The sequence below is a fragment of the Acromyrmex echinatior genome, chromosome 3 (genome assembly GCF_024713525.1).
Source record: "Acromyrmex echinatior isolate Ae372 chromosome 3, ASM2471352v2, whole genome shotgun sequence".
Classification (NCBI taxonomy): domain Eukaryota; kingdom Metazoa; phylum Arthropoda; class Insecta; order Hymenoptera; family Formicidae; genus Acromyrmex; species Acromyrmex echinatior.
The window spans coordinates 16,237,624-17,132,623 of NC_141854.1; the positions used below are offsets into that span (position 1 = coordinate 16,237,624).

An 895,000-nucleotide genomic window follows, 5' to 3' on the forward strand; every position below is an offset into this window, starting at 1 on the left:
TGCTGCGTATTGTTGTTGAGGCGCGCTTGGAGCTCCATATTGTTGCTGAGGTGCATTTGGTGCTCCATATTGTTGCTGAGGTACATTTGGTGCTCCATATTGTTGCTGAGGTGCATTTGGTGTTCCATATTGTTGCTGAGGCGCGCTTGGTGCTCCATATTGTAGCTGAGGTGCGGTTGGTGCTCCATATTGTTGCTGAGGCGCGCTTGGTGCTCCATATTGTTGCTGAGGCGCGCTTGGTGCTCCATATTGTTGCTGAGGTGCGGTTGGTGCTCCATATTGTTGTTGAGGCGCGTTTGATGCTTCATTTTGTTGAAGTTGTCTTTGAGGAAGATCAAAAACGGCTCCCGCTGGTTTCCAACCTGACGCGGGGTAAGGAGCGGCCTCTTCCCGTTGCTGAGCGAAGTAATACTGTCTCTGTTGCTGACGGTACCTCGGTGGTTCAGCGAGGACCGCGGTAGCCAAGAGGACGATGCTGACGAAAATCTATTTTTGAAGATTAATTAATTAAATATTATAATTAAGTTAATTTGAGTATTATTCGTCAAAAGATCGATTGAGGAATCTTATCACGCTATCAGAAACTGTTCTAAGTGTTGGATAAAAAATTAAATAATAAATTTATAACTACCTTCATCGTTGTACGATGACTATTAGCCGGTTATGTTGACGAGCTGACTGAATTCACCGTCCGCCGCCGGTGGATTATATACACGACGTCTCGTATGCGTTCTGCATGTCTAAGGAGAATTATACCCTATAGCCAGGGTAGCGACGTGTTCACCGATCGGCGGGTGACATTGGCCTCCTAAAAGAAGCTGATGAATCCCCGATCATTGTTGGCTCATCATCCGGCCGCTCGCGCGCGTTCACCTTCGCCTTTGTCGGCGAGCGGATGCCTTTTCAACAAAAGCGGCACTCTTTAATACTCGGTGTACGACCGACTTTTTCGTCCCCCTCAACTTCAAACTCCACCTTTCGCCCATTTTCGCACGTTGTGTTTGTTCCGGGCGCGCGAAGCGAAAGAAATTGCGCTTCTGTCCTATCGACGATTAAATTTAAAATGGATTGAACGCGTGTTTGCATTCGCTACACCAGAGATTCATCACTTTTGCCGCGAAACGGTGAATGCGCAAACTCGTTCTCGTTCAAAGTATATTTTTAATGTTTACTGAACTCTTTTTCTTCTCTTCTTTAGATTATAGTAAATCATTACGAAATTAAATTATGTAAATATGCCATTTAAGAGAAGCGTAAGTTACATTTTTAAAACGAAACAAAGTTAAACTTTCATTAAAAGTAATCTCATCGAAATCAATTAAAGAATAAGATTTTTTTTTATTATTTATGTCAAGTTATTAGAGTATCTCGAGACATTTTTATTTAAATACGCTCATTAGAATTTATAAAATGAGCGTAAGTCGCCACGGAATTTACATTCATTGCCAAAATGTTTTGTATAGAATTTCTGTTTTTTAAATTTTAAGAAAAGTCTGATAAAAGTCTTCGACTTATCTAATCCATCATCAATGTTCTCATCCGCCCGTGACCGATGATCGAGTGCTTAACACATTTCACGGAGCAAGGCCATGTTATGCGACGATTACGTCGTCGTAATTTTAACTCCGGCTCATCATGCACGGCATGCGTGCCGTACGTGTCGACCATTCTACGCACGGATTTCGCCGACGAGTCGCAGCGACGCGACGCGTGACGATGATTCGTGCTAATCAATTCACTGGCGTACCCAATCTGACCAGCATCCGAGAAATAAGGAACATGGATTGTTCCTATGCGTTCACGCTCGGGACGATTGAAACGATCAGGGTCGCACGGTCGTCCGATCGATCGATCGCGACAATAGTTTGGAATTTATAATGATCGGTACTTCTCGTCTCACCTCGACGCGTACGTGCATAAAACGAGCTTTCATATGATCGGTGTCACATCGTTTATACGAAAGGAGACTTCTAATCGAAACTATGTCGATTTTTGGACGAATCAAATTTAATAAACTAGTGTCTGGTAACACATTCTGAAGATTCGGTGTGATCCAAGATGACAATTAGCTTTATAATTTTACGAACACTCAGAGAAAAATATAGTAGCACTCAAAATTTAAATTAACAGTTAAAGCTTTAGATCCATGGCACAAAAAAAATTAAAATGGTAAAATGTAAGTAATAAGGAAATTAACATGTTGGATTGGTTATTACTTACATTATGATCTCTTCTGTGATTGACCAATTCGCTTACGTTTTACTGCTTCAGTTTTTTTGTGTGCCATGGCCCTTATTCCATACTTGTGTAATCACATTTACGTCTGTAGAAATTCCTTGTTCAATATTGTTAAATATTATATATACTAACAACTATGACCTAATTTATAGTTCTAATACTGATTCACTCCGAAGTGAACTAGATTTAGGAAATGTTTATATAGATTGATTTTACTTGTAAGAACGAAATGAAAGTAAAATATCTGAATATTCTTACATATATATTTACTTTTCTTATTTCTGTTAGTTGGTGGCATATTATATGTTGGTAACACTCGCAACATTTTGATCTACTCCGCTGAGAAAAGAGAATTGAAGTGCATCGAAACTAACATTTTATTAACATCCAAGAAATTTCACTTTATGGAATAAATAGGAATGAATAGGAATTGGACGGTTGGATAAACTAGACCTATAGAGATGATAATTGTACAAGTTTTATGTATTATTATAAAATTTAAAAGTTGAATAAACATAGTTGAATAAAAACTATTATTTTATAAGTATTGCATAAAATTTATTCAACTACACATGTATTATAATTTAAAGCTTGTATAGATGTCATCTGGTTTCGTTACTACTATCTTTTTGTTGGAGAGAGATTATAATCTCCAAGTAAAAATATTACAAATTGGTTCTTAAAACGGTAAATTTTTTAGGGACACTTTAAGAGAGATTATCCTCTTGGAAAGAATTTTTTTTATTAATCTCGCTCAATTTTATGCTTTGTGAATCAATTCTCCAATTACGTTATGAGATAATATAAGATAATATAATATCAAATATCACAAAGATAAATCCATGACATTTAATTTGTAGAGTAGCCTCCTAGGAATTTTTAAAGTGCGTGACGTGATTTCGAGCTGATTCAATAAAGATTATTGCTTTTAAATCCTTCCGTACAAATAGGCCTTTTAGAACATACATTCCTCCAAAAATAGTATCTGTACCCCTCGCAGAATTCCATGTAGAAGACGATGGAGCTTGATTCGTGGTCACGGAAATCGCGAAACGCGAACAACTCTCTCTGGTGCGACGTGAAATAACGCGGCCTGTAGCAGGGTTGACGGGGACCATGAGGGGAGTTGAGGGTACACGAGGGGGGCCGATCACGGTGGTAGTCGCGCCGGGCCGAGAGCGGCAAAGGAGAGGGACGGCACGACGGCGGCGGCGGAGGGGTGGGCCCGGGCAAAGCAAATTATTCACACTCAAACGACTCCATTTCAATATCGGGCCGAAGCCCAGGGACAAAAGAAGGGCGAGATGCCTGTCTCCCTCCTGCTTTCGCTTTGCGCCGCACTGCTGCTGCTGCTGCTGCTGCTGCTGGCTGCTCGCCGCTGTTCTGGTACCTCTGTCTGCAGCCTGCAGGCTTAACTCTCTTTTCCTCTCTCGCTCTGCATTTTCTCCCTCTATCGTGACCCTTTTCTCTCTCGATCTCTTTTTCCCTCTTTTTGGCTCTTTCTCTTCCTCTGTTCTTCTCTTTCTCTCTCTCTCTTTCTCTCTCTCTTGTTGCTCTTGCTGTATCCTATGTTCTTTTCTATTCTTGCTCTATCATCTAACCCTGATGGCACGACAGTGGAAAACACTGGGAAATATCGCGGAATCGCGATCTTCTGACTTTTCGCGCCGAGAACTTTCGCAAGCTTTGATTCTGTCTCTCGATGATTATCGTGTATACCTATATACTATTAACAATACATTTTTAGAAATATATATGACAACACTCTATCAAATGCGTTATCTCAACATACGTATCTTTCATAAAGCTTTTCAGGGTATAAAACGTGCTTTGTGGAATTCTCATGCGTTTATTAGAAAAAGCGATCTCATTTCTCTTACATTATTCGAAATGCAATCAACGCGGACTGCAGTATGTGTGTTGTGTACAGAACATTATTCGATCACATATACATATACATATGTACGTGCTTCATTAAAATTCAGTCGTTCGTATACGACTATCTTGCTTTGAAGCTTGGTTTAAAGCGTCGTCGTCCGTTGTATTGTACGGAAATTTTATATTTAACGTATTACTACTATCACTATAAATGTATTAAATATATATAATATATTAAATATTATATATACATATATATATATATATATATAATATATATTATAAATATATCACAGAAATAAAATTTTCTTTCAATTAATATTGATAATAAATGCAATTGACACGTTTTATGATCGTCCAATAATAAGAGAGCGCATATTTTAATCAGATGAACTCGTAAACCGCCGAGCAATTTGCCGAAGAGATTCCCAGAACACGCAAATTCGTGCTTCTTAAAATGTGTCGAAATAGCAGTTGAAAAGTCGACTTTGGTTACACAGGTGTATGAAAATAGAAAGACATGAGAGAGTGAAAGAAAAAAGGGAGAGAAGAAGAAAGAAGATGCCGCGCGCAGGTTTGAGTTCCGTAATTGAATATATTTAAGCGCGGGAGGGACGTTTGTGCGGATTCTCGGCTTACAAGAACCCCATGCCGAGGTAACGTCTGCGAGTAAACTGGATTAATCGTCTATGAAGGGAGACCGTAACCCCGCCACATTCGTTTGCAATCAGATCCCTCCGGGGAACGCGAAACAACACCGTTCGTTGTAGCGCGCGGTCTTGTTTCCACTGCAATTTTACATCGATCATCGGCAAACAGATAGGGAGAGACCATCGCAGGCGTGCTGAAATGCTCCACATTTAAAATGAATCAACTACGTTTTGGTGAGAACAACGCGATGGAAAAAATATGTAGCGAGCGTAAAATACGTTCATCTTTTCTGAAATTTTTTACAATATTATTTATGATTGATAAATTGTATATATATATATGTTAGAGTTTTTTTAGATCTATCTGAAAATTAAATAAACTAATTTAAAATATTATATTTAGTTATTAATTAGTTACTGATAGTTAATATTTATTTATAAATGTATCTTTATAATAATCTAGTAATCGAAGAATATTAGGAGCGAGATTAATAAATGTAACTGAATTTGTTAATTATTACATGAATATTTCTTAGAGTTTAATAGAATTTATGACGCGAATAGAGGGATGCATTAATATAAAAGCCAGAATATTATTCTACAAAATTGTTGAAACTAATTGTGTCCATCTTTTTGAGTCCATCTTTTCAAAGTTCTGCGCTCTTTCCTATAGAATCCTATAGAATCCTAAAGCCAGATCTAAAAACATAACGAGATTTCTCACGCTATAAAAGTGTTGTAATCCGCTATAAAAATGTTGTAATCAGACACGATGTCTGTTACGTTCGCATCGACTTACAATGACATAGATTCTTTTTTGATCCACGATATGTCTCCGAGGAAATAAATGAGCCAATCTGCACGCAATCTGCGTGTCCTATCTGGACGATTACGTGTTCGAAGGACTCGTGAGCGAATCTAAACGAATATCTTCCTTCTTCGATGACGAATTTATCGATGATCTACCTAACATAAGTCTACTTGATGCACAATGTGCGTCTACTAATCTTAATTTATTGATTATTATATTTTTTCATTTATTCAATTTTCAACTTTATTTTTTATACAAGATAAATAAAAAAGGAAAGTTGGAATAACTAACTTTAATAATTCAAATAAGTATTTATTAATTATATTAGGTGTTGGAATTAATTCGTAGCGTTTTACAAGTGATGGGAAGTACTTTCATTAATGTATTTTTTAATGCTCATGTGAAATAAATAACATTCTTTCATTTAAAAACGCTACGAATTAATTCCAACACCTAATAATATTTTTTAAAATAAATTCTTTTCAGTGCTTTAAGATACTTATTAGTATCATTATATTGAACCAACAAATTTAATTTCTTTGTTCTTATTATTTCAACTTTAATTTTGATTGCGTTTCAAGTCTGATAATATTCGGCACGCAGTTTAGATAACTGAAGATATTTAAAAATTTGCATTATAAACATTATTAAGAACACCAAGATAACTTTAATCTAATCCTTCTCTACTTTTATCTTTATTTGCATAGCAATAGTTAACTTACTATTATGTACTAGTAATTAATTAAGAATAATAATCAAATACCTAAATAGGATATAAAGAGATCTCAATATAATTTGCTTCTTAAGGATTTATAATCATTAATAAATAGCTGTAAAAATAGTAAAATTTGTATATAAATATCACGGAAAGTTGTTTCAATTACGCATTATAATAGACTTTAAACGATTTCGTTTATGCACTTTGAAGCTATAAATTTCTCATTATCGATCCATCAAGATTGTCAGAGCTAAACCGCGGCGGTTTTACTTGCCGCGGGATTTTATTTCGTCAGCAGCACCCTTGGGACATGCCACGGGGGTGCGTGACGGTGTGCAAACTGTTTGGCTACCAGTTGCGCGCTCCCAGAAGGCTCGTTTTGCAAGTCGTAAACGAATTAAGGCCTTCGCCTGCCACCACCGCGCCGGTTTCAACCATTGGGGAGAAGTTTCAAAAGCGCTTTTGATTTACATTCCGGTCACTTGTGCGCGACTTGTAGCATCGACGCGAGATCGTTCGCGGCCACACCGGTTAACAATAAGACGGCTTCGATTCTGAGCCTTCGCGTCAGCTGGATTAAGTGCAATTTCGTTTGTTCCCATAAATTTTCAGGAAGCGCGAAATGACGATTCGTACGGTTGATATTTATCACATTATTATAGAAATTTTAGATTCAAGATTTTTGTAACTATATCATAAAGGGAAACTAAAATTACTTCTAGATAATTTTTATAACATTAATTTGTTATATTATATTTTATTTATTATCAATAAATTATCATAAAACAACACAAGGGATATGCAGTTGCATTGTAACTTTCTTCATATAACATTATTTATAAATTTTCATTGGCCACAAATTATATATTGCAGTAAATATAATTTTGTAACATTTCCAAATCTTATATAAAATGTATACCAGCCGATTAAATATTATATTTTTCCTTAAAATTTATCTTAAGTAAAAGTACAATATAAGTGCGAGATTCAACTAGTAACGTGGCTTATTTAAAACGCAAGTCTGAGCATCCGTTGCTTACAATAGATAGATACTTGCACAACTGATACTGCCAGATAACGAAGAGACATCTCCGACATCGTCGAATTAACGCGAAATGCGTGAAAGTCAGTCAATGTTTGCCGGTTTAACCAACTGTGCAGAGGCGTCACGGAGTTTGCTCGAAGTATTAGCACGCCTCGAAGTTCAACCCTTCGCTCATTTAATCGCTCTCTATCATGGTACTTGCCGTCCTTACATCGCCGATAAAAGAAGAACGACATCATCTTCCACGTGTCGCACTAAAGCCTGGATGAAAACCTCTTTACGTAGAATAGATATTTTTACAAAAGAGTGAACTTTCTTTTTCTTTACATCTATTTGTTTTTAACGGCTGGTTTAAGTATAATCCTTCAGTTCTGCATTATAAGTTTACAGCAAGTCTACTTAAAAAATTATTCTATTATAATACAATAATCATTGTCTTAAAATTTATCTTTAATATATTTATCTTTAATTCATATTAATGGGAAAATGGGGTTTATTAAAATTTACGTAAAAAATACCGAATTTTTTATGACAACCGACTATTCAATTTCTTCAATGACTGAAGATAAAAATTGATATAAGAACATAATTTCTAGTAACAAAATGAATATAATAATGAATATAATAATGATTCGTATTAAAATGTTACGTGTAATAAATACATTTCATTCGGCACTTTTGACGAATAAATATTCCCTTATTTATGACTACCGGGAGTGCATTACTTTTCTTTTGGTTAGCAAATATCTCACGTCACATCCCGCGTTCGAATAGTTGCAAACCGGGGGCACGAATCGGGGGTAACTGGCTTAGCCACGATGTTCCGCGATTCGAGAAAAGCTTCGTGGAAATCGGGAAGAGAGGAAACTCCGTGCGTAAACGGAGCTTAACCGCATCGCGCAGCGGAGGGAAGTGGAGCAAGAGGAAGAAAGGAGGAAGACGGGGTGCAAGATCGGTTGAATAGGAGGAGGACGAGGAGGAAGAGGAGGAGGAGGGTGTGGAAGTCTCGAAGAGGCGAAACTTGCAAAAGTACATCGCGGCTCAAGAGGCCGGAAATAATCGCGCGAGTTCCGTGCGCCGCGAGATCCGTGTTATCGTCGAGCGATTTCACGGCGTTTAGTGGCTGGCGATTCGTTGTTCCGCGTCGAATTAAGAAAAAGCAAATTAACGTGCCACCCGACCGCCCGTTATAACAACCCCAGAAAATATATATGACAAGATGAGATGCACTTTCGCAGTATTTGATGTAGTTGCCTTATCATGAAATCTTTTGCCGTGATAATTTACATTTTTTTATTTTTCGCATACAATGCGCGTGAGAGGCTTATGATTTATTTCGTGCGTTTTTCCGAAATAAACATTTCATAAAATTGGGTTAAATTTATTTTTTAAGCTCGAAACTTAATTTTTTTTTTATTATTTCAACATTTTTGTTAAATGTGAACTCAAAAAGTGAAAAGTTTGTTTAAATTCTTTGACAAAAACAAGAAAAAGTTAAATAAAGCGAAAGTCATTATTTTAACAAAATATTTAACAGAACTAACTTGTAAACTGATATTTAATTAAATTATGCACGAGAAAATTTAACAAAAAGAATAAATAAAATGGAAGAAAGAAAAGTAAAATGGAGAAAACTACCGGAAAACGCAAAGAAGATTTGGCAGATTCGGCATTCCGTCGAATATGCGTCTAAGCGAAACTGAGAAAACATCATAAAGGAGAGACCCCGAAGAAAGGGAGAGATACGGTGGTAACTGCTGGAAACGGGAAGGGAATGTTACAAATGAATCGCGTAATAATCCCCATAGCTGCTCCACCGTTTTTCCACCGTGTTCTCTTCATCTGCCTCCCTCTCTATAGGAGCTGCTTATGTATTCCGGTGTACGGCTGGTTGCACCGCCGCTAATGGAGTTTCCAATATTTTCCTTTCTGCATCGCCCGCGCTTCTCTTTGCTTGGTTTCACGCGCTTTCTCTGTAGATCCCGCAGCGTCTGCCCGCAGCTCGCTTGATCGATTCTCGAACTTCTTCCCGTGTGTCCGCCTCCGCGTTTGTCCATAGCGTCTCTCCGATCTGTGATATTCACATTGCTGTTGTGTGTTTAATCCTTTAATGCGTTTTTCGCGAATCAAAGTGAAGCCTATATACCTCGTATAGTTTTATCATCGTTCGTCTTATAGATTATAATCTTTTTGAGAGCTTTATGTTATAAGTATTATATCGGTAAACATTAACATTTAGATTATTGAGTAAAATTACAAATATTTAATTTATTTAAATATTTAATTACTTTATACAAATTATATTATGTATATGTAATAAAGTGAAACTTGAATTATTCATTGAAGGCTTAATTAAAAAGTTGGGAATGAGGGTCATTAAGTTGATAGAATAATTTTCTATTCGTGTATAATTTTTTATCACTTCTATATAGCTCTGGTTTGAACATTACAAACCGAGTTTTCGAGTACAATGATAATTAGTAAGTTGTTATTAATTAATAAATAATAAATGAAATTTCTAAAATTTTCTTTCCGCTCTGCTTTGAAAGCCGTTATCACATTATTATATCGATGCTGTATCGGTCAACGGGTCGGGCGAATGTGGGTGTATTAAATCAGTGCACATGCAAATGAGTATGCGTCGGACACGCGTGCAACCCCTTCGCGTTTACGTATCACTGGCTGCCGGTGTCTATATCTCGCACACGCGTGCTGGCAGCCTCGTGTATACACGCTCGGTACTACCAGCACGGTCCATATTCCACAGCTTAGCCTTTAATCCAACCCGGGGTCGACACCTCGTTTCTTTCCGGCCATTTAACACGGCTGGAAAGCGCTTGTTCTGCCCGGAACTCGTTCGCCGTTGTTCCTCGCGCGGAAACGCGTCATCGACGAGCCGGTGAATGTGTTAACCCTTTGAATACAACTTTACACGACCGTTGTCACGGTCCTACATCGAATTATTCGACGCGGTTAATCGCGGCGGCATCGGCCAAATGAATTGAATGATGGAAGTTCATCTGCGACGCTCGCTCTATTAACTTTGGAATATCACAAATAATTTTCATCGTTACTCTATTGAGGTCCATTACAAAATCTAGGGCGCGTCTTCATCTCCACGGTGATCATAAAATTTTGTTTGACAATTACAATATGAATATAATATATGTATACATTTACATTATTCAGAATATTTTTCAGTTATATATGTCAAAATTATATTTTGATATTATGAGTTTCATGTATTTTGCGTTCTTACGTTTCTGCGAATAATGTAATGTTCGTTGTTACACAACATTTAGCGGTTCGATCGAAAGGCAGCACAAATCCCTAATCCGCGAAATACATTTCCGACAAGTACGCGTTTCGAAAGTTCGATGCATATTCGGCTTTAAGGGACGGAGAATCCAATAAATTTGTTCGTAGGATTAGGCACTAGGTCGATGCGGATTATACCCCTTATTCCTATCCGCTCTCGAGCGATAGGATAGCAATTTCGCAACGAGAGGGTCCTCTCTTACCCTTCTCTATGCACTTATATTACTGTGTCCCGAAACAACCTTTCCAAAAATTTTTTTCGCGATCATTTTTGAATTTGTTGTACCAATATGAATGAGATTGTGATTTTTATCGAATTTCTCGATTATTAAATTCTGTTTTCGCTCAACTTAACAAGCTAACTGTAATTAAAATGAAATAAAATAATTAGCACTCTTTGACCGCTATTTCTGAAGTAATATTATAATTTTGCAATGATTTTAAAATTAATTTTCATAAAATTATTAATTATTCATATTTTCATAAATTATTAATTATTAATACTTTCATGAATTATTAATTTTGTATTCGCAATTTAAAAATGTATTATTTGAATTATAAATATATTAACAAAGTGTATTATTAACTGGATAAAAAGCATGTTGAGAAATTCGCTGTTTATTTATCACAGTTATGTACAATTACAATTTGTTCAGTTTATGCGCCGTCATCATTTTTAACGAGTACGCGTCCTCGACTTGCTATCTCGTGTTCCTCCCTATGTCTTCTTAGGTCCCATCATTCCCGCCCCCCTCGCGCCATTTTTACGACATCTGGATGGCCGTTGCTAACGCATCATGGCCGGCCATTGTCACCGACTGGCTTTTCTAGTCGGGTTAAAAACGATAATCGTCATCCCGAGGGGTGCGAAGTGTCACATCGAAACGGGTGATGCCGGATCTGTTCACTTCTGCCTTCGCGTGCACCGCGCACCTATGGCGTCACAGACATAGCAAGGGGAAATACGACATTATATCGTGGGGTGAGTGGAAACGCTAATAAAAATGCACGAAAAAAAGGACGGCCGCGGTCGGCATTACGCATTATTAGCCGGGCCCCTAATAATAATGGCCGTCAGACTTTCCGCACCGACGTTGACTCTTATTCGCTTGAACGAGCATCACGCGCACGTAACATCTGTATCATCGCTGCCATTCTGACGCCATTCGACGCGGAGTACATCTGGTCTCTTCCATCCAAGGCTTCCTCCCTCCACGTGTCCCTCTATTCTCGTGCCTTCAATCTTAACCGGTCGTTTACCAGCTTAACGTTTAGTCAAACCAGGTTCGGTATTGTTATCTTCTATGCATAGCTAACTTGAAAGATTATATGACAAAGATTTTAATTGTGTTAAGAATTTATTTGTTACATATAATATAAAAAAAAAAGCCAATAAAGAAAGCATTTAAAAAAAGAGAAATTTCATTATAATTAACAAAAATTTTATTTTAATCACGCAATTTATTCATATAGAGCAACTTTTATTTAAAAAATTGTCTTCAATTGCAATAAATAAAATAAAACACTAAAATAAAATTTTCTGTATTACTATATAAAATAAATTTTATGTTACAAATAGAATTTTCTATTAATATTATATCCTGATTAATATTATATCTTATTAACAAGAATTCATTTATTCTTTTTATAAATTTCATTTATTCTTTTTAAATTTTTGCAAAATATACATACTAATAAAAAGAAAAGAACGAACAAATTTTCGTTTAATATTGAAAATATTTAGAAAAAGAAATTTCTTTTGAAACATTATTCTTTATTCGACATAAAAGAATCCTTTTAAACAGTGAGTAGCTTTAAAATTGAATTAGCACAAGGTGTTTACGCGTGCATTGATCGTATATTGCCCGGTCTCTCGTCACACAAGCCGTAAAACGTTTCTCTTCTCTCTCGGAGCAACGAAACGTGCTGCGTTAATCACGCCTCGACGAAGCTCGCATCTGAAATGTTGGCCATTTTGCGCTTGCCACTTCGCGTTCGCCACTGTGTTCGCCACTAAAGAGGAGAAGAACGTGCCTCTCTTTCGATTTCGATCGGCACAATCGGTTGCGTGGCACGCACGAGTGAATTACGCGCACCGTTTACCTACGCGTTCTCCATCGCGTAAGTGTAGCATTGTTTCCCTCGATCGTAGTCGAGAGTCGTGGCCCTACGATGCATGAATCTGATCCCGCAATAGTTCCCCACGTGGTCATAAGAGAGGTAGTAGTTTCCAGGTCAAGAGTCTCCTCTTGCAGAGTGTTTTTCTTTCTCTTTTTTATTTTTTACTTCTTTCGAGTGACTCTCGTGAAGTTAGGAGGACACGTGGATAACAGAAACTTTCGAGAGAAGGAGAGAGGAAAAAGAGAGAATCACTTTCTCTCTCGACGTCTTTCTTCCTCTCGGTTTGTTCCGAAATTGTTCCTCCCTCCCTCTCCCTCCCCTCTTCTCTCTCTCTTTCTCTCTCTCGTATCCTTTGTTTTTTCGCTCTTGTTATTCTTACTGGCTGCATTTGACGATCTTTTCCCCCTCGGCAAGCGACGATTGAAAGTAAACTATCGATACGCCCGCTACAATGCCACGAGATCGCAATAGTGCGCGGCATTGTCGCGGCTACGTACGTTCATACAACAATATCCGCGTAGTTTTTAAAACGTTTAGCTAAGTGCACACCGCCCCATTATCGACATTAATAAACGTCCCTTCTCTTGCCCGATCTTGTCGATCGCCACTCGACTCTGCGAGTCGTGCACGCGCGACTCCTCGAACTCTGCTCGACGATGCGATGCATTCTAGCGATTGCAAATCAGTCTCGGTTTATAAAACTGGCGAATGTTTCAAACAATGTAAAACATCTGCTATCCTTTGATTCGAGAAAAATAATAAGATAAAGCAAAAAATATAAAGTAGGTCTCTTTCTCTTTTTTTCTTTTAAACGAAATAAATAATTTGTTTAAACTCTTAGATTTCATTTAAAAAATAATTATAATATTTTCAAATATATTTTTAAGTACTACTTACGTATTTTATATTCTAATTGTATAAGTATAGAAATTTAATTGTAATAGGTAATAGATACGAAATTAGCTGCATCTTTTAATTCGCCTTTTTACAATACACTATGACTCTGATTCATTTATTATCAAAGCTACTTTGTACGTACATATTTTTGCTCATAGCAAGCTGCACAGACAAATACACAGGCGTGTCAATTGTGAAAACTTTATTAACAATCTCGCGCGAAAGAAATATCGAATGCATTGGCGACAACGTTGGTAGATTAAACCTCGAATAGTTCCGCCATCACGCTTGAACGCACGGCAGTCCCGGTTGGTGGATAATTCGTTGAAGGAAGATACGAATGATCTGGTTGGGGCCAGAAACGGGAAAGGGGGAACACCGGGTGAGGAAAGGAGGAGGAGACGAGAAGCTGCCTGGATTGCATGGATTCCCCTCCACGAGTAAAATGGTCCCGCGTTTAGCTCCTGCCTTCCGAACGTTCTTTAGTAAGGAGATGAGCTTTAGGAGGGTTCCTCTCTCTCTCTCTCTCTCTCTCTTCTTTCTCTTTCTCTTCCATGTTTCTCTCTTTCTCTGTCTTATTGTTTCCGCTCGTTTATCGCAGCAGGTCACGAAAACATATTTGAAGCTATGACACTTTTAGAATCTCTAAGATTTAGAGATTCTGTTCATTAAAAGGTACAAAGATGATATGTTGCCGCAACTAAAGAACTCGGGATAATTTATATATGAATGCATGAAGGGATTGAAAGGGAAATCGCTGAGTGAATTATTCCCTACAAATAATTCACACATGTCAATATATTCCTTATAAATTCATACGATTTAATTGATTTATTTCAGATGGGAAAGTCGATACGTATATGAAGTATAAATAAATATCTTTTCATTGATATTATGTAAATAGAATATTATTCGATTAGTATAATCTCTATTTAAATCATACTTACTAATTTTTTAAATTATCGTTTATTCGATACGTTATTAAAATTCAATGATTAAAAAACATTCTGAATAACTTGACGTTATTTCAAGGAAATTTATTAACGATTCAATTGCGATGTATATATTATCGGGAACACACACACACACACACACACACACACACACACACACACACACGCGCACACACGCACGCACGCACGCACGCACGCACGCACACATATATATAACAATGAAAAGAATAAAATATAGGCTAATAAAAATCAAATGCAAATGTTAATGCGCAGATATATTCAAAAGCATATAAGATAGAAATGCAATAATAAGAATAAAAAAAGAGACAGGAATAGGGCAATTTAAACAATTTAAAATAGGAAAGCGTGAAAGAGGATGAGAGAGAGAAAGAGAGAGAGAGAGAGAGAGAGAGAGAGAGAGAGAGAGAGAAAGAGAGAGAATGAGGTAGGAACAATATTTGTAAATAAAATCCTCTTAGTATTTTTGTATGCTGATATATGAATGCTAAAGAGAATAAATTCTATTTCATTCTCATATTGGAATCTTTAAACGACTTGGATATATCAAAAATGGTGTATTATAGATAATTTTGGTTCGTGTTGGTGCTGATTTACTCCTCTATTTACGCTCTTACGATAGATTTTCTCCCGTAAACGTTCAAGCTCCGCGTCGGCATTAAACTCGCGTGTATACCGCATAGAAAGCGATGAGCAACGTGAGAGGAGCGCGACTTGGCCCCGTGATAGTAAAGACGCAAGATCCAGCAACCGCGAAGGCCCGAAGTTGCTCTTCGAATTTCGCAAGGATGGAAAGAGAGGGGTGGAGGGGGGGGGGGGAATGGGGTGGGGAAGGGAGAGAGGGTTAAGGCGGTTTTAATTATCGCTTAAGACACCCTCGTAGCGTTAACCCCGTACCGTACAGATACTGACGGAGGGCCGCCCCCTAAGGATATCGTTTGCAGTGCACGGTTACGAAGGAGTAACTCAGGGCTGGGGGATGAAGACGAGGGGGATTTCGGGAGTAACGGGGAAAGGGGGAGCGAGGACTGGGAACTTGTACGCTAACGTCGCATTCGATTCTCCTCGGTACATCGGGGGTGGAAGTTCGAAGCAACCACCAACCCTACCGAGCCGCGAGAACTTTGCCGCTACTAGCGTGGCCGTCTGCCAGATACTTCCTCGAGCGAGTCACATGGAGGAGGAAAGGGTGGCTCGAGAGAGGCAGGGTTGTATCCCCGGGTTTTGCCGCTTATACGACGATTATTACGGACGTTTTCGTTACCTTCGAGTTTCGTGAGCGCTTCTAATTTGATGTTATATATGGAAAACGTAATACACTATCCCATGTCGACAATGTTATCTTAACAGCTATTTGCAACTTCTTGGCGTTATTTATTGTGCATATCGAGAGTAATTCAGAGAAACGTATCGAAGCACTAGTTTTTGATACTGTAAACTAAATATTAATTTCACCGACATTTTCACTGAAGCTTTTTTGCTTTAAAATTTATTATTTTTATATCACGAATATATTGCGACAATTAGAAAATATTTTTATAAAGAAATAGAAAGAGATACGTAAATCAAAACCATTCTCTTTTATCGAAAAATATTTTCATCCGTTGAATGATGAGGTAATGTTTTTTGCAATAAGTTATTTGCAAGCTCTTAAAATGCTTATATTAGCATTATTAAATTGACGATCAATCTAATTTGAGATTAATATTTCCGCTTCAGTTTGCGATTGCGTTTTAAATCCTACAAACCGAATCGGTGCAGAATTTATAAAATTGAGAAAAGTATTTGCAAAACATTTGCAAAACATTTACTAATATTTTTAAACATCAAGATCTACTTTGGTAAAAAAATGTAATTATTTCTCTTAATTGATTTTTCAAGTGATATTTTTAATCTAACAAGATTATTTTTTAAAAAGATTTAAATTAAATCCTAAGAAATGATATAAAACAGTGTGTCCACAAATAGTGTGATAATAGGTCAATGAATAGAAAGCAAATTCTTTATCATTTCATATATAACATATATATGGAATATATAAATAAAATATGATATAAATAAATAGAACACGTTAAAGTCAATTAAAACGAGAAAAACAAATCATTTTACGATTCCTTATCACCAACTGTATATGTATAAAAAAAATATATGAAACAGAATTGATTACGTAGAATATAACAGTCAATAACAGCATCAGTGTGTCACGTGTCACATCGGGCCAGACTCTGACTCGAGTTTCTCCAGGCGAAGAGGAGGTAGTCGTGGAATGACAGTGGCGTATCTCGTGGGGGTGGCCGGCAACTGGCGTCGGGACGCCCGTCGTCTTATCGGGCACCCCCTTGCCTGTAGCTTCCTCCAACCCTCGTCATCCTCTCTTCGTTCTACCTCCCCCCCTCCCCCCCGTGTGTCTCCTCACCGTCCTTCCCCCTCACCTCGTCGTCGTAGCGAGCCCGGTGACGCCTCGACGCGCTCACCCAGAAACCGACGATAAGGTTCACTCGGCGACGCCTGCCTATATCGCCCGCTCGTTCACATACGCACACCGATACGTACACGCAAGCACACATACACGCGCAGATACACGCGCGAGCGCATCTCGCGCGTAGGAATTGATATAAGAAACTCGAGGAAGGGGAGGAGGGTAAGCGCCACGAAACCACAAATCGTGCGACGCGTTATCACGCATGCTGATATCGATAATATATCGGCCCTCTCCTTATCGGGAAGGATTTCTGGAAGGCATTAGCTTGCCGAGTAATATCGCGAACAGATTTGGAGATGATAATACTTATCGATATTTCGACAAAAATTATCTAAGTACTATCTACTAATTTGTGACTTTTAATCAACTTTCGATTAATTCGAAAGAAAATTTTTTGATGATTGCGAAAAGTTGCTTTGAATCTTTTTTGAGATGGATTTTTTTTCTTTGGACGAATCTTCGGATGTTAGCGATTGATATAATATTTAATATTCAATATTAAATCCTAGTAGACAAACTTTGAAGTTCCAAAGATAAGGCTTGCTTTTAGTGTTTAACTGTACAATAAATCTCTTTAATTCTACCCTCGAATGTTAATCCGTGAAAGAGGAGCCCTTAGCACGAAAATTATCGTATATAACTATATAACACGATAAAAGAAGACTCGAGATTGCCCGTAATAGCCGCTCGCGCGAAAGACGTTGATAATAGTGCACGATGCGTTTTATTATTACAGTAACCGAGCTCGAGGGTGGCGCGCACTCGGACGAGACGAATAGCGGTGGTGACAACAGCAACGCTGGCAGCGTGTCAGGCGGCGCCGATGACGATCAGGCGCGTCTTCGCCTAAAGAGGAAACTGCAAAGGAATCGCACGAGCTTCAGCAACGAGCAGATCGACGCGCTCGAGAAGGAGTTCGAGAGAACGCATTACCCGGACGTATTCGCCAGGGAAAGACTTGCCGGCAAGATCGGCCTACCGGAAGCGCGAATACAGGTGACTATTCAGCGCAGCGTTCCTTAACTATAAGAATGTTTAGATCCGTTTTCACAATATGTGGTTATCCAAAGATTAGCAACTAAATTAAAAGGAAATAATATTTTATATTGATAATGAAATTGTAATAAGAAACATAAAAAAATTATACAAAGTGAGAAAACAGTAATTATTTGTGATAAATATAAATAATTTGATAAAAATAATAATTTGAGAAAAATGAAAACTAATTTAGTTGAGAAAAAAATCTTATTGATATAAAAAGTATGTCATCACTATAATAAGAAAACATACAATAGGAACGTTTGTAATACACATAATTATAATAAACACAATGAGAATGGAGAGTATGAGAAAAATAGTCATGTAATAATCTATAAATATATCTATTAAATATAAAAAAAATAATTATTATAGAAATATTATTAATATAAAAGTCAATCATAGGATGTCATTAATGAAGAAATATAGTAACATTAATCGTTTGTAGCAAGTACGTACGATGAGACTAGAGTACGAAAAAAGTGGTAACGTAAAATAGTTTGATTAATAAAAAATATTATTTTTGCATGTATAGGATATCATTACGGCATAATGACTAAAAAATAAAAGAAAATTATTTATTTAAATTTTAAATCGAAAGAATACATTTATGCTAATCTACTGCATGAAGTCTATGTATAATTATATCAATATTATAATTTTGCTATTTCAGTATTATTTAATACAATAGTTACGTATAACAACTAATGAAATGATATTCAACGTTAATATCCAACGTTAGTGCTCCGATATTTGCTGCCATGATTATATTTTGACTAATTCTAGTATTTTACTTTAGTTCATATATTTTTATAAACCTAATTGCGGGGATGCTGGCAAATTTGATTAATGTCGATAAGATAGACAAATTAAAAATGTTAATAATAGCAAAATTTTCAACTCATTTTCTTGCCTTATCATTCTATCTAACCCAAATGCATAAATCTGTTCTGATTTAAATTTAACATATTCTAGCGCCATCTCTTGCAAGATCGAGCACCTATTAGGTGTACAACTTTGCTTCCGCCGTTATAGATGGCTTTAACGGTAAGTGATGGTCGAAATAAATAAATCATAGACGTCATACAATAAACTTGGGCATCTGTCAACATAAGAAAGAAATATAAATAGAAACATTAGTCGATTTGTGTCTGCATCATAAAGTTATTCTCGATTGAAAATGTCAGTTTACGAGCCAAATTGTCGTCATTTGCGGGAGGTTTTAATTTTCTGCTTCAATATGAAGAAATCTGCGGCTGAGACTCATCGAATGCTCTCAAATACTTATGGTGAGGCCACTATTAGTAAAAGAACGTGCCAGGAATGGTTTCAACGCTTCAAGAACGGTGATTTTAACGTCGAAGACCGACATAGTGGAAAAAAGATTTTCGAAGATGCAGAATTGGAGGCATTACTTAATCAAAATTCGTATCGAACTCAAGAAGAATTGGCACGATTATTGGGAGTGAGTCAATCAACCATTTCAAAACGCCTCAAAGCCATAGGAATGATTCAGAAGCAAGGAAATTGGGTACGAGTTGAAGCCGAGAGATGTTGAACGACGTTTGTTTGCTTGTGAACAGCTGCTTGAAAGGCAAAGACGGAAGGGATTTCTGCATCGCATTGTGACTGGGGGCGAAAAATGGGTTCATTACGATAACCACAAGCGCAGAAAATCATGGGAAGTTCCCGGCCATGCTTCCACGTCATCGGCCAAACCGAATATTTATGGTTCCAAGGTCATGCTATGTATTTGGTGGGACCAGTTCGGCGTAGTGTATTATGAGCTGTTAAAACCTACTGAAACAATCACAGACGATCAGTATCGAATGCAATTGATGCGTTTGAGCCAAGCATTGAAAGACAAACGACCGCAATACAACGAGAGACACGATAAAGTGATTTTGTATGCTCGACCCCATGTTGTGAAAGTGGTCAAGACATACTTGGAAACGTTGAAATGGGAAGCCCTACCCGTCGTATTCTCCAGACCTTATTCCCTCTATCACTTGTTTGAATTAATGGCACACGGTCTGGCTAACCAGCACTTCCAGTCTTATGAAAAAGTAAAAAAGTGGATCGATTCGTGGGTCGCCTCAAAAGATGACCTGTTTTTTCAATCCGGGATTCATACGCTGCCTGAAAGATGGGAGAAAGTAGTGGCCAGCGATGGAATACTTTGAATCATAATGTATAACCTGTTACAATAAAGCCTCGAATTTCGGAAAAAAGGCGGAAGCAAAGTTGTACACCTAATACTACTAGATACAATTACTGCTCTGCACTTATATTTCACGTGCACATGTGCATAAAAGCATTTTAATCTAAATTCTTTTTTTATAGGCTTTTAATCTTAGTTTTATTAATATAATGTTCTTCTTTCATGTATTCCGCATAGTGGCATTGTTTCGTTTCACACATATGACTTACAATTACAGAATTTTTTACTAATCACACATTGTTGTGAATTGACATCCATACTTAGTACAGTGCAAATATAAATAACATTAAATGTACATTTTATATATTTATTCTTAGCATAAAATTGTCAGTTCCCACTATTTCTTAACTTCTACTTGTCTACTTTTATTGTATATGTATAAGATTTTTACGATTCTGTAAAGACAATTTGGAAATAAGCAAAATGTAAATGTCGGTAATTCGCTTCAGTCCAGCATCCCCTTGACTCTTCATCAGCAATGTGAAATTTTCAATCTGGATTCCAAAATAGGACGTTGAGATTTAGATTTTTTTATTGTTTCAGATTATATAAAAATCTGAAAACATTCTTGTATATTTGTGAATCAATAACAACAAATTTTTACCTTAATAAAAGCTGGATTGTATTTTACTTATTTTGTTTACTTTCTTTATATGCATTAAAATTAGCATCAAAAGATGTGAAATACAAAAAAATCAAATTTTTTATTCGCACAAAATCTTACGCGATCTACTTTCTTAAAATTCACAATAAAAAATCAAATGTGCCTTAAAAGGATAGCATATTGCTGGTGAGTTACATCGAGAAGGTTATATTATTATTGCCAAAATTATATTTTATAATACTTTCTTTGAGTGTAGATCGAAACTATCGAATAAATGACGAGAATAGTCTGATAATTTATAAGAAAATTAATAATTATTATAAAATATATCAAGGCTATAAAAAAAAAACAAAGATCGTACCCGTTTAATAATTTTCAAATTAAAGACCATTTATTATAGCTAAGTATGAATTTTATTATTAAAAGATTTTAACCTATTTATGTCAAGGTTTCAATTATTCTAAACGTCAAATTAATCATCGTTTTTAAAGGTATAGTGAATTTTTTTAGATATTTCACCAGCAATTTATAGGTATTTCGTTATTCGTTTTAATTCGATATAAAAATCCACTATGTATTTTTAATTCTTAAAACTGCTAATTACAACTTATGACTATATAAGAGAACAAGTGGTTGACAGTTTCTGAAGAAAAACAGTATTTTTTGTAACTGTAATCATATTATTTTAATTTATTTATTTCTAACTAATATCGATTTCTTATCATTCTTATTGAAACCAGCGTTGACGTTTGATTCTACATCGTCCCACGTATATACAGGTCATTTTATCACGACTACCAAGATCGAAGATCACGAAGCTCGGTGATGTTCTTAATTAACATAGAGTCGACACATTATATGATTGAAAGATCTTCGCAGGGAGTAACGTGTTTTCGCGACGAACCGTTTTATCCACGACTGTTAGCCGATACGAAAGTTATCCGTAGCCTAGCGATTGACCTGTATCTTCGTCTGTCTTCTCGTTCACTAACTCAGGTCTGGTTTTCGAATCGGCGGGCCAAGTGGCGGCGCGAGGAGAAATTGCGCACGCAACGGAGGGATAATCCACCACCGCCACCGCAGCAGCAGCAGCAACAGCAACAACAGCAACAACAACACACTGCCGGCGTGAGTCTAGTGGGTGCTGGCCATCCGACGCCGCCGCCACCCTCGGGGATACTCGGGGGCCAGCCGCCTCCACAAGCACCACCCTCACCACCTAGAATACATCATGGGTTTGCGCCCACCGCTGTGTACCCCGGAATACCCAGCATGCCTGATTCGTACAGGTGAGAACGCAAAAGTTTGATGTTCATCTTTTGAAAGTTTTTCCTAAACTATTCGAGATGGATACTGATTCAGTACTTGGTTCTGCCATCAATTGTCTGGTTATTTTTATGATTCAATCTATTTTATTTAAATGAATTATACATAATATTTAGTAATTTAAACTCTGTATGATCGGTTTTGACGTAATAAAAGAAAACTCTCACACTTACAATTAGAAAAATAATAATTAAAATATTGAAAAAACGTAACACATGAACTATCATAAAGTACAAAGGAAGTAAGAAATATAAATACATTGCATGAACTAAGAAAACAATAATGTTAACTGTATAGTGGTTAAATATGGTAAAATAAAATAAAAAATAATAATGTAGAATAGACTTATTAACGAAATGTGCGAGAGTTATTCCAAAATTACAACGAGCAACAATTTTTTATGAATTAAGATTTATAAACAATACAACATAACACCTATTACCGCAACTGTTTATGAAAAATGAACAGCGCACTACGTGATACTAAAATGGTCCCATCATCAAGACATATTCGATTCGAGCAAAATGTGTTGCTCTCTTTTGCACTTCGTAAAGAATTATTTTTGACAGAGGAAGAAACGACTAGGAATCATGTGAATGCAACAATTATCATTTCCTTTGACAGCCCGATGACGTCGATGCCGAGTTTCACGATGTCGGGCGCCAGCCAACAGAATCAGCACACGACGAGTAGCATGTCCTCGCTATCCACCGGGGGTGGCATGAGCCCGATGGGTATGACCGTGGGTATGACCGTCGGACCGAGTCCTGGCGCGTGCCTCCAACAACGGGATAATGGCTATTCGTGTGGAGTCGCGAGACCACCGAGCTACGAGCCCCTTCACCTTGGTTACGGTGCCAGGCCAACCTGCAGCCCTACGCAGCCCTATCACGCGGCGAGCCTCAATCAGTACAATCAAAACGCCAGCTCGACCGGTGAGTGTCTACCGCACTCACTGCATTCGCTGCTTGCACTCTAGCCGATGGACTACTACTACGGCTACCATGGATAACACGCTATCGAGCCCGCCGGTAATGGATTATACACGCTTCTGTCACTCCTTCATCACCCCAAATGTCTCATCCCCGATCGAACGGTTTCGATCGTTCCAATCTTCCTTTTTTACTCCTTACCTGAACATCCAGTACAAGTGTGATCTAGCTTCGTGTCCATACACCTGCATCGTATACATCAGCCGCCTGAGCGCTTGTTGTTTCTATTCGGTAATTAACTGATTGTAGATGTTAATATCAATGTGCAATATATATTAAGTTGTGCGTATCTTGTAAACATTTCGTTCAATCTGCTATTACCATACTATTTCTTTTAGGCTCTCGTCTTTTGTGTTATTATTTATGTACTTTTTAGAGATATTGAAATAGTGAAATAATTACGAGAAAGAAACTTTACATACACATGGTACTTAACGAAAAAAATTTCAAATCAAGATTTTGATAAAAATGCTTTTATTTTTCGTATTATTATCTATTTATCTCTTAACACGTTAAATGCTTAATATTTTCTTTTATCTCCAGCGATGTTAGAGTAACATTTTTGTAACAGAGATAATCACACTTTAATAACATGTATTATATATAATATAATTGAATTATACTAAATTATTGCGTATTTTATTATTTTAGACAATTCGATTTTTAAATTATAAAAATTACAAAATTATAAATGTTTATTACAATTTTTACTTTTTTTTTTTTTTTTTTTTTTTTTTTTAATAGCACCGATCATTGATGACCGGCATGGCATTTAATATGATAATGAAATAATGAAATGATGAAACAATATTCTAATAGATACGAAAAGAGGACAATCGTACATATACAAAAAAATAAATCGAAATTTGTATAAAAATGTTTGTAATTATCATTCACTTTTTGTTACATCTATAGTAACACACCATATATATATATATATATATATATATATATATATATATATGTATATATATATATGTGTATATATATATATACACATATATATATATATATATATATATATATATACACACACTATTAAAAATTAAATCAACTACGAAGTTAATTTTTTTAAACTTGCATGTAATTCTTACATGAAATTTTATATAAAATTAAAGAATACTATGAATAGAATACTATGAATTCTCTTGCAGGTCTAATATCACCTGGCGTGAGTGTGCCGATCGCGGTACCAGGTCAACCGGCACCCGATATGGCGGCGCAATATTGGTCACCGAGGCTGCAGTGACCGTGGTGGTCGTCGATGTCGACCTCATCTCCGTAGACTTGAGCTTCTTCATCTTTCTAGCTTACCGTGTCGCGCACGAGAAAATGACACACGGTCACGCGATCGTGAAGCGTCAAGTCTCCGGAAATCCACATGTTATGGTCGATCATGCGTGCGACTGTTCCGTAGTATAATATAAATTAAATCGAAGTGGGCTATCACACCCGTACGTCTCGTTCAAGCCAAAGTTCCATGTGGAAACGAGTTTGATCTGTCCGTATTCGCGTCCGCTCTATTCTCGTTTTTTATCTTATTTTATTTTATTTTTTATCAGACGAGTGCATTATTTCGGAAAATTTCGAGAAAACGTCATTGCGAATTCGCTGGCGCTTACTAATGAAGATCATCCGAAGCACAAAGATCTCAGTTTATTCTGTCACTTCCGGTGAGGACGAGGAACTAGATTCATAACTGAATGGCTCTGGCGCTCTCCGTTTGTGTAAATTAACAACAAATCTACAGTGTAGTACTCGTGTAATTACAATATAAGCCCAGCAAACGAGAAATTATTGAAAAATATTGAAAATTATTTATTAAAATGATGTCGAATCAAGTTTTTGAATTTTTTAAATCTATTTTCTATCCAAGATATAAGAAGATAATCTGGTTGAATGATATGGTAATTACGTATTGGTAATTTACTTTTAATATTTTATTCAATGTTCATCGCAATGAATGTGCAATTAATTCGTTTGAATTTAATTAATAATATAATTCGGTTGAAAAATTGTCTAATATGGGAGATTCACCAACTGCTAGTCACTGATCTCGGCAAATGATATCGTTGAAAAACACGCATAGAGGTGATATACATAAGTCATTGCCTCCCAAACAAAAACCCCGGTGTGATATACAGTGTAACATTGCGGATCAACGGCGACAAGATAATTTCTAGACATAATCCTGGCCACGATGGCAGGTTATATCCGGGAGTCGCCCTGTTGCTGTGAATCCGTAATGTTTTATACCTGTATATAATACTAGAGCTCATTCAGGAAGAAACGATTCATATATCTGTGATCACCTTGGTGCATACTTTCCAATGATAAATCACTTTCTGAAATCGTGAGTCTAGCATTTCATTTCTGAATCCATGTGAATCCACTAGAGTTCACATTATATTTATCTTATTATATTTATCTAGACGCATAGAAAACGGATTCAGTGTATTCAGTCTCTACAAAATTCAATACCTTTTTCGCGGATAATACGAATTCGAAAACTTGATTCATACGGATTTATACAATCCAATCCGTTCTCGTTTGCTGGGAGATGCGGCATTGAGTTTACAGGCGGATTAATTGACCTCTGTGTATAATCGTGTTTTATCGCCGTCAAATCGAATTTCCGTGTCCCATGCTGAATAAAATCGATATCTTCGCTATTGCGATACATTTGCTATTGCGACACTTATCGATCATGTCCTTCATTGTTATCATAGACGAATGACTAATGCTGCTTTCCTACACTTTCACTAACGGTGTTTGGTATCGTAATGTGCGAAGAGACACTCTCCTCTTTATTTCGATGTTATACCAGAATGTAAGTCATAGAAACACACAATCGTTGTTAGACGTATTAATACGCCAATCTGTGACAATCCGTGATTTTCATATGACATAATACATGAATGATCGGCAAGGTGGAAAAATCTCTCAAAGCATCATCTGCATATGTACACCTTTGTAAGCTCGCTTTTAATTCATACAATTATATCTCCGAGCCGAGATATCTTTGAAATAGAACTGATGAACAAGGTGAGACGCGGTAGAATAAAAAAAAAAGAAAGAAAAAGAATACGAATCGTCGGCAATGTGCAACTCGTGTAAAAATAATTAGCGCGAAGATTTAAGAGGAAAAGAATCGCTCTCGAGGATTTCCGCGGAGAGTTTTTATTCGCAACGTTTCGTAGGTGTAACTCCTATAAACAGGAAGAGAAGAAATAAAATAGTTTCTAAGTCGATATTGTGTTATTATTTATACTCGTGAAACAAGAATGCCAAGAGATAATAAACATGATTTTCTTGTGTGTCATCGTGTAAGGAGAATTATTCGTTTATATATACATTATGTATATATAACATATATATATGTACACATATATATATATGTATAATTATTTATATATAATAATTATATGTATAATTGTTTTATAATTACATATATAATTATTTTATATATATATATAATTGACTCTAATTCTCTAATAAATTGATAAAACCAATTCGTAATTTATATTCGGTGCAAGGTTCGAGAAAAAAAAAGGAAGAAGAACCGGACGTGCCAATTGTGATTTCTCTTAGGTCTCTCTTAAAGAGATGCTGGAACATCTGGAGTGACGGCCAACTTGATCAATGTTGATAAAACAGATTTTTAATTCCAAATAAAACATTACGTACATTAAGAAAATATTACCTATTAAATAAAACATTATGTACATTAAATAAACCATTAAGTAAAACATTACGTACATTTCTTGCTTGATATATATTCTATATAGCATGAATGCTAGGTTAGGTTATGTACACTCAGCTTCTACTTTTCCAATCATTTCTCTTGTACGTTTCAAAATCATAATTTAAAGATCTCATTATATTCTTATACATTATTCAACTGTAGGAAAGTATTTTTTGTTTAGATATATAATTATTGAATTTATTTATACAAATATATTAAAGCTCTAGAATACTCTAGATATACCGAAATAGCGCAAAGGTCCTCCATTTTCGACTTACTAACCTCATATACCAATAATACTTATTCAGCAGATTCAGCTACTAGATCCAAAATGACGATCGAAATAGTCAATAGGAAAGTTGTATTTCGATTCAGATAAAAGAATTGTGCTATTTTGATAATGAATAGATAACATATGTAATATACTAAAAAATTGTATTTATTACTATTTTTTACTTCATTTTTGTTAGTTTTTCGTACAAGTTTGTACTTTCCTACAACTATTTGCGTTTTTTTCTTTTACTAGCACGCAGCGCGCATTACGCGCGTGTCTTTCATGTCTTTCATTTATTTTATTTATTAATTATTATTTCGAATACGATTTTTTCAATAACGAATTTTAGAACACAGTTATTATAATAATAGCTTCTTTAATAACTAGAGAAAAAAATTTCAGTATTTTTAAATTTTATAAAAATAAACATGATAGATTTTAGAATTTAATTTGATTAATTCGAAAGAACAGAACAGAACAAAACAAATTATTTTATAATCAAAATAATAATGATAGTAATAAGACATCTGAAGAACATAAAAAGGTGTATTATATCAATAAACTGCAAAGATTTTAAATATTAAATTAACTGCTTCTTTGTTAATATTTTAATAATAATAATATTTAGTAAGTTAGTTCCTTTTTAGTCGACTTAACTCCGGCTATCGTTATTTCTTTTATCTCATTGTCTTACATACAGTCGAAATGTGCTACGTGTATAATGTTCGTAAACATTGGTTTTCAATAGATTTCCTCGTCACCCTAGAGGTACTATTGTTGACGCGTTTTTTTTTTAAGTGGTATCCCCAGTAGGCCTAGTCCACTAATAAATGAAAACACATTTAGTCCGATTTTTTAATTTTTTTAATTTTTATAATTTTTATAATTTTTATAATTTTTATAATTTTTATAATTTTTATAATTTTTATAATTTTTATAATTTTTATAAATTTTGTAATTTTTTATGGATTTTTTCTATAAAATTATTCTTTTTATTGTATTGTTCTTTTTATATTGTTATTCGAGAATTTTCTTTTATTTTAGGGAAAAAGCATTTCTTTTTTTTATTCTACATATATATAAGAAAAACGAAGATTAGAAAAGTACGAATATGCGTTCCGTCGGGGTAATTCCAGCATCCCTTTAAGTACAATTATACGTTCTCTAAATAAATAGTGTGTGCATTTAATCGAGAGTGCTCTCAATACTTGTTTTCTAATTGGAGAATTTATTTGCGGAATTCCGACATGTGGTAATCGCTCTTCTGTTATAAATATTAAATCTTGATTATACAAAGATAATCGAGTCAGCCACACGCGCGCGTCTAATATCGATTTGTTAGGCAAACGAAAGTAACATTCATGTGCAGTTTCCTATTAGAAATCAAGCGCAACTCCTTCCCGAAACATGTTCATCTCTCTCTCTGTCTCGATCCAATAACTCATATTTGTACTTATCCCTCACCCCGCATCGTCGTTCGATCAATCGCATCATTCGTAGAAAATAATGGTAAGCGAGTTGCACGCAAAAGAAGAGATCATTATTTTATCTTGAAAATGTAACAATTGTATATTTCTTTCAACTTAATAATTAATTTACACTCGATGACATGTTGTATTCTCTAAATCCTCACTAGAAATCTATTGCGATCTGCGCTTAACCCTGGATTTCTTCTGAAACAACATTTAAGGATAAGTTTGAATAAACGCTAAACGACAAAATTGATTACAATTAATGAGTTAATTTCTCTGTATCTGTTTACAGAATCATCTTTAGTCAGAAGACTGTCAAGTAGCAGAAGTAATTCAAGGGTTAAGCCAGCGAATAATATTAATATTACAAATTGCAACAGTATACATATATAATATTATTATACAATTTTATGTGTAACATGTATTGTTATATCATTTACATAATTATTATACAACAATATCATGTTTCGGATTATAATTATATAAGTTATAATTATTATAACTTATATATGTTATATAATATCGAATTGTAATAATTATAATATTACACATATTATAATATACATTATATACATTATACATACACATAGTATAATATACATTATATACATTATACACACACATAAATACATATTATATATATTACATTTATATTATATAATATAACTTTATTACAATTATTGCAATTTGATAAGAATAGAAAATGAAAGAATATAAGTTATAACTATTATATCTTATATACATATATTATATAATATCGAATTGCAATAATTATAATATTACATATACTATAATATATGTATATTATATGATTATATAACATTATATACATAGTACATACATATTATATATATATATTACATTTAAATTATATAATATGTATATAACATTATTATAATTATTGCAATTTGATAAGAATAAATGAAATGCTTCTAGCATTCGAAAAATATACATATATGTACAATATATACGACGTATATGCAATATATACGTATTCGATTCGACTTAAATTCGATTCTCATATGCAGAGGCATAGATGATGTCGAGTGTAAATATCGAGAAGAGTTCATGCTGCTCTTTTATTATGTTAGATATAAAAGTATTTAAAAGAAGCTCATATATACATATATATATATATACACCTATGCATATTATATATCTCAAAACACGTAACACAGAAGCAATATCCGTATCAGTCACTAAATTTTATTTTGATTAAGGCGGCTCCAGACGACATGGCTAATATATGCTAACTTCACATACATTCATTAAAAATTGACTTACATTTACATGGATAATTATGCACGTATGCGCGCGCGCGTGTATGTGTGTCTGTGTAATATTTGCTAATGTGACATATATTAACCATACCATCTAGAACCACCTTTATACATAATAGAATGTCATAAGTTTTTACTTATGAAAAAAGCTTATCTGCACTTATGCATATTTTATTCTAGAAACACGTAACAGAAGTCATTATCATTCCGTATTAGTCCAATCACTAAATTTTATTTTGATTAAGGCAATTCCAGACGACATGGCCAATATATGCTAACTTCACACACATTTGTTAAATATTGGTTTACATTCATGCAGATAATTATGCATGTGTGTATGTGTATGTAATATTTACTAATGTAGAGTACACTGGTGTATATTGATCATATCGTCTAGAACCGCCTTTATACGCATAATAGAATGTCATAAGATTTTACATTCTATTATGAAAGAAGTTTATATATATCTATTTTCTCAAAACGCGTAATAGAAGGCATATCATTCCGTATCAATTCGATCACTAAATTTTATTTTGATTAAGGCGACTCCAGATGATCATACGGTCAATATACGCTAACTCCACACACATTTGTTAAATATTGGCTTACATTCGTGTGTGTGTGTGTGTGTGTGTGTGTGTATGTGCGCGCGCGTGTGTGTGTAATATTTATTAATGCGGAGTACACTGGCGTATATTGATCATATCGTTTTTAGAACCGTCTTTATTCGTACAAAATGTCATAAATTTTTACTTATGATAATTCATTATTGCAATCTTTCGCACGTTCTAAATGATTAAAATAAAAAAAAGAATACGAAAATGATAGATAAAAGCATGATGTAACAATACAATATGCCATTGTGCATAATGGTGGCTAAATATAATTTGAACTTATTTCTGAATGGTGACAAATTTCTAATAACTATTTTATATTGGCTCCAACAGAATTTGGAATCAATTTTTAATTGATCTACTAGATATGAAATTATCACACTTGGTATTCTTACATCACGGATGAAAAAATTTCAGATTAAATGTAAATACTGAAATTGATTGCACAATTTTGATTTGTGATAAAAAAGTTACATAATATTATATAACATGATCTGCTCTGAAATTAAAGCGTAAGAATAGAACTTGAATATAAGAATTGATCAAACGATCGTTTACAGATAATAATTATACTATTTCTCACTCGATGAGTAAATTTTGTATAATCTGTACTTGTACAAATGCTTAAATATATAAATTATTTTTATGTTAAAATTTTAAATTTTATAAAAAAAAAGAAATGCACACTAGATTTACTTAAAATCACTCGAATCAATTTTTCTAATTGAGCAAGTCCTCGATATCTCGCATAATATCGTCAGCTGATGTATCCAATCGCAGGTACTCCTCATCGATTTGCGTACACTGTTGATCATACGGTTGGTCTGCTAATAACGAGGTTTCAACATCCTCAGTACATGTAACAACCGATGATCTGTCGTCTGATTGTTCCGGTTGCACTTGAATTTTCTCTTCGTTCGTGCTGCTATCACACAGTCTAATCTCTACGTCGACTTTCCTATTAACCAACTCATCGACATAATTTTCTAGCCTCTCGCAGTAGGACGTCTCGTTGCTGTGATTCTTCTGCTTTTCTTCGGAGCAAGAAGTTTGATCGCCCTGACTATCCGTCGCCAAACATTTATTTATAGTTACGTCTTCGCATGGTTGTATTTCGGTTTGTACTTGCATTTCGCAAGTTGGTTGTATTTGTGTTTCCATTTTCAAAGATCTTCGCAATTTTATCGGTTGCACTTTGACAACAGGTTCGCTACTCTTAGCGAATTCAGAACTAATCTTACACTTCTTCGCAGAATTGGCGCTCTCTTTGTCGCATTGCTCGTCGATCGAACGCCTTTTCATGCTCTTTGCTTCGATTAGTGACGAAGGCTCCGACACAGACGGTGTGTCCGTCAGTGTTTTAGCAGCTCTTTCCCTCTTTCGTTGTCGAATCTCCTCCAAGGACAATATCTTGAAGTTCAACTCTTTTGTCACTTCTTCTTTCTTCGTCTTCGATGTTCTGATCCATCGCTTAGTCCCGATTGTTTTGCTCATTTGTGTCTGATGAAGACCATAGTTGCTAGTCTCATAGGAGTAATAAGCCGCACTCTCTGCCTGGATCTCTTCAAGTCTCATCTGTTCGTAGGTCTTGCAGTAGGGCACCTTGGGCTGCGATTTTACCGGCGATGGTGTACTTTCGTTATCGGATTCTGAAAGAAACAAAAAATGATGAATCAAAATACAATTAAAATAAATATAATTAAAAAATTCTAAATATTCGATGTCACTGGATGACGGTTATTATTACGTAATTAGCTTCCTCTCTCTCTCTCTCTCTCTCTCTCTCTCTCTCTCTCTCTCTCTCTCTCTCTCTCTCTCTGTCTCAACATTTCTCCCTTTCTTTCACGCGCTCTTTCTCTCTTTCTGCAGATCCAAGTACGTAAACATCTTATACAGTGCCAGATTACGTGTCGATCTTGATAATCTGTCTATCATTCAGACATTGTCCAGAGAAATAATGTATTTTGTTTTGCAATACCTTGTGAAATGGAAATGAGAATAGTCGAGTTGGAATTTACATGTCTCGATTTGCTTTGCAGTCACAACATCGTAACTGTTTTCAATTACTCCTTGAATTTCGTATATCCCGCGTTTCACGCGCGTACGCTCCGAGAAAGCTCCGGGCAACACGCAGCTCAAACACAGCTTTCATAATCAACGTCTCTTTCCAAACGTCCTTGAGGTCATGTATCATTTTCAATGCCGATTTTCATTGAATGTTGTTTCGATTTTATGTCTTTCTTTCAACCTCGGTTTCAGACTTCGAACTTCTCGTTTCGTGTATCTTTACTTACTTACATCCACAATATTTATTTATCCAGCTGACTCGCCGTCACATCAAGTTTTTATTCCCACGCAATAACATTTTTTTTCTTGACGCATTTGTATCCGATAATAGAAACGCTTACAGTACTTTTCTTCGTGACATCAATCGACAATCCATTTTATGTATTAATAGTCACTTATAGTCAATCCATGTTTCTCATCTTCGTCTTGCAAAATCACGATAATCGCCTTCATGCAAATAAGAAAAAAGACAAAATATAGATCCTTATATATATTACGCAACACACATATTCATATTTAAACTTTTATATATGTTCAGCTGAACGAGAGATTGTTGTCTCGTGACTATTATTTTTTCTATCTTTTGTCTTCGCTTCCTCCCCCTTCACACACACATTTCTTTCGAAAATACCATTTTTCCTTTTTCCTATTAGTTTGATTGCTCTTGATAAACCTCTTTTATGCTGCTGCTGCTGCGTGCTGCCTCGAAGTTGTACGAAACGGCGGATGTTTTTTAAACGTTGACGCACTCGGACTTGATACGCACTTCGAGCACAATTATACGAATATAATACTTACTTGTACAACGATTTACATAACAAGTCCGTATTCTCGATCGTCGTCTTGATCTAGAAAAATGCGCGAGATCAGCAAAAGTTTTGGTAGTAAGGTAAACGTCCCTGTGACCTAACATGTAACTATTAGTTTAAATTTTTAGGAGTGAAATTTCTCTCCAAGAGAAGTAATAGAAATTGCGCCAGTCTGGCAAAAGTGAATTTCACTTCATTTCTTCAAGGAGTATAAACTTCCTAAAAAATCAACTTTAATTATTAATATCTCGCTTCAGGAGGCAGAGCGACGTTTTTCCCTGCCATATTCGTTTATTTTGGGCAAAAACATGTCAAGTAAGACTAATTTCGTTAATATTGGATATAGAAGAGATAAACTTATAAAACATTTACCTTCTTCGTCTGCTTTCGGAGAGTGAAATTATTTATTCATTCTTCGCAGAAATTGAAAATTAATCGCTTGAAATTTCTCGCTTGGAGTGATTTTTCACTTTCGAAAAGTGAAAATGTTACTCCCAAAAATTTAGAGCACATCCGGGTATTTACATAAAATTTTATATTTGTTTATATTATTATTAATCTCAAATGTTTTTTTAAATATAATATAATATTATAATTTAATTATAATCTTCTTAAATACAATTAAATTATAATAATATAATAAAAAAACATTTGAGAATAAATTCTATCTAATCATACGAACATAGCTACATATTCGATCATTGAGACATTTATCTTATATCACGATTATAAAAATTGTACAACCTTGCTTGGCAGTCGGGAGTAAAAACGAGTAAACGCGCGTCTCTTAAAAGTAATCAGTGGATAAACGGAACGGCGGTTGGAAGACAATAAGAAGAAGTAAGAAGTAAGAAGAAATAAGAAGACCCATCGAGAAAGAGAGTAGCCGGTAACGCTGATGAAACGATTTTTGGTTTTTCACCACTGCGGTACCGGTAACACCTCTCGCTCTCCGGGTCGACTGTCCTGCTGGTTTCGAGGTATCAAGTTTATTGAAATCCAGATATCATCTCAATGAAAAGTATTGATTTTTTCCATTCGCTTACATCAATTCGTTATAGTTAAATTGCGCATCGCTTACTCTTTAGCATATAATCAATCTTTCTCCTCCTCCACGTTCGGCCGTTCACGATCGGCCGAGAAAAAAGGCTTTTTCGTTTCTTCCTTTTTTTTTTCTTTTCTTTTTAAATCAATCTCTCTCTCTCTCTCTCTCTCTCTCTCTCTTCTTTATCACTCACATTCGAGACAAGAGAAACAGAACGAACGCGCGTTTCCGCGCCATCGTTTCAAGTCGACGTAACGACGATCGTGGACGTTCCCAGCGCCGCAGTTATCACTATTATCATTATCATCCCAATTCTATCGCCGCAGGAAGTGTCCCCAGTTCTTCTTGCCGGTGCCCCGAATCATCCTCGGCAAACTCCCGAGAGTCTCGCCCGCGCTGCGAACGTTTGTTTCTCGTCCACGAGACAGATCGACGATTTCCCGAATGGATCAGATCGGGGCGCCGGGAGGTGAGGTTCGCGAGATCGAGGAAACGCCGTCCTCGAAGTCATTACGTCGACTGTACACGATTTTATAGTTCGTCGCGTAGTTGATCGCGACGCGACCGAGGCCGCGCACGGGAGCAAAACGCGTTGGAGAGGGGAAACAAGGTAAAAATAAAATAGAATGAAATAGAAGGGAGAACTGAAAGGAGAATCTAACGAGAAGAGTAACGAGAACGTAAAGAAGCGGGGCTTCGGTCGCGCGCACGGCCGAGGGAAAAAAAGAAAAAGAGATCAGTTCGCGACTCGATTGGCGCGCGCAGGAGCCAACTTAGAGAGATAATCCCGATGTCGCGAAATGATGCCACAAGGAAAGTCAAAAAGGGACACGAGTAAGGGTGCTGCGCACAATCAAAGGAATAGGGAACAGAGAATAAGAATTTCAATCTATCAGAAATTATACAAGGTTCCTGATAGATTGACATTCTTATTTCTGTTTCCCGTTCCCTATTCTCTTGATCGTGCACAACCCTTAAAAAGGACTTGAGGTAATCGAGAAACAATCGTTCGAATTTATATCGGTGAGACTTCAAGCTAGAGAAACATTAACGATAAGGAGAGGAAGGAGGAAGGTAGAAGAAGGACAGAAGGGGAAAACAAAGAATTGGAAGAAATTAAGGGCGGTCGAAAGACCGCTCTCTCACTCATTCGCTCTTATGCACTCGCGATTGCGCTCCGACGCATTTGGCATTCCGGTGATTCCATCGTGACGAATCGCCCCGATTTATCGCAATCTATCTGTAACTGTTTGTAAAAGAACCGTCGTGCGAACTCGCGACGAATCATCCCCAAGATCGCAATAAATCCCCTTGCGAATATTGAATGCGAAAGCGTCGGCAGCGCAAGACAGTATCGCGAGATAAGGATTACGCACACACACTTGTAATCACGACGATCGCTTTTCAGCACTCACTACAATTCGTCGTAGATGAAAATCAAATTAACAAATCGCTAGAAACAATGATCTTACAGAAACGTAGATCGGGGGGGGGGGGAGGGCGGAATGGTCGCGTGTAACGCGACCACCTCCCTTTTTCGCGTGTAACATATTTATATATATATAATATGTAATATATATATGATAATATTCTCTGATCTATCTTTGTGTGTGTGCGTGTGCGTGTGCGTGTGTGTGTGTGTGTGGTATGTGTATGCGTGAGTGTGTATGTGTGTGTGTGTGTGTGTGTGTGTGTGTGTGTGTGTGTATGTGTATGTTGTCTTTCAACTCGGACGCACAGACGTGCCTTCCTGAGCGTGTGCGAGACGAGTGAAGCGGGGAATCCGCAAGCCGCGCGGTAACGCAGAAGAAACAACATCTCGTGCTCACATAATAATGAGACGCGCGTCCGGTCCAAATTACATTCGGTCATCGGCGTAAATCACCGACTTGATTGCAATCACATCGCAAGTCGCGACGTCTCGTACGTCCGCCGAGAATACGACGAGACAGGGACGTCTCACATCCGAGCAGGACAACAAAGCGTCGTACTGTACTCCGGAACTGTACGATCGCACGTAATAAATTTACAGTGCCGCGAGACCCCGCGACGATCGGCGCGGAGCACGCTAGTAATCGTCTCTAAATTCTTTGGGGTGAAATCTCGCTCCAGAAGCGTGAAAATTTTGCAACTCTTGAAAAAGGCATGAAATCGCTCGAAAAAAAAAAAGAGTTAAAATTCTGTCACTCTTGAAAAAGATCTTTCATTCTTTTCGAGTGAGATTTTACTTCGAAGAATTTAGAGAACAGGATCGCCGATGTCTCGATCCCGCTGATTAGCTTGCCGATACGGTTATTTAATAGCTGCGGATAGACGTTAAATGTAATCGACAGATCCGCCGCGCGCGGATCACGATTTCGTCCCTCGAGAAACGCTATTTCGCGAAGTCCCTCGCTGAAGAGCAGCGGAAGGGATCGCCGCTGTGATCGTTCATATTAATTATTTTTATTTTTATTTTTTTTTTCGCACTATCGTCTCCTCACACTTTTCGCACACACGCTGTCTATCGGACACATTCTCTCCCATCTCTCGTTCAATCCTTTTTTCGTCGTACCTGTATTTCCTTTCATATGCATTCATATTGCTCGTCGCTCTTTTTTTTTTTTCTGTCTTTCATACTCGCGGCGCAGCCATGTGTTATGTGTGCCTTATCGATTCTCTCTTACGCACGCACGCACAATTCGTAAATCCTCGCGATTAGACTCGCACGCGTAAGGCTAATATTACATTTATCCGTTTTTTTTTATCGTACAAGTGTAATGTCAACCTAGTAGATCTTTGTGATCGAGTTCGATCGTCCGCTCTTTCTTGGAAAACTTGCGCGTCCTTCTCATCGATTGTAAAAAGGCGTAAACGTGCAAATCTATCTGGGACAATCGCCCGGCATTTCATATGCTCTGCCCGCGCAAGAATAAGAGACGCGAACACTGTGAGAACACTAATACTTATTTTGCGAACACAAAAATACGGATTGGCGACTCCATACGGTTGAAGGCACAAAATCCTTGTCGCCCAAAACACGCGCGATTTTGCGCGGAGAAAACCGATAAGCCGATCGCACAAGTATTCCACAAAGAAAGCCAGGCCCGATCCAATATCGATACAATGATCTCGATCATAAATATTTTATCCCTGTGTAGCAGTTAAATATATAATATATATAATATATATGTGTAAAACATTATATGCTGCATAAGAAAAATTATTAGTTTCCTATCTGCATATCGCATATTTCGCGCAAAGATATACGCGGTACGTGTGATGTGTATACGTTCAATTTGAGGTCTCTCTCTCTTCTTCTTTTCGATCTCACTCACTTTCTTTCTCTCTTTCTTCCTTTCCCTCCTTCTCATTTTCTCCTTTTCTTTCTCGCATCCTCTGTCACATACTCACTCAACCGATTTCCTATTACACGCACAACTCAATTATCTCAAAAATTTCCCCATAAAATCTCCTAATTTTTTCCCCTCTTTTTCTGCCACGTGTTTTATAACGATAAGACGTTGGCCTCTTATATCATTTAGCCTGTCGTGTCATCATACGCACCGTTGACTTGAAAAGAAAAAAAAAAATATTCGCTATCGGAAATCCGGGAAAACCGGCCCCGCTAAATAATTTACGTTATTTCTCCTCAACGTCTTCTCGCGTCCTTCCCTCCTCCTTTCGTTTGGCCGTGACGCGATTTATTACTATTGTAAAAGATCGACACATCGTATCTTATCCCGCACTATACTTTCCTCGATTATAAAATTTTTCATCGGTGCAAGATCAATAATACGATAAGTAACATGATGAATAAGAGCATTTTTCTTTTTTAATCTTCTGTTGGCCTAACAGACCCGCAATATCAAATGCGCGATATATCAGAACAATTGAGGCGCTGAGAACACACGAAAGAAATGCATTCTTAGTAAAAATAAAAGCTAAAGTTTTATATTGAGACTCTTCGTTATATAATATCATCGGCGTAGCACTAAACTAGAAACTTTTTTTTTTCAAGCTGTCACGTATTCAATTTTTGTTCTCAGCGTCCCAATTAAGAGTTAATATCCTATTATCATACGGAAACTCGTAAAACGTGAATCAGTATATGTATATTCCTGAATTATGTATTCTTATTTGAAAACGATCTCGCGTTTAATTATCACGTAGAAAGCAAGCTTTTAAGCCAAATTATTGAACGTTTTTTTTTTTTCCTTTAGAGCGTCAAAAGATCACGCTCGACTTACAGTATTAAACCTATCTTTATTATTTTCTTCAATTCTCTTTTAATTTTCCCAGAGTGAATGCACAAGGGGAATTATCGTGGATTACGAAAATTTGCATAATTATTGCCCGGCGCGGGCATAGAGACTCTGTGTGAAGCGCGATATCACGTTATCCCATTTTCGCCGTCCCAAAATTCTCTAATTCACGTGATAAGCCAAAACATATGAAGGCATTATTACTCGTACACGCGTAAAACACAAGGCTAAGGACGCAGTTGGAATCTGTTTAAACCTCAAACACGGATTCGCGCGCGAATATAACTAGTTCATTAAATCTTTCTCTCTTTTTCTTCCCCCTACACATCTTTTTGCTAGTCAATCATTCATTCATTTTCTCTCAATCTCTCTCTCCCTTTCTCTCTTACTCTTTCTCACTCTCATTTTCTTTCTTGCGCTGCCTTCATCTTTTTTCTTCTACAATCTCATACATAATAATGCGACAACAAAGAAAGCATATATGCGTTGATTGGTTCAGATATAAATATTTCAATTATCTTTTACTATTCGCCATTGCACTTATCTCAGTCCAAGACGTGATCGATGAACAATGCATATAAGTTTTTCTTCCTTTTCTTCCTTTTCTGGATGAAACGAATATATCGGTTAGTATGATTTATACTACATACAGTATTCTACATTCGTCTCATCGGCCACGTCAAGGATATGGATGCAAGTCCCGCATCTAGGAGTGATATTTAAAATAAACTTACTAAATGCTGACAAAACGCTTTCTTGTCAAAAACACAAACTTAAAATGAGCAGGGTTCACTCGTCGTGTTATTAATACTCGATTAACATTTAAATTCCAACTTTTCGCAACTAAGAGCAATATCTATGTGAATGCAAAAAGTTTGTGTGTGCGTGTGCGGTAAAGTGGAGACCCATAGCTATCTTCTTTTTCGTTTAATACGGCTCTTGTTTTTGCGATCTTATAATATAGAACATCGTACTGACGGAGAACCTTGAACCTGGTTTTACTTAACTTAGACTTCTGCTAATTCGAGTCCGATCGCACCGCAGCCGAAGAAAGATAGCCATAGGCGATTAGAGGGCTAATTTAGGCAAAGATTAGATATAGCGGCCCCTGCAAAAATTGATATTCACTAAATTTTTTGTGGTAACACGAGTGCAAGGTATATCGATAAAATCGACTAATATGTGCTTCAAGAATCATATTAAGTGAGATTATCGATAAATTCTGAAAAGTCAATACGATTCACAAATAATACATGTTATCCCTCTTTCCCGTGACAACACACGAATATCAAATGGATATAAATAAATGTGTGTAAATCGCACGGTAAATTACCGTCGCAATAAGAGCAACCAATGTAACAAAATCATGGTGTCCAGCGAAATCTGACTAGTCAATTCAAAGATAATTCTAGAACATTCCAGATAAAAATCCTGGTTTTTCTAGAATTTATCCATCAATTCATTTTCATTATTTAATTAATCATCGATATATTATATGTTTTATAAATGCAATATTATAAGCTTTGTATTCAAATTAAGATCTACAGAGTGTCCCAGAATAACCGCCGAATAAATATTTTGTGTGTAAATAATATCAAACAATTTAGAAAATAATTTAGGCTTTAATAAATGTTCGTTTGATATTAAATCAAAAACAAATTTAGTTTATAAGAGACTGCGACTCGTTGATACATGAATTTATCTTCGTGATTCCATGTAAATTAAAATTTATTTTTAATTTGTTATTACGAAATATAAAAACAAATATAATTAATTTACAATTATCAGGAAATTTATAGAATCCGAACTTTTACATAAATTATCACACAAGAGAAGATTAACATTAACAAAGGAATAAGTTTAGACATCTTATTAATGCATATGTAAGCATATCGTACCAGTTCTATTTTTAAATTGTGACTACGATTCAATCAAATTAACTAATATAGTCAATTATTGTATATTAATGAGAATCTCTAATTGAGAGTTGAAACGTTTGTCGGTATTGTAATAAATGATTTGCTCACACGTCAACTGTAGCAGCTCTTATAGCTAAATTTATTTCTATTTAATTTAATATTAAACAAACATTCCGTTAATATAAACAATTGTTCAATTTTAAACATTAAATCTAAATTTTTTATTATTAACTTATTGCACCTTTAAGGACTTATATTCAAACACGACTTTTCTTTTTATTATTTCTTTCTTTTTTCATGATTTGATTTTTTATAGAATAAAAAAATAATAAATTCCAGGCCAGCCTGAAATTTTAGGGATTTTCCAGAAAACATTAAATTTCAATATAATTTCAAGATATTCAAAAACCGCTGGACACCATGTAAAATCTAAAATAAAATCATGTTGACCTTACACTTTATGATATTGACATATGCGTGAATATTTTTTGCATTAGTTGCTCATTAGATCTATGGTATTACAAAACAAAAGTTAAAGAATGCAGGTCAATTAAGTATCGGGAATGCACTAGTACAATAAATTAAATATTATGCTAAGATCGACACAAAGACACTTTTGTTACATACTTTCGCTTCATGCAGAACGATACTTTCGTAGTAACGTCTTTTTTTTTAGTGCGTCAAAATCTTAGCTATATGCGTGACAATGATAGACCAAACGAAACGATCTAATAAGTAAGAAATTTGGAGTGCATACATTTTTTAGGCAATTTAGAAAATACGCAAAGATCATTGGGTTCATCTTTTTTTTTTTACTTAATTTTACTTACTGAATTAATCGTAATTAAAATTGTCCTAATATTCGGGAAATTTTTTTTTCATATCTTAAACAGGAGAAAGCAACAGTTTTTTCACTTTGTTGAACCATATCTGCTAGTTTCTCTTTTTATATGAAAACAAAATTGTTTCTTTGGATTGGTATTGATTAAACTATCCTGTATAGTGAAAATAAAAATTATGACTTTAATAATAATTTATTTTAATAAACAAATGATTTTTGTATAAAAATAAATAGAAATTCGCAAATATGATTTAACGAAGTGATGAAATTAACTGTTGCTTTTTATTATTCAAGGTATGAAAAAAAAATTTCCCAAATACTAGAACAACTTTAACTACAATTTTTTAATTCAGTAAGTATTATTTTTAATTTAGTATTATATTCAGTATTATATCAGTATATAAATTAAGTAAGAAAAAAGATGAACCCAACGATCCCTGCGTTCTTCCCAAAAAAACTTAAAATGCATGAATTCCTTTGAAGATTTTAATTGTTTAGGAATTCTTCGAAAGTATTTTTCTGTTACTAATTAATGGACGAGAAAAATTATACATACGTCGTTGCAAAACTATAACAGTTCTCGTCGATTTTAAAATCTCCTGTACGACGTTATACCAAGGAACGGAAAGGGAAATCGGGAGGTCTGAGGCTGCGAGGTTTGCTGCGTATGAATCGATGTATACGGCGATTGCTGGAGAAGAGGGGAGCTCTGTTGATTTTGCAATGACGACAGAGACTGTCCGGAGGAGTGAGAGTGTAAATTTTGTTGATGATGTGGATATGATAGCGTATGATGACAGGGAGAGGATTGCGAGTTCGCCGGCGGGACATTTAGATTATTTGCGACGCTGATGTTACCGGGGATGTTGAGACTGTTAGGATTGTTTGGAATTGTCAGGCTCTTCGGGATATTGAGCGCGTTCGGGAGATTCATATTTGTTTGCAAGCTAGGCGGTAGAGAGAGAGTAGCTGACGTAAGATAATGTACGTTGAAAGATGGACGGGGGGGCTAGTAAAGCCTCATACCTTCTTCGAATTTGACGATGAGAGGATCGACGGCAGGACTGCCAATAAAACTACCAGCCTCGCTGTTTCCTCTTCCTTGGTCCGATTCAGTAGTACTGCTGCCGTCATACTTTGGATCATCTTTATGAAATAAAAAAAAAGGGTAAACAATATACTTTACATATATACTATATACGTGATAATCATTTCCTTATTATCGTATTATTTTATTTTACTTTATATTTTTCATTAATGCTAAATAACGTCTTTAATTCTCATTACACGGTGGATACAAATTTTTTGCAGACAAAGCACTGTAAAAAGATTCTGTTAGTAAGTGAGAGCAGATGAAATGTCAAAGGGTTTTGCTAAGATTAGTTCAATTGTTTTATTTATGAAACTTCAAAGTTGAACGCAAAATGAATGAAAAATTGATTATTTTTGTCTACATTATAGAATTTTTAAGAAAACTATTAGCTTGATTACATCGCCGAAGCGCGCATTTAGAAATATAAATAATCCCAAAAATCATTAGTTACAATATCTTCGATTTTATCATTTCTGTCACATATTTTATGAAACTATCTGCAAATATCACTTAGCAATGCATCTAATTTTTTTTCTTTATAGTAAGTAGTTCCATTAATTGGTATAGGTACTTGATGAAAGCGCTCTGCAAGTTCATTCTGATACATGTTCTTTATCAAAGTAACCAAGATGATGATGAAGAGATTGTATTTTTAGGTTCATACAAACACCTATTCTCTCAAATGCTCTCAATATATTAGCTATGAAAACTCGATAATTTGCTGATCGATTCTAAAAAGTTTTGATTACTACTTTCATGGCATTGTAAAAAATTATTCAGAAATTTTCAAATCTGAAGTTTTGTCACATTGTCTGAATTTTTAGCTATAATTATATCAATTTATAGCTACATTTCTCTGAATTTCTAGCTGCAATATAATTATCTGAATATTTCTAATCTCAATGTCTGAATATTCAGACATTGTCTGAACATTTTGATACCAAAATTAGAAATATTCAAACAACTAGTTAGACATTCAGACAATGTCTGAATATATTCAGACATTGAGATCAGAAATATTCAGACAATTACAGCTATAAATTCAGAGAAATGTGGCTAGAAATTGATAATACAACTATGGCTAAAAATTCAGACAATATTCTGTCCGGAAATTCAGATAATGTGATTATAAGATTCGAAAATTCAGATAATATGACTATAAAAAAACTTCAGCTTTTGTCTGAATTTTAAGCAATTTTTTTACGATGATCCCAAGATGGTATTCGAGAGAATAAGTATTCGTATAAACCTAAAAATACACTTTCTATTACACTATCATCTTGATTATTTTGAAAAGTAACTTATATCAGAATCGGACAAACATGCCGAGCGCTTTCATCAAATAGTCATGTCAATGGCAACTCATTATCAAGGAAAAAAAAATTGGATTGCTAAACAATATTTGTTGATGATCTCATAAAATATGTAACTAATTGTAAGATGATGAAGCCAAATATATAGCAACAGATAATTTTTAAAATTCTTTATAATTATTATATTGTCAAATGCGAGCTTCGACGATATAGTCAAGCTAATAATTTTCTTAAAAAATTCGATAATGTGAAAAAATAAATCATATATTTTTCATTCATTTGTATTCAATGAAGATTCAAATCGAAAAATCAAACTAATTTCGGTAAATCTTTGATATTCCATCTCTCTTCACCTAGTACTAACAGAATTTTCTTATAATGCTTTGTCCGCAACAATTTTTTCAGAATTGTTCCATAGTGTTATTAGTATTAAGTAAAATTATAAATAAAATCATAATGTTTTACATTATACAATTACATTCGACATTCTTTTGGATTTTAAAATAAAATACAAATAATTATGATTACAAAACGATTCATAAATTTTTATATTAAACAAAGTTTTTAAAATCAAGATTAAAATTGAATATATAAATTTTATTATCAATTGTTACCAATCTATTATAATATTAATCGAGTTTTAATAAGAGAAATCTACCTTGACGATTCAGCCACTCTTGATTCGGAGATTTTGTTGCTACTTCCGTAGTCTTCACTGGATTGATGGGGTCACCAGAAATAGTACGAGGACTTGTATGCATAAATGGACAATGTGGTTTCCTACATCCTCCAGGTTGTGTTTCCCAATAACAAGGAATCGACTTGCGATTTTTCTACAATAAAAATAATTCAAATTTAATTCTTCTTCTAAATATTAAAATTATTTCGTAATCTTAACTTAAGAGTGCTATCCATAACGCTGTAAATGCTCCGTTCATCAATCAAATAAAAGAATTTTATGAGTGACCAATCAAAGAATGCTTCAAAGCATTTACAACGTGAAGTAGATTGAGCCGTAAATAGCATTATGGCATATATTATTTTGTTTTAATTTTTACATAATCAGGAACTGTTTGTCTATTCATTTATCTATTCATAATATCTATTTACATCAAAAATAGTATTTTGCTGCTGTTGTGTGTGTATTTTGATTATATCATTGTGAAAAAAATAAATAAATAAAAGAAAGATAAATGATGAAAAAAGAAATTTATTTATTTTTTTCACAATGATATAATCAAAATACACACAACAGCAGCAAAATACTATTTTTGATGTATGAATTTAAAACATATAATCTAAATGAGAACATACAGGTCGACATGCAAATCGATAAGTACAGATGGTTTTGCAATACAATAAAGTCGTTACATTATATAAATTAATACATTTTATAAGAATTATCATAAACCAGCTAAGAATTGTTTGTTCGGAAAATGTACAGATAAGTACGAACTGATAAGCGCAAATGTTCTTACGATATAATAACTTCGTCACACGAACACTCACTTTTACTGATTTATATCTATCCGTTAAATTTATCCCTAGGGGTCAAGAAATTTTTTTCTATGAATATTTCTATAAATATTTTTATAAATATATGCTAGTAAATTATTTTAGGAGCTACAAAGAACAATATTAAAGATATTAATTGCATTCGGAAAGCCATTCAGTGAGCACTTAATGATCCCTTTTGGTTTTGTACTTTTACAACACGTACTCTAGCAAAGAACTAAAGGTGAGAACCAATCATATTAAATAATCGTTGAGTGCTCTCTGAGTGATTATGTTTTCTGGACGCAATTATTATGTAAATATTCATATAAAAAAGAAAATAATATTAATACATTCAAAATAATTACGCAGACTATAAAGACAAGGTTATATTTGGCTGGAAGCCAGTTTGCCGATCTCTGAACTAATTCTAAACAATAATTCTTAGGTCCAATTTCACAACTCATGGTTAACTCTTAACTGAAGTTCAATTTATTCATTATCTTTTTTCAATTGGAAAGAATTGAAAAGAGATAAGAAATAATTTGAGACTTAACCGTGATTTGTGAAACTTGCGACTTAACCTGAGTTAACTTGAGTTCTGGGACTTAAAGAGTTCCAGATGTGAGCTATTAACTAACAATTGGTAGAATCCTGATCTATATCAATTTTATCTTGATTTAAAAGAAATTGTATTGTCAATATTTTAGTCCAATTTATTGAGCAATTCCTATATATAGTTTAAATATATATAGTTTAGGCATACACATTATGATATATCTCACACAAACTTCATATAATTACTAAATATTTTTAGTTAGTTTAGATATTATTTAGTTAGGTTAAATATTTTAAGAATTGAAGACTACGTAAGTCGAAACATATTTTGTTATGATTGTAATTTGTTATGATTTGACAATAAATCATCATTTTCACTTATGATCCATTAATGCCTGTCTTTTCCATAGGTCTATTATTTTTATTTAAAAGAAGTTAATTAGAAAATTAATGATAATTCATATAAGGTGACAATATTAATCCATTTTGAAAATTCATATTTCAATAATCAGTTTATATTATCGTATCAAAAATTGTCAGCAAATCATGAAAGCAATTTTTCTTAACAAAATAATATATGTTTTTACATACAAATGATTGACAGACTGCTGTCAAACATTCTAAAATCTTAATGCAACAAAGATATTTACCTTTAATTCCATATGTCTGAAATTACAGTGTTCATTAAGGCAATTTCCCTGCTGCCAGTATGTACACATAGTTTCACAACCCAGAGCTGATGGTTCATGTCTATACGGGCAAAAGTCACCCTGTGAAAACAAAAATAATAAAATGTAAATAATTCAATAACTCGTTCAAATGATTTGTAAGAACAACACGCAATTTGCAGTGCCAAATCAATAGTCGATACTGCAAGCGTGATTACATCAAATATTAACAATAAATATTTTAGAAATTTATTCTATGACTTATAAAGATATCATAGAATATTTTTAATTACTCAATATTACTAAAATAAATATAAATCATATATGAATCAAAGCCAAAAAATCTTAAAACTATAAAATAATAAAATAATAACACAATCATGCAATTCGAAAGATATTAAATATTTGCTTTCACATTGTAACATGTTCAAGTATTTAGATGATGAATGAAGTTATAACAAAAAAAATGTATCATATATAAATAATTAAATGGACGAGGAAGCCCATTTGTAACTTTGGCAGGAATCCTAATAAACGGATTGACTTGGAACTTTTATGAGAAATTCTTGTCAACATGGCATCAAGATGGCCGACCTAACCTCAGCGAGAGACGCCGAATTTTCGAGCAATATGGAACAACGTCGCATATTCTCGAATGTTCTTGAAACAATGTCAGATGGTATCGTTAGACGCTACCGGCACAAAAGAAAACCCTCGCTTACCTTTTTACAAGTGGAGTAGTAAAAGAAATAGCAATCCAGATTCTTATGGTTGTGCTCCATTTGTAAGAACTTGTAGAACGACGAGTGATCGTGCTCCTTACTGAAAACAGAAATGAGAAATTTTTCTAAACTCTCTGTCGATCGAGGGCGAGTCGGGTAGGCAGACGATCTTTTTGCGAAATTTCGATTACGAATGAGAGGAGAGGAGCGGTTTACCATTTTGTCCGGAACATGATTGTGTGATACGTGATAAAACCAGCGCGCTCGTGAGATAATCAAGACGGAATTCCGACGCGAGACAGTCAGTGCTACGACCAAACTGACGAAGCCCGTTCAAATCGACATTCTAACGCGAGAGCAACAACAAACCCGTCCCCCCTTTCTACCCGCTCCGTTTTTTCTACACGTTTACCGTGCCATCGTCATGTATACTTACACACTTGGCCGCAATGACCTCCTTGATCACCTCTTCTGTTTTCCCTGTTTTTTCAATCGCCTTTACCGCGCACACGAAATCTGCTCGAATACGCGTTGCTCGATCCTTTCCTTGTCCTCAACAGTCCTCGTCGATATCGCTATCGGCTATCTTGTCGATATGCAGCGGTACCCCGTCAACACGTCTATCCCGTAGCGTTACTTCGCAGGGACTGCAGCGATCCCACTCATCGCAACGCCAATGACGCTGCAACGCCGAGGCACACTGTGGAGGGGGCTGCAGTTTATGCGATGGAGGCATTGCAGCCAATAGCTGCATTCAACAGAAAAAACAGATTGGTTTATAGATTTAGATCTGGTGGAGGAACTACGAGCAAGACCAATCATATTCAAGAATTTCATATACTTGTAAAGTTGCTTTTTCTGCTGAACGCAACCAGCGTTGCCGAACGCCGTTATGGCGGCTTGTTAGAAGATACAATTGATGCACTTTGAACTTTATTCCAACGCGCGCGCTGCATTTCCGAAAATATCATTTATTTCTCTCCGAATGACAATTTTTAAATTAAATATTTTTATAATTGAATAGTCATATATAACATACTCTTAATATATATGCACATTGATGAAATATAAATTTTAAAAATAGAATAAATCATATACATGGATTTTCTGAGAGGCTTGCAAAGGACGCGTTAGGATTTCCTTTGTCGTCACCTGGTAACAAGCCTCTCAAAAGAGAGACGCGCCCTTAAACTTTTTGTTGCTATGTCTCAAACGAGCGTCTCTGTACATGATGAATCAATGAAAACTTTTCACACTGTTTCTTTTTATAAACTAATTGATTTGTGAGAAATATATATACATATATAGAATTTAAGGAAATTGTACGAATAAAAAATAATATATTATGTGTACATTTAATATTAATGATTAAATATAAATGGTAAATTAATAAAAGAGGTTGTAAGGCAAATACAATTTGTTAAGAATTACTTGAAAGAATTACATTTTATTCCAAATTGCATTTAAAAAAAATTAGAGACGATTTATTATCTGAATTAAAAAATATTTCAATAAAAAAAATATTATTATATTTTTTAAATTTGTACTCTAATATATGGAAAAGTATTATAAAATAATGATAAAAATCTCAATTTTTTTATATAAGTACTTTATAAATTCAAGAATATTTATAAATAAATAAACAAAATATTTATTTGTTACGAACTAATTGGTGAATTTCAATGAAATTTTGCACAAGTCATTTTTAATATTTACACTGAGAAACAAATGCTATTGATTTCAATTAAAATCTATATTACGGGCTATCACTAACAGAAATAAATGTCAATAAAAATATACATGAATTAATCGCTTATGTTAGTGACAACCCGTAATAGACTTTAATTGAATTATCAGAATTTTTTTCTCAGTGTAATAAAGTACTTACTTATACAAAAAAATTTAGATTTTTGTTTATACCAAAATAATAATTGCAAATAAAATAATCTATAAAAATATGTTGCTCAATAAAAACAGAATGTTATGAACACAATTAAAATATAAATGTATGTATTTTATGCTTTTACAATCCCATATAGCACAGAATTTGCAGTAATATCGTTGCAATAACGCTACAATATTGCTGCAACATGCAATATTATTGCTGCAATGTTGCAGCATTGTTGCTGTAGAGGTCCTTAAGAAATATAATAAAACAGATATATATACAACTTTCTGATATTCATTTTACATATGTAGGAATTTATTTTCTGAAACCAATCTCTCCAAATTTGAAAATTGTTCCTCGAGATACAGTGCTCACCGATTTTGAAAAAATCGTGTAGAGAGAAGGTCGTTTAGAGAGAAGGTCGTTCGATTTTCTTTCAAAAAATGAAATCATCTGCATCTGACTATTTCGCATATCTGTTTTCAAAGGAAAATCCGCCCTTTGTTCAGCATAGAATAGCTCCTTACTTACAACTATTCAGCAAAAAAGTAGGACATATTGAAGACATCAAAAAATAGGTCAAAAGAGCTAATGAAATATTTCGACTCTTTTGACCTTTTCAGCTCTTTTGATCTTTTTTTGCCATATATCGCCAAATGACGATAAAAGAGTCTTCAACTTGTCTTATTCTTTTGGCCTGCCAAACAGGTGCAAGCAATCTAAGAAAGCCATCCCCTGCTGAGCGAACTTTCTATTGAAAAAGAATATGCGAAACAGGCAGGTGCCGAGCTTTCACAACTATTAGGAAAAACCTAAAAAGACCGGACAACCTTGAACGCGTTTCTCTCTAAACGACGTGACGTTTTAAAAATTTATAGGCACAAAAAGCTCGATCTTATTAAAAATCTTATCAAAATTTATTAAAAATATATTTTAAATAAAGAAAAAATTAAAAAGTTATTTAATATTTATTATTTTAAATAACCTCTTCTGATCCCTATTTCTTATTTAATATTTTAAGTAAGGTGTATCAGTTTTTATCAATTTTAAATAATTTTTTGGAATCTATTTTATATTTTTTATTTCAAATAAATTATGTCAGTTATGGACACAGAGTTCAATCGCAAAATCGAGAACTCAAAAACGGACAATTTTTGCGGTCACTCTTGCTGGGAGTAAACACATAAAATTACTGACTTTTTTAAATTGAATATTTTTTAGGCGCGTCCAAAAATAAAAAAAAAACCCGTACTTTATTGTATTCGTTAAGCTGTAACCTCAGCAACTTTTAGAATTTTTTTTCATCAAGATTCATCCCATAGAAAAAAAATGTTTGTAACATGCTTTATAATTTTGTTGGTTCAGATAAAATAAAACAAGCTCACCAATTTAAAAAGAATTTCAAGTGGCGGAGCATAATTTCATATTGACAATGTAATAAATAATTAATTTTTTTCATAAAAAAATTATGTGTAAACACAAATGTATAATAAATAAACATTGCAAATTTCAGAAAAATAAACAAAGTTAACTTTCGTACAAAAACATTTTTTAAAGATAGGTTTCGCTTGAATGAATTGAAAAAAATCGATTTTTTTTTGTATTTTTTGTATTTTCTTAGTTTTATATTTCAAGAATATTCTAATATGCGATATTCAAAACTGATAAAGTTGCAAGATCTTAAAGCAGTCACGTATAGACAGGTAGAAAATATTTTCCTCTCTCTTTTGACTTACCAAATAATCATAAATCATAGTCATAAATCAGGAAAGCGACTCCTTGCCGAGCAGGTAAGACTTTCCATTGAAAGTGGATTTGCGAAGTATTGTGTATATTGACAGATGCCGTTTCATTTTTGTAACAATTAGAAATATTTAAGAAAACCGGATCTTGAACGCGTTTTTTTCTAAACGATGCGACGTTTTCAAAATCAGTGAGCATCATATCTCGAGAAATAATTATTCAATCGAGTTCAAATTTAGAGAAGTTGCTTTCGTTAAACAAATTTCTGTTGGGAGTGAACTTATAAAATTATTGACTTTTTCAAATTAAACATTTTTTAGGCGCATCCAAAAATTAAAAAAAAATATAAAAGACTCATTGTATTTATTAAATTTTAACTTTGGCAATTTTTAAAATTTTTTTTATCGAGATTCATCTCGTAGAAAAATGTTTTTTATAACATTTTTTGATTTTTTGTTTTAAATAAAATAAGATAAGATATCATAGACACTAATTTCATAAAATTTTCCGAAAATAAAATAATTAATCTTTTAATAAAAAGAATCATAAGTATAATAAACACAAACGTAATAATAAATAACCCTTGCAAATTTTTAAAAAATTGACGAAGAATTAAAAAAAAATATTTAATATTACTCAATTTTGGGTCCAATGCAGGTGAAACCCTTCTTAATGCACGTTTATAAAAAATGGGTAGTTTACAATATATTATATATTTTACACAAGTATAAATTGTAAAATATCTCGTAAACTATTTTTCGATATCTCTACCTTAATAATTTTATATACAAAATCATTAAAGAAATCACTATGAAAAAAGGTTTTACAATTCTATTTTAAAAAATTACCTTGACTTTCGTATTATTATAAAAGAAATTGAATTTTTTTATGGTCTATATTTTATCATATTTGTGCGTTGTATATTTTATATTTTTCAAGATATTTAATTCGATATGAAAGTTACAATTAGACACACTGTGTGTGTGTGTGTGGTGTGTGTGTGTGTGTGTGTTTCGGGGATATCATGCAAACAGGAGTATAGAAAAAATTGAATTTTCGTTATCTTTGTATAACTTTATTGAGAAAGTGATATTCATCTCCTTTACATTAAAAAGATGAAACTACATTTTGGCCATCGCTTCTTTTAATTCCACGAAAAAGCTAAAATATAATTATTAAAATTTCACTTATATTCGTACAATTTGTCGTTGAAATACACAGTGTCTCCTTTAGGACATATATATATATATATATATATATATATATATGTGTATATATATATATATATAGACGTATATATGTATATATATCATAAATATATACGTATATATATATATATATATATATACTCACTTTAAAGAATGAAAGCTTACTCTTAAAGATTGAAAATTAAGCTACTATTCATCAGTACTGGCTTAGTTTTCACTTTTTAGAGTAAAATTCCACTTCAAAGAATTTAGAGGGTGTGTGTGTGTGTGTGTGTGTGTGTGTGTGTGTGTGTGTGTGTGTGTATTACCAAATTTTTGTATTACCAAGGTTTTGTATAACTCATTTGCCCACATATCATATTAATAAATCCTGATTACATAATAACATTTTTTTTAATATTGCTGCTGAAATATATTTTGTTAAAATAATATATTTCAAAATACGCCACATTCACTATGTTTGAAACAAAGCTATAATTATAATTCATACGTGTTACATTGAACAAATTGTTGTATCCTCAATGTTATTTATCTTATGTAAATTATCTAATAATGTTTCACAACAAAAGCTGCGGAAAGATAGGAAACGTAGCAAGCGTACGTCAATTCATCTATACTCTCCATTTAAATGAATGTAGAACAATTGCACAACCCACTCTTGGGATCCTTAGCACTTTGATATTGAAATGACGATCTTCAAATATATGTACTATATTTCTGTTAATATATAAAATAGGTTCATTTCGTAAATTATGGCTGCATCGTTACTTCGGACAATGTATTACACGACCGTTAATATACGATATGAATTTACGAAATGGGACCATCACTCATGCACTAAATGGCATGATTGTTCTCCCTTCTTTTATCTAATATATATATATATATATATATATATATATGTACATACATATATACATACATATATATATATATATATATATTTCATTTATATATGCAACATATTTTAGAATCTTACTAACTAGAGTAACTAGTACAAAGTTGTGTAAGTGTCGTGGAATTAAACACTCGAAAAGTTTTGCCTGTTGATAATGTTAAGATCAAAAACGTATTATCAAATCAAAATAATACATATGGCTGAAATAAAGGTAACACAACAACGTTTAAAATCGGATAACAATACAAGAATCTTATAGTAATCCACTATCTAAACATAACCATAAACCATAAAAATGTAAATATTGGAAAAGACCTAAATAATTATAAACTATAAACGCATTCTAAAGTATAATATTATCGATTTTATTATATAATTAATTCATCACATTCAACTTCCTGAAGTTTGTGTTATATATGTTATGTAATATAAATAAGTACTTAAATATATAATATATATAAAAAGGAAGAATTCAGGTTTTCCGCCATTTAAAGTAATTTCATTTGATATATAGTTACATAGCACTTGTGGTTAGTTAAACAATAAGATTATATAAAGTCTCTTCGTTATTTTCGACATACATATTTGGTATACATTATTAAAGCCTTTTTATGCAACTCTTATGTAAAAAAATGGAAGAAGAAAATAAATAATCTTTCATTTATAATGGAAATATAATGTAAAAATTATAATAAGTAGATATTAAAAAAATACATAATATATAAAATACTCCTGTTATAAGGTGTATTTAAAGTATAGTTATTAAAAACTTCAAAGAGATTAAAAACTTATAAGATATAACTTCAGTTTAATATTATAATATTATAATAAAAAAAGGATATTTGATATATATTATTACCAAAACATATTTATACATACAATATTACTAAACATATTTGTATTAATATAAAAAAGTAGTTCTTTAAGAAAGGAACTATGAGCAAACTTTAGGAAGTTGATTTAAATCAGACTTAAATGAAAAAAAAGAGACATCAATACAATTAAATCGCAAGGAGAATATGTTTCTGCAATATAAAATGTTATCAGATCATATATAAATGTGTTATACATATAAGCAAACTCTTCATTGTAGATATGATATGTGCATTATAAAAAGCTTATCCGTATATTTGAAAGTAACAAAAACTTCAACTTTTATCTTTCACTCTTTTCTAAAAGCCTACATATTAATATATGTAGACACAATTGCTACCTTCAGTCATTGCGTTCACTAGTCAAATATTACATAACTACATTGTATTGCACCGTTTCAAGCAATTACATCATCACATAGATATACAATCATGACATTTGTATTTGTTTATCAGAAAATATTTGCCGAGAGAACGCGCCGTTCAAAGCCGCATCTAAATGGAAATCTATCTAAATGACGTATCTATAATACATGAAATATGTATATTAAGAGCAAAAATTTACATTATGAAACAAATTTCAATCGCATCATGTATTCGTATGCGCTAAAAAAATACTTTCCATTTATGTAGGATCGACCAGCAATCCGTTATAGAAACTAAATCTATCAAAATCAAACTCTAAGAAAGCTATTATTGGGACCAATTGTAAATTAAAACAAATCTTGTATTAAAAGGATCATCATTCGCAATCCATCGTATTATAATTCTCTCTTTTAAAAATTCATCAAGTCAATTCCACTGTTTCTAACGTTTATATAAATTATCTGAAGGATTCTAGTGCGACTACTGTAGACCAACATATCCGAATTTTATACAGTCTTATTGATACGTCCCACCTTCATCATATCATTATTATTTATAATTTTCATCATTTGATGAATTATTAAATCAGTCAATACAAAATTATGTACATGATATAATGCGATACCACCAGGTCACAATTTTTATTTGAAGTCTATCCGTAGGCTCAATTAGTATATATTATTAAGTTATAATCGTCTGTTTTAAATCATTATGTTTCACAGTATGATTTTACTTATTATATAGAAAGCAAAATATGAAAATATTACCAATTATAGAATTAATCAATATACCTAAACTGTGATATACTGACTAGTGCACTTGCTTATTCTGTACATGTACATACATATCCTTCTAAAAAAATCGTGATACAAATACATTTTATGAGCATAATGCACAAACATGCAAATACTGTTCGAGTAGATTTTAATTCCCATCTTAAAACAGAGAAATATATATATAGCACGCTTCTTTATTAACGCAGATATTAATACAAATATCAATATGCAGATATCAATATTCTAAACAAATCGTTTTTATTTATTTATTTATTTACATCTTTATTATATATTTTATTTCATTTTCAGAAGGATATGTATATCATATAAGCATGTATATATAGATAAATAACAAAATATTTGTTAATTATTTATATATACATATGTTATAACAAAATAATGCACATAATACAAAAAAATATGATACACAACTTTTAGCAACACTACTCATAAACAATACACAGGCGATTTATTAAAAAATCGTATGACCAATTACTAATTTTCGTGAAACATATTGCGATTTATCGCCTTATATTCGATCATGATAAGAAAGTTGATATTTTTCATTTAAGTTTGCGCATCTATATGATTCTTATCACTGTTTTACATTTTAAGCAAAAGACCTAAACGGCAGTTACTAGCATGTAATTACGGCAGATAATATTTTACGAGAATAATATATCTTAAATAATAGTTATAGACCTGATAGTTTTTTCAGAAAAATTAATTATTCTAATTCTCATTAATTCATATATGTAAAGTTGAAAATTATATCGTGAGCGATAACTATTTTATTTAAATAAACTGAAAGTCTTTTTGCTTTACATAAAGATATCCTAGACTTCAGTCAAAAAAATGTTTCTCTTTTTATAGAAAATATAACTAATTAAGACTTAGTAGAACTGCAACATTTGGAACAATCAAAACAACTGGTATGCTATCTCTTAATAGACCATGAAGCTCTATTACTACCTTCAGGATCATCTTCCAGTCTTTGATTTCGCAGCTCTGAAATAGTTTCATGTAAGAGTTTTTTTTCTTTCAGAAGACTCGCAATGTCATCTTCTGCGGCGCTCAAACGAGATCTTATTATATCTGATTCCTCTTTAACGCGCATTAATCTCGCATTTTCTTCCGACAATCTTTCTAGAGCTCCCATACGACGTCTCAATTCTTCGTTATCTAATTTCAATTGCTTACTGGATTGTCTTAAAGCTTTTAATTCCCTCTCGCATTCTGCATTCTTAAGCATTTTGTCACTCGATAATGCCATATTTGAATGGGTCTCCTCTATTACAGTTACTAAAAAGAAAAAAAATTGCTGTTTGATCTACTAAAAGTTATATTGAATATTCCAAAAACATACAAACATAACACTATATAATTTCTTTCAAGAGATAATAATTAAAAAGAAATAAATATACTAATATAAATATAGATGTGTCATACTAACGTTAAATATATGCAATATAAAATATAAAAAATATATTTTTATAATAAAAAAATAGATATAGCTTGGGTGTATAAGACAAATATTATAAATCATTAACTAGGATATATGTATTTATGACAAAGAATTTTTTACCAACTTGAGATTCAATATCTATCTAATTCTTCATAATATAGTCTGTCTAATAAGAGCGTGACCATGTAAACTTCTATTTAAATTTTGAAACTGTTGCATTAAAAATTTTTGGACAATGGAAGGATTTTCTTTCTCTATGAAGCATTATATAAAGTTATTGTCTGACTTTTGCTAAAAATGACATATTTAACAATAAATAATGCATATTTTAAAAGATTCAAAGTTATGTTCCTTTGCACACACCCGAAAGAACTGAAAGTTGCGGGAATGACTGCAAAATATATAAAAAAGTCTAAGGCGTTTGTAAACAAGTTGATAAAGTGATATGAAACAATACCGTCGATGATCTACTAAACCATGGTAAGACATGAAAGATATCAAAGAAAGAGATAAACAGATCATACAGTTATTATGTATGTGTAAAATATCAGAGCCGTTTTTATTAAATGATAATGAAAAAAAGAAAATAATGTCGAAACATTAGACTGGCTACCACAATCATCAGATGTAAATTTAATTGACGATATATAAGTATTATGCTGCAGCGTAGATAGAAAGTATATACGATGGAACAATTATCTCGACAGCTTTATTTAATGTAACGATCTTCATCTAAAGTATGCTGTAAAATTAATTAAAACATTCAAAGATGTCAGACAATAATTGGCAATGATTAGACTTATTAATAAAAATGTTAATACTGATTGTATGTAGTACATATATCATTTTTCTATTTTTTAGTAATAAATAATTTAAAAATTATATCGGTCAGCTCTTATTAGGTATAAATAAAAAAATTATTAAAAATAACTAATCTCAAATATATAAAAAAATATTTTGCTATAATCAATTTTAGATATACCCTATATAAATTTAACAATACATAAAGTATAAAATAATACATAATAAAAAGTAAAATGATTACTGCTTGTAACTCAACAAATTTTTCTTTGTATACAAAATAAACTATAATTCATGCTTAAATGTTATATTTTATCTATATATTAATTATGTCTAGTTGAAATAATATATGTTAAGCTGTGCAATAGTAATAAGCAGCGAGATCTAAAACTATTTGTCTACAAGTGTTATATCAATGCTCACATTCGAAAGGCCGCCTGGGTGCAGAGAACAATTACGCAATATATAATATTAATTACTTCCAAACAGAAATCTGCCACTTGCGCAATGTAAAAATCTACATATAATATCAACTTACAGGTACATGTATTTACAGGCGCACAGGAACGACGTAACTAAGATTAATATCGCATAAAAATTGGAAAAGAAAAATCAACTCAATGTTAATTGCAAGTGGCAGAAACAAATGGACTCGTTCAACGATGGCATTACTTACCAACGGGTTCAATGTGAAACACGCCGCTCATGTCCCGTGCTATCCTGAGTTTGGAAATATTCAAATCTATCGGGATCGGGCCTGGAGAAGTTATGTTATTTGGCGGACGATCTTCATTTAAACGTAACGATATATTTTCTAAGTATATCTGAAATAATAATATATGCATTCGATAATTTTAAGTTTATATTTCTAGAGGATATCCAAGAAATATACTTAATAATCTTTCGAGAATTACTTACCTGCATAGGAATTGGTTTAGGTATGATCTCGTCCTCTGCCAAATCCGCTAAACCCGTTACCGAGCTCATCGACAATGACATTCCTACATTAGCGACTCTCATCTCTAATTTATCCTCGAATAAACTCATAACACTCTCTTTGTCATGCACATTGATATCGGATGTACGAGATGTGTCTTGTTCAGTCAATCTAGTACGATCTTGAGGTGCTGGCCTATTGCTGTCGCTCGTGTCTTTCTGACTAGCATCCGATAATCTACGAGAATCCTCTGGATTTTTCAAACTATGATCCAAACGTAGCTTAATACGTGATCTGCAGTCAGAATCGGACGGTAATTCTATCCAGCCTCGAGATCGCGAACTGAATTTGGTCTATCAAACAGAATCCATGAACATATTAAATATAGATAGATCTATGAATATTGTGTTTACAGCTAATAAAATATCTATTTCCATATTGATTACGTTCAATTTACTGTTCAAATTGAAATATTATATTACGAAATTAGATGAAATGATTTATACACTAAATGAGTTAATGATACCTTTTTGTTAGTTACAAATTATAAATTTACATCTTTAATAATGTATTTTCAAATCTATTAATTACAGCATGTAAAAATCTACTGTTAAATATGTTAACAAATTTCAAATGCTAAAACATTTTAGATTAAAATTTAATATATATAAAAATTGCAAGAACGCTCTCATTCAGATGCAAAAGCGTATCAATGCGCTAAAGCGTTTTTAATGTATGTAAGCAATATTAATAAACCTCATTAAAAATAATATACAAAAAAAATGTATAAAACTGAAATAATGTATATTTACAACGCCTAGCATAATCAAGCTTCACATATTGCTTATTGTAATTATCATAATGCAAGCTTATTACAATACCATGCCATACATTTTATTAATCTAATTAATAAAAAACTTTAAAATTAAATTTGTATCAACTGTGTATGGAAATCATGAGTAATTAAAAGCGTAACTTATTTAGAATTGTAAGCATTCCAATTTAGTAATAAAAAATAATATACTCTTTAATTAATTCTAAAATTATTCTGTCGAACAAGAAAGATAAAAGCAGAAACATATAATGCAATTATTACATTTCAATAAAGCAATGTTGCAGAAGAATATAATTATCACTGTATGTAATGTGATATAAATATGATATGATATAAATTGCCATTTTTTAATATACTTCTATTTGTGGTTGGCTTTTTTTGAATAAAAATTTGCATCTGCTAATAACTGTACGATAATTATGTAATTACAATATTATAATTTGATTTATTAAAACATTATTGAAGTTTTGTTCTACGAAATCCATCAACAGTGTGATAACAGCAATGTGATGTAGCTCAATACCAACACATGCATTTTTTTTACAGTGTCTAATAATAAATGTATGAATGGTTTTGCCAATACCTTTCTCTTGACCTGCCACAAGTGCCACATAAAAACATTCACAAGAGAAGGAGAGACGCGGGAGAGGCATGCAAAAAAAGTTAAAAGACAGAAATCGTATAAATATACATTTATAATATCAACTTGATTATATAATATAAAAACAATGAGCAAATTACTGCGAGACTACTCAAGTATTAGTAGCTTATGCACAAGTAACCCGCTATTTCAAATATATACTCTAATTGGAAAGGATTACTATGACTTATAATCACAAAAAGTTCAATGCAGTTTTTTTAAAATTATGGTAAAATATTGTGTGAAGAAAAGTGATTTTTTTATGATTGAAACTCAAATATCAATAAAGTTATTACAAAATACAAATTTACCGTATAAATATAATTTAATTATATTTGAGATACTTTAAATTAGCACACAAATGATGCTGAATAAATAAGCTATATATATTATGTAAAAGTAACAAAATTTTCATAAAAGAAGAGAATAAATTTTTATTGCAGCAGTACAATTAATAAGGAATTTTGTTCGTTTAAAAAGAGCATAATTATATAATAATATAGCATAACGTATATATGTATATATTTATTTTATTTTACATCTATTAAAATGTAATTTAACTCACCTGAAATTCATCCCAAGGAATAGATGAACACTCATCATTGTCAATATTAGAAACTTGAACTTTAATAACAGAAGAATAATCACGAGATTGTTGTATAAATTCAACTTTTGACAGCTTGAATGTTGCCATGGAAACCTGCGAATAAAAAAATTCTATTTCTACTGTCTTCGATGATAATGAAAGCTTGTTTACAATTGTCTATGATACTTGCTAGATCCTTCCTTTTGCATACGCTGTCCATAGATTTTTCACTTTGAGTGTCCGGCGTTTCTTCCACAACTTCAGTCGCTTCTTCTACGGTCGTTATCCTAATCGAGTTATCAATGCCGAATACCGCGTCAATTTTCCCTTGATCCTGTAGGCTTACCAAAACGTAATTCTCACTGTCTGAACTAACATCGCTTCTCATAGACACTGTATCGCTGCTACCATCTTCCGGGGAGGCCTTCAAAGCTGAATCGATCGATGTCATTAGACTGCTGAGTCCTTTTTTCATAGATGAAAGATTAACATTGAAATTATTCGGAATAAAGGGCGTGTTTGAATCCGACTTGCTATGCTTATGTGTGGTTTCTGTTGTATGTTTCTTTTCGTCGCTTGTATTGCTAACACTACTGTATTGCGGTCCACAACTCTCGGGAATGCACCACATTGCATTCGTTGAACTCTCCTGATCGCTTTTCTTCGTGCCATTTTGTTTAAAAGTGACAACTGGTTGTGTCGGAGCAGAATGCGAATAATCCATTGATATCATTGATGATGCCTCACTCTGAGGTGTCTCTACGTCATTGCTCGTGTTCATTCTCTTAGCGCTAAAATCTACTCGCGCGCTCACCGTGCTAGTATGCCAAACTGTGGACGGGCCGACGAAATCGTCCGCTATGCTGGACGAATCAGGCACAACGGATTCTAAATCACCGCCGGAATTCTCCTTACCAGGTGTATGCGACGGCATCACAAATGTCACTTCCACCTGCGGTATCAATGCGCCTATGATCAATGATCCACCATTCTCCACTTTCAAAATCTTATTTGAGTCCACAGCCAAGTATGTAGCCATCTCGGAGATTATCTCCGACAATCTAAGTAAGAACAAATACTGATAATGATTTATCTGTACGCTAACTAGATTGCTTATATATGCCAGCCCGTGAATATCGGCGGGCGACAGCTTCTCTGTGGCTGATGTGTCTGTAGCGAAGTAACACCAGAGTGTTAGAGGAAATGCATCTAGAAACGGTACGGGCCGATTTTGGCCAACGGCCCGTGCTCCGAAAAAATCTCCCCATACAGGTTCCAAGTTGCAGCACCATACATCTTTCGCCTCTGTCCATAAAAGTTCTCTGTTCAACTGACGAAGCAACTCATTTACGGAATTGCTACTGAAATTGGGTGGTATTTGCCTAATATTATCAGTGCCTGAAATACAAAACAAAAAGAAGATAGAGAAAAAGAAAACTAATGAAAAAGAACTAATGTCCATTTCTACTAACGTAGATTAATTTTAATCTTGGTTCAACTTACTCTTCGTCTTTTTCTAGTTCTAAAGATTAGAAAAAGACGAAGAATAAGTTGAACCGAGATTAAAGTTAATCTACATTGATGAAAATGAGCATAAATGTGTTGTTAATATTGACAATATCGTAAATACATACCTGCACAATGGGCTAGAAATTTATCCGTTACTACATGAAAATCTCCTGATTTACTGGGAAATTCTGCACCAAAGAACATTTGTCCCATTTGAAACGCATTGAGACACTGTGCCAAATCCGCTCTTGAAGATCTTTCTGTTGATCGAACATTTGTTATAGACGCTCTAGAGGTTTGAATATGCAAAGACTTGGGTCTGTCTTTTTGATTTGGATAATCCTGCTGACTTTCAAAAACTATCTAAAAATACAAATTTTAATATTACTAAAATGTGAATGGAATGATATATAAGTAATAAAAATATATGCTAATATGTTCTAACTTACTCTTGGAAGTATAGCCTCTATTTTTACATCAAAATACATTAAGCGCGAAGAACTCAGCTTGTCCTTTCCCATAAGAGAATGATAAAGATTTAATGCAAAAGAATTAAACCAAAGGCATGAGCAGACATCGAAATTTACTTGAATGGGATTAAGCTGTACATAAAATTTAGGTGGTGGCACTAAAAAATTATACGTTGTTTAATAATGAAGTTATTGAATAGAATAAAAATTTATATAAAATATCTGCTTACAGGGAAAAGTAATATCCCCTGGATAATAGTAATAAGTAAACTCAGCATGAAGTATTGTTACGTCTTCTGGAAGACTAAATCTATCACGATCACCTAAATAAAAATTTAATTTAAATAGATATAGGAGTAATGGAAGTTGACTAAAATACGAAAGGAAAATTTTAATTTAGCTACTATTTAAATTCGGTCTCACATGCAATGATAATTTTATACGTCATTTTGTTAAAAAATTAAACAGTATTTAGTGATACCATTTGTAAATAACATATAATATCTTATATAATCTCTAAGAAACTTTTTTGTAGTATGTAATATCAATATCTTTTAGGTACACGTCATTGCACATTGAATATTAAATTAAAGTTTAATTTCAATTTTTTAACATATATATAAACTAAACATAATATATAAAAAAAAGAGAAGTAAAATAAATCTATTTATTAAAATAAATTAAATTTAGCTAAAAACTTTATGTGCAATGTTACATTCAAACGAACAACTACTAATTTGTTGTACCTGGTGTATGTTTTTTCCTGGTTTGAGCTGTATAATTACCAAATAAAATAATTATTGTCAAACTTGATGCGACTATTTCAATAAACAGCCTGATAAACAAATAACTCTAAGTATTAAACATATAATACCTGAAACAAATTCTTTTGGCATTGGATTACGCGAAGTTGTTGTCACTTTGTACAAAGTAAAATCATCGATCCTGATAATAATGCACGTTGTCATCAATTTGGCAAGTTGCTCCAAAACGTAATTTTTCACAGGATTACCACTAGGATGTTGAGACTTCTTTTGCTCAGATGGCGTAACATTTGAATTTTGTGGTTGATTACTTTTTTCTAAATGTTCTTTGGAACCTTTTATAGCGCTTCCTATTTTAAATAAAATCGAATTAATACGCAAAGTCATACCAATTATGTATTATTCAAACATTTGTCTGTTCAGATATATATGCACCTGTTATGTTTCCTTGACTTCTTGTTAAAGGAGAATGTTGTGTTCTCCCAGAATCTATAAGATCCATAAACTGACTTCGAAACGAACTCAACGATTGTTGCAACCATTGATTATGAGGTGTAGCATTTTCTCTGTATTTGGCCCAATGTTTTCTATCCGCCATCGCCAAATGATATGGATAATAATCAATTTGAAATCTAACTATTGAAATTTGTAATGCACCACCATCTTTTAGATCAGGATGTAATGATCTGCCTCCTATTTTAATAACATAGTGTTAAGAGTAAAAACTATGTATATAATGCAGAAAATTCTAAATTGTATTAAAGTATGTTAAATAAATAAATATATAAATAAAATAGTAAATATTATCTTAATAAATGTGAAAACAAATACAAGTGTCTTTTCATCTTACCACCAGCATCATCACATAAGTGAAGATCAATGCGTTGTGAAAGAAAATGATATGATGTCTCTACAACATCATATCTCGTAAATATTTTTGAAATCGCTGTATTGTATTGACTCTTTGTTCTGCTTTGTTGAGATATCTGTGCCTGATATTCTGGTAAAACCTTATTATAAGATAGACAAATTAATAATAAATTATTAGAGTTTTACACAAAATTAATTAAAATAAAAATTAAATAAAGTCACAAATTGAATAAATGCAAACCTCTAACTTTCTTGCAGCTTTTGTTTTTCGTTCAAGAATAGTAGCTTTCTCGATAAGACCACCCAAAGAATCAAGAAAGTGAAGCGCAGCCTTCAGTTGTGAATCTGTCAATACCCATAGAAGATCATCTAGGATAATTACTAATCTACAGCCCATAACGAAACAATCTGTAATAAAATAGATGATTTAGCAATAGTGAATATGATGTATTCACTATCAAGATATTTACATCAATTTTCACAGACCTGATATCCTTTTCTTTATTGTAATTCGACATCTTGCTTGGTTTGTAAGTAAACGAAGTGGTGTCAAATTGTGATCCTTAGTACTTTGAGCTTCTATTCTAACAGTCTGCCATTCTAACTCTTTAAAGATAAGTAACTGCCCTCGATCAGGATCCTTTACTCTAGTAGTTCGGAGATCACAACGCTGCCATGTTGCTGACTTGGATTCTACCATAATCCGGTTCATCTAAATAATACAAAATGGTTATACTTAATAAATGTTATAATAAATGATCATCTATTTAAAATCTTCAGTTTACTATCCTCTATGTTGTACACCGTAGGTATAATAATATACCTGGACTGAGGCAATAAATGCAGGGCTTTTAAATGTAACCAGTACAGTATTGACAGCTACTGTTATTCCATCAATTACTTTATGTATAAAAGAATACTTTGCAGGACCAGCATATGATGATATACCCTGCGGGGAAGACATGCTTCTTAGATCCTCACATGTTTCTACATCTATATGTACCTCATCCAAACTCTGCAAATATAATATTTTAATTACATAGTTTACAGTTTAGTATAGTTATATCATATATTTATAATCAATAACTATCATTTACCAAAAAGATAGGAACACTTTTTAGTTTGGTCCATTGTATGCGAAATGAAACTTTATTGCACCAAGCATTAGTTAATCTTAACCACGATGGCAGCTCTAATAGATCCGTGAGGACTGTTTCATCAAGTTCTAAATTTGACAGTTCTCCTTCACCTTTGAATGTACTCAAATTTATCTTATCAGCAGATAAATTCTTGGTAAACCTATAATACACAATATAAAAGCTCAACATGCAAAATATATCACTTGGCAATAGTTATAAAAATTATAAGTTAAATAAATAATGATATACATTATATGTATGTACATACAAATTATAGAAAATTATTTAATTTGTATACTCATAATAGATAAATATAATTAGGTATAATTAGTATAGGTATGAATTTTTATGCACAAGGTTATACAACTATTGCTAATTTAAATGTGCAAAACTTTTACTGAAAAAAAAGTAGAAAAAATCAGTAACATATGACGATAAATATGTCAATTACAATAGGAAAGAATATTTTTGAAGCTTCTCTACGAATGTTACAATTATGCAAACACATAGGAAAGAAAGATGCGTCAGCTGTATCACAATGATAAGATGTATGTCTCAACAATAAGGAAGTATAAGGAGTGTGTTACGTGACGTGTGACTTGAACGGGATGATTTTTTTTTTGGCGTGTCACTTGCAACCGTGTTGTAGGTTAATCGATCGTGTTTGCACGGACAGTACCTCGACAGATGTTTCAGTAGCTGATTTTTGATAATCGAGACCATCTTTCGGTCGTGTCGGCGAGTCTAAATTCTTATGGTAGTTAACAAGAGCTAATACGTCTTAGCATGGTTAGTTTGACACTACACATATTTATGACGATCTACAGTGATGAGTGATCTGGTATCACACACACACACATACACATCACAAATAATATATGTGTATATATTGTATATATTATATATGTATAGCTCCGCGAATGAAATGGTCACATCTTTATCTCATGCAACAAAAACTTCCTTCGCAGTTGCCACAAGCCTAGGGACCTAGATACAGTCAACGCGATGCTGTAAACGCTTTAAAACGTTTTTTAATTGGTCAGTTTGTAAAATTCTTTCTTCTAATTGGTCCATCAAATGCTTTAAAGCATTTGTAGCGAGACTTTAACAGGCCTAGTTTTCATCGAGGGTTTAAACCGGATCAGAATGTAAGAACCAACCAACTACAATCGAGCATTCCCCTGTCGTTCGATTGTAAGAGGCTTCTCACAATAAAAGGAACAGGGAACAGAGAACAGAGAATAAGAATTTCAACCTATCAGAAATCATGTATTGTGGAATACACAGTTTCTGATAGGTTGAAATTCTTATTCTCTGTTTTCTGTTCCTTTTATTATGCGGAGTCCCTAACAGGGGAATACTCGACTGCAGTTGATCTTACATTCTGATTAAATCCTCGGTGGAAACTAGGCACTGATCGAAACAGTTGGTACTGATCGTGAACTTGTCTATACTGACGTGCAATAATACAAAAAAAGAGAGCTATCGATAATACATCGAACTAACCTAATGGTTTCTGCACATAGAACGCAGCTTATGATACGATGGAAATTAGCGATAGCCAATCAGTTTATCGCTTTTCCATAAAAGCGAAAGAATAAATAACTGCGTTCAGCAGAGAAAGCAGCTTCGCAACTGTTGTAAAATTCTTTAATATTGGCTACTGGCGCCACACAGCAATCGTTCTGTGCACATATGTGCAGGTGCAGGAATCAAAAATTAATAGAAGTCTTTTCTGTGGCTGAACCAGTGTATACTTTTGGAACTTAAAGTGAAATAGGTATATGTTTGATATTTATTGAAAGCGAAAAAGAGACTTCTAGTGCAGTCTAATGCAAGAACAGAAAACAGATTATGCGTGTAATTGTAACTTAACCTAACATAGGGGCACGTTGAATCACGTTGAATTTATTTGTATCATATTTGTGTTGCAAATTGTATTTTATCAACGTTTTGATTAATTAATGAATTTTTACTAATTACGTTTGGCGTAACAATTTTGGTACGTTGTCAATTGTAATTGATTTTATAATAAAAACTAACAAATATATAAATATAAACTATGTAAATATAGAAAACATAGAAATATATACATTGCTTTTATCGAATTTAGAATCATTTTTATGCAAAATATTAAAATTGATTAAATTATATTTAACGTAGTAACGTATTATATTAATATATAATATTTAATATTTATTATTTAAAATTATTATTATTTAATATATAATATTTAAAATTTTATAAAATTTATAAAATTTATTAAAATCAAGTTATTTTTATACATATTTGATATTTTTAATATCTTGATATGTATTATAATGTTAAAAAAGATTAAGTTCTAAAAAGATATTTTTTAATATGTTGTATATTTTATATATATTATATTAAGTGATACATTTGTTACAGACATAATGGCTAAAGCACATACCACTAATAAAGCCCCGCGAAAGCAGGGCTTTAAGCGTTCAGGACACAGTATGAATCCTGAACGTCCTACAGAAGGGTTGAAAGGAGTTGCTAAAGTACGAACGAAAGCAACTATTAAAAGATTACAGATGTATCGTAATCAAAGACCGAAACGCAATCGTGCTGGGAAGATCATTAGTCCTGCGCCGTTTCAAGGCTGGAACACTTCTGGAACTACGTCGCGTGTGGAGCCATCCCAAAGATGGTTTGGTAATTCGCGAGTCATCTCACAGAATGCTTTGCAAAAATTCCAGAATGAATTAGGAACTGCCATGAAAGATCCTTATAAAGTTGTCATGAAACCTACTCAATTGCCTATAACTTTGCTTCAGCAAAAGGCGGCAAACGCAAGAGTACATTTGCTAGATACAGAAAGTTTTGAAAATGTTTTTGGTCCAAAGAAAATTAGAAAAAGACCGAATTTGGCAGCAACGTCGTACAATGAATTGAAGAAATTGGCTGAGGACAAGGAAGATACTTATAACAAGGAAAAAGACTCCAAAGACTATGACCTTGTCCGTGAGGATACTGGCGTAAAGGATGCACAAAGAGATTGGATCATGTCAGCAGGACAAAGCAAAAGGATATGGAACGAGTTGTACAAAGTCATTGACTCCTCCGATGTTATTTTGCAGATATTGGATGCGAGGGATCCGATGGGAACTAGGTCTCCACCTGTCGAAAAATATTTGAAAACCGAGAAACCTTACAAACATTTAATATTTATCTTAAATAAAGTAGATCTGGTGCCAACGTGGGTCACGCAAAGATGGGTTGCCATTCTGAGCAAGGAATATCCAACGGTTGCTTTTCACGCCTCCTTAACACATCCTTTTGGCAAAGGTTCTCTGATAAATTTACTAAGGCAATTTGCAAAATTACATATTGATAAAAAACAGATCAGTGTTGGTTTCATAGGGTATCCTAATACAGGAAAGAGTTCCATCATAAACACCTTGCGTTCCAAAAAGGTCTGTAAAGTGGCGCCTATAGCTGGAGAAACAAAAGTGTGGCAGTATATAACTCTTATGCGCCGTATCTATTTGATAGACTGTCCCGGTGTGGTTTATCCATCAATGGAAACCGACACCGAGAAGGTATTGAAAGGAGTAGTGAGAGTAGAACTCGTTCAAAATCCAGAAGATTACATTGTCTCTGTCCTAGAAAGAGTGAAACCTGAGTATATTCGCAAAACATACAAAATAAATGTATGGATAGATCATGTTGATTTCTTGGAAAAATTGGCGCGTCGAAGTGGCAAGCTTCTAAAGAAAGGAGAACCTGACATTGCAATTGCTGCACGTATGGTACTGAATGACTGGCAACGTGGTAAACTGCCTTTTTATGTTGCACCTATGGGCTACGAGGAACCTTTATCAAATCAAACAGATAATACTGACGAAGCTGTTATTACACAAGATAATGTGTTAAAAATCACCGATAATAAAGCACAAGAAACTGATAATCTACTTTCAAAAGAGATAATAAAGAATCAGCTGACAGTGACACAAGATTTTAGAAAAATACGCGTTGGATTGCCTTATTTTGGTGACGATGTTAAGATTCTAGAGCAAGATAAATCTTTCAGTGAAAGTATCGTAGAGGATGATAGCAGTGTGGAAAGTGAATCGGAATTGGAGAACTCGGAATCAGAAGATGCGAACACAAAAAATGACTCTTGTAACATAAAAGATAAATCTGATTTACAAGTAACAAAAAATTTAGATGATCGAAACAGTGTGAACGATTCTTCGAAAAATGATGATAACGTTCTCAATGATAACGCAGATAAAAAAGATTATGATATGAATCAAAGCAATGAGTGTTCAGATTCAGAATTTTTGCCTTTCACACAAGATAATTTGAAACAGAGTGTATTCGATGTCATAGACAATGAATATGATTCCAGCGATACTGAAATGTTTCCTTCTAAAACAGTTTCAAGTAATGATATGCAAAGTGTCTCATCAATGTCTCATAAAAAAACGAAAGAAAGATTAACAAGCAAACAGCGAAGAGCTATAGAACGTGCTAGTAAAAGAAAAAAGATCGGAAGCAATTTCTATGAAATCACAAATGTGAAGAACAGGAATAAAAATAGGAGAGTACCCAAGGTCAAGAGAAAATAAATCTATTTTAAAATAAATTACATTTCACTCAAATATTTGTAAAATAAAGAAAACTTAATAAAGTGTTATAAAATATATATTTTATATATATATTCGTTAATTTTACTAAATTATAGATATATACACATCCATTTTCTTCTATAACTTACTTCGTCTTTTTATCGCTTAAAGATTTGCAAAGGATGAAACAAAATAATAACGTAGTTACATATGTAGTACTATCATTTGCGTTGCATTATCGTGCAATAAATGTATTTATATGTGACTTAATATTTCAGAATATTTTCTATTTTTTTCCTATTATACATTGTCTATATCCAATCGTGTTTAATAAAATATAACAAGACCTTTCGCAATCGTTGAATGAACAATTGGTTCCCTTGATAGGTCATCATGACATCTTTCATATTCTCGTGCTTCAATTCGGTCTCCTGCACGTCTAATGTGAGTATCTTAAGCATGAAGAACAAATGCATAGACTCGAGCCTGGCATCGGTGAACAGCTTAGCATCGAATTTCTCTCTGCTAAACGGCTCGATATCACAACCCATTCGGTTCAGCACAGCCAAAAATGTCTCGTAGTAAAGATCTATCAGTTCTTCGATATGATCATCGCACGAAACCTCTGTGCTAGAGAATAGGAAAAAGACCATCTCGCGCATTGGACTGAAAAATAGATAATTCTGAAAATCCACGAATTTAATATCGTCTACGTGACCATTCTCATCACGGTGAAACATGATGTTGTTCACCCAAAAATCTGCGTGGATAATAGTGGACCACGGTTCATCGGGCGTTACTGTCCAGAAACCATGTGTGAACGAGTCGCGAATGGCAGCTTCGCATCGATCGACGTAAACAAATAATACTGAGTCTTCTGCTATCCTTTTCAGCATATCTTCTTGGAAGTGCTCAAACTCCTCAGTATTAAATTTTAAGCATTTACTGCGTTCCTTTAATATCTCGAAATACTCCGGTCGCTTGTACTTTGTAGCCATCCCTAGCGCATGAAATCTTGCCATCGCCCGTATCGCGACTCTCGAGTGTTCAAGATCGCATCCTGCAATTCAAACAAAAAAGTTATGCATTTTTCATAATAGATATCAATTGACTAAATGTATTTATATTTTTCTTCTAATTAATCTAGTTTTATCTTAAAATATATGTAAGACTCGCATAATCAGTGAAAACGCAATGTGATACAGTTGTATCGATTTTATATGAAATATTTTTCACGATTTTATAAAAATCATTATGACATAATGCTACTCGATGTATTTCCTGAGTATATCAAGAGAAATCGCATAAAAAACTTGAAAAAAATGGGGTCAAGGGAATTGACACTATAAATTATGCTTTTGTTACTAATAACATAAATCGTGCTGAAGGAAAAAAAGGCATTATTGTATTACGACAAATGACAAATCTCTTGTAATTGATTTATTATGCTGTATTGAGTATTGTGTCTTTAAATAAACGGAGTTTAATTTTAATATTAACAATTTATACAATTTATGAAATTATATTAACTGTTTTTGTTATTATATTTATTTTTTTTATATATTACAAAATGTTCCGTGAGGAAACCTGTAAACTTCTATAATGTATTCTAGAAGTCATTTTAAATAAAAAAATTCACTAGGTTCAATTATCGAAATATAGATAACTTTATGAATATTATTATAGGAGAGAAAAATATAATTTGTGAATATAACAAGCAGCAGTCTATTTGTAAACAAAAATGAAAAATTTCAAAATAATATTAAGAGAAAATAATATTCATCTAATAAAATAATAAGTTTATAAAATTTAATAAAAGTTATAAATATCTGGCATTTTTCATCTGTTATAATATTAAAATTATCTAAAATTATCTCCATAACTGAAGCATATTGAGCTATAGCTAGAGTTGTTATCTGTCTTCCCTGAACAACGCCTCTTGTTTTATTAAAATGTTCAGGAATGTCTAGAAAGATTTTTTGAAAGCGTCCGAAATAATTATAAGCATTCAAAAATTTTCTATGAACAGGGTGTCCAATAAGTTTTGACAAAACGCTCGTAAATAAAGCGAACTAAATTGAGTCGAAAAATCCTCTATCATTTTGCAATTTTCGCAATAGTTAACAAGATAATAATTACTAGAAATTGCCAAATACTAATCTTCAATAATGTTTTTCTCAAATACTATCAATTTTACAGAAAAACTGCAACAGAAAAATTATTAATTTTCTTCTTATTGGCAACTTCTTTTTATCAACAGAAAGAGAAAATACAAATTAAAAAATTCTGAAAAAATTTTCAGAACTTTATAAGAAGAAAATAAACAATTTTTGTCTTTCGTTGTTTTTCTGTAAAGTTAATAATATTTGAGTAAAAAATTATTGAAGATCAATTTTTAGTAATTAATATCTTGTTTACTATTGCGAAAATTACAAAATGTAGTACAGAACTTTTCGACTCAGTTTATTCTGTTCTATCTACACACGAGCGCTTTGTCAAAACTTATCGGACACCCTGTATTTTGCTTTGACCTCTCCCGCGCTACTTTATATTAATCTCGATCTACAATGACGTGATCTTAAATCTAATATCAAAATGTGATTTTTTAAAATTAATTTATTACGTGCAATTGCAAAATAAAAACTAATAAATTATTACTAATGTGAATTTTTTATATTTTATATTTATATATTTATTTATTTTAAAAATACTAATAAGAACACTAATAAGAACACTAAGTAGAAATATTTGAAACCTGTAATAAAATTTTATTTGAAATAAAAACAGATTTATTTTTCAATTTAAATTGCTTTTTGCTCTAAGTATGAATGAATAATTAGATGTAATATAATTATTTAGTGACTATTCTGATCAATTTCACTAATCCAAACAAAATTTTGTATGTATCCGAAGTTGTAAGGGAAATGATCGGGATTTTTGCCCGGCAAGTTTTAATGTTAAAAATTTTGATATGGCAATTCTATCTATAATAAACTTTTTTCTTTAAATTTCTAGAATACATTTTAGAAATTTCTCACAAAATTCTCATCATTTTTATAAAAACTATGTTAATCGTATTATAAATAAGAATTTAAATAAACATGTTAAATTATAAACTTTTCATTAGGAATTCGAGGAGCTTACAAATAATTTATTTACTAAATTGAACATTTTTCTCTAGTTTCTAAATTATAGAAATTTTTAATTCAAAGGAGGATGCCCACAGTATAGAGGAGTTTCTGCCCTAGGGATGGAACCTCTGGAACCGATAAATTCATTTAGAGTATAATAAAATCTATCGCGCAATATCAAATTCCACTTCAGAAACTTGCTGGGCAAAAATCCCGATCATTTCCCTTACAACTTCGGATGCATACAAAAATTTGTTTGGATTAGTAAAATTGATCAGAATAGTCACTAAATAATTATATTACATCTAATTATTCATTTACACTTAGAGCAAAAAGCAATTTAAATTGAAAAATAAATCTAGAATGTTTTTATTTTAAATAAAATTTTATTACAGGTTTCAAATGTTTCAGAGGTTTCATCTCTAGGGCAAAACCCCCCGTATACCGTTCGCATCCTGTTTTAAATATTCATAAAAATATTAAAATAAGCTCAAAGTTTCACTAATATATTTCAAATAAATAAGGTATTTAACGTTACCTTTAGCTCTATCGCCGTTGTAATAACCACGTGTCCTTAAGTTTTCCATTAGAATAACAGCATTATCATCGAAATCGACATTTGGAGTCAGCGACAATCGAGACTGATAATATTTAGGCAATATGTTAAATACTTCATTCTCCTTCAAGCCCATTTCTTTTTCCAATTCTTGATAATAAGGTATGATGTTTTCATACATGAAGATTTCCTTTTTGAATGTGAACGGCGGATCAAAGATTTGTCGTTGGAATTCCGTCGGCGGCGGCATCTTCGCAATGAGATAAAGATCTTCCTCTTCCGACTCATCATTGCGCTTAATTACGGCATGAACACTTAAAATGGTACTACCATAATTCTCGCCAGGCTGCAGCAAATTCTTAGTCGTATAATGGACTACTGTCAACTGATCGCCAAATGTACGACTCAATATCGGTTGCAATTCGCGCAGTTCAATCGTCTTCAATTCTTGCTGATCGTTGCTCATGATTATTGCACAGACAAATAATATCAGGAAAAACCCGTATCTACATTAATTATTATCACGTTTCGTGTCGGGCAGACTGTACGAGTCGAGATAATACATGTGAATGAAGCGCGCGCGTATCTCTGCATGTCCCACATCGGGCAATCATTTTATTTGTAATAGCTACAACCATTGCCACTGCCACCGCCGCCTTCGTCTCAACTGGTGGAGGTATGATCCGCCTCCTCCCTAGTCTCATACTAATATTTCTACATCGTTACGTCACTATTACTCAACTATGTTGCCTATGCATGTACTTTGTACATGCCGGATGAGATTAATTTCCGCATGCACATTATTGCATCACATGTGCAAAGTTTTGTCAAACGCTGTTTTTCCGTTCTTGGAACGATAGAGATTTCCCCTGCCAATGATTGTCAGCTTCGTTTCTCTCACTTTCAATTTCATAATCAGTTTGTCTCTGTTGCTCTTTGAGGGATCTACGACTATTATGTGATTCACAATCTCCGCTTTATTTGTTACTATTTCTACAATAATCGCAATGTTGCGCAATAAGCATCTTCTGCGAATATAATACTCATGTATTATATTTATTTTGTTGTCACTTATTGCAGTTAAAAAGCTATGTTATTGCCTTGTCATTTTTTTTATGTTGGGAAGGAAGATTAGATTAAATAATCTCGGATCATAATCACTAAAAATGCTCCTGTAATACGGCAGTAAAAAGGATATTTTTATTTCTGAAATAACAGAATAATGATATAAAAATATATTTTTCTAGCATTCACATATGGCAGTTGTGTGTTTAAGATAGTATATATAATTAAAATTTGTATATGTAAATACACGATTAAAATAGAGAACATAAAATACAAATATAATTCATCATTGCATTATATAATCTTTAATCATTCTAGCTTTATAGCCTTACGTCCATACATAAAAACTTTCGTTTTTTGTTTTTCTCCGTGTAAATTCATTGTAACTTTTACGAATTGCCGATGATAATAAAATCTTTATATTGGCCGATTTTCTTGCTCGATTAATTTGCTATGAATGTCCCATAAATTCTACAAAAAAAGATTATAAATTTAATTATATAGGATTGTGATAATCATTATAACAAATTTGCATAAAAAATAAAAATAGATGAATAGAGTCAATATCTTATTTTTAATCTATTTAATATATTCTTTTTATTAAAAGATATTTTTTATAGGAAGGAAAATGGATATGTATAACTCGTATAATACAGAAAATTTTGATTGAGCATAAAAGTCATGAAAGTAACTACCGTTTCAATTGTTTTGCATTGTACGGCGGGGGATTGCATTTCCATCTTCCTCAATCAATTTGCGATGTACATCACTGAGCGCCTAAATAGTATATAAATTGAATACGAGACGCAATTTCAACATTGTGAATGTAATCAATGTGTCTACTTCACAAAAAGAATGCTAAGTCATGATATCATGATAGATCAGATTACCTTAAAATATTTAACAGTTTTCACACGTAACTCTAGAGTTGCGTCTTCATCACAAATTATAAGCGTACGAGGATGTTGTTGAAACGCAGATACCGTCCACATATGGTTAATGCCTTCTTCTATAGCTTTGTAAAGGGCAAAAGCTTTATGAGATCCGGTGATAAGAATCATCACTTCCTTTGCGTCCATTACAGTACCGACGCCTACAGTTAGTGCTTGTTTTGGTACTTTGTTAATATCATTTCCGAAAAATCTTGCGTTGGCTTCCAAAGTATCTTGCGCAAGAGTTTTCACTCGTGTGCGAGAAGCTAACGACGAACCTGGTTCATTGAAGGCTATATGTCCGTCTGGTCCAATACCTATAAATAATTTTAAAAATTATTTTCAAATTCTTATTACATCTAAAAATCTCTTAGATTTAATGAAACTGTTGTTGTACCTCCGATGAACAATTCTATTCCGCCAGCCTCTTTTATCATTTTTTCAAAATTATCACACTCTTTTTCGAGATCCGTTGCATTTCCATCAAGTATATGCACATTTTTTGGGTCGATATCTATATGTTTGAAGAAATTATTGTACATATAAAAGTGATAAGATTCTGGATGATCTCTCGGTAAATCAACATATTCGTCCATATTGAATGTCTTAACATACTTGAAGGAAATTTTGCCTTGTTGATAATATTCTATAAGCTTTTTATACATCCCCAAAGGTGTCCCTCCTTGATGGAAAGGAAATAAAAAGAAAAGATTATTAAAATAATAATATTAATATAGCATATTAATAATATATAATTAATAATTAAATATTTAAAAATGTTATTGTTAATTTAATTATTAAACATTGGTTTATCTTTTTATTTTATTAGTATTATATACCTGTAGGGAGACCGAGAACAAAATACTTGTTCTCATTAGGATTAAAATCATTGATTCTTTTTAAAACATACTTCGCCGACCATTCTGCGACATAGTCCACGTTATCGCAAATTACGAGACGCATAATAAATATATTAATTGCACACAATTAAACAATTGCACACTGTAACATAAATATAGATATATAATTAGTATCATTTATACCAAATCTAATTATGGATGATTCTACATTACAAATCAGATAGCGAATAAATGAGTGTTTTTCTCTATCAGAATTTTTTGTTCTTATACGTAATATAAAATATATATTTATAAGTTTTACTGTTATAATCATAATGTTTTTCGAAATATGGAATTTTTTGAAACAAATTCCAAGGTCATACATTTAAAACCAATTTTCCAACCATTTAAAATACATGACTCATCCGAACGTTTTAAAGTGAATTTAGCACGTTTTAAAATACATTTTAAAGCGTGAATAGACAAATTTCTAAATAATATATATTTTATGATCAATAAATATGTATTTAAATTTTTCAGTTTTTAACTCATTCTGCAAATTATAAAAAATGTTATGTATACATATAATTCCTTAATTATTTTTAAAATAAGACTAACAATAAATAAAAAGTAACATCTTTGAAAACATTAAAAAAAATTTAATATTATTTATGATTACTCGTGTACTATAACGTTAGAATAAAATATACCGCGAAACTTCTTAAATAGTATATTTAAAATAGCTTTTAAAAATAATATACCCGTAAAAAAATTATCCTTTATACTTATTATCCTAATATTTTATAAATCTTTTTAAGTTTCATGTTTTATATGTTCTTTTATTATGGAAAGAAACATTAATATTCTCAAGAGGAACTTGCAAAAAAGTTACATTATTTGTCCTTATCAGATAAAATAGACATCACTTTATCTCTAATAAACATCAGCCATAAAAATCGACATAATAGAAAAGGCAACATCAAGCTCTGAAATATTCTCTTGACATTTTAAAAAGAACTTTATGAAACTACAAAAAATAAATTGCTGTTTTATCATATACAAGGTGTTTCATTTTAAATAATGTATTAGGTGTTGGAATTAATTCGTAGCGTTTTTAAATGAAAGAATGTTATTTATTTCACATGAGCATTAAAAAATACATTAATGAAAGTACTTCCCATCACTTGTAAAACGCTACGAATTAATTCCAACACCTAATATTAAGATCCCTCGAAAACTATGGTAAATACGAAAGAATGTTTCAGACAAAAGTGAAACGGTTTCGAGAGCGTATTTTGATCACGTTTTTTTTTAGATGGGAGAGAGAGAAAAAGAGGAGGTCCCAAAAAGATATATTACTTCCACTTTTTTAAATGAAATAATATGATATTTTTAATAATTAATAATATAATTCTTCTAATTATTCTATATATAAAAATATTACAATACGAGTATTAAAAAATTAACAGATTAAAATTACATACAGATTAAATTAATAATACAGATTAAAATTAACAAAAATGAGAAAAATTACAAGATACTTAATATTTCATGTCAATATGTATCAACATTAAAATATAACATATCTCGTAAGCTATTAGATCCCTACCTTAATACTTTTAAATGCAAAATAATTAAATCATATTATGTAAAAAAATTATATAATTTCAGTTAACAAACAAAATTAATCTTGAAATCTCTGAAGTGCTTCCACCTGGACAAAGATTATTGTCATATGAGTCTCTTTCGTACCGAGTAATTTTGATTATACATTAAGACATCCTGTATATAATATTCATGAGCTACTCTCTTCTACTGAGTATTGTCTTCTACTGTCACTCTGATTTTATAAGAATTTGTAAGATATAAGTATATACAAAAAATGGGAATACACACAGAAATGCGTACATATATAGTATTTATATCACCCCATAGATTTTCGACAATTTACATTATCAAGAGAAATTCTTAAAGAAATGTTTTCAAATAAAGATAGAATGGAAATTTAAAGATAAAATTTAAGAAATAACTTTCCTAAGAAACAATTGATAAATTCCATGAAAAATTCCTGATAAAAGAAGAATTCTTTCAATATTCCGTTTTCCAGATTTTTTCAAGTAATAAATGAATGATCTGTCGATTTGTATTAATAAAGTTAGGGAGTCTAACAAATTAGTCATATAAGAGAAACATTCGTATATAATTAAAAACAATGCGAATTATTTAATTTATCTAAATACAAGAAACATAATACATTATATGATATAATTACAAAATTAAAAACAAACTTTTATCTACCAGACATATTTGTGCATTTCATGTCTCAAAGATAAACTTGTGACACATTAATCTTTTATCTTATATACATAATAACTACAAAATAATTTTGTATGTACTCTTTAGATTCGTGTAAAACATTTTTAAGAACATTTTAGATATATTAATATATATTTAAGTAACTTCCCTATAATTTTCGACAAATATAGATTATCAACTTAAGTTATAAATACTTTCATATAATTTAATCAAGATTACAAAAGAATATGTCGGTAGTACTAGAGTATCTAAAATTCATATTAATAGATACACAAACACATTTATCTCGCTCATAGAATTTACTTATCACTTTTCGACTTATCTCACGGATTATCAAACCTTCTTTTCTTTTCTTTTGAAATTAATAGCCAGCGGCTGTTGACCTCCATAAATTAATCGCATGCAGAGGACAGGGAACCAACCATTATGCTATCTAATTAATTTATATTTTCCCGTTTCTGTTACAAGGAGCTGTAACTCCTAATAAAAAATGCCCTCCAAGGAGGAAAGTGCCGCACAGAGAAGCGATCTGGAAGAGCACGAACCTGCTGAATGAATCGTCGTGTCGGCCGCACCACTGTTAGTAACTGATTATTGAATCAGCTGATTTGGCATACGTTAACTTTAATCTTGCGTAGCCCGATCTCGGCGATTTCTCCTCGAGGCTCGAGTGTGGCGATCCGCCTGTTCCTTTTCGGGTCAGCTCATCGCCATACAGGTCCTTATCGTAGCTCTTATAGATAAGAGCGCAATCTGAAATTTTCAAGACTCTCTGTCACTATTTTTATTTGTTTTCTTATCACTCACGAATGCGAGAATCAATCTCTGTACTGTTGCTACGCATTCTTGAAATACACAATAGGTCTGCTCCTTATTCCTGAAGTGATGCACGCGGTGTAATAAGTTGAAACAAATATACGTTTGTTTCGCTTCAACTTATTACACGGTGTCAGTTCAGAGAGTGCAGAAATAAACAACTAATTAAACACGGACGAATAAACGTATAACGTTTTTCAACATTGGCAGAACTGATGCACACTCAGTGCACCTAATCTGATTTGAATGTAAAAGTGAGATAGTCTCTTGATAAGAAATTAAATGTATATTTTATCAAATTACACAATAAAATGTATTCAGGATTTCATGGTTTAACTCATTTCGATATTTTTGTTATATATACATCTTTACATCGATTTGTGTACAACGGTTTTAAAGTGCACTGAGTGCGCACCAGTTCTGCCAATAAAAAACGCTATTAGGTTAGATTTCTATTCTGGCGGGAAGATAACACATGAAATTACATTGCAGCTGATGCGTCTTTCAATCGAATTTCCAAGATGCCCGATGTCATAATTAACGATATCATCGTTACCTTCCCCTTTAAACCGTATCCTGTGCAAGAAGAGTATATGAAAAAGGTGATAGAATGCCTGCAAAATGGTCAGCATGGTGTCTTGGAGTCGCCGACAGGTATATATTTGTGTACATGCGATTACCTATATAAGAAAGAGAATACTTCGGAGAAATAAATGACATTTAAAAGAAATTTTTGATAATTTAAGATATTTTTTTAAAAAGTCACGTAATTTGTTTGAAACATTTGTTCCCGATTTGTAAAAATCGTTTGACGCAAAATAATAAAAAATAATAAAAAAGTAAACTAGATTATGTTTTATTTTTTATTACTATTTTTATGACAATAATTAATATCTTACAAGAAATTTGTGATTTGTACTTTAATAAAAAACAAATATAATTTTGAAATTATTAAATTTCAAACATTTTTTCAATTTAGAAAAATCGTTCGATACAAAACAATTGAAAAAAATTGAACTTTTAGATTAATAGATTTAGTCTATTTTTTATTTTTCTTTTTTTTTTTGTTAAATGAATTATTAAAACTATTTTAGTAATTTATAGTAATATAGTATAATATTAATAATATAGTAATATAGTATAATATTTTAGTAATTATGTAATGAAATGTTATAAATGTTATAAATATTTCACAGGTACTGGAAAGACTTTGAATCTTTTGTGTTCCTCCTTAAGTTGGCTGTTGACAAAGAAAGCTCAGTTACAAGCACAAGTGATAGCAGGTGCAATAGAAAAGAAAGACTTTGGTGGAAATTTCTTTAAATATTTAACTAGTGGACTTGAGAAAGCAGCAGGAGTACCAGATAATGTTCAAAGTTTTGGCTGGGCTATACCCAAAATTATTTATGCGTCTCGAACACATTCTCAATTATCTCAGGCTATGTATGAATTGAAGAAAACATCATACAAACATGTAGCTACTGCTGTATTGGGATCTCGAGATCAGCTATGCATTCATCCAGAAGTTTCTAAAGAAACAAGTTCTTTTAACAAAATACACATGTGTCACGCCAAAGTAAAGTCAAGAACTTGTTTTTATTTTAACAATGTTGAAGCCAGGTGAGTGTAATATTTAGACACAATTTTATAATCAATGCAGAGAAATCAAGTAGCGAATATATAATATGAATTTTAATGTGTGTTTCTTTAGAAAAGATGATCCTGTATTTAAACAGGAAGTGCTAGATATAGAAGATTTAGTTAAAGTTGGACAAAAGCACAAATGTTGTCCATACTTTTTGGCAAAGGAATTGAAGCAGAATGCAGATATCGTTTTCATGCCTTACAATTATCTATTAGATCCTAAAACACGAAGATCGCAGGGTATAGACTTACAAAATACTGTAGTTTTATTGGACGAAGCTCATAATGTTGAAAAAGTTTGTGAAGAAGCAGCATCATTACAGGTATAAAAATATAAACGTTTTTTTTTTAGTTCTTTATATATTCTAATTAAATATTGTAATATGTCTGTACAGATAAGCAGTACAGATATTGCAATGTGTATTGATGAAGTAACTGCAGTAATGCAAGATATGGCTAAAGATTCAGAGCAGCAGAATGACTTTTTGTCAGAGAATAATGTTCAAAAAGATTTTACAGCAGAAGATCTGTGTATTTTAAAAGCAATGTTTTTAGAACTGGAAAAAGCCATTGACTCTATTGAATTAAAAAACCGTAGTGATGGAGACACTTTCCCTGGCGGATATATTTTTGAATTACTTGAAAAAATTGAAGTAACTATTTTTACTTTTAAATGATTTTATTAGAAATTTACATACATACCATTGTTGCTGTAACGTATTTTTTTTTTGCAATAGTTAACACATGGTAAGGAACAAATTGTGGTAGACAAACTAGACAAACTTATTTTATATCTGACAACTACCAGTACTTCACCATTTGCAAGAAAAGGGAATGCATTGCAAAAATTTAGTGATTTATTGAAAACTGCTTTTAACAGCGGTGCGTCCATTACACGTCATAAAGAAAAAGTAAAACGTTGCTACAAAGTTCACATACAAATGGAAGAGCAAAAAAAGAATTACAGGAACGATGTCTGGGAGAGTAAAAAAACAACTAAAACGGATGGAAAACTTATTAGTTACTGGTGTTTCAGCCCTGGTTTTGGGTAAAACTAACTTAATAAAAAAAATGCATAATATATTTTACACATATAGAGATATATCTATATATCTTAATTATTAAAAATACGTTATCTTAAGTATAATGAACATATTTTACAGGATGGAGCAGATGGTAGAACAAGGGATACGTTCAGTAGTGCTCACAAGTGGCACATTATCTCCGTTAAAACCATTCATATCGGAACTCGGTATACCAATCGCGGTCCAACTGGAAAATCCGCATATAGTAACGAAGGAACAAGTATGTGTTGGTGTTCTTAGTCAGGGACCAGATAACCATCCACTTAATTCATCTTATAATACAAGGTAAATACTTATATTAAATATGATGATGAAATAAACAGTGATTTCAATTATATCTTTATTATTATGTTTTCACAGAAATGATCCGAAGTATATTGCGTCTCTTGGAAGAACAGTGTATAATTTTAGTTGTATCGTCCCCCACGGGTTATTAATATTCTTTCCATCGTATCCAATCATGAAAAAATGCAGGGACGAGTGGCAGAATATGGGTTTATGGACGCAGATTGCTGAACGTAAGGTAAAAAAATATTTAATGTACTTGTAAAATATTATGATATTATATCTATATTGAATTAATTATTGGATAATAGCCCATTTATGTAGAACCAAACTCTAAAGATGGATTTGTTAATGTGATGAATGAGTACTATCAAAAAATTAAAGATCCGTCTTGCAAGGGTGCTGTTTTTATGGCAGTTTGTAGAGGAAAAGTCAGCGAAGGTCTGGATTTTGCTAATGCAAACGGTAGAGCTGTATTAATCATTGGTCTTCCATTTCCACCTTTAAAAGATCCGCGAATTATGTTAAAACAAAGATATTTGGAGGAAATAAGAACGACAAAAAAAGAAGTATAAATTATACGTTAACTTTGTTAAAAATAATAACTCGATAAAATAAGATCTATGACTGATAAAACAAATTTAATTAGGGTCTAACCGGGCAAGAATGGTATCAACTTGAAGCATCCCGGGCTGTTAATCAAGCTATCGGCAGAATAATAAGACACAAAAGCGATTATGGTGCTGTTATACTATGTGATTGTAGATTTGAAAATCCAAACTTTAAGAAACAATTATCTGCTTGGCTTAGACCATACATAAAAAAGTTTACGAATTTTGGAATGATCACGAAAGAGCTACGAGAATTTTTTAGGAATGCGGAGAATACAGTAAGTTTGCTTCACATATTCGCATATATAAATACATATTTACAATTAATTTGGAATTATATATAATGGTCAAAATGCACAATTCCCAATTTGTTCGGCCAATATAATTAATAGAAAAGAATTATTCAAATTTCCCGATCACTATATATATTTTCTAACGGTTGCGTTCAGCAGATTCAACTTTTGCGGAGCACTATTGGATGATCTAAAAGAATACATCAATAGTAGCGAATGCTCACGGATTCGTTCCACACAGTCTGCTGAACACGACCAATGCTAAATGGTTATTTTGATAAATTATCTTGTTCCCAGCTTAATTTAAAAAACCTAACCTTTTAAAATATTCTAGCTGCTATCAGCTGTGACTTGACGAGCAATGTTGATTGTTTTTTATAATGAGTTGTATTTTATTAAAACAATAAGGCATTCTATCCTTTCTGACTTTGTACTGAGTACTTATATTAATGTACTGCTATTGTGAATCGGATTTAATTAATACAATTTGAATATCATATGAAAAATGACATCGACCACAACTGAAGAAATGAAAAGAAAATTTAATAATAAACTTTGTGAACTAATTTCAAACAAAGCTTGCAATAGTGGCTATCTGTCTAATGAGAAGTACGTGCAGTTAAAAAATGAAATTAAAGAACTTAAAAGAAAGGATAGTAGAAAAACTCCAAATGATTATCATAAATTAAGGCGCTTTGATTTAATAAAGATTGGAGACAATGAGAAACTTATATATCCAGTATCTGATAATTTAGTTATAAAATATTACATTACTAATGAAAATCTTTTTGATATTCATGATATACATCTTTCTATTGAACATGGAGGAAGAAATAGAATGGCAAAAGAGATCAAGAGAAAATTTAAAAACATAACTAAAGAAACAATTATGCTTTACTTAAATTTATGTGAAATTTGTCAGAAAAAATTTAAAGTTCCTAAAAAAGATTTGGTTGTAAAGCCAATGATTTTCAGTGAAATGATTAGTCGCTGCCAAGTTGATTTAATTGATATGCAGAGTCAAGAAAATCGGGGATTTAAATTTATTCTTGTGTATCAAGATCATCTGATTAAATTGTACAACTGCGATCATTGAGGACGAAAACTGCAGGGGAAATTGCATATATATTATTGGATATTTTTACAATTTTTGGAGCTCCTTCTGTCTTGTAAAGTGATAATGGAAGAGAATTTTCTAATCTACTTATTCAAGAAGTTTGTTCCATGTGGTCTGAATTAAAAATTATCCATGGAAAACCGCGTTCAAAGTCAAAGTCAAGGATCTGTTGAATATGCCAATCAAGATGTCGAGAACATCCTTAACACTTGGCTTCAAACACATAAAACAACACATTGGAGTAATAGCTTGCGTTTTATACAATTTATGAAAAATAGAGCCTATAGCCAGTATAAAACGTAGTCCGTATGAAGCTATGTTTGACCAACCAGTGAAGATAGGACTTAAAAGTTACAATTTGCCTAGAGAAATCCTACAGTCTATAAGATCTGAAGAAGATTTAAAAGAAATATTACGTTTAAATAAAAAAAATAATAAAATTCTACACCAGAAATGAATTCTCTAATGAATACATAAAGAATCATTCATTAATTTCGACGTGATTCCAGCTATAAAAATTTTCTTACGAACATACGTGAGGAAATTTTTATTTGAAGGACAAGAATCGAGGTGTAATTGTAAAAGAAAATGCTCTAATAAGCTCTTTAAACATTGGCAGAAATAAGTAGAAGAAATTAAATAAATAAAAAATATTTAAATGCGTAACATATAATAAGTAAGAAATTGAGATTGTAGAAAACAGCTATCTTATTCTTTTATATTTTCAATCTATTAACCATATTTCCCACTTGTACATAAATCATAATGACCAGTGATTTTGATTAATTTGTACATTTTTACTTTCATTATTCAAATTTTACAAAGCAAACACTATTATCCATATTGGTCGGCCATTACGTATACATCGCGAATTAATCAAATTACCCATAACGTGTGCGTGTGTGTGTGTGTGTAAAACTAAATACAATTATTATAATTATTAACAATATATTTAAACTTATCAATAATTTCAGTTACCGCAACCTAATATCACTCATGCACAATATGGGAACATTGATATATCATTACCTGCAGTAAGTGCTACCTTTGAAACGACGGTATCTCATTCTCTCAGACAAAAAGCACAAAACAATTCTGCGACAGAAGAATTAACTAAGAATAGTTTTGACATAAATATGTATCTAGATGAAAGTGCAAAGGACAAACAGTCATTGAAATCATCTGCAATTAATTTTAGTGCTTGTAAATTAAAAGATAATCAGAGTACATGCGAATTAGCAAAACATCGATCCGAAGAACCAGTTGCCAAAAGAAGAAAAATTAATATTATATCACCTGGAATTGATTCATATTTTTCTGTTCCTTCGACATCTTCGTTAAAAGTTTCCGAAATTAATTCAGGGCAAAATTTCACCCAAAACGATAAAGACATGAAAGATGATAAAAAGGCACTGGGAAAACAATACTTGAAGGATGTAAGTAAATAATTCTATTATTTATGTCAAAAAATTATGCATTTTAAACAGAAATAATATCCTCGTAGGTGAAACGGGCATTATCTGCGAGCGATTATAAAATATTTGCAAGTATGATACAAAGTTATACGCAAAGTGGCGATTTTGATGAGTTATTGAAAACATTATCAAATTTATTTCCACCGACTGGGCTGCTACAGCATTTGTTTATAGGTAAGTTTTTTGTCAATAAACAATAAAGATACGAGATAATAAGAAAAACAATCTATAGAATTAAGAGTGAAAACTTTTAAAAAATTTTTCTACTTTTAGGATTTCAAAGTTTTTTAAAGAAACAACATATTGCAACCTTTGAAAATTATATAAAAAATGTTAAGTTGCCTTAATATCTAACTTAGAAGGATAATAAATATTAAATGCATATATGTATAGTTTTATATACTTTAAATTTATATATTAATTTTTTAGTACTTAAATAATAAATTTTTAAATAATTTTTTCAATGCTTTAATATATAGCAATAAATGTTTTTTTATGTTTATAAAATTGATTAGACTACTCGTGCTAAATATAAAATGATGCAGGCATCATTTTAGTGAAATCAAAAAAAAGTGTGAAAAATATAATAGAACTAAATAATTTTTTTTTTTACTTTTATAAGTGTAAAATTGACCTTAGTAATTAAAAACATCAGTATTGTAATCATGAATATACTTATATGCATATTTCACATACGTTTATACTATTCATGATAACTTATTTTGTAATCAAATACACTAATTTATTATTTTAAAAAATCATTGTTAAGAAACAAAGAAAAGAAAGACAACGTATGCTATTAATTTAATTAGTTAAAATATAATACATTAATATGTCCTGTAAATAAATCATAAAGAAAAGAAAACGTAACTCTATTACTGTTCAGTGTTAAATGATCATGATCGCAATGACAGTAAAAAATACAGATATTTTTCTATCTTGTTAATCATGTAATATGCAGTTTGTGAATATTGTCCATTATAGAATAGACGTAATTATGAAAAATTATATACATATACTCGCATCTCGATATAGCGTGTCTCACTATAGCGCTCGGAAAAAAATTCTGTTGTTAAAAGAGATGCATAATGAACGCAAAAGTAAATGCAATTCTATCGAGAAATTCAATTGCCTAATTTCTTCACCTCCAGATAACTTTATCCAAGAGATATCTCCCAAATTACAATAGAGATATCTCCTGAATAAGCAACTTATCTGGAAGTGAAGAAATTGAGCATTAATGCTACATATAAAATAATCTTAGTATAATATGCATTTCGGAAACAAACATAACGAGATCCGAGTGTATTAACATTATTTATATTAACATTATTCATCCTTTTTACAATTCCATAGTATTTGTTCCATGTATCTCTTTATTATTGTCAACGTCGCTTTTCGCAAGCACGTTTGCAACAATATCTTGATAATATTCCCAGAATACGCTGCGATTATGCGAAACAAGTATTACAAATCGGGCAGCAATGGCCGTTAATTCTTCTTGCAATGAAGAGAGGCCTGGTGGTACTTGTTGGGGCGCAGTGGATTGCGATTGAATAATTTTCTGTAGGAACTGTCTAATTCGTAGACCTAAAATGATATATTTTAGTTGACAATGTTAACTATCAATTTTATTTTTATACTTACTGACGAGATATCTGATCTTATGTTTTGGATCTATAAGATCGGCTATTTGACCTTCTAATAGCGTTTCTAATTCTGGTGACAACTCGGCAGCATTGATTTCTTGTAATGTTGTTTTTACATCTGTTTTTACTTGTAGTATAATATTTGGTATTGCAGCTTCTAGATCTCTATAGCAGAAATAATTGTATTAATTTTGAATATAATATAAATTAATCATGAGTCAAAGATTCATTTTGTCCGAAAACAGAATTCTTTCTATTATTAGATTTATTCTTATCGGTCTAAATTTGACTTATAATTGTTTAAAAAATATATTTTATTGCAACTTGTTTTTTAGTTACGATTTACGTACTTGTTTGAATGTACAGAATCCAAGAGTGCATTCAAGTGTTCCTTGATATTCTTTTTAAAGCTCAAAACTCCATGAATTGGAGCACCAATTGTATTATTAACCAATAATATCACAGAACCGACGATGCTCAATCTACAAGTTATGTCACGCAATTCCAGAAGTCTTCCTTGATCCAACATCAATGTCTAAATGAAAATCATCTTATTTATAATAAATTTATCGATATATAATGTAAAATCTTATATTTCAATATTTTCCATACCTCTGCGTCCGGATTGAAATCCCATTCTAGGAGGTCGAGATACGCCTCTGTCAATAAAGAATGAGTAATTTGTCTTACATTATTAGTACCAGTACTCGATGAACCCGTGATTTTTTCTGCATCGAAATGTCTTAGTAACCATTTTTCTGTATATTGCAAGCCATTTGAATTAATCTTTAAAAAATCGGCAAACTTTGCTTTCTCGTACTCAATACTCGAAGCAATGATATTCGGTCTCATCATTGTAATGGTAAAATTTGCTAAATCCAATCTCATTAACTGCAATAATTCCATGACACCCTTGAACGTCTCAACAATGTCCACCTGCTGTGATAGCTCTCTGATTTTCTCATCTCTCACTGGCGCACATATTTTACTCATAATGGAGATTATGTATTGTCCATAATGATGAAAATCTAATACGCCTTTCTCCGCTTGCTGCTTGATCAAGTCCAAATCAAGTACTTCTCTAATATTTTCCTTAATCTTTGCATTGTGTAGTGGTACCAGTTCATCCAGTGACTAAAATAGAGAATGTATTATATATCGTTTAATGCTTCCTTTTATCATCGTAGAACAAAAAGAGAATTATTACTTCTTTAATTTCTTTCATTAAAACCAGCGCGTGCGAATAATCTGGCGGATCTTCGGCCAACTGCTCTGCTAATAGATTCCAAAAAGCTTTGTGCATTATTTCTTTTACTCGCCTATGAAAACTACCGTCTTCTGGCTCCAATTTTTGCAGCTGAAAGTTTACATCTACCGCGATTTCGTGCGCTAAGGCCATATTTTTCATACCATTGGCAGCTTTAACAATTTCGTCAAAAGACACGAATTTTGGTGGTGATGCTCCGGTTAATCCACCCATCATAAAATTTGGCGTTGGTTGTCTGCATTGATACAAGAGATGTATATACAAAAGACAAACTAATACATAATCTTCATATAAAATCTTCATATTAACTAATCATAATGATAAAGTGTTTTTGTTACATATTTGCTGTGGATTCTGATTACATACCTATGGACTTCACTTTGCGCATTTGTATGTATATTAGTATCACAGTTCGTTGATGTACCAGCATTATTTGTATTATGTTTCTGTTCATCTTCATTCTCCATTTTTGTATTTCTATAAGATCATAATAATATGTGATAAGTTTTATATAAATATTATTTATACAGTGAAAACAAGAGTAAAAAGACAATTCAAATTTGCAATAACAATGATCAAAAAAGAGGAATATGATTTTATATTATTATATTATTTTATATTATTGAAAAAAATTTTTTATCTCGTGATAATATAATATATTTGTTAACCATTACATTTAGTTAAATGCCTATAATGACGATATTACTTATATAAAAATTATTTGTGATTAGCAACAACAAAATCAATAGTAATAGTGACATTTTTTAAATATATTTTTTATAAGACAAAAAATCAAGACTAATAAGATAAATTAATTCAAGTTTGACATATATAATAATTAAAAAGATATTACATAAGATGTTTTCCAACAAGAAACAGATCCAGATGAATTATTTCAACCTTGTTTAATATTGGAATCACAAGGCTGAGATAATTCATTATGTGTCTCAATTGTATATCTGTTTTTTTAGTTGAACTAGTATTTATACTTGCTTGTACTTAAAATGAAATAGATCTATATATTTGAAGTTTAGCAAAAGTCAGAAAGTTTTAGTCCAATCCACTACAATAATAAGAAACAAGCTTTGTATTCTGTTAGAAAATGCCTATAGTTTATAGACTGTTATGTTTAGTTGAATGCCACAGAGGGCAATATTAGATTACACAATTTTTTCAACAGCAAACTGCTACACTGATTCATTATCAGACAAAAATAAACTGACCGATATAACATAGCAGGGATAAAATTTAACAGTGTTGTGGGTCTCAACTTGCGACTGAATAAAAGACAGCAAAGAGTCACACCCCATATTACTCCAGCACCAACCAAAACTTTATTCCTGGCAAAACATTATCAAATCATATATGTTCTTCCTAATTATTTCTCATAAATCGAAACATCAATTATAATAATATAAGAAGGAATCAGTCATATTTTTAATGATAACTGAAATATCACATTGGAGCAAAATCTCTTAATACAAAAGCTTGAAATTTCTAAGATTCCTCTTTTATTGGAAGGACAAAGGGGAGTAATAAGCATCATGTTACGATGTAAACAAAACGAGCGACATACCTATCTGGCATAATGCTGAGTGTCGATATAAATATATAAATAATTTAAAAGATTGGCCGTAGCATGATCCGCACACGGGTCTGACCGCTGATCCAACTTTAAGCGCGTTTCAAGATGAGAAATAGGTCAGCCTGTAACTATAAAAAGAATGTCCGTGATACGAGGAAATTCATGAACTGCATTTCCTCGCAGTTTTGTCTTTACAGAAGGAATTTCACGTAGGTTAATCGCGCGCGATGCGGTCGACAGACACCACAGGAGAAGTCCGTCCCTTTTCCTGCACAATCCTCAGGCTCGCCAGTACATTGGATTTGTCTGCGAACACGCGTGCCCGCTGGCCAGCATCCCGCGATGATCCGCGAACGAATTTGGAAACAGCTGTGAGACCGCGCACCTACAACATCTCGTACTTGTCAGATTTTACCGGAAGTGTCGCACTGTTTTGCGCAGAGCGCGTTTAAACGTGCACTTCGAAACCTATTCTTTCGAGCCGTACCTTTTTCCATAAAGGAAAAAATATATTGAAAAAAGTTGAAAAAATGCAAGAGTTGCAAAAAAACGTAAGTTTGTTCGTTTTAAATGCGTTACATCATTTTCAATCTTAAAATAAAATTGTGTGTTGGAGAGAAAAACGAAAGCAAAGTCGAAGTGTATAAAGTGCAATGAAAACAAAGAGAAAAGAATCATATCAAAATGATTTAACTGCACTTTTTGCATTTTTTACGATTAAAAAAATATTCTGGATTTTTAGGATATAAAGAGAGAAAAGATAAATATAAAAAATATATAACTAAATATATAAATAAATATATAAATCATATAACTATTAAATTTAAAGTCACATAACAGATTTTCTAACACATGTTTTTGGATTCATCTTTTTTAGGATAATTTAGATCAAATTCCAAACTAATTAGCTATCTGAGCAGTCTGTTGCATGCTCATATATCTCCATTGTTTTATTTTTATTTTTTAATAGATTCCATTAATTTCATCCTGCCTAAGCTACTAATCTCAGTCTCCTCTAAATTATTTTATGTTTAATGCAACTATCGAAAATTACATTTGACTAAATATTATAATTTAATAAAGTGTTTTATCAAATTGTAATGAAATAGATATATTATTCTGTTAAAAAAAAAACTGTGATGTGTCATTAAAAGATTAAAAAATTTTTGTTGAAGTCATTATGTACAGATTTTATTATATATATAATTATATTCTATTATATATAATTTATATATATATATATATATATATATATATTATATATATATATTATACATAATTATATTCTTGAGTATATACACTTTATACAATATGAAAAAATGTCAATATTAAATATAAGGTTTATTTCTTTTTCTATTTCAAAAGATAAAACTCTATGTAACGACATACCTTTTGTGAACTTCACGAAACGCTCAGCTCAACTCCGGAACAACGGATAAAAGCGGATACAGTTTGTGTGCAGTTTAAATGGAGTTGAAATGGCTTTGTCGCACAAGTTACCCTAATTGGCGACGTGACTCACTGCCGTCTACCTTGAATTCGTCAAGGTAAAATCAGGTATATTTTAATCTTTTTATGAAGGTAAACATTGTGGAAACAGTATAGAAACATAGGAGTATAATATATTCATTTGTAGTAATTTCCAATTTTATTTACATATAAATCCCAACACACGTTCCTTCTTTAAAATCTAATGGTATTCATGTATAATATTCAAAAATCATTGTAGTAAAACGCAGTATCTTAACAAATAGTAGAATAATATTCGATTTTTGTCTTTTTCAAATACAACATAATGGTTTATGTATATAAAAAGGCACCATTAATAGCTTTATACCTACACCCTTGTACAATAATATAGCATTATAAAATGATAATTCTACAATGAAACATTATCGAGTAAAAGCAATATACATTATTGCAAAAAGAAATATTTTTGGTGAGAATCTAACATGTTAGATCAATAAAAAGTATTACATATCGTAATTATGTATTTTAGTACGTATTTGTTATGTGTTCGATAATCAAGTACGTATGGTATAAAAAAGAAGAGATGATTACATCCTTTCTACAGATTGGCTGATTTTCCCAAGGCGTTAATATGCATTCCACACTTGCGCAAGCCATCTGTTAATCTATGAGCGAGATCGACGTCCACTCGAGCAAAGTTTCGCACAGCTCGTTCAACGATGAATGTCGAGGCATTACGCAAACTTGCGACCATATTCTGCACTAGTCTCTCTTTGGCTGGTTCGTCGAGAACTTTCTTCCAGAAAACAGTAGCCTGACCAAAGTCATCCTCATCCACGGGATCATAACGGTCTACATCTCCGCTCACATAGAATGGCGGCGAGCGAACAGCTGGACATTCCTTTGGTCCGGAAAAACTATTAGGATAATAATTCGGTGCGCCGCCATGATTATGTATCGGCATGTTACCATCCCGTTGATAGTGCATCGTGGAAATCGCCTACAAAATCAATATATTGCATTAATCAAGAAACTTACATAATATTAATAAATATTGTACCGAATATTATAAAATCATGAATAATATAATATTAATATAAAATCTTAATATAAAATATATTTAAAAAATAGTTTGCGTACAATATAATATATTAGTATATTATATACATACACGTACGCGCACTCAATTATGTATATATGTAAAATTTAATTTAATAATATAATTAAATATTAATATATACAAATAACTGTTTCAAAATTGAATATAACTTATGTTAATAACTTAAATCATGTCGTTATTAGTTGCTTAAATAATATCTGATTTTTACTGTAAAATGATTCTTAAGTATATAATTAAATATATATTTATTGTAAGCAAGATGATATTTTAATCTCTTTATATTAACGTCAATGTTGTGTTTTCATGTGAAATTTATGAAATATAAATTAAAAGTTATAAATTGTTCGATTTTTTACTGCTTGTGAGTAAAAATTATTTAAAACTATATTATTTATTTATATATTATTTATTTATATATTATATTATTATTATTTTTTTTTTTAAGAAATAAAGATTCTATCACATCTGACTAGAGTATAAGATAAAAAACTACGAACTACAGTCGTAATTATACAATTTGAAGATGTTACAAAATATTACCTTGTAAGGACAGTTCACCGGCAGCTGAAGATGATTCGGACCCAAGCGGTGCCTATGAGTATCGCCATAGGCGAAGAGTCGACCTTGCAACATCTTATCAGGGCTTGGCTCGATACCGGGTATCATATGTGCTGGATCAAAGGCCATTTGTTCCACGTCAGCGAAATAGTTTTCGGGATTGCGATCCAGCACCAATTTGCCTACCGGTATCAAGGGATAATCCTTGTGCGGCCATATCTATAAAAAAAATTCGTACAGTTTCAAAGAATGTCTGCTACGTTAGAATATCAAATAAATTAAACATATCACATAATAATTACTTTTGTCAAGTCAAATGGATTCCACTTTAAGATCTTTGCTTGTTCAGCGGTCATTACTTGGATATATAATGTGTAGGTCGGATACTGGCCCTTAGAGATTGCATTGTAAAGATCTCTGATCGAATAATCGGGATCGGAAGCGCTGAGCTCGGCGGCTTTTTGTGCAAGGATATTCTTGATTCCTTGATTAGTCTGAAATCATTAAATATTTATAATTGGATATCTATAACATGAATAGATTAAATGTTACTTTTCCAGTTTCAAAATAGACAGACCTTATAGTGGAATTTGCAATAGACCATTTCATTCTTGCTGTTCACCAGTTTGAACGTATGTGAACCATAGCCATTCATATGACGATATCCATCGGGAATGCCACGATCGCCAAAGAGGAACATAACTTGATGTGTCGTCTCGGGTCTGAGAGAGATGAAGTCCCAAAACATGTCAGCATCCTAAAAAAAAAAGATTTTATTAATAATATAGACTCTGCAATACAATATGTAATTTAATTAGAAAGATAATTAATTATCTTTTGTAATGTAAGAAATATTTCACACAAATACATTTAACTATTAGAAACTACTACATTGCTGCATTGTTAAACTGCATTTTGTAAATAATTACAAATTCAATCGAACCTTCAAGTGAGTTGCTGGATTTCTCTTCTGCGTATGTATGAAACTCGGGAAGAAGAGGGGATCCTTAATAAAGAAGATCGGTGTATTGTTGCCCACAAGATCCCAAATACCTTCCTCAGTATAGAATTTTACGGCGAATCCACGTGGATCTCTAAATATAACAAATATAATAAACATAATAATTAATAAAAGAAGACCAATAGTAATTAGGTAAACAAGCAAGAATTTTTATTTCATTTTTATTGCGTATATTTTATCACTCGAATTAGATACATTAGCTAAGCAAAACACACAATTCAGAAAAGTGGCATGCAATCCTTGTGAATCATATTCCCGATTGCAACACATTGAACGATGGAAAGCTACTTTACCACAAAAAGGATTTGAATGCGATTTGCGTTGTAGATATGCACATAACTAAGTGAGGCAATATAAAGACGACTCGTGCATATACGTTCTATACAAGAAAAGTATTACATTGTAAACATTTACAAATAGTAAATATTAAATATATTTGTATTTATTTCAATTATTTCATTAAAATAATTAATAATATAATCATTATTATATGGTTAATGAAAAATAAACGTTGTTTATATTAATATAAAATGTAATATTTTACATGTGTTTTCCAGTTTATGTAAAAAAATCTAATTGACTCGATGAATATGCAAAAAAGCAAGTGAGAGGTGCAGTCACCACCTTCAAATATTTATTAAACCATCTGCATCAAAGTTAAATGATATTCTATCATAGCATTGACATTTTCTCTATTTATCACCTGACAGTGTCGGCAGAACCGCTTTCACCACCGACGGTAGAACACCTTATAGCAATGGGCGTCCTCTTTCCAATGCTGGAAAATACTTTTGCTTTAGAATACTTGGTGATATCATGGGTAACTTCAAAGTAGCCAAACGCACCTAAAAATAAAAAAAAATTATGAAATTAATAACCAATTATGATGAAAATAGTAGATATATCTACATAATTATATGCCATAAATTTTGTTATTAAGAAAAATTTATTATTAGAAGTTATTAAGAAAAAAGGATTTATTTCGTAGCTAAAATAAAATGCAATATGGAATATATTCATTGTATTCAATTAATTAATTACAATATAAAAATAATTATTAAAATATTTAATAGTTATTAAAAAAATGCTCACCTTTCGATTGCACAAATTTGTTTAAACTATCAAGCTTCAAATTATCACAGATTGCCGCATACGTGATTTATAAATATCGGTTAAAGATTGATTTGATGAAACAGTATCAATATTCGTTGAGTGAATAAAAATTTGAAGTTCAATCGTTTAAAGAAATTTATAAAGTCAAAATATATGGACATTTATAGTTATTTTTATGCTGTAATTATATTGTAATAATTATTTATATATTGTAATTGGTCAATTACAATGAAACAATTATATATATTGTTTTTGATTTTAATTATAAAATAAATCCATTTCTCTATATATTTTTACAAATAACAAAATTTATCTTTAATTTATATAAAAAGTACATATTGAATACAGTGATAAGATATACGCCACATTAAGTATTGACATACCGGCTCCCTTCGCATGTACAACTCGCTCAGGAATTCTTTCTCTAGCAAAGTGTGACATTTCGTCCAGATAAACGAAGTCTTGTATCAACATGGGTCCACGAGGACCAACCGTGAGACTGGCCTTTTTCTCGGCGATGGGCGCTCCATTAGCAGTTAATAATACGGATGCTTCTCCCTGTAAAAAATAAATTCAGAAGAATTTATAAACGATTGATTATAATCACTTGTTAAAATAAATTTGTTTATATAACGCAGTTAACATAAATACTGGCTTTACTTAACTGTCAGCAAATATATTATGCAAAATTATATAAAAGATTATATAAAAGATTTGTGCTCCGGCCATAAGTCTTATTGTCATACGGTTCAATGTTTGAAATATTTGTAAATTGAGTCCTTTTCATCGCCTTCTTTAGTTCAGGAAACAAAAAGAAGTCTTTATATAGCAGTAAGATCAGGAGAGTAGGGAGAGTGATTCAAAACCGTCATGTAACGCTGACTCAAGAATTGCCATTTTGAATCAAAATTGTGTGACAATATGTCTTAAGGCGATATCCAAACATGATTTTTCACATAGTTATTTCCGCAAGCTATACGAACATTGTCAGAAGTGTATTATCTCTAAGAGGAAATAATTATCTCTAAAGGACAATAAAAGTCATTTGTACATTGAATAAGTGATATTTATTTTCTCATAACATTTACTGAACTTTATTGCCAAGTATGTTGATTTTTAATTATTATATTAGGTGTTGGAATTAATTCGTAGCGTTTTACAAGTGATGGGAAGTACTTTCATTAATGTATTTTTTAATGCTCATATGAAATAAATAACATTCTTTCATTAAAAAACGCTACGAATTAATTCCAACACCTAATACATAGTCAGTTTATATAATTAAACAACTTAATTCTTTTAAAATAATTGGCTCATATTTTAGAAAGATAATAAATAAGAATAAACAGGCTGATATACAAGTTGGCAAGCGCAAATATCCGTGATGCATTACATAACAATGTTACAGATAACGAATTTTTTTCATTCAAAATATAAATAAAAGATAGTGAACATATATATGTATAAGTCAATCGACTTATATATGTTATATCGACGTATATATGTTCACTATCTTTTATTTATATTTTGAATAAAACAAATACGCATGTTTACTATATTTTATACTTGTATTCCGCTTGTCAGTTCGTCTATTAGCTGTATATCTTTTTAACAATAGCTGTATTACACAATCGGAAATCTTTCTGTGCGTCTGATTAGGCTTTTTCTTTTTTTTTCCAAATACAAGGGAAAAAGCGCGACGGACCGCACAGCCTTTGTACTCACTACTCATTTTGCTAATGACTAATTTAAGAACGAGCGCAAAAGTTTTTTATAAGTATGATAAACATCCTGATAAAATCCTAAAACGATAAAAATAATCTTGTCCATCGTAGGTGTGCAATAGCACTTTCGAAATCTTATCTATCATCTAAGAGCCGGTGACCCATTACAGCAATTATCATCCTTGACTGAAGTACCAGCAGTGATATAATCGCTGCTCTTTGTTATTCGTAACGTTTATCATTTCCTTTATTTTTTCTTTAATTGCAAAAGTCTCGTTGAGCAAGCAATTGCTGCAAACTGTTTATCGAAAGTCAGTAGATAACTATGTATTAGATCATATATTAGAACATATTAAGTACAAGGAGCATCGTTAAGTTCTGCATCGTAAACAAACGTTGTTACATAATATTTCGTCATATCTTTCTAATGTACACATAAATCTCTCTATATGATAAATATTTTTAACAGCTATCAAAATCATACTGTTATAAAATATATTATTCCTTTTATATCATTTTATAACGTTACATTTAAAAAATTTTTCTTTTTATATGTATTCGAACATTTTTCACAAATGCTGAAAATTTTTCCTAAAATTCTTTACATATATACGGTTTAATAAGATTCTTATTGATTAATTATAATCAGATTTGTTAATTCTATTTATAATAACTAATATAGTACACATTAACATACTAATAAGAATGCTAACCATGTTTTCTTTACACTCTGCACTTGCGTGTTAGACAAATATAAAAGACAAATATTAATCTGTATATATCGTATCAACAACGCACATATTTTTCATTACACAGTATTCGATAATTAATTATCAGCACTATTATCAAATTTAATAAGATACGTAAGTTTGATACTTAACAAAAATAAATATATTTTTACACAATAATATGAAGGAGTTTTTCATTGAAAAGAAATGACTATAAATACGAAGAAAGTAAAAGATAAAGTGTGTAAGAATGAAACTATTAATTTAGAAACATAAAGAGACGAAACAATGTAAAATTATTAGGCAATCAACTAAATAGAAAGGATAAATAGAATTTAAGTTGAATGAATAATTACAATTCTAACATACTAACTGTTTTATGAACATATCTACATCTTTTTTATAACGTAACTCAATGCATATTATTTCTAATCATCGTCGTCAACTTGATATACTCGGCGCATTCGTTGCTACTCTTTTAAAATGTAAATTATACGCAGATAAGTTTATTTTTTTTAATGTCTGTTGAATGCTACGAGGTGTGGCGTGTTAATACTGTGTGTTGCGAGATAAATCGATTTGAAAATTTAATTTATCATTTTATTTATTTAATCTTGTAGATATGATTATAAAAAAGCCTCTCCTCTGGACAATATTTAACTTATCTGCGCTTTATCACGCCACAGTGATATAACTGTATAATTATTTTCTCAACCGTATCTATTAAAACATATATACTTTACTTCAAAAAACGAATCATCTAAATAAAAAAACCGAAACTAATGCGACATGCACTTTTTAATTATAATTTACGTAATAATAACCATAATTTCTATGATTTTAATGTCCAGAGATAAAGATCGCGAATCGCGAAAAGAATGTTAGCGCAGAGAACTTTCGAATGCGCTGTACAGGGATAAATTACAATTGCATGCAATACAAATGCATCATGAACACTTTACAATTTATAATTTTATAATTTTTGCTTTTTTCTTAGATTCTTGAACAATTTTTTAATTGTCAAATGAATATTTCTCGGCTATTCCTTGCTCAAGAAGAAATGTAAACTACAAAACATACTTCGTTTCCAGATACAAGTTAAATTAATTTCAAGAATTCTTGCAAAAACACGAGCCTATTGAGACAAGTTTTGCATGAGAAATGCATTTCGTAAAAAACTACAAAATTTATATTATTGAAAATTATGCTATTTAAATTAAAATTGGATATAGTATTTAAATCATAATATCAAGAAATTCTGTAATAAAAAACGACTTTTGGAGTGCTTGTGACATTGAATTTTGTCATTTTTAATTTTTATATAATATAGGCAATATTTTAATATCATGGGTATTATATAATCCATAATATACAAATATAGCTGTACTCAATATTCAACATCCAAATTTCTTCATGTAAATAAACTATATCGATTTCTATATTTATAATTTTCTTATCATAGCACTTTACCCTCAAAATGATAAATATGACAGAGAAGAACATTAGCGTTTTACTCGACGTTTTTAGGATAGTAATAATATTTAAAGCAAAATTAAACAAAACAAAACAAGTTTTCTAAAATAATACAAAAAATTGATCGCAGAGATCAAAAACTACGTTCATGATATCAATTAGGAATACACTGGATATCCGGCAATCCTTCCCGAATAACCGATGCGTCCCTAATATCAATATTATTCCTTGATAAGAATTACCTACATCAAATTTATCGCTTAACCTTGTTGCGAATGAAAGACTGTGAGTTCATGCTACAAGTAGAATCTTCAAAGTATAGTTTTCAAAGTATTAACATAGCAAATATATTCCTGCACAATGTGCGCAAATCGTGTAATATCATTAATTTATACGATCGTGCAATTTATACCAACTTGATCAGAAGTTCGAAGTATACAATTTTATATTATTTTATCAAGATGTCAAATCATTATATCCGCAATATAATTATAAAACATTAATTACTTTTATTTACGCTTATTGATTTAGCTTAGTTGATTATTGCGTTGTCTTCGTTACAGTGTTTCTTTATTGGTAGAAATAAAAATAGCATTTCCGTAATGCATTGAATTTATCTTAACATCGTTATAATATTATAAAAAAGAATCATATAATGTTATTAAAAAAAAATTAAAATGTCTTTAAATTCTTTTTTACGAAAGATTTTCCATTTTTTAAAATCATAAATTATAGCTTGCGTAACAAATAAATGTTTTTCTTACAATATTTTTTAACAGCTGCAAATGCCTCAAAAATTGTCCGTCTGTTTTTCATTGGTGAACTCTTCGAATTGATGCAAACGATGCAATAAGTTGAAATAAAAAATATAAGTTGAAGTAACAAATATATATTTATTTTATTTCAACTTATTGCACCAGTTCAAAGAGTTCATCGATGAAAAACAGACGTTGTGTTGTAAATTTTTACGGTAAGCACCTTATATCATAAAAATATTGTAATAATAATGTTAGATTATGAACGAATGTTAGATTATGAACGTTCAGATCTTAATGTAATTATTAGAAAGTTATTAAAATGAATAAATAATATTTATAAAAGTTACTAACAATAAATGCATATTGGCAGTTGCGCGTCTTGATAGAACTTTGAACGCTTAGTTCGATATATCATTATTACCATGCACATTTACTTTTTAGTACAACAATAGTTAATCATTGTTCAGTATGTATATGTACATAAAATTATCAACGTAATAAACCTGTGAAAAACATATACTTGAATACTTTGTACTTTTGATATATAAAAGCAAAACCTAGCAATATATATAGTGATTTTTATGATTAAATACAAAATAATAGTTTTTAATGATTTTTAAGATATAATTCTTTCTCTTAGACTATTTGGCCGAATCAATTTCTTGCTAAAATATAAAAAAAACTTTAAAGAAGATTGATAGAAGGTAATCATTTAAACATTTCGAGGTTTTCCTTGTAAGTGAATGTATTTTTTCACTTACAATTTCTTCAGATCCATATTAATTATGGAATCTACGATATGTTTCTACATAATTTTTGTCTCTAAAAAGTAGAAAACACTTAATGAAAAATATCTTTCTTTCCGTAGTTATTATGTTCATGCTAACATTCATAAACTGACTCGTATGTCTCAAATAAAATTAATGAGTCTCAAATACTCGACCTTAACCATAAAAACGATCATTAAAACGAAGAAAGGAACACGATATAATGATTTACTTTCAACACAATCCTAATGATCACCTTTTATTAATTGTAAATATTTTGATATGATCGATAACGTAAATATCATAAATTTAGTAACGATTATTTATCATACGAATTAACATCTGTTATAATTAGATATCGAACTTTGAAATTTAAAATTCTTCAAAGAATTCGTGTACAAAGAACAGCATTGATCTCGACGAGAATTAAAATGTGAAATTATAAAATAACAAGGGTATTACTGTACAGTATATTGTACAGTAAAATTACTATATCAGATAATAGTATCAAATTTTTGAACCTTGCTCTCCTTTTTTTTCCCCCATATGCAATAGTGTAGGCAAGATACGAGTGTGTTATGTACATACGTATTTTATCTAGCAAAACATTTTTTGCTTATATAAGAAATATGAGTCAAAATGATAAAAATGAAGTTAACAATTTTATTTTCAATTTCATGAACTGTAATTACTTACAAATAAATGTATAGAATGAAAATATAGAATGCATTGAATTCTGAAAACACTCGTTTCTTCCTTAGTGAATATTTAAACGGCTGTGCAACGGCTGCAAAATGTAGAAAATTCTGCTAAATCAAGAATTTCAATGAAATACATTTTGTAATATTTTGTTTTTGATTTATTTCTTTTGCATTATAGAAAAAATAAAATAAGGAAGGAATAGTATAAATTTCAATCAATAAAAAAAATACAAGTAAATGTAGTATTTTCCAAATATGTTTATTTTATGTCATCAGATCTATTTTCTAGTAACGTTATGCGCATATTGAACGGCACAATTGTAGACATTTGGCGTGATTAATTCGTTACAACTGCGCAACAGTATATCCTTTTTTATATTAATCTTTCGCGAACAAACATCATTGCATCTATTGAAAAATAGCTAAATCATTCTCGCTTCGGTAATCAACGACTACCTCATGCATGCATACAAAACGACATTAAAAAAGTTAAAGTCTGAAATAGTGGAGCTAATTCTAATCTTTGAAGCAATAACTGTGATTAATCTTGCGTGACAAATCAAAGTTTGAGGTTTCATGTGTCGTATTCAGACCTGTTGATTGGTTGTAGGATAGAGAAATTCTCGGATATTTCTTTCTAGAGCCAATCAACACGCTGAAGTTGATTTGTACGACACAAATGTCTGCCGACGTGGTACGTCCTGCAACATACACGCAAATGAAATAATGAGATCTTAGAATCTTACCTTGAGTTTCTTTTTATAATCGTTCAGCTGTTCCGAAGCAGGATCTCTCACTGGATAGGCCATTTTGCCAGTCGATTTCTTGCTGCTGCTGTAAAATAGTTTAATCGAAGATATATAAAACGTGGAATTGAATACGGTGTGATTTACAAGTATAGATAAGTCTCCCAGTATTTTGTGGCGACTGGACAGCGGAGACGATGGCAAGCTTTTATCATGTCTGAGCTGGACACGAGGAACCGGGGGGACGAGAACGCTGAATAGGTGGGATCGCCGGCGCGTGCGATTAGCAGCAACTTCACATCGATGGAAGAAAAGCGGTATTATTCGAAAAAGAGCCGACTCAAATCCGAATACGCTCTTGACATACTTTAGCTTGATCTCTGTATAATCATATTAAATAGAATATTTCTTCTTTAATCATATTAAATAGAATAATCAGTCTAATTTTAAATATAACATTTTCATTTAAAGGCGATTTTGGTCAACTATTTATAATCGACTAATTTAAGGATTAAATTAACTTTTTTAGGATTAAATTAACTGGGTTATTTCATCTTTCAGTAAACTTCAGCTTACTGTCTTATTCTCTTATAATCTTATTCTTTTATTCTTTTATTTATCCAATAGATAAATTATCACGTAATTTATCTGAAGATGGAATAACCGGCTCTACATAATATATCTTTTAATTTATAAATAATATATCTTTATTATTTTATTAACATGGAAAGAATTATTGCTTTGTTGTTTAATAGACAGAAAAAAAGACTAAATCAGAAACAACGAATTATGTAATTAAAAAATTTGTTGTAAGCAATTTCAAAGGTTGAATTAATCGGTTTATTAATCGGATTTTATGGTGAAAACAGATCGAGAAATAGATTTTTCCCAAAGGAAAAACGATCTAAAATGATAAATCTTGTTAATCTCATTCATGCCATCATTGTTGACGTTTTATTTATTCTTTATATATATAAAATCTGCATCCTGCCGAATCTATTTTATATATTAAATTTTTATTACATTAATATGATAATTTATTTTTTTTTGAAAAAGAAGTATCTTTTTTTTTTGTTTAAAGACGAATGGACATTATACTTGCATACTTGAAGAAGGCAAGTATACAAAAAATAAATATTATGTTTTATTAAATTCAAATTATTTTGCTCTTTATCTGTTTTTATTATAAATTTTTTCTAAATAATAAAGTAATTTATTTATTGCAACATTATATCGCAGACGAATATTTTGTATGTTGCATATTATTGTGTAACACTTGTGTATATTTTTGACGATAATTTTACAGTACGATATTCTTTGAAATGTGTATATGCTATATAATTAAATTTTATGGTGAATAATTGCACTTATTGTTAGTAATGACAATTAAAAAGCTATAAAATAAAGCAAAGAAATATTGAAAATTAAGCAAACAGAGAAATTATATAAGCATTCTAATTACAGGTTAAATAATACGCGAATAATTTATACTTATAATATGTATGATGTATCTTAAAATATACATTATTACACAAATTATACCATGTACTTATCACTATTTGTTCAGAATATTACTAAAAATTACCCGCAAGTAATTTTAAGCAAATCCAAGCGAACAGCTTGACAGTTACTAGATTGCATTTTGTTTAAAAATAGAAATTTCATGTCACTTGTAAAGCTAATCGCTCTGTGATCAAAAATAGTTCAAGGAAACGTAACAAATCGATCAACGAATGCATGGAAAAGTATACACACATGCATATAAATAAATTCCAATCTCCTAAAATAATTAAAAACATTTTAATCACATAAAATTAAGCATATAATTAAAAAAAAAGAAATAAGCATGATGTAATAACACTTCTTATAAATCTTATTACATCATAGAAATAAGTTAATATATCAATTATAGCACAACTAATTATATAAACTTTTTTTTTCAATTTAAAAAAGTCAGGACAGTGTTTTCATGCATTAACTCTAGTGAAGCTACGGAGGGAGTTAGCAAGTGATTTAGTTCCGTAACTTTGTTTATTAATGCCGTTACAACGCCACCTGAGCCAGGTACAATTCCGAGCTCGACATTAAAAGCCGGCTCGCGCGATAATGCGCAGCCCTCTTATCGCACGTGTCTAAAAATTGCCGTCTAAATCGCACCGCTTCATTGGTGGGAATTTACAAAATTTTATCAGTCCAGATATCAATTGGCTCGGCCAAGAGCTAAAAGGAAAAAAGGAGCAAATATTCCTTTTCGAGGCATAATTCTCGTTGTAAATAATACAAATAACATGATCAGATCACCGTTCCACTTCTTTGGTAGCGTACTAAAGATGGAGAATAAATTTGAGAATAGAGGATATAGGTCTTATGTATTTATAAAATAATTCTACTCGCCCGCGAAAGAAATTAAATAACGGATCTATATAACGACGCTATATAAACATCTTATTATTATTTACATCATTGGCGAGTTTCTCCTAATAATTGTGTAAACTACGTTTCGCTGAGCACGATCTAACGATGCTTGATCAAGGGGACAGAAGAGAGAAATATATATTATATAATTTTTTATATATATATATATATATATATATATATATATCATTATTATTACTATTATTATTATTTTATCGTTATACTCGACACGATGTACGCGAATAAAATCGATTTTAGGTCTGGAAAATAATATATTTTCCGACAAAAAATTAATATTACATTACGCCTAAGAATCTGCCTGAGTTTGCACGCACCTTACTGCATACTCTGCGTACTGCATGTTAACGGCGACTGAGAAATATTCTCGCGACAGGTACATAACGCGAAGTACTTCGAACAAATGTTTTATTGTAGCAATGTGGCAACGGCAGCTTCGAAACTTATCCCGTCCCGCGTTATAATATCGTCGCATTATCACAATGGTTAGTTGAAATAACGATACCTCACCGCCATTCATAATGTAATATTCTAAAATGAACACTCGTCATGAGAAACTTTCCGGCACATGTCACTTAACAATTTGATCCTATGTACGCAGGCTTAAGTTAAGGAATGCGCGGCTTATCGAGAAGCGAGAGATGATTTAGCATCGAAGTTAAAATAGATCTGTTCTTTATAACTGAACTAGTACACTTGTTTTACTTAAAATGAAATAGATATTTAAATTTGGCGAAAGCAAAAAAGTTTTAGTGAAGTCCAGTGTAACGACAAAGAACAGACCTAATGATTCCAGTTGCATCGACAAAATTCATAAAACTCCTCGAAAATTTTGCCCGCATACATGCAAGAAATGTCATACACGATGAATTTGCCTCTGCTATGAAAGAATATCATGATAACTGATCCATGATGATTCAAAAAAACTCATGATTCGATATAATATCATCTTCATTCTGCTAATATGAAAAATCGTGATAATTACTTTTGGGAGTTATTAATGTACTCTGCTACGATCGTTATATTAATATATCTAAGGTAGCACACATTAGATTGCAGCGACGAGGATCGTTCGCTCGAATATCAATGATTCACAATGCATAATTCGATGATCCATTGACGACACATGTAATGCCGCGTTGCAAGCTGAATCCTATAGCAAATCACGTTTATCCATCCCGTCCATAGGCTAGCCGTTGACTGGCATCGGTAAGGGACATTGCACTTGCCACACAATAAGATGACTCTGTTCACCGTGCTCTTCATTGCTGACTGCAGTATTTGATCGATCTATGCTTTCCTCCGTCTCCTCTCCATCACCTGGAAGATAATTAAAATGTAAATGTTATTAGTAATAAATAGGTATACTTAAATAAAAGAAAACAGGTATAAGTCGCGTTTTCTACAAGATAATGCATGATAGATGGGAAAGCCCAACCCCCAGAGAATAAAATTAATGATAATATATTATCGCTTTTGAGAATATTAAATCCTTTTTTCGTATATTTGTTCTTGAACTTTGATGTTTGCACATGTAAATATGCAAAGCAATCTGTAGAAATTTGAGATACCCCAGAGTCATATGTATTTAATATGCACAAAGATTATAGAAATAATGTTGTTAGTCGAACTTTGTTCTACCGTGTAAGAGTGCGAAATTGTTCTGTTAGTGAAGGATGCACCGATTAATAGTGATATTTGTCAGGACAGAGAAATGCTCATTTAAATCGAGATATAGAAATTGGCACACTTCTTGCTTCTCTCTGGGGGCATACCTGACCATCTGCCACACAATTAGGTGTGTTGCCACATCACTCTCGTCTTCAGCTTCATCTGCTAAAATTGCAATAGCTTGTTAAACTCAAATTTATATCATAAATCTTTAATAAAATTTTCATATAACACAAAATAATAAAAGTTTATTTCATCTTTCATAATAGTTCGTACTTATTCAGAGTTTATTTAGGATTTATAATTTTTAGGATTTATAAAGACAACATACCTTGCAGTCAAAAATACCTTGCAGTTTACAAAAATTTACTTACCCACTCTGAAATCGATGTAACCCTCACCACCACTGAGAACAAGCATCGCAGGTTGCGTTCCGTCCGTCACCGCGCTCTGACCACCATGACCTAGAAATAATTTGATTTAAAATTATTATATACTTGCGCACCGATTACCGCGCTGACTCCCACTTCTCCTTACATTTTAGTCTTTATATTGTTAAAGTTATTAATCATTTAAGAAAAAGTTTCAAATTAAAAAATTAAAAATTAATAACCAACATGTGTGAATAATAGCGATCATTGCGAAACTCACCAGGTACAGCGACGAACATCTTTACAGCATCTCTGTGTCCATGAAAACTGAGCTGCGCATGAGCCATGCTGCAATAAGGTACGAAACTTCCTGGTGTGACGCCTCGTTCTGACGCGAAGATCCTAACGCCGACTCCTGGTGCATCACTTTTGTTGTTACCTGTCTGCACTCTAGCTACCGCCATTGAACCACCCGCACCTGAAGCACCCGAATATTACAGAGTTAGCGAGTGTCATTAAGAGAATGTCATGCTATTTCTCCACTTACTTTCCGATAATGGTACTGAGATGATCACTCCGTTACCAGTACCAATCCACAGTCTATTTGAGGAAATAAGTAGAGCGGTGATGCGTACGAAGGAGAATCCAAGTTTTCCTGTACCGAGCATTTTACTGACGTAAGGCTCTATATCAACATCTTGGAGATGTTGATAGGTGTGAGCGTGATAGAGTCTTAACGTCGAATCGAGCCTGATGCTGACCCACACACCATCACCTAGCCACGCTAACTGCCGCACTTGAGATTCTCTTCGAGGATGTGCGTCCACTGTGCACTGTAAAATAGGAATTTTAATTTTATCAATTTATTAAACTTAATCTTTATTTTTGTAATACTAAGATATTACGTCTTTTTAAGTATTATTTCAATTCTATACCTCGAGCGTCATCGAAACAGGATCAATCACGTGAATCTTGTTTCTATAGCCACACCATACTGTTTTTCCGCTGACTGCAGTCATACATCTAATAGAGTGTTGAGGGCTACCAAGTGTAATAACATGGTATTGAGACAAATCCCATTGTCCATCTATGCCTCTGCGGAATATCGTTACAGTTCCATCTGCTAAAGCGACTAAAACTCGGCCTTGCACATGTCTAATGAGAAGAAAGATTTCATTAATCTTTTATCAATAAAATCTTCTAATTAGGACCACAGCACCAAATCCTCGCTATGGTCCTTACAATCCAAAAAAAGCTACATACACAATAGCTAATGCTGCATCCCTGAGCTTCACAGAGTGTAAGCACATCGACCATTTAGCGACGGCTGAATGAACGAAAACTGCACCGTTTTGAGCTCCGAGCCACATAGTCGGTTGTATGGACGACATCTTTTCGATGGGTGTCTCTTCCACAACTTCCTCCTTCGCCTCCTCGTTCATGATATCTTTATCGTTCGATCTCAAAGATGCTTCAGCGTTGCATCGTATAAAGTTTACCTTTCCTAAGTTTGCAGTTTCACTATCTATACTTTCTAGACTTTGCGGTTCGTTCGTGGAGTTCTGATCTGTTTCAGCAGATTTTTCGGTATTCTCGTTTACCTGATCCTCTGATTGATTATCAGATTCACTTTTATTTTTATCGACGGCAGTTTCAGTATCCTGATGATTCTTCTGGCCGTTTTGCTCGGTATTCTCATTTCCGTTTGTAACATCCTCGCAGGCACCGTTGTTGTTCTCGCTATCGTTTATCGTGCCGTTCGAATTGCGAATCGAGTTCTCATTAGAGAATTGTGCGTAATCGCTTTCTTTGGCACCAGGTACGCTCGCAATGCAGAGCAAGTGTCCTTGACAAACGTTGAACACCTCCAGAACATCTGCTGGATTATTTGCATCTATTACCGTGACTTTGGACATTTTCTGCGTCGAGGTGCAGATCCAGACGAGCGAGCTGAGCTGTTGCTCCCATCGTTCTGCTTCTAACCGTCGGTTTTCGTTCTCTTGAAGCTCCTTGTCCAAATGCTCGACAGCATCTTCAGCCTCCGTCTTTACGTTGCTTGTTTCCTGGGCCTCGGCCGCATAGAATACACTTCCGCCAACCATGCATCCGCCATCACGCGTCTTACCGCTGCTCAAATTTACACCGGCACCGCACCAAATCTAATAAAAACGATGGTGACATTCACTCATCCTCATTTCTTTTCCTCAAGAAACAGGAGAATGTAACATGTACCTTCATGCCTGGCTCGGTTTCTTGCAAGGGTCGACAATACACCGGAACTGGAACAGGAGGTTGTCTGACGGGAGCGCTTGGCTTTCCCGGTAAACTCCATCCGTAAGCTTGCAAACGGCCATCCTCCTTTTTAACGTGCGCTCGTACTTGACGATACTGTTCTCTTCGCTCGCTTGCGCGTCTTGCTACGAGCTTTTCGGACGATCTGCAAAGACGACATGAGTGATATGTTAATCATTGTATGCTCACGAGTTTCAAGCAAGAAGGGAAAGATCGTTGCAACTTTTTTGAGTTTAACAAAAGGTAAACTGTGATTGTTGACTGTCCGTTTGACCATCCATTTCACCATACACATCCTTTGACCATTTTGATTCCATCTCCATTGATTCTCACAGTCGACAATAATTTCATTCTTATAAATTTATTGTTATAGAGGATATATTAGATACGGATATATTTATATAGGCTCTCTATTATACTTCTTAGAATCTGATGTTGAAGCGGAAAGTTAGAAGTAGAGCGGAACAGATTTACCTGCTGACCAATAAGCACCCCACCCGAAGCCAGAAAAACCAGGTATCTCTTGACAACGCCACGAGGGAGAGGCAAGGACGAAACCCGAACAACAACAAAAAGACCAAAAGCGCAGTAACAAGAGTGAAATAAAGGCCAAGTTTATAACGTAATCAAAACTTTATTTATTTATTTCAATCAATAATGATTGCATATTATTATTTTCTCCAGAAATTGTACAAATTCGTATTTACAAAATTATGTATATCTTTTTGTTCAAACATATTACTGTGAAAAATTGATCCATCTATCTAATGGTTTAATTAGTGCAATTCTTGCACTTTTATGAGCAATGTATACATCATCGTAATATACAAACCATGCTAAAACTTCCTAATAAAACTTGATTAACGAGTAGTTTGATAAAAGAATTAAAAAATAGGTTTCAAATAATAATTAAAACAAAAAAAAAAAGAAGAATAATCTTGTTGCCATAAAACTATACATTACTTATCATTTTGACAATATATACTCAGATCCAATAAAAGTTTCATCTTTAGATACACTTTTCGAAAGCCAAAAAAGATTACAGAATAAAGCGAAAACTTGTTAATACATATACAACAATGCTCCCAAACTCGATAGGAAACAGGCTAAAATTATTCAGAAAAGACTCACGTCTTTTAGTGCAATTGAGACTAATATCGTGACAAAAGATTATGGATCCCAACTGACCAAAGAAGATTCTAATCTGCAAAGATGATGAATTCAGAAAGTCATACTAAATTTCTTTTCTGTAATTCAGCCCCACGTGGATAAGATAATATTATATTACCTCATTCCTGTTCATCATTATGATTTTGATAATAAAGATTACACTTGCGCGTTGCAAGCCTGTATACAACATTACCTATGTATTCGCGAGAAATATTCTCCTTGGAACAAAATGAACTCAGGCTTGTTAAATGATGATCAGATAGAAAGAAAGTATAAAATGACAAAGAAAATGAAAATAAGATCTAACTAATAAATTAAAATTAGGCGGGATTCGATGTGTCAAGTCGATGTAACATATCTACGTGCATGTAGTAAAATTTGATTGATTTCTCACATGGTGTCTCCTTGGTCGAGAAAGTCTTGACGACTTTTCAACGTACGTCTACGCATGGCGTCCAGGGGTGGTGCAGGGACGACTTGATTCGCCGGTGCACTGTATCGCACGTGCGGTAATGTGTGTGTGGAACGCACTAACGTCCCTCGATCAGCCGGGCCTGTGAAAAGATTGCTAAAACTAAAACAAAAACGAACGGATTAATCCTCTTCCAATTTATTTCTTCCTTGTTTTCGTTTGATGGATATGTGTTGGTACATACAACTTCCACACTGAACCTTTCCCACCCGAGATGCTGGAAGGATCGGTCTTACTGGCTCTAATCATTTCTGTCCACCTGACAGCCTCTTGGAGTTCCATAAACCGTTCCTTATATTGATTTCGTTCCATGAGCACTCTTGCCATCTCTACGCGTGTAAATCGCTTCCTTTGAGACAGAGGTACATCCTCTTCGTCATCGCTCTTCGTCGCTTTAGCTGCCGCTTCTGCTTCTTCCTTAACCTTTTTCAATTCTTCTTCTAAAGCGGCAATTCGTTGCCGCAATCGCTCACGCGCCTGCTGTAAACCTCGAACCTCTTCTCGTAATATTTCTTGCTCACTAGAATATTAGAGAGAATATTAGATATTATTATTTTTAATAATATCTAAAAGTTATATCGGTGCTGTAATAAAAAAGAATTTAATAAAGATCTACCTTGTTAATTCATCCACTTTGACAATTAGATCATCCTTGACAACGTTAAGTGCATTTCTATAAGAAAATATCTAATGTTAGACTATAGTACACAATAAAGATATTACTTTTTCAGAATTGAGAAAAAATTGTAATTACAGTTATTTTTAGAAAATAACTTTCCCAATCTTGTACTTTATTAATAAAATAAAAAACTTACTTTGTTGCTAGCAATTCATTGTTCTCCATAATAAGATTTTCTACTTCTTTCCCCATGCCTGTAAAAAAATGGATAAAAATATAACAAGATAGTTAAATAACTTTTCTTCTAAAAAGCAAAATACATTATACTTGAATATCGTTTGTAAAGATTTATATTAAGATTAATAAATTTGATATTTAATCTCTATTTTTTTATTACATAGCATACATGCACAGCAGTTAATTAAAAGAAATAAGAAGTAATGTATATCTATTATAATTAGAAGTTCTAATTTTTATTCATAAATAATGTTAGAATGAAAAGAATGATTGTATCGTTAATAAATCTGATGTTAATTATTTTAGAAATATATATACATATTGTGTATATCATATGAAAAGATATTATTAATAGCATATATCTTACCGAAGAAGTTGTCATTGACTGCAGTTGATGATAAGTTAGTGTCATGCATCGCATGTTGGAAATACGACGCGAGCCAGCATAGGATGGCAAACAATGAAATACAATACAAAGATAATATAAGTTAAAAAAAATTGTTAATTCAAAAGATAGATGAAAATATGAACGAATGAACATATGTACATATCGAAAAAATTGTGAATATATATCAAACATACCTGACGAAGCATATTCTCCAGGATGTACTAAACTTCCTAAAAATGTAAATATACTAATTTAGTTTTCCAAAAAAAAATCAAATTTTAACATTATATTCCTGTAGATACATTACCGGTAATATCTGCGCCCTCGTCCATTTCGCCTAGCGCATCAGCATCTTGAAAACTTAGTTCTTGATACAACGTATTACCGCTTCGTTGTTCTCTTTCAGTCCTGCTTCTACCACTTGGCGTAGTTGCTAACTTCTCTATACTTGCGGTCGGCGTCGTTGGCGTTATTAAAGTTGGTGGAACTTCCGTTTCTGGACTTTCGTCTGTAAAAATATATTCGTAACTGAAAATCTTACATTTCAAATAAAAATTTACAAAATTTATTATTAAATATGCAACATACGTCTAGATATAGCTGTAGTCTTATTCTCTTGTACTGGTTGATCAGTTAATTGGCTTTTGTCGGATGTTTCGATAGCAGCCTCACTGCTACTATCCAACATTTCGGTTCTCAAGTTAACGACATTTGATACAATATCCTCTTGAACATCTTCGGCATTTATACTAGCTTCCAAACTCTGAAAGCCATAACTAAGCGGCCCGGAACTACGTGACATATGAGCAAGTCCAAGGGAAGGTAACCGCGATGGTGCACGGCTGGTAGATACACTCTCTAATCTTTCTGTGCTACCAACCAACATTTTGGTCCTCTCCATATAATCGACATGGGTCTTGAATAATTCCGTATATCTATCGTGTAGTCGGGAATATTCGCGTTTCAATTCGGCTTCCTTCTCCTCGAGCCGACCAACTAAAAAAAAAATATAAATGTTTATTAATGGTAAGCGTAATCTATATATATGAAACAATTCGTATTTTTGGATACGGACTAGACATTATGAAACATGCTTCACATGTTCGTGTAATAACCATATGATATATTTAGCACAAGCAAGTAATCAGTATAATGATTTAAATAACAAACATTTGAACAATCTAAAAAAAATACATGATTACACATATCTATTACAAAGTGATATTTATCAGACGATAAATTTTTATAACAGCATCTTAAATAAAATCATATACGAAATATAAGAATGACTGAAAAAATAATTAATGAACAAAATAATAAAAAATGCATAGTAAACCTGCATCCTATATTCTTCGCTCACTACAAGAGAGTGATATACAAGAATGAATATAAATAACATAAAACGCAAAAAAACAAAATCTTCTACTCTACTGTAAAGGGAAGAACTGTGAACAGGTAGACTGGAAACGTCATTTGTACCGTGATCATGAGAATTCTTAGTCTTCAGTTCCAGCATTCTTACGATAGATTCCAAGCTATCAATTTTCGACAGAAGTTCCTTTCTCTCATCCTCGGAAACATCTTCCAGTTCGAGAAGTTTCTGATATAAACATATTCACATTATATTATAATATAAATTTATTATTCATATATCAAAAATTTTTAAGGTAACTTATTTGAAAAAAAGTAATTACCTGATCTGATGCTTTTCTCAATTGCTTCTCTCTTTCGTACTGTGTGACAAGCTGTTCATTATCTTCTCTTAATAATTCTAGTTCAACTTCACGTTCTTGATTCTCAGTATATGATATATCCAGACATTCTAACACATTGACTAGCAGAGGCATCAAGTCTTTCACTACATCTTCATCATATCTCGCTATCATCTTTTCAAACTCTTGATAGATGCTGCCTGCCAAAGACTGCACTTTCTCTGACATGACAACATGGCTATCCTCATGCGTGCCATAGACCGTTTCTTGATCCATTTTGACCAGTGTTTTATATATCTATCTATCTATCTATATACCTGTAGCAATAATACAAAAAAACATAGTATTGTACAACAATTTGCAATAGATTTAAACAGAGCAAATTCATTATTGTTAGCTCAGTTCCATGTATATTAAGATTCAGTAATAACATACTTTGTTTCCACAGAATTCTATTACCAACATGTTAGCAGCATCTAATTGTTTCAAGTACTTTATGAATATATTTAAAATATGATAATAGTTTAAATAGTCAATTTGTTGAAATTTTTACAAAGTATCTGCCATAAATTTTATTAAATAAACAAAATACTAGGAAAAATTTAACAAAATTTATTAATAAAATATGATAGCAAATTGAATACAGAAGCAACATCGACCATTTCATAGAAACAAAATTTCATTCTCTAGCCATGAAATATATATCATGAGATGATATATATTTCATGGCTAGAGAATGAAATTTTGTTTGAATGAGGTTTCTGCTGACAGTTTACTGTTAACAGTTATTATGTCGGTAAATTTACTAGAATATGAGTTGAATATGATTGCAATTGATGCCAATATTCTGTTGAAATCTGGGCAAAGCAGAGTCATGTAATTTGTAATTATTTAATGAAACATATCATTTAAATAATTACGGGATGACAAATTCTGCTCGGTTTCTACAATCAATCTGTCATTACCCTCTTTTGTTAGATTTCTGCTGACATTTTATTGACAAAATTTGTAGTGTAATTGTACTTTGCAAAATCTTTTTGACAGATTTATTATAGTTATCTAGAAGTATATCAGCAATTTGTCTGCAGATTCAGATAGAATATTATAACAAATTGACAACTATATTAAGCTTATGTCTTATCAATCTGCTACAATCTGACAACAAATTTCCAATGGAAAGTAAACAGAATTATGTCATTCTATAATTGCATTTAAATACAATATAATAATTTAAATGATTACAAAACAACAGAATTCTATTTGGTTTCTGCTGACAATTTGCTGACAGACGTTGGAAAAATACGAATTTTGATACAGATATAGTTGATGCCAATCTACTGCAATATTCTGTCCAAGTCTGTTAGCAAATTGCTGGTGCTAACATTTTGCTTTCTAAGGAAATATCATTTTTATATCTCAAGACATCTCATAGCATCTGGCCAAACAACACGATATAAAAGAATGATTAATTGCACTACTCAACTCTTTGGACTCGAGTTACGTTGCACTTTTCACAGCCAGTTAAACGGATCCTGGGCCACGGGACGTCGTCGAAGGCATTAAAGGGTGCAAAGGGGTGCGCGTCTCCGAACGTGGACCATTAAGCGCGTTGGTCGGCGCGTCGTCGTCCATTCGTCGGACCTGCGAAAGGCCGGAAAAACAGCTCGGTAGCGGTCCACCGCGATTGACGTTCCTCGGTGGGCCAAACGTCAGGCGCATAACTCCGCTTATAACCTCCTGCGTGCGACTCCGTTCGGGATGTCGCGCGAGAGCAGCCTCGTGTCGTTTCGCTGCGCGAGGATCAGCGGACGGCGACTCGACGAACGATCGGCGCGGTGTCTCATCGCATTATCTGCGCATCGCCATCCTCTTTTCTCTTTCCTGTCGCAGCGTTTCTCCACGTCTCTCGTCGTGAACCAGTCGTAGACTCACCTTGTCCACCTCGTGCACCACTCACGAGTCGCACGCGCGCACGTATGGAGTCCGATTGCCGACGGTCGCGCGTGACGTTTCACAACCACCGCCACGGAGATTACGCTTTTTTTTTCTTCCTTCTATTCTTCTCTTTAAGTCCTTCGCGAACACTCGGCGTGACAGTCGCACGACACGACGAACGGCCGACTTACTGTCTCTGTCTCTCTCTCTCTCTTTCTGCGTAATAAATCAACACAGAATTCGAAGCACAACTGTCAAACGACGACGACAGGACACTAGGACAGAATCAGTTGGAACCAGTCTTTATATCCCACAAATTCTTCTAGTTGTTTCTTGCCATCCAGCGATTTGCTGTCCCCTTCGACCCCGATTGCAACGTGTTCGGAAATAGATGCCCGACATCCCCGTCCGCGACGATCAGCGACGACGTTGCTTTCGCCTATTCTCGGTTCACTTCCGTTAGGTGGCCGTGGCGTCATTCGACGGCAACCATCGCACTCGGACAGATGGTTGATAGCGCGTTTTATCATTGACTGACACGAATGGATACGAATCTACGTGGCGCAACTGGGCACAACCACGATCGGTCGACCGATCACGCCGTCGCACTGATAATGAGATCGCCAGCGATTAAGAATCTTTTTTTTGCTACAATGATATATACGAATTAAAAAAAACAGGAATGATTTTTTATTGATCCAATACTACTTGAAAGCATTCTAGACAAGAGAGTTCGATGAGCTCATATCAATTTATTGATCATCATATCATATACAATAATAATTTAAAGATCTTCTTCCTCTATAACAGAAAATATGAAAAGATAAAGATGTTTTCATATTATGAGAATATCATATCATGTGATACAAGTTTAAAGAAAAAACCAAGTATTACATGTAAACAAATTATATTACTGTGAATCTATACTGTATTACATGTTCGATACAATGTCATCGCATTATACTATTATATAATAGTATAATATATTATTATAGCAGTATACAGTATACTAGTATAGTATAATATTAAGATGCATCCAGCTTATTAAACCAAACCTCGAATCAAATCTAGAGACGAGCAGCTTCGAGCCAATTCTTGGGTATCACATGTATACTTGAAGCCATAATGCTAGAAATTGATCTGAAATTTCAGATAAAAAAAATTATCAATTGCAATAATCACATGACTAAATTGTTCTAATGGAATTTAAATAATTTAATTCTCTAAAGTAATAATTTATTTCTTTAAAGTAAATTCTTTCTCTCTATCTGAGATTTCTAATTGATGAGATATTCTAATTTTTAGCATTGTGAACATAAAGCCACGTGAAACACAGAATGTTTGAATGACCAAGAAAGATAGAAAAATATTTGTATTATTAAGTGAAAGCATCCACAATTGACATCATTGTTACACTGCTGATTTCAGGTAGAGTAGCTTTTGAGTAGGGTGAGAAGAGTTTACTCCACGCCTGCCCTAGCACAGAAGTCTACATAAGTGTTTATTTTTTCTTCTTCTCGAGATTCCCTTGTTTGGACTTCCGATCCAACATAAAGCGTCACAACTCCATAATAAATTTGGATCAAGATCCTGTGATAGTCTCTTCGAGGATTAGATGTTTCTCGATTAACTCAATCTTATTTCCTTCAGTGCGATGCTTCCAAAGTCAAAATTTCTCGCATAAACGAGGATACAAGTGCTTACTAAGAGTAAATTTTGGGTAAAGAAACATCACGTTTCCATACATCCCACAAAACATGATCTGACTGTCTTAATCTTCACAAGACTTGCTTGAAAAATAGGCGCCAACAATTGAAAAAAAAAAAAAATTAAAATTACAGTATGGATCACAGAAATGTTTGTTGACGCTCATAACTTTAACTCGCAGCTCGTCTTTAAGTTCGGTTCAATAATCCGGATGCATTTTTAGTATACACTATTATATAATAATATAATATCAATATATTCAACCTAACTTAAACCTACATATATACATGAGCAACTCAACTTCCGTCCAGAATTATGGTAATAACGACGAAATTGTATTGTTCAATTTAGATTTCTTTTTTCAAGTACTTTCCCTTCACATGACGGTACTTTTCATTTTGACAAAAATGCTATGCCTACAAGATAGATATCTTTAAGCTGATCCTTGAAACTATCGTTCGATAAAGATCACCGACTTCCTCTTGGCCATTCCTGACTTCTGCATATCACATACATTTAAGTGTTTAGTAAAAATATATTAAGCTTGCAAACATTGTAAAATTTTTGAAAACTTAATCCCTTTTTCAGTCAAACTTTTATGATAGCATAGCTCGAGCCAACACATTCCATATTGCCGCTATTATTGTATAATCATGTCTCGTTTCCATTCTATATCAGAGGGAATTTCCTTATTGTTATGAGAGAGACGGTAATTCGGCACTACATTTCTTAGAGAAATAAAAAATTCCAGACAAAAATTGAACCATCCATGCAATTAATTCAGTCTAATATAGTGCTGATTTCTAATTCTGGACAGTAACTTGAAGTGTATCACCTTTATCAATCAAAGTAAAAAAAGGAAGGCAATACATTAAGACACTTCAAATCAATGTCTAGAATTATAAATCTTGAATTGCATTCTAAAGTGTAACAGCAACACTGTAATTACAGTTAGTAAACAAAATATTAATTAAAATAACGTCCACGATTGCCACTATTATTCCAGTTTCCACCTCGACCGCGTGGATTGCCCATGGTATATCCCCTGTTGTAACTTCCTCTGTTGTAACCACCGCTGCGATTATCATTAAAGCCGCCACTATTCCCACCGTAAGACTCGTTATTCGAGATTGGACCGCGGTAACCTCCACCTCCCCGCATCATTTTTGGAGGTGTGTTAAAGTTACCGCGAAAGCCGGTTACATGTCCCCTGGGAGGTCGCGCTGATTGAAAACCACCACCGGTTATCGGCTCCAACTCGTGACGACAAGCATTCATGCTGCATAATGCCTTAATCACGCTCAATATCTGAAAAAAAAAAATTTATAGTGTTATCGAAGCTACATTCCAAAATGTCTTCTCCAAAGAAAATTTTACTTGATAATATAATATATAATATATTATGTTTTTGAAACGTAGTCCAAGATATTGTTTACCAAATATAAAAAAAAATTGATAAAAAGAGAGAGAGAAAGAGAACTATTTTTTCTAAGTATAATAAAAAAGATATTAAGTTAATGCACAAAAGATGTCATATTTGTAAAATAAAATTCTATATAAAAATAGCAGTAAAATTAAAGCAAAATTGTCATTAATGGTTTCAATATATTTTATTGTAACTAAAAATATTTTTTGCTTATTCAAAAATTTTTCAAATCTTTTAAGAACTCTGGATCTTATTGAAGACTTCTAGTCTATAAAATATTTCTATTTTAATATATTTCTTGCAAGAATGTTTATTTTTTCATTTCTGACATTATAATCTTAGTACTAGCCAGAAGTTTCAATACAAAATTTAATAGAAAAATGACAAATCTTTTACGATAATGTGTCTTGATGTAAATACATCTTAAAATTTCAAGTTTGATTTATACCTTTTCTTCAGTCGGACTCAACTCTAGAATTGTTTCTGGATCCTTGGATGCCCTAACTACAAGACTTTCTAAAGCTGGTCTCAGAGCAACGATAGCTGCTGCATGTTGCGGATCCATATCCAAGTTGATCCAGTTGTCCAGTTTAATCACGCCATCCACGTATTCTACTTTACGTGACCCAAACAGTAATAGATGTATAGGCGACACCATAGTCATTTGCTTGCAAGATACAGCTCTCGTGCGAATCTAATGAAACAAGAGAAGAATTATCGTGAGAGAGAGAGAGAGAAATGTTCATATTATCCATACAGCACACATATCCAAAATTAAAACATAAAATATCTTATATCTCATTCTGAATATTGTGCTGTCTAAATACCTTTTCACCAAACACGAAGAACGGGAATGGAAAGTTTTGTTCGAAGTTACTGCAATTCACCGATGTCTTATGAATCAGCGCAGCCTTCGATTCTGTGGTGAGAACTTTCCGCTTCTCCTTATGATAGCACACATTGGGGTACAGACCCATGCACAACAGTGCAGTAATGGTGTCGAGACGCGGATCCGCACCTGCTTGATAATTTAGTGGCATGGGGCACAGAGTCTCCTCGGGAAAACCAGCGCTTTGCAATAGCGCTTGTAGTTGATTCTATACATATGGAATAATAAGTCATTATCACGAGTATATAAGGATTTATGCTAGCCACATCGCAATTCTACCGACCTTAGCTTCCCAGGTAATTCGTAAAGTTGGTAGACTCAGGCTCTTTGAATCACAGAACGTTTGTTCTGCCCATTCACCACCTGTTCTCGCTTCTTCCCATGCTTGAAAAGCATGAAACATTGCGACATGGTCACTGAATCTAGCACCGGCAAACCACTTTTGTTGAGCAGTCAATCTTTTCACATCCGGACCCATGTTGTATACCTCGGGGAAAGTGGTACTATTTGCGGCCATCGTCGAGAGCGCGTCGCCCACACGAAACATACATCCTAGGATCATCATTTTTCCCAACCGCGGTTCTATAGGTAAACGCGCCAAAATCTTGCCAAGAGGCGTTAATTCATCGTTTTTATCCAAGCATTTCATTTCTGCGTGCATAGAAATACAAAGTCTTAGAAATTAATTAATTACAGGAAAAGAAAATGATAAAAGATATGTACCTCTTAATACAACTTCCGCTTCAATCACAGCATCAATAGGAGGCGGCTCAATTGCCTTTGATAAGAATTGACCGATATTGCCTAATCTTAATAGCTTGATACTCAACGCCAATTCGTGCAGAGGCGTCCTGAACATTTCTGGCGTCATGTGTTCATCCATCTTATTGAATCGGGCTTTTGAGCATAGATGGAAACAGAAGCCAGGCCTAACGCGACCTGCTCTACCTTTGCGTTGTTCGAGATTCGTTTTACTGGCCCAAACAGTTGCGTAATTAGTCATATTATTGTGCGAAGTAAATAACTTCATTTTGGCCTTACAAGAATCTATAACGTAGACGACATCGTTGATCGTGATTGAAGTTTCTGCAATATTTGTGGATAAAATAATCTTCGTTACAAATGACGGGACAGGATCAAAAACTTTACGCTGATCTTCTCTCGGTAATTGCGAATGTAGTGGGATAATGAGATAAGACGATCCGCCAAAAAGAGAATGTTGCTGAAGGTGTTTCATCAATGCGAATATCAAATTCCATCCAGGAAGGAAAATCAGCACAGCACCTGGAATATCCTGTCTTTTAATATACATAAGAAGCGCCTCTATTAACTCAAAGCTTATCTCTTTCTCTGTCAGCTGTCCCATAGCGTTCTTTGTTTCGATAGAATAATTATTGCCGATGACTTTATTCAGATTTTCTTCTGGTTCTGCGTCTGGTATTGGCAAATCGTCTGCTTCCTTAGATTTACGTTTTCCGGAACTTGTAGGTGGAAAAAAATTCGTCAGCTGTATACAGTCCTCCAAGAAATATTGCTGAACGGGATACGCTCTGCCAGGAATCTCCACCACAGGACATTTGTTGAAATACTCGCTGAACAATGTTGTATCAATTGTAGCAGACATGAGAATGATTCTGAGATCAGGATAGAGATGTATCATATCTCTGAGCACCACCATAATAAAATCTGAATTGACATCTCGCTCATGAATTTCATCAACTATAACGTGCGATACGCCTCTAAGGCCACCCTCCAGCTTTCTCAAGAGTACACCAATAGTGCAAAACATTATACTGGCATAGGGTCTCGGTAAGTACGACTCAAACCTCACGGAATATCCAATCGACTGTCCCAAAGCCTCGCATCTCTCGGCGGCGACTCGGTCAGCCACAGAAACGGCGGAGATTCTTCTGGGTTGAGTGACAACTATACTGCAATATGCACCTTGGCCGGATGCGATATAATCGTCCAGAATGAACTGGCAAACCTGTGTAGTCTTACCACATCCCGTATTTCCACGTATGATAATGATTGGATTTTCATTAATTGCATTCATGATCTCGCTTTTTTTGTTGAAAACGGGGAGACTTGATCTTTCTTTGATGCTTGCCTGCAAATTAGAGTCCTGCTGCAGCTTTTCTCGCTGTTCGTTCATTAAATCTTCTGACAACTGATCCAGAGATGTTGTTGCCAATGGTCCCTCATCTATATTACATCCAGTCCACGGATTCCAATTTGGCTGAGGTGGTGACCAGCTTACGACACCGGCAGGTTGCGGTACGGAAGATATGAAGTCGTCCAAAACTTGATTCGTTAGCAAAGATACGCCAGCAGTTAATGTATCTTTGTCGTCTTTTGGTGCAGTTTTATTATTATCTTCTGTTGTAATTGACTATATTTTGAACATTTCATTTTTTATTATAAATCTAATTAGATATTTTGATACATCTACAGATATATATATATATATATATATATATATATATATATAAAATAAGGATAATTAAAATTATTAATACCTGTTTAATATCAATTGGTCTTATATCTAAACTTATTAAAACGTCATGAATCTGACTCTCCAGTTCCGGTGAAATTTTGACGGGATAAGGTCTCATCTGTTCAGTATCCTTATTCTTTTTTAATGTACCACTAAATGCTTCAATTACACCTAGATGATATAGTTGGCGAACAATAGATAAAGCACAGCTTTTTGAAGCTGTTTGTTTGTTTGATCCAGTTTCGCGGCCAGTTATAGCTGAAATATTAAAATATTAAGAGAATTATCACATTCTTACGTAATACAGTTAAATGTATTTAAATAAATATAATAAAAATTAACATACTTCGTCCAAGTTGTTTAATATAAAGTGACATTTCTGCCATAAAACTCCTGTGAAAAATAATGTCTGTTATAGATAATATAAAATGTATTATACATTATTAATATAATTAATAATTAAGGGAACAATGTGAAAGAAACATACATAATTAACACAATTTGAATATACAAAAATATTTTAAATAACTGAATAAGATATTTACTGTATATTGAAAAAATTATTAATATAAAAAATAAATTTAAACTAAAAAATAATTTTTGTATATTAATTTTACTTATTGAAAAATAAGTAAATATAATATCAATATAAGTAATAATTACTTTACTGTTATATTGTTATAATTTCTTATAAAATTTGTCAAAATAATGGCATACAAAATAATTACATTTCTTGTGATAAACATCTATATCAAAGGTAAACTTTTTGTTTCACTTATTCCCTCAATTAATTACAATGAATAATGACTCACCATTTGAAGATGTCACAGATGACCACATTGGAGTACATTGAAGAAAGTTTCTTTATGTTGCACCAAAACCATTATTAAATCATTTTAATAAAAGTTTTGGTTTAACGCATTTATCATTTGTGCAGAAGAGAGTCATCGTCGACTCTTTTGCACCAGCTTTAGATATAAGTGAGCAATATACTCCAAAATGGCCTTGTTAAATCTCAAATGGTACAACAATCAGCAAGCAATTGTTCATAATAATAAAACATATAAATTGAACTATGCACTGCATTGCAATGCCATTCCAATGTTCTAGAAAAAGTCCATTTGCAAGACTCCATACCTCGTATGATCCGGACCGACCGGAGTATATTTGTAATCTGCATTAATTTTGTTAGTTTGCATAAACTGATGTAGCTTGGACTTGGCATTTTCTATCGTCCAGTTCCCGTGTATCCCAGAGTTTACGTCAACATCCTCAGCATCTTCCACTTTCTTTTGATCAGCCAGCCTATACATGTATGTATGATTACTCTGGCCACGTTCATTGTACGGTCTATATGCTTGACCAATGTCATTTGGTCCCATGCCTCCTTGAAACACTGATTTTATTGGTGTTGAAACTTCGATTTTAATAGCATCTGGTGTCATCGTCGGTATTCCAGCATCTTTCGGTACATCGTTTGGATTCACGCGATTCGTACGTACTAAATAGTTGACATAATCTCTCGCAGCATTTCCTTGCGCGTCCTTCTTGTTAGTCGAATTTCCTGCGCCAACATAGTCGAAGCCAGGTATTCGTAATTCGCAGAGGAAACGTTGTCTGTGCTTCGGTCCTGCGAAACATAAATAATCCATACAATCCATTTCGATTAATTTGAACGGAATAAAATCGACAGATATATTTACCTGTTGGTCTAACATCAAATTGCGGTTCTTTGCCGTTCTTCGCACACCATTGGTGGAAGAAGGATTTTATATCGCCCATTTTTCGAACCTTTCGTTACTATTCTTAGATGTTAACGTTCTTTTGTTGTATATGAAGAAATAGTAAATGTTAATAAAGTAACCGTCTCGTATTTTTCGCTTATATTTCTAAAAGAGCGATGATAAAACTAGACACGAAACCAGCAAAATGTCGAGAAAGTTAATTTAACCTAACTTAACGTAAGAGGCGATTCACTTACGTTGCAAATACTTCGTTGACCAATCAGCAGAAAGGATTATATGAATTGACCAATCAAAGTATACCAAAGCATTTAGAACGTGAAATATATCTAGGAAATGATACGAAATATATTGTAAAATACAAATTGGAATGTGCCCTATACCCATGATAGAAGAAATAATATTGGCCTAGTTTCCACTGAGGATTTAATCCGGATTAGAATGTAAGAACCAACCAATTCCAGTTGAGTATTCCCCTGTTACAGTCGAATGACAGGGGAATGCTCGACTGTAGTTGATTGGTTCTTATATTCTGATCCGGATTAAATTCTCGGCGGAAACTAGGTCAATGTCGTAAGAAACTAATATTCGTAGTCAGGCCTTAAAGCCATTCTTCATTGATCGTATCGTAGCGTCGAAAGTATCATGCGACTTTAAAATTGAAGCATCAGATTGGCTGAAGCAACAAGCTTGTGACGTCTACGATATGACCAATGGCCTTTATATTTAAGATTTCCTTAAATTTATCTTCAGATACTGTACGAATTATTTCATTGGCTGCTGAGCATCTAAAGATAAATTTAAGGAAATTGACGACTATCATTCGTCAATTTTGACGTGATCATTTTTGTCGCTGTAACAGGCGGTTTGAGCAACTCAAATCTAAAAATTTACTCTTATGCCTGTATTCATAGTCTTGTACTTAAGGCTTTCTTAAATTTATCTTTAGATGCTTAGCAGCCAATAGTAGCGAATAGTAGTAGGTACATTTCGCTTGTCTGCTTCTGTCTTTTCGCGAGTTCTGATTGGCTTTCGCTTTTCCGCTTTCCGTCAAGGTATGAATCCGGCCTAAGGCTCCTCGCGCTTCTTGATTTACCTTTACTTAGTCACAGTACTTACCGCGCAGCAGGCTATTTGTCTAATTTCACACGCAAATATCTCTTAAACAAGAGCCCATACACTCAAATCCTTTTACACTTTTTATATTGTACTTTCAACCCCGCCTTTCGAATGAATTCCAATCAATCCAACCAGTCCCCATGAATAATCCTAGAGTGCGCCACAGACATCTTTCAATTCAATTTGTCAACGTCATATAAAAACATGATAAATCTAATCTAATCTAATCTCTAATCTTATATATTTTAAATAGTTAATGTTTATGGAAATATAAATTTTACTGTTTTAATCAAATATCATACTTGAATGCAACAGTTTTAATTAATTTTTACGTATTTTTATTGTACTTTTTTTCATTTGATTGTACATTTTGAAAAAATACATATTAATTTAACAATTCAAAATTTTTTGTTTAAAAATTATTAAATACTTATTCACTATAATTAATTTTAATTAACTGTTCATTCTAATGTTACTGCAGCAAGTAATAACACAAGTTTTGTTAAGAGACGAAATTTTTTTATAGTTTAATAAAATATATTTTTAAAATAATCCTCTTAAAAATATAATTATTTAATACATTTCGAAATAGTTATATTAGAAATTAAATTTACGTACATCATAAAAGTATTTACGTTAGAAATGTGCAAAGATCTTATCAAGTCTTTTCCGTATGTCACAAAAATATTATTCGCACTTACGAGTATTTAAAAATTTATGAAAAAATGTTTGTACAACACTAACTTATTAATAAAACGTAGATATGTGCGACAATAGTAAAACCTATAATCTACTTAATACTTAACTACAGCTGCGAATAAAAATTGCATCGAACTACACTTCTGTTCGGTGAAAGGAAAGCTATTATAAGTAATGTTTTTTTTTTCCTTTTAACGAGTACGTTATTAATTTCTAATCTTGATTGTACTTTCAACTATGTTGGAAGCAATTTAATAGATTTTTGCATTCCAATATCACCAAGCAGTAATATATATCAATTCCTATTTGTACCGTATTTTACATATGATAAAATTTGAGATTCGAATCTTTCGCACGATTGGAAAAAAGAATTTCGTAAAATTTGTCAAGTCATTCTCGCAAGCGATAAAGTTTACTATGTCATTAATCTACAAAGTAAACAGACTCTCGAGATGCCTACAAAGCAAAATTATATTATTTAATAGCCTATAATGAGCAATAACAAGTAATGATTAATATACATTCAATTTATTGTCATAATCATACAACAATAGATAGACTTTTTAACTTACTTATTTAATTTTTTACTTAACGAGTAAAACTCACCAACGAAGAATTGATTATAAAATTTTATAGCAGTGACAGTTTGATGCTGATCGAGTGAATATTCTATTTTTTTACAAGTACTATCTGTCAATGCTAACATGACCTTGGTAAGAAAAATGACCGCATTTTAGGAATAAATCATACATTAAAAAATTGTTCACAAATTGTATTAATTTTCATGACTTGTTTATGTGAACAAATTGATATAAATATTACAAAGTGAGGAAGATTAAAGAGCCTATTCTGTAACTCCTAATGGCTTTAACAATCGTTAAATTGTCGTTGCGCAGCTTTTTTACTGTATACAAAATCTGCGCAATGACACTATAACGATATTGTTGCAGTCATTAAGAATTACAGAATAGAGCCCCCTAAGTCAATACATTTTTTATTATTTAATTGTATATAATTATTAAAGGACTCTGAAAATTGAAAATTAAAATATTCCAAGTTAAAGGCTTTGAAAATAACAGTTCAATAAATGTGCACAAATTTTTAACTAGTTTTATGTATTATATATAATTCATATTAAGTTAACATTACAAACTTCCGAACGTATTCATCCTCAACGAAATCACAATTTTATTATTGTATGGTTATGATAATAAACTGAATGTATATTAATTATTACTTATCGCTCATTATAGACCATTAAACAATGCAGTTTTGCTTTATTATGTCATAATATAAAAAAAATATATTATTTCGATCTCGTTTAAAAGATGAAAGGCAAGTTACTCGGGGCCGTCGCTAGTTTCGGGGTGTTAATGACTCTGGGGCTGTGTGGTGTTTTGCGTGCAGAGAGAGGAGTGAAAGATGGTGTTGTTGTGGCAGAAAGATGTTTCCTCAATGGTTTCATAGGCGTTCGTACTGGTGTCTTGTTGATATTGAGTCTATTAGCACTCCTTAGTATCTGTTCTGGCAACATTGAGCTGTGTAATTCCTCTCTGTCCGTCATATGGCCCTGAAACTGATTATATGTCGTATCTGTGACACTATTAACAGGTGACTGCGATTCCTTTCTTTTCTGTCCGCCTTTGGAAGATCTGCCTGATTTTTGACCAATCTTTGGAAGTCTTCCGCTCCTTCTGATCTTGGATACAGTGATAGTAGGCTTATTCTTGTCGCCGTTTTTATTTCTGCGTTTTAACGACGAATTGGGAGATGGGCTGAACAGTTTGCGTTTCGATAACCCTAGTACTGGCCCTCTGTGAACGCTCAACATACCTGGCGTTCGCTTAGAACTATTTAAAGGCGATTTCTTGATTGATTTATCTTTTGCTTCTTTTCTTGCTTTCTTTTTCGACTCCCTCTCGAGAGTGACACTTTCCCAACTCTCTGCTAAAACATTTTCCAACGATGTGCCATAAATAGTAAACATCTGATTATGATTAGTTTCGTAATCCTTAATCAATTTCCTCAGTTCTGCTTCTATTTTGGGTAACTTCCTTTGTATAGCATTGCGTTCTTTTTCTTCCATCAACAATTGGCCCCCGCGATTGTGATAGCGATCGGGATTGTTTGCTCGCTGAAGCAAATCCTTAACTTTCGTTATCAAATTTTCGCGTTGTTCTAGAAGCTCAAATATCGTTCGATTATCGTTATAAAATTTGCGCAGTCTCTCCACTTCTAACTCGTGCAATGACAACAAATCCTCTGTGAATGTGTTAGAAAAAAATGGTGCAAATGTGTTTCTTTCTGCTTCACAATATTTGCACAAGTCCCATAAATTCAGTAGTTCATATCTAATCTGTGTGACATACTTGAGGATGTTCTCTTTTCTTTTTTCCTTACATCGCTTTATTTCTGCTGCAAGACCAGTTACAGTATTAGTGTTGTATCCAGGATGTCTTTCAAGAAATGATTGACAAACATCATCAGGTTCGTCGAGATATTTCCATAATGCCAATAAATCTTCCTTCATTTTTTCGACGCAGCACTTTGTATCTTCTATCTGCATACTCAATTCATCCTTGTACTCTTTCAGTTTTGTCATATTGTTCGTATTCAGCACAAACTCTTCAGGATTGTTGCAGATTAACTCTATAAATGGCGAAGATGGAGATATTTCCAAATCATTCATCATTTTGATTATGGAACGACGTATATCTGTAAAAACATTCTCCAAATGTGTCTTTTCAATCTCTTGCTTTTGTAGATAAAGTTTAAAACTCTCAAGATCTTGTTCTGTAGGTACAACATCCTCGACTATGTTTAACGCTTTGCAGCCGAGCTTCTTACAAATTTCTTGTTCCTTCGACAATAATTCCTTGAGGATTACAATACGTTCTTTCTTTATGCACTCTAAATTTTGTAAATCTGTTTGAAGAATTTGTTCGACTTTGCACAAAGGGACATGATCATACGTTTTAGGTATCACCTCCATTTGCAATTCTGCATACAATGACGTTGTTTGTTTAAAGAGATCCTGTATGTTAGCAAACAACAGCTGCTGCTTTGACTGTGCCTCAGCAACCATGTCGTTTAACAATTCCTTTACGTGACTATGCGCTTGGTCATAGTATGTCGATCGCATATCCCTGGTACATCCAATGCCTTCCCAGGTTTTCTGCAGCACGTCGAATGCCTGTTCGAGTTCCTTGACTATTTTTTGCACAACAGGCTTCCACTCCGGTTGATCGGCCATAATTCCTACCTCTTTATTTTCTTCGAGAAAGAATAATATCCAAGTTAAGAGTACGGCTCAATACGGTTGTTATAAATTGTGCATCGTCGCATACATACCTCAATCTCTAGAAAATGTCAACCTATTGCACGAAAGAAATTCACACGCGTCACTTTTCTCAGGAAACGACGCCACAGTAAACGCATGCCGTTAGCTTTTTGAATTTAAACGGTCTGTATGCGTGTTTTGTTGAGTTTGCTCGATGGCGTTGCTATCGCAGCACCGAAGCGTTCCGAAATTCATAAAAAGTTGTACATACGTTGAAAAGAACAGGGAGTCGATTATGCTGAATTCACACTGCGTATGATATTCAGTAGAATTTGGCTGCGTTCAGTAGAAAAGCAACTTTACAATTGGCTGTTCTTTTTAGCCGAACTTCTTGCACGATTTATCTTGTTTCTTTTTGTCTCCAATGTGAAGAGAAAAGGAAAAATGAACTATGCAAGAACTTTAGTTAAAAAGAACAGATTTCTTGTTAGATCTGTTTTTTTTATTCCTGAGGTCTGTTTTTTTTTATTGTTGCACTTTCTGAACTGGTATACATAGTGCAATAAGTTAAAGTGAACCAAATATACGTTTCTTTCACTTCAACTTATTGCATCGAGTCGGAATGCAGCAATAAAATATTGTACAAATTCTTCACTCTCAGAAATGGCGCTTGCGGTGCAACAAATTGAAGTAAAACAATTTATTTATTATTTATAGTGGAAAGCAGAAAAACGGAAGCCAATCAGAATTCGCAGTAATAGTAGGCGGTACATTTCGCTTGTCTGCTTCTATCTTTTCCGCTTTCAGTTTTTCCGTCAAAGTGTGAACCCGGTCGCCGTCCCATGCGGAAATTTAGCGGAACAGAGCAGCGCGACCAATCACAACTCTGCAGTCATTAAGGCTCAAACACAATAGGCACAGGTAATAAGCACAGGTAACAGTGAATAACGAGCTGTCCAATCAGAGATCTGGTGTGTAAGTTCGATATTATATCCCAGAGCTCTGATTGGCTCGTCATTCTCTGTTGCCTGTGCCTATTGTGTTTAAGCCTTTACTCTGCTTTTTTTTCTGCGTTTGTGATTGGTCTCACTGTTTCATTTCGTTGTAAATTTTCGCTGATGGAATGAGACGGCGGCCTAATTTGTGAAAGTATGTATGCATGAAAGAGGTGAGGGAAGAAATTTTGCCATATTGTTATCGAAACGTGCATTTAAACATATGATAAACATGCGTAAACATGTGTAGCTGCTGTGACGAAATAGCGATAGCGCGACGGAGAGCGGAGCGTATCAGTGCGCGTGAGGCTGAACGCAATTGTAAACGCTTCCTCGGCGTTCACAGAATTGCAGTGATTGCATAGAACTCACGCCACGCGCTCGCGTCGCCGCTATCGATTACGCTCGTCGGCTCGTGCACGCGTATGTACACGCGGCGCGCTGCCATGTTCAATTGCAAGCGAGCGATCGACGAACGTACCCGACGTCTGTACCACGTGATCGTGGTTTACAAACGGTCGTTGTGGCAAACTGCCCGAGAACGTGCGGTACCCCTTCTCTCCGCGTACGCACGCGGTATTCCGTACGCGTTTCAACGCATATGTGGAATTGAAGTTCGGTAAAGAGTGGTGAAAAGGGAACGCCGCGCGACGCAGACGCTTCTGCGGGACGCTTGTGTAAGACCTGGAATCACCTGAAATCGTCAGCCGTAGATCCTATGAGATCCTACTGCTCTCTATCGTATCTAGTACATCCGCTAATCATCAGATCTTTAAACTACGGCGCCGCTAATCGGTGTGTACGTGTGGTGTGCGCGTGTATGACTGTGTGAGTTGATATGAGTGCGCGATTACCGTTTTTCGTGAAGATGTCACGTTTACCTTGCCCTTATCGTTGAGCAAATAACACTGGATCAAGGAGAATCATTCACCTGTTGTTGGATGCCTTAATTAGGTTTACCTTTTAATCATTATGCTTAGGTATTTCAAGAGCGTAAGCTGGAATGTAAATGAGCATGTTTATTGTAAAAATTGTAAAATGATTTCGCTCTGGTAACACGAATCTTCAATTCTGATTAATGTCTATTTTTATGATCTACCAACAAAGATTAAAGTTAATCTATCAGTCTAGATTAACTATAATCTCAGTCTAATTTACTCTTAAATAGTGAAATTATTTTATTGAACATAGAAATATATTATGTTTTTTAATTAGATATTTTAAGCTTGTGTATGTCATAACATAAATGAGTAAGGACAAAGCAGTAGAATATACTAATTGATTCATAAACTCAATTTTAATTGTAAAGTGATTAACAATAAAAACAGAGTTGTCACAAATGATTAAGTTATTTGAAAATATAGAGATATATTTTATATTGTTAAAAAAAGTAACGACAATATATTTTTTTGTAAATATTGTAAAACGATTAATTTCTTAATACTCAACTTTGATTACAAGAATTACAGTTAAACAGCACCTTTGCAACATGATATATATACATAATATATATATATTTGATATTATTTAATTCAATATAATTTGTTGTTTTATATTGTTACAATATCTTTTATTTAGGTATTCCAAGCTTATATAAGCAATTAGTACATGAATAAGAATATATCAGTAGAGTATTGTAAAATAATAAAGATTGTAAAACAGTCGATTCTGCATTGATTTATGAATTTTTTAATTCTTGCAAGATTTGCAGTTAAATGGTATTATTGTAAATGATGGGATTTTTTTCATTAAAGATAAATTTTTTAAGAAAATATTAAGAAAATGTTTTGTCTACTAATTACATTTTTTGTATTGTATTCAGGTGCTATTGCATTCCACTGTAATTGTATATTTATGAGGAACATGGATGATAATATGATAATTTTATGGGATGTTATCTATATAGTTCAAGAATGAGAATATGAAGAGTAGTCAGAAGGAAGAATCCATTGATAAAAAGAAATATGTGTTCTTCTCAGATCCAGATGTTATTGCCAAACGCGCCGAGACCTCTGCTGTTGTGAGTGATTTTTACTTGTTATCTTTTTGCTTGTAAACATATAAAATTCCATATGGCGTTTTCATTGTAGACAGCACAGATTACCCGAGAACTCGAGGCGCAACAGAAGACTTCCGAAAAGCAATCAGCTGATTTGCAATTGCCCGCAATTGGCATAAAGAGCTTAAAAAATTTGATATCCTATTATCCTGTACAGCCATATCCTTTTACATTTATTAGCGCAGTAAAACAAAAACTCGCTTTAGAAGAGCATTCTGATATCGGCGGTAAAGTACGTGAGTCAAGTTCTCAAGCAAAAAACAGCTTAACTTCTTCGATATTGAAAGCAACTAGTACACAAAATTTGACTACACAAAATCAAATTATACAAAAAATGGACTTTATTAAACCACTGAAAGTACCCGATCTAAAAATTTCTCCAAAAGCGCTGGATTTCTCTAGCAGAGAGAATTCCGTTTCAAAGGAGCTGTCTTCAGCAAAGTCTGAAATAGCTACAAAAGAATTTGCACACGATAGATCTGACAAAGGACTAAGAACTGGTGAAAGAGTACAGAGAAAATTAGATTTCTCCTCGGATGGATCGTCATTTATTAATTGCGAAAGCATAGAACCATTGAAAGCACCAAATGTCTCCATAGCGTCTAATTTAAGTAAGAAAAAGGACCATGTTAGAGACAATTCCAGAGAGAAAGAAAACAGATCCAAGAGGATGAAAAAGGATGACTCTTCCTGTGCAAAGAAGGACGAATCCATGCAAGACCAAATAAAACGTAGTCGAAGTCCAAGACACATCTCTAGAAAAGATGCCAGTGATATAAGCAATTTAAAATTACCAAAAAATGATAGATCATTCCATGTTACAAAAGTTAATGACGTTTTGTCGATAAAATCAAAAGATAAAAGTTTTGTATCGTCTAGTGTTAAAAAGGATAATGATAAAAGACAGAGGACCTTTAATACACAGTCTATAGAATTAACAAAAGACAATCTTCCGGAATCTAAGATTCGAATATCTAGTAATGAATCACCGATTATTCCACCTTGGAAGGCGCTAGATAAAGTTACATTGAGAGATAATATAGGCGTTTTATCTAGCACTGAAAATAAATCTAAAGACATAAGTCACTATTTTTTAAAGCAAAAGTCTGAAATAGAAGACCTGAAACATAAATCTGATTCAGATAATAGATTATTAAAACAAGACAAATTAAATACTATCTATAAGGAGCAAACGAAAAGAATGTCTGATAAAAATAAAATGTTAACTAATAAAGGCGAAGATAAACTACACAGTGTCAATTCAGAGGAATCAGAAGATATTGAATTTATGTCTGAAACAAATAGTTCCAGAAGTCGAATAAGTGCATATCCTACAAGTTCTACACAGTCATCAAAAAGTAAAGATATCGAAGCAACTATGGAAAGTAAACAGAACATTAATTCTGCTAGATCAACTAAAACTTCAGAGAATTTTAAATATACAGAACATTCCGTGACACAATCTGCAAGCACAAGCGTTAAAAAAGACGAGGAATCGTGTTCCCAAAGCATTATTACAACTAAAAAAACAACCACTAACGATGATTCAAATGATATGGATGACACTACACTGCCAGAGGCATTGTTTGATTCTAGAAGAATCTCTCTCAGAGCTGGTTATTCTCAACCAGAATTTCATAATTTAATGACGCCAGAAAAAATGAATCTTATACTCAGATCTAAACGAAGGAGATATTTGACGCAGAGCAGTGATTCAGAAGTAGATACAAGATGCCCAAAATACAAACCAGTAATAAAATCTGAGGAGGAACAAGATGAAGTACAATTGGTAAGTATAAATACATTGTCGTTTGTTCATTCACAATAGTACAGTTTTAGTAAAATAAAAGTTTAGTAAAATAAAACATTGGAATTTCAGCTACACCCAACAGCTTTGCATATGCAATTTCAGGCAGAATTACATCTTTACGATTCTTACAATGAGTCCCTCCGACAAGTAATGGATGTTGAAAAGTGTTTGTACAATACTAACTGTGAGATGCAAGAACAAAAGAATTCACAGAAAGCCGATGAAAAAGATGAAGAAAAAGTCGTACAAATTGTAGAAGATTGTGCAGCTGCAATAATTAATAACGATGCTGTTGAAAAAAGTAAGAAATCCATTGTTAGTGGAATTATGTATAAATATATTATATTAAACACATTCGGAATTTTTCTTATAGCAAAATGGAATCCAGCTGATTATGTAAAAAAAGACATCGCCGAACTTCGAAAATCAAGCGATGAAACGCATTTCAATAGAGAACATTATATCTCAAATCAAGGCAATGTTGATGAATCGGGTTATGGATTTAATTATGGAAAGTTTAATAAAACAGTGGGGGTCAAAGTAGTGGAGGTACAAACGCAAACGGTGAACGATATAGCGACCCAAACGGATATATCCGCGGACGAACGAAATGCGCAAAATAGATTGACAGAAATCCGTGACAGAGAAAACGTGTACGAATCATTTTTGAGAGGAAACAAAGTTCCCCAACTGTCCTTGGATTCGGCTGAACAATTCGAAGATTTAGATCAAATAGAACAGGCATCGGTGCCCAGCAGAATAAGGACCATGTCGGAGATTAGTTTGCATGAAACTACCTCGTCTATTAAAACAGAAACTGGAACTGAAATTAGTATCTCAACTCGAGGTGTAACGTGTTCGTTTAATCAATATATAGGTTCAGAGGTAATTCATTATAAATATATGCACGTATTTGTAATTGTGGATATTAATTGAATATTTTTTTATACTTCCTTTTACAGATAGCACGACTCTTAAGAGACGAGAATCAACGAAGCTATCAAATCGAAGAGTTATTCAAATTTCGTGAAAAAACATTAAATGACAAAACTAAAAAATTGGTGGAATTGGAAGAGCAAAAACGTGTAATGAAAGATACTGGACAAGACGCCCGTTCCTTGAGAAAAAAACAAAGAGCTTTGCTTCTAAAATTACAACAAGAAAAAGATGAAATTCAAAGGTAAGTGACATTTATGTGACTGTATATTATATTTTTTATTTATTGTGTTAAATTTTTCTGTTTATTGACAGATTAAAATTATTATACGAAATTACAAGCCAAGAACGGAAACGTATGTTGCAAAAACAGAGGGATATGTTCAATTTGCAAATGTCAACGAAGAATATCTTAACAAAATTAAAGAGGACCGCAGACAGTCAGTCGCCGAGAAGATTATCAGGTCCTATGAAGGGTTACGATATACGCAGTAATAGCTCTATGAGTTCTTTGATTGATTCGGATAAATCTCAGCATCAGATGGACACACGTCTTCATGCATCTGAGAGCGACACATCTAAATTTGATTGGTTGAAGTCCAACGTATTTATAAATTTAGGCGAAGAAAGCAATACATCCGCAGTAAAACCCGATGATTTAATAGCTGAGAGTAAGGAGCAAGATAAAAGCCCCATACAATTACAAAAGAAAAGCGATTTATTGAAATATGAGTTGAGGTCTCGAAAATACGAAGAAAAAATGCCCAGAGCAGATGTTTTGCTGCAGAAGCAAAATCAGAGGTTGGACATGGAGTCGAAAATGAAACAAGGCCATCCTATGATGATAAATATTCGACTCTTGGAAAATCAAGATCAGATCAGATTATCGCAATCATCGAGACCAGAAGTAGATGCATCAGTACCTGAAAATGTAAAATCCGAATCTGATACGTTAGTAGAAGAATTGTCTAAGAGATCATCGTTAGCGGAAGTGGTGTCTAAACATTCAAAACTATCGCAATTATCAGAGCCTTCCATACAAACCATGACAGTCGCAAAGGAGAAAGAATTAACTTCTAATGCTGTAACCACCAACAGTGAATCTATAGAAGAAGAGATCAACACAATAGCCCAAGATACAGTTTCAAAAACGACGCAGTCACAAATCTCCGAAATATCACAGACAAGTACGAGTAAGAATTCTAAGAAGATTGACAAATCTGTCATGAGCGATAGAGACATATCTAAAAAGTCGCAATATAATACCGAGTTAAAAACAAGTTCCAAACGTAAAAATTCTAAGTATCAGAAAACGAAATCATCTTCTAGTATATCAACGGAAAATATATTAGGGTCCAAATCAAGCTCTCATATATTTGAGGAATTTGTCAATCATCATGATAAAGGAACGAAAGTGAAGAATGAATTGCTGCTTCAGTTAGTTAACAACAAAGAAAGTTCAATCTTGGGCGAATTAGATGTTAATGAAAGCCAAACTTCGCTTCAGGCATTCGTTAAGAAACATTCACATTCGAAAGCTATCAAAGATAAAAGTTCGAAATTATCGAGCGAAATAACAAATGAGAATAAAGAAAACGGATCCACTCAAACTTCGAACAAAAAACTTGAAAATGATGACAGTCTTCCCAGGATCGAGCAAGATACTCAAAATGAATCAATATCTCATATTAGTACTTTTGCCGTTTCCCATCATAGTTCCGAGGAAAGTGAGAAAAATCTCTCGAAATCCATAGTTGTTAGGTCGCAAGACAGAGAATTTGAACGGTAAGTACACGTGTATATATTCATTTATCACATTTTTTCTTTTCTACTTTAATATTGTTCGAAAACTGTTATTTGACGCGATACACGTGTGTTCCGTTAATAAAATGTTGAATCACTAAAGTCGTGCGCTGGAAAGTCTAATAATAAACTGTGCACATCTCCACGCCACATCGAGTAAAGCATTGTAAAAATAGATTCTCTGCAAAGGCAATCCGCATAACAGGCATGCACTTGCATATTCTTGAAACTGTACATTTTCTTCTGTTTTCTTTAGAATTTTGAACGCACGCGAAACTGCACTTGCTTCACGTAAGAACTGCGTCAAAGAGTGGATGGCGTGGCATGCAAAATTACGAGCAGAAGAAGAGCGTGTTACTCGTATGGAGCAGGCAGCATTTAATCTCGTTGCAACAGCATCTAATTTGAGTCAGCAAGGAGGGGGTAATATAAATACACTTATATAAAAGAAAGAATTAACTTGCATTATAACGTATAATAGTTTTCTTTAATAAATTTTATATTAAATTGTAACTATGTTAAAACAAACGAGTTTTAAGTTTCTTTGCGGATATTATAATAATTATGACAAATCGTTACTTTATTAAATATTAATTAAATGTAGCTTTTTGCATAATTTTAAACTCTGATCACGATCAGAGAGACGTCTGTGTTCTTTCATAGATACTACCCTATCGTCTGATACGAGCGATGTCGAAGGAAGGATAGGAGTTCTTACTGAGAAATTAGCGGAACGACGTCTCGAAATGACACGTCTAAAAAGAGAAGCAAAGAAGCAAGCGAAGAAACAGCTACGTGCTTTGGAAGCAAACCTGTTAAATCAAATCAAAGTAAGTGTGTGTGTGTATATATATATATATTAGGTGTTGGAATTAATTCGTAGCGTTTTACAAGTGATGGGAAGTACTTTCATTAATGTATTTTTTAATGCTCATGTGAAATAAATAACATTCTTTCATTAAAAAACGCTACGAATTAATTCCAACACCTAATATATATATATAATATATATATATATATATATACATAAATAATTATTTGATTATTATTATGAACTTGAAACTTCTGTTATGACAGAAATATGACACGACCATCCATGAGATGCGCAAAAAGTTGGAATCGAAGAAAGATATCAAAGAAATTGACAAGTTAGCTATAGAGCCAAAGTCATTAGCTGACTTTAAAGTACCTGAAATACCGCTTAAAAGAATACAGGACATCTACAAAAGTAGCGATTTATTAAGATCCAGATCGGAATCTGATCTCCTGTTAACGAGAAATCGGCAGGACTTATCGAAAATCGTAACGATAACATATGATGATAAACACGAAAGGAATAGTTTTCAGAAACCTGCAAAATTCGCGGATATTAAGAACGCTTTAGAATTAAAAGATACTATAGATTCTCACGATAGCGTTCGAACTATTTTGGACGATTATACGTCGACAGAAGTATACGAAAAAATTCAAACAGTACCTTCAACATCATCAACTTCGAATGATGCACGTTCTGAAAAATATGCTCCTTCTAAAAGACAAGTCGGAGAATCCACTTTTGCTGACATGAAACAAACTAGTATATTGCACGATACGGAAGATGTTGAAACGAATGCCATTACGGTGCAAAGAACATCGGATGCAAGATTTGAAGATCACAGTACTATTAACACTGAATCGGCAGATGATAGATTAATTACTGATATCAATCAATCTCAACCAAAGACTTCCACAATATTATCCGACTTCCGAGATTCCGAGATTCCGGAAATAACAAATATTGAATATTCTAAATCTATTCCAAGCAAATCCGAGCGTTCTACAGAAAATGTTGCGCGTATTAGTGATTCTAGTATACTTACTTATTCGAGAAAGTTAGATTTTCTGCAGTTAAATAATAAAAATTTAAGCGAAGATATAAGTTCTATCGAAAAGGATATAAAGGCGCTTTCAGAAATAATGTCGCGTTTAAGTAACGAATCGAATGAGAAGTCCAAAACAAATAACGACGAAAAGAATACATCGCAAGATATATCAGAGATAATATCTAAATCAGTTTTTAGTGAAGCAATTGATACTGAAAATGAGGAACAGCAAGCAGTGTCATCCGAGAAGAAAATCGATATGGAATCTCGGTCCATATCGTTAAATAATAGAAAATCAATATCTTCCAATGATTTGAGTCATGATAAATACATATCGGACAGGATAAATAATGAGATATCAGCAATGATCCCGGAAGAAGCATCTACCATTTCCGATTCATCTCATGAAATCGATTACGAAGCCAAAAGCCGAGAGATTATGAATGAAATAGAGAAATCTGTACTGTCACAACACATTAAAATTGCAAGTGGCGACAATTCAATATTAGAAGAAAGCAGAAACAAAGAATTGCTGAATGATTTGGCCTCTGAACTCGATATAAAATCGATTTCTGAAATCCTTTTCAAAGTATCAGAAAGTAGAAAAAGTCTTGATTTTGTGAAGAATACAGCAACTCAAATTATCGATGATTCGAAGAAAAATATAAATAAACAAAATGAATTAAATGAAGCAATAATTGAAAAAGGCTTTGTAAAATCTCAAGCGGAAGAAATACATTCTCTGAAACTTTCCGAACATTTTAACACTGCATCAGTGCAATCTCCCATCATCGCTGGTCACCGTTCAAAGGAAAGTATATCGCAAGGTTCCTGGAGCGCACCTAGTTTAATTTCAAGTCAGAGCTCGCACGTTCTTGCCGATAAGGATTTGAAATCGTCAAGGAATATTCCCGAGGCAGAAGTCAAAATTGATGTCGCGGATGATGTGAGAATATTAGAGAACCTTAGTAAAAATATTCAAATAGAAGTGCTCGACAGTATCACAAATTCAATAGCACTTACATCTAACGTTGATCAAAATCGATCGTGTACAGTCAGTGCGGAAAATATTTCTAAGGATAAAATCGACTGGACGACGTCCGATTCGTTCGAAGTGCTGCAAGATGATATTAGTACTGGAGTACGTGAAGAATTCGAGAATTCAAAATCAGGCTTGGGCGATACTTTGAATAATTCTTCGGAAAAGACTGTATCACGTGTCGATGATATAACAAATCAAGAAGCAGAAAGCATTTTAATAAGCGACGTGTCAGGTTTTCTTCCAAAGGGAGAATCTACAAATGTCGCAGTACAGGACGTTACGTTTAACGACGCATTAGCACAAACTTATGTTGCAAGAAGTAACGATGAACTTGACGATATACTGGACATAATCGCTAGAGAAAATGATAAAGAAAAAAGCATTTCTAAAGAAGAATTCGATAACGTAATCTCTGATTCCATGGCTGAATTACTAGATAGAGTTAAGGATATTGTGGAAAATGACAGGAATGCGGATAGTCGTTTTAAAGGATTCTTATATGATATTGATATGAATGTAGATAATCAAACTGAGGCAGTTTCAGATATTTCATTGTTAAATAATAAAATGCAAAGAGAAACAAATGTAGGAGATGTAAGCGAAAATGTAATCTCAGAGAATATCTGTAAAGATAACAAAGATAGTAATCGTGAAGAAATAATAGATACTTCATTACGGAAAATCGACGAAAATGATGATAAATCTGCCGTAAATGTAAACTTATGTGTAGAAATCAATAATGAAGAAAGTCTACGCGAAGCGGTATCGAAAGTACAAGAAATTATAATCACAGAGTTGGATTCAGGTAGCGCCGAGGATAACGCATTAGCTGAACTTGAAATTGATGCCAAAGTTGAATTGGCAGAAGAAGAGGAATCCACCACATATGAGGACAAGAATGAACGTGCTGTGGAAGAAAACAAAGACGTGCCTGTAGAGATAAAAGAATGTTTAGAATCAATCTCAGAACAAGATAGCTCGGATGGCGAGCAGTTGGACAATTTAGTGGAAGTTGTTGTGAGTGGATTGGATGTTATGGAAAAAATGGTTACATGCGATTCTCATAAATTGGTAATAGACGATGCTGTGCCTACGACTGGACAAACTAAAGAAGAGATTACGGATGATACAGTCGAGAAGAATAACGAGGCCGTGATATCAGACGCACCAGTAATTGAAAGTATCAACAAAACATTCGATATATTGAAAGATCCAGAGTACGAAGACATCTCCGAAGAGAGTCTCGAAGTGTCTGAAATTCTAGACAAAGATAATCTTTCAAAGATAGGCATCACAAAAAAGTCTGCTAATTTGCCGGAGAGATATCAAACTATCCATAAATCAGAGGACGTATTGAGAATACTAGACGAAATCTCACAGAAATCATCGTTCGATTCTGTAAGCAATTCGCAAAACAACGAGAAGAATGTCCAGAGCGCGCCAAGTGCCATGGAAGAGATTAACGAGGTCCTGGGCGCAGAGATTTCTGCGGGGGATGATAGTTCATTTCCCGAGATGAATAAAACAACGGGGAAGCTCGAGGAAGAATCTTCCAAGATGGACGCAACGAAGGGTCGATTCTTGGAAAGAGCAAAATTGCAGGACGGGCAATCTGTAGAAGCTAGTGACCCGGACGGCTTATCTGAGAAGAGAAAAATGATTCCTTTGAAATTGGACGAGGATGACAAGTCTTCTCAGATTATATATGAGCTACGCGAGAGAGTCTCGCAACTGCAGGAACAAAATGGCTCGTCCGAATCCAGCGAAGCCGGCGATACTCCAAGGGGAGTATCCGAGATCGAGATGGACTCGCCGAGAGATTTCAATGATTCGCGGTTGGATATTGATATTCTGGATGATGATCTACTCAGCGGCACTAAAGCGACGAACCAAAACATCGATATGGAGACTAATTTCCATTCTGTGTCCATCGTTACCACGTCCGAGAAGGATATCGAAGCTATGATCTACGAATTAAAAGGTATTCTTACTAATCTTTCAATAATTGAAGTAATACTAGAACATTTTATATATATATATATATATATATATATATATATATATATACAAAAATAGAAATATAGTAGACAATATACAGAGTCATTAGAATCAATTATAAATTCTGCCATATATAAATTCGAACTCTACATCTAATGTATGAATCAGAGTATCGATTCATCCTATGCTATAGTAGCTCATCCGTCCGATTGTATATATTTTTCAAACATAAAACGCTATGTGTGTTATTATAAAAATTATATAAATATTGTAACCGCTATCGAATGGATGTCTGGTCTAACAGAATAATTTAATCATGAACGTTGCAAAATAATAATTTTTGTGAAAGATGTTATTCGATTGAATTGTAAGAATCGAATAACATATTTCAAAGCAAGCCAACCTGTATATGTTGAGAGATAGTGAATCTTTTTTTCTCTTTTTACAAATTACTGTTATCATTCTCGATCGAAATCATGCGATGCAATTTCTATGTGGGCTGACCATCTCAGAGACACTCGATACATATTTACACATCTCGATCTATACATATTATATACTACAGAAACACCTTTTGTTTTTTATAATGGCTGTGTGCTCTCCTGTGCAAAAGCGTTGCCTGGTATAGCCATGTGTTGTTTATTTTCAGACAAATAGCAAAGTCGAGATTATATTTGTCTAAAGGTAATACACGAAACTACGAATGATGAACATTGACTTGTTATCTCTGTACAAATCAGTGTCGCATGAAATGCTTGATCCTTTCATTATTGATCCGTATGCGCACAAGAAAGGCCTGTAAATATTATGCATCACACATAATTATATTCATCAATTATTATCTATTCTTCTCTTCCCTCCGAATTTACCAGAAAAGGTTTACTATCATGTACAGATGTTATATGGAATGTTCAACCTTGTCACAGCTTTGTATTATTATATATATATATATTATATACATATATATATATATATATATATATATATATACATACACATATACATATATATGCATTAGAAACATTAATTTGATATACCTTCCTTTTGTCCGTTCCTTTCCTTTGAGCACTTTCAATTTAAGTATATGAATTGTGAACCCCCGATGTAATGTGAAAGCTCGTGTTGCTTTTCCCGATAAACTTGTCTCTTTGTCTGCCTATCGTATTTATCTATGTATATTTCTTGCTTACTTCGTACAGCTTCATTGGAACAACCTGGTCAGGAGCTCGCCGAACTGGAAGCTAAGCTGCTTCGAATTGAACAATTGCAAATCGAGTTGGAGGTACGTATCCCGTGTATAATCCAATTGTTGCAAATATAGACATTCGACCCGAATGTATATGTAACTATTTTTAAGATCAAGAAATTGGAAGCAGAGGAAGTATCTTACTACGTTCGAGAGATACCGAACAAGCCACCTCCTCCTTATACTCCACCTGGTCGATTATCGGCTTCGCTCGGTTCACCTTCGCTAGTCACTGCCGTAATCCCATCAAACGTCGAAGAGCTAACATCATTCACTGAGAAAGCCACAGCTCTGATATACAACGCTAAACTGGCCGGTGAAGATATCGCGAGTTTGGAAGCGCCTCCTGAGATCTACGAGTTGATCGAAGACAAGAGTGAGAAAAGGGACAGGCGTATCTACAACACTTTCCTTTTCGATCTCTGTAAAGAGACCATTGTGGAAGTCTATCGAGCGGAATATGAGAAGCCCGGCCCGAGTTGGACAAAGCCGAATGTGAAAACGAAGCCTACGATGAAGATTCCAAAGAACGTCGAGGAACTCGTCGAGTACGTTAACAAAGAAGTCGCTACACTGTTCGGTTTCAAGACAAAATTGCAGCGGGAAAACATGGTGATGCGATGGAGCAGGAAACGCAGAGACAGGGTCGACGAGTTGCTGGCGAGAGAGGCTCAGGCTGAGGAGGACGAATGGACAAAGTTTCATCACGATGAGTTGGCGGTAAAGAACGGACTTACGGTAGCTATACTGGATACTCTCATGATAGAAACTGCAAACGTGATGAAAATAGCATATGGTAAAAAGAGGAGAATGATGGTATAGCGATTGTTAACCTTTATAACTAAATAGAGGCACTATCTTGCAATTCATTGTTAATTAAAACGAACAAAAGTGAAAAATATCCTCTCAGTCAATGTTTCCTCAGGACTGCATTTCGGATATCACATTATTTGCACTTTTGTCTATTAGTACCTTAAGTGTAACATAGGCTGGTTCCTATTTATTTGTTAACTATGCAATTTGTTACTCTTCTTTCTTTTATATTAAATTAATTAAGCGGATGCGTGTGAATGTTCAAATATAAGTAGACAAGCTACAATAAAATATATGAATGACAAGAAAGAATGAAAGAGAGAGGGGGGGGGGGGAAGATATGTAATTAATACTAGCCATTCACAATTTGATAATCAAATACCCTAGGTCAGTTTTAAAATTTATTTCTTGTTAATGACGAGTTTAACGAGTTTCTAGCGTTTAACAATAATTATACATATGTACGGGCTATCATAGAAGAAACATGTGGTACTATACGTTTTTACGAAAATGACAAATATTAATCATCGAATATTACAAAGCGTTTTGTTCAATTTAACTTGCACATAATTATTAGATTAATAGCAGAAATATGATCTCTTGTTATACAACTTTTATATTTTGCTTCTTCTATATATAGTGCGTGTTATCAAAATATTTATGCTGTAGTTTATCGAAATTGTATAATATATTATCCTAATAATTATATACGCGACATTTATGCATAATTGAACGAAACGTTTTCTGGATTGCCGTATGTAAATCATATTTTAGTGAAATAGTAGCACATAAGTAGCAAGTTTCAATAAGTCACGTTGGACAGCAGTCACATGCTCAATTACTTGTAATGAAATTAACAAAATTCAAACGGAAAGACTGACATTTCGGGGCCATTTTGATCGAAATTACGAACCGTTAAATGAAGTACATAGTTCGAGATTGTAGCAAACGTCGACTATACAGGGTGCATAAACATTTTATTGGAAAAATTTTTCTTCATTTTATATGTAAATATATATATATATATATATATATATTTATATAAAATGCTTCAAATGTCTCTAAACCATGTCTTATATGCTTCTCCTGCATATTGATTTTTAAATTTTACGAAAAATTAATTCTTGTTCTTTTAATAAAACTTCGCGTATATAGGCCCTGTAATCATGTAGAATTATAAACAGTCAAGGTTGAGTCCTATATACAGTCATTACATTTACTCTTTTTATCGACGAAACTACCTGTAATTTGTTAATGGACTGATAATTGATCAATATGCGTTTTAGTTCAATCGCGTCGCCTTTCTGTTTCACTCGTATAGTTATTTTATGTTCGTGGTTGTGATGTAAATGTTAAGACTTACGGGAATGCGACGGTGGCACATTAAATACTGTGGGCAAATATAACTCTTATCATCTTCAGCATTATGGTATTGAATGTGCTCCGTCTTGAAATTCTTGTACGCTGTAGAAATATAAATACTGCAGCGCTCAAGTGCGACGTCCAGCGTTGTTCCTTTATACGCGGGTAACATCGCTTTTTGTAATTTTAATTAGAACGTAATTTTTACTGAAACTCTCTTGTGCGGGCCGCCCTGATGAGCCTTTCTCCATTTGCAGGGTATTCTTATGTAGAGTTGTTCACAAGTCTCTTTATATTAACGATTCTCGGCCGCGTCAGTAGTTGTTACAGAGATTGTTTACGTATGTAGTGTTGAATATGTACTTAATTAAGGTATATTTTATAATAAACTTTTTCTGAAAAGAGAAAAACACTTTCTATTTTCTTGCACATGTACAAGATAAAAAGATAAATTAATAATACCTATAAATCAAATAATTCTCTACTATAATATATTTAAAATATCGAAATTTCAATGCAGAATTAAGTAAAATATTTGGAAATAATGATTACAATGAATGAAAAGAATGACAATAAAAGAATTATTTAATATATGAAACATAGAATCTAATTATGGAAGATTGGTTTTTAAAAAATAAATTACACATAGTTGTTCATATTATATTATTTTGATAATTCATCCATTCATAAGCGTACAAGATTTTACATAATTATAAAGTATATTCCTGTATCATAATCCGATTAATGTGACAAATTTTTTCATATTATTTTGTAGGGTATTTGCAAATCCTTCTAAAATTAATAAATTTAATAATACTACGTACATTTTCTGCTATTTTTAAAAATCAGGAATCGATTACAAGTAAAAATTATGAAAATTCTTGACATAATGTAGACAAGTCCTTAATCTTTAATTTGCAGCTGCAAATAGTTGACAAAGTCAATAAAGAAACTCTACGAAAAAAATAAAATTAATTAAATGCAATAGATCCATGTATATTTTTATAAAATAATAAAGTTGTAGTCACAAAATCGAATAAAATCAAATAATTCTTTGATAAAGTAGGATGATAAAGTAGGATTATATGTATTATAACAAAATATCTAATATATATTAAATATAGATACTAAAATAATAAAAAAAATAAGCATTATATATATATATATATATACACATGCATATGTATATGTATATATATTTGTATATGTATTATATATCTATATGTATATAATATTAAATCGTTCAACGATTTGTCATTTCAATAGAATACGTGAAAATGACTAGATTCGATTCTTTAATGCTTCAGTACTGAAAAAAGTTAAAAGTTTAATACACGTATATACATGCATCGATAGCATATCGGATTATTGCACGCATATTAAGTTCAAGTTCTGTAAAGTACGAACTTTAGCTAAAAAGTTAGCTTTGCACGCTGAGCAACTCTTGGTCGTACCTTTTTTGGTTTTTTTTTCCGCAGGAAGAAAAAATCTCATTTAGAGCAAAAAGTCTCGCTAAACACTCTGCTGATTATCGGTCAATCTACAAAGCGCGAGTTTCTATATTCCTTTATGGCAGCCTATAATGAGTAAAATTAGCATATACAGACAGTATTCTACCGAAATCGTACAGTTTATAATCATTCGTCGTTGCTATCCTATTACATGCTATATATGCACGAGACTGTCGTAATCGATCAGCACCAGTGAAGAAAACATTGATCACTCGTTATCAATAAGTCTTAGAACTGGTATATAGTATCGAAATTCTTAATACGTTTCAAAGTACTAAAGTTCATCAATTTGTATGTATCGGTAACATGTATTTTGCGATCTACTGTCTCCGAGAATGATCCGCGTCTTTCGATCCCTCCCCAGTATCGTTCGTGTCTCTCGGATGATCCTTGGAATTTCTGTCTTTGAAATCGCGAGAATGATAATAATGATTGCTGTCTCTTCGCGATGCTTGACCTCTGTATTTGCGATTGCTGCCGTCGCGACCGTAATTGCGATATTCGCGTGATCGATAAGATGGTGATTCGAAACTAGCCGCTTCCGCTGATTTCACGCTACCATTCTGAAGTTGCGGTAAAACGGTCGAGTCTGTATCTGCATGATGATCTTGCTTCTCGTGCCGATTCGTGCTGTATCTGTAATAATTCAGTTTTTATATATCCTATCCTTCAATGTCTCGTAATAACTCCTTAGACTTTTATTGAGACTTTGAGATAATAAATTTTAAAAAGTTATAGAATCAAATTCTGTACCTCGGTGATCTACGATGCCAATAGCTCGGTATTGGTAACGGTGGAAATTTACGAGAGTTTTGTTCCTGTGTCGTACTCGTGGGCGAACCACGATTGTAATGGCTATTATTACCGTCACGGGAGCGCCCACCTCTGCTTGTACTAGCATTGTTTGCTGAAGAAGCTGCACGTAACGAAGCTATTTCCTTTTTTTGATCCATATTTTCCTTGTGTAACCGTTTCACCATCGCGTATGATTCCTCTAAAAGTACAACTAAGCTCGCTTGTACGGGATCCCCGACTTGAATTCCAACATCTGTTACTTCGATTTTGTTCTTCTGATCTTCTGTTACATCCAATCTTCTACAGAATAAAGGAAAGAAACGTTAGCTTACTATTACGGCGTCTATGTAATATATTTTCGTATAAAACTAACTTTTTTTGCTGCTCTATAATATTCGACAAGTACTGGTTATGTGTTTTTGCCTCTTGCAATGATACCTTAATGTCTTGTAAGTCTTTCTCCAAAAGTTCCACTTGCAGAGGTGTTACATTGACACATATTGGGCTACCCTGTAAATTCAAATAAAAATTGAAATCTTTATATCGATACTCAAAATACATTTTTTGAGTGAAAAGTGACAAAGACATAAATATTATAAATGCTCATAATAATATTATATCATAAGTACTTTTGATTTCGCAAACCCATTTCCATTATCTTCGGGTGAAGAAGGACTGCTAGCCGCACCATAGGGTGTTCTTTTGGAAAATACTAATTGAAATTGCAGATCTGCAGAGATTTATAAAATGGATTAGGACCAAGATACTCAAGGAAAGTTAATATTTTTATTACCTCGGTTTCTTTGACGTAAACATTCTATTTCTTGGTGTAAAGCAACCAAAGTTGTCTGATGTTGTTCCTGTAAAAATTTCATGTTCTGTTCCAGTTGCATGACTCTATCTACATTTAGACCTTGATGCCTAACATGTGCGAATCCATCATTTCTCTCAGTTAAAGAAACCAGGTCAGGTGGTGCTTTCTTTCCCTATAAGAACAATTGTACAATTCAAATTTGGAACCTTTTTCTCTTTTATTTAAATAAATGGTCAAACAAAAATATATTCTCATCTATGAATTTTACAATATGTACAAGAATTTATGCTCCACAGTACCAACTGATAATTAAAATACAACTAAAGACATGAACATATTTTGATTAAATTAAAGAGCAATATTTAACACATTGTACTATAACATTTAATGAAAATATAAGATGACTCACTTGAGGGAAGGGCACTGTTGGTAGTTTCATTAGCACTTTAGATGTCATACCGAAGTTGTCAATATTAATTAGAAATTAATTGTCAACACCCTAATTGCTTCGCCCTTGTCTATTTTTATACTTATTTCTTCCAACGATCCAAGAAATATCACGCGTTCAAACTACACATCAACACGATCTTGCGGCTTAAACTTGCTAGCGCAAATGAAGCTTCTTTACGTATTCTAACGTAAGCAATCTGGAGGAAAATACATAATTTCACAATTATATTACTCGCAACAAATATAAAAATCTAAATATTGCTAAAACCCATGAAAAATCCAGTTAACACTTGCGATCACACTGAGAGACATTTGTGCTGTTTCTCGAAAACATAAATCTAAGGAGCCATTTCATCATTTGTTTTGCATTTGTGTAAGTAAGTGGAGGAAGGAGATGAAGAAACGGTAATAGCTATTAATCGAGCGTTACTGTGTAACTATCTATTTTTAGATCGAACACGTCGCAAAATCGACAAAAATGTACTTTCTTTTTAACGTGATTGTCAAAAAGGAGACATGGATAATCATAGGATTTAAAAACACTTCCCTCGGAGCCTACAACTTATACAACGCCATGCCCAGTGGGAGTCTATGCTTAAATGATACCGAGAAACAATTCGATTGCGAGACAATTAGTAAGAATATCGACACACCGCGTAAAGACTATCGTTAAATGCGTATTCGAGAAAATTAATCTCATGTCGATCGGGCCACCTTACCGAGTATACTCGAGTGTCTCGAGCTTGCGGGAAGCATTCGCAGGACGAGAAGCGGATAAATTACGGAGTACAGCGAAATCTGAGGGTTGAACCGGTTGAATGAGAACGTCCTGCGCGCGCAGCGTTGCGTCACCATGTCGTCACCGATTGGCCAGAAACGTTCAAACGTGACATGATCCGAAGCGCGAGACTCGAATGGTCCTCGACGCGATTTCATTGCAACGATCGTTTTCCTCGTAAACACGACAGATGCGACCAGGGAAGAACTCAAGAACTTGGTTGGCCGATGTGCAATTTTACCTTCGCATTTTCGCGCCGTCGTGAAGAATCACGAATCAATTTCACGTCCGCCATTCGAATCCCGCGCGCTTTTCACAATCGACGAGTAGTCGGCTTATCGCAGGGATGCTCAGCCGCTTTCTCGCATCGCGTTGCTTCTTCGCTTCGTTCCACGAAGGCCGTTTCTCGTCGCGATGAGACTCGCCTAAATTTAAGTCAGGACGAGTAATTATCCGCGAGACGTTCGCATCAGCGATGCATCAGTAAAACGGATGGAAAGTCCACTTTTTGAGAGCGTTCCACTTGACGCTCGTAACCGCTCGCAACGCTCATGAAATAATTTCATCCTTGTTGTTTATCGATTGTTAAACAAGGACAAATAATACTCAAGAGCGTTGCAAGCGCTAAATGGAACCTTCGTCGAGGTTCGCGTGGAAGTCGAGGGTTGAGCACCGCGATTACACCCTGTTCATCACGGGGTGTAACCCGCGCCGCCGAATCGCACGAGTATTGATCTGCGGCGCGTGGCCGCGCCCACGTCTTTCCCGATCATATCTCACGTAACCAGCACGCTTTTCAACGCGTGAACGACAAAAATCTACAAACCTCGACGTTTAATTGCTTCTCGTCTTCGTCGTCCTGCGAAAAATTTTAATTTTTTTCCAGAGCGCTTCGATTCAACTCATTCAACTTGGCTACGTTTAGAAGTTTCATCCGAGAGCGACCATCAGGTAGCATTTTGTTCTTGTTCAACAGTGAATAACAAGGAGATAAAATGATACCTGCACTCGGATAAAGTCGGTTTCTGAACATAGTATTTAATTGGGTTCGCTACAAGTTTTCGGTTTAAAACTCATTCGAAATTCGAATCGCCATTTTTTTTCCCCTCGAGAGATTATTGAGAAAAAAGTTTTGATCGAGCATCTGAATTATTGTAAAGCCGGTATATGAAGCGTTGATATCAAAATGCAAGCTTCAGATTGACCGTCGCAACAAACTTGCGATCGGCTTGCAACTAATGTAGAACCGGTTTATTGAAAAACGCTTCATATATCGATGTCGAAGTGCGATCGATATACATATCAATACATATATATAGCGATTCAGTAATTCTCTTCGTCGGTTCGGATTTCCGTTTGCGTTTCATCGCGAGGGATATCGATCGAGTATCGTTGGAACTGACCTTGAACCCACTCTGAGAATCCAACAAAGGAGAGACATCGATTGATTCGTGTCGCGCCAATTTCAGCCTGTACGAACCGGACGAGGAACTCGCATTCCCAGGTCCTCCGCGTTCCCATGCAAGGAGTTGTACCACGGCGTCCTGTTTTTTAAAATCGTATTTCCCTCCTTTTATACCCATCGTTTATGGCACGTCCGAGGGGACGCGAATAAACGCGGACCCCTCGGAGTATCGGACATAACCAAGGGACAGGATGTCACTCCTCTTGAATCCCGTGGAACCCGTTCACCTGAATGACAACGAGACGGAGGATTCGTACTTTTCTGGAAATGAGAACGATGATTATAACTTTAAGGTAGATTATGCAGAATCTCGGAATAATATTTAACGCTCGTTTTGCATTTATATCCCCCCCTCCCCCACTAAGTAAAATAGCGTAAACTATTCCAGTAAACATTTCAGTATCAACAGTAACAAGACATCAATGTTATAATTGTTATTTGTTATATAGTGAATTCTCTCAGTCACTTGCATTATACACTAAATTAGTGCATATTAAAAACTATACATGAAATTAGCAAAGTTAAATATAGAAGCATATAAATATTTTTTATAAATAATATCCTATAATAATAACAGTGTCACATTGTTTAATATATCAGTATTATTTCATGGTCAAAGTTGATTATACATTATACCACTGCATTTTATTTTATATAAAGCAGCTGTTTAATGTACACTAATCCAGTGTAGTGCGAATGATAGTAAATTTATCACTCACAATTAATATAACACCAATTTCTAGTATATAACATCACATTATAATTTTACATTGAACAAAGTAACTGTTATGTATATCATATATTATATTATATTTATATTGTTGAGCATGAAATTATAATATTAATATTATATTAGTTGATGTTTACTGGGACATTTTAAAAGTTGGGTGTTTATATTAATATCAATAGGTGAGAATTATATAAACATTATATAAACATTACAGGATGTTCAATCTATATATTTTTTAGAGTATACACTAACTGTTTGTTTATAAATTCAAAATCATGACAGATTGATATCATCTCCATTAAACTCAATTTCTGATATAATCTACAAAAGTGATCTAACAATAAATTGCTAACAAAAATCAAATAGAAAATCTGTCTCATTTCATAATAATATACATATATTATAAATTATTATAGAATGATTATGATAGCTGATTCTGTTCAGGTTTTGCAGTTAATCCGCTATTATTTGTCTATTGATATTTTACCAAGAAAATTTGTAATAATTTCAACAGATTTGACTGAGAGCTATTTCATAAATTGTAATTTTATCACTGATAAATGATATAAAAAAATTTGTTCTTCTCTGTTAAAGTATGTGCCTACAAATCATTTCAAGTACATAATAAAAGACGTACGCAGACAGAGATGTCGGGAGCAAGAGGAAAGCGTGTGGACATCGTTTGTCAGACAACAAGAGTTGAATGGTTACAACAAAAATGGCATCCATCCATCTGTTCAGAGCATCAAACAACTGTTGGACGAAGGTATGAGGGAGGCGGATAAAGAACTTATGAAATTAGAGACAAATATTTTGCCTGATGAAGAAAGGAAAGAATATGATAAAACTGGAAACAATCAGAAAAGAAAGCCGAAGGTAAGCGAATTTTCTGTGAAAATAATACCATGAGAAGACTGATTGATTAAATTGCTAAAGCTCACATAATAATAGGTAAATAATATCAGGGACTCGACTTCGAAGAAAGCGCCCATTATGAAAGACACAGGGACAGGTAGCACTAATTTGTTACTTACAATTCCTGAAGAAAATAATGCTTCAGCTTATGAGAGGAAGTATCAGTCTGAGGATTTCAAGTCGTACACTAGAAAGTCTCGCTCTGGTCATGTAATACCACGAAAAAAGCAATCTTCGAGGCAACTGCATCATGCGATTAACGGCACCGAATACAATTCCAGCCCTGAAAGTAGCGCATGCCACAACGACATTGCAGATGGAATCATTTATGTACGACCAGATCCGTTTACTATGCACAAAATCTTGATGATGCAAAGGAAAGTCTGTGAGTTATTGGATGAAATAGCATTCAGACTGGGAAATATTTCGGCGCCGGATGGGATTAAGGATCTACAGAGGCGGCAGCAGTGCGTCGCCGAATTTATTGTTCGATTCTCGAGAAACTATCTATACGATCTTAATAGATACGTCAAGGATGTCCAAAGGCATATGTGCGTTATTTCACCACGCGCGATAATAAGGCCGAATCACAGAAATTTGGGACTTCACATGCATGCCATTGAGCATAAACTTCTTGCTGCTCATCAATTATTGCTGCACGCATTGGTTGCCTATTGTAAACACATTCCCAGTTCTATTCCCAAAGGACATCCTGGAAAGCTTAAAGAGATACTACAAGTGGTTCTCGATCTGAAAACTATGTGTGATAGACTCCACTTAAATTATTTCGATTCGGGGGACACTGATGTTTTGTCGTTGGTAATGTTATTTATTAATATAAATTTTTTGATAACTGATGATTGATTGGAAAATATTGCATCTTTTACATTTTATAAAAACACAAAAGACATATTCAAATTTGCATAGAAGTTTTCTCTTTAATTGCAGGGGAAGGAAATTGAAAGCAAATGCAATGTCGTTTTGTCAAAATTCAAGCTATATGCGGATAATGATTTTTTAGATACTAATAAAACCTCATCAATAGCGTCCATCACTCCACATTCAATGAATAAAAAACGACTCAATCGTAAACAATTATCTAATCGATTCAGTATGTACAGCGCGGATACCAAAATTTCCAAAAATATTTCTAAACCCAAAACAAGTATGTAAAATTATTTTATATATTAATAAGTTAAATGTATATTTGCGTATGTTATTTTAATTTGTAAACTATATGCATTATCTTTTAGATTATCATCAAAAAAATAAAAAATATAATACAATAAAAGAATCTGTTAAAAGAATCTCTAACGAGCCAATATTGGATCAGCCATATCCTAGTCCTATAACATCTATTAAAGATGCAAATCAAATAGACAAAGTTAGAAAACATAGAATATTTGCAAAAGAAGAGGATGTAAAAACTATGATGGATATATTACCCATAGATTCAGATGTAAACAATTTACACGCACAACAAATACAAGACAGATTTATTGTAACATTAATGTTCAAATATGTTGTTTCAAGATATTTATTATTGTCTATTTTGCAGGGCAGTAATTTTGAAACGCAGGAAAGACATAATAATGCGATGCTCACAAGAAGAATATTTAAAGCGCCAAGAAAATATTCTAGCAGGTCGCAAAATCAAAACCAATTAGAAACGATAGAAAATATTGTCAAGAATACGTCCACAAATAACGATGATGAATCCATGAAAAGAGAGCCGATGATTACAAAGGAACATTTATCTAACTTGGTGCCAGTTATAGCAGACTTCATGTCTTTTGTTTCTAATAAGGTGAATTGCAGCAATGTTACATAAATTATTTCTTCTAAGAAAAAACAATAAAATTATTTAATTATCTTGGTAATTACAATGTATCGTAAACATTAAAAATTTATACGTAGCAAAATGAATCAGAAACAAGACCAGCTTATTCTAAAACTATGACGAAGACACTAATGAAATTTTTACAAAAATATCAATTGCCTAAAAACATGAACGCAAAAATCAATGCGAACACAAGCTGTGACGTATGTTATTCAGACAGCAGTGAATGTGAATATGTTAAAACAAACAGGTATGAATAGACACGTATTTTATAAATACACTTTTCCTTATTTTTTCACGTTTGATAGATTAAGAAATTAGGTTCTAGTTAATATTTTGTTTTTAAAGAACTTTAACTGAAAGGCGAAAAAATGGCGAAAATATGCAATTGATTTGTATGTCATCGATAGAAGATGCATCAAAAGTACCTCGCTATTGCGATGCATCATGCCAAGCGGATTATGAGAGCTTAATGGAATTGCCGGATTTTGAAGCAAAGGTAAATTGTAAACAAACAATGAAAAATAATTAAAATATATCTTGAGAATCAAATGTAAAATTGTGATGATTAATATTATATTATAGATAAAGGAAGGAAAATTTAGGATAGATTCGCTGAATAATATCGAGCTTGTTGTTTCCGAGGAAACTGAGATGAATTTTTTGAAATATAGATGCGAATATCAACGATTAATGCAATCGATTCCAATGTACTCTAGCAATACACAAAATAAACCATGGGACATTGTCGCTTGGTAAATATAACACTTACTTTGAAAACTTTATTCTCTAATTGTGTTTACAACAAATGATATTATTGCAGGATATCTGATAAGCTCGTAGATGAATTGATAATAGAAATAGCAAAAGAGCTGCAAATAGATGACGTCATACAGAAGCTTTTCGAGTTAGAATTCCAAGAATTCTAACGTTAATTGAATTCTAACGTTGCTTCTTTGTCAAAGAAATGCATAAAAGCGGAGAAATGCATAAAAAGAAATCATATAAAAAAACTTTACTTTAAATTTGAGAAATTTTATATTATAAATTGCTAATTTTGGAAAAATATAGTATTATAATTTTTTTAAATCTCCCGTTTTTTTTCATTGAATGATAGGAGCAGATATTTTTTTGAGAGATGCATTTAAATATGAATACATATTTAAATACTATATCACTATAGTAATACAAAAAATATATCTGTTCGATTTGCCATCACCAAATTAGTAGAAAATATTTGTGGTAGACATCAATTGTGTCTGCATTAAACATATTTTACCAGTAGAATTTATCAACATAATCTAACAGAAGATTGACAGTAAAAACTAACAAATCAGATAAAAATCTGTTATTTCATGTTTGAGAATGGAATATATCCTACTGTCATTTTACTGACAAAATTTGTAGTTACACTCGCAAAATCTTTTTAACAGATTCAGTTTTTATATAAGATTATTTTTTTAATTTTTAATCCATAATTATATAATAAATCGAAATAAAATAATTACGAAATCCTTAAGTTTTTCTATGAAAAGAAACAATCTTAATGTTATTAAACAATCTATTGGTAAAGTAAAGCTAATTAAGTTTGCACATTTTATATACATATGTAACAAGTGCGTAATGTTTCCGTCAGCTGATCCATTACAAAAAGAAACGCTGGCTCGGCCGGCCATCATCGCGCATGTCTCGCATATATAGAACATACCAAAGAGAAGAGGATCTTCTTTAATACATATATATACGTACGATTTTTGAAGAGCGGTATACATAATTTTTAGTGTCATGCTATATCAAAATACAGTTATAAATTTTGTATACATCGTACATACGTTCAATTAATTCTGATAAGTCACAATGAACCGACAAGTTGTTTTGAAACTATACAAGGACATTCTGAGGTATGGCGAAACTTTAAGGTTTACGAATAAGAAGTATTTTCGATACAGAATCCAGACTGCTTTCAGAACTAATAAAGATCTGTCTGACGAGACAGCGATAAACTTCCAATTGCAGGTAATCACGCTATTGAAGCGCGAATACTGTTTATAACCTCAATGTTTCTAACCTATAAATCACTGTTGCAATATTTCTTTTAAGTATATTACGTTGAATAATCCTGGAGTTAAAAGCAATATATTTAATCTAGAGAAAAAGTTTCAACATGTATGGAATTGTATTCAACATATAAAAACAAAATCGATTTGTTACATTCATGTATATATATATATAATTCTCGCTTTTAAAATGAATGTTTGCTTCGTTTTTATTTATATATTAAAGATATATTTTTACACAATATATATATTATTTTTTTAAATACACATAAAATGTCTAATTTTTTCCAATTTAAATTTTAAATTTTTGCGATATTATGTAGTTAAAGCTTTCTGTTGATTCAGAATTAATTTATTTCTTTATTTCTTCTTTCACAGAAAGGTATGAAATTCTTGGAAGCTAAGAAAGTGGTTTAAATCATCATTAGGTTTACTACAATGAGAGACATTTTATGAAAATAATAGAAGATGTTGATCAAGTCTGTATTGACTTGTCTAAAAGTTCCCAATAGCATTTTTTTCCTGGTCAGCCGCAACGAATTCCTCTTGTTAGGCATTGTGTTCAATTCCGAAAGCATACAAGTCCGCAACAAATCGTTTAAACGTTATCTCGATTACTCGAACGTTCCTAAGCTGGATGAGATCGATCTGGAGGAGCAATTCATCCGAGGTAGTGGTCCAGGTGGCCAAGCGACGAACAAGACGAACAATGCAGTCCTGTTAAAGCACAAGCCCACGGGACTTGTCGTCAAGTGTCACGAGACAAGGAGTCAGTGGGATAACAAGAAACGCGCGCGTGAAATCTTAGTGACAAAGCTTGACAACTTGCTGAACAAGGAACGCTCCATTGAAGCTCAGATACATGCTCTTGAGAAAAAAGAGCAGGCGCGAAAAGAATATAAGAGGAAAAAACTAAACGAAATGAAGAAAGCGTTTCGCGAACGTGAAGGCTTGACGTGACACGAGGTTGATCTATGTACATTTCTTTTAGAATGTAAATTGATTTAGGGATAAATAAAATTATATGAAGAGATAACTTTTAAAGCACTAAAGAGAGCCAACTTATAAATGTTAACTATAATTAATTGAATCTAACAGGTAAATAAATTTATGAGTTATCTAAACTTTGTTTTCAGAAATACAAAAGCTCCGTTTTATTTTTAAACTTTAAATAGTCAATTATGCTATATATATAATCTTTATTATTAACTGATTAGATTAATCATCTAAACTATAATTAAGATAAAGAACACTAAACTTGAAATTAAATCAGTCTATTGAACTTGTTGATCAGTTAGTTATAGACTTGTACAATTTAATTTGTACTCTCTCTCTCTCCCCCCCTCCCTCCCTCTCTCTTTCTCTCTCTAAGGGAGATATGGAAAAAAGTGTAATGAAATGATTTTTAATGGAAAATTTGTATATCTTTAATAATAATTTCTCTTTCTGAACTCATGAGCGGCTTACAGCAATTCTGCTTGAAATAATGTATATTTGGATATACTGGAGAATTGAAAATATAGAATATTATCTTTAATAATATACACAATATAACGGAACATATGTGTGCGTGTCTGTATGTATATGTACGTGTGTGTGTGTGTGTGTGTGTGTGTGTGTGTGTGTGTGTGTGTGTGTGTACGTGTGGTGTGTGTACATCTGTGATTACAATGTTATAAAGCTGTATGCAGTCTTGCGCACTCTAAAATATAACATACTCTAAATAAAAATAATTCTTAATCATGATCTGAATGAAACGACTATCATCAAAATGGTTCACAATTTTCGTTTGTATGAAACGACGAGAAAGAAAAAAGAAATAGAAAATAAGGAACGACATGGTACTAGTAAAAAAGATGTAATTGTTCTGTCTCTGAGAACACAATGACCGCATCTAAAGTATGTACACAGTAGGATATACCGCGGGTGGGGAGTGTTAAAATTAACCACCTGAAAGAACGTCACTAAGTAGAATGATATCACTAAAGAGAGAATATATATATATATACATATATATATATGTGTGTGTGTGTGTGTGTATGTGTGTATACATATATATATATATAATACTATGATGCATGTTAAATACTATTCTACGTACACAAATAATATTTTTATACACAATGTACACATTGGTAGAACGAGATATCGGATCGTGAGATCGATAAATGACCACCGTTGAAATCTAAGCCGAAGTACAGCCTCTTTCTTCTTCGTCTTTTTCGTTCTCCAGGTCTTCAGCTATTCTTCAACCACCGTCCAAAATGCCCGCGACCGGACTTAACACGCTTCTTCGGTGGCTTGGGATTCGATCGCGAGCCGACAGAACTTCTCAACCGTCTATTACTCGCCACCGTCACCGTCGACAGTATACCGTGATCTATGTCTATTTGATCGTCGATCTTCATCATTCGTACGACTGGTTGAAACTCGATGCTAGAACGACGCTGCTCAAGATCGCTGGACGATATTATCGACGGACTGATGCGCTCCGACAAGGCGCATTGATCTATCGACGGATTGGACGATTCTTGGATGTTATCTGACGATGAAATGGCTTCACTTTTACGCTTTACACTGCCGCGCACCCCAGAGCTTGGTGGCTGTTTCTTATTACACGACGTAATACTCAAGTAGGCATCCTTTTTACAATTTTCGTCCTCGTATATCATCCCGACGCGATCGGATGACAAATTGGCATTGTTGCGGGTGACAGTCGTTCTCGATTGACGTTTTTTGGGGTAAATCCGCTTTCGCGAGCCTATCCGACCGCGCCTCGTCGTGGCGAATACAATACCGTGACGACGTTTCAACAATTCCCCCGTGTCGGACGAGTTCTCCTCACAATTGCCGCCGCGGAGCTGTCGCTTCGACGACAACTCAGAATTAGAATTGTGGTGTTTCTTAGGAACTATACCGGTCTCCTCTTTTCTACACTGTAACTGCAGATTGTCCTGATTCTCGATCTCCGTGTCTCGTAATTCGCAGCTATCGGCACTAGTAACGGTGACATGCTCGCGCTGTCGTTGCTTTTTAATATGCGACGATTTTGCGATCAAGTTCTCGGTGATCGTATTGACATCCTTTCTGCTTAACAAATTCTTCTGATTCTCGTGATTCTCATCGTTACCTGAATCGTTTTCCAAGACCTTAATTTCCGATAAATCTTTTCTACATGGATAATCTTTGTTCGATAGATGAGTTTTATTCGTCCCATCGTCACAGGCGTTTTCCGAGACGGATTTCTTATAGTTGTCCGTACTCGCTGATAGGCCCATATTGTCACCGCTGGCAGCCTCTATGTTTTTGTCCTTTTTCGCGAGCGTCTCGTGATACGATTTTTTAGACGTAGTACAGGTTTCCAACGAAGCGTCGTCATCGTTTTTCTGACTGACACCTAATCGTTCTGCAACCATCGGTAACGCGTTGTTCGTCGACGTTGTTACCGCGTGAGAATCTATCCTCTCTGTGCTCAACGTGTGACGTCTAGAAAAATCAGAATAGAACTTCTTCTCCGCCAATGATTCCTGGTCGCAATCCGTCAATATTTTGTTGTTTGGTTGTATTTTCTTCTTCATCTTATTACCGACCGGCCAACCAGTCCGATTTTTTCTTCGTTTCCGTCGTTTCAACGGAATGTCCGCGTTTACCTCACCACATTCTGAACTAGCACACGATGAATTATTTTCCAGACAGTTGGTAATGTCTTGACAGTTGTCGAGCAATTCCAGTAGATTCGGTGGTGCACCTTTTGGTAAGTTCGTTTGACAAAAACCATCGGCTTGCGCCAAGTCGACATCGGGCTCAAATGAGTCGTCCAACTCGGTCATACCTTTCGCGCACAACATCTCGTCGATCGTCTTCGCTATCTCTTTTATCTCCTCGTCCACATCCAATTTGAGATCTGGTTTTTGTTCGAACTTGGGTGTGTTTATGCGCGATCTGACGGGTGACGATTCTTCTATCGTAGGCAGAGTCGATTGTTGTTCCTTTTTACGGATTATGGTAGACATAATCGCCAACGTGGATGCATGACAACGCGGACTCTTTCTTGGCGAGCGTCCCATACATCCTATACCGCGACCTCGGCCTCTCCTCCTACTGTTCTCGATTCTGCTCTGTGCTTTCATTAACGTTTCGTGAAAGTTTTCAATCTCGTACGGCAGAAGAAATGGCTTCATCTCCTCGCATTCGCTGAAACAATGCCAAAATTCGGCGCCTGTGTCCTGACGCTGATACGTTTGATACCACGGCTCAGACATAGGTATAGATTCAAAAGAGAACTGCATCTTCTCGATCTCTGCCGATGGCTTGGACGGATAAATTTTCTGGACAACGCCGTCGGCCTGCAACTTGCAATCTTCCGGTTCATGTGTCAATCTCTTCGCCGTCCCGTGTTCCCTACCACCATCCATGGCAGTGTCTTTAACACCAGTCAATGGAGCCTGGTACCTTAACCTGCTGCCAGGTGTCTCGAATTTGTAGTAGTCGGTATTGTCTTTGATGAACGCTTCGGCCTGTGTGCGTCTTCTTTTCCTTGCTCTGCCTAGGTGCATGGAATCCTGCGAGTCTTCTTCGATAATCTCTTGCTTAATGGAACTGGAATTTAACGATGAATTCAGCGATATAGATGAATTGATAGTGTCGTTAGGCTCGCTTTCCGTATCTCTTGGCAGCACGCTACTCTGCTCGCTGTCACTGGTTCGCTCGCTGGAATCGTCTCGCTTTGGCTCACCGAACATGAAGGATTCCGCCTCATCACTCAACAAAGATAATTCTGATTTCCTCACACGCTTAAATCGCACTACTACCGGCTTTTCATTGGATGGCGCCTCCTTCTTCTCTTCGCTCTCCCCGTCCTTCAATGTCGCATGTTGCGAATTACTGCCTGGCACCGCGCTCGATCGCAGCTTGTTACCCAACACTTCCACTTTGTAATAGGCACGATTATCCTCTATCAAACGTTCTTCCACCGATAGTCGAGCTCGACATCGACCTCTGATATTTCTGCCACCCCTCCGATTCATGCGCGGATGCTTAGACTTCATGTGACGAGTATTCTCTCCTTGCGACGTTTTCAGGTCCCTTTGTTCGCTCTTGTCGTTATGCCCATTGCAAACAATCTCATTGGCATCATTCAACGAAAACTTTCTCGCATCAGTTGTCATCTTTTCTGCTTGCAACGCACAATTGTCTCTCTGAAACGGATCGTCTTTGCTTCCAACAATGTAATTATTATCAACTACATCGACTTCTTTTATCGTACACTCCACAACACTTACGTTTTCATCACCATTATATTCGTTTTTATTATTAAGATAATCTGGATCCTCCGATATGTGACGCGAATTTACAATACCATTTTGCGCATTTCTATGTACGACCGATTGTAATTTTGGTGGATCCAGATTACTATGTTTATTATTGATATTATCTTCCTTACTGTTATAAAACTCGGTATTGTTCGAGAACGGTCTGATTTTGTAGTCTTCCTGCTTGGGTTCCTTAAGGATATTCTCCGTGTACTTTTCATCCGGGTCATCTTCCTCGATCCAGATAGTACCTTTTGAGCGCTTTTTGATGGTAAAACCTTCTAATTTGTCATACAATTTCTCGCTCTTGTCGACCTCATGCCATGGACTGCCCTTAGATCTGAGAAGATGTCCGCTCTCGTGTTTCGAGATACGAGCACGCAGATTATGCGATGAACTTAATTTTAAATTAAGATTTCTACGCGCACCATTCACCATTTTTATCCCGTCGACAGTAAAGTTATTTAAAGTTTTGGTGTTTTTGTTAACTTTTTCCTCAGGCAATACATTATGAAGATTACCATCTCCATTGGGAAATAAGTCACAGTCTTTCCTATAAAGTAACAGACAAAAATAAATTGTTATCCGAAATACAAACAATAACTGTTTATACATGATACATATTATATTGCAAATATGAATGATTCTTTTTACATACAACAAATATTAAACTCCAATAAAAAATTAAATTAAAAAGTGAATTATGTAAGATTTTATTTTTTATTTATGAATACTTACACGATATCCTTTGTTCTGTTTAATTTTAAGAACGCTTCCACATTGGCGCCCGCGTTGATTAATGTATCCAACGACAAAAAATTGTCATCGTTCCCCTCAAAATTCAAATGTTGCTCGCTTTGCACATGCTTCGACAAATCCTCATAATGAATACGACAAAGTTCGCAATAACCAGCTACCAGCTGTTCCGTTCTGCGGGCACGTGCAGCGGTGGCACGAGGTCTCCGAGTCATTTCTTTACCCTGTCCATGCGAACAAAATTTAATCATTATTTTCTTAATATAGAAATTCGATTAAATGACTTTATTGTTTATCGATGTGCTATGCTTCATATAATAGGTATAATGTACCTCTGCCTTATTTATAGATTCAATATTCCTCTTATTCTCCTTGACCTCTTTGTTTATCAATTTGCTTTCTCGTTTTTCTTGCTTTTTTGTGTCGAAAGGACACGAACCAGGATCACCGTCGAAGTTTAATGTGGGCCACGACGATAATTCCAGAAACACAGGTCTGGTAGCTCTATAAATAGAAATGTAATATGTGAATTTTATAAATACAAAGACAGATATATATAGAATTAAAATGCCGTATAGTAATGATAATTACTTGTAAACAGAGTCGAATTTGACGTATGGTCTTTTCAAATGTTTGACTCTCGTCAAGTTATGCTGATTAATTTGCTTCACGTGAGAAGTATTCTTGATAGATTCATAGATCTTGTCAAGCCAAGCCTGAAGCTTATCCGTTGTCCAAATAGGAATTCCCCAACTGTGGGCGTTGTTTAGTGGATCCACGGAACACTGTTGTGGCTGCGTCAGAGCACGTTCCAACATTGCATCCACCCGCGATTTCTATCAAGTTAGAAATATAAAACAATTTTGAAATTATTGTATCATTGGAGTACTGATTTGCAATTTATTTCCATACGAGAAACACTACGTAATATTTATAAAAGATCAAGCAATATCAAGAAAATCATCAATATAGTATAGTACTGAGTTGCAACATAGCATCGGAACCATCTTGATACCTAGAAAGAGTTGGAGGAAGAATATATTACCATTCTCCTTTTCTCTCTTTCTCTCTTTCTTTCTGAAAATTCGATAGGATAATATATATAGAAAAAGAATTCTGTGTTGTGTCCATATATTTATCTTTCTTTTTCTACTTCCATCAAAATAAAAGATCAAAGAGATTTCGCCACATGCTTCATCCAGTACTAATATGTTGATGAAGAAAATGTACAGTAATAAAATGACAGATAGTATCGATTTTTTTTTATTACAATATTAACAGCAGTTTTTATACGATACGATTGAATGTTTAACATAACTTATCTCCTGTAATGTTTGATACTTACAGATCTTTGGGTAGTTTGACCCCGCAGAGTAGAGTTGGACGAGGGGCATTCAGAACTTAGTAACGGTGTTGGGGGTGTGGGAGTTGGGATTTCGATGCTTCTCAGTGAGCGGAGTCCTCCGCTGCCACCACTGATGCAAGCCCATCTAGGTCTCTCAAAGTTTGTATGACCTGCCTTGTCTATTCTATCGCTGGCTATAAGATTCACACTGCGTACTAGAAACAATTCGATCGCCTAAAAATAAACGATGTCAAGTTGAAAGAAGAAATCAGGTAAGATATAAGAAAGAAATGTAGAGTTATAGCAGAAGCGGACAGGTAAGTACGTACAAGCATAAGATACAGATTCAAATGATCAAACTAACATACACAACAGATCACATTGTTTCCAAGCAAAACTCGGAGGGAGAGAGAAGGAGGGGACTTCTACCTAGGCTTCTTAAGCTTCTCCAATACAGACAAAGGAGACCTTGGCGATCTGTCGGATCGAGTCCGCGCGATCGAGTTGTCGCTCCAGGCGTCTCGCAAGCGAGCGTGCATACGAGTGATAGTGACAGAGACAGTCCGACAACTTTCGAGGAAGTTTATCGTTTGCGCAACGAGTAAAACGTCGCTGCGCGAGCACAATGTACACATACATACGTGTGCAAGTGTGATGCGCGATGCCTGGGGGACACACGGTCACATCGTGTTACGCTGACGTCAAGTGATTTCGCGGCTTTCCTCGGGCGAGCAACACGGCGGCAGTGACGGTGACGGTGATGGTGACGGTGGCAGTGACGGCGACGACGGGGGCCGATCGTTACAGAGAATACAGAGAGGAACGCGATTCGGCTGGGAAGGCGCGCGGCGCGTGCCGCCACGACTGGTCTTCATGTAGCTGATGCCGCCACTCGCCGCTCGCTGCCGGTCGCATAGCGTTGTTCTAATAATATTACACGGAGCGTCGGCCGCCGCCAGCTGTCCCTCGTCCAAGGCACCGGGAGGTAGACGCGAGGAGACACGTGGAGCGGTCCCCGGCGTGAGTGGCGACGTTCGCGACGGCGGCGACGGCGCATTCGACACGGCGGACTCGAGCGAGGACGCGTTCGCGTCCTCGAAAGTCACGAGCGCTCGTCGCCTGTCAAACGCCAGCGACGCGCGACCAACCGCTATGCTATGCTCCGCTTCGATTCGATTCGACGGCGACTCAACGGCCGAGAATGCACGATCTATGCCAAGCACATTGGGAGTATTCGGAGTACTGGGATACGTTGTGTTGATGAAGCGCGACAAAGGGGTGTTCCGACAAAACGGACGGACGGACGGGAGGACGGCCGAATAGAAACAACTACGAGACGCGACGCCACTTTTAATTCGCACGACGCACTCGCTGCGACCGATGCTTGTTGGCTCGTGGCGGACAACTGTCACGCACAAAATGGCTATTCGCCGTTAGCAGCTTGGCATGGGGGCCTGGAGACGGCGCGCAAGTCCACTCCTCTCGCGCCCGACGTCGACGGCGAGGACACGCGCGCGACTCCCGTCCGTTCGCGTCGTCGCTCCGTCGCTCGTCGGGCGCGTCGCGTCGCGTCGCGTCGCGTCGCACCGCGCGACGCCGCCATTCTCCCCTCGCCACAAGACTTGACTTTTCGAAATTTTCGCGCGTACAGTAGATAACGCAGAAAACGATTCCCCCCGCGGTCCTTCAGATGGCGCGAGGCGCGCCGGTTTCTCCGCGATTTGTTTGTCAACAGACAATGAACAACAATGAATCTCTGCAACGATTCGTAACGTCGATCATACGTTTGACAGCTGTTCTATTAATATGCCGTTGCGAGGCGACTTTGTACTTGTGTTCTCCGCGTCGCGAAGAATTAGCTCGTTCTGTTCATTCCCCGTTGGACGTTAAGGCAATAAAAACGATCTGGAGCTTACAAAATGCCGTTTTATTATTTGTATATTTTTGATAGATATATCAAGCGAGATATATATTACTGAAGAAAATGTCGCGGTATGTTTAGATACACATGAAATTTATTTACATCTCTAGAGTATGTTATATCATTTTTCTTTAATAATTAATTTCAATTTCTCAAATTCTTTTTTCTAATCCCACGGAGTAATTATACAACTTTTTCTCTAGAGAGGAAACGTGAACATTTTTATGTGTGAATATATCTGGTTTTTTTATGGCTGAAGTAATATTAAGTATACACTTGTGAAATTTAAAGATTTTTCATTTGCTGTTTAATTCATGGCTAGACTTAATCTGATGATAATATAAAAATTGTGTTTTTCTATCTATTAATGTTTTTTTTATTTATGTGTTGTGTATATACATAAGGATGCATGTTTTTTATTTCTGCATTAAAATTTTCTTTCTCGCTTTCATTAAATATTAAATATATACCTATCTCATTTCAGCCTAGTTTTTTCATTATCTAGTTAACTTGTAGTTTAGACTATATTTACTTGATATAAAAATTATGATTTTCTGGCTACGATTAATCACTAATGATTTTGAATAATTTTAAAAATTACGGGACTACAAAACTATTATAATTTAGTGATTAATCATAGCTAGAAAATTATTATTTTTATATCATCACCAAGTGAATATAGTCTAAATCACAAGTTAACTAGATAATATAATAAAAACCCAGGCTGAAATGAAATAGGTATATATTTAATATTTGACGAAAGCAAGAAAGAAAATTCTAATGCAGAAATAAAAAACATGCATCCTTATGTATACACACAATACATCAATATTTTCACTTTTCATGTTTTCTAGGAAAAAAGTTATAGGATTAACTCCACAAGGAAAATTCTCGACTCTACAGATACTACGTTACAAAATCATCGGCCCGCATGGAGAAACGTATATTATCTACTCTTCATACGCGTGCAAACGTCCGGTACGATGCGCGAATTTTTTACCTCTTGCATTCGCTTCCCGTCTCTTTTTTTCTTCCTACTTCGTCTCCCCCCCTTCTTCTTTTTGAAGTCGTGAGCTTCGCGTATCACTCTGAAGATGGCGCGGGACGGCGAAGTTCGCCGCGGGAATTGTTTGTCAACAGAAAAATCGTTCGGTCGGGAACCACGTCCGTCGAAGTAATATACATACGTATGCGGCTAACGTCGCGTCGTCGCTAAAGCGACGCGAACGTTGCCGAGAGCGGCTTGAATTTAGGGCGTAGCCCCCGCGCGCACGGCGTGGCACAGCGCGGCAACGATGTGTGTTATCGCCTCGCGTGAAAAGACACAGCCGGCGCGGACACGGACGCATGGAAACCCGCTTCCTCGCACGCAATGCTCGGTCACGTCCGCGAGGGTCAGCCCCGCGCCGCGCGAGCTTGGCTCATCCGTCTCTTTTTCTCCGGACGCGCGCTTCAAGTAAAACGAGTATCGCCTTCGGAGAATAAGAAAGAAAAAAAAGGAGGATGGTGCGGTAAACGCGGTTGAAGGAGACAACTTCACGGCACTGGTTTGCGCGACTCATATGGATCACATGAGCGCGAGTAGGCCAACGTTTATGGAAAACGATTCTGGTACAGTCTGTGTGAAATTAGAAAATTCATATGAATGTGATCATGTTGATAAATAGCTGCATTCAGCTGAAAAAGCAGCTTTGTAACTATCGTAAAATTCCTTAACATGATTAGTCTTGCCCTTAATTCCTTATTGGATCTATATGTATAAACCAATCATATTAAAGAATTTTACAACGGTTGCAGAGCTGTTTTTTTTTTGTTAAATGCAGCTTATAGTACGTTAAAAATATATGAACTGGAGCAGTCAAGATTGCGAGGAATTAATCGAACATTAGCAAACCGAGGATAAGTTATAGCACAACTTTTTGGCATAACGAACGAACATATTTTTTTCTATCGGAGGTTACTGTTACGTATTGTTATGACCTAGTTACAAAATAGAAGTAAAAATAAACGCGATTAGCTGTCAAGCGAAAATAAAAATTGTCTCTTGATAATTCCCTTTATAATACTGTGCATATTCTTCTGTAATAAGAGATATGTATATATAAAGTACTGCTAACAATTTCATACTATATATATATAATAGAATATACAGGGTGTCTCACAACTACCGAATTTCCTCTTAAGAACATATTCTTGAGGTAATTTTGAGACGAAAATCCTAATACAAAAATGTCGAGGTTACAATAGTTTTTGAATTATAATTAATTAAAGATAGTGTGTAATTCGAAAACTATTATAGCCTCAATATTTTCGTATTAGGATTTTCGTCTTAAAATGTTCAAAAGAATCCAAAAATAATAATAGAGGTTCTAAAAGTAAAATGATTTTTTACTTATAAGCATTTAAAGTTAGTTTATAATTCAAAAAATTATTATAGTCTCGACATTTTCGTATTAGAATTTTCGTTTCAAAATTATCTCAGGAATATGTCCTTAAGAAAAAATTCGGTAGTTGTGAGACACCCTGTTTTATATATATATAAATATAAAATAGGACATACATACTATATATAACAGAAGAACAAAACGATTTCCTTTTTACCAAAAATATGTTGTCTCGTGAATGCATCATATCAATAATTTTCTGTCATAAGTAGGGCAAAAGGTAAATTTAAATTGTCAGTAAGTTAACTCGGAAAAATCACGCGAGATTCGCGAGTCATTAGAGTGACCTGGTAAGGTCCGTGCGCGAAACTTTTCGGGATCGAGTTTGCCGTTCCGAGTTGTTTCCGAAATCAGTTCGATAATCGCGCGCGTACTCCGTAATATCGCGTGGCAACGAGGTTGGTTTGAATGGCCGGAGAGCGCATCGGTCGCGAAGAGACGGACATTCGAATTTTTTCTCGTTTCGCGCGCGCGCGTGCACGTGCACGTGTACATGTATATGTGTGCGTCGCGCTCTCTGTAGGGGAGCGAGCGCAGATTCGAGCGGGCGTTACGTCGAAGCGGCCGTAGGCATAGTGATCGAAAATGGCGGGAAGAGAAGAACGGGAGGGAGGGACGGGGGGGATGAGCGAGAGAGGGAAAGAAAGAGGGGAGAAGACAGAAAGAGAGGCAGGTGGAGAAAGTGAGAGAGGGGCTCGCACACTCGCCCGAAATACACCAAAACGCTCCGACAAATCGATAAGCGGCTAGAAACGAAGCGGGAAACGTGGGTTACGGGCTACCAGAGCTACTCTAACGCAGCATCGAACAAACGGGAGATGAAAATGTAAACTCACACCACCCAACTCCCTGATCTGTGCCTCTAGCTTGGTCGCAATAGCATGGTTCTTTATGTCCAAATAGAACGACTTCTGCTCCAAAGGTTGCAGGCCCCTTCGTATACGAATATCTACAAAAAAAAAGTTTTAAAAATCTTACTAAGTTTTTCATTGCGATCAATGCCAATGATTGTTTTGTCACACCTGTAGACGCGTTGAGGCGTGACAAAGTTTTTTTTCTTTTTTTTTTTTTCAATTTATTATCGATCCCAAATGAATCAACTGAGCGTGTAGAGCATTAGAAATATTTTCCACGGATTTTTTTTTTCCCGAGAAATACATTACAAGAAGCGTCCACTTATAATATTTTAGTTGCTGTCTTACATTCGTACCAACCGCTGTACAAATCACATGATACAGACGAATTGGTGCAGCCTCTAATCAAGCGATAATAACAGTCTTGTTACTCACATCCAGAGAACGTACTATAAGACGGGATATATAAAATGAATCATCATTACTATTTGCACTGTACAGCGAAGGAAACGCTGGTGATCGCTCAGAGTACTGGCTTCAGCATCGGCAAAGATTCCATTAATTTGCATGTAGCGTCCAAGCTATGACAAATTTGGAAGGCATCTCGGTCTTCTGTAAAACAACTCGAGTTCCTCAGTGACAACACGTAACAATATGTACGTAACAACCCGTCTCTTTAGTCTCTTCGCCGATAAAGATACTCCGAGTACTCTCAGTGATCCCTCGGCGTGTATTTGTGTATGTACATGTACGTGTGTGTCTGGGTAGAGAGACAGGCACGTAACGTGTGTCAAACACAGTCGTGCAAACGTCTCTACATAATGTCCATTAACGGCTAAACAGCCGGCACGGCGGTTATTATGCAATACGGAATTACTCGTTCCAGGACTTACCTGACTTTCGTTGCAGATCGAACTTGTTTTCTCTCGACGGTTGTCTGAGTTGCTGTTGTTGCTGTTGTTGCTGCTGCTGCTGCTGCTGCTGCTGCTGATATTGGTGCTTGGATGGCGATACCATTCCTAAGCGATGATGATGCAGCACCGCACGACGTACTGCAACGACGTTATCCCTGACTCACTTATGTCCCTCGTCCTCGTCGTCGTCGGCGCACTTCCCATCCTCATCGACACGCCGAGTAACGTCGCAGAGGCGCGGTCGCATGCTCCGTCCTCGCTCGTCTATATCTCACTCTCTCTCCCTCCCACCTTTTCTCTTTCTTTCTTTCTTTCTTTCTTTCTCTCTCTCTCTCTCTCTCTCCCGTTCTTATTTGCTAGAATGCGCGCGTCACAGTTGTACACCTAGGCCGAAAACACTATATCGCGATTACCAATCTACGTGTCGTCGACCGACGTGATCAGACTGCATCCTCAATCAAAGCGAGATCACAGAAATCCAAATCGCTCGCCCACTCGTTTCACACTTCCAAGCCTTCCCGAGACTCGATCAATCTCGACAGTCTCGGCACTGTAAACTGAAACCATGTACGCTGAAGTTAGCAGCAAGAACGGGCGGCGACGAACAGTGGGCACGCGAGTACAAAATGGTGCAGGATGGCCAACTTCAGCTCGTTCGCTCACAAATGTCACGATTGCTATGACTTGGAAGATAATGAGTTATTCGACAAAAGTAAATTTTCTCGTGATTTTAAATGAGATCAAGATGTTAATTATTTGTCCGCGAGATGTTTTTTTTTTATTTACGTAGAGAGGTGAGAAAAATGAATCGAATTGATATTGTTGTTACATGCTCAAGATTTTAGGAAGTAATAATCGATTGGTATAACTGCGGTGATGATAAAAACGTTATTTTTGCTTCGCAAAATTATTGAACGAAATGTATGACGATTAATTCATTATACGGCGAGATTTCTCGTGAAAGAGCTATTGTAATTGCTATAATGAAGTTTATACAAAACGTATCGAATTGATTTAGTTACATTAGCGCGACGGATTTTCAAACTTGTGCACGCTGCCGTGCAAATGTTGCTGTATTCAATTCGTTAGATGATGGCGCTGGTAGCGACGGGCGCGAATTTTTGAAATCAATTTCGCTCAGAATCATTTTCTAAATTCATCCTCATCGAAACTTATAAATTTAACGATGCGCTTGAATTAATATTTTTGATATTGCGTTAAATTAATTTTGATGTCGCATTTGAATATTTTCAATATTGCGTTTGTTTGTTGGACCAATACAAATTCTATGCTTAAAAACACAGTTTTCTAGACATTCCGTAATAAAAAACAAGCTTAAAAAAGTACAATTCTTTAATTTCTTTTCGAATTCAAAAAATATATAAATGCAAATGAGATTTTCACAACACTTACAAAATATTTAACAAACATCTTTGTTCAATAAATAAGAATTGTTTTTCGCTATACTTTTAGTAGACTAATTCTACAATGTGCTCTTTGTTTCCTATTTCTTGCTGTTTATCTCTTGCCTTTTTGGTCAATAAGACAAGGGACAAACAGCAAGAAAACAAAAAGCACATTATAAAATTAGCCTTATAGATAAATAAATCAAATTATTGTTACAATTACACTAATTAAAAAAAATTTTTCTTTTTTAATTACTTTAATTTACACAATGCATTTCTTATAGATTTTTAAATGCAGAAAACGATACTGCAAATAAAATTTCAATAGCACGTCAGGTTTTCAAAATAATTGAGATTTAATATGTAAAACAGATTTTGTGATATTTATTTCTTTTTCAAATAGTTGACGTCATCTTGAAATTCTGATGATGAACGAATTCTTTACAAAAAATTTTAAATATCAAAAAAGCCATTTTTAGAATATTAAATTTCAATTATCTTGAAAGCCTGACGTGCTGGAATTTTCTCGCTTGTGATATCATGTTTTCACGAGCTGTATTCTTGAAAAATATCGCATACAAAAATATAAAAGTCATACTACGTATATATTACGTATGTCAGATAGATTTCCCTATTATTTTTGTAGGCAATATTTTTCAAATACAAGGCTCGCATTCAAAAATTTTATATGTCTATCCGATTTAAATTATTTTGTTTGCTATAAACTAGTGTATAAGCATCATCGACATAAAAAAAAACATACAAATTTTAAATTACTATTTGATAAGTAACAATAGATATAGACATTATATATAATATGATATATCCACAACCAGCCCATTCTTATCAAAATTTAAAGCTTTTCAACATTAATATATAAAATATATAAAAAATATAGTTCTTTCTTATATATTATTAATGCATAAACAAAGAATTTATTATTCTGCACGATCAAATGATTTAGATTCATTTAATTGCGTAGAAACATTTGTAGTTTGTTGGAGTTTTTCGAACGACGGGGCAGACTGTAGTGTCCCTTTTGCCGTTTTTTTTTGCTTGTATTTATAAATCAATTTTATTATAAATAAAATTGCTAATGGTACCGGTGTCATCATTGCGGCAGATACAGGAACCACTAAACAGAAAATATTTTGTTAGATGATTAAGATAACTTGTGTATGCATATATTCATGTACATATTTACCAGTAGTTAGGTCGTCAGCGGGTGGCTTCAATGTAAATCGTAATAAAAAGATCGCTACGCCTGTATTCTGAATACCAGTTTCAATGGCAATCGCCCGTATATCAGCTTGAGATTGCTTGCAAATATACGCTATTATAAAACCAAATGTAAAGCCTAACCAGGGTAAACCCATTCCTGCGATTATGATCTGTGATAAAAAAAAATCAAATTAAAAAAATTTGTATATTAGTGAATTTGTAAAAAAAAATATAGACTTACCTTCCATGTAAACAGTTTAAATATATATAGATTAGTCATGATGGCAAATATAATGATAAATATAATTAAAATCACAGAGAAAGGTTTCATTACTCGAACCAATATCTTCGACACTCTTGGAAACTTTTTTTGAATGATAAATCCTATGGCCAGTGGAATTATAAGACCAATCACGAAAGTTCCGATATGCTGATAGGGAACTGCGATTTTTCCCTGTGCGAAGATATATCTACCCAATGTGAAGACCCAAAATGGCATCATTCCTTTAAAGAACAGTAAAATTTTATATATAAGAATACAAGAATTACTTTTATGTTACATATTACTTACCAAATGCACCAATGGTACATATAGTGGTCATTGTGATTGAAAGATTCAGATTGCCATCAAGTAACAGTGTCCACATATTAGAAGCGCCACCACTCGGACTTATCCCTGTGAAGAACATGCCTATTTGCAGTTCAGGATGATCAGGAAATAAAAGATATCCAATGAAAAAACTTAACTGGAAATAATGTAAAATCAAGATCATAAAAAATCTGACTGACAAAAGGGCAAATAAAAGTACATTAAGCACAGGTCTGTTTTTTTATGGCTGAATCAGTGTACACTTTTGAAACTTAAAATGAGATAAGTAGATGTTTAAATTTGATGAAAGCAAGGAAGACAATTCTAGTGCAGTTTAGTGCAGGAATAAAAACAGACCTATAATACCTGTATACATCAACTGAAACATCTTGTATGTTTATGATTTACCAATGGCATGATCAGAAACTGGCAGAAGAAACCTATGGCTGGACCTATTGGCCTTCTTAATGTATTGCGACATACATTCCAATCTATAGCACAGCCAAAATTAATATACAAAATGGATACAAGTATTGCTACACTGGCAGTAAATACAGAGTCTATTGTGCGTTCCTCTCGTATTACGGTAATAACAGCTACTTCTTGATCCTCCTTAATCTAAAAGAAAAGAAATTTTGATTATTCTAAAGAGAAAGAGAGAGAGAGAGAGAGAGAGAGAGAGAGAGAGAGAGAGAGAGAGAGAGAGAGAGAGAGAGAGAGAGAGAGAGAGAGAGAGAGAGAGAGAACAATAAAATGAAATATTTATTTAACACTTACCCCCATTTCCGTTATAGTAAACGTTAATGTCGTCCTACCAAGGAATACGCCAGTGATATTAAAAATACCACTAAAAGAAGTTTTGTTTGATTTTGTAAATTGAGAACTTAATTTTGCGATATGTTGGTCGGTGTTAAAATACCACATATGTGGATTGGATATATTATTATTATTATTATTATTATGTACACTGAATGGGACTGATATTACTTGATTCATATGTACAGTTATGTCATGTGCAATATCAACGGTCCACGCTGCTGCTCCTCCTAACAACAGCAGTCCTATCACATATACACCTGCCATTCTCTAAAAACAATAAAAAATATATTGTATTAATTAATACACTCATCTTGATCTGCTTCTTTAAAAGAGAGTTTCACTAACATTCAACAACACTTTCTGTTATACGATAATTATCTCCTGAGCATTAACATTCAATGCTAAATAACTGAGAATAATATCAAACTGAGATAAGAATATAAATAAACAATAAAAACTGTAAGAACGGAAGATTAATTAAGTAAACATGATTAGATAAGAATGTAAAATCATTTTGTCATGAGATAATGTCACTTTTTCTACATCCTCTTTCCGAATGTTCTCGTAAAGAAAGAAATCAAATCATTATCTCCGACTAATAAGTGACTTTTGAAACGTTGCAAAAAAATTAATTAAACACGCATGCACATACACGCGCATGTCATTGCGCGTGCACCGACGAATTCATGCGCCTTCGTTCCTCGCGTTCGCCGTCGCGCAAGAAACATACATTCGCGATCATAATCGATAATGCGTAACTTTCTTCGTTCGCAAAATATTACAGCTCAATTGCATAATCGGTAAACGCGAATGCGACATTGCGACAGGCGCGTGGTGGGAGACGACACGTTCCCGATAGATATGAATGTTGCATCCCGTGAAGTCTGCGACTTCGACAGGCTAAATATACATCGACTCGGACCGCCGCCGTCGACTTTCTTAATCCTTCCGTTATGATTGGTTGTCGTCGAATGCGCAATTATTACGCGACATAAACACTATGATGACGCACCGGCTATTTCCGCCGAATTGCAACTCGCAACAACGGCTGTACGTTGCATCAATCGGTTCATTCGCGGACTTCACGACGAAATTTTCACGTCCATTAATTGAACTTACATTAACCTCTATAGTTACAGTCCGGTTCACATTCGCAACGTTCGGAAGCATTATTTGTATTCTTTTTTAACAAGGATGAAGTGATTCAAGAATGTGAATGCAGCTTATATAGGGTGATTCAAAATTCGCGACTCAAAATATACTAAGATAGTTCAAAAATTAAAGAAAATGTTTATAAATTTTTATTTTAGCCGGAAATTTTTAGATCGTAACTACGGATTGTTACCCCCAGCAAACGAGAATGAATTGAAATGAATTGAAATGAATTCAGATTTTCAGAAATATTGATTCACGAATGTTAAAATGAATGCTTTTCAATCCTGAATGCATTTTTATTCATTTATAGGATTTACATGGAGCATATCTCTATGCCTTTCAATCTAAAAATAATGTTAGCTTTTTCTATGCACAACACATATAATTGTGAATACTGTTCAATTCAAAATTTTGAATAGAAAATGCAATTTTCAATTCAATTGCATCCACTTAAATCTAATTGAATCCAATTGGATCCAATTAAATCCAAAAAAAGTATTCGCTATTTAAAATACGCATTCGGATAGAAAAAAATTTCAAGCCATTTTAATCCATTCTCGTTTGCTGGATAATGAGAGGTCAATGCAGATAAACGGCGCAAATTATTACGAAATAATTTAATATTTTGTAGTTGGAATGATGTCTCCTTTATCTGAAAATGAATTTACTTGAAAATAAAGAAGACATCATTCCAACTACAGAGTATTAAATTATTTAATAATAATTTGTGCCGTTTATCTGCGCTAACTTTCATTAGCCTACTTTTATAAATTATCACATTATTATTTATTTCTGAAGATGAGGACACTGGATTCTTAGATGATTATCTGTCCATGAGTCATTATATAGTAGTATTAGTGAGTGTTGATGAACACGAATTTCTGCGCGCTCGCTACTTACATAAGTAAAATCGAAGTGCACAAAGTACTGGTATTAATGACATTGGAACGACGATAGTATTAGGTGTTGGAATTAATTCGTAGCGTTTTTAATGAAAGAATGTTATTTATTTCACATGAGCATTAAAAAATACATTAATGAAAGTACTTCCCATCACTTGTAAAACGCTACGAATTAATTCCAACACCTAATAGTTTTTGAAAATAATAATAAATTAGTTTTCAGGTATTTTCGCTATTAATTCTCGATTCCTTAATTACACGTGTATAACTTATTGTTGCACATGCGCACATGTACTTTCACGTAAATTAAAAAAAAAACTTGATCTTAATTTATTTCCAAGAAGTAAGCAACTCCTGCGATTCCTTCATTAGATCTCTCAGTCACTTTTTAATGATGAGAATTATGAAAACAGTTCCTCCATTTTTTTTAACTCAATTTTTCAGTAAAAAACGTTTCAGCAATTTATTCTATAAGTACGACTCAAATATAGTCCATTCGAATTTCCATCATTACATTGGTCAATTATTCTTCACTTATTAAAGGACTCAATGTCCTTCTCATTTTTTTCTTTTAACTTTCACATCGCAACTTGTCGATCACGGTGAAACTCGAAGCTCGTTCGCGAAAAAACGCGATCAAACGTGACCCTGATGAAAATAAAAATTGGAGCGTAAATGGGATGTAATTGAAGAGTAACAGAAACGTAAACGAAACTCTAAACCTAAAAGGCGAAAATTGAAACAATGAAATGTAAAAGAAGCATTTACGCTTCTGTTACTCTCCCATTACATTCGACTTACTCTCTGATTTTTATTTTCATCGGGGGAACAAATGACTACAAATAACCGCCGCTACGTCGAGACGGATTGTTCATTCGTGTTCGTTCGCACTTATGTGTTTGGTTTATACCCGGTTTTATTCGACTACTGATGTCTGCAAGAATGCGATGGAAGCGCTCCCGTGACCGAATTTACGGCGGACACTTACTTCTCAAGAATTCACGATACACCATTTGTAGCACGTCACCACTTTGACGACACGTATCGAATGGTAGTGAAAATCCTGGACGACTTGCTACGTGCTCTTTATCTCATTTATGACTATTACTTTCTATCGTTTCCCGATTGCGTGCTTGAGACGATATTTCAGACTTCAGAGTGGGGACCACCGACGATATATATAATACCTACATTACAAAGTATTGTGTCGGTATTACGCGAATAATTAGGGTCTGAATATAAGAATTGTCGTAACGTTTACTCTTAGACTTAAGTTGTAGATGTATTAAATAACGTACAACGTATGACGTACAACTTGTTGCTGTGTTTTCAAGAGACTGCAATAAAGCCTATTCTACAATGTGCTTTTTGTTTCCTGTTTCTTGCTTTTTATGCTATTCTATTTTTTATGTTGATTCTACAATGAGTTGGTAGTCGGAAGCTTAGTCTTAATCGCTGAAGTTGGCCAATCAGCCTTAGTTATACAAGTTGGCTATTGGTCAACTTCACCGATAAGACTTAGAATTACCGACTTATTGCAGAATCAGCGTTACATCTTGTTTTTTTGCTTCATATCCGATTTTATGTTTTATGTCGTCCGAGATAAAAATTATGTACTTCGAAAGAAACAAGAAATATAATTATCTATAAAACGATTGTAAAGGAGAAAAAAGTAAAAGATAAAAAGCAAGAAACGGAAAACAAAAAGTGCATTATAGAATAGGCTTCAGTCTCATGTTAACCCCAGATCTATAATAGGTGTTTTGAGCCTTAAGTTGTAAAAAATTGATCAATTACGATCGAATTCGAGGAGAATAATCGATTATGATTCGTCCATTTCTTATGGCTTAAAACTCTATGGGTGTTTTCCATTTGATGACGTAATTGACACAAGTCGACATAAATGTCATTCTATCCTTGTTGATATTCAGAAAGTGACGAAGATAGAACGACACTTGTGTCGACTTGTATCATCAAATGGAAAACACTCATAGTAGATAGTTCTGGATAAAGGTACATTCATACAAACTTGCATAGTCGCATAAAGAAAATTATCCAATCGCATTTCTCCTATAAAGACGCAACGTAAAATGTGATTGGATAATTTTCTTTATGCAGCTATGCAAGTTTGTGTGGATATACCCTAAGGCTTGTGCGTTGCTTACAACTTAAGTTCAAGTCTACAACTTAAGTTCAAATATATCCCTATAAGCGCAAAATATTCCTAGAATGTTATATGATTATTATTAAAAAATTAAAATAAGTTATTATAATATTTCGAAGATACCATATAATATTTTTTAATATTATGAGAGTATATTCTATAGAGGTCTTCTATATGTTCACTTATATAATATCTTAATATCCCTGAAATATTATTAAAATATTTATAAATATTAATTATTTTTAATTTAGTGCAATTTGAATCCAGTAACGAAAAGTAGTTATCAGTTTATGCTGCATCTTATGCTAAAAAAACATTTTCGCATGATTTTAAATATACAGTTCTACAATTGCGCGCCAAAATTATTTTCAATCTTTAAACATATACTTATACTACAGTTGTAACAGTTTTACAAATTAAAGTAAATTTTGTTATAATACTTTTTAATGTTTATACAGTATATTAATATTATCTCTTTCTTCATTCTTTTTCTTTAATATTCTTATAATAAAAGTTAAGACAATGAAGTAACGATTTTGGATTGGTTATCTGATTCTCAAAATTAAAACTGACACTTGATATTCATCAGATATTTATTAATTTGATTGAACAATATTAATTTGACCGTGATCCTCCTTTTTGTCTCTGAAACCGCCGGTTTGAGTGGCTTGTGAAATTGTACCTTGAAGGTACGTTTGGATAGAGAAGGAAGAAGCGAAATGGAACAATAATGGAAAGGAAACAGGAGTTAATCAATCATAAGGAGTCCAATTATGAAAAAGAGGGACAGGATTATTCTAATTGGATAGCTCCGCATTTTCTTTACGTTACTGTCCATTCTGCTTTTTTTTACATAGCTCTTATTTTAAGACTCTCTTATTTCATATGATACTGTACCCCATCATAGAGGGCTAAAAATCCTTACAGGAAACTTTTAAGAAGAAGAAGAAAAGACTGTCTTGAAGTAATGTTTAAGATGCTAATACTGTTTTGTGATTGGCTTATGATATCTTAAGTTGAATATTGTATTTAAGACAGTTTTAAATATAAAAAGAACCGACTATGAATATCAGCCCAAATATTCTATTCTATATGTCGATGATTCTATGATATATTTACTCGATCACATTTTGAGCAATATATTTTAAAATACACTTTGTGATTAATTTAATTTTTGTGGGTTTTAAATATCTATAATATATAAGAAGACTATAATAAATACCTTTAAAATATTTTCGAATTTATAACATATATAAAAAAGATATCGTATACTATTTTTCGAATTTCTCAATATTCTGGAAAGTATTCCAATTTGTACAATTTGAGAAATTTTTCAAAAAGTTATAAAATCATAAAGAATTTGTGAAAAATTTTGAAATTTATATAGAAATCCTTATATAAAGAATGAGTTCATCGTGTCTGTCACGTGGTCGATGACGTACGTTTATACATGCGCATAAAGCACTGCTCCGTTTTGTCGTTCTGATTGAGGAAGTAGGAACTAATCTTCTAGTGGCTCCAGTGCTCCAGTATTGCGCGTGGTCAGTCAATTAGCGAGTCTGACGATCTCGCGTGGCTTTTGCCGACGTCATTTTACTGTGATGCTCATCGAGTTGCGATGTCCCTCTTCGTACAGTTCGGCACCGTACTATTTGGCGTGTTCTCCTTAATTCTGGTTATGCCGCCGACCAATGGTTTCTCTTACGAAAATTTGCCCGCGGTCGCGATGGACTACAAGGTGCATGTTGACGCCGGCAAGGAGGACTGCTACTTCCAATATGTAAATCCGGGTGCAACATTTTACGTCAGCTTTCAGGTATCATCGGTTTGGATGTCTTTCAATGGCGAGCTGTGGTGAGCCGTTTTGGATGATGAGAAATTGGATATGAGTATTGAAATGCGACTCGCTTGGTTGACCATATGGTTGCGTGGAGTTGGAGACAACTTTTACTCGAGATATCTTCCTCTATATAATTCGGAGAGGAGCATACAACTTATGAGCATTTTGCTCTAATAGCTCATGCACATTCGCAAATTTCATGATTGTCCATCACGCTGAGAAAAACGTGATTTTGTTTTATTTTCCAGGAGATGTATATCTGTAAGAAGAGTACAAATTTCAAATTTTCGTGACTATTCGGGGATCATTTTATTTTTACATTTTCTTATGTATTTTTCTTCATAGAAACCAATAATAATTATTGCAATAATGACTCAAGAAAAAATTGGTACTTGAAATAAAAATAAAATCTTTATTCACAATTGTTATGAAACTGTCAGTATAAAAACTAATTTAAAATTATTGATCTAACTATAAATATATATATATAATATATATCTATAATATAATATATTTTATGTGTGTATATGTGTGTACAATTTTTAAATGATTGAAGCGTAACTGACAGCTATTTCGTAACAATGTCAATAAGAATTTTATTAACTTTATTTCAATATACCAATCTTTCCTTGAGTATAGCATCATAATGATAATTTTTGATTTCCATAAAAAAAAAATACATAAGAAAATGTAGAACTAAAATGATTCCTGAATAGTCATCAAAAAGTTGTACCTTTCTTTTGTATTGTAATTCTGTAAGACCTTGAAATTGATAATCTTTGTCTGATTGTATGCAAATAATTATTTTATGTCTGACATACACAATTTTTTAAGAATTTTTTATTAAAAATTGCATTTAAAGAACTTTAGTAACAGAGTAAATAGATTATAAGAGAAAGCATGTTGCATAGACACAATGTTGGAATAATAGAAAATAATTAGCATATATATGGCTATATCAATATTATATTAATTCAAGCAGTTTGTTTTAATTGTAGGTCTTGCGTGGTGGAGATGGCAAAGCTGGTTTCGCAGTAAGAAATCCAGAAGGAGTCATAGTTTATCCTTATCAATGGCGCCCTAACGCTGATTATCAGGATCAATCGTTAAATGGTGGTTATTATAGTGTATGCATTGATAACCAGTTTTCAAGATTTGCTGCAAAATTAATCAATCTGTACATCACAGTGATTAGGTAAAACAACTAATTTAACAAAAATATATGTTGTGTCAGAAAAATGAAGACATAGTAAAGGATATCTATTATTTTCACACACAATCTGTTAGTCACAATCACAGTCTGAGATAGAGTGATGAATAAATAGAAATCTTAACTGTTGTTGTAGGTATGATAAGTGGCAGAAATATACACAGGAATTAGAAGAACTGAATCTTTCTGTCGAGAACTTTACGGTACATTACAAATTAATTTATATATTAGTATATATGTATAATGTAATACATATACATATTACTAATAAATATATGTATATATTTATATATATGTATATAAATATATGTATATATGTTATATATATTATGTATATTATATAATGTACAATTAAAAATATATAATACATTATATGTTATATTATTGTATTATCATTATCTATTGTATTATTATTATCATTATCTTTCTCTCTTTCAGAGTACAATCGTGAATGTGGAGAAAAACATTAATGAGATGCTTCATACTCAACATTGGAGTAGAAGCAGAGAAGCAAGAGATTTGAATCTACTGTTGGACAATAATTCTTATGTGCAAACATGGTCGATCGCGCAAGTAACTGTCATTACGTTGACAACTATGATCCAAGTATATTTCGTCAGAAAATTGTTCGACGTGAAACCGTCTGGACATTCCAAGACACGCATTTAATACTGATGTATCGCAGTCAATTGTTTGCTTGATAAGAATACCATTCAATACATGTTGTGATAAATCTATCAATTGATCAATATCGTAATCAGTTTAGATAATGGCATAATTATAACGTATAAGCGACTTGATTAATAAATTTTTAATTAACGATTTTGAATATTCATTATTGATTGATATATTTATATGTTATTTTTATGCCATTGAAAATTCATGTGCAATGATTTTTTTAGAGACTATCTGAACGTCAAAAATATGATGAGACAAGAAATTCAAAAATTTTCTGAACATATATTTTTTTATGAGTAAATATATTTGATTTTATAAATATCTTTGGACGAACATTAGTCTCAAATAAATGGAAACAAACTTCTAATTCGCAAAAATGTAATGAAAAATTCACGTCGATATTTTGTGTCGATGTCGATTTACTTTCTATCGAAGTTAATATATTATTTATATCAATATATGTCAAATACATTGTTTTTTATAATATTTAGAAAATTCTACATAATTGCAGAATATTTCTTTCATTATTATTTAATATAATAAAAATCTTATGATATATTCATAAGTTAAGAACACCTTTTGTACAAGGTGATTCATTTTATTCTTAACAGACAAATATCTTGTACAAATGTAATTTTATCAGAAAGACATTTTGAATAAAAATTATATGATATAGAGGGTGAGAATGAATTTTTATCGAGAATGTTTTTCGATAAAATGATATATCTGAAATATTTGCCTTAAGATTAGAATGAACACTCTGTATATTATATAAGACTGTATTATGCATTTGTAAAAACTGCATTTTCAACATTCATCACAAATTTTTATTCACTTTTATTTTCAACTTTTTCAATTTCAAACATTCTCATACTTCAAGTCGAAGATATATTTAAGAATAAAGAAATATATGAAATAACGTTTATATTGTATTTGTATAAAAATAATAAATAACTCATACTTTTGTTACAACATTCTATTTTTCCTTTCTCCACGCCTTTATATACAATATACATGTAAAATATAAAATATATCATTATCTCTCGTGTCAGCTTTTTGTAACTCCAGTCTACTACAATAAGACCCGGTTGCACCAACGTTACTTTAATTTTAAGCGAGGCTTTGTTCCTGTCTCTTTTCGGTTTTAAAACAAGATAGAGAGAATTTAAAGTTTCGCTTAAAATCGAAGTAACATTGGTGCAACTGGGCCTAAAAGATTTCAAAAAATTGTTTTTCACTTTGACGATTGATGTTACATTGGCACATAAGTCAAGGTATTTCTCCGGCTACAATCGTGCTAGAAAATTAATCACGTAATTTACGAACATGCCTCTCCGCGCGTACTCTCTGAAGAGAGAAATTTTTGAGGTGAACGTACACACACGCATAAATGTCTTATCTGTGTGCACGAACACTAGTCCGCACTGAAGACAATTGAAATGTGACATCAGCATGTCCCTGTCTCGCCGTTCGGCGTGCGAGAAAAAGAATTTGCAAATTTTGAATTGCAAATTTAAACTACTCTGATTTAAAAACGATACCGCTAAGCCTCTCCATTTTTTTTATAAGGTTCCTATATTACATATTTATTTTTCAAAAAAATCTGTAGAAACTCAATTTCTCGGAGAAATACCTTAATTGAAATATTCAATACTGAAATATCGTAGAAATCGTGTATATAACAAATAATTTATTAATGATCACAATATCTGAGTGATTCGAGCTCAGATCACATTTTAATTTCGTCAATGAATCACCTAATACCCTTGTCTCGCTCTTCTTTGCTGTATTACACTGTTGCTAAGTGCTAAAAGACGATGTCGTTGCTTCAAATTTCGTGCGCGCACGTGTTCCGATGCAACCTCCTTCGTGTGATTTGCCGGAAACCATCCTTGCTCGCCGTCTAATAATTTTTCACCGTGATACCAGCCATCTGCCATTTTCCTCAATACGTTTATTACGTCCCCTAGAGAACAATATTTGAAAATTCGCTAGAATCATGATTTTTTTCATTATAACATATTTTTATGGAAATATATAATTATTGAATTATTGAGCATTATAAGAGGAAACGTTTTTTGAAGAATCAAATTTTATGAAAAAACTAATAGAGTGTACTTCTAAGTTTTCAATTATTTTTCAATTACTTTATATATATAAGAGATATTTTATAAATATTAAATTTTATATTTAATTTGGAAATTTATGAAACTCTTTAAAGAAGATAATAAATTCTCATTAAGAAAATATTGTTTTTTTTTCTTAAAGTCAAAACAATTCTATTGATAATATCTATTTAATAATATATACGGAACATTCATAAAAAAGGTTATGACATAAATATATTACCTGATTGTAATGACAACTCATCAGGTTGATTTGGCAAATATGGATATTTGGCCATAACTTGCGGGCAGTCCCAAGATTCATATAACGTTTCCCCAACTAAACCACGTTTGGGTGGTGAGACAGCCTCCAGCCATCGTTCTCGTTCTGTGTTATTTTCACACGTTAAGATGTATTCTACGTGACGACCGCAATGATTCTCCAGAAAAGTCAGTATCATAGCGTTTCGTCCGGCGAATGGCGATTCTTCGGAAGCCGACTCTAGAGCCAGAAGATTCCGTTTGCACGCGTCTATGACGGTGTAGCATTCGTCATGAGCACTGCAAAGTATTTTATTTTAAACTTCGTTATTAATAAAAGAATTTATTCGAAAAAGGAAACCTATAGAAAAGATATTGTAAAGCTTTTTATAATATAAGTTGCTTTTCTAAAAATCCATTTATTCGAGTTTTTTCTGTATAAAAATAAGGTATCTGAAAGACAACTTTTAAAACAATATTCAAAGATTTCATAAAAATCTAAACGTAAGATATTTCAAAGACATACGAATGTCTTTTTGATAATTCCATAAGACATCTCCATAATTTTAAGATGGTCTTGCTGTTTTTAATAATATCTTGTTGATATATACTGAACTGTATTATCCCTTAAAAGATATAAATCTTCTAACAATAATAATAAAAAATAAGTTAAATAAAATCAATTTTCCAAAGTAAAAAGCAAAGATTTACGACTCTCTCTCTTTCTCATAAAAATTATAATGAAACCAGTTTTGTAGAAGAAAGTTTGGTAGAAATCAGAATTACAATGCAACGAGACAAACAAACGCAATTATGTTAAATAATATCTTACTTAGATTTCAATTTCGTGACTAGAAGATAATCAGTGAGTAACAAAAGGTAGAGTGGTGTCTTGGTAAATTTCTTTCCGAATGTAAGCTTATATTCAGTGTCCGTTTTCGTCGACAATTGCACGACCGATCCACTTCGAACTAACTGCTTGCCTCTCAGCATGATTGGTTTAATTTTCGAGGTATACTCCAGTTTCCTGTGTTAAAAACATGTAACTTTTATTTCATAATACATAACATGTAAAAGAATGAATATATAATATTAAGTAATAATATAGCATACAATACCTTGCCAAAGCTTCCATTTCGGCTTCCTGTGCAGCAGCTCGCGCACCTTCGTTGCATTCAGCAACGACGTTACTTAAAGTCGATAAGACCTTTTCCCAAGATATTCTGTCCGAATTTCCCATTGATAATTTGGAAAGAATAGCGTCAGCTAATAAGGGTAGTCTACGCAAAATTATTGACGTGTAAATAATATCTTTAATTCTACATAACTCGATTAATAATAATTACGTGAAATGTAAAATTAACATATTTACATTAACATACAATACTAAATAACTTTAATATGTCAAGACAGTAATTGTGTATCCAGACAACATGTCCAAAATTGAAACACAAGGCGTCTTAAAGAGGATTATTTGATATTCATATCATATTATACCCACCTTGTAACGCGCTGCATTGGTAACATTAAGAAGGAATGTAGAGATAGATTTTGGCATGCTGGTTGCATTTCTATGCGTTTAACAGTCTCCAAGAACTTTACACCTCTCCGAGCTCTGCAATAGAATAAATATAATAACTATTACTATGACGAACAAAAATATATTTTATCTAAATCTGCTACAAAATACAAATATAAAATGCGATTTTATGACATCGCTAATTATCTTACTTGAGTTCTTTCAGGGTTGTGTCTATGCTGACTTGATTCGAGCAATACGCTACGTATGTGGCCTGACACTTTTCGGCGTGTTTCAACAAGACTTCCGATAAACCCGGCAACATCGGATCTTCTCTCCACACAGCTTCTAATTCAGCTAGGAACGTTTGCGATGCCGACAATACGCTTGGCACCCCACCAAACAATTTCTTTCTTTCGATCGGCGTTAGAATCTCATTTATTAGTATATGATTATTGAGGAACTCATTCTCTAGGACTCGAAGAGAATTTAAGTACGACGCTTCGGAAGTTAAGATCTCAAACTTCGCTTCTTGAATTTTCTTCTCTTCCGATGTTAACTTCTCTAATATTGAAATTCTTTTGCTAATTTTTTTGATATCTTCTTATTCTTTATACTTTACTACATATGAAAAATATTTTTCTAATTAAATGTACATTATATTGTTTAACTTACGTAAGAGGTCACTATGTATCACTTGTGGAGTATGACACCATAGCATTCTTTGTCCTGCTCTGGTAAGATCCGCTGTGGCTGGTTCCGTCTTCCTCATCATATCTTCTACCTGTAAATGAAAAATTATATAGCAACGTCGTGTAAAGTAGCACCGTGTTGTTCAAATTTTATAAATCGTAAAATATTATACAAAAAATAATTTGTCATCAATCAAAAAATAATTTGTCAAAATCATATAGTTTTAAAATTAAAAATTCTTTTAGTAAACCATACAATAAAAAAAAATATAAGAAAAAAGAATTAAAACTTTTATTTTTTAAATAACTGTAAAGAAAATAAGAATTCTTGTTAATTCTTCTTAATTGAAGACAGTAAAAATCCGGGCAAGAAAGAATAGGTGCTAAAAAATCTAATCGTTTATAAAAATCTAATCATTTATAAGAATTTAAAATTAATAAAAAAAAATCTCTTTACATGTTATACATATAATTAAGAATACATTAACATGTTTTATTTACAAAAATCATCAGTAAAAACATCATTGAAGAAATTTCTTTGGAAGAATGCCTCATATATGAATTTTAACTAATGTAAGAAACATTACCTCTTCGTAGCCTTCGGAATCCGATTCGAAAGCAACACGAGCCACCGCGGCTGCATAAAACTGGTAGAGAGGTTCCTGATCGGCGAGCACACTGTAATGATCTAAAATAATAATATTTTGTCAATGCAGCTGATTTCCGTAATTTATGAAAGAACAATCAAAAAATGAACGCGCATAAATCTTTCGCATAAATCTTTCTGTGTACGTTAATTAATTATAGTAGGAAGTACCATTAAAGTCCCGTGAAAGTGTACAAATGTGCGCTTTTTCGACGCGTCGGTGCAGCGAATGGAATTCTTATGCATATGAGAATATCAAAAACTGTAGAGCAAAAACTTGTTATTTGGCTGATGAAAATCACTGAATTTAGCCTATGCTTGGTAAAATCAGGTCACTTTCATAAACGCGTCAATAAAACTCGTTTTCTTTTGCGACCATTTGTAATGTCTAATTTATTATTTAAATAAATTTACATCGAATTATCTACAGAGCATTCTGCGTTCTTGAAATCTTATTGTTAGGCAACTATCTGTAATAATACTTCTGCTTTTAAGATATTAATATCCATACAATAATTTAATTTACATTTATTTATCAATTTAGAATAGCACATCCATTCGTATAGAACTCAGTATTATCGTGCACATCTTATTGTAAATTAGAAGAGAAAAAAAAGACAATTTGGAAATTCTATTGAGACTCACCGACATCGGTGCTTGTCGGAGTCCTTGAAGAATCGTCACTGCCGCTTCCCATATATTGGCTATTGGTATAAATCGCCTCCTTGACGATGCCATTGTTATTATCGTGAATGCCATCATTTCTGTTGTTCTCATCGAGATAGAAAGTCGGCGGGCCAACGATGCTCTTTCGGCTGAAATGCTTCAACCGGAAATTGAAATACTTTCCAACGTCGACGTGAGGTTCATTGACGGATTGTTCCTTGTCATCAAAGCCAGACTCGTCGACGGATGTCCGCCGCCTGATCCTGCCGAGACTGCCTTTGGTGATGCTCCAGGTTCTACGTAGCATCTTTATTCGCCTGCCCAAGGACTGAGTTAGACTGGCCTCCCTTGGTGGTGGTGGAGTCGGTCTTGTAGGACATTCCAAATAAGCATCGATCACGCGATCACTGCGGGATTGTCGCGTAATGTCCGTTTCCGTCTCTGAATCGCTGCTGAGGTCATCCGGTTGGCAGGAATACAGACTCTCGTATGTACTATCATCGGAAATGTTGTCTGATAAAGAAAAAGTCCGATCAGGAAAACTGAAAGTTATCGAGCTATCATGAGAATGTTATATCCCATTTTTCGCTCCTTTTTTAACTTTAAATGAGAAAGTGTTTTTGTATAATTGTTTGTAGAAAGGATTTTTAAAATATAGATTAATATTATATCCTAATTTTTATACTATATATATATAAGAGTTTGCAATGAAACTAAAATAGTTTTTAGATAATACCAGTGAAATCCAGGTTGTAAAAAGAAATGTAATTATAATATGTATAATTTTTAATTGATTTATAATCATAATCATGTAAAATGGATGTATAAAGCTTTAATTTTAATTTATTTAAATAAATATAATAAATACAAACAAAAATATCGTAGATTACCAGTGATCTACATAGCATAGTACAGAATAAATCATTTAAAATTATCGCAACACGAAACGTGTTAAATATCTTCAGGCTGTTGCAAGGATATATATTTGAAAAATAATATTAGATCAGGTAGAAATACAGTGCTGTTCATTGAAACGTTTTCTGACAATCAATACTTAAATTTATGTTTGTCTTATGCTCGTTTCTACTAAGTAATTTAATTTTAATTTTAGTTCAATTAACTCTTCATCTTTCTCTAGTTCTGTCCATTTCTACTGATATAATTTAATTTTAATCTTAATTCAATTACTAACTCATCTTTTTCCAGTTCTAAAAATTAGAAAAATATGAAAATCAAGGTAAAGATTAAACTTAATTTATATTGGTAAAGGTATTAATAATATACCACGAAGAAAGAAGACCCAGCAAACAAGAATGAATTAAAATGGATTGAAATTTTTTTCTAATCGAATGCGTATTTTAAATAGCGAATACTTTTTTTTGAATTTAATTGGATTTAATTAGATTCAATTGGATGCAATTGGATTGAAAAATTGCATTTCCTATTCAAAATTTTGAATTGAACAGTATTCACAATGTACAGAAAAAGCTAATATTATTTTTAGATTGAAAGGCATAGGGATATGCTTTATACAATTCCTATAAATAAATAAAAATGCATTCAGGATTGAAAAGCATTCATTTTAACATTCGTGAATCGATATTTCTGAAAATATAAATCCATTTCAATTCAATCTATTCTAGTTTGCTGGGGACTTAAACGTAACGTCAGACATCAATAAAAAATCCGCGATCGACTTTATTTTTCATCTCTTTGAGACGTTTTTAGCGTTTTTTAAGGTACCACGCATAGGTACCTTCGTGCACATAACATGACGTCTCCTGGGTATCCACATCATCGTCGAGACTGATGACGCGCAGTTGCACCAGGCCCTGAGTTCTCCGTGGCAGATCGTCGCCCCGGCCCGCCGATTTCCATTCCTCAGCGGTCTTTTGCGCCTCGCCGCCGATGAGAAGTACCGATCCGCCGCCTAGGCTGACGGCCACTTGAAATCATCCGGTTTCAAGATCAGACTCGCCAGACCAAAACCGAAGAAACCAGAGGCACGCACGCTCTCACCCACGCGCGTTGGATTATGAACATGACCAACGAGGGAACGCGAGAGGATATACTGGGAGACAACGCGATAAGGACAAACAGGCACGAGGTGAGTCAAATATGGCGAAATATGCGATCAGATTCCTCACCACAATGGAATTTCATGTCCATCGACGATGACGAACTTTCGTTTTACCGAGTTAGCTGGCAATCGATAGCTTTATGTAATACGCACGTCATCGAAAAATATATATCGAAATATTTGTTCAAACGTCCTCGAAGATTTCACGGATAAATCAAGATTCATTGCGAATCGCGAATGATGACGAGCATGAATTCGAACGAGCTTTTCTGAGAGGAAAAGAGAGTGTAGTTTACTATGATCTTCTTTGCAATCTCTCAGAAGAAAGTAGAAACTCTGATTACTTTTCCGCGCTGCTTCCCTAAGAGTAACTTACGAGCATCGTCTAGCTGTGACAATTTATGTTAAAACGAGATAGAAATTTTGATGAATTAATCCATCTAATCAAATCTACATTCAAATTGTTAACAGATACTGAGAATATTTCTTGAAAATGAACGAACCAGAAGATTCTGATCATATCAGAATTTTGTACAGTAAAAAACATTTCGTATTTGTGTTGAAAAAGATCTACTCTTAAAGTTTTAACATTCGAGTGTTAATTTAACTTAATATGATTATGTTATTTAAATTTGTATTAAATGATATTCAACGTTTTTTAATGCTAAAATAATACAATTTATAAATAAATTAGCAAATAACATAAAAATAATATGTTTTAAAACGTAAATTCCAAGATGAATGAATAAAATATGTGTTAATTTAATCATAAATGTTAATTTTGCTGAACAAATATACTTTCACGATTTGCTTACAAATTGTATCAGTAGTATCAGTATTGTATCAGTATTAATTGTCATCAGTATTTTTTTAAAATAATATTTGTGTAACCTTCTAACATATTTATCTGGCGTTAAATTAACACATAAATTTAAGTGGATTGTTTGGGAACAACGAAACATGAAATATCTTAAATTCCAAATAAATTTTCCGGTGTGATTATTTCAACTAGAATATAATAGAATATAATAGAAATCAGAAAATAGAACCAGAAAATTTTAATTTGTCCATTTTCAACCAAAATTCCAATCAGACTCTTTTTCTAGAGTAGAGATTCAGATACAGAAGATAATATAAGAATGAAATCCCATGAAATGTACACTTCATCGCATTGGCGAATATAACAAAATCATTTAGAATTGGAGTAAAGACGCAATTAATCAAATGTGAGAAAAGTTCTAAATTGAACATAGAACGCAATTAGAAAACATGTTTATTATGCCGGCGATTTCTCATCGATGGCGCGATCGACGAATCAAGGACGTTTGTGAAGGAAGTTCCGCGACAACTGCTCAAGGAACACAACAAGAGAAAGTAAAAATAACTTCATTTTAACATCATGAAAGTAAAAATGATAATTTTTATTATAAAATTTGATTGTTTATTGACGTTAAAAATTAAGATAAAGTCATTTAAATTTTTGTTTGACTTTTGTGTATTCCTTGAATGGTCCATCATTGTAGTTGTCGCTTCTCCTGCTGGAGATTCCATCATTTCGCCAGAAATCGATTGTCACTATTAAAATCGTTACTGTTTTGTAGTGCATTCTCTAAAAGAAACATCATCAAATCTGTTTCATCAGCCGGAGAGCTAGAAATTTGTCTAAAAAGCCGGAGTCCACAGCTTTTGGAGGTAAGAATCGTGATTATTCTCCAATTTGAAGATCTCCGTTCGAAATTTGACGAAATCCAGCGTGTTCGAGGACGCGGACGTGCGCGAGCAAGCAGCGTAAACGAGCGGGCCTCTCTCGTTCCTTTACCTTGCGTGTTGGGTCGTCGGATCTTCAGCGTCTCTCTCATTTCCACATCTCGTCTCGGAGCGCAACTCGACGAGACTCGAGTGAGACGCGAGTTCCGGCGAACGCGAGACGCGTCTGCGATCGATCACGCTTCGCACACGCTTTTTGTGCGACGCAGGAAAAGAGATTTTTTTCTTCGAGGAAACTTCGGTCTTCCTTGTGCGACGACTTGATTCAGGCGATTTTCGCGTTGCGAGAGAACCACAAAAGAAGCGACCGTACAGCTCGCGGCTCGGCCGTGACTGACAATGAGAGCGCGCAATTGGCGCTTTCACCTCGCGCGCTGGTTTCTTAAGGAGCTCTCACACGATCTCTTTAAAGCGACTCTCACACAATGAGCTTATTCGAAGGCTAATAGTGCAGTTCGGGGAGACGAGATTAGCGCTACATTTGTCATTCTATCTTCGTTGTTTATTAGACGTAAAACAAGGATGACACAAATAGCGCTTAAAGCGTTCAATTTAGGCTCGTTTCTATCAACGTAGATTGATTTTAATTTTACTTTAACTAACTCTTCATCTTTTTTCAATTTTGAGAATTAGAAAAAAATGAAGATTAAATTGAACTGAGATTAAAGTTAATCTACATTTGGTAGAAATGGACATAAGACTTACGTTAAAATTTTGATTGATGATTTTTTTTCTTATTTTTAGAATTAAAAAAAGATGAAAAGTTGAATTGAATTAAGATTAAAATTAAATTACATTGGTAGAAATGGGCATTAGATCTACGTTAACATTTTTAATGGTATTTTAGGGACGTCTAAGACGTGAAGTTAGTTGGATGATGAAAAAGGTAAATTATTTTTTTACAATAAACGCATATTATTTAGATTATTAATATTTTTCCCCTATGGATACAAATATTATCGGTAGATACTGCAGCTTAATATACTATTTTATGAGTAATAGAAATAGAAATTTGAAGCTGAAAGTGACATACGAATACAATATTTTTTAAACAATCTACAAATATTTCTTTTATGTTTTTGCGTCAAGTATATTTTGCAAAGTAGATTTATTATCTTTGTAGTTTAATCATTATTTTTGTATCGAATTTCTTATAAATAAAAAAACAAAATTTATTAAACCTTTGTTTTTAAAGGAATATGACACTTTTCCGAGAGCTTCAATTTTGTGCAAGAATTAAGATATATTAATTTTATGCAACGAAGAAAAACTGGTTTTTTTATCTCATTTCACCACAATCAAAGCAGCGTTTAAAAGCTGTTTGCTCTTCTCCTGCGTTCTTTTCATGGAGCGTATCTTCTCTCTTTTTAGATAAATATTTAAAATCTTTATGTCCTATTAATCATTGGATATAAAAGTCAAAGGATCTATACTCCATAGACAATAGCAAAGCAATCTGTAATATTGACAATTTCATTCTTAATATAATAATAATCTGAATAAAAGAATAATACTGTAAATAAACACTAATTTTATCAGTATGTGTGATACTAACAGAGTATCTGTGTTTAATCGTGTGAAGATCCCTTTAAAAACTAGTATCTACTCTTGGCGAAATAAGTTTACACTGTCAAGCACTAGATTTCGTGAGAAACCTCATCAAGCATTGCCGTGAAGAATAAAATGAAATCTTATTTTTCATAGAAATCTTAATTTATGAAAGTCCACTGGGTGTTCGTAAAATTCTTATCTTCCTATGGGTGCTTTACAGTGTGCACGGTGTAAAATATATCATTAGACAATTATTAAATGATTCCTTTTTTTTTTCTAAAGTACAGTTAATGTACGATGATAGACAACGCAGTATCAAGATGAGAGATTTTTATTATCGTGCGCATCAAGCGTGCAGAGAGTAACGAGCTTACAATCAAGCCGATCGTTAATACACATTCGAGGCAATGACCGTGCAAAATAAAATCGTTTTTTCATAAAACAGGACACTTGAAACCGTTTTCAATTTCTTCAATCAGCGGAAGCCGCGCAGTCGGAGCAATTCATTAAACATATTATTAATTGACATTCGTTTTCATCATATTTTATCCATCTCAAATTAATAGTCTGTTTCTTGTATAGCTTCAGTTACGTGCTTGTATCATTCAAACGGTTTAACTCGTCCTCCAATTCTTGCGTGTAAAATTACCGTTTTCTCGCTCTGCACGTCTGGCGTTAGTTCTTTTACGAATAAAACGCATTTCGCATTATAGTAGACAGCTTACGACATCCTCATCTATTGAACTAACGGCGGCCCATATGGTGATCGTATGTGCGAGGAAGAGAAAAAAAGGTAATTACGTACGCATGTGCACGTTACGTGATCACGTCTGTCGTAGCACAAATACGTGTGACGAACAAGCAACTTTTACCTGAACATTATAATACGCGATTATACGATCATCCTTACTGATATCACGGTATAATGTATTGTGCGAGCCGTACCATCGTCTTCGGCGCGGCGTTTTTATTCGCTAAATCCGCTCGTCATTCTGTACCGAGCTAGATTCCATTAAGTCGATTTTATTTGATAAGTTATATAATACGTTGCGCCATTAGAATGCCTTTTCATCAGATGACTGACCGCGTTAACATAAAAATGATGTTCGTAAATTAATTAGCGTAATTAACGTGAGGTATGAATTAAAAAAAGGTTTGAGCGGTGAAAATTTATGTATTGCTATTTCTTGCATTTTAACACGTAGTAATTATCCTGAAATATTCTATGGGCTATGAAATCTATTTGTATGAATTATATATACATTTTTGTTTTCGATAATAACAGCATAATAAGATAATTTGTAGATATTGCAACGACATTAGTTTGAAAAAATTGTTATTAACAATTATTTTTTAAATATTTTTTTTCAATAGCTGATAAAAATTATTCTTTGAGATTTTCTGAAAATTATTCTACTCACTTGGATAAAAATGATTAAATGAAGAGTATGAGAAATAAGAAAATTAAAAGAAATCGTGATAAGCACTAATACTGTAGAATTGAATTATTAAACTCCAAAGTTTACAGCACAAGTTTACAGCCAAAGTAGTTTCTCTTCTAAATTCTTTCAATTATGTCAAATGGAATAAATCAAATTCTCTTAATATTTTATTTTAAATGGAAGTATCTTAATTAATGATAATTAAAACAAATACAGATAAATATAATACAATATTGCAGAGTTAATACTTGCTAGTCTCTTTTATTTTTTTATTTCCTACCGTTTAAATTTACAAATGTAATTATTTTTTTATATATAGAAAACAAATATAAAAAATAGAAATTTGAAAAAGTATTTTAAAAAGCTAATGAAGTAATTCATTGGCTAAGGCACTGATACAATTAAAAAAAATGATTTTATTGCTATGGATTATTTATTGTATCTTTTTTATCGTCCAAGAAATAATCACATTTAATTGCCATGGTTAATTTTGTTGGCTAAAATTTCCCTCTTTCGCAGCTCGATGTGAAAATTATTATCGTCAGTGAATTATTCTCGATGCGAACGCGTTTGGTTGCGATGGTTCGCGTTCTTCGCGTAACTGCGTATGCATACCAATCATGCAGCGATGTGCAGCGGAACTCGGAATTAATGGAGAGTAGGTGCTTTGTCGTGGTACTTCGACCTTGCACGGTCTTGTCTTTTAATTATACTAAAGGTAATACTGGCGGCATCACCTTTACGCGTCGATTCAATTACACCGCCCACCGTCCTTCGACGTTCGTGATCGCGGCAAACACGATTACGGATTACCACGCCTTGCTCACTCGTTTGTTGTCTCGTTGCACAAAGTCGCAGAACTATGTCCAGCCGTGACACTGTTAAGATACGCACAATACTAATTCTTACTGTATATAGTATATAATTCTCGTCGCAAAACTTGTTTGGAGTGAAGTCGTTTCCGGCATATTAATTTCCGAACGGTGCCAATCCTGGCTTGGGAATCCCGAAGACGTGGCGAACGCTCGCTGATCAACGTCTTGCGATATTAGAAATTCGGTATCGTCATTAGGACTTTCTCAGGTATAATTACGGACTTGCATTAAACCCGCCGGAACACACGCGTTTCCAGAAAGTAAAAGTCTCACGTTCGATCTATAACATCAATTTGTGAATGCGCCTTTCGTGTATAATCGATAATAGAATCTTGAAACAAGATACTTTTATTATATTATTTAACAAGTGAGAATATCTCCTATCGATGATTTCCATGTTAGGTTATAATTATCCTGCGAAAGTAGTAAACTGTAAAATATCGGAAGAAATTTCGGATTAAAGCTCGTTTTATAGAATCAATTTGTTGGTATACCTTTTATACACATGCGATAACAGGATTTCAAGTTTTAATCATAGTATTAAATTTGTCAATGGACTTCTCACTCATCTCTAATAATAAAATAGTTTCTTGGTAGCAGCAATATATTTCTTGTCTATTTTTGTTATCTCGACAAGACAATAATAGTTTTGTCTTTTACTCAGTATTATGCGAATACGAATGTTTACAAATGCAGTATTTTAATTGTACTTTTTTTTGCCAAGAAGTTACTGTGTGAATGACGAAAAGCTTCAGCAAGACGTCACGTGTGCGACGTATCGTTCCGAAAGATTACATCATCGATGTCGAAAGTACGAATTGTTGAAATACAGTTCGAGGAAAGCTTTCCATTGGAAAGTCACTGGGTGATTCCGTGATGCGTTTGTGTAATGCATTTATAAATATTGAGAGAGAGAGAGAGAGATATATATATATATGATAGCTATATGTATAACATTCTATCTTAGTAGTACATTTTTATCGTCTATCATTAGATTACTGGTAGACTAGAGTATGGTAAGTGTTTATACAATTATAAATAGATAAGTAGTCTCATCAAAATCACTTATACATAAATCAATTAAAATCTCGACGTAAATAGAACATGATGTCGTTGGGTGCATGACCAAAAGTTAATGCACTGCTTATGTAATAAGATAAAGTGAAATTATTCTTTTTATTTTCCCGCGAATGTCACTCAACATCCTTGCAACAGACCTGAACTTATTATGTATGTGCGCTGTATAATTTTAAATAAGCACATAGTGCACTGTAGCGTTCTTCTCCGAAAGAGCTTCTCACGCAAAAATCTTACGTCTATGCGAGTCACGCACTTACGTATATCCACGCAGTGCAATTTGCAGAACGCCAGCAGTTGTTGCGGAATGTCTTCAAGGAGAGACACCCGTGTATTCTTAGCGACATTACGTGCATCATGCATTACTTACGGCACGCGCCGTTTACTCAACAATATAAGTAAAATGTCCTTCTCCAGTACTCACCATCAAGCGTAGTATCGTGGGTCATCCGTGTGATGCTTCTGCGAGATCTCCTGGATCGTTGTTTCCTAACATTCCGCGACCACCGTTGAGCAAGCTTCTTTTTGCCCGATGTGATTTGTCCTTCAGTTCCTTTTCCGCTGAAATATTAGGTTTACATATATTCGTTGCAATCATATCGAATCTAATTATAACGGCATTCAATAGTTTTTAGTCTTATTGGGTGCGTTCCACTTGACGCTCGCAACGCTCATGGAATCATTTCATTCTTATGATTTATCAAACGTTAAACAAAAACATATGATGCTTACTTAGCGTTGTGAGTACCAAATGGAAACGCATTCGTTGTATCTTTGTCAGAGTTATGATTATCTAAAATTCGATAACGTCGCATTAATCATGCTAAAAAGCTTGTTCATTCTCAGATGGAATGCGGTGATAACGATATTTAATATGATGTCGTTTCACACTGTGTTATCATATATAGTGCTATCGTGATGATGTTCTCCATATTGTGTTTTCGAAACACTTGCGACGAACGATTCGCCACGTGTGTATTAACCTCGTGGGTCCAATAATGATTAATCGCCTTTGACCGAGGTGAAGGCAATTAGCCATGTTGTTTTCAATTCCGCACTGTTATCGCTGTAACGAAGTCGCGGAAAAAATGTGTGTACCTTCGAAGCCTTATCGCGCGTGCCGAGCGAATTCTTTTCGCGATGGTACCTGCTTAGCATGTGCACTTTAGACAGGGAAATTAAACAGGGAAAGCCAGGTTTTTTAAAGACATATTAATCCGCGACTGAGTCCACATGCCATTGGATCCATATTCAAATTTTACTTAATAGAAAATTTATTACTCACATCAATATCATTACTTTATTATTTTAAGAAAGGAGCCTACGTAAGTTCTTAAGCGAAAATAATTCTTTATAATATCAACTTATTTAATAACAAAAATTAAATGTGTGTTTTGATTATAGGTTTCTATAGGTTATTAGTTTGATTAAAAATAGATAAATGAAAGTCTAATGGATCCACGACGTTAAAATTAAATGTTTTTCACGGCACTTAAGTTAAGAGTTAAAGTCTCATTTGCGTATTTTTGGTATAAATTTCGCGATGTCTTTGACATGGCTTTCGCAATCAAATATCGTGGTGTCTCATCTTTTATTGTTCACGAAAGATGAATTATTATATATATTGTTCGCGTTTTTGTTTCCCACTTTTGCAAATCCTGAAGTTTTCCCACTGAAGTTTTCTCTAATTCCCACGCTTACTTACCGCGGATCATTGCTCTGACAAGGGCAGTGTGAGGCGCACGTGGCTTCTTCCAGGTCCTCCCACTCGGATTCCTTGCCGTTCACCGAGATCAATCCTAAGACAGAGCCGGGTGTGGAGCCGGCATAAAGGCTATTGACACGTTCCTCGCCAGGCAGGCCGACGTCGTCATATACATCCAACTCGTCTCGTTCCTCCTCATTCAGATGACTTTCGCAGTCCACGCTGGAATATTCATTGTTTGTCGTTGAGAAATACTGATCATCGTTCGCTGTTGAATCAAAACGCGACGTTTCCGCCGCGTTCTGATTCTTGGACGTTGCTCGCAATTCCACGGATGGTTCTTCGCACGATGTTTCGTCGTTGATTTCCGGTATCAGATAATCGTTCTCGTCGATGGTTTTCAAACTATTTTGCTGGAAGCTAAGCGGTATCACATCGTCATAAATCCCCTCGCAGTCCTTATTAGTATCAATATCGAACGTTTCGACTTCGAGATAAGTGGTTGGTGGTCCCACGTCGTCGTAGTCGGATTCCTGATAAGAAATTCATCATCATGCATTCTTTTTGTAATTTGAAGAAATAAGCGACGGATGGGTGCATCGAATATATCGACACGTATCGACACCTTCGCGAATTTTTGATGCAAAAAAGGCGCGTACGATTCTGAAAGCGAAATTTGAGAAGTGAATCAAATTACACATCGTTCGTGATACCCTATTTCCGCCATTAATTTGTAAGCGTGCGATGAGAATCGATTATTCGACATTCCTTTTCACCTTCGCTGACAGTTACCAATTTAATGCACTACGTGATTTAGCAATCGGGCGAAAGCTAAGCTCGCGCGTTGATGTTTGCGAACGTTGTTTCTCTCAAAAATGCGTAATATTACCTAATAATTATAATTAAGTTAAAATCTTTTTTTTTTTCAATAAATTACTTGAATTATAATAAGTTAGTAGTCAAGTTCGTGTGAATACACAAATATAACAAAGTTTTAAAAAAGATCAAGAAAAGAGCAATCAAAATTTAAAAAATTAGATGTTAATTTATTATATCATTCTGAGCTTTTACTTGAATTAATTTTTAAATTTAAGATATTAAACTTAAGATATTTTCTTGACTCTAAGATTTTTTTGATATCAATTTTTCACGCAAATGTAATGTCTTTTAACCAAATAAATAAAATTCTTCCTTGAAAAAACTGAACTTCCATAGCTGTTGTGCGGAAAATTTATCACTTCAAAATGTTCACATATCGTTGCTGACAGGGTTACGTTATTCATAGAAATTATTTTCTATCCTGTTGATGTTTGCAATAACGAAATGCATACAATAATTCATACCATTTGAGTGACGAAGTTCGACGGTCCGACGTCATCGTATCCTTCGCTATCGGTGTTCTCATCGTTTTCCTTTGGAGCGTGGCATGTAGCGACCGTGACGGGTTTGTCATTTGGAAAAGTCGTTTTTGTCCCGTGATTGCTCCACAGAAAGCTGCAATTGGCCTGTGGCAATGCCGCAGGGGAAGATTCGCAGACTGGCTCGTACGTTTCTTCCGGCAAATCGGCCTGATTCCTAGCGATTTTCACCACCTGGCTGGACTCCAAAACTTTCGCCGCCTGTGAGTCCCTCGAGAAATCGCTCTGTATCTCCGCATACTTCGTTCGATCACTCTTATCTGTAAAGGGTTCTGTCATCAGAATCTTATTTTATGAAAGAATTTTTTCTTAGTTTATCTTAAAAATATGATAGTTCTGGGACAACATTGTATTTCCAAGAATTTTATGTAAATTTCTTTCATTAATAAAACTACAATAAAATATAAAATAAGTTTGATTAATTTTATTGAAATGCATAGTAAAAATCTTTAAAATATTGTATTGTACCACAACTACTACATTTTCAGGGTGACTTTTAAAAGATAAGTCTCTCCGCATAGATATCGTTGAACGTATGCAATCAGAAAAGTTATTTTGCATGAACAAACACAGATAGCATCTGCTCTCGTATTTTATAAAGGCGTTTCAGAACACTATGTGTAACTTTAGAAGTTGGAGGTACAAGAGTAATAAAGAAGGTTTGTATAGATATTTATATTAGCGTTTAACCTTGTTTCTGAGTTACAGACAATTTTGTAATTCAATAATTCGAAATTATACTAGCTGAATTTATATTATAAACTAAATAATATAACTGACACTGAACTTTCATTCAGCTAATACTTATTATCAATATTCCACATCTCACCGACCGTTTGTAAATATTTTCATAATGTTCATGAATCTGTTTGTAACGAGATATAAAATTATTGAGATATAAAATTGTCTGATGTAGCTTGGATACAAAGTCAAATAAGATTAATACTTATTCAAACATTTTTTATCATTCAATTGGAATTTCATTTTGGAAGGTAGGTCTACATGTTTTGAAATATGTTTGTTCTACATGTTTGTTTTTTTTAATCATACTATTTACGAACTTTATCACAGTAGCTTTCTCGTAGAAATGTTAAATATAATCATATACGTACATAAATAATTTCTTAATAAAACATGTAATTAATACTTATATTAAATATTTTTGAAACATAATTTGATAACTAATTGATAATATCTGCATTTAAACGCAGTATTAAAATCTTTGAATAAAAATGAAACACACACACAATGTAATTAATCATAAAATAATATTAATAATATTCTTTTATAATATTCTTTACTTTTTTTAGTATTGTTATAACAACTATTAATTTTATTGGAGATAGAATTATTATACATTTGCTCAATGCTTTCGATTATCCGATTCGACGGCAATACATGCATGTATAGATTCAAGCACAATTGCGCAAATCAAGCCGCACTTGAGCAAGGCGATATTTACATAAATTCTTTCACGATAATCGAACTCGACAAAGAAATCTGACGATGTGTCAAGAGAACGTACCCGCGATGCTATCAACGGCTGATTGACTTTGCCCAGTTTGCTTAGAAATTATATCGCCCGCAGGAGACATTCTTGCAGCGGCCTTGAGCTGCTCGATGTTTCCATTCTTGCACTGCTCGTTCTTTCTAACAAGTAGAGGTAACGTAGCGCATATCTGCTGATGAGTAATTACGATCTGCTCCAGATCCAATCCAAGAGAGTTCTGAACTAGACTGGGATTCGTAGCAGATGCCACGTGAACGAAGTTCGTAGGCGACGAGATAATCACGCTTCTCAACTCGTCTCTCGACAGACTTCTAGTCTTGTATGAGTCCGAAATGTTCGAGAAAGGTGCCGTTTGCAACGATCTCAAGGAACTCAGTGAACTGCTCAGAGCATGTTTCTTTTTTAGCTTTTTTTTCTTCTTCGGCTGTTTCACTAGGTGCCTCGGTACATAGTGCAGCACGTTTCTAGTGAAGCGTCTCTTCTTTTTCTTCTTGTGCCATGACGATACGTCATCATTCTCGTCACTCGTGATCGATTCCGCGTCTTGCTTCGAGTATTTCACGAAAGAGTTCTCATACGTGGTTTCTTTGGTTGCTAGATCGTTTATGAATTGTGATTTTGTGATTGTTTTCGAAGGTATTGGAGAATTTTTTTCAATCTTGTAAATATGTGCAATAGATTCGGAAACTGTCTTCTCTAGGACTTCGAAATCGTGCATGGATGCCTTGTAGTCTGTTATACTAATTTTTTCGTAGTCGCTGGATGTATTAGAGCTTCTTCTTTCGACTGAGCATTTTTCTTTCTCACATTGATTTTCAGTAAGATTGGAATCATCGCGAGAATTCGTCTCCGTTTGTGTATGTATTGAATCGCCATTGTCGCTATGAAAATCCTTAATGTGAGATTCTTCTTTCGTAGATGATCTTGTAGAAAATGGACTTTCTACAGTATTTTCTACGCCTGTCGTATTTATTGATGTCTGAATTTCCTTTTCGAGAGTATTCTCAATATTGCATTCGGTTCCGGAATCTAGTATTCTGGTGGCACGAGTCGTTGACTGGTTCTCCGTTTTCGTAGAAGAGAAGGCCAGGCACTTGGAGTAACTTTTCCATTGATGACTAGCTCCGGATTTCACCTAATGACGAAACGGGAATAATTAAATGGATGACTAATTACATCGGTGCAAGCATCTCAAAAGAGAAAGTTACCAAAAAATTAGGAAAAATTTTATTTTATGGTAATAATTAAAAAATATGAATATTCTTATGTTACTGAGCCGTTCCTAATACATGTTTTTAAAATATAATAATGCAATACTTTTCTAAAACAAAATTTATTATTTCTACAACTATAATAATTATTATTAAATTATTAAATGATAATCACAAAATTCCATAAAAAGAATGTTATAATGAACATAGATATAATTTTTCTCGTAATAAAATATTTCATTTTATTGCGATAAAAGTGCGACATTCATCATGTCTAAAGTGAAAGTTTCGTGGTTTTTTTACGAATAACAATACGTCAATCATAAACTATAATTTTTCCTGTCGATCGTATTTCGTATTCTCATCAAACCAGTGCGGTGTAATGTCGGTGTGTGTTACAAAGAAATCACAATTCTTTCGTAATAAAAAGAAATCTTATCGTTCGATAAAAATAGTTGGATGTATGTCAACTTGGAAAAGTTTAATTTTAGTCACAGATTAATTTTTCGGATGGAACTGCGTTTCTTTACCTAACGGTGTCATAAAAATGTGTATAGTGAAGGATTGAAGTGCTCCATCTTCATGATTCTTATCTGAAGTGGTAAGCTAGCGTCGTAAAAGCTAACAAGCCACTCCTTCGACTATTAGCATCCTTTTGCTCGTGTATCCGCATGTGCGTATTTCGTGCGTATTTTTACGTATGTACTATATAAGAGAAAACACATAGTTTCTTTTCTCGCAGGAAGCTAAGTAAACTCATGTTTTTAAATACATATCTAGATTATGCGCGAAAGAATAATCGTGTCTCTTTAAATCTTCAAAAAGTTTTTAAAAAATCCATCTTTCATTCGAATCCTGTTAAATTGTATACATTAACAACATTAGCGTTAAAAATTGATTTTTTTCACTTTTCTGATATCGTTAAACCTCTAACAATAAGACATTTATGAAATCATTTTGGACTAAAAAACTCTTTTATCTCAATTTTTTTCTCATTTGCAATAAAACATATATTTGTATTAAAAAATTTAAACCTATTTATATAGTGTAGCATTAAAGAATTAAATTATTTATTCTGAAGATTGAGATTAATCTATCTTATAAAGTTTGTAAGAAAAGCGTTTCTAGAATTTATAGATTTTTAATTCTTTTTTTGTTGTGAATAAAAATTTGTATTTCAAGGTCTTTCAATGAGAACATTGGAACAACAACAACTCTGTTTAAAACAAACTAAAATTGTGTTACACTCATGCGCGATTACATATATTGTCAAGGACTTTCCATAAATGACATAACAATTGACTGACTCTTCATTTATCGTGCGCTCTTTCCTTAAAAACTTACAACATAATTTCAAATATTTACACATCAATATTGACATACCTTATAAGATGGTCGTTTGATTGAAGTTTTTCCATTGACGATTTTTTTTTCTTTCTTATCCGACTTATCTACAACATTATCGCTCTCCACGGGAAGCAACTGCAAGGGCAATCTCGTTCGTTTCAAAGCTAAGCTATCGAGAGTGGCGTAAACGACCTTGTTAGAAATTAGAGTAGCCTTGCCGTTTCCGTGCAAGAAACTCCGATTGGCAGTGGGTGAAGGGCTCATCTCGTCCCTTTTTTAAGGATTCAATTGAGATTCACTCTTAGAAACATCACTTCACACATTGTTGTTCAAATGTTTTTATTTATATATTATTAATTTTTTCTTCAATCTGAAATTTTGAAAAAAAGATTCTCAATTGTAGCAAGATATTTTTATATATATTTTATCTTTCATATTACTTACAGATAGAAAATTTAAATAAAAATAAAGTTTCATTTTATTTCACTATTTTTTCTATAATGTCTATATTTTTAGGGAAATTTTTATATTATTTAAAGATTCACATTGATATATCGTACCATGTTCTATAACTTTTTTTATTAAAAAAAAATATTAATCTTATTTTCCATATATATTTTTTAGTATTTAAATTCAAAAACTGTAAACATTTTTTTACATTATTTTCTGCAACATTTTTCCCTAATTTTTATACTATTGATCTCAATTAAATCTAATTCAAAATGTGCTTTACAGTTTATACTATTCTGTTCGCAACAGATATTGATGAATTCGCATTTCTCGCAATGTTATGTGTCCCTGGAGCACAATCATATAATTCAAAAGTACAGAAAGAAGAATCACCGCTGCAAATCGTAATCTGGCACGAAAAAAATATAAATAACCGCACGTTCAAATGTTTTCCACGAAAATGCTGATAACACCACATTCATATGTGTTCCCTTATCACGAGTATCGCGCGTGCGTATTATTGTTGATCACGATGTTGCCATTGGCAGCCACAGTAGCTATTTATTACGTAATAAATATAACATCTATTTCTATTATTATGTAGTTCAATTTTTTAGACTTCTTTAAATTTTGTGGCATATCGCTCAATTGCTACAACAATGATATAACTGAAAAAAACTGCTATTTTTCAGTTTTATGCAAGAAAAAAGAACGGAAATATAAAGAAAAAAAAGAAGAAATATAATTTAAAAGATCATATTTGCATTCTTCTATAATTAATTATTACACTACTTGAATTGCATTTTAAAATTAATATTGTTAAATTCAAAATATTCAAATTTATTCTGGAAAACTTTGTTTTTTTCGTTCCGCTGCTATTATGACGAATTAACGATACTTGTTGAATATCTACAAGAAGTATAATTAAGATGAGATTAAGATAATTATTTTGTTTTTATAAAATCTGGGATTGCGAGTTAGGCGGATAAGCAACTGGCGAAGAATAAACTGCTTATCGCAGTTTTTATTAATTCACAGGAAACAAAGCATTTCGTCTTTATCTTTTTTTTAATAATCTAATCATATATTATAATCCGTTATTAGAGGAATTGTTGTTCGATTGGAATTAAATCTTTTATTGGAGTAAAAATCGCCCATTTTTTACTGATTTATCAAATAAATTCAAACTAAATGTATAAATATATCTAGATTAATTCTATTCCTCTTTCATTAAATTTAATTTCTCTGAGGGACAACTAAACTGATTGTTTTTAATCGATTGTGCGACAGACTTTGTATTACTTTAGCTCATTTCAGTTGTTGAGTAGATTATTCTTCTAATTTATTCAGTTATGAAACTAATTTTTGCTTTTATTTCTAAGTATTAAGTAGGTTAATTGAAGCCGTTCAGTAACTATGATGATGCAATAAAATTCCAATAAACAAACGAGTCCAAACGATAGTTATCATTTTTTTTAAATTTGACGATAATTATTAAATAGTTTAATTTTAATTATTAAATAGTCTAATTATTAAATAGTTCCCCAATATAATAACAGAGATAGATTGCGTGCATCAATAGATATACAAAACATATTAATAAAGATAGAATGAATAAATAGAATAAACAAATATTTAATGTTTTTGATATCGAAATGAAATTTATATTCACGTTCGATCAAATATCAATTAAATTAAAATTTTATCAATTTAAATAAAATATTAGTTATTACATTTTTTTTCAATTAATAAAACATTCCAAGTAATCACATGTTTTGCAAAAAACAGCTGTGCGACGGCGAGTTATTGCCATGCCGTTACTTCTTAACTCGTCAGTCACGTCACGTCGCGCAAAACTCGTCACTTTGCGAAAAGGATGATAATCGCGACGATCGCGGTGCTCGTTCCGCTTAATTTCCCGAAGCTTCGCGTACCGTTCACTGCCTTCTCATTGCGACCTTCTCTAAGAAGTGCGGATCCGTTATGACTGTTATGAGCAAGGAATTTATATCTCACACTTGTACGTACTCCACTAAGCGCGCCGCACGTGCACTCGTCGGACGACGAGCGCTACGCGACGCGACGCGACGAAACGAAACGTACGATCACGCGGCGCGATGCGCACTGATCTGACTGATCGCGCGACGGTCCGGCCAACGTTGACGATCGATCGTCAATGATCGAGAGATCGCGCGCGTGTGCGCGGCAGTGCGCGGCGACAATCACGCGGCCGTACTCGCGCCGGATTTTCGGAGCACTCCGCGTACGCAGACCGCGTACCAGGCTCGAGGATTGTCGGTACCGCTCGGCGTTTCTCGGCAAAGTTCGCGTATCAGTACCGTAGTACATAGATCAGTGATCCATGAATCGCATGGATTCAATGGATTCTCGCGTGCTTCTTTTGAGCGCTCGTATAAATTTGTATAATTTTTTTATCCGTCTTTAAGAAAAGAAATGATAGATTAATTACAAAAAATAATTTAATGATGTTGTTGCTCAAAACATTTAAGTCTTTTCTCATTAAAAAAAGAAAAAAGTGTAATAATTAAAAATATCATATTGAGATATCATAAAATTATTAGAATTTTGCAGTAGTTGCTTAATTAAATAGATTATATTATTAATATAATCTATATTATTAATTTATGTAACATTATAAAATGTGCATAAATATATTATATTTGTTATTAATCTTATAAATAAGGTTTTCATAAATAAATAATATAATAATAATATAATAAGATAATTTTACCTTTTCTTTATAACAATGTTAATACAAAATAAACTAAAATAATGAACTAATTATATTCATGTTCAAAATGTTGTAAAAGCAAATATTATTATTGTTCCAGAACTTTAATGACTTTTTCTTGATCATACGTATACGACGAACGCATTTTCTGTAAAATACTTACGCGTCAAATATTTATGAAAGTTGCAGTTATTTGTTATTGGTTTTGCATAAGATTCTTTACGTATAATATACGATATTGTTCGTTAAATTTACACATTAATATATGTGCGTTTAATAGAAAAAAAATCATTTGTTGCACTTTACTCGATAAGATAAATTGAATTTTATTCGGTGGATATTTTAATCAAATATAATAATATAATCAATATAAACTTTAATCAAGTATAATAATATAAGTAATATAATCTGGTCGCCATTTCTGTCGGTATCGAATGATAACTGCTAATATTAAAAAAATTTTTTCAGACGTTCTGTTGTTAAAATATTTATAAAGTTTCATATTCCGCTTTTACTTGACTTATAAATGCAATTTGTTAAAATACGTTTATTTAAATAAATACAGTAACTAATCATTAAATACTTAATATAATCCAATATATAATATCTAATTTACTTTTGAATATTTAGACAAAATTATATTTCTAGAAATGCAACACCCTTTTTTATAATATTATCTTTCTTTATTTTTTTATATTAAGTTTATTTTGGATGATCTGTAATTTATATTAGATTTTATTATAGCATAAAATTCTATTTAAAAATTTTTTTTTGTGTGCATATATTTTATGTTAATTTTATATACATATTTTTAAATTTTTAAATTCTTCTTTTTTTACTTATAGCTTATTAAAATATAAATAGAATTCTATCCTAAAAAAAATTTTAACACAAGTTATTGGTAGTTTAAAGCAAGTATCATCTTGATTCTAAAATTTATTTTAAGTTCATGATATGAAGAACAATATTTGAGTGAAAGTAACTCGCAGATTTCAAGATAAACTCAAGAAGAAAGAAACATTTTAAATTATTTATAATTATACTTTTACTTTAACCGCGGAATTATTGTACAAAAGCGTAAACGTTCATGTCAAAAATTTCTCTTTCAAATATATAGTTCCTCTAATAAAATTTTACTTTCTATTAAATGTTTGCAATGTGTCAGTTTTACAACTCAATGCATCACTGCAGTGACTGATATGCGATTGATGAGAAATAAGAAAACTGCATATAGCGTGTCCAATATCATTCAGCAATGTTTCCGCATTCTTTCTTCAGGGATTTCTCCGTTTCGTTCTCGTTTTATGCTCACCCGTTTTCGTAATCAAACTTTCTGCTGACTCCTACATATGTAATGAGACGATTCTTTTGTGCGTTATGCATACGTCGCATTTTCGCAACATTTTACAACAAAACTTTAAAATTAATTATTCATTTAAATTAATTATAATTACTCATATATCACAGAATTTGCAGCAATATCGCTGCAAAATCTCTGCAATATTGCTGCAACATGCAATGTTAAACTTGTGCTGTAAAGGAATTAATTAAATAGATCTTGCAATGTGAGTTGTAATACATTAAAAGACAACTTTAGATACATAGCATTTAATCATTAATGCTATATATATATATATATATATATAGAGCATATATTAGGTGCGCAACTAAGTTCTCGCTGATATTTTGATGTAAATGCTATGAAAATAACAGCGAGAACTTAGTTGCGCACCAAATATATCTCGATGGATAATAAAATATTATACCCGCTTTATTGTTACTTCTCCGAAATATTGTTTGCATGATAATATTAATTTTATTTTATATTAATAAATTACGACACAAACGACGTATAATTTTGAGATATAATAATTATTGAAAAACAATTACAAGTAAAAATACTTCAATTATAATATTTTGGATGTCGTTTATTTGCAAGCATACGTAAATTGCGTAATGTTTTTACGCTTGTTTTTAAGAAGTTATTTAAAGTATTGTAGTGTAAATTTTATTACAATATTACTTTTTGCGTCGCATAAAATTTACGATATTACAAACCTATAAATAGAACTTTTGTTATAAACATATAGATTTAAAGGCGTTTATATGTATATCTGTGAGTGTAAGGTGGCAAATTGTGCGTCAGAGGTAGACAAGAATTCCGACATTCCTGTGCAGGTGAGTCTGCAGTGCTGATGTGGCGCATTGACCTCGTTCGTTCTTCTCTGAACAACGCGTGTAAGGACCAGCGAAATTATGATTTCAGAGAAGACTCCTCTTGCAAAGTGGAGCATGATAAAATATGATACGTTCGATCGAGTTATCTGTTACCAAGTGGAAAACAAGAACAAAAACAGTGAATAATATTGCGTGCCACTTTTATAAAGTTCATCAGTGTTACATTACATGAATATCTCTTTGGCTAGAGTTTATTTTTCAAATAAATCTTGAAATACACGTTGTATACATGTACACAAGTATATATTATTTAGAGATTTAGATGAACACTTGAGATGTGCATGCCTATCTTTTTTTATTATCCTATATTATTTAATGTTAAGATATATATATATATATATATATATATATATATATATATCTTTGGTCTTGAATTTATGGTACACACAATCATTAACTCGCTCGCGTAGATTCGTAGATTACCTATAGTTAGTCCGTTCACATTGTTGTCACGCTATGACTAATTTGGCAACGCATCGAGGAACGAATTAATTGCACGACTATCTCCAATTAGACGATCAAATTACGATATATGAGACGAGTACTGTTGATGTAATGTTGGCAATGAGATATATGTGCAATCATTTTAATTGCAATTTTTGTGGATATAAATATATCCTCACATTTCTTATCAATTATTTACATTATTAATTTTTGTATTTAATGCTTATTTATCTTATCAAATCAAATTTTTTGCAATATTTATCTGTATTACACATAATTTTTAAATTCTGAAATAATTCAAATTGTCAGATTTTTTGTCTCGATTATAATCTACTTACAGACTTTGAGACGCGATTAAATCTGTGCATACATACACTGCAAATATATGTGTGATTGATTATCCGTGCAAAAACAAAATATTATGCTGCATACAAAAATAAATTTATACATTTTAATATAATATAATATAATATAACGTTATTTTCATATGAAAATTTAATTATGTGCATGTATTACTTTTTATACACTTTGCAGCGTACATCATGAATTTGTAATAATCATGATATTGCATAATCAATACAAGATCGAAATCCGCTCCCCACCTCGCTAGAGTAATAAATTCACCAGCACGGGCAATCGGGAAGTGTAGAATCGTGATTGCTAGCTACAGTCAGTAGACAGTTAGCTTGCACACGAAGCGGATTCACATCCCGATGTCGGTCGATCAGGTATTGTTTTATTTTCATACAAAAAGTATAGAGTAATTAAAAGGAATTAGTATCGGCGAGCATTCACTTTGTAAAATTAAATTCCACAAAATTAAATAATTAAAAAAGTAGAAATTATTCGAGAAATGTTTAGCGACATAAGGCATAATGAGATTATTAAAATCTATAAATAAAATTATCTAATTGTGTGAGAAAAACAATCAAAAAAAGGAATAGATTAAAGTCAGAAATTATTCTCAATTCCTGATTTTGAAGATTAAGATTCAAAAATTCACAAAATGAGAATTTTCGTGTCGTTTAATTCCTTTTAATTTATGCATTTCTTCATACAGATTGTTTTAATTAACACGTAGAATGTCTATGTTCAATATTGTTTGTTTTTAAAATATTTGTATGTTCGGGAAATTGCGAAAAGATTTATAAATGAATGTCGTCTACGACAATTGCCTATAACGGGGTTTTCTACGGTTGATCTTATAACCGATTTATACATTGCATTACACATTTAAAAACACAAAGTATCCCAGAATTCATCTATCAAATCATATCTCTATTTATTTATTTTTTTTAAGTTTCTATTTATCTCTATTTATTACTTTTTTTGAGTCAGAATAAAAAATTACACAAAATTTATTTCTCAATTAAAATAGATCGAGCAAAGCTCGATTGAAAAATTTATTTTTTGATTTAAACACTGAAAAATTCAACTATTATATTAAGTCATAAATGTAATTAAAAATAAAAGGCATAAATTTTCTTGGGAAATTTTTTTTCCTAGAAATGTATCTTATTCTTCATTCAGTGAATTATAATATAATTTGAAAATTATTAGGTGTTGGAATTAATTCGTAGCGTTTTACAAGTGATGGGAAGTACTTTCATTAATGTATTTTTTAATGCTCATGTGAAATAAATAACATTCTTTCATTAAAAAACGCTACGAATTAATTCCAACACCTAATAGTTATAGAGAGATATGTAAAAAGTTGACAATTTGTTCAAGTAAATAAATAAATTCGTCCTACTTTTTTATTGAATTTTTATTAAAAGAAATTAATTTAAATTGCTATTATCTGTTATAATAAGTTATCTCGAAAAAAGAAACAAGTTTATGTTGTTCGACCCTGGTTTACATATCGTGATAAATTTTGTGAGATGGGGATTAGCGTTTTTTACTTGTGCAAGCATTCGATTGACGGTCACAAAATATTTATAATACCTACAGTCGTGCAAACAACTATAAAAATGTCTCTCGAGCAGGTATCACAGATATTTTTCATTTTTCATTATGATAATGTATAAAAAGTGCATTATTAATGCTGCATACATAAAAAGTGCAGTTTTTTTATTTTGTATATAAAAAATGCATTCTTCGTATTTTTCCAAAGTTTAAAATTATAAATTATATCAACAAGATGTTGACGAATTAATCAAAACGGAAATAAACCGCGTAATTTGACTTGGTGACACAGCATAATTTCATTGATTACAAGCTGTGACTGTGCACATTATCGTGTGCATTTCTCCGAAGAGAAATTTAGGCCAGACAGTAGATTATCATTTAATCTGGGTGCATTCAGCTGAAGAAAGTTTGGAAGTTCCGAACTTTCAATAATTTTGAATTTGTTCATTGTGATCTTAAAAATTATATGATTAAATATTACGAATTATTTATATAATTGCTGATATTAACAATTTTAAGTTTATGATTTTTAGCTTGTAAATTTAAATTTATAGTTAATAACAAAAGTCACTTTTAAAGAGCTCAATGCAGGGGGGAGGTCATTTTCGTAGCCTTTTCTGAGCATAATCCATATTTATAAGATAATATACATAATAAGGAGCTATACAATGACAAACAACAGTGTATTTAATGGATATTCTTTTTCAATATTCTCTTATGTAATATTACAGTTATCATATGTTAAATAATAAAATATTATAATAATATATTACTACTAATACGTACTAATATTATCAATAATATTCAAATATTATATTATTTTAAAATAAGAAAATTGTACTTTTCTTATAGCAATTTGAAGAAGCTGCAGAAGCTGTAAAGGCGCTTACAAAGCATCCTACTGACGAGGAGCTTTTGGAGCTTTATTCTTTATTTAAACAAGCTACAGTTGGCGACAATAATACATGTAAATTCCTACATTAATGTCATGAAATTATATTCACATATAATGATTAATGATAACATTAAATTTCGCATGTTCATATACATTGACATACACACACACACACACACACACACACACACACACACACACACACACACACACACACACATATATATATAATATATACAGGATAAAGAAAATTATCGACCTCACATCTAATCTTTGACTAATGTTAGCGATACAGATTAGATGTGTGAATATATCGTGCGAATTGCTGGACGCACTGAGAAAAAGGCACATTTTTAATATCTTGTAATAATTTTCACAATTTGAACGTGCCTGTTTTTGCGCTCAAATTAGCACTTCGCACGATGTTAAGTCAACAGTTAGATGTGTAATCGATAATTTTCTCAGATTAAAAAACTGGTTCAAATACTCTGATTCATCCTGTATATATTAATTGTAATTATTGAATTAATTGTATATTTACATTAATTTTATTGTAATATTTTTTTATATTTATTTTATATTTGCTAAATTATATTTATTTTCTTTCTCGTTAAATCACAGAAAACTAATTATTTATATACTTATTCTGTTTACAATATGCTATATATATAAATAATTTAAATGATAAAATATATAATATTATAGTAATATAATATTATAGTTGTAAAAAATAAATAATTACTTATATTATATTAATAATATATATTGTATAATATTTTAGCCAAACCCGGTATGCTGGATTTGAAAGGGAAAGCCAAATGGGAAGCCTGGAATAAGAAGAAGGGCACTTCGCAAGAAGTAGCGAAGCAGGCCTACATCAATTATGCCAACCAACTGATTGAAAAATATAAATAATTTTATCTACCATCGTTGGTAATTGCGTTCCTGTTGTAGTCATGAATCAAAAGAAATGTATTTTTATATAATTCCTCAAATATTAACATTTTATTACTTATTGTAAATTAAACGTTTAGAAAATTTTCATTATGATTTTGTTGCGTGCATGTTTGAACTTTTCCTGATACTACGATATGATCATTTATAATCAAATAAAAATCCAGATAAAATATGTTGTATCGCATATATGTACATGACACGCAATTCTTATCAATAAGTTACCACGCGATATAACGTCCTCCAATCATATCGTAATGCAGGGCTCCCTTTATTCACTTCGGGGCCTTTGCTTTTCAATTAATGCTATAATCTAACTAGATTTTCCTCTGTGATTTCATTTGGCTGTCTTTTCCAAATGTCTTATAAGGAAGATGCTTATCACTCTGGACTCTTCAATTTTGCATTCTAATTCTTTGATAAAAAAACAATAGCGATAACAAAGGACGCAGACAACAAACGAGCAAAAATAAAAGCGGTATAATCTGCCTTGAGTGATCCGAAGCTCTTCCAGCAGTAGTATCTTAATTCCTTTTATCGGTATAATCAGACGTTATTACAGAAATTTCGCAGAATAATCGTCGAATATCGCTATTTGCTCGCTGACTATAGCAATGTTTAAATCTAGATTAACAGATAATTTTGTGCAACAAGAAAATGGACGCACGCAGACATTCGCCTTCTCAATCTTATGTTTTATTTCCACATATCTTTTTAATATCGGGGTTTTAATATTAAATCATCATCTTTCAAATTTATTTATTTATTAATAGAAACGTATAAAATATAAATTACAGGAATAACAGTTTAAAATAGTAAAAAATGCATTGAAAAATGATAAAAGCAAAGTATCATGACATTCTCGTTGAATAATCTCATAAATCTTTACTTTTTTGTTTATTATATTGTTTGAAATCTATCATTTGGATTCTACAGGGTGTTCGCGCATTAAACCGTCAAATATAAAATATAAATTTAGAATCTTGAAACAACTTCATACAAAATCAAGAGATATTTAAACTCATATATTATGTTTGACGATTTAATCTGAAAACACACATACTCTGTATAAGTGAAACGAGTAATTTTGTGAGAAATAGACTACAATATAATAAATATAAAATGTTTTTACTTTACTTAAATTATTACATATCTCTAAACGTATAAAAATTAAACATCTATAATATGTGATATATCAAAAATTAAACATCTATAATATGTGATATATATATAAACATTTATATATCATATAATTATTGTATTGTATTGTATATTGCATATATATATACACACATATACATCTAAATATTTTTTCCAATTTTTTAAATACTAAATTCATAGAATTTACATGCAATATATTTTTTTCTCATCGTTATTGATTTCACATAGAGATGTAATATGTGTGACTCTATTCCCAATAATAAGTATAGAAATTTGCATTTGGAAAACATTTTTTAAATGTTTATTTAATATATTTACATTAAATAAATATTTTAAAAACATTTTTCAAATATTTTTTTAATATGTGTGCTGGTTGAGTTATTTTACATTAATAATACTTGGAAGATTTTAATTCCTTGTGGAAATTAAACAAAGTTTTGTTAGAAACGTAGATCATAGTAAAATATGATGATATGTAGTAACTATATCATAGCAAAAAGTATATAATTAGTAATTAAAATAATTAAAATTTTTGTCATATTTTATACATCTCAATGTGACATTCTCAAATATAAAATGAAGACAAATATACAAAACTTTTTATTTGACATTTGCATCAGACCATAGTGAATACTTTCCAAATATTATAAATGGAATACTCGTTCTTTCTATAATAATTATTCTCTCTATAATAATTATTTTAAAAATTTATCAAATTATTATCTGATGAGTCATATTAATAAATTAAACTAATCCAGGACATTATTATAGTGTTTCATTTTATTATGTAATATGGGAAAAGTCAACACCTTTGTCATTACTGGTTGAGCATTTCTTTTGTCGAATATGACTGTGCCACATACCATATAAGAAATATACGCCCAAGCCTGCAATAGCATATTAAAACAATCAAATGTATATTAACATATTTGTAAACATTTATATTCATCTCGTAATACACTTACCAATTGCTATCCATATGGAGAATAATATCCATGTGTCTTTATCCAACGTCATCATAAGATAAATATTAATGAGAATACTAAATCCTGGCAAAAACGGCACAAACGGCACCTGACAAAAAAATTTAAAACCTTATTTAATAAATTATTGTTTCCATGTCATTTAATCATTAATTCGCAATGTTATTATTCGTTTTTTCTATTAACTTTTTTCCCTGCAATATTTTTCACAAAGAAAAATTGAAAATATCAATAATAAAAAATAAAATAAAAATTAAATAATAATTCATTGAGAAATAAAGATCTGAGATGAGATACTTACAAGAAACATTATCTAATTAATATACTCTAATTTTGTTGAAATTTTTATGCCAAAAATAACTTCAAAATGAAAAGTAATAATGTCAATTTTATTGACAATCATCAATGCTAAAAAAATATGGTTAAAAAACAACATGAAATATTAATAGCACTTATCAGATTGCAACCCATATGGCTTCTTGAATACAATCTGTCGCTTTAACAATTGCTGATAAAAGTGGCATCATTCTTTTCATTTTGAGGATATTTTCATAGCAAAGTTTCATAAAAATTGGTGAATATCAATATAATATATAATTGTATAGTATCCCTTCAATATTAACATTAATATGGTTAAGGAGATGCTGACAAGATGACCGAATAGAATCATTATTTTATCGACTTATACATTTACAATAATATTAGTTTACAATAATATTCTTACGATTTATGATACATTGATATGTCAATATAGTAACATTACATGCTACTATATATATCAATACTATATATATCACATGTACAAATTTTGCACACTGATGATTTCAGAATCTCCATAATATTTATATGTAATATTCAATAATAATAGAAATAAATAAAATCTAATGTTCTTATATTAATGTCGCAAATTAAGAATTAACAAGATCATACTAACAAAGAAATTGTAACAATAAAAAACATACATACCGAAAACGCGAGTTTCTTGTCGGAGACTGGTTGAAAATAAATAAAACTGAGAGTGATCACGAGTCCAATGACGAAAATTGCGAGTAACACTATGAAAGCGATTTTTCCTGCGGCGATCTCTGTCGTATACATCGATAATAATATGGCAGTACAGATACAAAGAAGAACTGCAAAAAATTTAATAATTCACATGAAATCTCAAGTGGGTCAACATTCATTGGTAAAACAATAATAAGACTTACTATAGCAGCATACTAGGACAGTAACAATCTGCGCTGTGAGTTTCGTAGAATGATTTAATTTGTTTGCACTTATCAATTGTTTTACGATAAATACAAAAGTCCTTGGATTATGGTCGCCTTTCTTCTCGTATGCTTCGCTTTCTGCATATCTACAAAAAAATATATTTGTTATCGACAAAAAGGATTTTGTCATCGATATTAATCTGTTCAATTTATTTTTAATCTCATTATCAATCCAATTAAATTTATTTACATATTTTCAACTTCAATTCTTAAAAAAAATCAATTAATTTATAATCCTACATAAACAAAATTAAGTTATAAATTTAAATTTACCGTAGAATAAGTACGCAAGATGCAACAATTGAATATGTAAGGAGCGTACAGATACTCATCATTTTAACTAGTGGATCAAGTTCAAATATCGTTGCTAGAATGCCTGTAATATGTCATTATATGATTATATAATTAATTATGCAATAAAATAATTGTTTCAGACAATTATTATTACGAACCTGTAAGTAGCCCAGCGGAAAGCGTGCCCATAATAGGAGTTTGGAATCGGGAATTTATGTTGCCCATCCATTTGAAGACCAGTCCATCTGAAGCCATGGCATAAATCACTCGCGGCAGCGGAAACATCGAACCTAACAGACTAAAATAATTAGTCAATAAACGAAAATATTTATTTATCCTTATTTTAATAAGAGATCCTTTAATAAGATGGTTTATAATACAAAACGAAATATACGAAAAGATGTTTGTAAATGAAAAAAATTTTAAAAGAATTACATCTACAGATCTATCTGAAAGATCTGTATGTGAAAATCATTTACTACTTTATTTTATTAAAAAATATATTTTTTTTAATTGATACAACTGTAAACGATATTACCTAGCGCATAGTCCGCTAATCGCTCCGATCGTCACGAACCACTTGGCCCATTCCCATCCTATAACGTCAAATATATGCGGGAATGGTGCCTCGGGATTTTGTTCATAGTACGGTAGTACGGTAGTCAGCACTACGGAAACACCGAAGTATGCAAGAAAGACGATCGTTAGTGACGCGACGATTGCAATAGGAATGGATCGTTGTGGATTCTTAGCTTCTTCTCCCGTGGTGGCCACGCAATCGAAACCGATGAATCCATAAAAACATGCAGCCGCACCTGTTATAATGCCTGATATACCATAAGGCATAAATCCCCCTTCTCCGTTCTCGCAGTCTGTTTCGGTGCAACTGGGTTCCGTTTTCCAGTTATTAATGTCAGCTATAAATCGTTGTAAATTTTATGTGTTGTATTTTATATATATATATATATATATATATATATATATATATACAACTATATTGGAACAAAAATTCGTATATAAAATCGTTTTTTTTTAATGTTACTAAGTTTTTTATTACACTGAGTTATTGGATTAAATAAAAGAAGCACTTTGGTTTTGACTAATCATAACTTCGTTATCGTTAAAATCATTGTTCCGTAATTTAGAAAATATATTCTTAAAGCTTTGCTCTATTGAATAGTATAATTGTCAAATTAAAAAAAATATATTTTTAATGTCACACTGGCTCTACATCTTTGAGATCATGTAGCAAAACCCCACTTTGTATATAAAATTTGCACTACACTATATATAGCTACGGAAACACGTTACACTGTTTGAGTGTTGCACTGATGGGTTTACAAATAATTAGCAAGTGACTATTAATTCGATGTAAGAAGACACGGAATAGAGTCGAATTGGAAGAGTATTTACCTTTCAAGGAACCAGCAATTATGACAAAAAGTACAACAGACAGATTCACCAAAGTGAATATATTATTCACCATCGAAGATTCCTTGGCTCCGAAAGCAAGAGCGACTGAAAATGAAATTATATACTTTCGATTGTTTTTATTACTATCAAGCAATTATGTAATAACAAATTAACAAATCAATATTACAGAATTTGAGTGTTTTATGTTGTGTACGAGAAAAGATACATTTGAGTGTTTTATACAATTCTATCATAATCATTTCATTTACTAAAAATGAGATTAGATTGATTGAAAAAAAAAAAAGGTTTTATCACCTGAGAAAATCAGAGTAACGCCAAGCGCAAAAAAATCCGGATATGATGATAAACTATCAACATTGATAGGCATCACCGATTCAAAGAAATTTTTCATGCTGTCATTGAAGAGTACATCGACGTACGTGCTGAGAGCACGTACCACACTAGCCGAGCCAATCACATACTCTAAAATCAAGGTCCAACCCATAAGAAATGCTACAAACTCGCCTATTGTCACGTAGCTATAAATATACGCGGATCCTGCGCGAGGTACTCGTGCGCCGAATTCGGCGTAACAGAGACCTAAAAAGACATTATAAAAATTTAGAAATGTTACTGTGAAAACATGCGCCTTCGCATGATATATAAAAATATATATTAAAATAAAATCATCGAAAAATAAATAGCTTTTGAGATATTTTTCTGTAATTTTCTTTAATTCTAGTATATTTATGTATTAAAATATAAAATATCAAATATTTCATAAACTAGAGAATTTATTAGTAAGCACAAAAAATTTATCGTATCTGTCATATAAAATCGAAGAGAAAATTAACAAAATACTTTTAAAGAAATTTTTTATAATAAATACAATCTGTTTGTAGTTTTTATCAATTATTATTATTATAATATAACGCGAATCGATAAGTTTTACTTTATTAGAATTTATTTTAATTAAAATAACGAAAAGGTATAAAAATAACGAAGATATCACTTAAATAAATAATATATTTATTAATGTTTACATGCAGCACCTATTAATCATCCTTAGCTCGGTTATCATTATAAATCATTATTTATCAAGTACACAAAACAGCTAATTGCAAACATTATCTTAAGCAAACATTATCCGTATCACTTCGTATCTTCTTTTCCAGGAATCTTTAAACCCGGTAACGAAATTCTCAAATGAAACAAATATATCACATTTCGAAGCAGCATCAGCGATTTTGTTATCATAATCTAGTACAGTTTGCGTATTTATATCGCTGGGATTGAGATCTGTTCGAATTGATTGAAGATATAGACTAGAAGATACAGACTGGAAGATACAGACCACACGTCTATTATTTGACTCAATATTTAATTTCTAATTTCTTATGTTTTTTTATCAAGTCTAAATTTCATAAAGCCTATTCTATTTGCTTTTTGTTTCCTGTCTCTTGCCTTTTACTATTTTTTGACATCTTTTCTTTTTGCTTCTTATCCGGTTTTTTATTTTAAAAAACGTCGCCCGATATAAAAGTTAACCAACTTTGGAAAAAACAAGAAATATGTAGCAAGAAATACAATTGTCGATAAAATGATTGCAAAGGAGAAGAAAGCAAAATGTAAAAAGCAAAGTACATTGTAAAATAGGCTTAAGAATTAAAATTTTTTTAGAGATGTATCCAAAATTATGTTTCAATCGAATATTTCATAATACGAGAAAGAAATCGATAATGTTTGCCGAATGGTCCTTTTATTATGTATCAATGTGATATTTGTAAATGCGTACCTGCGAACATTGATGCTACCGCAGCGATAGCGAATGAAATGACCACAGCAGGTCCAGCATGTTTCTTTGCGACAGATCCTGCCAAAATGTATGCACCTACTCCCAAAGTAGAGCCAATTCCTAAAGCTGTGAGATCAAGAGTTGACAAAACTCTCGCCAAAGTACTTTCTTCAGTGTTGTCTATCACTTTTCTGCGACTAAATGTCTTGTATAAGTCACGTAATTTCCACTTCATTTTATATAACTAGAAAAAATATATACACAATTAATAATTTAAATAGACCAAAAATATTTGAAATTAATAGAGAATTAATTGGGAATATTAAAATTTAGCAAAAATTCAGGATTAAAAAAAAATATCAAGTTAAAATTATTCAGTATCGACACAATGATGTTTATCGACTACCTTTTTAATAAAACATAAATTAATTCCGTGAATAAGAATTATTTTCTCATAATTTATTTATATCGTTTCAGATACGCCTTCTCGTTTAGCAATTCAATCAATGTTTCTATAAATATGACTCATAAAATTGATGTCTACTCGTGGCCGGCACAATTTGCAAAATAATACATGACTTACCACGATGAGTTTTGTCAAAGCAAAATCCATTTTTGCGAGGAAATACAAGAAAGTTAAAAAACAAATTCTACGAACTGTCCATTGGACAGTCAGCGCGCGACTAAGAAGACATAATTAAAATGCCTTTATATAAATCACGCGACAATGTGCAATGTGCCGCTTCTTCTTCGACGCTTCTTCTCATTTAATTGGCCGAATTGTCTCGCCGATTCGTAGAAGGGCATTTCTACAAGTAATCTTCTATCTATATTTATTACGGTTAACCATCAACTCTTCAATGCGAATACGAACGTCGCCATCTCATCTTTCAGTTGTCTTAAACATTTCCAAGAAGGAATTAAAGTTTTTTAATCTCGATCCGATTCATTCGTATATTTAATTTTTGGTCAATATTAGATTTCATCACATTGATCGTATTTCATATTATCGTATTTTTGAAACCTATTAGATTAATAAAAAAAAAAACCAATCGCATGTTACGCATGTAATCATGATGAAAGAAGACAAGTAATAATTAAAAAACTAATCGCATTGCTTGAACCTTCATAATTTTTTAATTTAAAATGAGGTAGACATATATTTTGGCGTTGAAAAGAGAGAAAACAAAGATGCTGAGTGCAAAAAATGTATAAGCAACGCGATCAAATCTAATGATACATTAATAATATATGACAATAATGTGCGATTGAATTTTTTAAAATAGTCCGATAGGTTCCAAAAATACGATCGAATGAAGAGCTCAATCAATACCGATCAAAAATTAAATATACAAATGAATTGAATCGAGATTAAGAAATTTTTTTTTAATTTCCTTCCAACAGAACCTAATCGAGAAGTATACATCTATTTATTAATCCTATCATTACAGTGGAATTAGCTATCACTTTGTTGCGATACGGAATGAGTACTAATCGCGAATGTACTAATTAAAAAAAACACAAATAAATTGAAGGAAAAAAAACAAATAAACATTATTATTACATTGAAAAAAAATGATGTTATATCGACAATATTATTTTAATTTAAAAAATAATATTATTTCATATCTTTAATTAATTTATAAAAATCATATTAATTCAATAACTGTACTAATAACATAAATAAAATTTTATTAAAAAACATGACACGTATTTGTGTTAATGCCATTGGTATAACATTATTTTTCAATATAAATATTCGTGATAAATAAGCGATTCTTATTTGCCAGTAAACATATTATTTTGTTTATCTGCGATATACATATATCAGTTGTATATACATATAGTAGTTCCGTACGTAGCGGTAGCTTCGAGAAGACCATTAGTGGTCGTCGGTATGTTAATTGTCTGACATAGAAAGCACTATCTATCGTATCTACTGTGTACGCAATAAACGAGCTTCCATTTTCCCCACCTCTTCGTAATGTATTATTGTTATATAATCTTTAAATTACCATAGTTATTCGTGCTAAGTACATATGAAAACAGTCATACTTGTTGTAAAATCGTGCAAGATAGATTTTGTGCTGAACTAAATACATTATTTTTTGTTTTTAAAATATCACGCTCGGATGCATTGCATCATCGTATATTTGCACTCAAGGTGCATATCTTTCAGGTCAATTTCACAAATTTTTTAATTTTGTACGTCACATTGATTTATATATGATAAATAAATCTATTTCTGAGTTTTGAATTTAGAATCGGGAAGACTTTACTATTATTTTAAAATATATTATTTATACAGCAAAACACAGTCTACAATTAAAGAATATTTTATTAAGAAAATAATTAATGTAACATATGAATATATACTTTTATCTAAGTTCCTTGTGTAAGTATTTATGTAGAACGATTTAATTATTTCCTAGCTGAATTTAGAATTGAATTAATATTTAGATATAAATGCTTTACAAATGTTATAAAGTTAATATCAAATGAATTAAATACATACAAAATTAATCTATAAAATGATTTAAATTAATTTAACTTAATATTTTTATTTATGTAAATCGTGTTGCGAATAGCAATTTATGCAGGCGATTTGTACTGTTTCCAAATTCATATACATTTAAACGACATAATTAAATAATAAATTATTAATACGCAAGGATTATATATAAAACAATGCTATTGTTTGTTTGAATCGTGAATGCAAAAAATAGCAACGGATTTTATTGCGAACACAATATTTGGTACACCCAAAATTTGTCATCATAAATAATTAACGTTTTTTAAGAATTAACACAATCGTGTTTTTTTTTATATGCAACACAGTTTTTTAGTAGATAACACTTACAGTTAATATCGACGTATATCTTGGTCGGACACTACAAAAATTTTATCAGATGTGCGCACGACCGTTTCGGCGCAGTTACTGTACAATCGTACCTGAACGATACTGTCAGTTATATTGCATACGATCTTGAAATTGTTTTTACGAATGTAACTATTCTCTTTACTCTCCTTATCGCTGAACAAGATACCGATTATCCCCTACACATGTGTGATGATACGATCGTAAAGAAGATATGTCGATATCCCCGAGCATTCCCCTCGAGATATTTCTGCAAGCTTGGAGAAAATGGTTTGATGACAAATGCAATAAATACATTTAAACTTTTCTATTTTTGCAAATATTCATTTCCATAAAATTGCTATGCATATAGCAATTTTATATAATATAAAATTGCTTTTTCATTTAAAATTTAATTGCTAGTTGTAAATATATAATAGTTTTAATGTAAAATGGACGGATTATATATAATATGTATATATAATAAATAAAAATATTCAAAAAATATATAAATCATACACACATACACACAAACATACATATATATAAATATTAGGTGTTGGAATTAATTCGTAGCGTTTTTAATGAAAGAATGTTATTTATTTCACATGAGCATTAAAAAATACATTAATGAAAGTACTTCCCATCACTTGTAAAACGCTACGAATTAATTCCAACACCTAATATAATATTTCAACAGAATTGTTTCAGATGGACGGATGTACATTGTATAATACAGTTTTATATACATCACGCAAATTAAAATTTGCAATAAAAATTTCTGGAATAATTAATTGAATGATGATATGTCAAGTAAATATCTTCATGTAATATACATATCTTGTATGTATATATCTTCATATATATGTTAGTAATCATAAAATTAGTAGTGCATAAAATTACTAATACAAAAATGAAATTCCGAGACATCTTATATCTCGGTATATTTATAAAATATTTAAAATCAATTTAAAACATAATACATTCATACGTCTGTAAAATTGTAAAACTATCTTGCGTGTACAATCTTAATATTGTCTTGCATTAATTATTACATTTAAAAAAGGCGTCTGTACGTATTCAGTCTGCAATAATGAGATGCTCAATGGATTTATTAGCTGACTAAAACGTTAGCTAATCATTTCTGCAGAACTTCTGTCATTGAAATCTTGATGCACCCAACAAGGAAATTAAGATTGTTATGGCAAATATTCCATTATGTACTTTCCTTTCGTTTTCACCAGACTGAAATAAAAAATAAAATACTTACATCATACTGTTTTCAAATTACCAATTAAAAACTTTACACTTACAATAACATAGTAGTTACACCTATCGCCTCCACAACAAGAAGAACACTTCCAATCCTGATACCAGATATGAGTGCAATCAGGCATATTATTGCGCTGTAGTCTTTCACATTCTTTTTTAAAGGCACATCTTTTAGAGACGTAAAATTGTTTCTTGGCTCCCTGAGACCAATATGGTGTACCTATAATCATCAGACTTTATCAGAGGTCTGTTCTTTCTATAATATATAAACTTCTTGCATCGTTCATTTTTCTTCTTTTTCTCTTCGTTGAAAGGGAAAAAAAAGAAAAGATAAACTGTGCAAAAATTTTAGCTAAAAAGAACAGACCCAAGAATAATAGGTTTGTTCTTTTTAGTTGAACTATTTGCACAGTTCATCTCTTTTCTCTTTTAACTCCCATGTAGAAAGAGAGAAAGAATGAAGTGCAAGTTCAGCTAAAAAGAATCGACCTCTTATACATGCATTGCCTTATCACTGATGTACCTAATCAAATAAATACAATTTTTTTAACTAGGTTATCTTTTTTTCAATTAAAATACATATACTTTCGTAATTGAAAAAAATGCTCAGGCTCTCTCCCACCCAAGAGATATTGATATCAAATTATTTAATTAAATGTGTCCTTATCGTCTTTAATAAAGACCGATTAAATGATAGCAGTTGATTTATAAATTGAAAAACTGATAATACATTTAAGGCGTACACAGCCGTACATAACCTCAAAAACATGGGAGGACGCAAGGTGAAGAAATGCGTTCACTTACTGCCCCATTTAATCTCCGTAAGGCAAGTATCTTGTCCCGGTTCGCAGGTCTTGATGGTGTTCAGGCATTTTTCTTGATTACCTTCTTGATCCGTGCAAACGTAACACTCCAGGGCGTGGCCTACGAACACAAAAATATCGTTCGAAGAAACGAAGAGAGGGCCTTTTTGGGATCTCGATCACTTACCGAGTGACACGCAGGTGATAATGATTAGAGCGAAATGCCACTTTGTAAAATTCGGCATCTCGGGAGAGATAGCGCGGGCACGATTTATCGCAGGACAACAATCGAGACACGAGCTACTTTAAACCACTTCAAACGCAGCTGATGAATCGATGTGCCAGTGACGGATCGTAGAAGGATCATGAAAGGAAGTCTCATGAGATTTCAAGAGGTCTTAAAATTTGAAACGTCGCGCTGATTCTATGACAGCTTATCGATTATTAAAAAGTAACTAAATGTAATCAATAGTATTAATAATTTTCGGTCCGACCGGATTTGCCCCAACTTGAGTTGGAAAATGCTTTGCTATTAGTTGACATTACACGCTCTACCAATAAGAGAGCATGAAACATCAATCCAGGTTGGTGTAAACTCTGCAAACTCGGTCGGGCTGAGAAAGTCATAAGTTTCATTGATATTTCTGTAAATCAACAATTGTAACGTTATGTTAAATTGGAACCGGGCAAATTATTTTGTGCCTTCTCGGGGCGATTGATTGTATTAATCCGTTACTGTAAAAAAGGCGTCGATCATACAACTGGTGGCGCCATCACATTCAATAAACCCTTGATTTCGCAAAGTGCAATTGCATGATGTATTTGCAATCCAGCAAGAAAGCAGTGCAATACAATGATCATTTCATCTTTGTTTAACATTGGCAAACATTGATATAATGATTACTGATCTACGGGAGATTATGGAAACTATGGTCATCTCCTTTTTGAAAAATATTTATAGAAAACTATTATTTTTAATATTTCTGAAATGTTTAATCACAATTTTGTTATTCCAAAAATATTTTTTATTTTATTTAATTTAAGAAACTCCTACATATAAAAAATATACATTTTATTATATTCTTCTTCTTCTGTGTTAATATAATTTTAACTTTATAAATTTATAAGTGGCTCGCAAAATACAAATATAAAATACAAAGAGCATTCAGCCACGCGCAAGATATTGTTTTGAATATCATATATTTAAAAGTCTTACACACATTTTTAATAATACAAATTTATAAATTTGTTATTGTTATTTTAATCTTATGATTATGCATGAATTATTGATATATTATTTATTTTATTTCCTAAATCTTATGACTACGAATGATTTATATATATTATTTATACGACATACTGAAGATGGTTTAATATATGATGGCCGAAACGTTTATAAATTTATATTGTTAACGTAAGAATTTTAAATATATGACATTCATGCAAAAAACATCCTGAGCTGCGTGGCTGAATGCTCCTTGAAACGTAATTTTAAACAAAATGTTTTATATATTTAAATAACACCTTTTCAATATAATAATTTAAATAATAATTTAATATTTTATCTTTTTATATTTGATCTTAAAAAAATTTCGTTTGCGGGTCAATGTCCCTCTTGATAAATTTCTGAATCTACCAATCCTAAGCAAAATAACAAGTCATAATAATGTCAAAATGAATTAGAAGTAATTGAATAATGACTTAATAATCATTTTGGAATCATTTTGACATCATTTTGATATCATAATGATTTGTTCTGCTTAGGATATGATAATAATTTATATTGTGTTACACTGTGTCATCTATGTCTCTCTCTTACTGGATGACACCCACTTTATCCGATTAATTCGATGAATAAAATGATACGTGCACACATCATGCGTTTTATGAAACGCAGCCGAAGTTTATATAAACATTTAAAACGAGGACAGAGATGTTTTTTGTTGGATGCAACGATGACACTCTCATTAAATTGTCGAGCGATATTTCTTTTGATTAATTTGTATACATAAAAAATTATCAGAAAAAAATGTTATTACATCTATAAGCGTTCTTTAAGAAGTTCTTATCGTAAAAAAATACAGACAGTTTTTATTTCTTTAATTTTAAATAAATTTCTTTAATTTTAAATAAATTTTTTTTTTAATAAAATTTTAATTTGGTTTAATAGAAAAACGATCGAGATTAAATGTTAAAAAATAAAAGAATAGCATCCAATAAAGCGTTTACTCAAGGGAAATCATTCTCAAATTGATTACAGACTCGAACTCGATTATTTTACGATTGGAAGTAGTAGCAATATATAATTACATATTCTCTGCATATTTTCAAGATGCAATAGTTTAAATTGAGTTTAAATAATTTACAAAAAGCTAAATGAATAATTGTTTGCATATACGAAGCTACGAATGTTAACATGTGAAGTTAAAATTTAACTGTCCATGAAATATGTCCTAAAGCAACATATTTCGCAAAAATTTGGCACAATAATTTTTAATAACAAATAAATGTATGATAATTACTTACAACAATAATAATACATCTCGAATCATTAGCAGTAATAATGTCAGAAATATATTTAGGAAATGTACGCCTTTGATATGTTCGCAAATATTTACATTTATTAAAGCATTTATGTATACTATTAGGTGTTGGAATTAATTCGTAGCGTTTTACAAGTGATGGGAAGTACTTTCATTAATGTATTTTTTAATGCTCATGTGAAATAAATAACATTCTTTCATTAAAAACGCTACGAATTAATTCCAACACCTAATATAATTATGCACATAACAATATTAGTCTTGTAAAAAAGAAACAATGAAAAACATTCCAGAAATGTTTGTAATGTCAAAATAGCTGAATATCTCTTTGAATATAATAATCATTGTACTTACATTTCTTCGTATTAAATTTGGTGAAATACACAAAGTATTCTGTGTCACGTTCTTTTAAACAATATGAAAATAGAATAAAATATTATAAAATCTTCAACAATTTCTTCATTGGTTCATAAAATTTTAATAATTCTTTCCAGTCAATAAAATCTTAGTGATTATTTATCCAAACGCAAGTTGAATTATTGTATAATATTAATTTAATTTAATTAATAATATAAATGAATATTAATATAAATAATAATAGTGAGTTTGTATAAATTTTTTAATGTAAAATTGTAATAATTAAACAGAGAAACATAAAAATTTTATAAAAATACGTTTTATGAAAAGAGTATCTATTTTTCAGTATTTATTAATTAAAAGTTAATAATATATAAAAAGTTTAAAACAAATTTCATAAGAGTCTTTATTATTTATTATGCTCCTCAAAGTTAATCAATATCGTTGACACTCTTAAATGTTTTGAAATTTCTTTAAAATAGAAAATAAATTATTGAATCAGAAAAATACGCAGAGCCGTCAACCTTTTATTTATTATTTTGCTAAAAATAATTTTGACAATATGCAAAACCACCAATTTTTATTTACTATTTTGCTAAAAATAATTGTATTTTCTCAAATTTTTATTACATTATGAGTTACTTTAATAAAACTTATAAGCAAAATTACATACGAAAATCCTTAATTTATTATATGAAAATGCATATTAAGCACCTTGTAGAATTTACAGAAAATTTGATTAAGACGCTAATACATAAACCCATAATCTGATTAATATTATTACGCATGAATAACAGAAATGATGAATAATTGACAAGGAGATTGCAGATATATATTATCGATCAGACGTAGGTATATTACGTCATATGCGAATGTCTCTCGAGTCCACAATCGAGCTCGATCGATTTTCTTGTCGTAATCCGCGGGAATTCGTAGAGTGCGAATGGAGACTCAACGTACGTAGGAGGATGACACTGGATCATTTCGCGTCATAAATCCATCCCGAAAATCCTTTCATCCTGTGGGATCACATATAACCATCGTATGACAGCCGCCATTTTCATGAAAATCCCGCAAAAAAATTTGCAAATATTCCTGAATCGCTAAATCATACGCGAGTTCGTGGAAATTAATGGACCAAGTGGTAACTTCATGATATGACAGTCAAGTTGGAAAAATGTAATTACGATGCTTTACTGAAATAGAGAATTAATATAGTTGATAATATAATAAAAAATTAAATAAAAATTAAAAATATAGAAATTACATAGAAATTAAAAATATGGAAAAAATATTTTTTTATTGTTATTAATTCAGAATATATGATCCTGAAATATTTTTTCCTAATTTTTAAATAATATAATAATTTGGAATAATTTTATGTTTTACAATCTTATTTTTTACAATTTTATTCTATTCATGTTAACTAATTATCGTATTATATGTATATATTAGGGTTGGAATTAATTCGTAGCGTTTTACAAGTGATGGGAAGTACTTTCATTAATGTATTTTTTAATGCTCATGTGAAATAAATAACATTCTTTCATTAAAAAACGCTACGAATTAATTCCAACACCTAATAAATACATATATTAACATAAGCTAATTTCAAATGTTACAATGTTTTATATAATCTAATTGAAAATTTTTTCAAGTCTTCTAAAATTGATAACAAAAAAACTTTAGTGAGTCTGAAGGATATTATATTCATTTAATGTTTCAAAAATATATATTTTTTTACGGGTTGCTAAAGTATTAAATAATACAAATTTTTGTTAATAATAGAATTAATTTCTCGTCCGACAACTTTTCACGAAATTTCGAACACAATTTAAATAACATAATGCCCAATTTTGAAACTTATCAGATTATACATTGGCGATTGAGGATTGTAAAGTAAAAATTAAAATTGAACGGATTAAAATTAAAATTATCTAATAAGTCAAATTTTAATTTTTAATTGGCAATTTTTAATTTTCAATGCGTAGTCTGATATGGGCTTTACGCTGACGTATTAACTAATTGATTTTTAATTGTCACGATATATGTGATTGTGAGATAATTTACTGAATGGTAATCTCGAGACGTAAAACACGTAAAAAGCTCGTTTCGGAAGAACGGCGCCGAAATGTCTTCTTCCAATTTTGATGGGTTTCGAACATGTTGTTTTCGAAACAAAAATATAAGGAACGTATTTTTTTATATGTGCCTGTTCGTACTTCTAAAGAAACGCCCCTCTTAAAAAAATCGATTACACATTATTTCGAAGCGAATTATAAAAGATAGAAAAAAATATTTGAAATACAAGTTAAATAATTTTAAGGGTACGTAACATTTATAATTAAAAAAAAAAATTTTTTTTTATTTTTTATAAATAAAAACCTTTTTATTTAAACAAATTAAAAAAAATTATTATAAAGTACTCTTAAAACCATTCAACTTTTATTTAAAATTTTTTTTTCATCTCTCATAGTTTCAACGATATTTGCATTGAAATAGATTAACTTTTTTTCAATAAGAATTGTTTCACCCTTTTTAAAGGTGCAAACGGGCACATATAAAGAAATACGTGTTCTGTATCATTGTCTGCAAAACATACTCAAAATTTATTAAAATCGGAGAGGGAGACACTTTGATGCCTCTCTTTATGAGATAAATGAACTTCTATGATTCCTGCACATAGACGCGACAAGATGCGATGAAATAGCCAAATGTTTTCGCCAGGGAGCCAATTGTGTATCTTGAAATAAGATGAAAATTACAAAAATGAGTAAAATTTATCAAAATACTTCATAATTTCGTTGATCAATCGGTCCTAATGAATTTGCTCATTTTTGTAATTTTGACTTCATTTCAGGATATTTAATCGACCTCCAGTACTCTGCCCGAGTGTAGGAGTCATTACGTTTGATATTTCCGCAGTCCTACGGGACGTCCCGCGGATATTCAGAGACACAAAGTGCACATATTTTCCACACAAATGGTATATATGTGCCTGCGCGCGCGCATTCGTAGAACTCTCTGTGCATGACCACGTTATTAAAAATAGCCCAGGGGTATTATTGACCCGCGCGTCATAACTTGGATTACAGACTTTCCAGTTGACCGGCTTAGGATCAAGCTACAGCTTGTCCCTCCAACCCGAAGCGCATCATATGGAAGACACAGTGAGGCGACGTGATGATTCTGTCTCGTGCTGCGCTTACGATCACCATCTAAATCGGCTTAATTTGCAGATTTCTACGTTTTCCGTGAAGATGAAATCGTGAATCGATGGCTGGTAAAACTCTGATTCGGAATGAAACTCAGCAGAAGTCCGCACAAATCAGTCAGGAGTCACATTATTGTCGGATATGACCGCACGTTTCTTTATAAACATTCGTCAAATACAAAGATGTTCATCTGATATGAGAACTATTTGATTTAACAATTTTTTTTATCGAGTAAATATTTATTTACTGTAATTTGGCATTATTAAAATAAATAGATATTTAAAATTTAATACATTTTTTAATACATTTTTCTCTCAGTACTGGAAAAGAAGGGAAGGACCATCTTTCTAATATGATTTCCTTTGATTTCATCATCTTGAGATCTATTCGCTTTTTCAAATGAGATATTTAATTTTTTTATAAAATATGATTTATAATACATAAAGTGCGAGCGCAACGTGCTAGATTTATTATTTAAAATAACGATTGTTCGTGGGGATTTTGTATCATGTATATTGACAGATTGGCAGTGAGATTTATATGTTCATTTATATTTGTAATTTATAGCTGAATGCATATAAATTAAGGGATCAGAGAATTTCGAAGCGAGCTACCGAATCGAATTAATTATAACGTTAAAGCAAACATTCTAAATGCATAAACTATTAAATGAATAAACAACCGAGCGGTGCTCATAAATGAGAAATATTCTACGATTAAAAAGTAGAACAATATAGATGAGGAATCAATAATAGTGACATATGAAAAATTAGATAAAGTCTCAAGGGAAAGGTCGTCCCTTCGAGGCCGCGATTACGAGGGACCATAAGTAGCCGAGAATATAGCTAACGCGTCAGATGATAGTCGAGGGATACGTCTGACATTGAACAGTCGCAACTACTGTATTTGTGACAGACACAGATGGGTCATACAGGATCATGCATTTTCGTAGGCGAGTCGAAAAGATCGGAGATGTCGGGCACCGAATCCGCCCTACTATATAGAGTCGCCCTACTTGAAAGGTTGATCTCTGTCTTCTCCAGGAGTAGGTCGCTTTCTATGGTCTGACACTTTTCTGTGGTCCAGTGACTGAATGTCTTTGATGAACAGATAGGAGTAATAAGAGAGAAAGAGAGAGAGAGAGAGGGAGAGGGAGAGAAAAAGTTTATAATTAATTTATTATTGTTCGAAGGCAAGTCTTCCAAGGAATATAAATAAGTGAACAAGGCATTCAATAGAAAAAGCGCAAGTAACAAAATAAAAGAAAAATTAACAAACGCATGTACATAAAAAATGTAAGTAAAAAAAATATAACTGAAAAAGTTACACAATAAAATAAGTGAAAAAAGATAAAGAAAATGATAATGTAAGGACAGAGAGAGAGAGAGAACTAGGAGAGCAAGACACACACACATACACACAAACGCACGCGCGCAAAAATCAGGATATAGATGGATGAAGGCAGAGGTCGAGCTTCCACCACCATCACCACTACCACCAACTACCACCAGCACTCTCCCTTCCATCTCGTTGCTGCTGCGAGTCTGCAGGGCGCATCTCGCGCAAGAAAGAAAAGTAACAAGGAAAAAGCATGACTTGGACATCTATAGGCCAGAAAAAAAGGAAGGAAGGAAGGAAGGAAGGAATCGAGTAAGAGAAAACGGGAAAACATTATACAACTTTTCCCTTTCCAGTTTTTCCACCATCCTGTCACCTTCCTCGCCGATCTCATCGCCGTTGCGTGCGGCTCGCGGGTGACGGGTCTCGTGGCCGCCACCGGCTACCGTTGGTCGCATGTCGATATTCGAGTGCGCAGCGCAGGCTGAGCAGTGGCTGTACCGAGCCACTGCGCCGAGAGTCTAAAATTATCGGGTAACCCGCGCGCGCGCGCGCGCGCGGGGCCGAAGGGGGAAGAGAGAAAAGAACAGACTAACAGAGGCGCGGTAGTCACGGCGTTGCACCGCGGAACGGACAAGGACGGTCTGTAAACGTAAACGCCGTTGGCGGAGGGTTGGCGGGAGGAGGCGGCGTCGCGCGGAATAGAGGGAGACGGTACATCGCGCAGAACCAGGTGCCTGGACGACGGAGGCTCGCGACGACGAGGAAGACGCGAGGTAGTCGTGATAGTCGAGGGAGCGAGACGAGAAATCAGAGCAAGCGAAAGTGAGAAGAAGAAAGTTGCCAAGGAGCGAGAGAAAGATACGGAATAGTGTGAGCGAAAGGGAAAGGTGGGCGTCAGACAAGGAAAGCTCGAGATCTACCGACAGAGGGAGTGAGCGGAAGAGAGACGAAGTAGGCAAGTGTGTAGGAGTAGTATGTATTTGTTATTACGAGCGTAGTGGGAGGAGAGAGGACAGTGGGGAAACGAAGAAGGTGCGCACTTCGCGAGAGAAAGAAAGAGAGAGAGAGAGAGAGACATATATATTAGACGGAGTCAAGCGACCGGTGCTGAAAGAGAAAAGATAATACAGTGCTATTGTAGAGCAACGGAGATAATACGAGCTAAAGGGAGGAATAGACTCCTGCGTGAAGTCAAAGCGGGACGAACGGGAGAGAGAAGGAACGCGAAAGCATAACGCCCGGTGGAGTCGTGAGTGGGAGAGAGCCGACGAAGTCGGGATAATCGTCGTACGTCGGTCGGACCGACGTGTCGTCGAGAGAGAAGGTGCGAGTTCCAGGAACGATAGAAGAGTACGTTATCTAACACCTAGACTCGATCGGACATCGCGGGCTCGAAAGAACCACGCGCGCCGACGTCGTTTCTTTCTTTCTCTCTCTCTCTCTCTCTCTCTCCAATTCTCCCCACCCTCTCTCTCTCTCGCGCTCCCTCCTCATCGTCCGTCAAGCGTCGCGCGCGCGAGACACACCGTCGTCGGTCGTCGGAGCCGTGTGACAGCTCCCGCGTGCGGTCTCCACTCTTCGTACCGAGTTCGATCGTCGTCGGAATAGCGGAACGAACCGCGCGCGCGTAACCGAGAGAGGTCCGAGAGTAGAACGCGGGCATCGTTAATCTGACTGAGGTTCCGGAATCCGGGGAGGCCGGCGTCATCCTCGGTGACGAGCCGCCCGCGAGCCGTCGGCGAGTCGATTCGTCCGTCGATCGGCCGGTAGTAAGATCAGCGACAGTAAGACAGTAACAACAGCAGCAACAGCCAGTCAGTAGCAGCGGCGGAACCATGGCGGATGACCAGGAGAACAACACGTGCGAGGACTCCCTCGGGACCGGCGACACCAATACTGCTTTTGCCAAGAAATTGCGTGGCCGGAAGGGCGCCCTCAAGAAGAAGAATGTCTACATGGTCAAGAATCACAGCTTTATGCCCCGATTCTTCAAGCAGCCCACCTTCTGCAGCCATTGCAAGGACTTCATATGGTAAGTGCAAACACCTTTGAGACTGGAATCCATAGACGTTGCTCGAGATTCGATTTAAAGATTTCGGTCTTAAACTTAATGCTTGAGATGTCATGAATCAATCAGAGAGCCGTATTAGTATCTTAAGACATTGCTTGAGATGATCTTGAGATTAAGAACGGGCTATGGATACCAGTCCTTTGTGTCGCGATTCTTTGTGATTTTATTATCTTCAACTTGTATGATGTCTGTTGTTTATTATTGACAGCCTCGATTGGATGCTCCGATTAGATACATTGTATCTTTTTCTCTCTTTTTTATATCTATGATACAATGAAAAACGATGACTTATTCGGCAGAATTAATCAAGGAAGTTACATTATATCATTTTTAAGATAAAACCTTTGTTGAGTATAATGGAATACAAACAAAAAATTGTTTTGAAAGATAATGACGCTTTCGTCTCCCAAAGATGTGACTTCAGACAAGACAATGTATGGATACAATTCGCAAGCAGCTCCTTTCCGAATTCCTTGAAACGCTGCGCAAAACATTTCGCGCGTTGCTATTCGTATTTTCGGCTTTGTGATCGTTACTATCATTAGACTCTTATTATTTGAATACGTTCCCGAGAATAACGACGATGAACTGTGTGCGCACTGGCACGCTTTGGCTCTTCATAAATGTATCTATGCGTCGGATGCGTTCCAGTAACGATCGAGTTTGCATCCCCGGGAGAAGAGTAGGTGAACGCCTCGGGGAGAAACTCATCACGGGACGGCTTGCATCGACAGGTCTGCTCCGACCAGGAATGTTCATGAGATTTTATCCCCGGTCGATTTGGACAAAGACGATCGACATCGCTTATTTTGGAAGCGTTCCATTTGGCGCTTATAAAGTTTATGAGCGTCATTTGTCCTCGTTTAAAATTTGATAAATAACCCATAAGATAAATCAACTAATTAGTAGACAATGACCCAATTATTGGACGAAATGACAACAATTTTAAAACTAAGCTTTTAATGATAAGTACGACTCTGAATAAATTTATTGTTTATAAACATTTAATGCGAATTTATTTGAAGTCGTACGTATCATTAAAAGCTCGATATTTACAATTTTTGTCATTTTGTTCAATAATTAAGTAAAGTCCACTGACTGGCACATTTATCTCACAAGACAGATCATTTCAAAAATATTACAGCAACATATTGCAACGTTCCAGCAATATTATAGTAACATTGAGAGTATTGTAGCAGTATTGTTGCAAACTTCTGTATGGAAACAAAGACGAAATAATTCTAAGAAAGTTGTGAGAACCAATGGAACGCAGCCATAATTTCAATCTTATCCCCGATGGCACTTAAATTTATGAGTTTAAACCACCCGAAATTATACATTCTTCTTCCTTGTTCTTCGGAAGATAAAGTTTAGTTTTTTAGTCAAAAAAGTCTATGAATATTTTTCTTTACAACAATCGATGTCTCTTTTTCTCTCTTGCTTTTATACATTAAAAAAAATTTAGATAACCCTTTTTTGTACGGCTACTTTTTTGTATGGCAACTATAATTGACATGATCGTTGCTTTATTTGGATATTTGACGTCAACCATTGGGAACGATCGGTTATGTGTTTGATTATCAACGGCACAAATTTTTGCCTCATTTATTTATTTATTTTTTTTCCATATTTTGTCATAGGTTTTTGCGCAGCGAGTTTGTATTTACAATCTCATGCGTAACGAGAGACTGATAATCTCTGTGGTGGTACATGGAATGATGCGCTATTCTAAAATTAGTATTCAATTAACATTGATGCATAGCAACGGATTCATGAATACCACTTGAAAATATCTCGTTTTCTCTAATACCTCTATTCCATATATATTGTATCTGATATTCTCTCGATTGTCGAGATGAAAGTCACGTGTAGAAATTTTCACGATGAAATTTTTTGCGTGATTGTTCATAACATAACGGAGAAAAAACATGGGAGAGTGTTCTCTCTCTCCCCTCCCTTTTTCCTCCTCTCTCCCTCTTCTCTCTCTCTCTCTCTTTCTCTCTCTTATCTCTCTTCCTATCTCCACTAGATCGTTAATCGGCTTTTGTACATGCTATCTACTACTAGCCATCTCTGGACCTTCGATAGCATATTGATAATAGAGTTTGGGGTTAATTATAAGTAGAGATACTCGATTCCCTTAGGGCGATGTAGTCTTTTTCAGTTAACTTTGCTCATTTTCAATCATCTACGCGATTAACGAAATGTTTTTTGATCCCTTGATAAATTACAAGTACCATCTGTTGATTTAAAAACGCAGAAAATACCTTCTTACCTGCAAAATTTATAAACTGCACAATTCCTTTCTTATACAGGAAGAATATCAATTTTTGATTGACTAATTTGTCGTGCGAAAATCAATTTGCGGGAATCGTTCAGTGTATTCAGAACATTATTAATTTCTTTTTGCAAGTACCCATCAATTCTTCTCATGTGATGATACGATGAAATATATCCGTCCATCTTCTTCTCCCAGTCGAGACAGACAGATACATAAATTCAGTTAATAATGCTTTCGAACCGACCGGTTTGATTAAACGATCCGGCCTTGACGCACTCACGCTGTTCTTCCTCTGTCCGAATTAGAAACCTCTCCGTTGCGATGTGAGAAGTGACGGCGCCGTTTGTTATAAATGTTGTATGCATACGTGCGTGCGTGCGGGCGTGCGTGCATACGCACGTGCCGACCTCCCATCGCTCTTTCGCGGTTGGACCCTCGGCTCGACCTCCGATTTAATGATAAAAAAACCCTCGGGTCCGTTCTGGTGACATGTTATAATTGGCTTGTTTACAACATGCAATTATTGTTCTATATCTTTACGTCTAGAAATTGAAAATTTTATGTTAAATGTAATTACACGAATTTTTTCTATATAAAAATCAGAATTATTTAAAGCAATCTGAACTTGTTGTGAAATTATAGTAATGTAATTGTAAATTGAGGCTATTACTCTGATAATATATTTATAGCGTATATCGAATTGCTGGATCTATTCATAAATTTATATGCAAATCTCTCTCGTTTTAAATTATAAAGACTTTTATATTAAATTATAAAATTTCTATGTAGACTATTTCTTGTATTAAATTATGAAGATTTCTATAGAAACTATCTCTCGTATTAAACTATAAAAATTTTTACATTAAATTATAAGACTTCTAAGTAGCTGTATCTTAAATATTAATATTAAATTATATATAAATAGAGTCTTATTTATAAATAATTTATTTATAGCACCTAATTTCTGAGATTTTGTATATTGTTTTGTATATTAATATGAATAAAATTTCAAATAACTACCATATATGATTCTAATATTTTGTATAAAGTACTTAATTTCTTATTGTCATTTAGATTTCTCTATCTTTTATTCAAAAGATAGATGTATATATTCGACAAAAAATATAGTAATTTAAATGACATTAAAAAAATAAGTACTTTACTTTAAAATATCAGAATTACCCATATAAACAGCCGTTAGAAATTTCGTTCACGTTGTTACAATCGATTCCCATTTAAATTGGAAGTTCTGTAAAGGGATGGAAGGACGAACGTAACGTCTATGCATAAATCCCTTCTATTTCGAATTCACAGAATAGTATTGGTTGTTTCCATTCGAAGATATTGATGGAATACGTTGACATCTATGACGTCGGAATAGATAGGAGAGGCTCATTTGGATACTTCATATCATATTCGTAACGATAACGACCAATGCCATTCTCTGATTTGTGACTAGGAAGATTACAACTTTTTTCAAGAATTTTTTGTTGAAATAATTTTATATATCCGCACATATGCTCAGATAAGTTTACTAAATTTTCAAATTATATATTATTCGTTAATGTATTCCTTATTTAATAAAGTTCTTTTATTTATCCAAGAAATATTTGTAATTATGCTGTTTATCGCATAAATTAACATCAAATGCATTTTGGCAAAAGGTAAATAAATTATACCGTTAAATAAAAAAGTTATTATTTAGATATAAAAAAATAATCCCTTCTTATTTTTGAGACGCTAAATATGATTTCGTTTGCCAAATAGTTCTATTACATTTTAATTTTAAGAAATTTAGAGCTCAAGTTGCAAAAAATCTATTTTAATATATCTTGTATTGTAATTATTTATACGTATATGATCTGTTAAAAACATTTGTTTTGATTATGATTGAAAAATATTTGTAATATTAATATAAAATATAATAATAATATAAAAAGTCTGCGTCAAAATTGTAACTTACACAGAGTATTAAAGATCTCTATCAAATATTTTTTAATTATATTATTTAAACTCTAGAATTTTTTAAGTTGCTGAATACTAGCCGATAATTATTAACATAATTAAAAATCTAATTAAATAAGAGAAATTCTATGTTCGGTCAAAGCGGATCTGAGTACTTAAATATTTCTGTGTGAATTTATATATATATATATCTGATTCTGCAAACTGCACTGTTGAAATCTTTTTCAGTCTTGAAACGCATTCATAAACAGAATCAGAGTGGTATAAATATCACTTATTAAATTGAGGAAGCAATTTCTTTATAAGAATATTAATAAGAATTAAAAAGAATCTATACTTGCAAATAATTTTAATAATTTTAATAATTAAAAAATATTTAATAGATACTTTATGGTTCGTGTGAATCACAATTTTGACAGAATAGACTCTATATTAATCATAAATATCTTTTTAACTGATCACAACAAATTCCTTTTAAGCGCTGAAAATCTTTAATATACTTAATTTTGATTCATAATAATAAAACTTCTAATACATTATGCATTATAGTTATAATATAGCTAAAATAAAATTATTTTTTTGCAATTTTAACTGTATTTTTCAAAATTGTAACAAGATAGAGAAATTGGCAACTATATTTTGTGTTCAGAAACTATAAAAAATCTTATATATAAGTATACCTTCGTGTACTTATAAATACATTTTTTTATTGAAGAATATTATTACCTGTAATTAGCCGAAACTATTGATTACATGCTTATTGAATTTCCGAATAGAGGTGACTTTTTAGGTTCTATTTGTGTTATTTGTACATTTTGCGCAGTATCTTTGCTTTGTTTCTTTTCATTGGCCAAATATATTTATCTCATTTTAAGTGCAAAAAGAAATATTAGGTAATAGGAATAGACTTCTGTTCTTATTGCAAAATGAAAGGAATTCGCTTAATATTTAAAATAAGACAACTATATCGCGATCGAGAAACGATACGCTTGTCGATCGCATACGAAGATAATCGAAAAATTCACGACAACGCGTAACATCGTGTTCGGCATGATTTGCAATTGTTGATATTCACGTATGTATCCGTGATCAACGACCTTGTCGATCGATGACGTGCATTTGTCGTATATTCTGCGATTGCAAAGCACTGTGATGAAGAAATATATTTTGCAACGACGTATCCCAGGTTGTCGCCCTCGTTGTATGCTTGTATCCCTGCGTCTTTTTTGACTGGTCTGCACTTTCGCACACGTACCGAGTATCAGTAGGCTAGACACGTGCTATTGACGTTGTAATATGTATTTTGTAAGTTGACAAAAGTATTTGCATATCAATTTTTCATAAAATTTTTACACAAAAAAAGGAGAGAATGTCGTGTTGCAAAATACTCCTGTATAAGACAAATTTTGCATTATGTTAGTAGAATTATAAGAAATAAAAAATGTTTTGTAGGAAATATTTTTCTTTTTTGTATAAAATTATGCCGCAAGGGAATATATAGTTACAATGTTTTCTACTGTGTGTTAATATTGAAGATTAAATTAAGGATTCGTTGTTGGAATCCGCAACCCTATTTTTCTCTTTCATCTTAATTTATACGTAAATGTCTGCCCCTCTTCTCTCTTCTCCCTTTGGAATACAATATTTATCTTTCTCTTTTTCCAATATTCCATATTTCAACTTTTATAAAAATTTAAAAAAATTATTATAGTTGGTGTTATTTCACATTGATTTATAGTTCTGGTGATAATTATTTAGGTATAATAGAAAATCCATAACTGACAATTAATATTATTAGGTGTTGGAATTAATTCGTAGCGTTTTTTAATGAAAGAATGTTATTTATTTCACATGAGCATTAAAAAATACATTAATGAAAGTACTTCCCATCACTTGTAAAACGCTACGAATTAATTCCAACACCTAATAATATTGCAGTATTTTGTATATAAAACAAATTCGATTACTTACTTCGAAAATCTACAACGATTATTATATATTTAACATCTTTCAAGCAATTATTTGTACTAAATCGGAGTGAATCATATCAATAATAATAATTATGAAATGATTCACTTCATAGAATTAATTCTTCCCACGTAATTTTGCGATACCGCAAACTTTATTATTACTTTCGTTATAATGTGCTTCATTAAAGTTATTCCTGTATTAACAAGATATAGAAAGAAGATATAAAAATGTAAAAATCTTAATAAATGTAAAGATAACCTCAAGTCCCAAGATAATGTTAAGTCCTATTTAAAAAAAAAATTTTTTTTTAAATATTTTATTTTAATTTCTAAAATATAAAATTTTATATATCAAAAAATAATTGTAAAAACAGGACTTAACGACAACTTATTAGCCATAATATTTGTAAGATTATCTTTACATTTATTAAGATTTTTACATTTTTACATCTTCTTTCTATATCTTTTACTGATACGGGAATAATTTTAATGAAGCATATTATAACGAAAATAATAACGAAGCAGTATCGCATACATGGAGTAAAACTACGTGGGAAGAATTAATTCTTCGTCGATGTTGCGCAATATTTTGCTAACGAAGCTACGGATATTGGCAAGTAGTAGCTGTTTGGAAATGATTCATGGGCGAGAGACGAAATGTTATGTAAATGTTATGTAAAAGATAAAGGAGATGACAAATTAATAGAATTGGTCTGCAGATTTATGTCAATGACCTTCGATATAGCATTTTTAGCCGATTAAATTGTACTTCTCGGTGTTCACGAATCTTATTATCTCAATGCCAAATCAGCGTGAGAGAAGCCATTGTCGTGCTAAGAGTGAAAAAAATATTGTATTCTATCAGAAAGAAATAGGTACATATTAAATATATATATATATATATATACTAAATATATATATTAAATATATATATATATATATATATATATACTTATATATTAATATATTAAAGATAATTCGTTTTTTGTCAGCAATACAAAAGAACTGAATGTGTGTATGTATATATATATATATGTATATATATATATATATATATATATATATATATATATATATATATATATATACTCAGTTCTTTTGTATTGCTGACAAAAAACGAATTATATCTTTAATATATTAGATTATATTTGGCTATTTAAAAATTAAAAGTTTTTGTATGAATGTTAAATTATAATCAAAATTGAAATGTGATTATCGATTAAATACTCTCTAAATCTGAATCAGTGGATAATCACTGATATCAGTGCCAAGTATGCTACTGGTAATCAGAGAATGAAATGTAAGATCTCTAATCTAGCTGATCTTTATTATGTGATCTAACTAACTTTGTTTTACTGCATAAATTCAATGAATATAGTATTGGAAAATTGAAATTAACATGCAAATATTTTAGTTATATAATGCTCAAACATTTTTCCTTTTTTTAGTTAAACTTTACTGATTATCAGTGCCAAGTATGCACTTGAATAATTATTGACTATCCACTGATTTAAATTTAGAGAATAATAAATTTAAAAACGTATAATTTTTATCGACCATATTTGTTAAAATTAAAATAATAATGTTCTAATTTTAGGTATCTTTCTTATACTTTATTTTAATTTATTTTAGCATTTATTTTAATTAATTGTAAGAATATAATATCCTATATTTTTAAATTTGTGAGCATAATTTCGATTTTCTTGACCTACTTAACCATTTAAGCAAAAGACTGATATCTATAGCTCGATTTCTTGCTTCCAAATTATAAAACAACATTATAGTTCGTTGTATTTGCGCGTATTGATCTAATCACACACAACTTCGTTCTATATATATATATACACATGACGACATGCCATACATATGACGGTAAATAAGATTTATTTAACAGGTTTTTTGGTTTTATACGTGCGTCAACGTGTCACGAGTCGCTTTTCAACCCATACATCGTTATCGAGTCTTGCGGTTTTCTCTAGTCACTTTATCGAAGAGGATATCCGCACCTAACGTGATCATTTGATCCATTAACTTGTTCATATCTTGACTACCACATGGAACAAAAGCTGTGTCTATTGACACTATTACAGTTATCTCACGTAATTAATTTCGTTGTACTGCTGTTACTTAACTGACATTCTTAACGACACACTAAGAAATGATGTAAAATTGACGTATTAAAACTGCTCAATAGGTTGGGGCAATAATAATCCTTAAAAGTGACTTTTATTTAATTTAATTTTACAATTAAAAATTTTTTTATATTATTAACTCGGTATAGTTTTGTTTATAAAATTTTATTTATTATTTTTAGATATAAAATTATTATGAAGAGAAGAATAAATTTAATCAATAGTTATTTTTTAGTTAATAATTATCACAAAATTATCACAATATGATAGTTACTAATTTAATTATTGGAAAGTCATTGTGTACTGACCCATTTATATGTATAAGCGGTTTTAGTCATTCCACTTGATCCTACACTTAAGACACTTACGACTTGTAACAAATCTAGGTTAATACCACAGCTTCCCACCAAAGTGAGCTTCCAAATCATTGGCTTAATGTTACATCGATAATTTAACACATAATTACAAGTTTATGTTAATTATTCACTGAATTTATTTAGAACTTTTTTTATCCTTCCTCGAAAGCTATTTTTAATAAAAGTTAATATATATATATATATAATCTTTTAATTTGTCTCGTTAACTTTTTTCAAAAATTCGATTTTTTTCTATTTATGCACCTTTTTATCTTTTACGGAGTCATCCCAGGGAGAATCTCTTTTTGTCACATGATATAGCTTTTTAATACTTCTTTATTCTCTTTTTTGTTATTCGCAATTATTATTAAACGTAATCTTAAAATGAGTCCCAGATTTTGGCGTGCATTTCATAAAAATATATCGAGCTCATCATACGAATATGTATATGCGCACACATATGTATAGAGCGTCTATACATGTAGGCCTATAAATCATCGCACAAAACATCTGACCCTTCTGTCCACTTGCTACTGACAGACTGTCTCACGTTTCGCATACACGTACGCGAACACAAATATACAACATAGGAGTTTTCTATATGTACAACCGACGAGTTTGCAACGAACTCATAGTTGTTGACCTATACTCACATTTCCTTTTCTGTAATAGAAAATGGTAATAAAAAAAATGGGTACCCAACGCTTTTCGATGAAAAATAAAATTCAAAAGAGGAAATTCAAAAATGTAGTTTTACGTCAAAAAATATAATTTTGTGTGAGAGCAAAGCTGGAAAGTTTTTAAAATAAAATTGTGCGTTAAATTTACATTTTAATTAAATTCGTTTAAATTGAAATAATAGGAACACTAATTTATGAAGTTTTTTTAAATTCTGTAATATACGGGGTTTGAATATTACATTGTAAACTTTGATGTATCTTCGGTAATGAGTTTTCTTACGAGGCGGACGACTTCTCTTGTTAAAGGCAAAGATGCTGTTACTATTTCCATCCCGATGTCGAAACTTAGGAAAAGTCATTTCTATCGACAACTTTATGACAGTAGCTCTAGACAGTAGCTCTTGATCACACTTTACATTATCCTCATTAAAATTGGAATAACTCGGACCAATTTCAGACTTGGCAATTATTTACAAGTACACAGCTTTTAATTTTAAAACACATATAAAATTTAAAACACATGTAAAATTTAAAACATATGCAAAATTTAAAAAAATGAGTTTTTAATTCTCTCGCATTTGTGTAATTTACATCACTAATATTAATTAGAAATTTGTACGTAGAACTCATGTCATTTTAACTATCGAGTATAATTTTGCATTAATACGTTAAAGCGATAAAGAAAATAAAGAACAATTTCCGCGTTTTGCTGTTGATTTATCGGTTTTTTTTCTTCGATGTATCGGACATGAAGATGTATGAGACATGAAAGAACCAGGTCGCTATATTGACGTGAACGTAAAATTTTTCTTTCCGAATTTTATATTTTATCGAAAATTAAATTGTATCTGAAATTAAACGAGTTTCATTAGCCATTAGATACTCTATCGGAATTCAGATTAGCGACGCGTGATTGATGATTGGATGAGAGTAAATTATCCCGGTTGTTGTTTTATCGCCAAACACATGCGAACACTTCAACAGTCACATCACGATTCAGTTTGATCGCGGTAAATCTCTAACAACCGTGATGTTGTTACTATCGACAAATCAACCGGATATTGTCATTAACATTTGATTAATAAGAAGCAAAATATTCCGCATGACGTTTGCTTGTAGCTATAATACACTTCATAATTGAAAGATTTATTATTTTTTCTTATGTTTTTTCGTTGTTCTTATATTTCCATTTAATCGTTTACCTTGATATTTTTTGTAGAATTATTGTTAGATAAGATGGTTTTTTATTTCCTTGTTGTACTTATATTTTTCCTTATTTTCGTATTAACACAAAGATCTTCAGCGGTAAATGCTTGCAAGGTAAAGCCTTCTTAAGAAGTCTTTAAAAGATATTTTCTCAGAGAATGTTTTTTTCATAAAATGTACTAAACAAGGCATCGTGATTAATTAATATTTAATCAAGATTTAAAAAATATTTTTTTCATATTAAATATAAAAGAAACATTTTCATATTGCATAGAGATCGTGCAACGATTTTGTATTCACCTCGTACCGTTGATTACTTGTTATGTTCGTGCATTAAATCAGCGTCTAATTTATCTTAATAAATCTATTTATATTAAGTGAGTAAAATAGTTTAAATTATCAGCCAAATTTAATAATTTTACTTATTCTTAAAGAAAAAAATCTTTACATAATATAATAATAATAATGTATATATATTTTTAACGTATGCATATATTTTCATAATATCGCTTAGAAAATTATTTTATATTTCTGTATGTAAAAATTTTCTCACATTTTTTGTTTTTTTTTCAGAATTTTCAGAATAAAGTCAAACTAGTGACGTTTTTTAAATTGTGCGCTTTTTGCAGAGTTAAGCTCTATTTATTTCTATTTCGAACATTACAATTTGCGTCTAATTCACAATTTATTTTTGTCACGAAAAGGACGTTGCGTTTTCACCGTCCATTATGTAGAACGGTTTATGGATGTTTTAGTTACGTTTCTCTCGCTGCATAGCTCTCGAATTCGCTTGGCAGCATGTTTTACGTTATATAAATGTAATACTATAATATGTATACGTATAATACATTGTATAAAACGTTCTTGTGTACGTACATACATATATATCCATATAACTCGTGTTACATACTCTTGTTTGGAGTTAACAAAGTACCTGCACAGAGAATTGGGGATTATTTAATTTATATGAATAAGTATCTAACAGAGTGCTTTTTCATCGTTTTTATATTACTAAGAAAGAATTTGGTCTGTTAAAATCTCATTCTCAAATACTATTTTGAAAGAAACTACAAAAACTTTTATTTACTTTTTTGTTTAAATGCCATACTAATATTTAAAATAATACAAAAGCGCTGAACTAATATGTACATAAATTGAAAAATATATATGTTTTTCTGTATAGTCTTTTCTATAATCTTTTCTTAATTTTTCATAAAAATTTTTTTTTTTTTTTTTTTAACTTTTAGACAGTTGTGAATGTTGTTTTGTCTTTAATCATGTATTGAGAAAAAAATATGTTTTTAAAAAGTTTTTAAATATGTTTTATTGTTAACAAAAAACAATATTAGATATTTCTTGTTAGTGCGTTTTCTCATTCAAAAGAAAAATGGAGGAAAATTTTGAACATTTTTTAAATGAGTTAATAAGTACAACGATGCGTAATAAAACGTATTACGTAAATCGATAGAAAGAATTAATCCCAGTGTAATACCAAAGAGATTAAAGAGACATTGGACAATGGCTATTAGGTTATCCCTTCTTTCTTTTCGATGAAAGTTCACGGTCGTGTAGCTTGTGGTGCTTCGTTCAATCTGTAACGAGATTACGTCGCGGCAAGTGCTCCCATGGCGTTACGCAATTACGCAGCTGCGATGCTTTGTACAGGCATTAAGGACTTTTTACATTAGGTTATACAGTTCCTGAGGCTCATTACATGCGACTAGTGTCCCTATAATAGTTTAGCCACGCACTATAAAATGGTTGTATAATATGTGTGTAAATCTGGTGTGAATGTGTGTATCTGGAATGTATGTTCTTTGAATGTATGCTATATTTTGATTGGTATTGCCATTTTGAAGGGATTTAGGATTGACTAATGAAAACAATCACAGTGAGTGATTCTATTTAGGCCATGTTCGTGTGTTACTGCCAGTTGACTGTCAATATTGAAAATCTATAGCTCCCGTTACGTGTGTACTGTACTGACAATACTGTACTGACTGGCAATAATATACGAACACGGCCAATAGTCTATATAGGAACAGTACATGCGATAGGGATACGACGATGCTACTAACAAGATTGTCAAGCAATGACGTAATGAGGAGTCTCTTGAAAAGTTTCCGTGACTACATCCGCAATCTTTATCGCCCATGTTACATAAGCAATTTTCAAACATTTTCTTTGTCCGTATAGAATATTTATTTTCTGCGAGACTTTCTGTTTATTATTTACAGCCTGTAGCCTACAAATGAGAAATCGTATTTTATATTTTGTATTTTGAATTTAACTTTTAGACAGTTGTGAATGTTGTTTTGTCTTTAATCATGTATTGAGAAAAAAATATGTTTTTAAAAAGTTTTTAAATATGTTTTATTGTTAACAAAAAACAATATTAGATATTTCTTGTTAGTGCGTTTTCTCATTCAAAAGAAAAATGGAGGAAAATTTTGAACATTTTTTAAAATGATGTTTAAAATGTCTGCTACCTTGATTTAAACGCACACTTTTGAGAAGAAAAAATTTAAAAAAGGTATCCGTCCGTTTCTGTTTTGATTGAAGAAATGCACTAAAAAGAAATAACATTATTTTTTATTAATAGTAAAAGATATTAAAAACTTTCATTTAAAGATATTTCTTTTTAATAAGTATATCCAACAATATCTTTGCCTATATTTCAATTTAAAATTTAAGTTTATTATAGTTTCTCTCTCTTTCGGTCTATTGTTTAAAGTTCGGTCTGTTGTTTAAACAAACAGCAACATTCATCGTGTATGGGATTTGATTTAAAAAAATTTTAATTTCAATTGCCGATAAATTTTTTATGTCTGGAAAAATAGATGAATCATAATTTGTGACATTTTCTTATTTTTCTTGTAAATTGCAAATAATATAAAAAAATGTTTAAGTATAATATTTATTCCTGAAAGATTTATCTAACAATATCTTATATATACCTATGTTTCTATTTAAAATTTCAGACTTGACTTAAGTTCATTCTACTTCGGATAGTTTTCGAAAAATTGTCATTATTAAATAATATAGATACGGTTTAGTAACAAAAATTTGTTCCTCAATTCTCAACTACTATTCGTTTTCGAAAAAAATTATGATGCAGATTTGAAACATTGTTTAATATAAACTTTACGTTAATCGTAAAGTTTACATTAAACAATTTACAAAATTTAATTTCTGTTTACAATATCACATTTCGCTACAGCACGTGCTTTAAATGTCACCGCCGTGTTTAACTTTCTAGATGTTTATATTATAAATTAATTATCGACACTGCATATATACATAGCTGCCATCTTTGCTCTTCTACTTTGAATCGTAAAAATATTATCGTTATCATTGTTATTTGATTTCGTAGCGGCAATAAAAACGCAATGCCTGGAAATCTATCTTTTAATCTACGTTGAACGAGATGTCGTTGCATCGTAAACAATTACGTAATAGATCTGTTTTATTTCCTGTCACATCATTCTGTTTCGCATCTTCCGTTACGGGATCTCAAGTTCTTGGAGTATCGCCGAGATATCGATGATGTCACAACGATGGCAACGCTTAGACGATAGCTCCGCTGCAATTGCACCCACGTTTATCGTGTGCGTCGGAATAATGAAATTAGATTGCCCTGGATAGAATTACGAGTCGCTTGAAGTAGCGATAAACGAATGATCCACTTGCATATCGGCGTGGTACAGGTGACCGCATTGCGTTGTTGGCTCGATCGAATAGAAAACGACGCGTATTTGCTTCGCGTATTCGGTACAACGAGAACATGAATATGTGAAGCTGTATGGAGTATTGGACATTCTACACATCTCAAAAACATGTTATTTTCAATTTTCTCGTGGAATTACGATCGACTGATTGTACTTTGCTTTTTTTACTGTGTATTGTTTTTAGATTAAAGTATTCAGTATTCTGATAAATTTTAAAAGAAACTTTTTTAACAAGATTTAAGTCTGGATCAAATGGAAATTTTCTAGTTTTGGGAAATAAAACGTGTAATAAAATTTTCTTTTCATATAACATATACATATGTATGTGTAATATATTTGAAATATAAGAGAATTATGACTTATTTAAACAAAATCCGACAAGAGAATTCATGGAGAAAAATAATATTATTACTTTGTTTCATGATTGTATAACTACTATTTAAAAGTAAATTCTCTCAAATCTTTTATAATCTTTACTAACTTTATATTTTTACAAATATATTTTACAGTATAATTTTACTGTAATATTTATATAATAAATTCTCAATTTTTATTTATATAATAAAATTAGGCGATTGAATATTTTATTCTGCAATATATTTAGATATTATTTATTTAGATATCCAATATTTCCTAGTATTTTCACTACGCGCTTATGCATGAATCAGCATGAAAACTTATTTAAGAAGAAACCAATAAACATTTTTACGGGATTTCATCGCGTTTCTGCGCTAGCCGCAGGATTACGTCAAAACGTGTGGCTGCTGCCACAAGACATGAGATTACGTTTCTGACTTAACGTGTTAATGTTTAAAAAATGACTGGGTGGGGACGAGAAAGAGCTGTTACGTCTTGCAACAGCCGCGCGAGAGTCGATAGTTTGGAGTGATGGGTCTTTAACCCGACGATAGATTCAAGTGGAAATAATGTAGTAAAGCTAAGAGGAAAGGAAAGGAAGGGAAGAAATTGTGCTGGCCGGATTTCATAGCAGTAGGACAAAACGAAAGGGTGCTTCATAAACAGCACCGGCCTGCCGATGTATAGCTGGGCGTACGAAAGTCGACGCTTCCAATAGATGACGGAGGTGAAATGGAAGTGGCGCTATACATATACCGCCATTACACGTTGCAGCATCCGATATAGATATACGGTTATGTGTAAGTATATATGTGCATGTGCGCACTCTCCTTTCGGACCTCGAGGTCAAATGCGAATCAGCTCAATCCTTCGAAATTGGCCGTCATTAGATGCAATGTGATAAAAATTTAGCGATCCTGCTCATGCAATTTACCTATTTGACCCGATCGGTTACGTGAGATATCTGCAGTGCAGGGACGGAATTGTGTGTGGAAATTTTATATATTTTGTGAGAAATGAGGGAAACTTCCGCCTTCCGATTTCTCAAGGCAAGGCATTCGTGGAATAATTCACTTCATAACTACTTGTCAACTCTTTAAGTTTGTAAAATGAGGATAAAATTATGGGCGGCATAATTTTAGTTACTTAGATGGTCGGAAACTCTTGCTAGGAATCCTAAAATTATTATCAGACTCCGGAATATCACCATCCGTCTCTCTGTGCATCCAGCAGAGGATGCAAATAGCTCACTATGCGAAAGTTACGACCGTCTGCATATGCTTCCGACTACTTTGCTTGATCCCATTTTGAGAATTCCATAACTTGTGATATTCGCGACCCTATCCATTCTCTCTTAAATCACAATTCCCGCATCTGTATTACGGAATTTTTTAACCAATCAGTCTCAGAATCGAGGTTATCTATTCCTTTTAGTATCAGTTTCGGAATTTTATCCGTTATTTTTATTAGTGAAGAGTGGATTAATGGAAAAAAATACGAGGCGCATTTTTTACGTTCTTTATCGAATTTACAATTTCTCTTTCCCTCTTCTCCCCTTCCTCTTTCTCTTTCTCTTTCTCTCTATCGTTCTCTTTGTTTGCTTTCGTCGACACGGACATACACATAACAACCATTTTACTATGGCGTGTCACAAGACTGCTTTGTGGTGCGGCTATAAGGGAGAGAAGAAAGAGGATAGTAGCGAATCGATAAAAATCAAGGGTTAGAGGAAGGCCGGGACGAGAGAAAGAGCGGCCGAACTCGGGATGAAAATAGCTGGCCAAACTCCGACTTTTGTATCACTTGTACAATACGGTATTGTACGTCGTAGCACGCGGCCTCATCATTCGCTAGTATTATTGGCCGCAAGAGGAACACGAAGTATTTTGAAAGATTCATATTCAATTTCTATTAAATATTCAATTTCTATATTAAATAATCGTCAGGTGTACAATAAGGAAAGAAATATTTTATATGGTTGTTTTTAAAAATGATTATAAATTATATTTAAATTATAGTAATTGCAACTATTTCTACAGTAATAAACTATCTATAGTTGTAGTCATTTTTAGTTGCCAACTTACATATAGTTATTATTACTAACATTATAACACTAATAATAATATAATTAGAAGAACATGTAATTATAATTATAAATATTTTTTTCTTCATGAATAGCTTCAATATATAAATCAATACCGAATTTTTAGAAGTGAAATTTTTTGTATAATTGACGTTATTAAATCATTTGTTAACTTGATTATTAGTTCCATCCTGTCACTAAAGATATTTTATAAAAATATTAATTTCTATAATTCAGGAATATTAAATATATATAATATTTAAAATTTGGTAAAATATAATAATAAAATTAATAGTACAAATTATTAAATAAAATTAAATAAAAAATGTGAAATATAAATGTTATATAAAAAACAAATTGATGAAATTGATCCTCACGTTATAATTGCAAATGCATCGTAAATTGAAAAAAAATACATAGAAATTATTTTATAATAAATAAAACTTTGCAACATTATGCGCTAAATAAAGAATTGTCAAATTAATAATGAATAATTGTTTTTAACAATTTATTAAATTTTAATAAGTATTTGCTGTTGGAAATTAAAACGATTATTGTGAACATTCAAATAATTACGAAGTATATGTTGTTTCTCTGGCTGCTGGATTATTTCTTATTATAAATTTATGCTTGTGTTTTTATACATAAAATATAATTTTATATAAATATGATTACAAATTTATGTATAAAAGGATTTATGTATATTATAGATATATATAAATTGTATATAATGATATTGTATTTAGATTATAATAAAAGAAAGTAATTATTTTATTTCGAATTCAAGAGCACTTAATATAAATTCTCTGATAATATTTTATTATAAACGATATTGGGAATAATAAAACATACGAATTACAGTAAAGAAATAAATAAATGATAAAATATAGGTAAAATGAGTAAATTATAAAATTGATGTAAATTCAGCATTTATTTTATAATGTGTTCTTCAATATCCATGAATCATACATCTTCCATTGTAATACTTTTGCACGTCGGAATGGTTTAAGATCGTGTTCTCTTATATCGGTCTATAGATTACATTTTACTTTATTTTGCGACACATTGTAATTTAGCAAAATCTACAATTTAATTCGGAAATTTATGTTCAGAATATTTATGGTAAGATACAAGATTTGTGAATTTTTTAGTGATAGCTTATCGCGAAATATTTACAAATTAACTTTGAAGCATATTTATCATAAAATATATCTTACAAATTCTTTTAGTATAACACAAATTTAATTTGTATTTATTTTATTACTTCATTGTTCCACAATATTTTTGTGAAAATTGCCTTACTTCGCAGAATCTGTTCGAAGAACATTTTTATAATATTTCCTTGATCGTTTCGCTTCACAACACTATCGTGATTTTCAATTTCGCAATTCTATTCCGAGTGTTGACAGAAATCGCAATGTCGAAATTTGTGTATAAAAGTATAATCTGAAAATCATGACATATTTGAAAAATATAAACTGATATGCAAATAAAGTAGTTGCAAAAAAAGTTTTTACCATTATCGCAAATTTTGATCAATATCAACTATGTAAATTTAATTTCCGTTATCTTTGCGTTATCTTTGATGATGAATTCAAAATTACGAATTTATGAATAAATAGTCACACGTTAAAAATTTGTTAAAAATTGTAATAATTGGAGAAATTAAACGAAATGTTCCAATATACTAAATGGTGGTGCCCCCCACTTAATGAAATTATAATGAATAAATTATGTAATAATGCGTCATTTATACGTTCTCAAAATCCGCAAAAAAATTTTTGCGCTTATTTTGTTTAACTAAAAAAAATTTTTTGTGATGAGGGCTGAGTAGATTATCAATCAGCCCCCCCCCCCCTCCGTCGGTGTTAGTAACAACCGATTACTCAATTTGTTCTATTAATTTTTAGCTGGCAGCGACTGGATCACTCGAGATCCGATGGACATACATTAATTTTTGAGAATTGTATATATTCAAAGATATCTTAAAGATATAAAAGTTAAACTTATTACTTTTTATTATTGTTTTACATACTGTTATACCTAGTACAGTATGTAGTACAGTATACATAATAACTTTATGATTATTATCTAATAGAGTACAGATAAAAAATGATGATTCATAGTCCTCTGAAAAATATGTTTTTCAAGAGTTAAGATACAAAAATGTTTTATTTAAATTATTTTATTTGTGAGAAAAATCTTTATGAATCGAAGTTTTATAAATTAAAGATTATTTATGTATTATGAATTTTTATATTTAAATACAAATTGACAACTAATCAGAAAATCATAATTATTCATCAAATAACAATTGACTATAAATATTGATTTTAATTTATTATTTACTTGAAAGTATACTTTTTTTTAGCATTATTTATATTGTTAGATATATAAATGTTCGTAGTTAAAGAATTTTTCTTTCTTTCATGAATATGATTTTGTTCTTTTTGGGACACACCATTTCTCTCCATTTTCCAATATTCTACATCAGTTTTCGACGAAACTCTCAAGAATTGTCGCAGCTAGTAATATTTCACATTGTCATGTCTAAAGCATTGGAATTTTTCCATTGACTGTTATTGACAACGGAGAACTCGTGCCTAACTAAAATATTAATGGAAAATGAAAGCACCGATCAAGTTTTGAAATCCTTTCTCCACTGACGAATCTTCATATTCCTAGATCATTATTGATTATCGTCGAGGATAGCACGACAGGAGGAAAATTGAACCGCTAGTTTAGTGGAGTTAATATAATATATCGTCAATGAGTTCCTTTCCAATAGATCAGAAATTTTCTGATCGGCCCACGTGATTGTTGTTATCAATCAAACAAATCAAATATACGAGGGAGATTGATACACCGGGATCGATGTATCAATTGGCATAGAGAATGATTATGACATCTCATCGACTGCGGAAATGTATTCGCAAATGCTCGAAACGATTTCATATCTATCATCGCTTTGGCGTAACTTCGTAAAAAGATCGCTCTTCAGCCTTTTCAATCAATCTTTGGCCGGCAGATGAGGTTTATTGCCGACATAAATGTTGCGTGAAACGAAGTTTCTTTGGTGAACGATGGTAGATTCTTATCGGTCGCCTTTCACGCACAGTTGACTTTAATCTTGTTATTTCAAAAAAACTCTCTTACAAATTAAATGATAATTAAATTCTTTTATATGATGACTATTTGATTAGTATATTAATAAAGTTAGGAGGAAATGAGAAAATTTTGTAAATTAAAGAAATGAAGCTTTTTATTTGTATTCTTACATAGATGTGTGTATAATGGAAAAATTTGTATCTTACAATTAATTAAATAATCTGAATTGGGGAATATATTTATAATGTATGTTTGACTTTCTTTTTATATAGAATCATAAATATTTATTAAATACGTAATTAGATTTAAGATATTCTTTTATAAAATTTTTTATTGTTTACCAAAATATACAAAATCTAATAATCTTAAAAATCTTAAATGTATAGATAAGAGATATAATTGAACGTACATCATTAAATTCAGGATCGAATCTAAAGCATACTTATTCCTTGCAATCTATCATTGACATTTAAAATCTGTTGGACTTCATCATGAATCACGAGTTTTCAAATAAAAGTAATAAAAGTGCAATTATTTCTTTGAGTAGTTTCACAATAATTGTTAAATAGTTTTTTGTAATTTGCTTGATTTTTAAGCTTATTTTCTTTAGACATTTTTATATCAAAAGTAATAACAACGATTTCTTTTTTTTCTTTGTCGACTTTAAATGCAATTCTATTTTTTTTTTATTCGCGCTACATAGATTTCATCGAATCGACAACTGCTTCCTTCCTTGTGGAGACGAATAAAAAGTGAATGCTGAAAAGCGCATCCGTCGAGCAACCAGCACCGCGTAAAAGGTTAATCGCGAAAAATCGAAGTTTCTTGTACGAGTTCCTTGCTTTCTTTCGGTCTGCTCGACGTAAGTGTGCGCAAAGCTATCACGATTGAAAGGATAATTCTTCTCCCGACGTCGGGGATGTTATTCTATCGGAAAGAGAATTACGCAGGATCGAGCCGGACAAAATTGTTCTTCTGTGACCTAAATTATATCCCACAGGAAGAAGTTTCCCCACATGATTTAGGATTAGCCTTATTAGATAAATCTTTAACAATTTAATCGTCACTGACTAAATACAGTCTGTCACTATGCAAATATATAAATGTTCTGAGAAATTTGTATGTGTAATCCTAGATGGCATAGTAATGTTTCAAAAACGTATTAAAAATATATATATTAGTTTTATGTATACCTATACAACACATATTGATTATACATTTCAGAAACATTGAAGTGCAAAGTGTAAATTGAATGTTGAAAAGACATTGCAGAAATGTTTAGTGGAATTACAATGTTTTATAGAAAAAGGAACATTGATTCAACATTTATTTAGTATTATATACACAAATAACAGGTACCTGAATTAATTTTTACACAGAATTAAACGAAATACTCTCACAGTACGTTTCATTTATTTTCATCTTGGATCTCTTGGATCAACTTTTAAGAAATCATTTTGTTAGAATATAGATGAAGAATCTTATAATGCTGTGCCTTCTATCTTGGGGCTGTATTCTCGAAAAATATCGCGTACGAAAATGTACGAAAATACTATAGTATATGTTACATTATAATATTTTTAGAGAATAACTACTACTATACATACTACATGGTTTTTCACTTATGAGAAATATAGATTCCGCCATGTCCAGTTTTGGTAGCGCGTATTGTTCCCGGATGAATAACTTTAGTGAAGAATTTAGATTAAACAATACAAAATGAAGTTAACTTGTTAGCTTCTTCATTAAAGTTATTCATCTGGGAGCAATACGCGCCACCAAATGGACGCGATGGAGTCCATACTACTTCCTGTAAGCGAAAAATTATATATTGTAGAAGCCTTTTTTTTTTATTTAACTTAAAATATTAGTGCTACTATTACTGTATCATAAAGAAATATTATTAAATTATGAGTTATAAACATGATAAACATGAATCAAACTCGTGGTGTGGATTCATACTGCAAAATATCTGATTTACGATATTCAATAAAAAAATTTGATTCTAGTGACATTTTTATATTCTGGAAACAAATTCTCCTATTGGATATCGGACATCATATGTCGGATAACGTTCACAGTGTAAATCCACCATATTTCGGACCAAACATAAAGATCCGTTTTACGGATAATACGCATGATAATATTATTTTTATATTTGTTGTTACCAAATATGGAAGAAGAATAAAATGATATATCATGCGTGCATCATGCGTGAAATGAAACACATCCAAGAAATAAATCAAATTTGTGATAAAGCTAATGTATAGTGTGTACAGTGTCAACACTTTGCTTTGCGAATGTAGATCAGATATCATTAGATCTGGATTGCGTATCGCAAACATAGAGATCACTTATTCTATGGTTCACAATCTGGATGTTTAACTATTCTAACCGAATTGGCTGGTCAAACGATTCGCAATTCAATCCAGCACAATACGCAATAACAGTAGGTTTACTTTTCCAATTTCGAGGTTACTCAATGTTCTTGCACATTCGCGAAGCGCACAACTAGCAACATGGCGATTACAGTATTTGCCAATCAACTTTTGTCAAAATAAAATCATCATTTATACTACGATCTAAGGTTTGGATTTAGAAATCCAAATAATTGGATTTAAAAAACTAACCAATGAGCAACTTCGCTAACTTCACTCTTCTTGTACGATAGATTGCCCACATACAGCTAACAATGTGGCTAATGGATGATCCTTAAGATCAAAAGTGCTGACACAGAATGAATATATTGTTCTTATTTATACTTATGTGTCCATGTCTACAATAAGCCTTAAGCCCGTTCACATACTATACATTGGAGATTACGAATCGGAACAAATTAGAATTCAATGAGAGCGGAACAAATGAAAATTAAACTTACCTGATCGAATTTTAATCTCCTTAAAAATCAAAGATTACAAGCCAAAGAAAATAAATATGAATCTTGTGATTAAATGCATACATATAGATCAATTAGATATAACATACATTGTCAATAGATTTCCCATTTTCTAAAATACATTTTGAAATTTTACAAAAATTTACAAATTACATACATCTTTATATTTCCTTCGTTAATTTTTATTATCGTAATTCTCTTGTATCTCATAAACTGTGTATTGTGTAAGAAATTAGAAAAAAGGAAAATAAATTTCTGTCGCGTACACTTGTGAATTTCACCGGATGTTCTTTATATCCCTTTTTGCGAAGTTTCAGATTAATCACATCCGAATTTACCCAATTTATAGCGACTCAGACAAGGACTCAGGAAGTTGGATAACAGTACTTTAAACAGAACGACGTATTTCTCGAGATAAATCGTTTCTCGTGTCTCTTCTTTCTCAACTGTTCCGACGCGACAGCGCAATGGTAACGATAAACGATGAAACATTCGTTGCGTTTGATACACGTCGCAATGAAGAAGTAGAGGCGCGCTTTTATGATTATGCACAAACTAAGTGCAATGACGAACGGCCGTCTCGTCGTTTCACTCGCGTTTCATTCGCGAGCGACTGTGGTGTAACAACGTGTAAAATTTATTCGCGTGCCATTTTATTCATGAGAAATGCATGCTCTCTCAAGCGAAGAAGAAAAACGGCTGGGACACTCATTTTTTATAATATCAGGTGACATACAGAATGCGTTGTATTGCATCTTTAGGAATTATTATTTCTCTCTCTCTCTCCCCTCTCTTTCTCCTTATCACCGTTTATTCACTCGTATTCAGGATTACTGAATATCAGGACACGGATTCCCGTAATCCCGGCCATACCTCAGAAATTTGTGAGAATCCTGTCGTATGGCTCCCACCACTCCTCTTGGCTTACGTATATGCCGTCGGCTGGTTGCCACCGGATTTCCTCCTGTGCTGTATAACAGAAGCGGAATGATGCGATGTACCTTAAGGTGCACTCGAGGCTTCTGCCTTCTGCATTCGAGAAGGTTTCCAGCCTCTCTGTCCAGGTTTCCGCCTCTTTGTATTAATACATATATCGTACGTTGCACGACGGGCCGCCCACGAACGCGTATTGCGATGTCTATTTTTGGAACAAAGAAGCCAAATCCCATCTACGTGGATGTAATTTGATAATCGTATTTGAATACAGTATGAATAATAATCGGGTCAAGGTGATTTGATAATAAGCCCTCTCTGATAGTGATAAAAAACCTACCAAAAGAGGTTGCATTAATTGAAATTCTGGTTGAAAATGAACAAATCAGAATTTTCTGGTTGAATCTATTATATTCTAGTTGAGATAACCAGAATTCTGATTGATATAATCGTTTTATTTTCAACCAAAAATTTTTCTTGGTGTATAAACGGATTATTCATTAAAATGAAATAAAAAATACAAAGGATTTGTTCAAAATTAACTTTTAAAATGTTATAATAATTACGTATTTATATAAAATTTTAGTTGTGATATCTTGAAACTTGTTACACATTTTTAAAACAATTATCTAGAAGTATATTAGGAGAATTAAAAAAATTGTGCAAAAGATAAAAATTATTTCAGTACAAAATATATTTTTTGTAATAAATAATTTTTTAAAGTTATCTTTCCGACTTTGTAATAATTATTTTAAAAATAAGTAAAAAACTTGTAAAAATATTGGTAAAACCAATAAGGTTCTTAAGATTATATGCATATCGTTTTCATAAAGTACAATTTAAACTGATTATTAATCATATTAAATAAATATCTTTGAAAACTCCCGTGTGTTATTTTATTTTAAACAAGGAATCAGCTTTCTAAAATTGTAATGTTAAAATATTTGGATTTTAGAAAGCTGATTCTTTGTTCTACATTGAAAATAATAACTTTGAGCGCCACGTAAACAAGAGCGCTATTTCGTTAACTTTAAACAGCTCTACTACAAAACTACTTATCAGACGCAATTTGCTAAAGGAAAAAGTTGTTTGTTTTAGACATGAAGTATCATGTCTTGTACTTTATATGCGGGAATATAGAAAATATGCCAGTGATTTTTCACTCTATCTCACAACTACCCTACTCAATTAAATTCTCATTTAAAATTTCAGACTTGACACATATTTATCTTTTCCTTCCAGTAAAAACTAAAACGTCGCCGTAAGATAGTTCTGATGTAAAAATTATGCTTGAAATATACAATATATAATGTACATTATTAAAAATTAAGAAGTTATTATGGAACTAAGAAATTTATTTTATGATTTTTATTTTAACAGTTCGAATTTCAATGTAAAAAGAAATTTATAAAAAATAATCGAAATTCAACAAAATGTCGAAGATTGATGAAGAATCTATTCTATAACATTTGGATAAAATATATCTTTGATCAAAAAAAGTTTCCGTACTTTATCTCCTTTTCTGTGCGATCAAGTATCGAAGTTTTGAAGATATGCCGCTTTCAAGCCGCTTTCTATTTTGAAATCCTTGAACTCGTTCAAAATACGATGTTTTAGCGCTGTGAAATTTTGCAATAAAATTTCTTCATAAATGTTTATTTTTCTTTTTTTATTCGATAGACAAATCTCACTTGCTCTAATCTATCCAAATTGTTCGATGTATCGCGGTAATGAATTTTTTTACTACGAAATGACAGGCATTGATCACGATCGATATGAGCATCCACGTGTTGGCGGAAGGCCAGCGAACTGCCTGTTGAGTCCCCTTCTGTCAGAAATTTCACTCAACCATTCATTGTTTTCGTGACTCGGAAGACAGCGCGGGAGTTGGTTGAATCGCGATATTTATATCATCCAACGAAGGCCAACGCTTATTTCCCGCTTCACCTCGCTGCTACCGTGGCTCTTACCGGCGGCCCGCGGTATCGGTGTTCCGAGTTTACGCTGTATTATTTTCTACAATACGGCTACGTTGCGGCACCACACAATGCGAACGATAAATACGCGATAAGACGTATAAGTCGGTGAAATATATTTGTTACAGTGTGTTTTAATGTAATTAAATCGTGTACATAAATCAAGTGCAACCGCAATGAATTGTCCAATGTATATTTAGTCCAATGTCTAACATAAATCTAATGTAACTATATACATATTATTACATGCACAAACACTACTTGATAGTCAAATTAATTTTCACATACGCGGGAGACACAATTTTCTGTGAAAGATTTTTTTCAAAGTATATCTGATACTTTTAATATGCAACTGGGTCACTTTGTGTCTGCAACACTCTATGTAATAGCTAAATATAACTTGAGCGTTACTGATAATCAGTCTTTTTTTCTTCTCTTCTACCCTCTTTTTTCCTCTCTTTCTATGTAAAGTTCTTTTAAAACTACAACATTAAATATAACATAAATAAACAATAATTTTAATAGAAATTATTGCTACGCGATATGCGGAACAGATAACAGGAAAAACGCCTACCTTTCCAGAATTGTTATATCTATTATCGCGCGTAGACGGCAATTACTTTCTTATTACCATCTTCATTAACCGCACTTCGCTATCTCTTCATCAAGATCCGTGGTATCAACGAAAAGCGAAACTCGGCATAAAGTTCCATTAACTGGAATACAGTTTCACTGGTTTTCTCTCTTGCTTTAACTTGTCTTTTTAAGGATTGTTCTTAAATATCAAAGAAGTGCATTTATAATGCCTCTAAAGTCTAATTAATATACGGAACTTGGACTTCAAAAACAAATTTAAAATAAATTTGTAAATTGTGCCTTATGCTTTTTTATTTTTGCGTGGTTGTTTTTTGCACTAAATTAACAATAAGAATAAATATTTTTAGTATTTATATTGAGAGAGAGAGAGAGAGAGAGAGAGAGAGAGAGAGTTTTAGTTATAATAAAAAAAGTGATTAATTTGATCACATACTGTCAAATTTAATGAAATAAAATTAAATATTTCTTATATATTAAAAATAAATATTATTATAAATATCTCGAAAGCTTTTTATCTTATTTCCATTTAAATTTATAATTTTGCGTTTTTTTTATAAAAATTATAAAAATTCTATTCTATTATAAAAAAGAGAAAATATTTGGATGTCGAAAAATTTGTTTTCCTGTAATTCTTTTTATATATTTATTTTTTTCAATCAAGTGATAATGATTTTCTGAATTTAAGACTTGTAACTTGTGTTTATAATGATACTTTTATTGAAAGAATTGATTCGCAATCGTTGGTTCATTTCCTTTGTATTAATAGAATATAAGTGCAATTTTTTTCCATAACCGTAGAATCGCTACATTTCTATTCTCTCTCTTTATCCTCTATTTCATCGTATATCTAACGGCGAGAAATAGGTATCCGGATAATTGCTGAGAGTATCTGGCAGACGGCCAAACTCTGCCTGCTGTATTGTTTACTGGGCGTTTTAACCTACCATGTACATTTGGATGGGAATATGAGAGAACGACGTTCAGATTATTTATTGCTATACTGTGCATTTGTATAGTTATTATACATCATTATCATAATAATAAAAAGAATAATATTATGAAAAATATTCTAGTTTTTATAGATATTATATCATACGGAAAGAATTTTTTTTTAGAGTTTACCCTGAAAATATAATAGTTATGGGACAACATTGTATTTCGAAAAATTTTAACATAAATCTTTCTCATTTATTAATAAAACTACAATAAACTATAAAATAAGTTTGATTAATTCACTGAAGTGCTTGATAAAAATCTTTAAAATATTGTATTGCACAATTGTCATATTTTCAGGGTAAATTTTAAAAGAAAATTCTCTTTGTGTAGTCTTATTATCACTATAATAACATCTAGTGATATCTATCTTGTATTTAGTAAGTAAATCTAAAAAATAATATATTTAGAAAATATATATGATTTAAACTGCGATCCATTTGATGCTTTAAATGTTTCAAAGTGTTTGATCGATCAATCGCTTCGAAATATCCATAGCGCTGAGTGGATTGCATTTTTAAAAAAATAGAATACTAAAAGTGTAATGAAAATTGATTAGTTGAAGAGAAAATAAAGTTTTGTCATTTTTGTCGTACTATTAGATTTGTTTCTTTAAAACAAAAATATTTTTTAACAGAAATATAATTTTTAATCGTTTTCAATGTTTTTATAATAAGTTATATTATGTATATATAAAGAAAGTTCAATAATATCACTATTGATTAACGAGAACAAGATTAATAGATTCTTAATGACAACTATTTACAAGAAGTCAATATTTTCATTTTGTGTTATAATACATTACGAATGTAAAAGAATAAGATGATAGAAATGCTGATAGAAATACGGTCACGGTTACTAATTTTGACGTAGAATTTAGCGTAGAGTTTAGATTAATAGATATGTTGAAAAAAAGAGCTCTTTATAAGACAGGTTACAAGGTCATTTAACTGTTAGTGATCTAGTGTTGATGTGAGATTTATTTATTCTACCGATAAGTACTCTGTCCGGCGTCACTTCGTAGAGAGTGCTGTCGTTGGCAATTCGTTGTCGACAAACCGTCAGTCGACGTAAATGGTTCTTTTTATATTAGATCCTCATCACACTACGTGTCATTAACGATGTCATTAATAAATGTCCATGAATAAATCGCGTTTGCGATGTGGAATGTGGGCCAAAATAAATCGTGCGTGCAGTGAATTTTATAGGAATTCTGCATTTATCGTGGCTATTGTTGCATCGCAAGTGCAACCAATTCCGATTCACGATAGATTTCGTCTATAATATATTTTGCACGATTTTATTGAATCATTTCCCTAAACGATTTATAATATCCAATTCAACTGTCCAAATGATAGATTTGAAATTTGCGAAATCCGTCTAATTTCAGACTATTTCGTAAAATAGCTTTTTGAAATAAAAGAACATATATGTTTAAAATTAACTTTCTCAATGCAAAGCATTTTAAATGCAAAGAAATAGCAATAAAAATGTTTCGTAAAATTTTTCATAATTTAGCTTCGAATGCTATAAAAGTATAAAAAAAGAAAAATATATCTTCTATATATAAATTACTGTGTTTTCGTTACCACAAGTAAATAAACATTACTTTTTTAATAACGAGCTAAAATTAACTTAAAAGTAAACCTGCATGTCTATAAATAGAAAAAAATAGAGAAATTATAAAAATCAATTTCATTGAATGGCTATAATACATCAAAATCAGTACACCGAAGATAATACTGATTTTATTTCTACACTAAGAGAAAAATGTTTTGTATTTTTGTAACTATAATGTATTATTATAATTATGATTATTACTGCTATAATAATAATAACAGTAATTATGTATATAGCAGTAATAATCATAATAATATGTAATTATAGTTACAAATACCAAACATTTTTCTCTCAGTGTACTGAAATGACAGTAACCGAAGATACTTCTTGTACTGATACGTTATTGCATGACCCAGAGTGAATTTTTTCCGGGTAATTTGACCGATTCATTGTCCATTTCCCGTGATTTCTCGATTGATTTCCTCCTGGCGATTCGACTACTCTACGTTCATTTCCCGCGAGTCAGCGCGAATAGCTTTTTCTCTGAACGGGGAAAAGCTGCTACGTGTAAATCATCAGCAACTCGTGTGTTTACTTAGACAATAAATAAATAAATAAATAAATAAATAAATAAATAAGAGTTATTTGAGCCGAGCTGGATGTTTTTTGCTAGTAGATGTATTGATATTAAATAATATCATAATAAGAATGACAAAACAATATTTCAATATATAGTCATTTTCAGTGTTATAATAAGCATAAAATTATGAAAAGGTCCATGAAAATTTGCAAAGATTTTTTTAGATATACATTTTTTTGTTATTAGTCCAAATGTGTTTACATTTCAATATAGTAAATATACGGAAATGATTCCTGTGTTATTTGTGATTATAAAGATGTTGTTAGAAAATAGAATCTAAAATTTTCCGCTTATTATTATGTTAATAATTACAATTGTTTAAATTGCATTCCTTTATTTTTAGTGCTCTGTGAATATAAACATTTAGATAATGGATAAAAAAATATTTGGTGATGTATGCAGTTATTACTATGAATATTATTCAAAGTTGACTGAAATTTAATTTAATTTCTTTGATTTTTTTATTATCCAGAGAAATTCTAGAAAGATTATGACTTTTTCATTCAACTATGTTCATTTCCGCTTTTTTTTTCAATACAAATATGATTTTGCATGCGTGCGTACTGTACGACAAAGTCATTTCCGCATCATGCCATATTGCATTCCAATTAAAAGTCCATAATAATATATGCTAATTACAGATTTGTTATATGTTTGTTGCAATCTCTATTTTCCTCATTTCGCCATTGTGCATTAATACTTTCATTTAATCGCGAACAATCCCGGCAGAAAAAATTCCGTAATCCATAACCCTTTATCTTACATGGCTTCCTACCTTTTGCCGTATATGTTCTGCCCTTAACCCTTGACGTCGTGATGTCTTTTTGTTGCGTTCTCGTTGCACGATGTGCGTCATCGATGTCGCCCGTTGTTAAGTCTCTTTTATTTTTGGTATACGCGCGTTCGCGCGCATCATCGTAACTTGTCGGCATGATTGCTATCAACGATATAATAAAACGACCTGATGCTTCAAATGATGAAAAGAAAGAAAGTTTATGCATTTTTTATTTTACATTTTAGTAAAATATTATTTTGACTAAACAGAAAAAGAAATGCAATGACTATTCCCTTGAAATACAAAATGAGAAATTTTAAAGAGCTTTAAAATATCTTTTTTTTATATTAAGATCTCCAAGCAAAAATTGTTAAGTTTAATATCTGTAAGTTTGAGTGTTACATGTAATTAATTGCACTTGCAATAAGAGAATAAAAATAATTGATTATTTGGAGAATAATATTTTTAGATCCTTTGTATAACATTCTTTTATGTTGAATAAAGTAATTTTCGGGGAATGTATAAACAATTTTTTGAAAAATGTAAAAAGGAATGTCACTTGCACGCGTCGATTGAATGTAAAAAAAATCACTGGGTACAATACAAATATAAGTTTCGAGATCCACGTTTAAAAAATCATATGTATTTTCGTTCATAGGTGTCAAAAAATGTATGAAGAGATCTCGCGTACGATTATTAATTTATGAAGCACTCTTTTTTTTTCTTTTGAATTGATTACATTTTATACAATTTAGTTTGATCCAAGGTACGATTTAATTGAAAGGTTAACAATGACTAGCCGTCGAAATGCATTTTCAGTGATCGGCGCGAATGCTCAGCGGAACCTTGAAATATTGATTTGCTCGTTGAAGCTGATTTAATCGGCAATCCAACATAGAGTCCTCGCCCGTTAGAGTTCATAAACAGCGATCGACATTGAAATGCACTTTTATTCACCACTGGAAATGAACACTACTTTTTTTCTCGCGATCGCATTGTGTATTACATTTTTTATATTATTGCATAGTTGAATGTAGGCCCAGTTTCACGATTCACGGTTAACTCTTAACCGAGGTTCAACTTATTCATTATCTCTTTCCAATTCTAGAATTGGAAAGAGGTGAGAAACAAGTTGAACCTTGGTTAACCCATTAAGAATTAATCATGAGTTGCGAAACTGGGCCGTAACGATATAACATTATCTAAGATTAAACGCTTATAAGATGAAGCATCGAATTGTAAATGTGTCGCTTGTGTTTAATGTATACATTAGATAAGGATAACAAGTTAGACAATGCGTATTTTGTAAAGCGACAGGGGATTTATGATCGAGATTAATGAGACAAGATGTGGATATATGCTGCGTAAAATATCTTCATAATCACAACATGAAAACAGTAACGACGTTTCCTTTATGCTTCACACGCTACAAAAAACCTCCATAAAAATTTAATCAATTTAATTCCATAAAAGAAATTATGTGCACAACGAAGATTGTAGATATTCGACAGCAACAAATATACATGAAAAACGCAGTTGCTTGAAAAAGAATTGTTTTATTAACGTCGGTAACGTTCTAACCGATTTGATTTATCACTTTTACCGTATCCAATCATCGCTTGATCAAACATTTTCAAATAGCATTTTATCCACGTAATTAAAGGCTTCTAGTTAAATGGACAAATGAGCGATATTCTCCTAATTGTTGTAGCCGTTTGTGCACGAGACGTTTGCATGCAGGCGTAGAATCGAGTATATAACGAATGCGTGATAATTTACAATTTATGAATGTACGAGTGTGGGTTTAATATAAATTTTGCGTCACGAAATATATCCGGTTGTTTGAATGATTTTCGTGCGCACTTCACGGATGGCTTGCGGATTAACTAACTCTGATTAGCGACGTGATTTTATTACATCGTAGTTTCAATTACAACGTACGTAATGACGAGAAAGAACATTAATGAACTCTGATGACGTACATATGTGTAAAGGCTATTCTATTATTTCTTTATCAAGGCATTTAATTAATAAGAGTAATTCTCTGTAGATGACATTTGTAGAAATAAATTAACTTATAATTTATTAGGGAATTTATATACTTAAAATATTCTTCTGATTCTTTTGAAATACTTTACATATAAATTGCGTTTGATATTAAAACATTTATTAATTTAGTTGATGATGAGAATTTAATTAATAACGTTATTAAGTCTTAATATACTATATTCGACGTTGAAATATAGTCACGATGTAATCCGTCCATACATAGAGCTTCAAGCGAGAAATTGAACTTGGAAAGACCAGGTGACTAGCGCATCTACTTGACACTGTAAATATTTATACGCATTGTGTACCATAGGATCGTGCATTGCTGTTGCAGTAAATGTGTACGGTACATTGTACGAAGTTATTGTACGATTCCGAATAAATCTATACATTACCTACTTACACGTTTATAATGGTTGTCCGAAAAGCACGCGAGTAGTGAAATACTATTGTAATAAATATTTAGTAGAACAAAATTCTCGCAATGATTTATTTAAATGCAGCCAAACGATAATATTTTTGCGCAAATATTATTACGATATCGAAATTGTAATATTTTTTTTGGTGTATTATAAATAATTTTTAATCAATAAAAAAAGCCTCACAAAATTTTTTACAGTACATTGCTAGCTTTAGTACAAAAATGTCGAAATTTTTTTAAACATAAAAATGATTCCAAATATAGTATCTACAAACTCTTTTTACTTACCAATTTTTTTTTTCAATTACTATTTACATTCAATTTCAAAATGATATGTTCTACAATGCCCCGATAGATTAAAAATAAATATATATCTATATTGAAATCATGAGATTAAGGAAAAAATGGAATTCCGGACTAACATCGAATAATCAGGAGAAATCGAGAGGAACGTAAAGCGCTATTAAAATTCCATTTTCCGTATGATTGGGTTGTAAAAATTCTTTTACAGGAAATTTGAATCATGATTGATGATTCTCATGAAAGAAATGTGTTTTTTTAACACCGAGAAATCATGAAACTTAAGGTAGTCTATCTTGAAGAATACAGACAGAGAGAAAGAGAGAGTGAAAGAGAGTGCGCGCATGTGCTAGAACAATGAAATCATCATTTTGAGAAGCCAAAGTTTTGCTATGAGTATTAATCGGTGGCTGTTATCATCTGTGGGGCTTCGTCTTGCATTAACGTAGATTAGAGAATCTATCATAGAGGATGAAGAGAAAGAGAGAGAGAGAGAGAGAGAGAGAGAGAGAGAGAAACTCGTGAACCTTTCCCTAACACTTATCTCTGCTTTACTGTTCGTTCTAGACATTTCGACGCACGGTGAATGAGCTATTAAATTTTAGAAGAGCTTAAACTTTTAATAACCGTATTTACGTGAAAGGATGCTCGCGCTAATTAACGAGCCGATGGTAGCGACAGAAATGGATTACTTACACTACCACGTGATGTGACTATTAATATCGCAAAAGTTCTGCAGTCGATTAAGATATTAAAATAATCGAAGAGTTCAACTGAGAAAAAGTAGAAATTAAAAAGAACTATATAAAATACACTGTAAAAAGTAATGTTTTATTCTTGTCTCCATGTCACTTCAATAGACAATTCAAACGCGTAGTGTTTTGTCTATTGAAAAAGTTTAAAACTAAAATATCTTTAAGTGTTTAAAAAATGGAGACAAGAATAAACATTTTAATATCTTAAAATTAAACACTTCTTTTTTCAATATATACAAAGTATATTAATATATTACACAACTAGATCTTTTTAGATTTATTCAGATTTATCACATGTATAGAAAAATAATTTTTCCGATATATTAAATTTTATTTTTTAATATTGTAAAGTTTCTCTTGTTTTTTTTCTTTCTTTTGTAAGTAACTTTTTTCTCTTCCAAAATTGACTAAATTTACATTTTAGGATAAAATTTGTATAATTAATAATAATTATAATATTCTTTTTACTATGTTACTAATGATATATTTAAATTTACATCTTTGTAATTTATGGAAATAATATCTGCGTCAGTTTCATTTTATCTACCGAAAAATGGGAATTGTCACGAAATGCAAATATAATCCGTGACTAATTGATATAACTATTCATAATCTTGTTACTGTGCACGATGCTATAAGTATCGCGTTACGTATTAGAAACCGCACTTAATTCGAGCCACTTGGGTTAAAATTATTTTGGCAAAGTTGACGATGATCACGCGAACTCTTCCTTGGGACATAAATCGCTCGTGCAATTACTGTTCCACGAGAATTCGCGAGAGAGAGGAAAATTATAGAGGAATTATATTGTACTCTACAGCTGTAATGTGTTAAATTTTGTCTCATAATACTGAATGTAATATCTATTTTAGTTTTTATTAGTACAGATCTGAAGTTTTTAGTTTTTATTAGTACAGATCTGAAAACTCTATAAATATACTTATTTGCTTTAATTGATGTGTTACTTTGATATTATACAATATATGTTTGAATTAAAATAAACCTTGCGATTTTTGCCACAATTGAAAATTGATAGATTCAAAAGGGAAGATATTTCTAAACATTGAAAACATGAGTGTTCAAATATTTACGTGGATATTTAAGAAAAAGTAACATTTAAGTCATATGTACCCATTTTGACGTATGTTTCCCTCTTTTTTTAAAAATAATATTAGAAAAATGGAAAATAAAATGTTTCAATACTTTTATAAGATTATTACGTTTACTAACGTATTGATTGTTTATTAACATTTATAAGAGTACATAAGAATTACTTTTTCAAATAATTGGTTTGTCTATTTTTTGTTTATCTATTTATTGGGTCATCTAAAAAGTATCCGCGGTTTTTAGATGACCCAATATAATTATTTCCATGTGTTGTTTTGTAGATGAATTTGAATCCATGGTCTGGAATAACTTGAATAACAAACATTAAAAAAAAATGTTACAATGATGTATTGTCAGTATACCTCTAGATTAGTTATATAATTGGCTCTATCTTACAAAAAGTTTTCTTTCTTTGGTTATAAACAAAAGTTAAGAGAAGAAAATATAAACTAAATATAACATTATAAAATATAAATACAGAGCTACAATATAATGAACTACAGAAATTAATAACCATCTCTCGCTAGTTAGAAAGCAATTACTTACCCACGAAAATATTACATCACGACTACGCCGTTCTACATTTTGCTTTGCCGAATAATAACAGAATAACAAACTGAGCAATAAACTGATACAATTGAGTTAGACGAACCGCCTGCACAACTTAAATGCTATCTGTTAAATTTACTGTGTAATTAACAACCACAAACAGCGAATAGGACCGTTATATAATATTGAGTACTAAACTATATAGAGTCCGGTTACCTTCCTAGTCGATATGTCCAAAATACAACATAGGGATATCCTAAAGATATATTTGAGATATGTGATATCCCTATGATGTATTTTCTGTTGTATGGGACTATGGATTGTATTATAAGAGCTATATTGAGATATACTATATGCTTTACGTATAACTTGCTTTAATGGATTCTTTTATTATGCGATGATCTTGATAATGCTATTTCTATATATTTCAAAGATAAATTTTTTAAATTATCCTGACATATTTTTAGTTTATCCAATTTATAAGCGGTACCTATAAAACTTTCAGATATTTTTTGTTTACATTTGTAAATATGAATTGTGTGTGTGTTGCCTATGATACATAATTGATTTTTTTCACTCATGTAAAATATCCATTAACGAGTTTGTCCCGTTTCTTGTTGCAGGGGCTTCGGGAAACAGGGATATCAGTGCCAAGGTAAGAAAGTCAGACAGATCTCATCGGTTTTACTATTTGTCCAAGGTATCCTTGAGAAGGAAAACTAGGAATCGTTTCGCTTGTGTTTCAGTTTGTAGTTTCGTCGTTCATAAACGATGTCACGAATACGTGACCTTCACATGTCCGGGGGCCGACAAAGGAGCTGACTCGGATGTAAGTACCGATGTTATATTTAAAGCCGAATATTCTTTTCTCTTCACATCTTTCTTAACGCGCAGACTATCTTGTCTTTTCTTCTTTTTGTCCCCAGCCAAGGTTTCTCTTTCACAGTTTTCAATGAATTTCTGAATATAGATTTTTCATATGTAATTTCCTATAAAAATGTAATCTTCAAAGACTTAATGAATGTAAGATGAATCATATATGAAATTTAAGAACTAATCTAGTATCTGTAGAAACGATGAATTATTTGTTAAATATATATATTTATTAACTATATTTTTATCATAATTTTTTATTTTTTATTTCTTTATTAACTTCATATATTTTATGAAAAAATTTTTTCTTTGAGTATAATATTAAATCACTAACAATGGCTTGGTCTTTTAAGGCACAGCCGAATTTTCAATTATGAATTTAAAAAAATAATAAACTGCGGGATATTTGGTATTGCCTTTTAAAAAAATTTTAATAACATTAAGATTATGTGTGTACAAGGATGCCAGACTCCAGTTATTTGTTTTCGTTGCAAGGACAAATAAAAATCGTACCTGTCCTTAAACATTATTACATTTAAATTTATAAAAAGTAAATAAAGTACAATCCGGCTTCTTTGTGATAAAAACTTGTTAAGAGTTTCATAAGTATAAGAATTTTTTCAGATTTTTATAGTCCGGAACAATAAAAGAATCTGCTGTGACCTCAACAGATGTTTTTTAGACGTCTTTAAAACGTTTTATGTCTCATTTTTGAACATGCGTGTTATTTGGGAGTTTTCATTGAGTTGAAAGAAACGAAAGTTTAAATAAAGTTTGTTTTTAATAATATCAAAAAAATTTTTCAGTTATATGTTTCTTCTATTCTTTTGAGTTTTCGAATTTTTGTATCCAATATTAATTTATCTTCTTACACAAAAGTTATTTTGATTAAGTTTTATATTATTGCACTATAACGTCTAATAGTCCGAGGACGAGTCAAAACGTCAGAAATATAACAAAAGTCTCTTTGTACCAGAAATAGGTCACAGGGAGTAGCTTGAGGGTTGGTCAAACTGGTCAGGAGAGTCAAATAACTGTTTGACATGTTGAGCTCTTAAAGTTTCGTGCCTCGAGTAAGCACGTAGTTCGTCATCGCAGCTCTTTGAATTTCAAAAAGTTGAGTGTTTCGTAAAAAGGCGGGTACGTTAAATATTAATATGTCATTTTAATAAAGGAAAGATTCTTGATTTGATTATAGATATATTATATTTCCTGTGTAAAAAATGTCGCAGATTAAATTTGACTTTTGTAAATGATAGAAAATCAAATTCGCATGACAATGTTACTTTAAAACCGATAGTTTTATAAAATATTCTACAATCTAACAACAAATGTGCGATAAAATTATTTATGATGTTAAAAACTTGTGACTGATAAAATTATTAATTCTCCTTGAGATTGAGATTTTGAAACTTTTTATAATGAAATTATGATAAAATAATAAAGTAATGTAATTATTAACTATAATGTAATTATAATGTTATTATAACATAATTGATGTGAAAAAATAGAAATGATAATTCATCGCTAAAAGAGTTACTATTTATAAAAAAAAGTAGCGAATAATACAACTGAATTTTTTTCTTTATACATATATTTTTTTTGTTCTCTCATTGTCCATTGTTTTCTTAATTTTTGATTCTATTTACAACCATAATTTTTATTAAAAAAGTTATTAATCGTAAAAAGTTAAAGTTGACAGAATACTCGAATTCCTTCTTATACCTATATATTATAACCCTTGAACTACATTCGAGCGACAGTAATGAAATAAAGAAAAAAGGAATGCGCGCGCGAGTACATGACGGTGGAATTTTCATTACATTAGTTTGAACCGCAAAAGAGAGTCAAGTTCCGCGTGTGAACGTGGGAGAATGAGGTACGTGACGGCGTTTCACAAGTGTGACGTTCAATTGAGTGTGCGCTAATTGGCTGCTGCACAGCCGCTAAACGCGTGTGAAACTGTCTCATCCTCGTAAGGTGCTAAAGGGTTGGGGAAGGGTGGCAGTACATATAATCAATATCGAGGTCATTTTCGAAGGCTGCGATAAATCGCACGCCGTCACCTTGTAAATGGATAATAATAACGTATACGTAGCGCGCGTCAGTAATTCGTTCAGTCAATCTGCCCATAAGAAGGTAGCCTTTATTAATCTGACGTGCATTAGAAGAAGCGAACTAATTAGGTTACAAAATCACTAGAGTAGAGTCTTTTGAAAAAATTGCAACGTTGCAGACATTCACACAGCGTCATTTGCAAGAAAAATTTGCCTTGTTAGATAGTTACATTTAACACTTGTTAAAATTATAAATGTACAAAAAGATTCTCGGAATTATGATAATTAGTAGGTACATAATTAACTATTGTATAAAAATATAAATATTGAGATAAATAAATATTTATATTTTCATATATAGATGAGAATAGGAATAAAAAAAATGGTTATGAATTTAACAATAAAATATATTTTTAATTAGGTGATTTTTGCTGTAGGTTTTAAATACATTTCGTTCTTTGTGACTTTTTATTTATTTTTATTTTCTATGTTTGAATTATGTTGCTGGTATTTATTAATAAATATTTCAGCATCTTTATTTTTTAATTAAAAAAACGATTAGTTCATTACAACTTTTGCGTTGGTATAAAAATTTCAGTATCAAGGGGATAAAAATTTCAAGATATAAGTATTATACATGGCATTCGGTAAGCTATCTTCGAATTTCTTTACTGCCGAGATACGGAAAGCAATGTTTCTGTAAGAACATAGAAATTTATCGCACTGGATAGCATCGTTTTCATCTTTTGGCTGGTAAAACTTAGCGTTGTTTAAAGAAACAATGAGTTAACAAGATTAGAACACCAAGAGATAAGAGGAATGAAGAGGATCCTTGGCTAGAGTAAAAAGAAAGAAATGAGAGAAACCATACCCGGGGGCTAAAAGCTTCTTCTCTCATATTTGCCTCGCTCACTGCCTATTGGTCTAAGCCACCGCGTCCTTTTGCGCTTCATTTAACCACGCTTGTAAGTCTGCGCAACGATTATCAAAACAACCAAATATTGGGTCATCTAAAAAGTATCCGCGGTTTTTAGATGACCCAATATATACAAGCAAACAATATATCGGATAATATTGTTCCCGATGTATTCGTCTGGGAGGGTAAAACGTTTCCGGCTCGAAACAATTTCCCCTCGTAAAAACAGAGTTACATCTTCCTCACCATTCAATCATTGAGGAAACCGATAAAACTTTCCCTGATAGTAAAATATATCTTTCTTCTTTGATCGAATAAATATGAGTAACGTGGGATACGTACGTTGCATCCTCAGAAAGTTTGACCTTAACCTCTACAGTTATTTTAGCTCTACAACGCCAAAGTTTAATCGAGAACATTAATATTAGAAAAAAGTAAACTTTAAATTGTTTGTTAACATAGGATTAAATACATCCCACGTTTCTCCCCTACAGTTAAGAACGTCGACCTGAGAGGATCTTCTGGATGTTGTCATTTATTTTTTAGATAATTATGAAACTTTTGAAGATGATGTCAAAGAAGATTTTAATATTCGAGTCGTAAACGTTTTCCCTTTGTCGCGTTAGGAAAAAGTTTTACTTATTTCTGGGTGTTTCCAATGAACTAATCGAGAGTCCCCCGCTATTTCCTTTTGATCCTGGGCGCTGACTTCTTGTCCTTCCTTCTCTATGCTTCTGCGCTTCAAAGGTAATCCTTTCCACGCCTATTGATCCGCGCGAATATCGGCGATCGTGGATTTCCCCATATAAGGCGCATAATGCATTTTCATTGTTGGACACAGGCTGCGACAAAGGAGAAAAGCGCGCGCATGTGAGCGAGCGTGGATAGCTTCTTTTTCTTTATTCTTTCTGTATAAGTCGCAGTTAACGTAGGAATAAAATCTGCGAAGTATTCCTACAATATATATATATATATATATATATATATATATGTATAATAACATATATTATCAGTTTTATATTGAATGATAATAGTGCACTAACGTTTCACGATATGGCATATTATTTCGTGAATCTATTGCAATGCACACATTTGAATCGAACTTTTATAAAACCGAATCTTCATTTGAGAGAATGACATTTTAATTCTTTTTGAGTTATTTTTACATAACTATAGATAGTTATTAATTTTTTGATAATGCTTGGATTAGACAATTTCGAAAATTTGCCAATATCGAAAATATTGATATTTATATTATTATACAATAAAAATATCTTGTGCAGTATTGGCATTAAACTATTTATAAATTATTAATGTTCATTTATTTTAATTAGAAAATAAAAGTCTGAGCTAAGTATTATCTAGAGTTTAAATAATTCAGTGTGTGAATTTTATATATATTTTGTAAATCCAATTCTGCAAACTGCGCACGGAAACCAATTTATTCACAATTGTGAATCAAAATATCAAGACTGAATATCGATTTCAGCGCACAGTTCGCAGGATTGGATATATGTATAAAATTTACATCAAATTAAGCACTAAGCTCAGACGTATAAAGCTTTTATTTTTTAATGTACGTTATGGTATTAACGACACTTTATTTAATATTGTTTATTATATTTATTGGACGTGAATTATTTTTTCATTGTGTACATTGTATGAAGAATATATCAAAATTACATAAAAAATATTTATCAATTATATTCACGTTATAATTTGTTTCTTGATCTGCTTATTATTTAAATGTAAAATGTTAAAAATGAAAACAGGGATAGATGATATGTGATGAAGCCCAGATTTTATTTAAGAACGACATCTCTTTATCGTAAGTGATTATACTGTCACACACATAACTGTCAGGATGATTTAACATTTCTCAGCCTCCATTCTGCGTTTCTGTCGAGAACGGTGACATTACTTTCCATTTGATAATGCTTCGACTGGACAGCCATGTAATTTCTAATAGCCAGGTGGTTGCTAATAATGAACTACCGAGGAACGGACTAATCGAATTTGCGCCTCGACCGGCGAAACTTCTCGCCTGGCGAAGCGGAAGCACCCGTTTCCGCGATGGCCAGAAGCATCGGAAGGCTTAATGCACTAGTTGCATGCCGGATTTGCGACAACCGCCAAACCTCACGAAACTTCCTGCGAGTTTGTTTCGATTTCCGCTATCCTATCCTCGAACATTATTTAGGAAACAGCGGCAGTAGCCGGTTTCGGGAAATTATGAGAACGCTGGTTGTAGGCTGTTGTTTAATCCTGTTTGAATTTAAGACTGCGCCGTTACATAATTTTGTATTACAGCTTCGAGAAACACTCGATAATGTCGATAATTTAAATCATTGTCAGCCTCTAGCATGACATTCGATCGTTACCATAATTACAATAACTAACTAATATTAACGGGAAGTCAAAGAAACATGTTCGATCGCTAAGCTTTAAAGAGCTTACAGATCTTTCTAAAATAATACTTTGTTTTCAAGTAAAACTAAACTGGATTAGAAAACTTCTTTTTATAAGAAAATGTTTAAAGCTTGAGTAAGTTTAATGAACTTTGAAAGACTAATCTTTTCAATTTGAAGAACGTTTGCTTCGTTTTATTAAAGTTTGTTTTAACGTAGTTACAATATTTAATCTTTCGATTTTGGAGAACATTCCTTACTTTAATCGGCTTAAACGTTTAAGTATGCAGTAACAATAACTGCGTAAGCAGTTAAAGAATGGCATTTCGTGAAAATCAACTATCAGTAGTTTTTCAAATAAAATTTCAAAAATATATATATTTTCATTTATTATAATTAAGTAAAAAATGGGTTAGTAAGAAGAAGAATCCTATATTTTTTTCAGTCGATGCGAATTTTAGTGTTAATGTTTACATGTAAATTTTTAAATACATTTTTCTATAGTTCTATAAACAGTATAAACTGCGCGCCGATTGGGTTTGTTGGATTTAAAATGTTATCATAAACTGAAGTTGAAATAATATCACAAATCATATGGATCATCAATCCAATAATAATGTTAAACATAATTTTGAAACATTTTAAAAATTTATTATGAAAAATGTATTTGAGAGATTTGCTTCGATTAAATATAAGATTCTTTCTCTTATTTATATTTTTTTGTTTTATTTTTGATGTTGATTGGAATGATATAAATATAAATTATAAAAAAATTTCCATTTGAAAAAATTTCAATAAAAAATTGGATTGTAAAATTCCAATTTTTGTACGTTGACTATTATTTCTTATATAATATGCTACTGAAATTTGAATAAAAAGATTAAATTTTTTTTTACAATTATAAGGTTTTTTAAAAAATGAGTTTTTTCCAATATGTTTACATTTAACGCAAAATAATTTCTAATAAAAAATATATATAAGATTTAATTAAAATAAAGATATCGAGTAACTATTTTACTATAAGGAAATTTTTTTAACACTTTCAGATCATAAAACTAAGAAATATTATTAGTGGTAAATATATATGTGTATAATTAATTTTTTTTTATTTAAAAAAAAACACTGGGCTTTCGGAAGCTCAAAATCTGTAGCTTGACAATCAAATGTTAAAAACAAGATATTAAATAAAATAACTGATAAAGTGAAGAAAAAAAATTTCCTATCACATTTATTAAAAACTTTAAAATACATTCTAAGTTCTCCAAATAGATTCGAAAGATAAAGATTAATGCTCTTTTCAATAATTAGACTGAGTTCAATCTCGCTTGAAATGATCATCTTATAATAGAGTCAGTAAGCTGATTTCAGAAATTTTTTATTCGATAAGTTTTAAATTTCACTAGATCAGGTGATAATTGTTTGACCTTAAAATCGCATTATGCTTAACTGAACTGGGAAATCCAGCGATCTGGCCGATTTGTTCCTACCGTTATCATTACGTCACCACAATCACAATTCCCTTCCTTCATCATCATTAAGCCCAAAAGTCTACGTGTGTGTGCACGGTGTAATGGTGTAATAACGCAGGACACGCGGACGAAGCACCAATTCAAGCAACACACCTACAACAGCCCCACCTTCTGTGACCACTGCGGTAGTCTTCTCTATGGTGTCATCCACCAGGGCATGAAGTGCCAAGGTATCATATGATGAACGAAAAAGAAAACGAAATCAATGAAACTAAAACGCACATCTCAGACCCAAACACGCAATCCACACACTCAGAGACACATTTCTTTCAGAAACAATTATCCAATAAGGATGACACGTGACACCATATAACACACACACACACACACACACAGCTATACAATGTACAGTACACTAGTTACACATTTTTCTTTTTCTTTCTGTTTTCTTGGCCCAGCGTGGTGTTGCTTTGTCTTCGTATTGTATTCCTGTATAGTGTTTCTTGGTCTATCTCTTGCTCTCTCTCTCCTTTTGTAAATAATACTCGCTGTAAATATTTCTGCGCCGTATCTTCGTCACAGGTGGATGCTAGAAATCCGATTAATCGCGTTAACAACGATCGCAGATGAACGCCACAGCGGATGATTGCCCTCCCTGTTCGCTCGCGTTCCGACGTATCTGCTAATGCGATTAGCGGCGCTTTTAATTATGTACACGGTACATCCTTCGACGTGGATTTTGCACTGATATTGTATAGTGTCTGTTAGGTGGCTTTTGTGCGCATTAACTGCGTCTCTCTGTCAGCAGGAGACGATTCACATGTGGCTGTGTGTGTGTGCGTGTGTGTGTATGCGCGCGTGTGATGTGTTATGTGTGAATTGTTACATCTAAACTTGCATAAGAATTATGCACTGTGGAAGGGATATTATTTTACGTCACAGTGAACTGCCTTGCACGGCAAGAAAAGGCAAGGAGAAAAGGAGAGAGAATATATAATAATTATAACATAAGTAAAATCCGGTGACAAAGCTGCAAACAGAAGAGCGAAGGATAATATTAAAGAAAGGTCATTTTGAAGGAAATGTGACTAGATCTCACGTTTCTAATATCTCTCTCGTTCTCTCCTTGTCCTTCATTAAGGAGTGCACCTTATCCAATTTTTACATATTTTCCTTTTGTTGCTTTCCTCAAATATCAAAGTGCGTATAAAATAACCCTTTGTGCTTAATATCTCCTATAGTTTAATATAGAGATGTATATATCCATCGCTCGGCTCGGGAAGTAAGTGCTTCAAAAGGATGCTTTTTGTCGATAATGAACTTATCTTTGAATATTTGGGCCAATACATCAGGTGTTCTGAACGACATGAAAGAAAAGGGAAAAAAAGGAAAAAGAGAGTTCGCTTTGATAATTAGTACGCGAGCTGAGCTACGTCGAGCATTTATAGTCATGTCGAGCGCGAGTTATATTTTTTTTTCTGGAATTTTTCCTTCCATCGAAATTGTGTAGATAATCCTTGTACAGTCATAGTATAAAAAAAAATATTATTCAACAGGAATATCAGTTTACCGATATGCTGACCAAGTTTGTATTTATTAAATAATATCTGTGCAATCGTTTTTGTTTATTTGTGATCTGTATAAATGTGTGTGTGTGTGTGTTGTTGCGTGCGTGTGTATGTGTGCATGATGGATGATAAAACTCTATATATGCCTAAGAAGGAAGACAGAAATTAGAAGCCAAGTTTATGAATATTTTAATATGTTAGACCCGTATAATATTTATAAAAAAAATTAGTAAAGTTATTCCAAAAACACAGTATTTAAATAATTACATAAATATCGAAAACAATATTGAAAAGATTCTAAAATTTTTAGCTATATATTTATGAAGCATTCTTCTTTCTGCTTTTCTTTATCGTGATGTTCTTAGGCGTATGTAGAGTGATGATCTTCTTACCATTCTGTGTCTTTTTCACTGTCACGAGTTTCTGCCATTGCACCGTAACTGCACAAAAGTCGTGCACTTTCCTGTTGTATTTTCTTGATGTGATTTTCGCTGTATCTTCTCGATGTGATTCTTCAGTGTATTTCCACAAGTCGTCATTCTTCGTTTATCTGACGTCATTCTTCATTTATCTCTTTTTTTTCTTTCTCATTCTTTGTGTGTTTGCCCTAAAACAATATGATATTTCTCGTGTGTTTCACAATTTATTCACGTTTGAAACTCTTTATTTCCTTGATAGTTCGCGATGTTCTTGTGTGTCTTCTTATGCGTGTGTCTTAGTTTGACCCAATGAATTATCGATTTCTCAATATTACTCACGATTTATCGACAATTTAATTTCTGACTCGGTCGTTGCTCGGTCATGATATTTTGAACTTACTTATTTATAACTGAAGTTCGCGGCTACGATTTTTCAGACTCAACTATTCTCTCAAAAATTTCGTAAGTATGAAACAACTTACCATTTGCGAATTTAATTTACCGTTCACCTGTAAAAAATTTTATGATGTTTTTTCTTCGCCTTAAGAAAAATTGATATGTAATAAAATTTTTTATAATTTTAACTTATAATGAATCAGTTAATTCCTTAATCGAGAAATTCTTTGTTTTATTACCCTTTTATTCATTCTATCAAAGATTTAAAAGCAAAGTTTATTTAAGTGGAGGAATCATATTGTAAGCTTTCAGTAAGTTTTCACTTTCAAGTTGGAAAATAGCTGTTTATTATTACAAAATTGCGAATCTCTTAATTGAATTTATAATTTCAAATTAAATGCATATACATATACATAATTTAAAATGATGAACGATATAACTTATGTATAAAAATATATAACCTTGATCATATAACATCATATAACATTAATATAACATCTTTAATTTATTGCATTTTCTTAAAAAAACTTTTAATGCTTGCAACGGAATAATGAATAAATAATTATGATACAGAGAGGTGCTTATAAAATCGAAAATAAAACTTGAAGTCTGTATTTTAAGAAACTTTAATATTAATTGAGAGGAATTATTAATTTTCTGACGGATGGCGGATGACAAAGTGAGGACCTGCAAAATTGATGTAGAAAATCTAGTTTCCGGTGTTACGCGGAGTGAAGCAGTTGACATAGTTTAATAAAAAGTGTGTGAAAATTTAAAGTTTTCTCTTCAAAGCAAAATACACTTTTGCGGAACTCGAAACGATAATTTTTTCGCTGAGTTAATCTGAAGAAAAATACAGCCTTAACCATAAGTATGTATTGTAAAGCATCTTCAATTTTTTGCATTTTCTTAGAAAAGGCAGTAATAAAATCCGAAAAAAAACTAATCAAATGTTTGAAATGTTAAAAATAAATATTAATTTTTAATAAAACTAATTTTTTATTTATTTTTTAAATATAAAACGTTCATGTCAATTTGCGGAGGTGCTTTATGTACTTTTGACCGAGACTATGTAGATTCAACATTTCCATTGTATGCGAATGAATGGATAAAGAGCATAATAGATACCTTATATAGCTAGCTTTTCCTTTATAGATTATCTCATGTGATTCGCTTTTATGCTCCTCGAGCACGTTTATCATTTCTTCGTTGAGCAAAGCCATCGCGTTTTGCTAATCTTTTCACGGCGATCAGCGGCACGCGAACCGCAATTTTGCACTTTGTCGATGTAGCGATAAAACCAGTACGGATTAATTCAGCCCTTACAAGGGGTGAGCTTAAAGGAGCATCTTTTGTGATGGTGATTGTCCGATTAGCAGAAGGATGATGATTTACGCATTCAGTTGTTCAAGCAACCGTTTAACAATTTATTGTATAAAAACGAGACCAAAAAGGAAATGAGTACAGAAAAAGAGGGACTGGCACAATTCCAGGATATATATGGCGCATTGTATCATCTAATTTCTTCATTTCTAGCTACTAAGTTCCTTCGTTCTTAAAATTGGCTACATTCCGTTCGTATTGTCGTTTTTATTGTCGTCGACGAAGGAAAGATGATCCTTTATAAGTTTTTTTAGTGTACTCACATTCTATATTTTGTGGTTGGGGGTTCTATTTCAGATTGCTGAAAATGTTGCGATTGGACTCTTTATAATCATTTCTGTTGCGAAAATCTCGATATTGTTCAGCATTGTCAGTCTCTGCATCAGTTTCAAATAATTTTTATCGCAGTAGAAAACTGATATTTAATACATGCAAGTATATTTTTATGTTTCTGCATAAAGAATGCATCTTAAAGGACAATGGATGGATAGTGACGTCTGTCGTATTTTTATCAGACCAGCACAATAAATTATCTATAAATAAATATAAATATAGTAGAATAAGTTTATGTAAACGTGAATATAGAAAAATGTTTGTGTAAACATTAAAATAATATTTATAAAAGATCGATGTAAGAGAATACCATGAAGATAGATTGACATTGTATATTGTACAAAATTATATTTGCCAGATTTGAAATAACATTCATACAATTTCAATTAGAAAAAAAAGATCATTAAGGAGAGTAAAATTTCTTAATGCAGTTAGAAAGCAGTTATAATGTACGCTACTTATCCAATTTTGAGGATAATTTTTTAACATTATAAAGAATGTTATTTTATATATTTAGTTACGCTTTTATTTTACATGATTTTATTATTCTATTTAAGTCCTTGGGCTTATCATATTGTGCGATGAAAATATAATTCGAGATTTCAAGAAACTTCTTTTTTCGACGATTTCTTTTTCGGATTATAATTAGGAGCAAGCAGAGAGAGTGAAGCTCTAACGAAGGTACCCAGGTGCACTTAAACGATATTCGCGGATGCATTTGTAAGACTGTACTGTGATAAAGGTCTCGTCTTTTTTCGAGAAATGTCGGTAAAGGATTTTCTCAAAAGACGAGCTAGCACCTGGGACATCAAGAAGTGAGAAAGGCAGGAGCAAAAGACTGATGTGGAAATTAATTAAACGATTGAATCTACGGCCCGGAAGAAAAGGCTGGAAAACGGAAGCGAGAGGCCTGACGTTGCACAAAGGTCTTTTGTGCATTGCGAAAAAGAGAAGACTGCTTTCTTCAAAGAAGCCTCTATACAATGCTATTGAATTAAATTTCATCAGTTTGAAAAATTCAGTAGCTTATATTTATAGGATCTTGTATAATATCTTGAATAATAGATTTTTACTTGTATTGCTTCTATATCGTGGAAGAGAATATGGAAAAATGTATTGCTTGATGTGTAACTTGAAATTAAAATAATAATTTCTATTTATCTCTTACGCAATAGAAAAGCGGAATATATATATATATATATATATATATATAAAAATATGTATATATATATATATATATATATAGTATATACATATAGTATCTCATTATAAATTTAATTATTTGCTGATTATATTCTTGCATGGGAATTTGTTTAAATTTTTTAAATCAGATTATCAAAATTTTATTGATCCTCATCATTGGTAGATATTGACTATAGTTAATACTGCATTTTTTTACTGACGTTTTTTTCCACTGAGAGCTTTGAGTGAAAGCCTTTCCTGCACCGGATCCAAGAATAACGCAACTATTGACCATACAGGCTCGATAATAACTGGTGATAGTCTGCCCACGTCGATATCTCGTGAAACTGATTTTTATAGTCTTTTATGCAAGGGAAAATATTCATAGTAACGACAAATTTCCAATTGACCGTCGTGCACGCCACGAGTTGCGCGCAACCTTTCAGGACTGCACAAGTAATGTCTCGTTAGGGAATTTTCGTGTTACATTGTGTTATTCTGTTGTTTTGAATCTTCTCGCATGCCTTACTGTGAAATTGTACTTTTCTTCGTGCAGAAAAGCTCGTTGAAATCGTTCGTATTCACGATACATTCAGTTTGAGAGGTAATTACATTTTGAATGTATGACATGTAACTTATACACATATTGAAGAATGCAATTGCATAACATTCTCCAAGGTTGTACGTGACGATGACTGCTTTTTCATAAAGCGTGTGGCAATAATTATTTTTTTGGAATTACAGAATGATTAAATTCTTTGACTACAACACAAAAACACAGGGATGGTTTATTTTGCGCCAATGTCTGTATTGCGCCAGGTTCCATCTGAGTTTACGTCAAAGCGAAAGTTTCCTTTCGATTTGTCGAATTGCAAACAGTAAATTCATTTTATGACTAAAACAAGAAACATTTGCTTTGTATGCCGGTTAGGAACTTGGCACATACAGAATATTTAGATTTATAAATCGTATCCACAAGCGTATCAATATTTATAATGACTTAGACTCTGTAAAAGGAGTCCAGTTGCACCTGTGCGGCACATTCTCATTAACGACGTTCATCGTGATCGTGTGCGCTACCTTGTCCTTAATGTTCATCATCACGTGGTCCACGTGCACGTATCCTCTCTTGTTGCTTCTGCATCACCTCAGCTTTTTGGGAAAAGATCGCAAAAAAGAAAAGAACAAAAACAAGTTTTAGGGTTTAAATGGGAAAGGGATTTAATGTCTTTTTCCCGGAGCTAGATGTCCCGCTTTGGGGTATCGATTGGCATATAGCCATCGTCCGCCTTGATTTCTCCGCCACACAGGATCAGACCACAAATGAAAGACCGGGCTTCCCCGGGCCCCTATTTCTTGTTCCCAGGCGAGTCAAAAGCACAAATGGGAGGTTTTCACGTACCTGACGCCGACCTTCTGCGACCACTGCGGCTCGATGCTTCACGGTATCGCCCATCAGGGACTCAAGTGTTCAGGTAGTTAAAAAGTTAAAAAGCTAAGAAATCAAATCACGTGTCAACAATACGTCAAATCCATCAAACGGTCAGATATCTCGCACATCAATCCCACTCCTCCACCATTACCATTAATTCCAGTCATAGCTTCACAGGAATTTGACCATCTGGGTTGCCCGAATATCTGTCCCGGCGGGATAATCGATTTGACGGGTAGGCCGAAATTTAGATATCGATTTTAGTCCCGAAATATTAAATAGCCCGCGATTTTCATGTTGATACAATAAAATGTCATGTAAAAGGTACAGTAAGATATACAGTTCAATGATATGATCCGATAATATGAGTAAAGGCGATGACAGGACATTTATATTATTGATATTGTTACGTAGTAAAAGAACAATCGCGTTACAGTTTCACTAAAGCGTTTTAATAGATAGTAGATATTGGTATTATGGAGGGTAAAGCGAGAGAGAGAAAGAAATGCCGATAAAAAAGAATATCGAAAATCCATCGATGGTGCGAACGGGTAATTCGTTATACCGCTATTAATAGCTAACGTATCGATATCGCGCTTTTCGTTGCGCTCGTTTCGTGCACTTCGAAGACCCAATTGTAAGCTTTTTAAATTACGAGGCCACGCTTTCGAGCAGTATAAAAAAAAAATACTCGACAAATTAAGTCCTCTTTCTTTTTTTCATCTCGTGGTGCATTGAATTGCTTTAAAATAATCATGGCTTATTTAGCACGGTACAAAAAGAATTGATAGTTCTAGTTCCAACATAAATAAATCATTGATTAGTCGTTAGCGTTAACTTTTATCCAAAGATTCAAAATTTTATCAAATTGCAACATTATTAGCAAGAATATATAGAAACGGGTTTTTTATTTATAATGTATAAAGAAAATAAAAACAGTAATAACTACATTCATACTTCAAAAAATTAAAGTGAAAATTCACTTGATTTTTTATTTTTTACTTAGGCTATATTTATTTAAGTTTTTTTATTTACAATAAATGATTTGAGATTAGATTAAATGATTTTATGTGGCATTTTATTCACGTTCTTTTTTGCTAAAATATGATTTCTTGAAAGTTGCAAGTTTTTATTCATGCAATCAAATAATTTTTTATTTATCGCTATAACACATTTTTTATAAAATCTTTGAGAATTTATGTAATGTTAATTACTAAGGTAAAAAAAAGATAACGTATTATTTTTATTGAAAATATGATAATTGGATTTGAGCATAAATGAAATACAGCCTAAGTGAAATAAAAAAATTAGTTCAATCCATTTTAAATAATGTCAAACGAATTAATTGAATGTTTGCATGGGAATATTGGGTAGAAATAGATGTTGAGTTGAACTAGGGCGATATCGACTTCAGAAGTAATAAATATTCCTTGAATTTTCTTCGTCGCTCGTGACATCCCTTAAAAAAATAAGCTTCGGAAATGTATGAATCAGGTGATTCGAAATTTCGTATTCCCAGTCGCTTGTATCGAAGAAATTCAATGTGTCTGCGAAGACCGTTTGCTCAATATCTCGCTCGAATCAGTCACTTTGTTCAAACAGACGGATACAGCCTCGAGGCTTTACATTTATATGGTTTTACATTTATAAATCAGTCACTAATATTTGAGAAAATCTAACGTGAAATTATCAGTGGATCTTACGTAAAATTTCAACATTTGTAAAAAAATCGAAATACATAATATACAAATTCTTTGGAAGTACTTTTAATAAAATTCAGAAAATATGTATTTTTTATCGTACAATAATAATCGAATCGTGTTATACAACTGTTTTATTTGTTTTTCTAAATTCTTGCATATATTTTAATTTTTACGTATATATATATATATATATTTTTTTTTTTATTTATTAAAAATATTCCGAAAAGTTATGAATATACTTTCAATATATGTACAATTTTTTTTATAAAACAGAAAAGTTTCTTCCAGAATTATTACCGATTATATGACTCGCGTTGCTCTATATTTTCACGAATTCCTCTCTAGTTTCTCGTTTTCGCGGTTGCAATAGTCTTTGTGTCGTTACAACTGTTGAAAGTCGAATAAATTCTACGAGACGAACGTTATTTACCAAGCACCTCAAGGTAATAACGTACATATAGCTCGGCTACGACGTTTTGTTTTGTCGCTTTTGTTGTGTTTAGGTCACAAAGCAAGCCGTTCTAAAATTGCGATGCAACGATCTTTTATTTGAATTATATACATCGCGAATACAAATTTCACTTATAATTGCGAATATATATGTCACGGTGGAAGCAATGTATACGTGCAAATAATGCTATGATTAATGACAATATGTGATGAAACTGTAGAAATTTCCTATATATTGTACATTTAACAAATAGAAGAGCCTGTTGGCTTGATTTATCGGAGCAATCAATTTGATTATAGAAATTTAATTATTGAATACGAGCGCGGAAATCCAACGAATACAGTCAATTGTTTTTATAACTTTGTTAACAGAAACCATTCAAGAATCGACAAAGAAACGAGAGATATTTATAGTGTGATAGAAAATATATTGTGTACTCTTTTTTTCGTAAAAAATTATATCTTTCATGAAAAAGAAATTATGCCTTTCAAATTTAGCAAAAACGATGCACAATATTAATTATTTTTTCACTCAATTATTCACATTAAATTGTTCCGTGCAAATTAAAACAAATCGAAGATTGATTTAATTTAAGAAATTAATTGATTGTTCATTCTTCTTTAGCAGGATTCTATTAAAGTCATATTTTTAATCTAAGAACGTTTTTAATTTTTGTTAAGAGAATAAGATAATATATTATAAAAATAGTTTTTAGCTAAATATAAATATTGATATTTGAAATTTGAAATATCCGTTTAGCGAAAAAAGAATAAACGTAATATTTTTTAAGCCATTTAATTCATAATTTTTTAGTCATAATTTGAAATATAAGATACAATTTCCGATGGATAACTTCGATGATAGCTTTAATTACCATAAATAAATTTAAAGATCATTTCTCTGTGAATTTTTACAGCACATATAGAGATTCGAGTTTTCTAATATCGTATTGTTTTCAGCATTGATCGGAATAATAAGATGAATTTAAATTTGAGAGCATCTTGAAAAATACGAGACACAATTGTACCGCTCACTATTAAACGTCTGCAGATCTCACTTTAAAAATCAGGGTGCTTCACTTGAGTGTGGTTCACTTTTTGCGCTTCGACATTCGCGTCTCGGGTCTTACACGGGCTTTAGACCGCGTAATCATCCCTCTCGATGCACTCGAAAGAAGCATCCTCCCACTGAAGAGAAGACCCACCACCTTACGTTCGGAGTACTTGTAGCTCGCTATCTCTCACCGTCTCGCCTCTCGCCTTGCGAGCTCTGTGGAAAAGCTTCCGGACGACGAGATGCACGATTACACGCCGACTGACACAGAAAACGTGTACCGGGCGACACTGATGTATTTCGCCGTGAATTTTACACGCGACGACAGTGGCATGGAAACGTGCACCAGGCGTCACGGTGACGCGATGAGATACGTGCCATTTGCACGTTCTGTGTTTTCTTTTTCGAAAAGATAAAGGGAAACGTATCCACATCTCTCATCAGGAATCCTTTCCTGCTTGGGGAACGCTTAAATGCATGAAACATCTTCCGTACGATCACTCAACTGCAAGGAAAACCTAATCGACTGCATCACTTTGTAATTTGAAACGAATATAATGTACTTGGAACAATAGTATACAATAATTTACATCTGTTCAACGGTAATAGAATACAACGTTAACGTAAAATTATTGATCTTATGTAGGTATACCTTTAACCTTGATATATTTTTGATTGTGTTATCACATGACTGTACTACACATAATTAATATCGTATTGCTGCTATACGCGCTGCTCGGTTTCCTCCACATTCTTACTGGACAGCGACCGTCTTGTGCCTATTCCCGACGACAAAGCGCAAGCAGAGAAACGTATTTTAATATACCTCTCCATTCTTCGCCTATTCACTCGTCGCTTATTCACACGGCGCATTCTAACCCCACGTCGTGTATCTCACTGGGTGTTGAACACCCACCGATGCGCCGTCACACGCATCTTTACCGTGTATTACATATGTATAGATTGTATATATATATATATATATATATATATATATATTTATATACATTTATATACACATACCATTTAACACAGCACTCTCTTGGACGAGTAATTATTATTATTATTATTATAACTATTAAAATGGTGTAATTATGTAATTAATGTAGTGTGAATTGCGATTTTACATAATGATATGTACGCATGTATACAGTGAAATTCTCAATAAGTGATATTTAATTGGATTAATTAAATTCGTTATGAATTATTCCCAAATCTCCTCTGACTTTAATTGTAGCAACAGTTTCTTCGTCAGTTTTGAAACCGATTTCTTTCAAAAATTTCCGAAGAAGTTCATTACATTTAAGTTTTTAACTTTTAACGCAAATGTTACCTTGGTAATTAAATCTTAAGTTAAAAGTTCAAAAAGATAAAATCTTTAAGTTTAAATGAATAACGAAACTTTCTTTATTTAGTTGCGTACACCAGCGACGTTTACTTATTAAAGAATATACGTTGCTTGATGTTTCATCATCTTCTTTAGCGTCTTTTTTCTTTGTTATATTGCTTGTAACTTCTTGAAATTTATTCTACGAAATAATTAATGCTTGAAATAAAATATCTACAGTGTAAAAGAAGTGTAGAGAAAAGAAGATATAATACTTTTATATATAAATATTGTAAATTCACTGTATGTACGTATTTTTATGTTCTACGCACTAATGCACGATATATACGAATTCACGTACATATGTATACACAGACACACACACACACGACGTAAACATAACACAATGATTATCGTGCATGCATGTAATCTTTATATATATTACAATCACGTAGATTTATGGTGTTCACTTATCAGCGCGTAAATTCAAGTAATCGTACACCTTTCCCCAGCAGACATGCGAACCTCTGATTGCACACTATGTGTTGATACCACTTGCGTGATTACCATTCGTGTTACCCGCAGTTAGCTTTTCGTTGACATGTATTTGTACACAGTCATACACGTCATTATTTATCATTGAGACCTTTCATTACATTTATAGAGATCTCCTTGCGCCAAATAGTGTGAGAGATCTTGTAGAATATTTTACATACGTACACGTGGAAATGTAACTCTTACAAGAAACGAGATCATACTCATAACTTACACGAAAGAATTTTTTTTTTCCTTCACAATATACAATCCAAAAATGATTTTACTTTTATCGTTGAATAATTTCGATACATAGTAAAATCAGATGAATGGAATCGGGGAGCGAATCACATTTTCATAAAAGCTCGATTTGTTGTGTTTCAATTTTTGCACAAACTCTCTTCAAATTACTAGGAAGCAGTCATTTTCATATCGTCACCGTGCTCTTGTTCTGGGTTATGATTTTTAAATTTGTGATTCCCTCAGCTATTCCATTTATTTCACATTGAATGCTTATACATGCTATTCTCATCAACATAAGAAAAATGAGGACGTCTTTCCCATATTTTAGAATATAAATCGTCTCCTTATTTAATTTCTATATACTCGAATTATTTTGAAAGCGATTTTAGCGGAAATAACGCAAACTACAATAATCAATACAACTACAATAATGCTATAATCGTGTAGTGCTATAAATTGATATTCTTAACATGAAAAACGATATCTGAGAATTTCGTTGTATTTTTTATTGCGACGGATAAACACAAAAATTATTTTTGTAGCAGAAATTATAGCAGTTTTTGTTTTATTGTTTAAGAATCAATTTACATAAATTTAAGAAGACTTTAAAACATGCAATAATATATTTGAACTGTCTTTTTGAAACATGATGCAACGCTTTCAGAATAAATAGCTCATTTATCTCCCTAATCCATGAGTCTTCCACGTGTACGTATGTGTAACTGCAGCTGCGCTCGAAAACTTTAAGTTCTTAAGATATTGGAAGTGATATCGTTGGTTTAAAGAATATTTAAAAAGGGCAGATGAGCAGCCCCTTATAGTTCGAGCGACAGCTGCGATTTTATTGGTCGACTGGGAATTAACGAAAAAACGAATTGATTTTTTTGCGGCAATTTAAAGAGAAACAAAGATTAATAATAATCGGTGGTGATATAATTGATGATAATCTGATAACGTAGCATGCGACATGAACGTGCACAAGAGATGCGAGGAGAGCGTGCCGAATCTATGCGGATGCGATCATACCGAAAGACGTGGTCGTATACACCTGCACATCTCATGTGCCGGTAGCAAGCTGTCCATAGAAGGTAAGTTTAAAATTACATTTTTAAATTTGTATTTTATACTTTTGACTTTTCTATCATCGAATTTCTATCATCGACGGCGCTCTCTCTCTCTCTTTTTTTGCGTTTTTTTAAATCACAGAATTGTTTCTGTTTTATTAATTAATCGAGTATACATATTTTATAAAATCATAATATATTTATGTTCATGTATTTTGCATTACTTGTATATTATAATTTTCACTTTGACAGATATCGCTAATAAACGAACTCTCGTTCTTCGCTGTCCTAGATTTTTAGATTAAGACAGATAGTGCTTAAATTATTAAAAGAGAGAAAATTATTCGTAAGAGAGTTATTATGTCATGCTATTATTATAATAATATAATAATATTACGAATAATAGACTTAATGACTAAAGATTAAGTACGATTTATGATAGCATTTTTTGATATAAGCTATATTTTCAGTGATATAAAATATATTTTTTTCTATCTTGTAAGAAATCTTTCTATTATTCAAGAAAGAAAAAAATCTAAAATATGTTGAAAATTATTGACAATTTTGTTATTCGTGATATTATAATGAAGGCATTAATTAAATACAAAAACTAGCATAGGTAGAATACATCAGAATCTCTTTTTTATTAGTTTATTGAGTATTCTATTCATTGTAAAAAAAATTTAATTTTTTGGCAATTTTTACGCAAGTAAATTACTATTGAAAAATAATATTCTACTCGCGCGCACGCGTTTAATATGTGAATGTGAACTTTTAATTTAGAATGTGAACTTTTAATTTAATTAATGGATGCATCTATATTTAATTATACTTGTTTCATATAAAAAATTTGATGGTCCAAAAATGGCAATATAAATTTTTATATACTTTATTAATTTCATTTAATACTAACGATGATTATAATTGGCTATCGTTAAATGCTCGTGGTATGTTGAATAAAAATAAAATATATTAATATTTAAGAATACAAATTTTGTAATTATTAAAATATGAAAATTATAACTTTAAGTAAAAAGATACATTTTTCTGTGAATTTTCATAAGACTTAACATGTAAAATGTATTAGTATACATTCATGTAAAAATTCACAAAAAATTTATCTTTTCGTGTATAGTAATATTTTTCGTGTTTTGATAGCTCACTATACACGCTTTGATTTTATAATTTTAATATTTATTATATTTTACTGTAAAAAGATATTTTTTTATTTAAGGGTAGCATTTTTTCTTTTGCCTTGGGCGCCGAAATGTCTCGTCCCAATTCTGGTCAAAATGAATCACACAACAAATCTTCGTAATATATTTACGAAATCGTTTTGATGATGAGGTCATTCTACGATCAAGAAGATATATTTCTTTCTTTACCGAAGATTTACTATATACAAAGCATATTATACATATACTATATATAAAACATATACTATATATATTGCATATTATATACTGCATATACTATATAAACAATATATATTATATATTTATAATCAAATTAGATATGTTTGTGAGACGCCAATTTCAAATAATTCAAATTCTAACAATCATTTGAAGTAAAGATAGATAATGTAAAGAGGAAGGCGATAAATGCGTGATATTAATAGCTCCTTATTAGTAGCTCTTTATTATCTAAACTTTTTATACGAATATTCTCGTTTGTTAAAATTAATTAAGAAGCTCTTTCTTTTCGAACGTCCGATTAATAAAACCATATAATGTCATAGGCTCAGTTTCACAACTTACGATTAACTCTTAACTGAGGTTTAATTTATTTCTCATCTCTTTCCAATTCTAGCATTGGAAAGAGATAAGGAATAAGTTAAATCTCGGTTAAGGGTTAACCATGAATTGTGAAACTGGGCCATAGTCGTCAAAGATTTCGAATAAGAACGGTATAACAAATGGCAACGGAATTATCATTGGTTGTTATCTATAATCATGATATATTGAGCCTAAGGGCTAGATGAACGTGGAAGTTATTATCATAAGGACATGATAACCCTGAATACCATTACAACCTAAGAGTAATTATCCGCAACCGGCACTAACGCAATGATATTCATCGCCATCCTCTAAATTTGTTATGACTAGAGTACGTTAAATTTTCCATAGTTCTCGTCAAATCGGCCGAGGGTGATGCTATTACGAGAGAATTCTGGCGAATCTTAATTATACAACAGATATCTCATTTCGTATAAGTCGCAAACACCTGAATTGCAATAAAATTATATTTAACATCTTCGTTAGTTATTTTGCTTTATGAATATTTTAACTGGTACTTAGGTTACAGAAATTTGATAACTATGATTAACAATCAATCGTTAAATGTAAGCAGTTTTCTGTGTAGCATCTTGCCTGTCAATTTCGAAAATGTTTCACATTTATAAAAAAAGAGCAAATATCTATGTATTTATTAACTCATATTTATATTCACACACTCAACATAGATTCATATCCTCGCATTATATTTTATTAAAAAACTCGATAATTACGATAAATTATTTGTGCAATTGCTTTACACATTTTACATATATTAAATTAATTAAATACAAAACAGTATACATGACAATTATAAATTTGATTTATTCTGAAAATCGTATAACGTTTGCTATTTATAGTTTTTTTTTTTTTTATTAAATTAATGTGAAGTGCTTTTTAATGCAATTAAAGATTATAGTAGAATTGTTTTACTAACGAATATAAATGGAAAAATATAAATATTATGATAAACATAAATTCAAATAAATCTTTATCCGAACTAATTTTTATGATAAGTTTTATCAACACAGAATTTGCTGGAAATAATCAAAACATGATATTACCGTTAACGAATTACACAATATCTTGCAATAAATTTATAAAATGGTACTCGCGCAATATCATCTCTGCCGCGCATTGCAGTATCTAAATGACTCGATAACTATTGTAGAGAAATAGCGGCGTGTCGGCTGCCTTGAAGCTGTTATCATCTGTCGATTATCTTGAAAATTAGGTTTCTTCGAACTCATTCGCGGCGAGCCCAAGTGGGTTACCAGGATATTACCGCCATGTCCTCGAGGTTTAATTAAAATTTGCGATAAAACGGATTAAAGATTTCTTCATGTCAAAACAAAACACGATTTTTCTCTTCTTAATCACATTCTTCTTAGCCACGTTTCACCTCCAGCCAGTAGATTATTAATTATATGTCATAAAATGTCAGACCCATGTTTGACGTAAAATATAGTAGAGATTATATTAATGACTTTCGGGCAATTTTAGAAAGATGGATGTAAGGTGTTTCAAAAATGAAGTTTAATAAGAAGCAAAAAGATTTTTCTTTATTTAAGGATGCGTCTAATTTTAAATAGGTTGAGGACATTATATTAAAAATTAAATTTAAAAATACATAAATATTACGTATGATAATAAAAAAGAAGACCCTAATAAATTATGTATGACTCAAATGACTTTATAATTGATACTTGATAATTTTTAGTGTACTTTTGTTTGCGATACATAATGTTTACGAGAATTTTTGTAACAATCGGAAAATGTGATATTTTCATTTTCCAAAATACTTTGTACATAATTTTTCGGATAAGTGCATGCTCCGGAAGTACCTCTTCCTGAATTCTTTCCGAAAGATCTTGATTTATTCATTCGCAGTGCGAGAGGGACGAAATCTCATTCCGATGGATCCGAATGGGTTGTCGGACCCCTACGTTAAGCTGAAGCTAATCCCGGATTCGGACAACGTAAAGAAGAAAACAAAGACAATCAAGTCGTGCTTAAACCCAGAGTGGAACGAGACAATCATCTTGTAAGTCGTTTCGCTAATTGCATCGGATAATTAGATCTTTATTTTTGAGAATTAAAAAGTTTTCCTAATTTATGAAATTTCTCGTTTCGAGATGTTTCTTTCCAAGCTTCACGGACTTGAGAATTACATAAAATGATAGATATGTTTTTGTCATATTTACATTACGACGCTAATACGCTAATAAATAATAACCATAAATCACAAATTTGTCAAAGTAGAAAGGGCAAATTTTGATTGAATTAGGGGAGATTGCAGGAATTATTATTTTATAAAACAAAACGCTTAGCGATCTTACTTTTATTATTAGCGATCTCAAACCCGAGGATAAAGACAGACGACTGTTGATTGAGGTATGGGATTGGGATCGAACATCCAGAAACGATTTTATGGGATCCCTATCTTTTGGCATATCGGAGCTTATTAAAGCACCTGCAAGTGGGTGGTTCAAACTCCTTACTCAAGAAGAGGGAGAGTTCTACAATGTACCTGTTCCTGAGGAAGGCGTCGATCTTGCCGAACTTAAAACCAAAATGCGGGTATTTATTTACTGAGCAATGCATGATTTGTAATTTATTTTTAAAATATAAAATCAATACATTCATTCATTGTTTGATACAAAAGAGTTAAATTAATGAAAAATTATTTTGAAATAATTTGTTTAATTAAAATGGCTATATTTTTTCAATAAAGATAACAGATGATTAAATAGATGCTTTTAAATAATATCTGAAATGTTATTTAAAATGTTACTTCTTATTTTATTTTTTAAATAACGATTGCTCAGTTCTAACATGAGTTACGTGAGCCTTGTGCAAACTTTATTCAGAAAACTTCGGTGACGAAAAAGACACACACGGCTCAGGATAAAGATGTGCCGCACAACATGGGCAAGAGCGATCTGATACGAGCTAGTGATTTCAATTTCTTAATGGTTCTTGGCAAAGGCAGTTTTGGAAAGGTAGGTTTTAATAATCGTGAGAAATGACTGATTTACTCGCAAACGACTGCATCTCGACGGAATCAATTAATTCAAGGTCTTACTGGCGGAGAGAAAGGGAACTGATGAGCTGTACGCCATCAAAATCTTGAAGAAGGATATCATTATACAGGACGACGATGTGGAATGCACAATGGTCGAGAAACGTGTACTCGCGCTTTCGAGCAAACCGCCTTTCTTGGTGCAATTGCATTCTTGTTTTCAGACGATGGTACATACAATACTTTTTTATTCATTCGAAAATTACATGCACTTTGTAATTGAATAGTTACGATTTTACGGTTATTGAATACGATTTTGAATTAGTTACTTAATTAGATAAATGTTATTATAAATGTACAACCGTTTAATTAATTCATTTTTATCTTTTATACACGTCTAAAATCTTTTCGTTATATAATTTTTAGAAAAAATATTAAAATACTTACAATAATTAAAAAAATTATGAAGACTCCATTTAAAATTTATGAAAATTTCAAAATTTATTTTATACATTACGAAATAATAAAACTCTCTTATCTATTCATCTTTTCCAAGTTTGATTCAAACTTTATCGAAATAATACACTCTTGTTAAATTTTCTATTAAAATTTCCCCAATGAGGAACAGTACAAGTTCTCTTATGAACGATGCAAAATGAAAGATTAACTGAAACACTTGTTTGCGGCTTACAAAGATTCGCTTTCTGTTTTCCGCTGTAGGATCGCCTGTACTTCGTGATGGAATACGTGAACGGCGGCGATCTGATGTACCAAATACAGCAGTGTGGCAAATTTAAAGAACCTGTGGCAGTGTGAGTATTTTAGTGTTCATGAACATGCTCCGCTTTAACTTACGGATCGATATCCTTAACTCTATTAAAGCTCCGTGAGAGACGACGACGACATGGGAATGCCGAGGAACTCTCGAGCGATTCACGTTGTCGAACTTTCTCAACACGTTTCGAATACGAAATGAAAACCGATTGTACCCGGGAGATGTATCTCGTCGAGGCGGACGTACCGCGCGTGGTTTCGCCTCAACATCATCATCGTGACCTTAATTTTTACTCGTTAATGTCGCGATTATTTTATTCCAAAGTCACAGCGTTCCGCGCAGTGTTTTGCAATTTTTCATTCTTACAATTCTTAGAATTACGATTGATTGTGATTAATTTATACGACGAATATCGACCTTGGCATTTCACTCCAATCCTGCTCTCCATTTACAGATTTTATTCATCCGAGATAGCGATCGGTTTGTTCTACTTGCACTCGCGTGGCATCGTCTATCGCGATCTCAAGCTTGACAATGTCTTGCTAGATCAGGACGGTCATATAAAAATCGCGGACTTTGGCATGTGTAAGGAAGGCATCACCGGTGACAAGACTACCAAGACTTTCTGCGGCACGCCTGATTACATAGCGCCCGAGGTGAATGTTTAAACAAATCTTGCATAGACAAGATGTTGCAAAGTATTGGAACGTGGATGATGGATATGTAATGTCGTTTCTTGCGAAATTTCAAATCAATTTTTCCTTGACAGAAATATGCAGGAAAATAATCTTCTCTCACAACTTTTGTAATTTCAACATTCCGTATCTAAGTAACTCTAAGTCTCAAATTAAAGTTTTCTGTTCTTGAACAGTCAATTTAAAACTGAACGATAGATATCTTACATATTTTTGCTCTTGGAACTTTTCCAATCATTTCTTTTTGAAAAATATTATAATAGCACAAAACTTTTACTGCTTCATGATAAAATTTATTTTTAATATCGCAAGAAATGCGTTGTATATTTTTGCCAATTCTGATATATTTAATAAGTGAAGCTGGAACTTTTTAGTACCGTCTTATCTGTTAGAGTCTCTTATCTTTGCGCAGATTATCCTATATCAACCTTACGGGAAATCTGTGGACTGGTGGGCTTACGGTGTATTACTCTATGAGATGTTAGTAGGTCAGCCACCGTTTGACGGCGAGGACGAAGATGAACTTTTTTCTGCGATTACGGACCACAATGTCAGTTATCCGAAGAGTCTGTCTAAAGAAGCCAAAGAAGTTTGTAAAGCGGTACGCGTGTTTTCTTTAATTTGTTATCTGCATCTTTACAGCTTCCTGGAATTTAAATATGTTTTAACATTTATAAATAGAGAGAAGCGAGGAAGGAGGGAGAAAGAGAGAGACTTAAATTTGTTTAAATGTATTAATTCTCAAGGATTTTTTAAAAAAACTTAAAATATATTTTCATTTAATAGAAGTATCAAGAAAGCAGTTTCTTAAATTTTATTATTGGATGATTAAATGAAATTTCTGTTAACATTTTGATATAAATGACAAAAATTTTTAGTATTTGTAACTATAATTATATCTTACTATATTTATGATCATTGCGATAATGTTAATAATAATAACTGTATGTATAGTTATATAAACAAATATATTTGGCAACTTAAAAATTAAATAATATATTATTACAAAAATGACAATTACTATAATTTAACTAGAATTTATAATCTTTTTGGGGATAATCATATAAAGTATTCTCTCAGTATATAGATTTTTGTAAGTAATTTTAAAAATTGATGTATGACAATAAAAATTTCTAACGAAAGTATTATGTGTGAAAGTACTCGAATGTGTGAATATACGGATAATATATTCAGCTGATTAAAAATTTTCTTCTTACGCTTCTAAAATTCGTTTATTGCAGTTCCTCACAAAGAATCCGAGCAAGAGATTAGGATGTGGAATGCGCGGCGAGGACGATGTGCGGAGCCACGCATTTTTCCGGCGTATCGATTGGGAGAAGATAGAGAACCGCGAAGTGCAGCCACCCTTTAAGCCAAAAATTGTAAGTATTTTTGTTGTAGATATTTCTTTTATTAAAAAATGAGTAAAACGACTTATTCTTATTTTCACAGCAACATCGCAAGGATGTGAGTAATTTTGACAAGCAATTCACCTCAGAGAAGACAGATCTGACACCTACGGATAAATTATTCATGATGAATTTGGATCAGACGGAATTTATGGGTTTCTCATATCTCAATCCAGAGTTTGTGCAACACGTTTAAGCAAATATTTTTTTCTTAGACATATACTCATTCTTCACTTCATTCATCTTCCTTTCCATCACTCAAGAATCTTTTTCACGTTTCTCTCTCTCTCTCTCTCTCTCTCTCTCTCTCTCTCTCTCTCTATCGCTCTCTATAAATTTCTTTCTCTTTCTTTCTCTATCTCCCTATCTCTGAATATTGCTATAGCGTGACAAAAACGAGATCCTGAAACTCTATTATTTTTGAATCTCATTAAATTTACGATATTCTTCGATGTATTTCTAAGCGGTTACTAACCGCATGTTGCGTTATTTATGATGTAAAGGATATAAAAAAGAGAAAAGAAAATGGCATAGATTGGGATTCATTGAACGAATCTAAATAGTTGTCGCAAGGAAAGAATGAAGCAGACGAATTGAGAAATAGCGCGGAAAAGAAATGCTTTTCTCCGTAAAAAAGAAATAAAGGAAAAGTGATATGAAATCGACAAGAGGAAATTTTCAAAATCGATGTCTTCTTTCTTTGCGTATATTATTATGCATTTACTTCAGTAGTTTCTCTACTGTCGCCTTCCAGAGTATATATAATATATATATCGGACGAATGGATGAATATATGATTATATATACATATACATAATATATATATATATACAAAGTCATTATGGCATATATTACATATAAATATATATATATATATATAAATAATATATATTATACATTATAAATTTCTATCAATATTTCGTTAATGTTGCACTTCTCGTCGGTTTAATCTTCTTAAGTAGCGGATCTTTAGAGCTGGGTCCTTAGATTCTCTGGACTCACGACGGGTAAAGAATTTATTAGTACTACGTCGAGGTCAACTCTCATATTGACACACAAATACATGTAAACGTATAAAAGTACATTCACATACATACATACACTCATACTCACGTAAAACACAAGCCACGTATGGCTATACTTTTTCCTTTCTCCTTCATTCGTTGCGAAGACATGAGTCTGAAATGTCTTTCCTAGTTTTTCTCCGTTTCTTCGATGGGAGCGCAGATACGATTTACAGGGGTATCATGCTCGATAAACTCATAATATACATATATACATTATATCAGTAAGTAATGATGGAACGTTTCTTGATGCGAGTCGAGGCGCTGAGTCGATCCTGGCCCGAAACCGATAATAAGCGATCGAATAATACAGAAACGGAATTATATGACACAATAATTCGCGTTTATGTGAGGAGAATTGACAATATGAACGCCAGCACGCGTTGGCGTGTAATGTTTTATGCACTCCTCAATGATGCCGCGCGATATTATTCGATACGATAACGTTTGATGCGAGATGAGATATGTTAGGATTATTCATAACACTTTACATAAAGTTTCTTGTCGCATGCTTGAATAGATTTTATCATTTTACATAATGTATATCATTATACATTATTCTCTGAAATTTTCTTTCCTGAAAGTAAATCTTTATATATTATAGAAGAAAATGTTTGCGCGTAAATAAATAATAAATTAATTTTGCATTGTCTGACAATCGAAAGGATCAAGGGCAGTGCCTTGATCCACTTAGCGCTTTCTTCGCGCATCTTTATAATTACTCGAGGGTGCCTCCTCTCATCGAAATTTCCCGATTCGTCTTGTCGAGGAGAACACGATCGGCGAAAGAAGCTTAGGGAGACTTATAATTAGTACAAGCGAATATATAAACACATGAGACATACTCACGCGATGTTTTCCTTTTCGATCCTATGTTTCTTTTTTCGTTTCAATGATCGTGGTGACACGCGCGGTCAATAGCAACATTAATATTTATTATCAATTAATATACACGTAATTAATGTAGACGTAGTCGACGAGCTCTACGCGAGCCTTTCCTTTGTTTTTATACACCCGATATTGGCAACTTGACGAGCGACTCTTTCGAACTTATTCGTATAATGCAATTGCAATTGATGTGACTATGACGGATTGCGATATCAAGTTAAAAAGATAATAACAAAATTTTCCTATACGCTTCGAGGATCTATAGCGACAAAATAATCGTATTTTCTTTATTCTAATTATAAGTTATTACAACACAAATAATCGGTAGGGAAACAGCTCGTTGAGTTGCGATATATGTATAAAAATACAGATTCAAGGACGAGCTCGTATCCTCTTTCTCGTCTCTTTATTCGTCTTCTTACGTAAATAGTGAATTTCCAGGATCGTCGCCTCGATTGAACGTCATAATTTAATTACAACGGGATTTATTCGCCGTGCAATATTCTTAACGTAGAAGAATCTACGCGAAAGAGCATTCGATGAGATTTCTTTTCTAATATTTTACATTGAAAAATATATCATATTTCGTTGCAGTAAGGATACGTTTTTATAGGCGCCATTAAAACCGCCATTACAGTAAAAGGATACGAGTTCGCGTTTCTTTACAACTTGAGGCTATCGGTTATTATTGAGCGTGTTCCGAGATAATAAAAGATTTAATGTAGTTCTCGCTCTTTTTTTCAACGGGCGATTCTTGTTCTTCGATCGGGCGACTTCGCGCAGTCTCGCCGCGAAATTATGTCTCATTTTTGCGTCGGTTGTCCGGCATAATTTCGAGATATCGTAACAAATTTACCAGTTGAAATCAGAATCATTGTTCTCTCATAGTATGTACTTTGCTAATTATAATTATAATTAACTAATTATAATTTACATTGTTGTATTATATACGATTATATTACTGTAAGTCAATGTGATAGTTGGCATACTAGCTCTCTGCACATTCTGCATTCGCCGCATTCGTTCACGTCTTCGGATGTTATGATAATGCAATTTTTTGTTGATTCACGATATTATATAACTTTGAAAAACGTAATAAAAAATTTCTGCATCCGTCAAAATGAGAAATGTACCAATTTCACGCCCATAGCCATGAAAATCCGATATTGTTTTTGCGATAGAATAACAATATTATAAATTTGGTTATTTTAACACACATATTTAAAATATTTCTAGGGGCTGCGCGATCTATGCCCGAAATCTATTTTTGTACTAAGAAAAGAGAAATCGAAATTAATGAAAAGGAGGCTGTTGCTTCCTTTCCCTTTCTACGCGCGTCTATCTTAATGAATCTCTCATTGTCACATTTGTGGCACTTTCCTGTAGAGTTTTTCAGTCTGGTCCAGGCGTTATAAGAAGGCACTGAGAGATTATAAGAATAGCTGATAAGTTGGAGTAGTTAATATCTATGAGAGAGAAAGAGAGAGAAAGAGAGAGTATAATATTAGGCTAAAAATCCTAATAAGTATGATGGAGTAGAATTATAGTTTTGCAAAAAAGTATTTTGTTTTTATCTTTCTTAGCATTAAAAATATTCTATCCAAATAATAAATCCATATCCGATTTAAAAAAACGATTATTAATAAGATTTGAAAAATAAGCTATTATCTATCAATATTTAATTTTAAACAGAATATTTGAAAAAATATCATAAAATCATTATTTAAGAAATTTTTATTTTGTATATTTATAGAATTAAACTTGACCGAGTATTATTTTATCTGCTATAGATACGACAGTTATTTAATAAACAAATACGAATTTATGAAAATACACGTATTATTTTTGTATAAATATAAAAAAATGTTTTCTATTCAAATTTGATTGTAAAAGGGGCAATGTATTTATATTTATTTTTGTTTTTGTAACTAAGAACTGATTTGACGATAAAGTGATAAATTCATATCTAATAAGAAATATGTGACAAAGTTATTTTACAGCAATTCTTTTTTTTCTTAATAGAAATGTGATGTGATATTAGTTTTTGTAGTAATTGTTGATCTCTATCTTTTTCTCTTTCTGTCATTCATTCTTCCTTTGAACTATCGCTTTTCTGTTTCTCTTTCTTGATCTCTCATTTTAGATGAAGGTAGGGGATAGAATACGTTTTTATTGATATGAGATTTTGAAGGAATCGATGCGCAAGTATGTGCGTTTATTGCGATTTTGAAAAATTCAGAAATTCAGAAATTCAGAAATTTCATCGAATTCTTCTGCAAATGAAATTCAAAGATTCGTTAACGGAAAAAAATCAGAATGATTAAATATAGATCTCTAATATTGTTATTTATTTATTGCACATTAATATTTTATAAAATAACGAATTATTTTTTCAACAAGGGGAGATAAAGAGAATTCATTGGAAGCAAAATATCTTTTCTTTCAAAATAGTAAACCATGAGGTAATGCATTTGCGGCGATAAAAAGATAATTAATAAAATTTAATTTATAATTAAATATAATTTATTAAATTTGAGTTATTTCATGTAAAATATCTTTAGAGCAGAAACCGTAACATTTTATTAAATAATATATAATACAAGAATTTATTTTGTTATAATTAATGTACTTCTCGTTCTTGTAACATAAATATTAATTTTTTCGTGGATGTTTGAAGAAGTTTATGAGAAGCATAATTGTCCGATTTGTGATTAATTGATCTTTTAATTGGATTAACAACGCTGCAGATGCGTGCCTATTTTGTGCGTAATCGCGGGAAGTAGTTGAACAGTTGATTACCGCATTGCACTTAGCATTTAAGTTGAAGAAAGAGATAGGAAATAAAGAGAAAAAGAATAAAAAAAGATAAGGAAGAAGGTAGAAAGTAGTCAGATATGTAGAATATATATCAGGATATCAACGCGTAGCACTCTCTACTTCATCCTCTATCATATTGTAATAAAATCTGTCGTTTTCTTGGTTACGCCTATATATAACATACGTATTTACATATATATGAATATTTTTAAGATGTTTTTGTGAATTTATAATATCGTAATAAAAATTTCGAATCTCTCGTGTTACGAGGTTTGTTAAATGACCTTGATACACGATAATAATTTCTCGTCCGTGCGTTGGAAATATTTTTAAGTATTACTTAATGTTTGAAATTTTTCTAAAACATTTTCATATTTTCGGATAGAACACGTTCTTCTCTTTTCCTTAGTACATTTTATTTAAGATTTATTTCATATACATTTTAGTGTAACTAATTTGAAATCTATCGGCATGTTACATGAAATCTCTACTCTGGTCTAAAAAGAAAGTAAGGCCACAATTTGTAATAATACAACTTCGGAAACTCTCAAACATGTTGACTGTCAAAGGAAAATGTCTCTTTAAATAAATGAATATATATCTGAAATTTATGTTATTCCCTTCTTTTGATTCCACATATTATAATTTTTTACACTAATTTTACAGAATAATGTCTATGTTTATGTGAAAATAAAGAAGAATAATTATTAGAAAATAATTACAAAAGAAACGTTTTTTTAATGATATGCATATAGAACTTTCTTGATGTATTTTCGAATATGGAGAGGGAGAGAAAAAATTTTACAGACACGATGTCTGTGAATATAATTGGTTTATTACGCTCAACTTTTTGTTCTACACTGTAGCTCTATGCTAAAGTCGACAAAAATTGGCTAACGCTTTGGACTACCCGATATACAGAATTGATTCGATTCCTTGCCGAAACTCGTCGGTGATAATTAATTACAGTGTATTTTGGCTATGTACAGATTTACTAAATTAAAAAAAACCGTCATTTCTCTCGCTTTCCGCAAAAGTAGCTTTAATAAAAAAGGTCTACACTGTTTTGTAAAATTTTGTAATAATTTGCTAAAGATAAAAAGTAAAAAGAAGAAATATATAGAAAATGAAAGAGAAAGTCGAACAAAGAAACGGAGTAAAAAAAAAGAGAATAGGTGAAGAATCAATGAAAATTGTGGCACGACTTATTAGAACCCATGCTTAGTGCTCGCTTAACATTAATAATCATGTCTTTCTATGTACAATTTGTAAACGTTTCACTAAAGCTAAAATATATATATAAACATTATACGCTACTTAGATATATGTTGTACATAATATAAAAAAGGTGTACTTGTCGTCGAAGAAAAACGGGAAAATGCTCCCTCCTAATTCTACATGACGAAAAAGTAAGAATCTGATAAACGGCGAGCCTGTGAATCCAAATATCTGTGTAAAACGGTGGATCTACGATGAGATCAGAGATCTATGGCACCACGGATCTAGAAATAGAACATATTTATGAAACCACGATTCATGAGTGCAAGCGCGATTCGTGAATTTAAATTTATTATATACAGATCTCAAGAGAGCGATCGCGCAATCGCGGAATTATGAATCAAAAGATTTATGAATTGAAGGAGCAACGTATATAGAAATCCGTTTTAGATGTGCGATTTACGGATAAATCTCCGAATTTAATTGGGGTTCAAAGATCTCAAAAAGCGAAAGAGAGTTTGAGAAACCGCAGATCTATGATTCATCAGAATGAATTCGATGATTCATTGAACTGCGGATGCGGAGACCCGCAAAAAGATACGAACACAGATATACGAATACAAGATTCGGTAGAAACACAGATCTGTGGATTCAAAGACCTTCGAGTCCACATACATTTATATGTGTACACATACATATACATATAATCGATCGATTGCGTTAAACTGGGATGTACATGCTATGCCGCGAGCCTGCTCATCGGCCGAAATACTGCACGGTGTTCCGAAACATTACAAGACATCTGCTGCTAATTGCTAAAGTCCTCACGAATTCAAGCATATCGGTTTCGTTTTATCAAATGCTAAAAGTACTTACGCACATGTATATCTCTTGTTCAATAGAGCTCTATTTCTGCGTTTGTCGAGTGATTGTACACAAGCCTCTCAGTGAAGTCCATATAAAATTCATAAGGCAGCATTTACAGTTATTAAAAAATGCCAATAATTATGAGATTACAATACAATATAATGACACTACATATTGTCAATTACGGTATCTCACATCAATTTTTTTTGTTCGATTGAATAATTCAATAATAATTCAATATCCCATGAGGGACGACCTTAAAACTAGATAAGTCGCGCGTTCTTGATTTACAAATAATGTACGCGACCTGCATTGACATAAAATTCAGGATTAAATTACACCAAGTTAGAGCTAAATATTAGTTTTATTTTTTGTGCTTCACTCTGTGCGACACAAGATTATCCATTTTCCGATATTTGCACGACTCTAGCTTGACTCGCAATGCTTCCTCTCGGATCTACGGGATTTCGCGTGAAATCGTGACGCACACATACACACATGTGAGATCCATGTTCCGGACGTCATGGCTGCTGACGTGTACTTGTGCTGCTGTGACCCACGTGAGATTTCCGTACGAAAGAGCGCGAAATCGCCGCCGCTCCGCGTCGACGAACAGTCGCTACTAGAGGCACTCGAGTCAGAGTCTGACTGAAAAAATTCACTATAAAAATCAAAAAAATAATGAAATGTAAGAAGGATTTGTTAATAAAATAATGGTTATGGGTTGATAATTTAAAATAGCAATCTATGCCAATTTTGGGAAACATAAAATTGAATTAAACAAGTATTTTTATTTGAAAATGTGAAAAGATATCGATTTTGCACGTAAGAGTAATCTAAATTCATTTATAATTTTTAAAGATATTACAATAATAGAAAAAATATATTTCGTATTTTAAAGAATATATTTTTTGTGTGTGATATGAATTGTGTTATAAAAGTAAACCAGAAAAAATATAAACAAAAATATTAAGCTTTTCATTTTTTTCTAAGAAAATGTGATCCTGGAATCAGCGTGCAACTTGCAAATCAAATTTTCATTTGACAGATCTTTTTTGTGTAATATTTTATATGTATTTTTTGTATAATTATTATTGGTCTATAATTATTCGTGTAATCGTTAATATAAAATTTGATTCTTTTCTTGTTAAAACCGTGAAAGAGTATTACTCCGGCTCGAGTGCGTCCCTAGTTACTACTCGACGTTATTAACACGGGGGCACAGGAACTTACCGTTAATGCATATTGATACGAAGTGGTGACTAGTAGATTCTCGCCGAGCACTCCGCCGCGTCCGGTCTGCGCGCTCTCGCAGACAGAAGGAGCTCTTGGGAATAGAAAGATAACATCGCGAAGAATGTCGAAGAGGAGACGTAAGCTGGTAGCTTGCAAAGTCAAGAAAAAATTTTCAACTATTTTATGCTTCATCATTGTTAACAGTTACATACGTCGTTTGTCGTAATATAATACCACGATTATTCCGACGGCTTGTCAGTCAATATACGTATAGTCGTTCGTATTACATTTGCAGCGCAAGCAGCGAAACATTTTCTACCGCATTAACAGTCTATTGCCGTTTCTCATTATAGACGGCAGACTTATAAGTGCCGCGTGCATTACGTTGCTCCACGAATAAATAAGCATTTATGAATACTTATTTCACATTAATCCCTCGCAGTATATGTCGTAGGATAACTAGTAAGAAAAGTGCCATGTTCTTTGTGCTATTCGCTTACTGAGTATTTAATCGGAAGTTTCATCTTCTTCTAATAGAAAATTCGATTTTAGGAACCGATTTCGAATTCCAGAAAAAATTTTATATTTCTTTGACTATCTTACGCACGTATTTTGAAGTGTCACGTAGTTCTATGTACAGAACAAATGCACATTAATTCTAGATGTCTTCCAGCATCGTGTCTCTTCTTCATTATTCGCGTATACTAAAATGTTATCTTAGAAGGGAAAAAGGAAGAAGAGGAATGGGATCATATATTGAGTTGATTTCTCTCTAAATGCATGCAGAATGTATATCAAGTTTGATACGGCCGTTCTCGCTGCACGTCTTGCGAGATAGAGTTTTTAGAGGCCAGACGCGGCGGTGGACAAAGTGCGCGATTAATGTAAACGGCGAGCCAAATTCGTCGAACTTATTGACTGGTCCCAAACGGTTCGACATCTCGTGGCTTTCCGCCAGTGTGGCAGCGGGATGTCGAGACGCTTACATTCGTGCGCGTATGCCACGAAGGACTCGCAATAGCAGTGCTGGGTCGGGCACTCACACATATCTTGAAGGCAGGCTTTGTAGTACATCGCCGGATTTACCTTCTTGTGGCACGGATAAAAAATCTGTGACTTTAGTCGATTACATAATCTGCAATCACAGGAAATTGTAATAGAAGGCGTTCATCTTGAAATGGATATAGAATGAATTTTCAAAACATTAGCGATTATTATTATAAAATGACATGCGACAATTAATGCAAAATAATAAAAGAGAAAAAAAATTGTCAGATATAATACTATGAGAGATTGTGATTTAATTAAAAATTCATTTGGTAGAAATATATTTGTGTTACTGACAATGATCAACAATAAGACTATACTTTTTTAAAATATTACGTAAATATCATTATTAAGAATTTTAGGATATTAGAGAAATTACTTTACAATTTGTAAGCTATATAAAATAATTGATATAATGAAAATATATTCATTTTACTTTTGATATTCTTTGGAAAGATATTAATAAGGAAATAAACAAAATTATATAAAGTACCGCTGATCTTTTCTTTCTCGACAACGTCTCTGCCTGGTGTTATTTCCAACTTTCGTTCGAGGGCATGTCTTTTTGGCACCACCCACGATCCAGGATTGACCAAACTGCTGCGGATCCTGAACCACTCGTCCGTGTCGCGCAGTAAAGTCATCTTTGATTTGGGAATTGAAGTTACCACAAAGACCACATAGTTGACCTCTATACGACGAAGGCACAGACACTTCGAGAAAACTGATACCATCCCAATGAACCTTGATTCCGATCCGCGTATTGACAATCACACTGTCGTCTGTACGATTGATGTCCAGTTGGTTAGCAACGCGATAAGGGACGTCCACTTTCTTCCCGTTTACTTTCACTCTCATTTTTTGACCAAGATTCACTTTTAAATCACCGATCTGCAATACGATCGCACAGGACATTAATAGAACGTAAAAGTTTTTTTTCTTATTTGATGTTTTTTTTCTTTTCGAGTAGAGTAAGAAAATCTCACCTCAGAGAAGACTTTATTTAAAAAACGCTATTAATCTAGTTATTAAGCCAGTTCATCAATCAAAATCTATAGCCTCATTTGTAAAACAATTGAAAAATTATCTTTTAAAACGTCTTTTAGAACGTTGAAAACATTAATTTTAAATACTATACATGTGAACAAGTGATATGATATTATTCGATAAAATTCGAATGCGATAATAATACTTTGTATCATTTTCTTAGTTTTCTTTAAAAATTAGCTTTAGCCTATTCAAGAAAGCGAGATTTAAATTTATTTCGTGTTATAATTTACATTAAAATTTTCGTATAACTTAATATACCTTTATGGCGATAGTTTTGGTCCACGCTGAAAATTTCGTTTTCCTGGCATCATTGGTTACTCGTATGCTGAATGTGTGAGAAAAACAATCGGTAACTAGTTGGTACTTGCACGCTCCCTTGAAGCTGTAGAATTTTCCGTCGAACGTACGATAGTGCGGATCTCCAAAAACTGTGCAAACTCCGTCACCTGGAAGAATTAATAATTTTAATATTTTCATTAAGTACTAATCCTGTAAGGTGCAACACGATAAAACTCACGCTCTACGCATCGCGGACAGCATTGGCCTTCCGGATGTTCCAATTTAGAATTTGGCGGGCAACGAAAGTTCATCGGCGGACACTGAGGCATTGCGCAGCGCACTTTGCCCTGTTTACAGGTACATGTCTTGCAGGAATCCAGCTTCCAATTTTCGCCATCCTGCCTAGGACAAAAAAGGTCGTTTAAATGACCATGAAACAGCAACGAATACGAAATTAACTTTTTACATACGAGTAACTCTTTAAAGTAATACGTATACATATTTATCAATGTTTTTATAGAAACGTATTTTTAATAAATAGACATCGGATTCTTATGGAATTTCATATTTTTTAAAAAAGCAGATTAGAAAATAGAAATTTGTTTCATTAAAAAAGTATTCTAAAAATGCATATTTATTAGTGCACATTGTACATGTTTGCATATTTGTATGATACAAATTTGCATATTTTATGCATGTCTGCAAAAAATATCTGCATAAAAATCTGATATCTATTGAATCTGATATCTAAACATTAATTTATTCGACTAAGGCTTGTTTTAAAAAAAATTGTTTAAACTTTCCAAGTATTATCAAGCGTAAAAATACAAGCATAAAAAATTATGTACATTGTAAATCGGAAAGTTCTCGGACTACCTCAGAAAATTCGATATAGAGCACAATACCGCATCACTTTCCGCAATCCGTCGATTACTCAAATTTATAATTATAATAATATTTACAATATCGATATTATAATTTATAATTAATTTAAAATTATGAAATTTACGATTATATAATTTCTAATATTTATATTATATACATAATACGTAATCGCACGTTTTCAAGCCTTTCATATTTTAACGATAGGAAAAAATAATTATCGATGCAGGAATGCTATTATCTTTGATAGATAAAGTAAAAATCAATGTAAATTCAATCCTATTTCATCCGAATTTTTTTGTTTTTTTTTCTTTTTATTTTAAAGTGGTGCCAGCTTAATATAGCAGTGCTATGGATTTTTTCGAAATAGCACGTAGTACAAAATTATTTTTAATGATATAATTTAATAAAGTAAAAAAAGAAATAAAGTAAATATTCCAAAGATCCGATTTGCTGACTTGATTCTGCTGTAGCTTAATAAAGGTTATTCGATAATGCTCTAGTTCAGTTTCTCATTTCGCAATTAGGTTGCTCACGCGACGGATAAGATTGCATGACGATGAATAAAAGCGTGATACTCGCCACATAAGTTCTTCCACCATAAGAGCAAGAGGCCCTGCTCTCCTCGACGAGCAAGCATTGCGGGCAACAGCGGTTGAGTAGGATCATCTGATGTTCCCTGGGACATTCCAGTACCGGACAGGTCTCCCTTATGCACGAGATCGCCGAATTGACGCAGGTGCAGCGCGTACAGTGATCCACGTAAAATTCACTACCCGAGTTATATAAATGCGTGCCGAGCATGCACGCGCCTTTCGGAGGTGAGAAAAATCTTGCACTGCCTGTGTGATGAAGAAGTAGTGTTTTTTAATCTTTTAACCTGAATATGTGCTAATGATCGTGTTACAAGGAAATTTTCTGAATCGTTCCCTTGTCATGCTTGTCAATTATGCGAATTATTTTCTCACGTGTAACTGTATATCTAATGTTATCTACGGTCCAATGAGATATACAAATAGGTGTCTGTAGGTAATAATATTTGTAAATTGTTATGTTAATTTTATGTAATATTTTTTAATTTATGCAATCTTAACGCTACCATTTGTATTTTTATTCGATGTAATTATCGCGATATATTTCATACTTTGCATTATACTTTAATACAGAATTTGAAAGTTGCAGGGAGGTATGTACAATCAAATGGCAGCACGTATTCTTGAATGGCTAGATGACAATCGTAATATTACGTGTCGCTGGTTTTTGCGCAATTGCGACATTGGAAAATAATCAGATTCGTATAAAACCGGTATCGCGCCTCTGGTATTGTAAGAGAGATCGAAATGACCTATAAATTCAAAGTGACTTTAATTGTTTGTGCAATTGCTTAGAAAATGTTCGTTTTGAAAAATGTTAAAAATCTCCGATAAGTATTAATTTAATCCCTCGAATTGAAATGCTTAAACGCAATAAATAAGTAATCTTATATTAATATTATATCTATATTATAATTAGCGGCTTATATGTAAGAAAAAAGAATAACGTGTTATTACCGTTATTTAAATTGAAAATATATATGTATGCAAATAAAAATAAGGAAGTGAATAATAATAAAGAACCGACTTCCTTTTCTTAAGCACAATTTTTGGAGGTCATTATTTTAGAGAAAGATCACTTCTTTTCTTTTTGGAGCAGAAGCACGACATTCTTAATGAAAACTATTTAACTTCTTTCACCTCGACAATGTGGACAGCATTCCCCAGATACATCGACGATCCTCGTTGAAGGACAATTAAGCGTCGGACAGGCTTGCTTCGCACAGGTGAGATGTCCCTTATTGCATTTACAGGTCACGCAGGGGTCTTCCGTCGTTGTCACCGACCTATCCTCCGTCACCTTCTGTCCATTTACTAAACAACCTACAAAATATGAATCGAACATTTCGCGTTTAGCTTCTTTTTCAGTATTCGAGAGTAAAATTATGTTTTTGGCTGAGAATATTAATTTATACGAAACACATATGTATCAATGTGGAAAGAGGCACAATATACATATATATTTTTCTTTTTCTTTGACTAATGTAACCACATAAATTTAACACGACATTCTCATAAGATTTCGCATCGTACAAATAATACAACCACGACTTTTTTGTATATAGAAAAAGATCGCGATTGTGTTATTTGTACGATGCGAAATTTTATGAGGACGTCGTGTTAAATTTATGCGTCGTTATATTATTCTAAAGAAAAAGAGAAATAGAATGTTACAACGTACATGTTATCGTCCGTTCGTTTTTCGTCGGGCAGAAGCGGTGCTGTAATTTTCAATCATTATCGTTCTCTCTTCGTTATATCAGCGGAACATTCCAGTTTTAATTGCGCGGCGGGCAATCAGAAGATCGTGAGAAATATTTGTGAGATTGGCGCGGGTAATTAGTAGCAGCAGCAGCAACATCAAAGCGCGCAAAAAAAAAAAAAGAAGAAAAAAGTTACGTACCTTCGCATATAGGACAACACTGGCCAGATGGGGCCGCTTTCGGATGAGAACAGGGCGTGTAACATCGTAGTTTTGATTCAGTGATGACCCCCGCTTTACAGGTGAATATTAGACAGGGATCGTTTTCTTCCGTCCATTCCGTGTCCGATGCGTGATATACGCCGTTCTGCATGCATCCTGCGATGTAAACGCGACCAAGTCTTCTAAGTACAATCATTTACACGCGAAATCGGACATCAAATATACATACTAGCTTGATCAAAAAGTTTCCGGAATTCATTCAGAAAATTCAAAATACAAGTTTATTCATCAAAAGTGATATTGTCCCCTTCAAAGTACTCTCCAGCGACTGCAACGCACTTATGCCAGCGCTTGATCCAGCTCTCGAAACATTTCTGGAACTCTATTATTGGTATAGCCATCAGAGCCGTCTTCGATTTTTCCATTACCTCCTTTCGGCTGTTAAAACGCGTTCCCCGCAGGTTTTTTGACTCGATCGAACAGAAAAAAATCGCAGGGAGCCATATCGGGTGAATTCGATGGCTGTTGGATGGTATTCGTTGTTGCAAACTCGTTGTTGCAAATTCAACTCCATTTTTAAAACTGTAAAAAATCGGAAACACGCGCAGAGGTAGATGTACTCAAGACGGCGTAATTTTTACAAATGTCAAGCTATGGCGATAAAATTTGATGGAAATGTCAATGATAGATGTGGCAACCTAGCCAAAGAAAGAACTCAAATCAGCTGACTCAGAGCATCACCTGGTGGTCTCTTCCGGAAACTTTTTGATCAAGCTGGTATGTTGTCGACTTAAAAGTTACAGGCAAGACTATTTGCTTTGTACTTTGAAAATAACATATTCGAATAAAATTTGGATATTCACAGACTGCAAATTATTAGGATAAGCTTAATTTTTTTAATTACTGCAGAAATACCTACTTATCTCTTATCTCTTTTTCAAGTAAAACTACAAACAATATTACATTTTATTCCTTATATTTCGTTATTTATTTTAATATTTTCTGGCGCTTTTAATATTTTTTAGGTGCTTTATGCACTTTTCGGTCGGATTTTGTCTTCGGCAGGCAGCAAGTAAGCTTACGTCACCATTAGCATAATTAATAGTAGACGATAACAAAGACCATGCATCTGTCAGCTATATTTCGTAAACAGAGACAGCCACGAGAGACTGTGACGTTAAAGTTCTTCGGGTTTATCATCACGTCGGCAAACAGAAGTGTCTTTGTGCCCCGGGAACAATGCTCCGCCGAGCATTCCGCCGAGTTTTCGCTCTTTTCCTTCTTACCGCCACCGACATATTCTCCCTCTCCCTTTTCCATTCCGGTTGTGGCGCGGGTAAACCCGAGCCAATTAGAATGATTAGGATAATTAGACGAATTAGCGAACGGACAGGTATTCTACCTGTGCATTTGTGGCAGCACTCGTCGTCGCGCGGGTCCAGCAATGCGTAGCAACCTTCGATGTTCGGACACTGTTGTTTCAAACATTCCACGAATCCATTCTGGAAGGAAAGAAGCGAAAATTTATTCCTCTTGCGTATGGATGTTATTCAAAAGTCATGCACTTTCTATCGACTTTTCTTAATGTGCCTCAAGAAAATGTCAACTTCTGAGATAGCCGTAGACTTATATATGAGAGAAAAGTTTTGACCTATTTTTATATAAAGAAAAGGAATATCTGTTTTGCCATAAATATGATTTATTATATATTTCTGGAATATAATTCGTTGTGCTATTCGCAATTTGATAGATTCAAAAATGATGACTTGCTGAAATTATTAATTATTCACGAGATTTCATCGAAAAAGATAATGTCGTTAGGTTTCAACACGAGAAAAATCACGAGCTGTGAGAAAAGAATGTGAATATCCCAAGTAAAACATATTATGAATCGGAAATTTGGTTTGCAATTGAGTCACACAGCGGCGACAGCGAAATTCCGGCTTGATTTTTTTATCGCTCGTCTTGTTCCGACTTCTCGTCCACATTATCGCGTTCCAGTAATTATTTCTCCGGTTTCGTTATCGGGTTCTATAATTAAGTCTTTACGGATTTATCTTCTGTCAGAATTACGTAAACTAATTTAAACGTGGGTTCGACGGTCATCACATACGTATTAGACGCGTGGACCTAATTACACGTGCCACGAAAAAAAAGATCTTTGTTTTTTAGGCTCCCTCGTCTAACTGATATTTTTACGCAACTTGCCTGAAATTAATTAATCATTTTCATAATAAACATGCGGGAAGATAAAAACAAGGAATATACCATAATTATCGATAGATAAAGAAGAAAAACAAAGCTCTGTGAAGAAAAAAGTATCAATTGTATGTATAAAAATTAAAATCAAGCAAACACTCGATTTTTCATTATTTAATTCTTCATTATTTAATTCTTCAATGACATTTCCTCATAATTGTATATTACTGCAATCACATGTACTTTTGTGCTTTGTATTTGCACTTTTTTTTATAATAACTAAATGTTAATTATACATTATTAATAAATTGTGAATTTCACTTTCGTTAGTAGTCAATATAATAGGAATACTTTTGATAAAGGAATAAATAAGTACACTTACTATAATAAGAAATAAGAATGGAATAATTTCATAAACAAGAATAATTAAATAATGAAGAAATTAATAAATCTTTGCGATAAGAATGTAAATAAATAAACGTGCAAATCAAATTCATCTAAGCTAACTGAACGTTCGTTTCGCTCCGGCGATTTATGATCGCGTTTCATAAATCGTGAATGATTGATCGCGGTCGACCGCTTCGGCGCAACAAACAAATAATTATGTCACACATTGACCGCCGTCAGCATACTGCCCGTCGCAGTAGCAACAGCAGCAGCGGTAACATCAGCAGCAGTAGCAACGGTGGCGGCGGCGGCAGCGGGGCGAAAACAAGAAGCCTCATCTCGGTCGGCCACGAGTCGACGAGTCAATGAACCAAACGCGCAGATAAATCGCCGCGGTCGCGCTAAGATCATTCGCGATGCAGTTGGTCGAAAGATGATCGAGGCTACGGCGACCGACGCGTCATAAGATAAACGCGTGAGCGTGCGTGCGTGCGTGCGTGCGTGCGTGCGTGCGTGCGTGCGTGCGTGCGTGCGTGCGTGCGTGCGTGCGTGCGTGCGTGCGTGCGTGCGTGCGTGCGTGCGTGCGTGCGTGCGTGCGTGCGTGCGTGCGTGCGTGCGTGCGTGCGTGCGTGCGTGCGTGCGTGCGTGCGTGCGTGCGTGCGTGCGTGCGTGCGGGCGCGCGCGCGCGCGCGCATTCGCTGCGCAACCGCGAATCGATTGCATCGAACGGATCGATGTGGAAATTCTTCTCTTTGACCTCCCGAACCAGGCCAAGCTACTTTAACCCCTTTAACCGTTCCGTCACCACATGGCGTTGCCTCGTCGTGTCTGATAACGACACAATCTACGAACTGGACTATGAAAATGGTTACGCAGCTTTCCATGTCTCTCGACCTCCCTCGCGGTTTCTTCTCTCTCTTTTCATTCCCCACCCCTTTCCTCTTCTTAAAAGAAGAATCGCCGTATCGGATACTACCAGACGGACTTTTTCGCGATTCCCGCTAGTCTTGTCAACGCGTCACTCGATACACGTACGTGTTTCTCGTCTGCTACTCTCCTGTTGCGTTTGCATTCCTTTTTCGCATTGAAACACTTCGTCACGTTACAATATTATGATATGTATGACGTCTCAGTATTCTTCGTCGAGTTCGAAATCGATTTTTAATGGAAGTTTTGTATATTATATATCTCAACTGTGAAATTTTTCAATCACGTATTATAGAGTTTGATTTATTATATGAATTATATACTTCCATTAGTTGAAAATGGATGAATCAGAAGATTCTGATTATATCAATTAGAATTCTAATAGATTTAATCAGAAAATTCTGATTCGTGCATTTTCAATTAAAATTCCATTTAATCCAACCAGACATTTTCTTAGTGTATCAACTTTCCGATTGATAACACTATCTCTAAATTCTTTGAAGTGGAATCTCACTCTAAAGAGTGAAAATTGAGTCAAACTTGAAAAAGAGTGGCTCAATTTTCTTAAGAGATTTCTTCAGAGTAATAAGATTCTCTAAAAAGTTTTAGAAAGTACATATTTTGATTGACAATCAAACCAACCATAAAACCTTTCCCCGTTAAGTTTCCGAAAGATTAAGTTTATTCATCCATACGGATAATTTATTCAATTGTAATTTCCTGTGTTATTAGGTGCTAATTAATTATTCGGATACGCGCGGTTTACCTTGCAAATGCAGCGGAAGCAGCTTGTGTTCAGGATCTTATCGACGGTGATATCTTCTCCCTCGATGTCGCAAGTCTCTCGGCTTCCTGTAATCGAACAGAAACAATTGCAGTGAAAAGAATGAATAAGCAGAATACATATGCTCGCGCGTGATATCGGTTGTGTACCACGCCGCAATATCCCGGTAGTCCAATAGCGCGATAGAGACGCTGTAATCACAATGCAGCATTCCAATCGACCTTCGTATATATGCTAGAAGCTTCCTCATTCCTTCATACACGTCGTACGTGAGCCGAGCGCTCAAAGATTTACTATTACATTTTGGATAGTGATCGTGTACGATAAACATAGATCGCTTTCAATGATCGTTTCTAATAACGTTTGAGACTCAGTCGCTAAATTAATACGATAGAATGAAATGCCTTAGAAATTACGAACAAACGAAATACAGCTATCGCCATAATTAAATCGCGATTGGAATAAAATTAAGTCTTTACATGTTAAATCAATTTTATATAGATAGCTTGATAGTTTTATCCGATAACTTTTCTATTCAATAATTTATTGTAGACGTGAAAAATCATATGCGAGAAACATATTTCGCAAATATTTTTAAGTAACTTAATTATTTTTTTAAGTAACTTAAAATGACTGAGACAAATTCTTTTCGGCAAATTAGCTTTCTTTTCTTTTTTACTTTATTTTTTCTCGCTCCCGTGTTATTGCCCTATAAAAAAATTAAACGCGACAACATGAACGTACCTTAGGACGTACCCCAGTCGTTAAATTGTCCATTTCCCAGCGAAAATCATGTCGCGCTCCGCTGCTAGGTCGACGAAGCCGCCATCACCAACGTCCCTCCCGGTTCCCTCGCGCACGTATTCCTGCACACTTTAAGCAACTTTTCTGTAAAACTCCAGTCATTTCTCTCTCTCTCTCTCTCTCTCTCTCTCTCTCTCTCTCTCTCTCTCTCTCTTTTTTCTCTTTTTATTTATTACTCTCAAAGCATAATTCACCGAACCGTTAAATTTTCTAACCAAGTAACGCTTGTTTTCTATTTTTGAATTTCCATTCGGACATATATGAGAGAGTGCGTGATTAATTAATTTTTATTATTACTGTTTATCTATTTTTGAATTATTTATTCAGACGACATATCACATTCTATATATAGAGCAGAATAAAATATCGCCTTTGTCACTTTTCTTTTTATCTTTTCTTCTCAGTCGTCCTAATGGAGACAATAAGTTTGGCGTTTTTCCCTTCGAGAAAGCTCTTTGTGTACTCCGTCACTGCTCTCAGAGATTTAACGCGTTGTGCACTTTTCGAGGCGAATTCGTATCATCAATTCCTTCGGCTCATTTAGATGTACATATATCTCTTCACGAAAAATCTCACGAGAGAGGATCAGTTATTTGCTTTATGGATAATCGATTGCAAAATTTCTAAATACTGCCACTTTCTATCGGAAATATTTAAGATCCATATTTTTATAACACATGTGATTAAATTATCCGATTCTAAAATTTGTCTTTTATTGAGTTTAAAAAGATTACATCAATATTTCCATTTTATAACACCGAAAAAAATGTTTAAAAAAATATTCACAGGTACAATAAAATAGTTTGAAATAAGTCATAATAAAATTTAATGTGAATATGTATACAGCATCTTAAAATCAATGGAAATATTTCTACGAAATGCATAAGAGAAAAAAAAGAAATACTTATTTTCAATCAATTTATAAATTGATTTAAAAAGTCGTTATTGAACGGAAAAATATTATATGATAATAATTTTCTTACTATTTTACCGAGAAATTAATTTTTAAGTAGTAAAATAAACATAAAAACATTATTACGTAAAAAAGCAAGTAGAAACAAGTGGAAATTAAAAATCAAAATAATAAAAATAAGGGGATATGAGTTTAGCTAAATTTTTATTGTTAAATTTTAAACAAAATTGATGAACAATTTCAACAATGAATAATAAACGTTCCGACTTCTATCAAGTCGTTATCTATGTTGAAAAAAAGTATTATTAAAAACTATTTATATATATTATGAAATTATAAAAGCAACGTTTAAATCCAAATCATTACACTATTTTAAAATAAAATTAATATTAGGTTACACTGAGACATCGTGTTGAGAAGTTGCCAAAATTTGACAAATATCGCGCAAATGTAAGGCTTCTTTTCATAGAATCCATGTGTAAAACGATCAAATGTATAATTTTCGCTTATCCTCTCGTCAACCGAAATGAAGCTGTGCTTATTCTGTGTAGTTAAATTTGTCAGTTCTTATTGACAAATTAACTAGAGAACAAGAACAGTTTCATACTTTGACAAATTATAGGTGGAGTTCACATATTTGATCGTTTTACATCGCGATATTCGTCAGGTGTTGGAAGGAAACTTCTCAACAAAATCAATGCAATTTAATATTAATTTTAAAATTTCTAAAATAGTATAATTGGATTTTAAACTTTGTGTTTGTAATATGTATAGTTTGTATCGCATATAATTTTTTAAACATTGATCATGACCTGATAGAAATCGGAACGTCTGTTGCTCGAATTGTTCATTAAAATTTAACACTAAACATCCAATTAGGTTCGTAGATCTTTATTTTTATTATTTTGATTTTTAATCTATATGGATCCTTTTATTGTCTACTCTTTTAAATGGAAATTAATTATATTCATTTTAATCGGGCAGACTTTCTTAACTTTTCTAGGAACTTCCCGAGAAAATGTTCAAACTCTAATAATCAACATGAAAACTGTTAATATTGTGATAGTATTGTGACTATTAAATAGTGACATCACGAGAATTCACAGAAATCACATCGTAAAAGTAAGTGGCAGTAGTCAATCAAGAGATCGTTCATTTTCGAAACATTAATACTATTAATTATAATTATCGTATTCTTCTGTTGCTTTTGTTAACTATTAGAGAAAAAAACTTTGATATATTACTTTAAAGTGCGCAGGAATGCATGTACAAGAAAAGTTGGTTGGCATTCGCGACCGTTTTCTTCTTTCTTTCTTTTTTCCTTTTCACGTATTTGTACATTTCTTTTTTTCATATTCTCACGGTTTATTTCATCCGTGATTTTTCACGGAAAAGCAGCGAAACGCATATAACAAACCGCGCGCGAGACATTTGTGTTTGCTAAGTAAATTTAAAACAGTTTTGTACTGCAATCTTTTTTTCTCTATCATCTTAATTATCTTCTCTGACCTTTCCCTATATATATTTTTTCTTTTTTTCTTTCTCTTTTCCATCGATTCTGGATGCTTTCTTCTTTCTTTCTTGTGCTCCTCGAGCTATTTGCACGGTTAAAAACTCGGAGAGCAGTCTGAAGAGAGCGCGCAAAAAGTGGCATGAAACTCATGCTGTTCATTTGTCAGATGCCAATTTTCCGCATGAGATAAATGTAGATGAATTTGTACCATTCGAGGAAATTAATACTACTTTATTTGTCATAATAATTATACACAAATTACATCATAGAATTATTGCATGAAAGTCATAGCCTTCATATGCGCGAAAAGAATTTTATTTTTTATTTAATTTATGTAATTAACGTATAAAGGAAGAACAGTGCGAATTAAGTAGAAAATTATCATTCATGTAAAAGTGCCATGATTCTCAAGAAGATTAATAGATATCATTAATATGCATGTCTACGACATGGCAATCAAAGCGTTAAATTGAAATTTAAATAAAATTTCATAATGTATATGTATAAAATTAAATTTCTCAGAATTATATATATACTCATAAGTATACATATAATTCTGTATTCACAATTATAATTATTAAATTAAGAAACTTTAATGATAAAAAGCTTCATGCAATTGAGAATTACTTTTTCTTCAGAAACTTGATTTATTGAGAGATTAAGACACTTAAGATTAAGTGTCTCGAAAATTACAGCTCACACAGACAAAATAATATTACTTTTAAATTATATTAATCTAACACTTTTTATCTTTTAAATCGTTTAATTTCAATATAATAAAATAATAAAATATAATAAAAATACATGAAAATCTCCCAAGGAAAAATAATGTCAAAATATGTCTTAAATATTAAAAATTGTTCCCATCATAACTTAATTTGCAATTAACAACATTCTTTTCTTGACAATTAGTTCTCATTGCCAACTGTGACAGCAGGAAAGCAGAGCAATTGAGAGCGCGATGCGTCAACTTGTTTTTAGCATTTGTTTTTTTAAGTTAAAAAAAGCTGTAACATTTAATCCTAAAGATAAATAACATTCAAGAAATTTGACAATCCTAAGGCTTATATCTAAACGTAAAATTAAATTAAAATAAGGCATGTAAATAATTAATCTTTTATTAATCTTCTTACTTGATTCATAAAATTTCATATTTCATAAAAAAAAAAAACAATTAATCTTTTATTAATCTTCTTACTTGATTCAAGAAATTTCGAATTTCGTATTTCATAAAAAAAACAAGAGATTATAATAATAAATTAGGAAACATATGTGTGAATATAAAATTATATAGAGAGCACAAGTTCAATTACGAACAAGAATCTGTAAGTGCAGACAAACGAAAGATACTTATATACTTCCAAGTTTAGGATTAATCGTCAGATGAAACGAAGCCGCGCTACGCGGCTAAATCTAATCGGTTTCGGGCGGCGCTAATGATGGGCATTCTCAGTATTATCGGCATTCCGCGACTACAGCATATCAAAAGTGTTTATAAAATCGTACTTCGCTCCCGCGACTTCTGCGAAACAGCGCGAATCGGTCACTGATTAGCTCTGGATAGTCAGTGGGAATGCAATTTCCTGAAAAACACGTAGCGTTGCTCGTCCTCGATTACGCTTCGTAAAGAGGGACTTGCGCTTCCGCCGATGAATGCGGACAATTTCCTAGATGCACTTAGCCATCGTGCAGTGCGTTGCGGCGTCCTGAAAAAGGACACGGAGGGAAGGGACGAGAGGTGATATTTACGCACTCGTTGCACTCAGCGTAAGTGGTCGTTTAGGTTGAACTTACAACCGCTCGTTGTTCCGCGCGGATACGGTTACGCCCGATGCAATTTCCGACAAAAATGACGCACGCGCGTAAAAGGGATACGGTTACCATCGTAAATTGAACTCTGCCGGACTGACCTCGTGAAATCGACTTTGTTGTCGTTGACCGATATGTTTCACAATACGCGCCAATTTGGTGAGCGATTGTATGTCGCGAAAGTAAATCAGTCGTCCCGTAAAAGACATTAATGCGAAATCGCGTTGTTAAGCTAATAATTTGCAAAAATTAGTCGAAACAACTTCTGTTATATGCAGTATGTAATCTGTTATAGAGATTATGTATTAAAAAAGTTTTATATGATTTTAAGAGCTCATTTCAAAAGATATGTACAAGAGAAGTAGAAATATTTTAGAAGAAGAAATTTTTTCTGGTATATAAAATATTTACTTAAATAATTTGTACATAAAAGTTCAAATTTTTTATGAATCATAATTGATTGCGCGTTGAAATCCACAATAATGGATAAATTAATACATACGATTTTTCTAATATGATATATTTGCAGATACTATAAAAGATAATAATAACTTATACCTATATAAAATATCATGATTAATTTTTTTTTTTATAAAAATCGACTAACATTTTCATATAAACTTCAACTACAAAAAAAAACGTTCGATGATTATAAAAGGTTTAATTAATTTTTTGCATTTAGCACAAAAGTAATGTATTCGATATCCCTTAAATACTTCAAAAGTGTTGTTTTGTAATTTTGAATAATTTTGGAAAACAAGTAATTCTTACGTACTTTATATATTATGAGTAATCCATGGATACTTTTCAGATAGAAGGACTTCCGCAAGGATTAAAATGAACGTGTAAGATTTGGAAAAAATAGTCACAAAAGTGGTGCATAGTGTTTTAAGAATTCTCCTGAATAATTTGTCAGTAATTACGGTAACTCGCGTAAATTCACGGAAATTCAGGAACAAAGCATTCTTACGAGAATGCGAGGCAGAGACGGCGACCTGCTCCACTCGCGATGACTCGTACGAACCGTGAGATTCGACTCGATTCTGGCGCAAATAGAACGGCAGATAATGGAGATAGGCTAAGAATAGAGCATTTAAAAGGCGTAAATGGAGCATGACGGACTCGCGCGCGAGTGCACTGCGAGATAGCAAAGCAGCTGGAATCGGGAATTCGATCGCTTCGTCGGCAATATTCGCGCGTAGCTCTTGTTGGGTCTTGTTCACGTATTCGTATATCGCGGAAGTATCACTCGACACAACTATTACGAAACGCGAACGAAAGCGAGATAAAAACGTAGTTTTACGCCGTCAATCCCGAACGCGCGATATTTCTGCTACTTTCTTTCATGATTTCTTTATATCATTCACGTATCAAAAAACGGAGAATACTCGTAATTATTATTAAGAGAATGATAATACTATGAAAACTACTTTGAGATTATAAATTTAATGTCGATAGAAGGAAAAGAAATTTTTAAACGCTACAGATTAAGGCTCATTAAGGAATAATCGTCATCATAAATGTAATAATGTTAAATCTGACTTGCGAAAAATTTGAATGAAACATGTAATAGGTATGGTTATGTAACATAATTATTGTTTCTTTCGCTGAAAAAATAAGATAAATAACATAAACAAATACAATATGTAATAGTATTCTCCTCCTTCGAGCTGTTACTAGGATGTAATATATTAGGTCGGGGAAAAAGTTTCTTCGTATTTAAAAAAATTTTTCGCAAAAGTTTTTCATTTGTTGCAAAATTTTCGTTACAATTATATTATTCGTTAGACCAAAGTTTTAGCTTTAAGAATCTGTTTTTTAAATTGCGGTGAGATGATTTTTATCGGAGTTACGAGCATCAAATCTAATCAAAGTTAGAATGCTCCTTTACTTAATTCGCGAATAACTCAGTAACAAAAAATCATAGGAACATTTTTAAAAAATGATTTTGTAGGAAAAGCTTCGAACTTTTACGATAGGTAGTCGAAAATTTTTGTAAATTTTTTTTGGACACGTGAGAGACCTTCAAAGTGAAAAGAAAAATTTTCATTTTTTTCAGCTCGCAGTTTTTTTGATGTAAAAATTATCAAACTCACAGAAACTGAAAAAATATAGTAATTTTTCGAAAGTAGAGATTTCAAGCTTTAAAACTCTCTTTTTAAATTGAAATTTCATTTATTTTTGACGAAGATATTGTATATACAATTTTGAATTAAAAAATACGAAGAAACTTTTTCCGACCCAATATAATGATTTATGTAATTTATAGCGACAGGATTGTTTCTTAATCAGTAATTAATTTATTAGCGTTCTCTCTCCTCTCTCGCACGTAAAGCTCTATCGAAAAATACAGTTCTTTATTTCTTTTATTGAAAAGAATACTTTTTACTTTATAGCACATAAATATTCAAATTTAAATTCTATAATATATATTATATAAACATATAAATATTGAAAAGAAATAGAAAACGATAATTTTGATCAAATATATGTTATCCGATATAATATATATTCCAGGATTATTTTAGAACTTCGTCAGAAAACACTTAGTTTTTATTACTCTGAAAAAATAGCGCGATGGTACTTCTCGCTTATGTACTAATTTGAATGCAACCAAACAGCATCGATCGAGTTTCGACGTTGGCACCCTTTTGAGCCCAATCATTAGTCAGCTATCAAAATAACACGCTCGCAATCGTTGCGTGCGTCGCGCGTGCTTCTGCGCTCATATAATACTCACCGATTATACTTTCTGAGGTGGCATCGCAACGATGTACCGTCGAAAGGAAGGCCAGGGCCAAAGCCAAAGCCAATGTCGAAGGTAATCGTGTCAACTCCATGTTTAGATATACCGGATCTCAGACTTTGCCGCGACAATTTGCTGAAAGAACAACAAACAAGATAATCATTAACCACATGACTTCACATTTTTATTTTCTTTGATCGTGCAATAAAGTTGCAAAACATTTGTACAGATTTATATTTTCAAGACACGAGTCAATGTTTATGTATTACAAGCATGTCTCCGATAAAGATGGTGTCAACTTGATGAATTTTTGCATACTTTTTAACTAGATAAACGTACAGCATTATAATAAATTTGTCGAGTAAAGCAAGAATAATCTTACTATGCAAAATGCAAGAAGCATTTATATTATATTCCATATTTCAATTTATATAAATTTAACTTTTTGAAATGATTCCGAGATATTAGATAATATTTAAGATACAGTATTCAATAACGTGTAATACGCATTTTTTCTTTGTTCGTTTAGAGAGTTACAGTAGATTTGAAGAAATCGTCAAGTACACTGTTAAATTTATATAATGTTAAATTATACCAATTGAATTATTTTTAATCATTTGATCATTTCTGTAGACGTCGCCACTCTTACTCAATATGTCATTAATTTAACTAAAACAGTAAAATTAAACAATTTAAACAACTCAAGAAAATGTGTTAAAAATCGACTCAAATTTAGTTTATCATTTACTAAGTGTATAGCTATGTTAATACGAACGTTGTTTATTTTACAAATAACTACAGATATAAATGATTTATATTTTAATATATATAGAAGTTAAAAATAACAAAATTCGATTCAAAAGGATTGGGTTGCCATTTCTAACAATGTACATACTATATATTGCCAGTAGCATTAATACATAATAGTCTGATGCATTTCTGTGCTTTCTATACGCTTGGATGCATAAATTTCCGTGGCGCCATAATGCAACATGAATTATATGCGCCGATACAAGCTCGTGTTTTTATTTAAAACAGCAAATTGTTTAATCACTCCACAAGTCTTAAAGCACATGCTATTAAATTCGAAAAATTAAGTAAAAAAGAAAGAATGTCTCGAGGGAACCGATACGATCAATACGATCGAAAGGGAGATAACGGAATACGCTCAATTATTCAACAACGTTATATCCATACTTTCCAAATGCTTCGAATAAGCCTAACGACTTTTGTTTGATTAATAAGATTCTAACGGTCGCGAGGATAAAAAATTTACGTTCGAGCGATTCTCGTCGAACAGTTCTTAACCGATTACGAAACCGATATTTACGCGTCTATTATATCTTTTGTATGCAACGCGAGTATCGTTACACCCACGACGAAATATCTCTATGCCGATGAGGTGACTCGACAAATCTATTAATACGTGCACACACGTATCGTTCGTCGAGGAGGCGCGTACGCGCCATATCGATAGGCACGATCGTAAAAAAAGAAGGAAAAAAAAAAGATATAACAGTCAACCGATAGGACCGAGAATCGAATTTATGAGTAGATATTCTTTCAATCGGCTGATTCGAACTCCGGGAATATTCCTGAACGCATAGCACTGCGAACGAATAGATTGCGTCAAGTGCGAAGATAAGTATATTAATCACACTCAGTTTTAGTTACTAGAGTCGTTTATTTCGAAAGTCGTTTGTCAGCTGAGATATTTGAATCGCTATGCCGTTTTCATCGCATATTTACGATATAATAATATGCGACAAGTTAATGTCGGAAAATACCGATGTATTAATTGTATCGATTGAGAGAAATAAACTTACTTTCAGTCACAGCGGATCTTACAAAGTGCTTCAATATTTCAGAGTATGATTTATAATATATCCAATTCCTGTAAACCGCACGAAATCTTTGTCGATCTTGAATCCCAAACTTAAACAATATTTTTCGTAATAAATTAAATTATTTTAATTTTTGAGATACTTAGGTTATCAATTTAATGTGTGACATTACTACTTTAGTTTTGTTCGCGATTGCGTTTCAAGACTGAAAAAGGCACGCGTTTGCAGAATTGGATACGTTGTATAAGGTCAGTTTTAAATTCCTGCACTCTCTGAACTGCACGCGATAATAAGTTAAAGTGAAACAAACATACGTTTCTTTCACTTCAACTTATCGCACCGTGTACACCAATTCAGAGAGCGCAGGAATAAAAAAAAAACAGACCTCTTAATTCATTCTATGTGTAAAATAAAATTAAAATCTTAAGATATATATCTGTGTGTAAAATAACATTTAAATACTAAGATCTGCTTTAAGACCGAAAATAAGTCATTTTCATTTCTTTTAACTGATTTATTCTCGCCGGTCTAATACTTGAATCGTAATTGTTGACATCAATTGTACTTTTTACTTTCTATCTTTCGTCTGCAATTTCATGAAATGCTTGCAACGAGATACTCTCATTGTTTGAAAAAAATAAAGACGACCCCGTCGTTTCGCAAAGCGAAACTTTTCCCCGACCATGTATAAATTGTCTACAGAAGAAAATGTTATTATTTATTTTTCTCTATTGTGAAATGAGAATTGTGCTTGAATGGGAAAGATGATCGACTTCGGAGGGATATTGTCTCCCCGATAAATTTCCACGCTCTTCGATCTACAATTCGAGGGAACTTCTTCTCCGCTGTGCATAACGACGCGCATAATGACGCGTCGACACGAGATTGTTTGCAATCATGTAGATTGTTAGCACGAACGAGGCGCGAACAAACAACGCTCGCGCGACGCTTGTTTGCGAAAGGTACGCGAGAGGAGCTGCTCTTTCTCGTATCTTCTATCTCGTACTACGTAGTAGGCGGTCTAATCCAAATCGCAGATGTCGGCGATGTAATCACTGGTAATATCCCGTGCGATTACGCACGTAAGTTTACAACGTGAAATATGAGCGGAAACTGGGGCTGGGTAAATATTCGAACAATGATATCGTTCGAATAAATTCGACACGAGGATTCCGATTCAAAATATTTCAACGATCAAGATACTGAAATATCGGCTTTTGCACTAATTTATCTATTCAAATATTCGGGTGTATATATATATGCTAGGATTTGAACATTCAGCATACTGGAATATCGAGTTTCGCACACTAATTCATATATTCAAATATTCGGTTATATATGTTTAGGAATTTAGTAGACTGATCGTAAATGTTAAAAAATGTAATGAACATCGAAGCATCGTAAAATACAAATTATTATAATATTCCCTATTAAATGTCTCCTTGATGTCTTTTTGTACATGTGTATGATAGATTTCGGTTATTATATTGCTGCGGAAATGAGAAGATAAATTTACGTGCCATGCTAATTGTAGATTTATAAAAGACGTAGATTTTTCCGATGTAGGAGAATAATATGGAAAAATGAGTTGATTTCTTACACGGAATACGGAATAGATAGCAGTATGGAAAATTATGAGAGAATCGCAGTTACCGAGATTATTGCCACAATAGGTACTAATTTAGCAATTAGGAATTAGCGTTAATTCTTTCTATGAAAATGAATGCAAAACTTGTACACGTACGTGTACGTTTTGAAACTCGAAATTGGATATTAGATCTTGTTTCATTGAGAATTGTACATTGAGAGAAAAAAATGGATTATAATTATTATAACTGTAGCCATTTTTTGTAATAATTATATGTATATTGTAACTGTTTTAACCATGCAAATATAGTTGATTGTGCTATTACTATAATCACACTTACTGCTCGAAAATCTTTAGCATTTTTTTTAGTTATTATTCTTTAATATATTTTTTAGCTATTATTACTGTATAAATAATAAGCAAAGTTAAAAAAATAATTATATTCACTATAATTAATCGCCGAATAAAAACATTCATTTCTTTTTCCACTTGATATTTTACTATATTAATGTTTGAAATTATCATTAATTATAATAAACGTATTAACCATATATATGAAAGTAAACAGAAAGAGAACTGTGCGTGTAGCGAAGAAATAATCTACCCTCAAGAAAAAGACTACATATAATTTTTGATTAACAAACGTATAGTGAATATATATCTGTGTGCTCTTTCAAATACTATACATATAATATTACAGTAGAGTGGAAAAACCAAAAAAAAAGCGGAATGGATCATGAAAAATGTATCATAATATAAAATGTAAGGACAATCTTTTTATCACTTCCACTATGGATTATCCACAGAACAATATAATAATGGTACACAATCGGTAAGCAATTCAGAATCCAGAATGTTTTGTATGATTATTCGCGTAGAGGCAGAGGCAGGTTGACAGGTAGTCGTAAAACATCAGCGTGGAAAATTTTCCCAACGCACAACGGCGTGTGCATGAAAGTATATCAAATTCACAAGTGTGTAGCGAGTCTTAAGTGGAACAGCTCTATTATGGGGCGTGATTAATAAATATTCGCACGTCACGCAGGTATAAGAGGCCGGGTTCACCTGATCCATTCACATGTGCGTACACCAATGCTTCGACAATCGCGCCGCCATTGTCATTGTATTTAGCGGCGACAATGTCGGGCAACATTTATTTCAGATGAGAGAAAGAGTGTGTATAATATTTTAAGCATTTATTTAGGAAGGAAATACGTATGGAATTGGGAGATAACGACGCTTGCTCATACAGCCATTATTTGTACTCGTATATGCACTAATGTAATTACATTTAAATATAGAAATTATGACTCATCGTGCTTTGCATGTCTTCTTATCGCCAAAGTATCTTTTGAGTTGTCTTAAAATTTTTTCGATGTCAAATCTCATTTCTCGAATACATTTCTCAATAGTGCGCTAATAGATAAATGTTTCACATATTCTTATCGCTATTTAGTAAATTTTTAATCTAAATATTGTTAGACCCAATATATAAAGTTACAAATTAATATAAAGATAAGTCTTACGCCTATGACAGCAAATTTGTTTGGACTGCATATTAAAGTCACTGATCTAATCTGAGTGTAAACGTGAAATATTGCAAATATTTCGAATTGTAAAATAGCACAATAAAATGTTGAGGATTTTACAATTTAATCCGTTTCTATTTATATTAAACACAAATCTCTACGTCGGTTTAAGTGCGCACTGAGTGCATTCAACTACAGAATTCAATATGAGAGAGAGAGAGAGAGAGAGAGAGAGAGGGTGTGTTGTTATTATTATTTTTAAAACATTAAATTTTGAATGTTTTCTTTGTATCGATGAAACTTTTTATCTTGTACATTTATTCTTTTTGCACTTTCTTTACACCTTCGTTTTCATTAATTATTACTATATATACTCTCGACGAAAATCTATTGTTTTTCTCCTTTCGGAAAGACAAAGCTCGGAATTATACATGCAAATCTGGCATTTAAATAACAAATATTCTTTAGCTACTACGAAGAAGTCGGCATATGTGTCCGCAATTTTCGCCGTCGTCCTCTTCGCACGTACTATTCAACTATTAATAGTCATTACCACTTTCACTCAGTGCCGTTATTACTGCTCCTCCTCTCCACCATGACCGCCTCCCGGCGATCGTTCTCGTTTTGCTTCGGACTTTAATTAGGATTCCGTCATTACGCGAGCTCCGAGCTCCAGCTGCTTCGAATACATTTTTTCTGAGCGCATCGCTAATTCGCCGACTAAGCGTTCCGATCGAATCTCGGCAGCGGCGAATAAACTCGTAACAAGCGGCGCTCCAAAGGGAAGTTCTAGACTCACTGCAATACGCTAAATTAGATTCGCAAGCATCGTAAAGAGTGAATCCAAAGAAGCGTCCATTAGACTGACAGTTACCATCGACAAAGTTACTATTTCGATACTGAAAAGTTCAATACTCTTCCCTCCATAATTTCGTATCAAGACATTGTATTTATTATTTATGATTCATCTCTATGTTAATAATGTATGAAAACTGATACTATAATATCTATATATATATATATATATTCATCTGTTTCTTTAAATTATACGTTTCGATACCGTTTTTATAGTATCTATCAAGACACAGATATCACGGTTCTAAAATAAATAAATATCAATGTTTTTTTTTAAACGATTATCTTCATCGTCTATACATAGCGACGACTAAATTATCCATTCGTCAGGTATGCATTCCGTTATTAGTTGGTCAGGCTTCGCGAGTGAGTAGACAAAAATGTCAAGATTTGATTTACGAGGCGGCCCAGAGCACCAAAACTCCAGAGAAATTAAGCGCAGCAGCTTGATTAGTCCTGTGAACCATCCGGGAATGGTTCTTATGGACGTCGAAAATCTTCGAAATATGTAATCGTTTATCATGGGACAATACAAAATTCACGCGATAATATTTGAATGGCAGTATCGTGACACGCTTGATACTTACGACGACTACTGTAATTTCGAATTTGATGTCGCGTATAATTCATACGAATTAAATGCTCAGTCAAGCTAATGAATAACGGTTTATGACACGTGTTGTCACGACGCAATTGTATACGATAATTATGATCTATGTGATGTAACACGTGATGAAGCGAAGACAACGTAGAAAAAAAAACGCAATTTTACGATGTCCTCTGACATGAAAGAAGCTTTCGTATTAATTGTCAATTGACGTTACGTTGGATGTGTTACAATTATTAGGTGTTGGAATTAATTCGTAGCGTTTTACAAGTGATGGGAAGTACTTTCATTAATGTATTTTTTAATGCTCATGTGAAATAAATAACATTCTTTCATTAAAAAACGCTACGAATTAATTCCAACACCTAATAATTAATTTCTCCTGGTATTTATAATAACGCGATGAATTGAAATGTTTTTGGATTTTCTTCTGGCACGAGTTGTCGTGTCAATTTGCATATTTCGCTTTTAAAATTATTTCCATCCAGGAAAGTTTCAAGGAAAGCCACGGTAATTATTATTTTTTTATCATATGAAATGACAAAAGTAATATCTTTCTCTATAAGGTGCTAATTGCTGTTAATCAAAACGCTAATTGCACAAATTCCGTATCTTTATTACATTACTATACGTATCACATGTATGCTGAATTTAAGTGGCATGCAAAATACAAGATAAGAGGTAGGCTAATTAATGTTACCATCTCATGTGCAAAACGTTAGTTTTATTCTTTATTGCGTCTCTCTCTCTCTCTCTCTTCCAAGCGCAAGGAGGAGTATCTTCCTCCGTGCATCACTTGGGAATCAGCTCTCAGTAGTACAACACTGCTCCTCGCCCTCTCTTCAGCCCTTCACCTTTTTCCTCTTCTGCCACATGCGCCGTTCACGGACACGTGCTCATGTTTATGTGCCCTCTCTGCTACCTCTGCTTCTCTGTCTCTCTCTCTCTCTCTCTCTCTCTCTCGTTCTGCATTACGCGTCGTTGCACGATGTGCTCGTTTGCGCAAGCGTGCGCGGCACTGTGCACAAAAAAAATGCAGTAGCTTGCGCAAAAGCGCGAGCGAATAAGCGAGTAAACGAGCGAGCCTACGGGCTGGAGCGGTACACGTGCACGTGCATCGGACGCGAACGGATAGGGAACTAGGAGGCGGCAAAGAAGGGGAGGGGGATCGGCAGGCAGCTCGGTCACTTGCATTTATGAGAAGTGTATCGCGGTGGAAACACCTGTGGTACCGCGAGGCTGATTTAAATAGATAGTCGGCGGGAGGAGGGGGGAGGAGGAGGGGGGGGGGGATACCGATGCACCGTGATATACGCGGATCTATGATTCCTAAAGCCTTCCTCGTCTACAATAGTCGCACAGGTTGTGTCGCATGTCGCAGGAAAATTTGTCGCATGTCGCAAGAGCGTCGGTAAAGCCGGTTCTACATTAGTTGCAAGCCGATCGGAAGTTTATTGCGACAGCCAATATAAAGCGTTTATTTCAAAATGCAAGCTTCAAATTGGTTGTCGCAACGAACTTGTGAACTCGGCTTGAGTCTAATGTATAACCGACTTAAAGCGTCTACAATAGTCGCAACGATTGTTTGCACGCAATTCGACAACAAATTCTGAACGTCAACTTGCTGTGCTGTGATTGGCTGAGGTATGATTGATTGAGACACGCCTGTTGCAGTCGCAGAAAGTTGAAGTTGGCTCAACTCCGTACGACAAGAGCTCTTGCGACTACGACGATCATGTGACTGTATGCGATACTTCTGTGACATTTCATACGACATGCGACACAGCTTGTGCGACTATTGTAGATGAGGCTTTAACGACGATTTCGCGCCACGAGACATGAGTGTCGCAGAAGTACAATTGAGGAGATGGGCGGAATAAAAGCCTAATTACAAAATCTGGATATTAATAAAAATTAAAATAACTTGCTACTTTTTTATTATACATAAATGAGTACAAAATAAATTTATGTAATGTCTCTTTAAGAAGTTACATGTTACAATACTTTTTTATCGATCAATAGTACATGAAAAAATTTCCGGCTAATTGCCAGAAATAGAAATATCTAAGTAGAACTGTGCCTTTATTCTGCCCATCCCCTCAATTAATTGATTTGAAATAATAATAATAAATTATTCAAAGGCTCCAATATTTAACAAATAAATTAAGGAGAAATTGCCAATGTGAGCTAACACAAGATGTTTTTTTTGTGAAAGTAATTGTCATATATTAAAGATAATAGTTTTTACAGCTTAACGATATTTTTCACTTCTGACTGTTTTTACTGTTGACAACAGTTTATTTTATTTTATTGGAATGCTTTTATAATTAGTCTATATTATGTTCATACTTGAAAAGGACACAATTATGAAGTCGAAATGTCTCATAACTCATTTTTTTAATATTTGACAATTACTGTTACAAAAACAGTATTAACATGTATTGACTCACATTGGCAATTTCTCCTTAATTTATTTATTTAAAATGTATAATGAATAACTGTGTATTGTTGGATAAATTAAGAGATATAAAAATGTACTTTTATCTGCTGAATACGAATCTGTTGGCAAAAGTTGGCTTTCATGTTATAATTTTGAAAAGAATAATATCAAAGAGGCCAAAAATGTGATCCCCTTAGACACTATTTTTCTTATTCTTAAAATCCTGATAATCTTTGCCAACGGCGTCGTATTTAGCAAGTAAAAATATGTCGAGAATGACTATTCACACTCGTGCTGCAAAGTAAAAATTCCTTAGTGTAATTAATAAGTAAAATTCGATCATTGTACATACAGGATCTAATAATTATTTTATTTAATCTTATTCCAGTGATTTATGTAATATAATTTGACATTAATTGCTATAGAACAAAGCAACGTTTATTCTCGCGAATAAACGTCAAGCTAAAAGAAATATTTCGTAACCATGAAACTGTGTATTTTTTCTGTGATTTTGCGCATTTATCGGGACGTCTTTCTCGCAACTTTAGCACAGAATATTGCTGCAATCTTCGGTATATTTTTACTGCGGCTGTATATTTTACCGAGCGTGTGCCGCACACCCCATGTCTGACTTTGTCGAGAAAGTTACGATTCTCGTGGATGTTATTCTAGGAAAGAGAGAGAGAGAGAGAGAGAGAGAGAGAGAGAGAGAGAGAAACAGTTACGGCGCACAGCAACTGTAAAATTGTTCGCGCGACTTGTAATTCTTAATGTAACCATGCCAGCTTTCGAAGGGCGAGGTAAAAAAAGAAGCTAGACAATCACGACGGAAATGAAAACTGCGCCATAAGAAACGAATGAAAAAAAAAAGAAAATAAAATTGTTTACAAATACTATACGCAGTCTGACAAATAAAATACTTTAATAAATGAAATAAATAATAATATACTAAATAATAATGCATAATTTATTAATACCTAAACATTTTCAAAAAATTTACAATACTCTTGATGAACATAATTCACATATCAAATAAATTTTTTTCCTAAGTAGAAATAAATTATTTTTATAAAAAAGGAATCTTTAATGCGCAAAATATCGTATAAAATTGTTTAAAAATAGATAAACTGATAAAAAAATTTCATGGCAGAAGAAAAACATAGAAAAACATGACATAAAAGTTAAAATATGTGTTACAACGAATATTTGAGAAGTTTGTTTCTTTTTTTACAAGCAATTACGATTGTCGCGCGAATGTCGATTGTTTCGTAAAAATAGACAATAAATTTTAAAATATTGCCTACTTAAAATAAAATAAATAATCTTTTTCATACAAGCGAATTTTAAAAATCTACTTGGATAGGAGTTTTATATCGTTTTTATTATACTTTACACATCTTCTCTCTTCCCGTACTTTGAAATTCTAATGATTATACATATATAAAAGATCGTACACTTTTATTATTCTGTATTACATTATTTTCATGATCATGTTACATGTACTAAGCAACTCTGAATTTAATGTTTTCAATCTTCCGCCTTGAATCATTGCGATTGTGCATTGCACGACGCGACGGAGAAAAGAGAAGAAAAAGACTGGCCGGAGGAGTAAAAGCGTTTTACGATTACATCGCGTATCTTTTTCTCCGTGTTCGGGCAAGGATGAACCCGCGAAGTTACGGGATTGAAAATAGAGACTGACGCGTGCATTATTCACGTCGTGAACTTTTCAGCGTCGACCGTGATATGTACATAGCTGTGGCAGTTCACCTTCTTCTCAGTCGCGACCCTTCCAACTCCAACGATTCTAGTTGTAGTTCATTATTTCGACGACAGTGATCATTATTCAGAAGTTAATAATAATCGATCTTTTTTTATTATGTGTTTATTTGATGTTGGGTAAACACATTGAGGTAATTAATATTATAATTTTGATTGATGTAAACACAAAAAATATACATACTGTACGCAAATAATTATTTGCTATTGTTTCTATATAATATTTCGAAAATTTATATACCTACAAATTTTTATTCAAAATGTATTCTAATAAGTTTAATACTTCAATCAAGATTATTAAATTAAAATAAATTCGATTTTCTTATTATAAGTATAAAGTCGTTTCTTCGAAGTTTATGATTTTGTCAATTTCTACGGTATTTTAGTATTTTACATAATCAAGAAGCATGACTGAAGTATTTCTCAGATTTCTCTCTCTGTTTCTGAAGTCAACGAGATGTTAATAGCAGTTACATGTAAAACATAACAGATGTGATTCTAATTAAACTAGCGAGATCAGAGAGCGCAATCTTACTGGCAACGAACAGTCTGTATCTTTGTTTGAATCAATTAATCGGGATATTAGTTTCTCTAGCGCGAGATATATTTTTGGGTAGATTGTATATTTTTTTTTTTCGTAGATTCGCGGCTACGAAAAGAAGAAGCGCATCGAATGGAAATTGTAATTCCCGTGAAATGTTATTCCGAGGAAGACAGTAACGAGGCCTTCGTAAAAATCATTTCCGTGGATTACAATTCTTAATTTAAACACGCCCGTTGTATGGTTATCCAAGGAAAAACGAATGAGATGATCGGCGGCAAAATCCTTCACATTATGTTGCATAAAATTAGACTCATGTTCGCAAAATAGTACGTGGTATGAATTGTAATATTTAAATATCATAACTTGATATCGATGAAAAATCGTTTATAATACGTCGCGTTTTCTTTATTTACATTATTTATAATGTTGCAATTTGTCAAAGAGACTTTTTACAATTATATATTGCCAGAGTAGAACCTATTTATATATATCGACTATTATAAATAAGATTTTTTTCATTATTTCTTTATTGAATAAATACGATAAAACCTACAATTTAATTTCCTTCATCATATTCTACAAGATTTTCATAAAATATAATAGATCATAGATTAACGTCAGACATAAGAATTCGTAGAACATATTAGTTGGACTTTTTGATTAATTTGTTCATATATTTTTCCTTTTATTATCAACATCAGCGCTATCCGATTGAAATATGACTCGATTATCTTCCTGTTTATCATTTATCTTAAAATTAGCTTTTTATATTTAAAATTCTAAAGTAATTTCATATAATTTTACTTTTTGAAATCGATTCCAATACGCGCATCATAATAGGTATTAGTTAATAGTTTTAAGAAGAATTCCGAAATATCTCGGATATTTAAATTTTAAATCTTCTCTGCGTCTCTTCATAAAAAAAGATTCCTTTTGTACGTTTACGGTTCCACGAAAAAATCGCGGAACGAATCGCTCTTTTTTCCAGTTTGTGGTCTTTTTCGTAAAGATCAACTCAGCCACGTTCGCGGAACTTGTTACGTTTGAATTTACTATTGGAATCTTCGCGACTTCGAAGAAGCATGAGCGGGTTTAGCAAAAAACGCAAACTCATAATTTCTGGAAAATAAAACAAAAATAAGAGAAGTAAAGCGAAATCGTCAAGTGCGACTTCAACTGATACACGATGTTTTTTTTTTGTGCGAAAATATGTACATATTCATTTAATTCAAAATCGTATGAATGATACTTTTAATTATACTTTAATATCTTCTTTTAATATTAATATCTTATTTCTGATGTACAATATTTATATTGACTTTTAAGTTTTATAAAAATTACTTTTATTTATTTTTTTTCCCTAATTGTATAATTATATAATTTATTACACACTATTGTCTAATACCTATTATAATTGCTGAATGTATTAAAATTGCTGAGTTTTTATTAAATGAAATTCCTCAGAACAGAAGGAAATATAATCACGATGTATAATTTGCTAGCGCACAAACTTTCTTCGTCTATTCCGCTAACAGTGTATGATTTATCAGACACGTGAGTATTAAATTAATTTGCTGAGAGACCGTTTAGCATGGTAATTGCTTCTTGTTTAACAATAATATTGGCATGTTTTTATAGGCCGACAAAGAATATAGACACACATATAGGACTACATTTAGTCACGTATCAATGCGAGCCTGTAATAATGAATTATCGTTCGCTAAGCAGTAATAACTGCTTGTTCGATGCGGTAATTATCGAGTACGAACGGCAGCGGTAATCGTTCATTTAGCAATCGTTTGTTGTAGGCTAATGTAATGCAACATTAAATGCGCCGTCGTCGATCTTTATCGCGGGCGGCGTTCACGATCTCTCTTCACGACGGAATATGGGCGTTCCTCGCGCCACGGCCGATAAAACACGTGTTTCAAATTTTCCGCGGTACAGCGACGGTGGCGTGGCGTTTACACGTTTGCTATAATTATCAATATTGTTATGCCCGTATCACACTAGCGATTGCGTCCGCGTTTGCGTTTGCAGACTTGCAGTTGGACGTTTTTTTTTTTTCAATCACACTAGTGACGATCAGCGATTACATTTTGTCAGGCATTTCCTGCAACGCATATGAAAAAAATACAAAATTATCAAAGAAGGAATTCACATTTTTCCAAGAGATATTGTTTTCAATTTTCGCTTCGATACATGAACTGGTTACATGACTACAAAGTCGCTTTGCGTCTCGATTATGAAAAGTAGACAGATGTCTAAAAGGGAATCGTGAATCGTAATCGTCAGCATCTCTTTTCTGATTGGTCGAAATGCAGACGCAATCTCCAATCGCTAGTGTGATACAGGCATTACACGATCACCGATCGCGATCGAGGATCATACACTTACGTAGGAATAATGCGCACTTACAGGATAATTGATGAACAATCATCGCTGAGAAAACGAATGCTCCGTATCGGTTATTCGTTATAATCTTTGATTTATTGCGATCGCGGTCATGTTTATGTTCTTTTTTTCTTCATAAAGTCACAAGCTGATAGCACGGTGGAAACTTAAGCTTCAAACACACGATTTGTAAGGCAAGAGAAGTGCCGCGGCGTTAGTTTCAGGAATATTTATCAAATTCCGAAGTTCATTCTATCTCTGGATGATTGAAAGTCATTAAGAGGCGGCTTTTCGAAGACCCCTTTCTATGCCATGCGCGTAATAATTTATGCACATAGAAACGCGTAGGTCCGAATCGTTTCTTTGTGAATCAATATTGAAATTTCAATATTTGAACTGTTTGAGTGCTCAAGACTGCTCATACCGTTCATCAATGTCACTTTTTGTAAACTGCACGGTTCTTATTTACCGTCACGTGTAATAAGAGTTTGATTTAGAATCGCGTGTTATTTTACAGTAATATCATTAAACGGTCAATCAATTGGTATCAACATAGTTTACAAGCGTTTTTGAATTTAAAAAATATTAAGTACTATACCAAGCTGTCATGAATTCAAATGAGTCTTTCTCGGTTATATTATTCACAGCAGTATGCATTATGTAATAGTATATGATATAATAAAATTCCTGCCGAAATATAAGACGTCACAAAAACAGGAATTTAAGTTGATAAACATATGGTTCTCGGAAATTCAAATTTTTTAATGCTAATAGAAGCACAGAAACTATTTCTATGTTTATTCATTAAGTTCATATGATTCCTGGATCGCGGATGTTAAAAGCTACAGACTAAGTTTAGAAGGAATCGGAATATAAAAATTACAAACCGTGTAATATAAATTAGATCGAAAGAGTAGAAGACAGATCGGTTAACTAGAATTAAACTAACGCCCGTTTCCAAAATAGATTAATTGTAATCTTGGTTTTTTATCTTTTTCCAATTTAAAAAATTAGATTACTAATTTTTCCTTAGCAATTTCGAGTTAGATATTTTACATATTTTAATTTAGAAAATGGTAAATAATAAATTAAATCGAGATTAAAGTTAATCTAAATAGAAATGAACATTATTAATATTCTATCGATATATCGATTAATTTTAATTATAATTCAATATTACTCCTTATTTTTTTTAATTCTTAGAACTGTAGAAAAAGACGACGAGTTAGTTAAGCCCAAGATTGAAATACGTACTACATCGGTAGAAACGGGCATAAACAGGTGTTGGAGAAACCGAGCCTTATTAATCGGCGGATAAAACGGCGAGACGTGTTCATGTAAACGTGAGTGTTGCGCAAAAGAATTCTGTCAGGACGATGGTGGCGATGCAAAAGGTACAAAGTGACGGGAATATGTTCGTGGCTTACAATAATTCCGATCGCGCCTCCGCGAGGCGTATATTAATACCTAAGATTCTCACCTGCGCTCGCCGCGGAATCACGAATGGAATTGGAAGTCACTCGTTTGTGCGCAGCATTCAGCGAAAAACTCGCGATGTCGTTTTTGCAATCGCATAATCACACCGACCGCGGCCGCGGTTGCAAACGTGTTGGTCACTTGCCGATGCACGGAATTTTTCCTTGACTTCTCTCGACAGTCTGACTTCGCTCGCGCTGTAATCGTACAACAATGACGCTTAGACTTTCTCACGCTATTCGCGCTATTTCTCTATGGAGAAAACGATTGTTATCCTCGCTTCAAATGTATCGATCTCATTGATTAAATAGCCGAGATTTTTTTTTTTTTCAAAGATATGTAAATGTTATGTATTCAGTATTTTAATACTCAGTATTTTAATAATTCAGTGTCTGTTTATATTATTTCTATCTCTAAACGGAAAGGACGGTTTTGCTAAAGTCTATCTAAGAAATTTAGTCATTATATTATATACATCTGAAAATAATTTTATTGGACCATCAAAATAACTATGTAGGACTCAAAACTGGTTGTTGGAATGTCAAAATTTTTTGTGGCACTGCTCATCATGCTTGAGATTGTTGTTTATGTAATTATTTAGATGGTTCAACAAAATTATTTTTAGATCTGTATATAGTTATATTTTTAGATACTTCAGCAAAATCGTTCTTTCCCGTATGTGTAATAAGAGCAATGAAAATTCCATAATGCTCTCAATAAATTAGAGAAAAGCTATTTGAGTTATGCATGCTAATAAGAAGCATATTTTTCTCACCAGTCAATATCTCATTTGCAAAAATTCCTGGAGACATGATTCGTGGGCGATTCGTGGCGTTGATGAGGAGACACTGAATAGTAGAGGTAAAACTCATCGTAAATTATGACCGTACACGTTACACACGGCAGAAAAATGTTAAAAATGCGAGCGGCGAAGGTGGAATTTGTGTAGGAATAGTAATTTACGAAATGTAGCCTCTAATCTTTCGGGGAATCATATACTTACGTACGACTCCAATTTATATTCGTACAAATGACTTACTTTATTCACAACTTATCGTTACGTCGTAAATTTTTAGACACCACTGATAAGGTAGCGACTAATTTTAGATGATGACTATCGTTTGCCGAGCGGTTGATGCAATTTAAATCCATCTCATTCGACTACTATGAATATTTGTGAAAGAATTCGGACGAAAAACTTGAGAACTTTAAAGTTGATATTTCTTCTGAAAGAATTCCGGCAAGATATATATATAAAACTCTACATTACGTAAATAAAAAAAAATTACTCCAGATCTTTGTTTCTCAATTGCAGCCTTAAAGTATGTAAAAAAAAATTTATTTTCTATCTCTTTCAACATAAAGATGATAAAAATCTTGATATCTGTCTTGAAATTAATCATAAAAAATCTATCATAACAATTATCGTTGAAGATTTATTGTTTCAAACAGTCATTCTTATCATCATCATCACATCACAGATCATTCGATCCTGTTTAAAAAATAGATAATTGATGACGCTTGGATCTAAGCCTCCATTGGATCTGTCCTCGTGGATGATTCGAGATTCAAATATTTAGGCCGCCACTGTAGACACACAGAACATTACACGTGCAATCCGTTATCGCGGCCTTCCACGCTCGACCAAATAATATCTTATGCATCCTTCGCCCTTAATGGACGAGCCGAGTCTCGCTTATCTCTGATTTAAAGCGGAGGATAATACTTTCGATCGTTTCGCCGTCGTATAAGAATGCATCTGGCGGTCGGTGAGTCAGGGGTTCGGTACACGAATAAGAATTCGACCTTACGTCCGCGTTTGCCTTCCTTCGTTCCCTTCCTTTCTTCCCTTCTTTTTCTCTCTCTCTCTCTCTCTGTCTTACTCCGCCGTCTGGGTATATAATAAAACGATTGGGGAAAGCAAATGAATATTAAGACGATTACTTTAATGGATTTTGATTGAAACGATTTTATCGGAGCAATGAAAGTAAATATCTGCGCTCGCGCGCGGCCTGCTCGCCGAATTACGACTTCCAACGATTGCATCTTTAAGTTGCACCTTCGGTCATTTATTTAAATTAAATTCACGCTCGCGACGGCAATTACGAAGGAAGATATTTCGCTGGTCGAAAAATTCATGAGAAATAATCGGAGTGATGTTTATTACTGCATTTTATTAATTACAATATATCTTTATCTTAAGATAAATCTTTATCTTTTAATTATTTATCAATTATTCTATCAATTGTTGAGTTGACGAAGGTTGTTGGATTCTTTAAAAAGTCCGACGTATCTTCTTCAGCTCGTCTTCTTTCAATTGTCAATTAACGGCATAATTTCAAGAAGCACTCGCAAAAGAATTTTAATTAAACGTTACGCGAGATGGTAAGAAGTATTTACACTCTATAGATATGTTAAAATATTAAAATTAAAGATAAAACGCCTCTAAATTTTCTACAAGCGCAACACGACTGTGAGGAAGTTCAATTTACTTTTAGACGTCATTAATTCTTGCGAAATTCAATCTCCCAACGCGTAATCCACTTCGTCGCAAGAAGGCGGGACTTAATTTTCGAAGCGGTACTCGATTATTATCCGTTGCCCATTCAACGCGGGCAACATGAGACTATGGACAAGGACGGAGATGAGATGACGCGCGCGTTATACAGATTTAATCAAGCCGAGAAAGTTCGACTATAAGAATTCGTTTATGAAATCGAAAAGTGGTATTAACGTGGTATAACGTACGTCGCGTCGGCCCTCCGATCCGTGACGATAATTGACGTTGGATATGCTTGAAATGTCTAACATGGAATAATAATGAAAAAATAATAATGTCTATTATATTGTAAATTACAAAATTCACGTTGAAATTAATATTAAGAAACAATAGATAATAACTACTATATTGAAAGTATAAACGTAACTTGGATTGAAAATTTCAACAAAATTATTTTATGTTGTATCCGACTATTAATCATTATCAAAATTGTTCTTATTCTTTTGTACTTCCTGGAAAAAAAAAAAGAAAAGTCAGATATTTGATCTTCCTTCATCGGAGATTTTTTTTAACCGAAGGAAAATCAATGTACGCGTAAAGGATTTATATTTTTTAGCGAAATTATCTTGAAAATCGACACTAAAATCCGAAAAATTGAAAATAATACGTTAGTTATTAGTAAAATTAATCATTTTCTGAACCCAGTTACAGAGTAGTTTCGTCTTGTTGACAATCAGTATATCATTGACAGTTACAGTCGTCGAAAGTGATGACAATAGGGATCAAGTTGAAAGCTGTACATTGCACAGATGCGAAATAAAAGATTCAGATAAGCTGTACAAATTTCACCGCCCAACAATAGCTTGACGACGTAGGTCGCCTTGCCTTAAGATGTAGGACTTGTTACTGCTTAATTGAAGTTTAGATTAAAATGCAAATGTCCAATATATATGCGAACTAACATGACGGTGCAACCCTTGACCGGTTGGAATATCAACGATAGATATATGGAGACATATATACATCTCGAATTACCTGCTAATCGCCTGCGTCAATTTGAAAGACATTACTTGTTACTTCAATTGAAAATTCTCTCTTCCTCCATTGTCATATAATTATAATAAAATAACTTTTTAAAAAAACGTTAGTTTAACTTGGAAAATGAAAGTCAAATTCCAAATAAATACTAAAAATAATGTTCTCAACTCTATAAAAACATTCCGAATTTTCTCTTTACATAGAAATATATTTTTTAATTCTCAAAAATATCTAGTTTAATCAGGTTTGCCGGTTTACGACTTTTATATTATTTTATTCAGTCTTCTTATATTTTTTTCTGTAATCTATATCTCATGAATTAGTAATTAAAAAGTCAGTTATGTTTATGCGTATAAATATATGTTGAAATATTAATCAGCAATGGCTACGTTCAGCAGAAAAAGCAGTTTTATAATTATTGTAAAATTCTTTAATATGATTGGTTTATACATTTAAATCCAGTGAGGGCAAAACAAATTATATTAAAGAATTTTACAATACAACAATTGCAAAGCTGAATGAAATTAATATTAATTTATTAGCTATCATTATGATTTGCATAATTTCGCAAAAGGACAGTTAATTACAGGAAAGACATGAAATGATGTAATGAAGAATTAACAATAATAATCTACTTCCTTTTTATATAAATATCAGAATTAATAAACATCAAGCTCATAATTTCTTCTGCTTTTTGCGATTATTTGATCCTTGAATATATCCGATGTTTATGTGTGTGAGTGTGTCTGTTAACAAAGTCATTGACGCATATGATTTGCGATATTAGCAAATCGAGCAAAATGAGTAGAAACGTAACACGGTTTTAGATAATAAGATATCAAATTATCACGATCTACCTAATTGTTATAATTTTTAAAACAACTATAGAAGAATTTAAGATAATTATTAATTTTATTTTATAACTTTATAATTTATTAAGCTCACATAGTAACCACATAGTTTCACATTTCGCGTGAAAACTATGTAAAATATATTTATATTAATATTATAGTTTCATTTTCTCTTTCTATATTCCGTCAACGTTTTGGCAGCAATCTTGCCTGAATGAAGGATATCGGAATACAAGATAGAAATTTAAGACAATAACAGCAACAAATGTGATTTCATCAATTTTTTTATATCGTCGTTCGCTAATGTCGTTCGATTTCAAATATCAATGAATGCACAAAATAAAATTTCATTTTCTAAATTAAAAGTGCACTTGACCTCTCCGGTTCTTCGAAATAAAAGCAAATGACTTGACTTTTGTCAAGTCAATTATTGTGCCGTCTATCTCGTCATTTTTTCTTCGTTTGCCGAAAAATCCGGTGAAAATCGTCGTAAGTCTTTTCTTCGTTGCACAAAAGCGCGCGTTCGTGTACACTCGGGAAGAGACGCGCGCGTGCGATTAAGTCGGAGAGAGAAACCGTGTGTAAATCGAAAGGCGCAGAGAAGCGAGAGAGAGAGAGAGAGAGAGAGAGAGAGAGAGAGAGAGAGATAAAGAAAGAAAGAGAGAAATAGGGAGACAGAGGAAGAGGCAAGAGCGAGAGAGGAAAGGCTTCGACCTCGCATGCTCGCTCGCGCGGCTTTACCGGAGTAAAGTGCTCCTCCTCGGCCGCTCGATTCCTCTGAGGCCTCCGAGGAAGAAGCCGCTCTCGCGAGATCGTCCTCGGGAGATCGCGATCTCTTTCCTCCTCGATCGTACCTTTGAGCCCGTGTTCTTCAGTCATTAAATCCGGTATAATCACGGTAAAGATTCTCATCTCTATCGTTATGCGAGAGAATCAACTTACGTTACTTATCTTAAATGTACTTTTATAAAGAGAGTAGAATTCATCTTCGTGTGTCTGTACATAATAACAGAATCTTTCTTTTGTCACAATTGGCAGAAAGTGCAACAGAATAAGCGAAAAGGTCTCTGTTGTCTGCGTTTCTCCGTTGCAAATTGCTCGTATATATATTTTTTTATCATATTCCGATCGGAAATATTTCATTATCGTTTTTATTTACGTAATGATTAATACATTATGATTAATCATTTTCCTGCGATTTTACTTATAATATAATGTCGTATTTTAATGGAATTTAATAATAATAAGAATCATAAAGAGAACACGGTAAATCCTTTACCGGGTCAACGTCACTTACCGTTATAGGAAGATGAAGGTGAAGCGCAATATAATTCTTATTTTCGTTATTTTCTCATATAAAATTTTCATAATTCGCGTTACAGCACTTTAGAGTGATTGCGCATCATCGCTTATTCCGAATTGACTTTTTTCATGTTTCCCAAGGAAAATTTCTAGTTTCATAGACTTTGTGTGATACACAATATCCGTCCCTTCTCTACTTCAAAAATAGAGAAAGGATCCACTCCGGGAACTCGTAACAAAACTGATACTCCGAATTTGAAACGAAAACAATGTCGATTCGCGATTTCGAGATGGAAGGAAGTAAGTAGCAGATCACAGTGCACACTTTCAAGGGTCGCATTCGTCTTTCTACTTCCGTCATTCGACGAAACGTCATTGAACGTTTTAGTTTCGCGCGCAAACAATACGTTCGTCTTTTTATTCCTACACCAGAACTTTTTTTTTCACTTTAGCTAAACATCAGAGATATATACCGTTTTACATTAAGTTCCAAAAGTGTACATTAATTCAGCTGTAATAAAAAAACAGACTTCGTTCTCTTTCATTACATTCTACTTCAGCCTGATGGGGGTTCCGGTCGCGAATGAGGTGGACGATCGATCTTTCGTCGTGTCAGAGATCACGAGCGGTTTCGCGACAGCGTCGATACGGCGCGAGAAATAGCGACGCGACGGCGGCCGATGGTTCGCACTGTCGAGAGGTAACTGGAAGTAAGTGGCACGAGCTGTCGCGTGCAGCCACGCCGCTGCAGAACGACAACACAACATAACAGGTGCGTGCTGGCGAGGAAGGGCTCGACCTGCGTGTGCGTGCGTGCGTGCGTGCGTGCGTGCGTGCGTGCGTGCGTGCGTGCGTGCGTGCGTGCGTGCGTGCGTGCGCGCGTGCGCGCGTGCGTGCGCGCGTGTATAGGCCGTATAGGGATGGGATTGAGTCGATATCGCGGACCTACAAGACGTCAACATTTGCCGGTGTCTTAAATCGCTGAAAAATATCACTCGTGATAATTGCACCACCTTCACGAATCAGCGCGAGCTGTACGTCGGATAATCGAAAGCTGTATGGTTATCCCGTCAAATTGGCGCCGCGCTTATTGTACGCGTAATATCTTTTAAATCCGACGAATATCGTTAAGGAATACTGTTATTTTCGCAGCACTTTAAAAGAAAATGAATTTTTGACACTAGAAATACCAAGCGATCATTATTGACTCTTTCTATTTTATAGATTACGTTGTATTATATATTTCTTGTGTGAAAGATGGGATATATTTCTATGTGAAATTGTTTAACTTTTCAATAATGATACTTTTTATACCGATAAAATATTTGAATTTTTATTACTTTCTTTATTTTTCTGGTAGTTTATTTGTTTGGTCTTTGCAGTAAGTAGTTATTGATTAATCAAAATGAATTGGAACGATACTTGCGATGTTAATTTCTTAAGTAATTTAAAACTAAGTATTCTGCACTTTTTACATTGTAATATTTTTGCAATAAAGATGACGTGATCGATGATATAGTTGATTACGATTAAATTTAATTGATGGATAAAGTTGGATAAAAAAAAACTTCTAATTTATTCTTGTAAACTTTCTTTCTACATTAAAAAATAATATAAAATATCTTTCTATTAAAATAACTCTCGAAATGTTTTATTATCATACTTTAAGTGAATAAAATATCTAAATTTTTATTATTATACAATAATTATAAATTTTTATTACGCATTTAATATTTAATTTTAAAGTTGCTGCGCGTATATCATTTTAATCTATTATTATTCAAACCAAATGACTCGTTTCGAAATCATTTCATTATGTATTTTACATTAGTCGACTTAAGCGATTGAAAGCGGTCGCGCGAGATTTATCGATTAAATTGTTATCCGTTTATCGATTTCGTTTGATTAATCGATTGAGTCCCAGTGGTTTGCGGCTTGATCGATTAATCGGTCCGTTCCTATTGATCGGATAAACGATTAAACCAGTAATCTCTCACGTGGCTCGATAGATTCAATTGGATGAATTGGCTAATTGCATTCGATAAAATTTGTTTTCTTTCATCATTTGTTTCTACCTTCAGAACATTTTATAGAAAAACTTAAAACGTTATTCTATAAATTTATATATTTTTCGGAAAGAACGGACATTATTTTGTTAAAGGATTCGGTTTCATCTCGCAAACTTGTTACTACTTTCAACGGAAGAATAAAATATTCCGATGCCTGTAAAGCAAATCGACGTGTCATGAAAGTCGATTATATATCGATGGAAATCGTTATGTCATGAATAACCGATTGATTTCGCGATCTCGTCGAAATTACGTATTCTTTTCTCCATTCGCACCCACGCAATACACTCAGGCATACATTTCGCCAGGCCAACATGGCTTTGGCGACGATCATTTTTTGAAAGTGCTCCCGCGGTTACGCGTAATCGGTCGATCGGTCGATCGAGTGCGAATCCGATCGAGCAGCTGACATTGACGATTCCCCGCTGGATTTCTCCGCTGTTCTCGCTCACGATCTCCATGATTTCGCAAAAATTGACGTTTTTACATTGTTCCGTTCGAATCTAAGCGTCATCGAGGCTTGGTATGCCAAACGCGATTGACGTAAACAAAGATCAAGAATGACACTTTCATCCCGCATTTTGTTAAATGATGACTCACTAGCTTGAAATTCGATTAAACCGACGACTATTTTGCGCTCGTATTCAAGGTGAATAAAGTCGCGACACGTCCGCAACGTCTCGTCGTTTAATTACGGTGATTACCATATTTTCCTAGAAAAAATAAAGGATACGCCTGAATACTTTAGAACTTTATTCTTAAAACATTTTGAAACTAATTTGCGAGAATAATTGCCTGCGCATTAATTTTTGAAATTTTCTTGCGCAATATATTTGAAATAACTCCCAAGTATCATGAATGAATTGCAAATTTGGTTATTAAAAATCACTTTTTAATCAATCACTCATTTTAATGTTCTTTTTATCGTTATTCTGACTTTATTGTTCCGCTAATATTGCCCTTGCGTAATACTAAATTTATCGGTTATCTCCGTAAACATTCTCTCATTAGTGCGACATTGAAATGCTAATTAGAAAGGAATTTCCCGTAATATTATTAAATAAAAGACAAATTAAATTGGATTATGAAAAAATAAACAAATCTAAAGGACAGCTACTTGAAATGAAGGATTTCATAATAAAAGATACGATAAGATATCATAACGCGTTACGTTTAATGCAAAATACATTAAATTTCGAGGCGTCTATTTAATTCTTATCTTCCATCTGAATCAAAGATACTGTCTTCGAGAAATAAAAGTCGTTCAGGCGCTCTCTATTTTTCTCTTTTTCTCTCTCGGGCGACAATAAATATACTTGGCAATAAATGTCTAGCAAAAATGTTCGTTCCAGAAGCGGACACTCGCTGTTAGGCGAATCAAACGGACGAATCGAGATCTTACGAATTAGAGATTGTCACCGAATGGGAATCACGTGACATCATCGCACGTGTCTCTATCGATCAAGTCCGATAATTCTCGCGGTATCTACGCGGCTCGCTTTCCTCTGGATGATATCACGTGTTAAAAATCCACTCGCTATCCGGCCCGAATCATCCGTCACTCACCACACAATCCGCATTCTCAGTGTCATTTCCTCCGTCTCTTCCTTTTTCATCCTCATCGCGTTTAAAGATCACTTTAATTATCCCTACACGTCACGCTGAAACTGTGCAAGGGATCCTTCGAATGTTACGCAATTAATTTATGAAAGAAAATTTCTTCGAATAATACCGGACTAGCTCTCAATTTTAAATGTCAACTCTTTAATTTCTTATTAAATGTCAACAGAGAAAGTCAACTTAATGATAAAAACTAGAATTGACTAAGATGAATGTGACACAGCTAAGAATCGTCATTTTCAAAAATAAATTTATCAACATTTTCAATGACTTATGATTATTAATTGTCAACAACACATAGATGACTTATCGCTCTTCTCAGTAAAATCTTTTTTCTACTGTGGAGTGGAATCTAATTCTAAAGAATGACAAAGAGTGACGATTGAGTCAATGTTGAAAAAGGTCAATTGTTGATTTTTGAGAATGAGATTTCATTCTTCAAGTTTATAGATATATTCTACTTGAAAGATTTTAAACAGTTAAGAGTTTCATTCCAGAGTACATTGAGAAATTTTTTACATTTCTACAACTCGGACGTTCCTTCTCTTCCTCTTCCTCACATCCTACTTTATATTCCATCTATTTTATCTTTCACTGCAAAAGCTAAATGTGACGATCATACTTAATTATATTTTGCCAGAAACTTTTATCTCCTCCAAGTGATTTTTCCCGAGATATAATCAGTTTCTTTCCGTCAGCCTGTCGGCCGTCCACCGTCCTGGAGTATCGTGCCTGGAGGTATCCTCGAGGATCTCGTTCTCGGCGAGACGTGGATACCCCCCGGCGAACGCGACAAGCGATCTCACACTCACCTGCGAGTAGGTATTCCCTCGTCGGCGTCGGCGTCGGCGTCGGCGTCGGCGCGCGTTGCTCTTCGCCTCTTTGCCTCTTTCACAAGCTCCTTCTCAACTGCCGTCTCAACACTTTGACGACCCGAGTTGTCGTCGTGACCGCGGAGCACAGACGGCGACGCACCTCGATCGCCGCGGAATCGCGTAACGATGATGATGATGATGATGATGATGACGATGGTGACGACGACGGCGACGACACACCGCACTGTTCGCGACTGATTGTGAGATGCGGCCGCGGCGATCGGCAGCAAGAGCGTTTCCCTCGCGCGCGCACTCGCGGCGCGAGCTCATTTGCGGCGGGTACCGAAGACACCGCGCGAATCTCGGCTCTGGTCCTCTCCTCTCTCCGGCTGGCTCTCTCTCTCTCGGAGGCTGAAGCGGCAACGTGTGACCTGTCGTGCGGTGTCCCGTGTCACGTATATACCCGGCGCGAGCTCGACACCGCAAACCTGAATGATTCCGCGTCAGCTGCTCGTCGCAGCTGCACTGAAGTTCCGTTCGGCGACTTCCACCACTGTACGTCCGCGCGGAGTAACAAAGATCGCGCGCGGTCACCGAGAGAGAGAAAAAGACTAGGGAAGGGAGGGAAGATGTAAGCTGGCAGTGGTAGTAGCAGTGGTTGTGTGGTGGTGGTGGTGGTGGTGGTGGCAGCGCTCGCGGAGGAGGAGAAGGAGGACGTCGCCGTGGCGGAGTCCGGAGAGTGGTCTTCCTCGCGAGGCTCGCGAGAGACGGAGGAGGAATTGCCCGCCGCGCCGCGCCGTACCGAGGGAGGAGAGAACGCGTGCACGTGCAACGCGAGATTCACCGATCCGCGGAAAACGCGAATACTGATTGTCGCAGGTGGAACAAAAAAGAGAAAATATTCATTACGTTAAACGTTACATGTATTTGTTTTCAGCCGTTGTTGCAGCACGGAAGAGTTCCGCAAAATTTCCACAGGAAGTCATTTCTCGTAACTTTAGTTAGCTTCGTTCCTGAAAAGTCATTTTTATCATACTCCAAAATTAAGTAATTTAAAATGCATATATAGATATGTGTGTGATTGATCAACGTCAAAAGTTGATTTTTATTAAATGTGAATACATTCGTGAGCAGTTTGATAAGTCAGTGACTTTTTAAAAAAAGCCTATTTTTTTTACAACGTATTATATTAATTTGACTCAGATATTGTTACTTGTACGCTGAGGAGGACCTAATCTTATGGTCGAAATGTTTGTAATTGATGATTGACATACATATTATATTAATATTTAATTATACACAACTGTGTCGACTCTCATTGGCATTCATTTTCCTTTATTGATTTAATCTTTGGAGCCTTTTTCAATTTTAATTGTTATGTTTAAAAGAAGATTATATTGAAAAATGACTCAAATTTTAATTTTAAAAAATTAAAAAGGATTACTGATTTATCAAACTTTCCTTGTAGATACGTACCTATATTTTAACCATTTATTTCATGAATTAAAATAATTAAATATACATATATTAACTCTTCATGGTCACCGTGGATCAAAATGACCCGAGCATATGGTAAATCATCTCAAGAGAATTAGACGAATATGCATTTGAAATATTATAAATTTAAAAAGTTATAATTTTTTCAATAATAAAACTCATTTTTCCGATATTAACACATTTACGGTTTTTTTGTTAAAATTAAATTTTTTTCACTACGATGTTATTATTCCATTTTCTTAAAGGATAAAATTATATACTGTAATTTTTTTAAATCAATGGAATACTATTGATTTGATAACATATCTCAAAAATGATTCGGGTCATTTTAATCCAGAGTAATCATCGTGTATCTTTTCTGAAGTGTCATCATGAAGGGTTAATATAAACAATGTAAAAAATGTTTGCGTTAATTTAAGATCACAACATTAAACTGTAAGTTGCAAGTCACAACGAAACACACACACACGCACACACACACACACACATACTTGGCAATATATCATACAAGCTTATGTGTGTATGTATGTATATATATATGCAAGTCTGTATGATATATTGCCAAGTTTAGATTGACGCGATTAGAATGGCACGTGCGAGCTGCACGCAACTCGAATTCGTCCCGTGTGTGCCACGATGGAACGCAAGAAGATGCCGAAGAAGTGGGATGGGCTTTCACAGTCACGCGGAGGACAACGGAGATTGTTAGTGGATTATTCAGAAAGAGCTCATAAACCTTTATCTGCTGATTGTGAGTCTGAAACGTAAAAGATGTTATTCCGTCCTAAGGAAAGCTAGAATAAACGAAGAGAATGGCTAAGTGAGTAGCGGAGGGAAGCGGCGAACAGAAAAGCTTTATCTTCTATCCTTTGCGAGTGGAAGGAGGAAGATGGAGAGAACCTCCTCTCGTTGCATGTATGTGTACGTCAAGAGTGGACACATCGATGTACACATACATCCGCATATTGACCAAGCGAATCGCTGGTAAATACCAGAGGCCCACAGTCGAGAGTGTATATAACTTGGTACGTGCGTGTGTGTTTATGTTTGTGTACGCTTAACGACACACCGCGAAGAACAGACCTCCTCGAGACACCGAGTGCTTGTTCGTTCCCCGAACTGAACGAGCTACGTTCGGAATGCCTGCTTTCACGAGGAGCACCGACAGATAGCCCACCACCTGGACCGCAGCTCCCGCGGTGTCTTCGGATCGTCAACCCATCGCGATTAGGTAAAAGCCGATGACTTAGCTTTCTACGCTTTCAGCTCTCGACACTACGTCGTGACATGAATATTGGCGGTTACAGCAGAAGATATAACGCTTTGTTAGCGTATTTTTTCTAAACATATTTAGTAAAATTAATTATTTATACATACAAAAGCGTTTGGATGTATATGAAATATTTCCCGACATTTTCAAACGCGTTAAATATAAAAGCTGAAAAGACTCTCTTTAGACTTGAACCGAGACTTGAATTTTTCATTCTATAAAATTATTTCTTCTTACGATAAAAAATTTTCTAATTTACTCAACTCTTTTAAATCTGGATTTGTGGACATTTTTATCGAGGTCAACTTTTATCAATGTTAATTGGTCTTAATTGAAATTACGTGAATTGAAACAAGAGAGAGATAAAGAATTGAACTGTATAAAGTTTACTGTTGATAGAATCGTTGCTCAGATTTTTTTACATTATTAACGCAATACTATATGAATTACGATTACACGAATAGATATTTCTAGTACCTCCTCTAATTGATACGAACGTATGTAAGATCCTCCGGGCCGATCTTCGCAGTTGGTCCTTGAGCGACGAGATGTGCAAATAAATCGTTTAATGATTGGGAGGTTGCAACAGACGTCTGACCATGCAAGGTCAAGTGGTTTCTCCACCGCGGCGATGTTTGAACCTTCTTGCGGTTCATTGATCTGAAGTATGACTGATGATCGATGAGGTATTCAAGCAAGTGTACTGTCTCGCATCTAGGAAATTTGGCGGATGACAAACTCAATTGATCATCGCAAGATGGGTCAAGATTGTACTAGCAGGCATCAGCATTCTTTCCATTACATCGATTAAGCTTAGACAATCATCTAGGAATCAACAATTCAGAAATAGGAAGGCTGTGAAAATGAAGTTTCGAGATTTTTTTTCATCTCTAGAAGTGACTTTTATAAAAGCGGTTATAATAAGCTTGTTCTTCGCCGGGAAAAAGTTATTGCGTGTACCTATTTTAACTAATAAATTGATTTCTTTCTATATATTTTTTATATATTTGTTTTTGTCATAAAAAACCGATGGAACTTTATCAGGATTTCAATTGATGCTTTCTCTACATTAAACTACATCAAAGACGAGGGAATCTATCGATTTTGTATGCCCCTCCTCACTAAAAATCCTCCAGTAAAAATTTAAATCAAGACTTAAGGTTAATTAAAATTGATAAAAATGAATCCTGATAAAAAAGCGACAGATCGAGATTTAAAATAGTTTAGTGAATGTTTTATTACAATCTTGGACATTTCATAAAATATTTATCGAATTCTCTCTTTTCTTCTTAGATCGCTATGTCAACATAGCCTGCGAAGGCTGTTAAGTAACACGCAGATCGAGCGACAAGCGCGGTCTCGCGCGACGAAAGATCGAGTTGCGGGGACTCGGTTATTGTACAACATATCGAAGACTCTTATCGAGGGACGGGATCCACCGTCTCCGCTCTGTCTCTCCCGTCGAGTTGTCTCCCCGCGCGGCTGTTAGCGACCGAAGTATCTACCTGACCACCTCGTTAGCTCTCTTCGTGGAAGCCCTTGCTCTCTCGTAGTAAGAAACCGAAGAAGAGAGAGATCCTCGAGCTCTCTTCCTTGTGCGGCTATTAGGCATGCAGGTATATATTACTGTTCAAATGTTAACGTTACATCTCTTGTCACTTTCTTTTATCATTTTATTATTGCGTAATAATTGTGTTATATTCCATCGCCCTCTGTAAACCAAATATTATTAGGCCTGATTGCACCAACGTTACTTTGACAGCGAGGCTTATAATTCTTTCTTTACTCTTTTTCAAGCTGACAGAGAGAGAGAGAGAGAGGGGGGGGGGGAGGAGTTTTAAGTCTCATGTTTAAAATTAAAGTAATAAGAGACGAGCGACACCAATTGAATCACTTCGCGAATCGCTTGTTTGAGAAAATGTCATGTAAGCAGCGACAACGTCGATCTCTAACCCTCTTCCAGTCATCCGTCATGTACATCTTTCGTATGTTAATTCGTCCTAAAAAAAAAAAACCTATTTACTTTTCACTCACGACACTAGCCGTTAGATAGGCAGATAAAAAAAACTTTTATGTCACTTTAAATTAATCATGCTTGATATGTCAAGATTTCGTGATTGCTTTAATATATCACTGTTCTGTCTAGGATTTAAACATTGAATTCTTCAGATCGATCATCAGACTCGCGCGTACTTCTCGCATACGTCAAATGAAGTAGTCGGTTGCGTCCAGTCAGCTGCGTATACTTGTAACAATACAAGAGATCATGCCTATTGTTTGCTTTTGCTTTCTTTTCGCGTAACGGGCGCAAGGTCGTTTGGATTCCACGGTGTGTTTCTCCGACTCTTTCGCGGTCGAAACGAGGAGAGGAATTTCACGAGCGTGTTTGTGCTACATTTGAAAGGCCCGCCTTTCTTTTTCTCTTTAACGAGAGAGCCTCTCTTTTTGCCTCCTTCTTTATTTATCTACCAATCTGTCTCTCTTTCTGTCGCTTTTTCTCCATTTCTCTTGCTTCCCTTGATCGGAACAACGTTCATCCGCGCATGTACGCATGTGTGGCCCGGATAATTAATCGCGATTTATTCGTCCCGGCATTGTCAATTTTAACGAGCGGTGAAATATTTTTATTGGGTGCTTGAGCCGCGCCGTTCGGGAATAATTTGTACGCAAATGCACGTTTAACTTAATTTATTTACGATGCGGAACGCTGGGTGCCGATATGTCTGGCGCGCTTTTTTTTAATAATCGAAACACAGCGACGCATCGTAAACCGCGATTTGCCGCTTATCGTCGACTCGCGCTTTGCGCATTAATGTGACGAGTATGTTCCCCGTACACAGTTTTACTACTACTTTTTATTACAAAGAAGCGATGGAGGCTGCCGCTTTCTATCTTAAAGTTTAGTGTTTTATTAATGTCCGTTTTTTATTTACGAATTGAAAAACGGCCTTGATTAATTTTGAAAGAGACAAAAAGATTTATGTTGTTGTTTTCAGAATAGTGTAATATTTCAATAAGTGTTTCTCAATTGATTTGTGTTCATCATAGGAAAAACAGTAAGTAATGATCGAGATTTTTTTACGGCTTCTAATGCTTGAATTGATTTTTTTTTTTCAAAAATGTGCTTCATGACGAGTCGTAAGTGAAATGGCTTCGTCGATTATAACAACAAATAATATGGGTATACCTAAAAACGAGGAATCTCGAAGGAGGCAAAAAAACCTGTTTACTCCAGGAAATATCAAAATATTGATTAATCATAATTGCATAATCTTAACGCATACGGTACATTTTTGAAATTTTGCATTATTTTTCTACACGAGGAGCAAATTTATCTTCATTTATTGCATCCGTAGCTTTTCAGAATAAACCAGTTTAATTTTTACCACATTTTATCTTTCACGCTTTCACATTTTTTCGCACATATGATCTCATGCACATGCAAATGATTCAGAATATATTCCCTGAACAACTATCATAATACCCATGAAAGCGTAATCGTCTTACGTCGTGAATGTGCTTTCCATTTACATTAACCACGCAATCTCCTAGAATGTGCGCGTGTCACGCGAATCGTTAGATTATTAAAAAGGAATGATACGCACGACCGGAAGTGATTCATGATGGTGTCGTCGTGTGTGAGTCGACTTAAATGGAAATCGCTAGTTCTAAACTTGTTGACAGCCTTGTAAGTCGTAATGTATTTACGACACGTTGATGTAGAACGACACTGAAAACAATTACTAGTAACGCGGAACAGCATCTTAATTATGAATCACGAAATTATACTCTTACTTTTCGATAATCGAATTAATCAATTTCTAGTTAAATTACACTCTCATCTCTTTTTCCATTTGTTTATTTACTTTATAAGTCACTAATTGATCGTTCGATAACAGAGTACAAAGTGTTGAAGTAAAATTATGTGTCCAATTGATAACGCGCACGTGTACAAACAATTAGGTTGAGAAATTAGGTTGAACATACTTGATTAGAATTTCTTTCAATATTGTGAGATCTGTTTTTGAGAGATTATATACCGGGCGAAACGAACACTTGTTGTGTATTCGATATTAATCTTCCAGTACTCTGTCTCCCATACGCACACGCAGACGCAATACACGTATATCGCGTACCTTGCTTATGGCAAGGTCGTTTTGGAATATTTCGCACGCGCCAAACACCTTTCGCATCCTCAAAAGGAGACTTACTCGCGACGGTCTCTTTGGAGATCGTTTGCTTTCGATTCCTCAAGCGCTTCTTCTGCGCCAACTGCCTATACTTGGCAGTTGAAGTGTGATGCTTTTATAGCATGTGGTTACTATTACATTTGTTCTTTATGAATATAGAATGAAGTAGAGAATAATATAGTTTTTCTACAACCTTTGTTATATTTTAACAATTGTATACATTAAGATTTTTGCTGCTATTTAATCTATATTTTATTTAATCAGATCGTAATTATTAATTTAATTAAGACCGCGAATAATTCCAATCTTCTCTTGGATAGGAAGAAGTAATAAATTTATGTGCGTGTTGTTTTTTCATTAAAAAATAAATATTATTTGTTAAGTAATAAATTTAATAATTTTTACGTGGTAATCGATAAACTATTCAAATTATTAGTAGAGAAACTAAATAATTCACGAGATTGAATCGAGAATCGATTTATATCTCCTAAATTTGTTATTAGTAACTTCGAAGCAATTTCTGTTCATCCACAATTATAACTTTAATGATAATGATATATATCAAAACATTTTTCCAAACAGAATTATCTTTGTCTTAAGTGACACTAACAGCGTAAAATGCGTGATAACGATTGTTGACTGAAATAAGACATATAGAATACTTGATGTATATTTATTTCATACTAGTATAATAAATATTTCATGGCATTCTCATATAAAATCTACTTGTGTTTATTTTCAATTGTATAAAGTTATACAGATAACTCTCAGTATAAATCGTAATTAGGTTCCTAAAAAATACTATCTTACGCGAAATCATATTATACTAAATTAATTAAAAATTGATACAAGAAAACAGAGTGAAGTTCCAAAAACTAACAAAAACTTTTATATTTATTCTATTAAAAATATGTTTATTTAAAATATCAATCAAAATGTGTATGCATAAATCGAGACATAAATATTGTAATTTCCTTTTTCTCTGTTAACCACAATTAAACGAGAACGTTTTTTATTACAAAATATTTTTCTTTTTTAAAATTTCTTTAACATCCAAATTTCGCGATATTTTGTTTTTTTGGAAAAATCTTAAAAATCTCTAACTTTCGTTTGCTTGCTTTTTCTTGCTTTTTATAAATTTATTATATAGGAGTTTCTCTAATTTTTTATTTATGTTAAAGCGTGTAGGAATCTCGTATTATATACAGGTGTCCCTAATTCTCTTATCGTCAGAGTGAAATCGAGTTGTATAGGGATGTCGTGTTATTCGAAGATTATCTATACAAACAAAATTCTTGCGCTATCATTTTCGAAAGTGAAATTCGATTCAACAAACAGGGCACGCACTATGAAATTATTTGGAATGGATTTCGATTGGAATTATTTAGTTATTCTCTAGATTTCTATTGCGTTTTCGGAAAACGAAATAACTTTGATCGGAGTACATTCCGAAAAATTCCATAATATCCATTCAGTTCCATGTGTTATCGTGTTTCTCTCTTTGTTACGAATAATTGACGCTTATCACGCCGCACAATTAATAAATTTCTATTGTTTATAACGAGAAACGATTTGTAATTATCTCTTATAAAGTATACATTTAAATCATAGTACTTTGTTTTAAAGCGATATACTTTAGAGAAAAAGATGATAGGAGTTATAAATTATTCCTCTTAATCTTTACAATTGATATAATTGTTTTTGTCATTAATGTCAAATGTGTTCAGCATTGCGTGTATTATTTTTTGATAGAATCAAATCATAATTTGTTCATTATTTTTGGAGATTGACAGTGCGTTATATATGAATAGTTAGATCGAACATATAATAAAAAGTAGCGATATCTATCTTTTATAATTACGTTTAAATAAAAGAAAGAAAATATTCAACGTGTGAATTCAGTAATTAAATATTTTGATAACACATAGACTGACGCGTGATTTTCGCGTTTGTTTTTGTGGCGTACAACGCTCTATTGTTCACATTAATTGTAAGTGAAGTTGATTGCCACTCGCGCGACAGGCAGATCTTGGAACGTGTCATCGCATTATTATCTCTCAAAACACAATTATTTCTTATAAAAAATTAACGGTTATCAATTGGCGCAATCAATGAACTCTTACAATTAATAACGATTATTTATCAAAACATGTTTCACAAGAATTATTAATTCGACGTAAGAATCGAAGTACTATGTGATAGGAACTTCACAATTTTATTCTGACGTTTACGAGTGATAATTATATTTTCACACAATGATGTTTGAATTCGAATGATATCTCGTTATACTTTTTCCAACTTAAATATAATTTTATTCACTGTCATTTCTTTGGTAAGAAAAATAAACATATAATAACACGACGAATTGCAGAACAGTTCGAATGATTTAAATATCCCAATTGTTTGTTTAATGCTTTGTTCATTTATTAATAATATTGTAGAACAAAATTTAACCTTTTTTTTTCACAACTTTTGCCAACGGATTCGAATTCGGTACGCAAAAATACGTCAGAAATGACTATTCACATTTGTGTTGCAAAATGGCATTTCTTAATCTAATTATATCATGAATTGCACGGCAGAACTGTGCGAAGTGTCGCGCAATTATCGTATTATAATAATTATTAATACGTACACGATCACAATTAATTATATTTTCGCAAGAGAATATGCGTGAATGAAGAAATCAGAGGAGTCAATATCCAAAGATCAAGCAATAACGAAACAATCATAGGGTAAGTGTCATGATCTCTTTCTCTGCATACAGCATTTATTTTTAAGAAATTACAATTATTTTATAGAGATTTGATTTTATCTGCGCCTTACGAGATCCATGTAACGACTGTATATGCCTCTGATTTACAATGTTTAAACATTTGACAGTAAACTTCCATTCAAATATACTATAAATTATCAATCACGTTGATCGCGATATACCCATGTATTTTTTAAAGAGCAAAGGATATCTAACTCACGTGCGTTAATTCAATAAATTTATCTATTAAGAATGAAATGTGACTCATGCGATTTTATCACGCGGCGGGCTCACGCAACTTTGTCTCGTAAGTGGAAATAAAAGACAGATATCGTGTCGTGATTTCTACGGAAAAGAGACACGTGCATCGCGCGAGGAAAACGTTCCAGCTTCGCGCACACAAGTCTGTAACTGCTAATTTGTTTGAGTCGAGGGCAAATAAACGGCATCGCGGGTAACGTTGCGCAGATGTGCGGCATCGGGCATAATCACCGCTGCCGTTGGTTTCTTTGAAAACTTTGCGTGTGTGTCGCCGGTTTCTAATACGTGTTTCTAATAGATATAAACCGCTCGATCGCCCGACGTCTCATACATAGCGCTCGATACATTAACGATCTCCCGCGATGACTGGCAGAGGATCGGCGACGCATTCTTCAGCTCTTCTTTATCGAATAAAAGTCTGTTATCGCTCAATCTCAGTCGGGAGACGGAGAATTTGCTGTGTAATTAATTGATACGAATAATTCTGTGTACACACGTCTTCGTTATCTATAAAATTCATTTTTTTTCTCACACGTATAGAAATGTTCACATTGTGTGTGAAGTTCAATACATTTAAATTTAATGAAGTAATTGAATAAAGAATATTGAATTAATATAAATTAATATTAATAATTAGTTGTATGTGCGCTATTACTTATGCACATTGAGAAAAAAAAATACTAAATTTTAATAAATATTTATTTGACCAACATTTATTTACAGGAAATAAATATCTACTTGATAAGAAGAAATGATTAATGGTTTTTGTATCAAATAAATATTAGACATTAAGGAAAAAAGTTTCTTCGTATTTAAAAAAATTTTTTTGCAAAAGCTTTTCATTTGTTGAAATTTTTGTTACAATTATATCATTCGCTAAAGTTTCAGCTTTAAGAATCTGTTTTTTAAATTGCGATATGATGATTTTTATCGGAGTTATGAGCAATCAAAATCAGAATGCTCCTTTACTTAACTCGCGAATAATTCAGGAACAAAAAATTCATAAGAACATTTTTAAAAAGTAATTTTGTAGGGGAAGCTTTCAAGCTTTCACGATAGGTAGTAGAAAATTTTCGTAAATTTTTTTTGGGCACGTGAGAGAAAGTGAAAAGAAAATTTTTCATCTTTTCCAGTTCGTAGTGTTTTAAATGTAAAAATGATCTAATTCACAGAAACTCAAAAAATATAATAATCTTTCGAAAATAGAGATTTCAAGCTTTAAAACCTAAATTTCGTTTTTGACGAAGATATTGTGTATACAATTTTGAATAAAAAAATACGAATAAAAAAACTTTTTCCCCAATCAAATATCTTTATACATATTTGATAAATATTTAGTCGGCACTATTTAAACAAATGATTTATTAAAATTTATTTTCAATATATTTTTTTTCAGTACAATAAATTGCACAATAAATTATATTCCTTTCGCAAAGATTTTGACTGAATTTTTATCTTACGGGTTCTCTAATATTTACGGAATTAGAATGCCCTAGATTTATAATATAAAAAGAAGCAAATACGTACGTTTAACCTATGACTACTATTTGCTATTATAATTGCGATTACGTTATTTAGGTTCCGGCAAAGATAATAGTAGCAATTTCAATTCGTTTACGTATGCTTGCTTAATAAACAGAAAAAAAATTTAAGAGCGCAGTTATCGGTCTACGATCCTGGCAATTTGCCTTACGCGGAATCGCTAATTTCTCCAGCGATTAACATACACCTTTGTATCGTGCGTGTTCTCGTCACTACGAGACCCGACTTCCCCAAATAAGTTACTGCCTTCGGGATGTGTTTTCCCGACCGAATCTCGCTCGTCAGTGCGCAGCGAGCGGTCTCCGCCGTGCCTAAGCGAAAACGCATAATGCATCGTACGAGGTAATGTCTATTTTGGGTTTAATTGGTTACGTTAAGCCCTCGGCAGGCCGGTTAATTTAACGCAACGGCGATGTTAGTCCGCCGCTCATTATCGCGCGTTGCACTCGCGCGCCATTTTTTTTTTTTTTTCCGATCGACGAAGGAGAGCAGCGTCTCCGTCGCTTTTGTCGTCTTGTCCCATAGGCATCTTTACGAGCGCTATCGGACGTTACACGCCGCCCAGTTGTAAACACGAAGATTGCAGAAATGAGTCATTAGCGCATCTCGTACGTCTCTGTATCCATCTCGTCGACCCTCGTCATTCGCCCTGGACAATTTTCGTGAAGTCGTATATTCGGCACGAACTAAACGAAATGCGGCACTCAGATTTACAGATCGTTAAAACGAAAATGATCTTTTCCTTGGAATCAGTCGGCCAATAAATACGGATTTCCTTACCGATCGGCCTTGATGAGATGTGAATCTCTCGCAACACTTCACGGAATCGGCGTGCACATCGGCGTGTTCATTTAAAATTACTGACAGTAACAGCTAATTAAGATAAGTATGTGTGACACAGAACAACGATCGAGAAAGATGTAAAATAAAAAATTCTTTAAGTCATTAAACTCGTCGATTTTTTTGTACATTTCAGGGATAAAATAAAAATTACAAAAGAAAGTTTGACAAAGCAAACAGATTTTATCTAGAAATCTTAAAACGTACGTAATTACGCATCGGCAGGTAAAAACTACCTGACTAATTCATCATAATTCTATGGAGCGGAAAAAAAAAGAATGGTTATCGGAGAACCGATCTTCGCTGCAATTTCCGCGATAGTAAATAATTCGATGAACGCGCATTCTTCGTCGTTTCTATTCATCATCGTTCGGCTTTTTGCGTTTGACTGCATGGCAAAGAGCGCAGTATAAGATCAAGTTTTTGTCTCAGGTGATTCAGCAGATTCAGCGATTAAGTAGGCGAACCTTTCAGAATCAATTTTGCGGTCGGCGCGCGATTGACGGCGGCGGTGTCGGCTGCACTTCCAATTACGATTCCTAATCAAACATTATCTATGCGCATCCATGTTCTGCGTCCATTCTTCATTATGCTCTCGTTGATTGTGCCGCGTCTGTCATCACTTTAAAAGTGACTGCGAATGTGACGTTAAATCGATGGCTATGCTGTCGTTTAGCAATCGTCGTTCGTTACAATAAGAAGACGCAAAAAATGCATTTACGTCGTACACTTGTTTGTAGCAAAAAGCTTTCATACATTGCACTTTTTATTTTTAATTCTTTTAATCCGGAAATAATATCATTTGATTTTTTTATGTGAATGGTTAGTTTGAGATGTTTTCACACGCAAATTAAAAATTATTATTAATTAAATATTGTATATGGATTTACTTAACATTTAAAAAATAAGAAGAGATAAAAAATATGAATTTTTGATTAGTAAAGAAAATTATTGTGACTAAACTTTATTTTTTCTCTGCTAGAATGCAAAAAATCCGTGGATTTAATATTGTACGAGTAGTTATGTATAATATATAGCGAAAATATTATTATAAATCCTAGAAAAATCTGTAAAATTTGTATTAAATAAGCAAATATAAAACTAATTGTAAATATAAAGATATCGTTTAGTAGTCTTTTTCATGTCTTATGACAATTTTCAGCTTTATTTATTCAAAGTATATATATCGGCTTTTCGATACTTTAGTCAAGATAGATATTTAGGTACTTCAAATTGTAGACAAATTTCAAATATGTGACAAGATAAGAGATCTAACTAATAAGCGTGATAGGAAAAAAAAAATAATATATAATAGGTTACGTGAAAATTTCTACTACGATGAAAATTTTCTTTCTCTGCTAAACAAATAGCTCGCCGAAAAGAAATTCGGACAAAGATATCAATCTTAAGACATCTCTTTCGGCTTCATTTGACAGGGCAAGAGATACTTATCGAAGAATCGAGGTGGGCTCGATTCCGGATCATCTGTAGGTATAGCTGCAATAGGTATATGTTTAGAGTAGGAGCGAAAGAGCGCGGTAATTGGACGGAAGCCATCAATTATCGAAGGACGAGAGAATCCTGGGAGAGAAGCCCGGCGGTTTTCGGTCACTCCCTTTTTCCCTGCCTCGTTATCCACTGATTACCGATCTCTCTCTTTCTCTCACGGTGGCTTAACCCTCAAACATCGCTATTGGTGGTCCCAGAGTTGCGAGTTTAGCAAGGTGGTCTGGTATTAAATCATAAAATGCCAGCAGGAGAGAATGGAATGAGAGAGAGAGAGAGAGAGAGAGGGGGGAAGAGAAAGGAGCGCATCCTTCCGTCGAAATTTTATTGCGGCAGTAACTGACGTGCGCCGCTGAGGGTCTCTTATGTTTCGCCGCCCTGTGCTCGCCCGAACAATCGACACGATTATTCACGCGAAATGATATTTGATTAAAGTAGCATCTTAATTTCTAGCCGATCGTAAATCATCACCGCTGTGGTATAATTTCTGCTAATATATATATTTCGTGTTTACAAAATCGAGGGACACGTTATTTAAATTGTACGTCACTTGAAAATGATCTCGTAAAATACGTACTCGAACGAGAATCTATTTCTGCAAAATCAAATATCAAAATTTTTTTCCGGTAATTAATTAACATTGGAAATTAGTTTTAAAATTTTGATTTTTAATAATAAATTTTGGACATTAGATATCTTCATAATTTTATTAAAAACCATTATCATTCAAAACAATTAATAAAAACGAATTTTTATTAATTGTTTTGAATGATAGTGGTTTTAATTGATGTTAAATTATGGAATGCAGCATTTTGCGCGTTATAGAAGTGATGAGTATAGCTGTGAGTGTTTATAAGTAGCTATAAAAAATACGATAAAAAGTGAAATTGAAGTCATACATTTTCGAAGTTGTTAACCATGTCAGTTTTTTCCATGTCTCTGGTTTTATTGCTTTTGTTACTACTTCGTATTTGCGTAATAATTATCTGTTGGATGATATGATCTAGATTATAAAGAAAAAAAGTACTGCGATTTGTACGGCTTGCGTACAATCTTGAATCCGTTTCCGATGATGGCGTATCTTGCGGAGGAAAAAATACTGAACAAGACGAGAAATTTCTACCGGCTTTCGCATATATTCAATTAATGTAACCAATTAATTCGTAATCAATTACTTTACTATAATTATAATGGGCATATACAATTACATATTCGTTGATTGTATATAATAACGAAAACATTTTCAGAATTAATTTATACAGGAATAAGTATCCCTACATCTGTTTACACAATATTTTCTTAAAGGCAGTTTCTTTAGTGACACACTTTTGCTAATGTTTGTAAAACTTTTGGAAACATTCCTAGAAAACGTTTTTTCTCTTTTAATGTTTTACTGCTTTTACAATGACTTCCACAACATTCACGCGAACTGTTGTCCCTTCACGTTTATGCCACTCATAAACCTGCATTTTCTTCATTGCATCTTAACATACACTTTTTCAGGCATTTGTAACGTCTTTAAAGGAGATTTGTGAAGCAAACGCAAAACTTTATATTTGCACTACTCTAAATCGATATTTTCAAATGCAACGAGTTAACAAAAAATAGGAACAAATAAACAACTGCGCTTAATAATAACAATGCCTAAGATGATAAATAAAAATTCTGAAGTAAAATCATGAATGCTGTGGATGCTATCAACTCTTGAAAGTGAAAAAATATTCCACGCGATATTATTATAATAATTTTTAAAAAATTAAGAAAATCAGAAAAACTATTCCGTAGGTAACATGTACTACGTAGATATAACACGTCAAATTTATATACAATATCATGGCTACACTGATTCCCAGAAAAACTTTAGCTAGGAATTTAAATTAGCCAGGAATTTCTACAAAATATGTAAAGATTAAAATCAATTGTAGATATAAGTATACAGTTGTTCGGTCAGAGATATTGTTATCTATTTTAAACATAACAATACGAGAAAATATTTTAAGCATAACTTAAATATTTTCAAAAATGCAATAAGCATAAATCTTTTACTTCTATAAGATATCGCATGAAATATGCATAGTTATCTACAGTTATAATTATATAGTTATCTTCGAACCTATCTGAAAGGTGAAATTTTTTGTCGTTTCATCCGAAAATACTTTGTTGATCTTTTCATGTTTTATCAGAAGTTACTAATCATTGAGATGAATCATAAAGACCCAAGCTAAAGAATTTCAAACTCGAATATTAAAAATTTTTAAATAATTTTATCAAAAAGATGTTCAGGAAATGATTATGAGATCGGTATGTTTCCTTTGAAGGATTTTAGAAAAAAATCCAAATTGTCATTAAACAATAAATCAACGTGAAATCAATGTGAAATATTTTTAGGGTATTAATATATTTAAAATATTTTAATAATTCAAATAATAATGAACTTCATGAAGAAACACTAGGAGAAGAGAAAGATGGTGATCTCTTAAATTGTATCAGACTACTCATTGAGGATTGCAAATTGAAGATTAGAATTTGGTTAATCAGATAGTTTTAATTATTTCATCTTGATTGATTATATTTTAATTTCCAATTCGCAATCCACAATCTTCAATATATATATATACATTGAAAAAAATGATGTTATATCAACAGCATTATTTTAATGAAAAATAATTTTGTGAATTTACAATAACACTATTAATGATATAAATTCTGTTTTTTATTCCTGCACTCTCTGAATTGATGCACACAATGTAATAAAATTTTATTTATTTTAATACTGTTGTAAATCAACAAGATTATTTTCAATTAAAATAATGCTGTTGATACAATAATTTTTTCCAGTGCACTCTGATATTTTAGGCTACTTGTATACTAAAAGTACCGAATTAAAAGTTAGAAAGATAATTAAATAACTTTTTTGATTATGATTTTTAATACTTTATCTTCAGATTCTGAAAGTCGACTTGAGATTCCAAGCATCACCTCCGGTATAGCATCGCTTTTTCCGGTCGGAAATATACCAATTAAACTTTCCGATAGACTGTTGACGGAGTAATCGCGCGTATTCGATTCCGTTTCTACGCGCCCCATACAATATGCATCTTCATTCGGGACCAGTTTTTCTGCGTGCGCGCGTACGAGAAATGCACGCATTTAAAAAGCCACCTATCTGGATCTCGACTGGCGGAACGCATATTGCAGGTGCATGTCGGGGTACAAAAGAATTCTATCCATAATCGCGCGGTTCTGCTCTTCGCTCGGTCCGTCGCATTCTCATGCCACGAAGAGATCGCAGGAAGCCGTCCTGTCTGTCGGATCTCTGCTAGAAGTTCTTCCGGGAAGGTCGATCGCGCAAAGCCGTAGGCGAATTTCCACGTAATCCGGCGGGATGGCCGAAGGTAGACGAAGGGCTCGCTCGCACGCTCTCGTTCGGAATTTAATGGCGTTTAAAGCCTCGATAGGCGAACCGTCGCCGTGCGAGATGCGCTTTTTTTTTTGTGTCTGCAAAAATCGTTTATTTACGAGGCCCTCTTAAATTGCGCCACTTATCCCGTGAGATAGTGTTGAATTGTAGTAATGCCTTATTGCGCGTCGGAAATTTAAAAGTTTCATTTAAACGACGACGTTATGAGAAACCGCATGTTTTTCTGCGGCAGAAAATTACCAGAAAAATTGCTTCCTGCCACGATCATTCTCCTTGAAGGATTATTAATTCTCTATAATTTAAGCAGAATCAGCGATATACAAAATGTACCAGAAGAGAGTTAATCGTATATTATCATGCCACCTTTTTTTCGTTCGGATACTACTTCGAGTATGTTTTTCCGCCCTAGTTGCGGCTGTAATTATTACGTGTCAATTGACGAATATGTCTGTACCATTTGGATACAGGATACAGAATTCATACGTACAAATTCGACGCATGCCAACAATTAAAGTTTACAAATGGAGACTCGATAAAACTTTGTAATTGCAGAAATGATATAGAGACAAAAAAATGAAATTAATAAAATAAAAATGATAGCTAATAATAAAATTTATTTTTTTGTAAATCTTATTTTATAATAAAAAATGAAGAGTGTTTCTTTATTACAATATATAAGTATGTTCTTCCGAAAGAACTTTTTTTTTTTCCTTTTGTCTTTCTTTTATGACATTTATCTTATCTCTTTGATCTTCTTACTGTAGGAGTATTACATTCTTATCCCATTTCCGAGTATTGTTTGAATAGAGGACAGTTCACTTTCTGTTAATCAGGAATTTGTCGAGGCAAACATTCTAGATAGTTCAGACGATTCTGTAGACCTTTATATTTTAATATCGTTCTATTACCTATACAATTCACTTAAGTTAAAAATCTTATATCAAAATAAAGAAGACATCAATCTAACATCTGATTATTGATTGTTCACTAAATAATTGCGCCGTTTATCGTTGCTGACTCTCATTAGTTGCTACTATATTTATCTTTTTGTATTGTTGAAAATCTTATATAATTTACCTAAAATTACAAACTTGTAATTTTCTTGCATTGTGATACAGATTTGTTCCCAAATATTTATAATACAGATAATTTTCTTAATTCTTGCAAAATTATCGACATTTCCCGTTAAAGAGGAATGTCATGAATGATGAACCCTGTTTTTTATATCTAGCGTAGTCTTATTATTTTTCCTAAAGTCATTCATTATACCGAGTGTAACAGTCTTTGTTGAAGCTAATTCGAGGAACGAATGGCGATTGTAGGAAGCGACGTGTTAGAGGAAAGGTCGCATCTCTCGTGGCGTCGAGTGACAAACACGTAACACGCGAAACCTTCTTCAGCACTTCCTCTCAGGTACGTTCCTCAGACTCTTTCTCTCTCATTTGTCTCGTTTATCGTCCTTCTAACTCGCCCGCAATTCTTCTACGTGTCTACAGCAGTTTGTGCGAGCCATGCCGCGTTTACACAAGCCAGCGGGAAGTCGAGTGGCTTTTTAGATATAATAGATGACAATAGAAAGATGTAAGCGAGCCGGTCACTATAGACCTCTTAGTCTAATAGTTTTGCGGCAGAATAGAAAGGGCGATGTGTATCGAATTCTGTTTTCAACAATTTGCACATAAATCTTTTCTAAAAATCCAATACGTCGAGAATTTATCGACTGAAGTGTCTGAAGGTCCCTCAGATATTGAGAATTTTTATTTTCCCGCCGATTCTTTAAATAATTTACTTGGATATTATCTGATATTTTTTTTACGACGAAGACGTTTCTAGTAATTTAAAGTATTTCATAAATTGTCAACTTTAGCTAAACTTTATGCTTTCCTTAATCTTATGAGAATTTTATAGAATATCTAGAAATTTTGTTTCTGATTTAATTCAGAGATTATCTATAATCTGTTATTAATTTAAAACAGTGGAAAAAGAGAATATTTTACTTCCTTTTGCCACAGGAAGATTGATTTCAAATTTACAGAAATATTTATGTTTAAAAATCGAACTGATCTATAAAATCCTCTAAAGTGTTTCTGTCCAAACGTTGATCTAGTCTACTGATTTCATATCTTTGTATTCTCAATCGATTGCATCCGTATAAAATCGTATTGTAAGAATGTTAAATCCGCAGCATTTTCCATTAGATTCACTGTTTGTGTGTTTTTGTACCATCACTTAATAAACTGGAAACGTGGCAATACGATATAAATCGGACCCTGACCTTCTCGGTGAACTCTCCTCCCTTTTTCCGAAGTGGCGATGACGACGATGCCGATGGTGAGATATGAGGCAGCCGTCAGGATTTTTTTCTGAATTTCCTCCGGCAAAGTAGTGATAAAATGATATAATAGTATACAACCCGTAATTTTCTTTCCACATCTTCGGAGATGTCGTCGATTTATTCCGCATGTTTATCGATTTGCCGCATTTTTTTTCTGTAATGTGCCTCGGGCGATCGATTGATAGATCGTTCCGTCTAAGACATAAAAGTATTCAATTAAAAAAGTGACATTTTTCATCTACATATCTTTTGCGTTGTTGCGCGAAATGATATCTAGTAGTATAAGTTAAATTCGACGTGCGAGTGTTTTCGTTAGATTTTCCGAGAAAATTACGAAAGCGATGTTTATATGAAAAATTGCTACAATTGTATTCGTCTTATAAAACTTCATAATCAAGAAGAATCTAAAAAATAATGGTATATTCTAGATTTTTATGATTGATTTAGTAATTATAGAAGAATCTAAAAAATAATGGTATATTCTAGATTTTTATGATTGATTTAGTAATTATAAATTAAATGTGTTTACTTTAGTAAATTATTAGAATGTTTTATCGATTATTATTAAGTTCTCTAAACTCCTGAAAAATAAAGCAATTAAGAATTAAAATCCAAAATTTGATTTCATAATCTATTCAAGCTGCGGTTATTGATGAAATTTCGTGTTGAACATTGAAAAGTTATAATAAAGCAAATAATAAAATGCTAAAATAATAATAAAGTTAAATAATAAAATGCCTCAACTCTTTCTGGGATACGAATTTCAATTCCATCGAAAAATTCGTTATTGATGCTGAAGTAAAACAAAATCAATAGTTCTGGAAAACCTTGCCCTCGATTTATATTGACAGTATGCCAATATAATTAAACATTACGCCTGTAAAAGCTTACATCATTGCATTGTTTACGCATTGATATTCGCGGTTATCCGCCAATGTTACCGCAAGACGTTTATCCGAACCGCAAAGCTGTGGCCACAAATATTTCAATTTGTTACATCAGTGGCCGCAACGGAAAAGTGCTGCCGTCTAAATATTTGCCGAGCACTTCGGCAAAGGTTACGTGGGCCTCGCGATTATTTGTTTCTTCATGCTCGTGGGAAGCCGTGGAGCGTAGCACGCATCTCTGCATGCTCACGAGAGAAGTCTCTCTTTCCCGTCGTGTGAATCGGCGCAATGTCGAAAGTACAATATTAAACGCGAAAATTGTTAAACTTCATTAATTTTTATGTAAATTTATAAAAATAAAAAAATAATTAGTATTGATAGTCTTTAAATGAAAAGAAAAAATTTTAAGGTGTATAAATATAATTGATATTAATAGTTTTTAAATCGAAAGAGAGATTCAAGCTTATTTACGAATGTGCAAGATTTAATAACACAGACCTATTTTATGAAAAAAATTTACTAATTAAAAAAATTTCTAATTAAAAATTATCTTGTTTTGAAGAAACGAATGTACTAAAATAATCCGTAATAAATATTATAAGGCAAAAATTTTTTTCTTATTATTGCACATTTCTTAAAATGCAAAAAATATGCTTTTATATGAAACTTGTATTTCATAAAAGCATATAAAAATGAAATAAAAGTAAAGAATGGAAAATTACTTCTTAAAGTAACTACCGTTACTCATTACTATGTCAAAATAGTAGCTAGTTACCGTTAGTCAAAAGTAACTCGTTATCGTTATCGTTACGTCAATGTTAAAAAAGTCAATTTGTTATTCTCCCGTTACTTTCTTAATACTGAAATAAGATTAGGCCAACAAAAGTTTATTTTCTGTTTACGTTTTTAATAAAATCAATCATATAATCGATAAACAAAAATTTGAAGAAGAAATAATATGAAGATTTTTTACTAACAAATAAAAAATTGAAATTGTGTTTTTGCACCAATAAAACATTTTCTTCATTGACACTGCATTAAAGATAATATTTCATTGATACAAAAAAAAAACACATTGTTGGAAATAATCATTTTTTTCAATTTTAAAATTATAATTCAGAAAAATGTATTTAGTTAACACAAGTAATTCTTTTTCTGTGTACATTTTATTATAGTAAACAGATGAAAACATAAAGTTTAATTCAACATTCTATTAAACAGTACAATCTGCTGTAATCACAAAGATGTATTTCAAACAGAATTCATATATTCTGAGATAATTTTATTATAATCGTTTATAATGAAAAAGTCAACACAGAGTCACACAGAGTCACACAGGAGCATAGTCGTTCTGCTCGTAACAATGCTATAATCATTCGATAAGTTGCATGTCTCTTATTGTCATGGCGGGTATCGAACAGCGTGTGCGAACAGCCTGGGATCTGAAAAATTCTTACGATCCTTTCCATTCTACACGGGGCAAGCACTTTGCATAACATTACACAGAGAACGCTCTCGTAAGAAAATTATCGCGAACAAAGCGCGTGGCTGTTATTGGTCCCGGCGAGTTAAACACATACTCTCCCGTCTCATACATTCTTCCCATTAATTAGCCTCGAAAAAGCGGAATCGTGGCGCCAGCTAGTGAATCACTCAAACTATACGTTACGCTGTTCGACTTCGCCTATTTCAATAATATGCCGCAGGCGATGGAATAAAATTATCGCCGCAGCGCCGGCGCGTGTATAGACGCACTTACGTAAACCGCACGCCTGTCCGACTTGGCGTGTCCGTGCATAAGTAATATGCGTGTATTGCACCTGCGTAGCTTATCGGTATATGCACACGCAACGGCGCCAAGATACGCCCAATACGCACAGTAATACTCCTGCAAATCTCATTAAAAATGCTGAAGCGATCAATCATGTCGGCGAATCTTGAGAACCCTCACAGCAGATCCAAATTTCGCTTTCTGTGTTTGAATTTTGTCTTTTCTTTTTTTTTTTTGTTATTTTAAGAAATTTACGTATGAAATTGAAGAAACATATTTTGATGATAAATTATTATCTTACAAGAATCGAATTCTGATGAAAAATTTAATTTCATATTCTAATAACTTTTTTCTCTCTCTATTTTCAATGTTTGTTGTAATAAATATTTGAGAAAATACATTTGGAATGGTAGATATTATTTTTGTTTAGCGATCTCGTTCAGAGATCATTTTATTTCTACATTTTCTTATGTATCTTTTTCATTTAAGCTGAAAATTACCATAATAACTACAATGACGCTATAATTAAGGCAAAATTAGTACGTACATCAAAGTTAATAAAATCCTTATTCACATCATTACGAAATCGCTGTCAGTTATACTTCAATCATTTAAAATCTAATTTAAAGTTATATCAACAACTATGAATTAGTTTTTAAATGGTTGAAGTATAAATGACAGTGATTTCGTAACGATATGAATAAGAATTTTATTCTTTATTTCAATGTACCATGTTTTTTCTTCGAATGCAACGTTATTATTATGATAATTTTCAGTTTTCATAAAAAAAATAAATTAGAAAATGTAAAAATAATTACAGAAAAGTGAAAGTTGTACACTGTACACTATATAATTATACACTATATAAAAGAAATTTCTATATCGGAAAACGCAACGATTTTTAAGAAGAAGTATGATCTTCGCTTGCAGCTTCCAACTGTTCATTCTCGACTATATCAGCTTCTCGGCAGCTATCAAGACGTTCAATCGCGTGTACCAAACGTTTCTTCAACTTGGCGAATTCTTTGGCGGACGTCATTTTAGTTAACGTCGTGGCCTTCGTATCCAGATGACTCGTTGATTTTCTCGAAGTGGATCGTAGAAAAGCGCTCAGGCTGACATCAGCGATTTCTTCCCAGTCCTGAGGAAAACCGATCGAAGGAATATTTATCGAAAAAAAAAAGAAATAGAAGAAAACAACACCAATTACATTGCGATTACACTGTAAACAACTGGCCAATCTATATTTCTTCCAAACGATTAATCGAAATTATATTTTTAATAGTCGGACATATTTTAGCCACTTATTGTTAGAACGAAGAGATTGAATTGCGGATCGCTATAATACTTACGAGTTCGTCGCACAGCTGCGGATCGAATCCGATCGCGGCTTCGAGCATCGCGTACTTATCGTCGTTTACATTGAGCCTCAACAACAGGAGCAGTAACCTCACGACGCACCGCAGACCGTGGCCGGCGCGTTCCCGTTCCTGCAACAGCCCAATTACTGCGTTACATCACGCCGCCATTGACGGACTGCACGTCGCCAATCTGTCCGGATAATGCGAACTGAGATTTAGGTCAGGAATTGGAACCGGTAATTTTTTGACGAGGCGCTTCTCTTTAACTTTTTTTTTTTTTCTTTTACATTCATTAACCGTTTATATTTTCTATATTGAAGAAGTCGAAACTGTGTAACGATTTTCATTGATATTAGAATAGATTGTTAGTAGTCCTCATTGTTGGAATATCCTTCGAGAGGAGGTCGATTTTAATACGAAAGTATAAATACTCGCTCGTTAACTTACTTCATTTACGTCAACGTATTCCTGCAATGGATGGAGAGATTACTCTCGTATTTGTTACTTTCTCCGGGATTAACAAATTATTAATTTTAATTTAATTTCCCGATCATTCTCAGCATGTCGGCTGTCACGGATTAACTTGATGGCTCCTTATAGAATTCAAATATACAAAGAAGATGGAAAGGAGCTCAATGATTTTGAAGATTACACAAAAGTAAATTCATATCGATAATTTTTATGTTCGCCTGCACTGAAAAAAATTATTAAATCTTAATAAATATGTGTTCGATTAGTAATTATTTACTAATTATTTGCTACAAAGATCATTAATTTAATTTAACTGCCATTTTTATTGAGTAAACATTTATTTACTGTAAGTAAACATGTTTACTCACAATTAATACTATTCAAAGAATTAAAGTTCAGTAAATTGTTTTTCAATTTAATTTTATAACACACCGAAACGATCCTTCCCGTGTCATTGTCTCTTTCCCTTTATTGTCTATCTAAACATGACTCTCCCGCACATCGTGCGGATCGACGCTCACATCGAATTCCCTTTCCTGGAATGCCATAAATCTCGCAAATAATAAGCCACTCGAGCGCGACGAGAGGGATCGAGTAACGATCACGAGTACGTTGATATAGTTTCGCGAAACCGCCATTGCATCGGTGCGATTGCCATCTCCGCTTCCAGATCGGCGCGCGATAAAACGTGGCGTACTGTATCGACCGCGATCGGTCGTCAAGTGGTTCGCGTGTTTTATATTGCCGAGATTATGGTCGCCGCTCGCCATCGCTGTCAGCGTTGGGTGAATAAGCGAAGGCAACTGCAGCAGCGGACAATTACAACGTGCGCGACTTGCGAGCATTATCGAGCAGGTTCTGAGACTACATTTCAGTTGTAGTATTGAGAATGTATTTATTACAATTTTTTCATGAGAATGCATAGAAATCGTAACTAGAAATTCTTTCCAAGTTCTTAATTACAGGTATATAACAGAAATAAAAATTTTTATATTATTAACTTCCATTCAGGAAAAACTATTTAAATTTTTTTTAAATTTAATTTTTAACCAGTTAAAGATCAAATTTTGTTGCCATATTTTTAACAATACGAATTCTTACTGCTTTATTATTAAAAAATACGAAGATAGTACGAAGATTTAATCCTTTTAATATACGTAACAAATAGATTATAGATGATACTAACTGCAGCGTAGGTAGAAATGATTAAAAGCGTGCTTATAAAAATTAAAAGTAGTCAAACTGTTTCAACAATTTTACGATAAATCTTACGAAATTAGATTTACGTTGAACGTACTTTAATTCAACGTACATCTGATTAAAGGCTAAGATAGATCTCCGAACGAGTTCGCTGTAAAGAGAAAAGGATCAGTTGTAGGAGGGTTGGACATTGGTCAATTACCGCTCGTGCGATCGCGAGATCGTCCAGAAGCGCGAAGATCGCGCGATAGGTCGATTCCAAGAGGAACGGCAGTCCGGTCGTGGCCAGAGACCGGGTATTTCGCTCTCTCACGGCACGCAGCATCCTCCTCTCGATGTTTCTCAACTGGGTCGACAGTAGCCCGATCTCACTCTGTACTTGCAAACAAAAAAATATGCTGAGGAAGAGAAAAATGGGTAATTAATCGATGATGTTAATGAATAACGACGATGTTAATGAATTGAACGCCGCCAATGTCGTCAGCATCGTCAATTGATTGCGAAAAATTTTCAAATCTTATGGAAGAGACAAAATTAGAAGAGAGAGCTTTTAAGAGAAAAAGAGAGAGAGGGGAGGGGGAGAAAGCTAAGTAGAGAAAAGAAAAATAAAAATTCTAAAAATTCTCATACATACAAAATATTGTGTAGATTTTTACAGAGAAATTCTTAGCTTATCGAAGCTCCAGTTTTTTTTACAAGGTGGAAGTCAAAATTAAAATAGAAACTTTAATAAAAAGACGAGAGAAGGACAAATATTTAGCAATTAGATTTTGAATTAAAAATAAAATAATATTACATGTCTTATCTAAAGTCAAAGATATAAATAAATAATTACAATTAGAAGCAATTTGTTACGTTTATAATTACATTTAGCGTAATATATGTTTGCATACATGAATGTATTTTTTTAAATTATTTGATCATTGTATGTCAAAATTAAAAAAATATAGTTTGCATAAAAGCCTTATTTAAATAAATTACCGCGATCTTGTCCACCTTCTGACGACTATGATAGTGCGCCTCCATTTGAGACTGTACTAGTTGTATGTGATTTTGCGCGATGGCAGTCGTAAAGTTTCCGGTGGCCTTGTCTTTGAGCCTATTCATCAGCTGCTGTACCACCAAGGCCATCGAAAGTCCGTCATTTGATTGCACTCGATATCGATTGCTGGTAGCGCCGGAAACGATTGTCACTACACTGCCAGTTTGCAAGTGCTGCAAGCCAAGTACGTTCCAATTTTGCCTCTGTACATCTCCTGTAAACTCTGCGAAGAATTATCACGATTAAAATTTTGTCGCAAATTTCTCACATATTTCTGGAGAAAACAATTAAATAAGAAAATTCAACTAGTTAATTAATTCAGTTAATTAATTCAGACGATTTTTACGCTGAGAGAAAAAACTCAATTTTAATAAATATTTATATGGATGGATTTGCCAAATGAATATTTATTAAATGTAAACATATTTAATACAAGAACCATTAATTTGATTTAACTGTTATTATTTTTTATTTAGCAAATATTTATTTTCTGTAAATAAATATTAGTACTATTCAAACAATTATTTATTAAGACTTAATATATTTATTTTTCTCTCAGAGTATTTTTTCATTATTATCTTTATTTAGCGTTTGACGACCGAAACAATTAATGTTTAATTTTAACAATATGTAATAAATGTTTAAACTTCTTGAAATTATTTAAAAATAGCTTAAATTTATTAAAACATTTTTTATGATAGAAATTACAGTTGAAAATTCTGGGATATCATTTGTATTTCATGTGAGATTTGAAACAAGACATTGATATTTTTATGATTGATATTTTTTATTCTTGGCGGTTTCATGGGAGGGAAGGAATTCACTTAACGAGAATTTTACCGACTTTAAATTACGAATCTACCAGGTGTGCGAGGCTTAAAGTCGAGGGGCCGATAAAAGGAAGAAAATGTGCCGTGATTGAAGAGGTCCGGGTAAGGTCCCTGAGGCCCGCGATGTCTGATTATCGTATTAGGTGGGCCGAGATGCCGCATGTTTAAACCACAAACGAGAGAGACTGGATTCCTTAATATCGCCGTTCGCAAACGAGACATCCTAATTCTCTATCCACAATTTCCTAGCCCGTAATTTCCGACGGGGAATAACGGGAGGGGGGGGGGGGGAAATACGAGGTAGTGGAAATAAAAAAGATCCGTGAGATTTTGGGGAATCCTTTACGACGATGGGATCAGCAGGGCGGCAACACAAAGCTGCCGTCTGTAATGTCACATATGAAAACAATCAATTTCTCCATGACTCATATATCGATGACATTCATAAGAATTGTACATTAAGAATTACATTTAGATATCAATTGCATTTCTTTATCGAATTGATGATATAATTGCGACAATATCATATAACTTATACATACATATATCTATTTCATTGAAGATGATACGTATTGTCACTTTGTGACACACACACGAAGTTTTAAGAATATATATAATTTTATCAATTACGTCACACTATTTCTATGATAAATATGAAGATATAAACTCAAATCTCCTCAGAAAGAACTATTTGAATCTCAATATAATGCAATGTATTTGTAGTGCACAATTTTTACAAGTTAAAATTTTAATTAAACGAATCTAATAGGGACTCTCGGGGAGTTTGTAACGATGTTGTTATATGAAACCACAGAAAAATTTGTCGGCGATAGATTCGAGGGGAATAGTTTTATCGCGGTTGCAGCCCTGGTTACGAAAGGTGAGAGAGGTAAGGAGGATTATAAACGATGCCGATGAATTTACCGGGAAACAGCTGACTGAAAGCCACAAGGGACTCGCTGCACTTGATGGTCGCCGTGAAGGTGGACGTGTTCTCGGGTGGGCAGGCCCTCAGCATCATCTTCAGGGGTAGTTGGGTCGTCTTCTGAAGTACACGTAGGCTCCCACGATCCGCAGTCTCGTAGCTCGCTGTGATTCTCACGTCTGATGACATTGCCGGTAAATCCATCGTTGGGTAAATCATTGCGCGCAGAACGTGCCTGTCACCTTCGCATTCACATGATCAATTAGCGGAGTGACATACTTAACGAATTAGCCGCTATTATTGACATTCTATAGCAATTCTGTCACTTTTGATTATAAGAAATAGAAAAAAAAAATAAATATGCGTGAAGAATGTATCTTTTTCCAACGGTGCCATTTAATTTTTCGCGTTTTAATTTGATTCTGAAACCGCTATTTTCTTGTTCGAGTCTTTGCCCCGTAAATATGTAACTTTACGTGACTTGCTTACAAAGGTTGGTAATAACGTGGCGATCCTTGTCGGCGACAAACGGCTTCGAGACGTCCACGTATACTTGAACATCGCGAAGCGTCATGTACGTGGACAATTCTATGGTGATCCTGCACATTAAATTACGACCCTCCGAGTCGTCCTTACTGTCGTCCTGGTTTCCGCGTGGACAGGGTTCCAGATCCGCAGATACGGTCACGGATATTATCAGCTCAGCGTCCATGGTGACGTCACTGAGTTGATTGCCTTATAATTTCGATTATAAAATAATTAATGTCTGTAATAAAAGTCGATATATTCACATATATTCGGTTCTTATTATATTTTAAGTAATGTCTTAAGATACAACCCTCTGATTGGATTAGTGACATCTTAAGATTGTATTTAAGATGATCTTAAATACGAGAATCGATTATGAAATATCAGCCAAAGACTAAATTTTAATTATAGATGATTTGGACTTTGAAGAGATTCTTAGTAGAGGATTTATTCTTTGTATCGCTAACGTAACGATTGTTTTAGGTGTATCGATGATTCATATTATGTTCATACCGGAAGCCTTATTTTTCTTCGCTAATTTGCGCAGCTCTATGAGCTCATCTTCGGCGGCCACGTAATCGTAACCGCGTCGATGCAGAGGAGGCGCGATAAATAACGACGGTTCCGAGCCCAAGTAGCAAGCCTCCAGCTGGCCCTCTTCGGAGAGAACGACGATCACTCCATCTAAGTGCTAAAAAAAGAAATACTAAACTCTAGATTACAATTGCAAAAGGAAAAATCAACCCTAAATTGGTCAAAGAAACTGTAGATAAAAAAAAAGGGACTGCGGGAGACCTGGAATGGCCTGTACATCATAGTTATTATCCTACGGATGTGTAAAAGCAATATAAGAGCTAAATTAAAGACCTGCTCGTAAAAGTAATCTGACCTTTCAGATTAAAAATTGAAGTAATCCGAGTACGATCCGGTACACTTTTGATCTTTCTACCTATTTTATTACTAATTATAAACTTTATTTTTTCTTCATTTTAAAGAAAAATGTATTAGATCGTTTTTTTTTTTTTGCGTGTGAAACTTCAGTTCGAACGCTTATGGCAGATTCTTTTCATAACAGCAAGCTGAAAGGCTATTTCTGCTTTTGTCATTACGCGAGATAAGATAAAAATAATCATTCGTCGCTATTTTCATACTGGTGTCCGGCTGATTTAAGCGTTTTCTAAGCGTTTTCTCGTGTCGATGCGGAACAGCTCCAGTTGCCGCGACGATAGTTCTCTGATTAACGAACCGGAGTTCTCGGTATTAAGCTAATTAGCCAGCAATTCGCGCGCTCTGTGTCCTCCGGAAAGACAACAATGGTAATCTTGCTGGCCGCGTGCTAGCTGTGGCAGGACGATAAGATAAAACCAGGGTGATAATTGCCGACTCCTCGTCCTTCCCTGCACTCTTGCGGTTTTTTCTTTCCCGGTCTTTCATTGGTGACGCCGATGTTAAAAGCCTTGAATGTTTCTTTCGATCATTGCCACGTTAGCTCTTTGCTTTTATCTCCACTTCTTTTTTTCTTTCCCGTCTTGCGGTTTCAAAAATTCTTAAATGAGAACAATCCATAAGATGGTCAAACGTGTTCTCGAGCAATTTGATTATCGTTTTATATGTCGACATTTGACACGGTCTTCGCAGACAGATAAAAGACATAACTGTAATCTATAATTAACTTTGAATCTATAGTGAAAGACAGTAAAATTTTTAGTGAAAAATTTGCTTTCATATATCTGTATAATTGTATGTACATTATTGAATTTTATCGAGATACATTTTGTTTTATAATGTCTAGAGAATCTTAGGAGGAAAAACAAAATGTGTAAGTTTCACAAGATTTGTTGTTATAGAAGTTCAAGATTGTTCTATTCTTCGTTAATTTCTTTAAAATGTGGAATAGAAGTTACATCAAAGAGGCTTCTGATAACAAGGACACGATAGATCCGTGCCTGACATAACGTTGTCAGAGAAACAACGGCTGGCGGTACCGATAGTGCGACACGGAAGAGGATACACCGATATGACGAAGGTCTCAGCTCGCTTCTTTGTCAAATGTCATCGGCTTTGATTGCGGACTATCATGGTGAATGTATGTAGATATGCGCTCCATCGAGGTCTTCTTTCTTTCTTTCTGTCTCATTCCCTCCTCTAAAAGGAATTCTCCCATATTTTCTACCTATGTGTCACTATCCAATATCTGGATAAGACAACCTTTCGAAAACCGATTATTTTTATCTCAGTCTTTTCTTATTGACAAAGTTGCCTTGTCAGATACAATATATCGACCATTTGTTACGTTGCCATACCATTTCAATGCCATTAGAAATGAGATGATAAAATAAAAAGTCTGAGTAGACCAATAAATTATCAATATGATCTTGGAACTTATAACCGAAGTTTCTTTTTTTAAAAAAAGTATATCAATTGTTATGTGTATAATAGTATTACTTATTGCAAGCTGATTAACAAAAAAATTATTTATCCATTGTAAACATATAACGTACATGAAGAAAAGTGTGTGAAAAATTTGTAATATAATATTAAATAAATTTAATGTTATATTACAAATTAATTAAACTTTTAGTGTAACAATTATTGACTGTAACACTTATTAATAAAGGGGATTAATAGGAAACTGTTATGATATTAAACCTTGCTATTTCAAATAATCAAGAAAAATTATTGGTTTCTTTTAAATTTTCTTTCTCAAATGGTGCTTTGTACGATATTTTGAGATGCCGCATCGAGCGAAAAATACGAATATAGGCATTATGCAATTGATTACCTGAAAATGTGCTCGAGTTACAGCAACCGGAGTAAAAGGTAACTGAGCTGACCACCTAAGAGTCGTGCCCTCGTAAATCATCAGGGTGTTCGTGTCAGCGATTACAAGCACCATCAGCTTGCCATCCGGTTCTATAAGTATCGCACTCAATTAATACATTTATCTTCTATTCATTAAAATAATTAATTAGGCGTGTTGCATCGCGCGTCAACTATACTAGCCCAATCACACGGTTTTCTCTAATTTGTCTAATTTGTCTTATCCTTGTTTTTTCTTTTTTCGAAAAAAAAATGTTTTGATAAGATTTAATCAAAATTTAATATACTTTTTTTTTCTTTTTTTTTTCTCGTCGAGTTCTTAAGTCCATCGTCAATTACCTATCACGTAAGGTTGAAAACAGAGTGCCTTGTACTCGAGCCTTTTCGAGTATTTCAGAGTGACGCAATTGTCTTTCAGACAATACAGACTTTTCTCGCCGAGTATGAGAATCCCGACCTCGAAGCTGCTCAAAATAACGGCATCGATATCGAGAACGGCTTCCCCGATATTATAACTCCAGTCCGGTTCTAAGTTCTTTGATTCTTCCGAGCGATCCTTGCTGCCAAATTCCGCCATACTCTTATACCTGCGCGAAAAATATATAAATCTACGTAAATCTATGTAAAATCTTATTTTATTTACTAGTGTAAATTATATAAATTACGCGTCAAATTTTGGAAATATAAGAAAGTATAAATTTCTGAAAGATTTTTTGTTTTGCATTATTGCTTTTATCGTCACAACTTTGCTAGAATACAAATCAAATTATTAATCAATAATTTTGATAATTATTCGCAAATAATTGAGGATAATACTAAAGAATGTGATATATTATATAATATTTTTCTTATTACAAGTTCTAGAGTGGCTTTTAAATCCTTTGATAATAAAAAGCTTTTCTTCCATTACTGTTGCGAATCTAGTGATAGTGAACTGTATATCTTTCCATTCGTCCTCTCAGCTCATAATCCTGAAAGACGAGGCTGTAATCCGATATATCGCGGTCGTATTATCTGCACACCGGCAGGTGTTCATTGACGGGCTACTTGGAATGGCATAGTGGAACAACCTGCCTGTAGCATTCGAGGATCCATGAGGAGCTTGGCGTTACGAAGATGTCGTTCCGCGAAACGTAGACGATCGGCTCTGGCAGCAACCGATTCCTGAGAACCAGGCTGAAGGTGGGAGTCTCTTGCTCGTAAAAGAGAAGCGTGCCATCCAGGCACTGAATGCAGAGGAAGTCTCTACCCCGCACGCCGCCAAACGGTCCCGTCGTCAAGGACGCCGGAAATCGCGGTAGCAAATGCTCGTAAGCAATTTCCAGGTCGCAATGGTCCCCTGCAAGAGTAATAAAAAATAATGGTTAAATTAAATCAGTTTAGATAAAAACTTAAAAATTGGTAATCGATATTGAAATCAGAAAAATTAAAATTTCTGAAAATTTTTCGAGCTAGTAAGTTTATTTTATTATTTTAATTTAATGAAGAAGAATTGATATATTTAGAGTAACCCGGTTCTACTAATATAAAATTTACTTTAATCTTGATTTAATTTTAAGAATTAGAAAAAAAAAAGTAAGTTACAATTAGAAAACAATAGTAAGTTAAACCGAGAATTAAAGTTGATCTTACATTAGTGGAACCTGAGTATCTTAATCTCGTGATGAATTATTTTTTAGATTTATTATTGTTCACTATATTTATAATTTCTTACCTATTTTCAAATTTTAATGACAGATTTATTAAGTTCTTGCAATAAACTTTTTAACAAAAAAAAAGTTGTTGTCAATTGTAACAACATCTTTATTCTTTATCTATATTCTCTTTCGCTTGTGCTTATTGGAATTATTAAATACATCACAACGCGGCTTAGAAGAATCTATTTATCAAGTATTACGTAATGTTTATGAATACATTCGAAGGAATGTGTTTCTTGAATTTTTTTTATCGCAAGGACGACATTTGTCAGAACTGGTAAGAATCGCCCCGCATTTTTGCCAAGAGAAACAGTTTTTATTCTGGCATTAAATCAGGCCGATTACGTACGCTCGTAGACATATGTGTATATATCGCAGTTAATTGAAGAAATAAATATGCGAGACGGATGTGCGAGCTCAGGCTGCGCTAGACAAGCGGCTCGAGACGGCGAACAATCGCGATTCCTGTCTGTATATAGGTCAGACCGCAATTCATCGTGGTCGCGTTTGAACGTCCGGACGAGAGCGATCAGTGTTTTGCTGAATATATATATCACAACGGCAGTGTTATAATGAGTGGGCCAAAAAAATGAACGCAAAGTACAGACAAATACGTTCCCTTTATTCGGATGACGTAAATAAAAAAAAAACGAAGAAATAAATTGAAAATAAAAAATAGAACAAGAAACAAATTTAAATGGCTAAAATTTAAAAATGATATTATAAAGAGCATACACCATTATGCAAGGTTATGAGCGAAATAATATAGATTTATTAAATATAAAAAGAACAATTTCAAAATATATTATTGTATAAACGTTTCGGTCTTAATTAGAGCATCTTCAGTATACATATAACGAATAATTTGATTCAAACCAAGATGTTATCGCAATTATCACGTTGGTGTTAACAAATAGAAAATCTAAAGTAAAAAGAAATAATTATATTCTTATCACATTGAATTTAAAGAGAAAAGAGAGAGAGAGAGGAAGGAAAAGAAGAGAATTGAATATTTTTATTTGAAAATTATACGAGAGAAGGGAACGAAAAAATATAAATTACAAGTATTAAAACTTTGATGACGCAAATAAAATCCTATTTTTAACCAAATGGATAAAATGTTACAATGTTATTTTTGTTTACAAGTTTGGACATTAATTAATACACATATAAAATGCTTTAATTTGAAGTTTAAGAACTTGATTTCGTGTTTCGTTTTATCACGGAAAATATTTATTAAAGAAAGATTCTGCTATGAAAATGTAAAGAAAAATAATATGAAAATTGGTGGCGCCTACTTGGCGTCAGGAAGTAGACGCATCGTCTTTAGTGATATTACGAAAGAAGTGAATCAGACAGTCGCAATTTATATACATGTGAAAATAACTAGCGTGTAATTTGCGTTTTCTCGTGTGAGCGTGCGATCGGAGCGGAAATCGGTTGTGGACGGTTTTTCATCGAGGGAAATAATCGTTCTTGCTTTGCGTTCCCGCCAGGAATCGCGCGCTTCACGCGCTCGAAAAAAATATACGCATTCGACGACGTAACGCGTTCGACGTCGTAACGGTGCTCGCGAATTATTACGAAACACTCGGTTGTTATTGCTGCGTCTAATATCGGTTGGACTTAACGAGATACTAGCTCGAGGCGCCTCTCTCAATCCTGGATCGAGGCTGCGAAAGTCTGTCTTTAACATCGGAACGGCTGAACCGGTCATTTTTACCAGTAAACATTTTTATCAGCCACAAAGACTATCTTTAAGCGGCGAACAAACTTAATTTTATTCCGATTTAATATATTAATAGTGGAGACTGTAAAGAAGGAAAAATGATTTTTCATGGATTGTATATCAAATATATAGAATACACGTAAAGAATTTTTCATAATAGTATGCAATATAAAGTATACGATTTGATATTTTTTATGAACTATGTATGATACAGAAATTATTTTAAATTGTAACATTATTGTACGTTATATCTTACCGTAATAGTATTATTACATCACATATTAGATGAAGATTGTGTAAGTTTTTAATGATCAAATCTATATTCCGATCTATGTGTTTCCCTGCGGCGATTATGTGATTTTCCACATTATATGTAGAATCGCGTAGATTATTAATATTAATGGATAAATGTTCTCCTCACATAACGTTCTAGGGTCAAAATTGTCTGATCCGACTCCTTGATCTTTCAAAGACGTTTTAATTTCAAATTGCATGAGGAAAACCTGCACCAGTCAAGGCGGAAATTGAAAAAGTTTTCTAGAGTTACGTAAATCGCTGTAGACGGAAACGTCGAGAAGCGCGTTATGACGTCGTACTCGAGTACATCGTGTGTACTCAAGTTTTCGATTAGTCAAGATTATAATGAGCGAGACTCCGCGATGCGTTTTCGTACTTTGATACGCGATATCGTACGATTAGGCGATTAGCATAAACACACCCATATTCATGCTTCACATTCAATGCTAAATACATTTAAATATGTATTTTATTCGTATAAAAAGAAATTTTAACTCTGAAAGAGTCCGGTAAACGAGAGAGGACAATTTTTAATATCAGACGTAATATTTTAATTTTTGGAATTAAATACGACTCCAGAAGTTCAATATTTTAAGTTTTCATTATTTTCTACGAAAAAAAAAAAACTTAAAATTAGTTTCTCATCTATCGAGATATTGCAGGATATTGTAATAATCGATATATTCGTCAAAATTTGAAAGTCAAATTACAGTCTCATTTAATATCGATTTTTTCATGCAATGGTCGATAAATTGCTACTCAATTTTCTTAATCATTCTATACATTTTAATTCGCAGGCGCTTCGATTATGAAGACGATTCGCAAATGCATATTATACATTTTTTACAACAAAAAAACGATGCGGTATCAGCTTTGCAACTTGTACACAAGTTGCCGTTGATATCGCACGAAAATCGTTCCGAGATATCGTCGACGAAGCGCGCGCGTTTCCATCTCTCATCGCCGAGGATCTTTGCGGGAATAATTTAGCGCGCTTGTGATGCTCGTTAGCAGCACACCGTTCGCGGTTATTTTATCTATGCGGCCATTGGAAGGACCGGCTCTTGGAAGACAGTCTATGGGATGCCGCTTCAAACCCTGAGGGCTTCTTCAAGACCAAACGAAAAATAATTACACGTTCCCCTCTTTCTAAATATTTAAATTACACATTGAACTCAAGAATTATAATAGTAGTATAATAATATAACGATAATAAGAGCAACAAAAATTAAAATATCTACACTTAAAAAAATGATGTATCAACATTATCTTAATTGAAAATAATTTTGTTAATTCAATAACATCATTAATGAAACAAATACTTCCTCTTGTTTTAATAAAATTTCATTAATTTTATTAATCCTGTTGTTAAATCAACGAGATTATTTTTAATTAAAATTATGCTCTTAAAAACAACATCTTTTTTTCAGTATCTAATAATGACAACTATGTTGTAATAATTGTAATATAATTAATTGTTGTAGTCGATAATGAGAGATATTAATATAAGATGATTACAAGACATGTACAATGAAATAGAAATACGTACATGTAATGCTCGACTTCTATTCGTATATACTTGTTTATTGAGGTTGCAAAATCTAATTAACGAAGCATATTTAACTCAGATTTCTTGCGAGAATTCCAGTCAGACCTATACATGAGGCCCTCACGATTGTTCGATCTTATTAGTCGTTATATAGTCGTGCTGGCATCTCTTCCGACAGCTGTTCTATTGTACAATTAATGTTATTACCATAACATTTAAAATATTAATATTTCGATAACACGCGGCGTACTGTGATTCTGGTATCCAATTAAAAAAAGAGAAAAATTATAACGGAGAATACAGACTTCTTTCAGTATATATTTGCTTAGTTTCTATTTTTGTTAAATGTAACGTGCATGTCTTCAAGTTAAGACGATGAAACAATAATTTGTTTACTAAATGGAAAGAATGCGCTAAAGTATTCTAAGGTATTATCAATATATTTACAAATTTAACTAGATACAAATAAAAAATAATTTTGTTAGACTATCAAAATAATTATGTAAAATGTTCTAGTAAATTGTTGCTAAAATGTCAAAACTTTTTGCAATATGTTCATTATATTTTAGCATCCTACACAATTAATATAATGGTCCAACAAAATTATTTTTATGTCTGCATCTAACTAAACTTTTATATATTTCAGCAAAATTATAATTTCCATAAACACACCACTCTTTAAAACGTATTATTTAATAATAAGAAGAAAGTTAATTCATAATAATTAATAATAATTAATAAGAAGAGACTTATACAGTTAATTATTAAATTAAAGGTGAAAAGTGAATTATAATAAAAATGTATAAATTATTATAATAAAAAATTATTATAAATTCGAATACATTTTAATTTGTTACGGTTTAATATAATAATATATTCTGATACAAACCGTGCTCAACGGAGCCTTGACTCAAAATTATGCTGTAAATGACAAGTTTTTTTGGTGTCAGTATCGCGAGTCGAATATCTGGTGAGCCTCTGAAACAAATTAGTATTAATGTAATCGATATAAATGTTATATAAAAATATAACATTTAAACAAACGATGTTGCAAAGTGCATTTATTTAATTAAAGATAATTTTTAACAGAATGGCTTTAGTTTAAAATTTTAAATAATATTCTAAAGTTCTAACGAGACACTAATAAATAAATTTCTTCATATTTATTTTTAGCGTCTGTATAATTTATCTACAATTTCATTCACAATTATATACAAAACATAATTTAACATATTATTTAAATATCATGCCTATATATTTAATTGATAATTTTAACATGCATATAAAACGAATCTTTGTAAAATTTTATAATAATTATCTATTTATTCTTTCTTTAATTGTTACATTTTTTTAAATTTTAAATTTACATTTTTATAGATTAAGTTTAAATTAATTTTGTTTCATCGCAATTGATTTTAATTGAAATTATTTCTTGTTGTTCTGGCTTTCACAAAAATCTTCATCACAAGGCCATGCATTCCAGAGTTAAAAACGTGCAATTCTTCATTCGACGTCAATAATCCTTTCACTTCACAAATCTCACGATCTCACTTACGAGACGAATTTGCCCGCCTTCATGTCGACGATACAGTCGCTGATTTGTGTCTCGACGATCAAGTCCGAGGATTTGTAACCGCTCGGCGACTTGGTCTCTTCTATCCATTGCGAGAACGGGCTATATATTCGGAGGTAGCCGCTGTGGCTGCCAATGACGATGATGTCCTTTCGGTCAGCCCCGAACAATGGCGTGATCAGCAAGCTGTGCTTATCGAAAGATTCATTCACTCCGCATTGCGTTCGCCACCATTCATTTGTTTTGAACAACGACATTTCCAAAACGCTTCAAGAACTCGGTAGCATTGTGACACGGACAAAATGCAACTAAACACTAGGAGTTTACACGCCGGTGGTTGCTATGGCAACATTGACAACGCGCCGCCACAACAAGTCAGTGTCTCGACGCTTGAAGCTAAAGCTAATCAAAGACGCAACAAAATTGCAGTGTAACTCCACTTATCTAATCGTGAATGTCGAAGTATATGCGTATTACAGGTATCAGCAAATTACTGTCTAAATGGCACATGACTTTCCTAAGTTTCAAAACTATGTCTATGATACGTTAAAGAATTATACTTGCTTATTTAGGATATTTAATTTTCGCAGATTCAGCAACTTATTAAATTTTTTTTATTTAGAATTTTTAATAACTTTAAAAGTTTTGATCTATTAAAAAAATTTAATTGATTAAAAATATTCAATTCCCATTCAGCTATCTGCCTTTTTTGACTTATAATTTTTAATATTTCAAAACCTTCGACATTTTAAAGAATCGCAATTGTTTCAGAATATATATATAATCAATTCACGCAAATTTAATAGCATATATTTTCTACATTTTCTGGCATATATTTCTTAATATCTTCGCATTAACACTTCAATAAATTATAATTGCTTATAAAGATATTTATTTCGTACGAATTCAGTGGCCTGTAAATTTCTTTAGTTTAAAATTTTTAATAGCTTTAAAGACAAGAAAAATCTATCTTGTCTTTCGATTCTAAATGTAATAATTTAGTACGATATAATTTGTGATAACAACTCTGTAATAACACTGTTCAACACCCGGAAGATTTTTTTTGCGCTGACTACAATGTGTCGTTGGCAGAATTTGCATAACAGGATTTTAAATAAAATTGAGGTAAAAAACCTGATGAGAATAAATAGTATCCATGTGGAATCTATGTATTTTGACTAATCGTGGATTAAAAATTTAATCACGTAATATCCACGTGATTGTAACGTTGACATTTCCTTGCGAAATCGAAATCAATTTTCATCAAAATTTTGACATGGATTCTAATAGACACTTCCATATAGATTTAAAAATGTAGAATCCATGTGGATTATAGTACCGTTTTTGAGCAGATTGTCACTCTTGTTCACGTAGAATCCACATCGAATCCATGTACCTGTTCTCGATGGATATTACGAGGAATCTTGTAGAAAAAATTGATTAGAAATATCGATTTGATTTTCACATGGATTCTAGTACCGTTTTTGACTCACGCAATTGTTCACGTAGAATTTTGAACATTTTTTTGAATGACATTTTTTTCTTCTAAATAAAATGTACATTTAAAAATTCAAGAGCTTTCAAATAAATTTTAATTTATAATCGCGTACGGCTTGTTTTCAGATAGTATGACTATTTGAATTTTAAACTTTCTGCATCTATCATTACACAGTTCAATAAAAAATTATTCTTTTTTTCTCTTTGGAGATCTCTATATTCGATCATATATTATATTATTATTTATAAAAAATTAATATATACTTAGAATAAAAATTATAAAGTTAATATACTGAAAGATTTAATTCTTCATATAGACATCATGAAGTGTAATTATTAAAAATAAAGATATATTCCCATTACAAAAAATAATCATTGATTGTTCATTTTATTTTTTTTGTCAGTTTATACGTTGATGAATTAAGTAACAAGTTATTTTTTAATTTTGCTGTATAATTATATGTAAAGTCTAAAATTTAAACAACCATTAATAAAAATAATAAGTCGTATAATCACATCTAAAACCCATTTAAAAGTATTTCATTTGTACTTTTAGATGTCGTAGATATTATTACTAGAAATAAAATTTTTTTTTGTCATTAAAAATATTAAAAATGTCCAAATATACCACCTATACAGCATAGAATTTGCAATAATATCGCTGCAAAATTTCTACAATATTGCTGTAACATACAGTGTTGTTGTAATGTTATAGCAGTGTTGCTGCAACTTTTGTGCAACTTTGTGCTGCAGGAGCATTTTTTTTTATTCATTTCATCTTAATTTACTATCTATGCAAATTTTGCCAATGGTAGTGTGGCATTGTGTTCAACATGAGAAAAATCTTTGGAAGATGTATTATGGTATTTTAAAGAGAAAAAGAAGTAATTTGTTTGTTGAACAGAGTAATTTATAATTATGTAATAATTTAGAAATTTAAATATAATTTAATTTAACAGGCTCATATTTGTATAAACATTATCGTATATTTAATAACTAATTTTTTGGTAGGTGGAAAAAAGATTTTATACACAATAAAACATAAAGTTTATCTTTATAGATTTTATTACACAAAAACTGTGTATATACGATATAAATAAAGTATGCATTATTTAATTCAAATATATAAATCACGATTAGTACATTTGTCGTATTTATCAATAATATATCTGCCATATATCCAGCTAAAAATTTTAAATTCGCAGGATTCATATAGGGTGAATCAGAGTCGTTGAATCAACTTTTTACCTTATGAGAAAATTAGCGACTTCATACCAAATTGAATTACAACGTGTACAGTCAATTATTTTCTTATAAGATAAAAAGCTGGTTCAACGACTCTGATTCACTCTGTATATTCGCACGTAATCATATTTTTTTATTGCGTAAATTGGTATAATATCTTGTCAGCAGATGTCACTACAGTATTCGATTTCTAAATGACAACAGTTGGAATGATAGATTTCCATCTGCTTTAAAAATTTAAACAAAATATTATTTGTATATGTAACAGTTAATAAATTCGTGGTAATTGAAATGAAATTGTTGGAAAAGTAGACATAGGGATTTGTCATACAAAATAGAATGAATTGAGAAAATGCATAATTAAATTTAAAACATATATGTTAATATAATAGTATTTTGTAATTTTATAACATAATCACATTGTATTTTAAACACGGCACTAGGTTTTTTTTATTATAAATTAATACACATTTTATTAGAATTATTTTTCATGAAAAATGTCTACGATGACTTAAAAAGAATCACTGTGATTAACTTAATCCATGATTAACTTACTACTAAGCGACTGTATTATATTAATGTGGATAATGTGTGTGTGTGTGTGTGTGTGTGTGTGTGTGTGTGCGTGTAGTTTGTCGGAACACTTTATCCTTACGAATAAATTTATCCCTCAGAATTAATACTATATTTATTGGAAATTAATTATTAATATTTTATGGTTTTATCATAAAAAATTGCTTTTGGAAACCACATATCACTAGAAATGCGATTTGTAGAAAAATTAAAGTAAGATATATGTATAGAAATAGTTCTCATTTTAGAGTCTTCGTAAAAAATTTATCCAAATACATTATATTGCAATATTGCTGGAACGTTTTGTTGCAATATAAAAAAGCGGACATCTTAACATTGTTGGAATTTTGCAACGTTTGCAATATTACAATATTTCAGTGAAATTATTCTGCAATGTTTCTGCAATCTTTCTGTGCTATATGGGTATAAAAAGAATAGAAACGCTATTATATATAATACATATATGTAATAATCTTTATTAAAAATATGTATTAATTGTATATAAGTGCAGTTCTCTTTATTAGTCAACTTCAGCAAAGACGCAAATTTCCTTCGAAATTGAAATAGCTGCAATGTCAATATCATTATAGTACACGTTGAGAAAATTTTGAAGGATCAGCTTTCTTTTTAATAAATAAAATTACGTCCACATTTTTTCACATCTATCAATTTTTACTACTAATTACCATAATATGTTATATTACAATAATATGTGCGCTAAATTAATATTGACTACCGACTTTTCTCCGTTCGCGGAAAGAATCTGCAAAGTAATCAAGTTAATTTGCTTGCTACATCAGCAGATATTTAGAAAGTTTTAATTCTTTTAAATTTTGCCAAATGAATACACATTTTTCTCGCAATAATTTAATTTATTGTACTCGCACGCGTCGATGATTCCAGATTTCCTTTCTTCTACCATAGTTGGAACTGTCTCTTCTGGCGTATTCATACTTTGTCTGTAAAAGATTAAGAGTAATTGCATGTATAAAAGAGTTTTTTTTTTAATATTACCTTTTGTGCCATAACAATTCGAGGGTAAATATAATTATGCTAAATAACGCTCCGTAGCCCATCGTGATTATCGCAAAATAGCATTCCGTAAAACCGATGGTGATGAAGCCAGTCTGACTCGAGCAAGTCGGTTTTTTTATGTATATGCGATACTCGTCGCGATACATGAGCCCATATTCTCGCAGTTTCAAAGCTCTGAAAATGCTTCTCTCAAGTACTATAATACTATTGGAATTTATCTGGTATTTTATACAAATGCAACGCAATCTTCTTCGAGCTTATTTTTTTATACAAAATTACTCTTAGGCGATTGAAAGATCAACATTTAAAAAATGATAAATGTTATATATGAAAATATTAATTAGAAATTTTTTGGACTTTGATAATTAATTCTATATCAATTATGTATAAATTTTGTTAAAAAAATATATTATGCAAAGCAAATGAAATGATATTTTGTGTACCATCCTGTATTTCACAAATTGATGTATGTGATATTACTTATGGTTAACGAAATACAGTATTTGCTCACAGTTAAAAAAGCTGCATATATTCCACAAGTATAATTTTAATAAGATAATCTAATATTATGACAGTCTGTGCGCCATATTATATATTAATTCTTGATATGCATTATGATTATACAGTAGAAACTACTGTATAAACTTGAAGCAAAGCATGCGTTTTTGACAAAAATTCTCATATTAAACTTTAATTTGTTCGAATTAATTCGCATTCAAAAGTGCGATGTATATGAAAAATTGACATAAACTTACCCATTTTTTATTATCTCTAAATAAGGTGATTTTTTCGCAATTGCAATAACCGGGTAGATCTCATTCAAATAATCGATCTCAGTCAGGCCACATTTCTCTTCTTCCTGGTATGTGTTCTGCATAATGTGATACATCGGACTTCGTATACCATGAAATGCAAAAGGTTCATTTCTTATACGACGTACTCCTTCTTCGAGACTCATCCAGTTCGGTTTGTGCCCTTTTGGTTCAACCTTCTGCTCCACAATCGCTTTTCTGATGGGGTCTTGAAAAGTCTATATTTAAAAAAAAATAAAATTATTTTTGTCAATATAATCATTTGTTGTATAATTTTGTTTTAAAACAATTATCTACCTTGAAATAATTTCGATTAAATACTATATCTTGTACTCCTAAAGTTAACGGGCTATGCAAGAGACCGGAAAGGGTTTTGATCGAGTCCGTGGTAGTTTGCAAGAGAGCCACTATATTCGCCGTATAAGCTGCATAAAGGCTCAGCGAAGTCAGTAATAACATAAGAGTGACGATTCGAGATGGGATTCTATATGGCTCATATGAATATCCTACAAATGTACGGAAGCAATAAAATTTCTCTATTTTTAGCTCTCATAAATACTTCAAATACATCGTTATTTTTTTAAAGCAGTGTTACGCAATTTGTCTTAAAAAAGCTATTTTCAATATTTGTAGGTATATATACGTATATGTGTATATATTATTATATATTTTATGACGCCGGATGACACCTGACGTCACCGGACAGCAATAAAATGATATTATTACACGACCGTACATTTTGCGCAAAAAAAATAACCAAAACGATTAATTTTAAATTTTATCTCATCAATAAAGAAACAAAAAATCAAGATTATTTAAAAATCAAATACCTACTTTACAAATATGTCATACATTTATGTAATATAAATTACATTGTTAAATATTAAATTCTTAAAAATATACAATAACAAACGATTTATTAAGAGTGTATGTGTGTAATACGTAATAAAAGTTTAATGCCTATTATGGTCAAAACTGGATTTTAAATACTTTTTAAATAATTTCTATGTGAATTTATGTACTAAATTTGTAGTTAATTGAACTGCGCGCCAAAATAAGTTTTTCAAACTTATAAATGCTATCAATTTAATTTGCGATATTACTATAGTATATAATTTGATTACATTTATAAGTTCGAAAAATTATTTTGGCGCACAGTTCAAATATTACATATTTAGTATATAAATTCAAATAGAAATTATTTAAAAAGCATCTAAGATCCAGTTTCGACTGTAAAAGGCATTAAACTTACTTGTTGTATCTTAAAGATATTTTTAAATGCATTTTAAATTTGCGTAAAATAGAAAATATAATTTTATATTTTCGACTGTGAACTGATGGATTGCAGGTTGCGTATCACTACTCTAAAGTAACTCTTTCAATATAAATTTGAATCCTCATATTTCTCTCGTCCAGATTTTTAATCGCATAATTACGTGATCATTAATGAAAAGAAGAACAAAAAACAGAAAATATTAAAGGTTTTATTTCACTCAAAATGAGAGTGGAAATTGAGGAGCAATTCCAGAATATGTACATATAAGTTCTAATAATTCTATATAATAATAGATAAAATAAAAATAAAAAACTTCTACTATATTCTTTTACAAATTTATTTTTTGAATATTTTTATTTACAAGTTAAGATTTATAAGAAAGCTTTTACATTATACCTTGTTGCGCAAATGCACCTAAAATGACGAGAAGATTATCGATGATTGTTGGTTTGCTAATATTTAATTGATTCCAGTAAGCTGCTGATTTTTTCGAAGTACCTCGATAGTGTTCCCATTTCATAGACATGTATAGCAAGCAAAAGACAAGAACAAGGAATATGCCGGTTGCTATCCAGACATTTCTTTGAAAGGGTAAGGTGAAGATGTTTTTTATGGTCGACAATAATGGTCGTCGGAACACGAAACACAAACTGCACAAAATTTATGTGTTACGTCAATATTAGTATTATATATTATTAGTATTATTAATATTATATATATTAGATTCTGACAAATAATATTGGCTACGTTTACAATGTAAACTTTACATTGTGGGCTTAATCCGCGATTTATACAATAAGTGTCTTTGTTTATTCTGTAGGTTAAACAAAGACACATCGTAGGACTAAGCACACGATGTAAACGTAGTTAATACTAAGAAATAAAGATAAGAAACATTAGAAAAACAATAGAAAACATATAGATACGCTAGAAAAAATATTAATATTATAATGTTAACAATATTGTTAATAAATTACGTATTAATTTTGATATAAAATCTGAATTTATAGATCCATTTAATTGAGATGATATGCTAATCAAATAAATAATATGAAAAATTTTTTGTTGAAATTGGAGCTTCAAATATGTAGATAATATATTACAATAAATTGTAATTAACAGAATTTAGAAGCATCATTAGGGTAATTTGCGTTCGAACTTCGAAATGTAACTTTCTTGTAAATTGTTTATTGAAAATGACTCGAATGGTCGAAACATCTGTTTGAATAGATTATTTAATATTAACAACAATATCTAGCTTTTTGCTCGTAGCCTTTTACATATTAGTTGTAATTGTTTTATTTAATTGAGCATAATATAATATTATTTTATTAATATAATTATTATACATAGCTACATTAAAAAATATTATATATTAAATTTTAATAAATTTGTTTGAATAATTATATAATATAATAGAGCAATCAAAGTTTCGATTAATTAGATTTTAAGTGTTATTTTACCCAGTGCGTGTATATAATTGAATGTATTCTAATATATGAATGCGATTCGCCATCATGTACATAGAAGTGCCGCCAATGTCAATTTCATGTCGTTGCAGCATCCCGATCATCCCGTCCCAGGATCCATTATTATTACGTCCCCAGTTGTTGGAAATATCAAAACTTATTCTATAAAATGAAAGAACAAGATACTTCCTCGCGTTCGACGTTCGATAATGTCAGATTTTACATTTTATTTTTCCTGATAAAGCGCATGACACTTATATAATTAAATTAATCGGCTCCATTCGTACGCTAATTATAATCTAATTATAATCTAAACGAAAATGATTTTATCATATATTGTATAATTGCGTGATCACTCTAAATTAATAATCATGTTTTTATAATAGCTTTATTATCATTTTAAGCTTGCATTTAAGATCATTAAATTTATAAAGTAATTGACAAACCGCTTTTTTATTCTTCAAAAATTTTCTTCATAAGCATTTTAACGATATCAGTGTATTTTACTGTCAAAAAACAAAACTCACGTTGCGTTCATCCGATTTACTAAATGAAGTATCCAGATATAATTCACCTTTGTTATAGGATCTATCATATTATATTTAAAATCAGTTAAGTGATTGATCGTGTCAGGATTTGTCATCTGCAAAGATGAAAAAATGTATTTCTATATGCAAAAAATTTTGAATATCTAAAACTAAACATATAAATTAAATTGTGGCGTTATTTTTTTTATTTTATGATAAAATAAAAAAGTAGGGTACACTATTATTAAATGCTTGTAATTGAAATATCATATATCATTGATGTAATAAATATGTTTCATTGCACAGTAAGTGTATGAATACGTGTTCAAAGTACCACGAGACAAGACTTAAGATGTGACTGCTGAAGATTCCTTCTTCTTGCCGAAGCCACGTCGAAAGTACTCATTTGTAAACCGTTTTTGATTGTCCAGTTTCCGCGATTTTCCCATATTACTGTTCGTTGTGGACTCGGTCGATATACTGATGTCAGTTGAAGAAAATCACTATCGAATCTTCGAACAAATACCACATCACTGTCAGGATAGATAGCTAAATCTTCAAAGATCTCTAAGTTATCATATGTAAAAGTTATGTTGGCGTTATCGATCAACATTCTTCGATCCTGAAGAAGCAGCCACTTCATCGGGGCGATGAACATTTTCTTCGAATGTGCCTATCGCGTAATGATCAGATGAATAATTAATTGATTTAAACGAATGATAAAAAAATTCCCTAACTCATATATGCCATCAGTCCATGAACATTAATGACTTCTCTTTTATTGACAATGGATTGTAATCAATACTGAATTGTGCAATCATGAATAAACGTTGTATTTTTAAAGTGGCTAGAATTATTGATATAAATTATTATGAGTACAAATAAAACTATTGGAAAAAAAATTTTTTTTTTTTAAATAAGTTGTAGGTTTTTACAAAAATTGTGTATTATATTTGTGCTCGCATCTTACTTGCAACGATGTTCGACACCTACCTGTCGTAAAATTTTTATAGCATAATCACAATTCAGATCTAGCACATACAGATTCTGATGCTCCAAATTGTTATAAATTCTTTCTTTAAGATCGACAAAGTTATGAATGCAATGTGCCAAATAATGATTCGACATTTCCCTTGATAATTTAATCGTATCATCTGAGAAAAAGAAAAGAGTATAGAACCAATTAAAATTCTTGAGATATTTTTGTACGCCCGGGAAAAAATGTTATATTTATGGACATATAATTATATATAATTGTATATAAAATATGTCAATTTTTTATATAATTATATATAATTTTATATAATTTTATTATATATGTAAAACATTTTTTCCCAGGTGCCTTTTTATGTAAATTAAAATCATCATAATTTAGAGTGGTATAACGATATTTTATTCCAAAATTAATAAAATTCACAGTAATATGATAGTTTATATAACGTTATAAATTTAAATTTAAAAATTTTTCTCTTTCTTAATGTTTACTTCAAAATTTATGATTAGTTTTATTCTTTTAATCGTCATATTTTCAACAGTCTCGAAACGTAAATTATAAATTCGAAAATCTTGCCATAGCTGATGCACGAATATAGAAATATCCTTGATGGCGAAAATAAAATGGGCGTCGCATCGACGATAAATTGTAGAATCACATCGTCGATCCGACGAGAGAATGTAGTGTCGAGCGACACTGCAAGGATGCATAGAACGACAAAAAACATTCCAATCGCTTTTGTATTCGTTAAGCGATTGCAAATAGATCCCTTCAGGATTGTCGATAGTATCGATTATACATCCGTTATAACAGTAATCTTTTTGCGTATTGTCGAGTTGGGATATTCCCATTTATAAGAAAATCGCTTATGAATCCAAAACAAAATAAAAACGTAATAAAAAGGGAAATAGGTACAATAAGTCGATTATTGTCGCACATAAAATATTTAATGTTCGTGACGGACGCTACATTGATGCAGTATGTAGCTCGCGAAAAAAGGACGCAGAGACAATCGGTGTAATGAGTGGAATATTATCGTACGTAAAATATTTAGCATTCGTGACAGACGCTACGTTAATACAATTAATGTATAGCCCGCGGTTTTCTCTAATATAGCTTCGAAACATGTGGTTTTAGGATTTCATCGTTCTCTCGATTTCCTTTCGGGGATTGCCTTTCGGGAATAATTATACTCACAATATAATTATTTAAAGCACAATTTGAGTAATGACAGTGCAAGAAATCCCGCTGCAAGAAACTCAGAGTCTGCATTATATTTTGTGTGTGAAAAACCGCAGCTGAGATTTTGCGGACTCTACTATCACACAATATAATTTTTATGACATTCTTCTTACATTTCTGCGTACTTTACCGACGAAATTTTTCTTGCGTCCACGACATAAACAATTTTTATCATTGCTTATATTGTTACATAAGAAAATTTGATACAATAAAAGTGGAAATAGTGTTTAATTTTAAATATTGACACATCGATTCTGTTTACATGCGTAATTTTATGTTAGGAACAAGATTTATATTAATATCTCTTCTTTTTAAACAAATTATAACGCAGTAATATAAATATAACTTCATGTAAATCTGTATAATATTATAAATACTATCTTATTTTTTAATTATTCGTACCTATGTGCTGTGTGTAGCGCACAATAGTAAGTAAAACTATAAAATATAACAAGCTCGAGAGAGAAACTCGTAAAATTATTAGATTAAACGAATTTATTGCGACTTGTACTACAAGTTATGTTGATCCGGACGAGATTTAAAAGATCATAATTTATTTTGAACAACTTCCACGTTTATCTGTCTTCAATGTGTGTTTGTAGCTTCCCTTTAATTTTCGTGATATTAATTGTAAGGTAACATACGTCGGTGATCATGCTTTCGGACTTTTGTCTTGTCAAAAGAAAATTCTTCTACAAAATAATTGCTTGATAAGTTTTGTTGACAGCTTGCGTGATAAGTTAATATTAGTATGTGTGAGGCAAGAGAGCTTCTTCTCTTTATCAATCATATATATGAATCCGATAGTATCATGTATAATCATTGATACAATATCATACATTCCAACATGTTCTATTAATATTCTCGATTATATGCACATTTCACATATTCGGAATTATCAGTTTATCTGTAATATAGGATAAATAAGATTTATGAACGATTTATGATTCTCTTCTTACTAATAATAATTCATGAGAGACGACGATATTCTCCATTAGGTCTACATTTTACATGCTGTATTAGGATGTCAATTATGCAGGAAATTTATTATTAAAATTTACAAAAAAATAGTATATGACAAATTCACAAGAGATGTTCATACATATATTTTTTACGCTAATTATAAATAAAAATAATAATTACATTTTTATTTAATATTTATTATATTTATTGTTACATAAAAGAGAAGTAAAATCGATATTAAAAAATAATTCTAATAATTCTAAAGGAATATTACAAAAATAAAATTCAATATTCCATATTTTCACTTTAGATATGATTTTTACATTTAACTTCAATAGAAAAATTTAAATTATATGTTATTAAGGCACACTAATTTTATATTATTCTAACGAAACGAAAAATAATTATAATTGCTAGTAAATTTTGCTTGTAACAAAATCTATCACTAATTATGTAAACTACAAAAAAGTTTATTAAGAATACTAATTGTTATTTGCCAATATAATTTTGCTAAAACTACAAATTATTTTGCTGCAAGAATAAATACATTAATTTTAATTATCAAAGTTTTTTTAGTGCATTAGCAAAATAAGCAAAACACATTTGTACATTAGCATTGTTTCGTAGTATTTTTTTATTATGCTGTTTATAGAAATATTTCGTAACAAGATGACTTCGTAATATCAGTTGAGAATTGAATTCACGACGATCTTATCTCGTGATAGAAAACAATGCACAGATCTGTCAGTAGATGGCGACATGCATTCTACTCGTCAGCTGATCACTTCTGAAATGTTTAGTTATCTCCTTTAGATTATATTCAGAAGAATGACATTTAATCGGAGCATTGTCATTAATATTTTGAATTGAATTAAGTAACACAACTGTGTAGGAAGAAGATACTTTAGGATGGAGCCTCAAGATATTTATTACAACAAAGCTGAATATGTTGAAACGGTAATAATCAAAGGAACTAAAGCATGCGACATTAATAAGACGTTTATATTTATAATTAAGAAGGAATATTATAACGTCGTAGCATTTGTTGTTAAGAGACAGATGCTATAAAAACGATTTAACAAATTTAATCATTTAACGTTTCGTATCCAGATATTCAGAACGTGATACGTAACCTCACTTTTTCGCTATTTTCCAGGCCTCTGGAAATAAGGTGAGCAGGCTGACCGTATTGTGTGGCTCGCAAAATATTGTGCTACATGGAAAAGTAATAGTGCAATCTGACGCTATCATTAGAGGCGATCTGGCCAATGTTAGAACGGGTCGCTACTGTATTATTAGCAAGAATGCTGTCATCCGGCCGCCTTTCAAGAAATTCAGCAGAGGGTAAGTAAAGTTCTTTACTATATTAGTGTAAGCTATATTGATAGTTATAATGGATATTAATTTTAATATGAGACTGGCAGCTTGCAAACGAAAGAGACAATTATGCTAAATACTAAATTTTGAAGTGATAAATCTTGCTTAGGGTTGCCTTTTTTCCTCTAACAATGGGAAATCATGTATTTGTGGGAGAACGAGCAGTTGTGAACGCAGCATTGGTTGGTTCTTATGTTTACATTGGAAAGAATGCTATAATTGTACGTATAATAACTTTTACCTGCCAAATTGAGTGAGTATAGTACAATTTTTTCATCATCAATCGTAATTGTCTCGCTATAGGGCAGGCGGTCCGTTCTGAAGGACTGTTGCTACATTGAGGATGGTGCAGTCGTACCACCAGAAACAATTGTACCGTCCTTTACTCGTTTCGCTGGCAGTCCAGCCACATGTATCGAAGAGCTGCCTGAGTGCACTCTGGATCTCATGGTAGACTTCACGAAGAATTACTATGAGCACTTCTTACCAGCACGTGTTTAATCCTCATTTATTTATGTATATACAATAGCGTACAGTCAAAATATATATTCTTTTCAAATGTATTACATGTTCACGTTCTGCATTTAAGATGAAATAAATATGTAATTAAATATGACATACGTGATAGAAGTTAGGAAATTTAAAAGACTTACAACTGAAAAGAATATAAAATCATCCGTGTGAATTTTTTTATAATTAATGTATTATATATATATATATTTTGTTATCCTTTTGAATTAATAAAGAATATTTGAATCGGGTTTAATAAATTTAATATACGTCTGCTTTTAATATGTTTCGACTTAATGGATGTTGCTATAGAATTATTTCCTTGGAGATCTGTGCTGTATGGATAACAATCCCTATATATCATTAGCCATATCATAGCTAATTTTAGTTATTTGCAATAATAGCTCGTAAGATTTATTTATTATACTATGTAAGCATAATAATTTTAAACTGTATACGTAAATCAATCATAAAGGAAGCTTGTTTATTAATCACATTGTACGCATTTATTTTATAAATAATCTATTTCAACAGTGTTTCTACATAAAAAGGATTATTGAAAACTCATTAAAGGAGTATTTGTTTCATAATTTTACATCAAATTAAATGACATATTAAAATGATATCGATAAGTCACATTTATTACTAAAGGACACAAACATCTAACAAAATAGTAAGAATCTCTAATCAAGATTTTTATGAAGTTTATAATTAGATTTAATGTAGTGCAACAGAAAGCTGAGGAAAATCAGATATTTCTGAATTTCATTCGAAGTAATATACATTTCTTAGCAGGCACTTACTCAAGATATTCCACAATGTTGATTTCTGCGTTTGACACTTCTTTTATTGCATGCATAGTTTGTCTAAGGAAAAATATAATAACGAGGAAAAATAAAATAGCGCAAGGTATGGTAACACAGTTTCTTATAAGAGAATGTTGAAGCAATGATCGAACTTGATTATTGTCGACAGTATAGACTTTTTAAATTTTGAATTAAAAATGTCAGTTTCCTTTCCTGCATAATCATTTTAATTCAGACATATCGTAGCACAGACATTGCTGCGTTATACAAGCACAAGTGTGTGTGCACGTATATGTATATTTTATTCAATATATTCTCTGTCTATCTTTATCTAACAATTTGCAACACCATCTCTCTCTAGCATCTATTGCTACACGTATTTATAATTACTGCTCTTACTATTCTGAATCTTCGCTCAGCATACATATGTTGAGTAAATTGCAATTGAGTGAGAATCTTTCTTTTTAGGCTTTTAATAATTAATTTCATAAACTCAATATTGTTCGTTTAATGTAATGTGACAAATGATATCACATCATTTTGTTCATACGAGCTATAGAACTTTTATGTTAAGAAAATATCTAAATCAAATGACAATTCTACTATCTAAAAAATGTAAGCTTTTAAATCTTTTTTCCATTTTTAGTATAAAATCAAGTGTCCCATTTCCTTATTTTGCATCTATTTTAATTTCATAAAAGGATTTTTTTATTCTGTTCAGCCAATTCAGAGATGTTCACAACGTACGTCTACAATGTGTCGATAAATTCTATCGCTCCAGCATCCCTTTCAATCTTACCTCTTATGCCACAATAACTCGAACGCAAATATGATTACAGAAAAAAGTATTCCGTAGCCCATTATGACCAGCGCGAAGTAGCATTCTGTGAAACCGATAGTGATGAAACTAGTTTGACTCGAACATACTGGTTTTCTCGTATATAAGTGATATTCCTCGTGATATTTGAGTCCATATTCTCGCAATTTTAGAGCTCTAAAAACATAATTCCTGAGCCGAACGTTCCGAGAATTATTATATCATGAGATAATTATTGGTTCATGCTTATAGGAATAATGTGTCATCTGTTTTTAAAATTAGATGATATTTTTACGTTAGACTTTAAATTTTCATGAAATTTTATAGCGAAATTTAAAGATTTGAAAACTCCATGAAGATAATTAAATTTACCCATTTTTTATTATTTCTAAGTAAGGTGATTGCTTTTGTATCATAATCAGCGGATACACAACATTTAGGAAATCAATTTCGGTCAAACCACACTTCTCCTCCTCCAAATACGTGTCTTGCGTCAGTTGGTAAATTGAACCAATTTCACCATGAAATGCGAAGAGTTCGTTTCTTACGCGACGTACACCTTCTTCTATAGACATCCAGTTAGATTTGCTTCCTTTCGGTTCAATTCGTTGTTCTACTATTGTCTTCCTAATGGGATCTTGGACAGACTGTCATCCCACAAAAAGCTTATCTATTTTTGTAATCTATTTTTGTATCTTTGCTGTATGTTAATAATTTTTACGCCGTAATAAAAGTAGTATTTAACAATAAATAATATAATTATAATATATAATTATAATTATTATATAAGATTTTTTTTATTATTAATTTCCGCGATTTTTTATTTACCGACCTTAAAATAATGTCTATTATATACTACATCCTGCACGCCCAGCTTTAAAGGACTGTTTAAGAGATCCCGAAGAGTTTTGATAGAATCTGTAGTAGACTGCAGCAAACTCACGATATTTGCTGTATAAGCCGCATATAGACTCATCGAGGCCAGTAATAACATAAGAGTAACAATTCGAGACGAAACTCTGTAGGGTTCATACCAATATCCTACAAAGTTTATACATAGAATACAGTAATTTTATAAATTTCACGTGGAATGAAATGAAAATAAATCCATCGTAAAATATAATAAACGTTTTGGTTTACATATTTGCACAAAAAAAGATAAAATTTGGTACCTCTTGAATAATTGATTTGGGAATCGTTTTAGTAATATTCCAAGTCTACGATTATATTATTGAACAACTTTTATCTACCTTGCTGAGAAAATGCGCCTAAAAGAATGAGAAGATTATCGCTGATTGTTGGCTTGCTGGGATTTAGTTGATTCCAGTAGGCTGCCGATTCGGTCATCCTACCGCGATCGTATTCCCATTTGATGGATAAGCAGAGCAAACAGAAGACCAAAACGAGAAATACTGCAATTGCTATCCAGACATTTCGTTGAAAAGGCAGAGTAAATATGTTGCTTACAGTTGACAGTAAAGGTCGCCGAAATACGAAACGGAAACTATGTAGATTTGTATATAAAATATCAATAAGTGTAATAAAATGAAAACTAACAATAAGTAGTCAATATTAATAGCAGTTTAATCATCTTTTTTAATCAAGTACACATTTAAAAGCTAAATTATAAACTCTAATTGAAATCTTAACTATTTCCTGCCTCTCCTAGATATTGCCTTTGGAAAGACATAGAAAATCAATATTTAATAAATAATCGTTTTACCACGTATGTGTATACAATTGGATGTATTGCACAACATCGATACGTTCCGGTATGAGAAATGAGGGAGAACCGCTGATATCAATTTCACGCCGTTCCAACATCCCAGTCATTCCGCTCCAAGAACCATTCTCAGCGCGATATCCCCAGCTGTTCGTGACTTCGAAACTTATCCTAAAGCAAAAATATTGAATTTTGAACCAACAATTAACGCAATATGCTAATGAGCACCGAATACAATTGCTATACATATAAATATCAAATGTGTATATTTATTATACGTACTTATATATTATACATATATAAGCATTTGTATGTGCTGAGCTGTATTTCATAACTCGCAAATTCGACATATCGCATCCCGTGTTCATGAAATCAATAAATAATGACGGTTTTTAATCAAAAATGATTATTTAAAAATATTAATAGCTTTTATCGAAATTCTTTTCTTAATATTAAAGAAAGATGTATTGATCGGCTAATAGATCGAGATACAAAATATAGAAACTGATACATACATATAAAAAGTTGCTTCATCTTTAATTAAATACTTTTGTGCGAGTATTTATACGATTATATAGACGAGCAAAGATGAAAAAAATTATGTCGCAATATTTACAGATTTAATAATAAATTTTGGACTTTAAGCCAAGAAACAAGAGTACATATTATATAATAATCATGGAAGTTGTCTGTTATGGTAATTAATAAATATGTAATGTTTATTTGATTAAACTAATCGTTCCACTCATGCGTCTGATTATGTAGTTCTCCAGTTCATAACAATTTATCATTCTTTTTGACGTATGAAATTATCGCTCGATTACTTCACTTTAATCTCATTAATTAATCCCTAGTTCGAATTTATTACGTTGTTTGAAAGCTTGCATTCATAATTTTGAATTAGCAAGACAATTCGTTACAAATTGTCGCCATTGCATGAATTTCAAACATATTAACAAAATATTTTGGCATAGGTATGATTTCAAAGATTGAACTCACGTTGCATTCATTCGGTTCGCTAAATGCAGTATCCAAGGATAATTAGTCTTTGTGGGAGCATCTATGAATTTATCCTTGAAGTCAGTCAAATGATTGATGGTGTTAGGATCCGTCACCTGTGTGTGCAATAACAATCATTCTTGAAAGAAAATATCTCTTCTGTTAAAAGAACATCGGTACTTAAAATGGAGACTACATCATAGCATTTTTTAAATTTATTATGAATATTGCTAGTACTAGCTGTTCGTCTAATATTAGATGTTATATATTAGATGTTATATTATACACATATTACATTAGCTTGCTTACAAAATGCTTTGACGTCTCATTAGTATTTAAGTACACTTGCATGACGATTATATTTTAAAAATACCACGATAGAAGATTTAAGAACCGTCTGTTGAAGATTTCTCCTTCGTGCTGAAGCCACATCAAAAGTGCTCATTTGCAAACCATTCTCGATCGTCCAGTTTCCACGATTTTCCCATATTACACCTTTTTGTGAACTTGGTCGATATATGGATAATAATTCGAGAAAATCGCCATCAAATCTTCGCGCGAGGATCACATCGCTATCAGGATAAATCGCCAAATCCTCGAAAATTTCCAACACAGAGTCATTATATGTAAAAGTTAAATTGGCGTTATCATCGTTGTCGGTCATCGTTTTTTGATTTTTAAAAAGCAACCACTTTGTCGGAGCGACGAACATCTTTTTCGAGTGTGCCTATCATTTCATATAAGATCGATTATGATAAATTAGAAGATTGATATAAGATACATAAATTGTCTCATCAGTCAAGATATCAGCGAACGTAAAGAAAATTTTTTTTATTATATAATATAATATATTATATGTATTTATAGACATAAATATTATGTTACCTGTCGTAAAATATCAATGGCGTAATCACAATCTAAGTTCAACATATATAGGTTTTGATGTTCTAAATTATTGTAAATCTTCGGATTAAGTTCTTCGTAGAAGTTATGAATATTATGCATTAAGTAGTTGCTCGACAATATTCTTGATAATTTGATCGTATCATCTGCGCGAAAGGATATTATATTTAATTTAACTTCAATAAATATTTTTTATGCATTATTTTTATTAATATTAAGTAAAGATAGATATTGCACTATATATACAAGGAGAGAATGATTTTATGGAAGTATCTAAAAATTAAGCAAGATATAGATCTGAAAATAATTTTGTTGACTTATCAGTCCTGTGGCATTTTATGTGTTATTATTTCCGACATAAAAGTTAATATATTTTTATAATATATTTTTTATTTAGACTTGTAACTTTTTGTTGAAGAATAAAATAGATAATATATCTATGTATATGCCGTTCAGTGATATATCAGGAAATGGATAAATCTACCTGAATAGTGGACAAAATAATACAAATAGAGTTAAATGTGCTGTATGCGAAAGAAAAGCCAATTCTCGTAAGATTGAAAATTTATCTAAGTAATTGTCAGAAAGGACTGTCTATAACTATTTCTTATTTAATCTTTCAAGAACATAAAATGTCTTGAATAAATATATGCTTATTGCTATTTATTCAACGAAGGACCTTTTGTATTAAACAAGAAAATAGAAAAGAAGACAATTTATGATGGATTTTCTTTCTTACGGTTTATCTTTATATTGTTATTCTTCAAGAATCTCTTTCTCTTTTGTGTACATATCATTTTTTTTTATTGTAGATTTAATGAAAGAGGAAAGGGTAAGAAGAGAGAATTTGAGACATTTGCCTTGTGTTAGTATGTAAATTTATCAAAATTAATATTATTGAGATAATGTTCTCATATTTACACTTGTATTTAGACTCTGACTGAATCTTTTTTATTATTTATTCTACAGGCTGTCTCGATATTCGCAAATAAAAATACTGCGCAGCCAGAAAGTTCTCGGAAAAAATGAGTTAAAAAAACTTTTTGCCATTTTTCATTCTAACCGATAATTTTTGAAATATGAAATTAAATTTTAAATTTTTATATATTTACATATTTCAAAAATTATCGGTCGTAAATTACGGTGAAACGGGTGCTTATCGCGAGTCATCACATGCGAATCATCACTAACATTGTATCGATACGCAACTCAGAGATAGACATCCATTTAGTCGTAATCCATATGTTTCAAACTGTTTTACTTAAAAAAACAAATACTTTTTTAACTGATTTGTTTCCGAGAACTTTCTTGTTATAATATTTTGATTCGTGAATTTCGGGACATCCTGTAGAAGAGCATTCTCTACTTTCCCTATTAGTGTATTTTTTGCAATTACAGCTAATAATTGTTATAAATTTCGAGTGCTTCCTTTCCCCTTCAATGAATAATTAATATATATAGAAATCATGAACATGCACGAAAATCTTGCCATAGTTAATGCATAGATGTAGAGATACTCTCGAAGGTGGAAATAGAGTGGGCGTCGCGTTGACGATAAATCTTACGATAACATCGTCGACGCGAAATGACGCGATTACGTCATTGTCAAGTGACAGCGCGAAGATGCACAGGATAATGAGGATCATCCTGACTGCGCTTGTCTCCGCTAACTGCGGAAATTCTTCAGGATCATAGAGAGAATCGATCGTTTGTGTACCACAGTCTCCCGGTATATTCATGATTACATAACGAGTTGCATAATTCTGCATATTGTAAAATTACGAATCCGCAAAAAAATGACGAACAATCAAGTCAACGTGCGTTATTATGACTGATGAAATATTCAAAATACATGATAGATGCTTGTTAACGTCTATCAACAAATTATATACTTCTGGGTGCTTCTCGAGTTCACCAGCTTTTCTCGTTCTCACGAATGCTTTTTCATTCTTCTAAATACACTATTTGAGACAATAATGGCAGTGTAAAGCATTATAAATCCATGAAGTAGACAGGCCTGAGAGACTTAGCCTACTCTCAATGTCGCAGTTATGGTTTTCGAAGGATTGTCTTGCTTTTTCTTATCGTGAAATAAAGGCACAGATTCTTCGAACACTTCTAGCGCATATGTTCTCGTGTTGAACAGTAAATGCGATTATCAGACAAATTTACTTCACATATATTAAGTTAAACGTTGTTATATTTTAATTAAATACGATAGTAAAAAAAAGTATAATTAAAAGTATAGGTAAAGAATTTTTGTTTACGAAAGTTTCATTTTTTATGCTCCTGATTAATGTAATGTATCAAGTTCGGATTGTTTATTTAACTACTTTGTAAAATAATAATTGTAACAATAATGTAATTGTTGTAATAATTATCGAATTTCAGAAGTGAAAGTTAAACTGAAGTCACTAATTATATAAAGTAACATAATCAAAAGTTTTATGTCAAAATGGAATCGGATGGTGCACATTTTAAATGTAATTTATCAGCACTTAAATTGGGTAACCCTAATTATCTTAAGTGCAATTATTCTAACCTGATAATTGCATTCAATTTTGAATTTTTCTATATTTTAAACCAAAATGACGGCTAAAATTACATTATTTTGTATATGTCTGACATTGGATCATCACTCTGACAGAGTCCAAAATTATAAGGATAAATATTTTTTTTTTTAAATAGATGGAATAGAGAGCTATGATAAGGTAGGATTTTTTCAATATGTTAATTTTCGCTATAAAAACACTTTAACAAATGTAATTATTCAGTGATATCATGCATCCATAGATATTCAAACGTGATACGCAATCTCACTTTTTCGCTATTTTAGACCTCTGAAAATAAGAGGCTTGTTTGAACTTCTTGAAAGGCGGTTGGATGACCACCTTTCAAGTCACATTTCACCTTTTCTCTGTTTCTCTTCAATGTGGAGAAAAATTAAAGAAAGATGAACCGTGCAAGAAGAGTTCTTTTAGCTAAAAAGAACAGACTTAAGGTGAGCAGGCTGACTGTATTTTGTGGCTCGAAAAATATTGTGTTATATAGAGTTTGTTTTCTGTGCCTGCATTAAATTGTATTAGAATTTTCTTTCTAGTTTCTTACTTTTCACAAATATCAAATATTACCTTTTTCAATTTAAGATCCAAAAATATACATTCAGCCACAGAAAACAGACCTATGGAAAAGTAACAGTGCAATCTGAATCTATCATTAGAGGTGACCTGGCTGATATCAGAACGGGTCGCTACTGTATTATTAGCAAGAATGCTGTCATCCGATCGCTTTTCAAGAAATTCAATTATTTTAGGGGGTAAGTAAAGTTTTTTACAATATTAATATATGTTATATTTTCGCTTTAACAAACATTTCAGCGTTACAACGTTGCTTCAACGTTGCTGAAATGTTTCAAAATTTTTCTTACTTACTGGATTGATAGTTTTAATAGATACTAGTTAAAAAAAAAAAATCAAAATTGGCAGCTTACAAACGAGAGCGACAACTCTTTAATATAATTACGCTAAATATTAAATTCTAAAGTGATAAACCCTGCTTAGGGTTGCCTTTTTTCCTCTAACAATAGGAAATCACGTGTTCGTGAAAGAATCAGTTATAATCGTGAACGCAGCGATGGACAGTTCTTGTTTCCATACGGAAGAATGACATAATACGTATAATAAATTTTATCTGCCAAATCAAATGAATATAGTGTAATTCCTTCATATTCAATCGTATTTGTCTCGCTACAGGCAGTCCGGTCTGAAGGACTGTTGCCACATTGAGGACAGCGCGGTCATAACTAAAAACAATTGTGCCATCTTTTGCTCGTTTCACTGACAGTTCGACGACGTACATCGAAGAGTTGCCAGAGTAGCTGCACTCTAGATCATGGTAGACTTCACGAAGAATTATGAACACTTTTTACCAGCACATGTTTAATGCTCTTGCTGTCAAATTATTTTCTTGAAGATCTGTGCTATACAGATAATAATTCATGTATACCATCATTGCTGCTGATTTTAATTGTAATTTTAATTGTAATTATAATTGTTATAACTTGTAAGATTTATTTCTTATACTTTGTAAGCAATTAATTTCAAATTGTACACGTAAAACAATCATAAAGGAAGCTTGTTTATTAATCACGTTGTATATATTTATTTTATAAGTAATCTATTGTACACAGTGTTTCTACATAAGAAAGATTGTTGAAAACTCATTAAAGGAGGCGTAGATGTTCCATAATTTTACATCAAATTAAATGACAACACATTCAAATTATATCGATAAGTCACGTTTACTACTAAAGGATACAAACATCTAAAAAAGTAATAAGAATCTCTAATCAAGATTTTTATGAAGTTCATAATTAGATTAAACGCAGTGCAACGGAAAGCTGAGGAAAATCAGATGCCTCTGAATTTCTTTCGAAGTAGTACACATTTCTGCAGGCATTTAATTAAGATATATCATAATATTGATTTCTGCATTTGACACTTTTTTAATCGCGTTCATAGTTTGCCTACGAGAAAAGATATAATAAATAGCGCAAGGCCTGGTAACGAAGTTTCTCTTAAGGGGATGTTAAAGCAATGCTTGAACTTAATTAATGTCAATAGAAACAGATTTTTTAAATTTTAAATTGAAAATGTCCATTCCGTTTCCTGCAATTTTATTTCAGTTCAGACATATCGTAGCACACACACATTGTTGCGTTACGCAATCAAATGTGTGTATGTGTGTATGTGCGTACATGTATATATATTTCTCTCTGCTTTCTCTATCTTTTCTAACAACATTATCTCTCTTTAGCACCTACTGCTATACATATTGCCCTGCTTACTATTATTATAAATCTTCGCTAAGTATACGTACGCAAGTAAATTGCAATTAAGCGAAAATCTTTTTTTTAGGCTTTTAATAATTAACTTCATAAACTGAATATTCTTCGTTTATGTTTATATAATCTAACAAGTGGTACCACATCATTTTGTTCATACAAGTAAAATTTTTATATTATGAAACTGTCTAAATCAAGTAATAACTCTACTAGCTGAAAAATGTATGTTTTTAAATCTTTCTTCCATTTTGAGTATAAATTCAAGTGTTCCACTTCCTTATTTTAATCCTGTAAAATGATTTTTATTCTGTCAGCCAATTCGAAGATATTCATACGTCTACAATGTGTCAATAAATTCCATCACTTCAGCATCCCCTTAAATCTTACTTCTTATGCCACAATGACTCAAATGTAAATATGATTACAGAAAAAAATATTCCGTAGCCCATTATGACCAGCACGAAGTAGCATTCTGTGAAACTAATAGTGATGAAACTAGTTTGACTCGAACATACTGATTTTCTCGTATATAAGTGATATTCCTCGTGATATTTGAGTCCGTATTCTCGCAATTTTAAAGTTCTGAAAACATAATTCCTGAATATCAAACGTTCTGAGAATTATTATGTTATCATGAGATAGTTATTGATTTGTGTTTAGGAATAATGAGTCAATAAAATCTGTTTTTAAAAGTATGTAATATTTTTACGTTAAACTTTAAACTTTCAAAAAATTTAGTTATAAAGACAATTCGTTACAAATTGTCGCCGTTGTATTTATTTCAAACACCTTAACAAAATATTTTGGCATAGATATGATAATCAAAGATTGAACTCATGTTGCATTTATTCGGTTCGTTAAATCAGTATCCAAGGATATCCTACTTTTGTGACAGGATCTACGGATTTATCCTTGAAGTCAGTCGAATGGTTGATGGTGTAGGATCCGTCATCTGTATGTTTGTAATTTAAATAATCTTGAAAGAGATCTTGGAAGAAAATATCTCTTTTGTTAAAAGACTATTGGCACTTAAAATAGAGATTATAAACGAGATATATATGAGAGATATATATGAAATGTCATAATATTTTTGAAATTTTATTATGAACGCTAATACACTTACTTTTTGTCTAATATTAATTCTTATATACATTTTACATTAGCTTGCATACAAATTACTTTGACGTTTCGTTAGTATTTAAGTGCACTTGTATGACGATACACTTATATTTCGAAGTATCACGAGACAAGATTTAAGAGTCGTTTGTTGAAGATTTTTCCTTCGTGCTGAAGCCATATCGAAAATGCTCATTTACAAACCATTCTCGATCGTTCAGTTTTCAGATATTATACCTCTCTGTGGACTTAGTATATGGATAATAATTCAAGAAAATCGCCATCGAATCTTCGCGCGAAGATCACGTCGCTATCAGGATAAATCGCTAAATTCTTGAAGATTTCCACCATAGAGTCATCATATGTAAAAGTTGAATTGACGTTATCATCGTTACCGGTCATCGTTTTTTGATGAAAAAGTAATCACTTTGTCGGAGCGACGAATATTCTTTCCGAGCGCGCCTATCATATCATATCAAATACTGATGATCATAATAAATCAGAAGATTGATATAAGGAAAAACAATAATGAAATTGTAAGTCTCATCGGTCAAGATGTCAGCGAAATGTAAAGAAATTTTTTATATAATGGGTGCCTTCCAACAAGCGACTCAGTACAACACAGTGATTATCTCATCCTTATTTAACATTGACGAACAAGGATATTATGATATCACATCGTGTTATGTGTGTTTTTCTTTCGTTATGTTTGTCTTTCTTTTATTCGAAGGCATCTTATGTATTTATAGATATAAATATTATGTTATCTGTCATAAAAACATCAATAAAACATCAATAGCATAATCATAATCTAAATTCAATATATATAAGTTTTGATGTTCTAAATTATTATAAATCTTTTTGGATTAAGTTCTTCGTAGAAATCATGAATGCATCAAGTAGTTACTCGATAATATTCTGGATAATCTAATCGTATCATCTGCGAAAGGATATTATATTTAATTTAACTTCAATAAATATTTTTTATGCGTTATTTTTATGAATAAATAAAGATAGAAATTGTATCTGGAGACACTGGTAGTGTCTCGGCGCTAAGGTACGAGCAACTACTGTGGTTACTTAAATACAAGGAAAGAGCAATTTTATGGAAGTATCTAAAAGTATGGAAATATCTTAGATAAAGAAAATAATTTTGTTGACCTATCGATTCTGTGGCATTTTAACTGTTATTATTTTCGAGGTAAAAGTTAATGTAATACATTCTTATCTAAACTTGTAACTTTTTTTTCAAAAACTGTAAAATAAAATCTATCTATGTAGTCGTTTAGTGATATTACTAAATGGATGAATCTACTTGAGTATTGGACAAAATGAATAAAGATAAAATAAAGATTAGATATATTATATATGAAAGAAAAATCAACTCTGGGAAGATCGAAAATTTTTAAGTAATCTTCAGAAAAGACACATTTACCCTTGTATTTAGACTCTGATTATCTTTTATTATTTATTACACAGTGTCGATTTATTATTACACAGCTGTATCGATATTTGCGAATGAAAATACTTCGTAGCAAAATAATTCTCGAAAAAAATGAGTCAGAGTTAAAAAAGCTTTTTGCTATTTTTCATTCCAACCCGTAGTTCTTAAAATATGAAAATTTAAAATTGGTCAATTATAGATTACAGTTAAACAAATGTTTGTCGTGAGTCACTACGCGCATTAACACTATATCGATATACCGCTCAGGGGCAAACAGCCGTTTAACTGTAAATTGTAAGTAAGACCAATTTAAAACCGTCAACCTAAATGGCAAATACTTTTTTAACAAATTTATTTTTGAGAACTTGTTATAATACTTTGATTCGCAAATTTCGGGACATCTTGTAGAAGAGCATTTGCTATTTTCTCTATTAATGTATTTTTTGCAATTGCAGCTAATAGTTATAAATTTTGAATGCCTTCCCATTTTAAATTGTTAATATATGAACTGTTAATATATAGAAATCATGAACATGTACGAAAATCTTGCCATGGTTAATGCATAACTGTAGAGATATTCTCAAAGGAATAGAGCGGACATCGCGTTGACGATAAATCACGATAATATCGTCGAAATGACGAATTACGGTATTCCCGAATGATAACGCAAGGATGCACAGGATAATGAGGATCATCCTGATCGCGTTTGTCTTCGCTAACTGCGGAAATTCTTCAAGTATCATAGAGAGAATCAATCTAATCGTTTAATGTACCATAATTTCTCGGTATATTCTTGATTACATAGCGATTTGTGTAAATCTACGCATTGTAAAATCCGCGAAAATGGCGGACAGTCAAAGTAACGACTGTTATTACTGATAAAATATTCATGGTAAATGATAGATGCTCGTTAACGTCTGTCAACAGATTACATAGTTCGGATATTTCTAGAGACATGATTTCACCAGCTTTCTCTTTCCTCTTTTTCATCCCTCCAAATGCACTATTTGAGACGTAATGTGTAAAGCATTATAAATCCCTAAGAAACGACAGACCTATAGAAAGACTTAGTCTGCTCTCAATGTCATTGATAGGGTTTCGAAGGATTATCTTACCTGTTTTCTTATCGTGAAACAAAAGTTTGCACTCCGAATATTTCTGACGCACATGTTTGACGCACATGTTCTCGTGTTGAACAGTAAATGTGATGTCAGACATATTTATTTCACATATATTAAGCTAAACGTTGTTATTTTAATTAAATACGATATTTTACGGTATTTTTATTAAGTATCATATTTTAATTATACGGTATTAAATATAATTAAAAGTGGGAGAAAAAACTTTTGTTTATGAAAGTTTCATTTGTTTTATTCCTGATTAATGCAATATATAAGTTCGGATGATTTATTTAACAACTTTGTAAAATAATAATGGTAACAATAATGTAATTGTTGTAATGACTACTGAATTTCAGGAGTGAGAGTCAAACTAAAATCATTGACTATATAAAGTAACGTAATAAAAAAATTTTGAGTCAAAGTAGCATTGGATAATGCCATTTGACATTTTATAAATGTTTACTTATCTGTAGTTAAAATAATTATATAAGTGCAATTATTCCAATCTAATAATTGCATTCAGTTTAGAATTTTTCCATGTTTTGAACCAAAATGATGAATAGATTAAATAGATAGGTTACTTTATATATGTCTATTTTTAAAAGAAACAGTGTTTTTTTATTAAGTCTTTTTCTAAAATTTTCAACGAAAAATAATTCTACGCCACATTATAGTTACTTAAATATTTCAATTTTTTTATTTTGGTTCATCTTTTTCTCCGAAAATCTGTATTTAGCCGATACTGCGGCGGAGGAAATTGTAACAAATATTTTTTAATTAAAAATTTTTAATATTTAGCCAATTTGTAGTTTAGATATTGTATAATATCTTTTGTTATTCCTAAAATAAAAATTAATTTTATTGACTTAAAAAGTAATTGACGTAAAAAAAATGTTTAATTTTAGATCCTGTCAGAATGATCCCTCATATAAATTAAGATATTTAATGTTTATATGTTATAATTTAAAGATATAATATTTTTTTTTTTATTAATTTTATATGATCTATTTTTGATATACAATATCATAAATTAGAAATAATTTTTGTAAATTCTTTCAAAACTGAAAGATATAAACCAAATACTTTATTTACTTATTTTACATTAAAGTGTTAATAATTGGATTCTATGAAATAAAACTTTCGTGACACATGATGCTTTAATGTAAGAGCTTCTTTGGTTGGAAAATTTTTATATAAATATTTTGTCGAAACATTTAACAGAGGACTTAATTATTTAAAACGGCGATAAACGTGCAAAATGATAAATACAAATGATAATTACAAATCTTAATTTTAATCAGTACTTAATTTTAATCTGCACATATATGCTATAACGTGATATCATAAAGCAATAAGATTCAATATAATTGCTTATAAACTCATAACTTTTATGATGTTAATTAAAGTAACATAATGTAAGATAACATACGTCACTGACGTAATCAGTATAGAACTTTTGTCTTATGAAAAAAATTCTATAAAATAATTGCTTCATAAGTTTTGTTGACAGTTACGTGATAAGTTAGTATTGATGTGTGTGAGATTTTTTTAGTACAGTTGCATTCGGAAGCTTCGTTCGGATGCCTTCAATGCTTCGGATTCATCATCTGTCCTTGTTTAATATTAAATGTTGAATAAAGATAATTGATGAATCCAAGGCATCCGAGCGACGTTTCCGAAAACAACATAAATAAGCAAAACACATTAACATTGTTTTGTAGTATTTTTTAATACGTTATTTATAGTGTGTATAGAAATATTTTTTAACAAGATGACTTTGTAAAATCAGCTGAGAAATCCACGACGATTTTTTCCCAGGTCTGGTTATTATTATTGCACTTTCTGAATTAATACACACAGTGCAATAAGTTGAAATGAAACAAATATACGTTTCTTTCACTTTAATTTATTGTACCGGGTCAAAGTGCCAATAATAAAAAACAGACCTATAAAAGAAAACAATGCACAGTTCTGTCAATAGATGGCGACATGCATTCTATTCGTCAGCTGATCACGTCTAAAATCTGTTTAGATACTTTAGATTATACCGAATTTAACTCGAAATGTTCGAAGGAATGACACTTAATCGGAACATTGTTATTAATATTTTAAACTGAATTAAGTAACGCAATTGTGTAGGAAGAAGATACTTCATGATGGAGCCACAAAATATATTTATTTATTACAATAAAGCTGAATATGTTGAAACGGTAATAATCAAAGGAACTAAAGCATGCGACATTAATAAGACGTTTATATTTATAATTAGAAAGAAATATTATAACGTCATAGCCTCTGTTGTTAAGAGACAGATGCTATAAAAACGATTTAACAAATTTAATCATTTAACGTTTCGTATTCATAGATATTTAAAACATGATATATAACCTCACTTTTTTGTTATTTTAGGCCTCTGAAAATAAGAAGAGCAGGCTGACTGAATTGTGTGACTCGCAAAATACTGTGCTGCATGGAAAAGTAATAATGCAATCATTAGAGGCGATCTGGCCAATGTCAAGATAGGTCGCTATTGTATTATTAGCAAGAATGCTATCATCCGACTGCCTTTCAAAAAATTCAACAGGGGAGTAAGTAAATTTCTTTATGTATTTTATATTGATAGTTTTAATGGATACCAGTTTTAGAGAGTATTAAGACCAGCAGTTTGTCCGAGAGTGACTCTTTAATACAATTACGATAAATACTAAATTCTATAGCATTAATAATCTTATAAGATAAACCTTACTTAGGGTTGCATTTTTTCCTCTAAGGCCTAGTTCCACAATATACAGTTAACTCTTAACCGAGGTTTAATTCTAGAATTGAAAAGATATAATGAACAAGATATACCTTGATTAAAAGTTAATCATGAATTATGAAAAAAATAATTCCCTAATAATGGAAAATTATTGTGAGAGAATGAGCAGTCCTGAACGCAACATTGTCATTGGTTGGCTCTTATGTTTACGTAAGAAATAATACCATATTTGTATGTATTATAACTTTTACCTGCCAAATCGAGTAAGTATAGCGCAATTTCTTCATAAATCCTACTTGTGTCGCTATAGGATAAACACTCCGTTTTGAAGGATTGTTACATTGAAGACGGCGCGATCGTAACCAAAAATAATCGTGTCGTCTTTTACTCGTTTCGCTGGCAGAAGAGCTGCATTCTGGATTTCGTGATAGACTACATGAAGAATTATTATAAGTGCTTCTTATCAGCATGTATTCAATCTTCGTTTATTCGTACATGTACAATAACATACAGTTGAAAGATTTCTTTTCAAATGCATTATATGTTTGCGTTCTGCAAGATGAAATAAATATGTAATTAAATAGGGCACATGATAGAAATTAGGGAATTTAAAAGAGGTACAACTGAAAAGAATAGATGTAAAATTAGTAGTATGAATTTTTTTATAATTAATGTATATATTTTTTGTTACATTTTTTAATTAAATAAAGAATATTTGAATCAATAAGAAATCGATTTTAATAAATAAAATACGTCTGCATTTAAGTATGTCTCGACTTAATGGATCTTGTTGTAAAAGCATTTCCCTGGAGATATGTGCTATGTAGATAAAAATCCCTGTATATCACTGTCGCGGCTGATTTTAGCTGTGAATCATTATAGCTGATAAGATTTATTTATCATACTTTTTAATAATTAATAAGTAAGTAATTAATTTCAAATTTTATATATGAAACAATCTTAAAGCTTGTTTATTAATCACATTGTGCGCATTTATTTTATAAGTAATCTGTTTCCACACAGTGTTTTCTATAAAAAAAGGACTGTTGAAACTTCATTAAAGGATCTATACACATGTTTGATAACTTTACATTAATATTTATATTAATATGTATATTAAATGACAACACATTAAAACAATATCGACAAATCACACTTATTACAAAAGGATACAAACATCGAACAAAGTAATAAAAATCATTCTAATCAAGATTTTTATGAAGTTCAAAATTAGATTAGATGTAGTGCAACAGAAAGCTCAGAAAAATCTGATGCCGCTGAATTTCTTTCGAAATAGTATATATTTCTGCAGGCATTTAACCAAGATATTCCACAATGTTGGTTTCTGCGTTTGACACTTCTTTTATCACGTGCATAGTTTGCCTACGAGGAAAAATATAATAAATAGCACAAGGCATGATAATGAAGTTTCTCTTAAGGGAATGTTGAAGCAGTGATTGAACTTTATCGATATCGATAGTACAGACTTTTTTAACTTTTAATTAAAAATGTTAATTCCATTTCCTGCATTATCATTTCAGACATATTGTAGCACACATTGCTGTTACACAATCAAGTGTGTGTGCACGTATATGTTTATTTTATTCTGTATATTCTCTGTCTATCTGTGTCTAACAATTTGCAACATCATCTCTCTCAAGACTCCTTCTGCTACACGTAATTACTGCTCTGCTTATTGTTCTGAATCTTCGCTAAGCATACGTATGCAAATAAATTGCAATTGAGTGGAAATCTTTTTTTTTAGACTTTTGATAATTAGTTTCATAAACTCACTATTGTTCGTTTATTGGGTGTTCAAAAAAAGATTGAGACTTCGGCTTTACTTGGGAGGATGACGTTTTTGAAAGAAATTTTTCAAACATAAATTGTAATGTATAAAAAGATTTATTTATGGATCTTATCAATTTGATTTGAATGACGTCGCTAAGATCAGATTAAGATCAAATCAATTTTTTTAAATGTCCTATTTTTGATGCCAGAATCTAATAGCTGGTATCAAAAACTTTTCAAAATACTGTAATAAAATTATTTTTCATTAAGTACTTTTTGAATTAAAGACTTGAAAGTTACAATATTGCTGGCATTATATATACGCAAGGTGTTCGACCGATGACTAAAATCTTTTGAATGTTCAAGATTATGTCCTGGATAACATTTGTCAAGAACAAAGCCACTGGAGATTATTCCTCTTATTTTCATTTTTGCACTAAAAATTCAATTTTAAAAATGAAAATAAAAATGAAAATAAAAGATATAACCTCCAGTGACCTTGATCTTGACAAATTATAATTATAATTTAAATTTAATGAAAAATAATATATAATATATAATTATACTTTATTACAGTATTTTGAAAAGCTCTTGACACTAGCTATTAGATTCTGACATCATGAATAGAGTGTTTTATTTGAAAAATCGATTTGATCTTGACCTAATCTTGGCGACGCCACCTAAGGTCATACTGATAAGATCTATTTATACTTTACAATTATTGTCTGAAACATTTTTTTTAAAAACGTCATCCTGTCCCGAGTAAATTCGATCTATTTTAACACGCTGCATACCCCGACGAGCGGTACCGCATCATGTCATTTATACAAGTTGTAAAACTTCTATATAAGAAAAAATTGTCTAAATCGAGTGATAGCTCTACTAGTTTAAAAATGTAAGATTTTGAATCTTTTTACTGTTTTTAATATAAAATCGAGTGTCTCACTTTTTTATTTTGTGTCTATTTTAATCCTGTAAAAGGATTTTTTATCCTGTTTGGTCAATTCAGAAGATTTCATACATTTGTAAAGCAATGATAAATTCCGCACTCACGTCACTTTAGCATCCCTTTAAATCTTACCTCTTATGCCATAATAACTCGAACGCAAATACAATTAAACAAAGAAGTATTCCGTAACCCATTATGACCAGCGCGAAGTAGCATTCTGTGAAACCGATAGTGATGAAGCTAGTTTGACTCGCACATACTGGTTTTCTCGTATATAAGCGATATTCCTCGCGATATTTGAGTCCGTATTCTCGCAATTTTAGAGCTCTGAAAATATATACATAATTCCTGAATGTCGAGAATTATTATATCATGAGATAGTCATTGATTCGTACATACAATATAGTTTTTAGGATACGTGTATAATAAAATATTTTTAAGGCTATGTGATATTTTTACGTTAGACTTTAAACTTTAAAAAGTTTTATATCGAAATTTAAGGATTTAAAAATTCTACGTCTACGTGAATATAATTAAAGGCACCTATTTACCCATTTTTTATTATTTCTGAGTAAGGTGATTGCTCTTGTATCACAAGAAGCGGATATAAGACATTTAGGAAATCGATTTCAGTTAAACCGCACTTCTGCTCCTCCAAATACGTGTCTTGCATCAGTTGGTAAACCGTACCAATTTCACCATGAAATGCGAAGAGTTCGTTTCTTACGCGACGTACACCTTCTTCTACAGACATCCAATTAGATTTCCTTCCTTTTGGCTCGATTCGTTGTTTCAGTATTGTCTTCCTAACGGAGTCTTGGAAAGACTGTCATCCCACAAAGAACTTATCTGTTTTTGTATCTCTTACTATATAGTTAATAGTTTTTACGCCGTAATAAAAATCGAAATGTTTCATAATAAATTATATAATTGTAATTATTACATAATACAATAAGAGTTCTTATATTATTAATTTTCGCGATTTTTTTATTTACCGACCTTAAAGTAATGTCTATTATATACTACATCCTGCACGCCCAGCTTTAAAGGACTGTTTAAGAGATCCCGAAGAGTTTTGATAGAATCTGTAGTAGACTGCAGCAAACTCACGATATTTGCTGTATAAGCTGCATAGAGACTCAACGAGACCAGCAATAACATAAGAGTAACAATTCGAGATGAAACTCTGTAGGGCTCGAACGAATATCCTATCAGAATACAATAATTTTAGAAATTTTATGTGGAAACGAAATGAAAATAATTTAATCCATCGTAAAGTATAGTAAATATTACGGTTACGTATTTGCACGAGAAAGATAAAATTTGATGTCTTAGGGATTTTTGAATAATATTTGAGAATCATGTTAGTAATATTCCTGTCTACGATTATATTACCGAAAATTGTTTCTCTACCTTGCTGAGAAAATGCGCCTAAAAGAATGAGAAGATTATCGCTGACTGTTGGCTTGCTGGGATTTAATTGATTCCAGTAGGCTGCTGACTTTGATATTCTATCGCGATTGTATTCCCATTTAATGGATAAATAGAGCAAACAGAAGACCAAAACGAGAAATACTGCAATTGCTATCCAGACGTTTCGTTGAAAAGGCAGAATAAATATGTTGCTCACAGTCGACAGTAAAGGTCGCCGAAATATGAAACGTGAGCTATATAGATTTGTATAAAATATCAATAACAATATATTAGGTGTTGGAATTAATTCGTAGCGTTTTTAAATGAAAGAATGTTATTTATTTCACATGAGCATTAAAAAATACATTAATGAAAGTACTTCCCATCACTTGTAAAACGCTACGAATTAATTCCAACACCTAATAATAAAATGAAGAATTATAATAAAAAGTTAAAATTAATAGCAGTTTAATTTTTTTTTCAGTAATAAAAGCTAAATTATTAACTTTAACTGAAATTTTAATTATTTCCAGCCTTTCCCAAATGTTGCCTTTAGAAAAAAGATATAGAAAATCAATTTAATAAATAAAAGTGTTACCTCGTATGTGTATACAATTGAACATATTGCACAACACCGATACGTTCCGGTACGAGAAATGTGGCGGTACCGCCGATATCAATTTCACGCCGTTCCAACATCCCGATCATTCCGCTCCAAGAACCATTCTCAGTGCGATATCCCCAGCTGTTCGTGACTTCGAAACTTATCCTAAAGCAAAAGTATAGAATTTTTAGTCGTCGATTAATACAATATTTTAACGAATACCAAATACAGCTGTCATATATATATATAAATATCAAATGTGTATATTTGTACATATTTATGTCATATTATATCATTTGTATCTATGTTTGCTGGGCTGTATTTCAATCCGCAAATTCGTCATATCGTATCTCGTGTTCATGAAAGTAAATAATGATTTTTTACATCAGTTTTTTTTTAATGGTTAAAAATGGTTATTTAATCAAAATTCTTAATTTATTTGATATTAAAGAAAGATGTATTGATCAGGTAATAGATTCAAATAAAAAATATACAAATTAATATTCAAAAAAGTTTATATAAAAAGTCGCTTCATCTTTAATTAAATATTTTTGTGCGAGTATTTATACGATTATTATAGACGAGAGAAAAGATTTAAAAAGTTATGTCGTAATATTTACGAATTTAGTAATAAATTTTGGACTTTAAGTAGCCAACACCACAATTAGATACGAGAGTACATGCAGTAATCATGCAAATGTCTGTTATGATAATTAATAAATATGCCATATTTATTTGATTAAACGAAACGATCCATTCATGTATCTGATCATGTAATTTTCCGGTTAAATCAATTTATCATTGTTTTTGACGTATGAAGGTATATCGCTTGATTACTTCGCTGTAACCTCATTAATTAACCTTGAGCTCGAATTTATTACGTCGTTTGAAAGCTTGCATTCATGATTTTAAAATTGGCAAGACAATTCGTTCTAAATTATCTCCGTTTCATGGATTTATTTCAAACACCCTAACAAAATATTTGGCCGTTGGTGTGATGTTGAAGGTCAAACTCACGTTGCATTCATTCGGTTCACTAAATGCAGTATCCACGGATAATTAGCCTTTGTGACAGGATCTACGGATTTATCTTTGAAGTCAGTCAAATGGTTGATGGTGTTAGGATCCGTCATCTGTGTGCAATAACAATAAATCTTAAAAGAAAATATCTCTTTTGTTAAAAAAAAAATTAGCACTTAAAAGAGATTATAGCATCATAGCATTTTTGAAATTTTATTATGGACGTCGCTAGTACTTGGTTTTTGTCTAATATTAAATGTTATATAGATATTTTATTAGCTTGTAGAATGCTTTGGCATCTCGTTGGTGTTTAAGTGCACTTATATGACAATTATATTTCAAAGTACCACGAGACAAGATTTAAGAGCCGTCTGTTGAAGATTTTTCCTTCGTGCTGAAGCCACATCGAAAGTGCTCATTTTCAAACCATTTTTAATTGTCCAGTTTCCACGATTTTCCCATATTACACCTCTCTGTGAACTTGGTCGATATATGGATAATAATTTGAAAAAATCACCATCGAATCTTTGCGCAAGGATTACATCGCTATCAGGATAAATCGCCATATCCTTAAAGATTTCTAACACGGAGTCATCATATTTAAAAGTTAAATTGACATTATTATCATTGTCGATCATTGCTCTTCGATCTTGAAAAAGTAGCCACTTTGTCGGAGCGACGAACATCCTTTTCGAGTGTGCCTATCATTTCATATCAGATATGAATCATGATAAATTAGAAGATTGATATAAGATCCATAACGAAATTGTGAGTCTCATCAATCAAAGTGTCAGCGAAATGTAAAGACAGTTTTTTTTAATGTAATATGTTAATAGATATAAATATTATATTACCTGTCATAAAATATCAATGGCGTAATCGCAACATAAATTCAACATATATAGGTTTTGATGTTCTAAATTATTGTAAATTTTCGGATTAAGTTCTTCATAGGAATTATGAATATTGTGTATCAAGTAGTTGCTCGACAATATTCTTGATAATTTGATCGTATCATCTGCGAAAGGATATTATATTTAATTTAACTCCAATAAATATCTTTTGCGTTATTTTTAAATAAGTAAAGATAGAAATTGTATTATATATACTTGGAAGGAACGATTTTGTTGAAGTATCTAAAAATTAAGCTAGATATAGATCTGAAAATAATTTTGTTGAACCTATCGGTTCTTTGGCATTTTATTATTTCCGAAATAAAAATTAATATATAATACAATAATATATTCTTTTACCTAGACTTGTAATTTTTTATCGAAAAATGTAAAGTAGGTACATTTATTTACGTAGTTATTCAATAACATATCATGAAATTAGAGAAGCTAATTGAATGATGGGCAAAATGTAAAACAAATAGAGTTACATGTGTTGCCAAAGAGAAACCAATTCCTGGAAGATCGAGAATTTACCTAAATAATCCTCAGAAAAGTATATCTACAGCTATCTCTTATTTAATCTTCCAATAATATAAAATGTCTTGGAAAAATGTGTAAAGAAGGAAAATAAAAAGAAAATAACTAATGCTGGACTTTCTTTCTTAGAGTTTATTTATCCATATATTATCCCTCAAGGATCTCTTATCTTTTAGCATGCATATCACTTTTTTTTTCATCTTAGATTTAAGAAAAAGAAAGAGAAAACAGTGGGAAAAGAGAGTCTGAAATACACGGAGACATTTGCTTTATGTTAATATATAAATGCGTCAAAATAAATATTATTAAGATAAGGTTCACATATTTACACGTTTACACTTGTATTTAGACTCTGATTAATTCTCTTGTATTATTTATTATACGGCTGTCAATGTTCACGAATAAAAATATTGCATAGGAAGAAAGTTCTCGAAAAAAATAAGATATTATAAAAAAGCTTTCTACTATTTTTATTTCAACCAGTAGTTTTTAAAATATGAAAATTTAAAATTGCCAATCGTAAATTATAGTTAAACGGCTTCTTATCGTGAGCCATCACTAACACCATTCGATATCTACAACTCAGGGACAGAGTTGTTTAACTGTAATTCGTAATTGTAAACCGTCTGCAATTTTAAACCGTCATATTTAAAAAAAAATCGCAAATACTTTATTAACTTTTTTTCGAGAACTTTCTTGTTGTATTATTTTGATTTGTGAATTTTGGAACATTCTGTAGAAGACCATTTTTTACTTTCACTATTAGTATTATTTTTTGCAATTACAGCTAATAGTTGCTATAAATTTCGAGTGCTTCCTTCCCTCTTTAATGAGCAACTAATATATAAAAATTATGAACATGAAAATCTTGCCATAGTTAATGCACAGTTGTAGAGATATTCTCGAAGGTGGGAATAGAGCGGGCGTCGCGTTCACGATAAATCTTACGATCACGTCGTCGATGCGAAATGACGCGATTACGTCATTGCCGAGTGACAGTGCAAGGATGTACAGGATAATGAGGATCATCCCGACCGCGCTTGTCTCCGCTGACTGCGGAAATTCTTCAGGATCGTAGAAAGACTCGATTGTTTGTTCACCGTTTATTGTACCATAATCTCTCGGTATGTTCATGATTACCTAGTGATTTGCGTAATTCTGCACATTGTAAAATCACGAATCTGCGAAAAAATTACGGACAATCAAGGTAACGAGCATTATTACGACTGGTGAAATATTCAGGGTACATGATAGATGCTCGTTAACGTCTGTCAACAGATTATATACTTCGGGTGCTTGTCGTGACATGATTTCACCAGCTTTCCTCGTTCTTACGAATGCTTTTTCATCCCTCTAAGTGCACTATTTAAGACAATAATGGCAGTTAAAGCACTATAAATCCGTAAAGAAAGACAGGCCTGAGAGACTTAGCCTACTCCCAATGTCGCATATTATTTTCGAAGGATTTTTTTGCTTGTTTTCTTATCATGAAATGAAGGTTTGTATTCCGAGCACTTCTGGCGCTCATATTTGACACACATGTTCTCGTGTTGACAGTAGTTATTATTATATCAGATTATTATATCAGATAAATTTATTTAACATATATTAAGCTAAATTGTTATATATTTTAATTAAATATAATTAAAGGTAAGGGAAAAAAATTTTTGTTTACGAAAGTTTTATTTTGTTCCTGCAATTAATGCGATGTGTTAATGCAATGTATCAAATTCGGATGGTGTATTCGATAACTTTGTAAAATAATAGTTGTAATTGTTGTAATAATTATCGAATTTCAGGAGTGCAGGTCAAATTGAAGTCTATGTAAAGTAACGTAATCAAAAAATTTTTTAGTCAAAATGACATCGGGGATGCACATTTTAACTATAACTTGCCTACATTTAAAGTAAATTATTTTAAGTACAATTATTCTAACTTGATGATTGCATTTAGTCTTTCCATTTGAATCAAACTGACGGATAGATTACTTTATATATGTCGTAGTGATTTTAGGTCACTTGATCAGTTCTAAAATCAAGAAATAATTAAATATTTTTTTGTATAAATAGAATAGCTGTGATAAAATGTAGGATTTTTTCAAATGTTAATTTATTATTCATTTATGATAAATTTTTTTAAGATAGTGTTGATTTATCAAGTCTCTCTCTATAATTTTCAACAAAAAATCTACGCTGCATTATATTGTATAATAGTAATTTACAAAAAATATTTCAGTTTTTTATTTTTTTATCACTCTTATGTTTTTGGAAATCTGTCATTCGACTGATACTGCGGCGAAAAAAATTGTTATATACATCGAATATTTTTTTATTTAATATCTATAATACTTAGCAAATTTGTAATTCAGATATTGTATAATAACTGTGTATAATAACTTGTGTAATAACTTTTTTATTCCTAAAATAAGAATTAATTTTATTGACTTATAAAAAATAATTGACATAAACAAATTTTTTTTTAGATCTTGTCAGGATAGTCTCTCCCTCCTATGTAAACTAAGATATTTAATACTTATATAATTTAAAGCTACAATATATTATATTTTCGTATTAATTTTATATGATTTACTTTCGATATACAATATATCGATATACATAAATTAAAAATAATTTTTGTATCAGGTATACAAATGAATAATCCAAATTTTTTAAGTTAAATTCAAGATTTATTTTAAAAAAAACTGAAACAAATTTTTTAATCAAAATATTCACCGTTGCTTTTATAACTTTAATCCATCTTTCAGGCAGCTGACGAATTCCATCTCGAAAAAATGCTGTGTCTTTGGACGCGATATTGTCAAGCCATTTCCGGATCTCATCTACTGATTAGAAGTGGGTATTGAACAAGACGTGTTGTATCGACCGAAACAGGTGATAATCAAATGGAGCAATGTCTGGTGAATACGCCGGGTGCTGCAAGACGTCCCAGCCAAGATTCATTATGATGTCTTTTGTGTTGGAAGCAATGTGTGACCTGGCGTTGCCATGTAACAATTTCACAGGACATTTCTCCTTTGCCAGTATACGGATGTTTCTATTCCAAGTCTTGACTCAAGCAGATTAATTGGCATTGCTAGCAGTCCGCGGTAATTGTTTCACCCAGTTCCAACAGCTCGTAATAGAGCTCGCCCTTCATATCCCACCAAATGCAGAGCAGAACCTTCTTTCCGAAACGCTTTGCGACCAATATTGATAGTTCACCGGGATTTATCCATGACTTTTTGCATTTAGGATTGTCATAAAGTATCTATTTCATCGTCTGTAATGATTTTCCATAAGAAAGACTTTCGATTGCTTATGAAAAGAGAAAGACATGCTGCCACTCGTTGATTTTTGTTGGCTTCAGTGAGTTTATGGAATTCATTTTTCTTCTTTTTGGATCTTATCCATCTCATGTAAGTGTTTGGAAATGATTTGCTGCGTTACTTCCAACTGTTGTGCAAGCTTCTTTTGCGTTTGTGCCGAATTCTCAGCGAGCAAATCATCGTTGTCGCATTTCGAGAGCCAGGAACAGGATGTACTAGGAAGTTGTTTGTCGATCAGACTGAAATCACCGCTTTTAAACCGCTTAAACTAAAATGCGCACACATCGTGATATAACACCTTCGTCGAGAAAGGAACAAATCGATTCGCATGCTCTTATAGCATTTTTTCCTTGTTGAAATTCATACAGAATATGCACTTTATCTGTTATCATGTTTGATTCTATTGAACTGAATATTTTTGAAGATTATGTTGGGCCTATCGCCATACTAAGGGTGCGTTCCGAGTTGCGCATGAAGCGCATGATGTATCGTTTTATTCTTCTTTATTATTTAGTGAACAACAAGGACAAATGATACATCATGCACATAACACACCCTTAATGTCATTTCTAATAGCTATATGTCAACACTACATAACCGCAATAAAGCGAGAAAATCAATGATTTTAAAATTAATTTCTAACTGCTAAAAAATATTTGGATTATTCATTTGTACACCTAATAAATTCTTTCCAAATCAAAAGATATAAAACTAAATACTTTATTTATTTATTTTACATTCAAGTGTTAATAATTTTATGGGGTGTGAAATAAAACTTTCCTGTGACACACGATGCTTTAATGTAAGAATCCCTTTGGTTGGAAAATTTTTATATTTCGTCGAAACATTTAATAGAAGATTTGTTCGCAATAAACGTGCAAAATGATAATTAATCTTAGTTTTAAGTCTGTACATATACGCTGTATCGTGATATCATAAAACGATAAGACTCAATCCTCATATAATCGGTTCTGAAAACTTCTGTTCCATGTGCGTACAACATGGACATTAATCCTTTCAAGTGTCTCCCATTATGCAATGACGAAGTTTGTTTTTTAATCATTGCAATTACGTACATTTATACATCTGCGTTTGTATTTATTTTTCAGAGGAAAGGCAAACATTGCATGTTAAATCGAAATTTATACGTTAATTATGTATTTATACGTTAATTATGTATTTTTTGAAACAAAATTATATTTAGTTACTAATGAGAATTCGACAATGAGTCGTAAGTTGACGAGCACTCTTGTTAATCATTATAAATTCTCAATTAATGAGAGAAAACGTGCACGGAAGAAAACTTTTCACTTTTCCCAAACATTTCACCCGTGTGCGAAATCGTGCTTGTCGAGGAGATCACGCGGCGTATCTCCGCAATTAAGGCGAGCAAATCACGCAATTATAAGGCGAGAGATACGCGACAATTACATTGCAACATTTCACGTAGACAAGAGATGATTGCGCAACAATTTAATTCATAATAAAGAACAGATTTCTCTAAAGATGATTGCGTTTCACGTGTCCTTAAAATTACTTTTGCACTTTTAATCCTTTTTCTTGTTTCAGTAAATAAATAAATAACGGATAAATGGCTTAAAAATTGAGGAAATGTATGAATAAATAAATACATGAATGAATAACAGATGTAAGAAAAATTAAGAATCTTTTTTGATTTGCTGTAATTCTGCTTTATACTTATGATGAACTCAACACGGCGATCGTACTATCTATTTTTCAAGCACACGAAAGTTTCATAGATTGTTTTTATATTATAATAAAATTCTTTGAATAAAAATAGTCAATTATTATGTTGCATTAAGCTTTATTTATTGAAATAAATTTTCCTCGTGGATTACGAGGAATTAAGAAATATTTCGCAGATCACGCTTTTAGCCACGTATAGACCGAGACTTTGCTTGTCGCTTGCATCGGTTGCTCGCGTGATTAGTTAGTGATTGTCACGTGAGACGAGCCTCCCGCTTCTTATCAGTGCTTATTCACGAGATCACTCGATCGATAGGAGCAAACATCGCATCACACGTGTTCAGAATTAATCATCTCAAGACCGTAAATCCGTGGGGCGCGATTTAACAACTAGTTTTATTACCGTTCTTTAATAATTAATAGTCTGCATGAAATGTACGACTCTCGATCGCGATCGAATATTTCACTTGTAGACAAGATGATAATCCATTGCGCAAGATACGACTTCGTGGAAGCAACTACGATTGCGAATTTCCTCTTTCGAGAAAGATGTTCTCGTCACATTCTTATTTTGAATTTATCTGTGAAGGCAATTATCTGATAAGGCCATTTAAAGAATTAATTTAAAGATTATATTCTCCTAGTCATTGTATTAGGAATTATTTATTCGCTATTGCTTTACTAAAATGCGCAGATTACTTCAAAATCTCAGATAATCTTAATCACGATGTCGGAGAATTTCACATTTATCAAATATCTATTAAAAGTATTAATTTTATTGAGACATTTGCTACTTCCGGAGTTTTGAAAATCGAATATGTATCGATTTTTATATATTCAATTAGTTGATAATAATAAATCGGGTCTTTGACGTATTACTTTGACCGTGACTTTTGTTTCGAAAACGAAATCGCAAGAAAGTTCGTGTTTACCAGCCGGAAAGAAACTTTGCTATGCGCGGCTTGGTAAAATGGTTAAACTACATAGCTCGTTTACTGACAAAAAGGAAAAGGACGGAAACACGTTGCGATGCTACACTTTCTCGTCACTCGAAATGCGACCTGATAAAATTACGAGCACGCTTTCGCCGCGGAAATTTTTTTATGGCGTGTCTAAAGTTTCCGTAAACCAGGACCGTTGTAGGTGTATGTAATTGGTATCAGTATAACTTGATAAAACACACAAAGTCGCATCGCACTTATTTGTGTATCACGGAATAATAGTAAGTTTATTCGTGTATTATGAAACAATCGTAATGTTAACGAAAATATGACGCATTATACATTACGATTTCGTGATACACGAATAAATTCACAAATAGTGCGACGCGACTTTGTGTGTTTTATCAAGTTATACTGATATTAATTGACAATTACACTCATATTGAATCAAACTCAATCATACTCATATTCAAAAAAATACTAAATTTTAATAAATATTTGTTTGAATAGTTCTAATAGTTCTTACCAAATGTAAACATTTATTTGATATAACCATTAATTTGATTTAATTATTTTTTTATTGAGTAAATATTTATTTACTGTAAGTAAATATTTATTTAATACTATTCAATATTGTCAAGATTTAGTAAATTTTCTTTCGGCATACGCACAATTTTTTTTGAAATATCTAAATGGACAATTATTACAAAATATTTCGATAAATAGCAACATTATTTAACGATTTTCACAATTAGAATATTACAATTTGCGTTAGTACATTCTCGCTGAACTTTAAATAAAGTCTAAATAATAAATTCGTCATATATTGTAAACGTTAGACAAGTAATTTAATGTTCGAAGAATGTAGAATGGAAAACGCGACAATGCAGCTATTACATAATTAACTAGCCGTTTCATTGCAATAAGAATGTATATGCTGTCTTTATCACGGATGCGCCACGCACAATGTATTCAATCTCTTTATCGCCTACGTCATTTAAATTGGTGACTATGTTAAGAACCAAGATTGACGGAAGTGGAAGGGACGGACAGGACTGGTATAACTTGCTACTGGCAACGACTTGGCCGACGTGCCAGTTTATCGACCCGCGAATGAGGCCACAGTGATGGGGTCTGTGGGTCACTCAGAGACCCACTGATGATGATGATGATGATGATGACGATGACGATGATATGCCGCAAATAAGAGACTCCGACAACATCGCGAGAGTCATTACCTCGTGAATGAGTCTTCGTGCCGAGAATGAGTTACGATTCCGGTGTGGAGAAGTAGTTCTCGTTAAGAGACGTCCGCTTTGGAATTTCTGCTCAGAGACTTAGCGAACTCGCGCACGCAGTCATCGACTTTCCGCGAAAGAATTATATGAACCGGTGATTTTCCATAACGCTCACCTACGTTTCGCCGTACACTTCTGAAAGAAAGACACATAATTGATAATATAACTTTAATGAATTGTCTTCTGTAATATTTCTTCATTTTATTCGATTGATTCACAAATATATTATTATAGAACAAAATTAATTTTTATATCAAAGATAATATGATATAATAGAGTATAACAGATTAATCTGACTGTTGAACCGTATCTATATCAATCGTATCGATTTGTCTGAATCCTTGTCTGATATAAGTTTCTATTATTAATTATTTGCGATAAATATTGATATAGCTGTCCCGATTTAGAGTTGACTACATTTCTGAAATATTTGTTTAGAGTTGATTAACATTCCTGAAATATATTCGTTATTGGTTGAAATATATTCATTTAACAGGATCACAGCAAAAATTACAGTTATATGTCAGCTTCTTATTTCTATGTCAATAAGTTTATCTGACATAATTAGTAGTGATCAATTTTTAGATTACATCGAATAGCGCAAGATTAATTATATCCGGTATCACAAAATCGATAATTTGGATCGTATATAATATTGCAATTTTGAGAAAAAGCAATCTGTAATTTTCCATATCGAAAATAATTTACTTAAAGAACATAAAAGATTTATAGTCATCAAAGGAATATTGTAATAGTTTTTTTTTTCTCAGAACAATATAATAAATAGTTACGAGAGGAATTCTTTTACTTACCGGTTGGCCTTGGCACTATATATGAGTAGATTTGGCGATGTGTATCGTTAACATTGAGAAACAGCTAATATTGTTCTTTTTTTCAAATTTAAATAACTTATCTTGCACATATTGATCTATTGATTATCATATCAGATAACTGTTTAAAATTAGAAAATTTGTTTGTTTTGCTGCCCATAAATTCTTCTAGTAGCTATTTTTCTGCACTATATGTATGGCTAGTATTTTAAGAGATTTGATTAGCATTCTAATAATTTATAAATTATTATTAATTGATGATCATGAGTTTTCTTGCACTATATGTCTTAAATATTAATATTTTTGAGTTATTGATATTAAATAAATGAATGGTGAGTTAATTAAATGAGTTAATTTTAATAAATAAAACAAATATAATAATGATAATAAATGGAAGAGTGAGAGAGAGAGAGAGAGAGAGAGAGAGAGAGAGAGAGAGAGAATGAACGAATAAATGACTCGCTATTTATTAGGCGTTCTAGGTACAATCCTCTTAAATGTAAGAATAATACAACGTCAACAAACATTATTAAAATGCAAATATGTACATGCATTAAAAAGAAAAAGAAAAAAGATAAATGCTTATATACAAAAAATAAAAAGAAGAAAAAAAAATAACTAACAAGTGGCAGTGTTAAATAACGTGCATTTACACATGCAACTTATATACCATTAAATATTACGATTACAAAGCAGGTATTCATTAAAATTAATACAATTTGAAGCTGTAACATTTTGTAAAAGATCATTCCATAGCTCGACAGTGAAAGATACAAACGACTTTTTGTAAAATCGATAGAGTTATCTGACATACATCTTTTTTTTTGTAAAATTCAGTCCTACATGGTGGTAAATAAATGTAAAAGATTTAAAACTTGCAAAGATCTCTCCAATAATTTAATTGAGAAAGAGAATTAACTTAAGGTTGTTGAAACATTAAGGAGGAATGATCCAAGAAAATGATAAAAAAATTTTGATTTGTAAATGAAAGGTGCTTTTACAAGACACGAAGCGAGAAAACAGCTTAACTTCGCATTACTCAAAGATTGACAAATAAAGAAAATAGCGTTAGCCTTAAGACGTTCTGTACATATTTACTGTGCACACCATGCACTTGCCACACGCAAGTATCACGCATTGGTTCGGAATCTGCTCCTTTCGAGATATTCCATTGTATCGGTTAAGACGGTTTATTTTTAGACAATTCTATCTTTCACGTGTGCAGAGTATTGTTCTTAACTGGACTTTACCATTTCGCTTTGCCTTTTTACTTACGATTCGCTGATAGGCACACAGGTGCATTCAGGAAAAAGCGTACCGCGCGTGGGAGAGGAGTTGGGAGCCGCGCCGGTGGGGCTCCAACGGCGTGGTCTAATTGGCCGACATGCGCGAGGTGTTCGCCTCTAAGTGTCGCGAGTTTGGCCGTGTTTGTAACAGTGTCAGAGTGACCGTCGCACTGCGTGTTACACGCGGAACAGGGCCGACGTCGACTTTCCAGACAGAGCTTTCTTCGTTGAACACCCTTAAGCGCCCTTCGTTAAGCGCCCTTAAGACAAACTTCGACGTAGGTGGTAATATGGTCGAGAACGCGATGACCCCAGATCGAAAGAAATCGGAGATGAAGAAACCCGAGACCTTCGATGTGGAAATTTCCGCTCCTAAAGGTAAATAAACAGACATTTTATGATCATGAATTATTCTCGCATTAGAGATCTTAAGTATAAATAGTTAAATATGTATAAATAAGTTATTTTAAGAGATTCGAACTTAATTTGAACGCACGAAATATATTTTATGTTTTGTTTATTGTGTTTCTATCATAAATAAATGTAAGGACTTGTTGTGCGTTTAAAGTATGAAAATTTGAAATTATAAGATTTAAATATGATTATCGATTAATCTTATAAATGTAAATTCTACATATTGGCCCATATATTGGCCCATATTCAGAACGCGCTTATGATGTTAGCGCATATTTATCATATAGTTTATTATGTTATATAAATATTATAACATTTAAAAAATAAAAGCGCACGTTGATTGATAAAAATACATTTTGAATACGGGTTATTATTTATCCGAAAAATGTAAATACGCTGTTTTTTTTAAATATCAAAAGAGTAATGTACTCAATCTTTTGAGTTGAATAACATTATGTTAATTTTAACTTCCATGTCAAAATATAAATCAATTCATTTCTGTAATTTTTTTAAAGTAAACGGTGCTCGTATTGCTACGTATAAACTTATGGTGAATTCGTTGGAAGCACTAATACATATTAAAGCATTGATGCATATTAAAGCCGTTGTACTGATTTAATTTTAATATAAAAGTGAAATGCAAATATTTCGAATTATAAAATATATATTTTAACTAATAATACAATAAAATGTATTGAGTATTTCAGGATTTATCGATTTCTATGTTTATATACAAACATATCTTTCCGTTATTTCGTGTACAACAGCTTTAATGCACCAGTGCGCACTGAGTGTGTCCAATCGAATTCGCTATTAGTAAACAATAAACTAAATTTAAGTCAAATTTATTACATTTTCTTGAATTAAATTGTTTAATTCCTTATTTTAGTTAAAGTAACATTGCGTAGGAATAATAGCGATTTAGAAATGATTAAAAATAACTCAAATTAAATGTAATTATTTATATTTTTAACAGTGTAGCTCTCCGAGCATTTTGAAATCTCCTTAGAAAGGTATTGTGTAATACAGAGATGTGACTTGACTTTTGATGTGTCGAAAAGAAGTTATATGACAGAACTATTAGCATCATAAAGTTTCATTTGTTATTTAACAAATTTTGAAACTTATGAATTTGTAGGTACTATAGACATAAGCTATTTTAATAATACATGCAAAATTAAAATATTCCATATAACATAATGCAATTATTTTACATTATGTTATTTATATCAAAACATGACTTGTTCTTTTTTTTAAATTATCGTATAGGAAAACTAGAGAAAGTGACAGAATGTTGATAACTTCGAAAAAAATTATTTTAAAAGAAAAAAAAACATAATGAAGACGGAAATTATATTGAGATTATATTTAATAATTAAATTAATAATAAAAAAAATATATGTACATATATACATATTTAATTTAGCGTAAAAAATATGTATATTCATATATATAATATATAATATACATATATTATATATTATAATATATAATATATATGTATTTATACATGTGTGTATATATATTTATAAAATCTAAATAATTACTTCAAATAGTCTAAGTAATAGTATAAAATATAGCGAGAGATTTATGGCTGCTACTTCAGGCGATCGTATTTTTGACTTCATTGTTACTTTCAACGGATAGAAATTGAATCTTTTCATTACCCGCTGATCTGTTACATATAGTTTGTAGAAACGCTAAAACGCTACTTTCGAATGCAAGGTCAATATTAGCGATAATGTTGGAATGGTTAATTAGCGAGTTATATATTAATTTTGTTAAAAATTGAATAATTTTATAATAAATTTCACAGTGTGAACACGCGAATTCCATAGAATTGCACTATATTGTCAGTTTTGTATAAAACAATCACGTATATTTACACAATTCAATACTGATTATTCGTTTATTATAACTGATGAATCATAATATGTATATTAAATAATATGTATATTAATTTGCTTACAGTTTTTTTAATTTACAATCAATATAAAGAAACAATGACATGAGACGAGATCAGGATACTCCCAGAATTAAAAATATAATTCAAACTGATTGTAGACGCGATTTAATAAAACTTATTTATTTATAAGATTATTTTTTTTAATTTTGTTTTGTGGTAATTTGAGGTAATTAATATTGATTATCTCATAGATATTATCAAATAATATTGAGATCTTTATCAAATAATTGACACTATTCCAAATTTTTTTTAAGAGTTGATTAAATAATTAAAATTTATAAACATTGTCGTTTCGAATTCTTAAGCAGCCTTTAGCTTGTTTATTTTGTGTTAATTGTCAGATTATTTAATAACCAGTTATTTAAAAGATAAGTCTAAATTATTTAATTTGTTAAAGCAAAAATGAATATCGATTACTATAATCTAAATTTTTCCTAGGAATTAAAATAAAAAATCAGCGAATTTAAAAAAAATTTAGATTTTATATGCATTTGATGAAAATTGAATAAAATGCTAGCATACATATTTTTTTAATACGATAGGTTTTACAGATGGATTTTAATGCTGAGTAATATTCATAATTATTAATTACTGATATTGTATAAGACTTTGCATTTTACATTTGCGAAACAAACAACGATTCATTACATCGATACTTTTACGTAAGTCGATCGATCACCTACTGGCAGTTTATTTGATGCATTCGCGCGTATCTGACACACGACTCGGAAGTAATGAGATCACGTGATTTCATTGGCATTCCTGCACCTAATGGTATTGTCTGAAATGACGATTTGAAGCATTCACCGGCAGTTTTACGTAATGTTAACTAAACTGTACCGTCAGATAATTACTTACTGGAGATTCTAATTAGCCCGCCTTCGCTACGTAACTTCTCACGCTGTTCGTGGCTTTCAGTAAAAATGTAAAATAATTTCGTTATGCAATTTTAATTTTGTTTTGCGGTTTTTTCAAGGCATTTTCGAATGAATTGCATCGTAAAAGGCAACACAATAAATTTTAACGTAAATAGCATAGATACCTACATATACAAATCAAAACATTGCGCGAGAGATCACACATTATCAACAATATTTGTTTCAATTCTAAATATTTATTGTAATTTTATTTTGTTAAAGAAAATGTTTTTAAACGAATTTATTACGAAATTATATTGAAATACTTATGTTTATATGAATAATAATTATCCTTTCAAAATTCTAAATGATTTTTAAAAATTTAGATTTATGGATTTTACTGATTTATTGTTGACGTTTCCTTTAATTAAGCGCAATTTGTGGTCATGAAATGTTATGTCATTTTATTTATGAGAAACAATATAAGTTTGTAATAAAATATGTTCTTGATTAGTTCAGCCTTGTGTGTTTTCCGGTGAGAAGAATAGAGATGTGACGGTCGATGGACAATTATAATATTGTCGTGACAATGTTATATGTTTTGATTTTACAGAAAAATTGTAATTGAAATATAAATAATGTTAAATAATATTAAATTCAAATAGCGAGATTCACATATTCGCAACAATACCGAAATTGAAACTTCTGTTTTCTATTTTTTATATTTTCCGCGGTCCACTGAACTGTCACGCTGACATTCTCGTAACCTCTTAAAACTTGTGATTATTTCTTCTTTTTCTTCGTTTTCACACTAAAAACAATTCCGGATTTCTTTTCTCTCCATGTCGCAACGATTAACAAGGTCCCGAGAATGCTCATTTACGTATTCCTTTCGAACGATTGTTATCAATATAGTAGTCGTAATTGATCTTATCTATTATAGTTAATTATAGGACGATATTTTAATAATAAACTGGTTATTATTGAAAGATTTAAGATATATTAGGATTTAAGATAATATTAAGTTGAAAAAAGATATTTTTTTACCAATTTTAATTGATTCTTACTGATAATCAATTAATTTATCAGATCAAATTTCTTATAACAGACTTTATCTCTACTTTTTTTTTATATTCTTGCTTATATTTTTAATCCAAGGTCGGCTTATTAACGCTTTCGCTATTTTTATTTCTTTACAAATCTACTCTAAGGAAAAAATGAAGCGTTAAGCGGCATTATACCGTGAATAGTCGCTTTCACACAAATTCTTTTCGATTGGAAATAAGTAGAACAGCTATCGGAATTGGAAAGTTGAAAAAAGTGACAACCGTTAATTCATTGTAAGTTAAGTTGATTGCGCTTTCCAGGCAATTCTTCTGAATTTTAACATCGAGCAGACATTAAATATGTGTATTACATGTGCATTTAAGCAGTAATGTTTGAAATTAATTAACCGAGCGATCCAACATGCTCGATTTACCTAGCTTATTATTTATATGTATAATTGAAGTAACAGGTACAAAAAAATTATCGATAAGTAAAAATAAGATATCAATCTTTGTGAAAACAGGTACATTACTTATTTCCTTAATTTTAGTTAAAATCAAACAATTGCGAAGTAAAAGGAAATGAAAAGTCCAAATATCAATTAAAAATATTACTCTCTGTTTTTTGAAAAAAGAATCAATATCTTTAATAATCAAGACACTAATTTAATAAGCAGTTATTGCATAATTAATTTTGTAAATAAAAATGTTCTATTTATCTTTTTTTTAATTCCGCACATTTAATATTGAATAAATTGCAACGTAATACTAATACGTAAAGATTGCAATTACTTGGTGAGATATGATAGAGTACTGCGAACTTCGAAAAACTTTGTGTAACGTCATCGATGTGCAATAATTTCTTTAATGATGAATCAGTCATTGTCATTGCGAGTACATCACGTGAATCTCGTGAAGGTCTCAAAATCATTATCATATTCAATAATCAAACAAACGATTCATCAGTCATATATCTGTAGCTTGCGGAAGACTCTCTATCTAACGTAGATTACGAATCATTTGTGTCACTATTGAGTTATTATAGGATATGTAGCAATTATTTGTCACTCTTCTATACGTACATACTTATTTACTATTAGATAAGTCCTCACAAGATTAATGTTTACACGAAGTCTTCCTTGTGTTTGCTAATTGCTTAGGTAATTAAGAAAAATACCTTAGAAACAGATATTAAACATTTCCGGTAAAGATACTGATATCGATGACATTTTATGACATATAAATTACAGCAAGAAATATACAATTGTAAGATCAATCAAATTGTGAGATTTAAAAATTAATAAGTCCATTATCAAACAACTTCTTGTGGGTTTTTGTAAAATTTTTCCTAAATTGTGATCATTCTTTAGCGATATGATGATCAAATATTTTAAACATTCATTATTCATTATCGACTGTCTTCAATTTTAGACTCCAAATATCTACATTACGTAACAGTTCAATTTTAGACTCCAAATATCTACATCACGTAACAGTTCCTTGCCATTCAACGTAACTCGATATTTCTTTTTATCTTCATAACCTTGAGAATAAATAGAAATGTTAATACATGCGCATATCATTTATCTGTCTATGAATAAAGATTTTATTGTAGTCATTCTGGCAAAAAATATAGTTTCAGTTCTCTTAGCGTATTTCCTACACCGTTAGAATAATACATTTTTAGATTTATTTTGCGATTATTTCTATGTACTTTTATGTGTTTCATTTTTTGAAATTTGAAAATTTATTTGATTCAGCACAGTTTTATTTTCAGTGAAATCTTTTTTTCAGAATTCTATTTGACTAATGATCATCCTATATATCTACAAAATATATATATATATTAGGTGTTGGAATTAATTCGTAGCGTTTTACAAGTGATGGGAAGTACTTTCATTAATGTATTTTTTAATGCTCATGTGAAATAAATAACATTCTTTCATTAAAAACGCTACGAATTAATTCCAACACCTAATATATATATACATTATTATTATCATTGTAAAGATTAATATCTTTTATATATATATAATATATATATATATATATATATATATATAATATTATCAAATCATAAATTATTTGTAAGTAAATTTTATTTCAATTTCGTCGCATTTATTAGATTAAAAATTAATAAAAGTAATAGAAGTTGTGTTAGTTGATAATAAAATTAGTTATTTTGAGTTGCACGATTTAATGAATGCTATTAAATTACATGTATTTATCAAGATATATTTATATATCAATTTATATTGCAGAATTTGTTTTATGTCTGCGAAATGTCTCTTAAATACGATTATCTTTTACATACTAAAATGGTAATGAAACAATAAATGTACAATAATTCTAACATTTTCATTATGATCAAAACAGATACATATGTATTCGATATACTGTAAGAAAAGTTATAAAATTACATAAATAATATGTGTAAATTTACACAATTTATAGTGCAAATATATAAAATTTTGCGTTTTTACAAAAATTAGTACCTTTATTTCTAATTGTGTAAATATATTTTTATATTGATGAAAAATTACAATATATTTTATAGTTTTTATATACAAATAAGTGTACAATTTTTTGTAATTTTATATAACATAATTATTATTTATCTACATCTTCTTATTTATTATGATCAGTTTTATTATAATCAGTTTTATTTACATTATAAACAATTAAAAATCGAGCTGTATGTCAGAATAGTTGCGTCTTATTTCTTTAACTGCATTTACATTGCATGTGCGCGAATCTTTTAATGTATTTAATTAATAATTATAAATTAATAGATTATAATTAATATATTAATTACACACATGATCAGAGAAAAGACTGTTATATTATTTAACAACTTTAGTTAATTTTAGTTAAAAAATTATTTATTCACACTCTGCATTTATGATTATTAAAATATAAATACAAATAGATTTTTCACTGAATGAATTATTAATTACAGAATAATAATGGAAATATAGTAATGAATCAGATCGATTATCTTCGTTTATATTATACCATAAATAATGTATTAATGTATCGGCTTTTGTTAATGTTACAAATCAATGAGACTAATTAAAAAAAATTCAAGTGATTTAATTAAATAGAATCGAGATTTGTGTGATCAACTTTAAGTAAAAAAAAATTTTAATATATATTGCATAAAAATATTCATAAAATATGTGATTATTATATGATACATTTCATGAGTAATTATTTAAAGATTCTCTTATCGGATTTTATAAGTACGAAGGTACTTATCAATTCTGCAAATTATCATATGTATAATGTATCTTTAATCGTCAAATATACATCAGCTGATTACATCGCAGTATTATCTACTATACTAGGGTGTACCTGAAATAACGCCTACTAATCCTATAGTGCTATTTCTAATTTAAAAACTGAGTCGAAATTTGAGTCCTCCATTTTGCAATTTTCGCAATATTTTTTTTTAAATACCCAATGAGCAAAATGTCTAAAATCGCGACGTATAAGAAATATCTTTAAAATATTTCACAAAGAACACTGAAAGATATCTTAAAATTGTCTTATATCGATTTCATCTATTTATTTGGCAATGTTTATAAATTAACGTCTCATTAACTATTGCGAAAATTGCAAAATGGTAGAAGACTTTTTGACTCAGTTTTTTATTAGAAATAGCATTGATTTATTTCAGACAGATACACCCTGTAGACCTGCCTGGAATAATAAATATTCTGTTTACTATCCTACTATGTAGCGTTCTTTCGTTATTTTATAGATGGTCTATCTTGCATGCAACAATTAATCGACCGAATCATTATATCGATTGTCAGATACAATACACTGTCAAACGACATATGCTGAAACAAATTATTATTCTAACAAGTATAATATTTAAATTTTTGAGAAATAAAAATTAAGTCAAAATAAAAAATTATTTTGATAAATATATAGTGGATGTTATTTAGAAATATATATTGAAGATATGTGTATCATAATTTGACTAGTAACAAAATTTATATCTGACCATGAACTTGTTAGAAATAAAGGAAAACATTTATAATCGATTAAATAAAAATTAAAATGTAATTATATTTTTACTATTTTTAAATAGACCAAAATCACAAATTAAGATGATAATTATTTACGCGATATATAAGTTAAAAATCATCTCTGCATATAACGTTTTAATTGCAATTATGATTGTTTCTAATTTTGAATTTTGACACAATGATTAAAATGATATACTTGACATACGCGTCATGGTCTAATATCAAATAATAATTAATGACAGAAAAGTATCGAGAGAGTTTGTGTTTATTTCTCGCGCGTTAATTACACTTGTAACGAGCTTGTAATAAACGATGTCATAATCATCACGTTTATACTATTCCGACGCAAATGCTATGGCTTACAACTTACATAATTAATTATAATTAATGGCGCACACGTAAACAGCCGAGGCGAGACTGATCTCGATGATAATTTTTACGTTGAACTAGTTGCTCTGCTATTCTTTTTGTGTTTCAAGAATATTATAGCGTGAAATAGAGTAAATTTATGACAAATTAATGACTTATTTATAGAAATTTGAAACGTGTACAGTTATGCTATATTTTATATATATAAAAACAATCGTACTATTTTTAAATTCTATTTTCTTTGTCATAGTTCGGACTTTTAGACTAACTATTGTCGCAAAGATGATAGCAGTATTTTAACACATCACGTGCTTAAAAACCATATTTTCTTAAAATTTAATATCGTTTAAACTTCTAGAAATGTTAAATTAAAATTACTTTCTTAAACGTTTGCGGTTTATGCTAATTGTGAATCAACCACAATGCGGTCTAGATTGCAGTTATTCACTGTTATTCACTGCGTTATTCGCTGCGAGTTTTGCAAATCTAATATACATAACATGCATTATATCCTTTCAGTACTTGCAATGAATAATGCATGAGTCTAAAAATCGGATGTAGGAGATTTTAATTTTTACCGAGAATTCGAATTTTGGACACTGAAAAAATCATTTTTGAAAAAAATTCATTGTTGAACATATGGTTGAACAATGTCGTGATTCCGTCAGTAATTAGTGTTTAATCTTCCAAGAAGAAAACATTTTATCATTTTTCAAAATTTCCACGCATTAAAATGAGTTCGCGTTTCACCGCAAAGCACTCATGGAAAATAACGCGCAATAATTATGCGAATTGTTGTAAAGCTACGAAACACATTCAAGAGATCATATCAGCGATTAAAAGATTAATGAAGAAAATCATCTCCCTCTTTCTCTCTCTCTCTCTCCCTCTCTCTCTCTCTCTCTCTCTCTCTCTCTCTCTCCTTTTTTTTCTTTTTTCTCTCTCTTTCTCGTGTAGAAAGAAAAAGGTTATATATTATGATATTTAAAAATGATTGATATTCTGTTTTCCTTTTCCTTTCTGCAAATTGTCTCAAATTACTTTTACAATATAATGATTGAAGTCATTAGATAGCCGAGAGAATTACTGCATTTTAATTTGTTTAGAGAGCACATAATCTTAAATACTTCAAAATGAATTATACGTGACTATAGTATTTTTTTTTTTTTTTCATAGTAATACACGCAATATTGACGTAATGCGTACGTAAGGAATTTTTTCTTTAACTAATGCAGTATCGATCGATTCTACCTATGCATAACTCTGTGTTTTTCCATCGCATTGTATTCGGGATGCAATACGCTTGGTTATTTGCAATCTGATGAGTAATCGGCTATTATGTTTGATTGTATCTAATGTTGACTATTAATAGATTATGGAATTTTAAATTGTGTATTTATGGCTTATAATTATTGCATTTCTCAAGTAAATTTTTCTGAAGAGTTACCTTCATTAAAATAAATTTTTGTTATATTAATATTTTTGTGTCCTAAAAGTCGTATCGTATATATAATACATTAAAAAAATATATGTATTATATATACGTATATAATATAATTTGACTTTTAATATGATTAATCATAGCAGAAAAAACTTGATATCATTTTGTTCACAAAAAAAGAAGAAAAAAATAAATATTGAAGCAAATCTTCTAATCCAAAGTATTATTAAAACAAATCTTATTTGAATATAGAATTGATAAATTTTCCTTAATTGATTTCTTAAGTTTATTATTCTAAATAAAGATTATTTTTTTTCAATTAATTCATTTTCCAAAAACGTTAGTTTTATATGTTAATAGTTTTGTATCATAAAATATTAGACATTATAATTGAAAATAATCAGATATTATTGAAAAGACAATATTTTTGAAACTATTTTTTTAAATTTTATTATGCAATCATGCAAGAAATTATATGACGTTATTGAAAAAGACGAAATTGGTCTCCATTGATAGCTATCGTATCGTGATTTTAAAGCAATTTTTATCAAGATATAGCGGATTTGTGACTTGTTGCGACATATGCGATAAAACAGCAATATTGCGCGATTTTGTGCAATAGGAAAAAACTCTTCAAAGATAACTAAAAAGCTTTGATAAAAAACTATATCATTGTAACATTTTCTAAATACTCACTAGCTTATCAACTTTTATCAGACTAAGAATTACAAACGAGACAATTAGTTAAGTGATTAACTTTACAGCTTCTCAAGATTTGAGGAGTTTTACTATGACATCAATAAATAAATAAATGAATATTATGAGAAAAAAGAGAGAGAAAAATTCTGATATATTTTAACGTTACATTTATTATCTTTATTTTCACCGTCTTTCATCACTTTTATATTTTTGTTTTCTTTTTAATCTTTAAATTTAATAATCAATTTGTAATAATAAATATTATTTGTGAAAACTCAAATTTCTACACGGAGATAATTTTTTCTTAGATTTACCCTGAAAATTATGACAATCATAGAATAAGTAGAATAGATGTATGTGTCAAGTTATAATGATAAACATATAAAATATAAATTTTACACAGTATGATGATATTTTTAACCGGACTTATTGTTAGTCATTCATAATAACTTTACTATGCAGCATGTAATTGATCGACTATTCGATAACGTGCTTTTTTAATAAAATATTATAAAATTTAGATGCGAACAATACGCGGTATCATCGACAAATAGACGCAGTGGAGTTCACAATTTCTCGTAAAAAATCATTCATGAATACAATAAAATTAGATACGAGAGCATTTTACGAGATTATTCATCGACCTCGTGATTGGGTTTGAAAAAGGAAGTAGAAGATAGATGTACGTTGACAATACAGTTTTTAGTTCTGTATAAAAATTAATTCAGAAATTCTGATAATATTCCTAGGAAGTTATATGTGTCTAAATTTAAGTCGCATCTATACTATCGAAGCCATGAAAAATGAAAGTAAAAAGCGCCTGTCGAAATTTTGTCCTGTTTCGCAATACTCGCTACATTTAATGACGCTTCTAAATGCTTTGCGGTTTGTATGTTTTTTGTGATGACAAGGATCGTGGCACATAAAGACACTTAAATAATAAGATGTAAGTAGTAAGGAAATCATGTCGAATTGTAGCTATTGTTTACATTATGATCTTACGTATTTGAACTCATGGCTCCGTTAATATTGCAAATTAAAAAAAATTCTTTTACAGAGATTCTTTTACATGTAGGAATCAAAATAAGGAAAAAAAATTTTCGATTTTTTACACCTGCAGAGATGAAATCCCCCTTAATGTCCCTAATGTGATTAGCTAATTCGCTTATTGCTTACGTTTTATTATTTATAAGTTTTTTTTATGTGCAATGGCCCTAAGTCAGTTTGGATTACGTTTTAAGAAACAATGGAATTTAAGATTACAAGAAGAAAATATAAGTAATATATCTTTAGTCAAAGTAAAGTGTTATTTTCATGAATGGAAGTTTTACTATTCCATAAAAAAATTAATTATTAAGAAAATTTAATGGAAATTTATCTTATTATAATTTTTTGTGAATTGAAATATATAAAGAAATTGTTATACATATACATTATATATATATATATATATATATATATAAATATTATTTAGATATTACATAGATATATTTTTTTATATATTCCTATTTTTGTAGGGAGTCATTATTTAATTATAATATTAAAATTTAAAAATAAAATTTCAAAAATAAAGTTAAATTATGAACTCGATATGATTTCATCATTATCAATTTTTTATTTTTTTGAATTTATTTAATGTATAAATTTTTTTTATATTAATATACAATATATAATTAAAATAAAAAATAAGTAAATAAGTAAAACACACTTTATGCCTGTAAGAATAATAGGAATACATAATATACAATGTGTCCCGAAATTCGTAAATTAAAATATGACAGTAAGAAAGTACTTGCAAAAATAAATTATGAAAATATTTGCCATTTGCTTCCAAAAATAGTTTCTGAGACATAAAAACTGATCAATTATCGTCTATTTATGAGTTATCGCACGTGGATAGTATAATTTTAATGTTGACGTTACAATGTCAACATTAAACGGACGGCCATATCGTAATCTATAATTGGCTTGGTTTTCAAGGTTGCACGTAAAAATTTTAATTATAATCGTAAAACTATAAAAAACGATAAATTGATACTACTGCATTGGTTAGTGCGTCGAGGCTAAGCATGTTGCCACGTTCTATGCGTAGAAGCAACGCGCACAGAAATGTTATAACCTCAAAGCCGTAATCGTAGTCGCAAGATTCTGTTCCGTCGAAAGATTGCGATTAACGTCTTATGACTAATCAACAGGTAGACAGTTACATGACCTATTGCTTACCCCGACACGATAGCCAGTTTATCGTTTTTTACGACGTTTTTACAGTTACGACTAAAACTTTTACGTGCAATAGTTTTTAATCTTTATTTGTTTCAAAAATTTCAAAATAAAACAAATGACAAGTACTTTTTTGTTCGAGAACTTTCTTACTATTTATATTTTAATTCGCGCATTTCGGTATTCCCTATAATTTATACATATAAGTACTATTAAAAAATGTATATAAATAATCTCTTTATTACTATTAAACAAGAAAATAATAGTAAAGAAATCACAAACAAAATATTTATATAGAAGAACCTAGTCTAAAATAAAAAATAAATACATGGATATATATACAGGGTGTTTTAATTTATCTTTCCCAAAAACCTACTCAACCGTAGTAGATAATGAATTTTTATTTTTGATTTATTAAGTAGAAAAAAATGCATTAAAAAATACTTAATTATAGAAAAAAAGACAAAAGTTATATGGCTTGATGGTTCACAAATAAAATTAATTTTCAAAAAAATATATTTTTATGGACATATGAAATTTATAGCTATTTTTTAAAATGATATTATATGATTTTTTTTACATAATATTTCTCCAATTATTCTACATACAAAGTATTAAAATAGACACACAAAATGTTTAGAACATAACTCGAAATGAAAATAAATAAATATATATATACATACATATATATTTTTTTTTATTTCGGGCTATATTTTATATAAATATTTTGTGTGATTTCTTCACTATCATTTTCTTATTTATTATTTATTAGTAATAAAAAAATAACATAATCAAAGTATGTCCTTGCAATCGTTCCACTTTCATCTGAAACTGATATTTTTTTTTTTATATCTTTCACATTTCTTGAGATATTTGCCTGGATAAATTAACGTGGGGCATTCTATATATTATATGTGTGTGTGTGTGTGTGTGTGTGTGTGTATATGGATATATTTTATGTTATTTCATTAACAATTAAATTGTTTTCGAAAAATAAAACGCGAGGACGAAATCTGGAAACTCAGGTTGCGTCCTCGGATACAACCTTGCGAAAGGATCGCGGATACAGTATGACTAATTATTGATGCCACACCTTGACATGAATCGTGCACAATTAAAGCACTGTCTACGTAAAAGGGATAAGATGCAGCATGCAAACAAATTACGATTTTTCATTCGTTTACTGGCAAATTATTCATGATCCAACAAGTTATGCGATCTTTCTGTTCTTAAAGCAATGAGTTCTCTTGTATGCGCGTGTTCTACGCGCTGAATTTTATTCTGAAAACAAATATTCATTTACAATTTAAACGTATTAATATGTTTTTTGCTATATATTTATACGAATCTTAATATGAAAAGAATTTTTGCACAATTGTTAGAAAATGTCGAAAAATTTTTTACTAATAAAGTAATCGGGTCGATTCTTAATATAAAAAGATTTAAATAGCTAAAAACAATTTGAAATAATTTGAGGACATTTTAATGTGTGTCATTTTAGGTTCAAAATTGAAATTGTAAACATAAGATGGATTTCGTTTATTCTTCCTACTTACGTTTTGTGAATGCCAGTCTCATGACGTGATCAGCGTCATTTTCCACTTAACCGTGGTAGATAATGAATTTGAGGGCTTTTACGTTTCATGTCGACGTTTCGAAACTTGAAGCATTTAAGGCCAAGTGATGCAAACGTTGTCCGGGTATCAAATAAAGGCATTAACCATCCACGCGTTACATTCGCGTAAGGGCGGGTAATCAGAAAATCGTCGACATCCTACTTCTGTATTTTCAGTACAATCTTCCATGGAAAGATCTTGTGAATAGAGATTTCTATCTTGTGAATAGAGATTAAATGAAAATCATTTTTTTAAATTAAATCTCTGTTTGCAAAGCGATACTTCTTATATTTGTTTTCAAAAGAATCTAGACGTTAGTATTTTATTTAAAATATACATACACTAATCATTAAGAATTAAAAATAAAGGAAAAGAATAAAATAACACTTGTTATAATGATTAATTAATTATGCCGAAATATAATAATTATTTAAGCAGAAATATAATGATTATTATATAAATAACTTTAAAAGAATTGTTTATTATTTCATAAAAATGATTTATAAATATTATGCGTTTTTAAGAATGTACACAATGTTTTTATAATCGTTTACTTTTGTTAAAATAATCTCAACATAATTTTGATAATAAAATGAAATTCTAATTTTATATTATTTTCGAAGACACTTTTATTACAAGTATTTGCTTCACTTCTAATAAAAAAAGTTAATAAATCGTATGATGAATAATAATTATTAATAATAATGTTAACTGGCAGTCGAAAACGTAGATAACTATTTAACAATAGATATAACGGATCTTCTTTATCGACATAAACTGTAATCTCTTATCGATATATATGATACCTATATTATCCATGTGTTATTAATTTATTTGTTAGTTAATTCATATAATTTAATAACGAGAAGTGTTATTGTAATTTAATAATTAGATACAAAAAATAAAAACCAGCCATGTAAATCATGTTATTTTTCAATACAGTCTCGTACACAGCTGGTTTTCAATACAGCACTATTTATGTATTTCTCGAGAAAAGAACCTTTTGTCTGCAGACTAACCCACTTTCGAACACTTGTGACCTCGAACACTTGTGACTGATATTATCGGATATTGGTATATATAAATGGAATAAAACCTTCCAAGAAGATTAAAAGAAGTTTATCTCTAGAAGTATGTGTCATCAATCATCACAAGTGTTCGATAGTTGATTAATCTGCAATTGAAATATTTTTTCTCAAAGAATACAAAAACTGGTAAAACGATGGCGCTGGTGTATTGAAAACCAAGGAGACTATGAAAAATATATAATATAATATGAATACATTATTATGTTTTTATATTTTTTTTTTACATAATTATTATGCACGTTATACATTATAATTTAAATTTTAACGTTGTTTTATTTATCACAAGCACTCTTATATGAACAATATATATCTTGCAATTTTATAATGATGTTTATTTTTTTATTTAATTAGCATTTAAAATTGTAAACTCTAATCAGAATTTTTTAGTATATTGTATATTATGATCTCAAATTATTTTCACTTTTGATTTATTATTATAAATATTTGAAAAGAGATAGAATAGACCGTTTGTGACATATTTATACTTGTCACATATTATTCGCAGATGAATGGCATAAAATAAAAATTAAATTACATGAAGATTCGATAGGATTTTGTAGATCTTTAATCAGTCATACATCGCGAACATTTTTAATTTCCATTGAGCCCCCGATATGCAATCGCTCATTGTGCTCGCGCAATCACGATTCGTTGCACGTCCATACAACAAAATCATACAATGCGATTCGCAAATATGAGAGAATGTGCTGCGTCACGATTGCCGAACAAGTCATCGATTGCACAATTGTGCTCAATGACCCTCTAATCATGTCTTACGGAAGGTGTCGCGAGAAAAATTAAATTAGAAAAATTAGAAAGAAAGGGGAAACTCTTGTGCTCTTTGAAATTTGCGGTTTTCTAGTACAAGTCTGATAATTACATGATCCGCATCTTTCAAATAGTCGGAAATGATTGGCGTGTGATTGGCGTGATGGCTCGGTCCGGTTGAGAGTACAAACATTTCTCGCAGATTATATCGTGCACACATTGCAGCTCGCTGATAAGACAGGGGCTATAAAGCCTGATAAGTTCAGCTGCCTGATAAGAATAATGAATTATTTATTAGTATTGGCGATTTTTTTCTATTTATATATTCCTCGTCTACTCCGCTTTGGCATGCAAGAACACTTGTAGCATCGATATATTTAATAAGGAAAAATAAAATCTTGTAAAAAAAAAATATAATTGATCTTAAAACACAATCTTAGATTGAAGATAGGAATACACGATATCACAAATTGAATTGGAGTAATTTAATATTATTGCTAATAAGCATCTTTAAAGCATCTTTAATTAAATAATTAAATAATTTATTGCAAAAAATATCACTTCACCTCAAAAAATATCACTATTTAAACCGATTAAAATTAATTTTATATTATGGAACCATCTTAAGTTTAAAATGTTCGCATGGAATTCGGGAGAGAGGTTCCTGATTGAAGAGATATTTTTCGTAAAAAATTACTTACGAATTTTATATAAATAAAAAAATTAAACTTTAAAATACAATTTACTGTCAGTGTAATTTTTAAGATAGCGATGATCCTTTTGATCTTTTTTAATGTATCGCATTACGTATTATAATTGTTCTGTTGGGATTATTATTCTTGTAGTTATGATTTGAGAGGAAAATCAGCGAGAGATGAGCGAAATGCTAATTAACGTTCGACTCGGCATAATTTCAATTACTTAACGCTTGATTAGAGGAGACGCGTTACATACTCGGCGACAGTCCGCGATTTCCTTTCCCTCTGATTTACGCGAATCGTACGTTCTCACACCGACAGCTGCGTATGTGGCAATCAAATCAATTATAGGCAGCGAAGACGACGATGATTCGTGCACACAACAGCAAGCTACAAATCAACTTCGTCTCACGTTCGCGAGGATATATTCTTCGCGAGAACGATGGCGACGGCGCAAACCCAGGAGTCAGACAAATATTTGCTAGTTACATCTACGCAATTTCCACTATGGAAAGTCCCGCATGCCTCTTCAATCATCGATTGCTCTTAATCCGTTCATAATATCAAAACAAAATTCCCGCAGACGCGAGAGCTTCGACTGACCTATTGACCCAACATTTTTAAAATATCGTCAAGCCTTCCACAAAATTATTATACTTTCATTAAAAGATATTTTTATAAAAGATAACACGGACTCTCAATTTGATTAATAACTGAGATTCCATTATAAGTCCAAGAAATTTATCGATGCTGACGCACATCTTATATAGAGCAGCGTCGCTTGCTCTATTTTAATGTATTTGATTGCGAGGTTCTCTTTAATCTCCATGTAATAATTTCGGATATATTTTCGTTTTTATTAATTATTGTGGATGATTAAAAAAACGAGAATCGAAATATTTAACTAATTTGTTATTTAATAAAGAATTTGAATTCGCACACGAACACGTAGTGTTGGCTCTGATTGGCAATTATATTTTTGTGATTTATATTTTTATTATCCCATTTATTACTATTTTCTCATAATGTATTTCATCTAAATGTGAGACATTTCCTTGAAAAATACATTGGAAAAATAATGTATCAATTTTAATTGAAAATAATCTTGTTGCTTTAACAATAGTAGATATTAATAAGACAAATAAAATTTAATTAAAACAAAAGCATGATATATTTGTTTCATTAATAGTATTATTGAATTAAAATTATTTTTAATTTAAAATAGTGCTGTTGATATAACATAATTTTTTTCAATATATCTTCATGAGCTAGTCTTGAGATTTTTCCTTCTGATGTTTAATTCGGAAATTAAGTGTATCAGTTAGTATTAATATTAATATTAATATTATCATTTATGAATTGATTCTTCATAAGATAAACATAAATATATCGGAAGATTTTCAATAACGCTATTGAAAATATTGATATTGAGAACGGTCTTTGTAAACGGAAGAACCTTCGATTGTATTGTGTTTGTCAATTGTTAAAATTGCACGTCGGAATGTGACGAAGAATTTCGTAATCGACAGCCGAGTTTTCAAATATAATCCTTCGTGGAATAAAACATCATCGGATCATTGATGATCTTATGATCAACACGATCGCGATTGAGTATAGATTCGATGCTTATAATCACGTTCATATCACGAAAGTGAACTGACAGAAATAAAGCTGCACGGTTAGTTCTAAATAACCGATCATTAGTCTGAACGTGCCAAAATTCTCCACGTGTATGTATTGATTATTTTTCGTCTACTGCATCATTGATTCGTTTATTTAATCCACGTTTTTCCGTGTGACGCAAGTTCGAATCGGAAATAAAACCGCGCGGGATGAAATAGTTCTTAGCATTAACTGCGATTAGCTATATTTTCCTATTAGATAAGAGGACAGATCAGGACAGATGTGCTTTAGATATAAATTGTATTTTCAACTATTTCAGAAATGACGTTACTTTGCGAAAATGACGTGAAACTGTTGCAACTTATTATGCAATTTTAGCCATGCTGGCGAGAAGTTTATAAAAATGAAAAATAAAATTGTAAAGAGTGAATATAAAGATTTATAATAATTAATAGAGATAATTATGCATCCAGTGATCTAAATTATGAATGACAATACGATATTTATTTCTGATTACTCGATCGCTTATCGGTTTTACAGTTTTAATATAGCTTTAGAAGTAACGATAACAAGAATGAATTGAATTATTCAGTATAATTGTTCCCTTGCTTTTTCGTTCATGTACTTAAGTATAATTTATTTTGATCTGCTTCAAGATAAATTGTGCTCATGAATCCGAGATTCCAATTAAGCATACAAAATGATATTATCTCCACAGTGACTCAGTTTTTTTCTTCTTACGAATATCTGATAATCAGAGTTGTTACGTACAACAATCAGACTGAAGGATTTACAATTATAGCGTATAATTAGTCATATTTTTTGCAAGATGTTAAACAAAAAGATATATTTCTTTGGAGAGAAGATATGTATAAAAGTATTTTCAGTAAATGATGAACGAGTAGAGCAATATTTTTTCTATGTTAGCAATACTTTTTGTAGAAACAGCATCTTGAAAACCTACTAATTTTAAATATCCGTTTAAAATTTGAAATCGTTTTAATATTTATGATCTAAGTGCATAGCAAACGATTCTTACGAAGAAAACGACACATCCAACACGGCAGTAATCCATTTAACTTTTGAGTCCGAAGGTTAAAAGTGAATCATACGGTTTCGTATGTGTAGTGTACAGATGTGTATGTACAGATGTATGCTTCATTCGAATAAAGCTCGAAATGTTGATTTCTCGAATTTATAATTATTTCTCCGTTCTAGTTATCACAGTTACCGAACACTGTTATTTCCAATGACTCAATGAAAATTAATATTTCAATTTAGCATTCATTAAGGTAAATCTGAAAAAGCTAAAGTTAGTAAAAGAAGAATATATCTTTTTTTAAAGTAGGAGACATCTCCAAAAGACGAATTTCTGTTCAAATTATGATTAAAATACTGAAAATCGCAATGTAATTGCGATATTCGTAATCAGAAAAGTCGTTTACAAATCTACAATTTTTGGAAAAAAAGATAAAATGAAAATTTATCTTATCTGCATTATCCATTTATTCTAAATTGGTAGAAATGGACATAGTTCAAGGAGTAGTTTAATTAAAGATTTTTCGTTTTATTTTAAAAGTAAAATTATAAAAGACAGTTCATTATATCCAGAGAAAGATTTCTTCGATTTAAAAAAATATTTCTTTGCTACACGGTTAAAGAAAAAATTTCTTTGATTTGAACATAATTTCTTTAAATTAAATGAATTTTTTTATTTGATTTAAAAAAAAGGTTTAAATCAAAAGTCAATTTCAAGTTAAATTGATAGGAAAATATTGAAAATTGCAATCAGAGATCAGATTTCGACGGAATTGTACTACTTTTAATGTAATTTTTAACATATTCTTATAAAATCAGTTTGAAATAAATATTTTTAAGTTCAGCGCATTAATACAAGAAAACGTGCACAAGAAAGGTTCCATCTTTTAGGATGATTAAAAAATCTTCAGCTTCAGCTTCAGCTTAATTCTCCTTTATACTTGACCTTTTTGTGACGTTTCCTCCGGTTGGAGAGGAGGGAGGGGCATCGTACCTTCTACCACTCCGGTATTTCTGCGGTATTTTAACACAAAGTCTAAGGAGAAAGGATGTTTCTACCCTCCTACTTATCTCTGAAGATTTCACCAATAGCATGTTATCTCCACGCCCTTAACTTATTCGAGTTTCGCGCCTCCGGTCACAATTTTTGCCGCGCTGCATTTTGATTAGTCGAGCGGCTAGCATAGAGAAATCGTTCGCCAATCGGAATTCCGATTCGCTTGTTCGGCCGCTCGCTTCGCTTGTTCGGTCGACTCGCTGTTATCGGAGTAAGTATTTGTGGAGCAGCGAGAACAGCCGGTCGATTACACAAGTTCCGTCGTCCCGGCATAACCCGCATAACCAGTGTACTTCGTACCTCGCGAAGACTTAACCTCGTCTTTTCAGTCTCGTGTATTATTTGCCGTCGTGTGTGTCGTCGCTCGCCGCCGTTGCCTCGTGCGCAATCCTGTCGTCATCGTCGCCGTCGGCTGTCGTCGGACCGGCGTAAAGCAGAGAACGCAGGCGCGATTCTCTCCTCGGCGTATTTCGGCGCCTGTACAGAACGAGTTACGAGAGTGTAGAGGAGCGGTAGCGAACTACGCGCGCGCGCGCGAGAAAGGACAGTCTGTGTTATCGCGCCGAACGCCGTCGTCAACCGTTGACGTTCGTCGTTATCGTCGTTCAAGAAGCGTTGCAAACCGCGTTCCTCATTCTCGTCCCACGTGCCGAGTGTGCGATGAACCGCGACAGCGAGAACAGGGGACGAAATGGCCACGTGCTTGTATGGGAACAGCCCGGACTCGACGAGGAAGAGCGGGAAAGAAGAAGAAAAAAAGGTATCGTGTCTCTTCCGAGCGCCGGCTTCACCGACGCGACATGGAAATTGCTAATCTGCCGATTTTTTTTTTTTTTATTTGCTAAGCGAGTGAGAATTGAAGCGAGAAACTGTCGATATTTCTCGTTCGGCTCCTCACGGTATATTCTTGTCGCTATGCGGAGTTTTCGGACTGCTCTTTCTCGCGGACGACCGGTCGAGACAAACGTGACTTCGTCATTGACATGAATCTGCATAAAAATAGCCGATAGGCACGCGCAGGAAACGTTGAGCTAAGATAAAAGGGAAAATTCCAAGATTCCTCGAAAATCTCGTCTTCCATTCAATTCCGGAATGTGTGCCGTGCGGAATGAGATATTCGAAAGGACGCGTGATTTCGGAGCGCGACGTGTTGAAGAAATTCCGATTTCATGCACTCCATAATTCTCGTGTCGCGAAATGCTGTAATCCGAGACGAGATATACTCGCGCGCGATGTTCGTCTCGACGGCGGCAGACCACGTGTCCGACTGTACACGTTTATGCTTCTCTCTCTCTCTCTCTCTCTCTCTCGCTCGCTCTTTCTTTCTCTTTCTCAATTTTCATCTTTGTCTACTTTAGTTTCTTTTTTCTTTATTTTTATAGTTTTATTTTAGGTATTTACTTTCATTTTTTTTACTTTTGCTCAATTATGTATTGATTTTTAACTGTATTTTTAATGTATTATGTTTAAGAGAATCTGATTCTAAAGCGCTTAATAAGTAAACGATATCTGTCTCTCTCTCTCTCTCTCTCTCTCTCTCTCTCTCACTTTTTTATTTAATGTTGTTTAAATTTATAAAATTTAAATTAATTTAAATTAATTTTTTAACTTATATTTAAATTAATTTAAATTAATTTTTTAACTTATATTTAAATTAATTTAGATTTGTAAGAATTTTATTTGAAATAGCTAAGGAAACCATTTATTCACTCACTCTCTCTCTCTCTCTCTCTCTCTCTCTCTCTCTCTCTCTCTCTCTGTCTCTTTTTCTCTCAGCAAGGTTTTTCTTCATTCAATTGGCATGATAGATAAAGCGCTACTAGATTTCTATTCAAAATGTGACTTCGAACTTCAAATATCTATTATCAATATTTAATCGATTATCAGATTCTATTTATCACAATATATGATTCTTCTACTATTTTTTTTATCTAAGATTTTTTTCTAAATTTCCACAATCAGTTATTACTTTTCGAACAGATTATTATACTAAATCTTACACTAATTTTTTTCCTTTTTCTTCCTTTCTAAAAATCATATCAATCAATATTTTTTATATCAATACGCATAGCATTACTAGTTATTATTTAACGAAATTTTACCTTTTTTATTTATACGAAGATCCTTCTCAATTTGGACCACATTTCTAATCAACTACTCGTACCAATGAACCTTCAATTTATTTCTTTGTACCTTCTCTTTATCGAATAAAGCAGACAGTTTTCTACCTAATTCAATACTTTACGGTGCGTTTTTGATTCGTAACAGAATGTATAATTTAATGTCACATTTTACGTTGCGAATATCTTGAATAAGAAAATTTATTTTTTATGAAAGCGTTTTACGTTGCAATTTTTTATTTACAATAATGTTAAATCATGCTGGCTAAGAGTCCACGCGTCTTGCAATGATACTGTTTCACAGGTTTTCTAATGTTTACGCAATTGTAACGTATGTTGATTAGTTATTTATTGATTTCCGCGAGTCTCGAAAAAGCTGACGTTGAAATTTTTTTCTTTATCATCCACTTATTGCATACCTTTTCTGTAAATATTTGAATATCGCTACTAAAATTCAAAGTGTATTTTACAATTTGTAGTTAATTTTAATATTAAATCGCTTGAAAATTCTGAATAATATTTGCACGTATTTAGTGTAATCAAATTTTATAGTAGCACTTCGGAAAAGCAACTGAAATAAGCATTTCTAATTTTCTCGCAAGTGAATGAAAATCAAATATTTTTTGTTCTCAATTTTATCTAATCGATTAATAAAACATGAATTCTAAGAATTTTTAGGAATTTGGAAGAATTTATGGAGGTCTTAAAAATGTAATTTTGCAGAGAATTACTTATAGATTCAAATAATTAAAGAATTAATTATGCGATAGAGATTATCACAATGAATTATATCAAGTTCAACTCAAAATATAAGACAACAAAAAAATTAATATATTATATATAAGAGTTTTTATTCTCTCTCTCTCTCTCTCTCTCTCTCTCTCTCTCTCTCTCTCTCTCCATGCGAAAAAATAATCAAATTGAAATGTTGGACTTTAGTGACCATTCATTTATCGTTATACAAACGTTTGGCTTTAATGACCATTCATTATTGTCGTACAAATGTTTTTTCGTCTTAAGTCTCAAGAGATATACAATATAAAAGACTTTTGTTTTCTTTTGAAAACTTAGCCCGGAAGGGACTAATCATTTTTCTCAGGTTTGAAAAATTATTTTAAGGCTTTTGTCCTTTTTACTTGGAAACCAAAAGAATCCTAATCCTTTATACACACACATTTTTTTTCGCAAAAGTAAGAAATTTTTCCTTGTAAACTGCACTGACTTTTCTCATCAAACTTTCACAATTATTATTTCTTGAATGCTCATATCTAATTATAGAAATGTTTCCAACTTTCTATTCTTTTTTTAGAAATATGAAACGATTTTACAATACAATATGTATACATATTATGTATATACATATATCGAAGGAATTTATGTCATTCTCTAAAAATAACTCGCAAAAAGTATGTGAGTGAATTTTATAAAAATTGCAAAATATACTTATATCTATAATCTGTAAAATGTACTACGATACGCAATTATTTAAAAAGTAATCTTTATTAACAGAAGGTATGAGATATCGCGATAAATTTGATGAATTTTATTAACGAAATATGTAAAATAATTATAAACTGTAATGTAATAATTATTATAGTATAAGCATGCGTATATACGCATGTATATACACATCAATAAAAAACCGATAATAGTTAAATATCTTGTAAAATAATAAAAAATTATTCCACACAAATAACTCACATCGCAAAAGGATTAGTTTAAAGAGCATTGCCAAGCAAATTAAAGGAAAAAGCGGGCACACGCGATGAGAGACATGGCATTCATTGCCTCGATGATGACGCATCGCGAAAACGGTCGCTATCTGGATAAGAGTACGGATACGAAGCATCCGTTCTTCCGCGGAACGCATCGTTCCTATTACGCATCTGTTTGTCCGAACGGAGAACTGTTTGTTGTAATTACAGAAAAATTGCTACGGGATTTTTCGGCGCACACACGGACTCGAGGAATGTTCGAGAACAAAGTGCGTGTTTTTCTCGCAATAGGTGACGTCAAGGCCGCCGAATGACTTGTGTATTTAGCCGCTATCGCAAAAATAGTGTACAGGGTGTTGCATATTCGGCTTGCATAAAAGATATACCAAAATTCCCGAGCGAGGGGGGACTCGTTACTTTTTATCCCCGGAATTTTCAATCAGTTTTGCATTTGCTCTTTTCTATAAAACAGCGATAATTGGGGATTTTATATATAAAAGATTTCAAAGATACGAAAGAATAAACGAAAATTATTTTGTAATTTTTTAAATAGACTCTTTAGTCAGTTTTTCACAGAATTAACTCTAACCTAAGGTTGGAAAAGTATTGAAAGAATTAAAATTTCGAGTTTGATAAAGTTTATTAAAATAGAATTTTCTGTTGTAGGAAGAATTTCTACGTGAAAAATCGATACTTGCCATAGTTTACTCCATAAATATTTTATTTAAATTTAGATTTTAAACATCTGTGAAAAAAGAGGTGCAGAATGTTTATAGAGCGTTCCATGTAATGTTAATCAAAATTAATATATAATCATTTGTGCTCACAATTATGATAACTTGTTGACTATCGAATTTATCTCTGTAAATACAGCGAAGAGGCAATATATGACCATAAATTACTGTTAATGATAACAAAGTTTAAATTACTGACGTTATTTTGACCAGATCGAAGTTCAATCTTCTCCGAAATGAATTTCTGCACGAAAGATCGATATTTTACTTCTTCATAAATATATTCTTATTTTATTCGAAACATTTTTTTCAGAGATTTCTGTGAAGAAATACAATAATATATTTTATTATATAAAGGACAATAATATAAACATACTTTTATATACGTATTAATATTATTTTTAATTTTTTTTTATATAAATAATTAATATATATTATCACATTTTCAACATGCTTTTACTTTTTCGTTAAACAAGTTATGGATATATTGTCGATAATTTCAAATATTTCTATTCCGCCTTTATTTCCGAGGCCTTTATCAGGTAGATTTTATTCTTATATGTGACAAACTATGACATACTTTATATCATCGTTGATTGTATGGCATTAATGCTTACGTGATACAAAAATTGTTTGGATTGCCTAATAGATCTGCTATATTTATCAATAATATTAAGACGCTTCAGTACGCAAAGTCATTTATTTCGAAATCGCTTTATCTTGGATCATTAATTCGAAATATATTGAAATAAATATTAATTAATCATTAAAAATCAAATAATGTTTCGTATCTAATGAATAATATTACGATGAATAAGTATTATTAATACTAATTGAAATTAAAAGTAAAAATTTATTGGCTTTTATGAAAATAAATTTCGCAAATATTTTCGGAAGTTTTTTAGCATTTCGTCACATTTAATGTTAGTATTTTTAACATTAGTTTAATATAGCATTATATCAGGTATATTTAAAATTTTACTTAAAACATTTTTAATTTTAATTCTATTTAATGTTCTTTAAAAGCCCCTTTACATATAAGATATCATCTTTCATATTTTAAAAGCTCTCGTAATCATCATGCCGATGTGTGTGACGTGCAAACATGTATCACATTTGTCTATACATATTACCGTTTCTCCCTAGAGAGAATATACATAAATATATATTTTGCTCGCGTTTCTTTCGTTATTGACTATATATATGTTTACTATTAGGAAAAATTTTAATTAAATGTATATGCTATTAAATGTCACATTTAATGCGTTTGAGCAAATTTTTATTGCGTGAAAAAAAAACGTTAATTACGTAAGTAGTATTGGGCAAACATATAATTTTTAAAAATAATTGCATATTTTAAACTAATATTTGTTTTTTTTTTGTTAAACTAATAGTCATTTTTTTATTATTTCACTTATTCACTTATAATCTTTATAATGGTTTATTGTTACTGCAAAATTGTTATGCCATTCCGACTCATCAATCTCGATTATTTCGCTAAATTCACATCGTTCTTCCATTCTTTATTTTTTCATTATTTTCCCAGTCGAGTCTGGAACTCGTTCCGTATGCACCGGCACGATCGCGCGATGTATCGCGCACGCAATGCGCGCTGGTGCGTACACGACAATAGTGTTCACGCACGTCACGAGCAATCGTAAGACGCGTGTTCATGTACAGGAGACACAGCTCTCCCCCCTCTCTCTCTCTCTTTCTCTTTCTTTCTTTCTCCCACTCTTCCCTCTGCCAATTCTCGTGGCCTTTCCACACGACGACTCCCGTCCTGCCTCTTGCCTCGTCTCCTCTAGTCGTTCTTTCGGCGTTGTACTTCTCTGCGTTTCGCAACACAATTGAAGACACACCAAGACACACCGTTAACGCACACACCGCGATATTCTCTATATCGCTGTATGCCGAAGCTATTTCTACCGAACCCGGCCACGTGCTCGATGGCTGATGACTACGAACGACGCTGTAGGCGCCCAGTGACGGTTGTCTTGGAAAATGATCGATCGCGTGTAGACTCGATAGATACTTATATGCGATGATTGATTGATAAATGTTAAATATGTTAATCCCTTCTCCGAGATCGTTTCCTCTTAACAGGCATTATTAGTCAGTATAAGGAAAACAGCTTGTTGCGAAGTTATTTTCGCAAATTAGTTCAAATGTTAACGGAGAACATTTAAGAGACTTTGCCATCGTATTATTTATAGATATTACATATACGATTGATTATTCTTTTTTCATCAAAAGTTCTGCAAATTATTTAAATAATCACGAATTTGAAAAAGGGATCATTGTATTATTTATAGGTTCTCAATTTTGATTGAGGATCTATAAATGATACGATTCTTTAATTCCTAATTATTTAGATAATTCTCAGAACGTTTGAAGAAAAAAAAGATCTATCGAGTATTTTTTTAATGAAAAAAAAATGATTTGTTGAATTATTAACGCATAATGTAATTATACGTGCATAGATTATTTTCTTCATGTGAAAATTTACATTTTTATAAATATTTATATTAGGTATTGGAATTAATTCGTAGCGTTTTACAAGTGATGGGAAGTACTTTCATTAATGTATTTTTTAATGCTCATGTGAAATAAATAACATTCTTTCATTAAAAAACGCTACGAATTAATTCCAACACCTAATAAAAACTTATCCTTGATAAAGAAATGAAAAAAAAATATGTATAAAGATAAAGATTAATGTAAAATATGACAAACTTTGACAAAAATTAATTGGTTTCTTATTATATAATTTTTAGATTATGTGCAAATTGATACATAGAATTGATCAATAGAAAAAATTAACTATGTTAATGATGCGATGTAAAGGAAACATAACTCACATGTGATCGATATCATTGTCAGCATATCTTTCTACGACTTTTCTCACGCGCGACAGAATGCATTGATAAGATTCTCATAGTAACTCTATACGACATCATATATCATCAATAGTATTCTTAAACGATCGATTGTCTTTTTTTTTAACATAGCAGTGATAACTCTTTTTTGTCACATCGACGCAATTAGACGCATTTTAAATGCATTAAGAATGGAAAATTAATTTAAACGACGCGACGCGTCGAATATCGTCGAGTTTGCTGAAACACGATTCGGATGCCTTCGGCAGATTGTTTAAACCAACATGGCTGTTATGCCCCTCATGGTTATCATGTCTTGGTAATCTTTTGCATTCGACTTGAGCTGATGTTGCATGTTTCCCGACGCAGGAGTGCAGGATGAAGTGCAATGGCGTCGCGGAATCTAGGAGGAAACTCGCACCCTAACTATGAAAATGATATATAGAAGTTGAGCTGCGTATAAGAATAGGCACAAGTCTAATAATATCAAATAATACATGACCCTGTCTATTTTTATTACATTTCGTTCATTACGTGGTCTTTTATCACAATGACGTTAAAGATATTCGGTTTATTAATTATTTATTAATTTTTCCGAATCGCGATTAATTATGTAATTCTTAGGTGATTGTAAGGGATAGGTGCGCGAATAGCGATATGAATAAAAATAGACATAAAAATATAATTTATGTGTGATTAATTATAGATATAATATAGACTTTATTGCTTTTTTGCTTTTGTTTGATTTCTTTTTTAAAGATTATTAAACTTCTTTTTTAAAGAGAAAACCATGAATGACTTATAGATAATAATCGAGCTGATTTTATTAGTAATATTTTGAAAATGCAGTTAAAAAATTTATGCATTATTAAGTATGTATATTGCGGATAGCACTAACAGCAGCATTTGTTTATCTGTGCACTTATCACTGTATAATTAAGGATCTTATAATTTTCTTTTTTCTATAAGCTATCTATTTTTATCGTAAAATATTATATTATATAATCATTTGCAATAATAAATTGAAAAATGTAAATAATTCAATCTTTTTTTATGTTACATGTTGTACAAGAATAATAGTTATTTGTCATTCTCCTCTTATTCGTTCGTCTGTATTTTGGCAGCTCCTCTTTTTCCTGACTGTCATTTTCGAAATAATCGATACTAGGTACTGTCATTTATAGATGTGATTGTATATTGCAAGGTGTTTAAGAACATGCTTGTGAAATGCGCACGAAGTACATTTGGCGATGCAAGCACAGATAAAACGTGACTGGATCCGAGCCAATAAACCTTCCGTCTCTTGGCCTTCATTCTCACTTATCAGCGAACGTGCTTTGCTCTTGTCTTGACGATTATTTTATGAATGATTTCATCTGCGGATTTTGGCATGCCTCACATCCAAGATAGGAAAATGCTTCGACCTAACATATTGATATGTTAAATAAAATATTCATCGTCGATTATACTGTTACAGTCAAATTCTTACTCAATAATCCTTCCGATATCTTGAAGTGAAACTTACGCAAGTTCAAATGTGACAACGATATTAAACCATCAATCGCATCATGCACGAGATTATTACCCTATAAATAAAGAATATCAGAAAAAGAAAGATAAGAAAGAAAAAAAGACAAGAATGGAAAAAAAAAAGAGATAATTTTTATATAACAGTCTCTCTTTATTAAATTTCTAGAAATAGAAATTTGATAAAAAATAGAAATTGAAATTAAATTCTAATTTGGCAGTTACAACTAACAAAATTATTATTAATTTTTCGAATTTTAATTAAAAATTAATAAGATATTTAATATTAAAAATCCAAAACTTATGGAAAAAGACAATTATTCAAACTTTTATAAAAGAAATAGTTCCAAAAATTTATCGGGAATATATTTTATTGTTACTGTAATATGTTCCTGGAATAACGTCTGCCTAGCTGGCCTTCCCATTTAACTAAATCTTAATGAATAAATTATATTAAGGAACTTCCCTGTTGAAGCAAACAGTAATATTCGTATCTAAGTCGTTTGAAATTGCAAAATTACACTACCTAAGTTCCTTAAGGATTGCAGCGCAAAAATCGAAATTGCTTCGAAACAGTAGCGCATAAATCGAAAATATATTTTGCATAGTTAATATAAATAAGTCAGCGTAATTTTGCAATTTTATACGATTTAGGGATGAATATGAAAGCGCATAAATAGTGCAAATCCTGTATATTTGATTTTCTAAGTTGGTTGTTATTAATACGTGAAGGGGCTGACAGCCTCCTCAACCCCTCCATAAAAAAATTTTTTTAGCTAAACGAAATGAGCGTAAACATTTTTTTTACGAATTTTGAGAGGGCATAAATAGCACATTATTATATAATTTATTCATTAAGATTTGATTAAGGGGAGGGAACTAGGCGGACGTTCTGGAATATATTATTTGTATCATGATTTTCGAATCCTTGATTTTAAATGTATAAGCAATTCGTAAGACATTATTTTACATTTATCTTGTTTATTTTTTATATTATCGATATATTATTAATCTGTGATAAATTTTGAATTAAATTTTTCTCTTTTTGTTAGGTATATATTGCTTGAATTTTGATTTTTAGCGGATAGCTACTTCTTAATGTAGATCTACACTATGACGTGACTACTGAATAATAGAAAAAGAATTAAATGAAAGAAAGCTTATCGTTAGAATTAATTGCGATTTCATACAAGGATAATTTTTAATTTAAATATAAAATTAAAAATAATAAAATTATAAATTTCATATAAATAAGCGAGATATTAATAAATATAATATCATTGAACTTAAAGGAAAAAGAATTTAAATAATATATGAATGCATAATAGAAATTTTTTTCTCTAACGTTTTCGATATGTTTAAGAAAACTATGGAAAATTATAACAATATCTACTTTTAGACTTTATCCCTCTGGTTAATCAATCTTTAGTTAATAATCCCACAATGAATTACTGACGTAATTGTAAGGTCAAACGCTTGATCTCAGATAATGGAAGATCGTTTTCGAATAACGCAACCTCACGTATTGATACAATAATTGATTTCAATTTAGCGATATGCGACTACAAATGCAAGAGCTCCACGATTATAAATAGAATAGCGCAATACTTGCGCTTTTTGAGCAATCTTGCGTAATTTTTCTCGTAAAGTTGCTAATTGTAAAGTGCGTGGGGAAGCGCATGTAGAAAAAAAATGTTTCTTTTCTTCTGTTCGATAATTGGCAATGTTTCGTTTGATTAAAAGAATTGGAAAATACGTATTTTAAACAAGTGTTCTTATAATTAAAACATTAATACTTACATACCTTACAACATTTAAAGTCGATACAAGAGGTACAAGAATTGATTAGAAGAAGATATATATATTTTTACAATTATTGTGCATAAAGTCATAAATGATTTACTTTTATAGCGAATAACGTATGTGATTTTTAAAAGAATAAGACATCACAGAGAAGAATTAAAAAAGAAAGAAACACATGTGATAATTTTAGATAATTTATGCGTGGGCCAGGAGAACTGGTGCAATTTAAATTGCAATGAGAATGTCGTTCGATGTCAATTGACTTAAGTTGGTTTGGTGAGTGGGCGTCGAAATTTATTCCTAGAAACACTTGCGTGAATTGAAGCAAATCAATCCGACGCGGCGTTTCACCGATCTTTCGCCTCCTATCTCATTTTCCTTCATTTGCTCTTCTTTTTGTTTGCTCTCTCTCGGCAACGTCTGGGAGAACGGTGTTAATTTAAGCGTGATAAGAGACGTACAAGGTACAAGTCGAATGTAATTGGTCGAGAAGTTTTGTAACATCGACTGAGAGAAAACAAAAGGAAAAAAAAAGCTCTCGTTTGTTCCGTGTGACGCAGAAAAGAGTGACTGTAATTACTGACATAATACGTGGAAGTTATGACAAAGCGTTCGCGTACATAGAGAGACATAATAATTATAAAGAGGATAATCTGATAAGGTATCTATAAAGTATCTATAGGTAAATGAGGAGATTGCTGTTTTTCAAAATGTTAATTTTTAGGCTTTGAGAAAATCTCAAAAATTTTATGAATTGATAATTTTGTTGTTTTTCTTAAATTATAAAGTAAACTTTATTATAACATTTCGAAATCGTTTTATTATAAAGAAATAAATTTGGAATTAAATCTTAGACTTAGAAAATTATAAACAACGAGAGAGAGAAACAGAGAGGTTGAATTTTATTGAGTAAATATATATCGATTGTAGATTTCTGTCAAAGAATTGATTTTTTTCAATAACAATCATAAAGTTATAGCATTAAAAAAAATTTAAAGTCGACAGCTAAACTTAGCCCACGAAATTCATGTAAGCGCGATTACGCTACCGATTATGCGGTGAGATATGACTCATATACTAAACTACCGGTGATAAACATCACGATGGTAAACATACTTGCCTGCCAATCCCTTTAAAATGAAGTGCTCGTTATTCTTCACTAACATCGTTAGCTTCATTGTAGTTGACAATGATTCGCGTATCGTACAAAAGGTTTCTCACTAGGATCAAATAGAATCGATTGCAGCGATTTAGACTGTGGGCACTCATTTAAAGTTGATTAAATAAAGCGAGATGAAGTTCTGATTCGCATAAGTCAATAAGAGTCGTCTTTTCGAAACAGCAATCTTTAAATAGCAAATATCTGGCGATCGCATATTTTCTACACAATTTATAGAGCCAAATATGAGAGAATCATTTATTTTAATTTTAACTTAGATCTTCTTCGACCTCTGTCATTGAAATAGATTTAATCACAATCTCTAAAATTGTGGTATAAATATATTAAAAATTATAAAATTAAAAAATTAAAAAAAATTTGTATTATTATCTCTGATACATTTTTATCTGTAAAAGTAAATATACAAGAATTCACGCTAAAAAGGGATGATAACGATGATATTGATAACACAAAATGTAGATTATAAATAAAAAAGATTGTCATAAATCTGAAACGGTGCTTCATATATTATGTCACTGCTGACGCGATTTCAAACTCGTGGAATATTATTCGAAGCTCTTCATGTACATACTCTATATAACGAAGACATACAATGTCTTAACATTCTTTTTCATATTTATCATGACACAATTACACGCACGAACACCTACTCGACTCTTATTCTTTGTACTAATCATTGATCAATTAATGATGCAATGGCAAATTTGATCTTCTTACATTGATCAAATGTAGCGTAGATCATAGCTTATTAACGTGAAATCTTATAAGACTTTTGTACTTTGTAATTCATACGAATCTTTGTTAATTGTAACACCCATAGACAGTCATTACGCACGACACGGCATTTACATGTCATACATATCATTAACCGATTACAATCTAATGACTCACGTTCATTGATTACTGCGCAAAAACTCAACAATTCTGTTTCTGTGAAATGATGAAAATTCTCAAGAAATTTATGTGAAATTTGCGCGAACTTTGTTCAAAAAAATCTTGAAAATAAAACTGATATCATTCTGTAACTTGAATATATAGAAAGAAATCTTATATTTTCATTATATAGTTTATTTTTCTTTGCCTATAAATGCAGGCTGACGTTGGCCTTTCTTTTAAGATTTCGAAATACGGTTTCGAATTCAAATATAAATTTAAAAATTTGAAATAAAGGATATACAAATTGATTTATCTTAAAATAATTTTTTGCCGCATGAAACAATATCGGACAATATTCTATAAAAACGGCAAAATTATTTGTTGAAACATAAAACTTTTGTGACGTCTACATATGACTTTTATATAGATGCTGTATTTGTTGCATTTCCGTTGATTATAGTTTGTAGCTCAATTAACTCACGTCATAATCTTTTTTGGCGTAACCCTCACCTCGACATTAGTCCCACGACTCGTCCTTCGGTTATTTCCGTGAAAATTTGGCAGAGTATCTGCTAATGCATATTAGCAGTTATAGGACATGCTTTTGCGAATATTTCAAAAGTGTTAATTAACAATGCCACAATGTCTTCATTCTAATTATTACAATAATATTTAGACGGCACGTGTACTCTAGTGTTACAAAACATATAATATACATTACATAGTATACTGTTTTACATAACAGTGCATTATATAAGACAAAATACTTTTAATATTGTATATTTCTTAAATAATAATAGATTTTAATCCGGAATCGATTTTGCAAATGGAAATTTCTACGATTAAAATCTTTAGAATTTTAATTTAAAGCTTATTGTTAGTTACGCAAATATTTTTAACAAAAAGATACATAATTGCAATAAACAATATCCTATTATATTTTTAGAAACAATTTCTACAGAGAAACTTGAAACTTTCAGTAATTAAAATTAGACGTGCAGATCTATTGTTAATGAATAAAGACATTGAGTATAATATAATATGAGATATTACATAACATATCGTCTGTATTATCTTTATTTATCGATAATTTAATAACGTTTCTTTATTCTTTCAGTCCGGTTTGGGAAACGTCACATGGTGACTTTCATGATATTTCTCGGTATGGCAAATGCCTACATAATGAGGACCAACATGTCTGTGGCTATCGTCGCGATGGTTAATCATACAGCTATCAAGAGCAACGATGAGGTGATAGAAATCGAGGATAAATGCGGAGAGTCGACCAATGAAACTGACGCTGCCGAACGCGTAAGTATACTTTTTTTTCTTTTTATTAGAGATTGCGAGAATTTATGTGAAGGAATTAAAAAATGCCTTTGCCTTTGCAGAGCGCCGACGGACCATTTGTATGGGACAACAAGCAACAAGGCTATCTCTTAAGTTCATTCTTTTGGGGCTACGTTATAACGCAAATACCGTTCGGTATACTTGCCAAGCGTTATGGCGCCAAATACTTCCTCGGAATCGGCATGCTGATCAATTCGCTTTTTGGATTACTAGTCCCAGTATCCGCGAATTGGGGATATTGGCCGCTGATAATCGTCCGCTTCATTCAGGGTTTAGGAGAGGTAAGTAACATTTCGAAAATCCCTTTTACTATTATAACACGTAATAGTTTGATTGAGACTCGAGAAGAGCGAGCGAAGATGAGAATGTGTGATGTTTCGGGATCGGTTATCTGTTGTCCAAATATATATTTTGCAAACAACTTTCATTCGTTCGTAAGTATAAAGTTCACAAATTGACATTTAAAAAATTTGATAAACAGACATTTATTACATAATCATTATTATTTGCCTTTTATTTTAGTCCTAGTTTTCTACATTATTTATTATGCTGACAAACACTTTAATTAATAAGACAAGAATCTCTCTCTCTGTGTGTATACATTTGCAGAGAAAGATTTATATATTAGTTTTAGCATTAACATATAATAATATAATAATTAATAATATAAGTAATTATAGTCATAAGCTTAAAGGATTACTGATCCGTTTGAGTGTGAACGTTTTTTGATTGTACGGGTGTATTTCCTTCCCCCTAGGAATGGATTAATCCCTATTGCAGGGTCCAATTGTGCCTTGCACACATGCATTGCTGGCGAAATGGATACCACCTAACGAGCGGAGCAGGATGGGTGCCTTTGTCTATGCCGGTAAGCCCGTTCAATGCGATTTTTTTCTTCCTTTATGTAGCGATTTATCGCGTGTATCGAATCGAGAGCTAGTTCGCTACGCGAGAATCCTCCTCTCTGTCTCTGGGGCATTTTGATGCATCGAGTGTGTACGCGCGCTTCTTGCTGTGACGAGATTTGTGGACCGTGGACCGTGGGCCTTTTCAATTTCTTGAGTTATCGTCTTTTTTTAACCATGCACTCCCTCAAGGTTTTTTTTTTCTTGGTAAAAAGAGAAAGAGCATAAGGAGGATTGGACGCCCGATAATAATAATTAATCATATTTTTTTTGCATTTTTCTCTCTCTTCACATCGATAGGTGCACAGTTTGGTACGATAATATCTATGCCGTTGAGCGGTTTGTTGGCCGATTGGCAATTAGTAGGCGGATGGCCGTCTATTTTCTACGTGTTTGGTGTTATTGGTACTCTCTGGTGCATAGCGTTCCTCATATGGGTTTATGAGGATCCGGAACAACATCCAAGTATCGCTGAAGACGAGAAGAAGTTCATACTCAGTTCTCTATGGGGTAGCGCTGGCATATCCGTGAGTTTCTTTTTATGTTTTTTTGCTTATGTTTACATAATATTTATCTCAATTTATTATGTAAATCGAATATTTATCTTAATCTATTGTTTTTTATAATAATAAATCTCTTCTAAATCATTTCATGCCGTGTAGATTATTTTGGTAACTCACGTTAAACATACCATTCAAACCGTTTGATATTTTAATTATAGAAAGAAACATATACTTGTAATTTTTTATATCTATCTTATGTGTAGCATAATTATAATGAAGATAATCGAACTTTATAGCCTATCTAAGCTTTGATTTTTTTCTAATTTTTTGCTAAGTTCAAAATTAAAAATTCAAAATTGATAGATTTAAAAAAAGAAATATTTCTGAACATTAAAAATATATGAGATATTTTCAAGTATTTACATAGATGCAATAAACATTTAAAGAAAAAGTAAGTATAAACTAAGGCTACTGCCTTAATATTATTTGTTGAATTTATTGTGTAATTATCCACAAATAGCGAGTAGGTCATATATTGGATCAGGTTATTTTATGATTTAATATTGGTATATATTAGGTTTTCTTTAACAATAATTTTTGTAATTTTTTAATTATTATAAAATACATTTTATTTAACAAATATAAATACAAATAAAAATATTGTAAATCATCGGTGACTCACACGGCACAATAGATAAATTACCTAGAATTGATACGGCACGGAGTATATATTAATAATAACAAAGTTGAGAGAACTAATATTCTTTCTTCTTTTAGTCGTCGCCTCCCGTACCATGGAAGTCCATTGCAACTTCGTTACCATTTTGGGCTATCTTAATGGCGCACATGGGTCAAAATTATGGATACGAAACGTTGATGACTCAACTTCCGACATTTATGAAACAGATTCTTCACTTCAGTATTAAAAAAGTGAGTTATTCATGAATAATAAATTCGAAATTTGGAGAGAAAGGAGTCTTCTCTGTATGAAACTCGTTTATCGTTTATCTCATATTTCAGAATGGTATTTATTCAGCACTTCCGTACTTTGCTATGTGGCTTTTCTCCATGTTTATCTCTCATGTCGCTGATTGGATGATCTCCTCGGGAAGATTTACTCATACTATAACTCGCAAGATCGTTAACAGCATCGGCCAATTTGCACCGGCCTTGGCATTGATAGCGGCTTCGTATACCGGTTGCAATGCCTGGTTGACAGTAACTATTATTACATTGGGAGTCGGTCTGAATGGTGCTATTTATTCCGGTTTTAAAGTAAATCACCTCGACATTTCTCCGAGATTTGCTGGGATTTTAATGTCCTTTACAAATTGTATCGCTAATCTCGCTGGACTTCTCGCACCAATTACTGTTGGAGAGGTGATTGCTAAATCGGTAAGTGTGTGTGTGTGTGTGTGTGTGTGTGTGTGTGTGTGTGTGTGTGTGTGTGTGTGTGTGTGTGTGTAATTGAAATTAAATACAATATTATTTATGTCATGTTAATATTTTCAGCCATCACAAGCAAAATGGAGAATTGTATTTATGATCTGCGCTGGCGTTTATATCTTTTGTGCGGCATTTTATGCAATTTTCGGTTCTGGTCAAAGGCAAGCATGGGACAATCCGGATAAAGATGACGACAAAAACGAAAAAAATCAATTAGATAGTGTAAAAATTGTGAACGAGACTCAACATTGACAAGTGAATATTTTACCTATAAGATCAGTGATGATATGAGGACACTGATGACGTGACGATTGTGTCCATTTGGTCATTTATGCATGTATTCATTCCCTCCCTTATTTAGCCATTCGAAACAAGCGACTACATTAAGACGTTTAAGTTAATCTCACAACTGTATATTTTTTATCGTAAAGATATAAATTTTTTCATAATAATTATGTCAATTCGCCCTGTAGATCTTCATACTTTTGTATTGGATTGCAAAAGTTGTACATCAATTGCTTTAATATCATATCATGTTTTGTGTGAAAGATAATTTGTATGTGTATAAGAAAGAAAGAGAGAGAGAGAGAGAGAGAAGAAAGGGAGAGATATATATGTAGAATATACTCACAACCAAGCTATTATAAGCTTCGGTTCGCGTCATTCGTTATATTTTATAATTTATCAATTTTTACATAATAATTTCGTGTATTATGTAGAATTAGAGAATCACACTTTAAGAACTGGCATGCTAGAGAAACGATGGAAGAGATGATTCTCAAAAGAAATATAAGAATGAAAACTATTACTTGTAGATAAGCGAATTTCTGAAAATGTCATTACACACAAATAAGTCAAAGCGGGTACGAGATTACAGAAATCTTTTACAAAATTATCTTAATTGTATATCAAAATTATCTAATTAAGAATATTAAAATTGAATTGTGTATATCGCTATTGCTTGAATATACAAATGAACATCAGTGTAAAAAAAACATGCTTTTTAGATACGACGTTAATTCATACTCATTTGTGGTATGCGGTATTGTTATTCTTGCGTATTATAAATTTTGATAGAATCAGTACATTGTATATCCCGATAAATGTAAATATCGATGTGCACAATGAGCTCTCCATTACTTTGGACATTTCTGCAGTCGTTTCATATTTAAATATAACTTAATCTCGGTCTTCCACTTTGCACAATACGTTGATTGTTATTTTTAGAAAATGGGATATATTTGCTAAGATTCGTATGATAGATTTGAATAGATTTACAATGATTATACCAGGGAAGAATGAATTAATATTTCCCAACGCTTATCTTCAAGATAGATTTCTTGTTTGTAACTTGACAAACCTGTGGCAGCAGTATTAGAGTAAAAATCCTCATCGTTCATCTTCTTTTAGTACATCACTTTTTATTGCAACTACTGCCATTTTGTATTGTATTGCATGGTAATCTATGTAAAAGAGATAATAATAACAACAAATCCTGTTTTGTTATGGGGCCAAGGAGAAGCTAAAGATTTTTACCTATAATGTCACGAACAGCACAGTGTATACAATACAACAATGGTGTTTATATATATTGTAGATATTTGCGCATAGCAACCCTTAGTTAAGTTATAGATATTAGATGAGTTATTGCTCGTAGTTATTTATAAAGTGTTTACAAAGAACAAGAAAAGATCCATTTTATCTCCATCTTATTAAAAAATAGAAATTGTCAATGAATGATCACATTTGTAGAATGCATTTTTTCCTTAATTGATAAGTTTTTCTTTTTTTAAACCGAATAATAACTGTGACGGCAGTGATTTCGTTTTCTGTATGGTCTCGAAAATCGAGGCTATTTATTTGTTGTAATCGACATTAGTGTAATAATCACTATCTGATGAAATACGTAATTGCGCGAAAACACTTGCAAGGATAAATTTGAAAAGAATTGAAATCGAATTGTTTAAAATAAAAATTAAAAGAATTATTAAATAACATGTATTAAAAACATTTGTTTGGCTTATTTACGTTAGTTTATTTATCTTGTAATTTTATACAAAAACTTTAAAAATAAATTTACCAACACGCGTTAATTGTAGAAGGAAATCGATACGAGTGTTCTGTGATCATGTATCTACAAGTGCCTTCGACAAGTTTGTTTTTTTTTATAAGTAAATGTAGTCTAAAATAAAATAAATTCTTGCATTACTCTAATAATAAAATATCAAAATATTTGCGAACGTTATACAACAAAGTATTTGCGAACGTTAATACAGCAATTATAAACGTAAATCGATTTGAAAACAAATTTGATGATAACGAGGAAGTTATCCCAATGCTAAATGATCAAGTAATTTAAAGCAAAATTGTGCAAACACATTTTTTTATACAAATATTTATACATATTGTACATAGGACAATATACACACACACGATGCGATGTTACACCATTAAATTGTTTTTATTGTTGGGATTGTAAAACATATGTGATAATAGAACTGCAAGTAAATAAAATAAGAATTATAACATATTGTTGTTAGTTATTTATTATTACAATTTTATTAATATTTTTTTTATAAAAAATATTTATGTCTCTTTGATGAGGAAAATATTAATAGCATGTCGATTTAGTAGCAGATTCATTTCAGTATTACAGCAGCTTAGCAGCAACCATCTCATATTTTATCAGTACAAATTATTAAGTAGATTTGTGGAACAATTTTATTGGTAAATTTGCGGCAAAAATTAAATCAGTATTTTATTCTATTGTTTTTATATTTTTTAAATGAAATATTTTAGGGAATAATAATTAATCACGTAGTATTTATGTTTGAAAACATGTCAAATTATATGAAAATATACAATCACAGAAATGCCTACAAATTGCTGAAATATAATATCACAGAAATGCCTACATATTGCTGAAACGTTTCTACATTATTAGATTGTACCAACTAAAGCATCATTTGCATTCTGAAAATGTTTTTTAATTTCTGTAAAAAAAATATTATATAAATTCTCAGAAATAGGTAAAGTTATTTTAAATTAGGAGAATATGATCGAGAGTAAGCGATTGATATCAAGATTCAAGAATCATGATATAAAAAATTTCTAAGTTTGAAAATTTGAACTCTATGAAAGGTGATCAAAATATCAAAAAAAAAAAAATCAGATAAAGAGAATGTTCAAACTCAAAAATTTATTAAAGAATTTATTATATTGTTTACCAAAAATAATTTTTTTCAAACACAAGAAGTGAATATATTTTCGTTTATTCTCCTTTCTCATAACTCTTTTAGATTTTAAAGAGTCTTGGTTAATATCAAGGCCGTTAACTATCTCTTAAACACCAATCGTCTATTTATAAATATTAATGTATTACACGCAACATAAATGAAATATTTAATTCTTTATAATATAAATTCATGCCGAAACATTCTGCTTCTTACATTTTAAATTAATTTTGCTTATCATAAGATACTAAATTCAACATAAAGAGTATAGTTTGATTATTTAATTGAAAAGTATTGACCTAAATTATTTTATCAATATTATTTTGTACTAAATTTTTTGTGTTTCAAAAGAAATAAAATTATATTATATAAATAAATTTATATTATATAAATAAATCGAGACAATTCAATTTTAAATTTGAACTATTTAACCATTCATACATTTGTAGCGCGATAATTCTGATGTGACAGCTCGAAAATGAGTAGTTGCCAAATAAAAATATGTAAAAATGATCATCGAAAAAAAGAATTTAACGGTACATTTTTATCGCTTCTCAAAAGAGAAAGCGTTAATATTAAAGTGGAAAGAGGCTTGTGAAAAATTAATTTTTATAGCAAAAGTTAAAACCAAATTCATTATATTATATATTGTAAACAAATATTATTAAAAACACAAAATTAAGTAAAATAATCATTGCATGATGTCTAATTTAAATAACCGCAGCAACATGGCAGCGTATGTCACGTTCTCATTGGCTGTTAGAGATGCGCAAGAGTTGAGTTCCTTCCACCACTTAACTTACTCGTTCATTGTGGTTGTCAGATATGTCAGACATACCATATAAAACATTACAATCAGTTAAGTGATGAACTAATGCGTTGTTCAGCGGCGTAGTACATTCCTCAGGTATATTTGTTCGTCAGTCCGTCATATTTTTCAATTATCTTAATTTATGAACAAATATTGCAGGAAATCATCATTTTATTTGGTTGTCTGTATTTATTCATGGTTTTTAATTGTTAATTTTAGGTTAAGTGCACACATAAAAAAGTGATATCACCTGTTCAATCTTATTACTCATCGCGATGAGAAATTTAAAAGAACAAAATATTATTTTTAGACATTCATTTAATTATATGTCTGAGATCATTGTAAAGTAAATATATTATTTTGTTGAACTTGTAAAACTTTCGATTTTAAAAAGATTGACAACGCTGTATTCTCCAATTAATGATCCATAATTTTTTATAGCACTGATTTGCTGATATCTTTGTCATCTTTAATTTGTTATCGTTAACATTCATATTTTACGAAGACAAAACTAATTAAATTACTATTACAATGCAGAAAAAGCTATAAATTGAAACACAAAAATATCAATTATATTATTGAAGAAGATGAAAAAATATTTTAGACAATTTCACTCATAGATTTTATTATTATGCATTTTATATGATCCATTTATCTCTTTGTTCTTTATTATTATTTAAATTGAATTATTTATTATTGGATTATTTACATACATCAGATTGCATCATAAAATGCTTCAATACTTGTATCAAAGTAACTTATTCTATCAAAGTAATTTATTCTATCATTCTTAAGATACATAATTATTGTAGATTATTTGTTGGAATGTGAATTATGTGGATTCGAACGTTTGTCCACCTCGTCGCACTCATCTCGATAGCCAAATGCAGCGATATAACACCTGCTGTGTTTGGGAATGAGCTGAATGACATGCCAGCGGCGTTTGGAGACTTCAATTCTGACGAGTTAACAGATGTGTTTATGCTACGCACATACAAAAAGCACCAGACAGTGGAAATATTCCTGGCGGCTGAGCAGGAACCACTGCTACGGCCCAAGCCAGACCTGAATTGTTCATTTAAAGATCATGTAACCAGTATAGTACCAGGTGATTTTGATGGCGATGTCTTCATGGACATCCTGGTGACGACGTTCAACCCTCATAAGAAGCTCACTTATGCGCATATACTGTGGGGTGGTAACGGCCACTTGAATTGCAGTAATGAATGGAATCCCTTTATAGAGATGCGTGATCAACCATTGGCATTGGACTACAATCAAGATATGATAATCGATCTCTTTGGGGTGGACAAAGATGGCAAAAGAATGTTCTGGATATTTAATGAGAATAGAACTACTCCAGATACCGTTGAGATGTGCAATCATAGTTCGAAGCAACTGGAACCTGTAAGAAATCCACATTCCAATGCCTTTCTGGATTGGAACGGTGACTTTTTGCCGGACCTCGTGGTAACCACGACGAAGTCCTTCGAAATATGGTATGGATCGGACATAGAAAAATTTAAATTTTCTCATGAGATAGATCTTCCATATAATATATCAGTCGATAAAAATTTCAAAGGAGAATTTGGACAGACTCTTTATCTGGATGTCGAGCTGAGCGGTAAGATGGCTCTTCTTTTACCATTGTGTTTTGATGAGGCCTGTACCAATTGTACGATAATGATGTACTTAAATGAATGGTACAATCTGCGAGTGAACTTCCGTGACCCCAATAACGTTTTGTGGGGTTTCGTAAAGCCTAATGGTCATCGTTACACAGAGACTATTACTCTACGCGGCGGCGACTTTAACATGGATGGCTATCCAGATTTGCTAGCGACCCTGCAGTCTGCAAAACAGACGCAATCATTTTTATTGCAGAATGTGGCGTGCAATAATTGCGCTGGCTTCAATCGCACTTTCGATGTCAAGTGGCAGGCACTGAATCCGTTCTTTAATGAGACCGCGATGGCAGTGTTTTATGATTTTTATCAGGACGGCATTCTAGATGTGATCTTAGTCGAACATGACAAGACAAACGACGTCTATCGCACAGCGGCGTTCAAGAACAGTTTGGACTACGACGCGAACTTTGTTAAGGTGATGGTGCTCACTGGACGCACCAACAGCATGTATCCCATTTCGCCAGGTTCGCTCGGTAAAAAAAAGAGGACCTATGGCACCAATCTGCCGGGACCGTCAATTGCGTACAGAACCACCACGCAGGATGGTAGTCCTCGCAATGCAATCGCAGCGCAATTACCACAAAGTGCACATTTCTCGCTTAATTTGCCGTACACCACCTTCGGTTTAGGAAGAACACCCAATTTTGTGGATGCTCTCACGATAGGGGTACGTTAATGAAAATAGTTTGACTTTTAAAATTATACCATCAGTATACTATCATTACACTAATAAATTATAATCACAAACAAAACTATTGATTACATTAATGTTAATTAAAATTGAGACTAGAGAGTTCTGTTTTTGCTATATAAGCATATTATACTAAGGAACTTAATCAACTTTTTGTTTCTCAACAAATGATGGATATTTCTTGCAGGACTTTTTACGCTGAAAAAAAATATAAAAAATTCCATCACTCCATTTTCAAAAAATTCCATCACTCTTTAATTTTTAAAAACTCTGCTTTGCATTTCTTATGCAACAACGCAAATTTGCATTGAATTACAACTTTATTTCATAAAGTGAAAAAAAAACTGTAAATAGTTTTGCAAAAATAGTCTTGATTTTTCAAAATCTGTGAATAATGGGACTTTTTTAAGTTTATATTTTTTTTAGCAATTAAAAATATATAAGAATTATTCAGGTAGTGAGAAACTATTAGGTGTTGGAATTAATTCGTAGCGTTTTTTAATGAAAGAATGTTATTTATTTCACATGAGCATTAAAAAATACATTAATGAAAGTACTTCCCATCACTTGTAAAACGCTACGAATTAATTCCAACACCTAATAGAAACCTTAAAATTTAGTGCAATTTAAGATATACATATATACAATTGATTATTAATCCATTAATTACTTACCATTTATGGTGTAACTCGATTTTACTAAAATTCCAAATGATATAGAATATTTTAAAAATATATATTTATTTTTCAGGTTGGCGGCAAATCACGAGAATGGCCGCAAATTATTCCTAATTCACAGATGGTCGTGATACCGAATCCAATTGCTGAACCATCGAGATGGAAGGCTCAGCTATTCGTTACGCCCAGCAAGTTAATTTTACTGAGTGCAGCAGCTTTATCTGGCACCTGCGCTTTGATTACGACTTTAATTCTCGGTTTGTATTGGAAGGAGAGGAGAGAAGACAAAATCGAGAAGCTCCAAGAAGCGCACAGATTTCACTTCGACGCGATGTAGAAAAATTAATATAATAAGAGGAAAAGGAGGGATAAGATCAATAATTAAAGCTTATTTAAGATATCGGTTTATTGATATAATAATTTAATAATAAATAAATCGCGCTTAATATCCTCAAACTCCATAAAATCCTCATATTTATCAGTCGCGACTCCGACAGCATACGAAATATCGCGTCTTTTTTCCGTTGACCATAAAACTTTTACTTTCGATATAAAGAAGTTACCGTCAAGATAAAATTTAACGATTTATCAATTCTTTTTCGTCATTATAAAATGACAAGACTCGTCGGTGTCTTCTTCTTGTAAGGGACGATTATCTCGTCCGAGCGCATTATATTTATATATATATATATATATATATATATATATATATATATATATATATATATATATATATATATATATATATATTAACAAATGATCATTGCCAGAGCGTTTTCCTTTTCACTTTTTGGTCGCTGAGTGTCGTAATTTGCTTTTGGTTGGTTTGAGCTAAGAGAGATAACTCGCTATTGGCATCGGTCGTTTTTTATGACAGGGTTCAAATCGTTGAAGTACGGATGTGCCATCGCTTCCTCCGCCGACAACCGTAGAGCCGGATTACACACTAATAATCTCTATTAATCAGAAAACATCATACAATTGAAAACCATCCAGAACTTTAAATAAAAGAGCTTATTGTTGCTTAATTTTAGAAGATATAAACGTAATTTTTCGATATTTTATTTAAAAAATAAACAGGTTGAGGAAAACGATTTTCTATCTTTCAAATTTTTATTTATGTTGTTAGTATTTTTTAATGAAGGCTTGAATCGTAATAGAGATTGAGATGTTGTGTTATACATACATTATACGGAAATTTTTTTTATTATTTATTATATTTATATGTTGATGCTTTATTCTAAATCATTCTAATTTCTCTACATTTTCACTCTACATACTTTCATTATTATTTATATTTTTTTCATTTTACATTTTTCTTTGTTATAAATTGTTGGATTATTGTATTAAATTTATTATTATCGATAGAGTTTAATTATGCTTGTGTATATTAAATATATATTAATATATTCTATAAACATATTAGATATGCTAAATAACTATTAATAAATAATATTAAATAAAATCGAGAAGTGTTTAAATATTGATAAAAGAGAAAAAGAAAGCCATTTTCGATATCAACGCAGATTTTAATGCTTACTATCAGTAATATTTATGTGAATATACAAATATAATTCTGTACTGTGCGTCGATTTGGTTTGTCGAATTCTAAACAAAATCATAAACTGAAATCTCACACTTACTGAATTGTTGATTTAATAATAATACTAATATGTTTAAAACCTATAAATAACTTATTGCGAAAAATATCACTTCAGGATATCGAACTTGGATCTCTCTGAGTTTATGTTTCGCAATTCTATTATTTCAATGATTAAAGTAAACAATAATTTACCTGGAGTAAGTCTTTGCCTCTTGAAGTGAGTTTAGGTGTAACCTGTGCCAATCCTTGCGAGGGATGGTACTGCGGGAATGGTTTGTAATCAGGAAGTGTCGTTAAATCTGGCCACGTTTCTTCAGTCGGTGTGCCTAACATTTTGAATATTCTTTTCAATTGATCATCTACATCCGATCCAGGAAAAAGTGGTCTGCCGGCGTTCGCTAATTCTGTACCATAAAAACAAAATATTTATTCTTATTTTATTCTTTATATACTAAAATAATACAAAAAAAATTTTTAATTCGTAAATATTTATGCATAATATTGATTATAAAAAGTTTTGCCAATAGCTTACTTTTTAATTCTTAAAGAAAAAAAAATTATGGGACAATTACCGGCGAATATGCATCCCGCGCTCCACATGTCGATGGACGTTGTATATAATTTCGCTCCGAAAAGAACATCTGGGGGACGGTACCATAATGTAACAACTTCTGCCGAGTAACATTTTACAGGAATACCAAATGCTCTTGCTAAACCAAAATCAGCGAGCTTCAACTCCCCGTTCTGTAAATAATTCTCTGATTTAATAGACAAACATAAAATAGTTATAAGAAATTTTCTCCGCAAAAAAATATTTATCTAAATATATTATAAAAGAATTTTTGTAGAAATACTTAAATATAAAAATTTAGTAACTGCATTTCTACCTTGTTGATGAGTAAGTTTTGTGGTTTGAGATCTCTGTGCAGAACATTACGGCTATGGCAGAATGCTAGTCCTCTTAACAATTGATATCTGAAAGGAATGATGTGAATTTATCAATCTTCCTTTATGGAAAAACACTATCAGACTCGTGAAAAAACTATTGCAAATAATTGGAAAATTCGAATCAAATAGTGTAAACTGTTCCAATAATTTTTTTACTGATCCAATAGTATTTTTCTACAAAGAGTTACCCACTGTGGGATGAAATTCAGGAAACAAGCATCTTACAGGAATGATTTAACGACGTCCAAGTCAATTTCTCCATTTAGACTATCAAAGTACTTCTTGAGATCCTGATCACAGTGTTCAAATACCAAGGTGAGCTTCTTGTCGCTGTGTAGCACATCATAGAGACGAACTATATTTTTATGCTTAAGTTCCTTCAGAAGACAGATCTCCCGTAGAGCTGATGATGGTACACCCTTGGATATAAAGAGCACACAAGCGATAAGACGCTGTTATCAAGGAGATCGCGCCGGCCTTCGTCGTGAAGATTTATTTTCGACGCGACACGAGGCGAGCGACGCGTTATAAATAAAGTACGCGAGCGATCGATTAATTAGATTAATCGGAACGTCGGTGTCGCGGCAAAACAGCAGGTGGGGATTGCGATGAGGGGGATTCGTGCGAAAGAGAAGAAAAAAAAAAGGGGAAAAAGATAGATCGGATAAGCACTACCTACTTCATCATCATCGTCCAGTCGCACCCGCTTCAGTGCGACGATTTCGTGCGTCTCGCGATTCTTGGCTTTGAACACGGTGCCATAAGTGCCTGGAAATTAAAAAAAAAAGCGAGTCGAAAATTTAATGGTATACGGTCTTGCTGTTGTGTGTTGACAGAAAGAGTGTAACACAGATGAGGAGAGGACACGACGCACACCGGGAAACGACGAGTCGCGGCGCGTCGCCAGACGACGCGGGCGACGTCGGTAACGACGACGATACTGCGTCGCCGGACGACGTTTATCCCCCGCAACTTCAACCGCAAACGGCGCTCACCTTCTCCTATTTTTTCGAGCTTCTCATACTTTTGCATATTTTTGCTGATACCACGGGCGGAACGCGCACGCACGTACGCACTGTCGCGCACAGTGTCACGCCACTGCACACCACTGCGCGTTCGTGGCACGACGAACGTCGAACACTCGAAACTCAAATTGACTCGAATGCACCGTGGAGCACTGTGGAGTAGTGTAGAGTGTGGTTGTGACTGAACACTCTGACATGCAGTGCCACCAACCTCACTGTTGGATACTACCAACAGAAGATCTGTTCGCGTTCTGTGCTCTTTGTGCACTTAGCATCTTTACTTTCTCTTCTCAACGTCCAAATAAATATTTATCTCATTTTAAGTGTAAAAATTGTTGAGGATTTCAAGCAACGCGAACAGACCTCTGGATATATAAAAATATGCGATATATTTTTTAATAAAATTATTAATTTTCTCAGATTAAATATTATTTTATTTTCTATCTTTGCCGTATTTATAATTTTTTTCTTTATTTTGTCCGTAAAAAATATTACATTTGCATTTTGATTATTTCATAATTATCACTGCTCGCTTTGTAAATATGATCCTAAAAAATTTTATTTAAATTTAAAATTTATATTGAAAATTTTTTAGGAGAGAGAGATGTATGAATTTTTCAAAATAATTACATTTGCACACGCATAACATATACCTTATAAAATGGAATAATTTGATTGCAGCAAATAAAAAAATCATGATCATAAACGAGCAAAAAATAAAGTTAGAAAAAAATTAATACATATTTTTTTATTCAAATTTATAATTAAAGTAATTAAAAGTTGAGTTTGTCACTCCCACACAGTCCATTGGAATGGAAGCAACGAATAATCTTCAATTACTTATAGATTTGAATAAATATGTATTAGTTCTTTTCTAACTTCATTTTTTGCTTGTTATAATTTTGATTTTTCTTCATTTGCTTAAGTACACGCGAGTCTTATCTTATATTTAATTATTATCTTATCTTATTGTTTATTTTGTTTGTAACATGACAGTTTCTAGAAAGACTCAACATGTGTGATGTGTGTGTGTAATTAAAAGAAGTCAGTTTGATTAAAAGAAAAATATATATATATGTGTATAAACGTCTCTTTAAATATTTTTTTTTAAATTACACTTAATTCGCAATCCTTCTTCCTGTTTTTCAAATGTGCTTCAAGTATTTTTAATAGCTGTGGCCTTTTTAAATGAGTGTAAGCGATAGATAGCATTTGTAGAGCTCTAGTTTGTACGTGAATGCCGCCGTTCGAGAAGAGGTCGTGTCCTAGTTCCAAGCAAGTACCGAAGTCGCATTCGTCCGCGGCTATTGTCGCCAACCTTACGATTTCATCGAGCTTCGCGATCGGCATTTTTCTATCTTCCGGAGTATCAGCTTCCTCTATCTGCTTCAATATCTTTTGTAAATCATCTATAACATGCGTGAAACATTTACATTGAGTCCATATATGTGCAAAGTGTGTGTGTAGTGATAACCTTGAATAATTCAAAATTAGAATTAAATTAAGGAAATAATGATTTTTAATATTTTTTACTGTATATATATTATATATATGTGTATGTGGTGTGTGTGTGCGTGTGTGTGTACACACACACATAATTGAGTGTATTAATGTTTAGTATAAGCATATTTGCAAGAGAGTCTCATAATATATGATTTTACAATTTTATTTCTTATACATAAAACAGGCGAGAAATACAATTTATAAAAATCTATTTATAAACTGATCTATTTATAAAAAAATTTGAATGTGTGCGCATTAAATACCATTAATGCAATGTACTTACTGTCGGTTGCTGCCAAATCTCTGTAACCCAATTGAGTCTTCTTATCATAAGGTACGACTATACCAGCTTTATGAAAGGTTCGTGCTACAACTCGTTTTTCTCTCGCTCGCATATCTGCGGTATTTTTATCCAAAGTTATATTGTGCTGTTTGGCAAAGTTCTTCAGTTGCGAATGCAAACGTATTATGCTGGTTTTTTCGAAAGGATTGGCCGTTTTCACTTTGTTTTGCAAATAAGCACTATAATTTAAACAATATAGATAAGAGAATAATGTAAAAAAAGGTCATAGAAAAGCTTATATATAGATCTATATATGTATTAAATCTCTTAAATTGTCGTATTTACTTACTCGACAGCACCAAATATATTTTCTGCAACGGGTTCAAATATGCCATTCACATTTGCTTGATTCTTTGCTATAAATACTGGTTTTTCTACTGCATCATCTCGCCAGTAACCAAAATGTAATCCTTCTTTATCATCACATTTCACAATAGTCTGTGGATATAATTCTTTTGTTGTATAAATCTACATCTTTAGTGTCATAATCATGAAAATACAGTGTCATTTGACATTGTATTCATAAAATACCAGTTTGTCTTGTATACCTGAAATTCTGGAGGATCGTAATAATATCTCCAATGTATCAAATATTTTTCCTTATCGTTTTCGCTAGAAGAAATTTTTATTTTACCATCCAGAATATCATATGGACCCACAAGTTTCAAGCGAACATATTTACAAGCCGAAAGAGGATTATCTTTTGATATGTTTTTACAAAATTCATAAAATTGAAAAAAATCTTTCGGCATCTCAACTAGAAAGAGATCCATAATAATTCTTTTGACATCCATATCAGGTATTGATATATTTTCAGTTGCATCGTTTTCGGTTGAATTAACTGAATTATGTCCATTCAATGATACTTTCTTATCTGATGCTTCTGTTTTCTCTTTAAACGTTTCATTGTCATTTTTATTGTTATCTATAATGACATCATTTTTTTTTAAATTTGAGAAAAAACTATGTAAATTTCTTTCAGAAGACTCGAGTGTCTTCTGCAATTTTCTTCGTGGACTTTTTGCTTGCACTTTTTTATCATCTGTAATGGGATGTTTTCTCTTTTCTCCAGTAATGATCTTCTCAGTTTTTTCCTTTACCTAAGAAACCAGAAGGATAAATAAGAACAATTGTACATTAGAGCGATTAAATTGATAATTAATTCAACCAGCAGAATTGCTTAAAGCAAAATTTCAAACAATAATTCATTGTCTCTAATTATTCTTCCACATCTTAAATAAATTAATAATGCTATTCCGATTAATAAAATATGTAAGATATTTATTTACTACAAGTTAATCATTGAGCAAGTTAATTGAATGATAATAATTGTTGAATTGTAATATTAATTAATGTTAGCGTGTCAATTGCAAATTTGTCATATTTGTCGTCAGTTGAAGATTATACGTTACCGTTTCTCCTTTTGGCGGATGTTTGTACTTGCTGTGATGTTGCGGATTTTTTTGATAGCACTTGATACCATATTGGCAAGGAATTCGCGAATCGTTTTTATACGCCTGGAATTCAGCGTCTTTAACGTCGTTAGATGACATTATAGAAAATATTTTTGATATATTACACTGTTGAATTCTTCGTCATTATCGACAAATATGACTTTCATTGCGTCATATACAACCTACCTGACACGGTTGAGGTTATCTATCTTTAAATTTAAATATCTGATATCTGTTCTCTGGCTATACTACGTTGTACTTTCTACACTTATTGCGTTGCATGTGCGGAAAATGTGTCTGACAAATACTCTTTTTTTTTCTAGTTGCGCTTCAACCAAAGTAAACAAATTGGATCTTTTAACTGCAATTTTCATACTTTGCTACACTTAAATTTTGCGTTCTTTAAAACTTGAACCAATAAAACCACTCGTTGCAAAATTGTTTTACCAAACACACATTTTTTACATTTCTTTTATCTGTTTTTACCAATGTAGATTGATTTTAATATCGATTCAATTTATTCATCTTTTTTTTTAGTTCTAAATATTAAAAAAAGATTTAATCAAATTGAGATTAAAATTAATCTACATTAGTAGAAACGGATAGATATAAATATATTCGTATTCATTTTATTAAGTAAAACGCAGATATTTATATAACCATGATTGATCTTTATTATCTAGTAACATTCTTTAACAAATTGTATAATATTTCACGTACAGCTACGTATAATGTAAATATAATATGGATATAAAGTAATCATAAAGAATTAATATATTATATATTGATAATAATCGAAATGTAATAAAAGTTTAAGACTTCTAGTTATGTTCGTCTAATTAGGATATATTTTCTTTTCTTTCATTGCATAATAATTTGGCAGTACCCCTGAATTACCCATTTACTTTCCTTCTGTTTCTTCTTTTTTCAAGCGCAAACCTCTATCATCTTTCCACAAAACTCAAATTCTCTTAATAAAATACGCCACAATCGTTGATATGGAACTAATAACTTGTCTCGACGAACATCACAGAAGTTATTTTTTTTCGTATTATACGGTAGGTATCGGCCTTATTATCGTATCGTTTCTTTTAACGGAATGTTTACGCCACTGCTCGTGCTTCGGGTAAGAAACTCTCCCAATACTTAATGAGTTGATTCTGATGTTGTAGCATTGATTCTAGATATTCGATTAACTGTTTCTTGAAATCTTGCACTCTGACTAATTCGAAGCGTTCGACCTCCTCCTTTATCATCTTTGAGATATTGTCAAATTCTTCCTGACCTCTGTCTACCTTCGCTTCCCATTCTATGACCTCAGTAGCTGCTTGACTCGTCCTGTCTGTTCGGCCTGATTGCTCGAGTCGTCCTTTTTGCTCCCGTTTCTTGTTCAACATCAACTGAGCGTGTTGCCAATTTTGAAAAACTTTCACTCTCTCATGAAAAACATCCTGCAAAACAATGCTACATGTAAAAACAAAACATCAAGAATATAAATGCGATCGTAAATTGTAAATACCAACTTTGATTGCGCCAATGAGTGCAACGTAATCCCTCAACATTTCTCCAAATTGATAGAGATCACTGTTGCTTTGCGTCTTCCTAATCACTTCAACTTTCTCAAGAGTTTCGGCTAATTGTGCCAAAGCTCTGCCAAGAGACGCTCCAGGTTCGCCATGGCCAAGAACAGCAATCGACTTCGCTGTAGCACCAGTGCAGTTCGCCAATTCCCTTCTTTGATTCGTTAAGGAATCGACCGCGGAATGTAAAGCGCGTAGCTGAATATCAAGGGAATCTATTTGCGACGTTTTTTCTTCGAACCACTGCAACAATACAAATCATTATTCATCTCATTTCTTTCTAAATAATGAATAATTATACATATACACTCAGCAATTAGTATACATTGTTTTTAAATATGTCGCTAAAGTATTGTAATAAACATATTTTTGTGATATATTATGTGATAATGTTAAGACTATTGATAGCAATGTGGATTAAATTAAAAATACGATAAATAAGACGACACGTCAATTTCAAGTAAACGTACCTTACCCTCTTCCTATTGCAAGCAACAAAAATATTGTTTCACGATATTTCATAGGAAATACATGCAAGAAGAAATATGGAGTTACATTGAAGAAATCTCACCATATCGCTCTCGTCCATTTTATACGTTATCTTATTAACCGTCTCCCCAACTTTATTGAAAAGCCGCATTACTCCTTTACCACTCAGTGCAGATGTATTGGTAGCTTTAGGCAATTCTACATCTAGAAAAAGAGAATCACTGATGTTTAATCAAAAGAACTTAATTTGTTAAAAATTTTATGTGAATTAATATTTTTGAGTATCACTTACCAGCTTCTAAAAATTCTCTGAAATCAGGATCAATACTCAGAACTGGATGTGCAGCCGTTCTATTCAAATATCTCTCGAGAGCTGCTCTACGTCGTTCAAGAAATTCTGTGGAGCTCGAATTTTGCTCTTGACTCTTGTCCCCCGACATTTTTATTTTCGTCGTTCCTGTTGCGATATCATTTATATTTTTTAATGACTTTTTTATAACTGCGAATAAACTTAAGAAAAATCAATTTTATATTCCTACCAATTACACTTTTTTCTGGAGCTGGTGGAATTATCCTGCCATTTCTAAGATATTTCTCTGTCAATTTATCATGAAGACCTAGGAAATCACTGAAACGCCGAATCACGCTAAAGTTCCTTTTCTTAAAAATAAGCATATTTGTTCTCGTTTCAACTTTATATGCGACGTAGGCACCCATTCCTTCGCCAATCTTTTGAGGCGAAGTGACAGTAATTTTTAAAAAAACTTCAGATGTGTCTGCTGGAACCTACACATAAATAGCACAGTGTTAAAGTTACATTTATACATATTAATGCAATGTAATACATACCTCCTCCAAAGATCGAGAATGAATAATATTTGTAGACAAAGTATCTGCATTATCATTGATAGGAACATCATGAAGGTCTCCGATATCTGTATTCATCGGTCCTAGTGGAGGACTCAAAGGACCTGGAGCTGGACTGGACATCGAGGAAAACGAATTCTCTTCTGGCATGTCTCGCAAAGACAGCTTTGGCAATTCTGCTTGTACCTTGGAAACTCCATTATAAGGCGAAGTATCTTCCAATTGATTCTGTTCCTATGAACATGATAAATATTTCCAATTTACGGCACATTCACAAATCTGTTGTTTGTATCACATTCTTGGCATGTTAATATCGAATCAAAATACAAGTTGCTTTCTATTTACACCAAAATTCAAATAATTCCAATTTGTGACATCGTAACTCAGTTGAATACCTAGTCCTTTTCATTCTGACAAGTGAAATTCAACTGAGTTTTTACTTACAACCCAAGCTCCAGACCATGTGCTTTACTGAGTCTTATTAATTCCCATTTAAAGTAGTTATAAACTTGTGTTATTATGGAATGATTTTTCACCAAAATAAATAAGTCATAATCTGAGTATAAAATATATAACTTTAGACTCAGTATCACTGTGAAAATGGAAAGCAATTTAACTGCAGAGTTCACAGATTGTTTATATCGAATCAATTAAGATAAAGAGACCAAAATACTAGTTTTTCGCAGCAGAGAATGTTTTGATCAGACAGAATGAAATGCATATAATTTCAACGAGTTCAACTTCCGATGTAAAGGCATCAAAGACACACGTCTCACACCAATTATCATGCAACTACGAACGCAGATTAGTCTCGCAGCATCGTGGCATGCTCGTTGATATTATCAATCATTTTCTTTCTTTTCTTCTCTTGCGGAGTTTTGATTCCCGGCGTGGTGGATTGTTAGCTACGTTGATACCTGTACCGCGGACGCAAAGATATCCTCGTCGTCGTCCTCCAGATCGTCCAATTTTGTCTCGTTGTCAAACAGCGGCGGCGATTCCGTCATATCGGCCATCTTCCTTGGTTCTGTTAGGTTCTGTCAAGCAACGACGACAGTTACGCTCCTCGATCCACAGGGATCGGCCCCCCTGACGACGATTACGCCGACGACGTCAATTATCACTGTCGGTATCGACGGCAGTATCGGCTCAAAAGCATACAAATTCACTTCCGTATAAAAACGAGACCGGACTGAACTGAACCGACTCCGTGGTCCGTTTAAAATTCCATTGTCATTGTCATCTCACTTGCCGCGTGTTAACACGACAGGTCCGTTTGTTTTAAAGGTGTTTTTTGTACCCCAGAAATCTATTCAGAATTTATTTCATAATATATTCTCTATTATATGCTTTTATTTATCTCTGCGTTTTTTAATGCTTTCCTTTTGCCTCTGCAATGTTCTAATATGTATTTATTTTGTTCTATTTCATTTAATTAATTTTTCTTAATATTTATTTTATTTTGTTCTAATTTTGTTTCAAGTACGAAAAATAAACGCGACAGAAAAAATGTATTAATTCCTTTTAAACATATAATACGTAAAAAAAAATGGAAAACCTATTACAAATTAAAATAATTATAAATAAAATTATTTAAAAGAAAGATCGAAAAATAATTAATAATACTGTTTTTTTTTAATAAAGAAAAATATGTATAAGAAAAGACGAAAAAGAAAAATCCACATTTATGTGCAAAAGAATTATAATTCATAAACACAACAATTAATCAATATTTGATATAAAAAAGAGGAAAGAAAATTATACAAAGAAGATAATATCTCTACACAAAAAAAAATACAAAAATAAATTAAAAAGCTAGAAATCGAGATAAAAATAAGCAGGAGCTAGAAAAGATATAAACATTATGTCTCAAGAAAATGTGCAATATAATTTATGTTAAACTTTCTTTCAACTTTTCTTTTTTCCTCTCCAATTATCTAATTATATATATTCATCGATTTTATTTTAAATGCAGAATGTGCAACACGATGCAACGATGCAGCTACCAGACCTGACCTTCATGATGCGAGAGGATAGAGATCTTCTCTACCGACCATCGCGGAATGTCGAAAAAAAAGTATAGTACGACTAATGAAGGAGAGGGGAGAGCAGATCCCCCGCAACCCCCGCTTTCACCCACACCTCGCGATGACGATAGTTTGTGATAGTTGAATCACGACGACGGTGACGCGTTGCTCTGAGTGCGTCAACGTATAGTCGGTATATATCACTCAGTGTGTATCAACGTATTGTCACACATGACAGGTGATGTTCACGCATCCGCGTGACTTTGCATCCGCGCAATATATATTCCGTGAAAACTCCGCGGAAAACAATTTCTGTGAGCGTGATTAAGTATCCGTGGAGCGGATATTGTGATCGAATTAATCGCCGATCGTATTGTAGTTGTACGGAACACCAAAAGGTCGCTAGGATCCCACAAAGATGCAGGTGAGAGATTTTCATTTTTTTTATTCCTCACGTACTTTTTGCGCACGTTTAGGAAGCGAGAGAGAGAGAGAGAGAGAGAGAGTAGAGCGGGGGGGGGGGGAAGTGAGAAAGAGAGAGTGAGAGAGATCGTGTAAAAAAAATAGCGAAAACTCTCTCTTGCCGAGAAACTTCTCTTTCTCTCTTTTCTCTTTTCTTGTACGATTGGAAATTCTCGTTTAGCTATGTCTCATGAATATACAACAGCAGACGCGAGATGGTTTGGAATTTCCCGCAATTCCTATTCGCGTCCCGCTTCGCGCGGTTAGAATTGCGCGAAGAGTTCCCGAAACGACTGAAAACGCACAGATTAAAATGCGCCGAAAACAGAGATTTATAGAACTATAATTTTTTAACGACAATTTTTACTAGCTGGAATGTCGTTACGTAGATATTTTACAGAGTGAAAAAGCTGCAATGACAGTGTAAAGGTACTTTTTCATACTGACGCTGGACGCTCATTTTTAACGTCAAAACAGATCACGTAATAAAAATTGACGAATATCAAGCGTCAATTTGATCACGTGACCTGTTTCGACTTTAAAAATGAGCGTCGAGCGTCAGTATAAAAAAGTACTTTAACGATTCCGAACTGTCGTTAAAAGTTATAGAATAGGTCTACTAATTCATAAACACAACAATTAATCAATATTTCATATAAAAAAGAGGAAAGAAAATTATACAAAGAAGACAATATCTCTACACAAAAAAGAAATACAAAAATAAATTAAAAAGCTAGAAATCGAGATAAAAATAAGCAGGAGCTAGAAAAGATATAAACAAAGAAGCCGTTCTGATTCCCACCTAAGTGCTCCTCATCCTATTTAACGTTCAGTAAACAACAAAGATGACATGACATCCGGGATAAAGCTCTGTATTAATAAAAGTAGCGCATTTCTTTGATCTGAGCCGAGATGCCAACTTTCCTATTGGCTATTTCGACCGCCATTTTGGACCGAGTTGTCTGTAGTTCATAAATTAGTATTATTGATATATGGTGTGGTTAGTTATAAGACCAATATGGCGGACTTTTGCGCTGCTTTTATTAATATAGAGCTTTACATCCGGGGAGCATTCAGGTAGGAATCCGAACATGCCCTTGGATATTAATCATGTAACTTTTTCCCTAGAGTAGAAATGTGAAAGGTAAAAATTTTTTGTCTGTATGTATGTATATGTTATATTGCATTTATATGTTGAGTGTGAAATTATAATTGATGTTATGATGCTATTAATGTGTAATTATGTAATATTTATGATGCTATTAATTTAAATAATTAATGTTCAATGTTTTTTTTTTTGTAAGAAATTGATACTTTTAATCTTTCATAAAGGAAATAAAAAGAAATGCGATACTTTCAAAAATGCTCGATTTTAAGACTCAAATTATCATCACGATTTTGCAAGTTTTATCGATTTACTTTAACCTTTGGAAAAAAATTAATTTTATTTATAATGAACGAATTTTTTATTCTTCTTTCGTCTTTGAATTACACTAATGATCAATCAGAAAATGGTGATAATCTAATGATCTAATCTGTAATTAAGAGACGTTATCTATAAACGTATAAACATATACGTTTCTTTTATCTCATTGTCTCGATAATTTTTAAGTTACGTACAAGTCATTACAAAAACTCCACAATTTATGTTTACAATTTGTTCTTATCAATTTGTTCTTTCAAAACTGTCTTAAGATATAAGGCGCTAATATCACTCTTATGATTAGTTATGATTACACTGAAATGTTTTGATATATATTTTGTTGCTATGTGACCCTAAAAATTTTCTTACTTTTTCATTTAGAGATCGTGTTGTTTTAATCAAAATTTAGTTATTCTAATCAAATTTTTATTATAACAACAAATTTGGTGAGAACAACACAAATGATTCAAAAAGCATTTTAAAGTTTGAAGTCTCTACTATTTCAGATAGATTAAATAACAATTAGATAAATTAAATAACAATTAATTCGACTGATTTTTTACGAAGCTGCAAAGATATAAATGGACATTCTTTAAATCTAAAAATTTTTATGAACTTTACAAAGTTCCAAAGCATGAATTAAAAATTGTATACAAAAGCAATTAACCGATTTTAAAAGACTGAATCTTTATTTTTAATTTACGTCTTTATTGTGAGCGTTGTTTTTTCACTGACTTATCAACAGTGAAGCAAGAGAGTCTTTTTTACTTTGACTGTTCATAAAAAATAAACAAAGTAGAGCTTAATATTCTTTAAAAAAACGAATAGGAAGGTTTCAATTTTTTCTTTAAAATACTATTTTTTTATTTAATTATTACCATTTTTTTATTTTTAAAGAAAATTTCATATATAAACTTCGCTTAAATGAGGCGCTAGAAATTTAAGGATGATTGACATGTTTTCATTTATGATACTATATCTCTGAAATGTTAAGAATGTTAGGATTTTAACGTAATTTATGTTCTTCATGTTTAAAGCAATGACTTTGAGTAAAACAACGTTCGCTTTATTCTATCGCAACATACCCGTCGTACTTTGTATGAAGGTTGCACGATCAAATTTACGCGTCTTTGTATATTATGTATATGGCGGATATACACGATAGGAGTAAATGCGAGCAAATTGAAACCTTCTTAATTGTTTTAAAAAATATCGAGCGTTACTCTTTTGTTAGCAGTCAAAGTAAAAAAACCACTTTTTGTTTCAACATTGAATAATTCGATAAAAAAACAATACGCAAATTAAGAATAAAGATTCACTTCATTGAAAAATGTAAATTGCTTTTGTGTGTGATTTTTAGTTCATATCATGGAACTTTGCAAAATTTTGAGATTTGACAAATTTCCATTTGTTTATTCGTGTATTCTGTCAAAAAGTTAATTAGGTTGTTATATAAACTACCTATTTGAATTAAAAATAGAGATTTCTAGTTTTAACATGCTTTTTGAATTATTTCATTGTAATCATTTTGATTGTACTCTCTTGAAAACTATTTTTTGAGAGCAAAGTGATATACGAGTTTCTTTTTTTCTTTCATTCCTTAGTTTTTTGACGTAGTATCTAGACACTAAGACTAATTATAAATTTCGACAATCTTCACATAAAATTAAATTTCTTAAAATTCTTTAATTTTATTTTTTATTTTCGGATGCATTTTAACAAATGCGTAATTTATGGATTTTTTACAAAAATATATGCATAAAAGCATTCACAAATGTAAATATTCATAATTTGAAAGAATAATGGAAGAATTGTATTGTAGTAAATATTAAAATCATTCTTTACGTGCAGAGTATATTTCAATTAAATATGTAAATTTGTCAAAATTATACAGCTTTATGTATGAATTGCAAATTTTTTATTAAATTAGATTTACTAAAAATCAAATTAATTCGAAATTAATTCGTCTTCTGATAGATATAAAAAATTATTTTTCAAATACATGAATTTTAAAATTATTATTTTTTAACTCTTTTGTTTCCTGTGAATTAACTATAATCAAATAGCTGTATTTAAAATTAGAAAATATTATTACATCTATATCTAAATTGCCGATTTGAATATACGTAGTTTTTTTATATGGCAGGACTTTACGTTTGTATAACATAGTATTTTGAAAGTATTTTTTAAAACTTTTCGATAAAATAAAATATCGTGTTAACTTTACAGATAATGAAAATGAGTTCCACATTTTTGTAGTAAAAAAAAAAATAAAATAAAAATATGGCGTACTAATTTTGGTATAAAAATCTCTTTTTGTATAAAAATTGACCCGAAAAGGTCGAATGAGGGCAGAGAGCGCATCTGCACGATGCGACCCGGCGCATTTTCGGAGCCGACCAAATCGACTTCGTTCACCCCAGGGTCCGATGATCTAAGTGGGTCGGAGGATGCGAAGGGCCCTCGTTAGAGAGAGGGTCTCGCACAATGCGCGACGCAACTGTAAACCGTGAACAGCGGGAACACACGGTGTCTGTTCGACGACGACGACAACCACGACGACGACGATGGTGGTGATGGCAATGGTGGTGGTTGCTGATGGTAGTGGGGAAGCAGGGTAGAGAGAATTTAATTTGAGCTTGCGAGGAAGTAGTTGATTGGAGATGCGAGGTACGGATTCGTTGGCGGGAGAGCAGTTGTAGCTCGACCGTTGGTCTTGTTAGACCTTCCGGGAGATCCTTTTGCTAAGATCGCGATTGCCGATCCCAATCTCGATTGATTTCGCGAACGCACGTGCGACGTGCGCACGTTTTCTTTGGTGCGAGACCGCGCCGTTCTTTTTTTTTTTTTTTTTGCGAGGCCACGATTTCGGGCAATGAACCTGATTGATTCCATTCGACCTCGCTATCACGTGCAAATTTGCAATTTCCACGTTTATGGAACAGCCACATAAGAAGCGACAATCAAGTTCTCCGACGAACGAGTTCGTAGGTTGAGTCAACAATGCATTACGATGCATAAATTTTAAATCTCGGGATTGAGCGCAGCTTTTGCAGGTACTTTTTGCGTTGAAGATTGTCGACAATAGTTTTTCATACTTTTGTTAGTGCGCGCTTTGTGACTAACATTTCGCTCTAAACTTGGCTCTGTTTGAATTCTACTTACATGTCTCTCTCTCTCTCTCTCCCTCCCTTTCTTTCTCTCTCTCTCTCTCTCTCTCTCTCCCTCCCTTTCTTTCTTGGTCTGATTTAATGCTTCATTAAAAAGGAAGATTTTGAATATAATCAGATTTGGAGTAATGCAAAATATTTATATGTATATCCTTACTAATTTATTGTTGTAAATATGATATATAAATATAGGATATTCTAAAAAATATTTCTGTATTCGATATATTCTAAAATATATTTACGATATACATTCAATAAAGAAAAATAAGTCTAGAAAGATTTTGAACTACTTTCATATTTATTAGGTGTTGGAATTAATTCGTAGCGTTTTACAAGTGATGGGAAGTACTTTCATTAATGTATTTTTTAATGCTCATGTGAAATAAATAACATTCTTTCATTAAAAAACGCTACGAATTAATTCCAACACCTAATATATCATAATTTTTTTATACTTTTTGTAAACTTTTTTGATAGAATTTATGATTGCGTGTAAAAAATTAGAAGAAAAAGTGATATACAAATACATACAAAATGTAAGAGATTGAATATATATACAATCGTAAATATGCAAATTTAGTATTGTTTATCTCACAGTCCCGTCTGTGTATTATTTTATATACTTAATTCAGCTTCATACATAACTAATTAACGTAATACTGCTCGAATTTTTAATTATATTTACCAGCTAAAATACCTGTCTGGTGCGATTGTTATATCTCTTCTTTTATTTTCTATTGTTGGCAAGCAAAGGCAGTTTGCCAATATTTCACCGGCAACAAAACATTGAACTGACAAATCGACCGTAAAAGAATTTTATCTAACGGCACATGAAAACGGATATTCTCTATAACAAAAAAGTATATCGCATATATCTCAAAATTATGGTTTGGAAAAGATAGTTAACCGTAATGATTATTTGCCGCGTCGAAAAATTACGAGTGCGACCGAATACAAATATCCATTTTTCCTAGCAACGACTGTTAAAATGTAGACACTATTCGGTACAACGAATAATGGTATCGATAACACCTGTATGATTTTAACTTGAGTGGTAGATAATTCTGTATTTATTAACAGATAGAGAGCACATTGATCTATTTTAATAACTTTTACTAGAGCTACTTTGATCTCTTAATATTTTCCGACAGTAATAGTTATTACGCGAACAATATGTAGTTTATAAATATATAGACGACGCGTTAAAAAGCTAATGAAAACTTTGACAATTTGTCAAATTTGTTTTTATTCAGATTATGAGAACTGTCTTCTGTTGATTTGCCGACATTGATCGCGCTATTGTGTAGCAATATCGCTTTCAAAACAGATTTAACTATCTGTTAAATCTTTTACTGCTGTTAATACACACGAGAGAATTCATGTCAAAATGTTTCTTTGGTCGGCATTTATAGTCCGTTCTTATTTCTAGACCATCTTAAGTTGCTAATATGACTTTCTGGCCGGTATTCATAGCCAGATCTTATATTTAAGATTGTATTAAGTACAGTCTTAAGAAGTCAAGAATCAATTAAAAGGTATTAGCATCTTAAGACATTACTTAAGACAGTCTTGAAATAAGAACTATGAACAAGGACTATGAATACCGCCCTCTGATTGTTTCATGGCATCTTAAAATTGTACTTAAGACAGTCTTAAATATAAGAATCGATTATGATTATGATTATATGAATCGATTATATATCGCCGACCTTAAATCATAATCATAGCGATTGGAATTGGCGATTGCTTTTCAACCAGTCAAAGCATAGCAGTCCTCGATTGTTTTATTTTAAAAAAATTGATTGAAAAATAATCATTAATCATCAATTATAATCGCATAAGCGCTAGTGTAATTACAGCTTTACAAATATATACTTATACTTTACACTCATTGACACAATTGTCGTCATCTCAGTTTTAATAATTCATTTGTTTAAGTGCAATTTATCTGCACTTAATCTGTTTACTTTTTTTACAAATTTAAATCTTATTTGCCACGTTAATATTTTTATAGGAGTTTGTAGCTCAAGCTCATTATAGAAATTATTTATTCATTTATTCAGCTTCACCAATTAATTTTTTAACGATGGATAAAAATTATTAATTTTTTTATGATTGATAAATAATCGTATATCACTGTTTATAGCGATCTTATTATTAATTTGTAATGAAAATATTTATTAAAAGTCAGATGAAAGGAAAATTCAGAAGAGAAACCTTTAAAGAAATTTGAATCTTCAAATTGCGAGCATTACATTCGCATTACAATACCAAATGTTATTTTTTTAGCGGTCAGATCATATCTTGTCGTCAGTGAACAAACGCGCGCGTAACGATTAACAATACATGGGCACAAATAGCGCCCGTGAGATTGGAATTGTGGAAATATACGCGACGGACGTAAAAAGATTAAAATTTATCATGGGAAAGGGGAATAACGACACGCGAGAGCCTCTCGAATTGATGCGAGTAATGAAAAATGATGCGCAGAAAGTCGCAGGAACGAGTACACAATGTTGCTCCCTCGCATTATACGCGAAACCCCTCGGTGTTGTCTGACGAGGCCCTGCAGTCGTTTTCCCCCTAATTATCTCATAGTAGATGACCGAGTTGGACGCACACCTAGTTCCCCTCCTCGAAACGCGGATATATTATCGCATTTTAGAGCACAAGTGTCGTTAATCGATGCAACGACGACGACGATGTCTAATTAATCGGATTTTCCGCTCGGAACACGCGCGATTATTATCTTTATTTACAATAAATGAAAGATTATGTCAGATTATGCCTAGATTTATAGCAAAATTTCGAGTTCATATTACGGTAAATTGTAACGAATGTATTGCGAGAAATGTATTATACAATAAAATTTGAGTGCGATGCGCAAAAAAGTCAGTTAATGTTATACATTTTTGCTGTGCATTATATCTTATTGAAGGAAAACAAAACTAAGTAGTAATATTTGAGTTAAAAGTTTCTTTTCCTTACAATTAAAATTTTGATTAAAATTTGAGAAAGTGAATAATTGAAGATCATTCCATATATGTATTTATATAATAAAAATATGGATTAAAATTAATGGACCGTATAAGTGATTTATGAGTTTATACATGATAAAATTATGGACCATATATAATAAAAATGTAGATTAAATTTAATGTACTAATATTAATATTAATAAACATATTAATATTATTAAAAAAAATATTTTAATAAACTTATGTCCTGCATAACTTGTGTCGGCTCTTAAAAGCTTTTTTTAATAGTTGATTTACTTCACTAGAGTCTATACAATTTTGAAATAATTCGAATTCTAACTGTTAAGAATTATGAATAATTGTAGTCAAAGTATTCCTTTTAGTTAATTTTCAATAATTCAGTAACAAAAAAATCTTAAGAATATTTTTAAAGAATAATTTTAAGCTTTCATGTTAAAAAATTTTGACAATGTTTTTGGATACGTACATGACAGACTTACAAAGTGAGAAGAAAATTTTGTCCAATTCATAGTTTTCTATGTATAAAAATTATCAAATTCACAGAAACTCGAAATATATCTAGTGATCTTTCAAGAGTAGAGATTTTTAAGTTTTCAAATTTTGAAATTCATAGCGCTTTGGTTTCAACGCAATGCCTCTTTATTTTTTATTTATTAACAACTGCATGTAATAATAGTATGTATTTGTCGATAAGACTAATGTTTTTTTATGATACGTTTTTATAATATACGTTGTCGATGGACCGGAACGTTGACATTCGCATCACGACACTGTGCTCTCAGCGAATCGCAAAGGATTAATCTCATTAAGATTGTTATAAAAACATTTAATTACCATTTATAAAAAAATGTTTAACTTTGAGATCTGATTATACAGGGTGGGCCATCTATTGGTACGTTTTTAAAAATGCGATCAAATGAGCATACATTGATATTTTTTATTAATTTTTTTTTTGTTGTGAAGCTAAAAGTATCCGCGTCAAGAATGAAAAACGATTTCGTTCATGTGGCTCCCTCTACTGGCCTTACAGTATGCCATTCGGTCACCCCAATTATTAATGACATTTTGGACTATTGTTTTTCAAAGCTGGAATTGTCTCACACTTTGGGCCACAGCCTCAATATTCTCGGGTGTGCGCACTGTCCGAGCTCTGGGACCACTTCTGTCATCCACTAACATCCCTTTCTCACGAACTTTCCTCACCAATTTGCGTATAGCTCCTTCGGTGCTCCATATTTCTTTTCAAAATTCGTACAGTTTCGGCGACACAGCACTGACTTTGAAAATAAGTTTTTAAAATTTCAAAACGCTCTTCAAGAGAAAACATGTTGTTTCGTGCCGCGGACGGTATGACTAATAAACTGTCAAAATTTCGGGTCTGTAGCTCGTTCGGTGTTGCCATACGACGAAATTCAAAAACGTACCAATAGATGGCCCACCCTATACTTATAAGGATGTACTTGATTATTTTAGGTGAAAATATAAAATGCGCAGAAAGGAAATTTTTTCCAAGAAAAAAAAATGAATAAAATAATTTGTTAAATTTGTTCTTAAACAATTAAAATTATTGAGGAAAATTCTGCGAAATGTGAATAAATAAAGTTATTCAAATTCATAATTATTAATTAATGTATTCAGCTTGTCGAACTGTCACATGATTTATATGCGATTAAACACATGTAATTATCATGCATACAATTTAGCACAAATTCTCAATAAGTATGTTGCAATTTCTTTCATTCTTTAATCGCAAATTGATAAGAAATTCTATATAATGCAAATAAAATTTAATATTTAATTCAATACTTGATTAATTTAATACTTAATTATTTTTTTAAAATACAATCATAGCGATAATAACTGTTTATGATTGGAAATGGAATGCAAATAATAATGCAAATATAATAATTTAATGTGCTTTGTAAAAAAATTGAAATTAGAAATTAGTTTAGATAAAAAATAAAAGACTTAGTCACAAACTAATAAACAATGCAGTGATTATTAAGTGTGTGATTATTTAATGTCATTATGTAAAAACGGTATATTTTACTTATATTGATAATATATTGCGTATGATATAAAATATGTTTTATATAAATTGCTCGCAAAAACAAGTAATATGAACTATTGTAACACTTTAAAGTATTACAATGATTTTTTTATGTAGGCGAAAATCATAATTACTATATGGTATATTCATTGAGGTAGCACATTATTTTTTTGCTATGCATTATATCTTATTGAAGGAACTCAACTAAAATGTAATCTTTAAGTTAAAAACAGTCTCTTTTTCTTAGAATTAACATTTTGATTAGAATTTGAGAAATTGAATAGTTAAAAGTCATATTATACCGTATATGTATATAATAAAAATATGGATTTTTATAGATCTTCAAAATTGATCTTAATTTAATGCAGAAATTATATAAACATTATATTATAGTTAAGGTTTCAAGAAATTCAAAAATTCCAGAAAGATATCACTCTTTGATTTTTTCATTGAAAACGGTTTTTGAGATTTCGTGTATTTTATGAAACGTTTTATATTAAGCGAAGGTGTACAATCTCCGAGTAAAATTAATCAAAGCAGTACATTCGGCAATGAAATGGATAGGCTGGCAAAATTGCGAACTCAGATGAACCCGGCTGAACTGACTGAAAAGACTGTTGGCGTGTCCTTTACTTTAGATAAAAAAATCGGCAAGAACTATGACCAGAAGCACTCAACCTCCTTGGAGGCCGACAAACAATCCAAATGTTAAACAATCAATCCTTAAATAAAACAAAATTTTTTCGATAAACAGAAACAATTGAGAACTTAATTGGTCTTCTTATGGGACTCTTAGAACTCACTTATGCAAACTCAATTGCTGAGTGAAAGAATTACCGATTATGTAGAATAAGAAATGAGAACAGTCTATTTTATATTAGTTTACTAAAGCTACTGTATTAGTTTACTAAAGCTACAGATTCATGTTTCTTAAGCTTAAGGATTTAAAAGAGGATAAAAGCTCTATAAAGCTAGCAAGACCAAATTAGCAGAATCAAATCGGACTTATCGGAATTTTTAGTACTCATTTTGTACTAAATTGTACTATTAATGATATTTTGAATTGGTCCTATCAGCTTAATATTAAGCTAGCACCGCCATGATTTTTTTCAAAATGGCACATGGTACAAAATTATCATTAATGGTACAATTTAGTACGAAATGAGTACTACAAATTCCGATAGGTCCGATTTTATTCTGCTGATTTGATCCTGCTAGCTTTATAGAGCTGAGGATAAATTTCGTAAGTATAGTACATTATTCTGAACTGAGATTGACTCAACCTCAAGAACCAACAAGGAATCATGAGGAACGTCTTCAGATTTAAATTTAGAGACTGGCTTAATCCCACTCGCTATTGCAATTATTACCACCACTAGTTAAAGCATTGTATAGCCACAACCTACGTATTATTTCTTTCTTTCCATCGAAAGAGTGGAAGAGAACGCATCGCGACCCACGAACTCTATTTTACGTACTCCTTCAAGGGGTAAAAGAAAATGATCTAAAGTTGGAATGATTTATTAGTTGCACGAATGAGATAGGCTGTAAAAGAGAGCTGCGGATCCAACAGGTGGTTGAAATAATTTCTTTGTAAGTAGTAGAAAATTCAAAATTAATTCTATTCTTTGAGAACGATGATGATTCATTTGTATACATATAGCGATTGTGTTTTTCATTGTCTTTTCCACGCGCGTCCCACTAAAAGTATCTACCTTTTTTGTATATAAACGTTTTATTGTCTATTGAAATTTAAAAAGTACAATTAAATGTTATCCAACCTACGTGCATCTAAGCATGTTAACGTAGGCATTCTCGTAGGCATGCTAACAATAAGTATTTTGATAAATTTGCATCAATAATATATCTATTATATTGTTAAAATTATGTATACATAAGTATATTATTTAATTTTTTATACTATTTAATATATTACTATTTAATATACTTTAATATATACTATTTAAAAATATATACTGTTTAATAAAATTTATATAAATAAATGATTTAAAATTAAAACGAAAAAGGGCACTATAACGCAAGATCGATAGCGATATAAATTTTACAACCTAATAAATATGGATATATTTTATGAATATTTATACGTGTTTATGTATATTTGTACATATTTATGTAAATATTTTTTTCTTATATAAACTGATTATCGGAAACATTTCTTTACTTAATATCAACTTCTCCCACATCGTTCAAGATTACCCTCTCCTTAATCTTCTCTACAAATCGAGTATATAAGATTGTGAATCGTAATAAGAATTTAACATAACATCCTAACGAGAAGTTCTTATAACAAGTTATCCTCTATTCGAAGTTATTCCATAAAAGTTTACTGTGAGACACAGGTATAATTTTTAAATTATATAACTTCAATTATTCACAAATTATTGTAAATAATTAAGAAATTGATTGTGCTCACTAGAGTCTAGAAATTTTGTGTCAAATCAATAATCGATTAAGAATTCATTGAACTATTGGATCTTTAAAAAAAAAACAAATTTCACTGGATTTTGTAACAAATTTAATTTCGACACTTTGGACTTCAGATTTCTTAATTTACTTTAGATCGTAGAAATATTCTAAATTCTAAACGAACATTTTTACATAATTACCTTTTTAACAGTATAGATTATAACATATAATTGTAAGACTCAGGTTTTAGGTACTTCGCGAAAAATTGCATAAATTTCTTATATATGATATAATTTATGCAATTACTGAAGATGGCCTAATTAAGGCCAAAATATTTTTAATTGTATATTTTAATTGTATTTTTAATTGTCTATTTTTAATTGTAAATCTATTAAATTTAAATATAAAATATTCGCTACCAATATCTTGCATTGTGATATATGCTCTTTTTATTTTTCCATTTTTCTAAAATTTATATTAGGTGTTGGAATTAATTCGTAGCGTTTTACAAGTGATGGGAAGTACTTTCATTAATGTATTTTTTAATGCTCATGTGAAATAAATAACATTCTTTCATTAAAAAACGCTACGAATTAATTCCAACACCTAATACTATATTTAAAATATTGCTAAAATTTTCGATTTATATTCCTAAAGTCGATTTATAGTCCACAGTTTTCTTACGCTAAAATAATCATACTAGAATCGGTATTTGTTAATGCAGATAATATGGTAAACTTATCATTTCATGATCACATTAGATATAACAAAGCTTAATGTTTGGGGGCAGCAAGTATGCCAAGGGCAGCTAGAAGCTGCAGTTAAGAGGTTGGTTCCTGTTGGACGTTTAAGTAGTGTAATAAAATTCCCGACGTCTACGATCTGTTAATCTGTTAGCGATAAAAATATTATTTTTTTAAAATAGCGATTAACAAATTTTAATACATAACCCAGTAAATGAGAATGGAAATTGAAATGAATTAAAAAATTGCAATTCATTTTAATTTATCCGAATTCGCGCTTTAGAACTCGGAGCTGAATTGAAATGAATTGAAATGAATTAATATCTAAGGGCATAAATTCGTTTCTGTTCATGAACATGAATAGGATATGTATACTTTGCAATGAATTAAAAAAGATTAAAGTACAAATTTTCTTAATTAATTGCGTGTTTGAAATGGATTGAAGATAAATATTAAAAATACGCCTACCTCAAATCTCGATAAAAATATACTCGATCGAAGCATTTTCGCGTAAATAAAGATTTGACAGGAAAAAAGTGTCGCTCTGCTCTGTTCTGAATTAAGATATTAAAATTGGCGACTATTCAAGTTAGGAAATCTACCCAGCAAACGAGAATGGATTAAAATGGATTGAAATTTTTTTCTATCCGAATGTGTATTTTAAATAGGGAATACTTTTTTTTGGATTTAATTGGATTCAATTGGATTCAATTAGATTCAATTGGCTGCAATTGGATTGAAAAACTGCATTTCCTATTCAAAATTTTGAATTGAACAGTATTCACAATTGCAAACGAGAATGGATTAAAATGGATTGAAATTTTTTTCTATTCGAATGCGTATTTTATATATATATTGTATATATATATATATAAATAGCGAATACTTTTTTTGGATTTAATTGGATTCAATTGGATTCAATTGGATTCAATTGGATGCAATTGGATTGAAAAACTGCATTTCCTATTCAAAATTTTGAATTGAACAGTATTCACAATTGTGTTGTGCATAGAAAAAGCTAATATTATTTTTATATTGAAAGGCATAGAGATATGCATGCAATTCCTATAAATGAATAAAAATGCATTCAGGATTGAAAAGCATTCATTTTAACATTCGTGAATAAATATTTCTGAAAATCTGAATCCATTTCAATTCATTTCAATCTATTCTCGTTTGCTGAATATATCACAACTATGGTAACGTAATTTTCAATGCAGATGCAATAAACGAACACGGAAACGGTTGGGTCAGATCAGGATAGAAGCGAACATATCTTAGAGTTAAAAACGATAGAATACGCACTCAAATCCTTTGTGAGCAATTTGCGTTCTCGAGACATGTAATTAAATTATCAATTCGTAACTTTAATTCGTAACTTTCAATGCAGATGCTGTAAGTCAGCTTGCAAATCATGCATAGAATTTTTTTGTTTACATAATAAAAACGAACATGATTTATAAATTAAAAAGTATAAAAAGAAGAGCATAAATACCACAAGATATTGTTTGTGATCACACAACAACAAGATATTATTTAATTATCATTATATTAATAAAATATTAGATGTTTCAATCTAGCCATCTTCAGTAAATTCACAATATTCTTAAAACGCAGAATTACATATATCTGACATTAAATTCAACCGTCGTGTAATATAATTATGTATAAACGTGTTCTTTCATCTTGTGAAAGTGCATCGTACAACAATGTTGCAGCGCAACATTTTTTTTTAATTGAAGTGAATTTAAATGAGATTTTTTTTATTTATAATTTTGAACTGGCTTGAAATATATTTATGGCTAATTCATTTATACAAGCATTTTTGCACTCAAATGAATAGAAATGTGCTTCATTATGTTGAATTTGGACGATTTATGTCCATATTATATTATTTTTTGATTGAAATGATTATAATACGAAATAAAATATTCATTATATTGAATTTGAATGTATTCATGTCCATATTATATTATTTTTTGATTGAAATGAATTATAATACGAAATAAAATATTCATCATATTGAATTTGTATTCATCTTGGTATTATACTATTTTTTTATTGATAATATTAATATTAGGTGTTGGAATTAATTCGTAGCGTTTTACAAGTTATGGGAAGTACTTTCATTAATGTATTTTTTAATGCTCATGTGAAATAAATAACATTCTTTCATTAAAAAACGCTACGAATTAATTCCAACACCTAATAATATTTATGTTTTTCTATGTGATAACCTTACAATGATATAGTTAAATATCACGAGATGTAGAAAAACATAAATATTATGTACATAATATTTATGTTTTTCTATGTCTCGTGATATTTAATCATATTACTGTGACGATAATTATTTTATCATAACTTCCCAGAAATGAATAGAAATAAATTCATTTTGAAAAAATTCATTTATTCGCGCTTCTAATTTTTCGAATCCATTTGAATCCATAAATACATCTGAATTCAACATGATAAATAGCTCTTTCATATTGAATTTTAATTCATTTCAATAAAAAAATACTATAATATCAAGATGAATACATCCAAATATGATGAATATTTTATTACATAATTATTACATAATTATCTAATCTATCTTTCTTATTGCTTACATTCTTCTGTATGACTTGTCCTTAACAAAACAAGCTGCTTTATGTTTTCCGACAAAGCGTAATTCGATTAAGTTGTGTTCTCAAAACAGGCGATCCGTGGACAGGAGATCACTTTACGAAATACGCATCGCTATTAAAAAAAAAAAGAATAACCCGCTTGTATCTCGCGTGTCTGTAGCTTGCGGTGGAAAACCGATGCGACCGTATATCGCGAATTGGTATGTAACAACACTCGTGTATCACGTTACTTAATCCGTCGACGCGCGCATTATTAAAAAATTCACCCTGTCTTTTGGACTTTGATGAAGTCACCATGCATATAAACGTAACACAGTTTATTCGACGTATATTATTATAATAAATCGCAATCAAGTTGGTCGTAATCAATTTGACCTCTTTAAGTAATATACTAGTAAAATAAAATATTTAAGATAAGATATAGTGTATTATATAATATATTATTATATAGAGTACACAATGTTATATTACACAAGAATCTCAAAATTCAAAATACCATAGCAAGAAAATTCTTGAAAAAAAATTATAACAGAACACTTGCTATTTGCCATTCTGAACAAATTTTTGAGATAAAGACTGGTTATATAATTATATATATAATTATGGATTACGATTACTATCTATCCGTGAATGGCATCGATAGTGATCGGGTACATGCCTCATAAACACTAGACAAAAGATTGTGTGTATAACATCAGTATAATACCGTATGTTACAATATTTTTTACGAATTAGTAACATATAAAATGAATTTATAATTTATCAGAATTTATAATGTATCGTTACTATGTTATTAATTTATATCAAAAGTATATCAAAAGTACAATATCAAACAATATCAAAAGTAGATGTGAATAAGATTTGAATAGTTTTTATCAAATGTGATGTATATACTTCATTATGAGTTACTTCATTATAATAATTTTAATTTTATATTTAATATATATTCTTTGATTCTTTTTTAAGCTGCGTTCCATTATTCACTGAGAGTACTGAAAATTTATAGTTCACGTTATATATATTATAGATTTTCAATACTCGCATATGAATAACGGAATGCAGCTCTTGATTCCAAAGAGAAATCAAAGATGTATAAAATTTAAAAAATTAAAATTATTTTAATGAAATAATAATTCTTCAATTAAATCGAAAAATTTATTAATTACACAAACACACAAAAAATTTTTTTGATTTGGGGATTTATAGAAAATTATATTTTGACGTTCTAAAACCGAATCTGATATCCAAATTTCTCCATCACGTCACAATATTTTTTTTTCTCGACAGCTCGAAGAGAGAGCTCGATTTTCCAATATATTTAATCTATTAACTTGCATATTAACTTTATAAGCTTGCATAGTATCGTTGAACTTATTTTCTTTCGTTTACTTCAGCTTGTATATTAAAAACTAAACCATAAATGATTCTAAGAATACTAGAAAATTGAATTATTTTCCGACAAAAAAATTATGACTTGATGAAGCAATTTAGGCACTTTGATCCGGTTTCAAAGTATCAAAACACATAAGAATATCATAGCCTAATCTGCAGATCAAACATTAAATTTTGTATGCTGCGTTATTTCTTTTATTTTATTTATTCATTTATTTTCTGATGAAAAATATAGCGATTTTATTATTATTTACATAATATAACTACTTACTATTTATATGTACACCGTAAAAAGAAATGTGTTTCATTCTTGTCTCCATTTTTTAAACATTTAAAGATGTTTTAATTTAGAGTAGAAAGAAAGTAGGTTACGATACTCTTCCCGAAAAATTGAGAAGTCCCAGGTTCGAATCCTGACTGAAATAATATTTTTCGCAATAAGTTTCTTATTTTCTTTCTTTCTATTCTAATTTAGGGAGGATTATTAGTGTTTCAGAATGATTGAAATCGAAAGTTTTTCGGCTTTCAATCATATCTGAAATAAATTAATTTAATATAATAATATAATATATTGTGTAAAATATCCAATTTTGACCGATTTTGGCTTTCGTTTTTGTACTTAATGAATAAATTATATAAAAATGCGCTATTTATGCGCTTTCATATTCACATAGTTTCAATTTTTGCGCTGCATCCCTTAAGGCACTTACAATTGTCTAACTGGTCCTTCCATTTAATCAAATCTTAATGAATAAATTATTATATATAAAAATGCGCTATTTATGCGCTCTGAAAATCTGCAAAAAAAATTTTTGCTCTCATTTCGTTTTAGCTAAAAATTAATGTTTTACGGGAAGGAGGGGGGACTAAGACTAAGTAGGCTGTCAATCAGCCTCTTCACGTGTTAATTTTTTAAAATAAATATAAGTATTTTTTTAAAATGATGTACTTATTAAATAAGGCCCACTTATGTGATTTTTTATTATAGCTATTATTATTTGTTTGTTATGTGTGGAGTTTACGCCAGAGAATAATGATTTTCAATGTTGCTATCTTTTAAGAAGCCAAATTTGCATTCAAATTACTAAAAATTTCCAAAGATTAAAGAGTTAATTACAAACAAAATTAAACATAATTGTAATATTTGAAAGTAGAATAAATCCTAAGGAATTTTCTTTCTATGATTAATAATCATTTTAAAACTGATTTAAAAAGAAAATGTTTACTTTCTTTGTTATTTTTAATTTATTTTTTATTTTGACTTTATTAATTCATATGCATATAACAAGGCCCAATGTCAAAGTTTAATAAAATTTTTTTTCGTTTATTTACATATATTTTATATAAACAATATATTTTATTTTTGAAAGTGAATGAAATGAGGATTGGATTCTCACTTAGATTATTTCAATATCATCATAAGTAGAATTTAAAAAAAAATAAAATAAATTAGGAAGATTTTATTCGGCTCAGGTATCTTAGTATTTTGATTCGCGAATTTTAGATATCTTGTATAATAAAATATAATACGAACCATATTTTACAGAATTGTGTGTCTAATTAATATCGTTGTGTGCGTTTCGCATTGGATATCTTTTGTATCTCAAATGGTATGTGTTTGCTTTACGTACGAAATATTTGGGCGGAACATAATAACACTGTGAAGTTAAAGCTCAAAGAAAAAGAAGAATAATGATCAACCAAAAGGCGACGGTGGAAAGTGGGACGAAAACGCATACTAACACTAATACTAACTATTCACGAATATAGTGCTACGTGCCTTAGAAAAACGTGCCTAATCAGCCAAACTAGTCGCGATAGATTTTTTTCTCTCAGATTTCATTCCCTTGACAGCTTGATAAAAGAATTCTTTATCCTAGACCCTCGTCTAGGATAAAGAATTCTTTTATCAAGTCTCGTCTAGATATTTCGTATGGCCATGATTTCTCCCATTCCAATCTTTTGACAAATTTGTTTTTCCACAGAGTTCCACAGAGCAGTTGACGTGCAGTACCATAACGTTGGAGGAAGAAACAGTGAACACCAATAACGTAACAGCATCCCTTACTGTATCCGAAAAAATCATGAATGTCTGCAAAAGATTACGCTGGATATATGTAGATCTGGCTTTGGCGTTATTAAGTAAGTTTTGAGAATACTTATGTACCGCTTTTGAACTTAATCTCTATAATCTAAGTACTATTCCATTTTTTAAAGTTTGATATCAATAAATAAAAGTTTGCAATCAATAAATTCCCCAGTTTTTCTTTGAAACGTATGAGAGTTTTTGATATGTTCCAAAAAGAATGTAAAAGACAGGAGTCCGAAATGATAAAAGAGATGGTTAGGAAAATATTACAATTCAAATCAATTTTAATTGAAATAATAAAAAGTCATAATGTAATTTTCGTTAACGAAAATATAAAATTGGCTCGTTTTTTTCTTCTTGTTTTCTGATTTTAACTTTAATAATTTTTCTCGAATTTCGCTGTGCTATTTTAGATCCTTTAGGGAAGAGTAAAAATTACCTGATTACATTATAATAAAATTCTGCAAATATGATATTGATTTCACAATTTTACAAATTTGATATAATAAAAGACATCAGTGTATTATTTTTCTCGCATTTATGTCGATCTATGTAATATTTTAGTTTTCGTTTCCTATTTTTTCGATATTTTGTATTAAAATTTCATAAAGTGAGTTCGAGAATTATCCGCACGTACATGTTTGATAACTTTCAGATTTTGATACACTTTACAGTTTTGCTATAAATCTATAGCTGACAGAATTTTTCTTTCAGGAAAGATTCGCTATCGTTGTCTTTTTATCAGGTATATCCTTTCTCACGATAGAGAATTGAATTATCAAATTAAAATTTTGCGGTCACTTCCTCGATGCAAGTCACATTATCTACTCCAGTAACGCCTATGATAACCAATTTGCCGAATCTAGTATTTAAAGCCCATTTCATTGAGTGCAACATGGCTTTTATTAGCCCCATAAATATTCGTGGCGAATGTGCATGTCTTTACGCCTGATGAGAGGAAGTGTTAGCTTGTGTGTTAACTGACGCGACTGGCATTATTGCATTAGCAAGTAAACCGTGAATAGTCGGAAGTACATACCGCGCATTCTTCCTGAATAGCTAAAAATGCGAAACTTCGCGGAAACTAGCACGCTATTATAATTAATTTAATCGCTAGTATTCTCACTGACAACTATCTCGTTTTGTGAAATTGCAAAATAACTTTTTTCTTGATTGAAAACACAGCAAAAGATATCGTATACTTATATATAAACAAAGAGAAGTTGAAATAGAAAACTTAAATAAGATGTAAATGTACTAATAATACAATTTTATTATCGCTTGATGTTGTTCAACTCTATCCAAAAATTTATTTTTTTGACTGCATATATATTGAAATTCATAATGCTTTTATAAAAAATGGACAATTGGATCTATTTATCTCTCATATATTACTTATATTTTTTAAATTATTAAATATATTCAATTAATATAATTTTGTATATATCACATTAATAAGAAGAGAATTAAAGCTTTTGCATCCGTTGAGATTAACTTTCAGTCATTTCTAATCAATCGTTATTCGATACGATCAGATGAATAACAGACGTAGAAACGTGAGAATCGGATTTCAACCGAAGTACTTGTCTTTTTTTCCCCTTCGTTTTCCTTTCTGTCGCTTATGCGGTACGAGTGCAGTCTTTTGCATGGAAGCGCATTCGCCGAGGGTGAAACCACGCGTGTAATGAAGCCTGACAGGGAAACCACGAACTGTGTAATGCAATATTACGGACGAATGTTTGACTAGAATTTTTACGGGTGTGCCGCTTTGTGTAATGCAATACATTACAGGCGGGTGTTTAATTAGAATTTTTACGAGCTTGTCGCTTTAAATACCCCTGTGCATCTGTCGCGTAATTATAGCAATGAGCTGCACGATCTCGTTCTAAGCACCGTATATATGCGACATAATACAATACAAGCGTACGAATGTTATTTAATACAGAGAATTTTTCTTATATGTAGTAAGAGCATTTGAGAAGTACCATACATGATGAAAGTATAGTATCTGTTTTGAACGAGTTTGTAATCAAAGGTGGACATTTTCCTACGTACTTATTGAGATTTATTGCATTTTATTTTTATTCGTAAAACTAAAATACATCTCTCTTAACAAAATGGCAATCATGACCAATGGAAAATTGCAAAAAAGCGTCCAAAGTAAAAAAAATGAATCTTGAATAAACTTTTTTTTTTGCATTAAATGTAGATTAAATTTTCTTTCTACATATGTAGAATTATTTTAAATTAGACTTATTCAATTTTAATGATTTTAGTTTAATAAGAATCGAATTCATTTTATAAACAAGTAATAGTTAAATTTTAAATCAATGTTACTTTTGACGGTGATGACTGAATTTCGTTGTGCTCTTCTCTATCCTCGTGCCGTCTCAATCATATGTCACAGATAAAGCTCTACACAGATGTTTGCAGGAGAAAAATGAAAAGAAGAAGAAAGAGAAAAAATATATATCCCGAAGTATCAAACAGGGCTTTAACCTTTTAAACGATTACGGCGTAGCCGTGTATGTCACTAGTGGGTGTTATGTTCTCCCCCGCAACGTTTGTATCGTACAGATGTGTGCCACTCATCGCCTGTTCTTCTCTTGCTCGCACATATGCAGCGAGCGTGACACACACAGTTAGTTAGACTCAGATTAAGGAGAATTCAAGGCTAATTTGAGTTTAGGGATCGTTCTAGGGGCATAAATGTGCACGTACGACGCTGGGCTAACCGGATCATGTGGAAGTTAAAACAATGTCCGGTCCATCTTCTTGATGCTATTATACGTATCATTATTCGTGAAATCATAATTCTTTAAACATCAATCGAGCAAAGAATAATCTCTCCGAATACGTATTACGTATTATGTAAAAAAATACAATTACTTAAAATAAAGTAATAAATATAGTAAAATAATGTATTATGAAATATAAAATGTATACTTATGATCGTTAAAATATAATAATTATTGGAACAATTTGTAATAATATTGTAATAATACTTGTAGATAAAAAATTAATAAAATTGTAGTATTTTTATACTTTGGTAATTTCGAAGTTGTAGTTGATCACACAAATATACCGTGCATAATCAAATTTCTAGAAGAACATTTTCAATGGTGTATCAGTTGACGCATTATACCATTTCTTGACATAGTTACACGTTGAAATATATTAGGAATGAATCACGCTACACATTGCAATTCCTTACTTGTCTCGTCTTTCTCTCCGCCGCGATGAGACATCCCGCATCGCGAAAGTGTGACAAAGTGCACTTAATCTCCGTAATTTGCTCGTCTCGTTCGTCTTGTTGTATATGATAGCAATGTCACATGTGAACGCACGAAAAATCAAGGATTTCACGATTTTGGAAACATAAAAAAAAAACAAAATTTGATCAGGTTTTCAATCGAGTTCGTCTGCTTCTGATCGAAAATAATTTAATAAAATACACTACATGAATAAATTAAATGGATCAATATATGCTTATCATATGCAAACATATCTGGAGACACGACAGTGTTAAGCACTGGCGCGAGACATTGTCTTCGTGATAAACACATTACATTAATCTGTAAATACATATAATATAGTAAAAAATTGTTAAATCTCCGAACGAATTTAAATGTATTTATTGATAGATTTTTTAAAAAATTATAACATTACATTAAAATTATATCATTTGCTATTATATTATACCATGATAGTATAATAAAAAATTATAAATATAAATTATATGTATTTAATAGAACAATAAATAAAAATTTGCCATTGATTTATGCGAGAGTTTTAACAATTTTTTACTTATACTAACTTAAAATATATATGTATTTACAGATTAATAGGCATGTGTTTATCACGAAGACAATGTCTCGCGCCAGTGCTTAACACCGAGACACTGTCGTGTCTCCAGTTGTTTGCATATGATAAGCAGATATTGATACAGTCCATTTATTGATATTAAGTTAATTATTGATATAGTTAAGAGGATCCTAAAGCCTCCTGTTTCACGTAAGCACGTATAATTTTTATATAAGAAATACTTTTTTTCTCTTTCATCGATTCAAAAATCCTTTTTCAGGATTAAAATATATGCATTAATACGTGTCTGGCAAGTGGAGTCTATGCCGAGAATGATCAAAAATTTCAAAATTGATATATTTTTTACTATTTCTTAGTGTAACATGGCGTCTCAGCTGTCAAGTCGTGACAGCTGAGACGCCATTACACTAAGAAATAGTAAAAAATATACAAAAATATACAATTTTGAAATTTTTGATCATTCTCTTCAACATTTGCTTGATATAAAAACTTTGCAACTTGTACGTATGAAATAGTGGTTTCCACACATGTAGTTTACACGAACAACATCAAGTTCTTAGAATTAGATTTAGACGCTTCATCGCGGCGAATTTGTTATACAAAATTGACACATACGTGTGACTACGTGTATTATAGGTTGCGTGAGATATTACTGTGATAGTATAAAAAGACATGTCGATGTGCGACGTGCAGCGCGATCTCTGGTGATTTCGTCGGAGTTTGAATTTTTCTTTAGGAGCTTCTTCTTATTGACTTTTATACTCTTAACTTGATTTTTATCTTCTTATGTAACTCTAATTCATAATGTAATGCATAAATTCTGTAAAATAATAATTAATAAAAAGCCTTGGAGCTGACGCAAGTTGTACATTAAATTTAATGTACTATTTGTGTCGGCTCCAAGACTTTTTGTTGTAGTTGAATTATTAGAATATTTTACAGAATTTATGCATTATGAATTAGAGTTACATAAGAAGATAAAAAATAAGTAGTTTTAATATTAATAAACTTATGTCTCGCATAACAACTTGCATCGGCTCTTAAAGGCTTTTTATTAATAGTTGATTTACTTCACTAGGGCCTATATAATTATGAAATAATTCTAATTTTAATTATTAACGGAATTGTGAGTAATTATATCAAAATGCTATTTTTATTTAATCCTCGATAAATCAGTAACAAAAAATCTTAGGAATAATTTAATTTTTAAATAATTTTAAACTTTCATGTTAAAATTTTTTGACAATGTTTTTTGAATACGTGTATGACAGAACTACAAAGTGAAAAGAAAATTTTGTCCAACTCGTAGTTTTCTATGTGTAAAAATGATCAAACTCACAAAAATTCGAAATATATATCTAGTGATCTTTCGAGAGATTTGTAAGTTTTCAAATTTTGAAGTTCATAGCGTTTTGGTTTCAACCCAATGCCTCTTTATTTTTTATTTATTAACAATTGCATGTAATAATAATAATATGTATTTGTCGATAAGACTAATGTTTTTTATGATATACGTTGTCGATGGATCGGAACGTTGAAATTCATCATGGCACTGTGCTCTTAGCGAATCGCAAAGGATTAATCCCATTAAGATTGTTATAAAAACTTAATTACCGTTTATAAAAAAATTTTTAACTTTTAAATCTGATTATACTTATAAGAATGTACTTGATTATTTTAGGTGAAAATATAAAATGCGCAGAAAGGAAATTTTTTCCAAGAAAAAAAATGAATAAAATAATTTGTTAAATTTGTTCTTAAACAATTAAAATTATTGAGGAAAATTCTGCGAAATGTGAATAAATAAAGTTATTCAAATTCATAATTATTAATTAATGTATTCAGCTTGTCGAACTGTCACATGATTTATATGCGATTAAACACATGTAGTTATCATGCGAAAGTAATCTGCATACAATTTGGTACAAATTCTTGATAAGTATAGTGCATTTCTTTCATTCTTTAGTAACAAGTTAATAAGAAATTCTATATTACGCAAATAAAATTTAGTATTTAATTCAATACTTGAATAATTTAATACTTAATTTTTTACAAAATGCAATCATCAAAATACAATCATAGCGATAATATCTGTTTACGATTCAATGGAATGCAAATAATAATACAAATGTAATAATTTAATGCGCTTTGTAAAAAAATTGAAATTAAAAATTAGTTTAGATAAAAAGTAAAAGAGTTAGTCACAAACTAATAAACAGTGCAGCGATTATTACGTGTTATTTAATGTCATATTATGTAAAAACAGTATTTTATTTATATTGATGGTATATTGCATATGACATAAAATATTTTTATATGAATTTCTCGCAAAAACAAGTAACATGAACGATTGTAACGCTTTAAAGCGTCACAATCGCTTTTTTGACGTAAGCGAAAATCGTAATTACCACACGGTATATTCGACGCGTGAGGTAGCATATTATTTTTTTATGCCTTGCGCCACTAATTGAATTATGCACCGAACGTGCACGTTTTATCTAACGACAAAAAAAGGTTACGAGTGACACGTGGCGGACGCACTCGCGCTTGACGGAGCCAAAACTTATGAAGTTTTCCATTTGGAAAATACGTTACAAATCCATAGAGAATCGTCACTTTTCGAAGCATTTGTGAAGATTTCTTAATAATTTAATAAAAAAAAATATTGTCTTATTTTTTAAAAAAGATTATCCGTTCATTTATTCATGTTTGCGATAAAGATTTTTACACAGACATTTAAAATTATTGACAATTTTTATTTATATAATACGTATATAATCGTATATATTATATAATTATAAGATTTTTACAAACAAAATTTGTTTTGTGGATATTGTATTTACTTGTTACTTGTTATGTCAATATAATTTATAAGGATGCATCGCATATGTAAATATGTAGGTATGTATTGCACGATGCATGTGTGTGTTTGTCTAAGAAATCTAATTTAATTATTAATCTGATAAACTCTTCAGAGTTTTACTGGAACAGAGTTTTACTCTAAGATTGAAGTTATAATAATTAAAACAAATATAATTATTTATAATAATTTGAAAGACTTATTAGTATCAATATTATTAAATTGATTAATTAAATTTGTGATATTATTATTTTAGCTTCATTTAAAATTGCGTTTTAAAAAATTCATGTAAAAATATTATTAAGCACTAAGATTCAGCTTGTCGTTTGTTTGTATTATTCACATATCGGTCTAGTTTCACTTATTGTTGATTGTACTAATAATTAAATTATCCAAATTTATTGGATTCAAATACATAAACACACACATAATATTAGCTAAAAATATTTTTTTGTGTTCCAATATTATCTTTATTTAGATCGGATTGTTTCTATATCATTGTATAGCTATACTTTGCATTCCTTACTCCACAGTTACATTACTGCAGTTCTTACTGCGCTCCTGATACTCTTATACACCATCTATATGAATTTTTACGTAAAAAAGAAAGAAAAGGAGTTTGTGTAATAGTAATTTACCTCTACAATAACTTATCTATTGACGTTACACTATTATTAAGTCACTTCGCTAATACATCGTATATCATAAAAAAATCCTTTTCGCAATCTGAAATATAATCATAATGGAAATCCCTTTATTGTGCGGTGCGAAAATATCGACGTCAGAATGAGTAATCTGGTGTCACTTCCTTGTATATTTTAACGACAAATTTCCTACTTGAATCATAATTGTGATATAAGGCATTTTCACTTTTAATGGATTTCTTTATTTTTTTGGAAATTTTTGCCCTATTTATATAGAGATTTCCTGTTTATGGATTTTACAGTTGCAATAAATGTGAACAGCAAATCAATAGATGTATTATATGCCATCAATGGCTTAACAAAATTAGAGATGCATTTACGCATACATTACCTATAGTATTATTATTTAGATAATTGACCAAAACATTGTTCTTTATCAAACGACTAGATATATTATTAATATTATTCGCGTGCACGTTACGTACCAATATTCCCGAGTATCTAATATTTACGACTAGATATATTGAAATTTGATTAAATTTGATTTCATCCTGTGTATAATATAGATATTTCAATATAGAAATCAAATCCCTTGACATTTAATAATATATAAATTCGAAGAGATTTAAAATTAGCAATTTAATCATATAATGAAAATCGATTTCGTCATATAATGTACAATAAATATATACGTTTCGGTCGTATATATATTTATATAATATAATAAATAAATATAATAAATAAATTGAAAAATTGTTGCAATAAATTAACAATTTTTTTCAACTTTTTTACTATGCTGATGAAGGCTAGAAATAGCCGAAACGTATGTTTTTTTTATATGATGAAATAATTTTTTTATGACTTCATTTTAAATAATTTTTTTATTATATGATTAATATCAAATTTTTAATTAATATTAAATTTTTTAAAATTTATTAACTATATTTTACATTAAATATAGTTTATTGTATAATAATATTACCTCATGAATTACAAAGCCGATTCCTAATAGGTTCTTATCGCCTCATTTAAATTAAACATATGGAATCCAAATTATTCTTCAAATTGCTACATTATCATATTAATATATTATCTTTCTCAGGAATTTTAAATTTATACTAAATAAAAAATAATCCAATTTATAAATAAATGGACAAAACATTGTAGTTTTAAAAAATATATTAGGTGTTGGAATTAATTCGTAGCGTTTTTTAATGAAAGAATGTTATTTATTTCACATGAGCATTAAAAAATACATTAATGAAAGTACTTCCCATCACTTGTAAAACGCTACGAATTAATTCCAACACCTAATAAATAAATGAATGAATAAATGAATAATTAAATGAAAGATGAATGTATGTTAATTTAACGTATAATATAAGTATTAATTTTACTGAAGAAATATGTTTCTACAATTTATTTCTAAATTTGTTAAAGAATTACATTTTTTGTTAATTTTTACATAATATTATTTTCTAACATATTCATTTTGTGTTGAATTAACACAAAAATTTTGAACCGTCTAAAACACAAGAAATGTATAAAATTTAAAACAAATTTTCCAACTGTGTAAGATTGCAGCTTTTTTATTTCATTTTACACATTAATCTTAATTTTACATATTCATATATATATATATTAGGTGCGCAACTAAGTTCTCGCTGTTATTTTGATGGCATTTTCATTAAAATAACAGCGAGAACTTAGTTGCGCACCTAATATATATATATATACATATCGATAAATCGCAGATAAATTTAAATAAATATCTGAGACTCAGATCATTCTTTTATTTTTTTTCGCTGTTTTTTTCTTTACTCTAAAGGATAAAAATTTTTTATAGTACGTGCAATTGAAAAACAATCTCTATTGCGCATGCGCATTAAATCGCGTAATAGTAACGTGACGTGCGAGTTCCTCGTGGTGGTCAGATATCAGAACATTCATTGAGTGTCGGACGAGCAAGCCAGTGTATCGCAGTGTTGTTGAAACATTTTCTTCCTTTCACACACGAGATGCACAATCGTTCGCTTTCCCAAAGACAATGCACCGTCGCGAAGAAAAATCCTCCTATCGTGAATGAGAACAGAAGAGGTGAAAAAGTTATCGAGAAACAGAAGACGTCATGTAGATCAATCAAATGGTCTTGTCGCAATCACTTGATTGTTGGTATGTAGAAAAAACTGTGGTATCTGATGTGTATACATAGAAGATAAAATACTCATACTACGCGTGTTATTTGATTATAATTTTTCGATCGTTAATTATAATTGTTTAAGATTTTGAAATGCACTGACAATATTAAAAATCTATAGTGTCATCTATGTATATCTATATGTAACGTGGACTACAGACTTTCAATATAGTCTGTATATCGAAAAATGTCAATTTTGTATATAACTTGGAAAGACGTGGAGTTCTTCAAATAAGAGTTTGGACATCGTTCAGACATTTTTGATTGGTCCACTATTTTTAAGTTAGTTTTCTGCTTAAAATGGAATGAGATAGATATATATATCTTGGCAAATCGCTTGGAATGAAGAAATTCTGTTTTGAATGAAAAATTTCTCATAAATTCATACATATTAACATACATTAAAAGCTGCTTTATCGCAGCTGTATAAATTAAAGTATCTATATAAATTAAAGTATCTAAATGCAGATATAATTAACTTTGATAATGAAATAATATAAGTATATTTTGTTGATAATATCGTTATTAGGTACGTAATGAGTATTTAAAATATTTATGTATTATTATAGTATATACATAAAAATTTATATAAATACAAAATCTTATGCTTGACTTTGATAATTTCATATGTAGAATAATGTCTTTTAGTATGTACTATTTTAGTAATGCAAGTGATCAAATTCGGTATATTTTATTTTATATCTCGCATACGTTAGAATTAGATAGATACTTCATTCTACTTTAATTAAGCGTTTCGTTCATCATATTCAAGATGATGTTGAAATTATTTTTTTATTTAAAAAACTTTAGAAAACAAAATTTACATCGTATCAATGTCGAAATGCAGAAAAATGTTTTTGATCTACGGAAATTCGAAACGGCGTGATATTGACCGCAATTATTTTACCACTCCAGGAATTTTGTTTACTTTACACAATTAGGCAACTCATTCCATATCTTACAAGATAGATTGATTTATGAAGAACCGCATTTATGTTGTTTCATTAGCGAGTTTGAGTTATTTGATCAAAACACAATCATTATACAAATAAGACAAGTAACAGTCATTATAAAAATATAAACATGCACTGAAATGTTTCATTACAAATGATTAATTTTTAAACTTTAAGAGTGTTAAAAAGACGCGATAAATTTCAAATTTCTTTTTTTCGTAATTGTTAACGTAATTTGATTTCTTCATAATTTTTCTTCGTAATTGTCTTTACCAATTTGCGCTTAAAATTGCGTAAGGAAATCTTTTGATAATGCATATTTAATCGCAATTTTTTAAACATGTAGACTTTGGATATATTTATGATAATTTTATTATAATATATTGTAATCACACACATACACACATTTGATATTCACATAACATGTATAAGTTATTAATATTCTATTCGTGATTAGATTAAATTGCAAATTAATTTTTATATAGAAATAATAGTTTTAGTTATTATATATATTTTATTATAGGACATTCAAATTGATTGCTGGAATATATAAATTTTTTGTAATATTGCTTGAATTTTCCTTGAATATAATTATGGTCCAACAAAATTCAGATCTATAGCTAATTAAAAGAATCCTAAAGCGAAGCTCGAACTTCGACGAAAGTCACCAGAGGTCGCGCCGCACATCGACATGTTTTTATATACTACCACATCAATATCTTACGCAACCTATGATACACGCAGTCGAACATTCGTATCAATTTTTTACATTCGTATAACAAATTCGTCGCGATGAAGCGTCTAAAGCGTCTAACACATAACGCTTAGTGCATAAGCGAATCAACTAATCAGAATCCTTCCTTTTTTCCCATTCCATTGAAAAGAAGAATTTTGATTGGTTGATTCTCTTATGCATTATGTATTATGTATTATGCAAGAGTCTGTGCTACGTCTAATTCTAAGAACTCGACGTTGTTTGTCGTGTAAACTACGTGTTTGGGAACCACTATTTCATACGTACAGGTTGCAAAGCATTCATTTCAAGCAAATGTTATCATGATTTGACAACTGAGACGTCATGTTTCACTAAGAAATGGTAAAATATATATCAATTTTGAAATTTTTGATCGTTCTAGGCATAGACTCCACTTCCCAGGCACGTATTAATGCATATACTTTAATCCTGGAAAAGGATTTTCGAATCGGTGAAAGAGAAAGAAAGTATTTGTTATACAAAAATTACATTTTTTAATCGGTAAAACAGGAGGCTTTATTTCAGCAAAATTTCGTTCCTTCCGTATAAGTATTTTTGAAAATATTGTATTGCGAAATTGTTTATTAATCTTCGTGAGAAGATCAATGAATTATTGTCTATCTATTTTAATTTGTGATTATTTATTGCATTTTAGTGATCACACTCTTGGCGCTCTTGGAATTCCTCGTGCAACCGTACCAGCAGATCGGTTTCTTTTGCAATGACCCGAAGATCTCGTTCAAATTCACGGGCGACACAATCTCTGCAGGTGTAATCATAAGCTTCAGTGTCGCCGTGCCTTTACTAGTGGTAAATACTTCTATTTCACATATTCTTGATTCTTCTAATCTTACACTAAATTTATGAAAAAAATGGTTATTAAAGCTTCATATTATACGAAAGATATTTTGAGTTGAACGTATTTTATTACAATATTAACTTAAATCAGATGTTAACTTATTTATATTTTTTTTATTATAGTCAGAAATACAGTACATCAATCTCTACAAGATCAACGACTGTATACAGGATATTCCTTATTATTCTAAAAGATTTTAAAAGATGTTTTCTCATATTAATTCCAGACGAAAATTTTATATGACCGAAATGACCTACAATTAGTTTCAAAGATACAAAATGAAAACTGAAGAAAAAAATTTCGAATATCATTCGAGCTATTTTGATGAAGTGTTAAACATACACAAAGTTTCATCAAAGTAATTTTGGAAAAAAAAATAATCTTTTAAATTTTTTGAAAAACGGATTTTTTTTCAATTTTGATACTTTATATCTTTGATAAACCGTTTTGGACATATATAATCAATATAAAGTTTCTGTCTTGAGTTAAAATGTGAGGAATTGTCACTTCAAATTTTTGAGAGTCATCCTATATATAGTCAGCAACTGATCAGCAAAAAGATTGCAATACTTCTTTTAATGGCTTTCGGAATGCAGCTTGCTCACCGAGCGATTAGTTCTTATTCATGGATCCACAAACATAAGAATCGCTCGATGAATAAATTTCATTGCGAAATAAAAAAAAAATAAAATTGTTGCAACCTTTCTGTGACTGGCTGTACATATGTAATTCTTTTTTTTTTTGAGATATTAAAGTGAGTAACGCTCATAAATTTTGAATTTATTTCTTGTTTGAAACTGAAAAATTTGATGCGACAATCCAGTAAAATCATAACATGTAAGGTGAGATATTATAATAATAAGAAAAAAGAACGAGGGATATCAATACATTTTGACGATCTCTTCGAGTGGCAGTGTGAAAAAAAATTTACTTCAACATGTGAAGAAAAGAAGATTCATTAATCTTTTTTTTCTCGATTCGGCTTTATTGAAATGAGAGCAGCAGGAAGCGTCGAGAGTCACATGTCGTAAAGATCCTTTTTGGTCGATTTCAGATATGGATCGCGGAATACCTCTACTATTCTGCCGACAGTTACGAGAGCGCATCGTATTACGGCACCCGGAGTAAACTAATCTGGCGCTGGTACGGACATTACACTGCGGGGATTTTAACGCTTACACTCCTTTGCGAAACTATGAAATTCATGATCGGTGAGCCGCGGCCACACTTTCTCGACACGTGCAAACCGCGCGAGGCGGCCAACTGCACCAATGAGTAAGCACCGACCTCTTCTTTCTTTGTCCCGGTTGGCTTACTACTTAGGCGCAAACCGGTCGACTTTTATGTCGTCGACATGTAGGTAGCCCGGTAAGCGAATGACGTATTCGTGGGTTTGTATACTATATGGATTCCGGTAAAGAAACGAAGGGAGATACGCATGCCAAGCACCTACGTATAATTGCGTAGGTTCTCAGCAATGCTGAGAGATAAAACACAAAGAACGGACTTGTTATTTATGTTCTTATCGCAAGATGAATCGTTATGCACTTTTTTACATCCTTCCTTTATATCAGAATTTTATGTAAAAAAAGAGTTGTTAACTGTAGGAGATATATTTATCAATTTATCGCGAGGAAACATAAAGCTACGTACGGTCGGTTATATAGAGTTCTATAATACGTTCTACTTTGTTGATACCTGGTCTTGTATCCTCGCGGTAAAATAAAATATTCATTTGTCCATATTATTATTTAAGTAAAATCATAACGATAACAACTATATTGGAATTTTGCTTAGAATATTTCAAAATATTTGCTTTAAATTTTATCAATCTGTGTCTAATGTGACTAGAAAATAACAAAAGCAGTGACGTTCTCGTATTTTCTTTGTAGATACATCATTTCTTACACGTGCACGAATACCGAGGTTTCCGCCTGGTCCATCAACGATTCCAACAAATCCTTTCCCTCCGGTCATGCCGCTCTCTCCGTCTACACGAGCATCTTCTTGGTGGTAAGAAAATTCTCTTTTACAACATAAAAACTTGACAAACTATTTTTTATAATATAAAATTGGGAAAGAAAATAGAACATCCCACCAGTTTATCTGTAAAGTTCAGCAGCTTGTTGGCAATATAGAGAACTGCGATATCAGCATCGAGTACTTCCGGTCTAATATCGATAGTCAGTATCTAAGCGACGGGAAAGAAATTCGCAAAAAAAATCTACCGGCGGCATATCGATTTTCACGGACCCACGAGACAGATAGATAAATATGAGAAAGTCGCGAAATAAATTCTCGAAAATACATAACTCATTTCAAAATAAGAAAAAAAAACCGGAGAATTTTTGTCAAAGTATATTACGCATTTGTTCCTCTCGCGTTCTTTTCTTGCCATCGGATAAAAATATTGTCAAAATAATTAGAAAATAGGAATTATCGTGAAAGTACATAATATGAGAGTTCCGTTTGTTCGTTTTGTAAAAACGATAAAAACGTGTTCGTCTTTTGTCGCATCGTACACAGTGGTACCTACAGAACCGTATGCCGAATCGGATGTTGTTTCTGAAACCATGGCTGCAGTGCCTGGCGAGCATGTGGGCCGTTACGTGCTCGATAACCAGAGTGGGCGACAACCGGCACCATTGGTGGGACGTTCTCATCGGCGACGTCCTCGGGCTTCTATTCGGCCTGTTCGTCGTAATATTATCGTGCCGGCACTTCTGTCTCGAGCGTACCGCCGCCAATGCCTCCAACGCTGCGACGTACGCCCTTAACGAGTCTCTGGAGAACGGCCAGATCGGAGGCCAGATCTGCTACAACAAGCAGCGCAAGCATAACGTGCTGCTCAATCCTAACGTCGACATCTCGGAGATCCGAGAAATGAAGGACATCGGACGAATCCTGGAGTAAATAAACGCATTCGTATGACGAGGGGATGATTTCAAGGGTGGAGATGAGGACACAGGGAAACACATAGAATCGCGATGATTGAATCATTCGTTTCGGAAAAAAATCGAACCACTCGTTCGTTCTAAAAATAACGATAGAATATTTTCGTTGTACCTGATCTGTTGTTAAGTAATAATAATGTAAACTCTTTTTTTGGTATATAATAATTGTAACATGTAAAGAAATAGAAATGTAAAGTAATAGAAGGATGCACACTAACGGGTGCAGTATCAATAATGATTCCACTTTTAAATCTTCTGTGACAGATATTAGAATTCAAATAGATTATTCGATTTTATCTTTACATACACATGAAGATAAAACCTAAAACGAAATAGGAATATTAAGAAAAAAACACAATAATAATATTAGTAATACCAGTAATATTAATATAAAAATAACTATTAGTTTATTAGACAATGATAATAGAGTAACACTTACAATTAGAATTAACCTAATGCTGTACATATACATATATAAAATATGAACATATACGTATATATGCGTACGTATCTCTGAGTAAATATATTCTGTACAGAAGAAGTAGATGGGTAAGGAAAATAAGTAATAATAGAGGTGAACATAGATATAAAGTAAGGAAGAACACGAAATGATAATGAAGTAGATGTATATCAACTGAAATGAGAAATGATACATTGAGAAACAGCTGATTTAAAGAGAGAGGAGGACAACCAAAAGAGGATAACGAATTAAAATATTTTACTGCTGTATAAGTAAACGCGCTAGGAAGCGCGTTCGTGTAACAAACAGCTGCGTAGCGGCTATTAATAAAGGAGCGATAACAGAAGTTAATGACAGAGCGGCTTCGTACAATTGTATCGATGCACATGCTCTTCGCGATTTCCTAAGAAATAAGGATTTTGGAAAAACGTCCTTTTTTTCCGAGACGATTGATTCGATCAGGAAATGTGTTTAACGTACGAGTTTAGTGGTGGTTTCCCTCGTAGCAAAGATCGAGTGCCGGAACGCACAAGATTTATTTTCGTATTAACAAATAAATTGCTCAGTACGAAATAGTCGAACGTTTTACATTCTACTGGGAGGGGAGGGAGAAGAAATTGCACATATCGGAGTCACGGACGCATCGATCGGCGAGGTTCTCGCAGGTGCGAAGTGACGGCTTAGGGTTGGAACGGTCGCGCTAGGTATGTAAATGCGAGTGATCTACACGGAACTGCCTACCGACTTGCACCGATCCAATACATAATGTAAGAAACTCGCGGGGCTTACAAATATCGAGTCAATTAATCGTACAGGATGATAATCCAACGAGGGAAATGATTTAGTAATCGTTCACCCGAGATATTTAATCTCGTCCCAGATGCCGATTTCTCTCGACGTCTCAAATGCTCCGCTCGGTCTTATCAGTAATTTACACTTACGCTCCCGCAGTTGATTACATTATTTAAGAAACGTAGCTTTATCCTTCTGATGCACTTTGAACGCAGACAGAAACGCGAGGGCAAATCGCGTGTGCAATTTTTCATGCACATGTACAATATTGTAACGTAGCGAAAATCCAGTTGCTTTAATTTATATTATGTAACACAATAATTTTTGAACGAAAATGAAAATTGAATAGAGTTAAAAGATTGAATCAGTCGAAATAATTTGGGGAATAAGTCTCGTTTAGACGAAAATTTTAATTTATTCACATAATATTATATAATTTAATGATATTTTCCTAGATATAATTTATTCACATTCCATACGCAGCATATATCTTTACTGTGAGAAAATATTCTTCAATCTTTTTTTTTTTTTTATTTATTTATTTTTTTTTTTTTTTTTTTATTTACACGCGAACGAGAGGGATGGGAAGAATAACACAGTGAGATTTATACATTATTATTACAAAAGAAGTGCCTTTACGGATGTGCTCGGAAACGAGCGTGTATTATAAACAGTAGTATTATTTACAGTCATGTAATATAATTCTATCGCCTCGTGTTTTATCATCTTCAGATGAACCTAGAGGTGAACGTTAATACGTCGCTAATGGAGCGATTTTTTTTTTTAAATCGCGCACAGGACGACTTTCACATCGGCCTTTTAATCGATGAAAAGCCATTAGATAAAAGTAATACGTGTCCTTCGGTAAATTTCATGTACTCGAATACTTTCGCAATGTTATTGAACAGCGTTTGTACGTAAGGAACGCAGTGTTTGTCCGTCCAAGTTATGGACCGTAAATACACAAGTAGTGTTTATATATTACAATGCAGTCACGCGGTAGATGATAGTAAGTTATGCGAAATTAAAGTGATTACATCGTACACGAATGCGCTTCAACGCTGCCGATTGTTATTCTTACGGTATATGCCTCTATATCTATCTACCTAAGAAGCATGTTATTTAATGCACCTGCTGATTTCTGTAATCGCGAACGCGGGATTTATACATATATCGTAGGAGGTATCGTATATTTTTAAAAACGCGAACGCAATGTCAGTCGTAAGAGACTTCGGAATTGTAATTACTATATGTAATTTAATTAGCCTATATGTCGACCTTCCGTATGATGTGTACACATGATGTGTACGTTATAAATGTATGCTATATATAAAAATTCTTTTATTCAAGATTATTTTTTAAAGAAGCCAGTCATAAGACGGTATCATTTTTATGATACCGCAATCATGAAATATTAAATTATATAAAACGTACATGTATATTTCTCCATTATGTTAACTAATCCAAGAATTTTAAAATGAAAATATTTTATACACAAAAAGATCATATACAAGTATTAATTAATACATTTTTAACAATTTTTAGGTAAATTTATTATTTTTTAAATTAATTTACTATTTTATATACAGATTAATAATTTATTCCTCCCTATCATAGAATATTTGATAATTTATCTTTTGTATCTTTATCTCAATCTCTCTGAGATTTTTATATAAATCATATACGTAATTTTAAATTTAAATAAATTTAAATTTAATGATATAAATTGTTTGTGGAAAGAGCACGTTTTTTTTTATCACGTCATGCAACTCACGAAATGTATGATCTGGTTCGGAGAATTTCTGTTGTCTTAATATCTTTTACAAAATAGAATGTAACTTCGTTTGTCATAAGAAAATAAAATGCAAGGATTAAAAATAAAATGTTTCTTTTTCCCTCCCGATCGAATTCTCCCTTTCTTCAACCTTACACCGAATGAATGATCGGGCTCCCTTTGAAATCCGGCGTTTCCTCCCTCGCCCTCATTTTCCACCCTCGTGTCGTCAAATAAATCTTACAGGACAGCGATCCTTCGACATCGAGAGAGAGAGAGCGGCTGCTGGACTACCGCAACCCGATGCTAAATCGAGCCGTGCGAAAGCGCTCTTATTCAGCAGCTTGCATCGCTCTTGAATTTTTAATCGCCTAACGAATGCACTAACCTGGATATCACAAAAGCTTCGATCTTAATTTTAACGACGGATGCAGTGACTTCCCCTCGGACGGGAGTCTGTCGTGATTTCGGAATGGTGGACATAAATTTTAATAAACGAGCATAATTAAATTTCACGAGGAATTAGAGCTCGCTCAAAATTGTACAATACAGAAAGTTTTCATTGTCGGATTGTTGATTGCGGAAAATTTTAATTCATCAAAATTTTTTTTAACTTTCAATGCTAAATAATTTTACAATCGGAGAATTGCGATGAAGGGAAGTTAAATACTAAATATTAAATTGAAATTAAACACGATGTTAAGTAGCATTCTGCATATTTTAGGAAAGGTTTGTTCTACAAACGAAATCGGCACGATCAAATATGAATTGTAAACATGTTTTGTTTTAAATAATTTTATCTTTAAAGTTTGTTGTGTATACCAATATAGAGATACATTGATTGGGACAGACAAGAAACGAGTAAACATACAATTGGTGAGGCAGTGCCGCTGCTTCAACTAGAAAATGAAACGCAGAAACGGCAAATGATAATATCAAGCACATCAATACACAAAAAAATTAATGAATAATTATAACATACATAAATAATATTTAAAAATAATGTTTATGAACAATAATAATAAAATATCTGATTAGTAACAAGGCTCATAAATTTTATAAAACAAAGAAAAAAGAGGGCCAAAAATCAATAATAATAAATATAACAATAATAAAATCATAAACTTCTTTTTATTATAATAAGCTATCTAGAAAATCTTTGTAAGATCTGGCTCTCAAGCAAAACCCAGAATCGATTTTATATATAAATTAATAGTAATTCTAAATTAGATCTGTATTACAGAAAAATATCTTTTCATCGTTTGTTTATTTCATAGATAAGAGGAGAAAGAGCGACTCATCCGTATTACAGTCTAAGACGAGTTTAAATCCACCAACGCTGAATGCGATCGCGAAACTACGTCGGTGACATAGATCGCGAAAAACCTGTGGCGTTTTCTGCAAAACGGTCCGCACGCGTTTCAAGATATCCCATGAATGCCATCCCCTCCTCTTTCACCCGCCCGCACCTTTTTTTTTCTCGCGCGCGGACGGACGAACGGACGGATGTGCGACCGAAACAACGAGCGATTTAATTTGGTAGCCACGCGTATGTAACGCGACGGACGAACGGACGGGCCGAAGCATTTTTTCGTCGGGACAGAGTTTCTCTCTCTCTCTCTCTCTCTCCTTTTTTTATTCTCGTCCTTTCCCTCCTCTCTTTCTCTCTCATTCTCCTTTTTTTTGCTTCCCCGACGAAACAATTGGTTGGGGGTGGAGTGCACGCGGAAGGGCGCACGGGTATGGGGTGCTCGAGGCGGGCGCGTGTGAGGGTAGCGGATGAGGAGGTGGAGGTGGAGGAGGAAGAGGAGGAGGAGGAGGAGGAGGAGGACCAGAGATGCGGGAGGGCGGGATGGAGTGAGATTGGCGCGGTACAGAGAGCGCGCGCGAAGGTTGGATGAGAGAGATGAAGTGGCAGATTAACGTCAACCGACGTAGGCCATTCATAACTGGGCTCCACGGCCGCGGCCGTGTGTATGGCAGCGCGCGAACGAGGCGGGCGAGTACGTGCAAACGCATATGTGTGTGTGTGTGTGTGTGTGTGTACGTGTGTATGTGCGCGCGCGGTTGCTGTGTACGAGCCGTGGGGCCGAGCACACGACGATTTATAGAATTGGAAAAACGATATCGGAAAAATAGTAAACTTTATTGATGAATCCCTTCCCGACCTCTAAGCGATATCACAACGAGCGCGAGTCGACCGCATTCCCGCGGTGCTACAGGTGGCATGTAAGCCAATCGACGATTCCCTCCTCTTTCTCCTCCACCCGCCTCATCCCCCTTCCCCCCCCTCCCCCCTTTACCCCCACGATACCCCCTGCCCCCCGTGCTCTTTAACTGACGCTTCTCGTCCTTCGCAAAAATGCCTTTGAAATTCGCCGAAATTAAAATCGTCGCGCGCGAAATACGGCGCGTGCCGTGCGGCTCGCGGAGGCTCATCCTGGAGAAGATTTCTCCGAGCTTCCTTCCAAGTTTCCTCGGAAGGCGTTCCTTACATTCGAGTGTCCGAGAAGCAGATGGAATTAGGCTCATTGGCAGTGTTCATGTGTCGTTGTAATCAGGAAAACATCACTCTAAATTTCTTACAGTGATATCTCACTCCAAGAAAGTGAAAATATTTATATTATTAATCACCCTTGAAAAAAAAAATGAAAATATTTCGTTTCTTGAAAAAGAGTGACAATTTTCACTCTTTAGAGTGAATTTTCACTTTAAAGGGGGAAATCTCACTAAAAAAAAGTGAGATTTCACTCTAAAAAGAGTGAAGTTGGTCACTTTTTTTTCAAGAAATGAAATATTTTTACTTTTTCAAAGGTATTTGCATTTTCATTCTCTTGGAGTGAGATTTCACTGCAAGAAATTTAGATTGTAGATTGAATCAAAGAACGCGATGATTGAATAAGATTTGTAGTTTTATATAAAATTGCGTTAAAAATTTTTTTTAATAGTAATAGCTTATAAAAGATTACGTGACGCGTATCACTTTACATATACAAGACTTAACTGGCTTTATTCATAATTCATATACTAATTTATAGATACGTTCATCTAATTTGAAAATGCATGTTGATGATTCTACATTTTACTGATTTCTTCTGAATAAAATGTAAATTTTAAAACTAAGTTCTTCTGTTTTTCAAGTATGTTAATACCGTTCGATGAATTTTGTACGAGTATTTTTAGGATGCAAAAAAATTGCGCGTTATTAATCCTGATTATTTAAGTTTTCTAGCGTTTCTGATTAAAAACATTTTTTTGTTTGTTCTTTTTTTACTCTATAGAAGAAGATCAATTAACATGCACCGCAAAATCAGTATTTGTACCGGGGTTCTATTGGGCGGTAGCACAATGTCCGATGCAGAGTGTAATCGAGTTCGATACGGTAACCACGGGTGATTTTATTGTTATCGTATTTTGGCGTAAACCTCGTAACCCCGTAACAACGCATTATCGGCGACATCGAACATTGTTACTGCATGTTTGCCGATAAATAGCGCTTACCGCGTTTTAATCATTTTTTCCTTCTACGCACGATTCTCTCTTTCACCTACATTATTTATATTCAAAAAATCCGTGCGTATATTCAAGCGTATATGAAGCGCACATCGTCGTCTTATATTACGAAGAGTTATTCGAAAATAATAGATTTTCTTTTGGAAATTGCAAAATATTTTACCGAATTATTTCTCGCAAATTTAGAAGACTGTCAAAAGATTATTCCTCGGTTAATTTCAATTCATTATTCGGAAATTTAATTTAAACGATATTCCGACAAGATATTTAATATAAAATTAAAGATTCGCAATGAATACGAAACTCAGATCCACGACAACTTCGAGTCGAAAAATCTGTCGTAGAAGCCGCGGAAAAATAGAACGGTTGAAAATACTAGGGACATTATATATAATATTAGATACGTCCGATTCGACTCTCCGAAACTCTCGAACGCCTCGCTCATGTATAATGCGGCGTATTTGTTCGCGTTCGCCATGTACAAATGATGCGGAACGAGAGAAAGAGAGAAAGAGAAACGGACAAATGGCGCGTAGCCCCGAGCGTAATTTCAGAAGGAGCGTGACGCGGAATATAACGAAATAATATCTTCATCCCTGTGTGCGTGTACGTGTATGCGCGTGCCGTATCCGCGTTATCAGTCGAGGCTATTTTTCAGAGAGCAACAAAACCCGGAGAAACTTCCGCGGAGATGTATTGCCAAAATTACTTTCCGCAGCGATAGCGCTCGCGCAGCATCCACACGTATCCTTAGTCTCGGAATTGACGTTTGCGACTAACGCCATGTCGTCGGTCAAAACAAGCCGCGAGGATTTTCTTTAGAAACGAGAGACACGTAAAAATATACCTTATATATCGCACATTGAAAAATGCAAGATTAAAATAAATAATTAATAAATAAATCTGAATTACATAATATTTGAGAAAACGACTATTTACATGAGTATCACGAATTCTGAGAAGAGAGCTGCTTGGGAGGGAAAGAGAAATTTTAGGACGGGAAAGGAAGTCGTAGGGAAAAGTAGATGAATAGAAATATAGAGAAAAATGTAACAGGGATAAGTAAAATTTAAGTATTGTAATTTATGGAAGATTGCAGATATTGCACGAATATTGAACGTTTATTAATAAACGCGAATTCTTCGGAAGTAATTTTTCGAAAGGAAAAAAGTGAAAGAGAAAATACGTATATAAAAAAATAGATCGATAAAAGTAATGTTATACATAAGATCTGTATAAGTAATGTAAGAGGGAAAAAATTGAGAATTAAATTATATATGTCGACTGTTCTAGAGAGAGAGAGAGAGAGAGAGTTTTCTTTCTCATACTGATACTATGGATAGTACCGCAAAGTGAAGTATGTACTCGGGTACTCGCGGTATCTCATTCGCCTCTGGAGAGCACGACTTTTTGTCTGTAAACGAAATATTCTAACAATCGCCGGGGAAACACTAGAATGGAGGAAGGGAGGGAAAGGAGGGAGAGCAGGCAGTAACCCGATATTCGTTTCGAAAAATGATTGAGTCCCCCGTTAAAAATTACATCTCGCGATATCGCGTCAGCGGATGGCGAATATCGACGTTAAACAACCTGCCGTTATTGATCGCGTCTCTACTCGATAATATCGAATATTGATGGATACCTTCTGTAATTAGCATAGAAGACGATTACTTTGCTCACATATTGTAATTAGATACATTTCAGTGTATTTGGGAAGGTTATAAATTTTTTAATAGAAATATCGAAAAAGTCTACATTCGTTCAAGACAGGTCTTGAACTAATAATATTTTTGTGTGAATCTTATAATTTCCAATTTAAATACTCTATACTGTGTTTCAAGACCGACGAATAAACTGTGCACCGATTATTTGTCGGTCTTGAAACACAGTCCTAAACTAAAGTTAGAGTACATATCTTATCGCATATTTTATTAGGGAATCGATACTTTTATCGTTACTTTATCGTTACTTTTTATAATAAGAATTTGGCAATGACGTTGTAACTTTTTGTGACGATAACGATAACTAAAAGCTAAAATTGGAAAAGTCATTTTTTGAAAAGTAACTTGTCATCATTATTTACTGAAAAAAATAACTTATTACTTGTAATACGTCGACTCGTTAATTTCACTCATTACTTTAATTCGTAGCGAGTAATGAGTTATTTTTTTCAATAAACAAAGCGTGGTGACAAGTTACTTTTTAAATATGACTTTTTCTCTACTCAATAATATTGATGGATACCTTCTGTAATTAGCATAGAAGATAATTATTTTGCTCACATATTGTAATTAGATGCATTTCGGTGTGTTTGGGAAGGTTATAAGTTTTTTAATAGAAATATCGAAAAAGTCCATATTCATTCAAGCCAGGTCTAATAATATTTTTGTGTGAATCTTACAATTTTCATATGTAAACTATGCACCGATTATTTGTCGGTCTCGAAACACAATCCTAAACTGAAGTTGGAGTTAAATATGGATATCTTATCGCATATTTTATCAGGAATGAGAATCATTATTATTATTTTTATCGTTACTTTCTGTAATAATATTTTGGCAATGACGTTGAATTTTTTGTGAGAGTAACGGTACTTAAAAACTAAGATTGGGAAAGTCATTTTTGAAAAGTAACTTGTCATCATCATGCGTTATTTATTGAAAAAAATAACTTATTACTTGTAACTTGTTACTCTTTCATTCATTACTTTTAATTCGTTATAAATAATAAGTTACTTTTTTTAATAAACAAAGCGTGATGCTGACAAGTTACTGAAAATGACTTTTTCCCAATCTTAACTTTCAATTATCACTTTCATTATCGTCTTAAAAATTGCAACGTCATTACCAAATAATACTACAAAAAGTAACGATAAACATAATAACGCGACATTATTTATTTCCCATTCTTGTATTTTATAATCACAAATTAAATTGACAAGTAATTTTCTAACAGATATTAATCTTTAAACATTCTAAAGAATTTATTGCGAAAAATATTACCCCAGTTAGCATTCCGATCGAATGTAGCCTTCTTTGTTTATTTGTATTGAACATATTTCAGTCGATTTTCGCTTACTTTTTCATTATTTACAAATTTTTATATTTGATGAATTTCAAAATGTATAAGAATCGTGAGAACATTCTCATAATTTTTTTACGTGTTTCGAAAACCATTGGTAGAAAGAATATTTTATAGTTTTCTCGCCAAAGAATGTGTTAATTAATCATATAATCCGTCTTTGTGATTTTTGTGCATTTCAAAAATCGTTAAATAAAGAAATAGTTAAATCGTTAAATAAAGAATCGTTAAATCGTTAAATAAAGAAAAGCATTGCCTTTTTTTATCGAGGACGATAAAAATGATTTTGACTGACACTTTACGTTTATATTATAAAACTGTTTGTGAGCTTCTTTAGTATTCAGTTAGCCAATAGCGCGATATATTAGTGAAACACAACGATCGCAAATGAAAATATAGGAGGATGTATCATGTGAAACGCGTATTTTTCGGAAAGTAGCGTTAGTCAGAATTTCGACGTGGACACATCGCGACAATTTATAATCGTATTTTATCCAAATTCATTGTGTCCGACTTAACGGGACTATCCTTTTTTTTTTGTCTCGTATATTATAATAACATTCAGGGTCGTTATGTTAGCTGGTATCGTAATTATTTACTATAGAATAAACTTGTTTCTTTCTCCTCTTGGCTTGCGCGGCTACGCGTAATATGATGTACGTATAAGTTTCTTCAGAATTTTATTACACTGTAACATTATATTAGGAGGAAACAGCGTTACATTAACGTATAATTATGCAGCATAATACTAACGAAATTATGTTACAATTTCGCGTAACGTTACATCAGCGATACCAATAAGCCCTGAAATTTACTTACACGAGACGTTTACCTCGCGTAACACCGTCGTAAGTCGAAGGTTTAAAAACGTAGAGCCGGAGTAGACATCGGTGTCGCTTCGCGAATCGCATACGTCTGTTCCGAGTGTAAGAAAATTCGATTTTGCGCAGCACGCGTAAAAAATTAACCGCCCGTAAAATCAATCAGCGAGTATTTTTCGATTTGAAATCCGTGCAAAATTCATTGGACGACGGATTTTAATCGTAACGCAAATATATCCCGTAATCGCGTCAGTATCCATATTAATACGCAGGAATAAATTAATAATTAATTAATTCGCCCATTAGTAACCTACGACCCACGTGACGCGACACCCCGATGTATTTATGATATACTGATGGCCGCCATTTCGCCCGGAGCTTACCGGTGCGCTTATGGTCGTCTGGGAGTTAGACTACTTCCCGAATGAAGCTTAACTTTTCGACATGCAGGCCCTACATAGCCAGCTAATGCCACGTTCATTATCTTTTCTCCAAAGCCATGCGGGTACGTCAATGTGGATCGCGTAGAATTATCTTCCGGAGTCATCCTGCGATAAATACGGCAGCAATAATGGCTACTCTGGAAGTCTATGTCTAAAGTAATAACTTTCTTCATATAACAGTATTTTATTACACAGAAAGAACAATTTTATCCAAGTCTAAAAATGTATAGATATAGATTTGAAAATAATTTTGTTGAACTATCAAATTAATAATTAAAATGCTTAAGCACAATAAGCAATGTTGCAAGAAGTTTTGAAATTCTACCAGTTTAAGGATGTTTTATCTATATAATATTAATTAAAAATATCAGTCAAATAATTATCCAAAAATAGCTAACAAATTTTGACGATATTAGCTTGTGAAGCCAACTGTAAAAAATGAAACAACAATTAAATAATTTGATTTATAATAGTTTTATGCAGCAAAATGACCATATTTTTCTCTGAATTTTTACGTCAATAACTTTTAAACGAGTAAATGGATCTAAATAAATTTTTGCACGAATATTTATTACAGTTTTAATTGTGTGTGTGTGTGTGTGTAAAATTTGATTTAATTCTTACTTCCTTATCAAATTATAATTTTACAAAAGAATCAAGAGAAAAAAATTAAATAACTTACACTAATAAGAAAATTGTGCTTAAATTTTACAAAGATGCTAAGACGTAAAAAAGGACAATCTGTAAATTTGTTAAATTCTAACATTTTAAAAATAGATACATCCTTAAACGCCTATCTATATAATTATCTTAATGATCGAACAAAATTATTTTCAAATCTATATCTAACTAAATTTTTAGATGTAGCAAAACTTAACAAAACCGTTCTTTCCGCGTACAATATAATTATCTTCCCAATAGAACATTAATAACTTTCAATCTGTGATGCCATTTGAAATTTTATCAATTTTTATTATTTCGTTTTTATCGTTAGTCTCATGTCCATTTTCAATGTAGATTAATCTCGGTTTAACTTACTTTTTATCTTTTTCTAGTTTTAAAAATTAAGGAAAGAAATAAATTAAACCGAGATTAAAGTTAACTACATTAATAGAATTAAACGTTAGACAATTCATGTTCTAAGTGAAATTAACGAAAATGTTAACGTTAATCGATACTTGGACAATAAGTACGACGCGGTCATAGTAGTCATTTCACTCAAGAAATATATATTTCAGGAAATAAATATCTAGAAACATATTAAATATATTCCTAAAAGCGATTCGTCCGAGCATCGTCAGTGTCTTTGCTCGTTTCCGAATTCTTTAATAGCGAGTGGGATTTTTACGGACGGAGGGCGTCGTCGCGTAGAAGCAGGTAGCGTAGGCAGCGAAAGAGGTAGGAACGAAAGACCGTCGGGTATTTCGGGGTGCCGTGCACCCGGCGGGACACCGCCGTAGCTCTCCCTGTCTCGCGGGCTTTAATATCGTGGCATTCCCTTTATTCCGCGAACGGAGCGCAACGCGAGATCCACTTTAATCCTAATATACCATACGTAGCGCCGGCTGGGCAAGTATTGTCGCGGCGCGCGAGCCGCGGGCGACGCTCGGCGATGCGCGGCGAGTCGCCACGGACAGCTCGCGGGTTCTTCCGTCCTCTGCGGGACCGAGCGAACGCATCGGTGACGTCACGCCCGTCCAACGCGACCACGTCGCGCGCGTTACGCGCGCGAACGTCGCCCGCGGCAGGACGAAACATTCGCCGGCGACGATGTTTGTCCGAACCGGCGGACAAAATCGCGGCGCGAACGTTGTAACCGCAGCTCGCCTGGTGGCCCGAGGGTGTCTCGAAAATTAAAAATTTATCTCTGAGAAGCCGGCTCTGCTCGCGCGCACGACGTTGTCGCGAAGATCGGGCGCGAACGCGATTCTGTGGTAATTATGGAAAATATCGTAGGTCGCGCGCCGCGACAATAGTATTCCGGCCGAAAGCGGCGCGGCCGGGGGAGAGCCCGAGCGCGCCAAGCCCAGAAGGACGTCCTGTGACGCATTCAATTGAAAATCTCAAGGCACCCTCGTGCACCGTCGCAGGATAATATATAGGGTTACATTACGTGCAAAATCGATCGGTTATTTTGGCCGACGAGAGACACGGAATTCTCGCTCTCTCCCTCCTCTCTCTCTCTCTCTCTCTCTCTCTCTCTCCTACTATCTCTCTTCCCCTCTCCCTTAATGAGACCGCCGTGGTTCGCTGGACGTTCATTTGCACCGTTCACTCGCGAGATTTTGCCTTTGCAAATTTTTGATACGAGCTAGTCGAAAATTTTTAGCTCGCCCGGCGAGTCCTCCGTGAGAAAATAGGTTATAAAATTGCGCATTTTATTTATCCTCAAGGAATAGTCGAAGTGAGTTAGTCGAAACTGTTAATCAAGCTTCAAAAAGCTATTCATCTATGTTGCACTAACGCAAACTCTTGACTTATCGCTTTGTATATTCTAATGCATCCACAGTAATATAGACACGGAACTGACGTTCTCCAGTTTCGTGCGATATTGAATTAGGAGAGAAGAGGTAGAATCTTATTTTTACTGCGTATCTCGTTTCCGTAAAAGTACATAATAAAATTAGCTCCAGCGTTTTTAATAGAATTTCGAAATGAAAGAACATTCCGGATATTCTATCTGAATCTGGTGACAAGTTTTATATCGACCATTTTGGCACCTTACGAAAAATCTTGAAAAGCTTTAAAACTTGATTTTTTTTTTTTTTTTATATTCCCGACTAAAGAGAGGCGCACGTTTAAAGCTCGAAATATAAAAATGTCGAAATCACAAAATTTCTTTCGCGTTGCTCGTTTTTTTTTTTCTCTCGGTGCCGATTGACTCCCGCTGTGCGTGACTTCATAAGCGACCGTGTCATTGTAAAGATCGCCCACGTTTCGACACGACAAGTTTTCACCTCGCGATTACGTAACGTAGAATACACAATATTTTGTCAACAATATAATTTTCTAGAAATTGAAAAATTCAACGCGCACGAATGCCGCATGGCACGCCGCGCTCCCACTCTCTCTAATAAATTTCTCTCTTTCCTTTGAATTTTGGATTATCCGCGACGCAAACTGGCGTATATACACACGCACACAGAACACACACATGCGCGCGCTCCACCGCATTGTTATTGTTATGCTATAGCGAGTGGGAAAGCGAGCGAGCGAGCGAGCGAACGCGGCCGTGTAAATAGGAGCGAGCGTACGCTCTAATGGAAATAATATTCCGGCTGGTAATGAAATTATGTTTTCCTATGATCGATCAGGTGTGCGCACGACGTTGCCCGAGTGGCGATTGTGTTGTCGCGAGAGAAGTTTACTCGGTACGAAAGAGACAAATTATTCCCGATGTTTATCTCGCGCTCTCAGCAAACCGCAGATCGTAATCGAAAATATAGTCGGTGATTTTTCGAAATGCCGTGCAAATATACGTTTTATTGATTGAAACTGATTTTACGAACGGAACGTCCGAGAATTGTCGAAAGAGATCGAGGCGTGGCGTCATTATCGCTCGCGAAATTTGGAATCCGCTTCGATAGGTGAAAATAAAATAATTATGGATCTTTTTTTTTTTTTCCTCGAAATACACGCACACACAGTAAGAGTTGGAGATTTAAAAAAAGAATTGACGTTGGGACTATCATTACGGCATTATATTATGAATTCGCTTAATTTTGCTAAATGCTATTGCGTCGGCAATATGGTAATTAGAGGAAACAATTTTGGGCGAAAAAATAAATTAACGGAAAGCAGTGCGTCGAATATTCTGTATATATCTAATAATATTATGAATAAAAAACGAAATAGTGATTTTTTTTGTGAATTCCATCTCTGTTTATCTCCCCTTTCGATTCGTAAGTATCTAGGAACTGACGCGGGACTAAATTATAAACAGGAGAATTCAACGGGGGAGGACGCGAAGCGACGTTGCGTTTGAATATTCTCTTCCCGGAGTCGAGAGAGGGAAAGACTGGCTTACCAACCCCTTCGTTCCGCGTGGTTGCGGAATCAGCAACAAAAACGCTACGGATAACAATTTATATATTTGATCTATATTCTTGTAGGATATATATATATATATATATATATATATACTTTTAAGACTCGACGGAAAAAAGTTGGAAGCTGTATTTGTAGTTCACATTATGTGAATTTTATATCATCAATCGCAAGAATTTGGAATAAGGATAAAATTTCATATCTTGAGATATCTACAAACGGCTTAATAAACACATCTTGATTAGAGATTAGTTGAGAATGTACACTCAACTGGTGATTATGGAGAGCGAAATAATTGTTTCCTGATGTGAAACTTGACGTTAAAATATTTGTCGAATATTACGGAACGCAATGAAATAGTTATTTAAACTATTTTTCCGATTATTACGTATTAAATTTGTTTCAGGTAAAATAAAGTCAAATCAAATAGACATAGATAGATTGCGAAAAACTAGAATAGTGATTTATTTATTACAAAGCTGATTAATAATTATTAGTGCGTTTTTATTAATTAAATATAGTATTTTATACAGTAATAATTTTTATTCATCTCTTATATATATATTTAGTATAAAGTAGAATACATATAAAATTAGTCAAATAAAATTATTGATATATCATATCTTTTTAGAGAGTATTCTTAATCAAAGTTTCTTCAAAATTTTGCTTGTGCTTGACATTTTATATATATGTGTATTCAATAAATTGATCATTATGCAATTTCTAAAATTAAATATTGTATTTAATCTGTTCTAATCCTGAGTACGTAATAGATCTTTACAAGATATAACATTTATATATTTTTAAATTGATATTTACATATATACGCATATTTATGTATCTACATATTATATGCAAACATTATATAATTTTTATATGACTCTATTACCTTATAAAGTAAAAAAATATGTCATTAATATCTAAAAGAATAATTGTCATTAATATCTAAAAGAATAATTGTTGCTCGCAACAATATAAAATAATTATAAATAATGATTTTGTAAGTAACAAATAAAATTGTCAAAAAATAATTTACTCACTTCACAATCGCTCCGCCATCGCACGATGCCTTCCGAACTTCCTCCTCCTCTTTCTCTTAGATTCATTTGATGCACTTGACAATACAATACACGCGAAAATGCGATTAATTATCTACGATCACGCGTACTAATCATCGGAATTGGATAATCACACGGCACTTTGCACGGCGTCCCCGGTGTTAATCGCAGGCAATGCATATTTTCTTATTAAATATTGCGACAGAAGAACAACGCGAAAAAAAAAATACAAAGCTTTATAATCCGCAAATCTCGCAAATTAGCACAACAAACAAAAATATTCACCATTTGACAATTTGCGGATTTTTCCGCGTTCTCGATTCAAAAGTGATGAGCAGATTCAAAGCGCAATACAATGAGATACATTCGAATCTAATTGTTAAAAAATTTATTATGTCGCGATATATAAATGGCAATAAACAATAATCTGTGATTATTGCATCCCCTGTTTAATTTCGTAAAATGAACAAATTGCGCGAAATATTTGCTTCAATAAAAGAAACGATGAATTTACAACCGTTAATCGAGGGAATTAATTAACACGTTGTCCGCTCAATCAGTTTTATATGTCTTACACGCTATAATAAATGTTTGTTATCATAAGTATATAATGATAAAATACTATAATATGATCAAATATTATCAAGGCTATATATATCGAATAATATATTGAATAATTTTATTTTATATTATAATCTAGATAATTATGTTATTTAAAATTTTATAAATATTGTAAGATTCAGTATTAATAATAAGTATTCAATATTCAATAACTTGAATAATAAGTATTCAGTATTCAATATTCAATAACTTATAGAAATTTAATACTAGTACTGGTCAATTAATTACTTAGTTTAAGTATTAAAAATATTGCTAATAATACTTTTAGTACTGAAAATAAGTGATTAATTGGCTAATATTAGTATATATTAAATTTTTATAAGAGAATCAAATTTTATACAGCATTTATTTTTCACAACTCTTTTAGAAAATTTCATTTAATTGAAGACTCAAGGAATGTTTTTTTTTAGAAACATTTTTTAAAAACATTGTTACATAAATAATAAGATTGAATGAGATAAATTATGTATATAATAGAATAAATATTTACACATCTAATTCGATAACTTACGCATCTGTTTCATTCTATCCAGCAAGTCTAGAAAACCAATTGGAATTTGTTTAAAGCGATGTCTAAAATTTTGAAGTATAAAACTTAAACTTTAAGCCGTAAGAAATTAGTCAATCACAGTTGAATATAAGGAGAATAATCGACTATGGTGAATTTCTTATGGCTTAAGGTTTAAAGCTTAAATTGTACACTTTAAAATCTTGTAGACATTGCTTAAACAATGTTCAATCTCTTGAGGATCTCTATTTTGAACCACAGCAAATATCAAGGCAAATTTCAGTTAGCCTGTCCTTCCACGAAATATTCAAAATATTGTGAAATAAATGTACGTTAAATATTCGGTTTCTTCCGTTTGAAATCAATTATCGATATACAGAATTCAATGTATCACTACTTCTCGTTACTTCTCGAATGACTCATTCGCTGATTCATATTCTCTAAATTCTTTGGAATAGAATCTCACTCTGAACAGTGAAAATTGAGCTTGAAAAAGAGGGGCTCAATTTTTAATCTTTAAGAGTGAGATTTCATTCTTCAAAGTGAGATTCACTCTAAAAGTTTTAGAGAGTACACACATTATATTCCGCATTATCAATCGTAAAACAATGGGAGCTTTCCAGCAGAGGCACAAATCCACACAAGAATCATTCCGTCTTTATTTCTTACTGATTATTATTGAACAAGGACAGAATGACTCTTGTGTCAATTTATGTCTCTTGCTGGAAAGCTCCCAAAGTAGGCAAATCACATTTAGACCAAAAGTTTAAAGTGCAACGCGGGATACGTTGGAACTCAAGTATTGTTAAAAAGATAATTGTGGTTCATAAATAACGCGAAACAGTGATTTATATTTCCCGTTTTATATCGTTCCGAGACTAAATGATAAATCGCGCGAAATATCTGTTTCGACAGGCAACCGTCTCGTCTCGATATGTTCACGAATTCTCCATTGAGCGTAATTATTACTTACTGCAATCACGAGGCACGACGACGTTCGATATCTTCTAATACTCTGTCGCGATCGCGTTTCGAGAGATAACACGACGGATTTGTGCCGCTATCTAACCGCTCGTTACTTTGCCGTGAGAATGACAACACGCGCAACGACCTTGTTATGTTGCCAAACAAACACTGAGAATGTACGCCTTATTGGTAGTCAGTCTGGAAATGTTCAACTTATTATGTGAAATGTGAAATAAATACTCGCTGAATATTTCATTCCTGTACTTCAAACTGATTTCGATAAATGAATTTGAATTATTATAAAATATTTTGCGACTCATTTGTTACATTATTGTCTAAAGTAACGATTCCGTTTGATTGAGTAAACGTTTTTTTATGTAGAATAAAAATATTGTAACTAGAGTTCTAATTTATCAAAGGATTTATTTTAATCTAGTTGATATATAAATTAGTAAGAACTATTATATATTTAATCTATTATACAAATTATTATCTCTTTTTAATAGCTATTTGTTTGAGTTTGATTATAATTCATTGGAAAAAATCTATTATTTGAAAAAAGTTTATCTCCATTTGGCTTGAAAAATAACTTTAGTTACTTTAAAAATCTTTCGAATCTTCCAATCAGATTTTTTGTATCTATAAATAATCATTTCTTGCGTCTCGAAAAAATATAATATAAAATTCAAAATTAATACATATGAATTTTTCTCAAAAATTAATTATTAAACTATGAGAAACAAAAAATTCAAGTTTTGTCTCAAGACAAATTTTATATAAATTGAAGTATAATATTTCTAATGAGGTGTAACGAACTTTCAAGATTTAATGATTTTACGACGTAAATTAATTCTCAAGATTTATTTATTAAATGGTATCATGTTACACACACGTGTGTTATACACACATATACGACTGATTTCAGTTCTCTAACAGAAACACGACCATAATCATCATATTACAATATAAATCTTATAAATACGATCATAAGTATCATGCTTTAAGAAAATTATTTCATATTACACAAATTTCGATATATAATCAGAACAGCGTGAAATTATCAAGATTGGAAACTAACGTGTTACTTTGTAACACCGTTACCATTATAGTTACTTCCTTTTAGTAACAAATTTGTAACAACGTTTATTTTTTCATTAATAACGGTAACGTGGTTACATTTTTTGAGTAACGGTAACGAGTATTATCGTTATCTTTGTACGCATATAATACATATGTATGGGACCGGCATAAGCGAGTTTTAAAAGAAAGGAGTGTTATGTGCGACCATGTTTCGATTAATCGCAATATAGATTTCATGTTGAACCAGTCAATTAGTAACATAGACGATTATATGTTACTTTAAAAGGAACGTCATTAAAATTTCTTGAGGAGATAACAATTCGTGTTACTTTTTAAGTAATAACAACAGTGTAATGAATTATTTTTTCTAATAGATTACGAATAACAATAAACCAATTCCTTTTTAAAAATAACTTTCTCAACCTTGAGAGAATTGCAAAATAAAAATTAATCATGTTTAACAATCTTAGATCACAGCTATTTTACACATAAACTATTACTGTGTTAGATAGAACCGTTTTAAAAAATTACAATGATAAAAATCTCCATTAAACGAGTCAATAGAAAAACAGTATGTCTATTTAATATTAATTTACTAGGAATTAAAGGATAGATGTGAAAAGCTGTAAGTGCAATGCGATATTTCTTTGGAATCTTTTCTTTTTAAGGTGGATCCGAAAATGTTCAGATTAAACGTTTTATGACAGGTTTGAAGTGTCATTTATCATTTATTTTCGTTAAGTAATTGTAACATAGCTTTTTTATGTATAGCGTCGACTTTAAATTTGTCATACTTCGAAATTTGATTTACGCCACTTTTATAACAAAAACGACTCGTACGTTAACTTTAAAGAAGACTAACGCGAAAATGTGTTAATGTATATGGATGCGAGGCAAATAATTTGAGTTACGCGAAATTCACGACTCCGTTCGCGTTTCGTTCGCGCGTATCCCACCGGGATAATGCGATGTAACGCGAAGTAATTTCGCGGCTTTCAGATTTCAATTTTTGCGCTACGGAATTAGCGAGGAAGGAGGGAACGGAACAAGCGCTTTGTTCAACTCTTAACTAATATTTTCTTCCATAACGATGCGGTTTCCATAACGATGCGGTCTATCGTCATCATTAAAAGGCAAAAAACTTATTATTAGAAGAGAAATTACAAAAAAAAAAAGTAAAAAAGATATTTAATCATATATATTTTTGTTTCTTGCGTTTTTTTTTTTAAATAAAGCATTTGAAAACAGAAAAAGAAAAAAACTTGAACTTTTCGAAATTGTCGCATCTTTAAGGTTTGCGTCTCAAGGATTAAAGTTACATCGGCGTTGAAACGTGAGTCCATCTTACCTTCGCCCTTTCCTCCCTTCCGCCATTCTTTTTCAAAATCAGGCGAGATCATTTGTCGTGACGGAAGAGATAATCGTTTTCCCTTTTTTTTTCCCCCGAAGCGAATGCAAATCACAGGGAGAGGAAAAGCGCGGAGAAGAGACAAAGAGGGGAAGAGGGAGGGGCGCGCGTAGCGCGGAGAAAATAAAAACTCGCTTTAAAGGGGATGGAGTCGCGCGCGGGTATAACGCTCTCACTCTTTCCTGAAGATCAAAGAAAAAAAAGAGAGCTGCGCGGCGCGGTTTTGTGTACTTTTTAAAGTTAATCCAGTGCGCGTGGGTCGCCGGCCTTCCGTTTCGAACGGGCGGAGAACGCGAAAATCGGTTTCGGTGTTAAACGCACGCTCTTTTTTTTTCTTTTTCCTCTCTCTCTCTCTCTCTTTTTTTTTTTCGTTGCGTGACCGACAGACAGACAGACAGACAGCCAGCCAGCGCGCAGTGACGTTTTCGCAACAAAGCCCCGGTTTCGTTCGTTCACCCTAATGAAATATCATTTATTCACGGAATTTAGATCCGGTGTGTGGTTCCGTTTCTCCCTCACTCTTCTTTCTCTCTCTCTCTCTCTCTTTCTCTTTCTCTCTCTCTCATTCTTTCTATGTCGCACTTTCTACGTACGCACAGATTATTTTGGGATGTACACGCAACGAGATCCCGCGTACTTTTCGCTGAAGATTTATTAAATACGTTCTATGATTTCGTGTAAAACAATTATAATATTGTAGAATGTGTTAATGGTGTCCCAGAAATGTGCCGGCAGAGTGGTTTAAGGTGACGTTTATCAAATTTTCACGGGACTGATCTGTAATATTATTATTAACGACGTTGTTTGCAAAAGCTGAAAGCTTTTTCAATCTTTGACATTTTGTTATACGTAGATAGACTGTATATGACAGAAAAAAAAAAATAGTATTGTAAGTAATATAAAATTGATGTATTATTTTTTTAGTAGCGTCTTTAACTTTCTTGAACGAGGAGAATTCTTCTTTTGAAGAATTAGAAAATGTTTTGGAAATATTTGAAGCAGGATAATAATGAATGATGTATAAAATTCCTCTTTTGTATGAAAAATATTTCAAAAGAATTAACGCAATACTTGCATTCTTAGGAGGTATTTTAACGAATTAATAGAACTGTCTGACGTGCAGTGGAAAAAAAAAACGCGTATCTTATCCTGCGTGTACGCTTGTTTCTAGGTCTCGTGTATTCCTGAACGATTGCACAACGATTGCGCGCCGGTAATAAATATAGCCGTTGCTTTCTTGCTCTCTTTATCAAACTGCACGTCAACTTGCATAATATGCAACGCAATGAAATAAATTCCGGGTGACCTTATTACGCGTTTACTCGGGTGGCCGGCCACTCGATAATTTTAATTTTAATCGTAATATTTATTTATTTATCGCCAATGATAGACCTTGTATCGTTACCTACTTATCCCGCTATCCTCCGTATACATTCTATATTCTATTTTAGAAAGTACATTAACTAGAATTAGAATATCATAGAAACGTCATTGAAACTTTCCAAATTTAGCTTTTCTTAAAATCATTTCGGTTACAAATTATTTTTAAACTCAACGAAAAAAATCTAAAGTTTCGTTATCTTTAATAATATAATATATATCATGAAAATTATGAAAATTATAAATTATTTTCGATAATTACTAAAGAGTGTAAGTAATCGTATATTTATAAATCGCGTCATTCGGTTATTTAATTATTTTTATGAATATCTCTGTTTCAAAAACCTGTATTTGGAAAACCATCACCATTTTATAATTTATAATTTATGTAAAAATCTTTGATTCTTTTATGAGAATTTGTAATAAATTAATCTTTACTTATTATCTCAAATAATAGTAAATGTATGTAATAAAACATACAAGTTTAATTATAATAAGAACTTTTCTCTGTTAAATAAAATATTATATACTCTTTCTTTCTCTGCGCGCGTAAGTATAAATTATATAAAATGTGGGGATGTGAGGGGCAAAGTGTGGCTGTGTAGGATATAAAAATACGAGATGCGAAACGTAAAAAATGAGGATGTGGCATGTATAGAGCGGAGATGTAAGATAGGTGGATATGAGACATGAGAAAGTATGAAGTATGATAGTATAGAGTTGAAATTGTATAGATACGACTACGAAATTTTTTTGAAACAAATTATTTCATCTCGTGCTTAAATATTAATTAATATTAATTTTCTAATAATTTAATATTTGATTATATGAAATAACGCGAGAATATGTAACATAAAATGCAACGAAATGCAGAAGAGCGTAGCTAAAAGAAACACGCTAATGATAAAGTTAATTAAAATTTATCACTCATCATTTCGCGATATCCCTTGACGTCCAATGCATCTTCCGTTGTAATCATATCTGCAACAGTAGTCGGAAGTGATTCGGGAGCTTTCCTGTGTTGTCCCACATCAATTGCACTTTTCACTTTATATAATACACTCACGACGAGAAATTTGCAAACTCACAACTTCAACAAATTTAGTAATTTAACAATTTATATATTCAATAATTAATAAAAATATCGGTAGAATAAAATTGTCTTTGATTAAAAAGACTTTTGTACGTTTATTGTAATTTATTCTACATATTATTTTATTTTATGTGTGCTTTTGAAAATTTGAGAATATACTTAAGGAATAATTATGATTGAGGACGAGGAGAGAAAGAGAGAGGTGTAGAATATTAATAAAAAGTAGAACAGTTGAAAAAATAGAAATAGCAAAATATATTTAAAAATGCATTCAAGAATAATTAAAATTTTCAAAATTATAAAATTTCCACAAATTTAATTTTATAAAATAAAATTCATAAAATTTTTCACACGAATATTATTACATGGAAAATTAGAATCAATAAATAAAACGATAGAAAATTTAAAATTGCGAAATGATTGTGATTTTTAATTCATATAATTACTTCGTAACTTATATATGAAATTCATGAATCAGTTGTAATGTTAAAAAAGTCTTAATAAAAAATTGTATTATCAACAATGAATAAGTGATATAAGAAAATAATATCATATTTATATTTTTAAATTAAATCTTACTTTTAACTACGTTCCTAATTATGAAGACAAAGAATGGAGAATAGAAAATATGAAAGATATAAGAAAGAAACAAATATCGTAACATATATGAATGATAATATTCTACAACGATGTGGCGCAACGAACTACGAGAATATCTTCCGATAATAATTAACGTATTCGCGATAATGTAATCTCCGAGCAGTCAGTGTGGCTATTTTTTCAATCATATAGTTCTGTTTGCCTGTGAGAAATTCTAGAATTTACACAAAGCTACAACAGCATTTCACATTATGAAGAGATACTCCGTATTATTTTAATATCTTTGCATTTTATATAAAAAAAATGTTGTTTTATCTCAATTCCTATTTTTTCCTCGCTCTGGAAAAAAAATGGAGCTTCGAAATTAGACAGATTTGACAAATCTTTTCGTTAGGCAACGTATGCTTTTCTAAAAAGAGATCTCGAATTTTTCTATTTTCTTAACTTTAAAGTTTCGTATCCCGAAGCAGAGGAAATGGAATTGCGTCGCTGTTAAAATAGCGCCCTTCCCTCCCCCTCATCCAACTCCTCCGTCCCATTTATAATGCGAACTCTCGCCATTCGCCCCGCGGAGAGGAAGAGCAAAAACAGAGCAAGCGGAGGAGAAGTGGAGGAAATAAAAACGCACGACGTACAGAATTTTTGCGCCCCAATGCAACGGTGGCGCATCGGCGACCGATCGGAATTAGGAATGCCGGCCACGTATCGAAAGTTCGCGACCAAGATTAAAGCGCGCGTTGCCGAATTTCTGGCAACGATTCATTGCGTCACGCGTGCCGTACGCGTCGCCGAAAAATCACGCCGTTTGTCGCGCCCAACAATACGACGAAATAAAAAAAAAATAGAGCTTTTGTGTGTGTAAAATAGAACAGAAATAAAACAAATAAAACAGAAACCAAAGAGAGAATTAAATATTATTAATTGATATAAAAATCTTTGTAACATGTATCTATATTTCTTTTTTTAACTTTTAGGAAAAAAAATGTCTCTCTCCCTTCCTCTTCTTAATTGTTACTATTTCTTAAATAAATTTTCAAATCTTTAGGTGTAGACAAAATCTGAAAATAATTTTGTTAGACCATCATCAAATTAAAATTATGTAAGATGTTCAAGCTGATTGCAAGAACGTCAAAAATGTTTTTACAGCATTGCCCATTACTTGAGTAATAATAATAATAATTTTAATAATACAAAAATATCATTTTCAGATTTGTATTCAACTAAATTTTTTAGATACTCCAGCATAGATTCTTTTCACGCATAATGCGACCAAAAGAAGATCACACTGAGAGAAATGTTCCGTATGTATAACCATTTATTATATTGCTATGTGATAATAATAAAAACTTTTTTACTTTTTCATTAAACAATTTGATTATTCCCTTACCAAATTTTGATTAGAACAACGCAAATTTTTAAATAAAAAAAGTAAGAAAGTTTCTATCAGACACATCGACAAAATAAATAATTTTACATGGCAAAACTACCTCGTCAGGCTGTACCTTCCATCAAACGTACTCTTTGCTTCTCGATGATAATTTATCTCGTATGTATATTCGAATGGAGAAACGTATACTTAAAAGCTATTCGCGCGTTGCCCGGTAGAATTATTGCTCCAAGATCGATCGGGCCCGAGCGAAATTATCGGGCCGAAATCGCTGCACGGTGAGGCGTGTTGAGAATCGAAGCACACATCGAAGCGGGAAGTGCCGCGAATTGCGAGCGCGCAACCAATCGCGCGCGTGCCTCGTCGTCCTGCGATTATTACTTTTTATACCGGCCGTTATTACGGCACGCTCGCGTCAAGTTGCCAATCGGCGAACAGTTGCACCGGCAGTTGCCGGCGCAAGAACGGGCGGTGTCGAGCTCCGGCTCTTTATGCGTGCGGCATAAAGCGGAGTTCAGGGGCTCGCATCCTGAATATTAAGATCGAGCGCATCCGCGATTTTTTTTTTTTTTTTTCGCGGCTCTCTATACAGGCGGATAAAATAAAATTCGTGAGAAGACGTAACATATCATTACGTCATCGAATCAATTGCGCAAACAATTTTTACGCTTGGCGCGGTTCAAGGTGTCGTAAATTCCAACGTATTTACGCCAGTGGCGAACACGTTGCAGAAAAGTAAACGTAACGGAGAGAGAGAGAGAGAGAGAGAGCACCGCAGCGCGACGCAATGCTACGCGACTCGCTAACCTTCGTGCCACATGTTCCCGATCATTCGCCCCGAAAAAAAGGAGGCGCGCGCGCGAGAAAGAGTGACGTCCGGTCCGATGCCGCGCCGGGGCTATGTAGAGGGGATCAGGGGAGACAGGCGGAATAGAGGGAGCGGGAGCAGCGAGGAAAAAAGACAGTCTTGCGCGCCCGATGGGGGTACTTTCACCTGCCGGCCCTTAAGATTCCAGCCGTCCTGGCCATGCGACGGTGGCGGCGAGAATATCGAGGTGACTCGGCGAAATTCGTGAACCCTTTCGCTGAAGGGTGCCGTGCCGCGCCGCGAGACGTACGCTCGTTGGGCGGTCACTGAGATCGTGGGCTGAATTTTGAACAATACTTAGTTTTTCGTTACAGCCATTGGATTGCGCTAGAACTTTTCTTCTTACTTTTGTCAAGTATCATCGAATATTTATCTTACTTTAAGTATAATACAAAAAAGTGTATTTAATTCAGCTGTTAAAAACTAGATTTAATTTAAATGTATCTCGCGCCGTTTTTTCAACAACTTATCAAAAGCACCGTACCGTTTTTGCCTTTTCGCGAAATGTCAAAGTAACCAAAAATATTGAAAATCATACGGAGGAAGGATGGTTTTGCTGAAATATATCTAGAAATTTAGCTGATACACTGAAAAAAAATTGTGATTGAATTAATAAAAAGGTTCAATGAGAATGGTATTTTGGTGAAATCAGACGAAATTTTTGGTTATAGTAACTAAAATATTTTTAAATCTGAATACACTGAGAAAAATGTTCTGATTGAATCAACAAAAAGGCCCAACAACAATGGCTTTTGGAGAGGCCAAACAGAATTTCTGATTATCACAATCAAAAATTCCGTTTGTTCTCATCAAAATACCATGTTTGTTGATCTGTTTTGTTAGTTTAATCAGAATATTTTTTTCAATGTACAGATTTGAAAATAATTTTGTTGAATCCTCAAAATAATTATGTACGTTCCAGCTGGTTGCTAAAATGTTAAAACTTTTTGCAGTATATTGCTTATCATATTTAAGTTTAAATTAAAAATTATTTGATTGGTTCAACATAATTTTCATCTGTGTCTAACAAAATTTTTAGATACTCCAGAATTGTTCTTTTTGATAAATACAAATATATATTCCAATTCGACTATAAAAATATATCTAATTTAAGTGTATCTCGCACTGTTTTTTTAATAGCTTATCAAGAGCAACGTTAGCTCTATCGTAATGTTGAAGAAATCAAGAAATATTGAAAATCACACGGAAAGAACGGTTCTGCTGGAATATTTACAAATTCAGCTAACTACAGGTTTACAGAAATAATTATATATAAGACTGGTTGCTCAAGCTGGTTGCTAATACATCATTGCAGCATTGCTCATTATACCTGAATTTCCATAATTATATCAATAATCCAACAAGAGAGATTATTTTCAAATCCGTTTAGCTAAATTTTTAGATACTTGAGCGCAAAACCATTCTTTCCTTTACAAACGGCATACGCTTGACGATCGCACTCCACCTGGAAATGACGACAAGCGCAGCAGGCGCGAGAGGGTTGTGCGTCGCGCTTTAGGCGTAATTACTCATGCCACGTAAGCGTAGAAAGAGAAAGAGAGAAACGTCGATCTTATCCCGACGGTGTGCGACAGTCGTGTCGCGTGGTGTTCACGTCGGTGAAGAATCGAGCGTATTTCTCCGCGCGGCGAGTCCTTTTGCCCTCGGACTTTAAGTCCACACCCAAAATCGCATTGCATCGATGAACGACGCGCGTCACCCTCTCTCGTTGCACGCGATACCTTGATTCGTTCTGTCGTTAGAAAACGAAGCGAGATGAATCGGCTGACCGACCGGTCGCGGTGGAGTCGCAATTACTTGGAAGAAAAATCATCCGCGACCTCCATCATCGTTCCTCGGGATGACTCACCTCCCGCCTCTTGGCTCTCACAGAATTCTCCCTGAAACACGCCGAAAACGTCAGACAGACGTAGACGATACGGCACGGCACGGCACGGCACGTCATGGCACGGCACGGCACGGCACAGTACGGCATGACGCGACGGCGCCGTGGGTTAATTTGGTGTTATCCGCTTTAAGGGAAAGGAGGTTGATACGTTCCCTTTAATATATACAACATAAAAAGTTTCACGACGAATAAAGCGACCGGGGGAGTGGGAACGAGCAAGCGCGCGGGAGGGTATGGGGAAGCGCGAGTGCGGCGGCGGAGTGGGAAGTGGGAGCGCGCGGACTGCGGAGGGTGAGTCGGTCGAGAACAGGAGAGGAAGCGAGAGGAAGCGAGAGGGAGAGGGAGCGAGAGGGAGCGAGGGTGGGCCCAAGGTGCGCGACGAGGACACCGGCAGCATCGGCGGCGCGAGCGGGATACCGCGCGGTTGGAAAGATTTCGTCCGCGCGTGCGATCGGGCGACGCAACGGCGGCGTCGTTTCCGCGAGATTGACGGGCTCGACGACGAAATTGTCTTGAAGGATCAGTCGCGACGCGAAGATCGGCGACGTGTCTGCGACGTCACGGGCCTTGCCGTCGCCGGGACGCTCCGGTCTCGTACTCGCGGCCGGCCCTGGTCAATAATTGCGCGACAGGCGATGTCGAGCGACGAGGAGATCGGCGAGGAGTGGCGGCGGGCGCGGTCGGTGCGGGCGGGACAGCCGTCGCCGTGGCAGGGTGAGAGACGGGTGGCCGTGCGAGAGCGAGAGCGAGAGAGAGAGAGAGCACGAGGCGAACGGGCAGAGACGATGGCTCCAGGCCACGGCGGCGTTCATATTGTCCGCGCACCGCCGCGGGCGCACGCCGACTGGAATTTTGGGAGTGCGCGCAAAAAGAAAATTTCTCTCTGGTTCGATGGGGCCGGACGCAGCCGACATTCTCAGAGAGAAGTTTCTTTTTTCGCGTCGCTCGCGTAAATTCTGCAAAAATCCCGGCCGGCCGTGCGACGGTCAATTCCTTTGCCGGCTGGCCGGGTCTCGTTTATTTTTGCATTTTAAGGCATTGAAGAAAAGAAAATGTTAAAAAATAGGAAAAAGCGAGCGCTCGGGCATAGGGTGGGCCGGTCGGTGAGAGGGCGGTCCGGAGGTAGGTGGAGGCGGCGGACCGGCGATATAGGGGCAGAGGGGGCAGGGAATGGGGAAGATGTGCACAAAAACGTACCGACGAACGTACAATGAAGCAAAAAGGGGCACCTAACCTACCGGCGCGCGGAGCGCGGAGTTGAAGTCTCGTAGGCCCAGAAAAGAGTAGTCGGAGATAGAAAGAGAGAGAAAACTATGGAACGGGGGGGGGAGGGAGGGGGAGAGGGGGAGAGGGGGCGGTAACCGGTAGAAACCCGTCCATCTATAGACGGGTTAGTCCGGAGAATTCTTCAAAATGTACCTGCCAATCGCGGGCGAAAAGCGAGCGCGCCCTCACCCTTGTATACCCTTATACACCCTCGTATTCTCGCAATGCTGACGTAAGAACGGATGTATCTCGACTGTGGACAACCGAGTGCCGCCGTGCGCACTCGTTGCAATTTGGAAAGTATACGTCGCGTAGACGTTCGCTATTGTTGCGTATCGAGCGGCTCCGGAAATTCTCGCGAGCTGCCATTTCGACCGAGCGCCCCGTTCTTTCGAAAGAAGTGCTTCTCGTGCGGGTGTCTCACCACAAACGAGATCTCGATGATGGATCCCTAGATAATTTGCTACGGGAGAGAAGAGGGTCATACGTTTCCACGGAGAATATTTCGTCGGAAGTCCCATTATGCGGATGTGTAACGGCGTTGACAAACGGATCTTGTTGCGTCAAAGCGAGTAATGCGGTTGCCATAGGTCATAGACGGGAGAAGAGATTTCACGAACTTAAACCCTCGTTTATTAAATTCGATATGTAGAAACTTACTTACGAATACGAGCCGCGCTCGAGAAATACCTTTAATTTTATACCTTTATTTCTAGTGCATGAAAAGAATGATTTTACTGAGGTATCTAAAAATTTAAGTAGATACAGAGATTTGAAAATAATTTTATTAAAACCATCAAAATAATTATATAGAAAATTCAAACGTGATGAGCAATGCTGCAAAAAATTGACATTCTAGCAATCAGTTTGAGTATACATATAATTATTTTGATAGTCTAACAAAATTATTTTCGGATCTGTATCTAGTTAAATTTTTAGATATTTCAGCAAAACCGTTCTTTCCTTGTGCACTTTAATCTATGCAATTACTCGGTATTGCTGCTGCGACCATATTTGTCTCGCATCCTTGTTTTTAAGGCATTACCCGTCTCGGAGGAACCCTGTATATACCGTCCATGGACACCGGGGTAAGCACATCTCGTTGCTTCCGGCGTGTCTCAGTGTTTTCGGTCTTCGGTCTTCGGTCTCGCCAAGTGTATTTCAGTGTATCCTTTCTTTCGTGGCGTTATTACGTACAGTTAGCGTACTCCCCCCCCCCCTCCCCCACCCTCATCTCGTACGGTTTTCGCGATACGGTTTTCACGTAGCACGTAACCACGCGTGATACGTGCATACGTTACATACGGCGGACTGTCGAAACGCAGGACAAAACGCTGTTCTCGCGCTTTTGGTGTCCTCCTAGTCGTGCACCGGGCAATAAGTACGTATATATTAACGCTGTGCAGAGTTAATGGAAACGAGAGACAGACGCACAAAGAGATGGAAAGAGAGAGAGAGAGAGAGAGAGACGCATGACTAGAGAGAAAAAGAGATAGAGATAGATAGAGGGAGGGGGAGAGAGAGAGAGAGAGAGAGAGCAGAGAAACGAGAATTCCACGAAATGTATCCACCAATGTAGGGAGCCGCGCACGAGCATCCGAGTGACGTAAGATCCATAACGGACGAACCCAACGTGCCATGCTCCGAAGCGGACTAGCGGCAGAACGCCTTTTTCTACTACTCTTTGAAATTGAATCACTCATTCTACAAAGGACTATTCCAAAAATGTCGAAAATGAGTTCCCACTCTACGTGCTCGCCTTTTATGCAGACACATTTATTTGTTTATTTGAAAAGTTCTGGTTCCAGCTCGCAGATGTGTAGATGTGGTTGAATAGATAGGAGGATAGATTAATTCGTTCGTACTCTGAGACAATAATTTCCGTTTCAAGCGTTAGATGTGTTCGAGATATATTTAAAATTAATGACTTGTAAATGAAGAACGTGGAATTAAAAAGTGACATTGATAAAGGGACAAAAGAAGAAGAAATTTTAAGTTTTTTTAGAAAAATATTGTATTGACTGATCAATAAAAATGTACAAAATTGATATATTTGAAATTACTTATCTGTATTTCAAGTTTTGAAAAGAAAATTATTCTATAAGAAGCAGAGAAAGTGAAATAAAGAAAAAGAAAAAAAGATATTTTAAAAGTGATACAAGTTTTGAAAGATTAGAATTTTACTACATAACTGTATTAATGTATATACACTTCTATTTTTAAAATTGAATTAAATCGCAGAGTTTTGAAATATTCTTCTCTCTTTTCTTTAAAATGGCTAACTTATTTAGCCAACTAAATCCTATTTCATGAGTATTTATCAGTACTCTATAAATATTATACGTGGAATTTGTAAAATTTTAAAAAAAGAGATGAACAAAATATTTCTTTAAGAAAACAAATATCAATTGAAAAGCAAAAAAATAATAAGTTTTAGAGCACTATACGTACGGATATTTTTCACATACACATCTGGTATTGTTTAGCAATAAAGCAAATGTCGTGCAAAAAACGACATAGATTTTATTTACATTCAATCTAAATCGCTTGTTCCCTAAAGGGATATTCTTGTGTATTTTTACACACGCATTTTTTTTTACTGCATACGCGCAATATTGTTCTCCATTACATTTGCGTGGAAATCATTTTTGCAGCTCTATTTGGTTATTCGAGAAAAATCGGGCAAAAATTGCAGAATCCGTTAACTTCCATTATATCCGAAATTATCAGTTTACTGTGTATAGTAAACAAATCGTGTTAGACTGACGCAATATACCGTATGTTTCCTATATTAGTTTACTGTGGAGTAAGAGAAGCTTCGATCGCTTTATTTATACATACATATGTCTTTAAATAAACAAATTTTACAATTAAATCGATATAACGTGTTGTTTGCGTGTTCATCTGTATGCTTAATATAAGATTTCTCGCTTAAATTCAAACTGATATATCCAATTAAATCGTCTTCGTTACCTTATGTTATTATATGTATTTGAATATTCTTCACGAGAATTTGTAATCATTCTGTGCTAACTGAAATCTTTTATTTTCATCATGTTCTCATTCTGTTTATATTATTCACAGATCTCGATATTTATCGTTGCGGAGCTATGGCGACATTTCAGATATATAATTTCAGCTCTGAAATAACTTTGCCCTGATAAACTTTACTCACGATAATTTTATGATAACTTTATCATTCTTGGTATGCATACGTTGAATTTAAAGAATGATTTTTTTTATGCTGAGTTACGCAAGTCTCAAATTGAAATTCGTGATACGTCAACTTCCAATTCAAGGATAAAGAATTACGTGCTTTTTTTAAATGAAATAGTAATTAATTGTGTATTATACTCTGCCGATAAATCGCTGCCGATAAATCACTGCTTTCGTGACCCGGTCGAGACATTATTGCACAAAATAGATATTCACAAGTATTTCCAATAAAAAGTATACATAAATACGTGCAATATATATCAACTTAATTTGAAATACATATATATATGTACGACAAATTCAATATATAATATTTGTATATTTATATTTATACAAGTATGGACTAAAATCGAACCAGAGAAAGTTTCTGTAAAACATAAATGAGTAAAGAGCATTATTTAAGTGGCAATCGTAACGTAGAGAGTTCTCTATAATCAAAGCTCTGGGTTTAAATTCATTTAGTACATATATATCAAATTTTATTTTTATTACCTTTTGAAAGGCAATAGTATGACAACCAAGAGAGCCTCAGGTAAGAGATTGGACATCGCTTTGACAACTTCTGATTACATAAAATAGAATGAGGTGCGTGGATACCTTATTCTGTATTATGCAGAATCTGTCTCATTTTATCTTAAACATCAAATCCTAAAAAATATGGCGGATGAAATATACTGTGTCCAATTTTTTATTTCAGAATTTCTATAACATCTTCCGAAAGGCTATTCAGATCTGATGTTAAAAACTGTAGGGAGATCTCATATATCAATAGATATATTTAAAAAAGGTCACCACAAGGTCGTGACAAAATATGAGAGAAAAAGAGGAAACTGAAAAAAAGGAAAGGTCACTTCTAGTCAAGGCAGGTCTTAGTGTGCTTAATGATATTAAAAAATTTAAAGTTGACTTTAAATATTCTATTATACTACTCTCAAAGTTAAATATTTGATGCATTTGTTGAAATCCTAATAATTTTGTATATAACGTTTCTTTCTTAAATGTCTTGTTTTCGAGATATTTTCCCAGTTCGATACTATTTTACTTATTCTATAGAAAGAAGATAGGGAAAATTATTTAGAATGTCGACTGTTAGGCATTGCTGGAATAAGTGTGGAGAACGTTCTATAATTGTGACACGCGTCTAAGAAAAATAAAATTGCATACATTTAATATTTAATTTAGAAAATTTTATTCACTATGCAGAAAATAATAATACTATTTCCGCGCGATTACTATAGTTATATATTTAAATCTTGTGTCGATACCTGGAAATGTCACGCTACATTAATATATTCAGGATATTTATGGAATTTCGTATATTGCAAGTTGTAAATGGTTTCCTATGGTTTCCTATTATTTTTTATCCTTCAAGACCGTCTCTGCAGACTTATTCTAACAATAGCCTGCCTAACAGTCGACATTCATCAAATAATTTTCCCTATCTTCTATATAGTAAATAAAATGTATCAAATTAGTAAAATACTCTGAAAATAAAATAGATTCTTTGAAAAAATTTTTAAGAAAAAAATGTTACATAAGGTTTTAGGGTTTCAACAAATGCATCAAATATTCAAATGAATCGAATAGCAAATATATATATTTTTTAAATCGTTTTCTCTTTTAATATATTTCGGATAAAACAAAAAAATTAAATATCTAAAAAATATTATATTTTTAAAATGGTTTAATTTTAAATAATAAAACTTACAGAAGATCAAGAAACATGTAGCATCTCGCAACATTGCATATCTTTATAAATATTATTCAGTTTCAGATTCTGGAAATTGAATAAAGGAAGGTCAGATAATATTTTGGACACTTCAGATTTTTCGAGATTTCACTTTGGGGTGGCAAAAATTAATATACATAATGTAAAACATTATTTTTATACTGAAACACTTTTTTAATCGCATTTTTCTAACAATAATAAAATTAAACAAGATATTTACATTTTTAGATGTTATTACATTTTCTTTTAAATTGAAGGGTGACATCAGGCAAAAATATTTTTAAAAACAGGATTTTTTTTAATTTAAAGTTTTTTGTGTAAGTTCCACTAACATGGTCTGTGTATGACCAGTACTATCTTCTCTTTTTTTCAATAGCTTTTAATCTATGACTTAATATCCTAATGTATACATTTTTCGGAAGAGAATATCGCTCACTCATCTTTCTTATTGTTATTTCCTGATTTCTTATTTCTACAGCTAATATCATGCTTTCTTCTTCCCATTTGTCTCGTATTTTCACAGTATTCACCTAGAAAACACAGCCAACAGTCAATAGCTAAGTCTCACTAACTACTTAGGCTATCCGATACCACTCGCCACCTCATTATCCGATATCACTAGAACGACGCATAACGAAAAAATAACGAAATGGACAGTTTTAAAACAAGGAAGATTTTAAATTCTCAATTTAAAGAATAATTTATATTAATAAATTAAAATCGAAATTCGACTTAATGATGTGATTGGTTAGCAAAGTTAACTACCAAAATAAATAATAATTATACAATAAAATGTACAATAACTTAACAACAATGTCTTTACTTTTTCTCAATATAAAGGAAATCTAAACTTTTATATGCATGTAGACATGTCAGTGCCTCGATAAATGCTGCCACACGCGTCTAAAATTTTGAACAATTTTTATCTGATACTATCCGATCTTTCCCTAAATTTCAAAATTAGTCATGTTAATACAAAGATATTTATAAAAGATTATTATGAGTTTTCTTAATAGAGTTAAAAAGTATATACTTTCTCCATATTTATTTAACTCAAAGCTTTATTATTCTTCCATATCGAAGGAATCTTCTCTCTTCTTTATTATTTATATGCTATTAAAGCAATTACTTAATGTTTTGCGAAATAATATTTGTATTCAGGCCTATTCAGGAAAATTGTAATACATCTTCACGTGCAATATTTCTTGAAAAACAGACTACAATCTGCTATCACTCTTAAAAACGCAATCTTTTATCTCAAAAAATATTAAAATTAAAAAAAATATATTTTTTCAGTTGGATTATCATTTTGATCCACAGCGCTTTGTTCTGAAGTGACTTGTTACGTCACGAAAAAGCTCCGATCTCTTTCCAGAGGAAATTATCATTAGAAGGGTCCCGGCCCCTCTCGTTGTTAAATTATTGGGGTCCAAGGGCAGTACGGACCGCTTCCTTTCTATTGTCAGTGCGCTGCTGACTTCTCCGAGTATATTCGCATGCAAAGCTCCTCTAACTCCACTGTTTTATATCATTGCTTGAGTAATCTTCAAGATTATAAAAAAAGTCATCTGTTATATACTCAGAAATTTTGTACTGTACGTTAACTATGCTCAATCGATTTTGTTAAATCCAGCTTTTAATCGACGAATTTTGTGCATCTATTTCAGAAATATTCAACTGTCCCAAGTCAATTAGTTTGACTACAGTTGCTTACATATATATTGCGTCACTCACTTTTATAAAGCATTTTGAACTCTTTTCTTCTCAGCGGAAAATTTCTAGACGAATTGAATTACACATACATTCGATGTTGAAATTGCTTTCGTAAATTAAGCTTCGCGAGTGTAACAAGATAAATAAGAATACCTTGGCACTCGTTAATTTTAAGTAGATAGACTTAACTTCGACTTTATCTTAACAGAAAATTTCATTTGACACTTAATCGTCGGGATATTGAATATTGGAAGTCGAGAAGTCGTGCAGAGAGAGCGATGACGTACCAAATTTTAATGAAAGATCAACTCGAAACTCGTTCGAGAATTTAGCATTGAGAAATTCCATCTCATGGTACTCGATATTAATTATTTTCGTGCATTTGGTATTATTTATTATTAACTCTCTTCGTACATAATGTAACGTATAATATTAATTTCTCGAAAATGTACGTTTCAAAAATATTATCTACAATTATTAATATCTTCGTTTTTAGCATCTTTTTAGAAAAAGTACCTTCTACCTATTGAATAGGTCCTTCTATCTACTAAAAGTATCGATTTTTCGATAACATACTTCGATGCGTTCAAGTTTTGGTGGAATCCGATACTCAATTCTTGCTTTTCGGTATCGCAACGAGAAAAATCGATAACACTACTACCATCTCTATATGCAAGTACGTAAAATCGGTTGCATTTACCGAACACGTAATGTTACGTTAATGTCGTCGCGGTTGCGCTTTCGCGCACGCACACGCACCTTTCGAAATCCTGATTAGTTAATGAAGTTAATAAGCGGTCGGGCGTGGCCCGTGGAACCCGATACGCGATAATGCAGGTAATGGCTATAATTTTTACTCGCCGCGTAGCGGTGGATTACGTTACTTTAATAAAACGGGGCGGAAACGCTCGCGAGCGAATTCTGTACTCGTTCCATACAAAATAACCGATTTTACGAGTGCTCTTAGCATGATCAATAATTGCGAGTGGTATTATCGACTTGGTGCCGAGCTGCTGAAGATTAATGTCTTGGCTTTTCGCAACCCAAAACGGTAATCATCTTTTTATAATCGTAACTATACACATTTGTTTCTATAAAACCGCTTCGCATGTCCAGAGAAGTAAGAAATGAAAAGAAGAATAGAAAAAGAGAGAGACAGTCAATCTCGTTTCCTGCCTCTTTCACTCTTCTCTTCCTTTTCTTTTCGCTTAGTTTCTCTCTTTTTCCACTCTCTTTCTCTCTCTCTCTCTCTCTCTTTCGCTTCCTGTCTCGCCCTACTCCTCTTTGTCTCCTACTTTTTATCTCTTCCTTCTCCCAACTCCTCTATCATTCTATCTGCTCTTATCTCTTCCCTATTTCCGTTCCAGCCGTCTCACTCCATCTCTTCTCCTGTCTTTATTTATCTCTTCCTTTACCCCTGTCCCTCTTTAGCCTTATCGATAAGGTCCTTGTCTCTTTCCTTCTCGCGACCCGCAGCACTTCGTGTCACTGCCGCCTTACCTCACGTCGGATCAGGACAGGTAAAGACAGAAAGTGACACAAGAGTGACAGCGGGAGAGTGTACGTACATTTCTTTGCTTTTGACGTTTGTTATTGGGTAATACCATCACATAGCCCGCTGCCGCTCCTGCCACATTCTACGTTATCCTTTAACACTCGGCTACGGCTCTTGTACGAATTCTCGCATTCCTGCACGGAGTTTTCAAGAAATAGTGGGAGAAAAAGAGAGAAGAGAAATAGAAAAAGAGCAGAAGAGAAACCTATTGAAATCTTACGAAATACATACATGTTCAATGAGTCAGTGAAATTATCAATTCATGGTCGACATACAATGAGATGTTAGAATACCATTAGAGAAATACAAGAAAAATATATACTAATTTCCAAACTAAGTCGTCTTAATTTTGTAGATATATTATGACGGCAAAATTGCACCAGTAAAAAAAAGCCTTTTCACTCTTTCCGTAGGCTATCAGTTCTATAATTCTTTATTTGTAATCGCTATAGAAAATAGGACACCCCATTCGAGAATGAAGCTTCGAAAATTAGTAGAAAAACGTTATTCTTCGCTCAATTTCAAGTTGACTTTACTTTAATAGGATTTTTATCTAAAGATCAGCGCGTTAGCAGAATATTTAATATTAAAAATTAAAAAGTTACGAAAAACAACGTGATCCATCGCGTATTAATTCGAATACACGCTAACAAAGTAATTCTTTGAGTATAAATTTCTCGAAGCTTACGCCCGCCGCGAGACGTCATTCATGCGCTGTACATATTTATCGAATTATCTAATACACCCTGACATCATACATGCAAATACCGATCCATAATTTGCACGCGAGAGAAGCCACAGAAGAATCGATCCATATGTCTAGACGTGCAAACAACTTTCCGTTACTCCATTTTTTTTTTCTTCTTTAGACAATACGTTTAAAAGGTACGCGAAGTTTCAGCTCGGCGTGTTAATCGGCGTGAGTTTGAGATCGATCGCGGTACGATTTCGTTAGCGACGCGACACACATCGGAAAAGGAAAAGGAAAAAAATCTTCGACCGAGATACATTTTTTCCCGACTGTATGCGCGGTCGGTGTTAATAAAGATTTTAACTCGGCCTCCCTCTTCCACTCTTTGTCCCACGCGGACTGCGCTGCACCACGCCTCCTAAAACCCTCCGGGCATCGTTCGTTTCGTTCGGGCCGCGTTCTCTGTCCCTTCTCGGCTCGCCTCAAAAATTCTTGGTACTCTGCCGCTTCCGAGAAAGCGCTGTGCGGTCGCTTCGCGCCCGCGTCGCGTCATCGACCTGCTCCTCCAATGAAAGAGAAGTGAAGAGGAAGATAGATCGATAGAAAAGATTCAACGATCCTGCGTTTCAGTTAGTTTTCAATATAAGTGCGTTTTTTTTAATCTAGAAAAAACATAATTTCACAAGAGCGAGAGATAGATTAGAGAAAGAGAGAGAGGGAGAGAGAGAGAGAAGAGGAGAAGGGAGTTGTATAACAAGATGCAATAAATGAATCATACAGCTCACAACAGCCTTGTACTTTATTAAATACATCAATTACTTTGACATTTATTATCTTCTTTTTTTTAATTAATTCATGATACTTACTACCGAGAATTATAATATAATTAATTAATTAATTCATGTTACTTATTATCGAGAATTATAACATAAAATAAAATTTAAAAGAACTGATGCCGATTATTAGTGTTATTTATTCATTATTAAAAACAATTTTAAATCATTAAAAATATCATAAGCATTAATGCATTAATGTTCATCAAAATTGTCCAAAATACATCTCTGTTATACTTTAAAGTATGTAATACAAAAATAACAATTTTATTAATTTGTGGCTTACAAAGATAAATTGCACGTAAAAATTTAATAAACATGTATTTATTTCATAAACTCCGAATTATGAATTATTATTTGAGCCCCAGAGGCTGTCCGATTCAGGTGGCCATAAAGCTTAAATTGTTATTAATTATTATTATTATTTTTAATTAATCATTTAAGTGATCTACAATGTATGACTGCAATAATATTTTTCATTTTATACAGTGAGACGGAGGAGAGAGAAACGGGGGAACTTCGATTTCATTGTAAACAAGTAATGAGCATTTTATGACAATAAATCACAGTCCGTGTGTGCCACTCACAAAAACGAAATGAACCAATTTGACGTACTCTCTCGTGCCTTTTCGTTCCAGTTCCATTGCGCGTACCCCAGTCCAGCGCGAAAATATCAGTTCATCGATTGTTTTATGCGCAGTTTTACGACTTGCACCTCTCGGTAATAAAACGCGGGAGACCTATACGGTCTGTACATTTGAAAGTGCTATTTATTATGTATCATATTCGACGAGTATTCGGTGTGCACGTTTTCATCCACGTGAAATCTTTGGAAGCCGCTCCCCTGGCAACGAGGCTGCATCGCAAGGTTTTCGCTTACATGGAAAAAACGATTTTATTGAAATATCTAAAAATTTAGCCACAAATACGGATCTGAAAATAATTTTTATTAAACTATCACAATAATTATGTAGGACGCTCGAGTTGGTTGATAAAATGCCAAAATGTTTTGCATTACATATCATGCTTGAGTTTCCTATATAATTATTTTGATGGTTTAATATAATTAATAACGGAAATATTATAATTTCCTTATATATATATATATATCTCGAAATAAAATTAAATAGTGAGAATTAAGGCAAATGAGAGTATAAAGCAGTTGTTGTAGCGTGGTTAAATAATACTGTTATTCAGTGCAGTATTTAATTGAATATATTTCTATACGTTAATAAAATTATTTTTTAATAAATCTATATTTATATATATATAGCTAAATTTGTAGTCCAGCAATCTTTTGTTACGTGTATATTAATTTTTAGCGAAAAATTATTATTCGCAAAATCATTCGGTACATTTGTTTTAATCTCGAGCGTTTTTCAAGATCTGCTTTTGTCTTATCTGTGACACGTAGAAAATTTATTTATCATTTTTTACGATCTGCGAGATTTCTCGAAAATGACCTAATTGTTCGCGCCTAATCGTTACACGTAGACTGTTAAAAATATCAAATTCAATATACTCTTAAGTTACACAAGTTGAATTTAATTTCATGACATTACATTAAATTGAATATATTTGTAACTGAAAAGTATATATTTGTGTACATGAAGTTTAAAATGCTTTCATAAAATTTTATGAAATTTTATGAAATTTAAATTTTTTTCGATAAAATTTTATATGGATTTGCATGAAATTCAATGCGCATGTTTATTACATTTCAGATTATTGTAACTTCATTTTTCAGTTAAATCATTCATTACCTTTCAGTTACCTCATAACCGCTATCTTCCATTACATGTTACTTAAATTCATTACAAATTTTCCAACAGTGTATACTACTCATTCATTTACACGTATTATCCCACGTTGTTTAAAAGCGGTCGATTCGCTACCCACGCGTCTCCGAAACCGCCGGGATAACGGTCCACGCGTGTTCTAAAACAGAGCGGTGGATTTCCAAGAGCGAAGGAGAGAGCACTGCGGCCGATGCAACTCAGGTAGTTTCCTACATTCATAGCTGCGCCGATGCCTGTCCGCCCCGGAGCACCCCGGCTCTGTGATGAATATCCGTGTGGATCCCTCCTCTCCGAAGGCATTCCCTCCCTTTCCACCCCTCTCCGCCTCCCACCCTCGGTTTCACCCCATTCAACCTCCTCTTCTCTCCCATCCGCCCGGCCGTCCTTTGTCGTCCACGGATGCACACAATGCTGCGGAGTCGAGGTCCGTGGTATGCCTCCCTCTCTTGTCTCCCTGCCTGCCCTCTCAAAGGTCCTTCTCTCCTTTCCTTTGGATCCGCGACTCCGTGAAAAGGACTTAATCACATGCGGCACTAGGGATTTGTCCCTTTCCGCCAGGTAGCGGCGTGCGTGTACGCGTGCAGAAGGGAACGGGACGAGAGATCGCGCAAGGATTTCACCGGGGCCTCGATTGTGCGATTACTCCCCCTCCCCCCTTCTTCTCCCTCTCTCTCTCACACACTCTTCTTTCTTCTGCCTCTTTCCTTGTTGTAGCTCTCCCCTTTCGCGTTTATCCAGGCCCCGTTTCGGGTTTTCGGGAAAGGCCAAACGGCAGGTACCTGCTTCTTCCTTTGTGCCGTCGTACTTGTGTGCGAGACGAACGAACGAGCGGCACATGGTAATTCTTTACACGCCTTTTTGGAGCAACGTGTTCTCCATATTCTCGATTCTCGATCGAATGTCTACGTAACTGTAGACTCCGAGGGTCCTTTCATTGCATCTAGAGTTTTTCATACCAGACTACTGCGAAGACTTACAGAAACGATTTCGTCCACTTGGGAACGACTCTGTCTTTTTCTCGAGCATCTATTCGAACTCCTTGTTACTCTTGAAAGTTTATGGTTGGCACCGTTCGCTTTTATTTTTATTTTTATAGTTAAATATCCTGGTAATTAGATATTAATGGTATGTATGATTCCGGTTTTGAAAAGACTTGAAATTGATTTCAACCAAGTTGAATTTTAACTCTTAGTATATATAATGGGTTCCATTCATGTTCCGCGCATTTCTTTTCTTTGAAATGCTAGGAGCACCTGTTTAAATAATGCCTCTATCTCCTTTTTCCTTTTTTTACTGAACCTTACAAATATTTTCTAAAAATGTTAAAGTATTATATATAATAATCTTAATACAATACTTAATAATTTGTGTATACTCGTAAAAGTGATGGAAATGAAGACACGAATGTTCCATCGTGTGTACTAAGAATTAAGATTCACTTTTCTTCTGCTTACACCGTGAAAAAATATCTAAAAAATTATTTGTGGGATACAACGTTTATTTTACTGAAATAAAGTCTTATTTTAACATGGTAAAATAAATTCTATTCTTAGAAAATAAATCTGCATTTATTTCATTTTTTTTATAATTAATATAATTTATTTTATAAAATAATTGTATTTTATCACTATAATCAAATTTTTTTACAACTAATAAATATCGTAGAGAACGTCACATATATAACATTTGCTAACAAATATTTTGATTTTTCTCAGTATATACGAGCTTGTGCGATCGTGACCGCGTTAGAATGTTAGAGGTGACATTACGAGAATAACCCGACTGTATTTACATTATTGTAATATTTGTTTGCGTTCATACGTTTGGTATAAATTTTATAAATCGCTCGCTAGTGGTAAATCTGTCAAATGTATAACGTCTCAATCTAGCGCTATCAAATAGATTGAATTTATTCTTCGAAATCTCTTTGCACCTTTAATTGAACTTCTATTTTTTATGCAACTTTCTCGATGGTATTACTAGCAATGTTCATAAAATTAAATTTAAAAAAGGGGGGATTTGATATCTATTTTTTTATCTCATTTATTGTGTTTGTCCGCTGTATTTATATTAGGTCATTTAAAAAGTATCCGCGGTTTTTTGTTCAATTCTTGAATGAAAAAACCGCGGATACTTTTTAAATGACCCAATATCTTTAGAGATTCCTAAAAGAATTACCTATTCTCGATGTCATATACTCGGAAAGAAAAATCTTTTCAAACCCATGTTTACGGCAGTCTTTTCACATCATTTTCAAGGCAGAGACGTATTTTTGTAATATTCTGTACAGCTTTTTATTAGGCGGGGCAAATTGCGATGGGATCGAAAAAGAATCTGACAGTGAATATTCTCGCTTTTCGATTTTGACGCAGCTCATCGCTGGATTTGCGTGTAAGAAAAAAAAAGGAATAATATTGAAATGTTTACATATATTTCGTGAACGAAGATTATCACGATGATACATTAAACGTTACCCGAGGGCTGAAATTCTCCTTTTGTAAAAAAAAAAAAAGGAGAATATTCAGAAATCTAGAGAGAAATTAGCGTTAATTTACGTGTAATTTGCTTGGTATGTAACATTTTCATCGCGAGAAATATCGCATCTGTTATTCTCTCTGTTACATCCGTCGTTCGTTTCGCAACTCGTCGATACCCTTCTTTTTTTTTTGTTTCGTGCGAAATTCCGTGTAAATCGCCCGAAAATCGCGCGAGACGACGTGCGCGTAATTATCAACGTAGAGATATACAATTTTTTCCCTCCCTCCCCTCCTGCATAGCGATATCGGGGACGGAGGTCGTAATAATGAATATTCCTTTAGCGACACGTGTACAACAACACAACGAATAAATTAATGCGGGTTGCATTTCCATGCGAATATGTCATCCGCATTCGCGTGGCCGCTGCGCCACGCGAATATCGCTCTCGCGCCGCGTGTCATTTTATAATGTTTGTTTCGCGATCGATCGAACATATAGTAGCGCCATTTACAGGAGCCGCGATGGCAAAGGGCAGCGGCGCGCAACAAATGACGCGGACTAATATCTCATGATAATGAAAACCCGAAACACGAGCACGGTGGCGTATCGGGTCGACCGATCGCGATCTTTGATGTCGCGTTACTATCACGCGCGCATTTCATTTTAATGTATTTATCTCGATCCAATCCCGATAATTGAAGGCTCCATTTCGACATTGGTCACGGACTCCCTAATTCTTCCTCCTCTGCGACGTGTGAAATTAATATAATAATGACAAAAAAAGAAGTTGCCTAGGTACAAAAAAATGAAGACTGTTTATCGAAGAAATACGCTAAAAGGATTTCGCATGTATAATATTTTATGGAAATTTTCTCCTCTGCCCTTTCCCCATTTTCTAGTCATTTTTAATATCACTTTTGTAATTTGAATAACAAAATATAGCAGTTCTAAAGCAGCGTTTTTGGATAAAATTATCCAAACAAAATTGCGAGCCTTTTAACGCAGCGTAATGATATGTGTGCTGCAAGTAGATAGCGCTTTCAATGGTAATGCATAATTCAACTGCAATAGGCAGCGGTGAAACTACACATATGCAAATTGCAATAGGCAAGACGCGCCGGTGAACGACCAGTTCAAACAAATATTTTTCATTCCACTTCAATTGCAGTTATACGCGTTACTTTTAAATTCGATTGTCTTAAAAATAAATTTAAAATAGACGGATGAAATTACAGGGAATTTTCAGGGAAAAATTTATTTTCACCAAGAACACGAATTGATTTATTTTCGGAGTCTTCTAATTTAATTAATTCGCCTCCTCGCGTAAATCTGTATTTCGCGCTAATGCGTGGGCTCTCTAATTTTGATGCCGAGAGAAAGAGAGAGAGAGAGAGAGAGAGAGAGAGTATGTGTGTTTCCTATTATTCCGTCTAAATTATATAAACGGGTAGAGCCCTCTCCGAATGTGAAACCCGAGCGTATCGATACCAGACCGCGGCTTCCATTATAGATCGCGGTTATATGAAAACACAAATTAATTTTCCCTGGATGTACGCGCGGGGGGAGTGTTGTGTGCATTTCGCACGCGGTAAAATCAAACCGGTGCTAATTTCAAATGAAATACATTTTATTCGCCGCGCTAGGATCCGTGGTAGCGTGTGCACGGTAACGCATAGGTGAGCGCCCTCCTCCCCCCCCCCCGCCCTCTTCTCCCTTCCCCGCTTCTCCGTGAAACACGAGGCGATCGACTTCTGGCGAGCGGGAGAAGCGTAATTACGTTAATGGCGTATCGTAAAACACGCGTCCCGATCGGCCGAGAACGTGGCGCGCTCGCGCGCGTATCTCTGCTTAAAATATTACGTATTAATTGTTAGCTAAGCCCGCGCGTTTACGGCGCATTTATTCGCGCACGGCGGCCGCGGTTACGCCGCGTCTGTTTAATAATTGCCACGCGAGACGCGCGTCGCTAATTGTCGCGGCGTGCACGCGCGCCTTGTACGCGCATTAGGCGCGGACCGCCTTAAACGCGCGCTTTTTACTCCGCAACGGGACCGCACGCACGATAAAACCCCGCGTTTAATTCGCTGATTGATTAAGTAATAATAAGTACTCGGCTTAATCACGCGCCGCGGTCGGCCGCTGTCTATAATGTTGCTCGAGTTAATCAACGTGAATTACCCAGTCCGTTTATACGTGCGGTATTTGCGCGTGTTTGCGCTCTATATGAGTACGCTTGATGACGTACGAATTATTCCTCGAGAATTTACGCGTAATTTCACGCGTTAGCCCGGTTGTTTTTTTCTGCGCGTTTCGCTTTAAGTTCACGCCACTCGGTAATATCATTAATACAGTCAGAAAAAGAGTCGATTGAAAATAGCACTTACCTCATATATCTTCTTGTGTATCTTCTTCCTTTTTTTTTTTCTAATCTTTGGCATTTGTCAATGAGAGACGAGAAATAATATAAGACAGCTGTGAATACTGTTATTCCGAAAATATATTCTTGAATTATCTTCCCTCAATGAAAGTTCCATTGAATATTTTATTTTGTAATCTTTCGCAAATTTGCAGCCTGACTAATCAAAACCAATATTTTTAATCAAAATATTTACCTCGAAAAATACTTCAGGAAAATATTTACCGATACTTCATATTAATCAGAAAAATTCATAAATATTAGGTAAGGACGATGGTTTCTCTCGTATAAATTTATAATAATAAGATTCATTAGAAAGGCTATAAGAAATGCAAAAAAAAAAATTAAAGAAAGTTTCTTAATGGAGAATCCTTTCGGAATTTTTATGATAGGGATACGAAGCAGGCAGAAATTAACAAAACATCATGGCTTCTTGAAAAACGTAACATATTCTATATTTAACAAATATCTTTTCCATGTTTAATATGTACAATTACGCGATGCGTACGTGTGTTTTGCCTAACGTACTTCGTCAATTGAGTATTTACAATGCATATAATTACAGTGTGCCTGTCGCGGACGGAGTGATCAGCAGGCCGAATTCCGCTCGTGTTCTCTCCCACACGCAACACACATACATATTGCCTATTCACACATACATACATACACACACGTGTATATATCTGTGTACATACGTGTATATGTGTGTATGTATATATATATATATATATACACATACATACACACACACACACACACAAGTATATGCACATATATACGCGCGACAGTAAATTCTACTTGACATTTGAATGTCGTTGATCCTTAAACCGAAATATCCGCTTTATGTTGGTTTCTCAGCGATCTATAGAGTTCACGAGAAATTCTTGAATCCCAACAAACTTTTTCGTCTAAAATAATAAAATTGAAAAAATTTGCGAATTCAAGATTTAACAAACGTTCGGTTAATTTTTCACAAAATATTATGTTAGTCGTTATTATGTATGTATAACGTTAACTAGATCGAAAGGAGATCGTTTCATCTCTTCGAAATTTTTCGGTAGAGCACAATATTCGGGTTAAGAGTTTTAAGCCTCGCTCACGCGATGGTACATTGTATCGTCGTGAGTCTCGCTCGAGGTATGAATCGTTCGATCTCTCTTTATCTCTCTTTTCCTTCTCTCTCTCTCTCTCTCTCTCTCTCTCGATATCGATCGCATTTCCTCTTTTACACCAAGTCGCACTACAATACGATTCGGAATATGGGATAGAGAAGGAAGAGAAGAAGCGGCGCGCGAACGAGGGTTGAAATCCGTTCGCGACGCACAAATTATCCGCTTCCTCCTTCGGATCGAACCGATTAAAACGCGAAGGTTTTCTTAAGGTTAAATAAGGGATTCGAAAAAAAAAAGCGAGCGTACATTATAACGCTCGCCATTCTCGAGCGCGATTTATTACCCGACCGTTCGGTGGCAGAGATTATAATTTCAGTGAGTTCAATTTTTGACGTTACAGTTATGAAAAGTTGTATCTTTTACACCGATCTTCATTGTTTTCAATAAACACTGCTTATTTCGCGCGTGTTTGAAACACAAAGCTGAACTCACTGAAGAATTACACCCTTATTTTAACTCAGTGTCATAAAAGAACACAAAAATCTTTGTAGAATGTTGTAATCTCTTATCTTAATTAAATACGTTATATTTCATTTCAGAAATATTAATTGCTTGTATTGATCTAACACAAAACCGTTGTTGCTATATCAATATAAATACGGAGATTAAGATAATATTTATCAAATATTTCGTTATCATATGTTGTCTGATAAGAGAAGTAATATACACATGTGTCTTGTATATAGTAAAAAATAAGAAATTACAAAATTCTACACGATAATGATAACAAGTGTCTATCAAAAAACGTATGACAGATTGACAGCCACAATTTTTTCTCGGAAATCAGTAAGCTTGATTAGACGCAATGATTAAAGATTAAACATAATGAGAAAGAAAAAAAAAAAAGATCGGAGATATCGACACCTCTGGCGATTCCATGAAAAATCGAGAGAAAATTAACGTTAAACCTTAAGGCATACAATCGTACAGTACAGTAGTAATGTTCGAGGTATTTTCATCGCGGTCTATCGTACGTAAGCTACTTACAATGTGTTCAAACATTCGAGGTATTTTCCACGCGGCCTATCATATGTAAGCTACTTACTTTATCGAACAGAATAATCGAAGGGCGGGAAAAGAGAGACAATATCGTTCGATCGCTTCGTCCGTCCGTTCTCGATTATCATGACAATACTATTTCTCGAATATATCTTGATTTGGCAAAGTCGATCAATCAATCACTTCGATGCGAATACCGTTGTAATCACGTGCAATATCGTAAGTCGAAGCTGAGCGGATAAATTAAATGCAATATAAATGGGAAATGACTACCAAAGTCGAATAATATAGGTATCGTAGTCTAATCAATTAATTTAAAAGACTGTAGCGTGATTGTATTAACTACGATTTCCGCAAATTGACTTTGGTAAAAATCTAAATACATACGGTAAAAAGGAAGAAATATTGTTGTCTCACGAAGGTACTCGTATTTTACCGCAAAATAATCTTGCGGTTCACCGTAAATAATGATCATATAAACGGAACATTATATGTTTAATGTTAAACGTATCGAAAAAATGTTGTGGTTTACTACTAATCGCTCGAACATTCGATCGCGCGAAATCCGTACTTAATCCGGATTTCCAAGTCAATTTACGATTATACAAATTCGTAAAAGGCTTATTTGTATGTCACTAAGCCTCATTAAACATCATACCGATTATCGAGTCGTGTCTTTATATTATTGGCTTATTGCTAATAGTTGTTATTTGAATATCTATTGAGGCACTGTTATTGTTTAATATCTTATATTTTTTTAATGCCTTATACATAAATTAATTATACAGCGCGAAGAAAAAGTATGGAAAAAGTATGGAAAAAGTAGAGTTTAAGTTTTGTCAAAAAGCAACGAGCATCTTGCATTTATATATTAAAGTAACTAGTCTCAAATAATTTTCTCTGACAAGTATTGAATTGCAATGAAAATCTGTTATCTAGTTGAAACAGAGACTTGCGTATTCTTGACGTAAGTTCCTTTTAATTAGTAAAAGCAAATGTATGTCAGAAATAGACATTAACTTTGCATCAATCTAAACAGCTCTCAACGTTGATAGGAAAGTTATCAAATGTTCCTCTTTTGAAATGAGAAACATTGAAAAAGGATGATGCGTTTAATATGTACGAGATACATACGAGAAATGTCGAAAATTGTAAATTTTGAAAGAGAGATAGAGACAAAAAAATAAAAAGAAAATATTACTTGATAAAATTAATAAAGATTCAAATAGACAGCTTTTAATTGAAATGTAAAAAGATACGTTCTTTTTTGTATATTGCGATTTTTAAAAAATTAATTTAGGTTTTAAAGGTGATGTGTCATACTTTATCTTGATAAAGCTTAGTTACAACATCACTTTGGAAAAACACAAAAGAACGAAGTTGCATGGGTTTTTATCTGCAATAATCCACGTACATATATATCGTAAAAACAAATACAGATAAAACTGTGTCAGGATAAACACACGGAATAAATATTTTTTCACGCAATCGTTTCAGGTACATTTACTGCGATAACTCGTGTGAACGTTTATAAAACGCGCAAAGCTTCCAAGCAACAATTTGAGTTCCGTGTATGAAAACTTCGGTCTCTCTATTTCTGATATTTCATCATGCCTTTTGATACTTCAAAAAAAATTCATGTTTTACTCATGTTTTCATAACTGCATCAGCGTGAATACAATAATAATTTTCACATAAAAATAATTCAACTAATTCCGCACAAATAATTATCTCTTTATGATATAAATAAATTTTCTCTCGAAATTGACGACATAAGTTTCGTAAATCATGTCTTTTGCAAGTTGCTCAAGTTTGGAAGTCATGTATTATTTGATGAACAAAACGCTTATTAAAACTCACGATAACAATAATAATAGATTTCAATCAAAGTTAAACATTTCGAAATGGAATCTATTGTAAATTGATTTAATGTTAGCCTTTTAATGACAATGCTGATGAGAACATTTCAATTTGCGTTCTCGATATAAATATTCTTACAGAATTTGTATAATCGACATTGAAAAATGTTTTTAAGTTGGATAAAGAAATATAAATATTATAATACATGGTATAGGATTGATTTGTCCTTCCTCATTGCAAAATGTGATTTATGAGTAAAAAATAATTACGAATATTCTTCGTGATCGGTATACGTAACGCAAGCTTCGTCCGTACGATATTTATTGTTAATTGATCGATATAATATTCTGTTCAATAACAGAAAAATCGACGTTTCGGCGAAATTTTTGTCATTTTATTTTGAATTAAAATTAAATTTAAAGAGAACTTAATACTTTGCGCAAAAATTCACATTATTGATAAATGAACTATTAAGAATTTACTATAAATATTATCGTATGCAATAAAAGATTTTTTGAAAGTAGTTTCACAAAAAAAACATTTCCAGGGCAACAGATTTGTTCAGTCAAATTTCTTTTTTTATCAGTATCAGAATTAACAAAGCACAATTAACTGATTTTATTTTGAATATATTTCTATTGCTGCGTTATTTTATTTATGATTATAATATTTAATTAAAATTTGCACTAATTTATGGATAGCATAACATAAATACAAGATGAATTGAAAATATAAATCGTATTTATATTTTCGCATATTTTTCAGTATATAAATTAATTTTTCTAAATTTAACAGTAAAATATTAATAGTAAAACGATTAATGTTATCTTTTTGGAAACATCGAACATAAATCGAAATTTTTTTCGAGTTTCTTCATTCCAACAAGCCTTTAAAAAAATCAATAAAGATTTTAGGATTACGGCCGATCGATAACTGTCCTCATCTGTCTTCCTTCGTTTTTAACAGATAAAACATGCAAAACTACAACGTTGCTCCACAATGCGATATGACAAGTCTATGCGAAAGAGCTCATTAAACGAGTTGTTCGCTACGAGACTACTTAGAACTAACATTTGGCATTTGGCATTCCGTCAATTAAAACTATTTGCCAGCGAAAGCCTTCGCAAATGCGTGTGACACATTAAACCGAGATTGTGGCTGTTGCACAGGTTGAGCAAGGACGGATCTACATATAAAATTAGAATTAGCCATAAAGACTTCCATATATAAAATTCTTCATCTACTTCGCTACTTTTTCTTTCTCCTCCCTCAATTCAACAAAAATTTAAGAAAGAAACTAATGATTAGTTTGTACAATTTTAAATTAGATATATAATTTATGTGTTATTTAAATGATAAATTAATAAATTAGTTCAATAAGGTCTATTCGAACTAGAGACTTATGAAATATCGGAAATTGGAATGGATGCTGTCCAACGAACATCATCCTGGAACTAACTCTATAGATCAAAAACCAAAGGAAAATGCATGCTATTATCGCAGGATTATTAACAAAATCAAAATATACTTCCTAGTTATGGCGTATTATTGAAATGAGGACAATAATACTATCCCTATAGGGAACATTGTCGTCCTGGTGGATAACCTTCTTGAATAGTACTTTGGAAGACTTTAACATAGGGTCGGTTCAGCAATAGTTTAACATAAGTCACAAAAACAACAGCTAGGATAAAATATCAATATTTTTATTTTTACATAAAATTTAAATTTTACATATGTAAATAATAATGAAGGATAGGAATATTTTGAAAAACATTTTTTTAATAATCTAAAAAACATAAAATTATAAGATATGTAAAACCATAAAGGAAAGCGTTATTTATTTACACTTTTATTATGGATGTAATTCCTTTAGCATATAAAAATCAAAAAGGCATTTTCAGAAGTTAAGGAAGTCTCAAATTGTTTTGTAATGAAGATCCACCCTTGTTAACAACTACATCCCGGTGGATAACCTTCTTGAATAGTACTTTGGAAGACTTTAACATAGGGTCGGTTTAGCAATAGTTTAACATAAGTCACAAAAGCAACAGCTAGGATCAAATACCAATATTTTTATTTTTACATAAAATTTAAATTTTACATATGTAAATAATAATGAAGGATAGGAATATTTTGAAAAACATTTTTTTAATAATCTAAAAAACACAAAATTATAAGATATGTAAAACCATAAAGGAAAGCGTTATTTATTTACACTTTTATTATGGATGTAATTCCTTTAGCATATAAAAATCAAAAAGGCATTTTCAGAAGTTAAGGAAGTCTCAAATTGTTTTGTAATGAAGATCCACCCTTGTTAACAACTACATCCCGGTGGATAACCTTCTTGAATAGTACTTTGGAAGACTTTAACATAGGGTCGGTTTAGCAATAGTTTAACATAAGTCACAAAAGCAACAGCTAGGATCAAATACCAATATTTTTATTTTTACATAAAATTTAAATTTTACATATGTAAATAATAATGAAGGATAGGAATATTTTGAAAAACATTTTTTTAATAATCTAAAAAACACAAAATTATAAGATATGTAAAACCATAAAGGAAAGCGTTATTTTTTTACACTTTTATTATTGATGTAATTCCTTTATGGTATAAAAATCATCAGAAAATTTCAGAAGTTAAGGAAGTCTCAAATTGTTTTGTAATGAAGATCCATCCTTGTTAACAACTACACAAATTCGAGGACGATCGATCTGCTTGTATCAACAACAAAAAAATAGCTTGTACATGAAAATATATTTTATTAATGTAAGTAATTTTAGTAAATAACATAAGTAACGTATTCTTTTTAATTGTAAGTGTGCATTAATGATATCAATTTTTGTGCAGAATATCCCGAAGTGCACTTACAATATTAATATCTCAAACTTGGATTCTGAGAAGGAAAACAAAGTTAATAAAAGATAATACATAATAGAGTTATAATGTAGAATGTCCCAGAATTGGCAGAAAGTGAATATGTATTGTTTTCTGAAAATAATAATTCATAAATTATAGGAAGAAAAATTTATCATTTGAAGCAGAACGCAAAAATTAACAAAATTTTCTCCTTTAACGAAATTTCAGATTAATCTGTAAGATATGGAGTATCGCAATTCGAAAGGCGGTGAATGTTATAAAAAAAATCTATTTTAAATTTCATCACCAACAATTCCACATATCTGTCAATTCCGAAGCAACTCTATACATTCGTTTGTTGCACATATGCTAATGGCGGTATAATGATTTCATTACACGATCGACAGGTTTCAATAATCGTTCTCGATCATACATAGCTGGCAGAAACAGCATCAATGTAAATCAACGAAGAAAAAAAAACTGTTCAACGTACAAACGTAACCGTATCAACAAAAACCGACGCATTAGTGTGTATGTACACAATATCAAGTGTACACGCCACTAGGCTTGAATCGATAATCTACGCAGATGTAATTAATTCGTACGCAGGTATATCACACACAGTGGTACGCATCTATTCTCCCCTTTTCACATCTATCGAAACACGCAATCGTATCACGAATTCGGCGCGCTAAAATAACACTCTCGTCCAGAAAAATTCGTTTTTTTTTTAAATATAAAAGCTTATAACAATAAACAATGAAAATAGCTTAAGCTGCTAGAGTATTCCGCTCTTCTGGGTTTTCTTTTACCTATCTTCGTTCTTATTTGCTCCTTATTTCCGCACTTCGTTCTTTCTTTCTTATCGAATCATCGTTATAATTAATTACGGCCACCATACATTCGTCTCAGTATGACGCGTTTCATTCGTTGAATATTTATACCTTCGTGCGTTTTTGACGTCATGTGCATCCTGATATTTAAATTATAATAATCATATTAACATTTTTGAAAAAAATTAACATTATAGGAATAATTAATTTATAATGAAATACAGATTTATCGATAAAATTGAAGACACGGAATTAGAACAATCAAAATCATCTATATCTTTCTGATATTTTTCTTTAACTTTGATGATTTTAAATCATCGCTTAGATACAGAAAGAAAATATTAATATATTAAATATTGTGAAAAATTATAAATTTATTGAACCAAATTTATATGAGTTCAAATATAAAATAATTTTTCTATAAAATAATATGAATGTGTTCTAGATATTGCAGTAAGTATTCGTTTCATTTTGGCCTTATCATAATTCGTTGGATGTTTCGATACTTCAATAATTAAGGATTTGAAAGCATAGATAATTGCTTTATAATATAGCATCTGATAGAGAACGGTGATCTGTGAAGCGCATTTGTTTTCTCGGCTTAGTTTGGTTTTGAATATTAAAGCGAGAGGATACGAAAATTGTTAATAAGCATATTAAAAATGAATAAGAAAGGCGAGAAATTTATTTGAGTTCGTGCAGATCGCCAGAAGAAACGACATTTTCGAGGCAATTAATACACAGCTGAGTAGGATTCGCAATTTGCGAGCACGTCGGCAAAAAAACTGCAAAGTTCGAAAAATATCAACTTTTCTATTTCAAAGAAATTTGTTTGTATTTTAAATTTTTTCGTAGTCTGTTCAATAATCGCATTTGTGATTTGCAAAAATTGCAAAAGTAGTATTCAATTCTCCCAGACACATCGAGGTTCAGGATTCAAAATTTACATAAAGTGTACATCGATTCATCACCATTTTTTGACAAGGCATATGAAATAAACCGTCTTTCACGATAATCCCTATTTATGAAAACTTGTCATCGGATGAATTGCTAGAACGTTGTTTAGGAGCAGAAACACAAAATAACAACGAATCATTAAATTCATTAATTTAGACTTTTGCTCCAAAACATCTTCATTCTAGCAAGATTGTTAAAATAGCAACTTTTCTGGCAATTATTATTTTCAATGAAGGATTTTTACCAATTTTAAAAGTTATGAGCGTGATAAGAATAGTTTTTGGTCAGCAAGTAGAGATGTACGCATACTCTCAGAACGAAGTTCGGAGCTCAACTGACTTCGCCAAAAAGGAAAGAGCAAGTCAAGGAAGAGAGGAGTTCTACAGGATTTTATGAGAAACAGGAAGGTTTTCTCTATGGCCTCGGACTAACTGATTGATAGTAAGTAAAATTATCTCTATATAATCAGTACGAAAAACTTTAAACGCGTTTTTCTCGAAACTATGTTTTTCAAATTGGCTCCCGTGATATTTCGAAAACCAGTTGATCAATCGAGTCGGATTTACACACATCTTCAGCACATATAACCCGTATAAGAATCAAGTCGAAATATACATTTTTTGTAATTTTTACAACTATTTTGATGGAAAAAAAAAGCAAAAATCGAAACTTAATTTTCCACATGACGACATTTTTTAAATTATCAATATTTTTTCTTCGTTCTGATACCCGCTATAACCAAACTCATACTAATTAAGAATTTCTTTGGTTTTTTTTTATTTCAGATGAGCAAAAGAGCTGGAATCGTGGAAAGCCATAAACCTAGTTTTATTTTTCACGACATTACTTAATATTTTATACAACGCATATTAACAATTATTTTTTAATAAAAAAATTCTGTATTATAAATTTAATAAATTTCTGTAAATTAAATTTAATAATATTCTGTAAATAAATTTAATAAAAAAAATGTTCTTCAACTATGTACAAATATGTAGAAAAAAAACCCGGTCCCAAAAAACTTTATCTTATATTTTTAAAAAATTCGCGTAAAAATAGCATAAAAATTCGACTTCTAGACTAGAATACCCCCTTAAACGAAATTGTGTGACTCTCCTGCCTATAAAGTTTTGTGAATCAAATTTGGAAGTTTAACTCGAGAGACAAACTAAGTTTATACCGAATTTATAAGAGAAAAATTAAATTATTTAAATTTACTTTTTTTCTAAAAAGAAGCAAATTGGTTGATCCGATTTTTTATCCTTTTTGGTGTTATTAAATCTCTTTCCCAATTAAATAATATAAATAAGATCTAGGCTGGACTCATTACTTGAAAACCTGTCGCTGACGGAGAGTGCAATAGTCTAAACGCCTTTTCGAGTGATAAGAGTTGGTTATTTAAGAAACGCTATTTTAAAATTGCAATTAACACATATCAATTTTCATCACCGACGCTTACAAATTTATTTACATATGCCTGGTTTAAAAATGGTTATTTAGAATATATGCGAGAATTTGTAAAATTGAAACGTATATTCATAGATTTTTCATTGAAAACTTTTTTCTATCTCTCATAGTTTTAACGATATTTACTCTGAAAGAAAAAAAAACTGATTTTTTCAAGGGAGATTTTCACTCCCTTATGTGATACTCAAACCGGTTATTTCAGTCAACGATAAATTATCTTCTTTTTTCATTATATTAAAAAAACTAATGGAAATTTTAAGTCAAAGAAGATAACAAACCATATATTTTAATAATTATTACATAAAATGAAAAAAATTATTTAGTTAATACAAACAAAAATTTTTGACACAATTAAATATTTTTAATGTTCAGTAGAAATAAGTCATTTCAATATATAGATATGGAAAAACTTTTGAAAACTTTTATAAACAAGATTAAACATTTTGGTTATATTTAACAGGGAACAATATTTTTATTATGGCATCAAAATTAACATCATATTTTGAGATATGATTAAAAGACAAAAGATGAAAAGACGAAAAAGAAAAGACGATTAGACGAGAGAGAGAAAAAAGACGGAGAAAAGAGATATATTTCCACAAAAGATAAATTTTATTATACGGGGTTATATATTAATCAAAGGAATATATGTAATCGAAGGAGTAAATATAGAGTTAATTCAATAACTTTTTTTTAATTATCTTTCAGATTAATCTTTAGTCCATAAGTTGATGCCTTTTGAAGCCAAACACAGGACGTCGATGCGTAATAAAATTTATTAGTTCTAACGTCTTATACATACGTTTCGATTCAGCTTCGGATTCTTTTCAATGCAAATTGAACGAACTCATTGAGTTTCCCGACGCACTATACAAATATAATCGATATCTTATTAACATAATTAAAAAAAATAATAAAGTGTTGACAAGAAATAATAATCTAATACATTAGAGTTGTGAACCACTACTAATTTGAAAAACTTATATTCGTTAAGCTTATAAAATATATATATCATCTGTACGGATGTTATGATACATCTGAACAAAGTTAAGCTAAAGTACAAAACACGAGTTAAACCACAAATAACAGATGTTGAAGAGAGGAAAAACTCAGTTATTTTCAAATAAAAAGGAGTCATATGCTTCGTTTAATGATTCCGTGTCTGATTGTATATTTAAACTATTTTTCTGTTTGCGGATGAAAATCATTTCTGATATGAATCTTTTATTTAAAGCTCCTTGTGACATTGCAAGTGTAAGTTTACTTGGGGAAACCCGAGAATCAGAAGGACCCGAACGCTCGCGTTCGGACCTGAGCAGGGTGGGAGGAAAACCCCTTGCTAAACATCGAAGGGCACTAAGTCCAAAAAGTAAGTTCTTTTAGCTATCAATAAACTATCTAGGCAGCAAAACGTAAATCAACCATCTCCAATGCAAGCCAAAGATTGAAGAGTCGTCCTTCGCGTTCTACGCTGGATCACTTGCTCTTATAGAGGTAAATCTCAACTCTACCTTCACCCCTAGTACTCCAATGACGATAGAGGTAAGCCGACAGATGTACAATGAATTTGTGACCAACGATCCAAACCTTCTTTTGTCAGAATACCTCGATGACTACCTCTATGTTACCTCGATGATATGGTTGAGGCTCGTGAGCCTTAAGCCAAAATGTAGTCAGCAGTTGATTTTACCGATTTGTTGATACTCACTGAGTCAAACAAATTCGTAATTCACTACAAAAAAATTCGACATATTTAAGAAAGAATTTATGTGCAACCACCAGAAACCACGTTTGATACTTATCATGTTCTGATACTTATCAATCTGATATTTATCTGATACTTACGATATCAATGGAGCAAGATTGAGCAGTGCTGAAATTTTTTCTCAAAACTCGCCCAAATGGCGCAGAAGGGTGGTATTTGTCTATACCTCAGGGTGAGAAAACAATATACAAAATATTCAAAAAAAAAACTAATACAAAAAAAGAACAATAGACTATTTTTTACCATTTATTCCAGAAATATAAAAAAAAATAACGAATTTAGGAGCAATAACACCATAAGCATGGTATATTTAAACATTAACAAATTAAGTAAAATCATTAGAATATTTAAGGATAAACTTTCAACTTTTGGTCATGCACTAATATGGGTACAGAATAGAGTATATTGTGATGCTACGTAAGTCAGACGAAAAGGATATTGAAAACGAGAATAAACGACCATAGAAATCATATAAAAAGGAATACTAACCAACATTCTGTTATAACATAGGCAAGAATTTTCACATGACTTTAAATGGGATAAAGTAAAAATATTAGACGAAGAAATTCACAAAAACGACTTATAGATGATTTTTACCAAAAACAAAAAAATGGGTCGAATTTAAAAAATGACACGGATCTTTCGATTTTCGATTTATATATATATATATATATAAAACAAAATAAAAATTGTCCTTTGCAGTTACAAGATAGACGATACCTTTGCCACCTAATTTTTATAAAAATAAATCACATGAATATATCGCCTGGATTATGGGATATAAAGATGGTAACTTTTCTCATATGTGATGCGCATGCTAATTATACACAGTCATATGGGACCTACTATTTAACGTCAATTCTGAACAATGATTTTTGTTAGAGAAGTTCTTGGCAAAGATACTCTCGGCGAATTCAAACCAATATCAACGACCAAATATACGAGCAATACAAAATGTTTTATTAAAATCTTAAAATTAATTTAACATAATATTAAAAAGAATATAACAATAGACGTTTCGACTCATAGAGTCTTCCTCAATATAATAAAATAAACCTATCTATTTCGTTTAACAAATCGAGAATAATTTTTCAATTGATGATTATTGATGATGAACCAAGTCAATTATACTCTCGGTGATTTGCCATTGCCTGCCGAGAGGAGCCACAAGTGTTCGAAAAATTTTTCGGTTCTGCCTGGGATCGAACCCGGGATCTCTGGCATATATAAATTCATCGTAATGTAAATAAATTTTATATATGATTATTTATACAATATATTATATAGAAAATCTGGCAATTTAATGAGGATTATGTGGCGTAGAAAGTCAACAACTATTCTTTACACATCGTGAGTTAAAATCCGTAAGTTATTAATTATTTATAATAACATAAGAAGTTTCTGTACTGAACAAGTTTCAATTTTTTTAACTCTGATCGCATTTTGCTTCTAAAAATTAATTTGACTCACTGTTTTAATTATTAGATTAATATTCTTGCTACGCCTTTTCATTTGAGAATGTATGCTTATACTATTTCATCGACTGACTGAATATTTTCAACTATTTTTATAATTAACATAGACAAATTGCGATTGATACAATAGATTAATGGAACCAAAGAAATTACAAGAGAGAGAGAGAGAGAGGGAGGGGAGAGGAGAGAAACATTATATTGTTGCGGCATAAAATGTGAAGAAACACGATTATCATATCAGCGTGACTATAATTCTGGAATTTGTATCCAACCGTTAATATGAATTTATTAATTTTTTTATATTTATATTTTTTTATAAATTTAATTTTTCTATATTGTATACATTGAAGATAACCTGACGATAAGGTCGAAACGTCTATTTAAAAATGTAAATATATTAAAATCTAGTTCTTCTTGTTATTGATGTTTATTAATTATTTATAAGTTATTTGACTCAGCAGCAACTTCTGCTTTCGACACGATCACGTTATTCGAGTCGAGAAAAAGGAAGAAGAACAATGATGAGTGATGTAAGTATATTTTTCTCAAAAAGTATTTTATATCAAATGTTAATATTTTCTTCTTTACAGGGATGACGAGAATCAAAACAAAATTTTGGCGACGAAAGTGGAAGTTGCTGATGCAAAGCAGTAATCTATAGAAAAGTCACCATTCTCCGAACCACCTTCACCATCATCCTCTGGAAATAAGGAATCTCGAGATAGAACTTGCATTGAGACGTAAAGAATCATTATATATAATCTATTTATATCAAGTATTTGATATACGTATTAATTAGTAACTTTTTATTAAATTATCTTAATTTCAACAATAGTACAATAATCTGATACAATATATGCATAAGATGATTAATTAAATACACGTTTAAATAGCAATTAAAATAATTGAAATAGAAAGGTACTAATTAATATACGTATTAAGTGTGATGTAAACTAGATCTCTAAGAATGTAGAATTTTTACCATTCTTTACATGTCGTTAGTTAAAATAGACCGAATGTTGTAAGAACACTTTTACTTAGAAATGAGAAACACATCTTTTGATAAGATGTATACATATTTTATTAATTAATATTGTCCATAGTCATTAGATGCACTGAAGAGGATCCAAACTGAGAATCAAAACGCATGAGATTGCGATATAATCTAGTGAGCTTTATTGAATAAAACTTACATAAACACACTAAACGGTCTTGTGTCAGCTCTTATTGGCATTATTATATAATTAATGATATATATTTATACTTGTAGGATCAGGATCAAAAATCGTCGATGCCGTTTTGATATAATAAAAGAGTTTATTCCAATAACGCGTATCACAAAGTTAATGGCTCGCATTCGTATAGTTCTACGGTTCGCGATACAAAAATCTACATAATTTGGGGGCTCGTCCGGGTTATAATCAGATATCCTGCGGCAAACTGCACAATGAGGAAGACGCTGTATGGCGAATAACGACGAGGAAGACGTTGCATGACGAGTACAACGATGACGACACTGCGCGACAAGCAACGACGTGAACAACGCTATACAACTAGCAACGACGAGATCGACGCGATAAACAACGACGAATGATGTTGTATGATAAGTAATGACGTATCGAAACAAACAACGACACTGTAGAATGAAGGGCTAAAAGACGAAAGAAAAATAAGTTTACTGTTATTTCCATTTTCGATAGATTACGTAACCTACAGCAGTATACTGATTAGTTCATCAGCTTAAGTTTACACTTTATGCATACTGTTACGGAATTTTGTATGCAGCAGCCCTCATGACTACGACTTCTACGTTTTTCTCTTACCCCATGTCACGATTACATCTCATTACATCTCGTTACATCTCGTTTTCTAACCCTAACTTGACGGGATATGTCAAAATCAACGAGGTCATTTATCTATTTATTTATCGTGACTAAATATTCCACAAGGACTATTAAAAAAAATATTAAAATTTAATAAACTTTCTCCCTAAGAAATAACGTTTGTATCGAGAAAAAAAATATGGTCATAATATAAATACGGAGCATTATGCTCTAGTTAAGAATATTTCCGTATTCGGGCCGACAAGCCTATACGAGCCTATAGGTATTCCTTTCATGGTATGCCATCTTGTCATGATGAGGAGGCTCCGATCCTCAAACCCAGTGCGATGGAGGACGGGTGCCCAAAAACCATGGGTGACCAATTTTAAAATTCTTCAAACAAGAATATATTATTCCTTGCCATAGTCCTACTTCAAGCAACAGCAGTAACACCAATAACAGTAATAACACTTACAATGAGATCTCTTCATCTCCACAATCTTCTAAAAGTTCTCGAAAACGTAAATAGATATTATTGATATTTGAAAGAAATGATTTGCAAATTTCGTATTTAATATTTTTATACAGTAATTATTGATTTTTTATTTTTTCTTCTTTCTAATTCAGGACAGAAACTAATTCAAGACACTGCGTTAGAAAAATTACTCGCAGGAAGAAAATAAAGAAGAAACAAAATGCGTAATGAGAAAGATTGAAATTTAAATATCTTAGAAAAATTTTTTCAATAAATAACGAGTCCACTTTTCTCGATGATTTCCAACTGTGGTTTTTTGTTCAAGTTCGGCTTTGGTAGTATTAGTATGTTTAATTAACAATATTATTTATACCTATACAAATCTGGTGTTATCATATGCCATAACGTAACTAAAAGTTGTTTCTCTGGAGTAATCATTTGATACCATCTGCAGCAGTTTTTTTCAGATGCTCTGTAATCTTTCCTAAGAGAAATTCAAACGTTGTAGGCAATATTCTGAAAAATAAAAAATGCCAATAATGTAGTAATTAATGTCATTTTTTTTTAATGCTGTCAATAAAATTATCTATTATATTTCCGTATAATTTATAAATTAGATAACTCTTGTCGGATTTAATAAAAGAATAATAAATATAAAATATACTAAATAGTAATTGACAATAATGTCAATTAATCAATAATCGTTTTCAAATTTTTTCTCTTTGCTATCATACATAAAATAAAAAAATTTTAATTGCGATTTTATCTGAAATGACTCTTGAATTCCATGACAGTAAGTGACGGGAATGCGTTCTACATAGCCTTCAATTTTAGGCGTATTTGTTCGCTTTGCCTCTTTCAAAATTTGACAACTCATTATTAATTGAATTTCTTCTTCATCATCTTCATATATACAAGTTGGTTGATATGTCGCTAAATATGTATTCAAAATATTAATTAAAATTGGAACTGAATTTAATTCCATCAATGAAATTTTCTTTATGATTACAAAGAATCGGATTTCCCTCGTATAGGTTAAGATTGGCATCGGTCTCATGCAACAAAAATTAAATTCATATGGCGCTACAAATGCTACAATCGATCCACTAGCGTAGCGATTGCAGGCATTCGTAACATTAGTGAACCAACCGGAGCGTAGCGTTTGGAGCATAGTGTTCAGAGCATAAGAAGCATCAAGTGGACCGCAGCCTCAGTCAGAATGGTAGCAGTCAAATAGACTCAAGTCGACAAAACAAAGAAACGAATAAATCCGCCTGTGCCACCAAAATCGAGAAGGCGGCAGGAGAAGAGTTACAATAACTTAACCAAAGAAAAATCAATTTAAAATGGAATATATATATATATACACACTTTACTAAACAGATTGTAGCTATTGAGAGAGTAGCTCTCTGCGTTGTCAGTTATCATTTTTTTTAACATTGCTAGTACAAACCAAAATTTTATGGAATCGGTTTTACTGCTGAATTTTCCGTCGCTCGTAAGTCGTCGCTAATGAGCTGTCGCTCGTTCTTCCTTAGAAAATGATTAAGGAAAATTTGAAAAAAAAAAAATGATGTCTTTTCACTATATAGATGTTCATTATATAGAACAAAAATTTCCTACTTAAAACTATATTTTACGACTGTCCACGCGAAACGACTCTCACCTCATCTCTCTCTACTTGGGGCGCACAACATCCACGTGAAGCGATTCCCACCCCACCTCCTCCCTCTCTGCTTGGAGGCACACAATTTCCATGCGAAACATGAAGATAGGATGGAAGTCACTTTGCATGGAAGTCGTGCCTCCAAGCAGGAGAGAGGGATGGGAGTCGCTTCGCGTGGAAGCCGTGCATCTTCAAGCAGGGGGAGGAGGTGGGATGGGAGTCGCTTCGCATAAACAATCATAAAATATATTTTTAAGTAGGAAATTTTTGTATTGCGCCATCACACATCATGAGCACGGAGATATGGTTTCACACGACATTCTTAAACTTTTTGTAATTTTGCCAGTCCTTGACGCAGAGACAACATGTTATTGCTTTGAAACAGTCACGCGATGGTTTTTCATCTTTGACGGTATAGGTCCGTGCCGTGCCACGTTCTGGTAAATCATCAACGGTTTTTGTCTCTAAATCAAATAGGCCTGCCACGCTTTTACTAGATAGACTATAGCTAGTGAGAGAGAGTAGCTCTCTGCGCTGTCTGTTGTCACTCTTCTTGGCCTTGCTTTTACTAGACAGACTGTAACTACTGAGAGAGCGCTGCCAGTTGTCACTCTTCTTGGCCTTACTTTTATTAGACAGACTGTAGCTACTGAGAGAGTGCTGCCAGTTGTGACTTTTCTTAGGCTTGCATCCCATTTATGGACAAATAATCTTGATTTTCTTATTTCTGGCAGCAGCGGATTGATATTTTTGACTCTTTTGAGAATGAGAACACGAGAATATTACTTCGAAACGAGACGCATAGGCAGCACTCATTTTGAAAATTGTTTATTCTAACATAATTCAAACAGCAACGGGTATTTTACTTATAATACATGTAGCACAAAGGTGACACTTATCGACGAAAACAAAAATTCAGAATATATCTTTGATATCGACATTATTAATATAAGTATATTTTGTCCATAATCCTACTGAATATAATTAATATAAATTCAAGGCTAATAAACCATTTTTCTTTCAGATAGGCCATGCTTTTAGTTGACAGAGCGCAGCCTGTTTTCCTTCTCTGTGACATTACAAGTGCAAGTTTATAGAATATATTAAATATATGTATCGAGTTACCAGACGATGTATCTGTTATCAGACAGACACTTTTCTTTGAAAACGCTTTCTGTGGCGTTACGTGTACGTTTTATCAAAATTTTATGAAGTTGTTCTTTTGCTGAATTTTCCGTCACTCGTTACTCGTTCTTCGTTAAAAAATTATTAAGAAGGAAAGTTTGAAAAATGACGTCTTTTTATTATATACAACAAAAATTTCCTTCTCAAAAATATATTTCATATTTTTTGTCCATGCGAAGCGACTCCCACTTTCCTCCTGTTTGGGAAGAACACAAAGCTTCATTCATTTATGCGCTGCCGAGACACTACGAGTGTGGCCACAACACGAGACACAGATCCCTTCCAACGAGAAAACTGCGTTACACATAATGCAAAAAGAACACATGTCCTTCCCCAATAAATTCAATTTCTTCTATGCTGTTAAAAAATAAAACAGCTTGCCATAGTCGAAAATACAGACAATGACGAACGGTGACTTATGGTCATAATCACGGTAACGAACGGTATATAATAAACACTGATATATACCGGTATTTTTTATATTGTTTTAAATCTCTGATTTTTATTACTCGTGTAAAGTCGTGTAATAATTGTCACAGTACATTACAAGAAACATAGTTCAATAATCATTGGCAAAGCCAATTTTAACCTTAATTTATACAGATACCTGCTATATAGAGATTGGAAATGGGATCATTACATGTATAATGATCTATAGTACCGAATTAGAAAAGGCGGCTGATGCCTTCACGGAAAGTAATAATAACGCCATTACTGGTTGTTGAGTTGGACGGCGTGCTGGGGTCAAGAATGATCGAGTTTGACGAAGGAAGCTTTGGGCTCTGTGCATGGGTCAAGACCCCGTCCATAGTCCATGGATATTTGAATAAATCCTTCTCGCTTCGCGAAAAAAATATACCAAACGAGAAAAATATCGTACATTTCTGCTCTGAGGTTTGTGCAAAAAACGTTAATAGAAATTTCCATGTCAATCAAGAATATTTACTACGCTGCTGACGTCATTGGAATTGATATTTATAAGATCTTACGCTGAAAACAAAGAGCACAACATATAAAATCGCTAATTACGGTAATGAATTGGTTAACGATCGATTTTAAACATCTCATCGAAAATTTCGAGTGTAGAGAGTGTAAAAAAGGCTTGATAAGAATATTTCTCGGTAATAAAACTGAATCGTCGATCAATACTGCGAATTCAAATGGATATTGCATTGCAATAATTTTTCCGAAACAGCTCTTAAGTGTAAATTCAACAATTAAATTTATTTCTGACTCTGGAAGATGGCGACTGAACGAGATGCTGCTCGTAAGGTTTGATGAATATGGAAGAATATTCGATGAGGATCAATTACAGATTACAGAAGATGCACAATTCAGTTAGACAGAAACAACGATCATTTAAGATAAATGTTTCCGTTTTTAAAAGTCAATCACGATTGTTAAACAAACAGATAATGATAACGTCATCGCATTCATGCAACAACCGTCGCAAGACTCGCGTTAGCGAGTCAAACAACGTTCAATGCATCAACACAAATATACGTAGCTGCAGAATCATATTTACTGAATGAGGGCACGGATACCTTGCCGGACATGATACCTCATAATGAGCGGATATTATCATACAAAGAAACGTCGCAAACACAAGATGCTCGCTTCTGACCCCGCAGTGAGCGTCTCAAACTAAACTATATTCCGCACGCAATACTCCGTATCTAACCATTTTGTGTGTGTGTGTGTGTGTGCCGCACGTGTGCACATATTGTTCGTGCCGCCTGCACGTGATAGTGTGTCGGTGCACATGCCTTCATACTCGGCGCATGGGGGTTGCCAGACAATGAATAACGAGTCTATATAACAGGCAAGGGTTGAAGAGAGAAAGAAAGAAAGAAATGGAAGCAGAAGGGGGAAAGAGAGGGAGGGAGAAAGGAAAAGAGAAGGATAGAGAGGATCAGGGGAAGTCCCACATCTCCAATCGATTACAATAGCACCTAACCTAGGGTAGCGAGAAAAGAGAAGACTCATGCGAAGTCCCTGCCTGCCTGCCTGCCTGCCTGCGTCTCTCTCTTCTTTTCTCGGCCCCTACGGTGCTCCCTCGCCACAACGGCGACTACAGACATTCTATCCTTCTTTCTCTTTTCCCAGCGTCGTCTCTCTCCCTCTGTCTTTTGCCGATGGGCTTCGGCCAGTCTCGGTTTTCGTCGGCACTACTCTACACCGAATTCCCCCACCTGCCGTCGGGAATGTATGCAATCTTCGTGCGTGTTTCCCTTGCTCCCGCCACTCCTTCTCGATCCCCCTGTCTGGTTGCTCCGTATACAAGTGGATACACCACCCTTGTGTGTCATGCGGCACGTTTTTAAACCGGACACATAGCGATCCCTTGTATAACGCGAGTTTCTCGTACGACGACGAGCGAGGGGTAAAATCGCGAGAAACGATGGGAATAATTTTGTTCCGTCATTTATAAGTCGTATATATTGTTTCTTTCGTGTGCAGCAAGGAAACAAAATTATCCCTGCGTTATTCATGGTTAATATTCATTGGAACATACTGAGCATCTCTCTGTTTATTGATAATATACAAGATTGATAATGTTTATAATAAACTCATCAGAGATGATAATCTCTGACCGGATAGTGCTTTGGATAGGTTCAAATTGTATTCTAATTCTTTTTTATTTTTAACATAATTACGTGCTTGTATCGTTTCTCAGCAAATGAGAGATATTTCGCATGTAATCTTTAAGCTCATATCATTCAATGCTCTTTCATATAATAAATATTTCCACTTGCTTTTGTAACGATCGTGCTTCTATCGTAAAGTAAACTATCTTATATATATGGAAACAGATAGAACAATATTGATAATAATGTTATTAGAAATAGCATTGAATTAGGAAATAGTTTTGATAATATTTCGAGTGTGATGAATAATAGATTTATCGTGATAAAATCCTCATTTTAGATAAAAATGATAAACATGTAAAAAGTTTTATGTATATTGTAAAACGTGTCTTCTAGATGTTTACAATCTATGTAAAACAATTCTTTATCTAGAATATAAAATAATGTAATTCATATTTACGAAGGTTCTTAAGACAGTCATATTGAAAATAATTTCGCACATAGATTTATGTATTATTGACACATCGCATTGACATATCAATATCTCACTAACATACAAAAGAGAAAGAAGATTCTGAATGAGAGAATAATAAGCTTGACCTTGAGATGAATGATATGATAAGTGAATGTTTCAAAGAAGGCAATAAAAACATGGGAGATATACATCAATTTGAAATCAAAGACAAAACAGGTGCACCTTTCTGTACACTTCCTTTTTACAATAAAACAATATCCTACTAGCAATCCTGATAAAAAAAAAACACATCATGTTGTGTACGATATTATTAATGATAGATTTTTTCATGGCATATTTTATTTCATTTCATCACACAAATTCTTTCGATTATAAATTAACTCTGCACATTTATATTTCGGCCTGATATAGTACGAATGTACATATTTAATTCTAGAACGACACATTAGATATAACATATCTAGACGTTTTCTTTTGAAGGTCAGCACTTCTATAATTTTATAGATTGGTTCTAACTAATAGATTCGAACACGTTAGGATACTCTTTTTCTTTAACGTAAAGGCATTAATTTTAGAAGAATCTTTAAATAATAATAATAAAAAATGTGTACTGGGTATATCATATACAAGTGTCATCTGCATAATCTTTTTGTTTTATAAGATTATAAGTACTTGCACAGATGATTTACGTATCATTGATACATCATATCAATATCTTACTCACGCGTACCACGCATACACATAAATTATCATATAATAATTACATTTTAATTAGATATCTAAGTTCAATTTTAAGAACATTGTTCATGTAAACTACTAGTCTGTGGACTACTGTTTCGTAAATACAGATTGCACAGCTTTTAATATGAAGCAAATGTGTTGATCACAATGTAACAGCTCTGGAGCTTTATTGATAAAAAGATCTCAATTTCGAAATTTTCCTAGACAGCACGCATGTCCAAAATCGAAACATAAGATGTTTTCAAAACATAGTGTGTCGTTCTAAGATTAAATCTTAGGTCAAAACTAATTTTTATCTATTTACATTTGGCCTTTGATATCGTTATACATTACTTTTGCTAGTTAAACATCGTTTTTAATTGTATAATACTTTGGAAGTGAGTTTTGAAATATTATAAAGTTAAGCATTGTGTTAACAATGTATTCTCTCGTATCTAATATATTAATCAATTACTATCAAACTAGATATTTAGCAGATGCCTATAAAAATGTAATGTAGCTCGTAAACTTGACTGAAAAATTGTTTTTTCATCGTTCATTAATTCCATAGATAAAATTAACGCTTGAGTGAATAAATCTCATTTAGACAAATATTCGTGATAGGACAAATTATATTATTAACACAATAAACAGATAGTTAATTCGGCGATTACTATAATTAATGTAATCGCATTGACGAAATTTATTGGACTATATAATCTGTTCAATTAATTAGGTATTTGTTTTGAACGGAAATTACTGCAGATTTTTCTGTCGTTCAATTGAATATATTTTTTTTTTTACAGTGTCACTCTAAGATCGTTGTTGTGGAGTCGACTATTTCTCATATAACAATGCGTTTTCGACGGATCCGGAGGCCGCCAGGTCTAGGTAGACAGTTGAAATTCAGGTTTTTGAGACCCCGCTCGCGGGCAGACGAGCTTGCCGCCGTTGTCGGTCCTCCGATCCCACTGCTTCTAAATACCGACCAGTACATTCCAGTACAGACCCGGTCAAAAATTCTCAAATATGTTGCAAATATGCCGTGCCGGGCGGTACGACGCCCGAACGAGAATCAGAACGAAAAAGTCGCCCGGCATGAATTCATTTTCTGAGAAATCCAGTCATATAATTCATCATTATATTATCAATTGACTTCTGTTATACGACGCAAACTATGAGCACTCAAACGTATAATAATCAATGATAGTTTCCGTAATAACAAAAAATTAGCAGATTATTCATTACGGCAAAGAAATATTGAATTAAATGTGTGATTTTATTTAAAAATTAATAAAAAAAGAAAATATTATGATACATTTCTTCAATGTAAGATCAATGAATTGTGTGAGTCTTCTCTAGTTCGCCAAATTTTATCATAGATCTCTGTATTATTTATTTAATATGATCTCAAAATATATCTATGTTGAACAAAGATACAGAAGTTAAATGGAATTTTCCACAAAATCTACGTTCATTACTATATTATATTAAATACAGAAATATTCTATACACAAAATCAAGTGAAGTCTGAGTAGTAACTTTAAGAATTAATTCGATTTACCGAATAGTATGCAGATATACACTGTTAAAAATTTCGTTATAAATTTAAGTAACATATAAAGGAAGCTTGTTATGAGATAAAAATGGGTAGGCATTTATGTCCTTGTATTACGTGCGAGAACATCAAATGTCTTATCATTCGAAATTGCACACATATCAAGACATGAGAAGGCACAAAAAACATGAGAAAATATAATTAGGATTTAATTTTAGATAATAATATGTATTACTAAAAAGTTAAATAATTACATTTATTCATTTCATCAGCGATTCGATTGCATTATTCCAATCATACACTTTCTTCGGATTCAAGAAAATTTATTAAATTTAAAGAAATCTTTTTCTCTGCGCGCTAACAATCTACACTGTTAGAAATGTAACCACAAGCTTCCTTTACATGTAAATGAAGCTCGTGGTTATGAACGAAATTAAAAGTAATGAATGATTAACTGAAAATTAAGTTACAGTAGTTACTTAAATATAATGAACGTACATTAAATTTATGAGATTTAATGTACTTTTAATAAAATTTTATGAAAGGTACATTGAATTTCATAAATTTTCATGAAAAATGCATTAAATTTTATATACATGTACACAAATATATTTTTTAGTCATAAATACATTAAATTTGTTGTAATGTCATGAAATTAAATTCAAATTGCGTAACTTAAAAGTTAATGAAATTTAAAAACATTTCTAACAGTGTAGAGTCCGCAAGGACTCTGATGAAAGATCAATAATTGCACCAACTCTTCCTTTATACGTCTTTTCAAATAATTAATTCTGCAAAACTTTCCAAAAGCTTTCCAAAGCTTTTCAAAAATTCATTCTATGTGCAAGCTAAAAACAAAACCGGACAAACTTACAAGAGAAGAGATCTAACTGTCGCCCTCTAATTTTGATGAGCTTTTATGTTGTTCTCCAGATAAAAATAAGAAACACGTATTTTTTTATACTTTAACTAACTCACTTTTAAAGGGTAAAACATTCGAAAAAAATCAGTTTTTTCTTCCAAAGAAATCGAGTATCAAACCGAATCGAAACTATAAGAAACCGAAAAGCTTCTTGAAATGAAAGTTGAATTTCAAGAATACTTCATAATTACAAAAAATTTTTTAAATTTTTTATCACCACCGCTTAACTTCTTTTTTATTTTGATTTTGTTTATGATAAAAAGAAAGAAATTTTAAGACAAATTTAACCATATATGTATAGTGTTATTTTCCGAAATGATTTTTGAGAAATAATTAAAACGCGCACATCTATACTCATTCACGTGCTCGTTCTGCTGCATATTTTTGTATAACGATATGAACATATCTATTTCAGGAATTACATTTGAATGAATTACATTTATTGTTTCATATGTACACATTAAATTAATATCTCACAAAATCGTATTTCTTGAGTGTTGTATTGCTGATTTAAAGTGAATGAGAGCAATCGAATCGCAAGGAAATTGAAAGTCAATTGACGTAAATGATGACAAGAATGGGTATATTCTGTTTACGCATGATGTGCATGATGCATAATTTATCCCTGTCATTCATCAAACGTTAAATAAAGAAAAAGATCAATACGTTATGATAATGAATACATCACATATTCGTAAAGTTAATACACAAATACGTACATGTAGACATGTATCGTTGGTAAAGTAATAATATAAATGCTACCACTTTGCAAATATTGGTTTATGTATTACAATTAATGGAATACTGCACTTGTAAAATCTATTGATAATGAATGTTTCTTGTGTGAATTGTGGCAAGCCTTTTCGACTAAAAGTCATTATTTGTTATTAATAACATTTAGAATTGCATCGAGTAACATTTCTTAAAATGGAAGGTAGAAAATGTATGAGCTAACGCAATAAACAGTGCATTAGTAATGTAATTGAACATTAATTAATACACATAAAAATTTGATCGTATACGTATATTTTGAATAAATTTTTGATTAAATTTAAAAAGTGGCAAAGAACAACTGCTAGAATTGATTAATCAAATTCGGATGCAAATAAGGAGAGCTGCAGCATCTATATCTATTTCAAAGAGATTTTTAAAATGTGAATAATTTTTGTATAACATCTTTTCTCAAAAAATTTCAGATTATATAACTATATTCAATAACCAAAGAGAAAAAGTCCATTATTTAATATTGAGCGACGAATCTGATTGTACCGGAACGGAAGAATGGATTCTTATGCAATTAGAAATATTCCAATATGAATATAAAATTCATATGGATATGTATGAAGAAACGCAATTTAAAGAACGAAGAGATACCTGCTCAACTGTATTTATGCTTTTTTTATTTATAGCTATTTTTTTATCTGCGTCTGTGCTTTTTATATCTCCATATGCTTCTTTGATAACATCTTAAAAAAATTTTCAGATTGGCGGCCGAAGAATAGTATAATTATTTGGTGTTACAATTAAACTACGAGTTTGATTGTGCCGAAAACAATCACATGTCGAATGAAGAATGGTTTCTGGTGCCAAAAAGTGAACAAGCAATGCGCTTTAAAATGTTCCATCACGAGAATCTTGAAGTTTCATTTCAAAATTTCTCGTCTCGAAATAATATTTCCGAGATAGAGAAAATACAGGAAGATCAAGGAGAATCCGTACGAAACCGATACGAACTTTGTATGGATATATATATGAGATTAATGAAGAAACCAACACATGGGAGACTTTATCTGATGAAAAAGATAGCAATTCCATCACTAGATGCAATCTTAGAAGATGATAAGAAATACAAATGACATATTGTTATACTTGTTATATATTGTTATACTACTAGATATGTTATCAATATTATTGTAATATACACAAAATTTAACCTAAATTTTTTTGGAATATAACCAAGTGGTACAAATATTATATCTGCAATTAGAATTAATCAAAAGAATACAACATATAAAAGAATGGAATTATATCGAAAATATCGTAAAATCAATCTCTACGTTGTTATTGCTCGAGAACATGGTTCATTATCAGAAGAAACAGCTCCTAAAAATGTAAATAGATTTTTAAGGTCAATATGAAAATAAAGGATAGAATGAAATAGCATATAAAAAATGTGTATAAAAATGTTATAATTTATTTGTACTACTACTTTAATGATATATAAGTATATGTTTATTTATTTATTTATTTTTATTAGGTGTTGGAATTAATTCGTAGCGTTTTACAAGTGATGGGAAGTACTTTCATTAATGTATTTTTTAATGCTCATGTGAAATAAATAACATTCTTTCATTAAAAACGCTACGAATTAATTCCAACACCTAATATATTACGTCAAAATGTTTGTTATTAGTTTTAAAAAATCATGTTATGACTTGATGATTATATAATAATATAATCATATAATAATATGAATGAAGTATATTAGTAATGACTAGTGCAAATTTTATGATTTAAACTCGTAACAAAGATGATAATTGTGAAAAAAATGTGTGCAAAGAGATCTCTTATACCATGCAAGTAATTATAGCAATATTGCCACAAACATCGCACATTGCTTGACTGTTTTTTGAAACAAATTACACTGGTACACGATGTCACGATGTATTGAACTAACATTCGCGTAGCCACAACATTTTATACTGCTGCTCATTATATACAACCCTACTTCCAACATTCTTCTATTCCTTTATTATATTCAATCGTCTTTGATCTATAATTTTTTTATGATTTGATTTATCTTGTTGATTTAAAGTAAAGCAACACTTTTTTTAGTCCTATTGCTTCTGGCCGAGCGTAATGACTTCTTTCATATGCCTTCTTTCATATGTGGTGCGCATGCTGGTTGTACAATTATATGAAATCTACAATTTAACGTTGAACGACGATTTGGTAAAAAAATTTCCAGGCAAGTATATTATTCAGTGGTTTACTATTGTTCCGAGAGATCAGTCCGCTGTCTTAGTTACCTGTCCTCTTTTGTAAGATGTTAACTTAATTTGTTAACATAAAACAATAAATGTAATTCATATAAGTACGACATATATTCTGTATTCTTTGCACTTACATAATATAACTATTGCACCATTTCGCTGTTGACCTTCAATCTTGACACTATGATCTCATTCAGATGTTACGCAAGTATTGTCTAATCGTGCGCGATAAAATTCCTGTGACTAGATGTACCCAGAATTCCCGATATAGATATATTTATGTAGTTTTCTTATTATATGAAAATAAATAGCAGAACATGTTGCTTGAAGAATCGAGTGCATGAACGAGTACGGATAGTGGGCGTATAGAAGCGTTTTTAATTATTTCTCAAAAATGAAAAATAACATTAATATATATAGTTAAATTCATCTTAACATAATTTTTTTATTATCAATAAAATCAAAATTTTTAAATGATGGGGATAAATAAATAAAAAAATTTTTATAATTAATTAATAATATTAATTAAACTCATGAAACCATTCAACTTTCATTTCAAAAAGTTTTTTCTATCTCTTACAGTTTCGACGATATTCGCTTCGAAAAAAAAACACACTTTTCAGACAGGTGTTTTATCCCTTAAAAGTGAGATAGAGCATGTATAAAAAAACATGTCTTTTATTTTTGTCTAAAGAACAAAATAATAGTAAAAGCTCCAACCGTTCCTCCCTCATCAAAATCAGAGGACAGTCGGAGTCCTTTCCAATACGATGAAGACCACTAAAGAAAATATATTCACATTCGATATATTTTAGGTAAGAAGCAATCTTTCTTTACTCAATGATATTGTAAACTTTCTCATTACAAACTCAACTAGTATATGCTAACGCCTTCACTTTGAAGATTTTAAGACTTTAAAGGCGAATTTTTATTACATCAATATATTATATCTATAACTTTCAACAAAATTCTTAACAAGTCTAACTTCTGTTATAAACATATAATTAGCGCCGAGACACTACCAGTGTCTACAGATATAAAAATTTAAATTTTATGTTAAAATTTTTATTATTTTATTTTAGCCTTTGTAAGCATAGTTCACTCTTAAAATGTGGAAAATACCAAAACAAAACTTACAGTATGTAACGCGATCTTTTATTATACAAAAAAAAAAAACAAATTCTGAAGAGGTGCATAGGAATCAATCTGGCAGAGATGAACTACTAGAATTACTTAATCGGAGATTATAAATAAGCAGAGCTGCTGGAGAAAATCAATCTCTACAAGTTATTGGGCAAGAACATGATTCATTATCAGAAATAAACGAATAGTTCCTAAAAATATAGACTTTTATTAAAAAGATAAAACAGTACAAGAGTCTATCATTAAAATAAATAATTTTCAAGAAGATAAATCTGAGTTGTTAAACGATTCTGATGAGCATAGAGATCGCTCTGATTGCTCAAGTGATCTTTCACCTGAATTTATTCATTGACGCACACACGAAAATACAATAGAAATTTAGATAGATTTATCAAGATAAGCGAGTTCACCTTTTCAGCATTTATTCCCCTAAATTCTCTTGTTAAATATGGTTAATCTTTCGCCTGTTAGTCCCATTTCATATGAGGTCCAAGCGCTTCGGTTCTTAAAATGCCTTGTTAAGACATATTACAATTCTGCAGTTTAATCCGCGGATATTTGATATCTCTACCTCTCCATCTGTGCGTCACGATACTCATGATCTGCATCGACTTCACCTGTACCGAAACTTCCCTGCACCGGCGAACATCTGACTCAATCCCCCCTCCCCCCTCGCAAACTTGAACCCTCCCTCCATCTTGTGAAAACTGAATAATTAGTGTAGAACTATTGCATTGTAATTTTAAAAATTAAACCGTTAGATTCGAATTTAATAATTAGATTATATTCTGTCTAACATTGAGAATAAGTTGCTTTTATGTTAAGGTCCTCCCTTGAAAAAAATCGGTTTTTTTTCTTTCAATAATAATGTTATAATAATAATAATGATAACAGTAATAGTTAAACTAACAGACTTTGTTAAACTTCCGAAAACCAATCAAATATTTTTGATAATACACAAATGTATATATTTGGACAATTATAATTTAGACAAAATCAATGTATGAATAAAGAAATTATTATTTTCATAAAATACCGTTCATTTTGCAGTGTCCGTGTTCAATGTTAACATGAATAATGTATTGTCAAAACATTACGTCTTATTAATCTAGGCGGAAAATAGATATGCTGACGTATAGTTTGCGTATGTGTTCACATGAATAATCTATAGATTATTCATAATATATTATTATAATAAAACATTACGTTTTACTATTGCAACTACGTAGTAAATATAGTTGATTACTATCAGTTGCTATGTAGTAGTGCTGTATGCATAGTGAAAGTTTCACATGTTATGCATGTTGACATGAACACAAATATAAAAGTGCAACTCGTTGCAGGAAATTCGCAGTTTCGTATTTGATTTCGATTAATAAGTACTACCAATTGTGAATAATACGAAGCTCTATTAATAAGTATTTACTGTTATTATTAATAAGTATTACTTTAAAGTTTTTATTACTTTTTATATTTTTGTACTTATAAATTTTTTTTTATTAGAATGATTATATACGTTTTATTTCCTTTTTTTATTTAACTGTTAGGATTTGATCAGCATATTTATAATTTGATTACATATTTAAAATACTAGATAGTAAGATATTTGCATAATGTACAAGATTTTTTCTCTTATGTGTGTGTGTGTGTTCAATAAATTTTTTTGAAAAATAACCAATAAGAAGATATCAAATTTATTATGAAATAGACAATAAAAACTTTATCATTCAACTTGTACAACTTGACTTCCTACATTTGGAATAACAAATTGTAATCTGCGGAGAATGAGGTCAGCCACTTGGCTTTTTAACGAAGAAACTTACGGCTATTCCCCACCAGAAAGTAGGGAAATGCTCATCCTCAGTCTTACATAGATAGGAATTCCAACATTATCATGAGAACATTGTAAAGACATCTACGACTGTATTTATTCGCTGATGATGGTTTGAAGAAAACCGAAACGTACGAATAATTCGAATAATATGGTATACAATTATTGTACATTTATATTCTATGTAAAATTTTTTTAATTATATAGAAATTCGCGCACCAATTTCCGCGCTGTGTATATGCTCTTATTGTATTATATTTTTTAATAAAAACTTTTTTTTCCTCTTTCTTTCTTTTAATAATTATTATATTGAAAATAGACATGTAAATAGCATTTATAATTTTCAGAAAATAATGCGGTTTAATCCACGAAACGTAATAATACTCGTGTCTGCAGTATTTACTGCCTTGAACTTCCCACAAAAAGTCCTACAATATCGGAAAAAGTTATGATGAAGAGGAAAAGATATTAAAATAAATGTAGAAGACCATGAAATCGAAGAAGAATCGTTGGATTTTTTTGAACTCGTATAATGTACAAGAAGCACAAGAAATATAATTCATAGATGAAGAAGAAAACTACGCATGCAATGTAAAAGAAATAGTTTGTGACCGACGATATTTCAAGAGAATATCAAAAAGGAGTAGTTGAATACTGGAGTAGCGTAAGTTAAAGCCAAAGATGATTGAATCTGTAAAAGCAAGGTTTCGGAAAGTAATATCAACAGGACAATTGCGACGATGGGAAAAGCAAATGAATGTAGGTGGTAGTGCAATGGATTAGAAAAGTTAGGACGAATTTCAGCATATACGTTAGCTAAATTTATTGAAGCAATTCATAGAGTCAATGATCCATGATATTAATATTACACAATGAGCTTTGCAAGCGCAACAATAAAACTTCTTAGGTTTTAAAGCATCATACGAATGGATTAAAAGATTTAAGCTCGCACATCAAATTGTATCTAGAAAAGTTACGAAATTTATAAAAAGCTTTAATGTCAAAGGGAGCTTTACAAGCAGATAACAATAATAACAATGTTATTGAAAATGTCAAATATAATATTATATTGACCACTATAAATAATTGAAAATTTATATAATTCGGAGCAAAATGGTTTTCAATTAGAATTACATGCAGATCGCACATTGGCAGAGAAAAGTGTAAAAAAGTAGAGTGTAGCACAGCCAATATCTGCACTTACGATTATACAATGCAACCTGTTATTTCAGCTGATGATAAATTATTATCTCCTACTTCTTATAGTGTTAACAGAATAATGGAATATTAGGTCCTAGAGTACAAAAAAGAATTGTTTATCGCAAATAATATTTTTATTATGGCGTTAAAATCTGGTAAACATCTAATCATTTTGAAACTTGAGTAAGAAAAATATATTTTTCAAATGTTGGATCAAATTCAGTTTTACTTTAGATTAGTGGACTGGTCATTGTCCGGCTAATTCAAAGAAACAGATTCTGCAGAAAATACTGTTTTATTTATTAACTATATCGGCTGGAACAACAGGAAAAATACAACCGTTAGATGTTTTTGGATTTTATTTGTAGAAGAATTTTATTAATCATTTTTCAGATATAATCATGCTTTTAAATCTTGATGTAAAATTTCATTCTAGAAATGCTATTCTAAAATTACAATCACGCACGTAAAATTACATTAACGCACAATCAGTTTTCATCGTCAAAATTTATTAATTTATTTAAATACTCTTAGTAAAAGTGGATATTTGGAATATAGGTCAAAATTTGAAACACCGGTCGATTTTTGTTTTAAAAAAATTTCGAAACCAATATTTGTGATGAAATATCTGTAATTACTTGCGCATTGTGCAGAAAGTCTCTCTGCATAACACTTTTTTTATGAGCATTATCTTTGTGATCAGTATGAACCGTAAATATTGCAATGATAAAGATAATAATTAAAAAATTATTATATTTTAATAATAAATACAAAAATATAAAAACCAATCTTTCATTTTTAATAATATATACTGTGACGTGACGTCATTGTGTCGCAAATAAAATGGATCCTGGATCCTTCCGGTTCGTGAGGACGAACGAATTTGCGTGCGGTGCTGACTTTCAACCACTTTAATTTATTTCTTTTTTTGTACTATCTTTTGCGAGAATCTTTAATTAGCGATAGCCAGAGTGAGGACCGGTAGCTGTAGGGGTGTGGATTGTATCGAGCTGTCTCACCCTTTGCTAGCAGAGAAGAGGATCGCCAAAGAAGACCGAAGAGGCTCCGAATTACTCCCAGTGGCCGAGGGGGGCTACGCAGGTCTTTTATTTTTTGCTGTCTGTTATTTGCGCCCTTTTAGTACCGATTTACAAAAAGAAAATAAAGATGCCAAAACTCCAGGGTGCAAGCCTCGAACGAGGAAAAGCTGCACAAGACACGTGTTTCCAGGATGCAACTTCCCAGTGGGACAGATAGAATCGCCAAGAAAACCACAGCGGCCTAAGACTCGATTAAGAATAACTGTATAAGACAGGGTGCACTCCATGTGAGAAATGGTTAATCCAGAGAAGGTTACACTGGCGAAATTCACCCTGCAGATAAGCGTAGCACGCAGGAGCACATGCCCGAGCACTATATACTCAATACGTGCGAAACGCGTGATATTCTATCTTTCTATGATGATCGTGAAAGAAATGTTATTATATACAAAGAAATGTTTTACCATGTACAAACTATTATAACATTGTCGCGGCAAACATCATATGTTGCTTTTGAATGTTTTTTCAAAACAAAATTTTATCGATATATCAATTTCTGATTTTGAAACCCATATATACCATTTTTATGTATCAGAGGTAAATTTCGGAGCGACGTACGACGGTGATTTTGCCGAGCGTCGGAATACTTGGTTTTCGGAGCACAAATCATTCGATTCGGAGTAATCAATTTTTTTCGTTACGTCAAATACAATATGCTAAATCTCGCAAATAAGTTGCTTATATACAAAACCATACTGAAATCCGTTTGAATTTATGGGATCCAGTTGTGGAATACGGCATCCCACTCTAACATTGAAATCTTGCAAAATTTTGAAATTTGGTTAAGAAAAGTTTATTTTTCAAACGTTGATCTTAAATCAGTTTTATTATTAGATTCATGGACATTATCCTGATGCTGTAGTAAGAAATAGATCTGTACAAGATTTTGTTCTTCTATACCAGTATAGGAACAACAGGTCAGAAATAACCATTGGATGTGTATGATTTCCCCTTAAAAAAAATTTATAAAACATTTTTCTGATATCGTCATGCTTTTAGGGTTTGGAAGTCTTTATCCACGAGATTCCATTTTAAAACTGCAATCATTGATACATTTTTAATTTATACGCCAAGATTAAAAAATTTATTCAAATATACCTCTGATACATAAAAGTGGTATATATGGGTTTCAAAATCAGAAAAGTTTCATATATCGATAAAATTTTGTTTGAAAAAAACATTCAAAAGCAACATATGATGTTTGCCGTGACAATGTTATAATAGTTTGTACATGGTAAAAAATTTCTTTGTATATAATAACATTTCTTTCACGATCATCATCTTTGTTATATATTTGAATCATGCTGCAACATCCTTGGCTTAGAATACAGTGGAAGTAGAGAGGAAATAACTCGTATACTACACAGTTTAATGGACCTATCTACTCTAATGCCAAAAATAATGAGCAAGAAGATGAATTAGACGAAGATAAATTAGACGAATAGCTGCGAGTGGGAACAGCTGACGAGCAAGACGAAAGAGAGAAACAAAGAAGCAACATAAATAAATTATATTATATTTACATTATTTGTAATTTTATACTCTCTCTTATGTCACTTTATTATATTATTGTATTGGAATACAATTATTGTAACACAATTTTGTTGCATCATATTCTCTTTATTTGTATAAATGTTATAAATTCAAGTCTTTACTAGTGTATAATTTTACATCTAAGTACTCCATAGAAGCAAATTGTCAAGATGACGAAGAGAGTACTTTATTCGTTCTGTCCCAATTATTGAAGGTAAGAATCAAAAATAATAAACTCAGAGAAAGAGGAAATTGAATGTGCGGATACAACGGTACCTCTAATAACCGAACTTGTATTAAATAAAAAAAAAAATTATGTACGCATCAACAAAACAATAACAATGTAAAAGATACGCTTGGATTTTGGAAAATTCTGAAACATTAAAATTTATAATTTGTACAAGATGCTCCCAAATTTTTGGAAAAGATATTCATCAATATCTGCCATGAAATAAAGCTTGCAGAAAAATTAACATATATTTTGGAAGAAAAATGTCCACTTATTTTTTCTCAATGTATACATATGAAAACGATACATGGAAAAAAAGTTACGATTATCATAATCAAATAATTGTGATATTTTTCGTCCATCAATACACATTGGTTATAGGAACTGTAGTACTATGGAAATTACCTTATGGTTGTTCTACTTACAAGCGAGGGTAACTGTTATATGGATGTTGCAATCAGTTATATATATATGTTAACCTATCTCCAACTAATGGCATTTATGACTTCATATTTATAAATGAAATATATAACTTATACTTTACCTCATGGCAGATATTCATGAATATCTTTTCCAAAAATTCGGGAGTATTTTGTACAAATTGTAAATTTTTATATGTCAGGATTTTCCAAAATTCAAACACACATTGAAAGAAAAGATTGGTTGCTGCAACAATTTAGATAAATAAATAAATTTATATTCCAGTGGGTTCTTTTAACAAAAAGTGAATAATAATCTATCATCTCTTGAAATATTTAGTTGTATCGTGTAACTATGTAGTTACTGATATAGATTGGACTACACTCCAACTTTTTTTGCCTTTAATTGCCAATGAATGACTAGCATAAAGTTCTAATTGGAATCCGCTTTCATCAAAATTATATATATTTTCAAATTTATAACAATTAATATAATATTTAATATTCTCAATCAATTACTTTCTAAATGATGTTTCTATTGAATAGTTTTTTTTTTATAAATTTTATGATAAACCAAGGTAATGACCAAAAGGTATAAATATTAATATAAAGTGAAAAAAAAACCAAGATAATAACCATAAAGAGAAGACGCAAGACGAAAAATGATAAGATGAATTGATAAGAAGAAGAATTGATGGATGATGGGCGTATACTGGTGTAATTATTTCTTAAAAATGATACTTCAAAATAACTGATACTCAAAATAAATGATACTCAAAAAAAATAACTTAATTTTTATCATGTATGGTTAAATTCGTCTTAAAATAACCTTTAATTTTATCTTTAAAAAAGTTAGCAAAAAAGGTACAATGGAATAGGGATAGTAAATAAAATAATTTAAAAAAAATTGTTTTATCATAATTGAAAGTACTCTCTCTTGTGAAATCACAAAAAAAATTTTTATTTCCAAAATTTTTTTATCTCTTATAGTTTCGACGATATTTGTCAAAAGAAAAAAAAAACAATTTTTTGTAAGAGATATTTCATTCCTTAAAAGTGAATTAAAGCACGTATAAAAAATATTTTTTTATGGTTTTAGATAGATAAATTTCAAGGGCACCGTATTCAAGTTGTAGTAATAACTTTTCAGTACAATAGAAGAAAAGACTCGAATTAAATTTCTAGGACATTATAGTCCCAAAATTACAAAAGAATAGAAAAAAAAGAATATACATGTCAACTATATGGAAAGATCTATAGTTCGTGATGTTAAATATTTTTAGATATTGTTATTGATAACTTTGTATTATTTTAACAATTATTTTAACAATTTTCATATTTATTTTATAACAACAATCCTCCTTAATATTACAGATAAACAGTTAATCTCCTTGAAAAGTTTGAAACAACATGTTGTTTCACATGTATAATATGGAAACGTAATGCTGTAGTTAAATCCTACGAATGTAAGCGATGTAAAAAACAGCGTAAAGAAAATTTGAGCATTCACACAAGAATACATGCAAATAAAAAACAGTATCTATGCCAAAATTGTAGGAAAATAAATAAATAAATTTCAGTAAGTATTTAAGTGAGCAAAAAATTAGAGTTATTTGATAATTCGATTTGCATGCTAATTGTCAGTATATTCTAAATCTTTATCTCTGTCTCTCTTGGGGTGTAAAGTGACTATACAAGCAACTTTACTTCGGTTGACTTACAAGGAAAGTTTTACAACTGTAACCGATTTGATTCTCCAAATTGTAAAACACGAAAATCTAAGAGACACATATTTTTTTATACGTGCGCTAACTCATGTAAGGGATGAAACACTCCTTTAAAATAAAAACGATATTTTTTTTTCGAGTCGAACATCGTCGGAAGTAAAAGATAAAAAAAAATTTTTTAAACAAAAGTTATATGGTTTCAAAAGTTCTTTAAAGTTACAAAGAAAAAAAATTTTATTTTTTTGTTTCACAAAATACTCCTACCACCCGTAATTTTCTTAAATTTTCAAATTTTTTTTTTTTGCCAAATTAAAGATTATTTTTTTACAAATTTAGCCATGTGTAATAAAGGTACATTACGACATATCATTTTCGAGAATAAATTATTAACGCTTTCGTATACATATACGCTGTTTATGCTCATATACGTAAGTAACTGTCGTTGATACAATAATATATATCTAAGACGTTTTAAGTAAAATTTGTATAGTTTTTTACACGTGACGAATTCTTCAGACATAAGATTTTCTAACAATTCAATGTAATTTCAAATGCAAAACAATTTTTAAAAAATTTATTTTTTAGAGATACTAATCCTATACAATAATTTTATTATTGTATTTTATTATAAAAGAATGGATTTGAAATAAAATTGTTTTTAATTTTTATAAAAGAAATTAAATGTCAAAGAAATAATAACAGGGTTAATGTGTATGTGTTTGTGTGTATACACATATTACTCCTGGAACATCTGAAGATCTATCTGTGGAAACAGTTGAAAAAAGAAATTATATTGCAAATAATTTATAAATTAAGTATATAAAGAAATGAAAATGGGATTAAAGTATATCTGTGCAATTTGTTAATTTGTTTTTATATTACGATTCAAAGCCAAGTTTAATCTTTGGAAATGATTATCAATCCGCTTAATGTTGTTAGACTTTTATTAGCATCTAATAAGTTCAATATATCTAACAGAAACACCAGAAACTGAAGCAAAAATAGAATTAAAAGAAAATATACAAAAAGTAAATTGTTGAATAGCATTTTTCACTATTATATAATGAATTGGAAGTAACAGAAGAAACCTATCTCGATTATCAAGAATCTTATAAACTATATCATTCAGAAATAATTGATGATGAAGAAGCATGGAGTAAAGATAATTTAAATTCTCATCCTCAATGTTCAAATGATGACGCAGACAGTTCTTGTAAAAGACGGCTGTTGAGTATTGGCGGAATTGGGACATTAATGAAAAAAATAAAAACAAAAGGAATCATTTGTTAAAATCAGTGCAAAATAAATTTAGAAGAGTTTCATCTGAAGATCTATTAAGACGATGGGAAGAACAATTACATTCAGGTGGAAATCGTATAGAAAAATTATTTTACATCTTCAAATTTACACATGATAAATTTACTGCAGCTGTTGAATCAGAATTCATAGTTCATGAAATCGATCTACAAAGGTGGACTACAAGATCAAGAAGAAATAGGAAATTTAAATTCTATATTTAAAAACATCTCACAATTGGGTATCAAAAAGTCCCACTGAATTGTTGAGAAAAATCACGAAATTTGTAACTAGAAGAACAATAGAAGATTCTGTTGAATTGCAAACAGCTAATGATTTTTTAAAAACAGTGAAACCACTTATCGATCAGTTCGGATCTGAAAATGTTTTTGATTCTGATCAAAGTGGTTTCCAATTGGAAATACATTTTGGAAAGTTATTGCCTAATGGAGGAGTAAAGAAAGTAGTGTGCTATGTCTATATCAACAACACACTCATACATCATACAATCAATATCATGTAATGAAAATTTGCTGTCCTTTATTTATTACATTGAAAGAAATTAATGCTATATTTGGACTAAGAATACAAGAAAACCTTATTTACATCAATAAATGTTATTGTAAAAATATCGAAATCTGGTAAAATGGTAAAAAATTATGTGTCTCTCAGATTTTCACAATATATATGTTTTACAACATATTTCGTGAAGAATCAAATCGGTTCTGGACAGTTGTAAAACTTCCTTGTTATATAGAATATACAGATCTAAGTTCGATTCCATTTGCGCAATATTTATTTGCGATTGAGAAAAAGTACATTTCTGGTTCCATATATTTGAGTCAGTATATGATATGTTATTATAATGTTATTACAAAATGCGAATATGAAAAAATTGTAATGTATGATTCATAGCGCTTGAAGAGATAGAACGCATAATAAATAATGATATATTCTCTCTCTCTCTCTCTCTCTCTCTCCCTCCCTCCCTCCCTCTCGCACATATTAACTATCTGGGAAAAAAGATAGGATCGAAATTGGGGGCATTTCTCATTGAATTAGTATGAATTTGACACCATACATGAGGTGTGTTGTACAAAGCGATAATTGCTTCGTTGTTTGAATATTGTTCGTGTATATTACTGAGTTTAAACGATTATAACATGTAATATTTACAGAAATTACAAAATAAGGGAATGAGAATTATATTACGGTGAGAATTATATTGCGGTATATTCAAATTTTACATTTTTTGGGGCCGAAATTTCAAAAAAGGCTACAGACTCGAAATTTAAAAAATTTCGATGAATTTTTTAAAAATAAAAGCTAATTAAATTTGGGACAACTTAGTTAAAAACAAGTATTAAAAATACAATTGCAAAAAATGTAAAATTTGAAATTTTATTTAAATTTGATATTAGTCGGGCTCTCAAATCCCAAAACTATAAGTATATATCAGGCAATAAGAGCATCTATACACCGCAATAATTTGTGCGCAACATATATATATATATATATATATATATATATATATATAATTACCAAATAAAATTTACATATTATGAAGATATACAATGTTTGTCGGTTCAAAATCTTATTTGTATTTTAGTTGCAAAAATATATACACAGTGCATTCAAAAAGTTCCGGGACTACCGCGCGCTAAAATCGAGAAGTCTCTGCTCCAACGCGCGAACTACTTTCCGCCGACTTCTGGCTAGCTACTGTTAAAATTTCAAACAGCTATCTCGATTCAGTAGCGAGTTTTGGCTGATAGAGTAAAGCTGTGATTTTTTGTCGCGTCACAATTTTAATTATGGAGCAGAGAGCCGCCATCAAATTTTGTTTTAAATTGAAGAAAACTCCAAGTGAAACCCTCGAATTGTTACAAACCGCGTATGGAAATGAATGTCTTAGTCGTAGTAAAGTGTTCGAGTGGTATGCGCGTTTCAAAGCCGGTCGGGAGTCACTGGCAGACGATCCGCGAGAGGGGCGTCCCTCCACTTCCACCACTGATGCGAACATCGAGCGAGTGCGCGTTGCTGTGGCCTCCAATCCACGTGCTACTGTTGAAATGTTGTCCGACGAGTTACACATCAGCGAGGGAAGTGTTCACACCATTCTAACCGGAAAACTGGGTAAGAGCAAGATCTGCGCGAAGTTCGTTCCTCATTTTTTAACACCAGAGCAAAAAATTCGTCGAGTGGCAGCATCGGAAACTCTCATCAAAATGGCGGATTCGGACCCAAATTTTTTGGATAAAATTATCACAGGTGACGAATCATGGTGTTTTCAGTACGATCCTTCAACCAAACGACAGTCGATGGAGTGGAGGGGTCGCGACGAGGAGAGGCCGACCAAAATTCGCGCGGTGAAATCGAAAATCAAGACCATGTTGATCACGTTTTTTGACACTCAGGGCATCATCCATAGAGAATTTGTGCCTCCAGGGCAAAAAGTGGATGCGGTCTTCTACAAAAGTGTCCTGGAACGATTATTGGCACGGATACGGCGCGTGCGGCCCAACCAGTACAAATCCGGAGACTGGTTCTTGCTTCATGACAATGCGCCCGCGCACACCGCAATTTTGGTAGCGCAGTTTCTAGCCAAACGGAAGGTGACTGTCATCACCCATCCCCCCTATTCTCCGGACCTCGCCCCGGCAGACTTTTTCTTGTTTCCCAAGCTAAAGAACGCTATGAAAGGGGGCCGTTTTGACAATGTTCCAGACATTCAACGCAATGTGACGCGTATTATGAACTCCATACCAGCTGAGCAGTTTAAACGCGCCTTCCGACACCTCTACGAACGTTCAAAAATTTGTGTGGAAAGAGAAGGCCTATATGTAGAAAACTAATAAATATCTTTTGATTATCTCGTTTTTTTCTCTGTTTTAAAAAATAGTCCCGGAACTTTTTGAATGCACTGTGTATAGTTATTCGTGATAAATTCGATTTGATTATCTTGGCTGCTATAGTGATTTCTTTACTGTAGTGATTTCTTTATGAATTTATTATGTAATTTACGTTTTAAATAAAGATGATTAAAGTTCTTATTTGTTATATAATTTGAAAAATATTAACTTTTCAGAGATCGCCATTATTATATATATTAGCGCAAGCTGACAGCTAATATATATAATACTTGAACATCGCTTGAAACACTGAACATATAGATACATCACAAGTATCAAATTTTATTTTAGACTATACATGTGTCTAGCCAAATTTTTGTTTCTTGCTTCTCTTTTTTACTAAATCATAAAAAGGTTAGAAAGTTTTTTAAGTTGCTGTGTGGCGGGAGCAGCAACTTCCACGCTATTCTTTCGGCAGAATGTTCAGGTTCCACGGAAGAGAGAAGTGAGTACGCATGCCGTACGGTTTGATTCTCCTCCTTCTCTTTTCTTCCTCGAACGAACGTTCGATCTCCACGTACGGAACTACAAAGATCCAAAGTATATAACTTTCGCATCGCGTTGTCTCGAATAAATAAGCGTGGAAAACAACCGGGACACACTAATGCCACACTTTATCTCTATAGCAACTGTTTTCAGTTGTTTATCGAATGATACAGAATTGACGTTAATAAATGTTAAGTTAAAAAATCAGATAGTGATTTTTCATCTACTCTTTTAAAATTTAAAAATTTTAAATTTAAATTCAGAGCAATATAATTTAAATGGATAAAAATTAATTTGCGCAAAAAGACAACATTTTTTAAATTGTTTTTTTTTTAACATTAGATAGCCACTGGGTAAAGGTATACATGTTTAAAACAAATTTCAAAAAATTTTGTCATCAAAAAGCGCAAATAAAACGATACTTATTTAACAACCAATTAGGATGTCTAGCTAATTCAGATTTAATCTTGGCGATGCAGCATCCTGGTGTCTGAACAATTCGCGCGTTGAGCGACCGAGCAAAGATGATTATAGTCTCTGAATAGCCCAGAAGTATCTTGGCATTGCTATCATCCCCCGTCGCAGTTAACAGAACGAAGTACGCGAATTACGTTTTATTTCCTTGTGATTGGTTAAATCACATTCAAAGAATTTTTATCACTGTTAATGTTGCGTCGCAATTATTCGTTTTATTTTTGATTAACCTTTTAGTTTTTTTATTCTCACTTCAAAAATGAATCAATTAATGTAAGAAGACACAGAATATTATACTATGATACGAGTATTTTTTTTTTGCGGCAAGCCACAGTGATTTGCAAAGGCCGTCTAAAGCTCAAAAATATTATGACTAAAAAACTATTAGTATAAAACATATATATATCAACATTTTATCAATAATAGCAAGATAAATTCCCAAACAATTAATTATTCTTTCAAAGGAATTAAAATAGAAGAAAAAAAGAAAAGAAACCTAGCTGGTTCTTGAATTCTGTAAAATCAGTCAAACGGCTTTCGCGAAGGCTCACATCCAGAGCCGAGAGAATTAAGATATTCAAAGCTTTCTTGGATTAACGAGTTCAGAAAGTTATATCTTCATATTCTACGATAGCGAAACCGTTGAGCGACATGTTGCGGAAAGATCAATCGCATAATTTTGACGATAAGGCTCGAAACGCCTTCATACATCAATTGAAGACAATTTTTACTCAGAATCCAGTACTGAAAATATATCATTCGCGATACGAAACGGAAGTACATACGGACGCAAGTATAGACGGTTATGGAGCTGTACTACTACAGCGTTTAGACGAAGATAAATTATTACACCCACTACTTTATGAGCAAAGACAAAAAAGGAGGAAAGAAATTACACAGAGAGATATTACAGAGTTATGAATTAGAGGCGCTTGCGGATCGCGCCTACTGTAATAAAATGTTTTCGCGCGTTTTTTCCAATTCTTTCTTACGCATTATGTTGCGATACGGCGTTGTTTATACCCTCATTAACCTAGACCCCCTCCCTCTTCGCAAATCAAATGATATGATAAAAAAATTTTTTGCTTTTTATTTGCTAATTATTTGCTCAAAAACAAATTTTTTTGCTCCAGCTGTTTAACAGAAAAAAATAAAAGGGGGGAGGGGGAGTCCAAATTAATATTAAGCTGGACCCCATACTGGAAAAAATAAATATAGTAGTAGAAAAAAATCAAGGAACTAATCTATCCACCGACCCGCTCTAAATTCGAAACACTGGAGACAACTCCCGAGACTTCAGTACAGGTTCCGATAGAGAAGCAAGTACGAGAAGATCCGCAAGAAAATATTCGAAAATATGTAGGAAGTAGTCAAAATAGAAAAGATAGACACAATAATAGATGAGACACAATAACATAGAAATTTTTCTAAATTTCTCTCGCTCTCCAAACTCATTAATTACTTAATAGATCTTTTAAGCGAAGCCCCGCACTAGAGAAGGTGCGGGAACCAAAGATACGAATAACCCAAAATTAACGATCAGAATAGGCCTACAAGTACTCTGATGAATCATGGAACGAGATGCTCGGATCAAGATGCTATGATGATGGCGGCAGAAGTTGAGACGTTTTCGAATGTAGTTACTGAGCATAATCATGAAATTAATATCGAGATGAGGGAAGACGTTTGTTTATTTAATCTTTCGAGACCTTTCCATCTATATAAAATAAATTCAATAATTTTCACATTTTTCGTTATAAACATTATCGAACTTTAATTTATTTCTTGAAGATTTCAATATCAAATTAAATTTAATTATTTTTTATATTTTGAAAATTATAATAAAATAATAATTATAATTTTCAATTATAACCGAATTGTCTGAGACCCGATCGGGAAGAAGAGTTAGTTCTTGCAGAGATTGGAAAGGCAAGAGAGAGGCGTGGATTACAGGAACCTGGAAAAACGGGTTCCTAAACTACCAACATATCGACATTGAAGAAGACTGGGACTACGAACTGTATGTCCAAGAGCTTAAAGAGAAATTGTTTGCAGATCTGCGTTACGTGAATAAACGTGTGCGAAATTAAATATTATTTCTATAAAAAAACTCAAAACGCGGATACATAATACGCGAGTGTGAAAACACGAATGTGAGAATAGATTCTCGAGCTTTGTTCGAGATTTTTTAAAATAATTCCGACTATAAAGTGTAAATTAAGTATGAGTGTGAAGAGTGTGTGAGTTGTTATATTTTCAATAAATTCTATTTGTGGGTTAAACGTGACTCAATTCTTTCGAAAGTCTTATCTATCCTTATGCATATTCTTCAGTCAGAATTTTTAGAAAGGTAGCAATAAGTTACGTCACGCATATTTTTCGTAACCAAAACCGAAAAATGAATTAAAACTAAGCAGAATAATTATTCAACCCGATACGAGAATTAATTCCATGAAGTTAAATTTCATGAATGATAATTAATAATATCATTACTGTGAACATGATTTTTAACAATAACAATAAACAATTTTCTTAAATATACTCGCTCTTGTTTCTTAAGTGTTCCACAGTTATTGTTTTTGTGTAGTTAATAGAAACTGCAACAATTCGCTGGTTTAAACATTATACGTAACATTTGACAAAGTCAATATACAAAAGTCAATAACTTAAAATTAAGTAGACAATAATCAGTATTACAATATGATAATATAATAACAGGATAAAATGTGATCCAGTTAAACTGTAATAAATTTATGCTTTTCGAGAGTATTCTTTTTGACAAAGGAAGGACGACTGGCTGGACAAGGGTATTGCATCATCCTACATAATTCTGGAAGTATTGCGTGCTCTCGTGCGAGAATATTGTAGGACCGCCGAATTCGATCCCCGGGTGTTCAAGGATCTCCGGTTGATTCACGACAGTCCGAAGTACCATCTCGTGCTCGCGACCTCCAGCCGAAGTCGGATGGGTGTTGCTAAGGGTGATAAAGGTGGAGGTGAATACCCGCGCAGTACGAATTGTGGCCGCGAACCTCGATCGGAAAGTGCCGTGGCCAGCTTGGAAAGCACGCGAGAGGACACAGGACGTCAGCGGATCTTTCAAGGTCGACTAGGACGAGCACCTGCGAGGGAGTCATGGTGAGACAAGCGTCACCCCTGTAAAGTCGCCGGTTTCTGCGTCCGAGAGGTTTCCGTGTAACTTATCGGATTTCTATCGGGCGTATAATAGTGAGTACACGTGGCATTATCGTGCACCAGAGTTTCGCGAAAAAAAATTAAGTAAGCATAGCGTACATACGATTATAAATAACTAATAAATGGACCAAAATTTCGAAATGAAATCGTAAAATATTTGATTATCTGTTTAACAGATTTAAAGAGAAAAAGCTTGCACGCTTGTCGCGAAGGTTTGTTAGTACATACGTTAATAGTACGCGAAGATGTAGGGGAGTTATCCTTTTTTGCAGTCTCCAGTACTAATGGAGATGAATTTAAATATGACATTCACTCCGAGTACTCCACTGAGATTGAGATCAGTTGTCAAATGTATAATGAGCTTACCACGGATGACCCTAGGTGTAGTTGTATATCTTTGCGGTGATCACGTTGATGTATGATTTTCTGACGATTGTATCGGTTTGGGTAATCATCGCTTGAAATGATGAGTGACTGTGCACGTGCGTAATGGCGGCCGAAGTGTTGGGCTGAGTCAGCATTGACAGCATTTAGTTCTAAACATCTATTGAAACGACTGATTGCATACGTGTATTGTGCATGTGTAGTAGTGAATATGTGAATTATGTTATAGATACTAAAGCTCCGTAAGATTCTGAGAGCTATAAACTTAGTTATTAATAATGTTCAAGATTGTGGTTTTTGATAGAGTAGAATAAGGATATCGGAGTACTGGCGCTGTTAACTGGCGCTATTAACTACGAGGAGCAGGTGTAGAGCATTCTCGAGTGCGACCAATGAGAGCGGCCTTTCTTTGATAGACTCAAGAAGGATTGGTGGAACAGACTGCCAAGTGTGATGCCGGATACATGTATATTTTGTAATAAAATATATACTCGAGAAAATATGATTGCGAATCCACATTAGGATACACATAGGTTACAAGCCTCTGAAATGTCATTTTTGCCATCACAAATTTAATCCCAATAATCTCAACAAACATGTAAGATTGCACGCAACAGGAGAGAAAATAACAACATTTGATGAAAACAATAACTATGTGCAATAAGTCTTGGTCGATCTATCAGAAGACTTGTTGCAATGGCGGAGAACGACGACTGGTAATAACCTGATAAGATTGCCAAAAATTGATCTTCCTACTTTTGCAGGGGCATAGCGCAGGAATGGCGCAATTTCTTCGATATATTCAATTCGCTGATTCACTCTAACACGTCTTTACGGATATTCAAAAATTTCATTATTTGAAATCCACCTTAAAGGGCGAAGCAATTCAGGTCATATCCTCAATCGACCCCTTGGTCCAGGCTATAGGAAAGATACGATAACGATTCAAATACATACAGGGTGCGGCAGCATAACTTCCTTTTTTGAAATGCGCGCCATTCAGTGGGTTGATGTCGTAGCGGAGCGCTAGTGGTCTCGTTCGAGAGGCGGGAGTATAAAGTTTTGTCCCGACACAGTTCAGTCGCCATCATGTGTTGGAACAGTGAGGAGCTTTTGCCGTCGAGGCCTACTTTTCGAGCGGATGTTCTGTGATCGCAACCCAGCGCGCCTTTCGGAATCGCTTTAATTTAGCCCCGTTGGCCCCTGTCCCGGATCGGAAATCAATTGTTACGTGGGTTACTACGTTCAGACAAACTGCAAATGCGACAAGACGAAGAACTGGAATCTCATAATATCTAACCTCGGCCCATTAGATCACCTGAAAACATTGAGGCAGTGAGAGCTTCAATTTTGCGATCATCACAGCGTTCTGCACGCAAACATGCGTCTGCCCTTGGACTTTCCGATCGTTCTATGGGAATTCTTCATGATGATCTTCATTTCCATCCTTACAAGATGGCGATTGCGCATGAACTTTCTGAGCGTGACTTCAATTTTCGGAGGAACGCGTATGAGGTTCTTCTTGAAGTCGTTTCTGAGGACGCTATTGTTTTTTTTAGTGATGAAGCCCATTTTCATTTGTGTGAATCCGTCAACAAACAAAACATGCGCTACTGGGCTGACACCAATCCTCGAGAATTGCATCAAAGGCCTTTGCATTCACCTAAAGTTACAGTGTGGTGTGCAATTTCCTCAGTTGGAATTATTGGTCCCTGGTTCTTTGAGGAGAATGAAGTCGCAGTGACAGTATTTAAACATGTTACAGGAATTTTTTTTTCCACGGCTAGATGAGTTGGACTTAGGGGACATTTGGTTCCAACAAGACGGTGCAACGGCACACACTTCAAGAGCATCGATGGCTGTGTTGAGGGAACACTTCCCAGAGCGCCTCATCTCAATTAGGGGCGATTTGGAGTGGCCGGCCCGCTCTCCCGATTTGACCCCTTGTGATTTTTTTCTATGGGGTTTTTTGAAATCCCGTGTTTATGTGAACCGTCCAAGTACCCTACAAGATTTGAAGACCAACATCCAGGAAGAAATTGCCAACATAATGCTTGCTATGCTGGCAAGAGTCATGACAAACGCCAGAAATCGGTTTACTCAATGTATGGAGAATGGGGGACGTCACCTATCTGATTTGATCTTCAAAACTATATAAAACAAAACTTTAGGTATGCGCCTACATTATAAAAAAAAATTAAAATGTTCTGATTCATACAATGGGTTTTATTAAGTTTTGAAAAAAGGAAGTTATGCTGCCGCACCCTGTATAAAGGAGATTTTTTATTTACCGGTTGCAAAAAAAGAAAACATAACTATCCTATTCTATACTCCTATTCTATACTACTCGCAACGCGTGGTGAATCGAATTATCAATTAAATCACCAACAACGACAACGATTTCATCTAAGTTTAAGATTAAATCTAAGTAAATATATAAAATGGAGGAATACCCTGGGCCCTCGAAATACCGATCTCTCAGTATAGGATCTGTTATTATAAGGCATTTCCATAAAATTTTAGTCAAGCGCTTATCGGCTCTGGACATATTTGATAGTCGCCGTAGAGGTTTCCGGCCAGTGGAGGCATGTAAGAACATCACAAGACTTATATAGGTTGCGTCGGAAACGTCGCTCAGATGTCTTCACTAATGACGCCTTGGATTTATCTTATCTTTGTTTAACATTAATGTTAATAGTTTCCGTATTGTTAATTGAATCGCGGAACAATAGTTTTAACGGGTAGCGAAAGCGTAGCTTTTCGTATGATGTACCTGTCCCTGAATATTTCTCCGGATCAGATCCCCTAGAGTCTAGTAACAAAATTTGATGATATATTGGTTAAATATTGATATGTATAAATTGAGCCAATATTACGCCAATGAATTTTGTTATTAGGGTACTTTCAAATAAAACATATTCAATCACATATTTTTAAAAAATAAATTAAATAATAAATAATAGATATAAAGGTTTTCTCTACGAGAAAAAAATGCTAGATCTTATTTACTGATATCTAATAATTTACTTTTGATTGGGAGAGAACCAATTCTATTAGAATTTGAATAGATATTGAATTAGATATTGAAAAAAATTACTATTAATTAAAAAGATTATTTCTGAAATGCTGTATATCAAAGAGTAAATCCAAGGCATTAACTCTCAAAAAGACACACGTTTAAGTTAGTGGAACAAAGTGAGCAGAATCAGTTCTAATTAATATTTTTATTTATTGCTTATTTGTGGCTAAAAAAAATTGCCCAAAACAAAATTTTGCTCTGCCAGTTTTTTTTTAAACGATGTTCCGCTAAAAATTAAGTTAGCGAAATAATATATATATAACAAAGCCAATCTACTTTAAAATAACATAAGAATTTATTACTGTCGAAATATTCTAGTTTTGAATCTATTATCTATGAAATAAGTATAAATAATAACGAAAAACTCGGTGAGCTGACGGAACAAAAATGAAGTATTAGTAAAAAAAATTTGTTGCTCGCTTAAAATTGGTACCGAGATGTCTGAATGAGATGCATCTGTAATACGATTATCATATCTATTCTGAAAAATTGAATCATGGAACCATAACATTATTATAGCTGAATGAATTCGGCATTCGATGCTCTTTAATTCTTCTAAAAAATTTCTTAAATTTTGCAATCTGATGAGTGGGAGAGGGGAATAAGATAAAAAAAATTTGATTGTTTAAAAAGTAAACACACTATAATATAACACACAGAGTCTAAAATACTGTAAAATTTTTTATAAAATAATAAATGATTTTATTGAAATCGTAATGTAATAAATACCAATTGTAAGTAAGAATATTCAAGCCTTATTTGGTTTATTCGCATTAAAATATAACGTATTATATTAAATGCATCGCTTCTTTTCAGAAATCAGTCGACAATTCTCGGACCAATTCATCGAATTTCGAGCCATTTCGAAGAATCGCGAAATGAGGATAGCCGACGCGGAGCATTAACGATCAACGATCTGGAGAACATTCTAGCTCCGAAAATCAATAATAGCGGTCGATTTTATTTATTCTAAACGACAAAGAAATTTTCGAATTATAACGGACACGCGGTCTACTTCTTGTGCCTTGTAAAGCTGTGCAACAATAAATTACAATTCTTCTTTGACCGTAAAGAGCCTAATTTTAATTGGAAAGAGCCGACACAATGACGAGTGGAGCATCCAGCAACGGAAGGAGTTAATTTCCTTATTTCCAACTACTCGTTATAATCACCATTCTTGGCAGTATCCTACAAGTCTATAACACGTTTTGTATAAAACATTTTTTCATATGCGGCATAGTTTCGAAGATATTCCCTGAAAACAAAAAGATTAATTATTTTCGAAGGGGTGTTTTATTCCTTAAACCTTATAGAGATAAGCAGTTAGAAAAAATACAGGTTTAATATTTTGCTCTATAATATATCCAAAGCTCATCAAAATCGGTGAGAGATCGTTCCGATTGTTCCTTTCGATTCGTAACAAGAGTTAAATTAATAGCTTACACTTTGAATAATATTATATATAATGTATTACATGATAAATAAAATGAATATATATTGAAATCTAATTTCAAAAAAAGAGAAAATCAAAAAGACCATCTATCTTCCAATAGATGTCTATTCTCTAATAGATATTTAGAAAAAAAGGAATCGGCAATACTCGTAAGAAATAACTCGTATACTAAAATAAATATGGACAATAAAACGTAAATTTTAAATTTTATATAGAAAATTGTAAATCTATTTTTCAGTATTTGAAAAAGAAGTTATGAAATAATTGATGTTGATGAAAAATACATTGCTCAATATATCGGATGAACTACATAATGAAGGTTTTCCCAAGAGATTTTCCACAACATCGAGCTAAGTGAGTTAAAAACAGTAGGTCGCAATAATTGAATACTCACAAATTGAAAGTAAAAGAAAATTTTTTTGTAGATTTTTTGTAAATACGATTGTCGCGGAGACGGCAAATATCAAAAATTGCAAATCATTCTCTGCGCACCACCGTAGTCACATTGACATCTGATTTCAATGAACATAAACAATAATTCTCTATTGCGTCATGATTTATAATTAATCGATGATATAAATGCAGAAGAACGTGCTCGCACGAAAGAATTTGATGTCTCACATAAAATCACGATTGTTGATAAAACAAATAGTTCAATTATTTAAAATTAATTGCAATTTAATAGCGATTAACTTTATATAATTAAACTATATGTTTCATCAACAGCAAAAAATTATAGCTAATATTAGTAAAAGACGAATCAGAGTTAGAATGTGCTGCAACAAAAAGTGCGCATTTCTTTAATTCATTGTAAATTAAAAACTAAAGTTTGAATAAAACTTAAAGATAATATATATATATTTACTGTTATAGTGTAAATAGATAATAAAGAATTGATTTATTAAATGATAAAATATGTTACATTAACAAAGCTGTACCTACTACCAAAAATAATTTTACTATTAAAAAAAAAGGTATATTATCGAATTAATGATAATATTATTAGATTTTAAGATAAAAACTGCTATCAGTTTTATTATTTTTTTAAATATAATTTTATACTAAATTAACTAACAACCTTTAGCTGTGTTTGGTTTTAGGATTTAGAAGAATTTTGTGCGAATGTTTTCCGATAATGTAATTCTTCAAGAAAAAGATATCAATTTATACTCGCGTAATGACATAATTAAACTAATCATTAACCCATAACCAATTTTCTTCGTCTAGATTAAAAAATCTCTTCCAATATGCTTGGTTTAAAAGCGGCTAACAACGCATCCCGGCGAATTTCCGAACTTTGTAGATTTCTGTTATTTCAAAAATGGAAAAGCATGTATCCAAATGTAGTATTTATGGAAGGGCCGCTTTTATGCGTTGTGCATGATGTGACGAGTATTTTTGTTTTCAACCTTTTTATGAAGAATTCCATTACTGTACTAATTACAATCCATAATTTAGAGAACTCTACAGTTTTGTAGTCTCTCGCAATGTATAATTAAATTACAAAATATGTACAAAAAAAAGATTATATTATTAATGTATATTAATAGTCAGGAGTCAAACACATCCGTATTATTGAAAATGTAAATCGGAATGTTTAACAAGATTATCAATATTGCTCTGCACAATTTAATATTAAAATAGAGTTCCACGCACTATCTTATCATGCGGTTTGTAAAGTAGTTAAATAAAATAACAAATAGTGTATATATATATGTTGCAGGTATTATGATTCATATACCTACGTCACTGCGGTTATTTTAATTAATTTGAGAGTTTTATCTTTCACACATACAGTTGTCAGTACTGTTTTGCATATTTATTTCCTTTTAAAATTCCAGAGGCTTCGTTATCATGGACATTACTGATTCCGATTTTTTTCTGCCATGATGCGACATGACGTACGCCCAGGCATTTAACAGAGAAGTTAGGCAAAAATTCAGAAAATTCTAAAGCATTGCGTGGAAATAGCAGTTCATCTGGAACACAAAACTATTTTTTATATATTGCGGAATTACTGTTGATACAGTATCTTTTTTTTCATTATGTTGCATTATGTTGTAGCTGTTCTTAAGACCAAAATTAAATGCACAATATTTTATAAAAATAATAATTTCTTTATTCATGTTTTTAACTGTCCAAAGTGTTTTGTGCATACCTTTATACACTATAAAAATATTTGAGATTGGTTTTGCAAGCAGTTTGACAAACTATTTGACTAACTTATTACTATTATTATTACTAATATTGTTATTATTGTTATATAAAAGCTTTTATTTCAAGTTGCTGTACTGATACTGTACTGATGGATTGTATTTGCCTTTAACGCTACTTCGCGCAGCCAACGCGGCATGAAACCAATACAGGACTCGCAAATAGAGAAGTTTTCATTTATAAAATTTGAAAAATGGATTTTCGGAACATAATTCATATAATCGTTATCATATAATCGTTTTCAGCGTAAAATGATCTTTAATTTTAGTTAACAAATTTTTGAAAATAGGAGTGGTGGTGGGGGTATACAATAAATAATTAATTTTAAAAAATTTTTTTATTATAGTTCTGTAGTACTTATGAAGCCATTCAATTTTTAATCTGGAAATTTTTTTCTATCCCTTATAGTTTTGACGATATTCGCTCTTCGAAAGAAAAAAACCGATTTTTTTCAAGAGTGTTTTAGTCTCTAAAACTGAAATTCCGCACAAACAAAAAATAGTATTGTGTTACGGATAAATCACTCTACTTGCACACCAAGTTCCAGAATTTTAAAAATTTTTGAATTGCCTAACCTCTCTTGTAAGTAATAAACTAAATTTTCGTAAATAACTTTCTTTACCAAAAAAAAAAAAAAAAATTTTTTTTAAATCAATGTAAACAAAGAAAAGTTATATTACCATATTTTTATATTAAAAATTTTATATTAAATAAAACAAACTTAACGAATAGTACTTAATATTTTTGCTAAAAATATAAAATAGTCATTCTATTCTGCGAAAACAGAAGATATGTATAATTTGTGCCCTGCGGCTCGTAAAACGAAACGTAATATTGCTTAATCCCTGGCACGTTTAAAAATGCTTTTAGCGATTTTTACGAGCATTAGGGTGTTATTCGCCGATGACACAGTATAGTACATCCCATATTACATAACTGTATTTTTTCAGTATATATCATAATATAAATGTCTTCCATTAACAGAAAATACATGACATGCCGCAAACATTTAAAAAGCTAGAAAATGTTGTATTTCTCGACTTTTATAATTATAATGATTGCTTGTAGATCGTGAAATTTAAATCACACCCGATAGATGTACTATTACGTCAAATATGCAAATTATGCAGATTAAGAAGCGCGGAACAGACCAAGGACATGCCACAATGCAAAAAAGCACATAGCTCTTAGCACGTAGCGATAATTGCAGTAATCTTGAATCTTTCTATGCTAAGCCCGATAAAAATATATGCGAAGGTCGAATTTTTTTCGAATATGTTTCCAGTACTTACAGTGTCGCGAATGAAATTACATTATCGAATAAATGCGAATTATCATGTGCATGCCTTTAACCGCGTTCAGTCGTTCTAAATCCTAGTTCTATTTCGAACTCCGCGAGCTTTGCATGTTCGATATTTCAAGTCTATTTTAACTTAGAATTTTACTCTTCTCTATTTTAAGTCTTGCCAAGAGTCCAAATTTCATCTACATTTCAATTTTTAATCCAATCCTGTACAATTAAGTGTAATATTAACCGAAATTAAGATATCTTTCGTTTTGTATTAATTCAGAGGTTCCTTTAAATAGTTCTTCTATTCCACTCTCAAATATTTCAAAATGTAAAACTACGTAATAATATGTATGTGTTCGCTCTTTCTCACGTTATAAAAATAAATCGAATTGTCTGATACATTTTGAAAAAATATTTTGTTTGCACAAATCATAATTTACGAAATACTAATAAATAAAGAAAAATCAATGCCGTAACCAGCCATACTCGTTGCAATCTCCTCACAGAGAAGCTTATTTCTTGAAATTTTCAAGGGAACTAAAAACTGAAATACTTTTATTAACTATATACCGGTATCAACCATACCTTTATTCAATAATAAGGGTATATGAAAAATCGAGATCAAATACCGGTATTGAACGTCAAATACCGATATTCAATCGAAATTTTCATAATACCGGTATACGCATAATATTTCGGTAATACCGATATTATACCGGTATTACTATTATCATATACATTAAAGATCTTCAAACCGCGCGAATTTCCACCTATTTTATTGAATTACAAAAAAATCCCAAAATTATCCCAAAATTATACGTTTTCAGGCGTTCACTCAGATATAATCCCTTAAAGCTTATGACATTGACAGGGTTGGCATTTAAAACTCATAAATAAAAAATCTGAGATATGATAATATCAGAACTAGAGACAATTCAGTGGTTTACTCTTTTGAAGAATCTATATGGAAAGAACAAGCCTTTCCTTAAAGTTCCTCTTAAGCTAGTTAGTCATTGAGAGATTTTTACAAGGAGATGAAAATGAATTAAAAAACAAGATCTTTGATATTGACAATTAATTATTTTGATTCATTTCACTTTACAGCAACACTATGTAGAAAAGAACAAGAGTTAAAGCCTTCTGAAAGATTATTTGTCAAACAAATATATTTTTAAAGATTAAGTTAAAACCTCTATGATAAGCAATATAGCAAAACAAATAATGAAATATATATATATAACCTGAACAAACATTGACAGATGGGGAAATTCAACACATGAGGAGATTAAGAGATACTGCAAGGTATCAAGGAAGACTTAAGAAATATTTAATTTAGATCTGAGTAAATGGAATCTCAAATTTCGACATGCTTTAGTTTGGTATTTTGGAAAAATAATGGATCAAATGTTTAACTTTAAACAGCTCTTTAGTACAAATCATTATTGGTCTTTACAAGCAAATGTTTTTAACAATTCTAGATTTTTTTCCACTAGATTATGAGAAATTAAATCCAATTATTGAATATTTTTAATTGTTGCTGTGCCTTGGCTTAGCGCCGAGACACTATCAGTGTCTTCAGATAAAAATCACCTAGGTGGAATGGAAGGAATGCGTCAAAAGTTGTGGATAATAATAACAATACGCTTGATAAAAGCTACTGAAAGAAATAGATTAGATATAGACATGTGTCAAGGAGATAATCAAGTAGTAATGATAAGATATAAAAAACCAAAAATTGCAACAAATTATCAATGAGGAATAAGTATTTAAAAGATTTATCTTTCCTACTCAAACAAGTTAATTTATCATTAAAATTGTTTGAAACATGGTTTTCAATCAGATTTTGTGAATTCGAAAAAATAAGATATTTTGATGGAGAAGCAATTAGTTCAGCGACAAAGAAGATATACAGAATGATTTCAGATATTAATGATGGCATTTGCTCAATAATGACATCTTTATCAACTATTAATACAATTACTGAATCCCAAGCGAAATTCGATTATACTCCTGATAATGCTTTTATTATAAATCAATTCCATATATTAAATTATCTGCAGAGACAAAAAGTTCTTAATGAAAAAGATCATATTCTGGATTGGGAATAGTTCCTTTTTTATTCATTAGATTTTGGTGGAATAACGCTTTCTACTTACTTTTCACATTATGTTAGAAGTAATGATGATAAAATCCCAATATGATTAGGTATATTTTTGATAGTGAAGAGAGTGGAACCTGAATTATATAGAAAAATAATATCAATAAACCAATTAAGAGCCTATATCCAAAGAATCAGATCTATCAAAATTATTTGAAGATATTTATTCCCTAAATATAAGAAGTCTGTTTTCTATTGGTTTGTATTTCAAAGATCTAGCATTTAAGTATTTACAATCAGAAGCAGTGAATAATCCCGAAATAACAAAATTGTTCAAATAAGAAGGAACATATCAAATCTACTAGATCTAGTCGAAATCATTTATACAATAAAGTCTATGATTTTATCTGTTGCTCATTAATAAGGAATTCTAATACAGGTATCCTCTATAATTTGAGAATAAGATTTACAAATATCTAGACGAGAGAGAAAAAGAGAGAGAGATAAACAAAATAGTCCAAGATGAAATTCATAGGGATTTTCTTGATATAATGAAGACAAATAATCGGAAAATTATAAAAATATTGAGAAATAAAATGAAAAATGTAGAGAATTATTTTAATTTCTTTTTTAAAAGATAATTTATGTCCTACATATTTAGCTCAAAGATTAAGGAAACATGACTACATTTTACAATTTTTTTAGAAAGTGTATTACGTACGACTGATGACGTATACCTGTGACTGATCTGGCCGATATTTGTTTAACAATTTTTTAATAAACAATGTGGGTTTGATGTTAAAAAATATGAAACGTTTTAATTTTTTAATTTCCTCATGTCCCAGACTACATTATAGAATTTTTTGAAAGTCTAGCACCATGCGTGTGATCAACTTGAACGCTATTTGTTTAACAATTTTTTAATAAATAATAGGGGTTGATATTGAAAAATATAAAGCGTTTTGGTTTCTCCATGTCCACTATATTACAGAATTTTTTTTGAAAGTCTAGCACCATGCATGTGGAAGTAATATTAACATTTTTATATTGTTTATATTATGTACATATTTTTAAATGTTTTTTTTATTATTATTTTCAATATTTTGAATTCTTGTCTTTTTATCACCGTGTATTGTGCGTTATTATTTTCAATAAATTGTTTATAAAAATACATTGTAAAATCTATTTTTTATAATCGGGGGCCCTGCACTACTATTCATCCCTGGTGTTTCGGATGTGACCGCTAGCTCTTCAGCGTCATAGAAAGAAATACATCTATAATAAATCATTTACCTACAGTTTCTACTCATATGAAACAATCAACAAACAAGACTTAACTGGAATTACATCTGGCGGAAGAGATTGTATAATACATTTTCAATTGGTTTTATTAATTAATATAACAAGAATAGTTGATTTAAAAAGAATAACATTTCAAAAACATACTTAATATTGCTGTGCTAACTTGCAATGGTTGTACAACTGAGATTATAGATGTTAAATTTGATATAGATTTTGAAAAAGAAATTAAAACTCCGGTAATAAGAATATTGATATCATCCAAGAATACAATTATCAATTTCAAGAATTGTGTGACTATTTATCTACTTTTATAGACAGGATATTTAAGAAAGTTTTTGACCAAATTTTCTAAAAAAATGCATATAGATAATAGAGTTTATTTTTCAAGTAAAATTGTTCCTCTGTTAAATCAGATAAATGTTAATGGTTTTAGATTAATAAATATACCATTTTATTCCAGATATACAGGGTAGTAGAACCTTCAGAGAGGTATTGTTAAATCAATTATCAATAGATATTATCCTATCTGATGGATCATCTTTGGAACTCCTCTAACTACATTCGTCATTAATAGTGACTTAATTGAATACTTCTTAGATCACTTAAGGGTAAGAAGGTCAAAACATTCATAAATAATAACTCCTAAAAAAAATGGCACAACTATTATTAATCGGTTTTTATAATTACTTTTGGAAAGATCCAATAAAAGTTTTAAAAGATGTCTATTTAAATTGCTTTAAAGATGATGATTTGGCAACTTCTAGATGGAATTTATTGTGGATAAAATCGTTCATAAAAAAAGTACCATAAAATGATAGAAATGGTAATGTGTCTTGAACTCGTGTCTCTCAAAGATTTGTTCCATGGGCTTATTACTGTCTCTACATCATACTGTCATTTAATTTGCATATAGAATATTATCTACAAAATATTATCTTATCTCTAAATACGATTTTTATACTAATAACAATCGAATTATTACTAATGTGTGTCCCAATAGGGTCATTGACATTGTTAGTTGATAACTGGAATAACGTTACTACTATTCAAAATAATTTAATTTTTAACAGAATCTAATAGAGCTGAGAAACTGAGATACTCAATATCTCCCATTCCATTAATTTGCTACACACTATATATCCTTCCTTCAATAAGGAAATGTCATCCCCCTCCCTTCCCTCGTGAAACGTCTGTGTGAAAGTTCTTAGAGAGTCACTAATGTGTTTTCTTGGAAGTTGTACATTACTGGAATTCGTAAAATTAACATAACATTGTACAAACTTGAGGTCGCTCGCAAACTCTTTTCAAGCAGTAGGCTTCTCTGTGAGGAGATTGCAGTGAGTATGGCTGGTTTTAAACCAAAAAATATAAACTATTTTACATGGAGTAAGGAAATTGTACGTGTTTGGGTAGGTATGACTGCTTTCGTGACCATCTAAAAGGTATAGGAATGATATTTCTCGACAATTGATATCAAAATTAAATAATTCAACTTTGTCGCTATTGATTTTTTCAAAAAAAATTTACTACTTTGACCCAGTATGGCGATCCTTTGCATCTTTCTGGGGGAGTTCGCCTATTTTGGAATAAGGGTATTAAGTATCGATTGCAACAACATTCAATCTTGACACTTTCAATAAAAATCTGCAACATTTTAGAAATCCTACCTCCCCTTCAAATGACCGGGCTTTTATATATATATATATATATATATATATATATATATATATATATAATTGTTTTATACGAAATAAAAGATTACCCACTTCCCATATTTATCGCTATGATAACAAAGTCACTATAGCGGCATAAATATTCAAAGACATTCTTGAGACAACTTCAAAGGATACCAAGGACATTCGGAGGCCAGTAATAATTTGAGAGGATCGATTCCAGAAGTCATAGTTTGGATAAGATTCCAGGTAGATTATTCCTTCAGCTTTTCCTTTCCTATTGGAGATAAAATAGGGTGGGGACCGTAAGTTTTATGTAAGCAAATATATAATAATAATAATATTTTGGTTGAAAACGGTCACAACGTAACCTTTTTTATATCAAAACCAAAATCAAAATTTTAAAAAGTGATGAGGATAAATAAAAAAATTTTATAATTAATTAATAATATTAATAGTACTTAATAATATCAAAGTACTTATGAAATCATTTAACTTTCATTTCAAAAAGTTTTTTGTATCTCTTACAGTTTCAACGATATTTGTTTCGAGGAAAAAAAACATTTTTTTTCAGACAGGTGTTTTATCCTTTAAAAGTGAGTTAGAGCACGTATAAAAAAAATACATATTTTTTATTTTTATCTGAAGAACAAAATGATAATAAAGGTCCCAACCGTTCTTCCCTCATCAAAATCAGAAGAGGACAGTTGGGGCTCTTTCAAGTATGATGAGAATCACTAAAGAAAATTATTCACATTCGATATATTGTGGGTGTAAAAATCAATCTTCTTTACTCAATGATGCTGTAAACTTTCTCATTACAAACTCAACTAGTGTATACTAATGTCTTCACTTTGAGGATTTTCTTCTTTAAAGAAGGGTTTTTGTTACATCTGTATATTATATCTGTAACTTTCAACAAAATTCTTAACAAGTCTAACTTCTGTTATGAATATATAATATAAAAATTTAAATTTCTTTGTTAAAATTTTTATTATTTTATTTTATTCTTTGTATGTATACACTCTGTTCATTCTTCCATTTAAAATGTGAATACAAAAAAAAATTTCCAGTTGCTGTAATGCGACCTTTCATTGTACAAAAAAATACAAATTCTGAAGAAATGCAGGAATCATCCTAGTAACAGAGATGAATTACTAGAATGCTTCGGAGATTGCAAATAAGCAGAGCTGCTGGAAAAAATCAATCTCTACGAGTTATTGACCGAAAACATGATTCACTGGCAAAAATAAACGAATAGCTCCTAAAAATATATGAATAGACTTTTATTAAAAGTCTATTAAAAACAGTACAAAAGTCTGTCACTAAAGTAAATAATTTTCAAGAAGATAAATCTGAGTTATTAAATGATTCTGATTTGAGCATAGAAATCGCTCTGATTGTTCAAGCGATCTTTCACCTGAATTTATTTATTAACGCGCACACAAGAACATGGAAATTTAGACAGAGTTATTAAAGTAAGCGAGTTCCCCTTTTCATCATTTATTCCCCTAAATCCTCTTGTTTAAAATAATTAATTTTTCGCCTGTTATTCCTATTTCACATGAGATAATCCAAGCGCTTCGATTTTTAAAACGTCTTGTTAAAACGTATTACAATTTCGCAGAGTTTAACCCGCGGATATTTGATATCCCCTCGTCTCCATCTGCATGTGCGTCGCGACGTTCATGACCTGCACCCAAACTTCCCTGCAACGGCGAGCATCTGACTCAATCCGTTTCCAAACTTCCATCTCGTGAAAACTAATAATTAGTGTAGAACTATTGCAATACCATTTTAAAAATTAAGTCATTCACTATAAAGAATATGACTACTAGATATACAACTAGTAGGAAAAACCTCGAGGAATAGCAATCAATTCGCTCTCCATACCGAATACCCAAAATTAGCTGTCATTAAATCAAAGTTTAATAAAGGTTGATTTAATATATGATAAAACTAAGATAGGGGAAAAAGATAAATATAATGACATATTTTAATTCTAAACTAAACAATAAATTTACAATAAAACATACTAAAGAACAAATAGATCAATTAAGTTATGATCGATGTATATCAGAAAAAAAAAAAATAATTCAAAGTATGATTACAACAGCAAGAAACTCCATTAGAATTTGCTTATAAATATTTTGGAAAGTCTGGAAAAACAGCAACCGTAAGAGAAGTTGTTTATATAAGCAAATGTAACGCCGCCGCGATCCTCGCTAGTGCTGTGACCTAAACCCGACTTTATCTGCACCAGTGCCTTTACCTGCACCCGTGACTTCAAGTTGTATTCTGAAGATTGTATTCTGGACCTAGTCTTTGATCAATTTCATTAATAGAAATAGAAAACTTGTTGAAAATGCGTCGCTACTTCATATTGCACTTCACAGTCATTAACTACAGATAACAGTACATAATTAAAAATAAGTGAATTATTATCAATATAATCACGTTTTATATTCGAAACATCCAAACGAAGAATGAATAATATTTATTATGTTCGAATTAATTCAACTTATTTAATAAAAAAAAAGTATATTATGTACTCTTAAAGTACATATCATAATTTTTGTTCAGGATGCACAGACGTTTAATCATTACGTCATATTTTTATTACTAATATTTCTGTTGAAACTCGCGTGTTCCAAGAAAAAAATGGCGATAAAAAAACTAATTTAAAGATTGAAACCATTATTGCATCGCTGAGTTCGAATTTGCCATGACAAAGGTAATCCCTATGTGTTATGTAATGCAAACATGGCAATCAGTATAAGAGTTCTCTCTAAAATTTTTTTTTAGAGTAAATTGTCATTCCGAAGGAATCTCACTCTTAAAGATTGAAAACTGAGCCTGTTTTTCAGGGCACCGTTTTTCAGGCAAATGGCATTACGTCCCTTCGAAGAGCGTTTTCTTTTCTAAAAAGAAAAAAAAGCGACCGTTTCGAACACATACGCATTTCCGATCAAACTTCATCGCGCGTCGAAGACGATCGCTAGATTAATTAAACGAAGGATTCGACGTAGAGTATCAAATGCCTCGATTCAATTCTCGGTTCGCTCGACTCTCGAAAATTTAGGGAAAAAAAAAAAGGAAACGAACGTCGCGTCTGGGATTTTCTCGCTCGTTACTTCCACAAGACTACGATCAACGACACGCGGTTGGCAATCGACATATAACATTTTTAAATTAAAGATTCGAATTAAAGAAAGAATTAGAGAGTTTATTTTCGTACTTTCAACATATGACAAATTAAACTCGAATTAATTATTATTTCGAGTTTATTTTGTCATATGTTGAAAGTACAAAAATAAACTCTCTAATTCTTTGAAATAGAATCTTACTCTAAAGAGTAAAAATTGGGCCAATCTTGAAAAACAGTGCCCCTCGAGAACCAGCGGTTGTTCCCCCCCTCGAGAGAGAGAGAGAGAGAGAGAGAGAGAGGGGGGGAATTCCTGTCTCGGGCGGAGAAACGAGCTAAATTCGCTATTTACGCTATTCGCCGACGACGTCGTAGATACCGATGTCGAGGGCGCTCGGGCGACTTCGTGCGCCGAGCGACAGAAACGGACTTACCGCCTGCGGCAGGAACATGCGCGCGAAGTTATCCTTGGATCGCTGCGAGGAGTCGTCGTCGCCTTGGTAACGATGACGATGCCAATGACGATGACGGTAACGTTGACAGCGTTCGTCCAGAGCACTTAGCCACGGAAAAAGCCATCACCGCACGTGCCACAGACCAAGATTTAACGTACTGAGCTGTGGCAGCTTCATGATCCGCTCGAGGCCGCTGGTGGTGATTTTCGTGCAGCCGTACAGGTCGATGCACTTGAGATTCTTCATGCTCTCGGCGACGGTGTGCAGACCCCGATCAGTGAGCCGGCTGCACTGGCCGATGTTGAGGGTCTCGAGGTCGTGTAGGGTCTTGGCGATCTTGCAGATACCTTCGTCGCTGATCTGGCAGGCGGATAGTGACAGGGACTTTAGGTTGAACAGACCCTGAGAGATGTGCACGAGTGCTTGATCGCCGATTTTGTCGCAGAACGATACGTCGAGCGATGTGATGCGACTGCCGCCCTCGGCCAAGTACGCCATGCCGATGTCGGAGATGTTGTCGCACGAGCGTAGATTTAACTCGCGTAGACTCGACATCCTGGCCAAGTGTTTGACGCCGGAATCGGTGATACACACGCAGAAAGACAGGTTGATGGACTTGAGGGTGGTGAGGCCGAGCGACACGTGCCTAAGCGCCTCGTCGCTCAATCGTTGGCAGTCCTGCAAACTCAGGTGCTCCAAGGCGAGATTACCGTCGGCAGTCTCGCGATTCAATCCAGCCAAATGAGCAATGCCCAAGTCAGAAACGTGCCAGCAACTTCGTAGGTCCAGTCGCTTGAGTTTCTTCAGGCCCCATGCGATCAGCAATAAACCGGTGTTGGTGATGTTACAGCAACCACCTAATTCAAGATGCTCGAGATTCTTCAGGAACTGTGCTATCCTGCTGAGGGAGGTGTCCGTCACTTGCTTGCAAAGCGATAGGTTGAGCTCGATGAGGGACGGGTACTCCTGGCAAAAAGCGTTCGTGATACCGGAGTCGGTAATGTTGTAGCAACCGGACAAGTTGAGTGCCTCGAGATTCGGCACGCCCTTTAGTACGTCGCTGAGGCCGCGTCGCAATGACAATACCTGTACCTTCTTCACGCCGCGTCTTACCAAGCTGGCGAATAACGCTGGCGCCTGTTTTCTGAGATGCAATCGCGCTTCGACTCCTCGCCAAACCGAGCGATAGTAGGCAGCGTCGCGCCACGCGGTGCATACTTGAGCGGCTCGTCCCTTGTCGCGTACGTCCAGGTAGCTGAAGATGAGTGCCAGAATCTCAGGATACAAGGAGGACACGTGGGTGCTCGCGGCGGGTTGACCGTGCGTTACCGCGGTGCCGCGTTGATGCACCTGATGCGGGTGCAGCTGATGCCGCGAGGAGATGCCACCCTGGCTGATGGTATAGGCCGGTAGACCAGCAGCGGCGGCGGCGGCGGCGGTGGCAGCGGTCGCGCCGCCTCCCGCGGTGCCGCCGCCACCACCACAGGCGCCATTGCCGTCGGTGCCGTAATGCGGCGCCGTGCCGCCGCCGGAATTGTGCTGAAGAATCGCCTGATTCTGCGACGTCGGTATCGCCAGGTGTGGCTGATGCAGGTGGTAGTAATGGCCCGGACGATGAAGCAAAGTTGTACCGCCGCGACCAGCGCTCGGCGTTAACGGCGAAGGAAGTTCAGTCATCAGCAGGTGGCTCTCCTCCATATCGTCGTCGCTATCGTCCTCGTCGTCGTCGTCGTCGTGCTCGTCGTCCTGCGACCCCGAGCCGGTCGCTGTTGCCGCAGCGACCGAGGCTGCCAATGCCGCCGCTGACGCTTCCGCCGCAGCTGCCGCGCGGCGAAGCCTCACGCGCAACGACTCCGCCGCGGCAACCGACGACGAGCGAGCGACCGTCGAGCGCTCGTCGTCGTGTCCTCGTCCGTCGCGGTGATTATCTCCCTCTATCTTGAAATCTTTCTTCTTCTTTCTCCTCCACCTCCTCTTCTTCTTCCTTCTCCGCCGCTTCTTCTCCGCGTCACGCGTTCTATCTTCTCGGTTAATCCGATCCCCGCCGTTCCCGATTATGGCGCGACTTCGGTAGTCGCATAATAAGAGTTTTTCCAGCGCGCGAGCGCGCGCGTATCGCGACACGTATCCGATGTGATGTATGTACCACTCACGAACGCGCGAGCGACAATCCCGATATCGATCGCGTTTATCGATCGCCGCCGCGCTATGCACCGACCGCCACGATATCACCGCGTCGACGCGACGGCACGGATCAAAGCGCAATCCACGAGCACGATGACGATGTGATGGTCGTGCCGGGAGTGGGACGGACACAGCGGGATTTATCTCGCGATCGACCGCGAAACGGCCGACGATCGGCGATATATCGATGAAAGCGAAGATATGACACGCGGCTATATTCGCAACTTTGCGGCTATATTCATACGGTACCGTACCGTTCGCGAGAGTTACTTTTCACGAAAGAGCACCATTCCTTCGCTTATAGAAACACCATATCGCGTACCGTCTGGTCTCTGGACTCCTTGGTTCCCTTCCTTCTTACCGTCTGCGTCTCGCCTTACTCTCTCTCTCACTCGGTCCTATTCGCACGCACGGCGAGTCCCTCCTCTCGCTCTCTGTATCTATCTCGCTCCTTCGCTCCTCTTCTCCTTCTTACACCAACCTTGCCCCACCTCGTCCCCTTCGCGCACTACTACTCGGCGCGCTCTCGATCTCCGTCGCGTACACCGCAGTCACTTCCTCTACTCTCTCACTCTGTCCCGTAGCCACGACGACTGGTTGACTCTTTTTTTTGCACGCGAGACAACTACCACGGCGAATATGTACGAGTAAATACGGGGTCGCTTACGAGTCGCGGCCCCGCGCGCTTCTTCCGGTGGACGATAGGGCACCATACACAGACATACGTGATGCGTGCGTGATATACGCGTGTCGAAAGGAGCGATCAGCGTTGAAGCGACAGCGCGCCGTGCCTTGTTCACGTGTCAATGTCGTGATGTCGTTCTCGCTCGTCTTTCCCGTCTTTTCGACGTCGTTATCTTCGTCGTCGTCGTCGTCGCCTTCGCTGCTGCTGCTGCTGCTGCTGATGCTGATGCTGGTTAAACGCCCGTCGTCGATGTATATCGTGTCGGGGTCACTTAACGTGGACCGCCCGCAGAGCGGAACATCGCCTACTGTGAACCGGTGCGCTACCAGCCGCGGACTGTTGTTCCGCCTACCCGCACGCAGATGTCGTGTCGTCGTCCCGTAGAACACAGGCGGAGCGAGATCCGCTCGTCGCGGCCGCTCATTGGCCCGCGCGGCACGAAACCGTGCCACGTGACTGCACCGGCGAATATCGATTCGGGTTGCGCTGCGGCGGCATTTTTAAGTTTTCGTTGCGTGGTGGGAGGGCAGGAGGGGCCGGGGGTGAGGGTGAGACACACGGTGCGCACCCCGGACCACATCGCGCGTGATACTACCTCGCTTGCCGAAATCCCGGAATGCCGCTGCCGATTCGCGCTCGATGTACTAAAAATAATACTAAATTCTCTCTCTCTCTCTCTCTTTCTCTCTCGACACGATTACTCGTGTAATCTCTATATACTTTTCTCTCTCTTTTTCTTTTGCTTGATTTTTTTTTTAATTTTTTCCGTTTCTTTCGAAAGAATCCAATGTCGCTACGCATGACGGTTTTCGTCTTTGGAGATCTTACGAAAATTCAGAAATCAAGACACGATAATTCTTATCCTGTCGTTTATTTTGCGCTCGATGAATTTTCGATTTACCGGTATAATATAGATTCCTGGTTCTTCTACAGTTGTGTGATTACAAAGTTTTTTTCACACCTTGCAACTTTCAAGAAAGTTTTGAATGTCAGAAGGCAAACAAGCGTCTCGAATCGGCTTTGAATGTCAGAAAACAAACAAACGTTTCGGAAACAATAGGCTAGCTAAAATACCGGTAACGTCTTTATGTTTTGAAAATCGTAAATATTATTAGGATTTGTACAATATGTATTCTAGGGAATTATTTACGACACGGCACACAATAAATTTTGTGTTAAACATTCATATTACGAGATACATATAACGCACAATGATTAAGATATATAATATTATTTGTTAGAATATCTGTAAAAAATTAATGCCCATTCATCACGTTTGGGCACAAATTTCAACAAGATTTAAGCAGTGCCGTTTCACAACGACTTATGAGACAGTTCGTACGCTAATTAGTGGGATTGCAGGATTGTGGTGGAAATTCGAAACGTCATAGTGCATTTGACATTTCGATCGATCCGAGACACGTAACGAGTGTGAAGAATATTATAATCACGTGTAACTTTTTCTCAATATTACACAACTTCTTGTATTATTGACTTAAGTAAACGAATATAACATCAGTTTTCTATCGACCAATTTTCGAAAAAAATTTATACGATGTCTAAGGCAATTTATACGACTACACATGTTTAAGCAAATTTATTAAATATGCTTGCGCAAGCTGCTTATACAAATTTATTTGAACGTGTGTATCAAAAAAGTTATTTGTGCAAGCCAAAATGATTGCAGTTTTCTGACATACACGTTCAAACAAATTTACAGCTTGCGCAAGCATATTTGATAAATTTGCTTGAACGTGTGTGATTGACCTAAGGCCTATATTCATTACTTATAAGCCATTCTTATTTTAAAACTTATCTTAAATAATATCTTAAGATATTAATACAAGATCTATTCACGTTTCTTACACTGTTTGTAAGGATTGATTATGAATATTGGCCTAAAAGATATAGTAGATACGGGGTATCTCAATTTTGGATACATACGTGCTATGACCTGAATATCTTTAAGGTTATCACACGCAAACAATTTTTATGGCCATAGCACACAAAAGCTTAAGCAGTAAGACTGAAGCAATAAGTGAATTACAATCACAGTAGAGTAATAATGCAAGTACCGTATAAGACTTAATATTTCTAAAATATTATACGAATATTAAAAAGGATAAATATATTCTAGAAATATTCTGTGCTTATAGGGTAATATTGATTTCCTTCTTGCTTACTATTTAAGTTTTTCTGTGTGCCTTTAATCATAATCGTAAGATATCAGTCAATTATGATAGAGCATTCCAAAACGTAAGACCCAAGCTTTGACTGTAATTGGTCGATTTTTGCTTACGGTTGTACGGTTACGACTAAAATTTTTTTTACGTATGATGGCTTTTCTATTGAGAGACAGAAACGATATTAATGTTAATCGATATATTTAATCAGAACTTTTGAGAAAGCGCGATTTGCGCAAATCAAGAAATTTTACGGATGCGAGTGAGTGAAAGATATTTTAATTTATTCCAAATGCTCATTCGATCGATGCATCAGCAGCGACTTGCACATATTCATTATGCAAAACAACGGCAACTTGCAAATATAACGGGGCCGTTTTACTTATATTCTCGCACGCGGATAAATCGGATAATTTCTTATTAATCTAACATTAAAAAGGAAATTATTTGCATGTTATATCAATAATAAAGAATATGCACATATTCATTTTTTTATTACTATCCTAAAGGGTTAACAATTTTTCTTATGGACGTAATGTTAAAAGTATCCAATTGCAATTAGTAAAATAATAATGACATAATGGCAATAATAATTCTGTGAAAACTGTAAGAAAAGATAATGGATACAAAAGTCAAAAGCACATGTAAAAAACGAGGCAGCAAGAATGCCATTACAAAATCTCTTAAATAAGTAATAAAGTATAAATCTTTCTATGGTTATATTTTCTATATTAACAGTAGTGAAGTAAAAAGTGTGTATTCTGATATTCTATGTTCATAAAATGATATTCTATGTCCATTTCTTAGGTTATTTTAATTTATTATATTCATTAAAAAAGACATACGATATAAATGTATATATTTTTATAACTTAAGAAGAATTATATAGAATTATTTATTATTTGCATATAGCATTCTTTTGAAAATACCTGTGCATGCTTAGACATAAAAGTACATCATCGCCTATTTAGTATTTTATTGAACAATTTTATCTTATCTTTGCACGGATATATCTGTTGCTACCTATATGTAGCATTTCATCGTCGGTGAATGTCGAAATCGTTACTTTCGTAAGTAACAGCAATAATAACAGGTCACAAGTGTGAATAAATATTTTTCTTCATGCATAAATAAAATAATACGTTTTAAATAATAGAATTTTCTGATAGTCGACAAATTCCATTAATTTTTTAGATTATTAATATTTTTCAAATTCGAACATGTTATATTATAAGTTTTATAATATGAACATAATTTTATAAATGAATTTAGGACATAAAAATACTACAAAAAGTTTAACATTTAAGTTAAACATTTATTCTATTTTACTTTATTTCTAAGTTACAGATGTTTTTATGTTTCATTATAATTATTGTTTCGTTATTAATAATTATAATAATTTCATTATAAAAATTGTTATTATAATTATTATATTCTCTACTATATAAGCTAAACTTGGATAGCGTCTTCAAGTGAAGATCGCGTCTTTGTGTGTTAAACACATTCTATTATATAATTGCATAAACGTAGTCATAAATAATGGTTGTAGATGTAAGAATTGACCAATCACAGTAGAATATTCTCCTCATATTCGATGTGATTGGTTAATTCTTACAATTACAATCACAACTACATTTACGCAACTGTAAAATTGACTTTATTGACCATTAGTAAGCACTTTTTTTAGATAGAAATATGTGAAGATTATGCTAGTTCAATTTGACCAATGAAAATTATTGAAGAAAGACGAAAACTTCTATAACTCAAAATTAAAATTAGATGGAATAAGTATTTATAATGTTTAAATAAACTTTTTGTGTTATATTTTTGTATTCTGAATTTATTTCCGAAGCAATGCCCACATGTTACAATAATATTATATGTATTCGTTCAGTTCGAATTTTTATTCAAGCAAGACAATACATTGAGGCGTAAATCTTTGAGCATTATCATCATTATCTGAATTGATTATATGTATACAATATAACTTGAGTTAAGTTTATTTGTTTGAATTTAAAGCTTTGCTATATATTTAGATATTTTAAATAATACGTAAAAAATACACACATAAGTGGAATAGAAATCAATTCAAACAGGAGTGAAGGCAATACTTGTTTGATACATACATGTAGACTCCTATTTATTTATAATCATATGTATGTATAATAATATTACAACGTCGTAACTGTATAACAGTAAACAAGATTGAATATGCTCGATTGAAATACTTCGTGAATATGCCACTAAAACTGGCAAGTTGAGAATATGTACATAATGTAGGATGCCGCTTTATTGCCTCTAAAGGAGATACGTAATTGGTACTAAAAAGAAAAAAAGAAAAAGAGAAATAATAGCGATATTAATTACAACACAGGGAGCAGGAAGTAGGTACACACAGCAGTATTACAGTGGCAGCTGGCGACATTATCTTAACTATTATCACAGATTAATACAGACAGCTTCTGTCATAGCTGGACATGACCGATATAGTTATATTTTATCATCTTGCTATCTACCCTTCTGCAATAAATATTTAATCGTGTATGCGTGTGCATGTGTCTGTTCGCATGAACAATTTAAAATACTTGCGTATTTATATATTCGAGTATATAAAATTCGGACGTTTACAAGCTTTTCATCTTTCCCTCGTAACAGAATTATTGAGACATACACAAAATTAAAAAATGAGATAATACTGTTTAATATTTTATTAATGCATAACAATGTACGCGATATAAATACTGCATATTCCAATGTCTTGGAAACAATAACATATAATTGAGCTTTTAGCTAACAAATTTATCATTCTTAAAAAATATAAAGAGATACGATTGTATTCAATTTTATTTGGTACTATTTAAAACTTTCTTAAAATGTGCTTTTATAAATATTGTTTCATATACAAATTTAATATTCATAGATTACACAATTTAAAATTTTAATAAGAATTAATTATAAAATTTTACGAAATACATATTGTAAATGTGACTATTGGAAATAAATTTATATTGATTAGCCTTCTGACAGTAATATAAACTTTCGAATATGACAGGAATATATTGGATTTCACACGACAAAGCAATTTTTGCAGTTTCATATAGCAGTCTTCTTTTTATATAATTTTTTTTACATTCCGTTGCACATCCCTAATACATTCCATGCATTCGATTAAATTAAATCTTTTAGAACGTATTGTTAAAGCGTCATCAAATTACAGGAACCTTAATTTTACTAAAACGTCCTAAGAATTATTTGGACCAGCTAATAATATTGGTCGCCCGTTTGTTCAAGAAACTTTAATCCTACTCGCTCTAAATACGACTTATTTAGCATATGGTAACTCATTGTTGAATGCAGCAAAATTTTACTACGACCAAAATTACATAATGACAAAAAAGTAAGTGGAAGATGCTCGTAATGATGTTCGTCACTTACGATGTTTCGTTTAATGATTACACGATATGAAACGCGTTTGTGTATAAAAACGTGTATATGAGAGGATGGTTTTTAATGTACGCGTGAGTAAGAGTTACCTTTTTTCGTAAGTATTACAAATGAATAGGCCTTTGTTCTTCAACGCACGCGAAAGTATTTAACGTGTTAAAAAAGAATGCCGCACAGACGATCATTTTCACTAAATAAGCCCTACACGCTCGTTCGGTATTTCGACTCTACTATGTTAAATACTAACGTCAAAAAAGTATACTTTAGTTAGGATACAATCTTAGGTATCGTAATTGGAATACAAAACTCAGTGTTAGAAAATATCAGGGTTTCCAGCGTCTCATGTCCGCTCGTAATACTAACACATGCTCTCTGTTTTATTCTGTCCTAATTATTGTATCAAAGAATATTTCGTTTATAGAGAGTAGCGTGCTTATACAACGCTCGCTAACAACATTTTTTCCTATGCTGTTTTGTGCTTTTTCTTAAGTTGACTGTCTCATTAGTTTGAATGGCTTGCCGTTCCTTGCGCTCTTTTTTGGTCCGCAACACTTGCCGTGTTATCGCCATGAACATCTGTAAGTAATTATTAAATTATAGTGGAGTAGGAAATATATATTAATTTAATTAACTAAATTTACAATATTCTTGAAGTTGAATAAAATTCAATAAAATTAGCTTTATCAATATAATAAAAAAACAAGCGTGAAAGAAAGGTTTAAAGTTTCCAGTTTTATTTTATAAATTAATAAAAAAAACTAATGTGACGCATACCTCTTCAACATTGATGTTGTCCTTAGCGGAAGTTTCAAACAACTGGATCCCCATTTGATTAGCAAATCTTTGTGCATCTTCTGTTAACACCACCTTTTGATTAGGTGCGTCATTTTTATTTCCTACCAGTACCCTGTTAACTACATCACAATTCTGTTCGATTTCATGTAACCACCGTTTAACGTTCGCGAAGGTATCACCGCTGGTCACATCATACACAACTATAACGCCATGTGTTCCCCTATAGTAAGTTGAAGTTATTGTCCGGAAACGTTCTTGTCCAGCGGTATCCCAAATTTGCAGCTTTACTCGCTCACCATCTACTTCCACAGTTTGTATCTTAAAGTCCACTCCTATCGTAGTTATATAACTGCCATTGAAGGTATTGTCAGCGAATCTCAGAAGCAGCGAGCTTTTACCTACGCCTTAAAGACAAAAGAAAAAATATATTTTATACATATTAAGGTGTACATAAATAAATATTTGAAAATTATAAAAAAGATACAAATATCTTCATAATAAAAATTACACTTCGATAAATATGTTTATGCATGACTCTAATATAAGATGTTTTATATCACATAGAATTAATTACTCCTGTCTGTACTAAATTAATTACAATTAAAAAAACAAGCATTTATCTATGCCTTAAAGACAAAAGAGAAAAAAAAAAATATATATATATATGTATATATATATATATATATATATACACATACATATCAAATAACTTATTTATAAACATCTTATACATATATATATTTTTTATATATATATATATATATATATATACTAAGATGTTTATAAATAAGTTATTTGAAACATATAAAGATATAAATATATTCATGATAAAATTACACTTTAACAAATATATGTTCTATATATCATATAGAATTGCTATAGATGCTTTATATTATATAGAATTGATTATTTCTATCCATACTAAATTAAATAGAATAAAAGAGCGAACTTTTATCAATGCTTAAAAGAAATTATATATATATATATTAGGTGTTGGAATTAATTCGTAGCGTTTTACAAGTGATGGGAAGTACTTTCATTAATGTATTTTTTAATGCTCATGTGAAATAAATAACATTCTTTCATTAAAAACGCTACGAATTAATTCCAACACCTAATATATTAAAATGTCTATAAATAAGTTGATTAACAAATATAAAAAAGATATGAATATCATCATGATAAAATCACACTTTGATAAACATATGTTTTCATACGTTACTCCAATACAAGATGCTTTGTATCACATCAAGTTAATTACTTCTACTTATACTAAATTAAGTAGAATAAGAAAAAGAGATTTAACCTTAAATAAAACTTAAAAGACACAATTAATAACAAAAAAAAAGAAAAATAAAAGAAAAAAAATAAAATATAAATACATAATTTTTCAATATTAATAAGAATAAAAATTATGAGAAATAAATGTTAATAATTATCTTTGTCTTTAAATTATTTTCAGTTTCCCATTATCGTGACACAATGCATTATCTTCTACCGCTGTTCTAAATCTGTCGCGCAGGAAGAACAATTTTCGCATCATGAAATCGAACAATAAGCCACGCCGGCGGCGTAATGGATAGCCGACATGTATCCATTGTCGGACTCATCATTTAATAAACTGCCGCTAAAACTGCGTAATGACAGGCGATCAGCTTGCACCGACGGACGACAGCAATGCTCCGCGCAACAATCTGTACTCTTTATTTTTTTTTTTTGCGCTTTTTACATCTTTCTCATCCGGAGTGAAACTAACGAAATGGAAGGGGAAAAAAAGAGAGGAAGAAAAATAGGCAAGGAAACAAAGGAGGTTATATATAAAGCGCAGGGGAATCCGGCTAATAAAAAACAGAAAATTGTGCGTCATCGCGGGACAGTTCGGTATGGTGGTGTTGCACCCGCGTATATATTTACCGCTGTCTCCTATGATGAGCAGCTTGAACAGATGATCGTACTCCCGGGCCATCTTAACGCATACGACGCGCGTCGTTCCTTCTTCGATGCCGCGTCGTCGCAGCCTCCGGAACGTTCGCTATGCGTCACCGGACAAGTTTCCTCGCGGCGCTCTCAGCGAGAGATATTCTTTATGCGATCTCGCCGTCCCCACGACGTTCGCGGGACTTCGTGTATATTATGTGTATTACGGAAATTATTAGTTAGACCGAACTATCGCTACCCCCGCACGATCCCCAGCAGTAGCAGGAGCCGCGACTCGTCTGGATTGGAGGACGGCAATGTCAAATGATCGCCATGTTTATACGTCGCGGTATCACCACTCATTATCATTACGGCGGGAGAAAAAAAAGCTGCGTTCCTACGTTAAGCGCGACGCCCATCCCATATCAGATTGTCACCAGCTTGTTACCGTCGCCATGTTCTTTCCCGTGGAGACGACCTAACGACCTAACAGTGTTCTCAACGACGTTAAGCTCGATCCTCAAGAGATAAGATCTGGGGGGTCGATTCTGTAACTGTGGTACAGCTGGGATAGTCAACGCGATGCTATAAACGCTTTAAAGCATTTTTGATTAGTCAGTTTGTAAAATTCTTTCTTCTAATTGGTCTATCAAATGCTTCAAAGTACAATATTTGTAGCGAGACTTTGTGATACTCACTTAATGACCGCAGCCTGAATGATGTTTATCAACAGTTTTCAAAATCTTACCCATTTTTTTGCGTCGATGGCTTTGCATTTTGGCTCCGGAACTCAAATTGGACAGGCCTACTGCTCTAGATCATCTTATGAGACCTTTAATTCTAGGAAATACATAAAAGAATATTTGGCTTAAAAATACAACTGATTCATTTTCTGTGCACGTATCCTATACGACTATATTTTGTCTGAATAAACTTTAATTGGCTTATTTTTTATTTTAGCTAAACTTTTTGCATGATTTATCTTTTCTCTTTTTCTTTTCACTTTAGAGAGAAAAAGAAAAAAGGTAAACTATTCAAAAAATTCAAAAATTTCTAAAAAGAATAAATTATTTGTGTATACACTGCATAATACATAAGGTTATTTGTGAATAGATCTTTATGCTATATTATCTGAAGTAAAGTGCAAACGCAAATAAAATGAACAAACTTTACGAACATAACCTCACTATAATTTAGATCTGACTCTGAACAGCTGAGTACTTAGCAGAAGCTGACAAATCTGAAGAATGACAGAAGTTTATGTATATATCGTGTTTACATTATAAATATTAATTTTGCATCAACAATCTAATGGCAATTTTTTTTATAAAAAAGAAAGAGGAGTGTTATTTTAATAAGGATTTTAATGAGAATTTCTAATTATATGCAAGTTGAGATAAATATCTGTACATGAAAATTTTTTTGATATGTCAGATATATCCTGTGCTGATATTTGAAATTATTACATGGAAGATTTATGTACTTGAATGTATGAGATTTTTATAGAACAATATATTTTTCAATATCTTGTGGGAAGAAAGAGAAAGAAATGGTATTACCAGCACGTATATCACATAAAGCCAACAGAGTTTCATACCATTATCACAATATCTTTGTGATATGTTTATTGTCATTTACATTATTCATTGTATTAATCTCAGTGTATTATATTTTTAAATTTGGTAATACACAAAAACATTCCGAACATATTCCTATAACTCTAAATGATATAAATACATTGCCCATTCAAACATTACCTGTTGACTCAAGTACTGCAGATGCAACCAATTCTTCCTGTACATATTTCACTTGTTTCAATGTTTACCGATGTGGCAGCCAGGGGAATAAACTTCTGGTATATGTCTATCCACTCAAGATATATTTAGACTCTATGGGTAGATCAATAACTGGACAGATGACGAAAGAATTCTATCAAGTTGTGAATGCTATTATCAGCAGTAAATTTTACACTCCTAATCCATACGAAGCTTGTATTTTTATTCCTTCCATCGATACTCTCAATCAGAATAGATTGAGATTGCAAGAAGTCTCTCAGGCATTAAGAACATTACCTTTCTGGAACAAAGGAGAGAATCATTTAATCTTTAACATGGTACCTGGCACTGTACCAGATTATAACACTATCATTGATGTACCAATAGGAAGAGCAATGATTGCAGGTGCTGGAATGTCATCATTGACATACAGACCTAGTTTTGACATTAGTTTACCAGTGTACAGTCCACTTGTAAATAATCTGAAAACGAATCATAGTAACATGAGGTAATGTCTGTCATTGTTATTTTTCACAGTTTTTATACACACGTATGTAATTATTTTGCATTTTAGAATATGGTTAGTAATGTCTTCACAAATCAACATTAATAATGCTTTTGAACAAGATTTAATGGAAATAAAAACGACATATCCAAAAGACATTTTGGTGCTAGGTCCATGTTTGCATTTTAATCCAATGAATAATACAATACGTTGTGTAGGAGAAGATATATACAAGTATCCCGATAGTCTGCAAGTAATACAATCATATTTGTATATATGCAAAATATTTTTATTAATATATGATTAAAAATATTTTCTATTTTTTTTTAGACATCGACATTTTGTTTGATAATCCGTGGTGCTAGGCTTGCTCAAAGTGCGCTTTTGGATGCAATGGCTGCAGGTTGTATACCTGTAATTATAGCTGATTCTCTAATGATGCCATTTCATGATGTAATCGACTGGACCAAGTAAGATGCACTCGTAAATTAATATTTGTTACACTACTTTTCAATATATAATTTATTTCATTTATAATTTTCTCTTATTATCAGGGCTGCTGTTTTTATACGCGAAGTTGACATTTTATTAACAATACAACTGCTAAAAAAGATATCTCCTCAACGTATTATGGACATGCAAGAACAAAATGCATGGCTTTACAATCGTTATTTTAATTCAATAGAGAAGATTACCGAAACTACATTAGAAATACTTGCAGATCGTGTATTTCCACATTTAACACGAGATTACACATATTGGAATGTACCATCCTATAAGGTGGATAATTACTAAAACAAGAAAACTTAATCTTTCGCGAAGCAAATTATTTCTCAAGCAAATTATTTCTTTTTTAGGGAAAGCCTTCACCACTTTTTTTGCCAGTAACTGCTCCTAAAACGCGTGGCTTCACTGCCGTAATATTAACGTATGATAGATTGGAATTATTGTTCTTATTAATTAATAAACTTGTGAAGGTACCGAGCTTATCCAAAGTTCTAGTAATTTGGAATAATCAACATAAAGATCCACCACACTGTAAGAACACATTTTAACATCTTGATTTGCTAAGCTTCAAATAAATTATATGTTAATTTAATGTTACAGCTACTAGGTGGCCAAAAGTTAGTAAGCCATTAAAAGTAATACAAACGAAAGAAAATAAATTGTCTAATCGATTTTATCCGTATGATGAGATTGAAACTGAAGCAGTATTATCAATAGATGATGATATTATTATGTTGACTGCTGATGAAGTAGAATTTGCTTATGAGGTATACTTGAAATAATTATGTAATCACAAAAATAAATACATATATATATATATATATATATATGTATATTTATATTATATTTCTAATACTAATTGAACGAAAATATATATTAATAAAACATATATAAACTTTCAGGTATGGAGAGAATTTCCAGATAGAATCGTTGGATTTCCATCTCGCTTACACATGTGGGATAATGGTACTAATTGTTGGAAGTATGAAAGTGAATGGACGAACAGTATTTCCATGGTATTAACAGGGGCAGCTTTTCATCATAAAGTAAGCGCTACGAACGTTTATGTTGTTCTTTACTCAAAAAATTAGACGCTTTATTGTTTTACACCTAATAACATTTTTATTTAATATTTCAGACCATGCACATTATTATAAAAATCCTTGGATTTTATTTTTTTCAAAATACTAACATCCTCTCCTGTTATCCTCACCAAGAATGTATAAGTTAATTCAACAAAGTAAATTATACCATTTTTTGTACGAATATTGGAATTATACAGTTCGTACAAAACTTTAAAGGTCACTTTAACAACAAATCTTTCTTAATATATTTTTCAGTATTGGAATTATATGTATACTACAGCTATGCCTGGAGACATAAAGGAATGGGTCGATGAACACATGAATTGCGAGGACATCGCAATGAATTTTTTGGTAGCGAATATTACTGGAAAAGCTCCGTTAAAGGTAAGACTTTTGACAAAATGTATTGGTATTATCTAAAAATTGTATAAAATCTTATAGGTGACACCAAAGAAAAAATTCCGATGTCCCGAGTGTACCAATACTGAAATGCTATCCGCAGATTTGACGCATATGGTGGAACGAACACAGTGTATAAACAAATTTTCTTCTATTTATGGAACTATGCCGCTAGAATCAATTGAATTTCGTGCAGATCCGGTACTCTTTAAAGATGTGTTTCCAGAGAAATTAAAACGATTTAATGATATAGGCAGTTTATAAAAAAAAATTGTGTATAATATTTCAAAGTAATCATGGAAGTTAATTTAATATAAATTAAAATAATACGATTCCAGAGATCGGAAATTTTCTTCTATTAAAAAGTAAGAAAAAAACTAGTTTATCAAGAATGTACATATTTATTAATTAAAATGTATTTGGGTTCGTTGTTAATAGTAATCATTGTATTTATATAAGTTGACTATAAAATATACAATAAAATATATAGTAATATAAAAGTTAGGAAAATTTGTTTACTGTACAAAGTTGTGATTATGGAAAATGATTCAATATGGCAGCATTTATATATTTCATGAAATTAATGATTTTATATAAAAATTTTTTGTATATAGAGTATCTTAGATTATAAATAATTTCTTATAAAAGCTTATTACATTTAAAATTACATATATAATTGAAGGATTTTCCACAAAAACCAAATAACTTCATTTTTTTATCTCTGGCATCAAATCAGTCTCTATTAGTCGCATTGTGAACCATTTTATTCCATTAAGTAATAAATTATCTTATAAAAAAAAAGAAAAAAAACAAACCAGTAAATATAAGAATTTAATAGTTGCAAAAAATATTTTTGTTAAGAGTAATTTGTAAAATTTTGTAAATAAAAGAATAAATTATTACTTTATACTTTAAATAATGTATTCTTCTTCACCTTTATTATCATTAATGTTATAAAAAAGATACATGTAAAATATAGGATAAATATAAAGTAATATAAATAGAAAGTAAATAAAATTTTCGCAAGAATCGAACAAATTCAGAAAATTTCTATTTCTTTTAAATAAATTTTCAAGATATTAATCAAAATCCAAAAATTTGTTTTCATATCTTAATAGTTTTAAGTTTTATTTAATATTTTAATTATGTTTGAAGAAAAATATAACATTATTAATTATTACATATTTATATAATAGTTTCAAGATAAGTTTTTGTTTTCTGAAAATTCAACTTTTTGTTTGATTTTTGTGAAAAATCCTTTCATTGATACAATTATTCTCAGACTTTATCGAATCCCGCTAATTTAAAGCACACTCCTTCAACAATAGCTTTCTTACCTACTTCATGTGATGGTAAGGCCGACATGTAACTCTGTAAACAAAAAATTAATTTTTTTAACAAATCAAACTCGTATCTTAATATATAGATATTCTAATAAACTATGTAATAAATACTGTCACATATATGAAAATATTAATATTATTCATTTCCTTTGTGATTTTATTTTATAATGATATCACATAAATACATATGGTATAAGACTAAAAAATCGGTACATGTTAGGAATTTTCTAGCTTCGAGTTTGGATTTAGTACGATATCAATATCCTATATATATATAAAATTTTAATGTCCAATACAATGAATTTATCGCAGGCTAGTATAATTATTAAAAAATTTTATAATTGATCCTTACAAATAAAGATATCATATATTTGTAATATATATATTTTATGATATTAAGCAAAAAAAAAATAATACGTACCATTGATGCACGTTCACATGTATTCATATAACCTATTATCATAGAATTTGTGGAATGGCTCCAGAGAAAATCGCCTAAGCCTTCTTGTGGAGAATATCGTATTGCGATGACACCACCAAGTTTTTGTTCAAGTCCACAGAGAAATTTCGAATCTAAAGAGAAAGTATAAACAGATTGTCATTGCTTTTATTAATCACCACGCAATGCATTATGCTAAATCTGCGGCACACCGATGAAATCTGTGCTCATCGCACGATGCAAACTTGTAGTTGGACAAGATGTATCTGAAATAGCTTCTGCGATTGTACGCGCTAATGAGGTGCGCACAAGATGCTCTCCACAACCTGAAGTACTAGTGCCTACTGAATACGAAGTATCTTTGCAAGCCCAGGTACCACAGCCCCATACTCCAGCCTACAATTAGAATAAAAAGGTAAAAAACCTACGATAATGTATAATAAAATTTATATTAAAAAATTAATTATATAAATATTGATATGATAAAGAAATTATACTTGTCCAACTCTTCCTGGATATTTTAAAATTATACCACCACTCGAGCAAGCTGCAGCTATATTTCCACTGTTATCGACACATATTGCTCCTACTGTGTCCATCCTTTTCTTAGCACACTACAGCATAATAATTGAATAATAAATTTTACTTAAAATAACATTAAAATATAAATGAGAACTTCTTCATACCTTTTGAACCTCTGTACTGCAGCTTTCTAATTTTCTTTTATAATGCTTATATATCTTTTGAGCTTTCACTGAAATATATTAGATAAATAAATAATATACATAAAAAATAAATGTTACAATTTATATAATTATAAATCAATTTCTGTGATTTGTTAAAAACTTATGCTAATTTTATATACCTGATATTAATTGTTCTGGAGGTAAAATTTGTATGCCCATCTCGTGTGCCCAAATATGTGCACCATTTCCAACTAAAAAACTAATAGAAAAAAAAATTAATATAACAATAATCTTAATATAATTGTAAACATATTAAAACTAAAATAACACCTAGGAGGAATTCTGCCATATGCAAACTTAATGGACTGCTGCTCACACAAGCGCTTTGCCAACAACACAGGATTTTTTATTCCGCTAACTGCGCCAACTGCACCATATTGCAAACTGCTACCATCCATTACACTTGCGTCGCACTCCACTGTACCATTCAACGTAAGATTTGATCCGAATCCAGCATTTGTCAGAGGAGAATCTTCCAATATCATTACTGCTTCGACCACTGCATCTAATACATTGCCATTAGACTTCAAACTTTGAGTTCCCTGACAGAACAAACAGTCGTAAGAAAAATATAGAATTTCGAGAAAATTAAACCTGTATTATAGCTCATTAAATTGCTTGAAAATCTTACCACTTTGCATGCATCACGACATAGTTTTTGATACTTTTCTTTGAGTGACGCCGAGTGCTGCCCAGCACCTATCAAAAAAATGATAAGTTATAATAATTTATGTACAAATATTAATTATAAATGGTCTAAATAATTACGTACCAACATGTACAGCAATAAATCCTTCCTTATTATTACTCATGAGATCGAATCTTGTTTTTCTAGTGTATTTCTCTTGAAGTACAAAACTCTTTACGCTACAAGAATATTGAGACGAATAAAATAAAAAAATCAACCTAATGAACCATTTATCATTATAAACAATAGAAAAATTTAGAAATATACTTCAAATACAGCAAATCGTAACGTGATTCAAGTACTACTTTATTTAAATAAAACTTATAGCGATATAATAAAAAGACATCGGTATCTTAAAAAAATCTTTTATAAGTATAATCAATTATAATTACATTATTCTTACAAAATTCTGAAGTTTTATAGTTACAATATATTATCGCATCTTATTTTCAATATAAGAATTGTTTATCATAAATGTGTACGAGTCGAAATGAAAACAACAAAGTAAAACTTTATTGTGTAAAACCATGTGAGATCAGAGACCACGCAAGACTCTGCAATACTTTCTGATACTCTCTGAGGACTGCGATGGAGTTGGATGGAATATGACCTGTATGAACTTGGACTGCGAATCACGGCGAATACACAAAAGTGCGAAATCGAATCAAGTATATATTAAAAGGTTTGTTCGCGTCGCAACATGCTCCAACATGCTCCTATTTCCTCCAACCGTAATTTCTACTCATTCAAACGCGCTCGTTTATTAGAGTGAGTAGGAGCTATGGTAGAATTAGGATTAGTAGAAACACGTTGAAGCATGTGGAGTATGTGACGCGAACAAACCTTAAGGTACCTTTTCATGCTGACGCTCGATGCTCGATTTTTAGCGTCAAAATAGGTCACATGATTAATCGACGCTTAATATTCGTTAATTTTTATCATGTGATCTGTTTTGACGCTGAAAATGAGCGATCGAGCATCAGCATGAAAAAGCACTTTAAGGAACAAAAAATAATGATTTTAACTCATCAAAAATTGTATGTCGATGTATTCAATTTCTAATAGATTAAAATCGTTTATTTTTTGTTTCTAATTCTTTATTCCAAATTCTTTATTCCTTCTATTGTGCGCAGGACCTTACAAAAAAATCAAGAATAATTCATTAATCATTTGCTACTTTCGCAAAGTAACGGAATAATTTTTTTTTATTCGAAATTCAGCTTTTCCCTCGTTTTGTTCCGAAATTCATCAAATTAGATCTGTCACGTGGTTAGAAAGTGAAAGAGGACGCTCGAGTAGTCTCGGGGGAAAAAAAAAGAATGCGCGGGAGTGGTCAGCCTGCTCCAACCTCAAGTATTGCAACCTTGCAAAATATAGTCAAGTATAGTGCCGAGCGCGATGTGTAGGGAATAAGAAAATACGCCATCGCTGGGTTATGTGATATTGCCAAATTAAACGGTTCATGGATGACAAATCTTACGTTTGAGAGGCAGGATAAAAAAATTTCGGCCGGGTTTAGGGTTAAGCGCCTGCTGTGGCACATACGGCGAATTCAACGCAATTCTCGAGAGTAAGCATCAACCGGAACGGGTGTCGCATGCCGCGCAATGAGGTTAATTTTACGTCACGCCGATGCGTATACATTTGCATAATTGAAAATTTATAATGAATTCGACTGCTGTGCTATTCCGCACTGGTACTTTCTAGACTTTTAAACATGAAAAAACATTTAAATTCAAGAGTGTATAGCAAAAACTTCTTGATCGATGAAATGTCGCAATGTATATTTCGTTAAAATGCAATGACATTCACGTCGGATGCCTTTTTCGATCAAAATATATGTTTTTGCTATGTTTTTATTATTAAGCTTATGTTTAAGATTGTGTAGCTGAATTTTTTTCTGTAGTATATTTCTATAGTATTTTTTTCTATAGTATTTTCTATTCTTTCTCTTTTTTTCTCCAATGCAAAATTGTGTGTTTTTCAGTCATATTTTACTTTAATTATAAGTTATTTTTATTGTGTATCAGTACAGAATAGTGCAAGCAAATTATTTCAATTGGTAATGATTTTGTATGGTACATAATTATATTAGTTATATTATAAGTTTATTATATAGTTTCTACTTTTGTGATATTTACTTTATATCAATGAGTACATAATAATCAATGAATACATATAAGAATTTATTTTTTAATTTTTTAGATTGACCTACATTAATACTATATGTTGAATGGACAATAATAAGACCAGGATATATACATGTATTAACCATGTCCATAATATTTGATTTTCTGAAGAAGATCTTCGGATGGGTAGATGAAGGTTCTAAGAAACGGAAAGCTGAAGACTGTAACTTTGAAGAAGAATATATAGCATCCAAGAGATTTAAATCCAATTGTAATATAGCTCGTACAATGGAACAGTATTTTACCATTGATGACAGTGATGATGACGATATTATATACATGGGTGAGCAGAAATGTTCATCGATAAAACTGTGCGCACAGAACGGTACTCATAAGAAGCAACCACAATCTTTCGAATATTACAAAACTCCCACTTGTAAGTCTACTTGCTTTATGCTGCATCACAATAAACCGACCACGGAACACTTTTTCCATCACAAACATAGGATGCCAGATATCTATCACAAGTCTCCCACATTATCCAAAACTAATCAATTAAAAGAGAAATATCAATATGAAGAAATGCTCCAAAATCTGTTTCCAAATAGGATACAGATATTTACAGATAAACCTGCGTGCAAATCCGTAGAAGTTATTGACTTAGAAAAGCAATCAGAAATCATAACATCCAGCAAGATTCAATCATCTAACTTGTCTAAGATACCAACGTCATATCATAATAGAGTTTGCATGTCAAACTATTCTAGGACAGATAAAGAAAAAGTTCCTACTTTAAATTACAGCAAGAAAGGTATCACGGCATATCAGCAATCCAACAAAGTAATTACGATTGATAGACCTAGTACCAGTGGATTAGTGAAAACTACGCCAAAGTTACCTGTCGAAGTTGTTGCAACTAATTCATTGCGTGACGAGCTAGCTGCGAAACCTATCATGAGACAAGACTTCATCCCGCAAGTTACTAAGAGATACAACGAACGGATTGAACAACGGCACAGAGAGGCTGAAGAATTGAAGAAGATGACATGCGTCTTGTCGAAGCACAATAGGTATGCACGAGAAGCAGCTCTGGAAGAACAATTGGCACGTTCTATGAAATTATACCTGGCTGTCCTAGATGATAGAGAGGAACAGGAAGAGCCAGCGTTGCCAACGTTGACCAATGAGATGTTGAAAGAAGTGAGAAGCGCCATTATACCATGTCCTCCAGGCGAGGTTCTTGCAGAAGGTTTTGGTCTAAGGCTCACCCGAAAAGATCTTTGCACGCTAGCCAACTTAAATTGGCTAAACGATGAAGTAATAAACTTTTACATGAATCTATTAATTGCTAGAGGCACGTCTTCCGACAAGTATCTAAAGGTGCACGCAATGAATACATTTTTTTATCCAAAACTTCTATCGGGTGGTCACTCATCTCTGAAGCGATGGACTAGAAAAGTAGACATATTCGCGCAGGATCTTGTAGTCGTGCCGATACATCTGGACATTCACTGGTGTATGTCAATAATAGATTTCAGGAATAAATCGATTGTTTATTATGACAGTATGGGCGGTAGTAACCCAAAATGTTTAGCGACACTAAAACAATATTTACAGGATGAGAGTTTAGACAAAAAGAAACAATCTTATGATATGAGCGACTGGAAATTACAATCAGCCAAGAACATTCCACAACAGATGAACGGCAGCGATTGTGGCGTATTCTCTTGTATGTTTGCCGAATATGCCTGCGCAAATAAGAAGATAACGTTTACACAGGATGATATGCCGTACTTTAGGAACAAAATGGTTTATGAGATATTGAAGGGTAAACTTTTGTAAGAAGAAGCATCAATTACTGCTTCGATAAATTAAAAAATGGCCAATGTTAATGAGAAGCTTCAAACTAATGGTAAAGCTATATTGTAATAAAACTCAAGCAGTTTAATGCATTGAAGAATTCTTCACGTGCTCTGTCCTCGCAGGACGTTGGCAATCAGCAGCATGACTCTGTCTACCACTGTTCTAAAGAGAGACGTGGTACTAAGTCCAAACCACTGTCGGAGATTCTTCATTGGAGAAAATTTGTTTGGAAAATAACACAAATATCACCTATTATTCTTGGAAAAAAAAAAAGAATAGAAGAAACTTTTTTAATGTCTTTTCTGCGATCAATTGTGTGCTTTATCATTAAAAATAATGAAAAATCTCTCAATTTAATTTCTTAAAAGTATATTTCTGTTTTAAGACTCAATGTGAGAGAAGAAAGAGACATGTGCGTTTATCTTGTATAATAATTAAAATTGCTTTGGATAAAGTGTAAACAAATTAATATAGATATACATGTGCTATACATAGATATGAAAATGTTTTTCCGCTGTACAAGTAAGACGGTAATATATAATTTCATCGTTTTTAACAAATTGTGGATAAAAGGATTGCAATATTTTTGTTCTTCGACGAGTTTTAGATTGCATAAAAGTTATAAAGATGTTCTTACGAGTTCTGTAAAAAACGAAATTAAAAAAAGAAAGACAATTCTTTTGTCCACAACTGTACAGCCACATTATTTTCAGTTTGACTGTCTTGTATATTTTTTATTTGGAATTAATTTATGTATAAAACTAAAATTGAAGTAATTACTGCTGATATTTTGTTCATGATGCATATTAATACAACAAAAGCGTATCGATTTAATCAGCTTGAATACAACTTTCAAATAAATAACTTCAATGAATATTTGACAAAGATATTACATTATTTTTATCCCTCAAATTATTATTCATACAACTAATTATTATAGTATAGTGTCAAATATAAGATATTTAATCTAATTTTTTAATCGTGAAATATTTTATAAATAAATATTTTTCTATCTTCTTTTTCTGCCTTTAAGATGCAATTGCCTGTTTCTTTCATTTCATTGATATCATATATAGATACACATATACAAGGTGCGTCCCAAAATTTTCCGAACTTTTGAAATAAAACAACAACGGTTTACTTTTTTTTTCAAATTCAAATTGTTTATTCAAAGTAGTCCCCGTCGGACTCAATACAACGTTTGGCACGATCTAAAAGCATTTCAAATGAGTGTTTTATGTCGTTCAAAGGCACGTCCTTCAGAATAGTGGTACAAGTCCTTTGGATGTCTTCTACGTCCACATACCGCTTTCCTTTCATGGACAAATGCATTTTGCCGAATAGGTAGAAGTCACAAGGTGCCATATCAGGCGAATACGGGGAATGGTTGATTGTTAAAATGTGATTTTTAGTCAAAAAATCAGTGACAAGTGTCGAACGGTGAGATGGCGCATTATCGTGTAACAAGCGCCAACTTCCTCCTTCGCGATATTCTGGCCGAATACGACGAATGCGGTGCACCAAACGCTTCAAAACGCTTACATAGAATACAGCATTAACTGTTTGGCCTGCTGGAACGAATTCTTTGTGCACAATACCCTTGGAATCATAAAAACAAATGAGCATTGTCTTCACTTTTGACTTCTCTAAACGCGATTTTTTGGGTTTTGGGTCGTTTCGCGCCTTCCATTCCGCGCTTTGACGCTTGGTTTCTGGATCGTATTGAAAACACCACGTCTCGCCACCAGTAACAATGCTATAAAGGAAGTTTTGGTCCTTTTTTGCTTCCTTAATAATGTCCTTTGAATGTTGAATTCGATGCATTTTTTGGTCGTCAGTCAACTTGTGTGGAACAAATCGTGCACAGACTTTTTGTAGGCCCAAATGTTCGGTCAAAATGCGATAAATCGTTGATTTGGGGATGTTCAATTCCATTTCCATGTATCTCACTGAAGATTTTGGCTCATGCTTGATGAAATTACGCACAACTTCGATGGAATTTTCGTTAATTGTCGATTTTGGGCGACCTGTATGTGCGTCGTCATTTATGTTCTCACGACCGTTCTTGAATCGCGTATACCACTCATAAACACTGGTACGGGCTACACAATTATCACCATAAACTTGTTTCATCAAATTATGGGTTTCGGTAAATGTTTTACCAAGTATAAAACAAAACTTAATATTGGCTCTTTGTTCGAAGTTCATTCTCGTACCGATGTATACAACATACTGACACTTGAGACGCCATAACTTCGTTTCCACTGAACCAAATGTCATGAAATTTTTACTGGAAGTCAGCTAGGGATGTACCTTTCAAATGCGCAATCGAACACACGGATGGCGCGACCTATCCCTATTGAAAAAGTTCGGAAAATTTTGGGACGCACCTTGTATGTATACATTCTTAAAGAAAAAATGTGTATATAAAATAATTAATAATAAATATTCATTGTATTGTTATTTAATTGAGTTCTAAAACAAATCACAATATTGAAATACATAATTTAAAATATAACTTAATTATTCCTGCTGTTTTATAATTTTCTTTATTTTTTCTAAATTTTTATAAAACATACATAACAATATAAAAGAAAAATTATGAAAAAGTTCATGCATATAAGAATCGATGTTATATAATATGCATTTTTAAATGTTATTTAAAAATTATTTTTTATAACGTGTGTTCATTTTTTACTTTGACATGCTTTGTATTCAAAAGTCAATTAAACGTGTCATTAAAAAAAAAAGAAGAAAAAGATAAGGATAAAAAATGCAGCTGAAAGAAATAGATCTAAAGTAGAGATCATGGTAGGCTGTAGCAAAAGAAAAATGATGTAAATGTAAGTATATATATATATATAATTATATATGCATATTATCTTTACACTTACAATTTGTGGACGTAGCATGTTGCTCCACATATAAATAATTGATTTAGCACGGACTCGCATCACATTATATTATTTCGACACTACTTTATCAGCAATGTCGATAATATATGTAGTCACATCACAGTTAAAGGCCGGAAAGGTCGCTTCGGTCGCTCTCAGGTTTCTGAGTTTTTCTCTGTTTTTTCAATAACGTGATGACATTTCGCTGGAGCTTCGAAAGTTCTGTCAAAGTGTTGCTTGTATTTACATGTTCTGCAATTGACGCGAGTACAAAACACTAGGCGTTAATTTATTTTATATAAAATAAAGTTGCATAAATTAGATTTATTATAATTGTATTCGGAAATATCCGAAACATGACATAAGATATTCGTGAACATTTGAAATCATTTAACCCTATATTCTGTAGTAGCCGAATATTGTATGTCAAATTAAATAAAATGAGTTCGTGCAGCGTGATTACGTCTGATTTTGTAAATTTGTCAATCACAAATTCTGGTCAAGAATCATGTTGTGTAGAACGTCGATTTCAAAAGGGTATAACCGTCCATGAATTTAAGGTAAGCAAAGCACTGCTTGCTTTCCAAAATTTTCTTCTGCATAGAAATTTACAAGACAATATTATAGGGCAAATTGGAACTTCTTACTGGTGGTAACCCAGTTACAATGACTATTGAAGTTTATGACAAGAACGACAAGCTCATTTGCAGATTGGAGGAAGAACAACGCCTTTTGGGGTCATATCCAATAGATGATGGAATGAGGATACATGTAAATATATATAATACAAATACTTATATTACAATATGACAGAAATCATCAATATGAAATCAATAATATGAAAGTTTTATCTTACTAAAGTCTTACTGAGACTACTTCAAGTATTTATAAGCACAAAATTGTGAGATTGCAAATGAAATGTAAGGAAATTGCAGGTTATTGATAATTTCTCATGTACCACAGAAGATTTAAATCATGTGAAAAAGTTTGAGATATCTGAGGAAGAGTATGCCAAAAAAACAGGTGAGACTTTTATATTTATCTTATATCAAATTAAATGATGAATGAAACGTATTTTATTTATGCTTGAACAGACACTGTTAAGGCGTTCCTAGAAAGGAATAAATTAGGAAAGTATAATGAGGAAGATATGAAAAGAAGAGCAGAAGAGAAGAAACTGGAAGAAGAAGCAGAGGAATGCTTAGCTAGTTTATGCAAAGTTGGAGACCGTTGCGAAGTATCTGTTCCAAATCAGCCAAAGCGAAGAGCTACTATTTTATATGTTGGTCAGAATCTTAATATATTTGTAATTGTATTTTTACTAAAAATATTTTTATTATTTTAATATATAAATGTTATAGGTAAAACTGAATTTAAGGAAGGCTGGTGGATTGGTGTTAAATATGATGAACCTCTTGGCAAGAATGATGGGAGGTAAATATATTTAATCTCATTTAATTACGATACCTGAATATATTTTTCTTCCCTTACACTTATCATGTTGTTGATATCGTAGTGTCGGTGGAAAAAAATATTTTGAATGTGCTGCAAAATATGGAGGCTTTGTGAAGCCAGCGCACGTAAAAGTTGGAGATTTTCCAGAGGAGGACTTCAACCTTGACGAAGAACTGTAAAACGCCATAATTATTTCACTTTATTTTATCTCTTCTCTATTAACTTTTTTTCTATTAGCAATTTGAAAACTCAAAATAGTGCTTTATATACAATAATTTTTAAATTAAATATAGCTCACATAAATTAAAATTTTGTGTTCTTTTATAATACTTTATCGTCTGATTGCCAGCCAATGAGATGTGTTTCTTTAACCATCATAAATAATATAGAAATCATAAATAATATAGAATAGTGCGACGTTTGAAAAAACAATAATTGCCGAATAATATCCATATATAATTATCAGATAATAGATGCACATAATATAATGCGTATCTATTATCTGTACAATGTTGTTTTCATCTTCTTTATGTACTTTTATGATTTTAATCACACTAATCACACGGATATTACTTATCTAATATAATGTTGAACATTTTGATATTAAACAAATTGAAGCATTTGAAAATTATAGCTTTTCAATCCTAAAGACTAGTATCATTATCTAGCTATGTTAAACAAATAGACTGAAATCCTTATTATATAGTATTTATCCTTATTATATAGTATTTATAATTAGGTAATTAATCATAGTATTATACGATCACAAATTTGAATTGCTTTTTTTGTACATTTCCTGGAATAATATAATAAAATATATACAAAATATTTATATACAAATTTATTATGTATAAGTGCATTATGTAATTTAAAATTACATTAAAGATAGCTTTGAATTACTACGCTATCATTTCTTGTATATAGAGTATCGCTTGTGAAATATTTGTTTACGTGAATATTTATAACAAAAAAATGATTAGACCGAAATAATTAAAACAAGACAACGGCAAAATATAATGAGAGTTCATACTGGGCGCGGTTGCGTTCGATAACAGAATATGACTGCGTTCGAAAATATCATCCGAGTACTTCCGCGTATTATTTTATCCTTGTTGTTTACCCATTGTTAAACAAGGATAAGATGATAGACAGAGACACCGAGTGATGTTTCCAAATGCAGCCTATATGCGTTTTGGAACACGCATGCTGATAACCTTTTAGGTTAGGATTTTTATCTAGGAAAAAAATTTTTTTTATCAAGTTGTCCAAATTGCCTCGCAAAGTGCAAACAAATTTCGTCTTTGTACAATATTTTCAATTCAATGTAATAGGTATGCGCTAAGAAGTGTAAAAAGGAGAAAGATCTTGATAATTTTTGAAGGAAATGTAATCAACTTTTGATATGTTTACATTAATCTGCTCATTAATTCTCAACTGTGATCTGTGTGCTTATAATAATTGTTTTATTCATTGTGCGCTTACGAACCGGTGCTTGGTAACGCTCTTTCGCTAAGCCTAACCTAATCCTCTAATAACTTTTATTTATATTACAACAAGATTATAATTCAGAAAGCAATTAGTTGTGATCTAGATCAACCAACTAACTGATATCTTTTTAAGTAAGTGATATAATGATATCAACATATTTGAGCTGATATTGTCAGTCTCTTTTAAAGAGAAGAGAGGATGCTGTTTTAAAAATAAAAGATATATTGTTAATTTATAGTAAAAAAATATTGAGACACGTATACACATTTGTTTCATAAGCATCCATTTTCTATTTTATGCTTGACAAATATCTTATTGTATGTATATATAAATTCAGGTAGCAAGCTAACATTTGTCATTTTAATATAAAAGTGACATTAAAGATGTCATTTTTGGACATCAAAATAACAACAAATAACATTAGCTTGCTACTTTGGAAGTAATATGATTATTTCATTAAAGTTTTAAATAATGCTATATTTTGTTAATCTTTTCAGAAATGCCGGATATAAAAGTTACACCACTCGGTGCTGGACAGGATGTTGGACGTAGTTGTATCCTTGTCTCCATGGGCGGCAAAAACATCATGCTGGATTGTGGAATGCACATGGGATTCAATGATGAGAGACGCTTCCCAGACTTTTCCTATATAGTTCCAGAGGGACCTGCGACCAATTATATCGACTGTGTCATTATCTCTCATTTTCATTTAGATCATTGCGGTGCTCTTCCATATTTCACAGAGATGGTAACGTAACATCAAGAATTATATTGCAATAATTTTTTTTTTTTATTTTTGTTGTATCTTTTTCAAATTTCTTGCACACCTTCATTTCTTCTCATTTAAAATATACAGGTAGGTTACACTGGACCAATTTATATGACACATCCAACTAAGGCTATTGCACCAATCTTATTAGAAGACATGAGAAAGGTTGCAGTCGAGCGTAAAGGCGAAAGTAACTTTTTCACATCGCAAATGATAAAGGATTGTATGAAGAAGGTTATCGCTGTTACGCTTCATCAATCCGTCATGGTAGATTCAGAATTGGAGATAAAAGCATATTATGCCGGACACGTTCTCGGTGCAGCCATGTTTTGGGTTCGTGTAGGATCACAGTCTATTGTATACACAGGAGACTATAATATGACGCCGGATCGGCATTTAGGTGCTGCGTGGATAGACAAATGCAGGCCAGACTTGTTAATTTCAGAATCAACATATGCAACCACAATTAGAGATTCAAAGAGATGCAGGGAAAGAGATTTCCTCAAAAAAGTATGTTTTCAATTCATTATTATTTGTAATAATTTAATTTATGTTGAACGATTTTTTTAAGAAGACCGTGTTTTAGGTACACGAATGCATCGACAGAGGCGGAAAGGTGCTGATTCCTGTATTCGCTCTCGGTCGCGCTCAAGAACTGTGCATACTTTTGGAAACGTATTGGGAAAGAATGAATCTAAAAGTACCAGTTTATTTCGCACTTGGTTTAACCGAAAAGGCCAACAATTATTATAAAATGTTTATCACCTGGACTAATCAGAAAATTAAAAAAACGTTTGTACAACGGAATATGTTTGACTTTAAGCACATAAAACCGTTTGATAAAGCGTATATCGATAATCCAGGTGCGATGGTGGTGTTTGCTACGCCAGGAATGTTACACGCCGGTCTCTCTCTCCAGATTTTTAAGAAATGGGCGCCTAATGAGTCCAACATGGTTATCATGCCAGGTTTTTGCGTGCAAGGTACCGTGGGGCACAAAGTTTTAAACGGTACGCGGAGAATAGAATTCGAAAATCGACAGATCGTGGAAGTAAAGATGGCCGTGGAGTACATGTCCTTCTCTGCTCATGCTGATGCAAAAGGAATAATGCAATTGATACAGTATTGTGAACCGAAGAATGTTATGCTGGTGCATGGAGAATTCGCTAAGATGGAATATTTGAAGGAGAAAATCAAACAAGAATTCGGTGTTAGTTGCTATAATCCTGCAAACGGCGAAACTTGTATTATCACGACCACATCCAAAGTTCCCGTAGATGCTTCTCTAGCATTGCTGAAAGCCGAAGCAAAGAGATACTCGGCCTTGCCACCTGATCCGAAAAGACGGAGATTGCTTCACAGTGTCTTGATGTTGAGAGAAGACGGTGTCTGTCTTGTAGATGCGGATGAGGTAATATTTCACATAATAACTGTTTAATTCGTGACTGTTATTCTTTTTATCGGAATAACAGTTGTTATTTTATATGATTATTGCTTTTGTATTTGATTAGGTTGCAAAAGCTGCAGGTATCACAAAACATGTGGTCAGATTCACATCTACTGTGCAAGTAAGGGATCCCGGCCCAGCACAAGCTACTACCTTAAAACTATTGCAGCCATTGAAAGAAAGACTATCCGGATGGACGGTTCAATTGACGGAGGGTTCTATATCTGTCGAGTCTGTTTTAGTAAAGGTGGAAGGAGATGAAGATGATCAAAAGAGTGTTTACGTTTCATGGACTAATCAGGATGAAGATTTAGGTAGTTATATTCTTGGATTTCTGCAAACAATGCTGAATTAAAGAAATGGACAAAATTACTGTAAACAAAATTTCGACCTGTGATTGAAATGTGGTTTACATTATCACTATTAAATGAACGATTGTAAATCTATTTTGCAACTTGACGCTAATCAAGGTAAAAATATATTTTCCAATAACACACTATGTTAAACATTAGATGACGGTTATACAATATTTTTTTTATGTTTTGGACGTTTGTATTTACCTGAATAGAATAAGAGACAAATATATAGAATTATAAAACTAAATATGAAAAATATTGTATCTGTCACGCATTCTTTTAGTTACCTGTAAGATATCCATCCTAAAAAGGAAGTAAGTGTATATATTGCTGAGAAATATGCTGTATATAAATATGTAGTATAATTTTAGTATAATATAATTTTTTATTATTATATAATGAATCTACTAAATATCTGTAATCTTTGTTCTTCAAAGATGATGTTTATTGCCTTTTTTTACTACTTGCATCTTAACGAGTTGTTAAATAAACATCTAACTTTTTAATGAGACCGGCTTATCTTGTACCGCTTCGTCTTGTAAAAATTATTTCGATGGCTTATTAAGATGCAAGCAATAAATACGATAAAAGTCAATTATAAAATTGACCAAAAAATTGCAGAAATTTACTAGCTCTGCTATATACCATATTGTGAAAACAATTGTTAATAATAGTTATAGCACCCTGTCATTAAACGTTATCGTTTTTAAAATGATGTATAGTTTATCGATAACTCAAGATAAATAATTCAAAAGATAATTCATAATAAGTAAAAAATGGTAATGTTAGTTCCAAAGTCTTATTAAATTCGATCTGAAAGTACAACTTTTAGAATTAATTACCTAAACTAGTCCGATAGGTGAATCAAAATGTATATCATATTTTATACTTTAACTATATATATTGTACATATGTATCAGTATCAATAAATGGATATTTATTTAAAGGTATTATTCACCATGTTAACAAATAAATGAAATGAAAAATTTTTCGAAATTGCATAACATTCAGCATCAAGTAAAACAGTAAACTTTTATTAACTATGAATATGCTTTCTAGATACAAAACGGTAAATAAGTACGCAGTGTACTAAACATACATGCCTCTTACAAAACTCAGTACAATAACTATTCTTTTTTATGCAACCAATCGATTACATAAGTGAACAAAGAACTCTTTAAGTGTACTATTAACGTCTAACACAGTATTCTTTAAATATTCATGCAAGCAAGTATTTAAAAAAATTATCTTCGAAGTTCTACTAGAATATAGAACTATTCCAATAACAATACGGAACATTTTGGCTTGTCCAATTAATAAACATCTGTTTAAAGCGTAATTAAATACGAATATAAATGATTGCAAGCATCAATTTTTTAAATGCCCCTAAAATTGTATGTTAACTTGAACTTGTTAAATATATTCTTAGATCTGATAATAAAAGTCTATATGTGAATTATATGAAAATCTGTCTCAAGTATGCAGTACTTGCTTTCAATACAATTGTTGGGCGCAATTAATTTCAGTTAACATTTGTATATATGTATAAGACTGGCTCGTTCAAACTCTCGCCTTACTTCCTTATTGCACGTAAAACGAATAATAAATTTGAATTTGTATACAATGGAACATGAAGATCGCATTTTACAAATTTGGTGTATTGTGTTCGCTATCGATAACAAAAAATGTCATATATATTTTATATCATATTATGCATATATATGTATATATTTATATATATATAATTTCTGGTCCATGCGTCTAATGATAAAAAAAGAAAAAAAGATGTTAAACACTAATAACAGTATGACTCAGAAATAATATCAGAATCAATATCGTTATACACAATGAATCATGAAGTCATGGAATCCATTAATTAATTAATTGTACAATTTTTTGCGTCGCAAGAACATATTCTTCAAGTGTTATGTTCTTATACGTCTCACAACAGAATTAAAATTTACAAATTGTTTTATAGCTCATAGATTCTATAAACAATATCGATGATCCATAATGCACAATTTTGATAACCTTTACATCGTGTATAGCTATTTATAATTATAAATTATATAACCATCACATACTCAAGTATTTCAAGTTTTCCCATTTAATCGCTACGAATTTAATTATTTATATTTTCTCCACATAATAAAATATGATATTTTTTTACAATAAACATTATTCGTAGTATTTTCACTTTATATTAGTCTTCTGAGTAGCAAAGTATGCCATTTATACCTATATAGCAATGCTGCATTCGCTTTTAGCATTTGCGCATCCCATCTTTTTAACCACCAGTACTCGCACTGCACTAGCGTAGTTTATTTTTCGAAGTTATTTTTTTCCTGAACCACCCTGAAAGATTACATTAATAGAATGAATAAAGTATGTTGCCAATTCTTCGTAACATACTAAATTGACAATATATATATACTAAAATATATATAACACAACACATATATATGTATACATACATCCTACGTATTTATTCTTCCCTTATGAGTACGATAGATAATTATTACAGGTAATAATAAATAAAAACAAATATTATATAAATAATAAATAAATATTACATATTAAATTTTCCAAAATTTCAATATTTATCCAATAAAGCAATCAGGAAGAATAATTTGAAATCTGTGAAAGATAGCACATAATAATGTGAATTATTAATAAGAAATATTAATAAGAAATTACATATTACTCTACTAAATATTTCTTATTAATAAAAAAATATTTTCTGCATTGTCTTTCATTCTTCTAAATCTAATATACAATTAAACAAAAATACACATGCTTTCCAACCATGCTGGAATTAATTGCATAAAGCTATATATATTCAAAATTCATTATCTTATATTATTAATTAAAAAGCAACAACAATAATAATAATACATTGTAAGTAGATAAATAATAAAAACATTTCATTACCTTATATTAGAAAGCAATTATGAAAAAGATATATTAATAGTGCAATAAGTAAATGAAAAAGTTCAATTATTTCATGCTAAGAAATAGTTTACAACATAAAGATACTACTTAACAGCACATATAACAGGTAACACATAAAAGAAGCAAAAAATAAGTATGAAAAAATATTAAAATATATTAGCTTCCATTATCTACATTAATTATTTAATTAAATCTGATTAATTTTAGATTAATATATACATATTCAACATTATTGTACCGTCATTGTTAGTAGCATTCCAGATTCTGATTACTTTTTATTTTAAAGGTATATTGTACAATTAAGCGACGAAAAATATTTCAATTAGAAAACAACATATGAAACATACATGTATAAAACAGTAAAAAAGGCAAACATTTATAGCCTTTGATAATGTGTCACACCACTATATTTAATACTTAACATATAAAATTTATTTAAAAAAAGAAAAATAATGGATGATGTATGGAAGCAATAAAATCATATCAGATATTGTTATGAAAAATAATTAATTGTTATAGGGATTAATCAGTTTAACGAAAATCGTTTTTCTCGCGCAGTACCTTTACCCTAGTGTTTGTGCTGACAAAAATTTCCTTGTGTGTGTGTGTGTGTGTGTGTGTGTGTGTGTATATATATATATATAAAACTATATACATTTCTGAATATTTCCATGTACATTCGCGTATAATTATATTTCTAATTTAACATATATTTCTCTATATATTAATTAATGTAGTGTTATAATTTTTATACTCTTTTGCAAAAATAACGTATTAACTATTTACTTTATTCAGAAATTAATATATATATTATACACTTACAATGGATTTAACAGCCAGTTTCGTGTCATCGGCAGGAATTAAAGATGGGAATAGAAATTATTTTTCTAGCCATATTGTGCCAAGATATGCAAAATGCAAAATATTCGTAATAATATATAGTCACAAAATAAAATATAAAGCCAACAATAGCTACTGTGCATGTTTTTGGAACATATCTAAATATAATATACGTGAATATTATAAAATTTTACGAACAATTAATAATACTATATAAGAAATGTAAAATATCATGTGAATTATTTAAAATTCACGCGACATTTTAAATAGTTTTAAATACTCATATTTACAAGATTAGATTATAACTGTATTATATCATTATGACATAATTGTATCATAAATAGGACCAATTCAAATATAAAAACTATAATTAGTTAATTATAATTATAAGATAATAATTGTATTTAAGTTTTATCTTATAATATATAAAACACATGATGTGTGTGTGTGTGTATCTAACACTTTTCACACCAACATCAACATCGAAAAAGGTTTGCTCTAAGTATATGTTCCAAGTAATAAACATAGACTAACAGTACTATTAATATGGCCTACATTTACGATGTGACATAATAAATAAAGTTTTACAATATGTATGATGTAGACTTGTTCTATGCATGTCTTTTCTTATCTTAAATAAGTAATACATTTTTTTATATATATTTCTATTTCATTTATGTAATTTTTAGAATATTTATTATTTAGAATATTTATTTATAAAATCGTGATAATTGCATATTTGTCACTTCTTACATTTACTGGTATGGAAAATTTAAATTCATACAATTCTAAATGTGACATTTTTATTTTTCTTACCAATAACAGTATTTAAAATATCTAACTGTTAATAAATGTAATCTTTCTAATAATTAATAATAATACATCAGTATGAATAATGATAATGATAACAATTTATGTTTCAAATTACCGGAAATATTTTCACTACATTTTATGAGATAAAAGAAAAAATAATATGCAAGTACAAAAATTGAAAATAGTGCATTTATAAATACGATGTAAAAGTTTAATGCCACAACAGAATATGTGTGATGAGAAACTAATTATCGGTAAAATAAAATACATGATAAAACTTGACACATGAATTGCTAGCGGTAATTCTACTATTAGAATTTTCCGAAAGGCTAGGAAGAAACATTTCAGTATCTCATCTTTAGATTTGCATACCTGCGAATCTGCGCCGTTTTGCCATGGTTTTCTTAGTGGACTGTCGAAACAATCAAAAGTTAAATCGTTATTGATTACAGAGCAAGCATTCGAACTAAGCAATTTTTTTGTTATTAATCGTACAACTGCGGTAACCTATCGTGGTTGTTTTGAGCATTGATAATATTACGTCAAAACTTTATAATGAACAAACACTAGGACAAAGATTACTGGTATTAACAAAATTTATAATTTAGCTTGACTACCAAAGATTCAAAAAAGATAAGATGGTCCATTGACTAAAATCAATTAACTAGCTTAAGCCTATTCGACAAACTTAGCATTATTATATTACAATTAGAAATTATATTTTCGTCGCTTAAAGTGTAAACAGATTGTAGCAAACTAAACTTCTGTCAATGTGCATAGTTTTATAAATTTTTTAGGATGCTAAAAGTTTTTGATACATGTCTGATGTGGAAAAATGCTGCAAATGTGTGATATTACATTTACATAATACATTTTGTATTTAGTTATTTTTATGAAACGTTATGTTTATAACGATTGTACCTAATTGATTGTAAAAGTAAAATACTATCTAGTTTCAGAAATGATAAAAGAATAATTTTATGTAAAGCGAAAAATTTAATTCTCGTACATTTGGATAAAATATTAATGTATGACTAGTATGTTCATGTAATTATGAATCTCAATAAATATTGTGCAGCAAATATAAAAGTAAATTTACAACACGTATTATTCTGACATGTTATCTATGAAAAGATCTATACAAGTGCAAAGTTTACAAGACCAATTTTCATCTAATTTTATAATTACTATATCACATGCCATTTAAATGTATGGACGCGTTTTACTTCCTTACTGACAGCCACTATAATAAATAATATTGGAGTATACAAAATCAATCTACACCATAAAGTACTGCCTCAAGATACAAGCTATTAAAAATAATATTACTTTAATAATAGCAAAGAAATAATAACGACGGACTCAGTTTTATCACAAAGAATATGACGAAATTAAAAAGTATATGCATTTCACATAAAAAAAGTTAAGGTAGGTAAAAAATGATTTTTAAAATTTTAATATTTCGTTGTTTGCTGTGTTCAGTTAATTTCTTTACAATCCTATCAAGTATTCCTGTCTTATTTAACCGTATATATAAAAAAGACACATAAGCATTATTTCATGTCAATTAATATTCATTTAATTTATAAAGTTGAATAAAATACAAAATATGTATTTCAGAATTATAATAGATCTTTAATGCTAAAATTCGTTTATTAAAACATTATATGTACTATTTTTAAAAATATTGTAAAAATCATAAGCTATAAAGAAGCCTTTGTATTATTCTTTGTAATATTGAGCCTTGATAAATGTGTCTCACATTTCAATAATTAACTGAAGTGCACCTATTACAGTAATCGAGCCAGTAACACTTCTTTTTGTCTCAGATTTATAAGTTTACCTTCCTTTTTTTCTTGTGCTTTTTATGTTGCTGGCCAATCACTGGGTTCCAATTAGCCTGTGTGTTGTGATCTGTCATATGACAAGATTTGGAGGAGTATTTTGTAGTAAGGGAGTTGTTCTCAATTTCTTGTTCAGATTGATTGACCAAATTGACAGATTTGGTAATAGAACAGTTTGCAAACTCTGTATTCTTGAGCCGAGTATTTTCTAACACAGCTATCAGAGTCTGAGATGCTAGAGAAGGCTATATTCCAGATATATTATTATATGACTGCTTAAAGGAATCAGTTACAGAAACGGCAATTTACGTTGCGATCATTCATTATATATTGTAATAAATATAATGGCTTCAATACAAATTTGCAAAATTGCCGTTCCAATAAATTATCTAATAATCTTGTAATTTTTAAACACAGTAATCAAATTGCTAGTACTTAAATGTATAATTGAAATATGCAACAACTAAATTTTCAAATACTTTTTAAATAATAAGAGAAATGGTTTTATTAATATATTGGTAAATAAATGGTTTTATTAATATGGTTTTATTAACAAAAAAACAATATTTTTTTTTAAATACACCTCAAAAATATCAACAAATTAATCACTGTGTTTACTAAATGGCTGCAGTAAGTAACGTGAAAATTACAGCTTGGAATATAATTCAATCTAATGAGACAATTATATCAATACTTTATTAAATTTGAACATGATATTTCTACAGATATCTTTCAAACAAATTTTTGCAATTAAGCATTATACTATAACTCGGTTGCACAATTGTATTCCAAGAGTTTCGATAATTATTGATAAAGTAATCTCTGATTGTTTTTAATAATTGTACAGGGTGTCTGATTATTGATATGACGATCGTAGGTAGATACATTAAACTAAACTGCATACAAAGTACCATTTTGATTTTCATAAAAATTAATGAAGAGAAGTTAATTTAAATTAAGATTTACGAATGTGCAACATACGTCTACGCGATTTGGCGATAATTTCTAGGTGCGTGATGAGGTTTGAGAGCGCTCAGTAAACAAAAATGACTATACACGAGCAAGCACATCGTTGTTAATAGAACACTCTTCTCAAGTTTAATTCGATCTATCTACTCACGAGTGTTGCGTTAGACATTCTGTACGCATATAAATATTATATATAATATTTATACAATAAAACATTATATATAATAATTATACATAATACATTATACATAATAATTATGTATAATAATATATTATATATAATTATTATTATAGGTAATTTCACAACTTTTTGAAGGTCAATTATTTTTAAAATTACTTTGTAATATATACTACATGTGTGTAATGTATAAAAGATTAATTTTTTAATTATGCTATGTATATGTAGATGACGTTAGAGAAATTAACTCCATTTGACTTCTATACATAAATTGCAAAAACAAATTAAAAATAAATTTAAGTTTCTTAGTTCTATAATTAGTACAAAATCTAAAACAAATTGTGAAAAAAAATTATCTTATTTACAATTTGTTATTGTCATATCTTTTTTGCTTTGTTTATATATTCAGAAGAATTATATAACTTTTTTTTTGGTGAAAAATAAAAGTTTTTTATGTAATGTAACATGTGCATACATGCACATATATAAAAATTTTTATTTTTCCGTTCGTTATATGAAAAAGTTATATGATCGAAATACAGCAATATGTATATTAAGATATAATTTATCTTTTTTATGTCGAAAGCTTTATTAATTCTATAACAACATCTATATGCGTAATTTGCTTGATCATTCAATTAATGTATATACAAAAGTACAATGGTCACAATCAAGCAATTAGTAATTATAGACAGATCTTTTTTTTTCAATTGTTGATTAGTAATTATTGGCAGATTTTTCATGATTAGTGAAGTATATAAGTATTTTGCAGCATTGTGCAATACCTAACAATTTTATAATACAGAACCTTTGTTATTATCAATATAGCCAAAGCTATGTAATACTTCCAATAAAGAAGGCACACCATGTAAATAAGAGTTAAATAAACTCTTACTAATAGATACTAACCTCAGATTGAAGAGAATCCGATGTGGCTGGACCGTTTAACATAGACTGCTCTGAGCTGCTACAGCCGCCACAAATTTCATTCTGGAATCAATAGAGTAATATGTTTTATTTTTCTACTTAATTTTACATATATGTATATCGCTACAAAACACTTAAAAAAATACCTTGAGTTGAGATACTTCTTGTTGAAGTTGTGAGACAAGAGTTTTCTCGTATACTAAGCTCGCCTCGCTAGTTTCAACAAGAGAACGCAATTTTGTAACTTCGGCATCCAACGTCGCCCTCTTATTGCATTCTATTTCTAATTCTTGTGATAATCGAGCTTTCTCCTAAAATGATAATAAAAAAATAGAGTAATGAGAAAATTGATATTTTAACAACATCGATATTCATCATATACATGTACGTATTCCAATATGGAATTAATAATTAATAAAAAATGTAATATATCAGCGATAAATCTACCTCTTGTAATTGTTCTAAAGTAACAAGCTCGTTGCCATCTAATTCTCCACAGGCTCTCTGCGCGGCTTTAAGTAATGTTCCCGTACGATTCTGTTCTATACGATCTTCCAACTCTTTCACTCTTTGTTTAAACTAGAAAAAAGAATTTCAACATAAAACTAAAAAATATATATCTTTGGAAAATTTATGCGGTTCAAGAAATAAAAAAATAAACAAAATAAAAAGATTTTTATAATTTTTACCTCTTCACTTGAAATTAGTTTGGCTTGCATATCATTAAGTTCTACTCTGAGGTTTGTCACTTCATTCTCCTTTTGCCGAAGTTGTGACTGCCATCTCGTCTCCTCGGATTCTATATGACTTTGTAGTTTATTAAGCATACCTTCCTAAAAAAAATAAAAAAAAAAATAAAAAATAAAAAAACAAGATTTAAATAGAAGGATTATGTTCAATAAAGTATTGTTGTCAAATTCAATAAAATATTTACCGTATCGTAAATAATTTGTTTGTAATGTGAAACCATGCCTTGCAAATTTTTATTCTGTTTCTCCAAATCTGGATTTGTCTGATCTGTGTTTTTCTGTTTCAATTCATTTAGAATAGCACATAATTTATCTTCAAAAGATTTGAGCCATTGTTCATGTGTCTTCTCGGACACTTTAATCTCTGGGAATATCCTTTGTAGAAATGCCTTAGTTATTTCTTCTTGTTCCTCTTTTATTTTTTGTGTTACCTCCTAATTAAATAAAGAAATATTATAAGAAATATAAATATATGTGAAATATTATTTATTTAAAAATGTTTGATGTTCTACTATTAACAAATAATAATTATATATATATATATATATATATATATATATATGTATATATATATTTATATTTATATACATACATATACTTATAATAGTCAATAATCGCAATTAAAATAATTTAAGAAAAAATATAACGATATGATTAAATCAATTCTTGTAATATGCTATTTTATCGTTAAGTTACTCTTTAGCTAATAATATTATATAAGAAATAATATTATATGAGAGCAAAGTCAATGGATTCTGGGTTCAATCTCATGTATACATTTCTCATCCCATGTACTTTGATTTTATAAAAGAACGACTGGAAAATTAAAGATTGTGAATGAAGGAATGAGAGGATAAAAACAGTAACTCGTTTGGAGAACCCATATTTTAGTAAAATATTTAGCTAATAATATTAATTGAGAATTATAACAAAGACGCTTACTTTAACGTTTCTCTCATCACTGGATTTGGCACGCAACTCAGCAGCAGAAAGAGCTTCCATCACTTTCCAGTTCTTTGTGCGTAGTTCCTGTGATAGAGAAAAGCCGAAAAATAAAAAAGTAGAGAAATGTATATATATTTATAAGCTATATTATTATAATAGATTATATTCAAATTATAAATTTTTTTATAATTTGAATATAAAATTAATTTACACAAGAGAAATTTGTATAATGATAACAGTAGTAAAAATGTATAAACGTTACACAGAAAAATAATAATTAAATTCGGACATATATAACAAATATAGTTTATAACATCAAATAAAATAAAAAGCATTTTAAGTTAATACACGAAAAACTTACATTATTTTTAGATTTTTGGACTTCCAAAGCTTCTTCTAATTGTCTAATAAAATGTTGGTCCTTGTCTGCATTACTTTCTAATACATGTAATTGTTCGTCCAGCTTATTAAACTCTTTTTCTTTGTGCGTTAACTCAGTTGTTAGTTTTTCTAATAGAACTTTTTCGTCTCTAGATTTTTCGAGAATAAATATTTTATAGAAATTAATTAAGTAAAATATAACATTATATATATCTAATGGAAAAGTTATCGATGCAATTAAATTCATACGATTAAAAATTAAGCATGATATTAAATAAAATATTTATATAATTATATATATATATATATATATATATATATATATATATATACATACAAATATTATTATATATACATACAAATTGGCATGTTGAGACTCAGTAGTAGTGGCTAATACTACGTCCGTATGGATTTTGTTATCCTCTTGCTGCTGTTGAAGTTCTCTTTGTTTCTCTATAGCACTCGCAAGCTGTGTATATATAAGGCATATTGTTTTAAAATTTTTGTTTCATATTTAATATCTCATACACTAATATTAACTTTTGATGCAACATACAATTGTTAGAAAAAAGACTAAAAACTAAATAATACCTCAGTACGCAGTCTATCATTTTCTTCTTGTAGTTTCATAATTCGAAACTGTTCGTCTCCTATTTTTTTCTCATTGCTCTGCAATCTATTTAATTCGGTTTGCAAAGTTTTTAATTCGTTCGCCATTTCACTGGATTCCCTAAGTTGAGTATGAACTATACTCAATTCCTTACGTGAATTTGCCAATTCTTCCTGGAGTGTATATACCTCATTTTGATACTTATTTGCGTCATTCTTCGCTTCATTTAAACTACCTTCCGCCCTTTCAAAATCAATCTTTAGCATATCCAATTTCTTTTGTACAGAATTCAATTCAGATTCCATACATGTAACTTGCATGCCAGATTGTTGCAAATCATTTTGTACAGCATAAAATTTGTCCTGTGATCTCTTTAGTTCGTCCTCCTTGTTACTCAATACATTTTTCAAGGCTATAATTTCGGCTGCTTCTGATTTAGCTTCATTCATCGTAGCTGACAGCTCAGATTTTAATTTTATTAATTCTGTTTGAGTCTTGCTAAGTTCTACCTTTAAAGTAGACGTTTCATTGGCTTCATTTTTCGCATGATTTAATTCCGCCTGCAGTGAATTTACTTGCTTCTGCAATTCTTGTTCATGTCGATGTGCGCTTTTCAATCTATGATCTAAGTCGGCGTGCGCACGATGAGATTCCTAAAAATTAATAAGAAAACTTAATATATAGATGGAAAATGGCTAAACTTACTTAAGAGTACCGATAAAGGATTATGATTCTCACCTCAAGTTGCCTAGCAATATCTTGTAGTCGATCGTTTGTTTCCTTGAAGTGTTGTAATTGTCCTTCCGAATGCATCAATTGACCTTGCATTAGTCCTAATTGCTGACGTAACATCTCTATCTCTCCGGAGCTACTCTCGCAAGTCGCTTGCAGTTCATTTTGCAGATCCTGCATCTCTACGTGTTTTTGAGCCAATTGCGATTTCAATGTATTCTCAGTTTCGCGCATCTGAGCGAACTGCACTTCCATTTGCTTTCGCTGCGCCATTAATTCTTGCTGCAAATGGCCCTGAGTTTGTCCCTGATCTTCTTGTAACTTGTGAATTATTGTGGCATCCTCATTCACTTTAGTCTGCAATTGTTCGATCTGTCTAGCAAAACCTTGCTTCTCTGCAACATGACTTTCCAAAATATGTTGCATTCGGGTATGCAATGTCTGAGTCTCTGTGATTTTCGCGTTCAAAGTTTCCTCGAGTTGTCTAGTAGTTGCTAATAGTCTAGATCTCTCCGTATTAAATTCAGTTCGCAATTCCTTTAGCTTGTTTTGAAAGGCCACGCTCGCTTCGTGTTCATCAGTCAGTGCTTTCTCTTTTTCCGCCAATTGTTTTTTCAATTTAATAACAGGATCGGCACGACCTTCTGTCCACTCAGAATGTTCTAATGGATTGTCTTGCTGTTTATTCAAGAGATGATTCGTGAGGATCTGTATTTCAGATCGACTAAGTTCTGCCTTCTGAATACATAGCATCAATAGTTCAACATTAACAGCATCTCCATCTAAAAAATTTTATGTTAAAAATATCAAATATTAAAATTAAATATTGAAATTTTTATAATAAATTTGTATATAGTTTGCGATGAAAGCCCTACAAATGTATATTCGATAATTTATTGAAATATTAATTAATATAAAAACATGTATATACACTTTTTAATATAATGTGTATAATATTTGGTTTAATTAAAATAATCTGTAAAGATTATTACAATTGTTTCAGAAACACAATAAATATTTGAAATTTTACTGCTTCTATTGCAGGGCTACCGGTATAAGTGCATGGACATTGACCTTTGATGTGTGTAGAGGGGGAAGTGATCCTACCTCAACCACATTCCAAAGCACTTCAAAGGAATTTGCTTGACTTTGCTTTAGTCAGATATTTCACATAATTTATAGATTTTATTAGATGTTTAAACATATATTATAAAATAATTTATTTTTAGAAAAAAGTGTATTATATATAAACATTTTATCGTCCAACACAATTTTCTTATGTATGAGGTAATTACAATCATATAAATGTACTGAAGTTTATATCAATTTATTTAAACATAATATATTAGGTGTTGGAATTAATTCGTAGCGTTTTTTAATGAAAGAATGTTATTTATTTCACATGAGCATTAAAAAATACATTAATGAAAGTACTTCCCATCACTTGTAAAACGCTACGAATTAATTCCAACACCTAATAGTTAAACTAATATATTTATCATATATTAACAAAATAAAATATATAATGTGTATAAATATCTCTACTAAATCTCTAAGTTGTAAAAAAAACAAGTGGCAAGTTACAATACAGAAAGAAATGAGGTCGTATTTCCAATCAATTAAATTGCAGGCTATAGACTATCATGACAGGTTAGAAATATTGATTTGCTCTCTGTCAAGAAACACACAGATTTGATTCATCTTAAAACACTAGATGCATGTTCTTGTCATTTATTATTGAATTGGATCACGTGCGCGCACAAATAAGTAAATTTATCTTCATGCAAACAATGACTTACCCATTTGAGATAAAATATCATTCTTTTTTTTCGTCTTTTTGGGTTCCTTGTTTGGTAACTGTTGGATTACCTCCTTGACAACTTCCTTTACTTCCTTAATTGGCATTTCCTTCTGTTCCTTTATGTCCCTCAAAGCTTCCTTCATAGCTTCTTTATTAGATGTATTATTATAAGTAACAGTATCCTGTTTCTCATCCTTATTTTCATCTTTCTTCTTTACAGCATCTTTGTTGTTCTTCTTTTTAGTTGGAGTATCCTTTGGTGACTTGTTGACTTTCTCCACTGTCTCAGTTTGGGTAATCTGCTGAAGATTCTCTCTCTATTATATACATACACACACGTACACGCGCGCGCGCGCGCACGCACACACACACACACACACACACACACGCACACACGCACACGCACACATATGACAGACATATTATATAATATTATAATAGAAATGTTATTATATTACGTTCAAGTCAAGTAAATAATTAAATAAAAAAGATAGAATTCATATAAAATATTAATATCCGTATTAATTACAATCTATGGCAATGTAAAGATTATGTTACCTCAATATTTTAATCTTTACTTGCGTATTTGTTAATATTTCATAAATTAATGATTGCTGTTAGTAGAGAATATATTGGATGAATGTTTAATAAATATGTGTATTTCTTCATGCACGTGTAATTTTCCCAATTAATAGAAACAAAAGAAATTAAGCAGTGAAAACAATTTATTTTGTTTGCAGTATAATGGCAGATATGGCAACAATCTTAAAAAAAAATTTCAATCAACTTCGAAAAAACCTACTTAGCTTAATATTACATTCAAATTTAATATAGAAAGACTGTGCAAAAAATATCTATGCAAGTAATGTATAACATTCGGCAAATGGCAATCACTCACACTTTGACTCCGTACAAGTTCAAGGTCATCCTTTGGATGAATAACATCAAAATGGTTAGCCTCTGCCAAGGAAGGTTGCGAGGGATTTAATTCAGTCACAATGACTGATGGCTCATCTTTATTTACGAGGATGGGTTTTATCTTTTCAAGTTTTCCTTTCTTCTTATTGCCTTTGTTACTCTCCTAAGAGTTTAATGTAAATGTATGTTTCCATGATATTTGATCAAGAAGGCAGTGTCAAGAAATATCAAGCAGCATGCTCGAAAATCCATGTTACATTATATAATAATGGGCACGTATATAAATCATACTATACATATATCATATTTCACATAATAAAATATAATTTAAATAACGTCAAATTATCTTAATATCTTTATAAAACAATATAATACTTAATAATAAGTTATTTTGTTAACATTAAACTGCTTTTCACCTTATATTTATTTTGTCCTCTTATTGAACACATAAACCTGGAATTTATAAGTTTGTTATATCGCAGTTAATACTGTCTCTTTCATAGTATTTCTTTTATGAAGATTAAAACGAATTGAAAATTTACTGAAAAAATTTTTTTTTAATATTATGTTTTGTACATGACTAAAATTAGTAAAAAGATTTATAGAAAATATCCAATTCTACACTTAATATTTTTTGTGTTTGGTTCTTCTATAATCTAAGCGATAAGATAATTAAGACTGAAGTCTGAATCATTAAAATACTGCTGCATATGTATGATGAAGTTATTTTTAGGAAATAATCTTGAACTTGCAGAATTACTTATCAATGGGACATGTATGCAAGAAATAATCATGTAGCAACTTTTCAATCAAAATCATATTCTTAAAAAAGGACATATTTGTTTAATATCTCTGTCCACCTGTGTACATGTTAATTCTTTTCAAATATAATATGTTCTCATTTATAAAACCGGTAATTTTTTCCTTGTACAGTTTGATATAACCTATTACTTAATTAAAGATTTAATCTTGCAATAACTTACCAAGACATCATTTGTACATTATATAAAATTGAGATGTAATAAATTCCAATTTTTATTTAGAATAATACTATAAAAGATAAATTAGTAATTCTATTATAAAGATATTTTACAAAACAAAAATTATAAATTGTGGTTAAAGAAAATTAACAAATGAAAGTAGTACACAATCAAAAAGCGACTTCAGAGTATCTGAAACGTTAAAACTGACAGTTCTATTAAATTACGATTTTCTCTAAAAAGAAAAAATACAGAGCAATCAAGTATAAAATATAAATCTTCTTAAAATCTTCTCACGTTATCAGGTAAATCATCATGAATGAGAAACAAAATTTGTGTATCGTTGAAAATATGTTCAATATAAGGATTTGTTTATTATAAGTTATTTGAATTTGATTTGCAATGCCCATTATTATATAATGCTAATAAAGAACTTATAATTTACGAGGGTTAAAAATGATTTTAAAAAATTAAATTTTTATAAGTAACGTATATAAATATGATATAAAACTTAAAAAATATAAAACTTTAATTATAATTCATTTAATTACTATATATACTTATACAACTATAATATAAGTTATTTTATTACATATTCAGAAAAATGATTGTAGAATACATCATGAAATAATAACTATTAAAATAAATAATAATTATAACAATTCTGTGTTCATGCCTCGTGAATTATATGACAATAGAATAAAAATAGGACGCTTCCTGTTTATAAATCTCTTTTTTTTTGCTAGGTAGATGTAATGATGCCATATTGTGTGTCATCTAGGTTATTGTATTTCATGCATGAAAACAAGATGTTCAAATCTTAAATATTTCAAAGACAGCTTTATGTACAGCTCATACTTTTATTTTAAGACAGGCAATCATGATTATGATGTTTGTGTAAGTGATAGTATGAAAAGCATGTAAATATTAATCGATTGAAGGACCAGGATCCGTATTGTATATCTCTTAACGACGTATCGTTACATTTATCATTGTGCAGTTTTTTCACCCGATAAAAAGTTGCGCAATGATAAATGTAACGATATCAACACATCGTTAAAAGAATACAGAATATAGGTGCAGAAGCGTGATCGTGCTTCTCTGTTTCATGTTAGAAAATTGCTAAGCACTATCGTTTTCTTCTTTTGTCTCATCGTTCTATATTGTGAATATTTGAAGATTGAAGACAATTGCGATAGAAAGAATCCATTGAAAATATACTTATTTGAGTGCTTGATTGGCACTTGTTTCTTACTCACTTTCTAATTCTCTAACAGTTGAATAAATAAAGACATATATATCTATCCAGTAATAAAAGTCCTATTCTTTTATTGTATATTAAATCAAAGAGTTTACAATCCCATTACTATATCTTACCCAATTCTTATAGAATAATTATAGTCTTTTTAATAAATAATAAAAATATCAATAAATCAATAAATCTAAGTTTACCTGTACTGGAGGCTCAGAAGGCAATATTTGAGGAGTTTCTTCAAATTGCACATGATCAGATCTTTCATCTTTGTCCTCCTTATCATCTTTTTCTTCTTTCTTCTCTTTCACCTTCTTTCCTGCTTTATTCTTGTGCTTCTTTTCTTTATTTTTATCCTTTTTACCTAAGCAGATAAAAAATCATAAACAGAATAATAAAAAATCTATTAAAGAGTACTATAACATACAAGAATATTTCTCTTAACACATTTAATATTTCATTAACTTATATCAAAATTTTACTTATTTTCTATTTACACATATATTAGGCATTTTCAATTTATATTCTGTACCAAATGATTTTATACATCATCAAAATAATTATATTATAAATTCATAGATTAAAAATTTGACTTTACAGGCAATATCACATGAATTGACGTACTTGACAACAGATCATCAGGAAGCTTCCTCTGTTCGGCGATTGCTTCTTCGTAAGATTTCTCTCTGATACCGAACATCGAAATGAAGGCAATGGCTGCAGCAGAGAGGACAACAATGCCGACATATACCAGTCCTGTCTGAACATCCATCTTTGGTCGTTTTAGCTGTAAGAAAATTACCTAAGTGTCAGTACGTTATAGAAGATAAAATGTCGTCAGTTGTAACATAGATTATAAAAAAAAAAAAAATTTCTTTCACTTTCACAATATTTTCATATCAGTGTCAATTCGGACACATAGGTAGTTGTTTGCCCTTTGAACCTATCACTAGCTTTTTAAGAATCCACATGAATCATTAGGTTGATAAAGAATCCTATCTACATATATTTACGGAAAACGGCTCTTCCGCCCAGCTATGATAAATAAGAGCAATATAAGAAATTCATCCAGAAGAGAGAAATTTCAGGATAAAATTCAGGAATCGCGAGAACTTAATATTTCACGTTAAATTTATTTGATGGAAAACAAAAAGCGAAACGGTTGCGAGGACACTGGCAAATTTGTCCTTGAGGAATCCCAATGGGGCATCTCAGATAACGGTGGGACGTGTATACGTGTGCAGGCCGAGCGGGGGTGAAACCAAAGGAGGAATCATAGTGAACATGCGGAGTGAATCGGAGCTGTGCGATATCGCGGCCAACTCGGAGGAGCGGCATATGGATTATGGGGCCGCGGGTCATCGACACATCACGGGGATTGACCGGTGAATTCGGTGTTGCGTCGACACGTTTAACAGTGTTACGGTGCGACCGGCATGCCGTTACCACCGTACTTCTCGTCTCTCCCCCGGCGAGAGTCTCACACGCGCGCCGACGCCGACCACTTACCGAAGGTGTTTATTCCCGTAGATTCCAAGACGCGATGCTACGACGGACACTGCGAATAGTCGGGCGACGATTGTCGCAGATCGACGTGCTCCTCGCTGCGGACGGCACGGCTGAGTGTCGGCGTAGGCGAAACGGCCAGAGTGATGGAGTATAGGAAAGAGAGAGACGGCAAGCGCGACGGAGCCAGGAATCACACGCACGCGACTTGATTCCCTGAAGCACTATGGCGGCCGGACGTGAAGCGAACTGTACTAGGCGCCGCAAGCCACGCCTATCGCTCGCTGACGCTTCCGATTGGCGTTCAGTCGCTGCCACGTATGCAGGGCGGACAACGACCGGCCGCGTCGCGTCCGTCGCGTTGATCGTCTGCGAGCCGATTGGCGGGTTCTTGATTACCTACGTGCGATCAGATCGGCAACGATGATAACGACGAGCTAGATAATAATTCAGTCGGCAAATGCTGTTTATACGCGTGTCGATGCCGCCCCTGGTGAAAAAGTTTCATGAAATTATTCCACGTTTTGGAACATTTCAGCGAAATTGCTGAAAATTTGCTGAAACTTCACTGAAAGTGAATTTTTCAGCTAACATTGAAAAATCACTGAAATCCAACCGAAATTTCTTTGAAATTTTCTGAAATTTTTCTGAAATTCTTGCTGAAATTTGTCTGAAAATTTTGTTGAAATCTTTCTGAAACTTTGTCGAAAATAAATTTTTTAGCTAAAAATCGCTGAAATTAAATTGAAATTTTGTTGAAAAATATTCCAAAATAGAATAATTTCAGCAATATTTTTCCACCAGGAGCACAAGATTTACCAGGTACTCTGATAAGAATACAACTGAATACAACAATGATCAACGTGAGTGCGAAAGTGCGGTTATTCTTCACGCCAATTGGCAATTCGATAACAATTGTTGATCAATCGAGTTCGCGAGCAATATCGCGGATGTGCACGCTGACGCTGATTAAATAAAATTATGAAACTCTTGTTCATAAAAGAGATAATTAAAAATGCGAGAGACGTGTTGATTAATTTAATAAAATATAATTAACTTATTAATATTTTAATAAAATATATTATTTGAATCATGCAAAATTATACGTTTATTATTTTAAATTATTATTACTTATATTATCTAATTATATTTATACAGTTATTATTACTTATATTAATTATATTTATACAGCATAAATGTCATCTTTTATGAGTGTTATGAACATTTTTTAAATTTAATAGTATACTGTAAATTACGTGAGTGATAATATTAAACAACTTTCTATAATTGATAACATTAATATGTAGCTCTATTTTTAAGACTAGATAAAACAATAAATACATCTTTTTCGTGTTTTTTTTTTAGCAATTAGAGAAATGTAAAGAATAAATTAAATCAAGATTAAAGTTAACTTACATTTGTAGAAAAAGAAAGGGATACTTTAATTCCCATTTGATGACACAAATTGACACAAATATCGTTCTATCTTTGTTATTCATTGAATATCAAAAGATATATAGAATGATATTTGTATTGACTTTGTCACTAAATGAAATATATATCTCTATCTCTACAAATGTAAATTAACTTTAATCTTAATTTAATTTACTCTTTATTTTTTTTTATTGTTAGAATTAAAAAAAAAGAAAAAGACTCGAGATTAAAAGTAATTCACATTCATAGAAATTAGCATTTTAGCCAAATATGTTCACTAGTTAATTAAAAATATTTAATTTAAATTATCCAAATGACTTTTCATGCAATTCTTCATTTACTTTCTGTATTAATTTTATGTAATTACTTAAATAATATTAATTATAAGTTTAATTAAATTAGTTAACTTAAAAATAAATCAATTAATTAAAACTATCCGCATAAAAATCGCTTCATCGAAATACAAATAATTTTCTAAGGAAATTCTTTTAAAAAATCATTATGTCAAGGTCAAGATGCAAATAATTATTGATTTTCATGCATTTTTTATATTAAAAAAGCTGCCTTCTCGATCGAGGCTCTTGTTAGTAATGTGGACAATTCTTCGGGGAATTTTCATCTATGATTGGCTGCGCTGTCAAATAAAAACCACCCAGAAACGAGGGTGAGAAGGAGGGAGGTTCCCGACGAAAAGTTCCTACGTTACCACTAGATCATTCATCATTTTTCTCTCTTCTATTTTTTTCTTTTTACGAAATTCAGAATCTCTCCGTCAGCAATTCAGTGGCAGTTCTCCGTTTAACGTACGGTTTCTGCGGAGAGGAGGCGCTGTTCACTCACTCCATCAGCGATGACAGCGATCAGCCGTCGTCCCCGCTGACGGATTCAAGATGGCTGTGGAACGTCGTAGCGGAGAACGTCTCGGCAGCGTCGACGAGAACCCGTGATTCTTTCGCTACCTTTTTCTCTCCTTTCATTTTTTACATTATCTACGATAATCCGCCCATCGTGTGTCCTTCAACACCTGTTTCACCGAGGCTTGCCCGCGCATCCCTCCCGCAACGGTGCCGCTGATGAAGAGTCGCGAAAAAAATGGCGTCCTGCGACACTAGCTGATTACCGCAAGTACCTCCGATATCAGCGAGGAGGATGACTTCTCAAACTCTTCGGCGTCCTCGCCCCTGACTGACGTAAATCAAACTGGCGGTAAGTCTTGTCGTACTGTCACTTTCCTTCAAGACTCGCGTACGTAACTCGCGTCGTAAGGCAGTTGAGTTTATGTTGAACTTGACAACCCGACACGTCGCGTCTAACGTACGCGAGACACACGCAAGACGAGAAAATTCGCAAGAAGTATTTGGCGCGAAACGCTTCGTAATTGTCATCAGTACATTTGTTAAGTGTAAGTTGTACTTTACGAAGCGAAAAGAAAGTATTCATTTTTCTCGTACAATTATTTTCGAAAAGCTCCAGAATTCAATATATATATCCTTTTAGGTAATTTAAATTGTTTGTGTCTTGTTTATGACAATTTAATTTTAATTTAAATATCATATGCTTCTTGTCGGATAATATAGCTAAAATGAACAAAAAAGCATGTGAATCAGAGAATTGTGAGTCTTTCTGGTAGCATTCATTAAATAACATTATGCGTGGTATTATTAGTAGCAGCTGCTTATTGTAGTTGCAACAGAATGATAACACATATGTCAATAGTTCAAGCTGCATTATATTTATAGATGATACTCAATAGGATAATTGGATATGGATATACATATATATATATATACAATATATATATATATATATATATATATATATATATATATATATATATATAGCATTCATGTTTTATTTAATTCATAGACATGTAGATTTTGCAAAATATACAAGACATATATAAGATCTGTTCTTTTTAGCTGAACTTTTGCATTTGTAATAGTCTGTTCATCTTTCTTTTTTTCTCTCTAAGAGGAAAGAAGAGGAAGAAAGATGAACTAGTGCAAAAGTTCAGCTAAAAAGAACAGGCCTCTAGATTAATTATACAAGTCTAATAATTATTTTTGTAATATATAAATTGTTTTTCTCAAACTAAACAATATTTTGTGTGTGTGTGTGTGTGTGTGTATTAATTAAGTTAGTTTATTTAAAAATAAAGTTATTTTAAAGTTATTAAATATTTTGAACATTCTTTATATTTCTGTATGATATATGTAATTTTCACCTTTTTCCATTACTTTAATGTTATATTTCTGAATTTTGAATTATTATTAACTTTTTGAATCCTATCAGATTATCAATATGACTCCTCAATTGAATCGGAAGCGTGGCTCGTCTGTCAGCTTTACTCGAGCAAAGGATAGCGAAGATGCCGAGGATGAGATTCACATATCTCTGGCACCATATATACAAACATATCTAGCGCATAGTAACCAGGGATTGGGATGCTGCGGTATCAGTTTACCTGTGCCATTTGAACGTGCAGCACCACGGTCCTGGTGGAATCCCAGATTTGATTCGGAAATCCTTGAGGAACAGTTTAAGAGAAGTGCCTTTCCTCAAATTAGATTAAGATTTCGGTTTGTATTAATACAATTTATATAACATGTAAAATTATATATACATGATTGGGAATATTATTATTGGACCAATCATTAATTCTTTGATTATAATGAAAAATAATTTGAATATTTCTGATTAATCATTATTTTTTATAGGTACGCTCTCACATATATCTTGCTAGTGTCTTTATCATGGTTAACGTATTTTGTGATAATTGGATTAGGAAACGATACATCGACGTGGGCAGTGATAGCAGGTGTTTTCGGTATTGTTGGCGTTATGGTTTCGGCAGTCCTTTATTTAACACATACAGACTATTACAAATGCTATGTATTACCAATTTCCTTGGGAGTTGCAACAACGCTCTGTTTCCTATCTTTACTCTTCCTTGCCTTAGTACCACCTTACGTGGATGGACTGACTCTGGTCGGACACTTTGCCTTATGCTCCGAGATCTTATTAGTCATTTATACAGTGCTGCCGATGCCACTCTATGCCTGCGTAGGGATATCCACACTGTACTCCTTCATGTTTGAGTTCCTGACTGCCTATTTGTATGGCTCGAAGGACGCGCGACACAGATTTTACACGAGTGAACGAATTGTACAAAATAATACTTCAGGAATTAATACGACGACAGAAGAGGAAGGGAGAACGTTGGTACTTACACACTCGTCTCTAAATGATCCTCTAAGTGTTGCTGGTCTACAGAATGTGATACGTAATTTTAGTGATTTTACTACAGCAATTAGTACAGAGGCGATGTCGAGATTGCGTGAACCCAGAGATACAGCGGAACCGAGATACTCAGAAACGGTGGCTCAACATTTATATGATGCTTTAAGTAACACGGATGTCTTAACGAGATTAAATTCTAGCATCCCAACCGTGATGACGATTACTAATTCCACCGTAAATTTATCGCCTGTAAATAATTACGTTAACAATAACTTATTCATCGATGATATTGATTTCTCTACGAATCTCGCAATAAGGATCTTGATGCAGATTTGTATTCACTTGATAGGAGTGCATATTTTGATAATGACCTTTGTGAGAATGCGTGGTACGTTTATGAAGGTCGGCCAATCCTTGTTGGTCCGTCGACAATTAGAAATGGAAAAGCAACTGAAGGAGAAAATGATACACTCTGTTATGCCGCCAAAGGTTGCGGATTGGCTTATGGAGGAGAGCGAGCGCGAGAGAGAGCGAGAGGACTCTTTAAAAAAAGGCTCGATACCGTCTAATAATACGGACATTCGTTCATTGTTTCGTCCGTTCAATATGCATTCAATGGAGGACGTCAGTATTCTATTTGCTGACATTGTCGGATTTACTAGGATGAGCTCAAACAAAACTGCGGAGCAATTAGTAGGCATCTTGAACGATCTGTTTGAACGTTTTGATGATCTCTGCGAACACCACGGTTGCGAAAAAATTTCTACGTTGGGCGACTGTTATTATTGCGTAAGCGGATGTCCAGAACCGAGATCTGATCATGCAAAATGTTGCATAGAAATGGGATTAGGTAGGCAGAATATTATTATATGCAATACTTTGATAATCTCATTGTAAAATTACAAGCCTGCTCTTTTCAACTGAATTTCTTACATGGTTTAGTTTTCTTCTTTTTCTCTCCACGTTGGAGAAAAAAAAAAAAAGTGAATGATGCAAAAGTTCATTTAAAAAGAACAGACTTTATTATAAATTTTATTTTAATAGCCATGATCGAAGCGATTAAACAATTCGACATCGAAAGACGCGAGGGCGTAAACATGAGAGTGGGTGTGCACACGGGCACAGTACTTTGTGGAATTGTAGGCACAAAGAGATTCAAATTTGACGTTTGGTCGAATGACGTGACTTTGGCAAATAAACTGGAGAGCACAGGAAAGCCCGGTCGTGTACATCTGAGTGAAAACACTTTGAGATTTTTGGGAGATCAATACATTACGGAAATTGGAGAAGTAGTCAATGGTAAGTAATGTGAAGAAAAGAAAGACTTAAATTGTACACGTGTGATTTTTTTATCTCTGTTTTAGGTGTTAAAACTTACTTTATCAGAGCACGTAAATCGGACTTTGTGAATCAATTTATCACGAATGTCACATCACCCAAGAGTATTTCGCCACTATTGCAATCACGAAATCGTCTGTCGTCGTGCAACAATCAGGCCAAGCCGCGACATCATTATCTCCATATGGTCACGAACGCCAGCAATTACAGAATGAAAGCTAATTCCTTGCCCAGTATCTTGGATTCTGAAAACGGCGGTGACATCATGAACGAAAAAGACGATTTGAACAAGAGTCCAACGTCTACCGCTAGTTATGGCAAAAAGAAAATGCGAAATAAACCGTGGAGATATTTGCAGAGACAACGGACAACCGAAGAAATGGCACCTCTAGAGATAGAAGAGGGAAGAAATATCGCTATGGAACGAGCAAAACCCGATTTTCAGATGTTTGAAGAATGCAATGGATTTAGACGGGTTGGTAGCTCGTTACTCTCTTTCCTAACTGTTGGTTATTTTGTGATGATCAATATTTATGATCGCTTCGCAGGTCCCTCTAAACAGTAGCGTTGAAATGGACCCGAACCCTGTACCTTCTAGTCCTTTATTATCTGGTCAAGAGCCGATTAGTAACGCTTCTTCCATTTGCAGTAGAAAAGACTCCGGTATTAAGAGCAATAGCAGGCGAAGTAGTATACAACAGCAGGTACGTTTTTGTAAATTTCCTTGTATATCTTTTATCACTGGATTTTTACTTTATCTTGATTTTTTTGTAGTTATTCCTAATGAATAGCATGACCCAAGGTGATCTATTGGGACATAGAGTCAGTGGCTATTATACTTCTAGTTCAACATTAAACTCTACTCATGAACCTTCGTCATCAGTGCCCCCTTATCCGTTTCCTCCGATGGTAACTGATACATTCGGTGCATGCTTTCATAAATTACGGAAGCAATCCGATCTCCAATTAATTAGGTAAGATATATCATTCTTCGATACGTCTTACAAATCGCGATGGATGTTTTTTAAAAATTATATTTTGTTTGAAGGTGTGTTCAAGACAATGTGAGTTCTCAGCGTTCGTATTTTGTTAAACCGCCATTGTCAAGCGTTACTCTCTTTTTCAAGAACAAGGAAATGGAGAAGGAGTATCGAGAGAACGCGCACAAAGCTAACGAGGGCATTGGCGATAATCCGCCTACCTTGGCCACCTCGAGATTCAACACGTACATCGACATTTTGATATCAGCCTTGGTTTACACGGCCATCACAATCTCGTTGTTCCTTCTGTGTGAACCGACGATTTACTACATCATGTTCTCTATGCTGGCCATCACCGTTCAAGTGATCGCGGTGTCACTCTGCATTCGGCAACTCCTCTATCCGAACACGACTCACGCAACGTTCACGCAAAGGATCTTCAAGTTTTTCTCCCGGTGGTATCCGTGGCATGTGTGCGGCGCGATTTTGGTCGGTTTACCGATTATTTCCATCTTGCTGAATTTCACGTGCAACAATTTCCGAAACCTCAACAACTTTGAGTATTACTACAGTTACCTGATCTTTGTTGGACTGGTCCACTTCTGCAATTTTACACAGCTCAACTGTTGGATGAAAAATCTGCTAGTCACTCTTACTGGCATACTATTTATATGTCTTGTGCTGAGTCACATATCATCATATCAGGCGAATCTCAATAATAATAATAATAATAATAATAACGATAGCAACAATCATATCAACAACTCGCAGTTAGGCATGCCGAATTTTCTTAAATTGCTCGCAAGCGAATTGAATGATGGGAATTTTTCAATTGACACGAGAGATTTTTTTTCTTCTTCTATTTCGATGAAAACACCATCATCGGTCGCAAAATATAAAAGAGAAGCGTTGCCTACAACTCGTGAGATTTCTTATACCAAATATAACGAGAGATTGTACAATTCGGAGATATATCTGGATATGGTGCTGTTACTACTGCTAGTCTGGTTCCTGAATCGCGAGTTTGAGATTAGTTACCGATTGTGCTTCCACGGTAACGCGGTGGCAGCACGCGATAAGATGCGCGTGCAGTCAATGAAGAATCAAGCCGATTGGCTATTACATAACATCATACCCAAGCACGTGGCCGATCAGTTGAAGACCACTGCAAAGTACTCGCAGAATCATAAATCCGTGGGCATCATCTTTGCCAGTATCGTTAACTTTAACGAACTGTATGATGAGTCATATTTAGGTGGTAAGGAGTATTTGCGCGTGCTCAACGAGCTTATAGGCGATTTCGATGAGTTGTTGGAGAGGCCAGAGTACGCAAACGTCGAAAAGATTAAGACGATCGGCAGCACCTTTATGGCTGCGAGCGGCTTGAATCCGCAAGTGAGGGAGCAGAGTGAGCACGAATACACGCATCTGTTCCAATTAGTGGATTTTGCCGTGGCAATGCACAAAGTGATATACGACTTCAATCGGGATCTGTTGGGTTTCAAGCTGATCCTGCGAATCGGTTTTAACTATGGCGATGTTACGGCTGGTGTGATCGGTGCTACCAAGTTGTACTACGATATTTGGGGCGACGCAGTCAACATAGCGTCGCGAATGGACTCCACTGGGGTCACTGGTAGGATACAAATAGCCAGCAATTGCCTGAACATCTTATCGGAACGATACGAATTTGAACCGCGCGGACAGGTGTACGTTAAAGGCAAGGATAATATGGATGTATTCCTGTTGTTAGGAAAAAAGAAGAATGTTAATATGACCGACATTTGAAGATTCAGTGTCGATTATACTGGTATTTTCCTATGCGATGATATTACATGTCGATAATTGACGCTATTCGCGGCCTGCAGCAATTATAACGTTTAGATTATATCTGTCCATTAGTATTTGGATATTTTTCATAATTTAACATTTTGAATTGAATTATTAATCTCCTTGCCTTTCATTTTCAGTTATTTTATTTATATATTTACGTAATGTCATACGGAACAAAAATATTTTTCTTCAATAATATTTACATTTTCTTATCAAAATATGAAAAGAAAAAAAATAATTTTCTTCTTTTTGATAAATATTTGATAAAAATAAAATCAGATATAATTGAAAATCTCGAAGAAAAGAATTAGGAAATGGTAAAATTTATAAATATTTTATTATTCAATTTATATACATCTCAAAATTCAAATTCACATTTTTTTTAACGTAAAACTGAAATATGTATAGATATTGACGATGGACAGATCTAACAATCGACTTTTATAGATTCGTCTCATTGATTCGTATCATTGATCAGGGAGATGTATGCATGTGAAATGGGTGAGAAAACAAACGAAACAGAATATCTTTTTGCAAAGCAGTCGTTACATGTGCTACTGGAAAAAATGCCTTATTCATTGACTGCTCAAACTGTTAGCGAAAGATATTTATTAACGAGAAATATTACACTGTATTTTTATAAAAATATCGAACGAAATGTTTAAAAAAAAAATATTGTAAGAAATTATCTGAGATCTGCCTTTGTCTCAAGTACAAAACAGAATCAGTGGTGAAGGAATCTTTTTTAGAAGTGTTTTACGTTATTGAGCATTGAAATGGTAATTATTTATGTATATGTGTGTACATATATATATATATGTATGTATGTATGTATATGTATATATATGTGTGTGTATATATATATATATATATATATATATATATATATATGTATGTATGTATGTATGTATGTATATACATATATATATATATATATATATATAGAGAGAGAGAGAGAGAGAGAGAGAGAGAGAGAGAGAGAGAGAGAGTATATAGATGCCATGATAAATTTTTTGCACGAATATATGTATATAAATGTTGAACTTGAAGTGTAATTGATATCTATTTTTTAAATCAAATCACGTGAAAAGAAAACATCCTTCTCGATCACAATCGAAACACTCATGCGAATAGCTTAAAGAAGTTAATATGTGGCATTTTATCCTATTCGATATTCTAAGAGCAACAGCGAAGAGCGTCCGACGCGATAAAAGTTCAACGAAGTTCGAGTACCCCGTTAATTATGAATTAAATAAATTTATAAAAGTAATTTTAAAGAATATGAATTTACACAGTTTTGTCTTCCTATCTGATATTATGACACATTACGTACAAAATAATACAAAGTGTCACTTGAAACTCAATCTATATAGAACAGATGGAAACGAACGAATAATGAAATTTTTATTTTACAAATTTATATTTTAGATTATAAACAACGAAAAGTGATTTTATCAAATCATTTTAGAACAGGTAGAAATGAACAAATAACAATTGAAATTTATATCTTAGATTATGAATGATGAAAAATGATTTTACCAAAGATCAATAACTAACGATTCAGGCTACGGACGTGTGCATATGTATACGTAGCTTAAAATATACAGGTAGAAATGATATACATGCCGTGGAATAAAGATTAAATCACATACATTCCAAATGTAGCTTGCGACAAACGTGCTCGCGAATACAAATTATAATTAATACAATAAAATGCTTCTTGTCGCTGTTGACTAAACATCTTTGCTATTATATCTAGACATAAAACTGCTACGTCGGATTCCAAAGAGTATCTTGCTGCATTTTCTTTTTAATCTCAATGATAGGTGACGCGTTGGGATTTATGCTCTGTAGAAAATAGTATGTGTGTGCGTGCGCATGTGTGTATAATTGCATATATATTTGTATTTATATATGTACAGAATTTTGAGGATTTATCCGAAAGACTATATTAACAAAAGTAGTTAGGTGTTTGCGTTTATATAAATACAGTGCAAGCATAATGCGATAAATGGTCTGGGTCGTAACTTCTGTAACATTGTATATACGTCTGCATGTAATATGCTTGTATTGATACGAGAATTCTAATTGTGGTCTTAATGAGCAGCGTTTAATTCAACGGAATACTTGTTTCCATGTAAAAGTAATAATGTCAATTTTATATATATATATATATATATATATATATATAAAATATATGTAATATATATAATAAAAGAAGGAACCTGAATGTCAGTTCCAATCTCTGTAAATACATATATGCTGTAAAATATTTATAACTTGTGTAAAATAATTTTTTTCGAAAGATATAATCTCTTTGAAAAGAGAGATTTGAAAGAGAGCTGCGATATTGTATTGTATTTTGTGATGCATTGCTTTGATTTGTTGTATCGCAAAATTTACGTGAAATATTTCTACGATTACAGTCAATTATAAGATTTTACGAATTTTTCAAATACGAACAGATAATAGCTTATATTACGAAAACGTGCTCGCAAATGGTGATCTATGTATAATGTACATATATTATGCTTGCCGATCTGTGGAATGAGAGGGATACATACACATAACGAAATATCAAATAAAATATTGTAAACCGCATATATATTTATCGAGAGAGAGAGAGAGAGAGAGAGAGAGAGAGAGAGAGAGAGAGAGAGAGCGTGTACAGTTCTACGAACAATGAGGCAGAGACTTCAGGCTATATTGAGACGTATATATAATTATTGTCAATGCAATTTCTTTATTACAATATAATATATACAAGATTATACCATTGATTTTATTATAACTGATGTACAAAAAACAGGCAAGTTCATGAAAACAAGTGGATTCTCATCTTCTTCTCGCCTGGCACAAATCGTTGGAATATTAATATTATGACAAAACTTAATGTGTGATTAATTTGTTTATATGTACGTAAGTATACATATAATATACATATTATACAAGGTGTCTGGTAAAGACCGTAACAACGCTTAAGGATAGACTTCTGAGAACATTTTGAGATAAAAATTCTAATATCAAAATGTTGAGGCAATAATAATTTTTAAATTGTAAACACTTAAAGTTATCAAATCGTAAAATTCATGCATTCAGATGTGATTCAACGGAAAATTCAACTACAAGCGCAAACTTTATGCGGTATTATTTGCTAATTTTAAGTGTTTACAATTAAAAACCTATTATCTTACCTAATCTCGATATCTTAGTATTCAATTTTCGTTTTAAAATGATCTCGAGAATCAACTTTTAAGCGTTGTTACAGTTTTAACCGGACACCCTGTATATAAATTATACAATATATATTATATATAAAATATGTATACTGTTTATGTACATATATATATAAACAATCATGAAAAACTAATAATACGGATAATTTTCAGTTAAATGTACAATATGATTTCATGTATCACATTTTTATAAGTTAATTAACTTAAGTGACTAATAGAATTTTCAAAAATATTACATAAATTCAATTCTGTTTTGCAATTCAATAAAGATCAAAGTTGGTTGTGAGCAGACTTTTGCAATACCAGAAATGGTTCGGATAATTATCATTTGATGATAATTATCCGGATTCCTAAATTATCATAATTGATTGTTGTGCCATACTTTGTAATATTATCTTGATCACGTAATGTGGCATATGATTTTTAAAAAGAAAATAAGTGCGATACTTTGTGTATGACACGTTATGAAAAATTGGTAATGTGATACGTTTTTTCGATGTATATAGTGTATACACGTGTGTATCAGGTGTTCCTATTGTAGCAAAAGTTTGTTCTTCTTATGGAAGAATGTAACGGAAAGGAAACACATTGTTAACGTGTTATTTTTTTCGTCATCGATGCTTTATCGATAAAAAAAAAGTTAAATGCTTCTGATGATATCTTCCATCGCATTATTATGAGTAATGGAATCCTTTTCTTTTTCATCAATTATAAATCAATAACTACCCTTCTCACACAATCTACCGATCGCATACTCATTTCTAAAAGCGCAGTGGAATGCTTGAGAAAGTAGTGCGACTACTAATGCAAAAACTTGCCAGTTTATCGGATTCAAAAGATGTCGTGTCATGCAGACTTTCTCATAAAGAGGAAAAATAAACACGTGAGATAGAAATCAAATATAATGATTACTTACAAGTTCGCTTTATGTGTAGAACATGCATCCTAGTCGGACAAACGAGAGAATAAAACTTTTTCGAAATGAATTAAAAACATTTTTGATATGTGATATTGCGATGTAATTTTGATGGTGATTCGTATGTGATTCGGATTTAAAAAAGATTTAATATTCTAAATACACATTCAAATTGGAACACTTGCAACAGTTCATGTGCAATCGGTTACCTACTTCTTAACTCATTAATTGTCATTTGCGCGCTTATCGTTATTTCGCATTTATATTAATAATAATAATATACAGATGTATGTTCCATATGTTCTCTGTATAGATGGTATATGTATATATATACATATCCATATCCTCTCGACTAAAACTGCCGTCTCGACTTGTACGTAAATACAGTATCGTGTAAATTTAATGAATTTAATTTGTACCGCGGTTTTCGATTATATGTCGCGAGAAGACGACTGTAAGGAAGACGTTGATCGACTTTTCGTGTACATATTCTTCGGCGTCGATTCATGCCTTGAAAAAAAAATCAACGAAATATGACATCCGAAATATATACATATATATATTATGGCAAGTATTCGAAACGCGGTTATAATGATGTTAGTGCGTATTTAGCATAGTCATATAATTCGCGTTATATATACTATAGAATTTCAGAAATAAAAGCGCGCATTTATTGGTAAAAGCGCGTTCTGAAAATACGGGCATATATATATTTAGGCTATTTCAAAATTTACTGTAGTACTGAAAATCTATAGTTTGCGTTATGTGTTTTATAAATTTTTAATACTGGCAGTAAATTTTGAAACACAGCCTCTCTGTGTGTGTGTGTGTGTTGTGTAGACGAGCGATTACATTCGTTCTCTTCTATTCTGGCATAAGCTCAACCACTACAAGATTTTATTGTACAATATGTATATATTTATGTATATAAAGAAAATATATATATATATGTGTGTGTGTGTGTGTGTGTGTGTGCGCGCGCGCGCGTATGTGTGTGTGTGTGTGTATATATATACATATACATACATACATACATACATACATACATACATACATACATATATATATATATATATATATATATATATATATATATATATATGACACCGATGTAATGAACTATACTTCGAGATCCTTAGTAGTATAATAGAATGTTCTTTTTAGCTGCCCTTTACAATTATTTTTTCTTCTTTCTCATAAACATACTTATATTTTCATTTTAAGTACCAATAAAAATAAAGATTTTCTAAAAAGAACAAATCTATCATGATACGAACACTATGGACTTCGGAGATATAATTTAGAACATAGTAAAGAAAAATAAGAAATATACTACAGTTTACAATTCGGTTTTGCACACATCAGTCACAGCTCGGACTCACGTATTGTTTCATTTATACAAAACAATGAAATTCACTTTGCAGTTTTTTTAAATCGCTCGCTTTTGTGTATATTGTAAAATTTTACTCATATTTTTAATCTTATCACAATAGTCTCTTACATTTCATGTACAATGCTTTTGTAATTCCGACGAACCTTTACATTTTGCATGTTTGCCATACAGTATTGTGTGATGCATTTGGAATTTTTGTTGTAAAATAGTGATTAAAAATGGACATTGAAAGAATGATAACCCATGAAAAAATTAACACTACCTGAGAGATCGAATGCTCGGTCTTGAATACAAATAACAAGACGGAACGCGAACAATGTCGGCTATGTCGTTCTTCCTGCGCGAGTCTTTAAAATTAGTTACAATAAATAATAGTAATGACAGAATATGTAGTGTAAAAGTTATCTACACTTATCTATTTCATCATTTATATCATTATAATCGATTTCAGAATAAAGAAAGTGCAGAAAAATTTTTCCAATTGTTCATAATAAATATACAACTATATGAATTAAATGTGTGTTAAAATTTATAATCCAAGATTTAATTTCGAGCATTTAGTGATTGAGTAGGGGCATAATATGCCCAAAGATTCCGAAGATATCACCTTGATTTTTCATGACAATTACAATTTTATTAACATTCACGTGTTATTATTTGTTTCGTTTTACAATATACATCTTTTAAAAAATGCTTATTGAAAGAATACAAATAAAAATAATGAAATCTGAAATTTATAATTGCATGTAAATCTGAGATGATACATCGAGCACTTTGACACGGTTTATTTATGACTATAAATCATAAAGAAATTTGTGATTTTCCTAAAAAGAAACGCACTATTTCAACAGTTTTGGATCGAACGTTTTTTTCTGCGCCACATCGTATGGCAATCCTAGAAGAGACTTTTTCATAATAACTTATAATTACTTATCGAGTTAAACCAGCTATGCAAAATATGATTTTCTAAAATTGTCTGCTACGTAGATCCAGCGAATAGTGCTGTTATTCCCGTGTCAGCAGCATTCTTCGAGATCTCATCCACCCGCACCGGTTGAGACTTACCAGATACTTCTATCCGTGGTAAATTGTCTATTTTGACTTCTTTACGAAACAATTGACCTACACTTCTGCCGATAAGCTGTAAAAGATGAATTAAGATCTTATATCGTTATTATTATTAAACGATTTAAATGAAAAAATTATAAGATTCAATGAAAGAACTGTGAAAATGATTCACTTTACACAGAAATTTTTTACAAAACTTCAAATACAAACTTTAAGTCAAAGGATTAGCTAGGATATATAAACATCTTTTGGCTATTACAATCATATACCTGATTAGTAATTTTCTTGAAGAGATCCTTCTTTCCCTTTTCGACTTTGTTGCCTTTCGTGCTGACCACCGACATTTTCTCATCGAAGCGTTGCAAGTCGGCAGGATTGACCCCCGGGATTTGCTGCATCACCTCGATGATGTTCGGAAACTTAGGTCTTAGGCATTCGTAGACCTGCGCGCCCAGAGTGATAAGGGAACCTTGATTGGCTTCATGCTGACCATGCAGTTGTAAACCTTGAAGAACAGCGACCATAATGTGTGCTGCCATAGAAGGAGTGAGACTGCCGTCAGCTGCCAGAGCTCGGACCATGGGTCCAGTTAACATTGTAGCCTTGAGACTCGCGTTTGAATCATTCCATGCGAGCGCTCTAGAGATATTAGAACATATTATTAACCAATAAGTTATTTTTAAAAAAAGTAAAAAAAAAAGAATTAAATTCCTCCGATTTCACAATAAAATCAACGATATTTCTATTCATTATGATTATATTTTACCCTAGTACGCATAGCACGATGCTATGACAAGTGGACGGATGACGCAAAATGGAAGTTCCGAGTTCGCTGACGACCTCGGCAACGATACTGTTTCCCCGAGAAAGAGGTGGGTCTACAGCCATTCCTCCGCTGTCTTGTTCCATAATATCCGGAGGTGCGGCATCGCTAGCGGCTCCGCCGACCAGAGCCACTTTTAACACGTCTACAAAGTCCCTAGTCAAATTTCTGTTAAGCATATCGTCGATGACTTCTTGCGTATCGGTGTTCTCCTCATCCAGACCGGATTCGTACAGATGCGCTATGTACTGCCACTTTGCGCTTAATCTTTGGCACACTAGAAAAAAATCGCAGTGATTGAAATGATAAGATACATGATCGTTTTACTTAACTTAATTTTATTCGATACGGTGCAAAAAATAAGAAAATGAAAAATTGTTTTGATCACTCACTGTGTGTGGATACGTGAGCCAGTACAGGTAGTAGTACGCTCTCATAAAAAGCCGGTGGGCATGAGTATATAAATGGCTTCATAAACACGCGTATAATCGGCCGTAGTCTATAATCTGGAATCACCTGAAAGAGACAGAGATATATGAATGATTAATATACATTAACTTAAAAAAAGAATTTTATATATATATACTTTTTTGAAGGGGGGGATAGGAGATTTGTATAGTTCAATTAGAGTTAAAAATTTGTGAATTTAATTCGAAGGAAGGAATAGACACAGTTCAGGTATTATTTATTATATTTAAAATGTATAAAAAATTCATTTGTAATACAAAATTTATTAAAAATATAAGTTTCCTGTGTATCATTAAAGATATACAGAAAAATTTATGAAAATTTCGAGTTTTGCCGGAAACCTAAAATAATATTAGAAAAATATTATTTTAAAATGATAAATAACATCAATTTTAATACGAAAATTAAAGTTTTGCATTTATGTTGTTACCATTTTGTAACAACATACATCTCTAATAATCTATTTTAAGTTCAATCTGAGCAAAATATAAATATAAATTAGATCGGAAAATAACAATTACTTTTTTTAGAAATAAAGGAATCGTGGCAAAACGCGAGACACTTGTATTCAATGACATAAAACTTATATTTTTAATAAGTTTTGTATTACAAATTAATATTCCACATTTCAAATACAATACTTAATACTTAATCGAAGATCTATTTAAACCTTTTTTTGATATAAATTCGCAAATTTTATTTTTAATTTAATAAATTTCCTATCTATCTTGATTTAGAAGATAATTACTGAAACAAAACGTTATTAAATTACCTCCATGTTCGAAAAAACTGAGTTTAATAAGGCCGGTGCTAGTCCAGGCAACTGATAAAAATCTCGACCGATCATGTGACAGCCACTACCTAACATATGGTAGCATTGATCATGAACTGTACTCAGGAATGATTGCATTCGAACTAGAGAAGTGCTTAAGACCTGATCTGTTTCACTGTTGTTGTCATTAGTTATACTAACGCCCAAAAGATTCGCCTTTTCAGATTCCAAAAGTCCATAAGCATTTTTGTAGCCCTAGAAAAAATACAGATATATTTAGCAATTTTTAACAAGAACAAGACATCAAGATATTCAACGCAATTCTGTCATTTTACTCGGAACGATTAGTTTTTCGATATTTCCACGTCGAAGAGGATAAAATGTTGCGTACGCTCACATCTTAAAATTTAATTTGTAAAATATTAAATACTTATTACTATTGCATAAACACATTTCTCTGACATAAAACAATTACAATATAAACTTCATTTCATGCTAAATGTTTATGTATCCAATTTAGTCTCAATTGATTAGTAACAGTAGCAATTGTGTCACCTCAGATAGAGCAGCAAGAGCAGCATGACTGAAGAGACCATTCATCGTTCGCAGTAGCGCAAACAGTGTTGGTAGAATAGGGATTATATGAGGTGTTGCTGGATTTCGATATACCGGATTGCCACTCTCGCTGAGCGCGGCTACGAAGCCACCCCTGGCCGCGCGATCGGGATCTTCTGGGATTGAGCATCGTTTAACTACACTCAGCACAGTGCAAATACACATCATGAGATCGCTGCGATTGCGTTTAGCTGGATCTTCCAACGCGTTCTCCACCGGTGGTCTGTCCAATCCCACAAACTGCATAAGCTCTAGCGGTCCCTCGAACCATTCTGTGCCTAGAGCGATGAACTTACTGGATGAATCACTGATCACCTCCGTAACGAATCGAGTCTGTCTCTCGTAATCGCAAAAATGATTCGAGATAAGGAGCAATGCTTCGTATAGCATGACACTCTCCATTCGAGACAACGGACTTGGTTCGCGAGTCAAACTGCGCACCATTGTGTGTATCTGCTCGAATACTGGCAATAACAACAGTGGATACTTGAGACTGATCTTCACCATCAGACTGGCTGCATGTCGTCGCACGCTTTTGGACGCTCGTGATCGATTATTTTCGTTCTCACCAGGCGCCTCGAATACTAATGCAGCAAAGATCTTCTCAAGGACACGCGGTAAGATAGCAACACCCGGCATAGCCATTGAGCCAGTTGACATCGACAGAAATACGAAGAGTGCGCTTATACAAGAGAGTAGAGCGGATAGAAGCAAAGGATCTTGCGGTGAATAACCTAGACAGAGTTCCAATAACTGTAGACCCGTCTGTACGCTCGGCCGCTCATTGATTAGCAAGATCCTGGACACAACAGAGTCTAATGCATGCGCGAGGGCTTCCCATTCAAGATACTCTCGATCGTTCTGATCGCTCTTGTACTGCAGGTTTGCCATACCCTTGGTGATCTTCGCGGTCAGCCATTGTTGTACATATGTAAACGTTACTAAAGGTGCCACCATAGTTGCGTGTCTAAATCCTTCTAACAAATCCATTCTGAAGCGATGCAGAAAAACGTTAAATTCTTCCTCCGAGTCATAATCAACGAGGCAGTATGTGGTCATGCCGTTACTTTGTCTACCATGTGGATATGTAACGCGGATCAACTTAGGTGCGGTATGCTCCACGTACTTGGGCACGTATGTAAGCAATAACGAGTCTGTCTTGATCTGTTCGTGTTTAAACAGCATTACCCAAATCACATTCGCTAAATGCGTGAGCGTAAGGCTCGGATACATGGTGAACGTGAGCACGGTATCCAGAAAGAGATTGAAATGCGTCGGCCGTATGCTAGAGGCATCATCTTTTCCCCACAAGGCGCAAAGTTGTGTTGCCATACCAGTCAGTACCTGAAATAACAATCACACGAATGATGATCGATTTTTCATAGCTGCTGAAATTACAAGATGAAATATCTTTATCGAATATTAATAATGCGATTATAACAAATACCTGTGTGAGCTTCTTTAAAAATAAGTAATGATTTTCATGGAAATTTGTAGGTCCAGCCAGAGGCGGTGGAGCAGTGGCTGCAGTATAAATATATCTCAAAGCCTCTTCTGAGAATAAGATCATCAATTGCTTTCGATCTTCGGCCTTGCCTTTACGATTTACAATTTGAAGCAGACATTCAGCAGCAGAACACTGAAATATAGGATCTCTCAATAGGAGGCATAATATCTGCAACAATCTTCCATCCTCGGCCATTACATGATTTATAGAAACCCATTCGACAAATCCAGTTAACGTGGATAGCACTACCTGTTATAATGATACAAATTTTAATTGAAAAAACAATCATTAGACAGGACATGCATCCTTTTCATAAAAACCTACTTGAACGACTTTACTATGTGCCGCAGCTTCAGATGTCTGTCCTAAGGCACTTTTCTTCTGAAACTCTGAAAAGTGTTGCTCCATTAGTCTCAGAAAGAAGCTAAAGATTTCGGCCATGTTCGTAGTCAACGCTTGATATATATCTTTCCTTCTTTGATTTGATTCAAGTGTCTGCAGGAGTGCTACATCTTCTACTAATCTGAGGAATACCAACAGGACTAACTCAGTTTGGCTCTCGCCTTGTGTGCAAGCCTGACTGAGCTCGGCTAACAATGTGGGCCACTGTTGAGGCCATTCACGCTTTATCATCTCAACTACGACACGCGACAGAGCATCTTTTATATGTGCCTCTTCCTGCAACAGTGGTTGGGTGCCTTCTTGAAGTAATTTCATCGCATTCTCCTTGATGAAAATCTTTTCTGACTGAGAAATTTGTGTCCATCGATACTTCACACAATGCTCCATCAACTGCAAACCAAAGTGGCGCACCACTGAGCTCCTCTCGGGTGATTTCTGTGCCAAGTACAAGCCGCATTGCGCACATAACGGTGAAGATTCCTTGAACCTCTCACAGGCATTGTACATCTCCAGGCGTTGCGATTGAGATATACCAGGTGACATCATCATTTCGATCACTCGAGCCAGTTCTGCCGATATTTGGGCGACATCGCCTACTCCGAACTCCATTCCTACTAGCGCTGAAATATGAGGCAGATATGTTTAACTATAATAAGTAATGCTTGTTACATAATATCTTAACAACCACTTTATCTTTTTATTTTTTATCAAATCAAGGAAAATATAGAGAAAATAAACAGAGAATAAAAATATTTTGTTATATCTACAATAATTAATAACATATGTGTACTGCTTGTAACGAAAAAGATTGAACAAAAATTCTTGCACAAAAATTTTTCTCAATAATTAGCAATTGAAAATATCTAATATCATCATAATAAATACATAAAAATACGCAATCAAACAAATTTATTTTAATGATTTCCCCGAGCTTGTTTAACGAAAACAGATTGAATTATTCGGTGACTGGCTCTGAATTAGTACATATCAATGTTTCGCGTAATTTTGCGAAGCTGATGCAAGATATGTTAACGGAACATCAATCTGGAAGCCGGTATAAATAATCGAAACGAGGTTCGCTCACGCTGCATCCGCGAGGGCGTACGCAAGAAAATCGGCGGCGACGGGCGTTGCGCTCGTCGTTGGCGAGGTCGTGTCCTTCAATCGGGGAAAATTCACAGGCGGACACGCGCGAGCACACGCAGCGCAAACACGCGTGGAAGAAGCAGCTTGTCGCGTGCACGCGCTCGCTCACTTGCTCCCGTACTTACTCACCAAACTGACGCGAAACTGCGGTACGAGACGGAACTTGGCGGGGGCCGCGTGGACGGCGCGGGATTCTCTCCGGCGTCGCGCCGCGCGTCAATTCATACCTGGGTCCGTCTTCGGGAGGGGAACAAAAAAAATCGCAAAATCAACGCGCGCGATGCGACGATCGCGTGCTACGCTCGTCACACAACACTTTTCCGGAGAATGCGGCAGTGGCACGCTGGCCGGACGATCGCATACACGAGTCACGTGCTGCCCTCTCGACGGCACCGTGCCGCCGCTGCCGCCGATTTAACCTAACCTAACTCGATACCAGACGTGTGTATGTACACACGCTTTTCTTCCCTTCTGGATCGCGGTGAGAAAACAAGTTGTGGTTCAATCTATTCTTATTTCACTGGTTTCCTTGTTCTATTTATATCGCGTGTTTGTAATCCTTCTCTTTTTTTTCCTTACATTAATAATCGATCGATCATGATAAAGTCCCACAAAACTAACCTATCTCGCGTCTTGTAGGTTATGCCGGCTCCTTTTCTATTCGTGCACACATCTACATATCGAGGACGAGAGAGATAGGATGGACGAGGCAGTCACCACGCCGCCTACATTTAAACGGAGTTTCTCAGAACGGATTTACTGTGTAGAATTTTCGCCGTACGAGTGGTCGCAGCATTTGATCTGCATCGCCCTCGCCAAGGAGATCGTCGTTGGTACTGTCAGATTTCAGGTTTGTGCGAGGAGTCCATCGATGAGAATTGTCACAACTTTTTTTAGTTTTGCTAGAAATTGTCAATATATTGATAAAAATAAAAATTATAGTTGCTTCTCACTTATATTAAATTTTGGATAGTTTTCATTTGTGACATCTTAACTCAGTTCTTGACACATTCCTTTTCATTCTGACAAGTAAGATTCAACTCTTTTTACTTATAATCTGCACGAACTCGAAGTTGCGTGCTTTACAGTGTCTTATTAACTCGCATTAAAAATAAGATTGTAAACCTGTGTTGTTACGAGATAACTTTGTTAAACCAAAGTAAGCAAGTGTGATGTCGTTATCTTGATATAAAATATTTATATACATATAGACAAAGCCAAATTTATTAATTTCTATTTTAACAAACTTTAAATAACAGGATGAAGATGACGCTGTGGAAGACATGGCATACAGTCCTATTAGAACGTTTCATCACGATGCCAGGCCCCATGCGATCGCTTGGAGCCCAGAAACTTCCCTGAGTATTGTCCCCAAAATTGTCACATTTTGCGTTGCTGGATCAGATTTCAAAATAAGATTGTACAATAGCAATCTAAATGACGTCAATATGTTTGAGGTAGGAATACTTTAAGTGTAAGTTTATAATGCTATTAAATCCGATAGTGTAACAAATGTTTTAAAGATTTTAGAAGGCCATAAAGATTATATGAACGCAATCTCCTATGAACCAGAAGGTGAATTATTGGCGTCAGTCTCTGACGATCATACATGTAAGCTGTGGGCAGTTAAAGAGAACCAAAAGTGCGTGTCTACATTTTATTTAACGTCACCTGGGACTAGCGTATGTTGGCATAATGAAGAGTCTGGCAAACTCTTAGTAGCAGAAAAGAACGGTTTAATACGTATGTACAATGTCAGAAGTCATCAAGCTATTATGTCCCTTGATTCAGGGGTTGTTCCCTTGACTGCAGCTGACTGGGGACCCAATCCCTTAAAAGTTGCATCGATAGCTGCTGGAGAATTGCTGCTTTGGGATGTGTCCAGACCCAGGTAATAAAACATTTAATTTTAAATCCTTTTGTATCATATTGGATCTGTTCTTTTTAGCTGAACTTCTTGCACAGTTCACTTTTTTTCTCCAACGTGAAAAAAGGAAAGTTAAAAGAAATAGCTTATTGGTTCATGTTTTCATTAAATTTATTTTATGTACTCATTTCCAATTCTAGTCGTCCTCTTGATGAGCGGACACTTCATGTGGAAGGTGGTTTAACAGTGAAAATCTCACATGCGAATGAAAATCTGGTATCAAGTATCGGATGGCCGGATAATTTATTGAAGGTTGTTAATTTAAAATCGAAAGTAGTAGTATTGTGTGGAAAGGTAAAGTTAATTGGTGGTATGACATGGCATTATAAATTACCATATGTCTGTGCTGGAAGTGACAGAGAACTATGTTTCTGGAGAATAAATGTAAATTAGTATACATCGAATACAATTTTGTGGATAAATGAAATTCTGACTTTTCAGAACTTAGGATGTTATATAGCGATTTAGATAATTTTTTTTTTATTATGCTTTAATGTTTCTTTATAAGTTGATTAAGAATTAATTTTTATACACAACACATTAATAATACATATTTTGATTTTCATTGGAAGTATATTTTCTTATTATATATATGCGATAAATTAATTTATATATATATACATATAAATCTTTGGAGGTAAAAAATTTTACACTTGCGTAAAAATGCGTAAAAAAGAAAATGTATTTTTATAATGAACTGTATAATTACAAGATTTACAATATATATGAAATTTATCATGCGTAGCTTATCATTTATAACGATATAAAAATCTATTCTGCAAGTTTTCTTTACATTTGTATTTGAAACTGTTTCATTTATTTAATCAGTTATACTCTAATAAGACATTTTCCGATTGCAAATTTTCTTCAAACGTTTTTATGTCTTCTCCAAATTTATCTAAAAATCGTGAAAGTTGTTTTTTGTTATTATCTCTCAATTTCTTAGCAAGTAAAAAACAAGATTTCTGAAGAACGATGTTAGGATCAGGTATGTAAACTCGATCTTCATTGAATTTATTTATATCGAGTTTGAGCTTCTCTGCTTCTTCCTCAATATTCCTATATTCATCATCATTTTTGATCTTGTCTTTTGTCTCCACTGGAACATATATATTTAAAACATATTATATACGTGTAAAACAATAAATTATTATTAATCTATCATTGCTATATGTATACAATCGTATGCTAAACAAATCTAACAGATTAGAAAAAAGAACTAACCCTCATGACTTACGGCAAGAGCCATAAGTTGATCCTCCAATTGATTATATTTAGAAATCTTATTCTGATGAGACATATTTGTTTCGTTTACGGCATCATCTAGCAAATCTAATACTAACTGCGTAAACTGCAATTCTTCTTCAACCGATAGTTTTTCTAAATATTTCAATAACCAATTCAGAATACCGATACATAAATAAGCGCGTATACTCTGTGATATAGGATAATCGCTTTTTGCGTAAATGCTATCCTCATCCGTTCGTTTTTTAGTATCCAATTTCGTGAGAACATGCGTGAAGAATCCTTTTGTCGTTGTTTCGATGTTCGATATTCTATTTTCGAATTCGAACACATTACCTAATGCCGTTGTTAAATGTTTCAATCGGATCTCTTTCATATCGGACGTAGCCGCCATGGCAATTTGATAACTAATATTTATTTGCATCTAAAAAGATAATATAAAGAAATGTAATACAAATTTGTTATGCGCGAAAAATATTAAGCATTGTTATTAAATATTATTTACGAAAAGTGTACTAATCATTTTTATTTTTATCTTCTATATCTTACCACTTTATCGTTTGTTATATTTCTCAGAACAATGTTGGTATCATCTTTCTTTCGTAAGAGACCGTAGTAACAAGTACCATATTTTTCCTCAAGAATTTGTAGTATACCATTATTTTCCTTTCCTTTCAACCACATCTTCATCAGATCGAACTCGGTCTGTTCTAAGAACGTACTCATGATTGTCTCATGAGCATCTATGTGTACATTTAGATACTACACAGAAGATTTTATATATAAATATAACTAAATAAATAAATAAATAAATAAATAAATATATATATATATATATATATATGTTGTGTATATGCTTGTTGTGTGTAAAAATATACCTGAACTTGTCGGATGTTTGCGATAAGGGAACGCGCTTTCGGCCAGTTCGACTTCATAAGTGCGCGCGTCATTGCGTCTACAGCCAAGGACGTACCAAATCCTTCGTCGCCACTTAAAAATGCTAATTCTGATGCTGTCTCCAAACAATATAAGTCTTTTCGATGAGAAAGAATCTTTGCTGCCTTGTCAAAGGATCCCAATTTTACGTGACTATAATATATATATATATATACATCAAAAGAGTTAATTTAATAGAAATTTTTTATAGCTATTATTTATATTTGTGTTTTAATATTATGTAAAATAATATTTTTATATCGTATAAATATGGAAAATATAATTTTCATTCATGGCACATTACAACGTTTACGATTAATAAAAAATATTAATTAAAAAAAAAAAATAACTTACCAATGAGCTGCCTGCTCCAAATGACCTTTAAAAGTGGCCCATTCAGCCCAGGATTCTAATATTTTATTTAAAAACATATCGTCATCATCCAATTTACATCTCGCAAGTGCATAAGCCTCCTTAAACAGCTTAGCATTTATAAATACTTCTACGGCTTCGTGAATTTTATGTATAGCTAGTAAATATGACACCGCTTTTTCCGGATTGTGTTGCAGTATCAATTGATGAGCATACGCCTCGCACATTTCTCTCCACATTCTGTAAAATCAATTTCGATTGTATTCGATAGTCACTAATTGTCTTATATTTGTTGAAATATTCGTACGTACTTCAAGGAAACATTAGGTGCAAGCGATACTAAAAAGTCATTTAATTGTTGATCGTTAGCTGCACAAATTAGATTGCTTTCCAAATCATCACACCACATATTTAATTCAGTAACGATATCTAAATTGTCATGTGCTAACTCTGTAGATAAATAATAAATCATTAATGTCACGTAACAATCTATATGTAATTGTAATGTTAATATAATATACTTAAACTTACTTTCATTAGAAATGAGTGTCAAAAAATCATCCTTCTTTTCGCAAAACAAAGACAAGTTTGTAGAAGTGTCATCTTTTTCGGTTTGGTTATTTCTTATATCATGCTTGATGAAATTCAGAATTTGAGATTTGTCATTTATTAATTTGTTATATTTATTAAAGTATGATTTTTTATCTTTCTTTTTCGATTGTGATACTTGAAGTTCTGCAATTAAAAATTGAGAATATTATCAATGCCAATTGTATATCATATATATCGATTGTATAAAAAAAAAATTATTTACTTGCGATTACTTCAGCAGATGATAGATTAACAGGATTCGTTGATATAGTCGAATTATTTTCATGATCATCCGTTTTATTTTTCAACTTCTTCTGTTGTTTTTGTTTTTTCTTCGAAGCCTTAATGTCAGAAGGTTGCTTCGGTGATTGTGCTGATAAAGTATAATTCCATATGTGTAGCGTAAAGTCCGACGAGCCAGTCATTATCAACTGTGGTTTGAGAGGACTCCACATACAGCATAGCACAGGTCCATCGTGACCCATATACGTGCCCATCAATTCCTGTTTTTCAACGTTCCACACCTAAAATGATATTCGAAGAAAATTATATAATGATATAAATCATACTGAAAATAATATTTAAACAAAATTTGGCATTTGCAACATAATATAATTAAAAAACAATGTTGTATGATATATAAAAACGATAAATACAAGTTTAACAGAGGTGACATATAACTCTGTACAAGAGCGATCAACTTGTAGTCAGTGAATCTCTAATTCTCATCTCATGTATGCTTCAGTTTTGTAAGAGGTTGACTGGAGAGTTAAAAGTTATGAGTAAAGGAGTTATAAGGTGAACGGTAACCTGTTTCGGAAAGGAGAGAACCCATATTTCATTCTACAAACTTAATAAATAGATAGATAAGCTATGATGCCATCATAATTGAATTACTTTAACACTATATAATATATACGTATATTTGACCTGTGCGATATTATCGTAGCTACCAGACACTAAATGCCCACTGAAATGTGGACTCCAAGCTAAGCACACCACTTTATCGGAGTGTCCGTTTAATGTTGCTACTATCTTGTGCATCGTGCAATCCTGATCGTTTTCTATGATGTCCTCGGTACCTGTCGCTTCCAATTTCTTTATCAGCTTGGACATATCAAAAACCATTATACTACATGAATCAGATGCAACTGCCAAATAGTTGGCAATCGGTGACATCCATTTATCTGCCATTGTACTTTCGGGATGCCATGCCAAACAATTCACCACATTTCTTAAAATGTGTATTGAGTTGCCACGTTTTCTCAGCTTCTGATCGTAGAACATAATTGACCTGAAAAAACAAGATCCATTTAAAGCATTTCTTCAATTATTTTTTAAAGAAAACTGTGTTAAATATATTTTATATATATATATATATATATATATATATATATATATATATATACCCATTTTCTAATGCAACTGCTAAGCATATATTGGATTTCCATGAAAATTCCAAACATCCTTCCTTTATTATAGACATAGGTTCTGAAATAGAAGTTAATAAAATACAATACGTTAATAAAATACAAAACAATGGATATTATCATCTTACCATTGTTCGGTGCGGATTTTTTGTAAGCTATTAATTCTCCTTCTGCACAAGAGAACAAAAAATATTCTGCTTTAAGTTGAGCCCATTCGAGTTTGTAAATGGTATTTCGATGATACTGTCGGTATAATATAGGTTGTTTGTTGGTTCCAATTGCATCAAACACGCCAACGCGACCCTCTCCAGTACCAAAAGCAACGATAGATTCATCTTCCGGGAACCACGATACCTGGTGGAATATATTTTATGATACTAATTCATCACATTTTCTCACACGTAAAAACATTTAAAAAACAGTTCCGTGAGAGAATTTCTTACCACTCTTATTTTTCCCTTTATCTTCTGCCAGTGCATAATAACGTCGAAAGTCGTTGTGTGTGGTTCAGATAAGTTCCATAGACGCAGCATCGCGTCTCCTACGCCAAATACAATACGTGAGGTATCAATAGGACAAGCGTTCATACAGTAGACGAATCCTCCTTGTGTAGGAATCTTGTGCTCCAGGATCACCGATTTCGTAGGATCGCTGTTATATTTGCAACATATAACCCAGCGATCTTGTGCTAAAGACCAGACTCTGAGCCTAAAGTATTGATAAAATAATGAAAAATTTCAATATTCATATGTTTCTAATTCTTCTTTTATATAGTGTTTACTCACTCGGAATTTGTTTTCAAATCATCAGATATTCCATCGTAATTGGGTGCAGCAGCTATCGAAAATAATCCTCTATTATGGAATGTATGGAACAATTTATACTTGGGTTTCTCTCTGCCCTTTGAAAATTCCCAAGAAAGAAGTTCACCCCAAAGAGAACTAGTTAAAAGCAAATTGGGCTCTGCCCAACATACTGCAATCCAGGTACCATTTGGAGTGTTGAGCTTGCTTTTATATGAAATAGCCATAGGCGTATTTGGTATATTTAAAGCAGTCTCATATCTACCATCTCTACCGGCTCTCCAAATGAATACAGATCTGAATATAAAAAAGATAAATATAACAGTAGTCAGTTTTTAATTATCTGTTTCTTACATTTTTAAATGTAACAAGATAAATATTCATATATATTTCATGTAACTGATAAATTCAGTATGTGAGACACAGAGGACATATACACCTTGTAAAAGCTTTGCCTCACCTATCTTTTGCACCAGAAGCTAAAAGTAAATCTCTCCTATTCCCTCCATTTAAAACATTCATGTCTGAAGGACACCAAGATAAACTAACTATGTCCTCATTGTGTCCTCTCATTCTATACAATATTGTATCTTTTTGAACAATATAAACTAGTCCACTTTTAGTACCTATTGCTACAAGACTAGAGTCATGGGGACAGCAAGCTACACATGTAGCAGTTAGTTTGCCTAGAGATACTATTTTCGAAGTCTTATACTGTATATTACAGTACATTAAACAACCCTCCAAATTCACTGCACACGCAAGATTTCCATCTTTGGCTGACCAGTCAACTCCCACAATCAATTTGCTTCCCTATATGAATAAATATATATTAATACTTATATTAATAACAAAATACATAAATAATTAATCAAATGATATGCCTGATTAAAGGATTATCGTTACATACGTTTATCAGTTATGGAATATATTTAATTACTTTCTGCCACTTACATCGACAAAAGCAAATTCCGCTACCAACTCCAATGTATCCACATTCCAAACTCTAGCTTTGGTATCATCACCGCCACAGATTAACAGCTCTGGACTGTCTGGATTATCAAGTTTAGGACAAAATGCTAATGCAGTTACTTTGTCTTTAAAATAATCCTTGATTACAGAATACTGCATAACATTGTCTTCTTTCTGCCTGGCAATGACGACAAAGTTCCTCGCGCCCCATGCCACAGTTCCACGTCTAGAGCAAGCAAGGATATTGCTCAAATACCAATTTGGCGAAGGAGGCAATATAGCTTCATTCATCCTGGCGTATTCTCTGTTAACAAAAGAAACAACTCTTATAAGATTATCTTAGACAGCTTATTGAAAACATATTCTATAAAAAATATTTGTTAAATTGGCAAACAAATAGAATGCCAGAACAAAAATGAATTAAAAGAATGAACAGGAAGAAAATCGTTAAGACAATATGATAATAAATTGACTATAGAAATCAAGCAGAATTTGCCTTTTCATAAATTCCTAAACGATATATTACGTTTAAATGATTATAAAATTATAGATACTTGATTTCTGGATTTTTACTGTTTGATTTCCTCTCATTACCAGATTATATGTCAGCAGGTTACAGTAGACTCTACTGGTAAAACATGATTTTAATGCATATGCAATTGATGCTAATTTGTTGCTAAATATTCTGTTGGAATGCTAATAAATTACTAGCAGTTTGTTAACGTTTTACTTATATTTTATTGGCTAAATTCCTTTTTCGCGGTAGTGCAAGACCATAAAATATATAAGTATATATACACATAAAATTTTAAATATATAAGTATATAAATAAATGTACAAGTAAAATATAAATAATAAGACATAAGTTACAAACTTATGTTTTGACTTCTAGAATCGTTTTTAGGAAATCATTAATTCCTTTTCACTTTTTTACGCAATTGGTCGATTAGAGGTTAATGTGTATGTCCGGCACTTTCAATTGTAGATTTATCCACATGATGAAATCGAAGACGATAAACTCAGATAAACTTAGAAAAACTTTAAAATACCTTGCTCGAATTTACAGTCGTTAGACGGTGATTCAGCTGCACTATCTAAGTATTCTTTATTAACCGTCACGCGGGAATGTGAACGACAAACAAGGATCTTGACACATGTACTTGTGGCGGTTATTATTCGTTAAAAGAGCTATCGGTTACTGATATTTATTTCCTTGACAAAACATTTTTTTCTTACCAGAACATGTATGTTTGTATCGAGTTATAGGAAAAGCCAAAAACATACGAAAACGTTGAACTTTTAAAATCGATGAAGCTCAAGTAAACACGTACGATACATGTATGTATAGATCGAGACTCGAGAATCGTAAAAAGATTTAATAAAATGGAAGCAACGTAAGGTTTGCGCGCGATATTAAATTGATTATAAATTTAAATAAATTTCATTAACGAAGAAAGAACGATGAAAAATTCAAGACTATTATATTTTTTTATCAATATTAAGTAGAAGTTTATAAATACAATATCATACTTGAATGATTTGTGCAGGTAAATATAATCGTTTTTTAAATTGAATAAATTAATCTTTTCTAATAAAAATTAATTAGTCACTATTTTAATTTTATCAAAAGAAAGAGAATAGCGATAAATTAATTTTTACAACATTATTTTGATTAGATGTTATAAATGCCACTAGTAAATAAATAAATTTAAGTTTCAGAATTAAAAATTTATCGAATTAAAAGTTAAAACAAGAAATCAAGAATGAAATAAAATACGCAAAAAAATATAAATATTTATTTTTTATTTAATATTCGTAACTTCAAATATCTAATTAAATATTTTATTTAAAAAAATAAAACTTAAATTTTAAATACATTCTATAACACATTTCTTTATTACAATATTCTATTTCAATTTTTACAGCTAATTCGTAATTAATTTTATTGTAAACTCTATATAATTTTATGTTCTTTTTAATTAAAACTTTTATTTTATATAACTTTTATTCCTTTTCTTTCCAAGGAACATACTGCACGTATAGCAGTATTAATTATAATACAATTATTTAATAATCTACGAGGGGTATCCAGAAAATAAGTTCCGTTTTTTTTTTACAAATAAAGTTTTTATTGAAAAAATCTAAAATTTACATGGATAATACTTGACAACTTCTAGTCTTTTTCTACATAATTCCCGTCAATCTCAATACATTTTGTATATCTGGAAACAAGCTTCGAAATCCCTTCTGCATAGAAACTTCCCGCCAGTTCTTTAGTCCAGTTAGTTACAGCTGTCTGAACTTCCTCGTCGCTTAAACGACGATTTAGTTAAACGACGATCATTGCGAATCGCATTTTCAATTTTTGTCGTCAACTCATCCGTGATAAGGGAGGGTCTGCCTCTCCCACTTTCGTCTTCAAGCGAATGTCTTCCTGCCTTAAATTCTCGGACCCATCTCCGCACCATAGATTCACTCATCACACTCTCTCCATATACAGAAACAAGCTGTTTGTGAATATCAACCGATTTAAAATCTTGAGCAAAAAGAAACTGAATGATGCCGCGCAAAACAACTCGAGAAGGAATCGGAATGGAGGTGGCGGGACGCGAAGTAGAGGACTCCATTTTGATAACCTCTCCTGACCGTGTTTCACGAGCTACTGACGCCGAACACCGCTCATTCTATTCGGTAGCTTCCCCTCTTCAATGCTGTGTTGCCAGCTCGCTCATACATCGACCTTACTAAATGTATAATACAAACGGAACTTATTTTCTGGATACCCCTCGTATCTATCTTGAAAGTGATATTAAAGGGTATATTCTAGATGCATCCAGAAACATGAGTGTTCATTTTATTGACTAAAATTAAATATCATAAAATTGTGTGTCTAGGATCAAACTTGACTTGACGATCTTGAATATAAAATTGGACTATGAGAGAATGTCAACTTATGAGAGATCAGACTTAAAACAATCTAAACGCAAAATTAATCGAACTACTAAAAAACACGACACGCCTTATTAAAAAGTGTTTCAAAAGAAATGTAAAATTTTCCAATCAAAACAAATATTTCCTTCTAACTATACGTAGAATACAAATGAGAAGAATAAATTGCTCGTCTAGCTACTTATTACAATTACTAGCACTAATAACTACATGTGTATCTTAATTTTTCAATTATGGACAATTTTCATATTTATCAGACTATAATGAGTAATATAATTCCATTTGTTCTATTATCGCGCCTCCCCTCCTTTCTTTCTTTCTCTCTGTCTCTTTTCCGATTGATGTACACATTCATTAGTGTTCCTTAGACGTATAAATATCGTGACAGAAACAAGAAGAGCTCAGTTGTAGAGAACACAGTCGTATTTTATTTTTCTCTTTCATCTTTTATTATTACAGCTTAACGTTTCGGGGGATCCGTGATCCAATTCAAATCTTTTCGTCGTCGATTCTATCAAATTCAAATCCTATCGCCGACATGATGTGCCAAATCGTGATAGCATTCCTTTTGGTTCACAACCTTGCAGCCGTGACATTCGACATTCCACAAGACATCTCGCCGAGCGCGCTCATGAATACGATGCGGAATAGCAAAGAACAACTGAACAGCGCCAAATTTAATAGCGATGCCAACCTTAATACAGTAAATAAATATATTTTTTCTATATTCTGATTTTTAGATTTTATAATACGATATCTTATATTTAAAATCTCAATGGAATCTTAAGATCACTTGTGACTAGGCTTAATTTTTTGAACACTTTTTTACTGTAGTGTTTTGATTCGTGAATTTCAAGACAATCTGTATATTATCATAATAAACTTGATAAATTTGAACTTTTGATAAATTTTAAGATCGTGATTTGTATCTAGTGATAAAATAAACAAACCATTTTCATTTTTCCCAGGTACAAATGATAAGAAAAGCTGGTTATCCTGCAGAGGCTCATGTTATACAGACGCAGGATGGTTATCTTTTAACACTTCATCGTATCCCAAGTAACGAGCATCAGCCAGTGTTGTTGCAGCATGGTTTGTTGTGCAGCTCTGCCGACTGGGTCATTGCCGGCAAGGATAAAGGACTTGGTACCACCTTCAATTTAAAGAAATCATCGATCATGCTTCGGAAAAATGTCGAGATAAATTCTCAAATTTCAACGTACCAAAAAAATTTAATATGTCTAATGCAAATTATAACGCATTTCGGTTTTTGAAAGTTTTTATTTTTAGTTTTTTAATATTATATTCAAGACAAGATAATCAATAGGCTCTAAAGAAAAAATCTAAAAAATAATAAATAAAAGGCCAATTTTAGCCAATGATTATTAGTGTGTATTTTGTTCAAAATGAATAGTAAAGCATATACATTTCGATCTACGGTCAAGGTTCAATACAAAGAAAATTAATTAAATGTAAATATTAAATACTAATTACATAATGATAGCGCATACAAGTATAAACTATTAAAGTATAAAATACAAAAAACTGTGATAGTAATGTCCGAATTAATCTTGGTCATTAAATTACTAAGTTTACCAAAAAGAAAGAAATTTTATTGTTTTAAATCGAGAGACCAAAAGAAATTACAAAATATTTTTAATTGCTAACATAAAATTTTCCACACAAAATATGATAAATTAAACTTACATGATTATCAAGATTGATTTATTTCTATAAGGTTGTTTGCATATGTTCCATTAGACTGTTTCATTTACTGCATAAATACAAATATAAATTAAAAAATTAATATAAATAATGGTTAATATCAAAATTCAGTTCACTTACTAAATTAAGAGTTATTAAACATGACATAACTGTTTGTTAAACGAATGTAAAATGAAAATTGAGAGAAACAGTAGACAACAGAATATGTACTTACAATGACGATAAGTATAAATAATAAATAATAAATAACCAAGGATAAACTGTTTGCGCTATCGTTATATTTAATATTTACATTTAATTTTCTTTGTACTGAAGAGGACCTTGACCGTAGGTCAAAACGTATACACTTTACTATTCATTTTGAATAAATGGTATAAATACACACTAATAATCAGTGTTGGCTCAAATTGGCATTTTATTTATTACCTTTTAATATTATATTGTTTATGCAAATAATTTTGACTATTAAGATTAGATATTGTTCTTCTGGATTTTAAATAAAATTTCACTTTTTTTATGTAAAATCGGATTAATATATAAGAAAAAAATCAGATGTATAGCTAGACTATGCATGTAACATTATAAAGCCAAAATATTGTCATCTAAATAGCTACTGTAAACAATGTTTTCTTGATTATGTTAGCTTTCATATTGGCTGATCAAGGCTACGATGTTTGGTTGGGCAATATTCGTGGGAATACTTACTCAAGGGCACATGTTTCTTTATCTCCATCGGATTCAAGATTTTGGAATTTCAGGTACTCACACTATAAAATAAAAAAATAACAGTGCGTTAAAAATGATATAGTTGAAATAATAATTTATAATCAATAACATAAGAGCATCAGCAGCGTTCAGCAGTTCTTTGAAAGAAATAACCGAATATGTTAAAAATGATATTCAAAAATAAAAATATTTTAAAAGTATATATGCATTATGTAGTATATAGCATCCACGATTATTATTGATTATATAGCTTATTTTCATACTTTCCACGAGATATGCTTCTACGAGGTTTTCACAAAATAACATAATGATGGATTATTAACCTTCTCAATCTCCGATTGTAAATCCGATTGAAAATATTTGGTTAATATCATGAAATAAAGCTTCAAGAAAAATAAATATTTATTTAAAGTAGTTGTCTTGGCATGTACTTTGAAAAATTTGGGAGATCTTATCCAATCTTCTACGAATTTCGTAGAAAGCATGTCTCGAACAGTTATAAATAATAATAGTAATTGGTTGTCATACTTACTAACTAAATATTTTAATCATGTAATAACTTTTAAAATATTAGGTGTTGGAATTAATTCGTAGCGTTTTACAAGTGATGGGAAGTACTTTCATTAATGTATTTTTTAATGCTCATGTGAAATAAATAACATTCTTTCATTAAAAAACGCTACGAACTAATTCCAACACCTAATATAACTTCAATTTTTAAAAATATATTCGATTTCTTTTAGAGAACTGCTCGACAATGCTCTTGTCACTATAATTTATAGTAAAAAAATGAAAGTTAATTAATTATAATACTATTTTTATTTTATATTATAATATATACTTTGTTATATATGTTATATATTTTGTGATATATCTATATCGATTAAAATTGTTAGCTTTCATGAAATGGGCATCTATGATTTACCTGCGATGATTTCATATATCACGAATATAACATCACATCCATTGCACACATACATTGGTCATTCGATGGGTACAACTTCTTTTTATGTAATGGCAGTGGAACGTCCAGAAATTGCTCGAATGGTGCAAATGATGATTAGTCTCGCGCCTGCAGTTTTTATGAATCATATGAAAAGTCCAATACGATATTTTTCTCGTTTCACACAGGAATTTGAGGTAATATGTCTAAATATACTGCTAAAAAGTAAATTAATTATTAATATATAACAATTCAAAACTACATCTAATAGTTAAAAAACTACATCTAGCATTAAGTCACCTTGTTTTATAATTTTATGCTACATAGAACTCATATAGTACTCGCAAAAATTTGTATTTCAAACTGATTCCGCCGAGAAACCCTCATCACCGAACCAAGCCGAGTGCTCACGTGACGCTCAGGAGCATCCATATACCAGAAATATATGGGAGCGCACCTTCCGCCAAATTATTATTGAAACATGTTTTTTATTAAATAATTTATTTCTATCAACATAATCTTTATTGTTAATTTATTCATTGTTCCTTAATGATATACTTATATCTTAACATAGTTTTCTAATACATTACAGTAATCTAATACATTAATAATTATGTGAACGTATATTTCGACAATATCTTTCCACATCATCCGTGAGGTACTATTGGTAAGATGCATTTTTTTGTAATGTGATTTCCCCAGGCCTATTCCTCAAAAAGAAGAATCGAAAAGAAGAATCAAAATTATATATCGTATAATACGATATATAATTTTGCTTTCCTGCCAAGCCACATTCGAGTATTTAATTTTTCTTTTTATGGAATAGGCCTACTGAGAAAATCACATTAAAAAAAAAAAAACGCATCTTACAGTAGTACCTCATGGGTGATGTGAAAAGCTATTGTCGAAATGTACGTTATCATAATTATGTAATGTATTAGAAAACTATTTTAAGATATAAATATATCACTAAAGAACAATAAATAAATTAATAATATAGAAAATTTTATGTTAATAGAAATAAATTATTTAATAAAAAACATGTTTCAATAACAATTTGGTGGAAGATATGCTCCCAGTATATTTCTAATATAGGGACGCTCCTGATCCAAAGCGTCACGTGAGTGTTCGGCGCCGAACTTCGAGCGGTGGTGAGAGTCGCTCGTCGGAATCAGCCCGAAATATGTAAATCTTTGCGAACATTGACCTAGAGGATGTCTTACTTGCTTTATTATTACTCTTCAAAAACAATTTTGTCCTTCATGTATCTTTTTCAACAAAAAAATATTAAGACATCAATAATCCTTGTTATAAAACTTTTAGGAGAAAATGTAACAAAACTATATTTTTTTAACTCCAAGCACAATTTACTTAAAAAATTTAATGTTTCAAAGATACAAATAAAGTTAAATATCGGAAAATTGCGATAAAAGCGTGTTTGTTATCGTTAAAAAATAATATACGACCAGTTAATTATTCTATAATTTTATTCATGCAAGAAGGAATTTTATACATCTTATGATCAGAAGAAAAATTAATTTTCTGTGTAAATATAAACAAGTGTGGAAGAAGATTTCATAAGAAATTTTATTTTAACCAGAAATTAACTCTAAAAATGGGAACATTATCTTTTCATTACTCTCACTTATTGTTAGATATCTATGTTTAATGTCTACATTGAGTATACATTGGGTCTACATTCTATTTTAATGTTCGTAATATTCGCGTGCATCATTTTATCCTTGTTAAGAGCGCCTCCAGACGATATGGCCAATATATACGCCAATTTTGTGTATATTCACTAAATATTGATTACATTATATAGATAATTATGTATGTGTATGATATTTGCTAATATTGACATACGTTGGTCATATCGTCTGAAGGCGCCTTTACATTTATTAAACAATAAGGATGAAATAATCCTCACGAACAAACGTTACATAAAACGCGTTCATTGTAGAGCTATATTATCCAAACTTTTGATTATAATTTTAACGAGACATATTTTACGAATTAAGATTTAAGATCAAAGATCGCTTGTATAAATTTAATTCATTAAAGAGTACTTCAAATGAATCGATTTATTCTCACTTGCTAAAACTGGAACAATCAAAACAATTAAATAAATTATATTCCAATTAAAAAATTCGGGGATTACAGATAATCGCACATTTCTTCGGTAAAAACGAGTTTCTGCCACACAGCGATATGCTATACTATCTGTCTAAGTATGGCTGTGAGATGTTTAATATTGAGAAGGAGATCTGCGCCAACGTGATATTCCTAATCTGTGGATTCGACAAAGAACAGTTCAACTACGTAAGCATTCCATGAAAACTGTAATCGAAGTGCAATTCTGAACAGCGCTTCGAAAGTCACGTTTAGCATATGTGATGACGCTTCAAACCATAACCGAGATATTATACCGTTTCTTAGACTCTGCTACCAATAATTGTGAATCACGATCCAGCCGGCGCCTCGGCTAAAACGCTGGTGCACTTTAGCCAGGAAATCAAATCGGGCAAATTCCGTCAATACGACTATGGACGCAAAAATAATTTGCTGATTTATAATGCAACGGAACCGCCGGATTACGATCTAGGGAACATCACCTTGCCAATTGCGATATTCTACGGCGACAATGATTGGTTGGCCAACAGTGTGGTAAATAGCAGGAAAATGAATATTTAGATTAAAAGGACACGTGGAAAATACATATTAAGAACTAATTCGTATTAATTTCATATCTCAAAGCTATAATAATATACTATTGTGATTATACTACATTCAATGCCTCATTATTTTTACTTTATCATCATAAATAATTAAAATTTTAAAATTTTGAATCTGACTGAGATAAAGAAATATGTGTCTAGAGTCTAAATGAAAACATTGCGTATAAAGACACAGAGTTGAGTATAAGAAGTATAAAATAATGCATGATAACTTATGATATTTTTTTTTCAAGGATGTGAAGAAACTTTACCACCTGTTACCCAACATATTGGATATGTACAGAGTACCTAAATTTAATCACCTGGATTTCATCTGGGGCAAGGATGCGCCTAAGCTCGTGTACAAGAGACTGCTTGAGATTATGAAGAAGATAATGTGCCATAACGATAATAAAGATAATAAAGATAAGAAATGACTGAGATATCAAAGATGTTACCATAAATTAAGAGTAATTTAGCTCACTATTTTATAGTAGTTTGTGTAGATGTATTAAAATGGCATTATTTTGTCGCTTTGATCGTTTGACGTAAAACTGAATGAAATTTTCAATACAAACAAAAATGTATTACAAATTTCAATTTGACTATGAATATTATTCATTTACCTAATTATTAGTGAGAGATATTTTTATTAAATAAAATTAATAACTTCAAACAATAAATATAAATTATTATAAAATGAATTTCTTGTTGTAATAAGACAATATAAAATTGTTTATATTTAATTAAATCATTAATACTATTAAAAGTTTGTTACAGAAGATTCATAAACTTTGTTTATAAATTGCAGGATTAAAAAAAAATTATACAGATATTTTTCACATTGTATAAGCTTAAATGACCTTTTATATTATTAATGATTAAATAATAAAAGATATTTTGTAATCAAAATAATATAAGAAAAATCACTATTATTATCTAGAATATATTCTATAATAATCTTATATAATAATACTAATTATATATTAATACTAATTAATATTGATAATTTCCAATAATATCAGTTTTTCTCAAAAATGTTAATCCTTTATTATTATTGTATCTTCAATCTTGTACTCGAATTCTATAAAATTTAATGACTTGCAACAATTTTTCAAAATGTAAACGCGAAAAAATTTTTAAATAATGCTGCATTCAATAACAATTTGGCTAATCACATTTATCAAATTTATATTGAAATAAAATTTATATTTCGTATGAAATAATTAGCAAATGATTTGTAGGAAGAATTAGTATCAATAGTATCTGTTTTGGTTTATTGATATATGACAACAAATTATCATAAATTACATTTTTACAAAGAAAAGATTCAAGTTCTTTTTTTTTTAATTACTTGGAATTTATAATAAAATTATAATAAAAAGTATTATTAATATGTAATCATCTTGAAATGCTTTATGTACAGAGATGGACGGCACAGATATGTGTCTTAAATGTGAAGGATACAGTTTGTTTGGGCAATATTTATATTTGAAACTTTAAGTAACAATAAAACATGCACGCACACATTTATTCTATAATTTTTAGAACTGAAATAAATCAACAAACACTTTTAATATAAACTTTAAAGTGTTTAACTGTTAACTCTTATAAAATGCATTGTCTAAATATTCTATGGTAACTTTATTAGAATAAAATAATTAAACTTGATCTTATTAAATAAAGCATTTTATGTCATATATACTATATAATGACATGTAACAATATAATATTAAATGTTATGATACATTTATTATTTTATGCTATTCACGACGCTATATATCGTCAATTTAACATTCTTTTTTTCATGTATTTTACATTACTGAGTGAATATTTTTCAATATATTCATCATAATATGCTATTGAAACACGTAGCGCTCTTCTGGAAAACAAAGACAAAAGAAAAAAAATTACTGTCATTTCTAAAAAAATTATAACGATAGTATGCAACGTTCTATATCTGGTGATATAACTGGAAAGACGGTAATTCTATACGAAGAAATAAGTCGAAAACGAATAAATTTTTTCGCATAAGATTTTACGTTCAGGAAAATCGACTTCAAAATTTTATTTTACGTTTTTAACTTATTTTTTCATATATAATCATTCCTTTCCCAGTTGTATCCAACATACATTTACGGAATACCTTGTGTGTATGTGTGTATATGTATACATATATACACATATATACATTTATCTCAAAAATTTTATGTATATGATAAACGCGCGTCTTATATTCCTCATATTTCACATACTTATTTGCCTGTAGCATTTACACTTATGCTATTGCACATCTTTTGATTATTTCTTATTATAGTGTTTGTATAACGTGCGTTCAGAGCGCACGCCCTATTGTGAACCTTCGTTTGTCTTATGTCATAATTTGGTGCTCTAGTAACACTGTTCGACAAAACTTGACCTTTTTTTTGCATTACTACTTTTTTTGCCTGTTAACAATGAATCCGTTGTCCAAATTTGATTATTACATTACAATTTTGAGAAAAAAAGCAAAAAATAATAATTTTGAAGATTTTCATGACGTAACACCGATAGTAATATTTTTTCGAAACTTTGTTAATACTATGTGAAAGTGTCAGCTTTAAGCTTTAAAATGCATTTCATTTCGTTTTGATATGATTTTTCGTTTTCGAGATATAGCAATTTTAAATAGTTCTTTTCCTATGTAAATAGATGAAAAAGACATTTGTTCCATTTTAATATTGCATTATGTGGAAAAAAAGTGCTAACACACTTACATAATATAATCGAATCATACTAAATAAAAAAACAATATAAAATTGAAAATACAAATATAATGCAGGAAGATTATAATCTTGAATAAATGAAATCATATAAAAAAAAAATAAATTGCATTTTAAAGTTAAACGTTGTTACTTTCTCTTAGCATTAATGAAATGTAGAAAAAAATATGCTTTCGGTTTGTAACATTATACAACTTTTAAAATTGTTTTTAATTTTTTTGACATTTTTTTCAAAATAATAATATAATATTAGAAATGACTATAATTTACACTCGTGTTGCAAAATAATGTTGAACAGTGCAATCAGTCGATATAATAATAATAATAATAATATGCCGCAACATGAGTCATGTATTTTTTAAAATTTTATCATCATGTAATTAATAACGTAATTAACAACGCAGTATCTTCTTTTCTAATAGAAAAAAATCGTTAACGAAATGATTCATCCTATTGCAACTTATTTCATAAAGAGAAGATTAAAGAAGAGATCAACTAATCACGCTACTTCTCCTTTTTGTTTTCTTCTCTCTTATCAGTATTATACTTAGATATAAAAGACCTGTGTCGTTTGTTTTTGTTCATTGACTGAATCATTCGTTTGCGATGCAGTTGATCGTGATCGTGTATCTTTTATCCTTTTGTGGCTACCTCGATTTTGTAACGGCTGGAATATTCGACATCCCGAAGAACGTTATCAAGAAAGTGATGGGAACCAATAAGGAACAGTCAAACACGTATATTTTTTCTCAAGACAATCTCGATATGGTAAATGCATCTAAAAAAAAAAAAATTAAAATCTTTACTATATTTTTTATTACTATTTATTATCTTACTATTTTTTAACTCTCAAATGCTAGGTATTCGATATTGTAATACAGAAAACAATCTTATGTTAATTGTTACGTTTCGCAATTTTAAAATTTGAGCCCCCTTACATTTTGATAAAAATAATAATTTTAATTCTCGCTTAAAATCGTACCGTTTTTTTTTGCTTTAAGATCGATTAAATTATTCATTGTTAACTTTGTTTAAAAGTAATTTTGATTAAAACAAGAGAATATTTTTCTTGTTTTGAAATATACAATGAGATTTAAAATAAATTAGTCATTTTATAACAGTATTTGCTTTATCTTTTTTTTAAAATAAATATTTAAGTATAAAATCATTAAAATCAATTAAATTATTTGTCAAACTTTAAGTTTTGTAGAATATTTCAGTATTAACAATAGCTTTTATGATTATTCATTAGATAAATAATATTAGATATGATTTTATTATAAATTTTAATAATTACTTTCTATATGATATATAAGTTTTATACAAAATAAAATAAAAATGCTCAAATCTCTGTGCTATTTAGAAAGAAGATATATGATGAACGTATCTGATACTATTATGTTAATCTTCCTTCCAGTCAGGACTGATAGCAATAACATGTTAGTAATGATGTACATAAATAATAATCTTAATTAATCGAAAATTGATTCAAATTTGTATAATAAATATAATTTTATGTGCTTTTACTGTTTTTAGTTACAGAGGATAAAAAAAGCAGGTTTTCCCGCGGAGGCTCACGCAATACAGACGGAGGATGGCTATATCTTAACACTTTATCGTATCCCAAATAAAAACGGTCCATCCGTGCTGCTGCAACATGGTCTTTTAAGCAGCTTCACCGATTTTCTTATTTCCGGAAAAGATAAAGGACTTGGTATGACATTAATTAATCTCCAAAAATGTTTCTCTCACTGCGAGATCGTTTCAATCTGGAAAACATCAGGAAAAATTATGAAGTTTATATGAAAAAATAACTCCTAATGTAATTTCTAGCACATGTTATGTTTTTAAAATAATTGAAACACACATATAATTTTATAATATTAATATAATTATAATTATGTTATATACATATACAATATATATAATATATATATAAAACTGATATATAAATGACATACCCAAGTAGAACAATAAATCATGATAACATCAAAACGAATCAGAAATGATTGAAAATGACTTTTAATGATCATTTTAAAGTCAGTTTGACATAATTTTAATATCATAATAATATTATTCTACTTAAGTAATCTCTTAAAAAAAAAATCTCTTCTTGATCTTATTAAAAAGAGAGAAATTACGAATTATATATATTCTATAATTATTAGGATTTTTTTATTTAACTTACTCGACAATAAAAGTTGTTCTGATCTTTTTGTCTTAACAATGTATCAAAATCGACTTTATATATTATATTAATTTTAAAGCTACTTATATATGTATATTTATATTAATATTAAAAGTTAAATAACTACAGAATCTATTGGAAACAATGTTTTATTCTTCTTGCTATATAGCTTTCATATTGGCTAATCATGGGTATGATGTTTGGATGGGTAATTTTCGTGGAAATACTTACTCGAGGGCACATGTTTCTTTATCGCCATCGGATTCAAAATTTTGGAACTTCAGGTATTTACATTAATAAATTAAAAATAAGTGCATTAAATGTAACATAGTTATAATAATATGTAACTTAATTTATACATGATAAAAAATTGATTAATCAGTTCTACACTGTAATACTATGTAATAATATATTTTGTTATATTGTAATGAGATATATATATCAATTTTTTTCTTTAGCTTTCACGAAATGGGTGTTTACGATTTACCCGCAATGATTTTACATATTACGAATATAACATCGCAACCATTGCACACATACATCGGTCATTCAATGGGCACAACTGCTTCTTACGTGATGGCAGCAGAACGTCCGGAAATCGCTCGAATGGTGCGATTGATAATCAGTCTCGCGCCTGTGGCATTTATGACTCATATAAGAAGTCCTATACGGTTTCTCACTCCTTTCGCAGGAAATATTGAGGTAAAGTCATACGAAAATATTCTTAGAAAATAATTTTTTATGGCAAAATAATTTAAAACAACGTCTAATATATAAGAAGCTATTTTTATCTTTTCTATCTTATGATTTGAGACTATACATAGGATATCCTGAGATGCTTTCTCCTCTTTTTTCAAATAATTAATTGATTTTTGAAATTTAGAAATTTGTTTTTTTAACAAATATAGTATTAGTATTATAAACGATTGAAATATTAGCCAAACAGATAACACTATTATTTTTCAATTTTCGACATCTAAGAACAATTACTTTAACAAAATTTTAATTTATGATTTGAAGTTCCGAAGGTATATAGGGTATCCTATAACGATTAATTAATTTTAGGGAGTGAACGAGGATGAAATTTGAACTAAAAGTGCCTTTGCCAATTTTGGTTCAGACCATATTTATTTACCTATTTATTGATTTATTGATTTGTTAATATGAAAAATTAGAATAAAATTTCAATCGGGATAATGCATAGTAAGCGCAAAGAATCTCATGGCATACTACATTCTTGCATACTCCGGCTGCGTGTTGATCTGACTGATCAAGTTTAATCGTCAATAACTCGGCAAGTAATGATCTGAGCCAAAATTGACAAGGAACTTTTAGTTCAAAATTTCATCCTCGTTTGTTTTTTGAAATATTAATTAATCATTATACGACACTCTGTATAATACTAAGAATTGGAATTTAGTTTCAAGTAAATATTTTTGAAATATTGCAATTGAGATTAAGGAGAGTAATTCGAAACTCCTATGCAAAAATCACGTTTTAAATAATGTTTCATATATTCTCAAATATTCATTATGAGATCGAATTACAAGCAAATTATATTGTGAATAAAAGAATTTCAATTTGCAGGGGCTCTTATATCTTCTTGGCGAAGACGAGTTTCTACCACACAGCTCTGTAATACAGTTCATGAGCAAACTCGCCTGTGACATGACATTTGTTCAGGACAAGATTTGCACCAATTTGCTGTTTCTGATCTTAGGTTTTGACAGGGAGCAGTTTGATGTTGTGAGTATTTCTTGAGTATCACGATGAAAATATATTTCTATCTCTAATTGGTGTTTCAATCACCATCATTCCGCTCGCATAATTCCAATTTGAGATTAGATTTCATGTTCGTCTTTTAGAACCTAATACCTTCGATTTTAAATACCTATCCAGCCGGTACTTCGACCAAAACGCTAGTACACTTTGCTCAGGAACATAATTCTGGCAAGTTTTGCCAATACGATTATGGTTGTGCGAAAAATCTACAAATTTACAACACACCTGAACCGCCAGATTATAATCTCGCAAACATCACCACGCCTTTCGCAATATTCTATGCTGAAAATGACTGGCTGTCTGGCATTCCGGTAGGTAATAAGCACATTTAGATCAAAAAGATACATATTAAAGATTAATTTCCTTAACTATTTGTATTATATAAATAAGGCTTTATATTAAGAGAGAAATATAAGAAAAAAAGAAATTGCTTAAATTGAAAATTGCGAAATTGTTTCTTTAAGGATGTAAAGCAGCTCATCAGTCTGTTACCCAATGTAGTGGATGAATACAAAGTACCATTTCCTAAGTTCAATCACTTGGATTTCTTATGGGCCATAGATGTACCTGAACTTGTGTACAATAAAGTGTTAGAGGTCATGAGAATGGAACCAACATTAATGGCAAAAAAAACGCAATCTTAAATTTTGATATTTTAATTATTTAATATATATATATATATATATATATATATATTTAAAAATATATTTAAATATATCTTAATATATATACATTAAGTTATAATAAAACGTATGTATTTAACCACAATTTTATAGCAAAATTTCTACCTGTATATAATCTTTCTTTTCATGAGTCAAACAATAAAAAACATAATTCCATTTATATTATCACAATATTAAATATCACTTATCAAACTGATTGCTGAATGAATTAATCAACTGATAGAGTTGTTTAAAATAAATTTCTAATGTATTTTCGTTGTCTCTGATTAAATCTTTTTTCTATGCGTTAAAAAATTAATAATTTTAAAAAATTAATAATTTAAAAAATTAATAATTTTATTTATGTTAACAGAACAGTACATACATAGAGATTACTGTAATAATCATCGATTAAGTTAATTTAATTAAAATTATTCTTAAGTTAATCTGAACGGGGTTATGAAGTGTACTTATATTGCTCCTCCAGCCAAAAATAAAATAATAAAAGAACCTTTACCATTTCGTTTCTATATCTTGAACACGAGAATTGAGAATCCTTACACACATTCCTCGTTGAAAAATCACTTCAAGTATATCCATTCATATCCGCTTGTAACTGCTCTATATTATGACATCACTTAAATCCTTCCGTTGCTAATAATAATAATTAATAATAATTTATTTCGTACGTACAAGATTGATAATAAAATAGATAAATAGTCTGAATACCCGAAAGGAATGTAAATAAACTGTTAACAAGATCACCGAAGGTCGTTGTTTACATGGTGAAATTATCGCGCGCAGGGATCGAAGCGGATTCGATTAATCGAGACAGCGGTCGGAAGGCAGCAGCGATCAGCCGGATCAGTGCAGTGGATACCGCTTGGAGCTTACTTCACAACGTTTACGGTGGCGGTACGATCGTATGATACGGATTACGGGACGGGAGGCGCAGGCTCCGCTCCAGCAGGCTCTTCTGTCTCCTCAGAAAGAGAGAGAGAGGAACGCGATCGACTGCACCTCGATGCGCGATCTCTCGTTACGCACGTTGCGACCGCGTGGCTCCGAGTGACTTCAATCTCCCGTCGGTTTGCCGCCGTTGGGTTGCATCAAACTAAACAAGGCTCGGCCACCCGCACGCAAGCACGCACGCACGAACGCACGCACGGAGCCGAGGATGGGCGACAATGGCAGAGGAGACGTCGCATCGGTATCGCCGGCGACATCGGAGGACGCGGCTAAGGCGGAATTGTACAAGGAGGAGGCGAACGAGTACTTCAAAAGTACGTAAGCCGCACGCACATGGAAAGCGCGACGATTGTAGGCCGGATGCACTCACATTTAACACATTTCGCCGTCCCGCACGGTCACGTGTATCCCAAGCTAACCCCAACTTTCGCGTCCGCGGATGATTACGCGGACCGCGCGAGTTGAAACGCCTCCGCGTTAAATTCGCGGAACGAAGAAGAGCGTCAAGAAAAGAATTTTTGTTCGACATACCGAAGACGTTGATCATCTTGACGCTTTTCTATGTTTCCTTGACGCGAGAACTTTCGGGAACTTGGGGGAGATTCTTCCTCATTCTTTCCGTAATCTTGGGAAAAGTTAGCGACGCCATGCAACAATGCTAGAGTATATGTCAAAGGAGAAAACAATGAAGCAATCATACTTCCTTGTTTATTCACCATTGCACTTCTTTCTTTTTAGATCAAGTATACGACAAAGCTATTGAATTATATACCAAAGCCATAGAATTAAATCCATCAGTAGCCATATATTATGGCAATAGGAGTATTGCCTATCTAAGAACAGAATATTTTGGATATGCGTTGACAGACGCTTCCACAGCTATCATGTTAGATAAAAATTATGTCAAAGGCTATTATCGGAGAGCTGCCGCTTATATGTCCCTCGGCAAGTTCAAACTGGCTCTCATGGATTATAAGACTGTTGTAAAAGCTAGACCCAATGATAAAGATGCAAGCGACAGATGCTCGGAATGTTCCAAGATGATTAAAGTGTCAGCTTTTAACAAAGCCATCTCTGTCGAGGATAAAAAGAATATAGCTGACACGATTAATCTAGAAGATATGGGTGAGTATTTTTTATTCATTTTTTCTACTTCTCTGCAAATGATTGAAAGTTATTGTTATAAAACAAATTATTATATCATATTTTTATCATAAATATGATTTCTCAGTAAGAATCCTACTTGTTGACTCATAGTATATTTATGTATTTTAATTATGAAATATTATGTATTAATTATGATTTATTTATTGATATTAATTGTGACATATACCTTGTAATTACAAATATATCGAAAATTTTCTTTTTGTTTCATTAATTAATAATCATATATCTGGAAATAAATTACGCATATAATGAAAAATGAAACGAATTTATTGACAGCAATGACAAACTGTCGAATAATATATTAATAATATAAATAAATATGATTTAATTTTTTTCCAAAATAAGATCACTTCGATATATTTTACAAGTATTATAAATGTTTATTGAAAAATATTTCAAATATATTTTGCAAAAATTTTGATTATATTTTTTCTGACATCATAATTTAAAAATAGTGGTAATAAGTGAACAGAAGTCTCAAAGCTTTTACTGTAATAACATTATTTTTAGGCTATTTGTACAATTTTTATAAAAACAAGATAAAATATTAAGTTTATTATGTAATTAAAATATAAATATTTATTATTTATTATGTAATATTTTTTTAATGCACATTGTGGCTAAACATTAATAATTAATAAGAGAGTTAATATCCTTGAATTAATTATTTTTATAGCGATTGAAGGTGAATACACAGGTCCAAAATTGGTTGATGGGAAAGTTACTTTAGAATTCATGAAAGATTTATTAGAATGGTATAAAAATCAAAATAAGTTGCACCGTAAATATGCTTACAAAATCCTATTGGACGTCAAATCGTGGTTTATGGCACAACCTAGTTTAGTGGACATTACAATTCCAGAAGAAAATAAATTCACCATTTGTGGGGATATACATGGTCAATATTATGACTTGCTTAATATATTTAAACTGAACGGATTACCATCAGAAACTAATCCATATGTATCCTTTATAAAACTTAATAATATAATATTATATATGAGAGAAAAAAATTTATATAATTAATTCATGATTAGTAAACCTATTAATAACTTATAAACGTGTTAATAATTTAGACTGATTAAATATTAAATTAATATACTGATATTATACGAACATCGAAAATTACCCAAAAATATATTTCTCTTAATAGTTGTATATACAGTTATTCAATGGAGATTTTGTAGACAGAGGTTCATTCTCTGTAGAATGCATATTTACTTTATTTGGTTTTAAATTATTATATCCAAATCACTTTTTTATGTCAAGAGGTATGTAATCTTTCGTTCGACATTATGAAATTTTAATTTACATGTTCATGAAATATTTTGTATCTTTAGGTAATCATGAGTCAGCAACAATGAACCAAATGTATGGATTTGACGGAGAAGTTAAAGCTAAATATTCTGTCCAGATGGCAGAATTGTTTACAGAGGTTTATAACTGGCTCCCTCTTGCACACTGCCTCAATCGTAAAGTGCTTGTGAGTATTTTTCAAAGTTGTCATACATATTTATACTATATATACTGTATGCATATACAGGGGTGGCCATATTCGACGGAAAGATGTTTTTTTTTCAATCATGGGAAACGTCGTTATTCGATCTAACATCTCTGTCAAAAGTTACAGTGTTTGCCAGATCTTTCCGTCGAATATGGCCAACCCTGTATATTTATATTGTATATGTATACACACTATACAGTATTTATATATTTATATGTTTACTCACAATCTTTAATTCTCCGATCAAATAATAAAATTTCTAAACTCGAGATATATGAGATGATTAGATTTGAACCTAAATATTCGCTAAATAACTCGTAGTTATGAGTCAACTGTTTTCGGAGTCATCCACCATACGTCATCCCACGTATATTGCATGTAATTTTCATACAATTGCAATGATTTTATATCAGGTGATGCACGGTGGATTGTTTTCGCGAGATGATGTGACGTTGCAAGAAATTAGAGAAATCGACAGAAACAGACAACCACCTGACGAAGGATTGATGTGTGAACTATTGTGGTCTGATCCGCAACCACAAATGGGCCGGGCGCCCAGCAAGAGAGGCGTAGGTGTTCAATTCGGACCCGACGTCACACAGAATTTCCTCAGTATAAATTCCCTTGACTACATCGTGAGAAGTCACGAAGTTAAAAACGATGGATACGAAGTGGGACATGACGGAAAGTGTATCACAGTATTCTCTGCTCCAAATTACTGGTACGTTCATCATATACGACAATTACACACTAACACATTACGTCTGTATCTACAATATAATTTTATGTATTTAATCCTCGACTACAGCAATGAATTATTTAAACCTGTGAAAATTTTTGAACGATTGTACAATATGTACGATTGGTATTATGAAGTTCTAAATTGTAAGTAAAAAAAAACTTCGAATTTTTCTCTATCAATTACCGTAAGGTGGAAGTTTACTTGCATCTGCATTTCAAACAGAACGTTTTAAAATTTAGATGTAGTTGAGGATTAATATGAATCTATAAGTATATAAACTTTAATATGTTTTAATATTAAATCTTAGTGATACTATGGGTAACCGAGGTGCCTTTATCACACTTAATGGTAGTGACATGAAACCTTATTTTACATCGTACGATGCAATGGTATGTACTTTATTCACAGATTAAATTATTTTAATTTATGTTATTTACTTGCTTTTATCATATTTTATATTTAAGTTCCATCTTTATCTCATTACAGCCTCATCCAAACGTAAGGCCGATGGCTTACGCCAATTCTTTACTAAAGTTCATGTGCTAGTGGAACATCTAGGTATTATTGAAAAATGAATAATAATAACTGAAATATAAGTAGTCCAATCAAAGTGTGCGTAATATATTTGATACTGAAATGGGGAAGGTAAGAGACTTTAGGCTTCTCCGCAACAATAATTATTATATTCTTTCTAGGAGATCGCGATCGAATTTCTTGTATTATAAAATATATGCGATGAGAATGCATAATATTGATGGGTACAAAAGCGAGAAAAGTTTGCTTATTTTTACAACAGGCAAACAAATCTATCAGACTTCTTATCTATAAGAAAACACGGCTCATCAAACACTGGCGATTTGTGTTCGTTTGTAATAAAATGGCGCGAAGAGAACGTTTCTATTTTGTACCCTCAATCTATGACCACCTTGCTCGTTAAAGATACCTACGTGCGCGTAAATATAAAAAGAACAAATAATTTTGATCTCGAAGATATTTCCACAGAATTTTAACTTTATAATATATTATTTGTATGAAGCGCTGAATCTTAAACTTTTAATCGATTCTTTAGCGACCAACGGTGGAGTTTCAATGAAATATAGTAATTACAAGAGTATACATACATGCGTATGCAAAAACCTAGAATAATTATGTAGTACAATGTTCTAACCAATCACTATTTGTCACGTTATTTGTGACAATTTTTTTACAAATCTATTGTGATTGGAAGGACTTCTTTGATCTAACATTTTGTTTTTTGTTAATAATAAATGATGTTTATGATGTACATACATAAATTGATATTTTATTTTACGCGATGACTAATAAATAACGAGTGCGTTAATTAATATAAATTTATGAGAAATAATGTATAATTTCCTTTGGTAAATCATTCCGATTTCCATGGGTCACTTTCAAAATCTTAATTCTTTCGTCTTCATGTAATTTTTGGAACAGTGCTGCGTGTCGTTGCGGTGTTTTATGTATTTGCGGAATAGTCCCGATTACGAAAGCTTTCGTAGGAGAACCGAAAAATATGTTCATTATTTTCTTCTTGAAGTCTTCACTAAATAATTCCATTTTGCCAATTTCATCGATAAGCAATATATCCTGCAATAGCAATACAATTGATATTATCGAAGTGTTGAAATAATTAAAAATTAATTTTCGGACAAGTCATTGCTCTTACAGTGTCCAAATCCAATATTGGAAGCGCTATAGTCTCGAAATTATCTCGAAAAACGCGGTAGTTTCCCACTTGATACCTGGGAGAGCTTTTATTTCGCGTATCTGTTGAGTCTATCATTCTGTCAGTAAAAAAACGTTAAATACAATATGTGTTCAGTTACTTTATTGTTTTATCATTGTTATGAATGAATACGCACAATTTTGCTAAGGATAATCTGTTTCCAGGATCCTTTACTCGCACAATGTCAAAGCCAATCCTGGAGCCACTCTGATCTCGCACTTCCTCTGTGTAAAATCCATCAAACCTGCTGCCCTTTTTCTCCAGCGCGGACGCGATTTTTTTGCATACTGTAGTTTTACCTATCCCTATAAAATATTCAATGATTCGTTTCTCTAGCTGTAATATTAATATAGAGAATATTTTGTCTTATTTTTTCTTCCCAAAAAATTATTCATATTATATGCGTTTGCATTTTTATTTGTTGTAAAAATCATTTGAAATAACAATATTTAATATTTTATGTTATAAGAGTATATTTATTAGCTTATTTGTGTACGAAAAGTGGAAATCAAATACATTGTATTATTTAACTTAATATTATTTTCTAAATATAGAACTGCCAATATTTGAGTAATATTCAAGATAATTGGGTACTTTAATATTGGCAACAATAGAGAATAATTTAATTAGTATCTTAATAATGTAAAATATATTAATAATGATATGTTAAGAATGTAAAATATATATATAATTTAAAAAATTATTTGTTAGACATAGATATAAATTAATCTTTTTAAAATTTCATGTTAAAAGTATGGAAATTACTTTTCTCAAAATATACTCGCCTGCAAAAAAACTGGTAATTATAATGACCTATATTATAGTGACCTATTTTTTTATGGGTGAATATATTTTGGATGTGCGTATGTGTTTATTTGTTGTACGTATGTAAAATACAATATTATTTATATTTATATTATAAAATTTAAAAAGGTGCATTCCATTTTAATACATATGCTGCAGCACTTTATTCTTGTTCATTGAATGTTAAACATAAACAGGATAAAACGATACATCATGCGTAAAACGGAACGACCTTTTAATGTACTATAATAAAAATGTGTGTGTGTGTTTACTGTATTTTACACACGTACGCCCAAAACACCATACTCGCCTGTAAAAGAGCAGGCTACTGTAACGTTATAGTGACCCAGTTTTTTTTTTGCAGTATATTATTTGATTAGCAAGCGCTTATTTTAATTAGATTTAATTATAACATTTTCTTTATGAGACCACTGCTTTATGTATTTTATTTGAATCCCCCCCTCCCTAGTCTTTGATTCTAACCTGGTGGACCCGTAAGTAGTACATGTAAAGGCCGCGATGCACCGCTAGTTTCCATGACTCGTAGCAATGTTTACGTCTGATTCCGGGAAACAAACGTGACAGATTCTCCTTCAATTCTCCGCCACGATTGAAGTTCGTCGAAAGCCGGCTCGTTTTTAATGATCATGAATTTAGGTGGTATTTACGCGAGAACGCGATTATACACGACATTGGACAGATTAATAGATTCAAACGAATATTCTTTCAACACGACGACGGTCGTCGACAGCAACAGCAGCAGCACCGGGCAAACGTCGAAACGACCGAAGTGACCGCACGGGGGGGCCAAAGAGCGATCAGCTGATCGGGCTGGACGAGCAGCGACAGGAGGAGACAAACGGTTGGCTGATCGGAGAGCGGATTGATATAGTAGTGGTAGTGATGGTGGCGACGATGATGGTTACTGTGACAGTGTGGTAGTGAAACTTCCGGTACAGGTTGAGCCGAGCGTGTGTGTACACACAGAACCGTGCGTCGTGGCGTTTCGACCTCCACGATCTGTGAACTGCATTATCGTATCGAGTATACCGTTTCATCCGCGCGTCTCTCCTTACGACTTTTTCTCGTTGGAGCAAGTCGTGCGATATCTTCGATGAGAGGAATTCTTCGTAGACACAGTCGGTAGACGTTAGTGCAAAATAAACAGCACTCGCAAGGGAGGAGAGAAGGCGGAGGTGGTAAAAGAGGAGGAGGCCAAAAGGAGGAGGAGGAGGAGGAAGCGCGGCGATCGCGACGTGCCCGATCCGCGATCCCGTGCTGCGTGAAGGGGCGCTCGCTCTTTTCGCTGGTGGTCGCGTTCGGCGACGTTCGCGCACGTCCATCCACGCGCGCCGGGCACGGGGAGGATAAACGGAGTAAAACGCGTGACAATCGTCCGCGGAGGGTGGCCGGAGCGACGACAACCACGGGGGACGAGCGTACGGTGACGACGTCGACGGCGACGACGAAAATGCCGATGACGGCGGCGTCGTCGTCGCGCGGCGACGCGTGCCAGGAGGATCGCCAGCCGTCAGCTGTCGTCGTCGACGGGGAGACGGACGGTCGCGTTCGATTCCGCGTCGGCAATCTCCGACGACGACGCCGACGGCTACCGCGACAGACGTGCGAGGATGGCGACGGGGCCGGGGAGGTCGCCCATCCGTCCGAATGCAGCGCGCTGTCCTACGTCCTCGCGCGACAGATCGACGACAAGATCGACTACTGCCGGAGCTTAACCAACGCCAGATTCGCGAACGCCGAGAATCTCTACAGGAAGGACCTGCTGTCCCACTACGGATGCGTCAACGCAATCGAGTTCTCCAACCAGGGCGACCTACTGGTGTCCGGTAAGTCCGCTTGTCGACTTGATTTTTCACGTCGCCTCTCCCTCGATCTCGCCTCTCCTCGCGAGAGGAAAAGAGAGGATCGCTATTACTCGCGCTTTCGTCCCCTTCGATCGACCATTACGATGTCGTAATTCGTTTAGGACTTGAAACGATGCTAATTTTTAAACAGCAAATTGCTATTATTGTCATTATTTTTATTTTTATTTTTGCGTCGCTTCAAAAGTTCGCAAGCGCCTTGACGACTATTGGTCGTCTAATCTTAATTGGATCAACTTTGATTTTTCGATCAATTTTATGACATTTATTATGTCCTTCTTTTCCATTTCTTACGATGCACATTCGAAGTATCCGTTGATGTCGGAAATATTGATTCTCACGTTGAAAAAGCTTCCACTCTTTTCTCTCAGTTTGAGATAAGGGCGTGCGTGTTTCCGCGAACATCGCTCGACACAGTGCCACATTAGAAAGATTTGGAAAATATATTCTAATAATAAAGAGATGAATCACGTGTGAATGGCATGTAACGTCCTATTTTCGCAGGGGGCGACGACAGAAGAGTTCTATTATGGAGAGTGGAGCAAGCGATAAATAATTTCGGCAGGCCCACCGTGATGAAATCACAACATGTTAGCAATATATTTTGCCTTGGTTATGACAGCAGCAAAACTAAGATATTCTCCGCCGGGAATGACGATCAAGTTATAGTCCACGATTTGCGCACGTAAGGCATTTTTTGCACGACCAATGCGTGGAATGCGAACTAACAGAGTCAACGGAGATTAAGAGACGCCGTTTTGATGTTGCAGGGGCGAATCCCTCAACATCTTCCTGCACGAAAAGCCTGTCTACGGGCTGTCTATTCATCCGCACAATGATGAAGTCTTCGCCAGCGCATGCGACGACGGGAGAGTTCTCATTTACGATATACGTACCAACAACGCTATGGAAACTTTGGCACAATACAAAAGCGCCTTCCACTCTGTCATGTTTAATCCCGTGGATCCGAGACTGCTCGCTACTGCCAACGCTAAAGAAGGTGTCAGTATGTGGGATATACGAAAACCTTTGGAGTAAGTGTACGAACATGTGATTCGACAAATATTAAACAATTGTTGCTTATAATTGAAGTAGACTTTATAAGTCTGTGATAAATCTGAAAGAATATAGCGCTCACCCAATCGTTGCGTTTTCTGAAGCAGCCAATGTTTAAGCGTTGTATAAAACGTAATTGGAAATGTGTTGCAATAGTATAATATATCCACAATTTTTCAAAATCATCAATTTTTCGTTGTCATTAAATGTCATGTTTTATCTACAGGCCTGTACTGTGTTATGGAAGCCCGCAACAGAGTTGTATGAACGTCAGATTTAACTCGATGGGTGACCGATTGCTGGCCTTACGAAGAAGACTACCACCGGTTCTTTACGCTGTCGATTCTCCCACGCACTTATGTGAATTTGATCATACGGGATATTACAACAGTTGTACTATGAAGTCTTGCTGTTTCGCTGGCGAGAACGACGAATACGTTCTTTCTGGCAAGTATAACTGATATAAATGTAAATTTGCTATGTATATCTGAGAAAAATATTTCGAATATATATGTCTAGGTATTTAGCATATGATTATAGAAAGAAATTACAATTGATAATACATATCGATTTTTACGCAATGAATTTGTAGGTTCGGATGATTTCAACCTGTATATGTGGAAAATTCCTCCTCCCGATGGCAAATCATGGGTGGAATCCGCCCACATGGTGTTGCGTGGTCACAGATCGATCGTCAATCAAGTTCGATACAATCAAACAAGCTGTATCCTTGCGTCGTCTGGCGTCGAGAAGATTATTAAGATTTGGAGTCCATTTTCATTTGGAAGCGGATGTTTAGGAGGATTGAAGGTTATGAACTTCTTACAATAAATCATTAGTAGCAAATTAGAAGTCAAATCAAGAACAAGTTATAAGCGAATCAGTAGCGTATTTTAAGGTAATAAGAAAAGGCCATCTACAATAGGAGTAATATAATGTAGTAAATTGTAAGAAATTTACGAATCAATCGAATGTGAAAAAATTGATTGAATTTCTTACTGTTTACTGCGTAGTGCGCAATATTATTTCCATTATAGATGGCTCCATAAGTCAATAATAGATTTTCTACAATAAGTCATTAATAATAGATCAAAAGTCGAGCGAGTCAGTAATGTGTCATAAGACAACAATAAATCAATAATCATTGACTGGAGATGGCCGATTATAACTTAGATTACATTATGACTGATCAATTACGTGTATTATTGTTTGCCCTGAGAACCATCCTCTTGATTGACTGAAATATTGTGACACATAATTTAATATGATTTCTAGATGCAAGTTTCCCAAGATTTATGATTTATAATTTTGACTTTCTACTAGTATGATATAAATGATGACTAACTGCTTATTGTAGAAAGTCTATTACCGCTGCTTATGATAATTGTTTTTAAACAATCGTTATGATTTGACATTGTCTATCAACGTTCCCTTTATCTTCTTTCAGAGAGACGCTGGCAAGCGCGAGAAACAACGCCGAGTATTCACACACGATGAATATATAGGGCTGGTTTTACGTAGTGGACAGTTTATGACGCACGATTACAGCCATCAGTCGACTAAGGAAGACCCACGAATGATGGCCTTTTTCGATTCCCTTGTGCAGCGCGAAATTGAAGGCTGGAGCTCCGAGGATGTGCCAACACCTCATACTCCCAGCGATTCTGAAATAAATCCAGCAACGGGCGAACCGTACAGCGCGTCAGAAGGCGATGGTACTGAGAATAATTTTCTGTATTTAAAAAGATGGTATAGTTTACGTGAAGCAAAATAAAAAATATCACAAAATCTCATTACCAAATCGAATATAAGAAATTTTAATTTTTATAAATTCTAATTTTTCTATTCGAACAATTAGATATTTCGTGCGTATTTGATAATTAGATATATCTTCTATTTTTACTTTGTAATATTTAGACATTGTTTGTTTGTTTTATTATTTTAAGAGATAAATTTTTGCTTCACTTTTAATTATATTCTTTTCCAGATTCAATAGAATAATGTAAAATATCGTTATTCTTCATCATAGATACTACGGCATCGGAAGGCGGTGTAGCTCCCGAAAGGCCATTAGAGTCGCCGAATCGCATAACTCGGCTTATCGCGAATCGCAGAAAGAAGCTCATGCGAATGGCCGCGATGGAACGATCCCCCTCGGATTCCGCTAGTGAGGGAGACAACGCTCACCTGAAACGCAGATCCAAATCGAAGTCAAAATCGAAGAGTGTTAAGAGGAAACATACCAGACTGTCTAGCAGAAGAAGACTATCTACCAGACGAAAGTGTACTGTGTTAAAAGTCAATAGTGATTCGGACAGTGACGACGAACGGCCGGTTGATGCGGCTCAACCCAGTACTAGTTCTGGGGTAATTTTCCGGAGATCGCGATACGTCGCTAGCGCGATCGAGAAAGACGACAAAAGCTCGAGCTACAGCAGCAGCAGCAGTAGCTGCGTTTACGAGGACATTGTCGCCAGTATCAGTAAACGAAAACATTCTAAAACTGATTCAGATACCTCTACGAAGGCGCACAAACGGAAGCATCGAAAGTGCAAAAATAATTCTCGACACTCGAATGACGGTTCTGGTAAGAGCCAAAGTAAACGACAGAAACTCGATGACGATTCGGAGGAAGAAGAGAAAACTGGTAGCCCGAGAAATTGTATTAATGGTAATTCTAGTAAAGACCATCGTGAGGACGGATCGTCAACGCCGAGCAACAAATCACTTCAAGTTCCTTGTACCCCTGATAGCGGTATTAAATCGGGACTTTCATCTACGGGTGGAAAAAACAGCGAACAGACACGTAAGGAGCGAAACAACAGAGGCGCGGACGATAGCTCCGACGAGCAGAAACGTATAGAGATCCAGAAAAAAATAGAGGAGCTAACGAGGAGGAGCTATCGTAATCGATCTGCGTCCCAAGCTCAAAAAGTTTTGACCACGAGTGATTCTTCCGATTAAGAACTCACGTTTACTCATCAAAATCCCCGCCTCTCCCTGACGCGCTCTACTTCGATCTCCCATTCCCTTTCCATTTGTACATAATGTAATCTGTGATTCCTTGAAGTATATTTTTATAATACTAAGTTGATCGCGCGCGAACATGCGATCGATTCCTTTTTTTTTTTAAATCATGTTTTAAATCTTGCGCGTCTGCCTTTAATCCCATCTCTCGTGAATGTATCGTGCTTTCCTTCTTACAATTTTTCAAAATTTTCTTTATAATCCTTTAATATATATTGTTGATTATATATTATCGATTTCATTCATAAATCAAGTCACTGATTAGATAGACGGAAGTTATAATGTTGTTTGGTACCAATCCTACATCTATCATCCCGCGTAATAATACCATTGCGACTGTCAGTGCTTGGTAATTCTCAAGCAGTTTGATCATTATTGTGAGGTGAATGTTTTGCGGATCTGGCTATGTAAATTGCATCATATAACCGAGACAGAAATTATGAAACAGAAACTGTACTGTAGACGCGAATTAACACAATCCGCATTAAGCATTCAGGTATATGCGGTAACTCGGCTAATGTGTATTGTTGATATGGTTTGTGCGGTGGAAAGTAATTAAAAGTAATAAATTGGTATACATTTTTTTCCTATGTGTTGAACTTTGAAGAATTATTGTAACTATATTACATTATTTAATCTTGCATTTATATACATCTTTATTAACTGATTACGAATAAACGAGAAGAAACTGAAAACGTAACAAACCTTGCGTGAAAGATTTATTATTCTGCAATTACGTGTCTCTACAATTGAAAACGTCTACAATTGAAAAACAGGTTCCTTCCGTTTCCACTTCTCGGAGTTTTATATAGATAAACGTTGACTAATGTAAGTGATGTCATTGCGGTATTCACCACATCCGCTGGCAAAATAACTCCATCTCCTCAGTTTTCTTACAGATACGGTCTTATTCGAACACGTGAAATCTTCGAACTGACATTGCCCAAAATGTTTTGGGTATGTACGAGATCAACATATTTTCGTGTACAAAGTCTAATGTTCATTTTAACAATCCTACAACACAATCCGTCGGCATACAATATTAATTCACACAACGGCGAAGTGTTCAGAAATCCTGTGCATATATCGGGTGGACGTGGAAGTTATTTCGGTTTTTCGGTAGCTCTGTACGTGGGTGTGAATGAATCTTTACTACTCGTCGGAGCCCCGCGAGCAAACTCCAATGCACTGCCGTTCGTGACAGAGCCGGGAACGGTCTTCAAGTGTGCGATGAATGGTATATGCGAAGAGTGGGTGATTGATAAGACTGGAAACGGTCTACATCCTTACAAGAGACAGATCAATCAGATAAAGGATTATGCTTGGATTGGTGCTACCATTGCTGTGCAGAACAGTACGGAGGCTAGAGTTATGGTGCGTTATTGCTCATATTTTCTATCAGTTATCATTATTGGATAGTACTTGAAATTTTTACTTTAGATTTATAAAGTTAATGTTGAGTTTTTTATAGAATTCAGATAAAGAACAAATTTATTTTTAGTTATTTAACAAGTATTTATTATTAGCTCAGTTTAAAATATTAAAAATATCTGATATTAAAAATTTTTTAATTTTTACTTCTTAAAAATTCGAAACTATGAAAATGATAGTAAGATCTTTATTTATTTTCTTGTAAAAAAGATCAGATCCAATTACGTATGCAATCTGTAGGGAATAAAAGCAAATGCGCTATAAATTAAAAATTATCTACCTGCTAAAGAAATATATAAATACTTCTTTATTGTTCAATCAGTGATTCTATTGGTAACAGGTTTGTGGACCGCGATGGATAAATAATGTTATAAATGACAACAAGCCGAATTGGTATATGAATGGCATTTGTTACACGACACTGGCTAATAGCGCTAATGCATTCGAGAGACAAGCGGAAGAGCATCTCTTACCCCTTTCGAATTCTGGAAATCAAATTACGACTAAGAGCAACATAAACATTTATAACTATGGGGTGGGACAAGCCGGCTTCTCTTTACACATGAATTCGCAATATACTGTGAATATCGCAATAGGTAGTCCAGGCGTTTACAATTGGAAAGGCGATGCGATATTAGCTGTCGCTCTAATGAATGGTTCATTTTTGCGCACGGTAATTCCCTCGCTCGCTAGAGAGCCGCGGATTCATAGTTACAATTACTTTGGTAAAGATATATTTCTGCTACTTTTCTTTCAAGATAAACGTAGCAATGGACGGACATACAGTTATTTAAAACAGTCAGTTATTTAAAACAAAAATTTTTTTCTTGTTATTATAATTGTTTGATTATAAAAAATTTTAAAGCGAGATAGGAAAAATGTATATAAATTAATATTTATATTTAGAAAAATATTTATTTTACTATAAAGATAAATTTTAAATATATTTTTCCAAGTCGAGATCTATTGGTACACTTCTTGTATTTATCTTGTAATCAGGTTCATGTATATATATTCATGATGGTTTTCAGGGTATGCTATCACAGCGGGTACTTACTTCAATGAGCAAGATGTTTGGTATGCTTCTAGTGCGCCACAAGCCGCTAATGTGTATGGAAAAGTCCTCGTGTTTACCTTTCCCCCTAAAACTAATCAGCGTATGTTTATTAAAACGATACTGTACGGTCAACAATATGGTGAGTACTTCGGTGCTGCATTAACGTCATGCGATGTCAACAATGACCATAGACAGGAATTAATCGTCGGTGCACCACAATGGTCCAGAGACATGGACGAGGGTCATGTCTACATTTTTACAGCGCGACACAATGTATGTTATTTATATACAGATTTAATGAGAGAATAATTTTATTCAAATTTAAATTTGACTTTTCTTTCATCAGGATAGCTTTAAACTTTCAACGTTACCTATATAATCTTTCTGTATAATAAGCGATTAAATTTTCATGGAAAAATTCATTATAAAGCACTATATCTGATGAAGCTATTCATTTAAAAAATTTCTTAGTAGATCTGAATATTTTTTATAATTGAAAACTAAAAGAACATATTTAGCTCTCTAAAAATTATATTATTAGGTGTTGGAATTAATTCGTAGCGTTTTTTAATGAAAGAATGTTATTTATTTCACATGAGCATTAAAAAATACATTAATGAAAGTACTTCCCATCACTTGTAAAACGCTACGAATTAATTCCAACACCTAATATATATGCGCAAAATTCAGAACAATTTAGAAGAACTGCAAACGCTTGAAGGCGAGATTATCGGAGGTAAATTCGGATCCACCGTGATGTGTCTGGGTGACATAGATTATGATGGCTACGGTGACATCGCTGTGGGTGCACCCTACGAGGAAGAGAGCGGCGGTGCGGTGTACATATTCAACGGAAACAGAGACGGCGTTTCTCGGAAATATAGTCAGAGACTAGTCGGCTCGCGATTCTCACCGACGATACGGGGATTCGGCATCTCTATCTCGGAACCTCGAGATGTGAATCATGATAATCATTCCGATATCGCTGTGGGTGCATATTTATCCGGCGAAGTGGTCCTGCTGAGATCCGCGCCAGTTGTCACGGTAAATGTGACATTGACATATCTGCAAAAGATCAAATTGTTGAGAAACACAACGACCTTCAAGATCGATCTCTGGATGTCTTACGATGGCATATACGTACCCGAATATCTACGTAAGCAACCGACGTATATAATTCTTTCCTATATATTTGTCCCATATATTTATGAGTCATTTTTTTTAAAATTATATATTGATAAAATTATACGACATACCCGGCTTTCCTCTATCATCGTCAAATTTGTTGTCTGTCACTCTAGGAGTCACCGCAGTCCTGAAGATCGATCCGTTGTATGGCAGGGCTACGTATCGAGCACAGAAAAGTAACGATGGACTACAGACTTACAGATTGAATTACACGCTGTTTAAAGCTACGATTACAAGTCATCTACTTGAAATATATCTAATGGTGCATACATTTTTATGTCTACTATTGATCTTTTCAGCACACTAAATTCACATTTTGGTGTTTTAGGAGAACATTCAAAATGTAATAGATCCGCTTGAAATATCGGTGTCTATGCAGCTAGAAGATGATCTTCATGCAAGAAACGAAAGCTCATTATGCGCATCTTGCGTCGTGATAAATAAGCTCCGCTCGAAGACCGAGGATCTTATAAAGCTGCCATTCTCCGTAGATTGTGGCGAGGATAACATATGCGTGTCCAATCTCGGTGTGACATTGTCTACTGATTCAACTTTAGACAATAGGTACATCATTGGTTCTGCGCCGATAATTACTCTCCGCATCGACGCTTACAATCGCGGTGAACCGGCATACCAAACCAGAGTACGCATCTTCACCGAGGTTTTAACGTTAGCGAGTATCCCGCCCGAATGTACGGAGGATTCTCGCATGAGCAACATGCTGGATGTAATCTGCGATATCGGCAATCCTCTTAGAACAAATGTATGACGATCTTCCACGTACGTGGGTAGACTCTACTGATGAATAAAAGATGACTCAATTCATTGTCTTTCAGAAAACATTAATACTGCAACTAGACATGAGTATGGTGAGGTATGATGTTAAGAAAGTGGAAATACAAGCGAATATTACTACTCAAAGCGATGAGGCGAATTGGGATGACAATAGTTATACTATCACTGTGTATTTTGACGTGGACATCGATATAGCAATCGCCGGGTTGGTCTCGATGACACTAATTCAGGATCATTAGAAAAAACTTCAGAGAATGCTAGATCTCATCAAAAGAATTAACTTTTATTAAGAAATCTTCTTTTTCTCTCTTTCTCTTTTTGATGCATTTTTGAGGAGTTACCTTATTCGACTCGACTGTGAGGTACGCAATTGATCGCATTGCGCGTGACGTCTGACAACATCAGTCCACGTTTTTGCTTATTTGTTATCTTTTTACAAAAATATAAAATCAAAGGATGTAAACTAATATTATTATATTATCAGCGCGACCAGATACTCCTTGAAAATATGTCGGAGGACATAAGTTCCTTAACAAAAGCTGATGAGATCATCCATCTCTCTAAGCTTGTCCCAGAAGTTCTAAAATACTCTGTATATATCATTATTTTCATTATTGTTTTCATTAGAAAAGCACAGGAGAACTTATACTCATATCTACGCGAGGACGAGAAAAAACCGTTGAATGGTATCAGGTTTCAACATTTCTATGAAGTGCAAAAATTCGGCGCTAGTCCTATTGAGGAAGTAATATTGACTGTGAAAATTCCGACGCACCTCCGCCGACCCGATGCCAAGGACGTAATGATCATCAGTATCAACGATACCATCGGCAGAATGGACGGATATCAATTTTATTGCAGTGACTCAAATCAAACAGAAGTACTTTCCATTACATCTAACAAGATCGTATCCATAAATGATGTAATTGTGAATTCATCGAGCGTCGCGAGTAATAATACGCACGCGAAATTCAGCATAGAAGAAAACACGCAGATGAATGTGCCATCTGAAAACAGAACGCTCTATATTAATTGCACAAGTAATGCAATTGAATGCGTACATATCGTTTGTAGACTGGGTCCATTCTTAAGTTCTTTGTCTGTTGCGAAATTTTTGGTGACGTTGGATTTGCAATTATCGAATTTTCCTGGTAAATATAAATCTAATAATCTCAATCCCTAGCAATTCGCTGGCTCGCGTAAAACGGCCACGGCAGTGTCGCGTAGCTTAGCGCCGAGACACTATCAGTGTCTCCAGATATTACCAATTAATATATATAAGAGAATGATGAATATGATTGAATATGATATAAGAGAATATATTTTGAATATTTTCTGATTACAGCTGACATACTGAAGCATAAAGACATTATATTTTACGTAACTGAAGGTAGCGTTACTATAACGCAACCTGATAATATTGCTCAAAGAGAAGGTCATAAATCGGACACTACTTTGGTTGCAACAACATTTCTAGGTTCGCCGATAGCTCAAGGAATAGCTGTGTGGATAATAGCATTATCGATCATTTTAGGAATTGTATTGTTGATATTATTAGTACTAGGTTTAATAAAAATTGGGTTCTTCACTAGAAAGAAGAAGTTGGAACTCGAAGCGTTGAAAGCCGAGACTGATGTATGTTTAGCATTCTCGTCAAAGTTAAATAAAAGTTCTCATTTTAATTCCTCATGATCATCATTAGTTGCTTTACTAAACAGTGAACATTTGCGTTTCAGAAAAAGTACAATGTGGTTCTGGAAACAACGTCTTCCACAGCAACTCTTGATCATGACTGAATATACACAAATAAAATTTATAGAACGAGACTTAATTAATTTTAATACATTTTTTATGATATATATTTTTTCTTCGTAAATAATAGACCATAATTATCATTATATTTTAATATATAAAAAAATATATGTCATGTATATCTTCTTAAGAACAGTTTCATAAAACAATAAAGCATTTTTTTATACAAATGTAATTTCAAAAAATATTTATCTTGCTATAATTGGACTATGAAAGATTCAATAAAAAGTGATATATATTTATTTTTCTTAAATTGCTATCTAAGACATACAATCTTTAAAATCTTACAAAGCAATTTCTGAACGAATTTAATTTTATTTATGCAATTAATTCATATATAAGATTTACATATGATATCGGGAAATATTTTTTCACATCTGTATGCCAATTCTAAAAATTTATTAAGAAACGTATCAAAAAAACAATCGTGTGTCTCACGTGTATCTCAATAAACAAGATTTTAAAAAGTGAGTAAATTACACGTTTAAGTAACATTGTCAGAGTTTAGTTGAATATCACAGTTATAGTAGATTGATAAATTCTGAGTTTGACATCAAGATATCGTTGCGATGTGTAAATTACTAGACAGGAACACTAAATTACTACATCCGGATGCTCTCACTCATAGTCAGATACACAAAAATAGACTTTAGAATGTAATTTAATATACTTTAATATGTTTTATACATATGTGATGTATACATTTATTTTTTAATGTAAATATATATATATATATATATATATATATATGTGTGTATAATAATTGTGCACATTCGTAATTTAAATGTATATATAAGATATATATTATATATATTTCTCTCTGGCTAAGGCCACTCTTAAAATAATAAAATTTTTATATAAAAATATAATCTTAAAAAATATTAACTTCCTGCTGCTATACTTCTACAGCTCTCATTCGGACTATTTCATGGAAGGTATAACTTTGTAAAGAGCAGTGTTTTGATTTCTATCTTATCTAAAATATGCAACTTTAAAGTCTTTAAAAGCGATTTTAGAACTTACAATTCTACTTAATATCCGTATGAGAATTCATAACGTTTATGAGATTCGGATATAATATCGAGTAGCATTCTCTCGCATTTATATTTGATACAGCTGCCATTAATACGATTAAATATCCGCTGATATCAAGAAATAAACGATATTAAAAAATAATATTATAGCATATTTCGATAAACGAGATTTGTGATGATACATAGATTACATTTTCAAGCAACAAGAGAGCATAAGATCGTCACTATAAGTGTACTTGCAGGTCAAAATCTTCCGAAGCGTTTAATCATCTAGCCCAAGTCCCTTCGAAATTTCATCCGCAGTTAATTTGTGGCCACTTGAAGATGGTGGAGTTTCCGGACGCGGGGCTGGCTTCGGTGCTGGCGGTGTTGGCGGTGGAGGCTCATAACTTGGAGGAGGTCCAGAATGATATTCGTCATGAGATTTCTACATAGAAAGAATTCATCAAGTATTGTTTAGAAACATTATTGAATTTTCTTTTGTACTTTTTAATTTTATATATATCGCTGAAATCGAAAATGTATCGAAATATGTTATTTACATCTTTTCCACGTTTACTCAGACCGTCTAGAGCTGAACTGAATAAGGCCGATCCAATTCCCGATAACAGGTCCGATCCGCCAGAACTTTGGCCGCCGTATCCACCGGATGTCGGATAACTGCCCGATGGTTGGTATCCACCATATCCTCCTGAAGGTTGATACGCTGGTTGCTGATGACTTCCACCACCGCCAAGAACACCACCGAGTAGAGATCCTAATGTTCCGCTCAGACCATCACCAGAAGATGGTTGATTTGGATGATAAGCAGGCTGTTGAGATCCTCCACCGCCTAATATCAATAAAAAAAAAAATATAAAGTAGGTGTCCTAAATTATTATACCATATCCTAAGGTTCAGTCAATCAAGAATATATCTTGGACACAGATAATCATCTATTTATCTCATCTAAGAAATATGCCCGTCCTTGGCAATTCCGATGCGATGATGTCATTCGAATAGTCACGCCAGCGCTTGATTACAGATTTTCTGATTTATAAGGCTCCTGAATCATGACATATATCCATTTACAGAAATGACCGAAAGATGCAATTCGTTTCGCTAAATCATAGATGTTTTATCCACATGTATAACTCGTCAGAAAATCTCAAGATATATCCCTGATCAAATTACATATATAATATTTTTGAAATTCAAGTTATAAATATACTATACCCAGTGCTCCTAAAATAGAATCGAATACACCACCACCACCACCACCACCTGATTGCTGAGCGGGATAGCCTTGTTGTGCGTGTGAGTTACTATGCAAGGCATTGCTTGCCAGGCTGCTAGCTAATGCCATCCCAAGAGATCCAGCTAAATTTCCGAAACCACTTTCGCTTTCCGTCTTTGACTTGGAAGCATCTGATTTTTCATGATCTTTTTCTTCAGTTTCTTCCTTCTTTTTCTAAAAATAGTAATACGTGTGTATTTAATATTATATATCATTTAAGTAATATATATTATTGTAAATATAATGAATTTAAATATAATAAAAATATTTAAATATCTTTATATATCTTTACATTCATCGCATTCATGGCTGCCGCTACACCTCCAGCTGCCACTAATCCACCTAATGCTAATCCAACTTTGTCCAGACAATCTCCAAAAACACCTTCTTCCTCTGCTTTCTGCTCAGGCTGATATCCGTAGGCTCTTGGTGGATTATAACCACCAGGACCACCATAGGCAGTAGGAGGAGGAGGAGGAGGACCATAACCAGTCGGAGGAGGAGGACCATAACCAGTTGGAGGAGGAGGGCCATATCCACCTTGAGATTGGATCGTTGGATACAAACCACCTGGAGCTGGAATAAAAAGTACAAAAGTTATCAATGCTTTTATTAAGATAAAAAATATAAATAATCCTAAGGTTTATTAAAGTGAAGATGACGAGAGTAAAAAGAACTAAGCTAATTATATGTATGTGCTGATTAATATATTCTAATATATTTTACATTTTAATATGTATATTATTTTCGTAAGATCATATTTTCAGTGAATACATTTTACAGTAACTTGCAAAATTCGTATTAATATGTACTAACTGTAATTAAAAATATAATTCCTTACGTGGTGGTCCAAAATTAGCAGTTTCTACACCATCTGGTACTGAAGGTTTTGATGACTCGACTGATACTTGTTCATATGTGATGGAGTGTATCTCAACATCACCATCGATAACCAAATGAGTAACTTTTATGAATGGTAATCGATGAGCGAATTCTGTGAAGTGTCTGCCATTAATGGCAATCCTATAGCAGTGATGGTCACATAGAATAAGTATCTCAAATTCCTGGCCTGGCTGAATCCACATTGGGCCAGCATTCTCTTCCACGCCCCAGGTCATCGATTCTATGTGATTTCTAGTAATAAAGCCTTCAGGGAAGCGCGGAGATACATGAATGGCTATGTCATCTCTTGGATTTAATGTCGGTCCGAGCTGGTAATTGATAGCAAATCGTACAGCCTGCGATGGCACCTTGCCTTGTATCTTCACCATTGTACCTGCCCTCAGGCCTCCTTCTATTTTACCCACATATGGAATTTCCTGTCACAAAATATAATTGTAAAAAAATAGCAACGTGAAAAAAGACAGGCAGATAATTTTTTAAAAATAGCAACATAACAAAATTCAAAATTTAATATTGTTTAATTGTAAGTATTAATTGAAGCAAAAAAAATTTTTAATATTATTTTTTAATTAAAAAATTGTGATATATATTTATATATAATAACCGTTCAAAGTAATATATATATTCTGACAACTTAAAATGATATATATTATTAATAATTTATAATTATTACAGTCGGAGTAATATCAAAGAAATAACGGTTAAGAAATTAATGATATGTAAATTCGTGACTCGTCCGTAAGACGCAAAAGGCATCGGCAATGCAGATATTTTGTGGATCAATGAAAGTTTCATCAAAGTATAGTAGGTACTTACTGGATTATGCACTGGGGAGTTGGCCATTCTCGCGATTGCTTTAACGATCTAATTTCGATTCCAGTGGAGACGATGTTGAAATACTCCGATCGTACCTGTAATGTTACCAATTCGCAACGCAAAGACGGCCGGCACCTTTCCAATTCCTTTCACGAAGCGTTTTCAACGCAGATGAACGCAGACTAGCATTTCTATTTACAGTGCTGACACTGCTGACTTCCTAGAGCGCAAAGTATACCACATAACATGTACTGTAGCGCGACTGACAATGATCGTGACCCAGTTTATGTAAGCGTGGTGACGTTTTGACGCAATTACGCAATCTATTGCGCATCCACGTGTCGTCACGTCCGTACATGCGCGCGTATTTGAATCAAGCCGCGCGATTGGACACGCAAAGCGCGTCCACCAATCTAAACGGTCAAACCTATCGGAAGGAATGGGGAAGCACGTGCATTGCAGCCAATCCGCAAGCGTGCACTTGTTGGTGACATCATGCGCGAACACTCAGCGAATGATTCTTTATTTTCAAATCTGACTTGAGACACATCAGAAATATTTTTGACAATATGAATAAGACTAGGACTATATATATATAACTTTGAAAAGTTATTATGTATATTATGATTTTCTAATGGTCAATATTATAATTTTTTGAAAGATAATATTAAGAGATCTTAATTAGAGATCTTTAATTAAATAATATTTAAAATTAAGCATGTTGAATTTTGAGCTTCTGCTCTGCTGCTATTTTTAGTGTTACTGAAATTATATAAAGACAGAGAGAGAGGGGGGGGAGAGAGAGAGAGAGAGAGAGAGAGAGAGAGAGAGAGAGGGAGAGAGGGAGAGAGTATTAACAGTTAATCCTAAAAAGGAAACAAAATTAAAGATAAATGGATTTTAAAATCAAGAATAAATGAAGTTAAAATAAAAAAATTGTATCAAAATTTGTATATATATAAAATTATTTATTTAAAAAAATTATTTAAAACGGATTGTTTGATAATGATCAAAGAACGAATGCTAATGACTGAATAATAAACTAGTAGTAAAAATAAATTTCATCAGTTTCTCTTGAAAAACAGAAAAAAAGAAGGGGGGAAGAAAAGAGAAATTAAATTTTAAAATTACATAACTTCATTAACACATTAACTGCCATGATGATTATATAGTGATCGGTGTTATGAAAATTTTTTTAAGTCTTTGTTAAAAAATAAATATTTTTTATAATAATATAAATATTATAATATAAAATTTGTGAACATTGTTAGTAGCTATAAATAACAACATAAAATAAAAAGTACACAATCCGATATATTTCCAGCAAACACAAACTAACAGTACTAGGTCCAGTTTCTTAATCGAGGTTCAACTTTTCTCATTTCTTTTTAATTCTAGAATTGGAAGAGATAATGAATAAATTGAACCTCGGTTAAGAGTTAACCGTGAGTTGTAAAACTGGGCCTTAATTTCGCCAAGCGTTTTCGAGATAGATTCAAGAGATACGAAACAATTACTTGAGGTCTCAGTTCCATGAATGATTTTGAATTGCGTAAATTGGCTACACTTACGGCGTACTATGCACGTGCCGTCGCCCACATTCATTCTCGTCCCTATTCACTGTTTAATACCCGGCAAAATTAAATAAACCACGTACTGGATGAAACAGTGCAGCGCCGTGGCGAGTCAGTTTACCCCGACATGGAGAAATAAATAGAACGAGCATGGGAACGATTAATAATACGCAGATGTGCCTGTGAAACAATAAAACGTAGAAGCAAGATTGTATATACGAAATATCTGGAGAATGGCCGAAACGCATCGACAAAATTATTTTGTGTTACTTGCACGACTATTAATTTCAAAAGTAACTGTTCTCTTATGTTATTTGATTACATTATTCGACGCGAAACGTTTCGCAGAAATTGTAACAACAATCATCTTTTGTCTATACATTCTAAAAATGACGTCAAAATTTATCCATTATATTTAAATTTTTAACTTTTTTCCATCGTTGATTTTTATTCTTATTTTATATCAACTTAGCGATATAAATTAGACATTTTATTTTGATATTTAATGACACTAAAAAAATCTTAAAAAATAATCAAACTGATTTATTAAAAAGAAATGAGACAAATTAAACATTTCATTTAATTTGCAGAAAAAATTTTTATTAGTATTTATAAAGTGTTCATTATAATTTCATAATATTACTATTATTTATAAGATAATTTGTGGTAAAAGAATTTAAGTTACTGGTCATTAAATTATTAACAACATCGATCGTTTACTACAGATTACAAATGATATACTTTACGTGATGGTTGTTAAGAGATCTACCTACAGGGTGTGTCGGGATAAATAGTATCTGGAGCGTGATAGGGTTGGGCGCTGGCGCACCCAAGAGAAGTAAAATACACTCTTCAATCATCATCATATGTTCGATTTACGTGCGTGATGCGAATCGATGTCCATCTTATAGCCATACTTCTTGCGTCACAGACTGCATTAATTGACCAGCGCACAATATAATAGCTTGATCCTATCAAGATCCTATCCTGATTTTTTTTTAAGAGAAAAAAAATTAATTTAATTATTTTAAGAGTTTTGAAAGTCATTCAAAATAATGATTTTTCTTGTGGAAAGGAGATCCAGCTCAATTTTAATTTTAATTAATTTAAATTTTTTAACGTTTTAATGGCTGAATATGTAAATAACTCAAGTCATAAAATGTCGTAAAATAGCGGATCTAACGGTACGTAGCGAATGCAAAAAATAATGTTAAGAAAAAATAAAGAATACACAAAAATATATAGGTATACAAAAATAGAGAATAAGATTGATAAGAATCAACTGTAATATAAAAGAAAATTATAACTACACATAATATAATTAAAAATCCTAAACTTGGATACGTTTAAATAAAATAATGTGATTTTATAAAAAGAAAAAAAAACGTTAATCACCGCACAATAATTAGCATTTTCGAAACCGGGCGATCATCTGTTATCATGAAAGTAATCCAACCTTGTCACGTGATCATGTCAAGAAATAATAGATGCGGGTGATCAGCTATAAAAAATCCGTTTAACCCAGAAAAAGCCAAAGGCGGGCGAAAAAGTTTATGTTTAGTACGCATCCTTGCTATACGCCATGTTTAAGTGGTAGCAGGATTTTTAAGATCAATAAGAACTTTCACTCGAATAATTATTTTCTAAATAGAGACCGTCAAGCTTACGAAATCTACATACAAATATTTACTTATTTGTATAATTTTTCTTAATTCTTTCAATGACAGTTTTCATTAAAGATCCTAATTTTTATTATAATAATATATGAATTTTCTGATATTTCAATTTTCCTTTAAATAAAATGTCCAAGCAACATCTTTCGATATTGACTACTAACAATTTCTGATATTTTAGAAATATCCTCTATATGTATGCCAATGTAAGGAATTAATACAAACTGAATTGAAACTTTGTGCATGAAAACTTGGTTATATGTATTTACTGTTTTAACCGAATGAAACAGATAGATTCAATAGGTTAAAATAATAAAAGCAATATCCACAAAACCACCACCGCAACATCAATCTTCTCTTTAACGAATTTCTCCCTACGTCAATCTATATTGAGCTTCGCAAATATAAATTCAGCAATTTCATCCAAATATTCAATAGTGAGTACGGTTTCGTACTTTATACCGAATTTATCTAAAAAAAGAAAAAAATTTATTATTAATATTCCTTTAATATTATTCTTTTACATTATTATATTAATTCTTTTAATATTATTATACCCTTATATACAGGGTGCGGCGCCAAAATCCGGACAAATTATACATTTTTTTCTAAACATGTTTTATTGCTACAATGAAAAGGTTTATAAAATTTGTTTACCTCCATTGTTTGTAAGGCCATAAAGAACATATTCACTCAATATATCCCCCGCTTGCTTGAACGACCGCCTCGATTTTCGGTCTGAAGCGTGCGCAGGCACGCTTTAATGCGTCACGGTCCATATCGGTGAATGCCGCTTCAATAGCGGCTCTCAATGATGCGACGTTTGGATGTCTGGACTTGTTCGTGACCCTTTCAACCACGCCCCATACGTAGAAGTCCAAAGGATTCAAATCTGGACTGTTGGGAGGCCAGAATTCTTTCGACCAAAACATGTCGACGTTGTCCGACAACCAATTTTGCACCAAATGACTCGTGTGGGCGGGCGCACCGTTTTGCTGGAAAACATATGGCTTTCCAGACGACACAGTTTCCACCCACGGCTTCACTACATTTGTCAGAACACGCAAATAAACTTCTTTTGTGACATTTTCCCCTTTGTTAAAAAAATGCGGTGGCATGACATCACCCTCACTGGACACAACACCTAGCACGTGAACATTCGCCGGAAATTTCGTTCTTGCAACAATGGGGACATCTTCAGGGTTGTAGGCGAGCCAGCGGTCATTCCTTCGATTGATTTTCGCATCCACAGTAAAAATTTTCTCGTCAGAAAAAAACTTGAGTCGTCCGGCAGCATTGTGTTTTAAGGAACATAAAAGCAGGTTGCAGCGTTCAACTCGCTTTGTCCTAGCGGCTTTGGAAAGCATCTGTCTCACTTTAATTGTGTAAGACTTGTAGCGAAGGTCCTCCTCGACGATTCGACGCATAGTTTTCTCGCTCACACCAACAACCGACGACAATTTTCGGATCGACTGCCCTGGATCCTCAAAAATCAGCTCCTGAGCCCGTTGAATGATGTCGGGTATCCTGACAACGCGCTCCTTCGAGTGGAATTTCCTCGCCGGTGTTGCAGAACCTTCGTTGGACTTCTCCGACTCATGATACTTTGCGAAGATATCATACACAGTCGATCTCGGGTACCCGAAGAAACGAATGATTTCTGTCGCCGAGCGCCCGGCGCGAATACTTTCGATAATCGCGGCTCTTCGGTTATACTCCGCACTTGGTTTCAACATTGCGATTGTTTCGAGGTTATGATGGTTTAGTACATGCGTCAAGCTATTTGAATGCCAATCGCGATATCTATCAATGGTATTGAACGGAGGGAATTTCAATTTGAAATTTGTCCGGATTTTGGCGCCGCACCCTGTATAATAATTCACGATTGTATATATTATAGATTTTTAGTATTGACAGTTCACAGCCGAAGCACGGTTCTAATAACACTAATTAAAGATTTCTGATTATATACATTCTACTTGACACTCGCAACGCACATGGAACAATTTCAACCTTGTTATTTATCAAATGTTAAACAAGGACAAATAATGCTCACGAGCGTTATGAGCGCCAAATAGAACGCATTCTGAATAAAACAGCTGACTACTATGATGATCGCCAAAACGCTTCGAGCTTTGATACTAGAACTTTTTTAATTTTCGAAAAATGCGATAATAAAAGGAGGTAGTCGTCAGCAATGTACCACACTTGTCCCGCTTTATTGTAATTTCGATTGATCGAAAATTCAATTGCTTTATGGCAATATTCGTTAATTATTCGCGGAACTGAATTGTATACTAATATTTATATTTTAATCTGTGATAACATTCAATGTATAAGCGATGAAAAGATTAACAGAGTCGACTGAGATTCGAAAACTCGAGATTTACATTACTTTCTCAAATCTAGACACTAAAGCATATTCATGCACTGCTCCACTAATCTCGTAGTTACTCCGATTATCTATTAATCAGCCTTACAACTATAATTCTACAAGTGCTAAATGTACTACGCATTTGTTAACTAAAAAATTTGATGATTTTATCTACCGTGTCATTGTTATTCACTCCTTATTGGTTAGCGAACAATCTCTTTCTAATGTAAAATACATGAAGAAAGCAAACCGACAAGAACTGCTGACAGAAATGACGGTTCTTATTCTTTTTTTTTCGAGTTCTTTCAGGATCGGGAAAAATAAGAAACCTTCGTCGGGATCAATAGTGTATGTGAGGGGGACCCTTCTTATAACCGAGCCTTCCTTACGAGCTCACCACCATAAAACGACCCGTACACGTCGCTTATTCTCGACCCTATCGTGGCCAGGTGCCTGCGCCAACCAGCATGTCTGTCGCACACACCGAAGCTTTTGTACATCTGTGATCGTCTGGTTCGGATATACTATTCATCGTGCATACTTATATTCGCAGATATGGCCAACGGTTGAATAAGAATAAGAAAAATGTATATGCGTATGCGTGCGTACGTGCCTAACAGCCCTACGACCGTTAACAATATACTCAAAATCCACCTACATTTAAACTATCGAAAGAAAATGTTTTGTTAGATTTTTCGTGGAAACTGAAAGTTATAACATTCGTTATGCTTAAAATAAATATAATTGCTGTCATTATTACATGGAATAATTATTATGTTTTATATTGTATACACTCATGCATGCGTCAATTTTAATATTTTGTAAAATTAAAGATGCGTAAAATTAAAGGAATTATACAAAAAATAAATTTAATTTAATTTAATTTAATTACTAATCAATGAAATTAGGTAAATCATTTATTAAAATGAATAACTGGGCTCAGATAGGCATTTCAACAATATTGTAGAAATGTTGCAATATATTCTTGTAATATCGCTAGAATCTTCTATGCTGCTGGATATAGGAACAAAAACAGTAGGGTACAATAACATCATTAATATTTTTGAAACTATGATAGGTATATGTACTTGTAAGTTTTTTTTTAATATATCAAGTATGTTTTAATGTATGCACAAAACCTAAAATATATTCTTTTTAAGTGAAAGTATATAATGCATTATTTACGTAGTTAAATAAATTCTATATCTAAAAATACAGGTTATTTTTAACGAGGATATTATATTTTAATTGTTATAAAACTTCAAATTTAAAATATTATTTTTGTTCCCTGTTCACTCTACCTTGTTTTTTTATGTTTTTTTTATATTAAAAAATTCCAAAACAAAATACACATAATTAAATATTGTCGTTAAACTTTTATTTGTAATGTCGAATTTGTAATAGAATGCCAATGACTTTCTCGTTTACATTATTTCGCACGTACATATAAGAAATGCTATTTTGGTAACACCGTACGTGCTCTCTTTTTCTTTATTTCTCTTTTTCTCTTTTTCTCGGTGCAAATTCAAAGATAGTACAGAGTTCGAAAAAAATTCTTTTTAATTTCTAATTTATTATTAGGAAATAAATTTCTGTATCGTTTTTTTTACTACTGTTTTAAAAGTTTTTTGTGAGTTCAAAAAATTTCACTCTTATGTTACCAATTGTAAGCGCTTTTTCAAATTTAAAAGTATTACTTTTCTATTTCTTAATTTTGTACAATAATAAATTATATTTTGATTTTTATACAAATTAAATATTATTTTTACTAAAGGTAACATATATACAAATATGCATATAAATGTAATTGTGTATATTTTTAATTCTTTTTGAATTCATTTCGAACAGATTAGATACACTGATTTATAAAGAACTTAAATGTAGAAAACTATAAATAAACTCGGAGTAAATAAGAAATTCTTAAAGCATTTTAAAAAAGATTTATCTTCAGGAATTTATAGAAGAATACAATAAAATACTTTAAAAGATTATATACACTTTGTTTACAATTGAAGATTCATAGTGTTCCGTTCGTATTACATTAACAAATGTATATTTTAGAAAATAAAGAAGAGTGCTTACAAAAAGAAAGTCACCGATCAGTGGTCATTAGCAAAATACGAGAAGAGATTGAGTTAAGTTATATTTTAGTTACAATAAAATAAATTATTAATATTAGTGGATCTTTTCAAGAATAAATTTAATACAAGTAAAATGGTTATGTGAGCTTCTGCGGATGTTAGTGCGTAAATTATATATTTATAAACACAATAGATAAAATTTGTAATCAATTGGGATGTACTTATCAAATAAAGTTTAAGTAAACGCAAACATTTCAACTCTGGATTTGAGTCATCTTCATTAATAAGCACATGTGTGTGTGTGTGTGTGTGTGTGTGTGTGTGTGTGAATTACATCAAAAAGAAATATGATGTACACAATAATACACAAACATCTGTCATTACTGTTATTACAGAACATTATTTAAAATATTCGCATGATTTCGAGTGGGGTAACGTCGAAATCTTGGACAAAAATATATCTTAAAACAAAACGTTTAATCTTATTTATCTTATTTGTCTTATTTATAGTTTTGATACAAGTTTTTCATTCCCTTTTCTCCTTCTTCTCTGCTTGTTTACCTAGCTATATAGAACAAAGGAAGGAGAATATTTATAATATATCCGGTTCTCTCTTGCGCTTTCATTGTAGTTTGACTTCCGCATTGAAGAGGGCTTCCTAATCCAGAATCAAAACGATTTTATTTACTTTAACTTTGTTTGAAAGAATTCCATTCTTGATTGTTAATCGAGTAACATCTCTCTCTCTCTTGAGTTAGTAAGTTTTCTTATCTTGGCTAGACCATATGAATTCTGGATGGAACTACGCATTTTCAAATTATTTGAAAATTTGTTAAATTATTTTCTGATATAAACATCTTATTGAAGCTTTATTTGAAAATTTGTAAGTTAAAAAATTATTTTGAGGATATCAAGATGAAGAACTTCATTTGGTAAGTACATCTCATTAGTTAAATTGTATTTATCGCGTTACGTATAATTTGGTATAATTTATACACCACATTCGCGAAGAGGTTTATATAACATAATAAACGTCTTACTTTTATTAATTATACTTTAGCGCATATAATTTTCAGAAATATCTTTGAATATAATTTTTGTACAAAACTAAACGAAATTGTACTTGTTTGTCTAATTTATTTTCATTATAAAGACCTGTTAATGGTTCACCTTTAAAGATTAATATTAATATATTTAATATTTAAAGAAAGAGAAATGAAATACTTATTAATCTTAAGCAAAACAACATACAACAAATTACATACAAAATTTTTAATAATCGTAAGTCATCTAGTTTCTTATTTAAAGAAGAGAATCTTATTTTAAATATTATCAAGAGGTTAAAAATAGAGCAATTTATTTTATTTAAAGTAAATACGTTTCTCAGACTCTTATTTTTCTTTCTCAAGTATATATCGGGAAGTTGATTTTCTGCACACGCGATTCTGTTATATTATTCTGATTTGTGTTTTCCACAACACATGTTAGACACCGGCTTTGGCAACAGACCGAGTACGTAACAAAGGCAGAACCACCGAAGGTGGTGTGGTGGAGCGGCTTGGTACGTTGATACTCTTTTCAGCCCTCAATCCGCAGTTCTACGCGGTCCGCAGCCTTCGACGGTTGCCTGTCTGTCCGTTGCAATTTTCCGCCGTTGTTGTTCACTGTCGATTTTAACCGTCGATCTGCACTTGCCATATGTATTTACTCTAGTCCGTAACACCAATCAACTACACTTTTTTTTTTCAAATATTATTATATCTGTTCAAACTTTGTTTTGATAAGAAGCTTGCGAACTAAGTAAATCTATACTGTAAATTTTGAGTGATTGGGTCTCTTTATCATATTTCAATGACATTGGAAATAATTAATTGACTGTACGTGAAGATTTTTCGAAATCCATTCGAGAAAGTGACGCTTTAAAGAAACGTAAGAGAGTTGGAATTTTTATTGCTGGAAACCATACAGTGAAATGCTGGTAAGAATTTATGAAGTTTAAGAATTTATAAGTTTCTTTAACCGCAAATTGTCGTTTGCATGTTTGTGAGAGATAATTTTATCAAGTTGTAGATATGTAAGTTCGCAGAAAAATAAAGCGATAATGTTTGATGATGCTGTTTTGACGTATCGTATAATACGATAAGAATTCGGATCATATGATTTTAAATTAAATTGATCATTTTATATTAAATAAACAAATTATAAAAGAAAGGCGACAGTAAATCAAGTTAGGAGATAGTTAGGTTAGTATCAAGTATCAGATGTATAAGATTTTATTTTCTTGGAGGGTAAAAATAAAATGTAATATACATGATAAAAATTGAAATGATAAAAACTTGAAATATTAGTTGTATTTAACAAAAAAGTAGCTTTGTAACTATTGAAAGATTATTGTCTGCGCGACTGGAGTATTCTTTTAGAATTTTAAAATTTAGATTCTTTACAATTCAGTATTGGGTCGATTTCTAAAGCTGCCTGTACCGGCTAAATCATAATTTTTGTATTATGGCGATTATATTATCATACCATTATCATAGTTGAAAACTTATTTCGTAAATAATTTCGTATATAATTTTTATCCGAAGAATATCGCCTTCTCGGAATCGCGAGAGAATACGCGAATATAGAAAATCTGTTCAGCTGTTCGAATCGGAAAAAGGATAACACAGAGACAGACATGTGACGGTTAAATTGACGAACATACACAGTGGCACCGAAAGCAGGTAATATTATAATTAACACGACGCGTTTAAACTGCATTTACCTATCAGAACATGTATCAAATAATCCGACATTGCAGTCAAACGCAATATTGTACACGCTGTAATCCGCTAGGAAAATAAGATGCAATCGATGCATCTCGCATAGGAAACTAAACCGAAGGATCATATATATTTTAAAAGAGAGATTTCTAAGCCAAAAGAGAGATTTCGAAGTCAAAAACAATTACTTTTTTCTTATTTTACACATTCGAGAATCCTTGTACAGGATTAAAATAAACGCATTTATACGTGTCTAGGAGGTGGAGTTTATACCGAGAACGACAAAAATTTCGAAATCTTAAGAAAAATTTTTTGTAATACAGACAACTTTAAGATTCTCTCAAGCTTTTAATGATTGTTACTTCTAAAGGTCAATTTTTCTCTAAAGTAAAAACGCGCGCGCGCGCGCGTGAAAAGTGAAAACTTTTTGTATGTGTATACAATACAAAAAATTTTTACTTTTCACATTTCTGCTCTATAGAGAAAAAATTATATCGATATCCTTTATTATTAGATTAGTGTATTAATTTAAATCTATAAAGAGTCTAAAAGTATATTTTGAGCATAGACAATTATAATTATCTAACAATTATAATAATCCTTTAACCAAACAAACACAATTATGATTGTAGTTAGACATTTTATTTCCGAATAATGCCTGCAGCAGACAAGTGAATACTTAGAAAATTATTATTAAGAGTTGATTAGGAGTTAATTTATATCCTAATTTATAGGAGTTAATTTATATCCTATTATATATATATATATATATATATATATATATATATATATATTTATATGTATATATATATATATATACTTTTTTTCGGAACAGAATTTGTTTTGCTTCTGTTGTTACTTCTTTATTTGTTGACAATTAATATCACACTCTCTTTTTCTTTTTGTCTCATACATATATTCCCCATATTTACCGAGAACAAAACAAAACTGTCAGAAACTAAATCTCGTTAACTACTTAGATTAGATTGTCCAGTATTGTCCACCACTTTATTGTTCGCTACCCCCAATGACACGCAATGGTAAAACAACATATGAAAGCAGCTTTAAAATAAAAAAGATTTTAAACCCACAATTTAAAGAGAATAATAGAAGTTTTATATATTTATGATATGACTGGTTTATGGAATTACTCCGTGCCGACATAACATAACAGCCACACAGCAAAATGTTCAATAATTCATAAACATTGCTTCTATTTTCAATATGCCGAGGTTCCGGTCTTGGCTTTAATGTGCAAATGGACTTGCCAGTGACTTGACAAATCTAAGGCGTTTTTTTGTTATTCAACCAGAAGCTATTACAACTAACGTTATTTTCGTCTTCAGGAATCGGAAGACGAAGATAGCCTTAGCCGTGGTTGCTTCTGGTTGCATAAAAAAATGTCATTGTTGTATGTGTCTAAAATTTTAAACAATTTTAATTCTTGTCCAATATCAGCTGCTATTCAATCTCACCCAACATTTTCCTATTAATGATAAAATACTTAATAAAAATAATAACAAGGATTTTGATTATTTTTAAAACATTTTACTCTAAGTGTTTTATTTAATTTTTAATTCAAATATTTGGAAGCAAAAAATATTACATTTTAATACAATTAATTTCAAGATATTAATTTTTAAACATGTATTAAGGGATCAGTTTTATCGAAACGGTAAAAAAATCGAAAAAATTTGTTGCATTTGTTGCAAAAATTTAACATGTAGAGAATGTCTCTAAAATCATTTTCAAAATTCTAAATATTTAGAAAGTTACGCAATACTTTTTGAGACCGCGCGCAGGTAAAAATCGGATGGTACAGCGAAACGACTCAAAGTCAAGAGTTGCAAAATTTATATCGATATTTTAAGCATTTTCAGATTATTTGGAATTACGTTATTATTATATTTATTTTAAACAACTATATTTGTGCAGTTCTATTTTTAATTAATACATGTTTTATTAAAATAAACAACTCTTTCATTAAAATAGAATATGAAGAGCATTTATTCCACAAAAATCCTTGCTATATCTTTTACAAATTCTAGCGGACACATGGGGAGAGAGTGTCTGTTTATATTTTCTAATCTCAAAAATGTCAAAACGCCTCAAAATTGATCACTTTTTATCTTTCTTTGGGATGTCTCTTGAAAAAGTACGCGTTCAGTACCGCGTCGGTAATTCTTTAAAGTGAACAAAGGCATATCCTGTCATTCGTCAAATGCTCTTAATTATCTTTTCACGCTGTTTTAAGTACTTGCTAGCTCTTCGTTTCACGTACAATAGAATGAAGGCGGCTTGCGCTGCTCGTAAACGATAACATCAGGCAGGAAGAGACGTCGGGATGTCACCTTCTTGTTCGAGAGGGCAAGATGTCCACGTTTCGCGATGGCCGCCCTTAATTGGTTCTAATTAATGACCGGCTGTCATCAGACTTGTGACTCATGACGCGTGCAACTCGAGCAGAATTCTAGCATTATCGCCTCTTTACGCCGTACTGCGCATTTACCGAGATTCTTGAGATATACGAACAATTTAATGTTTGATATCATAATTTGAAAACAATCGATAATTAACAGACTTTAAATGTACAAGACATCACGGCACTTGAAAAAAAGTCACATCGTTAATTATCGCAATTTCAGCGACATTTCTTGATAGTCTAGCAAAATTCTATGCTCTACAGTCATTTTTAAACAAAATTTCGGCTGCTACTTTTTTAATTTTGGTTTTTTAGATCACAACAAAAATGCGGAACTCTTTTTTATTTTTATAAGAAACACCATTCTATTAACATAAAAAAATAATGATAGTTTCAGTAGTATTTTTTATAGTTCTACAGTTTCTTATCAAAATGAAAAAAGTTCCGCATTTTTTATATTAAAAAATCAAAACTGGAAATATTATAGCGTTCTAATTTCACGAATTTAGCACGACACTTCCTCTCTAAGCACAAGAAAAATAAATATATATTTTAGTTTTGGTTACAATTAAAGATCGCGAAAAGTTGATATAAAATTTTAATTAAAATTTAAAATTTACATTAATATGAGATATGAAATTCGTGTTAGCTGATTATATTAATATCAATTAACGAAGTTAGGATGTATTTACATCTAACAGCCGGTTTATACTTGAAGAGCAGAAGTAACAAAAGTATAGCAAACGAGTTAATCGGGTTTTTCTTGATTGAAGTTGGATGCTTTTTATTATATTTTATAAACGACAAATATTTATAAGATGTTTAATTCATATTTAATTAATTTTATACATATAAGTTTTACAGCTATATAAGTTACTATTATAGTAAATAATACTTATTATAGCTGTACAACTTTTATATTAAATTAAAATTATATTAATAGATTGCAATACATTTTTTTAGAAAGAGAAGGAAAGAATTCTTAATAAAAAATTCAAAAGATCAACATTCCTGTATATATCTTACTGGAAATCTAATGTTGAAGAAAGAAAAAAAAAATAAATTCTGAAAAGTCAACTTTCGCAACACAAGCAACGGCTTTGCGGTGGTGAAATTGTTTTGTTTGGGCGATTAAATTCAACGAAATGAGTTTAATCATTGTGTGTGGTATCACTCAGAATTTCCTTGCTTGTGTTCTTAGATTGGAACTATTTGTTTTGCGATCAATTTCACAAAAACGAATTCGACCGGCTTGTCGCGTCGTTGGAGGGAGAAAAACTCTGGGTGCGTCGAATTAAATCGTGAATAACGGGGGATGAATCATCCCCCTCTCCCAAAACATGGCGAATCGAGGCGATCGATATCAAAGGCATCTTCATGTTGCTGCCGCGCCCGTCGCGCCAATGCTTTTTCGCGTGGATTCTTGAATATTATAACAATATCGATTCCCCATACTAGCAACATATGTAACGCTCATTTATATAACTGACGTAAAACGATCGCTTGACACGATCAAGTAGAGGTTTATGCTTTCACTTTCAAATGTGACGCGATGATGATCGAGCCAAGAAAATTTAACTTCTAAAACTAAAATTAGAATATAATACAAAATAAAAAAAAATTTAATTAACAAAATAAAATTTAAACGTGTGAACGAAAATTATATATATTTTTTATCGCACGTGACAGCGTCGCTGTGTGTACTTCCATGTCGTATCTTCTGTACACTTCCGGTTGCGACAGTTGCTTCATTGTATGTATTCCTACTGAAATTCAGGACAATAAGAGAGACGCATGTTGAGTTCAGAGTCGTAGTTGATCTTACAGCTTTTGTATTGTTCCATTCAAGATCGACTTCGTCGCGTTGTGGGTACAATCTCTCAGATATTGCTATTGTTAATACAAACATTTATATATATTTAATAATTGCTATTAATTGCAAATATTTTGTGAATTTTCATTAAGAAACGTCTGAACTATTTGGAAAAATTATATTGCAATTAAGAATCTGAAAGTAATCTAATTTTTTTTCATGACAAAGCAGTCTATGAATGGAACTAAATTTTATTTAGTATTTTTACTAATATTCTAGAAAATAAACTAAACTTTATTGTTTCTAAATTTGACAGAAATTATTTCATCAACGAAGAAAGATTGAGGCAGAAGACGTTTATTGTAATTGAGAAGATAACGCTTCTCGAAGATGAGAAATCAGGCGATGCTAGCATGATCAACATCGGTACGATTAGTATCCTGATACTCTTCCTAATCCTCGACAATTTCGAGGCAATTACAGTCGTAAACCATCATTCTGACGATGAATATATCCTTGAACACGAAGTCCTTCGCAAAGACGCGCTCGTTGAAGCGAAGAAACTGGAGATATATTCTGGTAAGAATTATTTTTTGTCAATAACGTTACGTATAAAACTATAGAATTAAGCAGAATTCTTCTAGAATTTTTCTCAATATTATTCTATTTATACATATAAGAATATAATCTTCCCGCGCACATTAATGCCTATTTCTATCAATGTAGATTAACTTTAATCTTGGTTCAACTTACTCTTCGTCTTTTTCTAGTTCTAAAAATTAGAAAAAGACGAAGAGTAAATTGAACCGAAATTAAAGTTAATCTACATTGGTGGAAACGGTCATAAGAAATCATTTTAGGAACGTCGAGCGTTTAAGGAAATAAACAATTTCTTATACATATATGTAAAAATTAAAATTTATATAAGGACACACAGGATATTTTTAACATATAAAATATTAGAAATTTTATAGTAGTCTTATATTTTTAATAATTTTCATTTTTCTTTGGTAAGATTTAAATAAATTTCTTTACTCAAGTAACTTTCTAAATTTAGGTACTAATACTTCAAGAATTAATTTCAAATAATAATTTTGTTATATCTTAAAATAAAATTAAAAAAATTAATGTCTATTTATTTTTACTTAATTCCAATATAATAAAAAACTATCCGTTTATTTCATTGTTTATAAAAAGAAACTATGATGAGTCTTGATATCCTTGTCAATAAATTGAAGAAAGCAAATTTGTCGAGGAATCTATTTTTAAAAGAATTTATTTCTTTCCAAGTTCCAAATGTTACAATATATACTGATACATCTTAACAGCATTTTTAGTGCAGCCTTTTTTTCCAATTTAGTCCAGTTGCTAAAAGCGTCGCATTAACGCTCTTGCCTGATTCCTACGACCGGTCCATAAAGCTTCCTTACGATACACAGAAATGTATTTATCTTACCTCCGAGAATAGCTGCTTTGATCCATCTAACCAGCGTCGCACGATTGACGTTCCAAAATTTTTGTTCTGTCAATCACATCCTAGTCGACATGGATAAGAAAGGTATGCGTGTTCACAAAGAATAGAACACGCTATTTTTGTATTTAAATCATAGCAATGCTGGCTATTTTATTTCTAAAAATTTTGTTTAATAAATTTAACTTTCCATCTAACTTGCACGTGCTTCTACGTTCTATACAAAAATTATAATTTATTTTTAATGTATAGTAACAAATCGTATTTAGTATACTAATTTGCTTTTGAATTAATTTTACAAAATAAATTTTTATCCACACCTTAATACACTAAAAACGATAAATTTTATACTAACTCATCAACAATTCTTTTAAATTGTTATACTACGTACATATTAATGATTCGATAATACAGAAGATTATGTATACGTTATGTATTTATGATTAAAATCATCATTAATTACTACAAATTAAAGTGTGGTAATTAATAATAAATGTGAGAAATTAAAAGTACAATTTCTATTGTTAATCCATGAAAATTCAATTTTCTTGATTTTTACTGTTTGCTATTAGATTAAAAATTTTTTTACATTTTTTTCATTTTATAGCGTATGAATTTTCTGTTGTATACGTACGTTCACATCACATCGAGACACCTGATGATAATACTGTAACAACGCGACCAACTAAGCATGATTCTCATTACAATAATTCGAATGACTGAGGAAGTTGATGATTACCCCCTAATATTATTCGCGTGAATTAGGAATTGTCGGTCGTGCAGTCCTAATTTCTGTAATTCAATCCTTTAGTCGTGACTCGGAGAAACCTTGTAAAGACTGCCATACACCTGTTGCTTGTTATGTGCGAACGATTTCAAACTTTCAATTGTTATTGAAATGATAAAAAAAGAAAATCGGTAATTATTGCTGTATGTATAATGCTGTTAACGGCAATTAGAAATTCTCGGTCATTGTGTGCGTAGTTCTCATATAATTCAATTAAAATTTCTCATCAAATATTGTAAATACAAAGAATACGCGATCTCTTATCGCAAATTTAGCACGGTCTAACGATTCGCGAAGGCGAAACTTATATACAATATACATATTTGTGATCGATGTCGATACGACGATACATCTCTATCGTCGCGTCACAAGCAGATAATTCGCTATGTCCGCGACACAATTTTATAAAAGATTACGTAAGGAGCCTCGAGATGCTAATTAACGTGAATCATGGATGCGGATTCGACGCGATTGTCATGTATTTTAATCACAGTCGCCGGCATCGAGGTTAATGAAATATAATCCTTAATTAATAAGTAGTCGTCGTACGTTCAGCTTTATTCTTCCTGAGAAATACGGCGTCTTGCACGTGCCATTTTACTCGTTCAGTGACGAAGATTGAAGATATTATAACAATACGGCAATTTTTCAAATTGCCGATCTTTTTTCTTTAGTTCAAACTCTTTCCTCTCCCTCTCTTCTTCTTCTTCTCTCTTTCTCTCTCTCTCTCAATTATTTATACTAATCGCTTATTATTTGCAGGACCCATTCCGGGATGCAAGCTTTGCACCTACTCCGAGATGACTTACTGCAAGAATGGCAGCGTTATCAATGATCATTGTTGTTGCGACGGCAGCTTCAATAGTAGGTATTCGAGGTTGCATGGAAAATAAATGAATAATTTTGTAAGGCTGACTAGTTTTGTAAGTAAAACTATTCTGACTATTTTTGTGGAATATTTTTGATGATAAACTTTGCTTGCCTGAAAATAAAAGATATCAGAGGTGTAAGGTAAAAAGTTACATTACAATTATAGGAAATTCATTCAGTTATTACTTATTATTTTACAGTAAAGTAAATCATACTATTCTCAAGACTGTAAACTCGAACAACTCTCAAGATTTTATTTGTATATTTTATTACCGCGCAAATATATTTTGTTAGCACCATGCAAAAAATATTTGTTGATAAAATAAATTTTATGTACGGTAATTTACAGATTGAGAAATAAATAACAAATTGCAGTAGCATAAAATTTATTTTATGAAATGTAAAACTCATCTTACAGTGTGGCTATACGACGACTGTTCGTTTACCAAAAAAGTAAAGTAAATTTTTCGTAAGTGGGCGTCTCTCTATATATGGACCTCAATTTCAAATTTACTAGAATTCCAGCATATATTACTTTACCTTTTCTCGATGTGGAATGATAATATAATTAATAACACTCTAGATAAAATTATACGCGAGCGCCCGTAACTCATTTTATGATGAGTTAACGAAGCAGCACGTGATTTATCTCGGCAGTAACAACAAGCCGATCGAAATCGGCTTAACCTTCTCGACGACGGAAGTTGTATTTTCCACTCTCGTCCTTCGTTTATTCATGCAGTGATGAAGTCGTATGAAAAACCACAGTCCCCGGCCGACGAATTCGTGCGTGAACAATCGGCCGTGGCGAGCGAGCGCTTGTGCAACCGCGCTTCACGGAAATTTAGAGCAACGGCAATGATAGTGAGCGCAATTTCACAATTTACACAATACCAACGCGAGTCGTGCGACGTAATCACAATTATTTTTAGTCGATACACTACGTGCCGTTACAACTCGAAATGCATGTTAATACCTTGAATAACCGTGGGATCGACAAAACGCTTACGTATGTTATAGATTTCCTCGCGGTATCCTTAGAGGTACCTTCAGAAAGTTTCGGAAGCTTATAAAAATTATTTATTAAAATTGTTCAAATGTAAAAGATGTGATACAAAAGTAATATTAAATTGAAAGAGTATAATGAATAAATAAATTTTTAATATTTGGTACTACGAATGTTATGTAGTTCTATATAAAATATTACGCTAAAATTGTGATAAGTTTATGTATTTAAAGGAATAAGTCATATCATAAATTTAGTCTAACTATATATGTTTATGCTTTATTAAAAAAAAATCTATTTTTTAGATTATTTTTCAATTACTTAACTAATTCAATAAAGTGTATTTATTATTAACAAAACTTGACATCGTTCGCTTCTAGAAATAAATTATAATATTAGAGACGTTAAGATTGCAAGAAGAAGAATGTTAAAATTACATAACTATCAATTTTCAAATTTAAATTATTGTAAATCGCAATTCAAATTATTTTAAATTTAACCCTCCTTTAACCTAAATAATTATTTAAACGTCATATAATTTATCGACTTAAAGGTCATAATTTTTTTATATGCCGAGAAGAGTTTAATTCCCTTTTTTTTTTTGAACGGAAGGGCAGTCACCTGTTCAGGAAATCATTCCTCGTCGTAATGAATTATCCTTGTCCTTCCACACGCGTGTATAAGATCTAACGAGTGATTCATTCGCGCGAGTCATCGAGAGTCACTTGAGCATTCTGCACACTTCCCGAACTCCTCAAACAGAACTATCGTTCATCGACCTGCACAACCTTTGCTCGAATTTCTAATTAGCACGATATAGTATGCCATGAAACACTATTGGATGAACTTACTTCAAACCAAACATTAAATGACAATATTAACATATTTACAAGTTTGTACATTCTTGTACACTTCTCAAAAGAAATAAACATCGATAATCAAACCAAATTATAAACTTATTTCTATCTCGCTAGCAAGCATAACGAATTTAAAATGATTAATTAAAAAAGACATTTCAAACACGATTTGATTTTTTTATAAAGTTTTCCAATTACAAATTATATTTTTAAATTATATATTGACATAAATATATATATGTATGAAGAAAGTAAACTTTTATGCCTATAAAGTTTTTTAAAAACTTTCAAGAAGTTCGATAAGTATTAATTTAAAAAAAAAAGTATAGAAATACTGTCGTGTGTAGAATTAAAGGTGTTTCTAAATTACTTGTGAATTATTTGTATTTTCGTTCGTTTAAGACGTTGAATTCGTTATCATTGCATGACCCGCGTGAAAATTCTATAGGTGTACGAAGTTGCATTGTTGCACGCAGCAGCTATGCACGTGGAATATCTAAAACTCGAACCACCTTGCAATCGCATTTGTGAATCATCCGTGCGTTTTGCGCTCGTTTCTAATCGCTTGCGATCGATTAAGCATTTGTGTCGAGGCATTTATCTCGAATCATTCATGTCATTCTTTCCGGAATTGATAACATGCCGGAAGCCTCCGATATCGTTAGGTAAATTAATTATCGTCCCACGAAACCGGTTAATTATCGCAACACTTATATTTAATGGAGATTTCAAGCCCCTCCGAGATATGCGTAAAATTATGTTTGCTACGCCTTAACGGCACAATGCCTTCGTGACGTCGTAATTTCCTACTGCAATTGCACTACTTATTCAAGTACTATTAATCTATTATTTACAATAACTCCGGTTATTAACTGGATCAAAGAATAATAGGCAGATGGCCATTTAGAAAATCATAACGTGATTAATGAGAGCTAGCAAAAATATAGGTGATATTTAATTATAAAAAAAAAGATAATATAGTCAGAGTTACATCGATCTCATACTGAACAATAAAAATTAAATGTATTGGTCATTATTTTGCTCGAAGTTGCCAAATTCCGAAGTATCAAAGTTAAGAAAATACACGTTACAAGAAAGCTGCTTGTCACGAGAATGTAATTTATCTGTTTGTTGTTTCAGAAGTGTTTCTCTTCGTCGAGCACACTTGTCGCGTGGGACCAGAGGAATGCAAGGTGCACGCTGAAGACTGTGCGGAATATACGAGACTGCGGGAATGCTGTTGTCATTCGTACTTGGCTTCCACCTGTAAGCGCTAAAATTCTTTAGGCGTTTTGTCTATCATAAATACTATTTTACGCTCTTTCTTGTCGTAAATCATACAATTTTTGAAGTTATACGACATCAATCGGAGATACTTGTCTACTTATAGCATATTGCGAAATATGAGTTCAAAGGCAGGCGTTTTATTGATGCGCCTACATGCGCGTTGATTAAAACTTTATCTAGGCGATTATCTAAAGCGAAGCTGATTATAGAACAATTATTCTATGATTAATCTTTGTAATAATGTCGATAAAAAAGGCATTTTTTTATCTCGGCAGATTTCATGATACAAAGTGCAAATTTCTCAGAGTAATACAAAGTATCATTTTTAGCTTTATTATAACTTCGTGATACGATATCATAGCAATGTCATTCGTAATCCCAAGGGTGTCGATATGCAAATGCAAGAATATACTTTGGAATCATCCGATCCGCGAACTATGCTCGAATTACGAACTTATTATCGCATGCGGTGTCGACTTTTAAATTGAATGGCGATAGTATTGTAAAAGAAATATATATATATATATTCTGTAAGATCAATTATATAATTATTTTTATTCTTAATTATGTTATTATGTATCAAGAACACATTTTTATTAACACTTTCTGTGATGGGTCACCGATGATCTAAGACATTCGGACGGTGAGCTAGACTTTCTGTTCAAGCTGTTTTTTATAAAAATAATTTTTGAATTTTTAATTAAATATGTTATAAATTACATTTTACATAACAAATATAGAATATCGTCTGTTTTCCACGCAACAGACAAATCACCTAAAATTGATGCGGCATGAAACATTTTATTAATCATAAAATCTCTCTACTCGTCTTATGCGCTTTTTAAACAAATGAATTGTTGGATTCATTATTGCAAAAATATTTAGAATATTTCTATGCAGTTACTAATATTTTAGAATATTATTTCATACATATTATCATATAGTTATTACATCACATAGTGATCATTATAATACATTGTAATAGCAAATTAATAAGAGAATTTCTTTTGCAGGGAAACACCTAGCGAATGGCGTCGAATCACGGGCCAGTATGAATATCATCAAATTTGTGATGATCCTTGTGATGATTCTCAGGTTACATCTGTCGTTGGCCTAAAACGCACAACACCAAAAATTTTATATATTATTAATTATTTTAATAAATTGTTTTTATTACCGAGAAAAGGAACTGACAATTCTTCGATAAAAATTCGACTTTAAATATAGGATTTAAAAAAACGAATATATGTAAGGGAAACGAAATTAGGAAACGAGAGAAAAAGATAATATTATATTTTAAATACAATCTTCTAAGACATATTATTTATAGAAAAGATATTGATTGTGATAATACGAGAAGGCTGAGTAATATTGAACATTTTAGATTTTTCGAGGTTTCGTTTTCTTGGATGACGAAAATTAAATGTAATGTACATAAAACATTATTTTTATTAAAAAACACACTTTTAATTTTATTTTTCTAAAAATAAAAGTAGCCAATCTTTTACATTTTTAAATATAAAAATATGTCGTTGACGAAATGAAATATTATTACATTTTCTTGTAATATTTTGCCAATTGTAGGTAGTATTGTTTTGAAAATGAATTTTTTTAAACATATTTTTAGGTTCCGCGATTATCTATGAGTAGTGATTTTTTAGTAATATGTCTTGTTCCAATAGCTTTTAATCTATCTCGTAATGTACTATTCCAAACTCTCAAAAAAATAAGAAAAATGTTCGATACTATCAAACAAAAACAAGAAAATACTCGATACCATCTAAATGATGTACAACAAAGAAACAATGTATAAAAGGAATTTTAAAATAAAAACGATATTATAAACGATATTATAACTATAATTTAAAAAATAATAGATATAAAAAATAATAGATACTATATTGATAAACTAAAAACAAAATTCGACTTACATATTGACTGATTAATATATACAGTTAACTCTATGCTGGCAACAGTTACATAACAAAACATAATAACTCACACATAATAACTCACAAACACTGCCTTCATTCTCAATAGAGAAGTCCTGGCTCTCATGTGTGAGTAGATTTGCCAATAGCTTAACAAAAGCTGTTACATGCATCTAAAATTTTAAACAATTCTTATCCGATACCACTCGATTTTCCTCTATGAATTGTGTATATGTACAAATGAGGTGTAAATATATTTTGCGCAAATTTTCAGAATTTTAATTATAAACAAAATATTATTATGCAAATTACTGATAATTTCTGTAAACAAGAACTCATACAAAAAGTTACAAACCTAAAATAAATATGTCTCTCTCATAAAATATATTGCATTGTATCGCCGAGAAGATTTAATACAATGTTGAACGTTTCGTGGTAATATGATGTATGAGATTGTTAGTGGCACGCGATCTATTGTCTAAGGCTTAATTGCTATTACGACAACATTTACTATACGTACGTGACAAATATAAGAGATATATTTATACTTTAAATTCCAATGAATATCATTCCTACGAAAATTAATTTCCGATAAGTCAACAATGAAGTAAAAAATACTAATTTTTAATCCAATAATTCCAGAAAATTAAATAACAGAATCTTTCAAGTTAATATATATTAAATTTCAATAAAAAAAGTATTACATACTTTGTGTTTTTGAAAATTAGATATTTGAGAAAGAGATGTATCCACAAGATTACGAATTTTTGTTAACAATGTTCAGTAAAATTGTAAAAAAATGCAATGTCAGCAATTTTTTCACATTAAAATTTTTTAGAAAATTTTTAATTTTATCAAACTTTAAATTATTTTAAATTATGTGCATAAATATAAACGGCATACTTGCTAGCATAAACAACATGCATTATTCTACTATTGGTGCTTATGTTTACTATTGAATGGTTTGCTTGATTTATCATGAATTGTTGAATGGAATTGTTTTCTTATCATAAAGATAAAAGCTCAAGCATAACAATTCTATGAAAAAAAAATTGCCTGGACTTTCTAGCTAATCCGCCTCATTTCGATCTACATTTCTCAATTTAATATATATACATCCAATTCTACTTTAAAATTGACGTAGATATAGTTGGATATCAAATTTTTTTCATTCGTAACGTTAAGCGTCACACAATAATTCAATTGATAACAAAATTTAAACAGTATTAATTGGAGGAACATCATAAATCGATTTTTTTTTTACAAAGATTATCATTTTTTAAATAAAAATTATTAACTAATTTTTTATTGTTTTTTAGATAAAAAGTTACAGTAGAATTTTATACTATACAATATTAAATTTTATATGATATAATATCATATAAAATTATGTAATTCTTTCTTTTAAATTAATCAGGAAATACAGTCTCCGTAAACAGAATCTCCGTAAAAATCATGTTTTAATCTCTCATATAATAATCGAGCACATATGCTCGTGCATACGCATTTGTTTACTTTTACGAAGGTCGGTCGGTCCCAAGTTACTTTTTTAGTTACTTTTATAGAGGTTCGACTGTATATATAATAAAATTTTATAATAATAATATATATGTAACCAATTACACACACACACACATATTGCAAGTAATACAAATATAGTAACTTTTAAAAACATATGATTGCGAAAAATATATAAATATGTATATATTTATTTGCAATTATTTGATAAAGCAGAATATTCGATGAGAAATAATTATTTGTTCTTGTTTAAAAAATTCTTATAATTTTTTTAATGAAAATAATATTATACGCACCGTGAACAAAATTATTTATGAAGATATTTATTATTATTTTCCAACATGTACGTCGTCTGCATACGTCGTCTGCATTTTTTTCTATTTTGGACTCACCGACACATAAGAAGAGAAAGATGATCATCAACCAGTTACGAGTAACGGGTACATCGACCGCGTTCTACGAGGAAGGCGAGGCCCAGCTAAAAGTTACGTGGGTTTACGAAAGAAATCGAAGAGCACGAACAGTGAACGATCTCATTTGTTTGAAAAATCTCAGCCGCTTCAAGAGCTGCAGCGAGTGCGCGCGGAAACTTTAATCTTGTTCGTTTTTTTTTTAAGGAGAAAATGTCACTATTAATTCTTTTCGGCGTTTTATTACATTGTTGTGCATTTGGTCTATCAGGTGAGTTAATTTACTCAATAATTATTTAATTGCACATCAAAGAAAACGATATTTTCTGTGACATGCTGTAAAAAAGAAGTTTATTAATTAAATCGTATTTAAATTGTATATAGATAGTAATTTGTCGTCTTGATATGACTTCTTCAATTTATTTGAATAATTTTTTTGTCGCAAAATTATTGAGCATATTTATTATATGATTTAAAAAAAATGCTATGTTAATGATATTATTTGTGATAATAATATCATGTGCTATTATCTTAATGTGTATAAATAAAATAAAGATTTAATAATTTTTGTTTAAATAGTTATATAAATTAAATATTAATTTTTTAATCTAGTAACACATTTTGAGTGTCGTTTTTGTAAATAAGAAAGAGAATTTTCTATAGAAAACTTTTCTTTAGAATTAAAACAGTTTTGGTAATCGAAATTTTGAAGAAGAAATTGTTTTATTTTAAATTTAATCATTTTAAAGTTGATCATGATATAAATGTTGATGATATTTCGAGTTGTCATATTTGATGAATTATTACGAATTTATTATAATTTCATAAGATATCAAAATCGTCACAAATAAAAAAGAGTGTTATTTTTTAAGAATTGTGAAACAAATTAAATAACAAAAATGACATGTGATCATGTTACTAATAATATGTTCTTTGTTTTATAAATATAAATAAAAAATATTTTAGTTTTAATCACATATTATACGTAATGTATTTCTTTTTAATAAAAATTCTTTCTCAAATATTTTTATTACTGTTTAAATGAAAATTCTTTTATGAGCGCCTTTCAGATAAACACGAGAAACTGGCAGGCAATCATATGACAGGGGCAACAAATGTGATAAACATGCCATTAACACCTTCACCAGAGAATGTACGGCAATTTCAAGGAAATTATCCTTTTCCTTCGCTCGGATACAAACCACAAAGGTAAGTTTATAAATTTCTTATATTCATTTTCACAAAATCAATTTATTTTGCATTATACAATTTAACTAAAAATCAATATTAAGAATCAATATTAGTCATTAGATCTTTTGTCATTAAATAATTATTAAATATAATTAATATTTATTTCTCTACACGTCCCGTAGCACAGACTTTTGCATAATGCATAACACATAGTGCATAAGAGAATCAACTAATCAGAATCTTTCCTTTCCTCTCATTTCATGGAAAAAAGAATTTCGATTGGTCGATTCCTTTATGCGCTATGCATTATGCGTTATGTAAGAGTTTGTGCTCCGGTCATATCTCAATAAAACCCAATGTTGCCATTACATCACACAAAAGCACAAGCACAACCACATATACATATCAGTGGGAATTACACTCGTTTTTGCCTTGAAATTCAGAAAATTTATTCGTGTAAAATAAAGCAAAACAAACTTGTCTTTAAGTCTTTAGAGTTTAATGGCGAATTCGATTAGACGCACTAATGTATACTGGTGCATAATAAAACCGTTGTACATTGATTCAATTTAAGTGTAAAAGTAAAATGTAAATTGCAAATATTTCAAATTATAAAATACATATTTTACCTCACAGCACAATAAAGTATATTGAGTATTTCACGATTTATTCCATTTATTTATAAACATATGTTTACGTTAATTTGTGTATGTTTTAATATGCAATGCGCATTGAATGCGTTCAATTGAATTCGCTATAAGTTTATAAAAAATATATGATCGACTCGCACTGTTCGTTTTCAAAGTCGAATGATCAATTTAATTTTTCCGTGAAAGAACCGATCTGCGATTTAATTGAGACACGAAAATCAATTAAAAAAACCGGAAATCGAAAAGATCAATTCTCCAAAAGATCTCTTCTCGATCCGAATCGCCCATCTCTACCTCACTTAGCGATACAGATCAGAAACGTGGATACATCGTGCAAATTGCTGGACGCATTGAGAAAAAGGCGCATTTTTAATATCACTTAATAATTTTCACAACTCAACGTCAAATATACCTGTTTTTGCGCTTAAATTAGCACGATGTTATCCAAGCATCCGATCTATATCGTTAAGTCAATAATTAGGTGTGTAATCGATAATTTTCTCATAGAGTAAAAAATTGGTTCTACTCTGATTCACCTGTGTACACATATATGTGTATGTATATCATACACATATGTATCTTTATACGTATGTGCATCAAAAAAGCAATTAACCTGGAAATGTCATCTGAGCTAATTTTTACAGCAGCAAGAAAACAAAGTTCAATCTCTCTCTCTCTCTCTCTCTCTCTCTCTCTCTCTCTCTCATTTACAGTAGTTTTCTTTATTGATCGAGAATCATTAATCCTACTTTATCTATTTTTTTATATTACTAGAAAATATATCAGTAAATCTATTTATATTTACACAAAATAACTCAATACTAATAAATTGTAGAATAATCAACAATAATGCAATATATTAGTAATAATAATTTATAAATTAGGATATAAAAATCAACTCTATGGTGATTGTTTATGAAATATGGTGACGTTTATGTAATAAAAACCTAGATAACTGTTCTCGGATTGAACAAAATTCATATTTTAATTTTATATTTTTATTGCAGATGTCCTCTATGCGATAGTTCGATTTATCCTTATTGCGGCGAGAAATTGTTCCACGACGCCTGCTGCTGTACCGATCCTTACGATTTACCTTATCAATGTAAATCAGCAGACTGTCGATTCCTACATGCCAACAGCTGCAGGGAGCACCGCTTGATTGCCAACTGCTGTTGCAACGACGATTATCGCACCCTTCTGAAGACCTTAGCGCAGAAATAAAGCTATCGCACATCGTGTATATTTATCATTTGCAACAAAATAAAAAACTTGAACTTAGTTGGATTAAAACGAAAAATTTCCTACTTATAATTTTGAATAATTTAAGTAGCATTTATGATTCATTTTTAAATAAAAATATTTTTTATTCAATTAAATTGAAAATTGTATTTCTTATTCAGAATATTGAATTGAGCAGTATTCACACACAAAATACTATAATATTATTTTTAGATTGAAAAGCATAGAAATATACTCCATGCCATTTCTATAAATAAATAAAAATGCATTAAAGATTGAAAAAAATAGACATTTGTTTCATGCATTTCCTATAAATGAATAAAAATGCATTCAGGATTGAAAAGGATATATTTTAATTCCATTCATGAATCTGTATTTCTGAAAATCTGAATCCATTTTAATCCATTTCAATCCATTCTCGTTTGCTGGGCTAACAAAAGTAGTGGCATATTGCCCAAAACGCCATTTCATCTTATAATGAGTACAATACGGCTGTTAAAAAATGAATCAACAATGTACTAAATATTTTCATTTTAATCTTTAAATCATTATAATTAATCTTTAAATCATTTTAATCTTTAAATCATTCTTTTAATCATTAATATATTAACAAGCTAATCGAGTTAAATATTGTGTGAAATATTTAAATAATAACTTACTTAAAGCACTATATTATAAAAGTTGTAAAACATTTTCGTATATCATACCGTCATAAAAACAATACTGTTGCCAAAAAATTCTTGATACTTATGCAACGTTAAGCACACGATTGTAAATAATTTTGTGATACTAACGCAAATGCTGCTAATCAATATTATTATGTTAAACATAACGAGTAGCATATTCCCCCAGGGAATGTCACTCGTTGTGTAGAATAACTGACATATTACCCGCAGTTACCCTACTAATTGTAAGAGCTCCTGGTCAAATACGGTCTCTTTTCTATTCCTAAACAAAGTTTGGCATCTAGAGAACAAGTTTTGTGAGTTACTGGTCTCAATTCATGCGCATCCTTTAACTGGCATAAAAGCTCGATCTACATAAGATGCAGAATTCGCGACGCAGAATACAGGTCGCAAAATTAGAAATTAATCTCTAACGTACTTTAATTATAATATGGTTGTAAGACGCAAAAAACAGAACGCAGAAAATTGGGTGAACTTCAACTTTCGCGTCCTGCGTCTTGCGTCTTACATATTGCGATCTATTACAATCTAAAATACGATTTAGATTGTAATAGTTTTGCGATCAACGTTCTGCGTCTTATATAGATCGGGCTTATAACTCCGAAGTTCACCTCTGGGTCACAAATGACTTAACGTGTGTAAAGAGCGTACATTTTTTTATAATTAAAAAATTTTTATTTTTTTTTCTTTATTTTCGACTAATTCTTGGTTGTATTGCAGAAATATTTCGTGAATTTATTAAAAAAAAATTTAACTCTAAAACAATAGCTTAATAAACACGATTTTTGGTATCCTTGTAAATGTTGTCAATAATATTATATATTATGTCTGTAATGTTATAAAGAACATTTTCCTAATAAATTATAAGTTTTTTTCAACACAATAGCAATAATAAAATGCATTGTTTAAAATGTAAATGCAATATATCTTCAATGTAGCCATTCATGCATATTAAAAAAAAATCTGATTTTTAAGTTATTCTATAACTAAACTTTTTGGACAGCTGACACTTGAACTATTTCTTTTTTGTAATTAAGAATATCAATTTTAAGATATTGAACTATATTTTTCTTTCAGTTTCAACATTTTTGTTTCAGTTTTATATTTTTATATAAAAAAATGCATTTTTCTTATTTCATTAACTAAATTTAGTTATAACAATTTATCTATAATTTGTCATGAATATACATATAATTGCACAAATAGAAAGTATAATATGTAATATAATTTAATACACACGTTCGGTCATTCATGTCCTGGAATTTTCATCATTTTTACAAGTATATATAAATTATTAAACAATTTTTACATATATTTTGACATCTTTAGAGTTTAATAATTTATTTATACTTGTAAAAGTGATGAAAATTAATCCACGAATTAGAACACGAATGACCGAACGTGTGTATTAAGGGTGCCAAAAACTAAGATGTGTACTAAGGATTAATAATATACATGCAATGCACAATACTATGTTTATGCTTAAAATATCAAGAGGTAAAAAATTAAAGTTACAAGATCTACAAATGTATTTTTATTACAGATAGGATTTTATTACAGATAGGATTTTCTCAAGGATTGATTATTTAAGCTCAAGTCTTTAAAAATAAAAAAATATAGGCTTGATCCTTCAAGGGTCGCTCGAGACGTTTGCATCCGTATAAAAACTAACGGTAATATATTTAGACCGTGATCGAAGATATCTCATCACAGAATCTCCAACGGAAGCGATTCATATTATCCGATAAAGAGACATGCACGAAATAATAAATTGTCGGGATTATATCCAGAGATGTAACGAGAGTTTATTGCGCCCTTTCAGCAAGGAAATATATTGGTATCCCCTTTCCTGAGAAAAATCTTTTCTACAATAATTATAACTTTACTGCAGTATGATGTAAGATGCAAGATAAAAAAATGTCTTCTAATCTATACATTTAAACATTAATATATTAGAAAGTACAAATATTTTATAATTTTTAAAGTTATATAAAGTTTCAAAAATGTAAAAATTTCACTTTTCTCGCTTTGACTACAAAAATTTATTAATTATATCATCAAGATTAATTTGTGAGACTTTATGTTCAATTGATAATAAAGAAAGACTCAATCTTCTTTCATTCATCGAAGAACGGAGATAATTTTTTCAATTTAAGCTTGCTAAAACAGCGTTCGCAAGATGCCAGGTTACTAGTAAAAAGCGCTTTACAATCATGAAGAGTCAGAATCTCGACACGTGTATAATCTTGATATTGAACTTCACACAGTGATTAGTCGACCTATGATAAGCGGGTGTGCGCCCCTGGCATGGGCCAGTTTCGTCAACCCCTCACTATGTTCTCTGATTATATCTCAACAGTCGACTGGTCGCTTCGTATACACGTATCGGAATTCTGGCTTTTGGGTCCACTTAATATCCTCACTTTTCGAGTCGCAAACGACTACAAATAAATTCGACTACGTTACGTCGACGTGCGTTCTTGAGACATTCCGCCGCTGCAGCTGCTTGGCCTGGACTGGTCTGGACGTTGTCAAATGTCCGTAAATCGATACGTAATACGGGAAGGAAGTATCTCGTTTCTTCCTATAATATGTTTCAACGCTAAATGCGATGGTGACGATGATGACGGATAATTCTATCCGATCCTTTTTTCATGAGTATGAATATAGTTAATTCTGATATGTTTACTTGTTGAATACGAATCTATTAATCGAAATTTAGTTATTAAGAATTTTGAGAAAAATGACAAATAAGAGGCAAAAAAATTATGATTTTCATCACATTGTAATATCGGCAACAAATATTTTTCTAAATTTTATTAATGCGAAAATATCAATATTAGCTTTAAAATAAATTTTTATTTTTGTTTGATTTTTCGTTTTCGAAATACAACAATTTGAAAATAATTTGGGGAATTTTGGGGGGATTATTAACATTTCAGATCAATTGCGTTAATGTCGACAATCATATCGGCACGTAATTATCATTTCTGAAATTAATTCATTCGTTGAAAATATATATATTAGTTCAACATCTTAATACTTAGACCGTAGTGGCGCTTCGGATTTAAAGTTGTAATTTGAAAATAGTTTTTTTCTCATGTAACACATGTAAAAAGATTTTTTGTTCATCTTAATACATTATGTACGGAGTAAAATATGCTTTTATACCTATATAATATAATAGTTGAATTATACTAAATCAAAAAGCAATAAAATTAACAAAAATATAATATAACAGAAAAATCGTAATCTTTATATGTATATTAAAATTTACGATTATAATTTTCCATATTGTATTTTGTGAATTTTTTGTTGCTTTTGATTTATGATTTTATGTATGATTCAATTATAAGTACAAATTTTGATAATGGATTTGTGTTCAACAAGCAAAATTATTATTTATATTGATAAAAAAAGGTTTTGAACTGTATAACCCATGTAAGATGACATGTAAGATGACATCTCATTATAGAATAAATTTTATATTTAAATTTTTTATTATATATAAAGACATGTACTGCATTTGCTGCAAGACTGTAATTGCATTTAGACATGTACATTTGATATAAATGATACGAGAGAATAATTTATTTGTTATTTTAAATACATGAATCGGTATTTAGCCTTATACAGTCTTTATATATAATAAAAAATTTAAATATATTAGGTGTTGGAATTAATTCGTAGCGTTTTTAATGAAAGAATGTTATTTATTTCACATGAGAATTAAAAAATACATTAATGAAAGTACTTCCCATCACTTGTAAAACGCTACGAATTAATTCCAACACCTAATAAAATTTATTCTATAATGAGATGTCGTACATGTCATCTTACATGGGTTATACAGATTGCACAGCTGACACATTGATCGTCACACGCATAATTTACTTATCTCTTTAAAGATAAACAACAATTTTATTTAATGAATTGGAGTTATATTTTTTAGTAATCTTATTTAATTATGAGATGATCATAAATATTATCAGATAACGGTAGCTCGCGTGCTAGCATTTTAGCAATGTTAATAAGTGGATGATAAACGTTGTATATACGTATTTATGTCAATAAATAAAGTTATATGAATAATAACGTGATAAAACGGAGCGAAATTAAGGTCACACATCGTTTCATTGAAGAACCATTCCACGTCAAACCGGACATCTTTAAAACATCATTTTCAATTTTTTTTAAATTTGCTGATATATTCTACAGATAAAAATCGAGTACAGATGAAACACGAGTTTCGCGAAAAAAAATTTTAATATGAATATTCACAAAAAATCTAAATTTTTTTTCGCGAAACTCGTACTCATCTCATATTTTTATCTATAAAATATGTCAACATATTAAAAAAAAAACTAAAAATAACGATATCTCAAAGCTGATTTGACGTGGAATACATCTGGAGTTCCATGTGCAGCATCATTTTCGATGCTATTCTGCTCAAAATTTATTTCGAAAATTTATTTAGAGTTTCGACTATATTGAATTTTTTCAAAAGTCAATCTAATATAATTGTCTTTGTAAATAAACTAAATTATTATTGAGAACCCTATATTCTTTTGATATTATAAATATAGAATTATAAATATAATTATTATTATTAACATTATATAGCAGTAATAATATATAAAAATGGAACCATAATTATTTTATCATGTAATTATATATTCACAAATATTAAACACTTTTCTCTGACAATCAGTGAAGAAATATTGTATAAACAAATTAGACTTATTTATAAATATATGTTATTTTTTTCTTCATAATAAATCTTTAATAATCTATTCTAAATCGTTTATCGTAAAAAATTAAATGTTATATAAATAAATTTTAATATTTAGACGTATATCTAATTATTGATAAGTTTCGACCAAGAATAATATGTTTATAATTTAGAGATGTTAAAAGGTTTGCGAATTATCATCGTCAATCGTGATTCAATTATCAATTATAATAAAAATCAATTATAATAAATCACAGTAATAACCCGTAAATCCATTGCCACCTCTATTAAACTTTTACGGAAGAAAATTCCATAAAAGTTTCAAAAATTTATGTTTTAATTAATTAATACAAAAATTATATTTATGAATATTTTAGAAAAATATTTATAAATCCATTCAATCATATCTTGATTACTATCGTACTTTTGTTAGTCATCTGTTTGCAAAAACATGCAAAGAATTCCGTGGTGATCTTCATTGAGTCATTCTGATTTTTTTTTTATAATAAAACTTGATTAATAATTTTCAATGAGAGTAAAGCCACGTGTCGCTGTTGCTTCATGTTGTTTTCATTCGCGAGACGTATATAGAGAGAATTTTTTCTTAGAATTTATCTTGAAAATATGATGGTTGTGGGTATTTCAAAGAATTTTAAATCTCTTTCATTCATTAATAAAACTTCAATAAAGTATAAAATAAATTTTATTAAAGTGCATGTTAAAAATGTTTAAAATATTGTATTATACCACAACTACCATATTTTAAATTTTAAAAGAAAATTCTCTCGGTGTAGTCATCGAATGATATTTCTTCAAATTTATCTCCATGTACTAAAAAAGAGAGAAGGAATGATTGCATTTAATAGAGAAAATTAATCAGTTTTCTCTCTGCTTTTTTTTTCTCTAAACATAATCAATGTATAAGAGAAGAGAGAAATCATTTAACAACTAATCGCATCAATGTCTAAATTAATTTTCGGAAAAAATTTTAAGCTAACATTCTATATTTATATTATATATCATTGACATGTCAAATCGCGATCTTTGATTGCGAACAAAAATAATTGACGTTATACCAGCCGAGATTTTCTTCACGCTACATCAGTGCAATAGAACTTCGCAAAGAATTGAATTTTCCAGCAACATAATTTTCCAAGAGTATCATTTTTTTCATTCATATAAGATATGTGATTCCCAGACAAAAATGCAAGAATGGAGCTACTTGACTATTTATGTAAAAAGTCGTAGAAAATCTCGAACAAAGAGCTATTTTATTTCACAAATCAGGTCATATATTCAACACGTTGATCTTTTCGAGAAGAAATTCGAAGAAATTCCGATCTTTATCTCTCTTTCTTTTCTTTAAAAAATAGATTTTTATATTGCTTTATATAAGCAGATTAAAATGATACCAGCAATAATAAAAATAGTAGTGATTACCGAGCCAATTAAAAAAAATTGCGGGTTTGTTGTTTGTTTGAATATTTTTAAATTCATTGCATGTAATACAGGAATGCGGAAATCATTCAATAGAAGGAACGTGTAATATGTTAATGATTTTAAATAATAAGTTAAAAACAAAATTATTAAATAACAAAAAGAGAAAAAGAAAGGTCCAATACATTATATATCATCGAGTCCCATTAAATTCTATATTAAATTATTTCCATGTAAATAGTAACTAATGGTAACATTATTATAATTTCAACAACAATATTATAATTTCCTATTTAACAATATAATTGTTACATACAACGTGTATCATATATTACATTTACGTTGTTGAATAAAAAATATAACATTAATATAATGCCACTGTTAATTATTTATTAGATTCTTGTTTATTCTTATACAATATTTATAAAAAAAACTAAATCACAAAATAAATAAATAATTTAATATAAAACATCTAGCGAGAATTCGAGCAAATATTGTTCAAGAGTATACAAATTCATATGGCGCTTTAATTAAATACGTATAATAGATCTCTTTATTTTCTATTAATCTTATTTATATATTCTATTCATATATTCTATTTGTCTCTTCGATTCTATTTATATCTGAAATATGAAAAAAAAGGAATTCTCATTATGCAAAAATGATAATAACAGGCTAATGCTTTACACGTGGATGATTTTACAATAATAAGTTATATACGTCGTTACATAAATACTAGCTTGATTGATATGATATAATCTCGTACCATATGATAATACGAGATATTTCTCGTCTATTATGTCTATTTATACCATGTAGACTATTAAAAATAATAATCGCGTTTGTTTATTCAGTTTTGCATATTAATTATTCTATTGCATCAGCCTTTGACACGCAAAATTTATTTTATCATGTATTAAAAGGATATTTTTCTTACATCTACGCAGAGAACATATGAACATTTTTTCTTGTTATTTTAATTCCAATTTTTATCAGAATTCTGAATAAACAAGTTAATTGAAAAATAAATAAAATACAATTACAAATAAAATATGAGGCTCTTAAGTAAATATGTACATGCGTAATACATGATGTTAATAAAAAGTATATAATATACATATACATTTATTATAAATAAAAATATGTGTTTGGAGTTGAATTATGTTCAACCAACAAATGAAATAAAAGATATATATGACAGCTATCAAATTGAAATAAATATTTTATTAATCATTTTATTTCCGAGAGAAAAAGAAAGTTTTTGGTATATTTTACAAATGTGTCTCTGTCAAATAAAAATACATGTAAATAGAAATATTGTTTTATATTAGAAAATATATTTGTTTCAAATAAATATTATATTTCAAAATAAAATATTATATTTCAATATACTTTGTACGAATTTTATTTACATAATTTCTTGTTTCGTTACAATCTAATATAACTGTAATGAATAGGTAGGAGTCTCAATTCAATTAAATTTCCGAATAATTATTAGATAAAATTTATATTTGTAAAAAAAAGAATGGTAACTATACATATTTGAACGTATTCGAGAAAACTATTTGCCAGCTTTTCTTGAAACACATAACTTCGTTGTGAAGAAAAAATTCCAACTAATAAGACAAAGAACGAGATATTTGACTTTGATTTTACAGCTTTCGCCAGATTTATGATAAAATGAGTCGGCGATCCAACGACGATGACATAATTTCACTGTGCATCATTCGTATTTATCCGGCGTGGGAATTTCTTATGCAAATTGTCACGCCGTGTACCAGATAGGTCTAGGATTGTAAGTAGCTACAAGCAGATATGTGTAGAACGAACGTGGAATAATCTATGCTAATTCGCATATTTTCTTTATGGTAAACAGACACTCGTTCGCTTCAGTGTATCATTGTTTGTGGACAATCAGAAAAAATTAATGAATGTTGAAGAATTTGTTCTTGCGTATAGAAAGCGACTGTTTGAGAAGAAAATTTATTTTATTTCTTTCTATAAATATAATTCTATACTTTAAATCATTATTATAGATATTTTCGTAACAATAAATGCTAAATTATCTACTATATTGTGAGTGCACGAAAGCATAGTAAAAAAAATGTGTTTACTCGCAAAGCATGGGCGGATTATTTCAGCGAAATAATATACGTAACAACATATTTCTAATTTACGTTTTTATTTTTAATTGTTATTATTGTAATATCGATTAAGTTATTTATGTAACTCATATCAAAATTAAAAATGTTCGACGAAGTCTATTTCTCTTTATCTCTCTTACACATATAATATGTGTCAGATAAAGATAAGGAATGTTAGATACGAGATCATCTAGTATTCGCATGCCAAAGTTGATAAACTTTATTTTCTGAATAATAGCCGGTTTTACAACGTAAATAAACCAAACAATGGCTCTACTTATTTATTATACACCGGGCGTCAAATCTTATATCAGTCGTTACAATTACAATTCTGAAGGATGATCAATTTTTCATATAAATCTGATTTCTTTTTTAAATAAAAAAGTGTGAAAATTATCATATTTATTGAAAATAAATATCAGATTTATTAAAGTTACAAAACATAATTTATAAAATTTAACAAAATTAAATTTTAATTCATTAATATTGCGATCAAGATTGCAATATTGAATTGATATTTAGAATAATTTGGTTCATTTATTAATTCTCTTTCTTAAAGAGAGATTCTCTAATTTAATCTTCTCTTTTCGTATAAAAAATTAGAAAGTACTAAAATAATTGTATAAAATTCCTTAAACATTTATAAATATAAAATGTAGAAATAAGTTACAATTTTTAATTTGCAAACAGATTAGTACTAAATAAAAAATATTAGATAAAATAAATATTAAGAATCTTTATTTTAGATCGCATATGTGAAAAATACAGTCAATACTAAAAAAATGCTTATTATAGTCGAAGTTGGATTTTCATTGCTTTAAATAATTCGATTTTGAATTATTAATATACACTATATATATACTTGCATATATATATATTGTAATCTTTTAAAACCATATTGTAATCTTTTAAAACTGCGCGCCGAATTGTTTTTCCGAACTATAAACGCAGCAATTAAAATTACTCTAACAATTGCAAATTAAATTGATAAGCAATTTAATAATTTGATGCTACCAACAAGCATCATATTATAATAATATTAATATGTTGAAACTATTTAATAAATTTATTGCGAAAAATATATATTTATAGGAGGAAGGGACTGGGATAATATTGATTGTTTTAATTAAGCAAAAAAATTTTAATAAACATGTATTCTATTCCAAATCATGGTTTCTAAGATAATTTAAATTAATACATAATATTGGTATTACGCTTATTGACTACTGCATTTAAGAACATGAAGCATTGGCGAATAATAAAAAGTTTTCCACACATCAAGAACGTTTCTGAGATGACATTATCTATAAATAAATCCAAAAATATAGCAAATTACAGATGGGTTAATAAACTAAGTTAATAAACTAAGTTCATAAAAAAGCATAAAAAGATAAGAACAACCTCTAAAAAAAAAAATAATAATAATATGAGTTACGAGGTTTACTATAAGGAATGCAATATTTTGTACGTAAGCTAAACGAAGAAACAACTTAATAAACGAATAAAGAAACACAGATATAACTTAAAATTGGAATTAGCCGTTATTAGTAAGCATATAATTTTGAATTTAATCACGTACTTTTGATTGAGAAAATTGCAGATATTTGATGTGGAACAAATTATTATATAAAAAGAGATCTTTTCAGAAATGATCCATATAAAATAACTGCAGATAGATTAAGTTATAATACTAATATTAGAATTTTTAAATAATTGTTATTTCAATATTTTTGACGAGATATGCGAAAACTTCTTGAAAATATTAGTTGTTGATTATCTTATCTTTCCAGCTGTATTTTTTCTCTATCATTATTTATCATTATTATTAAAGCGTCACTTGTCAGAAAGACGTTGTGCAGAAAAGACATATCATATAAACTGATATTGTTACGCTTCAACTCTCGCTGCATTATATTCAGGTATTAGCTTTACTTTATTTTTGGAAGAATATTCAACTAAACGCGTGATATATTCCATATTATTACATTTACAAGGAACTTGTAAATTACTAACGAATGATATAAATTTCGCGTTACACATATGTTATACAAAATTTGATATAATAAACAGAAAGTCATTTAACAGTATAGAAATACTTACGGCATGTATGCCCAAAATTATCATTTATTAGGGCTCAAATACTTGGCGCCACTTTGTGACAGAAAAATATCGATCAAATAATTAGTCAAATAATTAGTCTCTTCGTGATGCGATAAAGAAACATTATAGAATAATTATTTCATAGTACCATAGATCTGTACAATCGGGTTTGCACGCAGTTTCACGTTGTGCGTTTACACGTTGAGAGAAAAAATGTACTAAATTTTAATAAAAATTTGTGTTTGAATAGTATCAATTACATATTTACTAAATGTAAACATGTATTTATTTAATACAAGAACCATTAATTTAATTCAATTATTATTATTATTTATTTAACAAATATATCTGTTTTGTAAATAAATGTTATATTAATACTATTTAAACAGGTATTTATTAAAATTTAATACATTTTTCTCTTAATGACCGTTTATAAAATAGAATATTGTAGACTCTCACAGAAACTTTTTTTTGTACCATCGGGAAGAATGCTACAGATCGGAACATCAAAATCAGTGAACAGGCTAAAAAATAAAGTCGTGATATTTCTACTTAAGTCATGAAAAATATACTGTAGAATAATCATGCCAAAGCCCTTTGAATCAATTAATATATATTTATTGACACTTTCTTCCTTTATTACTCAAACATTAATAATATTATAATTCTAAAATTACTGATGAAACATTTCTGTTCGACTTGAAATTACATAACGAAGTTCTTATTTGTAACCTTGTCCATTTGTACATATTTAATCAGATACATTTAATAGTTTTTTGCATGCAATGATAAGAGAGATCTCAATTCCATATATATTGGCTATCATCTATTTACCCATTCATTCTATTTGATTACTCTTGTTATTCAAACATAATATATTTCAAAAAATATAGATAGAAAATATATTTCGTAAAATTTTATATAACTTCTTCGAAGTGTATATAAAAAATTAATCATATTTGAAAAATCTAAGCATAAATATATAATAATTAACAAAACAAAATTATATTAGAGCTTTTTTTCTTAACAAAAATGTGTATAAAACAATGGGCAAAAAGTTATATATGGTTCATAATAGTGTAATTTGTTTAATTAATTATTTTTCATGATTTATACAAAAACTTAAGCAATTGTCGACGTGTCGGCTGCATTCTTTTCAGTTATCTTCAGGATAATATATACATTGATTAAAAATTAAAGATAAAAAATATATAAATTGAAGAATGAAGAAGCCCATCGAACTTGAGTGATTCAACATTTCAATTTTTTGAACTCCTTTTTTTTCTCAGTTTTTTGACTGATAAGATCTAGATACCATCAAGAGAATCTTCTTTTTATTATTGACACTTTCTTGAATAATGACTGTTTTTTAAAATTCATTTTTGACGTAATAACATTAAGATTGAAAAAACTTTTCAATGTAAACTGATAAAAAACAAAGATAATGGAAATATTGAAGATGGTGATTCAAAGGTGGTTTACAATTCCATGTATCCCTAACATATCGGAAAAATTTGTTAACATAGTAAAAGACTTTAATTTCAAATTATCATTTTTTAGTCTTAATAAGTTAGGAAAAATAGTCAAGACTCAGAAAGATATTTTTCCGTTACTATAATAAATAACAAAAATGTAGTTTATAAAATATCATGTAAAGATTATGACGCAACATACATGAGGCAGTCTAAAAGAAAATTAAATATGAGAATCTCTGACATAAGAATCAATATAAAAATATTAATCCTACGAATATATATATATACAAAATGCATGCTCAGCAATGACTGATTTATATATATATATATATATATATATAAATCAGTCATTGCCGAGCATGGATTTTGTCACAATCACGAAATTGATTGGAAGAACGTGAATATATTAGATCAGTTAGATAGAAAGAGATTTTTAGGGAAAAGACTATAAATTTCTGAAATAATACACATAAAGTTACAAAACAATGCAATTAATTTACAGACGAACACAGAATTTTTTCGCTATAGATATATTTTGATCTTCAATCAGTTCTATTATAATAATCATATGTTTTTAAAAAAACGTACAGTTATTGTAATATATATTTCATGTAAGAGTTTTATAATTTATTTATATTGTTTTTTGAAGTTACCTTGATCATTATTCAATGCTTAATATTAGATTCATTGTATATCATATCTTATTTATTGTATTTTAACGTCACCTGTCTTTCAAACACAGAACGCACAATTATTGTAATATATATTTTCATGTAGGGATTTTAAAATTGATTTATTTGTATTTTAACGTTACCTTGACTAAACCATTATTCAATATTTAATATTAGATTTATTGTATTTTAATGTCATCTGTTTTATATAAATGTCGTAAAAAATAAACAAATTAAACAAATTACACTTAACAACCATGTAATAGCTCTCATTTGCTCGTTTCTTTATAAATATAATTTCAAGATATTTTTACTTTAAATATTTACAAAAACTAAATGCCTGAAAATGCTCGTTATAAATATCCCTTTATATTTTTTATAATGACAGAGTATTAATAGATGCTTACAAAAAAGTCTATATTATTATCATTAATATAATTCCAATCACTTAATATATCTATTTAAATTCAATTATGTCTTAAAATGTATGGAAGATATTATGAAATGTCGAGTTGCTGCATAAGAAAAATATACACTAATTTCGATGTTTCAATCTACTGTGTATCATTGTATCATTGCAATACTTGTCATTGATTGATAATGTTCACATGTTGTGTCCTTTTTTATTTTTTGAAAATGCAACAGAATTAGAGAATTCAAAGTTAATTAGAGTACAGAGCGATTATATAAAAGCAAGTTATGTAAAAACATAAATATGAACTTATTTTGTTTACTTTATAAAAAAATTCTGTTATACATATATTCTAAAGTTCTATTATACATATATTCTATTACACATATAATTATATTTCTGATTATATTAATTCTCAATTTACAACAGTTACAGTTTCATATAAATCGTCATGTAACTAATAATGGCACGACATATAAATATCTCCCTAGCGGTTAACAAAAAACAAAAACAGCCAACAGCGATCTATTAACTTTCTGTGAATCAAACATTCTTGTTCTCATTTTTATTTTTTATCAAAGTTATATTTTGCAGATAATAGTTGGCAAAAGATCTACTTTCTCACTTATTAATGATGCAGCTGATCACGATTACAGCATCTCTTATATTATTCTGTGGCCTTTTTAGTACGATAACGGCCACGACTGACACAAACGATGATCATGCGGTAAATATACTTTATTTTACTTCTAAAATAAATATTAAAATCTTTACTTTTTTAATTTATCTAATTTTCAATGCTATAAGTACATTAAAAATGTTTCCGGATTATATTGCTGCGCATCTTTTTAAAATCGATTAGTAAACTCCGCAAAGTTCTCTGATAATAACTTTGTAGTTTTACATTAAACTAGATATAATATTCTATCACGTAATTCTCTAAGTGTTCATACCAGTCAATTAAAGTCATTTATTAAATTTATGAAATTTCCGAAATCATAGTTTTCAGAATTTCCATAAATTTAATAAATGTTTTTAATTTTTATTGAACTTGACGATTAGATGAAATGAAGAACAAAATGTTGATTTATTCGTTTATGAGAAATAATTTAGATATTGAAACAGATAATAATAGTTTTAAATTTAGATGTATAATATAGCATCTACATTTTTTTGTCTTAAAATCATTTCAAATATTTAGTGATTTATTAATTTTTTTAAGCAAACGTAATAGACATAAACTGCGCATTCTTTGCACAGAGCATATTTGTGCTCCTGTAAGAAGACAACGCAATATATTGGATCGTATTACTATCTCTCTTCAACTCAATACTTTAGAGTTAGAGAAAGAGTGAGCGATACGAATCAAATTACCTCACTCTTTCTAAACTGATAACGACAATTTTATAGAAATGAGCAATCTATATTTATTACGTGATATGATTTTAAGTAACATACTATATTTGAAAGAATATACTATTTATGAGTACTCTTACAGACTTTTTTTTTGCAGATGACAGAAAATAATGATGTGTCAGTAAACGAAAGTTGGTATACGTTTTAAATTATATGTCTAAATTAATTATAGTATACTCCTAAGAATAATCGATTTTTCACCAAAAACTAGCGCATTTCTCTCTGAAGATTTATAATTTATGGTTACTAATGCTATATCAATTTTTATATAGAAATGTTTCGCGAGAATTTTTATTGTATATTATTGTATATTTGCTGTATTCTCTTCAACGTCATAAATCATCAATATCTTCTTTTGCATTTAACTAATTGTTTTCAGTTTCATTTAGATGACACATGTGTTAAATTTATATAACGTAAACAAAGTAAACTTCAAATGACAATTTTTACATAAATAATTTTACAGGCGATTCGTCAACTTCATGTATCTTAGGTGTTAAACGTGTCTCAATAGTTTTGTATACAAGGTAAAGACTTAAGTGAGTGTTCATTATTAACTTATTTCTCATATTGCTTAAATGTTCGCACTTTTACAGCGATATTCCTAATGGACAATTTGTTCAAGTAAACGAATCCTGCAATTTTTTAAATTCCTCTACATCAATTTTTTTTACGACTCATGGATTTGTTGCAAATAATTCCAATTATAACTTATCTGCTGTTATTTTTCAATTGTTAAAGGTAATTTTTTTTATTTTCAAAAACAAACACAATTTTTTTTCTATAATTTCAAAATCTTATATTGTACAAATAATATAAAAATATTGTAAGATTTACAATTAAAGTATTAAGTAAAAGAATTTTTTTTTCTCCGTAGAAACAATATGCAGTATTTTCGCTAGATTGGTCTGACGCAGCGTGTTATAATGACCCAAACGTTATAAATCTGCTAGAATATCCCTTCGCAGTACATAACACTCGTGAAGTTGGTAATTACTTGGCAAGGTATGGCTATTTTGCGATATTATGTCATATTGAATTAAAAAAATAAAACAAACATCAATTTAAATTTAAATAATTCTTGTTGCGATTTAAATAATTTTCTAAATACTATGATAACACCGTAATAAAATTAAGTAATACTGATAATCAATGTAATATGTAATATGTAAAAAAAATGTACCACCTATTGAGGTTTAGCTTTACACATTTGTATTTTAACAAAAGTAATGACAATCAAGAGATAATTTTAACTGAATAAGAAATGCGACATTTTTTAATTTATAGTATAAAATTTTTCTTTTAGCTATATTAAATCAATATGCGATACATGCAGCGTTCCATTCAAAAACATCGCACTTATAGGCCACAGTCTTGGTGCACATATAAGTAGCTTTGCCGCAAAAAATCTCCAGACATCGGGTTATGGTAAAGTTCCGCTTCTTATTGGTTCCGATCCTGCGAGACCTCTTTTCATGCTTAACGGTCCCGAGGATAGATTTTCTGACACAGACGCCGAACGTGTCATAGCTCTTCACACATCTGCTCTCGGACTACAGAAATCTCTAGGTCATCTCGATTTGTGGTTCAATAACGGAGTAAACCAACCAGCATGTGGTGGTAATTATAATATTTAATTTATTTGAAAATAAATTATTTAATATACAGGAAAATGTCGCAAAAACAATAGTTAATAGATATTAATTATGAGTAAAAATTTTTGTTTTACAGACCAGATAATGGGTTCGCTGAAAGTCAATTGCTCACATAATATATGCATCATGTATTTGGCTAGTATGTGGTCAGATGATTGTGTATTTACTGGTGTTCCTATACAGTAAGTTTGTTTATTTCTTTTCTTTAGCTTTATGTTTTTACTAAGAGCATGTTTGATTTTACAAAGAGAGGACATAGTGAATTTCTCATGGATTTTTATCGTTTTCAACATATTAAATCTATACATTTATATAAAAATAAATTGTCTCGTGTTTGAGCGTTTACATAGGCCTTGTAAATGGTATATTTTTTTTTAATAATCTATGAATAAAGAATCCCGCAAGTATTATACGAATCCTGATAAAATAAATTAGTTTTCATATAATATAGCTATAATGTGATAAAGGTAATCATAAATACAGGACTCAAATGGAGAACTTTTGAGCTATTTATATAAAAAATGTTATGTGCATAAATGCAAGTTTTACACTTTTGACATATCATAATTTAAAAACTATTTATTATTGATTCTTGTGTCTATAATACTTTTGTTCGCTACATCATAAACTGAATTATATGTAAAAATTCATTTCATCGAAATCCAATTTTTCACATAATTATTAAGGATTTCATATCTTAAAAACTATTTACAAAATTTATTTGATAAAACGCTAGAACATATTGTTATACATATTGTTATAACTTATTTTTAATGTAGATACATAATGTTAAAGGAGAAAATCCGTGACAAGAGTACACTCTATCCTCTCCTTGATCAATTAAATTTTTGTGAATTTTCTGGGTTAGAAATTATCTTATAATATCAAATTAAAAACAATTATAAGATATATATTAAATAATAAAAGCTGCATTATTGTAATCAAATGTACATTATTTATTCTACTTTATTACTTATTCTTTTTCAGCAATAGAATTGGTATTCCTAGGTATGTATAAATACGTAAATCGATTTTTACTTAGAATTATTTATTTGTATAAGTACTCTTTGATTGTTTTTTTGCGACTATCATATTATTTATTACAATTGTTAATGTTATTGCAGTATCATGCCTGGTTGTTCTGATAGTACCAATTGCATTATCGTGGACAACAAGATATTCTATAATACTACTATAGTGGGAGATTATTGTGTTTCTGTCCCATCAAAATATCCTTTCTGTATAAAGAAAGATGAATTTAAATGTCAAAAACAAGTTACAAGCATATTTGACAATTTAATTCCATCGTAATTTCAATAGAGATTAAGTTCTGTAATTGTCAATCTTATAATAAGCAAAATTAAATTGACTTATATAATTAGTACCTTTGTCTTGCATAAATCTTTATTGTTAAAATCTTATCGATGAAAGAAATAAAACACTGCAATCTATAAAGTTTAATAGAAGTCATTGATAGATAGAAATTTGGACGAAGAGGTCTAACACTGTTTTATATTATTTTTCTTGTTAAAAAGAAATAAAGCAATCTATGTATAGACGAAAATTAGAGTAAAAGTAAGGTAAAAATTTCAAAAAAATTAAAAGAATTACCACCACACTTTATTGTCTATTATCCTATATTTCTCAATTAATTTACTGAGTCAAATTATATGTGTAATAATCTCAATTTTATACTATCAATTACTTATACTTTTGTGTACATAAGTTTTTAATATTACAGTTCGTAATATCATATTTCATTATTTATTAAATATTTCCTAAATGTTCTTTTGGTTATGTTATTTTTAATTGATGTAGAAGACGGAGTTGAATTTAGCACTATTATAGAACTGTTCGATTAAACACGTCGTATCTATACTCCTAAATTATTGACCATCAGTTACCGCACGTATTTTCACTATCGTCGTTATTGCATAGAAATATAGTAGCGTACCTTGTCGATGTTCAAGTATTCCTAATTTTCAGAAAAATACATAGTAATTAAAATAATATTAATTATATAAAATTTTTATTCTGAAGGGTCTAAAGGAAAATGCAATATAAATAGAGTTGCTAAAAACTGTAAATCGCAAAAAAATATTTAACAATAAACAAAAGTGAATTACAATTTTTCTTGAAAAATCACAAAAAGCACTTTTTTCAAAATATTATTCATTAAACTTCAGAGAAAAATAAAAGAACTAAAGGAATGAACAGTTAAAATGTATATTTTAATTTTAAAAATGTGTTCAAACATTCTTGTGCGAGTATATTTTTCAAGTAAAATTGTAGGATTTCTCATAGAAAAAATACATTCACTATGGCTTCTACATACAAAAGTGATAATGCTACGTAAAGGAAAGTATGTTGAACACTTAACTTTTTTCCCTTCCAAATCCAATCTATCACTTCCCAGTTTCTACAAATGCTTTTAGATTTTTAAATTCCGGGTATGCCATACCATTTTATCACAAAGGAAAATGTTTTGAATATTACTTTTAAATTAAAATTCCTTTGATTTCTAAAAATATTGTTGATCATTCTTTTTTGCAGTACAAAATACGTTGAAATCTCATAACAGCTTGTGGTTCGGAGGTCTGAACACTTACAACGAGATTATTTCTACTTTAACAAAACAAAGAAATTCAAAATTTTAATGGTTACTGCTACTTCCCATACTGCTTATAATACGGATTTTTTGCGCTATTTCAAAGCCCACTATAACGAGATTCCAATGTATTAACAATCGATTAGCAATAAGTATAACATATAAATCCGCGTGTATTTACGTTCTCGAGTATCTCTTATATAGTTTTTATTTTAAAAATGAGTGACAGTAGAAAATAATACTCAGCAGAATAGAATAAACAATAAAAAGATTTTATTAAGATCGACATGAAATTAAATACTAAATATAAGCATATTCAAATTTATAACGGTAAAATCTAGATCTTCTCAATGCCTAAATAATTCACAATGAATAATCTATATCCTATATATGTATATGCATATATACCATATTTTTGTAATTATTCAAACTGCGCGCCGACATTTTTCTAGACTTTATCAAACGTAATTAAATTACTGCAATAATATCACAAGTTATAATAAATTAAATTGACAAGCAAATTTTCAATTTTTGATCCGTGTTCGAGAGCGAGTTAGAGCGAGAGCGATAGCGAGAAAATTTTGAATGAGACGGCGTTTTGGCTGAATTTCGATTAACGCGAATTCTCGATTGCGAATCAAACGCGGTAGTTTTCTGGCGGCGGAGCGTCTCCTAGGCGGTTGCTAGGAGACTAGTAGCGAAGCGTTGACTCTAACCGAGAACAGCGAAGAAAAGAAGAGAGTCATTGCTACTCGGTTTTGCCTTTTATGCTCTTTTAAGAACAAAGGCTTCCCTTTGCATTCGCTTATGAGATTCTCGCAAAATTGAAAATTTTGAGGTGACCCTCTGTTTCGAACCGGCGATTGGCAATTTCGAGCGCGATGGCCAAGCGATACGCTATTGCCATGTCTGGATTCTTGATTGGGATGAATGCATATTATATTACGCGTTTGCGACCGATCTGAGTTGGTTCGCCGTTATAGCGGTTGAGATCTGCGTACGTGCGACGTGCGGCTTAGCTTATTATTTTTCGACTTTATTGACGAGCCGAGTTTATGTTTTGGAAACCTCTAAGAACGCTTGGAATCCTTCTAGAAGCTTCCGATCCGTATGTCGCACGTACGCCAAATCTGCAAAAACAGTCCGTTGTTAGTAGTCCGTTGTATCTCGGACAATCCGATATCATTATATAGGTGTTAATGTGATGGAAACCTTAAATTTCGGTTTTGAATAACTACAAAAATATGGTATATATACATGTACATATATAGAATATAAATAATTCACTGTGAATTATATAGGCATTGAGAAGATCTAGCTTTGAACGTTATAAGTAAGAATAGAATAACTCATTACATATGTACGAGATGTGGCTATTAAATAACGAGACTGACGCTGCTGTAGAAGAAGTACGCATGTGCCAAACGCCAGCGACCGAAACAGCTGTTTAGCGTAAAGCCTTCTCTTTCGAATGCAGTACCTCTCGCTTCTGTAAATAAATCCGTATAGCCGTAGCCTTCTTTCGCATTAGAGTTGTTTTTTTGTTTCGCCGGAAAAATGATAAGTGTAACAATAGAGCAACGAATTGTTGTGAAATTTCACGTGAAACTTGGAAAAACCGCTACTGAAATTTATAATTTATTGAAAGAAGTGTATGGCCATGAATGTTTATCACGTGCACGTGTTTTTGAGTGGTTTAAGCGTTTCCAAGACGGCCGAGAAGACGTTGAAGATGATTCACGCCCGAGTCGCCCTTCCACGTCAAAAACGGATGACAATATCGAAATAATCGGTAATCTGGTTTGATTCGACCGTCGGTTAAGTATTCGTGCGATTGGTGAAACTGTAGGAATTGACAAAGAATGTGTACGGCAAATTTTACATAACAATTTTAACATGAAAAAAGTGTGTGCCAAAATGATACTTAAAATTCTCATGTTTGAACAACAAGAAGCTTGCAAAAATCTTTGTACTGACACTTTGAATGCCATTGAAAATGACTCAAACTTATTGGAAAGAATAATAACATTAAATTAAAATAACATAAAATTAAAAGGAACAAGATTTGAGTCCATTGAAGCTGTGAAAGAGAAAGCGGCACGCGTCCTGAAGGAGCTGACAGAAGAAGACTTTCAACATTGTTTCAAACAATGGAAGATTCGCATGGAGCGTTGTAGGGATAGAGGAGGGATGTATATTGAAAGTGATAATAAGTAAATATGTATGAAATCAAAATAAAATGTTTTACAGCGTCAGTCTCGTTATTTAATAGCCACATCTCGTATTGCAATGAGTCTTTCCTATACTGTATTAAACATAGATTTCGTAGCTACAATTTTAAAAAGTGATAAATATAGTTTCGAAAAATTCCTATTTTAACTTAATTTTCAATATATAGTTTATTTGCGCTGCTTACTTATGCAGTCTAACTTATTTGAAAGTTGAGTTAAAAACTTATTTTTTACCTGGAATTTTGAAATGAATACCTAAAAAAATTCAGAAATTCTCAAAAAATGTTTAAGATTTCAGTGAGCATCCTTAAAAATTGTCATTTGTCAACACTTTTTGAATGCTTTAAACTATCTCAAAGTGCATTTAGTTTGTAGTTCTTTGTGTATGAATATATAAAGGATAAAGTTGATATGTTCATATTTTTATGACTCTGTTACGTAAATTTTGGAAAATGATCTAAGTTTCTTCAATAATGCGTATATATATAATGGTGTTCCATTTTATTGACGTAGATTCAAACAACATGAAATAACATTAAATTTAAAAAAAATGTTGAGAAAAGTTATACGGCCAGGAGAGAGATAAATAATAGTAAAATCAACATTCTCGAAAATTATTGTTCGAAATTGTTTTTACAAAGATTCTTCTAGTTATTCTGCATATAAAAGTATTAAAGCACAATTATAAAAAATTAATAGTTTCTTTTAGTTTCAAAATATTTTATATTACGTTAAAATGTATCAAAAAATAAATAGATATTAAATGTGTATCTCGCAAATTATTCATTTTTTTACACTATTATTTTTATCTGAATAAATGGAAGAATCACATGTAAAAAAATCACACAATTTTATTTTTTTAAATGGCGATGACTTTTATATGATTTTGAAAAATCGAGTATTGCAAAAATTAATTTTACCATATTATTTGTCTCCTTTTAGACCATATATTTTTCCTAAACATTTTTTTATAAATCTAGCCATTTTCATTATTTTGGGGTATATCAATTAATAAAACACCCTGTACATGCGCCTCTTACGTTATTATAGATTATTCTGTATCGTAAACGCAAAAATTATGTAGTTTATATATAATTTCGGATGAAATTTAACTGATAACACTGATGACATATATCGTCCTTCCTTTGCTTATTTCTTTGTCAATTAACACAGAAAAATCGTTGAATAGCGATATTTTTGCGTTTTGTGAACCAAACTATGTATTTTTTGTTAATATTTTCATTTTACATCAAGGCTATATTTTGAACATAACTCAAAAAAGGTTTTTCTTATCACTTTTTTTTACCTCTTCGTCAATGATGCGATTGGTTATAATTGCATCATTTTTTATACTACTCTACAATTTTTTCGGTACAATAGCGGCGAGTGATCATAATGTGGTAAGCATATGTTTTCCCAGATGCTGCGCATCTAGGATTAAATTTTAACTAATATACGAATTTGAGAATACAATTTTTTTACTTTTTTTGCAGATGAACGTAACGGATTCTAATGTGGAGCGTTGTGTGAATGACGGTTAATATGACTCTTAAATCAATCTTTATGAAATATTTTTAAGAAATATCGTATATTTTTGTGCTGCAACAATGACATAGCTCAAAAATTGTAATTTTTCTGAAAATAAATTCCAATGTTTTGAATTGTTAAAATTTTGTAATATTAATTTTGAAATGGTATATAACTCGTTATAAATAAAGAAATAAAATTATATTCTTTTAAAATAATTTTTTCTTTTTTTATATTTTTGTTCTTAATCTGATAATTAAAAAATGTCAATTTTTTAATTATGTCATTATTGTAACAAATAAACAATATCATCCATGCTTTCATTGAAAAAATAGCGATATTCTCTGTAAAACTACTTTCGTTTTTTTTTTTAAATTAAAGAAAAATGCTTAGAATTCCATTTTTCAAAATATTCTAAAATTTCAATAGGTTTTTTAGAAAAAGTTTTTATTTAACATAAGGAAAACATTATTTGAAAACTGAGGATTAACTCTTTAATATCATATCTAATTTCTAAGGCAAGAAATCTGATGATACAATTAAAAATTACGTATCAATAATAGACAATACGCTATATCATGTTTTGGCATTAAAAATGTAGAATATTTTATAAAAATATCATAGAGCAAAAATATTATAATATTTCGAGCGATTGTATAATCTGCGTTGGAGGTCTTTTTCACACTTGGCGGACGTCACATGACGCTGTTTTGAAACGTATAAATGCTCGAAAACTTTTCGTTGCTTCTATTGTAATAACTATCCCCTTTAAGACTTGAACATAACTTATAAAATATCCTAATATAATTTATGAAGGAACCTTGCTTTCTAAAGGCTTTTCTGAGTTGCTAAATTAGATTCTAGCCAAAATTCTAAAATTCAAATTAAAAAAAAATGATTTGATTATTGTGAATTTCGGTTTTAGAAAATTCTTAATATCTCTGAATTTGAATATAGTCTGAAAATATTGAATTTCAAAAAGTAATAATTAATGTAAAGAAAAATGTCATAAGGCTTATAATTAGAGTTTAAAAGTTTGGAAATTGGACTAACCATTTACATAGTACTGGTAAACTTCAAATAAAGCGAAACTGAAAATTTATAATATTACCTTACAATTAAAAACTTTCTAATATCAAGTTTTATGGTAATCAAATTATTTTTTAGAAATTCTATCCGTTATATTTATCTTTTAATTTATATAAATATTACTATTGTCCATACTAGAATTAAATCAATATTAAAAAAATGTTTTTACAAAAAAAAGAACAAAACTATTTAAAGGATTAAAATTTTAATGTTTACAATTTAGTGCTATAATCTTAATATAATTTTCTTTTTCTAATATAAGTGATGATATTCAAGTAGAAATATATATTAAAAATTTAGTTAGTCCGTTTCAGCTTAATAGAAGTTCTCTAATCTATTATTTCTCTATTTCTATTATTATTAAATAGAATGTAGCGCGCGCGGTTAATAACTTTAAGAATACTAAGTTTAAGACTTTTAAAAATTTCTAAGATATATAGCTCAGATCTAAATAAATAAACGAAAATTCTTAAATTTTTATGTTTAATAGCTTTTCTTTAATAAAAGAAATTGTTAAAGTTATTAAAGACCAATTTTAGGTCAAAATCTTCTATTAACAGATATTTCTTAAATCATATTTAAAACTGTTTGATAATGCTTCAAAATTCCATGACAATTACAAATTTCTAATAATAATGCATCATATGAATTATGGGTTTCGCGCTTTTTTAACATTTTCTATCTTAAACACATTCTAAAACCACAGAAATCCCACAAATTACATTATAAATATCATTATAATTACTAATGCTATATAATATCAATTTTTATTTAGATGTTTCGAGAGAATTTTTATTGTTTATTTTATTTGCTGTATTTTCCTCAACGTCAAAAATCATCAATATCTCCTTTTACATTTAATTAATTGTTTTCAGTTTTATTTAGATGATACATGTGTAAAATTCATATAACGTAAACAAAATAAACTTCAAATGACAATTTTACATAAATAATTTTACAGGCGATTGGTCAACTTCATGTATCTTAGGCGTTAAAAATGTCTCAATAGCTTTGTATACAAGGTAAAGACTTAAGTGAGTGTTCATTATTAACTTATTTCTCATATTGCTTAAATGTTCGCACTTTTACAGCGATATTCCTAATGGACAATTTGTTCAAGTAAACGAATCCTGCAATTTTTTAAATTCCTCTACATCAATTTTTTTTACGACTCATGGATTTATTGCAAATAATTCCAATTATAACTTATCTGCTGTTATTTTTCAATTGTTAAAGGTAATTTTTTTTATTTTCAAAAATAAACACAATTTTTTTTCTATAATTTCAAAATCTTATATTGTACGAATAATATAAAAATATTGTAAGATTTACAATTAAAGTATTAAGTAAAAGAATTTTTTTTTCTCCGTAGAAACAATATACAGTATTTTCGCTAGATTGGTCTGACGCAGCGTGTTATAATGACCCAGCCGTCTTAAATCTGCTTGAATATCCATTCGCAGTACGTAACACTCGTAAAGTTGGTAATTACTTGGCAAGGTATGGCTATTTCGTGGTGTTATGTCAAATTGAATAATTTAAAAAAATGTACAACGAATATCAATTAAAATATTTTTTATTGCGATTTAAATAATTTTCTAAATGCTATGATAATACAGTAATAAAATTAAGTAATACTGATGATCAATGTAATATGTAATATGTAAAATAAATGTACCACTTATTGAGGTTTAGCTTTACACATTTGTATTTTAACAAAAGTAATAATAATCAAGAGATAATTTTAACTGAATAAGAAATGCGACATTTTTTTATTTATAGTATAAAATTTTTCTTTTAGCTATATTAAATCAATATGCGATACATGCAGTGTTCCATTCAAAAACATCGCACTTATAGGCCACAGTCTTGGTGCACATATAAGTAGCTTTGCCGCAAAAAATCTCCAGACATCGGGTTATGGTAAAGTTCCGCTTCTTATTGGTTCCGATCCTGCGGGACCTCTTTTCATGCTTAAAGGTCCCGAGGATAGATTTTCTGACACAGACGCCGAACGTGTCATAGCTCTTCACACATCTGCTCTCGGACTACAGAAATCTCTAGGTCATCTCGATTTATGGTTCAATAACGGATTAAGCCAACCAGCATGTGGTGGTAAGTATTATATTTAAATTGAAAATAAATTATTTAATATAGGAAAATGTCGCAAAAACAATAGCTAACAGAAATTAATTATGAATAAAGTAAAAATTTTTGTTTTTTTTTTAGGCCAGATAATCGGTATTCTGAAAGTTAATTGCTCACATAATATATGCATCATGTATCTGGCTAGTATGTGGTCAGATGATTGTGCATTTATTGGTGTCCCTATACCGTGAGTTTGTTTTTGTTCTTTTTATTAAGAGCATGTTTAGTTTTACAAAGAGAGGACATAGTGAATTTCTCATGGATTTTTATCGTTTTCATATTAAATCTATACATTTATATAAAAATAAATTGTCTTGTGTTCGCGAGTGTTTTAATACATAGGCCTTGTAAATGGTATATTTTTTAATAATCTATGAATAAAGAACCCTGAACGTATTATACGAATCCTGATAAAATAAATTAGTTTTCATATATAATATAGCTATAATGTGATGAAGGAAATCACAAAATACAGGACTCGAATAAAGAACTTTCGAGCTATATTAAGTGTAATAAAAAGAAATCCATTATTTTTCCAATAGATGGCTTTAGTAATCTGTATCTCATCTACGCGTGATTACTAAAGCCATCTATTGGAAAAATAATGGATTTCTTTTTACTACACCTATAAATATAAAAAATGTTTTGTGCATAAATACAAGTGTTTTATACATTTGTCATACTATAACTCAAAAACTATTTATTATTGATCTTTGTGTCTATGATATCTTTTGTTCACATGATAAGCTAAATTATGTGTTAAAATTCATTTAATTAAAATCCAATTTTCCACATAATTATTGAAGGGTTTCATACCTTAAAAAATATTATTTACAAAATCCATTTGATAAAACGCTAGACATGTTACAACTTATTTTTAATGTAGATACATAATGTTAAAGGAGATAAAAATCTGTGATAAGAATACACTGTATCCTCTCCTTCAACTGAATTTTTGTGAATTTTCTCGGTTAAAAATTCCTATAATATCAAATTAAATCCTATAATATCAAATTATATTCTAATAATATCAAATTAAAAACAATTACAAGATATATAATATGTTAAATAATAGTCAAAAGCTACATTATTATAATCAAATGTACATTATTTATTCTTTTTCAGCCGTAGAATTGGTATTCCTGGGTATGTATAAATAAATAAATTGATTTTTACTTAAAATTATTTATTTGTATAAGTACTCTTCGACTGTTTATTTTGCGACTATCATATTATTTATTATTGCAGTATCATACCTGGTTGTTCTGACAGTACCAACTGCATTATCGTGGACAACAATATATTCTATAATAATACTATAGTGGGAGATTATTGTGTTTCTGTCGCATCAAAATATCCTTTCTGTATAAAGGAAGATGAATTTGAATGTCAAAAACAAGTTACAGACATATTTGACACTTTAATTTCATTGTAATTTCAATAGAAATTAAGTTCTGTAATTGTCAATCTTATAATAAGCAAAATTAAATTGACTTATATAATTAGTACCTTTGTCTTGCATAAATCTTTATTGTTAAAATCTTTGTTTTCGATGAAAGAAATAAAACACTGCAATCTATAAAATTTAGTAGAAGTCATTGATAGATAGAAATTTGGACAAAGAGATCTAACACTGTTTTATATTATTTTTATTGTTAAAAAGAAATAAAGTAACGCAATCTATGTATAGACTGTGATTATTTTGCACAAACGAGCAATAAGCAAGCATTTTATTCTACATTATTTAATCAATAAGTGTAACATAAAAATTAAAGAGTTTTTACTAAATTGTATTTAACGCTTCTACTATGGAAAACTTATAGAGTGAATTGTCATTCTGAAGAGTGAAATCTCGCTTTTAAAGATTGAAAATTGAACCATTACATCTTTTGCAACATTGGCTTAATTTTCATTTTTACAGTGAGATTCCATTTTAAAGAATTTAGAGAGTATAAATGACGTTGAAAATCGGGAAAATCGAAAGAATAAGGATTCTAATATTCAATTTTAAAAGTGGGAAAACATATGCTTACCACATTATGATCACTCGGGGCCGCTATTGTACCGAAAAAATTGTAGAGTAGTATAAAAAATGATACAATTATAACCAATCGCATCATTGACGAAGAGGTAAAAAAAGTGGTAAAAAAAACTTTTTTTGGGTATACTCAACAGAATAGAATAAACAATAATATAATAAGATTTTATTAAGACCGACATCAAAATACTAAATATAAGCATATTCAAATTTATAACGGTAAAATCTAGATCTTCTTAATGCCTAAATAATGAATGATCTAAATTCACAATGAATAATCTATATCCTATGTAGCGAAGCGTTAACTCTAATCGAGAACAGTGAAGAAAAGAAGAGAGTCATTGCTACTCGGTTTTGCCTTTTATGCTCTTTTAAGAACAAAGGCTTCCCTTTGCATTCGCTTATGAGATTCTCGCAAAATTGAAAATTTTAAGGTGACTCTCTGTTTCGAACCGGCGATTGGCAATTTCGAGCGCGATGGCAAAGCGATACGCTATTGCTATGCGCGCCCACCAAATCTGGATTCTTGATTGGGATGAATGCATATTATATTACGCGTTTGCGACCGATCTGAGTTGGTACGCCGTTATAGTGGTTGAGATCTGCGTACGTGCGACGTGCGGCTTAGCTTATTATTTTTCGACTTTATTGACGAGGTGATGGCCGAGTTTATGTTTTGGAAACCTCTAAGAACGCTTGGAATCCTTCTAAAAGCTTCCGATCCGCATGTCGCACGTACGCCAAATCTGCAAAAACAGTCCGTGTTAGTTGTATCTCGAACAATCCGATATCATTATATAGATGTTAATGTGTTGGAAACCTTAAATTTCGGTTTTGAATAACAAAAATATGGTATATATATATATTATATATATATATATATATATATATATATATACATGTACATATATAAAATATAAATAATTCACTGTGAATTATATAGGCATTGAGAAGATCTAGCTTTGATCGTTATAAGCAAGAATAGAATAACTCATTACACATATATTGCAATGAGTCTTTCCTATATTGTATTAAACATAGATTTCGTAGCTACAATTTTGAAAAGTGATAAATATAGTTTCGAAAAATTCCTATTTTAACTTAATTTTCAGTATATAGTTTATTTGCGCTGCTTACTTATGCAGTCTAATTTATTTGAAAGTTGAATTAAAAACTTATTTTTTATCTGGAATTTTGAAATGAATACCTAAAAAATTCAGAAAATCTCAAAAAACATTTAAGATTTCAGTAAGCATCCTTAAAAATTGTTATTATTATATATTAGTCCTCAACTAACTCCATTAATTAACTACACCACAGAAAATTCAATGTAGTCATCAATACATGTACATTATCACATTGCACTATTATTTACAAAATAGTCAACTCTCTTATTTTCAAGTTGATAATGCAGACATGCTTTTCACATAATTATAACAATAACAACTTTATAAGACGTTCGACACTTTTTGAATGCTTTAAACTAGTGCATTTAGTTTGTAGTTCTTTGTGTATATATAAATATATAAAGGATAAAGTTGATATGTTCATATTTTTATGACTATGTTACGTAAATTTTGCACGATCTAAGTTTCTTCAATAATGCGTGTATATATATATATATATATATATATATATATATATATATATATATATGGTGTTCCATTTTATTGACGTAGATTCAAACAACATGAAATAACATTAAATTTAAAAAAAATGTTGAGAAAAGTTATATACGGCCAGGAGAGAGATAAATAATAGTAAAATCAACATTCTCGAAAATTATTGTTCGAAATTGTTTTTACAAAGATTCTTCTAGTTATTCTGCATATAAAAGTATTAAAGCACAATTATAAAAAATTAATAGTTTCTTTTAGTTTCAAAATATTTTATATTATGTTAAAATGTATCAAAAAATAAATAGATATTAAATATGTATCTCGCAAATTATTCATTTTTTTACACTATTATTTTTATCTGAATAAATGGAAGAATCACATGTAAAAAAATCACACAATCTTATTTTTTTAAATGGCGATGACTTTTATGTGATTTTGAAAAATCGAGTATTGCAAAAATTAATTTTACCATATTATTTGTCTCCTTTTAGACCATATATTTTTCCTAAACATTTTTTTATAAATCTAGCCATTTTCATTATTTTGGAGTATATCAATTAAATAAAACACCCTGTACACGCGCCTCTTACGTTCTTATAGATTATTCTGTATCGTAAACGCAAAAATTATGTAGTTTATATATAATTTCGGATGAAATGCTATTTAACTGATAAACACTGATGACATATATCGTCCTTCCCTTGCTTATTTCTTTGTCAGTTAACACAGAAAAATCATTGAATAGCGATATTTTTGCGTTTTGTGAACCAAACTGTGTATTTTTGTTAATATTTTCATTTTACATCAAGACTATATTTTGAACATAACTCAAAAAAGGTTTTTCTTATCACTTTTTTTTACCTCTTCGTCAATGATGGGATTGGCTATAATTGCATCATTTTTTATACTCTACAATTTTTTCGGTATAATAGCAGTCGCGACTGATAATGCAGTAAGCATGTTTTCCCACTTTTGAAATTGAATATTAGAATCCTTATTCTTTCGATTTTCCTAATTTTCAACGTCATTTATACTCTCTAATTTCTTTAAAGTGGAATCTCACTGTAAAAATGAAAATTAAGTCAATCTTGTAAAAGATATAATGGCTCAATTTTCAATCTTTAACAGCGAGATTTCACTCTTCAGAGTGACAATTCACTCTATAAGTTTTCCATAGTAGATGCATTAAATACAATTTAATAAAAACTCTTTAATTTTTATGTTAGACTTATTGATTAAATAATGTAGAGTAAAATGCTTGCTTATTGCTCATTTACAAAATAATTTAGATTGCAAAAAAATACTAACAGTTTTAATCCTAGATGCTGCGCATCCAGGATTAATTTTAACCAATATTATAATTTTAACGAATTTGAGAATACAATTTGTCTACTTTTTTTGCAGATAACGGATTCTAATGTGGAGCCTTCTGGAAATGACGGTTAATATGACTCTTAAATCAATCTTTAAGAAATATTTTTAAGAAATATATTTTTGTGCTGCAACAATGACATACCTCAAAAAATGTAGTTTTTCTGATAATAAATTCCATTCTTCTGAATTGTTAAAATTTTGTAATATTAATTTTGAAATGGTATATAACTCATTATAAATAAAGAAATAAAATTATATTCTTTTAAAATAATTTTTTCTTTTTTTATATTTTTGTTCTTAATCTGATAATTAAAAAATGTCAATTTTTTAATTATGTCATTATTGTAACAAATAAACAATATCATCCATGCTTTCATTGAAAAAATAGCGATGTTCTCTGTGAAACTACTTTCGTTTTTTTTTTAAATTAAAGAAAAATGCTTAGAATTCCATTTTTCAAAATATTCTAAAATTTCAATAGGTTTTTTAGAAAAAGTTTTTATTTAACATAAGGAAAACATTATTTGAAAACTGAGGATTAACTCTTTAATATCATATCTAATTTCTAAGGTAAGAAATCTGATGATACAATTAAAAATTACGTATCAATAATAGACAATACGCTATATCATGTTTTGGCATTAAAAATGTAGAATATTTTATAAAAATATTATAGAGCAAAAATATTATTTCGAGCGATTGTATAATCTGCGTTGGAGGTCTTTTTCACACTTGGCGGACGTCACATGACACTGTTTTGAAACGTATAAATGCTCGAAAACTTTTCGTTGCTTCTATTGTAATAACTATCCCCTTTAAGACTTGAACATAACTTATAAAATATCCTAATATAATTTATGAAGGAACCTTGCTTTCTAAAGGCTTTTCTGAGTTGCTGAATTAGATTCTAAAGCCAAAATTCTAAAATTCAAATTTAAAAAAAATGATCTGATTATTGTGAATTTTGGTTTTAGAAAATTCTTAATATCTCTGAATTTGAATATAGTCTGAAAATATTGAATTTCAAAAAGTAATAATTAATATAGAGAAAAATGTCATAAGGCTTATAATTAGTGTTTAAAAGTTTGGAAATTGGACTAACCATTTACATAGTACTGGTAAACTTCAAATAAAGCGAAACTGAAAATTTATAATATTACCTTACAATTAAAAACTTTCTAATATCAAGTTTTATGGTAATCAAATTATTTTTTAGGTATTCTGTCTGTTATATTTTATCTGATATTTTATTTGTTAATTGATATAAATATTACTATCATTCGTATTAGAATTAAATCAGTATTTAAAAAAATATATTTATTAAAAAAAAAGAAAATTATTTAAAAAATTAGAACTTTAATATTTGCAATTTAATTCCACAGTCTTAATACAACTTTCTTTTTCTAGTATAAATGATATTCAAGTAGAAATATTAAAAATTTTGTTAGTTCCTTTCGGCTTAATAGAAGTTGTCTAATTACTTCTATCATTATTAAACAGAATGTAAAAATTAATAAAAATTTTGAGAATATTAAGTTTAATACTTTAAACAATTTCTGAAATATATTGTTCAGATCTAAATAAATAAATAAAAAATCTTAAATTTTTATGTTTAATAGTTTTTCTTTAATAAAAGAAATCGTTAAATTTATCATAAAAACCGTTTTTAGGTCAGAATCTTTTATTAACAGATGTCACTTAAAATCATATTTAAAATTTAAAACTATTTGATAATCCTTTAAAATTCCATAACAATTACAAATTTCTAATAATAACGAGCATCACGTGAATTATGTGTTTCGAGCTTTTTTAAGTAACATTTTCTACCTTAAACATTTTCTAAAACCACAGAAATCCCACAAATTACATTACAAATAGCATTATAATTACTAATGCTATATAATATCAATTTTTATTTAGAGATGTTTCGCGAGAATTTTTATTGTTTATTTTATTTGCTGTATTCTCCTCAACGTTAAAAATCATCAATATCTTCTTTTAACTAATTATTTTCAGTTTCTTAGATGACATATGTGTTAAATTTATGTAACGTAAACAAAGTAAACTTCAAATGATAACTTTCAAATAAATAATTTTGCAGGCAATTGGTCAACTTCATGTATCTTAGGAGTTAAATACGTTTCAATAGTTTTGTATACCAGGTAAAGGCTTAAAGTGGATATCCATTATTAACTTATTTCTAATACCGCTTAAATGTTCGCATTTTTACAGCGATATTCCTAATGGAAAATTTGTCCAAGTAAACGAATCTTGCAATTTTTTAAATTCCTCTTCATCGGTTTTTTTTGTGACTCATGGATTTATTTCAAATTATTCCAATTATAACTTATTTGTTACTCCTCAATTGTTAAAGGTAAATTTTTTTATTTTCAAGAACAAAATTAAAACGCAGAATTTTTTTCTATAATTTCAAAATCTTATATTGTACAAATAATATAAAAATATTGTAAGATTTATAATAAAAGTATTAAGTAAAAGAATTTTTTTTCTCTGTAGAAACAATATGCAGTATTTTCGCTAGATTGGTCTGACGCAGCGTGTTATAATGACCCAGCCGTCTTAAATCTGCTTGAATATCCCTTCGCAGTACGTAACACTCGTGAAGTTGGTAATTACTTGGCAAGGTATGGCTATTTCGTGGTGTTATGTCAAATTGAATAATTTAAAAAAATGTACAACGAATATCAATTAAAATATTTTTTATTGCGATTTAAATAATTTTCTAAATGCTATGATAATACAGTAATAAAATTAAGTAATACTGATGATCAATGTAATATGTAATATGTAAAATAAATGTACCACTTATTGAGGTTTAGTTTTACACATTTGTATTTTAACAAAAGTAATAATAATCAAGAGATAATTTTAACTGAATAAGAAATGCGACATTTTTTTATTTATAGCATAAAATTTTTCTTTTAGCTATATTAAATCAATATGCGATACATGCAGCGTTCCATTTAAAAACATCGCACTTATAGGCCACAGTCTTGGTGCACATATAAGTAGCTTTGCCGCAAAAAATCTCCAGACATCGGATTATGGTAAAGTTCCGCTTCTTATTGGTTCCGATCCTGCGGGACCTCTTTTCATGCTTAAAGGTCCCGAGGATAGATTTTCTGACACAGACGCCGAACGTGTCATAGCTCTTCACACATCTGCTCTCGGACTACAGAAATCTCTAGGTCATCTCGATTTGTGGTTCAATAACGGATTAAGCCAACCAGCATGTGGTGGTAAGTATTATATTTAAATTGAAAATAAATTATTTAATATAGGAAAATGTCGCAAAAACAATAGCTAACAGAAATTAATTATGAATAAAGTAAAAATTTTTGTTTTTTTTTAGGCCAGATAATCGGTACTCTGAAAATTAATTGCTCACATCATATATGCATCATGTATCTGGCTAGTATGTGGTCAGATGATTGTGCATTTATTGGTGTCCCTATACCGTGAGTTTGTTTTTGTTCTTTTTATTAAGAGCATGTTTAGTTTTACAAAGAGAGGACATAGTGAATTTCTCATGGATTTTTATCGTTTTCATATTAAATCTATACATTTATATAAAAATAAATTGTCTTGTGTTCGCGAGTATTTTAATACATAGGTCTTGTAAATGGTATATTTTTTAATAATCTATGAATAAAGAACCCTGAACGTATTATACGAATCCTGATAAAATAAATTAGTTTTCATATATAATATAGCTATAATGTGATGAAGGAAATCACAAAATACAGGACTCGAATAAAGAACTTTCGAGCTATATTAGGTGTAATAAAAAGAAATCCATTATTTTTCCAATAGATGGCTTTAGTAATCTGTATCTCATCTACACGTGATTACTAAAGCCATCTATTGGAAAAATAATGGATTTCTTTTTACTACACCTATAAATATAAAAAATGTTTTGTGCATAAATACAAGTGTTTTATACATTTGTCATACTATAACTCAAAAACTATTTATTATTGATCCTTGTGTCTATGATATCTTTTGTTCACATGATAAGCTAAATTATGTGTTAAAATTCATTTAATTAAAATCCAATTTTCCACATAATTATTGAAGGGTTTCATACCTTAAAAAATATTATTTACAAAATCCATTTGATAAAACGCTAGACATGTTACAACTTATTTTTAATGTAGATACATAATGTTAAAGGAGATAAAAATCTGTGATAAGAATACACTGTATCCTCTCCTTCAACTGAATTTTTGTGAATTTTCTCGGTTAAAAATTCCTATAATATCAAATTAAATCCTATAATATCAAATTATATTCTAATAATATCAAATTAAAAACAATTACAAGATATATAATATGTTAAATAATAGTCAAAAGCTACATTATTATAATCAAATGTACATTATTTATTCTTTTTCAGCCGTAGAATTGGTATTCCTGGGTATGTATAAATAAATAAATTGATTTTTACTTAAAATTATTTATTTGTATAAGTACTCTTCGACTGTTTATTTTGCGACTATCATATTATTTATTATTGCAGTATCATACCTGGTTGTTCTGACAGTACCAACTGCATTATCGTGGACAACAATATATTCTATAATAATACTATAGTGGGAGATTATTGTGTTTCTGTCGCATCAAAATATCCTTTCTGTATAAAGGAAGATGAATTTGAATGTCAAAAACAAGTTACAGACATATTTGACACTTTAATTTCATTGTAATTTCAATAGAAATTAAGTTCTGTAATTGTCAATCTTATAATAAGCAAAATTAAATTGACTTATATAATTAGTACCTTTGTCTTGCATAAATCTTTATTGTTAAAATCTTTGTTTTCGATGAAAGAAATAAAACACTGCAATCTATAAAATTTAGTAGAAGTCATTGATAGATAGAAATTTGGACAAAGAGATCTAACACTGTTTTATATTATTTTTATTGTTAAAAAGAAATAAAGTAACGCAATCTATGTATAGACTGCGATTATTTTGCACAAACGAGCAATAAGCAAGCATTTTATTCTACATTATTTAATCAATAAGTGTAACATAAAAATTAAAGAGTTTTTACTAAATTGTATTTAACGCATCTACTATGAAAAACTTATAGAGTGAATTGTCACTCTGAAGAATGAAATCTCGCTTCTAAAGATTGAAAATTGAGCCATTACTTCTTTTGCAAGACTGGCTTAATTTTCATTTTTACAATGAGATTCCATTTTAAAGAATTTGGAGAGTATAAATGACGTTGAAAATCGGGAAAATCGAAAGTATAAGGATTCTAATATTCAATTTCAAAAGTAGGAAAACATATGCTTATCACATTATGATTACTCGGGGTCGCTATTGTACCGAAAAAATTGTAGAGTAGTATAAAAAATGATGCAATTATAACCAATCGCATCATTGACGAAGAGGTAAAAAAAGTGGTAAAAAAAACTTTTTTTGAGTATACTCAACAGAATAGAATAAACAATAATATAATAAGATTTTATTAAGACCGACATCAAATTAAATACTAAATATAAGCATACTAAATATAAGCACATTCAAGCCTATAACGGTTAAAGCTAGATCTTCTCAATGCTTAAATAATTTACAGTGAATTATCTATATTCTATATACGTACATGCATATATATCATATTTTTGTAGTTATTCAAATTGTGCGCTTAAATTTTTCCGGACTTTATCAAACATAATTAGACTACTGCAATAATATCACAAGTTAAATTAAATTAACAAGCAAATTCGTAATCTTCGATCCGATATCATATTATAAGGGTATTAATATATTGAAAACCTTAAATAAATTTATTGGGAAAAATATTACCTCAGCCGGGACTTGAACCCGGATCTCTTGTATTCTGTACGAGTGCTGTATTCTATATGAGAAACCATTAGACCAGCGAGGCTTTAGTAATATTCTTCTCAATAATCAATTTATTTAAGATTTTTTGCATATTAACATTCTTATATGTGTAATATGATATTGGATCGAAGATTGAGAATTTGCTTGTCAATTTATAATTTAACTTGTGATATTATTACAATAATTTAATTGCAGTTTAACATTATATACATAACATTATACATATTTAATTGCAGAATAACTACAAAAATAATAACTACAAAAATATGGTATATATGCATGTATATATATATATATATATATATATATATATATATATATATATATATATAGGATATAGATAATTCACTGTGAATTATTTATAATCGTCTTTTCTTGGCTACACTATCGCTCACTAGTGTTATACTCAGACAATGTACCGTGTTTCCATGGCTGGTAAGCGAAGTCATTCAGTGTATCGTATTTCTGTGGCTACGGTGTAGTGGAAATTTCATGCACGAAGTGGGATTTTGCTACACCGTCTCAAAGGGACGGTGTAGAGCCAGTGTGACATTTAAAATTTGAAAATGGAAATCAAGCGGAAATAGGATTTTAACGCAATGATGTAGTATACATCATAGTGTGCACCACTCTGATGTAGTGTAGTGCTTACATGCAATTGGTGTGGTACGAAGGCTACACCCAGTGTATCCCAAGAGAAAACGCTATTAGGCATTGAGAAGATCTAGCTTTGACCGTTATAAGCTAGAATAGAATAACTCATTACATATATATTGCAATGAGTCTTTCTTTTACAGTATTAAACATTAGATTTCGCAGCTACAATTGTAAAAAATGATAAATATAGTCTCGCAAAAATTCTTGTTTTCTATTAATTTTTAATATGTAGTTTATTTGCGGTGCTCTAACTTATTTGAAAGTTGAGTTAAAAATTAATTTCTTATCTGGAATTTTGAAATGAATACCTAAAAAATCCAGAAATTCTCAAAGAATGTTTAAGATTTCAGTAAACACCCTTAAAATTGTTATTATCATATATTAATCCTCAACTAACTTCGTTAATTAACTACACCACAGAAAATTCAATGTAGTCATCAATATATATTATGTAATATATATGCAGTATATTATCATAAATTGCATTATTATTTAAAAAATAGTCAGCTCTCTTATCTTCAAGTTGATAGTGCAGACATGCTTTTTACATAATTATAACAATAACAGCTTTGTAAAACGCGCAATACTTTTTGAATGCTTCAAAGTGCATTTAGTGTGTAGTCTTTTACATATACGAATATATACATAAAACATGAAGGATACAGTTGGTATGTTTATATTTTTACGACTTTATTACGTAAATTTTGCAAAACGATCTACGTTTTTTCAATAATATGTATATATAGGGTGTTCCATTATATTGAAATAACATAAAAACAATCAAATTAAAAAAAAAAAATGTTCAGAAAAGTTATAGAGAAACGTAAATAATAGTAAAATCAACATTCGAAAATTATTGTTCGAAATTGTTTTTACAAAGATTCTTCTAGTTATTCTGCATATAAAAGTATGCATATAAAAGTACAATTATAAAAAATTAATAGTTTTTTTTCTAGTCAAAATATATTATATTATATTACATTAAAATATATAAAAAAATAGATATTAAATATGTATCTCGTAAATTATTAATTTTTTTATAACACTAATATTTTTATCTGCTGAATAAATAGAAGAATCACATCATGTAAAAAAATAACACAATTCTATTTTTTTAAATGGCGATGACTTTTATGTGATTTTGAAAAATTGAGTATTGCAAAAATTAATTTTACCATATTATTTGTCTCCTTTTAGATCATACATTTTTCCTAAATATTTTTTTATAAATCTAGCCATTTTAATTATTTTGGAGTATATCAATTAAATAAAACACCCTGTATACGCGCCTCTTGCGCTATTATATTTTCGATTATTCTATATCGTAAATGCAAAAATTATGTAGTTTATATGTAATTTCGCATGAAATGCTACATAACTGATAATACTACGACATATTTCGTCCCTTTCTTGCTTATTTCCTTGTCAGTTAACAAAAAAGAAGTCGTTGAATAGCGACCTTTCTGCGTTTTGTGAACCAAAGTATGTTCTTTTTGTTACTATTTCCATTTTATATCAAGGATACATTTTGAAGATAACTCGATAAAGGTTTTTCTTATCACTTTTTTTTACATCTTCGTCAATGATGCGATTGGTTATAATTGCATCATTTTTTATACTACTCTACAATTTTTTCGGTATAATAGCAGTCCCAACTGATAATGCGGTAAGCATGTTTTCCTTTTGAAATTGAATATTAGAATCCTTATTCTTTCGATCTTTCCAATTTTCAACGTCATTTATACTCTCTAAATTCTTTAAAATGGAATCTCACTGTAAAAATGAAAATCAAGTCAGTCTTGCAAAAGATGCAATAGCTCAATTTTCAATCTTTAAAAGTGAGATTTCACTCTTCAGAGTGACAATTTATTCTAAAAGTTTTCAATAGTATATTAAACAGTTTTGTAAAAATTTTTTAATTTTTATGTTAGATTTATTGATTGAATAATGTAGAATAAAATGCTTGTTTATTGCTCGTTTGCGAAAAATAATTTAGACTAAAAAAATATTAATTGTCTTAATCCTAAATACGTAGCATCTAGGATTAATTTTAACTAATGTACAAACACTTGACAATTTGTCTACTTTTACAGACCTTTTTTTGCAGATAACTGATTCTAACGTGGAGCCTTCAGTGAATGACGGTTAATATGATTCCTAAATCAATTTTTAAGAAATATTTTTAAGAAATATTCTACATTTTTGTGTTGCAACAATGACATAGCTCAAGAAAGTAGTTTGTTTAAAAATAAATTCCAATGTTTTAAATCGTTAAAATTTTGTAATATTAATTTTGAAATGGTATATAACTCATTATAAATGAACAACATAAAATTATATTCTTTTAGAGTAAATTTCTTTTTTTTTATATTTTTGTTCTTAATCTGCAGATAACTAAAAAAATGTCAATTTTTTAATTATGTCATTATTGTAACAAATAAACAATACCATTCGTGCTTTCATTGAAAAAATAGCGACATTTTTTGTGAAGCTACTTTCGTTTTTTTTTTAAGATTAAGGAAAAATGCTTAGAATTCCATTTTTCAAAACATCCTAAAATTTCAATTGGTTTTACAAAAAGTTTTAACATGAGGAAAACAATATTTGAAAATTGAAGATTAACTCTTTAATACCATACCTAATTTCTGAGGCAAGAAATCTATCTAGAATTAAAAATTACGTATCAATAATAGACAATCCACCATATCATATTTTGACATTAATAATGTAGAATATTTTATAAAAATATTATAGAGCAAAAATATTAGACGTAACGGAAAGTTTCAAACGATTGCACAAACCTGCGTTGGAGGTATTTTCCATACTTGACGGACGTTATGTGACGCTATTTTGAAACGTGTAAATGCTCGAAAACTTTTCGTTGCATCTATTGTAATAACTATCCCTTTGAGGACTTAAATAACTTATAAAACATTCTAATATAACTTATGAAGGGATCTTGTTTTCTATAAAGACTTTTCGAAGTTGCTGAATTAGAAATGCTGAATTCTAGCCAAAATTCTAAAATTCAAATTAAAAAAAAAATGATCTGATTATTGTGAAATTCAGTTTTAGAAAATTCTTGATATCTATGAGTTGAATGTAGTCTGAAAATATTGAATTTTAAAAAGGTAATAATTAATATAAAAGAAAATAAGACTTATAATCAGTATTTAAAAATTTGGAAATAATACTAACCATTTACATAGCACTAGTAAACTTCAAATAAAGCGAAACTGAAAATTTATAATATTACTTCTCAATTAAAAACTTTCTAATATCAAATTTTATGATAATCAAATTATTTTTTTTAAATTCTATCCGTTATATTTATCTTTTATTTATATAAATATTACTATTATCCATACTAGAATTAAATCAATATTAAAAAAATATTTTTACTAAAAAAAAAGAACAAAACTATTTAAAGGATTAAAATTTTAATGTTTACAATTTAATGCTATAATCTTAATATAATTTTCTTTTTCTAATATAAGTGATGATATTCAAGTAGAAATATATATTAAAAATTTAGTTAGTTCGTTTCAGCTTAATAGAACTTCTCTAATTATTTCTATTATTATTAAATAGAATGTAGCGCGCGCGGTTAATAACTTTAAGAATACTAAGTTTAAGACTTTCAAAAATTTCTAAAATATATAGCTCAGATCTAAATAAACGGAAATTCTTAAATTTTTATGTTTAATAGCTTTTCTTTAATAAAAGAAATTGTTAAAGTTATTATAAAAACTGGTTTTAGGTAAAAATCTTCTATTAACAGATATTTCTTAAATCATATTTAAAACTGTTTGATAATCCTTCAAAATTCCATGACAATTACAAATTCTAATAATAATGAGCATCATGTGAATTATGTATCTTGAGCTTTTTTAAGTAACATTTTTTACCTTAAACTCTTTTTTACCTTAAACTCTTTCTAAAACCACAGAAACCCCACAATTTCGCTTTTAGAGTCTTAAACTCTTGATCATCATTTCTTTTTTAATTCTAAACAATGAAGGTAATTTCACAAATATTTATGTATATAATAATATTGAAGATAAATATTAAAAAAAAAAGATTTATTAGCGCTATATTTATTTAACTTCCTTATATTAGAGAGAAACAAAATTGAGCGTATATAGTTACATACTGTATATATAAACCATAAGTTTAATATGACTGCATTTTCTGCACATTTGCCAATAATTTACAGTTATCAACAATATTATAATATCAAATTTTATATAGAGATATTTAGCAAAATATTGTGCTTCTTATAATCAGATTCAACATTAATATCTTATTTAATATATCACTTATTTTGGATCGTTGTTGTGATATTTTTTTTATACACAACATACAAGATATTCCGAAATATTTATGAATCAAAATACCACAATAAGAAAATTTAAAACTGAGTAAAAAGGTCTTTATAAATTTTTATTTTAAGCAAAAATTGTGACATAATAAAGATTTAAATATGGCCAATTAAAGATTACGTTTAGATGGATTATTTTCACTGAAGTCCGCACTTACTGAACTATTGCACGCACAATTCGTGGACAGGTGATCGTCTAAACGTAATCTATAATTGGTTATATTTAAACCCTCATATTTCAAAACTACTGCTTGAAATAAAAATTTATACATAACTTTTTTAGTTAATTTTTTTTAAAACTTCCTAGCAAAGTTACATGTAACATACCTGTTAGTTGTAATATCCCATAATATAACTGTAATATAACACATATGTTATATTATTGAGTGGGAAATTACAACTAACAGGTACATTACATGTAACTTTGTGTTTGCTGGGTTTCTTGCTGTAATATTTTGATTCGCGGGACATCCTGTATATATTTATATGCCGCAAACAAAATAGACATTTTTAATAACTTTTTTACAGACAATTTTATGTTCAATCTGGCAATTTCCTGTATTTTTGGTGTTAAATCGGTCTCGACTGTTCTATACACGAGGTAAACCTCACACATGTTGAGTAATGTATGTGCGTCCCAAAATTTTCCGAACTTTTTCAATAGGGATAGGTCGGGTGGCGCCATCCGTGTGTTCGATTGCGCGTTTGAAAGGTACATCCCTAGCTGACTTCCAGTAAAAATTTCATGACATTTGGTTCAGTGGAAACGAAGTTATGGCGTCTCAAGTGTCAGTATGTTGTATACATCGGTACGAGAATGAACTTCGAACAAAGAGCCAATATTAAGTTTTGTTTTAAACTTGGTAAAACATTTACCGAAACCCATAATTTGATGAAACAAGTTTATGGTGATAATTGTGTAGCCCGTGCCAGTGTTTATGAGTGGTATACGCGATTCAAGAACGGTCGTGAGGACATAAATGACGACGCACATACAGGTCGCCCAAAATCGACAATTAACGAAAATTCCATCGAAGTTTTTATGATTCCAAGGGTATTGTGCACAAAGAATTCGTTCCAGCAGGCCAAACAGTTAATGCTGTATTCTATGTAAGCGTTTTGAAGCGTTTGGTGCACCGCATTCGTCGTATTCGGCCAGAATATCGCGAAGGAGGAAGTTGGCGCTTGTTACACGATAATGCGCCATCTCACCGTTCGACACTTGTCACTGATTTTTTTACTAAAAATCACATTTTAACAATCAACCATTCCCCGTATTCGCCTGATATGGCACCTTGTGACTTCTACCTATTCGGCAAAATGCATTTGTCCATGAAAGGAAAGCGGTATGTGGACGTAGAAGACATCCAAAGGGCTTGTACCACTATTCTGAAGGACGTGCCTTTGAACGACATAAAACACTCATTTGAAATGCTTTTAGATCGTGCTAAACGTTGTATTGAATCCGACGGGGACTAACTTTGAATAAACAATTTGAATTTGAAAAAAAAAGTAAACCGTTGTTGTTTTATTTCAAAAGTTCGGAAAATTTTGGGACGCACCTTGTAACATGTAACTGTAAATTTATTTCTTGCACTGCTTTTACGTTTGCAATTTTTTTACAGTAATATTCCTAATGGCAAAATTGTTCAAGTAAACGAATCCTGTAATCTTATCAATCCCTCAAAACCAGTTTTCTTCATGACTCATGGTTTTCTTGCCAATTCACTCAATTATAATTTTCCTAATTTTGCCTCTCTATTGTCAAAGGTATAAAAAATTTTTATATTTTATGTAATAATAAAATTAAAACATAGAATTTTTTAATGTGATTTGTAAATCTTATTTGTATATTGTAATTTGAAAATCTTATATCACATTATACAAGTAATCAAGAAAAAAAGTAAAATCCATAATAAAAAAATTAATAAAATAACTTCTTTTTTTATATATAGAAAGATTATACAGTGTTTTCATTAGATTGGTCTAACGCAGCATGCTATAATCGTATAACAGCCACTATGAATTTGCTAGAGTATCCTCTTGCAGTACGTAACACTCCTGAAGTTGGTACCTATTTGGCGAGGTATAGCGATTTCACAATATTTCGTTAAATTAAAATAAAATATAATAAAAGATATAAATTGAAATTCAATTAATTTTAATTACAATTTAAATAAAATTTTAGATAACAATAGTTAATTATAATAAAATTAAGTAATACTCCAATGATCAATGCAAAATACAGTACAAAATAAATATAGCGTCTATCAAAAATTTAGCTTTATATGTTACACAGGATATCCCTGATCATCTTTTATTTTCACAGGATAAGGTCCAATCAAAAAAATGTTCAGACAATAGTTTTACAGTTTAAAAAGATCTTTTCATTAGTCTTATCAGTTTGACTCTGGATGGCATCGCCAAGATCAGGTCAAGATCATATCGATTTTTTAAAATGGAAACCTTTATTCTTATTGCATATTCTTGTAACTTATCTTGACAGCTTTTCAAAACTATAATAAAATATTTATTCATTAAGTACTTTTCGAGTTATAAGGCTTGGAAATTACAGTATCGTTAGCATTAGCATTATCTAAGGTATTCGATTGATAGTCGAAACTTTTTAAATATTTTTCAGGATTATGATCTTGACACCACATATAAGATCAAGGCTTTTGGAGATTATTCCTTTTATTTTCATTTTTATTATAAAAATTAAAGTAAAAGGTCTCCAAAGGCCTTAATTTTGATATAAGATGTCAAGATCATGACCCTTTTAATTACATTTAAAAGATTTTATCAATTAAAACAGATTAGATAATTCAGTATAACTTTCAAGTCTTATAACTTAAAAAGTACTTCATAAAAAAATATTTTGTTATAGTATTCTGAAAAACTCTCGAGATAAACTAAAATATGTAAATAAGAATGTGTAACAAAAAATGGGGTTTACGTTTAAAGAAATCGATATAACCTTGATCTAAGTTTAGCAACGTCACTCAAAGTTAAACTGATAAGACGAGAATAGAGCTTTTTAAACTGTAAAATTATTATCCGAACATATTTTTAAATGGATTATTATCCGAACATATTTTTATTCTATGAAGATAAAAGAGGTTTGGAATATCCTGCATATATACATATATATAAAATATATTTCTATAAAATTTTTCTCTCAGTTACGTCAAATCATTGATTGACATGTGCGATGTTCCGTTGAAGAACATTACATTTATGGGCCATAGTCTCGGCGCACATGTAAGTGGCTTCGCCGCGAAGGATCTCCAGAAATCAGGTTACGGCAAAATTCCGCTTCTTATCACTACCGATCCCGCATATCCCTTATTTATGTTTAGTAATTGCGAGGGCAGACTTTGCAAGAAGGATGCGGAACGTGTAGTAGTTCTTCATACGTCGGCTGCTGGAATACAAAAGTCTATAGGTCATCTCGATTTATGGTTCAATAATGGATTAAGCCAACCAGCATGTGGTGGTAATTATTATATTTAACTTAAAAATAAATTAATCGGGGTAAACGTTATAAAAACAACAGAAAAAAATTATAAATGAAATAAATTTTTGTTTCAGGTTGGTTCTTCGGTATTATAAACCTCAATTGCTCGCATAATATAGCCATCGCGTATTTATGTAATACATTGTTTCATGGTTGTAAATATACGGGCGTTGGTATTTCTATATCGTAAGTTCGCTTTTTTTTATTAACAACATGTTTAAACTTAGATCAATCTAATTTTTGTAAATTTTTTAGGTTTGAAAACTTTATCGTATCAAATTAAACATTTTTATTAAATGAAAATACAATGAATACATTAATTGTTATAACCATATGTACATTATTTATTTTTATTTTTTTCAGACCCAGAACAATCCCGTTTCTCAAGTATGTATAAATAAAAAAATTTTTTTTTATTCTTGTTTCTTATCTTGCGTTTATTACATTTTTTTATCATAACTGGCATTCTTGCAGTATTCTGCCCGGTTGTTCTTCCGACGAAACTGATTGTATTACCGTGGATCATAGGATATTCGACCGTAACTATGCCATAGAAGGAGACTACTGTGTTTCTGTTATATCAGAATTTCCCTACTGTACAAAGAATCTTTCTGTCTATCAAAAATAAGTTAAGGCGAATTCGACACTTTAATTTAATTATAATGGAAATGAAGTTCTACAATTGTCACTTTCATAATAAGCGTGATAATAGACAGAGTCACGTAATTAATAAATATAATTAAATTTAATTTCATGACTTTATTTAGTATAGATTTTTATTGTTAAAATTTTTAAATTGTTATTAATGAAAAGAAATTAAGCACTGCAATGTATAAAGTTTAATAGAAGAATTGATGGAAATCGATTAAAAATGGAAATCGAAAAAGATAAAAAGGATGTTAGATTGTATCGTATATTTCTCGATTTTCTTCTTGAATTAAAATAATTAAATTATATAATAATATTTTACTTTTACTTTGTTTTTTTTTGTATATATTGTATATATTGTATATACTTTTAATATCACATTTAGTATTATATTTTAATATTATCAGTATTATTCAGTCTTTCATAATTTAAATATCTAATTAATTTAATTTTTTAGTATTTTATAGTATATTAATATCTTATCTGCGCTATAATATCTTATATACTGCGAATAATCTGCATGAATAATTCCATAGTAATCTACATATATTTCATAAGTGTGTATGCTATATGAAAAAATTCGTCTTTATACGTTTTAACCCCTCAGGCCTTACATACATTTTAATGTATTAGGTGTTGGAATTAATTCGTAGCGTTTTACAAGTGATGGGAAGTACTTTCATTAATGTATTTTTTAATGCTCATGTGAAATAAATAACATTCTTTCATTAAAAAACGCTACGAATTAATTCCAACACCTAATATATTAAATTTGATGATATTATCCGTTGAAATTATTCTATCGACATCATCTAATATCTAATATACACAATAATGTATATGTTAGAAAAATAGTCAAAATTAAAAAAAAATGAATTGTTTAGTATAAATGACTTATTAAAGTATGCTAAATTATATTTAAAAAATTTTGTTAACATAGTATAAAATACATACTATAAAAGCCAGCTCTGAGGGGATTAATATTTGAATTTGCATTTTACCTAAAATATAAGATTGTATAATACGTTTAAAATATATATACTTTTGAAACTTAAAGTAAGATATGTACATATTTGATATTTGGCGAAAGCGAGAAAGTCTTGTGTAGTCTAGTGTAGAAATAAAAAACGGACCTAATGTTATGTATAAATTTGTATAATTTTGTATAATGTCATATATTATTGTATATAACTATATGAGAAAATTAATTACATACAATTATAATTTGTATAATTTTATATACATTTGTATATGTATAAATATTTATATAATAGTATACAGAGCTCGATATCATTTGCTTCTAGGCCGATTTTCAACTCGGCTCCGTCTTCCACTACTCTTCTCATCTCATAATCCCACGCGCAGTCCAAATGCCGCCCAACGCTTAGGAGCGTATAGCGCTTGTAGACATGAGGCCCATTCGCTTTGGGCGCTCACGATAAACTTCATTCTATCAATTTTTTTCATTGTTATCTATTTTTTTTCATTACACAACTAAGATAGAATGAAGCAACGCATAAGCGCTCAATCTTACTATCATTCTATCTTATTTATGCAATGAGGGAAAAAAATAGAATGAAATTTACAACGTGAGCGCCCAAAGCGGGTGGACTTCATGTCTACGAGCGTTATACGCTCCTAAGCGTTGGGCGGCATTTGAATGCGCGCAGAGTGATGAGATGAGAAGAGGAAGGCGGAGCCGAATCGAATATCGACCGAGAAGTGCAAATGATGCAGAGCTCTGTTATATAGGTCATTTTTTCCTAGCAGCTATGTTAGAATAAGTTGCATAAACGAAATAATTATAATTAGTTAAAAGTTAAATTAAGACTAAATTAACGTAGATTAAATTAAATGTAATTTTTTAATATTAAAAAAAATTATTTTAATATTAAAAAATATTACGAAAGAATATTGGCAATACAAATTAATAAATAAATTTAATATTTTTTATTTGTGAAATGAGTTTAAATATACGTTCCCTTATACGAAAATTATAAAATACGTAAAAATATGAATTTTTCAGAAAAAGGAAAAAGCTATTTTTTAACAAAAAGTTATTAGCTAATTAAATAAGATTGAATATAAAAAATATATTATACTTAGAAACATGATCAAATATTATTATTTTTGTTATTTTTATTTCATGATCCTTAAAGAATTATCCTTTTTGAGTTGTAATTTGGATAATTTTGATATCCTACTTGTAATCAATATAGATAATTCATTAAAAGTGACAACTCAAAATATGACAATTTATATTTACCTCTAACTTATTGTTTTATATTGTTTTATACATATATAATTTTTTCATTTTTTTAAATGTGTCTTTTTTTAAAAAGAAATCATACAAAAAATAACCATTTAATTATTTTTTACTTTTATTATCGTTTTTATAAAATAAAAACAATCTATGCAATAATATATATATAAAATTTTATTATTAATTATTTACTATCACATATTTTTGTAAAATATCGTACATATATTTATAAAATATTTTACATATTTTCTGCATACTGTTGTGCTGCAATTATATCAGCACAAGATCCAGGACCATTCGAAATTCGGAAAGGATATGATTCAGAAAAAAAAACACTGCACTTATCTTTTTTTTATATAAAACGTTAACTAAATAAAATTTATTTACTTAAAACTGACGTTATACTAGTTATACAATTAGTTTATTTATATTTATTATATTACATATATATATAATATAATATTTTATATATATATATATATATATATATAAAATATTATTATATTACAACTCCACTTAAACTTCGATTACACTTTTTACTATTCTTGAATCGTGAAAGGACAGAGTACATCGCACGAATTATATAATGATTGACTCGCTTGCTCACACTTTTCAATATTTATCTCGCATCTTTGTCGTCAACTTCTAATCAGTATTCGTCAAATTATAATTGGGTATTCGCGATCGGATTCTCTGTACCGATCATGCAATTAGGCCACCTTAACTTAATTTTTATTTCATAATTTAGTCTCTCTTACGAATTTCATAACTCGGTTTTTCACCTTAATCATGTTTATTAGGTCATGAGCAATCGCACTCATAACTCAGCAAATAACTTACAGTTGTCAATAATGCTGTAATGTCAATATTTTATAAAAACACATTATCAAAGTTATTGCTTAATACATCATGGTATATTTTGAATTTTTCTTATTGTCCCTTAGTATCTTCAGTAGTCCGTTAATATCTTCTTTCTCAAAAAATGCAGATCGTTACAATAATTCTAATTTCCTTTTCACTATACCTATGTTTATATGCCGCGTGTGATTTAAATAATTTCGATATAAATATTTCTAAAAATGAAAATTCCTGTGTCTTCGGCGTTACATCGGTATCAATGGTTTTGTTCACCAGGTAAAATACACACGTTAGTATCTAATGTTAATTTATTTCTCACGTCACTTACGTTCGTATTTCTTTCAGTAACATTCCTCGGGGTAAATTTATTGAAGTAAACAATTCCTGCGATTTTTTCGATTCATCAAAGTCAGTCTTCTTTATAACTCATGGTTTTCTTGCACATTCGTACTGGCCTAATTTTGATAATCTTACTTCTTTACTGTTAAAGGTAAATATTTTTTATACATAAGAATAGAAACAAAAATGTAGGATTTCTTTCTGTATTTTTAAAATTTTATATATTGCATAAGTAGAAAAAATAGAAAAATATTGTAATGCTTACAGTAAAATAATTTAACAGAATATGACTTTTTTCTATAGAAAGACTATACGATATTTGCGCTAGATTGGTCTAATGCAGCATGCTATAATGACCCTATTATCATAAATCTACTAGCGTATCCTTTTGCAGTACGTAACACTCGCGAAGTTGGCGACTGCTTGGCAAGGTATGGCTACTTTACAGTGTTAATAATACAGATATACATATATAATAAATATAAATCCAAATTAAAATAATTCTAATTCCAATTTCAAATGATTTTCCAAATAATATTGTACAATAATAGATAATAATTAAGTAATACCTATAATTAATATATAATGTAAAATAGATATAACGATTATTAAGGCCTCTTAGGCTTGGCTGAATTTTGAGCAAATGGTATATTAAGAGCAAATGATATATTTATTTAAATGAAAAGCAACAATTCATACCTGACACTGGCGTATCAAAAACAAAGACTGTATATTCTATCTGTATATTGTTAACACTGTTATAAAACGTTGTGAAGGCAAAAAAAGTGTGAAACAAAACATATGAAAAAAAACGATTATTTAATTCAAATGGTGAGCGAGTGAGCCACTAGAATAAGCCACTATAGTGGCGCGTCGTTCAGAAAGATGACATCCGCGAAAGCCATTATAGTGGCGCATCGTGCCTAAGAGATTAAAATTTAATTTTGTACATTACATTGTATATGTTATATTGAAAATAACAAAAATCAAATGACGATGTTAAACCGAATAAAATTCGATGTCTTTAGTTTATGTATATTTGTAAAAGATTTTTCTTTCAGCTACGTCAAATCGGTGATAAACATGTGCAATGTTCCATTGAAGAAGATCACGCTCATAGGCCACAGTCTTGGCGCGCATATAAGTGGTTTCGCTGCGAAAAACCTTCAGAAATCAAATTATGGTAAGATTCCGCTACTCATCGGAACTGATCCCGCTGGTCCCTCATTCTTATTTAACGATTGCAAAGACAGATTTTGCAAAACAGACGCTAATCATGTGGTAGCTCTTCACTCATCATTTCTCGGGATACAAAAATCTATAGCTCATCTCGATTTATGGTTTAATAATGGCATTTCGCAACCAGCATGTGAGTAATTAATTACTATATTTAACCAAATATTCGGAAAATATGTCACTATAGTAGTAGCAAAAAAGAAAATAAGAAATTATATAATATAAAGTAAAAATTTTTGTTTTAGGTCCATTTTTTCAGCTTAACTGCTCGCATAATATAGCTGTTGAATATCTGGCTCATACACTGTTAGATAATTGTGTATATGTCGGTGTTCCCATATCGTAAGTTTTTTGTCAACTAACAGCATATTTAAATTTAAATTAATCATTTTGTAAGTTTTTCTGGACAATTTATAAAATAGAAGCTACGTTGTCATAAAGTCATATCACATTATTTATTTTTACTTTTTTTCAGGTCTAGAATATTCCCGTTTTTTAAGTACGTATAAATAAAAAAGTATCTCCTTAGAATTCCTTATTTATACTCAAGCAGAATAATCAAACACGATGAACAAATCACGATGTCAAAATTACATTAAAACGAATCGACATGATTGAAAAATGACTTTAATGTTCATTTTGGAGTCATTTTGATGTCATTTTGATAACTTATTGTTTTGTATGGGTAGGCACTTTGAACGTTTACTTTCCGACTATAATATTAGGTCTGTTCGATTTGATTACCCTTTTTACACTTAGTATCTTCGTTTTTTCTCTTTTCAGCGCCAAATATATATCTATCTCATTTTAAGTGTAAAAAGTATAAATAAATTGAACAAACTAATTATTTATTATGATTGCGTACTCTTACAGTGTCATGCCTGGTTGTTCTTCCGATATTACTAAATATATTGTGGTGGATAGCAACATATTCGACAATAACTATTCTACAACAGGAGACTACTGTGTATCCGTTACATCGAAATATCCCTACTGTAAGGAAAAGTACAAGCTGTAAAAGATTTATGTAATCAACATTTTAATTTCATTTTAATATTCATTATAATGAAAATAAAATTGTATACTTGTCAATCGTATAATTTAAGAATAATAAGATTAATAGCCGCAGCACAGACTCTTGTATAACGCATAATGCATAATGCATAAGGGAATCATTCAATCACAAAATACTTCTTTTTCGTGAAATGGAAGAAAAGGAAAAATTCTGATGCGAAAGAGTCTGTGCTGCGGCCATAACCCTTTGTTGCATAGTGTGTCTGTAAAAGGCGTATCTTTCTCGCCGTAGTTTCTGTTTGTTTTTACATATTTTATAACTAATTTATTACGCATATGATGGGGGGATGAAAGTTATGTGCTCCTGAAGCAGGGAGGGAGGTGAAGTGAAAGTCGCTTCGCATGGAAGAGAGAGTATTTTATAATTAAAAAAAAAAAGAAAAAAAAATTTTTTTACCATTTTATTATATTATATAATTAAATAACACAAAAATTAAAAAATTTTTTTTCTCGTTTTATTATAAAGTACATTTGAAACCATGCGATTTTCATTTTAAGCATTTTTATCTACCTTTTACAGTTTCGACTATATTCGTTTCGAAAGAGAAAAAACGATTTTATTCGAAGGGATGTTTCACCCCTTAAAAGTGAAAGCGTATAAAAAAATACGTCTTATTTTTGTCTGGAGAATAACATACTAACAGCTCATTAAGATCGGAAGGGGATAATTGGATTCCTTTCCTTCCTGAGATTAGTTCTTGAAATATTGATTTAAAAAAAAACAGCAATTTTATAAATCCATGTTTTATTAATCAAACTGATATAGAGCATACAGATACAGATGTAGCGTTTTTTCTTTCGCATGGTTTCACGAATTTTTAGTATTTGAGGGTTAAATAAATTTTTGAAATATATTAATATATATTTTTATTTTTAGTATTCCTTTTTATATTCTAATATTTTTATATTTGTAATATTATTTTTAATATTTATTTTGTGTTTAATATTTTTTAAAGTATTTGTTAAAGTGTATTGCAAGAAGCGCTGTAAGTATACTATAAACAATACAATTCGAATTTACTACAAAACAATGACGTAACTTGATAACAATCCTGATTGGTCGCTAGGCTGTCACGTGATTACATCCTGTGTATGGACATATTCTTGTCCTTATATCATGTCAACGACTATAAAGCCCGATCTACATAAGACGCAGAACGCGGTCACAAGTCGTAAATTAGAAACTAACTTAACGTATTTTAATTATAATATAGTTGTAGGACGCAAAAAGATCTGAGCACAAGAATTATCGTAACACTTACTTATGCCCGTGTCACACTGTGCATTGGAGACTGAGGATTGCGAATTGATTAGAATTCAGTCAATTAGAACGAAACGGATTAAAATTAAAACTATCTGATTGGTCGAATTCTATTCCTTAATTCGCAATCCTCAATCTCCAATGCGTAGTGTGACACGAGCATTAGGCCCGGTTGCATCAACGTTACTTTGATTTTAAGCGAAATTTAAAACTCTCTTTATCTCATTTAAAACCGAAAAGAGACAGGGACAAAGAGAGTTTTAAGCCTCGTTTAAAATTAGAGTAACGTTGGTGCAATTGACCTTAGAGACTTAAGTTGTAGACATAAGTAACGCACAAGCTTTGACGTACGATTTATTGTTCTTGGAGACATGGCAATAACTTGTATATCATACAAGTGAAATAATAATAATAATAATAATAATAACAACAACAACAATAACAATAATAATAATAATATTACTATTAAATATGATCCGATGATACGATTTCTATCTTCTATCGACAATTTGCATACATATGTCGTGGCATATTTTTCTATTTATTTGCCGTCACCGCCATACATTTATTGATTAAAATGAATGTCTTATATATCTATTAAAATGGAAGTGTCATATCCATTATTTTAAATAATTTCTGACCCATTTCTCATTCAATAAAGTTTCTGAAAATCTATTTTATACTTTTTTTTATATAAATAGCTCTGAAAAAAAAATTTTATAAAGAAATACAGAAAAACTACATAGATTGAGACAAAATCTTAGAAATTCTTAATTTTTTCATAGATATTCGTAGTGGCATGTAGAGTGAAGTTTGTTTGCTTAGAGATTCTTAATTTTTTATAGATATTCGTAGCGAGACGTAGAGTGGCGTTGTTTGAGAACTAAGGAATTTCTAGGTTTTTCAAAGAAACAACATCGCTCTACGTCCTACTACGAATATCTATAAAAAACTAATAATTTCTAAGATCTTATCTCAATCTATGTAGTTTTTCGTAAAACTTTTCCAACAGGGAGTAACTATTATTTGACTGATAAATAAGATTTATTGTCGATCAATTTCGATTGGATTTAGTTTTCTTTATTGAAATCAAGGATTGATCGTATTTACAATTTCTCAAAATATGTGTTTAAATAAAATAAATTAAATGCGTTATTTAATATTTATTATTCCAAATAAATTTCTTATAACCTATCTCATTAATTTGTGAAATTAAATTTGATTTACATTTTAATATATATTAATAGTATCATGATATTATGTAAATTATACTAGTAATATTTCCTTTTTGACATTATACAATATATGCGTAACATGCAGTTTCGAAGTAACATTGGCAAAACCTAACCTAATAGTCATGATGAATGAATATCCAGAGAAGAAGTGTACGATCGGAGGAAACTAATTTCAAACGGGAAAGCATCGATGACGCCTAGTGTACGTATTGAGAAACGCCCTATGAGACGACTCCCTCATTTACGTTCTGCTGTCTTAGTTATACTCGTACTCTTATTATAGATACTCTACATTTAGCTAGACATATTATATCAGAGTCTGGACACGAGAGAGACAACTTTTGATTGGTCCGTCGTTTGTGGCAACTTCCGCTCCAATTCAAATTGATAACCTTATAAATTCAGATAAGAGAGAAATGTATACATAAATTTTTTAGAATGTTTTTGTTTTTTTAATGAATTATATATAGACTTACTATCATATCTTTGAGATAATGAAACACTTTTTCTTTTATTATAAATTCTTAACCTAAATAGTACAACAAATCTAGCAATTATTTTGGTTAACAGACTATAGTATTTTAAAATATCATATTTAAATTTAATATTATTATAAAATTTCTTATTAAAAATAATTTAATATTGTTTATATCATCAAAATATTTGTTATAATATCGAAATCTTTGTTCCATTGCTATAAAAATTTTAAATGTATTTATATTAATAAAATATAAAGAATTTTTTGTGTAACATTTCAATTGCACAAATTTTGTAAATGAATACTTTTTGAGCCAGCAGATTGTAAACATGCATCACATATTTTATATGTTTTCTTAATAAAATTTAAAAGATAACAACCAAGATTATATAAACTATTTAATTCAAGATTTGACAATTTTAATACAGAATTTTTAGAAAAAAGTGGAATTTTATCATTAATATTATTGGGTATGTGAAATTAGCACCTCAACTATAGTACTCAGGAGTTCTGATTCCTTTTGAGAGTTCCTGTTTCCTTTTGACGAGACAAAGAGTTCTATATAATTTATAACAAAAGTTCCGCTTAATAATTATTTTTAAATAATTTTTTAAAAATGGGGTGCTAACTTCTCATTGAAAATCGAGATCGAATAATTCTGAGCAGTTCAATAGCTTCATTTCGTGAATACCTAGAGTTCCTGATGCATAAAAAAAAATTTCGAAAAATCAAAAAAAAATTAAAAATGTTTGAAAAGTCAATTTTTCGATCTAATAGTTCTGATTAGAGTTCCTGCTTCCTTTTAATGAGACGAAGAGTTTTCTATATTTTTTAATGCAAGATTCATTTAATAACAATTTTTAAATAATTTTTAAAAAATGGGGTGCTAACTTCTCAGCGAAATTCGAGATCGAATAGTTCTGAGCAGCTTAATAGCTCTATTTTGTGAATATCTAGAGTTCCTGATACATAAAAAACAATTTTGACACACAAGAAAATTTATAAAAAAAAAATTTTTTTGTTTAAATAATTTTTTTTATAAAATAGTTCTGTGACACGTTAATTGTCATTCTAACAATTTCGAAGAATTCTCAGCGATTAAAACCAACACAGACTCAAAAATTAAAGAGAGATATATATACTTAAAACGAAATTTGAAAAATCGGTTGCAGAAATATATTTCGTTATATAGTCATCCAATCGCTTTGTCACCTAATATTTTTTGACAAAACTCGTCAAGAACTACATAGAACTCTAATCAGAACTACTCAGTACTCTCAAAAAATTTTTCGATGTCGGACTTGAAAATTTTCTCGCAGGTGACAAGAATTGAGACGATCTTCGATCTCCTCATGTTCCAACAATTCAATGTTCTTCGCGTCTTATATTCTTGAGACAGACTGAGACATTTTATTAATTCGGCATGAGCATCTCGTATGCGTGCTCCACGGGCGGGTTCATGATAATGTCGCGAATCTCCATCATGTACCATGGAACGAGCTAACGCGTACTCGAACTTCGTTGCTTCGACCACAATTCCGGCAGCCTGAAAGCTGCGATCAAGTATGCTGAACCATAGTTCAGGATTTACGGGCGTAAATTCGAGAATTCGCATGCCCACCTCTGGACCAGGCAAAAAGTAATCGAATGTCTGATTCACGGTTATCCGCTGTTCTGCCATCATCTGTTGCATCGTCTGCGATCTCTGACGTTTTGTCTGTTGCGCACCTTGAAGTCGTTGCTTCGAACAATGTCTTTGTCGCTCCAACTGCGCTCCTCAAGACCTTGCTGTTGCTGCTCCTTTGACTGTTACGTAATACTCATGTTCACTACTTTTGCTCACATCTCACGTTACTTCCCTACTGGTTACTGTCTTCCCGAAAAGAAAATCTTTAGTCGACCGGATAGTACGTCCGAGATAAATTCAGTGCGCGACGAGAACAAAAAAAGAAAAATGATCACGTCGGGCAGTCACCACTTTGATGGACCAACCACGTTGGATGGTTAATCGCAAAAAAAAACTAATGTCTCAGAATCAGGTATTAATGATAACTTTATTGTGTCACAGTTGAAGCGCGTCTTACAATACCCGTCTTGCAATCGACTCCCGACTGCGCGTTCTCACGTTCAGTCGTTCGCATCTTTCTCGAATGTTCTCTACATACAAAACGTATTTACCTCCTTATTACAATTTGAATGTTTGGTTAAATTTTAAGTAACTTATTGTATCCGTTTTATCTAGATAGAGACACGATAATGGCTCAACGCTAAGGGAACGCGTAGCATTCCCATACAACACACTAACATTGAATCGATATCTCAGAAAACGTTGATTTCAATATTGCGAACATTGCAATAACATCGCGAATGTAGATTCAATGTTGAAGAGACGTTGCAGAAACGTCTAATGTCCGTTGAATTGCAATATCTGTGAGATATAAAAAATGTTTCTCATATTAATTAATTCAATTTTATTATTAAAATAAGTATTATTCATTAAGTATTATTGATCATATTTGAGAACACACACGACAAAATTATAATTGAAAAAAAACGTCTCCCTCATTTGGGAATTAATTTCCTAAGCGCGGTTATCCATCCAATCTTATACATCATCCAACGATGATCTCTGCAATCGTACGGGAACTGTAACTTCGATGATGTACGAACACTAAATGTCAGTGGATGTATAATTGTGATATAAATATATAGAAAAACCATCAATTAAATTTTTAAATGAAATAATGATTCAAAAGCCGATATGATTTTGGCAACTTTATCTTACCGTGCCGCATCACTGACAGGCACGTGTCTGACATTCGGCATCACTGATGAAGAACTCCTTTGCTGATTTCATTGTTTTTACAGATTTCTATTTTCTCTTGCAAGCTTGCAAGCTATATATAGATAATATAGAGTAGAAGTAAATGCCAAAACGAAAATTTTTTTATAATCATATTTATTTTTTGATGAATAAAAAAGAAGTATATTCGAAGTATGAGTATTTTATTTATTTTTTATTCACTTATTCAAATAATATGTAAGTGCATCGGGCGCACTATATGTATGCAACAGAAGTAGCACGAAAAGTTTGATGGCCTTGAGTAATTATTTTATAAACGAATGTAATTTATAGTTGGAACAGTCGCATAATCAATATACTGCGTTATCGTCCTGCACGCGCTCTTTATTAGTTTGTCGTTTTTATTTGCACTACTAAAACTATCTGAAAAATAAAAGAATACCATAATTAATGTGGTAACACGCAGTTTGGATTCAGATAAAAAATATATTTTGCGCACTAAAATAAATATTCATTTTGTCTAATCTATAGCATTATTTTGAATAATTTACAACATTACAATAATAAGATTTTATTAAGACCGACATGAAATTAAATACTAAGTATAAGCATATTCAAGCCTATAACGGTCAAAACTAGATCTTCTCAATGCCTAAATAATTCACAGCGAATTATCTACATATATCCTATATATGTACATGCATATATATTTTTGTAGTTATTCAAACTGCGCACCAAAATTTTTCCGGATTTTATTAAACGCTATTAAACTACTGCAATAATATCACAAGTTAAATTAAATTGACAAGCAAATTCTCAATCTTCAATCTGATATCATATTATAAGGGTGTTAATGTGCTGCAAGAAGTGTTATTGTTCTTACATATACTTTACGAAAAATTAGATTATTACGAAGAATATTACTAAAGTCTCGGTGGTCTAATGGCTTAAGACGCTCGTATGAAATACAAGAGATCCGGGTTCAAGATCCGACTCAGATAATATTTTTCACAATAAATTATTTTTCACAATAAATTTATTTAATTTTCAGCACATTAACATCCATATAATATGATATCGGAAGATTACGAATTTGCTTGTTAATTTAATTTAACTTGTGATATTATTGCAGTAGTCTAATTGTGTTTGATAAAGTCCAGAAAAATTGCGGCGCGCAGTTTGAATACAAAATGGTATATATGCATGTACATATACAGGATATAAATAATTCACTGTAAATTATTTAGACATTGAGACATTGGTCTAACTTTGACCATTATAGCTTGAATATGCTTAGAAAGAGAGAGAGAAAGAGAGAGAGAGAGAGAGAGAGAGAGAGAGAGAGAGTATTTACAATATTACTTTTACAAAAAGATTTTTTAACAAAAGAATTATTTATGTGATGTATGCGTAAATATTATAAATGCGATGTATTTCTGCGACATTTTCTAAAGTAGTTTAAAGTGATAAATATATGTATAGATTCAGTTTATTCTGATTTTCAATTAGAAACTTATACGGATTACTAAACGATATAAAAAAATGATATCTTAGCAATCTAAAAATGTTACTTGAAATCATCTTGAAACTTCTATAATCTTGGATCTCACATCTTTACAAATGTGAGATCACCTTCGGAAACCTTATCGGTTCTGATACACATCTTTTGGAACGCAACGCTGGTCTCTCCGCTGCTATTCCTCAGACTTACAACAATAACTTCGGAATTGTGCGGAGAAAAGAAGTATAAAAATAGCGTTAATCTCGCACAGAAAAGGCAAAGATCAATCAATTGTACCCCAGTGACAAACAGATGTTATTCAAATGATAATAAACAAGCAACTTGTATCTCTGCTACATAGATTACGTGCATTTACGCCATTCGTGCTTCACATATATGCGTGAATATATATGTGAAGTTAAATGTATCAAGATACGATCTGAAATGTTATGAAATGCTTCATCTTTGACTTACAAAATAATCGACCTTCCCTCACACAGTTGTGTCCCAATTCGCGGTTTTTATTTTAATTGTAGACTGCTAAAGTTCTAAAGTTGATTTTTTAATGAAAGAATCCCGCATAGATCATATGGAAACATATCCCTCCGTTTGGTTAAAATTGAAGTATGTTGTCCTTGATGTTCCGAACAAAAGTCTCAACGGGTACAATTCTCTAAATTCAGTACACTTCAAAGATGTTTTAAAAGTGAAAACATATTAATGACTTCTGTTACATGGCAGGCTTAATCGGATTGATACATCCAGTTATGAAATTGATCAATTGTAATTATCATTCTTTTAATCCTGTGATAACACGACTGTGTTTGGCTAATTTCATAACTACGGATATTATTAAACCCGACAGAGGTCATTGTCCCATAGACATAGTGACTTCAGCTACACGGTACACTTAATGGGTTTAATATTCGGGTTATAATATTAGTAATTATTGAGAAAAAATTGTGGCCAATCGTAGCTGTTCCTAGGAAGAATGGAACGACTGTGATTAGCCAATTTTATAACCACGGATGTTACTAAAGGATGTTACTTAAGGATGCCTAAATGTAGACAGTATCTCTAGACCGAGCATTGTCAGAACTTTGAGGAGTGGGGGTAGCCCTCATTTAGAAAAGGACGCACTCATGTTGATCCAGGTGCATTCTCTCTCGTTTCGCGCATGCACAAGATCGTCCTTTTTTAAATGAGGGCTACCCTCCACTTCTCGAATGCTCGGTCTAGAGATAGATGTCTATATTGTACTATGTTTTTTCACGAAGTATATGAATATATATCACTTTCTATATATGTATATGTATGTATGTATACATATATGCAGGATGTAAAAAGTCCCGGACCCAGAAGTATTTGTCATTCCTTTAACCTTACCAGATAACAAGTGTATAAAATCGGGTCATAAGACGTATTTTGCATCTAAAAGACGTCTTACATTACAATTTTAGACTTTATGTTGTTTCGGTAGCTTGTCATACTTATTTTTACTTTCTTCGCTAGATTCCACCAGGATCTATAACTTCATTAAGAGGCTATGCCTCTAAAAACATATTTTTTAGCTTATCACGTTACGAAATTGATATCTCTAAATAAAAAAACAGATGAACAGGGATCAAATAAAAAAAAATATTTTATTTTTAAATTACATCATAAAAAAATTATAATCTGAAATCGCAATGTAAAAAAGCATATTTATGATTACATCATATTCCGACAAGGCGAGCTAGGATTAAAAGAATGATAAATGAATGACAATCACTTTACTATAGGTATATCACCCATACAGCAACCCATACAGAATTTGCAGCAATATCGCTGTAAAATCTCTGCAATATTGCTGTAACTTTTGTGCAACTTTGTGCTGTAGGGGCATTATTTTTATTTCTAAAAGATTAATTGAAAAGTTCTGTCACTTGTGCATACTCATATAAAGATCTTATCCCATCCTCGCATCATTAAAAAGATATATTCCGCTCCTGTTCAATTAGCAGGGACTCGAAATTACATTATAAATACATTATGAATATATTAAAATTTCGGCTGATTATGATTATAGTCCGAAGATATCCCCAATTTTCAATTTCAATATCAGTTTAAGTTCTTTTAGTGATAATGACAATCGTTATAGGTATATAATTACCAAAAACCAAAAAGGACCGAAATCCAAACAGCTCGGTAACCATTACGATAAAAGAACTGGAACTAAAAGTTGGATTTAGCCTCGGACCGAATTTTTTCAGTTGGAGTCCTTGGTTAGCATTTAGTCCTTTATTTTACTTTATAATCAAAGATAATTGTGTGGGAGGAAGAGAAGAGAGAAAAAAAGAAAATAAATATTAGATATCATCATTTATTAAGAAGGAAAGAGGAGAAGACACACACACAACACACTCGCACATACGATTTAAAAATCTTACTGGGCAACCTCCACGCGATACATCTTAGATAATGCTAATGCCGGCGATATTATAATTTTCAAGCCTCATAACTCGAAAAGTACTGATTAAAAAGAAGTTTTATTATAATGTATTTTAAAAAGTTCTTGACATCAGCTATTAGATTCTGAAATAAAAAATAAAAAAGAGTGATTTATTAAAAAAATCGCGTGCGCGTACATAGGAAATTGTATTTTGTATGACAAGACAATGTCGTCTTTAGAGAATTAAATAAAGTCTATTTTAATAAAATTTTAATTTAATACTCACAAGGAACATTGTCCAATATGTACATATCAATTTTAATGAAATTTTTATTACTTAAAGTACTTCCAAAATAATAAATAACGATACCCATTTCATCGGCAATGTTTAATAGAAAAAATTGAAATATTTATAAAATTGATAAAAATTGAACAAAATATGAAAAAATTGCACTGTTCAATATTATATTACAATATGAGTGTGAATGTAGTGATTTCCAATATCTTTGCCCGTTTAAGGTATATAAGTTATATCCCAACTATGAGTTAAAAACAACAAACAAAACGACAAACTCAACATGTCTCTAAATTTCAAGTAAATATATTGCTATGTAAAATCTAAAAATAATAAAATGAAGTGTGTACTTACAATATTAAATCATAATAAAATAAATTTATTAAAAAGAAAAAAGAAATCTCCGTATCATGTAGTAAATAAGAGGAATTATAACTCTTAACTTAATTATACTCTGTTCAACAAGAGAATAACTTCGGTTTACGCATATCAGGCAATGTAACGCTGTTCAATGCTATGAAGACTTGTGCAAAACGAATGAATTTTTCGTCCGATCCAAGTTCATTCTCTCGTTGAACGGAGTAGGATTGTGGCAACATAATATTTTTGTGAACGGACGAATATAGGCACAAGTATAGTGTCAAGACATTTATACGAAAGAAAAAAATGTTCACACAATTGCGTTATAAAGGAAAATATATCAAAAGTATAGTTTTGGCAAAAAAAAAAGTGTAAAGCAGCACTTGCGAAGAAACGACAAGAACTAAGCCGGTAATTTACCTGGCCCATGGGTATAAAATTTTTGACTAACGAAAAGTGGGGGAGGGTACAAAATGATGACCTTTTTTTTTACTTTTTATTTATTTTGTGTTACTTGTTGCCGTTCTCTTTTTTACAATTGCGAATTGCGACGCTCTGTCTAACACTCAGTAAGGAATCATTTATCTAAGCAAAACAACAAGTTATGATAACGTCAAAATAGCATTAAAAAGAATCGAAAATAATTGAAAAATTACTTTTAATGACCATTTTAGAGCCATTTTGACATCATTATGATATCATAATAATTTGTTATTCTACTTAAGTATATTGGCCGTAACCGTATGTTCTAATTTGTAAGAATTGATTAATCACATTCGAGTATTCCCCTCTCATTCAATTGTAAGAGAGGAACGCTTGACTGTGATTAGTCATTCCACATTATAGTTGCCGCGCCTGAACAAGAATGCAAAAGACTTCTTGTTGGTCCTTGAAAGTACAACGTTATTACATATTTAATAAACGTTCTCAGTTCTCGAAAAAATATATAAAATCAAGATTTTTTTTATCGATTCAGGCCTGGTTGTTCCACCTTTTGATAAATTTTACCTATTAGGTAAGTAGCAAGATTATATCACATGCGCGAATTTTACTTGCTAGATTGTTAGATCTAACAAGTAAAATTTATCAAAAGATGGAACAATAACCGGCCCTCAAACTTTAATATCATGCGATAAATATTTGTAGCGTTGTTACACTAGTTTTCTCATAAATTAACTATTTGAGACTCGTTTTTTATTAACTTTTTGAATGTAATTTCGAGGTTGTATTAAAATTCGGGTCGCATCAAAATAGGCAAAAATAGTCACACTACACTAGAATAGGTAGATATAGAAAAATCTACGATATTTGGTCGGACATCGCAACAGTGCGATGTTGCCAGAATCTAATTTCTCTTATTTACTACGTAATACATATATAAAAGATGAACTAGAATTACCGTTCCGTGTTCTGATATATATCAACATCGCGAGATAAATATAGGGTGCGTTCCGATATACATTGTCAGTACTGACAGTACTAAAAAATTGTTCCGCTATTACTACGCAGCGCGCTGCGACAGCGTCTAGTTCCCTCAATGACGTCATAAATAATAGCATACTCAATGACGTCATAAATGATTGCCACTGCGACTACTGCTTTCGAAGTAAGACAGTGCAATATGGCGTCGCTTAAAGAAGCACAACGCGTCGAAATATTCGATCCAGGAAATAAAAAAATATATACACTATATTTAACTGCAGAAGATGCACATACAAGGTGTGTCCCAAAATTTTCCGAACTTTTTCAATAGGGATAGGTCGGGTGGCGCCATCCGTGTGTTCGATTGCGCGTTTGAAAGGTACATCCCTAGCTGACTTCCAGTAAAAATTTCATGACATTTGGTTCAGTGGAAACGAAGTTATGGCGTCTCAAGTGTCAGTATGTTGTATACATCGGTACGAGAATGAACTTCGAACAAAGAGCCAATATTAAGTTTTGTTTTAAACTTGGTAAAACATTTACCGAAACCCATAATTTGATGAAACAAGTTTATGGTGATAATTGTGTAGCCCGTGCCAGTATTTATGAGTGGTATACGCGATTCAAGAACGGTCGTGAGGACATAAATGACGACGCACATACAGGTCGCCCAAAATCGACAATTAACGAAAATTCCATCGAAGTTTTTATGATTCCAAGGGTATTGTGCACAAAGAATTCGTTCCAGCAGGCCAAACAGTTAATGCTGTATTCTATGTAAGCGTTTTGAAGCGTTTGGTGCACCGCATTCGTCGTATTCGGCCAGAATATCGCGAAGGAGGAAGTTGGCGCTTGTTACACGATAATGCGCCATCTCACCGTTCGACACTTGTCACTGATTTTTTTACTAAAAATCACATTTTAACAATCAACCATTCCCCGTATTCGCCTGATATGGCACCTTGTGACTTCTACCTATTCGGCAAAATGCATTTGTCCATGAAAGGAAAGCGGTATGTGGACGTAGAAGACATCCAAAGGGCTTGTACCACTATTCTGAAGGACGTGCCTTTGAACGACATAAAACACTCATTTGAAATGCTTTTAGATCGTGCCAAACGTTGTATTGAGTCCGACGGGGATTACTTTGAATAAACAATTTGAATTAAAAAAAAAAAGTAAACCGTTGTTGTTTTATTTCAAAAGTTCGGAAAATTTTGGGACGCACCTTGTATATTCATTTTATCGAAAATGATTCTGAAATTCTATATCTGAATATGTATTTATTAACTGTGGCGATATAGTTTTTAACACGAGGTCAAACTGCTTGAATTGATGATTCCATAATTAGTTCATCTCCTTTGGAAGAACTATCGCTACTGTTTTCGTTCAAAATTTATTGATACTTTAGTACATTTATCCATGTCTGTTAACACTACTGCAAAGTGATTCCGAAACACGACGTTATAGTAATGCTGGCAGTATTACAGTAATTTTGGAACGGCTGCGGCAGTGCATTGTTGTGACGTCATAATGATTGCACTGCCATTAAAAAGGGAACACACTCATAGGCAGTAGGCATAAGTATGGTGGAAGTATATAAAGTGTGCTCTTATGCATAAGAAGAGTGGTATCCAGAAGCCGCCATGTTGCTGTGATTATTTGAAGTATATTTCTATCATACATAGGCATAAGTTATCCGTTAAAATATTTTCACGAAAAAAAATGTCAGGCATATATATTAATATCTAAATTACTTGAGACGAAAATTTCAAGACATTCTTAAATAATGCATTTGGGGGGGGGGGTATAATTACCTTACACGAATCCGTTGTCCAATTTGGCTCACATCATAATTTTAAGAAAAACATGACATCAAAAAGACAAAATCGGTGAAATTAAAATTTTTTATGAATTGTAATATCGGTAGCGAACTTTTTTTTATATTTTGTTAATGCTACGCGAAAGTTTTAATTTAAATGTATTTTAAAATATCAACTTTTAAATGTATTTTGTATTTTGTTTTAATATAATAATAGTATAATTTTTTATTTTCAAAATATAATAATTTGAAGCTCCTTTTTCATGTAATATTTGAAAAAAACACTTTATTTCATCTTGATATTGCGATTGCGATTGTTATGAAAAGTAAATGCTTTTGTACTTATACATATAATATAATCGGATGGTACTAAATAAAAAAGCAATATAAAATTGACAAAATACAACATGGCAGTAAAATAAAGAAAATTATAATCTAACTAACAAAGGAAGAAGCGCCAACTACTATATTTATGCATTTTATCGATTTTTAAAACAAAATGAAACACATAAATATACATAAATATACCAGAAATTTATCGAAAAATATCTTAGTTAAGCACAAATTTATTTTTTATTATGAAATCTAAATTTATTTATCACTTATATTGTATATTCCATGTATATTTTAGCATCATGTTTAAGTGTTATATTAAAAATTTGTCTTTTTATTACGTAAAATAAAATTGAAACGTTAAAGAAGTAAAATGTTTTATCCTTGAAACGATTGTTTACAAAAGAAGATTTTATGATATTTAACTGAATTTTTATCAAATTGGGATATCGATTTTGGTAATCAAATAACGATAATCTTACTGTTACCAAGCACAATGTATTTCTGTCATTACTCACAAAAATAGATCGCAATACCAGTCGTCGCGATAAGTGTGAAACTAGCAGATATAATAACAGTTAATAACAGCATATGCAAATTCAACTCTGATTTTTTCTGAATATTAAACTTTCACATTGTAGAAAATGCCGACTATATTATTTAGATATATTTAAATGTAATGTATTTAGTAATGTAATGTATTTAGACTTACCGCCGCAATTGCGCAGTTTCAAGCCTTCCTATATCACTTCTTTCATTTATCAAATTTACTAATGAAAAAAATTGTTAAGACAATCAAAGGCATAATAGTAGTAATTCTTTCATTTAATTTAAAGAAGTTTAACAAGGTTTAATTGATTACTGTTAATTACGTTCTAATTTTATATATGCATATAAGTAATATTCTTTGTCATGGATTAATATTTTTGCTTTCAAGCACAAAATGCATGTTTATTGAAAATTTTTTAAATATTTCTTTCCTTACGTGTACAAAAATAATCTTGTCTAAAATTTTTAAGATTTAATTATTTTTAATTAATTTCAAAAATATATATTAAATAAAATGTTAAATTTAATTAGTTTTAAAAAGATATAAATGGTAAATCTAATTAAGATAGAGAGAAGCCAAATATGGGCCGTTAACCTCGGCCGATGCTCGTGTGTATATTTTTTTTATTATTAAAATTAAATCAGACGTTTCGATCCTCCTATTTGAATCTTCTTCAGTAAGTAGATACAGCCATTTAATACAAGAAAATTACATAATTGTTTGTAATGCGTGGTTGAAGTCAAAAACATCATTAATCTAACGTTAAAATTATTAAAAATTGTCAGTAGTATCTTGCTGGATACTCAAACTTTATTGAATTCATATATTTATTGGCTCAATTGAATATAATTCAAATTAAATATAAATTTAGAGCTATTCGAGTCTGACTAGTTCGCTTATTCTTATATCACAAATTCGAGTCTGGCTAATTCGCCAATTCTTATATCACAAAATTCTTTTTACAGAGTATAGTCTATTTTGTTATACGGTTTGACCTTCAATATAGTCTTCAATGAATAAAATTTAATTACAATTACGTCCAGTATAATAATTTACATCTTCATATCAAAAAAAATTCAATTGTTGGCTACTGTCCTCACTATATTATGTTGAATTCTTAGTGATTCGCTTATCTTCTTTATGATATTATATTCTGTGCTATTATGTTATTCCTTGTCAAACAATGCATATTAATTCGATGTAGATTCGTTGTATAAATAAATCCATTTAATTTATTTTTAGGACTATTAACAAAAGACTAAGAATTAATTATTAATAATTAACTAATATACTATTTAAAAAAAAAATAACAACAGAAAACGGAAGAAGAATAGCAATAATTAATAAGTTTTTTGCTATATTCCATAATGTAAAAGGTGTTACTAATAGATTTTCTACTATTGCGAATAAAGTTAAAATATGTGCTGCATACACAATTCCTTACAAATTAAATCACTGTGACGGGTAAAGATGATGTTAATAAAATAAATAAGTGTGACGTCTACAGAATTGATTGCCGAGAATGTGAGCCTACGTATGTAGGACAAACTAAGCGCCAATTAAAAACGAGGGTTAACGAACATATAAAAGACATAAATAAGAAATGTGATTCACCCAATATGATTTCGGAACATAGATTATACAGAATCATGAATTTGATTGTGAAAATTTTAGATAATGAGCCCTCATATGTGAAAAGATCAGAAATGATATATATTAAAAAACAGACGTTAGCATTAAATAGATAAAACGACACTGAATTACCAGACATCTATCTCCACATCCTGGAATTTGTTTCCCATTCGATCATTTTGTATTACCGACAACTGAACGAATAGATAGTATATAACTAATGTATTATTGTGTATTAAGTCGACAATGAGGAAAATTACTCAATTTTAAGTTGTTAGATGAAACGGAGGCAATTTAGGTAATTTAGATAATAACAAATTTTGATAATAGCATTTATAATTAATTATAATGATATAACGATCATATTTTGCAATACATAATGATACATTCAATATAAGATTGTCTCTAGTTGATTTAGGAGCCAAAAATTCTCCGTTAAATGGATTTATTTATACAATCTACATCGGATTGATATGCATTGTTTAACAAGGAGAGAATAACATAATAGCACCGAATATCATAAAGAAGATAAGCGGATCATAAGAAGTTCAATATAATAGTGAGGACAGTAGCCAACAATTGAATTGTTCTTTGAATATGAAGATATAAATATACTGTAAGTAATTGTATTTAAATTTTAAATTGTTTACTGAAGATGATCATATTAAAGCTCGAAAACGTATGACGAAGTAGACTACAGGGTTGGCCATATTCGACGGAAATCTCCTTGAACCCTATTAAATGATTTTTAAAATGAACAGCAAAAAATGTGTTTTTTCCCATGATTGAAAAAAAAAAACATCTTTCCGTCGAATATGGCCAACCCTGTATATTCTGTAAAAAGAATTTTGTAATACAAAAATTGACGTAAGCGAACTAGCCAGGCTCGAATAGGCTCTGAATTTGACTCAAACTTTTTGTTGAAACATGAAATCTAAAAATTAATGTTCAGAGAAATAAGAATGACATAATTAGTAACTAAAAAAAAAAAAAACAGAAATATAAATGTTAACTTTGATAGTCTCTCTTAAAGTAGTCATATTTCACAATTATTTTAATTTATATATTAGGTGTTGGAATTAATTCGTAGCGTTTTTTAATGAAAGAATGTTATTTATTTCACATGAGCATTAAAAAATACATTAATGAAAGTACTTCCCATCACTTGTAAAACGCTACGAATTAATTCCAACACCTAATAATATATAATTTAAAGTAATCATATTTCACAATTATTTTAATTTGTATAATATATAATAAATAAATAATGAAATAATTACATTAGTTTACAAGTTTTTTGTGCAAGAATATATAAAGATTGTTTCTTAAATAATTTTTGACGCTGAGCCTGAATCTGCCATTGAAATATGATATTTCCATCGAATCCGAATCGATTTTTGAAATATAAGAAAAGACATTTTTTCAAATATGCATACGTAAAGTTCTATTGAAATTAGAAAACAAATTGGAAGAGTTAAGTGTTTTATTTTTATCTTTTATATATGATTTTGTCATCGGTTTCACGTATTTAGAGTCCAGTAGAGTCGAGTCCAGAGTAGTCGATTAACATGTTTTCGTCCTAATAATGATTCTTTATAATATTTCCCAATTATCATTAAATTTTGGTAGAAACATTTACTGATTACTTGTTGCACTCAAATTATTAAAAAAAAAATTAGGTGTGAATGCAAGAAATGAATTTTTAATACATCTATTCCATGATATTTCCATGATAAATTTTTAATTATTATTATCAGTCAAATGTCGGTGCTACCAACATACTATATTTTAAAAATTCGACTTGATAAAACTTTTCCAGCGACAGATTCGAACTCAGTGTTCTAAAATACGTTTAATAAATTATTTCATCTTGCACTAAAAATTATTCAAAATTTATCAACTATTAGTTATTATAAAAGGCTCTAAAGATTAAATCAATAAAGGAATGTAAAGCCAATGAGAGCCGACACAGTTGTACGCGTGTAATAAAAAATAATATATATGTCAATTACGAATTACACGTGTAATTGATGATTGACATATATATTATTTTTTATTAGACACGTACAACTATGTCGGCTCTCATTGGCTTTACATTTCTTCATTGATTTAAACTATTAATGTTATGTCAAAAAATAATTTTGTATTTTAAATAATTTTGTAAATTACATGCAAATCGATTAAGAAACTTAAAAATTAATTAATTAATTTAATTAATTACAGTCGAAATTATAAGTGACGATCTTTATAAATGACGATAAGCTTTAAATTTTCATTCTCTATTACGCACATCGCCGAGTTAAATAATTTATTTTCTTTAAACGTAGAGTTGTCCAAGGTCAGTGTCTTTTTACTTTAAAAATAGAAATGTCGGTATTTCGTATACGCCCATTATCATTTCTACTCCTCACTTCATTGTTGATGACTACCATTCCCACTCCTTACTTCATTGCTGCTGATCACTTCATTGATTAGTATCTTTCACTACGTTTAAAAGTATTCTGTTACTAATATTATAAAATTATTATAAGATACTATAAGATATTATAAGATATTCTATTATTAATATTATTATTCATATATTTAATTATAAAAATATGAATAATAATATCTTATAATATTATTAGTAACAGAAAATATTTTTAAATTTTAGTGATAGAGACAGGTCAAAAACCTTCAATAATTTCAAGCTAGTGTCCATGAGACCGAGCATCGTGCGTTACGAAATGATAATGAAGTGAGCAGTAAAAACGGCAATGAGCATAAATATTGATACTTCTATTTTAAATTAAAAAATACCGACCTTGGACAACTCTGCCATAAAATATACAGAAAAGTGAGGTGTACCCAAAAGATGTTCGTTTGTTATCTAATTAATTTATAAAATAAATAAAAAATAAATAATAACATAAAAATTCTTCCTTAATTTATTTATAGGTGAAAAAATACAATGAAGTACACTAATTAACTTTAAATAATTGCATAAAACAAAAAATGCTTTAACTGACGAAGTCGTGAGGTCATCTGATTCTTATGCTTAGAGGATTACTTAGAGCCTATAAGACACAATCAAAAGTAGGTAATAGAGAATAATAGATTTAAACCTATGAGAAACTGCGTATATTACATCTACACTGTATAATACGCAATTTCTGATAGTTTGAAATCTATTATTTCCTGTTCCTGTTATTTATGCCTTTTCTTATTTCTAGATTCTTAGTGCAAAGTAATACGGAATACAGAAAATGACAAAATGCAGAAGATTAATTGATACGATCATAGAAAAATTGTGTCTCAACCTATCGCTATTGACGCCAGTTAGTAACAGATTTAGAAAGATGGAGAAAAATATCCATTAGAAGTACAGTTTCAAAATCTATTTTCATATCTTTCAATCGTTTGCATGCTACGATGTAGTGTGTGAAGGACGGTTATTGATAATGTAATAATTTTCGTATTTGTTTCTTAGACGTATGTTACCGATCTAGAGAAGTATCTAAGTTGAAAAGATAATCGAAAGAACTAGTAGAACTTCGATCAAGAATCGTTCAAGGACACCATCGATGTGCGTTTCGATGTACACGAAAATCAAAAAGATTAAAGATTTAATAAATACAGACTTATTTGAAGTGCGGAAAGATAACTTGTGATTGAGTAAGAACTTTGACATTGAGATGATAATTAAATAATGGTCGATTCTATAAATGCGCAATCACGATTAGATTACTTATGAAGTAAACGATATGAAGTAAGGTAAGAAAACGCATGAAGAAATTTATAATTTATAATTTATAATAATTTAAGAATACGAATTCTTCATGACAAAAAAACTTCCTTATGGCAAAATAATCTGTGTTTGATATTCATTAAGTTATACATCATAATGAACTTCATAGTTTTACAATATTAATCCGGCTATTCATCCGTCCGTCCGCAAAATTTCCTAAAAACTAGCTTAATTTTTTCAAATTTCGTTTTCGATAATATATCAAGGACTTCAGTTCGAAGCAAAATATAAACTAATAAGATTTTCAGTAATATAGAGCAAATGGCTTATTTTTTAAAATTCCGGTTTTTTGTTGAAAATACTTCGTTACATCCATCGCAATGATTTATTTCTATAGTATGCTTTCAAGATTTCAAAACTGATAATATGTATATAATAAATAATTTTTTCTTTTGAAATTTTTTATCACTTATACTTCATATATTATATTTTATATTGATTATAATATTTTGCGATTACATTTTTCAATGATGCAATGAAGTCGAACTTCGCTATTATTTTTTTTTCTCTTCTTCGGAAAAATTTAACTCGCGATTTAATCAACCATTGAGGATCGCACATAACGAAATTAATATTATTTTTAGCATAATGTGAGAAGCAGTTATTTAGATTTCTTTTAACAACTAATGTTTCATATTTGATTTATCGTCAGCCATTTAAAAATTGTATTTTTTTATACATTTATTTTTTCATACATTTTTAATAAAAGAAGATTTTATTATATAAAGAATGGGCGTATAACATTGAAATCTTCGTTCTAATAAATCTTGCCAAACATGAAAAGAGTACCTGCTTTTCTACGCATTGCATTCTTAACAAACAATATGTTTGTTATTTACGAAAAAATTTTATAAATTATTTTTTTATAAATAATGTTCTACGTAAATATTTCATAACTTTGAATCTAAAATCGATTCACAATACTTTGATGAATATAAATGTTGAGTTTTAAATTTAGATTAATTATTTACATTAATTATTAACAAAGTTATTATATAAAATGTGTAAATAGGGGATCATACCTTCTTTATGTATAGGAATGCAAAAATCAATTTTATCGAACAATTTTTTTCTTGTACTCGAAATGACTTCACCTTATAAGTCTTACATCATTCAAATGCCGCAATTTAAACGATGATGTAAGAAAATTATAAAGACAACAATCAAAACACGGTAGTATCTCACGCTAATGTTAGGTATGTAACATTGACATAACTCCATGCTCCAATATCTTAGCTTTGAAGTTTCATATGACATGATAGTTTTGTCGATGAAGATAAACAGCAGAATTATATTTGAGTACGTTACATCACAAGCGACTTGTGGTATAATTAAAGTTAAAAATATATCGTTGAACAACAATAAAGAGATTGAAAAGTACATCATAACAAAGCTTATGATGAGTTATCTTTACTGAAATGATTTTACGCGATATGTCGCGGGGAAAAATAGTATTATATATGTTTAGATCAGATATTAATAATTAATTATCAAAATATGTGACACGTAAGTGTGAAAGATCATTGATGATAAAATTTGGGAATTCTGTTAAGAAGTTTTATCATTAAAAAAATTTAAGCCTGTTCTACAATACGCTCTTTGTTTCCTGTTTCTTGCTTTTTACCTTTTGCTTTTTTCTCCTTTACAATCGTTTTATTGACAATTATATTTCTTGCTAACATATTTCTTTCGAAGTTAATTTTTATCTCGGACGATATAAAACAAAAATTGGATAAGAAGCAAGAAGACAAGATATGAAAAATAGTAAACAGCAAGTAACAAGAAACAAAAAACATTATGAATAGACTTTACAACTAATAAACTCATGTTTTTTAAAATAAAGTTGTTAAATGTATTTTATAACAAAACAAATGACGGATTAAAATTGTGTAATTAATAAAAACATTGATTTAAATAATGCAAAAGGAAATATCGTATTACGCGACTTAATATTACGATGAACGTATGGAAATAACCGATTTCGCAATGATTTTATCAAATCGATTTTTTTTTCGCCGAAATGACTCTATTGACCAATGAATCAATGTTTTCACTTATTGTCAGATAATACTATTTATAACATGATTAATTCATAATTCTTTACATATTTGATACATTCATACAACAGTGTATGAATTAAGTAATTGTAATCAATATTTATCACATATTTAAAACGGTCAATTTGAAAACGGTACGTTTTTCGAAACGATTCCGTCTTGTCGGAACTAGTTACTCATAGCAAACTAAACCTTTTTTCTAAATACACGATTGCATATAGGAATTAATCCATGATTAAATCGATTATTGTGTGGTTCATGAATAATGGATTAAGAATAAAAGAATATGCAAAGTAACAATCCACGTGCGAATGTCTAGACGCTTAGAATTTTATATTCACACGGATGTAACTCAATAATAATTTTCTAAATAAAAACGAGAGCTATATAGTGTAATGCTATGACAATCAAGTAATCAATGTGTGCGTGCGTGCATGCGTGTGCGCGCGCGTGTGTTGGTGTGTCGATAAACTTTTACTATTGATACATGGTGATTAATAGTAAAAGTTTCACGGTCAAATCCACTTGTTTTCCACTCTTCCACTCTTTTAGTAGCTGTGAAAATAATATCTCAATAAATTTGATGATGAAACGTCATCCGAAGAATACTTACTATCATGAGTCATAATCTGTTTTTTTTTTCTTTGTATTCATCATAATAAATATGAAGACTAATCAAATACATAATACTTATTAATAAGAATATGCGCCGCTCTTTCTTCTTTAGCAAAATCTTACTGCGCGAAAAAATTCTTTCTTCTTGTAAGAAGTAAACCAATACATTGACCTAAATCGTAAGCTATAAATAGATTTGATGTTTTTAGCTGAAGTTCTTGCACGATTCATTTTTCTTCCTTTTCTCTCCACGTTGGAAAGAAAAACAGAAAAGAAAAACCGCGCAAGAAGTTAAGTTAAAAAAAAAACAGGCCTAATATTATATGCACAAGCATACGAATATATGAGAACTGTGACATGAAGGCGCCATTCACTTTCGAGTTTCGCAATCATTATGTTACGTATCTTCGCAATTCGACAAAACATGTTTGCCACAAGTTGCATCAAACAATTTTGTCTCATTGAAACTTTTCTTTTTTTTCATAAGAAGAGATAGTTTTACAGAAATTATAAAATAGTAGCATGTACATATAAATATTAAATCTAATCTAAAACGTAATCTAATCTATATAGAAATAAATATATAATTATCTTTTAATTTGTATTATCAGCACATTTTTCTGCGCGAAAATACAGTTACTGTGTCATCGATATGCACTTTTGACGTTCTGATTCATGTCAAATATGACTACCGCGACAGTCATTTTAAATTCTACAAACGATATATGTTTTATAACTTAACGCATAAAGTTTAAATTTTACGTCTTAAAATTTCATTGTAAACGCCGCTTAAGGCTAAAGTCACAATCTTGTTTTAAAAGACCATAAGATGTAAGTTGTAAGTCGATATATCGGCCACAGAACTTATGCTTTTAGACAGAATTAGGAAACTTTTTAGTAAGAATTAAGAAAGTTTTTCTCATTTCGCTTAAGTCTAATGCTTAAAGCTTAAAGAATGTGCAAAAATAGTTTAAAGAAAGAAATTTAATCATTTAATCTCTCTCGACTTATGATTTAAAACCTCTTAAAACAAAGTTGCGGACCGAGATTAACGAAGCATAGATGCTAAGATTAAGGAATGTGCAGTTTAGGACCGTAGCACACAGAAAATTTATAAGGAAATCAACATGTTGGATGACCTTAAGTCCATGACTTAACACAAAAATGTAACACAGTAAGACGTCCTACCAAAAAAAAATCATGTCATAAACGAATTTGCACAACGAAATCATGTAATTAAGACAAGCAAATCTCGTAACGGATTGTTCCAACGCTATGTTCCAAAATTGACTAAAAATCTATAATGGACGTAATATAAACTGTAGCATTTTCAACACTGGCAGTCAATTTGGAACACAGCCCAAATCAGCCAAAAAATTTTTTCTTTTACGTGATTTATTTGTCTTAATTTATCTACATAACACGATTTCATTACGTAATTTTGTTACGTGATTTTTTTTAGTAGGAGGTATAAACGTTTTAAAACTTTCGATTAACCAATCAAAAAATATTTTGAAGCATTTGTAGCATCAAATGGACCCCTATACCACGAACACGTGTGAATGTGCATGTGTGAGCAAGGGCGGATCCAGAGAGTAATTCTGGGAGTGGATGGGGGGGGGGGGCAGTATGATAAAATGTAAATATTTACAATACGAAATGTGCCTATATCGGTTAAAGCTAGATCTTTGATGCTTATAATTCAATGTGAATGTTATATATACAGTGTTTCATTTTAAGTGATATGGTCGATTATCTCGCGAATTGATTGAAAAATTTTTTAAACAAAAGTTGCATGGCTTGAAGGGGGACACATGATAGAAATGTGAACTTGACCTTGAGTGACCCTCAAAATCAAGTCATTAATGTTTTTTTAAATGGAAATCCCTATTTTTTATTAGATATTCTTATAGCTTATCTTGACAGCTTTTCAAAATATTATAATAAAGTTACTTTTCGTTAAGTACTTGTTAAGTTATAAGGCAAAACTGATCATTGATCCGGCCGATTAAGGCAAGATCCAGTCAACTAAGGCAAAACCAATCACTAATCCGGCCAACTAAGGCAAGACCAATCACTAATCCGGCCGATTAAGGAAAGACCGATCACTGATCCTGCCAACTAAGGCAAGATATGGATAACGCTGGAGGTACTGTAACTTTCAAGCTTCATAACTCGGAAACTACTTAATGAAACATAATTTTATTATAGTGTTTTGGAAAGTTCTCAAGATAAGCTACAAGAATAATAATATAATAAAATGTGTGTGTTTCCATTTAAAAAAATATTAATGACCTTGATCTAATTTTGACAAGGTCACTCAAGATCAAGTCCATCATATGTCCCCCTTCAAGTCAACTTTTGTTCAAAACATTTTTCGATAAAATCATCGATTTGCGAGATAATCAATTATATCACTTAAAATAAAATACCCTGTATATATACATACTATGTATGTACACGCACATATATCATATTTGTAGTTATTCGAACTACACACCGAATTGGTTTTTCGGAACAATTAAACTACTGTAATAATATCACAAATTAAATTAAATTGCAAGCATTTTTTAATAATTTGATGCTCAATCAGACATCACATTAGAAAGATATTAATATACTAAAAATAAATTTATTGCGAAAATTACTTCGACCGGGAGTCTTATAACCCGGATCTCTTATATTTTTAGATCATGGAGTAAAAAGAAGGAGATCAAATTCGAGGATAAAACATAAGTTCAAAACTTGGTTTCGGAAAACACATGCAAAATTGGAACGATGCGATTTTAGTACTGATGCGGAAAAAGTTAGAAGTATATATTATATAATAACACATACGGAATATGTATACTCGTTTTATTTTTAATGCAGAAATTCCAATTTATATAAAATTTCATTTTATTTGATTAAATGGTAAATGCATCAATATTAAAAAATACATTCATGCATAGTCATAGATTATCATTAAATTATTATTATACATATAATATATATATTTTTAATATCGTTTTTTTAATTTATCGACATCGAAAAACTTTGAAATTAAAAAAAATTAAATGGGACTTGAGCGACAATTTTCCCTTTCAGAAAATATATTCTATGAAAATACACAAATTTACAGAATTACAGAGAAAATGAGAGGAAAAATATTTATCAAATTCTCTGACAATTTTCTCCGACAGAAGTGCTCGAATTTGTTCTTCCTTACAGCACAAAGCCAGAAATCGAGCTCAACTTTTTCGTAACCGACCGCTTGAATCTTCTTTTTATCCTTTTTGTTTTCGCCCCTTCTTCCCATATCTCTGTGTATGAATTAGCACGCGCCTGTTATTAGAGATATTTTGCATCATCACACGTCTCCTACGATAAAAAGTTGTCTTTTTTATCAAGAGAGAAAGAATGTCATATTTCGGAACACACACGACAAAATAATAATTAAAACAAAAACTCCTCATTTGGAAATTGATTTTCTTATTTTCCTAAGCAGTCACCCAAGGTGCTGAACCTCTGCAATCATACATGAACTGCTGTTTCGCCTGAACCTGATAAAAAATTTTTTGTGTATGAATATGTATAAACATATATAAACACGCATGAATATTCATAAACATGTATATTTCATAATTACATATGAAATACATCCATACATGTTCATACATCCTTCTTTCTTTTAAAATTACTTTTTAGTGTAATAAATATAATAATAGTAGTGTGAAAACATAAAAAATAATTAAAGGGATAATTTTCATTGTTTGTTTTAGAAAAAAAAAACAAGTTTGGAAAAATATAAAAAGAATTGTCATACACAATTATACATAGTTTTATATATAATTATATGTAAGTAATTTTTTTTACATTTCTTCAAACTTAACTTTCTTCTAAAGCAAATAATGCGAAAATTACCTTTTTAATTATTTTTAATGTTTTCATATTACTATTAGTTCTATTACATTAAAAATTAATTTTGCAAAAAAAAAAAAAGATGTATGAACATGTATGGACATATTTCATATATAGTTATACATGTTTATGTATATTTATGCGTGTTTATGTCTGTTTATACATATTTATATATATTCATGCATGAACAATTTTTTTTACTAGGCATGATCTACGAACACTGAATATTTATAACGAATGTATAACTGTAACATATAATATTTGTTTTTTATTACTGCACTCTGAACCGGTGCAATAAGTTTAAGTGGAATGAACATATATTTGTTTCATTTCAACTTATTGCACTGTGTGTATTAGTTCAGAAAGTGCAGCAATAAAACAGACCCGTAGAAAAACGCGAGTTGACGTCGCGCATCGAACTGGTCTAACACAAATAATATCACTCATGCGAGCATTCTGCACGCGCGGCCGATTCCCTCATAAACATATACAGTTTAGAAATGAGTTTCATTAAAAGATCAATTTAAGAGTGATTTAAATTTTCTATTTACATGATATTTCATTATTGTTTATTTTTTACAAAATGAAATAGATTTTGATATAAAATTTATTCAATGTTGTTTCAACGTTGCAGCAACATTAATAATCAATGTAAAAAAATTAATAAAGATTCAATTTATTCAACAATTTTTTTAATGTTGCAGCAACATTAACAATCAATATAGAAGAATCAATGTAGACATCGATAAAACATTGACACTTCAATATTCAACATTGCAACATCTTAGCAACATTCAATGTTCTGTGTTGTATAGGAACCCCTCTTTGCTCTGTGCATTTTTTTCTTTACATTCGCACCGCATTAAAAGCTCAAAATTTTGGCCAAAAATTCATTTTTCCGAATTTTTTAATAGGAATTTTTTAATATCTTTTATGTATAGAATTTGAAAGATAACATGTCAGTCAAAGAACTCATCGATTTTTTTATAATTAAGTTCACTATAGAGTGCAAAATTTCTCGTTCCGGGAGATTCGCTCGTTTATTTTTTTTCGCCGTATCATTTAATAAAAATTTGGCAAAATACGTTCAGAAATTAATATTTATTTACAAAGTTTTTACACATTCTTGTTGCAGGTATTTACTATACTATTGTATAAAAAATTAGTAATCAAAACTTATACAAATAGAAAAAAAAATAATACACAATGTTAATGCAAATTTATATCGTGTAATAATAAAATAATAATTAATACAGCCTGCAAAAAATTGTTTAATTTCTCTCATATAAACTCACATTTTAAAATGTTTCTTTGATCAGTTTTATTCAAAATCTAGTTGCCAGAGGCTGCCGAATAAATGCCGAATAGTTATTACTTATTCTTTTTAAGCATGCATTATTTTAAATGAAAAATTATTCGAAATCTGGAAGACAATAAGGATTACATTAAATCAGTGTATTATGAATACATATGTATAAATATATTAAATTGTTCGTTAAAATTTATTATTAAAAATTTAGTTGAATAATTTATTTTTAAAAACATATACGATGTGAAAGTGCCTTAATTTTCAAAATATTAAAAAATATCATAAGAAATATTTTTTATTATTAAAATAGATGTTCATTTATAAATTTTGGTGAGAACATTTAAAAATATTAGAGTTTGGTCAAAAATTTCTTAAATCATATATATTGTATTAATGCGAAATGAGCTGATGATTTGCTTCGAAGGCTTCAACATTTAAATTTCGAAACTTCGAAACTTCAATACTTCAAAATTCAAAGTTCGAATAATTAAAATTATATCATTATTAATTTAATATAATAGTATTGTAATAGGTGCGCACATTTACAAAAATTGTATGACAAAATGAAATAAAGTTTCGAAGACATTTTAAGCTTCGAAGCTTCGAATTTTTTAAAAGTAATAGTTTTAATGTGAAACGCGAAACGTTCTCTGCAACCAGAAGGCGGAAATTCATGTGCATAATGAGTAACCGTCTCCAGGTCTCCACGAGTCATACTGACGCAGTGCCGATTCGCATAACAGTGACAATGGCGAAGAAGTCTTTTCCACTCGCTTGTCACTTCCCTCTCTTTCCACCACGTATCATAATACTCGCGCCTGAGAGGAGGATAGGATCGTTACTATATGTAGTGGTAGAAGAAGGGAGGTGGAGTCGCGCTCGCGTCCGACCGGTACTCAGCCTCCAATGTATTTCTACGAGTTCGCTTGCGTATCATATACGTATACGCACGTAACAGACGGTCAGTGTAACACATGTTTACGAATATATATTCCAATCGGTACGCAAAGTATACATACGCGTGTTCGCAATTCTATTGGTGGAAACGAAGTTAGTCGCTGATCGCTGTAGTACAATCCGGTAGTATATAAGGGCGACTCTTCCGTACTGATCATTCATTATAAGTGGAAGACATAGCAAGGCATCACGGTGCAACTTTGTGCGAATTAATCCACTCTTGGAAAATCAGCGTTTCCTCTTCCACGACACTTTTGGTGGACTTTGTAATTGCCAAACTGTCTTCCGCTTCTCAGTACAAAGCGTACTTGTATCTAAGATTGGATTTTTTATTTACAACCGGTGAGCATCTCTGCGATACGATCCGATCGCTTTACGCGATTCGCCCGCGGCGAAAGAGTTAAAAACCAATCTTATCGCGGAAGAGAATCCTGACTGAATCTAGCATCGTAGAAGCGAACTTAACGATTCAATCTCTGACGTCTCTCGTACTAGCAGTATGTATACATGATTTTCTTCTCGATGCTTACTCTATCCTCGTTATTGTCGAATTCATTTTTCAACAGGACGATTGCACAGCAAAATTTTTCACACAATTCTAATTCTTGTATCTTCAAAAAAGATTGAATAAGTACTTTTCTTGAGAGCTGTAAAAAAAATCACAAGTTTCGTGTGAGAGCGCTCGATCTTTTCTAAAGTTGTATGTTTTAGAAAAGATCAAACTTCATCAGAGAACTTCACTTTAGAAAAAATGAATCTTGGACACTAACGAGATTCGTGATTATTTTACAAATTTCGAAAAGAGTACATGCCTTTTCTACAGAGAGAATTTTCTTTTTAAATTTATCCCGAAGATATGATAGTTGTGGTACAACACAATATTTTAAAGATTTTTACCATGCACTTCAGTAAAATTAATGAAACTTATTATCTACTTTATTGTAGTTTTATTAATGAATAAGAGAGAGATTTACATTAAAATGCAATGTTGTCTCACGACTATTATATTTTCAAGATAAACTCTAAGAAAAAATTCTCTCCGTATAAAGATTCAAAAAATTTTATTTTCCCGATCGTTCTGTTGAAAAAGAGATAACAGGTATTAATACGATTAAACATTACAGGTGCAAAAATATGATTGTTTTGGCAGTTCTGATCTCAGAATGGTCTTTTTTGACCATTTTTCTATCGATCTGCATGGTCACGCTCTCGGTGGTGGCATTGATGATACGGAGGGCTAAGTTTTTGTACGCCTTAAAGAACGTGCCATATCCCACAGCATTGCCGATTGTCGGTAACGCTTATCAACTCAACTGCACACAAGAAGGTAAGTCCTAGCTGATTAACTACTTCTCTATCATATGCCTGTGGTACGCACACTGTTACACACCAGTCATATGGGACTTACTTACATTTAAATGTCGATTACGAACGACGAAATTTTTGTTAGAATTTTTATAGAGGTTTCTTTTGGGCAAAAGTGATTACTCTTCGGTGGTTTTTGCCCATTACCTCCCGAGAGGAGATACGAGCGTATGATAAAAATATTTTTTTTTGATGCCGGGAATCGAACCCGGGAACTTTAACATTGCAGACCAGTGCGCTGTCTGTTATGCCACGCTCGCTCTCAAAGATCCGCACTCTTTATGAAGCTAAGAAGCATTTTGCTGATGTAGTTAAATACAGATCTGAAACTAATTTTGTTAGGCTATCAAAATAATTATATCGAGTTAGGAAAAAAGGTCAACCCCCGAATAAATATAATCGGAAATCGGAAAAATATAAATTTTATAGAAAAATACTTCAGATAAAAGTTGCAGAGTATAAAAAGATGCAATTTTTAACAAAATCATTTTTTAAATGTAATAACGTATGTTGATGCATGACTGTCGAAGTGTTGGATCGATCGTGTTTGAAAATAAATGTAAATAATATTCGTCAATACTGCTATTATTTGTCGAATTGATTGCATAAAAAATATTGTTACGAGGAAAATCGTATGTACAATGTAAAGAACGATTTTACTAGAAAGTATCTAAAAAAATTAGACAGATATAGATCTGAAAATAAAATAATTTTGGATGATCAAATTATATAGAATGCTCAAGTTAGTTGTTAGATTGTTAAAATTTTTTTACAGTATTGCTCATCATGATAGAGTTTTCTATACAATTATTTTAACAGTCCAATAAAATTATTTTTAAAATATTATTTATCTAAATTTTTAAATACTTTAGTAAAATTGTTTTTCCTGTAACAATCGAAATAATACTCATTAAAGATTAAAAATAACAAAATATAAAAAATAGGAAAAATAATACCGTGTTACGTTCATAATTTTATAACTTAAGTTGTATATACATGATGTGAAAAAGAAGTAATTATTTATGTAAAAATAAATTTAAAAAATAGTATTTTTGTACAAGATGAAAGAAGATTAAATTTGAAAGTTTATCCGATAAAATCACATATTATTTAATATAGAATATTTTGTTTACATTCTATTTATATATAATAACTATTATAGATATAATTGTTATAGATATTATGCAGTACGAGACGTGATACTTTATGCTAAAACAAACAACTTCTTTTTGCAAAATTGCGTCCGAAGAGTAGTTTTTGCGGAAGAGGTTAAAGTTAACAAATGAGCAAAAAAAATTATTCATCGAACGCAATTTTGTTAAAGGAAAAAGTTATTTGTTTCAGTATAAAGTATCACATCTTGTACTTCGTGAATTTTGAAATACCCAGTGCATATAATTAATATTAGTATTAAAGTATTTCTCCGGCTCACGTTAGAAAATTAATCGCGTACAATCTATAAATATACCTCTCCGCGCGTGTTCTCTAAAGAGAGAAACTTTTGAGGCGAGCGTACACACACACACACACACACACGCATAAATGTCGTATTTGTGTACACTAGTCCGCACTGAAGACAGTGAAATTTAATATGACAACAGTATATTATGTCCTTGTCTCGCTACTCGGCGTGCGAGAAGGAGAATTCCATCAAATTACAAATTTAAACTACTCTAATTCAGAAACGGTACCGCTGGGTCTTCCAATTTTTTTTTATAAGGGTCCTATAATATTTCTATATTACATATATTTTTTTTAAATCTGTAGAAGATTTTTGCTGCAAAGTATTAAAACGTTACTTCGGGTTAGTATAGGAGTTTACGTGTTAAAAGTTTACGTGTTGAAATTTTAAAGATAAATATCTTCATTTCAGCACTGCTAAGATCTTTGAAATTTTAACCATATATAGATAAATAGTATTATATTATTTATATAATAGTATTATATTATTTTAAACATATTATAATATCCAAATTTCAAAAAAATCTGTAGGAACTAAATTTCTCAGAGAAATACCTTAAATAAAATATCTAAAAAAATTTGTTTTGCGACAAATTATATTTTTTTCATACATTTTATAAAGTAATAATTTGCAGAAAATATAAATATTTTCTTTTAGAAAGATAAGATTAAATTAAAACTCTCTTTTAATTTATTATTTAATATTACAAATATTGCACATTAAAGCATTTGACCTAAGTATTAATAGAGCAGTGCAGTTTTCTGTCTTATGACGCATAACATATTTGAAAAGCAATGAAGCTTTATTGACATGAGACAACGTTTGCATTTTGCACATGTAAAGGATTCTTTTGTCATATAAATCAGCGTGAAAACATCTTGAACAACATTAAAGTCAAAAGGACAAAAAAAGCAGATTTACTTCAGTAAGTAGCATCAATTTTCTATTGTTAAAAAAATATTGAAAAAGAAAAGAACAGTTAGGAGTGACTTTATATTCGCTTTGAGGAAATAAGTTTGTATGGTCAAATTGAAATCTGCGAATTTATTTTAGGGAAAGAAATAAAATAATTTTTTTAGCCTATTTATAAGATGTTATTTATTATTACATTTGAGATGTAGAAAAATAATTTGTAATACAATTTATTAAAAATATAAGAATTTTTCTGTCATTGAAGATAGCTCGAAGATCTCGAATGTTTCTCGTTTTGTCGCGATTCCGAAACTTTGAAGAAAGCAATTTGCCATCTTCTGATTTAGTTTCCCTTAAAGGAAATTTTATTGCTTAACAATATCAAACACTTAATGAAACAAGTATAGAATTAAACAAGACGAAATTTAAAAGAAATAATTAAATATAAAGTACAGACAGAATATTTCTAAAAATTATTTAAAATGCTCTTCTCCAGTCTGGATGCATTCTTTGAATCTGCGTTTCATATTTTGTCATACTCCGCTATTCCTGGATATAGAATTTTACATAAATATTTGCTTACACATCCATTTACGATACACTCTCTTAAAACTGTATAAATTTTAAATGCTCTCAAATGTAAAAATCAATTGGGTTCAAAGTTCAAGCATAACAAATCGAGCAGTTTATCAATAGAATGAAGTTTTCTGCACAAAACCAACACGTTTTGTAGGAAAATGACCATTTATAAATACTAACAAATAATTTTTGTAACAAAATGTTCTGTCTTATGTATTTTTGTTTTTATTCGTTTCCATTAAATTGTGTCTTGTTTAATATTTGTTCCATTAATTGTTTTGTTAAATAATAAAATTCTTCCAACCTCAAAAACTAAATGTTTCTAGACTCAAGTTTATATAAACTTTTTTAAATGTTTGATTGATATGAATACGTTCCTGAAATATTGAACAATTGTAGCATTTTCAATGTAATGAATTTGATTGCTTTGATGCCCGTTTCTACCAATGTAGTTTAATTTTAATCTCGGTTCAACTAATTCTTCATTTTTTTTTAATTTTAAGAATTAGAAAAAAGAAGAATAAGTTGAAATAAGATTAAAGTTAATCTATATTGGTAGAAATGGACATCAAAGCTCCGAAAACGATTAAATACAATTTGCTAGGAATTTAAGTTCGTTCCGAAATATGTTTTCGAATACAGGTCAACTCAGATCAAGACAATCTATAAGTAACCCAAGATGAAACTTATGATGCCATTTATCACTCTCGGAGTGGTCAAACACTTGCTACGGCTAACAATATTATTATTTAAATACATCCTCTGTATTATAAAGTTTTCTAAAAAAAGACTTTTTACAATACATATTATATATGTATTGTAAATGTAGACTTTTCTAAAGAAAGATCTACAATAATCATCTCGCGCAGTTTTCTCGTGCTATTTGTCAGCGTGCTACAAACGGATTTTCACGCTACATCGAAACAAGTTTTAGCACTATTGGATTTTCATTTCCGCAATTTTATAAATTTTTAAATAAATCAACGGCATTCTATTTCTTAAGATCGTGAAGTCACACTACAATAACCTGCAAAAATTAAAAAAAATCAATATTTTAATCTTTACAAATCCTCTATCTCTTCTTAATGATGATCTTTGAAAATTTACCTCTCGCAGCATAAATATTACGTAAGAACAAGTGCTGCGCTGTAACATTCACTTTTCTTTCCTTCTAAGATATAGAAAATGCAACGTTAGCATTATATCGAGAATATACTTAGCACATTCCACATCTATTATTTAAATAAATATAAATTAACTAAGAATTATCTCGGTATCGCTTAAAAATGAAGATAACTTTCATCTTTAGACATAAAAATATTATCATAACCTTGTGATTAATAGTTAGTAATCATTAAATTTCATCGTATATTATGATGTAATGCAATTATCAATGCTGCTTGCTAATTCTCGGACATTCTGAATTCTTCTCTCAAAGAGAAGAGACAATTCTATGCTATAGAGAATTTAACTTTCGGGAATTGACGAAGTGACGCGAAATTCACAACGAGTCGCGTTATATCTATATTGCTGCTTTGTCAATCCGCGGCGCAGATCCATTCCGAGAGTTTAACTCGACGACTTTGGTGCAAAATTTGCATGAATAATTTTGCAACCAGAGAGTGCAATGCAACAAGAGATATTGAGAACAGATACATGCCGGCCGCTGCACGATCAACTCTGTGATCGGATAAAACACCTGCACGATCTGATCCAGATATTCTAAATCATTTTCATTCATTCACGAGTACTTAAAAATTTTGCTAGAATAAAGCAGCATTTTGCGAAAGTGAATTTTTATCACAAACGACGGTAGTTTAATAATAGTATTGTAACTTCGCTGAAATACATACTTATATTTATATTATTTATGATCCATTTTATACCATGTAAAGAAAATGTAACAATTTTTGCATTCACGAGAAAGAGGTATATTTTACTTCGCAAAAAGTTAAACAATTCATTCTATATACGCACGCATTTTTCTTTTTCCTTCTAATTTACAATGCAAAGATAAAATATCTACACACGAAGTATGATATAACTATAATGTATACTTGGCGTAAAAAAATTTTGAATAATTACACACAACGGTTTAATCATATGTAAAGCGTCAATATTTATATTTTACAATTAGGTATAGATATATTTTTCAGACGTTAAAAGATTAAAAACAGTAATTTTTTAAATACTATATTTGTTTATAATAATATATTTGTTCCACTAATGTGTTTCTATCAATGTAAATCAACTCGGTTCACCTTACTCTTTATCTTTCTCTAATTTAGACTTAGAAAAAAAATTAAGTTAGTTGTGAAGCAAGATTAAAATTAAACTACATTGATAAAATTACATTGATAAAAACGGCCATAAAACAATCAAATTGATTACTGCAATATAAGACGAAATAAAACTTTCACGTAAAGACATGCACGCGTGATGAAAAACGAAGAAAGGAGAGAAATGTGGTTGGTGAGCTATCTCGGTCCACCAATGATAACCGTCTGGAATAAAGAAATGAAGGCGAAGAAGAAAGAGGAGAAGAAGAAAAAGCGGGTCGAGGTCGCTCGAGCTCTGAATAACGGCGTGTAATTGCATACGATTTTGTATGGTGTTACGTACCCTTCTCGTTTTGCGAGAAAAGGAGAGAGGATAAAAAGAGAAAGCATCGGCGGTAGGGTTTCGCTTAAAAAGAAAAGAAACGGAAGAGATTCAGACTATGCGGCCGACTAGCTTGTTGGGGATAAGTAATTCCGGGCCAGACTCCGGCCAGACGTCCTCGTCTGCGAGAGGAGAATAGAATCTAGACGCTTCTCTCTCTCTCTCTCTCTCTCTCTCATTTTGTGCCGCTATGATAAATATATCGCAATAATCAAAGGGATATTACAAGCATTATTGACTCAAAAGGCGACACAAGCGCGATTAACATGCGGTAGCAACACTTCACGCGAGATATATCCTGCTAAAAAAACATTATCGAATGAGTCATTATTTTTTAACATCACACAAAACAAGATTATATAGCACGTATGTTAATTAACTTATTTGCTTTAACATAAGTATCTACGAGATTTCTTTCGATGTTTTTTTCTTGATTTTATTTTTTTGCTCGTTTCCAGGAAGCAACAAATTGAAATTAAAATTCTTGAACAACAACTGAAAAAAATTAACCAGGCAATTTTATCAAATAACGTCGAAAAAAATAATTACTTCCGAGTGTCGGACTTGTTGACCTTAATTTAAATTTCAACGTGTGTGCAGTTCTTATTATGAAAACGCACGTAGAACATAATTATGTAATAATTAGATGGAGCAACTTTAAAGAAAAAGATAAGAAAAATTAAATGCATTAGTAAACGAAAATTATTTGAAGTATAAACTATAGATTGACATTCATTTTTCGCTCGAAAAAAATCTTACGTGTAATGTGATTATTTATTTAGCACATGTAGAATTATGTACAGTGCATCTCGCATATTATATTGTATACTTATTCTTTGTTCAATTCCGCGACATATCTTTACGATGACGATGGAAAGGGAATGATGAGCTGAGGCAGGGGAGGGGAGGGAGGGGAGGAGGCTAAAATAGGTCGAAGAGTCTTCCACCGTCCTGAAGGACGCCTGGCGTCTCGCACGTCAAGGTCTTCGATAACATCTTCCGCTCTTTCCCAGAGCAACGCCTTTCTCTCTTTATCTGTCTTTTTCTCTAACTCCTTCTTCCTTTCTCTACTTCTGTCTCTTTTGCTTTTTTGCACTCGTCGTCCATGTGCACACTGTCCATTTTCAATCGGTCAACGTCCGGTCAGCCTGTCGGCCGTCAACTCGATGCACGTGGAGTGCAATTTCTCTCTTCCTCCACCGTCCCGTTCTTGATTCTCTGTCCTCTTTTTTTTCTGTTCTCTTTTTCCCTCTCTTTACGATCAAAGTCTCACTACAAACGCTTTGAAGCGTTTGGTTGACCAATTAGAAAAAAGAATTTTACAAATTGATCAATCAAAAATTGCTTTAAAGCATTTGTAACATCACGTACCCTTTGCCCTTCTATCTCTTTCTTTATCATTTTATTTAGAAAAAGAGATTTTATTTACAAAATAGTTCTTTACTTACTACGGGATAATAAAAAAGTTTAACCAAAGTTTTGTGTTTATTAAATCATTAGTAATACATATTTATAAAAAAAAATGAACTCTGGAATGATATCTTATCAAATACAAATTTACTTTAGCTTTCATATAATATAAGATTTAAGACGTTTCAAGAAATGCATGTCATCAACGACAACCGCATCTTTGTTGATTCTTCTAGAAAACTAATAGAACGGTATTCAGTTTATCAATCGAAGAAAATCTTATAATGCAGTCTTTTTGATATTTCATGAGACGTAACTAAGACACTTCAAAGTTTATCTTTTTATTATACGATATTTATTATATTATACTATCCTGCAGATAGCGATAAGCTGAAGCTAGTATATTATTTCGAGTGCAACATTTTCTTTTTGTGCAATCACATATGCTGTATTTATCAAATACTCTGTTCTAGATTTATTTTGTTGTTTATTTTTTATCAGAATTGTTCTAAATTGATATTTCTTCTTCTCTTCATTTTTCCCTTATCCAGTTTTTTACTTCTCTTCTCATATCGCATTACATTCTTGCATTATATATAGTCATATTAGTTTCCTTTTTCGTTTTTTCATTTGCGTTCTTGATACTTCTTATTCTCGCAAAAGTCGTGGTTTATATCAATAAGAGCAAATCTAGAGTTGCGATAATGGCGCGATGATTGGTCAGACATGAAGTCGTAAAAGGTCTATTTCTGCACGACATCGCAGGTCGGTGACCGCAAGAATGATTGAAGATGATCCTCGTGGAAATCGTCATAAATGCAATAACAAGCGACATGTGCATTCGATGAGTATTAAATGCTTACTCTGATAAAGAAGAATATTGAAATTTATCTACGAAAAGTTCTTTCCATAAGCGTGTCCTTTCGAAAATATATTACGTATGTATTAATGTGTTAAAAAAAGATAATTTTTCGATGTAAAAAAATGAAGTCGTTTTTAATCATTTTAATCTTCTTGATATTTTTCCTATTTTTTTATTCCTTACTGTGATACCAATTTTATTCATAAATCACGCAAGCCAGTTTAAAATAATACACATATTATATTATACACACATATATACATATATATAATTATATAATACATATATATATTATATATTATTAATTTAGGAATTAATTAATAATAATTATTAATTAATTTTGTAATATTTACGCAACTTATAATCGGTAGAGAAAATCTCAATGAATCAATTATAAAGTTGTATAAGAATATTATTGAGCATGAAGAGTCATGATCTTTAAAGTACATCGACGAATTATATAACAACTCTGTTACAATGCTAACACAAAACTATCCGAAGATCAAAATAAAAGAGAACATTAATGCGCATTGATAAAAATAAAACTTGGAAAAGATAATTATTGAAATTATAATGCCTAACTATTACTGCTATACTGCTATTTCCGAGCTCAACTTTAATGATGTCGATGAACAAAGTATAAAAAAAAGGAATAATATTTCATTTACAGCTCTATGGATAAATACAAATATCCTAGATTAAGTTATTAGATAAAGTTCCCCATTGTAAGCGGCTGTACGGAAAAAACGATTTTGTTAAAGTATTAAAAAATTTAATCTAGACGCAAATATGAAATTATATAGGAAACTCAAACATGATGAGTAATGCTGTAAAAAGTTTAAAATTCTAGCAACTAACTTGAGCATCCTACACAATTATTTTGATGGTCCAATAAAATTATTTTCAGATCTATATATGGTTAAATTTTTTCGATATCAGCAAAACTGTTCATATATACGTAAATCGTCAAAATATCGCCATTTTGTGTAATTGTCAATTATGTGACAGCATTTATTGGATATAAATAGAGAAAATCTAGTATAAATCTTACTATTTGAATCTAGTATAAATCTTACTATTTGAATTTTTGGCTAAACTTTTCGATTTCCACTTTTAGCAATTATTCAAAACTGCTTCGAATGTATGATATGTATATAAACTTGATCCATTCAGTTATTGAGATAAATTCAATCAGTCGTAACTCATCGGTAAAGGAGCACGGCATGACGCTGCGCTTGCTTAGCGCTGAGACAATACCGTGTCTCCAGATTAGGACAATTTTACATATTTTTCTATAATTGGTTGAATTTGTCTGTTTCAGGATTCTTTCAGAAGTTAACAAAATGGGCTAATAAGTTTGGTGATATTTATCTGATCTGGGTCGGCATGCGGCCTTTCATCTTTCTTTATCGAATAGAATCAGTGCAACCTCTACTCAGCAGCAGCGTACACATTGATAAAAGTCTAGAGTACCAATACTTGAAGCCTTGGTTAGGTACGGGACTGGTAACCAGTTCTGGTAAGTGAGTCATATATTACAAATTAAAGTTCCCTGGCGAAAATGTAAAATTGAAGCGTAAGTCGAATGTAAGAAGAGAGTAATACAAAATGAAGCTTTTAGGAGGCAAAAATTGGAACAATAAAATATAAAAAAAGCGTAAACACCGAAGTCTCAATTTTCATCTCTTTGAAGAATCGTTAATTTTTTTTACATTTTTTTTTTACATTTTTGTTACTTTTCCCTTACACTTGATTTATGCTCCGATTTTTATTTTCATCAGAGATTACGACGCAGCAAAGATTAATTATTGCCATCGAAAAAAGTGATTGGTCAAAGTATTTGAAAGACTTCGAATTATGGCAGCTTCGAAACTTTTCAGGCAGCTTTTCGACTACTGAAAGTAGTCTTTAATTTAAAATTTAAATAAAAAAATACGGAATTTAAATTTAAATTTAATAATTAAAATTAAGATTTAATCAAAACCTAAATTAATACTTGAAGATTTAAGATCAAAAGAATATTACATCTGTATATTTTACTTTACCTTTAAATAAAAAATTGGAAATACAATTTTTTTTGAGAAATCATTGGCACGTACTCAATGTATGTTCAATAAACGCTCGTGAAGTATTTGGAGAACTGTGTTCCTGATAACTGATAATAGATTTTATCTATGACCACAATACTGCAACAATATTGTAATGTTGAATCGAATTTCTGTCCGATTTAAGTTTAGATAAAATTTATCAGCGCCATTATTATCAGCTAATTAGCGTTGGCCTCTTGATTTCTGTGCCATGATAAAAAAATTTCAAAATCAAATAATATGATACAATCGTAAGCCAGTTTTCGTACTTCAGATGATAGTAAATCAAAGTAAATACTTACATATATATGTTATGTAATATTGGACTAGTTTTTTTTTATCTTCATGGAAAACCAATTGATGTTTTTGTATCTAGCAGATATAGTCTGACTAATTTTTTACTTTTTTAAATCTGCTTAAGATTCCTGAATAATCATCACAACCATATTAAATCGTCACATCAGAAGTGAGAAATGACATGTTAATTTTTATTACGTGTCAATAAAGGCAATTTGGATAAAATGAAATGATGAGATCGCTTTAAAATATTGTAAAAATGGACAATTGTACAAAAGCTATCCTTATCTCCTCTGATAGTTAGTAAACAATGTAAAAGTGATAAAAGGCAAAGTGAAGTACTTTTACTCATGCGTAATTTATTTTTACTTATCTTTTATCACTTTATATGGTAATTTACAAAAGTCGGCTTAAATCGGCTTGTTTTGCGTTGTCTCATTCAGTTTTTACAGCGTTATCTCTCTCTCTTTTTTTTTCCACAAAATTACAAACTCTATTACAATCTACTCGTGTTACTTTCAACCCTGGCCTCCGCTGTCTAAGTTATTACACGTCTACACTTTTCAGTGTAGGATATAGCATTGACAACAATAAGACACAACAAGAAGTGTAAGAATCATTTTCTTGCAGATCAATTAAATTTGATTTAATGATATTACGTTGCCTCGAGAATAAAATAATTATAAAAGAGATGATATTCGCAAATTAATCTAATCATTCAGACATCTTGTCATACAATTTCACAAAAATAGAATAAAGGAAATATTACTGATCGTTATCTTACCTTGGGTTTATACGCAAAAAGTTGTCGATTACGCGAGTATGTAACAGAAATTATACGTAAAGAACTTCAGACTTCGAGCAATAACTAAAGTAATTGTACATCATTTCAAATTTCCGCACAGATGTATTATTTGATTAGTATACTGTACGGCATTAATTTCAATATTATCTCAGAATTAAAACGTTCTCCTTGAATGGATGTTTTATTTTTAATTTAGTAGTAGAGGAGCATAATATATTGCGAATGTGATAAAGTAATATTTCGAAATATTCCCCCGAATTCCTGTTTATCGCATTCGTTTAGTTTAGTAGTAAAGGAGGATAATATATTGCGAATGTGATAAAGTAATATTTCGAAATACTTCCCGAATTCCTGTTTATCGCATTTGTATTTATTATGATATTGACACTGTTAACACGACTGTTGATTTAATATAAATAACATTGTTGACTTTTGCACTTTATAGCACCAAAGTATCAATTTCTCATTTTTTATTTTGGATATCAATATAAAATATAGTTTGAACTACATTAAACCAACGTTATTTCTTTAATTCTTGCGAATTTTCCAGACAGCGAACGATTTAAAATTTTAGATTATTTAGAGAAAAGAATTTTTAATTACGCGGATTTTTCTTATAGTAAGGGAAATCAGGGCACTGGTGAGACACTTTTTCTTTTTCGACTTATATATCTTCAGTATATGTATAATTGCAAGAGTATATGTACTTGCATTTGCTGAACACTTGTATGATTAGTTATTTTGACAAACGGTAATTTCTATTATCCTTTTTAAAAGAGAAAAACATAGAAAATCGGGAGCAAAAAAACTTATGTTTATCTCACATTGCCCCTAGGGACACTATGAGAATTCTTCATTTTCACTACTAGCGCGGATACAACAAATAAATTTATAGCCGCAATAAAAATTGTGATCTTTCAGGTGAAAAATGGCACATTCGCAGGAAGCTGCTGACGCCCACCTTCCATAGCGGCCTCCTGGAGACGTATTTAAAAACTATAAAAGAAGAGACGAATGTTCTAATTTCCTGCCTTGAAAAAGAAGTGGACAAATGGTTCAACATTGTTCCGTTTGCGAAACGCGCCGCTCTTGATATTATATGTGGTGAGTTCAATAGACGCAGATTTCGTGTTAAGTTTATAGATATAGAAATGTATAGCAATTCCACAGAATATTTTCCTTTTATAATACTTATTCTTTACCAAAGAGATGGTTTCGTTAAATGTAATTTAACAATGTTCATCATGAACATGTTCAAGATTTTTTTCGGGGATTTTTTATCAATTTGTTATCATATAAACAGTAATTTTTTGCATTAATGTATTTCTTTTTTTGGATATTTCAAAGCTTAGAGTGTGTCCTTCTCATTTCTAGATTTTAAAAGAAAAATATTAGGTTTTGTAAATTATGACTTCTATTTTTTTTCTTAAAGAAAGTATAAACTAATACAATTATTATAAACGAAATATGTAATTGTGGAATATTCATTAATATCTCAGCTCATATTCTATTTTTCGCTCAAAAACCTGCAAAAATTTTTTATGCATCGCGGATACTGGCCACAGCTCTGCCTAACGGAAATTCCAGAAGTTACATAAAGAAAAAAAATTTTATATAATAACAAAGTTTATATATCTACTAAAAAATAAGAAATTGTATTGGTTATAATTAAGAATGAAAAAATTTGAAAGGAGAATCTAAACCCCCTCTTCTATGATGGATACGCCATATATTAACCATCGTTCTAGCACGATAATCTCATCCAAATAATTTTGAAACTATCCTAATTAATATAAAAACGTTAATTATTAAACCGAATTCATTAAGAATACAATTATTTTATTACGAAACGATTATTTTTTTAATAAGTCATGACGTTTTCGGCATCATCAGAACTTTATTAAAATATTCGGATATGGTATAGCTGTGTTAAAAGAAACTGTTTGTGTACTCATTTTTCAATATAACATTGAACAGAGCACATAAAAAATTCTATTGAAAATACATATCAGGATACATTAAATTTAATTTCCAATATCGTTAGTTACGAGCTTCTTTCGTTATCTTCGAGGATTTACAACGTTGGGATTCGCGTAATTCGCGAGCAATGCTAAATTGAGGTCTCTTCTCCCAGTCCATCCCGATAACAACGACGCTTCTGTCTGAGTTCGTATTGCTAAGACAACATAGTGACGACTACCGTTTTCTCATTTTTTTGTCGGCACTTTTATTATCTTTCTCCGTTTTAATCTTTTTCGTCTCGCGTCACGATCGACGTCAAAAGTCAAACTGAAACGAATTAGTTATTAACAATAATCCAGCAATTAAATTTTTGAAGATTGAAGGAGATTTCTGTGAGATCTTGAGAGGACATATTTATTCTTCTTCGAACGAGATTTGTTTTTATTCAACACAAATTCATCTGGAGCATTCTTATTGCGTGAATGATGCTTGAAAAACAATGATATAACCGAGAAAAAAATATGTGATATAAATATTAATGCGAACGAAGAAGTTCGATACAAACGATGCGCTAAATGATGGCCTTCAGCTGCTCCGATTAAAATACTCGAACATTACAATTTATTCATTCATTTGTTAGTAGATGATTGCAGTTGCAAACACATGTTTTTTGTGTCTCTTTCGGTATTAATATCATCACTAACACTTCGTACGTTCGTAATTGTGTTATAATAACAAACGAACGTTATCAATATTATTATCAGCAAAACTTTCACAGAAAGAATGATTTTGCTGAAGTATTCTAAAAATTTAGCTAGATACAGATCTGAAAATCTTCTATATTTTTTCTTTCTATATCTAACTAAATTTTTAGATACGTCAACAAAATTGTTTTTTCCATGTTATTATATCGTAAAGATTCGTGCAGTAACTTCGTCATATCCACTTTATCTTTCTCTGGTGAAATATTTCACCTTGACACCAAAATGATCCATTTGCCTCGACTTCGACAAACCACAGATTCTCAGATTGCATAATTGATATATCTGTGTCTTATGTCTCGATAACTTGAAATGTCGATCCTTTCGCGATTGCGAATTCAATTATCCGCTGCATAGCTGCGGTTTGCATATAAATTTTTCACATGATAATGTTTTATAATTTGTTAGTGAGATTAATAAACTTTAATTATAACAATCGTTCATATTTATAAATTTTTTTGCAGAATCTTTAACAAATTATTTTTGCAAGGATTAAATTCAAGTAGAAATTATAATATTGATAGTCTAAATATTTTAAATCATTTATTGCTTTAAGCGCGCTTGGCGAGACGGAATTAATGGATTTCGGTGCTGAATCATGAATCACTTTTGGACACGCAAACTCGATTATACGAGACATCGATAGTGCTTTACTTTTCAAAACCTTTTCAGAAACCTCAGACTTTGTTGCACGAGATCGAAGTTGAGCTAATCGCTTTGTTATTTCGTACAGTAATTTATTATTCGCGGATATTTTTACCTAAATAAATTTAACCATTTTATAATATATATCTAACAATTATTGCTCAATTAAACTTTGTAATATCCCTTACAGAAATCTAATTTTGTATCAATTTAATACTAGCTAATCTATCATTGAAAAGTAGTAATTAATTATTTATTTGGAATACTAAAAGTACCGAAGAAGTTCTTCTATGCTTAAAATAAGTAATTAATTACTGTCTTGCTGTGATCGGTCAGTAGATTTTTTGTAAGAGATATACTATAAAAATTCCTGTGAGTTATATCATAGCAATGCTGAAACCAATTATCTTTAATACTAATTATATTTATAATGTATTAATTAATTACGTTAAATCTCTCATATTAAATATATTTATTAAATATAATATGAAAGATGGATACATTTAATAGAATATATGAGACTACATAAGTACAATTTTTATTAAAATATATACTAGTATATTCTTTCTCTTAAAATAAAGCGGAAATATCAGAATTTTTTAAATAATGGCATTTATTCATAGTCTATTCTTATAGAAATTTAATATTAGTAGCCAATTAATTACTTATTTTGAGTATTAAAAGTTTTAATAGTACTTTTAATGCTGAAAATATGTGATTAATTAGCCAGTATTAATATTTAATTTCTATAAGAGTAAAAATACATGCTAGGGACAAAAATAACTGCTCAATTAAAAAATCTTGCTTTAGACTTTTAGCAGAGTATTATGGTATTTACTACAGGTTAATATGTTTCTTTAGAACAAGATTCGATTAAGAAAAGTCCCATGTACTTTAATCTGGTTTATCATTTAGACTTCGCAGAGAATATATATAGAATATATAGTCGTGAAATCGACGAGATAGAAATAATCTTCTTCTACGTGGATTTTGAAGAAGTTTTGAAAATTTACGGATTTTCGTCATCATCAACGCACGATCTTACGTCCTCGTTACGCGAAAGAATACTTGTTAATTGCACTGTCTTCATTAGCGAATTTTTATTGGGCAGATTAAGCTTTATCGCTTTTGAAGTGATCATCCGAGCTGCGATAAAATTCTCTTAAATCTTCCATTTATTTACATTCGTAAAACGCTATCTATTCGCGAAAATATTTATAATGTATACTCTTTAATGTATACACTTTTTACAATTTTTTAAATTCTTTTATGTTTTGTTAATCTAACTCATACTCGGAATTTTGAATTGGTAATAGGAAAGGTGCGTGAATGTGGGAAAAGGAATAAGCGATCGATTATTGCTCGTCAATAATTTATTCACTGATCGCAAATGTATCGATTATGGTGGTTTCTTCTATCATGGTATCGACGATGATCGATAGAGCGTTATTAAAATATATGTATTGTAGAATAAATACATTTCATATATGTGTTATCTACATTACACCGTCCACAATGTGAATAACGTCAATTATCATGTCAATGACATATATTATTAACTGTCATTAATGTTTATGTGATATATTGCATATTATTATTTTGAACACTATCGCAAATGATGAATTTTAATATCATTAAAGCATTGATGTTATAATACTTGAAGTTTATCCTTGTGTAATTATTTCAGAGTCGGGATTAGACGTTTCAATACAGAGGCAAAAGAAAAAATGCATCCCTTAATAACAACAAAATTTTTTGTGCGGTATATAAAATAATAATAAAATAAGTGACATATAATATATTAATATTAATTTAATAAAAACATATATATAATCACGTACACATGTGTACTTTACATACAAATTACGCGCGTATATTATAAACGAACAAAACAACTATCAAATCATACATTACAGTAAACTAAAAATGTATAGCACACGTAATATATATATTAAAAAATCTTCTAAAAATTCATAGAAAATTTATTTCTTCATTTAAAGTTACACTTTTTATGCTTTGATAATCGCAAAATTGTCAATTATTTTATGAAAATTTTTACTATCGTTACGTATACATTTTATTTTCTTATGCACAGCGAGTTCTCAACAGCGAACGCCCATTAGCAACAAAGAAATTAAAATATATAAACACTTATACTGCCATTTTTGCACCCTTCAAATTTTTTATATGAACTGATTGCCTCATTCGTTATATCTAATTCTGACTTTGAATTATTTATCCGTATGCTATGTACGTTGATTAAATAAATGAAATTATTGCAAAATTTATCAGTATTTATTGTATATATTGTATATTAGAATATACAATATATACAATAAATACTATATTAATATATTATTTCACATAGATTACAAAAATTTTTTATTTAAATTTAATTGTAATAATTTAATTAATAATAATAATTAATTATTTTTAATAGTTAATTTAATTTTACCAATTTTATTGCAGATACTGCGATGGGTTACAAGCTTAACTCGCAAAAGAACTTCAAAGTTGACTACGTCGAGGCTGTAGATAAGTAAGTTAATGATTTTCTTTTTATATTTTTGTATTCAGGTTTTCTTATACAGTTTTATACAATATACATATCTTGAATTTTAGTTTTAAAAAATATAATAAAATATTTATTTCTAACTTTTAGGATTGCATCTATCGTACAAATGCGCTTCACAAATGTATGGTTATCATTTGATTCAATTTTCAAATTAACTAAGTCAGGCAAAGAGCACGATCATTCAATTCAAATCATACAGGAATTTGTCAGCAAGGTAATAATCATTCTAAACACAGATAGTTAAAGCTTTCTAAGCCGGGCTATCTTCAATAGCTGCCCCAGTTTTTTGGGAGATCTCGAGTAACATTATTGCAAAAAATAACAGAGATTAACACTATCTCATTACTATCTATTTTGTGTACAAAATTAATCATTAAAATTTCAGTTCAGGTCAGTTTTTGTTTCAAATTTAGACTCATATGTTTGTGAAAAATAATGGAAAAATAGAGAAATATCTCTTTTTTTCAGTGCAGTTGCTCTCATTTTATTATACTCATATATTATACAAAAAAAATCATTATATTTTAACTTCCTTCTGTAGTAAATTCAATTTTGGACTTTTCCAAACACATGTTTTAGATCAGAATAGTAAGAAAACTTACTTATAATATTTCTCCATTCTTAATATTCCACTTGCAAATAATACGCGATAATATTTAGAACAATCTAATCTTCAGGTAATTGTAAAAAGAAAAGCCGAATGGAAAAGTGATACCAACTTCAACAATTCAAAGAAGAACAGACGGGCCCTGCTGGATTTATTATTACAAATATCACAAAATGGCACTATCCTTTCAGACGAAGACATTTGTGAAGAAGTAAATACTTTTATGTACGCTGGACACGATACGCTGGCCACCAGCATATCATGGACACTTTACGCGCTAGGACGAAACCCCGAATACCAGGTATTATTCCTTTCTATATTGTATTATCATTGCTATGCTTAATTCTAATACACAATGGAATCTAATAAATAGGGCATTATTTTGTTTTATATATATCATTTTTAACAACCTTAAGGAAATTGTATTTTTACATTTCGTCCACATTAGATATATTTCTTAAATTATAAGATACAGAAGATTGAAAGTGTTATCTTTTTCTATATTTTTTAACATTAATTTAACTGTAGTGCTTTCTTGTTTTGTTTTCAGCAAAAAATTTTAGAGGAATACAATGATATGGCGGTGGACACGAATGAAATTACATTGGAGAATATACACAAATTAACATGGTTGGAAGCTTGCATTAAGGAACAGTGGAGATTATACCCTGTGACTCCACTTATAGCAAGACAAATTTACAAACCAATTGAAATAAGTAAGTAACACCTCTCTCCTATAGTCTCTCTCCGTTCGTGACTTCTCTCATATGTCTGTGATGCGCACACGCTGGTTGTACACAGTTCATATGGGACCTACAGTTTAACGTCGATTCCGAACGACGGATGTTTGGTTAGAGAAGTTCTAGAACTTGGCAAAGATACTCTCGGTGGTTTGCCATTGCCTCCCGAGAGGGGATACGAGCGATAACGAAAATATTTTTTTTTGGTGCTACCGCGAGAATCGAACTCGGGATTTCTAGCATTGCAGACCAGTGCGCTGTCCACTTTGCCACGCTCGCTCCCAAAAATTCGTACTTTCTATACGAACTAAGAATCATTTTGCTGATCTAGTTAAATACAGATCTGGAAATAATTTTGTTAGGCTATCAAAATAATTATATCGGATTAGGAAAAAAAGTCGGTACCCCTGAATAACTCGGAAAATATAAATTTTATAGAAAAATATTTCAGATAAAAGTTGCAGAGTGTAAAAAGATTCAAATATTTTTAACAAAATTATTTTTTAAATGTAATAACACATGTTGATGCATGATTGTCGAAATGTTAGATCGATCGTGTTTGAAAATAAATGTAAATAATATTTGTCAATGCCGTCGGATAAGTTGCATAAAAAGTATTGTTACGAGGAAAACCGTAGGTACAACGTAAAGAATTTTACTGAGGTACCTAAAAAAATTAGACAAATACAGATTTAAAAATAATTTCCAGATTTAAAAATATTTCAAATATCAATTACATCATTTTATATTAATTAATATTATATCAAAATTATTACAATTATTTATCATTACATTGATCAATATTAACAGCGTTGTACCAAGCATTTTATCAAGTAATTGTTAGAACAAATAACTTTAAAATGCGATGAATAGCTATTGCTATTGTCCAATCAACAATTGCATAACGCACATAAAAAATTCTCATTTACACTGAAACGTCTTTTATCTGTTTTTAGTGAGCAGTCAAATTCCACCAGGCTCGACAGTTCTCATCAACTCCTATTTACTACATCGTGACGACCGTTTTTTCCCAGAGCCGCACGTTTATCGACCGGAGCGATTCTTGCCCGATGGTCCCAAGTTACCTCCTTACGCTTTCATACCCTTTAGCGCTGGCTCGCGCAATTGCATCGGCTGGAAATTTGCCACATTAGTGGTTAAGATAGCCATCTTATCTGTGCTAAAAGCCTTCCGTGTGGAAGCACTCGATAAAGAGGATGAATTGCGTTTTATATCGGAATTGGTGTTGGTCAACGCAAACGGACTTCGTCTTAAAATCACACCGCGTTAAAATCCTGAAAAGAGTTCATTAGTGCTTAGTTAAATTTCTCTTTCCTATAATCAATCAAATGTTTCGAAGCATTTGTAGCGCTAAGTAGACACCGCACACTAAATTTTTTGACAGATAAGTTTGAAATATATACAGTAAATATAAAAATAATTATTAAATTAGTACTAGTTACTTAAAAGATATAACTAAGTTAAATTATAGTTACAGATGGAAAAAAGTAACGAAGTTAAATTATAGTAACCGAAAAAGATTCTTGTCTCCCCAGACAAGACTTTAATTAAAAAATAATTAAAATTACAAATTTTGTTTTTTTCCTTAGATTTATCATTATTGCCTGACTGTAGATATGCTAGGACGCTCATTAATTTTTATTGATTCAAAGAACGATTTGCACGAGCGTATTGAATGCCACTTCTGTTTGTGGAAACTAGTGATGATGTACTTTATTGATATATATATAGTCAATAAAGAAACTTCCTACGCCCAGAGAATTTTTTTTCAGAGATGGGAAGTAACTCCTTATTTGTAACAAAGTTATAATTAGAGTTACTTTTTTTCAGTTACTGTAACTTAACTTTGTTACTTTTTTCTATCTGTAACTATAACTTAACTTAGTTATATCTTTTAAGTATCTACAGGGTGGGCCATCTATTGGTACGTTTTTGAATTTCGTCGTATGGCAACACCGAACGAGCTACAGACCCGAAATTTTGACAGTTTATTAGTCATACCGTCCGCGGCACGAAACAACATGTTTTCTCTTGAAGAGCGTTTTGAAATTTTAAAAACTTATTTTCAAAGTCAGTGCTGTGTCGCCGAAACTGTACGAATTTTGAAAAGAAATATGGGTCGTGATAGAGCACCCACCGAAGGAGCTATACGCAAATTGGTGAGGAAAGTTCGTGAGAAAGGGATGTTAGTGGATGACATTATATTACGACTGTTTTGAGTGAAATTGGCGCCGAGGTAGTCCAAAATGTCATTAATAATTGGGGTGACCGAATGGCATACTGTAAGGCCAGTAGAGGGAGCCACATGAACGAAATCGTTTTTCATTCTTGACGCGGATACTTTTAGCTTCACAACAAAAAAAAAATTAATAAAAAATATCAATGTATGCTCATTTGATCGCATTTTTAAAAACGTACCAATAGATGGCCCACCCTGTAGTAACTATTTAATAATTTAATAATTACTTTTATAGTTACTTTATATATAATATTTCAAATTTATTTGTCAATTTAGTGTGCGGTAATGTTCACTTAGCGCTACAAATGTTTCGAAACATTTGATTGATTACAATCAGAAGAAAGAAATTTAACTAATGTTAAAAAAATTAAAAAAAACTAATGTTAAAAATTGACTTTTGTTAAAAATTAATGATAATTTTTATTAATATTTAGGATTATTGTTAGAATTTATTTACGACTTTCTAGAAAAATTCGCACTTTCTAAGTATATAGTGACAATAATTTATATTATTTTCATCGTAGCTCAATTATAGTATATTTAAATATAAAAATAATATATAAATTATTGTCACTATATACTTAGAAAATGCGAATTTTTCTAGAAAGTCACAAATAAATTCTATATAAATAGCAATAATCCTAAGAGTTTTTAATTAAAGCGTGTAAAATTTGACATATGATGTAAGATAAGGATGTTTAGACGTAGCATGTAATAATAGTTTTGTTTATATATATTAATTTTAAAAAGGTCCTAATGTAAGGACGATACGTTTGTTTAATATATTTTATTATATTTTACAAGATTAAATATTAGCAATTAAGATGTATTTAGATAAATTTTAAGAATATCTTACCCATCACTGGCTGTATATGTGAGCTATTTCATAATTATATTCATGTGTTTATTGTTTCATATTTATATTTCTTATTTTTTTGAATAAAATTATATAACATGTAAATGTAAGGTTTTTTTCTTTAATTGACTTAGGTTGCGTTATTTAGATGACCTGTATCATTCTTTTGTTTAAGTGAACAAGGACAAAATGAGATAGTCGGGAGATAGTCGGGTAACGTTTCTGAACGCAGCCCTAATGATATCGATGTTACTCGTGACATTCTGCTAAAAATTCTGATTTAAAAAAAATTTTAAATAATTTAAAAGTAACTGGAAATTATTTTTTCAGTAATTGTAACTGGAACGAATTACTTTTCAAAGTCAATAACTTGTAACGATAATTAATTACTTTTACAAAGTAATTTACCATCCCTGTTTTTTTTATATTGAATTCCTTATGTGATAAAAAATATTAACAAGAGCGTTGCTTAAAATATTAAGATCTGAATCACATGTGATTGAGATCTTGAATAACACAGTCACACTCACAAAAGCATAGTTAATAATGATAATTTATAATCATACATAATAATCTTTCCTTCGAATCTAAATTTCTTAAAAGTTTTAATATCTGAGATATAGTATTGCTATATTTCTATTAACAAAATCAATAAAACGTTTATCAACCTCTATATATGTATGTATAATATTCAAGAACAAATAAGCGCCTAAAATCAATCCTGTTATGTAACATCATATCAAATTCTCCTTAATCGCAAAGTCAGTAATTTTCTTTTAATGTCCTTATGTGCTGAGTATAGAATGAATGATATCAGTGTTAGCCGATTGAGTTTGTAATAATTTAAATTTAATAGCTGTAATATAGCTGGACAAAGTGTATAAATTATTAACATTATCATTTTATGCAAGAACATAACTTAAGCAATTCGAATAAATTTTGACCTTGACTTTATAATTATACAATATTTATAATTTTAGCATAAATCACATAACAATTTGCTTTTTGTTCATTTTTTGCTCATTTTAATTTATCTACTCAAATATAACTTTCCTAAAATTTTAGAAGAAAATTTTTTAGACAAAAATTGTATTACAAAAAAAATTAATTTTTCAAGGTCATAAATATCACCACTATTTTTATAGAATTATATGATAATTTTATAAAATATTATTCCTTTAATTCTGTATATAAAATATACACGAATATAAAAGATTTTAAGATATTTAAGTGGCTAAATTAAAATATATGAGATATCACATGTAAAGATATTGATTGTGCAATATTCTTTTTAGAAAAACTTTTTAGAAAAACTATGCTATATAAGGATGTTCCAAAATTCACAATTTAAAATATTACAATAAGAAAGCTTTAAAAAAATTAAGTAAAAAAAGTTATTTATAAATTTTTATTTTAAGCAACAGTTTATGAAATAATAAAGCTTAATCGACAATTATACATAATCGACGGACTACGTTTAAGCGCTGAAGTGCGCACTTATACTAATATATACACTACCGTGTACGAGTTATATTTATAATGACAGATGGCCGTTTAGTTAATCTATAATCGACTATATTTCAACTCTAAAATGTAATATAAAATATAATTATATTTATTAATTCAAATCTCTTTCAAAAATTAAAAAATCCAGAATGCAATAAGGAAAAAATCCACATATATTGGATCATCTAAAAAGTATCCGCGGTACTTTGTCACTAGATATATGACCATCAACACATATCTAGTGACAAAAAACTATGGATACTTTTTAGATGACCCAATATATAATTTCTTATCATTGCTGACGTATTCAACAAGATTGCAAAAAAACACGTATTTCCAGTAAAAAGACTTACGAGTATATCACTTGAATAAAAAAACATATATTGAATAAGCAACGACTGTTGCAAGATGCATCAAATCTTGATTGCAACACGCATGCTCCGTCGAGCGCTCCAAAAACTAACGCAATTTAACGTATTAAGGCACAGCTGGCATAGTGACGTTCTTGCTATCCGATATATGTATAAATGTATACATATGCACGTGGCATCGCGCGCATATCCGACCGCGCGATACATCGCATTATTACATCGCTGATAATTCGCGATCGACCGCCAACATTGGCCGCAGTGGTTAGTGTGCCGATGAATTGCGTGACGTTCATTGGAGAATCCAACGCGCGATTCGTAACCTTCATAGGTTAGACCACGACTCCCGAGATCGATCAACGAGGAAGTCGAAGGAAAAAAATAAGATTTAGAGCGAACACGATGCGGGCGGCTGTCGCGGTACTCTGCGTCTTCCTCGGTTGTTGCACCAACGTCGTGTTTCTGGAACTGCTTGTCAAGTAAGTACCACCAATAATAACTCGTCTAACCGGCCAAGTTACATAACCGCGCGCACTGTATGTTATCTAGTAAAATTTTTTTACGACACTTATCGCTTCTTTCACCAATATCTGTAATTACAACTTAAAAAAAGCACTTACCATAATACTTTAGTCGGAGATAGTACTGTTACGTAAAGTGAATGTCATGATAAAACAAATGAGAGTTGAAACTAAGATTTTCTTACATCATGAGTTGAATGACAAGTTTTATTTTTTATCACTCTGATTTCAGAGATGATCCTGGCAGTGGGAATCTCATTACGTTCTCACAGTTCCTTTTTATATCCATCGAGGGATTCCTGTTTACATCAAAGTGCGGCACTGTCAAACCAAACATAGGCATAAAGGATTACTTTATTCTGGTCACAATGTTTTTTGTCGCCAACGTATGCAATAATTATGCGTTTGACTTTAATATTCCTATGCCGCTACACATGATATTTAGAGCTGTAAGTAACAAGTAAATTCATTCCCATATATATATATATATATATATATATATATATATATATATATATAGATGTCATAGGCCGATATTTATAGTCGGTTTTTAAAATTGTCTTTAGATATCATAATCTCATATTTAAAACATTACTTAAGACAATTTTAAAATAAGAATAGATTATGAATATCGACTTTAAAAATATCCCTACGTCTTCTGAACGTCCAAAGGATATTCTTAGAATGTCTCTTGGAGAAATTATGCTGTGTGGATTCTAATTAGTGACCTAGACACGTATGTCTAAAAGACATTTTAAAGACATCATAAAGATGTATTATAGATATGTTGTCTGAGAGATACAAATAGTATCCTGTATTATAAATGTACATTGTATTGTTTCAGGGTTCTCTTATAGCTAACATGATTATGGGGATTATTATTTTAAATAGGAAATATATGTTTAGCAAGTACTTGTCAGTATTTATGATCACTACGGGAATAGCGCTTTGCACAATTGTTAGTGGCAAGGAAATCAAGTCCTTGCAGCAGAAAAATGTGCAAATAGCCACGACACCGTGGGACGACTTTTTCTGGTGGGCTTTAGGCATATTACTACTCACGATCGCTTTATTCGTTTCTGCTAGAATGGGTATTTATCAGGAGGAACTACATAATCGGTACGGTAAAAACGCGCGGGAAGCTTTGTACTATACAGTAAGTTTTATTTCTTCCTGTAAAATATCAATCAACGTCAAGCTAATTAACGATATAACGAAAATTTTTTTACAGCACTTGTTACCCTTGCCGTTCTTCCTAACGCTAGCACCTAATATTTACGATCATTGGAATTTCGCACTCGCATCTGAACCATTAAGGTTACCTGTGATTGGTGTACATATGCCATCGTTAATCGTATATTTAATTGGAAATGTTCTGACGCAGTATCCTTTTCTAAATGCAATTATATTATATTACATACACGCGTGTATATCAACGCGTAATATCAACACATCTAACAAATATACTATCACGTATTCAAAGTATTCGCCTTAATTGTACTTTCAGATACATGTGCATCAGCTCTGTATTCGTATTAACCACGGAATGCAGCTCTCTAACAGTTACTCTGGTAATAACGCTGCGAAAATTTCTGTCGTTATTATTCTCTATAGTTTATTTCAAGAATCCATTTACTATATATCATTGGATTGGTACGTTGCTAGTTTTCATAGGCACAATTATTTTTACGGAAGTAATACCAAAGATTATACAAAACTTACCCAAGGCGAAAAAAGTGGAATAGTTCATTAATTTTAATAAGGCAAGGGCAAATAATCATATCTCCTATCGACTACAAATTATTCGAGGTATTTGTAGTAGTCGTATTATTTCAACATGTATAAAGTAATACGTAAAAAAGATTTTTTTTAGATATGATGAAGTTTTGAATAGATAGCGAAAATGATCAATGATCAATGTTCGTCCGTATTGTATATAAATTTACAGATATGTTTTTTGTAAAATAATAGCAGGTGATTTTCAAAATGTAATCTCTACCTCAATTATATTTTTCATAATTAATTCAATTAATGAATAAAAAGGAAATGCATTCTTTCTCTTTTGATAAAATATATGTATATGTATTTGATGGATCAGTTATTGGATATTAATGCTCGCGTATAAATTGGGCTATCGTTGATTCGATCAAAAACTTCGTAATTTCTGTTTTAACGATGCAAGTATATATTTCCGTTTTATAGTATATATATTTTTTACAATAAATATATATCTTTCTATCTAGTAACAATTTAATTTAAATTCGATATTCAGGGCACAGTGTTCAAGTGTTATAGATGATCGTATATCGCTTAATTTAAATCCTTTAGGCTCGTTGTTCAGAGAGTTTTCTCGGAAAATGGCAGATGCAAAAAATGATAAAAAGAATCATGAAGTTAAAATAACGAGAAATATATTTATATCGTTGCATCATACCTTGGCACGCATGTAAAGCTCGTAAAATATCTTAGTTACATCTAATCAAAGTAATTTCCTATTTACACTATCTATTTGTGGAAAGAAGGGTATACAATGGCACGAGTTAACTATCCGCATACGAGCCAGCTATCTGAATGCTCGCCGAAACAAACGTTATACATTAAGATATAAATGTACAAAAATGTAAGAAAATAAAACTAAAATCCAAGAAAGATATACCGTTATCACCGTACACGGCCGAAATGTGAAAAACGGAGTTATTTTATCACGAGCTTAACATCAAGGTGAATAAACGTAATATTCGTTTCTAGCCTAGTTTGTATTACAATACTAAAGTGTATTACGAATCTTGCAATGATAGAAGAAATATCTTCTAACAACTACTATTAAATTGGTCAACGTATATGTATAATTTCTGATTGATTTACTCTTGCGATTGAAGTCTTTAAAAAAGGTGCAAGATGAAAGATGAACGATACATACGTAAAGTTCATAATTTGTTTAAGCAACAAATACGGATTTCCATAATAAATTATGGAATCAATTTAAAAACTGATTCCATAATTTAATATAGAAATGTAATGGCCTCACGAAATCGCATTTGGCCCTTCATCTATCTATAGTCAAAGTAGAATTGCATACTTTTGTCACGCGATATCGATCTTAAGCACATTCTCACGTTGAAAAATCTGTGATACAAGATATACATATTTTAGATAATTTGGTATTGTACTTCATCTAACATATAATTTGATCGATGTTGTTCGAAGTTTCAGCCTCGATTTATATTCTTGATGTGTGAAGAGAAAAAGATCAGTAATTATATAAGAAAAGAAAATAATTTCCTTACGAATTCTCGTAATGTTTCAAAAAACATATTTTGTAGTTAGCCGGATAAAAGAGCCGGAATCACAAGAATAAATCATATGAATAATCATAATTCGTCAATCTTTGAATATCATTTCACCTCAATCGATCTCCATCGATTTGATAAAATCCAAATAATCGATTATTAAAATGGAAGTGACTCAGGTTTCTCCACGACCTTGAAGATATTGGACAGTTCGTCAACTAAGGTTTCATATCGATAGGCCACTCGTATGTCTGGTACGTTGGTTCGAGTAATATCGTTACCAGCGACTCCCTCTTTTGTATAGTTAGGTCCCAACCAGTACTGCTTACTCTGCAAAATAAAACAATTAAATCACATGAAATTTCATCACGTCTATGCATTAAGCAAGTATATGAAATCGAGAAATATGTCATTATAATAAGACAAATAAGAGGGTTTAAAGAAGCATTAGTCCGATCTCTTAGTTGCTTTTTATATACACGAAAGATTGGAGAGCAGATATAATTACTCACTTTATGTGGAAAGCCACTCATGAGAACGGAATTGCGTGCTAGCTCGCACATGTCACACGAACTGAGTTTCCACACTTGCGCAGCAATACTATATTCTTCCATCAGCGGTTCCTACAATACATTATGCATTGACTACGAGATATATTAAATAAGCAATAATTATGATATAAATATTTACGTATGTATAGTAACGAATTTTATAAATTACAAAAAAATACTCTATACATTATTGTTTATAATACATAATAATTTCTCCTTTACCTTAGTAAAGTGAAACTGTAGAGGATCATCTGTAGACAAGCTTATACATAGTCCTCTAGCAAGGTATTCTGGAAGAGGATTACGATGATAATTAAGGAAAAGCGAATTGTTACTGAGTGGCGACATCGCGATGCCGATTTGCGCTAGGTAATATAAGTATTGAAGCACAGGAACTTTTCTGAGCAGTAAACCATGCGAAATGTTCTCCGCCATCATATAGCCACACACGAGATGTTGAACGGGTCCTGCTTCACCGCAATGAGGTCTCAAGACAAATGTATTGAAGCCTTGTTCTCTATAAAAGAATTCAGAATTATATTCATCCAAAATATATAAATAGAGAATTGCTCGAAATAGAATAAAAAAATTTGATAATCAACATACGCTCTAAAGTGATTAAGAACCGTCATATTCGCGTAAGTGTAGTATTGATAATATCCGTATGGTGGATTCTCTATATCGTCCCATTCTGCAGGTGGACAAACATCCTTATCGAAGAGAGGATTTTCTGGCTTACTTTCATCATCCACGGAATCGAAGCCTATTACCTATAACATAGCGAATATAAAACATTTAGAAAAGTATAACAGTAACAAAAGCGGATCAGAAATAAAAATAACATGAAATAGGAAAACATACATATTGGAGAAATTTATGCAGCTCCGGATGAGAATTGGGATCGTTGGTCACTTCAAAAAGTGGCAGGAAGATATTGTTGATAATCTCTTGGAAGTTTGTCATAAGCTTGTTCAGCTTGAAAATATCACTATAACATAAAATGCGAACAATGAGAAATCCATCCAAGTCTAAGTGCCGCGCGTATCGTACGATAGACTTACTATAATCTAGGAATCTGTATAAGCCAGCGCACATTATCTGAATAGACGTCGCTCTGAATTGCCCATTTAGCTAGTTTATCCCATTCTTCTGGACTCTTGCCATAGATCGAAAGACGCAATTCTGCATTCTGATACTTAGACTCCTCAAGGTCGCTTGCGACCTCCTTGATTATTCGTGCAAAATATGTGCCGTTCAAATAGTTGTCGGTTTTGAGGAAAACCTCACGTAAGCGGCTCTCGCCGATAGGATTGTACTTCGCATTGAACTTGTCAAATCTGTGAAACGTGTTTCTGTCCTGCGAAGAAAAAAGAATAAAATGCAATACTTTTTAGAAACTTCCTCGATGTCTCTTGTAAATCTTCGGAAAAATACTTACTGCATGAACGTCCAACATGTCGACGCTTAGATCGTAAGTAGTCAAATTCATGGATTGAAAGACTTCGCGGAGTGTCATAGTTTCGTCGTTTTTGGAACAAGTAACTACTTCATCAGCGTGATTCTTCAACGTTTTTTTGATAAATCTAAGCAGGTGCTTTTGATTCATACACGAAGCCGCATGTATATGAGTATCGACCTGAAAAATAAATCGTATAATAGCGCAACTCAATCATATGCTGAGATATAAGTAGAAAAACTCAATTTGAAATAACTATATAAAAAAAATATAAAGTTTTCTTTAATTTCCTACTTTAAAATTGCATTATCCTGTTTCTAACTTTACAATAAATATTGATCTTACAAATCTTAAAATTTCTCTCAAATTACGCTTTATACGAATTCGAATTGTTTGTGTACAAACCTTTCTAATATTGTAGAAGTCCCTATGCGGCACGGCCTTCTGACTCGCCAGTTCCCTGAGTTCGTTTAGCAGCACATGCAGCTGATACTTAGAGGACAGATAACTCAGTCTTCGGTAACAGAAAGATTTCAAGGGTCCGTCAGCGATCATGGCGCAGAGGAGGTTCATGTCCTGGACGAAGGCCGCCAGGTCCGGATACGAATACGGGAGCGGTTTGCCATTGGCCAGGTCCTCATCATTGGCGAACAGGTTGAACACGCCATTGACTGGTACGATCTTGTAATTCTTCGTCGGTGGAAATTCACATTCCCAAGGATCGCCGCGAGAAGCAGGCGCATGTACCGGGTGATCTGTTAATAATTAATCGTATGTATTAGAGAAATATCGTAAACTGTTTGTTGCTGCAGCGCTGTTTGATTTATTCCGAGATAAAACTACCTCGCGCATGGTAAAGAGATTCTTAAAAAGTAACAATTAGCATCATCATTAAAAACAGCGTGCAACAGGAAATTCAAGGTAAGGATATTAATAGGTACTAGGAAGACCTGTCCAAGAGATGTCTTTGATCAGCGCGTCGATGTCCGCGTCGGATTGACTGCCCCCGATTTCTTTCGCAATATCCAGCAGCTCTTTCCCTTAAGAAATATGTAATAAAACTGATATCGTATATTCTTTATTAACTCATATTAAAAATGTGTAGTGCTTCGCACACTAAACTAAAGCTGTGCTTTGTATGAAGCTCCGCACGAGGAGCCGCGTGATTAGATACACATCGCTTGACGAAAAAGAAAAAGAAAAAAAAATTGCACAATACATGTACGGTAGCTTGACATCGTTATTGCCATCGGCGCTTGAAGCGTTAAACGTTAATGTTAATTGCATTGAAGTATTTTGTGAGATTACAATCACGTTTCTTTCATAGACAACGGCACCATCAGGAAAGGACGTCCAATGAGAATATGGTTAAGGTAGATATGGAACGTCAAATTGGATTTTCATTATGACTTTGGTATTGGAGCCACTTCTCAATTAACAATAGATACCTTCGATGGCCTTGCGATCGTCGTGATGTACTTCATCATCCGTAGTGAGTGGTCTTTTATCGATACTACGCAAGAATCTAGAAGTAATAGTAGGGAAGCTCTGCTTGGAGTTGTTCATGTATTTTTCGCGTATCGCCAATGCTTGCACCAGCATCTTGGAGGCTCTTTGAAGATCTTCCAGAGGTACCTACGTATAAGTTTTATAGATGATAAAATTGGATAAGAAAGAAACTAATGAAATAATTTTTCGAATTGACAATATTTTAATAATTTTCCTGATTATAAAATATTCAAACGAGAAAATCTCCTAATGGCATGTATCACAACGCAAAATATTCGTAGCAATAATTTTTTATATTTTAATTATGTAACAATTGGAAAAATAAACGTTCGACCTGAAATTAGGTCATCTTCAGTATTACGAAATTACAAATTCTGAATAACGCATACAATACAATATCGCAGAATAATATAAAGAATTTAAAATGCCGAGTTATAAATTATAAGAAAAATTTTTCAAATGATAATATTTATAACAAGTAATCTTTGCTGAGTTAAATCTTCAAAGAAAAAATAGTCGAATATAATGTCGTATATAATCTTGTTAAACTGTCTATTGTCAAATTTCAGTCAATTAGTTCTATCGCTAGTCCTCTTATTCACATATAATTTCCAGATTCTATGTGCAATAATTTTTACGAGTCCAGGATGTGGTGAACTTGTGTTAACGAATAGAATAACAGAGATTGTATGTAATTAATTGTATGTATTAATTACAACACATAAAAATCTCTATTATATAATAAATACCATAATATAATAAATAAATAAAGTAAAAAATATATATAAAATTTAATAAAAAAATTTAGATAAAAGATTCTAATATATTTCATGTCATCGAGATAACAAAGACATTCCTTATAAATTAATGTAGATACAGAATGAAGGAAGAAGGGGTCACATCTAAATGACCAAGGGTTTCACGCGCAAATCCGCACTCTCAAGGTTTCCATTTCACACAAAATCTCTAAGGATCACATTGTGCATAGCAGCACCAGTGAAACCATAAAGTTACGTCTCCACTAGATCGTTACATTTCTATTTTGTCAATTATTTGATAATAATACTTTATAATTATTTCTGAGAAAACATTTTGTAGAAAT

General features: G+C 31.9%; 67 protein-coding genes, 3 long non-coding RNA genes and 2 pseudogenes across 180 annotated transcripts in view; 38 read left to right on the forward strand and 34 right to left on the reverse strand.

Moving 5' to 3' along the window:
* Positions 1 to 739, reverse strand: part of LOC105151255 (uncharacterized) — a 2,679-nt gene extending 1,940 nt beyond the window's left edge. Inside the window, exons 1-2 of the mRNA XM_011064862.2 lie at positions 632 to 739; positions 1 to 486 (exon numbers count right to left, since the gene is read on the reverse strand). The exon at positions 1 to 486 is cut by the window's left edge and continues 174 nt beyond it. Of these exons, the coding sequence (XP_011063164.2) occupies positions 1 to 486; positions 632 to 637 (492 nt within the window). The 5' untranslated portion in view covers positions 638 to 739. The remainder of the gene's footprint in view (positions 487 to 631) is intronic.
* The window catches only part of LOC105151262 (paired box protein Pax-6), a 96,321-nt gene extending 69,760 nt beyond the window's left edge, over positions 1 to 26,561 (forward strand). For 2 of the 4 annotated variants that reach the window (XM_087404385.1, XM_011064882.2), the window contains exons 7-10: positions 17,866 to 18,125; positions 21,989 to 22,281; positions 22,943 to 23,253; positions 24,465 to 26,561. In XM_087404385.1, coding sequence (XP_087260511.1) covers positions 17,866 to 18,125; positions 21,989 to 22,281; positions 22,943 to 23,253; positions 24,465 to 24,559 — 959 coding nt within the window. In that variant the 3' untranslated portion in view covers positions 24,560 to 26,561. Of the gene's footprint in view, positions 1 to 17,865; positions 18,126 to 21,988; positions 22,282 to 22,942; positions 23,350 to 24,464 lie in introns of all 4 variants that reach the window. The other 2 variants (XR_015544503.1, XM_087404386.1) reach the window with 2 other exon arrangements.
* On the reverse strand, positions 5,978 to 17,333 carry LOC147910278 (uncharacterized; annotated as a pseudogene).
* Positions 26,562 to 28,869: 2,308 nt separating the features above from the next.
* LOC105151244 (uncharacterized) lies at positions 28,870 to 48,145 on the reverse strand. Of its 2 annotated transcripts, none has more exons than XM_011064849.2 (6): positions 47,905 to 48,145; positions 47,469 to 47,568; positions 46,729 to 46,848; positions 44,685 to 44,859; positions 42,647 to 42,766; positions 28,870 to 32,344 (listed from the first exon to the last, which is right to left on the reverse strand). In XM_011064849.2, the coding sequence occupies exons 2-6, from the start codon at positions 47,526 to 47,528 to the stop codon at positions 31,416 to 31,418; spliced, it is 1,404 nt and encodes a 467-aa protein (XP_011063151.2). In that variant the 5' UTR covers positions 47,529 to 47,568; positions 47,905 to 48,145; the 3' UTR covers positions 28,870 to 31,415. The 2 variants fall into 2 exon arrangements, with proteins under 2 accessions (XP_011063151.2, XP_011063142.2); XM_011064840.2 differs by lacking the exon at positions 47,905 to 48,145 and adding an exon at positions 47,685 to 47,873.
* LOC105151222 (bridge-like lipid transfer protein family member 3B) lies at positions 47,936 to 66,426 on the reverse strand. 4 transcript variants are annotated; one of them, XM_087404380.1, is made up of 19 exons: positions 65,915 to 66,425; positions 65,194 to 65,395; positions 64,920 to 65,111; positions 64,583 to 64,808; positions 64,338 to 64,504; positions 64,077 to 64,236; positions 63,662 to 63,919; positions 63,337 to 63,576; positions 63,209 to 63,235; positions 62,693 to 62,785; positions 62,442 to 62,620; positions 62,118 to 62,355; positions 60,674 to 61,881; positions 60,463 to 60,597; positions 59,841 to 59,852; positions 58,404 to 58,775; positions 58,162 to 58,309; positions 57,909 to 57,922; positions 56,306 to 56,521 (listed from the first exon to the last, which is right to left on the reverse strand). In XM_087404380.1, the coding sequence occupies exons 1-19, from the start codon at positions 65,956 to 65,958 to the stop codon at positions 56,519 to 56,521; spliced, it is 3,918 nt and encodes a 1,305-aa protein (XP_087260506.1). In that variant the 5' UTR covers positions 65,959 to 66,425; the 3' UTR covers positions 56,306 to 56,518. The 4 variants fall into 4 exon arrangements, with proteins under 4 accessions (XP_011063109.1, XP_011063125.1, XP_011063117.1 ...); XM_011064807.2 differs by lacking the exon at positions 57,909 to 57,922 and having other exon boundaries at positions 47,936 to 56,521; positions 65,915 to 66,426; XM_011064823.2 differs by lacking the exons at positions 57,909 to 57,922; positions 63,209 to 63,235 and having other exon boundaries at positions 47,936 to 56,521; positions 65,915 to 66,424.
* A 309-nt stretch (positions 66,427 to 66,735) lies between these two features.
* Positions 66,736 to 69,910, forward strand: Ns2 (nucleostemin 2). Of its 3 annotated transcripts, none has more exons than XM_011064796.2 (2): positions 66,736 to 67,122; positions 67,645 to 69,910. In XM_011064796.2, the coding sequence occupies exon 2, from the start codon at positions 67,650 to 67,652 to the stop codon at positions 69,831 to 69,833; it is 2,184 nt and encodes a 727-aa protein (XP_011063098.1). In that variant the 5' UTR covers positions 66,736 to 67,122; positions 67,645 to 67,649; the 3' UTR covers positions 69,834 to 69,910. The 3 variants fall into 3 exon arrangements, with proteins under 3 accessions (XP_011063098.1, XP_011063089.1, XP_011063079.1); XM_011064787.2 differs by having other exon boundaries at positions 66,736 to 67,015; XM_011064777.2 differs by having other exon boundaries at positions 67,022 to 67,237.
* Positions 69,820 to 74,555, reverse strand: LOC105151189 (hypothetical protein). The gene is made up of 2 exons (XM_011064746.2): positions 73,503 to 74,555; positions 69,820 to 70,893 (listed from the first exon to the last, which is right to left on the reverse strand). The coding sequence occupies exons 1-2, from the start codon at positions 73,984 to 73,986 to the stop codon at positions 70,145 to 70,147; spliced, it is 1,233 nt and encodes a 410-aa protein (XP_011063048.2). The 5' UTR covers positions 73,987 to 74,555; the 3' UTR covers positions 69,820 to 70,144.
* A 143-nt stretch (positions 74,556 to 74,698) lies between these two features.
* Positions 74,699 to 79,568, reverse strand: Oscillin (glucosamine-6-phosphate isomerase Oscillin). Of its 2 annotated transcripts, XM_011064756.2 has the most exons (6): positions 79,218 to 79,568; positions 76,357 to 76,519; positions 75,915 to 76,199; positions 75,476 to 75,834; positions 75,281 to 75,362; positions 74,699 to 75,056 (listed from the first exon to the last, which is right to left on the reverse strand). In XM_011064756.2, the coding sequence occupies exons 2-5, from the start codon at positions 76,478 to 76,480 to the stop codon at positions 75,285 to 75,287; spliced, it is 846 nt and encodes a 281-aa protein (XP_011063058.1). In that variant the 5' UTR covers positions 76,481 to 76,519; positions 79,218 to 79,568; the 3' UTR covers positions 74,699 to 75,056; positions 75,281 to 75,284. The 2 variants fall into 2 exon arrangements, with proteins under 2 accessions (XP_011063058.1, XP_011063066.1); XM_011064764.2 differs by lacking the exon at positions 75,281 to 75,362.
* Positions 79,569 to 79,782: 214 nt separating this feature from the next.
* On the forward strand, positions 79,783 to 86,380 carry Rtel1 (Regulator of telomere elongation helicase 1). The gene is made up of 12 exons (XM_011064734.2): positions 79,783 to 80,142; positions 80,685 to 81,108; positions 81,200 to 81,455; positions 81,528 to 81,785; positions 81,870 to 82,180; positions 82,296 to 82,502; positions 82,578 to 82,740; positions 82,814 to 83,071; positions 83,152 to 83,391; positions 85,498 to 85,959; positions 86,028 to 86,172; positions 86,272 to 86,380. Exons 1-12 carry the CDS (start codon positions 80,010 to 80,012, stop codon positions 86,343 to 86,345), a joined length of 2,931 nt encoding a protein of 976 aa, XP_011063036.1. The 5' UTR covers positions 79,783 to 80,009; the 3' UTR covers positions 86,346 to 86,380.
* Positions 86,381 to 86,783: 403 nt separating this feature from the next.
* Positions 86,784 to 90,891, reverse strand: LOC105151158 (T-complex protein 11-like protein 1). 2 transcript variants are annotated; one of them, XM_011064714.2, is made up of 9 exons: positions 90,695 to 90,891; positions 90,491 to 90,627; positions 90,138 to 90,254; positions 89,281 to 89,391; positions 88,855 to 89,149; positions 88,260 to 88,781; positions 87,998 to 88,182; positions 87,646 to 87,812; positions 86,784 to 87,588 (listed from the first exon to the last, which is right to left on the reverse strand). In XM_011064714.2, the coding sequence occupies exons 2-9, from the start codon at positions 90,499 to 90,501 to the stop codon at positions 87,341 to 87,343; spliced, it is 1,656 nt and encodes a 551-aa protein (XP_011063016.1). In that variant the 5' UTR covers positions 90,502 to 90,627; positions 90,695 to 90,891; the 3' UTR covers positions 86,784 to 87,340. The 2 variants fall into 2 exon arrangements, with proteins under 2 accessions (XP_011063016.1, XP_011063024.1); XM_011064722.2 differs by lacking the exon at positions 90,138 to 90,254 and having other exon boundaries at positions 90,491 to 90,889.
* Positions 90,892 to 90,912: 21 nt separating this feature from the next.
* On the forward strand, positions 90,913 to 92,250 carry LOC147910279 (uncharacterized). Its single transcript, XR_015544504.1, has 2 exons — positions 90,913 to 91,050; positions 91,865 to 92,250. It is a non-coding gene; the product is annotated as an uncharacterized LOC147910279 (long non-coding RNA).
* Positions 92,125 to 102,887, reverse strand: Cat (catalase). The gene is made up of 8 exons (XM_011064701.2): positions 102,679 to 102,887; positions 96,165 to 96,339; positions 95,372 to 95,513; positions 94,591 to 94,741; positions 94,225 to 94,404; positions 93,950 to 94,141; positions 93,630 to 93,866; positions 92,125 to 92,969 (listed from the first exon to the last, which is right to left on the reverse strand). The coding sequence occupies exons 1-8, from the start codon at positions 102,739 to 102,741 to the stop codon at positions 92,568 to 92,570; spliced, it is 1,542 nt and encodes a 513-aa protein (XP_011063003.2). The 5' UTR covers positions 102,742 to 102,887; the 3' UTR covers positions 92,125 to 92,567.
* A 1,803-nt stretch (positions 102,888 to 104,690) lies between these two features.
* On the reverse strand, positions 104,691 to 116,575 carry syd (JNK-interacting protein syd). Of its 5 annotated transcripts, none has more exons than XM_011064692.2 (19): positions 115,527 to 116,575; positions 114,026 to 114,360; positions 113,811 to 113,931; positions 112,920 to 113,327; positions 112,639 to 112,839; positions 112,526 to 112,561; positions 112,311 to 112,328; positions 111,903 to 111,960; positions 111,704 to 111,760; positions 111,272 to 111,607; positions 111,010 to 111,189; positions 109,386 to 109,590; positions 108,417 to 109,312; positions 108,089 to 108,308; positions 107,701 to 107,986; positions 107,434 to 107,631; positions 107,157 to 107,246; positions 106,887 to 106,944; positions 106,323 to 106,431 (listed from the first exon to the last, which is right to left on the reverse strand). In XM_011064692.2, the coding sequence occupies exons 2-19, from the start codon at positions 114,317 to 114,319 to the stop codon at positions 106,428 to 106,430; spliced, it is 3,666 nt and encodes a 1,221-aa protein (XP_011062994.1). In that variant the 5' UTR covers positions 114,320 to 114,360; positions 115,527 to 116,575; the 3' UTR covers positions 106,323 to 106,427. The 5 variants fall into 5 exon arrangements, with proteins under 5 accessions (XP_011062981.1, XP_087260510.1, XP_011062987.1 ...); XM_011064688.2 differs by having other exon boundaries at positions 106,887 to 106,947; XM_011064679.2 differs by lacking the exon at positions 106,887 to 106,944 and having other exon boundaries at positions 104,691 to 106,431.
* Positions 116,576 to 116,710: 135 nt separating this feature from the next.
* mle (dosage compensation regulator mle) lies at positions 116,711 to 124,619 on the reverse strand. Of its 3 annotated transcripts, XM_087404381.1 has the most exons (11): positions 124,479 to 124,619; positions 124,201 to 124,386; positions 123,635 to 124,127; positions 122,844 to 122,890; positions 122,520 to 122,755; positions 120,724 to 122,392; positions 120,284 to 120,651; positions 119,939 to 120,208; positions 119,560 to 119,805; positions 118,672 to 118,993; positions 116,711 to 117,118 (listed from the first exon to the last, which is right to left on the reverse strand). In XM_087404381.1, the coding sequence occupies exons 2-11, from the start codon at positions 124,277 to 124,279 to the stop codon at positions 117,081 to 117,083; spliced, it is 3,768 nt and encodes a 1,255-aa protein (XP_087260507.1). In that variant the 5' UTR covers positions 124,280 to 124,386; positions 124,479 to 124,619; the 3' UTR covers positions 116,711 to 117,080. The 3 variants fall into 3 exon arrangements, with proteins under 3 accessions (XP_087260507.1, XP_087260508.1, XP_087260509.1); XM_087404382.1 differs by lacking the exon at positions 124,479 to 124,619 and having other exon boundaries at positions 116,711 to 118,993; positions 124,201 to 124,472; XM_087404383.1 differs by lacking the exons at positions 123,635 to 124,127; positions 124,201 to 124,386; positions 124,479 to 124,619 and adding an exon at positions 123,310 to 123,603.
* Positions 124,620 to 125,855: 1,236 nt separating this feature from the next.
* On the reverse strand, positions 125,856 to 129,561 carry LOC105151116 (protein regulator of cytokinesis 1). The gene is made up of 2 exons (XM_011064655.2): positions 129,409 to 129,561; positions 125,856 to 129,330 (listed from the first exon to the last, which is right to left on the reverse strand). The coding sequence occupies exon 2, from the start codon at positions 129,308 to 129,310 to the stop codon at positions 127,379 to 127,381; it is 1,932 nt and encodes a 643-aa protein (XP_011062957.1). The 5' UTR covers positions 129,311 to 129,330; positions 129,409 to 129,561; the 3' UTR covers positions 125,856 to 127,378.
* Positions 129,562 to 130,452: 891 nt separating this feature from the next.
* On the forward strand, positions 130,453 to 145,673 carry LOC105151089 (uncharacterized). Of its 5 annotated transcripts, none has more exons than XM_011064618.2 (12): positions 130,453 to 131,312; positions 132,155 to 132,352; positions 132,423 to 134,180; positions 134,271 to 134,502; positions 134,575 to 135,086; positions 135,164 to 135,381; positions 135,453 to 136,922; positions 137,197 to 137,363; positions 137,580 to 137,770; positions 138,018 to 141,825; positions 143,042 to 143,124; positions 143,200 to 145,673. In XM_011064618.2, the coding sequence occupies exons 2-12, from the start codon at positions 132,254 to 132,256 to the stop codon at positions 143,908 to 143,910; spliced, it is 9,249 nt and encodes a 3,082-aa protein (XP_011062920.1). In that variant the 5' UTR covers positions 130,453 to 131,312; positions 132,155 to 132,253; the 3' UTR covers positions 143,911 to 145,673. The 5 variants fall into 5 exon arrangements, with proteins under 5 accessions (XP_011062920.1, XP_011062912.1, XP_011062929.1 ...); XM_011064610.2 differs by having other exon boundaries at positions 130,453 to 131,286; XM_011064627.2 differs by having other exon boundaries at positions 130,453 to 131,286; positions 137,604 to 137,770.
* Positions 145,674 to 145,909: 236 nt separating this feature from the next.
* Positions 145,910 to 151,155, reverse strand: LOC105151603 (uncharacterized). Of its 3 annotated transcripts, none has more exons than XM_087404887.1 (7): positions 151,015 to 151,155; positions 148,793 to 149,030; positions 148,363 to 148,555; positions 148,199 to 148,299; positions 147,943 to 148,079; positions 147,528 to 147,869; positions 145,910 to 147,410 (listed from the first exon to the last, which is right to left on the reverse strand). In XM_087404887.1, exons 2-7 carry the CDS (start codon positions 148,838 to 148,840, stop codon positions 147,095 to 147,097), a joined length of 1,137 nt encoding a protein of 378 aa, XP_087261013.1. In that variant the 5' UTR covers positions 148,841 to 149,030; positions 151,015 to 151,155; the 3' UTR covers positions 145,910 to 147,094. The 3 variants fall into 3 exon arrangements, with proteins under 3 accessions (XP_087261013.1, XP_087261012.1, XP_087261014.1); XM_087404886.1 differs by lacking the exon at positions 151,015 to 151,155 and adding an exon at positions 149,553 to 149,701; XM_087404888.1 differs by lacking the exons at positions 148,793 to 149,030; positions 151,015 to 151,155 and adding an exon at positions 149,553 to 149,691.
* A 73-nt stretch (positions 151,156 to 151,228) lies between these two features.
* LOC105151079 (uncharacterized) lies at positions 151,229 to 155,650 on the forward strand. 2 transcript variants are annotated; one of them, XM_011064590.2, is made up of 10 exons: positions 151,229 to 151,369; positions 152,401 to 152,682; positions 152,758 to 153,540; positions 153,670 to 153,886; positions 153,975 to 154,180; positions 154,280 to 154,528; positions 154,639 to 154,811; positions 154,910 to 155,060; positions 155,147 to 155,316; positions 155,385 to 155,650. In XM_011064590.2, exons 1-10 carry the CDS (start codon positions 151,268 to 151,270, stop codon positions 155,488 to 155,490), a joined length of 2,439 nt encoding a protein of 812 aa, XP_011062892.1. In that variant the 5' UTR covers positions 151,229 to 151,267; the 3' UTR covers positions 155,491 to 155,650. The 2 variants fall into 2 exon arrangements, with proteins under 2 accessions (XP_011062892.1, XP_011062901.1); XM_011064599.2 differs by lacking the exon at positions 151,229 to 151,369 and having other exon boundaries at positions 152,489 to 152,682; positions 152,772 to 153,540.
* A 768-nt stretch (positions 155,651 to 156,418) lies between these two features.
* Positions 156,419 to 157,192, forward strand: LOC105151063 (mitochondrial ribosome and complex I assembly factor AltMIEF1). The gene is made up of 2 exons (XM_011064548.2): positions 156,419 to 156,577; positions 156,997 to 157,192. The coding sequence occupies exons 1-2, from the start codon at positions 156,419 to 156,421 to the stop codon at positions 157,033 to 157,035; spliced, it is 198 nt and encodes a 65-aa protein (XP_011062850.1). The 3' UTR covers positions 157,036 to 157,192.
* On the forward strand, positions 157,087 to 157,670 carry LOC105151067 (mitochondrial translation release factor in rescue). Its single transcript, XM_011064564.2, has one exon. The coding sequence runs from the start codon at positions 157,087 to 157,089 to the stop codon at positions 157,576 to 157,578; it is 492 nt and encodes a 163-aa protein (XP_011062866.1). The 3' UTR covers positions 157,579 to 157,670.
* Positions 157,671 to 158,020: 350 nt separating this feature from the next.
* LOC105151055 (uncharacterized) lies at positions 158,021 to 170,772 on the reverse strand. 2 transcript variants are annotated; one of them, XM_011064528.2, is made up of 7 exons: positions 170,144 to 170,772; positions 169,233 to 169,345; positions 164,032 to 164,265; positions 163,278 to 163,522; positions 163,019 to 163,190; positions 162,669 to 162,910; positions 158,021 to 162,483 (listed from the first exon to the last, which is right to left on the reverse strand). In XM_011064528.2, exons 1-7 carry the CDS (start codon positions 170,265 to 170,267, stop codon positions 158,856 to 158,858), a joined length of 4,758 nt encoding a protein of 1,585 aa, XP_011062830.1. In that variant the 5' UTR covers positions 170,268 to 170,772; the 3' UTR covers positions 158,021 to 158,855. The 2 variants fall into 2 exon arrangements, with proteins under 2 accessions (XP_011062830.1, XP_087261010.1); XM_087404884.1 differs by lacking the exons at positions 169,233 to 169,345; positions 170,144 to 170,772 and adding an exon at positions 164,673 to 165,577.
* A 727-nt stretch (positions 170,773 to 171,499) lies between these two features.
* Positions 171,500 to 177,528, reverse strand: LOC105151017 (ileal sodium/bile acid cotransporter). 6 transcript variants are annotated; one of them, XM_011064463.2, is made up of 7 exons: positions 177,245 to 177,528; positions 174,158 to 174,466; positions 173,789 to 173,998; positions 173,363 to 173,537; positions 173,033 to 173,295; positions 172,775 to 172,961; positions 171,500 to 172,705 (listed from the first exon to the last, which is right to left on the reverse strand). In XM_011064463.2, exons 2-7 carry the CDS (start codon positions 174,461 to 174,463, stop codon positions 172,509 to 172,511), a joined length of 1,338 nt encoding a protein of 445 aa, XP_011062765.1. In that variant the 5' UTR covers positions 174,464 to 174,466; positions 177,245 to 177,528; the 3' UTR covers positions 171,500 to 172,508. The 6 variants fall into 6 exon arrangements, with proteins under 6 accessions (XP_011062765.1, XP_011062792.1, XP_011062783.1 ...); XM_011064490.2 differs by lacking the exon at positions 177,245 to 177,528 and adding an exon at positions 177,167 to 177,184; XM_011064481.2 differs by lacking the exon at positions 177,245 to 177,528 and adding an exon at positions 177,058 to 177,184.
* A 2,346-nt stretch (positions 177,529 to 179,874) lies between these two features.
* Positions 179,875 to 183,120, forward strand: LOC105151010 (transmembrane emp24 domain-containing protein 5). Its single transcript, XM_011064441.2, has 4 exons — positions 179,875 to 180,236; positions 181,259 to 181,455; positions 181,607 to 181,673; positions 181,909 to 183,120. Exons 1-4 carry the CDS (start codon positions 180,039 to 180,041, stop codon positions 182,137 to 182,139), a joined length of 693 nt encoding a protein of 230 aa, XP_011062743.1. The 5' UTR covers positions 179,875 to 180,038; the 3' UTR covers positions 182,140 to 183,120.
* On the reverse strand, positions 183,107 to 206,764 carry Exn (Ephexin). Of its 4 annotated transcripts, none has more exons than XM_087403929.1 (15): positions 206,499 to 206,764; positions 204,057 to 204,390; positions 201,478 to 202,597; positions 199,878 to 200,212; positions 198,535 to 199,067; positions 197,254 to 197,390; positions 188,017 to 188,550; positions 187,313 to 187,413; positions 186,709 to 186,817; positions 186,246 to 186,597; positions 186,016 to 186,129; positions 185,633 to 185,794; positions 185,347 to 185,541; positions 184,498 to 184,814; positions 183,107 to 184,114 (listed from the first exon to the last, which is right to left on the reverse strand). In XM_087403929.1, the coding sequence occupies exons 2-15, from the start codon at positions 204,282 to 204,284 to the stop codon at positions 183,906 to 183,908; spliced, it is 4,446 nt and encodes a 1,481-aa protein (XP_087260055.1). In that variant the 5' UTR covers positions 204,285 to 204,390; positions 206,499 to 206,764; the 3' UTR covers positions 183,107 to 183,905. The 4 variants fall into 4 exon arrangements, with proteins under 4 accessions (XP_087260055.1, XP_087260054.1, XP_087260052.1 ...); XM_087403928.1 differs by having other exon boundaries at positions 206,405 to 206,764; XM_087403926.1 differs by having other exon boundaries at positions 206,241 to 206,764.
* Positions 189,959 to 213,837, forward strand: LOC105150994 (acyl-CoA-binding protein homolog). 2 transcript variants are annotated; one of them, XM_011064422.2, is made up of 3 exons: positions 189,959 to 190,144; positions 212,668 to 212,782; positions 213,492 to 213,837. In XM_011064422.2, exons 1-3 carry the CDS (start codon positions 190,073 to 190,075, stop codon positions 213,623 to 213,625), a joined length of 321 nt encoding a protein of 106 aa, XP_011062724.1. In that variant the 5' UTR covers positions 189,959 to 190,072; the 3' UTR covers positions 213,626 to 213,837. The 2 variants fall into 2 exon arrangements, with proteins under 2 accessions (XP_011062724.1, XP_011062733.1); XM_011064431.2 differs by lacking the exon at positions 189,959 to 190,144 and adding an exon at positions 210,494 to 210,632.
* A 553-nt stretch (positions 213,838 to 214,390) lies between these two features.
* LOC105150972 (cationic amino acid transporter 2) lies at positions 214,391 to 222,752 on the reverse strand. Its single transcript, XM_011064391.2, has 11 exons — positions 221,165 to 222,752; positions 220,582 to 220,825; positions 219,102 to 219,386; positions 218,787 to 218,891; positions 217,912 to 218,290; positions 217,532 to 217,671; positions 217,353 to 217,455; positions 217,017 to 217,165; positions 216,775 to 216,941; positions 215,791 to 215,899; positions 214,391 to 215,712 (listed from the first exon to the last, which is right to left on the reverse strand). The coding sequence occupies exons 1-11, from the start codon at positions 221,192 to 221,194 to the stop codon at positions 215,609 to 215,611; spliced, it is 1,815 nt and encodes a 604-aa protein (XP_011062693.1). The 5' UTR covers positions 221,195 to 222,752; the 3' UTR covers positions 214,391 to 215,608.
* Positions 222,753 to 223,751: 999 nt separating this feature from the next.
* Positions 223,752 to 225,887, reverse strand: LOC105150962 (UPAR/Ly6 domain-containing protein cold). Its single transcript, XM_011064380.2, has 4 exons — positions 225,701 to 225,887; positions 225,515 to 225,634; positions 224,752 to 224,930; positions 223,752 to 224,683 (listed from the first exon to the last, which is right to left on the reverse strand). The coding sequence occupies exons 1-4, from the start codon at positions 225,756 to 225,758 to the stop codon at positions 224,597 to 224,599; spliced, it is 444 nt and encodes a 147-aa protein (XP_011062682.1). The 5' UTR covers positions 225,759 to 225,887; the 3' UTR covers positions 223,752 to 224,596.
* Positions 225,888 to 231,447: 5,560 nt separating this feature from the next.
* Positions 231,448 to 304,317, forward strand: Pkc53E (Protein C kinase 53E). 5 transcript variants are annotated; one of them, XM_087404596.1, is made up of 16 exons: positions 231,448 to 231,583; positions 231,653 to 231,696; positions 232,196 to 235,001; positions 271,081 to 271,112; positions 271,204 to 271,286; positions 278,299 to 278,410; positions 291,164 to 291,292; positions 294,931 to 295,084; positions 295,392 to 295,620; positions 295,911 to 296,042; positions 296,119 to 296,292; positions 296,783 to 296,874; positions 297,292 to 297,493; positions 297,945 to 298,133; positions 298,774 to 298,914; positions 298,985 to 304,317. In XM_087404596.1, the coding sequence occupies exons 3-16, from the start codon at positions 234,805 to 234,807 to the stop codon at positions 299,135 to 299,137; spliced, it is 2,019 nt and encodes a 672-aa protein (XP_087260722.1). In that variant the 5' UTR covers positions 231,448 to 231,583; positions 231,653 to 231,696; positions 232,196 to 234,804; the 3' UTR covers positions 299,138 to 304,317. The 5 variants fall into 5 exon arrangements, with proteins under 5 accessions (XP_087260722.1, XP_087260721.1, XP_011062669.1 ...); XM_087404595.1 differs by having other exon boundaries at positions 231,653 to 235,001; XM_011064367.2 differs by lacking the exon at positions 278,299 to 278,410 and adding an exon at positions 284,828 to 284,936 and having other exon boundaries at positions 231,449 to 231,583; positions 231,653 to 235,001.
* Positions 304,318 to 304,525: 208 nt separating this feature from the next.
* Positions 304,526 to 350,649, reverse strand: cv-2 (crosveinless 2-secreting protein). 4 transcript variants are annotated; one of them, XR_015544598.1, is made up of 12 exons: positions 350,137 to 350,649; positions 324,883 to 325,023; positions 317,086 to 317,171; positions 314,209 to 314,308; positions 312,786 to 312,962; positions 312,023 to 312,205; positions 310,872 to 311,131; positions 309,646 to 309,805; positions 309,387 to 309,574; positions 308,572 to 308,969; positions 307,029 to 308,166; positions 304,526 to 306,439 (listed from the first exon to the last, which is right to left on the reverse strand). XR_015544598.1 is itself a non-coding variant. In XM_087404598.1 (11 exons), exons 2-11 carry the CDS (start codon positions 324,980 to 324,982, stop codon positions 307,911 to 307,913), a joined length of 1,908 nt encoding a protein of 635 aa, XP_087260724.1. In that variant the 5' UTR covers positions 324,983 to 325,023; positions 350,137 to 350,649; the 3' UTR covers positions 304,526 to 307,910. The 4 variants fall into 4 exon arrangements, 1 of the variants encoding a protein (XP_087260724.1); XR_015544599.1 differs by having other exon boundaries at positions 304,526 to 306,443; XR_015544597.1 differs by having other exon boundaries at positions 304,526 to 306,456.
* Positions 350,650 to 350,836: 187 nt separating this feature from the next.
* Positions 350,837 to 358,978, forward strand: LOC147910280 (uncharacterized). The gene is made up of 2 exons (XR_015544600.1): positions 350,837 to 352,867; positions 354,200 to 358,978. It is a non-coding gene; the product is annotated as an uncharacterized LOC147910280 (long non-coding RNA).
* Positions 358,979 to 371,790: 12,812 nt separating this feature from the next.
* On the reverse strand, positions 371,791 to 388,803 carry LOC105150936 (Bardet-Biedl syndrome 9). 3 transcript variants are annotated; one of them, XM_011064332.2, is made up of 12 exons: positions 388,419 to 388,802; positions 387,753 to 387,841; positions 382,666 to 382,930; positions 381,931 to 382,178; positions 381,554 to 381,684; positions 379,285 to 379,462; positions 378,733 to 378,978; positions 378,243 to 378,485; positions 376,428 to 376,711; positions 375,649 to 375,819; positions 373,767 to 373,904; positions 371,791 to 373,555 (listed from the first exon to the last, which is right to left on the reverse strand). In XM_011064332.2, exons 1-12 carry the CDS (start codon positions 388,691 to 388,693, stop codon positions 373,316 to 373,318), a joined length of 2,508 nt encoding a protein of 835 aa, XP_011062634.1. In that variant the 5' UTR covers positions 388,694 to 388,802; the 3' UTR covers positions 371,791 to 373,315. The 3 variants fall into 3 exon arrangements, with proteins under 3 accessions (XP_011062634.1, XP_087260192.1, XP_087260193.1); XM_087404066.1 differs by lacking the exon at positions 371,791 to 373,555 and having other exon boundaries at positions 373,831 to 373,921; positions 388,419 to 388,803; XM_087404067.1 differs by lacking the exons at positions 371,791 to 373,555; positions 373,767 to 373,904 and having other exon boundaries at positions 375,755 to 375,844; positions 388,419 to 388,803.
* Positions 388,804 to 392,402: 3,599 nt separating this feature from the next.
* Positions 392,403 to 398,744, reverse strand: LOC105151597 (ionotropic receptor 84a). Of its 3 annotated transcripts, none has more exons than XM_087404068.1 (10): positions 398,441 to 398,744; positions 397,864 to 398,024; positions 397,205 to 397,543; positions 396,871 to 396,986; positions 396,338 to 396,505; positions 395,271 to 395,524; positions 393,896 to 394,104; positions 393,542 to 393,816; positions 392,766 to 392,969; positions 392,403 to 392,710 (listed from the first exon to the last, which is right to left on the reverse strand). In XM_087404068.1, exons 1-10 carry the CDS (start codon positions 398,589 to 398,591, stop codon positions 392,578 to 392,580), a joined length of 2,010 nt encoding a protein of 669 aa, XP_087260194.1. In that variant the 5' UTR covers positions 398,592 to 398,744; the 3' UTR covers positions 392,403 to 392,577. The 3 variants fall into 3 exon arrangements, with proteins under 3 accessions (XP_087260194.1, XP_011063704.2, XP_087260196.1); XM_011065402.2 differs by having other exon boundaries at positions 392,766 to 392,960; positions 398,441 to 398,742; XM_087404070.1 differs by lacking the exon at positions 392,766 to 392,969 and having other exon boundaries at positions 398,441 to 398,743.
* Positions 398,745 to 400,810: 2,066 nt separating this feature from the next.
* On the forward strand, positions 400,811 to 402,447 carry LOC105150930 (Dynactin 5, p25 subunit). The gene is made up of 4 exons (XM_011064318.2): positions 400,811 to 401,026; positions 401,226 to 401,413; positions 401,556 to 401,667; positions 401,750 to 402,447. Exons 1-4 carry the CDS (start codon positions 400,979 to 400,981, stop codon positions 401,945 to 401,947), a joined length of 546 nt encoding a protein of 181 aa, XP_011062620.1. The 5' UTR covers positions 400,811 to 400,978; the 3' UTR covers positions 401,948 to 402,447.
* Positions 402,448 to 402,576: 129 nt separating this feature from the next.
* LOC105150919 (ionotropic receptor 84a) lies at positions 402,577 to 408,958 on the reverse strand. Of its 4 annotated transcripts, none has more exons than XM_087404901.1 (10): positions 408,694 to 408,958; positions 407,187 to 407,350; positions 406,696 to 407,028; positions 406,302 to 406,417; positions 405,303 to 405,473; positions 404,830 to 405,083; positions 404,412 to 404,620; positions 403,952 to 404,226; positions 403,562 to 403,771; positions 402,577 to 402,822 (listed from the first exon to the last, which is right to left on the reverse strand). In XM_087404901.1, the coding sequence occupies exons 1-10, from the start codon at positions 408,941 to 408,943 to the stop codon at positions 402,756 to 402,758; spliced, it is 2,049 nt and encodes a 682-aa protein (XP_087261027.1). In that variant the 5' UTR covers positions 408,944 to 408,958; the 3' UTR covers positions 402,577 to 402,755. The 4 variants fall into 4 exon arrangements, with proteins under 4 accessions (XP_087261027.1, XP_087261028.1, XP_087261025.1 ...); XM_087404902.1 differs by having other exon boundaries at positions 404,523 to 404,620; positions 406,675 to 407,028; XM_087404899.1 differs by having other exon boundaries at positions 406,675 to 407,028.
* A 131-nt stretch (positions 408,959 to 409,089) lies between these two features.
* LOC105150910 (dynactin subunit 5-like) lies at positions 409,090 to 419,251 on the forward strand. Of its 13 annotated transcripts, none has more exons than XM_087404916.1 (10): positions 409,125 to 409,452; positions 409,596 to 409,711; positions 409,852 to 409,915; positions 409,998 to 410,205; positions 410,351 to 410,520; positions 410,765 to 410,878; positions 410,957 to 417,938; positions 418,138 to 418,316; positions 418,549 to 418,717; positions 418,797 to 419,251. In XM_087404916.1, exons 4-6 carry the CDS (start codon positions 410,158 to 410,160, stop codon positions 410,868 to 410,870), a joined length of 324 nt encoding a protein of 107 aa, XP_087261042.1. In that variant the 5' UTR covers positions 409,125 to 409,452; positions 409,596 to 409,711; positions 409,852 to 409,915; positions 409,998 to 410,157; the 3' UTR covers positions 410,871 to 410,878; positions 410,957 to 417,938; positions 418,138 to 418,316; positions 418,549 to 418,717; positions 418,797 to 419,251. The 13 variants fall into 13 exon arrangements, 12 of the variants coding, with proteins under 12 accessions (XP_087261042.1, XP_087261048.1, XP_087261043.1 ...); XM_087404922.1 differs by having other exon boundaries at positions 409,126 to 409,452; positions 410,791 to 410,878; XR_015544667.1 differs by having other exon boundaries at positions 409,090 to 409,452; positions 410,425 to 410,520; positions 410,765 to 417,938.
* Positions 419,252 to 419,427: 176 nt separating this feature from the next.
* LOC105150883 (ionotropic receptor 84a) lies at positions 419,428 to 435,153 on the reverse strand. 2 transcript variants are annotated; one of them, XM_011064258.2, is made up of 9 exons: positions 425,118 to 426,466; positions 424,611 to 424,964; positions 424,261 to 424,376; positions 423,238 to 423,408; positions 422,640 to 422,893; positions 422,226 to 422,434; positions 421,778 to 422,052; positions 421,359 to 421,553; positions 419,428 to 419,869 (listed from the first exon to the last, which is right to left on the reverse strand). In XM_011064258.2, exons 2-9 carry the CDS (start codon positions 424,947 to 424,949, stop codon positions 419,803 to 419,805), a joined length of 1,626 nt encoding a protein of 541 aa, XP_011062560.2. In that variant the 5' UTR covers positions 424,950 to 424,964; positions 425,118 to 426,466; the 3' UTR covers positions 419,428 to 419,802. The 2 variants fall into 2 exon arrangements, with proteins under 2 accessions (XP_011062560.2, XP_087261032.1); XM_087404906.1 differs by lacking the exons at positions 424,611 to 424,964; positions 425,118 to 426,466 and adding an exon at positions 432,905 to 435,153.
* Positions 435,154 to 435,197: 44 nt separating this feature from the next.
* Picot (putative inorganic phosphate cotransporter protein picot) lies at positions 435,198 to 475,583 on the forward strand. 2 transcript variants are annotated; one of them, XM_011064269.2, is made up of 8 exons: positions 435,198 to 435,458; positions 469,969 to 470,162; positions 470,243 to 470,482; positions 470,982 to 471,069; positions 471,407 to 471,633; positions 472,387 to 472,539; positions 472,630 to 473,004; positions 473,122 to 475,583. In XM_011064269.2, the coding sequence occupies exons 1-8, from the start codon at positions 435,371 to 435,373 to the stop codon at positions 473,305 to 473,307; spliced, it is 1,551 nt and encodes a 516-aa protein (XP_011062571.2). In that variant the 5' UTR covers positions 435,198 to 435,370; the 3' UTR covers positions 473,308 to 475,583. The 2 variants fall into 2 exon arrangements, with proteins under 2 accessions (XP_011062571.2, XP_087261031.1); XM_087404905.1 differs by lacking the exon at positions 435,198 to 435,458 and adding an exon at positions 456,220 to 456,777.
* A 1,463-nt stretch (positions 475,584 to 477,046) lies between these two features.
* LOC105150879 (T-cell immunomodulatory protein) lies at positions 477,047 to 480,555 on the forward strand. Its single transcript, XM_011064245.2, has 3 exons — positions 477,047 to 477,195; positions 477,912 to 479,454; positions 480,229 to 480,555. The coding sequence occupies exons 2-3, from the start codon at positions 477,934 to 477,936 to the stop codon at positions 480,490 to 480,492; spliced, it is 1,785 nt and encodes a 594-aa protein (XP_011062547.2). The 5' UTR covers positions 477,047 to 477,195; positions 477,912 to 477,933; the 3' UTR covers positions 480,493 to 480,555.
* Positions 480,544 to 483,903, reverse strand: Cdk5 (cyclin-dependent kinase 5). The gene is made up of 7 exons (XM_011064233.2): positions 483,702 to 483,903; positions 483,386 to 483,474; positions 482,932 to 483,125; positions 482,646 to 482,733; positions 482,331 to 482,502; positions 481,951 to 482,162; positions 480,544 to 481,111 (listed from the first exon to the last, which is right to left on the reverse strand). The coding sequence occupies exons 1-7, from the start codon at positions 483,736 to 483,738 to the stop codon at positions 481,004 to 481,006; spliced, it is 900 nt and encodes a 299-aa protein (XP_011062535.1). The 5' UTR covers positions 483,739 to 483,903; the 3' UTR covers positions 480,544 to 481,003.
* A 256-nt stretch (positions 483,904 to 484,159) lies between these two features.
* On the reverse strand, positions 484,160 to 487,547 carry Hpf1 (Histone PARylation factor 1). The gene is made up of 5 exons (XM_011064222.2): positions 486,990 to 487,547; positions 486,126 to 486,677; positions 485,867 to 486,015; positions 485,518 to 485,756; positions 484,160 to 485,140 (listed from the first exon to the last, which is right to left on the reverse strand). The coding sequence occupies exons 1-5, from the start codon at positions 487,128 to 487,130 to the stop codon at positions 484,839 to 484,841; spliced, it is 1,383 nt and encodes a 460-aa protein (XP_011062524.1). The 5' UTR covers positions 487,131 to 487,547; the 3' UTR covers positions 484,160 to 484,838.
* Positions 487,548 to 487,681: 134 nt separating this feature from the next.
* On the reverse strand, positions 487,682 to 543,574 carry Snx1 (sorting nexin 1). 3 transcript variants are annotated; one of them, XM_087404909.1, is made up of 8 exons: positions 543,547 to 543,574; positions 542,397 to 542,470; positions 489,950 to 490,201; positions 489,640 to 489,886; positions 489,393 to 489,557; positions 489,183 to 489,304; positions 488,555 to 488,854; positions 487,682 to 488,482 (listed from the first exon to the last, which is right to left on the reverse strand). In XM_087404909.1, the coding sequence occupies exons 1-8, from the start codon at positions 543,557 to 543,559 to the stop codon at positions 488,135 to 488,137; spliced, it is 1,521 nt and encodes a 506-aa protein (XP_087261035.1). In that variant the 5' UTR covers positions 543,560 to 543,574; the 3' UTR covers positions 487,682 to 488,134. The 3 variants fall into 3 exon arrangements, with proteins under 3 accessions (XP_087261035.1, XP_087261034.1, XP_011062480.1); XM_087404908.1 differs by lacking the exons at positions 542,397 to 542,470; positions 543,547 to 543,574 and adding an exon at positions 490,891 to 491,219; XM_011064178.2 differs by lacking the exons at positions 542,397 to 542,470; positions 543,547 to 543,574 and adding an exon at positions 490,885 to 491,218.
* On the forward strand, positions 492,116 to 529,560 carry LOC105150848 (phospholipid phosphatase 1). 3 transcript variants are annotated; one of them, XM_011064198.2, is made up of 6 exons: positions 492,116 to 492,418; positions 511,276 to 511,432; positions 523,268 to 523,422; positions 524,526 to 524,746; positions 525,364 to 525,484; positions 525,998 to 529,560. In XM_011064198.2, exons 1-6 carry the CDS (start codon positions 492,413 to 492,415, stop codon positions 526,382 to 526,384), a joined length of 1,047 nt encoding a protein of 348 aa, XP_011062500.1. In that variant the 5' UTR covers positions 492,116 to 492,412; the 3' UTR covers positions 526,385 to 529,560. The 3 variants fall into 3 exon arrangements, with proteins under 3 accessions (XP_011062500.1, XP_011062516.1, XP_011062507.1); XM_011064214.2 differs by lacking the exon at positions 492,116 to 492,418 and adding an exon at positions 496,473 to 496,935; XM_011064205.2 differs by lacking the exons at positions 492,116 to 492,418; positions 511,276 to 511,432 and adding an exon at positions 520,570 to 520,880.
* Positions 543,575 to 591,715: 48,141 nt separating the features above from the next.
* On the forward strand, positions 591,716 to 612,110 carry LOC147910281 (uncharacterized; annotated as a pseudogene).
* Positions 612,111 to 620,879: 8,769 nt separating this feature from the next.
* Ppa (F-box and leucine rich repeat protein partner of paired) lies at positions 620,880 to 636,211 on the reverse strand. The gene has a single exon (XM_087404907.1). The coding sequence runs from the start codon at positions 636,064 to 636,066 to the stop codon at positions 634,492 to 634,494; it is 1,575 nt and encodes a 524-aa protein (XP_087261033.1). The 5' UTR covers positions 636,067 to 636,211; the 3' UTR covers positions 620,880 to 634,491.
* A 104-nt stretch (positions 636,212 to 636,315) lies between these two features.
* Rab35 (RAS oncogene family member Rab35) lies at positions 636,316 to 646,078 on the reverse strand. Its single transcript, XM_011064158.2, has 3 exons — positions 645,574 to 646,078; positions 643,639 to 644,063; positions 636,316 to 643,440 (listed from the first exon to the last, which is right to left on the reverse strand). The coding sequence occupies exons 1-3, from the start codon at positions 645,623 to 645,625 to the stop codon at positions 643,312 to 643,314; spliced, it is 606 nt and encodes a 201-aa protein (XP_011062460.1). The 5' UTR covers positions 645,626 to 646,078; the 3' UTR covers positions 636,316 to 643,311.
* Positions 646,079 to 646,694: 616 nt separating this feature from the next.
* On the forward strand, positions 646,695 to 650,766 carry sotv (exostosin glycosyltransferase sotv). Of its 2 annotated transcripts, XM_011064146.2 has the most exons (9): positions 646,719 to 647,859; positions 647,926 to 648,109; positions 648,187 to 648,326; positions 648,411 to 648,636; positions 648,714 to 648,894; positions 648,964 to 649,130; positions 649,266 to 649,409; positions 649,704 to 649,832; positions 649,890 to 650,766. In XM_011064146.2, exons 1-9 carry the CDS (start codon positions 647,126 to 647,128, stop codon positions 650,109 to 650,111), a joined length of 2,127 nt encoding a protein of 708 aa, XP_011062448.1. In that variant the 5' UTR covers positions 646,719 to 647,125; the 3' UTR covers positions 650,112 to 650,766. The 2 variants fall into 2 exon arrangements, with proteins under 2 accessions (XP_087261024.1, XP_011062448.1); XM_087404898.1 differs by lacking the exon at positions 649,890 to 650,766 and having other exon boundaries at positions 646,695 to 647,859; positions 649,502 to 649,839.
* Tasp1 (Taspase 1) lies at positions 650,229 to 653,903 on the reverse strand. The gene is made up of 9 exons (XM_087404910.1): positions 653,148 to 653,903; positions 653,007 to 653,074; positions 652,646 to 652,917; positions 652,495 to 652,574; positions 652,316 to 652,383; positions 652,127 to 652,243; positions 651,842 to 652,025; positions 651,612 to 651,763; positions 650,229 to 651,218 (listed from the first exon to the last, which is right to left on the reverse strand). The coding sequence occupies exons 1-9, from the start codon at positions 653,185 to 653,187 to the stop codon at positions 651,126 to 651,128; spliced, it is 1,074 nt and encodes a 357-aa protein (XP_087261036.1). The 5' UTR covers positions 653,188 to 653,903; the 3' UTR covers positions 650,229 to 651,125.
* Positions 653,904 to 654,372: 469 nt separating this feature from the next.
* Positions 654,373 to 657,929, forward strand: LOC105150778 (sentrin-specific protease 1). Of its 2 annotated transcripts, none has more exons than XM_011064090.2 (2): positions 654,373 to 654,675; positions 655,269 to 657,929. In XM_011064090.2, exon 2 carries the CDS (start codon positions 655,337 to 655,339, stop codon positions 657,032 to 657,034), a length of 1,698 nt encoding a protein of 565 aa, XP_011062392.2. In that variant the 5' UTR covers positions 654,373 to 654,675; positions 655,269 to 655,336; the 3' UTR covers positions 657,035 to 657,929. The 2 variants fall into 2 exon arrangements, with proteins under 2 accessions (XP_011062392.2, XP_011062385.2); XM_011064083.2 differs by having other exon boundaries at positions 654,374 to 654,633.
* A 2,163-nt stretch (positions 657,930 to 660,092) lies between these two features.
* On the forward strand, positions 660,093 to 662,232 carry TBCB (tubulin-binding cofactor B). The gene is made up of 6 exons (XM_011064071.2): positions 660,093 to 660,509; positions 660,577 to 660,720; positions 660,885 to 660,972; positions 661,044 to 661,235; positions 661,311 to 661,383; positions 661,466 to 662,232. Exons 1-6 carry the CDS (start codon positions 660,390 to 660,392, stop codon positions 661,581 to 661,583), a joined length of 735 nt encoding a protein of 244 aa, XP_011062373.1. The 5' UTR covers positions 660,093 to 660,389; the 3' UTR covers positions 661,584 to 662,232.
* Positions 662,233 to 662,651: 419 nt separating this feature from the next.
* On the forward strand, positions 662,652 to 666,414 carry IntS11 (integrator complex subunit 11). Of its 3 annotated transcripts, XR_015544666.1 has the most exons (6): positions 662,654 to 663,023; positions 663,390 to 663,640; positions 663,749 to 664,171; positions 664,248 to 665,072; positions 665,173 to 665,578; positions 665,748 to 666,414. XR_015544666.1 is itself a non-coding variant. In XM_087404904.1 (5 exons), the coding sequence occupies exons 2-5, from the start codon at positions 663,392 to 663,394 to the stop codon at positions 665,461 to 665,463; spliced, it is 1,788 nt and encodes a 595-aa protein (XP_087261030.1). In that variant the 5' UTR covers positions 662,652 to 662,790; positions 663,390 to 663,391; the 3' UTR covers positions 665,464 to 666,414. The 3 variants fall into 3 exon arrangements, 2 of the variants coding, with proteins under 2 accessions (XP_087261030.1, XP_087261029.1); XM_087404904.1 differs by having other exon boundaries at positions 662,652 to 662,790; positions 665,173 to 666,414; XM_087404903.1 differs by having other exon boundaries at positions 665,173 to 666,414.
* A 63-nt stretch (positions 666,415 to 666,477) lies between these two features.
* On the reverse strand, positions 666,478 to 684,151 carry LOC105150718 (uncharacterized). Of its 9 annotated transcripts, none has more exons than XM_011063999.2 (18): positions 683,865 to 684,151; positions 682,980 to 683,142; positions 682,556 to 682,719; positions 680,104 to 680,286; positions 679,204 to 679,504; positions 677,411 to 678,186; positions 676,654 to 677,325; positions 676,422 to 676,531; positions 676,043 to 676,211; positions 675,679 to 675,765; positions 674,922 to 675,170; positions 674,677 to 674,820; positions 674,435 to 674,566; positions 674,134 to 674,298; positions 673,970 to 674,050; positions 671,913 to 672,158; positions 670,442 to 670,481; positions 666,478 to 667,819 (listed from the first exon to the last, which is right to left on the reverse strand). In XM_011063999.2, exons 2-18 carry the CDS (start codon positions 683,125 to 683,127, stop codon positions 667,776 to 667,778), a joined length of 3,711 nt encoding a protein of 1,236 aa, XP_011062301.2. In that variant the 5' UTR covers positions 683,128 to 683,142; positions 683,865 to 684,151; the 3' UTR covers positions 666,478 to 667,775. The 9 variants fall into 9 exon arrangements, with proteins under 9 accessions (XP_011062301.2, XP_011062284.2, XP_011062292.2 ...); XM_011063982.2 differs by having other exon boundaries at positions 679,204 to 679,507; XM_011063990.2 differs by lacking the exon at positions 683,865 to 684,151 and adding an exon at positions 683,739 to 683,824 and having other exon boundaries at positions 679,204 to 679,507.
* Positions 684,152 to 685,609: 1,458 nt separating this feature from the next.
* On the forward strand, positions 685,610 to 693,344 carry Ac13E (Adenylyl cyclase 13E). Of its 3 annotated transcripts, XM_011063954.2 has the most exons (8): positions 685,610 to 686,501; positions 687,588 to 687,874; positions 688,013 to 689,385; positions 689,580 to 689,834; positions 689,900 to 690,348; positions 690,422 to 690,577; positions 690,648 to 690,847; positions 690,922 to 693,344. In XM_011063954.2, the coding sequence occupies exons 2-8, from the start codon at positions 687,597 to 687,599 to the stop codon at positions 692,639 to 692,641; spliced, it is 4,431 nt and encodes a 1,476-aa protein (XP_011062256.1). In that variant the 5' UTR covers positions 685,610 to 686,501; positions 687,588 to 687,596; the 3' UTR covers positions 692,642 to 693,344. The 3 variants fall into 3 exon arrangements, with proteins under 3 accessions (XP_011062256.1, XP_011062271.1, XP_087261017.1); XM_011063969.2 differs by lacking the exons at positions 685,610 to 686,501; positions 687,588 to 687,874 and having other exon boundaries at positions 688,283 to 688,517; positions 688,589 to 689,385; XM_087404891.1 differs by lacking the exons at positions 685,610 to 686,501; positions 687,588 to 687,874 and having other exon boundaries at positions 688,686 to 688,784; positions 688,885 to 689,385.
* Positions 693,345 to 698,703: 5,359 nt separating this feature from the next.
* Ranbp21 (exportin-5-like protein Ranbp21) lies at positions 698,704 to 705,296 on the reverse strand. 2 transcript variants are annotated; one of them, XM_087404897.1, is made up of 9 exons: positions 705,162 to 705,296; positions 703,805 to 704,506; positions 703,425 to 703,729; positions 701,918 to 703,321; positions 701,363 to 701,617; positions 700,515 to 700,638; positions 700,066 to 700,399; positions 699,569 to 699,938; positions 698,704 to 699,372 (listed from the first exon to the last, which is right to left on the reverse strand). In XM_087404897.1, exons 2-9 carry the CDS (start codon positions 704,493 to 704,495, stop codon positions 699,211 to 699,213), a joined length of 3,645 nt encoding a protein of 1,214 aa, XP_087261023.1. In that variant the 5' UTR covers positions 704,496 to 704,506; positions 705,162 to 705,296; the 3' UTR covers positions 698,704 to 699,210. The 2 variants fall into 2 exon arrangements, with proteins under 2 accessions (XP_087261023.1, XP_087261022.1); XM_087404896.1 differs by lacking the exon at positions 705,162 to 705,296 and adding an exon at positions 704,971 to 705,107.
* Positions 705,297 to 705,365: 69 nt separating this feature from the next.
* Positions 705,366 to 707,699, forward strand: Nup37 (nuclear pore complex protein Nup37). Of its 3 annotated transcripts, XM_011063924.2 has the most exons (6): positions 705,366 to 705,513; positions 705,672 to 705,882; positions 706,292 to 706,489; positions 706,556 to 706,775; positions 706,845 to 706,923; positions 707,100 to 707,699. In XM_011063924.2, the coding sequence occupies exons 2-6, from the start codon at positions 705,733 to 705,735 to the stop codon at positions 707,350 to 707,352; spliced, it is 900 nt and encodes a 299-aa protein (XP_011062226.1). In that variant the 5' UTR covers positions 705,366 to 705,513; positions 705,672 to 705,732; the 3' UTR covers positions 707,353 to 707,699. The 3 variants fall into 3 exon arrangements, with proteins under 3 accessions (XP_011062226.1, XP_011062217.1, XP_087261037.1); XM_011063915.2 differs by having other exon boundaries at positions 705,367 to 705,513; positions 706,556 to 706,923; XM_087404911.1 differs by lacking the exon at positions 705,366 to 705,513 and adding an exon at positions 705,564 to 705,581 and having other exon boundaries at positions 706,556 to 706,923.
* Positions 707,624 to 714,677, reverse strand: rig (gem nuclear organelle associated protein rigor mortis). 3 transcript variants are annotated; one of them, XM_087404893.1, is made up of 16 exons: positions 714,545 to 714,677; positions 713,291 to 713,612; positions 712,797 to 713,149; positions 712,319 to 712,633; positions 711,977 to 712,241; positions 711,662 to 711,887; positions 711,513 to 711,594; positions 711,034 to 711,397; positions 710,327 to 710,627; positions 710,044 to 710,247; positions 709,824 to 709,962; positions 709,495 to 709,752; positions 709,083 to 709,293; positions 708,754 to 708,966; positions 708,184 to 708,628; positions 707,624 to 708,058 (listed from the first exon to the last, which is right to left on the reverse strand). In XM_087404893.1, the coding sequence occupies exons 2-16, from the start codon at positions 713,597 to 713,599 to the stop codon at positions 707,784 to 707,786; spliced, it is 3,960 nt and encodes a 1,319-aa protein (XP_087261019.1). In that variant the 5' UTR covers positions 713,600 to 713,612; positions 714,545 to 714,677; the 3' UTR covers positions 707,624 to 707,783. The 3 variants fall into 3 exon arrangements, with proteins under 3 accessions (XP_087261019.1, XP_087261018.1, XP_087261020.1); XM_087404892.1 differs by having other exon boundaries at positions 714,358 to 714,677; XM_087404894.1 differs by lacking the exons at positions 713,291 to 713,612; positions 714,545 to 714,677 and having other exon boundaries at positions 712,963 to 713,095.
* A 1,912-nt stretch (positions 714,678 to 716,589) lies between these two features.
* LOC105150665 (lipase 3-like) lies at positions 716,590 to 723,201 on the forward strand. Its single transcript, XM_011063903.2, has 7 exons — positions 716,590 to 716,960; positions 717,226 to 717,403; positions 718,626 to 718,740; positions 719,605 to 719,848; positions 721,815 to 721,973; positions 722,091 to 722,318; positions 722,623 to 723,201. Exons 1-7 carry the CDS (start codon positions 716,796 to 716,798, stop codon positions 722,803 to 722,805), a joined length of 1,272 nt encoding a protein of 423 aa, XP_011062205.1. The 5' UTR covers positions 716,590 to 716,795; the 3' UTR covers positions 722,806 to 723,201.
* A 2,239-nt stretch (positions 723,202 to 725,440) lies between these two features.
* On the forward strand, positions 725,441 to 730,284 carry LOC105151562 (lipase 3). Its single transcript, XM_011065339.2, has 7 exons — positions 725,441 to 725,898; positions 726,667 to 726,844; positions 727,488 to 727,602; positions 727,777 to 728,020; positions 728,906 to 729,064; positions 729,184 to 729,411; positions 729,565 to 730,284. Exons 1-7 carry the CDS (start codon positions 725,737 to 725,739, stop codon positions 729,742 to 729,744), a joined length of 1,266 nt encoding a protein of 421 aa, XP_011063641.1. The 5' UTR covers positions 725,441 to 725,736; the 3' UTR covers positions 729,745 to 730,284.
* Positions 730,285 to 730,751: 467 nt separating this feature from the next.
* Positions 730,752 to 737,121, forward strand: PpD3 (protein phosphatase D3). Of its 4 annotated transcripts, none has more exons than XM_011063850.2 (9): positions 730,752 to 731,045; positions 731,470 to 731,856; positions 732,575 to 732,861; positions 733,064 to 733,169; positions 733,239 to 733,381; positions 733,816 to 734,123; positions 734,452 to 734,533; positions 734,631 to 734,702; positions 734,840 to 735,439. In XM_011063850.2, the coding sequence occupies exons 1-8, from the start codon at positions 730,940 to 730,942 to the stop codon at positions 734,688 to 734,690; spliced, it is 1,479 nt and encodes a 492-aa protein (XP_011062152.1). In that variant the 5' UTR covers positions 730,752 to 730,939; the 3' UTR covers positions 734,691 to 734,702; positions 734,840 to 735,439. The 4 variants fall into 4 exon arrangements, 2 of the variants coding, with proteins under 2 accessions (XP_011062152.1, XP_011062143.1); XR_846746.2 differs by lacking the exon at positions 734,840 to 735,439 and adding an exon at positions 736,056 to 737,121 and having other exon boundaries at positions 730,753 to 731,045; positions 734,631 to 734,789; XR_846747.2 differs by having other exon boundaries at positions 730,753 to 731,045; positions 734,631 to 734,756.
* Positions 734,806 to 737,850, reverse strand: LOC105150645 (cancer-related nucleoside-triphosphatase homolog). Its single transcript, XM_011063870.2, has 4 exons — positions 737,179 to 737,850; positions 736,028 to 736,196; positions 735,832 to 735,949; positions 734,806 to 735,752 (listed from the first exon to the last, which is right to left on the reverse strand). The coding sequence occupies exons 1-4, from the start codon at positions 737,231 to 737,233 to the stop codon at positions 735,498 to 735,500; spliced, it is 597 nt and encodes a 198-aa protein (XP_011062172.2). The 5' UTR covers positions 737,234 to 737,850; the 3' UTR covers positions 734,806 to 735,497.
* Positions 737,851 to 737,880: 30 nt separating this feature from the next.
* On the forward strand, positions 737,881 to 743,365 carry LOC105150650 (DDB1- and CUL4-associated factor 5). Its single transcript, XM_011063883.2, has 7 exons — positions 737,881 to 738,542; positions 739,083 to 739,263; positions 739,349 to 739,612; positions 739,861 to 740,081; positions 740,227 to 740,444; positions 741,082 to 741,349; positions 741,664 to 743,365. Exons 1-7 carry the CDS (start codon positions 738,167 to 738,169, stop codon positions 742,596 to 742,598), a joined length of 2,463 nt encoding a protein of 820 aa, XP_011062185.1. The 5' UTR covers positions 737,881 to 738,166; the 3' UTR covers positions 742,599 to 743,365.
* Positions 743,366 to 743,472: 107 nt separating this feature from the next.
* LOC105150657 (integrin alpha-PS4) lies at positions 743,473 to 748,956 on the forward strand. The gene is made up of 10 exons (XM_011063895.2): positions 743,473 to 744,035; positions 744,433 to 744,817; positions 745,124 to 745,422; positions 745,840 to 746,305; positions 746,451 to 746,599; positions 746,666 to 747,100; positions 747,174 to 747,337; positions 747,760 to 748,283; positions 748,478 to 748,767; positions 748,869 to 748,956. The coding sequence occupies exons 1-10, from the start codon at positions 743,610 to 743,612 to the stop codon at positions 748,926 to 748,928; spliced, it is 3,198 nt and encodes a 1,065-aa protein (XP_011062197.1). The 5' UTR covers positions 743,473 to 743,609; the 3' UTR covers positions 748,929 to 748,956.
* Positions 748,957 to 749,599: 643 nt separating this feature from the next.
* Positions 749,600 to 753,302, reverse strand: LOC105150618 (uncharacterized). Its single transcript, XM_011063815.2, has 6 exons — positions 752,974 to 753,302; positions 752,096 to 752,573; positions 751,547 to 751,830; positions 751,194 to 751,428; positions 750,521 to 750,810; positions 749,600 to 750,405 (listed from the first exon to the last, which is right to left on the reverse strand). Exons 1-6 carry the CDS (start codon positions 752,998 to 753,000, stop codon positions 750,241 to 750,243), a joined length of 1,479 nt encoding a protein of 492 aa, XP_011062117.1. The 5' UTR covers positions 753,001 to 753,302; the 3' UTR covers positions 749,600 to 750,240.
* Positions 753,303 to 762,244: 8,942 nt separating this feature from the next.
* LOC105150599 (uncharacterized) lies at positions 762,245 to 775,135 on the forward strand. 3 transcript variants are annotated; one of them, XM_011063789.2, is made up of 6 exons: positions 762,245 to 762,653; positions 763,261 to 763,398; positions 767,989 to 768,251; positions 770,693 to 770,794; positions 773,804 to 773,929; positions 774,964 to 775,135. In XM_011063789.2, the coding sequence occupies exons 3-6, from the start codon at positions 768,086 to 768,088 to the stop codon at positions 775,065 to 775,067; spliced, it is 498 nt and encodes a 165-aa protein (XP_011062091.1). In that variant the 5' UTR covers positions 762,245 to 762,653; positions 763,261 to 763,398; positions 767,989 to 768,085; the 3' UTR covers positions 775,068 to 775,135. The 3 variants fall into 3 exon arrangements, with proteins under 3 accessions (XP_011062091.1, XP_011062097.1, XP_011062107.1); XM_011063805.2 differs by lacking the exon at positions 762,245 to 762,653 and adding an exon at positions 762,901 to 762,918; XM_011063795.2 differs by lacking the exon at positions 763,261 to 763,398.
* Positions 775,136 to 775,940: 805 nt separating this feature from the next.
* Positions 775,941 to 781,177, forward strand: LOC105150590 (uncharacterized). Its single transcript, XM_011063777.2, has 3 exons — positions 775,941 to 778,080; positions 778,880 to 779,018; positions 780,658 to 781,177. Exons 1-3 carry the CDS (start codon positions 778,023 to 778,025, stop codon positions 780,872 to 780,874), a joined length of 414 nt encoding a protein of 137 aa, XP_011062079.1. The 5' UTR covers positions 775,941 to 778,022; the 3' UTR covers positions 780,875 to 781,177.
* Positions 781,178 to 791,712: 10,535 nt separating this feature from the next.
* Positions 791,713 to 799,075, forward strand: LOC105150580 (phospholipase A1-like). 2 transcript variants are annotated; one of them, XM_011063764.2, is made up of 10 exons: positions 791,713 to 791,810; positions 795,144 to 795,276; positions 796,063 to 796,096; positions 796,432 to 796,492; positions 796,562 to 796,706; positions 796,843 to 796,970; positions 797,272 to 797,585; positions 797,697 to 797,802; positions 798,608 to 798,628; positions 798,745 to 799,075. In XM_011063764.2, exons 2-10 carry the CDS (start codon positions 795,181 to 795,183, stop codon positions 798,929 to 798,931), a joined length of 1,092 nt encoding a protein of 363 aa, XP_011062066.1. In that variant the 5' UTR covers positions 791,713 to 791,810; positions 795,144 to 795,180; the 3' UTR covers positions 798,932 to 799,075. The 2 variants fall into 2 exon arrangements, with proteins under 2 accessions (XP_011062066.1, XP_087260595.1); XM_087404469.1 differs by having other exon boundaries at positions 791,724 to 791,810; positions 795,131 to 795,276.
* Positions 799,076 to 801,360: 2,285 nt separating this feature from the next.
* On the forward strand, positions 801,361 to 814,408 carry LOC105150574 (phospholipase A1-like). 5 transcript variants are annotated; one of them, XM_087404502.1, is made up of 12 exons: positions 801,361 to 801,561; positions 803,714 to 803,859; positions 803,953 to 803,995; positions 806,037 to 806,097; positions 806,167 to 806,311; positions 806,448 to 806,575; positions 806,877 to 807,190; positions 807,305 to 807,410; positions 808,349 to 808,369; positions 808,472 to 808,654; positions 812,285 to 812,321; positions 814,356 to 814,408. In XM_087404502.1, exons 2-11 carry the CDS (start codon positions 803,776 to 803,778, stop codon positions 812,286 to 812,288), a joined length of 1,089 nt encoding a protein of 362 aa, XP_087260628.1. In that variant the 5' UTR covers positions 801,361 to 801,561; positions 803,714 to 803,775; the 3' UTR covers positions 812,289 to 812,321; positions 814,356 to 814,408. The 5 variants fall into 5 exon arrangements, with proteins under 5 accessions (XP_087260628.1, XP_087260627.1, XP_087260630.1 ...); XM_087404501.1 differs by lacking the exon at positions 814,356 to 814,408 and having other exon boundaries at positions 812,285 to 812,415; XM_087404504.1 differs by lacking the exons at positions 812,285 to 812,321; positions 814,356 to 814,408 and having other exon boundaries at positions 801,367 to 801,475; positions 803,840 to 803,859; positions 808,472 to 808,807.
* Positions 814,409 to 818,557: 4,149 nt separating this feature from the next.
* On the forward strand, positions 818,558 to 829,280 carry LOC105150565 (phospholipase A1-like). Of its 4 annotated transcripts, none has more exons than XM_087404421.1 (9): positions 818,558 to 819,455; positions 820,895 to 820,931; positions 823,697 to 823,769; positions 824,794 to 824,938; positions 825,124 to 825,254; positions 826,351 to 826,664; positions 826,760 to 826,871; positions 827,049 to 827,072; positions 827,160 to 829,280. In XM_087404421.1, exons 3-9 carry the CDS (start codon positions 823,705 to 823,707, stop codon positions 827,311 to 827,313), a joined length of 945 nt encoding a protein of 314 aa, XP_087260547.1. In that variant the 5' UTR covers positions 818,558 to 819,455; positions 820,895 to 820,931; positions 823,697 to 823,704; the 3' UTR covers positions 827,314 to 829,280. The 4 variants fall into 4 exon arrangements, with proteins under 4 accessions (XP_087260547.1, XP_087260546.1, XP_087260548.1 ...); XM_011063740.2 differs by lacking the exon at positions 818,558 to 819,455 and adding an exon at positions 819,880 to 820,453; XM_087404420.1 differs by lacking the exon at positions 820,895 to 820,931.
* A 1,433-nt stretch (positions 829,281 to 830,713) lies between these two features.
* Positions 830,714 to 833,410, forward strand: LOC105151546 (phospholipase A1-like). Its single transcript, XM_087404423.1, has 5 exons — positions 830,714 to 830,730; positions 830,800 to 830,944; positions 831,097 to 831,224; positions 831,855 to 832,162; positions 832,275 to 833,410. The coding sequence occupies exons 1-5, from the start codon at positions 830,714 to 830,716 to the stop codon at positions 832,373 to 832,375; spliced, it is 699 nt and encodes a 232-aa protein (XP_087260549.1). The 3' UTR covers positions 832,376 to 833,410.
* Positions 833,411 to 861,812: 28,402 nt separating this feature from the next.
* Positions 861,813 to 883,638, forward strand: LOC105150557 (cytochrome P450 4c3). Its single transcript, XM_011063728.2, has 9 exons — positions 861,813 to 862,348; positions 862,976 to 863,178; positions 872,424 to 872,621; positions 875,213 to 875,395; positions 880,129 to 880,198; positions 880,322 to 880,448; positions 880,912 to 881,142; positions 881,392 to 881,557; positions 882,538 to 883,638. Exons 2-9 carry the CDS (start codon positions 862,986 to 862,988, stop codon positions 882,870 to 882,872), a joined length of 1,503 nt encoding a protein of 500 aa, XP_011062030.1. The 5' UTR covers positions 861,813 to 862,348; positions 862,976 to 862,985; the 3' UTR covers positions 882,873 to 883,638.
* Positions 883,639 to 886,746: 3,108 nt separating this feature from the next.
* Positions 886,747 to 889,741, forward strand: Efr (ER GDP-fucose transporter). The gene is made up of 5 exons (XM_087404581.1): positions 886,747 to 887,050; positions 887,325 to 887,541; positions 887,937 to 888,248; positions 888,324 to 888,475; positions 888,600 to 889,741. Exons 1-5 carry the CDS (start codon positions 886,974 to 886,976, stop codon positions 888,835 to 888,837), a joined length of 996 nt encoding a protein of 331 aa, XP_087260707.1. The 5' UTR covers positions 886,747 to 886,973; the 3' UTR covers positions 888,838 to 889,741.
* The window catches only part of AMPdeam (AMP deaminase), a 33,720-nt gene continuing 27,973 nt past the window's right edge, over positions 889,254 to 895,000 (reverse strand). For 10 of the 13 annotated variants that reach the window (XM_011063612.2, XM_011063620.2, XM_087404577.1 and 7 more), the window contains 10 exons: positions 893,838 to 894,024; positions 893,331 to 893,429; positions 892,795 to 893,144; positions 892,372 to 892,569; positions 891,995 to 892,290; positions 891,795 to 891,921; positions 891,540 to 891,703; positions 891,156 to 891,450; positions 890,895 to 891,005; positions 889,254 to 890,712 (listed from right to left, as the gene is read on the reverse strand). In XM_011063612.2, coding sequence (XP_011061914.2) covers positions 890,542 to 890,712; positions 890,895 to 891,005; positions 891,156 to 891,450; positions 891,540 to 891,703; positions 891,795 to 891,921; positions 891,995 to 892,290; positions 892,372 to 892,569; positions 892,795 to 893,144; positions 893,331 to 893,429; positions 893,838 to 894,024 — 1,998 coding nt within the window. In that variant the 3' untranslated portion in view covers positions 889,254 to 890,541. The remainder of the gene's footprint in view (positions 890,713 to 890,894; positions 891,006 to 891,155; positions 891,451 to 891,539; positions 891,704 to 891,794; positions 891,922 to 891,994; positions 892,291 to 892,371; positions 892,570 to 892,794; positions 893,145 to 893,330; positions 893,430 to 893,837; positions 894,025 to 895,000) is intronic. The other 3 variants (XM_011063686.2, XM_087404580.1, XM_011063629.2) reach the window with 2 other exon arrangements.
* The window catches only part of LOC147910282 (uncharacterized), a 1,248-nt gene continuing 278 nt past the window's right edge, over positions 894,031 to 895,000 (forward strand). Inside the window, exons 1-2 of the long non-coding RNA XR_015544592.1 lie at positions 894,031 to 894,599; positions 894,772 to 895,000. The exon at positions 894,772 to 895,000 is cut by the window's right edge and continues 278 nt beyond it. This is a non-coding gene — a long non-coding RNA (uncharacterized LOC147910282). The remainder of the gene's footprint in view (positions 894,600 to 894,771) is intronic.

Excerpts from the sequence above, each read along its gene's own strand:
- rig (XM_087404893.1), bottom strand. The coding sequence starts at position 713,599 with ATGAATGAAGCTATATTGCCTCCTTCGCCAAATTGGTATTTGAGCAAT. Across the intron at positions 712,634-712,796 it reads GCTTCTGGTGCAAAAGATAG|ATCTGTATTCATTTGGAGAG; the intron begins GTGAGGCAAAGC and ends TTTTATATTCAG. Across the intron at positions 708,059-708,183 it reads TCTTGCCGTAAGTCATGAGG|TGGAGACAAAAGACAAGATC; the intron begins GTTAGTTCTTTT and ends TATATGTTCCAG.
- Ppa (XM_087404907.1), bottom strand. The coding sequence starts at position 636,066 with ATGGAGGAGAGCCACCTGCTGATGACTGAACTTCCTTCGCCGTTAACG.
- LOC105150910 (XM_087404916.1), top strand. The coding sequence starts at position 410,158 with ATGAACCGTGCAAGAAGAGTTCTTTTAGCTAAAAAGAACAGACTTAAG. Across the intron at positions 410,206-410,350 it reads CTAAAAAGAACAGACTTAAG|ATCCAAAAATATACATTCAG; the intron begins GTGAGCAGGCTG and ends TTTCAATTTAAG. Across the intron at positions 410,521-410,764 it reads AAATTCAATTATTTTAGGGG|GGTTGCCTTTTTTCCTCTAA; the intron begins GTAAGTAAAGTT and ends AACCCTGCTTAG.
- Ac13E (XM_011063954.2), top strand. The coding sequence starts at position 687,597 with ATGACTCCTCAATTGAATCGGAAGCGTGGCTCGTCTGTCAGCTTTACT. Across the intron at positions 689,386-689,579 it reads TTGCATAGAAATGGGATTAG|CCATGATCGAAGCGATTAAA; the intron begins GTAGGCAGAATA and ends TTATTTTAATAG. Across the intron at positions 690,848-690,921 it reads TCCGATCTCCAATTAATTAG|GTGTGTTCAAGACAATGTGA; the intron begins GTAAGATATATC and ends TTTTGTTTGAAG.
- LOC105151603 (XM_087404887.1), bottom strand. The coding sequence starts at position 148,840 with ATGACATCTAAAGTGCTAATGAAACTACCAACAGTGCCCTTCCCTCAA. Across the intron at positions 148,080-148,198 it reads ATGGGTTTGCGAAATCAAAA|GGTAGCCCAATATGTGTCAA; the intron begins GTACTTATGATA and ends TTGAATTTACAG. Across the intron at positions 147,870-147,942 it reads ATTATAGAGCAGCAAAAAAA|AAGATTGGATGTAACAGAAG; the intron begins GTTAGTTTTATA and ends TTTATTCTGTAG.
- LOC105150580 (XM_011063764.2), top strand. The coding sequence starts at position 795,181 with ATGATGCAGCTGATCACGATTACAGCATCTCTTATATTATTCTGTGGC. Across the intron at positions 795,277-796,062 it reads ACACAAACGATGATCATGCG|ATGACAGAAAATAATGATGT; the intron begins GTAAATATACTT and ends TTTTTTTTGCAG. Across the intron at positions 798,629-798,744 it reads AATAGAATTGGTATTCCTAG|TATCATGCCTGGTTGTTCTG; the intron begins GTATGTATAAAT and ends ATGTTATTGCAG.
- LOC105150994 (XM_011064422.2), top strand. The coding sequence starts at position 190,073 with ATGAACATGACCAACGAGGGAACGCGAGAGGATATACTGGGAGACAAC. Across the intron at positions 190,145-212,667 it reads TAAGGACAAACAGGCACGAG|CAATTTGAAGAAGCTGCAGA; the intron begins GTGAGTCAAATA and ends CTTTTCTTATAG. Across the intron at positions 212,783-213,491 it reads AGTTGGCGACAATAATACAT|CCAAACCCGGTATGCTGGAT; the intron begins GTAAATTCCTAC and ends ATAATATTTTAG.
- Efr (XM_087404581.1), top strand. The coding sequence starts at position 886,974 with ATGCGGGCGGCTGTCGCGGTACTCTGCGTCTTCCTCGGTTGTTGCACC. Across the intron at positions 887,542-887,936 it reads TACACATGATATTTAGAGCT|GGTTCTCTTATAGCTAACAT; the intron begins GTAAGTAACAAG and ends GTATTGTTTCAG. Across the intron at positions 888,249-888,323 it reads GGGAAGCTTTGTACTATACA|CACTTGTTACCCTTGCCGTT; the intron begins GTAAGTTTTATT and ends ATTTTTTTACAG.
- cv-2 (XM_087404598.1), bottom strand. The coding sequence starts at position 324,982 with ATGGAGTTGACACGATTACCTTCGACATTGGCTTTGGCTTTGGCCCTG. Across the intron at positions 309,806-310,871 it reads ATGGTGGAAGAACTTATGTG|GATGGCGAAAATTGGAAGCT; the intron begins GCGAGTATCACG and ends TGTCCTAGGCAG. Across the intron at positions 308,167-308,571 it reads CGAGAAAGAAAAGATCAGCG|ATTATGTAATCGACTAAAGT; the intron begins GTACTTTATATA and ends CTGTGATTGCAG.
- LOC105150972 (XM_011064391.2), bottom strand. The coding sequence starts at position 221,194 with ATGGATTTTGCTTTGACAAAACTCATCGTG. Across the intron at positions 218,892-219,101 it reads CGTTACTCTGATTTTCTCAG|TCGCTCTTGCTTTCGGAGCC; the intron begins GTGATAAAACCT and ends TTTCATTTTCAG. Across the intron at positions 217,166-217,352 it reads TCTTGCGTACTTATTCTACG|ATATGCAGAAAGCGAAGCAT; the intron begins GTAAATTTAAAT and ends ATTTTTTTGTAG.
- Picot (XM_087404905.1), top strand. The coding sequence starts at position 456,678 with ATGAACCGCGACAGCGAGAACAGGGGACGAAATGGCCACGTGCTTGTA. Across the intron at positions 456,778-469,968 it reads GGAAAGAAGAAGAAAAAAAG|TCCGGTTTGGGAAACGTCAC; the intron begins GTATCGTGTCTC and ends TTATTCTTTCAG. Across the intron at positions 470,163-470,242 it reads AAACTGACGCTGCCGAACGC|AGCGCCGACGGACCATTTGT; the intron begins GTAAGTATACTT and ends TTGCCTTTGCAG.
- Ranbp21 (XM_087404896.1), bottom strand. Across the intron at positions 703,322-703,424 it reads TTTTAAAGAAGCTCACACAG|GTACTGACTGGTATGGCAAC; the intron begins GTATTTGTTATA and ends TTGTTATTTCAG. Across the intron at positions 700,639-701,362 it reads CAGTTTTTTCGAACATGGAG|GTGATTCCAGATTATAGACT; the intron begins GTAATTTAATAA and ends TGTCTCTTTCAG.
- Cdk5 (XM_011064233.2), bottom strand. The coding sequence starts at position 483,738 with ATGCAAAAGTATGAGAAGCTCGAAAAAATAGGAGAAG. Across the intron at positions 482,734-482,931 it reads GACGTCGTTAAATCATTCCT|ATATCAATTGTTAAGAGGAC; the intron begins GTAAGATGCTTG and ends CATTCCTTTCAG. Across the intron at positions 482,163-482,330 it reads CGCGGGATGCATATTCGCCG|AATTAGCGAACGCCGGCAGA; the intron begins GTAATTGTCCCA and ends TTTATGGTACAG.
- LOC105151063 (XM_011064548.2), top strand. The coding sequence starts at position 156,419 with ATGAACCGACAAGTTGTTTTGAAACTATACAAGGACATTCTGAGGTAT. Across the intron at positions 156,578-156,996 it reads CGATAAACTTCCAATTGCAG|AAAGGTATGAAATTCTTGGA; the intron begins GTAATCACGCTA and ends CTTCTTTCACAG.
- LOC105150650 (XM_011063883.2), top strand. The coding sequence starts at position 738,167 with ATGCCGATGACGGCGGCGTCGTCGTCGCGCGGCGACGCGTGCCAGGAG. Across the intron at positions 738,543-739,082 it reads GGGCGACCTACTGGTGTCCG|GGGGCGACGACAGAAGAGTT; the intron begins GTAAGTCCGCTT and ends CTATTTTCGCAG. Across the intron at positions 739,613-739,860 it reads GATATACGAAAACCTTTGGA|GCCTGTACTGTGTTATGGAA; the intron begins GTAAGTGTACGA and ends TTTTATCTACAG.
- LOC105150618 (XM_011063815.2), bottom strand. The coding sequence starts at position 753,000 with ATGGCCAACTCCCCAGTGCATAATCCA. Across the intron at positions 751,429-751,546 it reads CAGCCATGAATGCGATGAAT|AAAAAGAAGGAAGAAACTGA; the intron begins GTAAAGATATAT and ends TACTATTTTTAG. Across the intron at positions 750,406-750,520 it reads TGAGTAAACGTGGAAAAGAT|AAATCTCATGACGAATATCA; the intron begins GTAAATAACATA and ends CTTTCTATGTAG.
- PpD3 (XM_011063850.2), top strand. The coding sequence starts at position 730,940 with ATGGGCGACAATGGCAGAGGAGACGTCGCATCGGTATCGCCGGCGACA. Across the intron at positions 734,124-734,451 it reads TTCTCTGCTCCAAATTACTG|TGATACTATGGGTAACCGAG; the intron begins GTACGTTCATCA and ends ATTAAATCTTAG. Across the intron at positions 734,534-734,630 it reads TTACATCGTACGATGCAATG|CCTCATCCAAACGTAAGGCC; the intron begins GTATGTACTTTA and ends ATCTCATTACAG.
- LOC105150574 (XM_087404502.1), top strand. The coding sequence starts at position 803,776 with ATGATGCGATTGGTTATAATTGCATCATTTTTTATACTACTCTACAAT. Across the intron at positions 806,312-806,447 it reads TTATTTTTCAATTGTTAAAG|AAACAATATACAGTATTTTC; the intron begins GTAATTTTTTTT and ends TTTTCTCCGTAG. Across the intron at positions 808,370-808,471 it reads CGTAGAATTGGTATTCCTGG|TATCATACCTGGTTGTTCTG; the intron begins GTATGTATAAAT and ends TTATTATTGCAG.
- syd (XM_087404384.1), bottom strand. The coding sequence starts at position 114,319 with ATGGATCAAGAAACGGTCTATGGCACGCATGAGGATAGCCATGTTGTC. Across the intron at positions 111,608-111,703 it reads AAAGTGGATGAATTAACAAG|TGAGCAAGAAATATTACGAG; the intron begins GTAGATCTTTAT and ends CTAATATTCTAG. Across the intron at positions 109,313-109,385 it reads AAACCGAGCCAGGCATGAAG|ATTTGGTGCGGTGCCGGTGT; the intron begins GTACATGTTACA and ends CGTTTTTATTAG.
- LOC105151244 (XM_011064840.2), bottom strand. Across the intron at positions 46,849-47,468 it reads ACTACTCCACTTGTAAAAAG|GGTGACTTTTGCCCGTATAG; the intron begins GTAAGCGAGGGT and ends TTGTTTTCACAG. Across the intron at positions 42,767-44,684 it reads AGAGTGGCTGAATCGTCAAG|ATGATCCAAAGTATGACGGC; the intron begins GTAGATTTCTCT and ends TATTTCATAAAG.
- Pkc53E (XM_087404595.1), top strand. The coding sequence starts at position 234,805 with ATGGCGGATGACCAGGAGAACAACACGTGCGAGGACTCCCTCGGGACC. Across the intron at positions 291,293-294,930 it reads TAGCAAGCTGTCCATAGAAG|TGCGAGAGGGACGAAATCTC; the intron begins GTAAGTTTAAAA and ends ATTCATTCGCAG. Across the intron at positions 298,134-298,773 it reads CCAAAGAAGTTTGTAAAGCG|TTCCTCACAAAGAATCCGAG; the intron begins GTACGCGTGTTT and ends CGTTTATTGCAG.
- Nup37 (XM_011063915.2), top strand. The coding sequence starts at position 705,733 with ATGGACGAGGCAGTCACCACGCCGCCTACATTTAAACGGAGTTTCTCA. Across the intron at positions 706,490-706,555 it reads ATGACGTCAATATGTTTGAG|ATTTTAGAAGGCCATAAAGA; the intron begins GTAGGAATACTT and ends AATGTTTTAAAG. Across the intron at positions 706,924-707,099 it reads TGGGATGTGTCCAGACCCAG|TCGTCCTCTTGATGAGCGGA; the intron begins GTAATAAAACAT and ends TTCCAATTCTAG.
- LOC105150665 (XM_011063903.2), top strand. The coding sequence starts at position 716,796 with ATGATGTGCCAAATCGTGATAGCATTCCTTTTGGTTCACAACCTTGCA. Across the intron at positions 721,974-722,090 it reads ACAAAGAACAGTTCAACTAC|ACTCTGCTACCAATAATTGT; the intron begins GTAAGCATTCCA and ends ACCGTTTCTTAG. Across the intron at positions 722,319-722,622 it reads ATTGGTTGGCCAACAGTGTG|GATGTGAAGAAACTTTACCA; the intron begins GTAAATAGCAGG and ends TTTTTTTTCAAG.
- sotv (XM_011064146.2), top strand. The coding sequence starts at position 647,126 with ATGGTATTACCAGCACGTATATCACATAAAGCCAACAGAGTTTCATAC. Across the intron at positions 648,895-648,963 it reads ACATAAAGATCCACCACACT|CTACTAGGTGGCCAAAAGTT; the intron begins GTAAGAACACAT and ends TTAATGTTACAG. Across the intron at positions 649,833-649,889 it reads CTGGAAAAGCTCCGTTAAAG|GTGACACCAAAGAAAAAATT; the intron begins GTAAGACTTTTG and ends AAAATCTTATAG.
- LOC105151546 (XM_087404423.1), top strand. Across the intron at positions 831,225-831,854 it reads GTTGGCGACTGCTTGGCAAG|CTACGTCAAATCGGTGATAA; the intron begins GTATGGCTACTT and ends TTTTTCTTTCAG. Across the intron at positions 832,163-832,274 it reads TGGCATTTCGCAACCAGCAT|GTCCATTTTTTCAGCTTAAC; the intron begins GTGAGTAATTAA and ends TTTTTGTTTTAG.
- Tasp1 (XM_087404910.1), bottom strand. The coding sequence starts at position 653,187 with ATGAGTAATAATAAGGAAGGATTTATTGCTGTACATGTTG. Across the intron at positions 653,075-653,147 it reads ATTTATTGCTGTACATGTTG|GTGCTGGGCAGCACTCGGCG; the intron begins GTACGTAATTAT and ends TTTTTTTGATAG. Across the intron at positions 652,384-652,494 it reads TCCAGAACAATTAATATCAG|TGAAAGCTCAAAAGATATAT; the intron begins GTATATAAAATT and ends AATATATTTCAG.
- LOC105151116 (XM_011064655.2), bottom strand. The coding sequence starts at position 129,310 with ATGGCCGATCAACCGGAGTGGAAGCCTGTTGTGCAAAAAATAGTCAAG.
- LOC105150930 (XM_011064318.2), top strand. The coding sequence starts at position 400,979 with ATGGAGCCTCAAGATATTTATTACAACAAAGCTGAATATGTTGAAACG. Across the intron at positions 401,414-401,555 it reads TTCAAGAAATTCAGCAGAGG|GGTTGCCTTTTTTCCTCTAA; the intron begins GTAAGTAAAGTT and ends AATCTTGCTTAG. Across the intron at positions 401,668-401,749 it reads TTGGAAAGAATGCTATAATT|GGCAGGCGGTCCGTTCTGAA; the intron begins GTACGTATAATA and ends GTCTCGCTATAG.
- LOC105151017 (XM_011064463.2), bottom strand. The coding sequence starts at position 174,463 with ATGGCAGGTGTATATGTGATAGGACTGCTGTTGTTAGGAGGAGCAGCA. Across the intron at positions 173,999-174,157 it reads TTACTATAACGGAAATGGGG|ATTAAGGAGGATCAAGAAGT; the intron begins GTAAGTGTTAAA and ends CTTTTCTTTTAG. Across the intron at positions 173,538-173,788 it reads AGTTTCTGATCATGCCATTG|TTAAGTTTTTTCATTGGATA; the intron begins GTAAATCATAAA and ends CATTATTTCCAG.
- LOC105150778 (XM_011064090.2), top strand. The coding sequence starts at position 655,337 with ATGTCCATAATATTTGATTTTCTGAAGAAGATCTTCGGATGGGTAGAT.
- LOC105151158 (XM_011064714.2), bottom strand. Across the intron at positions 88,183-88,259 it reads ATTTCAATCCGGACGCAGAG|ACATTGATGTTGGATCAAGG; the intron begins GTATGGAAAATA and ends ATTTTCATTTAG. Across the intron at positions 87,589-87,645 it reads TAAGATCAGATATCTCGTCA|GTCTACGAATTAGACAGTTC; the intron begins GTAAGTATAAAA and ends ATATCATTTTAG.
- LOC105151222 (XM_011064807.2), bottom strand. The coding sequence starts at position 65,958 with ATGGTCTCGATTATCAAAAATCAGCTACTGAAACATCTGTCGAG. Across the intron at positions 64,505-64,582 it reads AATAAAGAAAAGGATATCAG|ATTGTTTCGTTATGGGCTGT; the intron begins GTCTGTGAAAAT and ends ATTTTATTACAG. Across the intron at positions 63,236-63,336 it reads GCCAAAAGAATTTGTTTCAG|CTCAAACCAGGAAAAAACAT; the intron begins GTATTATATGTT and ends GTAATTATACAG.
- Rtel1 (XM_011064734.2), top strand. The coding sequence starts at position 80,010 with ATGCCCGATGTCATAATTAACGATATCATCGTTACCTTCCCCTTTAAA. Across the intron at positions 81,456-81,527 it reads AAGAAGCAGCATCATTACAG|ATAAGCAGTACAGATATTGC; the intron begins GTATAAAAATAT and ends ATGTCTGTACAG. Across the intron at positions 82,181-82,295 it reads TGTTTCAGCCCTGGTTTTGG|GATGGAGCAGATGGTAGAAC; the intron begins GTAAAACTAACT and ends CATATTTTACAG.
- Exn (XM_087403929.1), bottom strand. The coding sequence starts at position 204,284 with ATGAGCCCTTCACCCACTGCCAATCGGAGTTTCTTGCACGGAAACGGC. Across the intron at positions 202,598-204,056 it reads TCAAACGACCATCTTATAAG|GTGAAATCCGGAGCTAGTCA; the intron begins GTATGTCAATAT and ends TTTCGTCATTAG. Across the intron at positions 187,414-188,016 it reads TCCGACAAGCACCGATGTCG|ATCATTACAGTGTGCTCGCC; the intron begins GTGAGTCTCAAT and ends TTATTATTTTAG.
- LOC105151562 (XM_011065339.2), top strand. The coding sequence starts at position 725,737 with ATGCAGTTGATCGTGATCGTGTATCTTTTATCCTTTTGTGGCTACCTC. Across the intron at positions 725,899-726,666 it reads CTCAAGACAATCTCGATATG|TTACAGAGGATAAAAAAAGC; the intron begins GTAAATGCATCT and ends TACTGTTTTTAG. Across the intron at positions 728,021-728,905 it reads CTTTCGCAGGAAATATTGAG|GGGCTCTTATATCTTCTTGG; the intron begins GTAAAGTCATAC and ends TTCAATTTGCAG.
- LOC105150883 (XM_011064258.2), bottom strand. The coding sequence starts at position 424,949 with ATGTTCGTCGCTCCGACAAAGTGGCTACTTTTTCAAGATCGAAGAGCA. Across the intron at positions 422,894-423,237 it reads CAATTGTATACACATACGAG|CTCACGTTTCATATTTCGGC; the intron begins GTAACACTTTTA and ends AAATCTATATAG. Across the intron at positions 419,870-421,358 it reads GAGTTATTATGGCATAAGAG|GCAAACTATGCACGTGATAA; the intron begins GTAAGATTTAAA and ends TTTTCCTCGTAG.
- LOC105151189 (XM_011064746.2), bottom strand. The coding sequence starts at position 73,986 with ATGAGCAACGATCAGCAAGAATTGAAGACGATTGAACTGCGCGAATTG. Across the intron at positions 70,894-73,502 it reads CAACGGCGATAGAGCTAAAG|GATGCGATCTTGAACACTCG; the intron begins GTAACGTTAAAT and ends TTTGAATTGCAG.
- Rab35 (XM_011064158.2), bottom strand. The coding sequence starts at position 645,625 with ATGGCCCGGGAGTACGATCATCTGTTCAAGCTGCTCATCATAGGAGAC. Across the intron at positions 644,064-645,573 it reads GCTCATCATAGGAGACAGCG|GCGTAGGTAAAAGCTCGCTG; the intron begins GTAAATATATAC and ends TTTGTCTTTAAG. Across the intron at positions 643,441-643,638 it reads ACAACATCAATGTTGAAGAG|ATGTTCATGGCGATAACACG; the intron begins GTATGCGTCACA and ends AATTACTTACAG.
- LOC105151055 (XM_011064528.2), bottom strand. The coding sequence starts at position 170,267 with ATGGTATCGCCATCCAAGCACCAATATCAGCAGCAGCAGCAGCAGCAG. Across the intron at positions 162,911-163,018 it reads AATCTATAAATAAGGCAGAG|GGTAAAGAAATGACTCGGAG; the intron begins GTACATTATACC and ends TCGCATGGACAG. Across the intron at positions 162,484-162,668 it reads AACAGAACAAAGGATATCGT|GAAAGACTGTGACTTATTTC; the intron begins GTAAGTATTCAT and ends GTTACTTTATAG.
- Hpf1 (XM_011064222.2), bottom strand. The coding sequence starts at position 487,130 with ATGTCATCTAACGACGTTAAAGACGCTGAATTCCAGGCGTATAAAAAC. Across the intron at positions 486,678-486,989 it reads ATCCGCCAAAAGGAGAAACG|GTAAAGGAAAAAACTGAGAA; the intron begins GTAACGTATAAT and ends CTGGTTTCTTAG. Across the intron at positions 485,757-485,866 it reads AATATATTTGGTGCTGTCGA|TGCTTATTTGCAAAACAAAG; the intron begins GTAAGTAAATAC and ends TTTAAATTATAG.
- LOC105151089 (XM_011064618.2), top strand. The coding sequence starts at position 132,254 with ATGAAGAGTAGTCAGAAGGAAGAATCCATTGATAAAAAGAAATATGTG. Across the intron at positions 134,181-134,270 it reads AACAAGATGAAGTACAATTG|CTACACCCAACAGCTTTGCA; the intron begins GTAAGTATAAAT and ends TTGGAATTTCAG. Across the intron at positions 137,771-138,017 it reads ACCTGTTAAATCAAATCAAA|AAATATGACACGACCATCCA; the intron begins GTAAGTGTGTGT and ends CTGTTATGACAG.
- LOC105150919 (XM_087404899.1), bottom strand. The coding sequence starts at position 408,943 with ATGAATATACCGGGAGACTGTGGTACACAAACGATCGATTCTCTCTAT. Across the intron at positions 406,418-406,674 it reads TTCTTAAATCTTCTATCGTG|GTGACGGATCCTAACACCAT; the intron begins GTATTTTTAAAA and ends TTGCACACACAG. Across the intron at positions 405,474-406,301 it reads GCGAACCGAATGAATGCAAC|GATAAGTTTCGAAGTCACGA; the intron begins GTGAGTTCAATC and ends TTTTTGCTTTAG.
- LOC105150718 (XM_011063982.2), bottom strand. The coding sequence starts at position 683,127 with ATGGATGTTCAGACAGGACTGGTATATGTCGGCATTGTTGTCCTCTCT. Across the intron at positions 676,212-676,421 it reads GAGTCTCAACATGCCAATTT|AGACGAAAAAGTTCTATTAG; the intron begins GTATGTATATAT and ends CGAAAAATCTAG. Across the intron at positions 667,820-670,441 it reads AAAACGGCGCAGATTCGCAG|GGTGGTTCAGGAAAAAAATA; the intron begins GTATGCAAATCT and ends GTAATCTTTCAG.
- LOC105151010 (XM_011064441.2), top strand. The coding sequence starts at position 180,039 with ATGTCCCTCTTCGTACAGTTCGGCACCGTACTATTTGGCGTGTTCTCC. Across the intron at positions 181,456-181,606 it reads CTGTACATCACAGTGATTAG|GTATGATAAGTGGCAGAAAT; the intron begins GTAAAACAACTA and ends CTGTTGTTGTAG. Across the intron at positions 181,674-181,908 it reads TTTCTGTCGAGAACTTTACG|AGTACAATCGTGAATGTGGA; the intron begins GTACATTACAAA and ends TCTCTCTTTCAG.
- Oscillin (XM_011064756.2), bottom strand. The coding sequence starts at position 76,480 with ATGCGTCTCGTAATTTGCGATAACGTGGACTATGTCGCAGAATGGTCG. Across the intron at positions 75,835-75,914 it reads AATAGAATTGTTCATCGGAG|GTATTGGACCAGACGGACAT; the intron begins GTACAACAACAG and ends AATTATTTATAG. Across the intron at positions 75,363-75,475 it reads AAACTGTTAAATATTTTAAG|GCGCTCAGTGATGTACATCG; the intron begins GTAATCTGATCT and ends TATACTATTTAG.
- LOC105150565 (XM_011063740.2), top strand. The coding sequence starts at position 820,370 with ATGATGCGATTGGTTATAATTGCATCATTTTTTATACTACTCTACAAT. Across the intron at positions 820,932-823,696 it reads GGAGCCTTCAGTGAATGACG|ACAATTTTATGTTCAATCTG; the intron begins GTTAATATGATT and ends ACTTTTTTACAG. Across the intron at positions 824,939-825,123 it reads TTGCCTCTCTATTGTCAAAG|AAAGATTATACAGTGTTTTC; the intron begins GTATAAAAAATT and ends TTTTATATATAG.
- LOC105150962 (XM_011064380.2), bottom strand. The coding sequence starts at position 225,758 with ATGCCGAATTTTACAAAGTGGCATTTCGCTCTAATCATTATCACCTGC. Across the intron at positions 225,635-225,700 it reads TATCACCTGCGTGTCACTCG|GCCACGCCCTGGAGTGTTAC; the intron begins GTAAGTGATCGA and ends TTGTGTTCGTAG. Across the intron at positions 224,931-225,514 it reads TACGGAGATTAAATGGGGCA|GTACACCATATTGGTCTCAG; the intron begins GTAAGTGAACGC and ends TGATGATTATAG.
- Snx1 (XM_011064178.2), bottom strand. The coding sequence starts at position 490,983 with ATGGCCGATATGACGGAATCGCCGCCGCTGTTTGACAACGAGACAAAA. Across the intron at positions 489,558-489,639 it reads TCCAGAAAAAAGTGTAATTG|GAACGACGAAAATAAAAATG; the intron begins GTAGGAATATAA and ends ATATCGCAACAG. Across the intron at positions 488,483-488,554 it reads CACTCATTGGCGCAATCAAA|GATGTTTTTCATGAGAGAGT; the intron begins GTTGGTATTTAC and ends ATTGTTTTGCAG.
- LOC105150848 (XM_011064198.2), top strand. Across the intron at positions 523,423-524,525 it reads TCGCCGTGCCTTTACTAGTG|ATATGGATCGCGGAATACCT; the intron begins GTAAATACTTCT and ends GGTCGATTTCAG. Across the intron at positions 525,485-525,997 it reads ACACGAGCATCTTCTTGGTG|TGGTACCTACAGAACCGTAT; the intron begins GTAAGAAAATTC and ends CATCGTACACAG.
- LOC105151597 (XM_087404068.1), bottom strand. The coding sequence starts at position 398,591 with ATGTTTTTTGTCGTTCTATGCATCCTTGCAGTGTCGCTCGACACTACA. Across the intron at positions 397,544-397,863 it reads CTATAAAAATTTTACGACAG|GCACATTCGAAGAAAATGTT; the intron begins GTAGGTGTCGAA and ends ATTACGCGATAG. Across the intron at positions 393,817-393,895 it reads TTAATCGAAATTATTTCAAG|ACTTTTCAAGACCCCATCAG; the intron begins GTAGATAATTGT and ends TTTTAAATATAG.
- LOC105150590 (XM_011063777.2), top strand. The coding sequence starts at position 778,023 with ATGTCACTATTAATTCTTTTCGGCGTTTTATTACATTGTTGTGCATTT. Across the intron at positions 778,081-778,879 it reads TTGTGCATTTGGTCTATCAG|ATAAACACGAGAAACTGGCA; the intron begins GTGAGTTAATTT and ends AGCGCCTTTCAG. Across the intron at positions 779,019-780,657 it reads CTCGGATACAAACCACAAAG|ATGTCCTCTATGCGATAGTT; the intron begins GTAAGTTTATAA and ends TTTTTATTGCAG.
- LOC105150599 (XM_011063789.2), top strand. The coding sequence starts at position 768,086 with ATGATCAACATCGGTACGATTAGTATCCTGATACTCTTCCTAATCCTC. Across the intron at positions 770,795-773,803 it reads TTGCGACGGCAGCTTCAATA|AAGTGTTTCTCTTCGTCGAG; the intron begins GTAGGTATTCGA and ends TTGTTGTTTCAG. Across the intron at positions 773,930-774,963 it reads TTCGTACTTGGCTTCCACCT|GGAAACACCTAGCGAATGGC; the intron begins GTAAGCGCTAAA and ends TTTCTTTTGCAG.
- LOC105151079 (XM_011064590.2), top strand. The coding sequence starts at position 151,268 with ATGTCACTCCTCTTGAATCCCGTGGAACCCGTTCACCTGAATGACAAC. Across the intron at positions 153,541-153,669 it reads ACACTGATGTTTTGTCGTTG|GGGAAGGAAATTGAAAGCAA; the intron begins GTAATGTTATTT and ends CTTTAATTGCAG. Across the intron at positions 155,317-155,384 it reads CCATGGGACATTGTCGCTTG|GATATCTGATAAGCTCGTAG; the intron begins GTAAATATAACA and ends ATATTATTGCAG.
- Cat (XM_011064701.2), bottom strand. The coding sequence starts at position 102,741 with ATGGCCTATCCAGTGAGAGATCCTGCTTCGGAACAGCTGAACGATTAT. Across the intron at positions 95,514-96,164 it reads TGTACATGCGAAGGGAGCCG|GTGCGTTTGGCTACTTTGAA; the intron begins GTATGTCAATAC and ends TTTTATTTTTAG. Across the intron at positions 94,405-94,590 it reads ATCCAGCAACTCACTTGAAG|GATGCTGACATGTTTTGGGA; the intron begins GTTCGATTGAAT and ends TTTTTTTTTTAG.
- LOC105150657 (XM_011063895.2), top strand. The coding sequence starts at position 743,610 with ATGTTTTGGGTATGTACGAGATCAACATATTTTCGTGTACAAAGTCTA. Across the intron at positions 744,036-744,432 it reads GTACGGAGGCTAGAGTTATG|GTTTGTGGACCGCGATGGAT; the intron begins GTGCGTTATTGC and ends TATTGGTAACAG. Across the intron at positions 748,768-748,868 it reads CGTTGAAAGCCGAGACTGAT|AAAAAGTACAATGTGGTTCT; the intron begins GTATGTTTAGCA and ends TTTGCGTTTCAG.
- mle (XM_087404381.1), bottom strand. The coding sequence starts at position 124,279 with ATGGGCGATATAAAATCCTTCTTCCACCAATGGTGTGCGAAGAACGGC. Across the intron at positions 124,128-124,200 it reads ATTTGATGTTAGACCAACAG|GACCGAAGCACAGACAACGT; the intron begins GTAAATATATCT and ends TATGTTTCGCAG. Across the intron at positions 122,393-122,519 it reads GACCAATTGATATTAAACAG|TCAATTACAACAGAAGATAA; the intron begins GTATTAATAATT and ends TTCAAAATATAG.
- LOC105150936 (XM_011064332.2), bottom strand. The coding sequence starts at position 388,693 with ATGTCGTTGTTCAAAACAAATGAATGGTGGCGAACGCAATGCGGAGTG. Across the intron at positions 379,463-381,553 it reads TAACTCGAGCACATTTTCAG|CACTTAGATGGAGTGATCGT; the intron begins GTAATCAATTGC and ends TTCTTTTTTTAG. Across the intron at positions 373,556-373,766 it reads CGCAGCTGTGCGACGAACTC|GACTGGGAAGAAATCGCTGA; the intron begins GTAAGTATTATA and ends GGTTTTCCTCAG.
- LOC105150645 (XM_011063870.2), bottom strand. The coding sequence starts at position 737,233 with ATGGAAACTAGCGGTGCATCGCGGCCTTTACATGTACTACTTACGGGT. Across the intron at positions 735,950-736,027 it reads AGATTATCCTTAGCAAAATT|AATGATAGACTCAACAGATA; the intron begins GTGCGTATTCAT and ends TTTTACTGACAG. Across the intron at positions 735,753-735,831 it reads CAATATTGGATTTGGACACT|GATATATTGCTTATCGATGA; the intron begins GTAAGAGCAATG and ends TTGCTATTGCAG.
- LOC105150879 (XM_011064245.2), top strand. The coding sequence starts at position 477,934 with ATGTGGATTCGAACGTTTGTCCACCTCGTCGCACTCATCTCGATAGCC. Across the intron at positions 479,455-480,228 it reads TGGATGCTCTCACGATAGGG|GTTGGCGGCAAATCACGAGA; the intron begins GTACGTTAATGA and ends TTTATTTTTCAG.
- TBCB (XM_011064071.2), top strand. The coding sequence starts at position 660,390 with ATGAGTTCGTGCAGCGTGATTACGTCTGATTTTGTAAATTTGTCAATC. Across the intron at positions 661,236-661,310 it reads AGCTACTATTTTATATGTTG|GTAAAACTGAATTTAAGGAA; the intron begins GTCAGAATCTTA and ends TAAATGTTATAG. Across the intron at positions 661,384-661,465 it reads CTTGGCAAGAATGATGGGAG|TGTCGGTGGAAAAAAATATT; the intron begins GTAAATATATTT and ends TTGATATCGTAG.
- LOC105151067 (XM_011064564.2), top strand. The coding sequence starts at position 157,087 with ATGTTGATCAAGTCTGTATTGACTTGTCTAAAAGTTCCCAATAGCATT.
- LOC105150557 (XM_011063728.2), top strand. The coding sequence starts at position 862,986 with ATGATTGTTTTGGCAGTTCTGATCTCAGAATGGTCTTTTTTGACCATT. Across the intron at positions 872,622-875,212 it reads GGGACTGGTAACCAGTTCTG|GTGAAAAATGGCACATTCGC; the intron begins GTAAGTGAGTCA and ends GTGATCTTTCAG. Across the intron at positions 881,143-881,391 it reads GACGAAACCCCGAATACCAG|CAAAAAATTTTAGAGGAATA; the intron begins GTATTATTCCTT and ends TTTTGTTTTCAG.
- IntS11 (XM_087404904.1), top strand. The coding sequence starts at position 663,392 with ATGCCGGATATAAAAGTTACACCACTCGGTGCTGGACAGGATGTTGGA. Across the intron at positions 663,641-663,748 it reads TTCCATATTTCACAGAGATG|GTAGGTTACACTGGACCAAT; the intron begins GTAACGTAACAT and ends TAAAATATACAG. Across the intron at positions 664,172-664,247 it reads AAAGAGATTTCCTCAAAAAA|GTACACGAATGCATCGACAG; the intron begins GTATGTTTTCAA and ends ACCGTGTTTTAG.
- Ns2 (XM_011064796.2), top strand. The coding sequence starts at position 67,650 with ATGGCTAAAGCACATACCACTAATAAAGCCCCGCGAAAGCAGGGCTTT.